General features: G+C 36.0%; 3 protein-coding genes across 7 annotated transcripts; 2 read left to right on the top strand and 1 right to left on the bottom strand.

Annotated features, from left to right (window-relative positions):
* The first annotated feature begins 222855 nt into the window (after positions 1-222855).
* 5-HT1A (5-hydroxytryptamine (serotonin) receptor 1A) lies at positions 222856-1113882 on the top strand. Of its 5 annotated transcripts, none has more exons than XM_073988641.1 (12): positions 222856-223167; positions 342034-342329; positions 446514-446572; positions 639034-640511; positions 659656-660183; positions 697081-697214; positions 705269-705378; positions 864236-864425; positions 867854-867991; positions 985484-985858; positions 1045779-1046802; positions 1113582-1113882. In XM_073988641.1, exons 4-11 carry the CDS (start codon positions 640487-640489, stop codon positions 1046763-1046765), a joined length of 2487 nt encoding a protein of 828 aa, XP_073844742.1. In that variant the 5' UTR covers positions 222856-223167; positions 342034-342329; positions 446514-446572; positions 639034-640486; the 3' UTR covers positions 1046766-1046802; positions 1113582-1113882. The 5 variants fall into 5 exon arrangements, with proteins under 5 accessions (XP_073844742.1, XP_073844741.1, XP_073844745.1 ...); XM_073988640.1 differs by having other exon boundaries at positions 222856-223385; XM_073988644.1 differs by lacking the exons at positions 222856-223167; positions 342034-342329; positions 446514-446572 and having other exon boundaries at positions 639236-639519.
* On the top strand, positions 551737-592461 carry LOC141386721 (lamin-C-like). Its single transcript, XM_073955642.1, has 2 exons — positions 551737-552705; positions 592369-592461. Exons 1-2 carry the CDS (start codon positions 551737-551739, stop codon positions 592459-592461), a joined length of 1062 nt encoding a protein of 353 aa, XP_073811743.1.
* On the bottom strand, positions 1061354-1065267 carry LOC141404614 (uncharacterized). Its single transcript, XM_073988082.1, has 3 exons — positions 1065067-1065267; positions 1064796-1065007; positions 1061354-1061467 (listed from the first exon to the last, which is right to left on the bottom strand). The coding sequence occupies exons 1-3, from the start codon at positions 1065105-1065107 to the stop codon at positions 1061400-1061402; spliced, it is 321 nt and encodes a 106-aa protein (XP_073844183.1). The 5' UTR covers positions 1065108-1065267; the 3' UTR covers positions 1061354-1061399.
* Positions 1113883-1153433: the final 39551 nt, after the last annotated feature.

Genomic DNA, 1153433 nt, shown 5'->3' with positions numbered 1-1153433 from the left:
ATATATAGGATCCGTTGGACAATTAATACGCTAGGACTCCACGTAATTTGCATGATAGAGGCAATTTGTAGAATGATAGGAAGATGTGGTTCTCTACACAACGCAGTAGGCCCGTTATTTAGCAGACACATTATTGCAATTTGCATCAGGGGAAAAGTCAGTAGTTCTTTTTCCATATATAGGCTTCTTTGTCGGTATATGCCCTCTAGGAATTAAAATATGGACCAAAACTTATTTTTTTATATTTTTCATACAAAGGTAATGGCCCATTTCTCCAGCTAAATAAAATTAGATTATCATCCAAAATTGAAGGCATGTTCTTCGACCTAAACGCTTACCTCGTGCAAAATTTCGTGACTACTGAGCTTTAATAGCGTGTTTATAATTACACTACAAACTCAATATATTAGGCTGTAACTCTGTTAACTGATCATGCACACCACCACAATTGGCATAAATAGAAAGGTCAAGAGTTCCTTACCTGGAATGTGTCCTCCAGGAATAAAGATATATGCTGTGTATTAAACATTTCCACAATTTTCACACAAAAGTTGTGGTCCATTTAACCCTCTAAATAATACCTGATCAATCGCTCTATCTCGTCGAGATATGAAGATTGGTGTACCACATTGGGAGTCTAGGACCAATATTTCGCGGTGTTACATGTTTTACCAAAACAAACTTATAATAACCTTTCCACATGGTGGTGTAGGGTATAAATACAAAATTACAATTTTTAACATTTCGACACGTCCAAATAATGGTATGCTAAGTCTTAAAAGTGAGTTTTTTTTTTAACTTCAGTACTATGCTAAGTCAATATTTGTTTATATCTTCTGTTCGGATTGACCGATCATTACCAAAATTAGACAGAATTTAAGTTAAAGGACGTTCGACACCTCCAAATATTAGTTTGCTAATTCTGAAAAGCGAGTTTTGCAGGACAAGCTCTAAAAGTTTGGAAATTTCTTTGAACTTCAGTATTATGCTAAGTAAATATTTGTTTATAACTTATGTTCGGATTGTCCGATCATTACCAAAATTTGACAGAATTTAAGTTAAAGGACGTTAAATATAAAAATGTAAAGAACTTGAAAACATGCTAAGTCGACTTAGCATACTATTGTTTGGAGGCGTCGATTTGTTCTGTTGTTTTATTTAGGAACTTATCTTAAACATCTTAAAAACTGGGTCATTTTCGATTTTGAAAATGGATAAGCAAAAAGTGTACCAGCCGGACAATAAACTAAATAAATTGATAATCAAATTACCACGGTTTGGGAATTATATGAATTTGCATCCGAGCCAAATAATCTACCAATTATTAAAGTGCGATTTTCTCAAGAAGATGATTATTTAAATACGAAAAAGTTGTTGAATTGAGATATGAAGCGGCTAAACCTATCGCGGGCTAAAAAAACGAAATTCAATTATACCCACTAATGTTGGTACAATAATTGCTAAACTATTTTCAAAATCGAAAGATTACGAAGTCTTTCAAACAAAAAAAAAAAAAAATAAGGAACAAAAGGAATCATTCGAATCCCACTACCAAATAGAACTAAACATTTTTGCAATTGATCGTAGTTTAATACAAAAAAAAAAATTAAGAGAACAGAAGAGTACAATCATTGATAAAAATTGATTTTAAATATTTAATAGCGGAAAATTCATCCAAGCCCACTCTGCAAAAATTTGTTTTCTACTTTTTATTAGATAGCTGATAAAACAACAAAAAATAGAAGAAAGATTTTTCGATTTGGACATATATTTAAGAAGTTATGAGTATTCCTTTACATATAGCTTTTACAGAATTCGATTTTTCAAGGCGCGTTAGTGAAAAAATCTGAAAGTATACTGAAATGTTTTGCTGATGAGCAGCATCACCACAGCAAAACATAAAGGAAATCAAAAACCTCATATTGAAAAATTGTCAGATTTCACTCAGAAATCCCCAATATGCTTTATAGGGTCTCCGATGAATATTTCGATTTGTTAGACACGGAATAATAAATTTAATTGTAACCTCCATATTATGGCGGAAGGTATAAAAAGTGGACCTATACTAAGATTTTATACCGGGTTTTACCCATTTCTGTAGGATAATATTGCTAAAACTTTGAAACTACCGAAAATAGGGAGGTACCATTCTATGGGGCTATATCAAAATGTGGAACTATACTGACAATTCTGTGCGAGAATGCTTTATATAGCCATTCTTGTAGAATATAGGGGCTAAAACCGGTACCGTTCAATGGGGGCTATATCAAAACGAGGTCCCTATACCGACAAATTTCTTGGAGAAAGTTTTGTAGCCTCAAAGAAGTGTAAATACCAAATTTCAGTCATTCTGTTGAGACAATGTGGAGGTATCGTTCTATGGGGGCTGTATCAACACGTTGAGATATACTGAAAATTTTCTGGAGGGAAGTTTTGTAGCCCCAAAGAAGACTACATACCAACTTTTAGCCATTTTGGTAAGATAATGTAACTAAGACCTTCAAAATTGTGAAAATCAAGAGGTATCGTTCTTGTGGGCTAAATCAACACGTGGACCTATACTGATTTGAGCTATTTTGTTATGGTAATGTGGTTAAAACCTTCTAAATACCGAGAGGTGGAAAGTTTAATACCCCCAACGAAAACTAAATACCAAATTTCAGCCACTTCGGTTGGATAGTGAGGCCAAAACATTCAAAAAAACGTGGACATCCTAGGAGTAATAGAAACCAAATTATAGTAATCTGTCTTAATTATTGCGGGTTGGATCTTGATTTCGACAGGCATCTTTATTTTAACTTAATATTTTATGCTGATCAAGAATATATTTTTTGTGTTTTAATTTTTGGGTTTTTGTATTCTTTATGATTGTGACGCCGGTGCGTATGATTGTTAGTATAATCTTTGTAATTAATAACAATTATACGCACTGTCTGAAGTGACCTAAAAGCCAAAGGTATTTTCGTCTTTCATTGTCTTCAACAAATCCAAATTGGTTCATCGGAACTCTTGTTTTTTATTCACGTTTCGTATCATGGTGTTAATTAATATATGTTTAAAGCTGCTTTTATGTGGCATGAAGCAGGCCGAACCTTAAACCGGCTCCGATCCAACAAATGGTATGCTATGTATTTTTTTTCAAAATCAAGTATTTTTCGCATATCTTGAAAAAACATTCGTATACCTACAAATGTTGATAAAAAATGCAATATTAATTTTTTTTTCAATAGGAAAACTATCAAATACAATTTAGAAATCGCATTTTGTTTGGAAACATTTTTTACTGCATCGACGAAAATTTGGTTTGGTATTATAAGAAAAATATTCTCCATAATGGTCCGAACTGGTATTTGGTTATAACCCTACTGTATATATGAACCTATTTTTATATTTATACTCTCAGCCTTTAGGCTAGAAAGGGTATATGGTAAATTTAAAATTTCTTTTGCAATTCCATTGGAAGAAATGTTAAAAAAAATCGAGCACATCCGCAATTTTTGGAACATAGATTAAGAAAAAAGTCGTGGTTTCAAATCTGTTCGCGTTCACAAAATTGGATGCTGCGCTCCAAAGGTTTGGGGGGTTTTATTCCCTTATAAAGAAAAAATATTTAAAAATTCCATTTTTGCTGTAATAAGAAAATGTATATATAAAGCGTTAACAGCATTTATAATATATCCGTAGATGCCTAAATATTTACTAAATGTATTTCTATTTTCACGGAAAATCAAGAAATACTGAAAAATTCTTGGAGTAAATCTAATTTATTCTAATTTAGAGTCCAAATAAAACTCGAAAAAATAAATTAAAAATACGTACAGATTCTAGACAACGCGTAGCAAAATATGAGACCAAAATTTTAAGGATAGGATTTATAACTGTCATATTACAGCAACAACAAAATACGAAAACTTATTGTTCAAATATTATTTCAAAAATATATTTCTTTGTTCAATACGAAAAATAGAAAAAACTTTTTTGGATGTTATTCTACTACTTCGCTAAATTTCGATGCAAGGACTGACTGACTTTGGTGAAACTTCTTCAGGGAAAATGCGATGACAAACCCGAAAGTGTATTTGCTTACTTTGATAAACAATAGGATCATGAAATAGAAAGTAATATTGAAATTACAACCAAAGAAAAAACATAAAAGTTAAAAAACGTATAATTCGCGAATTCGTTAAAATCAGTTAAGGCGCATGCGCTTTTCAGATACAGCGAGTGCATCGCTATCAATATGTAGCGATTTTTTCCACTTTTCATTCAGCGGCCGAAGTGTGCCGTCAGCTGCATCTTTCTGTTCAAAAAACCTTTATGTGCGTAAAAATTGCGCGATGTACATAAGATTATAAGGAGCATCCGATTTCAGTGACCGCCTTTAAAAAATACGTCATTATAACAAATTTTAAACAAATTCGTCAAGAACCGCGGATGTGCTACCAAATTCAATTTTATCTCGGAAGATCTCGGTAATTTATGCCACACGGTTTTGGAAAATAATATCACCGCCTATAAAGGATTCCATTTATGTAAAAATAACCAAAGAAAATCGCGGTTCAATGCGCGGAATCATCAAAATATATTTTTGCAGAATTTCCTACTTTCAACCGCCGTTTTAGTGGATGGATTTGAAAGCGGAAGGGTTCATTAGATCCGGCGCGTAAAAAAAATAAAATCACGCGGGGTTCAAGGGTACCTAAGTCACAGTTGTAAATTTGGAAGCCAAAAAATAGGTTTTTAAAGAAAATTAACACACCAAAATTTCGACTTTGGACTCCTAATACTAGGGAGCTGTATGAAGCACATTCATGAGATATACAACAAACGACGTGGAATCACGAGTTCTACAATCCAAAAAATAGTTTGGGTAATTATCTGGTTGCGCCCTCCATTATAAGAAAAATTCAAAAAACCCAGATTTCAAAACTTCAAAATGTCAGCATCGATTTTAGGAGGATGCAGTGTATATATCGAAAAGTCATACATTAGAACCATGTTGCCCAAGGGGTATTCTTCAAATCTTTCTTTGAGCTCAGGTCTAAATTTTCCGGGGTTTGACCAGAAATCAAGAAAGAACACAAAAAACTTGTAAACTTCAACACATTTTTACCCATTTTTTAATATTACCACCAACACAGCTTCCACATAAATTATTTGTTATGTTTCATTTTATGCGACCCCGGCTAAAACACTCCAATTAATATAAATATATTCATATTGTATAAAATATATTGACAGTTCGCGACTTATTAAATGGTGAAACTCAACTTCAACGATTGTAAAACATTTTTGAATATTACCATATACACTTTGATACAACCAAAAATGTGCCTCATCGAAATAACTGTTTTAGACCCCAAGTATGTTTGCACGAAATTCGTTTCAGACAATTTAGAGTCGATTTAGCCATGTCCGTCCGTCTGTCTGGCTGGTGCGAACGATAAATCTCGAGCGGTTCAACCGATTCGAACCAAATTTTGAGTATCATAATATGTTGTCCAAACTTAGTTTAAATTCGAAGATGGGCCATATCGGTTCACTCCTTCGGGTACCTCCCCCACAAAAGTTCAAAATATTTTGTAAAATGGTTTGGACGATAACTCTTGAAGGGAGCAATTGATTTGGTCCAGACTTTGCACATCGTATTATTCCTTCCAAATATATATCGGACTCAAATATCGACTATATCGGTCCACTCCTTCGGGCACCTCCCACACGAAGTTCGGAAAAGTGAAGTTTAAGAGCTTCCCTCGCATCGTTTTGATTCTTTTTTCAGTAGATTGTTATAGTGGTCTCATTAACAACGGTACACTTTTTTCCGGCGTAAGACAATACTTCCTGAGATAATGTCCACAAAGCTCCAAAATCCTGCCTGCACATAAAAATTGCTGTGCAAGAAAAATAAGAAAACTCTACAATTTTTTCAAAAATTTCTTCCAAACTTAGTTTAACGTAATTTAATATTTCTAGTCCTTTATGAAAAGTTTGGTTACCGTCGGCACAGCTGACTCATACTTTCTTACTTGTTTAAAAATCTCATTGATACATATTTATTATTTTCTATGTTTGTGAATGTCACATAGAGCGTGCGGTTAATGGTATTACATTATGAATATTTAATGTAGATGTTTATCAATCATCGTTTTTCACCAATGTTTGGCACAATATTGCTATTATTGAATACCACACAAACGCCAGGAAGTAATTTGATTTCACTAGGGAATTTTGTTGTAAATATAGCCAAAGTACTATTGGGAAATATATCAAACTCTTCTTCCTCATAAATTAGTTTCTTTCAATTGAAGTATAACAAAAAGGAACCCGTTCTGATTGTTAGCAATTTAAGGTGACATATCTTTCTACAGCTGCGGAAGTAGCAATTTTTTTGTCATCAATTCTTTGACATTCTCATACAAACATATGTTTCTGGAATTAAATTAGTAATTTGTTGTTTATGTTGAAAACTTTGTGAGAAACAGACGTAAGGCTTATTAACATAAAATCGTCTAGTCAATGATTACTCTATCGACCCGACGTACAGTGGTCGAAACCACTGTGCATCGGGTCGAAATTAATAACTTCCAAACGAATTGTAATTTTGTACTTAGGGTTCCTAGTGGCCACAAAATATTTCCACCAAAAATTGTGGACATAGGTGCACGTTTTGATATAGTCCCCATGTAACCGTACCTCCCTATTTAAGTTATTTGAATATCATGACCACATTTTGTAACGTGACAATACTATCACGTACATACATAGTACAACAACACAATACCGGCTACCATCCAATACACTGCAGACATACTGAACAGCCATTCCATAGGCAGCAGTCATTACATTTCATCCATTTACATGTTGTGTTTTAAGATGTAACCCAAAGGAGAATTCAATTCCAGTGTAGTTTCGCAGTTACAATTTTAACGCACACTGTGAATAATTCTCATTTACTCTGTACTCCAAGCCACTAAAGTATTTCAGGTTTACTTGAGAATGGCGAGCTTACTACTGCAGGGAGTTTGCTACACGGGCTGGAACAAAAGGTTGCTCTAAGTCCGCCAACTTAAGCCTCGGTGCCTAGTGTTGGGAATACTTTTTGAGAGCTACCCATTAAGTTGTGGTGGCTGATACATACACAGGGCCTTCGGGTCAGCTGTTCCACTGGGCCTTCGGGTCAGCAGTTCCACAGGGCCTTCGGGTCAGCAGTTCCACAGGACCTTCGGGTCAGCTGTTCCACTGGGCCTTCGGGTCAGCAGTTCCACAGGACCTACGGGTCAGCTGTTCCACTGGGCCTTCGGGTCAGCAGTTCCACAGGACCTTCGGGTCAGCTGTTCCACTGGGCCTTCGGGTCAGCAGTTCCACAGGGCCTTCGGGTCAGCTGTTCCACTGGGCCTTCGGGTCAGCAGTTCCACAGGGCCTTCGGGTCAGCTGTTCCACTGGGCCTTCGGGTCAGCAGTTCCACAGGGCCTTCGGGTCAGCTGTTCCACAGGGCATTCGTGCCAGCTGTTCCACAGGGCATTCGTGCCAGCTGTTCCACTGGACCTTCGGGTCAGCTGTTCCGTACTCAGTAGCGCATGGTAGATACTAGATCGTAGCCTAGACTAACTCCCGAACATCAACAGCCGAGCGCCGGAGCCGACATTCATCGTACTCCCGAACATCAACATCCGACTGCCGAGCCCATCGTGTTGCCGAACATCACCAACCGAACACCGAACCCGTTGAATTCCAGAACACCAGCAGCCGACTGCCGAACACACCGCTATCCCGAACATCCTCAGCCGAGCTCCGAAGCCGACAACCCATCGTTTTCCCGAACATCAACAGCCGAACACCGAATTCATCGTCTTCCCGATCATCTACAGCCGAACACCGAATACATCGTCATCCCGATCATCTGTAGCCGAACACCGAATTTATCGTCTTCCCGATCATCTACAGCCGAACACCGAATACATCGTCATCCCGATCATCTGTAGCCGAACACCGAATTTATCGTCTTCCCGATCATCTATAACCGAACACCGAATTCATCGTCTTCCCGATCATCTACAGCCGAACACCGAATACATCGTCATCCCGATCATCCGTAGCCGAACACCAAACACAAACAACACCGTTTCCCTAGTAGAAGAAGCCGATAACTCAACACGAGCTCCTCAGCTGCCAAATCCCAGCGTGTCTGCATAATCCAACGCCAAATATTAATCTAAATATATATACCATTGAACTCATTCTTATCGTATTTGAACACAAGTAGTTTGTAAATTAGTATTTATTCAATAAATCCCCGATTTAGCCCCCAGGAAAGGGAGAATACTAGTCTTCTCATTTCGTAAGGTTTAGTGGGTCCTTATGGAGACCCCGGACGCGACTGAGCTTACCCCAGCCGACGACAAAACCACGTTACAAATGGCGCCCGAGCAGGGACCCGATTCAAAATCGCATTGCGGAAAACCCGAAACCACCGCCAACGACGACGGATCGAGTCACAAATGCGGTAAGAAGTTAAAAGAAGAATCATTGGATTGGATTTATTTGCTGAGGAAGGAACAGCTCGTAGAGCAATGTCAGTTGGCAGCAATACCGACGGAAGGTTTAACAGTCGGGTACTTGAGGAAGCAATTGGCAGACCTCGTACTGAAGAAGCGGCAGGAGACCTGTAACAAAAATTTTCTTTGGGAGATAGAAAACGAATTGAGAGCCGAGGAGAGAACGGTGGTCACAAAGAAATGCTTGACCGTCCCAGAACCTGTTTCCCGACGAGAGACGAGCGATTCCGAGACCATAAATAGTGTGCAGCGCTGGAACCTTAAATACACAGGCGAAGGAAACTTGGTGGAGTTCCTAGAAAGGCTTGAGGAATTGGCCGAGTGTTATAGAGTACCCCACGACCGTTTGATTTCCACTCTACCCATCATCCTCGAGGGTAAGGCCTTGAAGTGGTACAGGGTGAAGAAAAACGATATCAAGTCTTGGAGCACTTTTCGGAGGGAAGTCGAGAAGTTCTTTTTATCGAAGCGACATCTAGCGCAATTAGAACATTCCTTCTACAACCGCCGGCAAGATAACCGAGAAAATGCGAAGGACTTTATCCTGCAGATATTGACCATGGCGAAACAACACCCCACCCTCCGAGAAATGGATCACCTCGACCGAATCTACGATGGTCTCCGCCCCGAATATCGCCACTATATCCGTCGATGTGATTTCCAGACCTTGGAGGAGCTAATGTCATTCACGGACGACTTCGAGCTCTTAAAAGGGGATGAAACTCGTGCCGAACGTCCACACACCTCACACATGCTTTTTCATCGAACCGAAAGTTATCAACGCTCAACCCATTGCTGGCGATGTAAGCAGAAAGGTCACACCCGTTTCCAATGCAATGCCAGGTGGAAAATCTTCTGTTCGTATTGTGGCAAGGAGGATGTAATGACAAGGCACTGTCAATGTCGAGAAGATACGAACGTCGAGTTCTCCAGGGATAGGGACTCGGTTCACTTCTTCTATAGCCCAACGAGCCAGCAGCATCACAACAAGTTCGGAGGACTGACCCCATTACGACTAAGCCTACAATCAACCTCTGCGTCGGAAAACCGAACGTCGACGAAGGCAATCCCCAACCAATCGACTCGCAAAGAATCTGCCACCAGCCGTCAATCCCCCAGCAGGTGTTCAACTGCCCGTCACATCACCGAAGCACCGACGTCATCCATCCAACGGTCACCTTTGATTGCTAACGAGGAACCTAAAACAGGAGGACCCCCTACCGTCTCGTTGAATGCAGACGAACATTCTTCTTTATCGCAGAGAACTGATTCACAACTTGTTAAAACTTTACCAACTAACGTAGACCCCGACCAGTGTAAGGGAAGATGCGAACCTGAGCAAAGCTGTACTAAAGAATCCCGGGAAGTAAAACCAAAACTGAAAAGGAAACAGAAACAAAGATCAAGATTTAGAAGGAAGAAATCCGAATTCTCTTGCTGATTTTAAGTTTTCCTTGGTATCCCCTTTGGTTTCCCTCTCCGAAGCGGGGGGGAGATGTAACGTGACAATACTATCACGTACATACATAGTACAACAACACAATACCGGCTACCATCCAATACACTGCAGACATACTGAACAGCCATTCCATAGGCAGCAGTCATTACATTTCATCCATTTACATGTTGTGTTTTAAGATGTAACCCAAAGGAGAATTCAATTCCAGTGTAGTTTCGCAGTTACAATTTTAACGCACACTGTGAATAATTCTCATTTACTCTGTACTCCAAGCCACTAAAGTATTTCAGGTTTACTTGAGAATGGCGAGCTTACTACTGCAGGGAGTTTGCTACACGGGCTGGAACAAAAGGTTGCTCTAAGTCCGCCAACTTAAGCCTCGGTGCCTAGTGTTGGGAATACTTTTTGAGAGCTACCCATTAAGTTGTGGTGGCTGATACATACACAGGGCCTTCGGGTCAGCTGTTCCACTGGGCCTTCGGGTCAGCAGTTCCACAGGGCCTTCGGGTCAGCAGTTCCACAGGACCTTCGGGTCAGCTGTTCCACTGGGCCTTCGGGTCAGCAGTTCCACAGGACCTACGGGTCAGCTGTTCCACTGGGCCTTCGGGTCAGCAGTTCCACAGGACCTTCGGGTCAGCTGTTCCACTGGGCCTTCGGGTCAGCAGTTCCACAGGGCCTTCGGGTCAGCTGTTCCACTGGGCCTTCGGGTCAGCAGTTCCACAGGGCCTTCGGGTCAGCTGTTCCACTGGGCCTTCGGGTCAGCAGTTCCACAGGGCCTTCGGGTCAGCTGTTCCACAGGGCATTCGTGCCAGCTGTTCCACAGGGCATTCGTGCCAGCTGTTCCACTGGACCTTCGGGTCAGCTGTTCCGTACTCAGTAGCGCATGGTAGATACTAGATCGTAGCCTAGACTAACTCCCGAACATCAACAGCCGAGCGCCGGAGCCGACATTCATCGTACTCCCGAACATCAACATCCGACTGCCGAGCCCATCGTGTTGCCGAACATCACCAACCGAACACCGAACCCGTTGAATTCCAGAACACCAGCAGCCGACTGCCGAACACACCGCTATCCCGAACATCCTCAGCCGAGCTCCGAAGCCGACAACCCATCGTATTCCCGAACATCAACAGCCGAACACCGAATTCATCGTCTTCCCGATCATCTACAGCCGAACACCGAATACATCGTCATCCCGATCATCTGTAGCCGAACACCGAATTTATCGTCTTCCCGATCATCTACAGCCGAACACCGAATACATCGTCATCCCGATCATCTGTAGCCGAACACCGAATTTATCGTCTTCCCGATCATCTATAACCGAACACCGAATTCATCGTCTTCCCGATCATCTACAGCCGAACACCGAATACATCGTCATCCCGATCATCCGTAGCCGAACACCAAACACAAACAACACCGTTTCCCTAGTAGAAGAAGCCGATAACTCAACACGAGCTCCTCAGCTGCCAAATCCCAGCGTGTCTGCATAATCCAACGCCAAATATTAATCTAAATATATATACCATTGAATTCATTCTTATCGTATTTGAACACAAGTAGTTTGTAAATTAGTATTTATTCAATAAATCCCCGATTTAGCCCCCAGGAAAGGGAGAATACTAGTCTTCTCATTTCGTAAGGTTTAGTGGGTCCTTATGGAGACCCCGGACGCGACTGAGCTTACCCCAGCCGACGACAAAACCACGTTACAATTTTTCAACTGACTTGACTGTAATTTTGCATTCCGTGTTCTCACTGCGTGTAAAATCTTTTTACAAAAATTCTTCAATACGGATCTATGGTTCAATGTAGCCCCATTTTATGGTACCCCCGATTCATTGAATTTTTACTTGTTATCCCATATTTATAATATGGTATTTAGTGTATCCTGGGGTCAGTCGTGTGCACGGCCATCCACTGATGGAAGCTGTAAAATACTCTTAATTTAATTAATTCTACAACTCTTGGGCGTTTAAGTAATGTTTGTAATTATTTTTTAATAATTCATTTGTAGCACGATTTCAGACAATATTAATGATTAAAAATGTTGAAACAACAAGAAAAATTAAATAATAATTCTCCCATAAATATCCTCTTTTCCTATTTTGCTCACCATTGCCTGGGGTAGAATTCCTTCTTGCAAAAATTTCTCAATATAGGTTTATATTTTGATATAGCTCCCATACAAATGCACAGCTAAATTTGTACTAATTTCAAGCAAAATCCCATATTTTAAAGGTGTCTGAAGATTTACAAATATTTGCAACTCTAATATGGTTATTCCGTGTGCAGAGAGTCCAATTTAATTTCCCAAAAAATAATTGAACCCAAGTTCGGCCAAGTTTACAAGATGCACTCTATGGAACAAGCGCGTACGACCCATAAAAACACTATAAAAACTGATTTTTTTTTAAAAAATTTATTGCTACATAACTATGCACCTCCAAATCCCAAACTATTTTTTATAATATAAGTAACGCCGTCCGCAATGAATTAAAAATAAATGTTGTTCACTTTTATTACGAATTTGTTTAACAGTTAAACAAATATGAAGTCAATTTTTTAGCAACAATTTTTTTATAATCTGATGCATCAAAATTTCTCAGTGAACATTTACAACAACAAAAATGGAAAAACAAAATTTTTGTCAGCAAAATATCTGTAATCGATACAATGGAAAATATTCCGCAATTTTATAGTTAATTTTTTTACTTTGGCGCCGCTAGATCAGTGGTTTCGACCAGTTCGCGATGGAGTGGAATCTCATCTATGTTTGGTAGAAATGTGACGATGCGCAAAGTATGGACCACCACCTCAGTTACTGCCGTCTAGAGTTACGGCACAATTTTAGCGACAATTTTTGAACTGTTGCGGGGGATGTACCTGGTCATGAACATGGACAACATATTATGAAGGCTAAATAGTGGACCAAATCGGCCAGTCAGTTCGAGAATTATCGTGGGCTCCGTCCACTATACATGGAGACACAGGGGTTTTTTACAACTTTCGGGCCATTTGTAAGGAAGTATGAACTTGCCCATTTTGGCCGTATGCAAGTGTATATACCCTCGTTAGCCTAAATACAGGAGGTATAATTAGTCCAAAGACTGAGTGTATAAAAATAACGGGAACACACATCACGTTTGCTTATGATTTCGATTATGACAATGAGCCAAAGCAGGGGTGAGATCATCATGCTATTTAACAGCATGCTATTTCCAAGTATGTCATTAATGACTCTTCTCTGCAGCATGGTGCTTATTCACCCACTGATGAATGGTCCCACACCGAAGTTATGTACAGATTTTCTTTCTCACGACTTCGTATAAGGCTGTGACTGTCGAAAGCCCTTGTGTTTTTGAGTTCTTCAACTTTTCTGAAATATGCGCGTCGATGAGTCTTTCGAGCGTTTTAATTAGAAATTATGATAGGTACATATATGTGGTTAGAGACAACCTTTACCTGTCTACTATAGATATACACTAGCCAGAATTAATTATACTATCCGCACTTGGCAGCATTTATGGTATAATACAATCTAGGCCCGGATTTTTTATGGAGAGAAGCTGTTCATAAATATCCCATTTTACTTTATTTATAGCGATATTTATTTGATCTTCGATTATTCTAGACGTGCAACTGATTTCAAGAGATTAGGCCTTGGTGCTGTTATATATTTTTATACAGGGGAATTTGATTACAATTTCATTCTTGACGCAGTGAATTCCGTTCTGCTACACTGGGGACATAAGAAAGTGTTCATGGTGTTTTTAACAATAAGACACTATTAAGGCCTTTTGACGTTTGTAGCTATTGGTTAGTATCTTATCTACCAAAAATCGTGGTCTATGTTTTGGAATAGCCTGATTGTGCAGCCCCATTTGAAGTATTTCTAAGTTTGTAATAACATTTTCCGACCGAATTTGCTGTAATTTTGCATTTGAGGTTCTTATAGTGGTTACCAAGCTTCTTCACTTACAATTTTGGACAAAGGTCTATGTTCTGGTATAGGTAACGGCACCCCCAGATTTCAGTTGTTGTGACATAGGTCCACGCTTTTGAATAGACCGTATAAAACGGTACCGCCCGATTTAAGATGTATTCAATATTTTAGCTAACCGAGTTAGATAGAATTAGGTATTTGGCCTGGACGAAATTAAAGCTTTTTTACTTGTTAATAATTAGATACAATCTAGGCTTACCATTATCCTTCATCATGTACATATATGGGTATGTAGTATTTGTTTTTCTGACCCTTCCCTTCTTTTTCATAAACGTAGCGTTCATGCATGATACCTATCCCTGTCCCGACCAGAAGGATCCGCAAGTTATGTGAAGCGACTCTAAAGTGCTTTAGATTGATCTGCACGACCTTAAGCATTATTGCTGTGGGGCGATGATATGGATGACCGTTCAATTCGCCGAAAGTTAATGCCCATAATTATTATACGGTATTTTCTTTCACAATTGATTAAATTGAGTCTTTAAAGGCGTATTAATGTCAAAATTTTACTAAGAAAAGTGGTTGTAGAAAATACTTGATTTTATTGGTTACTAGCAGACCTGACCCGTCGTAATGAGTTTTGATGACTAATTTTTATGGACTTTATGCTTGACAATTCAAAAATAGGTATTTTCTAACTCATTTCTTGGCTCCATTGTGAAACATAGGAGGATTTTAAATTTACCAACAGATTTTGTCTGTAATCTTTATTTTCTCTTACGGACTGTCGGATTTTTTGGCCCATTGATGCTGTTTAGAATTGATTATCGTCCATGTCCCCTGTCTTTATCGTAAAGCGATATAATTATAAAAGTTGAAAAAATGGTTAAGTCGAATTCTACCGCTTATTCAGGCTTATATGTTATAGTTTTTCATGGCTAGTGAACCGTTAAACCTCACCATTTAAAGAAGTTTATAAATATATCGTTTTTCTTGATCGGGGGCCCAACTACCGTTGTCTGGAAAAGCCGATGCACTCATATGTTTAGAAAATATAACGATTATAAAACAATAGGCTCCCGAAATTCGTCTACAAATATATAGCATTTTAGACCAAGCATGGTCACATTTGGCACGGCGGTGCCGATGATTTTCGGCAATTTACAAGGGATATTCCTGAACATTTTTTGAAAATTGCATGAAATTAGGTTCAGAAGTTTTGGAAAAATAATGTATTAAAAAGAGTGGTCGTGATCATCAGTTTTCAAGATATAACATATTTCAAAAAGCGGGCGTGGTCCGGTATTTTGGCTCCAAATATGTACCTAGGGTACACACAACCCCATCGCCTCCCAAAATATATGTGCTGAAACCGATATAATCATAAGTTTGGCTTATACATATAGCGTTTAAAAGAAAGGAGTGGGAAGGTACCCCACCTCCTACGAAATTCTTAAAACATACATAACATCGGAAAACATTGAGCTTTTGCAGCAAATTGATGGAAATCGGTTCAATAGTATTGGAGATATAACAATTAATCCGTAATTTTTTAAACCTATACATGCGTAATTTTTGCAAATATAGCGTTTTAAAAATATCACATAGGGGAGGTACCCGCACCCTCTGGAATTCAATAAAACGTGTGGCCTGTTTTTGGGGTCCATCCCTGTACATTCCCTGACATTTAGGAAAATAGGTTCAGTAGATTTTATAGAAAAACTTTAAATTTAACGTTAAAATTTAAATAAAAATTAAAAAAAAAATTATCGCGGTAAAATTTTCTTTCCATAAAAATCTAAGTTGGGTTATGACGGCATTTGATTTTTAGTCATAGTGAAATGGCGTTTTTTTAAATATGGCAAAAGGAAATACTACCCCCCCCCCCCCCCTCGAAATTCAAGAAAATATGCATCCTATTACCAGCGGAGGCCATCCTGGAACATTCCCTGAAAATTACCGGAAAATCGGTTCAATAGTTTTGTAGATGTAACCTATTTAGAAATCGGTGCAGCCGTTCTCGGCTGATGGCATTACCAACGAACGACATTTGATTATCATTTATATAGATATAGCATTTTTAAAGAAATAGGGTATAGGGGAAGTACCCCGCTCCTTCCGAAATGCAACAAAATATGCAGTCTATTTTCACCGGCACCCATCGCTGCACATTCCAGGGAAATCAGTTCAGTAGTTTTTGTAGAAAAGATTAAAATTGAAAATTGAAAAAGTGGGCGTTGTGATATCTTCTTTGCATAAAAACCTAAGTTGGGTTATGACGAACATTTCAAAAAAAAAAAGAGTTATCCAAATCGGTCCAGCCGTTCGCAACTGATGCCATTACCAACGAACGACATTTGATTTTTATACCCTCAGCCTTTAGGCTAAAGAGGGTATTTACACTTTGATACGACCAAAAATGTGCCTCATCGAAATAATGGTTTTAGACCCCAAGTATGTTTGTACGATATCCGTTTCAGACAATTTTGAGTAGATCTAGCAATGTCCGTCCGTCTGTCTGTCTGTCTGTCGGTTTATCTGGCTGGTGCGCACGATAACTCTCGAACGGATCAATCCATTCGGTTAAAATTTTGGGTATCGGAATATTTTGTCCAGATTCGATTTAAGTTCGAAGATGGGCCATATAGGTCCACTCCTTCAGGTACCTCCCCCACAAATGTTAAAAAATTGTCGCAAATCTTGTGAACACGGTAACTCTTGTAGGGAATAACCGATTTGGTCCATATTTTGCACATCGTGTAATTTCTACCAAACTTAGATGAGGTTCCAATATGGAGTCAATCGGTCCACTCCTTCGGGTACCTCCCACACAAAATTTCGGAAAAGTTCAGTTTAGGACCTGGGGTCGAATCGCTTTGATTTTTGTTTACGCAAGTTGTATTCGCTGTCCTCTAAACGACGCTGTAGGTTTCATTAAGGGCAAGTCCATACTTCCTGAGAAAATAGCCTGAAAGTTACAAAAAACGCTATGACACCGTGTGTAGTGGTTGGAGCGCAAGATAACTCTCGAACGGATATGCCGATTCGGTCCAAAATTTGGCTTTCCTAATATTTTGTCCAAACTTAGTTCAAGTTCAAAGATGATGGATTATATCGGTCCACTCCTTCCGGTACCTCCCCCACAAAAGTTCAAAAATGTTCGGAAAATTTGTGCGCACGATAACTCTTGTAGGGAATAACCGATTTGGTCCATACTTTTCACATCGTGTAATTTCTACCAAACTTAGATGAGGTTCCAATATGAACTCAATCGGTAAACTCCTTCGAGTACCTCCCACACAAAATTTCGGAAAAGTTCAGTTTAGGACCTGCTCTCGAATCGCCTTGGTTTTTGTTGTAACATCTTGTATTCACTGTCCCCTATACGAAGGTACAAGTTTCCTCAGGGGCAAGTCCATACTTCCTGAAAAATAGCCTGAAAGTTGAAAAACAAACCCTATGACACCATGTTTATGGTTGGAAGCGTAAGATAATTCTCGAACGGATATGCCGATTCCGGCCAAAATTTGGCCTTCGTAATATTGTTTCTAAACTTAGTTTAAGTTCGTAGATAAGCCATATCGGTCCACTCCTTCAGGTACCTACCCGACAAAAGTTCAAAAATATTCGGAAAAATTGTGCGCACGGTAACTCTTGATGGGAGTGACCGATTTGGTCCATACTTTACACATTCTCATAATATCTACCAGATATAGATCAGGTTCGAATATGGACTATATTTGTCCACTCCATCCATTTTTGTTGAAGCAACTTACATTCGCTGCCTCCATTACGATGGAAAAAAGTTGTTTCAGGGGCAAGTCCATACTTCTTGAGAAAACAGTCCGAAGTGTGTAAAAACCCCCTATGGCACCCCCATGGTCTATGTCGGCCCATTCCTTTAAGTACCTTTTCCGCAAAGTTTTTGAACTTTAATCCTAATCAACATTTTTGTCGGTTCATACGACCAAAATTTTGAAAACACCTAAATACATAAGTTTTGTATGAGAAAAGTGTTTCAATTCGCGCAGGCTGAGGGTATATCTCTGTCGGCAAAGCCGACTGATACTTTTTTACTTGTTATTTATATAGATTTCACTAATGTCTAGAAGCACATACTTCACTAGAGAATTTAATAACGTTTCATTGTTAAATATTGATGAATGTGTGGAACTACATTATTAATTATTTTTAATGACCATGGACAGTATTCTGCTGACAAAGCAAGATGAACCGAGCATAAAAAACAATTATTGAATAAATAAATATGCCATTATGTTAAAACACACATTAAATGTAAATAACCTCATTATAATTGCGATTGAGACACGGTGAGTGCAAAACACAACACCAGCTATTGCAGCCAATAAAGGAAGCCTTCACTGAAACTGGCCAACCATGGAAAAGAACAACTTGCAACTCAAAATTGAATTGACGCAAAAACTGTAATTAATAAATACCTTTCAGGTGAAACATAGCGTAAAGTTAATTAAGAAATTAAAACAGCAAACTTTGTCGGATAGAACGGAAAGCGGAAACTCACAGTCGTCACATCACTCAATGTGAGTCGCACGACGACAAGGAGACAGCTTATTTGTCGTATGCCAAGGCGAAGAGTAGTCATATATTGTGAGTTGTCAGGTTGTTTGTGGCAATTTCCTTTATAAAATATTTTATTTTATACAATGTTAGCAGGAACTTTGTACAAAGCAATTTTAACAGTCTCAATTTTTTTTTTGCTAAACGGTGACAGTGGGTGGACAATTTCGCAATAAATTGTTGCTCAAACTAAGATTCATCCAAATCAATAGGGGTTATATTTAAAGCCACCTAAATCCTAAACATATTAAACTTTCTAATTAAATTCTGTTCGCACAATATACATACTGTTTATATACCAAAGCATTGGAAACTCCACAACTATTTGCGCAACTAAGGTGTTGACATACGGAAGGATTCCTGTCGCTTCAGTCCAACATCGGAAACGTGAAAATTTTAGCAGGATAAAATAAAGTATAAATATTTCATATGTGCTAACAAAAGCTGCTATCGCTATGCTAATGAATATCTCGGTTTTCAGCATTCATATTTCCAAGAACAATCACTTGTTTCCTTAACACAACATCCCCACCAACATACACACATGGTGAGAATTTGTATCAAGCTCCGGCAGTCATCACAAATTTCCAAGGAGCCTATCATACATGAATACTGACTGAGTGGTGAGTGAGGCACCACCATTCTTCCTTGTTATGGTTGACAGTGACGATAATGCTGCTAACGAATCAAATCAATGCCACTCACTGAGCACGTACCACAGCAAGCGTCAGAGACGTGTAATTTCAATTTTGAAATTTAAGAAATTCAATTCTTTTCACCAGAATTAAATTTGAGTGTAAATTGAAGCATAAGCCACATTTTCGAAGCAATTTAAAGTAATTTCAAGCAATACATTATGATGGGAACGTGACTGACTTCGTGCGCTTCTGTGTCCACTTTTGTTGAATAAATTCGAAATTGTCTGACATACTTTTCGCGTGATGAAAAGAGAAATTGTTGAAAAGCCATTGCAACGAAAGGTGTACTGAATGCATAACTATGAAAATGTATCAATTATAGGTATCTGCGTGAGAATCATATGAAAATTTAAATCTTTTACTTTATGACAACGGAGACAATGCACATTGGTCCCACTTGTATAGGAAGGTGCGAACAATTATTTGTTATCGTTGGATTGATCTGATTTTTCCAGTAAATGCTTAAAATAAGCAAAAAATACTTTAGCCAAAAAATCATCAATATGGGTATAGCTTTTCCTATAGCCCCCATATAGCTGTACCGCCCGATTTCAGGTGTTTTGAAGCTTTTATCTAAATTTTCGCCTCGAATTGGCTGTAATTTGGTATTTGTGATTCCCATTAGTCAGAAACATTTTACACGAAAAATTGTGGACATAGGACATAGGTTTTTGTATAGACCCCATATAACGGTACCTCCCGATTTCAGGTATTTTGAAGTTTTTATCCACATTTTCGGCCCGAATTGGCTGTAATATAGTATTTTGAGTTCCTAGTAGTCAGAAACTTTATGCACGAAAAATTGTGGACATAGGTCCAGGTTTTGGTATAGCCCCTATATGTATAATGGTACCTCCAGATGTCAGGTATTTTGAAGTTCTTATCTACATTTTCGGCCCGAAATGGCTGCAATTTGGTGTTTGAAGTTCTTATTGACCAGGAAACTTTCCCACCAAAAAGTGTGAACATAGGTCCAGGTTTTGGTATAGCCACCATGTAACGGTAACGTAAGATTTCAAGTTCCTTGAAGTTTTTGTTTGCATTTTCAGGCTAAATTGGTTGAAATTTGATTATGGGGTTCTGAGTGGCCAGGAAACGTATCCGCCTGATATTTTTGAAATGCAAATATGTGCAGCTGGAACCACATTTTTTGTAAACTTGATACTATTTCGAACATTTTCCAAAAAATATTGAGAATGGCCTAGGATGGCATAGTTAGTAAAACTCAACTTCAATTTAAAGGACTTGGCATAAAATCCACAAAAAATTATTTAAAAAATGTAATTTCAAGCACATTTTATGCGAATAATTTGTACAATTTTTTTTTTTGTAAAAGTAATTAAATTACCTTTAGCTAAAACTTCTATTTCGAAAAAAATTGTATATTTTTAATTTTTAGTCATTTGTCTCATAGAAAATCACAACCTTACTGACGTTCTTAAAGTCTTTAAGGGATCATACGTAAATGTCAACTTCTTCTGTTTTGCTTTTTTAAATACATAGAGGAAGAAGGGCTCTCTAACATATGTTCCAAACATATTGTGCAGCAAACATACAACCAACCACTCCCAAACATAACATATGTTTGTGTCATGCAAATAAATATATGTTTGGGTGCAAACAAATTATACGTTTGGGTGCAAACAAATATTTGTTTGGGTGCAAACAAATATAAACCCAAAAGCCACAATAAAAAACGGTGTTTTTTTATTGAGAGGAATAGAGATACAAAACACAAAAGCAACAACAGACCGCAGATACATACATAAAATTCCACATCACACAAGAAATACATAACAGACTTTAATGAAAGAAAAACGGAAAAGAATAATTTATAAAACAAGTAAAGAAGTATCAGTCGGCTTTGCCGACAGAGATATACCCTCAAGCTGTGAGAATTGGAACTTTCATCTATTGACAATATCGAATCGAATACCGGCTACGCAACCAAAATCCTTTTCCGCGATAATTATGTATTAGGAGTTTTCAGTTTGTGTGGCCTTTTTGGAAGTATTTTGAACGAAAATATATTATCTCTGTAAAGAGGACCACATGGAGAAGCATCGGTATAAATTTCGAAAGGATCTTCGAACTGACTCTTAACAGAACTTAAAAAACATGGGTGTACCGTCTTCTTCTCATTAGACCGATATGGGCCATTTTCGAAGGTGAACTAAATTTGAAGATAATTTCAATTCAATTTTGTTAGACTTTTGAGGTGGAGGTCCGGAATGGGTGGACCGATATAGCCCGATATAGCCCGATATAGCCCTTAAACTAAATTGAACAAAATGTTACGGAGGCCAAATTTTGGATCGAATCAGCTGATTCGTCCGGAGTTATGGCCGGAGCAATGACACATGAAGCTCTACGGCTTTGGGAATTTTTCTCAGGAAATATGAACTTGCCCCTGAAAAACTTGTACCGTCGTAATGGGGGCAGCGAATACAATTTGATATAACAAAAATCAAAGCGATTCGAGAGAAGGTCTTCAACTGAACTTATCCGAAATTTTGTGTGGGAGGTATCCGAAGGAGTGGATCGATAGAGTCCATATTAAAACCTCATTTATGTCTGGCAGAAATTTCACGATGTGCAAAGTATGGACAAAATCGGTTACACTTTTCAAGAGCTATAGTGCGCACAATTTTTCCGAACATTTGTGAACTTTTGTGGGGGAGGTACCCGAGGGAGTGGACCGATATGGCTTAGCTTCAAACTTAAACTAAGTTTGAACAAACTATTACGTTTAATCCGTTCGAGAGTTATAGTGGGTTTTACATTGGGTTTTTTAAACCCTTTTGGGCTAATTTTTCAGGAAGTAGGGACTTGCCCCCTAAAAAAATTGTACTACCGTAATGGGAACAACGAGAGGAGGTCTTAAACTGAACTTATCCGAAATTTTGTGTGGGAGTGAACCGATAAAGTCCATACTGGAACCTCATCTATGTCTGGTAGAATGTCTCGTGGTCCCGAACATCTGCAGCCGAACTCCGAATACATCGTGGTCCCGAACATCGACAGCCGAACTCCGAACCAGGGCTTCGGAGTCGAGCCATTTTTGGTCAGACTCCGACTCCGACTCCAGTCCATTTTTTTCTCGACTCCGACTCCGAAAATAGATAAAATAGAATTCACAACTTAAATTACAGTCATCTCACTTTGAACTTTCAAGACACATTACATTGGGAGGATACCAATTTGTTCTCGTTGACAATAGGAATACAAAGTAACAAGCACTTCAGCATACTTCACACTTCAGAACATGTAGCAAAATCCTTCAATAGACCGACTATGTCGTTTAAAAAATAGCAGGAACATCGTCTTTAAGAAGATTCTAACTTTTCTCATACAAATTCAGCAAGAAGTCTAGTAGGTCTTTCGTATCATTTCCCTTAAAGTACTACAAGGGGTTTCATAGAAGTCCAACAGGTTCTTTCACAGCATACATAAATGACTTCTAATAAAAAACAGCAAGAGAAGACCAGTGAGTCTTCTATAAAATGGCCTGTAAATCTTCTAAAAGATCTTCCCTAAGTACATGTGGAACATGCAAACATTATTCCAATCAATTGACCCAAAAATGTTTCCGATATGCATTTTGTAGTCAAAATAGAGATTAAGAGTTTTTTTTTTTTTTAATTATGATCATCTAAATAATTTAAATTGATTTGACAAATTTTGATAAATCGACGCCTCCAAACAATAGTATGCTAAGTCGACTTAGCATGTTTTCAAGTTCTTTACATTTTTACATTTTACGTCCTTTAACTTAAATTCTGTCAAATTTTGGTAATGATCGGTCAATCCGAACAGAAGTTATAAACAAATGTTTACTCAGAATAGTAGTGAAGGTCAAAGAAAACTGTAAACTTTGAGAGCTTCTCCTGCAAAACTCACTTTTCAGACTTAGCATACTATTATTTGGAGGTGTCGAAATGTAGAACAGATTGTTGCCCGGAGTCGTAGTCGAGTATTTTTTTCACGACTCCGACTCCGACTCCGACTCAAGCAAAATTTGCAAGACTCCGACTCCAAACTCCGAATCCGAAGCCCTGCTCCGAACACCTCGTGGTCCCGAACATCGACAGCCGAACTTCGAATACCTCGTGGTCCCGAACATCTGCAGCCGAACTCCGAATGCATCGTGGTCCCGAACATCGACAGCCGAACTCCGAATACCTCGAGGTCCCGACCGTTCACGCCCGAGCGCATGCTCCCCGAACATCTACAAACTGCCATTTCGATTACCTACGAGCATTGTCAACTTACCTGATTCCCGATCATATACGAACCGCCAGCTTCCCGATTAACCACCGGTGAACCATAGCATATAGCAGAGGGCACGCCAACTCGCCACGAGGCCCCCAGCTGCCAACACTTCTGCAGTAACGCCGAAGCGGCCGCAATCAACTCCAACGATATCTAACCCATATGCGTTAAATATACTTATCGCATTTAATCACGAGAAGATTGTAAACTGGTCTTAATCAATAAAGATCTGATTTAAACATCCAGGAAAGGGAGAATACTAGTCTTCTCATTTCGTAAGGTTTAGGAGATCCTTATGGAGAACCTGAACGCGACTGAGCTTACCCCAGCCGACGACAAAACCTCGTTACAGTAATTGAGTGCCATGCTCTCTAAGCTCTTCCTTGTGATCGGAAGCAAAGAAGAGATCCTGACGAATATTGTCACCAATAACACGAAAGAATGAAACGAAAGAAATTTAATTCTCCCAGGAGGTCACAGGCATATGCCAAATCCTCCATGTCATAGGCCCCATATAACGGTACGGCCCTATTTGAAATATGTATGCAGTTCCAATGGACTTTCTCACTAATCGGAGGCCATATTGAATGTATAACTGAGTCAACAGTGGCTAGCAAAAAAAAAAAAAAACGAGATGTGGGCCGAAAAGTTTGAAAAACTTAATTTTTCTTATTTATACACCAATTGCTATTGCTAAGAACGAAAACGTTAATGAAAAATCTAGTGCTCAAGATAGGAAAAAATATTGATGTCCGGATTATCGAGGTAAGAAAAATATGTGATGTCCGGATTACCGAGTCTACAATGTAAAAAATTCTAGTGTCCGGATTACCGCGTTGTCCGGATTAACGATTGTCCGGATTATCGAGACTATACTGTATATCAAATATACCCAAAAATGTTATGTTCAATACATATTTTAAAAATTATGAGAAATTCAGTTAAAGTACAAATTAATTGTATGGGTATGAAGCAACCACTATAACATAGCCATTTGTTAACCGATTTAAAAGTAAAAGTTTTTTGAAACATACTATTCGCCCCTTTAAAAGGAAAAATATCAATAGAAATCCGTTGTGAAAAAAGAAGTTATGAAGTTAAACTTGAAAGTCTTAGAAACCCCATTTTTATACCCTCCACCATAGTATGGAGGGTATATTAAGTTTGTTTTTCCGTTTGTAACGCATTGAAATACTTATTTGCGATCCTATAAAGTATATATATTCTTGATCAGGGTAAAATTCTGAGTCGATCTGTGCATGTCCGTCCGTCCGTCTGTGGTAATCACTCTAGCAGCACCAAAAATGGAGATAGGACGCTGAAATTTTGGGAAAATGCGTCTTTTGTTTGCAGGCAGGTCAAGTTCGATGATGGGCTATATCGGTCCACGTTTTGGTATAGCCCCCATATAACGGTACCCCCGATTTACAGTATTTTGACCTTTTTAGCTACATTTTCAGACCGATGTAGCTATAATTTGACATTTAGGGTTCTTAAGTGTCAATAAACTTAAATAACAAAAGTTGTGGACATAGGTCCACGTTTTGGTATAGCCCCCATATAACGGTACCCCCAGATTTACGGTATTTTGACGTTTTTAGCTACATTTTCAGGCCGATTTAGCTATAATTTGACATTTAGGGTTCTTAAGTGCCAATAAACTTATATAACAAAAGTTGTGGACATATGTCCACGTTTTGGTATAGCCCCCATATAAAGGTACCCCCGATTTACGGTATTTTGACGTTTTTAGCTACATTTTCAGACCGATTTAGCTATAAATTGACATTTAGGGTTCTTAAGTGCCAATAAACTTATATAACAAAACTAGTTGACATATGTCCATGTTTTGGAATAGGCCCCATATAACGTTACCGCCCGATTTCAGGTATTTTGACGTTTTAAGTCTGAAATTTTGGGAAAATTCGTCTTTTGTTTGCAGGCAGGCCAAGTTCGATGATGGGCTATATCGGTCCACGTTTTGGTATAGCCTCCATATAACGGTACCCCCAGATTTACGGTATTTTGACATTTTTAGCTACATTTTCAGACCAATGACAATTTGACATTTAGGGTTCTTACCGATATCAGGTATTTTGACGTTTTAAGTCACATTTCTAGACCGAATTAGCTATAATTTAATATTTAGGGTTCCTAGTGACCAAACAACTTATATTCGAAAAAATTATGAACATAGGTACATGTTTTGGTATAGCCCCATATAACGGTACCTCCCGATATTCGGTATTTTGAGATTTTCACCTAAAAGTTTTAACCGAATTAGCTGTAATTTGAACAGTTGACATTTGAAGTTCTTAGTGGTCACCACACCTCTCCACCAAAAATTTTCATGAAAAGTCGATGTATTGATAAAGCCCCTATATAAAAGTACCTCCCGATTTTCAGTAATTTGATGATTTTAGCTACAATATTAAACCGAACTAGCAGTAATTTGACATTTGAAGGTTGTAGGGCTCACCACACATCTGCATCAACAATTTTCAACATAGCCCCAATATAACGATACTTCCCAATATAACGGTACTTTGAGGATTTTACTTAAAATGTTTAACCGAACGTAGGTCCATGTTTTGGTATAGCCCCAAAACAAACCTCCCGATTTTCCATACCTTAGATTTTTTTTTTGACGAACTTTCTGTATTTTGAAATTTAAGAGCCAACGAAAATTCTGCAACCTAAATTGTTCATTTAACTTCATATTTTCGTATAGCCCACATACCTCCGAACTACCTGTTAATGACATTTGAAGTTCCCACGTTATGTACCGATTTTCGGTATTTTGAGGATTCTAGCTACAATTTTTAACCGAATTAGGAGTTATTTGACATTAAAGGCTCCCATCAAACACTGTCAACATAGGTCCATGTTTTATTATAACCTCTATATAACGGTACCTCCCAATTTCTAGCCCACCAAAAATTGTCAACATACATAGTTAGACATATGCACCATGAAAAATGGCCTCCCGAATGAAGCATTTTATGTACATTATCTGACATTTTAACGTACCCACTTAAAGTTGGGGACAGGAATGAAAACTAATTATTCCATTTTAGTTCAGAATATTTTATGGTGGAGGGTATGAAAAGTTCGGCCCGGCCGAACTTAACGCTTTTTTACTTGTTATTATAGTTACAGTTATAAAAAAACGAAGTGACCCAAAGGAACCATCTTGTGGCATGTGAATACAATTTCAATAAAAATAAATAAATAAAATAAATATATTTTCGTTGTATATGAACCCCAACACGATAGTATTTTTGCATCAGAACGGTTGAATAGTTTTCTGGTCAACTTTTGTAGCACAGTGTCATTTATCGACATTTTTCGAAATATTAAACAGTCTCAAGGCCAAAACTGTCTAAAGGAGCGTTCCAATGATGTTTCGATGTCCTTGAGAGTTCTTAACTATCATCTTGGCTATAATTAATGTCTTAGTGTTGGATTGAAAAAAAAACGACGTGGGAAATATTGTGCAGATAACGAAAACGCGTTTCTAAGGTTGATTCGGTGAAAAAAGGCCTTCTGTAGTGGAATTCTGTAACTCAATTTTCGAGTTACCGACAAACATCGTTAAAATTAAAATGCTTATAATTTCGGGAATTAACGAAATTTGTCGGTATGTTAACAACCAAAATAAAGTCGTAGATAAGTCTTACCGATAGCAACAGTGCTGTCAACTTTTATTGATACTTTTCATTCATAATTTTGCGTTTTGATTTTACCGATTTTTGTCGGTAACTCAAAGAATTCCACTACTGATAATTTTTCCATTATAAAAAATTTGATTTTAAAATGTTAAAAAAATATTTACGTGTATGATTAAGGTTATGACGTTTTTACAACCTCGCATCTCTGTATCATATTTTGATGATATTTTACCTAAATATAGATAAAATATTAATTATAAGGTTTATCTAATCACCTTATAATTAAGCTCACGCATTCAAAAGTCATTTAAAAATTTTTATATTTGAGCTTTTTAGACAAAGCAGATGCATATATATATAACATATAACTGAAAACAAGCTTTAGAGCCACTTGACGTAACAAATATAACATAACCTTGACAGCTTTCCCACTAAAGCTGGGTACACATTGTCAGTTTTGAATGACGATTTTTTGCAGTTATCGATAACTGTCCCACCCTCCAGCAACCACAAAATATTTTGTGGTTGCATGATGAATGACAAATATGAACGGCCACACTAGCAAGCAACAACAAAGCTGTCATTCAAAACTGACAATGTGTACCCAGCTTAAAGTTACTATTTTATCATTGCATACATACCATTTTGTATCATATATAATTTTGTTTCATATATCATATATCGCCACCATAAATGCCCGAAGTCGTATATCCAAAAACGTCAAAATTAATTTTTTGATTGTATCTAATACATACGACTAAAATACATGCTCTTGCAAAATTTCAAGCTTCTACGTTAAAAAATAACGATCAAGAAAAGGCATTTCGGAAAATGTGATAGCATTGCAGATTTTTTTGCAATGACGGATCCCAAAACCAAGCGTTTCCGCGGTTTTGGTTTCATTACTTACTCCCATTCTTATATGATTGATAATATCCCATATTCTCGTCTTCATAAGATTTATGGTGACTATATATGTATGTATCATATTTACAAAAAATGCACAGTAGATGTAACCCTAATATTAATACTGTTTGAAAATAATTTTCAATAAATAACCCCCCATACCATTGCTATCGCAAACGATCCGTTTTCGAATGTTTTTCGATAGTTTTGCGGATATTTTGTTCGAAAACGACACTCGAGAACGAATTAAAAACGATCATTCGTCGCTCAGTTTGTGGCAGGAAAACCTTCGAATTCGAATGTCGTTAATAATATTATTAGCGAATGAAAGTTGATAGTTTTTACGATAGTGCCGAAAAAGCATTTTTGGCGGAGTTTCGATTTTATGACATGTTTAACTTTATTTGACGTCTCTTGATTTTTTTCTTCTTTGTAATGTTTGCGATTCAATGCGTGTAACAGTTTATAAACATTGTTGTCTTTTATTTGTAACCAAGCTATATGTTGTGTTTATTACCACTTCTTGTTAATATTATAAGTAGCATTTATATCGAAAATATTTGAAAAAAGCAAATGGGAATTTTTCACGAACTACATAAAATTAGTTTTTAAAACGTTAAAAAATTTCCGAAGTAAAAAATGTTTTTCGAAACCATTTTTCTTGTGAAGAAAAAACATTCGCAAAATGTTCGAAAATGATATCGTTTTTAAACTTTTGACGAACAAAAGAACAACCCCCATACCATTGCACTGTGGTCGAACGTGTATGGGAAGAGCGGCCAAAAATATTTCCTGAGCAGATATCAATACGAAAATTTCAGTAAAGGCTAGTTTAGCAACAAAAATAAAAATAAGCAAAAAAATTCAACATAGGTCCAACTTTAGATATAGCCCCCATAGAACGGTATCCCCCTGATTTCTGGCATTTTGGGGGTCTTGATCACATCTTTCAATGATCTACAATCTGGCTATCGGTATTCCCTAGTTGTTGTCTAGTTTTTAGTTGACCTTTGATCTTTAAATTTCTTCTTAAGTTTTTGTTTGGCTCTAGGTCATTTCAATAAAACAAATGGTGATTTTGTTTTATATCTTTATTAGTTTTCCGATATTTCGATCGTCTTCGACGATCATAATCAGGGATTTTTTGTCTTTAAGTAAAACAAAAACAAAACATTTTACATAAATATAAACAAAATTTACAATTTATAATTACTTTTAAAGTGGATTGCAACTTTATATTCTGTTCTTCATCACAGGTGATTTCCAACTAAATTTTCTTTTCTCTTTTGATGTTTTTGTATAACATTCCTGTAAATTTGCGCACAGTGTTCCGTGTCCGTTTTGAAATTCATCCTTTCTTCTGTAGGAACATTGATTATGTGCAGCATTTCGAGCATATACCGACGTTTGTAATTGTTTTCTTGGGCAAGAATTTTTACGTCTTTGAAGTTAGGAGTATGACCGGTTTGGGCACAGTGTGCGGCGAGAGCTGTTTTTTGTTCTATGGGTTTGTTTTTAGCTTTTTGGTCCGACTTGTGACCACTAAGCCTGGTTTTGAGCTTTGTTTTGGTAGTACCAACGTATACTTTTTTACATGAGTTTCATACACAACATTGGATTTGTCGTCATTTGCAAGTTTTGCCTTCGTTCGACTGAAAAACTTATTGTTGGTGTTATTGCTTTTAAATGCCAATTGGTATTGGTCATTATTATACAAATTGGATTTGTAAACTCTTTCTGAAAATCCTTGAATGTACGTAGATCTCTTATACGCTTTTGGTTCCCTATCTGTGTGGTTTGGTTTTGGTGCTTTTACTTGCTTTATTAATTCACAGATCGTTCTGTTCGGGAAGTCATTCATTCTTAAGATTTTTCGAATTTCCTTTTCATTTTTGGTGTGGAAGGTTTTATCGCTTATACTGAATACTCTTTGTAAGAAATTTCTTGCCGTGTTAATTTTCATTTGTCTCGGATGTTTGGAATAAAAATTAATGATTCTTCCCGAAGCAGTTGGCTTTTGGTACCAATCTAGCAATATTATGTTCCCTTTTCTGTGAATTATGCTGTCAAGATATGGTAGTGTTTTGTTAGATTCACACTCCATTCAATTTTAATTGTTTGTTAAATGAATTTAGTGCTGCCAGTGTGTTGTCTACTTCATTTTTCTTGACAATACAAAATATGTCATCCACATATTTTGTGAGTATTCTCGGCTTTATGTTTAGCTTTTCCATCGTATCGTCTAGACGTGCCCCACGGTTTTATATTAGTCTAGTCTATGCATATGTTTATAATTCCCACGACTGTATCTATTTTATTATTTTTTGGGTTTTATCTTAAACATTGCAATGTATGTTTAACATAAAACCGTTTAACTTAAAAAGTTTTTTTACCTATTTTTATTTTCTAGTTTTTAGTTTTTATTTCGCATTCTGTTTAATTCATTTAGTGCTTCATTATTGCAAGGTTTCTTGCCCGTTAGTTTATTGCAGTCCCACTCCTCCATACGTAGTCCCTGCAAAGATCTTACTCTACTAAGAGCCACGTAGGCTTGACCTTCTTCAAACAGTTTCGCACCTAAGTATACGACTGCGTGATCCACAGTGCTGCCCTGCATTTTATGTATTGTAGAAGCCCATGATAGTATTAAAGGCAATACACATCTGTGTGTATCGCTCCCGTTGTTTTGTTAACCTGGCTTCATATTCTTCAGGTGTTTCTGACGCTATCATCTGTGTGTATCGCTCACGTTGCTTTGTTAACCTGGCTTCATATTCTTCAGGCGTTTCTGACGCCGTCATTTGTGTATATCGCTGACGTTGCTTTTTTAACCTGGCCTCATATTGCTCAGGTGTTTTTGACGCTAATTGTTCCCGTCGTTTCTGTAATCGACTATTTCTATCACCTTCACTTTCTTTAGCTCGTTTTGCTTTATACTTTTCTTTCGCTTTTTGAAGCCTTCGTTTGCGTTGTGTTGCAGTTTCTGTTTTATTTGTGTTTGTATTTTTTATTTTTTTTACCATTTTGTTCCCACGAGTAATGGACATTTAAACGGTCGACCCCCCAGAGGTCCAATAAAGGGGCAAGGCTATGTACAACAAGATGCGCCTGAGTCTTGTTGGGAAAACGCTAACGACATATCATTTTTATCCACCCTAATGCCATACAGTTCTCGGCGCGTTTTAACCTTTCACCTTAACTTGGGTGGTGTACCTCTAACGACGTATCATTTTTTGCCACCCTAACGCCACACAGTCCTCAACATAAATAAAAAATCTTGACTTGGGTGGTGGATTCAGGCTGGATTAATCAGATACCTAAATTACAGATTCAATTTCTAAATTTAAATCTTAATTATACGCCATTTAGTGGCTGCGCCCATCTTAAATATTGAGGTTGTGTAGTGCACTGTATTCTTCTTGTCAAACCCTTTTATTGGATACCCATATTGGTGGGATTGATAAAAAATTGTTATCAGCCATTTGGTAGCGGCGGCCATCTTAGATTTCAATTTTGCATAGTAAATTGTATTCTACTTGTTGAGACCTTTCATTTGATACCCATGTTGATGGGATTAATAAAACCTAAGTTATCCGCCATTTTGTAGAGGTCGCCATCTTGGATATTAATTTTATATAGTACATTGTATTCTGCTTGTTGAGCCCTTTCATTTGATACCCATATTGATGGGATTGATAAAACCTACGTTATCCGCCATTATGTAGCGGCGGCCATCTTGAATTTATAATGATAATGAATAAACATAATTGTATTGTCACCAAAATCCAAAGTGTATACAAAATTTCAGATGAATCGGTTGACAGGAAGAGGGTCAAATTTGAATTACTAAATTTGACACAAGAATAAATAATAAAACAAACGGGGTGAGCTAAATAAAACCATTTAAAAATGTTTCTCGAAACAATTTTTCTTGTGAAGAAAAACATTTGCCAAATGTTCGAAAATGATATCGCTTTTAAACTTTTGACGAACAAAAGAACAACGTGCTTGTGTACACCCGAAAAACATTTGCCAATTCTTCGAATGTGATATCGTTTTCGAAAGTTGTGCCGAACATTCGAATAATATCCGCAATTGGTATGAGGGGACGTGCTTGTGAACACCCGAAAAACATTTGCCAATCCTTCGACAGTGATATCGTTTTCGAATGTTGTGCCGGACATTCGAATAATATCCGCACTTGGTATGGGGGGAAACTACACAAATGCCAATTTCCATTGACAGAAGTGGGATACACTCCGAAAAAATTGTAATCAGCAGGGAGATAGATTTGTCTTATTTTCTTATTATACCACGTTTGTAACCGTTCCGAGGTGGAAGTTGGTATGTAGGTATGTCTAATCGCTTGCTACCTACTAGTAGTTATTTTTAACGTTTACTGTCTGTTTTGATATTTGATCGTTAATACCATAAACTTGGTACAGAATCTTATACGAGGCACTATGAAAAACTGGTTTAATGGATTCAATCGAGGGCGACACTCGCTACCCTCACGACCAAAAACGGCCGTTGTGCTAGAAAAAAATTAAGCCTTGCGTGAACGAAAAATGCAAGATCGCCATCTTATACAACGTGAGATAGAGGCATTCTTGGGCATTAATTCCACCAACTAATATTTGATATAGCTTAAACACTTGGCGTCAAAAATGGGGGTTTTCTCGTTCCGCGTTGCCGGTGCAGAAAATTTCGAAAAAAATACGATCGCGGTGCTTCAAAAGGCATTTATAAGATGGAAACAAGTGAAGAATCAATGAACTATGCGTATGAGCTAGAGAAATAGCAGCAATCGCCAGAAGATGCTGTAAAGGCGTTCAAAAACCTTGTTTTGGAGGTGTCTCAATCAAGCCACCTTAAACAACACAACACATGATCGTATGTCCAACTGTCCTGAGTACGCTTAGCCTAAAAACTGTCAAACTTTCCTAGGCCTAGGCCATAAACTTTTTTAGTTCCCCTAGTAGTTCTAGTGAATTTGAAAGAACACAACTTGCTGCACAACTATTTCATGTCCTTCCTTTAAAAAATTAACCGGTTTTTTATAATACTAGTGATTGAAACTGAATGGTATGAAAAGAAGAAGATTATTTGGCTTTCCATGCAACGACTTTTGACCCCAAAAAAGAGGAGAAGAATGAAATGATTTTTTTTATAAATGATATTCCATAAGCATGAATTCAATGTCGAATGATTCTGCTTTTGATATTTGATTTGGAAACTTTGTGTATTTTTAATGACAAAAGCTGATTAAAAATTGAAGGATTCAATGAGATATCGACAAGACGAGAATACTGAACAGATACAACCAAACACACACCCAACCAAAGGTCACAACTACCAAATGTAATAAGGAAATCAACAAAACAAAAGTTGTGTCATTTTCTGTCATGAACATTCAATTTAAGGTTATTCAATTTAAAATGTACACACACTTCTTTCTGTTGGGAGCAATGTTGTTTTCTTTGAACCTAACTTGCAGCTCTATAATCCGGGCAGTCTCCCGCACGTGTCCACAGCAAGTGTCATAAAACTTTACATTTCTGCCCCAAAGTCAATTTGGCGGACAACAATGCTATCAACATCAACAAACGTACACACAAACATACATAGGTCATTGTTGTTCTCCATGTGATATATCATTGTTGTCGCCATGTCAGCTAAGTAGCAAAGTGAATTTTTGATGGCAGATGTTGTGAACTGACGACCAGATCTGGACAATGACCATAAGTGGTGGTTAGTTAAGTGGACATAAGGCGATTATACAAATTTTGGTGTTTTACTTCAAAATTTCCATTACGAGGAATAGCTTGAACAGCGTATATTTTGTTAAAAAAAATATGGAAATTATGTGGGTTAAAATCCAGACCAGCTTGCTTTTTTCGTAAAAAAATCCAAAGTAAACATGTAGGCATACATTAAAGATTTATTTACATACATAATATATTTTATTCCATCCGCTGCGAAATTTAAAATTTCAGACACTAAACGAAACTCAATTATCCATAAATCTCAAACTATAAAAAACAACGCATTGAATTGTTTTATTCATACGTGTGAGTGTGAATAAAAATGCAAAGGATTTTATGAAAGTACTGCAAAACTATATCGAAATAGTTTTGTAATTATCTTGGATAACAGTATATTGTCCAAACGAACATTTGTATCGTAATATTTTCTCATAACTAAGGTCAAGGTCAAGTTCGAGGATAGTTACTTATTATGTCTATAGATATTACATGTATCCTTACATCCTTAAAATATTTGAAGCTACCCAGCCAGCATTTTTTGAAATTGTTAATCAAATTCGAGTCTTTTTAGATCCGATTGCATAATTAAAAAGCTGCAATATTAGCTCATTTTATGATCATAAATGACTCCTTTGTCGCAAGGAAAACATAACCTCAGGCGACACTTGTAACAAATCACAAATGAGTCTTCCCTGCATTAATTTCGAGTCATTTTGCCCATTTTCTCTTTTTCAAGTCGTATTTTAATAATTTATTGGTGATTTGTTGATTAGTTTGGGACTCTTTTTCGGGTCATGTTTATTCATAATCGTTTATGAGCCTTTAAGGAGTTATTTATGAGTCTTTTTATTAGACGAAAAAATTAAAAGAATTTTTTTTATTCTTGTTTGTTTTTTTGTCAGTCAATCCATTGTCCTAATTTGAACTTATATATCTCAATAACGGTAAAAACTACGAAGATATCATAAAAGCCAATCTTGTAGAGAATTTTCATAGCTACAACATTTACTTTCGCCCAATTTCGATAGGACTTGCGGTTTCCAAAAATGTTCATAGCAATTTTTGCGTTTTAGTCACTTTCCACAAATTCGCACAAATGGCCACTAGTACCAAATCGAAACCTAGCTCCTGTAGATTTCAAAACTGAATAGACTTTTTGCGGAAATTTGCGGTTTTGGCAGTTATGGCCAAAAGTTTAACTCCCTTTTTAATTGCTGAATTCATACGTTTTGAATTTTTAAAATTCTTTTTATTATCCTTTATTATATTTATGATCAATATAATGTGTTTCTGCTATTAATGGTTTCTTTTAACATGGTAACGTGGAGCCGCTCTGAAAACTCGCTAATGAAAAATAAAAGGTTTTGGGGGTATACACTTTAATAAATATTTTTTCTTGTTTGGGACACCCTAATGTTGCAACACGTCAAAACGTGGAAATTTTCCCCGCACTGAGAACCAAAAATACGTTATTATAGGTAATTCTGCAGAAAAAAGGAGATTAAATCTTATAAAGCACTGAAAAATATATGGTATTCCTATGGAGGCTGTGGCCAAAAGTGGACCAATGTCACATTCATTTATGAAATGATGTTCTAAACTCTCACTTAACTATTAAAGCCTAATCCCTTTAGAATTTGTTAAATATCCGTAAAATACATACCATGTATGATTTCTATATACATGGGGGTATAGCAAATCATGGACCAATATTGACAGTTTCTCGCGCAGAGGTTTACTATGGAATAACAACGCTTAGCACCGGATTACAGCGAATTCGGTTAAACAATATGTTGGCAACAGTAAAATACTTCAATTCAGAATGACTCGCTTCATGGGAACCACGCGAAATTTTGGACCTAGGACTCCAATATTTTTGTTAGAGTGTTTTTAGCCCCCGAGGACCAATTGTTAAAAATTTCAGTTCGAGAAGTATTTTTGTCACACCTTCCCATGTAAGTGCCACCACTGTGCGAAGAGGAAAGGAAAAAAATTATATTAATTATCTTGTTGTTTTTTTTTTCAGTTTTCTAAATACAATCGTTGAGTAAAGAGGGTTAAAAATTTTATTTTTTGAAATTTTGCCTTTTTAGGGCGAAGATCATTTTTAATGATTTTTTATTAATTTTCTCGTTTAGAGTTAAGCTTGATGATCGGAAATTTTTTGCAAGTGAAAAAGGAAAGCCAAGGACTCGAACCCACATAGTCACCAAATTACGTTACCTAGTTTCACTGGCAAAAAAACATGCTATATATATCCAATTTCAATGCAATTTGGAATATGTGATGGATATTTGCATAGAATTTGGATATAGCTCCCATATATTTCCGGCCGCTTTCATGTGTTTGATGCACCAAACACGCTATATATGTCCGATTTCAATGAAATTTGGAATATGTGATCGATATTGGCCTAGAAAAAGATGTTCCAATTTACATCGAAATCAGTTCAGATTTGGATATAGCTCCCATACAGAAGTACTTATAGTCGAAAAGGATTTAGGAGAAGTGTCAACTCCTGCAAGATACAAAAATACATACACAGCACTGAACGCACTCATATATTTATGCATTAAAATATTTAAATAATGCTAAGAGGTAGTTTACACTATCTATCAATGTCATATGACACGAAATAAAAACATTCCATATCTACCCACGGAGGCAATGTGGATACGTAATTTTCTTATATATTTGTTGGGGTGGACGCACAGAATAAATGGCGTAAGGAAAATCTGCAATATTCCACATATTAATGAATATTTAACGATGGAAAATTGCATGTCATATGACATTTACATATAGTGTAAACTACCCCTAACCATTAAAGGTAATATAATTATAGTAATTCCTTTATATTTTATCTTAGTTGGGGTAGCGAAGCGCACCGGTTCAGGTACTTTATAATAAAAATAAATAATAATTAAGTGTCAAACTTCAATTTAAATATAAGAAAACAAACAAAATACTTTTAAAATAATAGGAACATAGGAACAAACAAATTCTTCTGTCAAATTTAAAATCATAAGTGGAAAATCGGTTTTTGGAATCAAATGTAATAAATTGGTAGATCATATTTTAAATATGTATATCAAATAGATTGATGTTATTACTATGTGATTGCTTCTTTGACCATTAAAAAATATTCACATTCTCTTTTTTTCGAAAAGTTTTGTCGGAGGAAATTCTCAAAAACTATTCGAGTTTGTACACAAATTCATTTAGAATTCCGAAAAAAATTCTGAGGAAATTCTAAGGGAAATTTTGATTTTCGTTATAATTTCGGATAAAACTATGAGAAAAACATACGAAAATAAGTTAAAAATAGAAATATTTTTGCAATTTTTTTCCGATTTTTGTCAGAATAATGTCGGAAACAATCGAGATGTTTGATCCGAAAATCGGAAACTATTCGGATGTTTGATCCGAAAATCGGATTTTTTTTTTAGTTGTTTGAGTCGATATTCAATATACTGATATTGAACTTATACCTGAACCCCTATTTCACAATAATTAAACAAGAATTTCTTTATTTAATACATTTGTTTACATTAGGTGTGTTCGTTTACTCAATAATTTGTACAAATTTGTACAAGTCCAGTAACTTCTTGTAAACGACTAAGGTCTTTTGCATTGTACTGTAGAGTAAACGAACAACATCCAGTAACAATTTGTAAAAATGTTGAGTAAACGAACACACATATTATTACCATGTGAATTTAATAGGTTATTTACAAAATTGTAAAACACAGCATTTCCTAATTAAGTTTCTGTATGTCATCACTCTGTTGGGTTTTTATTTTATTTATCTAAAATAGAATCAACTATATTTATTATTATGAACAACCCTTAAGAAATTGTGTGTGCAAACTTACTATTTCTGTTTGTTTAATTTTGATTACAAAACAACTTATTCCGCTAAGTCTTAGTCACTTAACACCTGCGAAATAACTAAAAACACGATACAGCGTGCAAACACCCTTACTTACTCCCAATCGTGTTCGGGAATTTTGTTCGCGAGAATAAAAACGAATACAATTTTCCCTTTAGAGTATGTTCAGATATTCGGAAGAAAATGTGCAGAGATTCGTATACGAATCTACGAATCTACAAATTTTCTAAATAAACGTCAGAAAAACACAGAAAAAATCTGAATCAGAGCACTCTGCAAAAGTTGCTAGCTAGGTATACATATTCAAGCATTTATCCGAGTAACAACCCAGCTAACATTTGTTTCCGATTATTTTCCGAATTCGGAACGAAACTCTGCACAAGTTTCCGGTACTGATGCCGAATTCGTTCGAAATCGGAACAAAATTGTGTGAAGGTGCCCACGAATTCGGAAAGTTTTGTCGGAAAAAATCGGAAGGAACATTCGAGTTTCTTTGCGAATTCTAAACGAAGTCGTTTAAAAATTCCAATGAAAAAATGGGAAATTTTGTGGGAATTTGCGATATTCTGCACAATTTCGGACAAAACTCCAAAGGAACATTCGAAAATGGGCAGAAAATCGGATGGATGATCCGAAATTCAGATAATAATCGGATGTTTTATCCGAAGTTCGGAACGTTATCGGATGTTTGATCGGATATTCGGAAAATTTCGGATGTTTGATCCGATATTTTCCAAAGTTTTATCCGAAAGTCGGAACAAATTCCGGTTATTTATACGATGTGCAATGTGCACTTTTTTATTCGTTATTTGAACAAATTTACAGGTTGGATTTAACAATATTTATTGCTGCTACCCGCTGATATTGTATTTTTACAAAATTACAAAACACAACTTTTCATATATCATCACGCTGTTGTTTTTTATATGGCGTATCTAAAATAGAATTAACAATATTAATTATTATAAATAACATTTACAAAATGTGTATGCAATCTACCCATTTTCATTTGTTTAAAAACATACAATAATTTGTTCCGCTACTTCGCTGCGAAATAACTAAAAAACAAGCTACAGCATGCAAACAAAAAAAAAGAAATTTCCCTTGCAGTTTGCGTCAGGGATGCCATGTTGGTGGTTTTCCCGCTAGTTGTGGTGTTTTTGACGTACAAAAACCACTTTTTAGGAGTTGTAGCGATTTTTTATTTTAAATCGCTACAGTAGTCATTTTGGCTGTTTAATGTAGCGATTGTAGCGATTTTTACGCAACATTGTTTCCTTTCATCACTTTTAAAGCAACGAAAAATAGTATATTGTGCAGCGAGTGCACAATACATTTAGAGGCCAGATAGTGTTAAAAAATACAGAAAATCATGCGGATTGAGATATTTTATTGAAGAAATGGATAAATTTCTCTCTTTCTGTGTAACAGTTGATAATTTCTACCATTTTTACACATTTTCGTAGTGCTTTTTGGTCTTAGTCAGTGCAGATTTGTGGTGGGTTTTAACACATCTTTTCTGTAGTGATTTTTGCCTAGGAACAGTTGGCATCCCTGGTTGGCCTTGACTGTATACCCAGCAAAATGTTCGATGCCAAAGATGCTATTCAATCATGGGTGCAAGTGATCTGGCATGTCATCTTTTTAGCATCTTCATCGATGAATTTTTGGATCCAAAGTATGACATTTACACCAATGCTTTGACATGTCATTTTCACCAATGCTTTGGCATGTCATTTTCACCAACCCTTTGCAATGGCATTATCATTACACACTACATTGGTTGTGATTTCGAGTCTCCGACAACATCAAGCCTATTATAAATAATTAATCTTATATATTTAGAAAAATGTGTGTTAATAAAAACACAAAATTCATCTCTATTGGATCGATTGAATGATTTCAAATGCTGATGAAAAGATCGGATCTTTCACAACATCCCTTGCATTGGTTCAAATGCTAATGAAAATATCGGATCTTTCACGACTTCGTTTGAACCAATGCAAAATATGCCATGAAATCACGTCATCGCATGGAACCCCTTCCTTCAAATTTTGCTGGGTACAATCAAGTCTCAACCGAAGTTATGGAATTTTGCTCGCGAGAAAAAGAAACTAATCAAAAATTCTTTTCAGATTATGTGCAAAGTACTCGGAAATTAATCGCAAAGATAACGAATCAAAATTTCCCTTCAGAGAATGTGCAGAGCACTCGGAAAATAATCGAGGAAACAACGTTAGGAAATCTCGGAAAAAATCGGATATTAGAGCAATCGGCAAAATTTGTTGGCTGGGAAGTAGATAAACAAACGAAACGCCACACCCATGCCTTCCCCATGCTTTGAAATAAACATAATAACGATAAACACATACACCTCACAAGAAAAACCACAGCACATTGTTTCCCTCCCTCGGTGCCGTAAAAAATATTTTCTCTTGCTCTTGAGAGCGAGAACATGTGACAAATGTTGAAAACCATTTTAACAACAAAAATTTATTAATAAAAATAAACAAATTTCAATAAGTTATTAGTTTGAAATCGTTTATCGATCGCTTTCTTGCCGCATTTTCATGTTTGATAAACATGTTCCCAATATGTTTGTAATATTTTATCGACATTCGAGGAACTTTGATTAAACCCTCCATCACTTTTAATCAAAGTTTTCGGGGTGGCTTTATATCTGTGTACCAAAAGGTGATAGCTTTGGTACAGGCACATCATCATGTAGAGACCAGCAAGATAATTTTGTAACAGATACAGATAGTGTCCTCGGGATATGGAAAGATCACTTTTACACATTGTTGGTATTCAATATTACCGAATATCCAATCCCAGTAGTGCGATTCTTTAACTTTTTTTAAGTTTAAGTTAAGTTTCAGTTATCCATCCTTTCTCGAATATAGACGTCGGGCGTCCAAAGACTTAAGCACTTTCGCTGCTATGTTTTCCTGCTTTAGATATGAAGACAACCATTACCTGCCTCTAACGCGTTGCTACGTAGTTAAGCGATAGGCATATCAAGTAGATGTACATTATCCAAGGATTTACTTTGCTCTCTTACATGATTTTTGGTATAATGCTATCCTGCCTCGGAGTTTTCTAGGGAAAGAAGCTATTAATAGCTTATGTGACTGTACTTGGGCATATTCGGGTATGTTCTGAGACACACTTCACCTCTCACTTCACGCCTCAAGCATTTTGTTTACCCCATTTTCGCTTATTTTTCGATTATTTTATGAACGGACTAGGGCGTACTATTCTTTTTAAATACCCTAATGAATCGTAGCCTAAATAAATTCGCAAAAAATTGTAGTAAATGCGTCGAGCAAAATGCTTGAGGCGCGAAGTGAGAGTTGAAGTGTGTCTCAGAACATACCCGATTATCTTGTTATTTTCATTTGTTTGAAAATGCTACTCTATTTAGTTTACCTCGCACCTACAAACTTCCAAAACGCTGATACACGTGTCTTCTATTTTTCCTTCATATTTTTATAATATATGAATTTTGTAGTGAAGCGTAATTTTAATTTTTTTTAAGACAAAAATATAATAATAATTTCTAATAACAATGCGTTCATACCATTTTCAATAGAAACGTACCTTTTCATTGCACGCTATTTCATTATAGCCAACACTACCTACTCCAACCCATAACAATAACTTATTGTGGCCACTCTCTGGTCGCAAAAATATGATACACAATGTCCTGCTCTCCCCACAATAAATCGAACAAAAAAAACAAAAACAAAAATACAAGAAAAGTGTTTCCTTTGATGCAAAATCGGTGTCAATACACATCTCGTATTGCATTGAAATCGCTTAGAAAAAATATCACTTTGCACCTGTAACGCAATAACATCCTTTTGCCATTTAAGTTGACAAAGACATTCCAAGGACAATGGTAGTTAAAGTTCTTTGTATCTGCTGCGTTGTATCTCTCTCGAAAAATCCGTATCCATTGCAAGGAATAATTTCTCAGCGTTACGTTGTTTTTGCATTATTAAACCACTTAAAATGAATGGTTTGTTTTACATCTTAGTCCTTGTCTGCAATTCATTTCTGTATCTCTTACCAACCAATCACTTTTTATGAGGTCGTATTGTTAGTTCTTGAATGTGATTTGTTTTATGACGGAAAAAAGAAAAGTTCTTTTCCTGTGCACGCAATCTTCTCGAATGCATTGATTTAAATGTCAAAAGAACTTTTCATTGAAATTATTTCCGATGAATATAATGCAGTCTTTAGTTTGAGTAATGAATGTGTCTGAAAAGTTTTAACGTTTCTCATTCATTTGGTTTGCATCTATGAGGATATGTGATTAAAAAAAAAAAACTTTTAGATAGTTCAAAAATTAAGAAAATGAAATGTGAGTGCACATACATATATGTATGTATGCCAGAGACGTTTATTTCAACTCTGCGAGGCAAAAAATACAATCAGGTAGAATTTTAATTTTTGACATCTGTTGTGTGGGGAATAATTGTTGACGGCGTTTTACTTTCCAAAAATTCAAAATGCGGAATAATAGCCGAATCGACTAAAAATTTGATTGTATTGTTTCTTGGAAACAGAGGTCATATTCCACAACTTCTGGTACCTCGCACAATTTCAATGTTTTTCACTCAAAAACAGTTTCAGACCAGGTGCTCGATTCTGTTTCTAAGAAAATGTGAAATTTTATAAAGGAAATAAATGTCAAATGAAAAAATGATAAAGAAAATATTTTTCATTTCAAATTTTCATAGAAGAAGAATCCAGCCCCAGCTTTCAAATCATTTTGAAATTGAAGATTATATGGGAATCTCCGAGTGAAATCTGACACATTTTCAAAATGAGGTTTTTAATTTCCTTTATTTTTGCTGTGGTGATGCTGCTTATCAGCAAAACATTTCAGTATAGTATCAGATTTTTTTAAAGAGAAAGCTTCATTCAGCTGGGATGACGGAGATATACCCTCAGCCTCTAACCAAAAAAAAAAAAGCACGCACAATGATTTTGTACCACGAGTTTATTTCAAAATATGCACGCAGAAAAATGTATGTTAGAAATATGTTTGGATCCAAACAAATATATGTTTGGGACCGGTTGCAAACAAATATATGTTTGGATCCAAACATAATATGTTTGGGTCCAAACAAATATATGTTTGCAACATTTTGTAACATATCTCAATTTGATATGTTTGTGTAAAACATATTTTTTATGTTAGACCATTTTTTTCATGGGCGGAGAGAGGATGTTTGTCAACGAGAGTAATAACAGTGCTCTCGTGGCTGTGGAATGCTGTTTTATAATAAAGAGTTGTGTGTATTGTATAATACAATGGATGCCAAATTGCGAGAGACTCATGTATTTTTTACACTTTTGTGTATGAGGCCGAGCATTTCTACCCAACAGTGGTATAATAGAAGACGTAGAAGCGAAGAAGGGGGCTTTGGTGGCATGTATGCGTCAAACTCGTGTGTTTCTTGTTTTGTTGTTGTTAACCAACTTAGCAGCAGACGAAGAAGAAAAGAGGAAATGATATGAATTATATTTTTTTCTTTCTTCAGTGTTTTAGTTGCCTTTGTAGAGTCAAGACGGTAAAGTGAGTTAATAAATCAGTGTTTTGTGTTTTCTTAAAGAAATTGTGCTTTATAGTAAATTTAATGCCCAATACATTTTATAATTGAATCGGAAAGTTGAATGGAATTATTTTATTGCACAAGGAAGAAATCGCATTTAATATTGGTAATTACATACATACTTATGTATATTTGAAATATGGCATATCCATATTTATTTATTACATTACATAATCATTTGATTCTAGATGCCGATTCCCCGCTGATGATTTTAACTATGAGGACAATTTGTTTTATTTTACAACTAAGGAGAAGCGTTCAACTACGTTTCTATATATTTTTGCTTTTTAAAAGTGTGACTATTTACAAATTATTTCAATCAGTTTTTCTTTTATTAAAGTGTGTTATGTATTTCTTTGGATTTTTTTTATGTACCTATGTGTTTGTTGTTCTTTTGCCTTTTAATAAAAAACCACATTTGTATGTATACTATAGAGATAGCCAGTGAGTTCTTACTGAGAGCAAGTGAGCACACATTTTAAAGTGTTTTACATTGAATTTTACGCTCCCTTGCTCTCAGTAAGCGCCCACTGGTGCATGTGTTTGTTTTTTTGTGCCTTTTGGGTTTGTATTTGTTTTCACCCAAACATAAAATTGTTTCCACCCAAACATATCTTTGTTTGCACCCAAACATATATATCTTTGCACCCAAACATAAATATCTTTGCACCCAAACATATATATGTTTCCACCCAAACATATACTTGTTTGCAGACCCAAACATATATTATGTTTGGGACTGTTGCAAACATATATATGTTTGCTGCAAAATATGTTTGGGACATATGTTAGAGAGGCCGTTTTTTTTGCGTGTGTGGAATCTGTAGATACCGGAATATTGGGATATACCAAATCATTGACATATGTACATATGCATAGTTCGAACATGTTTAATAAACAAACTTCTGATTTATAGAGAACTCGAAATGTTAAATTGCGTTAAAATAAATTTGGAAAACATTTTTGAAGAAGTTTAACAGCCTGTTCATGTATGTCGCACGAAAACTTGTACGAAAGGAAAGCAGTCACTCACTTCCGTCTAAAAAGGCGTTCATGTATTTCGCAAACTGTCGTGCGACTGCCGTTACGTATCCTATGCGAAATACTACTAATTTGAATGTTCATTTGTACAACTATGTTCCATAAATGAGAGCCAAATGCGAAATAAAAACAAAATCCACATATACATACATACATACATTGGAATATGCCCCAGCTAGCATTTGGAAGATTGTTTTTTCAAAAATCACATTGCGGAGTCTTTTTAGAGTCCTTTTGGTGATCAAAAACTGATTAAGTCGCTTGTATGCTCAGAAAGGGACTCGAAAGTGACTCCCTGTAATGATTAAAAAAGAGTTCAATTTAAAATACAACAACAAATGTGTGGCAATCATAAATAAATCATTGAGGCGTTTAAAATGTGACTATTTTTTCCTTATTTATTTGTCAGATTTTGATCATCGGAAGATGTTTAATCAAATCATATTTTGAACAGATAGGTGATTTAAAACTGCTTGTTTTGTTTTATTTGTCGAAGCATTATGGTTTGGTTGTAAATATTTCTCATATACACTTTTTCCAAAACATATAATATTAAAAGTACAGACAACATAACACATGTTCAGGTTTTGCCAAGGGAAATGAAGAATCAGTATACTAACCACAGAGCAACAAAAAGGATAATTAAAAGTCATAACAAAGCAGAAAGGACAACAAAACAATGGAAAGAAAGAAAAAACAAAGAAGAATAAAAAGAAAATTCTTTTAATTTTCGTCTAATAAAAATACTCATAAATAACTCTTTAAAGACTGATAAACGATTATAAACATGACTCAAAAAAGACTTGAAAAAGAGTCCTAAATTAATCAACAAATCGCCAGTAAATTATTAAAATACGACTCGAAAAAGACTTTATATACCATCAGAAAATGGGCAAAAATGACTCGAAACTAATGCAGAGGAAGACTCATTTGTGATTTGCTTAGAAGAGTCGCCTGAGGTTACGTTTTCCTCCCGACAAAGGAGTCATTTATGATCAGAAAATGAGCTCATACATATTCCAGCTTTTTAATCGTGCATTCGGATCAAAAAAGACTCGAATTTGATTAAAAATGTCAAAAATTGCTGGCTGGGTGTTTGTTTTTTTTTTTTTTTTTTTTGTTTGAGAAAATAAAATGTGTCGATATTTTGAATTATTTTATTTGATTGATTTCTTCAAAATAACAAATGAAACAGCCTTTAAAACGTGTCTATAAAATTTTTGTTTCAAGAATGTGTTGCATAAATTTGTTTCAAGATTTTCGGTGTTATTCGCGAGTTTACGTTCTACTCGACAGCTACAAAGCAAGTGAGTGATTTTGACATTCTCTTTCTACAAAAGACAGTCCTTTCGAAATACATAAACCCAAATTTAATGGAAAAGTGTACGTTTACGTGTTATTTCGTATGGCTTGTCGGTCGCATAGATTTTCGTTTCGAAGGCGTTTACATGAACAGAAAATGATTTTTTCCCCTTCCGAAGCGCAAAAAACCTTTCGGTCGACATACATGAACAGGCTGTAAGTCTTCTTCATACACGAAAGGTCACTAGTTATTCAATTTTACTTCAATACTACTCGTGGTGGAGGGTATAACAAGTTCGGCCCGGCCGTTCTTACTTACTAACGCCGTTCTTTCTTGTTTTAATATTATGAAAGTACTCACCATCAGCTTCCCGATTCATCATAATTTTGGTCTCGCTTCGCTTGAATTTAAATGCTTTTTATTATACTGCGAAAAAATTAAAGTTTTGAAACCTCCAGAAAATAGTTTTGGCCAAAAAATTTTCTGATTGAAACCATAGTGCAATGAGAAGAAGCGTTCATTAATTTTCCATGTTTTTTACAGTGTTTTATTTAACTTGCTTTGGTGTGTGTTTAGTTCAAATCTGGTAACTCGTTTTTAACACAGTTGCAGTTTACCAAGCGAACTAAAACTTTGCACACATTTCAGAATTGGATGACAATACATGAATATGAAATCAAAACCAATATTGGTCCAATCTTACAGTGTTTTTACGGTGTCTAACTTGACCCCCTTTTCAAATCTGGTATCTGATTTTTAACGCGGTTGCAGTTGACCAATCGAACTAAAACTTTGCACATTTTTCAGATTTAGATGACAATACATGGATATGAAACCAAAACCAATATGGGTCTATTTTTTCCTATAGGCCCCATATAACGGTACCACCCGACTTCTGGTATTTTGAGGATTTTGTCTTCATTTTTAGCCCGAATTTGCTGTAACTTGGCATTTGGATTTCTCAATGGTCCAGGAACTTCCCCACTAAAAATTGTGGAGGTAGGTCAAGGTTTAATATAGCCTCCATATAACGGTACCACCCAATTTCCAGCATTTTAATCTACATTTTCTCTTCAAATGGACTGTAATTTGGCATTTGGGGTTCTCAGTGGTCAAAAAATGTATTTACTTAAAAGTTAAAAATAAAAAATAATTTAAAAAAATTAAGTTTCAGTGTTTTATTTAGAAATGCACTTAAAACTAAAAAATAATTTGTCGCTTAGCCTCAATAAATATATTCTTCCTCATGATGTAATCTGTCAAATAAAACGCTTGCCATTTAATTTTGCCACCATTCATGATTTAAATGCAAGCGTTTTATTTGAGAGATTCCATCATGAGAAAGAATATATTTATTAAGGCTAAGCGACAAATTATTTTTTAGTTTTAAGTGCATTTCTAAATAAAACACTGAAACTTAATTTTTTTAAATTATTTTTTATTTTTAATTTCAAAATGACCTTCGAGTGACTCGTGAGTCTGCCATAGCATGAATAACAAAAATTCTTATTTATAATAATATCTGAAATGCATTGGCAACGTGAAAGTTATACTTCTGACATTTTATTCTAATCTTTTTAACGTAATACATATTAGAAACAGTAAAATTTTTATGTAGGAGTTTTGGCAGGTTGGGTATTTCTGATGTCATCTTACAAGTGAATAAAAGAATTATTTCAAAACGATATTTGATATTGAATACCTTATATTTTCATGGATAACATTAATATTCAAAATACAAAACTGACTTGAGTTAAAATCTGAAATTGAATAATATATTTAGTAGAATAAATGCTATTGTTAAGAACTTTGCATATGAATTACATTCAAGGAATGTTAACACTGACATTTTCTACATGAAATGGCATTTGACATGCACAACACATTTAATACATTCAATTATAAAAGAGAAAGAAAATCATGGTTGCACATGAATCCATTAAACTGACAGCCAGTCATGCGTTATATTATTTAAATTCACTTATACACGCAGAAAAATTTATGTTAGAAATATGTTTGGATCCAAACAAATATATGTTTGGGACCGGTTGCAAACAAATTAATGTTTGGATCCAAACATAATATGTTTGGGTCCAAACAAATATATGTTTGCAACATTTTGTAACATATCTCAATTTGATATGTTTGTGTACCAACATATTTTTTATGTTAGAACATTTTTTTCATGGGTGGAGAGAGGATGTTTATCAACGAGAGTAATAACAGTGCTCTCGCGGCTGTGGATTGCTGTTTTATAATGAAGAGTTGTGTGTATTGTATAATAGAAGACGTAGAAGCGAAGAAGGGGGCTTTGGTGGCGTGTATGCGACAAATCGTGTGTTTCTTGTTTTGTTGTTGTTAACCAACTTAGGAGGAGAAGAAGAAATGATATGAATTATATTTTATTTCTTTCTTCAGTGTTTTAGATGCCTTTGTAGAATCAAGACGGTAAAGTGAGTGAATAAATCAGTGTTTTGTGTTTTCTTAAAGAAATTGTGCTTTTTAGTAAATTAAATGCCCAATACATTTTATAATTGAATCGGAAAGTTGAATGGAATTATTTTATTGGACAAGGAAGAAATCGCATTTAATATTGGTAATTACATACATACTTATGTATATTTGAAATATGGCATATCCATATTTATTTATTACATTACATAATCATTTGATTCTAGATGCCGATTTCCCGCTGATGATTTCAACTATGAGGACAATTTGTTTTATTTCACAACAAAGGAGAAGCGTTCAACTACATTTCTATATATTTTTTCTTTTTAAAAGTGTGACTATTTACAAATTATTTCAATCAGTTTTTCTTTTATTGAAGTGTGTTATGTATTTCTTTGGAATTTTGTATGTACCTATGTGTTTGTTGTTCTTTTGCCTTCCAATAAACAACCTCAACATTTGTGTGTATACTATAGAGATAGCCAGCGAGTTCTTACTGAGAGCAAGTGAGCACACATTTTAAAGTGTTTTACATTGAATTTTACGCTCCCTTGCTCTTAGTAAGCGCTCACTGGTGCATGTGTTTGTTTTTTTTTTTCTGTGCCTTTTGGGTTTGTATTTTTTTGCACCCAAACATAAAATTGTTTCCACCCAAACATAAAATTGTTTGCACCCAAACATAAATATCTTTGCACCCAAACATATATATGTTTGCACCCAAACATATATTTGTTTGCAGACCCAAACATATATTATGTTTGGGACTGTTGCAAACATATATATGTTTGCTGCAAAATATGTTTGGGACATATGTTAGAGAGGCCGATTTTTTTTTGCGTGTACGCTTGCTTCAACCTACACTCGATTCCATAATTTGTGTTGAAGCTTGTTTATTGGTTTTTATAACAGCAGTTTTCTGATTCACATTTACTACTTCAAAACAAAAAAAAAAAATAAATAAATAAATAAAAAATAAGTAAGCTTTCTAAAATGAAGAAAAAAAAACAATAAAAATATATGGATTATGTAATTATTATACCCTGGAGGTTATATTAAGTTTGTCATTCCGTTTGTAACTCCTCGAAATAATCATTTTACACACCACATACTATTAACATTTTTAATTAGCGTGCAATTCTAGATCGATATAGCTATGTCCGTCCGTTTGTAAAAATCACAAATTGAAGTAGGTGGATAAAATGTTGGTAAAATCTATTGCAGGTTCGTAGAACTTTTGGTACTGAAATAGGGCTATGTATGGTATAGCCCCCATACAAAGCGACACGTCTGCGTTTTCAAGAGTTTTGAAGATATTTGTCCCATTTGACCATCGACTGAATTTTACAGATTCTTGGCGTTCATGTAAGATTTAGAGTTTTGATGTATTCTAGGAAAAAAAGTTTTTGAAAAAGGCCTCTTTAGTGACTCGCTTGGGAGTTAAATTTTTTGACAAAAAAATTCTTCGCATTGTTTGCAAAGACACTTTTGCCAAAGACGCTATATGTCTAAGTCGAATATTTCCAAAAATTAAAAAATAGGGGAAACTTCCCCTAAGCATTTGCGGTACCTCCCGACATAAACTTTCAAAACGCGACACACATGTCTTCTACTTTTCGGTGCGATTTTACCTGTAATTATTTTTTGTGTTATACAGTGTAATTTGTGCCTTGAATACATTCAAATTACCCCATTTCCGAAAATATTTTGAATGGATTTCCTTGGAAATCTCGGTGGTATATTTTTGGATGGTATATTTTTGGATTCGGGGGACGTAGGGGATGGATGATACCAAGCAACGGTCCTGACCGGTTTTAACATGGCAAAGCCCAGGATTTATCTTGGTCCCTCTTTCATCTCAAGTGGACACTGACCTCCCCGTGGTGTCACCTGGGGAACTGCCTTTAACACCCGTTAAAGGTAGTGAGCTAACATGTGCCGCGCGTTCTCCCATAAGAACGTTAAAAACTTGGGTTTGGGCGTCGGGCTAGTAACCCTCCCCTAGAAAAAACAGCATACTATGAAAAAACGAAAGAAAAGAAAAACAACCCCCTCTAAAATTGACGAACCCCGCAAACGTTTTAAGGACCATGATCTGCGAATCTGCACCTGGAATGTTCGCACTCTCTATAGAGAAGGTGCAGTCTTCGCATTGGCAGACGTACTTGAAAAGTACAAGGCCGATATTACTGCCATACAGGAAATACGATGGATTGGGAAAGGCGTCACAACAACACCTAAAGGTGACGCACTGTATTATAGCTGCCATGACGTAAAGCATAAGTTTGATTGCGGATTTGTAGTTAATCGGAGACTAAAACATCTGGTATCCAGCTCCACTCCAGTGAATGAAAGACTTGCTGCAATTCGAATAAAAGCTAAATTCTTCAACATCAGCTTTATTTGCGCTCATGCTCCCACTGAAGAAAAGGACGAACAGACCAAAGATATATTTTACGAGCGCTTAGAAGAAACATATGACCGTTGCCCTGCCCATGACATTAAAACCATTCTAGGCGATTTTAATGCCAAAATTGGAAAGGAGAATATCTTTGGCCCAACAGTCGGGAAATTCAGCCTCCACAGTGAAACATCTGACAATGGTATGAGGCTGATAGACTTTGCAGCTACAAAAAACATGGTAGTTAGCAGGACCAGATTTAATCATCTCGATATTCATAAGGGCACCTGGCTGTCCCCAGATCAGAAAACAAGAAACCAAATTGATCATGTTGTGATAGATGGAAGACATTCATCGAGCGTGTTGGATGTACGATCGTTCCGAGGCGCAAACATTGATTCGGACCACTACCTTGTTGCAGCAAAGGTACGCACCCGCTTAAACATAGCAAACAAAGTACGAACAGACACAACACGAAAGTTAGACATCGGTAAGCTGCAATCACAACAGATAGCCACAGCATATTCCACTCAACTAGCCCAATTGCTTAATCAAAGCACTCCTCATCCCGATAACATATCAGCGCAATGGCAAAGCATTGCCCACTCCATGCAAACAGCCGCAAAATCCATACTTGGATACCAGAGGCCTCCACCAAGGAATCCATGGTATGATCAGTAGTGTCGTGCTGCCACCGAAGAGAAAAATGCGGCATATAGGGCTACTTTACAATCCGTAACAACGCGTAGCGCACGAGAGAGATACAGGGAGAAAAGGAGAGAGGAGAAACGTCTTTTCCGCAGGAAAAAGAGAGAGATGGAAAAGCGGGAGTGTGAAAAACTCGAGATGTACAGGAGCCAGAATGAAGTCCGAAAATTCTACCAAAGAGTCAAGCATCAAACTGATGGCTTTGGTACAGGCACATCCTCCTGTAGAGACCAGCAAGGTAATTTGGTAACTGATACAGATAGTGTACTCAGGATATGGAAAGAACATTTTTCAAAACTGTTGGTATCCAATAACAGCGAACACGACGAAGATACCACAGTCCCAATCCCAGAAGATGGTATTGAATGTATACCGCCCAGCCAAGATGAGGTAAAGACAGCAATAAATCGGCTGAAGAATAATAAGGCAGCAGGAGCCGATGGCTTACCAGACGAGCTGTTCAAAACCGGAGGCGACACGCTGATAAGGTGTATTCATCAGCTAGTTAGCACCATCAGGCAGGAAGAACGAGTACCCGACGATTGGAACCTGAGTATCCTGTGCCCCGTCCACAAGAAGGGAGATAAGATTGTATGCTCTAACTATAGGGGCATAAGTCTACTCCCTATTGCCTACAAGATCGTATCAGGGATATTGTGCGAACGACTAAAGCCAATGGTCAACGAGATAATTGGACCATACCAATGCGGCTTTAGTCCTGGCAAGTCCACCATTGACCAGATATTTACCCTGCGGCAAATCCTGGAGAAGACCCAAGAGATGCAGATCGACACCTACCACCTTTTTGTCGATTATAAAGCAGCCTTCGACAGTCCGCTGCGCTCAAAGGTATTCCAAGCCATGTCTGAATTTGGTATCCCCGCAAAGCTCATCCGGCTTTGTAAAATGACTTTAACTGACACGAGATCCTCAGTTAAAATAGGAAAGAACCTCTCCGAAGAGTTTGGTACCAAAAGAGGTTTCAGACAAGGAGACAGCCTTTCGTGTGATCTCTTTAACATCCTGCTGGAAAAGGTTATACGAGATGTAAACGTCAAAAGTAAGTAGTATATTTTTGGATTATTTTTTTTTCAGTCATAGGTTAGGTGTATATTCCAGTAGGGAGAATTGATCGGTCTTACTAAATTTTTATTTATTATTTGGATGTCATTTCTTTTGCACACCAGTGTATTCACATGAATAAAAAATGTGAATTGTTATATTTAAATGTCGTTAAAAAATGTTTTTAACACCCTAAGTAGAAGCTGTCATTGTGGTCGGGTTAAGTTGAAAAAGGTGTGCATGTTTCATCTTTAAGCTTCTTATAACACATACATACATGCACACAGTACATAGCATTGAGTATAATAAAGAAACTTATCTACACAAATGTATGTAAGAGAACAACTGAAGCTGCTTACCAAAGAAGACAGAAATGACGTGAAAACATAATCGGGAATGTAACTCTATAATGACATTTTGACAGAAATTTTTATGTCGAGAATGTAAACTGTGTAAAATGTTTTATACAGTTTAAGAAAAAAATTCAAATTTCAATTCAGGAGTACACGCGCACAAACTTATCCCTAACAGACATTTATACGCTTGCTGTCATTTAGTAAAACGAAAGAACATTCTTGTATGAACATTAAGCGTATTTGCACACTTCAAAATGTTTACAAATATAACACTGATTTTCAAATTTTCACATGATTTTGTAGATATTTTTAATGTGTGTAGCCATCGCAGTAATACTCGTACATGTTGTATAAGCTAAGCTAATTTTATAACAAAATAAATCGGTTGAAGATAGGTTCTAAAACAACATGTCCTGCGTATCGTTTTCGAAATAATTTGAAATTTAGCTCTTACATTTCAAATATATAAGATTCCTTTATACATTACCTAATTGAATATGTCGTCCTCACCATTGTACTTCCATTTTCGGGATGCATTCCCCGTCCTGTCTACAAGGGTCATGGCGCATTACTCTCCTACACGTACTTAATACGAATTAAATTCAAACGCCATTAACTTTCCAACAAAGAAAACAAAATGACAAACAAATCTAATAAAAAGTGTCAACACTCAGGCAACGAACTCATGCAGCCCTGCAAAGCTACTTAATACACGTCACTTTGTTGCAAAACATACAAACAAGAATGGTTAACCCACAACAATTCGAGATACATACACTCATATTTGTTTGTATTGAAAAGTTAAGAAAAATATTACTCAGACGTGGTTATTTTTAATGACTTTAAAATGGTGTTTCTATCATAAAAATGTAAGTTGCTGTTTTGAACTTCTCAACATGTAGGTAGATTTTAATGCTCCCGATTAGTGAGATATTTCTAAAAACTTTTTATGTCTTCCACCATAGTATGGAGGGTATATTAAGTTCGTTTATCTGTTTGTAATGCATTGAAGAAATAATTTGCGACGATGCCATAGGCACGTCAAGTTCGAAAATTGGCTATATCGGTCAACGTTTTGGTATTGCCCCCATGGTACAAGCTGTAATTTGACAATAAAGGTTCTTAGGGGTCACAACAATACTCCATTAAAAACTGACAACATAAGTCCATGTGTAGGTATAGTCCCCATATAACGGTACCGTTTTTTTTTCGATTTTCGGTATTTTGATGTTCTTTGCAGTTACAAAACATTTCCACCAAAAATTGTCAAGATAGGTCCACACTATGATATAGACCCGTTATAAAGGTACCACCTGGTTAGAGTTGTTAGATCTTGTGAACTAGTTAAGTAACATCGTTTGTTTGCGTATTAGTTATTTCATAGATACAAAGAGATAATACTACTCACACCCAGTTCGTTCAAACGAACTAGATTTGAACAACTCTACTCCTGTAGTAGGATTCTTTAACTCGTTTTTTGGTTACCGGAAAAAATCGTTAAAATTAAAATGCTTAAAATTTAGGAAATTAACAAAATTTGTGCCTTTCGATAGCAATACATGGTGCTCTTGAACCAAATTTAAATGGAAGGTGCTTACACTTGGGAAGTTTTTGCGGATTCTGAAACTATAATGTAGAGGACAAAAATAAAAAAAAAAAATCACCGGAGCGCTTTTTAAATAAATCGCAATTCAAGTTGACATTTTTAAGGGTTTTTTAGGTTTTCACGATTTTGCTTGAAAACCACAAGTCCTATCGAAATGGGACTAACGAAAATGTTGTAGCTATGAAAATTCTCTCCAAGATTGATTTTTATGGTATCTTCCTAGTTTTTACCATTATTGAGATATATAAGTTCAAATTAGGACAATGGATTGACTGCATCGCCTCCTTATACATATTACAATGTTATGCACAGTGCACCTTAACTAACTTTAAATGAAAACCGCATAAACCAGGAAAGTTTTTGCGGATTCTGAAACAGCAATATTTATAGATGAGAAAAGTCCAAAAACAGGAAAAAATTGCTGTATGGATTTTCTAATAATTCGCGATCAAAATTCACGATTTTGCTTTGAAACAGCAAGTTCTATCTAAATGGGACTGAAGAAAATGTTGTAGCTGTGAAAATTCTGTTCAAGATTGTGTGATTGATACTTTCCTAAGTTTTACCATTTATCTGATATAGAGGTTTAGATCAAACTTTCTGATTTTTTTCTTTGGTCTTCCTGATTTAGGTCAAACTGCAAATCCTTTCGAAAAGGGACTAAAGAATATTTTGTAGCTGTAAAAATTCTCACAAGATTGGCTTTCGTAGTTTTTTCCTAGGTCGTACCATTTTTGAGATATATAAGTTTAAGTTGGGAAATTGCAGTCATGACATTGTTTTATAAGGAGGCGATACAGTCAATCCATTGTCCTAATTTAAACTTCTATATCTCAATAACGGTAAAAATTACAAAGATATCATACAAATAAATCCTGTAGAGAATTTTCGTAGCTCCAACATACTCTTTAGTACCACTTCGATAGGACTTGCAGTTTCCAAGCAAAATCGTGAAAACATAAAAACCCCTTAAAAATGACAATTTGAATCGAGATTTATTTAAAAAGCGTTCCGACGATTTTTTTTTTTTTTTTTTTTTTTTTTGATTTGTCTCATCTATAAACATTGTAGTGTCAGAATCCGCAAAAACTTCCCAGGTGTAAGCACCTTCCATTTAAATTTGGTTCAAAAGCACAGTGAATAGTGTTGTACATCTGTACTAGTATTGATACTCTTCATCCATAATTGGGCGTTTTAATTTTAACGATTTTTGTCGGCAACCAAAAATGAGTTACAGAATTCCACTACTGGTTGAACACATTTTTATACCCTCCACCATAGTATGGAAGGGTATAATTAAATTTGTCATTCCGTTTGTAACACATCGAAATATTCATCGGCGAAATGCTAAGTCGATATAACCATATCCGTCGCTCCTTCCGTCCGTCTGTTGAAATCAAGATACAGCTCGCAATTTTAAACGTAGAGCTTTGTAATTTGGTATAGAAGTTTATATTACTTCTAGAATGTTTGGTATTGCAAATGGGCTATATCGGTCCACGTTTTCATATAGCCCCCATAGAACGGTAACACCCGATTTTCGGTATTTTGAAGTTTTTCGTCTCATTATCACTTTCCACCTGATATTTGTCGGTATAGGTCCACGCCTTCAAACAGTCCCCATTGAATTATACCACCCGATTTTCGGTATTTTAAAGGTTTTAGCCTCATTATCACTCCGAAAAGGCCGAAAATTGCTAATTAGTCTTTGTTTCACCCAGAATTTTTTGGTATATGTCTACGCTTCAGTATAGTTCCCATAGAACGGTACCTCCCGATTTTCGAAATTTTGAAGATGGTGGCCACTATAATCGACCAAAATGGCTGAAATTTGGTATTTAGGCTTCACTTGGGGTATAAGTATAGGTTCACGCCTTCATATAGCCCCCATGGAGCGGTACCTCCCGATTTTCGATATTTTGAAGGTTGTGGTCTCAATGCCTCCGAAATGGCTGAAATTTGATATATAGTCTTCGGTGGTACAAAACATTCCACCTGAAATTTGTAGGTATAGGTCCACGCCTCCATATAGCCCCCATTGTACGGTACCTCCCGACTTGCGGTATCTGAAAATTGTGGCCGAAATAGGTATTTATTTAGGTATATAGCCTTCTTTGGGTCTAAACAAATTTTCCCCCGAAAGTTTATAAGTGTAGGTCAACGTTTTTATATAGTCCACATATATAAAACGGTGTCTCCCGATTTTCGGTATTCTGACTTTCGAAATGACTGAAATTTGCTATTTTGTCCCTTTAGGGGGAAAAACTTTTCACCAGAAATTTGTCTATTTAGGTCCACGTTTGATATAACCCCCACAGAACGGCAGCTCCCGTTGTTCGGTATTTTAAAGGTTTCAGTTGCATTATCCTACAGGAATATGTAAAATTCGATACATTTTCTTCTTTGGGGATATACAGCATTCCTGCAAAGAATTATGGGTAGAGGTCCACGTTTGATATAGTCCTTATAATAGGTACCTCACGATTTGCGGTATCTTCAAGGTTTAAGCCGCATTATGTCACAGAAATGGGTAAAATTCTGTATTTAGTTTAGTTTCTCTCAGGAATTGTCGGTTCAGGATTTTGTAGGTCTTAGCCACATTATCTAACCGAAATAGCTAATTTAATTGTTCCACAAACATCCCATACGAGACAAGGGTGACTTCTCTCATATCAATGAGTGCACCCCGAACGGCGCGTATCGAAATGGTTGAAATTTGGCATATAGAATTTAACGCCGTTCTTACTTGTTTAGACTAGATTAGATCATTTAGTGATCGAAAAAGTTTTGCATTTAAAATTGTGAACAGGACAGGAAATTAATTACTCTATTTTTGTTAAGAATATTGTGGTGTAGGGTATACACATTTTGGCTCGGCCGAACTTAACGTCTTTTTATACCCTCCACCATAGTATGGAGGGTATATTAAGTTTGTTTTTTCCGTTTGTAACGCATTGAAATACTCATTTGCGACCCTAAAAAGTATATATATTCTTGATCAGGGTAAAATTCTAAGTCGATCTGAGCACGTCCGTCCGTCCGTCCGTCTGTGGTAATCACTCTAGCATCCACAAAAATGGAGATAGGACGCTGAAATTTTGGGAAAATGCGTCTTTTGTTTGCAGGCAGGTCAAGTTCGATGACGGGCTATATCGGTCCACGTTTTGGTATAGCCCCCATATAACGGTACCCCCCGATTTACGGTATTTTGACGTTTTTAGCTACATTTTCAGACCGATTTGGCTATAATTTGACATTTAGGGTTCTTAAGTATCAATAAACATATATAACAAAACTTGTGGACTTAGGTCCACGTTTTGGTACAGCCCCCATATAACGGTACCCCCCGATTTGCGGTATGTTGAAGTTTTTAGCTACATTTTTAGACCGATTTAGCTATAATTTGAAATTTAGGGTTCTTAAGTATCAATAAACTTATATAACAAAAGTTGTGGACATAGGTCCACGTTTTGGTATAGCCCCCATATAACGGTACCCCCCGATTTGCGGTATTTTGACGTTTTTAGCTACATTTTCAGACCGATGTAGCTATAATTTGACATTTAGGGTTCTTGAATGTCAATTAACTTATATAACAAAAGTTGTGGACATAGGTCCACGTTTTGGTATAGCCCCCATATAACGGTACCCCCGATTTACGGCATTTTGACGTTTTCATCTACATTTTCAGACTTATTTAGCTATCAATTGACATTTAGGGTTCTTAAATATCAATAAACTTATATAACTAGTGGACATAGGTCCATGTTTTGGAATATCCCCCATATAACGTTACCGCCCGATTTCAGGTATTTTGAGAATTTTACCAACAAGTTTTAACCGAATTATCTGCAATTTGAACATTTGAAATTCTTAGTGGTCACCACACCTCTCCACCAAAAATTGTCAGAAAGCCCCATATAACGGTACCTCCCGATTTTCAGTAATTTGATGATATTAGCTACAATATTAAACCGAACTAGCAGTAATTTGATATTTGAAGTTCTTAGTGGTCACAACACCTCTCCATCAAAAATTGTCAACATAGGTCCATGTTCGGATATAGCTCCCATGTAACGGTACCTCCCAATTTTCAGTAATTTGGCAATTTTAGCTACAATTTTTAACAGAACTAACTGTAATTTGGCATTTGAAGGTTGTAGTGGTCACCACACATCTGCATCAACAATTTTCAACATAGCCCCAATATAACGATACTTCCCGATTTTCGGTACTTTGAGAATTTTACTTAAAATGTTCAACCGAACGTAGGTGCATGTTTTTGTATAGCCCCAAAACAAACATCCCGATTTTCTAAGGATTTTTTTGGACAAACTTTCTGTAATTTGAAATTTAAAAGTCAACAAAAATTCTGCAACAAAAATTGTTCGTTTAAGTTCATATTTTCGTATAGCCCAGATACTTTCGAACTAGCTGTTAATGAAATTTGAAGTTCCCACGTTATGTACCGATTTTCGATATTTTGAGGATTCTAGCTAAATTTTTTAACTGAATTAGGTGTTATTTGACATTAAAAGCTCCCATCAAAAACTGTCAACATAGGCCCATGTTTTATTATAACCCCTATATAACAGTACCTCCCAATTTCTAGCCCACCAAAAATTGTCAACAGTTAGATATAGGCACCATAAAAAAGGGCCTCCCGAATGAAGCATTTTATGTACATTATCTGACATTTTAACGTACTCACTTAAAGTTGGGGACAGGAATGAATATTTTATGGTGGAGGGTATGAAAAGTTCGGCCCGGCCGAACTTAATGCTTTTTTACTTGTTAATTGTTTAAAATACCCAATAATGGTCTATGGTACATGCACCTGACCCATAAATGTATTCGTTTAATAAATGAAGAAACGAATAAACAATATTTGTAAGCAACCTATATATGTACTTTAATTCCACTATGCAACACTGAAAATACAAACAACTTCTAGTATGCATTTTTTGAAAGTACATATTTAGACTACAAAATCCCTAGTAGGGGTTTTTCCTGTCAGATCCAGTTCGGATTTTATGGTCTCATCTAAACCGGGCTAAATCTACACTTTTTTGCATTTATCAGGCCTTTATCTCAGAAACTAATAGGAATTTGGCCTTGATGTCTTTAGCAATATTGTAGCCCTAAACTAGTAGAACTTATCTTTTGAAAAAACCACATAAGAAAAACTCCATCTTGGGCATCAAAATCTATAAAATATAGAAAATTTTACAAAATTGCTGAAATTCTGGTCAGTATCGGCTAAACTATTGGGAGTTGAACCAAGTAACCTTTTGCAAAAATCTTCCAAATAAAGTTCTTAACAATTCTTTAGAACATTCTAAAGCTCTAAAATGCTTACTTCATGTTGTTTCAGCGGTAGTTTTCATCATATCTTTTACAACACTTATTTTGAAACACAGTTCACACCAAGAGTTTATGCTCGCATTTCGGATTTCACTACATTATTGACACTTTTATTAAATCGTCATTGAAAAATGTACTGAAAACAACGGCATAGAGGCATTTTACAACAATGACATGTTCTGAAGAAAATATTCAGAAAAAAATAACGGTTTCGGAGATACGGTGCGAAATGTATGAAAATTGTGGAATTTTTGCATATATTTTGAAATGTGAGGCAATAAATGTCGTTTTTCGAGTTCATTATTTCTCCAAATATTTTATTCTAGTCCTTGTCTAAAAATTTGTTTCAGAGGTCAGAAGAAGATTCGCATTGGTTTCAGAGATATAGCCCCGACTTTCCTTAAAAACTCAATATTTAACCATGTTTAGATGGGGCCATAAAATCCGAGCTGGATCTGACACAACAAAACCCAACTAGGGTTTCTTGTCGTTTGGGTCTGTACTTTCAAAAAATCCTCAGTTCGAATTGTTTGCACAAGATCACCTTAAAAATGTTGTACAGTGTTCTTCAAGTCTCCATCATAATATGGAGGGTACTCGTATAATTAAATTTGTAATTCCGTTTGTAACACATCGAAATATTCATCAGGGACCCTATAAAGTATATATATTCTTAATCAGGGTAAAATTCTAAGTCGATATAAAAATGCCAGTCTGTAAGTCCGTCTCTCCATCCGTCCGTCTGTTGAAATTAAGATTTTGAAGGTAGAGGTTTGCTTCATTATCACACCGAAATGGCTGAAATTTGGTATTTAGTCCTCATTTGGGATATAAAACTTTCCATATGAAATTTGTCGGTATAGATCCACGCCTTCATATAGCCCTCATAGAACAATACTTCCCGATTCCTCCGAAATGGCTGAAATTTGGTACTTAGTCTTCGTTGGGGGTATAAAATTTCCCCCTCATTTTTTTCGGTATAGAACGTTACTCCCCGATGTTTGGTATTTTGAAGTTTGTGGCCACAATAATCCAACGAACTTGCTAAAATTTAGTATTTAGTCTTCATTCGGGGTATAAAACTTTCCATAGGAATTTTGTCGGTATAGGTCCACGCCATCATATAGCCCCCATTGAACGGTTTTTCCCGATTTTCGTTTTTTAGTTTGTGGCCACAATAATCCACCGAAATGGCTAAAGTTTGGTTTTTAGTCTTCGTTGGGGGGTATAAAACTTTCCATATAAAATTTTTTGGTATACATAGGTCCTCGCCTTCATATAGACCCATAGAACGGTACATTCCAATTTTCGATATTTGAAGGTTGTGGCCTCAATACTCTACCGAAACCACTGAAATTTGGTATTTAGTCTTCATTGGGGGTACACAACTTTCCACCTGAAATTTTTAGGTATAGGTCCACGCCTTTAATATTGCCTTATAGAACGGTGCATCCCGATTTTCGATATTTCGATGATTTCCCCGGAATACTTATACATTAAAATCACCCAATAAAATAAATAAATCCTCTGGTTTAGCTTTTTGCAGAACAGGGGGACGAAGGTGGAATATAAAAACATATTAAAACTTTTAAAATTATATTTAAGTTGAAGGGCATTAAACTCGATATTAAATATAGAATGAGTATCCAAGAAAACTGATAACATTTTTGAAATACAATTGTTTTTATTTAAATTTTTATAAAAACAACACAAGTGTACATGTAATTTCCATTTACCGACCTTTTCCATAAAAAAACAACATAAGTATAAATGTATACAAGTAATCTATATATATAAAAGAGCTTAGTGAGTGAGTGAGTGACTGACATATCATTTCCCAGACGAAACCTCTGAAGCTAGAAAGTTGAAATTTTGACTGTGGGTTGCTGTTGGTGTGTAGGGCTGAGATATGGCTTGGTTTTTGGAAATTCGTCCTAGAAGGGTACGAAAAGTACTAAAAGGTACTAAATATGGTACCCATTGTGTTAGGCAAACGGGAATAGCTAGAATTCTGAAATTTGGAACGAGGGTCACTTATTTAGAGTTCGAGAGATATACCACTTATAAGTGTATGAATCGTTACAATATTCATATTTGGTATTAGAATCAAGGTTGGGACGTGGTGCTGATATAAGGAAATGATTTTGGAAGTTCGTACTAATGTGTACAAGAAGTACTTAATGGTACTAAATTTGGTACAAATTGGATTTGGGTGAACGGCTAGAGCTGAGAACCTGAAATTTGGAATATAGATTACCGTTGAAGTGTACGATTGAGATATAGGGGTAGTTTTGGAAATTCATGCTTATGTGTACTAAAAGTACTATATGGTTCCAAATTTGGATTTGGTAGACATGGAAACCTGAATTTTGGAATTAAGATTACTGAGGGTGTGAAGGATTGAGGTAGTTTTGAAATTCTCACTTATGGGTACGAAAAGTAGTAAACGGTACTAAATTTGGTACAAATTGGATTTGGGTGAACGGATTGACTAAGTTTTGGAAATTTGTACTTATGGGTACGGAAAGAACTAAATGGTACTAAATTTGGTACAATTTATATTTGGGTGAACGAATAGAGCTGGAATCCTGAAATTTCGAATTAAGGTTACTGTTGGAGTGTAGGCTTAAGGAAGTTTTGGAAATTCGTACTTATGGGTGCAAAAAGTACTAAATTTGGTACAATTTGGATTTGGGGGAACGAATAGAGCTGGGATCCTGAAATTTGAAATTAAGATTACTGTTGGACTGTAGGATTGACTAGTCTTAGGCATGAACACGGAACAAAATTTTTATGCACATTCACGCACAAACACGGCGTTTTTCAAGAAGGCACGAACACGCACACTCACGTACGAAATTACAAAAAAAGAGATATTCATATAGTTGTACAATTATTTGTTCAAAAAAATATTCATATATGGGGGTTTCTGAGTGAAATCGGACACTTTTTCAAGATGAGGTTTTTGATTTCCTTCATTTTTTGCTGTGGTGAGGCTGCTCATTAGCAAAACATTTAAGTATATTTTGAGATTTTTTTATCTAACGGTTCCATGGAACCGATATCTCTGCAGAGATATCGCGCCTTGAAAAAGTCAAATTCTGTAAAAACTACATGCAAAGAAATACTCATAACTTCTTTAATATTGTTCCAATTTGAAAAATCTTTTTTGTATGTTTTGCTGTTTTATTAGCTATTTAATAAAAAATAGCAAAAAAATTTGCACAGTGGGCTTGGATGCTATTTTCGCGATTTAATATTTAAAATCAATTTTTAAAGATGTTCGACCCCTTCGATTTTCTTTAATTTTTTTTTTGTATTAAACTACGTTCAATTACAAAAATGTTAAGTCCTATGTGGTAATGGGATTCGGACGATTACTATTTTTCTGAATTTTTTTTAAGTTTTTCAATACAATTTTTCCTTTATATCCGAGTGAAACATTTGTTATTTTACCAAAACAATACGAAATAAAATTTTTTTACATTGGTTTTGTTGTATTATTTAGGAATTTATCTTAAACATCTTAAAAAGTGCGTAACTTTTCTATTTTGAAAATGTATTAGCAATAAGTGTACCAGCCGGACAATAAGCTAAATGAATTGATAATAAAATAACTACGGTTTGGGAATTACATGAATGGGCATCTGAGCCAAATAATCTATCAATTATTAAAGAGAGATTTTCTTAAGAAGATGATTATTTATATTCGAAAGAGGAGTTGAATTTGAGATATGAAGTGGCTAAACTTATCGCGGGCACAAAAAACGCCATTCAGTCATACAATAATTGTTAAACACAATAATTGCTAAACCATCTTCAAAATCGAAAAATGTCGCGGTTTTTAAGACTTTTAAGATAAATTCGTAAATAAAGCAACAAAACAAATATTAAACAAATTTAATTTTATATTTTTTGTTTAAAATAACAAATGTTTCACACTGGTATAAAGGAAAAATTGTATTGACAAATTTTAAAAAATTCAGAAAAAATAGTAATCGTCCGAATCCCATTACCACATAGGACATAAAAGTTTTGTAATTGAACGTAGTTTAATACAAAAAAATTTAAAGAAAATCTTTAAAAATTGATTTTAAATATTAAATCGCGAAAATAGCATCCAAGCCCACTGTGCAAATTTTTTTGCTACTTTTTATTAAATAGCTGATAAAACAACAAAGCATACAAAAAAAGATTTTTTCACATTGGACCAATATTAAAGAAGTTATGAGTATTTCTTTTCATGTAGTTTTTACAGAATTTGATTTTTCAAAGCGCGATATCTCTGGAACCGTTAGATAAAAAAAATTTGAAAATATACTTAAATGTTTTGCTAATGAGCAGCATCACCACAGTAAAAAATAAAGGAAATCAAAAACCTCATCTTGAAAAAGTGTCCGATTTCACTCAGAAACCCCCATATACTTCTAAAATATACATGTTGCAAAATTACTTATAAACTAATATTTACATATTCTTATTTAATAAAAAAAAATTAAGTTTCAGTATAAATAAAACACTGAAACTTAATTTTTTTTTTTGCACTTAAAACTAGAAAATAATTTGTCGCTTAGCCTCAATAAGTATATTCTTTCTCATGATGGAATCTCTCTAATAAAACGCTGGTATTGAAATTATAAATGGTGGCAAAATGGATTGATATATCTTCGAACTTAAACTAAGTTTGGACAAATTTTTAATTTTGGGCCAAATCGGTTCATCCGTTCGGAAGTTATCGTGCGCACCAGCCAGTCAGACAGACGGACGGACTTGGCTAAATCGACTCCAAATTGTCTGAAACACATTTCATCCAAACATGCTTGGGGTCTGAAACCATTATTAAGATGAAGCACATTTTAGTCCCGTTGCACGTAAAAAACCTCGTTAGATTCAACGTTTTTTTTTTGTACCCTCCACCATAGGATGTGGGTATATTAAGTTTGTCACTACGTTTGTAACTACTCGAAATAATCATTGTAGACTCCACAAAGTATATATATTCTTGATCAGCGTGCAATTCTACATCGATATGGTCATGTCCGTCCGTCTGTCCGTCTTTGGAAATCACTCTAGCGTAACATATTATATGTACGTAGGACTTTTGGTATTGAAAGCGGGCTATGTAGGTCCACGCTTTCGTATAGCCCCCATACAAAATGACGCGTGACGCGTCGTCGTTTTAAGGAATTTTTAAGATATTTGTCCCATTTTACGACCGAATTGGTTGTAATTTGGTACTTTGTGTCTCCAGAGGCCAAAAAACATTCCTACCAAAGTTGGGTTATATAGGTCCACGTTTTGGTATAGCCCCCATATAAGGCCCCATATAAAATACGCGTCATTTTATTAAATTTTGAAAGTATTAGACCCATTTGACCACAGAATTGGCTGTAATTTGGTATTTTGTGTCTCCAGAAGCCAAAAAACATTCCTACCAAAGTTGGGTTATATAGGTCCACGTTTTGGTATAGCCTCCATATAAGGCACCATATAAAGTACGCGTCATTTTAATATATTTTGAACGTAGTAGACACATTTGACCACGGAATTGGTTGTAATTTGGTAATTTGTGTCTTCAGAGGCCAGAAAACATTCCAACCAAAGTTGGGTTATATAGGTCCACGTTTTGGTATAGCCCTCACATAAGGCCCCTTATAATGTACGCGTCATTTTAATATATTTGAATTTATCAGACGCATTTGACCAAAGAATCGGTTGTAACTTTGTATTTGTGTTTTCAGAGGCTAAGAAACATTTCTACCATAAAATAATACGATATCTCCCGATTTTCGATATTTTGAAGGTTTTAGCCTCATTATCACACCGAGATGGCTGAAATTTGGTATTAAGTCTTCTTTAGGCTTATAAAACTTTCCCCCAGAAATTTGTAGATATGGGTCCACGCCATCATATAGCCCCCATAGAACGGTACCTTCCGAATTTCGGTTTTTTGAAGGTTGTGGTCACATTAATCCACCGAAATGGCTGAAATTTGTGGTGGAGGGTATAAAAAGTTCGGCCCGGCCGAACTTAACGCTTTTCTTACTTGTTCCTTTTTTTATTCATTTACGCGGTCATAACTTCCACGCAAATTAAATTATTTTCCCAAATTTTTGAGCTTTGTTCAAAAACACTTGAATTGATTTAGCCATGATCATAGTTACTGGTAAATTGCAATAGTTCGCGTATTATAATAGTGCAAACCTTGGCTTCATGGAAACTAAATTTTTTTGATATTCACTCATATACCCTCGTTAGCATAAATGCTGAGGGTATAAAAATGATCTTCGCCTAAAATGGTAAAATTTTCAAATAAATAAAATTGGCTGAGCCTGGCTGGGGTTTGAACCCACGTCCTTGAAAAGCACAAGGAAAAAAGAGTTGTAACGGCGTGTTAGTGTTCAGATCCAAACTCATAACTTTCAAAGACTACGCTAAGCGTTTGTCATGAAAGCCATACAATTACTGAACAAAACATTCAGAATTGTAAAAAACAAATTGCATTTGAAAGAGTAAAAGTTAGATGATAGCGATATATCCTCGAAAAGGTAAGTGTAACCAGCAAAGATTAACCCACTGGATCTATTAAACCCAGTGGGTTAACCGTCCCTAGTGTAACTGGGCTATTAGTTCCGTTCTCTCCGAGTTTACTCCAAGAACATTGTCATGGGTCTAGTCTGATAGATGTACTTTGCCCTATTTGCGAATTCAACATCCACTAGGATGGAGGAATGTTCTTTACTGCTGAGTGCGTTATGGATGGACCTCTTTATCGGGAAAGCCACCTCCAAACAACGGGGGAAGTGAACGCCTGATACGAGATCCAGAGTTAGTCCATGTACCGTCGCTCAGCTTACTACTATCTACGAAGTGAAGATCCTCACTTGTTATCTTGTAAAACCGTTAATACTAAGGCAGCTTTTTTCCACCTTTATTTACATTTGCCCTTCAGAAGATTTTGATCATCAATATTTGTCATCGGAATATTTGTCATCGGAATCTTTGGTGGCTTAGAACGCTAAGACAGCGGCAACCGTGTCACTTGGTTGTCAGGGTCCCAGGTTCGAATCCCAGCCTGTTATGACCTAAGAGGTACATTGACAAATTAGGGATTCAATGAATTTGTAATAAACCATTGAAAAATAGGGTTACCAGCCAAGTCGGACTACAGGGAAAGGTTTGGAATTAAATAATTAACATTAAAATAAATAAATAATTCGAATATACAATTTTCGAATGATTTGTGGTATAACTGCTAGTTCCCAAGCTTAGCCTTCGTCCACCCAATAAAATAACATTCTAATATGCCTGATGATTGGTCTAACCACCCGTGATACGTAGCATAATGGTTGAATGTGTGGGGCATCGGTGGATTCCTAATTTTTCATCACCCTTTGGTAATTTCTATGTGGGATTGGATAGTAATCATCAAAATATTGGAAGGTGTGACCATGGCGTGCTCCTAAACAGGGCATTTTTTCCCAATTTTGGAAAATAATAATAATATATATTTTTTGTATTTGTTTTATAGGTGTTTGGCCGTCTTTTATAGATTGGAACATATTAAAACTCAAAAACACTCATATTTTGATACAAAATATAAAAAAAACTCTAAATGTTAAATTCGACATTGAATTCTTCTGCAACTACTAGTCCGAATTTGACCGTTTTTGATGTATCGGATTTTGTTACCTGTCGAAAATTATGAACGAATCTTTATCTGTTCAAAAGTTACAGAGTTTTGAACAGGAAAAGAACAATTCTGAACAGCTGTGCGACGCATGTGTGGGACTTCACTACCCAGCAAACCAATCGTACCGACATCGTAACGAAATGGGAACAAAATTCGGACGCTACGTCCGATGTCGGATCCGAAATCATAACGATATCTTAACGAAAGTTGCATGAATTGCTTGACATAATTTCGGAACGAAATGTCGGAGCAAAATCGGATCGATTTCGGTCATAATTCGGAAGAAAATCTTTGGAAAATTAGAATTTTTTCTTCCGAATTTTCGTACAGATTTCTGAACGATTTCGGAATAATGTCGTATGAAAATAGGAGGTACCTTCCGAATCTTTGTAAAGATTTCTGAATGAATTTGGAATAATGTCGTGTGAATATCGAAGAAAAAAATTTACTCTGGCGCCCCTTTTTTAATTTTTATACCCTACACCACTATGTGGAAAGGGTATTATAAGTTTGTTTTGGGAAAAATTCATGTAACACCGCGAAATATTCGTCGCAGACCCCCAATGTGGTATACCAATCTTCATATCTCGGCGAGATAAAGTGATTTTGAGATGTGTGTCCGTCCGTCCGTCCGTCCGTCCGTGTGTCCGTCTGTCCATTATAAAATGTAATCAAACTCCAGGCCGCAATTATGGACCGATCGTCACGAAATTTGGTATGGAGGTCGGTTTCACATCAGAATAGATGGCTATTTTAATTGGTGATGATCGTGAAATATTTAGCGGGTGAAATGGACCAAAAACATAATTTTTATCCGATTTTGTAGCTGCTCTGTAGGTCGCAGTAATAGTCCGATCGCTTCGAAATTTTAAATAAAGTAAGAGTATATGACAAAGAAGAAGTTTGCAATATGAGATGGCGATCAGATAATATTTAGAGGGTTAAATGGACCACAACTTTTGTGTGAAAACTGTGAAAATAATAATTTAATAAACAGTCTATATCTTTGTTCCGGAAAGACACATTCCCCACTCGTGAGTTATATTTGGAAGACGATCTCTTGACCTTTCAATTGATGTCAATTATGTTGATGTACGTGATCAGATAACAAAGTTACAGCCTAATATATCCAGTTTTTTGTCTGTAGTGTAATCATAAACCCGCTGGAGGTCGCAATTATAGCTCAATAGTCACGAAATTTTGCACGAGGTAAGAGTTTAGGTTGAAGAAAATGCCTATAATTTTGCCTGATGATCTGATATTATTTAGCGGTTGACATACACCATTACTTTTGTATGAAAAATATACAAATTTTATTTTTGGTCCATATTTTCATTCCTGGAGGGCATATACCGGCAAAGTAGACTACATATGGAATAATAACTACCGACCTTTCCCCTGATGCAAATTGCAATAATGTGTCTGCTAGATAACGCACCTACTGCCTGATAAATAATGTGTTTTGTGTAGAGAACCACAATTTCCTCCCATGCTACAAATTGTCTCTATCATGACAGATAAATTTTCAGTTCAGTTGTCAAATTGGATTTTTATACAAATATTGCAACATGGGGTCGCGTCGCCACCTATTTTATACCTCAGGATTTAGGGTAAAGGTGAACAAAATACGACCAAAGATATGTCTCATCGAAATATTGGTTTTAGACCCCAAGTATATTTGGACGAAATTCTATTTAGCGCTGTTGTCCGTTCACCTGTCTCTCTTAATGTCTAACTGGCTGGTGCGCACGATAACTCTCGAACGGATCTACCAAATTTTATACAACGTAATATTTTGCCCAAACTTTGTTTAAGTTCGAATGTAGGCTATGTCGGTCCACACCTCCCCCAAAAAAGTTCAAAATTGTTTTCGAAAATATGTGTGAACGATAACTGGCGAAGTGAGAAATCTATTTGCTCCAAACTTTCCATATATTATTATTCCTTCCAGATATAGATCGGATAAGACTTTAAGAAATTTAAGAGTCCTCTCGAATCGTTTTGCATTTTTTTCAAATTGCATGGTATGTATATTTATTTATTTTAGGTGTATTCCAAAAAGGAACCTGATATATAATCAATGTGAATTTTTCCAATTTTCGAATATTGTTTAGAAATGTATAAATTATATATTTTTCCACAAACATCCCAGTAAAGACAAGAGAGGCTTCTCTTATATCAATGGATTCATATTATGTTATTGATATGTGACCTAGTTTTTATCGCCGAGTCCGAACGGCGTGTCCTAAGTTGACACTTGTAGAGACGTTATTCATGTCTGAAACACTCAGGAAATATCACCAACATTACTAAGGGGTATGTTGCCACCGTAGACAATTTAATGGGAATCGAACCCGGACATTCAGCGTGCAAGGCGGTTGTACATAGCTAATTCCTACAGGCTGTGGTGTAGGGTATCACATGGTCGGCCCCGTCCGACTATAGCCTTTGCTTACTTGTTTATTTTAAAGTTGTTTTTTATTGGAAGATTGTAATTTCCAACATTTCTTCTAATGATTTTCACTGTTGTATCACTTTGTAGTTATAGTAGAACAATGTGATCTTTGTATTCGAATATGTTGAGTCTATCAGCACTAGCTTGAATTACACTGTGCGCAGCGTGATAGAAGACGAAAAATAAGAAGACACGTGTCTCAGCGTTTTTCCCTGTTACTTCGAATTTCGCGGTTGTGGACCCCCAAAGACCTGAGGTCTTGATGTCAAAAAGGACCATTTTGTCAGGCTCATATCTTCTATACCGCTAAGAATTTTGGTTTACTCGTGGAGGCAAAGTTGTAGCTCTCATCTTAAAGAATAATAATTGTGAAGACATAAAATCCATTCAACCTTATCTTCAAGGTCAAAATCGTTAAAGCCAAGATTCCGTTATAATTTTTTATCAGATTAGCCTACAGATATCAAAATTGAATCAAACAACCAACTACAAAAATGTGCCTTAGATAAACAACTTTCTAGAACATACGAACCCTGAAGTAATGGTTCTTAAAGGTCAAAATAGCAAAACAAATGCAATTTTTATTTTCTTTTTTCGGTTTCTGCTCCATAGAAATTAAACCATTCAAAATTCAAGAAAACATTCAACCACAATATTATAGCGAATATATCAGTATACAACTTTGTGGAACATCAGAGCCCACTACGAACTGTTCTTAAAGGGCAAAATAGCAGAAAACTTTAGAAAATATTCGATTTTTATACTTTTTTCTCCGATTCTGGTCCATAGATACCGAACCGTTCAAAATTCAAGAATACAAGCAACTACAAAAATGTACCTAAGATCTCAGTTAACAACTTCCTAGAACATATGAACATTTTAGGAACGGTCCTTCATGTTCAAAATTCACTAACAATTATATTATGGTTAATGCTCAGGTCTGGAAATAACAAATGGTTCAACACACTAGAAAATTTGAAAGGTTGTTATTTACGGACCTGACCAGGAAAGAATGAGTAAAACTAATGGAATTTTGAGCTTAAAGGGCCGCTCCTAGAACATTCATTTGTTCTAGGAAGTTGTTAACTGAGATCTTAGGTACATTTTTGTAGTTGCTTGTATTCTTGAAATTAAAATTGTTTGTTTTGTTTTAGTTGAAGATTCAATTATATGATCGCTTATGTCTGGAGTATTCCCCCATTGGCTTACCTTCATCATAACCTTTGAGAGTAATGTTTACAAAACGCACTGACACACAGGTAACTGTGTGATGTTACTTCAACTCACAGAAATCGATGATTTCATAGTTGAATCGTGCTGTCAGCTTGCAAATATTTTGTTCTGGTGTTTTTTGGGAAAGCCGAAAAGTGAGTACCATTCTCATTAACATGAGAATACTCGATGCTTAAAGAGTTCAGGTTTTCACTAGAAAAATCATCATTTCAAAACCTGAGAAGCCAATTGATAATTCCCTTCGCCGGGATGAAATCATGATATTGGTAGCGATCAGTAAATTTTGCAAGCTGTCAGTGCGTTTTGTAAACATTTTTTTCTCTGCAAAGAGGAAAGTGATGAAGTTAAGCCAATGGGGGAATACTCCAGACTTAGACAATCATATGATTGAATCTTCAACTAAAACAGAACAAACAAAAAAATTAATGGCAAAATTTTGGTACAACATCTGGCAACTCTGACAGCTATGACATGGACCTTTTTAAAATTATATTAGTTTTTGTTTTATTCGAATGCGATCTTCTTAAAAATAGCTTCAAAAGTCGGAACATTTGATTAATATTTTTTGTTGTGAGTACAACCTATATTTTAAGTGCAAGTAAATACATATATTCAAAATATCGCGAAACTAATACGAATAGCAAAATATTATAGTGGATTTTGAAGGAGGATGTAATAGCATAATAAAAAAAGTGTTTTAACGTGCTGTGGAATTCCAGTTAGCTGCATATTTTCTTAGTGAATTTTGTAATGCCAATTCGATCATATATTTAAATTTTACCTAAGGTTTTAGTCATGATGCCCACCAGTGCCCACCTCGGGAATAATTTTTCAAAGTAGGTCATGGGTTTATGATTATTCAGTATTAAAATCAGCTGCCATCTAAGGCCAGACTATAAATGGTGGGTCACTGACTAAAGCTACCTTAGAATAGGGTTTCTATGAATATATTAGCGTATAACTCTGTTATCTGACAACGTACATTAACATATTTGGCATCAGTGGCAAGATGAAGAAATCTTCTTCCAAATTTGCCTTACGTTGGCGGTACGTGCCTTCCAGGAAGAACGCTATAAGATATATATAAAAAATTTTACAAATTTTCAGACAAAAATATTTCTTTTTTTAATCCTCTAAATTGGTTGGATTTTATGTTGTTTTGGAGATTGTTTAGTTTTCCCAAGCCTATTTTTGCATCATAAGATAATCGGGACCTTTGTTCATGTCATTTTGTATTAACAGCATAAAACAATTTTTACCGTATACCCCCTCCAGAGGGGAAAGGGGGAGAATGTTACGCTCGTGGGTTCTTAAAACACTCTTCGCAGCAGCACAGAGCTGTAACCGGCGCATTGGCTTGATTTTTACACTCTAAATATTTTTGGCCATTTTCTCCATACAAGTGGATCCACTGTGCATTGGTCAACTGCAACTGTGTCAAAATTGAGTTACCAGATTTGAATTGCAATTTAAATAAAACACCGTAAAAACGCTGTAAAATGGTAAAAATGGACCAATTTCATTTGCTATTTTACATTAGCTATTACGCCTTTTCTTTTTTTCTTCTAATATACATCATCTGCTTAAATTGTTGAAATAAGAAATGCTTCTGGTACAATGCGTTTTAATCTCATTCTGGACTTGGTACATGCTCTTAAGCATAATATATGTTGAATTCCATGATTGAACAGTCAATCATTTTTCCCAATTCGGGAAGAGGATGTTTTTCAACAACATCATCCATAACTTAGTTCAAATTATGGCAAGCGCAAGGTATACCCTTAAATCTTTTAAAATCCGAAACAACGTTGGAACCATTGTCGGTTACAAATACAGAATTTTCCAACTTGTCTTCAATATCAAATTTAGCAATTTAACAACTGATTTTCAAAGACAGTATATTGCGTTAACCCGCTGAGCTGCTTTTGTATTCTCTTCTCTCCCACGAACAAAACAAATGGCAAACAAACATCATCTGTTTGTTCTGGCCTCTCCATAACAAAACGGCAAAAAGTACCAGACTACAAAAACGTAGCAAATAATTTTAGGAAAACTGCAGTTGGTGAATTTTTTGGTCGGTTTTATTTTGTTGTTCGATTTTTGTGTTTAGTATGGACTCTTGCACGACTTCTAAAGGGAGCCCTAAAATTTAGCACGAACGTGGCACACAGTGCCAGTTTTGTAAATTCGTACTTATGTATACGTGAAATACTAAATCGTGGTTGGGATATAGTTTTGGATAAAAGGAAGTAACTTTTAAAACGTATAAGTACTGAATTAGGTACCAGTTTGATGTTGCATGAAGGGATATAGGAGGAATTTCGAATTGTTGTATGATGGATTGTGTTGGTGTTTGATACGGATTTTTTGAAATGCATACAATTCTAAAATTAGGCTGAGGGTTGGATGATTTATTGAGAAATACTAAATGTACTAAATGCTATTAAATTTGATTGGGTGTAGCAATACAAATGGAATTATATAATTAGTGTGTGAAAAGTACAAAATTGCAATAAATTTGGTATTGGGCTAAGGAATAGAAGTGAATTTCTGATATATTAGTTCATTGTTCATTGTTAGAGGTGGTCGTACAATAGGTGTACTAGAATTATTAAATAATACTAAATATTGAAGCAGTGGTATTGAGTGAATCGATAAGAATGTTTATTTAAATCCGCCTTTAAATGTATGAACGGTTTCTACATGTAATACCATTGGCATTGGTTGAACAAGTAGAGCTAAAAATGTAACATTTGAGCTAAGGTCCCGGATTTAAAAAAATTTACTGAATAATGTACTATTGATTCTATGTTAACACTAATTAAGTTTCTAAATAATGTACTGAAATCAAAAAGTCAAACGTACCTTTTCAACAAAATTGTTTTTATTGTTGTTGTCTATTCTGAACGTTATAGTAAGTTCATTTGCAAAAGGAAAATCTATGCGGCTAATATTTTGCAAGGAGGTTTTTACATCCTGACAATAAAAAGGCCTAAAATAAAATGTCTCAAAAATTAACTGTTATATAGGGTAACATCTTCTGAATAAAGGTTTTCTACATTTGGAAATCAGAAATTCCAAAATTCGGTTGGATAATGTGGATAAATTTTTCAAAATACCCATACCATTCTAATAAAACATAGACTGGAATTTAAAATGTAGGCCGCTGTTGAACTATAGAGTTTTTTTTTTTAATTCGAACAAAACGTGTACGAGTAGTACTTGAAAGAAATTAAATATCATTTCAAATAGGTATTAGTACATCAGCATTTTCAGTGTTCTCCATATTAAATATTGTTTATTTGTATATTATTCCTTTTCGCATACGAAGTAGCGGGTATTATGCCAGTAAAAAATAATAGAAAAGAAATTAAAAAAACATGTTATGTGTTTATGGGAAAACGCTACATAAGCCTTACTAAAGTAACTACTAAAATATTCCCATAAACGTCGTCCACCCGTTTATTGTAACGGCGGTGATATTTGGTGTGGCCGGCATAGCATATTTTGTTTTCTTTTTGACATTGAACTTCTTTTCGGTCGCGCCACACTATCTTTTGAACAACCACCGTAATAAGAAGTCAAGAAATATTATTGTAAAACAAAGCAAACTAAGACATACCAAAGTGAAGTTTTAGAAATTAATAGTATTATCAAAAAAACATACTTGTACTTTCGAAGAAAATTATATGAATTTGAAAATTTGCCAATAAAATTGCCCAAGAGAGCAAAAGAGAAAATCAATTTATATTGCCGTCATCTTACTCCTTCGGAAAGTGGGCATTGGGATCTGCAGCGATTTGTTGACTTTGGAAGCGCATACACCGGGGAACAGGTAACACACTACGGCTTAAAACTTGGCGAAGGTAGGCCCGCACGCAGTGACCACCAGACAATCTTCCCTCTGGGTCGCTGCCTTTGTTCAGCTTCAGTGTGTCGGCGAAACTGTTTGACCAGGGGAAATAACATCCGTTGTGGCCAAACGTGGAAAGGTTAAGCAATTGAAAACATATGGTCCTTCTTAACCCGACGAATTAAGGAAACTCAATTCAAGGAAAATTGAAACTACTGAGACAAACGTAAGTACCAATCGCATATAATATCTTGCTCATATTATAGTGGATTGGCTCGCCTGTTTCATATGTTTGTTTTTTGGAGGTTACCAATTGGGATTTTGTAACGCATTTTTAGTGTTGTTACATTCCAGCCTTTGGTGTGTTGAATCTCCTTGTTGGTGTTATTGTAGTGAACCGGTATATTCTGTTCGCCGTCACTCGTAGCCATTTCTTGGGACTTTCTGTGTGCTGAGGTAACACTGCTTTTGTATGTTGTATGATGTAAGGTAATTGCGTATGCGTCGACAGAGCTGCGTAAAAATTGTTGCACTGCCTCAGTGGCTGTATAGTGTTGCGCTGCTTCAGTTGCTGCCAACTATCTCCCCTACTGTCTCTCTATAAGTTTTCGTGTTATTTGAGCTCAGCCTTTGATGGGTTGGTGGACATTAAGGTGGTTTGTGGATATTTGTTTATAACAGAGGCAAATAAGGCTAGAGGAATAACAAATCAGAAGTTGATTATGTGCATGATTCGCTATTAAACGAGTAGAAGTTTTGCGCTTCGTAAACAAAAAGTATGGGTGCCACCGTGGTGCAATGGTATGCACGCCTGCCTTGCACGCAGAAGGTCGGGGGTTCGATTCTCCGGCCAGGCAACATCAAACATTTTTCAACGGTGGCAAAATACCCCTCAGTAATGTTGGCGACATTTCCTGAGTATTTCAGCCTTGAAAAACTTCTCCACAAGTGGTGTCTTAAGACACGCCGTTCGGACTCGGCGATAAATAGTAGGTCCCATATCATTGAGCTAAATATGAATCGGGGTGCACTCATTGATATGAGAGAAGTCTCCCTTGTCCCGTATGGGATGTTGTGGAACAATGTTTTTTTTTTTTTAACAAAAAGTATTTCAACAACATTGTCGATCAAACCATTTTGAGTTCTTGGCAATAGAACTTGTTCGTAAATAAGGACAGCGCTTGGCTGTGTTGGTATTTTAAGCAAAGTCTTCGAATGATATTATGATTTTGGTGTAAGAAGGATTTTCCTTTGATATTGTATGCGGAAAGGGAATCTATCTTCCTCGGACGAAGTTAATAATAATAAATAAATTAAAGTGGGCTTGATTGACATTTTCCAGTAGCAGCGAATAGTGAAGCAAGGAAAATGTTTCAACTGCATCGATTGCTAGCCGCACAGTGGTTCAAAGGTGTCCTTTTGAGTTGTTGTTGTTCCACAAACTTTTCTTCCTCGTTACTGTGGCTCTAGTATTCGTGGCTTTCTCGTGAAGGAATTTATACATTCTTACTCAGATTCTTAGAAGTTCCATCGTCGTTTTTCCGGTAGGCGTTTGAACATTTATAATTTGAAATACCATTTGGGGAAAATATGTCAAAAATGAAAGAGTTTTTACGTCAGTGTGACGAAATTGCGTCATTTGAGGAAAATCTTAAGGAGTCTGATGTTTCAGATTATAATGACCAAGCAATTGAGGCAGAAAAATCTGAGCTGGAAGGTTTATGGGCTGACTGGAAGGAGGCCTATAAAAAGTGTGCTACTGACCCCGAATGTGCCAAAAAAGATAAAGAGGTTCTCAAATCGAATAGAAAGCTTGCTCATCGGAGCTACATTAAATGTGTTAGCATCCTAGGGGATTGTAAAGAGAAGGTTAAAATTGCCCCAAGTTCCGGTAATCAGAAGTCGTCTTCTTCGGTTACGGTTCCCCCGTGTGATACGGAGATTTTTGAAGAGGACTTTGTATCATGGCCAAGTTTTCGTGATCTTTTCACGGCCATATACATTAATAACAAAAAGCTTAGCCCTGTAGAGAAGCTGTATCATCTTTTCCAAAGGACCGCCGGCGAGGCTAGGGAAATAAACCGACATATTTCCTTGACTGCCGAAGGGTTTACTATCGCTTAGGAGAATCTTAGAAATCATTATGAGAACAAAAGGATTCTGGTAAACACTCAATTGAAAAATTTATTCAATTTGGCGAGTTGTGGACAGGAATCGGCTAGTGGCTTGAAAAAATTGCAGCGAGAGATCACGAATTGCATTGCGGTTCTCGAATTGCAGAAAATTGACGTTAAGTCTTGGATCCAATCTTCGTGTATCAGTGCTCGACAAAGATGCCAAAACTTACATTGTCTCTCTGGGAGCAAAGTTTGGTTAGCAAGATGGAATTGCCTCGCTGGGAGGATCTGAACAAATTTCTCACTGAGAGATTTCAGTCATTGGAAAACGTTTCCGATTTATCTTGCTCGCATGGCAGTCAGTCAGCTCAAGGTTCTCGCCCTAAATTCAATCAGTTTGATAAGGCCAAGCAATTCAGAGTTCATCACACGAAAGTGAATAACAAGTGCAATTTATGCAAAGGGAATCATTCTTTGAAATCGTGTCCGAAATTTTTAAGTATGGGGTTTAAGAGGATATTAAATGTGGTAAAGAGGGAGAACAGGTGCCTGAATTGTTTGGCTCAGGGTCATATGGCAGCAGACTGTAGATCGGCAAATTGTTCAAAATGCAAGTCGAAGCAAAACAATCTTCTCCACAAGGAAAGATTGCCTCAAAATAGCGGGACTAATGTATACGAATCCCCGAATCTTACTCATACTGCGGCCTCAAATGCAAATGTGACGCACAATGGTTCGACATCATCCACAAATGCACGCAATTTTCATACCACTCTCTCAAGTAGGACCATGCTAGCGACAGCCTGGTTATATGTCTGGAGAGATGGCGTTTCATATGCTGTTAGAGCCTTAATTGATCCTTGCTCGGATGACTCTTTCATTTCCTCAAGAATTCAGATATCTCGGGTTTAGGAGCTGAGCATTTAACAAAGTGTTCTAAAATTGCATCCGTTAGAATTGGGCCGATAAAGAAAAGAACGTTCGCGTTGGATTTAGAGGCATACGTGGTTCCCGAAATAACAGGGGATATTCCTACGAAACTTGTGAGTGAAATTCGGGTTGAAGATTTGACAGATCTGGATCTGGCAGATCCAAAATTCTATGAGAGTGGCCCAGTTGACATATTGCTCGGTGGCAATGTGTACCCAATAATTCTACTCAGTGGAGTAAGAAAGAATATTTTTGGCTCTCTTCTGGCCCAAGATACTGTATTTGGATATATTTTGACGGGGCCAGCTACAAATTTAGTGCGCTCGCGACCTGTAAGTGTTGCTCATTGTACTAGAGTATCCGTACAAGATCAATTGGCTCGATTCTGGGAGGTTGAAGAAGTGCCAAAGCCTCCGAATGTATCGTTGGACGATCAGAAGTGCGAAGAGATTTTTCGATCCACTACACTGCGAGGTCCTGACGGCAGGTATGTAGTGGACTTGCCCTTTCGGGCGGAACTACCTTTCTCGTTGTCGTCAAAGTCTAGTAGATACGGCGCCCTTGCTCAGTTTTTGCGAAACGAGACGTCTCTCATGAGAAATCCAGTTCGCAAATCTGATTATGATGATGTCATTAAGGAATATTTGTCCCTAGGGCACATGGAGAGGGTTGACGGATACACGAATTATCAAGATTGTTATTATTTGCCTCATCATGGGGTATTTAAGCCGGAGAGTGCCACGACGAAATTGAGAGTCGTATTTAATGCCTCGTGTCCCTCGGCTGGTGGGAAGAGCTTAAATGACGCACTGTATGTTGGCCCGGCTTTACAAAAGGATATTGTCTCACTTGGTTTGAATTGGCGTATATACAGATATGTGTCCAATGCTGATATTTCAAAGATGTATCGTCAAATTTGGATAAATCCAAAACATGCGAAGTATCAGCGGGTATTGTTTAGAGCTTCCCCAGACGAAGAGGTGGCGGACTATCAATTGAAGACCGTCACTTTCGGTGTCAATGTGCTCCTTATTTGGCTCTAAGGACGCTTTTGAAGTTGGCCGAAGATGAAAAGGATAGCTTCCGCATTGGTTCTAAAATTTTGAGAAACAGCATGTATGTTGACGACGCTTTGGTCGGAGTACATGATATCTCAGATGGATTGAAAGCTCGTGGAGAGCTTGAAGGGATTTTAAAGTCAGCTGGGTTTGAGTTACGAAAATGGACTTCGAACTCTAGACATATTTTGAAGGGACTTCCCCGTGAGTATCTTTTGCACGAAGAGTTTCTAGAATTGGTTGATAAAAGTTCAGCGAAGACATTGGGTATTCGCTGGAATGCTGCTTCGGACAGCTTCTACTTCGCGGTGGAAAAAATAGAAGAAAAAGATTCTTACACGAAGAGGCAAGTTTTATCTATCATCGCGAGGCTTGCTCCAATCGTGGTGACGGCAAAGATCCTAACGCAACAGCTGTGGCTGGATGATGTCGGTTGGGATGATCCATTGAAGCCTCTGTCTTTGTTAAATTGAAAGTCGTTTGTCTCGAAGTCGAAGGATATTGATAATATTAGAATACCCCGTTGGGTTAATTACTCTCCAAATTATTTTGTGGAATTACATGGTTTTTCTGACTCATCAGAGTCTGCATATGCGGCGACATTGTACCTCAGGGTGTAGGTTGAGGGTTGCGTCTACTCAAATTTGATGGTTGCTAAATCAAAAGCAGCCCCTTTGAAGAATATGTCTTTGCCACGGTTAGAACTGTGTGGCGCCCTTCTTCTAGCGGAGCTGGTGGGGTCAATTCTTTCTCAGTTGGAGTTACCCAATGCCCCGTTGACCGCTTGGTCTGATTCGACTATCGTTCTGTCATGGCTCAAAAAGCCGTCTTATAACTGGACGACCTTTGTGGCGAACAGGGGGCCGCTATCCAAGAAAATTTTGGAAGTGTTTGGCGCCATGTACCGACGAGTGAAAGTCCGCCAGATCTGGGGGAGGACTCCTTTAGAATTAAAGGAATGTGAGTTGTGGCGATATGGACCAAAATGGCTGAAATTGAGTGAAAGGGAGTGGCTCTCAATTGAAGTTATGTCAGAGACCAGCTTAGAATCAAGGGTAGTGAAAACTCATCTTGCCCGATCTTCCGTGGACGAAGACATTCTACAAATATTTTCGCATCTCACTACTGCGGTCCATGCTGTCGCATATATATTTCGGTTTGTCCGCAGAACTCATCCAGCTAGTAGAAAGGAAGCCAAGTTCGAAAGCGTAACATCTCCTCCGAAGAAATGTGTTTCGCTCGTCATCGTCTGATGTCTCTGTCTCAAAGGGTTTACTTTGAGAGTATGATTGTCTTTTGAAGAAAAGACTGCTAGAATCTGGCAGCCCTCTTCTCTCCCTAAACCCCCTTTTGGACGAAAACCAGCTAATACGAGCTAACGGACGTCTAGATTCCACTCTTGCTCTGTCGTACGACGAAAGGTATCCGATCGTACTGGCGTATCGGAGTAGATTCGCAGAACTATACGTCGACCACGTTCACAGACTGACGAATCACGGAGGTATTCAACCTACCCTTGCCACAACCCGCCTCGAATGTTGGATTATAAGGGGGAGAAATCTGGTGAAAACGCTTTACCGAAAGTGTACCAAGTGCGTATTGGCTGATGGCTGCTCTTCTACCTGAGCGGACCACCTTTGGCAGACCATTTTCTACCTCTGGGGTTGACTTTGCTGGCCCCTTTGAAATCAAAACTTTTAACGGGCGAGGCTGCCGGATCTCAAAGGGATATATCTGCTTGTTCATCTGTTTCATCACGAAGGCCATTCATCTTGAACCCGTCAGCGACCTCTCCACTCCTGCTTTTCTCGCTGCTGTGTCGCCTGGCGTGGTTGCCCCCTCCATATTTACTCGGACAACGGCAAGAACTTCGTGGGTGCGGATCGCGAACTCATGATGGTTATCTCAGAAGCGAAGGATGACGCAATTGCTCGGTAGGGTTTCCAGAAACTAGAGTGGCATTTCATACCAGTCTCGGCACCTCATTTGGGGGGGCTCTGGGAGGCTGGGGTCAAAAGCTGCAAGAGCCATTTGAAGAAAATATCTGGACAGGTCAGGCATACATTCGAGGAGTTCTCGACAATTTTGGCCAATGTTGAAGCGTGTCTTAATTCGAGGCCCCTCACCCCCTATCCGATAGCATTGACGATCTTGGAGCCCTTACTCCTGCTCACTTCCTCATTGGAGGGTCACCGTTCGCTCCGGCGGATCCCGAGGAGGTCGAAAACAGCGCGTCTTTGCTCAATCGTTGTCGACGGTTGAAGCTAATTTCCCAGGAGTTTTGTAGGCGCTGGAAATCGGAATACCTCAAAGAACTTCACAAACGCCTTAAATGGAAGGAGCCCAGGGCTGATCTGCGTCTAAACGACCTGGTAGTAATTCATAGTGATGGCCTGGCTCCGAATGAATGGCGTTTGGGCCGAGTGGTGAAGCTATACCACGGTCAACATAACCTTGTCCGGGTCGTGGACTTAAAAACTCAAGGCGGAACGGTGTCGCGTCCTGCCCAAAAGCTTACCCTCCTTCCTCGTTCGGAATAAAGTGTGATGCGGGCCTGCCAAAGTTGCCCCATCTAGTCTTATACTAGAAACACTCCATCTCTAATTTTGTTTTTATCCCATTCCAGATGAGCTATAATGACGAGTTTAAATGTCCTATATGCCACACAAGGCACTCTTTGCGCCACTGCCGGACATTTTTGCAACTAGAACCCGAAGGGAAAAGGTTTTTCGTGCGCAGCTCCCGGTACTGCACCGAACTCATGATGGTATGGGTCACCGAACTGCCATATTTGTGGGCTGGCCCATCACACTTTGATGCACCCTTTGGACGACAGAGAAAAATATTGGGTGAAAATGACCGCGGAGGTTCTCCTCCACAGCCTTGGAAAAATCGAGCCCCCCGTGAAGGTGAGAGTGCTGCTTAACCCTCTAGCTGAAGACAGTTGCCTCTACCTCGGTCACCCTTTGCCTGCATATGGACCCCAGTTTGGTTCATGTCTCAAGGTGGTTTTGACATCAACCAACAATAACGTCCGCACTTACACAGCAGCGCTTCGAATATGCAAATCCGACCGTGTGATGGAGCCTTGGCACGCGCTGAACGCCCACCGCATACCCTTTGTTTACCCCAAGAAGGCTGTGGCGAATTCAGAGCTTCACCGGCCTGGCCCAATAAGCGTGATTCTGGGGAAAGATGCCATCGACGGGACTGCCCATCTTAGAACGCGACATGCCATACGCCCAAAACACGGTGTTTGGATGGACGTTTTTCGGGGAGATGCCAAAGAGGATGTGAACTCGTTACCTGACTCCAAGGCTTCTGGATGTCAACTAGGCAGATCTGGCTGAAACCTGTACCTTCTATTATATCTTATTAATGAACTCATGTTTAGTTAGTTTTTTCATATCATATTGAATATTGTTCCGTTTATTTGGGACAAAGTCCCAACCTGTGAGAGGATGTTTATGGGAAAACGCTACATAGGCCTTGCTGAAGTAACTACTAAAATATTCCCATAAACGTCGTCCACCCGTTTATTGTAACTGCGGTGATATTTGGTGTGGCCGGCATAGCATATTTTGTTTTCTTTTTGAAATTGAACTTCTTTTCGGTCGCGCCACACTATCTTTTGAACAACCACCGTAATAAGAAGTCAAGAAATATTATTGTAAAACAAAGCAAACTAAGACATACCAAAGTGAAGTTTTAGAAATTGAATAGTATTGTCAAAAAAACATACTTGTACTTTCGAAGAAAATTATATGAATTTGAAAATTTGCCAATAAAATTGCCCAAGTGGGCAAAAGAGAAAATCAATTTTTATTGCCGTCATCTCACTCCTTCGGAAAGTGGGCATTGGGATCTGCAGCGATTTGTTGACTTTGGAAGCGCAGACACCGGGGAACAGGTAACACATTACGGCTTAAAACTTGGCGAAGGTAGGCCCGCACGCAGTGACCACCAGACAATCTTCCCTCTGGGTCGCTGCCTTTGTTCAGCTTCAGTGTGTCGGCGAAACTGTTTGACCAGAGGAAATAACTTCCGTTGTGGCCAAAGGTGGAAAGGTTAAGGAATCGCCTTTACATTATCAGTGTGTTAGAAAAACCACAGCAAAATATCCAAAATATTACAAAAACAAGTAAGAAAAGTCTATAGTCGGACGAAGCCGACCATGGGATACCCTATACCACTATCCCTGGACAAACGCTCTCCACGGAACTTCTTTTCAATGATTGTGAAAATTTAATTATCAAATATCAGAGATGTAATGTATAATGCCTATGACCAAAACCAAAAAGTTATCTAGCAAGACAATGAAATTTTTGTAGCAGGAAAGGAAAATTTAGTTCACACAAACTAAAATGTAATGAAACCCACTTATGTAGTACTACTACTTCCGTTGTTTAACCGCTACGTTATTGAAATTTTTATCAATTTCACACAAAAGTTTCAGTCCATTAACCCGCTAAGTATTATCTGATCTTCACGTTGGTTTGTACGCCTCATATTCACCATAAACTCAAATTTTGTTTAAAATTTTGCGGGTTATTATTTTGACCTACAGAGCCGCTACAAAATTGGTTAAAATTTTGTTTTTGGTCCATTTCATCCCGTGCACATTTCACGATCATCACCAAAAACTAATCATTGCTATTCTGGCCCGAACCCAACCTCCTTAAAAAATTCGTTACAATCGGTCCATAATTGCGGCCTTAAAAGCTTGTTTACAATTTTTAATGGACGGACACACATCGCTAAATCGCTTTATCTCGTCGAGATATGAATTTTGGCATACCAAATAAGGCCGAATATTTCGTGGTGTTACATAAACTTTTGGAGAGACAATATGTAGCATGGTATAAAAATGTGGTTCTCTACACAGAACCCATTATATATTAGGCAGTAGGCCCGTTATCTAGCAAACACTTTATTGCAATTTACATCAGAGGAAAGGTCAGTAGTTTTTTTTCCATATGTAGGCTACTTTGCGAAATATGTATGTCCTCAAGGAATTAAAATATCGACCAAAAATAAAATTTTTATATTTTTCATACAAAAGTAATGGTCCATTTCACCCGCTAAAGAACATCAGATCATCATTCAAAATTGTAGGCATCTTTTTCGACCTATACTCTTACCCGGTACAAAATTTCGTGACTATTGATGTATAATTGCGACTTCTAGCGAGTTTATTATTACACTACAAACAAATAACGGGATATATTAGGCTGTAACTCTGTTATCTAATCATGCACACCAACATAATTGGCATCAATTGAAAGGTCAAGCGTTCCACTTTCAAGTATATCTCACTTTTCCGGAATGTCAATTCCAGGAATTAAGATATAAGCTGTATATTAAAAATTTTCACAATTTTCACACAAAAGTTTTGGTCCATTTAACCCTCTAAATATTATCCGATCGCCATCTCAAATTGCAAGCTTCTCCTTTGTGATATACTCTTACCTTATTTAAAATTACGCGTTGATCAGACTATTATTGAGACCTACAGAGCTGCTACAAAATTAGATAAATATTATGTTTTTGGTCCATTTCACCCGCTAAATATTTCACGATCATCACCAATAAGAATAGGGATCTATTCTGATCTGAACCCGACCTCCATACAAAATTTCGTGACGATCGGTCCATAATTGCGGCCTGGAGCGTGTTTACAATTTATAATGGACAGACGGACGGACGGACGGACACACATCTCAAAATCGCGTTATCTCGTCGAGATATGAAGAATGGTATACCACATTGGGGGTCTCCGACGAATATTTCGCGGTGTTACATGAATTTTTACCAAAACAAACTTATAATACCCTTTTCCACATTGTGGTATAGGGTATAAATATTGTTTTCGTTCTCCTGAAAATTTTGATTATTAGACCTATTTCGTTTTCTCTGAAAACCACACAATTTTCCTATAAAACAAGAGATGTACTCTCAGCCTGCGACATATTGAAAAGAAACAAACCCAGTATGGTGGTTTTTTACACGCTACTGCCGTAATGAGTAATGCGCGATATTTCGGATATAATGTTTAAGATTTATCAGCGAACAGAGTATTGCGCGATAAATCAGATATAATGTTTAAGATTTATCCGCGAACTAGGGATAGGTAATGGAAAGCAATAATCGATTTTTCGACTTTTCGATTTTGGTCTAAAAATAAAAATGCGATTTTTCGGTTTTGCGACTTCTTCAGTTGTCTTAAAACTCGACTTTCGACTTTTTCATAATCGCAGAAAATCGATTATAATCGACTATTCGTCGATTTTCGAGTTTTCTTTTGAAACTGTAAAACCGCCAAAAGTGTAAAACCGCCATGCCATAATCTATGGGCAAACTCGAAAATCGATCACAAGATAATCGATTATGCGATTTTCACTCCAGACAAAGGTCGACTACGATTTTTGGATTTTTTACTGCAAAAAGTCGATTAATCGATTAACCGAAAGTCGACTTACCTATCCCTACCGCGAACAGGTTTCAAACCGTTCCTACGCCTAAATATTTGCACTTTTCTTAGGGCGTCAATTTATTCCGCCTTAAATGCGCACGACAACTTACAAAGGAGTTCTAAAAAGGCATATTAAGGAATATATCTGTAGACCAAGAGCTCTACAAAATATGGTGGATGCCGGGAGAAGCATAATTTAGCAATTGTTATGATAATTGATATCTAAAATATTACTTTTACCATAATTTCAATTTGTTAATTCATTGGACAAAGAAGAAATCGCATTTAATATTGGTAATAAGATTAATATAATGTAAGCTGTGTTCCAGAACTAAAAAGTTTTTACAATTTTTACGACTTTTACACATTTTACTCGAAAAAGCGTTCCCTAACACAGAAAAGTTGTAAAATGTTCACTTCTCTTTAAACAAAAATGGCGCTGAATGCCGCTCTCTTTAAAAACTTCTTACTCGACAAATTTGAGCGTGTAAAAAATAGTAACATGGATGCCGGCGTCTGATTGGCTGGTATGCCGACTTTGACATTTGTTCCAGCTTTTTTGACGTTTTTTCCATTTTTGCGTTCCCGAACTTTTAGAAAAAACTTTTGTGTTACAACAATTTTTGCCTCTTTCTCTCTTTTATGAGTTTTACTATTAAAAAGTACGGGAACAAAGCTGTAATATACACAGAAAAAAGCCGCCCTGAAAATTTTGATTAAAAGCTTTATCACCATATTTTTGTCGAATGGCGATAAAATATTACGAATACATAGGGAAAATGTTTATCAAACATGAAAAAGTTACTAGAAAGCGATCGATAAACAATTTCAAACAAAAAATTTATTGAAATTTGTTTATGATTATTAATGAATTTCTGTTGTTAAAATGGGTTTCAACGTTTGTCGCATGTTCTCGCTCTCAAGAGCGAGAGAAAAAAACTTTTTACGGCAGAGAGAGAGAGAGAGCGCGCTACAACAATGTGCTGTGTTTTTTCATGAGATGTGAGTGTTGTTGCTAGTTTATGGGCATTTTTGCGGAATTGAGGAATGATGCGTTTGTTTGGCATTTGGTTTGTTTATCTACTTGTGCTCGGGTGAAGGCTTGTATCATACAAGTTGTATCTATACAATACCTTTCTTACTGTTTTTTATGAACCTAACACCGTGGTGCAATGGTATGCCACCGTGGTGCAATGGTATGCACGCCCGCCTTGCACGCAGAAGGTCGGGGGTTCGATTCCCCGACCAAGCAACATCAAACATTTTCCAACGGTGGCAAAATACCCCTCAGTAATAAGTCTGTCTGGTTACTTTCCCAGCAAAAATTTTCCAGCAAGAACTTTCTCAGAGAGTAAGGGGTTTTTGTTCTCTTTTGCTAGAAAATTGTAAAAAGTAAACAGACATCTTCCCAGCAAAAACCAGCAAGCAATCACCTGGCTTGCCAAAACAGACAATTTGTCCGCCAATAAAGGAAGCAAACACGTTGTATTTTATTAAAAATAAAAAAGAAAATGAAACAAAAAAGTATTTTTCCACTTTACAAATTTGTTTTCCATAAAACAATACAATTAGACTATGTTATTTCCACAATAAAATGGTTTTTAATTTTCACAAACATAAATCAACAACAAATTAAAAACAGATGATTGATTGCTTTCAGGAAGAAGAAGAGCTTGCAAGTGCTTGCTAGAAGAAATTTGTCCAGCAAGAATTTGCAAGCTCTCAGTGAAATAACTGTCAAAATGTCTCTCTCGAATCGCTCTCTTTTGCTGGGTTTTTGTGTTAACAGACGACTTCCAGCAACAATTGGTACAAATTGTTACAAATTTTAGGGTAACCAGACACAGCTAATGTTGGCGACATTTTCTGAGTATTTCAGACTTGAAAAACTTCTCCACAAGTGGTGTCTTAAGACACGCCGTTCGGACTCGGCGATAAACAGTAGGTCCCATATCATTGAGCTAATATGAATCGGGGTGCACTCATTGATATGAGAGAAGTCTCCCTTGTCCCGTATGGGATGTTGTGGAACAATGTTTATGTTAACAAACGAAGAGGGAAGGAAAAAATGGTACGTGTTCTCATGTTTTGTTCTGTTTGGTGGTTAAGTTAGGTAGATAATATTTTTTTACCGTAAGTTTGGTTAATTTTGGCAGTCTCTTTAAAGCAGTAGCTGTGTGTAGTGGTTCTGTGTTTTCTTAAAGTAAAGGCGTCTTTCAAGTAAATTAAATGCCCAATACATTTTTTAATTGAATTCACGTATCTGAAAAAGGAGAATAACATTATTTTATTGGACAAAGAAGCAACCGCATGTGATATTGGTAATAACGTCAATGCATTTTATATATTTCAAATATGTATGTAATATATTTGTAATTACAGATATCCATTTTTCCGCTGATGATTTTCAATGTGACAGAATAATGTGTTCTATTTCACAACTAACGAGAAGCGTTCAACGATGTTCCCTGTATTTTATATTTAAAAGTGATTTTTTTTTCTTTTATTAAAATTGAAGCACCAAATAATTATTTGCTTCTGTTATTTATTATTCAATTTCGTTTTTCATTCTTTCATCTGTTATTTCTTGTATGTATCTGTTATTTTTATGTACCTATGTGCGTGCTGTTGCTTTTTGTTTGACATTTTTATGCGTTTTAATTAAATAAATAAGCACCACCATTTATAAATGTGTGTATCTATCTTTTTGTGGCCTTTGGGTTTGTATTTAACAAAAACAAATAAATAATTGTAAATATGAACATTTTTATCGATTGAAAAAAATTTGTTCACGTTCGTGAAGCGCCGTTGATTTCGGATAAGCGGGCGGCGGAACCGATCTGGTAACCCTGTATCAAAGGATCAATTTCTTATATGGCAACACCTTATGAAGATGTCACTGGCCATATTTTTTGTTGTAATAAGATTTATACTTATAGTTGATTTTGTTATTTGAGCGCAAAGACGCGTTTTTGAAGAAAAATTAATTGTTGAATTTCGTTGTTCGAGCGCGTAGTTATATTTGTAACGTTGGATTAAATAATTTAATTAAAACTAGATAATTAAAATAATTTGAATTAGTTCGACAATTTTCGAAAATAATAAAAAGTGTTTTCATTTACACATAGTTCGGTGAAAACAAAAGTGTTTTTGGTTCTTTTTATTTTTTTACATATTGTTGTGCCTTTTTTCCTCTCTTCGTTGGCTCCAATTTTGCTCCCCAGCTGCCGCTTCATTTTGTTGTTGGGATTTTGCCCAAATAGTTTCGTGGAGAAACATCGTCCTTCGAGCCGGATACGGAGCAAGAGGAGTAAATTTGCCTTATTTTGGAGAAAAGGTATTTATTTGCATTAATTTTAATATAAATTTCATTTGATTTGTTGAAATTTTATTAAAATTTAATAAATTTGCAATAAAATTGCATTGTTGGCCGACCACCTAATACTTCTGATACGTGGTTGGCAACGCGGCACAACTGATCGTCGTTGTAATAGAAAAGCACTAACAACTATCACTATTGTGCTTCTTCTTCTCTATTCATTCTTTGTTTAGTTTTGTTTTGGTTTTTCATTCCATCGGGAATACAAGTGGCGAAGTAGAAACTATTTTAAATTAAATTAATAATTGAAAGAATTCAATAAGTGCAAAATTAATTTGTTTTTTTTTTAATAATAAATAATTTGTTGCCAGTGGAAATATTTGTGTTTTTAAAAATTATTCTACGACAATTTTTTTTGTTGTGTTCTTCTTCTTGCGGACGGACAATTTTATAATTTTATTGCAATTTCTTGTGGAGAAATACTTATTTATTGGATCATTGAAGTGGCAATAGTTCTAACTTAAATCCATTGTGTTTAATCATATTTATAAAAATATAATTATTTGATTAAAATATAAGAACTCTGTGTTTTTTGTATACTTATTTGCTGGAATATTTGCTCTTCACATTATTGACAAGTCACATAGGAGACTTGCAATAAGAAGGTCTGTCGTACTGTTTCTACTATTTGCAACATTGTGGAATTTTTATATTGCAATTTTCTCTTTTTATTTATTGGCGTGTCACAATTTTGGGTTTAAATCGTACATTGGTATTTACAGCGTTTGCGATTTATTTTTTGGTGAAATCGCGTTTGTATTTACCAATTATGTTTTTTCCTTTGATAGATAAACACCAACAACTAACAGTGGATTTCTCGTTGATCTCCTTTTTGTTAGTTGATTGTATGTTTTTGTGTTTTCATTTTCCTTCTTATTATTATTATTATTATTATTGCAAATTAGTTTTATTATTTTATTAAATTAAAATATTTTTAAAAAGTGAAGAAGCAAAATTGAAGGGAATTGCAAAATAAAAATACAAATAATTTTGTGGCAGTGGTCGCTAATATTGAAATAGCAAGTTTGTGTGTTTTTGATGCAAATTTTTCTGGACTGTCTATTGCGTCCATTCTTTATTGGTATTGACAAGTGCAGTCTAAGCCAGAAGGAGACTTGTAATCACAAGGTGAGTCGTCCTTAAATTTGCAATAACACATTATTGATTTCCTGGTGGTGGACTAAGCCTATTTTCTTGGTATTTTGTTGTTGTTTCTAAACACTTTTTGTGTTTCAAAGAAATATTTTACGACAAGTTACTTCACTATTGCACAAATTGTTGCGTTTTAATTTTTTCTCAAGTGGAATTTCTGTAATTTTCTATTCGAATATTGAAATTTCTAAGGTAAAATTGACAGAATCCAGGTTTTTGCTTAAATTTAGAGCATTGTCTGCATTATTACTCGATTTTCAGGCAGAATATAATGCCATGACTGATGTTACTATGTTTGATGTTGAGCCTCGCAAAGTTGAACTCGATAGACTTTGGGCTAGGATGAACACAGCGTATGAACATGTATGTGTTGAATGCAGTGTGGCTCAAGAAAAGAAAGAGGCATCGGGTCTTTATAGACAGTGCAGAGATGCATACATGAATTGCGCCGCGAAAATGAGTGAGGTTTCTCAATCCTTTGTGGATCGATCTGCTTTCTCAAGTGGAATTTCTTTAATTTTCTATTCGAATATTGACATTTCTAAGGTAAAAATGACAGAATCCAGGTTTTTGCTTAAATTTAGAGCATTGTCTGCATTATTACTCGATTTTCAGGCAGAATATAATGCCATGACTGATGTTACTATGTTTGATGTTGAGCCTCGCAAAGTTGAACTCAATAGACTTTGGGCTAGGATGAACACAGTGTATGAAGATGTATGTGTTGAATGCAGTGTGGCTCAAGAAAATAAAGAGGCATCGGGTCTTTATAGACAGTGCAGAGGTGCATACATGAATTGCGCCGCGAAAATGAGTGAGGTTTCTCAATCCTTTGTGGATCGATGTGCTTTGTCGTCCACAATGGCCAGTCCTAACCAAGGAACAAGATTGTCGGAAAGTAATGTTGGCGATCATCGTTTGCGTTTGCCCCCGTGTACTACAGAAATCTTTCATGGTGATTATCTGTCTTGGGCGTCTTTCAGGGACTTGTTTACCGCAGTGTATATCGACTGCAAGTCAATTACTCCAGTGGAGAAGTTGTTTTATTTGCGTCAAAGTACACAAGGGGAAGCTTTGGAAATAGTCAAAAAATCTCTTTTGACAAATAATGGTTTCGAAAATGCTTGGTCTAATCTCAAAGAAAGATATGAGAATAAGCGAATTTTGGTGAATAGCCAATTGAAGATTCTTTTCAATCTTGTTACTGTTAAGACTGAATCTGCCGGTGAAATCAAACGACTTCAAAGGGACGTCAATAATTGCATTACATCCCTAGAGTTGCACCAAATTGACGTCGATAGTTGGGACCCAATATTTGTGTTTTTGTGCTCCACCAAACTGCCTATAAATACTTTGTCGTTGTGGGAGCAAACAGTCAGAAATAAGACTGAGATTTCAAAATGGTCCGATTTGGATGATTTTTTGACTGCCAGATTTCAATCGTTGGAGACAGTTTTTGATTTAACAAATAACAGATCCACAGAAGTAGTTGACTCCGATGACATACTTTCTCCGAGTAAAAGAATAAAACATTATGGTTCAAAATTGGGCAAGAGGTCTTGTTTTGTTTGTTTTGAAGATCATATTTTGAAATATTGTCCAACTTTTTTGAAAATGAGCCAACATGAAAAGTTTCGGGCTGTTAAAAAGAATAATCTTTGCATAAGATGTTTTGGCAACAATCATTTGTTGAAAAATTGTTCAAGTACATCTTGTTGCTCCATATGTAGAGGCAAACACCATACTATGTTGCATAGGGAATTAGTCCAATCGAATTTGGATCCCAACGCTGAAGTGTATAATGGGCCTAGCACTAGTCAGCAGACTCAACATAATTCGAATAGCGAGGCTAGTATACAAAATTGTTTGGCCGACACTAGTAGTCAAATTTTATTGGGAACAGCAATTGTTGAAATAGATGTTAATGGAATTTGTTATACTGCCAGGGCTCTTATTGATTCAGGCTCTCAAGCTTCATTTATATCGGAGACATTGCAGCGACGTCTGAGTTTGGACGTCAATAATTGCATTACATTCCTAAAGTTGCACCAAATTGACATCGATAGTTGGGACCCAATATTTGTGTTTTTGTGCTCCACCAAACTGCCTATAAATACTTTGTCGTTGTGGGAGCAAACAGTCAGAAATAAGACTGAGATTTCAAAATGGTCCGATTTGGATGATTTTTTGACTGCCAGATTTCAATCGTTGGAGACAGTTTTTGATTTAACAAATAACAGATCCACAGAAGTAGTTGACTCCGATTACATACTTTCTCCGAGTAAAAGAATAAAACATTATGGTTCAAAATTGGGCAAGAGGTCTTGTTTTGTTTGTTTTGAAGATCATATTTTGAAATATTGTCCAACTTTTTTGAAAATGAGCCAACATGAAAAGTTTCGGGCTGTTAAAAAGAATAATCTTTGCATAAGATGTTTTGGCAACAATCATTTGTTGAAAAATTGTTCAAGTACATCTTGTTGCTCCATATGTAGAGGCAAACACCATACTATGTTGCATAGGGAATTAGTCCAATCGAATTTGGATCCCAACGCTGAAGTGTATAATGGGCCTAGCACTAGTCAGCAGACTCAACATAATTCGAATAGCGAGGCTAGTATACAAAATTGTTAGGCCGACACTAGTAGTCAAATTTTATTGGGAACAGCAATTGTTGAAATAGATGTTAATGGAATTTGTTATACTGCCAGGGCTCTTATTGATTCAGGCTCTCAAGCTTCATTTATATCGGAGACATTGCAGCGACGTCTGAGTTTGCCCGTTAAAACAGTTAATACGGGAGTTTCGGGACTAAAAAATGCAATTTAGTTTTAAAATCTCCGCATAATTTCGATTTTAAAGTGTGTGTATCCGCTTTTGATTAAGATTAACAGGAAATTCTGATTGGAGGAGATATTTATCCTCAGATTTTGTTGGATGGTGTAAGAAGAAATATTTTGGGCTCTCTTGTGGGCCAAGAAACTATTTTTGGTTGGGTCCTTACGGGACCGATTTCTGAGGCAAGTTCTCTGGTCTCATGTTGTACTTTGGTAGATAGTGAAATACCTCATGTTATGAAATACAGTCCACAAATTCGACGTCGGGAACAGGAAAACTTTATAGATGTACGATCAGTTGACATAATGCCGCCTTTAAAGGGAAAGGGACCTAGTTCGTCCGTATCCCAATCAATGAAAGGACCCAGTTCGTCCTATTGATCTAGCAGGCAAGGACCTCGTTCGTCCAAGGCCCTTAAAAATAGTGGACCTCGTTCGTCCAAAGCTAAGTCGAAAATTTTTTCTCAAAATGGACCTAGTTCGTCCAAGGATAAAAGCAAAAATGGACCACTGGTGTCGCAAATGTCAGTACGTTAGCCTTATACCGAAGGAAGACTTTTACGTATGAAGACAACCCGGAGTAAAAGATGCCAATCGATGGACCAAGTGGCAAAAAACAAATGGTTATCAGCGGACGTCGAATATTACATTAATGTCGATTATGGAATTCTGTCTTGACCTTGTTGCTTACTGGGAGTCTATATTGGTAATCGTGGCAAAGCCACGAGTCTTTTCAGAACTTGTGATTCCAAAAGACTGAATGGGGCCGGGATGTTCACGTTCGTGAAGCGTAACAAAGGATCAATTTCTTATATGGCAACACCTTATGAAGATGTCACTGGCCATATTTTTTGTTGTAATAAGATTTATACTTATAGTTGATTTTGTTATTTGAGCGCAAAGACGCGTTTTTGATGGAAAATTAATTGTTGAATTTCGTTGTTCGAGCGCGTAGTTATATTTGTTGCGTTGGATTAAATAATTTAATTAAAACTAGATAACTAAAATAATTTAAATTTGTTCGACAATTTTCGAAAATAATAAAAAGTATTTTCATTTACATCCGATATAGTTCGGTGAAGACAAAAGTGTTTTTGGTTCTTTTTATTTTTTTACATATTGTTGTGCCTTTTTTCATCTCTTCGTTGGCTCCAATTTTGCTCCCCAGCTGCCGCTTCATTTTGTTGTTGGGATTTTTCCCAAATAGTTTCGAGAAGAAACAAAATGCATTCAAAAATTTTTTTAATCAAGTAAATATTTTGTTTCTGTCAATCAAAATGTGTAATATTTTGATAAATATTTTTGTCAATATGTGAAATATTTAATCAGTTCAAGATAAAAAAAATCGATAAATTTTTTAGTCAATATTACAATTTTATTTTATCAAACTGTATTTTTACGTTGTGATCAAATAATTTTATCGAATTTTGTCAATATGACATTTTTTTTATTGCCGGAAAATCGATAAATTTTTGGTTGAATCTTTGAATTTCTTTATCAAATGGCTACAATTTTTTTCTGTGTACATGCATTTATTTGAAATATGGACGTACCTATTTATTACATTATATAATCATTTGCTTCCAGGTTACGATTTCATGTTTATGATTTCAATTTTGAGGAGAATGTGTTTAATTTCACAACTAACGAGAAGCGTTCAACGATGTTTCTATATTTTATAATTTATAGATTTTATTTTGTATAATTCGATAAAAAATAAAGGTTGAAAAAAGTTGGTAGAGGTGCTATTCAAGTGAGCGGTATGAGCTTGGATGAACGATAACGATGTGCAAAGATTGGACCAAATCGAGGACTCCCTTTCAGAGTCACCAAAAATATGGTGACCGAAACGTCTGAAGCTAGAAGCTTGAAAGTTTTAGTGTAGGTTGTTGTTGGTTTGTAGGGGTGAAATAAGGCCGGGTTTTTTGAAATTCGAACTATAGGAGTACGAAAAGTACTTAAATATATAAATATGGTACCATTTGTATTAGGGTACATATAAGGAGGTATTGTTTGAAGCTTATAATTACATATGTGTACGAAAAGTACCAAATTTATTACCATTTTCGTATAGCGTGTGGCAAGATCCTTGGATTATGCTACTTGTGTACTAAAAGATCTAAAGGGTAATAGACAATAAGTGTGCTAGAAGTACTAAATTATACTAAACATTGAAACACTGATATTGAAAAATTATTAAATTCAGCACGTTTAAATTTATTTTAAGGATCACTGTTGGGATTAGATCAGAATGGTTATGAAAATTCACACTTAAAATGTATTACATGTTTGTACATGTAATACCATAGGCATTAGTTGAACAAGTAGGGTAAAACTTTAAAATTTTAAATAAGGTCTTGGATTCGAAAAATTGTATTAAATATTGTACCATTTGTTTTTTTTTTTTTGTAAACGGGAAGGCGTTTTCTGATTACGATACTGAAATTAAGAATTCAAACCTAAAGAATCTTTTCAACAAAATAGTTCCTATCTTCTGAACGTTTTATTAAGATTATTTGGAAACATTGACATACATATCGGCCTTTTTGTAGAAAATTTACTTATGTTGAAACTGAGATATGGGGTATTGTAACTCGCGAATTGTTGTAATATACCATAACTTTTGAACGCATTTAGGTAAAATAAACTGTTTTAGCATGATTCAACGATGGATTTCTTAAAATTATAATTTGAGCGGAAGCTGTTGTCATATTAATGTAAAACAAGTAAGAACGGCGTTAAGTTCGGCCGGGCCGAACTTGTTATACCCTCCACCACAAGTTGTATTGAAGTAAAATGGAATAATTAGTTTCCTTTCGTGTATGAAGAAGGCTTAATACTAAATTTCAGCAATTTCGGTAAAACAATGTGAGGCACCATTCTATGGGGGCTATTTCAAAACGTCGATCTATACCGACAAATTCCTGACGACAAGTTTTTAGGCTCAAAGAAGACTAAATACCAAATTTCCTATATTTCGGTAAGAGAATGTGGCTAAAACTAAAAAAATACCGAAAATCAAAAAGTAAGCTTCTATGGGGATATAGGAAGACGTGTACCATTTTGGTGGAATATTGAAGGCACAACCTTCAAAATACGAAAAATCGGGAGGTACCTTTCCATGGGGGCTATATGAAGGCGTGGACCTATACCGACAAATTTAAAGGGGAAGTTTGAGTACCCCCATCGAAGTCTAAATACCAAATTTCAGCCATTTCGGTGGAATATTGAGGCCACAACGTTCAAAATACCGAAAATCGGAAGGTACCGTTCTATGGGGGCTATATGAAGGCATGGACCGATACCGACAAAGTTCTGGGGGAAAGTTTTATACCACCAACGTAGACTAAGTACCAAATTTCAGCCATTTCGGTGTGATTATAAAGCTAAAACCTTCAAAATACCGAAAATCGGGAGGTACCGTCCTATGGGGGCTATATGAAGGTGTGGACCGATACCGACAAAATTCTGGGGGAAAGTTTTATACCCCTAAAGAAGACTACGTACCAAATTTCAGCCATTTTGGTAGGATAATGAAGCTAAAACCTTCAAAATACCGAAAATCGGTAGGTACCGTTATATGGGGGCTATATGAAGGTGTGGACCGATACCGACAAAATTCTGGGAGAAAGTTTTGTACCCCTAAAGAAGACTACGTACCAAATTTCAGCCATTTTGGTAGAATAATGAAGCTAAAACCTTAAAAATACCGAAAATCGGGAGGTACCGTCCTATGGGGGCTATATGAAGGTGTGGACCGATACTGACAAAATTCTGGGGGAAAGTTTTGTGCCCCTAAAGAAGACTACGTACCAAATTTCAGCCATTTTGGTATAATAATGAAGCTAAAACCTTAAAAATACCGAAAATCGGGAGGTACCGTTCTATGGAGGCTATATCAAAACGTGGACCGATATATCCCATTTTCAATACCACACTTTAATAAAAGAAAAACTGATTGAAATAATTTGTAAATAGTCACACTTCTAAAAAGGAAAAATATATAGAAACGTAGTTGAACGCTTCTCCTTAGTTGTGAAATAAAACAAATTGTCCTCATAGTTGAAATCATCAGCGGGGAATCGGCATCTAAAATCAAATGATTATGTAATGTAATAAATAAATATGGATATGCCATATTTAAAATATACATAAGTATGTATGTAATTACCAATATTAAGTGCGATTTCTTCCTTGTCCAATAAAATAATTTCATTCAACTTTCCGATTCAATTATAAAATGTATTGGGCATTTAATTTACTAAAAAGCACAATTTCTTTAAGAAAACACAAAACACTGATTTATTCACTCACTTTACCGTGTTGACTCTACAAAGGCATCTAAAACACTGAAGAAAGAAAAAAATATAATTCATATCATTTCTTCTTTTCTTCTTCTCCTGCTAAGTTGGTTAACAACAACAAAACAAGAAACACACGAGTTTGACGCATACATGCCACCAAAGCCCCCTTCTTCGCTTCTACGTCTTCTATTATACAATACACACAACTCTTCATTATAAAACAGCATTCCACAGCCGTGGGAGCACTGTTATTACTCTCGTTGACAAACATCCTCTCTCCACCCATGAAAAAATGTTCTAACATAAAAAATATGTTTTACCCAAACATATCAAATTGAGATATGTTACAAAATGTTGCAAACATATATTTGTTTGGACCCAAACATATTATGTTTGGATCCAAACATATATTTGTTTGCAACCGGTCCCAAACATATATTTGTTTGGATCCAAACATATTTCTAACATAAATTTTTCTGCGTGTATAAAACCATAAAAAACAAGTAAGAGAGGGCTATAGTCGGACGGGCCGACCATGTGATACCCTACACGCTACATATATGTATTAACTCATCGCGTATTAAAATCGTTTCAAAATTTGATTTTGCCTGGCTGGGGATCGTTTTGAAAGAAGGTGGCAAAGCGAATCATGCTGCAATGTATGTAATATGCAACAATGCAACAACTGGGAATGGAAAAATGTGGTTCTCTACACAAAACCTATTATATATTAGGCAGTAGGCCCGTTATCTAGCAGACACATTATTGCAATTTGCATCAGGGGAAATATCAGTATTTATATTTCCATATGTAGTCTACTTTGCCGGTATATGCCCTCCAGGAAAAAAATAGACCAAAAATATTTTTTTGTATTTTTCATACAAATGCAATGGTCCATTTCACCCGCTAAATAATATCAGATCATCATCCAAAATTGTAGGCCTCTTCTTCGACCTAAACTCTCACCGACCTCTAGCGTGTTTATCATTACACTACAAACAAATAACAGGGTATATTAGGATGTAACTCTGTTATCTTATCATGTACGCCAACACAATTGACATCAATAGAAAGGTCAAGCGTTCCCCTTCCAAGTATAGATTACATGCCCGGAATGTCTCTTCCAGGAATAAAGATATAAGCTGTATACTAACATTTTTCACAATTTTCACACAAAAGTTTTGGTCCATTTAACCCTCTAAATTTTATCTGATCGCCATCTCAAATTGCAAGCTACTTCTTTGTCATATACTCTTAGCTTATTTAAAATTTCGAGGCGATCTGACTATTATTGCGACCTACAGAGCGTATACAACATCGGATAAAAATTATGTTTTTGGTCCATTTCACCCGCTAAATATTTCACGATCATCATCATCTATTCTGATGTGAAACCGACCTCCATACCAAATTTCGTGACGATTGGTCCAAAACTGCGTCCTGGAGTTTGATTACAATTTATAATGGACAGACGGACGGACACACATCTCAAAATCGCTTTATCTCGCCGAGATATGAAGATTGGTATTCCACATTGGGGGTCTCCGACGAATATTTCGGGGTGTTACATGAATTTTTACCAAAACAAACTTATAATACCCTTTCCACATAGTGGTGTAGGGTATAATAAAATTAGAATAACATGATTTTTATTTTTTCGACATATTTTCTTTGTATTTTTGCAAATAACATGAATACTATAGCACGACTTAGGTTTCATTTTATTCCTCACAATGTCTGGATGCTGCTATAATTTTTTTATATATTTTTTTGTAAGTATAAGTGCTATTGTTTCAAAAATATGTTTCTGAATACGTGAAATTATTTAACAAATTTAATTTTTCGCGAATCCATTGAAACTTCTCGAATTTTTTTTTTTTTGCATCATCGCAAAGCGTACGAATTCAGTTAACGATAATAGGATATAACAGCTTATTATATTAAGCCGCGATTTTTTTTTGAATTTTTTCTAATTAGCATAATTAAAACGGTCATACCTTTTGCGCGCAACGATTAAAGTTGGTAACGAAAACAGATTTGGAATGACGATTTTTTCTTAATCTATGTACCAAAAATCATAGATGTAGTATCAATTTTTTTTTGAAATGGGAAACACGATTTTAAAAATTTTTGCTGATATGTGAACATTTTTTATCTCTTAATTGAAATACCTTAAAAGTATTGGTCGCTGTTGATGTTTTCGGTTAAAATTCGTCCGAATTTTACTTAAATGAAATATCAATTAACAAAAATCTTCATACTTCCATATCAAATATTGTTCAGAACCGATTTCAATATAATTTGGCAAACTTTTTCTAGACCAAATTCCGTCACGCATTTCACATTTCATCGAAATCGTACGATGATTGTGGGCCAGATACTTTAAATCGGGCGACAAAATATATAGGAGCTAATCTGAATCGATTCTTACCAAAATAAATCGCGTTCGTCCTTTGACCAAAAACAAAAAATATCTTCCTCAATTTTTATTTAGTATTCCATGGTGGTATACAGTAACTCCCAGTTATTGGCATTTGAAGATTTTAGCCAATTTGGTTAAAAGTCGGAGGTATAGTATAAATCATTCCTACGTATGAATAGAATTTTTTGTTCAGCTCATTTTACTATAAATTATATATTGTCGTAGGTCTTTTTTAAATTCATTCTCAAATACGAATTGCTATTTCCATTATATTGAAAAGTTTCTCTTTTTTCATAAATGGGCAACATCATCAGAATCATCCGCATCATCATATAATAATTTATCATAAAAATGAAGACATGACCCGGCTTATCAGTTTTAATATAAACGTAACTTGTGATTTTTTCCATTAATTCTGTGTTTAAGAGCCGTCGTTTGTAATGCATTAAACCTATCTGTCTGTCTGCCCGTATATCTAGCTATCTATCTATGGGGACATATGCACAATTGTGAACGTGAATATTTGCACGCGCTGTAATCTACTTGTCTTAATCCCATCCATGGACAGGGAAATAATGTCAGCTAAAAGGAAATATGTTTGTAAAATACGAGGGAGAATTATAATTATGGTTGAATTTTGTAATAGCGCGAAAGGTAAATGAAGAAAACTATAGCACAAGAACATGTTAGAAGGGACAAAGGGAAGACTTTTCTCATATTTACTGAAGCTAGTGCCCTATACCTCTTTCAAATCCGAGTATTATTAGTATTTCTTTAATGAAAAGATTTTACATATTTGAAGTACGGTGCAAATGTAGCACAAACCAAAACCAAATTTATTATGCCAGCATCGTAAATGCACGCTAGATAAAAAATAAGTACTGCTGCTGCTGAGTTGTAAGCATTTAGGATTCATAAAAAAATCAAAACGATACATGGCAGTCAGTGGAGTAACGACGAGCGAAATAACATATAGAAGTAGTACCGACATCATCGAGAGCAACAATAGCTTCAAGTTTAACAGACTATCATTAATCATTGATATTGAAGGCATAAATCACAGTTGTACGCACAAATCCAATCACTCATCCACTACTCAGTTACTAGCGAAGCTATGGAGAGGGAATTATGTAAGTAGAATTTTCATATTGCCAAGTCATATGAGCGAAAGTTCTTTTTTTACTTCGCTTCCTGTTTTTTGTTTTTTTTTTTTTTTTGCCACCATGATTAAATGATAAGGATGACAGCATCAGCAAAAGCATATAATAATCATAATAAGAACAACTACAAAAAAAGGATCTATAAAAAATTAATACCTAAAAACACAATTACGAACATAAAGGTAGAAAATATTGTTATCTATATTATATTTTTAAGAGCTCTCGTCGCATCAATAATTAATCAAAAGATTTTAGAAGCAGTACCAATGTGTTTGTCATCTTTAATGTATATAATTGTTCCACAAACATTCTATTAGGGACATGGGAGACTTCTCTCATATCAATGAGTGCACCCCGATTCATATTAGCTCAATGATATGGGACCTACAGTTTATCGCCGAGTCCGAACGGCGTGTCTACATACCATTGCACCACGGTGGCACTACTTTAATATTGCTATGTCTAGTGCAAAATATTGTCCTAAAACCTTCAAAAGCTCAGCTTATCACTTTAAAATAAAACAAGGGAAACTATCGCTAGGTTCGGTCCTCCCCGTCGAACCTACACTCAAGACTCAAGATACATATCGACGCCTCCAAACAATAGTATGCTAAGTCGACTTAGCATGTTTTCAAGTTCTTTACATTTTTATATTTAAAGTCCTTTAACTTAAATTCTGTCAAATTTTGGTAATAATCGGACAATCCGAACAGAAGTTATAAACAAATATTTACTTAGCATAGTACTGAAGGTCAAAGAAATTTCCAAACTTTTAGAGCTTGTCCTGCAAAACTCACTGTTCAGAATTAGCAAACTATTATTTGGAGGTGTCAAACGTCCTTTAACTTAAATTCTGTCAAATTTTGGTAATGATCGGTCAATCCGAACAGAAGTTATAAACAAATATTGACTTAGCATAGTACTGAAGTTCAAAAAATGCCCACACTTTGAGAGCTTCTCCTGCAAAACACACTTTTTAGACTTAGCATACTATTATTTGGAGGTGTCGATATGTCAAAATTAATGTGGATTTATGTTCACAATTTTCTGCAAGGTGGTTTCCACCTAATGGGAAACCAATGTGTGAAATTAAAACCAATTGGCTATCAAAATTATGTACCAAATTTTAAAGATATATCTTATTTCCACTGACAGACGAAGTGGGACGGTGAATGATGGTAATAATTTAATGGTTTTTTGTTTTTCTTATCTCTTTTATAACTTTTAACTTCAGTGCATATATGTACAGTATGCAAAGTTCATATTCGTACACCCCTAAAAAATGAATAAAATCGTTATTAATTCCATATTTTATGTGCGAATATGAAATAATTGATAGGAATTACCATAACGAAGAAAGGTTTAATAATATCAAAACAAATTTTTAATTTATTCCGTCATTTAGGTATAGATGGCGCCTGTGTGGGTGGCAAAATTCGTATTCGTACACCTGTAATCACTATATATTTGGAGTTTTTAAGGATTTTCAAAGCAAAATACCGCAAATTTTTGTTTTAGTCTTCTTTTTGAATGCCTCTGCTACAGAAATACTTAAAAATAACGGTAATTTTATTAAAAATTTTGCATGAATAAAAAGTCGGAGGAATATTCATAATCCTTAAGAAAAATGTGGTAGATATGATTAGCTATTGCAATTTATTCCCGAAATTTTGACGAAAATAGCTAATAGCAGTCCTTCTGTAACAATATTTGAGGTCTAATATGAAAATAAATGTTGTCTGCGTTTGGAAATGCAAAGAAACGTAATCCGGGCTTAGGTAAAGTAAACACATTTTTGGTTTTTACTTGGTAAAAATCGGAAGTTTCGTTTTATATTTGACATAAAATGTATTGAAGTTTTAGAATACGGTTTCGAAAATCATATTATGCCGAAAACTGTGAGAAATTATGAAGAAAAATGAAACTGTACAAGTTTTCATACTGTCTGCGTACAACTGAAATTCTACCTTTACTATGAACGAGGTTTATGGCTGCCGAATTGCGAAAATAGTGGTTTTTACTTCTTGAGTATTATATTTCTTTTCCAAAGGATCCAAAATGAGTACAAAAATGTCAAAAGAATGAAGTAAATTGTCCAGGAAAGAACGCGGGGTAACCGTTTGATGAAATGCAATATTTCTGGGGAAATTTTCTTCCTTAAAATTTGTTTTATTCCTCGTAATTTCCGATATTTCTTGACATAAAATGATTTTCGAAACCGTATTCTAAAACTTCAATACATTTTATGTCAAATTTAAAACGAAACTTTCGATTTTTACCAAGTCAAAACCAAAACTGTGTTTATTTTACCTAGGCCCGGATTACGTTTCTTTGCATTTCCAAACGCTGACAACATTTATTTTCATATTAGACCTCGAATATTGTTACAGAAGGACTGCTATAAGCTATTTTCGTCAAAATTTGGGGAATAAATTGCAATAGCTAATCATATCTACCACATTTTTCTTAAGGATTTTAAATATTCCTCTGACTTTTTATCCATGCAAAATTTTTAATAAAATTACCGTTATTTTTAAATATTTCTATAGCAGAGGCATTCAAAAAGAAGACTAAAACAAAAATTTGCGGTATTTTGCTTTGAAAATCCTTAAAAACTCCAAATATATAGTGATTACAGGTGTACGAATACGAATTTAGCCACCCACACAGGCGCCATCTATACCAAAATGACGTAATAAATTAAAAATTTGTTTTGATATTCTTAAATCTTTCTTCGTTATGGTAATTCCTATCAATTATTTCATATTCGCACATAAAATATGGAATTAATAACGATTTTATTCATTTTTTAGGGGTGTACGAATATGAACTTTGCATACTGTATGTGCCAATTTATCTTTATACGACTAATATATACATTAAATTTGTTTGAAATTTTGAATTTTAAATTTGTTTGCTCTTGTTGTAAAGTCGTAGAAGACATGTTGGGTTTCATATTGATGATCAGTAGGATTTCTCATAGAAGACAAAAGGTATTACAAAGAAATGCAATGGGTCCTACATACAAAACAAGAATGACTTCTAATTAAAGACAATATGAGAAGACCAAATTATCTTTATACGACTAATATATACATTAAATTTGTTTGAAATTTTGAATTTTAAATTTGTTTGCTCTTGTTGTAAAGTCGTAGAAGACATGTTGGGTTTCATATTGATGATCAGTAGGATTTCTCATAGAAGACAAAAGGTATTACAAAGAAATGCAATGGGTCCTACATACAAAACAAGAATGACTTCTAATTAAAGACAATATGAGAAGACTAGTAAGAATATATGAGAAGAATATATGAGAATACCAGAAGACAAGTAAGTTAAGAATATGTGGGATTTAAAACTAATTCCTAATGGCTATATCACATGTATGTTGTCACTTTGGTTATACTAATATACAGACCAGCTGATGTCATACATGTGAAAAGGCATATGGTGTGATATAGCCATAAATGTTATAACGAGTAGTTTTGTCTAGGGCTGAGACAAGCTCAGTCGCAGCCAGGGTCGACTTAAGGACCCACAAACCTTAAGTAAAAACCAGGGTTTCGGAGTCGAGCCATTTTTAGTTCGACTCCGACTCTGTATTCGATTTTTTTCACGACTCCAGACTACGGAGTCGGCTGCGACTATAATTTTCAATACCACTCAAAATTAAAAATGTTTGTACAAGTTTCCAATTGTAACCTATATGTTGGCTTTTTCATAATATATTCCTTGAGAGAACATTCGTTCTAATATAATACTCAATTACCAAACTTGCATATAAACCCTGAACTTCTCCCATTGATATGAAAACTCAATAAAACCGAAGTCGACTGGCAACCTTCCCCGTGAGAAAATCTTTAAGCTTTGAACATTGTCAGCTTGAAGGGGCTATAAGAACATTGACCTACATATATAAGAAACAATTTATGAAAATAAACCAATTCGGCTTATTACGAATTCTGCGACGAATTTAACATATATGACTAAAAACTAAATTCAACAGACATACTGACATGGCAAAAAAGATATAGAAATTGATTATGTTGGAGCTCAAATGATAGTAAATATCCTCTGCCTCATCCTCTAACTGAGTATAATACAGATGTAGGTAACTACATGTTTTCATAGTTTTCTTATAACACTGTGCATCATTTTTAAGGTAATCTTGTGCAAACAATTTGAACTGAGAATTTTTTAAAGGTAAAGACCCAAACGACAAAAACCCTAGTTGGGTTTAGTTGTATCAGATCCAGCTTAGATTTTATGGTCCCATCTAAACATGGTTAAATATTGACTTTTTAAAGTAATTCGGGACTACGAGGGCAGTTCCGAAACTTCTTAGCCTAGCACAAAAAGCGCAGTATAAACAGAAAACAGTTAAGTGTTTTGAAAACTTCCATCTCTGTTATGAACACATGTTAAATTTTGTTTCGGTCTGGAAACTCCTTCATATAGAAACAGGTGTTCAAAAAAGACGCATCCGCAATTTTTTTACAATGAAAAAATTAGAAATGCGTGCTGTCATTAAATATTTACATAAAAAGGTTTATCGGGACAAGAAATTCATAATGATATGGTGAATGTATTAGGTGAAAGTGCTCCTTCATATGCAACAGTAAAAAATTGGGTTGCTGAATTTAAACGTGGTCGTACAAGCATTGAAGATGAACCACGTAGTGGACGTCCAAAAACAGCAACAACAACATAAATTGTAGCCAAAGTGCATGATATGGTATTAAATGATCGACGAATAAAAGTGCGTGAAATTGCTAATATCATGGGCATTTCATTTTGCATGAAGAACTACAAATGAAAAAGCTTTCTGCAAGATGGGTGCCGCATTTGTTAACAGTCGATCAAAAACGCATAAGAATAAACATTTCTCAAGCTTGTTTGGATCGTTTTAAGCGAAATAAAATGGATTTTAAGCGTCGTTTCATAATTCTTGATGAGACATTGATCCACCACTATACTCCAGAGACAAAAGAACAATCCAAACAATGGACTGAAGCTGGAGGAAGTGCCCCAAAGAAGGCAAAAACAATTCAATCGGCTGGTAAGGTTATGGCAACGGTTTTTTGGGACTTCAAAGGTATTTTATTGATTGACTATCTGCAAAAGGGTAAAACAATAAATTCAGAGTATTATTGCAACCTTTTGGATCAATTAAATGTACAAATTCTAGAAAAACGTCCTGGCTTACAACACAAAAAAATAATTTTTCATCAAGACAACGCACCAGTGCACAAGAGTGTTTTAGCAATGGCTAAAATCAACGAATTAACCCTCCATCATGCACATGTTCCGATAGTCACGTACGTTGCGCATGTATCTGGTCAGATACAGTATGTATTTTAGTACATTTATATGAAAAATATGCTATTTTAGTGATAATATTATATTGTTATATTGTTATCACGCCAGCCAGATATACATATATTTTCTCTTTTTTGTTCTTAGTACATGCTTAACCCGTGTAAAAGATAATTGCTTCGGGTTTCATTGCTTCCCCTTCACAATGTTTCGTAAAATGAACTGTCGAAAGTAGGTTCACACATTTATTTTTTTTTTTTGCAAATTGATACCAAATTTTCGTGGAATCCAAATAGCGATGACAAAACAGGACGAGAACGATCCTTTCTCATTTCGGTAGGAATACATATATCAATAAAGTACAGAACTCTTCATACAAACTGAGCGTGTATCTGGTCAGATACATGCGCTACGTATACGATGTATAGATGAAAAAATCTACATAAATTTTGTTTGTTGGTTTTTTTTTAATTTGTTTTTTCATAAAACGATACCTTACAATATTTGTAGAGGGTACCTGGAGACTCAAGCCCCTAGCTAAATTAAAAATATATTTAAATCACAGTTGAATTCGTAAAATATCTGGCCAGATACATGTGCATGACGGAGGGTTAAAGTACGAGTTGCTTGACCACCCACCTTATTCTCCTGATTTAGCCCCCAGTGATTTTTACTTGTTCCCAAATCTTAAAAAAAATCCTTGCTGGCAAGCGTTTTACCTCAAATGAAGATGCAATTACAGTTGTAAACCACTATTTTGAAGACCTTGAGAAAAACTACTTTAATCAAGGGATAGAATTGCTAGAAAAGTTTGAACTAAGTGTATTGAAGTTTCAGGAGATTATATTGAAAAATAAAAATATTTTTGAAAAATTAACTATTCTCTTTCATTGATAGGCTTAGAAGTTTCCGAACCGCCTCGTATATCTCTGAAAGCAATGCGAATCTTCTTCTGACCTCTGAAGGAAATTTGTAGATAAGGACAACAAAAACAAGTAAGAGAGGGCTATAGTCGGACGGGCCGACCATGTGATACCCTACACGCTACATATATGTATTAACTCATCGCGTATTAAAACCGTTTCAAAATTTGATTTTGCCTGGCTGGGGAATCGTTTTGAAAGAAGGTGGCAAAGCGAATCATTCTGCAATGTATGTATAAAAATCCAATTGGAAATAAAAACGTTAGGGCACCATGTAATATGCAACAATGCAACAACTGGGAATGGAAAAATGTGGTTCTCTACACAAAACCTATTAGGTCCGTTATCTAGCAGACACATTATTGCAATTTGCATCAGGGGAAATATCAGTATTTATTTTTCCATATGTCGTCTACTTTGCCGGTATATGCCCTCCAGGAAAAAATATAGACCAAAAATATTTTTTTTGTATTTTTCATACAAATGTAATGGTCCATTTCACCCGCTAAATAATATCAGATCATCATCCAAAATTGTAGGCCTCTTCTTCGACCTAAACGCTCACCTCATGCAAAATTTCGTCATTATTGAACTATAGTTGCGACCAGGGACGTACGCAGGGGGGTGGGGGGGGGGGGGGGGGGGGGCACGGGGGGCCCGGGCCCCCCCCGAAATGGTTTGGTCGAACAAAATTTTTTAAGCTACTGTAACTAGTTATTATATTTTTTCTCATAAAAATGTTTGTATATTTGAAGATTTCAAATTAAAACTTATATTTTCTTAAGTTTCTGAACAGAAAATGTACATCATTAACAAGTTTTGTAAGAAAATATTTTAAAAATTTTTGTTTGTAAGCTGTTTTTGAGAGAAACTTCCAATAAAATCTGAATTACTTCTTCATGTCAAAAGGTAATCACGGTGTGCCTTAACCAAATTTAAATTGGCCGGAGGGATGCAATGCTCATAGATGAGAAATATCAAGAAACAAAAAAAAATGGCCGGAGGGATTTTCAAAAAAATCGCGATTTAAGTTCTCATTTTTAGGAGTTCTTTAGGTTTTCACGATTTTGCTTGGAAAACGCGAGTCCAATGTAAGTGGGCCTTAAGAAAATGTTGTAGCTGTGGAAATTCTCCACAAGATTGACCTTTATGATATTTTCGTAGGTTTTACCGTTTTTGAGATATAGAAGTTCAAATTGAGACAATGCACTTACTGTATCGCTTCCTTATAAAACAATGTCATTACTGCAATTTTCCAAATAAAACTTATATATCTTGAAAACAGTACAACCTAGCAAAAATAAATCATCCAATCTTGTAGAGAATTTTCACAGATTTAACATTTTCTTTAGTCCCATTTTGATATGACTTGCGGTTTCCAAGCAAAATCTTGAAGACTTGAGATAAAAACCTAAAAATTTGAACTGAACCTCTATATCTCAAAAATGGTGAAACCTACGAAAAAACCTAAAGATCAGTCTTGTAGAGAATTTTCATTTCGATACGACTTGCGGTTTCCAAGCAAAATCGTGAAAACCAAAAAAAAAACTAAAATTGTGAATTTTGATTCCTCCCGCGATTTTTTCTGTTTTTTTTTTCATGTTCCTTATCTATGAACATTGCTGTTTCAGAATCCGCGAAATCTTCCCATGTGTAAGTGGTTTTCATCAAAAGTTAGTTAAGGCGCACTGAGCATTACATTGTTTTATAAGGAGGTGATACAGTAAGTGCATTGTCTCAATTTGAACTTCTATATCTCAAAAACGGTAAAACCTACGAAAATATCATAAAGGTCAATCTTGTGGAGAATTTCCACAGCTACAACATTTTTCTTAGGCCCATTTACATAGGACTCGCAGTTTCCAAATAAATCGTGAAAACCTAATGAACCCCTAAAAATGTGAACTTAAATCGCGATTTATTTGAAAATCCCTCCGGCGATTTTTTTGTTTTTTGATATTTCTCATCTATGAGCATTGTAGATTCACAATCTGCAAAAAATTTCCAGGTGAAAGCACCTTTTATTTAAATTAGTTAAGGCGCACCGTGTAATTCCTTAATGAATATACCCCATGTCTATTATTTATTCGAACTGTATAGAACTCTCGAGGCTTAAAACTCATCCGGTTATAACAAAAATAACGAGTTCAGTATTATGGGAATGGAAATATATAAAAAAATCTATTGAATAAAATGTATGAAGGGTCGGTCCTTCGTGGACTCTATATTGAAAGCCAATTAGAAATTTGTTTTACTGCCATCGCCAAAATTTTGATATTCTGTTTTATACAAATTTGCTGCTAAACAGTATGAGAAAATAATGAAGACAAATGAATTTTGGTGCGTCACTTGATTTTTACTTATCATTACCGAAGTATAATTGTAACCTCAGACTTTAGATTACGAGATTATATACACTAGGATTGTATAGATTTCATCAAAATAATGATTTAAGACTTCACATATGTTTGGACGATATTCGTTTCAGCCAAGATGGAAGTACTTACCACCATCCGTCCGTCTGTATCTCTGTTTGTCTGGCAGTTTGGAACTCACGATAACTCTCGGTCCAAGTTATGGATCTCGTAATGTTTTGTCCAAATTAAATTTAAGTCATATCGGTACCTCCGCCATAAAAGTTCAAAAATGTTCACTAAAATGGTCGAAGGGACTAACCGATTCGGTCTAAAATCGAACCTAATATGGTTCGCAAGATTACATCCAAAAGTACATCAAGGTCCCAGAGAATATGTTTGGACAACATCTTCAGCTCTCTTATACAAGTCTAACATAACTGCAGTTTAAAGACTGTTCGATGATTCTTTGGACATTTTGTAGTCTTGTTTACAGCGATATCCTACTTTTCGTGGACAAGTTTATGCTACAAATACTACGGTGGCCAACTATCGAGAGGAGTGTCTCTCAAATAATTATTAGTGAATAATTATGTGGGGTTCAATAAGGATCGATTGTTGTTTGTATATAGAACTAACCGTACAATTAAGAAAACAAATTATAACGCTTCTTTTGTAACATAATATTAAAAGTAAAAATAATCCTGGTATCAGAATCTATCTCTTTCGGTAAATAACACTGTGCAACATTTTTAAGGTAATCTTGTGCAAATAATTTGAAGCGAGGATTTTTTGAAAGTATTGACCCAAAGTACAAAAGCCCTAGTTCCGTTTTGTTGAGTCAGATACAGCTTGGATTTTATGGCCCCATCTAAACATTGTTAAATATCGAGTTTTTAAACAACTCGGGGCTATATCTCTGAAATCAAATCAAATCTTCTTCTGACCTTTGCAGCAAATTTGTAGATAAGGGCCAAAATAAAATATTTGGAGAAATGAAAAAAAATAAATTTTATAATATATCTAAAAATTCCATAATTTGTATACATTTCGCACCATATCTCCAAAACTGTTAAATTTTTCTTAATGTTTTCATTTGGAAACATATCAACGACAACGACAGCCGTCGCGTCGTTAGGCTAAGATCATCGAAATAGTGAAAATCTTGCTATAGCAAAGACAACGGCAATTCTTTGTTGTTGTAAAATTCTGCGATAAACCATAACGTGGACCTGTATTATTAAAAACTTCAATATACTTCAATAAATTTTAGATGGCGACATTACCGAACGTGGCCCGTTATTGTCTATTTTCAATTCTAAATATCCTACTCTGTAAATATTTAAAATTGTATCCTTAGTCCCAATTTACATTCAACGATTTTTCTTGCGGCAATTTTTCTCGTTCTCTTTTAAACTTGCCTCTTGCGTTTATACAGGCAATTCTGTTTCTGCAAGTTTTGTTTTCAAAACAAAGAAAATAATGTCAAAAACAAAAAATATAAAAGGAATTGCCTGAAAATTGCCGGTACGAGCAATTTTTTCCACTTCCATACCCCTTACGTGTCTCTCCTACAAACTAAGACTTGCCACAAGTAAACTCGCCTAATGTAAATTGGGACTAAATATTATGAATTCTTTCTATTGAATTTATATACTTTGTACCATTATTTCATATAAAATATAGAATAGAATATAGAATAGAATATGTGCCAAAATTTCCAGTCCATCGGACAAAAATTTACCGAGATATGAGGTTCCGAAGGGAAACATTTATTGTGTTTTGTATGTCGCATACAAACTAATAACGTCTTTTCCTCGAAGTGGCACTTTATATGTTTTTGTGGGACTATTGTACACATAAATCATGTGCTTAATCGAGAGAGTCTTAAAAAAACTGCTGACGGAGTCAGAAAAAATATCAATTTTGTACGGTGTTTTGTTTTTGTTAAAATCGAAATTATGATTTTAACTGTTAAAAATTTTTTTTTCAAACTACAGTGGGTACCGCAAACTGCTTTAGTAAAAACAGTGCTTTATAAGCGGGAATTTGAATGCAAGATTTTGAAAAAAAAAGAAGGTAACTTAAGGGTTATAGATTTTTTATAAAAAATGCATGGAAATGGCTTTTCTCATGCTTATAAGTGGCCATAACTCCTTAAAATAGCTTTACGTAACGCTACACAACATTTGAATTTTTCATGATTTTTGGTCAAGTTGTGCCCCCCCCGAAATGAAATCCTGCGTACATCCTGGTTGCGACCTCTAGCGTGTTTATCATTACACTACAAACAAATAACAGGGTATATTAGGCTGTAACTCTGTTATCTTATCATGTACGCCAGCACAATTGACATCAATAGAATGGTCAAGCGTCCCCCTTCCAAGTATAGCTTACATGCCCGGAATGTCTCTTCCAGGAATAAAGATATAAGCTGTATACTAACATTTTTCACAATTTTCACACAAAAGTTTTGGTCATTTAACCCTCTAAATATTATCTGATCGCCGTCTCAAATTGCAAGCTACTTCTTTGTCATATACTCTTACCTTATTTAAAATTTCGAGGCCATCTGCCTATTATTGCGACCTACAGAGCATATACAACATCGAATAAAAATTATGTTTTTGGTCCATTTCACCCGCTAAATATTTCACGATCATCACCAATTTAAATAGCGATCTAATCTGATGTGAAACCGACCTCCTTACCAAATTTCGTGACGATCGGTCCAAAATTGCGTTCTGGAGTTTGATTACAATTTATAATGGACAGACGGACACACGGACACACATCTCAAAATCGCTTTATCTCGCCGAGATATGAAGATTGGTATACCACATTGGGGGTCTCCGACGAATATTTCGCGGTGTTACATGAATTTTTACCAAAACAAACTTATAATACCCTTTCCACATAGCACAGTGGATCCACTTGTATGAAAAAGTGGCCAAAAATATTTAGAGTGTTAAAATCAAGCCCAATCGCCGGTTACAGCTTTGTGCTGCTGCGAAGAGTGTTTTAAGAAACCACGAGCGTAACATTCTCCCCCCTTTCCCCTCTGGAGGGGGTATACGGTAGGGATTGTTTTATGTTGTTAATACAAAATGACATGAACATGAACATGAACAAAAATAGGCTTGGGGAAACAAAACAATCCTCAAAACAACATAAAATCCAACCAATTTAGCGGATTAAAAAAAACCAAAATTTTTGTCTGAAAATTGGTAAAATTTTTAATATAGATCTTATAGCGTTTTCCCTCGAAGACACATACTGCCCACGTACGTCATATATGGAAGAAGAATTCTTGACCTTTCCATTGATACCAATTATGTTAATGTACGCGGTCAGATAACAGAGTTATACCATAATATATCCATAGAAACAATATTCTAGGGCAGTCTTATTCTGCGACCCACCATTTATAGTCTGGCACTAGATGGCAGCTGATTTTAATACTGAATAATCTTAAACCCATTACCTACTTTGGAAAATTATTCCCGAGGTGGGCACTGGTGGGCATCATGACTAAAACCTTAGGTCAAATTTAAGTGTATGATCGAATTAGCATAACAAAATATACTAAGAAAATATGCAGCTTACTAGAATTCCACAACACGCTAAAAACACTATTTTTTAATGAAAATTAAGCTATTACCTCCTCCTTCAAAATCCACTATAATATTTTGCTATACGTATTAGTTTCGCGATATTTTGCATATATTTACTTGCACTTAAAACATAGGTTGTACTCACAACAAAAAATATTAGTCAAATGTTCAGACTTTTGAAGCTTTTCTTAAGAAGATCAAGTTCGAATAAAACAAAAACTAATATATTTTTAAAAAGGCCCATGTCATAGCTGTCAGAGTTGCCAGATGTTGTACCAAAATTTTGACATTAATTTTTTTATTTTTGGCCAATGGGTGGATCCACTGTGCATAGTGGTGTAGGGTATAAATATTTGGAGAAATAATGAACTCGAAAAACTACATTTATAGCCTTAAATTTTAAAATATATCTAAATATTCAGTAATTTGTATACATTTTGTACCACATCTCCAAAACTGTTAAATTTGTCTTAATATTTTTGGGAAAATATTCGCTGGAATGTAATACACAACTCCTCAGAACATGTCATTGTTGTAAAAAGCCTCTATCACGTTGCCTTTAGTATATTTTTCAACGAAAATTTAATAAATATGTCAATAAAGTGGTGAAATCCCAAATGCGAGAATAAAATGTTTGTGTGAACAGTGTGTTGAAGCGAGTTCAACAAACTTCATATTGAATTAAATATTTGTTAATTGTTTTTATCCTGGTAGCCTTTTACACAAAGTGCATTCACTCTACTTATAAAAGGTTACCACGTCCATTTCATTCCTATGTAAAAACAAAGAAAAACTATGACTACAAATGTCTGCAACTAAGAGATTACACTTTACTTGTACCAAGACCGCCAACATATGTAACAAGAATAAATAAAACTCTGCCGCTACAACAACATCTTTACAAAGAGTCTTTTTATTTTAAACATTTCCGCCTAACATCTTTATAAAGCTGAGGAAGTTGCCACCGCTCAATTTGTAACCGCTACAGTCCACTCAGGCCAACTCCCCCAGATTTATACACAGTGTTTGAAATGCGTGTTGTAGAAAATATGATACAAAATACCACTGAAACAACATGATAATAAGCATTTTAAAGTTTCAGAATGTTCTGAGAACATTATTTGGAAGAATTTTGTAAAAGGTTACTTAGTTCAACTACCAATAGTTTAGCTGATACTGACCAGAATTTCAGCAATTATGTAAAATGTTTTATATTTTATCGATTTGTATGCCCTAGATGGACTTTTTCTTATGTGGTCTGTTCAACAGATAAGTTCTACTAGTTTAGGGCTGCAATATTGCTAAAGACAGCAAGGCCAAATTACTATTCGTTTCTGAGATAAAGGCCCGATAAATGCTCGGTTTAGATGAGGCCACAAAATCCGAACTGGATCTGACAGGGCAAATCCCAACTAGATTGTTGTAGTCTCAATATGTACTTTTAAAAATATGCATACTAGAAGTTGTTTGGATTTTCAGTGTTGCATATTATAATATGAATAAGCGGGCGAACAACATTTTTTGTTCGAATATTTTTCATATAAGAATAAAAAACCGTGTGTTATTAAATGTAGGACAAAATTTTGCCCGGAGTAGGATTCGAGTAATTTGTTTCGACTCAGATTCCGACTCCGACTCCAGCAAAATTGCTCGACTCCGACTCCTGGTAAAAACACGAATGTTTAAAATTTCAATATTTTTATAAAACTCTTGGTGTTGGATATACGAACAATATGTGTGAGGAATATGGATGAGATGTGTGTGTTGATAACCAGTGACAATCGGGTTACTGTAATCGGCTCGGTGGTGATCTGGTTTTAGATGTGGGTTCGATAGTAGTCGGGTTGTTTTTGTCGACTCGATGTATGTTTGGTCGGCTCTGATGTATTCAGATGCTGTCGGTTATTCGGGTGACTGTCAACTCAGCATTCGTCAGGTGTGTAGCTCGGCTCCGTGGTGTTCGGTTTGCTGTCGGCTCGTTGACAATCGTCGGGTATGTGGCTCGGCTTCGTGGTATTCGGGTTGCTGTCGGCAGTCGTCGGATGTATTACTGGGCTCTGTGGTATTCGGGTTGCTTTCAGCAGTCGTCGGGTGTGTGACTCGGCTTGGGTAGCTGTGGGGGAAGAGATCGGTTATTGGAAGCAGGCTAAGAGCATGAAGCTAGCTATGAGCTTGAGCTGACTAAGAGCTGGGAGCTTGCTAGGGCTGGGAGCGTGCTAATCGCTGAGAGCTTGCTTGTGATCGACGTCTTCGGTAGATGAAACCAGAATACATATTCGGGTAATTACACGAAGCGAACGAGAATTATAGATGAAGGGGATTGGCGTAGACTGCATTGAGTATGGGGTAAGTTTGTATATTTGATACTGACAGTATAATGGAAATATTAAGGTGGGATGGATATTATTGCGGGTTGAATGATTTTTTACAAAATCGGCGGATGAAGGACTAGATGTGGATGTCCTTGATAAGTCACAAACATATATGATAATAGGTTTATTAGTTTTCGAGCTAAGTTTGGCAACGCAAAACGCTTTAATAAAAATAAGGTTTCATATACGGCCATTTGTAACAAAACTTAGTAAAATTTTTCAACAAAAAAACTTGGAAAGCCTATTATGTTATGCTCTTCCAGATGCAGAAAAAATCTACCAACAAAGCTTCGTAGTTTTCTTCGAAAATTCATGAAAAATTATTTTTATTGGGCTTTTCAATTAGGAGTCAGCCCTTAAGGCTCTCGGAGCACTCTAACATGTTGGCTTACATCGAGTCATGAATGATCATGTCTTAAGACACCACTTGTAACCTATGGAAAAAGAGACTTGGGTAAAAAAATATACCGTTCTGGACTAATTTTTGTGGACGCTAGAATGATAACAACAGACGGCCGTACACATATCTGAATTTCACCTGAATTTCCAATTCTGACGATAACAATCCGTTATCATTACACAATAGCAAACACCATTCACAGTAACTGCTTGACTGACCACATATTGCAAAAAACTAACAGCCCGATTATGTCCGTTGCGAAGACAACAGATTGAACTTTGAAAATAGCCACAATAGGTTGGTACCTTTCTGTGGGCGCTATATCAAAACATATACCTGCACACACAGTGGTCTGCCGGAAAATTTTGTACTACAACGAAGACTTAATACCAAACTTCTGCTACTTCGGTTGGAAAATGTGATCAAAACATTCAAAATTAATAAAATCGGGAAGTATCGTTCTAAGACGGGCTATAAAACGTGGAACTATACCCACAATTGGAATATTGGATACACACCAATTCTTTGTACCCTGAAAATACCGAAAATCGGGAGGTACCGTTAAATGGGAGAATATCAAAACGTGGATCAGCGTGAATGTTTTATACCCAAACTAAGCACTTAGTACCAAATTTCAGTACTAAATGGATAATATGGCTAAAATCTTCAAAACTACCAAAAACGTGGAGACACTGTTATATGGGGACCTACATACACATTCCAAGAATTCTCTGCGGGAATAAAAACATTCCCAACATTTAACACATTTCCTTAGGATAATGTGGCTAAATCGGGAGGTACCGTTCTGTGAGGGCTACATCAAAACGCCAATTTTTAATTCCAAACATCCTAGGAGTAATAGAAAATTCTGTACCAAATTGCAAAGCTCTATCTTAAATATTGCGAGAGATAACTTCATTTCAACGAACATCTTTATAGACTAAGAATTTTATTCTTATAAAGAATATATGAACTTTATAGGGTATCCGACCAGGTTAACATTCCCTCCATCTTTTTTACGATTGAAAGCGACACCACTTTTCCTAATATGTGTTCGCGGTTGTACAAAAACTACAACTAAGTTATAACCCTAACGTACACTACTATATTTTGATATTGTATTAATTATGGGATTCAATTTTCTATAGTAGTGATAAACCCGATGTTACCCGCATTTATAATCACGAAGTGGTTCAAATTGTGGTGTATTCACAAATTGTGAATTTACCTTGATAGTCTGTCGAAAGCTGTGTATTTCGACAGACTATCAAGGTAAATTGAGCCAATCAATATTTACAATTCCTGTAAAGTATTAGTAATGCTTGGACAAAAGAGGAAAATATAGGACACACAAATATTTGATTGAATCAAATATTGCCATTACCTTGGTTTTTGAAGCCATGTTAGCATCTTTAAAAATTAACCTAAACATCCTGAATATTTTTGTCAACTGCATATTTATGTAATTTGCCATTCTCTCTAAAGTAAGAGATAATAGAAATAATAATACGAGCTATTGAGTAGCTGTGTTCGGAAGAATTAATCTAAAATCATAGAAATAGCCTTTGGATAATGCTACATTGTTTTCTGCAGTTGAAGGCTAAATAAATACACAAGTACATATACGAGGGCGGTTCGGAAACTTCTTAGCCTATCAATGAAAGAGAATAGTTAGTTTTTCAAAAATAATATTTTTATTTGATTGTTTTGTTTATTGTTGAAGATTCAATCTCATTTTCGATTGTTTCAGTGGAGTATTCCCCCATTGGCTCAACTTCATTTATTACCCTCTATTACAGAGGGTAATATTTTTCAAAACGAACTGACAGTGTTGCAAAATTGTACTGATCGCTACCAATATCATGATTGCATCCCGGCGAAGGGAATTATCAATTGGCTTCTCAGTTTTTGAAATGATGCCTTTTTAGTGAAAAACCGAACTCTTTAAGTGTCTAGTATTCCCAAATGAATGAGAATCACACTCACTTTTCGGCTTTTCCAAAGAAAAACCAAAGACAAAAACGTGCTGACATGTTGCAGAATATTTTGATTTTGGTGTTTCTTTGGAAAAGCCAATAAGTGAGTGTGATTCTCATTCATTTGGGAATACTAGACACTTAAAGAGTTCGGTTTTTCACTAAAAAGGCATCATTTCAAAAACTGAGAAGCCAATTGATAATTCCCTTCGCCGGGATGAAATCATGATATTGGTAGCGATCAGTACAATTTTGCAACACTGTCAGTTCGTTTTGAAAAATATTACTCTCTGTAATAGAGGGTAATAAATGAAGTTGAGCCAATGGGGGAATACTCCACTGAAACAATCGAAAAATATTTCTATTTTTCAATATCATCTCCTGAAATTTCAATACACTTAGTACAACGCTTTTCTAGCAATTCTCTCCCTTGATTAAAATAGTTTTTTTTTCCTCAAGGTCTTCAAAATATTGGTTTACAATTGTAATTGCATCTTCATTTGAGGTAAAACGCTTGCCAGCAAGGAACTTTTTTAGATTTGGGAACAAGTAAAACTCACTGGGAGCTAAATCAGGAGAATAATGTGGGTGGTCAAGCAACTCGTACTTTAATTCGTTTATCTTAGCCATTGTTAAAACACTCTTGTGCGCTGGTGCGTTGTCTTGCTGAAAAATTATTTTTTTGTGTTGTAAGCCAGGACGTTTTTCTCGAATTTGTTCATTTAATTGATCCAAAAGGTTGCAATAGTACTCTGAATTTATTGGTTTACCCTTTTGCAGATAGTCAATCAATAAAATACCTTTGAAGTCCCAAAAAACCGTTGCCATAACCTTACCAGCCGATTGAATTGTTTTTGCCTTCTTTGGGGCACTTCCTCCAGCTTCAGTCCATTGCACTATAGGTAATTTGCCCTGTTTTTGAGGCAAAAAGTCGATTTTGCAACTTTTAATAATAATAATTTTTTTGTTGGCATTGAAAAAAGAACATGTCAAAATTTATTAATATGAATGATATTTTTCAAAATAGCGTCATTATCGCGGTTTAAATTGCAGTCAAAGTGAGAATTTCGAAGAAGAACTAAAAAAATATATATTGTTAGGTATATTTCAATGTATTTAAAACCGCGGAAAAATAAACCAAATATAAATATATGTAAAATGGAATAGATTGGCAATTGCGAGAGGAATTTATTTAGTATATAATATAGCTTAAACATTTAGGATAGCGACCAAAAAACACAAAAAGTCAGAAATAAATATTTTATTTTTCTTAAACTCACTTCATATTGACTTATACTAAATTGGCCGTGTTTGGCCGTGATTTTGCCACCTAGAACGCATTTCTGAAAGACTTCTGCATTGGTATTACTAGGTTTCAAAACCCGATTTTGCCCGTTTTTTGATATTTATGAGATTATATTAGGCTACTTCTCAATAAAAAGTCTTAAAATTGAGGAAGTCTGGTTTGAGGAAATAAATAGTAAATGTAAAAAATATTGTTGTTTACAATTTCATTGCAAGTAAAATAAGTAATGGCGACAAATTGTTCGGTATATCCGTGGTTTCCTATAAACTGTGCGGCAGTAGTAAGCTTTATTTTATATATCTATTACATATTAATCATTGATACGGTTTAAAGGAGTACTAAACTCGTCTTTATTAACGTATATTCAAAAAATATATAAAACTGTAGTAACAATTCGTTGGAAAATCTACTCGCGGGGACAAAATTTGTGTTACTTACTACCGTGGTCGTTTTCGTCAGTTTGTTGTGTATAAGAAAACTAATGAAAATGGCATTGGAGAAAATAGCTTTGTTCGTTATATACGTAGTTGCTTATAACCGTTGTTCCTTATATCCGATTTTATCTGTAAAAATCTTTGTTTTATCTCACTTTTACACATAAATAATTTAAAAAGTTAAAAAATCCTTTAATTCTGCTGTTATTAATTTTTGTCTCAAAAACAGGGCAAATTACCTATAGTGCATTGTTTGGATTTTTCTTTTGTCTCTGAGAGTATGGTGGTGGATCCATGACTCATCAACAGTTATGAAACGACGCTTAAAATCCATTTTATTTCGCTTAAAACGATCCAAACATCTTCAATACTTGTACGACCACGTTTAAATTCAGCAACCCAATTTTTTACTGTTGCATACAGGGTTTCGGAGTCGGAGTCGAGCAATTTTGCTGGAGTCGGTGTCGGAGTCGAAAAAAAAATAACTCGACTCCCACTTCGGGCAAAATTTGTTTCACGTTATAGAAATATAACATTCAATTTGGAGCAAGAAAATTCTTTTAAAAATCATTATTTATTTTATATTTATTTTAAAAGAAATGTATAAGAAAACATACATATATACAAATGCTATATTATACTAAGTTTCTATTCATCCCTATTTTGTTGATAAAATTGATTCTTTACGTTTTTGCAAAGAAAAGTAAAGTTCTATGATAATAGTATTAAGATTGGACCTTTAACCTCTTTCTTCCTGGTCTTCTCACAAAGGTCTATTGGTATTGCCATCTTCTTTTTTTGAGGAGTCAGCCTTGTCTTCTATTAGAAACATGGTGGTCTCTATGGGAAATCTTACTGAATACCCTGTGATACATAACGAAAGTCAAGATCTGGGGCTGGAAAAATTCCTTTTCAGAATGAAAGCCCAATTGAGAACCCCAAAGGCTGCAATTTCTGAGTTATGACATAATGAATTTTTATTGACCCCCATCAATCATTGAGAAAATAGCTTTATATCTCTGTTTGGAGATATAGTTTCATCAATTTTAGATTACATGTTTTCAGTTAAATAGGATTAGGGACCTTTCTGTCGAATATGCTGCTCTTCTAGCACAGTTCCTTCCATGTCCTTTTTGTTCTTGAACTCAAAAAGTAAAACAAAATGAAATTTTCTACAAAAATGTTCCACCGAAAATTATATGTAGGTTTCCCATATCCAAGAAATCGAAACTGTCACGTTTTCATTGTCCTTTATCAGTTTTACCCGTTATTTTCTCAAAAAAAGACAGTATGTTTCTGTATTTCGGTAAATTTTGCACTCGGATACACATGAACTATATCTGTTCCTGGCGGACAGATCCGGTTATGTTAATGTCTACATCTGAATCCCTCATTGAGTATATAATGAATCCTTGAAGAAAGATTCGCCGTTTGTCAGACTTCTGAGTTATGGCGTTAAGAATTTGTCGTTGATCAACAACGAATTTATGATACCCTAATTCAGAAGCTTAACCATCCAAATTTCATATACAATTAATAGATTAACTATATAAAATTATCCACTACACACGAAAGTTCAAAATGTGGGCGCTGAATTTTAGTTTAAGGGGTAGAACATGTGGTCAAATTTTTAAGTCGATCGGAACAATATTGCCTTAGTATAAGCGTTGGATGGGAACAATTTATTTTATTTTGTATGCAGCAAATAAGCTGTGTTTTTCTCGAAATCGGCCACACAAATATATGACAATTGGTTTCTTAGTTTTCGAGCTAGAGTTATATAGGCCAATATATAGAAAAAATTTAAAAATTTGTGCACATTTTATTCATTTTTGTTGGTATAGGAATTTACTCTCGGAGTCGACCCGGAGTCGGAGTCGTGAAAAAAATCGTCTGGAGTCGGAGTCGAGCCAAAAATATCTCGACTCCGAAACCCTGGTTGCATATGGAGGAGCACTTTCACCTAACACATTCACCATATCATTATGAATTTCTTGTCCCGATAAACCTCTTTTATGTAAATATTTAATGACAGCAAGCATTTCTAATTTTTCCATTGTAAAAAAATTGTGAATGCCTCTTTTTTGAACACATGTTTCTATATGAAGGAGTTGCCAGATCGAAACATGTGTTCATAACAGAGATGGAAGTTTCCAAAACATTTAACTTTTTTCTGTATATACCGCGCTTTTTGTGCTAGGCTAAGAAGTTTCCGAACTGCCGTCGTACATATATTCTGACATTGAGTTTTTTGACATTTGACTTTTAAATACAACTGTCTGTTCAGTGGCCTGTGGCATTAACATATACATATGTACATACATAGTATATAAATACATCACATTTATGGAATTTTTAAAAACAATGGATAAAGCAGAACTTCTGAAAAGCAAAGCTGGTTGCTGCCGGAGCAACAGCAGATCTGAGGTTAGAGCCGTCAAACAAATGTCTCAGGGTCTAAAGCCACTTATCCGATGGAACGAGTTTATGGCTTTGGTATCAAACGGTACCTAATATACGAAGTTATGCGATGTGCGAAAAGCAATAAATAATGTCACAATCATATCATACTTCAAATCTTGGATAAAGTAACAGATACCGTTAAAAGTCTGGTATGTGGAAGTAGAAAACTGCAGTTTTGTTATTAGCATTACTTATTAAGAATACATAGATTAAATAAACAAAATCTGGGATTAAGTACCTTTATATTTAGTATATAAGGATGATGATTATGAAAATAGTCAGAAGTTTTACAGAACCTAAAACGGATTTGAGCTAGAAAAGGCAAGTGGCGTTTTAAAGCGCCGGCATCACCAAGTCAGGCAGGCCCTTTAAATTTTGCATACCCGTATTTACATGCCTTCCCAACAACACCAACATCAGGGTGATGGTTAACCCTACAACTTATGAAAGAAACAACATTAGTTTTGAAACAAGGAGATAAATATTATTGGCAAGCGGAAACACTAGACCAAATATGACATTTTGGAAGCAAAATATTCAAAAAGTGAATGAAAATTGTTAAATTCTGGGCCCGGCCCCCGTAAAAACAGCCTGGTAATATACACATAGCCCAGTAAGTCTGCGTTCACCTTGCTACTTTTCGAAAATGATTCTAAACATTACATAAATGGGTAAATGAGTACAGTTTTTCTTTCATAAATATTTTATTCACACTCTTTAGTACAAGAATAAAAGGAAAAATTTCAGAAAATACTTTAGTATTACAACGATAGCGGTATAAAAGTGTTCTTCTTCTTCTTTATTTGCGGATCCGTTATTCGGATATAAGCGATCATACAATATTATATGTATTACAAATTAATATATTTTAATGTTTTATGTTATGAAATTATTGACAGCTCTCGATTCTTAGCAGCATGTATTAGATTCGTTTCATCCCAGTATCCTGTCCATTCTTGGATGTTCCTTAACCAGTATGTCTCTCTTCTGCCTCTTGTTCTGTGTCCTTCTATATTACATTTAATAATGGCTTGTATAAATTTATATTTATGGTTTCTCATCAGGTGTCCAAGGTATGCGATTTTCCTTGATTTTGCGGTGCGTAAAGGTTATCTATCGAGGTTCATTCGTCTTAGAATGTCTTGGGGTCTCCTCTGTTTGCTAAGCCATAAAACAGCTGCGGTAACGTGCGGTCTTCGAAGAAATTCAATTTTTTTTTTAATCACTTCGGAAATTTCATTTATTTGCAGTTTTCAAAGTGGAAGGTGACTGTGTTTTGAAGAAATCGAGTCACTAATTCTAACAAATGATGATTTCTGTTAAATTAAGAATCCCCTCGCAATTTTTCATAGCTTTCACCTGTAAATGTTGGTGATTTACATACACTCCACGTCAGTAGAATAGAACACCTACATTTTTGTTAATGTTCGCTTAGTTATCCCAAAATGAATGAATCTACGTTTTTAATTTTGTGGGGATTTAAAGTCCACGATGATCCGTATCAAACACAGAAAAAATTATGTTTCTAGCTTTTCGCGAAATGATTTTCTGATCAATTTTCAGATAGTACTATGAAAAATAGACATTTATTTTTGGTCATCAGGATAGAACAGTCACTTTATTTTCGCGAATTTGTGAGATATTAACGCCGAAATTTCTTTCAGTCGATAAAACAAGGCTTTCTAATCATTTTCAGCCAAAGAAAACCTATAAATTATTCCGCGGACACCGAAATAACAGCGTTAAAGGGTTTAAATTTGCAGATATTTTAAACATATCGAAATATCAATAGGAGTCGCGCAGTTATGTCATATTTCTTCACAATAAGATAGAATATGAAACAGACAAGCTCAACGGATACAATCGAGTGCTTCGGATGCTGATAAGATGGAACATTTTCAAAATAATTATGAAAACGTCAAAATTTCTCATAAAAACCATGATGTTTTGATCAATAAAACGGTTTTTCCGCGAACAAGTCTGCCGTTTAAAGGTTTGGACATGTGCTCCACATTTAGAGGAAGATAATCTGATATGAAAACAACCGCTATTTTAATACACTGAGAGAAATTTTAGTACTTTTTAAAAGCAACTTACGCAACCTAAAACCTCAATTTCCATGACTGTAGGTGTTCTATTCTACTGACGTGGAGTGTATAGTGCAACATTTTTGGATGCTGTGGTTCAAGTACCAATATACGTTAAAAATTGGAATGCAGTTCCAACATGAACATGATCTGAGAGTCATTATTAATAAAATTAATGGTACAGACCTGCTAAATAGACCAATAAACATTATAGATACAAATGAAAACAAAAAATTATTGACATTTTACTCCTTAATGTGCAGGGTTGTGGGGCTTCACCCAGAAGTGGACCTACGTTAACAGATTTTATGTGGGGAGGATGTATCCGCTAATATCTTAAAATTTACATTTGCATCAAAATCTGTTGCAATTTGTGTCTTCAAAATTTAAAATACCTAACATGAGGCAACCCGTCATATGGGGGCTGTACCAAAACGCGTACCTACGATGTTAATATTTCGCACAGTGGTTTTCTATCTACGAAGAACATAAAATTCGAAAATACAAGCAAATACGTTGGAAAATGTGCCTGTAATATTTAAAATATGTCCCATCGACCGGTACCGTTCATATATCAAAACGCGAACTATTGAAAATATTTTGTACATAAGTTGTCTATCCGCTGAAAACTCAATATACCAATTTGCAGCAAAATCGATTGAAAGATGAATGTAAAACGTAAAAACGACAGCGGCCGTTACATGAAAGCTACGGGAAACCGCGGGCCTATGTGGCCCAATTTGAGCCCCACACTATACACTAATATAAGAAACATTTGTGCAAAATTTTAGGAATCTACACCTTTTCCTTTAAAAGTTATTAGTAAAGTTCCGCTAAAGTGCTCATATTTTGCACTGTGCGACGCTTAATTTCGTTTGATGTGTTCCATTGGTCGTTAATTAAAACGCAGAGGTATGTAAAAGATTTTAAGCGTTTGATGTTTTTGTTTTTGATATTTAGTGACGTTTCACAACTGACATATTTTCGACTTACAATCATATATTTTGTCTTCTTTATATTTATTTTGAGGCCATATGTTTCGCTTACGTACGCGAGTTTGTCTAGGAGTTGTTGCAGCCCAGATATACTGCTAGCAATAATTGTGGTATCGTCAGCATAGCGTATATTATTTATAAAAGTGTTACAACGACTAAATTAGAGCCCAAAAAAGTCAGCGTTCACTTTGTGTGTTGTAATAGGACCATTCAATTTTTTATTTTTTTTTGCAGTTTTCTCCCATTTTTAATATATATTGTCACAACTGATCATTCTGGAGCTCGTTTGTACACTTAACTGAAAACAGTAAATTATTTCAAAAATGCAAAACAAGGACAAAGAAATTAGCATTGATAAAAGGAAAATTCTAGGTAAATTATGGAAAAACCTATCGAAATATTGGTGAATCTGTAGATAGAACATAGTAGTCCATTTAGAGAGTGACAATTAACTATAAACAAACCGGAATTTATACGTCAAAGACCAGATCTGGACGGCCAAAAATATTATCAGAATGGGGGGAGCGTAACATAACACTGTGCAACAAAATGGAGCTCAAAGTCTGGGGGTGGAAAATTCCTATTGGAGATGAAAGCCCTTGGTGAGTGTATACAGAACCCCGAAGGACAGATTCGCCGTGAGTCGAACTTTCGCGATATGGCGTGATGAATATTTGGCTGGAGACCCTAAAAGCCATCTGGAATCAGCGTTATATCTTTGTTCGCTGTTGTTTAAACTTATATTTAAGATGACATGTCTTCAGTCAAATCAAATGAGGATTTTTTTCGTAGAACATTTCGACCTTCTAACATGCTTCCTTCAATGTCCTTTTCGTCCTTTTTTTCAAGAACCGCAATAAAAGTGGCACAAGATGACATTTTTCAGCTTCGGAATATTCTACAAAAATGTCGCTCGGAAGATTTTAGGTACGGTTCCCATAGACATAAAATCGATAAAATCATGTTTAAGCGGTCGTTTTTCACTTTTACCCGAATCTTGCTCAGACAGCCCTATATCTACTTATTTCAATACATTATTGTTACCTATTGATGATCTAGAATTCTCGGAGTCATTAAAACAGTTGTATCTTGTTTTGCTAAGCACGTTAATTTCATTATTTTTTGGAATAAAAATCCGGATATCCGAATTATGGAACCGGTTATTCTGATATTAAAACCGAATTTTTATCCGGTTTTTATGAACCGAATAACCGTATATGTATATCATTAGAAAGCTATTAAAATTGTCAAACAGATATGACTAATATGCATTAGACGTATTAAGCGGTTATGGTGCTGGAACAAAAAACCGTATTTTTGAACCGTTTCTTAACGTTTGTGAGGATACATTTCTGTGCGTGAAAAAAATATGATCATAACCTGGGGGGTGGGAAGTTCTTTTTGGAGGTGAAAGCCCTTGGTGTGGACATACAGAACCCTGAAGGGCAGATCCGCCGTGAGTCGAACCCTTGTGTTATGGCGGGTTGAATTCTGGGATGGTGACCCATTATTGCAAGCGTAAAAAGTTACGTAACTGAATTTCAAGTGGGTTTAGGGTGCTATTGGGACAGTATGTGCTAAGTCAAATCGTTTTAAGACGATTTCTGTAGAACATTTATTGTCTTACTCTTATCCTGCTCTTTTTGTTGAATAAGGTATAAAACAAGTAAAAAAAGTATCAGTCGGCTTTGCCGACAGAGATATACCCTCAGCCTGTGTATATTGAAACAATTTTTTCCCAAAATACGTATGTATTTAGTGGGTTTTAAAAGTTTTTGGGCGTTTGAACAGACAAAAATGTTGATTAGGATTAAAGATCAAAAGTTTTGCGGAGGAGATACTAAAAGGAATGTATCGACATTGACCATTATGGATGTGGATCTCCAGCCACAACATATGGTGCCATAGGGGGGTTTTACACTCATCGGGATGTTTGCTCAAGAAGTATGGACTTGCCCCTAAAAAACTTTTACCATCGTAAATGAGGCAGCGAATGCAAGTTGCTTCAAAAAAATTCAAAGTGATTCGATATCAGGTCTTAAAGTGAACTTATCCGAAAATTTTGTGTGGGAGGTACCGGATGGAGTGGACAAATATAGTCCATATTTGAACCTGATCTATATCTGGTAGATATATTAGGATGTGTAAAGTATAGACAAATTCGGCCGCTCCCTTCAAGAGTTACCGTACGAACAATTTTTCCGAACATTTTTGAACTTTTGTGGGGAAGGTACCTGAAGGAGTGGACCGATATGGCTTATCTTCAGACTTAAACTATGTTTGGACAAAATATTACTAGGGCCATATTTTGGACCGAATCGGCAGATTCGTTCGAGAGTTATCTTGCGCTCCAACCACCTCACACGGTGTCATAGGGTTTTTTTTGCAACTTTCATGCTATTTTCTCAGGAAGTATGGACTTGTACCGTCGTATGGAGGGCAGTGAATACAAGTTGCTAAAACAAAAATCAAAGCGATTCGAGAGATGGTCCTAAACTGAACTTTTCTCAAATTTTGTGTGGGAGGTACCCGAAGGAGTGGACCTATTAAGACCATATTGGAACCTCATATTACTCTGGTAGAAAGATTACGCTATGCAAAGTATGGACCAAATCGGTCACTCCCTTCAAGAGTTATCGTGCGCACAAACTTTCCGAACATTTTCGAACTTTTGTGGGGGAGGTATCGGAAGGAGTGGACCGATGTAGCTCATCTTCGAACTTAAACTAAGTTTGGGCAAAATATTATGAAAGCCAAAATTTGTACCCAATCGGTTTATCCGTTCGAGAGTTATCGTGCGCTCCAGCCAGCAGGACAGACAGACAGACGGACGGACGTCCAAACATACTTGGGGTCTAAATTATTATTTCGATGAGGCACATTTTCATCGTATCAAAGTGTATATACCCTCCTTAGCCTAAAGGCTGAGGGTATAAATATACTTTAAAGAAAAGGAAAGATACAATTTCAGGGTTAAAATATTAAAACAAAAAAATAATCAGCCGATTTGGCTAGGGCATATCACGAAAATAATCTTACGCCGACATAGCACATACTGTCCCATTAGCACCCTAAACCCACTTGAAATTCAGTTACGTAACTTTTTACGATTGCAATAATGGGTCACCATCCCAGAATTCAACCCGCCATAACACAAAGGTTCGACTCACGGCGGATCTGCCCTTCAGGGTTCTGTATGTCCACACCAAGGGCTTTCACCTCCAAAAAGAACTTCCCACCCCCCAGGTTATGATCATATTTTTTTCACGCACAGAAATGTATCCTCACAAACGTTAAGAAACGGTTCAAAAATACGGTTTTTTTGTTCCAGCACCATAACCGCTTAATACGTCTAATGCATATTAGTCATATCTGTTTGACAATTTTAATAGCTTTCTAATGATATACATATACGGTTATTCGGTTCATAAAAACCGGATAAAAATTCGGTTTTAATATCAGAATAACCGGTTCCATAATTCGGATATCCGGATTTTTATTCCAAAAAATAATGAAATTAACGTGCTTAGCAAAACAAGATACAACTGTTTTAATGACTCCGAGAATTCTAGATCATCAATAGGTAACAATAATGTATTGAAATAAGTAGATATAGGGCTGTCTGAGCAAGATTCGGGTAAAAGTGAAAAACGACCGCTTAAACATGATTTTATCGATTTTATGTCTATGGGAACCGTATCTAAAATCTTCCGAGCGACATTTTTGTGGAATATTCCGAAGCTGAAAAATGTCATCTTGTGCCACTTTTATTACGGTTCTTGAAATAAAGGACGAAAAGGACATTGAAGGGAGCGAGTTAGAAGGTCAAAATTTCTACGAAAACAATCCTCATTTGATTTGACTGAAGACATGTCATCTTAAATATAAGCTTAAACAACAGCGAACAAAGATATAACTCTGATTCCAGATGGATTTTAGGGTCTCCAGCAAAATATTCATCACGCCATATCGCGAAAGTTCGACTCACGGCGAATCTGTCTTTCGGGGTTCTGTATATACTCAACAAGGGCTTTCATCTCCAATAGGAATTTTCCACCCCCCAAAATTTCGGTTCACAGTGTAATTAATATAGTTAAAACCAGCCGCCCGATAACTACTTCGAAATTTGTTGAAAATGTGAAAGCGGCATCCAAAAAAATTATTTGTGCAGAAACCGCCAGAAAAGTACTGCATATGTATATATATAACGGTAGAGTCGGACGGTGAATTCCATACATATCACTAGTGGACAGGCAGAGGCGTATAAAGTTTGCTTAATGAATACATAGGGGTGCCACCGTGGTGCAATGGTATGCACACCCGCATTGCACGCTGAAGGTCGTGGGTTCGCTTCCCCGGCCAGTCAACATCAAACACTTTTCAACGGTGGCAAAATACCCCTCAGTAATGTTGGCGACATTTTCTGAGTATTTCAGCCTTGTACAACTTCTCTACAAGTGGTGTCTTAGGACACGCCGTTCGGATTCGGCGATAAAAAGTAGGTCCCATATCATTGAGTTAATATGAATCGGGGTGCACTCATTGATATGAGAGAAGTCTCCCCTGTCCCGCCTGGGATGTTTGTGGAACAATTATAATGAATACATAAGCAAGCCTCCATAATTCTAGAAACAAGTGATATTTTCAGACGAAAGAAAGTTCTGTATGTTTGGAATAATAGGACATCAAATAGTTTGGAGAAAAGCTTGAATAGCGCTTGAAATACAAAATCTAGTTTGGCGCGGTAAAACATGGTGGGTGCTGTTATGGATAAGATATTGATATAGCTCCCATATACATATATTTTTGGCCGACTTCCTTATTTTATGACCCAAACACGCTATTTATGTCCAATTTCAATAAAATTTGCAATGCACTTGGTCTAGAAATAAATGTGCCAAATTATATCGAAATCGTTACAGATTTGCATATAGCTCCCATATATATTTTAGGCCGATGTGCTGTATTTTGTCCACCAAACACGCTATGTACATATGTCCAGTTTCAATGAAATGAAATTTAAAATGTGTGACTGCATTTTTTCTAAACATAACTGTGCCAAATTATACCGAAATCGGTCACATTTGGATATTGCTCATATATATATATTTGCTCATATATATATATATATATATATATATATATATATATATATATAGCTCATAGTTAGAAAGAAATTGACCAAGGCTACAGCTATTAAATATCATACCTTTGAGAGACTTCTAAGAATTATGTTTTATTATGATATATCTGTATCATTATTTGAGTAAAAATTATCAATACAAGTGGGAATTATCCTAAGATTAATTTAAGATATCCCAATATGTTAATATGTATATGACCAAGAAAAAATAAGTCCCATGTATAAAATAAATTACACCCATCTTCATTTAATTCACTCCATATCCAATCTGTAGAAATAAAGAGAAATGAATAGAGTAAGCGTACATAACCTACGTAGGAATACTTACAGTCAACAAGGCGACATTTTCTAAATATTTCAGCCATTTACAACTTATCTACAAATGGTGTCTTAGGACACGCCGTTCGGACTCGGAGATAAGCTGTGGGTCCCATATCATTGAGCGAATATGAATCGGGGTACACTCACTCATTGGTATGAGAGAAGTCTCCCTTGTCCCTTACTGCTATTTCTTAAAATAAGTTTATTTGTTCCATGAAGAATTTTTGATTTGTGGAAATCTAATTCCCAGGGGTAGTGGTGTAGGGTATCACATGATCGGCCCGGTCCAACTATAGCCTTGGCTTACTGTTTTTTTTTTGTTTTTGTAAAATTGTTTTCTTCCAATAATTTATTTCTCAATGTGTGGCCTGTGAGAAGCCTATTTACTAATTTTATGTTTTCAGGAGAGAGTTTTGTTCCTTCGAACCGATGGTTTTTCGGAAGCTCAGTGAAGTGCAATGTACAAACGAGAAGCTAGGAGTTTCCTAACTAACTCTTTGTATGAGTAGTAGGGTAATTACTAATAAAATTGAAATTCTGAAGGACTGGGAGCCATGATATGCCAGCTTCAGCCGATTGGGGGCCTCGTGTCCCCTTGCAATCACACAAAACCTACTCTCTACATAAACAAAAAAATTTAAGACTCCCATTTATCTGTATCTATCAATTGACAAAAGAAAAATAAAAGAAGATGGATTGAATGTGCGTTAAGTACATAACAGTAAACCCCATGTAGAAGCAGCAGGGTAGTCTATCATATTCTTAACTGAAAACAATTTAGTTCCTGATGGTATGGAACATTTGCCTCATAACCCTACCCATCCTTGGTCTTATTGGCCTGATCATTTTAACTAAGACTCCTAACTCGGACAATACTTACTCTACTTACACATCACCGCCGAAAAAGTATCTCTATTTAAAGATGCATGGTTAAATTTAATTTAACAAGAATTTTATTTATTTAATGTTCAATAACAATTTTATCTCTAATTTTTTGTTTATTTTTTTTTTTTTAATTATATGTAATTTTTTGCTCATTACAAAGAATTGGTAAAAGTAAGTTCCTTTTGACCTTGATATGTCTTTATATGAATTTTCCAATTCTGTCCGTAGCTGTTGGTAGATGGTTGTGAGGGCCTCTTTTACCGCGAGTCGAGATGGTATTATACATCCAATATCCGCAGCAAATTTCGCATAGTAGTCAGCTTGTTCCTTGGCTGGCTGTGATGATGTCCAAATGAATGTGAGTGAGGTGATGGCAGAGTTGTTTATTTTGTAGACGATATTATTTGCAAGGAAATTGTGAGTTGTGTTATTCTTCAACAATAACAGTGCATTTTTGCTGTATGTTAAGATTACAGCATTTTCAATGCCGTCATCTATTATAAATAATATCAATGGGTTTGTGAATTGCATGGAGCTCAGATCCTTTCTTTATGTTGAATATATCCAAAAGAAACGATATTTTGCTTGAGGGTGGAACAACCTGATTAATTGTGACGTCATCAAAGATATTTTTAAATTTGGTGTATATTCTTCCTAGGCTGGTTTTTATAGAGGGTGCAGATGTAATTTTGTCCGTGAATTGAAATACATATAAGTTGCCACATCATTTTGATAGATGCAATTTTTCATAGTGGCCACACTATGTGTACAACATTCTCAGGTAGAAAATTTGACATCTCATACGACATTGGTGGATAGTGTAAACACCAATAAACACGATTTTATAAACATATTGTTCTAACAAAGACTGTATGAGGTTAGTTTTTGACGAAATCTACATCCTCAGATAGAAATATAGAAGAAAATCTTTCCATTTTCCTCAAAAATCACCTTCGAACAATTTTGAGTTTTTCTGTTTGAGTCGGTTCAGAGATCATAACATGAGTATATCTTTGCCTATACGATAATTTGTCTATGGTATTATGTGAACAGAAAACACTCATAATACCCTGTGCATACTTTACTTTCAACCCCATGCTAATGCGAACTACAGACGTCTTTGTGCGAAATTATAGGCAAATTGAAACAGAAAAATGATTAGGCTGTTTTATAATTTGTCCATCCACCTCTTTAATCGGGACTCATTACATTGCTTTGATAAACGACAAAAGTTTTTTAATGTAAGCAATTCAAGTGGTTGCTTCCGATATCACACCGAATAATTGCTTGAACAACTTTCATACTATTCTATAGATATTCCAATAGAAATTCTTAATTTTTAGAGGTACCTATATATCAAAGTGAAATTTCAAAAATTCTTAAGGGAAGTTTGTAATATACTCTGACAATTTTAGGAATATCTTTTTTTAACGGTGAAAGAGCAAAACACAACCCAACAATATATACACAGATATTTATATTAAAAAATATTATACCTATATTTTATATTTAACCGCATACAAAAATTATATTTAATTTTTTCGCGTGTTTTATTGTGTTTGTTCGATTTGCTTTTATGTCCATTCCGTGTCATTGCAATTATATTTTTGCTCCTTCAAAAAGTATAAGAAAAATGGAGAATATACATTAACCGCATGTTGAATTGACGCTACACAAATAGCTTTGATAATCTTCATCAGTATCAGCATCATCATCACCGTCATTCTTTGCCTTCACAATTGTCGTGAATACGGAGGATAATCCTAAATGACTTCATTATATAAAAATCATGTAAGGCAGGATTATGGAGCAGAATGTTTCAATGATTGTGAATACGCTTTATCTTTTCCATTTTCCTTTATGGTCCGTTTTGCGAGCTATTACTTGCATTTGTGTGCGAATATCTTATTTGGTAACCACAATGAACAGAAGAAAATGCGTGGAATTGAACATCAAAGTTGTCTATATTTGCATGAATATTATTCGTTTCTGTAATGGTTATGAACAATTTGTGAATGAAATCATTCAATAAAAGTATTGAAAATTGAGAAAATGGTCGGTGTGAAGAACATAATAACGGGGAAAATGTGCGACAAAAAACTTCTTTTACATAGTATCATTTTTTTATTTTAAGGAGTTTAGGTTAGGTCGAAATGGAGGAACATTTATTCGTGTAATGACCTACAGCTTACAATGAGGGTTTTAATGATTTTATTTTCGCGATTCTATTAGAACGACTGAAAATACGGGTGAATTTAATATGAAGGAAATATATAGACATATGCACATAAGGGATATAACCAAAAAAATACCACGCCAGTACCATATGCGGAATATTGTAATGATAACGAAAACGCGTGTTTTAGTTCTATTCGATGAAAAAAGTTTCCGCACCGACTGCGATTACTAAAGCCCTTTTGATTTTTTTTCTATGTATTAAAAATTGAATAAAAATGTATATAAAACAAATAATAGTCTCAAAGGCAAAGTCATTAAAAACAGTCTGTAACTTTCCGGAATTCGTTGCAAGTGACCACATATTCTCTTGGCCTATAGGTACAATAAATACAAACATAAAATTCGCGTGTTTATAAAGAAAAACAAAAAATTGCGATATTGTCAAACGTAACAAATTGGTCCAGAATGGTTTGATATTGATTTTAAATTAGATTAAAACTATAAATAAGTTATTACAAATATTATGACAAATAAAATTACATAATGCATTACTGAACATCAATGCATTTGGTGCGGAAACTTTTTTCGCGATAGAGAAAAAATAACACCGTATTTCATAGTAGTTTTTCATGCTCTACACGGCTATGCGGTGGTATTTTTGATATTTGCAAAAATTACAAAAAAAGTCATAACCCTAATGCACATATACAATGGCATTTATAAAGCATTCAAATTCAACCTTGATTTGGGATTGGTTAGAATGGTCAATTTCAAAGACTTCGATATTGTTCCCAATTCTTTAGTAAAAGACTACAACTTTGCCCAAAAGAAAATTAAACTTCTAAACATTTGCGAGATACGAGCTTGAACAAATGATTCCTTTTGTTCTTATCGAACCCAAGTGTCACAATAGGTCTATAATTGGGGTTTTCCCCCATTTAACGGTAACTCCTTACTTTCTGTAATTTGAGGATTTTAACTAATTTTTTGACAGTGGCCACAAAACTTCTCTACCAAAAATTTTCAATATTTTGGTTTAGCCCCCATATAATGGTACCTCCCGATTTTCGGTTATTTTTGGGATTTAACTAATTTACCATTGAGGTTCCCAGTGGTCAAAAACATTCTCCACCAAGAATTGTCAACAGATCTTCATACTTTAGTATATCCCCATATAACGGTACATCCTGACTTTCGGTATTTTAAGGATTTTGGCTACAGTTTTCCATGAAACTACCTGGAAACTGACACTTGAGGTTCCCAGTGGTCACAAAACTTCTCCATCAAAAATTGTCAACATAGGCGCATGTTTTAGTGTAACCCCTTATAACGATACCTCCCGACTTTCGGTATTTTGAGGATATTAGCTACAATTTTTAATTGATCTAACTGTAATTTGATACTTGAGGTTCCCAGTTGTCAAAAACTTCTCCACCAAAAATTGTGTTTTGGTTCCGCCCCCATAAAAGGGCATCTTCCGATTTTAGCTGTTTTGAGGAAATTTGACATATGAGGTTCCCATTGGTTGCAAAACTTCTACACAAAAAATTATCAACAAAGGCCATGTTTTGGTATAGACCCCATATAACGGTAATGAGTTTAGCGACATTTGTTGACCGAACTATCTGTAATTTAACATTTGGGGTTCCCAATCGTCTCAAAAATGTGGCTATGTGGCTATAACAACCAAAAACCTATTTTAAACAGGGAAGCCAACTGTTCCGAGGTAAAAATCGTCACAGAAAATATGTTTTAAAAACATTACGAAAATGCGTAAAACGGCAGAAATGATCTACTGTTACACAGAAAGAGAGAAATTTAAAAAATCGCACATACATGTTTTTATCAATTTCTTCAATAAAGTATAACAATTCCATTGCTTTTCTGTATTTTTTGAACACTGTCAGGCCTCTAAATGTATGAATATTTCACTCGCTGCACAATATACTATTTTTCGTTTGTGATTACAATAAACAATGTTGCGTAAAAGCCGCTACAATCGCTATCTTAAACAGAAAAAATCGCTACTGTAGCGATATAAAATATAAAAATCACCACAAGTAGCGGGAAAACCACCAACTTGGCATCCCTGATTTAAAACATTAGAGGAACCCGTGGTCTTTCATCTCCATTTCTCCATTTTAGTTGAGAATGTTTTTTGGTGGAGGTTATACAAAATGCGGACTGGTCTAATTTAACGATTTTTAATTTGTTTAGTCGCTCATCATGAGGGGTCAAAATGTGGTTAATAATACGCCGCACAGTGGTACCGCTTCAATACAAAAGTGGACAAAACTAGAAGAAGTTGACATAGGTTGATGAATTTTTGCAAAAGTATTTATGATGACATAGGAATGAAAAATTTCAACGTTGGTCCACATCCGTTCAGATTTTCCATGCGATGACGAGTATTCATGGCATCTTTTGCATTGGTCCATACGAAGCCGTGAAAGATGCGATCTTTTCATTAGCATTTGAACCAATGCAAAGGAAGTCGTGAAAGATTCGATCTTTTCATCAGCATTTGAACCCATGCAAAGAATGATGAATAAATTTTGTGTTTTTATTTATACACATTTTTATACCCTCCACCATATGGAGGGTATAATTAAATTTTAAATTAAAGTTTGTAACACATCGAAATATTCGTCGGAAACTCTATAAAGTATACAATATATTATTGATCAGCATAAAATTCTAAGTCGATTTAACCATGTCCGTCCGTCCGGCCATCCGTCTGTTGAAATCAAGATACAGCTCGCAATTTTAAAGATAGAGAGTCAATATTTGGTACAGAAGTTTTTATTACTTACAGGATTGCTGGTATTGAAAATGAAATATATAGGTCCACGTTTTGATATAGCCACCATAGAACGGTACCTCCCGATTTTCGGTATTTTTAAGATTTTAGCTTCATTATCCTACCTTAATGGATGAAATTTGGTATTTAGTTATCGTTGGGTGTATAGAACTTTCCACCTGAAATTTGTCGGTATAGGTCCACGCCTTCACATAGTCCCCATAGAACGGTATCTCCCGATTTTCGGCATTTTGAAGGATGTGACGTCAATATTCCCCCGAAATGACTGAAATCTGTTATTTAGTCTTCCATAGTGATATAAAATAGTCCAGAAAGGATTTATTAATATAGGTCCACGTCTTCCTATATCCCCCATAGAAGCATATCTCTTAATTGTTGGTATTTTTTAGGTTTTAGCCACATTATTTTACAAAAATATTGGTATTTGCCGTTTTCATAAACGAAAGGAAACGAATTGTTCCATTTTACTTCAATACAACTCGTGGTGGAGGGTATAACAAGTTCGGCCCGGCAGAAGTTAACGGCGTTCTTACTTGTTTTGTGTTTTGGATTTTAATCTAAAAATATGATTAAAAAACCGAGCTCGAGGTCTTAGTTTTTTTTTTTGTTTTTATTTACTTATTATTTTATCGATATTTCGTCGAAAGACATAATCAGGATATACTGAAAAAAAATATTTCTATTATTGCTGCATACATGATATTGTTTTTTGTTGTTAAACCTACAAATAATACTTAAATATATTACAACAATACAATAACTCCACCAAACGTAAACGTCGACCTTTTGTCGTTGTCATTGGGGTTATGAGCTTTTTTCAACCTCATATCCCTGTATTATAGCGTGATGAATTTATACATAAGATTACATCATGGCACAATCACACAGGTACCCGCTTCAGCACACTGATGTACTGCGAGCTGTCAAAGAATTTTTTGTATTTGAAAACACAAAAAACAAAAATTTAAACGAAAAATTGTGAATTTTTGGTAGATTTTTGTAATAATGCGTTTATTAATATCTGTCTAACAAAATTTTGTTGACAAAAATTGTGAATCGCTGGTTGATTTCTAACTATTTCATAGTCGTATTATTACATATATATCATTTTATATTACGTATAACATTATTTCATATATCATAAAAATTAAAAGTGGTTTGTGCGGGACCTTTTTCAATATTTATGTGAAATAAAAGTTATTTTAGTCGTTAATAGGCAAAATGTCATTCATTCGTGCAACTGGAAATAATTTTTTGAGAATTTTTTTTCAAAGTATTTAAAAAAAAATCAAAGTGGTTTGTGCGGAACCTTTTTTATAATAAAATGGAATGAATGTTATTTTAGATATTAGTAGACAAAAGTTCATTCATTCTCACTACAGGAGATCCAAGGTATGGAAGTTGGCCATTGTTTTCCGCTTCTATTGTAAATTTTATGCGATGATGGTAGCTATTGAATGTCGTCAGTAAATTTGGTTTTTTTGTTCAAGATTTAGATATTTTTGTTAGTGTATTTTTTCACACTTGTGTATTTATACCCTCCACCAGAATATGGAGGGTATAAATAAATTTGTCATTCCGTTTGTAACACATCGAAATATTCATCGGAGACCCTATAAAGTATATATATGTTCTTGATCAGGGTAAAATATAACTATAACGATATAACTATGTCCGTCTGTTAAAATTTAGTTACAGGTCGCAATATTTAAGATAGAGCTTTGCAATTTGGTATGCAAGTTTCTATTACTCCTAGGATGTTTATTATTGCAAATGGGCTATATCGGTCCACGTCCCAATTTTCGGTATTTTGATGATGATTTTTTGGATAAAATATTTTTTACTTATTTTAAGCATTTACTGAAAAAATCAGATCTATCTGACGATTATAAATATTTTTGTCGCACCTTCCCTTACAAGTGGGACCAATGTGCACTGTACACAAAATAGTTGACTTATTATTAGAAATAAAATACTGTAGTTTCGGATGAGTTCTCCTAGTTTTTTATACCCTATACCACAATGTGGAAAAGGGTATTATAAGTTTGTTTTGGTAAAAATTCATGTAACACCGCGAAATATTCGTCGGAGACCCCCAATGTGGTATACCAATCTTCATATCTCGACGAGATAAAGCGATTTTGAGATGTGTGTCTGTCCGTCCGTCCGTCTGTCCATTATAAATTGTAAATACGCTCCAGGCCGCAATTATGGACCGATCGTCACGAAATTTTGTATGAAGGTCGGGTTCAGATCAGAATAGATCCCTATTCTTATTGGTGATGATCGTAAAATATTTAGCGTGTGAAATGGACCAAAAACATATTATTTATCAAATTTTCTAGCTGCTCTGTAGGTCTCAATAATAGTCCGATCAACGCGTAATTTTAAATAAGGTAAGAGTATATCACAAAGGAGAAGCTTGCAATTTGAGATGGCGATCGGATAATATTTAGAGGGTTAAATGGACCAAAACTTTTGTGTGAAAATTGTGAAAATTTTCAATATACAGCTTATATATTAATTCCTGGAAGTGACATTCCGGACAAGTGAGATACACTTGAAAGTGGAACGCTTGACCTTTCAATTGATGCCAATACACACCAACATAGTGCATGATCAGATAACAGAGTTACAGCCTAATATATTCCGTTATTTGTTTGTAGTGTAATAATAAACTCGCTAGAAGTCGCAATTGTACATCAATAGTCACGAAATTTTGCACCGGGTAAGAGTATAGGTCGAAAAAGATGCCTGCAATTTTGAATGATGATCCGATATTCTTAAGCGGGTGAAATGGACCATTACTTTTGTATGAAAAATATAAAAATTTTATTTTTGGTCGACATTTTAATTGCTTGAGGACATATATACAGTATAGTCTCGATAATCCGGACACCACATGTACATTTTGGTTGTTGGGCAGTCGGAAATCGATAAAAATTTTCATTCGAAACTGGCTGACCGCTCAACGAGGACATTAGTAAAAAGTTAAGGGAGCTGGACTCATAATTGTTATACCCTCAGCCTTTAGGCTAAAGAGGGTATATGGGCAATATTATTGAAAATTTAACATCGTTGAAGCCAAGGTTTACCCCTTTATAACTCGCGAATAGTGGTTGTATATTGTACAATTTAAATGCTTTTGGATAAAACGAAATGTTTTCAGACTTCGAAAAAAATATTGGGCTTCAAAGTTGATTTGCGTGGAAGCTGTGGCTATATTTATGTTAAAAAATGGGTTGAAGCCAACGTGACTTTTTTTGTTTTCTCTCGATTTGTGATTAAACCACATTTTTCCCGATTTTCCAGTCAAAGTGAAAGTAGAAGCCAACTAAATAAGGATCATCCCACCAATGTATAACTTTACAAATTTGATCTGCGTCTACCATTAAATGTGCTGACATTTTGAAGCCAGATTTTAAGTGTTTTTTGAAATTTTCTTATAATTTCGTTCCGCAAACAGGTTTTTCAAAGAATCATATATAGGAATGAAGAACTCACAATTCTGATTTATTTGATATATGTGTCGTGAAGGTTGCCTACACATCTTCAGAGAAATCTGTATCCAAATACGAAAATTTTGTGCGAACAAATTTCTAAAAATCATATATTTCGGGTATAATTTGCACAATTGGCATTCCATTTACTCGTGCATGATTGCAAATTTTGGATTTCTACGTTGCGGATCTAATAAATCATTATTATAGGTTTTTAAATGCTAAGATGCAGCTGATGCTACATCTTAGCGTCCAAATTATATTTCGAAAAATATATACAAATTAAAAGATATGGTCTTGCTGTACATGAAAATCACATGCGGACAAAACGATTTTGATAATTACGCGATTTACACATATTTTAATAATGCATATAAATTAAAGCGGTTTATTTGAACTCTATTTCCGTTTAAGAAGTCTAATGATTTATTTCAACAACCCGATAACTTTCCTCAATGGGAAACCTTCTATGTGAATGTAGATAAAGCTAAATCCGCCGATTTTCTTGGGAGTTTCAAGAAAAATAAAAGAAGTACTCCTATAGAATTTTTCCAATATTTTCAGCTCTAGAATGCATGTGAAAACTATTATTCCAAACCAAAATTTGTTTTTTGTAACACAAATATGTGCTTATTCTGGCTATAATATCCTAACTACTATCCCGATGATTATAAGTTTAGTCTCATTTGATTCCCCGTGGAGTCTTTATTTAAAACTCTTATTTTTTTGTACTTTTTGACGGGTAAATGGACCTATATTTTCAAAAAATTCGGATTACATTTAAAATTTTGTCAATTTTTTGTAAATTCCGCGAATGCTGAGTAACATTTTACAAATATTATGCAATCGACTTAATGACGTCACTTCGTGATAACTTTTTAGTGACAATTGTGCTCAATAAAATAATTAGCGTTTTTATAATAATTTTTTCTTAAAAGCAGAAGTAAAACCACGATAACATTTGTCCGCAACAACCAAAAATTTTTTCTTAACCTACGTACCGAAAATCGTTAATGTAGCGTAGAAAAATTCAATTTTTTGGAAATGGAATATGAAATAATTGGCAACATTTTCCATATACACTTTGATACGATGAAAATGTGCCTCATCGAAATAATGGTTTTAGACCCCAAGTATGTTTGGACGAAATGTGTTTCAGACAATTTGGAGTCGATCTAGTCATGTCCGTCCGTCTGTCTGTCTGTCCTGCTGGCTGGAGCGCACGATAACTCGCGAACGGATGAACCGATTCGGTTCAAATTTTGACTTTCGTAATATTTTGACCAAACTTAGTTTAAGTTCGACCAAAATTTTGGAAGTTCATGTTAACGAAAATGTCTTATTTAACAATGGTGTAAACCTTGTTCAGACAGATAAAATAATTTCAATTGATATTTTTCATTAAAATGACGTAAAACTTCCTGACGGAGTTCCAATAGTTTTATGGGCACTTTGAACAATAAATCGGAGTTAATATATATTTGAGAACAATGTATCTATAAATAATTGCAAATATTTTTGGGTGTATCATTGATCAATTGAAGACCCTCGTCAGAATACTTCAGAAGTTAGCTATACCACACAACTAGAGTATATACATACGTATAATTCAATTCAGTGATTTCATTTCGGTAACTCCAACGTAGTTTAATATAAGACAATGGGAAACCCTTAGAAATATTTAAAAAATTTTTAAAAGTAATGGTTTTTCTTTACAAATATCTATTTCATCACAGAGAACATAACCAAAACACTTTGGATACTATAACTACACAGTTTCTTAGAAAATCCAAACTTCCCGAAATAATATCCTAAAACCCCCGGTCTAAATTGCACAAAATTTCAAAAATACGACTTCAAATTTCCGCCCTAATTTTATTGAGTAATTTATGGAAAGAAGATGGGATTAGTTGAGAATTGATCTATGCAGATGGAACGCTGGGACATCAGGGGCCCTCCTCTACTTGTATTTCGTTTTTTGTATTGACATGTAGAATTCAGGAGTTATAAACGTGATGACAAAAACGAGACTTCTGTCGCCTTTTTTGTCTTCTATCACGGTGCTGTATCAGAATGTGTTCAATTTTCCATGACCCAACAATTAACACTGTGTTATTATAGTTTCCACACGAGATCCTGTAAATAAAAAAATCTAGCGGCAAGACGTGGGTTTGTTAATAGACCCATTTTGGAGCCAACCGTGGGTATGTTAATGAGCAACTTTATAATAATATTCTGGCTTCTAAACTGTGTGTTTTAAATATTCTGGCAACCAAATATGAATACGTTTATAGAAAAATTGTTGCATCCAATCATGTTTTATTTAACAGACAAACTCTAGCGCCCAAACGCGTTATTTAAATAGGGAACAGTCATGGATATTTTCAACGACAAATATTGGTGATCCATGGTTGGATATTCATATTATTCTCATAAAGAAACCAATCGTAGTTATTTCCCTAAAGATATTGTGGTGCCCAATCCTTGATATTATCACAATGACATTTTGATAAAGAATTTCTGAAGGTCAATAGTGGCTTTGTTGATAGAGAACTAATGCTGAGCAATAGTATGTCAATCCTTCATGAAATTCTGGCACACATTCATGGGTTTGTTAATGACAAATTTTGTCGCCCAATCGTGCATCTGCAATAGACTTTGACGTTCTAGACAAACGAGGCCTTCTCTTGGAGAATTTCTGGTTTCCTATCGGGGATCTTCTCATAAATTGCAAAACTCTGACAACCAGACTTGAATTTTTTAAAATGAAATTCTGGCGCCCAATCCAAGGTCTATACATGTTTACAAAAACTCTTAATCCGTGTAATTCTTTTTCTTTAGCAAAACCCCATGAACACATTTTGATGCTCTCAGCCTTTAGGCTAATAAAGGTATTTACGTACTTTCATACGACCAAAATGTGTCTCCTTGTCCAAACTTAATATTTCAAAAATGTGCAAAAAGTTTTTTAGGGACAAGTTCATATTTACACAATGTGTAGTGGTTTGTGCGCACGACAACTTTGGAGCCGGATACTACGTTGGTACAATATCGTAGTATTTTTGTCTTAGATAAAGTTCGAAGATGTTGAAAAATTTCGCTAAAATGATTTGGACCAAACTTTGGATTAAGTAAAATTTTCGCCAAACTTAATTTAAGCTCCTTAGGGTACCCTCCTCACAAAAGGTCAACATTTTTGTTTATGTGCTGTTTGATGTCTGTTCAAGGATCCTTTGGAAATTTTTACCGAAGGTACTCCTTCTGGTCCTGTTTACATATCTCCTGACATTATGGTCCAAAAGCTCTAAATTATACGGTGACGAACTGAAATGACTGGTGGGCGCAATATCTATTGAAAGCAATAATTCCCAAAATAAGTTCAACTTCCGAAGTGGACAACGTCGATCCGGCCTATTTCTTCATGTAACTCCTTCGCAGCACCTGGGATCATTAATCCGTATTTTGTCGACAGGTTCATACGACCAAAAAGGGCCACATACTTCTGAAAATTCCCTAAATACATAATTTTTTGGAAAAAGGATTTTGGTTGTTTAGCTGCCACTCGATCTTTCAATAGACGCACGCTTTAATTCACCAAGGGTATATCTCTGTATATTCTTTTTACTTGTTCGTAAAGTCCTTTACCGAAGATGAAAAAGGAAAATTTCTAAATATATGCACCTATTAGAAGTACTTCTTCGTTCGATAGCGTCCTATTTTATCCAAAATGCAATTGCTGTGGGTTACAATGCGAGATGCAGTCGTTTTAATTCGTCTCTTCTGCTTTCGTTCAAAGAATAATCGGAAGAAACATTTTTTTGCCCAATAGATATTTTAGTAGAGATATTGCAGAATACGGCTTATTTTTTAAGACTATATCTCGGAAACTTATTCGAAGCAATGAGCATTTGTAGCAAAAGACCAGACATCACTGCGGCGGAACAGAAATTATGTAATTAAAAGTGTTTGAAATATTTTTTTTGTCAAATTTTAAACACAATAAAGAATTTGTAATTATCATATTCAAAATAGTTCATTACAAAAACATATTAGAAAAAATATACAAAAATTGAAAACCACAAAGTTTAAGGGGTGATGGCCACTTATTGAGCACGAAAAATTAAATTTTTCATGAATATTTTACAAGAAATCTACCAAATTTTTTTTTTAGAAGATTTTCATTTCATCTGATGGATCACACCTTGAGCTACTATCGGATTTTTTTTAAGAATATTGCACAGTTTTCTGACAAATATCCTCCTACGAAACACTGTTTTTACTAAAGCAGTTTGCGGTGCCCACTGTAGCTCGAAAACGAATAAACCGATCACCATATGTTTTTGTGGGATCATTAAGAACTTAATAATCTCGTACTTAAGCGAAATGGAATTAACAAATATACATTTTTAAAAAATTGTGGACTACCAAATTCAAAATATCGATTTTAACAGATGGACATTTTTTTTCGCCATAAATCTGTTCATTTTTTAAAGTCTCTCACTTAAGTACAAGCTTTTTATATGTATAATAACCTTACAAAAACATACGAAGATCGGATCATCAGTTTTTGAGCTACAGTGGGCGCCGCATTTAAAAATGCCATTTCGAGAAAACCGCGCTTTAAACTTCGATGTTACATACAAATCACAATGAATTTTCTCTTTCTAACGCTCAAATATCAGCTAATTTTTGTCCGATTGGCTCTATTCCACCTGTACTTTGAAATGAAGCAATACAAATTTTTCGTTTTTGTAAAATTTGTAAGTGGCCATAAACCCTTAGGCAACGATTTTGTCTTTTATTGCTGAATTACTCTTACCAAAATTTTCAAAGACAAAAAATAAAAAAAAAAATATTTTTCTAGATGTTATTTATAAGCCATAGTGTTGCACGGTATCTGCCAAAGACGTCAAATAAACATAAATAGACGTATTGCTTTGGTCAGAAACACTACTGTCTACTAAAATTACTATTATACCCTTGAAACCAAACTTAAGTTTGTTATAAACAATGGAAAAAATATTTAAAAAGTATAAATTGTTCATAGTTTTTATGTTTTCAAATATTTTGGACAATAAACAGATTAGGCCGGGGCGATTTAAAAACCTTAATGGGCCCTTCGCGTTTCTGATTCCTGGGATTGAACTCAGCAAAAAAGTCCACTGGACCATATATCTGCCGTGAAAATCGAGCCTCCCTATTTTGACTTTAAGTTTTTTATTGACGTTTTTTGGATATTTCGGCATATAACAGCCAAACCATTGAGATTTTCGATACAACACAAATTCAAAAATTGTAGCCAAGATAGTAATTAAGAACTCTCTAATACATCGCGAAAGCATTGGAACGCTCCTTCAGGCAGTTTTGGCCTTGAGAATGTGCAAACTTTTCGGAAAATGTCGATAAATGACTTTGTGCTACAAAATTTGAGCAGAAAATTATTCAAGCGTTCTGATGCAAAATTCTATCGTGTTGGGATCCATGGACGACGAAAATGCCTTTATTTGGATTGGGTAACTCCGTTTTATTTTTTTATAACGGTAAAAGTAGTCAAAATCTGGGTTTCTTACATTTTCAAATTTAAACGGACATATCTTCTTTTTTCACAACGGATTTCTAGTGATCCTTCTTCCCTTTAAAGGGGTGAATAATATCTTTAGAACAAGTTATTATTTGTTTAAATCGGTTAACAAATGGCTAAATTATAGTGGTTAAAGTCTGAAAACCCCCTCAAAAAACTATAACTGAATTTCTCATAATTTTCAAAAATTTACCGCCTGTTCATGTATGTCGCACGGAAACCTGTACGAAAGGAAAGCAGTCACTCGCTTCCGTCTAAAAATGCGTTCATGTATTTCGCAAACTATCGTGCGACTGCCGTTACGTATCCTATGCGAAATACTACTAATTTGAATGTACATTTGTACAACTATGTTCCATAAATGAGAGCCAAATGAGAAATGAAAACAAAATCCACATATACATACAAACATTGGAATATGTGTGATTTGTTTTGTTTGAAAAATAAAATGTGTCGGTATTTTGAATTATTTTATTGATTTTTTCAAAATAATGAATGAAAACTCCATTAAAACGTGTCTATAAAATTTTTATTTTGTTTCAAGATTGTGCTGCATAAATTTGTTTTAAGATGTTCGGTGTTATTCGCGAGTTTACGTTCTACGCGGCAGCTACAAAGCAAGTGAGTGATTTTGACATTCTCTTTCTATAAGAGACAGTCCTTTCGAAATACATTAACCCAAATTTAATGGAAAGGTGTACGTTTACGTGTTATTTCGTATGGCTTGTCGGTCGCATAGATTTTCGTTTCGAAGGCGTTTACATGAACAGAAAATGATTTTTTTCCACTTCTGATGCGCAAAAAGCCTTTCGGTCGACATACATGAACAGGCTGATAATGTTTTTTTTTTTGTTTTGTTCAATAATTATTTTCAAAATTATGAGAAATTCAGTTATAGTTTTTTTGAGGGGTTTTAAGACTTAAATCACTATAACTTAGCCATTTGTTAACCGATTTAAAAAAAATAATATTTCGTTTGAAAGATATTATTCGCCCATTTAAAGGGAAGAAGGATCACTAGAAATCCGTTGTGAAAAAAAGAAGATATGTCCGTTTAAATTTGAAAATGTAAGAAACCCAGATTTTCACTACTTTTACCGTTATAAAAAAATAAAACGGAGTTACACAATCGAAATAAAGGCACTTTCGTTGTCCATGGATCCCAACACGATAGAAATTTGGATCAGAACGCTTGAATAATTTTCTTGTCAAATTTTGTAGCACAAAGTCATTTATCGACATTTTCCGAAAAGTTTGCACATTCTTAAGGCCAAAACTGCCTGAAAGAGCGTTCCAATACTTTTGCGATGTATTAGAGAGTTTTCAATTACTGTCTTGGCTACAATTTTTGTCTTTGTGTTGGATCGAAGATCTCAATGGTTAAGCTGTTATATGCCAAAATATCCAAAAAACGTCAATAAAAAACTTAAAGTCAAAATCGGGAGGCTCAATTTTCGCGGTAGATATATGGTCCAGTGGACTTTTTTGCTCAGTTCAATCCCAGGAATCAGAAACGCGAAGGGCTCATTAAGGTTTTTTTCCTTCCACACAAATCGCCCCACCCTAATACAGATGCAGTTAAATTATATCCAATGAAATACTTTCTCCAATAATTTTGCATATTTCTTTACAAATTTAAAAAAAAAAAATAAAAATTTATTTAGAAATTAAAAAAATCTATAATAGGCTAATACCATATGAAAAACCAAATCATTTCGCGGGGGGCCCGGGGTGCCCTATCTACTTCGGTGACTCCTTCCGGTACCTTTGGCACCAAAGTTCGATAATATTAGCTAAAATAGTACACGCGATATTTGTCGGTTCATACGCTTAAAATTGTCAAAACCCCTTAAATATTTACGTGTTTGGAAAAAAAGTGTTTCAATTCACATAGGCTGAGGGTATATCTCTGTCGGCAAAGCCGACTGATCCTTTTTTACTTGTCTTACAAAAAATATATACAATTATGTAATATATTATCTAGAAAACTTTTCAAGGAAGATATCCATCCATTAACAAAACTAAACGAACATTTTCAGCTGATGTAATTTGAATATGGGACAAAAACTATGAAAGTGGACTTTTTTGCTCAGTTCAATCCCAGGAATCAGAAACGCGAAGGGCTCATTAAGGTTTTTTTCCTTCCACACAAATCGCCCCACCCTAATACAGATGCAGTTAAATTATATCCAATGAAATACTTTCTCCAATAATTTTGCATATTTCTTTACAAATTTAAAAAAAAAAAATAAAAATTTATTTAGAAATTAAAAAAATCTATAATAGGCTAATACCATATGAAAAACCAAATCATTTCGCGGGGGGCCCGGGGTGCCCTATCTACTTCGGTGACTCCTTCCGGTACCTTTGGCACCAAAGTTCGATAATATTAGCTAAAATAGTACACGCGATATTTGTCGGTTCATACGCTTAAAATTGTCAAAACCCCTTAAATATTTACGTGTTTGGAAAAAAAGTGTTTCAATTCACATAGGCTGAGGGTATATCTCTGTCGGCAAAGCCGACTGATCCTTTTTTACTTGTCTTACAAAAAATATATACAATTATGTAATATATTATCTAGAAAACTTTTCAAGGAAGATATCCATCCATTAACAAAACTAAACGAACATTTTCAGCTGATGTAATTTGAATATGGGACAAAAACTATGAAAAATACCTGTATTCCAGTCATGTGCCTCCATTAAAAAAGCTCATAAAATTGAGTTTTAAACATTGTTTTCTTTAAAGTCTTTCGTTATATTTCGGTTAAAATAAAGTTTTCGTGTCTTATTTCATGAAATTCTGGCTTACGTGAAATATCGTCATTCTGGACCATAAAATCGTCAAATCGTCATTTTTCAATTTTGGACCAAAAAATCGTCAAAATGACGATAAATCGTCAAATTCGGCAACACTGTCTGTAGGTCAAAATAATAACCCGCAAAATTTTAAACAAAGTTTGAGTGTATGATGAAGAAGAAGCGTACAAACCAACATGAAGATCAGATAATACTTAGCGGGTTAAATGGACTGAAACTTTTGTGTGAAATTGGTAAAAATTTCAATAACGTAGCGGTTAAACAACGGAAGTAGTAGTACTACATAAGTGGGTTTCATTACATTTTAGTTCGTGTGAACTAAATTTTCCTTTCCTGCTACAAAAATGTCTTTGTCATGCTAGATAACTTTTTGGTTTTGGTCATAAGTATTATACATTACATGTCTGATATTTGATAATTAAATTTTCATAATCATTGAAAAGAAGTTCCGTGGAAAACGATTGTCCAGGGATAGTGGTATAGGGTATCCCATGGTCGGCTCCGTCCGACTATAGACTTTTCTTACTTGTTTTTTGTTTGTATTGGAACACATAATAGGAACTCATTTAAATGTTCTACCAAAGGATCGAATGTGATTGGGGATAGCCCCATTCGCCCCACCACTACTACCCACTTATGTATGTCCACTCATTCATTATTTTCATAATCAGTTCACAAAAATGATCTAATTACGTTTATAATCACATGGCGAAAAAATGCCTCTGCTACATATTGGCGTTATTATGATGAGCTCATTTCGAACGCCAATCTTCTGCGTCGATAAATAATGACATACATATTTCTCCATCATTAAATGCCTGCCACACATTATCTGGCCAAATAATAATTGCGTGTCATTTAACAAAAATAATCTGTTGCGCTGCATTCAACTTAATTCCATCATAAATAATTCAAATTTCAAATCGTTTCAATAACGAAATGAGAAAATCTCTGCAAACCCAACGGGCACACATGTCCTCCGTTGATTGATGCTGCTGACCCAAACAGCCGTCAGAGAAAATTGTGTTAATTTCAAGAAATATACATTTTTGTATGATTCTGACAACCAGAAATCAACATTAATTATTTTGAAATGAGTTTGGAAGCAGACGATATACGAATGTACGTTTGTATTGGCAATACATTCGTTCATTTCATTACGATTTCATATCACATTCAAGCGGAGCCCAACGCTGTGGCCACGGTAAGGGCAATGAATACTTGTAGTTGTAGGAGAATTGCTACATGGAAAAAGTCAACTACAGTAAAATCTGTATAGACAACTGAAAATATGTGTTGTAAACTTACAGTTACAGATTTTAAGAATAAACGTTTGCATGTTTTTATAAATATGTATGCTTTCCTTAAATTGTTGTTCAGTATTAAACATATTAAACCTAGTTGGCGACCATTTCTAATAAAACATAATATGTGTTTATTACCATTATAATTTTCTGTGTAACAAATTAATTTTTTTCCTAAAATAAAGAAATGGCAAAGGAGTCAGTGTTTTCACATCTAATACTATAATAAACAAGTAAGAGATGGTTCTAGTCGGACAGGGCCGACCATGTGATACCCTACTCCACTACACCTGGACACTATTTTCCAAGGAATTTCTTTTATATGATTGCGACATATTTTAGCTGTCCGGTCATACACACATAAGTTGATATACGTGCTAACATATCGGAGATATAGAACATACATAAACGCCGTCAATACTGGAAACGTATGGTATTATTTTCCGTATTTTATAATGGGGGCATGTTCGGAGAGTGGAAGTTCGGAATGGGGTGGTTTGGAACAGGGTGGTTCGTAGCAGAATGGTTCGGATGATGGAAATTCGAAGCCGGGTGAATCAGAGGGTGGAAGTTCGGAGCAGAGTGGGTGGAAGTTCGGAGCGGGCTGGTTCGGAGGGTGGAAGTTCGGAAGAATTAATTCAATCGTTCGTATCAGTTTTACTAAAAGAGCGTTTTTAAAAAATCAGGAAAATCGGTTCAGTAGTTTTGGATATATAACATATTTAACAAGTAAAAAAGCATTAAGTTCGGCCGGGCCGAACTTTTCATACCCTCCACCATAAAATATTCTGAACTAAAATGGAATAATTACTTTTCATTGCTGTCCCCAACTTTAAGTGGGTACGTTAAAATGTCAGATAATGTTTATGTACATTTATGCTTCATTCGGGAGGCCCTTTTTTATGGTGCCTATATCTAACTATGTATGTTGACAATTTTTGGTGGGCTAGAAATTGGGAGGTACTGTTATATAGAAGTTATAATAAAACATGGACCTATGTTGACAGTTTTTGATGGGAGCCTTTAATGTCAAATAACTCCTAATTCGGTTAAAAAGTTTAGCTAGAATCTTCAAAATATCGAAAATCGGTACATAACGTGGGAACTTCAAATGTCATTAACAGCTAGTTCGGTGGTATCTGGGCTATACGAAAATATGAACTTAAATGAACCGTTATATGGGGGCTATACCAAAACGTGGACCTATGTCCACAAGTTTTGTCATATAAGTTTATTGACATTTAAGAACTTTAAATGTCAAATTATAGCTACATCGGTCTGAAAATGTAGCTACAAACGTCAAAACACCGCAAATCGGGGGTACCGTTATATGGGGACTATACCAAAACGTGGACCTATGTCCACAAGTTTGGTTATATAAGTTTATTGACACTTAAGAACCCTAAGTGTCAAAATATAGCTAAATCGGTCTGAAAATGTAGCTAAACTGTCAAAATACAGTAAATCGGGGGGTACCGTTATATGGGGCTATACCGAAACGTGGACCTATGTCCACAACTTTTGTTATATAAGTTTATTGACATTTAAGAACCCTAAATGTCAAATTATAGCTACATCGGTCTGAAAATGTAGCTAAAAACGTCAAAATACCGCAAATCGGAGGGTACCGTTATATGGGGGCTATACCAAAACGTGGACCTATGTCCACAACTTTTGTTATATAAGTTTATTGACACTTAAGAACCCTAAATGTCAAATTATAGCTATATCTGTCTGAAAATGTAGCTAAAAACATCAAAACACCGTAAATCGGGGGGCACCGTTATATGGGGGCTATACCAAAACGGGGACCTATGTCCACAACTTTTGTTATATAAGTTTATTGACACTTAAGAACTCTAAATGATAAATTATAGCTACATCGGTCTGAAAATGTAGCTAAAAAAGTCAAAATACCGTAAATTGGGGGGTACCGTTATATGGGGGCTATACCAAAACGTGGACCTATGTCCACTACTTTTGTTATATAAGTTTATTGATACTTAAGAACCCTAAATGTCAAGTTATAGCTAAATCGGGCTGAAAATGTAGCTAAAAACGTCAAAATACCGCAAATCGGGGGGTACCGTTATATGGGGGCTATACCAAAACGTGGACCTATGTCCACAAGTTTTGTTATATAAGTTTATTGATACTTAAGAACCCTAAATGTCAAATTATAGCCAAATCGGTCTGAAAATGTAGCTGAAAACGTCAAAATACCGTAAATCGGGGGGTACCGTTATATGGGGGCTATACCAAAACGTGGACCGATATATCCCATCATCGAACTTGATCTTCCGACGGCTAAAAAAATGGTATTCCCCAATTTTCAGCGAAATCGGTCAACAAATGCGACCTGTATGTTGCGAACGGACGGACGGACGGACATGCATAAATCGACTCAGAAAGTGATTCTATGTATATCCCTAGAACGAACTATGGGTCTATCTCGCTTCCTTTTGTATGTTACATACAAATGCACTAACACATAATACCCCTTACCACATAGTGGTGTAGGGTATAAAAAGTGGGCGTGCTAAAATATGGTTCTTAAAAAAGTAGGGCATGGGGAGGTACCCCGCCCCTTCCGAAATTTAAAAAAATTTATATAGTCTATTTTCATTACGGCTGTTCCCTGTACATTCCCTGAAATTTTCAAGAAAATAGGTTCAGCCGTTTTTGAGTCTATACGGAACATACAAACATACTAACACACACATTATCTTTTATATATAAGATGGTATATAATATCGGGGTCTACGACGAATATTTCCCGGTGTTACATGCATTTTTAGCAAAACAAACTTATAATAGATACCCTTTCCACATTGTGGAGTACGGTATAAAAATCAATTTATATGCATAATATTCTTTGGCAATTTATTTATAATATCACAGAATAGTCTGTGTGGTTTTCTAATACCCAAATCTTCCTAGATGTTGTTTTCGATGGAGTATTTCTAAATATTCGAATGACATATTCAACAGAGGATATGGGAATAAACCCTAGTTCCTAATATGTATACCCTCAGCATTTATGCTAACGAGGGTATATGGCGAAAACAAAAAATGTTTTACAATCGATGAATCCGAGTTTCACCCATTCAGAATTCGCGAACTGTTAACATATTCTATATAGTATGAATGAAATTCTTTAAAGTGAAGTGTTTTAGGAGTAATCCCATAAGGTCGACCATTAAAATTAATTTACGTGGAAGCTGTGTTGGCATCAATGTAGAAAAATACGAGGGTGGTTCGGAAACTTCTTAGCCTATCAATGAAAGAAAATAGTTAGTTTTTCAAAAATATTTTTATTTTTCAATATAATCTCCTGAAACTTCAATACACTTAGTCCAACGCTTTTCTAGCAATTCTATCCCTTGATTAAAATAGTTTTTTTCAAGGTCTTCAAAATAGTGGTTTACAACTGTAATTGCATCTTCATTTGAGGTAAAACGCTTGACAGCAAGGAATTTTTTTAGATTTGGGAACAAGTAAAAGTCACTTGGAGCTAAATCAGGAGAATAAGGTGGGTGGTCAAGCAACTCGTACTTTAATTCGTTGATTTTAGCCATTGTTAAAAAACTCTTGTGCGCTGGTGCGTTGTCTTCATGAAAAACTATTTTTTTGTGTTGTAAGCCAGGACGTTTATCTCGAATTTGTACATTTAATTGATCCAAAAAGTTGCAATAGTACTCTGAATTTATTGTTTTACCCTTTTGCAGATAGTCAATCAATAAAATACCTTTGAAGTCCCAAAAAACCGTTGCCATAACCTTACCAGCCGATTGAATTGTTTTTGCCTTCTTTGGGGCACTTCCTACAGCTTCAGTCCATTGTTTGGATTGTTCTTTTGTCTCTGGAGTATAGTGGTGGATCCATGTCTCATCAACAGTTATGAAACGACGCTTAAAATCCATTTTATTTCGCTTAAAACGATCCAAACAAGCTTGAGGAATGTTCATTTTTATGCGATTTGGATCGACTGTTAACAAATGCGGCACCCATCTTGCAGAAAGCTTTTTCATCTGTAGTTCTTCATGCAAAATGAAATGGACTCGATCATTTGAGATGCCCATGATATTAGCAATTTCACGCACTTTTATTCGTCGATCATTTAATACCATATCATGCACTTTGGCTACAATTTCTGTTGTTGTTGCTGATTTTGGACGTCCACTACGTGGTTCATCTTCAATGCTCGTACGACCACGTTTAAATTCAGCAACCCAATTTTTTACTGTTGCATATGAAGGAGCACTTTCACATAACACATTCACCATATCATTATGAATTTCTTGTCCCGATAAACCTTTTTTATGTGAATATTTAATGACAGAATGCATTTCTAATTTTTCCATTGTAAAAAAATTGCGCATGCTTCTTTTTTGGACACCTGTTTCTATATGAAGGAGTTGCCAGATCGAAACAAAATTTAACATGTGTTCATAACAGAGATGCAAGTATCCAAAAACACTTAACTTTTTTCTGTTTGTACCGCGCTTTTTGTGCTAGGCTAAGAAGTTTCCGAACTGCCCTCGTATGTAAAAATGGGTTGAAGCCAACATGTTTTTTTATGCTCCCTTCCGATTTCTGGCTTAGCCTTACATTTTATAGACATATGCTCAAAAAAAGACTCAAAGAATACTTCATGGGCAATATGATACTAATGCATCATTTTTCGATATATCCACTGCATCCAACTAAAATTGATGCTGACATTTTGAAGCCGGAATTTCGGGTTTTTTGAATCGTTTTAATAATTCGGACGCGCAACAAGATAATATTCAAAACTCATAATAGGATTATAAACTGATTTTACGTCGTTTAATGCATATCTCATGAGTGTGCTCCTTACAGCATCCTAGTAATTGGAGTCTAAAGGTCATTATTTGATGCGTGAATTTTTTTAAAATTACGTTTAAAATTTACAAGTGCGTTTAAAATTTACAAGTGCCATTCAATTTCCTTTGTACCCCGCGTGAATTTAGTTTTTTACGCGACGGATCAAATGAGCCCATCCATCTCATCAGTTCCCTTGTTTTTTGCTTGTGGATATTCTCCACCGAAGTTATTTTTCAATAACTTATTCGAAAAAACTTGTTATACCCAAACATCAATCAATCAATAATAAACTAGTTGTTTTAAAATATTAAAACAACAACAATGGGATTAAGCCAGACTATTTTGAAAAAACAAAATTGCAAACGCTATCCCACAAAAACGCCACAATGTTTTTAAATAATAATAAATTTAATAACTATTTAAACATCTACGAATAGATATGGAATGCTGTTAACGATTTATGCATACATTTTCTCATAACAACAAATAAGATATTTTTAAATATTTTTTCTTTATATGAGAATAAAAACCGCTATAACTTTTGCGCGCATCGTCTAATTTTGTAAACGCGAACAGATTTGAAACCAGCATTTTTTTCTTAACCTCTATGCCAAAAATTGTAGATGTGCTCGCAAATTTTTTTTTTTCAAATGGAATTGCAAAGAATTTTTATTTTTCGCCATAAACACTTTCATACGGGCAAAATGTGTCTCATCGAATTAAAGGTTTTAGACCCCAAGTACGTTTTGTCGAAATCCTTTTTTACGCGACGGATCAAATGAGCCCATCCGCGATCGAATCCATCCACTAAAACCGCGGATATAGATACCCTGAAAATAGGAAAATCAGCAAACATTTTATTTAACAAATCCGCGTACTAAACCGCGATTTTCTTAAAAAATTTTTACGTAAATGGAATCCTTTATACAATACTTGCGAAAACGCATGTCATAAATTACAGAGATTCGCGAGTAACATGGGTTTTTTACCAAAAATAGAATGTGGACGCATATCCGCGGTTCTTGAAGAATCTGTTTGAAATATGTGTAGACGTATTTTTGATGGGTGCTACTGAAACCGGATGCGCATCAAAGTCGTATGCAAATTCCGCGATTTTTACCCACTTTAAGGTTTTTTGCATTGTGTGATGCAACTGGCGGCACACTTTGACCGCTGAGTGAAACAGCGAAATATGCATAGATATTGAAAGAGATTGATTCGCTGTATCCAAAAACGGATGCGCATCAACTGATTTTAACTAATTCGCGAATAATAGGCTTTTTAATTTCCACATTTTTTGAATGTTTGTAATTTCAATATTACTCTTAATTTCCTATCCTTATAAGTTATCACAGTAAGCAAATAAGCTTTCACAATGGTAAACCATATTTTTTGATGAAGTTTTAGAAGTACACATTAATTATTGTATGGGATTTTAGCGAAATAGTTGGAGAACTCCCAAATATATTTTCTAATTTTTCGAATCAAACCAAAAAATATATTTGCAACAATATTTTCCAACAATAAGGTTTTCTCTTTTGTTGTTGCTATAATATGCAATTTATGTACCCAATCTCAATAAATTTGGTATCATATTTTTCTACGCATTGTCTAGATTCCGCATACATTTTTTAATTTATTTTTTGAGGGTTTGTACGGACTCTAGGACAGGATAATTTGGATTTTCTTCAATTTTTTTGTATTATTTGTTGATTTTCCGCGAAAATAACAATAAATGTTTTTTCAAAATAGTCTGGCTTAATGCCATTGTTGTTGTTTTAATATTTTAAAACACCTAGTTTATTAGTGGAAAAGATTTGGCATTGTTCGCCCAGGGGTAAGGCAGGGAATATAGTTTCGATTCTCGCCACAGAATCTCGAATTTTTTGTTTTGGATATTCTCCACCGAAGTTATTTTTCAATAACTTCTTCAACAAAAAACTTGTTATACCCAAACATCAATCGTCAGCTCGAACTATAAAGGTAAGCAAAGAAAAAAGTTCAATGAGAAGTTTTTCCTTGGCAACCTCACACAACTCCGACGAAAGTGTCTGCGAAAACAATTCAAACCTTTTCCACTAGTATGTGCCGTCGAATTTCGACGAATGCACACACCAAAATTTGGTTGGTCTGCATTACAGCTAAAACAACACACGTCGTGCCAGTGTCTTCAATTAGAAACATTGTGGCGTTTTTTTGGGATATCGTTTGCAATTTTGTTTTTTCAAAATAGTCTGGCATAATCCCATTGTTGTTGTTTTAATATTTTAAAACAACTAGTTTATTAGTGGAAAAGATTTGGCATTGTTCGCCAAGGGGTAAGGCAGGGAATACTATAGTTTCGATTCTCGCCACAGAATCTCATCAGTTCCCTTGTTTTTTGCTTGTGGATATTCTCCACCGAAGTTATTTTTCAATAACTTATTCGAAAAAACTTGTTATACCCAAACATCAATCAATCAATAATAAACTAGTTGTTTTAAAATATTAAAACAACAACAATGGGATTAAGCCAGACTATTTTGAAAAAACAAAATTGCAAACGCTATCCCACAAAAACGCCACAATGTTTTTAAATAATAATAAATTTAATAACTATTTAAACATCTACGAATAGATATGGAATGCTGTTAACGATTTATGCATACATTTTCTCATAACAACAAATAAGATATTTTTAAATATTTTTTCTTTATATGAGAATAAAAACCGCTATAACTTTTGCGCGCATCGTCTAATTTTGTAAACGCAAACAGATTTGAAACCAGCATTTTTTTCTTAACCTCTATGCCAAAAATTGTAGATGTGCTCGCAAAATTTTTTTTTCAAATGGAATTGCAAAGAATTTTTATTTTTCGCCATAAACACTTTCATACGGGCAAAATGTGTCTCATCGAATTAAAGGTTTTAGACCCCAAGTACGTTTTGTCGAAATCCTTTTCAGACAGCTTGTCCGATCAGCCGATTCGGTCCAAAATTTGGCCTTCGTAATATTTTGCCCAAACTATATTATACCAAGCTTAGCCTTCGTCCACCCACTAAAAAACACCATTCAATATGCCTGATGATCGGTCTAACCACCCGTGAAACGTAGCATAGTGGTTGAATGTGTGGGACTTCGGTGGATTCCTAATTTTTCAATGTACCTATTAGGTCTAAATAGCTCAACTCGAAAGAGAATTAATTCAAAGATCACTCTAAAAATGACCTTCGCCTTAATAAGGCAAAACAAAAAAAAAATGATTTCAGCATGAGCCAGGCTGGGATTCGAACCTGGGACCCCAACAACCAAGTGACACGGTTGCAGGCGTCTTAGCGTTCTAAGCGACCATCAACTTGTCAAAGATTCCGATGACAAATATTGATGATCAAAATCTTCTGATACAGAAGAACAAATAAAATAAAGGTGGAAAAAAGCTGCCTTAGTATTTGTAATAAAGCATTGAAAAATAGGGTTACCAGCCAAGTCGAACTATAGGAAAGGTTTGGAATTAAATGACTAACATTAAAATAAATAAATAATTCGAATATACAAATTTCGAATGATTTGTGATATAAATGCTAGTCTCCAAGCTTAGCCTTCGTCCACCCACTAAAAAACACCATTCAATATGCCTGATGATCGGTCTAACCACCCGTGAAACGTAGCATAGTGGTTGAATGTGTGGGACTTCGGTGGATTCCTAATTTTTCAATGTACCTATTAGGTCTAAATAGCTCAACTGGAAAGAGAATTAATTCAAATATTATACTAATCTTGTTGTAGATTTTTTTGATACATATGCATCAAATTCTTACAACGAATTTTGAGATACATTTTCCAATAAATTCTTATAACCTTCCAAAAATATCTATGAGTACGTTTTTTTGTTTTGATAAACAGATTGAATATATGTATTTTTAACGGAATTTTACAAAAAATCACAGAGGTTTCCAAACTGTAGCTAATCAACATATGATTTGTTGTAATGCCTGTTTGCCTACCAAATAAGCGTCACCTCTAGCAAATCATTTCCGCCACTACAACAAAAAATTCTTTCTTTCTTGATTAAACCTCGTGCCATCAAGTCCAAAAATCTGTGGAATACTCACAAAGATCCAAAAGGAATAATCGTTAAATTCCTTTATTCCAGTTAAACTAAATAATTACTTTAACTCCGAATATTTATTTTGAAAATAATTTAAACATTTTCTACTTCTTAATGTGGTTCAACAAAAATCCATTGAATATTTGTAAACGATACATTCTTTCTTGCCGGGAAGTTCCCGCGCGGAATCATCTTAAATAATAAATCCTTTGTGGAAATAAGGTTCTCCAGATCTGAACAGAGGGAATTGGTCAGAAATTTGGTTCTTGTCGCCAGAGTAAAGGCCCTTAATTTACCAAAATATATGCATGCTGTATTTACATACCTCTTGTTAACTCTGTCAATGTGAAGACCCCATCTCCTCTTTGCAACCAGGGATGCCAGATAAGTTTGGTCGAAAATCGGCACTTTTCGGGTGCCAAAATCGGCAAAATCGGCAAAAAAATTTACAAAATCGGCAAATTAAAAAACATTTATTTCAGTTCAAATTATCACTTTATTTAATAAGCATAAGTTTAAAAAATAACATTTTAAGTACAACAAAACAATTAACAATTCATAAACCAAGGAAATAATTCAAAATATGTATGAAAATAAATGGTTTTACCATATGCATATGTAGTATATATTTATAAGTACGTGTATACATGAGATCAATATATTTTCAATTCAGTCAAGCTAAACAAAACGTATACAAATATTGTCTTAAGAGAATAATTAATAAGGTGATTGTTTTTATACCTCAGCATTTACGCTAAACGGGCAAAATGTGCCTCATCGAAATAATGGTTTTAGACCCCAAGTATGTTGGACGAAATGTGTTTCAGACAATTTGGAGTCGCCCGTTTGTCTGTCTGGCTGATTGTGCGCACGATAACTCTCGAAAGGATGAGCCGGTTTTTTCCAAAGTTTGGCTTTCGTAATATTTTGTCCAAACTTAGTTTAAGTTCGAAGATGGGCATTATCGGTCAACTCCTTCAGGTACCTCTCCCACAAAAGTTCGAAAATGTTCGGAAAATTTGTGCGTACGATAGCCCTTGAAGGGAGTAACCTATTTGGTCCATACTTTGCACATCGTGAAATTTCTACCAGACTTAGATGAGGATCCAATACGCACTCAATCGGTTCACTCCTTCGGGAACCTTCCACACAAAATTTCGGATAAGTTCAGTTTAGGGCCTGCTCTCGAATCGCTTTGGTTTTTGTTGTAACAATTTGTATACGCTGCCTCCATTATGACGGTAATAGCTTTTTCAGGGGCATGTCCATACCTCATGAGAATATAGCCCGAGAGGTGTAAAAACCCCAATGGCACCAAATGTAGTGGCTGTAGAGCACGATAATTCTCGAACTGATCAACCGATTCCAAAAGTTATACGATGACCCGCTGAAATGACTAGTGGGCGCGATATCTATCGAAAAGATATAACTCTCATGTCGGTCCATTCCTTTAAGTACCAACTCCAACACACTTTTGAATTTAAAATTTAATCCACATTTTTCGGCAAGTTCAAATGTCTAAAAATGGCCACAAAATTCTGAAAATACCTTAAAAACATTCGATCTGTCCGAAGAAGAAAGTTTCAATTCACATAGGCTGATGGTATACCTCTGTCAGCAAAGCCGACTGACACTTTCTTACTAGTTGTATTGGAATTTTGGTTTACAATTAAATTCTATTTCTGTAAAAAATATTTTGTAATAAATATTTGTAACAAATCATTTTTAATGACAACATTATAAAATTTAGACTTATTTAATTATACCCTCAGCCTTTAGGCTATGAAGGGTATATGAGGAAAAGTCAAAATTTTTTAGTTTCCATGAAGCCAAGGTTTGCACTATTATAATACGCGAACTATTGTAGTTTAGCAGTAACTATGACTATTGCTGGATTATTTTAGATGTTTTTGTACAAAGCTCAAAAATTTAGCAAAAAAATTTAATTTACGTGGTAGTTACGACCGCGTAAAGGAAAAAACATAGGTAAAAACACGTTGAAGCTAAACAGGTTTTTTACATTGCTATTCCATTTCTGATTAAACCATTCAAATGACGGACATCTGTCCAACGTAAAAGTAGGAGAATACAAAATGAAGATTACACTTCTAATGTATCACTTTCCAAAATTTCCACTGCATCCACCTTTTATGGATGCTGACATTTTGAAGCCGGATTTCAGGTGTTTTTTGTATTTTTTATGTAACTGGGACGCGCATTCGGATATTTCGAAAAACCAACTATAGGATTAAAGAACTCGCGATTTCGCATAATCTGATATGTATATTGAGTATGTAGCCCACACAGCAGCAGAGTAATCTACTGCCAAAGGCCAAAATTTAGTGTGATATTTTTTCTAAAAAACCTATTTTTTGGGTACAGTATTTACAATATCGTTTTGAGTGTGCTGGTACCCCGGGATATTTTAGTTTTTCGACGATCCGGATCATATGAATCACAGATCATAAAAATCCATCTACTAGAACGGCGGAAATGGCTACTGCAAAAATTGAAAAATTTGCGAAAAATGTTTTTCAAAATATCGCTGACTAATTCGCGTTTTATGTGGATCGTTTCCATTTCAATGAAGAAAATGAATCATCACTCGCGTTTGTGCGAAAACAGCGGTTTGAAAAATTTAGTGGCGTGGGAGCTGTATCCGATTTATCCAGAAAATACTGTGTGATGCTACATCCACGGTTCTTGATGGATTTTATTGAAATATGTTTTGATCGATGTATTTTTTCACGCTTGATAATGAAATCGGATGCGCATAAAAAGTGTATGCACTTTGTGCAAAATATAAGCGTTATACAGTTTGTTGCACACTAAACTGCAGACGATGCTACATCTTAGCGGCCAAAGTAAATCCTGGCAAATGTGTACAAATTAAAAGAGAAGAATTCGCTGTATTGGTAAACCGCATGCGCATCAAGTGATTTTGAGGATTTCGCGATTTACACGCATTTCAAAATGAACATTACCCGATACAATTTTATTTCAAGATTATACCCCATTTAAAGGAACCCAACATTTATTTGAAAGATATCCATATCTTCTGCTAGATGTTAGCGCGTTTTCGAGAAGTGATTAGAATAAAAAATGTAATTTATTGCGTGAAATTTAACTTAAATAGAAGAAAAGCTCCGACCTATTTTTCTTACATTTTGTTCAACTAACTCACAAAATAAATTTTAATAAATATTTTCTCTTACAAAAATTTTATAAATTTCCTCAATATATTTTTTTGTTTTCGCTATAATATGAAAACCACTAAACGGATTTGTATAGTTTTGGTTTCATTTGAATCTTCGCGATGTATAGATTACGTACATATTTTTTATATATTTTTCAGAGGCATTGGCAGGTTGAATTTTATTAAAACAAGTTGCAAACTATCAATTGTTTGGAATTCTTTCCTAATTTCCGCGAAAATGCACAACTTTTTCACTAAAGTTATGGGACCTCAGTAAACATATAGTATGTAGGGAGCCCCTAATTAAAAAAGTTTCTCAATATAATGATTAGAGTCTTTTAAAGATTTTTTTCTTTTTATCAGAATTGAAACCGCCATAACTTTTGCGCGCAACAACCAAAATTAGTATCACGAACAGATTTAAGAATGGCATTTTTTTCCCAATCTATGTACCAAAAATCTTTCATGTAGCTTCAAAAAAAAATTTTAATTTTTTTTTTTATGGAAAACTAAAAAATTTTGTCTTTTCTTCATATACACTTTCATACGGGCAAAATGTGCCTCATCGAAATAATGGTTTTAGACCCCAAGTATGTTTGGACGAAATGTGTTTCAGACAATTTGGAGTCGATTGAGCAATGTCCGTCCGTCTGTCTGTCTGTCTGTCTGGCTGGCTGGAGCGCACGATAACTCTCGAAGGGATGAACCGATTCGGTTCAAATTTTGGCTTTCGTAATATTTTGTCCAAACTTAGTTTAAGTTCGAAGATGAGCTATATCGGTCCACTCCTTCCGGTACCTCCCCCACAAAAGTTCGAAAATGTTCGGAAAATTTGTACGCACGATAACTCTTGAAGGGTGTAACCGATTTTGTCCATTCTTTGCCCATCGTGGAGCGTGTACCAAACTTAGATCAGGTTTTAATATGGACTCAATCGGTCCACTCCGTCGGGTACCTCCCACACAAAATTTCGGAAAAGTTCAGTTTAGGAACATCTCTCGAATCGCTTTGATTTTTGCTTTAGCAACTTGTATTCACTGCCCTCCATACGACGGTATAAGTTTCATCAGGGGCAAGTCCATACTTCCTGAGAAAATAGCCTGAAAGTTGCAAAAAACCCCTATGACACCGTGTGAGGAGGTTGGAGGGCAAAATAACTCTCGAACAGGTCTGCCGATTCGGTCCAAAGTTTGGCCTTAGTAATATTTTGTCCAAACATACTTTAAGTTCGAAGATAAGCCATATCGGTCCACTCCTTCAGGTACGTCCCCCACAAAAGTTCAAAAATGTTCGGAAAAATTGTGCGTACGATAACTCTTGAAGAGAGTGGCCGAATTGGTCCATACTTTACACATCCTAATATAGCTACCAGATATAGATCAGATTCAAATATGGACTATATTTGTCCACTCCATCCGGTAGCTCCCACTCAAAATTTCGGATACATGTTCACTTTAAGACCTGCTTTCGAATCACTTTGATTTTTGTTGAAGCAACTTGCATTGCTGCCTCAATTGCGATGGTAAAAGTTGTTTCAGGGGCAAGTTCATACTTCTTGAGCAAACATCCCTGAAGTTCTAAAAAACCCCTATGGTACCATATGTAGTGGCTGGAGATCCATTCTTTTTAGTATCTCCTCCGCAAATCTTTTGATATTAAACCCTAATCAACATTTTCGTCACTTCAAACGCCCAAAATTTTTAAAACTCCCTGAATACATGCGTTTTTTGGAAAAAAAAATTGTTTCAATATACACAGGCTGAGGGTACATCTCTGTCGGCAAAGCCGACTGATACTTTTTTACTTGTTTTAAGTAGTCTTTAGTAAAGAGAATTCCTTCCATCGAATCCCTAACTAATCGATTTCGGCACTTGTTTTTATTTAAATTTACTAGGCTAGAAATTTTTTACACATTTGCTGAAGAATGTGGCAAGACTAAAATATGTTTAATAAATTTGACCAAAATAGGAAAAAATGGTTCAGAATTTGCACATATTAATTCATCTAAATTAAACCGCTTCAAAATCTGACAACAAAGTTCAATGTTAAAGTTTGTGCAGTTTGTAATTATTTCCACTAACCCACTTTTCTACAATTTCGTTTTTTGAACAATTTCCTTGGCGTATATACTTAAGTACACGTTTTGGTAACACTGTGACACAAAATGGAACTCAAAGTCTGGGGGGTGGAAAATTTCTTTTGGAGATGAAAGCCCTTGATGAGTATACTAAGAACCCAAAAGGAAATTTTCGCCATAGCACAGTGGGCAATTTTACAAAAAACCTGGCCAAAACTCTAAAAATGAATGGATTCAAGCCTAACCTTGGTTTCTTATGTTTTTCTACAAATTTGTTCGCCATCAAATTTTACTATAGGTCCCGGAATACACTAAAACTCTATATCTTACCTAAATTCCAGAAATATGCAAAATTGAAAAAAAATTAGGGTTAAGGTCGTACTTCTTGTGAATTTAGATAAAATTGTGATACAAAACATCATTTTGGAATAATGGCGTCAAAGACAATAATGTTCTTCGTTAAATTCCACTATATGTCACCAATGAATTACTTTTTGTGTAAGAAAAGACGTGCAAGTATGATATTGAAGTTTCAAATTTTATTCCATATTATTTTTGATCATTTAAAAAATTATAAGTTATTACAATAATTATAAATATGATGAAAACGGCCAAATAATAAATATATGTATATTATATAATTTCTGAAAATACACACAAAAAGTTATTACTATTCGCTGTCAGACTCGCACTCGTCTGATGATTCAGAATCTATATTGGGATTTATGGTTACTAGCTCAGCATTCCCAATGACGGTAGCAGATAGTAATTTAATAGCAGCTGAGGATAGATTATTGATTTTTTTGAACGGTCTGAACGTAGACTTGAAATGAGAGGATCCGAGGATACAAGTAACCAGTTCATTATATCCGTCATTGTGTTTATTCTAGATGATTTCCGAGAAAAGTTTTCTCGATATTTCTTAATATCTTTATTCCTGGACTCCTGAGCTTCTTCGGAAAGGTGACCGATGGGTAGTGGTGCCCACTCAACAATGAGAAAACCATGGATGAGTACTTCATGAATTGATGTGGGCATGTAATACCACGGATAATTTGTTATTAATAATTTTGCAGTATCCAAGCAGTATTGCTTAAAAAGATTAATATCTACTGCGAAACCACAAGATAAAACTTGCATTATAACGTGAGCCCGGTTAAGGCATTCGGCATCTAAACCTAAAATTTCGGCGTATTTCGTCGAATCGGTAAAAAACCTTCGCGCCGTGTTACCATCATTGCTGTTTCCGAAACCTCCAACTTTTGGCGCGTGAATTATAAGCCCCAATTGCTGCTTGAAACTCTTCTGTATTTCCCATTTTCTTTCTTCCAATCTACTTTTATCTTCTTTTGATCGCGCTTGCCACTTTTTGTTTTCTAATTTATATCCTACATGCAAGAAATATTCCATAAAGTGGATCCAGGCATGTAATGTCGCTAAACCATACCGCAAATTTGCTTCCTCAACTGGTAAAGCTAAAACTTCGTCTAAATTATTAAACTGCTTCGACGTAGCGTTACATAGATAGCAACGCATATTTGACTTTGTTAGGGTAACATTATTACGAATTTTGCCATCAATCATCGTAAAAAGTAATTTGTATACTATTATTATATCTTTTCCGTTTATGTGGGTAGAATATGGAACAAGAGCTTCTATTTGTTGATCAATATACTCTTGCTCCTGAATAATCGAATTTTGGTCTTCACGAACATATTCCACCTTTATTGGACTGCAAAATCGAGGAGACGATGGTTTTGGATTTTGCCAAATTATTGAATTTTGGTTATCATTTTTAGACAATCGCAAGGGCACAAGGGATGACAAAAGCATACTGGCATCCGAAGCATTTTCTTCTTCGAATTTTTGCTTGTATTGACTTTGGCCGGAAGAACCGTCAACGCCGTATTTGACAGTTAATAATAACTTATGCACTTTTCCATTTGAGAATGTATTAATAACATCATTTTGCACAATTAAAAGTCTACTTGAAATATGATTCAATAGAGACTGTAAAGGCACTTCTGCTTTGGTTTCACTTACTATGATTCCCGGTGGATAACAACGAGTTTCTGCTTCCAATACTTTTGGGTACGGCTGATAAACATGTGCCCTATTTTGCAATTCCCGTTTTCGTATAATACGATATGTATGTTTCGCCATTTTGCCTTGAATAATATCGGAAAGTGCAAGATCACCAGAAATTTCTGTTGGCTGCGGTAGAGATGCTGATTTGAAAGCAGATTGATATTTGGAAGCTCGATTAGGTGATGCATTAGTGATGTCCTTTAGAACATTTGCAGCTTTGGAGGCTCCAGTTGCGCGTAAGGTCATTTGCGTTGCAAACACTAGTTCAGATACACTATGTGATTCCGGTAAATCTTTTGTGTTTCTAAGTTTCGTTCTTTCACTCGCTTCTTCAAATTCTTTAGAAGGTCGACCCCTTTTTCGTGAAGATTCGGACACATCTTCTGGCTTTGAACTCATCATATCTAACTCAAACAGTGCCTGAACCTATAGTCGTTTTAATAAACACAGTCAAATGCTAAACACTTAAACGATTAGCTGAGGCATACCTGAAATGTTATTACTTTTTGCAACCATTTTTAAGAAAACGTTCAGTCGTTCGATGGCATTCATTCCATTTTTTTTCCTATGGTGTGCAGTAGGACTTTGATTTCAGTTTTTTGATCTGAATGTATTGTAACTGGTCGTTTTCCTTTGTTGGATAGGTGCTTTTCCAAAAGTCTGATTTTCTCATTTAGTGGTAAATGAAATTGCTGACACAATGCATTGAAAACTTCATGACGAGTGCACTCTATACTATTTTCTGCCATTTTGAATCACGAAAAGATGTATATAGTCAGTAATACTTGAAACACATCTGTTACTTTCGAGAAATATTTTCAAAACTAATTTATATATCTCAAAAATTGACATATTTAACAATGCTGACCATAGTATGCTCTGGTATTGCACTTTCTAGAATGTATACTTTGCAATACGTGTTATAATTAATAGTAATGCTATATAGGAATATCAAGAACTTTTGTCATATACTCCTGAACAGACTGATACATGTATATACCTCCAAGACAAAATGTGGCATAAAAACGAGAAGGGCAAATATGGGCAGGATGTTTCGATGTAATTTGGTAAAAAACTCTTCCCTTTTTATGAAATGATAAGTTACATAGCCCAACTCGATCTTACTCATAACTATTTTCATCGCTTTTTGTGAAAATTTATCTTAAAAAAAATGAACAAGTACAAATATCAATTATTGAAAACGCGCACTTCATTCGCGACACTCAACGTTTTGATTACGTTTCGCATACCTTTAATTACAATTACAAAAAAAAAAAAAATAAAACAAACCGCTGTTTATTTTGGATATTATAAGATTTTAATAAACAACTTAAATATTGAGAAAAATTTTTTTTTTCTAAATGGGGTCACTTTGGCCCCCTTTTATACTCAAGTTTCTGAGATATCGCGCGATGAAGTTTTTGATTTTTTCCCTATAATACTTGGGAAAATAGCTCCATATCTCTGTTTGGCGTAGTTGTAGCTTCGTTTTGAGGTGACATGTCTTCAAGCTAGAACAAAAATGTAAAATATCACTGGGTTGACGTGGTTCAAACTTCTGAGTTATGGGGAATTAATTCATTCTTGATGAACTTTAAGTGCATGATAAAAAACAACATAACACAAATTCATCTCACCATAACTCAGAAGTTTTACCTATGGCATAACTGTCTTAATCGACTTTCATCGCCGAAAAGAATTTTTGAAACCAGTGATATTTTACATCAAAATCGGTTTAAGAAAGCGGTTTTTTGTTCTAGCTTCGGAACCAACAAAGTTGTAATCAGCTACTTGCTGTCATTTGATTGACCATTTTATTAGCTTTCTAATGATATACATATACGGTTAATCGGTTACATAAAACCGGTTCCAAATTCGGTTTTGATATCAGAATAACCGGTTCGAAAATTAAGATAACCGGATCTAACCTTCAATAAAATTTGTTATTAACGTGTTCGTCACTACAAGAGCTATTTATGGTAACTATTTCAAAAGCACCGCATACCAATAACGAATATACATAAAAACAAAACATAGTTTTTTGAACAAAAACCGGGTAAATGTCAAAAAGGACCATGAAAACGGGGAAATATCGATTGGTCATCAATGAGAACCGTACCTGAAATCTTCTAAACAACATTTTTGTAGAATATTTGGATGCTGTAAAATCTCGTCTTCTGGTACTTTTACTACGGTTCAAAAAATAAAGGACGAAAAGGACATAAACGGAATAGAGTTAGAGGGATGAAATATTCTACAAAAAGATTCACCATTCGATTTGACTGAAGACATGTAGTATCAAAATGAAGCTACAATAACACTTTAGTGAGATATAAAGCTATTTTCTCACAAATTAAGGGGCCAAAATTAAACCATTAATCACGCAATATCTCGGAAACTTGATCTATGGTGAAAATTTCCTTTTGGGTTCTTAGTACACTCACCGAGGGCTTTCATCTTAAAAAGGGATTTTACACCCACTGAATTTGAGTCCCATTTTGTAGCACAGTGTCATTTATCGATATTTTCCGAAAAATGTGCACTTTCTCGAGGCCATAACTGCCTGAAGGAGCGTTCCAATGCTTTTGCGATGTACTAGAGAGTTCTTTATTATTGTCTTGGCTACAATTGTTGTCTTTGTGTTGGATAGAAAATCTCAGTGGTTTGGTTGATATATGTCAAAGTATCCAAAAATCCTTGAAAAAAACTTCAAGTCAAAATCCGGGGGCTCGATTTTTACCGTAGACATATGGTCTAGTTGACTCAGTACAATCCCAAGAATCAGAAACTGCAGGCGCCCGTGGTGGTGTTCAAATCGCCCCACTCTAATGGAGCTATTTTCCCAAGTATTATAGGGAAAAAATCAAAAACTTCATCGCGCGATATCTCAGAAACTTGATCTATGGCGAAAATTTCCTTTTGGGTTCTTAGTATATTCATCAAGGGCTTTCATCTCCAAATTAAATTTTCCACCCCTCAAAAATGCTGCTGCACAGTGTAATCAAGAAAATTCAAACTGTTTTTATAATATGTTAAAAAATTTTATTATTATTAATCAAACTACTCTTGACGATATAGTTGTCTTTGTTATTGTACCAAATTAGTTATAGTAACTACAATTTTCATACATAACGGAAATTTTATGTGAACAAGTTGCCTTAACTAAAAATCGGCATTTTAGGGGTAAAAATCGGCAAATCGGCATTTCTATTTTTTTGCACGTAAAATCGGCAAAATGCCGATAAAACGGCAAATCTGGCATCACTGTTTCCAACTACACACAGGAGTTCCACGTGAGGCATAATCTGCCTCAAAAAGGAATACAACAGATATGCGACACACAAACAGCTATATTGATCACTTCGTACAAAAACAACATTCAACGACAAAGCTTGATAGCCAGGTACCACAATTTTTTTCCTAAATCTGCAACTATTATTCGATTTTTATTATCATTCTTTTTTTCAGATCACTTAATCATTATATTTAAATTATTCCACGCAAATGTTTAAAATTGAAACACAATTTGTCACACATTTTAATCTAATCCAACACAAAATTATTAATCATTTTTTTTTTTAATTTTTCTTTCAACAGATCACTTATTATTGTTTTCTTCGTAATTTGCATTTCTCCTTAAATGCTATTGTTCCTATCTATACTAATTATCTCAGTTATCTGGAGAAGAAGAAGCATCAGATCACTTGGAAGAGAATTTGAAAATCAAAATAAACCTAATTAAAAACTAGATCATAACAAAACTAATAATTTGTTGACCTACTTTTGAGAAATGATATTGTTAAAGAAAACAAAAAAAACTCGCATGCGATAAATTTTGTAAGAAAATATCACAGAAAACATTTCTCTGCATATATGAATAAGTATCATATTACAATCACTGAATTTATATTGTAATTTAAGAATGTATTATTATTATTATTTCTAAATTTAAGTAGTTATCTATATATATAAAATTGAAATTTGTTTGTACGTTTGTTTGTTTGTTTGTTTGTGCCTTATAGACTCGAAAACCGCTGAACAGATCTTACTGAAATTTTTAGGGTACATTTCTACATGGCCTGGAATGAAAATAGGCTATATAATTTTTTGAAATTTCGCTTTGATCTGGAGATATAGCATCAAAACCGGAGGTACCTCCAAAAAATTTAGATTTTGTATGCAAATATCTTTAGAACTATTACAGATACAATCTCCAAATTATGTATGTGTGACGGAGTTTAATGTAGAAATAAATTTACTAAATTATATTTAAATCGGTTCAGATTTGGATATAACTCCCACATACATATATTTTCGGCCGATTTCCTTATTTTATGTACCAAACATGCTATTTATGACCAATTTCAATGAAATTTTTAATGTCTGACGGAATTTGTTCAAGAAATAAATGTGCTAAATTATGTCGAGATTGGTTCAGATTTGGATATAGCTCCCACATACATATATTTTCGGCCGATTTCCTTATTTTATGCACCAAACACTCTATATATGTCCAATTTCGCTGAAATTTAGAATGTGTGATGGATATTGGCGTAGAAATATATGTGCCGAATTATATCGAGATCGGTTCAGATTTGGATATAGCTACCATACACATATATTTTCGGCCGACTTCCTTATTTTATACACCAAACACGCTATATATTTCCAATATCGCTGAAATTTAGAATCTGTGATGGATATTGGCCTAGAAATATATGTGCCGAATTATATCGAGATCGGTTCAGATTTGGATATAGCTCCCACATACATATATTTTCGGATGATGGATATTGGCCTAGAAATATATGTGCCGAATTATATCGAGATCGGTTCAGATTTGGATATAGCTCCCACATACATATATTTTCGGCCGATTTCCTTTTTTTATGCACCAAACACGCTATATATATCCAATTTCGCTGAAATTTAAAACGTGTGATGGATATTGGCCTAGAAATAAATGTGCCAATTTATATCGAAATCGGTTCAGAGTTGGATATAGCTCCATATATACTTTCTGCCGATTTCATGTATTTGAGGCACCAAACACGCTATTTATATCCAATTTCAATAAAATTTTGAATGTGTGACTGAACTTGGCCTAGAAATACATGTGCCAAATTATATCGCAATCGGTTCAGATTTGGATGTAGCTCCCATATATATTTTCGGCCGATTTTCCGCATTTGATGCACCAAACACGCCATATATGTTCAAATTCACTGAAATTTGGAATGTGTTACAGAACTTGGTCTAGAAATAAATGTGCCAAATTATATCGAAATCGGTTCAGATTTGGATATAGCTCCCATATATATTTTCGGCCGATTTTCCGCATTTGATACACCAAACACGCTCTATATGTGCAATTTCGCTGAAATGTGGAATGTGTAACGGAATTTGGTCTAGACATAAATGTGCAAAATTATATCGAAATCGGTTATAATTTGGATATGGCTCCCTTATATATGTTCGGTCGAGTTGCTGTATTTTATGCACCAAACACGCTACTTATGTCCAATTTCAATGAAATTTGGAATGTGTGACGGAATTTGGTATAGAAATGAATGTGATAAATTATATCCAAAAGGGGTTCATATTTGGATATTGTCCCTATATATCTTTTCGGCCGATTTCCTGTATTTTATGCTCCGAGCACACTATGTATGTCCAATTTCGCCGAAAATTTGGAATGTCTAACGCAGTTTGGTCTAGAAATAAATGTGCCAAATTATATCGAAATCGGTTCAGATTTGGATATAGCTCCCATATATAATATGTTCGGCCGATTTCCTATTTATTTCAATGAAATTTGGTATGTGTGACGGAATTTGGTGCCAAATTATATCGAAATGGGTTCAGATTTGAATATAGCTCCCATATGTATTTTCGGACGATTTCCTGCATTTTGTGCACCAAACATGTTATGTATGTTCAATTTCATTGCAATTTGGAATGTGAGACGGGATTTGGTGTAAAAATAAATGTGCAAAATAATATCGAGATCTGTTCAGATCGGAATATAGCTCCCATATATATTTTCATGTTGTTTTACGTATGTCCAATTTCAATGAAATTTTGAAGATACTTAGAAGTCATCATTATATAGACAAGTACTTATAGTAGAGAAGGAATTGACCAAGGCTACAGCTTTAAATATTATATCTTTGAGAGACTTCTTAAGAATAATGTTTTAATATGATATAACTAAATCATTATTTGAGTAAAAAATATGAATACGTGTGGGAGTTGTCCTAAGAGTAATTTAAGATATCACAAAATGTTAATATGTATATGACCTGGAAATAGTAAGTCCCTATCCTCAAACCTAAGGTTCTTAAACCTGGTTCTATTCTTAATTTTATTCACTCCAAACCCAATCTGTACAAATAAAGAGAAATTAATACTGTAAGAGTATATATCTCCCGTAGGAATACTTAAAGTCGAAAAGGCTCCAAAACAGCCCTGAATGGGTAGAGGACACCTTCATATCTCCTATATTTATATGTTAAAATATTAAAAAAGCATTCCATTATATTTTATCTAAGTCGGGGTAGCAAAGCGCACCGGGTTCAGCTAGTATTATTATAATTATGAATTGCTAATTTAATTATTTATAGAGGAATATACATATATATGAATGATCTACATAAATGCCAAAGTAGTGAAAGTTTCTTTTAGAGGGGTAATACACTGGTAATACCCATGTAAGTATTTGGTATATGGAAATTGTTCAAAACAAAATGTAATTTGCTCTCTTAGAGAATTATATGGTGATTTAAAACGGCATGATGATTCTCGCTATGAAAGTTTTAGCCAAAGTTTAAAATTGTAAATATTGGTAAATGTTTGGGATAGAACAGCGAGCTCTTTTAAAGGAAATATCATCAGTTATGACATTATTCTGCTTTTGCAAGGAATAAGAGCAATAGTTTAGTACTTTCAACGAAAGGAAAATAATTGCTTCTATTCACTTCAATACAGTTCCTGGTGGGTGGAGGGTATAAAAAGTTCGGCCCGTCCAAACTTAACGTCTTTCTCACTTGTTTTGTATTAAAATCTTGAATTTTGCAGTTTGTTTAGAGACGCTTTACTACTTTCATTTTCGTACATAAAACTGTTTAATTTAATTAAACACCTTTAAAATAAATAAAAAAAAAAACAAAAGTTTCGACAATAATACATTCAGAGACTGCACACGTCTATCACAATTTTACAATTATAAAACATCATGCGGCACCTGCCTAGAGGTTTTAGTTTTGTTAGATTTTAAGATTCCCAAACTTTGAGCACAATCGGAATATGTTAACAAGTGCCATTGGGGCCTCAAAATTTCCATAATAATTTGTATGGGCCCAAAGGTGAATTTTCACGAAATTGCTCTAAAGGCCACATTTATTGCCAATTGAAGAGAACATTTACCAGTTCATTTCTGTGGCTAAACAAATAATCCTACAAAAATTTATGTAAATCGGGTAAGATTTTGATATTGCTCCAATGGTATATTTGGCCAATTGGTGGCATATAATATAGACTTATATTAAAATCCAGTAGTTAAAAAAGTACTTTGGGCAGAAACACACAAGAAATCCAGTAGAATTTCACAATTTGTTTTTAGGATTACATATTTAGCCACAGAAATGAACTAGTAAAATTTTCTCTTCGATTGGACAATAAATGTGGTTTTAGAGCAATTTCGTGAAAATTCAGTTTTCATAGTAATTTGGGAATTGTGAGTCCCCAGTGGCACGTTTTAACATATTCCGATTGTGCTCAAACTTGGGCAATCTTAAAATCGAATAAAATTAAACACTCTCTCAGGGAGTATTTGGATCCACAATAAAACATATGTATATAGCGGTTAATTTTTTACAATGATCCGACAACAACGCTTAAAATAAATTTGAGCGAAAATTTTTGAGCTTTTGTGGGTAGGTTCTTGGAGAAGGATCATAAAGAGGATTTTCGTTTAAACTTTCGAAACTGTAGAACAAATACAGCAGATGTAAGGAAGAAGAGGGAATCTCCTATGGAAATGAATAAATAATTAAAAATTTGGTACATTCGAATTTGAAATCGAAAACAGAAGACTTCGAATTCAAATAAGGCATTTCGAATTTCAAATAAGTGTAGTTCAAATTATGACTGCAATATAGCTAAAACAAAAAATTTTATTTAAAATGAAAAATCTCAAATATTAAGAGTAAATTTCGAATTTCATATAAAATACATAAACAAATTACAAATATCAATTCTTGTAATTACATATGAAAATAGAATTGGGTAGCAAATTCGGCCTGCGTTTTATGTCCTTCTTTATTATCGCATTATTATGCAATGTATATATGTATGTGTGCTCGTTTTCTCAATAAATTTTAAAATTCTTACTGCATGTTGTTCGTTTACTCTATAGAACAATGCAACAGAATTTATTAGTTACAATGAGTTACGGATTTGTACAAATTATTGAGTAAACGAACACACCTTATATGTGAAGAAATTATTATTGACAATCAAAGAATAAAATATTACTCACATCTTGTTCTTGGCCGAAAAATATCAATTTTCTTTTTGAAAAAATTTCAATTAATAAACAAATCTTCTGCTGCCCGTTTTAGATGGACGTGAACGATTTAATGTGGAATGTATTGAGTGTGGTAATGGTGTATTTATTACTCATAGGCTCTTGAATAACATATCAATTAAGTCATATATGTATATAGAAATGATTATACCCCCATTCTTTAGATTAACGCTTTCATACCGGCAAATGTGATCATCATCATTAGGACGAAATCCATGTCAGACAATTTGACAATGGTGTCTGTATGTCTGGTTGCCTGGAGCGCACGTTAACTCTCGAATGGATGAATCGATTTGGTCCAATATTTTGTCTAAATTTCGTAATATTTTGTCTAAGATGAGCCATATTCCGTCCACAACTTCCGGTATCTTCCCACAAAAGCGACTCTTTCAGGTACCTGCCCCACAAAAGTTCAAAACTGTTCGTAAAAATTGTGCACAATTTTTCTTGAAATTTCTACCAGACTCTATATATTGTGCACAATTTTTCTTGAAAATTCTACCAGACTCTATCGGTAACTCCTTAGGGTACCTCCCTCTCAACATTTCGGAACAATTCAGTTTAAAACCTATGGTTTTTGACGTAATGACTTGTATTCGCTGCCCCCATTACGACGGTACAAATTATTTCAAGTCCATATTTCCTGAGAAAATAGCCCGGAAGGTGTAAAAACCCCTATGGCGTGTAGTGACTGAAACGCACCATAACACTCGAACTAATCAAACGATTTGGTCCAAAGTTTGGCCTTCGTAATATTTTGTTCAAACTACGTTTAAGTTCGACGATGGCAATATCAGTCTACAAATTCCGGTACCTTCCCCAAAAGTTAAAAATACCACAAAAATGGTCTCTTGAACGGAGCAACCAACCAATTTGATCCAAACTTCAGATCTCCTAATATTTTGTCCAAAGTTAGTTTAACTTTTAACTCCTTGCGTGGGCAAGTCCTGACAAAATGGTCAAAACATATAAATTATACTGTGACCAACTGTAATGACTGGTGGGATTACTTTCTATCGAAAGTAATGACTCCCAAAATAAGTTCAACTTTCGATATAGACATTCCTTCAGGTATCACCTCTGCAACACTTTTTGCTTTAATTCAAATCATTTTTCTTGTCGGCAAGTTCATACGTCCAACAGGGCCACAAAATTCCGAAAATCGCCTGAATACTTACTTTTGGATATGTTGCGGTATTATGGTATTCGATCTGTCCGAGATGAAAGTTTCAATTCACATAGGTTGAGGGTATATCTCTGTCGGCAAAGCCGACTGATAATTTTTTACTTGTTTTTATACCGTCCACCATAATATGGAGAAAATCGAAATATTCGTCGGAGACCCTATAAAGTATATATGGTAATTTTCAAATTTCCTTTAAAATTCCATAGAAAAAAAATTAAATATTTTTTTGGCGAACACATCCGCCATTTTTGGTACATGGGTTACGAAAAAAATCGTGTTTTCAAATCTGTTCGCGTTCACAAAATTGGATGCTGCACTCAAAAGTTATGGAGGGTTTTAATTTCTTATAAAGAAAAAATATTTGAGAATTCCTATTGTGTTGTAATAAGAACATGTATATACGAATCGTTAACAGCATTTGATATCTATGCGTAGATGCTAAAATAGTTGCTAAATTTATTTTTATTTTCGCGGAAAATCAACAAATAATGAACAAATCATGGAGTAAATTTTATTTATTCTAACTCAGAGTCCATAAAAATCTCTAAACAAGTAATTTAAAAATATGTACATAAAATATGTACACAATAAAGATCGCGTTTATAACTTGCATATTACAGCAACAACAAAGAACGGAAACTTATTGTTGGAAATTATTTCAAAAATATATTTTTGGTTAAATACGAAAAATTTGAAAAATAAATTTTGGGAGTTATTCTATTATTTCGCTAAATTTCGATCCAAATCCTGAAGTATTTTGCTTAAACTTCTACGAGAAAAGTAATTAGTCATCATGAAAGTATATTTGCTTTCTGTGATAAGCAATAGAAATAAGAAGTAGAGAGTAATATTGAAATTACAATCAAAGAAAAAACATAGAAGTTAAAAACCGTATAATTCGCGAATTGGTTTAAATCGGTTGAGGTGCATGTGCTTTTCGGATACAGGGAGTCCGTGTCTATCAATATGCATGGATTTTCCCATGTTTCATTCAGCGGCCAAAGTGTGCCGTCAGTTGCATCTTACTATTCGAAAAACATTCAAGTGGGCAAAAAATACGCGATGTGCATATGATTATAAGGTGCATCCGATTTCAATGGCCGCCTATTAAAAATACGTCAATATAAATTATTTTAGACAGATTCGTCAAGAACTGCGGATGTGCCACCACATTCTATTTTGGGATAAATAGGGATATTACTCCCGAATCTTTGTAATTTGTGGCACATTTTTTTGGCAAATATTATAATCGCGTATAAAGGATTACATTTATGTAAAAATAATCAAAGAAAATCGCGGTTAAATTCGCGGAATTGTCAAAATATATTTAGGCAGATTTTCCTACTTTCAAGGTATCTATAACCGGCGTTATAGTGGATGGATTCAAACGAGGAAGGGCTTCTTAGATCCGGCACGTAAAAAAACTAAAATCACGCGGGGTTCAGGGGTACCTGTACGACAGTTGTAAATTTTAAAGCCAAAAAATAGGTTTTTTCAGAAAATTTACGCACCAAATTTTCGCCTTTGGACTCCTATTACTAGGAACCTGTATGGAGCACACTCATGAGATATACATCGAACGACGTGGAATCGCGAGTTCTACAATCCTATAAACTAGTTTCGATTATTATCTAGTTGCACCATCTAATTATAAGAAAAATTCGAAAAACACTGAAATCAAAACTTCAAAATGTCAGCATCGATTTTAGGGGGACGCAGTGTATATATCGAAAAGTCATACACTAGAACCACATTGCCTAAGGGGTATTCTTTAGTTCTTTCTTTGAGCACAGGTTTGAATTTTCCGTGGTTTGGCCAGAAATCAAGAAAGAACACAAAAAAACTTGTAAACTTCAACACATTTTTCCCATTTTGTTTATATTACCACCAGCGCAGCATCCACGAAAATTATTTGTTATGGTCCATATTATGAGATCGTAGCTAAAACACTTCAATATATATAAATGTATTCATATTTTATAAAATATATTAACAGTTCGCGACTTATTAAATGGTGAACCTCAACTTCAACGATTGTAAAACTTTTTTGAATATTACCATATATTCTCGATCAGCATAAAACTCTAAGTCGACAAAACCATGTCCGTTTGTTCGTCCGTCTGTTTGTTGGAATCAACATACAGCTCGCAATTAAGATAGGGCTTTGTAATTAGTAGACATCGGATTTTTTCATATTTTTGAAATTTCAACGACATCAGATTGAAAATAATCAATATTGTTTGAAAATAATCAATATTGCTTCTATTGTTTAACAAACGAATTATTTGCATTATAGTTGTCAAAAATATGCAAAAATCCGATTTCTAGTAATTCGATATAGAAGTTTCTATTACCCTTAGTATGTTTGGTATTGAAAATAAGCTCCACGTTTTTATATAGACCTCATAGAACGATACCTTCCAAATCGTGAAAACCTAACAAAAAAGCTAAAAATGTGACCTGAACATCTATATATCTCAATAATGGTAAGAGAAATTTCATAGCTACAACATTTTCGTTAGTCCCATTTTGATAGGACTTGCGGTTTCCAAGCAAAATCGTGAAAACCTAAAAAAAACCCGTAAAAATGTCAACTTGAATCGCGATTTATTTCAAAATCGCTCCGGCGAATTTTTTGTTTTTTGATTTTTCTCTCTATGAATATTGTAGTTTCAGAATCCACAAAAACTTCCCAGGTGTAAGCACTTTCCATTTAAAGTTGCTTCAAGAGCACCGTGCCCCATATATCGGTACCTCCAGATGTCTTGCATTGTTAAGGTTGTGGCCACAATATCCCACCGAAATGGATGAAATTTTCTGAATTTTTCTTGGTTGGGGGTATAAAACTTTTCTCCTGAAATTTGTTGGTTTAGGTCCACGCCTTTATATAGCCCCCATAGAACATTATCTCCCGATTTTCGGCATTTTTAAGGGTGTGGCCGCAATATCCCTCCGAAATTAATAAAATTTGGTATTTTGTCCTTGTTTGGGGTGTAAAACTTTCTACCTGGAATAGGTCGGTATAGGCCCATGTGTTCATATAGACCCCCATAGAACGGTCCCTCCCGATTTTAGGTATTTTGAAGGTTGAGACATTTAATGCAAACTGTCTTCGTTGTGGGTATAAAAATGTCCACATGAATTTTGTCGTTATAGCTCCACGCCTTCATATAGCTTCCATAGAACGGAACCTACCGTTTTTGGTATTTGTGGTTGTGCCAACAATATTCCACAGAAATGGCTAAAATTTGGTATTTGGATATTTGGTTGGTGTAGAAAACTGTCCAGCTGAAATTTTTAGGTATTTCTCTACGTGTTTATATAGCCCCCATAGAACGGTATTTTGAAGGTTGTATCCACAATATCTCATCGAAAGGGCTGAAATTTGGTATTCGTTAAGGGTATAGAACTTTCAACTGGAAATGTGTTGGTATAGGCCCACGTATTCAAATAGCCCCATGGGACGGTATCCCCGATTTTCGATATTTTGAAAGTTTTAGCCACATTATTTAACCGGAATAACTGAAATGTTGTATTTGATCTTCGCTAAAGGTAGAAAATATTTGCAAAATCAGACAGTAAGGTCTACGTTTTAGTATAGCCCCATTTTAGAGGGCCGCCATTTATATCAGGGTTTTAGTTTAGTTCTCATGAACAGGCTTTTTAATCTTTCTAGGGTTTTTTGTCAAATTTTTGAACCTAGATCGCAGAAATTCATTTCTATGTGTTGCCAGAGGATACAAAAGCTCCACCCGGAAAATTGTAAATATTGGTCCATGTTGTGGAAAGAACAACGATAACGCCCTTTATGAACACTTTTAAAGGGAATATTATCAGTTAAAATATTCTGTTCCTGCAAGGAATAAGTGGAAGAGCTTAGTACTTTCATAAGCGAAAGGATAGTAACTGTTCCTATTCACTTCAATACAGTTCGTGGTGTAGGGTATAAAAAGTTCGGCTCGGCCGAGATACAAAATATTTGCAAAATCAGACAGTAAGGTCTACGTTTTAGTATAGCCCCCATATAAGAGTGCCCCCATTTATATCAGGGTTTTAGTTTAGTTCTCATGAACAAGCTTTTTTATCTTTCTAGGGTTTTTTGTCAAATTTTCGAAACTAGATCGCAGAAATTCATTTCTATGTGTTACCAGAGGATACAAAAACTCCATCTGGAAAATTGTAAATATTGGTCCATGCTGTGGAAAGAACAACGATGACGCCCCATATGAACTCTTTTAAAGGAAATATTATCAGTTAAGATATTCTGCTTCTGCAAGGAATAAATGGAAGAGCTTAGTACTTTCATAACGAAAGGATACTAATTGTTCCTATTCTCTTCAATACAGTTCGTGGTGTATGGTATAAAAAGTTCGGAGCGGCCGAACTTACCGACTTCCTTACCTGTTTAACCGATATATTGTCTGTGGATTCTGCAACTCGATAGTGTTGTAAATATTACACTTGTAATTCGAATTATACTTTTTGTAATTCGAATTATTTTATTTGTAATTCGAATTGTTTTATTTGTAATTCGATTTATTCAATTTGTTGTTCGAATTATTCCATTTGTTATTGGAAAAACTAAATATAAAACCCAAAATGTTTTGTTTCATATTACAAATGGAATAATTCGAATTATTTCATTTGTAATAGCATAATTCTAATTTCAAATGTAATAATTCGAATTACAAATGGAATTCTCGACTAACAATTGAATTGTTTCGAATTACAAGTGGAACAAACGAATTACAAATTAAATGTTACGAATTACAACTAAAATGATTCGAATTACATCTGAAAAGGTGTAGCACTTCAGAGGTAATTCTTCCCGTTGTCCAACTCCTTCTCCCGTAGACGCATATTTCTGGCAATTCAGGAGTGACTACTCTTCCTTTGTGAACCGGACTAGTAACAAAATATAAGTTTTCAACTATGTGTAAGATAACATCTCTTTTAAAGAAGCGGTCCGGTGCTAAAAGCTACAAAAATTTAATTTGGTTCTAATTACACTGTGAACCGAAATTTTGAGGGGTGGAAAATTCCTTTTGGGGATGAAAGCCCTTGGTGAGTACATACGGAACCCCGAAGGACAGATCCGCCGTGAGTCGAACTTCTAAGTTATGGCGTGCCGACTATTTAGCTCGAGACCCTATGAGCCGTCAGGAACCAGCGTTTTATCTTTGTTCGCTGCTGTCTAAGCTTATTTTTAAGATGATATGTCTTCAGTCAAATCAAATGAGGTTTTTTTTTGGTAGATCATTTCGACCTTCTAACTCGCTTCCTTCAACGTCCTTTTTGGCCTTTATTTCAAAAACCGCAATAAAAGTACCACAAGATGAAATCTTACAGCTTAAATGTTCTGCAAAAACGTCGCTCGGAAAATCTTGTTTAAGCGGTCCTTTTCACCTTTACCAGAATATGGCTAAGACAAGCAAATCAAATGAGGTTTTTTTTGGTAGATCATTTCGACCTTCTAACTCGCTTCCTTCAACGTCCTTTTTGGCCTTTATTTCAAAAACCGCAATAAAAGCACCACAAGATGAAATCTTACAGCTTAAATGTTCTGCAAAAACGTCGCTCGGAAAATCTTGTTTAAGCGGTCCTTTTTCACTTTTACCAGAATCTGGCAAAGACAAGCAAGCTTTTTGTAGAAAATTAACTTATGTTGAAACTGAGGTATGGCTTATTGTAACTCGTGAACAGTTGTAATATACCATGACATTTGAACGCACTTAGGTAAACTGAAGTGTTTTAGCTCGATTCACCGATGGATTTTTAAAAATAACAATTTAAGCGGAAGCTATGGTCGTATTAATGTAAAAAAGTCGGAAAAAATCGTTGAAGGAAACGAGTTTTTTATGTTCATTTTTAATTGGTGGTTTTACAACACAATATAGAGCTTAGTGCTCAAAGGAGAATTTAAAAAATACTCTTTGGAGTTGAAGTTTCTAATGTATGATTTTATAATACATATATCCACTGTATCTACCTCAAACTGATGCTGACATTTCGAAGATTGAAAAATTGTTTTTTTTGAATTTTTGCTCTAATCGGGACGCGCAGCTGGATTTATGTAAAAGTATATTATTTGATTGTAGTCACAGTAATCTGCGCCCAAACCGGAAATTTTTGTGCGTAATTTTTTCTAAAAAAACTATTTTTTGGTTCAACATTTACAAACGTCATTCCATTTCCGTGGAAACCCGCGTAAATTTAGTTTTTTTACGTTCTGAATCTAATAAGCCACGGCGCGTCTTAATCCACTTCCCAATATCGGACTATAGCGAATCCGGATATACAATTGATTTTTTCTAAAAATTAAGTGCTATGCTACATCCACGGTTCTTGATGGATCGCAATGAAACGGTCATATCTTTAGCGCGCAACGGTCAAAGTTGGTAACGAAAACAGATTTGGAATGACGATTCTTTTCTTAATATATGTACCAAAAATCATTGATGTAGTATCAAAATCAAATGAGGATTTTTTCCTTTTGAGACTCAGAGATAATCTTGAGTATACATATTTAGAAACCCGAAGGACAGATCCGCTTTGAGTCGAACTTTTGAATTATGGCGGGGTGAAATTGAGTAAGATTTATAATTTTTTTACACCTACAATAAAGGGTCACAAACCCAGAATTTAACCCGCCATAATTCAAAAGATCGACTCACGGCGGATCTGTCCTACGTGATTCTAAATGTATTCAAGATTATCTCTGACTTTCAATAGGAAAAAATGCTCATTTGATTTGACTGAGGACATATCATCTTAAAAATAAGCTTAAATATTCGTCACGCCATAACTTAGAAGTTCGACCCACTGTCGTTCTGGGTTCTGTATGTACTCAACAAGGGGTTTCATCCCCAAAAGGAATTTTCCACACCCATACTTTGAGCTCCATTCTTTAAGAATTTAAATATGTGTATTCGGTTGAGAAATTATGAAAAACCAGTGTCATTTTTGTGAGATTACGAATGTTAATTCACTAAACAAAAAAAGGAAAACCAACTTCTCTTTTATGATAATTACAATTTTATTCATCTTCATAAAGCCCTAGACAAGGCCTTTGAGTCCATATGTGGGCACTCATATTCCAAAGAATTAAAATCCATTAATTATCCTTTCATTCATTGTAAGTTGTTACAAAGACTTTTTTCAAAAGGATAGCTACTGTTGTCTATTTTTTACTATATTACCCTTTTAAATTACTGTGTATTTATCTTTTCGGGCTATGCAGTATATGGCAACTTGTGGTTTGAAATGTTAATCGTACCAAAGGAGAGGACATTTAACTTGTTGCTGGTGTAATTGCACTGCATTATCTATACTCAGAAAAACTGTCATCAGCTACGTAGCCATGTGACATTTCGGTGGTAAATATTATTTACTTAAAAAAAACAAATAGTGAATGCTCGTTTTGGAAAAACTTGATGCTTCCTCGACCCCACCCTTATCTACTTCTTTGTCTGTGCAATCCCATGTCAGTATGAGTTTTTATAGCCTTATGCCTTTTTTGATGTTAAAAACTCGTGAATTTTATTACAGTAAAGTGCAGCAGCAATAGACAACTCATTTTTGTGGTAGTCGCCTGTCACATCCTTTTCTATGTTGTCCTGAGATTTTCTACGAATTTCGCTTCGTGCCAGAAAACATAATCTTTTATTGTGAATTTTATGACATTTTAATGTTTTATTTTTATCCCTTTTAAACCTACAATCGTCGTTACGACAAAGACGCCCTCAAGCACTTAGCTATGACCTGGAATGTTTAAGCTGTCTCAAATAAAAGATAAATTATGGTTAATTGTGGAATATTAAAAGCGCATTACAATGTTTCAAAACATTTGACTAATAATGTATTATTTGTGAAATATGTCGTTAAATTGTGAATTTACAAGAAGGATTCCGTAGTGCTAACGTGCATTGCTAAAGTATGAGTTCCAAAACGTATGAGTAACATCATAAAATATAACGTGTGATATTAAGTATACGCAGTTTGTTAATAGAAAAAATGTGCGCCATTGGAACTGCGTAGTGAACTAGATAGTTCCATATAGTTCCTTTGGCACAACTCTGCCAGATGGCATGCTTGTTTATAGTGTCAAATGCCCTCTCGAAATCCACAAAGAGTAGGAAAGTGGAGAATTGAACTAGGACGACTGTTCTATAATTATGCTTAAGGTGTTTATGTGGTCTATGCATGAACGGATGAATGGGTGGCTGGAGATATTCTCTCCAGTAAAACCAATGCGACCACTTTGTTTATGGCGATCCTCCGCCTTTCTTTGGTAGGGTTATTATAATTTCTTCTTTCCACTCAACTGGGAACCTGCATGAATTCCAACTATGAGGGATAGAATATGGTTGGCTATGGAAGGAATATTTTTAAAGATTTCGGGTGGTAGCATATATGATCCTGGTGCTTTACCATTTTTTAACTATGACATAGCATGTATTATTTCAGTGAGTGTAGGTGGTGACGTTCTAATATCCAGCCTAAAATTTCTTCTGGTTGGAATCTAAAGCGGACTAAAATCCACACTTGGCATCGAGGAAGAACTCTTTCCATCTTTCCAATTGTGCGTCGGTATATACATATCAGCGCCCCTTATTGTCTTTACGTCTAACAGGCACCCTAAACATTTTCTGCTAATCAATATGTGGTCTACTTGGTTTCTGTTTATACCGTCTTGTGATTCCCACGTGTGCTTATGGATGTCTCGATGAGAGAATCTCGTTCCACCGACTAAAAGTTGATTGCCCATGCATGTCTAGAAGTCATTACAAACATTACATAGGATTTTTTACCTTTCGGTAGGTTGTTTATTTCTGCATTGCGTTGCTCGTAAAAGGCGTTTTTGTCTTCGTTGTCCGCTACTTGTGTTGTTGTTTTATTATTTTGAAATAACTAATTTATTAGTGAAAAAACTAGTCTTCCCTGCCTTACCCCTTGGCGAACAATGCCAACCTTTTTTCACTAATAAATTAGTTGATTAAAAATAATAAAACAACAACAATGAGATTAAGCCAGACAGTTTTGAAAAATAAATAAATAAATAAAAAACGACGCCACCAATGTTCTATTTTATTTAAATTATTTATTTGAAAGACAAACGTCGTCGATGAAACAAAAGTCTAAAGGCGTGGGTACATAAGCAGACTTGCCTGATTGCCTTGCTTTCCTGCTTCATTTCTGACATAACAAAAAGATAAGAATAAAGAAGGCGGAGCAAATTTCGAACTGGGCTGCCCTTTTCTTTTTTATTCTTTTATCAGAAGCAAGCAAGGCAAGCAGGCGAGGCAGCTTATCTACCCAGGCCTGAAGGCTACATAGTTTCAATGAAAAATACAATTTTAAAATTTCAAAGTAAGTGTGGGAAAACCCCTACAGACTTATCAGGCCTGCAAGCAACCTCTGTTTACGCTGAAGGGATGCTTTGTTTTGCCCTTATTTGGCCGCACGATGCACGGCAGAACTGAGAAAACTGACGCTGAACCGAGAGCTGCTCTCTCACATGGGGTCCGCTGGGTCGTTACGCCCGTCATCCCTTTTTAAGGAATGCCCCTGCGGGCAATCGTATTAGATGAAGTCCTAAAGCTTACAAACGAGGAAGCATCATCAGGTATCCAATGGCATCTTGACCAAAGACTTGACGATTTGTAATACGCTGACGACATCTGGTTAATGTCACAGTAGGCCTACAGCGCAAACTGGACAGGTTGTATGAAAATGGCCGCAGAGTCGGTCTAAAAATAAATGTCCCAAAGAAAACGTCTATGCGAATCAGAACGACGAGCACATTTCCGTTAATCCTAAATGGGGCTGAAATTGTTGAAGTCAATACCTTGTGATCTGCTTACCAACAGTGATCTGCTTACGATAAATAACCAGAGGCCAATAGCACAAGAAATTCGACAGCGAAAGTGGTCATGGATCGGACACACTCTACGTAAAAGTGTCAATGACATCGCTTAAACCAGTCTGCAATGGAACCCTCAAGAAAAACGAAATGTTGGTGGACAAAAAAGAACTTGTCGCAGATCAGTGGAAGCTGAACACCGAAGCAGAGGGGTATCCTGGCCCCAAATACGGCACATGGCACAGGATAGAGTAATTGGAGATTTTTTGTAGATTCCTTATAACGAAGTATTAAAAAAATGTAATGTAAACTAAATTTATTGTGATATTTGTGTTTGCTAGAAGCTCCATCTCTGGAGTAGCACGATTGTAGTGCAACTAAATAAAAATAAGTAAGAAAAGCGTTAAGTTCGGTCGGGCCGAACTTTTTATACCCTCCACCACAAATGTCAGCCATTTCGGTGGCTTAATGTGGCCACAACCTTCAAAATACCGAAATTCGGAAGGTACCGTTCTACGGGGGCTATATCATGGCGTGGACCTATACCTAAAAATTTCTGGGGTGAAAGTTTTATACGCCTAAAGAAGACTACATAGCAAATTTCAGGCATCTCAGTGTGATAATGAGGCTAAAACGTTCAAAATATCGAAAATCGGGAGATATTGTGTTATGGGGGCTATATCAACACGTGGACCTATATAGCCCAACTTTGGTAGGAAAGTTTTCTGGCCTCAGACGACACAAAATACCAAATTACAACCAATTCTGTGGTCAAATGAGTCTAATACATTCAAAATATATTAAAACAAGTGAGCAAGGGCTATAGTCGGGACGGAGCCGACCATGTGATACCCTACACCACTACCCCTGTGCATAAGCTTTTCACTGGTAAACATTTCTTTTAGGGAATATAATCCGACTACCACCAAAAATAATATGCCTCTTTCTCTCTGGGACCCCCATAAGCAACCAAAATTACGTGACCATCCGATCAAAATTACGACCTGTAGAAATGGAAGAATTGGATGCATTACCGACTATTGTGGTATCTCCCTTGTTTGACCACCTTCGCCAACCTGCTTTACACAATGTAAAGGTAATATTTTCTTCTTCCATAGACAGGCTTTGCCGTTGGTATACCCCTACTAGAAGCCGATATATTCACAAAGAAAAAACTTTGAATTTGTCTCCAAATGAGTATTTCCCCATTCCGACCCCTAAATATTATCCGACTATCACCAAAATCAATAGGCTTCTTCCTCTGTGGGGCCCCCATCTACCCCCAAAAAATTTTGTCACTATCCGATCAAAATTCCAACTTGTAGCGTGATTACAAAAAATGGAAATACTGGGTATATTTCTGAATTTTGCAATATCTCGGTTTGCTCACCTACACCAACATACTTTGCATCAATATAAACGAGATCTTTTCTTCTGCCATTGAGGGGTATTCCTTTTGGAATACTCCAACCAGAAGCGGAGATATTCGCATAAAAAAACGTTGACATTTCTCCACATAAGCTTTTCGCTTATTCCGACTCTTGAATATTATCCGACCATCACCAAACTAAATAGGCTTCTTCCTCTGTGGGACCCGCATCAACTCCCAAAAAATTCGTGACGATCCGATGAAAATTGCGACCGTTAAAAAAAAACAGTGATTACAAAAAAATTGGAAAATAGGACGCATTATCGACTATTGCCATATCTCTGCTATTTGACCACCTACGACAACCTGCTTTACATCCTTGTAAAGGTGTTATTTTCTACTTTCCTTGCCAGGTTTTGCTTTAGATGTACCTCTTAAATAAACAGAGATATTGGCTTTGAAATAAAACGTTGACCTTTCTCCAAATAAGTGTTTGCCCATTCCGACCCCTGAATATTATCCGACCATCATCAAAATCAATAGGCTTCTTTCTCTTTGGGACCCCCATTAACCCCCAAAATTTCGTGACGATCCGATCAAAATTGCGACCTGTAGCGTGATTACAAGAAAATCGGAAAATGATATGCATTATCGACTATTGCCATATCTCTGCTATTTGACCACCTACGACAACCTATTTTACATCGTTGTAAAGGTGATATTTTCTACTTTCCTTGCCAGGTTTTGCTTTTGATATACCTCTTAAAGAAACAGAGATATTGGTTTTAAAAAAAATGTTGACTTTTCTCCAAATAAGTGTTTGCCCATTCCGACCCCTAATTATTATCCGACCAACACCAAAATCAATAGGCTTCTTCATCTGTAAGACCCCCATTAACCCTCAAGTTTTCGTGACGATCCGATTAAAATTGCGACCTGTAGCGTGATTTCCAAAAAAATAGAAAAAATGGGATGTATTACCGACTATTGCGATATCTCCGTTATTTGGTTACCTACGCCGACCTAGTTTGCATCATTGTAAAGACGGGATCTTCTACTTTCATAGTCAGACTTTGCTTTTGGAAAGTTTTCAACCAAAGCTGTGATATTCGTCAATATAGTTAAAATCGCAAAAATGAAAATTGGGGTTTTATTTGCTACTATTGTTATATCTTCGTTGTTTGATTACCTACGAGCACCTGCTTTACATCATTAGAAAGGTGATATTTTCTTCTTTCATTGTCAGGTTTTGCTTTTGGTATACCCCGTATAGAAGCTGAGATATTCGCTTTGGAAAAAAACGTTGTCATTTTATCCACCTAAGTTTTTTGCCCTTTCCGACCCCTAAATATTATCCGACCATCACCAAAATCAATAGGCTTCTTCCCCTCCGGGACCCCTATCAACATGCAAAATTTCGTGACGATCCGATCAAAATTGCGACCTGTAGCGTGATTACAAGGTTTAGATGGACAGACGGACAGACGGACGGACGGACGGACGGACGGACGGACACACATAGCCAGATCGACTCAGCTCGTCGAGACATTCATTTTGATATATATATGTATGGGTCTACGACCATTATTTCGATGCGTTACAAACTTTTTGGCCAAAACCAACTTATAATACCCTCCCCACATAGTGGTGTAGGGTATAATGACGCGCACTTTATATGGGGCCTTATATGGGGGCTATACCAAAACGTGGACCTATATAACCCAACTGTGGTAGGAATATTTTTTGGCCTCTGGAGACACAAAGTACCAAATTACAACCAATTCGGTGGTAAAATGGGCGAAATATCTTAAAAATTCCTTAAAACGACGACGCGCTACGCGTCATTTTGTATGGGGGCTATACGAAAGCGTGGACAGACGGACGGACATGGCTATATCGATGTAGAATTGCACGCTGATCAAGAATATATATACTTTGTGGGGTCTACAATGATTATTTCGAGTAGTTACAAACGTAATGACAAACTTAATATACCCCCATCCTATGGTGGAGGGTATAAAAATAAATAAATGTTCTTACCCTTTCCCCTTTCCAAAATGTCTTGAACATAAGTACCGATAATCTTATGATGCAAAAATAGGCATGGGGAAACAAAACAATCTCCAAAACATCATAAAAACCAATTTTGCGGGTAAAATTATTAATATAGATCTTATAGCGTTCTACCTGGAAGACACGTACCGCCCATGTAAGTTATATTTGGAAGAAGAATTCCTGACCTTTCCATTTATGTTAATGTATGTGGTCAGATAACAGTGTAATACCCTAATATATCCATAGAAACCATATTATTGGAATCTTTAGTCTGCGACTCAACATTTAAAGTCTGACACTAGATCGCATATTAATACTGGATAATCTTAAACCAATGACCTACATTGGAAAATTATTCCCGAGGTGGGCAATGCTGGGCATCATGACTACAACTTTAGGTCATGACTGGATTGGCATTACAAAATACGCTAAGATAACATACAACTAACTGGAATTCCGCAACACGTTAAAACACAATTTTTTTTATAAAAAATAAGCTATTACCTCCTCCCTCAAAATACATTTTAATATTTTGCAATACGTATAAGTTTAGTGATATTTTGAATATATTTACTTGCACATAAATTGTAAGCTGTATTATCTACAAAAAATATTATTCAAATGTTCTGAATATTAGAACGCGATTGAATGAAAGAAAAACTAATATTTAATTGAATTAATTGAGCTATCAGGACCTAAGGAGTTTGTATTGACTTCGTGTGGACTTCGCTAGATATCACTTTTTCAATACAAACTCCTTAGGTCATGATAGCTCAATTAATTCAATTAAATAAAACTCTCACATATAAATGACCTTCGTCCTAATAAGACAACAATTAAATAGAAAAACTAATATAAAGTTCCATATCATAGCTGTCAGAGTTGCCAGATATTGTACCACAAATTTAACATTCAGTTTTTTTTTTTTTGTGTTTGGCCAATGTCTCGAACCACTGTACGAAGTAAAGCTCTCCTTTAAATTCCTTAATGTAGGTCGTACTCTCACTGTTCATTGTGAACTTCGTTGTATTTCCAGCCCCATCCTAGAAGGTGTTGAGCAATTTCCAACTATAAGACTGTTATGCTTCCGCTGTAACCCTATCCTATCCTGCCGAAGACACCACTGCTATTTGCAAGCCACTCGAACAGCCCGAAATCACCGGATTTCCAGTTTTACCACGAAGCGGCCCAGTAATCACAACTGTTGGAGACTACCACCGTATCAGGACCCCGAAACGCTTCTCTCTTTGAGGATATTATCTCTCGAAAAACATGACGAATAGAATTTTTCAAACCTATCTCCAGAAATTTCGATTGGTTGACATCACCCGCGTTCCTCACAATAAACTTGGTGCAGTACCGCACTGCAATTTTGTTGTTGTTGTAGCAAGGCAAATGTGTTCGTTCGTATACTTTATTCAGTTATCTGGTTCTGTTTGCTCTGTATACAGATTCAAAAATTCTGCAACCAGGACTGGTTTCGTCCATAAAGAATCAGGAGAGAGGTGCGTGGGGTTAGCTGGATAGCTAAACAAATGCAGGTCGTCGTGTGGTCCCAATTCACATGTACGGCTTGTGTTGGGGTTTATGCCATCAATTCGTGCCCATATGATGAGGGCGGCAGCATCGACCGGAGCCTAACTGGGATAAAACCACTCATCTTTATCTTATCAGCTGGCGTTCTTCTGCTGCGATGGATAGAGGATGATGTCCGAATACAGCATTCACACTGTACCTTTGTAAGGCCTTCGCAACTGCGTTAGTATGAATGCACTTCAAGCCTACCTGATAGGCTCATCCATCTAGAGGTTCTCGTTTATACCTTTGGACCTCTCTCTACAGATAATAGGTCAACAAGGTTTCTTTGTCAGCACCACAAGTGCTGCCGGCCAGCGACTTGAGAACCTTGCTCCTACTTTTGATTTTGTCGCAAAGAGCTGTGGCTTGCGCGGATGACTTAAAAATGCTGTCGATCGTTACATCCAATATGTTGGGGCAGTTAGTGGCCGGAGCGAAGTTACCATTGACCAACATGTTCAGGGGGAGCCTTATTTCAGGCGTTATCGTCGATAGGACCCGACACCAAGATTAGAGAAAGGTAGAGGTTAACAGTTCCGGAGATATCACTATATCTAAGGGGAGCTCCATGTTTCACCCAACGGGTTTTCGGCTTCTTATTTCTGAATGCTACAAACGACTGACGTCCACATATAGATTATCTAAAGTTTCACACACCTGTGGAAGGAAGCTTGGAATTGTTGACGTTATAGAAAACTATCGATAGGTCTAGCGCCACCATAACTGTTCATTGACACAGCCTGCTCTGGTTCATTCCTCGACTAATATGTGCTGATGTGGCGTGTAACGCACCCTTGCTTGGTTTCAGTAGAGGGACCACCCCGCCAACTTTTCAATCTTCTGGTACAATATGCGTGGGTAACGGTAGGTTAAGGACACTTGTTAAATACTCAACCTCTGGTTCATCCCATTGGACTTTCATGGAGGCCCAACACTTTGGATGATTTCACCTTTCGGATAACGTCTGCAACATTGCCCATCGTAAATTGTGGCTGTACCACTTCGGCTGTTCTTATAGGGCGTAGCACATCCTTTTCGTCTTATCACTCGGTGTGCTCTATAAACTGCCTGTTGAAATAACACTTACATCTGTTCGGGTCAGTTACTGCCAAGAAGGCTCCATTCTGTTGCAGTCGGTACCATGCCTAAAATCCTAAAACACCGATGGGCATGTGGTCGCTTAACTCCCCGGTGTTAGGGGATCGCCAACTGATAGGGGATCGCTACCATAAATAGATTAAATGGAGTGCATTACTATTTATCTTTCACCTGATCAAATTGCGGTTGCCATTTCACGAAATCAAAAACCAAATAACAAATCTGCTTACTCACTCGCTGTGTAAGGCAATATGTAGATAGGTCTCGCTTGCATGCGTATACCGCTCATATGGACCAATAAATAGCGTTCTGTGTTAAATAAAATTCTTATGGCTATAATAATAAAATTCTATTCATAATATCAACAATTGGACTCATAAAATTTGAATTTCGCTGCCAGCACACTTCACGCACGAATACGTATGTATGTACGTTCCCACACACACACTCACTCCTATTCAACAATAATAACAAACCATTAAATTCGATATGAAAATAAACAGACATCGACGGCGTCGTATTTTCATTAATTAATATTTATTGATTTTTTTCACTTTCAATTTTTACGGTACAGGTTGTTGTTGCGTTTGGCAATAATCCATTGATGAGTCGCGTCTCCATATTTCATCACTTAAATCACTTGAATGTGGTGCAAAGTGTGCAAATAGTCATTTAGAAATGTGAAAATAAAAACAAAACGAAAGTGAGCACTCACTCACACTCAACGGCACACACACACATTGCAAATTATGAATACTTTTTTATTGGCACTTAATTTCAAATGATTTTAGTTTTGCGGAGAGTGAAATTTTACACACTGAATTGAATTCGCATCGTGTCGAATTAAAATGAATGATCTGATCTAAATTGATTTATTCGCAGAAATTTTGTTTATTTTCTGATACATGCGAACATTTTTTTGATGTTGCATCTCATCATTGTTGTTATTATAATTATTTGTTCATTTGAAATGATTGTGTCGTTGTTGTTGTTTTAGTTTGATTTTGATGGCAATGAATTTATATTGGCAACTAAATAGTCATTCTCATTACCATGATGATGATGCTAATGATGATAATGACGACCAGCATCTCCATTCCATTCATGCATGGCATAATCAATGCATTTTGGCTGTTGTGGCTTTGTGGCCACCATATGTTCATGTCGCTGCGCTTTACCTTTCCCCAATGTCTTTATATATAGAACACACTGGCCCTAATTAGAAAACATTTATGCATTATTTTGATAATAAATATCGCATCGCATTTGTTTGTGTATTTCCACAGCGTATTCTATTTATAATTTGAGTACGTTTCATTGCATTCTACATACCCACATGTGGAAATATAAAACCGAAATCGGCCATTGCGTGCGGAACAACATATGCTAATGTTTGACTAGTGGTCTGGCAAATTTGGTGCGTATTTTTATTCATAATATATCCACGAAATTCAACCAAATCCAATCAAAATATAGATGGCAAAAAAGTTTTGGTGGTCAATTATCCACAACTTTATATTTTAGGTGTTAAATTCAGCATCTGAAATGGTGGCATTTTTATACCCTATACCACAATGTGGAAAAGGGTATAATAAGTTTGTTTTCCCAAAAATTCATGTAACGCCGCGAAATATTCGTCGTAGACCCCTCATGTGGTATACCAAACTTCATATCTCGACGAGATAAAGCGATTTAGCGATGTGTGTCCGTCCGTCCGTCCGTCTGTCCGTCCATTAAAAATTGTAATCAAGCTAGAGGCCGCAATTATGGACCGATTGTCACGAAATTTAGTATGGAGGTCGGGTTTGGACCAGAATAGAACTGATTAGTTTTTGGCGATGATCGTGAAATGTTAAAGGGATGAAATGGACCAAAAACAAAATTTTTGCTCGATTTTGTAGCCGCTCTGTAGGTCGCAATAATAGTCCGATCGGCGCGAAATTTTAAACGTAGTTTTGGTTTGAGATGAAGAAGTAGCGTGCAAGTCAACGGTATGATCGAATAATATTTAGCGGGTTAAATTGATCAAAACTTTTGTGTGAAAATTGGTAAAATTTCTAATGCACATCTTATAACAGCTAGCCCGGAAAGCTAGTGCACAGGGATAGTGGTATAGGGTATCACATGGTCGGCCCCGTCCGACTATAGTCTGTTCTTACTTGTTTATTATAAAAATGTATTAATATATGGTTTTGCATATAAGTTTTTTTTAAACATAAACAAGTAAGAAGGTAAATAGATATGAATAACCACCACCTAACTGCACAAAATAAAAAAAAAAAAACAATTACAGGCGTGGTAACCCTAAATGTACTATGAACAAAACCCTAATTTTTAAAATAAATAACATTTTCGTATGTAACAAAAGAAGTTTTGTAACGGACTAGCAGAGATACTTCGGTACCAAATTATAAAGCTTAGAATATATAAACTTTATAGGGTTTTCGACAAATATTTCAATGTGTTACAGAGTGAATGGCAATGTCAATTGTGCGCTACATATTATGGTTGTCGTCATAATTACAATGAAACCAACTATAAACAGTCATACCAGATTCGAAAAGCAAAATTGTTTACCTTTTGCGGAAGAAGTTTCTTAAGGCATAGACCGTCATATTTCATCATGTAAGTGGTTCTAATTTTGGGAGACATTATTTTCAATAGTCATCGTGCCGAACAATCAATTTATTTAGTCATCGTAGGATTTTTACAGCATTTTGAAGACTTGCCAACGAAAAAAAATTATACAGTTGGAATCAGAATATAATAACAACATTCGATAAAAATTTCGAAACAATAATGGTACACTCCCTAAACTGGGACGAAGATGGAATAAGACAGAGCTGCTGTATACATCAGCTTAATACGAGGCGCTCGTATAAACTTAACGACAACTGCAGCGTATTTCGGGCAGTAGTCTTGCAGTGTTGAAAGCTTTTCAACTACTAGTGGGAATGACAGACTTTGCAGATAGAGTAGGGTAGTGGATAGATTGGTACTCTTACGACATTAGACTATTAAATCCAAAACTGTTCAAAATTTTAGGTCTATCTTAAAAACTTGTGTTGAGAAATGTAACCAAAAATAACTACTTACATGTATTGCTCCTTACTAAGTTATGAGTACGGTGGCACAGAGCGTGTGTGTCCGACTACAAATCCTAGGATTGTGTGTTCAACGCTCAGCTTCTTGTTAACAAAATAAATAGTGGTGCACATGGTAGCGTTTAAACAGTCTTTAATGTACGTAAGCGTGGCCGAGTAGGGTGTTGGACTACAAATCAGATGTTCGCATAATCAAATCCAGCAGACAGCGAAATAAAATAAAATCAATTAAAAATATGAAGTGTGTTGAAATCGAAAACAAATTTTGCCTCAACTGTTCTAAAAAATAGAAATTTGTTTAGCTTATTTTTCAACTTCTAGTGGCCACAGAATAACTGGTTATTATAGTGGTCATAGAATAACTAGTAATCCAGTGCGACATGCCCTTATTAAAATAATGGGTTAGTATGTAGTAACGACTACAAAAAAGCAGTATAAAAACTCATTTGTTAGTAAGGATTGTTTTTCGCTGGGATGGTCCTTTATGGAAATGAAACAGTATGTAGTCACGACTACAAAAAGCAGTATAAAAACTCATTTGTTAATAAGGTTGTTTTTCGCTGGGATGGTCCATTATGGAAATGAAACAGATGATGAACTGGTTCCCAGTCCTCGGACCCTCAGGATGACTGCGGCAACCCCCCCCCCCCCCCCCCATCACTTTTTTTTGATTCTTCCTCGACAAACGAAGTAACTAACAAAGACGAAGCTAAGCCTCCAAATTGTCCGCATTTATCATTCTTCCTCGACAAACGCAATAACTAACAAACTCTACGTAGAAAAACCATTAACGATCTCGACCGGACGGACCTGGATGCGAGGTATCGAAGAGATCAGAAGTGTAGGGGTAACTACCGACCATTGCATAGAGCTGGCAAACTATCGATAGTCTGACTATCGTTTTGATTGCTGTTTTAAAACAAAGAATACGTCGGCCACCAAAACATGTTGTTTGGGTAATTTGCACCGAATTATTTAAGAAATAATTGCATTAGAAACTGATATGAAGGAAGCTTTACGACAGCGATCAAAACGATAGTCAGACTATCGGTAGTTTGCCAGTCACTTAATGCTCCTGCAATACATTAAAAGAGAGAGAGGTGCAATCTCATGGACACCAAACAGACTGTGTCTTTTGATTGCTTGATAGTCTAGGACACCTATAGAGAAAGTTCTAGATTGCTTCATCTTCACATATTCTTGTTCATATTCACATAGCTTGCAGTACTCAATAATTTTATTGGATGTCATATATCTAATGCTGCAATTGTAGAAAATTATTTTGAAATGAATGAATTGGTTCATATTTTGCAAAAGAAAATATACATATATCCCATTTTTATGTTTCATTCAAAACAGAAATCAGTATTTCGTCTGCTCCGTCGGAAAAGGTCGTAAGTCCACTTTTTTTGGAAATCGCGTTTTTGTTACAGGATGATAGTACAAGTCAAAACACGTCGTATGATATAAAGAAAATGGTAGTATGTCGCGTTTTTCTATATGTTTTGCCCTTGTCGGAAAAGGTCGTAAGTCCACAAAACGTACAAATTTGAGTACGAAAAGGTCGTAAGTCCACAGGAAAATTTATACTTGAAAAGAATACTACAGCTAATGTAGTTCAGATATAATGTTTAACGTCATCCATGGTTGGGGAACAATGTAAAGAACTAGCCTACACCTTTGGAAGATAATCGGATGATATTTGGCGGAGCCTGTGGACCAAACTTTTGAACAAAAATGTGATAATTTCTATATTGCAACGATAATTTACATTTGAAATCTATTTTCCCCTATAAGCGTACTGATTATGAAAGATGGACTTCTGGCCTTTTCTTTGATACAAATTGGGATGCTGTATGTGTTTAAATACCTCATATATTGAAAAATTTGTTAAAAAAAAATCAAAATTTTTACTGTCGTATATTTTACTTAACTTTATCAACTGGTAATTTGTGGTTTCTCTAGGGACATTTATTCACATAACGAGATTAGTTTGTATTCTGAATTCAATAAAGTAATACCTTCTAACGGACGGGTAAGTGCCATGTTTATATTATTAAATGATTCTAAAATAATAATTGATTGAAATGATATTAAACTAAGAAGGCATCATGATTTTTGCTAACAAAGAGCAGTATAAATTTGGAATGGAATTAGACTATGGTGTCATGGGTCTAGTTCCCTATGGTTTTCACGGTGATTCTGAAAGCTCTGATGATAAACTTCCTAAACGCAGGAAGACGTTACATGCTGAAGATTCTACATGGTTTGCAGACAAAAACAAAAGATGCAGTGAGTTGGGGCAGAAATACTTGGGAAGTCAAAAAAGAAAATTTTGGAACTACAATGTAGCTAAAAAACCACGTACATTAACGGAATTAATCATGAAATTTAATTGAAGGAGAAGGTCGTAAGGCAAAAATACAAGGTCGTAAGTACAACGTGTCATGTTTTATATTAAATATTAGCCGAACCGGTCCACGTTGCTGGTCCTTGAAACAGTTTATTTTACCTTTTCTTATGTCAATTAAATTTTTTTGCATCGCAAATTAGTTGGGATATTCAAGTGAATATCAATAACAAGTAAGAACGTCGTTAAATTCGGCCAGGCCGAACTTGTTATACCCTCCTCCATGACTTGTATTGAATTTTACTTCAATTAGTTTCCTTTCGTTTATGAAGTAGACTAAATGCCAAATTTCAGCAATTTCGGTAAAACATGTGGCTAACCTTCAAAATACCGAAATTTGGGAGGCACCGTTCTATGGGGCTTTATGAAGGCGTGGACCTATATAGACAAATTTATGGAGAAAATTTTATACCCGAAACGAAGAATCAATACCAAATTTCAGCCATTTCGCAGGAATATTGAGGCCACACCTTCAAAACACCGGAAATAGGGAGGTACCGTTCTATGGGGGCTATATGAAGGCGTCAATACCAAACATCCTAGAAGTAATAGAAACTTCTATACCAAATCACGAATATCTATCTTAAAAATTGCGAGTTGTATCTTAATTTCAAAAGACGGACAGACGGTCATGGTTATACCGACTTAGAATATTACTCTGGTCGGGTCTTATTGCTAAAATATGTACCCAGGATTGGGGAAACGGAATCGTTGTAAGTTTTATATATATAGCGCATTTAAAAAATAGGGCACGGGTGTAAACCGCTCCTTCGAAATTCAACAAAATATATAGCCTACTTCCACCAAGGGACAATCTGAAAATTACATGGAATAAGTTCTTAGGGTCGGAGATTCAACAACCGTTGCCTCGCAAATTAATTTTCTGACCGATACTTCATAACTTTTGCAAAAAAGCGATTTTTAAAAAAAATAGGGCCTGACCCCGCCCCCTCCGAGCTTCAAGCCTATTTTCACCTCGGTTGTTCCTTGTATATTCTCTGAAATTTTCAAAAAAAATAGGTTCAGCCGTTTTTGAGTCTATGCGGAACATACACACATTGTCTTTTATATATAAGATTTCACACAAAAGTTTTGGTTCATTAAACCCGCTAATAATTATCTCATCACCATGTTAAATTGCAAGCTAATTATTTGTCTTAAACTCAAATCATTCTTAAAATTTCGCTCCGATCGAAATATTACTGCGATTTGTGGGTTTGGTCCATTTCACATCTTTCGATCATAACCAACATCTAATGGGGTCACTTCTTGTCGGAACCCGACCTCTCCACAAAATTTCGTGACGATCGGTCCAAAATTGAGGCCTGGAGTTTTATTACAATTGTTAATGGATTGCCGGACACACATAGCTAGATCGCTTTATCTCGTCAAGATATGAACAAATGGCAAGGGGAGGGGGTCTACGACGAATACTTCGCGATGTTACACGAATATTGGACAAAACAAACTTATAATACCCTTTCCACATTGTTTTGTAAAGTATAAATATTTTATTTTAAAAACGTCCGTAAATTGTAGGAAAAGGTCGTAAGTCCCAACAAAAATACAAAACTGTACAAGGAAAAGGTCGTAAGTCCAAAGACATCCAATTATCTCCCAAACGCGACGGAACTTTATCAAACAAAGTACAGGTATTGAAGCGGAATAAATAAACGAAGAATACTGCCTTTACCACCATAATAAAATCTTTAATACAGAAAGCGCTGGAATGTTTTTTCTTCCTCCTGAAAAATTTATTGAGAGGGACTTACGACCTTTTCCGACGGAGCAGACGATTTATTGCTTTATGAATTAGGTTCGTACAGTGTACATTGGAAACAATTTTTTTACACTATTCAAAAATTAAATGAATTTGTTTTTTCTGTGTATGTCGATAAAGGACTATCCTATAGCTCTATGAAATACTGGTTTAATGAATTTAATCGTGGCCAGCACTCGTCAAAAAACGAAGGTCGTGAGGGTCGCCCAAACTCGGTCGTTGTGCCAGAACAAAATAAAGCCGTGCGTGAACGGATAATGCAAGATCGCCATGTCCAACGAAAGTTGTTCATGTAAGAAGCACTTCTAAGCAAAAGGTCGTCTGTTTCTTCAGCAAAACTGACCATGTGGCTACTATACGGCTTGAGAATATATTCTGAGTGTACACTACAATATGTCTGCCTGAAGTCTTCTTAGAAATTCGAAAACGAACAAGAGACATCATGACAATGTGGGCTCACACAAATCGATTCAAACCAGCGCCAGTTTGACCGAACAAAACGTGGAATTGATGGGTCATCCGCCGTACAGCCCTGACTGGGGATCCAATGTATTCATTAGATTCCAGAACATCAAGAAAAAAAGGCGTGGTCAACGATTTCCGTCGCTAGAAGGTGCTGTAAAAGCGTTCATAAACCACGTTTTGGAAGTGTCTCAATCGGAGTGGAAAAAGTGATCCAACAATTGGTTTGAGGGCTTGAAAAAGTGTATAAATCAATGTTGGAGACTACTAAAGAAAACAATAAAACCGGTTTTGATGGTAAATATTCGCGTTTTTATTGTTAGGTCAGATAGTTATCGTTATCAGCCCTTGTACCAAAACATGGACATACATGGCCCGTTTTCAATACCAAAAGTCCTACGTACATAAAATAGTTTTTACCAAAATTTCGTCAACCTACTTCAATCCCTTCGGACTCTAGAGTGATTTTCACTGACGGACAGATTTCTGGACATGGCTATATAGCTTGATATACCCCCCATAGTATAAAAAGTATAATAATATAATTATAATATATAAAGCCACAGCAATGAACTGATAAAAATTTCTCATCGATTGGACAATAAATGTGGCCTTTAGAACAATTTCGGTAAAATTCACCTTGGCCCATACAAATTACTATGGAAATTTTGAAGCCCCAGTGCCACGTATTAACGTCTTCCAACTAAACATTTAATAAACTCTCTTTATTTTGATTACTGAGTACCATTACTAAAACGCATTAACTGAAACATGCGGGTTCTTTAAGTTACAAATCACTTTTCCTTACAGCGAATTTGTGAAGATGGTAAGTAAATTATTTATCCGAAACCGTTATAAATTTTGTTATATGTACTTCAATTGATTTGTGTAGCTAGAGCTTAGATTCAGTGTTAAACGTTTACGCCCCCATACAGCCTAGAAATGATTTACAAATTTGTCCTATATATGTACGAGTATGTATAAATGTTGTTTTACAAAATTTATTGAATATTATTTCTTAATTCCATATCGAATAATATTTATTAGGTTTCAATGCTAATATCTTAATACCCGAAATGAATTTCGTTTTCATTTAAAGCTAGACGTCCCTCGTAATTGATAAACTATTAAATATGATTTATTTTATTGATATTTACACATTACTACACTCGGAGTACAAGCAGAGTAGACATAATCGTGTGTAGAAATTTATTGAAATTATCCAACACTGTTTACACAATAAAATCATTTTAATAGCTTAGGGAGTTTCTTTTAGTCAGCCTCATTGTCCGCTATTGTATATTCTGTAGTCATGCCTGTGGTAATTGTAGTTGTAATTTGTGTGTTGTTTTCTTTTTTCGCTACTAATATTATTTCTATTATTTTGTATATATACATGTTTATACAACGATTATATTAGTTGAATGCCAATCAATATGGATTCAATCTGAACATAATTAGTTATTAGGGTATGTTGAACAATAAAATTATTTATATTTGATTTAGTTAATTTCAGTTTTATTCTTCTACGATAATGTGTTATAATTCCAAATTATTTTATACTCGTAGTATAAAGGATTTAGTAAATCCAGTGGATTTTTATTGTAAATTTTCTTCCATAATCGTCAAAAAATCCCCTTGGGTCTAATATAAACATGCTATCATTTTTTTAACTTAATTCAATAATTTAATTCAATAATTTAATGCCATAAAATGAAAAAACATTTAAATAAGTGTAAGTTTACGATACCCTTATTCAAAAAAATAGTTCGGAAGCTGAACTTCAACAGCCGTAACTTCGTCATGGTTCAATGTTTTGGTGTAGCCTTTAGATTCAAGTCGTGGAATTCTGTAATTCGTTATTCGAGTCACCGACAAAAATCGGAAAAAATAAAATGCTTAAAATCTCGGTAATTAATGATATTTCTCGATAAGATAGCAACTAAAATAAAATAGTCGTTAAGAGTGCTGTCAACCTCAGTCGTTAAGCGTGCTGTCAAATGTACCTAAATTCCTGACATTTTTTGGTGAAGAAATATTGTGACACTTTGAACGTCAACTAAGAGGTAGTTAGGTCAAAAAGTAGTATACCTAAAGTAGTATACCGTATACCTAAAATCGGGTGGTACCGTAATATGGGGCTATATCAAATCATGGATTGTTCTGTTAATTTTTAGTGGAGAAGTTTTGTTGCCACTGGGAACCTCAGATGTAAAATAACACGTAGTTCGGTGAAAAAATCTAACTGAAACCCTCAAAATACCGAAAATCGTGAAATACCGTTATATGGGGGATATACCAAAACATGAACCTATGTTGACAATTTTTGGTAGAGTAGTTTTGTGATAACAGGGAACCGCGAATTTTGAATTGCATGTAGTTCGGTCCATAATATAGCTGAAACCCTCAAAATACCGAAAATTGTGAAGTACCATTATATGGGGGATATAGCAAAACATGAACCTATGTTGACAATTTTTGGTAGAGTAGTTTAGTGAGAACTGGGAGCCTCAAACGTCAAATAGCAGACACTTCTGTTCAAAAAGGTAGCTAAAATCCCCAAAATACCGAAGATCTGGAGGTACCTCAATATTTTGGCAAATTTGTGGTAGAAAGGCTTTATGGCCTCTGGGAACCTTAAACGTCAAATTACAGGTAGTTCGGTCAAAAAAAATTGCTGAACCCTTCAAAATGCCGATAATCAGGAGGTACCGTTATATGCGGCTATACTTTTTTGGAAAAGTGTTTTTGTAGCTGTAGTTAAAATCCTCAAAGTATCGAAAATCGGGAGGTAGCGTTATATGAACTGTCTATGGAAATATGAAACTCGGGTGCAAATATATAGTATTCTAGCTCAACTATTTCGGACGCTAGAATGACAACAATAGACGGACAGACTCACATCGCTATATCGACCCAGAATTTTATCCTGATCAATAATGTGTATACTTTATAGGGTCGCAAATGATTATTTCAATGTTGTAACGCATTGAAAAAAACAAACTTAATATACCCTCCATACTATGGTGGAGGGTATAAAAATGAGTTACAGAATTCCACAATAAGTTTATGTTCATAGGATTTTTATGCTCTCCGCCATAATAAAAATTGTCATTCAGTTTGTAACACATCGTAATATTCGTCGAAGACACTATAGAATATGTATATTTTTGACCCCCCGAATTTTCGGTATTTTGATAGGTTTAGCGTCAATGTCCAACCGAAATGGCTGAAATTTTATACTTTATCTTCGCTTGGAGTATAAAGCTTTTCACCAGAAATTAGTCAGTATAAATATAACTCATAACTCCATACAAAACACAGTGGTGGCACTTAAATGGGAAGGTGTGACAAAAATTCTTGGAGATAATATATCGAACTGAACTTTTTATCAATGGGACCTAGTGGCCTAAAAGCACACTAACAAAAATATTCCTATGTCAAAATTTTCACGTAGTTCCCATGCAACGAATCATCCTGAATTGAAGTATTTTACAATTACCAACAATTTTTCAATCGAATTTGCTGTAAAGCGGTACCAGGAGTTCTTATTGCATATTGAACCTCCCCGCGAAAAATTTCCATCATTTCGATTTATTTTGGCATATGTAAACCAAATATTTAAACCCAATGGGTTTAAATAATCAACTCAGAAAACCACCTTTTAAAGAAATGTGATATAGGTCCACTTTTGACCATAGCACCACTGCGAATATGTAAAATATATATGGGAGCTTAATCCAAAACAGAACAGATTTCGATATAATTTTTCACAAAATTCCGTCACATACTCCAAATTTCATCAGAGTTGGGCATACATATTCAAATCGTACATAGTATATAGCGCGTTTCGTGCATCAAATACCTAAAATCGGCCGAGAATATATATGGGAGCTACATATATCCAAATTTGAATCGATTTCTATTCCTATTCTATTCGCACATTCCAAATTTAATTGAAATCGGACATATATAGCGTGTTTCGTGCACCAAATGCCTTAAATCAGGCGAAAATATATATGGGGGCTATATCCAAATCTGAACCGATTTTTATATAATTTGGCACATTTATTTCTAGACTAAATTTCGTGGCACATTCCAAATTTCATTGAAATCGGACATATATAGCGTTTTTCGTGCACCAAATGACTTAAATCGGCCGAGAATATATACGGGGACTATATCCAAATCTGAACCGATTTTACCAAAATAAATAGCGTTCGTCCTTTGGGTATAAAAACGAAGCTTAAACAGTCTACTACAACATTATACTTAAGTTAAGGCGTGAATAATAGTAGTTTGTTTCAAAAACTCGCTTTTAACACAACCATTTTGTCTCGTTTTTGAATACATATTTTTCTCCAAAATAAGTCAAGTTTGTAATGCTTTTTCTGCTTTAGAACCCGACAAATTAAAAAAATAAAGTTGAGTTTCATTAATTTTTCCGTTTAGAGTTATGCTTGATGATCGAAAATGTTTTGCAAGTTAAAAAAGAAAGCCAAGCACCCGAACCCACACAGTCACCAAATTACATGACCTGGTTTCGCTGTTAGTTGAGCATCTCTTCAGACGTATCGACTGTGGGATGGCTTCTCTGTCATAGAACTTTTGGTTTTTCAAATGCAAATGCGTTTTTATACATCCACGGATATTTGGCCGTTGAATTGTATTTTTTCATGACAAACGCTTTTTTGCGCTGCCTTTGAAATTATGAGTTGGCTTTGAACGCTAACACGCCGTGACAATTTTTTTTCATATGCTTTCAAGGACGCGGGTTCAAATCCTAGACGGGATCAGCCTGTTTTCTTAGTTTTTGAAATTTTGCCTGTTAAGGCGAAGATCATTTTTAATGCTTTTTATTAATTTTCTCGTCTAGAGCTAAGCTTGATGATCGAAAATTTTTGCAAGTGAAAAAGGAAAGCCAAGGACTCCAACCCACACAGTCATCCAATTTACTTGACCTGGTTTCGCTGTTAGTTGAGCAGCTCTTCAAACGTGTCGACTGTAGGATGGCTTCTCTGTCCTAGAACTTTTGGTTTTTCAAATGCAATTGTGTTTCGACAAATTTGGAATATTTAGAAGTGATTTACATTTTTAAAGATTTAAAATGAATACATGCATTTTTTGATTTTTGTCGTTGGGCGCATCCACTGTGCAACGGTCCCTCCCCATTTTCGGTGTATTGAAAGTTTCAGCATCATTATCAAACCTAAATGGATAAAATTTTACATTTAATGTTCGATGGCGGTATAAACCATTCCAGAAGAGAATTATCAGTGTAGTTTACCTTTTCATATAGCCCCATAGCACAGTGGATACACTTGTATGGAGAAAGTGACCAAAAATATTTCCCGTGTAAATATAAAGCTAATGTGCTGGGTACAGCTTTGTGCTGCTGCTAAGATTGTTACTGTATGGAACCATGAGCGAAGCATTCTCCCCTCATTCCCCACTGGAGGGGGTGGTGTATGGTACGAATTGTTTTATTAACAGCATATAATACAAAATGTCTTGATCAAAAGTACCGACCATCTTATGATGAAAAATAGGCATGGGGAAACAAAACAATATGCAAAAAAAACATAAAAACCAACCAATTTAGCAAGTTGAACATTTCTGTCTGAAAATTGGCAATACATTTAAAAAAATCTTATAGCGTTCATCCTGTAAGACGTACCACATACGTAAGTCGTATATAGAAGAATAATTCTAATATTTTAATGTACCTGGTCAGATATTAGAGTTATACCCTAATATATCCATAGAAACTATATTCTAGAAGCATCTTTATTCTGCGGCCCACCATTTAAAGCCTGGCACTAGATGGCACCTCTCGCACCTTAAACTCGCGACCTACATTGGAATATTAGTCACGATATGTGCACTGGTGGGCATCATTGCTAAAACTTTATGTCAAATTTAAGTATATGATCGAGTTGGCATTTATGTCAAATTTAAGTATATGATCGAGTTGGCATTACAAAGTACACTAAGAAAACATACAGCTAGCTGGAATTCCGCAACACATTAAAACACTATCTGTTAACAAAAACTAAGCTATTACCTTCTATTTCGAAATCCTTTATTATATTTTGCAATAAGTATTAGTTTCGCGATATTTTGAATATATTTACTTGCACGTAAATTGTAAGTTGTACTCACAACAAAAATATTAGTAAAATGTGCCGAATTGTGGAGCTATTTTGAAGACGTTGTACCAAAAATTGACATTCAGGATTTTATATTTGATTAATGGGTGGAACCACTGTGCATAGAAGGGTACTTCCCAATTTTCGGTATTTTCAAGGCTGTGGCCTCAATATTCCCCCGAAATTGCTGAAATGTTGTATTTTGTCTCCGTTGGGGGTATACACCTTTGCACCAGAAATTTGTCTTTATAGGTCCACGCTTTCATATAGGCCCCATAGAAGGGTACTTTCTGATGTTCGGTACTTTGAAGGTTGTGGCTATCCAACCTCAGTTGCTGAAATTTGGCACTTAGTTATCGTTGGGAATTTTAAAATTTCCACTTGAAGTTAGTCGGTATAGGTCTACGTATTCATAGAACGGTTTCTCCCCCTAGAAAGTTCCATCCCGATTTTCTATATTTCGAAAGTTTTAGCGACATTATAAAACTGAAATGGCTGAAATGTTGTACTTAGTCTTCGATTGGGGTATACAATATTTCAGAAGAGAATTTTTAGTATAGGTGTTCATATAGCCCCCACACTACGGTAACCCCGGTTTTCGGTATTTACAGTGTTTTATTTAACTTGCTTTGGGGCTGTATTCAAATCTGAACCATCTTCAAAACACTTTGGCCAACTTGTTTCTACACCGAATATCGCTGTACATTCCAAAATTCATTAATCTGGATAGAAAAAGTGTTTTCGGTGCATCGGTATAAGTCGACCAAAAATCTATATGGTAAGTACATCCAAATCTGAAACGATTTCAATAAAATTTGCTTAGCCTAGAAATACACCAAATTCCGTCAAATATTCTAAATTTCATCGAAATTGGACCGAAATAGCGTGCTTGGTGCTTCAATTACATCAACTGGGGCGAAACTAAATATGGGAGCTATTAAAGAATCTGAACTGATTCTCACCATAATTTTCGAAATTGTAAAGGAAATTTCAAAAGTATTTAATTACTTTAGGTCATGTATACAAATTTTCGTTTCAACCTATTGTTTGCTACAGTGTTAGGAATATTAAATCTTTTTCCAACATCAACGCAGACATATTGTTCAAATTAAGTAACATTTGCAGTATAATATCTATAAAATCCTTTTAGGACCTGATTTGAAATGCAAAACAAAAAGTGAATATTTTTCATAAAAACAAATAATATGCTACGAAATACATATGTCGAATTAATTTCAATTTTATATTACCGCTATAGTGGTGCTTGTTATGGCATTTCCGTTTGTTATATCATCGTACGTGACTATTGTCATTACATTGATAAATAAGCTCAATAGAGTACTTAACTAATAGAGTGAATAACATTTCAAATTTATAAGAGCAAAAATAATATAAATTTCGGAAATAACACATTCTTGCAGGTACTTGAAATTATTCAATAGATCTAATCTTTTCTGAAACAGACACTTTAAAAAAGGGAGTCACACTTATTCTTGCGTTAAGCAGAAGTTTGAAAAGGGGGTAGTAGTTGAGAATCATATTTTTATCCGATAATACACTATCACATAATGGCTTTATTCGTTTAATTAAAAATGTCTAGTTATTAAAAGTCCTACTTTTCCATTAAATGTTATTTTCTTATGCGATCTGAGTAGAGTTTGGGAATTCCCGACTTTTTTCATTACCGGGAAATCGGGAATAAACATTTCTCATTACCTGGAACCAAGGAATTCCCGGAACAATGAGAAATCGAGTTTGTGGGGCATAGACGTGACAGAAAGCAAACAAACAGGATAAACATAATCCTTATATTTATAGTTGTAGTCATTAGTTATCTCTTTGGAAGAATATTAAGGGTAAGAGAGCAATAGCAAACATGATAAACGATGATGCGCCAAAATTTTGAAAGCACCAATAAATCATATCGGGCAGCTGTTCAAGGATATAGAGGCGTACTTATGTGATACATACATACCATAGTGACATCCTACTTAATATACACGATTTGCCATTTACATATTATACAGTTTTTAATATTACATACATTAGTTTTGGAGAAAACAACGATTCGAATCGATCACAGAGTTTATATCTTAGCAAATTAATATCCTTTAAGAATGCCATTAAAAAGAATATAGACTGGAACAACAAGGAAATTATATGATGTTATACAGACTTCGAACTCCAGAAAAAACAATAACACTGTGCAACACTGGAAATGCAAACAACTTCTAATGGGCATTTTCTGAAAGTACATATTGAGACTACAAAAACCTTAATTGGGTTTTGTGTTCTTAGATCGGGTTTAGATTTTATGGCCTCATCTAAACCGACCTAAAATGAGCCTTTTTTCCAGTGATCGGACCTTTATCTCCGAAACTAATAAGAATTTTGCTTTGCAGTCTTCAGCAACATTGTAGCCCTAAAGTAGTAGAACATATTTGCCAAACAGATGAACTAGGAAAAGCTGCATCTAGCTCATCAAACTCGTTAAAATATAGAAAAGTTTACATAATTTCTGAAACTCTGGTCAGTAACAACTAAACTGTTGGAAGTTGAAACAAGTAACCATTCTAAAAATTTTCCAAATAATGTGACATCAATTCTTCAGAACATTCTGAAACTCTAAAATTGTTATTTCACATTGTTTAAGGGGTATTTCATAACATACCTTTTACGAAACTTATTTCAAACCATGTTCACACAGACTGTTTATTCTCATGTTGGGGATTTCTATGAATTATTGAAATATTTACCAAATTGTTTGCTATAAACAAGGCGATAGAGGCATTTTACAACAATACACTGTTCTGAAGAGTTGTGTATTACATTCCAGAGAATATTTTCCCAAAAGGTAACATTAAAAAAAATTTAACATTTTGGGAGATACGCTGCGAAATATACACAAAATTATATAATTTTTACATATATTATAAAATTTGCAGAATTTGCATGCAGTTTTTCAAGTTCATTATTCCTCCAAATATTTTCTTCTTGCTCTTATCTACAAGTTTGCTGCAGATGTCAAAACAAGATTCGTATTGGTTTCAGAGATACAGCCCAGATTTAATTTAAAATTTCGATCTTTATCCATGTTTAGATGAGGCCGAACCCGATCTGAGAAAACAAAACCCAAATATGGTTTTTGCCTATTGGTCCTCTACTTTCATAAAATTCTGGACAGAAGTTGTTTGCACGCGATTGGCTCAAAAATTTTGCACAGTGTAATCGAGAGGACCAAAATGTATGTCATTTATACGAATTATCGGAATTTTTACAATGGAAACTAATAAAATATCTACTTTACATTGATGCAAAGTTAGTTGGCGTAGGAGGACAAACACCGGAGATATCACAAAAATTGATATTGCATATTTCCAGGTCGCGCTTTAAGTCGGATTGTCACGAAATTTTGTTGGCTTATGGGGGACCCAGAGTGTAAGAAGCATATTGAGTTAGGTGATGGTCGGATAATATTCAGGGGTCGGAATGGACAAAAACTTATGTGGAGAAAAATTTAATTTTTTTATTCTTATGCGAATATCTCCGCTTCGAATATTCCAAAAGGAAAGTCCGTAAATGGAAGACGAATATTACCTTTATAATGATGCAAAATTGGTTGGCGTACATCCCAATTATCCATTTTTATTTGAATTGTATTGACGAATATCACAGCGTTTCAACAAAATTTACCTTTTTTAGTGAAGGCATTCTGAGCTTTAAATTGATCCCAATGGCGTTACCAATATTGGTCAAATACTAGCAATGTAGGTTCCTACGCTCAGATATCCCAATGAGTGGAATTTTATTTACATGACGGTGCTGTAATTTAATTCAAAATTTGGCACTGATGGTTATGTATCAGATTTATCTCAAAAGGCCCAAAACTATCCAAATGTTAATATTTTGAAGGTTTTATTTTAATTACTAATACCTCTGCCTCTATTAAAACATGCAAAATGTTTATCAAGAAGACCAAGACCAGTTGTGCGATTCTGTAACTCCTTAACGACAGAATTAACGACGAATGTCGGTAATTAACGATAATTTTCGGTAAGTGCAGTTCTGTATACAAATTTTAACAATTTTTGTCGGTAAATATTGTCGTTAACTAGCGAAAATTATTGTTAAGTTAACAACCAAAAAAAAGTAGTCGTTAAGTCTTAACGACAGTACATTATTGCAATATTTTGCTGATTTCTTTTGGCGATTTTATATGAACATATGTTACGATAATAAGGAGGGCACACAAGGTAAAGTCCGTCTTATTGAGAAAAATCTTCTTAAGGCATTTACATACATAGTTGTTAACTATGTAGGATAACATGGGGCAGCTTCGTCACTGTTATGCTTATGCCAGCGCCGATTTTATTGAACCTGCATAAAGATCACCAAAGAGAAATTTGTAGAACTTCGATTAACTCATAACTTTCCCTTGGATGATCTTTATGTAGCATCAATTAAATCGGCGGTTGCGAAAGCGCAACAGTGGCGATGATGCCTATGCTACCACACATATGAACGCTGCTCTATCCTTTCATTTAATTATTAAACAGAAAAACGCTAGTTAATGCTTCAAAAGAACTCACGTGTGGTACTGCTACGTAAGACCTATACCAATGTCATTAACACTATCTTTTTTTTGCTCAATGCCGTACTGGGGCGAAAACGTGTATAGTATTTCTATACCTGTATTGAACAGTCTGATTTAACATGGGGATTTCCCAATTTAACCGCTGTCTGAGAGGTAGGGGAAGTTCATATCTTAAACAAAATGATGTCTGGACTTCAGGGGGACTGGGAGTCTTGAGGAGCTAGCTTCAGTCAGTTGGGGGGTTCATGTCCCCTTGACGTCACAGCACCTACTCTCCACATAAACAAAAAGTTTTAATATAGACTCCCGTTTTGTCTTGACAAAAAAAAAAATTAAATACAAATCTGTTGAAACTTTACACAAAGAGCTGACTAATTGTTACCCCAACTGGTATGGATGAATTAAAAACTGCCTATCGTTATCCCCAGTCTTGAAATGGAAGCCGATTCCGGATGTTCTGGAATCGATAGCCTCGTAACCCAACCCATCCTTGGACTTAATGGCTTATGAATTATGAATAAGTCCCCAAACTCTGATAACTGTCGTCTACTCTCACATCCCTGCCGTAAAATCAAAGATACTTAAGCATTCATGGTAAATTGCAATTATTTATGGCAAAATATTCATTTATTCAGCAACATGCAAACAGGTTTCTAATAGTAAAATAGTGGGTTTGAATCGAACTCAGACATGTTTGAGAACTACAAAATGTATCTTAATACTTCAGTTAGATTCATAAGTGCAAATTGAATTGAAGATTAAATCATAAAAAGAATTTCTAACATAAGGGTACTCACTTAAATGTTGCGGTTGTCTAATATGAATTGAAACAAATGGTTTCGAAAATGATCGTAAATTAAAAAAATTTAAATAAGCACCATTAACTAACAATGATATATGAAAAAAATGATGGGAATATAATTGGTATGAATATCTAAGTTACCATAACAACGATTATTATCTATCCTTAAATTCTGTTTCGTTTTGCAAAGATCAATTCTAGTTTATCAACACAGGATTTAATTATTTTTTTTTTCTCTGTGAAACCTCGAATTTAAAATAGGTTTGTAATGATTTTAGTAATACCTATATGAATGATCTACTTAAATAGAGACATGGCATATAAACGCAAAATTTTAAAACAACAAGATTTATAATTCATATACGTTTTTCACTTACCACTTTCATCAGTCGATTTTAGATGTACGTCGAGGCCTCGATGAACTCGTTTCCGACGAATGTGGCTACAATAATTACTTGAAAAATTTTGCTGTATATATGCCAGGACAATATGGTTGTTTATACTTATTCTAATTCAACAAGTCTAAATTAATCCAAATTTGGGTTTCTTCAGGTATTTAATCCAGTATTATGATCCTGGTATCTTCCATGCACTGATAAGAATAAATTGTTACGGATTGGTGTTGGGCTTTATGATGCAATGCAATGATGCAATTAAAAGGTATATCCGCAACATTAAATATTAAGATTCTGGGGTTACTCTGCAATCTTAGATGGTTAAAATTGATTGCTGATGTTTAAGGCTTGGGATTGTAATCCCCGTTTTTGGTAATGATAATTGTATTTTAATTGCTCAGCCCTCTTCGTCGCGTGGTACCCCACTAGCCGTCGATGAGGCAAATACAAAAGTATACACAAGTAGGCTGTGGAATGGATTACACAATTGTATTAGATGAAATCTATAATTAAACTTTTGATGAAAAATTTACCTGAGCCTTTATAGGTTCGCTGGTTAAATATGGTTTCAAGTTGTTTTTATAGAATTAGCAAAATTAAGGTTATTTCAGGGATTCACGGTTCAGTTGCTTCTAAAGATATTAAAAGGCCACAACTTAGTTAATGTTTGGTTTTCTAAAAAAAATGTTCACTATTACCTCTGAATTTCAAGAATTTAGGAATAATCTCGTCTCTTCAATTAAACTGAATGTTACGAGGAGATTTAATTTATCGAATATGCTAATATACTTTGAAGAAATGCAACAAAATACACTTTCGATCTTGTACAGTTTCACTTTAAATTTCAATGCACTTGTGCTGTAAATTTCAATGTTGTGTGCTGTTTAACAATCACCAAGCAAAAGAACGATTGAATTTTGTTACTGAAACTTGGAGCTCTGCATACAAGTAGGGTAGGAACATGATAAAAGTCTCCACTGCTCTATCTGCTGAGAAACGGTCAGAATTGCAACGTTTACGGTTTTACCCTGGACTTTGATCTTTAACTCATTTCTTGACTACGGCACAATTAACCGAAAGTCGAAACAAAAGTGGCGAAAATATCATAAAAAAAAAACAGAAAAAAAAATATATATAAAAAAGACTTGAAATAAGTTTAGCCAGACTTGGGCTCGAACCCGGGACTACAGAATACGAAGCCGCAGTTCTACCCTCTGAGCCGTGTAAGTCTGTTTTACAAGGCAGAAATTTGTTGAGATAGATGCTGTGCTGTCGCTACGCACTAATACTAGTGCAAGGGGGAGTTGTAACGAATCGACCTGTTACAACGAACAACTAAATATAGAGTGTGGTAAAAGAGGGTAGAGCAAAACAATAATCGATAAAAATGAAAAATAAGACAGAACAAGAAAGAGGGAAGACTAAAGCGTAGGGCATAATTAGGTGAAGATATCAGTGGGCAGATTTTTACCTTACCCAGCAAACAATTTTGGTTCGGAAGTAGAAAATAATAAATGTTGAAGTTTCATGCGTATTGACATTCATTACATACCCTACTTTGTTCTGTGGTAATCTTATACATTTAAACTCAGCACAACTAGCATCCGAATGCTAAAAACGGCGTATAAGCTTTGATTTCCGAACTTTTCATAATCTCCGCTATTTAATGTGAACGTGAATTGAATATGTGAATATATAAACTCAAATAACGGTAAAGTGGATTCGCCAACATCCTAGCAGGGGCTTAAGTCATGTCAAAATTCAAATCTAAATAATCATATGGCGAAGATAACTATTTTTGCACTGCACTGAATATCCTTACAAAACCCCACAACGCAAAATACGACCACAACTTTTAATTAGAAAAATTTAAATGCCCTTTAAATAAAGGGTTTTGGGTTTTATCACTTTTTATTTTTAAATCACACACATACAATAAGCAGTGACCGTCATGGCATCGGTAGTCATGCTAAATTGACAGCATCCTAGCTGCACCACAACACCCTTGTATAATGACTTCTTTACGTAACAAGATGTAGGCTCGATTTCCTTGTACTCATTATATATACTTTTTTGCTGGCTATTTTGTTGCACATATATTCCTTGATGGCGAATGACATGTTTATTCATATCCTGAAATAAAACCACCAACATCTATGGCATGAATGTATTGGCCATTTAACTGCTAGAAATACATACATACACACTTGACACTTTAGAAATTCCTGGGTTACGCATGCTGGAATGCTTGAAGACACTTGGTTGCGCCACATTCCTTCAAATGGCAGATTTTTTGTACACCTTAAACGCTTTACGTTTTGTATTCGCGACGAAATAATGTTTTCAGTTTCAAAATATATTTTAACTAAAATTAAAATATAATAATTGACATTTTTCTTCACATCGATATTCGTCGGTATGAGTTAACGATTTCTACAATCGGTAACATAAAGTTACAGAATAACACAATCGTTAATTCAACCGAATATTTTCGTTAAATACCGATGTCGGTTCGTTATTTAAAAAAGTTACAGAATCGCACTACAGAGGCTGAAATGAAAAATATTTCCTTTATAATTTTTTCATTTGACAGTTTTTTCCTTTAATAAAGTTTTCATTTCACATTTTCATAGAAACAGAATTGAGCCCCAGCTTTCAATCAGAACCAAACAGATTATCGTTGGTAGTTAAAATAAAATTAATTATTAATTGTTTTGGTTCAGTAGTGCGATTCTGTAACTTTTTTTAATAACGAACCGACATCGGTAGTTAACGAAAATATTCGGTTGAGTTAACGAATGTGCTATTCTGTAACTTTATGTTAACGATTGTAGAAATCGTTAACTCATACCGACGAAAATCGATAGGAAGGAAATGTCAAATATTATATTTTAATATTAATTAAAATATATTTTGAAGCTGAAAACATTATTTCGTCGCGAGTACAAAACATAAAGCGTTTAAGAAGAAAACAATTAAGATTTTTGAAGGAATTTGGCTCAAATGTGTGTCTTTTGGATGAATACGGATGCCAGTAAAGAAGGATTTCTTAAGATGTTTTTATTGTGTGTGTGATTTAAAAGTAATAAAAGTGATAAAACCATCATTAATCTTTTTTAAACGCGCAGTTGTATTTTTTTAATTAAAAGTTGAGATCATATTTTGGGTTGTGGCGCTCTGTATGGAAATTCAGCTTTGATATTTGACATGACTTAAGCAGCTTCAGTGATCGTGGATCCACGTTACCGTCATTTGAGTTTATATATTCACATATTCACTTCACGCCCATATTAAATGAAATTTCTCATAGCGGAGAGTATGAAAAGTTCGAAAATTCAAGCTTATACGCCATTTTTAGCATTCTGATTGTTAGTGATGCTGAGTTAAAATCTATAAGATTATCACAGAACAAAGTAGGTTATAGTAATACTATTCACGTGTTGGCCTCAATGCTAAATTAAAGCCAACGAAAGCCTCCTAGAAAGATAGTGTTACGGACATTGGTATAGGTCTTACATAGCAGTACCACACTTGAGTTCTTTTGAAGCATTAGATAATGTTTTTCCTCTTTAGTAAGTAAAACAAAGGTTAGCGTAGTCTTCATATGTAGGGTAGCATGGGGCAGCTTCGCCACTGTTGCGCCTTGCCAGCGCCGATTTAATTGATGCTACATGAAGGTGGTCTAAAGGAAATTTATGAGTTAATCGAAGATCAAAGAGAACTTTGATGATCTTTATGCAGATTCAATAAAATCGGAACTGGCGAAAGCACAACAGTGGCGAAGCTTACCCATGTTATCATACATAGTTAACCCTTATGTAAACGCTTTAAGAAGATTTTTCTCAATAAGGCAGAATTTACCTTGTGTACACTCCTCATTAACATAACATATGCTCATATAACAAGTAAAAAAGTATCAGTCGGCTTTGCCGACAGAGATATACCCTCAGCATGTGTATATTGAAACTTTTTCCCAAAATACGTATTTATTTATGGGTTTTAAACATTTTGGGCGTTTGAACCGGCAAAAATGATGATTAGGATTAAAGATCAAAAGTTTTGCGGAAGAGATATTAAAAGGAATGGATCGACATTGACCGTTATGGAATTTGATCTCCAGCCACAACATATGGTGCCATAGGGGCGTTTTACACTCTTCGGACTCATCGTAATTGAGGCAGCGAATGCAAGTTGCTTCAACAAAAATCAAAGTGATTCGATAGCAGGTCTTAAAGTGAACTTATCCGAAATTTTGTGTGGGAGGTACCGGATGGAGTGGACTAATATAGTCCATATTTGAACCTGATCTATATCTAGTAGATATATTAGGATGTGTAAAGTATAGACCAATTCGGCCACTCCCTTCAAGAGTTACCGTACAAACAATTTTTCCGAACATTTTTGAACTTTTGTGGGGGAGGTACCTGAAGGAGTGGACCGATATGGCTAATCTTCAATCTCAAACTATGTTTGGACAAAATATTACTAAGGCCGAATTTTGGACCGAATCGGCAGATCCGTTCGAGAGTTATCTTGCGCTCCATCCACCTCACACGGTGTCATAGGAGTTTTTTGCAACATTCAGGCTATTATCTCAGGAAGTATGGACTTGCCCCTGATGAAACTTGTACCGTCGTATGGAGGGCAGTGAATACAAGTTGTTACAACAAAAATCAAAGCGATTCGAGAGCAGGTCCTAAACTGAGCTTTTTCCAAATTTTGTGTGAGAGATACCCGAAGGAGTGGACCTATTGAGACCATATTGAAACCTCATAGAACTCTGGTAGAAAGTTTACGTTATACAAAGTATGGACCAAATCGGTCACTCCCTTCAATAGTTATCGTGCGCACTAACTTTCCGAACATTTTCGAACTTTTGTGGGGGAGGTACCGGAAGGAGTGGACCGATGTAGCTCATCTTCGAACTTAAACTAAGTTTGGGCAAAATATTACGAAAGCCGAAATTTAACACGAATCGGTTCATCCGTTCGAGAGTTATCGTGCGCTCCAGCCAGCAGGACAGGCAGACAGACAGACAGACGGACGGACATGGCTAGATCGACTCCAAATTGTCTGAAACACATTTCGTCCAAACATACTTGGGGTCTAAAACCATTATTTCGATTAGGCACATTTTCATCGTATCAAAGTGTATATACCCTCCTTAGCCTAAAGGCTGAGGGTATAAGAACGCCGTTTTTAAAAGAAATCAACAAAATATTGCAATAATGTACTGTCGTTAAGACTTAACAACAACTTTTTTTTGGTTGTTAACTTAACAATAATTTTCGGTAATTAACGACAAAATTTACCGACAAAAATTGTTAAAATTGGTATACAGAATAGCACTTACCGAAAATTATCGTTAACTACCGGTATCACTAGGGTATCACATAGAATATAGTCTTTCCTCACTTGCTTTGAGTTGGGAGAAGTATGTTTTTCAACGAAAAAATGTTCAGCTACTGACGATTGCTAACCTACAAATTATTAATTATTTACTGTCAAGACGTTTTTTGGGCTGATCATCATCATATATTTGTCTACCAAAAAATCATTACCAAGTAACAACTTTATTCAGGAAATTGTTGGCAGAAATAACTACCAACAAAATTAATTGCGGATATCATATGAAAAAATTATATACATAAAGGCGTTCTTTATACCCTTAGCATTTATGCTAACAAGGGTATAGGAAAATTTGCATATTAATGACTAAAATAGCGTTTATTCTAGTTCTCAAAATAATATTTCCTGTTGCACGAATGAAAATATTCGGAAAAATTATGCGTACGATAACTCTTGAAGAAAATAATTACTTTGGTTCATACTTTGCACTTTCTACCATATATACATGGGGTTCCAATATGGACTCTATTTCGGGTACCTCACACACAAAATTTTGGAAAAGTTCAGTTTAAGACCTGCTATCGAATCGCTTGCATTCGCTGCCTCCATTAGGACCAGGGTTTCGGGGTCGAGGTAGTCTTGGCTTGACTCCGACTCCAGACGAGTTTTTATTACGACTCCCTGTCGACTCCCAGACTATGCACAAATTTTTAACTTTTTCCTATATTTTGCCTACATAGGCTAATGTAAGGAAAACCTACCTTACATATTCATTAGAAAGGGCATTCGTTCGAATACATTCGAACATATCACTATTGTTTATGCCGAATCTTACATTGAAAAATAGCAAAGTTAGAAAGTTTTGAGAAAATCTTTAGGCTTTCAAAATATATGAAAATGAAGGGACAATACAAATCATAACGCCTACATGCAATAAAAATTATAAGCAATTCATGACCAAGTTTCAAACTGGATGTAAGCCAACATTTTAGTGTGCTTAGCCTTAAAAGGAGACCCCAGTTGTAAATCTCAATAAAAGACATTTTTCATGATTGTTTTCCAAGAAAACTACTAAACTTTTTGGCGGATCTTTTCTTCATCTGAAAGAGAAAAACATTACGAAGTTTTGAGGCCGTCTACGAAACCCTGTTTTTATTAAAGCATTTTGCAGTGCCAGATCTAGCTGGAAAACTAATAAACCAATTGTGTTTTGTGGTTTTTTGTGGATTTCGAGAAAAACACAGTTTATATGCTGCATACAAAATACAATAAATTGTTACCATTCAACGCTCATACTAAGGCAATATTGTTCTGATCGACCTAAAAGTTTGACCATATATTCTATGCTATTTATACTTTCTACTTCTTTCTGCAAGTTATAGGTAGGGATCATCCCTTAAACTAAAATTCAGCGTTCACATTTTGAACTTTGTTGTGGAGTGGATAATTTTATTGAAATATTTGAGATATATTGTGTACAACACCCGGCAGGTAGGCAGGTGGATATTTTCTGGAACTGAAAAATTAGCACACGATGAGATTTCGTGCATGAAGATATTCTTCAAAAATGTTGCTAGGAAAATTTTATATATGGTCGGTCCACTAGGACAAGAAATGGATATTGTCATGCTTTCATTGTCCCTTATCACTTTTTCCCGATCCTTTCTCATGAAAACTCTATGATTATGTATTTAATTGAATTTCGTATATGCTATTGATTGTGTAGAAAACTCGGATAAACATGAACTATATCTGTTCCTGGTTATTTGAATGTCCACATCTAAAGCCTTCATTGAGTATATAATGAATTCCAGAAGAAAGATTCGCCGTTTGTCAGACTTCTGATTTATGGCGGGATGAATCTGTCGTTGACCAACAAAGACACATGGAGCTTGCCGCAGTTGCGGGAGGATTTGGCATATGCCTGTGATCTCCTGGGAGAATCAAAATTCTTTCGGTTCTTTCTTTCATGTTTTTTTTTGTGACAAAATTCGTCAGGATTTCTTCTTTGCTTGTGAGCACAAGGAAGAGCTTATAGAGCCTGCCTTTCAAATACGTGGGCGCCACCGTTTACCTATATGGGCTCATCCGCTGCCATTCCTACTGCCTTGTCCGCCATAACAACTGTTCCTTTACTTACCTGAGGTTACCATTTTTGCCATTTGTTACCAATTTTAACCTGCAAATCGTTCCTTAACCCCGTAAAGTGGCAAAACTGGAAGCAATTTTTAAGAGAGTAAGAGTGGAGAAAGACGAAAATGGCTTTCTCTTCTACCACAGGCTACCAGCAAAATTTCTGCAGGTAAAAAATGGCTGAACTGATTTTTCGACTTTTGTTTGACGAGTTTTTCACAATAAAAAAATGAACGAAAAACAGAAGAAAAAGTCGAACGCTGACAAAACTATATTAAAAACTGTGAAATAAAAGACGAAAATCGATTATTATGTTTCTTTTTGACATTGCTGCAAGATCTACAATTTTTCCGTTCTTTTACTTTTCTGGTAAAAATGTTCATGAGAGAGCAATTTTGAGCAATTTTGACACAACATAACAACAACATACAGATAACTGTAGACCCTATTCCCCAAGTAGTTTGAGTTGGTTCTTACAGATATTTTGGTATTGATGCAGGTATTTCTTCCGTGCAAGGGGTTAGGGTTATATCGCCCATGATCGGTCGCCAGAGCCTCGTTTGGGCAAACAGAGGACACCAAGTCGCCATTAGACAGTGGGTGAGGTTGACGTTTGAAGAGGATTGGCTGTGTGAACAAATATAATTATTCGTATTCGCATCACTCTTCCGCTTATCCTCCACAACGAATTTATGGTGCCCTAATTCAGAAGCGTAACCATTCTATTTTCATATATAGTTAATAGATTTTGCGAAATTTACCGAAATACATATACACACGGTTTTTTGAGAAAGTAACGAGTAAAACTGATAAAGGACAAGGAAAACGTGACAATATCGATTTCTTGGATATGGTAAACCTACATATAATTTTGGGTGGAACATTATTGTAGAAAATTTTATTTTGGTTTACTTTTTGATATAATAACATGGAAGAAACTGAGCTAGAAGGACAGCATATTCAACTGAAAGTTTCCTCATTTTATTTAACTGAAAACATGTAATCTAAAAATGATGAACCAATATCTTCAAACACAGATATACAGCTATTTTCTCAATGATTGATGGGGGCAATCAAAAAATCCATTATAACATAACTCAGAAATTTCAACTATGGGATCCTTTGGGTTTCTCAATTGAGGCTTTCATTCCGAAAAGGAATTTTCCACCCCCAGATGTTGCCTTCCATTTTGTGTCACAGGGTATTCAGTAAGATTTCCCATAGAGACCACAATATCTTTAATAGAAGACAAGACAAGATGACTTCTCATAAAAAAAAAAACAAGATAAGAATACCAATAGACCTTTGTGAGAAGACCAGTAAAACTTCTGACGGAAGAGGTTAAAGGTCCAATCTTAATTTGAATGTAAAGAATCAATTGGATCAACAAAATAGGTATTCATCGCTACACTACACTTCAGAAGATAGCAAATATCCTGTGAATTGCCCTTTAACTTAGTATAATATACCGTTTGCACATACGTTTTCTTATACCATTCTTTTAAAATAAATAATGATTGTTGGCTTTGTATTGTTGGACTGCAAATAGTTTCGGAAGCAGCCAAACTTCCTCATCAGTTCTCTTAACCGCTGACTCTGTGTCGATAAACAGGTCAATAAGAGAAGAGTGCGATGCAAAGACAGCATAAAAACAGTAGTGGGTATATGATTTTGATTATTTTGACTCAATTGTGCGGTCAACAGATTTAGGAGGATACAGAAAATTTCTCGTTCTGTTTAATTTTCTGGTCACTCTTATTGACCTGTTTATCGACACAGAGTCAGCGGTTAAGAGAACTGATGAGGAAGTTTGGCTGCTTCCGAAATCAATTAAATTACCCACTGTTAAACATTTTGTTTCTTCAAAATTTGAAGCAACAAAATATGGACTTTAGCTGAAATAAATACACAACAATAAATAATGATTTAAAAAAATTTCTTGTTCCAAATATAATATTTCTATAAATATAAAATTTGCCCAGAGTCGAATTATTTTTTTTTTCGACTCAGACTCCGACTCCGACTTCAGCAAAATTGCTCGACTCCGACTCGTAGACTCCATATTCGAAACCCTGATTAGGACGATATAAGTTTTTTCAAGTCCATAGATCCTGAGGAAATAGCCCGAAAGTTGTAAGAAATACCCATCAATGTAATGTTGGCTGCATTTCCTGAGCATTTGAGCCATGAAAAACTTGTCTACAAATGGCGTTGTAATACGCGCCGTTCAGATCGGCAATAGAAATTAGATCCCATATTATTGAGCCAATACAGGGGCACTACCAGGTCCTTTCTGGGATGTTTGAGGAACAATTATTATTATATCATGTTATTATGACAGCAATAATGTGTATGACGTATAATGGCAATGTGTATTGCCTGGTAAACTTTACCAGGTAAAGTGTAGAGTATTGTGTTTGCATTACTTAATAATGCAGGAGGTAATGATATCCATACGATATCCATCTAAAATATGATTCACTTTTGAAGTCAAATTTTCGATCGGTCAAAAATCATCCACATCCACAATTCTCTAGAGTAATGTTTTGAACCCCTATCTAAATCTAAACACCAAATTTCAGTCATGTGACTCAGACCGTCAAAATAACGAAAATCAGCGGTACCGTTCAATGGGGCTATATTAAATGGTGGAATTATACCAACAATTCTCTGCAAGAATATTTTGCACCCTTGGCGAAGACTAAATAAATGGCCATTGTGGGAAATATCCAAGTTTAGTTTTTAGTACAAATTTTAAATTCTGGAGCCATATTCTGAATAATTACGAACATGAAAAATTAAAACAAACTCTGGACCTCTCCTTTGATGCAAATTATATCAGTAATAAATGATGCAATTAGTTATATCAATAAGATAAATTCCGTGGAACATATTGCCAATAGCATGTCGTGTAGGGTATCAAATGGTCGGCCCCGTCCGACTATAGCCTTCTCTTACATGTTTTTATTTCGTTTAGGGTTTTTTTTAATTTCAACAACTTTTTTGGTTTTGCTTTCAGTGTTCTGGAGTAGTTAGTGAATGGAGTGCTACCTTCCATCCCGGTTGAGAGGTCTATTCACAGTTTAGTTTCTCCAATATTTGCAATTGCCTAACATACGAGTATGTATTTCTGTTGTCTTAATTTGAACTCTCAAAATAGTGTCTTATTATAAACCAAACAAACAAAAAAAATAAGAAAAAGAAAATTACGGAGTAGTCATCTGACTTTTCATAGTAGTTTTCCGCAATATTTCCCCCTCATTTTCCGTCCGGACTTGGGGCCAACAATTAAAAAATTCACTTTCAATTCAAATAAAACGGTCATTAAAAAATTCACCACATTTCACCATATAGAACAAGTAAAGAAAAAGTACATGTGTGTTTAGATAAATTATTATATCGAAAAAGTTATCTAAGCCAACAACAAAATACAACGAAATTTTGAGGGCAACAACAAGTGTGCCGGTTTGTAGAGATTTCCTAGAAAATAACAAAAATAAGCATTGAATTTTCTCTTTACCACGAATTAAAGAGAATTTTCACTTTCGTTAAGTTAAGAGAAAATGTTCGAAAAAAGACTGAAAGCTTTTTTTAGGGAAAAAGCTTGCAAGGTCTGTTGAAAGTTTTTCGTTTAACTAATGGGAATACACAACATTAACAAGCAAGCCACTCAATTCCCCAGAGAGTCAAAGAATTGTTTGCTATACAAGAAGGGAGATTTTCGTTTTCAGGAAGCTGGCAAGGCAATGATGACGTTGGAAACGATGGCCCTGTTGATGTTGTTGTCGTTGTTCATTTTCTACTCTCAGTGAAGTTTTTCGAAAATGTAAAACACAACACAACGAAGGGTTCAGATAAAAACACAGCTTGCAAAGCCCTCGTCCTGGCCACCACCTCCCAATTGCCGCAACACAACCTTTTGTCCCGTGAAAAACACGAATTGTAAAGCCAAAGCATACAGCGAAGGAACATGAACAACAAAAGGGAATACCAAGAATCACAGTCGATTGTTGTGTTGTGTGCGGCTATGTCAGGCAGTCGGTTCGCCAAAATGCCTGGCAAGGAGTTCAGTTATTTGTGATAAACATTTAGAGTTTATCATCAGTTTGCCGAATGGACTACGCGTATTTAGACGTGCGATTCTGAAATACTCCGGATTCATATTGGGAAACACATGCGATTTTGAGTGATGTGATAATGCCTAGCAAAACGTGTTGGATATGCAAATAAAATACGATTTTGAAAAAAATTAATTTTTTTAAAATAATTTTCGAAAGGAAAAAAATGTCGATGAAAATGTTCAAAGAAAAAAAATTAAAATTTTTTAATTGTTAAAATTTGTAATCTTGAAATATTAAATAATTTATAAATTGGGGAAAAGTCCTCAAATCTAAACAACATCAATAATAAAAAAGGTGAATTTTAAATTGTGATACAAATTAAATCAAAAAAAGAAAAATCTCAACTGAAATTTTCAAGTGTTGTTAGACATTCAATTGTTGCTCAGCACTCATTTCCTTTCGACGGCAGCATCGCTACTGTGTATTGTAAAAAAGTTTCCTGTGCTACTAACATCGATGCCTAGTGGCAAACATCCGTTTAACAGCCATTGTCAAGGGGCCATTGCCGGAAGGTATACTTGTTTAAAACGGAATTGTGTCTTACATTCTAACTTTGATTAAAATCTTCAAAGCATTTCATTGGTTTGTTAAAAAAAAAAATAAACAATGATTTTGAGTTTTCTTGTTTTTGTTTTGTTTCGCATGGTGTGAGCGTGTTATCCTGCGAATAGTTTTAAAGCTCATCATTAACGACCATGATGAGGTGTGTTTGTGTTTTTTTATTTGCTAAAGATGATGCGGATGTGCACAGATGTTGAAACCGCCATGAATATCTATGAATGTTGCTGCTGGTGCTACAACAACATGCAATACACGCAACTTAAACACAGACACATAGTACGCATTAAATTTCCACAATTTCCCTTTACTACTTGAGGGAATGAGTTCAGTTGGGGGAAAACTTTACCAAAGATAATCAATCAAACCCTACCGCAATGCTTTGCAAAACTTAACAAGAAACCAATGATAGTGGCAAAGGGGGTTTTGTTAGAGTACATCGATAGATTGGAAATGAATGATATGAGTAATTTATAAAATTAATTATTTAATGAAACGAAATATAGTACACATTGAGTATTGAGATTTTAAAGGAAAGGCATTTAATTTGTATTAGTGATATGATCCCAAAGGATCTATTACCCAAAATTACCCAAAAGAATCAAATTACTGAAAATGTTCGGAAAATCTCAAAGGGAGTAACCAAATTGGTCCATACTTTGCACATCGTGAAATTTCTACCAGACATAAATGAGGTTCCAATAAGAACTCAATCGGTCCACTTCTTCGGGTACCTCCCACACAAATTTTCCCATAAGTTCAGTTTAAGACCTGCTCTCGAATCGCTTTGATTTTTATTGCAGGCACTTGTATTCGATGCCCGCATTACGACGATACAAGATTTTTCAGGGGCAAATGCATACTTCCTGAGAAAATGCCCCACAAGTTGTAAACAATCCATAAGGTACCATGTGGATTGGCCGGAAGGCGTGATAACTACTGAACGGATCAGCATATTCGGTCCAAAATATGACCCTCGTTATAATTTTCCAAACTTAATTTGAATTCGAAGATGAGCCAAATCGGTCCATTTCTTCAGGTACCACCCCCCGAACGATACATTTTGAAGGGAATAACCGAATTGATGCATACTTTGAACATCGTAATATTTCTGCGAATTATAGATAAAGGTCGAATAGTCCATATTCGGTCCACTCTTTCGGGTACCTCCTACACGAAATTTCTGATAAGTTCAGTTTAAGAACTGCTCTTAAATAGTTTTGATTTTTAGTGCAGCCACTTGTATACACTTCCCCTCATTACGTCGATACAAGATTTTTCAGGGGCAAGTACATACTTACTGAAAAAATGGCCCGAAAATGTAAAAAACCCTAATGGCACCATATGTAGAGACTGGAGCCCACGATAACTCAAGAACGGATCTTCCGATTCGGTCCAAAATCTGTCCTGCGTAATATTTTGACCAAACTTAGTATAAGTTCGAAGATCAGCCACATCACTTCTTCGGGTACCTTCCTATAATTTTAATTTGATATAGCCCCATACGCGGTACCTTTCACCTGGCTGAACACATTTTTTAGATTAGATTATATAATTTAGGCATTTGGGGTATCCATGGTCAAAAAATGTTTCCACCTAGAATTGTGAAAGGAAACTAATTATTCCATTTTATTTAAGACTATTTTATGGTGGGGGGTATAAAAAATTCGGACCTGCCGAACTTAACGTTTTTTACTTGTTTAATTGTTCATATCACAGTTTCAAAGAAACCGAATTGAGCCTTTGATATTCTCCAATAATTTCTGCCAGTAGTCCGTAAAAATTACACCTGTCCTAGAATTAGGGTTCGTTTATATCGCTCATTTACTTAAAGAGTGGTATAACCCAAAATATGAATTTTTAAGGTTAAAGATTAGGGCGGGGCGATTTGAAAACCTTAATGGGCCCTTCGCGTTTCTGATTCCTGGGGTTGAACTGAGCAAAAAAGTCTACTGGACCATATGTCTACGATGAAAATCGTGCCTCCCGATTTTGACTTTAAGTTATTTATCTACGTTTTTTTGATATCTTGGCATATAACAGCCAAACCATTGAGATTTTCGAGCCAACACAAAGACAAAAATTGTAGCCAAGACAGCAGTTAAGACCTCTCTAATATGTCGCAAAAGCATTGGAACGCTTTTTCAGGCAGTTTTGGTCTTGAGAAGGTGCAAACTTTTCGGAAAATGTCGATAAATGACATTGTGCTACAAAATTTGACCCGAAAAATATTCAAGCGTTCTGATGCAAAATTATTTCGTGTTGGGATCCATGGACAACGACAATGCCTTTATTTCGTTTGGGTCACTTCGTTTTATTTTTTATTACGGTAAACGTAGTGAAAATCTGGGTTTCTTTTATTTTCAAATTTAAACGGGCATATCTTATTTTTCCACAACGGATTTCTTTTGATCCTTCTTCCTTTTAAAGGGGTGTCTTGTGAATAAGCTATTATTGTTTTAAATCGGTTAACAAATGGCTAAGTTATAGTGGTTTATCGTCGGTGTCATGCTTAAGTGTTCCATACGCCATTTGCCTGATTCGAGAAAAACTCAAGTTAATGTTTAAGGCCATACAGGATAAAAATGGTGCAATAATCCAACACTTTAAGAGCTCAGTTCTACTGAACTAAACTCATAGAATATATCAGTAGTTTATTTTAGTCAGATATCTGTGATAGTCTAAAAGTTATGGCAATTTTTTATAATTGCAAAAAGTTGCTGAATTGTTCCATGGAATCTTTTTTTCATGTTTTTGACAATTTGTATCACATGGAACACGTTTTGTCACATTTCAACCAAAACACTTTTTATCAATCGTGTTCCACCTCTCTTATATGAAGTGCTACTGTGGAGTTTAAAAAACAGGACTTTAAATGAAACATTTATTTTTCTCATATAAATACAATAAGGACCATTATTATAGGTTTCTTAAAACATTTATTTAAGGGATTTCCCCCACTTATCACAATTTTTTTGTGGTAAAAATTTCGATCGGACAAAACGGATTGATAGTTTGAATTTCTAAGGTAACATAAAACATTTAAACGCGATTTTCTTATAATACCATTTTTGTAGTTGGTTAGATTCAAGTCGAATGGACGTTTTTGCGTATATTTTTGTCGACTTACATCAAAATTTTGTCTTTAAACTATGGATTTTTTTGTTTAAACGATTGATAAATTCTTGTTTTCATATAACAATACAATATTCAAACATATTTGGATTTAGAAACTATTATTCTTCAGTTTTTAAACCAAGTCCTTTAAAACAATTTGTTCCATACGCCACACTTTTCCGTAACTTGGCAAAAATATGCAATTGTTTGTTCCAAACGCCGTCATTTTTGGTGCGGAACAATTCGTTTTTGTATTTTTTTGTTCCATACGCCAAACGACATGGATATGGAACTAATAAGTTCAAGGTTGTTTTGTTCCATACGCCAGGCTTTATGGATATGGAACAAAACCACAAGATTTTTTGGGTCACAAAGCGGATATGGAACATATTGCCATCTGAATATCTCAGAAACTATAAGAGATAGAGAAAAACCGACCAAAAAATCTGAAAGAGCATTGTTTAAAACCTTGTAAGGTACCTTTATCTCAAAATGTCAAAAATGGCGTATGGAACACTTAAGCATGACACCGACGTTATGTCTGAAAACCCCCACAAAAAACCTATAAAGGAATTTCTCATAATTTTCAAAATAAATATTGAACAAAACGAAAAAACATTATATTTTTGAAAATTATGAGAAATTCCTTTATAGTTTTTTTGTGGGGTTTTTCAGACATAAACCACTATAACTTAGCCATTTGTTAACCGATTTAAAACAATAATAGCTTATTCACAAGACACCCCTTTAAAAGGAAGAAGGATCAACAGAAATCCGTTGTGGAAAAAATAAGATAAGCCCGTTTAAATTTGAAAATTTAAGAAACCCAGATTTTCACTAATTTTACCGTTATAAAAAAATAAAACGAAGTGACCCAAACGAAATAAAGGCATTGTCGTTGTCCATGGATCCCAACACGATATAATTTTGCATCAGAACACTTGAATATTTTTCGGGTCAAATTTTGTAGCACAATGTCATTTATCGACATTTTCCGAAAAGTTTGCACATTCTTAAGGCCAAAACTGCCTGAAGGAGCGTTCTAATGCTTTTGCGATGTATTAGAGAGTTTTCAACTGCTGTCTTGGCTACAATGTTTGTCTTTGTGTTGGATTGAAAATCTCAATGGTTTGGCTGTTATATGCCAAAATATCCAAAAAACGTCAATAAAAAACTTAAAGTCAAAATCGGGAGGCTCGATTTTCACGGTAGATATATGGTCCAGTGGACTTTTTTGCTCAGTTCAATCCCAGGAATCAGAAACCCGAAGGGCTCATTAAGGTTTTTTTCCTTCCACACAAATCGCCCCACCCTATTAAAGATTTATTCGAAATTTAATTGTTTGTGAAATAACCATTTCATACCCTCAGCATTTAAGCTAACGAGGGTATATACACTTTCATACGGACAAAATGTGCCTCATCGAAATAATGGTTTTAGACCCCAAGTATGTTTGGACGAAATCCGTTTCAGACAATTTGGAGTCGATTTAGCACTGTCCGTCCGTCTGCCTAGCTGGAACGCACGATAACTCTCGAACGAATTAACCGATTTGGTCCAAAATTTGGCTTTCGTAATATTTTGCCTGAACTTAGTTTAAGTTCGAAGATGAGCCATATCGGTCCACTCCTTCCCGTATCTCTCCCACAAAAGTTCGAAAATGTTCGGAAAATTTGTGCGCACGATAACTCTTGAAGGGAGTAACCGAGTTGGTCCATACTTGGTAAATCGTGGAAAAGTTCGGGTTAGGACATGCTCTCGAATCGCTTTGATATTTGTTGTAGCAACTTGTATTCACGGCAACCTATACGACGGTACAAGTTTCATCTGGAGGAAGTCCTTACTTCCTGAGAAAATAGCCTGAAAGGTGCAAAAACATCCTATGACACCGTGTATTGTGGTTGGAGCGCAAGATAACTCAAGAACGGATGAACCGATTCGGTCCAAACTTTGGCCTTAGTAATATTTTGTCCATAGTTTAAATTTGATGATAAGCCATATCGGTCCACTCCTTCAGGTACCTCCCCCACAAAAGTTCAAAAATGTTCGGAAAATTTGTTCAGACGGTAACTCTTGAAGGAAGTGGCCGAATTGGTCCATACTTAAAACATCCTAATATATCTACCAGATATACATAGTTAAGGTTTGAATATGGGCTATATTTGTCCACTCCTTCGGGTACCTCCCACATAAAATTTCAGATAAGTTCACTTGAAGACCTGCTCTCGATTCACTTTGATTTATGTTGAAGCAACTTGCATTCGCTGGGTCAATTACGACTGTAAATTTTCTTTTCAGTCGCTGGAGAGCACGAAAACTCTCGAACTGATCTGCCGATTTGGTCCAAAATGTGGCCTTCGTCATATTTTGTCCAAACTTAGTTTCAGTTCGAAGATGGGCAACAAATTCAAGTACTTCCCCCCAATATTTAAACAATTTCACTAAAATGTTATCTCTTGAACGGGGTAACCAATTTGGTCCAAACTTTGGGTCTCCTAATATTTTGTCAAAATTTAGTTAATTTCTAAAATGGCCGATATTGATCTTCTCCTTAGGGCACCATCTCCCACAAAAGTTCAACATTTGTGGGTAAGTGCAGTTTAGGGTCTGTTCGAAGATCCTTTGGAAATGTATACCGATGATGTTCGTTCTGGTCCTGTTTACAGCCATGTTATGTTTTCCATGGACAAGTCCATGCTTCCTGGCATGAGTAGTGAGAGCCCAATATATATCAAAAAGATATGACTCTCAAAATAAGATCCACTTCCACAATGGACTATGTCGGCTCATTTATTTAAGTACCTCATCCGCAACACTTTTAAACTTTAATCCTAATCCACATTTTTGTCGGCAAGTTCAAATGTCCAAAAAGGTCCACAAAATTCTGAAAAGTGTTTTAATTCACATAGGCTGAGGGTATATATTGACAAATAAACTTATTGTAAGAAATAACTGTGGATTCTGGCACGATATCATACCAAGCTTAAATAATAATATAAGAATTGTTTCACAAATATCCCAGAAGGGACAATGGAGACTTCTCTCATATCAATGAGTGAACCGCGATTACCTAATGTTTATCGCCGAATACGAACGGCGTGTCCTAAGACACCACTTGTAGAGGCTGGGGGATCGTTTTGTAAAAAGGTGGCAAATCGACCCATGCTGCAATGTTTGCATACATACAAATCCAATTGGACAATTCATACGCTAGAGCACCATGTAATTTGCAATAATGCAAAAACTGGGAATGCGAAAATGTGGTTCTCTACACAAAACCCATTATACATATGTATATTAGGTCATTGGTATTTTTCCATATGTAGGCTACTTTGGTATATGCCTTTAAGGAAATAAAATATAGACCAAACATATTTTTTATTTTTCATACAAAAGTAATGATTTATTTCACCCGCTAAATAATATCAGATCATCATCCAAAATTGTAGGCACCTTCTTCTAGATCTTCTTGAATATTTTTTGGCTAAAGCATTTTTACTTATTTTAAGCATTTACTAAAAAAATCAGATCTAAATAAAAAATAGATCTAAATTAAATAATAAATAACATAAAATCTTTGGTACCGTTAAATGGGGCTTAGGGGGTCCCGGCGTCGCAGTTGGTCGCATATTTAGAAAACACGTTGTATGTTTGGCTCCGTCCCACATGGCTTTTCCTCATTTTTTTCATAATATTATTTATATGGGTAATTATTATTTTTCTACATTGTGCATTTGGTGCTAGTGTGCTACAATGGTAAACGCTAAATGTTTGGATATACGACATCAGCTGTTATCTGCGACGGCATAAAACGCCTATTCATATCAGCCGTGTATAACTTATCTTCAAGTGGTGTCTCTAGGCATGCTGTCCGGATTCGGTGATAAAGAGGATGGAACCTCCTTTGAAGTATATTTATACTCGGGTTACAATTCTTGATATGAGCGAAGTTTTCCCTTGGATGTTGGTGGGAAATAGTTTTTTATTCTACATTGAAAACAAAAAAGCAAATTGGTATGCTTTGTAGAATAACTTTATTATAATATCTTCTCTTAAAAATCCGCATACAACAGTTTTCCCTAAATTTAATGCTTAAATTTCATATGGGGAAAAAATTAAAATTATTTGTTTACAGTTTTTGTTTCTATAGTTCAGAGCACGTCTTTAGTTGATAGTTCAAAGCAAGTTGTGTCATCGTTTATTTATACCTTTCAAAAATTTCCAACTTTTATAGAACTTTTTGTGTTATTGAATAATAAATGATTGTTTACAGCAATAAAAGTTTGTTTAATGTTAGAGACATTTCAATTTTATGAACTTTCTAGCTAAAAAAAAAAACACTTTCTATTATTGCAAAAATAAGCCAAGTTTCTAAAAGTAAACCGAAATTCTCAGTTATGCCAGTTACCTGCCTGTAAAAGAACTGGAATAAATTTTTCTTCACTTCTTTATTATTTTTTGTTTTGTTTTTTTCAATAAATCATTCGACAACATTTATTTCATGAATTTAAGATGAAATGACCTTTACACATCATAAACGTTCATAAATGTTCGTAAATGTTTCTGCGTTTTTAGATTTACAATGCAAAAAAAGAAACAACAACAACAAAGGTATAAAATCTCAACAACTTGCAAAAGGGACAAACAAGTTGTTGTGTGTTAGTTGAGTATTTTTCAGTTAATGGTTGTGCCCTGGAAAAGTTACGCTACGTGCCGGAATCTATTATTTCATAAAAGGGACGACGGCAATCATCTTCGCATGGCATCCATCGTTCGTTTAGTGAATAAGTTTCTTTGAAACTCAACGGACGTGGGAAAAACAGACGAAGGTGGTATCATTAAAGCCACCTTCAATAAACTTGAATATTTATGTATATTCTGTGATTTTCATAAAGCATATACATCTACATTCTACGCTATCCGCCCAGCTAACCCACAAAAGAACATTCCAATAATGTGCGTTCTGCTTGTCGTTTATCTGCCGCAAGTTACGGTAGCTCAACCTACTTTTGTCTGTGACAAGGTAAATCTACGTCCTACAAATGTGTGTGTGTGCGTGCGGTGGAATTTATGCACTGCTGGCCAACTACTCAGTAGTATTTAATTTTGACATCTGAGGTTGGAGGCTTCTTGGTGGTGGCTTTAGCTTTGATGTTTTTCTTCTGCGATGTCATTTTTCGTTGTCATTCTAGTTGCCGGTGTTGTTTTTGCTTTTATTAAAGGTCCTTCTTCGTCTTATCTCGCAACCGTAAACAATTTTATGAGTTTATATTTCTATTATTCAAAGAGTCAGACATTTCCTTCAAAGCGTTGTTCCGTATTATTGCCATTGCTGTTACTGTCATTGCTACCACTATTGCGTTTGTTGTTGCCGTTATTATTCGCTTCATAAAAGAATCTAATAACATCTTTAATTTTGCTTATTGTTTTGCCCTAAAGATGAATGAATGCTGAGCACTTCGATTCCTTCTGGTAGTGGTGGGGATGGTGTCGCTATTTCTTCTGGGGGGTTTACACTGTTGATTTTCATGTCCTTTGGAATATTTATAGTTTGGTAATTTTACGCAAGCATTATGCCATTAATTTACATGAATCCTTTGTACGAAGATTCTCCCCACAGACAGCAACCACCGAATATGAATAAGTGTGTGAGGCTCGAATTTGAAAATCTGTGACCATTAAGGGGAATTATTTAGGAAACGGTATGTGGTTTTGTCATATTAACAACAAGCAATTTAAACATTCTTCTTTGTAACCCTTACAAATTCTTTGACAGATGATTTCCGTAAATCTTGAAGCACGTGGATAGACACCCAACATTCTTATACGAGTATATGAAGACTTTAGACACATGTACATATGTATATCTGTGTGTGAATGTAGATTTTAGCTTAAGGCTTCATGATAAGATTTCAAGGGGTTAAAATGTCAGTTTAAAGAAACTTTCAAACAAGAGTTTAATAAAGTTATCCTGGAATATTTGACTCTATAAATGGCACTCAATAAAATTTCTTTATAAAGGGTAAGAGTATTTTAAAATTTACTTTAAAACTTGTAAAATTTCATAAATTATTCGTGTTGTATTAAATACCAGTATTAACGACATCGAACTGTGGTGTATGATTATTTGTTTTTTAAAGTAGAAAAAGTGCTTAGGGAAATTAATAATTTCGGCAGTTAAACCACACCACAAACACCCACATAAACATTTTGAGTTTCAATTACACTTTCCCCTATAGAAAGTTTTTCGAACTATTTAAGATAATAGATGGCCCATGGTGTTATACAAAAAATCCAAATAAATGTATATAATCTGGGTGAATTAGATATAGGCCAACGCACAGTGGTGGCACTTACATGGGAAGGTGAGACAAAAATACTTCTATATAATATATCGAACTGAAATTTTTATCAATGGATCCTAGTGGCCTAAAAATAAACTATCAAAAATATTGTAGTCCTAGGTCCAACGCGTGGTTCCCATGTAACGAATCATCCTGAATTGAAGTATTTTACAATGATCAATGAAAATTTCAGTATTGGCCCATGATTTGATACTCCCATATAATTTATATCTCGAAGTATTTCGGCAGATGTTAAGCAAATATTCAAACCCAATGTGTTTTAATAATGAACTCAGAGTGAAAAAAACACCTTAAAAAAGAAATGTGATATCGGTCCACTTTTGACCACAGCCGCAATAGGGTACTTTATAAGATTTAATCACCTTTTTCTGCAGAATTACCTCTAATAACGTATGCCGGGAAAGTTTCTACGTTTTGGCGTGAAGCAAGTTGCAACATTAGGGTGTCCCAAAGAAGAAAAAATATTTATTGTTTATTTCATTTTTTTTCACGAGTTTTCACTGCGTTCCAGTCATGATAAAAGAAATCACTAATAGTAAAAAAACACATTATATTGAACATAAATGTCATAAAGGATAATCAAATTACTTAAAAATATTCAAAAAAAAAAAAAAATATAAATTCAACACCTAAAAAATAGTTTAATGTTTGGCCATAACTGCCAAAACCGCAAATGTCCGCAAAAAGTCTATACAGTTTTGAAATCTACAGACCCTTGGCTTTAATTTAGTACTAGTGGCGATTCTTGCATATGCTTGGAAAGTAACTAAAACTTTAAGGAAATCCTTACATCTATGTTAAATATTTTCATTTTGCGCAATAATATAACTAAAATATGTGGAGACCCTTGAAATTTAGAGGAATGGTTATAAGTAAAAAACGAAGCTTACACAATCTACTAAAATATTAAACTTAAGTTAGGGTGTGAAGAAACTCACGTTTAATATAACTATTTTTTCTCATTTTTTAATATGTACATATTTTTCTTCAAAATCATGTTTGTAAGGCTTTTTCTCCTTAAGAACCGCGAAAAATGGAAAAACAAAGTTTAGTTTCGGAAAACTTGGAATGTTTAGAAGGTATTTGCATCTTTAAACTCTTAACATGATGACATGGATTTTTAGATTTTTGTCGTTGGGCGCATTCAAATGCAGTAAGGAATACATATAACAAGGTGGATAGAGAATATATGGCCATCAAAATTGCAAACACTATATGAACATGTATACAATCTGAAGAGGTTATCCCCACATGTAACTTAAAAAAAATATAAGTAGCATTAGTAGTAGTCGATAGAAATTAAAAAAAAACTTTGTGTTTTTTTATGTTATATACATGGTAGAACAATATTAGATAACTGAAATACCCAGCTGACTGAACTGGGCTGTAATGTAAGTTTCAAATTCAGTACGACATTTTGAATATTTTTATTCTATTTTAGATACCATTCAGAAAAAATCGATGACATGTATCCTCCTCCAAGTCCGAACGACGTGCCGCAGTCTATAACACCGCATATAGAGGCGGTACAACAGTTGTTAATGTGTGTGGTATTTTGTTAAATTTGAAAAAAATAAAGCTCTATTAAACATATACTCTTTTGATTTCAAAACAAAAATATTGAAACAGCTTCTCCCTTTCCATTGAATTTTTAGCGACCCCGCACATTTTTGCAAGAATTCTACTTTCTGCAAGAAAGTATGCATTTAGTGGAATGATACGGAAACATTCAAATTGAAAATGTAACGAATTTTCATTCATGTTTTTCAAAATATTCAATCAATTATGAAAAATATTAGTTTTTTAAATTTCAATGGTTTATAGACATTTCCTTGTTTTGTTTACAAATACCGGTGACACTAACGTTACAAACAAAAACAAATTTCTATGTGGTTCTTGTTGAGTTGTATTTGTTGTAGTATTTCTTTTACCTTATTTGTTCTACCATGAAAATACAAATATGAGCTATGTTGCTAAGATTTATGTAGAGCCTCGTGTGAACGGGTTAATTCGTGTACGTGATTGTGTGAACGAACAACGTAATTCAGACTCTGGTATGAATATGGCATAATTAAAACAGGGTTTTGTAGATTGCCATTTGCCGCAAGACTACGTAATATTTAAAAGAAATATATTAAAATTTGCCCTTTCAGATAAAAAATTGCGGGTATAGATGCAAGATTTAACATAGCTTCATAAATGAGGTACACCCGATTTTAGCAATTTATTTGAGGATTTTAGGTTATTTTTCAAACAAAAATATCTGTAATTCTTTATTTAAGATTCGAAGGGATCAGGAAATTTCTTTACGAAAAATTAGAGCTTTATGTCCACATTTTGGTATTACCCCCATATCTCGGTTACACACGATTTTAGCTACTTAGAAAACTTTAGCTACATTTTCCTACCAAAATATGTCTTATTCGCAATTTAAGGTTTCTAATGGTTGTAAAGGTTATCAAAACAAGTAAGAAAGTATCAGTTGGCTTGGCCGACAGAGATATACCATCATCCTGTGTGAATTGGAAGTTTCATCTATTGACAATATCGAATCGAATACCGGCTACGCAACCAAAATCCTTTTCCCCAATAATTATGTATGTACTCGTATTAAGGGGTTTTCAGATTTGGTGGCCCTTTTTGAATGTATGAACACGCCGACAGAAATATATATTTGGATTAAAACTAAAAAGTATTGCGGAGTAGGTACTTGAAGGAATGGATAGACACAGTCCATTTTGCAAGTGGATCTTATTTTGGGAGTAATATCTTTTCGATAGATAGCGCGTCCTCCAGCCATTTCAGTTGGTCACCGTATAACTTAGTTTTTTTCACCGCTATGTCAGGAAGCACGGACATGTCCACGAAAAATATATTATCTCTGTAAACAGGACCACGTGGAGAAGCATCGCTATACATTTTCAAAGGATCTCTGAACAGACCCTAAACAGAACTTAAAAAATCGGAGAGCGATATGGGTCGTTTTCGAAGTTAAACTAAATTTGAAGATAATTTCAAGATAGTCCATTTTTGTGATTTTTTGGACTTTTGATGGAGGTACCGGAATGGGTAGACCGATATAGCCCTAAGTTTGGACAAAATGTTACGGAGGCAAAATTTTGGATCGAATCAGCTGATCCGTTCGATAGTTATCCTGCGCTGCGGCCACTATACATAATGCTATAGGGCTTTTTCAGCTTTCGGCCATTTTCCCAGAAACTTGACCCTGCAAAAACTTGTACAGTCGTAATGGGGGCAGCGAATACAAGTTGATATAATAAAAATCTGAAAAAACTGAACTTATCCGAAATTTTGTGTGGGAGTCCATATTAGAACCTCGATTATGTCTGGTGGAAATTTCACTATGTGCAAAGTATGGACCAAATCGGTTACTCTTTTCAAGAGTTATCGTGGGCACAATTTCTCCGAAAATTTTTGAACGTTTGTGGGGGAGGTAACTGAAGGAATGGACCGATATGGCTCATTTTCAAACCTAAATTATGTTTGACAAAATATTACAAAGGCTTTCTCAGAAAGTATGGACTTGCCCCTGAAAAAGGGGGACAACGAACACAAGTTATTACAACAAAAATCAAATCGATTCGTGTGCGGGTCTTCAACTGAACTTATACGAAATTTTGTGTAGGAGGTACCGGAAGGAGTGGATCGATGGAGTCCATATTGAAACCTCATCTATGTGTGGTAGATATTTCACGATGTGCAAAGTATGGACCAAATCGGCTTCTTCTTTCAAGGGTTATCGTGCGCACAATTTTTCCGAAAATTGTTGAACTTTTTTGGGGGAGGTAACCGAAGGGGTGGACCGATATGGCTCATCTTCGAACTTATACTAAGTTTGGACAAAATATTACGAAAGCCAAATTTTGGACCAAATCGGTTAATCCGTTCGAGAGTTATCGTGCGTTCCAGCTAGACAGACAGACGGACAGTGCTAAATCGACTCCAAATTGTCTGAAACGGATTTCGTCCAAACATACTTGGGGTCTAAAACCATTATTTCGATGAGACACATTTTGCTCGTATGAAAGTGTATATACCCTCGTTAGCATAAATGCTGAGGGTATCAAAGTGTAGACATATTTATATCCACATATAACGGTTCCTCCCGACCGATGTTGATGTAATTTCGTAGCTGTATTTCTCATATTTTTCTACTAAAGCGGCTGTAACTTCGTATTTCGGATTCTAACTGGGTAGAAAACCTCCACGCATCAGTATAGGTTAACATTTTGGTATATATCCCCAGATGTTACGTAACTGTTACATGGTATTTCGGATTTGGAATGGCTATGAATCGATGTTTCCCTTTATGTATGTATTTAATTTTTGGGAAATATGCCTTTAAACAATTAAAACTACTTTATGAGAGAATTACTTATATTGGAAAATAACATTTATGTGTCTACATTTGGAATGAAGAAATCCCAGATTAACTTTGTTTACAGGACATCCTCACTTGTTGGTTTCGCTTTATTGACATTATTTGTCTCAATTTCCCATTTCCCATTACATATGTACGTATATATTCACAAATTTGTGGATATATGTGCAGCTTTTAGCACATATGTATATATGTACGTATAAAAACTATATGAATTGGCCAACAAATATGGCTTTTCCCTTCGGAGACATAATGTTGTCATCTGCCGTTGTAAGTTTGTATTCACATATAAAGAGAAATGATTGATGTTTCGTAAATATTTAAATAATATTAACTGAAATTGTATTGAATAGACTTTTTCCTAAATGATTCAAAACCATGGCATATGTTAAAAGTAATTTTGGTTAATACCACAGAGAATAAAAACAAAAATATTTAACATGGAAAAGAATACAGATGTTCAAAGGAAAAGAGGACAAATCATGGGAATTGTGATATTTAAACAGACAAACTGTTATATGGTCGCTCTATTTTAAAGCAAAAAAATTATAGCAAGAACCAAACAAGAATGATCACATTTCTTAATTTAATATAACGATAATTTCTGACTTTAGAGATTATCGACCGCAAAAGTGGTACCAGTGCCTTGTTAAGTATGAGTTTTGCTGTGCGTTTCTTGTCCAATTTTTTCTAATTTCAAGGTCAATGTAACATGTTTTGCAATTTTAACTACCCAATTTCACCGACTATTTAATATCTTTCAAAACTGGCAGTTGTGTACAGTGTTTCACTTCAATCTGGTATGGATATTTCCAGCAGGCTGTTAAGGTAGTCTACCACAGACGTTATTTGTAATCTGAACACATTTGTTTTGACATAGATCCTATATAGGGGTCACAACACTTCTCCACCAAAAATTATCAGCATACATAGGTCCATAATGCTACTGCTTTTTACAGGTTTTAACTACACTTTTTGACTGAAATAGACATAACCTGATATTTTAGGTTTACTACAGCTACGAAAATTCTCCACCAAAAATGTTCACCGCAGGTCCATGTTTTAGTATAGGCCCCATACGACGGTACCACCCTATTTGCGGTATTCTGAGGGTTTAAGCTACAGTTTTTTAATAACGTGTCCGTAATTTGACGTTTGAGGTTCCTTGCACTAACGAAACTTATCCACTGAAAATTGTCAACATAGGTCCATGTTTGGTATAACCCCCATATAAAGGTGCTTCCCTATTATAGGTATTTAGAGGATTTTAGCTAAATTTTTTTTGACCCAACTACGTGGTATTTGCAATTTGGAGTTTCCGGTGGTCACAAAAATCAAAACCTGTCAACATAGTTTCATGATTCGGTACAGCCCCCATATAACGTCAACTGTTGATTTTCGGTCTTTTGAGAATTTTAGCAAATTTTTTGAAGAAAGCTTAGAAGTTACCCCAACTATCTTTCAATTCTCTGATGATGATTGGAGAGCCCAATCGAAATATTGGAAAATAAAGCTTCAACATTAGAAATTGTTGTCCGAAGATTTGCTTTGCCACCAATGAAACCAGGTAACGTAATTTGGTGACTATGTGGGTTCGAGTCCTTGGCTTTCCTTTTTCACTTGCAAATAATTTCCGATCATCAAGCTTAACTCTACACGAGAAAATTAATAAGAAATTGTTATTTTTTTATTTTTGAAAAGCCTACAGTCAAACAATTCTAAACACGAAAACATTTTTTACCAAAATAGTGGAAGTTTGGCATTTTTGGTTTCCAGTGGTCGCAACACTTCTACACAAAAAATTGTGAACATATGTCCATGTTTCGGTATAGCCCCATATAACGTTACCTCCCGATTTTCGGTATTTTTACAGTGTTTTATTCAACTTGCTTTTTAACACACTTTCAGTTGACCAATCGAACTGAAACTTTGCACACTTTTCAGATTTGGATGACAATACATGAATATAAAACCAAAACCAATATGGGTCCATTTTTTCCTATAGTCCCCACATAGCGGTACCACCCGATTTAGTTCAAATCTAGTAACTCATTTTTAACACATTTGTAGTTGACCAATCGAACTGAAACTTTGCACACTTTTCAGAATTGGATGACATTATTCCTAGAGCCCCCATAAAACTGTACCACCCAATTTCGGGTGTTTTGAGGATTTTGTCTTAATTTTTAGTCCGAATTGGCTGTAACTTGGCATCTGGAGTTCCCAATTGTACAGAAACTCACCCACCAATAAGTGTGGACATGGGTCAGATTTTTGTATCGCCCCCATATAACGGTACAACTCGATTTCATGCAATTTAAAGTTTTTATCTACATTTTCGGCCTAAACTGAAAAAAATGGTCAGTAATCAAAAAATAATGAAAATTTTTTTCTAGTTTTAAGTGCATTTATAAATAAAACACTGTAACTTAATTTTCTTAATTATTTTTAATAGGCCCTTACCCTGCGTTTACAAATGCCAGTATTGGCAAGAAAATGGTTTGTAACTTTGCTATTGTCTTGCCAATACTGTCTGTGTGTAAACGCCTAGTTAGTTATAATTTTGCATTAAACAATCCGTAATTTGACACCTTAGGTTCCCCGCCATCACGGAACTATTTCATCAAAAATTTTCAACATAGGTCCATGTTTTGGTATAGCCCCCATATAACGGTAGTGGTTACAAAAATTATACACGATGCGTTTTCAGCATAGGTCAATGTTTTCGTATAGTCCTCATATTACGATAGCTCCAGATTTTAGGACTTTTGTGCAATTTAGCTATATTTGTTGGCCAACTATCTGTTATTTGACAGTTTAGGTTCCCAGCGGTCAAAAAACTTCGCCTCTAAAAATTCTCAAAAAGGTCCACACTCCCCATTTAAAAGTACCGCCAGATTTAATACACATTTAGATACATTTTCTGACCTAATTTAGGCATTAGAGGCACCGTCGCCCGTGTGGTTGTACTTACATGAGAAGATGTGTCAAAAATACTTCTTGATAATATATCGAACAGAAATTTTTATCAATGGGTCCTAGTGACCCAAAAACACTCTAAGAAAAATATTCTAGTCGTAGGTCCAAGTTTTCGCGTGGCTCTCATGTAACGAATCATTCTGAATTGAAGTATTTTACTGTTACCAATAAACAATGTATTGGTAACAGTAAAATACTTCAATTCGAATTTGATGTAATCAGGTACCAGGAGTTGTTATTCTATAGTAAACCTCCCCGCGCAAAATTGTCAGTATTGGTCCATGATTTGGTACACTCTCATATGATTTATATCTCGATTTATTTCGGCAAATGTTAACCAAATATTCAAACCCAATGAGTTTTGATAATGAGAGAGAAATGTGATATTGAACCACCTTTGACCACAGCCTACATAAAATCACCCTTTTCTGCAGAATTAATTGAAATAACGTATTTTTGGTTCTCAGTGCGGGGAAATTTTCCACGTTTTGCCGTGTTGCAACTTTAAGCTGCCAAAACAAGAAAAATATTTATTAAAGTGTATACCCCCAAAACCTTTTATTTTTATACCCTCCACCATAATATGGAGGGAATATTAAGTTTGTCATTCCGTTTGTAACTCATCGAAATAATCATTTGCAACCCTATAAAGTATATATAGTCTTGATCAGCGTAAAGTTCTAAGTCGATTTAGCGGTGTCTGTCCGTCTGTCTGTTGTAATCACGCTATCTTCCGAACGAGTCGAGTTACAAAGCTGAAATTTTTTACACATGCGTTTTTTGTCCGAACTTAGATCAAGTTTGAAGATGAGCTATATCGGTCCACGTTTTGGTACCGCCCGATTTTAGATGTTATGATGTTTTTAGCCACATTTTCAGACCAAATTAGCTATAGTTTGAGGTTTAGGGTTCCCAGTGACCAAGAAACTTCTCCAGCAAAAATTATGGACATAGGTCCATGTTTTCTTATAGCCCTCATAGAACGGTACCGCCCGATTTCCAGTATTTTGACGTTTTTAGCTACATGTTCTGGCCGAATTTGGCATTTAGGGTTCTTAGTATTCCAGAAACTTCGGTTTGGTACAGCCCCCATATAGCGCTACCGCCCGATTTCAGCTATGTTGACGCTTTTAGCTAAATTTTCAGACCGAATTAGCTATAATTTGATATTAAGGGTTCCCAGTGACCAAGAAACTTCTCCACCAGAAATTATATATATAGATCCACCTTTTCTTATAGCCCCAAATATAACGACACCGCCCGATTTCATTTTTTTTTACGGTTTAACCTACATTTTCTTGCCGAATTAACTGTAATTTGGCATTTAGTGTTTCTAGTGGTCAAGTAACTACTCCTCCTAAAATTGTTGGCATAGGTACTTTTGCAACAGAAAGAAAACTAATAATTCCATATTAGCTCAGAGTATTTCATGGTGGAGGGTATAAAAAGTTCGGCCCGGTCGAATTAAGCGCTTTGTAAATTGTTATTTCACGAGTTTTCAGTGGGGCTTCAAGTTACCATGTTAAAAGAGATCACTAATGGCACATAAAACATTATATTGAACACAAATATAAGAAAGGATAATATAATTACTTAAAAATATTCCAAAAATATAAATTCAGCTCATAAAAACTTCGCTAAATTTTGGTCATAACTGCTAAAACCCCAAATATCCGCAGAAAGTCTAAAAAATTTTGAAATCTACAGACCTTTGGCTTTGTTTTGGTACTAGTGGCGATTTTTGCAGATACTTGGAGAGCAACTAAAACTTTAAGGAAATCCATAAATTCACATTAAATATTTTCATTTTGACCAATATTATAACTAAAATATATGGTAACCCTTCCCAATTAAAGGAATTGTTATAAGTAGGAGAATGAAGCTTAGGAGATTTACTAAATCATTCAACTTCAGTTAAGGCGTGAATAGTAGTCCTTTGTTTCAGAAATTCGTATTCGTATAATATATCAATTTTTTCTCATTTTAAATATTTTTTTCTTCAAAATTAGTCGTTAGGAACCACGAAAAATGGCAAAAAAGTTTAATTTCGAAATTTTTTAAAAGAAAAGGAGCGATCTGAATTTTTTAATTTTTAAAATTGTGACAAGAATTTTTTTTTTTTTTGTATTTGGGCGCATCCACTGTGCGTAGTCGAAAAACTTCTCCTAAGATTTTTAACAGGAAAGAAAACCAATTGTCTTATTTTAGTTCAGAATGTTTGATGGTGGAGGGTATAAAAAGTTCGCCCGGTCGAACATAACACCGTATTCACTTGTAATTCTTTATTTTTATTTTTTGTTGCCCAAATAAGAGAAAATTGTACCTGCAAATCATTAAGTATGTATTTCATTACCTATTAAAGCTATATTAAACATATTTACAAACACTACTGTGACCTTGACCACCCCTAGAGTTGCTAATCTTAACCTGACTCAATCTTTGGAAAACAAAACAATAATAAGGACAATATCAATTTCAGTAGAAACATAACTTCAATTTTTAATTGCCTTTAAAAGCTTTTGTGTAAGCAATGGCAGATCTTCTTTCCTGCTTTCATTTGAGGCTAACATTATTACACAACGTATTTTCTTTTGAAAATATTTATCTTCTGCTCAAAATTTAATAACATAAAATATTTTGGCACACAGCACAGACAACACAACAAAGCAACTAAATCGACCATCTAAGAGTTATTGGCCATTTTATGAATTATGGCCAATTTCATCAACTGCTGTTGTTGGTCGATGTGGTGGCGGTTTTCCATCCCGCCCTCCCATAATACAGTGTTGAGTTTGTGGTTGATTTACGTCCAAATGTAAAAATATTTTATTACTTTGTTTTCCCCGGAGCGTATCGATTTATTGGGCTTCTTCTGTGCGTTCATTAAAAGATGAGAAAGGAAACCGAACCAACAATAGCAACCAACGACCACAACATACATACCACCTATATACATATGTACATACATACACACAATTGTGTTACAAAAGACATCAAAATATCATCGCAGAAATAAATACGTTTGTATGTGTGTATGTGCTTTTATAAAGACCAGTCACTGCATAAAACATAAATGACCCTCATAATTCCGATTGTAATTTCATCATCGTTATCGTTGGCCAGTGAAATATGTTTTTGTGACATCCATAATAAATGTAATTAATTTTGATATCAGTTCAATAAATTTCGTATTAAATAAACATTAACTGAGATTGAAAATAAGTAAATATGAATATGATTTTTAGAAATCATGGAGAGCAGGGTTTGTATGAATACCCAGAGGACTACTTGGTGTCGTTATTTATTGAGGACTTTGTGATGATGTGGGCAGAATATTAATATATTATGCAATGTTGGTTTTATGGGTGTAAATGCATTTTTGAAGATTACTTTGTAATGCCAAGTAAAACACACACACCCATAAACATCGCTGAGTAAGGATGTATCATTTCTTCTAAACGCCAGGTAGTAGTAGAGCTGGCACAAAATCGATGGCACCATCAATTGTATCGATTATTTCAGTACCGATATATAGTTTTGCCTATTGATATTATCGGATTAAAAATCGTTAACCTAAAATCTGTTGAAATGAATAGAAACTACGCTGCTTTTCGGCTTTGTGGATGAAAGAAAATAAGTCCGTAGTCTCACGTACAATTTTTTCGGAAAAGTAAATTGTATTTTTGTGACTTTTTATTAAATAAAAGCAATTGTTTTTTCTACTTTATATTTCTGTAAAGTACTTGTGCAAAATAACAACAAAAGCATAGCATTTTTATTTCCAAATTAATGGTGACGACAGATTAACGACAATCGATTTTTTTAACAGAAATATCGAAAATATCTTATGTTGGGAATATCGATAGTTTGCCAGCTCTAAGTAATAGCTCTTGTAGGAGCGAGGTCTTCTTTTATTATTCGGTGAACTGTTATGTAATTTGAAGTTTTTCGTTCTCAAGCGATATTCCACAAAAAAGTGAACACTGTAGGTTAGGCCGGGGCGATTTGTATGGAAGGAAAAAAGTGTTATCGGGCGCCTGGAGATTCTGAATTTTGGGATTGTACTGAGCAAAAAAGTCAACTAGACCATATGTCTACGGTGAAAATCGAGCCCCCGGATTTTGACTTGAAGTTTTTTTTCAAGGATTTTTGGATATTTTGGCATATAACAACCAAACCACTGAGATTTTCGATCCAACACAAAGACAACAATTGTAGCCAAGACATTAATAAAGAACTCTCTAGTACATCGCAAAAGCATTAGAACGCTCCTTCAGGTAGTTATGGCCTCGAGAAGGTGCACATTTTTCGGAAAATATCGAAAAAAATGGAACTCACTACAAAATGGAACTCAAAGTCAGTGGGTGGAAAATTTCTTTTGGAGATGAAAGCCCTTGGTGAGTGTACTGAGAACCCAAGAGGACATTTTCACCATAGGTCAAGTTTCCGAGATATTGCGTGATTAATGGTTTAATTTTGGCCCCTTAATTTGTGATCAAATAGCTTTATATCTCTCTAAAGCGTTAATGTAGCTGCATTTTGACATTACATGTCTTCAGTCAAATTCCTTTCATGTCCTTTTCGTCCTTTATTTTTTGAACCGTAGTAAAAGTACCACAAGGCGAGATTTTACAGCATCCAAATATTCTACAAAAATGTTGTTCAGAAGATTTTAGGTACGGTTCTCATTGATGACTAATCGATATTTCCCCGTTTTCATGGTCCTTTTTGACATTTTACCGGTTTTCGTTCAGAAAACTATGTTTTGTTTTTATGTATATTCGTTATTGGTTATTGGTCACGTTAATAACAAATTTTATTACAACTTTGTTGGTTACGAAGCTTTTCAAAATAAATATTGAACAAAATAAAAAACATAGTTTTGGATAAAATGTAGGAAAAATAAGAAATAGAAAGTTTTATAATTTTGCGCTATGGAAAAATTAAAATGATAAGGACAGTTATTGACGTGGTTCAAACTTCTGAGTTATGGCGAAATTAATTCATTCTTGATGAACTTTAAGTGTATGATAAAAAAAACAACATAACACAAATTTTTCTCGCCATTACTCAGAAGTTTGACCTATGACATAACTGCCTTTCCAGATTTATAATATTATCTTAATCGACTTTCATCGCCAAAAAGAACCCAATGATATTTTACATCAAAAGAAGGCGTTTTTTTTTTATACCCTCCACCATATGGAGGGTATAATTAAATTTGTCATTCCGTTTGTAACACATCGAAATATTCGTCGGAGACCCTATAAAGTATATATATTATTGATCAGCATAAAATTCTATGTCGATTTGACCATGTCCGTCTGTCCGTCCGTCCGTCCGTCCGTCAGTCCGTCCGTCTGTCTGTTGAAATCAAGATACAGCTCGCAATTTTAAAGATAGAGAGTCAAAATTTGGTACAGAAGTTGCTCTTACTTGCAGGATGGTTGGTATTGAAAATGGGATATATCGGCCCACGTTTTGATATAGCCCCCATAGAACGGTACCTCCCGATTTTCGGTATTTTTAAGGTTTTAGCTTCATTATCACACCGAAATGGCTGAAATTTGATACGTAGTCTTCTTTAGGGGTACAAAACTTTCTCCCAGAATTTTGTCGGTGTCGGTCCATACCTTCATATAGCCCCCATAGAACGGTACCTCCCGTTTTTCGGTATTTTGAAGGTTTTCGCTTCATTATCACACCGAAATGGCTGAAATTTGGTACGTAGTCTTCTTTAGGGGTATAACACTTTCCCCTAGAATTTTGTCGGTATCGGTCCACACCTTCATATAGCCCCCATAGAACGGTGCCTCCCGATTTTCGGTATTTTGAAGGTTTTAGCTTCATTATCCTACCAAAATGGCTGAAATTTGGTACGTAGTCTTCTTTAGGGGTACAAAACTTTCTCCCAGAATTTGGTCGGTGTCGGTCCATACCTTCATATAGCCCCCATAGAACGGTACCTCCCGTTTTTCGGTATTTTGAAGGTTTTCGCTTCATTATCCTACCAAAATGGCTGAAATTTGGTACGTAGTCTTCTTTAGGGGTACAAAACTTTCTCCCAGAATTTGGTCGGTGTCGGTCCATACCTTCATATAGCCCCCATAGAACAGTACCTCCCGTTTTTCGGTATTTTGAAGGTTTTCGCTTCATTATCACACCGAAATGGCTGAAATTTGGTACGTAGTCTTCTTTAGGGGTATAAAACTTTCCCCTAGAATTTTGTTGGTATCGGTCCACACCTTCATATAGCCCCCATAGGACGGTACCTCCCGATTTTCGGTATTTTTAACGTTGTGGCCTCAATATTCCACCGAAATGGCTGAAGTTTGGTATTTAGACTTCGTTGGGGGTACTCAAACTTCCCCTTTAAATTTGTCGGTATAGGTTCACGACTTTATATAGCCCCCATGGAAAGGTACCTCCCGATTTTTCGTGTTTTGAAGGTTGGGTCTTCAATATCCCACCAAAATGGCTGAAATTTGGTATTTAGTCTTCAATGTGATATAAAACTGTTCGCCAGAAATATGTCTGTACAGGTCCACTCTTTCATATTGCCCCATTTCTGACTTAAAACTTCGTCGGTATAGGTCCACGTTTCGATATAGCCCCATAGAACGGTACCTCCCGATTTTCGTAATACTGAAGACTGCGACGTCAATATCCAACCGAAATGGCTGAAATTCGTTATTTCGTCTTCCAAGAGTAATAAAATATTCCAGAAGAGTATTATCAGTATAGGTCCACGTCTTCCTATATCCCCATAGAAGCGTACTTCTTGATTTTCGGTATTTTTTAAGTTTTAGCCACATTCTCTTACCGAAATATAGGAAATTTGGTATTTAGTCTTCTTTGAGCCTAAAAACTTTCCGTAAGAAATTTGTCGGTATACATCGACGTTTTGAAATAGCCCCCATAGAATGGTGCCTCACATTGTTTTACCGAAATTGCTGAAATTTAGTATTAAGTCTTCTTCATACACGAAAGGAAACAAATTATTCCATTTTACTTCAATACAACTTGTGGTGGAGGGTATAACAAGTTCGGCCCGGCCGAACTTAACGCCGTTCTTACTTGTTTTGTTCTAACTTCGTAGCCAACAAAGTTGTAATCAGCTACTTGCTGTCATTTGATTGACCATTTTATTAGCTTTCTAATGATATACATATACGGTTAATAGGTTACTTAAAACCGGTCCCAAAATCGGTATTAATATCAGAATATCCCGTTCAAAAATTTAGATAACTGGATCTTTCCTCCAATTCCTCCTCATTACAAGAGCTATTTATGATAAGTATTTCAGAAGCACCACAGACCAAAAACGAACATACATAAAAACAAAACATAGTTTTCTGAACAAAAACCGATAAAATGTCAAAAAGAACCATGAAAACGGTGTGGTGTTCCGGAACAAACTAGTTCCAAAGAACTATTCCGGACAAGGAACTATTGGAACTATATCCAGCTCTTGTGTTTATATAGTTCCTTTAGTTCATATAGCTCCATTCGTTCATCTCGTTCCTTTAATTTAACGCCTACGTCGGTCCTTCTTCGTCGCCGTTTATTCGCTGCAATTTATTTATTTTTATGTAAATTCATCCACCAAACCATGAAATGATTTCGGTCTCGGAAAGAAGGAAACAAAAATATCGATGAAAGAGAAAGATTCGTTTAACTATGTCTATCTCGAAACTATTTGGTACTATGGAACTATATTAAGGAACTAGTTCCTCTTGGGAAAAGGAACTAGAAATATAGATGCACACAGGGAACAAGATTGCTCAACTCTACTGGTATACCATTAGCTCTTGCTGCCTTATTATTTTACAGCCGGATTATTACTGTATTTACCTCATCTTGGCCGGGCGGTAAAAATTCCATACCATCTTCTTGGATTGGATCTGTGGTATCTTCGCCGCCTTTGGAAAAATGCTCTTTCCATATCCTGAGCACTCTATCTGTATCAGTTACCAAATTACCTTGCTGGTCTCTACAGGAGGATGCGCCTTTACCACTCGTTGGTAGAACTTTCGAACTTCATTCTGGCTCCTGCACATCTCGATGTTTTTCACACTCACGTATTTCAATTTCTCTCATTTTCCTGCGGAAAAGACGCTTATATTTTCTCCTTTTCTCCCAATTCCACTCTCGTGTGCTGCGCGATGATACTGACTGTAAAGTAGCCATAAAATACGGTATTTTTGTCTTCGGTAGCAGCACGATATTCCTGGTCATACCATGAGTGCCTTGGTGGAGGTCTCCGAATTCTTATGGATCATTGTGCTGATATGTTATCGGCCTGGCCGAACTTAACGCCATTTTTACTTGTTTCATAGTATGTTGGTTTTTGGAATGATGGTTTTTCCTATTTTTTTAATCTTCAACAAAATATTTCACTTATCCCCCAGAAAAAAACATTAAAATACACATTTCAAATATGAAAGGCGTCATAAACAAATGTACATAATTTTTATTGCCGTGAAATATTAAGAATCGCCTTCTCTCTACCCTTCTTCTCCACCATTGTCGTAGAATGTGGAAAATGTAAATAAGAAACAATCAAATGAATTGAGTTAAGGTCAGACCTCTTTGCAACCACCACCATCACTTTCTGTTCACTTAAGATTGTACGACCTACATTCATTTGACTTTAGGCTTGCTTGCAGGGAGATTTTGTGTCAAGTGACCATTTATCCCAAGTTATTGTTTCTACCTTTTTTAACCTACATATGTTAATAAATTATATTTTATGATAAATTTTGTTAATTCCGAAACAAATGCAAGAAAAAGGAACAAGAAGTGGTTAGAAATGTTAAAAGAAATGTAATGGAATATAAACAACAATGTATTTATACTAAAATAAATACCAAAGAAAAGGCATACAAAATTAAATTTATAAGTTTTTTTACGAAGCTTAGTCCCACACATCTTGGTCTATTTTATCTCAAAGTCATGAATAAGTATTATGCAAATATCTTTACAATAACTCTTTGATTTTACCTTATAATTAATACTCAACAATTCAAAAAATGTCGAGTATTTGAAAAAAACGCGTAAATTAAAATAACAATGCAATATAAATAATTAATTGATTTTAAGTTAAAGCATTTAAGGAAAAATGTATTTATAATCACGAATTAAGTTTAATTGTTATTGCTTTTGCTTGCCGAAAAAGTTCGATGCAATGAAACATTGAGTTTTTAAATACATACACCAAATTAATCACTTCTAGGAGATTAACACACAATTTCAGCAGAATTGATAGTTTTTATTTCCTCTGTAACTATGTGGGGTCTTCAAAAAATGGCTGCCATGCAAGCAAACTTCAGAAAAGCCCTTCGTTTAATACATGAGTGTAGCACCTACTATCATGCACACTCACGTACCGACACACTTAATGTATCCGGTCTACAAAAATGCATACAGCAACAATATGAACAGTATGCAGCAAAATACAATTCTCAAAGATTGTTGCCATTTGAAACTGCAATTTACTACCAAAGTATTAGGACCAAAATAAACTGTTCCGTCTATCTCTGTAATAAAGTTGTATATCAACGTAGGGGTATTCTTGTTGAAACGTGACGATATATGTAAGTAACTGAAAAATGAGTCCAAAAATCATATCAGGTGCCTACCTAGCAAAAAAGGAAAAAAGTATGAGTCGGCTTTGCCGACCGAGATAATTACACCCACAGCCTGTGTGAATTGAACCACTTTTTTTCTCAAAAAACGTATGTATTTCAATGTTTTCAGATTATGGATAAATATGTGAAAATACGCATTAGAATTAAAGATCAAAAGTTTTGCGGGGAGGTACCTAGAGGAAAAGACTGACCAGTCATGCCAATAATTTAGAGCTTTTGGACTCAGGAAACATGGACTTGGCCACGAAAAATATAATATAGCTGTAAATAGGGCCAATAGGTGTACCTTCCGAAAAAATCTCCAAAGGATCCTCGAACATACCCTTGACCGCACTTAAACAAAAATATTGTGGGTGGTACCCAAGGAGGGTCCACTTTTAAACATAAACTAACTTGGACAAAATATTCCGAGATCCAAATATTCGAAGAAATATTGCGATATGCAAAGTGGGGGCTAACGTATTCGGATTGAGATTTGTCGTGCGCACCAGCCACTAGAAATGTTGGTCGTAGGGGGTGTTTTTTACAGCTTTCGGGTCATTTTCTCAAGAGGTTTGGACTTGCCCCTGAAAAAGCTTGTATCGTCGTAATGGGAGCAGAGAATACAAGTTCTTACAATAAAAATCAATATGCTTCGCTACCCGAAAGAGTTGACATATATAGTCCATATTCTAAACTGATCAATATCTCGCAGAAATATTACGATGTGCAAATCGGTTACTGCCTTCGAGAGTAATCGTGCACACCATTTTAGCAAAAAGTTTTGAACATTTGTAGGAGAGGTACCCAAAGGTGACCAATCTTAGAACTTGATTTGAGATTGGGGAAAGTATTACGACTGCCAAATTTTGTCTCGAATCGGTTTATACGTTCGAGAGTTATCGTGCCCTCCGTCCACTTGAACATTTGTGGGGGATGTACCCGAGGGAGTGGACCGATATGGCCTATCTTCGAACTGAGACTAAGTTTTAACAATATATTACGAAAGTTCAATTTCGGACCAAATCGGTTAATCTGTTCGAGAGTTATACAGACGGACGGGCATTGCCAAAATTGTATGGCAGAAAACAGGAGAAGAGGGTGTTATTCCGCTCATTTTGTTTAAAGAGAAGTGCAAGTCTTGTTAGATTTCGGGAACGTATTTTTAGCACTAACCGGGAAAACTATTATTATTATGATGTCTTCATTAATTTTGTTGTTTGTTCGACCTTTTGATTTTGTGGTTTTTGTTGATATAATTAATGTCTCAACGATAAAATCATTTTTTATTTTTTTGTTAGTACTATACACAATTAATAGGATATGTAGATAATTTTACGATAATTTTCGAAATAAAGTTGTAAAGTTCTACATTGTCGTATATTTTTAATGACTAATTCAATTCAAATTCGGGTGCCACCGTGGTGCAATGGTATGCACACCCGCCTTGCACGCTGAACGTCGTGGGTTCGATTCCCCGGTCAGTCAACATCAAAATTTTCAACGGTGGCAAAATACCCCTCAGTAATGTTGGCAACATTTCCTGAGTATTTCAGCCATGTAAAACTTCTCTACAAAGTGGTGTCACGCCGTTCGGACTCGGCGATAAACAGTAGGTCCCATATCATTGAGCTAATATGAATCGGGGTGCACTCATTGATATGAGAGAAGTCTCCCTTGTCCCGTATAGGATGTTTGTGGAACAATTATTATTCATTCAATTTACAACAACTTGTTTTGAAAATTCATGTTCGATCAACCTTGATTATTCTGATATGTTTGAAATCAACAAAAAATAAGTGTAAACACCGAAGTGTATTTCTAGATTTCGTGAAATCCAGTGGATTTTGGAGCGCAAGTCTAAACTTGGTATTAGGGTCTAAAACCATTATTACGATGAGGCATATTTTGCCCGTATGAAAGTGTATATACCCACGTTAGTATAAATGCTGAAGGCATAAAAACATTAACAAATAACGAGTTGTATACTGGAAGAAACAGCTTCATTACATAAATGAAATCTTACGTTACATCAATGAAATTTGTCATTGATTTTGAACCAACGCACAGTGCGAAATATGGGATGTTAAGTAGAACTTTAAGAAATTTTGAAAGTACATAAACTTAATTAAATTTTTATTGAATTCGTTAGCTAAGTACTTCACTGCAAATGAACCATACTCAGTTTGCCGATTTACTCCGCGAAACGACTTAAAAAAAAAAAAACTTACAAAACAATTATGATATTTTACTCTTTAAAAAATGCAAAAAACTCTTATTGTCTTCGTGCAATTTTAATAGGACACAAGTGCTTTTTTGAAGTTTTCAAAATTGTTATTTTTTATTTTCCGTGGATATTTCAATAGTGAGTCCCGTACATTCCCGTGTTAAGATATGATCTGAAAGATTGGGGTCTCCTCTGTTCGCAAATCCATAAAACAGCTGCGGCAACGTGCGTTTTGAAGAAATGGACTCACTAATTCTAACAAATGATGATTTCTGTTAAATTAGAATCCTCTCGCAAATTTTCATAGTTTTGACCTGTAAATGTTGGTGATTTATATATAGTGCTCATTTTTGGTTGCGGTGGTGCAAATACCAATATACGTTAAAAATTGTAATGCACATCCAACCTCACTTTGATCTGCGAGACATTATTAATAAAATTAATGGTACAGACCTGCTAAATAGACCAATAAACATAATAGATACAAATGAAAACAAAAAATTATTGACATTTTACCCCTTAATGGATGTGTAGGGTTTGTGATGCTTCACCCAGAAGTGGACCTATGTTGACAGCTTTTATGTGAGGAGGATTTTATTCGCTAACATCTTAAAATTTACATTTGCATAAAAATTGCAATTTTTGTCTTCAACATTTAAAATACCTAATTTGAGGGAACTCGTAATATGGGGGCTATACCAAAAACGCGTGCCTACGATGCTAATATTTCACACAGAGGTTCTCTATCTACGAAGAACATAAAATGCTAAAATACAAACAAATACATTGGGAAATGTGTTTGTAACATTTAAAATATGTCCCATCGACCGGTACCGGCTAACTTAAACGCGAACCTATATTAAAAATATTTTGTACATATGTTTTCTATCCGCTGAAAACTGAATATACCAATTTGCAGCAAAATCGATTGAAAAATGAATGTAAAACGTAAAAACGGCAGCCGCCGTACATGAACGCTACAGGAAACCGCGGGCCTATGTGACACAATTTGAGCCCAACACTATTTATTCACTAATATAAAATTTTTTTTTGAAAAATTTTAAAAAGTTATTTAAAAGTTATTAGTTAAGTTCCGCTGAATTGCTCATATTTCGCACTGTGTAACGTAGAGCTTCATTGAATAAATGAAACAAGTTTCATTGGGTTTCATTAAAGTAAAATCAATACATTTATTCACTAATGCAATCAAACCTCTTCATTAACGCAATGCAACTTTTTCATTGATGCCATGAAACTTCTTCATTGATGCAATAAAGCTTTTTCATTAATGCAATGAAACTCCTTCTTTGAACAATGAAAGTTTTTCATTAATGCAATGCAATTTCTTAATTAATGTAATGAAAAATTCAAATTAAAAAATTAGATAATTATTAATTTAATCGCTAATTTCACGGTGGAAGGAATAAAGTGTTCGGCCCGGCACGAACTTAACTGTTTTCTCTTGTTATACCCTCACCCATAACATGAAGGGTATATTACAGTTGTCACTGAAGTTGTAACACATCGCATTGTAATTCATCGGAGACGCTACAAAGTAAGTATTCTTGATCACCATAAAATTCTCATTAGATATAACAATGTGGATGGACAAACCATCCGTCAGTCTTCTGATATCAAGACACAGTTCTCAATATTTAAGATATGGTTTTATAATTTGGTATAGAAGTTGCTATTAATTTCAAACGCTACATCGGTCCTCGTATTGACATAGCCCCCATAGTACGGTAGCTTCCGATTTTCGGTATTTTGAAAGTTGTGGCCTCAATAACCTACTGAAATGCCTGAAATTTGGTACTAAGTCTTCGTTGTTGCTATAAAACTTTCCACCAGAAATTTGTCGTTATATACCCATGTCTTTATATAGCCCCATAGAATGGTATCCCAGGTTTCGGTTTTCAGCTTTATTATAAAACCGAAATGGATGAAAAGTGGTATTTCGACTTCGTTGGGGATATAAAAAAGTAGGACAGGTACAAAACGTCCTGTAAAAAAATTAGACAATATTTGCCCCCGTTTTGGTACCAATACCATACCAATATCATAGAAGGGTACCACAATATTTAAACTTTTTTAAAAATTTTAAGCACAATTCTCGTCCGAATAAGTTTTTCATTGGAATGTTGTGTTCCCAGAAGATACATAGAAAACTAATTCTACTAAGACTATCCATACATAACCAGGTTTTAGTATAGTCCCCATGAACCGGTATCGCCCGGCGAGATTGCTGTAATTTGGTATTGCGTGTTGTAAGGGGATACATAAGCTCAATTTGGAAAATTGTAAATAATGGTCTAACTATTGGAAAGGTCAACAATGACGTCACATGTGAGGAGCTCTTTAAAAGTGTTTTGCCACATTTTCACGCTGAAGTGGATTTAACATGGTATTTTGGACTCTTATTGGGTATATGTTCAACTAATTCAAGAAATAAGACTTAACGTGTTTACTCTTGTTTACTGTTTTCCATTCTCACGACTGAAATGTTGCCTTTTAAACCACGTAGCAGTGTTTTGAATTGAATAAATATTGCAGTATTCGAAGATCGATTAGAGACTCAGCTAGGAATGTTGAAGATGTTTGACATATGTAAGGCTCAAAATGAATCTTGAGTTCGGACCGTGGTTATAATGACAAATTTCAGTTTGACCCATTGCCGGCTGAGGTCATTTTTATAAAAATGTTACTCAGATGAAATCAATTTTAAACGAATACCTGGCTTTAAATCTGTCCAAAGGTGAAAGACTTTAATACCTACCGAAGACCGGCTACTTACTTTCTGACGTACAATTGTCGTGACACGTCATGATCGACCAGACGTCTTACTTCTATTATTACTAGATATATGTGCTATTAAAGAGGCCTTCCCATCGACAATGGAGGCAATACACTGATTCTGAACGGCTGGACTGAAATACTCACAACATGTAGAAAAGATTACGCTGGGGGGTTAATCGCCTCTAAAATGATGCTGTCTTTTCTGAGTATGTCTTCATCTTACGTATGTAGCTGCTCCAGAGTATGCATTCGTCTTATAAGAAAGAACGTTTTTTTCTTGGCCACTTTTGGCCGTTAGAAAATGCTTAACACGGTAACGCTGTCGTTACATTCGCAATCATAAACTACTCAGAAGGAAAACTAACTCACGCACCTACACACCCACTTACACAAGGACCAAACGACAAAATATGAGTACACTGAGAGTGTAATAAAAACAAATGAGTGCCATTGTATATGAGTATGGGTGGATATAAGAGTCTCGTAAAAGCATTTATCATTGACAACAATAACAGACACATACAGTTACTGTTACACAGTGGCTGATGATAGTGGATGCCGGTGGGGCGACATCAGGTAGTGGGAGTAGATACATATGTGAAGAGGAAGTGGATATGCTATGCTTTTCGCTTTTCTATACACACACTTTTTATTTTATATTTATCTTTATACAAGTGTTTGGTTGTGTGTTGTGTGTATAGAGTGGAATATTGGCGTGACTGTATGCTCTCATAAGTGCAATTACATACGTTTCATATCATAAACATTTAACAGCACGCACATCTCTATACACACATCCGACACGCTAACGGTAACGCACACACAAGCGCACATTTATGTTTATAGTTTGGTTTAAAACTAATAGAGACATTTAAAACTTTATTTTCATTCTCATAAACGGAATATTTTAATTCATTTCATTCGTTTTTTTTTCATTCACACCTAGAACAACTGATGCATATTTTAAAAGTTGGCGCTTAAAAACATTAATTGTAAATGTATCATAAAATTGTTATAAAATAAATCATGTTTTTAACGCAACGCAGTTTAATCATAGCATAAAACACTTAAAAAGCAATTTGATAATAAAGACAAATCATGATTTTTATGACAATTTTACCGGTAAAAAATGCTGTTGTTGATAATGAATTATTAGCACAGTATTTTCCGGATATAAGCACTTTCAAAATATGCAAACTAAATCAGAGAAAACTTCCGTTGAAATTACGCACATACATACATATACAAATATTAATTTTTTGTTTAGGTTGGGGCTCTGGAATGAAGTTAAAATGGAGTAGGACCGCCATTGTTTGAGAATCCATTATCATATATGTATTTTCTTAGAATGTTTAGGTCCAAGAATGTTCAGATCGAATCACTTATGTGACCAAAGTAAGTGAGATATGTGTTTGTTTCTTATCGCCCAACTATTTTCTACGTAATTTTTTTCTATCCATGCTTCAGAATTTCTTTATTTCTAAGAAGAACCTATTTAAAAACTACAGAACTAGTTTAAAAACAAGTAAGCCAAAGCTATAGTCGGACGGGGCCGACCATGTAATACTCTACACCACTACCCCTGGAAATTAGCTTTCCACAAATCAAAATTTTTTATGGAACAAATAAACTTATTGTAAGAAATAACTTTGTGGATTCTGGCACCGTATCACACCAAACATCCCAGAAGGGACAAGAGAGACTTCTCTCATATCAATGAGTGAGTGTACCCTGATTCATATTCGCTCAATGATAACCTAACCTAACCTACATGGCTGAACTACTCAGAAAATGACGCCAACATTACTAAAGGGTATTTAGCCACCGTTGAAAATTTGAGGTCGCCTGGCTGGGAAACGTTTTGAAAAAAGGTGGCAAGCGACCCATGCTGCAATGTATGTATAAAAATCCAATTGGACAATTAATACGCTAGGGCATCATGTAATTTGCAATAATGCAAAAGCTGGGAATGGGAAAATGTGGTTCTCTACACAAAACCCATTATATGTTAGGCAGTAGGCCCGTTATCGAGCATACACGTTATTGCAATTTGCATCAGGGGAGAAAGGTCAGCAGTTATTTTTCCATAGGTAGGATTCTTTGTCGGTATAAGCCAGGAAATAAAGTATAGACCAAAAATCAAGCTTAACTCTAAACGAGAAAATTAATACAAAAATATTTTTTTATTTTTCTTACAAAAGTAATGCTCCATTTCACACGCTAAATAATATCAGATCATCATCCAAATTTGTAGGCATCTTTTTCTACTTAAACTCTTACCCCTTGCAAAATTTCTTGATTATTGAGCTATAATTGCGACCTCTAGCGTGTTTATGATTACACTACAAACAAATAACGGGGTATATTAGGTTGTAACTCTGTTATCTTATCATGTACACGAACACAATTGACATCAATAGAAAGGTCAAGCGTTCCTCTTCCAAGTATAGCTTATGTGCTAGGAATGTCCTTTCTAGGAATAAAGATATAAGCTGTATATTAAAAATGTTCACAATTTTCACTCAAAAGTTGTGGTCCCTCTAAATATTATCTGATCGCCATCTCAAATTTAAAACTTCTTCTTTGTCATACACTCTTACCTTATTTAAAATTTCGCGTTGATCGGACTATTATTGCGGTCTACAGAGCAGCTACAAAATTGGATAAATATTATGTTTTTGGTCTACTCTGGTCTGAACCCGACCTCCATACTATATTTCGTGACGATCGGTCCATAATTGCGGCCTGGACTTTGATTACAATTTATAATGGACAGACGGACGGACGGACACACATCTCAAAATCGCTTTATCTCGTCGAGATATGAAGATTGGTATACCACATTGGGGGTTTCCGACGAATATTTCGCGGTGTTACATGCATTTTTACTACATTTTATGTAAATGTTGGATTTTTTGTGGGTAAGTATTTTTTCATCTTCAAACTCGATCTAATCTTACATCGAAGTACTAAAAGTTCCCTTTACATATCGCCATCGAATCGTATTAGTTCTATAAAATCTTCGTTATCAATATTGCTGGCTGGTAAAAGTTTGCTATGTGCTGAAACGCTTCAAAATATTTTATGAGCGATGAGGAAGAGACGTATAAGGGTTGCTCGGAAAAATGTCTGGCCTAGTAATGAAAATGCGACTATTTACCACTAAAAATATTTTTATTGTTTTCACAAGTAGTCTCCAACTTACATGTACATATACTTATACACTGTTTCATGCGCTTAAACCAATTGTAGAAGCACTTTTTCCAGTTCGATTGAGTCCACGCCTTTTTTCTTGATGTGCGGAAATCAAATGAAGTCATTGGGTGCCAGCCCTGGCGTACGGCGGATGACCCATTAATTCCACGTTTTGCCCGTCCAAAATGCGATGGTTTGAATGGAAGTGTGAGAGCTAACATTGTCATGGTCCACAATGATTCATCTTCTCTTATTCGTTTTTCGAATTTCTCAGTAGACTTCAGGCAAACAAATTGTAGTGTAACACTCATATTTAACCGTCCTACGTTGCTCAAGCCGTATAGTCGCCACATGGTCAGTTTTGCCGAAGAAACAGGCGACCATTTGCTTCGAAGTGCTTCTACCATGAACAACTTTCGTTGGATTTGGTTCGCCTTCGAAGACCCACACGGTTGATTGCTGTTTTGTTTCGGGCCCATACGCATAGATCTAAGATTCGTCTGTGACAATGTTATAAATGTCGTTTGAAACACCGCGATCGTATTTTTTCACAATTTCTTTGCACCAATCGACAAGACCCTTTTTTCAGCGATTGTCATTTTGTGCTGGATCCAACGAGGACAAACCTTTTCACTGGCAGGTGTTAATGCGATATCAAATGCTAGTTGGCGAAAGAAATGCCCAAGGATGTCTCTATCTCACCGTATATAACATGGCGACCTTGCGACAAATATATAATTTGGTCGATGCACTCTTGCCGGGATTATCCACGTCGAAAATTGTTTAAAAATTATCAGGCGAAAATGTTCACAAGTAAATTCCATTTTGGTTTATTGTTACTTTTTTTGCAAAGTATTTTTTTCAAATCACTGTAAACAACACAACATATGGTCGTGTGTCAAACGGTTCTGAGTACGTTTAGGCTAAAAATTTTGAAACTTGCCTGGGCCTGGCTACACACAGTGTTGCCTAAGCCAGAAAGTTATCGACCAGCCCTCGTATATGTTTCTGTGCTTGTCCTTTTTACATCGTATGCTGTAGTAAATTATGAATTTTCCTTCTTATTCCAAAATGTGGGTCTAAGTCCATAATTTTTGATGTAGACAATTTTTGACCACTAGGAACACTAAATGCCAAATAAATTAAATTTAAATGCCAATAATTTAAATAATTCGGTCAGCAAATGTGGCTAAGAACTCCAAAATACATGAAATCGGGTAGTACGGCTTTATGGGGCCTATTACAAACTGTGGACCTACATACATATGTCCCCAATTCCTGAGTTTTTTCTTTACAACTTTGAATCCTAAATGGCAAATTAAATCAAATGTGGAAATGTCTGAAATGCGACGGACATGCATATATCAACTCAGAACTTAACCCCGTAATTTCGGTCTAAATTGGTTGCCATTTGGCAGTTAAAAATTTGGATATATCCATATAAAAATTATCCAAATATAACGGAACCGTCCAGTTTGACGTATTTTGAAGTCGGTTGATACTTTTTCTGACCTAATTAGCTATAATTTGGCATTTAGAGTTAGAAGTGTTGAAACAAATTCTGTACAAACAATTAAGAACGGCGTTAAGTTCGGCCGGGCCGAACTTGTTTTACCCTCCACCACGAGTTGTATTGAAGCAAAATTTAACAATTAGTTTCCTTTCGTTTATGAAGAAGACTAAATACCAAATTTCAGAAATTGCGGTAAACAATGTGACTAAACTTCAAAGTGCGGAAATTCGGGAGGTACCGTTCTATGACGGATATATAAAAATGTCTATTTACACCGACAAATTTCTGGCTGAAAGTTTTTCGATATTTCGATAAGATAGTGTGGCTAAAACCTTCAAAATACCGAAAACCAAGACGTACGCTTCTATGGGGGATATAGGAAAACGTGAACCTATACAGATAATTCTCTTCTGGAATATTTTATAACCCCATGGAAAACTAAATAACAAATTTCAGTCTTTCGGTGGGATATTGACGTCACAACCTTCAGAATTACGAAAATCGGGAGATACAGTTCTATAGGGGCTATATGAAAGTGTGGAATATTCCAACAATTTAAGGTGGGATGTTTTATACCTCCAACAAAGACTAAATACCAAATTTCAGCCACTACGATGGATTATTGTGGCCACAAGCTTCAAATACCGAAAATCGGGAGGTACAGTTCTATGGGGCTATATTAAGCCCCGTGGACCTATACCGACAAATTTTTGGGGAAAGGTTTATACCCGCAACGAACATTTAATATCAAATTTCAGCCACTTTGGAGGAATATTGAGGCCACAACCTTCAAAATATCGAAAATTGGAAGGTACCGATATGGGGGCTGTATGAAGGCGTGTCCATAGAATCGGGAGGTACCGTTGTATGGATGCTATATGAAGGCCCATACCGAAAAGAATTACGAAAAACGGGAGGTACAGTTCTATAGGGGCTATATCAAAACGTGGACCGATATAGCCCATTTGCAATACTAAACAACAACCTAGAAGTAAAAGAAACTTCTATACCAAATTACAAAGCACTATATTAAAAATTGCGAAGTGTATCTTGATTTCAACAGACGGACGGACGGACCACCCGATTTGTGGCAAATTGGATGTTATCTTCCATTTAGGATTCAAATCTGTCAAGAAACTTCTCTGCCGAACATTGTGGACATAGGTCCTCGTTTTATAATAGTCCCCATATAACGGTACTACCAGAATTTAGGTTGTTAGCTACATTTTCTTCATTTTGGGTTCCCAGTGCACTGTGGCCAATTTTACGATTAACCTGGCCAAAACACTAAGAATGAATGGATTTAGACCTAATCATAGGTTCTTACGTTTTTCGGGTCGTTGGTTTCATTTTTCAAATTGTTTAACCCTCAGACGGTCATTAAAGGGGACTTGTTGGTCCCTTCTCCTAAAAAAGTGCTCGTTTCCGTTCAAAATATTCTACAAATTTCTTCGCCATCAATTTGTACAATAGGTCCTAGAATACACCATAACTCTATATCTCACCTAAACATCAAAAAATATGCAAAATTAAACACACATTTTAGGGTTAAGGTCGTACTTCATGTGAGTTTTGACAAAATTGTCATACAAAACATTATTTTAGAAGAATGGCATCAAAGACAAATTGTTTTCCGCCAAATTTCACTATAAGTCACCAAAGAAATGGAATCTCTATTTGCAAATATACGAAAGAAATATCGGCATCAATTTTGAAAAAAAAAAAACAGGAAACTAAAATTTCTACCATTTCTACAGTTTTGAAAATATTTGAGTTAAGATTACTTGGAATCCTTGCACTTTATGTATATGGTGACTTTGGTAACTTTACTGATAAGAATGCGAGGAATATTTCTCGTAAAAAATTAACCCTCGTGCGAGTCACAAAAGTGGTCTTCTTGGTCCCTTTTTCCATCAATCTTTAAAACGTCCTATAAAATGTGATCGTATGAGATCAAAATATTCTAGAAATTTATTCGCCATAAAATTTTACCAGAATTCATCAAAACTCTAAATTATATCCATACGCCAGGATGTGACCCTATACTATATTCTACCATTCTGAGTCAAAGAAAATCTGTACATATCTGCAAGACAAAATATCACATAAAAATGAAAAGTGCAAACATGTGCAGGACGTTTCTCGATCTTACTCACAACTATTTTCATCATTTATTGTGAAAATTGACCTTGAAAAAATCAAAAAGTACGGATATCAATTATTAAAAAACGCGCACTTCATTGGCGGCACTGAACATTTTAAATTCGTTTCCCATATCTTTCACTACAATTACAAAAAAAATATATTTAAAACCCGTTGTTTATTTTGGACATTACAATATTTTAATAAACAATTTAAATATTGAGAAAAACAAAAAAAAAAAAAACAAATAGGATCACTTTTACATGCTTTTATACCCACTTACTAAACAAGAAATGTATGTATATATTTTTCATAACTACACCCAGTGCATAGTGGTGGCACTTATGTACATGGGAAGGTGTGACAAAAATACTTCTAGATAACATATCGAACTGAAATTTTTTATCAATGGGTTCTCGTGGCCGGAGAACACTCTAACAAAAATATTGCAGTCCTACGTACAAGATTTCGCGGGGTCCCCATGTAACGAATCATCTCGAATTTAAGTATTTTACTGTTACCAAGACATTGTTCAACCAAATTTGCTGTAATTCGGTACTAGGAGTTATTATTGCATAGTATGGATCCCCACGAAAAATTGTCAGTATTGGTCCATATGATTTATATATCGATTTATTTGGGCATATCTCAACCAAATATTCTAACCGAATAGGTTTTAATAATGAACTCAGAGTTCAGAACACCACCTTATAAAGAAATTTTATATCGGTCCACTTTTGACTACAGCCTCCATATAGGGTTACCATACTTGGTACTTTATAAGCTTTAATCTCCTTTTTCTGCAGAATTACTTGTAATAATGTATTTTTATTCCTCAGTGCACGGAAAATCTCCAGGTTTTGGCGTGGGCCAACATTAGGGTGTCCCAAAAAAGAAAAATTATTTGTTGAAGCGAACACGCCCAAAACTTTGTTTTTTTCTTTCTCGTGTTTTCAATGCGGCTCTAAGTTACCATGACAATAGAAATCTCTAATAGTGCAAAAACTTTATATTGAACATAATAAATATAAGAAAGGATTATAAAAATAATTTAAAAAATGCAAAAAATAATAAATTCAGCAACTAAAAAAGGGAGTTAAACTTTTGGTCATAACTACCAAAACCGCAAATTTCCGCAAAAAGAAATCTACTGGCGCTTGGCTATAATTTTGTACTAGTGGCCATTTGTGCGAATTTTTGGAAAGTAACTAAAACTTTAAGGAATTCCATACATTTATATCAAATATTTTAATTTTGACCAATATTATAACCAAAATATTTGGCAACCCTAGCCATTTAGAGGAATTTTCATAAGTAGAAAAATTAAGCTTAGACAATTTACTAAATGGTTCAACTTAAGTTAAGGCGTTAATAATAGTCCTTTGTTTCATAAATTCGCTTAGAATATAACTATTTTTTAAATCCATTTTTTCTTCAAAATTAGTCATGTTTGTGAAGCTTTTTCTCCTTAAGAATCACGAAAAATGGAAAAAATGAGTTGACTTTCGAAAAATTTGGAAAGTTTTGAAGCGATTTGCATCTTTAAATTTTTAAAACGATGACATGAATTTTTTGATTTTTGTCGTTGGGCGCATCTACTGTGCAGTGGTATCCTATAAACAATATTTGGCACTATTTAGTGTAAATTGATAAAATTATATTTTCGATTTTTGGCCAGGTTTTTCGTAAATTTCGCCACTGTGCAGTGCAGTGGTCATTTTAATTGAATAGTCTTAACATTTAATATGCGATATTTTCTTAGGCCGTTGTTCAGTTTAACCGATTTTGACAAAAATCGGTTCGGAGTTGCATATAGATCCCATATACATTTTCGCCCGATTTCAAGTATGTGATAAACTATACACGCAACGTACTTCAAATATTTATGAAATTAGGACAAATTAGCAGGATACATAGGGCTCAAACGATCGATTATATACATTATAAATTTAAATTAAATTTTTATTCAATTATATGATTAATATTTTATATCTGAATAATAATCGATTTATCCAAATCCCATTATCTTGCAAATACCACAAACAACAGTTTCCTATTGGTCATTGATACTTGGTTCTGAAAATTAATACTACATTTAGCAACATGGAGTATATACAAATTTCATTTCACTTTCAAAACTCGACAATTGTCTGCACATTTCAAGATTTCGAAACTTACGATTTTTTTCTTTTTCTGTATTCATGCATAACAGTATTTTATCTTCTTATCGTCTCCCCTAGAAGAATATATACAATGCAGCAAAATTTAGTTTGGCAGCATAAAAATCTGTCTGTTTACTTTAAAGATTACCATATCAAGATCTTTTGTATTTTGCAAATGGTGTATGTGATATGTGGGACGACGCACATATGTACATATGTATTTATGTTCTTTGGCTTGTGCTCTATTGAGTGAAAAGCAATGAAATGCAAAACAAAATATCAAGCATCTTAAGACGAGCTGAGCAACAATGATAGCTGAAAATTCAGTAGTTAGTTTCCACTTAATTGTTTTTCATGCCCAACTGACTGACAGTTTGACTACAAGTCGCATTACAAGGATTTTGTCCAAGTGAAATAGTCAATGGAAGGAGAAGAAGCACACAAAAAATTTGACACAAAGCTATATATAGCACACACATACATACATACATACAATGTTATACATATATGTAAGTTACAGGACAAACAGGCTTAGTAGCTCTTAACATGCAATAGCATATTTGTGTGGCTATGTCTACACGTGCCTCGGTGTGTGTGTGCGTATAAATTGTATTCCAATTTATCACTAAGTGGGGAAATATGTACACACATATGTTCCCATGTGTCCTAAGTGAATACTTAAGAATTTTCTTAAGAACTTGATGAGCTACAAGTTATAAGTCAATAGTCGTATGGAAACAATAAATTAATGTTACCGAAATTCGATTATTCGGATGATATTTGAAAAAGTTTGAGGGTTTCTAATAGCATGATTTAAAAACTTCAGAAAGTGCTCTCACAATAATTAGTCCTTTACAACGATTCGTGAGTTGTATTTCTTATTTTCTGGATTAACATAAATATGAAATTAAGGTGGCTGGACCATCCAAGACGTAGTTGAGCCAACACTACTCTGGTCAGTCGAAGCAGGTAAAGTTGTTCAACTGCCATTGATGGTGATTAAATCCGAGTACAGTATTCACAAGACAGTTGTTTATGGCACAAGCGGCTGCACTTATGTACGTGCATGCTAAAATTTCTTTCTTGTTACATTGGTTCTTCTCGCTGTCTATAAATGAAGGATGCACATCTTCAGTAATTGCTTGTTATTGTATTGCAATGAGAGTTGAATGCAATTTAAAATTAAATGAACATGAATGGTTTCAGTTCGCCGCTGATATCTGAGACATGCGCTGACGACTTAAAAATGCTATCGAATGTGTCCATTTGGATCAAACGTCAGTTGTTGGCCAAAATTGTTTGCAGTCAATTTATTCTTTCAGTGACATTTCAGCTTCGCATTCCAAAAGGTAAACAGTGTGGCTATAAATGTCCTGTTCGATGTCCTCAAAATGCTCAACCAGCTGTTTCATTATTACCACGGAGTCTCAGTCTGGCCCAACGCATATAGGGGCACTTTCAAATTTGGTTGCATGCCTTCTGGATCGCGGAACATAATTCGACTAACAATTAAATTCTGATCCATGATACGCTGTGTTGCATAAAAAGTTCAAAGAACAAAAAACTGAAAAGCAAACTTGGTAAACCCTTCATTAAATAGTGGAGGATGAAAAATGCTTGACTGTACATAAATCTCCACATATTGATAACCATCGCCACATATGTTTAGAAAAACAAATAACTAATTTTCCCTTAACAAACAAAGTTTCAATATTTCAACAAGTTCTTGTGGCACCCAAACTTGCAAATCTAAAAAACTGCTATAAATAAAACAAAGATTGTACCATAAAATAACTTTGTTTCTTTTTTATCCGACCCAATATCGGAGCTAAAAGTTCAAACACCATAACATGTACATATGTATATATTTGTTGGTTTACATCAAAGATATATTTTGAATTTTTAGTGAATATGTCAAAAAGGATGCCTCCATTCATGCATGCACAAACATACACCGCCCATATACGGCTTGATTGATTTTCAAGTTAACAGATATATTATTTATTTAATAAAAATGCAAATTCTGCTCCCTGTCATACATATGGATTGGATATGGATGTATGTACGGTACAAGCTTGTTTTGTTCCAGTCACAGCCACGTCTAGACACTGTAAACAGTGAAACGATAAGATGATTTGACAGGGTGAAGAAAGTAACTGATAAATAAATTCAAGTGAATAAAGCGATGTTCCAAATGAAGTATTCATTATTTGAAGGATTTGAGCCAATATTTAGTCCCTTTTGTAAATGATGCAGAACAAAAAAATAAAAGATGATAAATTATGCGAAAAATTTTGAGATTGAGTGAAGTCTACTTATAGTCTATTTTTCGTTAGTGTGTGAAGGGTTTATGTTGGTGAAAATTGCAAAACTCAACAGTCAATAGGTATTGATAAATATGTGGGAGTATTCATATACATTAGACTGGTTTTAACTCAAAGGGAAAAAATCGATGTCGGATTTTTTTATGCGGCACCCTCCTAAAATGGTTAGTTATGTTAAAAATTAAGATTGCCAAAGTTTGAGCTCAATCAGAATATATTAACACGTGCCACTGGGGCCTCAAATTTCCAGGGGCCCTTTATAGAGCCCAAATTAAAATCTGACCCGATTTTCAAAATTTTTTGTAGGATTACTTACTTAGCCACTACAAACCACTGGTAAACTGTTTGCATCGATTGGACAGTAAATGTGGTGTATAGAGCGATTTCTTTGAAACCCGCCAAAGGCGACATACAAATTTGTGTGGGACCAAAGAAAAATTTTCACAAAATCACTCTAGAGGCCACACTTATTGTCCAATCGATGCAAACACCAGTTCTTTGTAGGGGGTAAACAAGTAATCCTACAAAAAATTTTGAAAATCGGGTCAGATTTAATTTTGGCTATATAAAGGGCTCCTGGAAACTTTGAGGCCCCAGTGGCACGTGTTAACATATTCCGATTGAGCTCAAACTTTGACAATCTTAATTTTTAACATAACTAAACATTTTAGGAGGGTGCCGCATAAAAAATCCAACATCGATTTTTCAAAACCACTCTAATATACATCCTATTTGACACTTTTCGTTTGGGAGTTTTATCTTATAATAATTTTAAGAAATTATTAAGAAATAATAAGTTGATTGTGTAGAAGCCATGCCACGTTAAGGTAAAATATAAACGTAAAGAAGGACAAAACAACGAAATTAATTTAAATGATACTTGACTCTCCATTTAGCTATTATTTCCAGCAAAACATCTAGGTCCATCAACTTTGGCAAGCGTGGTAGTGATGTTAAGCCTTCAACTCTAGCTACAGAATGAGAGCGATTTTATTGAAATTTCGATTGACTTAAGTGCTTAGGATGAGACGCGAATAGTATTAGTTGTACAAAATGGTTTTAAGATCAAAGATGTAATTAATAGTACTATTTACAAAATATGTACATGGTCGCATTTTTAGCTGTTAAATTCAAATATTATATGTTTCGTTATATTAATTGAATTAGTGAAAACGTATACGTAAAGTAATAAAATAAAATATGTACATAAGATAAATTCTAATAATAAAAGTTGATCCGCTTCAAACGTCAATTTTTTGTTGCCGTGGTGAAAGATTCACATTTTGGCAGCAGTAACTACTTGTAGATCAGCAGGAGATGTCATATGGAGAAAGTTATTCCTTGTAACTAAATGAACTACATTCATAATTAACTTATAACAAGCAAAAGGCATTAAATTCGATCGGTCCGGATCTAACTTTTTTATACCATCCACCATCAAATCTGAAATGCCATTTAACATCCAATTTGAGCCGAAAATGTCGATAAAGATTTGAAAATATCAAAACATCGTGTTGTACCTGACATGGGGGCAAATAATTTGCAAGGATATACTGTGTTTTGCCATTTTTGTTAAAAATGATTAATACGATGAATACGCGAATACGTTTTCGTTGAACTGAAATCTAACAATGAGAAAATTTTGATTTGATTATTACTTTATCACCTTCAAGACGTTCTGGAGAATGTTAAATGGAATATAATAAAGGTATTGTAAATGGTGATTTTAACTGTAATATTCTTAATTACACTGTGATAAAAAAGTGGACAACATTTTTTTGCAGGGGTTCTGATGCATAAATTCGGTATTGTGGGAGTCCATGGAAGACGAAAATACCTTTGGTTTCTTCGGGTCACTTCGTTTTTTGATTTTATAACGGAAAATGTAGTGAAAAACGTGGTTTCTTGGATTTTCAACTTAAAACTGACACAACTTCTTTTTTCCACAACGGACATTAACAGCTTATTTTTTATTTAAAATGTGCAAATCATGTCTTTCGAACAAGCTATAATTTTAAAAAATCGGGTAACAAATGGTTAAGTTATAGTGATTGAAGTGTGACAAAAACGCATTAAAAACAGGAAAAGGCATTTCCTCGTGCTCTAGGCTGCGTAGAAGACACCAAACTGCGTAATTATTTACGTTTATAAAGGAAATTTAGTTAGCTTTACAAAATGGGCAAAACCAATAAAATCGATTGAAAAATGCGTGAGTTATAGGAGTTTTTGTGTTATAACTTTTTGGGGTTTCCTTTATAAAAGATTGGTACCTTGTGCGTAATTATTAAGTAGACAAATTCAAATTACAATCAAACGCACTAAGGTACCAACTCATGATACAATGATACAAGGTAACCTCACGCTCACAACTCACAGAGTTGTATTCGCTTAGCCGTCCCTTCATTGACAAAATGATTTTGACAAACTTTGTATGTATATGTTGAAACATATACATATGTGTCAGTTATATTTACATTTTGAAATTTAAATACAATTTTATTATTTCAAATTTATTAATTTAAATTTAAAATTTTAAAGGAATTTCGCAAATTCGTATCCTTACCCTTTGGACAGATGAACTTTAGTGGGAAGTTGTTAAATATGTAACATTATATTTTAGTTACTGTTTTAATATATTTGCAGTAGTAATGATGTGTTTGTCTCAAATGCAAATGACAACAGTTATGGTTTTAATATCTGGAAGTATGAATATTCAGAAAAAAACGGTTCTAATAGACACCACTGAAACTACATGCGACACAAATCTGAAAACAAGCACAAACCAGGCCTTACTCTATACCCAAATGAACTTATCCATGATATTGTTCAAAATTAAATTCGAGGATAGACCATATCGTCACAAAGTTGCAAAATGTTCCCAAAAATCATGCGCACGATAACTCTCGAACAAATAAACTGATTTAGTTCAAAAATTGTTCCTGTAATATTTCTTCCAGACAAAGTTTAAAGGCATCTCTCGGATAATTGTTAAATTGTTTGAAGCAGGTTGTCCTGGCGATCTTTAAACAACCCTGCCGGTACCAAATAAAATGACTGATGAGTACGACTTCGTACGAATTGAGTATCCGATTTGGCTGAAACTTCGTGTACATCAACGTACATCAAGTTCCAAGAACGTTATATCGGACAACACCTCCCGGTACCTCCCTCTCAAATGTTCAAAATGTTCGCGTATGTGTAGTTATAGGGCTTAGTAGTAACCCCTTATTTACAAGCGCAGTTCGCGTGAATTATGTGGCTACTTTTTGACCACTAGAATAAGTAGTTAAATAAGTAGACACTAAAAGTCGTAATAACTACTTATCGTTATATAACTACTTATCATATCCAGTTCTAAGATGGACTATGGCGTGTGGAAAATTTAACTGCGAATATTCATTGTAATCATGACTACAACAATATCTTGTTTTGTTAGGGGAGGTCAACACTTCTGGGTCCCAAGATGACACAATATTTAGATCATTGGATTTGTCAATGGAAAAAATAGAACCAATAAAATAAAATAATATTTATTTTCAAAATTGGGGATCTGTTCTTTAGGCCCACCATTCATTTTATTGTATTTTTGTACAGTCACAGGCTCTCCTACTTTTTTCGTTAAGATTTATTTGTATTTTTCAGCACACAATACGAAAACTCTGGAAGAAAGAATGAATGTTGCAAATGAATGAACAAAGTTGGCTATCACCTGAATCAAATGTACATTTCCAAGACCCTTGACGATACACTGGTATTTCAAAAGACAGTCAAAGCTTTAAAGAGAAGTCGGAGATGCTATTATTGTGTTTTGCATATCAAAACCATTGTAAATTTAATTTTGTATATTTATTACTTTTTCTTTCTGAACACATTCAAAATATATGTAAATTTAATCTACATTCTTGGGCAGCGGTGGCTTTATTCTTTCTATCTTCAAAGGTTTTCTGTAAAATTTTAGCGCGGTTGGCAGAAGCTTTGCTGGAAACATCAGCAAAGTGATTCTTTGCCAATTCAACGTTGTTTTTGGCCTTCGCGACAGCATTGGCAAATGGTACACTTATCAGCCGCGGTGCACCTGCGGAGCAGCATAAGGATTACAACTTGATGAAATGACGAACATTAGACAATAGGTTGAGATGACGGACACGACGTAAGACCTTCTTACATGGGTCACGAAGCTAAGTCGGTGTTGGTCTATCTTGGGTTGAGAAAGAGTTCGTTGAATGCAGACTACGTACAAATTACGAAACGACCAACATAACATGACCACCATAAGTCCATCTTGTCAACACTCATAGTTTCAATGTCGGGAAGTTAGTTCCGTTCCGCACTAAGAGTAGTTTGATGAAAGAAATGTCATCGAATTATGAGTTCATTGATACGATGAGTTGTTTTCGAGGGGGATGCAGCGACTATAGAGCATGGTACCAGCATGGAAGCGTTGGGAATTGTACACCTGCAAAAAGGTAAAGAATTGCCTAAGATTAGTGTGTTTTAATTTATTTGTACGCTCAATTTACTTACCACGTTAAAAGTTTTCAAAACTTTATAATGGAACGCAATATGTTACAGAGCGGTGAGTACCAGCACCACGGACACAAGGAATGCGATGACCTGTAAAAACTAACACACCTTCAGCATATAAATATCAACAAATTCATCTCCGTCGCTATTACTTGCTTGTTCGCTGACAGCATAAGGTTTTAGACGCATCAACAATAGGTGAATATCGTTGCGACGTGAATTGATGCGATCAACACTGCTGGCAAGCAAATTCTCTTTTCTTTGTCAGTGGTCTTGCGTTTGATGAATTCTACAATAACATATCCGATTAACAATACGAAAACATTAAAGTTAGAACTTTTTCACATTGAACCGAGAAACAGAAAAACCAAAATCTTTTGATGTGCTTTTACACAGTTATTTTACATTGGTCGCGATATCTCTTTCTTTTGTACACATCTCTAACCAATTTTCTTTTAAAATCGTGGACATTTTATTGTTGGAAGAACAAAAATATAGAACAAATAGAATGTAAACAAACAGTATGTTGTTTTTGTTGCCATTGACATGCAATAACAAAAACAACATTTATGTATACTGTTTCGATGCAGGGTTGTATTTGACAGCTCAAGGACGGTTTTTTCAAATGAGATTACCTTCTTATTCTGCCATGGTACCAACTATAAATTAGCCATTTGTTACCCGTTTTTTAAAAATTATGGCTTTTTCGAAAACCATGGTTTTCACCTCTTAAATAAAAAATAAACTTTAAATTTTCGTTGTGGAAAAAAGAATTTAAGTCCGTTTTAAGTTGAAAATTCAAGAAACCCCGTTTTTCACTACACTTACCGTTATAAAATCCAAAAACGAAGTGACCCAAGGAAACTAAAGGTATTTTCGTATTACATGGACTCCCACAATACCGAATTTATGCATCAGAACCCCTGCAAATTTTCACTGTAGCACTGTGTTATCCTTCTTTAACAACCCTTATGCCATCACGTGCTTTACATGCAACTAATACATCATGCCCCACGTACTTCTACTTGACCCATTTTTCGTCCATTACCCTTCTCAGGTCCATCTATACGATCAGTGTTCAATACCATGTTTTTCCAAGCATGGTAAGATTTTCCTTGCCTATGATTTTATTAAGAGGGAATCCATTCAAACTGGAGCTGGCAAACTATCGATAGTATGACTCTCATTTTGATTGCTGTCAAAATACAAAATTTACGCCGATACCCAAAACATAGTTTTTTTGAGTTATTAGTCGCAAATTATTTAAAAAATAATTGGTTTGGAACCCGATAAAGACAAAGCTTTATAATAGCGTATAGTGTGTCCAAAATGCATTGCTTGTGTCAAAATTCTATATATTTTCTAAACAGATGAAATAGAGCTATGAAATTTGGAGGAGATGTTTATCACATGGAGATCTTTTATTTTGCAGACATAGAACAAAATCGTATATTTATAAATTTATTACCTCAAAGCGGCGGTACCGTTATATAGGGGCTGTATCAAAACATGGACCTATATAGAACCTATTTTGCAGGGATGCTTCTTACTCACTAAGATCCCAAAATGTCAATTTTCAGCTAATTTGGTTCAAAAGCGTGGTCAGAAACCTTAATAATCTTTAAAACTGGAGGTATCGTTATATGGGGCCTATATCAAAACGTGGATCTACATACTCGTAGACAATTTTTGTTAAGGAGATATTTTACTCATAGAAAACGTTATATTTCAATTTTTAGCTAAATCGGTTCAGTATTGTATGTAAAATCCTGAAAATACATAACATCGGTTGGTACCGTTATTGGTTGGTCGGAATTAATCTATAAAGAAATTGATACTTCGAGAGCTTCTCTAAATGTGTGTACCATTAGAAGAGGAGAACCCCGTTGAACTTTTATTTTTATACCCTCCACCATAGTATGGAGGGTATATTAAGTTTGTTTTTCCGTTTGTAACGCATTGAAATACTCATTTGCGACCCTATAAAGTATATATATTCTTGATCAGGGTAAAATTCTAAGTCGATCTGAGCACGTCCGTCCGTCCGTCTGTGGTAATCACTCTAGCATCCACAAAAATGGAGATAGGACGCTGAAATTTTGGGAAAATGCGTCTTTTGTTTGCAGGCAGGTCAAGTTCGATGATGGGCTATATCGGTCCACGTTTTGGTATAGCCCCCATATAACGGTACCCCCCGATTTACGGTATTTTGACGTTTTTAGCTACATTTTCAGACCGATTTGGCTATAATTTGACATTTAGGGTTCTTAAGTGTCAATAAACATATACAACAAAACTTGTGGACATAGGTCCACGTTTTGGTATAGCCTCCATATAACGGTACCCCCCGATTTGCGGTATTTTGACGTTTTTAGTTACATTTTTAAACCGATTTAGCTATAATTTGACATTTAGGGTTCTTAAGTATCAATAAACATATATAACAAAAGTTGTGGACATAGGTCCACGTTTTGGTATAGTCCCCATATAACGGTACCCCCCGATATACGGTATATTGACGTTTTTAGCTACATTATCAGGCCGAGGTTGCTATAATTTGACATTTAGGGTTCTTAAGTGTTAATAAACTTATATATTAGAAGTTGTGGAGATAGGTCCACGTTTTGGTATAGCCCCCATATAACGGTACCCCCCGATTTGCGGTATTTTGACGGTTTTAGCTACATTTTCAGACCGATTTAGCTATAATTTTACATTTAGGGTTCTTAAGTATCAATAAACTTATATAACAAAAGTTGTGGACATAGGTCCACGTTTTGGTATAGCCCCCATATAACGGTACCCCCCGATTTACGGTATTTTGACGTTTTTAGCTACATTTTCAGATCGATGAAGCTATAATTTGACATTTGAAGTTCTTAAATGTCAATAATCTTATGTGACAAAACTTGTGGACATAGGTCCACGTTTTGGTGTAGCCCCCATATAACGGTAACACCCATTTTACGGTATTTTGACGTTTTTAGCTACATATAACGTTACCGCCCGATTTCAGGTATTTTGAGAATTTTACCAACAAGTTTTAACCGAATTATCTGTAATTTGAACATTTGAAATTCTTAGTGGTCACCACACCTCTCCACCAAAAATTGTCAAGAAAGCCCCCATATAACGGTACCTCCCGATTTTCAGTAATTTGATGATTTTAGCTACAATATTAAACCGAACTAGCAGTAATTTGACATTTGAAGTTCTTAGTGGTCACAACACCTCTCCATCAAAAATTTTCAACATAGGTCCATGTTCGGATATAGCTCCCATGTAACGGTACCTCCCAATTTTCAGTAATTTGGCAATTTTAGCTACAATTTTTAACAGAACTAACTGTAATTTGAGATTTGAAGGTTGTAGTGGTCACCACAGATCTGCATCAACAATTTTCAACATAGCCCCAATATAACGATACTTCCCGATTTTCGGTACTTTGAGGGTTTTACTTAAAATGTTTAACCGAACGTAGGTCCATGTTTTTGTATAGCCCCAAAACAAACCTCCCGATTTTCCGTACCTTAGCTTTATTTTTTGGACGAACTTTCTGTAATTTGAAATTTAAAAGTCAACAAAAATGCTGCAACAAAAATTGTTCATTTAAGTTCACATTTTTGGATAGCCCAGATACCTCCGAACTAGCTGTTAATGACATTTGAAGTTCCCACGTTATGTACCGATTTTCGATATTTTGAGGATTCTAGCTAAATTTTTTAACCGAATTAGGAGTTATTTGACATTAAAAGCTCCCATCAAAAACTGTCAACATAGGCCCATGTTTTATTATAACCCCTATATAACAGTACCTCCCAATTTCTAGCCCACCAAAAATTGTCAACAGTTAGATATAGGCACCATAAAAAAGGGCCTCCCGAATGAAGCATTTTATGTACATTTTCTGACATTTTAACGTACTCACTTAAAGTTGGGGACAGGAATGAATATTTTATGGTGGAGGGTATGAAAAGTTTGGCCTGGCCGAACTTAATGCTTTTTTAGTTGTTACATATTTATTTATTTATTTATTTATGTGATAGTGTCTGCACAACAAGACATATGTCTTATAAATGATAGTGCAGTTGCATACATATATTTACACATCCAACTTAAATTAATGAATGATTTAAACCAAATTATAACAAAAAGTTAAATAAATTTTGGCAAAGAGTAAAAAATTAAAATCATGATTTAAACAAATTTATGACAAAAAAATAAATTAATTTTGACGAAAGGAGTAAGAATTAAAATCATTGACATTTTTATATTATGGTATTTAAGTTAAAATTAAAATTTATGACATGGAAAAGAAAAATGAAAATAAGCAATTGTGGAAAATGCTATGACCACATGTAAACAAATTATGATTATATCACTTTAAATTATGAAAGAAAATTTTGAAGCATATTTTTGAATTTAATAGCGTTGCTGGTACTTTGTAGGTTATGCGGTATGGCATTCCATAGACGTATGGTTCTAACAAAAAACTGCCTTTCTGAAACCAGGCTTTTCCATCTTAGTTGTCTAATTTTCCTACCTCTGTTTGATCTTGCAAACTTTATTCTTCGAAAAAGATACTTTGGTGTTTGTTTATTAATTATTTTGTGCAAAAACTGCAAAGCTTTCATTTTCAGAAGAGAATCGAAGCTAAGATCATATAGTAATTTGGAAAATTGTGACATATGTTGAGATCTTCGTAGACCATAAACGTAACGTATTATATTGTTGTATGCTACGTTGAGTTTACGACGACATCCTGAATCACAATGTACAAAAAGCTCACATCCGTATAGTAGACCAGGAACTAGAAATGTTTTAGCGAGGAGACATCGTATTTGTAGTGGTGTATATGAGTGCGTTAACCATAGTACTCTTAGTTTCGCGAAAGTTTGTCCGACTATAAGGTTGACGTGGTTTGACCAACTAAGCGATTTGTTGAACATAACACCGAGATTTTTTGCGCTGGAAACTAAAGCTACTTTCTCATGGTTTACCATTATTTCAATATTTTGAGGAGTAAACTTTTTATTTTTGTGAATTACAAGACATTTCGATTTTAGTGGATTGAGACATAATCCGTTTGACCTGGCCCATTCACATACATTAAACAAATCTGCGTTAAGATTATGTATACACTGGTCTACATCATTCAGATGACTACTTAAATATATCTGAACGTCATCAGCATACATGTGCATCCGACTATATGTTAACTGAAGTGGTAGATCATTAGCATACATTGAGAATAATAATGGACCTAAAATTGAACCTTGTGGTACACCTTTATCAACGCGCAAAGATTTGGATTTTATGTTGCCTAGGTAGACAGATTGTGACCTATGTGTTAAATAGGACTTTATTAAGTTTGTCGACGTAATAGAGAAATTGAAGAATCGTCTCAGCTTAAAAGCCAAATTGCAGTGATCTACGGTGTCAAAGGCTTTAGAGTGGTCAAGTAAGACTAAAAAGCACACCTGGTTGTCATCAATGTCGGTCCTTATTGACTCAGTGACCTCAATTAGAGCCGATGTACAGCTATGACCAACTCTAAACCCAGACTGCATATCGCTTAACAATGATTCACGTAGTAGATACTCGGAAATTTGTTTGTGCATAATCTTTTCGAACACCTTAGAAAAGTAGCACAATATGGCTATGGGACGGAACTCAGAATTTGATTTTGGAACTGGTATAATTTTTGCATGTTTCCATTTATTTATCTCCTATTGAACAAGTAAAAAAGTATCAGTCGGCTTTGCCGACAGAGATATAACCTCAGCCTGTGTATATTGAAAAAAAAATTTCCCAAAATACGTATGTATTTAGGGGGTTTAAAAATTTTGGGCGTTTGAACCGACAAAAATGTTGATTAGGATTAAAGACCAAAAGTTTTGCAGAGGAGATACTAAAAGGAATGGATCGACATTGACCGTTATGGAAGTGGATCTCCAGCCACAACATATGGTGCCATAGGGGGTTTTTACACTCTTCGGGCTGTTTGCTCAAAAAGTATGGACTTGCCCCTAAAAAAAACTTTTGCCGTCGTAATTGAGGCAGCGAATGAAAGTTGCTTCAACAAGAATCAAAGTGATTCGATATCAGGTCTTAAAGTGAACTTATCCGAAATTGTGTGTGGGAGGTACCGGATGGAGTGGACAAATATAGTCCATATTTGAACCTGATCTATATCTGGTAGATATATAAGGATGTGTAAAGTATAGACCAATTCGGCCACTCCCTTCAAGAGTTACGGTACGAAAAATTTTTCCGAAAATTTTTGAACTTTTGTGGGGGAGGTACCAGAAGGAGTGGACCGATATGGCTTATCTTCAAACTTAAACTATGTTTGGACAAAATATTACTAAGGCCAAATTGTGGACCGAATCGGCAGATCCGTTCGAGAGTTATCTTGCACCCTACACATTACACACGCTGTCAAAGGGATTTTTTGCAACTTTCAGGTTATTTTCTCAGGAAGTATGGACTTGCCCCTGATGAAACTTGTACCGTCGTATAGGTGGCAGTGAATACAAGTTGCTACAACAAAAATCAAAGCGATTCGGAAGGAGTAGCTAAACTGAACTTATCCGAAATTTTGTGTGGGAGGTACCCGAAGGAGTGGAACGGTTGAGTCCATATTGGAACCTTATCTAAGTCTGGTAGACGTTTCACGATGTGCAAAGTATGGACCAAATCAGTTACTCCCTTCAAGAGTTATCTCACGCACAAAATTTCCGAACATTTTCGAACTTTTGTGGGGGAGGTACCGGAAGGAGTGGACCGATGTAGCTTATCTTCGAACTTAAACTAAGTTTGGGCAAAATATTACGAAAGCCAAAATTTGAACCGAATCGGTTCATCCGTTCGAGAGTTATTGTGCGCTCCAGCCAGCAGGACAGACAGACAGACAGACGGACGGACATGGCTAGATCGACTCCAAATTGTCTGAAACACATTTCGTCCAAACATACTTGGGGTCTAAAACCATTATTTCGATGAGGCACATTTTCATCGTATCAAAGTGTATATACCCTCCTTAGCCTAAAGGCTGAGGGTATAAAAAGGACTAATTAAAACAAGTAAGCCAAGGCTATAGACGGACAGGGCCGACCATTTGATAGCCTACACCACTACCACTAGGAATTAGCTTTTCACAAATTAAAATTTATTTATGGAAAAAATAAACTTATTGTAAGAAATAACCTTGTGGATTCTGGCACCGTATCACACCAAGCTTAGATAATAATATAATAATTGTTTCACAAACATCGCCGAAGGGACAAAGGAGACTTATCTCATATTAATGAGTGAGTGTACCCCGATTGATATTCGCTCAATGATATGGGACCCACAGCTTATCTCCGAGTTAACTTCGTTTAGAAAGTAATTAAATATTTGTAATTCCTTCAAAATGCAAAATGCAAAAAACCCATTATATATTAGGCAGTAGGTCCGTTATCTAGCAGGCACGTTATTGCATTTTGCATAAGGTGGAAATCAGTAGTTCTTTTCCATAGGTAGGCTTCTTTGCCGATATATGCCCTCCTGGAAATAAAATATAGACCAAAATTTTAGGCATCTTCTTCTACGTAAACTCTTATCGTCTGGGTACATAAGCTGCCTCGCCTGCTTGACCTGCTTTCCTGCTTCATTTCTGACATTATACAAAATAATAGAACAAAGAAGGCCGAGCCGATTTCGAACTAGATTGCCCTTTTCTTCTTTCTTCTTTTATTTTTATTATGTCAGAAATGAAGCAGACAAGCAAGGCAACCACGCGAGGCAGCTTACGTAGGCAGGCCTTTACCTCGTATAAAATTTCGTGATTATTGAGCTATAGTTGCGACCTCTAGCGTGTTTATGATTGCACTAAAGACAAATAACTGGTTGGTTTACGTGGTGGCTATAACCTTCTTAGCCTCAATTAGTATGTTAAATATACCGTTTTGAAAACCACACCACTCGGGTAGAGATTGTTATTATGGGTTTGAGGCCCCAGCGGCCGACATGTGTAGTATGCAACGGTAGCTTTATGAGCACGATGTTCCATGTTACGTTTCCATGACAGTTTTGAATCTATTTGGCGTAATCTGATAGGGGTATTTCTTGACCTCGTAGTCGTGGAAAATCGGTGATTGTATATTTGGTTTTTGTAGTAAATAGCACCATATCAGTTTTCCCTAGATTCACCCCCAGACCACTTCTTGTGGCCCAAGTATCCAGTGATTTCAGAGCTCCGTTCATGATGTCACTCAGCACGGACGGAAATAGACCAGAGACGAGCATTACAACATCGTCCGCATAAGCAACCACCTTAATCCCCATTTGGTCAAGTTTGCTTAGGATTTCATTAATAACAAGGAGCCAAAGCAGTGGTGAGATCACATGCATGCTATTTCCCAGTGTGGCATTAATGACTCTACTCTGCAGCATGGTGGTTATCCAACCACTGATGAATGGTTCCACGCCGAAGTTATATACAGCTTGTTCCATTGCTGAGGTGCTAACGTTGTTGAAAGCGCCTTCTATATCCGAAAAGGCGGCTAAGGTGTATTGTTTTTGCTCCAAGGACGTCTCAATAGTCCTAGCAACTTCATGTAGGGCTGTGTCTGTCGAGCGTCCTTTAAGGTAAGCGTGTTGACTTGAAGATATGTTATTTGAGTTCTCCATCTTTTCTCGAATATACACGTCGATGAGCCTTTCGAGTGTTTTAAGCAGAAATGATGACAGACTTATGGGTCTAAAGTCTTTAGCATTTTCGTAACTATGTTTTCCAGCTTTCGGTATGAAAACAACCTTTACCTGTCTCCAACTCGTTGCGACGTAGTTTAGGTATAGACATCTACTATAGATGTATACTAACCAAGGGTTAATTATGCTCTCCGCGCTTTTAAGCATTTTTGGTATAATACCCCCGGTCCCGGAGATTTGTAGGGAGAGAAGCTATTGATAGCCCATGTAACTTTATCGGACTTATTATCTTTCCGGTTTCAATGTTGTCTTTATTTATAACTGTATTGGTTGCTCTTCGATGGTTCTATCCGTGCAACCGGGGAAGTGCGTTGTAAGAAGGATTTCAAGAGATTCGGCCGAGTTTTCTGACCAGGTGCCGTTATTTCTCTTTATGTAGGTGGTATTTAAGTTACCCTTTGCCATAAATTTGCTTAGTCTGGCTGTATCTTTGGTGATATCTAGAGATCCACAGAATTCAATCCAGGATTGCTTCTCTAGAATCCATACAGCCTTTTCTATAACTGCTGTGGTTTCATCTGTATGTGGAATATTTGGAAGTTTGTCCTTCAGAACCTTTCGAACTTCTCCCAGTTCCTTCTTTTAGGATTGAGAAAACGTTTAGTAGGCGTTGCCTTTTCAGATATGTAGTATAGTATCCAATTGTGATCTGAGAAAGACGTCTTATCGGATACTGGGTATATTAGGCTCTAACTCTGTTATCTTATCATGTACACCAACACAATTGCCGTCAATAGAAAGGCCAAGCATTCCCCTTCCAAGTATAGCTTACTTGCCCGGGATGTTCTTCCAGGAATAAAGAAATAAGGTGTATATTAAAAAATGTCACAATTTTCACACAAAAGATTTAGTCCATTTACCCTCTAAACATTATCTGATCGCCATCTCAAATTTCAAGCTTCTTCTTTGCTATATATTCTTATTTTATTTAAAATTTCGCGTTGATCGGATTGTTATTGCGACCTACAGAACCGCTACAAAATTGGATAAATATTATGTTTTTGGTCCATTTCACCCGTTAAATATTTGACGACATCACCAATAAAGATAGGGATCTATTCTGGTCTGAACCCGACGTCAATACATAATTTCGTGACGATCGGTCCATAATTGTGGCCTGGAGTTTGATTACAATTTATAATGGACGGACGGACACACATCTCAAAATCGCTTTATATCGTCGAGATATGAAGATTGGTATACCACATTGGGGGTCTCCGATAAATATTTCGCGGAGTAACAGGAATTTTTACCAAAACCAACTTATAATACACTCTCTACATAGTAGTGTAGGGTATAAAAAATTACAACAGCGTACAGACTTCGTGAGAAATAAAATTCAAGTTGCTTGCAAAAATACGAAGTATATTTGTTGATAAAAATAAAAATTGCATTATTCTAATTTTGTTATTTGCTTATTTTCTTATGCTTATGTTTCGAGTTCTTTCGCTTTTTTGTCAATATTTTGTATTGTATTGTATGACATTCGGTTGCAACCAATAGTTTTTCCCATATAGTTTTCCTATTGGCGAATGTAATGTAATGAGTTCAATAAGTGATATTTCCTTCTAAAATTTTAAAGAAATATTCCCTTATTGTTAAGCCGACTGATAACACTATGCAAAACTGCAATGCAAACAACTTCTAGTATACATTTTTTTAAAGTACATACTGAGACTGCAAAAATCCTAGTACTGTTTTGTCCTGTCAGATCCAGTTCAGATTTTATGGTCTGATCTAAACGGAGCTAAAACTACAGATTTGGAAGTTTTGGTATTTGGCACTATTGTATCTCTAAACTAGTAGAACTAATCGTTTGAACAGACCACATAAGAAAAACTCCATCTAGGGCATTGTTAATGTGAAATTTTCCTGATCTGGTCACCCTAATTGCATACCCTAAGTTTCGAATACACCCACAAGCTTTGTTTGTGTGGGTGTTACTCTTTCACTCAACATGTCCGTTTGTGTCCTCTCTGTGGCTTTGCTTTTTTCCTTTAAATAAATGCAATTCACTTGTTACCAAACTATCAACCAATACTGTTGTTAAATTCGGTAAGCGCTGCTATTCAAATCTCCAAATTTGAATACAAAATAAAGAACCAATATTGTTCTTTTACGTAAACTGATACGCTCGTGTTTTATTTTTTTCTTTCTTCCACTCCTGCCAAAACTGCAAACGAGAGGAAAATATTTCGAACTCCAAGAAATATTTTGCTATCAAAACAGCAGTAAATCCAGCAATTCTTCCTCCACAGAAATACCCAATACCGGCATTTTCATTGGTCCTCATCGAACCGGATTTTATTGCTGTGCGATTTATTTCCTATTCATCCTCATAAATTTCATCCAGTTTTCATCCAAAAACAAGGTAAGTTTGTGCTTTTGTTCTCCAAATACAATAGTGCATTTCTATTTCAAAGTGTTAAAGTCAAAGTGCGTTTTGCCGTCGGCAAAGTGATTTTTTCCTTTTTTTCGTTCCTATAACGCACAGTGTTCTACATTTGCTTAATTAGTTTCACTTGCTCTTTGTGCTAATAAAAGTAAATTTATTTTCCGATATTTCCATACTCTAAAGTGAATAAGTTAATTAAAATAATTTAATTGATATTTTTCCTTTGATCCATTATTCCAAATATTTGCAATTTATTTTCCAATTTCATTAATTTGTTTGAAATTACAAAATTATTTTTATTTTCCCATTCGCGACAGTGTGATTCTCTTCATATCTCTATTATTTTCTTGCCGAGAAATTATTCCCATTTATTCCCATTGGTTTGTGTGTTTATTATTATTCCCCACCGCTTTATTCTCCAGTTATTGTTGTTGTTGCAGAAATCTCCACTGCTGAAAAATCTCTTCCACAACATAACTGCTGATCTACATATAAACACACATACATTTATTTCCCGTTGGTCGCTGTCGAGTTTTTTGTCCGCTCAGCCAACATAGTGTCTGTTGGTGGTTTCCACTCAACAGTGACTGATTTATCCGATTTATCCATTGTTGTTCTCTTCGTTGTGCTCTTTACTCAAAGTGTACCCTACAGCAAGCCCGTTTATAAGGTCGGTTTACAACGTGTATGTGACATATAAATATTTTTATATTTATTGCATATATAGAGGTGAGGTATCCAACTACTTCATTCCTGCCGACAAATAGTTCTCCATTTTGCCGCTAGAGGGCGCTGTAGATATACGAAAAGAGCAGAGATATTCTACTTTTTCTCCGATTTTCTCCAATTTTTTCCCGATTTTGGCCATTATCTTCCATCCGTTGGAGCTGTTGGCCAATTCCATCAACCGCCGTCACCAGTAGTGTCATTTTCAGCCACTAGGTGTCGCCCTACAAGGAATAAATTACATCAAAAACCGTATTTTTTCCCGATTTTTCTCATTTTTTCGGGGATTTTTCTAATTCTTTCAGAAGTTCTTCGCTCTTGGCGATTCAGTTGTTGTCTCGGATACATAGTGCTGCATTCCACCACTAGAGGTCGCTTTTAAATAAAGTAATTTTTACATATATTACGAATTTTGGCCTACTTTTCCGAAATTTTCCATCATTTTCGGAATACTTTTTCATAAGGGTGCTACTTTTGTGCTGTTTCGACGTGTAGTGCTACTGGTCGCCGTTAGAGGTCGCCTTTACTGTAAGGAAATATCCGCAAAAACTAAATTCTTCCGTACTAACTCAAAGTTTTTCAAATTCTTGCGGGGTTTTATCTGTCTCTGTTCGAGAATTTCCTGTTTCCAGCTAAAGACTTTTAATCTTTCGAGCAGACTTCTTTCGTAAAGTCGACTTTCCTGACTTCACTGAAAGTTCCTCAAATAAAAGTTCAGTTTCCTGTCGTTCTTTTTCAATTATTTTCAATCCAGAATGTCATTGGATTCATTCATCCGCAATGCTGACCAATTGGTTGCATTCAATGCTGGAGTAGCTGACGGCACTATTCCGTTAACCTCCGCCCAGCTGCTAAAAATTCATATTTCCGAATTTAAAGCCTTGTGGGAACGCGCAAAATCATCCTTTGAGCAATTCATGACCGAGCGAGCTAGTGAAGAGGGTGAAGAAGAGGATGGCGATGAAGAGGTAGCGTCCGAGAGGGACACGTTCCAGGCTAAGTACAATAGCACGTACGTGACTTATTGTACCTGTCTAGCTAAGTTGTCTGAACTTTTGGAAGGTTTTCAGCCACCTTCTGTTCCAAAAACTTCCGAATCCCCATCTTTACCCTCCAGTAGTCCCGTTCAAGATCATGGTCACTCCTTCCGCCTTCCTCCGTGCGACACTGAAGTCTTCAACGGAGATTATATGTCATGGCCTACATTCCGAGACATGTTCACGGCTGTGTACATTAAAAACTCCAGTCTCAGTCCAGTCGAGCGTTTATTCCACTTAACACAGAAGACAAGAGGTGAAGCTCGGGATATAGTCCAAAGATCGCCATTGACTAATCCAGGTTTCCAATTAGCCTGGCAGAACTTGTGCGCTAGATTCGAAAATAAAAGAATTCTTGTGAATGGTCAGCTCAAGGTTCTTTTCAATCTTCCTTTTATTAAAGCCGAATCAGCCTCTGCCTTAAAGTCAATGCAGCGAGATATCAACTCCTGTATAGCTGCGCTTTCCTTGTACGATATCGACGTTAAGAGTTGGGATCCGATATTCGTATTCCTGTGTTCCAATCGTCTTCCAGACTCAACTCTGACGTTGTGGGAGCAAGGTCTCACTGATAAAACAGCCCTTCCAAAGTGGGAAGATCTTGATTCCTTCCTGACAAACCGGTATCGTACTCTTGAGTCCGTTTCCGAGATGCGCAATAATTCAAAGTCGGAGGACAACAAAGGGAAACCCCATTCCAATTCCAAAACTTCCAAATTTAGTTCATTTCAGACTAAAGTTTCTGCTCCGAAATGTCCTCTTTGCGCAAATTCCTCACATATTCTCCGAAAATGTCCCAAATTTATTGCGATGGACATTAAACAACGTGTTTCCGAGGTGAAGAGACAAGGTCTCTGCCTGAATTGTTTTTCTAAGACGCATCATGTTCGTAATTGTTCCAGTAAGAACAACTGCTTCGAGTGTCAGAAGAGACACAACACTATGCTCCATGATAGTTCCGAGCATAGTCGTCCCTCCAATCTTTCTTCCAACCCCAATAATAACTCAGCTCTGAGTGCTAGCTCTGTTCCCTTCACTCCTAATTCCGTACAGTCCACTAATTCTGGGAACGGAGTGATCCAATCCTGTTTCACAACGAGCTCAAGAGGAGTTTTATTGGGGACTGCTCTGGTGAATGTTATTCACCTTGGTGTCTCGTACCAAGCACGAGTGCTTCTCGATTCTGGTTCACAGGGAACCTTTGTTTCCGAGAAGTTCTTCAACAAATTGAAGCTTCCATACCAGCGTACGAACGTGCAGATTTCCGGTCTCAACAATACCACTGCAGCTTCCGTTCGAAAACTTTGCTCCATTCTTCTATGTTCCAGATTTGAGAAAACCGTCCAGGTTTCAGTCCAGGCATTTGTTGTTCCACAATTGTCTGGAAATCTTCCTTCACAGACTCTGCCGACGTCTTTGTTCTCTAGTCTTCCTAACATCAAGCTAGCGGATCCGCATTTCCATAAAAGTTCTACTATTGATCTGCTAGTAGGTGGTGATTTTATTCCAGAAATCATGCGATCCGGGGTAATGCATAATTTGTGTGAATCCCTAATGGGACAAGAGACCATCTTCGGATGGGTTCTTACCGGTCCCATTCCCCTCTCTTCTCCATCGTCCACCGTAGTCTCCAACTTCTGCGAAATTTCCCTTGACAAGGAAATACGCCGTTTCTGGGAGGTGGAGAACGGTACAAGAAAGAAGTTCACTTCCAATTCCGACAAATCTTGCGAAGAACTGTTTGTCTCGACTACCACGAGAAACAAAGACGGCAGGTATGTCGTTCGCCTTCCCTTCAAGGAAGGTTTTCCAGATCAAATTTTCCTAGGACAATCCCGTCCAAGTGCGGTCTCTCAATTCCTCCGTAATGAGAGCCGTCTTCTCCGAAATCCGAATTTTAAATTAGAGTATGATCAGGTTCTGGATGAGTACATTCAGCTGAAGCATATGGTTCCAATTCAAACTCCGAGTTCCAATTCTAATCCAGGCCACTACTATATGCCGCATCATTCCGTTGTAAAGCCGGATAGAACCACCACAAAAGTTCGTGTGGTTTTCAACGCATCGGCTGCTTCATCCAATGGTCAAAGTCTCAATGATATTTTGCATACAGGTCCAGTGTTGCAGAATGACTTGACCACACTCATTCTCAAATGGCGATTATTCCGTTTCGTGTTCAATGCTGACATCCAAAAAATGTACCGCCAGATTCTTGTCCATTCTGATCATACTCCGTTCCAAAGAATTGTCTTCCGCAACCACCCAGGTGAAATCATCCAAGATTTCGAGCTACAAACTGTCACTTTCGGTGTCAATTGTGCTCCCTACTTAGCTATTCGCACCCTTTTGCAACTAGCTGATGATGTCCAAAGTAGCCATCCAAAGGCAAGTTCCATTATCCGCAATGATATGTACGTGGATGATGTACTCTCCGGTGCACATTCACTTTCCGAAGCTATCAATTCCAAAAATGAGCTTAAATCCGCTCTATCATCAGCTGGTTTCTCCCTTCGAAAATGGACAGCGAATTCAATGGATATTCTAGCGGATCTTCCTAATGATCGTTTGTTGTGTGAAGATTTCCTGAATTTCGATGACAGTAGCACAGCAAAAACGCTAGGAATTCGTTGGAACGCTCGTTCAGATTCATTTTTCTTCGTCACAACGCCTTTTCCAAATTCTTGCTCCTACACAAAGAGGGAAATTCTTTCCCAGATCTCCAAACTTTTTGATCCTGCAGGCTGGCTTTCGCCATGCATCGTTGTGGCAAAAATTATAATGCAGAAAGTATGGTCCGATGGAACAGGTTGGGACGAAGTTATAAGTCCAACCACACGGTATCGTACTCTTGAGTCCGTTTCCGAGATGCGCAATAATTCAAAGTCGGAGGACAACAAAGGGAAACCCCATTCCAATTCCAAAACTTCCAAATTTAGTTCATTTCAGACTAAAGTTTCTGCTCCGAAATGTCCTCTTTGCGCAAATTCCTCACATATTCTCCGAAAATGTCCCAAATTTATTGCGATGGACATTAAACAACGTGTTTCCGAGGTGAAGAGACAAGGTCTCTGCCTGAATTGTTTTTCTAAGACGCATCATGTTCGTAATTGTTCCAGTAAGAACAACTGCTTCGAGTGTCAGAAGAGACACAACACTATGCTCCATGATAGTTCCGAGCATAGTCGTCCCTCCAATCTTTCTTCCAACCCCAATAATAACTCAGCTCTGAGTGCTAGCTCTGTTCCCTTCACTCCTAATTCCGTACAGTCCACTAATTCTGGGAACGGAGTGATCCAATCCTGTTTCACAACGAGCTCAAGAGGAGTTTTATTGGGGACTGCTCTGGTGAATGTTATTCACCTTGGTGTCTCGTACCAAGCACGAGTGCTTCTCGATTCTGGTTCACAGGGAACCTTTGTTTCCGAGAAGTTCTTCAACAAATTGAAGCTTCCATACCAGCGTACGAACGTGCAGATTTCCGGTCTCAACAATACCACTGCAGCTTCCGTTCGAAAACTTTGCTCCATTCTTCTATGTTCCAGATTTGAGAAAACCGTCCAGGTTTCAGTCCAGGCATTTGTTGTTCCACAATTGTCTGGAAATCTTCCTTCACAGACTCTGCCGACGTCTTTGTTCTCTAGTCTTCCTAACATCAAGCTAGCGGATCCGCATTTCCATAAAAGTTCTACTATTGATCTGCTAGTAGGTGGTGATTTTATTCCAGAAATCATGCGATCCGGGGTAATGCATAATTTGTGTGAATCCCTAATGGGACAAGAGACCATCTTCGGATGGGTTCTTACCGGTCCCATTCCCCTCTCTTCTCCATCGCCCACCGTAGTCTCCAACTTCTGCGAAATTTCCCTTGACAAGGAAATACGCCGTTTCTGGGAGGTGGAGAACGGTACAAGAAAGAAGTTCACTTCCAATTCCGACAAATCTTGCGAAGAACTGTTTGTCTCGACTACCACGAGAAACAAAGACGGCAGGTATGTCGTTCGCCTTCCCTTCAAGGAAGGTTTTCCAGATCAAATTTTCCTAGGACAATCCCGTCCAAGTGCGGTCTCTCAATTCCTCCGTAATGAGAGCCGTCTTCTCCGAAATCCGAATTTTAAATTAGAGTATGATCAGGTTCTGGATGAGTACATTCAGCTGAAGCATATGGTTCCAATTCAAACTCCGAGTTCCAATTCTAATCCAGGCCACTACTATATGCCGCATCATTCCGTTGTAAAGCCGGATAGAACCACCACAAAAGTTCGTGTGGTTTTCAACGCATCGGCTGCTTCATCCAATGGTCAAAGTCTCAATGATATTTTGCATACAGGTCCAGTGTTGCAGAATGACTTGACCACACTCATTCTCAAATGGCGATTATTCCGTTTCGTGTTCAATGCTGACATCCAAAAAATGTACCGCCAGATTCTTGTCCATTCTGATCATACTCCGTTCCAAAGAATTGTCTTCCGCAACCACCCAGGTGAAATCATCCAAGATTTCGAGCTACAAACTGTCACTTTCGGTGTCAATTGTGCTCCCTACTTAGCTATTCGCACCCTTTTGCAACTAGCTGATGATGTCCAAAGTAGCCATCCAAAGGCAAGTTCCATTATCCGCAATGATATGTACGTGGATGATGTACTCTCCGGTGCACATTCACTTTCCGAAGCTATCAATTCCAAAAATGAGCTTAAATCCGCTCTATCATCAGCTGGTTTCTCCCTTCGAAAATGGACAGCGAATTCAATGGATATTCTAGCGGATCTTCCTAATGATCATTTGTTGTGTGAAGATTTCCTGAATTTCGATGACAGTAGCACAGCAAAAACGCTAGGAATTCGTTGGAACGCTCGTTCAGATTCATTTTTCTTCGTCACAACGCCTTTTCCAAATTCTTGCTCCTACACAAAGAGGGAAATTCTTTCCCAGATCTCCAAACTTTTTGATCCTGCAGGCTGGCTTTCGCCATGCATCGTTGTGGCAAAAATTATAATGCAGAAAGTATGGTCCGATGGAACAGGTTGGGACGAAGTTATAAGTCCAACCACACTGTCTCAGTGGAAGATTTTCCAATCCGACTATTCTAGTCTTGATCGAGTCAGTATTCCAAGATGGCTCCATTACATTCCTTCCGCTGATATTCAATTTCATGGTTTCTGCGATGCCTCTGAAAAGGCATACGCAGCCGCTTTATATGTGCGAATAGCTCGAGGTTCCTCCATATCCACTCACCTGGTGTATTCCAAAACAAGAGTTGCTCCAGTTAAGACATTGTCCATTCCACGTCTAGAACTATGTGGGGCTGTCCTATTAGCAGAAATGATCGATACGTTGCTTCCGACACTTGACATATCCAATTATTCCTTGTTCTGCTGGACAGACTCTACGATAGTTCTCTCCTGGCTTTCCAAACCGCCATGCCATTGGCTAACATTCGTTGCCAATCGGGTTTCCAATATAATTCAGGTGGTTCATCCTTCCAAATTCCACCATGTTCCTTCCGAATCCAACCCGGCAGACTTAGCGAGTCGTGGTCTCCTACCATCAGATATCGTCGATAATGATCTCTGGTGGTTTGGGCCGACCTGGCTTCGTGATTCCGTCGATCGATGGCCGGACAATGTTCCTATCCAAGACACAAGCGCGGAACGCAAGCCCCTTAAGGTCCACTTTTCCTATTTCGAGGATTCCGTTGATATTCTTGAAAATATTTCGTCGTATCCTCGGGCCCTCAGGGTGTTTGCTTACGTCCATCGGTTTTTCAGGCGGACACATCCACGATTCCGTTCCGATTTCCTTCATGAGTCGCACTTGGTTTCCAATTCTGAAATCCTTGCTGCGCGAAGTCTGCTGGTAAAATGGTACCAGAAGTTCCATTTTCCAAATGAATACAAGGCTTTATCCTGCAATCAGCCGATTTCCTCATCCAGTTCGATTCTAAGTCTAAATCCATTCTTAGATTCCGATGGCTTAATCCGGTCCTGTGGTCGTTTAGATTCCGCCCCCTGCATTTCCTATGATGAGAAGCGTCCTATTATCCTTCCGTACAACTGCCAATTTTCCCGGCTATATGTTGATTTTGTCCACAAAATTACTATCCATGGCGGCAATCAACTGGTTCTTCGAGTAATAAGATCCCAATACTGGATTCCTAAAGTCAAGAACCTGATTAAGACCACAATCAATAAATGTCGGCCTTGTATTCTGTACAAAAAGCGATGTCAAAAACAAATAATGGCTGCGCTCCCTCCTGAGCGTACCGAAATCTCTCGTCCTTTCTTCCGCACGGGCCTCGACTTCGCAGGTCCCTTTGACATCAAAGCTTATTCCGGTCGCACATGTCGTATCACAAAAGGATATGTGTGCGTTTTCATTTGTTTTTCGACCAAGGCAATTCATCTCGAGGCCACTTCCGATCTTTCCACATCCTCGTTCTTAGCAGCCTTCCACAGATTCGTCTCTCGGCGAGGATGCCCCGCACATTTGTACTCTGACAATGGTACGACATTTGTGGGTGCTTCCAAAGTTCTCGCGAGAGAGTTTCTCCAGGCATCTCGTGCTGCAGTGGTCGAATGTTTTTCCTTCCAAAATCTCAGTTGGCACTTTATTCCACCTGGGGCGCCTCATATGGGTGGCCTCTGGGAAGCCGGGGTTAAGAGTTTCAAAACCCATTTCCGAAAGTTCGCCGGCTCCCGCAAATTTACGTTCGAAGAGTTCTCGACACTTCTGTCCAGGATTGAAGCCTGTCTGAACTCTCGTCCTTTGTCTCCTATTTCCAGCGAGCCAACTGATTTCGCCGCTTTGACGCCAGGTCATTTCCTGATCGGGACTCCCATCTTAGCTCCTATCGATCCCAACGTTGATGAGAGTTCAGTCTCCATGCTCAATCGGTGGCAGCGTTTGAAGGCTATCCATCAGAGTTTCTGTGCTCGTTGGAAAACCGAATACCTCCGGGAGCTTCAAAAGCGTCATAAGTGGCAGACTCCAGAGAGAGATATTGAAGAGAACGCACTAGTCGCCATTTATGATGAAAATCTTCCGCCGAATTCCTGGCGCCTTGGTAGAGTCTCCAAAACTTACCTTGGTTCAGATCGGCATGTTCGAGTCGCTGATATTGTGACGCAGAAGGGCGTTGTTACGCGTCCGATCACAAAGCTAGTTGTCCTATCAGCTAATTAAGTTCATCATTTCTTCTTCTTCCTTTCTGTCCTGTGTTGTTTCGTCCATACCCTCCCTAGTACCGTCATGCCCAAACACTCATCCAACAACAACAAAGCCAATCGTTCCAAAGCAGCGTCGTACAAAAGGGGACAGTTCTTATGCCGCCTCTGCCAGCGTCCTCATGCACTGCGTCGATGCTACAAGTTCCTTCAAATGGACATGGCAAAGAGAATGAAGGTGGTCCGGGAACACAAATACTGTGTAAATTGTTTAGCCCTGGACCATTCTGAAGGTTCGTGTTTGAGTGACACCGGCTGTCGTCACTGCAACAAGTTTCACCACACTCTCCTTCACGTGGATCCCAAGTTGCGGGACCAAATCCTTCCGCCCTCTCCGAAATCGCGCTCGAAGTCTCCATCCAACTCACCACGGCCATCCACCTCCAAGGCAGCGCGACCCCAACCGAGACCGCAGGCATCCGCGCCAGTATCGCGCAGCACGAAAGGGTCTCTCACTTCCCTGATACGGCAAAACCGAACCATTCTGCTGCCTACGGTCCTCGTAAGGATTGATGCGAAGACTGTGGCTCGTTGTCTTTTGGACTCAGCATCGCCGGTCAGTCGGGTCTCAAGAGCGTTTGTGGAGAAGAGCCAGTTGAGTACGCTGACCTTAAGAGAGGAGACGGTATGCCAGCTGACGTTATTCTCTCGGCATGACTCGAAAGTGAAAATAGAGGGCACATTTCGAGTCGACAACCGGATTACGACGAAGACCCCTGCGGAGTCCTTGCCAGAGGAATTCAAAAGTAATTTCCCCCACCTCATCTTTGCCGACCCCAAATTTTACCAGTCTTCGGCTGTCGACATTGTGATTGGAGTGGATATGTACCCGAAGGTCGTCACGGAGGGGGTATACTCGAGAAGTGGCTTACCAACGGCTCAGAGCACCTTGTTTGGCTGGGTCGTTTATGGCGTATGTTCCTGATGGGTCCGTTCCCCAAAATTTGCATTTTTCTTTTACTATTCTACGTTACCATGAATTCTGAATAAACCTGAATTAGTCTGAATGCACTATTGTTTTTCTTTCCCTCCAAAGCACAAACTTTACCTTTTCAGATCTACCTCATGAAGTCCAAGATGCTAATACGGATTCCTGGCAGAGCTGATGTCATCCTCCTATTCATCACATCCATTCTTAGATTTAACATCTTGATCTAATTCAAATTCCTTCATTCAGTAACGTTCATGCCTGTTTGTAAACAGTCGGGACACACACGGAATTCTCCTTTCTTTCCATTGCAGTGGTACTGCAAGGGGCCCGGTGATGTTAATGTGAAATTTTCCTGATCTGGTCACCCTAATTGCATACCCTAAGTTTCGAATACACCCACAAGCTTTGTTTGTGTGGGTGTTACTCTTTCACTCAACATGTCCGTTTGTGTCCTCTCTGTGGCTTTGCTTTTTTCCTTTAAATAAATGCAATTCACTTGTTACCAAACTATCAACCAATACTGTTGTTAAATTCGGTAAGCGCTGCTATTCAAATCTCCAAATTTGAATACAAAATAAAGAACCAATATTGTTCTTTTCCGTAAACTGATACGCTCGTGTTTTATTTTTTTCTTTCTTCCACTCCTGCCAAAACTGCAAACGAGAGGAAAATATTTCGAACTCCAAGAAATATTTTGCTATCAAAACAGCAGTAAATCCAGCAATTCTTCCTCCACAGAAATACCCAATACCGGCATTTTCAGGCATCAAAATCATTTCCGTGGGTCATCGCATAACTTATGAACCAGTATGCCAGGAAGAATGGACTTGTCTACGGAAAACATAATACCGTTGTAAGCAGCACAAAAACGAACAGCATCGGCATACATTTACAAAGGATCTTCGAACAGACCTTAAACTGCACTTAGACAAAAATTTTGAACCCACTACAAACGGTGTCATAGGGGTTTTTTGAAACTTTCAGGCTATTTTCTCAGGAAGTATGGGCTTGCCCCTAATGAGACATGTTCAGTAGTAAGTGGGCAGTGAATACAAGTTGTTAAACAAAAATCAATGAGATTCGAGAACAGGTCCTAAACTGAACTTTTCCGAAAGTTTGTGTGGGAGGTACCCGAAGGAGTGGACCATATTGACACCTCATCTAAGTCTGGTAGAAATTTCACGATGTGCAAAGTATGGACTAAATCGGTTACTTCCTTCAAGAGTTATAGTGCGCACAAATTTTCTGAACATTTCCGAACTCTTGTGGGGGGAGGTACCGGATGGAATGATATAACCCAACTTCGAACTTAAACTAAGTTTGGATAAAATATTACGACATCCAAAATTTTGGACCAAATCGGTTCATCAGTTCGAGAGTTATCGTGCGCACCAGCCAGTCAGACAGACAGACAGACGAATCGACATTGCTAAATCGACTCTAAATTATCTGAAACACATTTCGTCCAAACATACTTGGGGTCTAAAACCATTATTTCGATGAGGCAAATTTTGCCCCTATGAAAGTGTGTGTACCCTCGTTAGCATAAATGCTGAGGGTATAACAAGGTGATAGATGCATTTTACAACAACATTTTAGTTTGCTTTCGCTTATGAAGGAGGCTAAATACCAAATGTCAGCAATTGCAAAATACCAAAATTCGCGATGTACCGTTTTATGGGGGCTATATCAAAACTTCGATCTTTACCGACAAATTTCTGGCGGAAAGTTTTTAGCCTCAAAGAAGATATTTACAACTTCCGATATTTCGGTAAGGTAATGTGGCTAAAACTTTCAAAATACCGAAAATCAATAGGTACACTTCTATGGGGGACATAGACAGACGGGGACCTTTACTGATAATCCTCTTCTGGAATATTCATTTCATTTCGGTGAGATATTGACGTCCCAAACCTCAGAATTACAAAATCGGTAGGTACCTTTCTATGGTGGACCTATACCGACACGTTTCAGTCGGAAAGGTTTTTACCCCCAACGTAGACTAAATATCAAATTTTAACCATTTCGGTCGTTTATTGTGGCCACAACCTTAAAAATACGGAAAATCGGGAGGTACCATTCTATGGGGGCTATATGAAGGCGTGGACCTACACCTACAAAATTCTGGGGGAAAGTTTTACGCCCCTAGCGAAAACCAAATACCAAATTTCAACAATTTCGGTGGAATATTGAGGCCACAAACTTCAAAATACTGTAAATCTGGATGTGCCGTTATATGGGGCAATATGAAGGCGTGGACCTATACCGACAACATTCTGGTGGAAAGTTTTATACCATCAACAAAGACTAAGTACCAAATTTCAGCCATTTCGGTGTGATAATGAAGCTAAAACCTTCAAAATACCGAAAATCGGATGGCAATGTTCAATAGGGGCTATATCAAAACGTGGACCAATATAACCCATTTGCAATACCAAACCTCCTGGGAGTAATAGAAACTTCTGTACCAAATTACAAAGCTCTGTCTTAAAAACTGCGAGCTGTATCTTGATTTCAACAGACGGACGGTCAGGCGGACAGACGGACATGGTTATATTGACTTAGAATTTTACCCTGATCAAGAATATACATAGTTTATAGGGTCTCCGAATATTTCGATGTGTTACAAACGGAATGACAAATTTAATTATACCCTCCATATTATGGTGAAGGGTGTAATAACGGTTTTGGAGATATGATGCGAATGGTATAAAATGATGGAAATGTTCGTTATTTTTTAAATTTTGAGGCAATAAATGCAGTTTTTCGAATTCATTATTTCTCCAAATAGTTTATTCTTGCCCTCATCTACAAATCTGCTTCAGAGGTCGGATGAAGATTCCCATCGGTTTCAGAGATATAGCCCAGAATTGTTTTAAAAGACATTATTTAACCATGTTTAGATGAGGCCATAAATTCCATGCTGGATCCGACACAACAAAACCCAACTGGGGTTTTTGTCGTTTATATCTGTACTTTAAAAAATCCTCAGATCAAATTGTTTGCACAAGATTACCTTAATAATGTTGCACAGTGTAATGTAAAAGGTAGCTCGTTGACACTACCTTGTTATATGTTCGGCTCAGGTGCATTCTGAGCGATGTTAGACATCTGTCTTTAATTGGTGTAGTGTTTGTCATTCATCCACCAGAATGAATTATAAGACTAGATATTGATATTGCAAGCAAATTTAGCGTTGTAACTTAATGCGCAACAATTTATATTATGCGTTTTAGAATAGTTTCTTTTAATTCTCTCCCACAAACTCACAACCGCTTAACGTGAAATTGCTAAATGCACAACATTCATCGTTTATTCCTTAGCAAGGTAATTTTTCCAAAAGGGGGTGTAGGTAAATGTAATTCACTCTCAATTAAGTGGATCATTTATAATACCAAATCCTTCTATAGTAGCATTTACTTTTTCTTAGCAACGGAGTGTGGAAAATTAAATTAAAAGCTTTTAAAATTGTACACAATGCCATCGTGATTGATGTGAATTAATTGATTTATAATCCTATTTCCATTGTATCTTTGTACATGGCTAATTGCAACTGTAATAAATGGCTTAAAGCCTTAACTCTGGAACCAGTTTAGAGATTCTACTCTATATGTACATATGTGTGTATGTATGTATGTCCTACTGTTACATTTTAAATAAAACGAAAATTTAGATCACGTATGGGTAATAGGGTTATGACTTTTTGACATTTTTCCTCAAAAATGATTTCCTGTAGCAGAGATGAATGAACTTTTGCCTATTAATCACTATGCTATCGTTTATTCCCTTGAAATATAAAAAAAGTTCACGCACAAATCGATTTAAAAAAAATAATTTTTTGAAAAAATATATGAAATGAAAAAAAATTTTTTTTTTCAAAAAATTATTTTTTTGCACGAATGAAGTAATATAAGCCTACTAATAACTATAATAACGTTTATTTCATTCAAATATTAAAAAAGTCGCGAAAAAGGTCACTTTGAAAAAATTTTAAATATTTTGTTTTTTGTTAAAAAATTATATTTTTGAATAAAAGCGTTTACGACATTTTTACGATTCTCAAAATTGAAGAAAAATAGTGAGAAATAAATTTTATGTCATTTTAATTATCTCATGTGGCTCTAAAGTTTATTTTCAATTATATATCTGTTTTCAGTGACTTCAAAAAATAGTCCAGAATTTTGATAACTTCAAATTTTAAAATCATTTTGTGCGTGAGGTTTTTTCACCGAATCACCTTATAATAAAAATTTTATGTAATCTTATGGCAAAACTCATCACGCTATGATACAGGGATATGAGGTTGTAAAAAAGTCATAACCTTAATGGGTAATGGTTTTATTTTTATATCAATCATACGTCACATGTCATACGCCACCATGTGGTATAAATCAAACAGCGTAATTTTGACAAAAATTGAAATTTAGAATGTTTTTTCTTTATACTAAACGTTTTTCCTTTGTTTAGTATAATAATAAGCAATAAGTGCACCCCCTGTCGACAAGCATTTTAAATTCTAAAAAAACACGAAATGTGATTCACATTCATGGAAACTGTCGAACAAAGAAGGTTTCGACAAAAGGCAAAATGTATAAAAAAGCTACAAGAATACATTAATAACAATTTCTCAAACAAAGTAATATAGCAATCAACTTCAATTGTGCCGCGCATACAAAAACAAAGTAACAAAAGGGGTAAATATACTTCAAATTATTTTCAAACTTATCAAAATGTTAATTTCCTTAAATGTTTTCGACTGATGGATATTACGTGCTTTCCTCCAAATTGAGTTTAAGCACGACTGAAGGTAAATGAAAAATTAAACTTTAGCCAAACATCTGCCAAAACGGTCATTAAACAATATTTGTTTTGACGTGTGCTATAATTTTATTATACAGACAAATGTGATTATGTGAAGCTAGACGAATACGGTTTCTCAGAAAAAAGTTTTTAGATTCAGATTATTTTGACTACTTTTTTCGCAGAAATTATGTGAAAATGTACTTGCAAGTCGATAACTAAAAAGTACTAAAAGTAAAACTTACTTTGACACTGTTGTTGAAATAGAAATTTGAATTTTCCTGTCAAAAGAATTTTTTCAATTCATGTCATATTCACAAGATTGAAAATAAGCACATAAAAGCATACAAAATTGAGTTGAAGGAACAGAAAACTGTTTTCGTGGACAAAATAATTTTCTCTTAGAAATTGGAAACTGTTACGATTCTAGGAAATAAGAAACTACAATTCTGGAAAGCAGAAAATTACAAATTTAGAAAAGTGCCATTAAATTCAATTATTTTTAAGAGATGTCTGCTGTATGTCACTAAACAACATCTTATTAAAAAGCACACGCGTGTGATCAGTTTGTTTTTGGAAAAACGTAAGTACAATGGTCTTAGAAGCTCTTGGAGAAATCAAATGTTTGTCTTTTGCCAGATACCTGTAATTTTATTTTTACATCCTCAGCCTTTAAGCTAACGGGGGTATGAGTCTCATCGAAATAATGTTTGGGCGAAATCCGTTTCAGACTATTTGGAGTCGATTTAGCAATGTCCGTCCCTCTGTCTGTCTGGCTAGAGCGCACGATAACTTTTAACCGATTCGGTTCAAAATTAAGTCTTCGTACTATATTGTTTAAACTTAATTTATGTTGGGGCAAAAGGCCACATCGGTACACTCTTTCTGGTACCTTCCCCCACAAATATATATATATATATATATATATATATATATATATATATATATATATATATATATATATATATATATATATACATTTCCACTAAAATGTTACGCACGATAACTACAAAATTTCGGAAGAGTGCAGTTTAAGCCCTGCTCTCGAATAGCTTTGATTTTTCTGTAACAATTTGTATTCGCTGATCCCCTACGACGGTAAGAGTTTGTACAGGAGCACGTCCACACTTCCTGAAAAATGGTCAGAAAACTGTACAAAAATAAAAGCCCTACGACCTCATGCGTAGTGGTTGGTGTGCACCAAAACTTTCGAACTGGATAATGCTTTGGTTCAAAAGTCCAATAATTTTCAGCACAATGTAATTAATGATTTTTAATACCCTCAGCCTTTGGGCTAACAAAGTTATTGATGATTTTTGACCCAAACACAATATGTAATTTGGCCTGTTTTTGGGGCAAAAATAATTTTTTTATATTTTTTTACATTTTTGATGCTTTATATGCAAAAGTAAGATAAAAGAAGAAAAAGTCGTTAAGTTATACCCTCCACCATAAAATAGTCTTTATGAAAATTGAATATTTAGTTTCCGTTCACAATTTTAGATGGAACAATTTTTCGACCATGGATAACCAAAATGCCCAAATTATCTGCTCTAATATAATCTAATAAATGAACACTGAAAATTCAAATGTCAAATGACCACAGATAACCTCAAATGTCAAATTACAGCTAGTTCGGTTAAAAATTGTAGATAAAAACCTCAAAATATCGAAAATCGGGGGTACCGTTATATGGGGGCTATATAGCCCATCATCGAATATGACCTGCCTGCAAACAAAAGACGCATCTTCCCAAAATTTCAGCGTCCTATCTTCATTTTTGTGGATACTAGAGTGATTACCACAGACGGACGGACATGCATAGATCGACTCAGAATTTTACCCTGATCAAGAATATATACTTTTTAGGGTTCAATGCGTTACAAACGGAAAAACAAACGTAATATACTCTCCATACTATGGTGGAGGGTATAAAAACGACAAACAGCCTATCTGGGTCATATAATGCGAAACAGCAAATATAAGCTACTCCAAAATATAATAAAGTATATAAATTGACGGAAGACCCACTAGGGGAAGAAAGGAAATGATATGGATTAAAAACATAAACTAGTGGACTAAACAACGATTTCTACAAAAAAAAATTTAAAATCGGATCGAATTTCGATGTACCTATATAGGGCCAAAATCGACCAAATATGCATATTGGAGCTCAGGGACGTAGCCAGGATTTCATTTCGGGGGGGGCCCACCTGACCAAAATTTTGAAAATTCATGTTAACGAAAATGTTTTATTTAGCAAAGATGTAAACCTTATTTTAGACCAATTCTACTGATGAAATAATTTTCATTACTATTTTTTAATTCAAATGGCGTAACACTTCTTAGCCAATTTTATCTTGTTTTTATAACTTTTTTGACAATATGTCATAGTTAATATATTGCCAAAACAATAAATATATTAATAAGCCCATATATTTTTGGGCGTATCATTTATCAAATAATTCACAACTACAGTGAATGTTATGAAATTCAGTGATATCACTTCGGTAAGACCAATGAAAGCGAATACAACGGAAAACCTTAGAAATATCATAACATTTAATTTTCAAATATCTTAACATTATAATTTTTAAAAATATGCAAAAATCCGATGTCTTCTTATCACAAAGAATTTCTGAAGGCAAAGATCTAATGCTGAGCAATAGTTAGTCTATCCATCAAGAAATTCTAGCACCCAATCGCGGTTATGTAAATGAAAAATTCTGTCGCCAAATCGTGCATCTGTCAATAGACTAATTATGGCGTACAATCGTCGGACTTCACTTATAGAAATTCTGGATCTTCTCATAAATTTATCAGAAACAAAGGAATCTCTGGAATCCAGTCTTATCTTCTTTTAAAATGAAATTATGTCGCCTAATCCAAGGTCTATACATGTATACATTCTTTTAGCAAAAATCCATAAACACAATTTTTGCCAATCTAAATTTTTTTATACTCTCAACCTTTAGCCCGAATGTGCCTTATCGAAATAATGACTTTAGGGCGAAAGTATGTTTGGAAGAAGTCTGTTTCTGAAAACTTGGAGTCGGCCTATCTATGTCCGTTCGTCTGTGTAGATGCCTGTAGAGCACGATAATTCTCAAACAGATCAACCGATTCGGTCCAAAATTTAGCCTTCGTGATATTTTGATCAACTTTGAAGATGGACCATATCGATCTACTCATTCGGCAAACTTCCGCAGAGTATTTCAAAAATTTTAAGCGAAGTGCAGTTTAAGACCTCTCTGGATAAGCTGTGTAAGCTTAAGACCTCAATGGTCATGGCTTCACTTCCTTTTTGCTAATAATTTAGTTATAAGTAAAAATATGAAATAAATAAATTAATAAATAAAAACTCTTTGGAAACGCTTTGCTTTTTTGCAACAAGTGTTCCCGGGGCTCCTATTACTACCGTACAAGTTTTTCAGAGGCAAGCCTATACTTCCAGAGAAAATGGCCCAAAAGCTGTAAAGAACACCTAAGGCAATCTTGTGTAGTTGCTAATGCGCACGACAACTTTGGAACCGGATACTGCGTTGGTCCAAACTTTGTTTATCGCAATATTTCAGCGAGCCTTATATACAAAATTCGAAGATGGTGCTTTTCGGTCTACTTCTTCCGGTATTTTCCCCCCAAATTTCAAGAATTTTAGCTAAAGTGGTTATCGCGAGTTTTCTTGAACGGAGCAACAGATTTGGTCCAAACTTTGGATTTAGTAATATTTTTTTCCAAACTTAGTTTTTGCTCGAAAATGGGCCATACTGGGGTACCTCCTTCACAAACCTTTAAAATAGTTGTTTAAGTGCAGTTTGATGTATATTTGAGGATCTTTAGAAATCTTTAGAAATATTTCCTGACATTAGAGTCAAAAGGTGAAAATTATACTGTGGCGAACTGAAATGATGGGTGGGCGCTATATCTTTTAAAAGGAATGACTCCCAAAATAAGATCTACTCCCAAAATGAACTATGTCGGTCCGGTCCACTCCTATACCTCCTCCGCAACACAATGATACAAATCCATATTTTGTTTGCAAGTTCATGCGTCCGAAAATGGCTAAACATTTCTGAAAATCTCCTAATGCATAGTTTTTGGGTTTAAGGATTTTGGCTGTGTAGCCGCTATTCGATCTGTCTATAGATGAAAGTTTCAGTTCGCACAGGCTCAGGGTATATTCCTGTCCGCAAAGTCGTGTGGTACTTGTTGAGATTTTGACGAAGAAGAAACTGTTTCCAATTGGAAATAATATGTAATACAGTGGTGGCCAATACATTTGCAACAAAATTGCACGCTTTAGGAAATTTTATTTAAAATGTTTTTTTTTTTTTAAATTAAAATTAAGTATTTATTTGCAATTATTTATAGTTTATTCATTTCGTTTTTCTGGAAGTGTCTATATACTCAATTTTGGTGTTTAGTTATCATTTAATGAGCTTTCTAAAACTTTTTAAGTTTATAGAATCCAAAATTTCCACTGATAACGCCTGTTATAACTTCAATACATCAGTATCCATCATTCTGATATGGACCAAATCCCTACGATCATATGTTTTTCAAGACCCAGACTTCTGGCTTTTGCAAATAAATGATGCAACTGCACTCTAAACTTTGAATTTTATTAAATTGACAACTGAAATGTGAAGAAATTTCCATTAGTTTTGAAAATGTTGACCCTTGAACCCATCCATATCCATGCTTCTCCCGTACGACCCGCCACTCCCTCGAAGAAGTATGTATGACTGATATCAGTTTCAAAATTTTATTCAATTTTATTTTCCCAAAACAAATACAAATTACTTGAATCAAACAAAAAAATATATTTTACAAAATATTGAAGATTTTTGCATCGGATTTGGTTCAGTTGCATATGTTTTGACCATTAAATTTTTAGGCGTGTTAGGTATTTTCATATTTTTTCAAATTATTTGTTGTATAACGTGTCAAAACTTTTTATATTTTTATATTTGAGACAATGAAGTATAAATAATTGCAAAAAAAATTTACATTCAAAAAAATATTTAAAATAAAATTTCCTAAAACTTGCAATTTTGTTGCAAATGTATAGGCCACCACTGTAAATCAATATATATAAAGTAGAAAAATGTTTGTACGTTTGTTTGTTTGAAGTTTATGGACTCAAAAACCGCTGAACTGACCTTCTGAAATTTTCAGAGTATATCACTACATGGCCTGCAGGTAACCTATGCTATAAAAATTTCTGAAATTTGTGATTGTTCTGAAATTTCATAATACTTCATTATAAAAACGTGTTAGAGAAAATATACAAACAATTAAAACTACAAAGATTAAGCAACGGTTTTACATCTTATTGTTGAATTGCTCTTATAAAAATTTTCAACAACAAAATATCGCAAAAAGATTTTTTGTGGATGTTCTTTATAAGCCAAAGTATTGGACGTAATATGTTAGAAACGTTCAATAGATATAAATAAAAGTATTGTTCTGACCCCAGTAACACTTACAGTCAGCCTAAAATTCCGATTAAACGCTTAAACAACACCTTAAAACTTAACAAGAACTATGCATAAAATTGCTCAAAAAGCCTAACTTGTTCATTATTTTTATATTTTCAAATATGTTGGACAATAAGTATACCAATGTAGTTAAATAATTCTCTGTAATGTTTTCAATTACTTTACATATTTCTTTAACAATTTAAAACAGTTTAAAATTTTACTCAAAAATTAAAAAATGTGTAACATAAGCTAATATCCTATGGGAATTAAATCATTTCGGGGGGGGCCCGGGCCCCCCGGGCCCCCCCCCTGGCTACGTCGGTGTTGGAGCTACATACATCAAAATCCGATCCGATTTTCAAAATTTTTTTAGAAATCGCTTTTAGGCACAATAATGAACTGGTAAAGTTTTTTCATCGATCGTACCATAATTGTCGCATTTAGAGATATTTTGACGTTTTTCATAAATTTGTTGCAAACGTTTCATCTTATCAGCATCCGAAACACTCGATTGTATCCGTCGAGGTTTTCTGTGTCATAATTAGAGAGCGGAATTTTTGCAAGCCCTATTTTTGGTCCGATTCATGTCACATTTTGGGACTGGGCATATTTTCGGCTTCAGATTAAATCGAAACATATGACATATGCAAAATTATTCAACAAATATTTCAATAATAGGTACAAAAAGATTTGTATGTACACTTTTTCTGTTTAAAATTCTTTTCAGACAAGTCAATAGAATAGAGAAATGTATAAACATTGCCCCAACCTTCAAAATACCGAAAATTGGGAGGTATCGTTCTATGGGGGCCATATGAAGGCTTAAACCTAAACCGACAAATTTTCGGTGGAAAGTTGTTTACCCCCATGGAAGACTTAATACCAAATTTCAGCCATTTTGGCAGGATATTGAGGCCACAACCTTCAAAATACCGGAAATCGGGAGGTACCGTACTATGGGGGCTATATGAAGACGTGGACCTATACCGATAAATTTCAGGTGGAAAGTTTTATACCTCCAGTGAAGACTTAATACCAAATTTCAGACATTTCGGGTGGATATTGAGGCCACAACCTTCAAAATACCAAAAATCTAGAGGTACCGTTCTATGGGGGCTATATGAAGACGTGGACCTATATCGAGAAATTTTAGGTGGAAAGTTTTATACCCCCAGGGAAGACTTAATACCAAATTTCAGCCATATCGGAGGGATATTGAGGCCACAACCTTCAAAATACCAAAATCGGGAGGCACCGTTCTATGGGGGCTATATGAAGACGTGAACCTATACCGAGAAATTTCAGGTGGAAAGTTTTATACGAAGACTAAATCCGGTGGGATATATAGGCTACAACTTTCAAAATATCGAAAATCGGGAGGTACCGTTCTATGGGGGCTATTATAAGACGTGGACCCATGCGGACAAATTTCAGGTGTGAAGTTTAATACCCCTAACGAAGACCTAATACCACATTTCAGCCATTTCGGTGGAATTTTTAGACCACAAATCCTTGTATATATTTTTGCATATGGTTTTGCATATGCTCATTTTATGCAAATATTTAAAAATATGCCAAAATATTCACGATATGCAAAATATGCAAAAATTTCTGGGCCTAATTCGTTTTATTTTTGCAATCAAACGAGTTTCTGTCTAATCAGAATTTTTCTACGACCATCCTAACCATATATGCATTTGCATAGGATTCCGGTGTCTAGTCATAATACATCTTATTATGAAGATATATGACATAACTGCGCGACTCCTATGGATATTCTGAAATGTTTCAATTATCTGTCAATTTAAGCCATTTTAACCTGTTATTTCGGTGTCCGTGGAATTCTTCATAGGGTTTCTTTGGTGAAAAAATATTAGAAATCCCCGCTTTCTCAATAATTCGCGAAAATAAAGTGACGGTTCTATTCTAATGACCAAAAATAAATGTCTATTTTTCATAGTACTTTCGGAAAAATGATCAGGAAACCATTTCGCGAAAAGCTAAAAACATATTTGTTCTGTGTTTGATGCGGAACATCATAGACTTTAAATCCCTACAAGATTAAAAACGAAGATTTATTCGTTTTGAGATAAATAAGCTAACATTAACAAAAATTTAGGTGTTCTATTCTACTGACGTGGAGTGTATATAATTTCATTGATCGCCAAAAATCGAAAAACGAACAGGCAAATCAAGAAAAAAGTACCTATACATTAGAACTGCAATATCAGTGTTTTATACTTGTATAATGTTATTTTTGTATTCCTTAGATTCATTAACGTGTTATTTCATTATGCCACAAAAGTGAAAACACTTTATTGTTATTATTTTTTCCTCAGCAAAATAAGTTATTGCAAAATATTTTTTATTTCATTATTTTTTCATTATTATTATTATAATAAGAACTTTTATTTAAGCACTTTTGATGTACAAAGTACTTAAGTTCAGTTCCCATACTTTTTTTCTTTATCAAATAAAATGTGAAATTTGTTTCTTTAATCCACTTATAGTTTTAAGATAATCTCTTACAATAAAAATGCCAAAATAAGATCTTGACCATTCATGCCATGGCAAAAAAATAATCTCTAAATAAGATGTCATCAACAACAACTACAACAATATATATATATATATTTAAGAAAATATATATTAAATATGCAATAGTACACAACATTGTTGTACCGAAAACCATGTAATTCATCATACCATTCTCACCAAACACTGTAAATATTCTCGTCCAACTTTAAACCATAGAAAGAACCTCATTTACCATAGTAACTACTTGCAACAATACAATAAAAAATTATTATTGTGTATCTTAAGAAAAAATAATGTTACCATAACACAAATTTGGGGTAAGGCAACAAATTAGTCGCTGTTTTTCGTGAACTTCTGAAAAGCGAGAAATGAATTGTACGCTTTCCTTCGGTTTCTTTTTTTCAAAATTAATCTTATTTAATCCAGCAGAACAACAAGCAAGAAAAAAAAAAACGAAAACATAATTACTTTTTATACTTTAAACTTCTGGGCATCAACTACATGGGCAATGCACAGTGCAAACATTAAACGCTATTTTTGAGACATTTATTAGACGTCTTTTTCCTGCTACTAAACATTTTGCATTTTAATTAGGCAAAAACGGAAAATTTGTTTATATAAACACAATCAAGACAGATTTTATTCTGATGATGAACCAAACATGAACCTTCTTTCTCACATTTTTATACCATCCACCATAGTATGGAGGGTATACTTGTTTTTCCGTTTGTAAAATTCTGAGTCGATCTATGAATATCTTTCCATTTATGGTAATCACTCTAACCTCCAGAAAAAAAATGAGATCGGACGCTTAAATTATGGAAAGATGCGTCTTTTGTTTGCAGGTAGGTCAAGTTTAAAGATAGGCTGTATCGGAAAACGTTTGGTATATAATTTGGGATTTAGTGTTCCTAGTGGTCAAAACACTTATCTACCATCAATTGTGGAGATTTCGGATATTTTTTTACGTTTTAAGCTACATTTTGCGACAGAATTTGCTACGAGGTGAACTAGAAACGTTTGCTAGACGCCATTTGACATTTTTTGTAAAGTTTGCCAGTTTTTAGCATAAACGTGCTCAGGAGAGTTTGACATACGATCATGTGTTTCGTTGTTTACGGTGACTTGTAAAAATCACTTTGCAAAACAAAAAATGGAATTTATATGTGAAAAATATTTGGCCGAAACTGTTCCAAATATTTTTCACAAATTACATCTTTGTATGTCGATAAAGGACCATCCTATAGGACTATGAAAAAGTGATTTAATGAATTCAATCGTGGCCGACACTCGCTAAAAAACGAAGGTAGTGAGGGTAGCCCAAAAACGGCCGTTGAGCTAGAAAAAATTAAGCTGTGCGTAAACCGATAGTGCTAGATCGCCATGTTATGTATGAACACCTGGCCAAAAATATGGGGGTTTCTCGTTAGATCCAGCACATTTTCAACATTTTTAAAAAAAGGCTCTTGTCGATTGTTGCAATGAAATCTATATAAATAAAAATCAAGTGTCGTTCGTTGGAAATAACATGAGTTGAGTACAGCTGTACAAATTTGAATCATTTTTTTTTTTAATTTTCGTCATAACCCACATTTAAGCACACTTTTTCAATTTTCAATTTTAATCTTTTCTACAAAAACTACCGAACTGATTTTCCTGAAATTTTCATGGAATGTACAGGGATGGCCCCCCGGTGAAAATGGGCTACAAATTTAGTATCGGAGGGGGCAGGGTACTTCTCCTATACCCTATTTTTTAAACACGATATATTTAAATTAATTTGCGACACAATTGTCTACTTTTTAGGACCTAGAGACTTGACCACGCCCATTTTCTTGAATTTCGAACGGGGCGGGGTACTTCCCTATGCCATATTTAAAAAAACGCCATATCTTTATGAATAAAAATTAAATGCCGTCATACCCCAACTTAGGTTTTTATGGAAAGATAATTTTACCGCGACCACTTTTTTCAGTTTTCATTTCAATTTAAATTTTTTCTGCAAAAACTACTGAACCGGTGTTCCTAAAATTGTCAGTAAGTGCAGGGATGGCCCCCGAAAACTGGTATATATTTTATTGAATTCCAGAGGGAGCGGGGTACCTCCCCTATGCTTTATTTTTAAACAACGCTATATTTGCAATTATTACGTATGTATCGGTTTAAAAATATACGGATTAGTCTACAATGTAGTACTTCATTGTGTGCTAAAACCTCGACCATGCCTGTTTTTTAAATGTTATATCTACTGAACAGAACATATTTCCATCAAATTTGCAGCAAAAAGTCAAAGCCGTTGTCATGTATACCCAGCAAAATGTTCGATGCCAAAGATGTCATTCAATCATGGGTGCATGTGAGCTGGCATGTCATCTTTCTAGCATCTTCATCGATGAATTTTATATGAGCGTGGACCCCAAAGATGCTATTCATTTTTGGATCCAAAGCATGTCATTTACACCAATGCTTTGACATGTCATTTTCACCAATGCTTTGGTATGTCATTTTCACCAATGCTTTGGCATGTCATTTTCACCAACCCTTTGCAATGACGTCATCATTGCGAAGAGAGTTTTATCAACGTTGGTAGTGATTTCGGGTCTCCGACAACATTAAGCCTATTGTAAATAATTAATCTTATATATTTAGAAAAATATGTATAAATAAAAACACAAAATTCATTTCTATTGGTTCGATGGAATGGGTTCAAATGGTGATGATAAGATTGGATCTTTCACGAGTTCCTTTGCATGGGTTCAAATGCTGATGAAAAGATCGGATCTTTCACGACTTCCTTTGCGTTGGTTTAAAGGCTAATGAAAAGATCTGATCTTTCACGACATCGTTTGAACCAATGCAAAAGATGCCATGAAATCACGTCATCGCATTGAACCCCTTCCTTCAAATTTTGCTGGGTATTTAATGAATTTCGGAGTAGGTGAGGTACCTTCCCCACGCCTTTCTTTTAAACGCTATATGTATAAGCCATATCGGTTTCAGCATAAATTTTGGGATGCAATGGGGTTGTGTGTAGCCTAGGTACATACATACTTCGAGCCAAAATAACGGGCCACGACCACTTTTTAAATTTGTTATATCTTGAAAATTGATGACAACGCCCACTCTTTTCAATACATTATTTTCCCAGAACTACTGGACCGGGAGAATCCGACTAAATCATTTTTTTAACTTTTATAATTAGATCGCTTTAGGATAAAGACAGGGGACATGGACGACAATAAGTCCTAAACAGCATAAATGGGCAAAAAATCCGACAGTCCGTAAGAGAAAAGAAATGCTATAGACAAAATCTGTTGGAAAATTTAAAATCCTCCTTTATTTGACAATGGACCGAAGAAGTGAGGTAGAAAATACCTATTTTTGAATTGTCAAGCATAAAGTCCTCGAAGGCGAGCCAAATTCAATGAAAATTTTTCATGGAAGAAGCACTTCGAAACAAATGGTCGCATGTTTCTTCATTTGTCGACTATACGGCTAAACTATAAACTATACGGCTAAACTAAACTGTATTTTTTTATTGCCTGAAGCATTCGGAGAAATTCGAAAAACGTACATGAGAAGACGAATCATTGTGCAACGAAAAAGCCACATATAATATCAATACAAAAATATAGATTGTATTTTTTTGTTTCGAATTACGAATAAAATGATGCGAATTACAAATGGAATAATTCGAATTTCAAATAAAAGCATTCTAATTATAAATGGAATAATTCGAATTACAAATAAAATAATTCGAATAACAAATGGAATATTGTTGTGTGATTTACAGTAACTTGGTTGAGACTCCTCTAAAACATGAGTTTTGAACATTTTAACAGCATCTTTTGGCGAAGAAAGTCGTTGACCACGCGTTTTTTTTAATGTTCAGGAATCAAATAAATTCATTGGGTGTCAAAGCAGAGCTATACGGCGGATGACCCATGTTTGAGAGCTCACATTGTCATGTTGCACAAATTATTCAATTATTCAATTTGTAATTCGAATTATTCCATTTGTAATTAGAATCATTCCATTTGTAATTCGAATTATTCCATTTGTAATTCGAATTATCTTATTTGAAATTTGAAAACCTAAAAATCCCTTATAAACGTCAACTTGAATCGCGATTTATTTAAAAAGCGCTCCGTGATTTTTTTGTTTTTTTATTTTTCTCATCTATGAAAATTGTAGTTTCAGAATCCGCAAAAATTTCCCAAATGTAAGACCCTTCCATTTAAAATTAGTTCAAGAGCACTGTTCTAATTAAAATTAACCAATTTTAGGTGCGTCAGACACACTAATATTCTGTAATATTTCTAATATTCACATAATCCAATGAAATTAATTCGTCAAAAATTCAGACTTATCGAAGCAAGGTATAGGAACCTGAGTGCTGCTAACTTTTCTGGAGGCGGTGTATTTCAATATCCACCCAGCTAAATATATTGCATGTGGTTTAATGTGATGCAATGATTTCACTATAAGGTTCCAGTTTATGATGTAGGTATTAGGGAGATGACTTTTTGACTTTTTTCTTAAAAATTATGTCCTTTCCATGAACGAATGTACTTTTGCCTATTACACTGTGAACCGAAATTTGGCGGGTTGAAAATTATATACACTGAACTCCGAAGGATCTGTCCTTCACCGTGAGTCGAACATTTGAGTCATGACTTGATGAATATTTTGCTGGAGACCCTTATTATTTCTGAGATGACACTTCTTCAGCCAATTCAAATGAGCAGTGTTTTTGTAGAACATTTCGACCTTCTAACTAGCTCCCTTCAATTCGAAGATGTAAAAATTTAATTTTGTGGTTATTTTCTTGCGGTTCTTGAAATAAAGGACACTGTAGGAAAATAATTAGAAGGTCGAAATGATCTACGAAAAAAATTGTTATTGGATTTGACTGAAAACATATTTTAATACAAACTCATCAAAATATGATATAGGGAAACGGTTGCAGAAAATTTATCATAACTAAGACTCTAGTGTAAGTTGAAAATAAAATTCGAATATATTTTCATTTTCATCAAAATACGAGGTTTTAATAAGAGCATCGCCCTCAGGTATTTGGCAATTTTTTCTGTTTTCCGATTACATGATTTCATAACAAATTATACTGTGCAACCTGTAAAACAATGAAAATTACACATTTCACAGATGAGTGTTTTCCCAAGGAATAACATTAAAGAAAACAAAAAGCAAAACCAACATTCAAAACATTGTAAGAAAAAACGTTTTAAGTAAATATTACTGCGTTTGTGTTATTGTTGTGAAACTTCTTTTGTTTTAATTTTTTCCTTTCTCCTTCATTTTTTTGTTTGGTAATTTTATTGTTTGCAAATTTGAAACAAGCTAGCTACTAAAGGTTGCATTGCAATAAACCCTTTGGAGCTTATGTCAACATTCATATTTGCCGCTTTAAATACCCTCAAATAAACTGTGAAAAATACGGTTGGGTAAATCGTGATTTTGCATAAATTAGTAATACGAATAATAACCGTTGACAATGCCAAAAAATGTTTTTCATAAACGCAAAAAAGGATTTTTAGCCATAGGAACAAAATAATAAAAGGACATGTCAGCTAATTGTCATATAAATATTCGCTCAGGTGTTTTAATTTACTTCCATTTTGTTTTACAATATATCAATTGGAGAGCTTCTCTCCACTCGATTCCTTACACCATTTCCCAGTGTATTCCTAACATTCCGATATCAAAATAATATCTACAAATTATTCTCGCTATAATGTTCAGAGCAAAAATGGAAGTTAATTACGCACACAATGGTCCCAAGGAAGGGGAAAAGAAAATACTTTTAAAGTTTTTTTTTTTTTTTTTGCTAGAGTGGAGAATTTTTCTTCAAGGTTTTGACATTAACATATCCCAAAAATCCAACAGACACTGTCTTTGACAGCAAAAGGAAACGATAGCAAACGTTTGGTCTGTTCCAGTACTGCAAGAATCTACTATTTTTTACTATTTTCTTCGATAACATAAAGGAAAAAATGTTATCGTAGTAAAAAGTAGTAGCTTCTTGCAGGTTCTGGAACAGAACAGTTGTTTTTTCTTTTCATATCTACATACACAGATGATGAGTTTTAGAAAACTTTTTGGTTGCTTAGTCGAAGGTCACACTAGAAAGTTTCAGTGAAACAATTTCATGAAAACAAGGGTTCCTAGGTCGAGTTTCACAGTAGAGTGATATCATAAAGTTGCTGTAGTGGGGAACTCGATCTATAAATACCTAAAAGTTTTAATGAAACCACTCTAGTGTGACCTTCGACTTATATTTGTTGATACCTACTAGTGCGGGTCATTTGTTTAAATATATTTTTGTATATACTGCTATTGCAATCAGGGTTGGTAGACATATGAATGTAGAAATTATAGAAATTAGAGTTGTACTTTTTAGCACTTTTGGGTGAACGGTCGTTTTAGTTCAGCTCTTTTAAGCAGTGTTCGAAAATAAACACTATGGAATCGTACCGTACCGTTCTGTACCGTACCAAGGTGGATAGGTACGCTACGATAATGTACCGTACCGGTACACAAACACTAAAAAATATTTTAGTGATACTGTACCGGAGCACAACGAAAATCTTACTGTACCGACTGCGGTACACAACGATTTTTAGTGTACCGACTGCGGTACGCTACGATTTTTTAGTGAACCGACTGCGGTACAGTACGATTATCGTAGTGTACCACTGGTCGGTTCACTAAAACATAACGTACCGGGAATGTACCGCACGTGTGTTTTTTGTAAATTGTGATGAAAAATTATATGTTTGATGTTTTTGAAAATAAGGGCAAGAATAGTAACTAAAATTCAAGATTATATAAATTAAATGCACGAATGTGGTAAATTCGGTCGGTATTCGAATTTTGAGAAAATTAGTGTAAAATATGAAATTAGCTAAAATTTCCAACCAATACATATTTTAATAAATTCTATAAGAAGTTTCAGTGAACCACCCTCTATTATAGTATTAGGTTTAAAACCCATATTATTAATGTATGTATTTCTATTTACTCGCTTTGAGAAAATTTTATTATGGGCTCATTAGGGTCCTTGTAGTCAATGTACATATTAAAACACTGCTTTTTAAATATTATTTGTTCCCTAGTTAAATAATTAGACAGTTTTTACAAGTAAAAAGGGGTGATAATGCATGTATCATAAAACCATTTCTATGAATGGAAAAGAATAACGTTAATATGTTGGTGTCATAAGGATGTTTATTTGCGGCAAAAGTCAATTCATAGAAAGGTTATTTTTGTTGTCCAATCCACATGAACAAACAAAACAGCCAGAGTCGGATCACTAAAGATTGAGTCTCCAGCTAATATATTTTAAAATTTTAATATGTTTATTCTGTTGAAGTTTTAATGTTGATATGTTTGAATTAATTAAAATAAAATTGCATAAAACATAAAATCCGTTTGTAATAGGTAACAAAAAAAATGGTAAGAATCATGACACAATTACACAGGTAGTGGCATCGGAAAAATTTGAATATGTTATGTCAAAACTTTCTTTATGTTGTTGGGGAAATTACAACAAAAATAATTTTTTTATAAAGTGATTTTACTTTTCATATTCGATCAGCTGGTGTGATACCACTACCTGGTAGTTCTGCCATGGTAAGAATATGAGAATAATGCCTCAAAAACTCAAACTTTCTGCTGGTAGAATACGTTTACGTTTGTCCATAATTTAGATAAGAACAGCTATAGATTGACAAGTGTACTTCATTTATTAATATATTTAGTAAATTTCTACTTTTACCCATATAACGGTACCTGCCGATTTTCGGTATTTTAAAGATTTCTACCACATTATCCCACCGAAATGGCTTAGATTTGGTATCTAGTGTCCGTTGGGGTTATACATGCATTCCTATAAGAATTTTCGGTACAGGTCCACATTTTTATATAGCCCCCATAGAACGGTTCCGCCGATATTGATTATTTTGAAGGTTGTAGCCACGTTATCCAACCGAATTAGTTGAAACTTGGCATTTAGTTTACGTTGGGAGTATAAAATATTCCGACGGAGAATTGTCTGCACAGGTTCATGTTTTGATATGACCCCCATAGAAATGTACCGCCCGAATTTTGCTAATTTTAGATAGAAAATAATAATAAAAACAATTATAAAATATTTTGTTGCACTTTGTTGCAGCGAAAACTTTACAAATTTGGTAAGAACTATATGTATTAAAAATAAAATAAGAAATGTGCGCGCCATCCCGCGACACTCCCTACTAAATAGCTTTAACAAAGTACAGAATTTGAAAGAAAAGCGGATGTCACGTGATTAACATATGTGTAAAATCCGAGTTACAATAAATAACATATTATATAAAATATTTTTTACTCACCTGTCTTCACGAAAAGCTTTAAAATTACTTTGTAGGAAGACTGCATACGACGATCGCAAATTTACTACTAAAATCTATATATATAAAAGAGTAGTGAGGTGAGTGACTGACTGACAGCCTGACTGACAGCCTGACTGACTGATTGACTGACTGATTCATCAGCGCCCAGACGAAACCGCTGAAGCTAGAAAGTTGAAATTTTGGGTGTAGGTTGCTGTTGGTGTGTAGGGGTGAGATAAGGCTGGGTTTTTGGAAATTCGACCTAGAAGTGTACGAAAAGTACTAAAAGGTACTAAATATGGTACCCTTTGCATTAGGCAAACGGTAAGAGCTAGAATTCTGAAATGTAGAATGAGGGTAACTGATGGAGAGCTAGAAAGATGTACCAACGGGTTTTTGGAAATTCGAACTACAAGGGTACGAAAAGTACTAAATGGTACTAAATTTAGTACAATTTGGATTTGTGTGAACGGATAGAGCTGGAATCCTGCAATTTGAAATTAGGGTAACTTGCGGAGAGTAACAAAGAAAGGTTTTTGGAAATTCGAACTATAAGTGCACGAATAGTACTAAATGGTACTAAATTTAGTACAACTTGGATTTGGGTGAACGGATAGAGCATGAATACAGGCATTTGGAATGGGGGTCACTGATGAAGAGTAATAATGAAAGGTTTTTGGAAATTCGAACTGTAAGGGTACGAAAAGTACTAAATGGTACTAAATTTAGTACAATTTTGATTTGGGTGAACGGATTGAGCTGGAATACAGACATTTGGAAAGAGGGTAACTGATGAAGAGTAACAATGAAAGGTTTTTGCAAATTCGAACTATAAGGGTACGAAAAGTACTAAATGGTACTAAATTTAGTACAATTTAGATTTGGGTGAACGGATGGAGCTAGAATCCTGAAATTTTAAATTAGGGTCACTGGTGGAGAGTAAGAAGAACTGTTTTTGGAAATTCGAATTATAAGTGCACGAAAAGTTCTAAATGATACTAAATTTAGTACAATTTGGATTTGGGTGAACGGATTGAGCTGGAATCCTGAAATTTGTAATGAGGGTCACTGATGGAGAGTAACAAAGAAAGGTTTTTAGAAATTAGAACTAAAAGTGCACGAAAAGTACTAAATGGTACTAAATATAGTACAATTTGGGTATGGGTTAACGAATAGGGCCGGAATCCTGAAATTTGGAATGGGGGCCACTGAAGAAGAGTAAGAAAGATGTACCAAAGGTCGAAAAGTCCTAAATGGTAGTGAGTTTAGTATGATTTGGATTTGAAGAGCTGGAATCCTAAAATTTGGAATTAAGATTACTGTTGGAATACAGAATTGATATATTGAGGTAGCTTTGGAAAATCTTACTAATGTGCACGAAGTAGTACTAAATGGTACGAAATTCGCTATAATTTGTATTTGCGTGAACAGATTAATTTGGAGTGTAGGATTGAGGTAGTTTTGGAAATTCGTACTTATGGAAAAGTGCTAAATGGAACTACATTGGCTATAATTTGGGTTTAGGTGAACGGATAGAGTTGAGATATGAAAGTACATTTTGGAAAATCGTGTACGAAAAGTGCTAAATGGTACAAAATTTGGTACCTTTTGGTATTTGCTATATGGTATAGAATTTTGTACAAGTTGTGATTTTGTAAAGGGTAGAACTGGAATTTTGAAATTTGGTATTAGATTAGCAATTGGTGTTTAGAAAAACTACTAAATAGTCCTCAAATGGGTTTCAGGGGAACTGGTAAAACTGGAAAACTGAATTGGGGTTAGGATATATGTTGAATATAAGGAAGTAATTTTTGAAACGTTTACCTATGTGTAGGAAAAGTTGGGTAACATGTTGATACCAAACCCATTTTAAATAGTTAAGGTACTAAATTTGTTGTTGGGTGTAGGAACAAAGCTGGGATTATATAATTTAAAAATACGCTATTTGAACAAAAAATACGAAATGGAAAAATATTTGTTATGAAGATCGCTCTAAAGTTTGAGACAACGTTCTGAGTTTGAAAAATTGTACTGAATATTGCCCCATTGATTTGATGTTAACGCCAAGGAGTTTCTAAATAATGTACTGAAATTAATTAGTCAAACGTGAAGAATCTTTTCAAAAAATGTTTTTTGTTCTGACCGCTTTGGTATGTAAATTTGAAAACGTGGTCCAATGCGACAATTTTGTTAACTAGAAGGTATTTACCCCTGATATTAAAAAATCCTAAATTGAAATGCCTTCAAAAAATTTTCCGTTATATACGGTTGGCATAACGGTGCACATTAAGTACAATTTTTTGTAAAGAAGTTTTCTAACCTTTCATGCCCAAATTCCGAATTTCGGTTGGAAAATGTGCAGAAGATCTTCAAAATATCTCTTCTAATAAAAGTGGATTGAAGTGGAGATTTTTTAAATTAAACTTCTGTATCCTCTGAGTATTCAAGGTCCAAATTTAAAGAAAATTGGACAATATACATTTGTTCTTCTTTAAAAATACACTAAGTCGGTACCGTTATATGGGGATATACGAAAACGTGGCCGAAAATTTAACGGACCTATTCGGGTTCTGGGCGAAACCGCTAAAGCTAGAACCTTGAATTGTGAATGTGCGTGATTGTTGTTGTGAAGGGGTGAGATAAAGTTTAGTGTTTGGAAATTCGTACTGGAAGAGAATGCTGTGTTAGTGAAGGGGTAAAACCAGGAGTCAAATCTGAAATTTGCAATATGATACGTAGTTTTGGAAATTCGAAATAAAAAATATGGTAGCTGTGTAGGGATGCGATACGGCATTTTTTTTTTTTTTGTTAATTCTGACTACAATCGAAAAAATATTGGTAATAAAAATAGGTCTTAGTACAACAGAATCTCCAGTATTCACCATTCCCGTATTAAATATTGTTTATATATATTTCGTTTCCTTTCCGCATACGAAGTAGCGGGCATTTGCTAGTATATTATAAAAACCAGTCCATAAATTGTGAACAAACAATTAAACGTTATTCCGCTTTGGCTGATGTAAAACAAATTATTTTAACTGTCGTTAGATTCTGTGGACACCTTAGATCAATACTGCACCAATAATTTTTACATAGGCGTATGTGATTTTTTTCAGTTTTGGCGCGCTATATCTGTATTTTTTCCACTGTTCGTTTGGCCCAAAAACATCAATGTGACACCAACACGTGCCTTATTACTTTATACAAATATTTTGGATATACATATGTATATAACACAATTATGGGGTCAATTTATATAGTCTTCCATAATAAAACAAAAAACCATTAAAAATTTTACATTTTCTCATCTATACTTATAAAAGAGTTCAGTAATGATGACTCACTGACTGACTGACTGATAATCAACGCCCAGACTAAACGGCTGGAGCTAGAATCTTCAAATTTTGGGTGAGGGTCACTCTTGGTCCGAAGGTGCCAGATAAGGCTGGATTTTTGGAAATTCGAACTAGAACGGTACGAAAAGTACTAAAAGGTACTAAATATGGTACCCTTAGTATTAGGCAAACGCGAAGAGCTAGAATTCTGAAATTTGGAATGAGGTTCACTGATGGAGAGTTAGAAACGTGTACCAAAGGGTTTTTGGAAATTCGAACTATAAGTGTACGAAAAGTACTAAAAGTTACTAAATTTGGTACTATTTGGTATTAGGTGAACGGATAGACCTAAAATCTTGAAACAATTCGGATTACGACGATCTGATGCAGCTGTAATTCTGAAATTTGGAATTAAGATTACTGTTGGCGTGTAGGATTGAGGTAGTTGATGATATTCGTACTCTTGGGTACAAATAGTACTAAATAGTACCAAATTTGGTACAATTTGGATTTGGGTGAAAGGATATAGCTGAAATTCCGAGATTTGGAATAAGGAGTACTATTGGAGTGTAGGATTGATAAAGTTTTGGAAATTTTTAGTTATTTGTAGGAAAAGTACTACATAGTAATAAATTTGGTACAATTTAGATTTCAATGATGGGATACATTTGGAATCGTGAAATTCGGAATTAAAATTGCTGTTGGAGTGTTGATAGGGGTAGGTTTGGAAATTCGTACTTTGGATACGAATAGTACTAAATGGTACCAAATTTGGATTTGAGTTATCGGATGTGTCTGGAATTCTGAAATTCGGAATAAAGCTTATTGTTTGAACATAGCACTGAGGTAGTTTTAAAAATTTGTGCTTATGTGTACGAAAAGTACTAAATAGTACAATTTGGATTTGGGTGAACGGATATAGCTGGAATCCCGAGATTCGGAATAAGGATTACTATTGGTAAATAGGATTGATGTAGTTTTTGAAATTTTTAGTTATGGGTACGATAAGTACTGAATGGTAACAAATTTTATTTTATGTGATCGGATACATTTGGAATCCTGAAATTCGGAATTACGATTACTGTTGGAGTGTTGAAAGAGGAAGGTCTGGAAATTCGTACTTTGGATACGAAAAGTATTAAATGGTATCAAAATTGGTACAATTTGGATTACAGTGATCGGATGCAGCTGTAATCCTGAAATTTGGAATTAAGATTACTGTTGGCGTGTAGGATTGAGGTAGTTGTAGAAATTCGTACTCATGGGTACGAAAGTACTAAATGGTACCAAATTTGGTACAGTTTGCATTTGGGTGAATGGATATAGTTGATGTTGGAGTATTGATAGAGGTAGGTTTAGAAATTCGTACTATGGATACGAATAGTACTAAATGGTACCAAATTTGGATTTGAGTTATCGGATATATCTGGAATCCTGAAATTCGGAATTAAGCTTATTGTTTGAACATAGCACTGAGGTAGTTTTGAAAATTTGTACTTATGGGTACGAAAAGTACTAAATGGTACTAAATTTGGTACAATTTGGATTTCGGTGATCTGATGTAGTTGCCATCCTCAAGTTTGGAATTAAAATTCCTGTTGAATTGTAGGATTGACAAAATTTTGGAAATTTATTACTTATGGGTAGGAAAAGTACTAAATAGTACTAAATTTGGTACAATTTGGATTTGAGCGAACGGATAGAGTTGCAATCAAGAAATATGGAATTAAGATTACTGTTGGAGTGTAGGATTGAGATATGGAAGTAGTTTTTGAAATTCGTACTTATGAGTACGAAAAGTACTAAATTTGGTACAGTTTGGATTTGAGCGAACGGTTAGAGCTGGAATCTTGAATTTTGGAGTTAATATTACTGTTGGGGTTAGTTTTGGAAATGCGTACTTATGCTTACAAAAAGTACTACATTTTGTACAATTAGGATTTGGGTGAAATTATAGCGCTCTAATCCTAAAATGTGGAATTGGGTACACTTAGGGGTACGAAATGGTTCCATGTATGGTACAATTTTGTATTGGATGAACGGATAGATCTGGATTCGTGAGATTTGGAATTAAGATTACTGTTATAATTTGCTTATAACGTCCGATTTAAGAAATATGTGCCATAAATATACGAAAAGTTGTAAATGGCACAGGATTTAATACAATTTGTTATTGTGTAAAGGGAATTTTGAAATAATAGGAGGAGGTTCGTATTTATGTATTTACATGTAAAGTACTAAATAGTTCTATAATAGGATTTGAGGGAACAGACAGAGCTGGAAATGAGGATGGCTGTTGTTGGATTAGGCCATATTTGCACTGAGAACCTCAATTAAAATATCTCAAAAAATGTGGATTGCTCTTGTGTAGGCGTGACAAAATGTTTCCATCATTCTATATTATATATTGTTTATTTGTTTTGTATTTTTGACGCATACGAAGTAGCGGGCACTTTGCTAGTAATTCATAAAAACACATGTATGTTACATTACAGATATGTATATTATTTTCATTGTTCCAACAATACGAACTACGAATTTTTACTGCTTCGTCCTTTTCAGTAGTACCACAAAGTAACAGGCAAAATTCTCGTTGATCGTCCTAATTAACTTGCTATGAATAGATTTTCTGTTATTGGTGCCGCCAATAATAATGATTTTGCACGAAGGGATTTTTAAACATCCTTATGACGTCAATTAGTAACCTCATACTGGTGTTATGATAAATACATTCCATATTGAAAAAATCATATTAAAACTTGTAATTTGGCTACAAATACTTTTAAATGTGTAAATAAACATAGCTTGGAAAAAAAACCTTAGTGATGAACAGTACTGTTCGCTACAAACAAAATAGATGGGTATTTTTTGTTGGTACTGGTAATATTAATGTGGATTGCATAGCAAATATTAAATTTTTCTTAATAATCTTTTTCCAAAAAATGCTAATGACATCAAAATAGTAAAATTATTCTTTACTCATTCATGTAAATGATTTTATAATTCACGATTTTTTTAAACAACATTATATTTTCTAGTAATTTTCTCAATATTTATAAACGATTAAAATGTAATTAATTTGTACAATATTGATTATTTATTATACTTGCCTTCTTTCCCAAGAAAGCATATAACAATTCATATTTCCTCATAATTAAAAAAAAACACATGTGTGGTACATTACCGGTACGTTATTTTTTTAGTGAACCGACCAGTGGTACACTACGATATTTTAGTGTACCGACTGCGGTTCACTACGATTTTCGTTGTGCTCCGGTACGGTACGCTAAAATATTTTTTAGTGGTTGCGTACCGGTACGGTACACTAAAATATTTTTTAGTGATACCGTACCTGGTTCGGTACGTTATTTTAGTGTACTGTTTCTTTTCGAACACTGCTTTTAAGTGAACTGGGTAAGTCTTTTAGTTCAGAAGTTAAATCGTTCCTCGATTCCTGCCGGTCAGCTACTTTTTTGCTCTTCGTTCACCGGTTTTGAATCGTTCTCGCAAACACATGTATATACACTCACGATCATCTGAATAGGTTTGAAATTTTTTCTTTTCATATGTTAAGGTATCTTCTGATGTATTCGTATTACAGATGCATACTTTTTTGTTTTTAAGAGTCCTATACTATGCCAACATTCACAAGAAAAAACTTAACGGTGTTGCCAAATTGTTCTGGAAGAATGTCTCTTCGACGACATGAACGTAGAAAGTTGTAATTAAAATTTAACACAAAGGTGTATGATATCGCCAACTTTTATGGTGCTGTAGTACCTATATTGTCAGGTCAAAAAGTTTTTTTCTGTTTACAAATCATAAAACAAAGACGAATAAGTATAAAATAATGGACTACTGAGGTTATACAGCAGTATAAAATTCGGGGATAACTTTCTATGTTAATGTCGTCGAAGAGACATTCTTTCAGAACAATTTTCGAACGTTTATGATACATGTGGTCAACTATGGTAGATTTGTGAGCATGATAGTACTTAAATTTGTACTGCAAGTATAGTTAACAAATGAAACTTGAGCTCAAATACCAACAATTTTCAATGACATTTCTAATTTATCGATCCTAATAATATGTCTAACACTTGGTATTTGCTTTCTGACAATTTTCGAAGCTCAGAAAAGATCTAACGAAATCAAAAAGTCATTTAAAGCAGGTTTATAAAACGTTTTTGTTGGAATATTTCTTGATTTTATCTGAAAGTTCTTGTTAACTTTTCCAGGTTGAGGATTGAACCCACGTTCCTAATAAAGCGGGTCAAATTTGTTGTAGGATTTATCAGAATGTTTCATTTTACTAAACTTCATTTTACATAAACTAAACCAAAAACTGCGCAATATTTGCATGGGTAGTACAATTTTTCAATTTCATTTGATTCAAACCTATTCTGTTGACCGCAAAAATTTGACACTTTTTTACATTTTTTATTATAATTGGGATATTTTCCAAAAATATGGCAACAACGTTAAGTTTTTTCTTGTGAATGTTGGCATAGTATAGGACTCTCAAAAACTAAATATTATGGATCTGTAATACGAACACATCAGAAGATACCTTAACATATAAGAAGAAAAAATTTCAAATTTATTCAGATGATAGCGAGTATATAAAAAAAGAAAACAGAAGAATATTTTGCGTGCGTGTAAACTGATAAGTCATCACATTTGCAAACGCATCAGTCAACGGATTATGCATTCGTGACGTGCTAAAATAGATTGAATCGTTCTTTCTTTAATCGTTGTTTTATCTTTCGGCTGGTGCTCAATTAACTATAATGAACTATATCGACTGATCTAGTTCATACGCTCTTTTCAATGAATCGTTCAATTGAACTAGTTCGTTCGTGAACTATACATTTCAAATACAAACAATACATTTTAATTATTAAAGGAATGGGTTCAATGGAAGTATGGTTCATGGGAAGAACACGGGGACTATATTTTGTACAAAAATCAAAAGCGGTAGGAAAAAGAGTATATTAAGAACTCAAAAATAGGTGTATACATCAGTTTGGTATTATTGTACCTAGGTTTTGAGATTACATGTCTGGATTGAAATAGCTATATCAAAATGTGGTTCTGCACCGACCATTGTAGTTATTTCGGTGGAAAAATGAGGCTAAAACCTTGAATACATCTTACTTTCCTGTACTGAATGACTGAATTAAACTAACTTTTCCGTTCGTAAATTATTGGTATAACCATTTAGACTAATTGAGATATAATGCTTGTGAAGGCGAGTTTTTTATTTGCAGGCCAGTTCAATGGTGGGTCAGATCGGCTCACGTTTTGGAATAGCCCCCACATAATGGTACCAACCTATCCCAGATATTTTGAAGTTTTAAGCTAAATTTGGCATTAACGGTTCCTAGTGATCAAAAGACTTATCCATCAAAAATAAAAGGGTTGGCGTTTTTTATTTGGGACTAGCAAAGTGCCCGCTACTTCGTATGCGGAAAGGATATAAAAAACAAATAAACAGTATAAAATATGAAAATGGCGAACACTGAAAATTTTATTGCACTAATACCAATTTTAATCAATATTTATTGTTATTTTAGTACTGTTCGAATCCTCTTTAGTTCGATTTGAAAAAGATCAGCAGTATCTCACCCTTACATATTAACAGCGATACCAACTTTGCACACCAATACTCACCCTAAATCCAAAGAATACAGATTTCAGCATTAAGTACTCTTCGTACCCATAAGTACGAATTTCCAAAACTACCTCAATCCTACTCTTCAACAATAATCTCAATTCCAAATTTCAGGATTCCAGATTCCAAATCCCAATTGTACGAAATGTAATACTTTTCGTTCTCATAAGTACGAATTTCCAAAACAACCACAATCCTACACTCCAACAAAAATCTCAATTCCACATTTCAGGATTCCAGTTTTATCCATTCACCCAAATCCCCATTGTACAAAATTTAGTACCATTTAGTACTTTTTGTACTCTAAGTACGAATTTCCAAAACTCCTTAGTTCTACACTGCAACAGTAATGTCAATTCCGAATTTGAGGATTCCAGCTCTATCCGTTCACCCAAATCCAATTTGTACTATATATAGTACCATTTAGCACTGTTCGTACACATAAGTAAAAATTTCCAATAGTACCTCAATTCTATACTTCAACAATAATCTCAATTACGAATTCAGGATTCGTTCACTCAAATCACCATCGAACCAAATTTTTTACCATTTAGTACTTTGGTCACTTCATCAGCGACACTCAGTCTAAATTTGAGGAATCAAGCTCTATCCGTTCACCCAAATACAAATTGTACTAAATTTACTACCACTTAGTACTGTTCGTACACATAAGTACGAATTTCCAAAACTTCCTCAATCCTACACTCCACCAGTAGTCTCAACTTCAAATTTCGAGATTCCAACTCTATCTGTTCACCCAAATCGTAATTGTACCAAATTTAGTACCACTTAGTACTTTTCGTACCCATAAGTACGAATTTTCAAAACTATTTCCATTCTATTCTCTAACATCAGCCTTAATTCAAATTTCAGGATTCCAGCTCTATCCGTTCGCCTAAATCGTAATTGTTCCAAATTTAGTATCATTTAGTACTTGTCGTACCCATAAGTACGAATATTCAAAACTACTTTCGTTCTATTCTCCAAGAATAGCCTTAGTTCAAAATTTCAGGATTCCAGCTCCATCCGTTCGCCCAAATTGTAATTGTACCAAACTTAGTATCATTTAGTACTTTTCGTACCCATAAATACGAATTTTCAAAACTACTTCCGTTCCACTCTCTAATAGCAGCCTTAATTCAAATTTCAGGATTCCAGCTCTATCCGTTCGCCTAAATCGTAATTGTTCCAAATTTAGTATCATTTAGTACTTTTCGTATCCATAAGTACGAATTTTCAAAACTACTTTCATGCTACTCTCCAACAGTAGCCTTATTTCAAAATTTTAGGATTCCAGCTCTATCTATTCGCCCAAATCGTAATTGTACCAAATGCAGTACCATATAGTAATTTTCGTACCCATAAGTACGAATTTTCAAAACTACTTTCGTTCTACTCTCCAACAGTAGCCTAGGTCAAAATTTCAGGATTCCAGCTCCATCCGTTCGCCCAAATCGTAATTGTACCAAATTTAGTACTTTTCGTACCCATAAGAACGAATTTTAAAAACTACTTCCATTCTACCCTCCAACTATATCTTTAATCCAAAATTTCAGGATTCCAGCACTATCCGTTCGCTTAAATCATAATTGTACTAAATTTAGTATCATTTAGTACATTGCGTACCCATAAGTACGAATTTTCAAAACTACTTCCATTCTACTCACCAACAGTAACCTTAGTTCAAAATTTCAGGATTCCAGCTCTATCCGTTCGCCCAAATCGTAATTGTACCAAATTTAGTACCATTTAGTACTTTTCATACCCATGAGTACGAATTTTCAAAACTACTTCAATTTAACCCTCCAACTGCAGCCTTAATTCAAAATTTCAGGATTCCAGCTCTATCCGCTCAGCCTAAATCCAAATTGTACAAAATTTAGTACCATTTAGTACTTGTCGTACACATAAGTACGAATTTTCAAAACTGCTTCCATTCTACTCTCTAACAGCAGCCTTAATTCAAATTCCAGGATTCCAACTATATCCGTTCAGCCTATATCCAAATTGTACCAAATTTTGTACCCTTTAGTACTTTTCGTACCCATATGTACGAATTTTCAAAACTACTTCCTTTCTACTCTCTAACATCAGGATTCCAACTCTATCCGTTCGCCTGAATCATAATTGCACCAATTTTAGTATCATTTATTACTTTTCGTACCCATAAGTACGAATTTTCAAAACTACTCCCATGCTACCCTCCAACTGTAGCTTTAATTCAAAAATTTTAGGATTCCAGCTGTATCCGTTCAACCTATATCCAAATTGTACCAAATTTAGTACCATTTAGTACTTTTTGTACCCATAAGTACGAATTTTCAAACTACTTCCATTTTACTCTCGAACAGTAGCCTTAGTTCAAAATTTCAGGATTCCAACTCTATCCGTTCGCCCAAATCATAAGTGTACCAAATTTAGTACCATTTAGTACTTTTCGTGCCCATATGTACGAATTTTCAAAACTACGTCCATTCTACCCTCTAACAGTAGCCTTAGTTCAAAATTTCAGGATTCCACCTCCATCCGTTCGCCCACGTCGTAATTGTACCAAATTTAGTACAATTTAGTACTTTTCGTACCCATAAGTACGAATTTTCAAAACTACTTCCATGCTACCCTCCAACTGTAGCCTTAATTCAAACATTTCAGGATTCCAGCTCTATCCGTTCAACCTACATATATCCAAATTGTACCAAATTTAGTACCCTTTAGTACTTTTCGTACCCATAAGTACGAATGTTCAAAACTACTTCCATTTTACTCTCCAACAGTAGTCTTAATTCAAAATTTCAGGATTCCAACTCTATCCGTTCGCCCAAATCATAAGATTACCAAATTTAGTACCATTTGGTACTTTTCGTACCCATAGGTACGAATTTTTAAAACTACTTCCATTCTGCCCTCCAACTGTAGCCTTCATACAAAATTTCAGGATTCCAGCTCTATCCGTTCAACCTAAATCCAAATTGTACCAAATTTAGTACCATTTAGTACTTTTCGTACCCATAAGTACGAATTTTAAAACTACATCAATTTTACTCTCCAACAGTAGCCTTAGTTCAAAATTTCAGGATTCCAGCTCTATCCGTTCGCACAAAACATAATTGTGCAAAATTTAGTACTATTTAGTACTTTTCGTACCCATAAGTACGAATTTTCAAAACTACGTCCATTCTACTCTCCAACAGTAGCCTTAATTCAAAATTTCAGGATTCCAGCTGTATCCGTTCGCCCAAATCATAATTGTACCAAATTTAGTACCATTTAGTACTTTTCGTACACATGTGTACACTTTTCTTAAACCACCTCCTTATGTCAACCATACCTTTAAACCTTGATTTTCACACCAAATTTCAACCTTTAACCTTTGTCCGTTCACAAAATACGAATTGGTATCAAATTTAGTACACTTTAGTACTTTTCGTACACTTATAGTTCGAATTTCCAAAAACATCTTCTTTGGCACATCTTTTCTACACTCCATCAGTGACCTTCATTCCTAATTTCAAAGTTCTAGCTCTACCAGTTCGCCAAATACAAACGGTACCATATTTAGTACCTTTTAGTACTTTTCGTACCCTTCCAGTTCGAATTTCCAAAAACCCAGCCTTATCTGACCCCTTCGGACCAAGAGTGATCCACACCCAAAATTTCAGGATTCTAGCTTCTGCCGTTTCGTCAGGGTGTTGATGAATCAATCAGTCAGTCAGTGAGTCAATCACTTTACTCTTTTATTAATATAGATGACGTTGTTAAATATTTTATTAGGTAAGTCTATAGTTTCGGCTATCGCCACAGATCCTCATCAGTTCCCTTGTTTCTTGTTTTTTAACAAGAAACTTTGTACGCCCAAGTGTCAATGGCTCGCTCAAATAGGTACGTGTCCAAAGAAACACTTGCAAACAAAACCAAATCTGTCCCACTGCTATGCGTTCGTTGGATCTAAATGAAAAACACATAAACAATTTGTTGGTATTGCTCATTACAGCATTAAAATACAATTTGATTTTGTTTGCAAGTAAAGTTGCTCGAGTTTAGGTAGTGCCACAGAAATTCTCGAACAGATTGTTTCTTTGGACACGTATTTATTTTTGGTAGGGATCCAAGAGAGGAAGAAGCCTATTAATTTCAGTGATGGATCAGTGACGGGATGTGCAAAAACTTATGTGGAGAAAAATACAATGCTTTATTATTACACCGTGCAACATTTTGATCTTGTGCAAACAATTCGAACTGAGGATTTTTTGAAAGTACAGATCCAAACGACAAGAAACCCTAGTTGGGTTTTGTTGTGTCAGATCCAGCTCGGATTATATGGCCCCATCTAAACATGGTTAAATATTGAGTTTGTAAAGAAATTCGGGGCTATATTTCTGAAACCAATGCGAATATTCTTCTGACCTCTGAAGCAAATTTGTAGATAGGGACAAGATTAAAGTACATATTTGGAAAAATATTGAACTCGAAAAACTACATTTATTGCCTCAAATCGCAAAATATATGCAAAAATTCCACAAATTTTATACATTTCGCACCGTATCTCCAAAACCGTTAATTTTTTCTGAATATTTTCTTTTGGAAAAATATTACACAACTCTTCAGAACATGTCATTGTTGTAAAATGCCTCTATGCTGTTGTTTTCAGTACATTTTTCAATAATGAAGCGAAATCCGAAATGCGAGAATGAACTGTTGGTGTGAACTGTGTTTGAAATACGTGTTGTAAAAGATATGATGAAAAATACCACTGAAGAGTTTCAGAGTCATGTTGTTGTTCTTTATTGTTGACCTGATGTAATTCTCTTTTATTTTGATTGTTGGTTCGGCTTTAGGTCATAGAAAATAAAAAGATGTTTGGTTTTGTTTTTTTATTATTCTTTTATTTCTCCAATATTTCGATTGTCATCGAAAATATTTCACAAATAATAAAACACATATTACAAATTGATAAACAACTAAATATAACACAAATTATTACATTTTCTTGCCGAAGATCACCTGTGCTGGTTTAAAGTCACCATCAAACTAAACTTTTTACGTCTATGTTTTTGTACTAAATTCCTATGCATATGTGCACAGTGGTCTGTATCAGTCTTAGAATTAATTCTTTTTTCATTAGGCACGTCTATTATATGAAGTCATCTAAAGAATTGTTGAGAACTTTTTTTGGAAGATTTTTGCAAAAGGTTACTTGGTTCAACTCCCAATAGTTTAGCCGATACTGACCAGAATTTCAGCAATTATGTAAAATTGTCTATATTTTATAGATTTTGATGCCCTAGATGGAGTTTTTCTTATGTGGTTTCTTCAAAAGATAAGTTCTACTAGTTTAGGGCTACAATATTGCTACAGACAGCCTGCGAAATTCCTATTCGTTTCTGAGATAAAGGCCTGATAAATGCAAAAACGTGTAGATTTAGCCCGGTTTAGATGAGGCCATAAAATCCGAACAGGATCTGACAGGACAAAACCCTACTAGGGTTTTTGTAGTCTAAATAAGTACTTTAAAAAAATGCATAATAGAAATTGTTTGCATTTTCTGTGTTGCATAGTGTTATGCTAATATCGCCGCTTCAAGTAGTGGTATTCCTGTCAAAGGGAAGAAGATAATATAATCTTTACAGCGATGCAAAGTAAGTTGGCGTAGGCGGTCAAACAACGGTGATATCGCAATAATCGGTAATACATCCCACTTTCCTATGTTTATTCAGCTTTGGTTGGGCGCATTTCAACAATATTTGAGAAGACATTCTAAGCTTTGAATTGATACCAATTGCATTAGCACAATTGGTAAAATACTAGATATGTATATCGAAAACACGCTCAGTATTCCAATTTCAAATTTGTGGAATTTATTTTCCATGGATATCTCCGATTTTGTTGGACATATTCTAAGATCCTGATGATGAAAGTAAAGCGTCTGAGCTGTAAATAAATGCCAAATGTGTTGGTGTTGATGATCGAATATCAGAGTTATTGCAAAAAAATCATTCGCCAATAAGCCCTAAGTCATCTTTTATAAAAGACTGTTTACCGTAAAAAGCTTATTTACATGGATAGTGGTGTAGGATATCAGATAGTCGTCCCGTCCGTCTGTTTGGGTGGCTAGAGAGCGCGATAACTCTCGAATGGATCAACCGATGTGGTTCAAATTTTGGATCTCTTAATATTTGGTCCAAATTAAGTTTAAGTTCGAAGATGGGCAATATTGGTTCAAACCTTTGGGCAACTCCCCCATAAAATGTCAACAATTTTTGCCAAAATGGTTCGCACGATTTGGCACTTCCTGGATCGTAATGCATTTTTTGCAGCAAGTTGGGCTAACAGCAAACTCGCAACATACCCTTTTTAGTTGCCTTAAATTGTATATTTTTTCAGTTCTTAAATGTGTATTAAAAACAAGGCTATTGGATTAATAAGTTTAACTTTCTGTCATTTGGTGTCACTTGTTTAGCCTTCCACTGTTTCTACTCCCAACACTCGCTCATAATACCCACAATCCCAATGCCAATTTAGACATCATTAAAAACTTTTCAATTTCTATTTGAGCGACAAAAGTTGCTCCTGCCACGTGACTTTTAATTTAAGATATCAAAGTCTCCCGATATTATTGTTGTTGTTTGTGTTTTTGTTATTCAGTTGTGTTTATTCGTTCAAAAGATTTGACAGTGTTTTCAATTTGGGCAAAAAAAACTTGTAAAATAAACGACAAACTCGGAATAAAAGCTGGGCCCTTTCAATGTAACAGCTTTCATTGAAAGAGTTAAAAATAGCCTTAAACAGGAGAATGCCTTCAAGTCAAGAAAACAAAAAGTGATAAAACCAAAAAAAAAACGACAAAAGAATTCCATTTCTAACCAATTCGCCATTTATCTTTCCCTTTTCACTTTCGTTTACTTTGGACTGTGTTTTTGTGTTCGTGTTTTATGTTTTTCTTCATTTGACAGTTGTTTCAATGAATGGATGGTAAACGTGCGGCTCTTTACAAGTCTTTTTTTCTAAGACAGCAACACGACAACGAATGACTGACTGTTGAATGTATTTTTTGTAAGGCAGACTTGTTCGGTTCAAATTCATTGGTCATTGCTGTAAAATTGGCAAAAGGACACATACACATGTATGTATGTATTTCTGTGTTGCAGGTAGTAACTTATACCAAAATATATTTTGTGGATGTGAAAAATGCATGAGTAAAGATTAGATTATTGTACAGTGATGCCAACAAGCACAAAAATAATCTAAAGCTGCAAATTGCATTATTCCAATATACTCGGCAAGTTACCGACCAAAATAATGAAGTCGCTAAGCTCAACCATTGCAACAGTAATGTCAAATTTTATTTAATTTATTTATTTATTTATATAATTTACCTTATATAAATATAAGATAAATTGGGAGAATAGCATTAGCAACTTAGGCCATCAAATTTTATTTAATGTTTTCAATAATTTTGCGTTTTAAATTTACCAATTTTTGAGTATGTACAATAGGGATATAACTTTTTGCACTTTTTTGCAAATATCAAAAATACCACCACATAGCCGTGTAGAGCATGAAAAACTATTATGAAAAAAGGTGTAATTTTTTCTCTATCGCGAAAAAAGTTTCCGCACCAAATGCATTGAAGTTCAGTAATGCATTTTTTAAATTTAGCTGTTATGACAACATATTTGCTTTTAATTAAATTTTTTATTTTTTTGTAATCTATTTTAAAATCATTATCAAAGCGGTCTGGACCAATTTGTTCTCAATTCGCGCCATTTCGGAGCATTTTAGGAATTTTTGACACTATTGCAATTTTTGTTTTTTCTTTATAAACTCGCGAATTTTATGTTTATATTTATTGTACCTATCGGACAAGAGAATATGGTGTCATTTGCAACAAATTCGCGAAAGTTACAGACAGTTTTTATGACTTTGCCTGTGAAAATTGTATTTTTTTCTATGAATATTTATTCAAACAAAGCAAATTTAAAATTATAATTAGAAAAAATATCAAAAGGGTTTTAGTATTTACAGTCGGCGCGGAAACTTTTTTCACCGAATCGATCATAGAAACGCGTTTTCATTATTAGGACAAAATTCCCCAAGTGGTACTGGTGTTGTATTTTTGTAAAAAACATATCCGATTCTCACAGGCAAAGTCAAGAAAAACAGCCTGTAACTTTCGCGACTTCGTTGCAAATGACCCCATATTCTTTTGTCCGGTATGTACAAAAAATATAAACATAAAATTCACGAGTTTATAAAGAAAAAGCAAAAATTGAAATAGTATCAAAAGTTCCTAATATGCTCCGAAATGGCGCGATTTGAGAACAAATTGGTCCAGAACGCTTTGATAATGATTTTAAATTAGATTACACAAAAATAAAAATTTTAGTTAAAAGCAAATATGTTGTCATAACAGCTAAAATTAAAAAATGCATTACTGAACTTCAATGCATTTGGTGCGGAAACTTTTTTCGCGATAGAGAAATTTGACGCAGTATTTCATAATAGTTTTCCATGCTCTACACGGCTATGTGGTGGTATTTTTTTGGTTATAGCCCTAATGTACAATATATGTACATGGGAGATATATGGTAAAAACCAAAAATGTTTTACAATCGATGAATCCGAGTTTTACCCATTCAGAATTCGCGAACTGTTAACATATTCTATATAGTATGACTAAAATTCTTTAAAATTAAGTGTATGAAGAAGACTTAATACCATATTTCAGCAATTTCGGTAAAACAATGTTAGGCACCAACAAATTTCTGACGAAAAGTTTTTAGGCTCAAAGAAGACTAAATACCAAATTTCCTATATTTCGGTAAGAGAATGTGGCTAAAACTAAAAAAATACCGAAAATCAAGAAGTAAGCTTCTATGGGGATATAGGAAGACGTGTACCTATACTGATAATACTCTTCTGGAATATTTTATATTTTATATTTTAAAGTTCACAATAAATTTATATTTTATATATACATATATCTTGTGTATATATGTTATATATACATTTCTATATGTTTTTACATATTTATTATATACATATATTTATCTTATTTATAAATATAAATTAGTCTTTTTTTTGTTATTAAATATGCTTCTAGCATTTTGAGATCTTGTAGGCTCATAAAAGTAGTTCTTATATAAATGTATAATATATACATCAGTTAACGAGTTTGCACTAATTTAATTAAAGCTTTTAAAATAATCTTCAGTCAGTTTATAGATATGGAATATTGCTTAATGCTATATAAAAGTATTTAATTCATATTTGGTATTTAAAATAATATATAATATATAATATATAATATTATATAATGGTCAACATTATAAGCATAAATTTGTTAATGTATGTAACTAGTTAGTTTATATTGTTACATATTAGTTGACTGATTTATAGTTATCGTGAACAAATAACTGTTTTCGAACCGTAGATGGGTTTAAACGAGATCGCTTTTCTGTGATGCAGGAACCAGCGTATGAAAATGCTATTTCGGAAGATGCAGATGTTGCCGGTATGCCAAAATAAATGTTTGCAAGTTCACCAACTCTAGGAAATAGCTGCATAGAGACATTAGTTTGGAAGGAAAAAGTCTACATAGGATAACCTACCTTTATATGCTCCTTCCACCAATCAAGACTTTCGGTAATCTCTACAGGGATTTCGAAATATTTTGTTATTTCATGGCTAACGTTATCATTGCTTAAGTAATTGGACGTTCTTTTGACAAAATCAATCATTTTTTGGCGATTGTTGGATATTTTCTGAGAAAAGATTAATATTGTTATAAATATGTGTACATATATGATTATATCAATGTAATGCTTTGTTTACATTTACGAAATCGAGTCGATTTCAACTGTCAACTCCTTAGTGTATACGTCGAATGAAAACTTATTTGAAATCCACTTGATTTCGTACACTTTGGAAGTGACAGATGAAATCGGCTCGATTTCGTGAATGTAAACAAAGCGTAAGTATTTATAAACAAAAAACAATCATTACATTCTTCGCATACCTCTCTTTTTCTTGGAGGCTCGTCTTCTTCTTCAGACGATGTTTTTGAAATGCCAAATTTTCTTATTTGGGAATATATTAGTTCCTCCTTCGACATATGTTCTTCGAAATCTTCGCCTAGAACATAGTTATCTTCTACAGAGGTTTTTGGAATTTTTTTAATATATTTTTCCAAAATATTCCAGTTCTTTTGGCAGGGATTCATAAGCGCTGCTACCACATGGACTTTGGTTATTTTAAACCTGGAGTAGAAATGTTCTTTCGCGAAACTATAAAGATTAATATTGATTTCGAAAGATGCCTCTATTTCGTACTCATTAAATTTTGATAGGATGGTTTCAAGGAAGTATATACAACTTGGAAAAGTAGCGTAATTTTGGCCTTGGAGATGTATAGTGGCTTCTTCAAAAATGGACAAAAATTTTTCGAATTCCAATAATAAAGATTTTTCCATTATAGGAATGACCATGGGGGTTTCTGTGCATACATTTAAGATCATTATATTAATCAAGTCAATATTTTGTGAGAAGCTTCTAATCATTCTCAGAAGCGAATTCCATCTTGTGGCCACTGAATTTTTTAGTCCCTGGAAAGTTTTGAGTTTAGTTGCTTCCTCAAGTTCTGCCTCGAGATCAGCAATATGGAAGTTTTCATCGGTTTCATTGGTATTGTCCACCTCGTAGATCTGGGTTATAAGGTCGCAAACATTTGCAATACCCTTAAGTTGTTGCAATTCTGATAGTTCTTCTCCTTTATAACGGAGTGTTTTAAAGATACACTTCAATTTTGTTATAACATTGTCTAGTATAGCGAACTCGGGATTTTTTAGAATGATTTGTGATTTGTGGAACTTTGGAGGCCCATATCTTGGGAAGTATACATTTCCGCAACAAAAGCATTACATGGTTGGAATCGGGATAAAAAGCACTATCTATGGTATTTTTTTATAATTCTCTGCGATGTTTTGCCAAAGTTATAGGTTAGGGCTTTTGTGGATCTTTGGAGGCCCATATCTCGGGAAGTATACATTTCCGCAACAAAAACAATACATAATTGAAATCGGGATAAAAAGCACTATATGTGGTATGTTTTTCATAAATTTCTGAGGTGGGTCGGTAAAGGAATGATAAGCTAAAAAAATTTTACCAGTGAAAAGCTTATGCAGAGGGGTAGTGGTGTAGGGTATCACTTGGTTGGCCCCATCCCGACTATAGCCTTTGCTCACTTGTTTTAAAAATAACATATGTACATATTTATATATACAATATATCATAATTGTACCATGTATGTGACTTACAATAGACTGGATTGACGACCAAGGGTACCTCAGCACTGATGTGTTTGTGTTGATGTATTTTTTCCAAGCGCTTCTTGTCTTTGATTTTCCGCCAAAAAGCGATCCTAGAAAAGAACAAGTAAGAAAAGCGTTAAGTTCGGTCGGGCCGAACTTTTTATACCCTCCACCACAAATTTCAGCCATTTCGGTGGATTAATGTGGCCACAACCTTCAAAATACCGAAATTCGGAAGGTACCGTTCTATGGGGGCTATATGATGGCGTGGACCTATACCTACAAATTTCAGGGGGAATGTTTTATACGCCTAAAGAAGACTAAATACCAAATTTCAGCCATATCGGTGTGATAATGAGGCTAAAACGTTCAAAATATCGAAAATCGGGAGATATTGTATTATGGGGGCTATATCAACACGTGGACCTATATAAACATTTTATGGTAGAAATGTTTCTTAGCCTCTGGAAACACAAAATACAAAGTTACAACCGATTCTTTGGTCAAATGGGTCTAATACATTCAAAATCTATTAAAATGACGCGTACTTTATAAGGGGTCTTATGTGGGGACTATACCAAAACGTGGACCTATATAACCCAACTTTGGTAGGAATGTTTTCTGGCCTCTGAAGACACAAAATACCAAATTACAACCAATTCTGTGGTCAAATGGGTCTAATACATTCAAAAAATATTAAAATGAAGCGTACTTTATATGGGGCCTTATATGGGGGCTATACCAAAACGTGGACCTATATAACCCAACTTTGGTAGGAATATTTTTTGGCCTCTGGAGACACAAAGTACCAAATTACAACCAATTCGGTGGTAAAATGGGCCAAATATCTTAAAAATTCCTTAAAACGACGACGCGTCACGCGTCATTTTGTATGGGGGCTATACGAAAGCGTGGACCTACATAGCTCGCTTTCAATACCAAAAGTCCTACGTAAATATAACATATTTTCCCAAAATTTCATCAACCTACGTCAATCCGTTCGGACGCTAGAGTGATTTCCACAGACGGACAGACAGACAGACGGACGGACATGGCTATATCGATGTAGAATTGCACGCTGATCAAGAATATATATACTTTGTGGGGTCTACAATGATTATTTCGAGTAGTTACAAACGTAGTGACAAACTTAATATACCCCCATCCTATGGTGGAGGGTATAAAAAGTGAAATTAGACTATCAATGATAATCTTCCTTGGCAAAAGTATGAAAACCAATTGTTCATTGGTGGCGTTACACACAAACTTCACAATAACGGAATTCAACCAAACGCTCCTTCTGTTGCCGGCATGAAAGTGAACTTTTTTACTTTTTTCGTATCTACCTAAACGCGTGGTCTGGCTTCAAAACGTTTCTGATTGGCTAAAAATCAGATTTTTTCGTAAACGTAAAATAACGGCACTTTTTATTCTGCAAACCGAGTACAGGTTTCGATTAAACCTGTACTCGGTACAAGTAAATCGATTAATTTTATCGGCGCGCGCGTTCTTCAGCCGATTTGACGGCGGCGATTTTTAGCCGATGCAATCGGCGGCGGCTAAACCCTTAAAAAAAGGGGAGCGGCGGCGCGCCGCCGATTTAAAATCGACTCGCTTCCACGTCTGGTAAATATTAGATTATTGTACAGTGATGCCAACAAGCACAAAAATAATCTAAAGCTGCAAATTGCATTATTCCAACAAACTCGGCAAGTTACCGACCAAAATAAAGAAGTCGCTAAGCTCAACCATTGCAACAGTAATGTCAAATTTTATTTAATGTTTTCAATAATTTTGCGTTTTAATTTTACCAATTTTTGAGTATGTAAAATATACATGGGAGATATATGGTAAAAACCAAAAATGTTTTACAATTTAGGAATTCTTGATGAAGTTTTAGCAGTATACATTAATTATTGTATGGGATTTTAGATAAATAGTTGGGGAACTCCCAAAAAATATATTTGGAATAATATTTTAACCATAAGTTTTTTCGCTTTTTTTGTTGCTATAATATGTAATTTATAAAGCCAATATTTATAATTTTGGTTTCATATTTTTCTACACGTTGTCTAGATCCTGTACGTATTTTTAATTTATTTTTTAGAGGTTTATACTGGCTCTGATGTAGTATTATTTATATAACAAAAATCATAGAAGTGCTCGCAAAAATTTGTTTTAAGTTTTTTCAAATGTAATTGTAAAGGAAAGTTGGTTTTTACCATATATAAATCTGAACTCAATTCGATATAATATGGTACGCTTATTACTGGACCAAATTTCGCCACACTTTCCAAATTCCATCAAACTTCCATGGAAAATTGGATATAGAGTGTTTGGTGTGAAATACGAAAGCTATATCGAAACATGAACTGATTTCGATATAATTTGGCACATTTATTTTTAGACCGAATTCAGTCACACATTCTAAATCTAATAGAAATCGGACATATATAGCGTGTTTGGTACAACAAATACGTGAAATCGTCCGAAATCGGGACCTATATCCAAATCTGAACCGATTTCAACAAAATTTGGCACATTTATTTCTAGGCCGAATTCAGAAATCGGACATAGAAATCGGACATATATAGCGTGTTTGGTGCTGAAAATACGTGAAATCATTTCGTACTTTGATCCATTTCTTCTCGGATATTTGTCGATTCCCTTACTGCGATTTTAATTGTTTGAAGTGTTGAAAAATGTAACGCCAGCTAATTGTTTTCATCACGCCTTTGAACGATTCTGAAAACAATTATCTTCATTCTCATTTTCCCAAGTCATAGAAGATATTGATGAATTAATTGCCATCGATGACAATATTTACACATCTGCCATGTATAATGACGACGACATAATTTTGTAAGTTTTAGATGGAGGCAATCCTAACGAAGAAATTGAGGATACTACAGAACCAGAATTTCAATTACGTCAGTGTCAGAGGCTTGTCTAAAAATTCTTTAAAAATTTATTTAGTCAGAAGGTGTTGCAAGCAAAGAATGTGTTTTGGAAACTCTTTCAAAACTTATGTTAGAATTCAAAAGCCCAAACTAAGACTATTTTTAATAGATACATATCCTAAATTGACGTAATATATCTGTTTTTTTATACATAATATAATTTCACATCTTTTGTTAATGTCGTTTATAACGACTATCGCTTATAGCGTCCGATTTTGGTCGGTCCCTTGACCGACGTTATAAGCGATTTCGACTGTAATTGCTTTCTGCGTAGAGTTTCTCTACCCATTGACAGTCCATGGATGAAAATCCACTTCAAAAGGAAAATGTAGTAAACCCCTTTAAACGAGTTCACATGGGGCGTCATCGTTGTTCATTCCAAAACATGGACCTATATCTGACAATATTCCGTACTGAGTTTTGTATCCTCTGGCAACATACAACACGAAATTACAGCAATCTTAGTTCGAAAATTTGACAAAAACCCTCAATATACATATATAAAAATAAGCAATACCGGTTCATGGGGGCTGGATATGGACATATAGATAGATCTATCTTCTGGAATTACACAATTCCAATTAACAACCAACACGGTAGAAATATGTCACTAAAATCTTTACAAAAATCCCTTATATGGGGGCTATACCAAAACCTGGACCTAACTGTCTGATTTTTTGCAAGGGATATTTTGCACTTTGTATAATGTTTTGTAATCCTAGCGAAGACTGAATCCCGAAATTCAGTAATTCCGGTTGAGTAATGTTGCTAAAATTTTTGCAACTCCAGCGGAAGTACCAAATTTCAGTCATTTTGATTGTATAATGTGTCTAAATTTTTCAAAATACCGAAAATAGGGATATTCTGTTCAATAGGGGCTATTTTAAGACGTGAATGTTTTATAACCCGAAAGAAGACTAAATACCAAATTCCAGCAATTTCGGCTGCTGAAACTTCACAATACCGACAATCGGGAGGTATATCTCTGTGAGGGCTATATGAATACGTGAACCTATACCGGCAAATTTAAGGATGAAAGTTTTATACCCCAACGAACAGTGGTCGAAATCACTGATCTAGCAGCCCGAAATTAATAACTTAGAAACGAATTAAGATATGTTTCTGAAATTTTGCACAAACTTAGTTTGTTTCTGTGGGTAATAATGCGGCGAATATGAAGAATATCGCCCAATGTTTTGGCATAGTCCCTTTATAACCGTGCCTTTAGATTTTGGATATCTTAAGGATTTAAGCCACACTTTCCAACCAAATGAGTTGTACTTAGGGCTCCTGGTGGTCACTTTTCCACCAAAATTGTGGACGTATGTTCACTTTTGGATATAGCCCCCATATAAACGTACCTCCAAATTTTTAGTATTTAAAGATTTTCATCCACATTTTCGGACAAAAAAAAAACTAGAATTTTGACATTGGAAGTTCGCGGTTGCCTTATATGTTTTCCACCAAATAAAGTGAACATATAAGGCGCGCCTTAAATAACTTTAAATGAAAGGTGCTTACACCTTTGAAGTTTTTGCGGATTCTGAAACTATAATATTCATACATAGATGAGAAAAATCAAAAAACAAAAATCGCCGGAGGGATTTTCAAATAAATCGCGGTCAAAGTTCACATTTTTACAAATTGGTACAATGCATTGACTGTATAGCCTCCTTATAGAACAATGCCAAGCACGGTGCGCCTTAACTAACTTTAAATGAAAACTGCTTACACCTGGGAAGTTTTTGCGGATTCTAAAATATAAATGAGAAAAATCTATAAACAATAAAAAATCGCCGGAGGGATTTTCAAACAAATCGCGGTCCATTTCATTCATAATGACGATGACAACTTAAAATACCGAACCGACCGTTCTATGGGGGCTATATGCAGACATTAGCCTATACCTACAAATTTATGTTGGAAAGTTTCCTAACCCCAACGAGGAACTTTCAACTTCAACTTTCAGCCATTTGATTGATTTCAACTGACAGGCAGACGGCTTTTGTTCATCGATATTTTATGCTGATAAAGAACTTAATCTTATATTTATAGGGTCTCTGACGAATATTTCGATGCGTTACAAACGGATTGACAAATTTAACTGCACCCTCTATATTTTGGTGGAGGTTACAAAAATATTTAATGTTAGTGACATGTTTGCGGTAACTCACAAGAAGAAAATTTCCTGATAGACTGCTGTTGGCGTCCATGTCAAAATCTGCACTGGTGATAGGAAGGAATAAAAACCCCTATAAATCAAGATCAATTCAAATTGGACTAAATGGAGAGCGGAGGAAGGAAATACAATTGTTGAAAGCCCTTTTATATGGCAGATCACTTGTATAACTGCGTCTTTGAGGGCAAACTTTTGCAGGACATCGTACCAACCATTTTAGGTGGTCACAGTTGAAATTTTAAAGTTTCGGCGTCGTTATGTCAGAAAGCGAGGACTTGCCCACAAAAAATATATCGTTTTAAACAGGACCCCAAGAAGTACATTTTTAAGCGATCCTCGTACAGCCCTTAAGCAGCACATTAGCGAAAAGTTTTATTTTTTATTTTTTTAATTTGGTTTTTTTTTTTTAAAATAGTCTGGCTTAATCCCACTGTTGTTGTTTTATTATTTTAAAACAACTAATTTGTTAGTGGAAAAAGTTTGACATTGTTTGCCAAGGGGTAAGGCAGGGATCACTAGTTTCGATCCACACCACTGGATCTCATCAGTTCCCTTGTTTCTTATTCGTGTATATTCTCCACCGAAGTTATTTTTCAATAACTTCTTCAACAGGAAACTTTTTATACCCAAACATCAATCGTCAGCTCGAAATATAAAGGTGAATAAAACAAAACTTCAATGAGAAGTTTTTCTTTGGCAACCTAACAAAATTCCGACGAAAGTCTTTGCGAAACAAACCAAACCTTTTTCCACTGCTATGCGTCGTTGAATTTCGACGAATGCACATAGCAAAATGTCGTTGGTAGCTTGTCGCAGGCAACCATACAAACGGTGCCAGTGTTTCCCAAATCGAACATTGGTGGCGTCGTTTTTTATTGGGATAGCTAATACATTTTTTTCAAAATAGTCTGGCTTAATCCCATTGTTGTTGTTTTATTATTTTCAAACAACTAATTTATTAGTGGAAAAAGTTTGGCATTGATCGCCAAGGGGTAAGGCAGGGAAGACTAGTTTCGATCCACGCCACTGGATCTCATCAATTAGTTGTTTTAAAATAATAAAACAACAACAATTGGTTTAAGCCAGACTATTTTGAAAAAAAAAAATATTAGCTATCCCAATAAAAAACGACGCAACCAATGTTCGATTTATTTCTTTTATTTATTGTTCTTTTAGACCCCCTTGGAACTTGATGTACATTTGGAAGAAATATTAAAATGTGCAGGGTTTCTGCCAACTCGAACACTCAATTCGTAATTTATTGGACTAAACACTATTTTACTTGGGATCAGCAGAATTTTTAGTGCCTTTTAGGCCATTATCTCAGGAAGTATGAATGCGTCTACGGAAAAGAACAACAACAAGAGGACAACCTGTTGCAATAAACTTCAAATCGATCCTGTCCTTAAACTACACTTCTGAGAAAAGAATTTAAATTTTAGAGTGTATGCCTGTTCAATGTTTGGAGCAAGTCCATTGAACCTTTCGTTAGTTGTCGTGCGCACCATATTGGCAAAAAATTTGGAATTTCTGTGATAAAGGTACATGAAGCAGTGGCCCGATATTGTCCATCTTCGGACTTGATATGTTTGGTTCAAATATTACGACGTTAAAAGTTAGAACCATATCAGTTGGTCCGTTCGAGTCTAAATCGACTACAAATTATCGGATTTCGAGTAGGCACATCGGCACTAATCAATATAATGAAAACCATTTCCAATTTTATAGCTTGAATTTTTGACTTTATTATCGGGATTTTACTCCATTTCAAATTGATTTATTTAAGAGACAATTTTCAAAAATTTAAGATTCTGTTGTGCTTTGTTGTTTTTTATGATCTGCCTTTGCTTTAATGTTAGCGTTTCGAAACATACCTATAAACATTGTCATTTTTTTGGGTGGAAGTAAAAGGATTGTTTGCTCAAAAGAAATTGCCGTAGTGTTGATGTCTATTCCGTATTGTTTTTCCCTCGCCTGTTGTTCTTTCTGTTTGTGTTGTAGTCAAGTGAGAACGTATGCTTGAATGAAAAACGACAGATTCCTATGAAAATTCATGAGGCTGACAATGACAGCCACCATAAAATAAAGTAACCGCAGAAATGTGTCCATCAAAATAGAAAAAGAAAAAAATATATAAAGACCAAGAAAAAAACACAACAAAAGGAAAAACAAAATCCCAAGAATAAAATAGATATTGAATGGATGCTTACCTTTACATTGTGCTGCTGCCATCACCACAATGGGGGCTTTAAGTTGGCTTTTTATTAAGATAGATGGTAATAAAAATTCTCACAAAAATGAAGAGCCCAAAATTTACGAACAGACTTTAAGTAGTTATTTTAATGAAAGGAATTTAGTGGATGCTTTTATGCAGAATGAATGTGAATAAATATAGCATAAAATGTTGGTATACTTAATGTTAAATTAAAGTGGTATTATTCTTCCACCTCATCTATATTTTAAGAATACTAGAGAGAATATTAGAAATACTCGTATCTCGATGCTGAATTTTGCAATAAATATTATTAGCAAAACATAATTAAATAATATCCATGAATAACTGTTATGAAGCCATAGGATATTGGTATTCCATTGCAAATTAGGGTTATGACTTTTTTACAACCTCATATCCCTGTATCATAGCGTGATGAGTTTTGCCATAAGATTACATAAAATCTTAATTATAAGGTGATTCGGTGAAAAAACCTCACGCACAAAATGATTTTAAAATTTGAATTTATCAAAATTATGGACAATTTTTTGAAGTCACTGAAAACAGATATATAACTGAAAATAAACTTTAGAGCCACATGAGATAATTAAAATGACATACAATTTATTTCTCACTATTTTTCTTCAATTCTGAGAATCGTAAAAATGTCGTAAACGCTTTTATTCAAAAATATAATTTTTTAACAAAAAACAAAAAATTTTAAATTTTTTCAAAGTGACTTTTTTCGCTACTTTTTTAATATTTGAATGAAATAAACGTTATTATAGTTATAAGTAGGTTTATAATTATTCATTCGTGTAACAAAAAATATTTTTTTGAAAAAACAATTTTCTTCATTCCATATATTTTTTCAAAAAATTATTTTTTTAAAATCGATTTGTGCGTGAACTTTTTTTATATTTCAATGGAATAAACGATAGCATAGTGATTAATAGGCAAAAGTTCATTCATCCCTGCTACAGGAAATCATTTTTGAGGAAAAATGTCAAAAAGTCATAACCTTATTGCAAATACTTTTCTTCCAATCTCATATTTTGTTAAATTTTTTATTTGTGTTGAAATTCAACACAACATTCTCGGAAAATTGCATTTATAACTGGCAATGTCAAGTTATAGCATTTTTAACTTTTTTTGTATAAAGCCATGCTCAACAATATTTTATTAGAAAATTCATTTAATTTTAGTTTTAATAATATGTGTGTGTGTTAGTTTGTAAACAAACAATGCTAATTGAAAGTGTGCATCTTTTTTCTTTTTTCAGTTTTATTTCCCACAAACAATGGATGACAGCAAAGTTAAACGTTTTCGTTTTTCTGCAATGACGAGCTCCTTTGAAACAACGTGGCAAACGATTATTAAAAACCTAAATGTGGAAAACAAAGGACTATGAATAAAGCAACAAAAATTAATGCAAAGTGAAAACTATTATGAAGTGCTCTCAAAAAGTTTCAGTTAAAATTAAACAGTTATTACTCGGTTTAATGCAAATAGAAACTGCAAATTGACTATTTAATCGATAGCTTTCATTGAAGAACTGTACAAACCAAGTGTTATAAGGTAAGTACCTGGTTAAACATTTTAGAAATATTTTTATACACATCATTTTTTGAAATGAAAAGATTTATTTGCTAAAAATGGAAGAAAGAAAAATAAGGCGAAATAATCATAACGTTAGATAAAATATATATAACATTAATTAATGAGCTAAAATAAACGAACATGATTTTTCATTACATAAGTCCAATTTACATATGCACATTAAATGATTTCGTTTTACGAAATCTTAGAAACAAATGAAGTGTATTTACATCCGTTTTTTTGCGTCATTTGCTTACGCACATAATCGCACATACACACGGATACAATAGCACATACACACGCACACTATAATTTTAGTTCACAAAAATAAGAATTTCACAACACAAATGTTTACCAATCAAGTTGACTTAATTCAATATTAAAAGAAAACATAATTTTTGCAAGATTTTAAACCATTTATTTTCACTTTTGTCATCGTTTGAGTATTTTTGTTTTTCTACAACACACACAAACAAACAAAGACATCATAAAAGAGTTGCATTTTCTGGTAGTTTATGACGAAAAAGCAGGGTTGCGTACGTTGTTTAGAATAAATGAAGCAGCTATCGTCATTTATTTTTGTATGGTAAATGACGCAAAATGCTACCTGTTTTAGCAAATAAATGACGAAACAGCCCTAAAACCTGTTTTTCATGCTAATGTAAAAAGCACATTAGACGAATGTAAATGAAGGAAAACAAAACCAAGCACAAAAGCGTTAAGTTCGGCCAGGTCGAACTTTTCGTACCCTTCTGAACATTCTGAACGTATTTGGAATGCTTAGTTGTCTTTCTGTTACAAAATTACCAATGTCCACATTTTTATACCCTTCACCGCAATGTTGAAAGGGTATTATAAGTTTGTTTTTCGAAAGTAAGTGTTCCATACGCCGTTAGATTCGAGAAAAACTTAAGTTAATATTTGTGTAAATACAGTCTAAAAGTGGTGGAAAAATTCAATACTTTAAGAACATATTTCTAATTAAGTTTATTCAATGAATATATTAGAAGTTGATTTTAGTCATATATCTGTTATAGTTCTATGTGACAGTTTGCTTCACATGGAACACGTTATGTCACATTTTACCAAGTCAACTTTTTGTCAATTATTTTCCACCTCCCTTACATGAAGTGCTACTGTGAACCGGAAATTCGGGTCGTTAAATAAAACAGTTGTATGAGAAAGAAACACATTAGATACCTTTTAAAATATTTCCTTGCCACTTTGAAGAATGGAGATTTTTTTGTTTAATTTATCTTATATGTTTTGTGTTAGAAGGAGGCGTTAAAATTAAGCAAAAATAAATCTAATTTCATATACTCGTAACAGTACAAAATCCAAAATAGTTAGATTTAAAAACTATTATTCTTCAGTTTTTAAAGCAAGTCCTTGAAAACAATTTATTCGAAACGCCATAATTTTTGGTGCAGAACAATTCGTTTTTGTATATTTTTGTTCCATACGCCAAACGACATTGATATGGAACTAAAGTTGGTTTGTTCCATAGGTCAGGCTTCATGGATAGGGAACAAAACAAAAAATGTTTCGGTGTCGCAAGGCGGATATAGAACATATTGGCATCTGATTATCTCAGAAACGATAAGAGATAGGGGAAAACCGACAAAAAAATCTGAAAGAGCATGGTTCAAAACCTTTTTAGGTAATTTTATCTCAAAATGTCAAAAATGGCGTATGGAACACTTAAGTATGACACCAACGAAATCTTTGTACGAGGAAATATTTTGGTCACGGATAGTGCCAATAATTATTGATAACTATCGGATAGTATTTAGCGTATAAAATTGACTATAACTTTTATGGGAAAAATATCCACATTTTAATTTTTAATCAGTAATTATAATTTTGGGGGCATATTCGGAAAACTTACGAAAACTAATCTTGAAAACCAACTCTTGACCTCTCAAATTATATCAATGCAGCAGTTAGGTAAAGGAACTACTAATTAACTTTAAGTGGAAGGTGCTTAGACCTGGAAAGTTTTTGCGGATACTGAAACTACAAAGTTCATAGATGAGGAAAATAAAAAAAATTGCCGGAGCGGGTAGGGTTTTTTAGTTTCATACGATTTTTCTAGGAAACCGCAAGTGCTATTGAAATTGGATTAGAGCAAATGCTGTAGCTGTGAAAATTCTCAACATGTTTGATCTTTATGATATTTTTGTAGCCTTTACCATTTTTGATATATAGAAGTTCAAATTGGAACAATGCATTGACTGTATCATCTCCCTATAAAACAATGTCATTTATGGTGCGCTCTAACTAAAAACCGCTTGCACCTCTGAAGTTTTTGCAGATTCTAAAACGGCAATAAATAAATAGATCTCGGTCAAAGTTCACATTTTAGGGGTTTTTATGGTTTTCAGTGTTTTCCATGGAAACCGCAAGCCCCATCGAAATAGGACTACAGAAAAAAATGTGGCTTTTGACCACGATTTATTTAAAAATACGTTCGTCGATTTTTTTTATTTTTCTTATCTATGAAAATTTTCGATTCAGAATCTGAAAGACTTCCAGGTGCAAGCACCTTCCATTTAAAGTTAATTAAAGCGCACCGTACATGACATTGTCTTGTAAGGAGGCGATACAGTCAGTTCATGGCGATTTCCAAGTAAAATCGTGAAAATCTAAAAACGTGAACTTTGATTAATTACAAAATCGCTCAGGTGATTTTTTTATTTTTCTCATCTACCTATGGTTTTATATTGCAGAAGAATACAAATATACAACACAAATTACAACAAATTTGAATACACGATCACAAATGTTTGAGCATTATTTTCGTTTACGATTGTTTTCAGCCAGAATATTGTTATTAATAGGTATATTACTACATTGCCTGAAAGTAACATAGACTATAAAAAGTTTTGAAATTCCGTTCTGATCCGGAGATATAGCATTAGAATCGGAGTTACCTCCAAAAACATTTGTATGCATATATCTATATAAGGGTTACAGATACAGTCTCTAAATTAGGAATGTGCCACGGAATTTGGCCTACAAACAAATGTGCCAAAATATATCGAAATCGGTTCGGATTTGGATATACATAGCTCCCATATATATATTTTTGTCGGATTTCAAGTATTTGATGTACCAAACACGCTATATATGTCCGATTGCAATGAAATTTGGCATGTGTGACGGAATTTGGCCTACAAGTAAATGTGCTGCGGGGTAGCGAAGCGCACCTGGCTCAGCTAGTGTTATATTTAGCAGATTTTAGCAATATTTCATTTCATGCATTGCCATTTGCACAATACTGAACTATTAATATTTTTGAATACAGCATGAGTGTAAGGCCTCGAGATCTCCTTATAGCTCAATTATGCTCCATTAGTATTTTATAGTGGAATTTAGATTTTACTAGAACGTCCCATTGTTCAAAAAAATCCGCACAAGTGGTATTCTTGTAATTTGATTTCAAAGACATTATTGAAAAACCTCGATGTCTCATTGGTATTAAACCTTGTTTAAAAGAAACCGATATTCTAGTTGGCACATTCCACATCTCCTAGGAATTAGACTTGATGGCGGAAGGTCTTACTATTGCCATTAACGAAAGGAAATTAATTGTTCCATTTTACTTCATACAACTCATTGTGGAGGGTATACAAAAGTACCGCATAAGTAGTATTCTGTGTCTATCAGTGGAATAATTAGGTCCACTCTTTATGACACCTACCCTAAAAACGCTTAAAAATATACGCCTGGTCAAAACATAGAGATCAATGGCGTAGCCAGGGGGGGCGCACATTTTTTTATGTTGCCTATAGTTTTTACATACAAAATTTTAAAACCTTTATTTAGGCACTTACCTAATGAAAAACAAGTAAAAACGTACACCATGAAATATTCTGAACTAATGTGGAATAATTAGTTTTCTTCCCGTTACGGAAGTAACAATACCCACAATTTTACGTTACATTTCTCGATCACTGCGTAAACCAATTACCTATCACCTAACTAAATCCGGTCAGCTAAAATGTTGTACAATTCTTGAAACTGGACGGTATCGTTGTTTAAGGGCTATATCAAAACGTGGACCGATGCTAACAACTATTGTCGGAGAAGTCTTTTCGTCACTACGAACCCGTAATGCTAAATTGAACCCAGTAAAAATGGATATTTTAAATAAAAAGTAAGAAAGTCATTCAGCTGTGCTGATGGATGGTATATCTCCTCCATACCTCTGAAAAAGAAGCAAAATCAATAATTATGCCATATACAAAATATATTGATCACGAGTTTGTTTCAAAATATGTGGAATCTGTACCGTTGAGCTATATTAATTCATTGACATATAGTCTAAAAATTTTTAGTAAGAAATGCTCTGACTCACAGAGAACTCTTAATATTAAATTAAGTATATTGAGAGTTATCTTGTATGCTACCAGGGTTTTTGGTGCTTTTGTGCCATTATCTCAAGAAGTATGGACTTAATCCGGAAAAAATTTACCATTGTAAAAGGGAAAGTGAAAACAACCTTCTGAAAAAATCAAATAGATCCCTGACGAAACCTCAAACTACACTTTTCCCAAATTTTGAATGCGAGGTACCCGACGGACGGGATTGATATTGTCCATTTTCTAACTTGATACATGACTGTATGAAATAATACAGCAAATTTCGGACCAAATATAAAATATATTCCGAAGCACATCCTCTTGTTGTTCGAGCATAGTAATTTCTTAACAGATCACGGTGCGCCTTAACTAACTTCAAATGAAAGGTGCTTACACCTGGGAAGTTTTTGCGGATTTTGAAACTACAATGTTCATAGATGAGAAAAATAAAAAACAAAAAAACGACAAAGGGTCAAAGTTCACAATTTTAGGTTTTCAAAATTTTCTTTAGAGCCATTTCGAAAGGTTTTGCTGCGTCCAATCAAAATCCTGAAAACTTATGATAAACCTAAAATTGTGAACTTTGACCGCGGTATTTTTAAAGCGATTTTTTCTTGTTTTTGGATTTTCTCATCTATGAATATTGCTGTTTTAGAATCCGCAAAAACTTCCCAGTTGTAAGCGGTTTTCATTTAAAGTTAGTTAAGGGGCACCGTACTTGACATTGTTTTATATGGAGGCGATACAATCAGTGCATTATCCAAATTTGAATTTCTATATCTCAAAAAAGGTAAAACCATTATGGTCACTGTTTGTAGAGAAATTTTACTGCTACAGCATTTTCATTATTCCGTTTACGATAGGACTTACGGTTTCCAAACATAATCGCGCAAACCTAAAAAACCGGATTTTGAAACTACAATGTTCATAGATGAGAAAAATAAAAAACAAAAAAACGACAAAGGGTCAAAGTTCACAATTTTAGGTTTTCAAAATTTTCTTTAGAGCCATTTCGAAAGGTTTTGCTGCGTCCAATCAAAATCCTGAAAACTTATGATAAACCTAAAATTGTGAACTTTGACCGCGGTATTTTTAAAGCGATTTTTTCTTGTTTTTGGATTTTCTCATCTATGAATATTGCTGTTTTAGAATCCGCAAAAACTTCCCAGTTGTAAGCGGTTTTCATTTAAAGTTAGTTAAGGGGCACCGTACTTGACATTGTTTTATATGGAGGCGATACAATCAGTGCATTATCCAAATTTGAATTTCTATATCTCAAAAAAGGTAAAACCATTATGGTCACTGTTGTAGAGAAATTTTACTGCTACAGCATTTTCATTAGTCCGTTTACGATAGGACTTACGGTTTCCAAACATAATCGCGCAAACCTAAAAAACCCCTAAAAAATCCCTCTGATTACTATTAAATCCCATATACAAATTAACAAACGGTGTCGACACAAAATTTGGGGTTTGTTCTGGAAAATAGATTCCTGAACCACCGTGCGCTGGAAGTTTCAAACAGTTCTTTTGTCATTTCTTTGTTCATAGTATATTTACGCCAGGCCTGCCCATACCAATACATCCATTTTTTCATTGTGTTTGTTTGGAAACACAAACATTTTGATAGTTTCCCACAGAGTTCGAAAATAAACAGTACACTAACATAGTGTACCGCTCCGAGAACAGTATCACTAAAATATTTTTAGCGTTAGTGTTCCGGAACACAAACACTAAAAAATATTTTAGTGATACTGTTCCGGAGCACAACGATAAACGTAGTGTACCACATTTTGGTACACTAAAAACGTTGGGTACCGCAGTCGGAACACTAAAAATCGTAGTGCTCCGCAGTCGGAGCACTAAAAATCGTAGTGCTCCGCAGTCGGAACACTAAAAATCGTAGTGCTCCGCAGTCGGAGCACTAAAAAATCGTTGTGTACCACATGTCGAAACAATAAAAAATAACGTAATGATAATGTACCACACACGAGTTTATTATGACTTGCGAGGAAAATTAAATATTTATAATTTTTGAGATAAGTACAAATTAAGACATAAAAACTCACATACACCTCTTAAATTCATGTTAAATCGTATGTATACATATTAATTAATACCGTTGGGAACTTAAGTAGAAAATATGAAAACATTGATTCGGTTGTTGTACAATGGCGCACTACAAATTGTAGTGTTCAGACTGTCGATACATGATTTGTGAGGAAAATTAAATATTTTATATTTTTTTTAATAAATACAAATCTATATATATATATATATATCTATATATATATAAAATTCTCCTGTCACGGTGTTCGGCTTTGAACTCCTCCGAAACGGCTGGACCGAATTTGATGAAATTTTGTATATGGAATTTGTAGGTCTGAGAATAGGTTTTTAACTACTTTTTATAGTGGTCAGTGGAGTGACCAGAGTACCTCCCACACAATTTTTTTTTAATAAAACGTGAAATCGAAGATATTTTTCAACCTATTGTTTAAAAATTGTTTGCAATGCTATGGTAATTATTGCCCTGACCCTGAATGGTCATCGCGGAAGTCAAATATCGCGGTCCACAATTTTTTTTTTCAAAAATGTATAATTGCAGATAATATCCTTAATGTTAGTACGCGTGTCTTTAAAAGCGCTATAAACACTGGCTTCAATAAGTTAGACATTGCGGTCAACTTCACAATTTTCACAGTAAAATTCCGATAATTTAAAATGGCACTTGACCAAAATTCCAAAACAATCGATTGGGAAATCAGCCAAAGTTCTTCAAAATATCGAAGTAACAGCTTTCAATGCAAATTCTTATAGTATAACGGGAAGAAGTGGTCTCGGGTGACCTCCCCCACAGCTGTTTTGACCATTGGTAAACATGACATTGGTATTGTGGTCTACATCATTAGTTGTTGTGTTGGTAGTAGAAATCCGTTGTAGACAAAAGTTGTAGTTGTAAATGTTTATACCGGGACCTCAAAAACGGGGCAGCAACGCGGACCGGGTCTGCTAGTTAAAAAATAAAATTTAATAGAACACGTGAAAAACGCCTGATTTGATTTTTGGACAATGGATCAATAAAAATCGTAGTGTTCCGCTGCGGAGCACTAAATCGTAGTGTTCCGACTGCCGGATCACTAAAAATCGTAGTGTTCCGACTGCCGGATCTCTAAAAATCGAAACAATGGAACAATAAAAATCGTAGTGTTTGGCTGCGGAGCACTAAAAATCGTAGTGTTCCGACTGCCGGATCACTAAAAATCGTAGTGTTCCGACTGCCGGATCACTAAAAATCGTAGTGTTCCAACTGCCGGATCTCTAAAAATCGAAACAATGGAACTATAAAAATCGTAGTGTTTGGCTGCGGAGCACTAAAAATCGTAGTGTTCCGACTGCCGGATCTCTAAAAATCGAAACAATGGAACAATAAAAATCGTAGTCCGACTGCCGGGTCACTACGATTTTTAGTGCTCCACAGTCGGAGCACTACGATTTTTAGTGCTCCATTGTCTAAAAATCAAATCAGATGTTTTATACATTTTCTTCTAATTTTTATTTATTAAATAATATTTAATAAATAATTTATTAAATAATAAATAAATACATATTTATTTATTCTAAAAACATATCTTCTTCTTCTTTATTTGCAAATCCGTATTCGGATATTAGCGATCATACAATGTTGATTATTACAGAGTTGTTTGATTGTATATGTATAATAAAATAAAAAAAATATTTCATTCAATTATAGCTAGATCTCTATTTCTGGCGGCGCTTAAAAGGCTTGTTTCATCTTGGTGTCCTGTCCATTCCTGAATGTTTTTGATCCATGTTATTTCTCGTCTCCCTCTCGGACGGCGTCCTTCTATTTTGGATCTTATGATAGCTTGGAGGAGATTATATTTTCTGTTTCTTATAAGATGTCCCAAATAAGCAGTTTTTCTCGTTTTTATCATTCTGATCATTTGACTTTCGGTATTCATTCGCCTCAGTACTTCATTATTTGAAATGTGATCTATCCAGGATATCTTTAAGATCCGTCGGTATATCCAAATCTCAAACGAGTGCAGTCTTCTCTCGTCTGCTGCTTTTAGTGTCCATGTTTCTGCCGAGTATAATAGTACTGACCATATGTAGCATTTAACAAATCGTTTTTTTGTTTCCAGGGTTATGTCATGGCTCGTTAATATTTTTCGATACTTAAAAAAAGAGTTTCTTGCCATTTCAATTCGACATTTTATTTCCATTGTGTTGTATAGTTGTTATGTCAGCGCGTACAGCTAGGCGTAATAATGCGTATGACTATTACGCATACTATTAGGCCTAGTGCTTAGAACCAGCACACATAACAAATATATGAATCTACCTGTTTTGACGTTCAAGCATATGCTGCACAAAAGTGCATCTCTGCAATCTGAATAAAGAATCATCACATTAATTGTGGTTAACCTAAAGATAGCAGACGTCTTTTAATTATTAACATTTAACATGGTGTCAGGAGTGATTTCTGATAATTAAATATCAGATAAAATAAAGAAAAATGTCTTTGGAAGAGAGAAGTGTTGAAGCCGGCTGTTCTAATGGTGGCAAATTGTTTGCGGCCACATTGGCACCAATAAACCTAAAAGCACCAAACTTGGCAAAAGAATGGAACACGTGGCACACTCAGTTTAAGATATTTTTGCGTGCCTCTGATTTGGAATCGCAGCCCAACGAGAGGAAGGTTGCACTATTATTGCATCATTTGGGCAGTAAGTCGTTGGACATTTTCAACTCATTTAATCTTGATGTCGATGTGGTGGAATATGATGATTTAGTCAGCAAAATGCAGTCATATTTTGTTCCACAGAGCAACATAGTGATGGAAAGGCATAAATTTTTCACTTACAAGCAACAAGAAGAGCAGACTTTGGATGAGTTTGTAACAGTATTGAAGAACCTTAGCCTGAATTGTGAGTTCAAGGAACTTAGAACGCAACTTGTTCGTGACATTTTTATTTGTGGCCTGAATTCAAAACATTCTTTTATAAGAGAAAGACTCTTAACGGAAGACGGCATCACTTTGGAGAAGGCTGTTATGTTGGCCAAAAACATGGAAACAGCAAGAATAAATTCATCATTGCTTCAAAATGACGACGGTGTTGATGGCTTGGTAAACATTATAAGAAAAGGTCCCAAAACTCAGCGCGAAAGCAGTACTAATAATTACAGTAGCCGATACGAAAATAACAACAACAATCATAACATGGAAAGCAAGAATTGTACGAAGTGCGGGTTGGTACATAAAATGAAATGCCCAGCAGAGGGAATTAAGTGTCATGCTTGCGGTAAAATGAACCATTTTGCAAGAATGTGTTTCAACAAAAAGAAATTTGTGAACCAAATGTTAGCTGATGAGGACACTGATGATGAGGATTTGTTTCTTGGAGCTGTAATTGAGGAGAGCAAAAAGGCTAAAGAATGGAATGTCGAGGTAATGATACAAAATCAAAATGTTATTTGTCAAATTGACACAGGAGCACAGGCTAATGTGATGTCTTTGGATGCAGCAAAAAATTTAAAAATTATTAATAATTTAAAGAAGTCTAAAGTTAGAATATGTACATTTAGTGGGGAAAAGATACCAGTGCTAGGTAAAATAGACATAGAGGTCACGTATAAAGGTCGGGTCTTTCTTACAACATTCTATATTGTTGATATACATTGCAAGAACATTATTGGAATTGAAACTGCTATAAATATGAATATAATTAAACAAATTAATAGCTTGTCAATAAATGAATTGATTGAAAAGTATTCGCATGTATTGAACGGTCTTGGTTGTTTGAAAAACAAATGTAATTTAATTGTGAGAGATGACGTGGTTCCGGTGGTAGAACCTCCTCGTCGGATCCCTTTTAAATTACATGACGGTTTAAAAAAAGAATTGGACAGAATGGTCCAGTTAAATGTTATTACTTCGGAAAATGAACCAACAGAGTGGGTGAATTCAGTGGTACTGGTTACAAAACCAAATGGTAGTTTGAGACTTTGCTTAGATCCAAGAAATTTGAATAAGGCAATTCTAAGGCCACATTACCCTTTCCCTAATATTGAGGAATGTAAGGCGAAATTGAACGGTTCGAAATATTTTTCATCTTTGGATGCTAACAGCGGATTCTGGATGATCCCATTGAGTGAAAAGTCATCTAAGCTTTGTACTTTCAATACACCATTTGGTCGCTTTCGATTTTTAAGATTACCTTTTGGCATTAATGCTGCCCCAGAGATTTTTCATGCTGAGATGATAAAACTTTTTGGTGACATACCCGGTGTTATAATATATATTGATGACTTTTTGATATATTCATCCAGCAAAGAAGAACATGCGAAGATCTTGGAAGCTGTTCTAAAAAGAGCTATGGAAGTTGGTTTAAAATTTAATAAGGCGAAATGTCATTTTTTCAAATCAGAGATAAAGTTTTTGGGACATATTTTTGACGAATCTGGTGTAAGAGCTGACAATGAGAAAATTCAGGCAATACTTCAAATGCCACGTCCAGAAAATGTGAAAGATGTACAAAGATTTCTCGGTATGGTGAATTATTTGGGAGCATTTATTGAAAATCTTTCCCTTAAAAATAAGAATTTAAGGGATCTTTTGAAAAACGAAACCCAATGGCATTGGACTACAGTCCATGATACAGAGTTTGATAATCTTAAAAAAGAAATTACATCGATACCAGTTTTAACATATTTTGATCCTAAAAAGGAAATAATTTTGTCAGTTGATGCCTCGAAGTATGCTCTGGGAGCTACAATTTTACATGATAAACATCCTATTGCGTATGCATCTGTCTCCTTAACGGAAACTCAAAAGAATTATGCACAAATAGAAAAGGAATTATTGGCCATTCTTTTTGGGTGCACACGATTTCACCAATATATTTACGGATTTAAGGTAGTCGTAGAGACGGATCATAAACCATTGATTAATCTTTTTAATAAGGCTCTTTATAAGATACCTCCCAGGCTACAGCGATTTATGCTGAGATTGCAATGTTATGACATTTCCGTTATCTACAAACCTGGTAAAAATTTGAAAATTGCAGACACTCTTTCGAGGGCACCCTTAAATAATACTGCTTTGTCTGAGGTAGATAAGGAAATATCATTACATTGCAACTTTATAGCTTCTCATATGGAGACACCGTTTGCCGATATGGACCTTATTAGAAAACATAGTTTAAATGATCAAACAATTTTGAAAGTATTTAATTATATTAAAAATGGTTGGCCTAAAAATCAAAAAGAAGTAGAAATAGATGCAAGGCCATATTTTCGAATTAAAGACGAACTGAGTATCTTAAATGACATTATTTTAAAAAATCACCAAATATTGATTCCAAAAACTCTTCGGAAGCATATTTTGGGAAGAATCCATGAAGGTCACATGGGGGTTGTAAGATGTCAAAATTTAGCTCGACAGTCGGTATACTGGCCCAATATTTATAACGATATTGAAAATGTTGTGTCAAATTGTGAAATTTGTGCCAAATACCAAAATTCTAATACAAAACCTGAATTAATGCCACACGATATAGTGCAAATACCTTGGTATAAAGTTGGTTGTGATCTATTTGATTATCAAGGTAAGACGTACCTCTTGGTTGTTGATTATTATTCCAAATATGTGGAAGTTGAATTACTCAGTAGTGGCTATAGCGCTACACAAGTTATAACAAGATTAAAGTCAATTTTTTCTCGTCATGGAATTCCATGCATTTTTGTTTCGGACAATGGTCCACCATATAATTCCAAGGAATTTGGGTTGTTCTGTCGAGATTGGGGAATAGATCACAAAACTTCTAGTCCATATTTGGCACGGTCCAATGGTTTAGCTGAGCGATCAATCCAGACGATTAAAAAACTGTTAACTAAGTCCCAAGAAAGTAACTCAGACCCCTACATAGCCTTGTTGCATTATAGGACAACGCCTAAAGGCAATTTGCCAAGTCCTTCGGAGTTATTGATGTCTCGTTCCTTGCGTACAAAAGTTCCATCAGTCTTAAATAATTTCGAACCAAAGTTGCCTGACAAAAAAGCTTATAATGAAAAAATAAAATCAAACTTGGAAAAATGCTCTCATTATTACAATAGAAAGGCACAGAATTATGGCACCTTACATGAGGGTGATCAAATAATGTTTAAGAAAACTCCCACAAGCTGTTGGTATTCTGGAGAAGTGGTTGAAATATGCAAAGAACCAAGATCGTTTGTAGTGTTGGATCGTAATGGATCTCGATTTAGAAGATCATTAGAACATATAAGGAAAACGCCTGAAAATAATATTGTTGAAAATGTTAATGAAATGGATAACAATGGTAAAAACAATAATACGACAGATACTAGAGATTGTATTGAGGTGGCAGATGAAGAATTTAATCCAAACATTGTAAATAGTGAAAATGTCAACCGATATATGACTAGGAGAGGTAGAATTGTAAAACAGCCAAAAAGGCTTAATTTGTAAATTGAATTTAACTTTGTATTATTTATATTTAATATTGAACATAAGAAACATGTAAAAAATTAAAATGTGAATTACATTACTTTGTAAAGGGAGATGTTGTATAGTTGTTATGTCAGCGCGTACAGCTAGGCGTAATAATGCGTATGACTATTACGCATACTATTAGGCCTAGTGCTTAGAACCAGCACACATAACAAATATATGAATCTACCTGTTTTGACGTTCAAGCATATGCTGCACAAAAGTGCATCTCTGCAATCTGAATAAAGAATCATCACATTAATTGTGGTTAACCTAAAGATAGCAGACGTCTTTTAATTATTAACATTTAACACATTGATGGATCCCAGTTTTCATTAATTTGAACTCCGAGATATTTGAATGTTGAGACTCTTTCTATTGGAGTACCATTGATGCTTAAAATAATGTTGGATTCGACGCCTCTTCTACTTATAATCATGAACTTTGTCTTTTTTATATTAATTTTTAAGGCATATGACGTACTTGCATGTTCAAGAGCATCTATTAGTTTTTGTAGTCCTGCGAGGCTGCTTGCAATTAGGGTGGTGTCGTCGGCATAACGAATATTGTTTATAATTGTGTTGTTTATTCTTATTCCGATATTTTTCCCACATATTGACTCCTCAAATATTTTTTGAGAGTACAGATTAAACAGAAGGGGCGATAGTATGCACCCCTGCCTTACACCTTTTGAAATTGGAACATTTCCAGTAATTTCACCATCTACTTGAATATTTGCGGTCTGTTGCCAGTATAGGTTTCTGATGCATTTTATGTCGCTATCCTCTAACCCAATTGAAATCAAAATTTCCATTAATTTGTGGTGGTTGACCGTGTCGAATGCCTTTTCGTAGTCGACAAAACATACGTAGACATCTTTTTGTACATCGCGGCAGTTTTGTATGAGTACATTCAAACTAAGTAGGGCCTCTCGAGTTCCCATGCCTTCCTTGAAACCAAATTGAGTTTTCCCCATAAAACATATAAAAAAATATTTAATAAACACATAATAAACAGACGATTATCTTAACATTATTACTAGCATTTTGGCTCGGAACACTACGGGTTTTAGTGCTCCGATAGTCGGAACACTACGATTTTTAGTGATCCGGCAGTAGGAACACTACGATTTATAGTGCTCCATTGTCCAAAAACCAAATCAGACGTTGTTCACATTTTCTTTTAATTTTTATTTATTAAAAAAATATATATAATATTTAATTTCCTCAGAAATCATAATAAATTCATGTATCGTTTATTACCTTATAGTTTCAAAACGTGGTACAAAACGATTTTTAGTGCTCAGCACGACGATCTTTGTGCTTCATTCCACAAAAAAACTAAATATTGTTTTTTTCATAATTTTGACCAAATTTCGCAATATGTTTAACTATTTTAAACATACATGGATGTAACAGTTTATCTTAATTTTTATTTGATCAAATTTAACCAAAAATTCAATTTTCCTAAGAACAACACGTGATGCACTATGATTTTTAGTTATCCGGCAGTCGGAACACTAAAATTTTTAGTGCTCCGCAGTCGGAACACTACGATTTTTAGTCCTCCGCAGTCGGAGCACTACGATTTTTAGTGCTCCGGCATGCGGTACACTACGATTATTGTTGTGTTCCGGTACAGTATCACTAAAATATTTTTTAGTGTTTGTGTTCCGGAGCGGTACACTATCGTAGTGTACCTATTCACCTTGGTACGGTACAGAACGGTACGGTACGATACCATAGTGTTTATTTTCGAAAACTGGTTTCCCATAAATTCAGAGTGAAATTTACAAAAATTTCCAAAAATATGTATAAACATATTCTACAATTACACGGCTAAGCTAATAATTAGTGTACACATTCTATATTTTCAAAAGAATCCCGGGGGTACCGTTCTATTTTGACTATATAAAGCGAGGACTCATATCTACAGATTTCATATGGAAAGTTTTATACCTTTAACGAAGACCAAATACCAGATTTCCGTCATTTCGGAGGAATATTGAGGCCACAACCTTCAAAATACCGAAAATCGGGAGGTACCATTCTATGGGGGCTACAGGAAGGCGTGGACCTATACCGATAAATTTCTGTGGGAAAGCTATATACCCCCAACGGAGACGAAGTACAAAATTTCGGTCATTATACATACATATATTCTTAAAAACAGGCTTATTTTCATTATTTAGACAATTACTTATTTCAAAATTTGTAAAAAACAATATTTCCAATTGAAATATTTGTTTCAAAGTTTACTTTGACTAATATATTACCTTGCCCATTTACCAAGTTCTTATAAAGCCACCATCCCCTTGATGGTAATAACATATTATATTAGAGCCCTCTTAAGTTATTGTTTCCGCCATTTCAAAAATCATTTATGAATTTTGGTGGCCTTTTCGTAACGACATTAAAAGCTCTTTTGTCATAAATTACATTTTCATTATTTATTATGAACCAAAGAAGCCATAAAAAGTGCCTTAAATCAAAACAGCAGAAAATTATTTTGTGGAAATAAAACAAAAACAAGAAAAAAAACGAACAAAGTACTGGGAAAACTTTTGCAACACTCTTCAACTTGTCAACATTTCCTCAATGGTCATGATTCATTGGCAACAAACTGTACGTGTTGTGTTTTTGGAAAACGTGCGTTTGACATTTTTGTCGTGGGTAACATATAGCAGTTGGCGTTGTTGTTGCTATTGATGTTTGTACGCCTTAAGAAGGATAATGTTTGGCATGGCAAAAAACTAATCACAAAACAGACTATCACACGCTTAAGTAATTAAAGGCTAAAACCAACCGCTGAAAGTTAACATCATTAGCGTTAAACATCACAGAAATGACAAGAACAACAACAAGTGTTGATAAATTTGAGGTCAGTAGAGACAACAATAATCACACCCAGTATCATCGTTTAGACAAATCTCTCAAAATATCACGCATAAAAATCACAATGGGCTAAAGTATGACCAAATGTTGCAACTCTTAAAATAAATAACAATAATTTCTGAAATTATTCATTTTTCAAAGTATAAATATAAAGCCAATTAAGAAATCGCCGTGGAACCACTGTGTCGTGTCTGTTTGTGCTCGAATGATGCGTAAATGCGATTGACATCCAGCCAGCAATGTTTGCTGTTGCTTCTGCAACTTCTGGTGTACATAATGACAACGACATTTCATCATCAACACCACAACAACTTATCGTGTCACTTTTATGGCAATGGCTTTAGCAATTTTTGTTCTTGCTGAAAGCATTGGGCGCCAATATCTCAGCGGGGTCTGGTGTTGTTGATGGAACTGAACGCATCTTTGCTTTCGAAACAGTTTTATTTTTGCCCACTTTTCTCTTCTGCTGGCGCCATCAATTTATTATAAACATCACACATTGGTGGCCGCGTACATACTTTTATAGGGGTGACAGTAATTTGCTTGCTCTTACCATTCCTCTGCCCTAAAACGCGCTTCCTGTGAACAAAAACTATTTAAATAGGGAAAACCAACATCATTTAGCACCCCATTCGAATGTGGCAACTAAAGTGACAGTTTTTTTTTTGGAAACTTTCAAGTTCGTTTCGTGTTTGTTTTTAATTTATTATATCTTTGAAGATTTCAAACAACATGCCATTATATGGACGCTCTAGATATTAATATTTTAAAATTATTTTGAAATTTTAATTTAGAATTATTACTGATAGCTTGTTAAACGTACATGCTCGCCATACGTCTGAGACCAAAAATAATGCCAAAGGTGATTAGGGTATGCCTGTTAGAATTTCGAAATATATTTATATATTTTTTCATCGATTGGACCGTAATTGCGGCCTTAAGATCGCCATAAAATTTATATGTATATAAAATGTTTGGATAAAATAAAAAAAAAATAAAAAAACAAATAAAGTATCAGTCAGCTGTGCTCACGGAGATATACCCTCAGCCTCTGACCAAAACAAGAAGCAAACATAATAATTATGCCATAACTTTGTATCACGAGAAGTTAATTAAACAAAAATGTTATTGTGTGGGCCGCGCTAGTGACCTTGTTTTCCCTGTGAAACTGACAAAACTTTGGGGTATTAGGTCGTTTTTAGCCACATTTTTATACCGAAATTGCTATAATTTGGCATTTAGGATTCCTAGAGGTCGCAAAACTGGACACGGGTCCATGTTTTGGTATAGCCTCCATATAACGGTGCCGCCTGATTTGAAGTATTTTAAAGTTTAAGCTTTATTTTCAGACCGAATTAGTTGCAATTTAGCATTTAAGGTGCCTAGTGGTTAAAAAAAATGTAAACATAGGTCCCTATTTTTGAATAGCTCTTATAAAACCAGCCGAGTTGAGGTATTTCGACTTAACGCTTATTTACTTTTGTTTTTTAATGTAGTGTGAAATTAGCTGGTGTTATAACGCTACATTGCACCGAGCTTCAGCCCCTAGGAATAATGTCCTTGAATGTTTGCTTTAAAAACTCTTAGAAATAGAACTTAGATCCCACATTGGAAGCGTTTATTATTTTTTTTTTTATTTCTTAACTCTATAGTCTATATTTCGTTAAATTTAACCTTAATTCGTAACTAGGTAATGTTCGTTGGCACCATCTACGACTTCTCAAACAAAAGTAGTAAAAATTATTTTTGAACAGATTCTAATAAATTTGAATGAGTGATATAGCTGGGATCCCATACTATAGATCCATACTCCAAGATGCTGCGTACAAAGAAATATACAATTGTTTACAAACGGACGGATCTGAAAATTCCTTACTCCAGCGTTTTATAAAACCATCATCGGAAATCAAGTCTGTGGTCCAAAAAGATTCCAAGATCATTCATGAAAATCACATATTCGATTAAACTGTCTTAAAGTCAACTTATTACTTTCTATTTTATTTTATTGACTCTGAAAAATTTCATATGATTGCATTTTTTAACATTAAGTTCATAGACCTGTCAAAATAGACATTGAAATAGCAAAAATTCCCACAAAGCTGTGTTTTGGTGGAGAGCTAGGGTTTGCCATTAGAAGCAACGTCCTAAAAGTCCCCATCGATCCCATATGTGCAAAAAAAAAAATTATTCGGGGTCAAAGGTCATAATTTAAGGGTTTTTAGGTTTTCGGATTTATTTTTTGAAAACGGTTGATCTAATCCAAAAGTGACTAAAGTAAATATTGTAGACAGAAAAATTATCTACAAGTTTGACCCTTATAATTTTTTTCTTAGAAGGAACCATTCTTGAGATATAGCTGTTCTAAAAAACACATGATTTTTATGTACTTATAAGGGAAATATGCACATATTCAGACGGACCGGCTAAAATAAGCGAAGTAATCGGGTCTGTCCCCCAAAAAAATATATATTTTCTTGAAGAGCGAAATTATAGCTATCTTCTTAAACAAATTCCAAAAAAATCGGAGTGTGTTTAGTAGAGTTATTCAATGTTATTCAATGTTACATTTATAATCGAAAGCCCAACGGGAACGACCCCAACGAAAACTCTCCGATTTTTTTCAAGTTTTGTCCGAAGGTAGGGTTTGTTGCGCTGATTACGGAAATGTATAATTTTCAACGGTTGCGGATCCGGTTCGCCGTTTATTAGACCCGAAAGGCCAAATTTAAAAACCGGGTTAGACCCGGTTCTACTGAACCGATTACTGCAAAGTGGATATCGTTTTAAAGCTTACGGTAGTATCTAACACATAGTGCCGTTACTTTAACCGGTTCTCATAATGTACTCACGCGGCTAATTTTTTATTTGACCTTTAGATCGAGATATCTCGAAAATGGTAAGTCTTTTTTAAGAATCATAAAGACCAATCTTGTAGACAATTATTGAATCTACAACTTTTACTTTAGCGGGCTTTTGCTTAGTATTACCGTTTTTGAGAAAAATTAAAAAAACTGAATAATACCTCCAAAAATGACCTTTGACCCCGAATAACTTGTTTTGCACACATGGGATCGATGGGGACTTTTAGGACGTTGCTTCTAATGACCAACTCTAGCTCTCCACCAAAATTCAGCTTTGTGGGAATTTTTGCTATTTCCCCCTTATACGCATGTCTATTTTGACCGGACTATCAAGTAGATTATCGTTACACCACTGATAAAAATTGTTAAGGTCGGACTGTAATAGCCGTTGATTCGATTCAACATTATATGAATAAAATATTTTTACATCATCCGCATACATAAGGACATTGAAATGATGTACTACATTGGGTAAATCATTTATGAATAACGTAAAAAGTACTGGTCCAAGATGACTACCTTGTGGAACCCCAGAGGTTACGTCGATCATTGTAGAGATTTCATTACCAAAGTACTGAAACAAGTGTTGTATAACTTTAGCAATAATAAAATAAATCTATATATATAAAAATGGTGTAAAAAATGTATAGTAATTCATAAAATGAGAACGGCTAGGCCGATTTCTGTAAAATTTTTTGTCAGTTATTCGCATTTTCGAGGAGAAGGTCTTTACGGAAGAAAATTTTGGAAAATCCCTCTGGAAAAGTCGGAAAATTGGAAAAATCGAAAATTGAGTTTTTGTATGAAATGTTATTCCTTAATAGCGAGACGAAGTTCGCCGGGTCCGCTAGTACAAAATAATTATGGTTCACCTTGTCGTATGCCTTACTGAAATCGGTGTAGACACAGTCAGTTTGATATTTTCTTCTAAATCCATCATTAACAACTGTAGTAAGCTCTAAAAGATTAGTAATTGTTGTTTGAGATTCCTATGTTATCATCAGCAACAACTTCTCCAAATTTTAATACTTTTGGACATCCATTATATCGACGCTTGTTGTTTATAAAACCGTAGAAGCATCTCGGATTTGTCAGCATTTTACGTTTCATTCTAGTTATGTAGTTGTTGTACTGTTGTTTATTCAAAATCATATATTTTGATCTACTAACGGAATAATTTTTAAAATCCAAATGTGAACCACTTTTCTTGAATTTTGTATAGAGTTTATTCTTTTTATTCTTTAGTTTTGATAGTATGGGAGTATTTCATGGTGGACCAACAGTTTTAAAATCTGCCGTTTTGGGACTGTTTTTGATATGAAAGATTTTAGAGTGCAATAAAACATTTCTAACATTTCATCTAAAGTATTTAGTGAGTAAGGAATAGTCCAGTCAGCTGAGTTTAAATCAGCATAGTTTGTTCTTAAAAACAATATATAGGTTTTGCGTGACAAGTTTTGTTGGTATATGAATATAGGATTGTTAATGGGATTTGAATATTAAAAAAAGGATTGCGATATTAGATCTTAGAATATCACGGTATATATATTCATGGATGATTGCATTTTTAGGCCAAAAAGATGGATTAAGAATTTCCTCAAATACATCTTCTGGAACAACTATTTTAAATGATGATTTACTACGCCTTTCTGTATATCTAAATTTAGAAACCCTAATATCAACATCATAATTCAACTTGCTCTTAATATTGCTGAAATTTTTTCTTCAGAAGTATTGGCGGCAGATCGAGCTGCGAAAATAGCGTCTAGACCGGTCTCTTTCAAAATCAAGAGAAATCATTGGATGTAGCAATTGAAGGATGTGATTTGACAATCTCATTGGCGTGTGGCGAATTGTAATGACGACACTAGTACTCTTCATTGCAGCCTTCAAGATAAATGACACCACAATAAACATTATCAGGACATTTCAATTCAAACACCAGCGTACACAACTACAGCTGACAATTGAAACCACCGTTAGTTTTGTGTTGTCAAACTGACAACAAAGGTCAATTGTGTGTTAATTGTTTTTAATTATTCCATGATTATTTTAGCGTTTGCCTAGAACATTAACACTGAGCGACGACGACTTTATTGCATTCACTTGAAGTTTATCACGACAGATACATGATACAGATGCTCTTGTAATAGTATTAGTGACACACTTTTGCAAAGTCTGTGTATGCGTGTGTGTCTGTGTCCTTAATGACAGAAATAATAAAAGTATATAATGACTGTAATAAATCATGAAATGTCATGTACTTTTTTTTAATAATGAAATAACACAGAGTAGAATGTTGTCATCCAGAAAGGGGTAAACATACTTAGATTTTATAATCACACGTATACAAGTAATTAAAATCATGTCCTGTGCAACAGAGTAACCAAAAAAACAAGTATGAAGTTAAGTTCGACCTGGCCGAATTTTTTATACCCTCCACCCCGAGTTGTATTGAAGTATAAAGGAAAGGACTATGCTTTTCGGTCATGCCAATTTTATTCCTAGGAGATGTAGATAATGCTACCTTAAGAATATCACTGTATTTTAAACAAGGATTAATTCGAATAAGACATCTATGTTGTCTACCCGATTAAAATCCTAAATACCATTTTACAGTCATTAACTTGAAACTTTGTACATAAGTTTGACTGATGTATTTACGTTAACTGATGTATTTACGTTAATATAGATGAATTTCTGTTAATTTAAGAATCTGAATTCTGACGCAATTTTTTATTCCACATTTAGTTTATTTTGATCAGTTTTGCAACAACAACTGTTCTGCAATTAGGAAATTATCGCTTAGTTTTAATTTACACTGTTTATTTAGCCATTGTTTTGGGCATTCAGTTGTAGTTTACATTTTGAGGTCATTATTTTTACCCCTTCTGCTTTTGCGTATTTATTACCTCTGCCCCATTAGTTACTAGCATTCATTCGTCTGGTAATATACGAATATGTGTGTATGTGCATCTTGGTCCCGTTTGAATATTGAAGATCCTTCTAGATGAAGGATGCTAGAGCATTCTACGCATCAGTGGGCGAGTATAAATGCGGGAGAGTAACTGCTGGGCGAGTGAGTTGTAATTCAGACCGCGGCTTAAAACGTCAGTGTGAACTTATTAAAGAGTAATCTGAATAGTTAAAGCTGTGTGCTTACTAGACATAAGATTTGTGCTTTGTAGAGAATTAAAGTTCTGCGTAGGTAACGCCAAAAACAAGCAAATAAAAAAGTAATTTCGGCCGAGCCGATTTTTTTATGCCCTCATCAATTGTCAAATTTCAGCTAATTCGGTCAGAAAATGTAGCTAAAAGCCTCAAAATACTTTAAATCGGGAAGTACCGTTATATGGGGGCTATACCAAAACGTGGACCTATATTGCAAATTTTTTGTAGGAAAGCTTGTTGTTCATTGGAAACCTCAAATGTCAAATTTCAGCTAATTCGGTAACAAGTGGAAGCCTCAAAAAAACTTACATCGGGAGGTACCGTTACATGGGACCTATACCACTCGTGGACCTATCTTCAACATTTTTGGTGGAGTAGTTTTCTGATCTCTTGAAACTCCAAGTGCCAAATTGGAGCCAATTTGGGGGAAAAATGTAGCTAAAAGCCTCAAAATACTTTAAATCGAAAAGTACCGTTATATGGGGGCTATACCAAAACGTGGACCTATCTTGACAATTTTTAGTGGAGAAGTTTCCAGTCCTTTAAGTACCTCAAATGTCAAATTTCAGCTAGTTTGATTAAAAAATGTAAATAAAATCCTCAAAATACCTTAAATCGGGTAGTACCGTTATATGGGGGCTATACCAAAACGTGGTATCATCTTTTTGACCTGCTTATGTATAAAAGACACTCGGGTGTAATTTTAGCGTTCTATCTCAATTATTGCGGACGCAAGGGTGATTACAACAGACGGACAGACGGATATGGTTGGATGGTCTTAGAATTTTATCCTGATCAAGAATATATATAGTTTAAATAGTCGCAAATGATTAGTTCCATGTGTTACAAACAGAAAAAACAAACTTAATATACCCTCCATACTATTGCGGAGGTATATAAAACATTGTACAATCGCAATCTAAAACGAGCCCTCCTTTTTTGATACAAATCGTATCGGGGATTAAACCAACGCCTACACGGAGCTATGTTAAACCTTAATTCCGTAACAATATGATATACCAATTTACAGGCAATTCAGTGGAATTATCCAGCTGAGAACCCACTGTACGAAATTACAGCAACATCGATCGGGGGAAAGCGTTATATGTGGACCTACGCATGCCTATAATTATTGTGGATACATATATCTTGAAGAAGGTGGCTAAAATCGGGTGTACGTACCTTTTATGTAGAGGCCATATTAAAACTTACATCTTTACCCACAATTGTCTGTGGGAATTTCGCATCCCCAATTCGGTTAGATAATGTGCCCAAGACTTTTAAAATATCGAAAATCAGAAAATGTAGCTAAAAACATCAAAATATCCGAAATATAGTGGCCACTCTTTGAGTAAATGTGCGATATATTGAGTGTCGTGCTGTCAATTCAGACCCAATACGTATTGAGGCGGCTGCATCGTTCGGATCTTAACTGGGCTAAAACCACTCTTGTTGGCCTCGACAGCTGGCGTTTTTCTGTTTTCTGTTGCGATGGATGGGGATAGTCTTCGAATACGACATTAGCAATATATCTCGGCTGCCTGTGCAACTACATCACTGTGAATGTTATACAAGCTTGTCCGATAGGCTCGTTTATCTAGAAGTTTTCGTTTGTACCTTAGAACTTCTCTCTTTGGATCATGAAGATCTCTCCTGATGCGTATGAGTGGCCGAAGCATGTCCAAAAGGGCTGGAATGCTCCCGGCGATAACATCGTAGCAAGTGCTGCTTCGACAACGTAGTGTTATCTACTCGTAATAAAGGTGGTACACAGTTATCGAGAGAGAGGGACATGTCAAAACAATGTTTGTGTATAGCGACTTTCAGTTATTTGTTTTTGATTTTTTACGCGATCTTGAACTAATTGGCAAGAACTGTGTGTGGAATTAAGAAGGAAACAAAAACTTATTCCTTCTAAAATGTTTAGTTCATTAATTTCAATTCATTTTTTCCTTTTTTCTAAAAAATTTTGAGTTTTCAACACATTTTTCAATTTTAAATTTACCCCCTGTTTTTGTAACTATTTTTTTGTTGGTTCGTCTACATTCGTAATAATTTGGGCATCCATATCTCAGCCCCTAAATTACATACAGATCGAATTGTTCGTAGACACGTTCTATATATAGTTATAAGAATTCCTCATTCAAAAATCAGCGTTCCACATTTCCGCTAAGACGAGTAAATCGATCTACAAAATTTGACAATTCGTGCGAGAACATAATTTTTTTTTACAAAAACCGGGGGTTAGACATGTCATAATTTTTTTTTTTGATAAATTCTCTCATTTGTTAGGAATGGGACATATTTATTCGTCGTTCAGAGAGTGCTTCTACTTGAATAACGTAGAAAAATCGTTTTTAGTTCATAGAATTTTGTATGGGGAAATAAGTAATTTATTCGTAGTTATGGGTCGAAAAACGAATAGAAAGCAAACGACGTACCGTGGAATCGGCACATTAAAGTTACTGTTGGAGTGTAGTATTGAGCAAGTTTCGGAAATTCGTACTTATGGGTACATAAAGTACTAAATGGTACTAAGTTTGATACAATTTGGTTTTGGGTGAACGGATAGAGCTGGAATCCTGAAATTTGGAATTAAGATTACTATCGAAGTGTAGGATTCAGGTAGTTTTGGAAATTCGTACTTATGGGTACGGAAAGTACTAAATGTGGTAAAATGCGGACTCAAGCGAACGGATAGCGCTGGAATCCTGAAATTTGAAATTTTGATTACTGTTTGCCTGTAGGATTGAGGTAGTTTTGGAGCTTCGTACTATTTAGTACATTTCACACCCATAAGTACAAATTTCCAAGACTACCTCAATCCTACAGGCAATGGTACTAAATTTGGTACAATTTGGATTTGGGTGAACGGATAGTCCTGGAATCCTGAAATTTGAAATTATGATTACTGTTGGCCTGAAGGACTGTGGTATTTTTGGAAATTCGTACTTATGGGTACGAAAAGTACTAAATGGAACTAAGTTTGGTACAATTTAGATTTGGGTGAACGACTAGCGCTTGAATCCTGAAATTTGGAAACAGGATTACTGTTGTAGTGTATGATTGAGGTAGTTTTGGAAATTCGTACTTCTGGGCACGAAAAGTACTAAATTTGGTACAATGTGGATTTGAGCGAACGGATAGCGGTGGAATCCTGAAATTTGAACTTATGATTACTGTTGGCCTGTAAGATTGAGGTAGTTTTGGAAATTCGTACTTATGGGTACGAAAAGTACTGAATGGCTCTAATTTAGATGAATCGATAGCGCAAGAATCCTGAAATTTGAAATTAACATTATTGTTTGAGTGTAGGATTGACGTGTTTTTGAAAATTCGTACTTATGAGTACCAGGGTTTCGGAGTCGAGCCATTTTTCCTTCGACTCCGACTCCAGGCCAGTTTTTTGTCACGACTCCGACTCCGGAGTCGACTCCGAGGGTAATTTCCTATACCACTAAAAATTAATAAAATTTGCTAAATTTTTCAACTTTTCCTATACTAGGACCCTATATGCTTATCTGTTCTTTTCTCTAAGACAATTTGTAATGCAATGCGATGTAAAATTGATGTTCCGTATTGAATTTGCTGTATCTTATATCAAAAAGAACAACAACAACAGAAGCAATTTAGAAAGTTTCAGTAGATTTTGCCGAAATATATGTACGAGTATACCCTCAGATTATCAATTTAAAACAAAAACAAGTAGAATAGACGAGTTTGATATTTTTTTTTTGTACGGACGCACAGAGGGTAAACATAGGCATAAAGTTGCTCAAAACTCAAAATATGAAAATCGTTTTTTTTATGAAATAATTTTGATAAACGGCAACCAGACTCTTTTCTACATTTGCTATAACCGATTGAACTCAGCCTTACTGAAAACAAAAAGTAAATTTTCGAAAACTAAGAAATTAGGTGAACATTAAAATGACATTATTTTCGCGAAAACTTATATTTTTCAAGATTTATTGTTTTTGTACAGTCTCCGAACAAGATTAGCATTTAAAATTTTCAGATTGATTTTACTCTTTCCTCTTTAATAATGGTAATACATATCCTCTTTATGAAAATTGTTTATGATCATTTTTAAGATTACTACAATTTCAATAGTGAAAAAGTCTATTTCCCCGTCGTTTCCCGACCATAGTTTCTTCTAATGTTTTATGCGATTGAGCCTCAAATATCAGATTCAATCATAAAAAATTGCGCATATTTGCGCCATACCGAAAAAATCTAATTTTTCTCAACTAAAATATGAAATATTTTTATATGGAATTGAAAGGTTTACTCACACTAAATTTTGCTCCGCGTTATAACCGGGGCTCTAATTTATCAGACTAAACCAACACCTATCAAATATGTTTGCATTATTCAGAAACATTCACGGCTTTTCGCATGTGAATTGAGAAAAATTTAATTTAAGTAAATTTCAAAAAATAAAATTTGGAATGAAATATATGTATATGGGACTATATATACATCTGTACTGATTTGTTTGAAAATTGGCTCAATGTTTTTCAAGGCTAGTTCAGGTTGCATGTGTCAAATTTCAGTGATTTTGGTGCATTTTTATCTCATATCAGATGCGAATATATATGGAAGCTGCATCTAAATCTGGACCGATTTTCATTATTTTCTATAGGATTAATCCTTGTGCAGAAGATATGCTTTGTGCAAAATATTATATCAATCGAAGTATAAATGAGCTTTCTAGGACTTTTGATCGACTTTTGATCAACTTTTAACACAAATTTCCCCTCTGTGGGACGGGTCACATATCTTTTCGTTTTATTTTGTCGAAATATGAAGATGGGTATGCCAACAGTAATTTGTTACTTACAGATTTTACGAAAGCGAAATTTTGACTTCTACAGTTCCTTTTATTTTAAATGCATATTTTTTAATTCGTTTCGCTTAAATACACGATTATTATGTTCTTAATGATCCCACAAGAACATATGCTGATCGGTTTATTCGTTTTCGAGCTTCAGTGGTCACCCCAAACTGCTTTAGTAAAACAGTGTTTCGTAGGTGACCATTTGTCAGAAAATTGCGCAATATTTTTCAACAAAAAAAAAAATCTGAAAGTAGCTCAAGGTATTATAAATCAGATGAAAACAATATCTTTTGGAAAAAATTGGTAGATTACTTGTACAAATTCATGAAAAATTTCATTTTTCGTGCACAATAAGTGACCATTAAGGTTATGACTTTTTTACAACCTCATATCCCTGTATCATAGCGTGATGAGTTTTGCCATAAGATTACATAAAATTTTTATTATAAGGTGATTCGGTGAAAAAACCTCACGCACAAAATGATTTTAAAATTTGAAGTTATCAAAATTCTGGACTATTTTTTGAAGTCACTGAAAACAGATATATAATTGAAAATAAACTTTAGAGCCACATGAGATAATTAAAATGACATAAAATTTATTTCTCACTATTTTTCTTCAATTTTGAGAATCGTAAAAATGTCGTAAACGCTTTTATTCAAAAATATAATTTTTTAACAAAAAACAAAATATTTAAAATTTTTTCAAAGTGACCTTTTTCGCGACTTTTTTAATATTTGAATGAAATAAACGTTATTATAGTTATTAGTAGGCTTATATTACTTCATTCGTGCAAAAAAATAATTTTTTGAAAAAAAAAATTTTTTTTCATTTCATATATTTTTTCAAAAAATTATTTTTTTTAAATCGATTTGTGCGTGAACTTTTTTTATATTTCAAGGGAATAAACGATAGCATAGTGATTAATAGGCAAAAGTTCATTCATCTCTGCTACAGGAAATCATTTTTGAGGAAAAATGTCAAAAAGTCATAACCCTAGTGACCATAACCCCTTAATTGTGGACAAAATAAACTTATAATACTTTTTTGTCATGGAACATTACTAAATATAATAAATCCTTTGCTTACAAGTTTACTCATAGATTTCCTATAAAATGAATAAACGATTTATCAAAATATTAATAAAGTTAATCTCTCTATCATAAAAAAATAAAAACTCTTTTGATAAATGTAGAAAAAAACATTTTGCCCGGAGTCGGAGTCGAGCTTTTCTTCACGACTCCAGACTCCGACTCCGACTCCAGCAAAATTTGCTAGACTCCGACTCCAGACTCCGAAGCCCTGATGAGTACTAAATGGTACTAAATTTGGTTAAATTTGGATTTGGGTTAACGGATAGCGCTTGAATCCTGAAATTTTGAATTAAGATTACTGTTGGAGTGTAGAATAGAGGAAGTTTCGGAAATTGGTGCTTATGGGTGCGAAAAGTAACATTTGGATTTGGGTGAACTAATAGAGCTGGAATCCTGACATTTAAAATTAAAATTGCTGTTGGACTGTAGGATTGAGGATGTTTTTAAATTCGTACTTATAGGTACTAAATGGTACAAAATTTGGTACAATTTCGATTTGCGTGAATGAATAGAGCTGGAATCCTGAAATTTGAAGTTAAGAATACTGTCGAAAAGTAGGATTCTGGTAGTTTTCGAAAAACGTACTTGTGGGTACCAAAAGTAGTAAATGGTACTAAATTTGGTACAATTTGGATTTGGGTGACGGATAGCGCTGGAATCCTGAAATTTGGAATTAAGATCACAGTTAAATTGAAGGATTGAGGTAGTTTTGGAAAATCGTACTTATTGGTACCAAGAGTACTAAATCGTACTAAGTTTGGTACAATTTGTTATTGGACGAACGGATACAGCTGGAATCCTGAGATTTGGAATTAAGATTACTGTTATTATTTTGTATTAATGCCAGTGTAGGGTTGAGATATGTCGTTGTCGAAATATGTAACATAAGTTTATGACACGGCTTTGGAAATGCATACTATGAAAAGTACTAAATGGTACAGAATTTAGTATAATTTGCTGTTGCTTAAAGGGGTTAGCAGGAATTTTTAAATTTTTAGGAGGAGTTTTCAGAAATTCGTACTTATGTATTTATATGTAGCTTATGTATTTATATGAGAATAACATGGTATATGGGTATATATGGCTGATATACCATATATACCAACCGTTATTCTCATCCAAAGCTCTATCAGTTCCCCCAATCCCAATTGTAGTACTTTATGTTATTGCCTGAACGATAATAAAAGGAGCTTATTTTGTTTTTGAAATGCGTAAGAATTCTGAAATTTTGTATGAGGGTCGCCGATGGCTGAAATGGTATTGAAAATACCTACTATAAAGATACGAAAAGTACTAAATGGTACAAAAATGGGTTTTGGGTTTGTTTTGTTACAAGAACGTTTTACCTTCTGAGGACAGAAACCCCTAAGATGTGTAAGTGATAGCCTGATTTTTTGGAAATCGAACTAAAGTGGTATGAAAAGTACTTAAATAAAAATAAATATTGATAAAAATGGTATTAGTACAAAAAAATGTTCAATGTTCACCAATTCCATATTTATTTGTTTTTTATATCCTTTCCGCATACGTAGTAGCGGGCACTGGTATATTTATAAAATAATTTTCAAAGTAAAAACTATGACCTAAGTTATAGATTTTGTATTTGAGATTTCTTACACAATTTAAGGGACAACATTTATTAAATGTTTATGGTAGTTGATAATCTTTACAAACACTAAACAGTATTTCTTTTTGTGATTATAAAAAATAATGTTGCCATCAACATCTCATCAAAAACAATGTCTATTTCTGTTTGTAATAATAGATAAACCCACAGAAAAAGTCAACATTAGTGTTTCTACTTAATATATTTCATATAAGCCAACAAGAGCAACAAACACCACAACAGCAATTCCGACAATTCTACCCACTGGATTTCATGTGGTGAAGAGACAGATTCACTTAAATGTTACTTTAAGGTTTATGATTTGACATTGCTTACCCGAAGTAGTTGTTGTCGGTTGTACCCCATGATTTCACATTAAACAGTATTACTGAAATCAATGTGAAAATTGAATTTACTCTGGCTCACAGTCACTTACATCTGTATACTTGAGTGAACAAAACAATGTGTATAAGGGATTCGTAGGGTATACATATATGTATGAGTGATTGCTGGTGAAGGACAAAGGGTGAAATGTTGATAAATTGTGGAAAGCAACTTTGATTTGAGAATTGTAAAACAAATGTGTAATTTTAAGAACATAAATTAGTTGCAATGAATTGACAATAATTGCGAGAAAATTTGGACTACATATATATCGAAATTTTTGATTGACGGAGATCAGTGGACCACTATCCATATTTTCGTTTGTTGACAATGACTATGCCATCAAACAAACGATTTAAACTGCGATAAGTAATCGACATCTAGCCAGGATCGTTTCGAACGGAGGTTAGGAAAGTTGTCATGTCACAAGCCATGTGTTTTCAGCAATAAATCGACCGCAAAGAACCAAGATAAACCCTTTATTAAAGTCGATCATGGCTTCACTTGATTTCTATCAACCACTACTAAACTTTTGGCCATAGACAAAAAACCATACGAAACGACCCATATATGTTAATACATGGAATTCCACTCAACTTGAAAATGCTTTCGTATTTTATTTAGCGTATTATCCTTGATGTCAATGATTACTTACGAACACTACTTTAAAGTGCACAATCCAACCCGTATATTCTTATATCCAAAGTGCATCGTGCTGCTGTTCGTTCCTCCCCACCACTACACACTTTTATATTCCAGCAAGTAGAACTTGAATGGGGACTTTTTACTCCCTTTTAGTAGTGTATTATTTGGTGTACCCCTTTTTGCTGGTGGCTCATTTTATTATCTCCGAGCTCTGTTATGAACACAATAAAGCGTATAAGCAAATAAAAAGGAGATCCTTGAATCGTATCCCTATGATTTGTGTTTTTATTTTTACCATAGAAAGCATACCCTTTCCCCTTATTTTCACTTTTTGTTCCCCAAAACGTAGAAAAAAAAACGTACGTAACGTATGTATGGATGTTGTCAACAGCATATGAGTAAGATAAAAAAGTTATATGCTTGTATGTGTAAATACATTTATGTGTATGTACTTTTGTATGTTGAACTCATAACGATAGCAATGATCCTGCTGGTAATGATGGGATATGGGTAGGAATATATAATAATAAAAACATTATATTGAAAGCGCAAGCTGGTGACGCGAACAAGCGAAAGCGGGAAATTAAATAAATAGAATGCAAATATATCACTCTATGTGTGTACATAAGCACAATACATACTAATGTATGTGTATTTAGATATTCCATGACATTTTAAACTATGTCATCTAAAACATTTTAAATGACATATTAATGTTGGTGTGACGAAATAAATTCCACGACGATTGAAAATCTCACTGAAAATTAAATGTGTCAAAATCTTTTCGGAAATATGGATAGAATTTAAAAGTACCAGCTAAGGGTAATGTAGAAATTATAAAATTATAAAAAAAGTGTTAAGTTCGGCAGGGTCTAAACTTGTAACTAAATGAGTAAGAAAGTCGTTGATTTCGTCTAGGCTGAACTTTTACGAATTGTATTCAAGTGCATAAGAACAATTAGTTTCGTTTTGTTTATGTAAGTACTAAGCTCTTCCTCTTATTGCAGTTGTAGTATATCCCAACTGATAATACTCCCTTCAAAAGAGCTCATCGTAGTTCATTCCAAAACATAAATCTTCTTTCTTCTTTATTGCTTATTCGATTTTCGAATTTTAGCGATCATATTACAATTGTCAAAAAAATTACATATTTATGTTTTTATAAATTATTAACAAAATAGGAAAATATATCTCTATTTCTCGCTATGCTTATTAAATTTTCGGCCTTCTGGAATTCAGTCCATTGTTGGATATTTTGAATCCATGACATCTCTTTTCTTGCTCTGGTACGTCTTCCTTCAATATAACAAGACTGGCCATATATACGCTTTTATTAAACGAGATTTTGTTGCAACATTTATATCATGGCTTATTAGAACTTTTTTATATTTATGAAATGCATCTCTTGCCATTTCTATGCGACATTTGATTTCTTTTGAGTAGCCCCATTGATCATTTAGCAAAACTCCCAGATATTTGAAACTTTGTACCCTCTCAATATGAAAATTTTGTATTTTTAAAATCAACTCGTTGTGAGCGTTGTTCTTACTTATTATCATAAATTTTGTTTTGAGGGTGTTTATTTTTAGCTCATACAACTCACTACTTGATGTTAGTCTATCAACAAGATTTTGTAGGCCTAATATGCTGTCGGATATTAATGTAGTATTATCAGCATATCTGATATTATTTATGTAATTGTTGTTTATCAATATACCTTCTTGGATGCCATCTACTGCTTCGTGAAAAATTTTTTGGGAGTAAATATTGAAGAGTAGTGGGGATAAAATGCATCCTTGTCGAACTCCTTTAGATATTGCTACATCTTCAGTTAAATCTCCATTTATGTTGACTTGGGCAGTCTGGTGCCAGTACAAGCTTTTAATACACCTTATCTCTTTCTCATCGATTCCAATGCTGTGAGAATTTCCATGAGCTTATCATGCTGCACAGTGTCGAATGCTTTTTGTAATCTATAAAGCATAAAAATACGTCTTTGTGGACATTTCTACATTTTTGAACGAGTATTTGTATGCAGAGTAAAGCCTCACGGGTTCCCTTTCCTTCCTTAAAACCAAATTGAGTTTCTCCCATTTCCTTTTCACATTTCTCATATATTCTCTTCTGGATAATTTTAAGAAAAATTTTAAGAGCGTGACTCATTAAACTAATGGGACTATAGTCATTGCATAGATCAGTATTTAAAGTTTTCCGAATTGAGCTTTTGAACTCCAGCAGCACACAATATTGAATTACAGCACCCTCGGTTCGAAAATTTGACAAAAAATCCCTCGAAATATGTACATAAAATTATGCAATACTGACTAGACTGAAACCTGGGTATATGCATATGGATAGTATATTTGCGAGTAAGTTTTCTATGTTTTGGGAACACAAAAATCCAATTAACGACAAATTCGGTAGAAAAACTAAAATCTCCAAAAAACCTTATGTGTTGGCTACGCTTTTATGGGGTCTATACCAAACGTGTACCTATACTATCTGATTTTTTGCAAGGGATGTTTTGTTCTTGTACCTTTAGCAAAGACTAAATACCAAATTTCAGTTAATCAATTTGAAAATAGGAGGGTGCCTGTTCGATTGAGATGGAAAAACTGTTCGTATCTCTCTCATCATCTTAAAAATTATGTCTTCCCAGTTGCTCAGCTATCGAGCGATAGTCGACACTGAGAGCGATAGTCGACACTGAGATTGAATTGCGTGGCAGACAGCAACCATTGTCGGTGTAGATTTTTCGTATCCTCCCGTTATTTCATGTATTATTGCACCATGTGTAGCCGTGTCCTTAGTCATAGCAGTGGTCATCAACGAGGGTGCTTTGTCTTACTTTTTGTAGTTGTTTGTGATTTTTATAATTTTTGTATTATCCATAGATAAATTGGTATATGGGGAAACTAAGGACGATCAAGACATAGTCATCCACTAAAATGATTATGATAGTCGGTACCCTGACTGCAAACCTGAAAATACAAATAGGCATCTGGCCTTCACTTCATTCCACAACTAGGTTGAATGAAAAGAATTGTGATCCCACGTAGCGCCATGGTTGTCATCTCTGGGGGTATAACTGAGGCGCTGACGGACGAACGGCGTTGAACGCCTCAATTATACCATACACCACACTGTTATAAATGGTATTATCTCTTTGTGTATTTGTATGTTAGATGAATAAGGTAAAGATATAGAACCATATTGCCCTTTAGTTCCTGATAGCTAGACAGCGGAATTTTATGCAACCCCTATTATTGTAACGTGGTTTTCTCGGCGGCTGGGGTAGCTCCAGTCACGTCCTTATGAATTAAAAAGACACGTGTTTTCCCTCTTGGGGCTAAATCAGTAGTTTATTGATTTAAAAGAAACTAGCAAGTTCTACTTCAATGAAATGCGATATTATTACTTTGGCCCTTCTTCGGAGGGGAGCTGATAGGACAGATGCTGACGATTTATAGGTGATCGGGAACATTATAAACTCTATGTGTTGGTGTTCGGCAACTCGGCAAAAGCTGTTCGGGGACGACGATGGTTGACGAAGCTCGGTGACGACGATTCGGTGATGTTCGGTAACTCGTCCGAAGCTGTTCGGGAACGGCGACGGGATACGACGCTCGGTGATGACGTTTCGGGGGTGTTCGGGAACGCCGATGGTTGGCGGGGATCGGTGATGACGATGCTGGCTGGTAACGATAGTTGTTGATGATAGTGATCGGGAACGTGTTGATTGATGTCTGGCGGGTTGACGACGATCTGCTGTTCTGTTCGGAACGACTACTACACAACACTAATTACAGCTACGAACTCATACAGACTACTGCGTATATCTAGGAACAAAGAACCGAAGTCTCCGTGTGGGACGGAAAACAGAAGCCTCCATGTGGTACAGAAAACCGAAGTCTCTGTGTGGAACAGGAAACCGAAGTCTCTGTGGGGGACAGTAAACAGAATTCACTGTGTACAATTTATTAATGGGACAGCCACAATGGGTAGTCCCTTCCAACATTTGCCAACGCAACAAACCACCCAGGAATGCCTTGGTGGATAGCAAGCCCCCAGCAGTAGCTGACTTTAACGCCGAAAACTGGAATACTATAGTATAAACTGGAATGAAGTGAATGCGAATTATTGTGTATTGAGTACAGCAAGCAAATGACTTCAATGCATGACTGGCGTAGATGGAGGTGCTGTTGAGTGCATATCGACTCATTCCTACTATGGTGGTAAGGGAAGACCGTAGGTGTTGTTGTATGTATGTGACACTTGTCACGTTACAATATGCAAAATTTATGAATTTTTCATATTTTCTTATGCAACAAATATTTCAATAAAAGGTACAAAAAAGGTTGTGTGTACAATTTTTCTGTTTAAAATTCTCTTCAGACAAGTCAATAAAATAGGGAAATGTATAACCGCAGCCACAACCTTCAAAATACCGAAAATCGGGAGGTATCGTCCTATGGGTGTTATATGAAGGGCTGAACCTAAACCGACAAATTTCAGTTGGAAAGTTTTTTGCCCTCAAGGAAGACTTAATACCAAATTTCAGCCATTTCGGATGGATATTGAGTCCACAACCTTCAAAATACCGGAAATCGGGAGGTGCCGTTCTAGACCGACAAATTTCAGATGGAAAGTTTTATACCACCAACGAAGACTATATACCAAATTTCAGCAATTTCGGAGGGATATTGGGGCTACAACCTTCAAAATACCGGAAATCGGGAGGTACCGTTCTATGGGGGCTATATGTGTCCTCAACATCACACTGAAATGGCTGCAATTTTGTATTAAGCCTTCGATGGGGGGTATTATACTAAATTATTATCCACCTGAAATCTGTCGGTATAGGTCCAAGTATACCGACAAATTTCAGGTGGAAAGTTTAATACCCCCAACGAAGGTTAATAAAAAGTTTCAGCCATTTCAGTGTGATGTTGAGGACACAACCTTCAAAATATCGGAATTCGGGAGGTACAGTTCTGTGGGGCCTATGTGATGACGTGGACCTATGCGGACATATTTCAGGTGTAAAGTTGCATACCCCCAATGAATTCCAAATTTTAGCCATTTCGGTGGGATACTCAGGCCTCAAATCCTTGCATATGGTTTTGCATATGCTCATATTATGCAAATATGTCAAAATATGCACGATATGCAAAATATGAACAAATTTCAGGGCCTAATTTGTTTTATTTTGTGATAAAACGAGTTTCTGTCTAATCAGATTTTCTCTACGACAATCCTATCCATATATGCATTTGCATAGGATTCCGCTGTCTACTAATAGCTTATGCATGTCCGTTCGTCTGTCAGTCTGTTCATGTAGATTTGTAATCAAAGTACTTACTTACTTACTTAGCTGGCCCATTACAGAACATTTGTTCTATAGGCCGAACTAAGAAGAGATCTCCATTCCTCTCTATTTGTTGCTTTGCTCTCTGGAATACCGCGCCTTTTCATCTCAACATCCACTTGTTTGCGCCATCTATTCCTTGGCCTGCCAATTCTGCGTGCACCGCCATGTGGCATGTATTCATACGCCTTTTTAGCGGGTTCATCATCGCTCATTCTTATGATATGGCCTAGCCAACGCAATCGCTGCATCTCGATACGTTTAACAATATTCATGTCGTTGTATAGCAGATACAGCTCGTGGTTCATGCGACGTCGATATTCACCGTCAACGCAGATTGGTCCGTAGATCTTTCGAAGAATTTTTCTCTCAAACACACCAAGCACTGCCATGTCTGCTTGCGCAAGTACCCAGGCTTCGGAGCCATACATCAGCACGGGTAGTATCAGTGTTTTGTAGAGCGTTATTTTTGTTTGACGAGATGTGGCTTTGTTTTTAAACTGCTTACTTAATCCAAAGTAGCATCTGTTGGCCAATACAATTCTTCTTTTTATTTCACAACTGATGTCGTTTGTTGTGTTGACGGAGGTGCCGAGGTAGACGAAGTCTTTTACTACCTCAATATTATAGGAACCAACTTCCACAGTCGGTCCGAGCTCAATGGACGCATTGCGCGTCGACACCATCAACTTGGTCTTCTCACCGTTTACCGCCAGACCCACTTTAGCAGATTCTCCTTCGACCTTTATAAAGGTATCAGTTACTTCTTTTACTGATCGACCCATGATGTCTATATCATCAGCATAAGCAAGTAACATGTGACTATTGGTGTAGATTGTGCCACTTCTTTTGACGTTTGCCTCTCGTATAACCTTTTCTAGCAGGATGTTGAAGAGGTCACACGAAAGGCTGTCTCCTTGTCTGAAACCTCTTTTGGTACCAAACTCTTCGGAGAGGTTCTTTCCTATTTTAACTGAGGACCTCGTGTCAGTTAAAGTCATTTTACAAAGCCGGATGAGCTTTGCGGGAATACCAAATTCAGACATGGCTTGGAATACCTTTGAGCGCAGCGGACTGTCGAAGGCTGCTTTATAATCGACAAAAAGGTGGTAGGTGTCGATCTGCATCTCTTGGGTCTTCTCCAGGATTTGCCGCAGGGTAAATATCTGGTCAATGGTGGACTTGCCAGGTCTAAAGCCGCATTGGTATGGTCCAATAATCTCGTTGACCATTGGCTTTAGTCGTTCGCACAATATCCCTGACACGATCTTGTAGGCAATAGGGAGTAGACTTATGCCCCTATAGTTAGAGCATACAGTCTTATCTCCCTTCTTGTGGACGGGGCACAGGATACTCAGGTTCCAATCGTCGGGTACTCGTTCTTCCTGCCAGATGGTGCTAACTAGCTGATGAATACACCTTATCAGCGTGTCGCCTCCGGTTTTGAACAGCTCGGCTGGTAAGCCATCGGCCCCTGCTGCCTTATTATTCTTCAGCCGATTTATTGCTGTCTTTACCTCATCTTGGCTGGGCAGTATACATTCAATACCATCTTCTGGGATTGGGACTGTGGTATCTTCGTCTTCTTCGCTGCTATTGGATACCAACAGATTTGAAAAATGTTCTTTCCATATCCTGAGTATACTATCTGTATCAGTTACCAAATTACCTTGCTGGTCTCTACAGGAGGATGTGCCTGTACCAAAGCCATCAGTTTGATGCTTGACTCTTTGGTAGAATTTTCGGACTTCATTCTGGCTCCTGTACATCTCGATTTTTTCACACTCCCGCTTTTCCATCTCTCTCTTTTTCCTGCGGAAAAGACGTTTCTCCTCTCTCCTTTTCTCCCTGTATCTCTCTCGTGCGCTACGCGTTGCTACGGATTGTAAAGTAGCCTTATATGCCGCATTTTTCTCTTCGGTGGCAGCACGACACTCCTCATCATACCATGGATTCCTTGGTGGAGGTCTCTGGTATCCAAGTATGGATTTTGCGGCTGTTTGCATGGAGTGGGCAATGCTTTGCCATTGCGCTGATATGTTATCGGGATGAGGAGGGCTTTGATTAAGCAATTGGGCTAGTTGAGTGGAATATGCTGTGGCTATCTGTTGTGATTGCAGCTTACCGATGTCTAACTTTCGTGTTGTGTCTGCTCGTACTTTGTTTGCTACGTTTAAGCGGGTGCGTACCTTTGCTGCAACAAGGTAGTGGTCCGAATCAATGTTTGCGCCTCGGAACGATCGTACATCCAACACGCTCGATGAATGTCTTCCATCTATCACAACATGATCAATTTGGTTTCTTGTTTTCTGATCTGGAGACAGCCAGGTGCCCTTATGAATATCGAGATGATTAAATCTGGTACTGCTAACTACCATGTTTTTTGCAGCTGCAAAGTCTATCAGTCTCATACCATTGTCAGATGTTTCACTGTGGAGACTGAATTTCCCGACTGTTGGGCCAAAGATATTCTCCTTTCCAATTTTGGCATTAAAATCGCCTAGAATGATTTTAATGTCATGGGCAGGGCAACGGTCATATGTTTCTTCTAAGCACTCGTAAAATATATCTTTGGTCTGTTCGTCCTTTTCTTCAGTGGGAGCATGAGCACAAATAAAGCTGATGTTGAAGAATTTAGCTTTTATTCGAATTGCAGCAAGTCTTTCATTCACTGGAGTGAAGCTGGATACAAGATGTTTTAGTCTCCGACTAACTACGAATCCACAACCAAACTCATGCTTTACGTCATGGCAGCTATAATACAGTGCGTCACCTTTAGGTGTTGTTGTGACGCCTTTCCCAATCCATCGTATTTCCTGTATGGCAGTAATATCGGTCTTGTACTTTTCAAGTACGTCTGCCAATGCGAAGACTGCACCTTCTCTATAAAGAGTGCGAACATTCCAGGTGCAGATTCGCAGATCATGGTCCTTAAAACGTTTGCGGGGTTCGTCAACTTTAGAGGGGTTTGTTTTTCTTTTCTTTCGTTTTTTCATAGTAGGCTGTTTTTTCTAGGGGAGGGTTACTAACCCGACGCCCAAACCCAAGTTTTTAACGTTCTTATGGGTGAACGCGCGGCACATGTTAGCTCACTACCTTTAACGGGTGTTAAAGGCAGTTCCCCAGGTGACACCACGGGGAGGTCAGTGTCCACTTGGGATGAAAGAGGGACCAAGATAAATCCTGGGCTTTGCCATGTTAAAACCGGTCAGGACCGTTCCTTGGTATCTTCCATCCCCTACGTCACCCAGTACAAAGTACAGCATTTCAATTTATTTCAAGAATTTGAGGCACCAAACACGCTATATCTGCAAAATTTTGATGTGATTTGGAAAATGTTACTGAATTTTGTCAAGAAAAAAATTGCCGAATTATATCGAAATTATATCTTTCCCATTATGATAAACGATAGTCTCTGTGTGGCCCATTAAATGGTCCACTCGTATGGCACTTTTTCACTTTTTTCACTAATTTAACCATAAATTCAGTGTGGATTTTCTTTTGCTATTTCAAAACAGGCATTTAGAAAAAAATGAAAACACAACCAGCAAGTCCGGAACACAGTTTGAAAATAGAAAATTGTTTTAGTATTAAAAACGGAAGCCATTATGCGGTTTTAATTAGTTTTTTTTTTTGCTATTTCTTTTCAAGCTATGAATTCATTTTGTGTGGTTTTCATTCCATCGTTTTATTTTTCGTATTTTTTATTTAAATGGTCAAGGACTGCTAACATAGTGTATTTTCACAATAGACAATAGACATCAGTTGAAAAGAATGGGAAGCAGAAGTAAATTAATGGTTTATTAAATTCTTTTTCAACTTTAATTTAGTTTCTGAAGTAATTAAGCTTTTGTATCCGTAGCAAAGTTGATAAGAGAGCAAATAGAGAGGCAGTCTTTAATACGTTTCCAAGTTGGTGTCATATAACCAAGTTTCATTTTGCTTCTTAACAAATATTTACCCTCTTAGTTTACACTCTTGAGACAGGGTGAGGGTGTGAAAGAACTAAAAAGTTGCGACCAAAAGGGTCACTAACATTTTGTTCTTTCCCCCGCCCACCTTTCGTCCTCCAACAGAAATCGTAATTACGAATTCACTACACGAAATATTTGTTTCTTTGGGTTTTGATTAAATATTAAGGGTGTACCTCTTTCGTTAACTGGTGCGTCACTCCACATCATGTACCACTTGGTGTTTTCTTTACAAAGTACAAAATAATGACATTTGCGATAACAAATAACTTTGCTCTTTTACAGACAGCCAGCCCAATCCTTTGTAAAAGTTAAACAAATTCAATTAGGAATTACATTTCAATTGAACATTCATGTCGTGATGCGACATTCATTACATTCCGATTTTTTTTAATGACTTCAAAGATGACACACTTACATATCACGCCTTTGGCTGTCTCGACATACATACAAATGAATATATTTGTATTTGTCTCATATCTGAAAATGGTTTGGTGTTACACATTTTCTTTAACACCCTGTATCCACGTACTTTACGCATTTACAGTGAATGACTTTAAGGCTTAACTTTTCTTCGTTTTTACTTTTGTTTTATGATTTTCTATTTTTTGTTTGCATCTCAAGAACATATAAAGTGCGTTCTTGTGTACATAGTATGGAAACTTATATAACATGCTTTTACATTCACATTAGAGTGAAACGAAGTTAATGAAAAAGTAATTAGAATGGGAAAATTTGTTTTAAATGAACAAGTCAAAATATAAATGGACCACAAGTGTTACTAATTCGGGAAAAGGAAAAGGGAGACTTCTATTATATTACTGTTAGTAATCCCATTGTATTTGTCGATCAATGAACAGGTAAAAAGCGTAATATTCGGCTGGGCCGCATTTTCATATCCTCCACCATGAAAGATTATGACCTAAAACAAATAAGAACTGCGTTAAGTTCGGCCAGTTCGAACTTGTTATACCGTCGACCACGAGTGGTACAATTAGTTTCCTTTCGTTTATGAAGAAGATTAAATACCAAATTTCAGCAAGCTCAGTAAAACAATGTGGCTAACCTTCAAAATACCGAAATTCGGGAGGAACAGTTCCATGCGGACTATATCGAAACCTCGATCTATACCTACAAATTTCTGGAGGAAAGTTTTTATACTCAAAGAAGACTAAAAACCAAGTTTCCGATATTTCGTTAAAACCATCAGAATACCGAAAACCAAGAGGTACGCCTCTATGGGGGATAAAGGAACCCTTGGACCTATACTGATAATTCTCTTCAGGAATATTTTATAACCCCATGGAAGTGTAAAAAACAAATTGCAGTTTTTATGGGGGCTATATCGAAACGTGTACCTATACCGACGAATTTCAGTCAGAAAGGCATATACCTACAACAAAGACTAAATACCAAATTTCAGCCAATTCGGTGGATTGCTGTTTCCACAACCTTCAAAATAACGAAATTCGGGAGAGTACCGTCCAACAAATTTCTGGAAGAAAGTTTTATACTCCCAACGAAGACTGAGTACCAAATTTCAGCCATTTCGGTGTAATAATGAGCTAAAAACTTCAAAATACCGAAAATCGGGTGGTACTGTTCTTTGGGGGCTATATGAAGGCGTGGACCTATACCGACATATTTCATATGAAACGTTTAATAAACCAAGTGAAGACTAAATACGAAATTTCAGCCATTTCGGTGGAATATTGAGGCCACAACCTTCAAAATAACGAAAATCGAAAGGTACGTTCTATAGGGACTATATGAGGACGTGGACCTATACCAAACATTTGATATAGAACGTTTAATACCCCAAACGACGACCAAATACCAAATTTCAGTCATTTTGGTAGATTATTGTAGCGGCAACCTTCAAAATACCGAAAATCGGGAGGCACCGTTTTATGGACCTATACCGAGAAATTTCTGGGGGAAAGTGTAATACCCACAACGAAGACTAAGTACCAAATTTCAGCCATTTCGGTGTGATAATGAGGCTAAAGCCTTCAAAATACCGAAAATCGGGTGGTACCTTTCTATGGGGCTATATCAAAACGTGGACCGATATAGCCCATTTGCAATATAAAACATCCTAGGAGTAATAGAAACTTCTATACCAAATTACAAAGCTCTATCTTGAAAATTGTAAGCTGCATCCTGATTTCAATAGACGGATATAGTTTTATCGACATAGAATTTTACCCTGATCAAGAATATATATACATTATAGGGTATCCGATGAATATTTCGGAATGACAAATTTAATTGTACTCTCCAGTTTTCTGACCGCTGGGAATCCTATATCAAAACAGGGACCTATATTGAATATTACAGGTAGTTGGGTCAAAAAATGTAGCAAAAATTCTCAAAATACCGAAAGTCGGGGCCCATGCCGCTACATGTGGTCTATGCCAAGAGTATATCGAAATTTTTTTAAGAAGTTTGGTGACCACTGGGAATCTCAGACATATACCAAATTACATATATGTAGTTCGGCCAAATGGACCCATGTTAATAAATTGTAGTGGAGAAGTTCTGTGTCCACTGGTTATTTCAAATGCCAAATTACAGTTAGTTCCGTACAAAAATACAGCTAAAATTGTCAAAATACAGAAAATCGGGAGGTAACTTTATGTGGACATAACCCATAACATGGACATACTTAACAAGTGAACAAAGGTTATAGTCGGGACGGCCACCAAACATAATATGCCTCTCTGGGACCGCCATAAGCAAACACAAAATCTGGAATCATCCGATCAAAATTACGACCTGTAGCGTGACTGGAAAATATGGAAAAATTGGATGCATTACCGACTATAGTGGTATCTCCCTTGTTTGATCAACTTCGCCAACCTACTTTTTCGAAAAAAATTGAAAAATTGGATGTAATACTAACTATTGCTATATCTCCGTTATTTGGGCACCTGCGCCAACCTACTTTGCATATTCTACCTTCATAGTCAAGGTTTGCTTTTAGAAGTTTCCCCTCCAAAGCTGTGATATTCGTCATTATAATTAAAATAGCAAAAAGTAAAATTGGAGTTGTATTAGCGACTATTACGATACCTTCTTTGTTTGACCACCTACAACCAACTATACATCGTTGTAAAGGTGATATTTTTTACTTTCATTAGCAGGTTTTGCTTCTGATATACCCCTTATAGATGCGGAGATATGCGCTTGGAAAAAAGTTGACTTTTCTCCAAATAAGTTGTTTGCCCATTCTGACCCCCGAATATTCTCCGACCATCACCAAAATCAATAGGTTTCTTCCTCTTCGGGGAAATTTGGTGACGATCCCACCAAAATTGCGACCTGTAGCGTGATTACAAGGTTTAGATGGACAGACGGACGTATACACATAGCCAGATCGACTCAGCTCGTCGAGACATTCATTTTGGTATATATAATAGGGTGGGGCGATTTGAACACCACCACGGGCGCCTGGATTTTCTGATTATTGGGATTGTACTGAGCAAAAAAGTCCACTAGACCATATGTCTACGGTGAAAATCGAGCCCCCGGATTTTGACTTGAAGTTTCTTTTCAAGGTTTTTTGGATATTTTGGCATGTATGTAACAGCCAAACCACTGAGATTTTCGATCCAACACAAAGACAAAAATTTTAGCCAAGACAATAATTAAAAACTCTCTAGTACATCGCAAAAGCATTGGAACGCTCCTTCAGGCAGTTATGGCCCCGAGAAAGTGCACATTTTTCGGAAAATATCGATAAATTACAGTGTGCTACAAAATTTGACTCAAAGTCTGTGGGTGGAAATTTCCTTTTGGAGATGAAAGCCCTTGATGAGTGTACTAAGAACGCAAAAGGAAATTTTCACGATAGGTCAAGTTTCTGAGATATGGTTTGGCCAAAATATCCTTGAAAATAATTTCAAGTCAAAATCCGGGGGCTCGATTTTCACCGTAGACATATGGTCTAGTGGACTTTTTTGCTCAGTACAATCCCAAGAATCAGAAACTCCAGGCGCCCACAATCACTTTTTTTCCTTCCATACAAATCGCCCCGGCCTAATATATAAGTATGGGTCTACGACCATTATTTCGATGCGTTACAAACTTTTTGGCCAAAACCAACTTATAATTCCCTCCACACATAGTGGTGTAGGTATAAACATTTTTTGGTGGAGAAGTGTTGTGTCCACTAAGAATTTCAAATGTCATGTTACAGCTTGTTCGGTTAGAAAATGAAGCGAAACTCCTCAAAATACTGAAAATCGGGAGGTAGCGTTATATGGGGGCAATACCAAACCATTTACCTATATAGAGAATTTATGGTGGAAAAATTTCATGACTATTAAATTATTAAACTTTTAAATAACGTGTAGTTCAGTTATAAAAAACCTCAAAATAGTGAAAATCGTCAGGTATCGTTATATGAGGACCTATATTTAGAATTTTTGGTGGAGAAGTGTTGTCATTACGTTACAATTGTAGCTCAAAATAGCGACAAATCGGGAGTTACATGGGGCTATACCCAAACGTGGGTAGCACTCGGGTGCTACTATTGTGCATTTCGTCATTTTCAGTGGCGTTTCAGATATCACCATTTTTTCGAAATATTCTCTCAATCTTTGGATTTGTTCAGCAATGTTGGTTATAAGCATTCCATTGGGATCTTTGATTTGTTTTTTCCAGATCTTCTAGGATTTTTCTTTTGCTCTTTCTTGCAGCTTTCTTCAATTGTTTTATTAGTTGTCGATACGGCCCTCTTTTGGTATTGTTGTTGTTGAGCTGCACTTTATGTTCATCTCTTTGAGAAATTAGGTTCGAAGTGTTGTTTCCAGTGTTTCTTCCGCAACTTGGTGATATGTGGTTATGATATCTTCCCATGTATGGTGTTGGTTTATTGGTAAATTTTTTGTTGCTGTTACTAGGATGTTTTTGGTCGAATTTTTTGGAGTTGTTGTAGGCGTAGTTGTTTTCTCCTTGTTTGTCTGGTGTTTCTGCTTGGGCATTTCAAGTTGATCGTGATGAGCTCGTGGTAACTGTCAATGTAAGTGCCTATTTTGTTTCGTTTTTCATCATATACTCAAACATATCTGATCTACTATGTTGTTGCGAGTGTTGCTGCTCGGGGATGTACATTTTTATTTAAGAATCTCATTGTGCGGAAAGTTGGAGCCTCTAATGATCAATTGGAATGTTTAACTCAGTTCTATGAGTCGCTTACCGTTAGTGTTTTTTATTCCACATTCATATTTCCCACTATTGAACGGGCGTTGGTGTGGTCGTTCCCTATTTTTGCGTTAAAGTCGCCAACGACAATTATAATGTCTCCTATCTGAATTTCTTTAAGCGTGGATGTTAACTGTGCGTAGAATTCATCTATCACAGTGTCTTCAGCATTTTCTATGGGCGCATAGTTTTACATTGCTCTTGAATAGAGCCATTATCACAGGGCCAGATATTGGTTTCCATATTCGAAAGGACCTCTTAACATTCTTCGATATCATTATCTCAATTTCGCTTTCTTCACCATTACCTTTTCCAAGGTATAGTATTCTGTGGGAAGTTTATTTGGTATTTTGACTTTATTTGGGGTACTAAACGTTCCATATGAAATTTGTCTGTATAGGTCCACGCTTCATATTTCCCCGTAGAATGGTTCAGCCCGATTTTCGGTATTTTGAAGGTTTTAGCCTCATTATGACACCGAAAAGGCCCACGCCTTCATATAGCTCCCATAGAACATTACTTCCCAATTTTCGGTATTTTGAAGGTTGTGGTCACAGCAACGCACTGAAATGGCTGAAATTTGGTATTTAGTTTTTGTTGGAGGTAAAAGCTTGTCTGACTGAAATTCGTCGGTATATGTCCACGTTTCGATATAGTCCCCATAGAACGGTACCTCCCGATTTTCGTAATTCTAAATGTTGTGACGTCAATATACCACCGAAAGACTGAAATTTGTTACTTAGTCTTCCATGGGGTTAACAAATATTAGAAAACAGAATTATCAGTATAGGTCCGCGGGTTTCTATATCCCCCATAGAAGTGTACCTCATGATTTTCGGCATTTAGTCTTCTTTGAGTCAATAAAATATTCGGCCAGAAATTTGTAGGTATAGATCGACCTTTTGATATAGCCCCCATGGAATGGTACCTCCGTATTTTGGTATTTTGAAAGTTAGCCACATTGTTTTACCGAGGGTATAAGAAGTTCGCCCTTTTTACTTGTTCTACTTCCAGTGGCTATAATATACCTAGTTATTCTAGTGGTCGTAGAATAACTAGGTATTCAGTGCGACATGCCCTTGTAAAAATAATGGGTTAGTAGGGGTTTTGTATGTAGTTTGTATGTAGGGAGTGTTCCAATATTTTGTTCCTGACAATTTGTTCGATGGCCTCCTGATGTGCTTTATCTGGACCGGATGTCGATCACCGCATAACACCGCTCGTCCCTGTAGTTCTTTCTTCGAGCAAGTTCTTTCTTCAATGTTTAGGTAGAGAAGATACAAAAATCAGCTGAAGAATAATAAGGAAGTAATTAGTAACGACATGCTGATAGGGAGTATTATTCAGACCCTCAGCCGAACCAATAGAATTCAGGATAGTGAACCTTAAATATACATATGTATATATATTTCCTTATTCTATTACATTTATGAAATATGTTGTTATTGTAAGTTAGTGATTAGCATTTTATATCAGCTGATAACATTTGAAGCTATACTGCAACTAACGCGCAATCGTCGGGTCTATGGTGTGTACCCCTATGTATTGGGGTTGCCCCCACCCACTCCGTCGGGTGCGAGAGGCGTGGGAACGGACGAAAAAGATTGACACACATGTACCTATAGAAACCTCTGTTTTCTACATCAGTAGCCAAGTTTCAACCTTAAAGGAATGACCGTCCATTGTATCGTCTGATAATAAACTAAATCCAATTCTCGCAGAAAACTTCTGGCCATTCTAATAATTCTTTAAAGGTGGCAAATCCGCTATAACCCAGATCTTAACTGTATGCCAAATCCTGAAGGAACTATTTAAAAGGAAATAATTAAAATACACACATTATAATGTAAATACAAATATATTTAAACTTTTGAGACTCACACATCCCCTATCGTCACACTCCAGTTTACTATTGAAACAGTATTTTACTGCGTACACATGTGGGTTTGCACAAATGTTAATGGTCTGAGTGTGTTTGTTCATGTATCACTTTTAATTCTATGTTTGTTTGTTTATTTATTTGTCTCTTTCTTTAATGGACATTTGTAAGGAGGTGAACTTTTTGTATGGGTCTGTTCGAGTTTGTACAGAAAACAATAAAAACAAAAAGTTATATCAGGCCCAAGAATGGGCCTTATGGATAACTTAAAGTAAATTCTCTGAAAGAGAGTTCCCTTTTTTAAAAATGCTCGCCTGATTTGAAATATTTGAAAGCTTTAGAGTTTTTACGATTTCCAATGAGAGAAAAATGCCAAGCACGTACATTCATTATATATATCTACTTAAAATTAACTTTGCCTTAAAAGCCTATACACATAAATATCGAGGCCTGTTGTTAGTGAGGCCTTCTGATTAATTTTATGTTTTCTTTTTTCACATCAACCTTACACACATCATTTATTCGAATTGTAAATAAATATAACCTACAGGTTCATTAAATATCTGTCTGTTGTGGGAGTTTTGACAAGATTACTTAGCTTTGGATAATAGCACACGGGCATATTTTCTAATTGGTCTAATTCCAAAAATAAATAATTAGCCGATGAGTCGAAAATAATTATGTTATGTCTGGGTTTAATACGCACAATATATCATCATTGTAGATATTAATGAAAAAATATTATTTGTATGTATAAGATACTGGCTTTTGCTTTAGGCGGTAATGGCGTAGTAAATAAAAGTTAAAATACTTTATAATAACATGACATGATGACCTTAGGTTATACAACAATATTGTTTGTTTAATTGGTTTACATAATGCTTAAATTTGAGTTAACACTGAACTCATACTTTACGGACCTTCTAAAAACTAGAAAGAAAGTGTAAACACTAAAATATAGAATGTTAATAAAATATCGAATCGAATATTTGCTGGGTATGTTTCCTGCAAAATTTGTTTGGGGCATACATATGTTAGAGAGAGCCTAGTTCTTTGGAGGAGAATAATATCTGCGTGGAGGTTTTCTTCCCATTGAGATTCCAAAATACTAAGATACATGCACTTCCGAAAGCGAATGTAGCACCACCGACGTTGCCGAGAGTTTTTGTTCGGAAATCAAAAGAATCGTCAATAATATTTGGAAAATCGTCAAAATTTGTCAATATAGTCCATAACTAGGTTGGGTTACCGCTTAATGTAATCTCACTTAAATACCGCCACGAAAAATCGTTCACCAGTTTGCAACAATGCAACAAGTTAAATACAATGTCAGTTTTGAATGACAGCTTTGCTTAAATATCGCCTGATTGGCTGTGTGAATTGACCTCTAAAAGGGTGCAGAAAGCTGGACTTAATTTTTCATAATGAGATAGACCATTTTTATTCATTACCAAGCCCAAACGAACATTTTCAACTGATATAATTCGAATGTGAGGCAAAAAAGCCCAAACCACCTGTATTCCAGATATGTACCTAAATATAACCAATCTAGGTGGCAGTTAGTTGCCAAGAACATTAAAAAAGCACATAAAATCTAGTTTTCAATATCTTTAAATTCTTCCGCTAAATCTTGGTTAAAATATAGTTATCTTGTTTTATTTCATGCAATTTTGGCTAACGTAAAAAATCGTAATTTCAGGACATAAAATCGTCAAATCGTAATTTTTCCAATTTTGTCTAAATGGCGATAAATTGTTAAATTCGGCAACACTGATCACCACTTATAAAAAGAACGCTCGTAGGGCGTCATCGTTGTCCTTTTTATCCTCTAACTACACACAACATTAAATTACAGCAATGTAGGATCGAAAATATGACAAAAAAAACGTCAAAAATATAAAATTGGGCAGTATCGGTTCATGGGGTTTAGACAAAAACATATATACATATATATGGACTTCTTCCGACATATTTCAGGTGGAAAGTTTCATACCCCCAACGAAGACTAAATACCAAATTTCAGCCATTCGGTGGGATATTTATGCCACAATCTTTAAAATTCCGATAATTGGGAGGTACCGTTCTATAAGGGCTATATGAGGTCGATGAACTATACCGACAAATTTCACGTGGACAGCTCTATATCCTCTACCTTGAAAATACCGAAAATCGGGAGGTACCATCCTATGGGAGCTATATGAAGACATGGACCTATACCAACAAATATCAGATGGAAAATTTAGCACCCCTAACGAAGTATAGTCTTCCAAATTTCAGCCAATTCAGTGGGGAATTGACGCCACAACAACCAAAAATCGGGGGTAGCGTTTTACGGGGGCTACATGAAAACGTAGACCTATATCGACAAAAACCAGGTTGAAAGTTTTATACCCGAACGAAGTTTTATACTGAATTATTACTGAATTTCTCAAAATACCCAAAATTGGACGGTATGGGGTCAAATGACCTCCATACTCTGGTGGAGGGTATAAAAATAAATTTATGAACTGGGATTCCACACACGTTTCTTTCTAATACAATTGAAATTGAAAAATTCGATTTAAATTAATGCATTTCCTCTTTTATTACAGGTAAGCGATACAAAGACTAAAATTAGTAAGTATATATATTTTTTGTCAACTTTCTACCAAAATGTTGTGCTGAACATTTCTTTTGGAGGTGAAAGCTCTTGGTAAGTATATTATGTACACCAAAGGATATGTATGTATGTAGGACGTGATGATTTTCTTGCTGGATACCCTAAAAGTTACCAGGAATAAGCGTTATATATTTGTTCGCTATTGTTTTAGCTAAAGTATGAGATGTGAGTTCTTGGTTAAATCAAATGAGATTTTTTTCGTAGAGCATATCGACCTTATGACTAGCTTCCTTTACAGTCCTTTTCGTCCTTTATTTCAAAATGTTGTATAAAAATTTCATACAGAAGATTTAAGGTACGGCTTTTAAAGGCATGAAATCAATATCATCTTGTAATAGTGGTACCGGTCCATGCTTTGGTATAGCCTCCATATGACGTTACCTCCAGTTTTTCGATATTAACTGTAATTTGACATTTAAAGTTCTTTCTGGCCACAAAACTTATTCACTAAAAATTGCTCACATAGGTCCATGTTTTGGTATAGCCCGCATATAAAGGTTGCTCTCTATTACCGGTATTTTGAGAATTTTAGTTGCATTTTTTACCGAACTACCTGATATTTAACATTTGAGATTCCCAGTGGTCACACAACTTTTCCTCAAAAAACTATCGTCATAGGTCCCCGATTTGGTATAGCCCCATATAAATGTACCGTTCGATTAAGGACATTTTAAGATATATTTTCTGACGTAAGTTAGACATTTAGGGTAGCCGTGCTCGAAAAGCGTCCCCACCTAAAGCTCCCAGATATTTTCGTAGTTATGTCCGTTGGGAGTTATATCACGGCACCGATTATAACATTTCCTGGGAATTTTAAAAATTTTAAAATTTCGAGAACATTTTTAAAAAATCACGATAAAAATGTATGTATGTATGTTTAATTAATTTCTCGTTAGAATCGAGCTTAATGACCGTTTATTTTTGCAAGTGCAAAAGGAAAGCCGAAGATTCGAACCCACACAACCACCACTATGTGACAAACATGTTTCAGCTTTGGTAGAGGCTCTTCACACATATCGGCTGTGGAGCGGCTTCTCTGTCATCGAACTTTTATTCTTTCTAATGCAATTTTTTACAACAACAATGGGTATTTACCTTTGAAAGTAATGAGTCTGCCTCTGAACGCTAACACGCCGTGACAACACTTTTTTCCTTTTGTTTTTCAAGGACGTGGGTTCAAACCCCAGCCTGGATCAGCTGATTTTATTTATTTAAAATGTTTTGCCATTTTAGTATTAACTTTTAATTAATTTCTCGTTGGAAATCGAGCTTTATGATCAATAATGCATCTGAAAAAGGAAAGCCGAAGACTCGAACCCACACACCCACCACTATGTGACATGACATGTTTCGCCTTTTGATCATAAAGCTCGATTTCCAGCGAGAAATAACTTAAAAACTAATGCTAAAAATGATCTTCGCCTAAAATGGCATAAATTTTTAAATAAATAAAATCAGCTGAGCCAGGCTGGGGTTTGAACCCACGTCCTTGAAAAACGCAAGGAGAAAAGTGTTCTCTCGGCGTTTTAGTGTTCAGAGCCAAGCTCATAACTTTCAAAGACTACGCTAAGCGTTTGTCAAGAAAGCCATACAATTATATAATTGCTCCACATGAGTCTGCCTCTGAACGCTAACACGCCGTGACAACACTTTTTTCCTTTTGTTTTTCAAGGACGTGGGTTCAAACCCCAGCCTGGATCAGCTGATTTTATTTATTTAAAATGTTTTGCCATTTTAGTATTAACTTTTAATTAATTTCTCGTTGGAAATCGAGCTTTATGATCAATAATGCATCTGAAAAAGGAAAGCCGATGACTCGAACCCACACACCCACCACTATGTGACATGACATGTTTCGCCTTTTGATCATAAAGCTCGATTTCCAGCGAGAAATAACTTAAAAACTAATGCTAAAAATGATCTTCGCCTAAAATGGCATAAATTTTTAAATAAATAAAATCAGCTGAGCCAGGCTGGGGTTTGAACCCACGTCCTTGAAAAACGCAAGGAGAAAAGTGTTCTCTCGGCGTTTTAGTGTTCAGAGCCAAGCTCATAACTTTCAAAGACTACGCTAAGCGTTTGTCAAGAAAGCCATACAATTATATAATTGCTCCACATCCCATAAGGGACAAGGGATACTTCTAGCGAAGCCGTCCCACATCCGATATGTCTAAGGAGCCTCCTTTATCAAATGGCGAAATATGTCATGTCACATAGTGGTGGGTATGTGGGTTCGAGTCGTCGGCTTTCCTTTTTCAGATGCATTATAGATCATAAAGCTCGATTTCCAACGAGAAATCAATTAAAAGTTAATACTATAAATGATTTTCGCCTAAAATGGCAAAAGTTTTCAAATTTTTTTTTATTTTTTTTTTTAAACGGAAAACTCAATTTTACTAATTTTTGACCATATACATATGGACATATGAATATATTTTATATATAATATGAATCATTGCTTATATAATAATTTTCCCCAATTAAAAGTGAATTATTTATATGTTTTGCAATTGTTTTTAAACTTTTCGAAAAACTACTCTAAATTTATACGAATTGAATTTTTAAAACTTTTGCATGTCTCTTCATTTATTTTCCAAATAACAAAAAGGTCTTCCTCTACCATATTTACATACTAAAGTTTATGTTCTATTCGTGTGCAACAGAAAAATCTGTCATAAAACTAAAGTTGTTTTTGCACACTTTATTTACTCGTCACAAACGTCAATAGAAGTTCATTAGTAATCAAAGCTGCATTTGATAATTAAACTCATGTTGTACACGACGATGATGATGACGACAACATGAACGATACCCTATTTATTATCCTTTTTTTAGAATTTCTGTTGAAAACAAACGACTTTGGTAAGTAAAATTTTTTTTACTTTTAACAAAGTGAAATATTTTACATTAGGGTAGAGATATTAAACATATGATTTAATATTCTAAATAGAGTAAATATCATTTTCTGATTAAGCAATTTCTAATTTTCAACTACGTCTACATTATCTTGTGTAAAATTTTCATGCTGTTATCTCAATAAGTCAACGAGTTACAACTGATTTACTACTATTTTGAGCACTCAACCACTTAAAATCTTTGCTTGATCTTGCACAGAAATATAGTTGGGATGTCACATTTCAATCGCCAACTTAAAACGCGTTGTTCTCGAAACTGGATTTTTTGAGATGTATCACTCTTTAAGTAAATGAGCGATATGTTTTTCTATGTATCTGTCTAAAGAAATTTTGAGAATATAAATCCTATGCCAAACTTTGCTGATGGAAATTATAGTAGTCTGCTGTTGCCGATAGAATTGACTGTAGCCGATGGTTAACGGTGGTCGCCCTTTAATGCACTTAAGTATAACAAATTAAGCTTTTGTGGACCATAAAGACTATCTAACCACGAAGTGCGTTTTAAGTTGGAACCGAATCTCATAGGGTATTCGGGAGTTATCGTGCGCGAAGTGTAAATTAATCTCTCAAACAAATAATACCGTTGAAATCACAATCATGTGTATAGAGTATTTTGTTCAAGATATAAAAGAACCCAGCGAACCTTTTTGAACCTTTTTGTGGAAGTTACAAGAAGGAATGGACGGTCACTGGTGAATTTTGTAGAAGGCTCTTTTCTGTGTAAATAGAGTCAGGTAGATTTCTTGTTAATGCATGTGATCTAAGAATCTATGTTTAAAAATAACCAACTGCCTGTCATAAATAATGGAACAAATGTCGTGCCCAAAATAGTAAAGATAAGAAAGGGTCTATAATAAAAGATGTATTTTCCATTATCAGCGCAACGTGTCTGTGCATGGTGTGCATGATGTATTTATAGACACAGCGTGCATTTCTAATGTGCGTGTAAACCAAATGTATGTGTATGTGTGTTATTATTAGATTTGTAAGATTTAGGTTTAAATATTTTGTAGGAAATAAAGAGTCTCTCTACAACCACGAGGCAAATAACATCTCGCGGCGGTTTCATTTTCTTTTTGTCCCGTTTTCTTGGGTGCACTTGTGATGAGATCGAGGAGTCGTCTCATCAGTCACTGATATGTAAAGTTTGGAAACCCCTCGTTCTCCAGTAGATACTTGTCGAGATCACTGCCCATTTTAGGGTATTTAGATATGACTTACGAGAAAAACTATAGAGAAAATTAAACGCATTTTTAAAAAGAAAATGAACATGGGAACAAGGCTCCTAAGGAGAGTTCCGAGTTTTACAAAGCCGACCAAAATTTGATTTGAAATCAGCTACGTGTTTCATATGCATATTTACATTTTTGCTTCCAAAAACTCGCCAGTTTTCTTTTTCATAAATACATACATTCGCCCTAATATTCATCGATTGCAGTTTCAAACACAAGTAGTTGCACGATTATTTCTAACTTTTGCATATTTGCTCAACTGATTTACTACTATGGTTTGAAAAGGCCTTTTTCTCCCTTTAAATTTGCAAAGGATATGTATGTAAGTGAATAACTTTTGACATTTCCAAAACTTTATCACTTGAAAAAAGTCTATTTAAAGGCAATGCATTGCTTTAATTTCTAAACCTCAAAAACAATTTCAACTATTGTTTGTGTTTGAATGAGTGTGTGATTTAGATATGAATGTAGGTAATCATTAGGAATATGTTGGAATTATGCACTTTAAATTGGTAAACTTTTTGAAGGACTAAATTGTTACATGTTCGTTTGTACGAGGGCAACGCCCAGTTTTTACGAATGTTTGACAGTTTTTAGACTAAACGTACTCAGGACAGTTTGACATACGATCATGTGTTGCGTTGTTTACAGTGGCTTGATTGAGACACGTCCAAAACATGGTTTTCAAACGCTTTTACAGCATCTTCTGGGGATTGCTGCTATTTTTCGGTCTCATACGCATATTTTCTTGATTTTTCACCTGGATGCATTTTATAAACGTCTTTTGAAGCACCTCGATCGTTTTTTTTTTTTTTTTTTTTTTGAAATTTCTTGCACCGATCGACACCGGATCCAATGAGAAAAATACCCAAGTATTCCCCTATCTCACGGTATATAACATGACGATCTTGCATTATCTGTTCGTGCACGGCTTAATTTTTTTTTTTTGCACAACGGCCGTTTTTTACGACTCTTACGATCTTCGAATTTTAGCGAGTGTCGGCCTCGATTGAATTCATTAAAACAGAACGGTTATGGTAATAAATTTCAAACTTTTCAATGGAAATGTAAAATGGCGTCTGGCAACTCTGCGTATTGCCTAAGCCAGAAACTTTGTTTAGTGTCCCTCGTAGTATGGAATTTCTAATTTTGATTAGTGTTCATTTAAAGAAACATCGCTTGAAATCATATTCCCTTAATTTCAAGTGACCTTTAAAACTGTCCAGTTGTCGTTTTCATTTTTTCAATTGAAGGGCTACATACACATCAAGGATATTAGTCTGTCATTTCAATTTCAAAGATTTTTGTATCAATATCCTCGTCGTTTTTATTACAGTGTTTTTTACAGTGTTTTATTTAACTTGCTTTGGTGTGTGTTTAGTTCAAATCTGGTAAAACGTTTTTAACACAGCTGCAGTTGACCAATCGAACTAAAACTTTGTACACTTTTCAGATTTGGATGACAACACACGAAATGAAATCAAAACCAATATTGGTCCATTTTTACGCTGTTTTACAGTGTTTTATCTAATTTGCTTTTCAAATCTGGTAACTAATTTTTCACACAGTTGCAGTTGACCAATCGAACTTAAAATTTGCACACATTTCAGATTTGGATGACAATACATGAATATGAAATCAAAACCAATATTGGTCCATTCTTATACCCCGTTTATATAACCGGATTTAACAAACCGACTGGGTTTTAAATGTCAATTGCATTGCTTATATTTCAAACAAATCCTCATAAAGAAGGTTAACCCTGCAAAAAGCTCTAATATAAACAGCATATTACAGTGTTTTTATGGTGTCTAACTTAACCCCCTTTTCAAATCTGGTAACTGATTTTTAAAACGGTTGCAGTTGACCAATCGAAGTAAAACTTTGCACACTTTTCAGATTTAGATGACAATACGTGAATATGAAGCCAAAATCAATATGGGTCCATTTTTCCTATAGCCCCCATATAACGGTACCACCCGATTTCCGGTATTTTGCTTTTCAAATCTGGTAACTCATTTTTTACACAGTTGCAGTTGACCAATCGAACTAAAACTTTGCAAACTTTTCAGATTTGGATGACAATACATGAATTTGAAATCAAAACCAATATTGGTCCATTTTTTCCTATAGCTCCCATCCAGCGGTACAAATAAAATTGAAAATCTTAAAAATGTATTTACAAAAAAAATAAAAATAATTTTAAAATTAATAAGTTTCAGTGTTCTATTTTTAAATGCACTAAAAACTAGAAAATAAGTATATAATTAAAAAAATTAAGTAACAGTGTTTTATTTATAAATGCACTTAAAAGTAGAAAATAATTCTTCATGATGGAATCTCTCAAATAAAACGCTTGCCGTTCAATATTGTCACAATTTTTAATTCAAATGCAAGCGTTTTATTTGAGAGATTCCATCATGAAAAATTATTTTCTACTTTTAAGTGCATTTATAAATAAAACACTGTTACTTAATTTTTTTAATTATATACTTATTTATATTTGTGAAATGAAAATGTGTGTAATTTACGGGAAAGTGAAATTGCTTTCTTATTTTGTAATTTTGTTGACATTAGTAAGGCTATTATTAAGTTTAAAGGAAATGTATAATAATCATCTGAGTATTTACATGTTAATTTAATGAGTTAACATTAGGTGTAAAGCCAAAAAAGGTTTTACGTGCATTTTTAGGTTAGTGATGACTCAAAAACGAGGAAAAAATTGTCGTAGACCCACCTTTTTATATACCAAAATTAATGGCTACGTTTGTTTATCTGAACGTTGTTATAACGCAACAGGTCGCGTTTTTGATCGGTTCGTCATGGAATTATTGGTGGGAATAGGTGTCTCAGAGATGAAGAAACCTACTTGGTGATGGTTGCATAATATTCATGCTAGATTTGAATTTCTTCCACGTTTAGACGTGAAGATATTTGCATAAGAACAAGAAGTTTACTATTTCCTCAAAGAAGTTTTTTGACCAATCTGTAGTGCGATTCTCTAACTAATTTTTTTTTTAATTAATTGTCGGTAAAATTAAAATGCTTATTTGAAAAGTTTGCCTTTTTAGGCGAAGATCATGTTTTTAGTATTAATTTTTTAATTTATTAATCGAGGTTTATGATCTATAATACACGTGAAAAGGAAAGCCGACGATTCGAACCCACACACCCACCACTATGTGACATGCATGTTTCGCCTTCGGTAAAGGCTCTTCAGACATATCGGATGTGGAGCGGCTTCGCTGTCCTCGAACATTTCTTCTTTCAAATGCATTTTTTTACAACATCAATGAGGATTTTCCCATTTTTCGTTGTGCTTTCACGACAAACGCTTAGCGCTGCCTTTGAAATATAGTGGTGGGTGTGTGGGTTCGAATCGTCGGCTTTCCTTTTTCACGTGTATTATAGATCATAAAGCTCGATTAATAAATTAAAAAATTAGTACTAAAATGCTTATAATTTTGGTTCATTGCACTGAATATGGTGAATATATGTTGTTCTCCGTTACAGCATATTGTCCTCCAAACGGTACCCCGTCAAAAGATATTTTGTGTATTTATTTTTAGGTTCTTTAGAATCGTCATGTCCTAACAGATTTTAGTTATTTTTTATTTTTCATATTTTACCAAATTGACTGTACTTTGGTATTTCCGGTTTTAAGCATACACAAAACCTCTGTACCAAAAATGTTCGACGTACATATATCAAGCTTTTTGTAGAAAATTAACTTATGTTGAAACTGAGGTATGGGGTATTGTAACTCGCGATCAGTTTTACTATACCATAACTTTTGACAGCATTTCGGTAAAATAAACTGTTTTAGCCCGATTCACCGAGGGGTTTCTTAAAATAATAATTTGAGCGAAAGCTGTGGTCGTACCAAGGTAAAAAAATCGGAAAAAATCGTTGAAATAAACGAGTTTCATTATGTTATTTTCCATTTAGTGGTTTTGCAACACAATGTAGAGCTTAATGCTCAAAGGAGAAGTTAAAGAGCACACTTCAGAGTTGAAGTTTCTAATGTACGATTTTTTAATATATCCACTGTATCTGCCTCAAAGGGATGCTGACATTTTGAAACCTGAAAAATGGGGTTTTTTGAATTTTTGCTTTAATCGGGACGCGCAGCTGGATTTCCTTAAAAGCTTATTATTTGATTGTAGTACTCGCGATTTCGCATTTTTTAATGTATAACATGAGGGTGTAGCCCTCACAGGATCACAGTAATCTGCACCCAAACACGAAATTTTTGTGCGTAAATTTTTCTCAAAAACCTATTTTTTTGGTTTAAAATTTACAAACGTCTTTCGATTTCCGTGGAAACCCGCGTAAATTTAGTTTTTTTACGTTCTGAATCTAACAAGCCACGACGCGTAAAAATCCACCCACTAGATCGGCGGATATGATACCCCTCAAATTTCGAAAATTTGCAAAAAATTATTTTGAAAATATCGCATATTAAAACGCGTTTTGGTTGTGTCAGTTCTACTTAAATAAATAGATCGATACGCGTGTTTAAACTGCGCGAAAACAGATATTTAAAAACTCTCGTAAATCCAGAGATATACTAGATTTTTTCTAAAAATTTAGTGCGATGCTACATCCACGGTTCTTGATGGATCGCATTGAAACGGCATAGAATGATGTATTTTTTAATGGTGATTATTGAAATCGGATGCGCATAAAATGAAAATGAACATCGCGGAAATTATGACCATTTTACTGTATTTTGCACCCTAATATGCAGCGGATGCTACATCGTGGCCGCCAAATAGAATTTGACAAACTGTACATCAAATAAAAGGGATTGATTCGCTGTGTTGGAAAATTGGATGCGCATCATGTCATTTTCGTAATTACGCGGTTTATATGCGTCTCAAATGTTGTAATATTCAATATAACATTATTTTAACGTTATGCCACAATTGAAATTCCTTGTGATTTAATATAAGGTTCTAATAATATTATCCAATAGGAAAACTATAAGCGAAACATTTGTTACAACGGAATATCATCATTATTGCGTGAAATTTTGACGAAAATGCCGAAGAACTCAAACATTTTTTCTCCAATTTTTCCTATAAAACCATAAAAAAATAAAATTAGAATAATATGATTTTAATTTTTTCGTAATATTTTCTTCGTGTTTTTGCAAATAACATGAATACTACAGCTCCAACCTTCACAACTTAGGTTTCATTTTATTCCTCAAAATGTCTGGATGCTGTTATATTTTTTTTATATATTTTTCGTAAGTATGAGCGCTATTGTTTCAAAAATATGTTTGTAAATACGTGAAATTATTTAACAAATTTGATTTTTCGCGAATCCATTGAGACTTTGCGATTATTTTTTGCATCATCGCAAAGGGTACGAATTCAGTTAACGATAATAGGATATAACAGCTAACTATTTTAAGCCGCGATTTTTTTTACAATTTTTTCTAATTATCATAATTAAAACGGGCATATCTTTTGCGCGCAACTATCAAAATTAGTAACGAAAACAGATTTGGAATGCTGATTTTTTTCTTAATCTATGTACCAAAAATCATTGATGTAGTATCAAAATTTTTTTTTTGATTTTTTTGAAATGGAAAAGACAATTTTAGACATTTTTCCTGATATCCCCGTTTCGGTATAGTGCATATATGGCAAAAACCAAAAATGTGGTACAATCGATGAATCCGAGTTTCAACCATTCAGAATTCGCGAACTGTTAACATATTTTATACAGTATGACTGAAATTCTTAAAAAAGAAGTGTTTTAGTGGGGTCCTTCCTAAATGTCGACCATTAAAATTAATTTATGTGGAAGCTGTGTTGCCATCAACGTAGAAAAATGGGTAAAAATGGGTTGAAGCCAACAATTTTTTTTATGTTCCCTTCCGATTTCTGGCTTAACCTTATATTTTATAGACCTAAGCCCAAAGAAAGAATCACAGAATACTCCATGGGCAACATGATACTAGTGTATGATTTTTCAATATATCCACAGCATCCACCTAAAATTGATGCTGATATTTTGTAGCCGGAATTTCGGGTTTTTTGAATTTTTTTTAATAATCCGGACGTGCAACAAGATAATATTCCAAACTCGCAATAGGATTATAGAACTCGTGATTTTACGTCGTTTAATCTATATCTCTGAGTATCCTAGTAATTTGAGTCCAAAGGCCAAAATTTCATGAGTGAATTTTTTTTAAAAACCCTATTTTTTGCGTGTAGATTTTACTACTGTCATTGAATGTCCTTTGAACCCCGCGTGAATTTAGTTTTTTTACGCGACGGATCTAACGTGCCCTTCCGCGATAGAATGCATCCACTAAAACCGCGGATAGAGATACCTTGGAAATAGGAAAATCAGCAAAAATATATTTTGACAAATTTGCATACTAAATCGCGATTTTCTTTAAAAAATTTTAAAAAATTTTAAATGGAATCCTTTTTACGCGATTATAATATTTGCGAAAACGCGTGTCATAAATTACAGAGATACGCGAGTAATATGGGTTTTTTTACTCAAAATAGAATGTGAAGGCACATCCTCGCTTCTTAAAGAAACTATTTGTAATAGGTGTATATTGACGTATATTTAATGGGCGCTAATGAAACCGGATACGCATCAAAATCGTATGCACATTGCGCGATTTTTCCCACTTTAAGGTTTTTTGCATTGTGTGATGCAACTGGCGGCACACTTTAACCGCTGAGTGAAACATCGAAATATGCATAAATATTGAAAGAGATTGATTCACTGTATCCAAAAACAGATGCGCATCAACCGACTTTAACTAATTCGCAAATAACAGGCATTTTAATTTTCATATTTTTTGAATGATTGTAATTTCAATATTACTAAATTAATTTCCTATCCTCATAAGTTATCACAGTTAGCAGTTATGCTCTCGCGATGGTAACCCTATTTCTTGATGAAGTTTTAGCAGTATACTTTAATTATTGTATGGGATTTTAGAGAAATAGTTGGAAAACACCCAAATATTTTGTTCTAATTTTTCTAATCAAACCATAAATATATTTGGAATAATATTTTAACAATAAGTTTTTTCTCTTTTGTTGTTGCTATAATATGCAATTTATGTATCCAATCCCTATAAATTTGGTTTCATATTTTTCCACGCATTGTCTGATTCTGCAGATATTTTTAATATATTTTTTAGAGGCACGTACATCGGCCAATTTCGTGAACGCGAGCAGATTTGAAAGCAGAATTTTTTCCTTAACCTCTATACCAAAAATCGTAGATGTGCTCGCAATTTTTTTTTTTCAAATGGAATTGCAAAGGCATTTTGGTTTTTCCATATAAAGAAACACTTTCCAACGAAACGGCTCACAGTGGTTCAGATTCGTTTTTTCCTGGTCAAAATTCTGTAACTATTGAACTGAAAGAGATATTTTCATAATTCTTTTTTTGTTAGACAGATAATACAATCAGCTTTCAGACGAATTACAAGCGGTCAAATTCGGTCTAATAGTTTCAGAGAAATTCAAGGTCAAAGTAAACTTTTGAGTTTTTTAACTATTTTTCATCAAAATATGAGAGTTGTTGTGGTTTTTATATCTCCCTATGTATTAAAGATGGTCAAACACCAACAAATAAACAATAAAATTACCAAAAAACTAAAAAAAATAAAAAAAATGTCGAAAAAAAACTTTTCAAAAATTGGGGGGTACCCCCGGATTTCTGGTATTTTGAAGGTTGTGGCCTAAATATCCCTCCGAAATGGATGAAATTTGATACTAAGTCTTCCTTGGGGGTAAACAAATTTCCACTTGAAATTTTTCGTATAGGTCAACGTCTTCGTATAGCCCCCATAGAACGGTATCTTCCGATTTTCGGTATTTTAATGGTTGTGGCTGTGTTATACATTTCTCTATTTTAAAGAGATTTTTAGACAGAAGAAATTTACACACAAACATTTTTGTACCTATTATTGAAATATTTGTTGCATAACAAAATATGTAAAAAGCATAAATTTTGCATATACACATATTACCGTTACATGGGGGCTATACCAAAACATGGACCTATATTGACAGTTTTTGGTTGATATGTTTTGTGACCACTGGGAATCTCAAACGTCAAAGTACAAGTAGTTCGGTCGCAAAATGTAGCTACAATCCTCAAAATAATGAAAACCGGGAGGTAACGTTATATGGGGGCTGTTCGAAAACGTGGACCCATGCTTACCGTTTTTGAAGGAGATATTTTGTGGTCACTAAGAACCTCAACTGCCAAATTACAGGTAGTTCGGTCAAAACTATATGCTAAAATCCTCAAAATACCAAAAATCGAGGGGTACCGTTATATGGGGGCTATACCAAAACATGGACCAATGTTGGCAGTTTTGGTGGAGTTGTTTTGTGATTGCTAGGAATCTCAACTGTCAAATTACAGGTAGTTTGGTCAAAAAGTTTAGCTAAAATCCTCAAAATATCGAAAATCTGTAGGTATTGTTATATGGGGGCTATACCAAAACATGGACCTATATTGACGGTTTTCAGTGGTGTGACCACTGGGAACCCCAAACGTGAAATTACAGGTAGTTCGGTCAAAAATGTAGCAAAAATCCCCAAAATACCGAAAATCGGGAGGTACCGTTATATGGGGGCTATACCAAAAAGTGGTCCGATAAAGCCCATCTTCGAACATGACCTGCCTATGGAATAAAGACACTGGGGTGCAAAAATATAGCGGTCTAGCTCAATTATTGCGAACGCTAGAGTGATTACAACAGACGGACATGGCTAGATCGTCTTAGAATTTTATACTGATCAAGAATATTTATACTTTATATGGTCGTAAATGATTAGTTCGATGTGTTACAAACAGAAGAAAAACATAATATACCCTCCATACTATGGTGGAGGGTATAAAAAGGCAAATAAAGGCAGACGAAATTTGTGGGAGTACTTACCTCAGATAACACTGTGCAACACTGAAAATGCAAACAACTTCTAATGGGCATTTTCTGAAAGACCATATTGAGCATTGCCTAACTGCCATTTGTCACTGGTTACGAAGTTTTTCGGCAATTCACACACACACGACCCGAACGCAAAGAAAGAGCGTTGAAGAGAGAGCAAATGCTTTGATTTTTTGTTTGTTTTGTAGCTTGCGTGCATACAAACTTACTAACGCACTGTCATAATATGCCAATGTTTTGAATACATTCACATTTTTGGCTGCCCTCTTCTTGTCGGCACTGATATTGAGACTACAAAAACCCTAGTTGGATTTCGTGTTGTTAGATCGGGTTTGGATTTTATAGCCTCATCTAAACCGTACTAAAACGACCCATTTTTCTACTGATCCGGGCTTTACCTCAGAAACTAATTACGTGTCAACCAGAAGAACTAGGAAAAACTGCATCTGGCGCATCAAAATCGATCAAATATATGAAAGTTGAAATCATTTCTGGAGTTATGGTCAGTAGCAGCTAAACTATTTTGAGTTGAATCAAATAGCCTTTTACAAAAATGTTCCAAACATATGCTCAGTAATTTTTGACATGTTGAAACTCTAAAATACTTATATCAACTTGTTTAGGCTGTATTTCATATCATACTTTGTAGAAAACATATTTCAAATAATGGTCACAATACTTGTTTATTTTCATATTTGTGATTTCAATGCATTGTTCATATATTTATCAAATTTCTTTTACAAAAGAGCTAGAAACAGCGTGATGGAGAAATTTTACAAGAATGAAATGTTCTGAAGAGTTGTGAATTACAATCCAGCGGAAATTTCTTCCAAAGAAAAGGCGAAGGGAATTATAAATTGGTTTTTCAACTTTTTGAAATTATGCATTTTTTCAAATAAATGAGAATCACACTTACTTTTCGGCTTGCCCAAAAAAAAACATCAGAACAAAAATATTTGCATACAACTATCAGCACATATCAACTAAGAACTCATCGAGTTCTGTAAATTGAAGATAACATCACCACAGTTGCCTGTGAGTGATTGTTGTTGGAATTTATTTCAAATTAACCTGCGCATGTCATCCGCTGTTTTTTGTTGGTTGGTTTTGTTTTGGTTGAAGTTTCAATCTCATTTGATTGTTTTTAAGTCTGGAGTATTACCCAATGGCTTGGTTTCAGAGATATTGCCTCGAGTTGCTCTAAAAATTCAATATTTAGCCATGTTTAAACCCGATCTAACAACACAAACCCCAAATAGGGTTATTGTCGAATGGGCCGGTCTTTTCACAAAATCCGCAGTAGAAGTTGTTTGCACAAAATTACCTTGAAAATGTTGCACAGTGTAATGTAATATAAGAATAAAAAATCCGATAGTGTTTGGGTGCGTATCCCCTTAGTTGCACTTTACTCTAAGTGATCGAAATAGAAAAAATCTCATATAAATGTTCGACGATTGTTTTCAGAAATTTATTTGATCCCAAAATAATTTTTTTAATCACTACTTTAAAAATGTCTGAAATAATTAAATATGGTAACCTTAAAGTCGATTTTATGACTTGCAAATATACTCCTGGTAAATGCACCGTTATAACGGCCAATAACCATTAAATGTAATACAGTCGAAATCGCTTTTAACGTCGTCGTTTATAACGTCATATCGCTTATAACGGCGAAATCCAAAAGTCCCGAATTTCCGCCCTTTATATTTCACTCAAATAAATATCGCTTATAACGTCATATCTGTTGTAACGTCGTAGTTTTTTTGTGAAATATTTGAACCCTGCTGATTTTCAGTATTTTAACGGTTTCAGAGGCATTACCAAACCGAAATGGATGAAATTTTGTATTTAGTCTTCGACGGGGATACAACATATTCCAGAAAAGAATTATCGATGTAGATCCGCATCTTCATGTATATTTTCGGTATTTTGAAAGTTTTAGCTACATTATTCAACAGAAACGACAGAAATTTGGTATTAAGTATTCGCCAGGGGTGGTACAAAACTTCCCTTAGAGTATAGGTCAATTTTATGGTTTAGGCCCCATCTGATTTTAAATTTTTTGGAGATGGTAGTCACATTTTTCTACGAAATTGGTTTTTAATCGGAATTTTGTGTTCCCAGAAGATAAAAAGCTTTCTCGCAAAAAACTATTCATATACGAGTATATCCTGGTTTTAAGTTTACGAAACTTGGTGTTTTGGAATCTCAATGGGTAGAAAACGTTCGCGCAGAAATTAACATCTTACCATCGGCTAAGATATTCTGCTCTTCCATGGAATAAGCCTTAAGATAGGGGAAAAGCTTAGTACTTCCATAGACGAAACTTAACTTAATGTTCTTCTTTTTTTAACACACTTTGTGGTGGAATGAATAACTTTAGTGAAAAAGTTGTAATTTTTCGCGGAAATGAGGAAAAAATTCAAAACAATTGGTAGTTTGCAGCTTGTTTTAATAAAATTCAAGCTGTTTGTGCATCTGAAAAATATATAAAAAATATGTACGTAATCTAAACATCGCGAAGATTCAAATTAAACCAAGACTATACAAATCGATTTAGTGGTTTGCATATTATAGCAAGAGAAAAAAATTATTTTGTGAGTTAGTTGAAGAAAATGTAGGAAACATTTTTTATTAATTTTCTCGTTTAGAGTTAAGCTTGATGATCGGAAATTATTTGCAAGTGAAATAGGAAAGCCAAGGACTCGCACCCACATAGTTACCAAATTACGTTACCTGGTTTCATTGGTGGTAAAGCAAATCTTCGGACGTATCGACTATGTAATGGCTTCTCTGTCCCAGAACTTATCGTTTTTCAAATGCAAATGTGTTTTATACATTTACGCGGATACTTGGCCACAGAAATGTATTTTCTTCACGACAAACGTTTTTTTGCGCTGCCTTTGAAGTTATGAGTTTTGGCTTTGAACGCTAACACGCCGTGACAACATTTTTTGATATGTTTTCAAGGACGTGGGTTCAAATCCCAGCCGGGCTCAGCCTGTTTTTTAATTTTGCCTGTCAGGGCGAAGATCATTTTTAATGATTTTTTTATTAATTTTCTCGTTTAGAGTTAAGCTTGATGATCGGAAATTATTCGCAAGTGAACAAGGAAAGCCAAGGACTCGAACCCACATAGTCACCAAATTACGTTACCTGGTTTAGGTAGGACAAATAGGTCGGAGTTATTCTTCTATTTTAGTTAAATTTCACGCAAAAAATCACATTTTTTATTCTAATCACTTCTCGAAGACACGCTAACATCTATCGGAAGATATGGGTATCGTTCAAATAAATTTGGGGTTCCTTTAAATGGGGTATAATCTTGTAATAAAACTGTATCGGGAAATGTTCATTTTGAAATGCGTGTAAATCGCGAAATCCTCAAAATAACTTGATGCGCATGCAGTTTACCAATACTGCGAATTCTTCTCTTTTAATTTGTACACATTTGCCAGGATTTACTTTGGCCGCTAAGATGTAGCATCGTCTGCAGTTTAGTGTGCAACAAACTGTATAACGCTTATGATTTGCACAAATTACATACACTTTTTATGCGCATCCGATTTCACTATCATCCATGAAGAAATACATCGATCTAAACTTATTTCAATAAAATCTATCAAGAACCATGGATGTAGCATCACACACTATTTTTGGGATAAATCCGATACAGCTCCCATCCCACTAAATTTTTTAAATCGCTGTTTTCGCAAAAACGCGAGTGATGTGTCAGTTTCTTTATTGAAAAAAGGAAACGATCCACAGAAAACATTTTCAAAAACATGTTTCGCATATTTTTCATTTTATATGATCCGGACCGTCAAAAAACTAAAATATCTTGAGGTCCCAGCACAATCTAAAGGATATTTTAAATACTGTGCCAAAAAAATGGGTTTTTCCAAAAAAATATCGCACTAAATATTGGCCTTTATCAGTGGATTACTGTGATGATGTATGTACTACATAGTCAATATACATATCAAATTATCCGTAATCGCGAGTAATTTGATACTATTTTTGGTTTTTTGAAATACCCGAATGCGCGTCGCAGTTAGATCAAAAATACAAAAACACCTAAAATCTGGCTTCAAAATGTCAGCATCCATAAAAGGTGTAATCTTCATTTTGTATTCTTCTAAGTTTACTTTTGGACAGATATCTGTAATTTTGAACGGTTTAACCGCCAATCGAATAGCAACGTAAAAAACGCGTTTGCTTCAACGTGTTTTTACCTATTTTTATTCATTTACGCGGTCATAGCTTCCGCGCAAATTATCTTTTATATCAACATTTTTGAGATTCGATCAAAAACACTTCGTTTGATCTAACTATGGTCATATTTCGTGGTACCATGCAATATTTCGCGAATTATAACAGTGCAACCTTTGGCTTCATTAATGTTAAATTTTTTTGGCTTTTCGCCATATATATCCAAAACGGTATATGTGTCCATTATACAATAAAGAAAATAACACCTAACGTTTCCAGTAATGACGGTGTATGTATGTATGACCGGGCGCAAAAATATGTCGCAATCATACAAAATGAATTCAGTTGAAAACTAGTGCCCAGCGGAAGTGGTGTAGGGTATCATATGGTCGGCCGCGTCCGACTATAGCTCTCTCTTACTTGTTATCTCTTAAATTAGGAATCCCATTTGTGATGTATATTAAGAAAATGAATTAACTGAAATATTCAAAAGCTAACTAAAAATCTTGTATTTCATGGTTTTAATTAAAATTTAAATTGTGCTGTATAAATGAACAACTTAATATCAAGAAGTATATTGTTTGAAACACTCTTTCCATGTAAGCTTTTAACCTATAGATTTTGTTATTATATTTTTCACACAATCCTTTCCTTTCATAAATATTCCTGTTTCCACAAAAAATATATTAACAATGACACAAATGATGCGTAGCCAAAAAAATAGAATATTTTTTTCAGAATTTAGAATGTGTGAATAGAGCTTGATTGCCATTATAAGCAACATGACACATGATGCCAGAGAAAAAGGAAATATGTATAAAAAAAAAACAACCCCGATTTAAAGTTTTCTATATGATGAACAACCATCCAAGCATTTATTCTCTCATATGCTGATGTTTGATGTACGAATTTGCTACGTTTGCTACGCGCTTCATATTCCCATACGTCAGTCATTCATTATATCAATGATTTTTGCAGGGCAAAATTTTCTTCATTTTCATCGTTACAAACAAGCTTTGGTGGTTGGTTTGTTGGTTGGTCTTCTGTCTCAAGCAGCAAAAACAATACCAAAATAATAATAATGACAATGTGGGGAGCTTCATTGCTTCATTCCAAAAATATACATACGCAAACATACATGTATGTACGTTGGTTCATCAGATGGGTTGTTCGTTATTTCTTGATCAATATTCTAACATACACTCGTTCATAAATGGTTTGAATCCGGAATCCTTTATATTTCGCCAACTCACGGAATATAGTCGATAGTCATTTTGCCAAACCACTGAATGCGAATTGCGGCAGGAAACAACTCAACGTTTTTGACGGCATGCTTACGTGATCAACTAAGGTTTGGCATACAGTTTCGGGGGTTTTTCTTTATAATTCGTAATCCAACCACGTACATATTTGTACAATAAAGATTTCCTCTAGTCACATGTTATAGTATTGGCATGTATTCGGGCGCTTTTTCGTTAGAACGCTGATGTGTGTAGTGGTGAGATGAAGTGCTATCACAATTAAAATTTAAAAAATGTGTATGAATTTTCGTTTGTTCTGAAGGTTTAACCTCAAATCATTTATCTTGGTCACATTCTATAATTATGATGTGTGGTGTAAGGAGGTATTCTTAAATAAAATTCCCGTAGATTTTAAAGGCCCTTTGCGAACAACAACGTGAAATCTTCGACGACAGTTTAATACAAATGTCTCAGTGTTGAGCGACATGGTCAGTGCTGAGCGACATGGTAAACGAGTCTGTCGTCAGGGACAACTTTGAAGACGTAAAGCCCAACTTGTCTTTGAAAACTTTTTTTGTTTAAATCTTAAAATCTTATTCATGTTGGTGGTGAAATCACAAAAAACAACAAATTTTAAAAGGGCAAATATTTTGATACGAACAAAAAATGTGACTAATCGAAATAATGGTTTTGGACCCCAATTAGCTTGGACTAAATCCGATTCAAAAAAAAATGGATTCGATTTAGCACAGTCCGGCCTGTCTGTATGTCTGACTGGCAGGTGCGCACGACAACTCTCGAAGGGATCAATAGATTTGGTTCAAGCTTTAAATCTCGAAATATTTTTTCCAAGCTTAGATGAAGTTCGAAGATGGTACCACTCCTTCCTCCATGAACGTTTAATATATTTGGCTAAAATTGTGAGAACGATAACTCTCGAAGGTTATAATCGATTTTCTTCAACACTTGCACATTGACATATTTCTTCGAGACAAATTGCAGGTTCGAATATGGACTATACCGGTCCACTTCTTCGGGTATCTCATTTTCAAAATCTTAAATAAATGATGCAAAAGTGCAGTTTAAGGCCCGTTCTTGGACATTTTTACAGCAGGGAGTCCTCACGACGTTACAACGGTATAAGACGGGGGGAAATCCTAAACTCTAAAAAACTTACACCCACCAACTAAAATGGCTAGTGTGCCAGATAAATCTCGAAGAGAGTACCCGATTTTTCCGAAACTTTGCAAATTCTTATAGCTCTTCTAAATGTACCTACTCGTACAATTCTAAGATTGAGTATATGGTTCACTTTTTCCTCTACCTCCTCCACTAAAATCCTATTGGCAAACATTTTTTTGCAATTTTTTCTTTGGGTTCTTACCAAAAATTATGATCGAGCACCTATTATGTCGTTGTCCTATGCTCCTTTCTAGAAGACAATGCACCATGGGTGTGCACACCATCCAATCTTTAACTGCATTTTGCCAAACAGAGCCGTCGGATCTACTACACATGGCCAAAGGCCTGAAATGGCTCCAACGTGCTGAGAACAGGAGAAGCACCATCTCTAAACAGTAGCATTGTCAACCACGTCCCAGCTACAACTAACCACAATCTTTACAACTACAATCTTCACTACATCTATATCTGTATAACTACCACATCTAAACTCTCATCTACAACCTCTTTTTACTCTTACAGTTGCATCGGAAAATTACATCCAATCTACAGACAGCACCTTTACATTATTACATCTCACCCGCCAACACCTCACACCCGCCATCACCTTCACATCACAACCACACCTGAGCCATTGGATTCTACGCATCTACAACCACATCACTCACAATCCACAACTACCATCACACATCAACATCTCCTTATATCATAACCACATCTATAATCCGTTTCAACATTCAGGATGATCACAATGGACCCCAAGGTCTCCGAGTGGAGTGGCTGCCATCACAGCAGCTACGCATCCTAAAACCTAACCTAATGTTATGGTACAGGGCATACTAGGTGTGGACAAAGTTTAAGCCACCTTTTCCAACCTATCACAATTAAAATTTAAAAAATGTGTATGAATTTTCGTTTGTTCTGAAGGTTTAACCTCAAATCATTTATCTTGGTCACATTCTATAATTATGATGTGTGGTGTAAGGAGGTATTCTTAAATAAAATTCCCGTAGATTTTAAAGGCCCTTTGCGAACAACAACGTGAAATCTTCGACGACAGTTTAATACAAATGTCTCAGTGTTGAGCGACATGGTCAGTGCTGAGCGACATGGTAAACGAGTCTGTCGTCAGGGACAACTTTGAAGACGTAAAGCCCAACTTGTCTTTGAAAACTTTTTTTGTTTAAATCTTAAAATCTTATTCATGTTGGTGGTGAAATCACAAAAAACAACAAATTTTAAAAGGGCAAATATTTTGATACGAACAAAAAATGTGACTAATCGAAATAATGGTTTTGGACCCCAATTAGCTTGGACTAAATCCGATTCAAAAAAAAATGGATTCGATTTAGCACAGTCCGGCCTGTCTGTATGTCTGACTGGCAGGTGCGCACGACAACTCTCGAAGGGATCAATAGATTTGGTTCAAGCTTTAAATCTCGAAATATTTTTTCCAAGCTTAGATGAAGTTCGAAGATGGTACCACTCCTTCCTCCATGAACGTTTAATATATTTGGCTAAAATTGTGAGAACGATAACTCTCGAAGGTTATAATCGATTTTCTTCAACACTTGCACATTGACATATTTCTTCGAGACAAATTGCAGGTTCGAATATGGACTATACCGGTCCACTTCTTCGGGTATCTCATTTTCAAAATCTTAAATAAATGATGCAAAAGTGCAGTTTAAGGCCCGTTCTTGGACATTTTTACAGCAGGGAGTCCTCACGACGTTACAACGGTATAAGACGGGGGGAAATCCTAAACTCTAAAAAACTTACACCCACCAACTAAAATGGCTAGTGTGCCAGATAAATCTCGAAGAGAGTACCCGATTTTTCCGAAACTTTGCAAATTCTTATAGCTCTTCTAAATGTACCTACTCGTACAATTCTAAGATTGAGTATATGGTTCACTTTTTCCTCTACCTCCTCCACTAAAATCCTATTGGCAAACATTTTTTTGCAATTTTTTCTTTGGGTTCTTACCAAAAATTATGATCGAGCACCTATTATGTCGTTGTCCTATGCTCCTTTCTAGAAGACAATGCACCATGGGTGTGCACACCATCCAATCTTTAACTGCATTTTGCCAAACAGAGCCGTCGGATCTACTACACATGGCCAAAGGCCTGAAATGGCTCCAACGTGCTGAGAACAGGAGAAGCACCATCTCTAAACAGTAGCATTGTCAACCACGTCCCAGCTACAACTAACCACAATCTTTACAACTACAATCTTCACTACATCTATATCTGTATAACTACCACATCTAAACTCTCATCTACAACCTCTTTTTACTCTTACAGTTGCATCGGAAAATTACATCCAATCTACAGACAGCACCTTTACATTATTACATCTCACCCGCCAACACCTCACACCCGCCATCACCTTCACATCACAACCACACCTGAGCCATTGGATTCTACGCATCTACAACCACATCACTCACAATCCACAACTACCATCACACATCTACATCTCCTTATATCATAACCACATCTATAATCCGTTTCAACATTCAGGATGATCACAATGGACCCCAAGGTCTCCGAGTGGAGTGGCTGCCATCACAGCAGCTACGCATCCTAAAACCTAACCTAATGTTATGGTACAGGGCATACTAGGTGTGGACAAAGTTTAAGCCACCTTTTCCAACCGATTTGGCGTTCTTCTGCTGAAATAGATTGCGGTGGTGGTCTTCGAATGCGGCATACATACTATCCCCCTGTTTTTGTAAAAAATTTTATTCTTCTCACACGAATTGTCAAATTTTGCAGACCGATTTACTCGCTTCAGCGCAAATGTGGAGCGCTGATTTTCATATGGGGAATTCTTAACAATATATGGAACTCATCTACGAAAAATTAAGTATGTATGTCATCCGTGGGCTGATATATGGATGCCTAAATTATTACGAATATAGACGAACGAACAAAAATAAGTTACAAAAACAGGGGGTAAATCTTTCAACTGTCTGTGCAACTGTATCAGTTTGAATTCTACAAATGTCTGTCTGATAGATTCGTTGTTCCTATTTGTACCTTTGGGCTGACTTTTCTCTCTACAATATAAAGATCTCTCCTGACGTGCCTGAAAAGGGGGGAGCCTATCCACCAGGGCAGGGATGCTCACGGTGCACAGTGGTTCAGAATCGTTTTTTCCTGGTCTAAATTCTGTAACGTTTGAACGGATAGAGATATTTTCATAATTCCTCAGTTTCAGTTTTCCGACATATTAAAATGCACCAAATTCCGTTGCCGAGGAATTCAAGGTCAAAATTAAAAATTTGAGTTTTTCATATTTTGAATCAAAATATGAGTGTTTTTGAGTTTTTCATATGTTCTAAACATTTTAAAAAGGCCAAACCCCAAATAAACAAACGATAAAATTATAATTTTTTTTCAAAAAAATTAGTTTTTTTCCAAAATTGAAAAATATACTCCTTTTGTCTTCATAATACTCTTAGAACTCTTATAAAAACTCATATATTAAAAAAATGCCCATTTGTGTGAATAAGCAATAATTTATATGGGAACGGGCGGAACGGGACGAGTAAAAAGTGTATATGGGCTGAAAGAGGGCACTCTCGAGCATCATTCTGTTAAAACGGAACTTTGCAAAAAATACGTATTTTCCAAAATTGGGAAACATTTTTCGTCTTTAGGAGCACGCTACGCCCACATCTTCCAATATTTGGATCTAATTTTTTGCTTTCCTTATTTCAATATATTCACTATCGAATCCCATACAGAAATTATCAATCGGTGACGACAAAAAATGGGGGTTTTGGCCATGAAAATCGATTTCTGAACCACTGTGTGGCGCACATTGGTTCAGAATCGTTTTTCCTGGTCAAAACTCAGTAACTTTTTAATGGATGGAGTGATATTTTCATATTTTTTTGTTCGACAAACAACACTTTCGTTTTGCCAATGCATTAAAACGACCAATTCGGTCTAGTATTTGCAGAGGAATTGAGGTTCAATGTTCAAATTTTGAGATTTTTTCATATTTTGCATCAAAATATGCTTCTTTTTAAGTTTTTCATATTTTTCAATCTATTAAAAAAGTTCAAACACCAATAAACAAACCAAAAAATTAAAAAAATAAATAATTGTTGTATTTATACCCTATACCACAATGTGGAAAAGGGTATAATAAGTTTGTTTTCCCAAAAATTCATGTAACGCCGCGAAATATTCGTCGTAGACCCCTCATGTGGTATACCAAACTTCATATCTCGACGAGATAAAGCGATTTAGCGATGTGTGTCCGTCCGTCCGTCCGTCTGTCCGTCCATTAAAAATTGTAATCAAGCTAGAGGCCGCAATTATGGACCGATTGTCACGAAATTTAGTATGGAGGTCGGGTTTGGACCAGAATAGAACTGATTAGTTTTTGGCGATGATCGTGAAATGTTAAAGGGATGAAATGGACCAAAAACAAAATTTTTGCTCGATTTTGTAGCCGCTCTGTAGGTCGCAATAATAGTCCGATCGGCGCGAAATTTTAAACGTAGTTTTGGTTTGAGATGAAGAAGTAGCGTGCAAGTCAACGGTATGATCGGATAATATTTAGCGGGTTAAATTGATCAAAACTTTTGTGTGAAAATTGGTAAAATTTCTAATGCACATCTTATAACTTTATCCCAAGAAGATGCGTTTAGTGGTATAGGGTATCACATGGTCGGCCCCGTCCGACTATAGTCTGTTCTTACTTGTTTTTTAATTAAATTTGTTCAAAAATTAAAAAAATATTCATTGGGTTTTAAAAAAAAAAAAAGAAAAACCATATAACTCGTATAGAAACTCATATATTTGAAAAAATTCCTATTTGAGTGAAAAACCATAATTAATATGGGAAACGGTGAGGAAAAACACACATTTTTACCCATGTAAATTCAATAAACTTAAAAAGTGTTAAAAGGCGGGAAAGGTACGGGTACTAAATTATATATGGGCTAGAAAGGACCCCCTCGGACATCATTCAGCGAAAACGACACATTGTTCCAAGCTATTCCCTAAAATTTATAGTCCACTAAATTTAGAATTTCATTAAAATTTAGTACGTGAGAAAAAATAAAATAGCTCACTTTGTGTAAACGCTACGGTAATTTATAGTTTCCGAGAAATAGCTATTTCCATTGTTATTATGTGTAGGCCCATCGCTTTGAATGATTTTGCTTTTCGGATGATATCTGCGCCATCGCTCATTGTGAATTGCGTTGGTACCTCCTCGGCTGGTGGTCAGAGGTTATGAAGTCGGGTGGTCGTTTAACGGAGACATCATTTATCAGGCAGGGAATCACAATGGTGATGTCTATCGAGCTGCGGCAGTCTCCCCATATCCCCTTTCGTTTACCATGGAGTTATCAATATGCTCGACCAGCAGTGTACCCCTATGGGCATTACTTAGGACGGAATGCCAAAGCTCATGATGAGAGTTGATATGCCCTAGCACTAGGCGGTTAATTTCATATATACATATGTATGTATGCTAGTCATGGGCTTAGGCGTGTGGTTAGCAACCCACCAAAGTTAAACACCACTACTATGACAAAAACAAGAAAAAAGCGCCAAATTTGGCCGGCCCGAACTTTTTATACCTCCACCACGAAAATTTTGTAATTTATTTGGAATAATTACTTTTCTTCCTGTTACGAAAGTATCAATGTGAACAATTTAGGTGGCGAAATTGTTTTTAGGCCATACCACAACATGGACCGGTGTCCATAATTTTTAGTACAGAAGTTTTGTAACCACTTTGAGGCCCAAATACCAAATGACATACAAATATCTTAAATTAAGTGGTACCGTTTTATGCAGATTATCCAAAACATGGAACCAGAGCTCCGATTCACTCGCGAGTGCAAATTTGGGGGGAGGTGGTAATTTTGTTTGGGTGCAATATTTTTGGTGGTTTTGGGGCAAATTTATTTTGGGGTGGGATAAGTTTTTGTTTGGTGTTGGGGAGGGGGCAAGTTTCTCCCCTCAACTTGCTCAAAGTCGAGAAGAGTTTCACTCGCGAGTGGAATTCGAGCGAATTCGAGCGAGTATTCGGAGCTCTGCATGGAACTATGTCCACAATTTTTGGAGACGTTTTTTGAGCACTGGGAACCCTATACGCAAATTACCTACCTGAAATCGGTTGGTACCGGTATATGTGAGTCATACCAAAATGTGGACCTATGCCCACAATTTTTGAGGGATAAGTTTGTTGACCAAGCCAAATTACATAAAATTTAAGCCCAAAATGTAGACAATAACTTTATAAAAATACCTTTAATTTGGCGCTACTATTATATGGGTGATATACCAAAGCTTAGGCAATATCTACCATTGTTGGTAGATCAATTTTTTTATAGCATTCACCATAGTATGGACGGTGTTTTAAGTTTGCTTTTCTAGCGTCTACAATAATTGAGCTATATTTATACATCCGATTGCCTTTTTTCCATGGGCACGTTTTGATATAGAGCCCATATAACGGTACCTCCCGATGTTTGGTATTTTGAGGGTTTAATGTACATGTTTTGACTGAACTACCCGTTATATGACTTTTCCATCAAAATTTGTGGACGCCCACAAGTCCACGTTAGGTATTTTGACGTTTTAGCTACATTTTCAGACCGAATTAAAAATAATTTAGCATTTAGGATCCCAGTGGTCAAAAAACTTATCTAAAAAATTGTGGATATATGTACATCCCCATTTTGGTTACTTAGAAGTTTTTAACTACTTTTTCCGACCGAATTAGCTGCAATTTTATGTTTGGGGTTCTTAGTGATCAGAAAACTCCTTCAATAATATTTTAAGGCGCATGCCCATTTTTTGGATAGCTATTCAATCATGGGTGCAAGTGATCTAGCATCTTCATCGATGCATTTTATATAAGCGTGGCCACCAAAATATGCTATTCATTTTTAGATCCAAAGCATGTCATATACGACGAGAGAGAGAAAAACACAAAATTAATCTATATTGAATCGATAGAATTGGTTTAAATTCTGATGAAAAGATCGGATCTTTCACGACATCCTTTGCATGGGTTCAAATACTATAAAAAAGATCGGATCCTTCACAGCTTAATTTGAACCAATGCAAAACATGCCATGAAATCAGGACATCACCTAGTTTCCCTTCCTTCAAGTTTTGCTGGCACGGTGCAAAACCGTTTTCAGTTATTTTGCAAGTTTTATCTATATTATATATTTGAATTTGCAATAATTTCCAATTAGTCAAACAAACTTTTGTCAAACGTTGTAAAAATGTTTAGCGGAGAAATTTTCTAACCACTAATAACCCCAAAAGCCAAATTACAGCTAATTCAATCTGAAAACGTCAAAATACCTGAAATATGGTTGTATCTTTATATGGGGGCTATACCAGAAAGGGGACCGACAAAGCCCATCATCGATGTTGACCTGCCTGCAGACAAAAGACGCACCATTCCAAAATATCAGCCTCTACAAATTTTCCGAATGTTAGAGCTATTACAACAGATGGACAAACATGGTTAAATCGACTCAAAATGTTATCCTGATCAAGAATAAATATACTTAATATGATTATTTCAATGCGTTACAAACGGAAAAGCAAACTTAATATACCCTACATCCTGTGGCGGAAGGTATAAAAAACTATTTATTACTCCTCACTTTAGGCACGAAAAATTTCTTCCTTGCATTGGAATTTTGTATTTTTATACCATAGTATGGAGGGTATATTAAGTTTGTTTTTCCGTTTGTAACGCATTGAAATACTCATTTGCGACCCTATAAAGTACTAGCTGACCCGGTCCGCGTTGCTGGCCCGTTGTTTGGGTTCTCCGTGTAAACTTTAGTTATTATCTTCTATCCATAATTAGGCATCCCTCTAGAAACTTCATAATATAAATCAATGTTTTGACATAAATTCCATATAATGGTATCCCCCAAATTTAAGATATAAAATCTCTTTTATTATACCCTTCACCATAAATCGACAGTTTAAAGCACTTTGTGACCCACATATAATGGTCGGTGCACGTCAATTGACATTGCTATATATTGGATTGTTGGTCTCGGTTGGGGTCGTAATTATTACTGCAAAGAATTGTTGGTATAGGTCCACGTTTTGATATAGCTCCCATAGAACGGTACCGGCTGATTTTCGCTATTTTTGAGGATTTAACATCATTATCACACCGAAATGGCTGAAATCTGGTTTTAATATATTTTAAAGAGGAGGGCATAAATATTCGTATCGACCGAAAGACACGCCTTTTTATTTGCGCTCGGTATGTAACAGTAATAGGTTCACGTTTTGATATAGCTCCCATAAAACAGTACCTCCCGATTTTCGATAGTTCAGAGATATAGCCACTGTTCAGTCTACGTCCTCGTTTTGATATAGCTCCCATAGAACGGTGGCGCCTGATTTTCGCTATTTTTGGTGGATTTAACCTCATTCAGGCCGATCGAACGTAACGCATTTTTTTCGCGCTCTATATGCAATATTGGTAAAATACCCCTCAGCGAAATGTATGTTCCTTCGGGATATGTATGGCAACATTTATATAATTCATAAAAAAATTACTTCTATAAATTGTAGTTGTTATTATCGAGATTTTGCTGTATTTAAAAAATGTATCTTTACCTAGCTATTCCAAGGACTGAAATCAATGCTCATGAAGTTTCACTTCCAACATTTTGAGATTTTATCCGTAATTATAATATTTTCAAAAATCGAACACGATCGCGGTATTCTATATCAATAACTTTGTCTGATTTCCAATGGATCTTTCTGGAATTTCGATCTTGTGACATCTCAAGTTATCCGGATTTTACTGTATTCCAAAATGTGGAGGTGATCGCGCTGTCCCACTTATTGTTTAGTGTTCAGCGTTTATAGCATTTTTTAGGCATGCTTACAAAATTATGTATATTATCTGAAATAATAAATGTTTGCAAATTTTTTGATGACCGCGATATTTCACTTTTCGCGATATTTCACTTCCGCGAAGACCATTCAGGGTCAAGACAGTAATTACAGTAGTATTGCAAACAATCTGTAAACAATACGTTCAAAAATATCATGGACTTCAGATTTAAAAAAAAAATTGGAGGAGAACTTCCGGTCACTACACTTAGCCGTATTAAAATAGCTCACGACCGTGCTATCCCACTTGTTCAAGCTAGTGTTTATATCATTTTTGTGTCACGCTTACTAAAATTATGTATATTAATTGAAATAATACACTTTTGAAAACTTTGTGATGACCGCGATCATTCAGAGAAAACAATCTGTAAACAATACGTTCAAAAATATCAAAGATTTCAGATTTTCTTAAAAACATTGTGGGGGAGGACCACCGGTCACTATAAAAACAGCTTACGACAGTTCTAATTAATTGAAATAATACATTTTTGAAAAATTTGGGATGACCGCGATTTTCACTTCCGCGACGACCATTCAGGGTCAAGACTGTAATTACCCTAGCATTGCAAACAATTTGTAAACAATATATTAAAACGTATCTTGAATTTCGCGGTTTTCTTAAAAAGATTGTGGGGAGGACCACCGGTCACTATACTTAGCGGGATAAAAAATAGATTACGACCTATTCTCAGACCTAAAAACTTCACATACAAAATTTCATAAGATTTCCCAATCGATTTTTCGGAATTTCTATATAGTGACATCTCAAGTCATCGGGATTTTACTGTATTCCAAAATATGGCGTTGACCGCGTTATCCCATATATTGAAGCCAGTGTTTTAGCGGTTTTGTAGTCACGCTTACTAAAATTAGGTATATTATCTGAAATAATACATTTTTGAATAATTTGGGATGACCGCGATATTTCACTTCCGCGGCGACCATTCAAAAAAATATAAAGCCTATTTTCACCACCGGTGTTCCCAGTACATTATCTGAAATTTTCAAGAAAATCTATTCAGCCGTTTTTGAGTCTATTCGGAACATACAAACATACAAACATACAAACAAACAAACATACTAACATACACACATTTCCTTTTATATATTAGATATATATTCTTGATCAGGGTAAAATTCTGAGTCGATCTGTGCAAGTCCGCAAAAATGGAGATAGAACGCAGAAATTTTGGGAAAATTCGTCTTTTGTTTGCAGGCAGGTCAAGTTCGATGATGGGCTATATCGGTCCATGTTTTGGTATAGCCCCCATATAACGGTACCCCCCGATTTACGGTATTTTGCCGTTTTTAGCTACATTTTCAGACCGATTTAGCTATAATTTGACATTTAGGGTTCTCAAGTGTCAATAAACTTATATAACAAAAGTTGTGGACATAGGTCCACGTTTTGGTATAGCCCCCATATAACGGTACCCCCCGATTTACGGTATTTTGACGTTTTTAGCTACATTTTCAGACCGATGTAGCTATAATTTAACATTTAGGGTTCTCAAGTGTCAATAAACTTATATAACAAAAGTTGTGGACATAGGTCCACGTTTTGGTATAGCCCCCATATAACGGTACCCCCCGATTTACGGTATTTTGACGTTTTTATCTACATTTTCAGACCGATTTAGCTATAATTTGACATTTAGGGTTCTTAAGTGTCAATAAACTTATATAACAAAACTAGTGGACGTAAATCAATGTTTTGGAATAGCCGATTTAAGCCGCATTTCTAGACCGAATTAGCTATAATTTGATATTTAGGGTTCTTAGTGACAAAAAACTTATATTCGAAAACATTATGAACATAGGTACATGTTTTGGTATAGCCCCATATAACGGTACCTCCTGATTTTCGGTATTTTGAGATTTTTACCTACAAGTTTTAACCGAATTAGCTGTAATTTGAACATTTGACATTTGAAGTTCTTAGTGGTCACCACATCTCTCCACCAAAATTGTCTGAAATTTTGGGAAAATGCGTCTTTTGTTTGTAGGCAGGTCATGTTCGATGGTGGGCAATAGCGGTCCACGTTTTGGTATAGCCCCCATAAAACGGTGCCCCCCAATTTACGGTATTTCGACGTTTTTAGCTACATTTTCAGGTCGATTAAGCTATAATTTGACATTTAGGGTTCTTAAGTGTAAATAAACGTATATAACAAAAGTTGTGGACATAGGTCCACGTTTTGGTATAGCCCCCATTTATGGCATTTTGACGTTTTTAGTTACATTTTCAGACCGATTTAGCTATAAATTGACATTTAGGGTTCTTAAATGTCAGTAAATTTATATAACTAGTGGACATATGTCCATATTTTGGAATAGCCCCCATATAACGTTACCGCCTGATTTCAGGTATTTTGACGTTTAAATTCACATTTCTAGACCGAATTAGCTATAATTTGATATTTAGGGTTCATAGTGACCAAAAAACTTACATTCGAAATAATTATGAACGTAGGTCCATATTTTGGTATAGCCCCATATAACGGTACCTCGGTATAAGGGATTTCGGTATCCCCATATAACGGATTTTCGGTATTTTGAGAATTCTACCTACAAGTTTTAACCGAATTATCTGTAATTTGAACATTTGACATTTGAAATTCTTAGTGGTCACCACACCTCTCCACCAAAAATTGTTAAGAAAGGTCGATGTATTGATAAAGCTCCCATATAAAATGACCTCCCGATTTTCAGTAATTTGATGATTTTAGCTACTATATTAAACCGAAATAGCAGTAATTTGACATTTGAAGTTCTTAGTGGTCACGCCTCTCCATAAAAAATTGTCAACATAGGTCCATGTTCGGATATAGCTCCCATTCAACGATATCTCCCAATTTTCCGTTATTGGCAATTTTAGCTACAATTTTTAACCGAACTATCTGCAATTTGACATTTGAAGGTTGTAGTGGTCACCACACATCTGCATCAACAATTTTCAACATAGCCCCAATATAACGATACTTCCCGATTTTCGGTACTTTGAGGATTTGACTTAAAATGTTTAACCACGTAGGTCCATGTTTTGGTATAGCCCCAAAACAAACCTCCCGATTTTCCGTACCTTAGTTTTATTTTTTGGACGAACTTTTTGTAATTTGAAATTTAAAAGCCAATAAAAATTCTCCAACAAAAATTGTTCATTTAAGTTCATATTTTCGTATAGCCCACATACCTCCGAACTAGCTGTTAATGTTATGTACCGATTTTCGGTATTTTGAGGATTCTAGCTAAAATTTTTAACCGAATTAGGAGTTATTTGACATTAAAGGCTGCCATCAAAATTTGTCAACATAGGTCCATGTTTTATTATAACCCCTATATAACAGTATCTCCCAATTTCTCGCCCACCAAAAATGTCAACATACATAGTTAGATATAGGCACCATAAAAAAGGGCCTCCCGAATGAAGCATTTTATGTACATTATCTGACAGTTTAACGTACCCATTTAAAGTTGGGAACAGGAATGAAAACTAATTATTCCATTTTAGTTCAGAATATTTTATGGTGAAGGGTATGAAAAGTTCGGCCCGGACGAACTTAACGCTTTTTTACTTATTAATACTTCAGTTCTTCTAATTGTATAATAAATGTAACTTCCAAAATAATTGTTCAATTTTTTTTCGCTTTCTTTGATTTCTAAAACCCAATAAAATATTGAAAACCGCCATCAAATGTCACATTGAACTTCTTTGACCTTTGTGTCTATTTTCGTCATCGAATCAACTTGAAGGAGAATCAATAACCAACCATCTTATGGTGGAGAGTATAAAAATGTAAAAAATTCAGTGTCCTTGCAAACGATGACAATGACATTTATAGAAAACAACAAAAATGTTCTATGACAACATTCGTTTCTCAGTGGCGCTTCTCAGTACCGACAATTTTCCAAGTCAATTTAAATATTCACAAAAGATTTTATGCAAATAAAATTTGAACAACAAACTTTCACTTAAATTCCTAAATAGAATTTATTTATTAAAACAAAGGAACCAACCGGGAAAAACAATAGGAAAAAACTAAATAAAACACCGAACAAAAAATACGGAAAACAAGTTTGTGACATTTTACAATGTAAAACGTCTGCAGCCGATGATAGTAAAATCCCAACAGAACACCAGCAGCAAGATTTCCATCGTTGTAACAAAGCTGCTGTTGATGTTGTTGACTGCGATGACAATGATGATGACGATGATGAAGCTTGATTAAAACTGAAATATACCCCCATGATATGTAATTCTAAATTCTCTTTGATGTCGAATGAAATTTCCATGAGCTTCCATTTTGTTGTTGTTTTGTTTTTGTTTTAATAAGTTGTCATCAACAAAATCAGTAGAAAACGCATTAAAACCCCAAATATCAAGTTTGGTACACTAAAAATAAAATGTTGTATACAAGGTGTTTAGTTTACATAGAGATCGAAAGTAGTCATGCAATGTGGAATTTGTCGAGGGAAATACATGATTCACATTAGTTATGAGTTATGAATACTTTTGTATTTAACCAAAGTTTCACCCTATTTGTGAAAACTGAAAAAGCTCCTTGGAGATATTGTTCCAATGAACCAAAAAGTTTTCCATATAAAATTCAACTACGTAGATATTTGTATATCTCTTTATATCTGATTGTCAAGATGATCTACTGGCAGCATTTTGGCCTAGAACACGGATAATTTGACACTTCAATCCCACGGCAATGGGTTCTCTCGCACAGGAATCACACAACATAAACGTTCCACCTCAATGTACAGGTGTTTGTATTTGTTTCGTTTTTCTGTGTTGGAATGCCTGCTTCGGATTCTTTTGGTCCGTGCCGAGACGGAAGAAAACTCAGCCCCGAGTGAGTTGTTGTCAGATTACGAAACTCCTTCGTTGTAAGATTACGAAAGTCCCTCGCAGTCCCCCCAACAGCAACCGCACGCGCAGCATTTAACACCAGCCGTTATTGTTCCAATCCCAGAAAATGCTTCCTTTTTGCAATTTTGTTTTGCATTGCATCTTACTCCGAGGTAAGATCGAAGAAATAGTGAAATTTATGAATACGAAGAAGATCAAGGTCGCGGTGGTGCAGGAAACCAAGCTCAACAACAACTGCAGCTTACAGCGTTGTGATGGTATAAGGGAAGGATCGCACCAGAAGTGGAGGTGGGGACTAGCTTTCCTTTTGCACCAGTCTGTTCAAGCCTAACATTAGCAAGATTTGGAAAGTCATAATCGTCTGGTCTTGGGTGACTTTAATGCGAATCATGAGATGTGGCATTCGGCCCTCGGAAACGACCAGAGGGGTACAGCGCTGGCTGAGCAGATTGATAACTCTACGTTTTGCTCGGTCAATGAGGACACCCCTAACAGAATTAGAGGTGAGTGTCACAGTTCGCCAGTCATAACCACCGGGTTTGAAAAATTACATTACCTGGCAGTCCGTCATTTCCCTTAGGTCAGACCGTCTTCCCACAATTGTCTCCATAAGCAGACCACCCGATTTCATCACCTCTGAACGCCGCACATTCGTCAATCATAAGAAAGGTGATTTGCCATGTTTCAGAGATTTCACCAATAACCGATTCAGAGAACTGCCCAGTCCTTCTGTTGTTCGGGTAGCGGAAAGGACGTTCCGAGACATCATCACCGCTGCAGCCGCTCGCCATATACCTGCTGCTCGAATACCCGAAGTAAGACCAAATTTTCCTGCAAAGGCGACCGTATTAGCAAATGAGCGTGATAAGCTTCGTCGAGCCAACCCCAGAGTCAGGGAGTTGACACTGGAAATTAACCGGCTGGTCGGCGAGCATAAGCGGAACAAGTGGTTAAATCGTCTGCAATATTGGTGCCGGTTTAAATGATTTGTGGGCAATGGTTAAGTATCTTTCGAACCCCGGAAGGATGGAAGATAGGACCTCAGTCACGTTTGGCGACGTTACGTTGACTGAACCGAAGAGGTGGGCAAGTTATTTCAATCGAAACCGGGAGTGACGGAGCAAAGAGAAGAGTACTACATCGCATCAGATTTCTTCCGGCCGAAGATGAACCACCACAGTTTATGGATGATGTTGCGATTGCCATCAGGAACGCTAAATCATCCAAAGCGTTGGGCCCTGATGGAATCTCCATGGTAATGCTGAAGCAGCTGGATGAGCCGGGAGTGGAGAATCTCACTAAAACTCTCAACCTGTCGGTACCCACCCTCATTGTTCCCGAAGTTTGGAAAATGGGCAGGTTGGTCCCGCTATTGAAGCCAAGCGAGGATGCCAGGAAAAGTGAATCGTACAGGACGATTTCGCTTTTGTCGCCTGTAGCAAAGACTTTTGAGGCCTTAGTCCTCCCCAGCATCTGAAATAGCTATCTACTTGCCGATCACCAGTATGGATTCCGTAAGCAGAACAGCACGAAAATAGCGCGGCACTCCATCTCCACATACATTTGTCGAGGACTCAACCAGGAAAGGCCGTGTGATAGAACGGTGATGGTGGCGCTTGACTTATCAAAAGCTTTTGATACACTCAGGTACTCCACGCTGTTTGAGGACATTCAGCAGACAACCTTCCGGCCAAGTCCGAAACGTTGGATAATCAATTATATGTGTGGACGCCAGTCGTTCGTGGAATTCAGGAACAAGAAGCCCAAACCCCGTGGAGGGAAATTGGGAGTTCCCCTAGGTGATATCTTCGGAACTGTTTATTCTTTACCTCTCCTGTAAAGGTAAAGACGGCAACTAGATCGTAAGGTATGCGAATGATTGCACGATTCTGGCGTCCAGTACCTTCCCTGATGACATCTGTGAGAGACTGAACTCCTATTTAACCGATCTTACCACCTTTTTCGACGCGAGGAATATGCATATATCCGCCACTCTGTTCGCCACATGGACGGCGCAGTATATAAGAGTGTTGAATGTCGTGGTCGATGGTAGCAGAATTCCTACCACAAACTGCCCCAAAATTCTAAGGGTCGTCCGCGCATGCCGCAGCTATCTGCGACAAACTAAAATGCAGAAACAAGGTCCTTAAGTCCCTAGCCGACAGCACTTGGGGTGCAGATAAGGAAACCTTGTTGACAACACATAATACGATAGGTCGGTCTGTGATAATCTATGTGGCGCCAGTTTGCTCCCCGAATTTAGTTGATACGCGTTGGAAAGAGATTCAAACTTGTCAGAATGCCGCCCTGAGAACAGCAACAGGTTGCCTCCTTAAGTTTTCAGTGGACACTCTACATGAGGAGGCAAAGATTCTTCCAGTACAGCAACACAATGAGATGCTTTCGTTGCAGTACTTGCTCGGATGTTACCGTGAGAGCCATCCCAATCAACATCTGCTGGCTAGGCCCGACAAACCCAGGCATATCAGGAAGGATATTCATGCTCTAGAGAGGGAGGTCCAACAATATAGCAGAGAACACCTAGATCAATAGGCATATCAAGTATGTTTAAATAGTATTCACACGGATGCAGTTGCTAAGGCCATAAGCAAATATCGTGTGAATAAAATCTTCGGAGTACATCCCCCATATATCGCAGCTGAGACGCGTCAGCTTCCACGATAAACCAGAGTAGTTTTCGCTCAACTACGCTCAGGATATTGCAGCCGCTTAAATTCCTATTAGGCAAGTATCGTGCAAAACATCTGCACAGTATGCGGCATGGGTCCGCACGACACACTGCACCTTTTCAACTGCCCTGCCAAACTTACTCATCTTACTCCAGTGGATCTGTGGTTACATCCCAACGAAGCAGCCACTTTCCTGGAACTTAAGATAGATCCAGAGCCAGATTGAGCAGAAGAACGAACACGCAAACACACAATAATAGACACTGTTACAACAACATAATTTGATACTCCCCCATGGTCAAAAAATAGCAAATGATTTCACTCTTTGGGTTTTGATGAATCGCGTATTTATTTATGTATCTTGCGAATTGTTGTGAATAAAATCACAGCTTCAACTAACGCCGTACCTTTTACCATCTATCTTGGCCTTCTTTCATTTCTTTGAGTGTAAATCCGTTTGCACAAAAATTGCAAAAAAAAAAAAACAAATGAATTCGTATTTGGTTTATTACAAATACGATAATATTCTTAAGGCAAACATAAATCTTATGAAGCGTACTGTTGCTGTTGTTATTGTCGTTGTTGCAACAATGTTTGTCTTATGACCTTTATCGTGTTTATGGCACTCTACAGGAGGAGGATGAACAACAGCAGCAGTAACAGCAAAACTCTGAGAGAACAACAACAAACATTGTCAAAAAGAAGCTGCGAAGAACAACCAAAAGAAAATTAATACGCGCGGCAATAAAAAGGAATCATGAAATTTGTCTCCTTGTTAGTTGTTGTGTTTTCTTCCCTCTTTTATGACCCCGAAAGCAATGCTGCAGAAAAGAAAATGCGTCTGGCAAACAGAAAGCCAAAGTCTGACATTTGCAGTTGTGCAAATGTTGGCGAATTTGTTTTATGATTGCAATAACCTCCCATATCTGATATCTTTTCGTTTTTTTGTTTGTATTGTTGCTGTAGCTATTTTTTGGCGTTATCTGAACAACGATTTATACGTGGAAATAAAACTTAACGAATGTAGATTATTCAGCGTTTGTTTTTGTAGATAACCTAAAATTTGTTGTTGGATATTAAAAATAAATTAAATTTACATAAATTGTTGAATGGAAACACGTAGATTTTTTGTTTTAAATGGAATTAGACAATTTATTTTGATGGGTTATATAGTAAATTTTAAAGCCCCCCGTGAGTGTATTTAATTTTATTATCCAAACAGGAAAATAACTCTTAAAATTAACATTATTTACATAAAAGACAATTTTTATTAATTGTTCTGTAATAATCTAGACGACAGTACATAAATCTAAATTGAATCTTAGTTAAATAGGGATATAGGATAATAGGAATAATGTAACGAAGTTCGTTAATTGTTAATATTGATCAGCAGAATTTTTCATATAATCTAAAAAAATTTTGGAAGAAAATTTTATTTCCATTGTTTTGGAAAACAATCTGTGGAGCCCTGCTTCAAGAAAATTGTGACGTAGGGGTTAAAAGATACAAAATCACGACGCCGACATTGTAAAATCCACGACTTTTCTTGGTTCCTCTTTCATCCCAAGTGGACACTAACCTTCCCGTGGTGTCACCTGGGTAGCTGCATTTAAAGGTAATGAGCTAAAAAACACAAAACAAATGTAAAAAAAAATATTTTTTTTATTTTTTTGGTAAAAAAAAATGTTTCACATAAACGGAATAAAGGTAAAATTGTATTGACAATTTTTAAAAAATTAAGAAAAAATAGCATTTATTTGAATTCCACTACTAAATAGGACTCAATATTTGTTTGGTACTGATTGCAAACAAATATATGTTTGGATCCAAACATAATTTGTTTGTGTTCAAACAAATATATGTTTGCAACATTTTGTAACATATCCAATTTTATTTGTTTAGGTACCAACATATTTTTTATGTTAGAACATATTTTTTATGGTTGGAGAGAGGTTTTTTGTCAAAGAGAGTAACAACAGGGCTCTCGCGACTGCGGAATGCTGTTTCATAATAAAGAGCTGTGTGTATGATGTAATAGGAGACGCAATAGCCAACGTAGCAAGCGAAGAGGAAAAGAAAAAAATTGTATTAATTATGGTGTTTTTTTTTCTTCAGTTCTCTAAATACAATCGTTGAGTAAAAACGGTAAATTGAGTGACTAAATCAGTGTTTTGTCTTTTCTTAAAGAAATTGTGATTTTTAGTAAATTAAATAGCCAGTACATTTAATAATTGAATTAAAAAGGTGAAGGTGGACAAGGAAGAACATTTAATATTGGTAATTATTTTCATATACATATCTATATATATAAATGAGCTTGGTGATAAGTGATTGACTGACTGACTGACTGACTGACTGACTGACTGACTCATCATCAACGCCCAGCCAAAACGGCTAAAGCTAGGAGCTTGAAATTTTACCAGTGGGTCACTGTTGATGCAAATGTGCGAGATAAGGCCGGGTTTTAGAAAATTCGTCCTGGAACCACAAAAAATAACAACAACAAAAATCCTTATTTTTCATTACTATTACGTACTTATTCTCTTAGTTGGCCCTCTGCAAGACATGTGTCAAATTAACAATGCTATAACTTCTTGATATCGTAAGAGATCAGACATAATTTCAAATTTTGTAGTTTACTTCTAGGCGCACTTATTTTATCGTAAACCACTAAATAATAGAAAGACAAGACATTTGTTATCTTCCATTGCAACAGATGTCGCAGTTGGTGACATCAATTACGCAAATGAACAAATGAGTTGCTGTTGAAGACAACTTTAGGGGAATAAATTCAGAAATCGGCCAGAAATAACAACAACTAAAAACTGTATGTACCTGACTTTTTGGTAATAACTAAATGTTTGCAAATCAATGAAAGTGCAATAGAATTGTGCATATTACCACGATTTATTTGCAATTAAGAATTTTATCGTATATGGAGATGTACAGTCATAACTATTCAATTTTCAATTTCAAAATCTGTAATTTGAAGAAATCGCTAAATAATTAATGAAATCAATAATAGGCCCCAGGAATATAGGAATTTGGTATGGAAATCAAGGTTGGGAAGTGGTGCTTCTAAAAGGAAATGGTTTGGAAAATTACCAATCATGTGTACGAAAAGTACTAAATGGTACTAAATTTAGTACAATTTAGATTTGGGTGAACGTAAAGAGCTGGAAACCTGAAATTTGGAATTAAGGTTACTGTTGTAGTGTAGGATTGAGATATGAGGGTAGTTTTGGAAATTCGTGCTTATGTGTACGAAAAGTACTAAATAGTACTAAATTTGGTACAATAGGGATTTGGGTGAACGGATAGAGCTAGAATCCTGATATTTGGGATTGAGATTACTGTTGGAGTGTAGGATTGAAGAACTTTTGGAAATTCGTACTTATGTGTATGAAAAGTACTAAATGGTACTAAATTTGATACAATGGGGATTTGGGTGAACGGATAATAGCTGGAATCTCGAAATTTGGAATTGAGATTACTGGTGGGGTGTTGGATTGAGGTAGTTTTGAAAATTAGTACTTATGGGTACGAAAAGTACTAAATGGTACTAAATTTAGTACAATTTGGATTTGAATGAACGGATAGAGCTGGAAACCTGAAATTTGGAATTAATATTACTGTTGAAGTGTAGGATTGAGATATGAGGATGGTTTTGAAATTAGTACTTATGTGTACGGAAAGTACTAAATGGAACTAAATTTTGTATAATGGGGATTTGGGTGAACGGATAGCGCTGGAATCTCTAAATTTGGAACTGAGATTACTGGTGGAGTTTAATATTGTGGAAGTTTTGGAAATTCGTACATAGGGTACGAAAAATACTAAATAGAACTAAATTTGGTACAGTTTCGATTTGGGTGAACGGATAGGGCTTGATTCCTCAAATTTGGACTGAGGATCACTGATGAAGAGTAAGAAAGATGCACCAAAGGGTTTTTGGAAACTTGAGTGTACGAAAAGTAATAATTGGTACTAAATTTAGTACAATTTGGATTTGAGTGAACGGATAGAGCTGGATTCCTGAAATTTGGAATTGATATTACTGTTGGAGTGTAGGACTGGGGAAGTTTTGGAAATTCTTACTTATGTGAATGAAAAGTACTAAATGGTACTAAATTTGGGACAATGGGGATTTGGGTGAACGGATATAGTTGGAATCTCGAAATTTGGAATTGAGATTACTGGTGGGGTGTAGAATTGAGGTAGTTTTGAAAATTCGTACTTATGGGTACGAAAAGTACTAAATGGTACTAAATTTAGTACAATTTTGATTTGGGTGAACGTATGTATGTAGCTGGAAACCTTAAATTTGGAATTAAGATTACTGTGAAGTGTAGGACTGAGATATGAGTGTGGTTTTGGAAATTCGTACTTATGTGTTCGAAAAGTACTAAATTTGGTACAATAGGGATTCGAGTGAACGGACAAAGCTGGAATCCTGAAATTTGAAATTGAGATTACTGTTGGATCATAGGATTGGGGAAATTTTGGAAATTCGTATTTATGTGTACGAAAAGTACTAAATGGTACTAAATTTATTACAATTTGGATTTAAGTGAACGGATAAAACTGGAATCCTGAATTTTAAGTATTTTAATTTTATTTATTTTAATTTAAAGTATGAATTTTTGTAAACGGAAAGAGTTAGAATTTGCAACCCGTTCGCGGTAGGCTATAGAGGTATAATTTGGATTTGGGTGACGGATAGTGTTTGAGTCCTGAAATTTGAAATTAGGATTACTATTGGAGTGTTGGACTGAGGTAGTAAGGGTACGAAAAGTACTAAGTGGTACTACCTGTGGTACAATTTGGATTTGGGGGAACGGATAGAGCTGGAATCCTGGAATTTGGTCAGACTGCTGTTGGAGTATAGGATTGAGATGGAAGTAGTTTTTGAAATTCGTACTTATGGGTACGAAATGTACCAAATGGTACAACTTGGATTTGAGTGCACGGATAGCGCTGGAATCCTGTTATTTGGAATTATGGTTACTGTTGAAGTGAAGGATTAAGGTTGTTTTGGAAAATCGAATTGTACAGAATTGGGTACAATTTGTTTTTGGTAAAGGGGTTTTTGGAAATTCGTCGTAGAAAGGTACGAAAAGTGCTAAAGTGTACTAAATATGGAATCCATTGTATTAGGCAAACGCGAAGAGCTAGAATTCTAAAATTTTGAACGAGTGGTCATTGATGGAGAGTTAGGAAGATGTACCAAAGGCTATTTAGAAACTCGACCTATAAGTGTACGAAAAGTACTAAAAGTTTCTAAATTTGGAGCCAATTGCATATTTTTAATGGATAAAGCTAGAATCTTCAAATTTGGTATGGGAATCAAGGTTGGGAAATGGCGTTGAAATAAGGAAATGGTTTTGGAAGTTCGTATTTATGATTACGAGCAGTAATAAATTTGGATTTGGGTGAACGGATAGAGCTGGAATCCTAAAGTTTTGAATTAAGATTACTGTAGGGGTGTAGGATTGAGATAGTTTTGGAAAATCGCACCTTTGGGTACGAAAAGTACTAAATGGTACTAAATTTGTTACAATTTGGATTTGGATGAACGGATGGAGCTGGAATTCTGAAATTTGGAAGTAAGATTACTGCCGGACAGTAGAATTGAGGTAGTTTTGGAAATTCGTACTTATGGGTACAGAAAGCACTAAATTTGGTACAATTTGAATTTTAGTAAACGGATAGTGTTGGAATTAGAAATTAAGATTACTGTAGGAGTGTAGTATTGAGGAAATTTTGAAAAGTCGTACGTATGGGTACGAGAAGTACTACATGGTACTAAATATGGTACAATATGGATTTGGGTGAACGGGTAGAGCTGGAATCCTGAAATTTTTGTTTGGGAAAGAAATGGTACTAAATTTGATACAATTTGGATTCGGGTGAATTAATAGAGCTGGAATCCTGAAATTTGGAATTACGATTACAGTCGAAGAGTAGGATTCAGATTGTTTTGAAAAAGCAAACTTATGGTTACGAAAAGCACTAAATGGTACTAAATTTAGTACAATTTGTATGTACAGTGGCGGCCAGCTAATTAGGGACAACTCAAAAAAATGTAATATTCAATATTGCAGCATTTGTTGTTATACTCTCCACGCACTTTTTTCCTCAACTATAAATTGTAACGGGACCTCCTAACTGTGCTCAACCATAATCTATAATTAGAAGTCACTCAAAGTTACTGTTTTCTTTCGCAAGAGGGTGATTGTCAAAACAGTCGAAAAATAGAGTTCTTAAGGCATGGTCACCTAATTAGGGACAGTAGCGAATTCTTTTGAATTTTAGCAGAAAAAAGTTAAATTAAAAAATGTGAGTATTACACATGATGAAAATAAAGTATAAGAGAATAAACAGCATCAATTTTTTATAGAAAAAAATGGGTCGGAATAAGAGCTGCACTCCAGAAATACGGAAAATTATAATTTGCAAACACGTGAAAGAAAACAAATCCATTCGACGCATTGCTGAAGAACTTTTATGTTCAAAAACTATGGTTCACAATGCTATTGAGCACTTTCGAAGTAACGGAACCGTTCAAAACGTAAAAAGGGCTATTCGGGCAAGAAAAACGACAGCAGCAGAAGACCGCAAAATTGTAAGAATAAGCAAGGCCAATCCATTTTTTACTTCAAAGCAAATTATGAGAGATATAATCCCCGAAATTGCTAATGAAATATCGGCTCGTACCATAAGACGTCGACTCCAAGAGTCAGGGCTTCGTGGGTGCATAGCGAGAAAAAAACCACATGTTTCTCAAAAAAATTTAAAATGTCGAATTGATTTTGCAAAGGAGCATTACGAAAAGCCAATAGAATTTTGGAAACAGGTCTTATGGAGTGATGAATCTAAGTTTAATTTGTTTGGATCGGATGGTAAGAGGTATGTGCGCCGACCTACAAACAAAGCACTTGATCCTCGGTATACCTTGAAGACCATTAAACACGGAGGTGGCAATATTATGGTTTGGGCTGCTTTTTCGTGGTATGGTGTGGGCCCGATCTGCAGAATCACTGGGAAAATGGACCAATATGTGTATAGGAATATCTTGGAGACTACAATGAAACCTTTTGCGTTGATTTCTTGCCATCTCCATTCATATTTATGCAGGATAACGACCCTAAACACACGTCTAGATTGGTGAGATCCTGGTTTTCGAGTGAAAATGTAAATGTTTTAACCTGGCCTGCCCAAAGTCCGGACTTAAACCCAATCGAAAACCTTTGGGCAGATGTAGAGAGAGCTCTAGAACAAAAAACAACCAAGAATGCAAATGAATTATTCCATACTGTGGAAAATATTTGGAAAAATATCCCAGTTGAAAGATGTCAACATCTTGTAGAGAGTCTCCCTCGCAGATGCATAGCTGTGCTTGAGGCCAAAGGTTATCCAACTAAATATTAGTCTAAAACCAATATACGAAAAGAATTACACGGTATCATCAAAATTTTTTAAGCTGTTCCTCAATTGTTTTACAAAAACGTGAAGTGTCCTTAATTAGCTGGCCAGGCAAAAATCGGCAAAATTTTGTATTTATTTTTTTTAAATAGGAATTGAAAGAATTTTATTTTTCTTTTTTGTCTTAATAAAAGTTTACATATGCCACAATGGTATAAAAATAAAAAAACAATGCATTTTTTATTACAAAGTACAAAAATCGAAGGATTGAAAAAAACAAAAGTGTGTCCCTAATTAGCTGGCCGCCACTGTAGGTGAACGGATAGCGGTGGAATCCTGCAATTTGAAAGTATGATTATTGTAGCCCTGTTGCGTTGAGGAAGTTTTGAAAATTGGTACGAAAATTCTAAATTGTTCTAAATTTAGTACAATTTTAATTTGATTTAACGGATAGAGTTTGAATCCTGAAATTTGGAAGTAAGATTACTACTAAAGTGAAGGATTGAGGTAGTTCTGGAAAATCTTACTTATGGGTACGAAGAGTTCGACTTGATACTAAGTTTGGTACAATTTGGAATTGGACGAACGGATACAGCTGGAATCTTGAGATTTGGAATTACTGTAATTATTATGGAATTTACTGTAATTATTTTGTATTAATGTCCGTGTATGGCTGAGATATGTAGTCGAAATATGTACCATAAGTATACGAAAATTACTTAATGGTACTCAATTTGTTTTTGGGTGTAAGGACAGAGCTGGAATTTTTATTTTTTGGAGTTAGGGTGTGTATTGGTGTGCAACGTTGATCTCGCTGTTAATGTGTAAGGGTGAGATACGGCTGATCTTTTTGAAAATCGAACTTAAGGGGTACGTACAGTACTAAGTGCGACCAAATTTTCAGTGTTTGTCATTTCCATATTATATATTGTTTATTTGTTTTTTTATATCCTTTCCGCATACGAAGTAGCGGGCATTTTGCTAGTATATGTATATTTGAAATATGAATGTACCTATTTATTACATTATGTAATCATTTGATTCCAGATGCCGATTCCCTGATGATTTCAACTTTTAGGAAGATGTGTTTTATTTCACTGCTAAGGAGAACCGTTCAACGATGTTTCTACATATTTTTTTCTTTTTAAAAGTGCGACTTTTTATAGATAATTTCATTCAGTTTTTCTTTTATTAAAGTCTGTTATGTATTTCTTTGGAATTTTTTATGTACCTATGTGTCTGTTGCTGCTTTTTTATGCCTTTCAATAAACCACAACAATTTATAAATATGTGTATATATTTGAAATAGCCAGTGAGCGCTTACTGAGAGCAAGTGAGCATACATTTCAATGTGATTCACATTGAAATTTACGCTCCCTTGCTCTCAGAACGAAACGAAGTACTTTCAGTAATATTCAGTAAAAGTATATCCCTCCTGATTAAGGATACACCCGTATATCATGCTTTGGCAAGGATTCTTTAAATCAATCAGGTATAATACCTAACAAAGCTTGCTTTTTCTTTCAAGAAGTTTATTTTTGGAAGCGTACTGTCTCCTTTAGTCGTATATTTTACGCATAAGTCTTTCCAATACATTTTAGAGAATATTAACCACTGTAGAATACGACGGCCCCTCCAGGATATCCGCATTTCTGTTTAAAAATTTAATTTTTGATGGCTCGAACTGTACAAAAGTTTATAAAATTGTGTTGAAAACAATTTTGCAGGGGGTTCTATTCAAGTCAGCGGCAGTGTATGTTTGGGACATATGTGAGAGAGGCGGTTTTTTCCTCCGTGTAAAAATTGATTTTTATTAATAAGCCGCAAAAGTTTCTCCCAAGCCCACTGTGCAAATTTTTTTCTATCTTTTATTAGAAAACTGATAAAAATAAAAAAGATTTCTCTCTAAATTCAAGGAAGAAAGATTTATAACCCGAACGAAGACCAAGTACCAAACTTCAGCCATTTCGGTGGAATATTGGAGCAAAACCTTTAAATACCGAAATTTGGAGGGTTCTATGGGAGCTATATGGAGACATTGAGCAATACCGACAAATTTCATATGGAACGTTTAATACCCCAAATGAAAGTTTGTGGAAAGTTTTATAACCCTAACGATGACTAAATACCAAATTTCAGTTATTTCGTAGGGATATTGAGGCCACAACCTCCAAAATACCGGAAATAGGCAGGTACCGTTCAATGGGGGCTATACTAAGGCGTGGACCTGTACAGGCATGGTTCTGGGGGAAAGATTTGTACACCCAAGGAAGACTAAATACAAAATTTCAGCCATTTCTGCGGAATATTGGGGCCACAACCTTCAAAATACCGAATATCGGGATGTACCGTTCTATGAAAATCGGGTGGTACTTTCTATGGGAGCTATGTGAAGGCGTGAACCTATACCGACAAATTTCATATGAAACGTTTAATACCCCAAATGAAGTCCAAGTACCAAATTTCAGCCATTTCAATGGATTATTGGGACACAACCTTCAAAATACCGAATATTGGGAGGTACCGTTCTATGGAGCTATATGAAGCGTGGACCTATACCGACAAATTTCTAGGGGAATGTTTTATACCCCCAACGAAGACTAAGTACCAAATTTCAGTCATTTCAGTGTGATAATGGGTCTTAAACCTTCAAAATGCGGAAATTTGGGTGGTACTGTTCCATGGGGGCTATATCAAAAAGTGGACCGATATAGCCCATTTGTAATACCAAACATCCTAAGAGTAATATTAACTTTTATACGTATCTGTATCTTGATTTCAACAGACGGACGGAGAGACGGAGATGGTTATATCGACTTAGAATTTCACCCTGATCAAGAATATATATACTTTTTAGGGTATCCGATGAATATTTCGATGTGTTACAAACGGAATGACAAAGTTAATTATACCCTCTATATTATAGTGGAGGGTATAAAAATAGGTTCATACATCTGTTTGGTATTATTGTATCTTCGTTTTGAGATAACATGCCTGGATTGAAATACCTATATCAAAATGCGGTTCTGCACCGACCATTGTAGTTGTTTCGGTGGGAAAATGACACTAAAATCTTCAATATATCTTACTTTCCTGTACTGAATGAGTAAATTAAACTACTTTTACCGTTTGTAAGTTATTGATATAAACATTTAGAATAATTGAGATAGGACGCTTGTGTAATTTATAAATTCCAAACGAGATGCATTTACAGGGATTGAAACATCTTCGACCGGTGTTAATTGATGTGTGTTCCGTTGTTATTTGGGTCCACGCACTGGAGGCTGTTTTCACACAGGTTAGTCCATGTTGTAGTCCCTCACATGGAGTCCAGAGAAACCCCTTTGGTGCACCCATTTCCGAAATCCATTGCATCTAACCGAACCTTCTCCATATTGGCCCTGGGGATCCCTCCGGCCTGGTAGAGACCAAACGAATCCGAATCAGGCATCCATGAAAAAGCTGCTCCCAACTCATTCCTTGACCAGGGGTTTTAACCGTTAACTTTTTGTAGGCGACGGGAGGGAAGTTATCCCGCTGTTGTTCGAATATACCGTATTGTCTCCTTTCGTTATGAATTTTTTTTTTCAAGCACATTTATGAGCATATCGTCACGGTCTTGAGCATTTCGGCTGGAAGTCAATCAGCTAATGTTGTCTTATTTTTCTTCAACCGATTGAATACAGTTCTGATATTACTTTGGTTAGATGGTAAACCTTCAATTCAGTCGTTTGGAGTTGTTTCATAGGTATCTTTATCGCAGCCAATATTTAATACCAAAAACTTGCTAAAAATCTCTATTGAGATAATAAACTGCCTTTATCAGTTACCAGATTCCCTTCATTTCCTCCGCTGGAGAATGTTCCTTTACCATTACCATCAGCTCGTGAGTAAAATTTTCGGGCTCCATTAAGGCTTCAGGAAGGCGGCCGAGTTTTATCGAGTCTTCGCTGAGCTTTTCGGAAGGGAGTACACACTGGAGTCAACCTGCCCAACATGACATATGTATATATCACAATTAACACGTATTGTTAATGGGTTATTAAGAAAGATAAATATTTATGCCTTTATTTGATAAAAGTAGTAAAAATGCATGGAAGTTTTAAAGCATTAATGTAAATAAAAACAAGTAAGAACGGCGTTATGTTCGGCCAGGACGAACTTGTTATACCCTTAACCACGAGTTGTATTGAAGTTAAATGGAACAATTATTTTGCTTTCGTTTATGAAGAAGACTAAATACCAAATTTGAGCAAGTTTGGTTAAACAATGTGGCTAGCCCTGAAAAAACCGAAACTCCGGAGGAACCGGCTATATCAAAACGTCGATCTATACCTAAAAATTTCTGGCCGAAAGGTTTTTAGACTCAAAGAAGACTAAATATCAAATTTCCGATATTTCGGTAATACCTTCAACACACCGAAAATCAAGAGGTACGCTTCAATGGGGGATATAGGAACCCTGATAATTCCCTTCTGGAATATTTCATAAACACATAGAAGACTAAATAAAAAATTGCAGTCTTTCGGTGGGATATTGACGTCACAATCTTCAGAATTACTAAAATCGGGAGGTACCGTTCTCTGGGGCTATATCGAAACGTGGACCTATACCGACGAATTTCAGTCAAAATGGCTTTTACTTCCAACAAAGACTTAATACCCGATTTCGGCCCTTTCGGTGAGTTGCTGTGACCACAAAATTAAAAATACCGAAAATCGGGAAGTACCGTACTATGGGGGCTAATGCCCCAAATGAAGACCAAATACCAAATTTCAGCCATTTCGGTGGAATATTGATGCAACCTTCAAAATACTGGAAATATGGAGCTACCGTTCTATGGGAGCGATACTAAGGCGTGGATCTTTACCGACAAATTTCATATGCAACTTTTAATACCCCAAATGAAGACCAAATACCAAATTTCATCCATTTCGCTGGAATTTTGAGGCCACAACCTTCAACCGGAAATAGGGAGGTACCAATCTCTATACTAAGGCGTGGACCTATACTGACTAAGTACCAAATTTCAGCTATGCCGAAAATCGGGTGGTACCGTTATATGGGGCTATATCAAAACGTGGACCGATATAGCCAATTTGTAATGCCAAACATCCTAGGAGTAATAGGAACTCCTATACCAAACTACAAAGCTCTATCTTAAAAATTGCGAGCTGTATCTTGATTTCAACAGACGGACGGACATGGTTATATCGACTTAAAATTTTAACCTGATAGGGTCTCCGATGAATATTTCGATGTGTTACAAACGGAATGAGAAATTTAATTATAGCCTCTTAGGTGGATGATATAACTATGTAAAAACATAATATCATTATTAAATTTAATATTTACATATGTGTATGACATAAATAACAAGTAACCTTAAAAATACTATAATTTTGCCGTACTTTATATTTATTAAAGTCAATAGTCATCTTTTCCTCATCAAAACAAAATCAACAAAATCCCATATTAAATATTTTTATTTTGTTCTACTCATTTTCTCAAAATTTCTAAAGTTTTTGCAATATATTTTGTTTTATACTACACACAGTAGTAAAATCTATTCTTTCATTTCCCCCATTTTCTAGGTTTCATATTAAGTAACAAAGAAGAAACTTTTTCTATGAAATTATTTGGAAAAAAATAACAACAATATATGAAAATTAAAAGGCATAAAGTGTACAACTTTTCGTTAGGGGATTTTCCTCCTGTGTTTTGTTACTGTCATGACCTTAGATATCTAATGACGTTTTGGCAAAGGCGGCAAGGAATATGTCGGTAATATAAATATGAAAAGACGGGAGTGTGAAAAAATTACGAAATTCTCAGAGTAGTATTTAAATTTACTTTGAAAAGTTGGAGGATTTTTCACAGAAATGAATTTACATGATATGTAATTACATACCACAATGAAATAGATCTTGGTACATACATACATATATATGTGTGTACTTCGGTTTTCTTTAAGTTTTAAACATTGTGATGCACACATAATTAACAGTCTCGCATAATTTACTCTTAAGTATCTGTCTTCTTGGAAGCCATACACACATACACAATTGCTTCTGTGTCAACTAGCAACAAGCAAAAAAAAACATCTCAAACCGCTTTAACTAATTACTCAAGTAATATTCCCATGCTTGTCATTAACCTTTCACTTTCACTCGAGTTTGTCATTAGCCTGTTTTCTCTTAGCCACAGCACTTTATGAGCTCAAGAGCTTACTGTAGTCGTAATTATCATCAATTCATATTCTAATGAGATCAGCCGCCATTTCAAACGTTATGAGGAGCTTAACACCCTTTATCCCCAATCATAAATTCAATTGAGAAAAAAATAATCGATTTTCTATCAAAAGCTTTGTCATCTGCAAGAATTTAGTCGAAGAAAAAATAGAATAGGTTGGTAAAGGTTGTTGACTGGCATACCATATCTACATACTTACATACATGTACATATAGGTATACTATAATATTTTCCGAAAGGCATAATGGGCAAAAAAACTTATTTGGAGAAAAAGTCAACATTTTATTTCAAAGCTAATATCTCAGCTTCTATATGGGGTATAAACAAAACCTGATAATGAAAGTAGAAAATATCACCTTAACAACGATGTAACGCAGGTTGTCGTAGATGGTCAAACAACGAAGATATCGCAATAGCCGCTAATAGAACCCAACTTTTCATTTTTGCGATTTTAATAATAATGACGAATATAAGAGCTTTGGTTGGGGACCTTCCAAAAACAAAGTCTAAGAAAGTAGAAAATCCCGTCTTTACAAGGATGCAAAGTAGGTTGGCGTAGGTGGCCAAATAACGGAGATATGACAATAGTCGGTAATGCATCCCATTTTTAATTTTTTTGTGGGATCACAGGTCGGAATTTTAATCGAATTCTCACGACATTTTGGGGTTGAAGGGGCCTCACAGAGAAAGAAGCCTTTCGATGGTTGGCGTATTTGATGTGTCTACGATAGATTTGAATAGTTACAATCATAATTTGTAGACATCGATTTTTGTATATATGTCGCGTGCTGGGACCACAGTGTACAGGTTGGAATTTTGATCGGATTCTCATGCAATTTTGGGAGTTGATGGAGGTCTCAGAGAGAAAGAAGCATACTGATAGGTGGCGTACATCCCATTTTTCCATTTTTTTATTTGAGTTGTACTGACGATGAACTTAAATGCGTTTCAAAAAAATTTACCTGTATTAATGAAGGCATTCAGAGCAAAGGCGCTAAGCTATCCCAATTTACCAGTCAAAAGCTTATGCACAGGGGTAGTGGTGTAGGGTATCACATCACTATAGCCTTGGCTCACTTGTTATAATTAGTTGATTTCAGCTCAAATATTTGAAGATGTTTAAACACTATCAAGCGCCGGAAATAAATCCCACTTTTCTTAAAATGGTCAATATAAACATGAACACCTAGTCAAGGCTGACTAATTGGTTTTGCTTATGTAGACATATGGGGTGCTTCTGAAATATTTACCACAAATAGCACACGCTAATAATATGTATTTTGCAGGATAGATCCGGTTATCTCAAATTTTGAAGATTAAAATAAATTTTTAAACCTGTTTTTAATAATCGATTAAGCTTATATCGCTCATATACTCAAAGAGTGACACAGCTCAAAAATCGACTTTCGAGAAAAACGCGTTTTAAGTTGGTGATTGAAATTTGACTTCCCAACTTAAAAAGGTTATTATACAAAAACTAAAATAACTACTTGGACCATATTTTGTAAAAAGCTAGCCAGATATCAGTGTTAAATTTCTGTGCAAGATCAAATATGATTTGAAGTGTTTAAGTGCTTCATAAATTCAAAAAACTTTTGTTTTGAATTATGCGAAAATCGTAGTAAAGGAGCTGTAACTCGTCGAGTTTTAGAGATATCAGCATGAAAACTTGACACAATATAAAGTAGAAGTCGTAGAAAAAATAGATATTGCTAACTTAGAAAACGCATTTTTTGAGTTATGTCACTCTTTGAGTAAATGAGCGATATGTATATGTATGCATATACTAGCAAAGGGCCAGCTACGGAAAGGATATAAAAAAACAAGCAAGAACAGCGTTAAGTTCGGCCAGGCCGACAATTTGATACCCTCCACCACGAGTTGTATTGAAGTAAAATAGAACAATTAGTTTCCTTTCGAAGACGACTAAATGCCAAATTTCAGCATCTTCGGTAAAACAATATGGCTAACCTTCAAAATACCGAAATTCGGGAAGTACCGTTCCATGGGGGCTATATCAAAACGTCGATCCATACCTACAAATTTCCTTCACCTTCAAATTATTGAAAATCAAGAGGTACGTTTCTATGGGTGATATAGGAACCCGCGGACCTATACTGATAACTCTCTTCTGGAATATTTCATAACCACATGGAAGACATAATAATAAATTTCAGTCTTTCGGTGGGATATTGACGTCACAACCTTCAGAATTACGAAAACCTCGAGGTGCCGTTCTATGGGGGCCACATCGAAACGTGGACCTATACCAACCAATTTCCGGGAAAAAGTTTTATACCCCCAACGAAGACCAAGTACCAAATTTCAGCCATTTCTGTGTGATAATGAAGCAAAAACCTTCAAAATACCGGGATGTACCGTTCTATGGGAGCTATAAAGGCGTGGACTTACACGGACAAATTGCATATTGAACGTTTAATACCCAACGTTTAATACTCAACAATTTCGCTGGAATATTGAGGCCACAAGCTACAAAATACCGGAAATAGGGAGGTACCGTTCTATGGGGGATATACTAAAGAGTGGACCTGTACCGACAAATTTCTGGGGGGGAAGAAGACTAAATACCAAATTTCATCCATTTCTGAGGATTTTTGAGGCCACAACCTTCATAACGAGACCTATTGGCGAGACCTATACCGATAAATTTCATATGAAACATTTAATACCACAAATGAAGACCAAATACCAAGTATCAGCCATTGAATTGGAATATTTAGGCCTCAACCTTCAAAATACCGGAAATAGGGAGGTACCGTTCTATGAGGGATATACTAAAGAGTGGACCTGTACCGACAAATTTCTGGGGGGAAGAAGACTAAATACCAAATTTCAGCCATTTCTGAGGAATATTGAGGCCACAACCTTCATAACACCGAAAATCGGGAGGTACGTTCTATGGGGCTATATGAAGACGTGGTCCTATACCGACAAATTCCATATGGAACGTTTAATACCACAAATGAAGACAAAATACCAAATTTAAGCCATTTTGGTGGATTATGTGGCCACAACTTTCAAAATACTGTAAATCGGGGGTACCGTTCTATTGGGGTTATACTTAGACGAGGACCTATACCGATAAATTGCATATGGAAGACCAAATACAAAATTTTAGTGGGTGGGTGGGTTGCTGTTGCTGACAAATTTCTGGGGGAAAGTTTTGTACCCCCAACTAAGACTAAGTACCAAATTTCAGCCACTACGGGTGGTACCGTTCTTTGGGGACTATATCAAAACGTGGACAGATATAGCCCATTGGCAATACCAAACATCTTAGGAGTAATAGAAACTTCTATACCAAATTACAAAGCTCTATCTTAAAAATTGCGAGCTGTATCTTGATTTCAACAGACGGACGGACGAATAGACGGACATGGTTATATTGACTTAAAATTGTAACATGATGAAGAATATATGTATATACCTTATATGGTCGCCGATGAATATTTCGATGTGTTACAAACGGATTTAATTATACGCTCCATATTATGGTGGAGGGTATAAAAATTTAAGTCCTCTTTGGTTGGGGGATTCGATTAAACACTAATTTTTTTAAAATTTAAATTTTTCAATTTTTTCTTTATACCAGCGTGAAATATTTGTTTTTTTTTTTTTGGCAAAAAAAAAATATTTTTTAACATTTTTGTTTTTTTTTCTGTTTAGGAATTTAAAATTGCTTAATTTTTCGATTTTAGCATAAAAATCCGTCTGATTTGTAAATTGACACCCAGTGTTCACAGTGGTCAAGCAATGTATCGACCAAAAATTGTGGACAAAGGTCAACGTTTAGGTATGGCCCCCATATTGATATTTAGTGTTCTCAGTGATTTCCACCAAATATTATGGACATACATCAGTCCACCATTTTGTATATCGCCATACAATGGTATCGCTTTATTTCAGATATTTTGTCTATATTTTCGGCCCACATTTACTGTAGTTATGGTGCTCTGTGGCCGGATAACTTCGCCACTATTAAATCTCAAAAAAAAAAAAAAAAAACAAATAAATATATTTGTCAATTTATTATACAATTTTAGAAAAGTTTGGTTACGGCTCATTTATCGAACGTTGACGTAATAATATGAACCTTTGAAGGAAATGTAAAAACCAAAAGGATCATAGACATTGTATTAAAAAACATTCCACAATTCATAAGGATTTGGTATGACAAGTAAAAAAGTATCTGTGGCATTGCCGACAGAGAGCGTGAGTGAATTGAAACTTTCTTCCATTGGCAGATCGAATTCTGGCCATACCACCAAGATCCTTTTTCCTAAGAACTATGTGTTTAGTGAGGCCCTTGAATGAATCACTATATCAGTTGAAACGGACTTGTTGTAAACAGAACCACAGGGAGTACCTTTAGAAAAAATTTCCAACGGATCCTCGTAGAGACATTAACCTCCACTTTAACAAAAATGTTGAACTTTTGTGAGGGAGTTACTGGAGGGAGCAACCGAACAGACGGACATGGTCTCGAAATTGTCTGAAACGCATTCCGTTCAAATGTATTTTGGATCTAAAACAATTATTTAGATGAATCAGACTTTGCCATGAACCTTGCAAAATATATTAAAGATCAATTGGATCATTTGATGTTTTTCCAACTTTTGGAGAAGTATACCGAATTGTAACATAAATTGAAAATAAGTGCTATTGCTATGTATACAAAGTGTGAAATTAGATATTTTGCATAATTTGTTTATTATTTATCCTATATACTGCTAAACCAATATCCTCCGCTTTATTAACTTTTAGTTTTGATCTGTCATTGCAGGTTCCATCTGCAAGAGTGCCACTAACGTCATTGTAAATAGGTAAGTACTGGTCTATCCTGTTCAGTTAATTAAACTTAAATTTTTATATATTGGTTTGCAAATAAAATCTTTGATTTTGAAAGACCCCCATTATATTATACAATAATATAAATTAATCACAGTTCCAGCAATGGACCAATAAACATGTCGAACATGGCCCCACACTTCGGAAAAGGATAACTAATTCAGCACATATTGCAAACATTACACAACACGCAGAATTTCTCTTATTGTAGTATTAATTACTCTAAAAACATCCCAGAAGCGACGAGGGAGAATTCTCTCATATCAATGAGTGCGTCTCGATTCCAATTAGGTCAATGATATGAAACTTACTGTTTATCTGCTAGTCCGAACGGCGTGTCTTAAGACACCACTTGTAGAGAAGTTTTACATGGCTGAAAAGTTTGGATATTTCGCCAACATTACACTAAGGGGTATTTCGCCACCGTTGAAAATTTGATGTTGCCTGGCCTGAAACTTACTGTTTATCGGCTAGTCCGAAAGGCGAGTCTTAAGACACCACTTGTAGAGAAGTTTTACATGGCTGAAAACTTGAGATATTTCGCCAACATTACATTGAGGGATATTTTGCCACCGTTGAAAATTTGATGTTGCCTGGCTTGGGAATCGAACCCGGGTATTCAGCATACAAGGCGGGTGTGCACACCATTTGTAACACGGTGGTACCCATTTCTCTTATTAATAAGTCAAATCTTTAGTGCGTGTTGGACAGCATTGCAGCTAATCCGAAGACAAATACTTTGGACACTAGAGCTGGCAAAAAATCGATGAAACTATCGATAGATCGATTATTTTATAAAAATGCAATATCGTAATTTTATTTCTGTGAATTAATTACTTGTGCAAAATGTTAACAAAAGTATAGACATTTCCGCCATTTTTTATTTCCAAATTATCGATTAAGACAAACTAACGATAGTATCGATAGCTATCGATTTTTATTCCCTCCACCATAGTATGTAGGGTATATTAAGTTGGTTTTTTCTGTTTGCAACACATCGAACTAATCATTTGCAACCCTATAAATTAAATATATTCTTGATCAGGATAAAATTATAAGACGATTTAGCCATGCCCGTCCATCTGACCGTCCATCTGACCGTCCATCTGACCGTCTGTCAGTCTGTTGTTATCACTCTAGCGTTTGCAATAATTGAGATAGAACGCTAAAATTTTGCACCCGAGTGTCTTTTTCCATAGGCAGGTCACGTTCGAAGATGGGCTATATAGGTTCACGTTTTGTTATAGCCCCCCATATAACGGTACCACCCGATTTAATGTATTTTGAGGATTTAATCTACATTTTCCTCCGAAATTGGCTTCAATTTCGCACTTGCAGTTTCAAGAGATCAAAAATGGTGAAGATAGGTTCACGATTTAGTATAAGTCCCGTATAACGGTACCTCCCGATTTAAGGTATTTTGAAGCTTTTATCTCCATTTTTGACCGAATTAGCTGAAATTTGACATTTGATATTCCCAATGACCAAAAAACTTGCCAATATAGGTCCACATTTTGGTATAGCCCACATAGAATATATTATGGTGAAGGGGATAAAAAGTTCGGCCCGGTCGAACTTAACACTTTTTTACTTATTTTTATTTGAAATATCGAAAATATCCAATGTTTTGGAATATCGATAGTTTGCCAGACAAAAACCTTAATGTGTTGGTCACGTTTCTGATTCCTAGGATTGTACTGAGTAAAAATGTCTACTAGAGAATATGTCTACGGTGAAAATCTAGCCCCCGGATTCTGACTTGAAGTTTTTTTATCCACGTTTTTTTGGATATTTTGGAAAAAAACAGGCAAACCATTGAGATTTTCGATCTAACACTAAAACAAAAACAATAATTGTAGCCCAGACAATAATAAAGAATTCTCTAGTACATCGCAAAAACATTGGAACGCTTCATCAGGTAGTTTTTGCCTTGAGACATTACATTTTTTCGGAATATATCGATAAATGAAACTGTGCTACAAAAGTTGACCAAGAGTTCCGTGGACAACGAAAATACTTTGGTTTGTTTTTCTGGCCAACCTTTCTAGCACAGTGTCATTTTAAGGCCAAAACTTCCTGAAGGAGCCTTGCAATGCTTTTGCGATGTACTAGAGAGTTCTTAAATATTGTGTTGGCTAAAATTTTTGTCTTAGAATTGGATTGAAAATCTCAATATTTTGCTGTTATATGCCACAATATCCAAAAAAAGTGGATAAAAAACTTCAATTCCAAACCGGGAGGCCCGATTTTAACAGTAGACATATGCTCTAGTAGACCTTATTTGCTCAGTACTATCCCAGGAATCAGAAACTTGACATCAGTTGAGAACGGCTGGACCGATTTGGAAAATTTTTTTTTTTTTGAAATGTTCACCATAACCCAACTTAGGTTTTATGCAAAGAATTTTTTCAATTTTCAATTTTAATCTTTTCAACAAAAACTACTGAACTGATTTTCCTGAATGTACAGGGATGGCCCCCGGTGAAAAATAGGCTACATATTTTGTTGAATTTCGGAAGGAGCGGAGCACTTCCCCTATACCCAACTTCTTTTAAAATGCTATATTTACAATAATTACGAATGTATCAGTTTGGAAATTAATTTGCGAGACAATTGTGGTTGTGTCTCCGACCTTACCTTCTTTTTTAGGACCCAAAGACCTGACCACGCATACTTTTTAAAATATTTTACATCTATAAAACTACTGAATCGATTTTCCTGAAATTTTCAGAGAATGTACAGAGATGAGCTCCGGTGAAAATAGGATGCACATTTTCTTGAATTTCGATGGGGGCGGGGTACCTCCCTTTTCCATATTAAAAAAACGCCATATCTTTATCAATAAAAATCAAATGCCGTCATAACCCAAGATTGTTTTTTAGGTTTTTTTTTCAAATTTTAATTTAAGTTTTTTCTGCAAAAACTACTGAACCGATTTTCCCTATTCCAGAGGGCGCTATATTTGCAAAAATTACGCATGTATCGATTTAAAAATTTACGGATTAATCTACAATCCAGGTACTTCTTTGAGGCCAAAAGACACGACCGCGCCTATTTTTTTAATATGTTAGATCTCCAATACTACTGAGCCGATTTCCTTCAAATTTGCAGCAAAAGCTCAATGTTTGCCGTTGTTATGTATATCTTATAAATTTTGGAGGAGGTGGGGTATCTTCCCCACGCATTTCTTTTAAACGCTATATGTATAAGCCAAACTTATGATTATATCAGTTTCAGCATAAATTTTGGGAGACAATGGGGTTGTGTGTACCCTAGGTATATATTTGGAGCCAAAATAGCCAAATTACCGGACCACGCTCACTTTTTTTAACCCACTCTTTTCAATATACATATTATTTTTCCAAAACTACTGAACCTAATTTCATGCTATTTTCACAAAATGTTGAGGAATGTCCGTGGTCCAAAATGCTATATATTTGTAGTTGAATTTCGGGGGCCTCTGGTTTTATAATCGCTATATTTGCTAAACTTATGAGTGCATCGCCTTGCAAGTTAATTTCCGAGACAACGGTGGTTGCGCCCCCGATCAAGAAAAACGATATACTTACAAATTTCCTTAAATGGTGAGGTTCAACGGTCCATCAGCCATGGAAATCTATAACATATACATAAGTCTCACTAAGCGGAAGAATTTGACTTAACCATCTTTTATACCCTCCACCACAGTATGGAGAGTATATTAAGTTTGTTTTTCCGTTTGTAACGCATTGAAATAATCATTTGCAACCCTATATATATTCTTGATCAGCGTAAAATTCTGAGTCGATCTATGCATGTCCGTCCGTCTGTGGTAATCACTCTAGTGTCCACAAAACTGGAGATAGGACGCTGAAATTTTGGGAAGATGCGTCTCTCGTTTGCAGGCAGGTCAAGTTAGATGGTGGGCTATATCGGTCCACGTTTTGGTGTAGCCCCCCTATAACGGTACCGCCCGATTTCAGGTATTTTGAAGTTTTTAGTCAGATTTTCAAGCCGAATTAGCTATAATTTCACATTTAGGGTTCCTAGTGATCAACAAACTTATATTCCAACGGATATGGGCATGTTTTGGTATTGTCCCCATATAACGGTACCTCCCGATTTTCGGTATTTTAAGAATCTTAGCTTAAATTTTTAACCGAACTAGCTATAATTTGACATTTGATCTTCTCAGTGATCATGAAGCTTCTCTACCAAACATCGTCAACATAGGTCCGATTTTCGGTATTTTGGGAATTGTAGCCACAATTTTTAACCGAACTAGCTGTAATTTAACATTTGAGGTTCTCAGTGGTCATGAAACTTCTCCACCAAACATCTTCAATAGCGCCCATATAACGGTACCTCCCGATTTCCGGAATTTGGGAATTTTCGGAACTAGCTGTAATTTGACATTAAAAGTTCTCAGTGGTCATGAAACTTCTACACCAAACATCATCAATATGGGTCCATGTTTTGGTATAGCCCCCATATAACAGTACCTCCCGATTTTCGGTATTTTGGGAATTTTAGCTACAATTTTTAACCGAACGAGCTGTAGTTTGACATTTGAGGTTCTCAGTGGTCATGAAACTTCTCCACCAAACATTTTCAACATAGGTCCATGTTTGGGTATAGCGCCCATCTAACGGTACCTCCCGATTTTCGGTATTTTGGGAATTTTAGCTACAATTTTTAACCGAACGAGCTGTAGTTTGACATTTGAGGTTCTCAGTGGTCATGAAACTTCTCCACCAAACATTTTCAACATAGGTCCATGTTTGGGTATAGCGCCCATGTAACGGTACCTCCTGATTTTCGGTATTTTGAGAATTTTAGCTACAATTTTTAACCGAACTAGCTGTAATTTGACATTTAAGGTTTTCAGTGGCCCCGAAACTTCTCCATCAAAAAATCGTCAATAAAGGTTCATGGTTTGGTATAGCCCCCAAATTACTGTACCTCCCGGTTTTCGTACTTCGGATTTTCGCTAAATTTTTTTAATCGAACTACCTAGCTGTAATTTGACATTTGAGGTTCTCAGTGGAAACGAAACTTCTCCACACCAACGGTGGCTCCCGATTTTGGGTATTTTGAGGGTTTTAGCTATCTGTAATTTGACATTTGAATTTTCAGTGGTCACAAAACTTCTTACCTAAAAATCATCAACATAGCTCCTATATAACTTTCGGTATTTTGAGGGTTTTAGCTACAATTTTTAACCGAACTAGCTTTAATTTGACATTTGAGGTTCTCTGTGGTCACGAAACTTTTTCACCAAAAAATCATCAACATAGCTCCATGTTTTGGCATAGCTCCTATATAACGGTACCTCGTGACTTTCGGTATTTTTAATCGAACTAGCTGTAATTTGACATTTGAATTTTCAGTGGTCACGTAACTTCTTCACTAAAATTCGTCAACATATGACCGTGTTTTCGTATAGCTCCTATATATAACGGTACCTCCCGATTTTCGGTATTTTGAGGGTCTTCATTGTTTGATGGAAGTACCCACAATTTGACTTTTGAGGTTCCCTGCAGTTATGAAACTTTTCCACCAAAAATTATAGAGATAGGTTGACTCTTTGATATAGCCCCGTAGGTAGTACCTTTCACCTAGTTGAACACTTTTTTTAGATTAGATTAGATAATTTAGGCAATTGGAGTATTTTTGAAAAAATTTTCCACCTAAAATTTTGAAAGGAAAATGATATAATTACATTTTAATTAAAACTATTTCATGGTGGAGGGTAGAAAAATTTCGGCCCGGCCTAACTTAAGGACTTTTTACTTGTTTTTTTTTTAACTTTTATAATTAGATCGCTTTAGGATAAAAACAGAGGACATGGACGACAATAAATCATAAGCAGTATCAATGGGCGAAAAAATCCCACAAAATCTGTAAGAGAAAAGAAGGGCTAAAGACGAAATCTGCTGATAAATTTAAAGTCCTCCTCGGCGTGACAATGGACCGCAGAAGTGAGGTAGAAAATACCTACTTTTGAATTGTCAAGCATAAAGGAAATAAAAAGTTGTCATTAAAACTTGTTACGACGGGCCAAAAACGCGAACCGGGGTCTGCGATTGAACATATATATATTTATTTTGTAGACCGTTTGCACTGGCGTACATATATATTCGTGTTGGTATATAGCGATTTGAATTTCTGGTATAATGCTAAGTGTACTTTTACGAAATCCACTCGATTTCAACTGTCAATTCCATAGCTCAAATGTCAAATGTTAGATGTCATTTGACGTTTGGTCAAATCCATTGGATTTCATTTGACGTTTAGCCTATGAATTTGACAGTTGAAATCGAGTGGATTTCGTAAATGTAAACCAAGCATAAGTCTCAAATATATTTCCTACAACTTTAAAATGTTTGTGTTCAGTCTACAACTAAATACATATATGCGTATGTACATATGTTTCTAACAACTTATTTGCGCTATGATGTATATTGGAAAATAGAACTTAAAAACCACAAACTGAAATATGCAAATTATGCAGATCCAAAATACTTTCACTTAGATATTGGCTTTACGATTTTCCTGAATTATGCCGCGACATAAAAATTTATGAGCCGTACTTTATAAGTGAAAAACAATCCATGGCTACATACTCTACACTTTCGATTCTCAGTACTCGTATATACTGAAGAGAACAAAAACCCAAGACACTTCTATTAACAACACACGTGCGAGTTTCATTGTTGGATAGAATTACTTTATGTGTGGCAGTAAAATGTCTGCAACTATGCGTGTGTGTTTTTTAAAAATATTTGTTTCTTTTTTATTATTGAAGGTTAGGGAGTTTGTACAATACACGACAGATGACAAATATTTTAAGCAGTGTGTGTTTTTTTTTTGTATAACTGCGACATGCGAGAATTTATATATTTTTGTTGCCTTGCCTCTCCTTGCTATACGACTTCTTGAAAGCCTTTCTGCCCTCGACATCTGGTCTGTAAGTTTTAAATTTATGCAATTTTTATTTAAGACACAATTTAATTTTTTCTGCTGTAAGCTTCTGTTCATGGGTCTGCTACGACGGAGACTGCTGTTGTCACTTTTTGCCTCAGACTGTTTTCTTTGTATTGGTGTCACTTTACATCATCGTCGTCATCATCATCATCATGGACGTTACCACAAAAAACAACACTAAACCATACGTTGCTCAGTTTACTTTGTGCTTGAAAATCTTCAGTCATTACCTATTTCTTGCTTCGTCTGCTGTCGACACCGGTGTTGTGTTGTTCTTAGTTTTGGGAGGATGTGGGTAACAATATTTATGTAGTCGGTGTTTTTTGTGTCAGTGTATTTTGGGGTTTGTGTGGTTGTGTACCAATGGAAATTGTAGTGTGACAACATTTTAAACATGACTCGTTTTGTTTTTTTCGTTTTGGTTTTTCTTTCGAAATCACCAGCACACGTTGCACCATAAACACCTGGTCAAAATTGTAAAGTATCGTTGTGTACTAGAAGGATGTTTGCTGAAAAGTTCTGCTTTAAAATATCCCTGGGTAAAATAAAAAGTTTTTGGTATGAATACTGGAACGATTCTTATGTGGATGTATAAAGATGGAACGTTTCTAGACTTAAATTGTTAACAAAGGTAAATTTAAGCAGTGGTTATATTAAAAGTATCTACAAAATTCAGTTAAACATATAATTTTGATTGTTAAGAAGTTTGTCAGGGATCCACTGGTTAGCGTGCCGGTTAGGAGATTTATCTTAAGTGGACACATGCCTCGTGTTGTCTTATATGTATCGAGATAACCTTCACTCATAATTACGGTATAAGCGTAAGTTTCTGGTTGTATACCAAAAGCGAAAGCAAATTTCCCAGCCCATTTGGTCTTACTAACAAGTGGGAGTGATTAGCTTCCCCAAACCAATTCTTTCCTGACTGCAACTGCCAGTTAGCAGGTTGGTCGGTGTTGCAAAATTGAAGTGGATGACTTAACCAGAACCAGTGCATGACTTAACGCACGGATATAAATGTAAGTGAGATCGTCAACCACAGCAAACTGCTTGAGGAAACCAAGCTCATTCTTATATTGGAGCCATACGCCTTGATATTACTTTCCTCTTTGGTAAGCTGCGTTTTGCGGTCCCCACTCTAGCTCGAAAACGGATTGATCCAATTATATACTCGTATCTTTGTGGGCTTGTTAAATAAGTAAAAATGCGTTAAGTTTGGCTGGGCCGAAATTTTATGCCCTCAACCATGAAATATTATGAATTACGATGGAATAATAATGTCTACAATTTGCGGTACGATATTTTTTTGACATTGGCAATCGGAAATACCAAATTATAAATTGATGGTGAAGAAGTTTTTTGACCACTGGGAAAATAAAATGTCAACTACACTCCTCATAGTAACTTAAATTCGATGTACCTCTATATGGAAGTTATACCATATTGAAGTAGCTCATATTCGACCTTGATCTGGCTATGATGCAAAAACATAGCGTTCTGTCTCAATTATTGTGAACGCTAAAGGGATTATAACAAACAGACATGACTATATCGACTTAGCATTTTACCCTGATCAAAAAAGTATATACATACTTTCAGGGACGTACGCAGGGGGGGGGGGGGGGCACTGGGGGCCCGGATCCCCCGAAATGTTTTGGTCGACTACAATTTTTTGAGCTACTTTAACAAATTATTAAATTTTTTTCTCAAAAATAATTTTTATTTTTGGAATTTTGAAAAGAAAATTTTGATTGTTCTGAAGGTTATGTACTAAAAATGTACTGTATGAACAAGTTGTCTAAGAAATATTTAAAATTTTTTGTTTGAATACTCTTTTTGAGAAAAACTTACAGTAAAATCTGAATTACTTCTTTATCTCATGTTATTTCATTATCAAATAATAAAGGGTCGAGGAATTCTGTAATGAATATAAAGGTCTTGAGGCTTTAAACTCATTGTGTATTCAAAAAATGACGACTTTAGTATTGTGCGGATTGGAAGTGCATGAAATGACATGTTTGTAAATGATAATATCTGATATTAGTAGCATACCTACCAGAATTTTGTTCCTATCATAAACAAAGTTGTAGCTGAAAACAACCGTAAACGAAATTAATGCTCAAACATTGGTTAAATGGTATTAAAATCTGCTGTGTAGGCTAACGATAAAAATGTACCTAATCGAAATAATGGCCTTTGATTTCTCATATGTTTCGACAAAAGCCGTTTCAAATAATTTGGCGTCGATTTAGCCCAGTTCGTTCGTCTCTCTTGCTCGAGCGCATGAGAACTCTCGAACGGATCAACCAAACTTTAAGTTATATCGGCCTATTCCTTTTTTCCTACAAGACTACAAAATATTTCGCACAGTACAAGACTACAAATTGGTACGCACAATAATTCTCGAAGGTCCAAATCGGTTTCTTCGAGACATAGATTAGGTTCGAATATGAATTATATCGGTTTACTCCTACAGGTACCTCCCACACAATATCCGATTTCACCGAACATTTGAACATCCTAAAATAACTTCCGGACGTACATATGTATGTATATCAAGTACCAAGAGGGTCTATATGCGACAACATCTTCGGATACCTCCCTCACAAAATCCATTGGACATTTTGACCAATGCTACTTCTTGAGGTCTTGGTTACAGCGATATTCTATTTTTGTGTAAACTGTAAGGAGATCGGACATCCTGCAAGTTTCCGAAAATGCCCCGCTTATATCAAGTATATGCAACTAAAAGAAAAAGTACAAAGTAGATTGCCTGAAAAATCATTTTGAACAAGTGTACAACGGCCCACCCCAAATAGGGATTTATCTTCTATTGAGAGTACGATTAATGATGTGTTAAGTCAAGTTCCCGATCATCTAATTAATTTTTCTGTAAATTCATCAGCACTTAATAGTAATTTAGACCCAAGGTTTACTACTATAGAGGAAGTGAGTTTGTCTATTTCTGGTTTGAATAATAAGAAATCTTATGGTCAAGACAATATTTCAAACTTTTTGATTCGCAAGTTCCCATTTAATGCTATAAAATATTTAGTTATAATATTTAACAACTGTATAAACAACTCTTATTTTCCTAAAAATTGGAAAATTGGAAAGATATTGCCTATTAAAAAGAATCCGAATTGTTGCGATATTAATAACTTGAGACCGATTTCCTTGTTATCTAATTTAGGAAAATTGTTGGAGAAAATACTTCGTAAAAAAATGGATTTAGAAATTTCTGTAGAGTATATTCCCCCTTTCCAATTTGGATTCAGAAAAGGTCATTCTACACTAGATGCTCTTTCAAAATTTCATAGCGATATTATTTCGCACTTACGTAAAAAATCTTGCACAGTTGCTGTTTCATTGGATGTTGAAAAAGCCTTTGATCGCACATATCATGATGGCATTATTTATAAAATGATTCAGTTAGGTTTTTCGGCTCACATTGTTAAAATATTAAAAAATTTCTTTTCGGATAGACAGTTTTATATCCAACTTGGAAATCTGAAGTCTGATTTGGGTACAATCTCTTGTGGAGTTCCGCAGGGTTCGATTTTGTCCCCCCTTTTATTCAGTATTTACATGTATGACTTTCCGCATCAGGTGAATAACTCTGTAGGTGCGTTGTATGCTGATGATTGTCTTTTATATGCTCACGCAGAGTCGCCGAAGGAAGCCCTGTCTTCAATCTCGCAACATTAAAACCATGTAGAGAAATTTTACACAGAGTGGGGAATAAAAATTAACTCGTCAAAGAGTGAAGCAATTTGTTTGAGAAACGCTTCTGGAAAATGTAAAAGGTGGGTCGTGCCCGAGAGTAAGTCTTTGAGACTGTTTCTAAATGGTACAGAAATACCTTTTAGAGATAGTCTCAAATACTTAGGGGTACGTTTCAATAAACTTATCAAGTTCAACGAGAATGCGAGAGGATTTATGGGAAAGGCAAATCGTATTAAGGCGTCACTTAACGTACTCTTTACTAGCAAAGCGTTGCCTGTAAGGACAAAATTATTATTGTATAAAACCTGCATTCGACCAGCCCTTTTGTATGCTTTCCCTATTTGGTTCTCTATCTCGCCAACTGTAATGAATGAAATGGAAGTGTTAGAGAGAAAGGTTCTTCGACTTTGCATCGGAAAACATTTTCAAAGTTTTAACAAGCGTTTTTCAAACAATTATGTTTACAATTCTGCCGGTATTAAGACCTTATCTGTGTACTCATTGCAGCTAGTAAAAAATTATACCAATAGGCTTCTTAGTCATTCTAACTCTTTAATCCAGAGTTCTATTAGAGACCAAGCTAATTTTAACTGGTCGAACACCAATTACATTTCCTCTTTCGGAATAGATTTAAGAATGGATTTGGCTTCAGTTCAGTGTCCAGACTTTTTTATTCGTGCATCACCTGGAATTCACAGGGATGAATTAGTCATGTACACCACCTCCCCGTCCAGAGTATTTATTTTTTTAAATATTCTGTCGGGAAGGTGGTATATTTGATTAGTTTTGGGGGGTTAAATAAATAATAAATTAAGTATAGGTTAGGTTTAGTATTAAGAGAAAATAAGATGAGACAAGCTCTCAAAATATGAAAGGGCCGGGAGCAAGCTCGATTTAAACATATTTACACATTTTATTATGTGCTACACAAATTATTATATAAGTCTGAAACTGATTATTTGCAACAAGTATTGTTATTAAATCAACACATAATAGGTTTAAGTTGTCTTTATACATTGTACTTATTCAAACTTCGTATGATTTTAAAATGAAGACTCAATAAATTTTGATTTGATTTGATTTCGTGGGTAAGTCCATGCTTCCTGACATTAGGTTCAAAAGCTCTAAATCTTACCATGACCAACTAAAATAACGGCTTGACACCATAACTATCGAAAGGAATGACTTCCAAAATTAGGTCTACTTCCAAAATGCACCATTCTTTCAGGTATCTTCTTCACAAATGGCAAAACGTTTGCGCTCTTATCAAAATCAAATTTATGAGCTCAACGTAAGCATTTATTCGCAACGCCCACAATCTTGAAGTTTTATACCCAAATGTTTCCATATTTTTGTCGGAAAGTTTATACGTCCAAAGAAGGCCACGAAATTCTGAAACTCCCTGACTACACAATTTTTAGCGCAAAGATTTTGGTTATGAAGCCCGTATTCGATCTGTCTATAGATAAAAGTCTCAACTCACACAGGCTGAGGGTATATCTATGTCAGCAACCCGACTGATACTTTTTTACATGTTTTCGAGAAAACAAAAGTTATGAATTTTCATAAGTTTGCCTCCGCTGTGCCGACAGAAGTCATAGTCCTTGGAAAGTTTTAAATGTCATCGAGTTCATAAACATCTAATCGTACAATTAAGATAGAAATATTGCGGAACAACAACCGTTGGGATATCAGTAGAGCGATTCTCTAACTCAATTTTTGAGTTACCGACAATTGTCTGTAAAATTAAAATGCTCATAATTTCGGTAATTACCGATTTTTTCGGTAAGTTAGCGACGAATAAAAAGCAGTCGTAAAGTTCTACCGATAGTTCGACTGTTGTCAACTTTTATTGAACTTTTCATTCATAATTTTGCGTTTAAATTTTACCGATTTTTTCGGTAACTCAAAAAATGTTTAGAGAATCGCACTACTGATGGAGTTTTTCGACTTAACCTATTTTGTCAGGACTTAGCTAAAATTTTGCCGAGACCGAATGTGGATTTCGTAGTCTCAAACAGTACTGCGAGTAGAATTCGGAGTCTATGAGTCGTAGTTGGTATCGCCCGACGCCCGATAAAATTGTTTTCTCTTTTTTTTAAATGCCCGTTCCAGAACCTGCAAGAATCTACACATTTTTACTACTAAAAATGAGTAGATTCTTGCAGTACTGGAACAGACCATAAATGTAATTTTCTGAATTTTTTAGTTGGCTTGCATGGACTCTATCACTTCTGGTAAAATAGTAAAGTTTTGGTGTTTTTATGACATAAAAGAATGTTATTTTCTTACAATAGTTCGGTACAAGTCCAATCTGCACTCGTGGATTCGAGTTACTCTTTTTGTGGAGTTATTTATTTCAATTAATTAATGGTATACAAATAACATTAATAGGTTTTAAGATAGATCTTCTTATCAGAATCAGTCCTCGTGGAAAAAAGTGTTCAATTGATAACTTAATAAGGCAAAAATAAGACAAAACTTTGTTGAAGTTAATGTGTGGTATATGGATATGTACTTTGAAGAAGAAGAAATACTGAAAATCTTTGAAATAGAATCGAAAATGCCAAATAAGAGCTACTGTGGTTTAAAATTCTGGGATACATTAAAACGTAAACCTACATGGGTAATATTAATTTGAAAGATTTTTTAGTTATTGCGTCAATTCTGTTGGAGAATTTGGTTAAAATCTTCAAAATACCAGCGGACTTTTTGTATGGGGACTATACTGAACGTGTTCTGATATGGGTCATGTCAATTTTAAACATCCAAAGACTAATTCCAAATTTCATAGTTATATCTAAAATATTGTAAACTCTCTATATTGAAATTATATGCTTTGTGTCAATATTTCATATAAAATCAACTAAAAACCATTTAAAATAGACTTATGTAACGCTACACAACATTTTTTAATTTCATAATTTTTGGTCAAGTTGGGCCCCCCCGAAATGAAATCCTGCGTACGTCCCTGCATACTTTATGGAGTCGCAAATGATTATTGCGATCAGTTACAAACAGAAAAACAAACGTCCGCTCGGACACAAAAGGTGAAAACCCCCCTTGTTTGGAATGAGGGTCACTGATGGAGAGTAAGATAGATGTACAAAAGGGTTTTTGGAAAATGGACCTATAAGTGTACTAAAAGTTACTAAATTTAGTACCAATTGTATATTTTCAACGGGTATAGCTAGAATCTTGGAATTTGGTATGGAAATTAAGTTTGGGAAGTGGTGTTTATAAAAGGAAATGGATTTGGATAGAGCTGGAAACCAGAAATTTGGAATTAAGATCATTGATGAAGTGTAAGACTGTGATATGGCGGTGGTTTGTAAGTTCGTACTTATGTCTCCGAAAAGTTGAAAATGGTACAAAATTTGGTACAATTTGGTGTTAGGTAAACGGATAGAGCTAAAAACTTAAAATTTGGAATTAGGATTAGTGGTGAAGTGTAGTATTTAGATATTGAGGTAGCTTTGGAAATTCGTACTTATGTGTACAAAAAGTACTACAGTGCACTAAATTTGGCACAAATTGGATTTGGAAAAATGGATAGAGGCGGAATCTTGACATTTGGAATAATGATTATTGTTGAAGTATAGGATTGAGGTTGTTTTGGAAATTCGTACTTTTGTGTACAAAACGTACTAAATGGTACTAAATTTAGTACAATTTGGATTTGGGTGAACGGATAGAGCTAGATACCTGAAGCTGGGAAGTAGGATTACTGTTGAAGTGTAGGATTGAGATATGTAGGTAGCTTTGGAAATTCGTACTTATGTGTACGAAAAATACAAAATTGTACGAAATTTGGTACAATTTGGTGTTGGGTAAACGGAGAGAGCTACAAACCTAAAATTTGGAATTAGGATTACTGGTGAAATGTAGGATTGAGATAATGAAGTAACTTTGGAAATTCGTACTTATGTGTACTAAAAGTAATACAGTGTACTAAATTTGGTACAATTTGGATTTGGATAAATGGTTAGAAGTGGAATTCTCAAATTTGAAATAATGATTACTGTTGGAGTGTAGGATAGAGGTAGTTTTGGAAATTCGTACTTATGTGTACGAAAAGTACTAAACGGTACTAAATTTGGTCCAATTTGGGTGAACGGATAGAGCTGCAAAGCTGAAATTTGGAGTTAAATGTAGGATAAAGGTATGGAGGTGGTTTGGGAACGAAAACTACTAAATGGTACTAAATTTGAATTTTGGTGAATTGCTGTAGCCTTAATCGTGAAATTTGGAGTTATGATTGAGACAGATTTCGGAAACACGTATTTATGTGTACAAAACGTACTAAATGGTACTAAATTTGGTACAATTTGGATATGGGTAAACGCATCGATCTAAAATACTAAAATATAGAATTAAGATTACTGTTGGAGTGGAAGAGTATTAAATGGTGCCAAATTTGCTATATGAATAAAGGTGGAATTCTGAAATTTGGTATTATAGTCGCTGTTGGTGTGTAGGGTTGAGATATGGATGTGGTTGTGGATATACATACCATAAGTGAACGAAAATTACTAAATGCCACAATATTTGGTGCAAATTGTTCAGATAAAGCTGGAAATGAGTATTGCGGTTGGGATATAGTTTTAGATATAGCGATGTAATTTTTGAAACTTATACCTATTATAAGTGCTAAATTTGGTACCATTTTGAAGTTGCTGAAATGGATATAGCTGGAATTCCAAATTTTTGTATTAGGGTCTATGTTGGTGTTCAGATAAGGAGTTTTTGAAGTGCATACAAATTCTGAAATTAGGTATGGAGGTCGCTAAGGACTGAATTATTGAGTTGGTATTGGAAATGCAAAAAGTACAAAATAGTACTAAACTTAGTGTTGGTGAAGCTGGATTTATATAATAAGTGTGCGAAAAGTACAATAAATTTGGTATTGGACTAATGGATAGAAGTGGAATTCTGATTTATTATTTATTTGTCAGGTTCATTGTTAGAGGTGGTAGTACAATAAGTGTACTAGAAGTATTAAATATTACAAAATATTGAAGTACTGGTATTCAGAATGTTTATGAAAATCCACCTTTAAAATGTATGGAATGTTTCTACCTATAATACCATGGATTTTTAAAATTGAACTGAATAGTGTAATATTGCTTTCATGTTAACGCGAAGGCGGTTTTAAATAATACACTGAAATCAAAAAGTTAAACGTATCTTTTGAACAAAATTGTTTTTTTTTTTATTTTGAACGTTTTAGAAAGTACATTTGAAAACGTAGATCTATGTGACTATTGGTTTACAAGTAGGTTTCTATCCCCTAAGAACAAAAAGGAGTAAATTAAAACGTGTAAAAGGTAACTGTTATATAGGGACCATGACAAAGCGTGCGCATTGAACAACTTTTTTGAATAAAAGTTTTCTACATTTTGATATCACAAATACCGCAATTACAGATACTTCGGTTGGAAATGTGGAAATGTGGACAAAATCATAAAAATACCCGTACTGTTCTAATAAAACGTGGACTGAAATTTAAAATGTGGGTCGCTGTTGACTTGTAGGGGTATGATAAGGTCTTTTTTGGAAATTCGAACTAAAGGTATACGAACATACTTACATGAAATCAAATATCAATTAAAATAGGTATTAGTACATCAAAATTTTCAACGTCCACCATTTTCATATTAAATATTGTTTATTTATTTTTGTTAAATTCATATATGATACAAAAGCCAAAAAGGCCAATTATATGTATGTATCTTAGTACAAAATAACCTGAGTTAAAGGCATAAAATAATAAAATCAATCAATTTATTTACAAAAGTTAAAGCTTAGAATCTGTGTTATGTGGGCTTCCTAGCCATAAACCAATATACATTTCATTAAACAACTACAAATGTACCCAGTAAGTGACAGAAAAGTTAATTAATCCTTCTACAGAAGTACACCGTTTATTCGATGGAATGTAGGAACTGACTCAAAAATTTTAAGCAAAATGCGTTATTTCTATGAGAGAAAATCCGTAGTTCAAGAGGCAGGGCATTTCAACCTCGCGCTACCCTGACCAAAAAGACCTGGCGTAACAATTTTTACATATTCTAGGAATAACAAGTGAGCAAAGGCTATAGTCGGGACGGGGCCGACCATGTGATACCCTACACCACTACCCCTGTGCATAAACTTTTCACTGGTAAACATTTCTTTTAGGGAATATAATTCGACTACCACCAAAAATAATATGCCTCTTTCTCTCTGGGACCCCCATAAGCAACCAAAATTTCGTGGCCATCCGATCAAAATTACGACCTGTAGCTTGATTGCAAAAAATGGAAGAATTGGATGCATTACCGACTATTGTGGTATCTCCCTTGTTTGACCACCTTCGCCAACCTGCTTTACACCAATGTAAAGGTAATATTTTCTTCTTCCATTGACAGGCTTTGCCGTTGGAATACCCCTACTAGAAGCCGATATATTCATAAAGAATAAAACTTTGAATTTGTCTCCAAATGAGTTTTTCCCCATTCCGACCCCTAAATATTATCCGACTATCACCAAAATCAATAGGCTTCTTCCTCTGTGGGGCTCCATCTACCCCCAAAAAATTTCGTCACTATCCGATCAAAATTCCAACTTGTAGCGTGATTACAAAAAATGGAAATATTGGGTATATTACTGAATTTTGCAATATCTCGGTTTGCTCTCTTACGCCAACATACTTTGCATTAATATAAACGAGTTCTTTTTCCATTGTCGGGTATTCCTTTTGGAAACTCCAACCAGAAGCGGAGATATTCGCTTAAAAAACGTTGACTTTTCTCCACATAAGCTTATCGCTTAGTCCGACTCCTGAATATTATCCGACCATCACCAAACTAAATAGGCTTCTTCCTCTGTGGGACCCGCATCAACTCCCAAAAAATTCGTGACGATCCAATCAAAATTGTGACCTGTAGCGTGATTACAAAAAAATCGGAAAATGGGATGCATTATCTACTATTGCGATACCTCTGTTGTTTGACCACCTACGACAACCTGCTTTACATCCTTGTAAAGGTGATATTTTCTACTTTCCTTGCCAGGTTTTGCTTTAGATATACCTCTTAAAGAAACAGAGATATTGCCTTTGAAATAAGACGTTGACCTTTCTCCAAATAAGTGTTTGCCCATTCCGACCACTGAATATTATCCGACCATCATCAAAATCAATAGGCTTCTTTCTCTTTGGGACCCCCATTAACCCCCAAAATTTCGTGACGATCCGATCAAAATTGCGACCTGTAGCGTGATTACAAAAAATCGGAAAATGGGATGCATTATCGACTATTGCCATATCTCTGCTATTTGACCACCTACGACAACCTACTTTACATCGTTATAAAGGTGATATGTTCTACTTTCCTTGCCATGTTTTGCTTTTGATATACCTCTTAAAGAAACAGAGATATTGGCTTTAAAATAAAATGTTGACTTTTCTCCAAATAAGTGTTTGCCCAGTCCGACCCTTAATTATTATCCGACCATCACCAAAATCAATAGCCTTCTTCATCTATGAGACCCCCATTAACCCTCAAATCTTCGTGACGATCCGATCAAAATTGCGACCTGTAGCGTGATTTCCAGAAAAATAGAAAAATGGGATGTATTACCGACTATTGCGATATCTCCGTTATTTGGTTACCAACGCCAACCTAGTTTGCATCATTGTAAAGAGGGGATCTTCTACTTTCAGAGTCAGACTTTGCTTTTGGAAAGTTTTCAACCAAAGCTGTGATATTCGTCAATATAATTAAAATCGCAAAAATGAAAGTTGGGGTTTTATTTGCTTCTGTTGTGATATCTTCGTTGTTTGATCACCTACGAGCACCTGCTTTACATCATTACAAAGGTGATATTTTCTACTTTCATTGTCAGGTTTTGCTTTTGGTATACCCCATATAGATGCTGAAATATTCATTTTGGAAAAAAACGTTGTCATTTTATCCACCTAAGTTTTTTGCCCTTTCCGACCCCTAAATATTATCCGACCATCACCAAAATCAATAGGCTTCTTCCCCTCCGGGACCCCTATCAACATGCAAAATTTCGTGACGATCCGATCAAAATTGCGAACTGTAGCTTGATTACAAGGTTTAGATGGACAGACGGACAGACGGACGGACGGACGGACTGACGGACGGACACACATAGCCAGATCGACTCAGCTCGTCGAGACATTCATTTTGGTATATATAAGTATGGGTCTGCGACCATTATTTCGATGCGTTACAAACTTTTTGGCCAAAACCAACTTATAATACCCTCCCCACATAGTGGTGTAGGGTATAAATATATTTTTTTATAAAGGGATTTGGCACTTCATATTCGAACAGCTGCACGATGGGGCCGATGATATGTTTTTGAGGCAAAAAATCACAGGGGCAAGCTAGACCTTCAAAATTTCGTGCAGATGTTTATAATCGGCCTAGAAGCTAATCTGCCAAATTTGGTTGATATCGGTTCATATATAGATATAGCTCTCATATATATGTTCGCCCGATTTCGAGTAATTGATGGACCAAACACGAAAATTCTGTCCAATTATGATGATATTTGGAATATGTGGCGAAATTCGGCCTGGAAATAAGTTTGCCAAGTTGTTTTGAAATCGGTTCAGATTTAGATATAGCTCCCATATATATTTTCGCCCGATTTGAGGTATTTGGTGCAACAAACACGCAAATTCGGTCCAATTTCGATGAAATTTAATATGTGTAACGGTCTGTGTAATTAGGTCTAGAAAAAAGTATACCAAATTATATCGAAATCGGTTCAGATTTAGATATAGCTCCCATATATATTTTCGCCCGATTTGAGGTATTTGGTGCAACAAACACGCAATTGATGTCCAATTTCGATGAAATTTGAAACGTGTGACAGGATTTGGTCTAGAAATATGTTTGCCAAATTATATTGAAATCGGTTCAGATTTGGATATAACTCCCATATATATTTTCGCCAATTTTAGGTATTTGGTGCAACAAACACGCTATATATGTCCAATTGTGATGAAATTTAAAGTGTGTGACGGAATTTGGTCTAGAAAACATTATTGAGACATCATATTGAAATCGGTTCAGATTTAGATATATCGTTCATAAATTTTCTCTGTCGAAGTTAATAGTTAATAATTTAGTTGGTTGATACTGAACTTCCTTGAGAACATAGTTTAAATATTTTTCTTTTGACAAATTGGCCGAAACAGAGGCGGCATGAATCAAGGCTTTGGTATTGTTGCCGTGTTCATAGCATACTTCCGAAGCAAGTTTTCTTCCTTCACTATAATCCACATTAGGGCGCCCTCTCTTCTTTTTATCATTACCTTGTTCTAGCGTAAATACTGTGTCGCTAGCTAACCATAAGCTTTCAAATTGTAATACACGACTGTTTTACCTCCAATTTTTTATCCATTTTGGTTAAGGCGTATACAAATATTATAAATTTGCTTTTTAACTTCCGTCATGAAGTTGTCTTTGACACCTCGATTAAATTTTGCAGAAATCCAATCTATAAGGTGTTTAGGATTTCGATGATTTTCCAACCAAAAATTAAAAATATCTGGAAGTTGATAATTTTTTTATTCGCAAGTATACGCAAAAATTCTTTTCAAAATCTGTTAGCCGACATTGTAACCTTTCACCAGATACATATTTTTACGAGAATGCACCCTGAAGCCGAAAGTTCTACTCCAAAGAACACATGGACGATACCACAGACTACATAAAAAACCATCACTTACTGACACAACAAATTATTGACCACATCTAGTATTACATTTACACTTTTAATAATAATCTTAATTTATATACCATTACCCGTATTTTCTATTTTTAAAAAATAGATAATATCAACAGATCAGGTTTTGGCGCCAAAATACTTAAATTGTTTAATTACGACTGAATGTCAGAAATAAACGGAATGATAATTATGACATATTTGACAGCTTGGCATATCGCCGTGGGTCGTTGCCAGATTGTAATTTTTTGGTTTTGGAGGTTTGAAAGTGTTAAGAATATAATTCCGTTATTATTTGATTTCAATCGCTGACTTGAAAAAATGACTTTTTGCCTCAAAAACCTGCCATTGGCCCCATCGTGAGCTGGTGTGATACCACTACCTTGGTAATTGTGCCATGATACCGACACATTTTATTTTCTCAAACAAAACAACCCTGCATTAAAAATAATATTTTTTCTATTTATTTTTATTTATTTTTTTATTTTTATTTATTTTTTTTTAATTTTTTATTTATTTATTTTTATTTTTCTTCTCTTTTAGAGAAATTATTCTTTGCAATTTCCGGCTACATTAATTTTGTCATTTTAAAAATGTGATGTTTTGTTGCCTGACTTGGGAAGCGAACCCGGACCTTCAGAGTGCAAAGCGAGTATGCTTACCACTGCACTATAGGTCAAACAACCCATTTTACTGGCCAACAGTCAGATTTCGCACTTTGTATTTTCACTTATTTTGTGTTACTTTCTTGTAAGAAACACTTTAAATATAATAAAAATAAATTTTGTTTTTGTATGAGAAATTATACCGTTACATGGCAGGCTGCCAAATATGTATTATCCAAATATCTTTAAAAACTTGTTAACGAAATATGTTTGCTTGTATACATTCAGGGTGAAACAAAAGCACAATATTAGCATAAGTAAAGATTTGATTAGAAAGTATTCGATATCTATTTATAAAAAATGCCCTCCTATCATCATTTATGTATATAAATAGTTATTAAATGGGTGTTAACTTTGCATTTTCGAAGAAAGTAGAACATTTTGAGGTTAAGGACGCTTTTAAAGTCTCGGCAACGTTCGGCAATTAAAGTGAAAATTGAATTTGGTTCATTAACTCGTACCGAATGCAGAAAATTTTATGTGATTTTGCGTAAATTTGCTCGACAAGAATTATACAACTTATTTTAGGTTACCATATTTTCCATAATATTAATTTTTTTGAAGTCAGGGTTAAACCTCTTACCAAATAATGTTAGCCAAATTGGAGTCTACATCATTCTGTTGTGTTCTAAAGTCAAATTATTTACAAATCTATATTAATAAAAGAGTAGAGTGACTGATTCACTGACTGACTGACTGACTGATTGACTGATTGATTCATCAACGCCCAGACGAAACGGCTGAAGCTAGAATCATGAAATTTTGGGTGAGGGTCACTCTTGGTCCGAAGGTGACAGATAAGGCTTGGTTTTTGGAAATTCGTACTAGAACGGTACGAAAAGTACCAAAAGGTACTAAATATGGTACCATTAGTATTAGCCAAACGCGAAGAGCTAGAATTCTGAAATTTGGAATGAGGGTCGCTGATGAAAAGATAGAAAGGTATACCAAAGGGTTTTTGGAAATTCGGACTATAAGTGTACGACAAGTACTAAAAGTTACCAAATTTAGTACCATTTGGTATTATGTGAACGGATAGAGCTATAATCTTGAAATTTGGAATAAAAATCAAGGTTTAGAAGATGTGTTGATACAAGGCGGTGGTTTTGGAAATGTGTACTCTTGTGTGCGAAAAGTACTAAATGGTACTAAATTTGGTACAATTTGCATTTGGGCGAACCGGTAGAGCTAGAACTCTGAAATTTGGAATGAGGGTCACTGATGGAAAGATAGAAAGGTATACCAAAGGGTTTTTGGAAATTCGGACTACAAGTCTACGAAAAGTACTAAAACGTACTAAATTTAGTACTATTTCGTATTATGGGAAAGAATAGAGGTAAAATCTTCAAATTTGGAATGTAAATCAAGGTCTGGAAGATGTGTTGATATATGGTTTTGGGAATGTGCATTCATGTGTACGAATAGTACTAAATGGTACTAAATTTGGTACACTTTGAATTTGGCGAACCGATACGGTTAGAATTCTGAAATTTGGAATTTCTATTACTGTTGGAGTGTAGGTGTGAGATATGGAAGTAGTTTTCGAAATTCGTACATATGAGTACGAAAAGTACTAAATAGTACCAACTAAGGTACATTTTGAACAGATGGAGCTGGAATCCTGCAATTTAGAATTAGGATTACTGTAGGAGTGTAGTATAAAGGTATTTTGGAACTTCGTACTTTTGGGTACGAAAAGTACTAAATGGTACCAAATTTGGTACAATTTGGAATAGAGTGATCGGATAAAGGTGGAATCTTGAGATTTGGAATTAAGATTACTATTGGAGTGAATGATTGAGGTAGTTTTGAAAATTTATGGTTATGGGTACGAAAAGTACTAAATGGTATCAAACCTGGTACAATTTGGATATGAGTGATCGGATAGAGTTGGAATAGTGAAATTTGGAACTAAGATTATTGTTGGACTGTAGCATTGTGAAAGTTTAAGAAATTCGTACTTTTGCGTACGAAAAGTACTAAATGGTACTAACCTTGGTACAACTTGGATTTGGCGTAACGGATACAGCTGGAATCCTAAGATTTGGAATTAAGAGTACTGTTGAGTTGTAGGATTGAGGTAGTTTTGAAAATTTTTGGTTATGGGTACGAAAAGTACTGGACGGTACTAAATCTGGTACAATTTGGACTTGGGTGAACAGATAAAGCAGGATATCTATATATATAAAAGAGCAGTGAGGTGAGGTATTCACTGACTGACTGACTGACTGACTGATTCATCAGCGCCCAGACGAAACCGCTGAAGCTAGAAAGTTGAAATTTTGGGTGTAGGTTGCTGTTGGTGTGTAGGGGTGAGATAAGGCTGGGTTTTTGGAAATTCGACCTAGAAGTGTACGAAAAGTACTAAAAGGTACTAAATATGGTACCCTTTGTATTAGGCAAACGGTAAGAGGTAGAATACTGAAATTTGGAATGAGGGTCACTGATGGAGAGTTAAAAAGATGTATCAAAGGGTTTTTGGAAATTCGAACTATAAGTGTACGAAAAAAACTAAAATTTACGAAATTTAGTACCAATTGTATATTTTGAACGGAATTGGAATTTGGTACGGAAATCAAGGTTGGGAAGTGGTGCTGATGTAATTAAATGGTTTTGGAAAATCGTACTAATGTGTACGAAAAGTACTAAATGGTACTAAATTAAGTACAGCTTGGATTTGGGTGAACGGATAGAGCTGGAATCCTGAAATTTGGAATGAGGGTCACTGATGAAGAGTAACAATGAAAGGTTTTCGGAAATTCGAACCATAAGGGTACGAAAAGTACTAAATGGTACTAAATTTAGTACAATTAGAATTTGGATGAACCGATTGAGTTGGAATCCAGAAATTTGGAATGAAGGTCACTAATGGAAAGTAACAAAGAAAAGTTTTTGGAAATTCGAACTATAAGTGCACGAAAACTAATACATGGTACTAAATTTAGTACAAATTGGATTTGGGTGAACAGATAGAGCTGGAATCCCGACATTTGGAATAAGGGTCACTAATGAAGAGTAAATATGAAAGGTTTTTGGAAATTCGAACTATAAGTGCACGAAAAGTACTAAATGGTACTAAATTTAGTACAATTTGGATTTGGGCGAACGGATAGAGCTGGAATCCTGAAATTTTGAATGAGGGCCACTGATGAAAAGTAACAATGAAAGGTTTTTGGAAATTCGAACTAAAAGGGTACGAAATGGTACTAAATTTAGTACAATTTGAAATTGGGTGAACGGATTGGGTTGGAATCCTGAAATTTGGAAAGAGGGTCACTAATGGAAAGTAACAAAGAAAAGTTTTTGGAAATTCGAACTATAAGTGCACGAAAACTAATACATGGTACTAAATTTAGTACAATTTGGATTTGGGTGAACAGATAGAGCTGGAATCCCGAAATTTGGAATGAGGGTTACTGATGAAAAGTAACAATGAAAGGATTCTGGAAATTCGAACTATAAGTGCACGAAAAGTACTAAATGGTGCTAAATTTAGTACAATTTGGATTTGGGTGAACGGATAGAGCTGGAATCCTGAAATTTTGAATGAGGGCCACTGATGAAGAGTAACAATGAACGGTTTTTGGAAATTTGAACTATAAGGGTACGAAATGGTACTAAATTTAGTACAATTTGAATTTGGGTGAACAGATAGAGCTGGAATCCCGAAATTTGAAATGAGGGTTGCTAATGAAAAGTAACAATGAAAGGTTTTTGGGAATTCGAACTATAAGGATACGAAAAGTACGAAATGGTACTAAATTTAGTACAATTTGAAATTGGGTGAACGGATTGAGTTGCAATCCTGAAATTTGGAATGAGGGTCACAAATGGAAAGTAACAAAGAAAAGTTTTTGGAAATTCTAACTATAAGCACACGAAACGTACTAAATTTAGTACACTTTGGATTTGGGTGAACGGATAGAGCTGGAATCCTGAAATTTAGAATTAAGATTACTGTTGGTATTTATGTTGAATATTAGGGAGTAATTTTTAAAACGTTTACCTACATATGTGTACCAAAAGTTTGGTAACATGTTGGTACCAAAACCATTTTGGTATTGTGTAAACGGTTAAAGTGAGAAATACAAACTGTAGGGGAACGAAAAGTAATAAATGGTACTAAATTTGGCGTTGGGATTATATAATTTTGACAAAAAACTACGAAATGGAAAAATATTTGCTAAGAAGATTATTGTGATATTTGAGATAACGTTCAGAGTTTGAAAAATTGAACTGAATATTGTTCTATTGATTTTATGTTAACGCGAAGGCGTTTCTAAATAATGTACTGGTATTATGCAGTCAAATGTGAAGTATATTTTCAAACATTTTTTTGTTTTTTTGAATGCCGAAAATTGGGTTCGTAGAATTTTCGGCATTCGTAGAATTTTCGGGTTCTTGGCGAAACCGCTGAAGCTAGAACTTTGAATTGTTGTGAAGGGGTGAGATAAAGTTTAGTGTTTGGAAATTCGTACTGGGAGGGAATGCTGTGTTAGTGAAGGGGTAAAACCAGAAGTCAAGTCTGAAATTAGCAATATGAGTCGCTGTTGTTGTATGTATGTGATATGAGGTCGTTGGTTTGGTAATTCGAAATAAAAAATATGGTAGGGGTGCGATACGGCAGATATTTTTTTTTTGGAAATTCTAACTACAGTGCACAGTATTAAAAGGAATTAAATCGATTAAATGTTGATATTTAAAATAGGTTTTAGTACAACAGAATCGGCAGTGTTCATCTCTTCCATATTAAATATTGTTCATATATTTTTTATTCCCTTTCCGCATACGAAGTAGCGGGCATTTGCTAGTCTTTTATAAATATATACAGTTATAGTCAAAATATGTCACATTATATTGTGGGATTTTCAAGGTAATAATTTTAAGGCATATTCACATTAAAACTAAAACGAAACACAACAAAAAAGCTTCTGAACTTATTGGACGTCGATGCCTTCAATTCTGTAGACAAATAACAGACCTTTCAGTTTTGTCCCCAAAGGGTTAAGGTACCAGTTGTGTATTTGGTCCATAAAGGGTTAATTTTTTGGCCCACGTTGTTCCGTTTTTCTCTCTGAATCTAAAGACGCTATATTAACTTAAACCAAATACTTGTTTTAACTTTAAGACTTTTGGCCAATAAAATGGGCCGTTTGACCTATAGTGCACTGCACCACCGCCTCATATAATCATCAGATAGAAAATGTCCTATATTTGTTCAAATGTGTTGAATCATTAAATAAATGTAAACAATCGCCTTGGAAGTCACTCAGAAGTCACTCCGAAGTGTCGGCATACGCGATAAAACGTAATCAAATAAGGCTATAGAAATTGTTTGTGTAATTCACCAACGATCTTCCTTGGCATGTCTCCAGAGTGACCTCTTAGGCGAGGGAGGGCGAAACTCATTTCCAATTGCTAGCAGGGAAATCACACATATTCTAATGTTTGTATGTATATGTGGATTTTGTTTTTATTTCTCATTTATGGAACATAGTTGTACAAATGTACATTCCAATTAGTGGTATTTCGCATAGGATACCTAACAGCAGTAGCACGACAGTTTGCGAAATACATAAACGCATTTTTAAACGGAAGTGAGTGACTGCATTCCTTTCCCACGGGTTTTCGTGCGACATACGTAAACTGGCGGAACTACAAAATTTGCTCCCAGATATTTGTCCGTACGTGTTTACTTTGTGATATAGCCCCTGTAGAACGGTACCGCCCGATTGGCTGAAATGTTGTATGTAGTCGTCTTTGGGGCTACAAAACTTTCCCCTAAAAATTTGTCATTACCGGTCGTTTTGATATAGCCCCCATAGATCGGTACTTCCTGATTTTCGACATTTTAAAGGTTTTAGCCTAATTATCACACCAAAATGGTTGACATTTAGTCAATTTTGGGGCTCCCCAGAATTCTACAAATCTACTTTCCAATATAGCCCCCATATAACAGTACTGCCTGATTTTCGGAATTTTTAAGGGTTAAGCCTCATTAAATGGCTGATAATTGGTATTTAGTCATCTTTTGGGCTTCAAAACTTGTCGCCAGAAAACTGTCAGTACAGATTTACGTTTTGATATTGCCCATAGAACGGCACATCCGATTTTCGGCAACTTTCTCACAGAGAACTGTTGGTATAAATGCAGGTTTTAATTTAGTCCCCATATAAAGGTACACCCGATTCTTAGAATTTGTTGACGATTTTACTATTTTGATTATTTTCATACAAAAATATCAGTAATCAGTAATTTACATTGAGGGTTCCAAAAGGGCCAGAAAAATTCTCTACGAAAAATTGGTTCCATATCACGGACTTTAGCAGCATTTCCGAACAAATTTTAAGTTAAACGTCATCTCCCGATGTGTAGTCATTTCAAGGATTTTTCTTCTAAAGTGACTTTAACTTAGTTTTTGCATTCTAAATGGGTAGAAAAACTCCACCTCCATCAACATAGGGTCATATTTTGGCATATTCCCCTTACATTCCAAATGAATGGACTGTAATATGGTATTTCGGGTTTTGAATTGGTAGAAAACATCGATGTCTCATTCTAATTATATCTTGTTTAAAAATTATATTGTTCAGTTTTCATAATCCACTTCTTCTAGGAATAAGCCTTGATCTAGAAGAAAACTTAGTACTTCAATACAACTCGTGTTGGAGGGTATACAAAGCCCGGCCTCGCCCATTTTTTTCCCCAGAAAATGACTCCAAAAATTATGAAATATTATTATTTATTTTCCTATTTGTTATCGGTTAATACAAAACTCAAATGGGCAAACTTGTCATGGTGGCGTATGAACATTTTAAACTGAGTAATAAAGGCCAAATATATTTTGTATACGACAGCGTGTCACCATTTTGAAGAAACTTCTGTGATGGTGTTATTGACGGATATGAATCCATTATATGTGTAATACACATATAATACACATTGTGTATGCACGTATTTATCTCATTGTGATTTACCGTACCAAAATGTTTTCTTTTACTGTTCTCAATATAAAAATCTTAAATATTAAAATAGAACCATAAAAACAAATGAAAATAGAAAAACATAACAAAAAACAAGCCATTTTGTTAAAACTTATATTTTTATATTAATAAACATCACGTCTGAAGGTGAGGTGCTGAGTGAACAGAGTAGTTGGTGACGTTAATGTCTACGTGGTTATGAATGTCATGCAGATGTTGTTGCTGCAGGCTGATTTTAAAGTGAAAGCACAGATGCTGATCTCAGCAAATTTTTTGTTAACTTTTCAAATTTGTTTACCTGTGTATGTTACGGACTGAGAATGTCTTGGATGAAAACAGCAACGAAAACAGCTTTCACGAAAACAAAAAAACATACTGCTATGGTGTTTTTTGTGGAAATGACTTTTAAAACTATACACTTAGATGAGAAAAGAAAATTTAATGTGAAAATATGGAAAAATGGAAGTGCTGTAGAACAGAAAACTTTCATTTCATTAAATTCAAACTTCAAAGTCCTATATGACATTTTGGAAATAAATATAAAAACTCCTAATAATGTTCCCAACTAAATGTTGAAAGACTGTATGCGAGCACCCCTCTAACCTGCATGACTTGATGTTGACACACATGTTTTCCGTGTTTTCACACACAATTTTCCATCCCGCCAAAAAAAAAAAACACTGAAAACGTGTGAATGCCCCCATGTTACCATGTAATTCGATGGATGTATGTTCATAGACGCGTGTGTGTGTTCTCTCCATGGGTATGCAAATGAGTAAAATGCTCGCTTATATGCATATTGTAAACACGTATGTACCACCAAATCCTCGCCACTACACTGGGGTGTTGGTGAATTTGTTCAGTTAATACTTCATATTTGGCAGTAGATATGTACGTAACGGCAGGTGTATGTTTACAACTGCATGTTTAGACGTGTCCTTTAAATAATCATGTGTGTAACATGACGTGTTTATTAAAAAAAAAACTTGATATTAAGTTCAAATGTGGCGTGGAAGGTAGCAAACAACAGCAGCAACGTGTGTGTAGATTTAGCATCGCGAACTTACATCATGATATTTAATGTAAACAAGAAGCATGAATCACAAGAAGCTACCATAAAATACCATTTAATACCCGTCTGTCGGATGGGTGGATGGGTAGACAACACTGTTAAGGCCCCTCAAAAATTAATACAAAACTTTTTATATGCTTTAATGCTGTAGATGGAAAGTAAAACTTTAAAAATATTTCAAAAATGATAAAGCTTCTTAAGTTAAAAAATTCGAATTGTATTTAAAAATTAATTTAGAAGTTCTTAGGTTTATTTCCATATATCACTTCTTCTTCGTAAGATATGTCATGGAGTAAAGTTATCACCACTGGCAAGCAAAGAAAACAGCTGTGGTTAGAGGATTTTTTTTTTATTTCTTTTACATTAATTTAGAGAGGTTTCCTCCACGCCGGTACGAAGCGTAAAATAAGTTTGTTTTCGGTTTTAATTCCAAGAAATCATATGTGACCCCATAATGTATGTACATTCTTCATCAGAACAAAATTCTGAGTTGATCTCTTGTAATAACTGTAGCATCCAAGCAAATTGAGAAAGGATCCTTTGCCAAGCCTAGGCAACATGTAGTATAGCCATGCGTCATTTGATTTTTCTTTTTTTCGTCACCTGGATCCATCTTATAAACGTTTTTGAAGCGCCGCGTTCGTATTTTTTCGAAATTTCATGCAATGATCGACAGGGGATCCGATGAGAAAACCCCCAGTTTTGCCGCCAAGTGTCAACATTTTAGTATCAAATTTTAGTTGGTGGAATAAATGCCCAAGGATGCCTCTATCTCTTGGTATATAGCACGGCGTTCATTATCCGTTCACACACGGTTAATTTTTTTCTGGCACAACAGTCGTTTTTGGACGACCATCACGAACTTCGTTTTTTTTTTGGTGAGTGTCGGCCACGATTGAATTCATTAAACCAGTTTTTCATAGAGTTATAGGATAGTCCTTTATCGACATACAAAGATTTAATTTGATCGATGCACTCTTGCCGTGATTATTCACGTCGGAAGTTGTGAAATATTATCGGACGAAAATGTTTAGAAGTAAATTTCATTTATTTATTTCAAATATTTATTATAATAAAAAATTACAATTAAATTATATAAAAAAATAGCGCTAGCATCTACGGCTGTCGACTAAAGTAAATTTATTTTTTTTTTTGCAAAGTGATTTTTTTCAATTCACTGTAAACAACTCAACACTTGGTCGTATGTGAAACTGTCCTGAGTATGCTTGTGCTAAAAACTGTCAACCTTTTCAAAAAATGTCAAATGACGCCTGCCGACACTGCGTGTTGCCTAGGCTAGAAGGTTTTTAGTGGCCCTCAGAGCTACGATTCGGTCGATTTTATTTGCGAATGAAAAATACTCAGAAATGGAAGTATTCGAAGAGAACGAGCCTGTGTTCCGATTTGTTGGATTTTACTCGCGAGTGAAAAATACCTGCGAGGGAGTACTCGAAAAGGGCTTTTAAAGAAGTTTACTCTCCACTCTTTTGTTTTATGTAGGAGCACTCGCTCGTTGTTTCACAATAAGAGTGGGAGTCGAACTGTTCGAAATAAAAAGGTAAATGTATATGTGTATGCAAATGTTGCCAATTCTTTCATACTCCATTTCCAAAAATTAATTTTTTCTTTCCGTGATACATCAACGGCTTTGAGTATATTTTTGGTTGTTGCGGACAAAATTTATCACCGTTTTACGCCTGCTTTTAGAAAAAAAAATATTATAAAAACGCTAATTATTTAAATGAGCACAATTGTCATTAAAAAATGATCACGAAGGGACGTCAGTGAGTAGATTGCAAAAATATTTGGAAAATGTTACTCAGTATTCGCGGTATTTATAAAAATTTTACAAAATTTTAAATGTATTCCGATTGTTTCCAAAATATAGGTCCACATACTCATCAAAAATTTCAAAAAAAAAAAATGCTTTAAATACAACTTCATGGGGAATAAAATGGGATCAAAATTATAATAGTTTGGATGCTACAGACGAAATAAGCACATATTTGGGTTAAAAATAATTTCTGGTTTGAAAAAACTAATTTCCACATGCATTCTAGAGTTGAAAGTATTGGAAAAAATCTATAGGAATACTTATTTTATTTTTCTTGAAATTCTTGAAAGGAATATAATCGGGATGTTGAGATAAACCATTAGGCTTCTTAAATGGAAATAGAATTCAAATAAACCGTTTTAATTTATATGCATTTTTAAAAAATGTATAAATCCCGTAATTATCAAAATCACTTTGTCCGCATGTGATTTTCATGTTCAATAAAACCATATCTTCAAATTTGTATACATTTTTATACCGTCCACCATAAGATGGGGGGTATATTAAGGCTGTCATTCCGTTTGTAACTACTCGAAATAATCATTGTAGACCCCACATACTATATATATTCTTGATCAGCGTGCAATTCTACATCGATATAGCCATGCCCGTCTGTGGAAATCACTCTAGCGTCCGAACGGATTGAAGTAGGTGGATGAAATTTTGGTAGAATCTACTATATGTAGATAGAATCTACTATATGTACGTAGGACTATTGGTATAGAGAGCGGGCTATGTAGGTCCACCTTTCCGTATGGCCCCATACAAAGCCGCGTCTTCGTTTAAAGGAATTTTTTAGATATTTGTCCGATTCTACCACCGAATTGGTTGTAATTTGGCTAAAAAACATTTCTACCAAAGTTTGTTTATATAGGTCCACGTTTTGATATACCCCCCATATAACGCCCCATATATAGTACGCGTCATTTTAACACATTTTGAATGTATTAGTCTCATTTGACCACAGAATGGGTTGTAACTTTGCATTTTGTGTTTCCAGAGGCTAAGAAACATTTCTACCATAAAATGGTTATACAGGTCCACGTTTCGATATAGCCCCCATAGGACTGTAATTCCCTATTTTCGGTATTTTGAAGGTTGTGGCCTCAATATTCCACCGAAATGGCTGAAATTTGTCGGTATAGGTCCACGAAATGGCTGAAATTTGATATTTCGTCAGCCTTTGGGATGTAAAACTTTCTCCCATAGATTTATCGGTTTCGGTCCGCGTTTTGATATACACCCATTGAAAGGTACATCAAGGGTTTAACCTCATTATAACACCGAAATGGCTAAATTTTGGTACATTGTCTTCGTTGATGGTATGAAACTTTCCACCTGAAATTGGTCGGTATAGGTCAACGTCTTCATATAGCTCCCGTAGAACGCTACCGCCGATTTTGGTTTTTAGTCTTTTTCTGGGCTACAAAAATTTCCCTCAGAAATTTGTCTAGAATGGTATATCCGAATTTTCGGTATACTAAAGGTTTTAGCCTCATTATAACACCGAAAAGGCTGCAAATTGGCACTTAGTCTACGTTGAGGGTATAAAACTTTCTACCTGAAATTTTTCGGTATAGGTCCATGTCTTCACATAGCCCCCATTGAACGGTACCTCCCGATTTTCGGTATTTTGAAGGTTGCTGTTCAATATCCGATCGAAATGACTGACATTTGTCTTCGTCTTCGTTCCCCACCGAAATAGCTGATATTTGGTATTAAGTTTTTGTTATGGGTATGAAACATCCCAGCTAACAATTTTTTCCGAGGGCTCTGATATCAGATTTTTTCTGAGATGTTCTGAATATTTTTTAGAATTGTGGCCGATTTCTCTAATATTTTCCTAGAAATTTGACCGATTTTCTATAAGTTTATTTTTAGAATCTCTGCACATTACGTAGCTATTTCTCGGAAACTATAACAGTTATTGCATTCATTGTTTTTTTGTAAGATAGGTAGGATTGTGGTCATTAGTTTTAGTTAATTACCGTAGCGTTTACACAACATGAGCTATTTTATTTTTCCTCTGGTACTAAATTTTATGAAATTCCAAATTTAGTGGACTAGAACTTTTGTGGAACAACATGGAACAAAGTTCTGTTTTCACAGAAAGATGCCCAAGAGTCTCCTCTTTCAGCACATATATACTTTTGTACCCGTCCCGTTCAGTCCGTTTAACACTTTTTTCAATTTATTGAAATTACATGGGTAAAAATGTGTGTTTTTCTATACTGTTTAAATATGAATTACAGTTTTTTGACACAAATTAACATTTTTTGAGTATATGAGTTTTTATACGAGTTATATAAGTTTTATGAAAACCCAAGGAATATTTATACCCTATACCACAATGTGGAAAAGGGTATTATAAGTTTGTTTTGGTAAAAATTCATGTAACACCGCGAAATATTCGTCGGAGACCCCCAATGTGGTATACCAATCTTCATATCTCGATGAGATAAAGCGATTTTGAGATGTGTGTCTGTCCGTCCGTCCGTCCGTCCGTCTGTCCATTATAAATTGTAAACACGCTCCAGGCCGCAATTATGGACCGATCGTCACGAAATTTTGTATGGAGGTCGGGTTCAGATCAGAATAGATCCCTATTCTTATTGGTGATGATCGAGAAAAATTAAGCGGGTGAAATGGACCAAAAACAAAATTTTTATCCGATTTTGTAGCGGCTCTGTATGTCGCAATTATAGTCCGATCGCCTCGAAATTTTAAATAATGTAAGATTATATGACAAAGAAGAAGCTTGCAATTTGAGATGGTGATCGGATGATGTTTAGAGGGTTAAATGGACCACAACTTTTGTGTGAAAATTTTGAAAATTTTGAATATACCGCTAATATCTTTATTCCTGGACCACACATTCCGCCCACATAAATAGTATTTGGAAGGACAACTCTTGCCCTTTCAATTAATGCCAATTATGTTGATTTATGTGGTCAGATAACAGAGTTACAGCCTTATATATCCAGTGTTTTGCTTGTAATGTAATCAAAAGCATACTAGAGGTCGCAATTATAGATCAATAGTTCCAAAATTTTGCACGAGGTAGGGGTTTAGGTCGAAGAAGATGCCTACAATTTTTGATGATGATCTGATATTATTTAGCGGGTGCAATGGACCATTACTTTTGTATGCTAAATAAAAACATTTTATTTTTGGTCCATATTTGAATCCCTGGAGGCCATATACCGGCAAAGTCGCATATGTATGAAAAATTAACTACCGATCTTTCCTCTGATGAAAATTGCAATAATATGTGTGCTTGGTAACGGACCTACTACCTAAGATATAATGAGTTCTGTGAAGAGAACCACATCTTCCTCCCATGCTACAAATTGTCTCTATCATGACAGACAAATTCCCAGTTCTTACAAATTGCGTGGAACCCTATCATATTACCTGTCCAATTGTCCAAAATTTAAAGATGTAGCAGAAATTGCTAAACAACGCCAATTTTCAAATATTTCTTAAAATGTACTGTATATAATTGTTCCACAAACATACCAGTAGGGACAATATCAGGTCAATAATATGTAGATAGCGGAATTTATGCAACACCTATTTTTGTAAAATTTGCATCTTTTTGGCTTCTATTTAAATTCCTTTCGAAATATATCACATATGCAAAAATATGCGAAATGTATAAATTATGCATATGCAAATATTATTTTTGCATATGGAAAATTTCTGTATTTCACATATTTTCGTATGCTACATATATTTCAATAATATCTTCTAAAATGTTTATGTGTACATTTTTCTGTTTAAAATTCACTTCAGACAAGTCAATAAAATAAAGAGATCTGTAACCAGAGCCACAATCTTCAAAAATTCGAAAATGGGGAGCTTTCGTTGTATGGGAGCTATATGAACGCCTAGACCTATACCGACAAATTTCAGATGGAAAGTTTAATACCCCCAATGAAGTCTTAATACCAAATTTTAGCCAATTAGGAGGGATATTGAGACCATAACCTTTAAAGTACAGAAAATCGGTAGGTTCTGGTTATGGGAGCTATATGAAGACGTGGGCATATAACGACAAATTTCAGGTGGAAAGTTTTTTTACTTCCAACGAAGACTGAATACAAAATGTCAGCCATTTCATTTTGATATTGAGGCCACAACCATCAAAATACCGGGTATCGGGAGGTACGGTTCTATGGGAGCTATATAAATACCTGGACCTATACCGAAAATTTTCAGGTCGAAAATTGTGATGAACGAATATTTAATACAAATTTCAGCCAATTCGATGGGATATTTAGGGCACAAAGTCTTGCACATGGTTTAGCAAATATGTTAAAATATGCAAAAAATTAGGTCCAGACTAAATGTCCGTTCTAAATTAACTTATTGGTGCCACCATGGTGCTATTTTTTGCACACCCGCCTTGCACGCTGAAGGTCGGGCGTTCGATTCCCGGCCAGCAAACATCAAATTTCCAACGATGGCAAAATACCCCTGAGTAAAGTTGGCGACATTTTCTGAGTATTTCAACCATGTACAACTTCTCTACAGGTGGTGTTTTAAGACATACCTTTCGGACTCGGCGATAAACAGTAGGCCCCATACTATTGCTGTAATATGAATCGTGGTGCACGCCCTGTCCCTTCTGTGATGTTTGTGGAACAATTATTATATTGTTATTTAAACTTAATGTGATAAGGTTGCAGACTTCAACAATTTATTTCTTACAATGAATTTATTTGTCCAAAAGAAACTTTGATTTGCTGAAAGCTAACTCGCAGGGTAGTGGTGTAGGGTATCGTATGGTCGGCCCTGTCCGACTATAGCCTTTGCTTACTTGTTTTTTTTAATTTTTGAAAAAAATTAAATTTTTTGTAAAAATATTTTCTACAAATTTTTGAAAAAAAAATTTTTTCAACATTTTTTTTAATTTTTGGTAATTTTGTTTATTTATTTTATTTGTTTATTTGTTGGTGTTTGACCATCTTTAATACATAGGAAGATATAACAACCACAAAAACACTCATATTTCGATGAAAAATGGTTGGAAAACTCAAAAGTTTAACTTTGACCTTGAATTTCTCTGCATCTACGAGACCGAATTTTACCGCTTATAATTCGTCTGATAGCTGATTGTGTTATCTATCTAACAAAAAAAAAACAAAAAAAAAAAGAATTATGAAAATATCTCTATCCGTTCAAAAGTTACAGAATTTTGAACAGGAAAAAACGATTCTGAACCACTGTGCGCCGTTCTTATTTGCTTGCCTTATAGTTATTTAATAAAAATATAATCGGACAGCACTCTTTGATATCAAGGAAGCTTTGCTAGGATGGTAGTGCGAAACATATATTTTATATAACCTCCGCAAATTAGTCAGGAATAATTGGATTTTGATCGCATACATATAGATATTCTTGAACAACCGCCATATATCGTATATGATTTGCTGGTTCTTTCAAGATTTTGGCGGAACGTCTTTTAATATGTTTGCTGTTGCTTTTTGACCCTTTCGTATATTACCCTTAATATTATTCCAAAGAGATAACCAACGACACAACTACAACAAAAGGGAGTAAGTACTTCATGTTTGCTTACTCTCTGTCACGTCTATGACCCACGGATTCGATTTCTCATAGTCCCGGGAATTCCCGGGTTCCCGGGAATGAGAAATTTTCATTCCCGATTTCCCGGGAATGAAAAAAAGTCGGGAATTCCCAAACTGTAACTGTTAATCATAAAATGATAACAACAGGCAAAATCATTAGAAAGTTTGAAATTAGAATCTTCCATAAATAGCACATTGAAAGAAAATTGTCTCTGAGTGGGGTTTGTTCTGTACAGTACGACACGTGGCGTCAGCATCAGAATTGTTTCCGATTTTTTCAGAAAATCTGAACTTTTCTCCGAATTTTTCCAGAATTTCTTTCCGAATTCGGACGGATTTTCTTAAGAAAATCTAAATTTTTCATCGAATTTTCCAGAATTTTCTTCCAAATTCGGACAGAATTCTGTCAGAAAATCTAAATTTTTCTCCGAATTTTCCAAGAATTTACTTCCGAATACGGACGGAATTCGTCGCGAAACTCTAATATTTTTTAAGATTTTCCTTAGAAAATTCTTTCCGAATTCGGTGACCACGTCCATACAACTTTCGTACCGAATTCGGTACGAATTCGGCATCAGAATCGGATATTTTTTCAGAAATTCTGTCCGAATTCGAAACGAATTTGGAAAAAAATGTTAGCTGGGATTCCACCCGAAATGTGCCGGTATAGGTCGACGTTCTCAAATAGCCCCCATAGGACCGTACCTTCCGATTTAAGGTATTTTGTGGCCTCAATATACCACAGATAGGACTGAAATTTAGTATTGAAACTGCCATGAGTTTATGAAATATTGCAGAAGAGAATTATCAGTATAATCCCTTTTCGTCAAATAACCCCCATAGAAGCGTACTTCTTGATTTTCGGTATTTTGAAGGTTGTGTCATCAATATCCCATCGAAACGGATAATATTTAATAGTCGGTTGGTGGTACAAAACTTTCCACCAGAAATTTTCCGGTATTGTTCCATGTTTTTATATAGCCCCCATAGAAAGGTCCCTTCCAATTTTCGCTATTTTGAAAGTTTTAGTCACATTATTCAACGGCAATAACTGAAATTTGGTATTTAGTTACGGAACTTTTCTCCAGAAATTTATCGGTACAGGTCAACGTTTTATACAGCCTCCATAGTACGGTGCTCCCGATGTTGTTAACTATCCAAATCCAGAAAATCCAGGTTTAGGTCTAGTCGGTATTGCCCAATTTTATGTATTTTGCTCTATTCGAAAAATTGTAAATATTGGTCCATGTTTGGAAAGAACAAAAATGTCGCCCCATATGAGCTGTTTTGAAGGGAGTATTATCAGTTGAGATATATGTATGTACTACTCCTGTAATAAAACGAAATTAAACTAATTGTTTCTATTCACGTCAATACAGTTCGTGGTGGAGGGTATAAAAAGTTCGGCCCGGCCGAACTTAACGTTTTTCTTACTTGTTTATTTTTAACTTTTTCGTAAATACAGTTCTTGACCCCTGAGAACCCCATAAGCAAATTACCAATTTAGGCCAAAAATGTAAATGTAGAAATGCTTTGAAATGCCTGAAATCGGGTGGTACCGCTATATGGGGGCTATATCAAAACCTGGACCCACCTCCACCATTTTTGGTGGGGAATATTCTACGAGCACTAGAATAACTAGTTATTTTTTGGCCACCAGAAGTTGAAAAATAAGCTAAAAACATATGTTCTATTTTTAAAATATGTGCGATGGAATTTGTTTTCAACACACTTCATATGTTTGTTATATTTTATTCCACTATCTGATGGAATTGATCTTGCGAACTTCTGATTTGTAGCCAAACCCACTACACACTAGGCCACGCATACGAACATTGCTGGTTGTTTAAATGCTTAGATGTGCTTGCATGTGCACCACTAACTTTTCTTTGTTTTGTTTAACAAAATGGGTACAATTCGATATATAGTCTTCGTTGGGGATATACAACATTCCTGCAAAGAAGTGTCGGTATAGGACCAAGTATCCATTTAGCTCCCATAGAACGGTACCTTCCGATTTTTAGTAGTTGTAAAGCCTTAACCGCATTATCCTACAGAAATTGGTAAAATTCGGAATATGGTCTTCGTTTGGGGATATACAACACTCCTGCAGAGAATTGTCGGTATAGGCCCACGTTTTGATATAGCCCCCATATAACGGTGCGGTAAGGTCTTAGCCGGTAAGATTTTGGTAAACCGGTAAAATACATAACTTAGATGGAAATCTGGACGATTGTTAATTTATTTATTTATTTATTTAAATAATTCAGTCTTTAGAACAAAAAATTTGCAAGTTCTAAATCCGCAACTTATTACTTCGACCACGTTTCTAATACCCAGAGATTCAATATATTCTGGGCGTCGGTTAAAACATATTTTAGAAACACGTTTCCCTCCCTCAAACATTATAGAATGTGAGCTACTACGTAAATATATACATTTTATAAACTGTGGAACTGTTTAGACAAAAGTACGTATGCCCAGAAATTCAATACACTCCCGTCGTCGGATAAAACACATTCTAGAAGTTCCTTTCATTTCCTTTAGAGTGTTGACTATTTCATGATTGTACGCTCAAACATTCTAGAACAGTGAACCACTTTGATCCATTTTTTAAATTCTGAGAGCTATTGTTTTGACGAAAGTACAAATACCCTGAGAGTCTAACAGACATTCTATAAGAACCTTTCAAGCAGTTTCTAGTGTTGCCTAGTTGTACCCTCAAACGTACTAGAGCAGCGAACCACTTTCTTAAATACATATTACAAGCTACGTTTTGTTTCAACATGGGCTAAATGATCACTATCGTTTCGTGATATGGTGATTTAACATCTTCATCATCTCTATTGCGCTAATATGTATTTCTTTTGTGATTATAGCTTTCTGTTGTCCAGATTTCGTATTGTAAGTTCGTACATTATTCGATACGTTCAACATTAGTGCCAACTTTTGCTGCAGTATGCTAGTGGTCCGACTCGGTGCTTGTTACTCATATCTATAGAACAACCAAAATACTATACGAGTTCCATGATCTGATGTCAGCTTCGTGGACTAATGTATATTGAACTTATATTCCTACTCCACAATATTATTTATTGTCAAATTTAACAGTTTAAATTTTCTTCAAATTCGCCAGATTTTGCATATCAAAATTTAGTATCTAGTTACCATTCTTCACTCAACATATATGATACATGCAAAATTAATTTTGAACAAAATCCCATTTAGCCATGCCATGCTCTTCATCTATGCCCATTTTTCGATGACAAAATTACATTCACAGTCTATAAATTTAGTTTGACACAAATTTACCTATCGAATGAATGAAAATGAATAGTTTACGTGAATTCAATAAGCCTTTTGGAAACGCACATACAACTGTCCACATATAGAAATTTCCATTCAATTGGATTTCATGTTATCCGTCAGCGAAAAATGTTATGTGAATGAAATGCGACTGAATAGTTTTGTCCATGTTACTATGCAGCAGGTATTACCTGGACAAATCTATGCATCAAAATAGGTATCACAGTTTTAATTTAAATTGGTTTACATGGCAATTCCATGGAAGATTTATTTAAAATTTGTTTTCATGTTTTATCCGTTTGTATATTTCTGTTTTCGCCATTGTTGGTATTGAACTATATAAATTCAGTTTTGTAGACATGTTTGCATAGTAGGAATATTGACATATTCCCATGGTCAATCTTTTTTGGTTATGACCTCAATAAAGCTAGTCATGTTTCAAATAGTTTCTATTTTTCATGGTCTGTCGAAAATAATGCGGTTAGAGAGCGGCAGAAGAGCCTTAGAAAAAAGGGAAAATCATATTAAATATTTCCTTTCACCATTGACACGTACGAGTTCGTTGGCGTAGCTAACACATACGCCTGGGGAGTCTGCCAACTAACGGGAGGGCAACGACGTCATTGTTTCCTTCATGAATAGTGTTTAGAAACAATTCAGTGAAATATTTGATATTCAAATATTTGTGTATTTGTGTGTTGTACACATACATATCTAAAATAAAAATTCTGTTAGTTCGGTGAACAATAAAAAGTGGTTTGTGTTATTTTGAGTGCTTGCCACGAAGTTGAGTTTTATTTTTTAATAATTTAATAGAATTTGTATAGCAAACAAAAATTAAAAAAAAAATATTTTGGTATGTAGAATTTGGATGTGGTTACATACAATTCACGTTGCACAGGGACAGTTATTGATGTAAAAGTATGGGTCCTTTGACTTCAAAATCGTTAAAAATAGACCAGTAGTGCGATTCTGTAACTAATGTACGACAGAATTACCGACAATTATACATAACTGGAAATATTTATTTGCTTATAATTTCGGTAATTAACGAAATTTGTCGGTAAGTTACCAACCAAAATAAAGTTGTCGCTAACCCCTACCGATATCGCAAGTGTTTTCAACTTTTGTTTCAACTTTTCATTCATAATTTTACCGATTTTTGTCGGTAGCGGCAAAAAGAGTTACAGAATCCCACTAGTTATGTTGTAACCCATCAAAAATACTCCTTACAAAACCCCACCCTAACCCATTATTTTAAGAAGGACCTGTCGCACTTATAAGTGGTTATTTTCCGGTCACTTAAATACATACCCAGCAAAATGTTTGCCTGCAAAGATGGAGTTAAATCATATGTACAAGTGATCTGGAAGTGCATCAAATTATGCATTTCACTCATTATTTTTAACAAGAGCGTGACTTCTGAAAGATGCACTCCATTAGCATTTTAATTAACCTTTTAGGGTAGAATAGGATGCAGTCCAATTTGCATCCAAAGCACGTGTTTTGATGCAGTGCTTTGGACTGAATTTAAGGGCACTCTTCTGAATGTGTTTTTAAGCAGTTCAAAGATGCAATAAAAACGCAAGCCTTTGCAAACTATCCCAAACCAAGTAAAAAGAATTTATTGTTTATATAAAACAAGAATAATAAGAACTTTATTACATTAACACAGATTATGAAATTTCTTCATAAAATTCAATCACAACTGAGTCTGTTTCGTCCGCTTCCCATTTAATCCAAGCTGAAATGTTTTTGCTTCATATGCTAAAGGGGTTCTTATATTGTCTTCCCATCACCAGTTGAGATTTCGACAAGTACTCCAACAGCACTTCATTAGGAAATTTTCTTCTCGTGAGTTACCGTAAAAATGTTCCCAACTTTTGGTTGTATTTTTATACCCTTGTTTTCCGTTTGTAACGCATTGAAATACTCAATAACGCATTGAAAAAATCAATAAAGTATATATATTCTTGATCAGGGTAAAATTCTGAGTCGATTTGTGCATGTCCGTCCGTCCGTCTGTGGTAATCACTCTAGCATCCACAAAAATAGAGATAGGACGCTGAAATTTTGGGAAAATGGGTCTTTTGTTTGCAGGCAGGTCAAGTTCGATGACGGGCTATATCGGTCCACGTTTTGGTATAGCCCCCATATAACGGTACCCCCCGATTTACGGTATTTTGACGTTTTTAGCCACATTTTCAGACCGATTTAGCTATAATTTGACATTTAGGGTTCTTAAGTGTCAATAAACTTATATAAAAAAACTTGTGGACGTTGGTCCACGTTTTGGTATAGCCCCCATATAACGGTACCCCGATTTACGTTATTTTGACGTTTTTAGCTACATTTTCAGACCGATTTAGCTATAATTTAACATTTCGGGTTCTTAAGTGTCAAAAAACTTATATAACAAAACTTGTGGACAAAGGTCCACGCTTTGGTTTAGCCCCCATATAACGGTACCCCCCGATTTACGATATTTTGACGTTTTTAGCTACATTTTCAGACCGATTAACCTATAATTTGACATTTAGGGTTTTTAAGTGTCAATAAACTTATATAACAAAACTTGTGGTCCACGTTTTGGTATAGCCCCTATATAACGTTACCGCCCGATTTTCGGTACACTGAAAGAAAAATGCTTCGTTGTATCAATGAACAGGTTTCATTGATTATTTTTCATTGATGCTATGAAATGTTACATTAATACAATGAAATGTTTAGTTAATGCTATGAAACCTTACGTTAAATAAAATTTAATGATTTTTGGTTTCACTGAATAAATGAAACGTATTTCATTGATGTAATAAAACCTTGTATTTCTTCAAATTTAAAAAATATATGAGTATTGAAACTATGCTAAATAGTATGTGCTTAAAAAATTAGTATTCAAACATCTTTTAAGAAAATGGTGGAAAATTGGATATACACTCCGGTTCATCTGAATAGAACCAACCAATATTTGTCTACAAATACCGTTATATCAGACGAAAGGAGAGGAATTGTAAATTATACTTTTGTGGACATGTAGAGTATATAGTAGCCGATATTTTCAATACCTAACATGTTTCACATATGCGTCATAACGGTACTTTTTAATCGCTTTTTTAAAAAAGTCAAAATATTAGCATGTTTTAATGGTTCACCAGGATAGAACCACCCTAAGAATTTACACAAATCCTTTGTTAGATGTGGTAAACTTTAACAAAAAACTATTTATAATTATAAATAAATGCCGTAAGTGTTAATTGCTATCAAATATTGTGCAAAAATTTGTATTAGGGTCTTGAAATTTGATGAAAATCGATGCTTAGAGCTCCAAAAAATATTTTTATGAAGAAATCAGTAGAAACAATTTATAAAGGTAAAATTTTATACTGAATTATGTTCAAAATTTTCTGTACTACAATAAAATTACAAAAAAGTCGCATTTTATAGGTTTATGAGTCCGAAACAGAGGAAATATGGTAAAGATAACTCAAATTTCTACCCTTCCAATCCAAAATTTGATATTTTATCTCAGGAAAGTGAATGCAAATCGATGGGTTCCACCCAGTTTCGTTGGCTGTGGACATCTACAGGTCCAAAAAATAAAGAAAATGCCACCGCCGAACGCTCCATGTCACCATCAAGGGCTTTGATTTAGAAGATATCGCATGACATGGAAAGCACAGAAACATAGGCGCTCTTTTTGTGTAATAACGGATCAGAAATATTTTTTCGGTACTTATACTATGATGAAAAGATGTGTGAACATCATAACCATCAAAATTAAACCCTTTCCTTACGAAAAAATTAACGTCTGCCTTCCCCTATCGCTCAGTTGTTTCTTCACATCAAATGTCTTAGAAACTTTTGAAATTCCAAGGACTTGATGGTGACATGGAGCGTTCGGCGGTGGAATTTTCTTTATTTTTTGGATCTGTAGATGTCCACAGCCAACGAAACTGGGTGGAACCCATCGATTTGCATTCACTTTCCTGAGATAAAATATTAAATTTTGGATTAGAAAGGTAGAAATTTGAGTTATCTTTACCATATTTCCTCTGTTTCGGACTCATAAACCTATCAAATGCGACTTTTTTGTAATTTTATTGTAGTACAGAAAATTTTGAACATAATTCAGTATAAAATTTTACCTTTATAAATTGTTTCTACTGATTTCTTCATAAAAATATTTTTTGGAGCTCTAAGCATCGATTTTCATCAAATTTCAAGACCCTAATACAAATTTTTGCACAATATTTGATAGCAATTAACACTCACGGCATTTATTTATAATTAGAAATAGTTTTTTGTTAAAGTTTACCACATCTAACAAAGGATTTGTGTAAATTCTTAGGGTGGTTCTATCCTGGTGAACCATTAAAAAATGCTAATATTTTGACATTTTTTCATAATGCGAGTAAAAAGTACCGTTATGACGCATATGTGAAACATGTTAGGTATTGAAAATATCGGCTACTATATACTCTACATGCCCACAAAATTATAATTTACAATTCCTTCCCTTTCGTCAGATATAACGGTATTTGTAGACAAATATTGGCTGGTTCTATTCAGATGAACCGGAGTGTATTTGATGTTTTTAGTTGGCTCCAAAAATTAATGATATAGTTTCATTAAATAAATGAAACAGTTTCATTGAATAAATGAAACATTTTCATTAAATAAATGCAAAAGTTTCATTAATTAAATGAAACATTTCTGAAGTCCCCAATACTATTTTGCGGAATGCAAAAAGGGTCTGAAATCTTATCTATATTATGACCCTTATATTATAATTTTTCTTCTAGTTATTTTTCTTTATTAAACAAATATTTTAAATTTTTCACAATCATAAACAGAACACATTTATAAATCTGCCACGTACGTACATATGTGTGTATAGAATCACATACATCAAACATACTTTTGTATGTACGAATATTAGCAGAAGCGTCACTAAAAGCGTAACTGTACAAAAATTCCTTACTTGCTTTACTAGCGATTGGCTTTGATATACACACATATTCATTCTCATTAAAATGTTTGTCTCATTATACCCTCAGCCTTTAGGCTAAAGAGGGTATTTACACTTTGATACGGCCAAAAATGTGCCTCATCGAAATAATGGTTTTAGACCCCAAGTATGTTTGTACGATATCCGTTTCAGACAATTTTGAGTTGATCTAGCAATGTCCGTCCGTCTGTCTGTCTGTCTGTCTGTCCGTCTGGCTGGCTGGTGCGCACGATAACTCTCGAACGGATCAATCGATTCGGTTCAAATTTTGGGTATCGAAATATTTTGTCCAGATTCGATTTAAGTTCGAAGATGGGCCATATAGGTCCACTCCTTCAGGTACCTCCCCCACAAACGTTCAAAAATTGTCGCAAAACTTGTGCCCACGATACCTCTTGTAGGGAATAATCGATTTGGTCCATACTTTGCACATCGTATAATTTCTTCTAAACTTAGATGAGGTTCCAATATGGACTCAATCGGTCCACTCCTTCGGGTACCTCCCACACAAAATTTCGGAAAAGTTCAGTTTAGGACCTGGTCTCGAATCGCTCTGATTTTTGTTTACACAAGTTGTATTCGCTGTCCTCTATACGACGCTGTAAGTTTCATTAGGGGCAAGTCCATACTTCCTGAGAAAATAGCCTGAAAGTTACAAAAAAAACCCTATGACACCGTGTGTAGAGGTTGGAGCGCAAGATAACTCTCGAACGGATCTGCCGATTCGGTCCAAAATTTGGCTTTCGTAATATTTTGTCCAAACTTAGTTCAAGTTCAAAGATGGATTATATCGGTCCACTCCTTCCGCTACCTCCCCCACAATAGTTCGAAAATGTTCGGAAAATTTGTCCGTACGATAACTCTTGAAGGGAGTAACCGATTAGGTCCATACTTTGCACATTATGAAATTTCTACCAGACTTAGATGAGGTTCCAATATGGACTCAATCGGTAAACTCCTTCGAGTACCTCCCACACAAAATTTCGGAAAAGTTAGGTTTAGGACCTGCTCTCGAATCGCCTTGGTTTTTGTTGTGACATCTTGTATTCACTGTCCCTATGCGAAGGTACAAATTTCCTCAGGGGCAAGTCCATACTTCCTGAAAAAATAGTCTGAAGGTTGAAAAACAAACCTTATGACACCATGTTTATGGGTGGAAGCGAAAGATAATTCTCGAAACTTAGTTTAAGTTCGTAGATAAGCCATATCGGTCCACTCCTTCAGGTACCTACCCCACAAATGTTCAAAAATATTCAGAAAAATTGTGCGCACGATAACTCTTGATGGGAGAGACCGATTTGGTACCTACTTTACACATTCTCATAATATCTACCAGATACAGATCAGGTTCGAATATTTGTCCACTCCATCCCGTACCTCCCACACAAAATTTTAGATAAGTTCACTTTAAGACCTGCTATTGAATTTTTGATTTTTGTTGAAGCAACTTACATTCGCTGCCTCAATTACGATGGTAAAAGTTGTTTCAGGGGCAAGTCCATACTTCTTGAGAAAACAGCCCGAAGGGTGTAAAAACCCCCTATGGCACCCCCATGGTCTATGTCGGCCCATTCCTTTAAGTACCTTTTCCGCAAAATGTTTGAACTTTAATCTTAATCAACATTTTTGTCGGTTCGTACGACTAAAATTTGAAAAATTTGAAACCCCCTAAATACATAATTTTTTTGTGAAAAAAGTGTTTCAATATGCACAGGCTGAGGGTATATCTCTGTCGGCAAAGCCGACTGATACTTTTTTACTTGTTATCTTTAAAATTCTAAACATTCTGTGGTATTAGGTATCTACAAATTGGCTTGCTTGCTTGTAGGGGTTACTAAGCAACTGCTTGTAAAATGAATCGTACGGAGTGCCTTTTTTACGACTCCCTTGAACTGCATCCGGATGGAATTTAAATGTGAGGAATGGATGTCAGTCTTTGGATCGCATCCAAATGCTGTTAAAATGTAAGGAATTGGAGTGACTTTTTCACTTCTCCGTTTGAACTGCATCAAAACATGCCGTGAAAGAACTAGTCTACATTGCACTACTTTCAATTTATTTTGCTGGGTAGATAACGAAAGTAGTGACGCCTATGGTGTATTCAATTACAACATTATAATTTTATACCCTTCACCACAGGATAGAGTAAAGTTTGTCATTACGTGTGTAACTCCTCGAAACAATCATATTAGATCCCTCAAAGTATATGTATTCTTGATCAGCGAGCAATTCTACATCGATATAGGCATATCTGTCATTCTGTGGAAAGGCTATTCGATAAAAATTTTACGAGTTGTAGCAAAATCGGGAAAGTATATATGGGGGCTATATCCAAATTTGAACCGATATGGACCAAAGTGGGTATTTTTCATTCCTGTGCCCTCATAAGTAATTGTGCAAAAGTTCATCAAACTAGGTCAACGCCTTCACACAACAGAGTTCGATATAAGAGGATGGTTCAGTCCCTATGCTCCACAGGGAGTGAAGGATAACAGAAGAATAGTGCATTAAAGTTTCTATTCGACATAACAAACTCTTACCCCAAATCATTTATGTACTCCTTATTTCTATAGGGCATTGAAAGTACGCAATATTTTAATCAAACCAAAATATATTGTTAGCGCTGTCATCGCTTCTGTGGTTTTGGGTTCTAACAATAAAGAAAAATATTTAAAAAATATTTTTATTTATTTATGGTTTTAGTGAATTTTTGTTATTTATTGGCAGAAAAAAAACCTGCAATAAATAATATATTAAAATTATTAAAATAACTGTGGTGTGAGCGCTATGCAAATAGTTTTCTTCCGCATCAATGGATATTTTACATGTGAGCTTTTGTGGTGAATAATATTCATAAATATTTTAATCAAATATATTTTATTCAAAGTCACATTATAATTTATTTATTTATTTTATTTTAATCTATCGAGTTTTAAAGGTTTAGTAATACACTAGCGGTCATCTGAATAGGTTTGATTTTTTTTCTTTTTATATGTTAAGGTATCTTCTGATGTGTTCGTATTGCAGATCCGTACTATTTACTTTTTGAGAGTCCTATACTATGCCAACATTCCCAAGAAAAAACTTGACGGTGTTGCCATATTTTCGGAAAATATCCCAATTATAATAAAAAATGTACAAAAAAGAAAAGATCTAACGAAATCAAAAAGTCATTTAAAGCAAGTTTATAAAACGTTTTTGTTTGAATATTTCTTGATTTTATCTGAATGTTCTTGGTAACTTTTCCATGTTGAGAATTGAACCCACGTTCCAAATAAAGCGGATCAAATTTGTTGTAGGATTTATCAGAATGTTCCATTTTACTAAACTAAACCAAAAAACTGCGCAATATTTGCATGGGTAGTACAATTTTTCAATTTTATTTGATTCAAACCTATTCTGATGATCGCAAAAATTGGACACTTTTTTGTACATTTTTTATTATAATTGAGATATTTTCCGAAAATATGGCAACACTGTCAAGTTTTTTCTTGGGAATGTTGGCATAGTATAGGACTCTCAAAAAGTAAATAGTATGGATCTGCAATACGAACACATCAGATGATACCTTAACATATAAAAAGAAAAAAATTCATACCTATTCAGATGACCGCTAGTGTATAAAGCATTTTTTGTTGCATTATGTTGAAATATGTATATGTATGTACGAACAGAAATATTACATCAATAACAAAATGTATGATGAAACTTTTGTTGACAAAACAATCTAAAAGATCAAAAGGTTTTGTCCTCAATAGACACACAATACATAGAAAAAAAATCATAGAATGTTACGAAAAAGGTTAGTATTGGCATATACATATGTATAATTATAACTACTAATATAAACTCTGTAGTTAAATGGGTAGTATATATGTAATCATACATGAAAGACTTGCTGAGATGAAAACAAATATGCCTCAGGAACAAAAGAGGTTCATGAACTTCAAAAAAACGGAATAAAAAATAATCATTTGCCGACCCTATAAAGTAAATATAGGTTACTATAGGTTATTTGGACAGGGTTTTAGGCAAAAGTTTTTGCACTTTCAATAACGCAAGTTTTCGAATTTGATTCGAAGAAAGAAAATGTCAAATAATATGGATGTGCAATTTGTTTTCAAAAATATTTAAATCTCGCGGTATAATTTGAAGTTAAAATCAAAATTTCGAAGACAAAATAAAAAATAAAAAATGATTAAAGCTCAGATCAGAATTTAAACACAATTTGTAAGAGTTTGGTAATAATAAAATACATAGATATAATATTGAGTGGAATGGTGGCGGTGTATAATTTCTAGTTTAAGAAATAATTTTCTTCACAATATTTGTTACAGCGGAAAAAATCGTCATATAGTATATAACCTAAGAATTTTTTTTACAAAATTATACAGTTTTACAGATTTTTACAAAATTTTCCAACTTTGTCTGAAATTCTGCCATCGGGAATATCTTCAGCAAAGGGTTCTGAATCAACTAGATAATATACCAAGTTGGAGCTGAATGAAGAAAATATTTCTATTTTTTGCAAGATTTATTAGTAATAGTATATACAACATCTTTGCCAAAATTTAGAGAAATATCTATTGGAATAAAATAGTTATAGAGAATTTTTTAAAAATAGAATTTTTGTTGAATTTTTTCATATCCACACTTATGACACAAATGCAAAATATTGTAAATCACATGGAACAAAGTAAAAAATGACCTTCGCCTTAATAAGGCAAAACAAAAAAAAAATAAATTTTCCTATGTTTGCCATAATAAATTCAAACCTTCTAAATCGAAAATTAAATTTCTAATTTTTGGAATTTATTTTTATATGCGTAAGTTATTAAAATATATCTCGGAAACTAGATCAGATAGGAAAAAGCCGACCAAACATTCAGAAAGAGCATGCGCGAAAACCCTGGGAACCACCTATATTTCAAAAAATCAAAAATTGCGTAACACTTAAGGAACACTATAGCATGACACCGACGATATATTAAACTATTTGAAACAGTGTATAAAATCGTGGGGGGACAATTTTTGTTCGTTATAATATTGATCGTTTTCAGAAGTTGAATGTGTGTACAAATATCAAGAAAATTTTTTTTGGGAACCCACAATTTTTGTATTCCTTTCGTTTGTTTATTTTTAATATTCTTAGCGAGGAAGTACGGTTGGTATTGATGCGTGGTTTGAACAAGTCTACTCCTCTCCATTTTTCATGGTTGTTAGTGAACTGTTAATGCCCACATAACGAACCTACGAGAGTGAACAATAAACATACTACGCACGTTTACATTATCTTTTAGACTAAGGTATGTTTACATTATTTTATCAAAATTAGTTGACCGAACTACCTGTTATTTGACACTTGAGGTTCCTATTGGTCACAACATTTCTCCACCAAAAATTTTCCATGTTTTGGTATAGCTCACATAAAACGGTACCTCCGAAATTTAGATATTTTTTTATGGTTACATTTGTGGATAGCTACATTTGTTATTCCCCAGTGGTCACAAAACTTCTCCATCAAAAAATGTGATCATAGGTCCATGTTTGGGGGCTATACCCTGCAGTCACCGTTATTTAGGTAGGTTTCCTGCAGTCATGAAACTTCTCCACTAAAAATTGTCAACAGGCGTCCATGTTTTGGTATAGCCCACATGTAAAGGTTCCTTCCTAAATTTGTTGACCGAACTACCAGTTATTTCACACTTGAGGTTCCTATTGACCCCAAAACTTCTACATCAAATATTTTTAACTGTAACGTGGTTTTCTCGTCGGCAGGGTTAACGTCACGTCCAGGGTCTCCATAAGGACCCACTAAACCTTACGAGACAAAAAAACTATTATTCTCCCTTTCCTGGGGGCTATATCGGGATTTATTTATTAAATACTAATTTACAATCGACTTGTGTTTTAATGCGATAAGAATGAAATCAACGGGTATATATTTGGATTAATAGTTGGCGTGAGGGTTATGCAGACTCGCTGAGGTTTGGCAGCTGAGGAGCTCGTGTTGAATTAGGGGGTTCTTCTTCGAGGGAAACGGTGTTGTCTGTGTTCGGGTGTGAATGATAGGGAGCACGATGTATTCGGTGTTCGGCTGCAGATGACCGTTTAGACGATGTATTCGGTGTTCAGCTGCAGATGATCGGTTAGACGATGTGTTCGGTGTTCGGCTGCAGATGATCGGGACGATGGAGGATACGGCGTTCGGGTGTTGATGCTCGGGTATCGGTGTTCGGGAACACGATGAGTACGGCGTTCGGTTGTTGATACGGTGGATTCGTAGCTCGGGTGTTAGCCTAGCGCTACGATCTAGTTCCTACAACGTACTACTATTACCCAAACACAGGTTCAATCGTCGGGTACGCATTCTTCCTGCTAGATGGTACCAACTAGCTGATGAGACTGATTGTAGTCTTCACCTCATCTTTTCCGGGGGGATACCCTTTTACGATGGTACATTTTTTCCGGGGACAAGTCCATACTTTTTGAAAAAAACTTAACGGAAACAACTAAAATGGCAAATCCGCAAGATAACTCTCGCAGGGAGTTTCTGAATCGTCTGATCTTTGCACATCGTATTAGGTTGGAATAGGGACTATATCGGTCTCGTCTTTCGGGTACCTCCCACACAAAATTTGGACAAATTGCAGTTTAACAGCTCATCTCGGATCGTTTTGATTTTTTTTTTTTTAAAGTTCTCCTTGTTACGACGGCGCATTTTTTCTGAGTCAAGTCCATACTTCCTAAGATAGTGGCCCGAAAGCTCAAAAAAAAAATCCTGCCGGCGCACGGTGGTCGAAACAACTGATCTAGCGGCGCGAAATTAATAACTTGAAAACGAATTGAGATATGTTACTGAAATTTTGCACAAACTTAGTATTTGGAGGATTTAAGTCATATTTTCGTTGCAAATTAGTTGTAATTTTGTACTTAGGGTTCCTAGTGATCTCAAAACATTTCCACCAAAAATTAATGACATCGGTGCACGTTTTGATATAGTCCCCATGTAACCAACCGTACCTCCCAATTTAATGTATTTTGAATATCATAACCACATTTTCCAACCGACTTGGCTGTTATTTTGCATTCCGTGTTCTCACTGAGTTTAAAATCTTCTTATAAAACATTTTCAATGTGGATTTATGTTTTGATGTAGCACTCTTTTATGGTACCCCGCGATTTACTGAATTTTTACTTGTTATCCCATATTTATTACAGGATTTAGCTATAATATGGTATTTTAGGGTCTCGGGGGGTAGAACTCCTCCGTGCAAACATTTCTCATGATAGGCCCATATTTTGATATAGCTCACATACAAATGCCCAGCTAAATTAGTATTAATTTCAAGCAAAATCCCATATTTTAAAAGTGCAGTTACAAGAAGATTTGCAAATATTTGCAGCCCTAATGTGGTTATTCCGTATCCAATGAGTCCAATTTAATTCCCCAAAAAATAATCGAACCCAAGTTCGGCCAAGTTTACAAGATGCACTCTATGGAAAAAGCGCGTACAACCAATAAAAACCCTATAAAAATTTAATTTTTTGACAATTTATTGCTATATAACTATATACCTCCCGACACAAAACTATTTTTTATAATTTAAGTCACACCCTCCGCTATCAATTAAAAATAAATGTTGTTCAGTTTTATTACGAATTCATTTAACATTTAAACAAATATGAAGCTAATTTTTAGCAACATTTTTTTTTTTAATCTGATGCAACCAAATTTCTTTTATTTGATAGTGAGTAACTGAGTGAATATTTACAACAACAAAAACGAAAAACAAAATTTTTGTCAGCAAAGTGTCTGTAATCAATACAATGGAAAATATTTCGCATTTTTATAGTTTGATTTTTGGACTTTCGCGCCGCTAGATCAGTGGTTATGGCCAGTGTGCGGCGCCAACAAAACTGGGTAGTACGTGAGATAGCATTCGAATGGAGAAACGGATTTGGTCCAAATGTTGTACATCGTCTTATTCCTTACACCCTCAAATTATGTCCGAATTTCGACTACATCGCACCACTATTTCGGGTACCTCCAACACAAAGTTTAGAAAGAGTGCGGTTTTAGGACTCGTCTGGGATTGTTTTTAAATTTTTGGCAACATGTTTTGTTAAAACGTCACAATTTTTGTCGGGGGGAACCGCACTTCCTGAGAAATTGTCCAATAACTCATAAAATCCCTATAGGGGATTTGCTTCATTTCTCTACTCTCGAGGCTGAGGGTACATCTCTGTCGGTACAGCTGACTGATACTTTCTTACTTGTTTTCAATATGTATTATTTAGAAGAACATATGGATATTGTTTAAATAAATAAATGTAAAACTATACCAATATTTCTTTTATTTTTTCATAAAAAAATTTTTCGTGCGTGAGTGTGCGTGTTCGTGCCTTCTCGAAAAACGCCGTGTTTTTGCGTGAAATTGCATAAAATTGTTGGTCCGTGTTTCTGCATATTTATGCCTAATTTTATAAGTACGCGCCTCTAGTTGGTACAAAAGTATATGAAGTCCATGATTACCTTAAAAATACATTTGCCAATTTCTACAGTTGATCCGAGTATGCTGTGTAGACGAAATCGCCTTGGCTATTTTTAAAAACGTGAAAGTAACAATTCCTTACGTTTATACCATTACACAGTGTGTCCAAAACTGTTTTTTTTTTGTGTCAAAAATCTATTTCTTCTAAACGGATGAAGATAGAGCTTTGATATTTGCATTAAAACTTTTTTGCAGGGATGTTAATTTTCAGTCAATTTGGTTCAAAAATGTGGCGTTAAGTTCGGTCGGGCCGAGCTTGTTATACCCTCCACCACGAGTTGTATTGAAGTAAAATGGAACAATTAGTTTCCTTTCGTTTATAAAGAAGACTGACTACCAAATTTCAGCAATTTCAAAATACTGAACTTTGGGAGATACCGTCCTATATCAAAACTTCAAACTATACCGACAAATTTCTGGCGGAAAGTTTTTAGACTCAAAGAAGACTAAATACCAAACTTCCGATATTTCGGTAAGATAATGTGGGTAAAACCTTCAAAATACCGAAAATCAAGAGGTACGCTTCTATGGGGCATATAAGTAGAAAGACGTGGATTTGGGTGGGATATTGACGTCACAACCCTCAGAATTACGAAAATCGGAAGGTATTGTACTATGGGAGCTATATCGAAACGTGGACCTATACCGACGTATTTCAGTTGGAAAGGTTTTTACCTCCAACGTAGACTAAAAACCAAATTTCAGCCATTTCGGTGGCGGATTTTCGGCATTTTGAAGGTTGTGGCTACAAACAAGGCGTGGACCTTTACCGACAATATTCTTGGCGGAAAGTTTTATACCCCCAACGAAGACTAAGTTCCAAATTTCAGTCATTTCGTTGTGATAATGAAGTTAAAACCTTCAAAATACCGAAAATCGGGTGGTACCGTTCTATGGGGGCTATATCAAAACGTGGACCGATATAGCTCATTTGCAATATCAAACATCCTAGGAGTAATTGAAACTTCTATACCAAATTACAAAGCTCTATCTTAAAAATTGCGAGCTTTATCTTGATTTCAACAGACGGACGCACGGACAGACGGACTTCGAATTTTACCCTGATCAAGAATATACATTCTATATAGGGCCTCCGATGAATATTTCGATATGTTACAAACGGAATGACAAATTTAATTTTTCCCTTCATACTATGTATGGTGGAGGGTATACAAAAATCCAATATTTCGTGATAATATGGTCCACACAAAATCGACGAATCCTTGTCGTTTTTGAGTATTTTTTAACGAAACAGGTAAAAGAGTGTCAGTCGGCTTTGCCGATAGATATATACCTTCAGCCAATGTGAAGTGAAACTTTCACCTACGGACAGATCGAATGTATTTAAGGTCTCTTCAGAATTTTGTGCCTTTGGACATTTGAACTTGCCGACAAAAATGTGGATTAGGAGTTAACGGCACTAAGACACAAATGTTGAACTTTTGTGGGGGAGGTACCCTTAGTGAGGACCGATATGGGCCATTTTAGAAGTTAAACTAAATTTTGACAAAATATTAGGAGTTCCAAAGTTTGGACCAAATTGGTTGCCCATTCAAGTGATAACGTCCTAGCATTTTAGAGAAATTTTTTAAATATTGGGGAGAAGTACCGGAAGTTGTGGACCGGTATTGCCCCATGAAACTAAGTTTGGATATAATATGACGAAGACCAAATGTTGGACCAAATCGATTGAACAGTTCGAGAGTTATCGTGCCCTTCGACCGCCACATATGGTGACATAGGGGTTTTTACACCTTTCGAGCTGTTTTCCCAAGAAATATGGACTTGCTCTGAAAAAAACTTTTACCGTCGTAATGAAGGTAGCGACTGCAAATCGCGTCAACAAAAATTAAAGTGATTCGAGAGCAGGTCTTAAAGTGAACTTATCCGAAATTTTGTGTGAGAGGTACCAGAAGGAGTAGACAAATACCCAGCAAAATGTTCGATGCCAATGATGCCATTCAATCATGGGTGCAAGTGAGCTGGCATGTCATATTTATCGATGAATTTTATATGAGCGTGGACCCCAAAAGATGCTATTAATTTTTGGATCCAAAGCATGTCATTTACACCAATGCTTTCGCAGGCCATTTTCACTAATGCTTTGGCATGTCATTTCCACCAATGCTTTGGCATGTCATTTTCTTTCACGACTCTGCTTGAACCAATGCACAAGATGCCATGAATTCACGTCATCGCATGGAACGCCTTCCTTCAAATTTTGCTGGGTATAGTCCATATTCGAACCTGGTAGATATAATAGAATGTGCAACGTATGGATTACATCGGTCACTCCCTTCAAGAGTTATCATGCGCACAATTTTTCCGAACATTTTTTAACTTTTGTGGGGAGGTACCTGAAGGAGTGGACCGATATGGCTTATCTTCGAATTTAAACTATGTTTGGACAAAATATTACGAAGGAAAAATTTTGAACCGAATCGGCAGATCCGTTCGAGAGTTAACTTGCGCTCCAACCACTACACACGGTGTCATAGGGGCTGTCTACACCTTTCAGGCTATTTTCTTACGAAGTATGGACTTGCCCCTGATGAAACTCGTCGTATGGGGGCCAGTGAATACAAGTTGCTACAAAAAAAATCAAAGCGATTCGAGAGCAGGCCCTAATCTGAACTTCTCCGAAATTTTGTGTGGGAGGTACCCGAAGGAGTGGACCGATTGAGTCCATATTGGAAATTCATCTAAGTCTGGTAGAAAGTTCACGATGTGCAAAGTATGGATCAAATTGGTTACTTCTTTCAAGAGTTGTCGTGCACACAAATTTTCCGAACATTTTCGAACTTTTGTGGGGGAGGTACCGGAAGGAGTGGAGTGGAGTGGATCTTCGAACTTAAACTAAGTTTGGGCAAAATATTACGAAAGCCATATTTTGGACCGAATAGTTTGAACCATTCGAGAGTTATCGTGCGCTCCAGCCAGCCAGACAGACAGACGGACGGACATTGCTAAATCAACTCCAAATTGTCTGAAACGAATTTCGTCCAAACATACTTGGGGTCTAAAACAATTATTTCGATGAGGCACATTTTGCCCGTATGAAAGTGTATATACCCTCGTTAGCGTAAATGCTGAGGGTATAAAAAGGTAATTTTGTAGATACCATAACTTCAAAGATAACGGCGCAATCAACGAAATTCTCATTTGTGTCTTTTAGCTAGCTTGTAATTTTTGAAAACAGAAAGTTTTAAGCATTTATGTCACAAAATATTGAATTTGGAAACACTGTGCAATGTTGTCCATGTCATCTGCGTAGGCAGGTCGTCGTCCTACATAAATTCCATCTAACACAAAACACAGACTGCCATACATAGCTTGGTAAAAATAAAGGTGGATCTACGATCATTATTTTAATATGTTACGAACTTTTGAGCCAAAACCAATTAATAATACGCTTCCTGCATAGATATGGTATTTCCTTAATAAAAACTTTATTATTTGTACGGTATAATGAGAAGATTTACGGCACAAATTCATTCCCAAAATGAAAGGTCATCCATCCTAATATTTTGTTGCAAAGTGTAATTACACATCTTTAGGTTTTAAAATTTAAACTTTTTATAGCATTTTCTGTAATTTTCTTGACCAACTAACTTTTACTTAGGTAGTGGTATACTTTTGGCCTGACCACATAAATTTATAAACATAGAATAGTGATAACAACAATAAAAATAACTTAGTTAGTTTTTTCTTATTCATACATACATACAAATGTATGTATATACGTTCTTATGTGGTTATAATTATATAAACTTTCATACAAAACTTAAGGCAATTTTCAACGTTTATGGGTCTATTCAAATTTATTATGATTATGCTTTCATTCACTATTGTTTTTGTTGTTGCTTCTCTTGTAATTGGAAGTATAAAATAAAAATTATGATACGCTCCAGTGGCCCAAATATTTAAATGTACAACGTGTAAATGCTAGATTGAAAAATACGGTATAAGAAGATATGAGTGCAATTCAGTACCGACCATAAATCTGCAAAGAATTAAAGACATACATTTGAATATGAATGTATATACATATGTATGTATATAGCCAAGTATATAGCTTAGAAGAACTTGAAATTTGTGTGCATTTGAATATTAAACAAAAGTTTTCATTTTCCTGCCTCCTACTACCATTCATGTGTACAGTGGATCATAAATATAGTGAAAAGAGTTTGTTCAGTGCTCGCTCAATTGTGCACATATGTATGTAGCCATGCGACAATAGCTTTTTATATATACCCAGCCACATATCTTCTTTAAGTTAAAATATGTGAACATTTCTTACAATTAACATTACATATCTACATACATACGTAAGTACATATGTGTACACTGTACATGTATTTGTTAACGGAAAAGAACATCATAATTTACATTTTAAGTTGTGCATTAAAATAATTTTCGCCTAGGGTACAAAAATAAAATTAGCATGCGTTGAAATGCTTAATTAAAATTGTACTAGGAAATCGATAATATATGTACATACGTATTTGATAATGTTGATATTAGGTGCAGAACATTTACCACATAAATATAGACATAAGGTGGTTCCAAAAAAGCAAATTTGTTTTTTATTGAAATGCATACCCTCCAAAATTGTTCCATTTCATCTAAAATTCTAAATACGATATGTCATATCGATCGGTTAGCGATGAAATATGCCACCAAAGCGACCATTTGCTTCGAAGGCCTTCTTCCGTGAACAACTTTCGTTGGATTTGGCTCGCTTTCGAAGAGCCAAAGGTGGATCCCTGCTTTGTTTCTGGCTCCTAAGCATAGATACAAGATTAGTCGTATGTGACGATCTAATAAATGTCGTTTGAAGCAACGTGATTGTTTTTAAAAATGAAAAATCTATTTTTGCGGCCGGGTGTTCATGCAGTGTCAAATGTTGATTGGTGGAAGAAATGCCAAGGGTGCCTATATCTCACGTTATATAACATAGCGATCTTGCATTATCCGTTCACGCACGGCTTTATTTTTTTCTGGCACCACGTACGATTTTGTGTGACCCTCACGACCTTCGTTTTTGGCGAGTATCAGAAAATTCCTTTTTTGCAAAGTGATTTTTTTCAAGGCACTGTAAACAACCCAAGACATAGTCGTATGTCAAACTGTCCTGAGTACGCTTAGGTTAAAAATTGTCAAACTTTATATGCTTTTTACATTACCGACTTGATGATACCCTACACCACTGCGAAAATGTAAAATAAATCTGAACCGATTTCGATATCATATGGCACAATTATTTCTAGAACAAGTTCCGTCACACATTCCAAAATTTAATCAAAATTGTACAGATATAACGAGTTTGGTGAATCAATAAACTTAAATTGCCCGAAAATATACATATGTATATGGGGGCTACATTCAAATCTGAACCTATTTCGATACAATTTTGAACATTTATTTCTAGACCGAATTCCAAATTGGTGTTTGGTGCAGAAAATAAGTGAAATCGGTCGAAAATACATATGGGAGCTATATCTAATTCTGAACCAATTTCGATATAATTTGGAAAAATCTTTTCTAGACCGAATTTAGTCAAACATTCCAAATCTCATCGTAATCGGACATATATAGCGTGTTATGTGCAGCAAATACGTGAAATCGGGCGAAAATGTGTATGGGTGTATAATTCCCATTCTGAACATATTTCGATACAATTTGGAACATTTATTTCTAGACCGAATTCAGTCACACGTTCCAAATTTCATCGAAATCGGACATATATTTATAGCGTTTTTGGTGCAAAAAATACGTCTAATCAGCTATATTTAAATCTGAATTAATGTCGATATAATTTGACACATATATTTCTTCACCGAATTCAGTAACACGTTTCAAATTTGATCGAAATTGAACATATATAGCGTGTTTAGTGCAGCAAATACGTGAAATAGGCCGAAAATATATATGAGAGCTATATCCAAATCTGAACCGATTTTCACCAAAAGCAATAGCATTCTTCCTATGGCTAAAAAATGATATTCCCCAATTTTCAGTTGAATCGGACGATAAATGCGACATGCACGTTGCGAACGGAGGGACGGACGGAAGGACATACATAAATCGAAACATACAAATGCACAAAGACATAATATCCCCTTCCAATGTGTGGTGTAGGGTATAATAAGCTTTGAAGGCACCCGACATAACCAAAATGGCATAACCGTTTACTTCTCACCAAATTTATGATTATATCATTACATATACATATATCATTATATCACATATAATTTGATGCTGCCCAGGACTTATTATCTTCTTTACAATAAAGCAATCGAATTATAAAAGTTAAAAAAAAATTAAGTCTAATTCTCCCGCATATTGAGACTTATATGTTTTAGTATTTCATGCCTGATGGACCGTTGAAACTCACCATTTAAGGAAATTTGTAAATATATCGTTATTCTTGATCGGGGCGCAACCATCGCAATTTGCAAGCCAATGAACTTATAAGTTTAGCAAATATAGCGATTAGAAAACAATAGGCCCCCGAAATTCGTCTACAAATATATAGTATTTTTAAAAATTTCATGAAATTAGCTTCAGTAGTTTTGGAAAAATATGTATTGAAAAGAGTGGGAATGGTAATCAGTTTTCTAGATAAAACATATTTATTTTGGCTCTAAATCATAAGTTTGGCTTATACATATAGCGTTTTAAAGAAAGGCGTAATTTTTGCAAATATGAAATTTTGAAAATGTCGTGATTTATATATATATATATATATATATATATATATATATATATATATAGGGTTATGGCGAGCATTTCACAGAAAGAATTATCCAAATCGGTCCAGCCGTTCTCAACTGATGCCGTTACCAACAAACGGCATTTAATGGTTCAGTAGTTTTCAGTAGTTTTTGTAAGAATGATAAAAATTTTAAATTAAAAAAAGTGGGCGTGGTCAAATTTGCATAAAAACCCAAGTCGGGTTATGGCGCATATTTTACAAATAATTATCGAAATCGGTCCAGCCGTTCTCAACTGATGCCATTACCTACGAACGACATTTGATTTTTATTTATATAGATATCATATCAAGTGATATGCGCGGGACCTTTTCCAATATTTAAAAATTATTATAGTCAATAATAGGCAAAAGATCATTCATTCGTGCAACAGGAAGTAATTAAAAAAATCATAGGTCCCGTTTTGGTATAGCCCGCATAAAAAGTGACGCGTCGAAGTTTGGAGGAATTTCTAAAATATTTGTCATATTTGGCCACCGAATTGGTTGTAATTTGGTATTTTGTGTTTCCAAAGGCTAAGAAACATTTGTCGGTATCGGTCCAAGTTTTGATGTACCCCCATAGAACGGGACATCCCGATTTTCGGTATTTCGAAGGTTTTAGCCTCCTCACACTGAAATGGCTGACATTTGTTACTTAGTCTTTTTTAGGGTGACGTAGGGGATGAATGATACCAAGCAACGGTCTTGACCGGCTTTAACATGGCAAAGCCCAGGATTTATCTTGGTTCCTCTTTCATCTCAAGTGGACACTGACCTCCCCGTGGTGTCACCTGGGGAACTGCCTTTAACACCCGTTAAAGGTAGTGAGCTAACATGTGCCGCGCGTTCACCCATAAGAACGTTAAAAACTTGGATTTGGGCGTCGGGTTAGTAACCCTCCCCTAGAAAAAAACATCCTACTATGAAAAAACGAAAGAAAAGAAAAACAAACCCCTCTAAAGCTGACGAACCCCGCAAACGTTTTAAGGACCATGATCTGCGAATCTGCACCTGGAATGTTCGCACTCTTTATAGAGAAGGTGCAGTCTTCGCATTGGCAGACGTACTTGAAAAGTACAAGGGCGATATTACTGCCATACAGGAAATACGATGGATTGGGAAAGGCGTCACAACAACACCTAAAGGTGACGCATTGTATTATAGCTGCCTTGACGTAAAGCATGAGTTTGGTTGCGGATTCGTAGTTAGTCGGAGACTAAAACATCTGGTATCCAGCTTCACCCCAGTGAATGAAAGACTTGCTGCAATTCGAATAAAAGCTAAATTCTTCAACATCAGCTTTATTTTTGCTCATGCTCCCACTGAAGAAAAGGACGAACAGACCAAAGATATATTTTACGAGCGCTTAGAAGAAGCATATGACCGTTGCCCTGCCCATGACATTAAAATCATTCTAGGCGATTTTAATGCCAAAATTGGAAAGGAGAATATCTTTGGCCCAACAGTCGGGAAATTCAGTCTCCACAGTGAAACATCTGACAATGGTATGAGGCTGATAGACTTTGCAGCTGCAAAAAACATGGTAGTTAGCAGTACCAGATTTAATCATCTCGATATTCATAAGGGCACCTGGCTGTCTCCAGATCAAAGAACAAGTAATCAAATTGATTATGTTGTAATAGATGGAAGACATTCATCCAGCGTGTTGGATGTACGATCGTTCCGAGGCGCAAACATTGATTCGGACCACTACCTTGTTGCAGCAAAGGTACGTATCCGTCTAATCGTTGCAAATAAAGCACGAACAGACTCAACGCGGAAGTTGGACATCGATAGGCTGCATACACAACAGATCATAGCATATTCCACTCAACTAGCCCAATTGCTTAATGAGAGCACTCCTTGTCCCGATAACATAACAACACAATGGCAACATATTGCCCACTCCATGCAAACAGCCGCAAAATCCATGCTTGGATTCCAGAGACCTCCACAAAGGAATTCATGGTATGACCAGGAGTGTCGTGCTGCTACCGAAGAGAAAAATGCGGCATATAGAGCTACTTTGCAATCAGTAGCAACGCGTAGCGCCCGAGAGAGATATCGGGAGAAAAGGAGAGAAGAGAAACGTCTTTTCCGCAAGAAAAAGAGAGAAATGGAAAAGCGGGAGTGTGAAAAAATCGAGATGTACAGGAGCCAGAATGAAGTCCGAAAATTCTACCAAAGAGTGAAACATCAAACAGATGGCTTTGGTACAGGCACATCCTCCTGTAGAGACCAGCAAGGTAATCTTGTAACAGATACAGATAGCGTGCTCAGGATATGGAAGGAACATGTCTCCAATCTGCTGGTATCCAATAGTAGCGAAGACGATGATACCACAGATCCAATCCCAGAAGATAGTATAGAATGTATACCGCACGGCCAAGATGAGGTAAAAACAGCAATCAACCGGCTGAAGAATAATAAAGCAGCAGGAGCCGATGGCTTACAAGCCGAGCTGTTCAAAACCGGAGGCGACGCGCTGATAAGGTGTATGCATCAGCTAGTTAGCACCATCTGGCAGGAAGAACGCGTACCCGACGATTGGAACCTGAGCATCCTATGTCCCGTCCACAAGAAAGGAGATAAGACTGTATGCTCAAACTATAGGGGCATAATTCTTCTCCCTATTGCCTATAATATAGTGTCACGGATATTGTGCGAACGACTAAAGCCAATGGTCAACGAAATAATTGGACCATACCAATGTGGCTTTTGACCTGGCAAGTCCACCATTGACCAGATATTTACCCTGCGGCAAATCCTAGAGAAGACCCAAGATATGCAGATCGACATATTTCACCTTTTTGTCGATTATAAAGCAGCATTCGACAGTCCCCTCCGATCGAAGGTATTCCACGCAATGTCTGAATTTGGTATCCCCGCAAAGCTCATCCGGCTTTGTAAGATGACTTTAACTGATACTAGGTCCTCAGTTAAAATTGGAAAGAACCTCTCCGAAGAATTTTGTACCAAAAGAGGTTTCAGACAAGGAGACAGCTTTTCGTGTGACCTATTCAACATTTTACTGGAAAAGGTAATACGAGATGCAAATGTCAAAAGAAATGGCACAATTTACACCAATAGCCACATGTTACTTGCCTATGCTGATGACATAGACATCATGGGACGATCAGTAAAGGAAGTAACTGATACCTTTAGGAAGGTCGAAGCAGAATCTGCGAAAGTGGGTCTGGCGGTAAACGGCGAAAAGACCAAATTGATGGTGTCGACGCGTAAAGCGTCCATAGAGCTCGGACCAACTGTGGAAGTTGGTACCTACAATTTTGAGGTAGTTAAAGACTTCGTCTACCTCGGCACTGCCATAAACACAACAAACAACATCAGTTGTGAAATAAGAAGAAGAATTGTATTGGCCAACAGATGCTACTATGGTCTAAGTAAGCAATTTAAAAACAAAGCCACATCTCGTCAAACAAAAATAACACTATACAAAACGCTGATACTGCCCGTGCTAATGTATGGCTCCGAAGCATGGGTACTTGCGCAAGCAGATAAGGCAGTGCTTGGTGTGTTTGAGAGGAAAATTCTTCGAAATATCTACGGGCCGATTTTGCGTTGACGGTGAATATCGACGTCGTATGAACCACGAGCTATATAAGCTATACAAAGACATGAATATAGTTAAACGTATCGAGATGCAACGATTGCGTTGGCCAGGCCATACCATGAGAATGAGCGATGATGAACCCGCTAAAAAGGCGTATGAATACATGCCACATGGCGGTGCACGCAGAATCGGCAGGCCTAAGCTTCGATGGAGCAAACAAGTGGATGAAGAAATGGAAAGGCGCGGTATTCCAAAAAGTCAAGCGAAAAACAGAGAGGAATGGAGATCTTTTCTTAGTTCGGTCTATGGAACAAATGTTCTGTAATGGGCCAACTAAGTAAGTAAGTAAGTCTTTTTTAGGACCACAAAATTTTCTCCCAGAAATTTTTCGGTATCGGTCCACGTTTTGATATACCTCCCACATCCCGTTTTTGGGTATTTTAAAGGTTTTAGCCACAGTATCCTTCCTAAATTACTGAAAATTTATATTTAGCATTCTATGTGGGTATAAAACATGCCATGGATTCGTTTTTAGCCACAACAATGAACTGTTAAAACTTTTCATAGATTGGACCGTAAATGCGGTAAATGGTTAACCTTAACCGATCGTCATAAAATTGAATATATAAGGGTTTTGGGTCAAATGGAAACAAAAAATTATAATAATAAATAAATAAATTGTTTTTGGGTCGGTCTATTGTACACGCATCGTCCAAATCGAATGACTGTAACATGATATTTCGGATTCTCTAATTCATTTTTTGAGTTACCGGAAAAAATCGATTAAATTAAAACTATTATAGTTTCGGTAATTAATGAAATTTGTCGGTACTTTAGCGACCAAAATAAAATTGTCTGTAAATCCTACCGATTGCAACAGTGTCGCCAATTTGTTTAGTACTTTTCCTTCATAAGTTTGCTTTTTAATTTTGTCGATTTTTGTAGGTAATCAAAAAATGAGTTACGGAAAATATTGATGTCTCATTGGTTTTTAACTTTGGTTAAAGAAAGTGATATTTCTCAGAAGAGCTTAGCACTTTCAAAATAATGTGTTCCATTTTACTTCAATACTCGTGGTGGAGGGTATAAAAAGTTCGGCCCTGCCGGACTTAACTCCTTTCTTACTTGTTAGAATAAACGTTATTTTAGTCATTAATAGGCAAATGTTCATTCATTTCCAATACAGAAAATGATTTTTGAGAAAAAATTTCAAAAGTATATATCTTCTTTTCGAAGGTTCTCTCTATGTGGTTTAATACCTAATTTAATGCTGCTTCCACTGATCTGCCGTTATCATATCGTTAGGAATGTCATTGTGTATTGGGCGGTAAGATTTTCGTATTGCGTAACTTATCTTGTTTTGGTTTGGAATAAAGGCTACCCTTGTCTCTTGCCAGGCTATGAGAGTATACACCAATTTCAAGCAATCTTTGAAATCTCCGACCACTATGGACGAAATACAGTACCGTTCCCTCTGAAGAAGGGCCGGAAAGATCTAGTCTGGTTTGTATGGTGTGAAAGTCATGATTGCTCTCGAATGACTTTTACACTTTTCTTACCGACCTTACACCATCATGTTTTAAATAAATGTAGGCGTTTAGATAGTTAGCAGCATTTTATTATACCATAATACATCTAGGTGCATATTATTATTCCCTATAGTCGTTAACCAGAGAATCTAATTTGGATTTTGGTTAAAGTGTCTGCTGTTGGTTGCAAATTTCATCTAATTTGATTTTGGTTAATTTATTCTATGAAGTTTGCAACCAACTATAGGCACCTTAACCAATATTCAAATGTATACGCAGGTATTTGAACAGTAATATATCACAAGGGTTGGTTACTCGATTTCGTCGTATTAAGGTCACTACCCACTCCGTAATATAATAAAACATTTTTAAGACCATTAAATCTTCCACAACTGCTCATACATATTACCACTTAACCATTGCTGCCGTTCACTGATTACTTCGTTTATAAAATATGCTTATAACCATAATTTATTCTTATCTCTTTCCAGGTAAGTGTGTGTGGGTACGTACGTACGCAGTCAATAGATGTTAATGTTTAAACATATCTTACATTCTGCAATGACTTTAATAGTATCAAAGCAAAGTTAAGGTATCCTCCATCCATCCATCCTAATAATTGTGTTTGTGAGTATGGTTTTAAACTTTTCCCAAGGTATAACCATTTTTATGGTTATTAATCATATAAGGCAAGACAAGGCATAACTGTATTCTCCCTCTAATAAATATCTAAGCAGATTGGTTTACCACAATGTGACTTTAATAGGCTTATGTCTTATATAAAGACTTTCAACATAATAATAAGTTAATTTTATTGAAATCTCTTAAATATATTAACGATAACAGAAGGTACAGCCATGGTGAGGAAGCAGAGGAAAAGAAGACGGCAGCACGAGAGATTTTAAAGTCATAAATCTTGCAAAAGTCCATGTGAAGTAAATTGTGAAATGGAATTACGGATAATTAAAAATGAATGTGCATTTGTACAGTGGAACTTTTGAAAATTCTTAAACTCGTGGAATTGTTGTCTTTCTTTTTATTGAAGTAACCATTCCAACCCATAACAATCTATTAAACTCAAAAACAAAATTTTTCGGGATTCAGAAATCATGATACATATATAGTATATGTCCAAGAATGTTTTTAACATTGCGATGTTCTAACTTATATATTTCGAATTTCCACAATTTCGAGCGTCTTGCACGTTGATACAATCACTTTGGTATTATCCCTAGACATCGGATTTTGCACATTTTAATTAATAAAGATACGAAAATTCTGATTGGACCAAAATTGGTTTCGAAGAAAACTGAATGCAATGACAGGCATATCTGCATATTTTTCATATGCACAAAATATGCAACACATTAAGACAAGGAAAATATAGAATTTTACATAAAATCTTACATATTTTATTAAATTTTTTATTTTTGCATAGTTTAATAATAAACAAATGGTATTACAATAAACATATAAATATATATTTTTATACCCCACACAACGCTATGATAAGGGGTATTATGTCTTAGTGAATTATTTTGCGACATACAAAAGGAAACGAAATGGACCATTAGTTAATTTCGGTGATCTGCATAGATTCACTTTCTGTGTCGATTTAGGCATGCCCGTCTCTCCATCCGTCTGGCCATGTATTTTTGTAAATTGGAAGATTGGAGAAGATCATATTTTGGCCTTATGGCGAACCCTATTTATTTTGGTAAGATTCGGTTCAGATTAGTATATAGCTATCATATATATTTTCTCCCGATTTTATGTATTTGGTGCACCAATATTGATGAATTTGGTCTAGATAAAAGTTTGCCAAATTATATTGAAATCTGTTCATTATACCCTCAGCATTTATGCTAACGAAATAACGGTTTTAGATCCCATGTATGTTTGGACGAAATGTGTTTCAGACAATTTGGAGTTGATTTAGACATGTCCGTCCGTCTATCTGGAGCGCACGATAACTCTCGAACTGATCACCCGATTCGGTACAAAATTTGGCTTTCGTAATATTTTGGTCTAACTTAGTTTAAGTTCGAAGATGGGTTATATCGGTCCACTCATTCCGGTATCTCCCCCACAAAAGTTCGGAAAATTTGTGCGGACGATAACTCTTGAAGAGAGTAACCGATTTGGTCCATACTTTGCATATCGTGAAATTTCTTACAGACTTCGATGAGGTCCCAATATGGACTCTATCGGTCCATTCCACCGGGTACCTCTCACACAAAATTTCGGAAAAGTTCAGTTTAGGACCAGCTCTAGAATCACTCTGATTTTTATTGTAGCAACTTGTATTCACTGCCTCCCATACGACGGTACAAGTTTCATCAGGGGAAAGTCCACTCTCGTATGGATCTGCCGATTCGGTCCAAAATGTGGCCTTCGTAATATTTTGTGCAAACTTAGCTTAAGATCGAAGAAAAGCCATATCGGTTCACTCCTTCAGATACCTCCGCCACAAAAGTTCACAAATCTTCGAAAAAAATTTGCGCACGATAACACTTGATGGGAGTGACCGATTTGGTCCATACTTTAAACATCCTAAGATATCTACCAGATATAGATCAGGTTCAAATATGGACTATATTTGTGCACTCCTTCGGGTATCTCTCACACAAAATTTTGGATAAATTCACCTTAAGACCTGCTCTCGAATCACTTTGGTTTTTGTTGAAGCAACTTGCATTCGCTGCCTCAATTACGATAGTAAAAGTTTTTTCAGGGGCAAGTCCATACTTCTTGAGAAAACAGCCCGAAAGTTGTAAAAAACCCCTATGGCGCCATATGTAGTGGCCGGAGAGCTCGAACCGAATACTGCGTTCGTCCACACTGTGGATATTGTAATATTTCTTCGAATATTACATGAAATTCGAAGGTGGTGCTTATAGATCCACTCCTTCTGGTACCTCCCCCACAAAAGTTCGCAAATATTCGCTAAAATGGTACGCGCGATATCTCATAGCCGTAGCAACCGATTTGGTCCAAACTTTTGATATCTAAATATTGTCGAAACTTGGTTTATGTTTAAAGGCAAAGCCGACTGATACTTTTTTACTTGTTTTTTGATATTGCTCCCATATATACAGTATAATCTCGATAATCCGAACAACACCTGTTTCAGTGGTGTCCAAATTACCGAATAGTAAAAATTTATTTTTTTCTCGGGTAGGCGTATAATACTTTTTAAATTGTAATTGCTAAAACCTAACACTTAAATGAAATATACTCGTAGAAGTAAAAAGTGCTCTACATGAAAAAATTGTGAGATTATTCTACTGATAATCAGGACATTTTTAATTTTCATCCGTATAGTCGACATTGCCCGTCTTTGGTCCTTTCCTTACTAGTTACCAATTTACTGTGCAGCAAAAATAAAATTTCCCCAAATTACGGAAAAAGCTCATTAGAATGTAAAAGTAGAGCTAGAAAAATGAAGTTTTAAAAATTTATAGCAGCATGTAAAAAAATAGGGGGCAAGTAAAAAATCCCATCTTTTTGGAAATTAGGATTACTTAAAATCTTCGCTTCGGTGTATACTCGTAGTACCTTTGGCCACTTTACTGACAAGATTGCGGCGAATATTTTTCTGAAAAAATAATATGTATTTATAACCTTAATACAAACCTAATGTGTCATAAATTAATTCATTTGTATACAATAGGGTGATGACTTTTCGACTGTTTTATTATACCCTCAGCATTTATGCTAACGAGGGTATATACCCCCCACAATAGATCGAAAATTGTCGGAAAAATTGGGCGAACGATAACTCTTAAAAGTGGTAACCTATTTGGTCCATACTTTACACATCGTGAAATTTCTACCAGACATAGATGGGATTCCAATATGAACTCTATCGGTCCACTTCTTCGGGTACCTCCCACACAAAATTTCGGAAAAGTTCCGTTTAGGACCTGCTCTCGAATCGCTTTGATTTTTGTTGTAACAACTTGTTTTTGCTGCCCCCATTACAGCAATACAAGTTTTATCAGTGGCAAGTTTATACTTCCTGAGAAAATAGCCCAGAGTTGTAAAAAAACCCCTATGGAACCAAGTGTAGTGGTTGGAGCGCACAATAACTCTCGAACGGATCAATCGATTTGATTCAAAATTTAGCTTTATTATTTCGTCCAACCTTAGTTTAAGTTCGAAGATGGTCCATATCGGCCCACTCACTCGGGTACCTCCCCCACAAAAGTTAAAAATTTCTGCAAAAAAAAAAAAAATATGCGCACTATAACTCTCGAAGGGACTAACCGATTTCGTCCATACTTTGGACCTCGTAATATTTCTACCAGACGTAGATCAAGTTCGAATATGAATTATATAGGTCCACTCCTTCGGGTACGTTCCACACAAAATTCGGAATAGTGCAGTTAAAGACCTCCTCTCGAATCGTTTTGATTTTTGTTGTAACATCTTGTATTCACAGCCCCCATTACCACGGTATACGTTTTTTCAGATTCAAGTCAATACTTCCTGAAAAAATGGCCCGAAAGCTCTAAAAATCCGCTATGGCACCATATGTAGTGGCTGAAGCGCACGATGACTCTCAAACGGATGAACCGATGCGGTCCAGAATTTGGCAGTTGTAATATTTTGTGCAAATTTAATTCAAGTTCTAAGAAGGGCCATATCGGTCCACTCCTTTAGGTACCTACCCCACAAAAGTTCAACACTTTTCACTAAAATGGTGTACACGATTACTCACGAAGGTAGTAACCGACTTGGTTCATACCTTGCACATCGTTATATTTCTACGAGACATAGATCAGGTTCGAAAATTGGCTATATATGTCAACTTCTTCGAGTACCTCTCACACAAAATTTCGTAAAAATCCAGTTTTAGGCTGCTATCGAATCGCTTTGATATTTTTTGTAACAACTTTTATTCGCTGCCATTACGACGGTTCAAATTTTCTAAGGGAAAAGTCCATACTTCCTGAGAAAATAGACCGAAAACTGTAAAAACGCTCGATATTATGTTTTTCGGGGGCAAGTCCATGCTTTTACACCAACTGAAATGACTGTGGGCACAATATCTATCAAAAACAAACGACTCCCAAAATAAGATCCACTTCCAAACTTGACTATGTCGATCCATTTCTTCAAGTACATCATCCGCAACACTTTGGAGCTTCAAATCAAATATATTTTTTGTTGACAATTTCCAAAAAGTGCCACAAAATCCGTAATCCGTAGATTCGATATTGCCAATAGATGATCGTTTCAATTCACACAGGCTGAGGGTGTATCTCTGTCGGTAAAGCCGGCTGATACTTTTTTACTTGTCAAACTAGTTTTCCTGTAGCAAGAATGAATGAACTTTTGCCTATCATTGATTAAAAAACGTTCATTATTTTTATACCCTCCACCATAGGATGGGGGTATATTAAGTTTGTCACTACGTTTGTAACTACTAGAAATAATAATTGTAGACCCCACAAACTATATATATTCTTGATCAGCGTGTAATTCTACATCGATATAGCCATGTCCGTCCGTCTGTCCGTCTGTCTGTCTGTCCGTCTGTCCGTCTGTGGAAATCACTCTAGCGTCCGAACGGATTGACGTAGGTGGATGAAATTTTGGGAAAATCTATTATTTGTACGTAGGACTTTTGGTATTGAAAGTGGGCTATGTAGGTCCACGCTTTCGTATATCCCCCATACAAAATGACGCGTGACGCGTCGTAGTTTTAAGGAATTTTTAAGATATTTGTCCCATTTTACCACCGAATTGGTTGTAATTTGGTATTTTGTGTCCCCAGAGGCCAAAAAACATTCCTACCAAAGTTGGTTTATATAGGTCCACGTTTTGGTATAGCCCCCATATAACGCCCCATATAAAGTACGCGTCATTTTAATATATTTTGAATGTATTAGTCCCATTTGACAACAGAATCGGTTGCAAGTTTGTATTTTGTGTTTCCAGAGGCTAAGAAACAATTCGACCATAAAATGTTTATATAGGTCCACGTTTTGATATAGCCCCCATTGAACCACATCTCCCGATTTTCGGTATTTTGAAGGTTTTGGTCTCATTATCACACCGAGATGGCTGAAATTTGGTATTCAGTCTTCGTTGGGGATATAAAACTTCCCCCGAGAAATTTGTAGGTATAGGTCCGCGCCATCATATAGTCCCCATAGAACGGTAACTTCCGATTTTCGGTATTTTGAAGGTTGTGGCCACATTAATCCACCGAAATGGCTGACATTTGTGGTGGAGGGTATAAAAAGTTCGGCCCGACCGAACTTAACGCTTTTCCCACTTGTTAAATGTTAAAAAGGTCACGCACAAACAAATTTGAAATTACATTTTTTGAGCATTCCAAATGCATTTCCAGCAGAAGACAATTAAAAGATTTTCAACTTCTTTTACCATTGTGTGGTTTTTCAAAGTGATGTCATATCGCACTAATCATTGCTTATTATTCGTCTTGTTTTGCCAATTTATGTCTGTATATAGTGAAAGAGGACTAAAAACTATAAAACATATTAAAATCTAATATGTGGATATACAAAACGTATACAGTTAAACTTCCCTATAACGAATTTCCCTACAACGATTTTTTCTCTATAACGAAGAAAATTTGAAAACACAGCTTTTTTCAGCCCATTTTCACATATTTTACCATCTCTATAAGTGTTTTTATTGCACAATTGAGAATTCTCACACAAAATAACCTCTCTAACGAATTTTTGTTAAACTTTTTCTCATCGATATTTACACAATAAAAGAGAAAGAAAACACATTCATAATGTTGTCTTTACTGAAGTGCTCAGCGCTTTTAGAATGAAATTTGCTCGGAAATTAGACATCTAAAGGGAAACCACCGACCATAACAAGGTTAGTTTTCTTAGTACAGCTATAGAAGCTGCTGATATTAAAGAAAATAATATTTCGATGACAAAAATAGGTTCTAAATATATACAGAAATAATTTTGAAGATGTTAATTGAAGACCATGTTAATAGGTCTGTACGATAATTTACTCAGCAAGTTCCCGCAACTTCTCTCAGTGAATTTTACTCTCTCAAGCAAGAAAAATTGCAGAAAGTTATCGAACAACACTTTGTAAGAACTTGCAAGAAAGTCAGCTGTTTCCGAAAAGGTATGAAAGTTGTTTTTGTTTCTTTTGATATTTTAGACCCAAATGAGACAAAAACATAAATTTTAAAATGGCATTTTACTTATTTAAAGCTTTAGAATCTAAAATAATTTGAGATTGTGAAATCTTCTTGGCTAAAAATGTTAACATTTCAAGTTGTTTACATTGAAGAGCTGATTAAAATCAGCTGGCCAAACTTACAAATTTTTACGGGACAAACTTCCCCAGCAAAAATTTGCAAGTTATCAGTCACAGAATTGTCAAAAAATCTCTCTCAACACGTTCTCTTTTGCTGGACAATTTTGTTATCGAACAGCATTCAGCAACAATTTGTACGAATTTGTACTAATTTTTGGGTTATCGTACATACCTAATGTCGATTGCGACACTTTAACTATAAATTATCCCTTTTTTGGAGTCTCAAAACAATGTTCCCTATCATATTTTTTCTTTCATTGCTCATTGTAAGACTTTCGTAAAGCAATGTGGCAAAGTCAAAAACAAATATATATATATCACTCCTAAATAAAAATTAAATTTGTTATTATTCATATACTCACGTTTGTTTCTTTATTACTCATGTCAAATATGATTGCATATTAAGCATAGTTTGCCCTTTTTTTGCATATTTTTGCATGTTTTTGATATGACCCCAAATATCGAAAAATTTACCCTCAAAACGTATAGATTCAAAGTTTGAGTCCAATCGGATAAGAAGTAAAAACATGCTAAAATCATCAGCTTATCTCTAAAGTGAAAAACTTCCGAAATTATATGATCATCAACTAAAAGGAAAAAATAATTTTCGCTGCGGGCTTGAATATAATTATCAGAATCTCAGAATATTACTAACTGGAATTTGCTTTCAGTTCCAGATTTGTTTCTTAAGTTGAAAAGATATATTCGGATTATGTTTTCTCCTAACATTTACAAAACTGTTTATCCTTTCATTATTCCCTTGAGTCCTCGTTATCATCAACCAAATGACCCATAAATGTGTAACTTAATTAAATTTCTTACGAATGCCTAGAGTAGAGAAAATGCACTTGCGCACTTATTACACATCTGCGGAATATCATTATAGCTCAGTTTATTTTCTTACATTAAAACAAATTACTCCTTTAACGGGACCTAATGAAGTTGTAACAAAAGTTGTTCGTTGTTCGCCCTGAAATAAACCATCTCTCTTCCTTTGAATGTAATAAATAATTACTTTGCGTTTATTATGATTCGCCAACGGCAAAAGAAAACCGTCATTCGTGAATGCAACGTGGTAGGCAGCAAGCCAAACGGGTAGGCATTCAGACAACCAGTCAACCAAGTCCAATAAAATGAAATATGGACAATTAATGTGTTAAGTGCTTCTTTAATTACACTTTCACCATTCACAACATGTATTCAATTATGGCGAACAAATAGTCCTTCCATTCATTATTCCATCGTTCATGTAAATTCAGTCTTTGAAATTGCACTTCCATACTCGAAACGCAGTACGAGAAAAAATAGTGATTGTGGTCGATATACCAAGAGTAATGAAAATGCACTTGCATTTCGTAAATTATAAAATATATAAAGTTTAAGGAAATTAATTTATGAAAGATTTTTGTAAGTTAATAAACATTATTGCATGGTACAACTTAATGAGTCCGCTAAGTTTTTAATCTAAGACATAATATGAATTTTTTGGGTTTAAGGCTCGTCAAATATAACTCTACTTCAGTCATTTATAGAGTGTTTGTAAATAATATTGTATCGTGATATTAAACGCTGTCTTTGCTGTGTAGCACTTTATTTTCCTAATAAAATAAATTATTACTTTTCATTAAAAAGTTTTTCGAAGTTTTAGTAGGATGATGTATTTTACTAGTTTATAATTAATTCCGAAAACATTATCTTAATAAAAATTGTCACGCGGATTTAAAACAACGCTTGAGGCATGTTATTATTAGAAATTCATATTCGCACCAAATGTGTGTTTGCTCTGCATTTTAGTTTCGACAATACAAGCATTATAAACTATAATTTTTGTTCGTAATCTTTTCATATTATTATCGCTAATTGCCTTAAGGCCAATAGCTATTAATGGATTTTAACACTTGTTTATATTTGTTGCTCACAACAGAGTAATTCGTATAAAAAATAACAATAAAACAAAGTTAAAGTTAATTTAGACTCATAAAAAAAACATACAATGCAACAAAAAATTTAAAACATTTACAAGTGAACTTTAAACTATAATGTATTATTATACCCTACACCACTATGTGGGGAGGGTATTATAAGTTGGTTTTTCCCAAAAAGTTTGTAACGCATCGAAATGGTCGTAGACCCATACTTATATATACCAAAATGAATGTCTCGACGAGCTGAGTCGATCTGGCTATGTGTGTCCGTCCGTCAGTCCGTCCGTCTGTCCATCTAAACCTTGTAATCACGCTACAGGTCGCAATTTTGATCGGATCGTCACGAAATTTTGGGTGTTGATGAGGGTCCCGGAGGGGAAGAAGCCTATTAATTTTGGTGATGGTCGGATAATATTCCGGGGTCGGAATGGGCAAAAAACTTATGAGGATAAAAATACAACGTTTTTTTCCAAAGCGAATATCTCAGCTTCTATATGGGGTATATCAAAATCAAGACCTGACAATAAAAGTAGAAAATATCACCTTTCCAACGATGTAAAGTAAGTTCTCGTAGGTGATCAAACAACGAAGATATTACAGTAGTCGCAAATAAAACCCAAATTTTAATTCTTGCTATTTTAATTATAATGACTAATATTACAGCTTTGGTTGAAGACTTTTCAAAAACTAAGCCTGACTATGAAAGTTGAAGTTTGCATCTTTATAATGATGCACACTAGGTCGGCGTGGTGACCAAATAACGGAGATATTGCAATAGTCGGTAATACATCCCATTTTTCCATTTTTTTGGAAATCACGCTACAGGTCGCAATTTTGATCGGATCGTCACGAAATTTTGGTGGTTATTGGGGGCCCGGAGGGGAAGAAGCCTATTGATGTTGGTGATGGTCGGATAATATTTAGGGGTCGGAATGAGCAAAAAAGTTATTTGGAGAAAAAGTCTACATTTTAATTCAAAGCATATATCTCAGCGTCTATAAGGGATATATAAAAAGCAAAACTTGGCAATGAAAGTAGAAAATATCACCTATGAAACGATGTAACGTAGGATGTCGTAGGTGGTCACACAACGAAGATATCGCAATAGTCGCTAATAGAACCCAACTTTTCATTTTTGCGATTTTAATAATAATGACGGATATCACACCTTTGGTTGGGGACCTTCTAAAAGCAAAGCCTGGCTATGAAAGTAGAAAATCCCATATTTACAATGATGCGCAGTAGGTTGGCGTTGGTGGCCAAATAACGGATATATCGCAATAGTCGTTAATACATCACATTTTCCATTTTTTTTGTAATCACGCTACAGGTCGCAATTTTGATCGGATCGTCACGAAATTTTGGTGGTTATTGGGGGTCCTACAGAGGAAGAAGTCTATTGATTTTGGTGATGGTCGGATAATAGTCAGGGGTCGGAATGGGCAAAAAAGTTATTTGGAGAAAAAGTCAACGTTTTATTTCAAAGCGAATATCTCCGCTTCTATAAGGGGTATATCAAAAACAAAACCTACTAACGAAAGTAGAAATATCACATTTGCAACGATGTAACGTATATTGTCGTAGGTGGTCAAATAACGAAGATATCGCAATAGCCGCTAATAGAACACAACTTTTCATTTTTGCGATTTTAATAATAATGACGAATATCACAGCTTTGGTTGAGGACCTTCCAAAAGCAAAGTCTGAATATGAAAGTAGAAAATCCCACCTTTATAAAGATGTAAAGCAGGTTGGTAATACATCCCATTTTTAATTGTTTTGTAATCAAGCTACACGTCGCAATTTTGATTGGATCGTCACGAAGTTTTGGGTGTTAATGGGGGTCCCACAGAGGAAAAAACCTATTGATTTTGGTAATGGTCACATATTATTCAGGTTTGGGAATTTGAAAAAAAAAACTTATTTGGAAAAAATGCCAACGTTTTATTTCAAAGCGAATATCTCTCTTCTGTAAGAGGTATATCAAAAGCAAAACCTGGCAAGAAAAGTAGAAAATATCACATTTACAACGATGTGAAGTAGGTTGTCATAGGTGGTCAAACAACAGAGATATCGCAATAGTCGGTAATGCATCCCTTTTTTCATTTTTTGTGCAATCACAATACAGGACGGAATTTTGATCGGATCCTCGAGAAATTTTTGGGGTTGATGGGGGTCTCCCACTTTTGCATTTTTTATTTAAGTTGTACTGACAATGTACTTAAATGCGTTTCAACAAAATTGACCTGTATTAATGAAGACATTCAGAGCAAAGGCACTAAGCTATCCCAATTTTAATATTTTGAATTTTACCAGTGAAAAGCTTATGCACGGGAGTAGTGGTGTAGGGTATCACATAGTCGGTCACGACCCGACTATAGCCTTGGTTCACTTGTTTTAATTTTGGTTTATTAAAAAATTGAAATTATGGTTAAAGTAATATTTTAATTATTAATTATCACAACAATTGCTAAATTATGCTTGCACCTGGCATCCACCATATTTTGTAGAGCTTTTGGTCTACAGATGTGTTCCTTAAATAACAATAAAACAAGTAAAAAATCGATGAGTTCTGCTAATTTAATTAAAAATTGTATTTAAAATATGTATATGGGACGTATAAGGCTGTGTTTTTTAAATTACATGAAAACCTGCACAGATTATAAAAGAGGACCGAAAAATAGAAGACACGTGTATCGGCGTTTTGAAACTTTTTGAAAGTTCCCTAAATGCGTGAGGAAAGTTCTCCCTATTTGTACATTTTTGGAAATATTCGAGTTGGGATTCCTTGGAATCCTTGCATTTTAGACCTAAAGTGTCTTTGGCAATATTACAGCCAATGATTCGAGGAATCTTTTAGTCAAAAAATTTAACCCACAACCGAGTCCTTAAAGTCCCCTTTAAAATGTGACCGAATCGGATGCGAATATGCTACAAAAATTTTCCCCATAAAATTTCACTATGGGCCCTAGAATAAATCAGAACTCTTGGACATTAGAAAAACGTTACTGATGCTTTCTCGTTATGAATTCGCTCCGAAAATGTTGTGCACTCGTTTTAAACAGTTTTTGCTTTTTGGTGAATATATATTTTTTTAAAATTTGAAAACAACAAATCTGTGATTAAGCTCGGCTTACTTTAAAAATAAAAAGTAAACACACATCACAACAAAACTGCCAAAGTGAATTTGAAGAATATTGAAAAATTGAATCGGACTTTGTAAAATTACGTATTTTTAGTTCTGTACACTAAAATTACTCCTCTGGTATAAGCCACGGGTTCTTGATTTTGTATGTTAAAATGCGGGGAGGTCTACGGTTATATATCATATACTGTTACGAATGCAATTGGTAGATTTAAGTAAATTTAGATGAATTTTTCTGTTAATTTATGAATTTGAATGGTAATGTAAATTTTTATTAAGCATTTAGTTTACTAGTATCAGTTTTGAAACAACAACTATTGTATGGAGTTTACTGTAATCATGAAATTATCGCTTAATCTTAATTAACACTATTTATTTAGCAAATTATTTTTGTACACTCTCCTCTCTGTCTCTCTCTCATTTTTTGACTATGATTTTGACTTCTATTGACATTCATTGTAACTCCTCCTACTCCCTCGTATTCATTACCTCTGCGCCATTGATGCGTTGTTTACATTCATTCGTCATTTTGTATGAGTATATGTATGTGCATCTGGATCTCGTTGGAACATTGGATAACCTCCCAGATGACGGATTCTGGAACAGTCTATGCATATGCAAGCGGATATAAATACGGGAGCGTTGCGAGTAGGCGGTTGAGTTGTATATTATACCGCGCAGTAAAATCGTCAGCAGTAAAGAAGTAAAGTGAAATCTAAGTTAACTGAATTCTTGTATGAATAACTGAAGTATTGACTTCACTTTGTAGAATCGTAATAGAAAACGAACCCTCGTGTATTTGGTACAAATCGTTTAGGGGAATAAAACAACGGGATTAAATTAAACCCCAATACCGTAACAATACTTTATGGGGTTGCAAAAAATTTTTCAATGCGTTACGAACGCAAAAACAAACTTCATATACCCTCCATACTATGGTGGATGGTATAAAAATGTGCTTACCCCAACCCCTTTTATACCCAGAAACATGAAGTTTTCTAAACTAAAACTGCAATCAGGCGGTACCGTTATATACGGGCTAAATCCTATGTCCACAGTTGCAGGTGGAGCGGTTTTTCTACCATTGGGAATACCACCTACCAAATTAATGGTAATTAGGTCACAATATGGTAATCGGTACGTCTGTGGTAATAACTCTTGCATCCTAATAATTGAGATAGGACACTGAAAGTTTGGAAAATGCGTTGTTTGTTCGCAGGTAGAACAATTTCGAAGATGGGCTATATCGGTCCACGTTTTGGTATAACCCCCATATAACAGTATCACCCGATTTCAGGTATGTTAACGTTTTATCTACATGTTCTGGCCGAATTAGCTATAACTTGGCATTTAAGGTTCCCAGCGACCAAAACGTTCTACACCAAAAATTATGGACATAGGTCCACATTTCGGAATAGCCCCCATATAACGATACCACCCTTTTTCAGGTGTTTTAGCAATTTTAGCTATATTTTTGGACCGAATTTGCAATAATTTTGCTTTAAGGGTACCCAGCAACACAGAAACTTCTCCACCAAAAATTGCGGACAAAAGACCGTCCACCTTTCGTTATAGTCCTTGTATAAAGGTACGTTTTCAGACCGAATTAGACACATTTTAGAATTTAAGATTCGAAGTGGCCAAAAAAGTTCTCCACCAAAAATTGTGAGCATATGTAAGTCCAAGGTTTGGAATAGCTTCCATATAACGGTTCCACCTGATTTTAGATATTTTGATATTATAGGTCCACGTTTTGTTATAACCGGTTAAACCGGATAAACCGGTTCCGCTCTATTACAACCATTTGTAAGTGTTATCTACTTTTCCGGTCTAAATAGGGTGAAATTAAGCATTTTGTGTTCATATTGATTCAAAAACGTCTACGCCAAAAATTGCCGACATAGGTTCAAGTTTTGATATGTCCCCATATAACGATAACAACGATTTTAAGTTTTTCTTCATTTCGAGCAAAATTAGGTCAAAAAACTTCTCCACATAAAATTGTGGATATATGGACTTCCGCAGTCATATTTCTTTAGAATGGCGGAGGGTATATGCAGTTCTTGAGGTGTCGATTATAAGGGAAATTCAAAAAAAAAAAAAAAATCCTTACCGCCACTAAAAAACACGCAGAGAAAAAATATATGTTGTGGGGCTAATGTTGTCTTTGGTCCCTTTAACAACAAATATGATCGGATGAACTAGTTTCATCATCCTCTACCTAATACCATCGCAGATTAATAATCTCACTTATATCATTACCTTCATCTTAATCTTTTCATTTTTATACCCTCCACCATAGTATGGAGGCTATATCAAGTTTGTTTTTTCTTTTGTAACGCATTGAAATAATAATTTGCTACCCTATAAAGTACATATCGAGCCCTTTCCGGCGAAAAAGATGTAAGCGACATTTTTTCGATTTTCGTTTTTTTACGCAGATCGACATAGAATATTCCAACATACCATCTACTTTTAGAACAATGCTATGTACCGTTACAAAATTAGAACAAAAACAATTTTGATGTAAGCGCCCTTATTTTTTCGCTCACATTTTTAGGTGACAGCGAATTGTCGCTTACATCAAAATTGCCCATTAACATACCATGTAGTTATTCGACTATATTGCAAGAAATTCGCTTTAATCTCATAATTGTTTGGAATAAACACTTGCTATAACAGTAAGTTAAGTAAACAAAATGAAATTGTATTTTCAGATCTGTGCCTTAAAAATTATTCTAACAAAATTACAATAAGAATATATAAATTTTAAAAGCAACAATGCCATATTTCATGAAGTACATAAAATATGTATTTTAATTTCATTTTTGCTTTTATTTTTTATAAATATTAAAAAAATAAAGCAAACCACTTGATTTACTCTAAATATGATTTGTTTTAAGTAAACATTTTTAATGTAACCGCCACTTGTTAATTTAACACTTGTGTGACAGCGAAATAGATGTAAGCGACACAAATTACTGTTATATTGAATATATTCCAGAAATTATTTTTTTTTAGTAAATAGGATTTAGTAATGGTGCTATGCCGAATTTTAATAAAAAATTTCTTTAGATCAAAAGTTATTCAATAAAAACCGTCTCCTGTAAAATTTACTTTTTGTCGCTTACATCTTTTTTGCGGAAAGTGCTCGATATATTCTCGATCAGGATAAAATTCTGAGTCGATCTACCCATATGCGTCTGTGGCAATCACTCTAACGTCCGCAAAAATTGACCTAGAGCGTTAGATTTTTGCAAACGAGTATCCTTTTTCCATAGGCAGCTAAAGTTCGAAGATGGGCTATATTGGTCCATGTTTTGCTAGAGCTACCATACAACGTTACATCCCGATTTTCGGTATTTTGAGGGTTTTAGTTACAATGTTTATGTCACAACACTACTCAACCAAAAACTGTCAACATAGGTCCATGTTGAAGTATAGCCCCCATATAACGGTACCTCCCGATTTTCGGTATTTTGAGGGTTTTAGCTACAATTTTTAGCCGAACTAGCTGAAATTTGACATTTGAGGTTCTCAGTGGTCACGAAAGTTCAACAACAAAAATAGTCAACATAGGACCATGTTTTGGTATGGCCCCCATAAAGAGATTCATCTCGATTTTGTGTATTTTGAGGATTTAAGCTACAATTTTTAACCCAACTAGCTGTAATTTGTTTACCAGTGGTCACGATACTTCTCTACCAAAAAACGTCAAAATAGGTCCATGTTTTGGTATAGTGCCTATATAAAAGTACCTCCAGATTTCCGGTATTTGGGGGATTTTAGCCACAATTTTTAACCGAACTAGCTGTAATTTGACATTTGAGGTTCCCAGTGGTCACTAAACTTCTATCAAGAATCGTCAAGATAGGTCCATGTTTCGGTATAGCCCCCATAACGATACCTCCTGATTTTCGGTATTTTGAGGGTTTTAGCTAAATTTTTTTGGCATTTGAGATTCACAGTAGTCACAAAACGTTCTCACCAAAAATGTTAAATTTTGGCATAGGTCCCATTTAAGCGTACGTCCCGCTATTAGGTATTTTGAGAATTTTAGCTTTTTTTCTTGACCGAACTTGCTGCCATTTGGCATAGCTTATATTGCGCACAACTCTTCTCCATCAAATGTTGTCAATATAGGCCCATGTTATTGTATAAGCCCTATATAGCGGTTCATCCGATTTTCGGTACTTTTAGGGTTTTTGGCAAAATTTTTTTACTGAACTACCCGTAATTTGATATTTGATGTTCCCTGCAGTCACAAAACTTCTCCACAGAAAATTGTCAACATAGGTCCACATTTTGATATAGCCCCCATATAAAGGTACCACGCGATTGAACACATTCTTATACCCTCCACCATAGTATGGAGGCTATAATTAAATTTGTCATTCCTTTTGTAACACATCCAAATATTCATCGGAGACTCTATGAAGTATATATATTCTTGATCAGGGTAAAATTCTAAGTCGATATAACCATGTCCGTACGTCTGTTGAAATCAGGATACAGCTCGCAATTTTTAAGATAAAGCTTTGTAATTTTGTATAAAAGTTGCTATTGCATATGGGCTATATCGGCCCACGTTTTTATATAGCCCCCATAGAACCATTAGATTTTTGGTATTTTGAAGGTTCTTCGTTGAAAGTATAAAACTCTTCCCCAAATTTTTGTTGGCATAGGCCCACGCCTTAATATAGCCCCCATAGAACGGTACCTCCTGATTTGCGGTATTTTGAAGGTTGTGGCCTCAATATTCCTCTGAAACGGCTGAAATTTGGTATTTAGTCTTCGTTTCCGGTATAAAACTTTCCATATGATATTTTTCGGTATAGGTCCACGCCTCAATATTTTCGTCCGTCCGTCTCTCGAAATCAAAATACATCTCGCAATTTTGAAGATAGAGCTTTGTAATTTGGTATAGAAATTTCTACTACTCCTAGGATGTTTGGTATTGCAAAGGGGGCTATATCGGTCTACGTTTTGATATAGCTCCCATAGAAGGGTACCATCCAATTTTCGGTATTTTGAAGGTTTTGGCCTAATTATCACACCGAAATGGCTGAAATTTGGTACTTCTTCGTTGGTGTACAAAACTTTCCCGCAGAAGTTTGTTGGTACTGGTCAACGCCTTAGTATAGTCCCAATAGAACGATACCTCCCGATTTTCGATATTTTGAAGGTTATATCCACAATAACCCATCGAAATGGCTGATATTTAGTGTTTGCATACAACTTTCCCCCAGAAATTTCTCGGTACAGGTTCACGCCTGAATATAGCCCCCATTGAACGGTACCTCCCGATTTTAGGTATTTTGAAGGCTTCGCCTGAATATTCTATCGAAATGGCTGAAATTTGGTATATAGTCTTCGTTGTGGTAGTCATCATTCCCTCCTTAATTTGTCGGTATAGGTCCACGCCTTCATATAGCCCCCATAGAACGGTCCCTCCCAATATTAGGTATTTTGAAGGTTATGGCCTCAATATTTTGTTTGTTGGGGGTATACAACTTTCCCCCAGAAATTTCTCGGTACAGGTCCACGCCTTAGTATTGCCCCAATAGGACGCACCGATTTTCGGTATTTTGAAGGTTGTGGCCACAATAACCCATAGAAATGGCTGAAATTTGGTATTTAGTCTTTGTTGGGGCTATTCAGCTTTTCCCTCCAAATTTGTTGGTATAGGTCCACGCCTTCATATATTTAGTCCCCATTGAGCGGTACCTCCCGATTTTCGGTATTTTGAAGGTTATGGCCACAATAACCCATCGAAATGGTTGAAATTTGGTATTTAGTCTACGTTGAAGGTAAAAACCTTTCCGATTGAAATTCGTCGGTATAGGTAATTCTGAAGGTTGTGACGTCAATATCCCACCGAAATGACTGAAGTTTTTTATTTATTCTTCCATGGGGTTATAAAATATTCCAGAAGAGAATAATCAGTATAGATCTACGCTTTTTTTTTTTTGAATGTTTTAAGTAAATTATCTTACCGAAATATCGGAAATTTGGTATTTAGTCTTCTTTCCGCCAGAAATTTGTCGGTATAGATCGACGTTGTGATATAGCCCCCATAGAACGGTACATCCCAAATTTCGGTATTTTGAAGGTTAGCCACATTGTTTTACCGAAATTCCTGAAATTTGCGATTTAGTCTTCATAATAAACGAAAAGAAACTAATTGTTCCATTTTATTGCAATACAACTCGTTGTGGAGTGTATAACAAGTTCGGCCCGGCCGTACTTAACGCCGTTATTACTTGTTTAGATTAGAAAATTAAGGCATCTGGTTTATCCGTGGTCGAAAATAGTATGCACCTTAAATTTTGGACAGGAAAGGAAACTTATTATTCCATTTTAGTTGAGAGTATTTTATGGTGGAGTATTTTATGGTTTATGGTGGTATAAAAAAAATCGGTCCGGCCGAATTAAACGACTTTTTACTTGTTTCTTTTAAGTCTTATATTTTGTTCAGTCTACAAAAATACATATACATATATTTCTTATTTCTTTTTCATTTGTATACATAATAATATATCTAGTTCAAAGTTATTATTATAAGATTGCATATAAGTATCCTAAAAACGCATCAAAATCACTTGAAATCGGTTTCATTACGGGACCGTTTTTAATGGAAACAAGAAAAAATATTTTTATTATAAAACAACATCCTCTTAAACGAAAATTTAATTAAATATTTTATTAAAAATAAAATACTGGCTTTTAAAAGTGTTGTATATTACTTGCTGCAGTTATTATTTTATTGTGCTTTAGTTATTTTTTTATATTCAATCCTATAAACCATAAAAACAAATAAGATGTAATATAAACAAAATCATATTATCATATTATATGTACATATATGCAATTTTCATTTTAGTTATGTCGTGAATAAAATAATTGGATGAACACGTTATAAAGAATCCGATGAACAATGTTGGTTTGATAGAAACCTCTCTATTGGTTCAAACAAATTTTGTTACATATTTGTCGATTGTGAACCACTAAGTTCACAGTATATTTTAAAAAATATGGGCGATAGCCATAGTGTCTAGTGGTTTTAGCTAAAATTTTAATTTTTAATTGTAATAAATATTTAAATAAATAAATAAATAATAAAAATATGGGCTTCTCCATATTGTATTCTATTGTCTACGGTTTTATGATTGAGCATTGTTTTCTACTACATTAGGCACTATTTGACCATGTGGACGTTGCCAAATTTCTTCTTTGTGATCGTAGTCATACATCCCTGTTTAAGAGCTCAGTATTTATGAGCTAATAAAATCACACCGATGACCTTAAAACTTTTGCAAAAAGTGAGGAAAACCTTCTATTGTAGATGGAATGAAATACGACAAACACCCACATTTAGGGCATAAAAATAGACAAATAAAATACAACACACATACACACACGTGTTTTTTGATGTATGTCGCAGTTCATAAAACTTAGAATCCTTGTTTAAGGGAACTAAAGAAATTTATTATTTCCACTAGACTGATTGGAAAATCACTTCCACATTTTCACACGCTCTCTTTATGGAACACCCACAAAAAATTCTGTTGTTCACCTGCATGTTTGAATTGTTCGTAATACAACAGACACACACATGTTCTTGCCTTTGCCTATATCCTTGTAGGGACTGAAAGTATTCAAAAAAGTATTCAGTATTGTCCATAGCTAGATGACTTTTCAACTGATTATAAACTAACTTTTTTTAGCCTATTTGTAGTCAGTTTATACGATAATGTAAAAAAACAATTTTTGTTTTTGTGTGTTTTTATGACTTTGACTTTTCATATTCTCACTTTTTCTCCCTCTCTGCTATGTTTTTCCTTCGTGTTCCCTTTTTACCAGAACAATATGAATAATATGTACGAATATGTACAGTCCATCAACACTTGCTTTTAATAATGGGTGCTGCATTTATATGAAAGGTATGAGGAAAATGCAAATATGAATTATTTAAACATTGTCCTCTTATATTTTCGGCATACTCAAATACTTTGTAGAAGGTACATGTTCATGTTTTCAAAGTGGTTGATCTCTAGATCGCTTTTCAACCAATTTAAAGTTAGTTGAAAAGTAGTGTAGAAATGGACAATTGATGAAATTTTGTTCTGTTCAAAGTTGTTGATCTCTAGATGACTTTTCAACCAGTTTATAGTCAGTTTACAAATAATCGGTTTATTATCAACCATTTTATCAACTGGTTGATAAAAGTCCGACAGGGATGTTTGTCATCCGTATATGTATGACTACAACATTATAAATATGTATGTACCACAATGTCAGTAAGTCAGTTTTGTGTTATACAGGTGACGTAAAGTCTTTTGTTTACTGAATTCCATGTAAGGGCCAAAGAATGCTGTGCCTGGTTGATTAGCTGTTGAGCTTCAATGACCATAACGGATGTGATTCGCTTTTAGGCGTTAATTGATTACTGGAACTAATTAATTAATTTCTTAAAATAATGTTTTATTTCTTTTTAAAGATTTTTTCTTTCGGAAGAGATAAAACAACACAACAATTAGGACGTTAAGTTCCGTCGGGCCGTAGAAAATATGAACAGTAAGTAACTATTAAGCTCTTCCTCTATGTTAAGTCTAATTCCTTGAAGAGGAATAATATCTTAACTGATGATTTTCTGTGGAGGTTTTCTACCTATTGAGATTCCAAAATACCAAAAGGCATCTACTTCCGGAAGATGTAGCAATAATCTTTAAAAGAGGTCACATGCGGCGTCATAGTATGTTCTTACTATCCTCTGACTACACACAATACCAAATTACAGCAATCTTGGTTCAATTTTTTTTTTACAAAAAAACCTCGACATTTGAGGTATTGGACAATATCGATTCATGGGATTTAGGCTAAAACCTACATATATGTATGTGGATAGTTTGTTGCGTGTAAATTTTTTATCTTCTTTTAAATCGGGTGGAACCCTTACATGGGGGCTATAGGAAAACGGAGAGTATACTGTCTGATTTTTTGTAAGGGATGTTTTGTATCTATTATAATGGGTACCACCGTGGTGCAATTTTATGTACAGCTGCCTTGAACGCTGAAGGTCGTGGGTTCGAACCAGTCAACATCAAATTTTTAACGGTGGCATAATACCCCTCAGTAATGTTGGCGTCATTTCCTGCGTATTTCCGCCATGTAAAACTTCTCTATAATTGGTGTCTTAAAACACGCCGTTCGGAATCGGCGATAAACAGTAGGTCCCATATCATTGCGCTAATATGAATCGGGGTGCACTCATTGATATGAGAGAAGTCTCCTTTGGGATGTTTGTGGAACAAAACTAAAACTTTCAAAATATCGCAAATAGTTGAGTGCCGTTCTATGGCGGCTATATGAAGAAATATACCGACAAACTTTCGGTGGAAGGTTGTATACACTAAAGACTAAATACAAAATTTCAGCCATTTCGGTGGGATATTGAGGCCACAATCCTAAAAATACAAACACAAATGGTGGCTATATGAGGATGTGGACCTATACTTGCAAATTTCAGGTGAAATGTTTTATACTCCCAACGAAGAACGAAAACTAAACACAAAATATCAGTCATTTCGGTGTGATAATGGGGCTAAAACCTTCAAAATACCGAATATCGGGAGGCACCGTTTTATGATGCTTTTATGAAGACGTGGACCTACACCGAGAAATTTCAGGTGGAAAATCTTATAAACCCAACGAAGACAAACCGGAAAGTTTTATACCCCAACGAAGATTAAATATCAAATTTCAGCCATTTTGGTGGGATATTGAGTCGACAACCTTCAAATACCGAAAATCGGGACATATCGTTCTATGGTGGCTATATGAAGACGTGGACCTATACCGACAAATTTCAGGTTGAAAGTCTTGTAACCCCAATGAAGACTAACAGCAAAGATAAAGACACTTTAGTTGGATATAGAGGCCAGAACCTTCGCCATACCGAAAATCGGGAGGTACCCGCCCATGGGCTATATGAAGACGTCAGTTTGAAAGTTTTATTCCGCCAATGAATAGTAAATACCAAATAGGATATTGAGGCTACAACTTTCAAAGTCCCAAAAATCGGGGGGATCCGTTCTATGGAGGCTATATGAAGGTGTAGACCTATACAGACAAATTTCAGGTGGCAAATTGTATAACCGCAACGATAACTAAATTCCAAATTTTAAATACTTCGGTTGGATATTGATACCACAACCTGCAAAATACTGAAAATCGGGAGATACCGGCTATGTTAAGACTTATACCGACAAATTTGAGATGGAAAGTTTCGTACCCCGTTTGTCCGTTTGTCTGTTGAAATCCGGATACAGCTCGCAATATTTAAAAAAGAGCTTTGCTGTAATCCCAAATGGCTGAAATTTGGCATTTAGATTTCTCTGTGGCTACAAAACTTTCCAGGTTAAACTTTTGGTATATTCCCAATATGAAGTTACACCAGATTTTACGCAGTTTGTAGGTTGTGCACGCATCGTCCAAATGAAATGACTTTAACATGGTATTTCGGATTCTGACTGTGTATAAAACATGTCTCGATGTCTCATTGGTATTATATCTTATTTAAAAGAAAGTGATATTTTTCAGTTAGCATATTCCTCATCTACTGGGAATAATCATTGACGTGGCAGCAGAGCTTAGTACTTCCATAAACAAAATGAAACTAATTGTTCTATTTTACTCTAATACAACTCGTGGTGACGTGTAAAAAAAGTTCGGCCCGACAGAATTTAACGCCGTTCTTATTTTTTATTACTGTGGAGTTTTGGAAGCTAATCTAAGTAGGCTACTGCTATTTATTGTATTTTCGAATTTCTGTCTTCATCAGTTTAAATATGAAATATTTTGGATATTTTCTCCACCGTAAGCAAGGACTACCCATCAGCTTTTGGTGCTAACCTAAGTGAGGTCATTAACCGTTTTACGAGATTTATACCCGAATATAGGAAAATTCGGGCTACCGAGGGACAGTCTCAGACCTCAATGGGGATGATCTTTGCAATGTGTAATGTTAACAATGATTAACAATCATATTCGTTAATATTAACTTTTGTATTTCAATGGCCAAGAGACATTACTTAAATAGTTTTATTTGTTCTAAGAAACCAGATGTACTTTTAATAGCAAAACATAAACTGACATCGCAACACAATTTATCAATACGTGGATACAAAGTTTTCCGTCAAAGCAGAGTGGGAGGCCGTGGAGGAGGAACTGCTGTTCTCATAAAAAATAGCCTTAGAAGTGAGAGAATCTATATTGATTGTGTTGGTATAGAAGTGTTAAAGGAGGATGATACATCCATCGCATTCATTTCCCTTTATCTTCGACCAGGTGATGACTTTCATATCAGCGATATGAATTCAACAGTTAACCATTACAATAATAATAACGATATTATTATAGGTGCAGATCTCAATGCCAAGCACCCTCTATGGGGTGACACTGAGACAAATGCAAGGGGTAGTATTTTAGAAAGCTTCTTAGCGGCATGTGCGAATTTAGCAGCATGCGCTTCGATAGGCCTACCAGACCCAATGGCTCGGGTGGGTTTTATATAGATCATTTTCTTCATAGACCAGGTATATCAATGGTAGGCGGAGGGAACAAAGTACCAACATTAGATTACGAATCTGATCATAGAGCAATTCGAATGGTAGTTGAGACAAGTAATGTACAGAGAGGAGAGGTGCAGACCTGGTTAAACAATGACAGAATGAATATTAACGTATGCAGGAGAAAATTGCAAGCAGGTCTTGCTAATAAAAGTTTACCAGTTAATAGAAATGTTGATATTGGCTACATCGATGAATGCATAGTTGAGCTAGAGTCTGCCTTCCATAGTGCTATACAGGAGTCCGTGCCAAAGGTATCAAACAAAAGTGGAACTCTTGGAGAATTACTTCCGCGTATCCAAAGATTCATTAAAGAACGAAAAAGAATCACCAGAATATTGCGTAGATCACATGATCCCGACAGAATGGCATTATTACGCAACCACCGTCGTGCAATGGTATGCACGCCCGCCTTGCACGCAGAAGGTCGTGGGTTCGATTCCCCGGCCAGGCAACATCAAAAATTTTCAACGGTGGCAAAATACCCCTCAGTAATTTTGGCGACATTTCCTTAGTATTTCAGGCTTGAAAAACTTCTCCTTAAGTGGTGTCTTAAGACACGCCATTCGGACTCGGCGATAAACAGTAGGTCCCATATCATTGAGCTTAATATGAATCGGGGTGCACTCATTGATATGAGAGAAGTCTCCCTTGTCCCGCATGGGATGTTGTGGAAAAATGTTTTTTTTTATATACGCAATTTTAGTCTTATTATTGAGGATGCGATATATCAATACGAAAATGATCGTAGACATACTTTCCTCCAGGGATTACAGTTAACAGTAATACCTACCGGAAGGTAAAGGCAGTTGTTGGTTTGGCTGGTAGATATCCTGTTAGTGACCTCCTCAATCCTAATGGTAATATTATCTGTGATGAAGTAGCTAAAGCTGAAATGCTAGCTGACCACATAGAAAACACGTGCCGAGTAGGGAAATTTCCAGAGACAATTCCTTTAGTGTTCTTATAAATGAGACCACTGGAGGGATCGGCACGGGGAATGCCTTGGTATTGTTTGGCAGTGATTGTCTTGCTAACGGTTCGGTTGTCACTGATAGATCACAATGGGAACTTGGTGGTTTTGTGAAACCAGCAGATGTTGAATGGACGATTTCTCGAAGGCCCACGAAAAAATCATGTGGTATATGCTGCATATCTGATATACCTGTGAAGCGAGCAGGTTGTATTATATTCGAATTTCTCGCGATCCTTTTGAGTCACTGCCTCAAGCTTTGTTATTTCACAAAAGCGAGTAAAATTGCTCTTATGGTTCCGAAACCAGGAGCGGATCATAAACAATGTAATAGCTACAGGCCTATTTTTCTGTTGTCACTTTTTGGCAAAATATTGGAAATATTTATACAAGAAGAATTAAGACGTGTCATAGAAGATTCTTAAGGACTGCAATTTGGTTTTACTCCAGGACTTTCTACAACCCATGCCCTTGCTTGCTTCACGGACTTTGTATCCGAGGGGATCAACAAAAGATATGGCACTCTAGCTGTAAGCTTAGATTTGATAGTGTCTGGTATCAAGGCATTTTGTACAAGCTCAAGTCATTTGGCTTCAGTAAGAATCTATGTAGCCTGGTGGCCAGCTTTCTTGAGGGGCGATACTTCGCAGATAAAGTTGGTGAATATAAGTCTAGTCGAAGACAAATATTAGCAGGTGTGCCTCAAGGTTTAATATTGGGGCCCCTGCTATATGATATTTATATTAGTGACATACTTGAATCCCGTCGAGATGGTTTGTAACTGGTATATGCGGACGATGTTCTGATAGCTAATAAGGGAGCACTGGCCGCAGCTCTAAGACGTAGGATAAACACTTACCTATAAGAGCTGCATATTTACTTTGACAAATGGAAACTACGACTTAACGTAGCAAAATGTCAGTCTTGTGTACAAGAACTTTCATTCCAAACCTTCATATTGGAGATAGCATAATACAGACTGTCGATAAAATGAAATATTTTGGTATTTTGTTCCATGACCGCTTTGATTTTTGTACTAGACAAAGCTAAGAAACTATATTTTTCATATTACAGAGTTTTAAATATGGCTCTCAGAAAGAGTTAGACTTCTGATATATAAACAAACTACCAGGCCTATTGTGACGTATGGCTTTCCATCATGGTTTGGTATATCGTCACACCAAATGGAAAGGATACGCATTTGGGAAAGGGGGGTCTTACGTGCGTGTTCGGGTATTCGCCCAATTCAAAGGTATGATGGTATATTTGTAATGCCATCATGTAAACTTATATATGAAAAATCTGGAATCTGCCGAATTGATAGGTATCTCATCAACTGTAGCTTGAAATTTGTTGAAAAGAGCCGGAACCTGCACAATCCGATGATACGCGAAGCATTAACCTGTAATAATACCCATCAGGTAATATTAACAAAAAGACACATCTCTCCTGCGGTCTTACCTAAGCTGAAGAGTGTGTGACGATATCCTTTTATTTTATCATAGAAGATATAAAACATTTGATTTATATTATACTGTATATATAACATCAAAGTTATGTATATTATTTGTATGTAGTTGTACATAGTCAGGATTAAGTTAGTTTTAAGTTAAGAATAAATTTCTAAAATATCTTAAGAGATTAGCATATTTTTAATAATTCTTTTTTTTTTGGGCGACAACAGATTTGAAATTCTTGCACAAACAACATTGTATGAATATGTGTATGTAGAATATGCTGCTACACCAAAATAATATTATTTAATCTGAAACCATATAAAAAGAAACTATAGACTAAAGAGATCAGTATGTATCCCAAGTATCATAAAAATGAATTTAAAAGTAAGCCAATACTTTAATTTTTGTAACGATTGAAATTTAAATAAATGAAAATTTTAAAGCTAAAAGTAAAGTAAGGTTCAAATGTTCCAGAATTTTGGGAAATAAACATTGTTTCCACTTTAATTATTTCTCATTTTACTACAAATGTCATCATTGAGCGAAGTCTGAATTATTTTACGAAAATTAATGCCACGTAAATTTTATTTAAGTGGTGTGCGACAATTCGTTCTCCATCTTCCAATTGGTCACCATTTCAACTTTATATAGACACACTTTCTCTTTTAGTGGTTTGATGTTTATGCTTTTGTTAATTGTCATTTTAATTTTATCATTCATTATTTCTATTAATTAATTATTTTACAAAAGAATTTTTCCAATTGTTGGAAAGCTACTAAGGCTTTTCATAGATGTTTTGTTGTTTATGGTCGTTCCTGTTGCCACATTTATAAACTAGCATCAAATTGTCGATATTGCTATGCTTTGTAATCGTTGTCCACTTTTATAGCCTCACGGACATTATCAATGATTTTCTATGGCATTACTATCTATTTTTGTTATTTATGGTGTGTTGATGGGTGAAAGTGTGAGTGTGAGTTTAGCGTGCTGTTTTTGTAGCTTGCTTGGCATTTCCATTTTTACTCAAGTTCGTTCGGGACGATGTTCAATGCCATTGAAGATACATAAATAACTATTCCGTAAAGTATAATGAAGCGCCTACACTTTGTTCTCTAACACTCACACACACACAAAAGCCTCATCAATATATTTACTCATTGTGTACGACTTTAGATCGGCAAATGGTAATAAACAACTTTGTCGACGTCATCAGCCAATAAGACACAAGCTATGTGCTACACCTTACCAGCGTCATTATTATCATCATCATCATCAGCTGCAGCAGTAGCAGCAACATCCTTAAAAACGGTAACATTATCACTGTTGCTGTCATCAATGCCTTACAAATGAAATGAAAGTCTCGTCCTGTTGTCTTCACTCTTTGTTGCCAATGGACTGACTGCTTAAGCACACATAACAACAAGGAGGTTCATCAGTACAAGGGGAAACGGAACCAATGCCATTGCTATTGATCGGCCTCAAACGCGGTAAAGAGTATTCCCCAACATCAATGTTTAATGTAGCAAACTCAAAGTCGCATATATCTCTTTATATTTGTTTGTATGCACATATATAATGAGTCCATTCATAGTATACAGCCGCTGTTGCTGCTACTGCTGCGTTGGTATCGTGGCCCATAATTATTCCACCCTCTTTTAGATGAGTTCAACTGAAAGCATCAATTTTATGCTTACGCTGTAAAAGCTACAAAAAGAGTTGCCACAGTATTCATATACGTTTTAACGTGTCTATACGTTGTTGGTGGAAAAATGTTGTAGTTGTTGCTGCTTCTACTGTCTATTTACATTAACTTTCAATATTATCACACCACTATCAATTGATAGCATTCTATAAGCAGCACTTGGCACCTTTCCTTTTTATCGTTTTTAGTATTGTTGGCTGCATGACTAGCTGGCTGACATGGTCGGCATGCAGGCAAAGAACTTGTTTGTCTGTTGTTCAACTTAAACTGTTGCCATGTCCTTAAGTCAACACAGGTACCACTTCGATAAGTGTGTGTGAATGCTGCTATCCCAGCAAACCATTTGTTGTGTAATTAAAGATATTATTAAGGGAGGTCTAATATTACGGGTTTCTTATAATATTTTGAGCTAATTTTTTGGTTTCCTTAGTTTAAATATGTTTAATAACAATAGTTTTCATTCCTGTCCACAAGTTTAAGTGGATACCTAAAAATGTCAGATAATGTAACCAAAATGTCTTCATTCGAACGACACTTTTATATGGTGCCTATTTTTGGAGGAGCCCATGGTGGAAGTTCTTTGTGACAACTGGGAATCACAAATGTCAAATAACTCCTAGTTCGGTTAAAAATTTCTATTGGATTGTGTATGGAAACTTCAAATGTCAAATAACAGCTAGTTCGGTTAAAAATTGTGGCTATCGAAACATGGACCTATTTTACGATGATAATTACGGGTAGTTCAGTTTAAAAATTGAACTATAACCATTAAATTACCGAAAATCGAACCTCAAATGTCTAATTACGGGTAGTTCAGTCAAAGAATGTAGCCAAAACCCTGAAAATACCAAATATCGGTAGGAACCGTTATAAGGGGGCTATATCAAAACATGGACCTTTGTTTATTATATTTTTATTGTATGTAAAATCCTCAAAACACCGAAAATCGGGAGGTATCGTTATATGGGGACTATACCAAAAAGTAGACCTATGTACATAATTTTTTGAATATAAGTTTTGTGGTCACTAGGAACCCTAAGTGTCAAATTGCAGCTAATTCGGTCTAAAAATGTGACTGAAAACGTCAAAATACCTGAAATCAGGCGGTACCGTTATATGGGGGCTATTCCAAAACATGGACCTATGTCCACAAGTATTGTTATATAGGTAAGTTTCATGACACTTAAGAACACTAAATGTCAAATTATAGCTAATTCGGTCTGAAAATGTAGAAAAAAGTCAATATACCAGAAATCGGGGTGCACCGTTATACGGGGGCTATACCAAAACGTGGACGGATATAGCTCCTCATCGAACTTGACCTGTCTGCGAACAAAGGACGCATTTTCCCACAATTTCAGCGTCCTATCTCCATTTTTGTGGATGCTAGAGTGATTACCACAGACGGACGGACCGACATGCACAGATCGACTCAGAATTTTACCCTGATCAAGACGGACAGGCGGACATGCACAGACCGACTCAGAATATTATCCTGATCAAGAATATTTCAATGCGTTACAAACGGTAAAACAAACTTAATATACCCTCCATACTATGGTGGAGGGTATAAAAACTCTTTAAATGAGCTCAGATGGGGCGTCATCATTGTTCTTTCGAAAACATGGACCAATATTTACAGTTTTCCGAATTCAGTTTTTGTATCCTCTCACATATTTTTGTGAAGGTCTACACTTCGTAATAGGTTCTATATACCGTACCGTAGGAGTTTTGCTATTTTTGATCGGCATTTTTGATCCAAGTTGGATATTATTTAGTATTTTAGGTTTGTGGTCAAATAACGGCTCCACCAAAAATTACGGACGTAGGTCTACGTTTTGGAATAGCCTCCATATCACGGAACCATCTGATTGGAGATATTTTGAAATCATTATCGATATTTTCCCCTCAAATGTAAATGTAATTTAACATGTAGGGTTCCCAGTGGTCAACAATTTTCTCCACCAAAAATAGTACCGATATAAAGGAAAACCCCCATTTGGGGCATTTTAAAGTTTTTATCCAAATTGTCGGCTCAAATTGAAAAAAAATATAGAAATCACACAGTGGCCTATTTTAGGAAAAACCTGTCCAAAACTCTAAAAATGAATGGATTTTGACCTAATCTTGGGTTTTTATTTTTTTCGGGCCGCTAGTTTAATTTTTCATATTACACTGTGCAACACTGGAAATGCAAACAACTTCTAATGGGCATTTTCTGAAAGTACATTTTGAGACTATAAAAACCTTAATTGGGTTTTGTGTTCTTAGATCGGGTTTAGATTTTATGGCCTCATCTAAACCGACCTAAAATGAGCCTTTTTTCCAGTGATCGGACCTTTATCTCCGAAACTAATAAGAATTTTGCTTTGCAGTCTTCAGCAATATTGTAGCCCTAAAGTAGTAGAACTTATGTGTCAACCAGATGAACTAGGAAAAGCTGCATCTAGCGCATCAAACTCGTTAACATATATAAAAGTTTACATAATTTCTGAAATTCTGGTCAGTAACAACTAAACTGTTGGGAGTTGAAACAAGTAACCATTCTAAAAATGTTCCAAATTATGTGACCATCAATTCTTCAGAACATTCTGAAACTCTAAAATGGTTTTTTTACGTTGTTTAAAGGGGTATTTCATAACATACCTTTTACAAAACTTATTTCAAACAATGTTCACACAGGCTGTTTATTCTCATGTTGGGGATTTCAATGAATTATTGAAATATTTACCAAATTGTTGTTGAAAAATTTGCTATAAACAAGGCGATAGAGGCATTTTACAACAATATAATGTTCTGAAGAGTTGTGTATTACATTCCAGAGAATATTTTCCCAAAAGGTAACATTAAGAAGAATTTAACATTTTGGGAGATACGCTGCGAAATATACACAAATTATAGAATTTTTAGATATATTATAAAATTTGAGGCAATAAATGCAATTTTTCGTGTTCACTATTCCTCCAAATATTTTCTTCTTGCTCTTATCTACAAGTTTGCTGCAGATGTCAAAACAAGATTCGTATTGGTTTCAGAGATACAGCCCTGATTTGTTCGATTTTTAACCATGTTTAGATGAGGCCATAAAAGCCGAACCCGATCTAAGAAAACAAAACCCAAATATGGTTTTTGCCTATTGGTCCTCTACTTTCATAAAATTCTGGACAGAAGTTGTTTGCACGCGATTGGCTAAAAAATGTTGCACAGTGTTATTTAACCCTTCTCCTATAAAATGTTTTCGTATCAGATCAAAATATTCTACAAATTTGTTAGCCATAAAATTCTATTACAGGTCTTAGAATACATTAACACTCTATATTAGTCTGGTTTTAACGCAAACGTTTATTTCGGTGGCTAAAAAAGTAATGCTACAAAAAATTGTGATAATCGGCAGGATATTAATATAAGCCTACATTATAGGTCCCAAACTGGCCAGATGTGCTATTGGAGATATATCAAAATCTACCCGATCATAAATCTTTGCGGGATTCGTTTCCTAGCCACTGCAATGAACTGATAAAAATTTCTCATCGATTGGACAATAAATATGGGCTTTAGAGCAATTTCGTAGAAATTCACATTTGGCTCCATACAAATCACTATAGAATCTTGGAAGCCGCAGTACACAGTGGTGCCACTTACATAGGACGGTGCACAGAGGGGAAATTTGTGTTAAAAGTTGATCAATAGCCCTAGAAAGCTCATTTATAGTCGGATTGATATAAAATTTTGCACAAAGCATATCTTCTGTACAAGGATTAATCCTATAGAAAATAATGAAAATCGGTCCAGATTTGGATGCAGCTTCCATATATATTCGCATCTGATATGAGATAAAAAATGCACCAAAATCACTGAAATTTGACACATGCAACCTGGACTAGCCTAAAAAGCATTGAGCCAATTTTCAAAAAAATCGGTACAGATTTTTTTTATTTTATTTTTTTGAAACTTACTTAAATTAAATTTTTGATAATTCATATGAGAAAAGCCGTGCATATTTCTGAATAATGCAAACATATTTGATAGGTGTTGGTTTAGTCTGATAAATAAGGGTCCCGGTTATAAGGCGGAACAAAATTTAGTGTGAGTAAACCTTGCAATTCCATATAAAAATATTTCATATGTCAGTTGAGAAAAATTTTATTTTTTCGGAATGGCGCAAATATGCGCAATTTTTTATGATTGAATCCGATATTTGAGACTAAAGCGCATAAAACATTAGAAGAAACTATGGTCGGGAAACGACGGAAAAATAGACTTTTGATAGACTAAATAGACTATTGAAATTGTAGTAATCTTAAAAATTATTATAAAAAAATTTCATAAAGAGGATATGTATCACCACTATTAAAGAGCAAAGATGTAAAATCAATCTGAAAATTTTAAATGCTAATCTTGTTCGGAGACTGTACAAAAACAATAAATCTTGAAAAATATAAATTTTCGCGAAAATAATGTCATTTTAATGTTCACCTAATTTCTTAGCTTCCGAAAATTTACTTTTTGTTTTCAGTATGGCTGAGTTTAATCGACTGCTGCATTGGATTGGTTAATCTTACAAAGTCGAGGATGGTTATAGCAGACGTAGAAAAGAGTCTGGTTGCCGTTTATCAATATTTTTTTCATAAAAAACTATTTTCATATTTTGAGTTTTGAGCAACTTTATGCCTATGTTTCCCCTCTGTGCGGTGTGACAAAACTACTTCTTAATAATATATCAAAGTGAAATTTTTATCAATGGGTCCTAGTGACTTAAAACACCCAAACAAAAATATTACAGTCCTAGGTCCAAGTTTTCTGGAGGTTCCCATTTAACGAATCATCATGAATTGACGTATTTTACTGTTGCCAACACATTGTTCATTAGTTCTTATTGCATACTAAAGCTCCCCGCGAAAAATTGTCAGTACTGGTCCATAATTTGGTATACTACCTATATGATATATATCTCGATTTATTTCGACAGTTGCTAACCAAATATTCAAACCGAATAGGTTTTAATAATGAACTCAGAGTTCAGAACACCACCTTATAAAGAAATGTGACTTTTGACCACAGTCTCCATATAGGGTTACCATCCATTTTTCGGCACTTTAAAAGATGTAATCAACTTTTTCTGCAGAGTTACATGTAATAATGTATTTTTAGGGTGCCACCGTGGTCCAATGTTATGCACACCCGCCTTGAATGCAGAAGGTCGTGGGTTCGATTCCACCTCAGTAATGTTGGCAGCCATGTAAATATTCTCTACAAGTGGCGTCTCGCCGTTCGGACATAAACTGTTTTTTTATTTCTCAGTGCGGGGAAAATCTCCAACATTAGGGTTTCCCAAAAAATTATTTAAATACCCCCAAAACTTACTCTGTTTCTGTCAAGTTTTCTGTGCGGCTCCAAGTCACCATGATAACACTGTGCGACACAAAAAAATTCACCTCATTCTGACACCGCAGCGTGATAGAATACGAAAAATAAGAAGACACATGTCTCGGCGTTTTTCCCTGTTACTTCGAATTTCGCGGTTATCGGCCCCCAAAGACCTGAGGCCGTGATGTCAAAAACGGACCATTTTGTCAGGCTCATATCTTCTAAACAGATAAGAATTTTGGTTTACTAGTGGAGGCAAAGTTGTAGCTCTCATCATAAAGAATAATAATTGTGAAGACATAAAATCCATTCAACCTTATCTTCAAGGTCAAAATCGTTATGGTCAAGTTTCCGTTATAATTTTTTCTCAGATTATGGCCTACAGATATCAAACCGATCAAAATTGAATCAAACAACCAACTACAAAAATGTACCTTAGATCTCAATAAACAACATACGAACCATGTAGAAATGATTCTTAAAGGTCAAAATAGCAAAACAAATGTAATTTTTATTTTAATTTTTCGGTTTCTGCTACATAGAAATTAAACCATTCAAAATTCAAGAAAACATTCAACCACAATAATGTAGCGAGTATATCAGTATACAACTTTGTGGAACAGCAGAGCCCACTACGAACTGTTCTTAAAAGTCAAAACAGCAAAAAAACTTTAGAAAATATTCGATTTTTATACTTTTTTCTCCGATTCTGGTCCATAGATACCGAACCGTTCAAAATTCAAGAATACAAGCAACTACCAAAATGTACCTAAGATCTCAGTTAACAACTTTCTAGAACATATGAACATTCTAGGAGCGGCGCTTTAATCTCAAAATTCCTTTAGTTTTACCCATTCTTTCCTGGTCAGGTCCGTAAATAACAAACCTTTCAAATTTTCTAGAGGTTGAACAGTTTCTTATTTCCAGACCTGGGCATTAACCATAATATAATTGTTAGTGAATTTTGAACATGAAGGACCGTTCCTAGAATGTTCATATGTTCTAGAAAGTTATTAACTGACATCTTAGGTAAATTTTTGTAGTTCTTTTTATTCTTGTATTTTGCACGGTTCGGTATCTATGGACCAGAATCGGAGAAAAAAGTATAAAAATCGAATATTTTCTATAGTTTTTTGCTATTTTGACCTTTAAGAACAGTCCGTAGTGGGCTCTGATGTTCCACAAAGTTGTATACTTATATATTCGCTACATTATTGTGGTTGAATGTTTTCTTGAATTTTGAATGGTTTCATTTCTATGTAGCAGAAACCGAAAAAAGAAAATAAACATTACATTTGTTTTGCTATTTTGACTTTTAAGAACCATTTCTACAGGGTTCGTATGTTCTAGAAAGTTGTTTACTGAGATCTAAGGTACATTTTTGTAGTTGATTGTTTGATTCAATTTTGATCGGTTTGATATCTGTAGGCCAAAATCTGAGAAAAAATTATAACGGAAACTTGACCATAACGATTTTGACTTTGAAGATAAGGTTGAATGGATTTTATGTCTTCACAATTATTATTCTTTATGATGAGAGCTACAACTTTGCCTCCATGAGTAAACCAAAATTCTTAGCGGTTTAGAAGATATGAGCCTGACAAAATGGTCCTTTTTGACATCAAGGCCTCTGGTTTTTGGGGGCCCATAACCGCGAAATTCGAAGTAACAGGGAAAAACGCCGAGACACGTGTCTTCTTATTTTCCGTCTTCCATTACGCTGCGGTGTCAGAATATGGTTAATTTTCCATGACACAAAAAATTACACACAGTGTAACAGAAATCGCTAATAACACAAAAAACATTATATTGAAGACATTATGTTGACAGGATAATAAATTTACTTATAAATATTCCAAAAAAATATGAATTCAGCACTTAAAAACCTACTTAAACTTTTGGCCATAACTGGCCAAATCGCGAATGTCCGCAAAAGTCTAAACAGGCTTTTTCTCGCTAAGAACCGCAAAAACTGGCAAAAGAAAGATGAGTTTCGAAAAATTTATAATGTTTAGAAGCGATTTGCATCTAAAAATTCTTAAAATTATGACAAGAATTTTTCGATTTTTGTCATTGGGCGCATCCACGGTGCAGTAGCATGTGTTAGCATACTCCAATTGTGGTCAAACTTTGGCTATATTAAAATCTAACAAAACTAAACATATTTCTGGAGCTTCGATAACATGTAGAGTAGGATGGTTTTGAAAAATCAACAACCCTATGATTTTTCAAAACCATCCTACTCTACATGTTATCGAAACTCCAGAAATATGCTAAAATTAAAAACAATTTTAGGGTTAAAGTCGTACCTCATCTGAGTTTATGCAAAATTGTCCTACAAATTGTCCAAAATTTTTTCCACTAAATTTCACTATAAGTCACCAAAGACATAAAATCTCTATTTACAATATATACCAAGTAAATATTGGTATCAATTTTGGAAAAGAAAAGAAACCAAAAAATTTAAATTGGGCAAAGTTTCCACCATTTCTTTTGAAAATAATTGTGTAAAGAATCCTTGGATCCTTGCACTTTAGGTATTTTTTGTGCAAAAATTAACCCTTGTCGGGTCACTAAAGGGGTCTTTAATGGGTTTTTAGGGTTAACTTGGTCTTTTTGTTTTCAAAAAATCGTTAAAAATCTCCTTTACAATGTGATTGTATCAGATCAAAATATACTAAGGAATTTTATTTTTTACCTTATTAAGGTGAAGGTCATTATACCCCCAGCATTTATGCTAAAGAGGGTATGTATATACACTTCATACGGGCAAAATGTGCCTCATCGAAATAATGATTATAGACCCCAAGTATGTTTAGAACAAATGTGTTTCAGACAATTTGGAGTCGATTGAGCAATGTCCGTCCGTCTGTCTGGCTGGCTGGAGTGCACGATAACTCTCGAACGGGTCAACCGATTCGATCCAAAATTTGGCTTTCGTAATAGCAACCGAGTTGATCCATACTTTGCACACCGTGAAATTTCTACTTAGATGAGGTTCCAAAATGGACTCAATCGGTCCAATCCTTCGGGTACCTCCCACACAAAATGTCGGATAAGTTTAGATTAGGACCTGCTCTCGAATCGCTTTGTTTTTTGTTTCAGCAAGTTGTATTCATTGCCCCCCATACGACGGTACAAGTTTTATCAATGGCAAGTCCATACTTCCTGAGAAAATAGCCTGGAAGATGCAAAAAGCCCCTATAACACCGTGTGTAGTGAATCGAGCGCAAGATAACTCTTGAACGGATCTGCCGATTCGGTCCAATATTTGGCCTTCCTAGTATTTTGTCCAAACATATTTTAAATTCGAAGATAAGCCATATCGGTCCACTCCTTCAGGTACCTCTCCCACAAAAGTTCAAAAATGTTCGGAAAAATTGTGCGCACGATAACTCTTGAAGGGAGTGACCGATGTAATCCATACTTTGCACATCCTAATATATCTACCAGATATAGATCAGGTTCGAATATTGACTATATTTGTCTACTCCTTCTGGTACCTCTCACACACAATTGTTTTTTCAGGAGCAAGTCCATATTTCTTAGGAAAACAGCCCGAAAGATGTAAAAAATCCCTATGTCACCATATGTGGCTGTCGGAGTGCACTATAACTCTCGAACTGTTCAACCGATTTGGTCCAACATTTAGTCTTCGTCATATTATATCCAATATTTAAAAAATGTCACTAAAATGCTAGGACGATATCACTTGAATGGGGCACCCAATTTGGGTAAGGGTACCTCCCCCACAAAGGTTCAACATTTGTGTCTTAGTGCAGTTAATGCCTAATCCACATTTTTGTCGGCAAGTTCAAATATCCAAAAAGGGCTACAAAATTCTAAAGAGACCTTAAATACATTCGATCTGTCCGTAGGTGAAAGTTTCACTTCGCTGAGGGTATATATCTGTCGGTAAAGCCGACTGACACTTTTTTACTTGTTTTATAGTGATATTTTAATTAATTCTCTTTCGAGTAGAGCTTTTAAGATCTAAGAAGTGCATTGAAAAATTAGGAGTTCACCGAAGTTCCACACATTCAACCATTATGCTACGTTTTAGGGGTGGTGAAATCCGATCATCAGGTATATTACAATGTTATTTTTAGTGGGTGAGCGAAGCCTAAGCTTGGAAACTTTGGCATAAGTTGGTAGTTTCTTGTCAGATTTATAAAGATTTAATGAAAAATGAATGATAGAAGACAAATGAAACTCGAAATTTCAGAGATTATTAGACGTATTGGTATACATAACATTGGTAATTGTGTGGTTGGTGTTTTGGTAGTAGAAATCCGCAATCGCGTCCGATTTTTTAAAACTTTATAATTTCGGAAAATATTCCTAATTTAGTACGTGGAACTAAAAAAGCCCGTGAACACTGACTTCAGTGCTTGGAATAACTCGATCAAGACCGCGTCTTTGGACAGAAAAGTCTTGATAATTCCAATTTGGATTTAAAGGTCATTTTTTATAAATTACTGAAGGTTTTATGTTTTGGAGAATAATATTAAAACGGGAGGTACTGTTCTACGGTAGCTATATAAGGACGTGGAACTAAACTAATAATTCTGTGTAGAAATATTTTATGCCTCCAAAGGAGATCTAATACCGAATTATAGCCATTTTGGGTTGATTGATGTAACCAAAACCCTTGAACCTGGTAGGTACCCTTCTGCTGAAAACCAGTACTTCCTGGGCCTGTACAGACCATTCTATGCGGACATATCCCAAACGAACGCTCACACTCACATACGAATTGTATAATTCGAATTACAAATAGAATAATTCGAATTACAAATGAATAATTTCGAATTACAGTGGACAATTTTATAGAATTGTTTTTAATGGTGTCAGGTAGATTTTAGTCAACGCACCAATGTGCTATCTTTACACATAACAGATGTCGGCCATAAATAGAAAGGGTCGGTAATAAAATAGTGTATGTTTCTTATCACCCGCAACGCAGTGTGTGCGTGGTGTGCATGATGTATTTATGTACACAGCGTACATTACTAAATGTATTGTCTGTGTGTGTTAGTTTTAAGAGTTGTAAATATTTTGTAGAATAGTAAATAAATTTTGAGTTTCTTTCGAACCATCGAAGAACACACATCACCCGCGTGTTTTCGTTCTTGGGTTTTTTCCTTAGGTTTTCTTGGGCTGCATTGTAGTGATGAGGCTAGGAGTCGCCTCATCATTTGGTGACCCCGACGTGATTGTTATATGTTTAGTAAAAACACGTAATAGATCCGCTATTTAAGTGACGTGGTAGGCTCGCAGTTCCAAAGGAGAACGTTGTGTAGTTTATACGTGTAGTGCAGTGCTGTAGAAAAAAGTGACTGTGTTAGGTTATTAAAAGACGCATACTCGAAGCAAAGAGTATGTTAGGTCAATTTTAATAACAAATAAAAAAAAAATAATAAAGTGACAAAAAATATAGCTCGCGAAAATGAATTTCGAAGAATTCATCCAACATCAAAGGATGTTGGGCGAGTATATAGTGTCCATTGATTTACAAATATACAAAATTGCTCAAACAAGTGTAGCCAAGGAAATTAGGGAAAAGTGTTCCAAAATAGTTAGTTCTTTCGCGGAAGCAAGAACGGACTTTTTAGGTAACGAAAGGGAGCTCCGACGTATGGAAAAAGTACCATACGATCATTGCATATTCGCTGTGGGAGTGCAATATGCCGTTAAAAGCATAGAGGAAAACATGGAAGCTATGGGTTTGTTTGTGCCTATAGAAGTGCCACGTTTACATAATGTAGATTTTATAGCTGAGGTGAACAGCTTAAGTTCATCGGAACAGTGTGGAAAGAAATCCGGACTGCTCCAAACAGGACCGCCAAATATTAGGGAAACAATTAATTTAGTAGATGCTTCTTTTGATTTTTGGGGGGAGATTAGAAAAGCTCTTTTCTCAAGAACAAAAGACTTCGAAAAGAGTTATCAGTCATTATTGTCACATTACGTGCGATATTTGGAGGTAGTAGGGATAGAGGGTGACTACACAAGTCATTACCATTATCTGCAAATTTGTTACCAAATAGTAAGAAGTGGGAACATTTCAAGAGTAGCACCAAAAAAGGTGAACATAAATTATGAGGCACTGTTCTCAGGTAGTTTAGGGCCTACACAGGAAGTTGTTAGGAGCTCGAAAACTGAGAATGAAAACGCGTGCGTGGATGTTTCGCGAAAATTAAAAAGTGAAACAAATCGATTACGTGAAGAAAATGAACAATTTAAGTCCAAATTGGATCAACAAATAAAGGACTGCCGACTTGCTGAAGAAAAGGCTCGCATGTATGAGTCACAGGTCACTGACGTTACCGTCAAATACAATGCTGCTTATGCTGAAAAGGAAAAGGCTGTGGAAAATCTTTGTGAAGTGCAGAAAGAATCGGAGTGTCTACGACAACAATTGGACGAAGCTCGTAAATATTTAAACGCTGAATCTATGATCCGTACGGACTTGCAAACCCGCATTCAGAGTCTACGCGAAGAACTCACGTTTAAGGAGCAAAGTCATTTGCGAGAAATTGATGAAATACATTCTCGCCACCAAGCTGAAATCAGTGCAGTGTTACAACAGTTGCGTGAACAACACGAAGAACAAATGCGCAAACTTGAAATGATGTACCAACAAGAGATTAATAGTCTTCAAGCAGAAGCCAATCATAGCTTGAATAGTCGCATTAATGAGTTGGAAGCTACAAATGCTGCATTGAATACCCGTAATCGTGATTTGGAGGAATTGATCCAACAGGAACGGACATGCCATGCTGCTGAGGTAGTAAATCTGGAAGATGAATTGCGACGTCTACGAAATGGAATGGCACAACAACAACTACAAGAAGAAAGTGCTATGTACGACAAATTACTGTGGAACGAAGAAGATATGAGCCAACCCAGCAGGGAGAAAGATCACATCGAAATTTCCCAAAGTGATCTTGAAGAAATGGTACTGAAGAAAGGTACTAAAGAAGTACATATCGGTGGTTTCCAATTTAAACCTAATGCCAATGACAAAGAGAATGACGTCAATTTCCATCGCTCAGGCACCATTGAGGGTGATATCAACAAATTGAGAGTTAGTGCAACATATGAACCTCCGATCCACATGGTTATGAAGTCACAAGAAATACAAGGTGGCGCTAGCAAAAAGGCATCGATGTTTAATGCCAATGAAGAAGTTACCGGTTATCGCACAACCAGAGCTGACGCTAGCAATGTTTCAGGTTATCCTCTACGAAGAAAATGGATTTACCACGTAATTAAGCAATGGAAAAGAAGTCCCCGTCCGAGCTGGTTGCTGAAGGTGTTGGGTGCCATCACCTAGAATTAAGTTATAATAATTGTTGCATTCATATAATTAGTTTTAGAATATAAGTAATGCCTTCAGCAGTTACAAAATTAAATGTAATTGCAATATTACTAAAAAATTTAGTTTGTAAAAGATAAGATACTAATACATACAATTGTTAAAAGATTAGGATCTTTTCACGGCGGGGAGTATGGACAATTTTATAGAATTGTTTTTAATGGTGTCAGGTAGATTTTAGTCAACGCACCAATGTGCTATCTTTACACATAACAGATGTCGGCCATAAATAGAAAGGGTCGGTAATAAAATAGTGTATGTTTCTTATCACCCGCAACGCAGTGTGTGCGTGGTGTGCATGATGTATTTATGTACACAGCGTACATTACTAAATGTATTGTCTGTGTGTGTTAGTTTTAAGAGTTGTAAATATTTTGTAGAATAGTAAATAAATTTTGAGTTTCTTTCGAACCATCGAAGAACACACATCACCCGCGTGTTTTCGTTCTTGGGTTTTTTCCTTAGGTTTTCTTGGGCTGCATTGTAGTGATGAGGCTAGGAGTCGCCTCATCAACAGTTTAAATGTTTCGAAGTACATCTGAAAAAAGTGTAGATAGATAAATATGTAGATACGTTATAAATGTTTGAACCGAAAACCCAAAAAACGGGCCAGCAACGCAGACCGTGTCAGCTAGTATTTTTATAAACAACTTAAATATTGAGACAAAATATCCAAATGGGGTTACTTTGACATGCTTTTATATCCACTTACTAAACAAGAAACGTATATATTTTGTTATAAATACACGCAGTGGGATCCTATAAACAATATTTTACACTATTTAGTGAAAATTGAAAAATTTTTTTTTTTTAATTTTTGGCCAAGTTTTTCGGGAAAATGGCCACTGTGCATCGGTACTTTTGTAAAATGAAGAACAGAATGTGTCAAAAGTTCGGCCGGTTGAATTTAACGTTTTTTTACACACTGAGTTCAATTATCCAAAAATACTTCACTTTTTGGTGATAGTGTCAAACGAAGAATTGTTCCAAATCAAATTTTATTATGAGTCTCTAAACAAGAGAAATGTGTAGTACAAATTTAACCACCCCGGCTGGTCTTAATTTTGATACATGTATTCCTTAGGGCCAAATTTACGATATTTATTCAGAAATTCGTTATCGTTTCGTTTTTGGTCCCACATTTTAATTACTAAAATTTACCAAGTATCCACGAATTTACATTGATTTTTTTCATTCTGACTTACGTACCGGAATTTCATAAAACCCAGTCTTATCTTGCACCATAGCAGCAACAGTAACCTACTGGTTAAATCAGCAATCCCACGGCAGCGGGTTCTTTCGTACCGGATTGACCCGGAACAACACAAAACCAATGTTCCGACCAGCGGCTGGGAGCAGCATATCCCGGAATGCCTGCTCCGAATTCTATTGGTCCGAGCCGGGACGGAGGAAAACCCAGGACCAATATATCTGTGCTCAGTTTGTCACATCCGCATCTTCACCCACATCCAACCTTCGGTGAGAGGCAATAGATGTCAGGAGTGGGTGCATCTAAGGGGTTGCTCTGGACTCGTCCACGTGCGTGAACACAGTCCCCAGTGAGTCGTCGTCGGATTACGAGACTACCTCGTCGTCTGATTACGAAACTCCCCCGCAGTCCCCTCGACGTCAACCGCACACGCAGCCTTTAACACCAGCCATTGTTGTCCCAATCCCCGAAAATGCAGCCTTTTTGCAATTGAATTGCAATGGACTCCGAGGTAAGATCGAGGAGATAGTAGATTTTATGAGGAAACCAAGCTGAACAACAACCACAGCTTAGAGGAAAGATCGCACCAGAAGTGGAGGTGGGGGATTGGCTTTCGTATTGCACCAGTCTGTCCAATACAGACCTATCTCGCTTGAGCCTGTCTCTAATGCCTGCCGAGATAGAGTTGCTGAATGTATACATCGCGCCGAGAAATAGCTGTATCCCTGATTATAGGCCTGACATTAGCCCGCTCTTGCAAGGTCATAATCGTCTGGTCCTGGGGGATTTTAAAACGCATCATGAGATGTGGCATTCGGCCCTCGGAAACGACCAGAGAGGTACAGCGCTGGCTGAGCAGATTGATAGCTCTACGTTTTGCACGGTCAATGAGGACGCCCCTACCAGAATTAGAGGAGAGTGTCACAGTTCGCCTGACATAACCATCGTGTCACCTGGTCTGACAAATGACGTTACCTGGCAACCCGTCATTTCCCTTGGATCAGACCATCTCCCCATAATTGTCTCTATTAGCAGACCACCCGACTTCATCACCTCTGAACGCCGCACGTTCGTCAATCATAAAAACGCTGATTGGCCGAGTTTCAGAGAGTTCACCAATCACCGCTTCAGAGAATTGCCCAATCCTTCTGATGTTCGAGTAGCGGAAAGGACGTTCCGGGACATCATCACAGCTGCAGCCGCTCGCCATATCCCTACTGGTCGAATACCCGAAGTAAGACCAAATTTCCCAGCAGAGGCGACGGGATTAGCAAAAAAGCGTGATGAGCTTCGTCGTATCAACCCCAATGTCCCCAGAGTCAGGGAGCTGACACTGGAAGTTAACAGGTTGGTCGGCGAGCATAAGCGGAACAAATGTTGCCGATCATCAGCATGGATTCCGTAAGCAGCACAGCACGACAACAGCGCTGCACGCCATTACCACATATATCTGTAAAGGACTCAACCAGAGACGGCCGTGCGATAGAACAGTGATGGTGGCGCTGGACTTATCAAAAGCCTTTGATACAGTCAGGCACTCCACGCTGTTTGAGGACATTGATCAGAGCATCAACTATATGTGTGGACGCCAGTCGTACGTGGAATTCAGGAATAAGAAATCCAAACCCCGTAGAGTGAAACAGGGAGTTCCCCAAGGTGGGGTGATATCTCCGGAACTGTTTAACCTCTACCTCTCCTGTATTCCACCCTCTCCAGACGGCATTGAGATCGTGACGTATGCGGATGATTGCACGATCCTGGCGTCGGGTACCTATCCTGATGACATCTGTGAGAGACTGAACAACTATTTAACCGATCTTACCACCTTTTTCTATTCGAGGAATATGCAGATATCCCCCAGAAAATCTACAGCCACTCTGTTCACCACATGGACAGCGCAGTTTGGACGTGAGTTGAATGTCGTGGTCGACGGTAGCAGAATTCCGACCACAAACTGCCCTAAAATTTTAGGGGTCACATTCGACACTACATTCACGTCGTGCGCACACGCCACAGATATCTGCGGCAAGTTGAAAAGTAGGAACAAGGTCCTCAAGTCCCTGGCCGACAGCACTTGTGGGGCAGATAAAGAAACCTTGTTGGCCACGTATAACGCGATAGGTCGGTCTGTGGTAAGCTATGCGGCTCCAGTCTGGTCCCCGAGTTTGTGTGATTCGAACTGGAAAAAGATTCAAACTTGCCAGAATGCCGCCCTGAGAACAGCGACAGGGTGCCTCCTCAAATATTCAGTGGACCATCTACATGAGGAGGCAAAAATTCTTCCTGTAAAGCAACACAATGAAATGCTTTCGTTGCAGTACCTGCTTGGATGTTATCGTGTGAGCCATCCCAATCACCATCTTGTGGGTAGGCCCGGCCAATTCAGGGAGATCAGGAAGGATATCCATGCTCTAGAGGGAGAGGTCCAACGATACAGGAGAGAACCCCTAGATCAACAAGCATATCAAGCAGGATTGAATAGCATTCACACGGACGCAGTTGCCAAGGCCTTAAGCAATTATAGTGTGAATAAAGTACTCGGAGTACATCCTCCATCTATCGCAGCTGATGAGCGTCAGCTGCCACGACAAACCAGAGTAGTTTTGGCTCAACTACGCTCGGGATATTGCAGTCGCCTAAATTCGTATTGGTCGGAAATCGATCGCGCCGTGCAAGACATATGCCCAGTATGCGGCATGGGCCCGCACGACACACAACACCTTTTTAACTGCCCCGCCAAACCTACCCATCTAACTCCAGTGGATCTGTGGCTACATCCCACCGAAGCAGCCACTTTTCTGGAACTACAGATAGACCCAGAGCCAGATTGAACAGAGGAACGAACATATAAACATAACAAAAACACTGTTACAACAACAAAAACAACTGGTTAAATTTCAAGCTCCCCAAGCGATTTGCTTGGGCATTGACGATGAGTCAATCATTCCCAACTCTTTTATATATAGATACATTTGTATTATGTTATTAATATATAATTATTATAATTTACCCAGTATATTTTTTCGCAAAGTTTTCGCTGGGTTGGCTTTCACGAATCTTTACCTTTAGGTATGGCCTTAAGTGGCGTCAGGTCTATTTGCAGAACATTTTCTACATTGCCTTGTTGTAGTTTTTTTAATACTGACTTACGTACCGGGATAGCCCCGGCGGCTATAAAATCTGACATCCTTTTAAGTTTTACAGAATCGCCACGGAATCGTAAAGTGTGTTGTTCATCGTTCGATTGTGTGTATTTGTCCATATAATCACACTTATTGTGATACAACCAGCCCAACCACATACACACAGCCAGACACAGGTACAGGTACACCAATACTAACATAAATCATTGAACAGCTTAAAAGAGAGACTCTTAAGAATTGCAATTTACGATAATGAACCATCATTTTGTTGTTGTTGGTGTCGCTACTAAAATATTTTGAGTTTACCTTTCAGTGGACCAAGCTTTCGTTTTATTTGGTCCTTCAATATATTACCCCAAGCCAGTAGTCTCTCGGTCGTCCATTATGCCAAGCCTTTATATATACCATACCCATAGTCTATGAAAATTGCTGAGATTTCCTTTGAGCGAATATTTTGTTTGTATGGCAGGTTGGTTGTATCGTGTGTTTCTGTTTTTGTTTATTCCCCTGTTTGCCGGTGTCCTGCCATTGAGTCAAGTGCTTTCAGGTTAACTCTGTGTTTAATTAAAACTAAAAGGGTAGCTGCCATAGAAATAGCTAACAAAAAATTGCATTACCGGAACGGGTTGGGATAAAACGACAACAGCACTTTATTATATTGATATGCCGAATGATGTAGGGATTGGAGAAAAAGAAAAAACGAGAGCTGTTATTTAGCAATTACTAGGGTCGACATGACCAGTACTGGTGTTGTGTTATGCGTTCATAATTTACATTGCGTTCTAATTAATAATTGTTTCATAGAGTGTAAAATTATGCCTTAATAGATCCAATTTGTGTATTTTTAGACACTTCAATATTCGCAAGAGCAAAACTGATTTACAGTTATGGCATTTCTGTGTTTTGAATACTCTGTGATGTGAAATTTAAATGTTTCTCGCAACTGAACTACACCATTTTCAACTGTAATTCAGAAAATAGCAGTTGTAATTCAGAAATTCCATTTGAAATTCAGATATTTTATTTGCAATTCAGAATTTCCATTTGAAATTCAGATATTTTATTTGTAATTCAGATATTCTATTTAAAGTTCAGATATTTTATTTGTGATTCAGCCCTCCTATTCAGTAACTTTTTAACAACTTTACTCATTGTTTATTTTACAACATTTTCATTTGTTTGTTTTGTAGTAGTTACAAAAAAAAAAAGAATTTTTAACAACCCAGCAAAATGTTCGATGCCAACGATGCCATTCAATCATGGGTGCAAGTGTTCTGGCGTGTCATCTTTTTAGCATCTTCATCGATGAATTTTATATGAGCGTGGACCCCAAAAGATACTATTCATTTTTGGATCCAAAGCATGTCATTTACACCAATGCTTTGACATATCATTTTCACCAATGCTTCGGAATTTCATTTCCACCAATGCTTTGATATGTAATTTTCACCAACCCTTTGCAATGACATTATCATTACGACGTGAGTTTTAACAACGTTGGTTGTGATTTCGAGTCTTCGACAGCATCAAGCCCATTGTAAATAATTAATCTTATATATTTAGAAAAATGTGTATAAATAAAAACAAAAAATTCATCTTTTTTGGATCGATGGAATGGGTTCAAATGTTGATGAAAAGATCGGATCTTTCACGATTTCCTTTGCATTTGTTCAAATGCTAATGAAAAGATCGGATCTGTCACGATTTCGTTTGAACCAATGCAAAAGATGTCATGAAATCACGTCATCGCATGGAACCCATTCCTTCAAATTTTGCTGGGAACTTCTCAATCGATAAAAGTTATAGAATAGGCATACAGATATTCCATTTGATATTCAGAAATTACATTTGATATTCAGAATATTTCATTTGAAATTCAGGACCCTTCAATTATTTTTTCAGAAAATAATAAATTTATGAAATATAATTTAAATATGATCTGGTTTATTTACATCAACAGAGAGACTTGTTAGCGTTATAAAGTAATTCTGACATGACATGTGACATGACATGTTTCGACATTGGTAAATTCTCCTCAGACATATCGGATGTGGAGCGGCTTCGATGTCCTCGAACTTTTCTTCTTTCAAATGCATTTTGTTTTGTTTTTTTACATTTTTACAACGACGACGATTCGAACCCACACACCCACCACTATGTGGCAGCGCTAAGCGTTTGTCATGAAAGCACAACTAAATGGGAAAATCCCCATTGTGGTTGTAAAAAACAAAACAAAATGCATTTGAAAGAAGAAACGTTCGAGGACATCGAAGCCGCTCCACATCCGATATGTCTGAGGAGAATTTACCAAAGTCAAAACATGTCATGTCACATACTGGTGGGTGTGTGGGTTCGAATCGTCGTCGGCTTTCCTTTTTCACTTGCATTATTCATTGATCATCAAGCTAGATTCCAACGAGAAATTAATTAAAAAAAATATCTGAAATTGAAATGGAATTTCTGAATTACAAAATTTGAAATGTATGACTGAATTCGGTCTTAAAATAAATGTGCCAAATTACATCGAAATCGGTTCAGATTTGGATATAGCTCCCATATATATTTTCGGCCGATTTGACGTATTTGCTGCACCAAAGACGCTATATACGTCAAATTTTGATGAAATTTGAAATGTATGACTAAATTCGGTCTAAAAATAAATGTGCCAAATGACATCGAAATCGGTTCAGATTTGGATATAGCTCCATATATATTTTCGGCCGATTTGACGTATTTACTGCACCAAACACGCTATATACGTCCGATTTTGTTGAAATTTGGTATGTGTTTGGACATAGCTCCCATATATATTTTCGGCCGATTTGACGTATTTTCTGCACCAAAGACGCTATATACGTCCGATTTTGTTGAAATTTGGTATGTGTTTGGACATAGCTCCCATATATATTTTCGGCCGATTTGACGTATTTTCTGCACCAAAGACGCTATATACGTCAAATTTTGATGAAATTTGAAATGTATGACTAAATTCGGTCTAAAAATAAATGTGCCAAATTACATCGAAATCGGTTCAAATTTGGATATAGCTCCATGTATATTTTCGACCGATTTGACGTATTTGCTGCACCAAATACGCTATACGTCGATTTTGATAAAATTTGAAATGTATGACTGAATTCGGTCGTAAAATAAATGTGCCAAATTACATCGAAATCAGTTCAGATTTGGATATAGCTCCCATATATATTTTTGGCCGATTTTATGTATTTGCTGCACCAAATACGCTATATACGTCCGATTTTGTTGAAATTTGGTATGTGTTGGCGTGATACCACTGACCGTCGATAGCTCAGGGATGAAAAGAGAAGAAATAAAAAGACAAACACGAGTGTATCAGTTTCAAATATTTTCAATGTTTATTGGTGGTATAGGGTTTCTGCGAACGAGAAACATTACCTTTTGTATGACTCGACAACGAAATGATTGCAATATGAGTGTGACTCCTTCGAAAGTTAAATAGCAAGTGTCGTTGCAGGTGGGCAGAATAACGTTCACAAGGCCGTGACATCAATTACGACCGCAGCATTGGAAAGCGCCCCTCTGCATCCGAACTAAGCGAATACGGCTTCCAGGAGAGTGAGTAGAAAAGAGCAAGCTCTCTTCTACAATCCCAACTAGGCGAATACGGCTCCAGGAAGAAGTGCAGAGAAGATATCCCCATAGGGCTCATAAGAGCGGCCAATTAGCGTGTGTAATGGGAATGCTCGGAAGGGGAAACAAAGTATCGAACATATACATTGGCGTCAGGGACGTACGCAGGATTTCATTTCGGGGGGGGCCCAACTTCACCAAAAATCATGAAAATTAAAAATGTTATGTATTGTTACGTAAAGCTATTTTAATGGGTTTTTATGATTTTATGTATGAGGGGCACTAAAAACCTTCTGGCCTAGGCAACACGCAGTGTCGCCACACGTCATTTGACATAAGCATACTCAGGACAGTTTGACATACGACCATGTGTTTTGTTGTTGAGGCTATTAGCGTAATTTTTAAAAATTTGGATTTTGGAAATCCTTTTGGTGGAAGAACTTCCATGCAAAAAGTGTGAATATGTGGAATATATATGGTAAATTTCAAATTTCCTTTACAATTCAATCGAAAAAAAATTAAATAATTTTTTTACAAGCACACTTACGATTTTTGGTATATGGGTTAAGAAAAAAATCGTGGTTTCAAATCTGTTCGCGTTCACAAAATTGGATGCTGCGCCCAAAAGTTATGGGGGGTTTTATTCCCTTATAAAGAAAAAATATTTAAAAATTCCCTTTGTGTTGTAATACCAAAATGTATATATAAATCGGTACCAACATTTAATATCTATCCGTAGAAGCCTAAATGTTTGCTAAATTTATTTTCATTTTCGCGGAAAATCAAAATATAATGAAGGAATCTTGGAGTAAATTTTATTTATTCTAACTCAGAGTCCATAAAAATCTCTAAAAAATAAATTAAAAATACGTACAGAATCTAGACAATGTCCAGAAAAATGTGAGACCAAAATTTTATAGATTAGGATCTTAAATTGCATATTGCAGCTACAACAAAAGACAAAAGTTTATTTATTTGAGCTCAGGTCCGAATTTTCCCTGGTTTGACCAGAAATCAAGAAAAAACACAAAAAAACTTGCTAACTTCAACACATTTATACCCATTTTTTTATATTACCACCAACACAGCTTCCACGTAATTTATTTATTATGGTCTATATTATGAGACCCCTGCTAAAACACTTCAATTAATATAAATATATTCATATTATATCAAATATATTGACACTTCGCGACTTATTAAATGGTGAACCTCAACTTCAACGATTGTAAAACATTTTTGAATATTACCATATACATATATACAGTGTTTGGAGGATATAAACAGTTCGACCCGAACATAACGCCGTTTATTCTTTAAAGTACATATGGTAAATTTCAAATTTCTTTTGCAATTCCATTGTAAAGAACAAATATTTAAAAATTCAATTTTTGCTGTAATAAGAAAATGTTTATATAAAGCGTTAACAGCATTTAATATCTATACGTTGATGCCTAAATATTTACTAAATTTATTTCTATTTTCGCGGAGAATCAAGAAATACTGAAAAAATCTTGGAGTAAATTTAATTTATTCTAATTTAGAGTCCAAATAAAACTCGAAAAAATAAATTAAAAATACGTACAGATTCTAGACAACGCGTAGAAAAATATGAGACCAAAATTTTAACGATAGGATTTATAACTGCCTATTACAGCAACAACAAAAGACGAAAACTTATTGTTGGAATATTATTTCAAAAATATTTTTTTTTGTTTAATACGAAAAATAGAAAAAACATTTTTGGGAGTTATTCTACTATTTCGCTATATTTCGATGCAAGGACTGACGGATTTCGCTGAAGCTTCTTCAGGGAAAATGCGATGACAAACCCGAAAGTGTATTTGCTTACTTTGATAAACAATAGGATAATGAAATAGAAAGTAATATGGAAATTACAACCAAAGAAAAAACATAAAAGTTAAAAAACGTATAATTCGCGAATTCGTTAAAATTAATTAAGGCGCATGCGCTTTTTAGATACCGCGAGTGTATCTCTATTGTTGCGATTTACCACTTTTCATTCAGCGGCAAAAGTGTGCCGTCAGCTGCATCTTACTGTTCAAAAAACCTTAATGTTGGTAAAAATTGCGCGATGTTTATAAGATTATAAGGCGCATCCGATTTCAGTGACCGCCTATAAAAAATGCGTCATTATAACAAATTTTAAACAAATTCGTCAAGAACCGCGGATGTGCTACCAAATTCTATTTTATACAAAATACGAATATTACTCCAGAATCTCGGTAATTTATGCCACACGGTTTTGGAAAATAATATAATCGCGTATAAAGGATTACATTTATGTAAAAATAACCAAAGAAAATCGAGGTTCAATGCGCGGAATCATCAAAATATAATTTTGCAGAATTTCCTACTTTCAAGGTATCTATAACCGCCGTTTCAGGGGATGGATCTGGCGCGTAAAAAAACTAAAATCACGCGGGGTTCAAGGGTACCTGTGTCATAGTTGTAAATTTTGTAGCCAAAAAATAGGTTTTTAAAGAAAATTTACGCACCAAAATTTCGACTTTGGGATCCTATTACTAGGGAACTGTATGAAGCATACTCATGAGATATACATCAAACGACGTGAAATCACGAGTTCTACAATCCAGTAAATAGTTTGGGTATTTATCTGGTTGCGCCCTCCAATTATAAGAAAAATTCAAAAAACCCATATTTCAAAACTTCAAAATGTCAGCATCGATTTTAGGGGGATGCAGTATATATATCGAAAAGTCATACATTAGAACCTTGTTGCACAAGGGGTATTCTTCAATTCTTTCTTTGATCTTAGGTCTGAATTTTCCGTGGTTTGACCAGAAATCAAGAAAGAACACAAAAAAATTGTAAACTTCAACACATTTTTACCCATTTTTTTACCACCAACACAGCTTCCACATAAATTATTTGTTATGGTTCATTTTATGCGACCCCAGCTAAAACTCTTCAATTAATATAAATATATTCATATTGTATAAAATATATTGACAGTTCGCGACTTATTAAATGGTGAACCTCAACTTCAACGATTGTACAACATTTTTGAATATTACCATATATAACACACTAATTTCAGTGCCATTAAAAACGTTTTGTATCATTGAAGGAAAATAACATTCTTTAAGTGCATAAAAACACCAAAGCTTTACTATTTTACCAGAAGTGATAGAGTCAATGAAATCCAACTAAACATTCAGAAAGTTACATTAAAAAAATTATCAGGAGCTGGGCGATGCAATCTACGACTCATTGACTCCGAACCCAACTCGTAGTACTGTTTGAAACTTTGCAAAAACATTTTAGCTAAATCCTGAAAAAATACGTTGAGTTGAGACTTTTACGAGTATATATAGGCAGATCGAATACGGGATACATAGCCAATTTTTGTTCTGTAAATTGTATACCCAGGAAGTTTCAGAATTTCGTCTCCTTTCTTGGACGTATAAACTTTCCGACAATAACTTCGAAATATTTGGGGTGTACAACTCGATTGTTGGCGTTCTGATCAAAAATGTGACTTCGATGAAAGCGCAAATGTTTTGAATTTTTGTACAGACGATACCTGAAAGAATCGACTGATATCGTCCATTTTGGAAGTGGGCATAATTTTAATTTGGTCGGCGTAAGATTTACAGCTTTTGGACCAATACTGATATAACCATTGACTCACCCACAAATAATACAATATCGCTGTAAACAAGCCCTCAAGTGAATCGATCCATATCCGAAAGTACTCTATGTCTCGAAAAAATCGAATTGGACTTTGCTCGCGATTTTAGGGAAATATTTTGAAGTCTGGCTGGGGAAGTGTCCAAAGGAAGTTTGAACAAAATATTGCGAGATCCAAATTTTGGACAAAATCTTTTGATCTGTTCGAGAGTTATAATGCGCTCGAGGCATACAGACTGACGGACGGACGGACGAACTGGGATAAATCGACTCCAAATTGTAACGCGGGTTACATTTTTATCATTAGCCTAACAGCTGAGGGTACAATATCAAGGTGCTCTTGAACCAACGTTAAACCGGGATGTTCTTGCGGATTCTGAAAAAGCAATATTCATAGAAGAGAAAAATCCAAAAAAAATCGCTGGAGGGATTTTTAAATAAATCGCGGTCAAAGTTCACATTTTTAGGTTTTCGCGACTTTGGTTGGAAACTGCAAGTCCTATCGAAATGGGGCTAAGGAAAGTGGTGTAGCTTTGAAAATTGGCTCCTCGGTTGTACCATTTTTAAGATATATAAGTTTAAGTTGGGAAATTGCTGTCATGACATTGTTTTATAAGGAGACGATACAGTCAGTGAATTGTCCCAACTTGAATTTCTATATCTCAAAAATAGTAAAACGTTGGAAAATATCATAAAAGAACAAGAATTTTCACTGCTACAACATTTTCTTTATTTCCATTTGGATAGGGCTTGTGGTTTTCCAGCAAAATTGTCAAAACCTGAAAACCCTAAAAATGTGTTTTTTTATTTTTTCATCTATAAACCCAGGTGTAAGCTTCATTCGTTTAAAGTTGATTCAAGAGCACCGTTATATACAATACAAATAACAGCAGATTTTAATACAATACAAAATAACCAAAGTTTGAGCATTAATTTCGTTTTTTGTTACTGATAGGAAAAAATTCAGATGGGCATGCTATTTATAGCAGATATCATCACTTTATGATGCACAACAATAAATTTTTCTCCATTATTTTCTCCCTCTATTTAGCAATAAGTTAATATAAAATAGGAATAAAAAATTTTGATACAGGTAGTATATCAATTTGCTAATTGGTTTTCGAGATATACTCCACGGAAACCCCTTGATATGTCGTACATATTGTCCAATAGGCACTTCATTTTATGTACTTAAAATCCGCACAATAATGAATTTGTAAACTTTTGAATACAAATTCCAAAACACAGGGAGAAATTCAGTTTTACTGGAAGTTTCTTTCAAAGAGCGTATTCAAACGAAAAAATTCAATATTTCTTCAGACAACTTGTTGATAAAGTAAATTTTCAGTACAGAACGTTCAGAACAATATCAGATTTCATTTGAAATTTCAAATACAAAAATTATTTTAGAGAAAAAAATCGTAATAATTTGTTAAAGTAGCTCAAAAAATTTTGTCGGACCAAACCATTTCGGGGGGGGCCCGGATTTATATATATCTGCCATAAATATTTTCCACATTTTTATATAGCCCCCATATAACAGTTCCCCTTTTTAAAGGTTTTCTAAAGTTTCTGGCCCATTTTAGAACCAAATTGGCTGAAAATTGACATTTTGGGATCTTAGTGAGTAAGGAGCATCCCTGCAAAAGTCTTAATGTAGGTCCACGTTTTGATATAGCCCCGATATAACACTACATTCGCTTTGAACACACTGTGCGATGTACAGCTACGTCAATGGTCACCCAACTTAGCCAAATCTCCTCTCGTCCTCTTTAAAAATATCAAAGCAATGACAAAGGACCACTCCATGGTCCTACAAGAACAAATTTTCAATTATAGACACATGAAATGCCAAAATAAATTAAAATACCCACCATTTGTACCACTGCATCCTTTTATTGAAACAGGATAAAACTTGATTTCACCATATTTCAGTTTCTTTTTAACTCAGTTGTGTTGTTGGCACTTTCAAACCTCCGTTAAAATTATTATGCCACAACATAATATTAACCCAAAAAAATGTTTACAAAAAATCCGTTTAACTTTTGCAAACCATTTCAATCAATTTAAAAAAGAAAACACAACAAAAATCATAATGTAAACACTTTTTAATGAACAGAAAACGGGAGTGAATAATTTCATATTTTTCTTCTCAAGAGTTTTGACACTTTTTTTGCCAAGTCCAATTAACGACAGGAAAACCAAAAAATATTTATAAACATTGCCAGAAAAGTGGTCATTATGCCCATTTGTTTATTTTCATAGGGCTAACACCTTGGCCCAAAACATTCACAAGTACCATCGACCATGAATGCCATAATTAAAACAACCACGTGCCTACTTGCCTGCCTGTTGAATTTTTGGCATCATTAAAGTTGCTTTGTAAGCAAACATTCCCAAGCCCTGCCTGCACATTCACATCAATAGCCAGCAAATGCTTGAGGGGGGGAATGTGAATGCGAATGTGAGACCGAACGAACGACCCACCGAGCGACTTATTTGTGAAAATGCGTAATGAGTTCACAATTGATTGACGCTAACATTATTAATACAAATTATACGATTTTAATCTGCAATAAGCCTAAACAATTTTCATTTCTTTTGAAATTAACATTTAATGGGATCAACGACGAGAATGGAATGCAAATTGGAAATGGCAAAAAGCAAAACATTTGCTGATTTTGCAAAAAAAAACATAAAGGGCAATGTGTCAACGTCAATTGCCATTCATGCCATCGACAAATGCTTACACAATTTAACAAGATTTTCCATTTGAACCTATGGAACCTAGTCAAATCGAGTGTAGAAGTCAGTCTAGGAACACATATACATAAATACGTCAATTTTCGCCGAACCGAACATCCAGTACTATGTGGCAAATGTAAAACTTAAAAATATAGCTTAAGACCTAGTAGTCAGAGCTTCCCCCGCCCATTATATTTGTAATTTATATATATTCTGTTCCAGAACCTGCAAGAAGCTACAATTTTTTAGTATTTTTTTCGATAACATAAAGGAAAAAATGTTATCGTAGTAAAAATAGTAGATTCTTGCAGGTTCTGGAACAGAGCAATAATTGTAAGTAAACAAGGTGCGCCTTAACTAATTTTAAATGGGAAGTTTTTGCAGATTCTAAAACTACAATGCTCATAGATGAGAAATATCAAGAAATAAAAAAATGGCCGGAGGGATTTTCAAATAAATCGCGATTTAATTTCACATTTTAGGGGTTCTCTAGGTTTTCACGATTTTGCTTGGAACCCGCGAGTCCTATGTAAATGGGCCTAAATAAAATGTTGTAGCTGTAAAAATTCTACACAAAATTGATCTTTATGATATTTTCGTAGGTTTTACCGTTTTTGAGATATAGAAGTTCAAATTGAGACAATGCACAGACTGTATCGCCTCCTTATAAAACAATGTCATTACTGCAATTTCCCAAATTAAACTTATATACCTTGAAAATGGTACAACCTAGGAAAAATAAATCACCCAATCTTGTAGAGAATTTTCACAGCTTCAACATTTTCTTTAGTCCAATTTTGATATGACTTGCCGTTTTTAAGGAAAATCTTGAAGACTTAAGATAAAAACCTAAAAATTTGAACTGAACCTCTATATCTCAAAAATCGTAAAACCTACGAAAAAACACAAAGGTCAGTCTTGTAGAGAATTTTCACAGCTACAACATTTTCTTTAGATTCATTTCGATACGACTTGCGGTTTCCAAGCAAAATCGTAAAAACCTAAAAAACCCTAAATTTGTGATTTTTGATGGCGATTTATTAAAAAATCCCTCCGGCGGTTTTTTTCTGTTTTTTTTATTTTTCTTATCTATGAACATTGCTGTTTCAGAATCCGCGAAATCTTCCCATGCGTAAGCGGTTTTTATCAAAAGTTAGTTAAGGCGCACTGAGCATGATATTGTTTTATAAGGAGGCGATACAGTCAGTGCATTTTCTCAATTTGAACTTCTATATCTCAAAAACGGTAAAATCTACGAAAATATCATAAAAGCCAATCTTGCGGAGAATTTTCACTGCTACAACATTTAGGCCCATTAGGCCCATTTACATAGGACTCGCGGTTTCCAAGCACAATCGTGAAAACCTAAAGAACCCCTAAAAATGTGAACTTAAATCGCGATTTATTTGAAAATCCCTCCGGCGATTTTTTTGTTTCTTCATATTTCTCATCTATGAGAATACAGCAGAAAATGGATCGTGCAATAAACAGAAAAGAAGATAAAGATAACACCAATGCAATTTATACATTAGCAATATTTTAGTCGTATTTAACCCTCTGTGATTACTAGAATTAAGGACCACTGTGATATTTTATTTTAATTTTTGATTATTTTTGCATTTATTTATATATTTAATTGTTTGTGTTGTTTTTACCTACAATTATTAATATTTAAATGTAGTAGTGACGAGAAATTACTTGTAAGTAACATATTTTCTTATTGCTAGTGAAACAGATAATGTAAAATGCGAATACTAATTATTGTATGTATGTATATATTCATGTCGTTGCCAGATAAATAAAAACTTATCCCTGAAGAAGTTGGAAAAATCCCAACGAAACGTCGGAAATAAAAATGAAATAAGTAATTTTTATTTATTTTTCATTGACAAAAAGGACCTTATAGCCCAATAAGACAGAAGTCTTAAAAACAATAAAAAAATATCCAAAGGTCGATAAAAACTATAGAAAATAAAGATATCATGTTCGAGGGTATACAAGTAAAATTTAATAAACAACAACAATGCTAGCAATTTTCTGGCGAAAAGACATTTTTAAGATAATAATTGGCAATGGTTACACTTCAGTTTTATAATATGATCCGATTCCATGTGTTTTTGCCTGGTATTTGTAAGGAACAAATATTACAAAGGAATTTACGGTACCACTCGATTTTTGGTATTTTGAGGATTTTATATTTATTCTTAGCCTGAATTAGCTGTAACTTGGCATTTGCAGTTCCCAATCCTGCAGACACTTCCCAAGGAAAAATTGTGGATATAGGTCCAGGTTTTGGTATAGCCCCCATATAACGGTACCACCCGATTTCAGGCATTTTAAAGTTTTTATCTATATTTTCGGCCAACATTGGCTATAATTTGGTTATGGGGTTCTGAACGGTCAAAACATTTGTATTTAATAAAAAGTTAAAAATAAAAAATAGTGAAAAATTACAGTACAGTGTTTTATTTATAAATTCCCTAAAAGAATGAAGAGGATATACTACCTGATGCTAGGCGAAAATAATTGTTTGTTTTTTTTAACTATCATTTTCGACCCTATAAAGTACATATATAATATATTCTTGATTAAGTTTAAATTCTGAGCCGATCTATGCATTTCCGTCCCTCCGCCCGTCTGTGGTAATCAATCTAGCACACAGGCAAAGCTAAATTTTGCATCTTGTGTTTGCTTTTGCGTCTTATGTGCGCAGATGGGCTATATACGTTTTGAAATAGTCCCCTCATAAAGGCACCGCCCAATTTCAAGTATTTTGATGTTTTTATCGACGTTTTCGGCCCAATTTGGATGTGGTTTGGCATCTGGAGTTCGAAGCGGTCAAGAAATTTCTCCACTAAAATTTTTTGACAAAAGTCCAGTGAGATTTCAGGTACTTTGAAGTTTTTATCGATGTCAAGAAACTTATCCACCATAAACGGTGGACTTTGATATCCACGTCTTGGAATAGCCCCATATATATTTTAAAGTTTTTATAAACCTTTTTTCCCCAGATTGCATGTAACTTGGTATTCAGTGTTCGAAGTCACCAAGAAATTTCTCTGCGAAAAATTTTTGTCATAAGTTCTCGTCTTGGAATAGCCTCACATATAAAGGTACCGCCCGATTTCAGGTACTTTTTATCGACGTTTTCGATCCATATTGGATTCGGTTTGACAATTATTGTTCCCTATGACCAGGAAACTTGTCCACAAAAAATTGTTGTCATAATTTCACGACTTGAAATAGCCTTCCATATAAAGTACCGCCCGAGATCAGGTATTTCGAAGTTTTTATCGACGTTTTCGGTCCATGATTTGAGGTTTTTGCTACATTTTCAGTCATAATTAGATATTAATCAGCACTTAGGGTTCGTAATGGTCAAAAAAATCTTTTCTACCAAAAATTGTGGACATAGGTACATGTTTTGGTATAGTTCCCACATAACGGTAATGTCCGGTTTGAGGTAGTTTGACGTTTTTCTACTTCGGCCTAAATTCACTGTTATTTGACATTAAACGTCCCCTGTAGTCAACTAACTGCTTCACCAAAAGTTGTACACATAGGACCACGTTGTAGTATAGTCCCCATGGTACCGCCCGATTTCAGCGGGTTTCAAATTTGCAGCTGCCCGAATTAGCTAAAATTAGGTAACTAGAGTTCCCAGTAGTCAAAAAAAATTTCTTCACCTAAATTTATGGGAATTTGTACTTTTGTTACAGAATAAAACCCACAGTTCCTTTTGGGGATATACATAGAATCACTTTCTGAGTAGATTTATGCATGTCCGTCCGTCTGTCCTTCTGTCCATGTATTTTTGTGATCAAAGTAAAGGTGGCATTTATTGTCCGATTCAGCTGAAAATTGGGGAAGATATTTTTTTTTTGCCATAGGAATAACGCAATTGCTTTTGGCGAAAATTTATTCAGATTTGAATTTAGCTCCCATATATATGTTCGCCCGATTTGAGGTATTTATTTGGTGCACCAAACACCCAAATTCTGTCCAATTTGGATTACATTTGTAAAATGTCGCCGAATTCAAACTAGAAACAAGTGTGTCAAACTATACTGAAATCGGTCCAGATTTGAATTTAGCTTCCATATATATGTTCGACCGATTTGAGGTATTTGACGCACCAAACACAAAATATACAGATATTTTGAAATTTGGAAAATATAACGTAATTTGGTCTAGAAAAAATTCTATTGAAATCGTATATATTTTTGTGGGCCTATTTAGGACATAATCAATTTAAAAAAAGGTTTTACAGTAATGGTTGGCAGGAAATTTCCGTTTTTGCAAGTGAGATCGACCTTAAGTTCGAACGGGCCGAACTTTTTATATCATCGACCACCAACTGTATCGAATAGTGTAGAAGCAATTAGTTTCCTATCGTTTTTGAAAGTAGTAAGCTCTTCCTCTTTTTCCTTGCAAAAGCAGAATATCATAACTGATGACATTTCCGGCAAAAGAGCTGACATGGGGCACCATAGTTCTTCTCTCCCAATCATGGATCAATGTTTACAATTTTAAACTTTGGCTAAAACAAAAATCCGGAGCATCGTTCTATGGGAGGCAAAATGAAGACGTAGACATATCTTATAATTGTCTTCTGGAATATTTCATACCCCAACTGAAAACTTAATATCAAATATCAGCCATTTCGGTGTAATATTGAGGCCACAACCTTTAAAGTACCGAAAATCGGGAGGTTCCGTTCTATGGCGGCTACATGAAGTAGTGGACCTAAAGTGACAAATTTTAGGTGTTAAGTTTTATACCACCAATGAAGACTAACTATAAAATTTCAGAAATTTCGGCGCTACATGAAGGCTTAGACCTATACCGACAAATTTCAGGTGTAAAGCTGTATACCTCCATACCCCCATCGACAACTTAATACTAAATTTCATCCATTTCAGTGAGATATTGAGGCCACAACCTCCCCGTTCTACGGGGCTATATAAAGACGTTGACCTATACTGACTAATCTATAGAAGAAAGTTTTATACCCTCAACGAACACTAAGTATTAAATGTACAACCTTCAAAATACCGAAAATCGGAGCTATGCTAAGACTTGGACCTATACCGGCAAATTACGCCCATAACGCAGACAAAAAACTAAATTTCAGCCATTTTGGTGTGATAGTGAGGCTAAAATCTTTAAAATACCGAAAATCGGGGGATACTTTTATATTAGGGTAATATCAAAACGTGGACCGATTTAGCCCATTTTCAATACCAACGGAGGAATGCAAACTTCTATACCGAATTACAAAGCTCTATTTAAAAAATTGCGAGCTGTATCTTGATTTCAACAGACAGACGGACATGGTTATATCGACTTAGAATTTCGTCTCCGACGAACGGAATGACAAACTTAATTATACCCTCCATATTATGGTGGAGGGTATAAAACGGTAAAAAAATAAAAAAAAAACGATCCATGAAAGATGTTGTTGGTAAGCCCACATAATTATATGACACTCGATTCATTAGTGTTCGAGTTACCGCTTTCAAAATATCATTTCGGGAAAACTCGTTTTTCTACACACAATACCTACAACATATGATCTATGTAGGCGCTGGTAGATTATATTCGTAGTTCTTTCATCTTTGTCTTCGGTCAATTCCTCGTATTAGTCTATGAAGTGGTTTGTACACATATGTAAATTTTACATGAAGAAAATTGTAAACTTGTGTTATTAATAGCATTAGTCAAGTGGACTGTTGAACTCAATTAAGAGTGAAATTGACTTTTGCACATTAACTCAAGTGTAAAATATCATAGGGACTCTTATAAAGCGTGAGCAAATAAATACTTCAGAAATGCATTTCTATAAATAATGTACACATAAGCAACATGGGCGTGTTTTTTGTTCTTCACAATAATTAACACAATCAATAAACTGAATTCAATTATAAATTCTAAAAAATAAAAAAATATTATATAACGGGCTGCATATAATTACATGCTAACGGACAACTTAACGGACAATCGCAATACATATTTCCCAAACACTCTAGCATCCAAACAAATTGAGACAGGACGCTAAAATTGTTTGTCATGTTCGAAGCTGGGCTATATCGAATTCAGAATTCAGTCCTAATGTAATATTACCACCCGATTAGAGGTATTTTGGATTTTTAGCTACTTTTTTGAACCAAATTAGATATAATTCGACATTTGGCGTAACTAGTGGTAAAAAGACTTCTCCACTAAAAAATTGTGGACTGTGTTGGAATAGCTCCATATTACGGTACCACCCGATTGATTCCTTGTCGACATTTTCGTTCCAAATTGGATGTAACTTGGCATTTAGCTCAACAAATTTCTCCACCAAAACTTGTGGACATAGGTTTAGGCTTTGCAATAGCCCCCATATAACGTTATCGTCTAATTGTGATATTTTGGAAATTTAAGCTACATTTTCTGCCCGAATTAACTATAATTTGATATTTTGGGTTTCCCAGTGGTCACAAAACTTCTCCAACAAAAAATTGTGGACTTAGACCTTCGTTTGGGAATAGACCCCATATAACGGTACCGCCCGATTGCAAGTGTTTTGAAGTTTTTATCGTCATTTTCGACCCAATCGGATACAATGCGGCAAATGGTCAAAACAATTGTGGCCATATTTTACGTTTTGTAAGAGCCCCAATATCACGGCACCGACTGATTTCAGGTGTTTAGAAATTTTGTCAATACTTTCGGTCTAAACTGGCTTTAATGTGGCACTTAAGTTTCACAGCGGTCAACAAACCTCTCCACCAAAAATTTTTGACATACGTCCGTCCAACTTCTGGTGTCTCCCAACCTGATTTGAGGCATTTTGAAGCTTTTATCTAAATTTGCGGCTTATATTGGCTGCAATTTGATGCAATTGGATGCAATTTGACTTCAGGGATTTTTAAAGTTTCTACATTTTCGGCCTGAATTTGCTGTAATTGGTTATTCGGATTTCCAGTGGTACAAAAACATTCCCCCATCACAAATTGTGGACATTGGTACTTTCGTAACAGAAAGAAAACTAAATATTTCAGTTCAGAATACTTCATGGTGGAGGGTTCGTCCCGGCAGAACTTAACGCTTTTTTAATTGTTTTTATACCCTCAGCCTCAGTTTGTATATACACCTTGCAGGGACGTAGCCAGGATTTCATTTCGGGGGGGGGGGGCACCTGACCAAAATTTTGAAAGTTCATGTTAGCGAAAATTTCTTAGTTAGCAATGATGTAAACCTTATTTTAGACTTATATTACTGATGAAACAATTTTCATTACTATATTTAATTAAAATGACGTAAGACTCCTTGGCCAATTTCCCCTTGTTTTCAGAACTTTTTGACAATATATCAGAGTTAATATATGTTCAAAACAATGTTTATATTAATAATCTCATATATTTTTGGGTGTATCATTTATCAAATAACTCACAACTACAGCGAATGTTATGTAATTCAGTAATATCACTTCGGTATGACCAAAAGAAAGAGAATACGAGTACAAACCTTAGAAATATCTTAACATTTAATTTTTTTGTTTACATGGAATGTTGAGGACCTTTCCTTTGTTTCCTACTTCACAAGGGTTCAAAATCACGGCTCCAATTTTCCACTCCCATTTTATTGAGAAATTTTTGGAAGGAAAATGGGATTAGTAGTTTGTTATCCACTAGTATTTCTTACATTTACAGTTAGAATTTAGGAGTTATATAAATAAAGGAAAAAAAACGTCGAGACGCTTGTCTTCTTTTTCGGTCTTTTATCACGCTGCGGTGTCAGAATGCGGTAATTTTTCAATTTCGGAAATTCAGGTGTTCAATGAACCCAATTGTAGTTATTTCCGTAAAGATATTTTGGTGTCCAATCATAGATCTTATCACAAAGAATTTCTGAAGGCCGATAGTGATTTTCTTGATAGAGAACTAATGCTGAGCAATAGTGAGGATGCCCATCATGAAATTCTAGCACCCAATAGCGGGTTTCTAAATGACTAATTCTGTCGCCCAATCGTGCATCTTGGTATAGACTTATTTTGGCGTCCAATCGTTTGACTTCTCTTGTAGAAATTCTGGTTTCCGATCGTGGTTCTTCTCATAAATGAATCAGGAACAAGGAAAACTCTAGTAACATGTCTTGAATTCTTTTAAAAGGAATTTCTGTCGTTCAATCCAAGGTCTGTACATGTATACATTCTTTTTTACTCTCAGCATTAGTCAAAATGTGCCTCATCGAAGTAATGATTTTAGAGTCAAAGTGTGTTTGGAAGTAATCTGTTTCAGAAAACTTGGAAACGACTTAGCTACGTTCGTCCGTCTGGGCGGCTGCCTGGAGAACACGATAGTTGGAACAGATCAACCGATTCGGTCTAAAATTTGGCCTTCGTGATATTTTGTCCAAATTTTGATCACTTTTGAAGAATGACCATATCGATCCACTCTTTCGGCAACCTTCCACAGAGTATTTCAAAAATTTTCAGAGAAGTGCAGTTTAAGACGTCTCTGGATAATTAGTAAATATACCTGGGTAAGCTTAAGACTAATATGCTAATAATTTAGTTATAAGTAAACGTATGAATTAAATAAATAAAAATACCTTTGTGGAAACGTTTTTCCTTTTTTTTGCAACAAGTGCTCTGGGAGCCATCATGTGTAGTGGATGGTGCGCACGACAACTTTCGAAACGGATACTGCGTTGGTCCAAACTTTGTTTGTGATTATCGGTTTGATCTTCTGGTATTTTTCCTCCAAATTTCAAAAATTTCAGCTAAAGTGGTATGTGCGATTTTTATTGGTCTAAACATTGGATTTAGTAATATTTTGCCCAAACTTAGTTTTAGCTCGAAAATAGACCATACTGGGAACATCCCTCACAAACCTTCGAACTGAAATGACTGGTGGACGCAATATCTTTTAAAAGGAATGACTCCCAAAATAAGATCTACTTCCAAAATTAACTATGTGGGTCCGGTCCATTTCTTCAGATACCTCCTCCGCAACACTTGTGATCAATGATAACATCCGTATTTTGTTGCCAAGTTCATACGTCCGAAAATGGCTACACAATTCTGAAAATCTCCTAATGCATAGCTTTGGGTTCTATCCATAGATGAAAGCTTCAGTTCACACAGGCTCAGGCTATATTCCTGTCCGCAAAGCCGACTGATACTTGTTGAGATTTTGACGAAGAAGAATCTGTTTCCGATCGGTTTTTTTATTTCGCTTGTCGTCACAAAGTCCTTTGCCGAAGAAGGAAAAAGGAACATTTCTAGTAATGTGCATCCATTGAAAGTACTTCCCAAAATACAATTTAAAGAGTAATCGACAGAAAAATCCTTTTTTGTACAATAGACATGTACTAATTTGTAGCAAGAGACCAGTTTCAAATAATCTCAACGGACGACACTGCGGTAGAAAAATGTTTGTACGTTTGTTTGTTTGTTTAAAGTTTATGCACTCAAAAACAGCTGATCCGATCATCCTGAAATTGTCAGAGTATATCACTACATGGTCTGATCCGTTGATCCGGAGATATAGCATCAAAATCGGAGGTACCTCCAAAAAATGTAGATTTTATATGCAAATATCTATAGAATGGTAACAGATAATGTCTCCAAATTTTGGATGTGTATACAAAATTTCAAAAACAAAACACGCAAGAATGGTTTTTGTTTATAAGCCAAAGTATTGGACGTAATATGCCACCAGTAACACTCACAGTCAGCCTAAAATTACGATTAAATGCTTAAACAACACCATAAAACTTAACAACAACTATGCAGAAAATTGCTCACAAAACCTAACTTGTTCATTATATTTATACTTTCAAATACGTTGGACAATAATACCAATGTATTTATATAGTTCTCTGTAATGCTTCTTGTAAATATTTTACATATTTCATGAAAAATTTAAAAGTTTAAAATTTTTAACCAAAAATTAAAAAAAAAATGTGTAACATAAGCTAATAGCCCATAGAAACGAAAATCATTTCATAAATATGTTTCAACGAAATCCGTTACAGAAAATTTTCGAGTCGGTTTAGCCATGTCCCCAAGTCTGGCTGGAGCGCACGATAACTCTAGAATGAATCCACCGATTCGGTCCAAAATTTATCCTTCGTAATATTTTGTCCAAACATAGCTTAAGATCGAAGATGGACCATATCGGACCCTCCTTCGGATGCCTCCCCCTCCAACAAAAGTTCAAAATGTTTCGCTAAATAGGTGCGCACTTAAACTCTGGAAGGTAGTAACCGAATGTGTCCAAACTTTGCACGTCGTAATGTTTCCTCCATACATAGATCAGATTAGAATATGAACTATATATCTATTATATAACTATATAATTTCTTGTATTTTAAAAATGCTTGAAACACGTTCAGTTTATGGACTTTGCGGCCCCTCTCACGACGGTACATTTTTTTTTTTTTGGGTAAGTCAATACCTCTTGATGTAATGTCCTAATAGCTCTAAAAGTCTGGACGACACCAAATAAAATAACTGGTGAGCACGAAAACTTGCGGATTTTTTATCCGATATGGCCAAAACTTTGCACATCGTAGAATTTCTTAAAAACGAGCATCAACTTTCACGAAAGTCTATATTGGAAAACGACTTCGAGTACCTCCATCACAAAATTTCAATACTTTTACATAAGTGAAGTTTTAGGTCTGCTCATGGATCGTTTACAAATGTTTAACGAAAGTACTTCTTGTGGTTCTGTTTACAGCGATGTAATGTTTTTCGTGGACAAGTGCATGCTTCCTGACAAAAGCTATAAAAGATGAACGGTGATCAACTAAAGTGCCAAATGGGCACCAAAAATATAGGAAGGAGTGACTGACGTTGGTCCCATCTTCGTTCATCTTTCTCTGACACTTAAATAAAGTAAGAATATGGATTATATAGGCTCTTCGGGTCGGGTACCTCCACCAAAGTTTCTAAATTGTCAAAACTGTGCAGTTTAGGGAAATGTCTAGTATCGTTTTGACATACATATGACAGTATAATTTGTATTGGGAAGGAGTAAAACCATACTGACTAAGATCTTAAAAGGATTCCGATTCGATTTAGTCATATCATTGCACATCATAACCAATCTTCCAAACTTTCTTAATATTCGAAGACAGACCATATTGGTCCGCTTCTTCCGGTACCTACCTCAAAAAAGTTTAAACATTTAGGTTTAGGTACAGGTTAAGCCCTGTTCTTGGATATATTTTTAACTTTATTTCGGATAGTTCTTACAGTACACATTGTAGCGCGAAGTAAGTGGTTATTTTTATACCCTACACCACTATGTGGAGAGGGTATTATAAGTTGGTTTTGGCCAAAAAGTTTGTAACGCATCAAAATAATGGTAGACCCATACATATTATACCAAAATGAATGTCTCGAGGAGCTGAGTCGATCTGGCTATGTGTGTCCGTCCGTCTGTCCATCTAAACATTGTAATCACGCTACAGGTCGCAATTTTAATCCGATCGTCAACAAATTTTGGGTGTTTATGAAGGTCCCGGAGGGGAAGAAGCCTATTGATTTTGGTAATGGTCGGTCGGTCAGGGATCGGAATGGGCAAAAAATTTATTTGGAGAAAAAGTAAACGTTTTATTTCAAAGCGAATATCTCCGCTTCTATATGGGATATATGAACGTAGAAAATATCACCTTTGCAACGATGTAACGTAGGTGGTCAAATAACGAAGATATCGCAATAGCCGCTAATAGAACCCAACTTTTCATTTTTGCGATTTTAATAATAATGACGAATATCACAGCTTTGGTTGGGGACCTTCCAAAAACAAAGTCTGACTATGAAAGTAGAAAATCCCATCTTTACAACGATGTAAAGCAGGTTAGCGTAGGTGGCCAAATAACGGAGACATCACATCCCATTTTTTCATTTTGGGGGTTAATGGGGGTCCTAAAGGGGAAGAAGCCTATTGATTTTGGTGATGGTCGGATAATATTTAGGGGTAGGAATGGGCAAAAAAATCAACGTTTTATTTCAAAGCGAATATCTCCGCTTCTTTAAGGGGTATATCAATAGCAAAATCTACTAATGAAAGTAGAAAATATCACAATTGCAACGATGTCAAGTAGGTTGTCATAGGTGGTCAAACAACGAAGATATCGCAATAGCCGCTAATAGAACCCAACTTTTCATTTTTGCGATTTTAATAATAATGACGAGTATCACAGCTTTTGGTTGGGGACCTTCTTTACAATGATGCAATGTAGGTTGTCATAGGTGGTCAAACAACAGAGATATCGCAACAGTCGGTAATGCATCCGTTTTTCCATTTTTTGTGCAATCACACTACAGATCGGAATTTTGATCGGATCCTCACGAAATTTGTGGGGTTGATGGGGTCTTGATGGTTGGTGTACATCTCACTTTTCCATTTTTTTATTTGATATGTACTAAAGATGCACTTAAATGCGTTTCAAGAAAATTTACCTGTATTAATGAAGACATTCAGAGCAAAGTCGCTAAGCTATCCCAATTTTAATATTTTGAATATCACCAGTTAAAGCTTATGCACAGGGGTAGTGGTGTAGGGTATCACATAGTCAGCCCCGACTCGACTATAGCCTTGGCTCACTTGTTTATCACTAAAATACGTAGCTAAGTAAGTAGTACCGACTTTTAGTAAATACTTATTTAACTACTTATTTTAATGATAAAAAAGTAGCAAACAAAAGTAGTAACAAATAAAAGTAGTCGTAAACATTATTTAAAATACGTACAAATATGTATTTTTCCTGGAATTTATCTCAGGATTGGTCCACTTTTTTCATAAACGGACTATTTCCAAAAAGTACTTTGCATCAATATCTCAAAATAATAAGTAGAGATATATAGTTCTATTCGAAAGCCGGAAACTATATTCTGAACATTGGTCGATTTTTATATTATCCTTTTCATACCCTCTACCATATGTTAAGTTTGTCAATCCGTTTGTAACTACACGAAATAGTAATTGTCGACCCCACAAACTATATATATTCTTGATCAGGGTTCAATTCTACATCGATATAGCCACGTCCGTCTGTGGAAATCACTCTAGCGTCAGAACGGATTGAAATAGGTGGATGAAATTTTGGTAAAATCTATTGTATGTACGTAGGACTTTTGACATTGCAAATGGGCTATGTAGTCTACGTTTTGGTATAGCCCCCATAAAAAGTGACGCGTGACGCATCGACTTTCTAAGGAATTTTAAGATATTTGTACAATTTGACCACCGAATTGGTTTTAATTTGGTATTTTGTGTCTCAAGAGGCCAAGAAACATTTCTACCAAACATTTTTTATATAGGTCCAAGTTTTGATATAGCCCCCATATAACGCCCCATATAAAATACGCGTCACTTTAAGATATTTTGAATATATTAGTCCAATTTGATCACCGAATTGGCTGTAATTTGGTATTTTGTGTTCCCAGAGGCTAAGAAACAAATCTACAAAAAAGTTTAGATAGCTACACGTGTTGATATAGCCCCCATAGGGGGGTATCTCATGATTTTCGGTATATTGAAAGTTTTAGCCATATTATCCTACCAAAATGGCTCAAATTTGGAATTTCATCCTTCTTTGGGCTACAAAACGTTCTTTTGAACGTATTAGCCTTATTATCTCACCGAAGTGGCTGAAATTTGGTATTTAGTATTTTGCCGGGCTACAAAACTTTTCCTTGAAAATTTTTCGGTATCCGTCCACGTTTTAATATATCCGCCATAGAACGGTACACCCCGATTTTCGGTACTTCGAAGGTTCTAGCCTCATTATCACACCAAAGTGGCTGGAATTTGGTATTTAGTCTTTTTCGGGGCTCCAAACTTTCCCCGAGATATTTGTTTGTATCGGTCCACCGAACGATAGAACGGTATATCTACATTTTCTGTATTTTGAAGGTTTTAGCTTAATTATACCACCGAAATGGCTGAAAATTGATATTAAATCTTTTATGGGACTTCAAAATGTTTCCCCCAGAAATTTATCAGTATATGTCCACGTTTTGATATCGCCCCATAGAAGGTTTTTGGAATTTTGAAGGTTTTAGCCTTATTATCACACCGGAATGACTGAAGTTTGGTATTTAGTCTTGTGTGGGACTACAAAACTTTCTCCCTAAAATTTTCCGGTATCGGTCCCCGTTTTGATTACCCCCCAGAAGAATGGAATAGAACAGTACGCATTTTGAAGGTTTTAGCCTCAATATAATTAGACCAATAAACGTGAATTTTTAAAGAATGCCTTTTCAATCAACATCAGACCAATAAAAGTGGATTTTTATACCCTCAGTAAATATCCACGTTTGTATATAGCCCCATAGAACGTACTATCCGGTTTTCGTTATTTTGATGTTTTTATCCCCATTATATTGGAAATTGTTGAAATTTGGCACATAGTATACGACATGGGTATAAAAACATGTCTAGAGAGAATTGTGGGTAAAGGGGCACGTTTTAGTTTAGCTGCCATTGAAGAGATATTGCGGGTTCGCATAAATGGGTAGAAAACGAAAGGAAACTACAGTCGAAATCGCTTATAACGTCGTCGTTTATAACGACGAAATCCTTAAGTCCCAAATTTCTGCGCTTTATATTTCACACAAATAAGTATCGCTTATAACGTCGTCGCTTATAACGTCATATCGGTTGTAACGTCGATTTTTTGTGATATATTTGAATATTGCTATCGGTTATAACGTCGAACCATAGGAAGAAGAAAATTTTCTCTCCGTATTTTGTTGTATGTATATTTTTTTAAACTCAAACAACTATAAAATATCACACATATGCACAACATGTTCAAAGACGGGGTTGAGCAGCTGAATTACGGCTCACATAAAGGCGGTCTCAAGTCAATTAAGCTAGAATTTTTGCCACCCAATGTCACATCTGTTTTACAACCCGTGGACCAAGGTGTAATTAAATCATTACCACCAGATTGCCGGATTTGGCAAATATCCACTATCCTGGCAAGAACAGAAAATGATCAAAGTACGAAATCAAATATGCTGGATGCTGTGTTATTGTTAGATGAAGTGTCAGAGGCGTCTCCAGCTGTAGAAACCTTCAAAAATTTATTAACTCAGAAGATGTTACAAGCCATGAATGTTTTTTGGAAATCCTTTTAAGCTCAGTTAAATTTAAACTTATGTTGAAATTCAAAAGCCCAAACTAAAATTACAGGCTATTTTAAATAGAACCATAACGTAATATATCTACTGAAGAATGAATTTAATATCGTTATTTTTTATTATTTTGCTTTTAAGTAATTTCTACGAATGTATATAGAATAAAAAAAGTAAAAAATTGAAATGATTTTATTTATTTACTTATAATTCACCTCTTTTATAAATATCGTTTATAACGACTATCGCTTATAGCGTCCGATTTTAGTCGGTCCCTTGACCGACGTTATAAGCGATTTCGACTGTAATTATTTTATTTTACTTCAATAGGTATTAAATGTTCGGCCCGACCGAACTTAATGCCCTTCTTATTTGTTCCTATTCTTGTGGATTTTTCGCTAACGGACGCTTGCTAGTAAAAATATATTTCAAGTTTGGCAGATTTCTGTAAAAAGTCATGAAAAATTCGTGCTGAGCATTTTGATTTCAGTATCTCAATATGCTCGGTTATCATAACCCCTGTTGCGGGAATCTACCCGAGCACCCAGTTTCACAAGATTGTAAACACCAAATACAAGATTTAGAAAATTCGATTTATTCAATTCAATGTATTTGTATGTTAAAATTCCTAATAGTGAAATAATTATGAATTATAATACATATAAATAAATTCACATTTTTTTGATGATTATAGTTACTTTTTAGTTTGAAACAAAGCGCGAAAATTTTTTATATTTTTACAAATTCGTTCCAAAGTTAAATTAATGTTGCATTCTAGACTTAGAATCACATTGATTTATAACCTTAAAATGAGTTTACTTTAGTTGCTGCAAATTGAGATTACAATAATTCGATAACTCTGATTGATTAGTTATAGTTCATCAATTGACCGACGGTGGCGCTAACACGTCTCCGTAGTGTAGTTAATAAGTTGGCCAACAGTGGCGCTAACAACCCCTTTGAGGGATTGTTGATCGATAATGATTCATTTTAAAATTCCATTATAAATTGTTCAAAAAGTTGCATTTCCAAAATTATTTAAGTTTAACGAATCTCTTCTCTTCACCGAAACGGAAATTCGTCTTTACCTTGGCCATCAGTATGTAAATCATCTCAACTCAATTCAAATTACACGCATACACCTTGTTCACTTTCAAAGAAACTTAATAGGAGAATTTACATTAATGCGTGCGTACATGTGTATGTATGAATGTGCGATATATAACAAGCGTGTATAGATACAGAAATGATGGATTCGCAGTGGATGGATGCATCATGGCATGCATTTAAAACGTAATTTGCAATTTCTCTTTTTTTTTTTTGTTACAATGACAAGACCAACCAGCAGACAGACATGAATGTGTTGGAGAGCCACACAGTCACTTTGCAACACGATATACCACCAACCACACACTACATGTGGTCGGTATGGGTGGGGTCTTTGTGCGATACGTTAAATGTGAAGAATATGTATTGTCATCTTTGTTAATATAATTTCACTAAACGAGCATTTTGTTCATCATCAACAGTTTTCACATCCATTTAGTTGTCCTTCTTCTTCGTCATTTTTGAACTACTAAAAATATGCTTTCATTTTTGTGGTTGCTGGGAATAATGTTACAATGCCAACGAAGACTAGTTCAGTAATTGAGGAAGACATTTCTTATTTAGATATTTGCAATGTGCATGAATTTGATGTTGTTATTTTTGCTGATAGCAATTCCGATATAGGCAAAATCGCTTACCACCCTATCTTTGTAGTTTAGTCATAAGTTTTTAATCGACTTTATTCAAGATTTACATTTTGTATAAACTTATCCTTGGGAAGGATCAATGATATAACGCCGCCTTAATAAAACTTAGCTTGGTACTATCGTTCGGAGGTTTTTCATTTTTTAGAATATCAAAGGGTAGAGAGCATACCAGACTTATATATGACTTGAAACACATTTGACCACTTAAGGTTGCCGAAAGCAGCTTTGTAGTGTACATGAAGGTTTAAAGTATAAATACACTTTTCTCGATACACTTTTCTGAAGTTGTAACTACTACCAACAGCTTACGAATTGCACTATCCACCTCTCCTTTTTCATGAAACATCCTCGTGTTCTTCGTACTCTACTGAATATACCATCTACCCAAAAATCATGGTGTAATTCATGATCAAATTTGGCATCAGGTTACTATTCTGCTTGTCTTGTCTAGGGAATAATGATAACAGTAAAATTTATATATTTTTAATTGTTTTATTATACTCTCCATCATAATATATGGGGCATAATTAAATTTGTTATTACATTTGTAACACATTTTAAAGATTTTCGGCCAATTGTAACACGGAAAATGGTTGCATATTGGTATTTAGTCTTCTTCAGGGCTACAAAACTTTTCCCTAGAAATTTGTCAGTACATATTCCGGATTGTCGGTATTTTAATAGTTTTAGCCTCACATCACATCGGAATGACTGAAAATTGGTATTTAGTCTTTTTCGGGGCTACACAATTTACACCAGAAATTTGTCAGTACGGGACCACGTTTTTACAAAGACCCCATAGAACGATACCTCCCGATTTTTGGTATTTTGAAGGCTGGGACTTCAATATCATACAGAAATGGCCGAAATTTGGTATTAAGTGTTCGTTGGAGGTATTAAACTTTCTACTTTCCACGTCTTATATAGCACCCATAGAACGCTACCTACCGATTTTCAGTATTTTGAACAAATTAGCGTCATTATCAAACCGAAAAAGATGAAAGTTGGTATTTCGTCTTCGACTGGAATATAAAACATTCCAGAAGAGAATTATCAGTAAAGGTCCACGTCTTCATATAGCCCTATTTAAGAGTACCTCCCGATGTTGGGTATATTGAAGGTTGTGATTCCAATTTTCCACCGAAATGCTTGAAATTTTGTGTTTAGTCTTCATTGGGGGTGTTAAACTTTTCACAAAGAATTTGCCGTTATAGGTCCACGTTTTCATATAGCCCCCATAGAGCGGAACCTCGGTTTTAGACTAGCCCCATGAACCGGTATTGGCCTCTTCACGTATTTCGAGGGTTTTTTTTTTGTTAACATTTCGAACCAAGATTGCTGTATTGGTATTGTGTGTTGACAGAGGATACAAAAGCTCAATTTGGAAATTTGAAAATAGTAATCCATGTTTTTGATAGAACAACGATGACACCCCTGTAAGCTCTATTAAATGGTATTGCTAAATTTTCCTTTTAAATTGAATTTAACTGGTACTTTGGACTCTCAATGGGTAGAAAACTTCCGCGAAGAAAATTATCAATATATAGTGAATATTATCCTTCGAGGAATAATCCTTAACGTAAAGGAAGAGCTTAGTACTCTCATAAACTAAAGGAAACTATTTTTTACTATGTATACACTCAGCCTTTACGCTACCGAGGGTATATGGTTTTTTTATAGGCAAAATAGACACAAAATTGGCCAATGTGCGCAAAAGTTATATCGGTTTTTATTCTCATATAAAGAAAATATATTTAAGAATGTCCTATTTGTTTTTATGAGAATATTTATGGATAAATCGTTAACAGCATTTCATATCTATTCGTAGACGTTTAAATATCTACTAAATTTATTTTTATTTTCGCGTAAAATTAAAAAATAATAAAAAAAAACCTTGAAGTACAAACCTAAAACAAATAAATTAAAAATATCTACTATGGTTTCAATCAGGAATTTTTCTGGCCAAAACTATTTTTTGAAGTTTAAAAATTTGAATTTATTTTTGCGCAGAATAAAAAAAACAAACATTTCAAACCAACCGAAAATAATTAGTTTTTGTAAATGCCGTTAGTTGCCGTAAGTTGGTGCAGTGCCAAAGTTGGCACTTTCATGTATAAAAATAAAACAGACTTTGTGCTGTAAAATATATATTTTTTGTTGAGTTGTGTCATTGCAAAAATATACAGAAATGAGACCAAAGTTATTATGAACCGGGAAATTGATAGTGAGTACTTTTGTGAGTACTTTTATAGTATAAAAAAAGAAGAAAGAAGAAATTTGGTATTTCGACCTGTTGGAAGGTATGAATCCATCGTACCAAAAATTATTAACATAGGTCAATGTTTTGGTTTAGACTCCATACAACGGGCCCACCCTGTTCAATGAATTTTGGCATTTTTTTGGTAATTTTGGTCGATAAAACGTAAGAATTGCCGTTTTTACACACTTATTATAAATAATAATCAATGTCAATACAAAATGGAGGTTGAAATAGTTTTGGCAAGAAAATTTGGATTTGAGACCATAGTGCAATGCCTAGAAATATATGAAACCAAATTTTTAGAGATTGAGTATATAAATTGCATATTAGAGCTACAACAAAAGAGAAAAACTTATTGTTAGAATATTGTTTCAAATATATTTTTTGGTTTGATTAGAAAAATTAGATCCGTGCGGAGTTGTTTTTCTTCACTTTTTTTTCTCCTATCGGACGCCTCCCCAGGTGGTGGATAGGGGAATGCTCGTCAGCGATTGCTCACTGAAGGGTACCGCAAAAATAAAATATGCGGGGCGAACCAAAAAAAAGGGGAAAAGGCAGTGTCTGTTCCCACATTGGGCGACTGCAAACAGCGTCTGTACTCCAGTGGAGCGGCTGAATACGGAGACGGTAAACTCCAAACCCTTTAGAAGGCAACGGGAAACCACTAAAGTAATATCCCATGAAAATCATACAATGAAAATGAAAACACAAAATAACAATCGGCCCTCAGTCTCCGGCCAAACGAGGGTGCTAAGAATCCCCGGAGGTAAAACAAAACTTAACATCGGAACATGGAATGTTCGAAGTCTTTATGAGCTTGGAAAATTGGATAACACCATAAGCGAGATGAAACGGCTGCAAATAGATATATTGGGTATAAGTGAGACATGGTGGACTGAAAGCTCAGAGTTCTTCTCTGAAAATACAAAGGTTTATCACTCAGGCAATGTTGACGGAATCCACAGAAAGGGCGTTGCTATCTTAGTTAAACGTAACATTGCACCCAGTGTGACAGGATACTTCCCGATTTCGGATAGGGTGATGATGATCAAAATAGCCGGAAAACCGGTTAACTTGAACGTAATACAAGTTTATGCACCCACATGTGATGGCGACAATGAGGAAGTAGAACAATTTTACAGTGATGTGGAAAAAGTATTGACAATGACAAAACCCCATGATATCACAATAATACAGGGGGATTTTAATGCGAAAGTTGGGAAGGAAGAAACAACTGATGTTACAGGTAAATTTGGATTAGGCCAACGTAACGAAAGAGGAGAAAGGCTAATCCAATTTTGCCAAGAACATAAGTTTAAAATTAGTAACACTATGTTTAGTCTCCATCCGAGACGATTATATACTTGGAAGTCGCCACAAGACAACAATAATAACATAGTCAGAAATCAAATTGACTACATATTAATAAATAAGCGATATTCCTCGTGTGTGAGTAGATGTTCCACATATCCCGGTGCTGACGTTCCCTCAGATCACATCCTTCTAATTTGTAAAATACGTTTAAAACTGGCGATAACACGCAAGAGAAATCCCCAGAAGAAAATCAATTTTGAAAGGCTTAGAGACCCTTCTACGTGGCAAACAATGAAAAATCAAATAAACGACAATCTAAACATCGTTGGAAATAACATTGAACAGCAATGGAACAGTTTAAAAGAATCCATCAACAACGTGTCAAAAGTTGTATTAGGTACAACAACAACTAGAAGTAAGAAGAACGACTGGATAACTGAAGAAATACGGGCACTTCGCGAAGAACGAAGCAAATATAAAAATATTAACTTTGAAAAATATTGGGAATTGAATCAAGAAATCAAAACCGCAACCCGTGCCGCAAAAAATGCACAAATAAACAAGGAATGCCAGGAAATTGAAAGATTACAACTACTTCACGACGATTTCAATCTCCACAAAAAAATGAGAGAGGCATCCGGTATTTACACAAAAAGAACGTCCACATTTATTTGCGATGATAATAACGTAGCCCACTACGAACGTCAGGATAAGAAAAAAGTATGGGAAATATATATCAGAACTTTATTCACAGACGAAAGTCGAACTCAGCTCCTAAACAATACTCACCAAATCGGCTTACCAGAAAGACTAATCAATGAGGAAGAATTAGAATCGATAATAAAATCTATGAAAGACAAAAAGGCACCGGGCCCTGATAATATACCTGTCGAAATACTCAAACTAATAGAAGGCAACAATAAACAACTGTTATTGAAGTTGTTTAACCAAATTTATGTTACAGGGAAATATCCGCAAAAAGGCTCCAATCAACGTTTATACCAATACCCAAGAAAAATAATGCGAAGGCGTGTGGTGACTTCAGATTAATTAGTTTAATGAGTCATGCCCTGAAAATATTTCTAAAAATAATACATAGACGAATATACCCAATATGTGAGGCACATATGGGCCAGACGCAATTTGGATTCAATGAAGGCATGGGAACTCGTGAAGCATTACTTGGACTGAACGTATTAATACAAAAATGTCGCGAAGTTCAAAAGGACGTATTTCTTTGCTTCGTGGATTATGAGAAGGCGTTTGATACGGTGAAGCATGACAAACTGATGAATATCTTGACTTCTATTGGGCTGGACGAATGGGATATAAGATGCATCAAAAATTTATATTGGAATCAGTTATCAAATATTAAAGTGGATGATGAGACAACTGACAATGTTCAAATTTCAAAGGGAGTAAGACAAGGATGCGTTCTGTCTCCACTTTTATTCAATATATATTCAGAACAAATATTTGCAGAATCCATAGCTAAAAATAACATAGGTATTGCTGTAAACAACACGCTTATTAATAACATTCGTTACGCCGACGATACAACATTATTAGCAAGTAGTTTTGCGGGGCTACAACGATTACTGGATGCACTCACGAAAACAAGTGAGGAATATGGACTACGTGTTAACATAAAAAAGACCAAATTTATGATTGTAAGCAGAAAGAATGTGGAAACAAATGCACCTATGTTAATAAATAATACGGAAATAGAAAGAGTAAAAACATTTAAATACCTTGGTGTCCAGATTAACGATGAGTGGGATATGTCAAAAGAAATAAAGTGCAGAATTGAAATGGCACGAAATTCATTTTTTAAATACAAAAAAACGCTTACCAGTCACGATATAAGCTTACCAACAAAAATGCGTTTTGTTAAATGTTACATATGGCCAGTACTACCATATTCAGCCGAAACCTGGACCATAAAGGCATCACATCAAAAAAGAATAAATTCGCTTGAAATGTGGATATATCGTCGCATTTTAAAAATTCGCTGGACAGATCGTGTCTCAAACGAGGAAGTGCTTAGACGCATGAATGTTGAACTCCAAGTTGCACGTACGATAAAGACCAGTGTTTATTTACAAACCTTTTTGCCTTTCTTATTTGTAAATAATAAGTAAGTATTTTATGTTTTCTAATTTCAAATGTTTGGTTTTATTTTGTGTTGTAATTCAATGGATGTTATGTGTGAGTGTGTATGTACTATGTGTGTTGATTTTAGCTAGGCTTTATAATGCAATTTAGGTTTTTAACTAGCACAATGTAAGGTAAGTTTAAATTCACAATTTTAAGGGTATTTTAAGTAGATGTAAGTTTTAGTTAATTTTAGGCAAATTTTACACAGTGCAATATTAGGTTTAAGAAGCAAAATTCTACTTATTTATTTAATTGTATTTATTGTTTTGTGTATATTTTAATTTCAATGTTTAACTTAGTGTTTGTTAATATAACAAAATGTAACTTGTTTGTATTTTTGTATGTAACTATTTATTCTTAGTTTTTAACAAAGTGTTTATGTTTCAACTTTTTAACTTGTAAGTATGTATGTAACTTGAGCGAGGAGATGCACGGTCGAACGCTTTAAAAGATCACTGACGGACTGGCTTATCGCTGCTCTTTGTACGGCTTTTAATGTTGACAAATTCCAGGATTCATTGGAAGGAGAGCAATACGTTGATAGTTAGCGGCCGCAGTTTGTTTGTATATGTGTATATATGTAAAAATGTACATAGTGCGGACCGCTAATCAATTTTGAAGAAAATAACTTTACAGTGCTGCTCATAAGTATGGTCAGAGACCATACATTCTCCGCCCCCAAGACTCAGTGCTTAAATCATCCTTCTAGTTGACTGGCAGGTTGCGTATTGGTATGCTGCAATCTGGAAAAAAACGAGAAGCAGTACAATGTTCTTTTTTTAAAAAAAGGGGTCCGACTAATTAGTCGGAAAATAGCTTGACCACCTTCGTTATGGGTCGGCTGATGTTACCACCAGCAGTCTTTATGTCTACCACTCTTACGTTTTGGTCGATTCCCTGGTGGGTCTTTATAATTCGTCCTAACTTCCAATCAGTTGGAGCTGAACGTTCATCCTTAAGTACAATTAAATCACCCTCCTTAAGATTGTCTTGTTGATACTTCCATTTAGTACGTCGATGGAGCTCATGCAGATATTCAGTTTTCCATCTATTACAAAAATATTGGGAGATAATTTTCAAACGCTTCCACCTATTGACAATGCTAACATCTTGGTCTGAAACATCGGGTTCGGGAGGGGCTAAAATTGGTGTACCGATTAAGAAGTGACCTGGGGTCAGAGGCGACAAATCGCTAGGATCCTCACTAGCTGGACTTAAGGGTCTTGAATTAAGACAAGCTTCGATTTTTGACAAAATTGTGGAAAATTCTTCGAAGGTAAAAGTCATTTTTGGTATGCATTTCTTCAAATGTGTCTTGAAAGACTTCACGCCGGCCTCCCACAAACCGCCCATGTGTGGAGCGCCGGGTGGAATAAACTTCCAATCGAGATTTTGATGGGAATTTTGTACAATCGCTCTATTTTGTAATTCTTTCATGAACAAGAGTCTGTCTTTCTTTAGGACATCGACTGCTCCAACAAAATTAGTTCCGTTGTCGGAGTATACACAAGATGGGCATCCACGCCTACTAATAAATCTGGAGAATGCCGCTAGAAATGACTGAGTCGAGAGGTCACTAGTTGGTTCGAGGTGTATGGCTTTCGTAGCAAAGCATACGAAAAGGCAGACATATCCCTTTGTAATAAGACATGCTCTTCCCGTAAAATTTCGTATGCTGAATGGTCCCGCAAAATCTACGCCAGTGTTAGTAAAGGGTCTAGATAGCAAAGTTCTTTCTGTTGGGAGTGAAGCCATAATTTGATTCTCTGTTCGTCGCTTATACAGAATGCAGACTCGGCAATTCCGAATAGTCCTTTTGATCAGTGATTTGAGTCTGGGTATGCAAAAACCGGATCTCAAAACTCTCAACATCAATTGGTTCCCACCGTGTAAAGTCACCTTGTGAGTGTGTTCGACTAGTAAAGTAGTAAATCTCGCATTGTGCGGAAGAATGATTGGGTGTCGTTCTTCGAAAGTGAGTGCTGGCGATTGAACCAGTCTACCATGAGCTCGCATAATACCCTTTGGATATAAGTATGGGTTAAAAGATAGCAAAGGACTCTTTGGAGGAATTCTGGATCTTTTCTCTAATGCTTGAAACTCTTCTGGGAAAAAGAACCGTTGGGTGCGAATTATACTGGCACGTTTGCCGGCCTGAATTTCATCAGCAGTAAGTTCAACTTCAGAAGTTAGAGGGTTTTGTCTACAAACAAGGGTGTTTTTCCAAAATCTGAGTGCTTGCGCATATGCTCTGTATACTCTTGTTAACGAAGATATGTTTCTCATGGGGTCTTTTTCCGTCATTTCTTCCATATTTAGCATCAGCACTTTCGATGTTTTTGCTTCCAGTGTAACTTCGCAAATTTCTTTCGATGGCCAACTATTTTTCGGTAATTTTAACCAATCTGGCCCAGTCCACCAGAGTTGGTAATTACTAAGCTCGTTGGGTGAGCACCCACGACTAGCAATGTCCGCTGGGTTATCCTTAGAATCAACGTGAGCCCAATTCTCTATTCCAACATTTTCTAAAATTTCAGATACACGGTTTCCCACAAACGTTGACCAGTGACATGGGGGTTTTCTCAGCCATGCAAGGACAATTGTTGAGTCTGTCCAAAAGTGAACGTTAAACTTTGAAATTTGGAGATTGCTTAATATTGTTGATGCCAATTTTGATAAAAGAACAGCTCCACAAAGTTCGAGTCTGGGAAGTGAAATTTTCTTAATTGGGGCAACTCGTGTCTTAGCAGTTAACAAAGATGTTTTTATTTCATTATTTGTGTCTCGGGTTCTGATGTATAAAGCTGCAGCATATGCGCTCTCAGACGCATCACAGAATCCGTGAATTTCCACGTCGTTGTCTGGAGAGTAATTTATCCACCGAGGAATCTTTAAGTGTTCAATGTCTCTACTATTCTTAACAAAGTTCTGCCAGTTCATCATAGTAATTGCTTTCAATATGTCATCCCAGTTAATCTTGTCCAACCAAATCTGCTGCATCACTAATTTGGCGACAACTACAATGGGAGCAAGCCACCCACAAGGGTCGAACAGTTTGGCAATTGTCGATAGGACTTCACTTTTTGTGTAAGATGTTTTAATCTCCATTGTGGGTTGTGTGAACGAGAAATAATCACCAGAAATATTCCATTTTATTCCAAGCGTCTTCGTGGAGGCATCATCGGAAATATCGAGTGAATTAACTGGATTTAGTTGTTCTTTGGCCAGATCCTTTATTATTTTTGGGTCGTTAGCTGTCCATTTCATCAGCTCAAAGCCAGCCGATTCCATAGCAGCCGTTAACTCTTTGCGAGATTTAATAGTATCTTCTATTGAATGACCTCCTGCTAGTACGTCGTCAACGTATAAATTTTCTAAAATAACTTTTGAGGCAATTGGGTATGTGTCTTTTGTATCTTCAGCTAATTGTATAAGTGTTCTAAGCGCCAAGAAGGGTGCGCAGTTTACGCCAAAGGTAACAGTTTGTAATTCGGAGATTTCCTGAATAATATTCTTTGAAATTTTGTTTGAGTAGGATCCAATAATATCTGCCTGTACATCTTGGTAACGTCGGCATTATAAACGTATCGGAAAAATCTCCACTTCAATACTTGCAACACGATGTCTTGCTGTAAAACTGGACCAGCATACAAGTTATCATTCAGACTTCTTTTATTTGAAGTGGGACATGATGCATTGAAAACTACACGCAATTTTGAAGTAATCTTTTCGGGTCTAATTACTGCATGGTGCGGTAGATAGTAATTTGTAGTCTTGGTGATATCACTTGGAGAAATTTTCCTCATGTGTCCCAGCTCAAGGTATTCAAGAATTGTACTATCATATAATTCCTTAATTTCTGGGGTCTTCATGAGCTTTCTTTCCATCCGATAAAATTGAGCTAGAGCAATATTTCTTGAGTCTCCAAGTTCTTCACATTTTTTAAAGGGGAGGGTCACTATGTATCGCCCTTCCGTGTTCCTTTTAGTAGTCTCCAAGTAGTTTTGCTCACAAAATGCATCTTCATCTGATCTCAAAACTTGTTTTGGGGTTTCCTCCACCTCCCAAAAACGTGTTAAAATTTTCTCAATTGATATGGTATTGCAAAGTGATATTTGTCTCTTCTTTTGAGATTCATCCTTCAAGGGTCCGCCAATTATCCATCCCTAAACTGTTTTTTGGGCCAAAAGAGATCCAATTGACTTCATAGGTGTTCCAATTGTAAATATAAGAGGTCCTATGTCCATCCCTATTAGGAGATCAACTGGTTGGCTGACGTAAAATTTCGGGTCTGCTAATTCCAAGTTCGTAGCATCGCGCATTTGTGTTTTTTCTAAAGTATATGGTGGTAAATTCGAAGGCAAAGATTTCAAAACAGGGGCCCAAACTTCCAGTTTAAAATTTGGGTCAAGCTTAGATCGTAGTTTAAAAACGCATGCTTTAGCAGAAGTTTCCGAAATGAGTTGGTTTATTCCAGTAACATGAACAAGATTTCGTTTTGTTGGCAAACTTAAACGATTTTTTAACTTCTCAGTAATGAACGTGGATTGTGATCCTGAGTCAATTATCGCACGAGCATCGTAATAATGACCATTAGCCTCAATTTGTACTATGGCTGTGAAAAGTAAAGTGTCTCCGGGATGTTGATCTCTATTTCCACCATCCTGGAGAGTCAAGGTTGTAATATTTTCTGGTTCTTGATTTGTTGTGGACTGTATAAGTGTAGTGAGAGCAGCAGCACTGGTACTAGGTCGTGCTTCCTCTTGAACTGTAGTTTGTATTGCAGATAGGGTCTCCTTTCCCTTGTGTAATAAAGTATGGTGTTTCAAATTACAAGTTCTGCATCCAAAGCGGCTTTTGCATTCTTTCACGCCGTGATTAGCAGATAAGCAATTATAGCAGAGATGTGAGATTTTCACCACATGAATCCGGTCATTCACGTTTTTAGCCAGAAACTGTGGGCAATCTCGTATAAAATGATTGGCTTTGCAAATTTGACACGAATTTTGATATTGTGTTTTGGCTTGCTGAGGGGCATTTGCATTTAATTTACCCGTTGAACTCTGAACCTTCTGATTTATATTAGTTTAAAGGCTGCTTGTGAACTTCAGTTTCTTCGAATTTTCTTGTCTGTATGGAGTTTGTTGATTTTGTTTCGAAAAACTTGGCCTTATGTTTCCGACCGATTCCAAAGTTTTGAATTTGTGCGTCAAAAAATTATTGAAACCGTTCCACGTTGGCAGTGTCTTACAATCTTCAAGAGTATTTTCGAATTCTTCTAAAAATGTTCTTGGAAGTTTGCTGGAACAAATATATGTTAATATAGGGTCCCATCCTGAAACTTCGACCTTTAGAGTTTCCAGAGTTTGAATGCAGCTATTCACCGTTCGCTGTAATTTTTGAATGCTGTGACTTGAGTCGGAAGTAACATTTGGTAAATTGAATAAAATTTTCAGTTGCTCGTTCACCTGCATCCTCTTATTTTCATATCTGTCGGTTAAAATCTTCCAAGCTAGCTCAAAACCATCATTTGTAAGAGGAACATGGCTTATTAATTCTCTTGCTTCGCCTGCAGTCTTCTGAGTCAAATGAAAATATTTCTCGACATTACTCAATTTGGAGCCTTTTATGTAGATTGCGGTAAATAAGTCACGGAAACTCGGCCAAGCATTATAGCCTCCCTTGAAAACGTCTGTGTCACATGCTGGTAATCTTGAAATTGGTGTTGAATCGATTTGCTTCTGTGCCAACAGGGTCTCTCGTTTTATTTTCTCCTCTGATTCCTTCTGCTTGAGCGTCTGAATTTGTCCATTTACAGCAGCAATCGCCTTTTTATAAATATCAATAGCCTCTAAGTAATGTTTCCTCAGCTGGTTTTTATCGATTGGTTTTCGTCCCTCTTCTGGCTCATAATCGCGGCATTCCACATAAGCTTTCTTTACTTGGTCGTAAAAAGAGTTAAGTTCCACTCATGATGCCTCCAGGGTATGTATGTCGTCATCATTAACGCAGTTTGCAAATTTTGTGCACTTTGCTTTATCCATCCTTATTGTAACGAGGGTCAGACTTTAGAACAAATTTTTGTTTTACAAAGGTTTGACAAAGTTGCCCTTTACGAGGACAAAGTATTATTTTTCTTGGGTGTTTAAAACAAATCAAGAATTTTGTCTTTGCAAAATTTTGTTGTTAGTTCCCAATTAAATTGACTTGACGACAAAAGGATATAATTTTGTGGAGAGCCGAGGAGTCGACAGCAAATTAAAGTATTTGATAACAAATATTTCCAAACGAAAAGCCAGGAAATGAGTCAAAAAGTTGGATAATAAAACCGCTGATAATTATTTAGTTGAGTAAGAAATCTTATAAAAATGCTTTTCCACAAAAGATATTATGCAAATTCAAGAAACGATGGCAAAAAGAAACATAAAAAGAGAAATTCCAATCCAAAAAATATTCGACTAGAAAAGGTGTGTTGGGTTGCACAGAAGAAATTCTAATTTTCAAACAGTCGTGTGCCAAAGTACAATAAAATCACTTAATTCCTTTGTTAGGAGGATTTTATTATATGTTGAAACTCTACAAACAGTATGATATAGTGTCGAAACCAAACAATAATCAAATCAGAAAATTTAAGAATCCCAGCAAACTGTTTCAATCTCGAACAAATATTTGGGTCAGCAGCAAAAATTCAGCAAAATATTTGAAAAACTCCAATTATATCCAACAAAGAATGATTTGGGTCAAATGTTTCAGCAAGGTATGAAATAAATTTTAGTTTTCAAAGAAAAATATTTTAGCAAAATGTTGTAAAAAATCACAGTAAAATGTTTCAGCAAAAGAATTCAAAAAAGATGAAAATATTTCGTATCAAGAACAAAAATTTCCATCAGCAAGAATTCAAAAAGTGTTCAAAAATTTTCAAAGATTTTGTATAAGTTCAGAAATTTTCATAAAGTTGTGTAAATTTGGGTTAAGTGTTTTCAAAGACATGTATAGAAAAATGTTTAAGTATATTTTTAAGGTTAGTTAACCTCAAAGTATTTCAGCGCTTGTCCACCAAACGCGTCTATTTCCTTGATTCGTGTTTTATTTGCGCAAAATTGTTCCAAAAATTTTCAAAAAAAACCGGGAAATTTTTCCAAATATTCCCAAAGTTGATGTATTGGGATGCTAATATGGCGATTATTTACCAATGTTTAACAATGTTCAAATGTGTATGTGTCTCTATGTAAAATATTTTTGTAAGGTTATGTATGTGTCTTTGATAAGCGGCGAGTTTTTTCCAAAAAATTCCCACAAAAATATATGTAAAAATTGCAAGGTTATGGTTGTTAAACTATGACGCCAAAAAGTTGCGCCAAAGTTTGCATATAAACGCTATGTATGTATGTATTGTAGTTGTTATGTAAAATATTCTCCAAAATGTCTGCTAAGTTCATGTAAATTGTTGTGTCACAATTATGACGCCACAAATATGCGCCAAAATTGCAAAAAAATAAACGCTTTTTTCGTATACGACGAGAATATTCCCAAAAAATGAGAGCAGGATTCCAAATAACAAGCAGCAATTTCCAAAAAAAATCAATAATTTCAAAGAGAATTGATTTATATCGTGTATATGAGAATATGTAAGTATTTTTTCTCAAAATGTTTTCAAAAATGTTTTATGTAAACAAAAATTTAAATTATGGGTCAATTTTACAAAGGTCCCACTGTAAACGGACAGACAAAGAGAATGACAAGAGAGTATATTTCTTTCCAAATGTTCCAATTTTTCCAGTAAAATTATGTCGCTTTAAAAACACACTAGTAATTTCCCAATTCTTGGAAGAAATTTCCAAATCTTCAAAATATTCAAGGAGAGAAATCGAGAGTCGTTTATGTATGTGTAAAAGTGTGGACGTATTTGTGTATTCCCACGAACAAAGAAAGGGTCAACATCAGTCCTTGGTTGCAAAATGTTGTTAAACTAGGGTCAAAGGGTGTCAAATTGTATGTTTTATAGCGTTTTAATCTTTAAGGTACAGTGTCGGTATCAAATTTCGCCGCACCATGTAGTCCTTTCCACGCTTTCAAAGCATAAAAAAACTCATTGGTACTCACTTTGACTCTCTGTGTATAGTTGGGAGTGTGTCTGTGTGTTTTTACCCTTGGTGTTGTGTCCAGTGCTTCTTCTTCCTCTCTGTTTTGGCGCCTTGTGTTGTTGCTGTTGGTTTGTAATTGTTATTTGCCCGAACCGACCGATAATTAATTGTTGAATTTTGTTGATTTGTTTTGTTGTAAAAATGTGCCAAAGTTCTGTTTTTCTTATTTATTTGTTGTTTTTCACAATGTTCCACTGTCCTGTTTCACTATTTGTTGTTGCTACGTTCCACTTTTTGATAATGTAATTGTATTTGTTCACCAAAATTATGTCGTTTTGTTATTTGGTTTCACTGTTTGTTTTATCTGTGGCCCACTGTAGATTTTGTAGATCTTGTATTTGTTGTTGTAATTCACAGTATGTTGTTGTATTTTTGTGTGTTTCAATATTTAATTAAATATTTAATTGATTTTAAATTTTTTGATAATAATCACTGGGACCACTGTATGTTGGGGTCTTTTTTTATTGTTTCTTTTCTCACTTCTCCCACAATATGTTTCTATGTTTGTTGTTGTTGTGCACTGGATGTTTCCAAAATATCACTTGTTCGTATTGTTGTTGTATTTAAATGTAATTTTACCGGCTTTTTCTCACTCTTATTGGAACACTTTTGTTTGACATTTTTCGTTTTTCACCTTTATCACTGTCACTATTTTTATTCCAAAATGTGTTTTTTGTTGTTTTTGTACTGTTGTAACACTGTTTGTATGTAATTTTGTTAATTTTTCCACTAAATTATTTATTAACTGTCACTCGTTTGCTAATTGGTATTGTTTGTTTTGATTATTTTCTTTTAGTTGTTCAATATGTAAGTGTTCACAGGAATGAACCAGGTGTTCAAGTTCACTTTTTAAATATGAAGAACTATTTATTTTATGATTGAAAATTATTATTTTTTTTTTAATTTTGTAGTTTTTTTGTCTCACAAATCACTTTTTGCACTTTTTAATTAATTTATAAAAACACTATCTGGCTCGCAATGGACCAAATGTTTATTTACAAACCTTTTTGCCTTTCTTATTTGTAAATAATAAGTAAGTATTTTATGTTTTCTAATTTCAAATGTTTGGTTTTATTTTGTGTTGTAATTCAATGGATGTTATGTGTGAGTGTGTATGTACAATGTGTGTTGATTTTAGCTAGGCTTTATAATGCAATTTAGGTTTTTAACTAGCACAATGTAAGGTAAGTTTAAATTCACAATTTTAAGGGTATTTTAAGTAGATGTAAGTTTTAGTTAATTTTAGGCAAATTTTACACAGTGCAATATTAGGTTTAAGAAGCAAAATTCTACTTATTTATTTAATTGTATTTATTGTTTTGTGTATATTTTAATTTCAATGTTTAACTTAGTGTTTGTTAATATAACAAAATGTAACTTGTTTGTATTTTTGTATGTAACTATTTATTCTTAGTTTTTAACAAAGTGTTTATGTTTCAACTTTTTAACTTGTAAGTATGTATGTAACTTGAGCGAGGAGATGCACGGTCGAACGCTTTAAAAGATCACTGACGGACTGGCTTATCGCTGCTCTTTGTACGGCTTTTAATGTTGACAAATTCCAGGATTCATTGGAAGGAGAGCAATACGTTGATAGTTAGCGGCCGCAGTTTGTTTGTATATGTGTATATATGTAAAAATGTACATAGTGCGGACCGCTAATCAATTTTGAAGAAAATAACTTTACAGTGCTGCTCATAAGTATGGTCAGAGACCATACAACCAGAAAAACATCCTATCTGGGTCATGTAATGAGAAATGAAAAATATAAGCTTCTCCAAACCATTATTCAATCTAATATCGAAGGAAAAAGACCCAGAGGAAGGAAAGAAACAACATGGATAAATAACATTAAAGAATGGACGGGTCTGCAAGAAGAACGAAGTCTTCTGAATGCCGCTAGAAACCGAAGCCTTTTGATAATTGAATAAAAAATGTCATTTAATTGTATAATAATATAAACAATTAGTTAAGTTAAATGTGGTAACACAAAATTGTAATTGTATGATCGCTAACGTCCGAATACGGATTGGCAAATAAAGAAGAAGAAGAAGAAAAATTAGAAAAAATATTTGGGAGTTCCACAACTATTTCTCTAAAATCACATATAATTATTAACGAATACTGCTAAAACTTCGTCAAGAAATATGGTTTACAATGATAAATTAGGAGTAATTTTGAAATTACAATTATTTGAAAAATATGAAAATTAAAAGCATCCGATTTTGGATACGGCGAATCAGCCTAATTCACTATCTATGCATATTTCGGTGTTTCACTCAGCGGACAAGGTTTGCCTTCAGTTGCGTCACACAAAAACTTTAACCCATTCCGTCCCCAGACAAATTTTTTATTTATTTATTTTTTTTTTTTTTTAAGAAAAAAAAAAATACTTGGTAGGGTAATTAGAACCCACTGATGTCAAAAATCGACTCAAAAAAAATTCGATTGTTTGTTTTCCCGGAAAATGGTGTTCGAAATTTCAAACACTGGCGATTATCCTATATGTAAAGTAGTAAAAAAATGGTATACGTTTTTGATTACTCTCCATAGAACGGTACCGCCTGATTTTCGAGTTTTTAAGGGATTTAGGTGCATTATCCTACAGAAGTGGTTGTAATTTACTACATATTTAGTCTTCTTTGGGGCTACTAAAATTGGTTAAAGTAGGTAAAAGTCGCAAAATATGCATACGATTTTGATGCGCATCCGATTTCAGTAGCACCCATCAAAATGCGTCAATATACACATATTTCAAATATATTATTAAAGATCCGCTAATGTGTCTCCACATTCTATTTTTGGTAAAAAGTCCGTAGTACTCGCGTATCTCTGTAATTTATGACATCCGTTTTCGCTTTATAATCGCGTATATAGTATTCCATTTATATAAAAAATTTTAGAGAAAATCGCGGTTTAGTATGCATATTTGTCACAATATCTTTTTGCGGATTTTTCTATTTTCAAGGTATCTATATCCACCGTTTTAGTGGATTGATTTGAACGCGGAAGGGCTCCTTTACACGCAAAAAATAGATTTTTTTATACTCTTTCGTGTACCTCCCACACAAAACGTTGAACAAAAAAACAAAATTTAACAGCTCGTCTCGGATCGTTTTGAAATTTTTGCAACAAGTTCTTCTTGTGGGTCCTGTTACGACAGGCGATATAATGGTACATAAGCTCCTAAAAGCCTGCCGGCACCAACTAAACTGGGTAGTACGTAAGATAACCTTCGAAGGGAAAAACGTTGTACATCGTATTATTTGTTACCGACTCGAATTATGTCTGAATATTGACTACATCGAGCCATTCTTTCGTGTACTTTCCATACAAAGTTTGGAAAGAGTGCGGTTTAAGGACTCACCTGGGATCGTTTTCAACTTTTAAAAACATGTTGTGTATGCGGCCTTAGTTACAACGGTAAAATTTTTTTCGGGGTACGTCCATATTTCCTGAGAAATTGGCCCAAAAAACCCCTAAAGTCGTCGTTGCTTATTTTCTTTATTTGTTGTTTTCTTATTTTTTACGCATGGGTAAACGATTAAACATCTAAACACATAGTCGCTGCCATATTACTGATTAATGATGAACTGTAGAATATATATTAACAAGTAAAAGTTAAAGTTTGCCGACAGAGATATACCCTCAGCCTATGTGAATTGAAACTTTCATCTACGGACATATCGAATGTATTTAAGGTCTTTTCAGAATTTTGTTGAACAATTTGAATTTGCCGACAAAAATGTGGATTATGACTTTAAGGAATGGACCAACATAGTCCATTATGGAAGTGGATCTTATCTTGGGATAGATATTGTGTCCACTAGTCATTTCAGTGGGTCATCGTATGCCAGGAAGCATGCATTTTCTACGGAAAACATAATATCGCAGTAAACAGGACCACAACGAAAAGCATCCATATACATTTCCAAAGGATCTTCGAAAAGACCCCAAACAGCACTTAGCTATCACAAGGAGACGACTGATACGGGCAATTTTAGAAGTTAAACTAAATTTTGACTAAATATTAGGAGATCCAAAGTTTGAACCAAATTTTTTGCCCCGTTCAAGAAATATCATGCGTACAATTTTAATGAAATTTTTAAATATTGGGGGAAAGTACTGGAAGTTGTGGACCGGTATTGCCCATCAACGAACTGAAGCTAAGTTTGGACAAAATATGATGAAGGCCAAATTTTGGACCGAATCGTGCTCTCCAGGCACTACATACATATATACAACTTTTACCATCGTAATGGCGCTGCCTCCATTACGCAAGTTGCTTCAACAATAATCAAAGTGCTTTGAAAGCCTTCGAGGAACGAAACCTTAAGAATTACTTGGAGAACTTAGATATAAGTTCTCTTGAAAATTGGCTGAAAAAATAGAGAATAGCGGTAAATGCTGCCAAATGTACACATACCACATTCATATTTAGAAGATATTCATGTCTCCCAATTAAAATCTTTAACGTGCAAGTACCACAAACAGAACATGTGAGATACCTTGGTATTCACTTAGATCGATTCGTAAATTAACACAAATCAAGTTAAAATGCCCCAAAATCCTGTGGCTTATTGGGCAACGATCTACCCTCGACTTTACATACAAAATACTTTTATATAAGACAACAATAAAACCAATTTGGTCGTACGGAATCCAACTCTGGGGGACAGCAAGTGCTTCAAATGTTAGTAAATTACAAAGAAGACAGTCGAATATTCTTCGTATGATTTCAGGTGCTCCATGGTACATAAGAAACTCAAATTTACATAAAGACTTCAACGTGGAAACAGTTTAAGAGGAGAAATCAAAAACTAAAGCCAAACTACGCACACACTCAAATAATCTGGCTCGCCAGCTATTATTATTCGAAGGATACAACCGTCTAAAACGGAGGGATACTCTCAGCATATGAGGAATAAAATAAATGAAACGTGCTTACAAAGTGCAGAAATGAACAGTGGCACATTTCTTCAATAAATATATTTAGTTTAAGATTTTAATACTTACTATTGTTATTTTCATACAATGAAAGATTCAATAATAAACATGTAGTTAAAAATAAAAACAAAGTCATTTGAGAGCAGGTTTTAAAGTGAACTTATCCGGAATTTTGTGTGGAAGGTACCAGAAGGAGTGCACAAATATAGTCCATATTCGAACCTGATCTATATCTAGTAGATATATTAGGATGTGTAAAGTATGGACCAAATCGGTAATTCGATTCAAGAGCTATCATGCCCACAATTTTTCCGAATATTTTCGAACTTTTGTAGAGGAGGCACCTGTAAAAGTGGACCGTTATGGCTTATCTTCAAGTTTAAAATAAGCTTGGACAAAATATTACGAAGGCCAAATTTTGGACCGAATCAGCAGATCCGTTTGAGAGTTTTCTTGCGCACCAACCACTACACACGATGTCATAGAGGGTTTTTTGCACCTCTAATGCTACTTTCTCGGGAAGTATGGACTTGTCCCAGATGAAACTTGTACCGTGATTCGAGAGCAGGTCCTCAAATGAACTTTTCCAAAATTTTGTATGAGAGGTACCGGAAAGAGTGGACCGATTGAGTCCATATTGGAACCTTATCTAAGTCTGGTAGAAATTTCAGGATGTCCAAAGCATGGATCGAATCGATTGCTCTCATCAAGAGTTATGGTGCACACAAACTTTCCGAACATTTTCGAACTTTTGCGGGGGAGGTACCGGAAGAAGTGGACCAACATAACCCATCTTCGAACTTAAACTAAGTTTGGACAAAATCTTACGAAAGCCAAATTTTGAACGAAATCGGTTAATCCGTTCGAGAGTTATCGTGCGCAACAAATTGAGTTCAAGCCAGACAGACAGGCGGGCGGACATTGCTAAATCGACTCCAAATTGCTTGAAACGAATATCGTCCAAACACACGTGGTGTCTGAAACTATTATTTCGACGAGGCACATTTTGTCTGTATGAAAGTGTATAAGCCCTCGTTAGCATAAATGCTGAGGGTATAAATATTTACATGGTCAAACTTAATACTTTTCTTATTTGTTTGTAAATTCTAGCTACAAAAACAATAATTAATTTTAAGATTTCCCTCGTTGTTGTTGAAAACTATACAATTGTGATACTCTACATCATAAGGTGACATGGTAAATTTTCTGCATCCACAAATACCGACTAAAATATCTGTCAATGATATTGCTTGCTTTGAAATCGTATACGATGTTGAAAAGCATTGACTTTGCTGCCACGAAAACTGTACAGATGTTAATGCTTTGCTTTTATGTCCGTTTCACTCAACGAATGTTGTGACATTAAATGCATAATGAATTTCATAAAATGAAAATGACAGATGAATAATAAAAATACCTAGAAGTGGTAATAGTAACTGCTGCTGTACCCAAAAACTTGTGCAGAACTAAATATAGTTTGTCACGGGAATGGAGAGGTCATTACTTATGTACGTTCACATAATATGTGTTTAATAGGAACATATATCAAAAATATCTTATTATTTGTAAAGTTAATCAGCATAATCATAGTTTTTCTTTTTTTTGAGTTTTAAAACACAATTTGTGGGTTGTAATTAGCTTTAAGGAAACATAGAGAGACTACTGTTTCGGATTTTGCCTCTAATCTTCATCAAATCTCGTAGTTTTTGTCATTAATATTGTTCATTAGTCTCTCTGAGAGAGAGTCTTTCCTTTGCAAAACCACGTTAGATGGTTTATAGCAGCAGCCGTGTTCAAAACGGTGTGATAGCACAGCCTCTTTCGATTTTTGTTTAATTGGAAGTAAGTGAATATTTTTTTACCCATTTTTGCAATTTATGTATTTATTTTAGAATTCAATTTAAACGACATTTAAATTAACAAATATTAAAACATAATCGAAATATCAGAAAAGTTGTTTTCCAGATTTCTCTAAAATAAGGTAATGTTTTCGTTGAGCAGAGCTGGTTTATAGTCACTGTAGAAGTTTCATAGTTGTAACTAAGCTTCCATATGGCTGGCTCATCTTCGAACTTAAACTAAGTTTAGATAAAATATTACAAAGGCCAAATTTAAGACACTTTCGGTTGATCTGTTCGAGAGTTATCATGCGATCCAGCCAGCCAGACGGACAAACAGGCTGACGGACGGATATGGCTAAATTGACAAAAACGGATTTCGTCCAAACATACATACTTAGGATCGACAACCCTTATTTCTAACATAACCTTTTTTACTTGTTTGTATAATAGAGTGACCAAAATTTGTCGGTTTAGGTCCACGCCTTTATATAGCCCCCATAGAACGGTACCTCCCGATTTTCGGTATTTTGAAGGTTGTGGCCTCAATATTTCAGCGAAATGGCTGAAATTTGATATTTAGTCTTCATTTGGGGTATACAATTTTCTATGTGAAATTAGTCGGTATAAGTGCACGTAATTATATAGCCCCTATAGAACGGTACCTCCCGATTTTCGGTATTTTGAAGGTTGTGGCCTCAATATTCCTCCGAAGTGACTGACTTAGTCTTCATTTTGGGTATAAAACTTTCCCCAGAAACTTGTCGGTACAGGTCCACGCCTTAGTATAGCCCCCATAGAATGGTATTTCCCTATTTACGGAATTTTTCAGATTGTGGCCTCAATATTCCACCGAATTGGCTGAAATTTTGTATTTGTCCTTCATTTGGGGTATTAAACGTTCCATATGACATTTGACGGTATAGGTCTACGGCTTAGTATAGCCCCAATAGAGCGGCACCTCCCTATTTTCGGTACTTTAAAGGTTGTGACCTTAAATTTCTCCGAAATGGCTGAACTGTGGTATTTGGTCTTCCCCCTAGATATCTGTCGGTATAGGCCCACACCATATATAGCCCCCATAGAACGGTACCATCCGATTTTCCGTACTTTGAAGGTTTTAGCCTCATTATCACAACGAAATGGCTAAAATATGGTACTTAGTCTTCGTTGGGGGTATAAAACTTTCTCCCAGAAATTTGACGGTATAGGGTTACGCCTTCATATAGTCCCCATAGAGCGGCACCTCCCTATTTTCAGTATTTTGAAGGTTGTGACCACAGCAACCCACCGAAATGGCTGAAATGTGGTATTTAGTCTTTCTAAGTGAAATTGGTCGTTTCGATATAGCCCCATAGAACGGTACCTCCCCATTTTCGTAATTCTGTAGGTTGTGACGTCAATATCTGAGAGCTGACACTTTTATTTAGTCATCCATGGGGCTATAAAATATTACAGAAGAGAATTATCAGTATAGGACGGGTTCCTATATCCCCAATAGAAGCGTACCTCTTGATTTTCGGTATTTTGAAGGTTTTACCGAAATATCAGAAATTTGGTATTTAGTCTTCTTTGAGTCTAAAAATTTCTGCAGAAATTTAAAAAGATCGACGTTTTGATATAGTCCCCCATGGAACGGTACCTCCCGAATTTCGGTATTTTGAAGGTTAGCCACATTGTTTTACCGAACTTGCTGAAATTTTTGTATTTAGTCTACTTTATAAACGAAAGGAAACTAGTTCTTCCATTTTACTTTAATACAACTCGAGGTGGAGGTTAAAAAAGTTCGGCCTGGCCGAACTTAACAAAGTTCTTACTTGTTAAAGATTTAATTTGCATAATGGTCCAGAATATAACCCGTTGGCGCCATGTTAACACTTTTTGACTCCAATAAACGCTAATAATAATCAAAAATGCTTTCAGCACTTTGATTTATTTCCTAACAACAAAGAACTCGAAAAACAGTCACTCCTCTAATATCTGGGGCCATTTCGGTGCAGTTGTTTATGTGTCCGCTTTAAGTTGTCATTTTCATACAATATATGTCAAATAATGCAATGGTATGCACACCCGCCTTGCACGCAGAAGGTCGGTGGTTCGATTCCCCGGCCAGGCAACACCAAACATTTTTTAACGGTGGCAAAATACCCCTCAGTAATGTTGGCGACATTTCCTGAGTATTTCAGCCTTGAAAAACTTCTCTACAAGTGGTGCCTTAGGACACGCCGTTCGGACTCGGCGATAAACAGTAGGTCCCATATCATTGAGCTAATATGAATCGGGGTGCACTCATTGATATGAGAGAAGTCTCCCTTGTCCCGTATGGGATGTTGTGGAACAATGTTTGTTGTGTTGCTTATGTCAAATAATATGGGTGCCACCGTGGTGCAATGGTATGCACACCCGCCTTGCACGCTGAAAGTCGTGGGTTCGATTCCCCGGACAGACAACACCAAACATTTTTCAACGGTGGCAAAATGCCCCTCAGTAATGTTGGCGACATTTCCTGAGTATTTCAGTCTTGTAAAACTTCTCTACAAGTGGTGTCTTAGACACGCCGTTCGGACTCGGCGATAAACAGTAGGTCCCATATCATTGAGCTAATATGAATCGGGGTGCACTCATTGATATGAGAGAAGTCTCCTTTGTCCCTCATGGGATGTTTGTGGAACAATTACTATATGTCAAATAAATCGAGATAATGAACTTAATCATCGTATAAGTCTAAACTTAACCCTTCTGCAAAATGTTAGCCACCATTATGTAATATAATGTAATATATTTCTATAAGTGGTGTCCTGTTATATTTGACACCCCTTTGGTACTTTGGTTAAAAAGATTTCAATCTCGATAGATGCTCGCCTCAGGATGAATGGACTAAATAAAGCTCGTCCAATTTCATATATTATATCCAAGCTTGATTTCAAATGTAAGTATCTTATTCAAATTGAGCGAATTAAGGTTTTAATTTGTAATATACGATGATCCTCTGTATCTGACTTTGGCTTTGTCAAAGGAACAAATGTTTACAACATTTTTCACGCATTCCGTAATATGCTCAATGACTGCGTATAAATGTATATAAAACATCATTTGCATATGTTTGTACAGGAATGTGGTGTGCGTCGGGGGTGTGTGTGTGTGAGTCGGATTATGGTATGTGGTTGACTCCTCCACACAAGCAAAAAGTTTATGTATTAAAGTTGTTGTTTTCTATTTTGTTTTTATGCCACAGGGTGTTTTATGTGTTTCCGCAGTTTTTATGCTCAGTAATGTTGCTACGCTGGAATAAATTTAAATTCTACGGAAATGAATGGCTATGAGTACCAAAAACGGAAATGTGAACAGGCATATTTATGAATACAAAGAAAATCACAATGTATTAAAAGTTTGCACTAAGTATTATAACCCTGGCACTGTCGTTACTCCCAAAAGTATCGTTGTGGATATATTGGATTTTTTTGTGAATTTCTTTATGGTGTCAATATCGTAAAGATGCACGGGGTTTCTCATAGGGTCAAAGGTCAAGGATATTTCCCATAACGGTTAGTGTCTTTATGTATGCAATGAGAAGTTGTGATGATTCAAAGCACGTGCACATACTTTCTGACCAAAATTCAATGCGGTACTTATACTTGTATATGAAGTGCTTCATGGAGGAAATGTTCGACCTTAAAGCGACATCTCTTGATATACATATATATACTTTTGCGAAAAGAACTGACGATCTAAACTAATTTTATTGTGTTCAAAAATTATTAAAAACAATTATATTTCCGTTTTATAGAATTAGGCAACTTTTAATGTTGTGAAAAGTAATAAGGGTAATCGAAAAGAAAGTGAGGGTAAGACAGTTTTTATCTCAGGAATCCAAAATTCTACAAATTTGTTGGAAACTGTTGGACATATCTTTAAAGCGTGACCCCTGTTGTATAGCCAAATTAAAGGTATTTTTCATGATTTTTTCCAAGAAAACTACGAAACTGTTTTTTTTTTCATCTGAATCTACATTCTTAATTTTATGCCCTCCGCCATAATATGGAGGGTATAATTAAATTTGCCATTTCGTTTGTAACACGTCGAAATAATCCACCGAAATGGCTGAATTTTGGTATTTGGTTTTGGTTTGGGGTATTAAATGTTCCATATGAATTTTGTCGGTATAGATTTACGCCCAGTTTTCCGTATTTTCAAGTTTGTGGCCTCAATATTACACTGAAATGCCTGAAATTTGGTATTTAGTCTTCGTTGGGGGTGCACCTGAAATTTGTAGGTATAGGTCCACGCCTTCATATTGCCCCCAAAGAAGTGTGCTCCCGATTTTTGGTATTTGGAAGGTTGTGGCTTCAATATTCCACCGAAATGGCTTAAATTTGGTATTTCGTCTTTGTTGGTAGTCTAAAACTTTCCCCCAGAAATTTGTCCGTTTAGGTCCACACCTTCATGTAGCGCCCATAGAACGGTAGCTCCTAAATGTCAGTATTTTGAAGGTTAGCTACATTGTTTTACCGAAATTGAAGGAATTTGGTATTTAGTCTTCTTCATAAACGAAAGGAAACTAATTGTTCAGTTTTACTTTAATGCAACTCGTGGTGGAGGGTACAACAAGTTCGGCCGGGCCGAAATTAACTCCGTTTTTACTTGTTTTTTTTTTTTTCAAAAATATTACGTAGCTAGAAAACTAATGAACCGATCGTTACATAGTTTTTTAGGCTTATTAAGAACATAAAGACCAAATCCTTCATCGATCGATTTTTAAAAATATTAGGTTTTACGGAAATGGTGACACAAAATTTCAATTTTTGGCTTAAGAAAACCGAGGTTTTTACGTCATAAACAGGGCAAAAAAATTAAAAACAACACCATCGATGAAGGACAAGTTTTTTAATGTCCTTGATAAGCCCACGGTTTATTGGTTTTCGAGCTATACGTTTTGAGTTTCTTTGTTACATACAAATCACAATGAATTTCATCCTTCCAACCCTAATATACCAGTGAATTTTGTTTCGATCGACTTAAAAATTTTACAACATATTCTATGCTACTTATACTTTGAAATAAGTCAATAATTTTTTCGATTTTCTGAAATTTACAGTCGCGGGTCACCCCTTAAAAAAGCTAAAACTTGGCGATTTATGGGAGATATACCAAATTCAACCCCCTTGGGACAGAAAATTAAAGTTTTAGAGCAAAGCCAACATCACTTAGAATTTGTCACCGCCACAAGTTCGATGAGAACTATACCAAATTATATACCTATGTTGCAAATTTTCTAAAAAATTCCAAATTTGTTGCCAAATCGATTAAACAATGTGGCTAATACCGTTGAAATAGCTTAAACCTTTTTTACATATATAGGCGCCGCAGCATACGTCATCCTATATTGATAATATTCGAAAGGTAGAAAGATATAAATCATCATGCCAATGATTGTAAAAGTAATCCAAACGTTTCTATCAAACCTTGCGAGATATATCGCAAAATATTCGAAACCTTTGTAGTCGTCTTTGGTTAAGTTTATACACATACACATATAAAGGACCCACAAAACTTTGGCCTGAAAAATCCCTTTTGGTTGTTTGCCCTTACTTAGGTGGCCCTAAATAGAACATTTGACCTATTGGCCGAACTAAGAAAAATGTCCGATTGTTGCTTTCTGTTTTCACTTAGAATATGCCGACACAGCTCGTGGTTCATACGGCGCACAGTGTTGCCGCTTCCATACAAAAGTGGACAAAAATAGAAGGAGTTGACCTAGGTTGATACATTTTTGCACAAGTACTTATAAGGGCATAGGAATGAACAATTTTAACTTTGGTCCATATCGGTTCAGATTTGGATATAGACCCCATATATATCATTCCCCGATTTTGCTATAACTCGGTGAATTTTGATCGAATAGCCTTCAAATTTAATATGTAATATTTTCTTGGGCCCATTAGTAGCTCTACCGAGTCTCACAAAAATCGCATCAGATTTGGATATAGTCCCCATATATATCTTTCCCCGATTTTGCTATAACTCGGTCAATTTTTATCGAATAGCCTTCAAATTTTATATGTGGTATTTTCTTATGCCCCCGAGTAGTTTCACCGATTTTCGTAAAAATCGATTCAGATTTGGATATAGCTCCCATATATATCTTTCCCCGATTTTTCTATAAATCCCTCGATTTTTGATGAATAGCCTTCAAATTTAACATGGTATGTTTCCTCAGGTCACTGTTCAGTTTTTCCGATTTTGATTTGATTTCGCAAAAATCGGTACAGATTAGGATATAGGCTCTATATATATCTTTTACCGATTTTGCTATAAATCGATCAATTTTTGAAACATAGCCTTCAAATTTAACATGGGATGTTTTCTTAAGGCCTTTTTCAGTTTCACCGATTTTGACAAAAATCGGTTTAGATTTGGATATGGCTCTCATATATATTTTCACTAAACACGCAATGTATGTGAGATATTGGTTAAATAAGAAAATATGACGTAATTATCCGTACTTGAGTGACATCGGGCGAAAATATATATCGAAGCCATGTTCAAACCTGAACCGATATGGACCACAGTTGATTTCTTTCAATCCTGTGCCCTCATAAGTACTTGTGCAAACATTCATCAACCTAGGTCAAAGGTAAAACTGAACAGGGGCCTGAGGAACATCCCATGTTAAATTTGAAGGCTATTCATCAACAATTGACCGAATTATAGCAAAATCGTGGGAAGATATATATATGGGGGTTATATCCAAATCCGAACCGATTTTTACGAAAATCGGTGAATATATTCGATTAAAATTGACCGAGTTATAGCAAAATCGGTGATTGATATATATATGGGGGCTATATCCAAATCTGAACCGATTTTTGTGAAAATCGGTGTAGCTATTCAGGGGCCTAAGAAAATAACACGTACTAAATTTGAAGGCTATCCGATCAAAATTGAACAAGTTGTGGCTAAATCGGGAAAAGATATATATGGGGGTTATATAAAATCTGAACCGATATATCTCAGAAGGTTGCAGGGATGGGCAGAAAGTTTTTGCACATGTTTATTTGGAAGAGATGTCCAATTAACGGAAACAAGCGCCGATGTGGCAATAGGTGGCAATCAAAAGATCTGCTCTACTAAATAATAAGAATTTGAATTTTTTTATCAAATTTAAATTTTGATTTCTTGATAACGGTACATTGCCCACGTCCAGTTGATGTCAACTTTTTGTACTAAAATTTTATATTTATAGCCCACCCATCAAATCCCCATCCAAAACTTTTAATTTTATCAGCAAACTTTTCAGAAAATGTTATTTTAAAATTGTCTAATTTTCATATGATTACCGCTTTAGATTACCTGGGAAATATTTTTCATATTTCAAGGGCTATAACTTCATTATGGATGCACATATCGACAAAATTCTTTCAGATTCCTTGTATTGGATGTGTTTACTGTAAGAAAAAGACATAAACATATGTAAAAGTTAACATCACATTTTTTGATTTTTGTCCACGCGGCAACACTGTGCGGCGTCGGTATTCACCGTCAACGCATATTGACCCCTAAATCTTTCGAAGAATTTTTCTCTCAAACACACCAAGCCAGCCTTATGCGCAAGTATCCAGACTTCAATCCGAACATAAGCACGGAAAGTATCAGTGTTTTGTAAAGTGTTATATTTGTTTAACGAGATGTGGCTTTGTTTTTAAACAGCTTACTTAAGCCAAAGTAGCATCTGTTGGCCAATACTATTCTTCTTTTTATTTCAGAACTGATGTCGTTCGTTGTGTTTATGGCGCTGTGAGGTCGACGATGTTTTCAGCTACCTCAAAATTATAGGAAACAACTTTCACAATGGGTCCGAGTCCTATGGACACTAGGGTTATAACCAAAAAAATACCACGCCAGTACCATGTGGGGAAAATTGTGCTGATAACGAAAACTCTTTTTTTAAGTCGCATCGGCAAAAAAGCTTTCCGCACCGACTGCTATTACTAAAGCCCTTTTTATATTTTTTGTACTTAAAATTTTAAATTTGCTTTGTTTGAATAAATATTTATAGAAAACAAATACGATTCTCACAGGCAAAGTCATTAAAAACAGTCTGTAATTTTCGCGAATGCGTTGCAAATGACCACATATTCTCTTGTCCGATAGATACAATAAATATAAACATAAAATTCGCGAGTTTATAAAGAAAAACAAAAAATTGCAATATTGTTAAAGATGCATTATATGCTCTGAAATGTCGCGATTTGATTACAAATTGGTCCAGAATGGTTTGATTTGATTTTAAATTATATTAAAACTAATAATTAGTTATTACGAAAAGCGTATATATCATTATAACAAATAAAATTAAATAACGCATTACTGAACTTCAATGCATTTGGTGCGGAAACTTTTTTCGCGATGGGGAAAAAATGACACCGTATTTCACAGTAGTTTTTCATGCTCTACACGGATATGCGGTGGTATTTTTGATATTTGCAAAAATTGCAAAAAAGTTATAACCCAAACGGACATATTGCGCGTCGGTAACATCAACTTGGCCTTGTTGCCGTTTACTGCCAGACCCAGTTTAGCAAATTCTCCTTAGACGTTCTTAAGGGTAACTGTTATGTCAATATCGTCGGCATAGCAAGTAACATGTGGTTATTGTATATTGTAGCATTTCTTTTAATATTTGAATCTCGTATAACCTTTTCGAGCAGAATGTTGAATGGGCCACGTGAAAGGCTTTCCCCGTGTCTGAAACCTCCTGTTCGGAGATATTTTCTTTTTTTTCAACTAACGACCAAATGCATGCCAAATTCGAGAATAACAAACAGATGGTAAGAATCGATCTGCATCTCTGCGGTCGTTTCCGGGATATGCCGCAAGGTAAATATCTGGTCAATGGTCGATTTTCCAGGTCTAAAGTCGCATTGGTATGGCCCAGTTATTTCGTTGACCATGTTGTTGTTGTAACAGTGTTTTGTTATGTTTATTTGTTCGTTCCTCTGTTCAATCTGGCTCTGGGTCTATCTCCAGTTCAAGAAAAGTGGCTGCTTCGATGGGATGTAGCCATAGATCCACTGGAGTTAGATGGGTAGGTTTGGCGGGGCAGTTGAAAAGGTGTTGTGTGTCGTGCGGGCCCATGCCGCATACTGGGCAGATGTCTTGCACGGCGCGATCGATTTCCGCCCAATAAGAATTTAGGCGACTGCAATATCCCGAGCGTAGTTGAGCCAAAACTACTCTAGTTTGTCGAGGCAGCTAACGCTCCTCAGCTGCGATAGATGGATGATGTACTCCGAGTACTTTATTCACACTATAATTGCGTAAGGCCTTGGCAACTGCGTCCGTGTGAATGCTATTCAATCCTGCTTGATATGCTTGTTGATCTAGGGGTTCTCTCCTGTATCGTTGGACCTCTCCCTCTAGAGCATGGATATCCTTCCTGATCTCCCTGAATGGGCCGGGCCTACCCACAAGATGGTGATTGGGATGGCTCACACGATAACATCCAAGCAGGTACTGCAACGAAAGCATCTCATTGTGTTGCTTTACAAGAAGAATTTTTGCCTCCTCATGTAGATGGTCCACTGAAGATTTGAGGAGGCACCCTATCGCTGTTCTCAGGGCTGCATTCTGGCAAGTTTGAATCTTTTTCCAGTTCGAATCACACAATCTCGGGGACCAGACTGGAGCCGCATAGCTTACCACAGACCGACCTATCGCGTTATATGTGGTCAACAAGGTTTCTTTATCTGCACCCCAAGTGCTGCCGGCCAGGGACTTGAGGACCTTGTTCCTACTTTTCAACTTGTCGCAGATAGCTGTGGCACGACGTGAATGTAGTGTCGAATTTGACCCCTAAAATTTTAGGTCAGTTTGTGGTCGGAATTCTGCTACCGTCGACCACGACATTCAACTCACGTCCAAACTGCGCTGTCCATGTGGTGAACAGAGTGGCTGTAGATTTTGTGGGGGAAATCTGCATATTCCTCGAATGGAAAAATGTGGTAAGATCAGTTAAATAGTTGTTCAGTCTCTCACAGATGTCATCAGGATAGGTACCCGACGCCAAGATCGTGCAATCATCCGCATACGTCACGATCTCAATGCCGTCTGGAGGGGGTGGAATACAGGAGAGGTAGAGGTTAAACAGTTCCGGAGATATCACCCCACCTTGGGGAACTCCCTGTTTCACTCTACGGGGTTTGGACTTCTTATTCCTGAATTCCACGTACGACTGGCGTCCACACATATAGTTGACTATCCAACGTTTCAAGCATGGCCGGAGGGTTGTCTGCTCAATGTCCTCAAACAGCGTGGAGTGCCTGACTGTATCAAAGGCTTTTGATAAGTCAAGAGCCACCATCACTGTTCTATCGCACGGCCGTCTCTGGTTGAGTCCTTTACAGATATATATGGTAATGGCGTGCAGCGCTGTTGTCGTGCTGAGCTGCTTACGGAATCCATGTTGATGATCGGCAACTTGATAGCTATTTCTGATACTAGGGAGGATCAAGGCCTCAAGTGTCTTTGCTACGGGCGACAAAAGCCAAATCGGTCTGTACGATTCACTTTTGCTGGCATCCTTGCCTGGCTTCCGTAGTGGGACCACCCTGCCCATTTTCCACACTTCGGGAACAACGAGGGTGGCTAGCGACAAGTTGAAGACTTTGGTGAGATACTCGACTCCCGGCTCATCCAGCTGCTTCAATATTACCATGGAGATTCCATCAGGGCCCAACGCTTTGGATGATTTAGCGTTCCTGATGGCATTGGCAACATCATCCATTGTAAATTGTGGTGGTTCATCCTCGGCAGGAAGAGATCTGATGCGACGTAATACTCTTCTCTTCGCCCTGTCACTCTCGGGATGCTCGACAAACTGTCGATTGAAATTACTTGCGCACCTCTTCGGGTCAGTCAACGTAACGTCGCCAAACGTGACTGAGGTCCTATCTTCCCTTCTTCCAGGGTTCGAGAGTGACTTAACCGTTGCCCACAATTCACCTATACCGGCTCCAATGTTGCAGCTCTTCAGATGATTTAACCATTTGTTCCGCTTATGCTCGCCGACCAGCCTGTTAACTTCCAGTGTCAGCTCCCTGACTCTGGGGTCATTGGGGTTGATACGACGAAGCTCATCACGCTCGTTTGCTAATCCCGTCGCCTCTGCTGGGAAATTTGGTCTTACTTCGGGTATTCGACCAGCAGGGATATGGCAAGCGGCTGCAGCAGTGATGTTGTCCCGGAACGTCCTTTCCGCTACCCGAACATCAGAAGGATTGGGCAATTCTCTGAAGCGGTGATTGGTGAACTCTCTGAAACTCGGCCAATCCGCTTTTTTATGATTGACGAACGTGCGGCGTTCAGAGGTGATGAAGTCGGGTGGTCTGCTAATGGAGACAATTATGGGGAGATGGTCTGATCCAAGGGAAATGACGGGTTGCCAGGTAACGTCATTTGTCAGACCAGGTGACACGATGGTTATGTCAGGCGAACTGTGACACTCTCCTCTAATTCTGGTAGGGGCGTCCTCATTGATCGTGCAAAACGTAGAGCTATCAATCTGCTCAGCCAGCGCTGTACCTCTCTGGTCGTTTCCGAGGGCCGAATGCCACATCTCATGATGCGCATTAAAATCCCCCAGGACCAGACGATTATGACCTTGCAAGAGCGGGATAATGTCAGGCCTATAATCAGGGATACAGCTATTTCTCGGCGGGATGTATACATTCAGCAACTCTATCTCGGCAGCTCCACACCTGACTGCTACCTCCATACATTCCATGTATGGGTCATTAGAGACAGGCTCAAGCGAGATAGGTCTGTATTGGACAGACTGGTGCAATAGGAAAGCCAATCCCCCACCTCCACTTCTGGTGCGATCTTTCCTCAGAACATTGTAACCATTACAATGCTCTAAGCTGTGGTTGTTGTTCAGCTTGGTTTCCTGCACCGCCGCGACCTTGATGTTCTTCCGACTCATAAAATCTACTATCTCCTCGATCTTACCTCGGAGTCCATTGCAATTCAATTGCAAAAAGGCTGCATTTTCGGGGATTGGGACAACAACGGCTGGTGTTAAAGGCTGCGTGTGCGGTTGTTGTCGAGGGGACTGCGGGGGAGTTTCGTAATCAGACGACGAGGGAGTCTTGGAATCCGACGACGACTCACTGGGAACTGTGTTCACACAGCATGCAGCAACATAGTCCCTGTCGTAGTCCCTCACGTGGACGAGTCCAGAGCAACCCCTTAGATGCACCCACTCCTGACATCTATTGCATCTCACCGAAGGTTGGATGTGGGTGAAGATGCGAATGTGACAAACTGAGCACAGATATATTGGTCCTGGGTTTTCCTCCGTCCCGGCTCGGACCAATAGAATTCGGAGCAGGCATTCCGTGATATGCTGCTCCCAACACAGAAAAACGAAACAAATACGAACATGTACACACTGAAGTGGCAGCCGCTGGCCGAAACATTGGTATTGTGTTGTTCCGGGTCAATCCGGTACGAAAGAACCCGCTGCCGTGGGATTGGTCGTTGACCATAGGCTCTGATCGTTCACATAATATCCATAACATAAACGTATAAGCAATAGAGAGCAGACTTACGCCCCTATAGTTAGAGCAGAGTTTTATCTACTTTCCTGTGGGCAGGGCACAGAATTCCCAGTTTCGAAACGTCGGGTACGCGTTCGTCCTGCCAGATGCTGACTAACTAGCTGATGCATGCATCTTATCAGCGTGTCACTTCCGGTTTTGAACACCTCGGCTGGTAAGCCATCATTTCCTGCTGTCTTATTATTTTTCAGACGGTTAATTGCTGTCTTCACCTCATTTCGGTAGGGCGGTATACACCCAACTTCGTTGCTATTATTGGACACCAGCATATGTTTTTTCTAAGCGCTCGTAAAATATTTATATCGTTGGACTGCTCGTCCTTGTCTTCAGTGAGAGAATGAGCACAAATAAAAGTGATGTTAACAATTTTTATCTGAATTGAAGCAAGTTTGTCATTCACCGACTAAATACAAATCCGCAACCAAACTGATATTTTCTGTGTTCTTGTGGCGCCTTTTGCATACTATGCGTGGTTTGTAAATACTTCTGCCAATACTTAAACTGCACCTTCTCTACGAGTACAAAGAACATGGTCCATAAAAAGTTTGCGGCGGTCAACTCTAGATGGGTTTGTTTTTTATACCCTACACCACTATGTGGGGAAGCAAAACCTGTTAATGAAAGTAGAAAATATCACCTTTACAACGATAGGTGGTCAAACAACGAAGATATCGCAATAGTCGCAAATACAGCCCAACTTTTCATTTTTGCGATTTTAATTATAATGACGAATATCACAGCTTTGGATGGGGAGCTTCCAAACGCAAAGCCTTACTATGAAAGTAGAATATCCCACCTTTACAATTATGCAAAGTAGGTTGGCATAGGTGGCCAAATAACGGAGATATAGCAATAGTCGGTAATACATTCAATTTTGATCGGATCGTCACGAAATTTTGGTGGTTAATTGGGATCCCACAGAGGAAGAAGCCTATTGATTTTGATGATGGTCGGATAATATTCAGGGGTCGGAATGGGCAAAAACTTATTTGGAGAAAAGGTCAACGTTTTATTTCAAAGCCAATATCACTGTTTCTTTAAGAGGTATTTAAAAGCAAAACCTGGCAAGGAAAGTAGAAAATATCACCTTTACAGCGATGTAAAGTAGGTTGTCGTATGTGGTCAAACAACATAGATATCGCAATAGTCGGCAATGCATCCGATTTTCCGATTTTTTTGTAATCACGCTACAGGTCGCAATTTTGATCGGATTGTCACGAATTTGTTGGGAGTTGATGCGGGTCCCTCAGAGGAAGAAGCCTATTAAGTTTGGTGATAGTCGGATAATATTCAGGAGTCGGAAGAAGCAAAAAGCTTATGTGGAGAAAAGTCAACGTTTTTTCTTATGCGAATATCTCCGAATATCTTCTGGTTGGAGTATTCCAAAAGGAATACCCGTCAATAGAAGAAGAAAAGATCTCGTTTATATTGATGCAAAGTATGTTGGTGTAAGTTGGCAAACAACTGAGATATCACAGATGTCAGTAATATACCCAATTTTTCCATTTTTTGTAATCACGCTACAAGTTGGAATTTTGACCGGATAGTGACAAAATTTTGGGGGTAGATGGGGGCCCCACAGAGGAAGAAGCCTATTGATTTTGGTGATAGTCGGATAATATTTAGGGGTCCGAATGGGGAAAAACTCATGTGGAGCAAAGCCTGTCAATGGAATAAGAAGATATTACCTTTACATTAGTGTAAAGTAGGTTGGCGAAGGTGGTCACACAAGAGAGATACCACAATAGTCGGTAATGCATCCAATTCTTCCATTTTTTGCAATCACGCTACAGGTCGCAATTTTGATCTGATGGTCACGAAACTTTGGTTGCTTAGAGAAAGAGGCATATTGTGTTTGGTGGTAGTCGGATTATATTCCCTAAAAGAAATGTTTACCAGTGAAAAGCCTTTGCACAGGGGTAATGGTGTACGGTATCACATGGTCGGCCCCGTCCCGACTATAGTATTTACTCACTTGTTTTACATATTACGATGTTTTTGGTAGAGTGGGTTACAAGCCCAAGTTTTATACCCTCCATCATAATATGGAGATCATAATTAAATTCGTCATTCCTTTTAAAGCACAATAAAATATTCGTCGGATACCCCATAACGTATACTTGTACATTCTTGATCAGCATAAAATTTTAAGCCGATATAACCATGTCCGTCTGTCCAACATTGATACAGCCCCAAATAGAAGGGTACTTTCCGATTTTCGGTTTTTTGAAGATTCAGCGTCATTATCAAACCGACATGGATGAAATTTTGTATTTAACTTTTGTTGGGGGTATACAACTTTCCACCAGAAATTTGTCCGTAAAGTTCCACGTTTACATATACCCCCATCGAAGGGTACTCTCGATTTTCGGTATTATGATTGTTGTGGCCTCAATATCTAACCGATATGCCTGAAATTTGACACTTAGTCTTCGTTGGGGGTAAAACTTTCGAAATGGATGAAATTTAGTATTCAATTTTTGTTTGGGGGTATACACCTTTCCACCAGAAATTTGTAGGTATAGGTCCACGTTTTGGTACAGCCCCATAGAACGGTACGCCCGATTTTCGGTATTTTGATAGTTTTAACCACATTATTCAACCGATATGATTGAAATTTGGTATTTTGCCTATGCTAGGGTTACAAAACACCATAACAGTTATAAAACTTCCCTTGCAAAAAACAGATAGTTTAGGTCACATTTTGGTATAGCACCCATATAGGGGTACCACCAGATGTTCCTTTTGAAGTAGGTTTAACTTGGAATTTTGAAATCTCAATGGCTAACAACGTCCATACTAACTATCTAACTATCAATATAAAGTGATTATCATCAGTTAATATATTTTGCTTCTCAAAGCAATAAGCCTTAACCTCAAGGAAGGGCTTAGTACTTTCATAAACGAAATGAAACTAATTGTTTTATTTACATCAATACAGTTCATGGTGTAGGGTATAAACGTTCGTTAATGCCTTTTTTTCAGTTTTTTCATTCCATATTAAATAATGACATGTGACCATCAATGTGTAGCAGGAATAATTATTATTTTTCATTTGAACTGAATTTATCTGTCCCCTCTTAATGACGGCAATAATCTATGTCAATTACATACCTTTTAATTATTTATTAAGAAATCAGATTTCCTGGCATAATAAAAATCACGAATTCGTCTTACCATTGTAGTTGTGATATACTCGTACATACTATATTGTTTTAACAAAGGGGTAAATAATAGATTCACGCTATTATTCAGTTCAAGGCTACTTAACCATAATAATAGTTTCGACATAGACATCATAGAAAGTGATTCATAATTTAAAAAGAAAAAAAGATAACTGAAATTACTCACTTCGAATACCCTGGCTACCCAAGCACACACACACACTACGAAAGAAAAGTTCAAGTTCATAGCCAATAACGTGTCTATGTCAAAAGAAAATTATGTCTGTCTCGTTGGCTACGTGAGTAACCCAGTTCAACAACGTAATATGGCCACGTTATGAGTCTATTACCACAAATTGACGAAGAGCTCATATCGTGGTTTCCGCAGTTTTTATTTGAATACCCATTGGCGGATTTTTTCCTTGTGTGTAGAAAATAGTTTTTATTCGTAAAAAAAACATTCGCTTTTTTAATATATGAATACAAATTACGACCACATCCTACATATTTATGCACCCACACTCATACATGCATACGTTGTTTGTCGATATTATAAACGTAATAACATACGCATATTTTTTAAATTGTGACATACTAGACTTTATTTTAATATGCCAATACCGGTCTACCTGCCTTACTCTAACCGTGTGGTGCTTTGTGGGAATTTGAGTTAAAACAGAGAATGCGATTGTTTGTAGAAGTTTTGAAGGACAAATGTTGTGGACTTTGTTATTATAACTTTCATAGGTAATGTGTTAACCGCCAAAGGCGGCAATTTTAAAGTTTAGAATTGTTTGACATTGAAAAACTATAAAAATAATTATACTAAATAATTTATAGAAACTGTTGTGAGTTTAGATGCAACCAAGGGTCAAGGATCCACAAACTTTAAGGAATGCCATCGGCAATTATGTTATCAATATTTACTATTGTCATATGATTCACTTTGGAAGTTTTGTTGAGATGTGTGTTTACATATTATTTTTAAAGTAAGCCAGCTTAATCTCGTATTTGTTGTTTTCAAATTATATATTTATATTGGTACCTCTTTCATCTTAAATGGACACTAACCTCCCGCATTAAAGTTTACTACCCCAGCAGACCAGCACCTGGAATGTTCGCACCCAGCACAGTGGTTATGTATTTCCCATACTTGGATACGAGAGAACTCCACCAAGGAACCCATGGTATGACCAGGACTGTCGTTCTGCTACCGAAGAGAAAAATGCGGCAGATATGGCTACTCTACAAACAGTAACAACGCGTAGCGCACGAGAGTGGTATCGGAAGAAAAGGAGATAGGAGAAACGTCTTTCCGCAGAAAAAAGAAATAGGAGCCAGAATGAAGCCCGAATATTTTAACAAGGAGTGAAACATCAAACTGGTGGCTTCTGCAAAGAGCAGCAAGGTAATTTGGTAACTGATACAGATAGTGTGCTCAGGATATGGAAAGAACATTTTCCAAACCGTTGGTATCCAATAATTGCGAAGACGACGAAGACACCACAGATCCAATTCCAGAAGATGGTATTGAATGTATACCGCTTGGACAAAATGAGGAAAAGATAGCAAACGACCGACGCATACCCAACGATTGGAACCTGAACATACTGAGTCCTGTCCACAAGAAAGAAGATACGACTGAGTGCTCTAACTACGGGGGCATAAGTCTTCTCCCTATTGCTTAGTGTCAGGGATATTGCGAGAACGCCTAAAGCCTATGAGCAACGAAATAATTGGGCCATACCAATGCTGTTTTAGACCTGGCAAAATCCAGCATTGACAAGGTATTTACCTTGCTGCAAATTCTGGAAAAGACCCAAGCGATGCAAATCGACACTTGTCATTTGTCGATTACACTACGCACACTCAAAATGCAAACAATTTCTAGTATGCATTTTTTGAAGGTACATATTGAGACTACGAAAACCCTGGTAGAGGTTTGTCCGGTCAGATCTAATTCGGATTCTATGGCCTCATCTAAATCGGTCTGAAACTGCAGTTTTTGCATTTATCGGGCCTTTGTCTCAGAAACGATTAGGAATTTGGCCTTGCTGTGTTGGCAATATTGTAACCTTAAACTAGTAGAACTAGGGCATCGAAATCGATAAAGTATGGAACATTTTACATATTTGCTGAAATTCTGGTCAGTATCATCTAAACTTTTGTGAGTTGAACCAAGAAAACTTTTGCAAAACTCTTCCAAATAAAGTTCTCAGCAATTCTTCAGAACAATCTGAAACTCTAAAATGATTACTTCATGTTGTTCCAGTGGTATTTTGCTTGTCTTTTAAAAAATGTATTTCAAACAAAGTTCACACCCACACACAGTGGTTCCGCCTGTGGACAAAAATCGAAAAAATCGTCAAAATTCCGAAAATCGGGAGGTACGTTTATATGGGAGCTATACCTAAACTTGGACCTATACTGAACATTTTTTGCAAGGAGGTATTTTGCTCACTCAGAACTCAACATGGAAAATTACAGCCAAATTGGTTGGAAAATATGGGTAAAATCGACAAAATTTCGAAAGTCGGGAGGTACGTTTATATGGGGGCTATATCTAAACGTAGACCGATATTAACCATTTTTTGCACGGAGGTATTTGGTACACTCAGAACTCAAAATGCCAAACTACAGCCAAATCAGTTGGAAAATTTCGCTAAAATTGTCAAAATACCGAAAATCTGAGGGTACATTTATATGGGGGCTATACCTGAACGTAGACCAATATTGAATATTTTTTGCAAGGAGGTAGTTTATTCACTCGGAACTCAAAATGCAAAATAAATTCCAAATCGGTTGGTAAATTTGGCCAAAATCGTCAAAATACCAAAAATCGGGCGGTACCTTTCTATGGGAGCTATACCCAAATATGGACCTACATCTACTTAAAATGGTTTTCTATCTTTTTGGCTTGTTATAAACCTACGTTTAAAATTTGGAGGCGGTAGGTCGATTAGAACTATTTTTGGCTCTTTTTTCCATACAAGTGGGACCACTGTGGCGCCACAGTTTATTTTCGCAGTTCGGATTTCACAACATTATTGACATATTTATTAAATGGTCGTTGAGAAATATACTGAAAACAACGTGATAGAGGCATTTTACAACAATGACATTTTCTGAAGAGTTGTGTATTACATTCCAGCGAATATTTTTCAAAAAGAAAACATAAAGAAAAAATTAACAGTATTGGAGATATGGTGCGAAATGTATACAAATTATGGACTTTTTCGATATTTTATATGGGGCAATAAATGTAGTTTTTCGAGTTCATTATTTTTCCAAATATTTTATTCATGCCCTTATCTACAAATTTGTTTCGAAGGTCAGATGAAAATTCACATAGGTTTCAGAGATATAGCCCAGAATTTCTGTAAAAAGTCAATGTTAAACCATGTTTAGATGGGGCCATAAAAACCAAGCTCTGGATCTGATACAACAAAACCCAACTAGAGTTCTTGTCGCTTGGGTCTGGACTTTCAAAAAATCCACAGCTCAAATTGCACAGTGTTATAGAACAGCCTTGGGTAGCGTGGATAGGGTATTCCAAACCATGTCTGAATTTGGTATCCCCGCAAAGCTCATTTGTGGAACTGATACCCGGACTTCAGATAAAATAGGAAATAACCTCTTCGAACAGTTCACTACGAAAAGAGGTTTCAGACAAGGAGACAGTCTTTCATGTGATCTCTTCAACATCCTGCTGGAAAAGGTTATACGAGATGCAAAGGTCAAAAGAAATGTCACAATATATACCGACAGCCACAAGTTACTTGGTTATGCTGACGATATAGACATCATGGGTCCATCTGTTAAGGAGAATCTGCTAACGTGGGTCTGGCAGTAAACGGCAACAAGATCAAGTTGATAGTGTCGACGTACAATGTGTCCATAGAACTAGGACCAACCGTGGAAGTTGGTTCCTATAATTTTGAGTTAGTTAAAGAATTCGTCAGCCTCAGCACCGTCATAAACAAACAGTAAATGGCATTAGTTATGAAATAAAATGACAAATAGTATTGGCCAATAGATGCTCTTTGGATTAGGTAAGCTGTTTTAAAACAAAGCCACATCTCGTCACAAAAGAGCCAAAGCCTGCGTACTTGCGCAAGCAGATAAGACAGTGATTAGTGTGTTCTTCGAAAGATATATGGGCAAATATGTGTTGACGGTGAATATCGACGTCGTATGAGCCACGAGCTATACCGGCTATACAACGATATCAGTATAGTTAAAGGTATCGAGATACAACGATTGCGCCATGTCAAAGGCATGAGCGATGATAACTCCCGCTAAAAAGGCGTATAAATATGGACCGTATGGCGATACAGGCATAACTGGGAAGTCAAAGCTTCGATGGAGGAAACAAGTGGAAGACGATATCGTAAAACACGGGACGAATATTTCAAATTGGAATGGCAAAGCAACAAATAGAGAGGAATGGAAATATATAATTAGTTCGATTTTGTTTTTCAAAATTGTCTGGCTTAATACCATTGTTGTTGTTTTAATATTTTAAAACAATTAATTTATTAGTGGAGAAAGTTTTGCATTGTTCGCCAAAGGGGTAAATCAGGGAAGACTAGTTTCGATACGCGCCACAGGATCTCATCAGTTCCCTTGTTTCTTGTTTGTGGATATTCTCCACCAATGTTATTTTTCACTAACTTCTTCAACAAACAATTTTTTTACCCAATCATCAATCGTCAGCTCGAAGTATAAGAGTGACGAAAGAAAAAACTCAATGCGAAGTTTTTTAGGCAGCCTCATATAAGCCCAACGAAGGTGTTTGCAAAACAAACCCTCTCCACTATTACACTGTTTGCCAAGAACTTAAGAAAATAGAAACAATTTGTTTCCTTTCGTTTATGATAGATGAAGAAAATCAGAAAACAAAAAACTGGACGGAGTGTTTTTTAAATAAATCGCGACTCAAGTCGACATTTTTAGGGTTTTTTTAGGTTTTCTCGAATTTGCTTGGAATCCGCAAGTCCTATCGAAGTGGTACTAAAGAAAATGTTGTAGCTATGATTGACCTTTGTGATATTATCGTCGGCTTCACCATTTTTGAGATATAGAAGTTAAAATTGGGAGAATGCACTGACTGTATCGCCTCCTTATAAAACAATGTCATGACTGTTATTTCCCAACTTAAACTTATACACTTCAAAAATGGTACAACTTGGAAAAATTACAAAAGCCAATCTTGTAGAGAATTATCAGAATTTTATTGTTTTCGGATTTTTCTCATCTATAAACATTGCTGTTTCAGAAACCGCAAAAAATTCCCAGGTGTAATCGGTTTTTATTTAAATTTAGTTAAGGCGCGCCGTACATGGCGTTGTTTTATAGGGAGGCGATACAGTCATAGCAATGTCCCAATTTCAACTTCTATATCTCCAAAATGGTAAAACCTACGAAAATACCATAAAGGTCATACTTGTAGAGAATTTTCACTGCTACAACATTTTTCTCTAATCCCATTTTGATAGTACTTGCCGTTTCCAAGCAAAACCGCGAAAACCTTAAAAAACCCTAAAAATGTGAACTTTGACCGCGATTTATTTAAAACTCGCTTCGGCGATATTTTTTGTTTTTTGATTTTTTCATCTATGAATATTGTAGTTTCTGAATCCGCAAAAACTTCCCAGGTGTAAGCACCTTCCATTTAAAATTGGTTCAAGAGCACCGTGTTGCTTCATGGCTTTTCTTTCCAAAAAATTAACGAATATTAAAAATTTTTCGAATGAAGCTTTTGGACCTATACCGACAAATTTCTGGTGCAATGTCGTATACCCCCAACGAAGACTTAATACCAAAAATTTCATCCCTTTCGGTTCGATATTAAGGCTACAACCTGCGAAATATCGAAAATTGGAAGAGTCCATTCTATGGGGCTGTATGAAAACATTGACCAATACCAACAATTCTCTTCTGAAATGTATTATTTTTATTATATTTTATCAAAGACCAAATACCAAATTTCATCCATTTCAGTTTGATAACGACACTGAAACCATCAAAATATTGAAAATCGGGATTTATTCTTCTATGGGTGTGTGGCCTATACGTGGACCTATACCGACTAATTTCTGGTGGAAAGTTCGGGAGGGTCCGTTTTATGGGGGCTATATGAAGACGTGGACCTATACCAAAAAATTTCTAGGGAAAAATTGTGTAATTTTAATTAACACCAAATTTTAGCCTTTTGGTATGATATTGAGGTCACAACTTTCAATATACCGAATATCGGAAGGTATCGTTCTGGGGGTGGTATTTTAAATCGTGGACCTATGTAGCCTGTTTTTAATATCAAAGATCCTATGCGTAATAGAAACTTCTATACCAAATTATAACGCTCTATCTTAAATATTGCGAGTTGTATCTCGATTTCTACAGACGGACATATCGCTCATTTAATCAAAGAGTGACATAACTAAAAAATGAGTTTTCTGAGTTAGCAATTTCTATTTTCTTACGACTACTATTGTATCTTGTGACAAATTTTCATGCTTATATCTCTAAAAGTCAACGAGTTACATCTCATTTACAACGAATTTGGCATAATTCAATATATTTTGCGTTTATGAAGCACAAAAACATTTCTAATCATGCTTGATCTTTTCAAGTTGAGAAATCAAATGTCAACCGCTAACTTAAAACGCGTTTTTCTATAAACTGGATATTTTGAGATGTGTCACTATTTGAGTAAATGAGCGATATAATATCGACTTAGATTTTTTTTAGCTGATCAATAGTATATAATTAAAAGGGTCTCCTTGGAATATTTCGAGATATTAAAAACGAAATGACAAATTTTATTATACCCTCCATATTATGGTGGAGGACAGAAAAGCAACTAGAGTGGGATGTTCCTCTAATGAACTCAAAATTAATGAACCCGAAGGCGTAAGTCACGACACCGATGGAATTAATTAAATGTTCAATTTTCATATTAAATCTTCAAGTCCAAGTTGTCGAGTAATTGTGTACGACCCCTCGCTGTCGGTAGCCAGTTTCCTTTGGCTTAAATGTACATAAATAATCTGTAATTGTGTCGTATTTAATTGGTGTCATTTTACATACAATTTTATTAATAAATACAAATGTACAAAATATCTACAATATTGAACATAAAAAGGACATAACACAAAAAATATAAACACTTGTTGTCAACAGGTGATAAGAGTTTTGGGAATATGATTAACTTAATGGCATCAATTACAGTTACAAATAACAATAAATACAGAAAAGAACTTACAAAAGTATATCTCCATTTTTGGATATTAGGGATAGGCATTTTGCAGGATTTAGATTTTCGAAATATTATCATGATTCCTTAGAACAAAAAGATAAAATTCCTACCACTAAAGATTTGAAAACATAAGATAACAAACCCTAATATACATACATACACTCACACATATGTATGAAAGTATAAATGTATACAAACAACATGTTTTGGATTTGTATTTTTTTCACAAGAAATATCTAAGAATTTTTATTACAATTGTAATAACAGCAGCACCAACAACAACAAGCTCACAAACTACAATGGCAATAAGCCCACACACACACAAAGTCACACAAGTACAATAATATTCTCTAGAGGATATTATGGCATCACATATGGCATATGCCACAGAAATCAAGTGGACTTTTTTCTGTTTAGGACAACATTTAATACTTCGTCAATCTTCGTTGGAATGAGATAAATAGGTTATGTGTGTTACAGTTACAGTAAATTGAATGACACTCAAATACCAATTCCCAGTGCACTTGACTAGGTGGGGGTTAACATGCCGTAGGCATGAATGTCATAAATACAAGTGGGATAAAATATGAATGCGGTTCCAACGGCATATATTTGTTATTGTGGTAAAATATTATATTAATAGACCTACTTTGGTGAATAACAACAATAACGTAAAACATATTTCATGTATATAAATTAATGTGATTTATTTTTTGAATTATGGACAACTTATATAATTAGGTTTTAGTAAGGCATAGTTTGTTGTAAGGCAACCATTGGTGGTACATAAATTAGCATTCCCACAATGTGTGATTTTGGGGATGGAGTAAGGTAACCAATACCAGTTACCCGCTAATATATATTATTTAACAATGTTAAGATGAGGTAAAGACAGCAATAAACCGGCTGAAGAATAACAAGGCAGCAGGAGCCGATGGCTTACCAGACGAGCTGTTCAAAACCGGAGGTGACACGCTGATAAGGTTTATTCATCAGCTAGTTAGCACCATCTGCTAGGAAGAACGAGTACCCGACGATTGGAACCTGAGCAACATGTGCCCTGTCCACAAGAAGGAGATAATACGGGCATATAGGGGCATAAGTCTCCTCCTTATTGCTTACAAGATAGTGTCAGGAATATTATGCGAACGACTAAAGCCTATGGTCAATAAAATAATTGGACCATACCAATGCGGCTTCAGACCTGGCAAACCCACCACTATTTACCCTGGGCAAATCCGTTAGAAGACCCATGCGATGCAGATCAACACCTAAAACCTTTTTGTCCATTATAAAACAGGCTTCGACAGCTCCCTACGTTCAAAGGTATTTCAAGTCTTGTCTGAAATTGGTATGCCTGCAAAGCTCATTCAGCTTTGTAAAATTACATTAACTGATACCCGGTCCTCAGTTAAAATAGGAAAGAACTTCTCCGAAGAGTTTAGTACCAAAAAAAGCTTCCGACAACGTGACCTCCTCTCGTGGCACTTACTCAACATTCGGCTGGAAAATGTTATACGAGATGCGAAGGTCAAAAGAAGTGACACCATATGTACAAACAGCCATATGTTACTTGCTTATGCCGATGACATTGACATCATCGGTCGATCGGTAAAGGAATTAACTGATACCTTTGCAAAAGTCGAAAGGGAATCTGCTAAAGTGGGTCTGGCGGTAAATGGCGACAAGACCGAGTTGATGGTATCAACGCGCAATGCGTCCATAGAGATCGGACCAACTGTTGACGTTGGTTCCTAAAATTTTGAGGTAGTAAAAGACTTCGTCTAACTCGGCACCGCCGTAAACACAACAAACAACATCAGTTGTGAAATAAAAAGAAGAATTATATTGGTACTTTGGTTAAAGTAAACAGTTTAAGAACAAAGCCATATCTCGTCAAACAAAAACAACGCTTTATAAAACACTGATACTACCCGTGCTGATGTATGGTTCCTAAGACTGGGTACTTGGGCAAGCAGAAAAGTCAGTGCTTGGTGTGTTTGAGAGAAAAAATTTTCGAAAGATCTATGGACCAATCTGCGTTGCCTGGGTACTTGTGCAAGCAGACAAGGCAGTGCTTGGTGTGTTTGAGAGAAGAATTTTTCGAAAGATCTATGGACCAATCTGCGTTGACGTTGTCTCATTCGAATTTAACCTTGATAAAAGGATGACCAAATAGGACTTAAAATTTTTGTAATTGATCGCAGTTTCTTCTTATTTATTTGCCAATTCGGTTTTCGAATTAGAGACGACCAAAACAATATTACAAAAATTAATTATATGCTTAAGATATTATAATTTCATATGTTTTTCAGGATCTCTGCAAAGGCATCTCTGTCTTTACCATCACTTAGAAGTCTTACAGAATCTCGAATTCTCGTCCATACTTAGTTATTGTCTAGCCATATTGTTTCTTTTCTTCCTCTTTCCGGTCTGCTAGCAATATTTGTCCGTCGTAATTGGGGTTTCTCATAATATATCCTAGGTATGCTGTCTTCCTTCTCTTTATCAAATCGATCAACTACCTCTCGCAGTGCAATTTTCTCAGGATTTCGGCATTTGGTATGAAATCAGTCCATGATATTTTCAGTACACGCCTATATATCCAGATTTCGAATGCTTCCAATCTTTTAATGTCTGCTGATTTTAAAGTCCATGTCTCAACGGCATATAACAAAACCGACCAAACATATGTTTTTATAAATCGTCGCTTTGTTGTGAGATTAATATCATGACTTGACAAAATTTTTTGTATTTATAAAAAGCGTCTCTTGCCATTTCTATGCGGCTTCTAGTTTCTCTTGAGCAATCCCATTTCTCGTTGATATTAAATTCAAGATATTTAAAGCTCTTTGCTCTTTCGATACAGGTGTCTTGTAATTGCAGCGTGATATAGTTGTAATTGCTGTTTTTGCTGATTATCATGTATTTAGTTTTTCCTATATTTATTTTTAGCCCGTAAGATTGGCTGTATGTGGATAGTTGATGCATTAGATATTTCAGTCCAAGCATCAGACAGGTATTGTTGTGTCATCCGCATATCATATATTATTAAGGAACATTCCGTTTAAATAGATACCTTTTTGAACGTTGCTAAAAGCCTCTTTTCAGAGTAGATGTTAAAGAGTAATGGGGAAAGAATACATCCTTGCCTGAATACATCCTTGCTTTCCGTCAGTTCTCCGCTAATTTCTGTTTGTGCTGATTGGCGCCAGTATAAGCTCTTTATACATTAGATCTCTTTTTGGTCAACATCAATGGATGCAAGAATTTCCATCAGTTTATCATGCTGTACTGTATCAAAGGCTTGCTCGTAATCAACAAAGCATAAGAAAACATCCTTTTTTGAGTTTCAGCATTTTTGAACCAGTGTCTGTACAGAGAAAGTGCTTCCCGTGTTCCCATGCATTGTTTGAAGCCAAATTGTGTTATGCCCATGACGCTTTTAAATTTCTTATAAATTCGGGAACGAATTATTCTGAGGAATATTTTTAACGCGTGACTCACTAGACTTGGTAGTCTGTAATCACTGCAATATTTTGGATAACTTTTCTTGGGGATAGTTATGAATGTTGATTTTAGCCAGTCTCGAGGATATTGGCCCGTATCGTAAATTCGGTTGAACAGTACTGTTAGAATGTCCATGTTGTCGTCTATCAACATCAGAATTTCCGAAGGAATTTCGCCTGTACCGCATGCTTTCCTATTTTTTAAAGGACGTTATTGCAGACTCTACCTCTTGCTTGGTAATTAAGGTTTGTGTGAGTGGTGGGGAAATGGATTCGTAAGTGGATCTGTTGTCATCTGTGAATAGCTGTTTTATATATTCAATCCATATTAGCTTCTTCTCTTCAGCTTCTTCACAACTTCAGTATTGCTGCTATATAAGATTTTTTAATTTGTTTTCCGGTATACTCCCGATGTTTATTTAAATTTTTATGGAGATTAAAGTCGTCATGCTGAATATTATCTATTTGATTTCTGACTATAACTTCATTCCCTATCTGTCCTGGGGGGATTTCCAGGTATAAAGTCTTCTTTTAGGTAGGCAAAACATCGTGTTTGTTATCAGCATGTTATATTCTTGGCAGAAATTACTTAGCCGGTCACCTCTATCGTTCCTTTCAACCAGTCCATATTGTCCAATAATACCATGTTATAAATCATTACCCACTTTGGCATTGAAATCGCCCTGTATTAACGTAAGTTCATGGTGTTTTGTCATTTTCATTAAGTCCTCAATTTCTGTATAGAAGGCTTCGATTACTTCATTATTGTTATCTGCTGTGGATGATATTGATATTTATTGGCTTGGCTTCTATTTTTAATAGCACTGTTCTGTCAGATTTCGGGACAAAACCACTTTAAAACGTCGTTATGCTATTTTTTAATATTAGACCTACCCCATTTCTATGATTCTTGTTGTTATTTCCGGAGTAAAATATTTTTGTCTGTTTGGGAGAAAAAATTCACCATTATTCACTAATCCCAAGAATGTCAATATTTAGTCTGTTCATTTCCGAAATTGCCCCCCATACCATTGCTATCGCAAACGATTCGTTTTCGAATGTTTTTCGATAGTTTTGCGGATATTTTGTTCGAAAACGACACACGAGAACGAATTGAAAAACGATTCATTCGTCGCTCAGTTTGTGGCAGGAAAACCTTCGAATTCGAATGTCGTTAATAATATTATTAGCGAATGAAAGATGATCGTTTTTACGATAGTACCGAAAAAGCATATTTGGCGGATTTTCGATTTTATGACATGTTTAACTTTATCTGACGTCTCTTAATTTTTCTGTTATGTACCTTTTCTTTTTTGTAATGTTTGCGATTCAATGCGTGTAACAGTTTATAAACATTGTTGTCTTGTATTTGTAACCAAGCTTTATGTTGTGTTTATCATCACTTCTTGTTAATATTATAAGTAGCATTTATATCGAAAATATTTGAAAAAAGCAAATGGGAATTTTTCACGAACTACATAAAATTATTTTTTAAAACGTAAAAAATTTCCAAAGTAAAAATGTTTCTCGAATTGTTGGTCAGACGCTGCCTTTTCTTTTTAGTTTAATACAAAAAAATCAAGAAAAACGAATAGTACAATAAAAAAATTGATTTTACATATTAAACCGCGAAAATTGCATCTAAGCACGCTGTGCATTTTCTTTTCTATTTTTATTAAATATCTGATAAAACAACAAAACATACAAAAAAAGATTTTTTCAAATGGGGCCAATATTAAAGAATGTTCGGATATAGCTCCCAAACATTTTCGGAGTTATGTCCGCAAACCAAGTCCGAAATCATTTTAGGTGTTATGTCCGTTAGGAGTTATACCACGGCACCGATTATAAGATTTCCCGGAAATTTTAAAATTTGGAGTTATTTTAAAAAAATCACAATAACAATTTATGTATGTTTTATAAAGTCTTCTTCGAGAGATTTGCTTCTCAGAACAAGGTTAATCATTTTATAACAAATCAGACGCACTTCAGATTTGAATTCAATTTTTCATCAGGTAATGAGGCTCTACTTATGAATATAGGCTTCATATTCTTGATTTGATTAATTACTAATTACTGGAATCAAAACTTTTGTTTCATAAATCGAATATAGAATACACTTTCATATGTGCCGATTGTTTTCAAGTTTCATTTTCTTCAAAACTGAAATAAACAGGGCAATCATAAATAAAAATTCCGTGAGGAATTTGTTCCCTTTCCCAAATTTTTTATTCCCGTTTTTACGTCCAAAAAGAAATATTTTCTTCGATTAGGCGAGAATATTCCATAATTAGGTTATTCTAGTAGGGGATGGAAGATACCAAGCAACGGTCCTGACCGGTTTTAACATGGCAAAGCCCAGGATTTATCTTGGTCCCACTTTCATCTCAAGTGGACACTGATCTCCCCGTGGTGTCACCTGGGAAACTGCCTTTAACATCCGTTAAAGGTAGTGAGCTAACATGTGCCGCGCGTTCTCTTATAAGAACGTTAAAAACTTGGGTTTGGGCGTCGGGTTAGTAACCCTCCCCTAGAAGAAACAGCATACTATGAAAAAACGAAAGAAAAGAAAAACAACCCCCTCTAAAGTTGACGAACCCCGCAAACGTTTTAAGGACCATGATCTGCGAATCTGCACCTGGAATGTTCGCACTCTTTATAGAGAAGGTGCAGTCTTCGCATTGGCAGACGTACTTGAAAAGTACAAGGCCGATATTACTGCCATACAGGAAATACGATGGATTGGAAAAGGCGTCACAACAACGCCTAAAGGTGACGCAATTTATTACAGCTGCCATGACGTAAAGCATGAGTTTGGTTGCGGATTCGTAGTTAGTCGGAGACTAAAACATCTGGTATCCAGCTTCACCCCAGTGAATGAAAGACTTGCTGCAATTCGAATAAAAGCTAAATTCTTCAACATCAGCTTTATTTGTGCTCATGCTCCCACTGAAGAAAAGGACGAACAGACCAAAGATATATTTTACGAGCGCTTAGAAGAAACATATGACCGTTGCCCTGCCCATCACATTAAAATCATTCTAGGCGATTTTAATGCCGAAATTGGAAAGGAGAATATCTTTGGCCCAACAGTCGGTAAATTCTGCCTCCACAGTGAAACATCTGACAATGGTATGAGGCTGATAGACTTTGCAGCTGCAAAAAACATGGTAGTTAGCAGAACCAGATTTAATCATCTCGATATTCATAAGGGCACCTGGCTGTCTCCAGATCAGAAAACAAGAAATCAAATCGATCATGTTTTGATAGATGCAAGACATTCATCGAGCGTGTTGGATGTACGATCGTTCCGAGGCGCAAACATTGATTCGGACCACTACCTTGTTGCAGCAAAGGTACGCACCCGCTTAAACGTAGCAAACAAAGTACGAACAGACACAACACGAAAGTTAGACATCGGTAAGCTGCAATCACAACAGATAGCCACAGCATATTCCACTCAACTAGCCCAATTGCTTAATCAAAGCACTCCTCATCCCGATAACATATCAGCGCAGTGGCAAAGCATTGCCCACTCCATGCAAACAGCCGCAAAATCCATACTTGCATACCAGAGGCCTCCACCAAGGAATCCATGGTATGATGAGGAGTGTCGTGCTGCCACCGAAGAGAAAAATGCGGCGTATAGGGCTACTTTACAATCCGTAGCAACGCGTAGCGCACGAGAGAGATACAGGGAGAAAAGGAGAGAGGAGAAACGTCTTTTCCGCAGGAAAAAGAGAGAGATAGAAAAGCGGGAGTGTGAAAATATCGAGATGTACAGGAGCCAGAATGAAGCCCGAAAATTCTACCAAAGAGTCAAGCATCAAACTGATGGCTTTGGTACAGGCACATCCTCCTGTAGAGACCAGCAAGGTAATTTGGTAACTGATACAGATAGTGTACTCAGGATATGGAAATAACATTTTTCAAAACTGTTGGTATCCAATAGCAGCGAAGACGACGAAGATACCACAGTCCCAATCCCAGAAGATGGTATTGAATGTATACCGCCCAGCCAAGATGAGGTAAGGACAGCAATAAATCGGCTGAAGAATAATAAGGCAGCAGGAGCCGATGGATTACCAGCCGAGCTGTTCAAAACCGGAGGCGACACGCTGATAAGGTGTATTCATCAGCTAGTTAGCACCATCTGGCAGGAAGAACGAGTACCCGACGATTGGAACCTGAGTATCCTGTGCCCCGGCCACAAGAAGGGAGATAAGACTGTATGCTCTAACTATAGGGGCATAAGTCTACTCCCTATTGCCTACAAGATCGTGTCAGGGATATTGTGCGAACGACTAAAGCCAATGGTCAACGAGATAATTGGACCATACCAATGCGGCTTTAGACCTGGCAAGTCCACCGTTGACCAGATATTTACCCTGCGGCAAATCCTGGAGAAGACCCAAGAGATGCAGATCGACACCTACCACCTTTTTGTCGATTATAAAGCAGCCTTCGACAGCCCGCTGCGTTCAAAGGTATTCCAAGCCATGTCTGAATTTGGTATCCCCGCAAAGCTCATCCGTCTTTGCAAAATCACTTTAACTGACACGAGCTCCTCAGTTAAAATAGGAAAGAACCTCTCCGAAGAGTTTGGTACCAAAAGAGGTTTCAGACAAGGAGATCTCTTTAACATCCTGCTGGAAAAGGTTATACGAGAGGCAAACGTCAAAAGAAGTGGCACAATCTACACCAATAGTCACATGTTACTTGCTTATGCTGATGATATAGACATCATAGGCCGATCAGTAAAAGAAGTAACTGATACCTTTATGAAGGTCGAAGGAGAATCTGCTAAAGTGGGTCTGGCGGTAAACGGTGAGAAGACCAAGTTGATGGTGTCGACACGCAATGCGTCCATTGAGCTCGGGCCGACTGTGGAAGTTGGTTCCTATAATATTGAGGTAGTAAAAGACTTCGTCTACGTCGGCACCTCCGTAAACACAACAAACGACATCAGTTGTGAAATAAAAAGAAGAATTGTATTGGCCAACAGATGCTACTTTGGTTTAAGTAAGCGGTTTAAAAACAAAGCCACATCTCGTCAAACAAAAATAACGCTCTACAAAACACTGATACTACCCGTGCTGATGTATGGCTCCGAAGCCTGGGTACTTGCGCAAGCAGACATGGTAGTGCTTGGTGTGTTTGAGAGAAAAATTCTTCGAAAGATCTACGGACCAATCTGCGTTGACGGTGAATATCGACGTCGCATGAACCACGAGCTGTATCTGCTGTACAACGACATCAATATTGTTAAACGTATCGAGATGCAGCGATTGCGTTGGCTAGGCCATATCATAAGAATGAGCGATGATGACCCCGCTAAAAAGGTGTATAAACACGGACCGCTTGGCGGTGCACGCAGAATTGGCAGGCCAAGGAATAGATGGCGCAAACAAGTGGATGATGAGATGAAAAGGCGCGGTATTCCAGAAAGCGAAGCAAAAAATAGAGAGAATTGGAGATCTTTTCTTAGTTCGGCCTATAGAACAAATGTTCTGTAATGGGCCAGCTAAGTAAGTAGTTTATCCACGTTTTAAAATCTCAATTTTTAAAAATTTCAGATTTTTAAATTATTTTCTGTGCGGAAAAATTCCAAGGGAAATATTCATGATTGCCCTGATCATGGAGGTATTATCATCGTACACGTTCGAGCTCGATACATTTATGTAACAAGTGAGCAAAGGCTATAGTCGGGACGCGGCCGACCATGTGATACCCTACACCACTACCCCTGTGCATAAGCTTTTCCCTGGTAAACATTTCTTTTAGGGAATATAAACCGACTACCACCAAAAATAATATGCCTCTTTGTCTCTGGTACCCCCATAAGCAACCAAAATTTCGTGACCATCCGATCAAAATTACGACCTGTAGCTTGATTGCAAAAAAATGGAAGAATTGGATGCATTACCGATTATTGTGGTATCTCCCTTGTTTGACCACCCTGCCAACCTGCTTTACATCAATGTAAACGTAATATTTTCTTCTTCCATTGACAGGCTTTGTCGTTGGAATACACCTACTAGAAGCCGATATATTCACAAAGAATAAAACTTTGAATTTGTCTCCAAATGAGTTTTTCCCCATTCCGACCCCTAAATATTATCCGGCTATCACCAAAATCAATAGACTTCTTCCTATGTGGGACCCGCATCAACTCCCAAAAAATTCGTGACGATCCGATTAAAATTGCGACCTGTAGCGTGATTACAAACAAATCGGAAAATGGGATGCATTACCGACTATTGTGATATCTCTGTTGTTTGAGCAGCTACGACAACCTACTTTACATCGTTGTAAAGGTGATATTTTCTACTTTCCTTGCCAGATTTTGCTTTTGATATATCTCTTAAAGAAACAGAGATATTGGCTTTGAAATAAAACGTTGACCTTTCTCCAAATAAGTGTTTGCCCATTCCGACCCCTGAATATTATCCGACCATCATCAAAATCAATAGGCTTCTTCATCTGTGAGACCCCCATTAACCCTGAAATTTTCGTGACGATCCGATCAATATTGCGACCTGTAGCGTGATTTCCAAAAAAATAGAAAAATTGGATGTATTACCGACTATTGCGATATATCCGTTATTTGGTTACCTACGCCGACCTAGTTTGCATCATTATGAAGAGGGGATCTTCTACTTTCATAGTCAGGCTTTGCTTTTGGAAAATTTTCAACTAAAGCTGTGATATTTGTAAATATAATTAAAATCGCAAAAATGAAAATTGGGGTTTTATTTGCTACTATTGCGATATCTTCGTTGTTTGATCACCTACGAGCACCTACTTTACATCATTAGAAAGGTGATAATTTCTGCTTTCATTGTCAGGTTTTGCTTTTGGTATACCCCATATAGAAGCTGAGATATTGGCTTTGGAAAAAAACGTTGTCTTTTTATCCACCTAAGTTTTTTGCCCTTTCCGACCCCTAAATATTATCCGACAATCACCAAAATCAATAGGCTTCTTCCCCTCCGGGACCCCCATCAACATCCAAAATTTAGTGACGATCCGATCAAAATTGCGGCCTGTAGAGTGATTACAAGGTTTAGATGGACAGACGGACAGACGGACGGACGGACGGACTGACGGACGGACACACATAGCCAGATCGACTCAGCTCGTCGAGACATTCAGTTTGATATATATAAGTATGGGTCTACGACCATTATTTCGATGCGTTACAAACTTTTTGGCCAAAACCAACTTATAATACCCTCCCCACATAGTGGTGTAGGGTATAATTATGTTGATGCCGGTGTATACTTGGCGTGGTATTTTTGACAAGCAATAGTCAAACATGCGGTGCCCACAAGAATATTTCTAAGTTGCAAAAATCTTTGGTTTAGGAAATATCTCTCATATGACTTACTTACACCCTTCAAATTACTTGTATTGATATATTTAGTTTAAACTGCTTCAATGATATTTTAAACTTGAACTAAATTCCTTAATAAGTTAAATTTAGGAGTATATATTAAACAAATACATTTTTGTGGCTGTACACCGTCTCATTACCGCCCTTGACAATTTTCTTTAAAAATAATTCCCACAAAAAATAAAGTAATATTAACTTCCTCAATGTTGTCTTTGTTTTTTTGTAATTCTTTTCGTAAAATTTCGATGAACATTTTATTCAATTAATTTCGACAAACATTGCCTTAAACTAATTTTATTTTTTTTTTGCTTCTTTATTTATTTCAGATATCCTGAGTCCACAAGCATGTGTTTGAAGGACATACACAATTCTGCGCGAAAAAGTCCTTCAATTTAAAAGACACGAAACAGCCATCCAACCAACCAACCAACCATTTATATCCTTATCCGCAACTGATACTGTATCACCGGCAGCAGTCAATAAATAAATCTAACGGTCGGTGGCTGGGGAGTACTTGAAGATGTTGGAAACCTAATGAAATTGAGATAAAATCAGAGAAAACAACCGCCAGCAAACGGAAAAGGAAAAAAGCAGTGGAGAACAAAAATACAAGACAAAAATAAACACTAATCGGAGACAGGAACAAAAAAAAAACAACAACAACAGTAGTAGTAGTAAGAAAAAGGAGGGAAGGAATATAATATCAATAAATGCTTTTGGCGAAGTTTAAGCATAGCACACACACAACTCGTAACAAAAGAATAGCAACAGCATTCACATCCACGCAACCCAGCAGCAGAAGCTCCAAAAAAGTATGTTCCTAATGAAACCAGCAAAATTAAGAACATTAGCGTCAGGAACAGTCACAACAGAAAACCGCCGTACTTTTGACTCAAACAAACTCAGAACCGATTGCACACTTTTGGCCCAGTAGCAGCAGTTAACAAGCGGCTACAACAGCCAAGGTAAAGGCAACACTTAAAAAGTCATTAGATTAACAATTGTTACCGTCACATATCCACATTCACATCCGTATCCTGTCTATCTTAAACACGGTGGCTGACTGGTTGGCTGGCAGACTGTCTGTTTGTTTGTGTTATGTTGCTTTCGTTTTCACACTGAGGACCATTACCACAATTATTCGTTTCTCTCTCTGCGTCTTGTATTCTCCGACCTGCTCTTTACAACAAAAGAAATTGCGCCGAAATTGTCGACATGTTATATCAAGCCATACGCCAAAAATATATCTAAACATCTTAGTCGTTGCGCGCCAACTCTCCCACAAAACCCCCCATCACCATCCTCGCAAAACCACACGCACACGGAGTATATACCAACCAGACTTTCTCTTCACTCCACCAAACTTCTCTCTGGGCATCCGTCTCTGTGAAGTGAAAGCATTCCAAATGTATCCACATCGTTACGTTTAATGTTTGGACTTTTGTGGCTGCCTCAGTACGCGTTTGACAACCGAGAAGAGTGCGCGACAAAGGACGAAACGCTAGCCAAAGCGTTGAGTAATTGTTTTGTCATGTGAATCGGATTTTCTTTGTGGCGACATCTACACCCAAATCAAAGCATTTTGGTAAATTTCCGGTTTCGTTGTTTAACCGCAAAACTTCGCGAGTACTTTCGTTTATCGTGGGTGGCATTTGCCACGTTGTTTGTTTGCCGTTCAAACAAACTGAGTATCGTGTTTTTACAAACAAAAGGAAATTGTTTTGAGTGTTCGCGCGTGTATGTGTGTGTGCATCCGTCGCCCTTTCCAAAATATTAAAAATGGCACGTAAAACTAAATTTGATGGTAAGTTATCACCCACTCAATCATATATTTTTCATTTATTGACGGCACGCTTTAATAAACATTAACACCAAATTGTTACAATCCGGACAAGAAATGACAACAATAACAAGAGCAACAACATCAACAAAGCGAATAAGGATTTTTCGTGAAGCACTTCCTAAATTATTATTGTGATTGAAAATTGACACGCGAGGAAATGTGATTTGTTGTAGAGCTTAAAATGATGTTTTGTTTAAATAGACCATATTTCAATTTGGATTATAACGGATACATCTATTTGGAGCTATTTAAAAGTTTTTTTGAAAAGGAATTAAAGTTCAAGTTAATTTTGGAAGTTTAAAGTGGACAAGAATAAGAAAATAAATGTGAAAAAAGTTAATGTTGGAAATTTAATGTGAACCGGAATAAGGAAATAAATGTGAAGAGAAATACCATGAAATACCTGAGAAATTATGTTATACTGTACTAACACTAGATGGAGTTACACCTGTAAAGAAAAGTTAGTTTGTCACATTAATTGGTGATAAAAACCAATAAACGGTGGTGCAATTTGTACATTCGTTAAATTAAATGTTTTGTGGAATTGTTCAAAATCTAATTTGGAAGATAACGCATAATTGTGAGTTCCAACAAGTGATGTGAATATTGTGAAAATAAATAAGAGAATATTTTTAAAATATTAAGAAAAACTACATCCACTTAAATAAGAATGGTACTCTTGTTGAGATGAACAGATGTGAAGAAAAAAATTCAAAACCGCCTTTATGCAAAAGTAATACTCGATATGAACTATGGGAAAGCAGACGTAGAGATCACATGTGAAACACGTAAAAATTTTTTGTTCAAGTGGATAGTTAATAATACAAAAAAAGATTATGGAATTTGTACAACGGAGCGAGAATATGATTCGTGGAATTTGATTCGAAATTTTAACGGATGGAGAAGTTTATTTAAAGTGATAGTACAATCAATGCGCATTTAAGAAATGATAATACGGTCATAGATTTAGTCAGAAATAAAACAAAGGTTAGATAGTATGAGCGAATCTTAAGCTTATAGTGAGACTGTGGAATCAAGACATAAGAAATCTGTGGTAGGTTTAGCTTTAAGGACACGTGATTCGAATTAATGCATCCGCTTTATTTGGAGACCAAATGTCCATCGTGATCATTCTGTAAGTAGAAAAATCAAGTAATAAGTAGAAAAGCGTTAAGTTCGTCAAGTTGTGTCGGGCCGAACTTTTTATACCCTCCATCATGAAATATTCCGCAACAACATATAATAATAAGTTTTCTTTCTATCTCGAAAGAACTTATGTTCGTAATTTGTGGTGGGGAAGTTTTCTTCCCACTGGGAACCCTTAATGGCAAACTACTTCCAATTATCGTTATATGAGGGCCATATCAAAATGTGGACCAATGTCCAGAACTTTTGGTGGAAAATTTATCTGACCACTGAGAACCCAATATGTCATTCATAACGCATCCAGTTTGAGCAGAAAGTGTTGATAAAAACTTCAAAGCCCAATATTGACCGGGAGCCATCCCTGTACAATGTGGCCTTTAGCAGGGTCATACGCAGGGGGGAGGGGCTGAATTTGGTCCGACAACATTTTTTGTGCTACTTTAATAATTTATTACGATTTTGTCCCTAAAATAATTTTTGTTTTTAAAATTTCAAATGAAAACTGATATTGTTCTGAAGGTTCTGTACTGAAAATGTACTTTATTAACAAGTTGTCTGAAGAAATATTTAAAAATTTTTTGTTTGAATACCCGTTTTGAGAGAAACTTCTAGTAAAACTGAATTCTTTCTTTATGCCATGCCAGTGTTTTGGAATTCTGTAATGAATATAAAGGTCTTGAGGCTTTAAACTCATTTTGTTTTCAAAACGATTACAAATTCAGTATTGTGCGGATTAGAAGTACATAAAATGAAGTGTCTATTGGACAATATGTACGACATATCAAGGGTTTTCCGTGGAGTATATCTCGAAAATCAATTAGAAAATTGATTTACTGCATTAATCAACATTTTGTATTCCTATTTTATATCAACATGTTGCTATATAATTGTTCCACAAACATCCCATAAGGGACAAGGGAGACTTCTCTCATATCAATGAGTGCACCCCGATTCATATTACCTCAATGATATGGGACCTACAGTTTATCGCCGAGTCCGAACGGCGTGTCTAAGACACCTCTAGAGAAGTTTTACATGGCTGAAATACTCAGGAAATGTCGCCAACATTACTGAGAGGTATTTTTCCACCGTTGAAAAGTGTATTGATGTTGCCTGGCCGGGGAATCGAACCCACGACCTTATGCGTGCAAGGCGGGTGTGCATACCATTGCATCACGGTGGCACCCGAAACCTGTTGCTATATAGTGGGAGAAAATAATGGGGAAAAATTTATTTTTGTCCATCATAAAGTGATAATATCTGCTATAAATAGCATGCCCATCTGAATTTTTTCTTATCAGTAACAAATATGTAGCTGAAAACAACCGTAAACGAAATTAATGCTCAAACTTTGGTTATTTGATATTGTATTAAAATCTGCTGTTATTTGTAAATGAAAAAAAAAATCGAATTTGTTGTAGCAGTGAAAATTGTTGTTCTCTTATGATATTTTCCTAGGTTAGGTTAGGTTAGGTTAAAGGACGCGCAGCTGTCGTGTTGGACAGCCACTCCACTCGGAGACCTTATGGTCCATTGTGTTCATCCTAAAGTAAGGGTAGGAGGAAAGAAAAGAAATAATAGCATATCGAGTTTAGAAATAGGAAAAAGGAATAATTAAGTAAGTTATAGGATAGTTGAGAATGATTAAGTAAGTGCTATGGATTGAAAGATTATTTGTAAGGAGAGAGAGAGAGAGAGCGAATAAGGAGGTTAGCAGTATTAAAAAGTTGTAAGTTGCTCGTGTTGAAGCCACTTCAGACCCTTGGCGAGAAGAAGCAGTGTTGTCGGCTCGGCTTGGCAGAGTGTTGTCAGAGATGATAGTGTGTGTTCACCCATTGTTTGAACTCTCCTGGTCCTGAGCATTGGACAACGGCATAATAAGTGCTCAATCGTCTCTGTTTCTTCTTCGTCTTCGCATAATCTGCAGTAGTCCGTGGGGTCATCTCTATCCCATTTGCAGGTCATTGATCTTATCCTGCAGTGTCCCGTGATAACTCCAATCATTAGTTTTAGATCGGGTTTTCTCATAGAGAGTAGGGAAGTGGTCTTCCTTTTAGAGAGGTTGGGCCAGATTGCCTTTGATACCTTGCAGCCAGGTTCGTTATTCCAGATCTGACCAGCCTTCTCCCTGTATGTTTGTTCTAGGAGCCGCATGAAGTGACACAGGGGTGGCCTGATTGAGTTATCGATTTCGATGTCGCTTGACTCAGATCCGCGACGTGCCAGTTCATCCGCCTTTTCATTTCCCTCGATGTCGCAATGCCCCGGGACCCAGCACAAGGTAACGATTGATCGTAGGGCCTCCAAAGCTTTCCTGCAGTGCAAGACAGCAGCAGATTTGATTGAATGGGATCTAAGTGATTTTAGGGCCGCTTGGCTATCCACATAGATAGTCACCGGTCCGGCTATATCCCCTTCCATGTTTTTAATCAATTCTGCTGCTTTCGTGACCGCAAAGATTTCGGCTTGGAAGACGCTACAATTTTCGCTTAGCTTGTACGAGATCCGTAAGTTGAGGGTATCGCTGTAGACGCCCGCTCCTGTTCCCTTTTCCATCTTGGATCCGTCGGTATAAATCTCTATACCGGGTAGAGGTAGGGATTTGTGGGTCCAGGCTTCTCTGTCAGGTATCCGAACTTCAATGTCGTCGAAGTGTAATTGTGGTGATATATAGTCACTGATTACCTCCAAACCCACCGATAGTCCAGATTGTCGTAAGATAGCAGCATGGCCGTAGTCGAAGTTACGCCATGAATTTAACTCCTTGAGTCGGAGAGCACTCTTTGCTGCCAACTCCTGTACTACGAGATTCATCGGATGAAGATCCAGTAATACATTGAGAGCAGCCTGTGGAGTGCTTTTCATGGCACCGGTAATTAGAAGAGATGCCGCTCTTTGAACGACATTAATCTTGCGGAGAAGGGATGTCTTATTCAAAGCATTCCACCATACCAATGAACCATAAGTTAGAATGGGGCGAACTATGGCCGTAAAAATCCAATGTATGACCTGTGGTTTCAAACCCCAACTCTTACCAATAGAGTTCTTGCAAGAATAAAGGGCTATAAGTCCTCTCTTGGCACGTTCCTCGACATTCCTTTTCCACGTTAGTTGGTGGTCCAGGATAATGCCAAGGTACTTGGCCTCTAGGGAGAGCTTTAGGGCCACTCCATCCAGCGTTGGTAGGGGGAATGGTTTGACTTTTCTCTTGTTCGTAAATAGAACCAGCTCTGTCTTAGATGGGTTCACCCCAAGTCCATTGTTGTGTGCCCATCTTGATAGTTTGTCCAGAGCTCCTTTCATGAGTTCCGATAGCGTTTGTGGGAACTTCCCGGTGATCATTATGACCACGTCATCAGCATAAGCTACAGTCTTTATACGTAGTTGGTCAAATTCCTTAAGTATTTCGTTAATCACCAGGAGCCACAGCAGTGGTGATAATACACCTCCTTGTGGTGTGCCCCTGGTGACAGACTTCCGAATGGAGGTCTCACCGATATTTGAATTGATTATCCTGCCGCTAAGCATTCCATCGATCCAATTGATCAGTGTAGTGGAAACACCTAAGTTCAAGAGTGAATTGTGGATGGATTCGAGTTTGACGTTATTAAAGGCGCCTTCTATATCTAGAAACGCTGCTAACGTATAGTTTGAGCCCATCATATTCCTCTCGATTAAACCAACGACTTCATTAAGTGCAGTCTCCACCGATCTGCCTTTGATGTAGGCGTGTTGGGCAGGACTAATAACACTGTTTCCAAGTTTGGACCTTATTCCTAGGTCAAGCAATCTTTCTAACGTTTTCAATAGAAAGGAAGATAGGCTGATTGGTCTGTAGTCTTTGGGAAGCGTGTGACTTGACTTCCCCGCTTTGGGGATGTATGTCACCGTGACCTCCCTCCACAGAACCGGTGTGAACGATAGACGTAGACAGGCCCTATAAATATGATCCAGGTGTGGTATCAACACCTCCAATGCATTTTGTAGCATAGCAGGGAAGATACTATCTGGACCAGGTGATTTAAAGGGCTTAAAAGTGTTTATCGCCCAAGCTATCTTTGTGTGACTTATGATCTCCTCGATGACACTCACTTCCCCTGTGGCTTGGTTACACATTGGTGGATCGGCTGAGCGATCTGGTGCATCCATGCAGTTGGGAAAGTGGGTTTTGGCCAGGAGATCCAGAGTTTCTAGACCGGAGTTAGTCCATGTGCCATCATCCCGCTTGATACTGCCGATGGATTTAGGGTCCTTCGACAGTACTCTACGAAACCTGGCTACATCCTTTACTCCCTCTATAGACTCGCTAAAGCAGACCCAAGATCTGCGTTTAGCCTTCTTTATTTCGCTGTTGTACTTATTGAAAGATACCTTGTAGTTCTCCCAATCTGTGGACAACTTCGTTTTGTTGGCTTTATTGTAGAGCCTTCTGCTAATCTTCCTGAGATTAGCCAGATCTTTCGACCACCAGACCGGTTGACATCTTCTGCCTGGGTAAGTGAGTGGGCAGGCGGTCTCATAGCTGTCCACCAAAACCTCTGTCACGTGATTCACTGCACTATTAACCTCTGTGGCTGTTTGGGGGTATCGTGACACTCCCAGCTTGGAGCTTACTAGTTCATTGAATTTGTTCCAGTCGGTTTTCCGTGGATTTCTAAATGGTGGCTGTCGAATGCCATTAACAGAGACTTGGAAGAATATCTTCCGATGATCCGAAAAGGAGCATTCTTCCGATACCCTCCAGTCACTGATAATAGATTCGTCTTTATTAGTGAGGGTTATGTCTATTACCTCCCCCCTGATTCTATTTTGAAAAGTGTATTCATTTCCCCTGTTGCATATTCTGAGATTATATTTTAAGATAAAATCGAATACGGACTCACCTCTGGCATTTGTGTCTCTGCTGCCCCAGTGGAAATGGTGAGCATTGGCATCACATCCTAGGATGATGAGGCAAGTGCTACCCATCTCTTTGACAAGCTTCTCCACGTCATTACCCGGTGGGTCAGGGCTCTCGAATGGCATGTAAATGGACGAGAATATGGTGGCTCCATGGGAGCTGCATTCCATCCTTACAGCCGTAATATCACCTCCGCTGAAATTAGAGAGGAATATTAGTTTAAGACTCTTTTTAGCAACTACACAGGTTCTAACCTTGTCCCCGTTGGATGTGGCGAAGGTGGTGTAGTTGCTATCGTTTAACCCAGCAACCTTATTCTTGTATAAGTAAGGCTCCTGGATTAAGACGATGTCAACTTCAGACTTCTTGAGGGCTAGAAGAAGTTCAGCAGCAGCCGCTTTGCAGTGATGCAGATTAATCTGCATTATGCGAAGCGGCTGCTGCCTCCGTTCCTCCACTACTTTCGTCCTAGTCGGAATCTGATCCATCCTAGACCAAAATGTAGTTTGCCCTCACGAGTCCTTAAGTATTCTTGCCCCTGAGTGTCTATTGACACCCTGATGGCAACACCTCCATTTTCCGGATTGTGGCTGACCAGATTCCATGTGCTGGTCCGGAGATTGGGGTTTTGTCTGCCGAGTATGGTCAGTATGCGCGCGGGATCCACAGGTGGAGGTGGCACCCAAGCTGACAACACTCTTCTGAAAGGGACCTCGTTGACCCCAACGACTGCCAATTGACATCCCTCCCAGAGTTCGCCAAGACCCTCTATCGTGGAAGTGAGGAAATCCAGAGATTCCCTATTTTCACAACAGATGACCCTAACGCCTCTGTATGGAGCGGCACTGCCAAATTGGGTGTGTTTAGGAGGTTCCCCTTCTCCTGCGAACACGATGTCACGCAGACGAGTTTCGATAAGTAGCCATCGATCCTCTCTGATTACCCAATCAGGGTCAGATTTATCGATGACCGCTGCTCGCAACTCATCCGGCACCATCGGTCTGCTTGTTCTTTTTCCCCTGCTGTTGGTCTTGAGATGGGAGCTGGAAGATTCCTTGTGGCCCAAGTTAGCTTGTGAGGCTGAACTGGCTGCGGCATCTTTCCTGCTCCCAGTCTTAGGGCAACCGGCTGGGGAGGTATGAATGATGGGTTGTTGACCTGAAGTGGGCCTCTTTGCACTGGGGAGTGGCTCCTCCATTGACCTGTCTCTCTTCACCGCGATTTTTGGTGGAGATGGATTGGGCTTGGTAGGTGCTCCCCCAGGTGCGGAGACCGGTGTTCGGTCGGACTTCCCAGATTTTGAACTCTTATGATGCGTCCCCTTCGGCTTGGCTGCCTTCTTCTTTGAGGTTTGCCCTGTCTGTGTGACGGGACATCCCTTTGAAGAGAGCTTTGAGGTCGAAGGAGGCGAATCATTTGATGGTTTACGGATCATGTCAACGTCGCTCCCAGTTTGGCCCTTGGGGGCTGTGGGAGTCGATGTAGGCATTGACCTAACCTCTTCGTTTGCCGTAATAAGAGAAAGCTTGCTGATATCAGGTTTTCCCTTGGGTAAGTGAGGGTGAGATCTTTCGATCTTTTTCACTACCTTGAGATTAATCCTGATCAGCTTGCATTCTCTCAGCGTTATAGATGAGGGTTCCCTGTCAATGAACTTCCTGAGGAAGTGCATTGCTCTGTGGTACGCCTTCCTCTTTTTGGCCCATTTACTAGCAGAGCTATCTGAGGTGGTGGGAGCTTTCCCGGCCGGTATTTTGGTCGGAGCTCCTTCCTCAACAGCAGCCAGTCCTTTTGAGCCAGCAATGATATATTTTCCTAGGTTTTTCCATTTTTGAGATATAGAAATTCAAATTGGGACAATTCACAGACTGTATCGCCTTCTTATAAAACGTTGTCATGACTGCAATTTCCCAACCTCAATTTATATATCTCAAAAATGGTACAACCGAGGAAAAAATTACGAATCCCAATCTTGTAGAGAATTTTCTGTAGTCCCATTTCGAAAAGACTTACTGTTTTGAAGCAAATCATGAAAACCTGAAAAAACCTAAAAATGTGACCTGAACTTCTATATCGCAAAAATGGTAAATCCTAGGAATACATTTTCAAAACTACAACATTTTGATAGGACTTGCGGTTTCCAAGCAAAATCGCAAAAACCTAAAAATGTGAACTTTGACCGCGATTTATTTAAAAATCCCTACAGCAATTTTTTCTTCTTTTTGGATTTTTCTCATCTATGAAGATTGCTGTTTCAGAATCCACAAGATCTACCCAGTTGTAAGCTCAGCCGTTCGGCTAATGATAAAACAATTTGGAGTCGATTTATCCGACTTGGTCCGTCCGTCTGTCCATTATAACTTTCGAACAGATCAACAGATTTTGTCCAATCAAATACCAAGAGGGTCTATTTGGGGCAACAACTTCGGATACATCCCTCACAAAAGTCCAATCTCAGTGTAGTAGTATAAGGTCTGTTCGAGGAGCCATTGCACATTTTGATCAATGTTACTTCTTGAGGTCACGTTTACAGCGATATTGTATTTTTCGTGGGTGAGCCCACGGTTTTGTCAAGATTGGTCCAAAAGCTCTAAATCTTGCGCCGACCAACTAAATTGACTTCCAAAATTAGGTCCACTTCCAAAATGGACTTTTTCAGTCGATCCTTTCAGATATAGTCTGTACAAAAGTGCAAAGCTTTTGCGCTTTCATCGAAGTCATATTTTTTAGCATAACGCCAACAATCGAGAAGTTGTACACCCCAAATTTGTCGAAATTATTGTCGGAAAGTTTATACGTCCAAAAAAATGAGACGAAATTCTGAAACTTCCTGGCTGCAATTTACAGAAAAAAATTGGCTATGAGCCCGTATTCGATCTGTCTATATATATAAGTCTTTACTAACAGAGGCTGAAGGTATATCTCTGTAGGCAAACACGACTGTTACTTTTTCTTGTTTTCCAGAAAACAAAAGTTATGAATTTTCATAAGTTTGCCACCGCTGTGCCGACAGAAGTAATTGGTCGTTGGAAACCATTGATGTATCAGATGGAGTTTTTCGACTTAACCTATTTTTTCAGGATTTAGCTAAAATGTTGCCGAGCTTGTTTTAGAGATATTTTTTCGATCATGTTTTTGCAAAGTCTCAAACAGTACTACGAGTAGGATTCGGAGTCTATGAGTAGTAGGTTGCATCGCCCGGCTCCTGAATTTTTTTCTGGTAAAATAGTAAAGTTTTGGTGTTTTTATGCACTTAAAGAATATTATTTTCTTACAATAATACAAAATTTTTATACCCTCAGCCTTTAGGCTAAAGAGGGTATTTACACTTTGATACGACCAAAAATGTGCCTCATCGAAATAATGGTTTTAGACCCCAAGTATGTTTGTACGATATCCGTTTCAGACAATTTTGAGTAGATCTAGCAATGTCCGTCCGTCCGTCTGTCTATCTGTCCGTCTGTCTGTCTGTCTGGCTGGTGCGCACGATAACTCTCGAACGGATCAATCGATTCGGTTCAAATTTTAGGTATCGAAATATTTTGTCCAGATTCGATTTAAGTTCGAAGATGGGTCATATAGGTCCACTCCTTCAGGTACCTCCCCCACAAATGTTCAAAAATTGTCGCAAAACTTGTGCGCACGATAAATCTTGTAGGGAATAACCGATTTGCTCCATACTTTGCACATCGTGTAATTTCTACCAAATTTAGATGAGGTTCCAATATGGACTCAATCGGTCCACTCCTTCGGGTACCTCCCACACAAAATTTCGGAAAAGTTCAGTTTAGGACCTGGTCTCGAATCGCTTTGATTTTTGTTTACGCAAGTTGTATTCGTTGTCCTCTATACGATGCTGTTAGTTTCATTAGGGGCAAGTCCATACTTCCTGAGAAAATAGCCTGAAAGTTACAAAAAACCCTATGACACCGTGTGTAGTGGTTGGAGCGCAAGATAACTCTCGAACGGATCTGCCGATTCGGTCCAAAATTTGGCTATCGTAATATTTTGTACAAGCTTACTTCAAGTTCAAAGATGGATTATATCGGTCCACTCCTTCCGGTACCTCCCTCACAAAAGTTCGAAAATGTTCGGAAAATTTGTGCGTACGATAACTCTTGAAGGAAGTAACCGATTTGGTCCATACTTTGCACATTGTGAAATTTCTACCAGACTTAGATGAGGTTCATATATGGACTCAATCGGTAAACTCCTTCGAGTACCTCCCACACAAAATTTCGGAAAAGTTCAGTTTAGGACCTGCTCTCGAATCGCCTTGGTTTTTGTTGTAACATCTTGTATTCACTGTCCCCTATACGAAGGTACAAGTTTCCTCAGGGGCAAGTCCATACTTCCTGAAAAAATAGCCTGAAAGTTGAAAAACAAACCCTATGACACCATGTTTATGGGTGGAAGCGCAAGATAATTCTCGAACGGAAATGCCGATTCCGGCCAAATTTTGGCCTTCGTAATATTGTTTCCAACCTTAGTTTAAGTTCGGCCACTCCTTCAGGTACCTACCCCACAAAAGTTCAAAAATATTCGGAAAAATTGTGCGCACGATAACTCTTGAAGGGCCGGAACGATATGATCCATTTTACGCATCCTAATATATCTACCCGATATAGATCGGGTTCGAATGTGGACTATATTTGCCCATTCCTTCGGGTACCTCCCACACACAATTTTGAATAAGTTCACTTTAAGACCTGCTATTGAATCACTTTGATTTTTGTTGAAGCAACTTACATTCGCTGCCTCAATTACGATGGTAAAAGTTGCTTTAGGGGCAAGTCCATACTTCTTGAGAAAACAGCCCGAAGGGGGTCTATGTCGGTCCATTCCTTTAAGTACCTTTTCCGCAAAATTTTTGAACTTTAATCCTAATCAACATTTTTGTCGGTTCATACGACCAACATTTTGAAACACCCTAAATACATAATTTTTTTGTGACAAACGTGTTTCAATTTGCACAGGCTGAGGGTATATCTCTGTCGGCAAAGCCGACTGATACTTTTTTTACTTGTTTAATAGCACTGAAGTTAGTGTGTAATATATGTACCTTAAGGAAGAAACGGCGTTATGTTCGAATCGAACTGTTTACATCCTCCAAACACTGTATATATCTATTCAACATATTCGCACTTTTTGCATGGAAGTTCTTTCACCAAAAGGATTTCCAAAATCCATATTACTGACGATATTTTTAAAAATTATGCTAATAGCCTCGAATTATAGAAAGTCTTTCGAAAGCTTTCGGTGTGATTTTTAGAACCCAAAATGCCAAATAAGAGCTAATGTGGTTGAATTCTGGGCAGTATGCATTTGAAATTCTCATTGGAGAAATTCGTTTCAGACAATTTGGAGTCGATTTAGCCATATCTTTCCTGTCTGTCTGGTTGGCTGAAAACTCTCGATCGGATCAACTGATTCGAACCAAATTTTGGGTATCGTAATATTTTGTCCAAACTAGTTTAATTTCGAAGATCCCCACAAAAGTTCTGTAAAATGGTGCGAACGATAACTCTCGAAGGGAGGAATCGATTTGGTCCAAACTTTGCACATCGTATTATTCCTTCTAGATATTGATCGGGTTCGAATATTGAGTATACTGGTCCACTCCTTCGGGTACCTCTCATACAAAATTCGGTTAAAGTGAAGTTTAGGAACTCATCTCGGATCGTTTTGAAATTTGTTTCAGTAAGTTGTCGTTGCGGCTCCCTTTACGGCGGTACAATTTTTTCTTGCAAGTCCTGAGATGTTGGCTTAAAAGTTCCAAGAAACCCTGACAGCACCAACCAAAATTCGCGCAGTGAGTTTCTGATTGGTGCAGGCTTTGCACATCATATTATTTCATCCAGTCATGTATCAGGTTGGAATATGGACTATATCGGTCCACTCCTTCGGATACCTCCCTAGGAAAAAGTGAAGTTTAAGATCTCCTCTCGCATCATTTTGATTCTTTTTTCAGTAGGTTGTTCTAGCGGTCTCATTTACAACGGTACAATTGTTTCTGGAGTAAGTCAAAACTTCCTGAGGTAATGGCCCAAAAGCTCAAAAGCCTTTATCTCCGTCAGCACAGTTGACTGATACTTTCTTACGTGTTGTGTGTGGATTTTCGTGGACGTATACCTGTGTGGTTCTTCTTGGAATGAAGGAAGGAATGATTCGACACTGTCCATTTTGAAAGTGTACCTTATTTTGGGAGTCATTCATTTCGATAGATATTGCGCCCACCAGTCATTTCAGTCGGTCGTCGTATAATATTGAGCTTTTGGACCATTATGTCTGGAAGCATGGGCTTGTCCACGAAAAATAATACCGCTGTAAACAGGATCACAAGGTGGAGCTTTCGCAAGAATTTATAAAGGATCCTCGAACAGACCCTATAACACACACAACGTAAAATGTTGAATTTTGGGTGGGAGGTAAGGACCAATCAGCACCGTCCTCCACTTCATCTAAGATTCTAAGAAATATTGGTATATGTAAATTTGGACCAAGCAGTATCCGTTTAGATAGTCGAGCGCACAGTTGCTAGTACGGTGCATTGTGGCCGAAGGGTGTTTTTACAGCTTTCTGGCCATTTTCTCAGGAACCATGGACTTGCCTCTAAATCAAAACGGTTCGAGAGCAGATCTTAAGCTGTTGTAATGGGTATAAAAATTACTAATTGGAGCAAGTTTGAACCGAAATGTAGGGGCTATAATCGGACCGTACCCTTATATAGGGGCTATAACCTATGTATATCCACAATTGGAAGGAGAAGGTTTTCAACCACTGGGAACCCAAAATACAGAATTATAGCTATTTCGTTCCTAAATGTGGACATATACTACCTTTGTTTGCAGATATGGGGTTTTCCCGGTCTTTTTTTTTGCCGGGAAATCGGGAAATATTTTTCAATCCCGGGAATTCCCGCTCTAATAAAGAATAATTGTAAATCGCAGTATAGCGAGGAGGAAACGGTGATATCGGAGGCGAATATGAACCTAAGTAAATTATAGCTCTTCAGTTAGCTCTCTGCTAATGTCTCATCTGGCTGAAAACAAATTTATCTTAACGATTTGAATATTAGCCTTACAAGTTTCTTCTAAGAATTTTATCTTTGACATGATGGGGACCGTAATCAAAAATTCAGTAATTATTTATAATATACCTGTTTGCGTATTCGATAATTTGTAATAATTATTACAAATGTTTCTAAAATTGACAGTTGTATAGAGAACAAGTGAGCAAAGGTTATAGTCGGGACGGGGCCGACCATGTGATACCCTACACCACTACCCCTGTGCATAAGCTTTTCAATGGTAAACTTTTCTTTTAGGGAATATAATCCGACTACCACCAAACATAATATGACTCTTTCTCTCTGGGACCCACATAAGCAACCAAAATTTCGTAGCCATCCGATTAAAATCACGACTTGTAGCGTGATTGCAAAAAATGGAAGAATTGGATGCATTACCGACTATTATGGTATCTCCCTTGTTTGACCACCTTCGCTAACCTACTTTACACCAATGTAAAGGTAATATGTTCTTCTTCCATTGATAGGCTTTGCCGTTGGAATACCCCTACTAGAAGCCGATATATTCACAAAGAATAAAACTTTGAGTTTTTCCACATTCCGACCCCTAAATATTATCCGACTATCACCAAAATCAATAGGCTTCTTCCTCTCTGGGGCCCCCAACTACCCCCAAAATTTCGTGATTACAAGAAAAAACTTTGACTTTCTTCCACATAAGCTTTTTGCTTCTTCCGACTCCTGAATATTAATAGGCTTCTTCCTCTGAGGGACCTGCATCAACTCCCAAAAAATTCGTGACGATCCGATCAAAATTGCGACCTGTACCATGACTACAAAGTTTAGATGGAAAGACGGACAGACAGACGGAAGGACGGACACACAAAGCCAGATCGACTCAGCTCGTCGAGACATTCATTTTGGTATATATATAAGTATGGGTCTACGACCATTATTTCGATGCGTTACAAACTTTTTGGCCAAAACCAACTTAATTGTAATTATTTGATAAAGTCAAATAATTATGCAGTTTCGTATTTTTTAAGCAGCCTAGAGCACGAGGAAAAGCATTTTCCTGTTTTTTAAAGCGTTTTTGTCACACTTAAATCACTATAACTTAATTATTTGTTACCCTATTTTTAAAAATTATGGCTTGTTCGAAAGACTTGATTTCCACCTTTCAAATAAAAATTAAACTGTAAAAGTGCATTGTGGAAAAAAGTAATGTCCGTTTTAAATTGAAAATCCAAGAAACACCGTTTTCTCTACATATACAGTTATAAAATCAATAAACGAAGTGACCCAAAGAAACCAAAGGTAATTTCGTCTTCGATGGACTCCCACGAAATAGAATATATGAATCAGAACCCCTGCAAAAAAATTTTGTCAACTTTTGTAGCACAGTGTTATTTTAATGAGCACAATTGTTACTAAAAAGTTATCTCTAAGTGATTTCAGCGAGTAGATTGCATAAACCTAGTAAAATGTTACTCAGAACTCGCGGAATGTACATAAAATTGATAAATTATTGAATATAAGTCAACATATTTCAAAATAAAGGTCCATTTTCCGGTCATAAGATTACATAAAAATTTGTTTTGGATCAAGACTTCACGGCGAATCAAATGAAACTAAAGTCATACAGTTTGGTATTTTATGTTTCGATGTTACAACCAAAATAAACACATATTTGGGTCAAAAAAAAAAAAAAAAAAAAATATTTTTTTGTTTGAAAAAATATTTTTTCACATGCATTAGTGATATTCATATTGCTTTATAGATATTCATATTAAAGCTCTCCCATTGAGGAAGATAATTGGGTTGCTGAGGATACATATGGAGGCTTCTGAAATGGAAATAGAGGTAAAATAACCCATTTCAATTTATATGTATTTTAAAATACGTATAAATCGCGTAACAATCAAGATCGTTTTGTCCGCATGTGATTTTCATGTACAGCAAGACCATATCTTTTAATTTGTTTATATTTTTCGAAATTTATTTTGGAGACTTAGATGTAGCATCGGCTGCATTTTAGTGTTTAAAAAGTTATAAAACATCGATAATTCGCGCAGAGTACATACGATTTTTGTCCGCATTCGATTTCAGTGTCCATGATGAAAATATACATCGATATCAAGGCGGTCAATCAAGAACCGTGGATGTTGCACACTATTTTTGGGATAAAATTAATATACAGTTAGACAACAAATGCATCAAAATTTAAAAACTCTTACTATTGGTCCTCCAAACAATATTCCGTCAAAATATACAAAATTTATTTGCAATTTATAACACATACGGACTGAAATAAGAATCACCTACTACTTTTAGGTGACAAGGTAAAAAACGCTTGACACCATATTAACAATGAACAATGATGAATTGGCCACATACAAGTATGCAATAAATGAATATTTGACTCAATATGTATTATCGGATAATGGACAATCTGATTTTGGCTTTGAATACATCAAAATACCTCTGGAAAGTATAGGTAAAACATAGACCCTCAGTGCATTATTTTAAAACGACCTACAACAGAGCTCTATTTCTTCTCTCAATAGTGTTGGAATGACTTCATTTTTACTAAATGGATAGATATTACCCTCAGCTATCATAATAAATCTCAAAAAGTGCGCCAAACATAATAATGATTGAAAAAACATCCCCACTGACATCAAGAGGAAATATTTAATAGTAATTATTCTGAAAGTCAGTAAAAGGGATCCAGAAAGCTTAAACAAGTTCATATTAATCTTATTTGTGTAAATTGCTGATGTAATATAACAACACTAAGTTAATAAATACTTCGGTCCAAAATCCTGATATCAACCCTTATAAAAAAAAACTCGAAAAAGATCCAGATCAAGATTTAATACAAATTGAGGATCCAGTACCTTTAGAGTGAAATATGCCGAGCCTTAATTTTGGGTTAACTAAGCTCATTAAAGCTCCAATTAATGTCCAACGTGGATAGACAACTCATTAAGGAACACAACTTTGGCAATTCTCCGTGAAACGAAAGATCTGGTAATTTTTGCAATACATTTGTTGTCACCCCCATATAGTAGGTGATTTATATTTTTGACCTATTTATTATAAATCGCAAATAATCTTTGTATATTTTGAAGGAATATTGTTTTGAGGACGAATAGCAAGAGATTTGCACAAAAAACCGCATAATTATACCCTACACCACTATGTGGGGAGGGTATTAGGGAAAACCAATGAAATCGGTTGAAAAATAGATAAGTTATGGCATTTTTTGCGTTTTAACTTTTTGGTTTCTCCTTTATAAAAGTTTGTACCTTAGTGCGTATGATTGTGATTTGAATTTGTCTACTTAATAATTACGCACAAGGTACTAATCTTTTATAAGGGAAAAACCAAAAAGCTAAAACACTGAAGATGGCATAACTCACGCATTTTTCAACCGATTTCATTGGTTTTTCCCATTTTATAAAGCTAACTAAATTTCCTTCTTAATAAAGGTAAATAATTATGCAGTTTGTCACACCTAAATAACTATAACTTAACTATTTGTTACCCGATTTTAAAAAATTATGGCTTGTTCGAAAGACATGATTTTCACCTTTCAAATAAAAAATAAGCAGTAAAAGTCCATTGTGAAAAAAAGAAGTTATGTCCGTTTTAAGTTGAAAATCTAAGAAACCCCGGTTTTCACTACATTTACCGTTATAAAATCAAAAAACGAAGTGACCCAAAGATACCAAAGGTATTTTCGTCTTCCATGCACTCCAACATTACCGAGTTTATGCATCAGAACCCCTGCAAATTTTCACTGTAGCACAGTGTAATTAATGTTTTTATAAAATTTTTTCCCTTAAAATCCTAAATAAAACCGCCATAACTTTTGTCCGCACCAACCAAAAATTGGTTCTCGACCAGATTCGTACTGGCGATTTTTTTGTTTTGAAATCTATATATATAAAAATGGTGTAAAAAATGTATAGTAATTCATAAAATGAGAACGGCTAGGCCGATTTCAGTAAAATTTTTTGTCAGTTATTCGTATAAGGTCTTTACGGAAGAAAATTTTGGAAAATCTCTCTGGAAAAGTCGGAAAATTGGAAAAATCGAAAATTGAGTTTTTGTATGAAATTTTATTCCTTAATAGCGAGACCAAGTTCGCCGGGTCCGCTAGTGGAATATAAAATAATTGACAATATTTGTGATAGATAGTTAGTCCGCAAATGATCAGTGAATCAAGTCAAACCAATATATTGAAATTATGTTTCTCCTTTCCTTCCATTTCTTCGCATTTTTCATCAGTATCAGCACGGCGCTATTGGTCATGGGTTCTTAAACAGATGCTTCTGGTACTCATATACGGATTTTGCGTATATGGCTTCGTGCACAACTCGTATAGAGAGGGGAAGATTTTTCAGTCTCTAGGATTTCTGGTCCTAAACGCCTTGTCTTTTTTCACTCTATCCTTTAAATGGTTGTATACGAAATGAAAAGGTTATAAAAGATTAAGAAGAATATTATAGAAGATACACACAATGGTTTCGGAATCGATTAGACTTTGCAACTGAACCAAATTTAAATGGAAGGTGGTTACACCTGGGAACTTATTAGGGATTCTGAAACAGCAATGTTCATAGATGAGAGAAATCGAAAACAAAAAGGGTTTATTTAGATTAGGGATACACAAAACAATATATGTGATTGTAGTGGTAAGAGTACCAAGTTTACTCTCCGATTGAGCACAAAATTTAAACATGTTATTTTTAATAGATTTTCTTTATTTGTTTGATATGGTCATATTAAAGAAGTCATTTTAAATAACAAACAATAAATTACAAGTGTTAATACTAATGTACAAACACTATTTAAGTAAAACATAAAGAAAACAGTTCGTACACCCGTGCTGGTGTGCTTTCGTTGGCGTCTCGCCAACGACTGAGCGCAAGAGAATAAAAAACAAATTTACGCTAGAGTACTGTTTTGTGCATCACTAATTTAGATTTTCACAGCTACAACATTTTTTGTAGCCTCATTTCGATAGGACTTGCGGTTTCCTAGCCAAATTGCGAAAACCTACAAAAAATAAAAAAAAAATTGAACTTTGACCACGATTTTATAAAAATCCCTCCAGCGATTTTTTGTATTTGGATTTTTTTGTTTCATCTATGAACATGTTTCAGAATCCGCAAAAACTTCCCTGGTGTAAGAGGTTTTCTTTTGAAGTTAGTTAAGGCGCACCGTACATGACATTGTTTTATAAGGAGGCGATACAATCAGTGCATTGTCCCAATATGAACTTCTATATCTCAAAAATGTTAAAACCTGCGAAAATATCATACATGTCAATCTGGTAGAGAATTTTAACAGCTATAGCATTTTCCCTTATCCCATTTCGATAGGACTTGCGGTTTCCTAGCAAAATCGTGAAAACTTAAAAAAAATATATAAAAATGTGAATTTATTATAATGTGGTTGTGTCTCAAAGAATCGGATTTTTTCTGATGTAATGTTTGAATAATTTTATTTGAAAGGAATGTCTGTTTCATGCACCAAATGACCGAAGCTGCAATTTGCTGCAATTTTTTGATACACTCCATGAAAGAAACAAAATTTATCAGTTTTGTGTAATATGTTATTGCTTCAATCAACATAATGGTACTTTATGTATAAAAATTTTATGTAAACTTTTGGCCTCTCTTTAATTCCCAATTCAAAAGTTGTTTAAATACAAGTCCATGAACATGTGGCCCTTTCTAATATAAGTTTCAACATAAGTTACCTACGATTTTTTTCAGGATTGTCAGGATTGGATTATTAATAAAATGAAACCATAAAATTATAAAAAGCGAATAACACATTTTTCGAATTTTGTCCATTGTGCACCGTGCTAATTAAAGAATACACGACATATGTACGTAATTTAAATGTTCAAATCATTTGCAATTTAAACATTTCCCCACTTTAAAACTAAATCATTTTATTAACCAATATTCCCCTTTTGGAAATCTAACTTTTTTATTTGTTTCCATTTGCAGATGCCCTCGATTACATATTCATCGCAAACGATAAAAACCCCAATACCTACGTTATATCACGACCACATCCAGCCGTCACAATAGCTTCCACAACTACCATGATAACGAGGACAATGCCCCCGATAACGTCCACCTATACAAATGGTGACGCCAATAATCGTCTGCTGGGGAATGCCCTAAGCGGCGTAGCCGCTTTAACTGCTGCCACTGTCACTGCCACATCCGCTATTAGTGGTAGCAGTAATAACAATAACTTACCTGCAACAAATACCTTCCTTTCGCCCGAATCACTCATATCCACCGACAACATGTACAACAGTGTAGCTGTCGATTTAGGGTCGCTGCTTATCAATGGTTCTTTGTTGAACGATACCAGTCTGCTGGCAGACATTTTGAATGGTAGCAGTGATGCTATGGGCGTTAATGCAACAGGTGGCAATATTACGGCCACTGAAGATGTTGGTGAACTGATACGAATGGCTGCCACTTCTGTTGTTCTAGGTCTTATGATCCTTATAACCATAATAGGTAAGTAACTGAAGCATATGTTTGTATTTATTGTATTATGAAAAAGAAAACTTTAGCAGAAGCAGGGTGATATGTACATATGGACAAACAAAAGGTGGGATAATGGCTGGTTTTCACGTGATTGAATGTCATAAAAATGAAAATCAATCAGACATGATATAGTCGATTAAATTTCCTTTATGTTTTGCCATAAAGGTGTTATTTTTTAAATACCGGATTTTATTTGAAACAGTTTTTATTGCCTTCAATTTTTATTAACTCCAATAAATTTTTTATCACTGTCAGTCTATCATAAAACTGAAATGGATAATTATTGGTTGTATTGGAAGAAGAAAACAACGCATAACTTCGCAATAAAACAACAATCCGTGAGGATATATTTAATCGTATCCACGTATAAAGACATTTAAATTTATTTTAATTCAATTTAAATTTTATTTCATTTACAAAAATTTTGCAGGCCTTTTTGAAATGCCGACATGCGTATCTATCTTTCGACAATATGCAATCTAACTTGCAACTTTGTTACTTACTATTGATTTTTTATCGAGGAAAACCACTTACGTATATTAGGGTTATGACTTTTTGACCTTTTTTCTCAAAAATGATTTCCTGTAGCAGGAATGAATGACATTTTGCCTATTAATGCCAATGGTAACGTTCATTCCATTGAATTGTTAAAAAAGGTCACGCACAAACCACTTTAAAATTATAATTTTGTGAAAAATTTTACATTTTTTTCTTTTTTTGTTAGTGTCTATAAACATTGATCATAAAAATCGATGAACATCTCACGTTTTTTATTTACAATTAAGTGAAGGTATAACATGTTGAATAGAATTTATCTCTCGGGAAAAACTTTGACGATTTTTTATGATTCTCACAATTTGCAAATTAGTGAAAAAAGGATAACTCATTTTAACGATTGCGCTAGGGAGCTACAAACTCTCATAAATTTGTGACTAATTGATCTACTGGTTCATTTATGGGATTTACTCCTTTACATTCAATGTATGAAGGAAAGGATTTGCATTTTTTATTATTGTGTGTTTTTCCGTTGACTGCAGAAAGCACATTTATTAGCCTTATTTTTTGGAAATTTTTTAAAATTTTACAACGCACACGTGCTGAATCAGGTATAGTGCCACCATAAATAAGCCCATTTATAAGTACCTGTCAGAAAAATATTAAAAAATTCTTGTATAAATAGGTGTACATTGATCATTCAACAAGTGTCGAAAAGCCCGAAAAGAACAAATATAAAAAGTGAATAGTGAAAGTGAAGTGAAAAGTGAATTATAAGAAGAGCGGAGAAGAACAAAGAACCTAGTCCAGTTAAAAGCGCCATTAAAAAGAGTCATAGTGGCAGTAGTGGAAACAGAACTGAGTGAACGGAGTCGCATGCCCCTGAAGATACACTTCATTGGTCGCATCAAATTTCTTCAGTCTACAGAAAAAGGGCGGATAGAGAGGATCGCTCTAATTGCTGTAGAGCTTTAGGTTCAATGGAGTAAAAAATTGAACTTCCCGCATATATCGGTGCTGGTGTCAATACCATTCACCCATCCAAGCGAAAGAAGACAATAGAAGCGAGTGCGCCCAATTTTACCAGTTCAGCGATACGCGACTGTTCCGAAAGTGGCTGGGATTTTTACGACAGTAGAACAGATAGTCAACGATCAAAAGGAAGCATAACCAAACAGGCATTGCAAGACGCCTTGTTACAAGTTCAAAGATTTCGTCCAGTAAAGCTGCTGCTGCTGGAAGCAGCTTTCCGCTGAAGGCATTGACATCCCAACCCCATGTCAGTCAGGAATCCACAGGGCTATCTACAAGGAAGCTGCTCGGTTGAAGAACCACTTGGTAAACACGCTTTATCTGGAGAAGTGGAGCATGCATTTTGACTCAAATTGAAAGTTGGGAAAGCTAAAACAATCGCAGAAGGTCTCCAGAATGTGTTAGAGGAGTTTAACCTCTAGGAATCAATTGTGATGATTGTTGCCGATATAACAAGCGTGAATACCGGCAAAAAACAGGCGTTGTAGTTCGATTGCAGCAAATGTTTGAAGCGAAAGGTTACACCACACCCAAGTTCATCAGTTGCCAGCACCATGTGCTGGATCGAGTTCTTCGGGTTGTCATGGACGATGAGCTCCATGCGCCTACAACATCACTAAACATCGAATACTTTTTTGTGAAGGATTTGATGAAAAACAATATAATAATAATAATAATAATAATTGTTCCACAAACATCCCATACGGGACAAGGCAGACTTCTCTCATATCAATGAGTGCACCCCGATTCATATTAGCTCAATGATAAGGGACCTACTGTTTTTTGCCGAGTTCGAACGGCGTGTGCTAAGACACCACTTGTAGAGAAGTTTTACATGGCTGAAATACTCAGGAAATGTCGCCAACATTACTGAGGGGTATTTTGCCACCGCTGAAATTTTTAATGTTGCCTGGCCGGGGAATCGAACCCACGACCTTTAGCGTGCAAGGCGGGTTTGCATACCATTGCACCACGGTGACACCCATTGCACCACGGTGGATGAAAAACAATGCTCAATTGAAAACAGCCTTCAGTAAAGGTAAAACTTTGATTAAGGAAACAAGTGGCTGGAAAGACGACATAAAGTTTCTCTTCCACCTTACTCGTGTTTTTCGCCATTTCACTGAGAAGAGTGAGATTCCTTTTGTAAATTTTAAGAATATCCCGAACATTTGCAATGCACGCTGGAACTCTCGCTTGCTTTTATACTGATGCCTGAAACCCGGAGCAGGTTGCGTAAAATCTGTTTATTCATTTCTTATTCATGGGCTGATCATTGGTTCAGTAGTCAATTCTTCCTCTCTGAAGATTTCGAAGAACTATCTGCAGCTCTGAATGACTGCCCAAAACCTCTCAAATGCTTGACTACTCATTAGAAAAAGATGAATCTCCAATCAACATTACCCGAAGCAACCAGTGTTGAGAGCGCACGATCAAAGATATGCAAGACTTATACAACTCCTGCCGTAACAAGGACAACCTCCCACTGAGATTCATCCTCTCCAATGACAATGTGAATATTTAACTTTCTTTAGTGTTTTATGATCCTTGTTATATTAGTATATTTATTTCAGTTATTTATTTTATTATTTATATATTTTTTAATATCTGTTTATAGTGACTCCAAAAAATGTCAAAAATGCATAAATACAATTTTTCAAATGATTTTGCGTGAGGCTTTTTTATCCAGTCACGTTAAAATTAAGATTTTATGTAATCTTATGTAAAAGTTCATCCCAATAGGGATATGAGTTTGTAAAAAAGTCATAACCCTAACGTACATACAAGTATTCATGGTTCAGCATGGTCTGTAGTGCGTATGACATATACTGAAACTAATTTCCTTGCTCATACGCCTAGGTAAACTGAAATTTGCCTCACTCAGTCACACAATAGAATTGTTAAATCTAGTGAACTAGTTCAGTACCATAGTTCGTTTGCGTATGATTTATTTAATGAAAACAAAGAGATAATGTAACTCATTCACAGTTCGTCCATACAAATGACCGGTGTCCACTGAACTATATAGCGAACTAGGTCGTTCAAACGAACTACGTTTTAACAACTCTATCACACAATTGACAATAACAGTGTGGGATATTCTGTAATTCGGAGTGGAGTCCTCTTTTGTCAGACTAGTCTTTAGTTGCAGATGACAATCGAAAGGTGTTGAATGTGCCACAAACACATAACCTCGATTTCGTTTGCAGATTAGATGCGGCTATTTGTTTGGTTAGGCAGAAAAGCAACAAGGTTACCAAAGTCGATATAGGAAGCAGATATTTAACTAGATTACGACACACCGCAAACTTATAACCATATTCTAGAATCTGCACCTGTAATGCCCGGAAACTATATGCATTGCATACTCTCTAAAGATGGTGGGATTGAAAGGAAAGGAAAAGACCAAAGATGAACATCGGAAAACTACTGATTACCACAACTGTATATTCTACACAATTTGTCAAATTCTTTGTTGAAAAGAATCGCCCGATGACATATCAGCACACCATTACACACAGCATACCAGTAGTGAATACAGAACGGTAGAAAGAGTGAAATCTGATGGTTTTTTGCATGTGCAATTTTCTGTAGACTGGACCAAGATAATTTGGTTTGAAATTTGAAGCCAAAATCCTCAAATTAGGAGGGTTGTCATTTTTGATGGAGGATGTGTGTGACCACTGGGAACCTCAAATGTCAAAAATTGGTTAACAAATGTAGCTAAAATCCTGAAAACACCGAAAATCGGGGGTACCAATATATTGGATCCATACCAAAATATGGCCCAATGTTGACAATGTTTGTGACCGCAGGGAACTTCAAGTGGCATGTTGCAGATATACGGTTAAAATTTTTAGCTAGAATCCTTCATGTTGACAATTTTTGTGACCACGGGGAACCTTAAATGTCAAATTACAGCTAGTTCGGTGAAAAGTTTTACCTAAAATTCTAAAATATATATAAAATATAATAACGGTAGGTACCGTTATATAGCGGCTATACCAAAACGTGAGCCGATATTGGCAAGAAGACACTATGACCCATCAAAAAATCATGCAGTTAGTCATTATGTAACGTAATACAGTGTTATGTAAATAAAAAAACTACTTATTTCACGCCTTACTAAGTAATGGGTACGTTGACACAGAGCGTGTGTGTTTTACTACAAATCAAAGGGTTGTGTGTTCAACGCTCACCGTCGGCACGCGAGTTTTTTGCTAGCACACGTAAGAGTTTAAAAATACCCTAATGTTCGTATGCGTGGCACAGTGTGTAATGTGTTTGGCTACAAATCAGAAGACCGCATGATCAAATCCACCAGAGAGCAAAACAAAATAAAATACAAATATGAAGTGTGTTGAACTTGAAAACAATTTCCACATCAACTATTCTAAAGGTAGAACATATGTTTATACCCTCAGCATTTATACTAACGAGGGTATATGGCGAAAAACAAAATTTTTTTACAATCGATGAATCCGAGTTTCACCCTTTCAGAATTCGCGAACTGTTAACATATTCTATATAGTATGATATACATTCTTTAAACTGAAGTGTTTTAGGAGGAATCCCATAAGGTCGACCATTAAAATTAATTTACGTGGAAGCTGTGTTGGCATCAATGTAGAAAAATAGGTAAAAATGGGTTGAAGCCAACAAGTTTTTTTATGCTCCCTTCCGATTTTAGGCTTAACCTTACATTTTATAGACATATGCCCAAAGAAAGACTCAAAGAATACTTCATGGGCAATATGATACTAGTGTATCATTTTTCGATATATCCACTGCATCCACCTAAAATTGATGCTGACATTTTGAAGCCGGAATTTCGGGGTTTTTTGAATTGTTTTAATAAATCGGACGCGCAACAAGATAGTATTCAAAACTCACATTAGGATTATAAAACTCGTGATTCTACGTCGTTTAATGCATATCTCATGAGTGTGCTCCTTACAGCATCCTAGTAATTGGAGTCTAAAGGCTAATATTTGATGTGTGATTTTTTTAAAAAAACTTATTTTTTGCGTTTAAAATTTACAAGTGCCATTTAATTTCCTTTGTACCCCGCGTGAATTTAGTTTTTTTACGCGACGGATCTAATGAGACCTTCCGCGATCGAATCCATTCACTAAAACCGCGGATATAGATACCCTGAAAATAGGAAAAGCAGCAAAAAATTATTTCGACAAATCCGCGTACTAAACCGCGATTTTCTTGAAATTTTTTACGTAAATGGAATCCTTTATACGCGATTATAATATTTGCGAAAACGCGTGTCATAAATTACAGAGATTCGCGTGTAATATGGGTTTTTCACCAAAAATAGAATGTGGAGGCACATCCGCGGTTCTTGAAGAATCTAATTAAAATTGGTATATTTGGACGTATTTTTGATAGGCGCTGACGAAACCGGATGCGCATCAAAATCGTATGCACATTGCGCGACTTTTACCAACTTTAAGGTTTTTTGCAGTGTATGATGCAACTGGTGGCACACAATGGCCCCTGAGTGAAACATCGAAATATGCATAAATTTTGACAGAGATTGATTCGCTGTATCCAAAAACGGATGCGCATCAACCGACTTTAACTAATTCGCGAATAACAGGCTTTTTAATTATAATATTAATTGAATGATTGTAATTTCAATATTACTCTTAATTTCCTACACATATAAGTTATCACAGTAATCAGTTAAACTCTCGCGATGGTAAACCATATGTTTTGATGAAGTTTTAACTGTATACATTCATTATTCTATGGGATTTTAGCAAAATAGTTGGAGAACTCCCAAATATTTTTTTCTAATTTTTAGAATCAAACCAAAAAAACATTTGCAACAATATTTTCCAACAATAAGTTTTTCTCTTTTGTTGTTGCTATAATATGCAATTTATGTACCCAATCTCTATAAATTTGGTATCATATTTTTCTACGCATTGTCTAGATTCCGCATATATTCTTTAATTTATTTTTTGAGGGTTTGTACGGATTCTGGGACAGGATAATTTGGATTTACTTCAAAATTTTTTTATTATATGTTGATTTTCCGCGAAAATAATAATAAATTTAATAACTATTTAAACACCTACGAATAGATATGGAATGCTGTTAACGATTTACGCATACATTTTCTCATAACAACAAAAAATATATTTTTAAATATTTTTTCTTTATATGAGAATAAAAACCGCTATAACTTTTGAGCGCATTGGCCAATTTCGTGAACGCGAGCAGATTTGAAACCGGATTTTTTTCCTTTACCTCTGTACCAAAAATCGTAGATGTGCCCGTAAAAAATTTTTTTAATTTTTTTCAAATGGAATTGTAAAGGAATTTTGTTATTCGCCATATACACTTTCATACGGGTAAAATGTGCCTCATCGAAATTATGGTTTTAGACCCCAAGTATGTTTGGACAATATCCGTTTCAGACAATTTGGAGTCGATTTAGTCATGTCCTTCCGTCTGTCCGGGTGGAGCGCACGATAACTCTCGAATGGATCTTCCGATTGGGTCCAAAATTTGGTCGTCGTAATATTTTGTCCAAACTTAGTTTAAGTTCGAAGATGGGTCATATGGGTACACTCCTTCGGGCACCTCCCTCACAAAAATTCAAAACTTTTCGCTAAAGTTGTGCGCACGATAACACGCGAAGGCAATAACCGAGTAAGTCCATACCTTGCATATCGTAAAATTTCTACAAGACATAGATGAGTCCATATTGGAATATGGACTCTATCGGTCCACTCCTTCGGGTACCTCCCACACAAAATTTGGGAAAAGTGCAGTTTAAGACATATTCTCGAATGGCTTACATTATTTTTGCAACAACTTCTACTCGATGTCCCATTAACAAAGGCTAATTTTTTTCAGGGGCAAGCCCATACTTCCCCGGAGAATGGGCCGAAAACTGGAAAAATCCGCACGATAACTCTCGAATGGATCAACCGATTCGGTCCAAAATTTGGCCTTCATAATATTTTCTCCAAGTTCGAAGATATCGGTCTACTCCTGCCATCTAGTGCCAGAATTTAAATTGTGGACCGCAGAATAAAACTGCATCAGAATGTGGTTTCAATGTATATACTAGGGTATAACTCTATTATCTGGCCACGTACATTAACACATTGTGCACCAATGAAGGCGGTACGTGTCTTACAGGATGAACGCTATAAGATCTTTATTAAAAATTTTACCAATCTTCAGACAAAAATGTTGACATATTCAACTTGCTAAATTGGTTGGTTTTATGTTGTTTTGCATATTCCCAGCAAAAATTTGGATCCGATAGTCATTACGTAACCCTTTACAAAGTAATGTAAACAAGCGCATTACAAGTAATCTGAAAAGTAATGGGTTACTTCTTAAAAAATATACAAGGTAAACCTACTTACTTTACTCCTCACTAAGTAATGAGGAAGGTGGCACAGTGTGTGTGTCCGACTATAAATCCTACGTTTGTGTGTTCAACGCTCACCGTCGGCACGCGAGTTTTTGACAAAAACAAAAACTTTTTGTTAATTAAAAAATAACAGTTCGTGGTGCACATGTGCACTCACATTTAAGTTGTTAAGCAACCCTTAATGTTCGTGTGCGTGGCACAGTGTGTAGTGTGTTTGGCTAGAAATCAGAGGGTTCGTGTGTTCAAGTCTGGCAGGGAGCGAAATAAAATAAAGTAAAATAAAAGTAAGAATTGTATTGAAATTAAAAACAAATTCTCCACATCAACTGTTCTAAAAATATAATTTTTATACCCTCCACCATAGGATGGGGGTATATTAAGTTTGTCACTACGTTTGTAACTACTCGAAATAATCATTGTAGACCCCACAAAGTATATATATTCTTGATCAGCGTGTAATTCTACATCGATATAGCCATGTCCGTCCGTCTGTCCGTCTCTGGAAATCACTCTAGCGTCCGAACGGATTGACGTAGGTTGATGAAATTTTGGGAAAATATGTTATATTTACGTAGGACTTTTGGTATTGAAAGCGGGCTATGTAGGTCCACGCTTTCGTATAGCCCCCATACAAAATGACGCGTGACGCGTCGTCGTTTTAAAGAATTTTTAAGATATTTGGCCCATTTTATCACCGAATTGGTTGTAATTTGGTACTTTGTGTCTCCAGAGGCCAAAAAATATTCCTACCAAAGTTGGGTTATATAGGTCCACGTTTTGGTATAGCCCCCATATAAGGCCCCATATAAAGTACGCGTCATTTTTATATATTTTGAATGTATTAGACCCATTTGACCACAGAATTGGTTGTAATTTGGAATTTTGTGTCTTCAGAGGCCAGAAAACATTCCTACCAAAGTTGGGTTATATAGATCCACGTTTTGGTATAGGCCCCACATAAGGTCCCTTATAAGGTACGCGTCATTTTAATATATTTTGAATGTATTAGACCCATTTGACCAAAGAATCGGTTGTAACTTTGTATTTTGTGTTTCCAGAGGCTAAGAAACATTTCTACCATAAAATGTTTATATAGGTCCACGTGTTGATATAGCCCCCATAATACAATATCTCCCGATTTTCGATATTTTGAACGTTTTAGCCTCATTATCACACCGATATGACTGAAATTTGGTATTTAGTCTTCTTTAGGCGTATAAAACTTTCCTCCAGAAATTTTTAGGTATAGGTCCTCGCCATCATATAGCCCCCATAGAACGGAACCTTCCGAATTTTGGTATTTTGAAGGTTGTGGCCACATTAATCCACCGAAATGGCTGAAATTTGTGGTGGAGGGTATAAAAAGTTCGGCCCGACCGAACTTAACGCTTTTCTTACTTGTTTCACCTTACTTTTCAACTTCTATTGGCCACAGAATAACTAGTTATTCTAGTAGTCGTAAAATAACTAGAAACTGAGTGCGACATGCCCTTGTAAAAATAATGGGGAAGAAAGGGGATTTGAGAGTAATTACGGCTGCCAAAAATCCCTTATGAGACCCATGATTTTGGGAGGACTTTTTGCTGGGTTGTTTTGTTTCCCCATGCCTATTTTTGCATCATAAGATAATCGGTACTGCTGTTCACCCACTTCTGTTCACCCACACCCCTTCCAGAGGGGAAAGAGGGAAGAATGCTACGCTCATGGCTCCGTATAACAATCTTAGCAGCAGCACAAAGCTGCTCCCATGATTTTGGGAGGACTTTTTCTGGGTTGTTTTGTTTCACCATGCCTATTTTTGCATCATAAGATAATCGGTACTGCTGTTCACCCACTTCTGTTCACCCACACCCCTTCCAGAGGGGAAAGAGGGAAGAATGCTACGCTCATGGCTCCGTATAACAATCTTAGCAGCAGCACAAAGCTGTACCCAGCACATTAGCTTATTATTTACACGGAAAATATTTTTGGCCACTTTCTCCATACAAATGGATCCACTGTGCAGTGGTTAGAAAACATCGGTGTCTTATGGGTATTACACTTTATTTAAAATAAATTGACATTCTTCAGTTAGCATATTCTTAAGAATAAACCTTGACATGGTCGAAGAGCTTAGAATTTAATAAACGATAGGAAACTAATTTTTCGATTTTACTTCAATACAGCTCGTGGTGCACTTAACGGCATTCTCACTTGTTTGCATATGGATATTAAAATTTATGAAAATAGTAAAAAACTGACGCACATATTTCAATTTGTGAGATTTAAGCTTTCTCATTATCCATAACAGTTTGAGTTTAATTTGCTTGTCTGCCTTTACACGTTCGTACACTGTACCGTAAGAAAATATCGATCCTATGATACGTCTGTATTGTACATATATATAAATTCAATTGTCCACGAATACCCGAGATGGGAATAAGGGGTTTTCATTCTATTCCATTTAATTTTTCGATGTTATGGGTTTTTCTTATCTTACCGTCCGAGCTACCTGTCGCATATAGTGTAACACTATTTTCAGAAAGACTCAACAAATAAGTGCAACAGGGGTCTTTGGAAGATATTGAGCTCCTTGCCGATATTGACGATTTTTGTGTGTATGGTGAGAATAATAAGCATTTTATTACGCTGCTACCTGTCTTTATATGAATCGTCACCATAAATGTCAAAAGTCGTAACTAACAAAATAATAATTTTACAGGAGGAGCAAAAAACGTTATAAAATGAAAAACTGTTTTATGTAATATTAATCTTATGTAGGCGAGTATATGGGATATTAACAATCATATGCGATTGGAAGTAAGTAATGAAACCAAAACCGCGGAAATGTTATCCCTTTTTCCGAAATGCCTTTTCTTGAAAAGGATCGTTATTTTTGAACGTAGACGCTTGAAATTTTGCAAGAGCATGTAATTTAGTCTTATGTATTAGATTCAATCAAAAAACTAAAAAACTTCGGGCACAAATAAATAAAAATCACAATATTACATAAAATTTCTTTAAAGTTTTCAAACATGTATGTGATGGAATGTGTAAGTGATATTTTTATGCAGTGTTTATTGAGCGTTATAAGAGATACCCATTATGCCACAAAATGAAATAAGTTTAATTATTAATTAGTTTCATCGCCTCCTTAACCCACACTAACTCACAGACATTCGTTTAAATTTTTTTCTTCAAAAAATCGCCACTTCACTTCGGGCTGTCACTTACAGCTTCATTTTGAAAGCAATATTAATAATTATGAATGGAAATACAAAAAACCTCGCGCCTAAATGCAAGGGCTTATACAAAGTGGATATATCGACAAACTGCTGATTGAACGCAATTCAAGAAAAAAAAAACACAGTACTCCAAAGTTAAGAGCCTCTGCTGCCAATCAGTTCAAGTTCATAAGGGAGACGCGATAATAGTATTAAGCTATTAATTTTTATGAATAACATTTAAATGAAGCCGTTTACAACAACAGCAGCAATACCGCCAACAGTAATAATTATTTTGTTTTTGCGAGGGGTGTCAGTCTGTCAGTGAGTCGGTGTGTCTGATATTAATTTACAAAACTTGATAGCATACCTTAATGGTGTGTGTGTGTGAATAATGCTTATAGACGAAACTGAATCTGAAATATATATTATGCTAATTACGAAAATTACTTTAGATGTTTATTTCTTCATTCGTTTTGATGATGAAATTCTATTATCGTGCTGTAATAGAATCAAATTATTTGATTCGCTAAATTAAGCACAACGTGATGTGAATTTAAATAAATTCATATGGAGTTATATTAAATGTACAGTTACAGTGGTGTAAATGTTTGTCAATGACATTTACTACAAATGTCATCAGCCCTTAGCCAGATTCAGTACAAATGGAATTAATGTGAAAAGTAATATATTATTGAGTAGTATAAATTGATTAAAAGTTCTCATAATGATAATCCTGTAGCATAAACGAAAGTTCGTATTCATATGTGTAGTAAATTGTCCTACCGGAAACCAAGGTACCGTTGTTGGGATTTTAGATGGACGAAGTTTGTTTTGCGGGTTCTTTTAGTTATAACTACCAAATAGTAGGGTAATATGCATCAAAAATAATCATCTGTCATGCTTTTTACACCCTCCACTCTATAGTGGAGGGTATATTAAGGTTGTCATTCCTTTTGTAACTCCTCGTCATAATCATTTTAGATCCCACAAAGTACATATATTCTTGCTCAGCATGCTATTCTACATCTATATAGCAATGTCCGTCAATCTGTGGAAATCACTCTAGCGTCCGAACGGATTGAAGGATTGAATTTTGGTCAAATGTGTTGTACGTACGTAGTACTTTTGGTATTGAAAATGGCTTATACAGGTATACCAAGTATTGGTATGGCCCACATATAACGCGACGCGTAACTTTATGGAATTTTGACCATTGAATTGGTCACGGTGCTCCTTAACTAAATTTAAATGAAAGTTGCTTACATCTGGGAAATTTTTGCGGAGTCTGAAACTACAAAGTTCAGAGATGAGAAAAATAAAAAAACAAAACAAAAATATTGTTACTTTTCTTTTTCGGCGGAGGGATTTTCAAATAAATCGCGGTAAAAGTTTACATTTTTAGGGTTGTTTAGGGATTGGAAGTAAAAATTCTCTACAACATTTTACTTTGTCCCATTTCGACAGGACTTGTCGTTTCCAAGTAAAATCCTGAAATCCTAAAATAAACCAAAAATAAAGAACTTTGACCGCAATTTTTTAAAAATTGTTTCAGCGATTTTTTCTTGTTTTTGGATTTTTCTCATCTATGAACATTGCTGTTTCAGAATCCACAAAAACATCCCAGTCGTAAGCGATTTTCGTTTAAAGTTAGTTAAGGCGCATCGTACATAATATTGATTTATAAGGAGGCGATGCAGTCTGTGCATTGTCCCAATTGAACTTCTATATCTCAAAAATGGTAAAATACCATTAAGGCCAATCTCGTAGAGAATTTTTACTGCTATAACATTTTCTTTAGTCCCAATACGATAGGACTTGCAGTTTCCAAGTAAAACCGTGAAAACATAAAAAAACCCTAAAAATGTGAACTTTGAGGCGATTTATTTGTCCCCTCCGGCCATTTTTTTTTTTTTTTGTTTTTTCTCATCTATGAACATTGCTGTTCCAAAATCCTCAAATTTTTTCCAGATGTAAACACCTTTCATTTAATATTAGTTAAGGCGCACCGTGTGGTAGTTATATTGTATATTTATACCCTACACCATAATATGGAAGGTATAATTAACTTTCTAATTCCGTGTGTAATACAACCAAATATTCGTCGGAAACCCTATAAAGTAAATCAGCATATAATTCAAAGTCGGTATTAACAATGCCCGTCTGTTGAAATCAAGAAACAGCTCGCAATATATAACATAGAACTTTATAATTTGGTACAGAAGTTCCCATTATCGATCCACATTTTAATATAGTCATACTTAAACGGTACCTCACGATTTTCGGCATTTTGAAGGTGTGGAAATATAAGCCATCCTTACACTGATGGGATTTGCAACCACCGAAAATATTGATGTTCAAGTCGAGTATTGGACCGCAAAGAATATTCTTCACAGGTCCGCGTTTTTATATACTCCCCATAGAATGGTACCTCCTGATTTTCGTTATTTAACTGAGATAGCCGGATCTATCCTCCAAGAAAATTTATTATTAACGTGTTCATCATTACAAGAGCTATTTGTGGTAAATATTTCAGAAGCACCCCAGATGTATACATAAGCAATAACCAATTTTAATGTCTACATACCTATACATAATCAATAACGAATATACAGAAAAACAAAAAATAGTTTAATTCTGAACCAAGTCCGAATAAATGTCAAAAATGACGATGAAAACGGGAAAAATCGATTAGTTGTTAAAGAGAACCGTACCTAAAATCTTCTGAGCAACATTTTTGTAGAATATTTGGATGCTAAAAAATCTCATCTTGTTGTACTTTCACTACGGTTCAAGAAATAAAGGACGAAAAGGACATGAAAGGCATTGAGTTAGAAGAATGAAATGTTCTACAAAAAGATTCGCCAATCGATTTGACTGCAGATATGTCACCTCAAACTGAAGCTACAACAACGCCAAACAGAGACATGGAGCTATTTGCCCAAGTATTATTGAGAAAAAATCAAAAACTTCATCGCGCGAAATCTCAGAAACTTGACCTATGGCGAAAATTTCCTTTTGGGTTCTTAGTATACTAATCAAGAGCTTTCATCTCCAAAAGAAATTTCCACCCCCCTGACTTTGAGTTCTATTTTGTGTCACAGTGTTATCTATCATATAACAGATATACCCGATTTGTTGGAATTCTTTTTATAGCCCCAGCGTTTATGCTAACGGGGGTACATACATTCTCATACGGATAAAATGTGCCTCATCGAAATAATGGTTTTAGACCCCAAGTATGTTTGGAGGAAATCCGTTTCAGACAATTTGGAGTCGATATAGCCCGTCCGTCTGTCTGGTTGGCTGGAGCGCACGGATTAAGCGATTTGGTGCAAAATTTGGCTTTCGTAATATATTGTCGAAAATTAGTTTAAGTTCGAAGATGGGCCATATCGTACCCCTAGGGTACCACCCCCACAAAATTTAAATTTTTTCGGAAAAATTATATCAGTCCACGCCCTCGGGTACCTCCCACAAAAAATTTGGGAAAAGCGCTGTTTACGACTTCCTCTAGAATCCTTTTGATTTTTGTTATAACAACTTTTATTCGAACTCGAGAAAACGGCGCGAAAACTGTAAAAACCCGCTAAGGCAGCATGTTTAGCGGATGGAGCGCACAATATCTCTCGAACAGATAAACTGATTCGGTCCAAAATTCTGCAGTCGTAATGTTTTGTGGAAACTTAAATCAAGTTGTAAGATCGGTTATATCGGTCCCCGCCTTTGGGTACCTCCTTCACATGTGTTCATAAGTTTTCTTTAAAATGGTGCGCACGATAACTCTCGAAGGCAGAAATTAGTCGATACTTAGCACATCGTGATGTTTCTACGAGACATAGATCAGGTTATAATATGGACTATATATGTCAACTCCTTCGGGTACCTCTCACACAAAATTTCGGAAAAGTGCGGTGTCCTAACTCTTGAATCATTTTGATTTTTCTCGCAACAGCTTGCACTCAAGGCCCCTATTACGATGGTACAAGTTTTTTTGAGTGGCAAGTCCATACTTCTTGAGAAAATTACCCGAATGCTTTAAAAACCCCTACCTTAAGCAAGAGTAGTGGCTGGTGCACACGACAACTCTCGAACTGAATACTGCGTTGGTCCACATGCAAAGTGTGTCGTAATATTTTTTCGAATATTAGATGCTTATAGGTCCACTTTTTCCGGTTCCTCCCCCACAAAAGTTCGAAAATATTCCCTAAAATGGTACGCAAGATATCATATAAACCAAGCAACTGATTTGGTCCAAACTTTCGATATCGAAATATTGGGTCGAAAGATAGTTTATGTTCTAAAGTGGGCACTATCGGTCCACTGTTTGGACCCATAGAAATGTTCAACATTTTTGTTTAAGTGTGGTTAAGAAGGGTCTGTTGGAGGATCCTTTGGAAATTTTTACCGAAGGTACTCCTAGTGGCCCATTTTACAGCGATAATATGTTTTTCGTAGACAAGTCCATGTTTTCTGTTATAAAGGTCCGAAGGTCTAAATTATATGGTGATCAACTGAAATGACTGGTGGGCGCGATATCAATATTTATACCCTCAGCATTTATGCTAACGCCTGTGTGCCTTATCGAAATAACGGTTTTAGACTCCAAGTATGTTTGGACTGTCTGTCTGTCTGGTTGGTGCGCACGATAACTCTCGAACGGATGAATAGATTTTATCCAAAATTTGGCTTTCGTAATTTTTTGTCCAAACTTAGTTCAAATTGAAGATTGGTTATAGGGGCAAGTCCGTACTTCTTGCGAAAATAGCCTGAAAGGTGCAAAAAAAAACTATGACATCGTGTGTAGTGGTTGGAGCCCAAGATAACTCTCGAACGGATCAACCGATTTGGTCCAAAATTTGGCCTTCGTACTATTTTTTCCAAACGTAGTTTAAGTTCGAGCATAAGCCATATCGATCTACTCCTTCAGGTACCTCCCCCACAAAAGTTCAAAAATGTGCGGAAAAAATTTTCGCACGATTTGGTTACTTTCCGATGTAAACTTTAAAAACGCCGATAAACGTGTCTCATATTTCTAGCTCTACTTTCATTATCTTCTCAGTTTTCCTTGTCATTTTGTTTTTTTTTTTTTTTTGTCGCACAGTGTTCTATACTATGCAAACTATACAAAGTGTTAAATTGACAGCAATCTATACCCATCATTAGCCCTTTCAATGGCAAAATAAATTAGTATCAATATTTGTATCAATATGTGTATCATTGTCTTTTTATTTTCATATTCACACAATTCTCCCCCAATTTCTGATGTAAAATAATGAACAAAAAACGCCATTGTTAACATCCACATAACCTGTTGCCGTAATTCAAAACCACTTGAATTGGAATTTCAAATTAAATTGGATATTCATTGAAGTCTTATGCCATAACGCATAAAACAGAACAAAAAACGAAACATAAGGGCTTGTGATAAAAATAGGGAGGTTAGTGATGGCTGTTGTTTTGTTCGCAGTTTGCACACATAACCCCAGCAATAACAATGAATAACGATAAATGATACCACTTCATTTATAAGCCTTTAGAAATCGGATGAAATGTGTAATTTCATTTGATACTCTCTAAAGATAAACCAATTGAACACTCGCAACACTTGAAAGGGCTTTAAACAATCATAATGTTGCAGTAATATGTTTTCAAACGCTTAATTGGTATTTTTCCCCGAAGGGGGAACAGTGAGAGATTCAAAAGCCGATTGGTAAATTGCAATAGATATTTTTTGTTTCCACCCCATTAATCCCTTTTATGCTATAAAATTTTTTAACATTTACCACTATCTCTTGTTTGAATCCTAAAATGTATAGAACCTTTAATGTTCTTGGCCTTGATTAATTTTAGCAATTGCAATTTCCTTAATTTTAAAATGGTGTTATTTTTTCCAATAGCATTTTCAATACAAATGCCAAATCGACCCATCTTACCACAATTTACCGTTGTTGTTGGGTTGTGGAAAAATATAAATTGATTTCATTAATTTAAGATACTCCAGGACAAGGGGTAAGTTTTGAAATCTACTGTTTCGGGTGTTGAGGAAATTGTTGTATCTAAAACAAAAGTAAAATGTTACAATTTAGTTAAAATGTGGGGGTAAATGAACATAAATTGAACTCTTAGGGTTCCACAATGATAACACTTTTTGGTCAAGAGGGGCGGGAGAATATATTTACGGAAAACAGTTACATTGCTAACTTAACGAGAGGTACACGACTAGTTTTGTATTAGGTTGCATATGAACGAACAATTATTAAATTCGTAATTTGGGATTATTCGTAGTAAGCTCTCGGTACCTTGACAAAATCGCGATATACAGCAAAAGTTTAAATTTTTCATCTCAAAAAAATTTCTAATTTGATAAAAAATTGTACAATTTTGTTGTCAACATCATTTTATTAAAAATTGTTAGACACCACAACCATAATACGAGTAATATAATATCCCAGAAGTCTCCCTTCTCTCATATTAATGAGTGCACCCCGATTCATATTAGCTCAATGATATGGGCCGTACTGTTTATCGTCGAGTCCGAACGGCGTGTCTTAAGACACCACCACTACATGGCTGAAATACTCAGGAAATGACGCCTCCATTACTGAGCGGTTTTTGAAACCGTTGAAAATTTGATGGAATCGAACCCACGAGCTTGCAAGGCGGGTGTGCATACCATTGCACCACGGTGGCACCCTAGCATAGCACATCCTAATTCTTGAGAAATTACACAATCACTAAGTGCTGTCGAAGGCTTTTACCGTTAGTTATAACCTTCACCATACTCTGGTAAAGGGTATTACGTCTTAGTGTATTAGCTTGTAACACACAAAAAGGAACGGGATAGACCCCTCCGTCTGTCGTCCATATATTTTTGTAACCGAAGGTCAGGTCGTATTTATTGTCCGATTCGCATGAAAACTGGGAATATCGTTTTTTATACCCTCTACCATAATATGTGGGGTATAATTAAATTTGTCATTCCGTTTGTAACACATCGAAATATTCATCGGAGACCCTATAAAGTATATATATTCTTGATCAGGGTAAAATTCTAAGTAAAATACTGTCCGTCCGACCGTCTGTTGAAATCAAGATACAGCTCGCATTTTTAAGATAGAGCTTTGTAATTTGGTATAGAAGATTCTATTACTCCTAGGATGTTTGGTATAGCAAATGGGCTATATCGGTCCACGTTTTGATATAGCCTCCATAGAATAGTACCGATTTTCGGTACTTTGAAGGTTTTGGCTTCAATATTCCTCCGAATATATAAAATATATTCGGGCCTTCATATATGTAGCTCCCATAGAACGATACCTCCCGATTTTAGGTATTTTGAATGTTGTGGCCTCAATATTCCTCCGAAATGGCTGAAATTTATTATTTAGTTTTCATTGGGGGTATTTAGCTTTCCCCTCTAAATATGTCGGTATAGGTCCACGCCTTCATATAGCCCCCATAGAACGGCCCATCCCAGTTTGGCCTCAATATTCCACCGAAATGGCTGAAATTCCACGCCTTCATGTTGCCTCATAGAAGTGTACCTCCCGATTTTCGGTATTTAGAAGTGTTTACGACGAGCGTACTACGGGTTTTAAATGGTTTTACGACTTAGCATAAAAATCTCCAAATACCGCTTTGTGTAAAAACGCAATGTATCGTATTAAAAGTAACCAAATACTTTTTGTACAATTCATTCTAGATACTAGCAATCTTGCAAATTGTATTTCCGTCAAACATAGTTTTTCTACTTCTTCTTGGATAAGATCTTGAAATCTATTGATGTATTTCATAGAGGTAACATTTGTTCCAATAAAACCAACGAATTCCAACGAGTCAAAACCCGTGTATTAATTCTTGCATTGTTACATGAGTTTAATTTTATTCATTGCTGTGAGCAAACAACTAAACAAAAAACCAATATTGGGTTTTTTTTGTATTGTCTTTGGCTCGAGAGAACTATCCACCCATTTCTCTATACTTGCTTTGATTGCTTGGCAAGCTGTTAGAAAGAAACAAGAAGGTTGTGGCTTCAATATTCTACCGAAATGGCTGAAATTTGGTATTTAGTCTCGTATAAAAATTTCCCCCCGAAATTTGTCCGCACGCCTTTATATAGCGCCCATCAGGAAAAACATAAATACATTTTGAAAATCTTCTAAAATATAACAAATTTGAATCAAAATGTAAATATAAAGCATTCAGAACTGTCGTAGGTCCTTTTTATTGCACGTTTAGGATGAAAATAAGTATTTTATGGTAGCAAATTTTGAAAACCACATTTACAAAAAAAGTAAAAATACAGGTGATTGTCACTTCTACCTTCTATAAATGTGCCTTGGGCAGTAGCAAATCTGCTCAGTGTAATGCTGGCTTCCATTTCCTGAAAATTTCTTCTTCTTCTTTATTTGCCAATCCGTATTCGGGTGTTACATTGTTAACAATTCAATATGCATATATATATGATTTATTATATTATAGAGAGGTTTCTATTCTTTGCGGCATTTAGGAGGCTTCTTTCGTCTTGTAGACCCGTCCATTCTTGGATGTTTCTTATCCACGATGTTTCTTTTCTGCCTCTCGGTCTTCTTCCCCCTATAGTTGTTTGGATAATGGCTTGTAGCAGCTTATATTTTTCATTACGCGTTACATGTCCTAAGTAGGATGTTTGTCGGCTGACTATTTCAGCCATAAATAAATCCTCTGCAAGTGGATTGGACCAATATGAATCAGCGTTCACTCATTGATATGAGAAAACTCTTCCTTGTACCTTTGGGAATGTTGTGCGAACATATGTATGTATTTATTGTGTACCAAGTCAGAAGAAATGTTCCAAGACAAGCGTTTGTGTGTGTGGGGGGCGTAGGTTATCAGAAAGAGTGACAAACTACAAACGCACAGTTTTTTACTTTCGCCCTCACATGAATTTGGGTGTTATTTCATTGATCTGAGCGTAATGACAGGTTGCCGACTTGATTCTAGTTCAAGCGACACATTTTTACTTGTGAATAGTTGCAATAAAATCTGAGCCAAACCTTTCAAAGTATATCTACAAAACACATTAAAACTACACTCCTTATTCTCTTGCCATTTAACTTTGAGAACTTGAAACTCACAACGGCATTATTTAATTGTCTTAAAACTGACCAAAATTCCAAAATATTCATATAATGGTATATATTAGGGTTATGACTTTTTGACATTTTTTCTCAAAAATTATTTCCTGTAGTGGGAATGAATGAACTTTTGCCTATTATTGCATAAAATAATATTCATTCCACTTTATTATAAGAAAACGTTCCGCACAGACAAACCACTTTGAAAAAAATTGAAAAATGCTATTAAATGAATTTTTTTTTCTCAAAAAATTATTTGCTGTTGAACGAATGGATTAAAGATAATGATGTTAAATCCTCAAAAATAGCGAAAATTAGCCGGTACCGTTCTATGGGAGCTATATCAAAACGTGGACCTATACTGACAATTCTCTGCAGTAATAATTACGACCCCAACCGAGACCAACAATCCAATATATAGCAATGTTAATTGACGTGCACCGATCATTATATGTGGGTCACAAAGTGCTTTAAACTGTCAATTTATGGTGAAGGGTATAATAAAAGAGATTTTATATCTTAAATTTGGGGGATACCATTACATGGAATTTATTTCAAAACATTGATTTATATTATGAAGTTTCTAGAGCGATGCCTAATTATGGCTGTATCAATGCTGGATAGATAACTAAAGTTTACACGGAGAACCCAAACAACGGGCCAGCAACGCGGACCGGGTCAGCTAGTATGGTATAATACGATGATAAAATTAGTGAGAAACAAACGGTTATGTCATTTTAGTTATGTTGTGTGCCCCTATACCTTGATTTCAGTTAAAAATCTGCCTACAGTGACTTCAAAAAATTTTCAAAAGATCTGAAAAATAAAAACTTTAAAAGCTTTTTATGCGAAAGCTTTTTTATCGAATCACTTTGTAATTAAGATTTTATGTAATCTTAGGTAAAAACTCATCAAAATATCATACATTGATATGAGGTTGTAAAAAAGTCATAACCCTAGTATACATACTTTAGCATAATGTGAAACTTTCCATTTACTGTGACCTCTAGAGTTGTATAATTCAGTGGTCCTTCCTACCTACATACATACATATGTATGAGTGGAGCACATTCTCCTGTATGTGAAATAAAACCAAGAATCCTATTTAACAAACATTTTATGTAGGATGACTTGAATGCATAAATCGTCTCACAAACACACACATCAAACAGAGAGTAAAAGGCCAGCCTATGGAGTGAGATACATACATACATACTACACACGACGCATGTATGCATGGGTATGTTAAAAATCATTGTAATAAAAGTACAACGCAAAATGGAATAATAAATAATTCAAGATGAAACAAAAACAAGAAACACATTCAATGTCAAAAGCAAAGTGATGGCCACTACAACAACAAAAGGGAGTATAAATAGGTTCATTATTCTTGGCCCAGAGCTAAAACGAGACGAAGTAGAATTTGGAGAAGTCAGAGACAAATAGCAACAAAACCAACAATATTGACAGCAGCAGCAATTCCTGCGAGTGTTGTTTTCCTCTAACATCCATACATATGTATGAATGTATGCTGTTTGTTTGTTGGTAGTTTTGTTGTTGCTTTCAATCCAAGTTCATTCATTTCATCTAAATGATGTTTCTTGTCTGCAACCGATTTGTGTGGCATTCGATATCAACACATCTTCAAATGCCAGCCTGCATCTTGTTTAGCTTAGCAGCCATCTTTCAATGGCGTTTTGGGTAATTCTTCTTGGTGCCCCCTCTTCTTGTTGGCTAAGTACATTTAGCCATTTTTCTTATTTGTTGCCATTATCAGGTCTCCCTTTTGTCGTTTTCACTTCACTCATTGTTGTTGCTGTTGTTGGTTGGTGCTAGAAATGGCCGAGAGACGTTTTTGGGCCTCCTTGTTTGAGTTGGTGATTAAAGCTGGATTACCTTCTACATGTTTACACAGTGTGCTCTTAGGCTGACTTTTGTTGCAGGATTACTTTTCATTAGGGATGTAAGGAAATGTATAGTCCTTATACGTGTACGCTTGTAAGTGTTGTCTATGGGCTAAAGTAAAACAAATTGCCGCACATTGTAAAGCATCTTTGAGAATAGAACCTCAAATTACACAGGCAACCCAAGTCCCAACATAAGCCCTGTAATCACATATATTAGTAAATTGCGTCTCAAAGAAATGGAATGACCTTTTTATACAATTTAAATGGAACTAGAATTAAAGAAGAGGTTAAAATTTTTGAAAAAAAAACCTTTTTTTGGTCTTACCAAATGTCCTTTGAACGTGTTGTTAAGAACACGTAAAACGTGAGAGTATTTTTAATTTGCTTCGACTAATTTCCCATCTAGTTATCTAGGACCGCAAACATGTTGCTTTACTGATACAGTATTTTTAACAAAGCCACTTAACATTGTTCATTAAATTGTAAGGTTCAATGTTGTTGCTTTCTTGATAAACATACTAATGGCCTTTCCAACTAGAGAAGTTGTGAGTAAAAATCCGTTTGTTTTCGTATCCCAAAATCGGGTTCGATTTTCCGGAGCTCAGAAATACATCTAAGCAAGATACTGAAAATTTTTTTGCTACGGGTCTCAATGGCTACAAAACTGGGAAACAAACCAATTTCAGGCGAAATTCAAGTGTCCAAGTTGAGGCTTGGGCCTTTTCAGTGCGTAAGCCCAACGAAAAGTATTAAAATTGAAATACTTTGAAATTCTGAAACATAACTAAACCGTTAAAGTACTATGCTTTTCAATCACTGGGCGTATTATTTCATCCCCAATATCTCAATTTCAGGTATGACTTTAGTCCTGTTGCCCACCCTTTCAATTTTTACCTTTGAGTTTTGTTGTTTTTGTTTATTGGTGATGAATTTAATGCTAATTTATATTAAAACAGCTAATAACTGTCTCACGTTGAATAATGCTAAAACATAACAAGTACAAAAGCGTTAAGTTCGGCCGGGTCGAACTTTTTATACCCCGCCCTGAAATATTCTGAACTGACATGGAATAGTTAGTTTTCTTTCTGTTACGAAAGTAGCCATACCCGCAATTTTAGTTGGAGAAGTTATTTGACCACTGAGAAATTCAAATACCTAATATTAGCTAGGAAGGAACGGTCCTGACCGGCTTTAACATGGCAAAGCCCAGGATTTATCTTGGTCCCTCTTTCATCTCAAGTGGACACTGACCTCCGCGTAGTGTCACCTGGGGAGCTAACTTTAACACCCATTAAAGGTAGTGAGTTAACATGTGCCGCGCGTACATCCATAAGAAGTTAAAAACATGGGTTTGGGCGTCGGGTTAGTAACCCTATTCCTGGAAAAAGCAGTCTTGTATGAAAAAACGAAAGAAAAGAAAAACAATCCCCTCAAAAGTTGACGACCCCCGCAAACGTTTTAAGGACAATGATCTGCACCTGGAATGTTCGCACCCTTTATAGAGAAGGTGCAGTTTACGCATTGGCAGATGTACTTGAAAAGTACAAGGCCGACAATACTGTCATACAGGAAATATGATGGACTGGGAAAAGCGTCACAACAGCACCTAAAGGGGTCCACTGTATTATAGCTGCAATGATACAAAGCATGAGTTTGGCTGCGAATTTGTAGTTAGTCCGAAGTTAAAACATCTGGTATCCAGCTTCACTCCAGTGAATAAAAGACTTGCTACAATTCGGATAAAAGCTACCCAGCAAAATGTTCGATGCCAAAGATGCTATTCAATCATGGGTGCAAGTGATCTGGCATGTCATCTTTTTAGCATCTTCATCGATGAATTTTATATGAGCGTGGACCGCAAAAGATGCTATTCATTTTTGGATCCAAAGCATGTCATTTACTTCGAGTCTCCGACAACATCAAGCCTATTGTAAATAATTAAACTTACATATTTAGAAAAATGTGTATAAATAAAAACACAAAATTCATCTCTATTAGATCGATGGAATGGTTTCAAATGCTGATGAAAAGATCAGATCTTTCACGACTTCCTTTGCATGGGTTCAAATGCTAGTGAAAAGATCGTATCTTTCACGACTTCGTTTGAACCAATGCAAAAGATGTCATGAAATCACGTCATCGCATGGAACCCCTTTCTTCAAATTTTGCTGTGTAGCAACGTATAGCGCACGAGAGAGGTATCGGGAGAAAAGGAGAGAGGAGGAACGTCTTCCCCCAAGAAAAAGAGAGAAAAAGAAAAGCGGCAGTGTGAAAAAAATCGAGCCAGAATGAAGTAAAAAAATTTTACCAAAGAGTGAAACATCAAACTGATGGCTTTGATACAGGCACATCCTCCTGTAGACACCAGCAAGGTAATTGATACATATGGTGTGCTAAGGATATGGAGAGAGCACTTTTCCAAACTGTTGGTATCCATAAACAGGCTGAAGAATAATAAGGCAGCGGGAGCCGATGGCCTACCAGCCGGGCTGTTCAAAGCCGGATGTGACACTCTGATAAGGTGTACTCATCAGCTAGTTAGCACCATCGACACCTACCAACTTTTTTCGATTATAAAGCAGCCTTCGAAAGCCCCCTACGTTTAAAGATTTTCCAAACACTGTCTGAATTTGGTATCTCCGCAAAGCTCATTCTTCTTTGTAAATTGACTTTAACTGACACTCGGTACTCAGTTAAAATAGGAAAGAACCTCTCCGAAGAGTTTAGTACCAAAAGAGGTTTCAGACAAGGAGACAGCCTTTCGTGTGACTTATTCAATATTCTGCTGGAAAATGTTATACGAGATGCAGATGTTAAAAGAAATGGCACAATTCACACCAATAGGGACAGAGAATCACAAAGAAAGACGGTGAATATCGACGTCGTATGAACCACGAGCTGTATCTGCTATATAACGACATCAGTATAGTTTAACGTATCGAAATACAACGACTGCGTTGGTTAGGTCATGCCAAAAAAGGCGTATAAATACATTCCATATGGCGGTATACGCAGCTGGCAAGCCTAGCTGTAACAAACAAGTGGAAGAAAATATGGAAAGACGCGGTATTCCGAAAAGCAAGGCAACAAACAGAGAGAAATGGAAATCTTTTCTTAGTTTGGCATATAGGACAAATGTTCTGTAATAGGTCATTAAAAAAAACAAAACAGAATCCCTAACGCAAAAATATGCAGAGTCCCTTCATCAAAAGATCTAGTCTAGAATGCACAGCTGGCATACTCTGGCTCCAACCTAACCTAACATATGTTCTTCTAGGAAGATCAGTCTAGAGCATATAACAGTCATGTAATATAGTATTTCTATTCACTCGACATTTGCCTCCGCATTGACTAAAAATTAAAAGTGAAAATCTCGAATTTGATTCCAAATATACCACCATCAACAGCTACGATAGGCTAAACCTATAATCTAAATTTAAATTGTAAACATTATTTTTGCGAATAATGTGTACTTGTTTTAAAACACACAAAATCATGTGTTTTTCTTACCTACTTACTCGGAAATCCAGACAATTCAATAATCCGGACACCGTCAAAATATGTGGTGTCCGGATTATCGAGATTATACTGTATATTGAATCACTTTCTGAGTCCATTTTCGTCCATGTCCGTCCGTCAGTTTCTGTCCATGTATTATTGTAAACAATTTACAGGTTGCACATATTGTCCGATTGGCATTCAAATTGGGGAATATCATTTCTTGAGCTAAGTAGTAATTTCAGGTACGCTACGCTACGTATGTCCAATTTTGATTAAATTTGAAACTTGTAACGGAATTGGGTCTAGAAAAAAGCTTACCAAATTAATTGAAATTGATTCAGATTTGGATACACCTTCGATTTTAGGTTCTTGGCGACCAATGTCACAGAAATGTCAAAGAATTTGTTCTAAAAATAAATTTTTAAATTATATTGAAATCGTTTAAAGTTTTGATATGGTTTCCCATATAATTTGGTGCGTTTACCAAACATAAAATTGGACAGATATTTCCATGAAATTTTAAAAATGTGAAGCAACATTTTCTCCAAATTATTTTGAAATCGTGGTGGTATTATATAGTTGGTCCATGCCGACTTTGATCCTTTGTTCACTGTATTGACAGCCAAAATGTGGTTTTTCAATATATAGAAACTCCAATTAACTTCACAAAAAAAACCAATAAAAATAATAACTAATAAATAACACTGTGCAACATTTTTAAGGTGATCTTGTGCAAACAATTCGAAGTGAGGATTTTTTGAAAGTACAGACCCAATCGACAAGAGACCCTAGTTGGGTTTTGTTGTGTCAGATCCAGCTCGGATTTTATGGCCCCATCTAAACATGGTTAAATATTGAGTTTTTAAAGAAATTCGGGGCTATATTTCTGAAACCAATGCGAATCTTCTTCTGACCTCTGAAGCAAATTTGTAGATAAGGGTAAGAATAAAATATTTGGATAAATAATGAACTCGAAAAACTAAATTTATTGCCTCAAATTTTTTAAAATATATGCAAAAATGCCACAATTTTTATACATTTCGCACCGTATCTTCAAAACCGTTAATTTTTTCTGAATATTTTCTTTTCGAAAAATATTCCCTGGAATAGTAATACACAACTCTTCAGAACATGTCATTGTTGTAAAATACCTCTATCCCGTCATTTTCAGTACATTTTCAACGACGATTTAATAAAAATGTCAATAATGTAGTGAAATCCGAAATGCGAGAGTAAACTGTTGGTGTGAACTGTGTTTGAAATACGTGTTGTAAAAGATATGATGCAAAATACCGCTGAAACAACATGAAGTAAGCATTTTAGAGTTTCAGAATGTTGTAAAGAATTGTTGAGAACTTTATTTGGACGATTTTTGCAAAAGGTTACTTGGTTCAACTCCTAACAGTTTAGTCGATACTGACCAGAATTTAAGCAATTATGTAAAAATTTCTATATTTTATAGATTTTGATGCCCAAGATGGAGTTTTTCTTATGTGGTTTTTTTTCAAAAGATAAGTTCTACTAGTTTAGGGCTACAATATTGCTAAAGACAGCAAGGCCAAATTCCTATTCGTTTCTGAGATAAAGGCCTGATAAATGCAAAAAAGTGTAGATTAAGCCCGGTTTAGATGAGGCCATAAAATCCGAACTGGATCTGACAGGACAAAACCCTACTAGGGTTTTTGTAGTCTAAATATGTACTTTAAAAAAATCCATACTAGAAGTTGTTTGCATTTTCAGTGTTGCATTGTGGAATAGAAAGATTGGTGCAGATTAAACTTACTTTACCGTTAGTAAAGTAAACATTTTCAGTAACATAGACATGAAATCATGTCCCCAATAAAAGTTTTCATAATCCTAATTTAAGAATCCGGCAAATAGATTTTTGGATTTATACTGTCAAATGTTTTCAAAAAAAAATAATTCTAAATGAACGCGAAGCAAATGAAAATCCGCAAAGATTATAATTAGATTTAAGATCATTTATCAAGGGACGCACACCAATTCCTATTTTCTCTATGATATGGGCCCTACTTTCATTGCCTAGTTCGAACGAGTCCGAACGGGGTGTCTTACGACACCTCTGGTAGCGAAGTTTATCATGGTCGAAATACTCAGCAAATGCAATGACCAGGGATTGAACCGCAGACCCAAGATTATCGTTTGCAAAATTTATTTTAACACAATTAATTCAGTGTTGTTCGCACTGTTATTTCTCTCGGTTTATTTTCCAGTACATATTTAAAGTGCAATTTAATTACATTATTTTTTTATAACCATTCATTTACATAATTATATAAAAATCAGTTATGTTTGTGTACACCATCTGCAATCCGCCATCAAAATGTTATCGTCTGAATGTTGTTAAAAAGTTTCGATTGATATGCTTTTGCTTTTGACAAAAACATACGGACTTTGTTTTCGAAAAGAAATAAACCATTTAATAACCAAATTTAATTTCGAAATTCTCTATCCCTTTTTTATTTTGAATCCATTCAACATTTTGCCGAAATGAAATGACGGCAACAGTTGCCTAGTGGTTGGTTTTGCTACCAACGTTGCCAAGCTTATCAAAGCCAGTTCAATCTTAATACTCTCATATCGGCGTCAATCAAAATTTATTTCATTTCAGATAAAGTTTCTTTTTTTTCACGTTGAGTTTATACATATTTCGTACGACTGTTGCTTGTTATTTGTTGCAGTGGCAAATTTGCCGCCCAACAACAGCACTATTCGAAATGCACAAGAAGTATGTAATGGCTCACCATGGGATGGAATGGCATTAAAGTTTAATATTCACTTTTTACTGTCGCTACCACCGTTACCACCATAACACCGCAACCCAGCTTCGCCCGCCAACCCAAGCCAAAGCCAATACGTAGAAAGAAGGCGCAACAAAGTTTTACAACTTAATTCCGTAAAGAGAGAGAGAACTTAAATGTTAATAGGACTCTGGCGTTTGAGTATGCCGGATGTCTTCCACCATTTCTTCTTAACACTCTGGCCGCGCTGACAAATTGAAAGTGACGATAGAATGGGGAATATGTCTGAATGCCGTTATTTGGACGTATATTTCTATTTATGTATGTATGTATTGCTTATATTTCTTATGAAATTTCCTGCGCTTGTTTTTAGTAATTGAAATAATGTTGTAACCAAGATTTCAGGGATGGACTAATTTTTACCATGGCAAAAGTAAATAATTTTGATTATACAGTGATTCAGGATTGATTAAGAAACATGCTGTTGGGGAAATCATTGTCTATCGGACAAAATTTACTTTGAACATTTTGTAGAAAAATCCTTCGGTCGGTATCATTTATCTTTCAATCTGAGAACCCGCTGTACGAAATTACAGCAACATCGGTCCGACCTACAAATTACAGTTTTTGCTACACAAAACTCCTTACGTCATGTTATTCATTAATTCAATTAATTGAAAGCGTTCATAAATTATGACTTTAGTCCTAATAAGATAGACAGAAGGCAGCGTTAATTTGCATTAAATGCCTTAATTCAAATTAATTCGTTCATTATCCACATTCTTAAAGCACAAAATCAAACTGAATTTAAAAGAGAGCCCATATTCATGTAAGAGAGAGAGAGAGCATATTCATGCTCTGAGACACTATTTGCATTGCAAACAACAACAAAACAGTTGTTGACCAGCAATCAGCTGTTTCGCAAATGCAGAAACTGTTGTCTGTCATGGTAAAATTAAATGCAGATCTTAATAGAAATTAACGCTGCCGTCTGTCTAGGATATAAGTCCTCAAAGTAGCTAAAATCGTGAGGTACTGCGATATTTTTCATAGAGAAATTTTCTGAACCCTTCGAACCTTAAGTGACGAATTACAGCGGTTTTTGTGCGAAAAATAAGCTAAAATCATCAAGACAGCAAAAAACCTCAATAAATGCCGGACATCGGATATACCTCTCATACGGGGGATATATTAAAACAGACATTCATGCTAGGGTTATGACTTTTTTACAACCTCGTATTCCTGTATGATATTTTGATAAGTTTTTACCTAAGATTGCATAAAATCTTAATTATGAAATGTTTTGATAAAAAAGATTCCGCACAAAAAGCTTTTGTATTTTTCAGAACTTTTGACAATATTTTGAAGTCATTATAAGCAGATATTTCACTGAAAACAAGGTTTGGGGGCACGCTAAATAACCAAAATATAACCCTAATTTAAACCTATTATTCTTTGTGCGAATGTTATATTATTCCCATATCGAAGACTAAATAGTAATTTTTAGCCATTTCGGTGGGATACCAAGTAAAAAGTGTCAGTCGGCGTACGAGGTCCATTTTGGATGTGGAAGCATGAACTTGCTCACGAAAAACAGAATTTCGCTGTAAACAGGACCACAAAAATAGCTTTCGTTTAAATTTCCAATGGATCTTAAACTGCATTTTATACTGCACCTGACAAAATTGTTAAACTTTTGACAGGGAGGTACCCTAATGAGAAGACCAATATGGATCATTTTCAAATTTAAAATTTGGACCAAATCGGTTGCTCCGTTCTTGCGTACCATTTTAGTGAAATTGTTTGCACTATTGAGGGGACCGATATAGATCTTCTATGAACTTAAAGTATGTTTGGAGAAAATATTACAAGGTCCAAATTTTGGACCGAATCGGCCGATCTGTTCGAGAGTTATTGTGCGCTCAAACCACTACACAGGATGCCACCGGTGTTTTGTATACCTTTGGACCATTTTCTCAGGAAACATGGGCTTGTCCCCAAAAAAACTTGTATCTTCGTTATTGGTGCAGCGACTAAAAATTGTTGTAAAAATAATAAAAGGGATTCGAAAGCAGGTCTTAAGCAACACTTTTCCGAAATTTTATGGGGGAGGAACACGAAGGAGTTGATTTGCCCCTGATAAAACTTGTACCGTCGTAACGGGGACAGAAAATTGAAGTTGATACAATAAATCAAAGCGATTCGAGAGCAGGTCGTAAACTAAACTTTTCCCAACTTTTATGTGGTAGGTGCTCGAAGGAGTGGACTTATATAGTCCATATTCGAAACTGGTCTATGCCCCGTAGAAAAATACGATATGAAAAGTACGGAGCAAATCGGTTATCGGAGAGTTATCGTGCGAACCATTTTAGAGAAAAGTTTTGATTTTTTGTTGGGGAGGAACCTGAAGGGGTGGACCGATATGGCCTATCTTCGAACTTAAACTTAGTTTGGACAAAATATTATGAACGCCAAATTTTGGACAGAATCGACTGAACCGTTCGAGAGTTGTCGTGCGCTCCAACCACTACACTTGGTGCCATAGGGGTTTTTAAACCTTCGTAATGGGGGCAGCGAATACAAGTTGTTACAACAAAAATCAAAGTGATTCGAGAGCAAGTCCTAAACTGAACTTTCCCGAATTTTTGTGTGGGAAGTACCCCAAGGAGTGGACCAAAAGAGTTCCTATAGGAATCTCATCTATCTCTGGTAGAAACTTCATGATGTGCAAAGTACGGATCAAATTGGTTACTCCCTTAGAGGCTATCGTGCGCACAAATTTTCCGAACATTTCGATCTTTTGTGGGAGAGGTAACAGAAGGAGTGGACCGATATGGCTCAACTTCGAATTTAGGCTAAGTTTGGACAAAATATTACGAAAACCAAATTTTGGACCAAAAAGGTTCATCCGTTCGCGAGTTATAGTTCGCTCCAACCAGACAGATGGACGGACATTACCAAATCGATTCCAAATTATCAGAAACGTATTTCGTTCAAACAGACTTATTTCGATGAGGCACATTTGGCCCATATGAAAGTGTATATACCCTCGTTAGCATAAATACTGAGGGTATAATGAGGGTAAAACCTTTCAAATACCCAAAATCGGAAGGAACCGTTCTATATGGGCTATATCAAAACTTTGACATGTACTGCCAAATTTCTGTGGGAAAGTTTTTTATCCCACAAGAAGTCCAAATTTTAGATATTTCGCTGTGACAATGAGGCTGAACCCCCGAAAATCGGGTGATACCGTTCTATTTGGTCTACATCAACACATGAACCTGTAATGACAAATTTTTTGGGGAAAATTTTTACGGTGTGACAATTAGGCTAAAACATTGAAAATACCGAAAATTGGCAGGTTCCGTTCTATAGGGGCTATATCAAAACGTGGACCGATATCACTCATTTTCATTTTAAATATAGCTAGGTGTCTCTTGATTTCAACAGACGGACGGACATGGCTACATCGATTTTTTTTATTTTATGCTGATCAAGAATGAAGTATAGTCTCCGACGAATATTTCGTTGTGTTACAAACGGAATGACAAAGTCAGTTACTACCTCCATATTATGGTGGAGGCTATAAAAATGTGTCTTACTCATAAAAGTTGAATGGCTTAATGGGGGGTATAGACATCGACTCCACAACCCTGATTATTTAAGATGTGAATATTGTTTTATTGTTTCAACCACGATGAATGAATTCCCTCCATCAATGTGATTTATAGATCCCTGTTATGACACTTGTCTAAACACTACATACGGTTTTCCATACATCTTGCTTTAGCATCATATTTAATTTCCAACAAACGTGCGCCCCTTGATGGACACTTCTGAAAACCATTCAATACCAAAGAATGTTTATCCAACTGCAATGGCAAAACTCAAAGACAGAAATAATTAACAATTTTTGTTGCAGCAATGCGTCAACGAATTATTTTTCTTTAACTTATTTGCTTTCATCATTGCCATCATTTGGCGCTTTTCCTCTTTCTCATCTTAGTTTTTCTTAACTACCAATGGTGGTGGCTTTGCAGCAGCGATGGCAATACATGGCAAGGCCAAATGTCTTTCTCCCCCGTGAATCGATTTAAATGAATTTCTCTAAGTTTGTGCCGAGTCAATTTGTGCAATTAAACATTGTAATGATTTGGAAAAGTTTAAACAATCGAGCTGGTGCTGATATTTCTGTTGCTGCTGTTTGCGTTCACATTCCTCTTTTACTGCCATTGATACTTTGGTAGGAAACTCAGCAACTATTAAGTTGCTCGGAATTGCAGCATTGCTCGCAACTTAAATGATAATGGGCATTGTGAAAATGAGCAAACTTTGTTCGACAGAAATGAAAGAAATACGAAATGAAATAAAAAATAAAATAATAAATGAAGTATCGAAATGGCACTAGCCAGCAAAGCAAATTAATTAAGACGTTTTGTTATTTTTGTTGTTGTTTTTTTTTTAATTTTTATTGCCGACAATTACTAAAGTCCTCATGGGAAATCGATTCAATTAATATTTGCAGAGCACTCTTAAGGTATGAATGTTATTTTAACACTTCAGTATTTAACAACTATTGGGTAAATGGTAAGCTATTTTGGCATGATGTTCACATCACTTTTAAATGGGTTAATACAATTAATCAGCCTAAATTTCGAAATGGGTAATGGATGGTGATATATTAAAGCTTTCGGTCGCATTTATTACCAATTCTTTACTTAAGGAACAATAAAAATAACAGATTTTTAGGGTCTTACAAATTATTCTACGACAAAGCCTGGAAGCCATGTCATGTCCAACATATAGGTGGCCTTCTTGTGGTGTTCCTATTCATAACTTTATACAAAACTAATACGGGCCATTATTATTATGGCCACCGAAGAGTGGATCTAATTTTGGAAGTCATTCATTTTGACATTTATCATGCCAACTATACATTTTAATTGGGCATCTAAAAATTCATTGTGCTAGTATGCATAGACTTGTCCGCCATATTCCTACCATATTCGAAATGTTAAATGTTTTTGAGATTGGTACCCAAAGGAATTGTAACAGTTCCGCTCAGTAATTAAAAAATGGAAAGGAACAGGAAAACATATATTAATTACTAGCAGACCCCGGTCTGCGTTGCTGGCCCATCGTAATGAGTTTTAATAACAACTTTTTATGCACTTTATGCTTGACAATCAAAAATTGGTATTTTCTACCTCACTTCTTCGGTTCATTGTCAAACCGAGGAGGATTTTAAATTTATCAATTGATTTTGTTTCTAACCTTTCTTTTCTCTTACGGAATTTGTCGATTTTTTTCGCCCATTGGTGCTGTTTAGGATTTATTACCGTCCATGTCCCCTGTCTTTTTACTAAATCGATCTAATTACACTGTGCAACAAAATGAGCTCAAAGTCTGGGGGGTGGAAAATTCCTTTTGGGGATCAAAGCTTTTGGTGAGTATATATAGAACCCAGAAGGACAGATCCGCCGTGAGTCGAACTTTTGAGATATGGCGTGATGAATATTTTGCTTGAGACCCTATAAGCCCTCAGATATTAGCGTTATATCTTTGTCCGCTGTTGTTTTAGCTTATATTTGAGATCACATTTCTTCAGCCAAATCAAATGAGGATTGTTTTCGTAGAGCATTTTGACCTTCTATCTCGCTCCCTTCAATGTCCTTTTCGTCCTTTATTTCAAGAGCCGCCATAAAAGTACCACAAGATGACGTTTTTCAGCTTCGAAATGTTCTGCAAAAATGTCGGCCAGAAAATTTTGGGTACGGCTCTCATTGACAACAAATCGATATTGTCGCGTTTTCGTGGTCGTTTTGTGCATTTACCCTGTTTTTGTTAAGAAAAAGACTATATTTTGTTTTTTGTATATTCGTTACAGAACATACAAAAACACAAAACACAGTTTTTTTCTGAGCAAACAGGGGTAAATGTAAAAAATGACTATGAAAACGCGACAAAATCGATTAGTTGTCAATGAGAGCCGTACCTAAAATTTTCTGAGCGACATTTTAGCAGAACATTTCGAAGCTGAAAAACGTCATCTTGTGATACTTTTATGGCGGCTCTTAAAATAAAGGACGAAAAGGACATTGAAGGGAGCGAGATATAAGGTCAAAATGCTCTACGAAAACAATCCTCATTTGATTTGGCTGAAGAAATGTGATCTCAAATATAAGCTAAAACAACAGCGGACAAAGATATAACGCTAATATCTGAGGGCTTATAGGGTCTCAAGCAAAATATTCATCACGCCATATCTCAAAAGTTCGACTCACGGCGGATCTGTCCTTCTGGGTTTTGTATATACTCACCAAGAGCTTTCATCCCCAAAAGGAATTTTCCACCCCCCAAAATTTCGGTTCACAGTGTTATAAAAATTAAAAAAAAATGGTTAAGACGAATTCTTCCGCTTATTGAAACTTTTATGTTTTAGTTTTTTATGGCTAATGGACCGTTGAACCTCACCATTTAAGGAAATTTATAAATATATGGGTTTTCTTGATGGGAGGCGCATCCAACATTGTCTCGAAAATTAATTTGCGAGCCGATGCACTCATAAGCTTAACAAATATATCGATTATAAAACAGTAAGCCCTCGAAATTCGTCTACAAATATAGAGCATTTTGAACCGCGGGAATTACCTGAACATTTTCTGAAAATGTCATGAAAATAAGTTCAGTAGTTTTGGAAAAATAATGTATTGAAAAGAGTGGACATAGTCATCAGTTTTCAGGATAAAACATATTTAAAAAAGTGGGCGTGGTCCGGTATTTTGGCTCCAAATATGTACCTATTGTCTCCCAAAATTTATGCTGAAATCGATATAATCATAAGTTTGGCTTATACATATAGCGTTTAAAAGAACGGCGTGGGGAACGTACCCCATCTCCTCCGAAATTCATAAAATATACATAACAACGGCAAACATTGAGCTTTTGCTGCAAATTTAATGGAAATCGGGTTTTGCAGAAAATAAATAAATTGAAATTTTAAAAAAGTAAAATTTTCTTTCCATAAAAACCTAAATTGGGTTATGACGGCATTTGATTTTTTATTCATAAAGATTTGGTGTTTTTTTAAATATGGCAAAGGGAAGTACCCCGCCCCTTCGAAATTCAAGAAAATATGCTATTTTCACAGGGGGCCATTCCTGTACCTTCCCTGATAATTTTTTGAAAATCGGTTCAGTAGTTTTGTAGATGTAACATATTTTAAAAAGTGGGCGTGGTCAAATCTCTGTGTCCTTAAAAAATAGGTAAGGTCAGAGACACAACCAAAATTGCCTCTTAAATTAATTTCCAAACCGATACATTCGAAATTATTGTAAATATAGCATTTTCATAGGGTATAGGGAAGGTATTCACCAAATTTGTAGCCTATTTTAGCCGGGGGCCACCCCGTACATTCCATGACAATTTCAGGAAAATCTGTTCAGTAGTTTTTGTAGAAAAGATTAAAATTGAAAATTGAAAAAAGTGGGCGTGTCAAATTTTCTTTGCATAGTTTATGTCTGAAAAAAATATGATTGCATATTTTGGATAAAATCGGTTACTCCAATCGTTATTCGGTTACTCCTTTGTGTCAACATAAATGAATAAAAATAAAAATAATGCCCTTTAATATATTTCTCATTATTCCCAACTATTGTTAAAGATTGTATTTATTCTCTTTTTTATAAATTAAAATTCATGCATTTGCTTTTCACTAACGTTTAATTTCTTCTTTTTTCATTTTCTCTTTTTACGGTCACTGACATTTTCAACATGCGAATGGATTTAATCTGTGTCTCTGTGTTACTTGTATCTGCTGTTCGTACAAAATAATGTGTACTATGGTGTTTTTGTTGTAATGTGACATCTGTTGATTCCATGACTACTATATTTGGAAAAAAATAACTTCAATTATCACCATTGGAAATATGTATGTGGCTGTGCGTCCCTGCTTGCCCTCTCGCATACCTTTATGAATGCAATACAAAACCTACAATAACAACAATCTACGAAATCGCAAAAATAAAACATACACACATTTTGGTATTAAATGGTAAACGGAACTAACATGGATGCTGGTTGTGGGTCTCTATGACATTGCTTGCTGGCTGGCTGATACTTTCACATATTGCCTTGCATGCACAAATATTATCTTTGGCCTCGTTCTTGTCCTTGCTGCTGTTACTGCTGTCGTCGTCATTGCCAATAACAACGCTACCTTCATCTTTGTCGTCGTCATCGTCATACTTTCCATCATCACCTACCCAACCAAACAATCATTAAAAACACTGAACACACTCGTAACACACACACTGACAAACCAACCTACATTTACCACATATTCCACCCGTGTTGAATACATAAATGAAAATCGCATTGCACTCTCACCATGTACCCTTTCATGTATTGCGGTTCCCTTTCTTTGTGCTTTTAAAGGCAATGTTTTTGTGATAGCCGCCATCATCCTGGAACGACATTTGCAGAATGTTGCTAATTACTTGGTAGCATCGCTGGCCGTTGCAGATTTGTTCGTAGCATGCCTTGTAATGCCGTTGGGTGCCGTTTATGAGGTAAGTATGTAGAAGAAGAGCATTGAAAATAAGTGTTATGAAGTAAAATATTTCAATTTAAGGCATTTGGTTGTACAGCATTTCATACCGTGTTATATCATTGGGTCCTGAACAGCTACATATGTACATCATTAAAAATCTAAAAATATTATCATCATCCATTTTACGTGAAACTTTGTCAAAAGTTAGTTTAAAAAGAGTCTAAAAAAATATTATTGATGATTCATTATGTTTCAAACGATATTTTAAAGCACATGTCCTAAGCATTGTTGCAATCACTCTAAAGCGGGGTACACACTATAAGTTTTGATTGTTGTGTGGTCGTTCAGCTCTGGTTCACATGATGCCTTTATTAACCACTAAAGCCGTTTGAAGCCTAGATAAAAACGCCAAGACTCGTTTCAGCAACAACAATTGTTTCAAGTACATTCATAAGTATGGGTAGTATCGGTTTTTACACAATTTTCACATGTAATTCGAATAATTTAAGTTGTAATTCGAAACATTTCACTTGTAATTTGAGAATTCCAATTTCGAAAATGGTTCATTGGCGAAAAATAAAAAAATTGATGTCAAAATTTTGTTACAACATCTGGCAACTCTGACAGCTATGACATGTACCTTTTTCAAAATATATTAATTTTTTTTTCATTCGAACGCGATCTTCTTAAGAATAGCTTCAAAATTCGGAACGTTGTTGTGAGTACAACCTATATTTTAAGTGCAAGTAAATATATTCAAAATATCGCGAAACTAATATAATATATATATATATATATATATATATATATATATATATATATATATATATATATAACTGTTCCACAAGCATCCCTTGGAGACAAGGGAGACTTCTCTCATGTCAATGAGTGCATCCCGATTCATATTAGCTCAATGATATGGGACCTCTACAGTACAGAGTCCGAACGGCGTGTCTAAGACACCACTTTTGTACAGAAGTTTTACATGGCTGAAATACTCAGGAAATGTCGCCAACATTACTGAGGGGTATTTTTCCACCGTTGAAAAGTGTTTTGATGTTGCCTGGCCGAGGAATCGAACCCACGACCTTATGTGTGCAAGAGGGGTGTGCATACCATTGCACCACGGTGGCACCCAACTAATACGTATAGCAAAATATTATAGTGGATTTTGAAGGAGGATGTAATAGCTTAATTTTCATTAAAACAAGTAAAAAAGTGTCAGTCGGCTTTGCCGACAGATATATACCCTCAGCCAATGTGAAGTGAAACTTTAACCTACGGACAGATCAAATGTATTTAAAACTCCGTACACACTACAGTTTTTGGCCGGGTTAACCTTCTTTATGAGGATTTGTTTGACATATAAGCAATGGAATTGACATTTAAAACCCAGTGGGTTTGTTAAATCCGGTTATATGTAAACGTACTATAAGGTCTCTTTAGAATTTTGTGGCCCTTTTTGGACATTTGAACTTACCGACAAAAATCTGAATCAGGAATGAACTGCACTAAGACACAAATGTTGAACTTTTGTGCGTGAGGTACCCTTAGGGAGGTCCGGTATGGTCCATTTTAGAAGTTAAACTAAATTTTGACAATATATAAGGAGATCCAAGGTTTGGAAAAAATTGGTTGCCCCATTCAAGTGATATCGTCATAACATTTTGGTCATAGCGCCATGAAACTGAGTTTGGATATAATATGACGAAGACCCAATGTTGGACCAAATCGGTAGAATAGCTCGTGTTATAGAATAGTTATCGTGCTCTCCGACCGCCACATATAGTGACATAGGGGTTTTTTACACCTTCGGGCTGTTTTCCCAAGAAATATGGACTTGCCGCTGGAAAACACTTTTACCGTCGTAATGGAGGTTGCGAATGCAAATCGCTTCAACAAAAATCAAAGTGATTCGAGAGCAGGTCTTAAAGTGAACTTACCCGAAATTTTGTATGAGAGGTACCAGAAGGAGTAGACGACTATAGTCCATATTCGAACCTGATCTATATCTGGTAGATATATTAGGATGTGCAAAGTATGGATTACATCGGTCACTCCCTTTAAGAGTTATCGTGCGCACACTTTTTCCGAACATTTTTGAACTTTTGTGGGGGCACTTAAACTAAGTTTGGGCAAAATATCACCAAAGCCAAGTTTTTGACCGAATTGGTTGATCCATTCGAGAGTTATCGTGCGCACCAGCCAGACAGACGGACAGACAGACAGACAGACGGACGGACATTGCTAAATCGACTCCAAATTGTCTGAAACACATTTCGACCAAACATACTTGGGGTCTAAAACCATTATTTCGATGAGGCACATTTTGCCCGTATGAAAGTGTATATACACTGTTGGGCAGAAATGCTCGGCCTCATACACAAAAGTGTAAAAAATACATGAGTCTCTCGCAATTTGCCCACCATTGGTATATACCCTTTCTAGCCTAAAGGCTGAGGGTATAAAATAGTGTTTTAGCGTGTTGTGGAATTCTAGTTAGCTGCATATTTTCTTAGTGTATTTTGTAATGCCAATTCGATCATATACATAAATTTGACCTAAGGTTTTAGTCATGATGCCCACCTCGGGAATAATTTTCCAAAGTAGTTTATGGGGTTAAGATTATTCAGTATTAAAATCAGCTGCCATCTAGTGCCAGACTATAAATGGTGGATCCAATTGTATGGAGAAAGTGGCCAAAAATATTTAGAGTGTAAAAATCAAGCCAGCTTTTTGCTGCTGCGAAGAGTGTTTTAAGAAACCACGAGCGTAACATTCTTCCCCCTTTTCCCTCTGAAGGGGGTATACGGTAAGAATTGTTTTATGCTGTTAATACAAAATGACATGAACAAAGGTCCCGATTATCTTATGATGCAAAAATAGGCTTGGGGGAACAAAACAATCTCGAAACAACAAAAAATCCAAAAAATGTAGAGGATTAAAAAATCAAAATTTTTGTCTGAAAATTGGTAAAATTTTTAATATTGATCTTATAGCGTTCTTTCTGGAAGGCACGTACCGCCAACGTCAGACAAATTTGGAAGAAGATTTCTTCATCTTACCACTGATGCCAATTATGTTAATGTACGTGGTCAGATAACCGAGTTATGCGCTAATATATCCATAGAAACCCTATTCTAAGACAGCTTTAGTCAGCGACCCACCATTTATAGTCTGGCACTAGATGGCAGCTGATTTTAATACTGAATAATCTTAAACCCATGACCTACTTTGGAAAATTATTCTCGAGGTGGGCAGTGCGGGCATCATGACTAAAACCTTAGGTCAAATTTAAGTATATGATCGAATTGGCATTACAAAATACACTAAGAAAATATGCAGCTAACTAGAATTCCACAACACGCTAAAAAACTATTTTTCAATGAAAATTAAGCTAATACCTTAGTTTCGCGATGTTTTGAATATATTTACTTGCACTTAAAATATAGGTTGTACTCACAACTAACAATTTTAGTCAAATGTTCCGGCTTTTGAAGCTATTCTTAAGAAGATCGCGTTCGAAAGAAACAAGAACTAATATATTTTTAAAAAAGGTCCATGTCATAGCTGTCAGAATTGCCAGATGTTGTACCAAAATTTTGGCATTCATTTTTTTATTTTTGGCCAATGGGTGGATCCACTGTGCGATGGGACAAAAATTAGCTGAGACATGAGCGTTAGAAAGAAAATATTCATTGTGATTTGTATGTTATATCGAAGTTTTAAACGCAGTTTTCTCGTCTGGTTGGATGGAGTGCACGTTAACTCTCGAACGGATTAACCGATTTGGTCCAACATTTGGGCTACGTAATATTTTGTTCAAACTTAGTCCAAATTTGACTTCCTTAATAATTTTTCCAGACTTAGGTTAAGTTCGAAGATGTGGCTTACATCGGCCCTCTCCTTCAGGTACCTCCCCCCAAAAGTTCAAAACTTTACGCACGATAACTATCGAAGGCAGTAACCGTGTTGGTCTACGAGATATAGATGGACAATATCAGTCCACAACTTCCGGTACCTCCTCCAAAAATTAAAAATGTCATTATATGCTGAAGGGAGCAACCGATTTGGTCCAAACGTTGGATCTACTAATATTTGTCCAAATTCGAAAATGGCCCATATCTGTCTCCTCCTTAGAGTACCTCCCCCACAAAAGTTCAACATTTTTCTTTAAGTACTCGAAGTGCTCGAAGATCCTTTGGAAATTTATACCGATGCTACTCGTTGTGGTCTTGTTTACAGCGATATTTTGTTTTTCGTGGGCAAGTCCATGCTTCCTGACATAGTGATTGGTGAGCGCGATATATATCGAAAAGAAATAATTCCCAAAATAAGATCAACTTCCAAAATCGACTATGTCGATCAATTCTTTCGTGTACCACCTTCGCAACACTTTTGAGATTAATCCTAATCCACATTTTAGCCGGCAGATCTAATGTCCAAAAAGATCAACAAAATTGTGAAACCCTCCTTAATACACACATTTTGTGGAAAATGGTTTTGGTTTTGTAGCCGATATTCGATCTGTCCGTAGTTTCAATTCACATAGTCTGAGGTTATATCTCTGTCGGCAAAGTCGACTGATACTTTTTTACTTGTTGAACATATAGAAAGTTCATCCCTAATTGGTAATTAGAATTCCCAGTGATCGGAAATTGTTGTAACAGAAAAAAACGAATTACTATATTTTAGTTCAGAATATATAATGGTGGAGGGTATAAAAATTTCTGCCCGGACGAAATCTTTCTTACCTGTTTCTACATAATTTCGTTTGAATTCCAAATCCTAAAATAAGTGGAATTATTTTTTAACAACGAACGCCAGATATTCGCGCCTACGTTGCACTTGCCAGATTTAAAACCGCATTTCTATGACCCAACAACCTTCAAACAACGTAAAATCTGGATATAACTTCATATTGGGAATATACCAAAAGATGAACCTATATTGATCATTTTCTGCGTGGAGGTTTTCTACCCATTGAGAATCCGAAATACCAAGTAACAGTCGCTACGGAGACATCGAACGGTATCATTGTAATTTCCAATTTGAAAACCCACAATACCACTTCCATGGTGGCTATATCACAACGTGGATATGTAGCGATCAATCTCTCCAAAAGAAGACTAAAAATCAAATTTTAGCCATCTTGGTTAAATACTAAAAATCGGGAGGTACCGTTCTGTGGGTACTTACTTACTTAGCTGGCCTTTTACAGAACATTTGTTCCATAAGCCGAACTAAGAAACGATCTCCATTCCTCTCTGTTTGTTGCTGTATTTTTCCAATCTGGAATATGGAGTTTTCTGATATCACGTTTCACTTGTTCGCTCTAACGAAGCCTTGGCCATCCAGTTCTGCGTGAGCCGCCATGCGCCTTTTTAGCGGATTTATCATCTCCCATTCTTATGAAATAGCCTAGCCAATGCATTCGTTGTATCTCGATTCGTTCAACTGTACTGATGTCGTTGTATAGTTGATACAGATCGTTGTTCATACGACGTCGATATTCACCGTCAAAGCAGATTGACCCGTAGATTTTTCGAAGAATTTTTCTCTCAATGTTAAAGTGTTACTTGTTAAAGTGTTACTTGTTTTTGACGAGATGTGGCTTTATTCTTAAACTGCTTACTAAGCCCAAGGTAGCATTTGTTGGCCAACACTATTCTTCTTATTTCATCACTGATGTTGTTTATTGTGCTTATGACGGCAGCGAGGTAGACGAAGTCTTGTACTACCTAAAAATTGTAGGTACCACCATTTACATTATCTGTGAGATTCGTGGACGCATCACCCGTCGATACCAACAACTTGGCTTTATCGTCGTTTACCAAGACTCACTTTTGACCTCCGCAAAAGGTATCAGTAACTTTCTATGTCTGTTAGTATATATATCCTTTTCCAACAGGATGTTGAACAGATCACACGACAGGCCGTCTCCTTGTCTGAAACCTATTTTAGTAATAAACTCTTCGGAGAGGTTCTTTCCTATTTTAACTTAGGACCGAGTATCAGTTAATTTCATCTAACAAAGCCGAATGAGCTTTGCGGTGATACCAAAATCAGACATGGCTTGGAATACCTTTGAACGTGTAGGGTTGTCGAAGAAAGACGGTAGGTGTCGAACTGCATTTCTTGGGTCTATTCCAGGATTTGTCTCAAGCTAATATATGTGGTCAATGGTGGATTTTCCCGGTCTAAAGCCGCACTGATAGGTTCCAATTATTTCGTTGACCATCGGCCTTAGTCGCTCAAACAATATGCAGATAGTATCTTATATGCAATAGGGAGCAGACTTATGTCCCTGTAATTGGAACACACCGTCTTATCTCCCTTCTTGTTGATTGGACATAGGATGGTAACGTTCAATCGTCGGGTACCAGTTCTTCCTGCCAGATGGTGCTAACTAGCTTATGCATACACCTTATCAGCGTGTCGCCTCCGGGTTTGAACAGCTCGGTTGGTATGCCATCGGCTCCTGCTGCCCTATTATTCTTCACCTTATTTATTTCTGTCTTCACTTCATTTTGGCCGGGCGGTATACATTCAATACCATCTTCTGTGATTGGATCTGTGGTACCTTCAACGTATTCGTAAGTATTGGATACTTGCTTGATGTTTCACTCATTGGTAGAATTTTCTGACTACTTTCTGGCTCCTGCCCAGCCAGATTATTTCACACTTCGGCTTTTCCATTTCTCTCTTTCTCTTGCGAAAATAAACGCATTTTTCTCTTCTTGGTGGAGGACGGGACGAGGAGTACTTTCATTAAGCTATTGGGATACTTTATTTGCTACGTTTAATTGGAAAGTTGTGTAGCCCCAAAAAAAGACAAAATGCCAATTTTCTGTCATTTCGAAATGAAAAATGGCTAAAACTTCAAAATACCGAAAATAGTTTTCACCGTTCTGTGGATGCTATATCAAAATGTTGACATGTACTGAAAAATGTTTGGGGGAAATTTTTGTAGCCCAGAAATACGGAAAATCGGGAGGAAGCGTTATAAGGGCGATATATCAAAACGTGAAACTATACTGACAAAATTCTGGGGAAAAGTTTGGAAGCCACCAATGAAAAAAATGCCACATTTCAACCACTTCTGTAAGATAATGTGGCTAAAACATTCAAAATACCGAAGGTACCGTTCTACGGGGACCACATCAAACCATGTCCCTATAAATACCAAATTTCAGCTATTTTGGTTGAATATTGCCGCCGCATTCTTCAAAATACCGAAAATCGCAAGGTACCCCTCAATAAGGGCTATATGAAAATGAGAAACTATACTGATAATTCCCTTCCCCCCAACGAAGACTAAATACCAAATTTCATCCATTTCGGTTTATAATGACGCTGAAGTATTCAAAATACCGAAAATCGGAAGGGACCATTTTATGGGGTTATTTTAAGACGTCACGGATATAGCACATTTTCAATACCAAATGTGCTAGTAGTAATATAAACTTCAGTACCAATTTATAGAGCTATATCTTAAATATGGCGAGCTGTATATTGATTTAAACAGACAGACGAAAATGGTTGCATCGACTTGGAATTTTATCCTGATCAAGAATATATATGCTTTATAGGATCTCCGACGAATATTTCAATGTATTCTAAACAGAATGACAAATATAATTATACCCTCCACACCGAGTAGATAGGTTGGCGGCCCGGCTTTGGCCTTTGATTGCAGTTCTCTGGATGATGATGTGCGGTGACCGTATTATTTCTTTTTCACATTTAAATTAAAACCCCGTTTACATTCTTTCCTGTATGACTTAAAACAGTTGAACTCAGCTGTAATTTCCTGCTGCATTAATTTTAATTTTGTTGAACCATTGTAATTGTTTTCCACTGCGATGCCGTTTAATTTAATTTATGCACACGAAAAGAGAATGCTGTACAACAAACGAAACTGCAACTTATATTTAAAAATGCCTCGTGGTTAATTAAATTTTTGTTTTCTTCTTTTCTCTCTTCTTTCCATATATCTTTTCCAATTCAAATTAACTTTTATGTACATCAAAAACAACAACACCAAAAACATAAAAATATGACAAACAACAGATAAGTCAAGGATGGATATTGGGACCGGAATTGTGTGACATTTGGACATCGATTGATGTATTATGTTGCACAGCATCGATATTGCATCTGGTGGCCATAGCTGTTGATCGGTAAGTTGAATACAAAACAAAAATGTTGAAGTTTTTCTTTCAGTTTGTGTTTGGTCTTGTGACCCTGTTGCGAAGTTGACATTTTTCTTTGTGACATCCTGCAAGAATATTTTTGTATTGTGTGTGTGTTGCAATGTGGTTGAGTCGATGAGCTATTATGCTGTTGATGTCACATTGCAATGTTGCAATTGTAAAACACATCGAGAAGAGTGCAAATATGTGTAGTTAAACTTTCATAAGTTCCATTTTGAAGGTGCATTTCTGCACATTTCCATCAATTTTGTTTTGAAGAAAGATTCGATTGTGGTTGACATATACCTAATTCAAAGAGAAATGGTTTGACTGCCATGTCTTATGGTGCGTATCGAAATATATTGACTGACGAATGATAAATGATTTTCAAATAGACTTGATTGATTTTGGTTGACTACAAAAACATTAAATACCATTAAGAGGAATTGGATTTTGATATGTTGGACACACAACAAATCTTCAAAAATCAACATTGTGTGTTTATATACATATTTGCAGGTTTAAGGGAGTAGAATACCTGTTTAAAAAAATTAATCATCACAAGTCCACATTTCGGTAGAGGTCTAAGTTGTTCATCTTTAGTTTGAGAATTTCCTAGATTGCGGAGATAATTTCCCTCCATTAAAGATTTGAATCTGAATTACAATTCCTAAATTCAACGATTCATTTGTCAAATAGAAAATGTCAAATAGTAACGATATCTCGTGCAAGTGTGTCAAGGACAAAATAAACAAATAAACAAAACAATGAAATCCATGCAATAACTGTATGGCACATAATCAATCCAATAGGTTTGGGACAAAGGTCAACATATAAATAGGTGAAAAAAAAATAAATGAAATGTCACATTTTCTCTGCTGATAACGAAAGAACATTGTTGAAACTAATGAACTTTACAACTTAAACACACAAAAGGTCTTCAATAATAAATCAAATGTGAAGTGTCAATGAATTTAGGCAAATATTTAGTAAAACAACAACAACAACATCAACAAGAATAACCTCAACAAAGTAAATACAAATAATAATAGATGGATGATTTGAAACTTATCACGTTGTATCTCAATGAGAAATTACATTTGGTTTCTGTGTTTTTCCACGAGTTGTCAATAAGTCATTTATTTTGATTTATTTATTTTTTGCATTTGTTTCTTTGCGGCCTTGTTTAAGTGTGATTAATAGAATGAGAAATAAAAAACAAGAAAAGAAAATAATAAATTATTTTAAACGACTTAAGAATTAATACAACCTTGAAGATATAGGCCATTGAAAATTTTACAAAGTGTTTGAATATAAAATTCATTAAAATTTGAAGAGTGTCATAATCAGATACATATCCAATATCGTGTCACACGTGATCACACACACTACATACAGTTTATATAGTTTTATAGGAGGCGAGCGCGAAACGAGCGTATTTGTATGACTATTGGGGTTTCGACAATCAAAAAGTGTAAATAAAGGATTTTCTATACAGGGCTTCGGAGTCGATCCATTTTTCCTTCGACTCCAGGCAAGTTTTTTCCACGACTCCGAGGGTAATTTCTTCTACCACTGAAAATGAATAAAACATGCACCATTTATAACCTTTTCTGATTGATTTCACAGACAGAGGGTACACGACATTGAAATTAATATATCATCCTTGTCCAGGTGGACGGCGAATTAAGGCAATGTCTATTATTTAACATGCAAGGAGAGATCACCATGATGTCCAAGCATTTCTCCGCATATTTCATCAAAATTTGAGAGGTTGTGGGATATGAAAACAAAATCTTCTTTGGATTGTTTAATGCAAATCACTAAACTTGTAAATTTATGTAAATGTAATCCGGATCATAAGTATTATATGGTCTTAAACTGGATCAAATCCAAAGGTTGTAGTACCTAACATAAGCCCAAATATTTAGAACGTTTGTGTAATCGCACCCGAAAGAGTGGAATGGAAAATTTTATCAAAATATTCCAGATTTATCGTGAAACCCAGCCAGCAAATAGGCAGACCAGTAGGTCTTCTCATAGAAATTGTTCTGATCTCTTCATTGAAGTCCAGTATGTTTCCTCATAGAATATCTTAGGACTCATGTAGAAAACATGGTGGTCTTTATGTTGATGATCAGTAAGATTTATCATAGAAGACCACAAGGTCGTTCATTGTAGTCCAATAGGCCCTCTCATAGAAGATAAGATGAAAATACCAGTAGAACTTCTAGCAGAAGACTTGTAAGACTTCTATAAAAAAAACAAGTAAGAAAAGCGTTAAGTTCGGTCGGGCCGAACTTTTTATACCCTCCACCACAAATTTCAGCCATTTCGGTGGATTAATGTGGCCACAACCTTCAAAATACCGAAATTCGGAAGGTACCGTTCTATGGGGGCTATATGATGGCGTGGACCTATACCTACAAATTTCTGGGGGACAGTTTTATACGCCTAAAGAAGACTAAATACCAAATTTCAGCCATCTCGGTGTGATAATGAGGCTAAAACGTTCAAAATATCGAAAATCGGGAGATATTGTATTATGGGGGCTATATCAACACGGGGACCTATATAAACATTTTATGGTCGATATGTTTCTTAGCCTCTGGAAACACAAAATACAAAGTTACAACCGATTCTTTGGTCAAATGGGTCTAATACATTCAAAATATATTAAAATGACGCGTACTTTATAAGGGGCCTTATGTGGGGGCTATACCAAAACGTGGACCTATATAACCCAACTTTGGTAGGAATGTTTTCTGGCCTCTGAAGACACAAAATACCAAATTACAACCAATTCTGTGGTCAAATGGGTCTAATACATTCAAAAAACGGACAGACGGACGGACATGGCTATATCGATGTAGAATTGCACGCTGATCAAGAATATATATACTTTACTACAATGATTATTTCGAGTAGTTACAAACGTAGTGACAAACTTAATATACCCCCATCCTATGGTGGAGGGTATAAAAACAAATAAGTTATGTGATATCCTACACCACTACTCCTGGACACTAGTTTTCCACGAACTGTTTGAATTTAATTTATATTAAGTATATTTTAAACGATTTCCAAAATTTATTAATGTTCATCTCTCTACCATATAAAAATAAAACAAAATTTCTTTGATAAAATTAGAAAAAAAAACAAGTGAAAAGTATCAGAGATTTACCCTCAGCCTATGTGACCTTTGAACGTGCCGACAAAAATATGGATTATGATTAGAGTTCAAAAGTGTTACGGAAGAGGTCCATTTATTATGTGGATTTTATTTTGTGAGTCATATCTTTTCGATATTTATCGCGCCCACTAGTTTGGATAAAATATGACGAAGGCCAAATTTTGGACCAAATCGGTTGATCCGTTCGAGAGTTATCGTGCTCTCAAGCCACTACATATAGTGCCATGGGGTTTTTACAACTTTCGGGCTGTTTTCTTAAGAAGTATAAACTCGCACCTGAAAAAAAAACTTTACCGTCGTAAATGAGGCAGCAAATGCAACTTGCTTCAACAAAAATTAAAGTGATTCGAGAGCAGGTCTTAAAGTGAACATATCGGAAATTTTGTGTAGTAGGTATCCGAAGGAGTGGACAAATATATTTCATATTCAAACCTGATCTATATGTGGTAGATATGTTAGGATGTGTAAAGTATGGACCAAATCGGTCACTCCCTTCAACAGTTGTCGTGCGCACAAATTTTCCGAACAATTTTGGACTTTTGTGGGGGAAGTACTTGAAGGAGTGGACCGATATGGCTTATCTTCGAAATTAAACTATATTTGGCAAAATATTACGAAGGTCAAATTTTGAACCGAATCGGCAGATCCATTCGAGAGTTATCTTGCGCTCCTTTTGCACTTTTCAGGCTATTTTCTCAGAAAGTATAGACTTGCCTCTCATGAAACTTATACCTTGTGTGGGGGGCAGCGAGTACAAATTATTTAAAAAAAATCAAAGCAATCAAAGTACGTCCTAAACTGAACTTTTCCGAAAATTTGTGTTTGAGGTACCCGGATGAGTGGACCGATTGAGTCCATACAGGAATCTCGTCTAAGTCTGGTAAAAATTTCACGATGTGCAAAATATGAACCAAATCGGATAGTCCCTTCAATGGCTATCGGGCGCACAAATGTTGCGAACATTTTCGAACATTTGTGGGGGAGGTACTGGAAGGAGTGAACCGATATAACCCATCTTCGAACTTAAACTAAGTTTGGCCAAAATATTACGAAAGCCAAATTTCCGAATCGTTTGATCCGTTTGAGAGTTATATTGCGCTCCAGTCAGACAGACGTACGGACATGGCTAACTCCAAATTGTCTGACTCCAAATTGTCTGAAAAGGATTTCGTCCAAACAAACTTGTGGTCTAAAACCATTATTTCGATGAGGCACATTTTGCCTGTATGAAAGTGGTTAGCATAAATGCTGAAGGTATAATAGTCAGAGTCGAGCTTATTCCACGACTCCGACTCCAGCAAAATTTGCAAGACTCCGACTCCGAAACCCTGGTTCTATATATGTAGAAGATCTTCTAAAATGACCTTCTGTTAGCAAAAGCCATCCTAGAAGATCTGATAAGGATAAGGTTTCTATAAGCAGAAAACCTTCTAAGGGGGTCATATAAGGAAAAATCCTTCTCTGAGTAGAAGGCATCTCGAAAAGGTCTTCTGAATGTAGAGGACCTCATCGGGACTTCAGGCCTCCCAAAGGGGCGTTTTAGTCTTTGAAGATTTGATAAGGATGTTTCTACGAGCAGAAAACATTCTAAGTGCAAGAACAAGACCTACTCCTGGGATCTTCTCTGCGTAGAAGACATCTTGATAAGGTCTGATAAAGTCTTCGGGCCCATTAAAAGGGGCATTATCTTCGTAGAAGACTTAACAAGGATGTTTCTATAAGCAGAAAATCCTCTTTGGGCGTCATCTATAAAGTTGCCTTCGTGACCTCTACTCTAACTATGAGACGTCAGGGTTTTTACAAGTATAAATAGAACACTTACATCTTCAAAGCAGGGAAACTTAGTCACTCTACAGCAAACGACTTCAGAACCATCAGCTTTTAATCCTTTCTCCTCTAGACACGCGAGAGACTGATCGACCAGGAGATTATGAGACATTCGACACCGCCTCTTAAAGCAACTCGCAACATATATACATTAAAGTCAGATCTGTAGAAACAGCTTTTCATGAGGCCGCAGTTCCAGATATAGAAGGAGCTTTCAAGAATTTAAAACTTCTCACTAGAAATGTCAATATAAAATAAAAATGCTAGAAAGAAGAATTATAAATTCAAGTATTCGGGAAAACGACCATTAGGAAAACACTAACTAGGGGTACTTCTCAGGATAGGGGTACTCTCTCCGTACTGTGGCTACTAATGATCAATAATAATATTCTGACTAAAACTATTGAAGTAGAATATTTAAATGAAGTGAGGACATTTAAGCCCTGTTGGAAAGGAAATTCTTTTTTAGTCTTATCCAAAAAAGTACCTCTAAAGGTCGTCTCTAAGTACGCGGATGTGGGTAAACTGATGGTTTGGATGATACCATAATCAAAACAGGCATATTTGAGTCCCAGACATACGGAAAAAAGAACAATTAAAAAGTCGTTAAGCTCGGTCGGGCCGAACTTTTTATTAGAGTTGGGTAATCTAGTTCCTAGTTCCTTCTACTAGTTCCAAAACGTATGAGTAACATCATGAAAAATAACCTGTGATATTAAGTATACGCAGTTTGTTCAAAGAAAATATGTGGGCCATTGGTACTGCGAAGTGAACTACATAGTTCCACATAGTTCCTTTGGCACAACTCTACTTTTTATACCCTCCACTATAAAAAAATTCTTAATAAAAATGGAATAATTAGTTTCCTTTCATAATTTAAGGTTGAAAATTTTTTCGACCACGGATACCCCAAATGCCCAAATTATCTAATCTGAAAATTGTGTTCAGCCAGATGAAAGGTACCACCTACGGGGCTATATCAAAGTGTGGACCTATCCTAACAATACCGAAAATCGAGAGGTTCCGTTATATAAGAGCTATTCCAAAAAAATGTATCTATGTTGACGATTTTAGTGAGGAAGTTTCGGCACCACAGAGAACCTCAAATGCAAATTACAGGTAGTTCGTTTAAAAATTTTAGCTAAAATCCTCAAAATACCGAAAATCGGGAGGTACCGTTATATGAGAGCTATACCAAAACATGGACCTATGTTGACGATTTTTAGTGAGTAAGTTTCGTAACCACTGAGAACCTCAAATGTCAAATTACAGCCCATCATTTTTGGAATGTAAGGATTTTTGGAATATAGGAACCCTAAATGTCAAATTATAGCTAATTCGGTTGAAAATGTGACTAAAAACGTCAAAATACCTGAAATCGGGTGGTACCATTATATGGGCCTATAACAAAACGTGGACAGATATAGCCCATCATCGAACTTAACCTGCCTGCAAACAAAAGAGGCATCTTCCCAAAATTTCAGAATCCTATCTCCATTTTTGTGTACCTATACCGACAAATTTCAGGTGTGGATGCTAGAGTGATTACCACGGACAGACGGACATGCATAGATCGACTCAGAATTTTACCCTGATCAAAAATATATTTACTTTATAGGGTCGCAAATGATTATTTCAATGCGGTACAAACGGAAAAATAAACTTAATATACCCTCCATACTATGGATGAGTGTAATAAATGTGTCATGTTAAGCAGTGATGATACCTCAGGTATAAAATATTGGGTGTTATAACATATTGCTAATGTAATCAAGAGAAAACTCGTATTCTACATTAATTGGTATTATTTTCTTTTTTACTTGTTAATAACAATTTCCATAACGTTGTCAAAAAAACACATTTCATAAAACTTTTAGTCCAAATTTACATTAGGCGAGTTTACTTGCGGCAATTGTCAGTTTGATGGAGAGAGAGGTGAGGCATATGGTAACCCTTTGCCTCTCAGCCCCCTCTCTCACCTACAAACTGACAATTGCCGCAAGTAAACTCGCCTAATGTAAATTGGGACTTACTAATCAAATTGTGGCATTCTAAATAGTTTTACACAGTTTGTATTTACATACACACATGTGTGTATGTACAAATCCGTTTTTTATATCCATAATTCTATTCTAATGGAAACCACAGACAAACACCTGACGACAATCGACAATAACATGGCGGAAATGTTGCGGTGACATGATGAATTATTAACGTTAAATGGCTTCACAAAAAAAACCAAAACCATAAATGTTTTCAATACTATCAGCACATGCCACAACGACATTTTGGCCAAAAATATGTTGAGAATTAAAATAGCAAAAAAACAAATGTTGTGGAATGATAATGACAGAAAATAAATAATGTCTATTATAAATGCAATAATAAACTGTTATTGTAGTGGAAACATTTTCACAAGCAATAAATGTTGATTATGCAAATGTTTTTAACTATGTTTTAGAAGTGTGGAAATGTGTCATTTGTACCGGAACATCCGTTCGCATAGCACCGGAGTACTAGTATAAATCATTGTGGAAACCTAATTATTATTAGAATAAACTATTAAATTTTAATGGTATTATAATGTTGGATTGAATTTTTGAAATAATTGCCAAAGTGCAACGAAATCTGTATGTATAGAGATGGACAGTGGGTAAATACCCAATTGGTAAATACCCGGTAAATAGGGTAAATTGGGTAAATACCGCGTAAGTACCCATTTGTGGGTATTTACTATATTGAATCGCCAATACAACATCTTACACCATATTTCTGGGTTTATGTTGTGAAATCGTTTCAAAATGGATAGTTTTACAATACTTTAAGCAAGTGGGTAAATACTTGGGTAAATACCCGGGTATTTACCCAAATGTTGGGTAAAAACTCTTTACCTGCCGAACCACTTGACGTAGTCTGACGAAATTTGGCTCAAATCTTACTTATATCAAGAGAACATCTGGTATTGAAAATGGTCTCTGGGTCCATGTTTTGATATAGCCCCCATAGCCACATTTTACAATCATATTGGCTCAAATTTGTAACAGTGAGTTCTCAATATGTAGAATATATCCTTGCAAAAATTTGTCAACATAGGTCCACGTTTTCAAATAGCCCCCAAATAAGAGCCAAATTTTGTTAGCCTACATCAAGTGGTTCGACAGTTAAAGAGTTTTTTCCAACTTTTGGGTAAATACTCGAAATCGGGGTTCTCTTATATGGGGGCTATTAGAACACGTTAATCTACGTTGACAAATTTTTGCAAGGATATATGTATTATACTCATTGAGAACTCACTATGCCAAATTTCAGCCAATATGATTGTACAATGATAATAGGTAAAAAATACCTTAAATCGGGAGGTACGGCTATATGGGGGCTACACCAAAACATTGACCTAGGGACTCTATTTTCAACACCTTTAATACTGTTGATATAAGAAAGTTTTGAACCAAATTTTGTCAGCCTACGTCAAGTGGTTCGGCAGATAAAGAGTTTTTACCCAATATTTGGGTAAATACTCGAAATCGGGGTACCCTTATATAGGGGCTATAAGAAAACGTGGACCTACGTTGACAAATTTTTGCAAGGATATATAATACTCATTGAGGAATCACTGTGCCAAATTACAACCAAATTGGTTGCAAAATGTGACTATTAGGTGAAAAATACCTTAACTCGTGAGGTACGGCTATATTGGGGCTATATCAAAACATGGACCCAGGGATTGCATTTTCAATACCTTTAATACTATTGATATAAGAAAGTTTTGAGCCAAATTTTGTCAGCCAACGTCAAGTGGTGGTTAAAGAGTTTTTACCCAACATTAGGGTAAATACTCGGGTATTTTTCCAAATATTTACCCACTTGTTCATAGTATTGTAAAACTGTCCATTTTGAAACGATTTCAACCTATACCCAAGAATTGGGTGTAAGATGTTTATTGGCGATTCAATATAGTAAATAGCCAAATAAATGCCCACAAATGGGTATTTACCAGGTATTTACCCACCATCTCTATGAATGTATAAGGACACGACAATTTAATTTATTATTCTTCCGCCGGAATTTTATATTTGATGAATATTAAATTTTTGCTATCAATGTACGCCCGCTGTTTAGCTTATGTTTTGTTGAGTGTTTATTGTTATAATCATTTGATGAAACATGTGTTACAAACAGTTTGTTGCTGGCGTAGTTGTTGTTATTCAAACAGGATACAAAATTGTATAAATGTACCCTGAAGAACAATTTCCGAATTATTCTGAAAAACTGGATATATTACAATTTAAAAGAAACACGCAAACAAATAGGGCGCATTTACATTAAACAGTTTAAATCACGTAATTTAAGTTGCTTATTCCATTGAATTACATAAATATATCAAATAATTAAAAAAAAAAAACAAGTAACAAGTAAAAAAGCATTAAGTTCGGCCGGGCCGAACTTTTCATACCCTCCACCATAAAATATTCATTCCTGTCCCCAACTTTAAGTGAGTACGTTAAAATGTCAGATAATGTACATAAAATGCTTCATTCGGGAGGCCCTTTTTTATGGTGCCTATATCTAACTGTTGACAATTTTTGGTGGGCTAGAAATTGGGAGGTACTGTTATATAGGGGTTATAATAAAACATGGGCCTATGTTGACAGTTTTTGATGGGAGCCTTTAATGTCAAATAACTCCTAATTCGGTTAAAAAATTTAGCTAGAATTCTCAAAATATCGAAAGTCGGTACATAACGTGGGAACTTCAAATGTCATTAACAGCTAGTTCGGAGGTATCTGGGCTATACGAAAATATGAACTTAAATGAACAATTTTTGTTGACTTTTAAATTTCAAATTACAGAAAGTTGGTCCAAAAAATAAAGCTAAGGTACGGAAAATCGGGAGGTTTGGTTTTGGGGCTATACAAAAATATGGACCTACGTTTGGTTAAACATTTTAAGTAAAATCCTCAAAGTACCGAAAATCGGGAAGTATCGTTATATTGGGGCTATGTTGAAAATTGTTGATGCAGATGTGTGGTGACCACTACAACCTTCAAATGTCAAATTACAGTTAGTTCTGTTAAAAATTGTAGCTAAAATTGCCAAATTACTGAAAATTGGGAGGTACCGTTACATGGGAGCTATATCCGAACATGGACCTATGTTGACAATTTTTGATGGAGAGGTGTTGTGACCACTAAGAACTTCAAATGTCAAATTACTGCTAGTTCGGTTTAATATTGTAGCTAAAATCATCAAATTACTGAAAATCGGGAGGTACCGTTATATGGGGGCTTTCTTGACAATTTTTGGTGGAGAGGTGTGGTGACCACTAAGAATTTCAATTTACAGATAATTCGATTAAAACTTGTTGGTAAAATTTTCAAAATACCTGAAATCGGGCGGTAACGTTATATGGGGGCTATTCCAAAACATGGACCTATGTCCACTAGTTATATAAGTTTATTGACATTTAAGAACCCTAAATGTCAATTGATACCTAAATCGGTCTGAAAATGTAGCTAAAAACGTCAAAATACCGTAAATCGGGGGTACCGTTATATGGGGGCTATACCAAAACGTGGACCTATGTCCACAAATTTTGTTATATAAGTTTATTGACACTTAGAACCCTAAATGTCAAATTAAAGCTAATTCGGTCTGAAAATGTAGCTACAAACGTCAAAATACCGCAAATCGGGGGGTACCGTTATATGGGGGCTATACCAAAACGTGGACCTATGTCCACGAGTTTTGTTAAATAAGTTTAATGACACTTAAGAACCCTAAATGCCAAAATATAGCTAAGTCGGTCTGAAAATGTGGCTAAAAACGTCAAAATACCGCAAATCGGGGGGTACCGTTATATGGGGGCTATACCAAAACGTGGAGCTATGTCCACAAGTTTTGTTATATATGTTTATTGACACTTAAGAACCCTAAATGTCAATTTATAGCCAAATCGGTCTGAAAATGTAGCTAAAACCGTCAAAATACCGTAAATCGGGGGTACCGTTATATGGGGGCTATACCAAAACGTGGACCTATGTCCACAACTTCTAAAATATAAGTTTATTAACACTTAAGAACCCTAAATGTCAAATTATAGCTACATCGGTCTGATAATGTAGCTAAAAACGTCAAAATACCGTATATCGGGGGGTACCGTTATATGGGGGCTATACCAAAACGTGGACCTATGTCCACAAGTTTTGTTGTATATGTTTATTGACACTTAAGAACCCTAAATGTCAAATTATAGGCAAATCGGTCTGAAAATGTAGCTAAAAACGTCAAAATACCGTAAATCGGGGGGTACCGTTATATGGGGGCTATACCAAAACGTGGACCGATATAGCCCATCATCGAACTTGACCTTCCTGCAAACAAAAGACGCATTTTCCCAAAATTTCAGCGTCCTATCTCCATTTTTGTGGATGCTAGAGTGATTACCACAGACGGACGGACGGACGGACGTGCTCAGATCGACTTAGAATTTTACCCTGATCAAGAATATATATACTTTATAGGGTCGCAAATGAGTATTTCAATGCGTTACAAACGGAAAAACAAACTTAATATACCCTCCATACTATGGTGGAGGGTATAAAAAAGTGTCAGTCGGCTTTGCCGACAGATATATACCCTCAGCCAATGTGAAGCGAAACTTTCACCTCCGGACAGATCGAATGTATTTAAGGTGTCTTCAGAACACCCTTTTTGGACATTTGAACTTGCCGACAAAAATGTGGAATAGGAATTAACTGCACTAAGACACAAATGTTGAACTTTTGTAGGGCAGGTACCTTTAAGGAGGACCGATATGGGCCATTTTAGAAGTTAAATTTTGATAAAATATTAGGAGATCCAAAGTTTGGATCAAATTGATTGTCCCATTAAAGTGATATCGTCCTAGCATTTTAGTGAAATTTTTTTTTAAATATTGGGGAGAAGTACCGGTAGTTGTGGGCCGGTATTGCCCCATGAAACAAAGTTTGGATATAATATGACGAAGACCAAATTCTGGACCAAATCGGTTGAACAGTTTGAGAGTTATCGTGCTCTCCGACCGCCACATATGGTGACATAGGGGTTTTTTACACATTTCGGGCTCTTTTTCGAAGAAATATGGACTTGCCCCTGAAAAAACTTTTACCGTCGTAATGGAGGTAGCGAATGCAAATCGCTTCAACACAAATCAAAGTGTTTCGAGAGAAGGTCTTAAAGTGAACTTATCCGAAATTTTGTTTAAGAGGTACCAGAAGGAGTAGAAAAATATAGTCCATATTCGAACCTGATCTACATATATCTGGTAGATATATTAGGATGTACAAAGTATAGATTACATCGACCACACCCTTCAAGAGTTATCGAGCGCAAAATTTTTCCTAACATTTTTGAAGTTTTGTGGGAGAGGTACCTGAAGGAGTGAACCGATATAGCCCATCTTCGAATTTACAGATCCGTTCGAGAGTTATCTTGCGCTCCAACCACTACACAAGGTGTCATAGGGGCTTTTTGCATTTCCGGCCATTTTCTCCGGAAGTATGGACTTGCCCCTGATGAAACTTGTACCGTCGTATGGGGGGCAGTGAATACAAGTTGTTGCAACAAAAATCAAAGCCATTCGAGAGCAGGTCCTAAACTGAACTTATTCGAAATTTTATGTGGGAGGTACCCGAAGGAGTGAACCGATTGAGTCCATATTAGAACCTCATCTAAGTCTGGTAGAAATTTCACTATGTGCAATGTATGGACCAAATCGGTTACTGCCTTCAAGAGTTATCATGCCCACAAATTTTCCGAACATTTTGGAACTTTTTTGGGGGACGTACCGGAAGGAGTAGACCGATATAGCTCATCTTCGAACCTAAACTAAGTTCGGACAAAATATTACGAAAGCCAAAATTCATCCGTTCGAGAGTTATCGTGCGCACCAGCCAGACAGACAGACGGACAGACAGACAGACGGACGGACATTGCTAAATCAACTCCAAATTGTCTGAAACACATTTCGTCCAAACATACTTGGGGTCTAAAACCATTATTTCGATGAGGCACATTTTGCCCGTATGAAAGTGTATATACTAGAGTGGGGCGATTTGAACACCATCACGGGCGCCTGGAGTTTCTGATTCTTGGGATTGTACTGAGCAAAAAAGTCAACTAGACCATATGTCTACGGTGAAAATCGAGCCCCCGGATTTTGACTTGATGTTTTTTTTTTCAAGGATTTTTGGATATTTTTGCATATAACAACCAAACCACTGAGATTTTCGATCCAACACAAAGAAAACGATTGTAGCCAAGACAATAATAAAGAACTCTCTAGTACATCGCAAAAGCATTGGAACGCTCCTTCAGGTAGTTATGGCCTCGAGAAGGTGCACATTTTTCGGAAAATATCGATAAATGACACTGTGCTACAAAATGGGACTCAAAGTCAGTGGGTGGAAAATTTCTTTTGGAGATGAAAGCCCTTGGTGAGTGTACTAAGAACCGAAAAAGGAAATTTTCGCCATAGGTCAAGTTTCCGAGATATTGCGTGATTAATGGTTTAATTTTGGCCCCTTAATTTGTGATACAATAGCTTTATATCTCTCTAAAACGTTATTGTAGCTTCATTTTGACATTACATGTCTTCAGTCAAATCGAATGGTGAATCTTTTTGTAGAATATTTCATCCCTCTAACTCAATTTCTTTCATGTCCTTTTCGTCATTAATTTTTTGAACCGTAGTAAAAGTACCACAAGACGAGATTTTACAGCATCCAAATATTCTACAAAAATGTTGTTCAGAAGATTTTAGGTACGGTTCTCATTGTTGACCAATCGATATTTCCCCGTTCTTATGGTCCTTTTTGACATTTACCCGGTTTTTGTTCAGAAAACTATGTTTTGTTTTTATGTATATTCGTTATTGGTCTGTGGTGCTTCTGAAATACTTACCATAAATAGCTCTTGTAATGACGAACACGTTAATAACAAATTTTATTGGAGGATAGATCCGGTTATCTAAATTTTTGATATTCTGATATTAAAACCTATTTTGGAACCGGTTTTAAGTAACCAATTAACCGTATATGTATATCATTAGAAAGCTAATAAAACGGTCAATCAAATGACAGCAATTAGCTAATTACAACTTTGTTGGTTCCGAAGCTAGAACAAAAAAAACAGATTTCTTTCAATGAATTTCTCATAATTTTCAAAATAAATATAGAACAAAACAAAAAACTTTATAGTTTTGGATAAAATGTAAGAAAATCGAGAAATAGAACATTTTTATAATTTTTCGCTATGGAAAAATGAAAATTGTAAGGACAGTTATTGACGTGATTCAAACTTCTGAGTTATGGCGAAATTAATTCATTCTTGATGAACTTTAAGTGCATGATAAAAAAACATAACACAAATCCATCTCGCCATAACTCAGAAGTTTGACCTATGGCATAACTGACTTTCCAGATTTATAATATTATCTTAATCGACTTTCATCGCCAAAAAGAACCCAGTAATATTTTACACCAAAATCGGTTTAAGAAAGCTCTTTTTGTTCTAGCTTCGAAACCAACAAAGTTGTAATTAGCTACTTGCTGTCAACAATGAGAACCGTACCTAAAATCTTCTGAACAACATTTATGTAGAATATTTGGATGCTGTAAAATCTCGTCTTGTGGTACTTTTACTACGGTTCAAAAAATTAATGACGAAAAGGACATGAAAGAAATTGAGTTAGAGGGATGAAATATTCTATTTTCCTTTTTCGGTTCTTAGTACACTCTCCAAGGGCTTTCATCTCCAAAAGAAATTTTCCACCCACTGACTTTGAGTCCCATTTTGTAGCACAGTGTCATTTATCGATATTTTCCGAAAAATGTGCACCTTCTCGAGGCCATAACTACCTGATGGAGCGTTCCAATGCTTTTGCGATGTACTAGAGAGTTCTTTATTATTGTCTTGGCTACAATTGTTTTCTTTGTGTTGGATCGCAAATCTCAGTGGTTTGCTTATTATATGCCAAAATATCCAAAAATCCTTAAAAAAACTTCAAGTCAAAATCCGGGGGCTCGATTTTCACCGTAGACATATGGTCTAGTTGACTTTTTTGCTCAGTACAATCCCAAAAATCAGAAACTCCAGGCGCCCGATAACACTTTTTTCCTTCCATACAAATCGCCCCGGCCTAGTATATACCCTTTCTAGCCTAAAGGCTGAGGGTATAACAAGGAAGAAAGTATCAGTCAGCTGTGCTGACGGAAATATACCCTCAGCCACTGAAAAAAACAACAACAAAACCAAACACAATATTTATGCCGTATATAAAATTTATTGATTTTGTGTCACGATTTTGCTTTAAAATATGTATGTGCCGTAATGTGGGGCTATACCAAATTATTGACATATACCAAACATTTTTAGTAACCCAACTTCTTCGTAAAGGAATCGAAATATTAAATTGCGTTAAACTAAGAATGGAAGAAATCTTTGAACAAGTTTTTGAGTTATCTTGCACGATATTTTTAATTTTAGTATGTGCCGGCGGGGTTTTGGATCTTTTGGCCCTTATCTTAGGAAGTATTGACTTACTGCGGAAAAAATATACCGTTGTAAATGAGGCCGCTCGAACAACCTACTGAAAAAAGTAACAAAATGATCCGAGAGGAGCTCTTCAACTTCACTTTATCCGCATTTTGTTTGGGAGGTACCCAAAGAGTGGACTGATACAATCCATATTCTAACCTGATTCATGACTGGATGAAATAATACGATGTGCAAAGCCTGGACCAATCAGGAACTCCCTTCGAGAATTATCTGGCGGATTTGCCATTTTGGTTGGTGCCGTAAGGGTTTCTTTGAGCTTTTAGGCCAATATCTCAGGAAGTATGGACTTACGCAAAAAAAAATTGCACCGTCGTAAAGGGAGCCGCAAACAACTTACTGAAAAAATTTCAAAAGGATCCGAGCGGAGCTCTTAAACTTCACTTTATCCGAATTTTGAGTGGGAGGTACCCGAAGGAGTCGACTTTGGAGTGCAATTTTCTATGCGGAGGATTTCTACCCATTGGGATTCCAAACTACCAAGTTACGTCCACTTCAGAAGGAAAGTGTAACAACACTCTTTAAAAGAGCCCATCGTTGTTCTCTCAATCCTCTGACTAAATACAATACCAAATTACAGCATTCTCAGTTCGAAAATTCGACAAAACCCCTCGAATCATACAATTGGGCAACACCGGTCCATGGGGTTAGACTAAAACCTACATACACAGTGCCCGAAATAAACATAGGTTCACATGTAAATTTCTAATTTTTTCCTAATTCAGATGAATTTTATAGGATTTTATAACACTGTGCAACATTTTTAAAGTGATCTTGTGCAAACAATTCGAACTGAGGATTTTTTGAAAGTACAGACACAAAGGACAAGAAACCCTAGTTGGGTTTTGTTGTGTCAGGTCCAGCTCGGATTTTATGGCCCCATCTAAACATGGTTAAATATTTAGTTTTTAAGGAAATTCGGGGCTATATCTCTGAAACTAATGCGAAACTTCTTCTGACCTCTGAAGCAAATTTTTAAATTAGGACAAGAATAAAATATTTGGAGAAATAGTGAACTCGAAAAACTACATTTATTGTCTCAAATTTCAAAATATATGCAAAAACTACACAATTTTTATACATTTCGCACAGTATCTCCAAAACCGTTAATTTTTTCTAAATATTTTCTTTCTGAAAAATATTCCCTGGAATGTAATACACAACTCTTCAGAACATGTCATTGTTGTAAAATGCCTGTATGCCGTTGGTTTCTGTACATTTTTCAAGGACGATTTAATAAAAATGCCAATAATGTAGTGAAATCCGAAATGCGAGAATAAACTGTTGGTGTGAACTGTGTTTGAAATACGTGTTGTAAAAGATATGATGCAAAATAGCGCTGAAACAACACGAAGTAAGCATTTTAGAGTTTCAGAATGTTCTAAAGAATTGTTGAGAACTTTATTTGGAAGATTTTTGCAAAAGGTTACTTAGTTCAACTCCCAATAGTTTAGCCGATACTGACCAGAATTTCAGCAATTATGTAAAATTTTCTATATTTTATAGATTTTGATGCCCTAGATGGAGTTTTTCTTATGTGATTTTTTTAAAAGATAAGTTCCACTAGTATAGGGCTACAATATTGCTAAAGACAGCAAGGCCAAATTCCTATTCGTTTCTGAGATAAACGCCTGATAAATGCAAAAAAGTGTAGATTTAGCCCGGTTTAGATGAGGCCATAAAATCCGAACTGGATCTGACAGGACATAACCCTACTAGGGTTTTGGTAGTCTAAATATGTACTTTCAAAAAATGCATACTAGAAGTTGTTTGCATTTTCAGTGTTGCATAGTGTAATTTTGTATTATGGAATTAGGCACTCCCTATGATATCAATATATCAATTATTTGATTTTGCGACAAAATAAAAATGTGTAAAATTTTAAATTTTTCCCCTTATTTTTGGTGCGAAATAATGATAGGTTCAGGGCAACTATTGGGGATTTACACGTATAAATTTGGGGAAAACTTTTTTACAAATCGTTGTTTTTTTAGATCGGCAATGTCCAACGAGTAATTTAGTTTAGAAGTTGTCCCCGAATTATTTTCAAAATGCAGATTTGTTCAACACTTTACAGCAATTTTCAAGAAATAAATTTTTAACGTGGGAGAGGAGGTGAATCTGTGGTTGTCAGAGGCAAGAATCATTTCAATTTACATGAAAAGAGTACCAATCAAAAAACTAAATCCAGTTTTTTAAAAAGTTTTATAAATTGGGCGCAAATTTGAACGTCAAAAAAGTCTGGAGGGTTCTCCAACACCACTTTGACGGCAAGAATCGCTTATTTTTTCCATTTATTGGAGTTTAAATAATTTTGCATCTCAAAACAACTGTCAACTTGATCTTCAGGTATCGAAATTGCGATGTAAACAAACGTTAGTAAGCTCGAATCGTCCTAGGAAGAATACAAAAATTGTCAAGTAAAACAGCAAAAATTTCAACCATTTCAGTGGGGTATTGAGGCCACAACTTTCAAAACAGCGAAAATTGGGAGATATCGTTCTATGGGGGCTATATGACGACATCGACCTATACAGACAATTTTTAGGTTTATACCCCCAACGAAGACTAAATACCAAATTTCAGCCGTTTCGGTGGGATATTGTATAATTTTAATTGAATTGCCCATCAATTGTTATTATAATTTATTATATTTTGAGTATTATTGACCTTTTGGCTCAATGAATAAAACACTACGGCATATTTGCCGGAATTACGTTAAAGAGCCAACCGCTCTGTTTATTGAGTTAAATGTACTTGAACTTAAAACTAAAACAAAACCATCACCAGACTTATGCTATGAAGACGTGGGCCGATATAGCCCATTTTCAATACCAAATTGCGAGATGTTTCTTGATTTCAACAGACGGACATGGCTATTTCGACTTAGAATTGTACCCTGATCAAGACTATTTTATATACTTTATAAGGCCTCCAATGAATATTTCTATGTGTTACAAACGGAATGACGAATTTAATTATACCCTTCATATTATGGTGAAGGGTATAAAAATATGGACATAGGTCTACGTTTTGAATTATCCCCCATATATAATTGTACCGACCAATTTGGGGGTAATTCTGCATTCAGGCTTCAAAGTGATCCAACAACTATTCCTTCAAATATTCTGAACTTAGGCCCACGTTTTTGAACAGCCATTACCGCCCGATTTGCGAAACTTTGATGTTTTTATCGACGTTTTCTTTCCAAATTAGCCCCCATATAACGGTACCGCCGAGTTCAGGTATTTTTTAAGCTTTATCGACGTTTGCGGTCCAATATAAAAGTAAAAATATAGGCATAGGTCCATGTTTTGGATTAGCCTCCATATAACTATACCGCCCAATTTCAGGTATTTGGATGCTCTGTTCGACATTTTCGGCCCAAATTGGGTGTAATTCCGCATTCAGGGTTCAAAATGGTCAAACAACTTATCCACCCAAAATTCTGGACTTAGACTCACGTTTTTCAACAGCCAGTACCGCCCGGTTTGTAAAACTTATGTAATGTTTTTTATCGACGTTTTCGTTCCAAATTGGATGTAATTTGTAACTTTGGTTTTCCAGAAGTCGGGAAATTTTCCACAACAAATAATATTGGTACCGAAAGAAGAATAACACCTTAAAAATTTAATTTGCTTTTAAAGTCTTTGCCAAAGTGTTTATTGGTCCGCTCATACTCGTATGTGTGTATCACATTATGTGAGTAGAAACACCAGCATGTGAATTCTGCACTCACATTGTTGACCTTTTAGCCATGCTCCACCAGTTCTCTCTCAACAACACCTTTCCATGTAAACTTTGTGGTTAGACAGGCGATAAAACAAACACTTCATAATTGCATCAAAACACCAAAAGTGACGATTTAAGAGTATTTTGCAGGTTGTTGCCATACATCCTTCCGTTGCAGCTGCTGCTACTGTCACACTATTAGATGACTGTTGTTGATTTTGTTTTCTAGCTGGGAAACTTCTACTGCTATAACAATGTCATGTTTCAATTTTTTTTTTAGGATAACATCGTGGAACCGTTACTGAATTTGTAATGTAAAACTTGACAAGTATGATGTCCATCCATACGTAGAGGGTATGAATGGATAGATGTCACGATTTTTTTCGATAATAATGATTGTTATTTTGCACAGTGGGATTTAATCGGTGACTAGAACACTTTTATCCACAACTATTTTAGAAATGAGAAGAGGAGAAATCTCTCATATATAAGATTTTAGACAGATAACATTTTTAGCACATTGATGTGGGACCTCCTTCTAATCGCCGAATCAAAGCGCCGTGTAGAACATAGTACCACAATACTTGTAGAGAAGTTCCACATGACTATTTCTCAGGAACTCCATGAAAATATCACTGAGGGCTTGAACCAAATATTGTTGATATTGCAAAGAGGCCAAATTTCCGAAAAAAAACTGGCCAAAAATTGAAAAATAAATTACATCAATTTACACTAAATAGTGTCAGATATTGTTTTTTTAGGATCCCACTGCATGTTATTGTAAAAAAACAGGTCAAAGTGACCCTATTTGGAAAAAAAAAAATTTTCTCATTAAAATGGCGCACTTCATTGGCGACACTGAACATTTTAAATTCGTTTCACATTCCTTTCATTACAATTACAAAAAATATTTAAACCTGTTGCTTATTTTGAATATTATAATATTAAAAAAACAACTTAAATATGTTTTTTTTTAATATTATAATATCCAAAATAAATAACGATTTTAATTGTTATACCCTACACCACACTGTGGTAAGGGGTATTATGTCTTTGTGCATTTGTATGTAACATACAAAAGGAAACGAAATAGACCCATAGTTCCTTTTGGCGATATACATATAATCTCTTTCTGAGACGATTTATGCAAGTCCTTCCGTCTGCCCATTTATTTATTCAGCTGATAATTCGTCAAGATCTTTGTGTACAAGTTGGGCAAGCTAGCTACTATACCAAGTTGGTACCCTATTGAAGTGATAAATTCGGACATTATATATTTCTGGAAATCCGTAAAAGTCCGAAAAAATTGGTTTTTTATGAAATAATACATTTTCGAATTTGTGAGCATATCCTACCACTGTTCCTTGCTATGGCTTCTTTTAATGGTTATACAACATTATTCTCATGTTCTTTGGTTCTTGCTCAGTGTCAGAGTGGATTTTCATGTTACATTTCAAGCCGCAAACAACAACAGAGATCCGAACATACAAAGCAACAGAACCGAAACGCCCAACAGCTATGATGGTGAACTCCACATAGGAAATAACAAAACAAAACGCATCAACACAAAGATCAGGATTAAAATCGCTGCTACACATACGACAGGTAGTGCCTTTTTTTGTTTACTCGTTTAATGCGTATGTGTGTCCTCATTCCTTTTGTCTTGTAAGCGCTTAAATGTAAAGCCGCCAACAAAACGTATTACTCATAGAATTTCATTCCAAGGTAACATTCCTAGCATAGCATTTCCGAGCAATGCCTGCAGCTCTATGCAATGAGCTTGTGATGTTCGTTCAACGAGTTATTCCTTTTTACTTATTTTTATTTTTATGCTGACCGCTGTAAAAAACATTATTGTAGTGGAAGAGGAAGACGAGAAAAAAATCATGAAGCTTAACAAATACAAAAACTCCTTAAAGCCATGGAAATGCTCTAGAATTAGATCCACCATTATGTTGTTTAATGTTGTTGTAGAAAATACTGGCGGATATTATGAAATATGCATATGATCACGATGTAATTAGCAATTATAATTCATCTGAATAAAGTCATTCAGTGGAGGGTAGATGAAGGTAGCACTATAGCAAATTTGTTGTAACAAAAATCTGCGTTGGAAATTTCATAAGTGAAAAACAAGCGTTAAGTTCAACAGTGCCGAAATTTTTATGACGAGGACAGACGGGTATTCTTTGCTGGGCTTAAGGGCACGGTGTATTTATTATAGCGTTTTAACAACGACCACAAAGACTACTAAAGACGTTTGTTCGAGAGGTGTATGAAGGAGTTAGAGATGGTAAAATTTCGATAGTCCGACTTCAAACCCACGGCGGCCGGTTCTATGCATCGGATTGACTCGGAGGGATCTTCGACCAGGGGCCGTCACCGTCAACGATTATGTGTTTGTGTTCGTGTATTTTTTCACCATGGGAGTGGCAATTTATCCCGGAGAGCCTGCTCCAAGCTCTTTTGGTCCGTGCCGGGATAGAAATGAATCCCGAGCCAGTATGGATCTGTTACGTTTGCCAGATCCGCATCCAACACATGTCAACAATGGTGAAATGTAACGGATATATGGATGGAATGGGTGCATTTTCGTGGGTGCTCTGGCCACGGGATTACAACGACTTCGTCGTCCGATTCTTCGTCGTCGTCGGAATACGAGGCGCCCCGCAGTCTCCCTAACATCAACAAACAAAGCACCTAACACCGCAAGTTGTTTTTCAATGGCCCGGAAATGCATCATTCCAGTCAGTGAAATTGTGGACTTTATGAGTCGGAAAAACATCATGGTCGCCGCGATCCAGGAAACAAAACTCACCGCCACCTGTAGCTTACGTTGTGATGGTTACAACGTTTTGTGGAGGGATCGCACAAGAAGCGGGGGAGGAGGATTTGCCTTCCTAATACACCAGTCTGTCCAGTACAGACCTATCTCGATTCAGCTCGTCTCTAGTGACATGTATGGGGGTAGCAGTGGAGTTTGGTACTGCCGAGGAAGATCTGCTTAATGTGTACATACCGCCGATGAATAGCTGTGCCCGGCGTTATATGCCCGATACTAGTTCGCTTTTAGAAGGCAATAACCGTCTGGCGCTATTGAACTTCAATGCTCATCACGAGCTTTGGCATTCCGTCATAGGTAATGAGCAGAGGGGTACAGCGCTGGCCGAACAAATTGATAGCTCCACGTTTTGCACGGCGAATGAAGACGCTCCTACGAAGATTAGAGGAGATTGCCACAACTCGCCAGATACCACCATTGTGGCAACAGATCTGATAAATGACGTATCTTGGCAATCCGTTATTTCCCTTGGCTCAGACCATCATCGTCTCTGTAAATAGACCACCCGATTTCATAATCTCTGAATTCCGTAATTTCCTGAACCATGGGAAAGCTGATTGGCAACGGTTCAGAGAATTAACCTATCACCGCTTCAGAGAATTGCGCACCAGCTCAGATCCTCGGGTAGCTGAGAGAATTTTCCGGGACATCATCACTGCAGCAGCCGCTCACTACATACCTGCTGGTCGAATACCCGAAATAAGACCCAATTTCCCAGCAGAGGCGACGGAACTAGCAAATGAGCGTGATGAGCTTCGTCTTACGAACCCTAAAGACGCAATAGTTAGGGAGCTTACTCACGAGGGCTAGACCCGTATATACAAATTTTGCTTTCTTTTTCTTTCTCTTTTTTGTATTTTCTTAAGTTTTCTATCATTTGGTATACCTACTATAAATTCGGTATAAAACGTGACTAAAATCGGTTGATACCCTTATATGGGGGCTACACCAAAACGTAGAACTATCCTGTCATATATTATAATATATTGCACATCCAGCAAAGGCTAATTACAAAATTTCAGCCATTTCATTGAGAAATTGAGACCACAACCTACAAAATACCGGAAATCGGGAGGTATCGTTCTGTGGGGGTTATATGAGGACTTTGACCCATACCGACAAATTTCAGGGGGGGAATGCTTTATACCACCAACGGAGACTAAATGCAAAATTTAAGCCATTTCTGTGGGATATTGGGATACCGAAAATCGGCAGGTACCGTCCTATGGGAGCTATTTGAAGACGTGGACCTATACGACCAAATTTAAGGCCAAGAGTTTTATACCACCAACTAAGAATAAGTACCAAAGTTAAATCTTTTCGGTGGAATATTGAGGCTACATCCTTCAAATACCGAAAATCGAGAGGTACCGTTTTATGGGGACTATATGAAGACGTGGACATATACCGACAAATTTCTGGCGAAAAGTTTTATACCCCCAACCAAGACTAAATACCAAATTGCATCCATTTCGGTTTTATAATTACGCTGAAACCTTCAAATATATACCTACATATTTAGAGGGGAAAGTAGAATGTCCCTAACGAAGACTAAATACTAGATGTCTGCCACTTCGATGGATTTTAGTGGCCATAACCTTGAAAATACCGAAAATCGGGAGGTACCGTTCTATGGGGGCTATATGAAGGCATTGGCATATACCGACAAAATTCACATGGAAAAACTTACACCCAAAATTAAGACTAAAAACCAAATTTCAGCAATTTCGGAGGAATATTGAGGCCAAAACCTTCAAAATACAGAAAGTCGGGAGTTACCGTTCCATGGGGGCTATATGAAGGCGTAGACCTATACCAACAAATTTCATATGGAAAATTGTATACCCCAAATGAAGACTAAGTAGCAAAATATTTTTTCAAGAAAATTTGTCCAAAGTGATTTGTGCGTGACTTTTTTTATACTTAAATAGAATAAACGTTACTTTAGTTATTAAGAAGCAAAAGTTCATTCATTCTTACTACAGGAAATTATTTTTGTGAAAAAAGTCAAAAAGTCATAACTCTACCCAACTAGGGTTGAAATAAAAGCCGAGGGCATAAAAACATTTTAAAATGTACCATCAACTTAATTATCGACTTTTGTGTGCGACATTGCACATTACATTAATGGATTAGAAGCTTGATTTTACTTGGCAATGGGTTTATTTGCTGGGAGCTAAAGTTTGTGATCACATTTTGTAAACTTGTCTAAATGAAAAATCCACTTAGCCATCAATGTTGGTTCAATATTAGTGGCCGAGGATGAATGGAAACACAATTATCACCACGCACAACCAATTCATTAACAGCAACACGGTTTAGGCTATTACAACCCAACATTCTATTGTACATACCCAGCAAACCAAATGTCGAATGTCCGACACATCTGAAAAATGTTGGAAGCAAAATCGTTCAGATTTCGTTCCGATTTCTATACGATTTTTCGTAGGGGAATTCGTTCAGATTTCGTACCGATTTCGGAGAGAACGTCGGAAGTTAATTTCCCTTCGAATATACCAATGTTTTTCTTCCGATTTCAGTACGAATTCGGATCGATATGTCGGAAACAAGTTTCACTTTGAACAGCAACCACATTTTGTATATATCTAACAACAAGGGGTTGGTTTCATTTAAGTTTGTTGTCGAAAACAATATGGTTGGTTATAAAATTCGCATATACAATTTGGTGGAGGGTATACCACCATAATATGGAGGGTATAATTAAATTTGTCATTCCGTTTGTACCACATCGAAATATTCATCGGAGACCATATAAAGTATATATAATCTTGATCAGGGTAAAAATCTAAGTCGATATAACCATGTACGTCTGTCCGTCCGTCTGTTGAAATCAAGATACAGCTCGCAATTTTTAAGATAGAGCTTTATAATTTGGTATGGAAGTTTCTATTGCTCCTAGGATGTTTGGTATTGCATATGGGCTATATCGGTCCACATTTTGATATAGCCCCCATAGAACGGTACCTCCGATTTTCGGTTTTCGAAGGTTGTGGCCACAATAGTCCCCCGAAATGGCTAAAATTTGGAAGTCAGTCTTCGCTGGGGATATAAAACTTCCCCTCAGAAACTTGTCGCCTTCACATAACCCCCATAGAACGGTACCTCCCGATTTTCGGTATTTCGAAGGTTGTGGCCTCAATATTCCAGCGATGTGGCTAAAATTTGGTATTTGGTTGGGGTATTAAACATTCAATATGAAATTTATCCGTATAGGTCCACGCCTTCATATAGCCCCCATAGAACTGTACCTCCAGATTTTCGGTAATTTGAAGGTTGTGGCCACAGCAACCCACCGAAATGGCTGAAACTTGGTATTTAGTCTTTGTTGGAGGTAAAAGCCTTTCGGAATAATATTTGTCGGTATAGGTCCACGTTCCGATATAGCCGCCACAGAACGGTACCTCCCGATTTTCGTAATTCTGAAGGTTGTGACGTCAATATCCCAATGAAATACTGAAATTTGTTATTTAGTCTTTCATGTGGTTATTAAATGTTCCAGAAAAGAATTAACAGTATAGTTCCACGGGTTTCTATATCCCCCATAGAAGCGTACCTCTTGATTTTCGTTATTTTGAAAGTTTTCCCGAAATATCGGAAATTCGGTATTTAGTCTTCTTCGAGTCTAAGATCTATGTGTCCATCAGAAATTTGTAGGTATAGATCGACGTTTTTATATAACCCCCATAGAACGGTACCTCCGGAATTTCGGTACTTTGAAGGTTAGCCACATTGTTTTAACGAACTTGCTGATATTTGGTATGTAGCCTTCTTCAAAAAAGAGCGGAAACTAATTGTTCCAGTTTACTTCAATACAACTCGTGGTGGAGGGTATAACAAGTTCGGCCTGACCGAACTTAACGCCGTTCTTACTTGTTAAATATTTTAAATATAAATGCAACATATTATAACACTGTGTGTAATTTTTGAGTCATGTTTTATTAACCATATTCTGACTCCACAGTGTGATAGAACACAAAAAACGAGAAGACACGTATCTCGCCGTTTTTTCGTATCTCATCAACTTTCGCGGTTATAGGCTTCCAAAGGTTTGAGGCTTTGATGTAAAAAGGGTCATTTAGTCAGGACTATATCTTCCAAACCGTTAGCAAATTTAAATTCATCTCAGAGGCAAAGTTGTAGCTCATGTCTTAGAGAACAAAAATTGTGAACACATATAATCCATCAAACTTCATCTGCAAGGTCAAAATCGCCATAGTAAATTTTTTTTTTTTAAATTTTTCTCAAGTTTTGTTATACAGCTATCAAACCGATCAAATTTGAAGCAAACAACCAACTACAAATATGTACCTGAGATCTCAATAAACATCTTTCTAGAATATACGAACTCTGTAGGAACGGATCTTAATGGTCAAAATAGCAAAACAATTTCGATTTTTATCCTCTTTTCTCGGCTTCTGCTCCATAGATATTAAGCCGTTCTAAATTGAGGAAAACAATCAACCACAATATTGTAGCAAAGACATCAATAAACAACTTCTGAAACATACGAAATGTCTAAGAACGGTTCTTAATGGTAAAATAGCAAAAATCTTTTCAAAATATCCAATTTTCATACTTTTTTCTCCGACTCTGGTCCAAAGATACGCAACCGGCCAAAAATTAAGGATACAATCAACTACAAAAATGTACATTAGATTTCAACAAACAAGTTTCTAGAACAAATGAAGATTCTAGGAACGATTCTTCAAGCTCAAAATTCGATTATTTTAGACCATTCTTTCCTGTTCAGGTCCGTAAATAACAAACATTTCAAATTTCCTTGAGTTTTTAACAGTTTATTATTTCCAAACCTGAGCAAGGGGAATGTTAAAAATAATTTAATTGTTCGGGAATTTCAGCCCTAAGAATCATTCCTAGAATCTTCATATGTTCTAAAAAGTGGTTTATTGAAATCTTAGGTACATTTTTGTGGTTGACTGTATCCTTAATCTTTGGACGGTTTGGTATCTATGGACCAGAATCGGAGAAAAAAGTACAAAATACGAATATTTTCAAAAGTTTTTCGATATTTTCACCATAAAGGAGCGTTCATAGATAGTTCGTTCTATGGAGCAGAAGCCGGGAAAAGAGGATAAAAATCGAAATTGTTTTGCTATTTTGACCATTAAGATCCGTTTCTACAGAGTTTGTATATTCTAGAAAGATGTTTATTGAGATCTGAGGTACATTTTTGTAGTTGGTTGTTTGCTTCAAATTTGATCGGTTTGATAGCTGTATAACAAAACTTGAGAAAATTTTTAAAAGAAATTTGACTATGGCGATTTTGACCTTGCAGATGAAGTTTGATGGATTATATGTGTTCACAGTTTTTGTTTTTTAAGACAAGAGCTACAACTTTGCCTTTGAGATGAATTCAAATTTCCTAACGGTTTGGAAGATATAGTCCTGACTAAATGACCCTTTTTACATCAAAAGCCTCAAACTTTTGGAGGCCAATAACCGCGAAAGTTGATGAGATACGAAAAAACTGCGAGACACGTGTCCTCTCTTTTTTGGTCTTCTATCACGCAGCGTTGTCAAAATATGGTTAATAATTTTCGTGTTGCACAGTGTAATTCAAGCTAGTGCTGATAGACTCAACATATTCGTACACAAAGTTTACATTGTTCTACTATAACTACAAAATGATAACAACAGTGAAATTAACAATTTGAAATTACAATCTTCCAATAAAAAACATAACAATAAAAAAATTGATCAATAAAAAAGAGGCATCAGAGAAAAAATTTTACCTTCGATATTCATACATTATTCCAAAATCGTTTAGAAATCTTTGCGAAGATTCGGAAGTTACCTCCGATTTTCATACGACATTATTTCGAAATCGTACAGAAATCTGTACGAAAATTCAGAGGAAAAAAATCGCCTTCCGAATTTCTCAAGGATATTCTTTCGATTTCGTTGCGAATTCTGCCCGAAATCGATCTGATTCCTGCTCGACATTTCGTTCCGAAATTGTGTCAACCACTTCAAACAACTTTCGTTAAGATATCGTTACGATTTCGCGTCCGACATCGGACGTAGCATCCGAATTTTGTTCCAATTTTGTTACGATGTCGGTACCATTGGTTTGCTGGGTACATACTCGTACATATATGTATTAGTGTGCGTGCTGGAAAGTTCCTTTATTTCTCGTTTTAAGCTTTTTCATTAACATCACTTTTTTTCTTTCGTTTCGTTTGTACTGATCTGTTTCTGTTGATGTTATAGATGACGATTTTCAATTCTGTCGATAATGAGGTGTTGCTACTCAAAGTACACACGCACACACCTATGTATGTACACAGATTGTGCATCGGGTAAAACGCATTAGAAAAATAGATTCTACTACCATCAGTTCTGTTTGTTGGTGGGTTTTCCTCTCCACCTTCATTTGTTTTGTGTAATTAGGAAAACAATGGAAAACTGGACTAAAAGGTATTTTCACATTTTAATTAATCGACTCATTTGTAGTGGTAGCATGGAAACAACAAGTTGAACTCCAAACCAGTGAAATGTAATGAACAAAACTTATTGCAAATGTTCGAAGCATTCTATTTTTTGCTAAACTTCCCATTTACAAAGTAATTTTGAAAACAACAGAATGTAATTTAAATGATAGCGAATTAGAGAACCAGTATTTGCAGAGAAAGGTTTGCCGCCCGTTACATTTTGTGGTCAGATAATGCAAAAACTGATATCAGTACAATAATGAGTACATGTAAGGGGAAAATGTTATTAGACATGTTTAAAATGTCTAGGAAGAGCTTTTTAGAACCTCAGAAATAAGAACGCTTTCAATTGCGACCTTTTACCACCAAAGACGATAAAAATACTAAAATAATTAAATTAGCAGGTTTCGTTACCAAGTCCTACGTATATCCCCTAATTATTTAATCTATACTTATAAAAGAGTTGAGTAATGATGACTCACTGACTGACTGACTGATTCATAATCAACGCCCAGGCTAAACGGCTGGAGCTAGAATCTTGAAATTTTGAGGGAGTGTCACTCTTGGTCCCAAAGTGTCAGATAAGGCTGGATTTTTGGAAAATTGAACTAGAACGGTACGAAAAGTACTAAAATGTACTAAATATGGTACCCTTAGTATTAGGCAAACGCGAAGAGCTAGAATTCTGAAATTTGGAATGAGGTTCACTGATGGAGAGTTAGAAAAGTGTACCAAAGGGTTTTTGGAAATTCGAACTATAAGTGTGCGAAAAGTACTAAAAGTTACTAAATTTAGTACGATTTGGTATTACGTGAACGGATAGAGCTAAAATCTTAAAATTCGGAATGAAAATCAAGGTTTAGAAGATGAATTGATATAAGGAGGTGGTTTTGAAAATGTGTACTCATGTGTACGAATAGTACTAAACGGTACTAAATTTGGTACAATTTGAATTTGGGCGAAACGATTCTGAAATTTGGAATTACTATTACTGTTGGAGTGTAGGTTTGAGATATGGAGGTAGTTTTCGAAATTCGTACATATGGGTACTAAACGTACTAAATAGTACCAAACAAGGTACAATTTGGATTTGGGGGAACGGATGGAGCTGAAATCCTGAAATTTAGAATTAGGATAACTGTCGGAGTGTAGGATAGAGGTATTTTGGAAATTCGTACTTTTGGGTACGAAAAGTACTAAATGGTACCAAATTTGGTACAATATGAATTTAAGTGATCGGATAGAGCTGGAATAGTGAAATTTGGAATTAAGATTACTATTGGAGTGTGGGATTGGGATACTTTTGAAAATTCGTACTTATGGCAACGAAAAGTACTAAATTCGTACTTGTGGGTACAAAAAGTACTGAGTGGTACTAAATTTTGTATAATTTGGATTTGGGTTTATATCCGTTCACCCAAATCCAAATTATACAAAATTTAGGAATTCTGAAATTTGGAATTAAGATTACTGTTGGAGTGTAGGATAGAGGTAGTTTTGGAAATTGTTGGTTATGGGTACGAAAAGTACTAAATGGTACCAAATCTTGTACAATTTGGATTTGAGTGATCGGAAAGAGCAGCAATATTGAAATTTGAAATTATGATTACTATTGGAGTGTGGGATTGGGATACTTTTGAAAATTCGTACTTATGGCTACGAAAAGTACTAAATGGTACCAAATTTGGTACAATTTGTATTTGGGCGATCGGATACATTTGGAATCCTGAAATTCGAAATTAAGATTACTGTTGGAGTGTTGGATAGATTTAGGTTTGGAAATTCGGACCTATGGGAACAAAAAGTACTAAATGGTACTAAATTTGGTACAATTTGGATTTGGGTGAACGGATATAGCAGGAATTCTGAAATTTGTTGGAGTGTTGGATAGAGGTAGGTTTTGAAATTCGTACTTTGGATACGAAAAGTACTAAATGGTACCAAATTTTGGTACAATTTGGATTACGGTGATCGGATGTAGCTGTAATACTGAAATTTGGAATTAAGATTACTGTTGGCGTGTAGGATTGAAGTAGTTGTGGAAGTTCGTAATCATGGGTACGAATAGTACTAAATTGTACCAAATTTGGTACAATTTGGATTGGGTGAACGGATACAGCTGAAATCCCGAGATTTGGAATAAGAAGTACTGTTGGAGCGCAGGGTTGATAAAGTTTTGGAAATTTTTAGTTATGGGTAGGAAAAGTACTAAATGGTACAAAATTTGGTACAATTTGGATTTCAGTGATAGGATACATTTTGAATCTTGAAATTCGAAATTAAAATTGATGTTGGAGTGCTGATAGAGGTAGGTTTAGAAATTCGTACTTTGGATACGAATAGTACTAAATGGTACCAAATTTGGATTTGAGTGATCGGATATATCTGGAATCCTGAAATTCTGAATTAAGCTTATTGTTTGAACTTAGCACTGAGGTAGTTTTGAAAATTTGTAATTATGGGTACGAAAAGTACTAAATTTGGTACAATTTGGATTTCGGTGATCTGATGCAGCTGCAATCCTCAAATTTGGAATTAAAATACCTTTGGAAGTGTAGGATTGAGGTAGTTTTGGAAATTTTGGTTATGGGTGCGAAAAGTACTAAATGGTTTGGTACAATTTGGATTTGAGCGAACGGCTAGAGCTGTAATCTTGAAATTTGGAATTGAGATTACTGTTGAAGTTTGTTTTGGAAATTCGTACTTATGTTTACAAAAAGTACTAAATTTGGTAAAATTAGGATTTGGTAGTCTTAGGGATGCGAAGATGGTTCAATGCATGGTACAATTTTGTATTGGACTAACGAATAGACCTGGATTCGTGAGATTTTGAATTAAGATTACTGTTGTTATTTGGTAATAACGTCAGATTTAGGAAATATGTACCATAAATATACGAATTGTACTATATGGTACAGGATTTGGTACAATTTGTTATTGTGTAGAGGGAATTTTGAAATAGTAGGAGGAGGTTCGAATTTATATGTAAAGTACTAAATAGTACTATAAATGGTTTTGGGGGAACATATAGAGCTGGAAATGAGGATCGCGGTTGGTGCGTTAGGCCGTCTTGGCGCTGAGCATCCCAATTAAAATATCTCAATAATTATGGCTGGCTCTTGATGTGTAGGCGTGAGGAAAATGGGACTTACGTACTTACATGAAAATAAATATCAATTAAAATAGGTATTAGTGACGTAGGGGATGGAAGATACCAACCAACGGTCCTGACCGGTTTTAACATGGCAAAGCCCAGGATTTATATTGGTCCCACTTTCATCTCAAGTGGACACTGACCTCCCCGTGGTGTCACCTGGGGAACTGCCTTTAACACCCGTTAAAGGTAGTGAGTTAACATGTGCCGCGCGTTCACCCATAACGTTAAAAACTTGGGTTTGGGCGTCGGGTTAGTAACCCTCCCCTAGAAAAACAGCCTACTATGAAAAAACGAAAGAAAAAAACAAACCCCTCTAAAGTTGACGAACCCCGCAAACGTTTTAAGGACCATGATCTGCGAATCTGCACCTGGAATGTTCGCACTCTTTATAGAGAAGGTGCAGTCTTCGCATTGGCAGACGTACTTGAAAAGTACAAGACCGATATTACTGCCATACAGGAAATACGATGGATTGGGAAAGGCGTCACAACAACACCCAAAGGGGACGCACTGTATTATAGCTGCCATGACGTAAAGCATGAGATTGGTTGTGGATTCGTAGTTAGTCGGAGACTAAAACATCTGGTAACCAGCTTCACCCCAGTGAATGAAAGACTTGCTGCAATTCGAATAAAAGCTAAATTCTTCAACATCAGCTTTATTTGCGCTCATGCTCCCACTGAAGAAAAGGACGAACAGACCAAAGATATATTTTACGAGCGCTTAGAAGAAACATATGACCTATGACATTAAAATCATTCCAGGCGATTTTAATGCCAAAATTGGAAAGGAGAATATCTTTGGCCCAACAGTCGGGAAATTCAGTCACCACAGTGAAACATCTGACAATGGTATGAGGCTGATAGACTTTGCAGCTGCAAAAAACATGGTAGTTAGCAGTACCAGATTTAATAATCTCGATATTCATAAGGGCACCTGGCTGTCTCCAGTAGCCCAATTGCTTAATGAAAGCACTCCTCATCCCGATAACATATCAGCGCAATGGCAAAGCATTGCCCACTCCATGCAAACAGCCGCAAAATCCATACTTGGATACCAGAGACCTCAACCAAGGAATCCATGGTATGATGAGGAGTGTCGTGCTGCCACCGAAGAGAAAAATGCGGCATATAAGGCTACTTTACAATCCGTAGCAACGCGTAGCGCACGAGAGAGATATAGGGAGAAAAGGAGAGAGGAGAAACGTCTTTTCCGCAGGAAAAAGAGAGAGATGGAAAAGCGGGAGTGTGAAAAAATCGAGATGTACAGGAGCCAGAATGAAGTCCGAAAATTCTACCAAAGAGTCAAGCATCAAACTGATGGCTTTGGTACAGGCACATCCTCCTGTAGAGACCAGCAAGGTAATTTGGTAACTGATACAGATAGTGTACTCGGGATATGAAAAGAACATTTTTCAAATCTGTTGGTATCCAATAGCAGCGAAGACGACGAAGATACCACAGTCCCAATCCCAGAAGATGGTATTGAATGTATACCGCCCAGCCAAGATGAGGTAAAGACAGCAATAAATCGGCTGAAGAATAATAAGGCAGCAGGGGCCGATGGCTTACCAGCCGAGCTGTTCAAAACCGGAGGCGACACGCTGATAAGGTGTATTCATCAGGTAGTTAGCACCATCTGGCAGGAAGAACGAGTACCCGACGATTGGAACCTGAGTATCCTGTGCCCCGTCCACAAGAAGGGAGATAAGACTGTATGCTCTAACTATAGGGGCATAAGTCTACTCCCTATTGCCTACAAGATCGTGTCAGCCTATGGTCAACGAGATAATTGGACCATACCAATGCGGCTTTAGACCTGGCAAGTCCACCATTGACCAGATATTTACCCTGCGGCAAATCCTGGAGAAGACCCAAGAGATGCAGATCGACACCTACCACCTTTTTGTTGATTATAAAGCAGCCTTCGACAGCCCGCTGCGTTCAACGGTATTCCAAGCCATGTCTGAATTTGGTATTCCCGCAAAGCTCATCCGGCTTTGTAAAATGACTTTAACTGACAGTTTGGTACCAAAATAGGTTTCAGACAAGGAGACAGCCTTTCGTGTGACCTCTTCAACATCCTGCTAGAAAAGGTTATACGAGAGGCAAACGTCAAAAGAAGTGGCACAATCTACACCAATAGTCAAATGTTACTTGCTTATGCTGATGATATAGACATCATGGGCCGATCAGTAAAAGAAGTAACTGATACCTTTATAAAGGTCGAAGGAGAATCTGCTAAAGTGGGTCTGGCGGTAAACGGTGAGAAGACCAAGTTGATGGTGTCGACGCGCAATGCGTCCATTGAGCTCGGACCGACTGTGGAAGTTGGTTCCTATAATTTTGAGGTAGTAAAAAAATTCGTCTACCTCGGCACCTCCGTAAACACAACAAACGACATCAGTTGTGAAATAAAAAGAAGAATTGTATTGGCCAACAGATGCTACTTTGGTTTAAGTAAGCAGTTTAAAAACAAAGCCACATCTCGCCAAACAAAAATAACGCTCTACAAAACACTGATACTACACGCGATGATGTATGGCTCCGAAGCCTGGGTACTTGCGCAAGCTGACATGGCAGTGCTTGGTGTGTTTGAGAGAAAAATTCTTCGAAAGATCTACGGACCAATCTGTGTTGACGGTGAATATCGACGTCGCATGAACCACGAGCTGTATCTGCTATACAACGACATCAATATAGTTAAACGTATCGAGATGCAGCGATTGCGTTGGCTAGGCCTTATCATTAGAATGAGCGATGATGAACCCGCTAAAAAGGCGTATGAATAAATGCCACATGGCGGTGCACGCAGAATTGGCAGGCCAAGGAATAGATGGCGCAAACAAGTGGATGATGAGATGAAAAGGCGCGGTATTCCAGAGTGCAAAGCAACAAATAGAGAGGAATGGGGATCTCTTCTTAGTTCGGCCTATAGAACAAATGTTCTGTAATGGACCAGCTAAGTAAGTAAGTATTAGTAAAAAAAAATTTCTATGTTCACCGTTCTATATTATATATTTTTTATTTGTTTTGTATATCCTTTCCGCATACGAAGTAGCGGGTACTTTGCTAGTAAATTTATATTTAGCAGCTGTTACCGATATTCGTCTAACTTTATGGCCAGGTCTATTAAATGGTTTTTATACTCTATCCCAATTAATATAATTTAATTATTTATTTTTATTATTTAAATGAATTACAATGCAAATGGGCTTTTAAAGGTAAAATTTTTTCAACTGTTGATTTTGTTAAAACGATGTCAATTGAGTTCCAGTTCCAGCTCAAAGTTAAAAGCATTGCAATCGACAATTACAAATATATATGTGTACACTAATACAAAAACTTTTAATATTTTATTACTAGCAAAGTAATTACTACTACATGCAATTTTTTTGATACACGCAAACAGTGTTATTTCCAAACAATAACATTAAGCCAAACCAATTATAAATATCTAAATTAAATATTTCTATTAAATCCAACTATTGCAATTAATGATATTGTTTTTTCTTCAGTCGGCTTAATACTAACATTTTAATTGTTACACTATCAGTTATTGAATGCAAATTTATATCCTGCAATTGTTGGACCACAAAAGAATAAATAATTAATCACATTTATTATGCTATTGTTTTGTGTAGTTTTTTTTTTTACTTTATAATGCATAAAAGAATTAAACACAAATAACAAATACAATCCTTATCAGAATTAACATATCCAAGTAACAAACGTTTTTTTTTTGGGAAAAGCTTTGTGATTCTAAGGAAGACTGTAAGATAATGCGGCTAAAATCCTGAAAATGCCGAAAAAACGGGTGGCACCGCTTAACGTGTGGATCAGTACTGACAAATTTCTGGGGGAAAGTTGTGTAGTCGTAAAGAACACCTAAAGAACCTGCACTTACGAATTTCTGGGAAAACGTTTTGAAGCCCCAACGAAGACTATGCACCAATTTTAAGCCATTTCAGTGTGATAATAAAGCTAAAACTTTGAAAATAACGAAAATCTGAAGGTACAGTTCTAGAGGGCTGTGGACCTATGTCCACAATTTTTGGTAGATCAATTTTTATCCACTGAGAACCATAAATGACAAATTTCCGTTAATTATAAAATAAATAGATAAAATAATAGATGAAACAAGTAAAAAAGTATCAGTCGGCTTGGCCTCAGACTCGGACCTAAAGAAAAGAAGTAACACACAATACTTCTGACGTCTATATAATACGAAATACAACGTTTGGACCAAATCGGTTTCTGCCATCGAGGGTTATCTTACGTACTACCCAGTTTAGTTGGTGCCGGTAGTTTTTGGGCCATTATCTTAAGAAGTAAGAACTTGCCCCTGAAAAAACATGTACCGTCGTAAAATGGCGAAAGCGCATACAAGTTTTTACAACAAAACCCAAAGGGATTCGAAGTCCAAATTTTGGACCGATTCGGCTGATCCATTCGAGAGTTTTCGTGCGCTCCAGCCAATTGGGTAATGCTTGTTTTTTCGTAATATTTATAATCATTATAGGGGGCACCGTGGTGCAATGGTTAGCACGTCCGCCTTGCACTCAGAAGGTCTGTGGTTCGAATCCCAGGCCAAGCAACATCAAATTTTCAACGGTGGCAAAATTCCCCCTCAGTAATGCTGGCGACATTTCCTGAGTATTTAAGCCTTGAAAAACTTCTCTACAAGTGGTGTCGTAAGACACGCCGTTCGGACTCGGCAATAAAAAGTAGGTCCCATATCATTGAGCCAATATGAATCGGCGTGCACTCATTGGTATGAGGGAAGTCTCCCTTGTCCCTTCGGGGATGTTATGGGAACATATGTATGTAATGGGGGCAGTTGACCCCCCCCCTAGCTATTCCTAGCTACGCCCATGGTCTATCTTGAAACTAAGTTTGGACAAAATATTGTGAACGCAAAATGTTAGACCGATTCGGCTAATCCGTTCGAGAGTTTTCGGGCTATTTTTTCAGGAAGTATGGACTTGTCCTTGGGGGAGGTACCTAAAGGAGTGGATATCGGCCATCTTCGAACTTAAACTAAGTTTGGAAAAAATATTACGAAGGCCAAATTTTGGACCAAATCGGTTCATCAGTACGAGAGGTATCGTGCGCACCAGCCAGAGAGACAGACAGACGGACGGACATTGCTAAATCGACTCCAAATTGTCTGAAACGGATTTCGTCCAAACATACTTGCGGTCAAAAACCATTATTTCGACGAGACACATTTTGCCCGCATGAAAGTATATATACATACCCTTGTTAGCATAAAAGGGTATAAACACGAAAATACCTGAAATCGGATGGTAAGTTGATATGGGGGCTATACCCAAACGTGGACCTATAAAGACAATTTTTTGTGAACATATTTTCTAACATCTGGAAACACAAAATAGCAAATTACAAACAATTCGATTGTCAAATGGGACTAATAAAATCTGTAAGGTGACGCTTCACGTTATATGGAGGCTATACGCAAACGCACTGTAGTTGTTTGGTTTGTCGGTTTGTCAGTTAACTAACAACAATTGTTGCGACAGCGGTAGTTGTTGTGTGTGTGTGGTCTGTTAATAAGGCATTCCGCAGCCGCGAGAGACCTGTTGTTACTCTCTTTGACTAAAATCCTCTCCACCCATAAAAAATATGTTCTAACAGAAAAAATATGTTGGTACCCAAACATATTAAATTGAGATATGTTACAAAATGTTGCAAACATATATTTGTTTGGACACAAACAAATTATGTTTGGATCCAAACAAGTATTTGTTTGGACCCAAACATATTTCTAACATATATTTTTCTGCGTGTGGAAACACATTTATAATAACAAAAGTTCTACGGACCTACAATATATTTCACAAAATTTTTATCCAACCCCTTCAATCTTTTGGGAGCTACCGTGGTGTAGTTGTAAGCACGTTTGTCTTGCACTCATAAGGTCTGCGGTTCAATAGCTGACCAGAACATCAAAATTTTCGGCGGTGGCAAATCCCCTCCGTTTAATGTAGTCGACCTTTCCTGAGCATTTCAGCCATGAACAACTTCTCTTCAAGTGGTGTAGTAAGACACGCCGCACAGGGGTTCAAGAATCGATTTTCGTGGCCATAGCTCTAATTTTTTGTCGTGACCGATTGTCAATTTCTATATGGGATTCGATAGTATACATATCTTTTATATGTTTGAGTTTGGTGATAAGTGACAGACTGACTGACTGACTCATCATCAACACCCAGCTAAAACGGCTAAAGCTAGGAGCTTGAAATTTTAACAGTAGGTCACTGTTGGTGCAATGTGCGAGATAAGGCCGGGTCTTGCAAAATTCGTCCTGGAACCACAAAAAATAACAATAACAAAAATCCCTATTATACACTGTTATTACTTACTTATGTACTTAGTTGGCAACACATTTGTCAAATTAAATGCTATAATTTCTTAATACCGTAAAATATCACAAACTATTTCAAATTTTGTAGTTTACTTCTAGGCGCATTTATTTTATCGTAAACCAATATATATTGGAAAGACAATGAAGGTTTTTATTTTCCATTGCAACAGATGTCGCAGTTGGTGATAATGGTATAAACTTCATTCTGATTTACGAATGGTTTACGTCTCTTTAATAATTTTGTTTTCATATAACAGGTGTCGCACAAAAGAGTTTCTTTCTTTAAAATCCAGTTAGACAAAAAATAATTACAAACGATGAATTTGTAAAAACTATGATTTTCAATTTCAAATTAAAACAAAAATTCTTTCAACAATGTTTGGTTTGTTGAACATATGAGATGCTGTTGAAGACAAAATTAGGGTATTAAATTCAGAAATCGGTCAGAAATAAAAAAAAAAATCTATTAAAAAAATAGTTTTAATGTTGAGATTTTCTTTATAATTGTGTCACTTCCGCTAACGAAGTAGCGGGCACATGCTAGTTGAAACTAAGGAAACCAAAAAATTAGGAAAAAATATTGGAAGGTGAGGGCGGGGCGTGCTCCTAAAGGCGACCATTTTTTCCTAATTTTGGAAAATACGTAATTTTTGTAAATTTCTGGAGAACGAAAAAGCTATTTCTCGGTAGGTAGGTTTGTTGTTTCAATAAATTACCGCAGCGTTTACACGAAGTGAGCTATTTTATTCTTCCTCAGGTACTAAATTTTAGTGAAATTCCAACTTAAGTGGACTAGAACTATTAGAGAACAGCTTGGAACAAAGAAAGATGCCCGAGAGTGTCCTCTTCCAGACCATATATGGGCAATATTATTGAAAATTTAACATCGTTGAAACCAAGGTTTACCCCTTTATAACTCGCGAATAGTGGTTGTATATTGTACAATTTAAATGCTTTTGGATAAAATGAAATGTTATTAGACTTGGCAAAAAATATTGGCCTTCAAAGTTGATTTGCGTGGAAGCTGTGGCTATATTTATGTTAAAAAATGGGTAAAAATGGGTTGAAGCCAACGTGACTTTTTTTGTTTTCTCTCGATTTGTGATTAAACCACATTTTTCCCGATTTTCCCGTCAAAGTGAAAGTAGAAGCCAACTAAATAAGGATCATCCCACCAATGTATAACTTTTCAAAATTTGATCTGCGTCTACCATTAAATGATGCTGACATTTTGAAGCCAGATTTTAAGTGTTTTTTGAAATTTTCTTATAATTTCGTTCCGCAAACAGGTTTTTCAAAAAATCATGTATAGGAATGAAGAACTTGCGACTCTGGTTTCTTTGATATATGTGTCGTGAATGTAGCCTACACAGCTTCAGAGAAATCTGTATCCAAATACGAAAATTTTGTGCGAACAAATTTCTAAAAATCATATATTTCGGGTCTAATTTGTACAATTGGCATTCGTTGTACTCGTGCATGGTTGCAAATTTTGGATTTTTACGTTGCGGATCTAATAAATCATTATTCGTTAAAATCCATCTACTAAAACGCGAGATAGGAGAAATTCCAAGTTAGGAAAATCAGCTAATATTGTTTTTGAAAATATCGCGCATTTTATCGCGTATTCTGTCGGCCGCTTGCACTACTATGAAAAAACTAGTGCAGCACCTTCCTTTTTGCGGAAACAGAGATTTAAAAGCTTCACTGATAAGGGAACTAGATTCATTTTATCCCAAAAATAGTGTGTGATGCTACATCCACGGTTCTTGACTCATTGCCTTGAAATAGGTATATATCGATGCAGATTTTCATGGTGACACTAAAATCGGATGCGGAACGAAATTGTATGAACTTTGCGCAAATTAGCGATGTTTTATAGGTTTTTGCTATGCTAAGATGCAGCCGATGCTACATCTTAGCGTCCAAATTATATATCGAAAAATATATACAAACTAGGGGACCCGGCGAACTTTGTCTCGCAGTCTGTTAGGTACTGAACTTTATGGCTTTAGTTCAAACCTGCATATATTACTGTTATTGCTATCACCTTGTAGCATTCGATTGCAAATATTTCTTTGTTTTGAACTGTTTAGAATAATCTTTGAAGCAGATACACATTAGACAATTGTACTTTCGTCAATTGTCCGTTTCGTCGAAGAAAGGGTGCTGAGAGGCAATGTGTTTCATTTTCCTCGAATCTCTCTCTGCTATACCCTGACAATTGCTGCTAGAATATTAGGTAATTGTTAATCGGGACTATGATATTTATTTATGAAAATAACATATTTTGCGATGTAAATAAAGATATTCGGTAAAATAGTTGAAGCAAAGTAATATAATAGGTGCATTATTATATTACTTTGCTTCGTTTCAAAATCGATGGTTTTCTGAAATCCTTATTTTCACCACTGAACGTGAGATTTCAATCAAGCAATTGAATTCGAAGGAAGATATAGATCGTAAGGATTTTAATTTAATGTCAAGTATTTGAATTTCAATGGCGAATGAGCGAACGGGTTGCATTGCAAAAATATGGTCTTATATTGAGCCATTTATGAATCAGAGATTTTCTATAATCGAAAGGCGATGCCGAACTAAATTGATGTTGTTTATGTTAAATTTCGGATTGAGTCAATGATAATTTGCAATACGTTCTCCAATTTAAGTCATTTGATGACTTCTTATTTTTTGATAATTTATTATTGCTTCATTACTAATGGCCTGATACAGAATATTTGTCTCATAATTCGACCAAAAAATCGTCAGTACCTCCGGTTTCTTGCTTTATTCTTTCCAATGTTTAATGTATTTGGCCATTTGTAGTTGCCTTACAGCTCTGCGGGACCTAAACTAATTTAGTATCATGGCAGGACCTAGACAGTAACAATATATCCGGTACTGCTCAAATTGTATACGATATAAATCGGAAGTTGATCTTTTGAAGATGTTTTTACTTACAGTTTAAAAATATACATACATATGTATATTGCGCAATCTCACTTCCAATGAATTTTCTTTCGAGCTCTTGATTTTTCAAAAAACCCACCAATTTTGTGGGTTATATACTATTTCCTCCAAACTGTGGAAACCACTTTCGGCATTATTATGATCATCTTTTCAATCAGAATGTCACCGAAACTTCTACTAATCATTCGGGCAAAAGTAGTCCGTAGTCTTCATTTGCTGTCAAAATTTTTTGCGCGAAATATCCCCAAATATAATTTTCGCCAAAAAACTATCCAAAAAGTGTCACGGTATACTCCAAACGCGAAGCTCGATAGAAATATGTGGAAAAATTGTCTTTCTTCAAAAAATATTTTTTGGAATTTTTTCGCAGCTTTGTAAAAGCTAACATTTTTAAAGGTATAGTTGAACCCCGTGTGTTTTGCTACACCACTTAAGATTTTTATTCATTTAATATTAATATTTTGTGGATTTTAAAATTTGGAAGTTTTGCATACACATATAATATCGCAAGTTTATTTTAATTCCATCACACATTCCAAATTCCATTAAAATTGGACATACATAGCGTTTTTGGTGCATCAAAATCTGCCAAAAATATATATGGGAGCTATATCTAGATCTGAACCGATTTATATATGTACATATAATCTCGTAAATTTATTTCTGGACCACATTCAGTCACGCATTCCAAATTTGATTGACATTGTGGATACATTGCGTATTTGGTAAAATGGGTAAAATCGGCCGAATATACATATATATGAGAGCTATATCCTAATTTCATGAAAATATGCCCAAAAAATATATTTGGAAGCTATATCCAGATGTGAACAGATTTCAATATAATTTCGCAAATTTATTTATGGACAAAATTCCGCCACATATTCCAAATTTAATTGAAATTGGGCATAAACAGTATATTTGGTGCATAAAATACATAAAATCGGCCATATGTATTCGGCCGATAGGAGTTATATCCAGATGAGAAGAGATTTCAATATAATTTCGCAAATAAATTTCTGGGTCAAATTGCAGCACAAATTCTAAATTTGGAGAATATATCTGTTACCATTCTAAAGATATTCACTGTTGTAATATATATGTATGCTGCATAAGGTACGAACTACTATACAAACATTTTTCTGCTTTATATAGTGGATTCTTGCAAGTTTTAAAACCGAACTAACGACGGCTTAAAAAAAAACAATGATATGCCTTATTATAACAACAGCAAATTAATACCTTAAATGTAGGGTTGAATCCGTTTTCTTCAATGATTTCGGCACCAAACGAAGTCATTTGGAAACATGCATTGTATTGCTACGTGTTGGAAAAAAAATGACGCGATTCCGGTGTTCCACCACGTAGCAAGTAATACAATGGCTCTGGGGGTATGGACAATTGTGGTAATTTTACCTTACCACCGAGGCAGCATAACCCATTTGTTTCTCCAGAGAACTTCAAAGCACACCAATGGATGTATTCAATATTCATCGGCCCAATTTGAATAGATGGATGTGAGCTGTAGTCTATGGAACAATCGTAATGAAACGCTACGCGATTCAAATCCGCACTAACAGCATTTCTTCTTGCGCGTTGATTAAAATTTTGGCATTGTTGTCTTGGTTGGTAAGCTCGACGATTTCTCATCGCAATGTTGGTAATTTCATTGTTTGCTTGTTTTTGGTCTTGGGTTTGGGATTCACGGAGCCTGGCCATACTTGCGCTGCGCTGTTCCCGTGCAGTTTCTTGATCAGCCCTATTTAATTCATATGCGATATTCCTAACTCGAGTTGCATTTCGAGTCCGACGTGAAACATTTGATCTTCTGGTTCGCGGCATTGTGATTAACACTGGTAAATGAACAAAAATATCCAGCAGCCTCACAATAAAACATATGTGTGGTTACTTACGATCAAAGATGGAATTCTAATTCAGCAAATTAAACAATCACAATAAAATGAACAGCAAATAAGTCGTTTTCGCGAATATGTAAGTTTTCCACAAAATGAATTATTCAAATTGAAACGAACCACAAAAAGGTCTTGACCAAACATACAAATCGCACTACAATAAAACACGAAGAAGCCTTGACCAAACTTATAAACCACACTGCAATGAACCGGGAATAAGACTTAAGTTTTCCACCAAATGAAACACTCAGAATGACAGGAAGCTCGGATAAATCTTGATTTTCCACCAAATTCATTAATAGCACTGAAATAAATAACGAATAATTTCTGATTTTTCTCCAAATCATAATCAAATAAACAACACATATACATACATACATATGTATGTATGCACGTCTTTATTCTGTATATTGCTATGCACAATTTTCGAATTAATTTTCAACGCGCTTTTAAGAATCGGGTTTCTCTTTTAAATTGGTTTTTGGTTGGTACAAACAATCAATTCAATATCGTTAGTCAAATTGGAAAAAATATTTTATATACAACGTTCAAAATTGACAAAAAAAAAGAAACACACAAACAAACAAAATTACAAAATATCTTCATGTTTTTTTCGCGTTTGTTTTTAATTTTTTTTAGGTTTTATCCTTTTCTGTCATGAGACGATTCCGAATTGGCGCAAATTGTCAAAATCTGTTCAGCCGTTCTTGAGTTATAAGCGTAGTAACTAACATCATCCTTTTTTATATATATAGATTAAAAGATATGGTCTTGCTGTACATGAAAATCACATGCGGACAAAACGATTTTGATAATTACGCGATTTACACATATTTTAATAATGCATATAAGTTAAAGCGGTTTATTTGAACTCTATTTCCGTTTAAGAAGTCTAATGATTTATTTCATCAACCCGATAACTTTCCTCAATGGGAAACCTTCTATGTGAATATAGATAAGGCAAAATCCGCCCATTTTCTTGGGAGTTTCAAGAAAAATAAAAGAAGTACTCCTATAGAATTATTTCCGATATTTTCAACTCTAGAATGCATGTGAAAACTATTATTCCAAACCAACATTTTTTTTGTAACACAAATATGTGCTTATTATGGCTATAATATTCTAACTACTATCCCGATGATTATAAGTTTGGTCTCATTTGATTCCCCGCGAAGTCTTTCTTTAAAACTGTTACTTTTTTGTAATTCTGACGGGTAAATGGACCTATATTTTCAAAAAATTCGGATTACATTTAAAATTTTGTCAATTTTTTGTAAATTCCGCGAATGTTGAGTAACATTTTACAAATATTATGCAATGTATTTAATGACGTCACTCCGTGAAAACCTTTTTAGTGACAATTGTGCTCAATAAAATAATTAGCGTTTTTATAATATTTTTTTCTTAAAAGCAGAAGTAAAACCGCGATAACATTTGTCCGCAACAACCAACAATTTGCTCGCGAGCGGATTTGTACTGGGGAATTTTTTCTTAACCTATGTACCAAAAATCGTTAATGTAGCGCGAAAAGAAAAAATTCAATTTTTTGGAAATGGAATATGAAATAATTGGCAACATTTCCCATATACTTTTTTGTTATACCCGTCCCGAAAATTTATATGGGTAAAAATGTGTGTTTTTTCCATATAAATTATAGGTTCAAAATGGGGAATAATCTTGAAATAAAACTGTATTGGATAATATAAATTTTGAGATGCGTGTAAATCGCGAAATCTTAAAAATCTCTTGATGCGCATGCGGTTTACCCATACAATGAATTATTTTCTTTTTATTTGTATACATTAAGCAAGATCAATAAACTTTGGCGGCTAAGATGTAGCATCTTCTGCAGTTTAGTGTTCAAAATATTTCACTATCAACTATGAAAAAACACCGATCCACACCTGTTTCAATATAATCCATTAAGAACCGTGGATGTACATACATTCGCATCCAATTTTGGGACAAATCGGATACAGATCGCATTTTTAAAAATTTTTAACTCTCTGCTTTCGCAAAATCGTCATGCTGTCCCTGCTACAAGTGTCAGATATTGTTATAGCCTACAATATACATAGGTTCCTTCCAATTTTTTTCTTTAAGATTCGCCAAAGCCGAAATTTATATGTGCCATAACTATGATACCATAATCATCAAATAAGTATTCAGATATGTATAGCCAGAACCACAACATACATACTTCGCAGCATCATAGCCGAAATATGCATCAGGATAACGATAATATTTGGTATAAAACATAATATGTAGTCAATCAGATATGCCTCTTTTTTCTATTTCTCATACGAGTAGACTCATGTACGTTTAATTCATCAACAAACTAAAAAAGGAAAACACAAACAAAAGTCCTTTCATTTGTTTTCTTTTTTCCCTAATGTATAAGTAACAATGACGATGATAATCTTATCATAATCATAAATCGGAAATCATACTTAAGTATATGGATGATATGTTTCCACAATGTCACGGAAAGAGAACCATTTATTATTCCACATTTTCTCACAAATCGTCGATAAACAACATTGCTGACAAAAGATAACAACTAGATTTATGCGTCAGAAAAAAAATGGCAACGGCAATGTCAAGTATAAAGCACCGTATTCCCACACATACATACGTACACATACATATATAGGGAGATGCAAATGCATTCTTCATTCGCTTATTGACAAGTATGTTCTCACTTATGTATGTATGTAGCCACCTACCTACAAACAACATTGCATAGCCCATATGTATATCATATCGATTTTAAGTAATCAATCAATATTGTTGTGCTTGGGGTTGTCAACCAGGACATGGGTTATGAGAACGAATATGGCTTTACAAATAACACAACATGATATCTTTATAAGGATTTTATACTACTGAGTTAATCGATTTAATTTACACTGTGGTATTTTAACATATAGGACAATGTTTAAATTGGTTTGTAGAAAAAGAGAGCTTTGAAAGGATAAACTAATTGCTTCGAAGAGAATTAGGTAAAAATCTGGTGAATATTTCCTCCCAGATCCTAAGTATGCTATTTGTATCAGTTACCATCATCTTTGCAGGAAAATGTGCCTGCATCATACCCTTCAGTCTGTTCCCTTTTCAGATGTAATTCGAAAAAATGCATTAGTAATTCGATTTATTTATTCAATTAGTGATTCGAATAATTCAGTTTGTTATTCGAATTATTCAATTAGTAATTCGAATTATTCCATTTGTTATTCGAATTATTCCATTTGAAATTCTATTGTAATTCGAATTATTTAATTTGTAATTCGAACCATTTCAATTGCAATTCGCATTATTCCATTTAAAATTCGTATTATTCCATTTGTAACTCGAACTATTCCATTGGAAATTCGAAACAAAAAAATAAAAAAATTGGCTTGCATTGGTTTTATATTTAGTTTTTCGAATTACAAATGGAATAATTCGAATTACAAATGGAATAATTCAAATTAAAAATAGAATAATTCGAATTACATATGAAATAATTCGAATTACAAATGGAATAATTCTAATTACAATTGGATAAATTCAAATTACAATTGGAATAATTCGAATTACAATTTAAACGTTTCGAATTACACATAGAATTCTCAAATTAAAATAAAATAATTCGAATTACATTTGAAAAAGGTGTAGTGTTTCACACTCTGGAAAAATGTTCGGACTTATTCTCACTTCTGAATATCTCGTGTATTTTCCGCTCTTTCTTCTGAAAATACACTTCTTCTATCTCCAAATCTCCTCAGTGTAATGTTGGCTTACATTTCCTAAGTATTTTAGCCATGGTGATGGTTTTGGTACCCAGGTATAGATTTTGCGGCAGTTTGAAAAGAGTGGTCTATTTATTGCCACTGCGTTTCGACATTGTCTGGACAAGGGGTGCCGTCTTCCAGCATGTGGGTAAGTTGAGCGGAGTAGGTCAGGGTTATCTGTTGTGTTTGAAGCTTCTCGGTATCCAGTTGGCGTCCTGTGTTAGATCACACTTTTGCCACAATAATAAGACGAATGAGTACCTTGGCTACTACAAGGAAGTGGTCCGAATGACGACACTGGAATAGTAACTTCCGCATATCACATCATGATCGATCAGGTTTTCCCGGGTTTTTGGTCGGGACATGGAAGCAGATGAGACTGATGCTAAACAACTTTGCTTTTATACGGATTGGGGAAATTCTCCCACCAACCGTAGGGAATCTGAATTTTAGCTTTCGATTTACCATAAATCCAACACCAAGCTCATGTTTCATTTCATGGCATAAATCCAACACCAAGCTCATGTTTCATTTCATGGCAGCTATAATACAATGCGTAATCGTTTGTGATCTTTACACCGCACTTCATATAAGGCTATAATATTAGTTATGACTTTACCAAGTACATATGTATGTATGTCAGTGCTCAAGCTGCACCTACTCTGCACAGAGTCCGGACATTTCACCTGTAGATTCGCAAATCATGGACCTTAAAAACTTAGCGAGTATTAAATTAAAATTAAAATTTTAAATTAGCTATCATATCCTTCTGTGGTCGTGGAGTATCACTGTAGGGCTTACACCAGAACTTGAGGTTCTCCTACTATTTATTTTTTGTGGGAATGTGAAAAGGGACATAATTTGTGAGAAAATTAACTGAAAAGGAAAGTCCTTATGTGTAAGGATTAAGGATTATTACATGTTCTGGCCTCAAAAGTATGGGTTTCCTTCAAGAAATTCCCTTTTTTTCAAACAGGACAAGTCGAAACTCGATCAAGATCACCCCATATTGAAACTTTAGAGCTTTTCTGAGCATTTCACGGCTTTAGAATTCATAAACAGGACATAACACTCGGAATTTTGTCGCTACAGTTGTTGTATTTGTAGATGACCAATTTTTGTGGATTTTACGATACAGTGTACGTTGGACTTGTCACTATAAGTACTATAACTGCCATTAAAACCAATTAATATACTCTTTATGATCTTAAGTATAGATTTAGTTTCATTTTGTTCAAAAATATCAAGAATTTTTTACACAGTTCTACGAGGATTCTCCGTTGTATACTAACTTTTGCGACATACATTTTGGTCTTTTTGGGATTTGAACCGTACATTTGCTAATGTATGCAAATATTGCGCACTTTTAATTGTTATTACGGAAGACAACCTTCTTGTCTATCAAACAAAACTAATTGTTTGTTGTTTTCAATAAGTTATAGTGATATTTATCCCTAATACATTTTGGTTTCAACGGTGTATACTAACTTTTGCGACAGACTGTATGTCAGTGCTCAAGCTGCACCTACTCTGCACAGAGTCCGGACATTTCACCTGTAGATTCGCAAATCATGGACCTTAAAAACTTAGCGAGGGTCGTAAACTTTAGAGGGGATTGTTCTTCTTTTTCTTCGTTTTCTTTTTATAATAGGTTGCTCTTTTGTGGGTGCCAACGTGGTGCAATGGTATGCAGGTCAGGCAACATCGAATTTCAATGGCGGAAAAATACCTCTCAGTAATACTGTCGACATTTTCTGAGTATTTCAGCCATGTAAAACTTCTCTAAAATTTGTGTCTTAGGACAAGCTGTTCGGACTTTGTGATAAACTGAACCGGGATGCACTCGTGGAATGTTTGTGGAACAATTACACTGGTCAACAGGACTTTTGTTTCAACCGAAGTTGCAGTTGTTTCTAGATGAAATCGGCGAGTTATTTTCAAATCCGGTCCCGGTTTTTCTCCATCAGCTCTTGTTTTTGAGATATAGCTCAAAATCGGTTTTTACGAGTTTAACCCAGACTTTCGTTATTTTCGGATACGAACAAATATTTTTTGTGGGTTTTTCGACATTAATATATTAAGGAGATGTTGTACGCTCGATACAAATCATTTTTGAAATAGTTATGGTGAGTATATATCAAAAAAATATAGAAAATATACGACGGACCTTGTAAAAATTGCTTATTTTGAGTACTTTAAGCTGTAATTACGTCATCGGGGGAAGTCATAGGATCTTCATATGGTACTCCGGATATGCTTAGGGTGTCTACTATATAATCCAGTATTCAAATGTATAACATAAAGTTCATAGCCATGAAGACTGCTAAAGGGAAATAATTTACCAGTGATATCATTACCACATAAGCCATTTACTTTTCAATGGCAGTCTTCATGCTGATTTTTAGGTGATGGCCGAACCATGGGCGCTATGAACTTTATATTATATATTTGAATACTGGACTATATAGTAGACACCCTAAGCATATCCGCATTGCCATATGAAGATCCTATGACTTCCCCCGATGACGTAATTACAGCTTAAATTACTCAAAATAAGCAATTTTTACAAGGTCCGTCGTATATTTTCTATATTTTTTGATATATACTCACCATAACTATTTCAAAAACGATTTTTATCGAGCGTACAACATCTCCTTAATATATTAATGTCGAAAAACCCACAAAAAAATATTTGTTTGTATCCGAAAATAACGAAAGTCTGGGTTAAACTCGTAAAAACCGATTTTGAGCTATATCTCAAAAACAAGAGCTGATGGAGAAAACCCGGGACCGGATTTGAAAATAACTCGCCGATTTCATCTAGAAACAACTGCAACTTCGTCTGAAACATTCAACTTTTTCAATTTTGTTGAGCAGTGTTATAGGATGCTTTTGAATAGGGGTGGGCTACTAGCCCGACGCCCAACCCAAGTTTTTTTGTTCTTATGGCCAATCATATGTTACAATAAATTAATCTTTTCATTTCCTGTTCGAGGGCAAGACCATAATTTCTCAGGTAATGGCTCGTTGAAAACCTCTAAAAAATCCAACGGTAACCAACTCAAATAGGTGATGGGCATCATAACCCTCGGAAGTAGTAACTCACATCGTAACGTGTCTATCAATCTTAAAAAGTTAAAAATTTTTCCGTACTTAAGGGGTTTTAGCGTTGTTTGAAGTCCTGTTTAGAACGATATAATGCTTTTAGTGGACAAGTACATACTTCCTAACATAAGGACCCGAAAATTATAAGAAATCCTAAAATGGTTGCTATGGACGGCAACTATCGAAAGAAGTGACTTCCAAACTAAGATTAACAAGATGGATTGTGTTGCCAATTTCTCCAAGTACGTCCTCCCTAAAAGTTCAACACTCGGTTCGGGCTGAAATTTTAATAGCGGTAAAGTAATTGGTTTTATTTTGAACACTATGTTTCCTACTATAGGGTATCATCGTGGTGCAATGGTAAGCACGTCCGCCTGGTATTTCAGCCATGAACAACTTCACTACAAGTGGTGTCGTAAGGCATGTTGTTCGCACTCGGTGATTAAAAGTAGGCCCACATCATTGAGCCAATATGAATCGGTGTGCACTCATTGATATGAGAGAAGTCTCCCTTGTCCCTTTGGGGATGTTGTGGAAACATATGTATGTATATAGGTTTCCTTCTATATTGGTTTTAGATACGTGTGTATCAATGATTAAATACACATGAAGCAAACAAAAAATCGACATTATATTTGTCATTTTCTGACGGCAGCAAATTTCGTTCGTTGCAATGTAAACGTGTTTGTACCCATACATACTCGTACACAAGTATGTATGTGTTAAAATGCACATGTGTATGATTGTTGACGTATATATGACTGAATTCTGAGAATAGAATTGGTATTTTGGGTGTGCTAGACAATCATGAAATCATCAAAATGTCACATTTTTTCGAATGATAAGTTCATTTCGATAGCAGAGGTTTTTTATGTGTTTGTAGTGATACGTGCGTATATATTGCATGGCAAATGACAATATTTGTTTAGCTCAGGATTTTCATTGCAACACAAAATTATATTTTGCTCACATAAAACCCATAAAAAATAATGTCGATTGTAGTTTGATGATTTTTTTGTTGCTTTAGCATTTGTGTTTGTGATATGTGTAGTTTCGGTAAGATAAGAAACCAAGGTATCCATTATATATGTGTACACATGTATAATCGAATGTGTGTACTTAACGATTTGTGAACTTTTTTGTTTTGGCGAAGAATAACAAACACATGTACATATGTATATTGTACTGTATAAATTCTTACGTATGAAAAAAATTGTCATTCGTTTATATCACAAAGATTTTTGTTTGAGCCGGAATTCAAAAGTAACCAAGATACCTCAGTATTGAATATAATGACATTGACCACTTAAAACGTAAACTAATGTTGATATCGTTGTTGTGTCACTATACATATTAATAGGGCGGCCCAAAAAAAGACAAAATTGTTTTTTTTGAAACGCCTACCCCTAAGTTTTTTCCATTTGATCCAAAAACCTTATATATGAAATTTAATGGCGATCGATTAACGTTAACCCGTGTCACCAGAGGGATCTTTGTTTCTATAGTAATTTGTATGGACCGAAGGTCATTTTTCACGAAAATGCTCTAAAGGCCGCATTTGTGATCCAAAAACATTACCAGTTCATTATTGTAGCTAAAAAACGATATATACAAAAATTTATGATGATCGGTTCCATAGTATTTTGTATATGGGTCAAAAAGGAATGTTCAGGAAATCGATGAAAAAACTGGTAAAATTCATTGTTGTGGCTAATAAACGAATCCTACAAAAATTTGTGAAAATCGGGCCAGACAAAACAATTTTGTCATTTTTTGGGCCGCCCTATTGTAGGTAGACGAAGTTGATTACTGCCACAATGTTATATTTTCCAACTTCAACATTCTGTTGGTTTGCAATGATACCAAACTCAGACATGGCTTTAACAACACTAAAAGCTATCAAAATTTACCTTCAACTAAACATAAATGTCTTCTCCCATAGCATTTATTGTTCATACAGCACTCTTGAAAGCAGGCTTATCCCTCTGATTTGTAACCTGCAGTCGAGTCTTCTCTCCCGTATTTGCATTTCTGTAGCCGTATGTTGCTAATCACTCACCATATCACAATGTCCCCGTCATTCTTAAATGGTTTTACCGAAGTTTTTACTGGCTAGGCGGTTAATTCTATCTTCTGTGAAATAAGGAACAAGTTTTCGCCAATTCGTCATTGCTCTGATAAGTTCTCAAGCAATTGGGTAAAGTGCACGTAACTGCCAAATATTCGGCACCTTCAAAATGGCATCTATAAGTAGGATTCTCCACCGTCCGTTGTGACCTTTTATGATACCCATAGTGATTTTTACCTCCAGCTTGCCGAGAGTGTGAGCTTAACGTTGTGATAACGCGATCCAGATCGCTTTGGATATTTTACATTCAGATTTTGGTTGCCATCCGCAGCCTCTCTTTCCAAAAAAAAATATCTTAATAAGTAGCATATCGGTATCATAACGAAATCATCGATTGGTAGATCGCCTGTGAGCCATTATGTTTCTTGAACTGTGACCTAAAGAAATTTAAAGAAATTATAGAGCTTGATTCGCTCTCGATTTTAATGTCCACGACATTAGAGCCTTGATGGCCGAATGCAATTTAGAATGTGTGTCTTTAGAATGTCTACCTCCTAGGAATCCTTGACCTTCGCATGTGTAATATGGGACTTGACAAGAAAAAAGTATCAGTCGACTTTGTCAACAGAGATATACCCACAGTGGTGACACTTGCATGGGAAGGTGTGACAAAAATACTTGTACATAGTATATCGAACTGAAATTTATATGAATGGGTTCTCGTGGCCTTAAAACACTCTAACAAAAATATTGCAGTCCTAGGTCCAAGTTTTCGCGTTGTTCCCACGAAACGAATCATCCTGAATCGAAGTATTTTGCTGTTACCAACACATTGTTCAACCGAATTTGCTGAAATCTGGTACCAGGAGTTCTTATGCATGGTATGGTGGTATGGTTTACTTCCTATAAGATTTTTATATCGATTTATTTCGGCAGATGTCAACCAAATATTCTAAGTGAATATGTTTTAATAATGAACTCAGAGTTCAGACCACCCTTTAAAGGAATGTCTTATTGGTCCACTTTTGACCATAGCCGCAATGTAGGGTTACCATCCTTTTTTCGGTACTTTATAATATTTCATTTATTTATTTCATTTATTTATTGATTTCAACAACGCAGCCCATACGGACCATATGTTGCAAGTATAATATTAACATAATGTATAACAAAATATCGGAATAAAAATTATAAAAAAAACATATATATATATATATATATATATATATATATATATATATATATATATATATATATTATAACAAAATATCGGAATATAAAATTATAAAAAAAAACATATATATATATATATATATATATATATATAAATTCAAGCCCTATCAACCCAATGCACATTTTTTTTGAATAATGATAAATATACAATTTAATGAAGAAAGTGAAAAGGTGAATATTGTCAGTGTCGATTATAAAAATTGGCAAGATAATATCGGCCACTGTTGAAGTAATTAATCAAATTGGTTTTAAACGTCTGTAGAGAGACAGAGAATGATTTGACACTCGAGGGTAAGGAGTTCCATTTAATCACCTTTTTCTGGAAAATTATATGTAATAATGTATTTTTGGTTCTCAGTGCGGGAAAAATATCCACGTTTTTGTTTGGTCCACCACTTTTGAGACGTATGAACTTGCCGACAAAGATATCGAAACATTTCCGAAATTTATCTCATCGATATGGCCTTTCCTTCGACTTCGATTAAAACGCAAAAGTGTTGTGGACGATGTAGCTTAAGGAATCGACAGACATAGTCTATTTTGAAAGTAATCTTTTTTGAGAATTCGCGCCCACCTGTCATTTCATTTTGACACCATAGGACTTAGAGCTTTAGGACCATTATTGTCAAGTAGCATGGACTTGCCTTGGACTTGATATCGCTTCTAAGAGAACCACAAGGAGTACCTCCGGTAAAAATGTCCAAAGTATCTTCGAACAGATTTCAAAATTGCACTTAAACGAGAATTTTTTTTACTTTATTTGTGGGGGAGGTACCCAAAAATGCTGTCCGATATAGAACCTCTTAGAACATGGATGAAATTTTACGATGCGCAAACTTTCGGACACATCGGATACACAATTTGTAAGTTGTCGTGTTCATCGATATACTACATATTCGAACCTATTCTATGGCAGGTAGAATTATTACGATGCACAAAGTATGCATCGTGGGCACCATCTCAGCGAAAAATGTTGGCCCATCTTCGAACATTGTCAAATTTTGGACTAAATATTACGAGGACTACATTTTGGACCAAATCGATTAATTCGTGCGCTCACGCCAGACGGATATAGTTAAGACGACTGCAAATGGTCCGAAACGGATTTTATCCAAACCTGCTTAGGGTCTAGAACCATTATTTTCATGAAGCCAAACCTATGTTGTGGTGTATCTCTTTGACGGATTACAACGGCGGATTTCATTCTTCCCGATCACTTGCATCATTTTACGTGGGTTCTTCCGCCGAGTCACATTTTATTTCTGGGAGAAGTGGAATATGCAAACTGAAGCATATTAAGTTCTTTTAAACAAAATTTAATACCAATAACACGGTGCGCCTGAACCAACTTTAAATGGAAGGTATCTTTGGGTTTCCACGATTTTGCCTGGAATCCGCAAGTCCTATCGAAACGGGACTAAAAAATATTGTAGAGAATATTCACTGCTACAACACTTTCTTTAATCCCATTTCAATAGGTCTTGCGGCTTCAAAGCAAAATCATGAAAACCTAAAAATGTTAACTTTGATCGCGATTTATTTAAAAATCCCTCCAGCGATTTTTCTTATTTTTGCATTTTTCCCATCTATGAACATTGCTGTTTCAGAATCCGCAAAAACTTCCCAGATGTAAGTGATTTTCATTTAAAGATAGTTAAGGCGCACCGTGCATGATATTGTTTTATAAGGAGGCGATACAGTCAGCGCATTGTCCCAATTTAAACTTCTATATCCAAAATATCATAGAGGTCATTGTTGTAGAGAATTTTCAAAGCTAAATTATTTTCTCTGAACCCATTTCGATAGAACATGCAGGTTCCAAGCCAAATCTTGAAAACCTAAAAACAATACTAAAAATGTTTTTTTTTTTATTTTTCTCGTCTATGAACATTGTACGAGTAGTTTCAGAATACGCAAAAACTTCACAGGTGTAAGCACCTTCCAATTAAAGTTGGTTCACAGACATCGTTATAAGACATCGATGTTTTTAACCCATTAATAATCCGAAATACCAACTTCTGTAGCAAAATCCTTTAAAAGGTTTCACGTCGGGCGGTATCGTTTACCTTCCAATCTGAGAACCCGCTATCTAAAACTTGACACTAAATTCAGTAATTTCAGTTGAATAATGTGCCTAAAACTATCAAGGCTACGTTCTGTTGGTGCTTTTTTCAAAATGTGGACCTGTACCGACCATTCTCTGCGACAGAATGTTTTGTAGCCCCAACGAAGACTAAATACCAAACTTCCCATTAGATAATGGGACTAAAGGCAGCGAAAAAGAGAATATCGGGAGGGAGGTTCAAATGAGGGCTATATCAAAACGTGCACCCATGCCAATAATTCTCTGCAGGAAAGTTGTATATTACTAAGGAAGACTATATACGGAATTTTCCCATTTCTGTGCGATAATGCGGCTAAAATCTTGACAAAACGTGTACCTTTACTCAATTTTTTTTTGGGAAATGTTTTGTAGCACCAAGGAAGACAAAATGTAAATTTTTAGTCATTTCGGTGTGATATTAAGGTTAAACCCTAGTAGCCCCAAAGAAGACTAAGTACCAATTGTCAGCAATTTCGGTATAATAATGAGGCTTAAACCTACAAAATACCAAAAATCGGGCTGTACCCTTGTATGGGGGCTATATCAAAACCTTGACCTGTCCTAACAAATTTATTGGGGAACGTTTTATAGCCTCAGGGAAGACAGAACACCAATTTTCGGCAATTTCGTTGTGGTAATGACGCTAAAGCCTTGAAAATACCGACATCGGGCGGTACCGTTCTATCGGGGCCATATTACTACGTGGTTCTTTTCTAGGGAAAAAGAAGACTAAGTACCATTTTCAGCAATTTCGGTGTGATAATGAGGCTAAAGCCTACAAAATGCCGAAAATCGGGAGGTACCGTTCCATTGAGTCTATAGGCAGACGTGGATTGAAATAGTCAATTTTCAATACATCCTAGGAGTAATAGAAACTTGTGTACCAAATTATAAAGCTCTTTTTTAAATATTGCGAGCTGGATCTTCATTTCAACAGACCGACAGACGAGCATTGATATTTCTACTAAAATATAACATAATATGGTGGAGGGTATAATTAAATTGTTTATTCTTCTTCTTTAAAATTGATAAGCATTCAAATCCTTATAATTTGAGCTGGTTGGCTATTTGTATTGAGATTTTTGCAACCGCGAGTTTACTGCGGCAATTTTTCTCGTTCCTTTTTAAACTTGCCTCTTGCGTTTATAAAAGGCAATTCTGTTCCGTCAAGTTTTATTTTCAAAACAATGAAAATACTGTCAAATACAAAAAATAAAAAAAGGAATTGCCTGAAAATTGCCGGTACGAGCAATTTTTTCCACTTCTATACCCCTTACGTGTCTCTACTACAAACTGAGACTTGCCGCAAGTAAACTCTCCTAATGTAAATTGGGACTTAGGAATCGATTCATAGGCCATCTTTCTTAAAATATATACAGTTTCCGTCCGCATCAAAGGATTTCGCATAGGAAAGATTTTACAAGGCTTTTCTACTAAATCGACACCTCATAGCAATCCATAATCGTTGTTACGAACAAACGTACTGTCGGTACATGTCAGCACACCAAATCAACGGATGTTTTCTGATGTTCCCCAGGTGACAGGTTGTCACATAGAAAACACTTCTACTCAATCTTAATTTCGTGTATTTGTTTCGGTATTCTTCATCATTTTACGCCAGTAGTAGCGTATATTGTCAACCGTGCTTTTGACAAGTAAAGCACATAATCCACTCTCATTACTCAGCAATCACAACGAAATAAACTCTGTTTACATTTTCAAATTCAAATCCCAATTTGCAATGCAATCAATTTAATACAAGCTGTTCAATTTATGCACAGTAGAACCGAAATGCATCGGGGATCTATCAGAGATTTACTTTTGAGTTTCCCTTTTCAAGTGAAAATTTCTAATATTTTAATGTGTGAATATTAAAATTGTTACATCATTCAGAGACAACTTTGGGGACAGTCAGCATTTCCCCAATGTTTGCGATGCTTTAACAGTCATTACTGTTTTGAAAAGTTAAGGTGCAGTGGAAAAGATTTTACTTTATTTAAAATTTTTTAAAATTTTAAAATGCAGGAATTGAAATTTGTTTCTTGGATTTTCTAATATTTTTAAAGTTCATTCGATATGTTTTGTGTTTTATTCCCTTCAGTGATTTTATTAGATTTAGCAATCTCTGTTTCTAAGAAATTTTTAACCATGTAAAAACAAGAACGAAAAAGTCATAATCGTTACAAAACTATGAACACATTTCCATGAATCCATAGCAATATGGAAAAGAAAGAAGGTTGAGTTGTTGTAAACAATTGTCGAAACCAGATTTTGTTTTTGTATTTGTTTCGATTTTTGTTTTTTTTCAGAAAACCAAACTGTATTGAAATTGGCAATAAGACGACATATGCATGAATTGTTCCACAACATATCCCAAGCTTTCAGTGGCAGCAACACCCACACTCATGTCATCACCAATATATGGACGGACGGACACATCAAAAACCCAGTTGTGTGTATCAACTGAAAATACAAACATATTCCATATTCCTGCTGTTGTACAAAATGAAATTGTAGCTTGAATTTCGGGTTTCAATTGCAGAAATAGTAAAATGCATATTCGCTTTACTTTTGGTTGCTTTGTTCCGCATGTATATCCGTTTCAGCTGTAAATTGTTCTACTTTTTGGTTCAGTTTTGATTTTTTGCGAGTGGAAGAGAGGTACTTGGTCAACAACTGTACCGAGTAGTGGTAAGGATATTTCGCTATTTTCTATAAATATGTTGGCGATTTTTATTTTATTGCTTCCACCATGGGCGGAATGTTGTATTGTCGAAAATGTAAATTCATACTGCAACTTGTGCGAAATACTGATATCCTTTAAGTATTGGTTTTAAATAACTTCACATTTGGATTTTTTGTTTTTGTTTTATAGAATTAAATAAACTCAAAGGCAGAGGGATAACTTCGAGCTCAGAGGTAGTGATTTATTTACGGAGACTTGAACTTCACACAGAAGAACAAGGCCGCTGACCAGGTTATACTTTATACCGCTACCACTGGACGCGTATTTTCATTTCAGTGTATATCCTTTGCTTAGATCAAACTCCCTTTCATTAAAACAAAAAAATTATTACTTTGGGGAAGTATATTGAAAAAACAACTAAGAACGGCGTTAATTTCGGTCAGGCTGAAATTGTTATACCCTCCACCACGAGTTGTATTGACTTAGAATTTAACAATTAGTTTCCTTTCGTTTATGAAGAAGACTAAATACCAAAATTCAGCAAGTACGGTAAAACAATGTGACTAACATTCAAAATACCGAAATTTGGGGGGTACCTTTCCATGGAGGCTATATCAAAACGTCGGTCTATACCTACAAATTTCTGGCGGAAAGTTTTTAGACTCAAACAAGACTAAATACAAAATTTCCTATATTTTGGAAAAACCTTCAAAACACCGAAAATCAAGAGGTACGCTTCTATGGGGGATACAGGAACCCACGTACCTATACTGATAATTCTCTTCTGGAATATTTTAAAACCCCATGAAAGACTAAATAAAATATTTCAGTCTTTCGGTAGGATATTGACGTCACAACCTACAGAATTAGGAAAATCGGGTGGTACCGTTCTATGGGGGCTATATCGAAACGTGTACCTACACCGACGAATTTCAATCGGAAGGGTTTTTACCTCCAACGTAGACTAAACACCAAATTTCAGCCATTTCGGTGGATTGTTGGGGCCATAAACTTCAAAATACCGAAAATCGTGAGGTACCGTTCTATGGGGGCTACATGAAGGCGAGGACCCGTACCGACAAATTTCTAGGGGAAAGTCTTATACCCCCAACGAAGATAAGTACCAAATATAAGCCATTTCGGTGTGATAATGGGGCTAAAACCTCCAAACTACCGAAAATCGCTTGGTACCTTTCTATGGCGGCTATATGAAGGCGTGGACCTGTACTGACAGGTTTCTGGGGGAAAGTTGTATACCCCGAACGAAGACTAAATACCAAATTTCAGCCATTTCTGAGAAATATTGAGGCCATAACCTTCAAAACACCAAAAATCGGGAAGTACGTTCTGTGGGGGGCTATATGAAGGCGTGGACCTATACTGACAAATTTCATATGCCTTCAAAATACCGAAACCCGGGAGGTACGTTTCTTTGGGGGCTATATGACAAATTTCAAATTTGTACCTATACCGAAAAATTTCTCTATACCCCTAACGAACACTAAGTAACAAATTTAAGCCTACAAAATTCCGAAAATCGGGTGGTACCGTTCTAAGGGGGCTTTTCAACCCGTGGACCGATATAGCCCATTTGCAATACCAAAGATCCTAGGAGTAGAGTTGGGTAATTGAACGACCTAGTTCACTGTCCTAGTTCAAAAACGTATGAGTAACATCATACAAACTAACGTGAGATATTAAGTATACGCATTCTGTTCATACAAACAACCGGTGTCTAATGAACTAGATGGTTTAAGGTTAGGTTAGGTTTAAGGATGCGCAGCCCTCTCTTAGGTGACTGCTTCACTCGAAGACCGTTAGTCCATTGTGTTCATCCTGTGTAGGCTATTTAAAGATAAAGACAGGAAGGTCAGAGTGTCTATCTCATATCTGCCTAGTGAACGGTATCTCCTTGTTTGCAACATGGGACACCTACAAAGCAGATGTTCGACAGTCTCTATCTCCTCCGCATCTTCACATAGTCTGCAGTAGTCAATGCCACTGTCGTCCCATTTTGAAGTTAGGGACCTCACTCTGCAGTGACCTGTTATAAGTCCCATCGCGATTTTCATCCCTAACTTATCAAGTGAGAGGAGGGAAGCCGTTCTTCGACGAGAAACTACAGGCCAGATTGCCTTGGATACCCTACAACCAGGTTCCAATAGTCATCTTTGATGTGTTTTCTCATTGAAGATATCCCGAAGTTTGCCGATGTAGTGGCACATCGGTGGTCGGACTCATAAGTCGATAGACCTAGAGCCACCTCGAGCCAGTTCATCTGCTACTTCGTTTCCCATGATGTTGCTGTGACCCGGAACCCAACATAGCTTTACGGTATCGTGTATATCCTGCAGAGCTCTCCTACAATCAAGAATAGCTCTTAAATTTATGGTCCGTGACTTGAGAGCCTTTACCAGTCCTGTAAAACTGCCTTCAAGCCCTTTCACCAATTCAGCTGCTTTCTTGATAGCAAGAATCTCCGCCTGAAAAACACTACAACACTATCGTAAAGCTTATATGGTGCAATGGTATGCACACCCACCTTGCACACTAAAGGTCGTGGGTTCGATTCCCCGGCCAGGCAACATCAAAAATTTCAACGGTGGCAAAATACCCCTCAGTAATGGCTGAGTATTTCAGCCATGTAAAACTTCTCTACAAGTAGTGTCTTTGGACACGCCGTTCGGACTCGGCAATAAACAGTAGGTCCCTTATCATTGAGCTAATATGAATCGGGGTGCACTCATTGGTATGAGAGAAGTCTCCCTTGTCCCGTATGGGATGTTTGTGGAACAATTAATTATATGAGTTTTTAATTAGTGGATTCTCGTAGTAGACGCCAGCGCCAGTACCTTCTTCCATCTTGGACCCGTCTGTGTAAATTGCCAGACCGTCCAGAGGAGATGTGCACTCAGCCCATGCGTCTCTGCTTGGGAAGATACTACATTGTGAACAAGGTCGTTCAATTGCCCATCTCTACCTAGGAGTAATAGAAACGTCTATATCAAATTACAAAGCTCAATCTTAAAACTTGCGAGCTGTATCTTGATTACAACAGACGGACGGACATGGTTATATCAACTTAGAATTTTACCCTGATCAAGAAAATATATACTTTATAGGGTCTCCGATGAATATTTCGATATCCCTCAGAATTTCTTCTACCAGCTTACATTCGATATTGAATGAAAACCTGGCCACAAAAAAGGTTTGTTTTTGTTGGTTCCCGTGTCGATCGGTGCATATGAGCCCGCAGGAGGCGTTTCAATGAGAGTGGAAAAAGTGCATCAAGAATTGGTTTGAGGTCACGCAAAAGTGCATAAATCATGCTGGAGAATACTTTAGACAACAGTAAAACAATTTTTGATGATATATGTACATTTTGCTGTGTAATTCTCAATATGGAACTAAATTCAAATATACTACCCATCTATTTTAAATGTTCTAATTGATTGAATTAATTGGATTTAATTAACGGATTGTTTGAATTAAAGGAGTTTGTATTGAAAAAGTGATATCTACCGAAGTTCCACACATCCAACAAATATGCTATGATCGTTTCGCTGGTGGTTATTCTGCATATCAGTCATAACAGATGTTATTGGCTAGACAAAGGCGGAGATTGACAACTTCTATGTATACGAAAATTAATGCACATTTGCAGATATGAAGTATTTTTTAACGCTAAGATGAAACTTTGTTTGCAATCAAGTATCTCGAAAAATAGCAAACGAATTCTGAAGTTTAATTATTTATTTCCTTTAAAAATCCTCACTTCTACCCCAAAAAATGTGCAGTCCATAAATTTGTTTGGGCACAGAGGGTGATGCCGATTATTTCCTCTTTGCCTAAACAATTTTTTTTTTTAATAACTTATTTTAGAAATCGCCCTTCCCAAACTATGGTACAATATTTTTTATGACATGGATGGCCAAAAGGAAAAAGTCGCAGATGAAAAAATGTGCAACTTTTTTTGTCGTGGTGGCCAACTGGCATGTCAGCAGGATGCTTTAAAACTGCCAATTGTTGTAAAGTGTTGCAACATTTAGCTAAACAAAATAGTCGTCCCCATGACAGTTTTTTAGTCCTTCTGTATAACATTTTTTTTAGAAGGGTTAACAACAATTCAAACCCACTCGTATACGTAACATGAATAAACATTTAACATTCGATGCATACCGAGTCCATGCAGACTATAGTCGTTTAAAATCTCAATGCTTTTTATCTAGCATAAAAACACTTACAATTCTTTATTAATTGTATATTCATTGGCAGAGGAGAACTTTAAAATAGGGGAACTACTCCCCTTTTAAATAATTTTTGTTAAGGCGTGTTTTCAACAAATACAAATAAGTGATAGGTATTAATCCAAAATTTGATATGAGTAATTAGGAAAAATCGTATAACAGATTAAAATCTTGAACCTACTCTATGATAATATTTACCTACGCCCATCTTGTCCGCCTCCTGAATAAACAATTTTGTATTTGAAAAAAGGGAAATGTAAATTGATATTGAATTGTAAATTGAAGTACATGAAGGGAATTTTCAGCAATAGTTTGTAATGGTACATCCGGAGTACGAGTACGAAAAAAAGTTTGGCAATTGAATTTAGGTGCATAAAAAAATGTTAAGGGTGACTTGAAAACCGGTAAAAAGTAAATGGCGCAGTTTCCATCATGAGAAAAAAGTGTATGTAAAATACGATGTTTATATTCCGGCAACAAATCGGCAGTCACAAAAGCCAATTCAAATTTGATTTTGGTGCAGATGTGTGTATGGACCTGCAACGTTTTAACTGCAACGTTTTAAGCTTTGATGTCACCACCGACATAGCTATGCTCATGCATCTGGAGATTAAACCTGATTTAACAGATACAAGTAAGAATGGCTTTAAGTTCGGCCTGGACGAACTTGCTGTTCCCACCACCACGAGTTGTATTGAAGTAAAATGGAACAATTGGTTTCATTTCGTTTATAAATATAAATACCAAATATCAGCAATTTTAGTCATTTCGATGTATTACTGTGGCCACAACCTTCAATGTACGGAAAACCGAAAAATACCGTTCTATGGGGGCTATATGAAGGCGTGGACCTATATCGACAAATTTCTAGGAGAAAGTTTTATATCCCCAACGAATACTAAGTACCAAATTTCAGCCATTTCAGTGTGATATGAGGCTAAAACTCTCAAAAACCGAAAAGCGCGTGGCACCGTTCTATGCAGGCTGTACGAAGGCTTGGACCTATACCGTCAAATTTTATGTGGAACGTTTAATATCCCAAATTAAGATTAAATACCACACTTCAGCCATTTCGGTGGAATATTGAGGCCACAATCTTCAAAATGTCGGAAATAGGGAGGTACCGTTGTATGGGCGCTGTACCGACAAGTTTCTGGGGAGAAGTTTTATACCCCCAAAGAAGAACAAATAGCAAATTTCAGCACTTTCTGAGGAATATTGGGTCCTCAACCTTCAAAATGCCGAACATCAAGAGCTTCTATGAGGGATATAGGAAGGCGTGGACCTATACTGAGAATTCTCTTCTTATGGACATCACAACCTTCAGAATAACGAAAATCGAGAAGTACTATTCTATGGAGGCTTTATCGAAACGTGGACCTATACGGACGAATTTCAGTCGGAAAGTTTTTCCCTTAACGTAGACTAAATATTAAATTTCAACCTTAAAAATACCGAAAATCGTGAGGTACCGTTCTATGGACGCTATATGAAGGCGTGGACCTGTATCGGAAAGGTTTTTACCTCCAACGTAGACTAAATACAAAATGTCTGCTATTTTGTTGGAATATTGAGGACTCAACCTTCAAAATACAGATATTTGGGAGGTACCGTTCTATTGGGGCTATCTGAGGATAGGTCGATATAGGTCGACAAATTTCAGGTGGAAAGTTATCAAAAATGTCAAAAATAGGGAGGTACCGTTCTACGGGGGCTATATGAAGGCGTGGACTTACATCGATAAGTTTAGGGGGGAAAGTTGAATACTCCCAACGAAGACTTAGTATAAAATTTCAGCCATTTCTGAAGAATATTTGCGCACATAACCTTCAAAATACCGAAAATCGGGAGGTACCCTTCTATTGGGACTATATTTTCATATAAGTAGGACTTTATAACAATGGGTGCAACAAAAGTGCAATTATTGTAACCTTGTATATAACAAGTAAAAAAGTATCAGTCGGCTTTGCCGACAGAGATATACCCTCAGCCTATGTGAATTGGAACTTTCATCTACGGACAGATCGAATATATTTAGGGTTTTTTTTACAATTTTGTGGCACTTTTTGGACATTTGAACTTGGCGACAAAAATGTGGATTAGGATTAAAGTTCAAAAGTTTTGCGGAGGAGGGAGTGGACCAACATAGTGCATTACGGAAGTGGATCTTATTTTGAGAGTCATATCTTTTCGATATATATCGCGCCCACTAGTAATTTCAGTGGGTTATCGTACACCTGTTGGACCGGTATGCCAGGAAGCATGGACTTGTCCACGAAAAACATATATGGCTGTAAACAGGACCACAAAAAACATCATCGGTATAAATTTGCAAAGGATCTCCGAACAGACCCTAAACTGCACTTTGACACAAATGTTGAACTTTTGTGGGGGAGGTATCCTAAGGAGAGGACCGATATGGGCCTTTTTAGAAGTTAAACCAAGTTTGGACAACAAAATATGACGAACGCCAAATTTTGAACCAAATCGGTTTATCAGTTCGAGAGTTATTGTGCTCTCCAGCTACTACATATGGTGCTATAGGGGTGTCTTACAACTTTCGGGCTGTTTTCCCAAGAAGTATGGACTTGCCACTGAGAAAACTTTTACCGTTGTAATTGAGACAGCGATTGCAAGTTGCTTCAACAGAAATCAAAGTTAGTCAAGAGCAGGTCTTAAAGTGAACTTATCCAAAATTTTGTGTTGGAGGTACCCGAAGGAATGGGCAAATATAGTTCATATTCAAACCTGATCTATATCTGGTAGATATATTAGGATGCGTAAAGTATCGACCAAATCGGTCCTTCCCTTCAAGAGTTATCGTGCGCACAATTTTTCCGAAATTTTTTGAACTTTTGTGGGGGAGGTGCCTGAAGGAGTGAACCGATATGGCTTATCTTCGTACTTAAACTAAGTTTGAGCAAAGTATTGTGAAGCTCAAATTTTGGATCGAACCGGCAGATCCGTTATCTTGCGCTACAACCACTACACAAAGTGTCATAGGGGTTTTTTGAACCTTTCAGGCTAAGGAAACTTGTACCGCCACATGGGGGTCGTGAATACAAGTTTTTACAACAAAAATTAAAACAAATCGAGAGCAGGTCCGAAACATTTCCGAAATTTTGTGTGGGAGATACCCGAAGGCGTGGACCGATTGAGTCCATATTGAAACCTCATCTAAGTTTGGTAGAAATTTCACAATGTGCAAAGTATGGACCAAATCGGTTACTCCCTTCAAGAGTTATCGTGCGCACAAATTTTCCGAACATTTTCGAACTTTTGTGGGGGGGGGGAAGGAGTGGACCGATATAACCCATCATCGAACTTAAACTAAGTTTGAACAAAAGCCAAATTTTGGACCAAATCGGTTCATCCGTTCGAGAGTTATCGTGCGCACCAGCCAGCCAGAAAGACAGACGGACGGACATTGCTAAATCGACTCCAAACACATTTCGTCCAAACATACTTGGGGTCTAAAACCATTATTTCGATGAGGCACATTTTGCCCGTATGAAAGTGTATATACCATCGTTAGCATCAATGCTGAGGGTATAAAAAATGTCAGGTATGTTAAACAGAAAGAGGAGCAGCACTCCTTAATATAGGGAAAGCTTCCTCTACGACAGTTGTGGGAAGAAGATATTTTATATCACCTCCTCATATTAGTCAGGAAGAAGTGAATTTGGCATATAGCGTCCCCAGTGGTCAGTAAATGTCAACGCCAAAGTTGTGGACGATACCATTTCAGGTATTTTCAAGTTTTTAGCTGCTCGAAAATAATGTAATTAAGGTTCCGGTGTTGAAAAACGTCTCCTCCTAATCGTTGGCATTGTTACCTTCGCTACAGAAAGAAAACAATTATTCCATATAAGTTAAGAATATTCTGTGGGGGAGGGTATAAAATGTTCGGCTCTGCCGAATTAAACGCTTTTTTGCTTGGTGATGATCTATTGGTATTTATCGACCACAATAGTTGATTGTTATTATTCACTGTCATTTATCATTATGTTTATCCCGCAAACTGTCTATGTAATTTAATTGTCAAATAGTTTTTAGCATACAATCTATGGCATAACCCTCATGATTTAAAACTTATTACCAGGAAAAACAAAAACACACACACATTCATAAATTATCCCATTTTTCCATAACAAATTACCGATAAATCATTAAAAATCCTCTTTGTGACAGTACAGAATAAAGGAACATATTTTCTGTTTTTTTTTTTTTTTTAATTTTCTCTCTCTCTATGTGTTTTTTCTTCGTTTATTTTTATTCGATGAATAATTTTAATTCAATTGGATTTTATGGATTTCCATTCAGCTTTAATCTTTTGTCGGGGCGATGTTCAGTGAAAAGAAAAAACCAACATTTTTATTCATTAAATTTGTGTGGTGGGACTGAATGAAATCGTTGTAGTCGTCGACTTCGTCCTTTTTGTGTGTTTGCACATGAATGGCCGAGAGAACAAACGAATAAATGAAGTTCAAAATAAAAATTACAAAAAAAAAATATTAAACATCATTATATGGGGATCTCACGCTCACAAGTTCAGTCGTAGTTGTGGCATTGAATAAAAATATAAAGTATGACAGTAGAATCCACAAACAGGAGCCGAGCAAAAAATTCAGAAAAAAACCTGTCCAAAACGACAAGTTTACAACAGCAACAAAAATAATGGGCAACATAATTTTTTGTTTCTGTTGTGCCTTTCTGGTGTTGGTCGGTGGCCCCAGTTGGCCAGTACCAATTGATATTAAAATTGCTTTTTGCCATGTTGTTGTGGTCAACAGCTGTGTGGCTGTGTTGCTTTCCGTCCCGACCACAAATTACAATAACAAATTTGTACAGCGAAATTGTTTTTCCATTACTTTGAATAACATTTTAACTCTTCTTCTGCTTCGTTCCACAACCTAACAACGAAACACAAACACACAGAATATTTTCAGTTCTCTCGGTTACCAAAAAAGAAAATGTTAAAGGAAAAAAAGTGAAAGTACGGCACCTGCAATTTTTATTGTTGAGTAGTACTTGAATAACTTCATCAACTTTCAAGTGGGCGGAAAAAAAGAAAAATTGAAAAACTAGTGCCACTATTGTGCGGTGATAGCATGAAAACTGTCAAGTCATGTGCAATGGACAACTATTTGGGGAATAATGTTTTTTCGGATAAACGTAAAAATATATTTTATAGCGTATTCCAGAAGGTGTAAGAGATTTGGAATCACGTCCGATTTTGATATAGTCATTGGGTGAGATGCCAATGTGTTTAAATTAAAAGTAAATCTTATGCTATCACGCTAGGATAAGTTGAAAAGAGAAATAAAAGAAATTTAGTACAGAACAGTTCAATCTGCATGGGAAATTTGTCATAGCATATCCACGTGCTGCAGATGACATTCCATGAACTAACATTAAAGAATGACAAACCATTGCCGCCTTATTACCTTAGTAATGATGTACATCACAGGCCAATTTGTTAGTATAGGCTGGCACAAGTTAAGAGATGCTGCACGAGATAACAACGCCTTTTTAAAAAAAAGAAGAAAGAGCAAATAAAAACAAGTTAAGTTAAGCCGAGCCGATCTTTTTATACCATCCACCACGAACTGTGTTTATGAAAGTACTAAGCTCTACCTCTTATTGCAGGAGAAATATATCCCAACTGATAATCGCAGTTCTCTCCAAAACATGGATCAATATTTACCATTTTTCGAATTGCGCTTTTGAAGTCCTGGCAACACACTATATTAACTTACAGCAATCTCTGTTCGAAAATTTGACAAAAAAACCCTCGAAATACATAAAATTGGGCAATACCGTCTAGACTATAAACTGGATATATATGTACATGGAAAGTTTGTTTGCGAGTGAGTTTTCTATCATCTGGGAACACAAAAATCCAACTAACGATCTGTATGTGACTAAAATCTTTAAAAACCCTTAAATGAAGGCTACGCTTATATGGGGACAATACCAAAGCCTATACTGTTTGATTTTTTGCAAAATTGTATACCCAAACGAAGACTAAATACCAAATTTCAGCCGTTTCAGTGGGATATTAAGGCCACAACCTTCAAAATACATTCCAAAAATTGGAAGATACCATTCTATGGAGGCTACGAGCCCTAACCACAATTAATTCGTACACAAAGCATATTTCAACAATGTGTTATTAAAGTTTATATATTAGGGCGGCCCAAAAAACAACTTTTATTTTATTTTGTAGCTCCCACCCTCTAAATTTGTTTCCATTTGATCAAAAACCTTATATATGATATTTTATTCGGATTTTTGCTAATATTCGGGCCTTTATCTAAGAAAATCTGCACTTTCCCGCCAAACTTGCCTTAAAAATATCCAGACGACTTGCCCAATACTTTCAAACTAAAATTAAAAGAAAGCATTTGAACCTTTGTGGACATGGTAGAACAAGAAATTAGGGATATATATTTTTTTAAGAATAAATTTATTCATCAGAAAAAAAAAACTATTTCCCATAAAGACTTCTTCATATCATTGAAATGTAACCTCCTCCGCACACTTAAAAAACCGCTTATAGAGGCGGTATAATATTTGTTAATATGCGTGGTATTTTGTTAAACTTGAAAAGAATGAAGCCCTAATAAACGTGTGCTATTTTGATTTCAAAAACAAAATATTGAAGCAGCTTCTCTTTTTTCGGTGAGTTACCAGCGACCCCAAACATTTTTGCCAGAATTCTACTTTCTGCGAGAAATTATGCATTTGGTGGAATGATATGGAAACATTCATATTGAAAATCTAACGAGTTTTCATTTACGTTTTCCAAAATATTCAATCAAATGTGGAAAAATATTAGTTTTTTTAAATTCCAATAATTTATAGATATTTCCTTATTTTGTTTACATTTATATTTGACACTAACGTTACAAACAAAAACAAATTCCTATGTGGTTGTTGTTGAGTTGTATTTGTTGTAGTACTTACTTTATCTGGTTTGTTCTACCATGCTTTGTGGGGGAGAAACCGAAAGGTTTTGACAGATAAGATAATTTTCGAAATTTATATAAGTTTGGACCACGTGGGATTTTACCTTTTGAGACGAAAGCAGTCTTATAGTAGGCAAAAAGTTGCTAAAGATTAATCAGGTTATTTGCAATGTTCTCTAGAATTTGCGGAAGACATATGGCTTAATTTTTAGTTATTCAGCCGCTGGATACGATTTCGGTTTTGATTTATGTCCTTGCTGGTCTTATCGTCTTTTTTGTGGACATGGCATAAAAACCAATCATATGACAGACATGACCATGCGTCTGCCAACGCACTTCTGCGATTACTTAGATGGCTCCTAGAGTCTGATTCCCTCCAAAGAGCTTCCAGTTGCCAATTCCAAGATCCACTGTATGCCCTTGACTTTCTTCTTGGTAAGGGGAATGAGGTCCATCTTTCACCGGAAAAATGTCTCCGGTCAGATTTCGTAGTCATCACTACTACCAGTTTTAGTTCTATACAAATCTGCACTGATCGTCCAGTGAGCGATATGTTAGGCACGATCAGGGTATAGGAAGAGTGTAAACAAGTGTTACAATGATGGAGCGGTCTAATCACCTGAATAATATGGACATATCTTTATCATTGCTGGAAGCGAGACCTATTTTATGTCCTTCACTCTGGAGCTGGCGAACACCAACATATTTATGTGTGAAAGTGTGGCCGAGAGACCTAAGATCTGTGCTGATGTGGAGAGTTGAGATTTCCCATTTCGCTACACAAGCTGCGGTACCAGAAAAGATATCTCTGGATGGATCTTGTAACAGAGTTACTTCTAGCTTTAATTTCATGTGACCGAACGACTGATCTGCGGGGTCGTTAAGATCGTTATTCTCGTTCAAAAATACCCTTGGATACTGAATGCTTAGGGAAAGGCTATTTCTAGAACAGGGAGAGCGCTACCAGTATCTATTGCTTATCGGTCCTCCCTACAGTTATATAATTAACTTTGTCATTCCGTTTCCTACACATCGATATCTTCGTCGGTGATAAAGTACAAATATTCCTGATCAGAATACAAGTCGATATAACGATTTTAATATAGCCCCCAAAGACTTGTACCTGCCTACATTCGGCATTTTAAAGCTTTTATCCACATCATTCAACCGAAATTAAAATTTGGTATTTAGTATCCCTTGGTGGTCTAAAACATTCCTGTTGAGAATTGACGGTAAATAACTGGGTAAATGTCCACGTTTGCATATAGCCTCCATAGAACGGCACCTCCAGCTTTTTGGTGTTTTGATCTGGTTTCAATGTAATTTATGGTGGAGTATAGATGTAGCTAGGTGGCAACCCAGTCCGGGCTCCCGAATCGGTAATTTTTATATATATTTTTTTGTTTATTGTACTCACAAAAGTTAAAATTAGGTCCCCTGGTAGTGGATTGAAGGATATACCATAGCGTGTAGACACATCCGGTAGTATTCAGCAGTGCTTTCCGTGAGGGTTTTCTTGATCTTTATACTGAGCACAAAAATTAACATTACAGCATTGTAAGACTTAAGACTTTGACAAGCGAGTGAATAGTCTCAATGTATATTTGATATCAATTATTCCGTGTTGAAGTTTAAGTACTTACTTATATAGTTCGTATGTATATTCCTGATACAGATCTCAGCCCTAATAATGTAGGGTACTTTATTTGTTATTAAACATTTTATCAGCAAGTCGTTCTACGTCAATTTTTTATGTGAGTGACAACAAATATGAAATACGTTTGTCACCTTGTTGTAAATACATGTTCTCTATGTGGTCGGTCATAAATATCCATAACTAGATGGGCGTAGGCGTTAAAATCACAATACAAAAGGCGTTACCGTTCAGTTGTTGGTTGTTCAAATTTCGTGTTGTCATGCGAATTGTTACACGCCACGGTCGTTGTAAAGTGTGAATTGTGGTAATTGAATTAAATTGGCTGTGGTTGTAACGGTGGTAACGACAATGGCTGTGGTAAAGCAACAATTTTGTTGTTTTTGTTGTTGTTGTTTTTAAATCGTTGGATATCAATAACAAATAAATCACGGTCAATGGCGGGAGTGATAAATTCATATTTTATTAAATGTATTTTAATATTTAAAATAATAGGAAGATGATTTAGTTTCAACAGGGTAAAACAAACACTACTTAGGGAAGGGAAATAAAATTCGTTGGATAAAAAAAAATTAAAATAGATTTCTAATGGCTTTTTCTCTAAGACGATTTGTAGACAATCTTTGTTTGATTGAAAATAATATCTGGGAGAAGACTTAACACACAAATTATATTCGGGGGCAAGTCCCTACCTTCTGAGATAATGGTCCAAAAGCTCTTAACACCCCTGTCTACTCCAATTGGATGTTTGAAGTTCCTCCCACCTAAAATGTCGCCAATGGGCAGTTTCAGGACATATATCTATTACGAGCATGTATTTTTTTTTTTTTTTTTTTTTTTGATAAATCCATACTTCCCTAAACCTGTAAAAACTTAGGGTCACAACTTAAAATAGATAGCCAGCGCAATTTGGTCCAAACTTTGCATATCATAATAGTCCTTCCACACATACATCAATATATAGTTAAAAATCTACATATTTTGTAGACGTCACAAGCAAAGTTCCGATTTGCTCGATCTTACTCGCGAGTGAAAAAAACTTGTGAGTGGAAATACTCAAAGTGTACGAGTTTACAAAAAGTTTACTCCACACTTTTTGGTTAATGAATTAGCTTTCTTGATAAAGATTTATAAAGATAAAGATTTGTTTTCGATTGATTTGCAGTTTCGGATTAAAAAATACTCACACTAACAAATAAAACAACGGTGTGACAAAAATATAAATAGCACTCGGTAAGAGTAAATGCTGCTCGATTTCGAGCGTATTTTACTCTCACTAGAAAACGAGCCAAGAACATGCGCTCTTATTCAAGCGACCTGAAAATACTCTTTTTTCTACTCGCAGGAGTAATTCCACTGGAATTCATGCAGGGAGTGAAACTTAATTTTCGGAGCTCTGGTCAGAAGTGAACGATTTGTGTGGGAAAATAGCCTACGTTAGGGGACGCCTTCGCCAGCACCGATTTTCTTGATAATTATAACATTTCTATCAAATATATAATTGCTGATGCACGCGGTTTCTTGTTTCTGGGGTATTGCGAAAAATATTCATGGTAGGTATATTTTGTGATATCTTAATTGTTTATTTTATAACTTAAATTGTTTATGCTATTGATATACCACGCTATAATGTGAAATTGAAATCAAATATTGTGCTTAACCTATCTAAATTGGCAAAAATTTCATTTTTGTGCCTAAATTCAAGGTACCTACCTCAATTAACGGCTAGAATATGTTTCTTTTTGTAAATTTTAGAATCATTTTTGATTATTAAATAGAAAACATGTTCCTTTTATACATAATGTTGATATTTGGGGAGGAAGTATGGTAAATGCCAGTTTTAGAGTCCGTTGATATATGTCCTATGTCGATGGCCACCATGGGTGGGGAGGCTTCGCCACTTTTTAGACATTTTGTAAATTCTCAAAAATAATATTTTAACAACAAAATTATAATCATTTATATATCAAAACTTATAGTCAAGACATGCTAATATCGTTACCAAAAATAATATTTGGAAAAACTTTAATTATGTAGATATGAGAACATTTTGAACAAAAACGTGGCGAAGGGGCCCCATGTTACCATTTATACCCTCAGCATACCCCTATCGCGGAAGCCAACTGATACTTTTTTATACCATCCACCATAGTATGGAAGGTATATTAAGTATCTCTTTCGTTTGTAACGCATTGAAATAATCATTTGGACCCAAAATTCTGAGTCGATCTATCCCTATCGATCCGTCTGTTGTAATAACTCACTCCAAAAAATTAGAGATAGTGCGAAATTTTGAAAAAGTGCGTCTTTTGTGTGCAGGCAAGTCAAGTTAGAAGATGGGTCAAATCGGTCCACGCTTTGGTATAGCCCCATATAATGGTATCGTCAGATTTCGGGTATTTTGACGTTTTCTGCAATATTTTTTGACCAAAATTGCTACAATTTTGCATTTAGGGTTCCTATTGGTTAAAAACCTGATCTACTATAAATTGTGGATTTAGTTCCACGTTTTGGTATATCCCCCATATAATGATACCGCCTGATTTCGTACACTTTGACATTTTCTGACCGAATTAGCTATAATTTGGCACTTAGTCTCGAAACAAATCTTCGAAAAGAATTCTATTTTCTGCAAGTTTTCACATATTTTTTCAGAGTGTTGCACGAAAATGTTGCGAAAATAATAATTTCCCTCAGAATTTTTCACAAAATTTTTTTCGAATTCTAAACGAATTCATGTGGAAACTTGAATGTTCTTTTCGAATTTCCCTCGACAAAACGTTCACACAAAAAAGTACAATTTTTTGCGTCCGAACACGGAAACAGAAATGGAAACTTGTGCAGAGATTTCGTCCGAATTCGGTACCATATCGGCAAAAGGTGTTTAGTGGGACCTTACATCATGGCTCACCAATCACTACAAATGCAACCGCTCTGTTTGTGTTGGTCGCACACAGGTCTGTCAGATATGGCGATTTCTCGCCAAGAGTGGCGATTTTTCAACATGTTTGGCGACTTAACTTTTGACTTGGCGAAACGGCGTTTTTTGGCGGATTAAGAATACCTGGCGATTTCGTTGGCTAATTTTAGGAAATGTTCTCTTTTTTATTAATTAAACAATTTCTGTATTTTTATGTTTTTTATGTAATGTTAAATACTTAATTCAATTTGTAATATATGCCCAAGACATTAATGTTCACTAATTTTAACGCGTTTTGTAAATAATTACACAACAATGATAGCACATTGCATTTTTGCCTTTGAGAGTAAATCAAAAATTCTTAGCAATTTGGAAGATATGAGCCTGACAAAATACAAATATTCTCTTTTTACTCTTTTTATCGCGATGCAGTGTCAGAATATGGTTAATTTGTTCGTGTTGCACAGTGTTATTATTTACAAAATACGTTTGGGCACACCACTGAATATTTTTGTTCCGGGTAAATTCTGAATCGACATAGGCATGTCCGTCCGTCTGTCTGTGGTAATCACTTCAGCTTCTAAACAAATTGGGATAATACGCCACAATCTTTTGTTTGCAGGCAGGAGAAATTCAAATATGGGCTATGAGCCCCATATACCTGTACCGCCCGATTTCAGTTTTTTGTAGTTCTAGATACGTTTTCTGACTGAATTAGTTCTAATTTGTCAATGTGGTCAAATCCCAAATTATTGCTAAATCGATCAGAAAATGTAGCTAAAACACTTCAAAATACCTGAAATCGGTGGGTTCCTTTATATGGCGGCTATTCCAAAATATAAACCTATGTCCATAATTTTTGATTGAGAAATTTCTTGATCACTTGGTTTATAAATGCCAACTTATAGCTAATTCGGTCACAAAATGTAGCAAAAAAACTTAAAAAACGGATTTGAGACCTTAGGGCCATTTGGAAAAAGTATTTAAAAGTGTTGTGGTAACTTGTAATTAATATTTATGGCCTCTTTCTCTAGTTTCGTTCAAATAACTACCTAACTCATGTTTTTGTAGAACATTTTTGTTTGAAAAAACAGTAGTTTGATAATAGTTCGATAGTCTTAATGAAATTGTAATATAATGAATATAAAACAATGGAATATCTCAAATAAATCATTTTAAAAAGCGACTGAGTGCAAATAAAAATCAAACAAAACCACAACTTTACAGGAGAAGCAAAAAATTTTATACAATTAAAAACTGTTTTATGGAACATTAATCTTATGAAGGCGAGTATATGGGATATTATCGATCATATACGAAGGGGAATTAGTAGTGAAACCAAAACCGCTGAAGTGCTTAGTTTTGAGAACCTCCATTACAACAAAATCTGCATTTTCCGAAATGTAATTTTTTGAATAGCATCATAGTTTTTGAACGTAAAAGCTTGAAATCTTGCCAGAGCATGTATTTTAGCTTTATGTATCAAATTACGTCAAAAAACGAATTTCGATTTTCATGTCGGTTACGTCTTCGGGCATTTATGGTGACGATATGCAGTCTGACATTTCTTGCACCTATGACTATCTTTGTGGATACAAACACATTGCTGAGTAATTAAAAAACCATAAAATAAATTGTTTCTTGTGTTCTTAAGAATTTTCTTTGCAAAAAGTTATTATAAATGTAAACATTGCAAAAATGTGAAAATTTTATGAAATGGATTCAAATCGGACATTGTCAAAATGTGCAGAACGGAATGCATTTTTCATGACTCTGCGTGGACTGCTTCTAAAAAAGCTATTCAATCACTACTTCACATAGAACAACTTCAAATAAATTTTGCTGGGGAGCTACGCCTTACATCTATTTATTGTAATTTTTTTTAGGGTTCCAACTTTTTGAACATTTCGAAAGAAATCTATTCCAGTGCTTATCTATAGTGTAAAAACTTCCGCACACGAAGCATATACACAAAAGGAGGAATTTTGCAGGACTTCGTTCTTTTAATGACTTCAACTCACAAAAGTTCAACAACTATCCTTTAATTATGTTTTTGTGCCCAGCAGAGGCTTAAAATCACATACCTAACTCTATATTTAGAATTATTTTACCTCATTTGGGAATACATAATTTAGAAATGAGCATTATAGTAATGGTGACACTTGTTACAAATAAAGAGGTTAACTTGACCACCCTCCACACATATGAATGAGTACTGTACGGACTTGCATAATGGCTACAATTCAAAGTTAACTCGTCTCATGACAATAAATGTCGCATCCATTAAAAATTTCCAACATTTACATTTGTACAATAATAAAGTTATAATTGTGGGACAGAGAAGTTTTTAAATTGTTTTGGACCTTCGACATTACAGCCAATAAACATTTCCCAATGGTGAATTTGAACTAACAAAAATAATTCACTTTTCACCAAATGTACATAACCGAAACTTTCCTATCACATATTTATACACCCATACGATGAAATAATAATTTTGCAACAAAAACTCACTTTCGTAATGATGTTTAGACAGACCTTACTTCGCTGCTTCACAAAATAACATGCATTATTTTGCGCACAGTTTAATCCGAGTTTTTGCAGAAACATTTAAAATTAAACATTTACACACACAATCGTTCACACACGTAATCGTTTTGAGTTGCGTTATGTTGTTACCACGAGTTGGCATTTTTTGGCCTTTCCAAATCAAAATTGGTCGGAAATTGTTAATCTTTACAAAATAGGATGTGCCCTCAATAAAAGCACTGTTTCAAGAAGTATAACGAAAGTCAAACGTAACCATTCAATAATCACTGATATGTACCCCCTGGCTATAAAAATATAAAATGACGGATCCTGTTAGGCTTAGTCCAAATTCTCTATCCATATCTGATGCGTTTCTGAAAGCCCAAATCACTGCAATTTTCGCTATTTAATATGAATTCCTGATGCGTGTATTTTCCCCAACTTTTGTCAATCGATTTCTTTCAGGAATAGAGCCACAGTACCTTGATGTCTTCCTAACGCTTCTCGCACTTACTTTTGATCAAGTGCGTATGTATCTTTGTTGCATTTGATATGTTATTCAATGAATCACAATCCATAGTGAGCTAAGGGTATATACATATTTTGCGACGTGTTCCAACGTAGTCCAACTGTATGTACAGACATTTTCAAGATTTTTTCTCAGTTTTTCTGTCATGAATAACTTCCCAGCAAAAATTCGAATCCGTTAGTCATTATGTAACCCATTACAAATTAATGTAAAAAATAGCTACGCGTGTGTGTCCGACTACAAGTCCTAGGGTTGTATGTTCAACGCTCACCGTCGGCATGCGAGTTTTTTTAACAACATAAAAAACAGATGTTGATGCACAAGTAAGCGTCCGTACGCGTGGCATAGTGAGTTCGCTTACAAATCAGAAGTTCCCATGATCAAATCCAGCAGAGAGCGAAATAAAATAAAAATATGAAGTGTGTTAAAATTGAAAACAAACTGTTCTAAAAATATATTTTTTAAGCTCAACTTGTAGTGGCCACAGAATTACTAGTTATTTAAGTGGTCATAGAAAAACTAGTAAATCAGTGCGACATGTCCTTGTTAAAATAAGGAGTTACTAGGGGGTTTTGTAAGTAGTTACGACTACCAAAAAGTACTATAAAAGCCCATTACTTAGTAAGGACTTTTTTGCTGGGTCACGACTCACTCATCGATGTGAAAGAAGTCTCCCTTGTGCTCGAATTGTTAATCTAATAAGAATTGACTTTTAAAAACTGAAATCAAACACGGCAACCCCGTTTGCAATAACGTCCACAAAGTAACTGGGGGAAATTGTGTGAAATAATTATAGAATCTGTGCAAAAAGTTTTGACATTTTGTGACAGAAGAGTCTAAGCGAAACTAATGGCAACAGAGCGGATGATGGCGAACTTCCAACCAGGCATCCAGCCAGTCAGCCAACGAAGCAGTCAGTCTCTCAGTCAGTGAGTTTACATGCTTGACAACAATACATGTGCTTTTTTTCTCATTTGATGTGCATACAATTTTATTGTTGTTGTTGCAGATTTTGTAAAAATTTGTTTTTTTTTATTTGAGAATGCCAACGCATTATAAACGTTAGCCACTTTTGCTGTTGTTTGGAGTCATTTAAAGTGTAGATGGGTTAACATGAAAACAACAGGAGAACAATATGCTCAAATAAGTAGAAAATGTCAGTTTAACACAATGTAAATTATAATTTGATAAACTAATTAAAATTAGGGGTTTTTCTAAATTTCAAACTCAATGAACAAAATTAGTAAATTAGTAAATGGAAAGGTCATACCCAAAGGTAGGATAGAGACGACATTGCCAGGTAAGCACTTGAGTGGAATCCGAAAGATAGCAGCAGAAGAGATAGACCGGCAAATACATTGAGAAGGTCTGTTGAGGCAGAAGCAGCGAGTGTGGGGCGATGTAGGAGTGAAATCAAATATTTTGCATTAAATAGACTAGAATCGAATAATTTTGTTGTGGTCCTATTGAACGTTGAAGTTCGTCGAAAACCGGCCGTTGTGCCAGAAAACATTGATGCAGTGCGTGAACTGATAATTCAAAATAGTCATTTGACATACCGTCAGATCGTCAGAGATAACAAATCATGGTCGCCTGTTTCTTCGGTATAACTGGTCATGTGGTGAATGGACGGTCAATTTTGAGAATTTGTGTGCATGAAGTCTTCGGAGGAATTCGAAAAACGAACAAGTAATAATGGCGCTATGTTCGACCAGGCCGCACCTGTTATACCCTCCACCACGAGTTGTATTGAAGTAAAATGGAACAACTAGTTTCTATTCGTTTATGAAGAAGACTAAATACCAATTTCCAGCAAGTTCGGTAAAACATTGTGACTAACCTTTAAAATATCGAAATTCGGGAGGTACTGTTCTATGGGGCTATATCAAAACGTCGACCTATACCTACAAATTTCTGGCGGAAAGTTTTTAAATACCAAATTTCCGACATTCCGGTAAAACCTTAAAAATACCGAATATCAAGAGATACGCTTCCAGGGGGGAATATAGGAACCCGCGGACCTATACTGATAATTTTCTTCTGGAATATTTGATAACCCCATGGAAGATATAGGTGGGATATTGACGTCACAACCGAAAATCGGGAGGTACCGTTCCATGGAGCTATATCGAAACGTGGATCTATACGTATTTCAGTCAGAAAGGCTTTTATCTCTAACAAAGACTAAATAATAAATTTCATCCACTTCCGTGGGTTGCTGTGCTGTGCAACCTTCAAAATACCGAAAATCATAGGTACCGTTCTTTGGGGGCTATATAAAGGCGTGAACCTATACCGACAAATTTCATATGGAACGTTTAATATCCCAAATAAAGACCAAATACCAAATTTCAGCAATTTTGGTGGAATATTGAGGCCACAACTTTAAAATTACGGAAAATAGGGAGGTACCGTTCTATGGGGGCTATATCAAAACGTCTACCGATTGAATCCATTTGCATCTTGATTTCAACAGACGGACGGAAATGGTTTTATCGACTTGGAATTTTACCCTGATCAAGAATGTATATACTTTATAGGGTCTCCGATGAATATTTCGATGTGTTACAAATGGTGGAGGGTATACAAATAGTAAAAAATTGAGGAGCACATCAAAATACGACAAACCTTTTTAGCTGTCAAAACAAACTGATCATCCAAAATATCTGATATTAGCATCATATCGACGCCTCCAAACAATAGTATGCTAAGTCGACTTAGCATGTTTTCAAGTTCTTTACATTTTTATATTTAACGTCCTTTAACTTAAATTCTGTAAAATTTTGGTAATAATCGGACAATACGAACAGAAGTTATAAACAAATATTTACTTAGCATAGTACTGAAGGTCAAAGAAATTTCCAAACTTTTAGAGCTTGTCCTGCAAAACTCACTGTTCAGAATTAGCAAACTTTTAATTGGAGGTGTCGAACGTCCTTTAACTTAAATTCTGTAAAATTTTGGTAATGATCGGTCAATCCGAACAGAAGTTATAAACAAATATTGACTTAGCATAGTACTGAAGTTCAAAAAAATGTCCACACTTTGAGAGCTTCTCCTACAAAACTCACTTTTTAGACTTAGCATACTATTATTTGGAGGTGTCGATATATAGCAATGATGTATCCACTCCTTAGGTACCTCACTAATGAAATTTAAGCAAGTCCATACTTACTCCGGCACCAACTAAAATAACTGAACGACACGTTAACTTTCTGATTGGGTATTTGATTTGGTCGAAATTTTACACATCGTCAACTCTCTTCAAGAGCACAACAACAATGAAGAATGTTTTGAAACTTTTACCGAAGACACTGCACGTGGTTCTGTTTCCAGCGATATAATATTTTCCGTTCGTAAGTTTATGCTTCCTGATATAATGAAAATATCTTACGGAGATCAACTCAAATGGCAGGTTGGCACAATAACTATTGACAGCTCCAGTCAGTCCATTTTTTCCCATTATATTACTATGTCCTGTAGTGCGATTATTTATCTCATTTTTTGTGTTACCGACAATTGTCGCTAATATTAAAATGCTTTTAATTTCGGTAATTACCGATGTTTTTCGGTAAGTTAGCGACGAATAAAAATCAGTCATAAAGTTCTACCGATAGCAAGAGTGTTGTTAACTTTTATTTGAAACTTTCTTTCATAATTTTGCGTTTTAATTTAGAGAATCGCTCTACTGGAACCCTGCAAAGTCTAACGATATTTCGAATTTCATACAGTGCCTTTCTGCAATCAAATATAGTTCGCGAGTTTATGGTCCATGACATGAGAGCCTTAAGGACTACCTGACCACCAAAGGTCCTGTGAGAAAGGTTTCAAACCTTCTAATCTGCAGCTTTCCAAATAGCTGGAATCGCTGCTTGAAAGACGCTACCGTTCAGTTTATATGAGTGTTTGATTAATGGATTTTCGCAATCGACACCGGCGCCAAAGACTTCCTGAAGGATCAAATGACCTTGCTTATAGTACTGAGGGTGACTATCAATTTAGCTCAAGACTTTCACATGTTCAAATAGTGAAACTAGATACATTCCTGACTCTCGGAGTCTTAAAAACATCCTCAAAGCTTGACGCAGGAACACGTCCAAAGCGGTAATCAGAATTGACACAGCACCCAACACCCAACATTATCAGTGTAAAATTCTTCAGTAAAGAATAAACTACTCCTAATATTTAATTACACTAAAATAACAACAGCTGTCACTGACAGCTCTTACAGTATAGTCGTATCCAATTTAGAAAAACTACATACCGACCTGCATCCAATAAACATCATTAGTTATTTTTAAAAAATAAACGGTTTTTCATTTGTTTGCTTTCATTTCTGTCTATCGATTTACCTAAACATTAATTTTCATGTGCTGTCATTTCAGTCACAATTAATTCTGTTAAGCATCCAGTAATTATTCCCGTGTCCTCCTACAGTCGTCAATTAAAAAATGTGAAAATACTTAAAAGCTTTAACCCCACCAACCAATGAACGTGTCTCCGTTCCGTTGTTATTAATGATTGGTGATGCATTAACTAAATCAAATTTGTTCGCAGAACTCAATATACAAGAGACAAGCACAGAAAAACTTTGCCCTGTATCCGCCACGTACTCCTAATTTAATCCATCAACCACCACCCTATATTTAATCCATGCGAATAACCAACCGAGCATCCATCCACTAGGCAACGTCCAAGATGATAAATAGTTCTAAACACTTTGGCTAATGGCTGAGAAAGAACAGCAACAGCAGCAGCAATGTCAGTGACTGCGTTCATGTCGTAACAAGTTAAGTTTTTAGAAGGGAACAAATTATATTGGAGCAGGATCTGAAAAAATAACTATCGTGTGAGAAAAAAATACTGAAAAACATCAGCATCAAAACGATAAAACAATACCGAGTCATTAGTTTGGCTCGTTGGATACATTGGAGTAAACGCGTCATGATTCATTGAGAGCACGGCCAATCCGTAGACTTGTCGTTTATTTTCTATGTCACTGAAGTGTTAAAACTCGTTGGCATTGCTTTCTGTGTCCTCCAGCAGCAGAGATGGGAAATCGAAATGTACCACTTTGCGGGAACTTTTTTTACAAAAGTGATACTGGGAGAATATTTCGTGCTTTCATTGCCATGAAACCAAACATGAGTTCGCCTGTAGATTATACGGAGGGTGAAACTTTTTTGTATGTACCCCGATGAGTGAATCTTAAATGAACTAAAAATCAACAAGGATTTCCTCGCCACATCATTATACTTGTTCTAAGCAATTTTAGTGACAAATTTGGAGAGGAGATATCAATAGATCACTTATCGGGAAAACTGAAACAGGATGATACTAATAAACATAATGGAAAGTATACATCGACTGTGTTTGACCTTAATCGATTTGAGAATCAAACATCTGTATGTTGAAAAAACAACGACCTGCCACAAACAGGTACGGCATATTCCGCTCAGCGTCCCCAATTACTTGATGAAAACATTATTTATTCCCAAAACATATCGGAACAGTTGCACTCTGTCCAAACCAAACGCACATTAAAGTCCAAGAAAGTCTATATGGAAAAATATCTTCGGTTACCTATCTCAACATTTTTGCCGAAAGTACTGGTCCGAACTTTGCGAACATAACATTCACACTTTAATCATGTTGGAATAAGGACTATGTCAGTCCACTAATTTAGGTACCTCCAACACAAAATGTCTGAATTTTTCTCAAATGTGCCGTTTAGGGACATGTCTAGGATCGTTTTTCCGATTTTTTACAGTAGCTAGTCTCCTGAGCTCCTGAGATGATAGATAGCTAGAATTTTTGCTTGGAAAACGGTCCAGATCTGATCGCCTGAAATATAGTTCCTCACAAAAATGTCTGGCCTCGGCGCCATCTTCCAAGCATTGTTGAAATGGTCTTCCATGGGTCCAGCTACGACCAGTTAAAATCAAGATCGTAACCCCGCTAAAGTTGAGTATTGGTGAGAGTATTGGTTAGATCTCAAACCCAAATACCTAACTTTTGCTAATTCTGTCAGCTAAAAACTTCGAAATACTTGAAATCGGACAGTACCGTTGTATGGGATCATACAAAACGTGGACCACTTTTGTTGGAGAAGTTTGGTGACAACTGGGAAACTCAAATATCAAATTGCAGGTAGTTCGCTAAAAAAATGTAACTGATATCTTCAAAATACCTAAAGCGGTAGGAACCGTTATATATGGGGTCAATTGCAAAACATGTTGACAATTTTTGTAGGAGAAGTTTCTTGACTGCAGGGAACCTACAGCGTATAGAATGACAGACCGAAAGACATGAATAGATCGACTCAGAAGTTCATCCTGATCAAGAATACATATAGTTTATGGGGTCGCAAATGATTACTTCTATGAGTTACAAACAGAAAAACAAGCTTTTCAAACTTTTGCCTTAAATATTTCATATTTGGTTAATGGCTGCGACCATATGTAGATCTGTAAAAAGATTAATAATTAGATTCCCGGTGTCTTCTATACATTTATGAATGGAAAAGTTTTTTCCATCCCTGGTCTATTACATTAAAGCGACGGAGTGGGAAAATAATGGCGAGTCAACAGCAACACAAACTTAAATTTTATTAAACACAACAGACAGCAAATCTGAACAAAGCGACAATTTTACAAATTTATTGCCATGTACGCAACTAATTTTCCGAGTAATAAGTGATTGCACTGAGCTTAAAACGTAACATTTTCAAAAGGACACAGTGGTTGTAACCTTTAATACGACAGCGAAATTAATATTACAATTTGGGTAAAAGTATACTCATAGTTCCTATTTAAAAAAAATGTTGTTGAGCATATGTTCAAGAATTATTGACTGTGAGGAAAGGAATATATCGTCTGCTCCGTCGGAAAAGGTCGTAAGTCCCTCTCAATAAATTTTTCAGGAGGAAGAAAAAACATTCCAGCGCTTTCTGTATTAAAGATTTTATTATGGTGGTAAAGGCAGAATTCTTCGTTTATTTATTCCGCTTCAATACCCGTAATTTGTTTGATAAAATTCCGTCGCGTTTGGGAGATAATTGGATGTCTTTGGACTTACGACCTTTTCCTTGTACAGTTTTGTATTTTTGTAGGGACTTACGACCTTTTCCTACAATTTACGGACGTTTTTAAAATAAAATATTTATACCTTACAAAACAATGTGGAAAGGGTATTATAAGTTTGTTTTGTTCAATATTCGTGTAACATCGCGAAGTATTCGTCGTTGACTCCCTCTCCTTGCCATTTTTTCATATCTTGACGAGATAAAGCGATCTAGCTATGTGCGTCCGTCCATCCATTAACAATTGTAATAAAACTCCAGGCCTCAATTTTGGACCGATCGTCACGAAATTTTGTGGTGAGATCGGGTTCCGACCAGAAGTGACCCCATTAGATGTTGGTTATGATCGAAAGGTGTGAAATGGACCAAATCCACATTTTTTCCCGACTTTGTAGCTGTCCTGTAGATCGCAGTAATATTCCGATCGGAGCGACATTTTAAGAATGATTTGAGTTTAAGACAAAGAATAAGCTTGCAAGTTAACATGGTGATGAGATAATTATTATTTGGGTGAAATCTTATATGTCAAAGACAATGTGTGTATGTTTGTATTTTCCGCATAAACTCAAAAACGGCTGAACCGATTTTTTTGAAAATTTCAGATAATGTACAGGGAACAACCAAGGTGAAAAAAGACTTTATATTTTTTGAATTTCGGAGGGGGCGGGGCAGGCCCTATTTTTTAAAAAACGCTTTTTGTAAAGGTTATGAAAGTATCGGTCAGAAAATAATTTGCGAGGCAACGGTTGTTGAATCTCCGACCCTAAGAACTTATTCCATGTAATTTTCAGATTATGCACAGGGATGTCCCTTGGTGGAAGAAGTCTATATGTTTTGATGAATTTCGGAGGAGCGGGTTGCACCTGTGCCATATTTTTTAAATGCGCTATATATATAAAACTTACGAACGATTCCGTTTCTCCAATCCTGGGTACATATTTTAGCAATAAATAAATTTCTCTTTCAGTTTGTAACATATCGATATATTCAGCGGAGACCCTATTTATTATTCTTGATCAGAGTAAAATTCTAAGTCGGTATAACCATGACCGTCTTTTGAAATTAAGATACAATTTTTAAGATAGATCTTCGTGATTTGGTATAGAAGTATCTATTACTCCTAGGATGTTTGGTATTGACGCCTTCATATAGCCCCCATAGAACGGTACCTCAGGATTTCCGGTATTCCTCCGAAATGGCTGAAATTTGGTATTTATTCTTCGTTTGGGGTAGAACGGTGCCTCCCGAATTTCGGTATTTTGAAGGTTAGCCACATTGTTTTACCGAAATTGCTGAAATTTGGTATTTAGTCTACTTCATAAACGAAAGGAAACTAAATAAACGAAAGGAAACTAATTGTAGTAAAATTTAATACAACTCATGGCGGAGGGTATAACAAGTTCGGCCTGGCCGAATTTAACGACGTTCTTGTTATTGATAGTCACTTGCATATCCCAACTAATTTGCGATGCAAAAAATATAATTGACATAAGAAAAGGTAACATTAACTGTTTCAAGGGCCAGCAACGTGGACCGGTTCGGCTGATATTTAATATAAAACATGACACGTTGTACCTACGACCTTGCATTTTTGCCTTACGACCTTTTCCTTCAATTAAATTTCATGATTAATTCCGTTAATGTACGTGGTTTCTTAGCTACATTATAATCCCATATAGTGTTCTTTTTTGTCTTCCCAAGTATTTCTGCCCTAACTCCCAGCATCTTTTGTTTTTGTCTGCAAACCATGTAGAATCTTCAGCATGTAATGTCTTCCTGCGTTTAGGAATTTTATCATCAGAGCTTTCAGAATCACCGTGAAAACCATAGGGAACTAGACCAATGAAAGCATCGTCTAATTCCATTCCAAATTCATACTGCTCTTTGTTAGCAAGAATCATGATGTCTTCTTAGTTTAATAACATTTCAATCAATTATTATTTTAGAATCATATTTGATTAAAAAACATTGCTCCGTTAGAAGGTATTACTTTATTGAATTCAGAATACAAACTAATCTTATGTGAATAAATGTCCCTAGAGAAACCACAAATTACCAGTTGATAAAGTTAAGTAAGATATACGACAGTAAAAACAGTAAAAATTTTGATTTTTTTAGAAATTTTTCAATATATGAGGTATTTGAACACATACAGCATCCCAATTTGTATCAATGAAAAGGCCAAGTCCAAGGAAAAGTCCATCTTCCATAATCAGTTCGCTTATAGAAGAAAATAGATTTCAAATGTAAATTTTCGTTGCAATATAGAATTTATCATATTTTTGTTCAAAAGTTTGGTCCGCAGGCTCCGCCAAATATCATCCGATTATCATCCAAAGGTGTAGGCTAGTTCTTTACATTGTACCCCAACCATGGATGACGTTGAACATTATATCTGAACTACATTAGCTGTAGTATTCTTTTAAAGTATAAATTTTCCTGTGGACTTACGACCTTTTCGTACTCAAATTTGTACGTTTTGTGGACTTACGACCTTTTCCGACAAGGGCAAAACACACAGAAAAACGCGACATACTATCATTTTCTTTGTATCATACGACGTGTTCTGACTTGTACTATCATCCTGTAACAAAAACGCGATTTCCAAAAAAAGTGGACTTACGACCTTTTCCGACGTAGCAGACGATATGTAGTTTCTTTTAACCATATTAAATTAGACAAACTGTCATTCGATCCTCACCAAGAAGACTTGAAGGACTTTTACAGTAGTTAGATAAAGGTCAGACATATAGTTTGAACTTTCAAAAAGACCGGCTCTATATCTTTGGCAAACATTAATAACTAACAAAATTACATATTGACATAATGTTAAATTTTCTCTATATGTACTAATTTTACCACCCCAAAAAACAAACCACTGTTTTCGTTCGTAATATAACTCATTGGCTCCGTTCAAGTGTATCCAAGTATGCGAATAACCCAACCAAGCAACAAACCAACAAGCAGCCAACATTAATCTTTATTTGGCTGTCAATGTGCTAAATGGACAATAATTTCATGTTGCCCGCCCGCGAACGCAGCCAGCATACAATGACATTGTAACAAGCGTGAATTACCCCGGACCAAACCAATCATCCAAACCAATCATCCAAACATTCATAAGATTGATGCATTAAATTTAAATCGATTTCAATACACATTATACGAGTATTGTAATAAGCATTTTATTGAGTCATCCAGCAACAGAGTGATGGTTAAATTTAAGGCTATAGCTTAATTACTGTTGGACTGGGTGCATATAAGTTTGGTGTGATTTTGCTTCAATTTACATAGCATAGGTTTGGCTTTCTGCCTTAAGAATCTCAAAATAGTTTTGTGGCTAGATACTGGGGCCTAATTTTCGCATCCGTTATCCAGTGAGTTTTTGTTCGAACCCAAATTACGAACGTTCGAAATTTTTGGATTACCTAATACGATCGTAACCCCATTAACACAGAAACAAATATTTCAAGAATTTTTACATATTTTCGTTCGTGATGTAGTTTTTTCATACTGTACAGGTACCTCACATAAGATACATGTGCAGTTTCTTATTTCCATCCGAAAGCCACTATTTTTTCAAAAATATGTAAGATTTTCATGAGATGCAAAATCACTTTCATATTTTTCCCTATATTTCACTATTTGCTCTTATATTTCCTCTTTTGTTTGGTAAATGCTCTCAACTTTGTTCTCGTTTTCTTTTGAATGGCCTCGTCTTCTCGCCATCGTATTGACAATGTATCAACAAACCACAACACAACCCCCAACATCATCTCACCATTTCATTGAGGCCATATCAAAAACAAACCACACCACACACATACACACCACAACAACATACCCAAACTACCACTGTAGGTCCCAACAATTTTGTTATTAGTTAACTGATAAACCAAACATCTACAGCGCGTTTGGTGTCGAAAAAACAAAGTGTTTGGCTGTATAGTTCGCAACTACAAATTTTTAATTTTAATTTTAACCACACTGATTACTACAATTATATTAAAATATATGTAGTGCATTATAAAACGCATAAATCTGATCAAAATATTTTGCATTCAACCTAATTCAAGATCATGGATAACAGGACATTTTAGTTTTTTCACAAATCAACAACTTTTTTCACTGGAATCCATTATTCTAGTTTACAATTATCGATGCATAATTTATTGTCTTATTCTTATTCGCTTTACAATGAACTACGACGCAACCGGAGGACTGGCTCAGCATTAGCATATTCATTACGTATTAAGTAACGATGTCTTAATCTCGGAACGAGTAAGAATAATAAAAACAACAGCAACAATATTAGTTATAATTATTTATCTTATGTCAGTAATTAATGTATATCCTGTTCTTGTAATTTTACCTCAACCTACGAACAGTGTAAATCACCACCATTCCTCCCATTCCAAATTTATCAACGTCAACAACATCATCATCTTCGTCATAAGGATCTTCCTATAGTCTTAGCAACGGTAAGAAGAATAAAAATCTACGAAACTGACACAAATCCGTTTCCGTTTAAGAACATCCGCTAGCGTACAAAACGCTTGCCAAGATGGCATGGCAAATGGCTAAAGTTCATGGCATGTTTACGGACTAGTACTGACTGGTATGGCTATAAATTTATTTGTAAACACTGTCTATGAGAGGTATATAATCGGAATAAAGGATGCTTTGCAACAACAATAATAACAACGATTTTGAAATGATTGTATTTCATTGTTGTTGTACATACAACAATGTTATTACAATATCTCTGCATACATTGTAACTCATTTAATGACCTCGATATTTAAATGACTTGGCCACATTTTACACAAATACAAATACAAATGAGTTACTTTAATATTTTAAGATAATATCCTTCAGTTACGTGCCGAGCCCTGGTTGTTTACGAGGTGGCTATAGACCATTGATGCTCAACACAAATACCATGAAATTTGCTATCGGTCAGCCAAATAATGCTTATGAATATGTTTCTGTTCGTTGATGTTCATCAGGGTCAGTGTGTATGTGAAACAACAACGCTTTCACATATACAATCAAGCTTTATATTTATTTCGTTGATGACAAGAAGCCAGAGGAATAGTGAATTTCCTGAACGGGTTTATGACATTTGCTAAGGTTTTGCTTTTCGCAAAAAAAAAACAATCGTTATAAGGACCATCTCTGATTATAACTGACCGCTAAATTTGTATTCGAAGGATGTTTAAACAACTCGACTCCAACGATAAATTAATTAAAATGTTTAAACACATTAAAGCTTCAGTAATGTCATTTTTTCATAAGTCTTCAAATTTTCGTAATAATAATTTAATGTATAAAATCTATCAGTACATTATCTCTGTCATTTATATGGAAATTATTTTGGTAATTATATCTGGTAATGTGTATGTAGTGTGTTTTGAGTTTTATTTAATAATACCTTAATATTCATACACATGGTCACATAAAGACACCAGTAGTGTATGCTAGTCACAAAATATCATTGGAAATATATATTTGCATATTCATGAGATTCATGATACCAATAATTATGTTGATATAAACACTAAAATTAAATTGACAATGACATTTGTAGTCACAAAGATAATGCCAAAAGCTTTTATCCAAAAACAAATATCTTTCATTTGTCCAATTACCATTTGGGCATTTTAAGCATAACAATAATCATTATTATTGTGTATAAATTAAGATCATTGATATGCACTTTTGATAGATGATAAATAAATTTTGATAAATTCAATTATATTTGACCAATACCAATACAATAACAGGGTTATATATCAATACAGTTGAGAACTTTTAAACGTACATATGTACTATGTACATATTTATTTAATTCATTTAAATTGTGTGAGACAGTGATATTTGGAATTTCAAAGAAATGTCATGCCAACACATGCAAAATTCCTTAATTGTCAGGATTATTTGTTTTGCGTGTCAAATAGTTGGTTATTCAATAAATAAAAATTCGATACGAACAGACATATAAGTAAGTAATGGATATCCAGCCTTGGGAACAGAAACATACTACAGCATGTTAGAAAGTATCAGTTGGGTTTGCCACAGATATACGACATGAACTCAGAGTCTATAACATTAAAAATAATATGTGGTATTGAATGTTTCATATGTTGATATTGAAAATCGATGAAAACCAATACACTGAGAGAAAAAGCTATGTAATATGATTGAAATCCTATGTTGTATCAATGAAATTGGTCATTGATCATTAAAATAAAATTAACGAATTTGTTCATTAATGCAATGAAACTTCTTCATTGATGAAATCAAACTTATTCATTAATGTGATAAACCTTTTATATTAATTCAATGAAACTTCTTCTTTAATGCAATAAAATACTGTCATGAATGTAATGAAACTTGTTCATTGATGTAATAAAACTTGTTCATTAATGTAATGTACTTTTCGCATTAATGCAATGAAACTTCTTCATTAATGCAATTATCCCCTACGTTGGTTCAAAATCAATGACACTAATCATTAGATTTTCTATTTGTTATCTCAATTAGATGAAAATTCACTTAAACAAGTAAAACGGTATCAGTCGGCTTTGCCGACAGAGATATACCCTCAGCCTGTGTATGTTGAAACAAATTTTCCAAAAAAACGTATGTATTTAGGGGTTTTTAAAAATTTTGGGCGTTTGAACCGACAAAAATGTTGATTAGGATTAAAGATCAAAAGTTTTGGGGAGGGGGTACTAAAAGGAATGGATCTACATTGACCATTATGGAAGTGGCTCTCCAGCCACTACATATGGTGCCATAGGGGTTTTCCACCCTTCGGGCTGTTTGCTCAAGAAGTATGGACATGCCCCTGAAAAAACTTTTACCATCGTAATTGAGGCAGCGATTGCAAGTTGCTTCAACAAAAATCAAAGTGATCCAATAGCAGGTCTTAAAAAGAACTTATCCGAAATTTTGTGTGGGATGTACCGGATGGAGTGGACAAATATAGACCATATTTGAACCTGATCTATTTCTAGTAAATATATTAGGATGTGTAAAGTATGGACCAATTCGGCCACTCCCTTCAAGAGTTACTGTACGAACAAATTTTCCGAACATTTGTGTGGGAGGTACCTGAAGGAGTGGACCGATATGGCTTATCTTCGAACTTAAACTATGTTTGGACAAAATATTACTAAGGCCAAATTTTGGACCGAATCGGCAGATCCGTTAGAGAGTTATCTTGCGCTCCAACCACTTCATACGGTGTCATAGGTTTTTTGTAACTTTCAGGCTATTTTCTCAGGAAGTATGGACTTGCCCCTAATGAAACTTACAGCGTCGTATAGAGGACAGCGAATACAACTTGCGTAAACAAAAATCAAAGCGATTCGTGACCAGGTCCTAAACTAAACTTTTCCGAAATTTTGTGTGGGAGGTACCCGAAGGAGTGGACCGATTGAGTCCATATTGGAACCTCATCTAAGTTTGGTAGAAATTACACGATCTGCAAAGTATGGACCAAATCGGTTATTCCCTACAAGAGTTGTCGTGCGCACAAATTTTGCGACAATTTTTGAACATTTGTGGGGGAGGTACCTGAAGGAGTGGACCTATATGGCCCATCTTCAAACTTAAATCGAATCTGGACAAAATATTTCGATACCCAATATTTGAACCGAATCGATTGATCTGTTCGAGAGTTATCGTGCGCACCAGCCAGCCAGACCGACAGACAGACAGACGGACGGACGGACGGACGGACGGACATTGCTAGATCTACTCAAAATTGTCTGAAACGGATATCGTACAAACATACTTGGGGTCTAAAACCATTATTTCGATGAGGCACATTTTTGGTCGTATCAAAGTGTAAATACCCTCTTTAGCCTAAAGGCTGAGGGTATAAAAATCTCTAATCTCTATTTTGACTACAAAATGCATATCGGAAGCATTTTTGGGTCAATTGATTGGAATAATGTTTGCATGCTCCAAATATACTTGGGTAAGATCTTTTAGAAGATTTACAGGTCAGGAAGACTCACTGGTCTTCTTTTGTTTTTTTTTTTTATTAGAAGTCATTTATGTCTGCTGTAAAAGAACCTGTTGGACTTCTATGAAATACCTTGTAGAACTTTAAGGGAAATCATACGAAAGACTTACCACGGTGCCCCTTAACCAAATTTAAATGGAAGGAGCTTACACCTGAAATGTTTTCGCGGATTCTGAAACTGCAATTTAAATAAATCGCGGTCAAACTTCACACTTATAGGGGTTTTTTAAATTTTCACGATTTTGCTTGAAAACCGCAAGTCCTATGGAGATGATGTAAAGAAAATGTTGTAGCAGTGAAAATTTTCTCTGCACTGACTGTATCGCCTCTTTATAAAACTATGTCATGACTACAATTTACCAACTTAAACTTATATATCTCAAAAATGGTAGAACCTAGGAAATTATTGCAAAAGTCAGTATTGTAGAGAATTTCCACAGCTATATGATTTTCTCCAGTCCCATTTCGATAAGACTTGCCGTTCCCAAGCAAAATGGTGAAAACCTAATAATAAAAACCTGAAAATGTGACCTAAACTTCTATATCTCAAAAATGGTAAAACCTACGAAATTGTAAAGGTCAATCCTCTAGTGAATTTTTGCAGAAACAATATTTTCTTTAGCCCTATTTCGATAGGACTTACCGTTTTCAAGCAAAATCGTGAAAACATAAAAACCCTAAAAGTGTGAACTTCAAGTAACCTTAACCACGAAAGTGTATGTTATTTTGGTTTTCTATCACGATGCGGTGTTAAAATATCGTTAATTTTCCATAACTCAAAAAATTACAGTGTTACCGGTCAGTAATTATGGTAATTTGATATTTCGAGTCTCATTGGGTACATACATGAGTCGAATTCGGAAAATTGTAAATATGGCGAATAACAAAATTCCTTTACAATTCCATTTGAAAAAAATTAAAAAATTTTTTGCGAGCACATCTACGATTTTTGGTATAGAGGTAAAGGAAAAAAATCCGGTTTCAAATTTGCTCGCGTTCACGAAATTGGCCAATGCGCGCAAAAGTTATAGCGGTTTTTATTCTAATATAAAGAAAAAATATTTAAAAATTAAAGAAGGACAAAACAACGAAATTAATTTAAGATGTTACTTGACTCTCCATTTAGCTATTATTTCCAGCAAAACATCTGAGTCCATCAACTTGGGCAAGCGTGGTATTGATGTTAAGCCTTCAACTCTAGCTACCGAATGAGAGCGATTTTATTGAAATTTCGATTTACTTAAGTGCTTAGGATGAGACGCGAATAGTATTAGTTGTACAAAATGGTATTAATATCAAAGATGTAATTAATTGTACTATTTACAAAATATGTACATGGTTGCATTTTTAGCTGTTAAATTCAAATATTTAAGCATATGTTTCGTAATATTCATTGAATTAGTGAAAACGTATACGTAAAGTATTAACATAAAATATGTACATAAGATAAATTATAATAATAAAAGTTGATCCGCTTCAGTCTCCCCCTTCTGATGCTCCAATCGTCCCGATTAAGCATCAGAAACAATGTTGAATCTGCTGCGGTAAACTGCATGATTTTTATGGGTTGTTGAATCGGGCATGTCCTCAATAGCACTGCAATAATGATGTGTAGAGGAAGTTGTTGTTGCATTTCCAAACTATGTAACGGACTGTCATCGAAATCTCCCCCTGGAGTAAAGCTGCGCAAGTCTTGTTGGTTCTCCAAACAAGCTGGTAAAACTCCTCATAATCTCCTTCTAGAGTTATTTTGCTCCACGAATTGTTGGTTCTCCAAACAACCTGGTAAAACTCGTTGGAAAAAGCTATGATATGTTAAGGTCATCGGTTGGCAGTCAACAGAATCTTGAATAACTGCGAATCTTCTGGCTGCTAAGGTTGTCCAAATACAGCGATAATCTCTTCAACAGTAAGTACACAGTTACAATTGTCACAAATTGCCTGGATAAACATCTTTCTGCTGGGATCTTCTAATATTCGCGTTATTGATGTTCTGCTTGTAAACACAATATGCACGACAAACACAGCAAGCGTTGATTTTCTCGGCTGAACGTTACGCACATTTTGAGCTGATGTGTGCAGACGTTGTTGTTCTTGCTTGATGTGCGTCGGTTCACCATTGTGCGTTTTCTTCTTGATGATTTGTGTGTGGTTGTTGTAGTACCTCATCACAATGTTGTTTTTCAACCCTAATTTCATACAGATGAATGTGCCTGCGTCGTCTTTGCTGCTTGCATTCATACTTGTACGTAGATGTGTTTTTGATCAATGCCTTTGCTTGATCGAAGGAGTTGACGTTCTTGTTTACGCCAATCCACAAATTTGCTGCGTAATCCGGATGATTGTCGATGGATGTTGTTCAAAACTGATACACAACAGAGACATCTCTATGTTTCTGGGATCGCCTAGTACAAAACGCATGGGATTGCCATCATAACGCATTGCCTGGATAAGTTTTGTAAACTGTGCCAACTGATCTTCACCAGATACGTACGCTTCGCATTCAATGTTGTTGTTGTCCTCGGCTGTTGATGATAGAGTGGTCGTGTTACATGGCCACGAGTTGGGCGTCAATAAAGAAGAACAAAACAATGAAGTTAATCTAAAATGATATTTGACTCTCCATTTAGCTATTATTTCCAGCAAAACATCTGAGTCCATCAACTTGGGCAAGCGTGGTATTGATGTTAAGCCTTCAACTCTAGCTACCGAATGAGAGCGATTTTATTGAAATTTCGATTTACTTAAGTGCTTAGGATGAGACGCGAATAGTATTAGTTGTACAAAATGGTATTAATATCAAAGATGTAATTAATTGTACTATTTACAAAATATGTACATGGTTGCATTTTTAGCTGTTAAATTCAAATATTTAAGCATATGTTTCGTAATATTCATTGAATTAGTGAAAACGTATACGTAAAGTATTAACATAAAATATGTACATAAGATAAATTATAATAATAAAAGTTGATCCGCTTCAAAATATATTTTTTGTTGTTATGAGAAAATGTATGCATAAACCGTTAACAGCATTCCATATCTATTCGTAGATGTTTAAATAGTTATTAAATTTATTATTATTTTCGCGGAAAATCAACAAATAATAAAAAAAATGTGAAGTACATCCAAATTATCCTGTCCCAGAATCCTTACAAACCTTCAAAAAATAAATTAAAGAATCTAGAATCTAGGAATCTAGACAATGCGTAGAAAAATATGATACCAAATTCATAGAGATTGGGTACATAAATTGCATATTATAGCAACAACAATAGAGAAAAACTTATTGTTGAAAAATATTGGTGCAAATATTTTTTTGGTTTGATTCTAAAAATTAGAAAAAAATATTTGTGAGTTCTCCAACTATTTTGCTAAATTCTAATAGAATAATGAATGTATACTCTTAAAACTTCATCAAAAAATATAGTTTACCATCGCGAGAGTTTAACTGATTACTGTGATAACTTATAAGAGTAGGAAATTAAGAGTAATATTGAAATTACAATCATTCAATTAATATTAAAAAGTCCGTTATTCGCGAATTAGTTAAAGTCGGTTGATGCGCATCCGTTTTTGGATACAGCGAATCAATCTCTGTCAAAATTTATGCATATTTCGATGTTTCACTCAGCGGCCATTGTGTGCCACCAGTTGCATCATACACTGCAAAAAACCTTAAAGTTGGTAAAAGTCGCGCAATGTGCATACGATTTTGATGCGCATCCGGTTTCATCAGCGCCCATCAAAAATACGTCAATATACACCAATTTTAATTAGATTCTTCAAGAACCGCGGATGTGCCTCCACATTCAATTTTTTTGTGAAAGACCCATATTACTCGCGTATCTCTTTTCTTTTATGACACGCGTTTTCGCAAATATTATAATCGCCAGTAAAGGATTCCATTTAAGTAAAAAAATTTTAAAGAAAATCGCGGTTTAGTACGCGGATTTGTCAAAAAATATTTTTGCTGATTTTCCGATTTTCAAGGTATCTATATCCGCGGTTTTAGTAGGTGGATTCGTTCGCGGAAGGCTTCATTAGAACCATCGCGTAAAAAAACTAAATTCACGCGGATTTCAAAGGAAATGGAATGACAGTTGTAAATTTTACACGCAAAACATAGGTTTTGTAAGAAAATTCACGCATCAAATTTTGGCCTTTCGACTCCAATTACTAGGATGCTGTAAGGAGCACACTCATGAGATATGCATCAAACGACGTAAAATCACGATTTCTATAATCGTGTTAAGAGTTTGGAATATTATCTTCTTGCGCGTCCGGATTATTAAAAAAATTCAAAAAACCCCGAAATTCCGGCTTCAAAATGCCAGCATCAATTTTAGGTCGATGCAGTGGATATATCGAAAAATCATACACTACAATCTTGTTGCCCATGGAGTATTCTGTGATTCTTTTCTTGGGGATAGGTCTATAAAATGTAAGGTTAAGCCAGAAATCGTATGGGAACATAAAAAAACTTGTTGGCTTCAACCCTTTTTTACTAATTTTTCTACATTGATGCCAACACAGCTTCCACGAAAATTAATTTTAATGGTCGACATTATGGGATCCCTCCTAAAACACTTCATTTTAAAGAATTGTAGTCATACTTTATAGAATATGTTAACAGTTCGCGAATTCTGATAGGGTGAAACTGGGATTCATCGATTGCAAAACAATTTTGTTATTTGCCATATACTCGTATGTTGGTGTTTAGGTAGAGAAACCTTGTAACGATACCGTCCGATTGCAGTTGCTTTGAAGGGGTTTGCTACATGTTCTGAAGTGTGAAGAATTCTGAAGTGCTTGTTACTTTGTATTCTGTATTGTCAACGAAAAAAAACGAACAACTATGTTTTGGTATCCTCCCAATGTAATGTATCTTCAAAGTTCAAACTGAAATGACTGTAATTTGTGAATTTTATTTTATCTATTTTCGGAGTCGACTCCGGAGTTGGAGTCGGAGTCGAGAAAAAAAATTGGACTGGAGTCGGAGTCTGCCCAAAAATGGCTCGACTCGGAAGCCTTGAATAAAAGTTGCTAAAACAAAAATCAAAGCGATTCGAGAGATGGTCCTAAACTGAACTTTTCCGAAATTGTGTGTGACAACTTTTTTGTGACACAACTTTTCTCTTTGTCAAACTAACCACTGCACAGTGGATCCACTCGTATGGAGAAAGTGACCAAAAAAATTTAGAGTGTAAAAATCAAGCCAATGCGCCGATTACAGCTTTGTGCTGCTGCGAAGAGTGTTTTAAGAAACCACTAGCGTAACATTCTCCCCCCTTTCCACTCTGGAGGGGGTATACGGTAAGAATTGTTTTATGCTGTTAATACAAAATGACATGAACAAAGGTCCCGATTATCTTATGATGCAAAAATAGGCTTGGGGAAACAAAACAATCTCCAAAACAACATAAAATCCAACCAATTTAGCGGATTAAAAAAATCAAAATTTTTGTCTGAAAATTGTTAAAAATTTTAATATAGATCTTAAAGCGTTCTTCCTGGAAGGCACGTACCGCCAACGTAAGACCAATTTGGAAGAAGATTCCTTCAACTTGCCACTGATGCCAATTATGTTAATGTATTTTTTAATGAAAATTAAGCTAATACCTCCATCTTCAAAATCCACTATAATATATTGCTATACGTGTTAGTTTCGCGATATTTTAAATATATTTACATGCACTTGAAATATATGTAGGTTGTACTCACAACAAAAAAATATTAGTCAAATGTTCCTAATTTTGAAGCTATTCTTAAGAAGACCGCGTTCGAATGAAACAAAAACTAATATATTTTTAAAAAGGTCCATGTCATAGCTATCAGAGTTGCCAGAAGTTGTACCAAAATGTTGACATTAATTTGTTTATTTTTGGCCAATGCACACAGGTTTCAATCAGGAACTTTTTGGCCAAAACCCTATTTTTGAAGTTTCGAAATTTTGATTTGTTTTTGCACAGAATAATAAAAAACACATCAAGTCATCCGAAAAAAAAATAGTTTTTGTAAATAACGTTAGTATTCGTTGATTGGCGCAGTACCAAAGTTGACACTTTTTTATGTAAAAATAAAACAGACTTTGTGCTGTAAAACGCTGTTGTATTGCGTCGCTGCATAAATATACAGAAGTGAGACCAAAGTTATTATGAATCGGGAAGCTGTTAATGAGTACTTTCATAATATTTACAAAAAGAACGATGAAATTTGTAAAATTAGCGTAATAAAATCAATATTTTTATATATATTGAAAATATTTTTTTACAAATATTTTTTAAATATATTTAAACTTTTAAAAAAATGTCCAAATTTGTCCACCTCCAAATCGAATTTGGAAGATAGCAGGGGGTCTGTACTAATAAATTCAGAAGTAAAATCGTGCTCAAATTTGTCACAGTTAAAATAAAGTGGATTTTTCTATTTTAAGATGGGAGAATTTTTTGTAAATACCTGTTGTGACTGTACGTAGTATCCAATTGAAATAGAACGGTAATACGCACATCTATCAACCGAGTTCGCTTAAAATTCATATTTAAGGGTTTCAGAGTGTAGAAAACAAGTATGTATAATTTTTTTGAAAATAGGTCAATTTTTTGTCGTAGCCCCCACATAAAATTACTGTCCGATTTTAGATATTTGTGGATTTTAGCGACACTTTATGACCGATTCGGCTGAAATTTGGTATTTTGACTTCTTGGAAGATATGAATCCTTCGTACCAAAAATTATTAACATAGGTCAATGTTTTGGTTTAGACCCCACACAACGGGACCACCCTGTTCAACAAATTTTGGCAGTTTTTGGTCATTTTGGTCGTTAAAACCTAAGAATTGCTGTTTGTGCACATTTATTATAAATAATAATTAATTTCAATACAAAATGGACGTTTAAATAGTTTTGGCCAGAAAATTTGGATTTGGGACCATTGTGCAATGGGTGGATCCACTGTGCAATGGCAGGTTTCTGAGGCGAAAGCCTATTTTTCAAGTCATATACTTGAATAAAGTAGTAACGTGATTAGATTCTTGACAACATTTCGTGATCACATACCGGACTGTCAAAGATATTACATCTAACATTGTAAAATTTTATAATATTCAATCAAAAGAAGAACAAAATTGTTTCGCTCGACAACTAAACACCGTTAACATAATTAACGCTTTTTTAAAATGGTAAATACGCGGAAAGGTATGCTAATTAAGCTTGTGATTAAGAATTAAAAAAGCTAGGACAGTGAAGCCACTACATAGTCGATACGTTCGAAGATCTGCTTTACCACCAGTGAAACCAGGTAACGTAATTTGGTGACTATGTGGGTTCGAGTCCTTGGCTTTTCTTTTTCACTTGCAAATAATTTCCGATCATCAGGCTTAACTCTAAACGAGAAAATTAATTAAAAAAGTTAGATTTGATAAAGAATTGTTGGTGTAGACATGTGAATAGTTTTTTGTGTAGTTTTTATTTTAGTTTATATGTTTTATGGAGTAGAACTCTCGGTATCGCGACATATCCGCGAAACTATATATATGTGGTAGAAGGTAGAAAAATGTATCCCCGGAAGGCCACGAAAACTTATAAAAACCTATTAATAGATGGCCACGGAAACTTACAGCCAGCATCGTCGTCGCGAGTGTACGCTTTTATTTAAGCTCCTACAAAACTCTTCATATTCGGTGTATTAAATCATCTAATTAATCAAATAACAGTCAAGTCAATATATTTAAACACCCTGTGTCGTACAATTCAGATTAAAGATTTGTGGCATATTTTGTTTCGATTTTATTTTGATTTGATTTGATTTATTTATTAGTACCCCACACAACAACACCGAAGTGTTATAATTGACAGTGTGGGTTAGTATTTTTATAAATGTATTACAAGCAGAATATTTCTTAAGATTATACTCTACAATATAAACTGTAAATGTAATAATAATTGGAACAAAAGTACATTGTTGAGATAACTGAAATAAATATTTGGAAATATTGCAATGAATAATTAAAGAAATCGTTCAGATAGATTAGGGTACGATAATTATTTGCAAAACAATATCCGTATAAAAAGCAATGAAGAAGCAATAAAATGAAAACATCATACAAACTATCGAATGTTCAGTAAACAAAACAAAAGAGAGTGAGAGTTAGAGAGAAAGAAAATAAACGTCAAGTTTCAAACGCTGTCCGTATTACATCTCGTAAAAGCTAAATTGGTAGAACTATAACTGTTAGCTAATAACAGAGACAGTAAATATTAAATTATTCTCTTGCGCCCAAAAGTGTGCAACAAATTTTGTATGAACAAAAAATATATCTCGCTGAATCACCCTGTGATCTCAATAAAGATAATTTCGTCTCAAAAAGTGCATTCCGTCAATTCAAAATGATTCAACAAATTGATGCTGATGTTACTCAATTTAATCACGATATCGTGCAAGAAGACGTAATTGGGGATTCGCGGGCTCTGAAAAGTTTTTGCTAATATTCACATATATATATATATGTGGTTCCTTATATACATTTGTATGTAGCCATTATTTAAAAGTGTTCTTTTTACGATTGTGAAAAATTTAAAACATTTGTTAATAAAGACCAAATAATTAGAAGACAAATGTTATAAATTAACAGCTTTACAAAGAATACTAAACGCAAAAAAGGTGATAATACACATAAGATGATATTAGATAAAATAATTAAACAGTTTCATCTATCCAATGAAACGCTTTCATTTATTTAATGAAGCTGTTTCATTTATTTAATGAAACGCTTTCATTTATTTAGTAACTCTGTTTAATAAATTTAATAAATCTGTTTCATTTATTTAATGAAACTGTTTCATTATTTTTTGGAGCAAACCAAAAACATCGAATATATCAAATTGTTTGCCATTTTTTAAAAAGTTGTCTGCGTACTAGTTTTTTTTAAGCACAAACTATTTAGTTTGATTTCAATACTTTTATATATTAGTTAAATTTATAGAAAAAATTTTAATTACATCAATGAAATTCGTTTCGTTTATACAATGAAACCAAAAATCATTAAATTTTAAATAACGTAAAACTTCATAGCATGAAAGAAACATTTCATTATATTAATGGAACCCGTTCATTGATACAACGAAGCAATTTTCTTTTAGTGTATTGTCTGTTACCAGGATGTGCGTACCACTTGTAAGTTAAGCAGATGCTATGAATTCACCCCATTTATATCCCCACCTCCCCTCCTAATATTCTAAACGCAGTGGTTATAGACCACATTATGCTCCTAAATTTGGTTAATAGTCATTCATGGTTTTGAGAAGAAATTGTTGCCATCTACAATAGACAAATGATGGCTGCATTGTGCTGAAAAATGTGACACATAACATTAAACTCTTTCCATTGTTTTGCATCAAATTGATCCCAGGTACCCACGTCACATCATTAACAACCCCACTGCGCCAATGTCCTTGATGTGAAAAATAATAAAAAGAAATTATCCAAAAAGCAAGGAAATTAAATATTTAATATAAATTCTGTCAAAGGACCAAAAAATTATGGTCGTCCAAATAAATCCACGCCATGGTTCATGAATAATGTTTTGCTGCATCATTTTTGACATTCCGGCATAAATTATAAACTTAAATCCGACAAAATCAAAGGCGTGCTACAACAACAACAGCAACACGACGACAAAAAATGAACTATAAAAATGTGATTTGAGATGCCTATTCATTGTTGAAAGAGAGGAAATATAAAAAAGTGTCATTTCCTTCTTACCATTGACGAAGTGTAATGGTAGTGGGCATCTTTTGCAGTTCCTCATCTTCTTCTACTTCTTCTTCACGGTACTGCTGCCATTGTTTCTATTTCGTGTTGAAGTTGGTGATTATGGTGATGGCGTCCTATTTCGTTGTTTTACTGCTTGCTTGTCTTTGCCATGTCATCGAGGTTATTGCTGCTGGTATTTGTGATGCTTCTGCTGTTGTTTTTGTTCCCAGCTGGTTGGATGGCTGGCTGGCACGTCTTTACAGTTCTCATCAGTTAATTATATTATGTTAATGTTGGCCTTTTTGGCATTTCATGGTGAATCAGTTCTTGTGTCTTGTGAAACCAAGCGAAATATTACAACGTCAGCCTGCCGGCCAGCCAGCGAGAACAACGGAACTGTACGAACAACTTGAAGTCCATAATACAAGCGAAATGTCCTTCTTGTGAATGGACAAGAGTACAAATAAAATAAAAACTCATTGCGTTGGTTTTTTATTGTCGGTGAAGACTTTGCTTCGTACATCCATCTCGACGTGTCACTATGTATATCATTAAAACAGGCTCTTGATACAATACTGAGAGTTGTTTGCCAACAAATGCAAGTTTGTGTTACTTAAACAGTTATTCAAAATTCAACAAGGCATGTTAAATCCTTTCCAAGGATGAAACATCTTAGAGAGGAAATTATCTAGAAATACTCGACTGAGCCTTTGAAGAAAGAATACTGCAAAGTTAAAATCCTGCAAATAAGCCAGGATAATTTCTCCTGCAAAACTACTTTGTGATAATTTAGTGATTAATTAAATGACTTTAAGAAGTTTTCTGTCACAATTGCTACTTTTTAGTAGCTTAAAGATGGACGAGTTTCTCATAAGAGCTGAAAAGGCTGTATCCGTTATCCGTATCCAAACAGTTGAGAGGTATGCATTAATCAACGAACAGGAGTATGTTAAGCAATTTTATCACTGTGATGCAATCTTTAGCGCGTCCGTACAGCATACTACAGTAGACAAAATTTGAAATTTTGCATGTAAAATGTCTAAAAAAATTACAATGCAAATTTGTTTAAACATTAAAAAATTATTTACTAAAAAATTAAGTTACAGCGTTTTATTTATAAAAATGCACTAAAAAACTAGAAAATAATTTTTCTTTTAGCCTCAATAAAAACACTCTTCTTCACAATGGGATTTCTCAAATAAAACGCTAGCATTTAAATTAAAAATGGCGAAACAATTAAATGGTAATAAACGGGAAGCGTTTTATTTGAGAGATCCCATCATGAAGGAGAATTTTCTTATTCAGGCGAAGAGAATTTTTCAAAAATATATGATAATAGTTAAAAATTTTGGTTATAGATGGCTAACCAATTTACTGGAAAGACAGCAGAATAGATAACAGCACTGTTGTAATAATGTTTTGTACCCCTAACGAAGACTAAATACGAAATTTCAGTCATTTCAGTTGAATAATGTGGTTAAACATTCAAAATGCCGTTCTATGTACCAGAAATTTTTGGAGGAATGATTTGAAACTCCAACGAAGACTAAATACCAAATTTCAATAATTTCAGTTGAATAGTGTGGCTAACATATTCAAAGTAACGAAAATGAAGACGTGGACATATACCGACAATGGTTCTGATGAAAATTCAGCCATTTTTGTTGGATATGAAGCCACAACCTTCAAAATACTGAACGTCGAGAGGTACTGCTGTATGGTGACTTATATAGAGACTTAAACCTATACCCAAAATTTTCTGGTCGGAAATTGTATAACCCCAACGAAGAAAACATGCCGAATTTTAGCCATTTTGATTGAATATTGGGTGGTTGCAATGGTATGCACACCCGCCTTTCACGCTGAAGTTTGTGGATTCGATTCAATTTCAATGGTGGCAAAACACCACTCAATAATGTTGGCGATATTTCCTGAGTATTTCAGCCATGTAAAACTTCTCTACAAGTGGTGTCTTAAGACACGCCGTTCGGACTCGGCGACAAACAGTAGAATCGGGGTGCACTCATTGATATTAAAGAAGTCTCCCTTGTCCCTTCTGGGATGTTTGGGGAACAATTACATTATATATTGAGACCACAACATTCATAACACCGAAAATCGGGGGGTTCCCTTATATGGTGGCTATATGACGTGGAGCTGTACCGAAATTGTTCAGGTGGAAAGTTTTATATATTCCCACAACTAAGACCAAATTTCAACAATTTCTGTTTGATATTTGGGCATAACTTTCAAAGTATCGAAAAATTGCAGGTGGATTTTTTTTACCACCAGCTAAGACTAATTGCCATATTTCAGCCATTTCGGTCGGATATTGAGGCCACAACCTTAAAAATGCCGAAATTCGGGAAGTACCGTGGGTGCTATATAATGATGGCCCCCATACCTAAAATGTTTGGGTGGAAATTGTAAGAATTTAGAATTTTATGCTGAATACTTTATGAAACATTTCTAATGCTTTTGTTTCGTATTTTCCATAGGAACAATACAAAACGAAACATAACCCACGGTGACCGAACTCGATGTTTTGTTTCGTTTTGTTTACATTCGTGAGGGCGAACAAAACGAACTGCGAAAAGTTCTCAATTCCACAACAACAGATAGAAAACAAAAAGTTCAAAACACATGAACGATTCAATGAATAATTCGTTTGGGGGTTGAAAACATCAACCGTAGTATGTTCCAAGTATGTTGATGTTAGCTGATAGGGTTGTTAAGCAATCAAATGTGTGTGTGTCTGATTATCTCGCACAGCAAATGTTTGCAAAAAATTCTTTTTGTTTCGGTGGTGAATAAAACAACTCGGCAAAGCATAGCCGAAGTACATTTCAGTAATTGTACGGTTTTCGTATTTTTGCAAAGTTGAAAAGTTTGTGGTTTTGTTTTGTTTTGAGAGCGAAACGATTCAGAGAAACTGAAAAGTTTGTGACTTTGTGTGATTGGTACGGGAATCGTTTTGTTTGTTTGCGTTCATTGCTGAATATATATACTTTTTAGGGTGAACGACGAATATTTCGATGTGTTACAAACAGAATGACAAATTTAATTATACCATCCATATTATGGAGGATTTCAACCCTCATATGGAAAAAACTACTTTACGTATCATCCCATAATTCAAATTTCTTCAATTAAAATGTTTTCTATCAATTCCGATCAATAAATTTGTATTCCCAAGAACTTGCATTTTGTACATTTTTGGCCTCGATAGTGACATTAGATCAGTCTTTTAGGGGACTTTTGGTTTAAAAAGTCTAAAAATCAAAGTCGATTTTGGTTATATAGAAGATCAAAAAGTCGACTTTTCATGGTAGACTTTCTATTTTCCTACCCATGATATTTCAGTTAAAGGTAAAAATCGGAAGTTCAAAAAGTCGACTTTTGTCTTTGATTATGCACCCCATGTTCGGAACAAATCGGTTGCTTGTAGAAAGTTATCGAGAAAACTTAACATTTTAAATGAAAATAATATTTTTGAGACTTTCTAAGCATTTTTTTATAAAACGTATAGTTTTTCCTCTGAAACGTATAGTAATGGCACAATCGGGCCTTCTTTTAAAAATTTCGAAATCTTTGAAGTCTAATAGCTGTATTCTTACATGCCAATCCCTTGGTTTTTGATTGAGAAAATACTCTAACTACATTCCTAAAAAATTCCTAAGTTTATATGAATACAACATTTATCAAAAATCAAAAATTGCAAAAAAAAGTCGATTTTTTGAATGCCTGCGTTTTAAGCCAAATGCGTGGAAATACATGGGCCAAATGCAGCTGTATAAGCGTAGAATGTTAGATAACAGACAATACTATAGCAAAATGCAAAAAAACACAATCCGAAAATTCCCGAGTTTAACGTCAATTTTTGCAACAATTTTTTGTGGAGTTTAAACAGCCAGTGGCTTTATGTTGGTTAATAATAATAATGTTCCACAAACATCCCATAAAGGACAAGGGAGACTTCTCTCATATCATTGAGTGCACCCGGATTCATATTAGCTCAGTGATATGGGACCTACTGTTTATACCGAGTACGAACGGGATGTCTTACGATACAACTTGTAGAGAAGTTTCTCAAGCTGAAATATTCAGGAAATTTCGTCATCGAAATTTTGCCATTGTTGAAAATTGGATGTTGCCTGGCCTAGGGATCGAACCGCAGACCTTCTGAGTGCAAGGCGGATGTGCATACCATTGCACCACGGTGGTACCCACTACCTTATGTAACGCCCAAAAGTCTCATAGTTCGTTTTTGGGGTTCATTGTTTAATCTTCATCATAATTGACACTATTCATCGTATTATCCATTGCATAAAATTATCATGAATCTTAAATTATCATGTTTTCGTATATGAATGATTTAATTGCATTCAAGTTTAACGGTCACAACAAAACTCCTAGTGGTAGAGTTATATATTAAATACGCATGTCAATTAAGCAGAGCCCCTAGCGGTACATAGTGGTACTGGAGTGATGTTTGCATGTTCCTGTCATGTGGTGACAGTTCAAGTGATCGTCGTCGATTGACAGTTGACCTGGCGAAATCGTTTAAAAGGCGGTGCCTTTCAGATACTCGGGGGCAGTCGTCTGTTGACGAATGTCGAGGTAAGGTGGTTGGTTAGAAGAAACGGCGCGCAACCTTGGTTGAATTGAGTCGAAGTATTCTAAACAATATTCCTTGGCTCATAGTGGGACTGAACCACGGCAACGGGTGGGTGTGTAGCAATACACGCTATTCTCTAGCTGTGCGACGCGACTGAACCACGGCGACGAGTGGATGTGTAGCAATACACAATATTCTCTAGCTGTGCTGACGCTACTGTACTACGGCGACGGGTGTGTGTGTAGCAATACACACTATTCTTTAGCTGTGCACCGCGACTGAACCACGGCGACGGGTGGGTGTATAGCGATATACACTATTCTCTAGCTGTGTTGACGCGACTGAATCACGGAGAGGGGTGGGTGTATAGCAATATACACTATTCTCTAGCTGTGCGGACGGAATACTAGACTGAAAGTGGATACTCATCGGGCCGCCGCATTGTCAAGACGCTGCTCAAAAATAAGTTGTTGTGACGACCCTGGCCCCCGCTGAACCTATCCCAGCTTCAAAGTGAAAACACGTCGTCACACTTACTACTACCGTATTTATGGCTATATTACACAATATGCTTTTTCACATGTATGTTGTCACTCTGGGTATACTAATATACCGACCAGCTGATGTCATACATGTGAAAAAGCATATGGTGTAATATAGCCATTAGTAATATCAGGTTTTTTATTTCACAATTCCTCGCTGTTCCAAAGGGATGTGTGAACTTTTCACACAGATTTTTAACTTTCAACGAACCGAATTTCGTAGCTTTGCGATTGATCATGTTTTGTTTTGGTCTGTACGGACCAGACACAGATAATCTGTAATTGTTTGTACTTCTCCTGGTAGGAGATTCAGATTCTTCACTTATAAGTCCTAGTCCCATCCTCTCCCTCTAGCATCGAGCCATCTGAGTAAAAACAATTTCCAGAAGTCATAAATCCACAAGTCTCTGTCTGGATTAAGTGTTTCACACACTGTAGCTATTGATTTCGGATCTGAATACATTGAATTGTTTCTAACGTCCGACTTTGTATAGTCATCATTGCTCTGCTGGTGCTCGAGTAACACACACGTTTGACAAAACGCAATATTCTAATATGATTAAATTGTTATCCATACCTGTCTCACAAAGTACAACGTTAGCCTCTGTTTCATCGACATCTTGAACAGTATATCTGCTCTTTTTGCTCTTTCTTTTATGTGGTCTCTACATGTAGATTGCCTACTTCCAGATAGTTAACCTAGATGAAAATATCGAGCAGAAACTCTCATTATCAAATAACAAGTAATTTTTCGTGTGTAAATACTTACAAATCAATCTACTAATCCATTATTTTAATAAGCGCATTTCTCCCGAAAGAAGAATGTAGTTATTATATGGCCACTATAAATTGACAAATTGATAAAAACAATTGTACTAAATTAACCTCGGTGCCACTCCCACGAACATTAGGGGTTATTCAAATGCCTGCACTGTACTTGGGGAGAGTACACGTTGATAACACAACTGAGTAATTTAGTAATGAGTAAAAAAAGCATTTGTTCGGCTTTTGATAATGCAGAATGTAGCTTGTTTACACTATTTTCTAATGGGTTATGTGTAATGTCTGGACTGTTCCAAATTTTTCCTTTAAACTAATTATTTTATTCAGGAAAGTGTCCCCGTTCAGAGGTCAAAGTTCATCAAAGTATCCCACTTTTGTTTTTCTAGTGAATAGAGACATTTCCATCATTTTATTTGTTCTAACGTCACACAATCAGTCTCTCTGAATAATTATAAAAAACCAAAAAAATCTTTCTTAAATACCCTTTGTCACTAAAATAAAACAAATTAATGAAAATAACAATCAAAAAATTATAAAAAGTCAACATAAAATAAAAACCCCTTGACATTTGAGTAAGTTGTTAAATCTCCTGTTCTGCTGGGTCGGTCACTGATATTTTATGAACTTACTCAACCATAACCTTCAGCCACTGTTTAGAATTTCCACTTGAATCTAAAATGGCATTAAAAATTTTAATGTCTCCGGTGTTTTGTGTTTATTTGCATTCTCTTTCATTTTTATGAAAATCGCATTTATTTTAAACATAATTCTGGTCTTATTTGTTGTTTGGCTGGCTGACTGACCACGTATTTGTGTAATAAATTTGTGGACACCATTAAAATTTGAGCCGAAAATTATTTTTGTATTTTATGGGGCAGGGTCAATTTTTTCGGCTGTTTCATATTGTGAGGCAAAAAACAAAAATGTAATGAATATGAAATTTAATATTCAATAAATTATCACTTCGTCACTTGTCTTAAATCACACACGGATAAACATCGCTTAATAAGTGCTCTATAAAAAAACATTCAAACTTACTATTTAACCGCGGTCTTCGCAACAAAAAACTTTAAAATCGGTACAATTTCGGTTCCGGGCATGGTGTCAGTAAATATTCCATGGTTCGAACTGTTATTTTCCGCACAAATTGAAATTTAATTTTACAAAATTCACTTTTGTTAAAATCACTCAAAAATACATGAAGTAAAAATTGCTTCTTAAATTACGATAAATAAACAAATACAGCTGATCTGCTCTCGCATAGTGTTATACTATTAGTGTTGCCAGATTGACAATAATTATTAAATTGTGGCTGTGTTCATTAACACTGTACACTGAAAAAAATTAACGAGTAGTAATCGAAAATGAGTTCGGGCAATCCGCCACCAGGTGGCGGCACACCTCTTAGAGGTAATAGAATTCAAATAATTCAAAACGAAAATATTAAACTTCAGCAACAAGTTGAAGAACTAAAACAAATTATTCAAACTATTCAATGTGAGTTATTTAATTTACAACAAGAAAATATTGAACTAAAAACGGCTCTAAATCAGTCAAATAACGCAGACTTAGAAGAATTTCCAGAGAGTCAATATATAACTGAAAGCTCTGAATCGCCTAAAGAAACTAACAAAAATGATGCCATTTTCGAAACTGATGAAGAAGAGCTTGAGCGCGAAACAAACTGGATACTTACGAAATCCAAAAATAAAAGAAATGCCAACAAAAAAGATAAATTATCAATTCACACTGTAAGTGAGAAACCAAACACACCCGATATTGGAAAACCATCTGAAATCAAACCCCAGAAACCACCACCAATAAATATTGTTGGCGTTACTACATATACAGAAATAAAAAATATATTAACAGCAGCTAAAATACAAGAATATACAATAAGGTTCCTAAATAACAATGTCTGGAAAATCAACACTACTGATTCAGACAACTATAGATCACTCTCCGCATACCTGAATGAAACAAAAACCGAATGGTACACCTATGAAAATAAAGTTAACAGGCCCCACAAAGTCATGATCCGGAGACTGCACCACACATGTCCGAGGGAAGATATTTTGGAAGACCTACAACGGCAAGGCTTCCACCCTCTAGACGTTACCAATATTATTAAAAAAGAGAAAATAAATGATGGTTATCGGTACAAAAAGCTCCCACTATTCAGGGTTACATTTGCCACTGAGGATGACATAAATAAAATAAACAAAATCGAATTTATAAATAAAATAAGTGTCTCAATCGAGCCACTAAAACGCACCACTAACCTTATACCTCAGTGTAAGAGATGTCAAGGTTATAATCATACTCAGCAATATTGCAAAAGAGAGCCAAGATGCGTAAAATGTGCAGGTAAACATCTTACTAGCGAATGTGAAAATAAAATTGTAGAACTACCGAAATGCGTAAACTGCCAAGGAAATCATCCTGCCAACTATAGAGGCTGTGAAGTAGCCAAAGAACTTCAAAAAATTCGTGAAAAATCCCGTTCAGCAAATAAAATAAGTAATGGGACACGTACTCCAATGCAACGTCTACCAACTCAAACCATTCCTAAGCCAACTATCGAAACATACAGCAAACCAAAGCCTATTACTACACATACTGAAACTTATGCCGAAATGGCTAGTACCCAACAACAAAATATTTTCTCAGAACTCTTAAAAAGTATGGAGAAAATCAATAAACGCCTTGATATGCAAAATGAGTTTAATATAAAACTTATCGATAAATTAAATAAATTATCTTAAACATGACATTTCTGCGTATTTCGACATGGAATTGTAATGGTCTGCTAAACCACATGAAGGAAGTTGAACTTTTCCTGCATTCAGAAAAAATAGATATTCTCTTAATATCAGAGAGTCACTTCACTAATTCTACGTTCGTCAATATAAGAGGTTATAAAATGTACAGTTCAATACATCCATCACTGAAAGCTCGGGGAGGAGCTACAGTTATTATAAAAGATACACTACAACACTATGAAGACGTCAAAGTAGAAACTGAAAAATTTCAAATAGCAACTGTTACAGTAAACTTTAAGAGCAACAACGTATTCAAAATTGCTGCTATATGGTAATATTCAAAAAAGTTTTTCAATCGTTGAAGTTGAGGTTCACCATTTAATAAGTCGCGAACTGTTAATATATTTTATAAAATATGGATATATTTATATTAATTGAAGTGTTTTAGCCACGATCTCATAATATGGACCATAACAAATAATTTTCGTGGAAGCTGCGTTGGTGGTAATATTAAAAAATGGGTAAAAATGTGTTGAAGTTTACAAGTTTTTTTGTGTTCTTTCTTGATTTCTGGTCAAACCACGGAAAATTCAGACATAAGCTCAAAGAAAGAATTGAAGAATACACCTTGGGCAACATGGTTCTAATGTACGACTTTTCGATATATACACTGCATCCCCCTAAAATCGATGCTGACATTTTGAAGTTTTGAAAACTGGGTTTTTCGAATTTTTCTTATAAATAGTGGGTGCAACTAGATAATAATCCAAACTAGTTTATAGGATTGTAGAACTCGCGATTCCACGTCGTTCGATGTATATCTCATGAGTGTGCTCCGTACAGCTTCCTAGTAATAGGAGTCCAAAGGCGAAAATTTGGTGCGTAATTTTTCTGAAAAAACCTATTTTTTGGCTTTAAAATTTACAACTGTCGTACAGGTACCCCTGAACCCCGCGTGATTTTAGTTTTTTTACGTGCCGGATCTAATGAGCTCTTCCGCGGTCGAATCCATCCACTAAAACGCCGGATATAGATACCTTGAAAGTAGGAAAATCTGCAAAAATATATTTTGACAATTCCGCGAATTGAACCGCGATTTTCTTTGATTATTTTTGCATCAATGTAATCCTTTATACGCGATTATAATATTTGCCAAAAAGGTTTGTCACAAATTACAAAGATTCAGGAGTAATATCCCTATTTATCCCAAAATAGAATGCGGTGGCACATCCGCAGTTCTTGACGAATCTATCTAAAATAATTTATATTGACGTATTTTTAATAGGGGGCCATTGAAATCGGATGCACCTTATCATCATATGCATATCGCGTAATTTTTGCCCACTTGAAGGTTTTTTGAATTGTAAGATGCAACTGATGGCACACTTTGGCCGCTGAATGAAACATGGGAAAATCCATGCATATTGATAGACATGGACTCCCTGTATCCGAAAAGCACATGCACCTCAACCGATTTAAACCAATTCGCGAATTATTCGGTTTTTAACTTCTATGTTTTTTCTTTGATTGTAATTTCAATATTACTCTCTACTTCTTATTTCTATTGCTTATCACAGAAAGCAAATATACTTTCACGATGGCTAATTACTTTTCTCGTAGAAGTTTAAGCAAAATACTTCAGGATTTGGATCGAAATTTAGCAAAATAATAGAATAACTCCCAACATTTATTTTTCAAATTTTTCGTATTTAACCCAAAATATATTTTTGAAATAATTTCCAATAATAAGTTTCCGTTCTTTGTTGTTGCTGTAATATGCAAGTTATAAACGCGATCTTTATAATTTTGGTCTCACATTTTTCTACGCGTTGTCTAGATTCTGTACATATTTTTAAATTATTTTTTTAGCGATTTTTTGGACTCTGATTTAAAATAAATAAAAGTTATTCCAAGATTTCTTCAATATTTTTTGATTTTCCGCGAAAATAAAAATAAATTTAGCAACTATTTTAGCATCTACGGATAGATATCAAATGCTGCTAACGATTCATATATACATGTTCATATTACAACACAATAGGAATTTTTAAATATTTTTTCTTTACAAGAGAGTAAAACCGCATATAACTTTTGAGTGCAGCATCCAATTTTGTGAACGCGAACAGATTTGAAACCACGATTTTTTTCGTAACCCAAGTACCAAAAATGGCGGACGTGCTCGCCAAAAAAGTTTTTAATTTTTTTTCTATGTAATTGCAAAGGAAATTTGAAAGTTACCATATACTCCCCGCCTAGGCATTCAATAAAAGAAACCGAATATTCAGAAATATTAAAAATCTTAGGAGACCACTTCATATTAGGAGGAGATTTTAATGCGAAGAATAAGCTATGGGGGTCCCGACTCACAAACCCAAAGGGTTTTGAACTTTACAAATCCACAAGAACGAATACTTGTCAAATTATCTCTGGTAATGAACCTACGTACTGGCCATCAAATCCAGCTTTGTTGCCAGATCTAATAGATTTCTTTATAGTAAAAAATATCCAGAAATCGCATATAAATATTGAAAATTACATTGGTCTATCATCCGACCATTCGCCTCTGATCATAACTGTGGGAGACAAAATTCAAGAAAAACCCATTCAACCAAGCTTGACATCGAGTACAACTAAGTGGAAACTATTTAGATATCTACTTGATCAAAAAATATCACTGAGTGCTTCACTTAAATCTAAGGATGAAATAGAACAGGAGGTGGAAAACTTTTGCCAAGCAATTCAAATGTCTTGCTGGGAAAGCACACCAAGTAATAAATGTCTTACAAACTATTCAAAAACCTACCCCAAAACTGTAAGGGACCTAATATCCACAAAACGCAAAGCCAGAAAAATATGGCAAAAGCATAGAACGCCCGAAAATAAGAGACGTCTAAACAGATTAACCACAGAATTAAAGAATCTAATGAAAGACGTGGATAACAAGAAAATGTCAAAATACCTTAGTAATTTATCTAACACTAAAGAAGGAAATTACAGCCTTTGGAAAGCTACAAAACACTTAAATCATGTAATGCCTAAAATCCCTCCTTTAAAAGGTGATCAGGGTACATGGATCAGAAGTGACCGCGAAAAAGCTGAGCTTTTTGCTTCACATTTTCAAAATATCTTCAGCCCTCCGGATAAGCAAACGGAAGATGAATTTGTAGAAATTATTCCCAAAATTGACAACGATGACTTAAAAACAGTTACATTCGGCGAACTAAAGAAATTGATAAATAGAGACTTATCAAATAAAAAATCCTCTGGTTATGATCTAATTACAAACAAAGTAATCAAGAAACTAACCGACAAAGCCATTAGAAAACTAATGTACATTATAAATGCATGCTTTAGATTAAAACATGTGCCACTAACATGGAAAGTTGCTGAAATCATTGTTGTGAATAAACCTGGCAAACCACCAAACGAGGTGAAATCTTACCGTCCGATCTCATTACTCCCAACACTATCAAAAATATTTGAGAAGCTTTTTGTTAAACGACTGAAAAATATTGCCGAAAGAAGGAACTTAATTCCAAAACATCAATTTGGATTTAGAGAAAAACATTCTACGATACAACAAGTCCATAGAATTGTTAACATGGCTGAAAAAGCAATCGATAGAAAGGAAGTTTGTTCAGCAGTCTTTCTAGACGTCGGCCAAGCCTTTGATAAAGTATGGCACGAAGGCCTCTTGTTTAAATTACACGAATATTTACCTATTCAATACTATGAAATATTGAAGTCTTATCTAGAAAATCGATATTTCCGAGTTAAACTTGATTCAGAATACTCTTCACTAAAGCCAATAAAAGCTGGTGTACCGCAAGGTAGTATACTTGGGCCACTTCTTTATCTTATTTATACAATGGATATGCCTCTAACACCACAATGTACTATAGCAACTTTTGCAGACGATACCGCATTATTAGCATCGGGAAAAAATGAAAAAATTGCATCAAATAAACTAAAAACAGCACTTTCCAACGTTGTTAGTTGGACAAAAAAATGGAGAATTATTTTAAATGAGAGCAAGTCAACTCACATGCTATTTACAAACAAAGCAAACATCACTCCAACACCATTGTACATAAACAGGATCCAAATCCCATTTACAAATTCAGCAAAGTATTTAGGCATGACTCTGGATACAAAAATAAGGTGGAAAGAGCATGTAAAGAAAAAAATTCAAGAAATTAAAATAAAAATGAATGAACTCAACTGGCTCTTCTCGGCTAAATCAAATATTTCTATAAATAATAAACTACTCGTTTATAACCAAATTATAAAACCCATATGGACATATGGGATCCAGCTTTGGGGTTGTGGAGACAAACAGGAAATACACAAACTCCATAAAATACAAAATAAAATACTACGATCTATTGTAAACGCGCCCTGGTATATACGAAATTCCGATCTGCGCAGAGATCTAAGCGTAAGATCAGTACCAGAGGAAATTAAACATCAAGCACTAACATATACTATAAAACTTCGTGATCATCAAAATCCATATATGAACAACATATACTACGAACATATGTACACAACTAGCAGAAGACTTAGAAGAACACTTCCCTTGGATTTGGTCGGATAAGCCTAAGAAGCGGAAACCTTTAGAGTGTAATTGATGAATTACTCACTCACCACATATGCAACCACTATATTTCATGATATAAATAAAACAATATTACTTGATAAGTTTGTAAACTTAGTTGTAATAAATGATTGAATAAAAAAAAAAAAAAAAAAAAAAAAAATAAATTATCACCGGCGAAGGCCATAAAATAATTGGAAATTCTGTGAAAGTTAAAATATCTAGGTTTTTTGTTTTTTGTTGTTGATTTATATTGAGATTGTCATCATACTTGTGGAAAAAAACTTGAGGACTGGACACATTTTTACGAAGACCATGTTTCGTTCTTAAAACAAAATGTGAAACTTATATCGGCCTATCACCAAAGCTTTTAAAAGTAGTTTAAGATTTTTTTTTCTAAAATTACAAAATTGATAATTTTAACCTTAGACAAAATCTTCCGGGAAAATTTTTTCCAGAACAATTGAATATCAACGAAACTCATTATGAAAGAGTTACTGATATGGTCCACATTCGAACTTAGACTAATTTTGGACAAAATATTACGAGATTCAAAGGTTGGACCAAATCGGTTGCTCGGTTTTTGAGATATCGCGTGTACCAGCGAATATTTATGAACTTTTGTGGGGAGGTACCGGAAGGAATGAACCGATAAGTACCAATACACTCCTTTTTAATATGACACCAGCATCGTGCGATGAGAATATTTTTTTTTTGTTTTTGAATAATATTGTCCTTTGAAAGGTCAAGTGTCAGTCGGGCTTTGCAGACAGGGATATACCCTCAGCCTATGTGAATTGAAACTTTAATCTACGGAAAGATCCAATACATTTAGGGTACATTCAGAAGTTTGTGGCCCTTTTTGAACGTTTGAACTTGCCAACACAAATATGGAGTAGGATTAAAGTTCAAAAGTGTTGTGAAGGAGGTACTTAAAGGAATGGACCGTCATAGTTCATTATGGAAGTGAATATTTTTTTGGGAGTCATATCTTCGTAATTTCAGCGGGTCATCGAAAAACTTTTGGACCAGTATGCCAGGAAGCATGGACTTGTCCACGAAAACACAACGAACAGCATTGATATACATTCCCAAAGGGTCGTTGAACAGACCGTAAACTGCACTTAAACACAAATGTAGGGGAGGTACCCTAAGGAGAGGACGATATGGGCCATTTTAAATGATAAACTAAATTAGGACAAAATATTAAGAGATCCAAAGTTTGGACCAAATTGGTTGCCCCGTTCAAGAGATATTGTACATAACATTTTAGTGACATTTTTAGAATGTTGAGGGGAAGTACCGGAAACTGTGGACCGGTATTGCAGATCTTCGAACTGAAACTACGTTTGGACAAAATATGACGAAGTCCAAATTTTTGACAAAATCTTCAGACACTACATATGGGGATTTTCATACCTTTCGGTTTCTTTTCTCAAGAAGTATGGACTTGCCCCTGAAAAAAAACTTTTACCGTCGTAATTGAGGCAGCGAATGCAAGTTGCTTCAACAAAAATCAAAGTGATTCGAGAGCAGGTCTTAAAGGGAACTTATCCGAAAATTTGTGTGGGAGATACCCGAAGGAGTGGACAAATATAGTCTATATTGGAAACTGATCTATATCTGGTAGATATATTAGGATGTGTAAAGTATGGGCCAAATCGGTTACTCCCATCAAGAGTTATCGTGCGCACAAGTTTTCCGAACATTTTTGGACTTTTGTGGGGGAGGTACCTGAAGGAGTGGACCGATGTGCTTCATCTTCGAACTTAAACTAAGTTAGCACAAAATATTTCGAAGGTCACATTTTGGACCGAATCGCAGATCCGTTCTAATACTACAGACGGTGTCATAGGGTTTTTTCACCTTTCAGACTATTTCCGCAGGAAGTATGGTCTGCCCCTGATGAAACGTGTACCGTCGTATGGGGGCAGTGAATACAAGTTGTTACAACAAAAATCAAAGCGATGCGAGAGCAGGTCCTAAACTGGACTTTTCCAATATTCGAAATTTTGTGTGGGAGGTACCCGAAATGGTGAACCGATTGAGTCTATAGTGGAACCTAATCTAAATCTGGTAGAAGTTTCACGATGTGCAAAGTATGGACCAAATCGGTTGCTCCCTTCAAGAGTTATCGTGCGCACAAATTTTCCGTACAATTTCGAACTTTTGTGGGGGAGGTACCGGAAGGAGTGGACCGATACAACCCATCTTCGAACATAAACTAAGTTTAGACAAAATATTATGAAAGCCACATTTTGGACTGAATCGGTTAATCCGTTCGAGAGTTATGGTGCGCTCCAGCCAGTCAGACGGACGGACATGGCTAAATCAACTCCAAATTGTCTGAAACGGATTTCGTCCAAACATACTTGGGATTAGACCCCATTAGTTTGATGAGACACACAGCATAAATGCTGAGGGTTTAAGAACTAGGGCTTTCATTCCCGAAAAAAATCTCACTCACCAAAATCTCGTTGCCCTGTGTAATCTGTGAAAGTTACCTTTTGTTTTGTTCCACGTATTTCAGTTTAATGTAATAACCCCTCCTTCCATTGTTATAAAAACTTCCTCAAACAAAATATTCTCTTCAAATTTATGATTACTCAAATGTTGAAGGCAACCAAATATATATAAATACTTTTTTGTAACAAAAAGGTATCGATTTTATTTATTGTCCTTGCCAGTGATGATGAAGAACAACATTGCCTTTCGTCAGAATCGAAAAACGATTGAAACTGATGAATAACTATAATAAATAATATGTAAACAATTTAAGGCCTTGTTTATATTATAGCCTTTTGCAGGGTTAACCTTCTTCATGAGGATTTGTTTGACGTATATGTAGGGGAATTGACATTTAAACCCCAGTGGGTTTGTTAAATCCGGTTATATATAAACGTACTATAAATCGGATTTCGATGAGGTCGTCTTGTGTTTTCTTTTCTCTCACTCTCTCGTATACATTTCCATTTTTACATCAAACTAGGTTTGCTGCTCTCTATTGTTATCACGAGCTTCTCGTTTATAAATTGTATTTTTTTTTTGTTTTTTGAAAAACAACCAAATACTGCTGATATATTGAAAATATTTTTTTCTCGATAAAAATCTTCTTTACAAAAGATGTGATATATATGAATTTGTTGTTAGCCAGGACAATATGATACATATCATTTATTATTATTTTTTACCATTATTGTTTTTTTTTTCTTCACAGACATTTCAAAACACAACATTGTATTACTACTGAAGAAATATGAACACAAACAAAGCAAAGAGAACAATGTTATTGATTTGTTGTGATGTTCTTCAAATTTCATGCAAATTTCTTTTTTTTTCATTTGTTTGACATATAAATTGATGTGGGTGCCTGTCTGGAACCAAAATTATAGAAATATATGTATGTATGTGTACATACATGTGTTTGTAAGTGTGGTAACATATCCATACAATATACACTGTATAAATAACCTATTTGTTATATTTTCTCGTTATGACCTTTTGTTCTGTATTGAGTTGTTGAGTATGATAAATTTATTATACTTTAAGTACATTTCATAAACAATATTTATGCAGACAACAAGGATGGCAAACCTTCTCCCACATAACTTCCCATAAAACAGATTGATCTAAAGTTTGTGGACTAAAAGGAAATGTATGTTAAATAACTGATAAGGAAAAAAAAACTTTACATATGTTAAATTCGAAAAATATATGATTAAAATAACACAGCTTTGCCGACGAAGGATGGGGGCAATATGTGAAACTGTTAAAAATTGATTTTATAGGTATTTAACAAATAAAAAAGTATCAATCGGCAATGCCGACAGAGATATATCCTGGATTGAAAATTTCGTCTACTGACAATATGGAATCGCATGCCAATAATTATGTATTAAGGGAAACTTTTATCTATGATTTCCAGAAATAGTACGATGTGCAAATTAAGGACCAACTTTTTAGTAAGCAAACTTCTGATTCATAGAGAACTTACGGTAAATTAAGTTTGGAAGATTTGTTTGAAAAGGTTTGAAAGTTATCCTACACACTAGCCATTTAAGTATGTGCCGGCAGGATTTTTAAAAGTTTTGGGCCATTATCACAGGTTGTATGGACTCACTCCGGAAAAATATGCCACAAGGACAACGTACTAAAAAATATTTCAAAGCGATCCGAGAGGAGCTCTTAAACTTAAATTTTCCAGAATTTTGTATGTGGGGTAGCCGAAGGAGTGGATGGAATAATATGACATGCAAAGTTTCTACCAAATCGATCCTTTAAGAGTTAGCGTTCACAATATTTTACAGAAAAATTTTGAACTTTTGTGGGGGAGGAACCCGAAGAAGGGGACTGATATGGCTCATCTTCGAAATTAAACTAAGCTTAGACAAAATATAACGAAGTGTAAAATTTGGTTAGAGTCGGTTGATCCGTTCGAGAGTTACCATGCGCACCAGCCATCCAGACAAACAGACCGACATGGCTAAATCGACTCCAAATTGACTAAAACTATATTTTCGATGAGGCACATATTTGGTCGTATCAAAATGCATATACCCTCTTTAGCCTAACGGCTGAGGATATAAAAAGCGTTAAGTTCGATCCGAAAATAATCATTGTTATTTATTTACTAGCAGACCCCGGTCCGCGTTGTTGGCCCGTCGTAATGAGTTTTAATGACAAATTTTTATCGACTTTATGCTTGACAATTCAAAACTAACTAACTGCTTCGGTCCATTGTCAAACCTAGGAGGATTTTAAATTTATCAACCGATTTGATCTGTAGCCTTTCTTTTCTCTTACGGTCTTTGTCGGATTTTTTCGCCAATTTATGCTATTTAGGATTTATTATCGCCCATGTCCCTGTCTTTATCCTAAAGCGATCTACTTATAATAATAATGGTTTTAGACCCCAAGTATATTTGAACGAAATCCGTTTCAGAAAATTTGGAATTAATTTAGCCATGTCCGTCTGGATGGCTGGAGCGCACGATAACTCTCGAACGGATCAACCGATTCGGTCCAAAATTTGGCTTTCGTAATATTTTGTCCAACCTAAGTTTAAGTTCGAAGATGGGTTATATCGGTCCACTCCTTCCAGTACCTCCCCCACAATAGTTCAAAAAGGTTCGGAAAATGTGCGCACGATAACTCTTGAATGGAGTAGCCGATTTGATACATACTTTGCACATAGTGATATTTCTACCAGATTTAGATGAGGTTTCAATATAGACTCAATCGGTCCACTCCATACAAAATTTCGGAAAAGTTCAGTTTAGGACCTGCTCTCGAATCGCTTTGATTTTTGTTGTAGCAACTTGTATTCAATGCCCCCTATACGACGGTGCAAGTTTTATTGGAGGCAAGTCCATACTTCCTGAGAAAATAGCCAGAAAGTTGCAAAAAACGCCTATGACACATTGTGTATTGGATGGATCTGGATCTGCCGATTCGGTCCAAAATTTGGCCTTTTTAATATTTTGTCCAAACTTTATTTAAGCTCGAAGATAAGCCATATCGGTCCACTCCTGCAAATACATCTCCCACAAAACTTTATACATGTTCTTGAAGGGAGTGACCGATTTGGTCCATACTTTACACATCCTAATATATCTACCAGATATAGATCAAGTTCGAATATGGATTATTTTTATCCACTCCTTCGGGTATCTCCCACACATAGTTTCAAATAAGTTAATTTTAGGGCCAGTAGTGGGATTCTCTAACTCATTTTTTGAGTTAACGACAAAAATCGATAAAATTAAAACCCAAAATTATGAATGAAAAATTCAATTTAAAGTTGACAACATTCTTGCTATCGGTAGAACTTTGCGACTACTATTTATTCGTCGCTAACTTACCGACAAACATCGTTAATTATCGAAGTTATAAGCATTTTAATTTTACCGACATTTGTCGGTAACTCAAAAAATGAGTTAGAGAATCCCACTACTGATCTCGAATCACTTTGATTTTTTTTTTTTTTTTTTTGAAGCACCTTGTGTTCGCTGACTCTTTTACGACGGTAAAATTTTTTTCAGGGGCCGATCAACCGGTTTGTTCCAAAATTTGGACTTCGTCATATTTTGTTCGTTAGTCCCAATTTACATTAGGCGAGTTTACTTGCGGCAATTGTCAGTTTGTAGGTGAGAGAGGGTGCTGAGAGGCAAAGGGTTACCATATGCCTCATCTCTCTCTCCTACAAAATGACAATTGCCGCAAGTAAACTCGCCCAATGTAAATTGGGACTTAGTTTCAATTCGAAGATGGCCATTAGTGGTAAACAACTTCCGATACTTTCCCCCAATATTTAAAAAGTGTGACTAAAATGGTGGTAACGGGGCAACCAATCTGGTTCAAATTTTGGATCTCCTAATCTTTTGTCCAAATTTAGTTTTTTCTTCTAAAATGGGTTATATATGGTCGATATATCGGTCCTCACCATAGGGTATCTCCCCCCACAATACTTAAACATTTGTGTCTAAGTGCAAGTTAGGGTCTGTTCGAAGATTCTTTGGAAATGTATATCGATGCTGTTTGTTGTGGTCCTGTTTACAGCGATGTTATGTTTTCCTTGGACAAGTTCATGCTTCCTATTGGTCCAAAGGTTATACGATGACCCACTGAAATGACTATGGGCCCGATCTCTATCGAAAAAATATGACTGCTAAAATAGCATCCACTTCCATAATGGACTATGTTGGTCCATTCCAAATTTAATCCTTATCCATATTTTTATCTGTAAGATCAATTGTCCAAAAAGGGCCACAAAATTCTGAAAATACCCTAAACACATTCGATCTGTTCCTAGATGACAGTTTCAATTCACATAGGCTCAGGGTATATCTCTGTCGGCAAAGCCAACATTTTTTTCTGTTACAAAAGCACATTTACTCAAAGTGTGACACATCTCAAAAATCAAGTTTCGAGAAAAACGTGTTTTTAGTTGGCGACTGAAATTTGACTTCCCAACATAAAAAAATTATTAAAAAAAAAATAAAATAACCACTTGGACCATATTTTGCAAACAGATAGCCAGATATCAGTGCTAAATTTCTGTGCAAGATGAAGCATTATTTGAAGTGCTTTAGTGCTTTACAAACCTAAACAACCATTTGTAGCTCGTTGCGTTTTAGAGATATGAGAATAAAAATTTGAGACAAGATAAAGTAGAAATCGTTGAAAAAATTGAAATTTGCTAACTCAGAAAACGCATTTTTGAGTTATGCCACTCTTTAAGTAAATGAGCGATAAGTCCACAATTTGTTGTGGAAATGCAAAATTACATCCAATATGGGCGGTACCGATATACGTGAGTCATTGTCCACAAATTTTGGTGGAGAATATTTTCAACCACTAGGAACCCTAAATGCCAAATTATTCGGTCGAAAAATGCAACTAAAAACTTCAAAATATCGGAACCGGTGGTACCGTTGTATTGGAGCTATTCCAAAACGTAGATCTATGTCCACAACTTTTGGTGGGGAAGTTTCATGACCACCTTTAAGCCTTAATGCCAACTTACATCCAATATGGGCCGAAAATGTCAATAAAAACTTCGAAATACAAAAAAAAGTCTGGCGGTGCCGTTATATGGGGGCTATTCCAAACGTGGGCTAAATTCACAAATATTGGTGAAAAAAATTTTTGAATGCTTGGAATCCTAATTCGGTCGACAAATGTATACAAAAACCATGGAATGTCAATAAAAACAGCCAATCTTGAATCAGGAGGCACCTTCATTTGTGGCCTATTCCAAAACGTGGATTTATGTCCACAACTTTTGGTGGAGAAGTTTCATGCCCCACTTGAACCCTTAGTGCCAACTTAATCTAATATGGACCGAAAATGTTGACAAAAACTTCCAAATACTTAATATCGGGTGGTACCGTTATATGTAAGCTATTTCATAACGTGAACTTTGTCCGAAATTTAGGCCAAAGTTGTCGATAAAAACTTCAAACTCCCTGAAATCTGGCGGCACAGTTGTATGCGGGTAAGTCTTCAAATTTGGTGGAGAAGACTTCTGACCAACCAAAATACCTGAAATCGTGCGAGACAGTTATATGGGAACTTTTCCAAAACGGGACCTATGTCCACAGTTTTTGGTGGAGACGTTTTTAGACAACTAGGAACCCTAAATGCCAATCTATAGCCAATTTAAAAATGTAGCTAAAAGCTCCAAAAGTGTACGAAAACACACCTACGAGGAAAACGAGGAGACTGTCACCGCTCAACATAAATGACTATTTTGTCTCCCAATCTGATTAATGAAGTATCGTGTCAACTAGTCATTTCGCATGCCACCTTTGTATCATCGTTTTCGTTAACAAACTACTTCATAACTCTCTGACGGCCATACTCTTCTGAACAATGAAAAAGATTATCGATAAGCGTTCAGAGAATTGACCAAACACTGCTATCCGTTCCCTCAGATTCAGCCAATCACAAAAAAACTAATGGTCGAAAACCCAAATTTAGACCAAATTTTACTGCAGTGGCGAAAGGACTAGCAAGAGAGTAATTTATTTTTATGCTAGTAAGCGATTATACGCTGAAAAAATTGTATGACGTTGGCACAGGATTTTGTAAAATTTGACCAACTCTTAAATCACTCTCGAATCCGGGAAAGAAGGATGATAGAACTGCTGAGTGGCTAGGCGAAGAGGAGTGCACTACGCCGTATAATGGCCCTCTCTGCCGAGGAGATATCACCTCAATTTACAATGAACGATGTTGCAGGTGTCATCAAAAGTACGAAATCATCTAAAGCCTAGGATCCACACGGAATCTCAATAGTAATGCTTAAGCAACTGCATAAGCTCGAAGGTGAGTATGTAAAACGATTTATCGTAAGTCACCCATATTGTACCAGAAGTCTGGAAAGTTGGAAGGATGGCCCCGCTTCTCAAACTAAATCAAGAATGCCAATGGAATCTCTGGAGTTGTCTCTCTAAAATAAATAAATAAAAAAAAAAAATTTTATGGAGTAGTCGGCATAATTTCCAAACAAAATACTGGAATGAAATAGGATCGAAATCGGCCCGATTTCGGAAAAAATCGTAAGAAAATTCCTGGAAAATTTAGCAGGGAAATTTATTTCCAACATTTCGCTCCGAATTCAAAACGAAATCTGAACGAAATGGTGGAAACATAATACACAAATGAATATTTGTGTAGTTACCACAACATTATCCTTGCAATAGAAACAAAGAAAATTACACCCACCAAAAATCAATAGTGCACTACAACTCAATACAATCATAAACCAAAACGAAGAATTTAATATTATTTCAATAAATAGCAGATTACACACAAAAAATTATTGGGGATGGATAATTCGTTTTTATTGCAAAATCAAAACAAGATGTTGTCACAATTCATCTGTCGAATTGCTGCGAACAACCACTCACATAATGTTGTTGTTGTTTTGTTATTTATTTACAAATTTAATACACAAATTTAATAATGACAAACTTTTCCAAAGACTGAAGCAATCATTCTTCGAAAAAAGAAAAAGAAGATAAAAACAAAAGCAAGTGAAGAAATGAAAATATTTTGTAAACAATGTGAAACGAGCCATAAAGTAAGTCCCGTTAGCAATGAATACTGAACACAAATTCTAATCAGAAATGTAAAAACTTTCTTCAAAGTTGAGCATTTGAAATGCAGCAATAATTTTGATGAGACTTGTCAGATGTCATGAAAAGAATAATCTTAATTTGGTTTAATTTAATTTTGTATTAAATGTCTTCTTTAAGACAAAAAACATGAAGATGGGAAAATATTGTGGTTTCAAATATGTCCAATGGACATTCATTGCAAATGAATGTAGTATACATTCATTTGCGGTGAACATACATACATATGTATGATTTTGTGAAAGACGTTTAGGCGTATAATTGATTTGGCTCTATGTTATGAACATGTATACGCACCACTAGACACCAAATGGTAAAATTTGTATTTTGTACTATCCATGAGTATTTTGCAACTTCAATTTGAGTTGTAATTAATCTGTTGCTAAAATGTTATCAGTCCAATTTTCACGAGTTTTTCTGTTGGGGGGAAAACAAGGTATATTACTTACATTGCCTATTAAAGAACATGTGTGCTATCTTCAGAACGTTGCCTGTCCAATTTTGAATAATAATAACCATTTTTTTCGCGCTACATCAACGATTTTTGATATGTAGGTTAAGAAAAAAATTTCCAGTACGAATCTGGTCGCGAGCCAATTTTTGGTTGTTGCGGACAAAAGTTATGGCGCTTTTATTTCGCTTTTTAAGAAAGAAAATATTATAAAAACGCTTATTATTTTAATGAGCACAATTGTTACAAAAAAGTTCTCTCGAAGTGACTTCAGCGAGTAGATTACATAATACCTGCAAAATGTTACACAGAATTCGCGGAATGTACATAAAATTGATAAATTATTGAATATAAGTCTACTTTTTTCAAAATTAAGGCCCATTTAGTGGTCATAAAATTACATAAAAATTTGTTGTGGATCTAAACTTCACGGCGAATCAAATGAGACTACAATCATTCAGATTGGTGTTATCGTTTGGACTTTGCAGCCAAAATAAGCACATATTTTGGTCAAAAAAATTATTTTTTGTTTGAAAAAATATTTTTTCACATGCATTATGTAGTGGTAAATATTTTAAACATTTATAGGAATACTTCCTTCATTCTGCTTAAATCTCCCAACAAAATAGACGGATTTTCCTTTATTGACATTCATATTAAAGCTTTCCCATTAGGGAAGCTAATTGGGTTGATGAGGATATATGTTAAAGCTTCTGAAATGGAAATAGAGGTCAAATAACCCATTTTTATTTGTATGCATTTTAAAATACGTGTAAATCGCATAATTATCAAAATCATTTTGTCCGCATGTGATTTTCATGTACAGCAAGACCATATCTGTTAATTTGTATATATTTTTCGAATTTTAATTTGGAGGATAAGATGTAGCATCAGCTGCATCTTAGCATTAAAATACCTATAAAATATCGCTAATTTGCGCAAAGTGCATACAATTTTTGTCCGCATCCGATTTCAATGTCCACCCTGAAAATCTACATCGATATATATCTATTTCAAGGCGATAAATTAAGAACCGTGGATGTAGCATCACACACTATTTTTTGGGATAAAATGAATATAGCTCCCTTATCAGTGAAGTTTTCAAATCTCTGTTTCCGCTAAAACGAAGATGCTGTATTAGTTGTTTCATTGCAGTGGAAACGAACCGCAGAAAACGCGATAAAATACGCGATATTTCCAAAAACAATTTTAGGTGATTTTTCCACTTTGGACTTTTTTGTAACTCGCGGTTTAGTAGATGGATTTTCACAGGGAATGATTTATTAGATCCGGAACGTAAAAAACTGAAATGTGCAATCAAGAACGAGGAAATCGAATGACAATTGTAAAAATTAGGTCCGAAAAATATGTTTTTTACAAAAATGTTCGCACAAAATTTCCGCATTTGGATGTAGATTACTATGAAGCTGTGCAGACTACATTCACATTAGTCGTATCAAATAACTCAGAATCGCAAGTACTACAATCCTATACATAATTTTTTGAAAAACCTGTTTGCGGAATCAAATTAGAAGAAACTTTCAAAAAACACTGTAAATCTGGCTGCAAAATGTCAGCATAATTTAATGGTAGAAGCAGTTCAAATTTTGAAATGTAATACATTAGTGAGATGAACCCTATTTAGTTTGCTCCTACTTTTGCTTTGACAGGAAAATCGAGGGAAGTGTGGTTTACTCAGAAATCGAGAGAAAACAAAAAAAGACATGGTGGCTTCAACCCATTTTTACTAATTTTTTAACATAAATATAGCCACAGCTTCCATGCAAATTATCTTTTAATGCCAATATTGTTTGCCATGTCCAAAAACATTTCATTTTATCCAAAAACATTTAATTTGTATAATATAGAACCACAAGTTGTTTATTCTAAAAGGGTAAACCTTGGCTTCAGCTATGTTAAATTTTCAAAAATATTGGTGATATATATTATTGATCAGCATAAAATTCTATGTCGATTTGACCACGTCCGTCTGTCCATCCGTCCGTCCGTCTATCTGTTGAAATCAATATACAGTTCGCAATTTTAAAGATAGAGAGTTAAAATTTGGTGCAGAAGTTTTTATTACTTGCAGGATGGTTGGTATTGAAAATAGGATATATCGGTCGGTCCGTCCATCTGTCTGTTCAAATCAAGATACAGTTCGCAATTTTAAAGATAGAGAGTTAAAATTTGGTGCAGAAGTTTTTAGTACTTGCAGGATGGTTGGTATTGAAAATGGGATATATCGGTCCACTTTTTGATATAGCCCCCATAGAACGGTACCTCCCGATTTTCGGTATTTTTAAGGTTTTAGCTTCATTATCCTACCAAAATGGCTCAAATTTGGTACGTAGTATTCTTTGAGGGTATAAAACTTTCCCCCAGAATTTTGTCGGTATCGGTCCACACCTTCATATAGCCCCCATAGAACGGTACCTCCCGATTTTCGGTATTTTTAAGGTTTTAGCTTCATTATCCTACCAAAATGGCTCAAATTTGGTACGTAGTCTTCTTTAGGGGTACAAAACTTTCCCCCAGAATTTTTTGGGTATCGGTCCACACCTTCATATAGCCCCCATAAAACGGTACCTCTCGATTTTCGGTATTTTGAAGGTTTTAGCTTCATTATCACACCGAAAAGGCTGAAATTTGGTACTTAGTCTACGTTGGTGGTATAAAACTTCCCCCCAGAACTCTGTCGGTATCGGTCCATGCCTACATATAGCCCCCATAGAACGGTTCCTCCCGATTTTCGGTATTTTGAACGTTGTAGCCTCAATATTCCACCGAAATGGCTGAAATTTGATATTTAGACTTCAATGTGATATAAAACTGTTCGCCAGAAATATGTCTGTACAGGTCCACGCTTTCATATTGTCCCATTTCTGACTAAAATTCGTCGGTATAGGTCCACGTTTCGATATAGCCCCCATAGAAAGGTACCTTCCGATTTTCGTAATACTGAAGATTGTGACGTCAATATCCAACCGAAATGGCTGAAATTCGTTACTTCGTCTTCCAAGAGTTATAAAATAATCCAGAAGAGTATTATCAGTACAGGTCCACGTCTTCCTATATCCCCATAGAAGCGTACTTCTTGATTTTCGGTATTTTTTAAGTTTTAACCACATTCCCTTACCGAAATATAAGAAATTTTGTATTTAGTCTTCTTTGAGCCTAAAAACTTTCCGTCAGAAATTTGTCGGTATAGATCTACGCTTTGAAATAGACTCCATAGAATGGTGCCTCACATTGTTTTACAGAAATGGCTGAAATTTACTATTAAGTCTTCTTCATACACGAAAGGAAACTATTTATTCCATTTTACTTCAATACAACTTGTTGTGGAGGGTGAAACATGTTCGGCCCGGCCGAACTTAACGACGTTCTTACTTGTTTTTGTTTGTTTTTTTTTTTTTTATATGAGGATGTAGATCCGGCCAAGATGTCTTTTACCATTATAAATATATAGTTATTGCCATTTTAAAAATTGAGTACCTCGTAAACTGGCTCAATTCTCATTGAGTGAGAGAATTTTACTGAGAGGATTTCTTGGTCTATACATTAATTAGTCAATGATAATAACGGCATTAAGTTTCACAAACTGTATTGAAGTAAAATGGAATAATTAGTTTCCTTTCTGTACTGAAAGTACTCAGCTTCTTCGCCAAGTCGATGCTTATTTGTAGGAGGAGTTCAATATGTTAACTCTTTTAAACAATATATAATATCAATGAGAAATCACCGTGCACTACCAAATGAGAATCGGAAATACGAAATTACAAACATTCGGATACTTTATATCAGGAGGATTCGTTATTATATCTATATATATAAATGAGCTTGGTGATAAGTGATTGACTGACTGACTGACTGACTGACTGACTGACTCATCATCAACGCCCAGCCAAAACGGCTAAAGCTAGGAACTTGAAATTTTACCAGTGGGTCACTGTTGATGCAAATGTGCGAGATAAGGCCGGGTTTTAGAAAATTCGTCCTGGAACCACAAAAAATAACAACAAAAATCCTTATTTTTCATTACTATTACGTACTTATTCACTTAGTTGGCCCTCTGCAAGACATGTGTCAAATTAACAATGCCATAACTTCTTGATATAGTAAGAGAACACACATAATTTCAAATTTTGTAGTTTACTTCTAGGCGCACTTATTTTATCGTAAACCACTAAATAATAGAAAGACAAGACATTTGTTATTTTCCATTGCAACAGATGTCGCAGTTGGTGATAATAGTGTATAAACATCAATTACGCACATGAACAAATGAGTTGCTGTTGAAGACAACATTAGGGGAATAAATTCAGAAATCGGTCAGAAATAACAACAATTAAAAACTGTATGGACCTGACTTTTTGGTAATAACTAAATGTTTGCAAATCAATGAAAGTGCAATAGAATTGTGCATATTACCACGATTTATTTGCAATTAAGAATTTTATCGTATATGGAGATGTACAGTCATAACTATTCAATTTTCAATTTCAAAATCTGTAATTTGAAGAAATCGCTAAATAATTAATGAAATCAATAATAGGCCCCAGGAATATAGGAATATAGGAATTTGGTATGGAAATCAAGGTTGGGAAGTGGTGCTTCTAAAAGGAAATGGTTTGGAAAGTTACCAATCATGTGTACGAAAAGTACTAAATGGTGCTAAATTTAGTACAATTTAGATTTGGGTGAACGTAAAGAGCTGGAAACCTGAAATTTGGAATTAAGGTTACAGTTGTAGTATAGGATTGAGATATGAGGGTAGTTTTGGAAATTCATGCTTATGTGTACGAAAAGTACTAAATAGTACTAAATTTGGTACAATAGGGATTTGGGTGAACGGATAGAGCTGGAATCCTGATATTTGGAATTGAGATTACTGTTGGAGTGTAGGATTGAAGAACTTTTGGAAATTCGTACTTATGTGTATGAAAAGTACTAAATGGTACTAAATTTGATACAATGGGGATTTGGGTGAACAGATAATAGCTGGAATCTCGAAATTTGGAATTGAGATTACTGGTGGGGTGTAGGATTGAGGTAGTTTTGAAAATTTGTACTTATGGGTACGAAAAGTACTAAATGGTACTAAATTTAGTACAATTTGGATTTGAATGAACGGATAGAGCTGGAAACCTGAAATTTGGAATTAATATTATTGTTGAAGTGTAGGATTGAGATATGAGGGTGGTTTTGGAAATTAGTACTTATGTGTACGGAAAGTACTAAATGGAACTAAATTTTGTATAATGGGGATTTGGGTGAACGGATAGCGCTGGAATCTCTAAATTTGGAACTGAGATTACTGGTGGAGTTTAATATTGTGAAAGTTTTGGAAATTCGTACATAGGGTACGAAAAATACTAAATAGCACTAAATTTGGTACAGTTTCGATTTGGGTGAACGGATAGGGCTTGATTCCTCAAATTTGGACTGAGGATCACTGATGAAGAGTAAGAAAGATGCACCAAAGGGTTTTTGGAAACTTGAGTGTACGAAAAGTAATAATTGGTACTAAATTTAGTACAATTTGGATTTGAGTGAACGGATAGTGCTGGATTCCTGAAATTTGGAATTGATATTACTGTTGGAGTGTAGGACTGGGGAAATTTTGGAAATTCTTACTTATGTGAATGAAAAGTACTAAATGGTACTAAATTTGGGACAATGGGGATTTGGGTGAACGGATATAGTTGGAATCTCGAAATTTGGAATTGAGATTACTGGTGGGGTGTAGAATTGAGGTAGTTTTGAAAATTCGTACTTTTGGGTACGAAAAGTACTAAATGGTACTAAATTTAGTACAATTTGGATTTGGGTGAACGTATGTATGTAGCTGGAAACCTGAAATTTGGAATTAAGATTACTGTGAAGTGTAGGACTGAGATATGAGGGTGGTTTTGGAAATTCGTACTTATGTGTTCGAAAAGTACTAAATTTGGTACAATAGGGATTCGAGTGAACGGACAGAGCTGGAATCCTGAAATTTGAAATTGAGATTACTGTTGGATCATAGGATTGGGGAAATTTTGAAATTCGTATTTATGTGTACGAAAAGTACTAAATGGTACTAAATTTATTACAATTTGGATTTGGGTGAACGGATAGAACTGGAATCCTGAATTTTAAGTATTTTAATTTTATTTATTTTAATTTAAAGTATGAATTTTTGTAAACGGAAAGAGTTAGAATTTGCAACACGTTCGCGGTAGGCTATAGAGGTAGAATTTGGATTTGGGTGACGGATTGTGTTTGAGTCCTGAAATTTGAAATTAGAATTGTGCATATTACCACGATTTATTTGCAATTAAGAATTTTATCGTATATGGAGATGTACAGTCATAACTATTCAATTTTCAATTTCAAAATCTGTAATTTGAAGAAATCGCTAAATAATTAATGAAATCAATAATAGGCCCCAGGAATATAGGAATATAGGAATTTGGAATGGAAATCAAGGTTGGGAAGTGGTGCTTCTAAAAGGAAATGGTTTGGAAAATTACCAATCATGTGTACGAAAAGTACTAAATGGTACTAAATTTAGTACAATTTAGATTTGGGTGAACGTAAAGAGCTGGAAACCTGAAATTTGGAATTAAGGTTACTGTTGTAGTATAGGATTGAGATATGAGGGTAGTTTTGGAAATTCGTGCTTATGTGTACGAAAAGTACTAAATAGTACTAAATTTGGTACAATAGGGATTTGGGTGAACGGATAGAGCTGGAATCCTGATATTTGGAATTAAGATTACTGTTGGAGTGTAGGATTGAAGAACTTTTGGAAATTCGTACTTATGTGTATGAAAAGTACTAAATGGTACTAAATTTGATACAATGGGGATTTGGGTGAACGGATAATAGCTGGAATCTCGAAATTTGGAATTGAGATTACTGGTGGGGTGTAGGATTGAGGTAGTTTTGAAAATTTGTACTTATGGGTACGAAAAGTACTAAATGGTACTAAATTTAGTACAATTTGGATTTGAATGAACGGATAGAGCTGGAAACCTGAAATTTGGAATTAATATTATTGTTGAAGTGTAGGATTGAGATATGAGGGTGGTTTTGGAAATTAGTACTTATGTGTACGGAAAGTACTAAATGGAACTAAATTTTGTATAATGGGGATTTGGGTGAACGGATAGCGCTGGAATCTCTAAATTTGGAACTGAGATTACTGGTGGAGTTTAATATTGTGAAAGTTTTGGAAATTCGTACATAGGGTACGAAAAATACTAAATAGCACTAAATTTGGTACAGTTTCGATTTGGGTGAACGGATAGGGCTTGATTCCTCAAATTTGGACTGAGGATCACTGATGAAGAGTAAGAAAGATGCACCAAAGGGTTTTTGGAAACTTGAGTGTACGAAAAGTAATAATTGGTACTAAATTTAGTACAATTTGGATTTGAGTGAACGGATAGTGCTGGATTCCTGAAATTTGGAATTGATATTACTGTTGGAGTGTAGGACTGGGGAAATTTTGGAAATTCTTACTTATGTGAATGAAAAGTACTAAATGGTACTAAATTTGGGACAATGGGGATTTGGGTGAACGGATATAGTTGGAATCTCGAAATTTGGAATTGAGATTACTGGTGGGGTGTAGAATTGAGGTAGTTTTGAAAATTCGTACTTTTGGGTACGAAAAGTACTAAATGGTACTAAATTTAGTACAATTTGGATTTGGGTGAACGTATGTATGTAGCTGGAAACCTGAAATTTGGAATTAAGATTACTGTGAAGTGTAGGACTGAGATATGAGGGTGGTTTTGGAAATTCGTACTTATGTGTTCGAAAAGTACTAAATTTGGTACAATAGGGATTCGAGTGAACGGACAGAGCTGGAATCCTGAAATTTGAAATTGAGATTACTGTTGGATCATAGGATTGGGGAAATTTTGAAATTCGTATTTATGTGTACGAAAAGTACTAAATGGTACTAAATTTATTACAATTTGGATTTGGGTGAACGGATAGAACTGGAATCCTGAATTTTAAGTATTTTAATTTTATTTATTTTAATTTAAAGTATGAATTTTTGTAAACGGAAAGAGTTAGAATTTGCAACACGTTCGCGGTAGGCTATAGAGGTAGAATTTGGATTTGGGTGACGGATTGTGTTTGAGTCCTGAAATTTGAAATTAGAATTGTGCATATTACCACGATTTATTTGCAATTAAGAATTTTATCGTATATGGAGATGTACAGTCATAACTATTCAATTTTCAATTTCAAAATCTGTAATTTGAAGAAATCGCTAAATAATTAATGAAATCAATAATAGGCCCCAGGAATATAGGAATATAGGAATTTGGAATGGAAATCAAGGTTGGGAAGTGGTGCTTCTAAAAGGAAATGGTTTGGAAAATTACCAATCATGTGTACGAAAAGTACTAAATGGTACTAAATTTAGTACAATTTAGATTTGGGTGAACGTAAAGAGCTGGAATCCTGAAATTTGGAATTAAGGTTACTGTTGTAGTATAGGATTGAGATATGAGGGTAGTTTTGGAAATTCGTGCTTATGTGTACGAAAAGTACTAAATAGTACTAAATTTGGTACAATAGGGATTTGGGTGAACGGATAGAGCTGGAATCCTGATATTTGGAATTAAGATTACTGTTGGAGTGTAGGATTGAAGAACTTTTGGAAATTCGTACTTATGTGTATGAAAAGTACTAAATGGTACTAAATTTGATACAATGGGGATTTGGGTGAACGGATAATAGCTGGAATCTCGAAATTTGGAATTGAGATTACTGGTGGGGTGTAGGATTGAGGTAGTTTTGAAAATTTGTACTTATGGGTACGAAAAGTACTAAATGGTACTAAATTTAGTACAATTTGGATTTGAATGAACGGATAGAGCTGGAAACCTGAAATTTGGAATTAATATTATTGTTGAAGTGTAGGATTGAGATATGAGGGTGGTTTTGGAAATTAGTACTTATGTGTACGGAAAGTACTAAATGGAACTAAATTTTGTATAATGGGGATTTGGGTGAACGGATAGCGCTGGAATCTCTAAATTTGGAACTGAGATTACTGGTGGAGTTTAATATTGTGAAAGTTTTGGAAATTCGTACATAGGGTACCAAAAATACTAAATAGCACCACTGATGAAGAGTAAGAAAGATGCACCAAAGGGTTTTTGGAAACTTGAGTGTACGAAAAGTAATAATTGGTACTAAATTTAGTACAATTTGGATTTGAGTGAACGGATAGTGCTGGGTTCCTGAAATTTGGAATTGATATTACTGTTGGAGTGTAGGACTGGGGAAGTTTTGGAAATTCTTACTTATGTGAATGAAAAGTACTAAATGGTACTAAATTTGGGACAATGGGGATTTGGGTGAACGGATATAGTTGGAATCTCGAAATTTGGAATTGAGATTACTGGTGGGGTGTAGAATTGAGGTAGTTTTGAAAATTCGTACTTATGGGTTCGAAAAGTACTAAATGGTACTAAATTTAGTACAATTTGGATTTGGGTGAACGTATGTATGTAGCTGGAAACCTGAAATTTGGAATTAAGATTACTGTGAAGTGTAGGACTGAGATATGAGGGTGGTTTTGGAAATTCGTACTTATGTGTTCGAAAAGTACTAAATTTGGTACAATAGGGATTCGAGTGTACGGACAGAGCTGGAATCCTGAAATTTGAAATTGAGATTACTGTTGGATCATAGGATTGGGGAAATTTTGGAAATTCGTATTTATGTGTACGAAAAGTACTAAATGGTACTAAATTTATTACAATTTGGATTTGGGTGAACGGATAGAACTGGAATCCTGAATTTTAAGTATCAAGGTTGGGAAATGGCGTTGAAATAAGGAAATGGTTTTGGAAGTTCGTATTTATGATTACGAGCAGTACTAAATTTGGATTTGGGTGAACGGATAGAGCTGGAATCCTAAAGTTTTGAATTAAGATTACTGTAGGGGTGTAGGATTGAGATAGTTTTAGAAATTCGTACCTTTGGGTACGAAAAGTACTAAATGGTACTAAATTTGGTACAATTTGGATTTGGATGAACGGATAAAGCTGGAATTCTGAAATTTGGAACTAAGATTACTGTCGGACAGTAGAATTGAGGTAGTTTTGGAAATTCGTACTTATGGGTACAGAAAGCACTAAATTCGGTACAATTTGAATTTTAGTAAACGGATAGTGTTGGAATTAGGAATTAAGATTACTGTAGGAGTGTAGTATTGAGGAAATTTTGAAAAGTCGTACGTGTGCGTACGAGAAGTACTAAATGGTACTAAATATGGTACAATGTGGATTTGGGTGAACGGGTAGAGCTGGAATCCTGAAATTTTTGTTTGGGAAAGAAATGGTACTAAATTTGATACAATTTGGATTCGGGTGAATTAATAGAGCTGGAATCCTGAAATTTGGAATTACGATTACAGTCGAAGAGTAGCATTCAGGTTGTTTTGAAAAAACAAACTTATGGTTACGAAAAGCACTAAATGGTACTAAATTTAGTACAATTTGTATGTAGGTGAACGGATAGCGGTGGAATCCTGCAATTTGAAAGTATGATTATTGTAGCCCTGTTGCGTTGAGGAAGTTTTGAAAATTGGTACGAAAATTCTAAATTGTTCTAAATTTAGTACAATTTTAATTTGGTTTAACGGATAGAGTTTGAATCCTGAAATTTGGAAGTAAGATTACTACTAAAGTGAAGGATTGAGGTAGTTTTGGAAAATCTTTCTTATGGGTACGAAGAGTTCCCACAATAATGTAGCCAATATATCAGTATACAACTTTGTGGAACATCAGAGCCCACTACGAACTGTTCTTAAAGGTCAAAATAGCAAAAAACTTTGGAAAAAATTCGATTTTTATACTTTTTTCTCCGATTCTTGTCCATAGATACCGAACCGTTCAAATTTCAAGAATACAGGCAACTACAAAAATGTACCTAAGATCTCAGTTAACAACTTCCTGAAACATATGAATATTCTAGGAGCGGCCCTTTAAGCTCAAAATTCCATTAGTTTTACTCATTCTTTCCTGGTCAGGTCCGTAAATAACAAACCTTTCAAATTTTCCAGAGTGTTGAACAGTTTGTTATTTCCAAACCTGAGAATTAACCATAATATAATTGTTAGTGAATTTTGAACACGAAGGACCGTTCCTAGAATGTTCCTATGTTCTAGGAAGTTGTTAACTGAGATCTTAGGTACATTTTTGTAGTTGCTTGTATTCTTGAATTTTGAACGGTTCGGTATCTATGGACCAGAATCGGAGAAAAAAGTATAAAAATCGAATATTTTCTAAAGTTTTTTGCTATTTTGACCTTTAAGAACAGTTCGTAGTGGGCTCTGATGTTCCACAAAGTTGTATATTGATATATTCGCTACATTATTGTGGTTGAATGTTTTCTTGAATTTTGAATAGTTTAATTTCTATGGACCAGTAACCGAAAAAAGAAAATAAAAATTGCATTTGTTTTTCTATTTTGACCTTTAAGAACCATTTCTACGGGGTTCGTATGTTCTAGAAAGTTGTTTATTGAGATCTAAGGTACATTTTTGTAGTTGGTTGTTTGATTCAATTTTGATCGGTTTGATATCTGTAGGCCAAAATCTGAGAAAAAATTATAACGGAAACTTGACCTTAACGATTTTGACCTTGAAGATAAGGTTGAATGGATTTTATGTTTTCACAATTATTATTCTTTAAGATGACAGCTACAACTTTGCCTCCACGAGTAAACCAAAATTCTTAGCGGTTTAGAAGATATGAGCCTGACAAAATGGTCCTTTTTGACATCAAGGCCTCAGGTCTTTAGGGGCCCATAACCGCGAAATTCGAAGTAACAGGGAAAAACGCCGAGACACGTGTCTTCTTATTTTTCGTCTTCTATCACGCAGCGGTGTCAGAATGTGGTTAATTTTTTTCGTGTCGCACAGTGTTATTAAACTACATATATAGATCTTTTTCTGAGTTGAGGTTCCCTTTGAGAATCCGAAATAACAAGCAACACCCACTTCAAAAGCAAAAACCTAAAAATGACACACATCGGACTGTCCTTAGCCAAGAACAAACCTGTATTTACAATTCGCCGAATTGAACATTTGTACCTGATGAGATCCACAATACTGCAATTTCGGTCCAAAAATGCGACAAAAAACCTACAAATATGTAAATTTGAACAATGAAGAATTTACGGAATATTTTCGTTTACGTGGAATAGCTGTTGCAATTTTCTTAAAAATAAAACTTTTAGAAAATCGGTACAATTTCTATGAAAGTATTAGAAAAATCAGCAAATTTGCAAAAAAAAATATTCAGAAAATTTCGGAAAAAATGGGAAATCGGAAAAATTGTTAGCTAAATCAAGAGTTAGAGAACTTAGTATTGACGATAACATGCTAGTAGGTGAACATAAGCAGAAAAGCAATGCAACATTGGTAAAGGATTCAGATAATTGCGGGCAACTGTTAAATCACTCTCGAATTCGCAAAAGAAGAATGATAGAACGGCTGTTACTTTCAACGACGTGACAGTAACCTACCCGAAGAGGCGCTCATGTTATCTTAACCGGCAGCTTAAGTTACGACGTTTTTTGCCAATTCACACACACAGGACCCGAACGCAAAGAAAGAGCGCACAAAAGAGAGCAAATGTTTTGATTTGTTTTTGTTGTGCAGCATGCGTGTATACAATCTTACTAACACACGTTTAAAAGTTGCCAATATTCAGAATTTTGTGTTTCCTCTACCTGATCGGCAGTGATATAGAGCACCCCGATAGTGTGCTACGCCGTATAAGAAGAGCTCTACTAGCCGAGGAGGTACGAACACAATTTACAAAGGGCGATGTTGAAGACGTCATACAAACCACGAAATCATCCAAAGCGTTCGGAATATCAATGATAATGCTTACGCAACTGGATGAACCCGGAGTTGAGTATTTAACAAGTGTCCTCATCTTATCGTTAGCCATCCACACGCCACATCCTGGCAAGATGCCAGCAGAGGTGAATCGTACCGGACGATTTCCCTACTGTCGTCAGTAGAAAAGATTCTAGTGGCACTGCTCCTCCCCACCATGAGAACATGTTTTCTAGTTGTCCAACATTAACATGGATTCCGGAAAATACCTAGTATACGACTGCTTTACTCGCCATATCCACACATATCAGTAGATAACTAAACCAGAACAAGCCGTAAGACCAAACATTCATGGTGGTTCATAACTTATGGAAGGTCAACCAAGCTGTTCAAGGATATAGAGAAAACTACCATCCAGCCGTGTTCGAAACGTTGGATAATTGTTGAATTCAGAAACAAGATGTCCAAAACTAGTATAGCGAAGCAGGGAGTTCACCAAGGCCAGGTAATATATCCGTCCTGCAGACGGCATAAAGATCGAAGTGTATGCGGATGATTGTACGATCTTCTGTCGTCAATGACATATGTGATAGGTGAAATGTCTACATAGTTGACCTAGTGCAGTTCTTCCATTTGAAGAAAATGAAAATATCCGCCGCTAAATCCACAGCTGAAATGAGTGTTCCACTGATAATATTGGTCCATGGTGTCCTGATTCTGACCACTAACTTTCCCAAAATTGTGTGTGTAATGTTTGATAACATGTTTATTTCCGATAAGATTAGAAGTAGGAACAAGGTCCTCAAGTCACTGACGGGCAGCACTTGGGGTGCTGTCAATGAAAACTTGCTGACCTACAACAGGGCAATAGGACGGTCTATGTTAAGCTAGCGGGGTATGCAAATGTTAGCGATATGCAATGAATGAATATTCAAGCCTGTCAGAATGCAGCCCTGAGGACTGCAACCGGGTGCTTCCTCATGACACCAGTGGACCCTCTTCATCTTGCCGGTGCATCAGCACAACAGGGTGTTGTCGATGCAGTATCGGCTTGAGTGTTATCGCATTGAGCATCCATGTCACAATTCAGTGGACGAGCATATCAGGCAGGCTTGGATAGCATTCACACTAATGTAGTAAGGAGATACAGTGTGAATTCCATGTGAATGCCGCAGCATTCCTAGATTTCAGGTATTTTCTCGTTTTACCCAACACCACACTGTGTTAAGGGATATTAAGTCCTTGTGCATATGTATGTAACATGCATAGGGAAACCAGATAGACACATAGTTCCTTCTAGGCATATACATAGTATCACTTTCTGAGTCGATGTATGTATGTTCGTCCGTCCTTTCGCAACGTACCGGTCGCATTTATTGTGCGATACAGCTGAAAACGGGGAATATCATTTTTTTAGCCATAGGTGAAAAATCGGCAAAAATCGGTTCAGATTTGGATATAGCTTCCATATATATTTTCGGCCGATTTCACGTATGTCACGCTGTATGAAATTTGAAACGTGTGACTGAATTCGGTTTAGAAATAAATGTGTTCCAAATATATTTTCGGCCGATTTTTTTCTAAATAAATGTTCCAAATTATATTGAAATAGGTTCAGATTTGGATATAGCTCCTATATATTTTTTCGCTTTGAACGTAATGAGTTTGGCTTTGAACGCTAATACCCCGTGACAACACTTTTTCCTGTGTTTTTGAGGACGTGGATTCAAACCCCAGCCTGGCTCAGCCGATTTTATTTATTTGAGAATTTTGCCTTTTTAGGCGAAGATCATTTTTAGTATTATTTTTATACCCTCAGCCTTTAGGCTAAAGAAAATACCCTCTTTAGCTTTGATACGACCAAAAATGTGCCTCATCGAAATAATGGTTTTAGACCCCAAGTATGTTTGTACGATATCCGTTTCAGACAATTTTGAGTAGATCTAGCAATGTCCGTCCGTCTGTCTGTCTGTCTGTCAGTCTGTCTGGCTGGCTGGTGCGCACGATAACTCTCGAACGGATCAATCGATTCGGTTCAAATTTTGTGTATCAAAATATTTTGTCCAGATTCGATTTAAGTTCGAAGATGGGTCATATAGGTCCACTCCTTCAGGTACCTCCCCCACAAATGTTCAAAAATTGTCGCAAAATTTGTGCGCACGATAACTCTTATAGGGAATAACCGATTTGGTCCATACTTTGCACATCGTGTAATTTCTACCAAACTTAGATGAGGTCCCATTATGGACTCAATCGGTCCACTCCTTCGGGTACCTCCCACACAAAATTTCGGAAAAGTTCAGTTTAGGACCTGCTCTCGAATCGCCTTGGTTTTTGTTGTAACATCTTGTATTCACTGTCCCCTATACGAAGGTACAAGTATCCTTAGGGGCCAGTCCATACTTCCTGAAAAAATAGCCTGAAAGTTGAAAAACAAACCCTATGACACCATGTTTATGGGTGGAAGCGCAAGATAATTCTCGAACGGGTATGCAGATTCCGGCCAAAATTTGGCCTTCGTAATATTGTTTCCAAACTTAGTTTAAGTTCGTAGATAAGCCATATCGGTCCACTCCTTCAGGTACCTACCCCACAAAAGTTCACAAATATTCGGAAAAATTGTGCGCACGATAACTCTTGATGGGAGTGACCGATTTGGTCCATACTTTACACATTCTCATAATATCTACCAGATATAGATCAGGTTCGAATATGGACTATATTTGTCCACTCCATCCCGTACCTCCCACACAAAATTTTGGATAAGTTCACTTTAAGACCTGCTATTGAATCATTTTGATTTTTGTTGAAGCAACTTACATTCGCTGCCTCAATTACGATGGTAAAATTTGTTTCAGGGGTAAGTCCATACTTCTTGAGTAAACAGCCCGAAGGGTGTAGAAATCCCCTATGGCACCCCCATGGTCTATGTCGGTCCACTCCTTTAAGTACCTTTTCCGCAAAATTTTTTAACTTTAATCCTAATCAACATTTTTGTCGGTTCATACGACCAAAATTTTGAAACCCCCTAAATACATAAGTTTTTTGTGAAAAAAGTGTATCAATTTGCACAGGCTGAGGGTATATCTCTGTCGGCAAAGCCGACTGATACTTTTTTACTTGTTTTAATTAATTTTTCGTTGGAATCGAGCTTAATGATCAATAATGCAAGTGAAAAAGAAAGCCGACGACTCGAACCCACACACCCACCACTATGTGACATGCATGTTTCGCCTTCCGTAAAGACTCTTCAGACACTTCGGATGTGGAGTGGCTTCTTCTTTAATATTGATTACTTTTATTGAAAGGCGCCCAGCTAAATTGGGATATTCGTAATATTATTAAAATTGGAAAAAGTTGACAAATGAGATAGATTTGTCTGATTTCGACGAACTTTCGAGCTTGTGACAGAATTCGGTGAAAAAATAAATGTGCCAAATTATATTGAAATCGGTTCTGATTTGGATAAAGCCTCCATATACATATATGAATGTATATTTTCGGCCAATTTGGGTTATTTGATGCACCAAACTCGTTATATTTGGCCAAATTTTATGAAATTTGGAATGTGTGACGGAATTTGGTCTAGAAATAAACGTGTCAAATTATATCGAAATCGGTTCAGATTTGGATATAGCTCCCATATATATTTTACATATTCACATTGGTGCAGGGTATCGTAAAGTCGGCCCGCCTGACTTTGATCCTTTCCGTGAAGTTTTTATTTATTTATTTCAAATATGTATCATAATAAAAAAAATACAATAAATTTAAGTTCAAAATAGCACTTGCATCTAAGGCTATCGGCTAATAAAGCTTTTTAATTGAGGTTAACAGTGGTCAAAAAATGGCTCTAATTATTGCATTTTATTTCCGAATATTTTATGGTGGAGAGTATAAAAATTTCGAACAGGCCGAACTTAATTAGTACTTGTTCCGTTTATATCATGGATTTGCCTTTCACATTTTTAATATCTTCTCTTTTACAGGCATTTTAATTCCTAAAAGGATCTGTCACAAAATCTTGCTTGGGATTTTTATGTCATGTGAGACACAAATACTTTCATCGAGTCCTCTGCTTTAATAGTTTTTTTTTTTTTTGTTATTTTTGCAGGGACATACAAAATTCTTAAAATAATAAGACTTTGCATATTCAAGTCATTGCCCATGGACATCCAAGCAACTCATGCATAAACCATTCCAAAACAAAGCACACGAAAATGAATATTTCTTAAAATGGCACACACATGCATACATATGTAGGGCGTTTTTAGGCTGTAAACCAGAACAAGCATTGGAATTATCGATTTTTAAATCTTAATTGCCATGCTATTGTTATAACATCGAATATATGTATGTTTATATTGCATATCTTTGTCTTAAGAGGAAATTTTCTTCTCACATTTCCCCAAAGAACCAATCAGGCAGGCATGGGAAGGTATTGTAATTGTTTATTGTTTGCTGGTATTTTTGCTAACAAATATTACTTGTGTTTGGTTTTGTTGAAATGCAAACAGAAAAGTGGAAATTCATTTAGAAAAAAATAAGGGAGGAAAAATGGAACAGCAACATCAACACTTTTAATGCCACTAAACACACACACACACACCGAACGCCCAACACAATACCAAATGGGCAACAGAATTTGTGCAAAATAATCATCAGACCACAACAAAATACAACTTTTTTGCAAATCTTGACTTTTTTCCAATTTGTGTACTCTGTGTTCAACAAAACGAAACAAAAGCCAGAACAACCAACAACACCCAAGAACAATCAAGCCAAAATATAAACATTGTGTTTTTGGTCCTGGTTAGAGCATTTCATTATGTAGCAGACTCATGCCATTTTTTATTTTGGCCACACAATGCATATCTCTCTGAGCAACATAACTGAAAATAAAAGAACAAATGAACAGACCGACCAACCAACCAACCAACCGCCCAATCAAGCCTACAATCCGATTTAATGAAGTTATTTGTATGGCAAGCCCAAGTTTATTGCTGAGGCTTATGTGGCTGGCTACACCATAAATGTTTAGATTTTTATTTCATATTTCGAATATTAAAATGGTACCGTTGCTACTGCTGTCGTTGTTGTTGTTTTTGTTGTTACTATTGTTATACGTCGTTGTTGTCATGGATTTGTTGAAATTCATATATAGAGCAACCATAGGTGGCAGACTAACTTGCACAGCATGTCCTTTATTAAGATTTGTATTCATAAACGCAGGAACACAGAAAATTTTCTTTTTGTATTCATAAATTGTTAACAAGAACAACAACAACAACTCCGATTTAGAGCAAATGTTTGTTTGACATATTTTCAAGTCGATATTAGTGAAGTATATGTATCTGCAAGGCACATTACTGATGCGTACGGAATAAAAGTTTTAACCTAAGATATTAAGATTGGTTTTTGGTTTTTTAAATATTTTTCACATGAATATTGGAAACGAAGTCAGTCGTAAACTCATATGAAAATATGAGAAAAAACAAGAAAGAACGTATCAGTCTGCTTTGCCGACTGAGATATACCCTGAGTCTCGCACCTATAAAAAAGAATCAAACACAATACTTCTGACATCTATAGTGGTTTTTTGAGTTTTTGAACCAATTTCTCGAGAAGTATGGGTTTGCTCCCGAAAAAATTGTACCATCTTAACTAGGGACGCATACAGAACATGTTACCAAAAATTTAAAAACGACCAGACAAGCTCTTAAACCGCACTCTATGTAGTCAATAGTGGGACATAATTCGAGGCTGAAGGAAATAGTACGATGTACAACGTTCAGACGATATCGGTTCATCCCTTCGAGGGTTATCTTACGTACTACCCAGTTTAGTTAGTGCCGGCACGCTTTTTTCGTAAAAACGTTTTGCAAAAAAAAGTAACCGAAGGACGAGACCAATATAGTCCATATTCCGACCTGATGAAATAATACGATGCGCAAAGTTTGGACCAATCAGAAACTCCCTGCGAGAGTAATTTTGCTGATTTGCTATTTTAATTGGTGTCGTCAAGGTTTCTTGGAGTTTTTAGCCTATTATCTCAGGAAACATGGAAAATTGTACCGTCGCACAATAGTTCAGAATCGTTTTTTCCTATTAAAAACTCTGTAACTTTTGAACGGATAGAGATATTTTCATAATTCTTTCACTTTCAGCTTTTCGACACAACAAATTCGGTTTAGAGGTTGCAGAGGAATTCAAGGTCAGAGTTAAAAAGTTGAGATTTTTCAAAATATGAGTGTTTTTGAGTGTTCAATATGTTCCAACTATTTAAAAAAGGTCAAACCCCAATTAACAAACCATAAAAATACCAAAAATTAAAATTAAGAATTAGCCACCAATCAAAAAAAAACAAAAAAGTGTTAAACGGACCGAAAGGGACGGGTACAAAAGTATATATGGGCTGAAAGGGGCACTCTCAGGTATCATTCCAAGCTGTACCCTGAAAGTTGTAGTCCGCTAAACTTGGAATTTCACTAAAATTTAGTACCTGAGGAAAAATAAAATAGCTCACTTCGTGTAAACGCTACTGTAATATATTAAAACAACTCTTAAAGGCAATAATCCTACCTACCTAACAAAAAAATAATGAACACAATATCTGTTATAGTTTCTGAAAAGTAGGTGTTTCTTTCTCCAGAAATTATCAAAAATTGCGTATTTTCCAAAATTGGGAAACATTTTTCGTTTTTAGGAACACGGCACGCCCACCCCTTCCAATATTTTGATCCAATTTTTTGCTTTCCTTAGTTTCAATATGTTTACTATCGAATCTCATATAGAAATTAACAATCAGTGATAACAAAAAATGGGAGTTTTGGCCAGGAAAATCGATTTCTGAACCACTGTGCGTCGTAAAGGGAGCCGCAAGGACAACCTGCTGATAAAAATTTCAAAACGATCCGAGAGGAACCCTTAAACTTCACTTTATGCGAATTTTGTGTGAGAGGTACCCGCAGGAGTGGACCGATATAGTCCATATTCAAACACGATATATATCTAGAAGGAATAATACGATGTGCAAAGTTTGGACCAAATCGATCACACAATTTTACAGAAAAATTTTGAACTTTTGTGTGGGAGGTACCCGAAGGTGTGGACGGATATGGTCCACCAACTAAGTTCAAGTTCTTAATCGATGCCTAAAATTTGGTTCAAATCGGTTGATCCATTCGAGAGTTATCGTGCGCACCAGACAGACAGACGGACGGGCATGGCTAAATCGACATTCTTGGGGTAAAATCCCGTTATTTCGATGAGGCACATTGTTGGTCGTGTCAATGATTATATACCATCGTTAGCCTAAAGGCTGAGGGTATAAGCAGTAAAGAAGAAGTGGACTAAGGTTGTTAAAGATACAAACAACGATTCCGACCGGCTTGATCCCAAGGCATATCTTAGTCCCTCTTTCATCTCAACTGGATACTGACTTAGTAGCGTCTCCTGGTGAACTGTCTTTAACATCCGTCAAAGGTAGTGTGACGCGCGTTCACCCATACGAACGTTAAACAAGCGAAAACGGCGCTAACTTTGGTCGGGCCGAACTTTGTATACCCTCTACCATAATTTTTATTGGAGCCAGATTACAGCAGGAGATCAGACAGTACCGTTCAAGAGGAACTTGGACCTATACCGACAATTCTGTGCAGAAATATGTTATGGGCCAACGAAGACTAAGTAATGTGTGAGATAATGATATGGCTAAAACTTTCAAATTCCAAAAATCGGGAGTTATTGTTCTATGGGCGTATATTAAAACATGGAGCCGTACCAACCATTCCTGCGAGAATGTTTTAATACACCAATGAAGGCTTTAGACCAAATTTACTTGAAATCGTGTGGTAACATTATATGGGTGCTATACCCAATCGTATACCTATACAGACAGTTTTCTTTTTTGAAAATGTTTTCTTACCTCTGGAATACAAAAAATCTCCAATTAGAACTAATTCGGTTGTAAAATGGAACCATAACCTTCAAAAGTCCTTTAAGTGAAATTTCCCGTTTTATATATGGGGCGTTACACGGGGGCTATACCAAAATGTGATATAAAATTCCAGAAAGGTCTAGGTTTGATTATAGTATAAGCAGCTGTCGTTGATTGTTGATAGCCACCTCACTCGGATACCAGCGGTCCATTGTGCTCACCCTGAAAAGAGATAACAAATATAGGAAGGGGAAAAGAAGGAAAACGGCCAGGAAAAAGGAAGAAGTAGGAAAGGGGGATTAATTGAACTTAAATTTTAACTTTCTGCCCCATTGTCAATTAACGCTCCTGTATTTAGGCTGCAGGGTCTATGGGGAAATAATAACATAGTGAAACCATCTCATGCGCACCAAACAGCCTCTGTCTTTTGAAGGCCAGTCTAGGACACCGGTAGGGAAGGTGCTCAATTGATTCAGTCTCTTCCACATTTTCACATAACATGCAATACTCAATATTGTTGTCCTCCCACTTATTTGCAATAGATCTTATACTGCCATTACCAGTAAACTGAACCCTACATACTGAATGATCCTTACGCCTTAAGAGCAGCCAGGCTATCCACTTATACCGTGACTATCCTATCTGCAAAGTGTTTCATTCTCACTAATATTTCTAGGCCTTCATTACTACGAAAACGTCTGCTTGAAAAACACTGCAGTTTTCGTTATGTTTGTACGAGCGCCTTCTGTACAATTCTTTACAATACACATCAGCTCCCTTGCCATCTTTCATCGTCGACCCATCAGTAACGATGGATAGGATATCAGGAGGTAGTCTGCCCTGCACCCACTCACTCCTAACATGGATTAATACCTCAGCCGCGTCAAAGCCAGCATTGGGGAAATGTACTCAGTTTCACCCCCTCTGTCACTTATGGGCGAATCGTGGGCGCTATGAACTTTATATTAAATATTTGAATACAGGACTATATAGCAGACACCCTGAGCATATCCGGAATGCCATATGAAGCTTCTATGACTTCCCCCGATGACGTAATTGCAGCTTAAAGTACTCAAAATATGCAATTTTTTCAAGATTCATCGTATGTTTTCTATATTTTTTGATAAATATTCGCAATAATTATTTCAAAAAACGTTTTGTATCGAGCGTACAACATCTTCTTAATATATTAGTGAGCTATACTAGTGAGCTATATCTATATCTCAAGAACAAGAGCTGATGGAGAAAAACCGTGACCAGATTTGAAAATAGCTCGCCGATTTCATTTAGAAACAACAACAACTTCGGTTGAAACAAAAGTCGTGTTGACCTGTGTTATTAATAAGTTCACCTCTCCGCTCGTCGTCGACAGTAAAGTCTCGACGGGAGACCGCAGTAGATTCTGGATATGGGCTGTCTGGGATACCTGGATAAGTTCTCCGTCTATACCGGCCTGTTGGGTGACCTGGATAAGTTCGCCCACCGTCCGGGTTCTCCTCCAGATAAGTTACGTGAAAAGGACGGCGAAATGGTAGACTTGAACAAGGTTCCCGTAGGCGTAGCGAGAGATCTGGATAAGTTCCCCGAACTGATTGGCTAACTGGACGAGTGTATGCGGAAGAGAGGACTCAGGAGTTGCAATGATACGCGAAGGGGTGTTCCAAGAGTTGCAAACACTTTAAGGCGTTTGGACAGGGATACGTGAACGATTGCCAAGAGCTACGAAGGAATTCAAGGAATGTGGGCAAGAGTACGCAAAGGAGTTCCAACACTTGCAAACACTTCATGGAATCTGGGCAAGAGTACGCGAAAGAGTTTCAAGAGTTGCGAACTCTTCAAGGAATCTGGGCAAGAGTACGCAAAGGAGTACCAAGTGTTGCGAACACTTCAAGGAATCTGGGCAAGAGTACGCGAAGGGGTTCCAAGAGTTGAGAACACTTCAAGGAATATGGGCAAGAGTACGCGAAGGAGTTCCAAGAGTTGCGAACACTTCATGGAATCGGGACGAGAAATTGAACATCACCACTCTGACTCACCTGGTTATCTGCGATTGTTTACTTCCACTCGATTAAATTCGCGCATTAGTTGACTTGACTTCCTTCGAACACTCAACCCCTTTCAATTTCCTCTGGTCCTTTTATAGGAAAACAGTCGGTACCTATTACCCATTAAACAAATATAATTCAGGCATTTTTTGCTAGGGGTAACCGGGATGATAGGTATCACCTATTACCAGACCGATCCTGGCCTTGAGTCGATCGGTCAGTGAACTTAACGCTTAACACTTGAACTACTTTAGTAAACAAATATGAGGGGTGGTTAAGTCAGTTTGGAAATACACATAACATAGACAAAGGGTATAGACGAAAACGAGCGTAGCTACTTTCGTCGTTACAAATCTCCCGTACTGAAAAGTTTTTCTACATTTGTTGACCCATTAATCTGTCATTTGACATTTCAATTTCGCTGTGGTCACAAAACTTCTCTACGAAGAATTATCAACATAGGTCCATAGGAGGGTATAAAAAGTTCGGCCCGGCACGGTCTCTTCGGAGTTATGGACTCACGTTCTTCTCACGCTTTATAGTATTTTTTTACTGCTTGGACGCTACAATACGGTCCCAAGAGATATGAACGTTGAAGTTCTTAGCTATTTTGAGCATTTTAATTTATATGAAAATAATCTTTGTAGTTAGATGAGATAAAAATATTTTTTTGTTTGCTATTAAAAAGCTTGTAGTCTTTATTTACATGGCATCCTAAAATGCCAATAAAGCTAAGTTGTGATAGTGTGGGATAATATCCCATTATCGAAATGTATACGATTTTCCATTTATTTATACTATTTGTTCAAACAGTTTTCGCATTTTGTTTTAACGAAAAAAAAATTTATAATAAACAAATTCTTCTTGGAATTCTATTTATTCATGAGAATTCTTCGTCAAACAAAATTTGCATTCAATACAAAAAAACAATTGTTTAATATCTTTGGGAAATATTTGCTTTCACAACCAGCGTACAAATTGCCTGAGGGCTCTCTTGTTTCTTCGATCTTTTCATTCATACATATCAGCCATAACTTTGTAAATATTGACCCTATTGCCTGCCGTATTCCAATAACAATAATGAACATAAATAACATCAAGTTTATTGGCAAAAGAATTTCAAAATTTTCATCATGAATTTTGTAGTTGTTGTCTTCCGTTTTTTTTTTCTTTTTTGGCGCTATTGTTTAAATCCAACACATCTTTTTTAAATTGCCATCATCATCATCACTGCGAAGGGTACAGCATTTCGTAAAAAAATTCTATTGCTGTTGAGTCTGTCTTTTTTCCCTCATTTCTTTTTTCATTTAATATGCATTATATTGTTTCAATTTTTCTCATTATTCATGATGATGTTGTTTTTTTGTTCGTTTGTCCATTGGTTGGTATTCCGAGTTCTGTTTTGTTCAGGCCCTTAGGACACTAAAGGCATTTTCATATTTTTCTATTTGCAACAATAATCCTCAAATATGCTGTCTCGACAAACAAGCGACCATTGCAAGAGAGGGAGTAGACCAGAAATTCATATAAAACAACAACAACAACAATAGGCACGGTAATAACAACTATTACTAGAAGCATAATAAATGTGCTTACTTTCGCCCCCGCTCTTTCAAAAAGCTCCTTAGACAGAGTAAAATCTTAGCAAAAATACACAAAGCGTACACATAGTAGTGTCTTTGTTAAGTTTAGTAAAATAGCAAATAAATAACAACAGCGAGATATAGTGTAGACCTTATAATGGCATAGTTGGTGAGCGACTGACTGTTGGCATTTAATTACATTTCTCAACATCACACACACATTCCCCAACCATACCACCGAAGCACTAACATCATTAATACTATCGAATACATTCTTATTACAAGAAAGATTTGTCAGATAATATTTATCATCAAAATTATAATATATAAGAAATGTGTATGAATGTAAAAACTCAATAATTCAAAATAGCCAAAGGCTTATTTAAACAAGTAAAACTGCTTAAAGTTCGGCCAGGCCGTTGTTATTACCTCCACCACGAGTTGTATTAAGGTAAAATGGAACAATTAGTTTCCTTTCGTTTATGAAGAAGACAAAATACCAAATTTCCGCAACTTCGGCAAAATAGTGTGGCTACCTTCAAAATACCGAAATTCGGGAGGTACTGTTCCGTGGGGGCTATATCAAAACGTCGAATACATCTATAAATTTCTGGCGGAATGTTTTTAGACTCAATGAAGAAATACTAAATAACAAATTTCCGATATTTCGCTAAAACCTTCAAAATAAGAAAATAAGAGGTACGCTTCCATGGGGGAACCCGTGGACCTATGCTGATTATTCTGGAACATTATTTAACTCTCATGGAAGACTAAGTAACAAATTTCAGTTTTTCGGTGGGATATTGACGTAAAAACCTTCAAAGTACGAAAATCGGGAGGTACCGTTCTATGGGGGCTATATTGAAACCTGGACCTATACCGACGAATTTCAGTCCAAAAAGCTTTTACCTCCAACAAAGACTAAGTACCAAATTTCAGGCATTTCGGTGGGTTGCTGTGGTCACAACCTTCAAAATATCGAAAATCGGGAGGTACAGTTCTATGGGGGCAATATGAAGGCGTGGACGTATACCGACAAATGGAGAATGTTTTATAACCTCAACGGGATAATGAGGGCAAAATCTTCAAAATACCGAAAATCGGGTGTTACCGTTCTATGGGGGCTATATCAAAACGTGGACCGATATAGCCCATTTGCAATACCAAACATCCTAGGAGTAATAGAAACTTCTATACCAAATTACAAAGCTCTCTCTTATAAATTCCGAGCTGTATCCTGATCTCAACAGACGGACATGGTTATATCGGCTTTTTTCCCTGATCAAGAATATATATACCTTAAAGGGTCTCCGATGAATATTTCGATGTGTTACAAACGAAATGACAAATTTAATTATACCCTTCACATTATGGTGGACGACGGTATATAAAAATGATCTCCACGCTAAATAGGCAAAATTTTCAAATAAAGAGAACAAATGTCTTCACTTGTTGTTGTTCCACTGCGTGTTTTACCTAATACATTTCTCTCTTGTAGCGTTGTGCCTCTTTTTCTAGATCATAAAGATTTCTCCTGACATACCTAAGTAGGGGAGTCCTGCAAACTATAGAGTGATTAGGATGGCTTTCATGCTAACATCCTAGTAAGTATTGCACCACAAGGATACCATTGTGTTGTTGTACTGGAAGAATCTTTGTCTCCTCATGTGGCTGGTCCACTGAAGACATTAGGAGGCAGCCAGTTGCAGTTCTAAGGGTGGCATTCTGACAGGTTTGAATATTTTTCCATCTCGTTGAACTTATATACGCGGGCATTACTGGCGCCGCATAGTTTACCACAATCAACAAAGTTTCTGTTTGCACCCTTGTTCTTACGTGAGGAGCTTGTTCCTACATCTCAGCTTGTCGCAGATACGAGCCTTGGCATACGCTGACGATCTGAACACGCTGTCGAATGTGACCCCTAGTGCTTGTTTGTGGTCGGAATTGTTTTACCATCGACCATGATATTCAACTTAGTTCTCACCTCTGACGTCAATGTAGTGAATAGAGTGGCCGTAGATTTAGTTGCGGATATTTTCATATTCCTCGCGTGCAAAAACGTTGTAAAATCGATGAAATACGAGTTCAGCCTTTCACAAATTACATCAGGAAAGTTACCTGACGCCAAGACCTTACAATCATCCGTCAGTTGGGGGCGGAATACAGAAAAAAGTAAATGTGAAACAGTTCCGTAGTTATCATCACGCTTTGGTAACTCCCTGTTTCTCTCTACGGGGCTTGGACTTCTTGTTCCTGAATGCCACGTACAACTGGCGTCCACACATATAATTGATTATCCAACGTATCAAACTTGCCGGAGAGTTGTCTGCTCGGTGTCCTCAAAAAGTATCAAAAGCTTTTGATAAGTCAAGCGCCGCCATCACTGTTCTAGCACACGGCTTTCTCTGGTTGAGTCTTCGACTAATATGTGTAGACATGTCGAGCAGCGCTGTTGTCTTGCTGTGCTGCTTACAGAACCCTTGCCGATGATAGGCAACGAATTGGTGGCTAGCCACTGGTTGAGAACTTTAGCGAGATACTCGACTCCCGGCACATCCAGCTATTTCCACATTCCCATGGAGATTTCATCAGGGCCAACGCTTTGGATGATTTATCATTTCATAACCTCATCCATTGATTTGAAACCAGAATTTTTTTCTTAACCTCTATGCCAAAAATTGTAGATGTGCTCGCAAAAAAATTTTTTAATTATTTTCAAATGGAATTGCAAAGGATTTTTGGTTTTCGCCATATATACTTTATACGGTCTCCGATGAATATTTCGATGTGTTACGAACGGAATAAAAAATTTAACTATACCCTCCATATTATGGTGGAGGGCATAAAAAGTGGGTATGCTAAAATAGCGTTTTATTAGTAAGATATACGACAAACAAGTAAAAAAGTATCAGTCGGCTTTGCCGACAGAGATATACCCTCAGCCTGTGTATATTGAAACAATTTTTTCCCAAAATACGTATGTATTTAGGTGGTTTTAAAACTTTCGTGCGTTTGAACCGACAAAAATGTTGATTAGGATTAAAGATCAAAAGTTTTGCGGAGGATATACTAAAAGGAATGGATCGACATTGACCGTTATGGAAGTGGATCTCCAGCCACAACATATGGTGCCATAGGGGTTTTTTACACTATTCGGGCTGTTTGCTCAAGAAGTATGGACTTGCCCCTAAAAAACTTTTATCATCGTAATTGAGGCAGCGAATGCAAGTTGCTTCAACAAAAATCAAAGTGATTCGAGAGCAGGTCTTAAAGTGAACTTATCCGAAATTTTGTGTGGGAGGTAACGGATGGAGTTGACAAATATAGTCCATATTTGAACCTGATCTATATCTGGTAGATATATTAGGATGTGTAAAGTGTAGACCAATTCGGCCACTCCCTTCAAGAGTTACCGTACGAACAATTTTTCCGAACATTTTTGAACTTTTGTGGGGGAGGTACCTGAAGGAGTGGACCGATATGGCTTATCTTCAAACTTAAACTACGTTTGGACAAAATATTACTAAGGCCATATTTTGGACCGAATCGGCAGATCCGTTCAAGAGTTATCTTGCGCTCCAACCACCTTACACGTTGGCATAGGGGTTTTTGCAACTTTCGTGCTATTTTCTCAGGAAGTGTGGACTTGCCCTTGAAGAAACTTGTACCGTTGTATAGAGGGCAGTGAATACAAGTTGTTAAAACAAAAATCAAAGCGATTCGAGAGATGGTCCTAAACTGAACTTCTCCGAAATTTTGTGTGACAGGTACCCGACGGAGTGGACCTATTGAGGCCATATTGGAACCTCATATTACTCTGGTAGAAAGTTTGCGCTATACAAAGTATGGACCAAATCGGTCACTCTCTTCGAGAGTAATCGTGCGCACAAACTTTCCGAACATTTTCGAACTTTTGTGGGGGAGGTACCGGAAGGAGTGGACCGATGTAGCTCATCTTCGAACTTAAACTAAGTTTGGGCAAAGTATTACGAAAGCCAAAATTTCAACCGAATCGGTTCATCCGTTCGAGAGTTATCGTGCGCTCCAGCCAGCAGGACAGACAGACAGACGGACGGACATGGCTAGATCGACTCCAAATTGTCTGAAACACATTTCGTCCAAACATACTTGGGGTCTAAAACCATTTTTTCGATGAGGCACATTTTCGTCGTATCAAAGTGTATATACCCTCCTTAGCCTAAAGGCTGAGGGTATAAAAATAACAAACAATTGGGATTTTTTACAAAGTTTAGGATATGCCTATTATTGGAACACATACTTCACCTTTCACACGTTTTAATATGGCGCTCATATGAAGGTTTCGATTTCAGCTAATTTGAAGTATATATATATGTATATATTTGTTTGAAATGGGCTGTCAGTTATGCGTTTACGGTTTCCATTGGTCAGACAATTTCCCTACCACAAATTATGGGCATAGGTAACAGAAATAAAAGTAATTATTATATTTTAGTTTATATGGTAAAAATCAAAAATGTTTTACAAAGAATCGAAGAATCCGATTTTCACCCATTCAGAATACGATAACCGTTAACATATTTCATAAAGTATGACTGAAATTCTTTAAAATGAAGTGTTTTAGAAGAGATCCCATAATGTCGACGGTTAAAATTAATTTTCGTGGAAGCTGTGTTGGCATCAATGTAGAAAAATGGGTTGCAGCCAACAAGGTTTTTATGTTCCCCACCGATTTCTGGCTAAACCTTACATTTTATAGACCTTTGCTTAAAGAAAGACTCAAAGAATACGCCATGGGCAACATGATACTAGTGTATGATGTATGTATCCACTCATCCACCTTAAAGTGATGCTGACATTTTGAAGCCGGAATTTCGGGGTTTTTTGAAGTTTTTAATAATCCGGACGCGTAACAAGATAATATTCAAAACTCATAATAGAGTTGTAGAACATGGGTGTGCTCCGTACAGCACCCTCGTAATTGGAGCCTAAAGGCTAAAATTTGATGCGTGCATTTAAAAAAAAAAAAAAACTATTTTTTGCCTGTAAAATTTACACGTGTCATTCAATTTCCTTTGAACACCGCGTGAATTTAGTTTTTTACGCGACGGATCTACTTAGCCCTTCCGCGATCGAATACATCCACTAAAACCGCGGTTATAGATACATTGGAAATAGTAAAATCAGCAAAAACATATTTTGACAAATCCGCGTACTAAACCGAGATTTTCTTAAAAATTTTTACAAAAATTGGAATCCTTTATACGCGAATAAATTATTTGCGAAAACGCGTGTCAAAGATTACAGAGATACGCAACTAATATAGGTTTTTCGCGCAATATAAAATGCGGATGCACATCCGCGGTTTTTGAAGAATCTATTTGAAATTGGTGTATATCGACTTATTTTTGATGGGCGCTAATGAAACCGGATGCACATCAAAATCGTCTACACATTGTGCGACTTTTACCCACACAATGAACGCAGAGTTAAACATCGAAATATGCATAGATATAGGCCAATTTTGTAAACGCGAACAGGTTTGAAACCAGATTTTTTTCCTTAACCTCTATACCAACAAGTAAAAAAGTATCAGTCGGTTTTGCCGACAGAGATATACCCTCAGCCTGTGTGAATTAAAATATTTTTTTCTCGAGAAAAACGTATGTATTTAGGGTGTTTCAAAATTTTGGGCGTACGAACTTCCCGACAAAAATATGGACTAGGATAAAACTCAAAGCTTCAAGAGTTGCCATGCGCTCCAGCCACCATATATGCTGCCATAGGGAATTTTTAAACTTTTCGGGCTGTTTTCTCAAGAAGTATGGACTTGCCCCTGATAAAGATTTTACTGCCGTAATGGAGACAGCGAATGCAAGTTGCTTCAACAAAAATCAAAGTGATCCGAAAGCTGGTCTTAAAGTGAATTTATACAAAAATGTGTGTGGGAGTTACCCGACGAAGTGTAAAAATATAGTCCATATTCGAACCTGACCTATACGTGGTAGATATATTAGGATGTGTAAAGTATGGACCAAATCTGTCACTCCCATCAAGAGTTATTGCACGCACAATTTTTCCGAACATTTTTTAACTTTTGTGGGGAAGGTACCTGAAGGAGTGGACCGATATGGATTATCTTCGAACTTAAACTAAGTTTGCACAAAATATTAAGAAGGCCACATTTTGGTCCGAAACGGCAGTATCATAGGTTTTTTTTGCACCTATCATGCTATTTTTTCAGGAAGTAGGGACTTGCCCCTGATGAAACTTGTACCGTTGTATGTGGGCAGTGAATATAAGTTGCTACAACAAAAATCAAAGCGATTCGAGAGCAGGCGCTAAACTGAACTTTCCGAAACTTTGTGTGGGAGGTACCCGAAGGAGTGGACCGATTTAGTCCATATTGAAACGTTATCTAAGTCTGGTACACATTTCACGATGTGCAAAGTACGGACCGACTCGGTTACACCCTTCAAGAGTTATTGTGCGCACAAATTTTCCGAACATTTTCGAACTTTTCTTCGAACTTAAACTAAGTTTGGACAAAATATTACGATAGCCAAATTTTGGAACAAATCGGCTCATCCGTTTGAGAGTTATCGTGCGCACCAGCTGGCCAGACAGACGGACGGACGGACATTGCTAAATCGACTCCAAATTGCCTGAAACACATTTCGTCCAAACATTCTTGGGGGTTAAAACCATAATTTCGATGAGACACATTTTGCCGTGTGAAAGTGTATATACCCTTTCTAGCCTAAAGGCTGAGGGTATAAAAAACGAAGACGTGCTTGCAAAAAAATTGAATTTTTTTCAAATGGAATTTTAAAGGAAATTTGGTTTTTACCATATATAGATAGATGTGACATACAAATGAGTATATCATTATTTAATTGAAACTGCAAAGTAATTTAATGTCTATCATAATTGTTTAACATATCATCCATTAATTTGAAACGTTCTATTTACTAATTAATTATGAAAGCTCAGAAATGTCCTTGTTATGACATTGAGATTATTCCAATAGCTCTTACAGTCAGTGCAACAACAAAACAGTACATACATATGTAAGTATGTATATATATATATATTGAGTTATGGACTTCATTGTGTCAATAGTCTCTGTCGTCACACACATTAAATCACAATACAAAGTGATATGTGATTTGTTTGTCAGTCAAGACAGTTTTAAGTGGATGCATGATGCTACATCTTGTTGTTATCTTTTATCAACAACATTTACAATAAAGCAGCACGTAATAATATTTATTGAAGTGTCACGTAGGTAACTATTTATTGCATCTTACATGAATTAATAGTCTTAGGTTAGCTAGGTTAAGTTAAAAATGGATTTACATAGGCGAGAACAAATGTTTAATTTAAGATTTAATTTAAGATTATTGCCTTCAATTAAAAAGGCAAACTTTTTGGTATACAAAAGTTCATACATTTCTTTACATCACTTTTCGATTTCGGCTTCGAAGTCATACATGATTTAACAGCTTTCCATAAACCCAACAGTCTTTTTTCCTACATAACTCCGCGTCCATTGAAGGTTGTATAAAACATTTACAGGAATTTTGACACATAATGTCCAGGAGCAAGAGGGCAACGTAACATATGGCTTACTCCATCTTTAATATAATCCTTTAGTAGCTATTGTGTTATGGTATAGCATGGAATCAAACCCATAATCAATAAAAATGCTATTATGTTTTTCACACATGTACCCAAATGTGTGCCAAAAGTTTTCAATTACACTGTGTGTAATTTTTTGTGTCATGGAAAATTAACCATATTCTGACACCGCAGCGTGATAGAAGACGAAAAATAAGAAGACACGTGTCTCGGCGTTTTTCCCTGTTACTTCGAATTTCGCGGTTATGGGCCCCCAAAGACCTGAGGCCTTGATGTCAAAAAGGACCATTTTGTCAGGCTCATATCTTCTAAACCGCTACGAATTTCGGTTTACTCGTGGAGGCAATGTTGTAGCTCTCATCTTAAAGGATAATAATTGGGAAGACATAAAATCCATTCAACCTTATCTTCAAGGTCAAAATCGTTAAGGTCAAGTTTCCGTTATAATTTTTTCTCAGATTTTGGCCTACAGATATCAAACCGATCAAAATTGAATCAAACAACCAACTACAAAAATGTACCTTAGATCTCAATAAACAACTTTCTAGAACATAGGAACCCTGTAGAAATGGTTCTTAAAGGTCAAAATAGCAAAACAAATGCAATTTTTATTTTCCTTTTTCGGTTTCTGCTCCATAGAAATTAAACCATTCAAAATTCAAGAAAACATTCAACCACAATAATGTAGCGAATATATCAGTATATAACTTTGTGGAACATCAGAGCCCACTACGAACTGTTCTTAAAGGTCAAAATAGCAAAAAACTTTAGAAAATATTCGATTTTTATACTTTTTTCTCCGATTCTGGTCCATAGATACCGAACCGTTCAAAATTCAAGAATACAAGCAACTACAAAAATGTACCTAAGATCTCAGTTAACAACTTCCTAGAACATATGAAAATTGTTTTGCTATTTTGACCTTTAAGAACCATTTCTACAGGGTTCCTATGTTCTAGAAAGTTGTTTATTGAGATCTAAGGTACATTTTTGTAGTAAACACTTATTTAGAGGATTTAACAGTTTTACGTTGTCTTCGCCTCTTTAAATCATAAGTGAACTTATTTTTTCGACTGACACACAAACATAAATAAATATATTTGTATTTTTTATGCATGCAAGGACACGTGTATATAATTGTCTTTGTAAAACAATAATCTTACGTCAAGCTGTTCTCAGTAATGCAGACTTATGAAGAAGAAGACAACGACGATGATGATAAATGTAATGTGTATAAAGAGAGATATGCGTGTCGATATGTTTCTGACATTAATGTTGTTAGACTATGCATGTCGTATATATATACATATGTGTATCGGCTTAGACAGCCATCATATATGTATGTATGTATGTTTACATAAGTAGTTTCAGATATGCGACATGCATATAAAATGAAATTATTTATGATGCTGATTTTTAATATGCAAAGACAGCCTTGAGTTGAATAAAAATAAACAAATACAAAAATATTTGGAAATTACATTTATTTATTGATCGAATTGACTTACACTGGAAGTCATGTAAAGAGTTTCACTTAGTTAAGTTAATATGACTTGATTTTATTTTTCATATTTATTTTTCATCACATCTCTTTGTATTTTTTTGTCTCTTTCAGATATTGGGCTGTCACAAATATTGACTACATGCATTCACGAACCAGCAAACGTGTCTTTCTTATGATATTTTTTGTTTGGACAGCAGCGGTGATAGTATCACTGGCACCACAATTCGGTTGGAAAGATCCCGACTATTTGCAACGTATTGAACAACAAAAATGCATGGTTTCACAAGATGTTTCATATCAGGTGAGCGCGAGTAGCAAAATAAAACTTTCTTTTTTAAATTGTTCGTCAGAGAATTTTTAATTAAATTGCATTTTGTATGTGGACAAGCGATGGCATCTTTGTGTTTGGTTTTGTGAAATGAATTTAAGATTAAAATTAAAACAAATAAAGGAGACTTTAAATAACCTTCGCCGTAAGGCAAATTTAAAGTTTATATTAGCTCAATGATGCCACCGTGGTGCAATGGTATGCACACCCGCTTTGCACGCAGAAGGTCGTGGGTTCGATTCCCCGCACAGGGAACATCAAAATTTTCAAAATACCCCTCAGTAATGTTGGCGACATTTCCTGAGTATTTGAGCCATGTAAAACTTCTCTATATAGTGGTGGCGTAAGACACGCCGTTCGGACTAGGCGATAAACAGTTGGTCCCATATTATTGAGCTAATATGAATCGGGGTGCACTCATTGATATGAGAGAAGTCTCCCCTGTCCCGTCTGGGATGTTTGTGGAACAATTGTATTATTAGCTCAATGATATGGAACCAACATTTTATCGCCGAGTCCGAAAGGTGTGACTTAAGATACAATTTCTAGAGCTGTTTTACTTGGCTGAAATGCTCAAAAAATGTCGACTTCATCAACGCTACGAGGAGTGTTATGCCACCTTTGAAAATGTAATTTGTCTGGCCTGGCATTAGGATTTTTAGGGCTTTCTTAACCTTTTGTTAGGAAGTATGGATTAGCCCACGAAAAACATTATATCGTTGTAGACAGGGCCACAATAACAAAATTCTGTAAGTATCCTGAGCAGCCCTTTAACTGCACTTAATAAAAAAATGTGATTTTTTGGAGAGGTTTCAAATGAATGGCCCGATATATTTCATCACTGAACTTAACTTATGTTTGACTGAAATATAACTATGTACAAAATTTGGACAATGTAAATAAATTACTCCCTTTGTAGGTATCGTGCCCTTCAGCTATCTTCGATACTCGAACAGCTCTTAAACTGTAAAGTTTTTAGACTCAAGGAAGACGATATACCTTCTATGAGGAACATAAGAACCCGCGGACCTATACTTATTATTCTCTTCTGGAATATTTTATAACCCCCATGGAAGACTAAATGACAAATTTTAGTCTTTCGGTGGGATTTTCACGTCAGAAACTTCAGAATTACGAAACTGGGGAGGTACCGTTCTATGGGGGCTATATCGAAACGTGGACCTATACCAGCGCCGACCATAGGAATACAAACAAAACGAATCTATGTGTGAATGAATGAGTGAAAAAGGCAACAACAAAATGATGTTTTTTGTTTGTTTTTCTTCACGCATGGTGTACGTGAGGGAATAAAGCAAATGCAAAGACAACTCAGTGGGATCGCTGAGTATACTGTCTTTGCAAAGAAGAGCAGCTCTGACCTATACCGACGGATTTCAGTTAGAAAGACTTTTACCTCCAGCAAAGACTAAATATCATTTCGGTGGGTTGCTGCAGCCACAACCTTCAAAATAACAAAAATCGGGTGGTACCGTTCTATAGGGGCTATGTGAAGGCGTGGACCTATACCGATAAATTTCGTATGAAATATTTAATACCCCCATTGAAGACCAAATTTCAGCCATTTTGGTGAAATATTGAGGCCACAACCTTCAAAATACCGGAAATAGGGAGGTTCCGTTCTATGGGGGCTATTCTAACGCGTGGACTTATACCGATAAAATTCGTATAGAATGTTTAATACCCCAAGTGAAGACCAAATATCAAAATTTAGCCATTTCGGTGGATTATTGTGGCCACAACCTCCAAAATACCGAAAATGGGGTGGTACTGTTCTATGGGGGCTCTATGAAGGCGTGGACGTATACCGATAAATTTCAAATGGAAAGTTTTATACCCCCATCGAAGACTAAATACCAAATTTCAGCCATTTTTGAGGAATATTTAGGCCACAACCTTCAAAATACCGAACATCGGGTGGTACCGTTCTAAGGGGGCTGGCTATACTAAGGCTTGAACCTGTACCGACAAGTTTCTGGGGGAACGTTTTATACCCCAAACGAAGACTAAGTACCAAATTTCAGCCATTTCGGTGAAATATTGAAGCCACAACCTTCAAAATACCGCAAATCCGGTGGTACCGTTCTATGGGGCTTTATGAAGGCGTTGTTAAATATTGAGACCACAACCTTCAAAATAGCTAAAATCGGGTGGTACCGTTCTATGGTGGCTATATCAAAAGGTGAACCGATATAGTCCATGTGGAATACCAAACCTGGTTTCGCTGTTATTTGAGCAGCTCTTCAGACGTATCGACTGTGGAACGGCTTCTCTGTCCTAGAACTTTTCGCTTTTCAAATGCAAATGTGTTTTTATACATTAACGGATATTTGGCCGTTGAAATGTATTTCTTCATGACAAACGCTATTTTGCGCTGCCTTTGAAGTTATGAGTTTTGGCTTTGAATATTTTTCGATTTTTTTTTTTGGTTATTTATTTCGACCTTTATTTTCTGCACCAGTAACCTCAATTCCAAACTTCAAAATGCCAGCTCTATCCGTTCACCCAAATCCAAATTGTACCAAATTGATTTAGTAATTTTCGTACCCATAGTAGGATTTTCCAAAACTACCTGAATCCTACACTTCGACGGTAATCTTAACTTCATACCTCAGGATTCCTGCTGTATCCGTTCACCCAAATCCAAGTTGTACAAAATTTAGTACCATTTAGTAATTTTCATACACATTAGTACTAATTTCTCAATCCAACACTCCAAAAGTAATCTTAATTCCAAATTTGAGGATTCCAGCGCTATCAGTTCACCCAAATTTAGTACAATTTAGTACCTTTCGTACACATAAGTACGAATTTTCAAAACTATCCCCAAATCTCAATCCTACACTCCATCAGTAATCCTAATACCAAAGTTCAGGTTTCTTACTCTATCCGTTCACCCAAATCCAAGTTGTACTTAATTTAGTACCATTTAGTACTTTTCAAACACATGAGTAGGAATTTCGTAAACCATTTTCTTATATCAACACTACTCCCCAACCTTGATTCCCATACCAAATTTCAGGATTCTAGCTATATCCGTTCAAAATATGCAATTGGTACCAAATTTAGTAACTTTTAGTACTTTTCGTACACGTATACGTCGAATTAGTACTTTTCGTACCCTTCTAGGACGAATTTCCAAAAAGCAGGCCTTATCTCACCCCTACTCACCAACAGCAAACCACAGTCAAAATTTCAACTTTCTAGCTCCAGCGGTTTCGTCACTCACTCACTTATCACCAATCTCTTTTGTATAAAAAGATAGATGTATGTACATTTTCCAATATTCATATAATTTTTTTCTCGTTTTTTTTTATGACTGAATACCTATCAATCTCACAACTAACCGTTGAATAACAAACATTTTTCTTTTATTCAAACAGGTATTCGCTACTTGTTGCACGTTTTATGTGCCACTGCTAGTAATTTTGGTGTTATATTGGAAAATCTATCAGACTGCACGAAAACGTATTCATCGACGTCGTCCAAGGCCCATCGATGTAACCGGCAACAATAACCAGGTATGTATGAATGTATTTATGTATGTATTGGCTATATAAAGGCCATTGTCGGAATAACCAAACGGCATTTTGTGTTATGCCAGACACGAGCTTTGTGTTCTTTTGCGTTGATTAAAACAAAGTTTGTTTGGTGGGGGACATAATATGTTTTCGACAGTGCTCCATTTACCAAAAAAAGCTTAAATTTATACCATGTTCATTTAAAATGAAAGGAAGTACAGTATATTGGGATCCATTTACTCAAGAAAAACTAAAATGTATACCATGTTCATTTAACTTGAAAGGACATACATATTAACATTTCTTATCTTCACCCAAAAAACATATTCTAAGCTCCACACAACCTCCTGGTTGAATATAGTTCAACTTCAAATATTGATCTCTATTAGCAACTGTTACTCAAGCGATGATGATGATGATTACGTTGACGACAATGATGATGACAAAGTTTTAATATTGATGAACAAATGAATGATAAATTACTTGAACGTTCGTTAGTTAAGTGTTTACATGATAAACAATCCTTTTTTATTCCTCTCTCCCTCGTACCCACACTCAAACATACACATGTGGATACATATTGAATACTTCGAGGACCATTTCTACCTGTAAGTCATTTATTATCAACTTTCCTGTAGGCAATGACTCCATCAGCCTACCCCAAAAAGGGCAATTCCCTTTTCATGCTTTCTTTTTTTACACTTTTAAATGCCAAACATCGTTAAATTGATGGATGAATGTGTTAACATGTTGGTAATTGAAAAAGGCAATATGGAGCAACAACCAACCTACCTATCTGATATTGTACGCCAGTAAAGTGTTATGCGTACATAAAGCAAAACAAGAAAGATAACTATACACAAAGTATAAAATACACACATTTGCAAAAACAAAGTAAAACCACCTGACCACAGCACCAATGGACCAATAGCGTTGCTGATAAACGTGGTTAGTTAGTCCATATGGCTGATCAGACAAATTGACGAGCAAGCTGGCAATAAATGGATGTTATGCCCGGCCAGTTTGTAATAGTGTGTGCTTGTGGTAAATGATTAAACAGTTTAGTCATCAACCGCATCAGTTTTGTAAAGATACTAAATGCAAGTTCCGATATATCTACATACAATTTTTAAATAAAACCGCGGTGAAATCATGAGACTTCAATTCAAGTAGAGAGCGTTTAGTTCGACCGGGCCGAACTTTTCGTACCCTTAACCATAAACTATGTATTTTACCTTATATGGAATATTCAGTTTTCTTTCTTTTACGAAAGAACAATGCCCACAACTTTAGGTGGAAGCGTTTTTTAACCACTCCTAAATTCCATACGAAATCCAAATATTTTAAATAGGGCGCCACCGTTTTATGGGGGCTATTCCAAAAAGTGGACCTACGTCCACAAATTTTGGCAAAGACGTTTTGGACAAGTTTTTTCACTAATCGAACCATAAATGCCATATTATAGCTTATTCTATCTGAAAATGAAGTTTCAGTTGGCTTTGTCGAGAGAGATATACCCTCAGTCTGTGTAAATTTAGAAATCTATAGACAGATCGAATACCCCAAGAATTATGTTTTTAATGGGGTTCTCTGAATATTGTAGCATTGTTTCGACGTATGAACATACCGATAAAATATCGATATTTTTAAGTATCTTAACGTTTGTGAACGTCCCGAGTAAAATACCTTTTGCTATTAAATTTGAATTGGATTAAAGCGCAAAAGTTTTTACATTTTGCGGAATAGATATCTGAAGGAATGTACCAACATAGTGGATTTTATTTGGGATTCATTGCCTTCTTTTTTCGCGCACACCAGCTATATTTATTGGTCACCGTAGGATTTAGAGCTATTGGGTTATTATGTCAGTCAGCAAAACATTATATAGCTGGAAGGAGGATCAGCAGGAGAGTACCTTGGGAAAAATTTCAAAACGATCTTTAGACAGCCCTTTAACTGTACTTAAGCGAAATATTACATGGATCTATATTGACGATTATTTTTGAATAGACAAAATTGTAGCTAAAATTCTCAAAATACCGATCATTACAGCTAGTTCGGTTAAAAATTGCAGCTAAAATTCTCAAAATACCGAACATCGGGAGATACCGTTATATGGTGGCTATACCAAAACATGGACCTGTGTGGGCGATGTTCTTTTTGAGATATTTTATGACCACTGAGAACTTCAAATGTCAAATTACAGCTAGTTCGGTTAAAAATTGCAGCTAAAATTCTCAAAATACCGAAATTCGAGAGGTACCGATATATGGGGGCTATACCAAAACATAGACCTATGTTGACGATGTTTGGTGGAGATGTTTCATGACCACTGAGAACCTCAAATGGCAAATTACAGCTAGTTCGGTTAAAAATTGTAGCTAAAATTCTCAAAATACCGAAAATCGGGAGGTACCGATATATGGGGGCTATACCAAAACATGGACCTATGTTGACGATATTTCGTGGAGATATTTCATGACCACTGAGAACCTCAAATGTCAAATTACAGCTAATTCGGTTAAAAATTTTAACTAAAATGCTCAAAATACCGAAAATCGGGAGGTACGGTTATAAGGGGGCCATACCAAAACATGGACCTATGTTGACGATGTTTGGTGGAGATGTTTCATGACCACTGAGAACCTCAAATGTCAAATTGCAGATAGTTCGGTCATAAATTTTGGCTAAAATTCTCAAAATACCGAAAATCGGGAGGTACCGTTATATGGGGGCTATACCAAAACATGGACCTATGTTGACGATGTTTCGTGGAGATATTATGCGACCACTGAGAACCTCAAATGGCAAATTACAGCTAGTTCGGTTAAAAATTGTAGCTAAAATTCTCAAAATACCGAAAATCGGGAGGTACCGATATATGGGGGCTATACCAAAACATGGGCCTATGCCCATATCCTTTGGGATATAAGTTTGTTGATCACTAAGAACCCTAAGTGCCAAATTATAGCTAATTCGGTCTGCAAATGTGGCGAAGAACGTCAAAATACCTCAAATCCGGAGGTACCGTTATATGGGGGCTATACCAAAGAGTGGACCGATATAGCCTATCTTCGAACTTGACCTGCCTATGGAAAAAAGACCCTCGGGTGCAAAATTTCAGCACTCTGTCTCAATTATTGCGGACGCTAGAGTGATTACAACAGACGGACAGACGGACAGACAGACGGACAGACGGACATGGCTAGATCGTCTTAGAATTTTATCCTGATCAAGAATATATATACTTTATAGGGTCGCAAATGATTAGTTCGATGTGTTACAAACGGAATGACAAACTTAATATACCCTCCATACTATGGTGGAGGGTATAAAAACACATTTTTAGAGGTGTTTTAGTTTTTTTATGTTTAGGTTTACCATTTTTGAGATATAGAAGTTCAAATTGGGACAATGCACTGACTTTATCCCCTCCTTATAAAACAATGTCATCCACGGTGCGCCTTAACTAACTTTAAAAAAACCGCTTACACTTGGAAAGTTTTTGCGGATTCTGAGTTTTGCACAAATCGGATACTCATTTCGTAAGTTATCGTGCTCATCACTAATTTTAATAGGTGCTGACCGGATTTTCTACAGCTTTTGGTTTTTTATCTCAAAAAACATGGACTTGCCGTCGGCGTAATAGGAAATTATCTGTTGGAGGTGTCTGAAGGAGTGAACCGATGTAGCCCATCTTTCATTCTGATCTATTTTAAGAAATAATGCGAACTGTTATGTTTGAACCAAATCCGTTAGTCCCTTCGAGAGTTATCGTGAGCAACATTTTAGCTAAATTTTTTTTGAAATTTTGTGTTGGGATGTACCCGAAGAAGTAGGCCGATATGGCCTATCCTCAAACTTAAAGCAAGTTTGGTGAAAATATAAAGATGTACAAAATTTGGAACCAATCGGTTAATCCGTTCGATTGTTATGGTGTGTACAAACCAGACAAACTGACGGATGAACAGGGCTAAATCGACTTCCAATTGGGTGGAAATAATTTCGTTCGAACATACATATATGGACTCTAAAACAGTTATTTCGTTGAGGTACATTTTAATCCTACTAAAGTGTATATGACCTCGTTAGACTAAAAGGTTATACCCTCATTAGGTGCATTGCGCAGTAATTTTTTTTTATCTCTAGAGGGAGCGGCACAAAAAGAAGTGCGCCGATGTCCATCTTTGGACGCTTTCTAAGATATGGAAAAAATATTACGATATGCAAAGTTTGGTCCAACGCAGTAGCCAGTTCGAAAACCATCGTGCGCACCAGCCACTAGCCAACACCACCAGATGGCTATTTTAAGCTATCGGGCCATTTTCACCGGAAGTATAGGCTTGCCCCTTAATGGGGTTAGCGTCGTAATGGGGATAGCGAATGCAAGTTGTTGCAAAAAAAATCAACGTGATTCGAGAGCAGGCCTTAAACTGCACTTTTCCCAAATTTTGTGTGGTAGGTACACGAAGTCCATATTCGAACCTGATCTATGTCTGGTAGAAAATTTACAATGTGTAAATTATGATCCAAATCGATTACTGCCTTAGAGAGCTATCGTTTGCACAATTTTAGAGAAAGGTATTGAGCTTTTGTGGGTGAAGTACCCGAAGGAGTGGAACGAACATAAACTAAGTTTGGACAAAATATTTAGAGAGCAACATTTTGTATCGAATCGGGTGATCCGTTCGGGAGTTAACGTACGCTTTAGCTAGACAGACGGATGGGCAGACATGGCTAAATCGACTCTAAATTGTCTGAAACGTCTTTCGTCCAAACAGATGTGGGTTCTAAAACCATTATTGCGATTAAGCACATTTTGGCGGTATGAAAGTGTATATATTCTTATAGCCCAAAGGCTGAGGGTATAAAATATATCTAAATATACCTTTCCTTAAAACGGGTGGTGACATTATATTGGAGTTATAACTGGACCTATGTCCACAATTTTTGGTTGAGATGTTTTTTGACAACTTCGAAGAACATCGATGACCACGCTTTTTTTCCTGATGTGCGGGGATAATAAGAAGTCATTGGATGCCAAGTGAGGGATGTACGGCGTATGACACATTAATTCCACATGTTGTGTGGTCAATATGGGGCTGCTCAAGCCGTATATTCGCCACATATTCAGTTTATTTCGGGCTCATACACATAGATCCATGATTCATCACCTGTGACGATCTTATGAATCTTTTGAAACACCGTGATTGTATTTTTCGAAATTTATTTGCACCAATCGGCAAGAGCCTTTCTTGAGCGATTGAAAATTTGTGATGGCTCCTACGGGAACAAACCTTTTTTACCAACAGTTGTTCATGCACTATCGGATGTATGCTTCTGGGAGAAATGTACAAGGATGCCTCCATCTCACGGTATGCCACATGATGATCTTGTATTATCAGTTCACGCAGGACATCAATGTTTTCTGGCACAACGGCCGTTTTTGGGCGACATGCACGACATTAATTTTCGAGCGAGCGTCGACCACGATTGAATTCATTAAACCAGTAGCCCAATTACGACATTCGATACGATCGAATATTTGCTAGTGAATGAATAACATTAAGAATGTAGATAGTAAAAATGTGTTTATTTTAAAACAAAAACAAAAAAAAAGTACTAAAATTAAATTAAAAAATTTAAATATTTTTTGAAATCGTTGAACAAAACTTTTGGTAATAATTTCGGAAAGAAGTTGTGCTAGAAAAATTTACGAAATGATTTATTTATGTAAAACTTTTTGACATTGTTGTAAGAAATTGCTAATGCATCTACCTTAGTAAATGTACGGTTGGTGGGGCGAATAGGTGTTCTATAATTATAATTGTTCCACAAACATCCCATAAGGGACAAGGGAGACTTCTCTCATATCAATGAGTGCACCCCGATTCATATTAGCTCAATGATATGGGACCTACAGTTTATTGCCGAGTCCGAACGGCGTGTCTAAGACACCACTTTTGTAGAGAAGTTTTACATGGCTGAAATACTCAGGAAATGTCGCCAACATTACTGAGTGGTATTTTGCCACCGTTGAAAAGTGGTACCATTGCACCACGTTGGCGAATAGGTGTTCATAGTTCGATTTTTTCATTCACGAGCAAATACTCGATCGAATGTAGTAGGCCCCAGTATTTTACAACACCAAAGGATGGTGCTTCGTCCCTATAAAAAGATTTTAGATCATAGATCCATTCTTGCCGGGATAATCCACGTTGAAAGTTGTGAAAGATTATCAGGCGAAAATGTTCACAAGTAAAATCCATTTTTTGGGAAAACTGTTCAAGTCACTGTAAACAACGCAACACATGGTTGTACGTCAAAGTGTACTGAATAAATTTTTGCTAAAAAGTGTCAAACTTTCCAATGGATATATGAAATAGCGCATGGCAACACGCCGTAATGCCTTGGGCAGAAACTTATCTATTTGCCTTCGTATTTCTGTCTGAAAAGGTAGGTAGGTATATCAAAGCTATTCCAAACCCCGAACGTATGTCCTCAGTTTTTTAGTAGATGAGTTTTCTGACAATTATAACAAATTCGGTCTGAAAATTTTGCTACAAACGTAAAAATACCCGAAATAGGATTTTACCGTGATATGGGGCAATTCCAAAACGTGGACCTATGTATGTTCACAAGTTTTGGGGGAGAACAGACCAAAATTAATATGCGAATAGCCTGTATACCATGGTGGAGGGGTTTAAAACCAATTACAGCAGAGCTGGACTTAAATATTCTGTGAACAGATATCTAATTTTAAGAAGTCATACAACTTTCCTAGTTTAAAAAATCATTGTCAAAACTATCTAAAATCGGTCCGCAACCTGTATTTAAGTGAAGATTTCAACACTCCCTTAAATATAGCCTATTATCTTGTAAATACGACAAATAATGATTACCCTAACTGTAATATTATCCCATTTTCGATCATTCGGTATAACCTACACCTGGTCTTTAACTTAACATACCCCTTCCGTTGTCCTTTAAATGGAAAATTCGTTCTATTTACTTAGATAATTTTAAATTTTCTTAAATTACAAAAAGAAAATATATTTGTGGTTGAAAGGATAAAATAAAAAGTAAGCAAATAGACAAATTCAAAATAAACATTCATTCATGTAAAGGAAGTGTATGTTTTGCAAATTGAAATTTACTCTTGAAATATAATCCAAAAACAGAAGAAGAAAGACACAAAATGTTCCTAACACAGATGCCTTTGAAAAGAAGTTTTGTGATATTCATGCTATTAACTTTTGAAATTTTACAAACTGCCTTTCAAATTTTGCCACAAGTGCACATATGCGGAATGCCATGTATGTATGTTCCATAAACGTACCTATCTATATACGTACATATGTAGATAAATGCAACAGAGTGAGTATCCACTCTTTAGCTGATTTTCCATCATTGAGAATTGCATTCATTCACATGAAGCGTTCTTATATATCCTAAATAAAGCTTATCTCTGTTTAAAGTATGGACAAAAAAAATGTGTTTGCGGTGTAAACCTGAATAACAGAAATCCGACAATCCCTACTTTTTCATGCTCTTGCACACAGCTACAAATATAAACTCCTTACTGTGCGGACGAAGCATTGATGCATCAAAGAGAATTCAAAATGAAAGACATCTAAAAAGCATACCACTCATGTTGACTCTGTAACGTTAACAACATCTGAAATAAAGGAGTTCTCCAGTTTCCTTTGGTATTTGTGATACCGACGAAAAAAAAACAAAACAACTTCACTTGAGAAAGGAAGTAAGGTTTCCTAAAGAAAGCCAGAAATACAAAGAAATTTGAGGAACAAAGTAACGAACCAACATAACACCGAATGTTGATATTCTTAATAACACTTTAAAACTGTAAAACTGTATGTATGTACATCGAAGAGCGAGCAGGTGGAGGGTAGATGCGTGTTTGACTGCATATATTAAATATTCATGCATTGCATCTGCGTGCAAAAAAGTTCAATTACTATTCCATTTTAAAGAAATTAACATAACGTTTAATTAAAAGCAGATTACATCAAAGCAAAATTGTATGCTAGGGGAGGGAAACAAAAGAGTTTGATGCTTTAATATATAAATTAATATGGGTTGCGGCTTAACTGTGAACCGTTTTCAGTGATATTACCGCTGTGTGGTAAAATTAAAATATTTCCAATATTTCTGCAACTTAATTTGTTTTATGCATATTCAGGAAATATGCCAGCCACTTTTGCACAGCGAGCTTCGTAAAATTTGCTTCAAATAAAACCTTGATTTTTGATTAATTCCGATGCTATCACTTGGTATTGGTTACATCAAAACAGTTATGAAAATTTGAACTTTAGGGATATGACTTTTTTTACAACCTCATATTCAAGTACCCCTTACCTTAAGGGGTTATGGCCACTTATTGAGCGCGAAAATGATTTTTTTTCATGAATTTTTTACAAGATATCTACCAATTCTTTTTTAAAGATTTTATTTTCATCTGATAGATCACAACTTGAGCTACTATTGGATTTTTTTTTTTTGAAAAATGTTGCGCAGTGTTCTGACAAATGGCCGCCTACGAAACACAGTTTTTTATAAAGCAGTTTGCGGTGCGATCAGTATATGCTTTTGTGGGACCATTAAGAACCTAATAATCTAGTACTTAAGCGAAGCGGAATTAAAAAATACCAATTTTCAAAAAAAGTTATGAACTGTCAAACTTAAAATTTCGATTTTAACTAAACAAGTAAAAAAGCATCAGTCGGCTTTGCCCTCAGCCTATGTGAATTGAGACTTTCATCTACGGACAAATCGAATGAATTTAGGGTTTTTGAGAATTTTGTGGACCTTTTTGGACATTTGACTTGCCGATGTGGATTAGGATTAAAGTTCAAAAGTGTTGCGGAAGAGCGAATGGGCCGACATAGTGCATAACGGAAGTGGATCTTATTTTGAGAGTCACATCTTTTCGATATATATAACTCACACTAGCCATTTCAGTGGGTTTTCGCACAACTGTTGGACTAGTATTCCAGAATGCATGGACATTTCCACGGAAAATATAATATGGCTGTAAACACAAAGAACATCATCGGTATAAATTTCCAAAGGATCTACGAACAGACCCTAAACTGCACTTGGGCACAAATGTTGAACTTTTGTGGGGGAGGTATCCTAATGAGAGGACCGATATGGGCCATTTTAGGAGTTAAACTAAGTGTGGACAAAATATGACGAAGGCCAAATTTGGGACCAAATATGGGAGAAACCCGAAGGAATGGACAAATATAGTCCATATTCGAACCTCTATCTATATCTGGTAGATATAGTAGGATGCGTAAAGTATGGACCAAATCGATCCCTCCCTTCAAGAGTTATCGTGCGCACAATTTTTGCGAACATCTTTGAACTTTTGTGGGGAAGGTACCTGAAGGAGTAAACCGATATGGTTTATCTTCGAACTTAAACTAAGTTTGGGCAAACTATTATGAAGGCCAAATTTTTAGATAGAATCGGCAGATCCGTTCGAAGGTTATCTTGCGCTGCAACCAATACACACGGTATCATAGGGGTTTTTTGAACCTTTCAGGCTATATTTTCAGGAAGTATAATTTTGCCCCTGACGAAACTTGTACAATCGTATGGGGGCAGTGAATACAAGTTGCCACAGCAAAAATCAAAGCGATTTGAGAGCAGGTCCTAAACGGCACTTTCCCAAAATTTTTGTGAGAGGTACCCGAAGGAGTTGACCGATTGAGTCCATATTGAAACCTCATCTAAGTCTGGTAGACATTTCAGGATGTGCAAAGTATGCCCCAAATTGGTTACTCCCTTCAAGTGTTATCATGCGCACAAATTTTCCGAACATTATCGAGCTTTTGTGGGGGAGGTACCGGAAGAAGTGGACCGATATAACCCATCTTCGAACATAAACAAAGTTTGGACACAATATTACGATAACCAAATGCTGGACATAATCGGTTGAACCGTTCAAGAGTTATCGTGCGCTCCAGCCAGGCAGACAGACAGACGGACGGATATTGCTAAATCAACTCCAAATTGTCTGAAACGGATTTCGTCTAAACATACTTGGGGTCTAATACCATTATTTCGATGAGGCAAATTTTTACCGTATGAAAGTGTATATACCCTCGTTAGCATAAATGCGGAGGGTATAAAAAGTAAATTATTCATTATAGATACACTGTGCAACACTGGAAATGCAAAAAACTTTTGCTTTGCAGTTTTCAGCAATAATGTAGCCCTAAAATAATAGAACTTATGTGTCAAACAGATGAACTAGGCAAAGCTGCATTTAGCGCATCAAAATCGTTAAAATATAGAAAAGTTTACATAATTTCTGGATTTCTGGTCAGTAACAACTAAACTGTTGGGAGTTGAAACAAGTAACCTTTCTAAAAAATGTCCAAATAATGTGACCATCAATTCTTCAGAACATTCTGAAACTCTAAAAATGTTATTTCACGTTGTTTAAGGGGTATTTCATAACACACATTTTACAAAACTTATTCCAAACAATGTTCACACAGGCTGTTTATTCTCATGTTGGGGATTTCAATGAATTATTGAAATATTTACCAAATTGTTGTTGGAAAATTGCTATAAACAAGGCGATAGAGGCATTTTACAACAATATAATGTTCTAAAGAGTTGTGTATTACATTCCAGAGAATATTTTCCCAAAAGGTAACATTAAGAAGAATTTAACATTTTGGGAGATACGCTGCGAAATACACACAAATTATAGAATTTTTAGATATATTATAAAATTTGAGGCAATAAATGCAGTTTTTCGAGTTCACTATTCCAGCAAATATTTTCTTCTTGCTCTTATCTACAAGTTTGCTGCAGATGTCAAAACAAGATTCGTATTGGTTTCAGAGATACAGCTCCCGATTTGTTTTAAAAATTCGATCTTTGACCATGTTTAGATGAGGCCATAAAAACCGAACCCGATCTAAGAAAACAAAACCCAAATATGGTTTTTACCTATTGGTCCTCTACTTTCATAAAATTCTGGACAGAAGTTGTTTGCACGCGATTGCCTCAAAAATGTTGCACAGTGATGTGTAAAATACTTTTAGAATTTGATGAATTTGTATTTATCCATTCATTTTGTGGTACTGCGATTACATCACAAGTGTGTACTTTAGTAGTTAAATGAATGATCAGCAGTTCTTGCTGTTTTTTTCAGCCATGGATATCTTTTTTTCATAAAAATTACGCAACGAGACTGGTGTTAGGGAGTAAACTACAGAAAAGTAATATAAAATAGCATGGCAAAGAGCACATTTAGTTTTCACTTCGTCGTTTTCACTTGAAAAAGAATCAATAAATATTTTATTTGTATTTTTAACCAAAATGACATAAGTCATCTTGTGTCTTTTTATGAAAATGTTTGGGATTTATTGCTGCTTATGCCCACATAATAAGTTTATTATGAAAATTATTTTGTAGAAGGGCCCACTTACGGAGTTTTGCCAAAAAAATATATCAGTAACGGAATTTTTTCAAAAACGGAAAAGTGATAGGGTAGTCTCTTAAAAAGTACAACTACGTGGCATTTATAACTCAAAATTTACATAAGTCGACTTATGTTGTTTTGTTTGAAAACTACAGAGTTATGAAAATGAGTACATTAGGGTTATGACATTATTTATAACCACATATTCAAGTACCGCTTATCTTAAACTGTAGCTAAGCATAACATGCTGAACGTTTTGTGGTGAAGTTATTACAAAGAGTGGGACACAAAATATTCTAAGGACAAATACAACACCGCCAGCTCAAAGAAATACTGCTACACTTAATTTATTACAATATAACATTTTTTAGGTTGGTAGTAATAGCGTGGTGCAATAATTGTAATACATGATTTTTACATTGAATAACTGGGTTCGAATTAAACGCAAGATATCATGTAGTTTTTAACGGTGGCTGGTGGCGGAATGATGACTACGTTATTTCCAGTCATCCACAACATCTGTACAAGTTGGAATTGTGCTGCACTCAATTACATACATATATAATAGAGGGCTCTCATTGCCCCTACCTGGGTCTTTGGGTATTTTGGAACTAATAGACAATACCCTCGGAAAGATGACAACATTCATACTTTGACAAATCGAATACTAACTTCTATTTTGCTGTGATACCAGTATCATAGGCAGATGGATGGTCATGGTTACCACGATTCCAATTTATTATACCCTCCATTATAATATGAAAGGCATAATTTGTCATTCTGTTTGCAACACTTCGAAATATTCGTCGAAATATATATTTTTGATCAGCATAAAATTGGTACAGAAGTTTATATTACTCATAGGATGTTTGGTATTGAAATGGGTTATATCGGTCCACGTTTTGATATAGCTGAAGTTTGTAGCCTCAATATCCCACCAAAATGCGTGAAATTTTGTATTTAGTTTTTTTTTCACCAGATTTTTTTCGATGCAGTTCCACGTCCCTCCCTATTATCGTTATTTTGAATGATTCAGCATCATTATTCTTAGATGTGGCATAAAATTTCCCAGAAGAGAATTATCAGCAAAGGTTCACGTTTTCATACAGCCCCCATAAAAGGGTACCTCCCGATTTCCGTTTTTTTTTTTTTTTTTTTTGTGAGCCCACTGAAATTGCTCACATTTGTGTTCACGGAAGGTATAATACTTTCCACCTAAAATTTGTCAGTATAGGTCCATGTCTTCATATAACCCCCATATAACTTGCCATAAGAAATATGTTGGTATAGGTCCACGTCTTCATATGACTCCCATAGATGGTCCCTCCAGATTTTCTTTATTTTGAATGTTTTAGTATCATAGGGAAACCGAAATCTATGAGATTTGGTATATGGATTTTGACGGAAGCATACAATATTCCAGAACAGAATTATCAGTATAGGTCGATTGCCCTAATAGGACGGTACCTCACGATTTTCGGTATTTTGAAGGTAGTAGCCTCAATATCGCATCGAAAAGGCTGAAATTTAGTATTTCGTCTTGGCTAAGGATTTTAAACTTTCCACCAGAAATTTGTGGGTATATGTCCATGTCTTCATATAGCACCCATACAACTTGCCAGAAGAAATTTTTTGGTATAGGTCCACGTCTTCGTATGACTCCCATAGAACGGTCCCTACCGATTTTCCTTATTTTGACGGTTTCAGCGTCCTTATAAAACCGAAATGGATGACATTCGGTATTTAATCTTCGACGGGAGCATAAAATATGTCAGTAGTGGAATTCTGTAACTGATTTTTTAACTTACCAACAAAAATCGGTAAAATCAAAATACTTATAATTTCGGTAATTAACTAAATTCTTTGGTAAGTTAACAACCAAAATAAAGCTGTCGCTAAGTCCTAGCAACAGCGTTGCGTTTTGCGTTTTATTTTTACCGACATGTGTCGGTAACTCAAAAAATTTGTTACAGAATTCCACTACAGAAAAGAATTATCAGGTAAGGCCCACGTTTTCATACAGCCTCCATAGAACCGTACTTCCCGATTTTCGGTATTTTGTCGTCAATGTGCCCTCAATATCGCACGAAAATTGCTAAAATTTGTTATTAAGTCTTAGCTGGGGGTTTTAAACTTTCCACCATAAATTTGTTGGTATAGGCCCACGTCTTCATATAGCACCATAGAACAGTGGCTCGTGAATTTCCTTGTTTTGAAAGTTTAAGCATAATTATCAAACCGAAATGGCTTAAATTTGGTATAGGTCCACGTCTTCATATATCCCCCATATAACGGTACTTCCCGATTTTCGTTATTTTGTAAGTTGTGGCATCAATATCCAACACAAAGTGGCTGAAATTTGGTATTTGGGTTCGCTAGGGGTACAAATCTTTCCACCTCAAATTTATCTATATAGATCCACGTCTTCGTATAGCGCCCATAGAACGCTACCTCCGGATTTTCGGAATTTTGATGGTTGTAGCCTCAATATCCTAGCGAAATGGCTGAATTTTGTTATTGAGTCTTAACTGGTGGTATAAAACTTTCAACCAGAAAATTGTCCGAAAAGTTTCACGTCTTGATACAGCCCCCATAGAACGGTGCCTCCTGATTTTCGGTATTTTGATGATTTTGGCCTCAATATCCCACCGAAATGGCTGAAATTTGGTATTTAAACTTCGCTGAAGTATACAACTTTCTAGAAGAAAATTGTTGGGATAGGTCCATGTGTTCATATCAGACATTATAGGTCCACGTTTTGGTATAGCCTACATGTAAGCGTATCGCCCGATTTAGGATTTTCGAAGATTTCAGACACATTTTCTACCGAATTGGTTGTTAATTGCAATTTTGTGTTCCCAGAAGATAGAAAACTTTTTCGAAAAGTCGGTCCATATATATCCAGATTTAGTTTAGTCCCCATGAGCCCAATTTTACGTATTTCGAGGGCTTTTGTCAAATTTTAGAAACGAGATAGCCTCAATTTGTTTTCACTTACGAATATCGTAAATATTGGTCCAGGTTTTAGTCTTGTCCCATTGAGCCGGTACTGCCCAATTTTACGTATTTCGAGAGCTTTTGTCAAATTTTCGTACCGAGATAGCTGTAATTTGGTATTGTATGTTTCAGAGGGTACAAAAGCTCACTTCGGAATATTGTAAATATTGGTCCATGTTTTGGAAAGTACAACAACGACACCCCATGTGAGCCCCTTTAAAGCATTTTAATGCATTTTCTTTCTGAAGGGGATGTAACTTCGTATTTTTAACTCTCATTGGGTTGAAAAAAATCACGCAGAACCTAGAGGAAGCTTAACGCCTTGTCCAAAATAGATTTGGACCAAACATATTTATGGTCCATAACCATTATAACGATTAGGCATTTTGTGGTCGTTTCAATTTGAAAACTACATTCCCAATGAGTTCAAAGTATAATGGGATTGTGTGACGTAGGGTACACAAATTGTAGGAAACACTCTTTCTTATCCCTTCGGGAAACCATAAGACAAAATACCATATTACCATACCATACCATATTTTAGACAACTGTATTTGAGTTAATGGTATAAACGAAACAAGTATCGATATAACCCATCCTCCACATCTAAACAATTCGTGTCCTTGAAAATTTAAAAATAATAAAGCAACATACTTTCAAAATTTCCGAGAATGTTGCCAATACATATTGTTAGCGAACACAAAACTTACACACATATGTATGTATGAATGTGTATTAAGGCGACCCAAAACAAAAAAAAAACTTTTTTTGGAACTCCTACCGCTAATTTTCCCCCATATGATCCAAGAACCTTATATATGAAATTTTATGGCCATCGGTTAACCTTATTTGTTTCCATGGTAATTTGTATGGGGCCAAAGGAACATTCTTACAAAAATTCTAAAAATGACGCAATTATGGTCCGTCCAATCGATGAAACAACTTTTGGGCTATATCGAAATCCGATCCGATTTTCTCAATTTTTTGCAGGTAAAATTAGTAAAGTTTTTTCATCGCTTGAACCATAATTGCGGCCTTTAGACATGTAAAAATTAGGGTGTAGGGGTTCCAAAACAATTTTGTATTTGAGCCACCCTAATATTATACGTCTATTAAATGTTCTTTATATTTTCTTCATAAAAAACGACAAAGCACAAAATTACATTTGTAACTGGTATTATTGTTTAAAAATACGGCACGGGAAATTAATATTTGTTTTCACATTTGTTCATTTGTAATTCATTAGGAAGTGAGTAAAACCAAATTTCACATGTTCTGTTCTACTCTGTACATTTACACATTTAACTACATACACACACAAAGTGAAGTGTGAGAAATACAAATACATACATATCTCACGCAAACAAACATTGTGGCATATGAAGCACTTAAATTTGTTTCATATAATGAAAGTAGAAAGCAAAAAAAGACAATTTAATATTCCACAGAATTGAATTGATGCCTAAGAGGAAATAAACATCGACAAAGAAATACAGGAGGAACACTAAAACACGAAGTTAATTGTACCACATCTTATTTCTTTTCTTTCTTCTTTATTGAGTAAATGTTTTCTTCCTTCCAATGGGTGAACATTTTTCAACAACTTCAGTCTAATTTAAGACACGTTTACGGCTGTTTGTAAATGTGACTTGGTTTGGAAATCCAACCCCATTGCGTTTGGTATTTGAATACCTCTTAAAGATGTCATGTTTTTGCCGTCTTACATAATAACTAGACAGCGGAATCCTATGCAAATTCATATATGGTTAGGATGGTCGTAGAGCAAATCTGATTAGACAGAAACTCGTTTTATCACAAAATAAAACGAATTAGGCCCAGAAATTTTTCATATGTTGCATATCGTGCATATTTTTACATATTTGTACATATTTGCATAAAATGAGCATATACAAAACCATATGCAAAAATATATACTAGGATTTGTGGTCTAAAAATCCCACCGAAATGGCTGAAATATGGTATTAAGTCTTCGTTAGGGGTATGAAACTTTACACCTGGGTCCGCATGGGTCCACGTCGTCATATAGCCCCCATAGAACGGTACCTCCCGATTTCCGATATTTTGAAGGTTGTGGCCTCAGCATCACACTTAAATGGCTGACATTTTGTATAAAGTCTTCGTCGGAAGTATAAAACTTTCCACCTGAAATTTGTCAGTATAGGTCCACATCTTAATATAGCCCCCATAGAACGGTACCTCCCGATTTTCGGTATTTTGAAAGTTGTAGCCTCAATTTCCCAACGAAATGATTAAAATTTAGTATTTAGTCTTCGTTGGGGTTAAAACAATTTCCACCTGATATAGCCCCCACGCCTTCATATAGCCCCCATAGAACGGCACCTCCTGATTTTCGGTATTTTGAAGTTTGTGGCCACAGTAATCCACCGAAATGGGTGAAATCTGGTATTTGGTCTACATTTGTGGTATAAAACTTCCATATGAAATTTGTCGGTACAGGTCTACGTCCTCATATAGCCCCAATAGAACGGTACCTCCCGATTTTCGGTATTTTGAAGGTTGTGGCCTCAAAATCCCTCCGAAATGGCTGAAATTTTGTATTAAGTCTTCCTTGGAGGTATAAAATTTTCCACCTGAAATTTATAGGTATAGGTCCACGTCTTCATATAGCCCCCATAGAACGGTACCTCCGGATTTCAGGTATTTAGAAGGTTGTGGCCTCAATATCCCTCCGAAATGGGTGAAATTGGGTATTAAGTCTTCCTTCTGGGTATAAAACTTTCCACCTGAAATTTGTCGGTATAGGTCCACGTCTTCATATAGCCCCCATAGTACGGTACCTCCCGATTTCCGGTATTTTGAAGTTTGTGGCCTAAATATCACGCCAAAATGGCTAAATTTGTCGGTTTAGGTTCAGGCCTTCATATAGCCCCCATAGAACGATACCTCCCGATTTTCGGTATTTTGAAGGTTGAGGCTGTGGTTATATATCTCTCTATTTTATTGTCTTGTCTGAAAAGAATTTTAAACAGAAAAATTGTAAATACAAGCATTTTTGTACCTATTATTGAAATATTTGTTGCATAAGAAAATATGTAAAATGCATAAATTTATGCATTTTGCATAATTTTGCATATGTCATATGTTTCGATTGCAATTTAATCAGAAGCCAAAAATATGCAAATATGCAAAAGTCCCAAAATTTGACATGAATTGGACCATAAATAGGGGTTGCATAAAATTCCGCTGTCTAATAATAACCCAGGATAAAAACATTATCGAATAATGGGTTAATATAGTATATTTGGGAAACATATGGTAAAAACCAAATTTCTTTCGCTATTCCAATTGAAAAAAACTAAAGAACTTTTTTGCGAGCATATCTACAATTTTTGGTATAGGTGTTAACTAAAAAGTTCTGGTTTTAAATCTGTTCGCGTTCACAAAATTGGCCGATGCGCGCAAAAGTTGTAGAGGTTTTTATTCACATATAAAGCAAGTAAAAAAGTATCAGTCGGCTTTGCCGATAGAGATATACCCTCAGCATATATGAATTGGAACTTTAATCTACGGACAGATCGAATGCATTTAGGGTCTTTTCAGAATGTTGTGGCACTTTTTGGACATTTGTACTTGCCAACAAAAATGTGGATTAGGATTAAAGTTCAAAAGTTTTGCGGAGGAGGGAATCGACCGACATAGTGCATTACAGAAGTGGATCTTATTTTGAGAGTCATATCTTTTCGATAGATATCGCGTCCACTAGTCGTTTCAGTGGGTTATCGTACACCTGTTGGATCAGTATGCCAGGAAGCATGGACTTGTCCACAGAAAACATATATGGCTGTAAACAGGACCACAAAAATCATCATCGGTATAAATTTGCAAGGGATCTCAGCACAGACCCTAAACTGTATTTGGACACAAATTTTGAACTTTTGTGGGGGAGGTATCCTAAGGAGAGGACCGATATGGGCCATTTTAGAAGTTAAACTAAGTTTGGACAAAATACGAATGCCAAATTTTGGACCAAATCGGTTTATTAGCTCCTACGAAGGCCAAATTTTGGACCAAATCGGTTTATCAGCTGGAGATTTATTGTGCACTCCAGCTACTACATATGGTGCCATAGGGGTTTTTTACAACTTTCGGGCTGTTTTCCCAAGAAGTATGGACTTGTCACTGACAAAATTTTTACCGTTGTAACTGAGACAGCGATTGCAAGTTGCTTCAACAGAAATCAAAGTTAGTCAAGAGCAGGTCTTAAGGCGAACTTATCCGAAATTTTGTGTGGGAGGTACCCGAAGAAATGGGCAAATATAGTTCATATTCAAACCTGATCTATACCTGGAAGATATATCAGCATACGTAAAGTATGGACAAAATCGGTCCTTCCCTTCAAGAGTTATCGTGCGCACAATTTTTCCGAATATTTTCTCCGTTCGAGAATTATCTTGCGCTCCAACCACTACACACGGTGTCAAAGGGGTTTTTGAACCTTTCAGGCTATTTTCTCAGGAAGTATGGTTTTGCCCTTGATGAAACTTGTACCTCCATATGGGGGGCCGTGAATATACGTTGTTATTACAAAAATCAAAACGATTCGAGAGCAGGTCCTAAACTGAACTTTTCCGAAATTTTGTGTGGGAGGTACCCGAAGGCGTGGACCGATTGAGTCCATATTGGAACCTCAACTAACTTTAAAAGAAATTTCACGATGTGCCAAGTATGGACCAAATCGGTTACTCCCTTTAAGATTTATCGTTCACACAAATTTTCCGAACATTTTTGAACTTTTATGGGGGAGGTACCAGAAGGAGTGGACCGATATAACCCATCTTTGAACTTAAACTGGTTCATCCGTGCGCACCAGCCAGACAGACAGATGGACGGACGGACATTGCTAAATCGACTCCAAATTGTCTGAAACACATTTCGTTAGCATAAATGCTGAGGGTATAAAAATATGTAAAAATGTCTTATTTGTAGTTATGCGAAAATGTATGCATAAATCGTTAACAGCGTTCCATATCTATTCTATCATCAAATAATAAAAAAATCTTGAAAAAACAAAAAATCCAAATTATACTGCCTCAGAGGCCTCACAAACCTCTAAAAAATTAAAAATAACTACAGAATCTAGACAATTCGTAGAAAAATATGAAACCAAATTTATACTGATTGGGTGCATAAAATGCATATTATTACAATAACAAAAGAGAAAAAACATATGTTTGAAATATTATTCCAAATATATTTTTTTGTTTTGATTAGTAAAAATTAAAAAAAAAATGGGAGTTATCCAAATATTTCGCTAAAATCCCACACAGTAATTAATGTATGCATACTGCTAAAACTTCATCAAGAAATGCTTACTGTGATCACTTGATCCGAATCAATCTCTTTCAATGTTTATGCATATTTCGATTTTTCACAGTTACATCACACAATGCAAAAAACCTAAAAGTGGGTAAAAGTCCCGCATTTCTGTAGATTTTTCATTCTATATTTGGTCAAAACCCCATATAATCGCGTATCTTTGTAATTTATGACATGATTTTTTGCAAATATTATAATCGCGCGTAAAGGATTCAATATATGTAAAAATTTTCAAAGAAAATTGGGGCTTACTCGCGGATTCGTCAAAACATATTTTTGCAGTTTTTCATATTTACAAGGTATCTGTAACCACCATCCAAAAAATAAGGTTTTTAAAAAAATCACGCATCCAATTTTGGCCTTTAGACTCCAATTACTAGGATACTGTACGGAGCACACTCGTGAGAAATACATTAAAAATCACACTTAAAATCACGAGTTCTGTAATCCTATTATGAGTTTTGAATAATATTTGTTGCGCGTCCGGATTATTAAAAATATTCAAAAAAACCCGAAATTCTGGCTCCAAAATGTCAGCATCAATTTTATGTGGAAAAATCATACACTGGTATCATGTTGTCCATGGAGTATTCTTTAAGTCTTTCTTAAGCCAGAAATCGGAAGGGAGCTTAAAAAAACTTGTTGGCTTCAACCCATTTTACCTATTTTTCTAAATTGATACCAGCACAGTTTTCATGTAAATTAATTTTAATGGTCGACATCATGGGATCTCTTCTAAAACACTTCATTTTAAAGAAATTCAGTCATACTATATAGAATATGTTAACAGTTCGTTTTGTAAAACAATTTTGGTTTTTACCATATCTTCTTAGCAAGCAACTATTATTTACACAAGGACATGTGACAAAAAGTTTGTAGTTCTGAAACGGCCACCAAAAGTAGATAAATATGTTGAAAAGGATATAAGTATGAATTTCTCCTAAACTTATGTTCAAAATTTCCCCACACAAATGTTCATCATATTGACTTGAATGCAGTAGAGATATGCAGCAGCAGAGATATGTGCTAGAAATTAGAGTTGGGCAATTGTACGGCCTAGTTCACAATCTAGTTCATTGGACACCGGTTGTTTGTATGAACAAAATGCGAATACTTAATATCTCTCGTTAGTTTGTATGATGTTACTCATACGTTTTTCAACTAGTTCGTTCAATTGCCCAACTCTAATAGAAATTGTCCCAATATTTAAGCCACTCCTTCATACACCCTCTCCAAATATTTTAGTTAACTCCAGGTTTTTACTGCAGATACTCATTGTGGTCTCTATTAGAAAGGTATAATTTCATTATGAATACATATATACCCCCGCCCTTGCCTGGATTAAACGGTGTTCCTCCAGCAAGTAATTGCTCGTATTTTGCAGCGACCAGTTAGCCCAGTCAAAATAGACATTGAAATAGCAAAAATTCCCACAAATCTGAATTTTGGTGGAGAGCTAGGGTTTGCCATTAGCAGAAACGTCCTAAAAGCCCCCATCAATCCCGTCTGTTCAAAAAAAGTTATTCGGACTCAAAGGTCACATTTTGGAGGTTTTTTAGGTTTTCGGATTTAATTTTTGAAAGCGGTTGAATATTAGCCACATGTTGTGGCTATTTTAACCGTTTCGCCTCATAACGTACTTACGCGGCTAATTTTAATTTTAACCTTGAGATCGCAATATCTCGTAAATAAAAAGTCTTTTTTAAAAATCATGAAGACCATTCTTGTTGGCAATTGTTAAATCTACAACTTTTACTTTAGCCGGTTTTTGCTAAGTAATGCCTGCAAAAATTACCTTTGACCCCAAATAACTTTTTTGCACACATGACATTGATGGGGAGTTTTAGGACATTGCTTCTAATGGTAAACCCTAGCTCTCCACCAAAATTCAGCTTTTGTTGGAATTTTTGCTACCTCCCCCTATTTTGACTGGGCTAAGTACTGACTTCTGCCTCATGTTCGTGTATAGTAGGAATTCTTTTCGTTTCGTTGATATAATTGGTCATATCATCTTTGATACGTTGCACTTTGTATCATTGTACCATTATTCATTGGGTCTTTCATCAAACAAAACGATTTAATCGCTCTAATATAATGCAGCTAGGGGACATGATAGAGTTGGAGATTTGTAAGCTTGTTGACTAAGAGTAGATAGTTTATCCGCCTTGTAGTTTCACTAGATGGCACAATGTACTGGTATCCAGCAGGGTCTGAAAAATGTTTGTAGCTTCCCAAAGGCCAATCTGCATTCCATGACAGCCTTAGATTAGATGTTGTAGTATTTCGCGACTTTAAGTGTTTTCAACATCCAAACTTTTTATCACATGTTCTACTTTCGGTATTGCAAAGATTTCTGCTTGGAAATCACAGCAGTCCAGGTTCAGCCTTTATGATTACTTAAAGCCCAGACCTGTGGCCTCATTTAGATACTAAGTCTTCGTTGGGGTATATAAGTTTCCAAATGAAATTTATCGGTATTGCTCCACGTCTTCATATAGCCCCCGCAGAACTGTCTCCCAAATGTTCGGTATTTTGAAGATATTGGATCTAATATCCTACTGAATTTTTAAATTTGGTAGTTAGTCTTCATCCCAAGTGGACACTGACCTCCCCGTGGTGTCACCTGGGGAACTGCCTTTAACACTCGTTAAAGGTAGTGAGCTAACATGTGCCGCGCGTTCACCCATAAGAACGTTAAAAACTTGGGTTTGGGCGTCGGGCTAGTAACCCCACTAGAAAAAAGCAGCCTACTATGAAAAAACGAAAGAAAAGAAAAACAAACCCCTCTAAAGTTGACGACCCCCGCAAACGTTCTAAGGACCATGATCTGCGAATCTGCACCTGGAATGTTCGCACTCTTTATAGAGAAGGTGCAGTTTACGCGCTGGCAGATGTACTTGAAAAGTACAAAGCCGACATTACTGCCATACAGGAAATACGATGGACTGGGAAAGATGTCACAACAACACCTAAAGGTGACGCACTGTATTATAGCTGCCATGACACAAAGCATGAGTTTGGTTGCGGTTTTGTAGTTCGTCAGAGGTTAAAACATCTGGTCTCCAGCTTCACCCCAGTGAATGAAAGACTTGCTACAATTCGATTAAAAGCAAAATTCTTCAACATCAGCTTTATCTGCGCTCATGCTCCAACCGAAGACAAGGACGAACAGACCAAAGATATATTCTACGAGCGCTTAGAAGAAACATATGACCGTTGTCCTGCCCATGACATTAAAATTGTTCTAGGCGATTTTAATGCCAAAATTGGAAAGGAGAATATCTTTGGACAAACAGTCGGGAAATTCAGTCTACATAGTGAAACATCAGACAATGGAATGAGGCTGATAGACTTCGCAGCGGCAATAAACATGGTAGTTAGCAGTACCAGATTTAAGCATCTCGATATTCATAAGGGCGCTTGGCTGTCTCCAGACCAAAGAACAATAAATCAAATTGATCACGTTGTGATAGATGGAAGACATTCATCCAGCGTGTTGGATGTACGATCGTTCCGAGGAGCAAACATAGATTCGGACCATTACCTCGTTGCAGCAAAGGTACGTACCCGTCTTAACGTTGCAAATAAAGCACGGACAAACACAACACGAAAGTTGGACATCGCTAAGCTGCAAACACAACAGATAGCCACAGCATATTCCACTCAGCTGACCCAATTGCTTAATAAAAGCGCTTCTCGTCCCGATAACGTATCAGCACAATGGCAAAATATTGCCCATTCCATGCAAACTGCCGCAAAATCAGTACTTGGATACCAGAGACCTCCACCAAAGAATCCATGGTATGACCAGGAGTGCCGTGCTGCTACCGAAGAAAGAAATGCGGCATATATGGCTACTTTACAATCAGTGGCAACGCGTAGCGCACGAGAGAGGTATCGGGAGAAAAGGAGAGAGGAGAAACGTCTTTTCCGCAGGAAAAAGAGAGAGATGGAAAAGAGGGAGTGTGAACAAATAGAGATGTACAGGAGACAGAACGAAGTCCGAAAATTCTACCAAAGAGTGAAGCATCAAACTGATGGCTTTGGTACAGGCATATCGTCCTGTAGAGACCAACAAGGTAATTTGGTAACTGATACAGATAGTGTGCTCAGGATATGGAAAGAACATTTTTCCAAACTGTTGGTATCCGATAGCAGTGAAGACGGCGAAGATACCACAGATCCAATCACAGAAGATGGTATTGTATGTATACCGCCCAGCCAAGATGAGGTAAGGACAGCAATAAACCGGCTAAAGAATAATAAGGCTGCAGGAGCAGATGGCCTACCAGCCGAGCTGTTCAAAACCGGAGGCGACACGCTGATAAAGTGTATGCATCAGCTAGTTAGCACCATCTGGCAGGAAGAACGCGTACCCGACGATTGGAACGTGAGCATCCTATGTCCAGTCCACAAGAAGGGTGATAAGACTGTGTGCTCCAATTACAGGGGCATAAGTCTGCTCCCTATTGCATATAAGATAGTATCTGGCATATTGTGTGAGAGACTAAAGCCTATGGTCAATGAAATTATTGGACCCTATCAGTGCGGCTTTAGACCTGGCAAATCCACCATTGACCAGATATATACCTTGAGACAAATCCTGGAAAAGACCCAAGAAATGCAGAACGACACCTTCCATCTTTTCGTCGATTATAAAGCAGCATTCGACAGCCCTATACGTTCAAAGGTGTTCCAAGCCATGTCTGATTTTGGTATTCCTGCAAAGCTCATTCGGCTTTGTAGAATGACATTAACTGAAACGAGATCCTCAGTTAAAATAGGAAAGAACCTCTCCGAAGAGTTTATTACCAAAAGAGGTTTCAGACAAGGAGACGGCCTGTCGTGTGATCTATTCAACATACTGCTGGAAAAGGTCATACGAGACGCGAAGGTCAAAAGAAATGGAACGATATACACGAACAGCCATATGTTACTGGCTTATGGCGTCGACATTGACATCATGGGTCGATCGGTAAAGGAAGTAACTGACACCGTTACAAAAGTCGAAAGAGAATCTCCTAAAGTTGGTCTGGCAGTAAACGGCGAAAAAACCAAGTTGATGGTATCGACGCGTAATATTACCACAAACCCCGCACCATTTGTGAATGTTGGTACCTACAATTTTGAGGTAGTAAAGGACTTCGTCTACCTCGGCACCGCCATAAACACAACAAATAACATCAGTTGTGAAATACGAAGAAGAATAGTGTTGGCTAACAGATGCTACTTTGGGCTGAGTAAGCAGTTTAGGAATAAAGCCACCTCTCGTCAAACAAAAGTAACACTTTACAAAACACTGATACTACCCGTGCTAATGTATGGATCCGAAGCATGGGTACTTGCTCAAGCAGATAAGGCAGTGCTTGGTGTGTTCGAGAGAAAAATTCTTCGAAAGATCTACGGGCCAATCTGTGTTGACGGCGAATATCGGCGTCGTATGAACAACGAGCTGTACCAACTATACAATGACATCAATGTAGTTGAACAAATCGAGATACAACGATTGCGATGGCTAGGCCATGTTATAAGAGTGATGATGAACCCGCTAAAAATGCGTATAAATACGGGCCGCATGGAGATTCTCGCAGATCTGGAAGGCCAAAGCTTCGTTGGAGCGAACAAGTGAAACGAGATATCAGTAAGCTACATATCCCAGATTGGGAAAATACAGCAGCAAACAGACTGGATTGGAGATTTTTTCTTAGTTCGGCTTATGGAACAAATGTTCTGTAAAAGGCCAGCTAAGTAAGTAAGTAAGTTAGTCTTCATTGGGGGCATAAAGCTTTACACCAGAAATTTGTCGGTATGGGCCCACGTCTTGCAAAAAATTCGGCAGCGTCCAATGGAACAAAAATTCGAGGAGCTCTCGAACTATTAATGTCTCAATATATTAAATGCAAACATTTGATACGCCGGGTTATGTACTTCGTATAAAGAACGCTATCTTCGATTTTATGTTTTTTTCTAGGAATGTGCATGCAATAATCAACCGATTTAGCAAAAAAATTATACATAAAGCTTTTTACGAGTAAATAAAAATACTTGACAATATAAGTATACTTTAGCCACCATATAACTACACCGCTCGCTTCATATATGGTTTCTTAATTTATATGGAAAATAAAATATTTCCATTTGATAAACATTTCCTCCTAATTTCATTACTCTACCTCCACCCATTTAGAAAATGTATAAATATAAACACTGAGATTACCTTATGTGCAAAATTCGGTCAAATGATAATGATTAAGCATTCCATTTTCCTGTTCCAAAACTACTTTTAATAATAATAACAAAAAAAACAGCTGTCTTCTATTATTGCATAGAAAACAACAACAATAATAATTATAATAACTACAAGAAAAACTCATCGAAATTAAAATAGAAGAGAGCGAAGAAGAAAAATGAACAATACATTAGTCTGCATTTACCGTTTCCCTAAAGTGAAGAAAGACCAAGACTCCTGGAAGAGATGAAGAGTCGACTAAGATTGCTAATAATGGCTGTGTAAAAAAGTATACAACACTCTTGAGACACACTTGCCTCACAAAAACATTAATTAATGTGAGTGTAATTGTTTTACCACTTTAGCGAATCCAGTAACAGAAAAATAAACACAAACATGCATGCGTATGTGTATGGATGTGTAAAACAGTGATGAATATACATACCAGTGTACCCTGTAAGCAAAAGCTATCGCGGAAGTGACTTAGGCGTGCCGCCAAAGGCGACGAAAACAGTCACAGCAATTGTCGCGGAAGTCACCCTGCAGTGACCTCCGTTGTGAAATAATGAGCCACGTCCGCGTGTCGTCTTGAAAGTCACTCCAGCGACACTTCTTGGAGATCATTTCCGCGATAGTTCTTGGAAAAAAAAAATCTTTTTTATTTTTTCTATATATTTTTTATTTGTATTAACTTTTTTTCAAAGTACGTTTTTAGAAAATTTATTATTAGGAATTTCCGCCTACTTTAATTTTGTCATTTTAAAAATATGATTATGTTTTGTTGCCTGACTTGGGAAGCGAACCCGGACCTTCAAAATGGAAAGCGAGTATGCTTACCACTGCACGACTGTGTCACATAATCATCAGATAGAAAAATGTTTCATATTTCTTTAATATGTTGAATTATTAACTTAAATAAATAATCGCCTTGGAAGTCACTTCGATAAAAGGTAATCGTAATAATGCTATAGAAATTGTTTGTGTAATGCTCTAACGATCTTCCTTGGCGTGTCCCCGTAGTGACGTCTTAGGCGAGGTAGTAAGACACTCACTTCCAAATGCTGACAGGGTATGCATGTGTAAGTGTATAATCGCTGTTGCTGTCTTTTATGAGTATAATGTACTAACATACATACACACATCTCATACATATCCTAGAGTGTGAACATTATATTGAAGAGCGTCATTGAAATAGTCAGGGTTAAAATTTGAAGGCTTTGTCTAGAGACCATTTCAACATTTAAACATTTCAACAAAAAAAATGGAAATAATTTTTGAATCCTTTCTCTCATATCTATTTTATCGCAACTTTACATATATGTATGGCCCACTTCATAACGCTTAACGAACAAAGTTCGACACCACTTCTCTTAGATGGCTGAAATACTCAATAATTGTTGCCTGCTTTACGCTGATGGATTTCACCATCACTTAAAAATATGATGTTGCCTTGGTGAAGTTTAAAAATCACGACTTTCTGTGCAGGGCATATTCACTAAAGTAACCCCCAAAAATCTTCTACGTGTGGGTTTCGCTGCATTGATACCCTTCTTGCATCTACCTCTCTGAGTAACATGTATCCCTTTACTCACACACACACATACGAATAGCAGTGTACATAAAAGTATGCTGTGTAAGCAATTAGTCTTGAAATGGACTCCATTTGGAAAGAAGTGGATGATGGCTTGCTTGAACATCCAATAATGGGGGAATTGTTAATGTTCAACTATCAATTTAAGTAGTGTCAGTAAAAATCTTTATACTGATGTGAACTACAAAAAAATCTGCTTGGAAATACTTATACGACATATGTATGTTTGTATATAGTAACCGATTGTTGTATTATGGTACGTTTCATGCTATTAAACCAAATCGGTTCAATTTATTATAAAACAAGTAAAAAAGTAAGTATCAGTCGGCTTTGCCGACAGAAATATACCCTCAGCTTGTGTGGAGTGAAACACTTTTGGGCGTATGAACCGACAAAAAATGGAGTGGATTAAAGATCAAAAATTTGCGGAAATATCGATAGATAATATCGCTGTAATCAGGGCCACTATTAAACCTTCGGTAAAAACGTCCACAGAATCCTCGAACAGACTCTTAACCCCTATCCGATCCTGCCCCTGAAAAAGCTTATACTATCGTTTTTGGGGCAGCGAATGCAAGGTGCTTCAACAAAAAACTAATTGATTCGGGAACAGGTCTCAAAAAGAATTTATCCGAAATGTTGTGTGGGAGTTGCCTGAAGAAGTGGACAAATATAGTCCATATTCGAACCTGATCTATATCTGGCAGATATATTATGATGTACAAAGTATGGACCAAATCGATCGCTCCCTTCAAGAGTTATCGTGCGCACAATTTTCCGAACATTTTTGAACTTTTGCGGGGGAGGTATCAGAAGCAGTGAACCGATATGAATTTTCTTCGAACTTAAACTAAATTTTGCAAGCTGTCAGTGCGTTTTGTAAACATTTTTCTCTGCAAAGAGAAAAGTGATGAAGTTAAGCCAATGGGGCAATACTCCAGACTTAGACAATCGAACTTAAACTAAGTTTAAAGAAAATATTACGAAGGCCAAATTTTGGACCGAATCGGTTAATCCGTTCGAGAGTTATCGTGCGCTCCAGCCAGCAGGATAGACAGACAGAAGGACGGACATGGCTGGATCGAAACACATTTCGTTCATACTTGGGGTATAAAACCATTATTTCGATGAGGCACATTTTCATCGTATCAAAGTGTATATCCCTCTTTAGTCTAAAGGCTGAAGGTATAATGACAGTGGTAACTACTGTGCATTTAAAGATGAAAGTAATGTGTATTGGGTACTGCCAGACCTTGCTGTATCCTATACCACTACATATCCCTGTTTTTTACATAATCAAAAGTACTATTAGGACGGAACTAATGTTATGCTGTTATAATTTTATGAAGTGTATTGAAAATATATTTTGTTTCAGCTTAAAATGTGGTTTTTAGGTATTATAGAAAATGGACGATGTAAAAACAAGTATAAAACCCCCGTGCAGTGATAAAAACATTTATTTCGATCCCCACCTTAGTTTTCTACGCCATCTGACTTAAGCCCACTAATTGAACAAAAAAATCGCACTTTTAAAATCGAAGCATATAAATCTATATCGACGGTTGTAAGATGGGAACTGAAATAGATATATGAGTCTAAAGCAACACTGTCATTCTCTCTTGTAAAAAATCTTTTCACTGGAAAAATGATACACATTAACAATTTTAATTTTTTTTTTAATTTTAATTTAAATGAAAAATAATAAATAAAAATGTTTCCTAGTTCGGTAAGCTAAAAAATTTAAAATAGCTAAAATTGGGCAATACCGTTAAATGGGGGCTATACCACAACGTGCGTTCAAGCATAAGTACGTTAAAAACTGGGGTTGGGCGTTAGGCTAGTATCCCATCCCACCAAAAAGCAACTATAAAAAACAAAGCAAACCCCTCTAAAGTTGACGACCCCCGCCAACGTCTTAAGGATCATGAGCTGCGAATCTGCACCTGAAATGTTCGCACTCTTTATAGAGAAGGTGCAGTTTAAGCATTGGCAGATGTACTTAAAAAGTACAAGGCCGGCATTACTGCCATACAGGAAATTCGACGGGTTGGGAAAAGCGTCACAGCGTACAATCAGTAGCAACGCACAGCGCACGAGAGAGGCATCAGGCGAAAAGGAGAGAAGAGAAACTTCTTTTCCGCAGGAAAAAGAAAGAATTGGAAAAGCGGGAGTGTGAAAAAATCGAGATGTAAAGGAGGCAGAATGAAGTCCAAAAGTTCTACCAAAGACTGAAAGGAACAAAGATGACGACGAAGATACCACAGATCCAATACCAGAAGATGGTATTGAAAGTATGTATACCGTCCGGGCAAGATGAGGTAAAGGCATCAGGAGCCGGTGGCTTACCAGCCGTGCTCTTCAAAACCAAAGGCGACACGCTGATAATGTGTATGCATCAAAGCCTATGTTAAACGAAATAATTGGGCCATAAAAATGTGGATTTAGACCTGCAAGTCCGCCATTGAGCAGATATTTACCCTGTGGCAAATCCTGGGAAAGACTTAAGGGATGCAGATCGACATCCACCATCTTTTTGTCGATTATAAAGCCGCCTTCGACAGCTCCCATGAATTTGATATCCCCGAAAGCTCATTCGGCTTTGACACCCGGTCCTCAGTTAAAATAGGAAAGAACCTCTCCGAAGAGTTTAGGACCAAATGAGGTTTCGGACAACGAGACAGCCTTCCGTGTGACTTAGTTAACATACTGCTTGAAAAAGTTATACGATACGGTGGAATGGGAATGGATTTAATTTTGGGAGTCATTCCGTTCGATAATTACACTGTGCCACAAATTGGAACTCAAGGTCTGTGCGGTGGAAAATTCCTTTTGGAGATGAAAGCCCTTGGTGAGTATATTAAGAACCCAAAAGGAAATTTTCCCCATAGGTCAAGTTTCTGAGATAACTCAGAAGTTTGACCTATGGCACAACTGTCCTTCCGGGTTCATAATATTAACTTCATCGACTTTCATCTGCAAAAAGAATATTTCACCCACCAAGCTTTTATCTCCATATTTACGCGCAGTGATATTTTTCCTTAAAAACGGTTCAAGAATACGGGTTTTTTGTTTTAGCACCGAACTCAGGTAAGATGCTGTCAAAAAATTTATTTTCCCTGATTGGCAATTTTATTAGCTTTCTAATGGTATACATATAAGCTTAATCGGTTACTTAAAATCGGTACAAAATCCGGGTTTTATATCGTTATATCCGGTTCAAAATATTAGATAACCGGATCTATTTTCCAAGAAAATTTGTCATTAACGTGTTCAGCATATCGGGAGCTATATATGGTAAATATTTCAGATACATCCCAGATGTCAATATAAGCGATAACCAATGGTTATGTCTACCTACCAATACATAACAAATAACGAATATACAGAAAACAAAACATAGGTTTTTTGTGAACAAAAACAGGGTAAATGTCAAAAAAGACAGTGAAAACGTGACAATATCGATTAGTTGCCAATGAGAACCGTACCTAAAATTCTCTGAGCAACATTTTTGTGGAATATTTGGATGCTGTAAAATCTCATCTTATGGTACTTTTACTACGGTTCAAGAAAGAAAGGACGAAAAGGACATGAAAGGAATTGAGTTAGAAGAATGAAATGTTCCACAAAAAGATTCGCCATTCGATTTGACTGAAGAAATGTAATCTCAAAACGAAGCTACAATAACGGCAAACAGAGATATAAAGCTATTTTCTCAAGCACAATAGGCGAAAATGCAAAAAATTCATCGCGCGATATCTCAGAAACTTGACCTATGGGGAAAATTTCCTTTTGGGGTCTTAATATACTCATCAAGGGCTTTCATCTCCAAAAGGAATTTTCCACCGCACAGAAACCTTGTTGCACAGTGTTATCGTGCTAAACAAACATTTTTGTTGGAAATGGTAGGGTCGTAGGATGTTTCGAGCACGAACAAATTATATCGTTGTAATCATAATAACGTGGGCTACCTTCGATGAAAATTTCAAAACAATTCTTGACCAGCTCTTAAACTACAATTTAAGCTAAGTTTTGAACTTTTGTGGCGGAGGTATTGTCCTTTAGACCTTCTTGGAACTTAATGTATGTTTGGGAGAAATTTTACGATGGGTAAAGCTTCAGGCAGGATGGATGCACATTTCATAAGTAATGTTGCTAATCAGTCAATTTTGTTGTTAGAGTTTTTGCGACATTATCTCAGGATGTATGGACTTAACGCCTGACTTGTTTTGTTGCAATAGGGGCTGCGAGGGCAACCTTTTAAACGCTCCGAGATATGTATGTTATTAAACTTAGGCATAAAAATTGTAAATTAGTGTGGGAAGAACCCGAAAAAGAGGACCGATATAGTCCATATTCTAGAAGAAATATTTCGAAAAACAAATTTTGGCCGAATTTAGCTAAACAATTTTTAACTTTTTTGGGGGAGTCACCGGAGCAGCGTTGCCGTTTTGGACCAAATTTGGTCGGAAAATACCAAATGGATCTTAAAATTTTTGTAATTGATCGTAGTTTAATACAAGAATATCAAAGAGTACAATCATTGATAACAACATTAGTTTTGGAAATATTATTTCCTTTGCTTTTGCTTCAAAACAAAAAACAAATTTGAAAAACACACTCAAAAAATTTGGTAGTTTTTCTTACGCATTCATTTTATTATCGACATACATAAACATGCCCTAAATCTCGAAAATTGGATCCGAAACCACTGTGCAATTTGTTTCTATTTTTGTTCACTGTCTGGTTTTCAGGTTTTCTATTTGGACCAATATTAAAGAAGTTATGAGCATTTCTTTACATATAGGCCGACTTTCGAAACGTCAGTTGCATTGTTGTCATGAAACAAATCTCATGAAAATAGCTGTTCTAAGATAGAGTTCCTCACTACTGCAATTTCATAAAATTACTCTAGTATAGAACTCGAGTTAAGTAACCCTAATTTGTTGCATGACAAGAAAGCAACTGACGTTTCGAAAATCAGCCATAGTTTTTATAGAATATGCGATACCTCCGCAACCGTCAGCCAAAACAATCTGAATGTGTGCTGAAATGTTTTGCTGAAGAGCAGCCACACAACCACATTTGTCCAAAGTTTTTAAATTTTGGGCCTTTTTTACGAAAATTTTGCTCCGAAAACTTTTTTCGAACGGCAACACTGTACCGAAAGGAGTGGACCAATATGTCCCATCTTCGAACTGTATCTAAGTTTGGACAAAATATTACGAGGACCAAATCGGTTGATCCGTTCGAGAGTTATCGTGTGGACCAGCCCGCCATATGGACAGGCAGATGCAAAGACCGTATCAAAGTGTATAAAAATACATAACTTAAAATAAGTTTTCTCAAACCTTGATATTTATTTATTGTTTTGTTGTACGTTTATTCCAGATGTAATTTCATTAAATTATAAATATAAATGTATACATTTAAGTATGCATTTATATGTTATGCTATGTATATTGTATAAATTTTTAAGCTAATAAATAAACACATTTTTGAGCGAAGCTGACTAAACTGTATATTTTTCCCATATTGGCATACAAATTCAATGAGTGCGTTTGTTTGTTTGTTTGTACGCGTGAGTGATGGAAAAATTATATGTTGCCATAAAACCAGCACTGCATTGTTTTCCAAATAAACGAGTAAAGAATAAAAACGGAGCACAAGTGCGAGTTCGTATTTTATAAGGCCACAATGCGTTGCGGTTGCAGCGGCTTGAAACAGCAATACAAACCACAGACATATTGTTCAGTGATACACATAGATATGTATGAACATTAGGGTGATAACTTTTATACAACATCATATCACTGTATCATATTCTTATGAATTTGTATTAAAGATTAGATAAAGATTAGACTTTCGAAGTCACTGTAAGCAGGTAAACATGTACATAATTGAACACTAGCCTAAACACACAAAGAAGTTAAATATTCACGTTTTCATTCTTGAAAGTCTTTGCTACGGGCGACAAAAGCGAAATCGGTCTGTTCTACTCCACTTTGCAGGCATCAGTAGCCGTACTATTCTGACCATTTTCCAGACTTCGAGAACCATATGGTTGGCTAGCGACACTTTGAAAACTTTGGTGAGATATCGGACTCCAGCTGTGTCAGCATTATCATGGAGATTCCATCAGGGCTCAACGCTTTGGATGATTTAGCGTTCCTGAGTACTATTCCGTAACTTTTTAACAACTTTACTCAATGTTAATTTTTGTTGGTGTTACAAAAACAAATTAATTTTTGAGAAATTTTCAATTGATACAAGTTACTTAATTCCTATACTGAAGGCATTTGCATTATCATTCTTTGTAAATTGTGGTGGTTCCCCCTCGGTAGGAAGAGATGTAATGCATCGTAGTGCTCTTATATCAACTTATTTTCAGGGTGACAAAGTGATTTAACCATTGTCCACACTTCACTTATTCCGGCTTCAATGTTGCAACTCTTCAAATTATTTAGCCACTTGTTTGGCTTATGTTCACCAACCAAGCTTTTAACTTCCAGTGTCAGCTTTCTGACTATGGGGAACGCCGGATTAGGGCTAGGGTTAGGCAGATCTCTAAAGCGGTGATTAGTAAACCCTATGATGACCTTCCCAAAGCGCACTACTGTTGGACTTTTAGCTTGGAGTACAGTTTTTCCAAATAGATAGATTCGATTCAAATAAAAAGCAAATTTCTTCATCAATTTCTATGAACTGTGTCTCACTTTGTTCGTGAAATTTATAAGACTTGACAATTTTTCCATTTTGGATTTATATGATTAAAAAAAGAAACAATTTACACTTTTGTCACAAAAATATAATTCCAAAGTGAAATAAATGGAATAAACATTATTTTAGTCATTAATGAACCAAAGTTCATTCATTCCTGCTAACAAAAGTCGAAAAGTCATCACCCTAATAGACATACATATTTCTAAACAACAACGACTAGGAGCTAAATTTCTATTTCACTTCCAAGTTCCGTGTTAATAAATGTGTTGGTACTCGTATATATAACGTTGTATTCACATGAAAATGTGGGTATTTAATTCAACATTAAATCATTACCCACTGCAATAATGTGTTACACATAAAATTATGAACCTGAAACCGTAAAGTGAATTTGTTACCCTTTGCATGTTAAAATCATAATAATAAATTCTGTAAAAATTACAAAAATTTTAGTTTTAAAATATATAACAAAAACTGGCGGGTTTAAAGTTGACAAGTACACATATGTTGACAAATAAAAGGTAAATTGGCCATTCATATTTTATATTAAAACAAAATGCATAAATGGCTTTTATATAATTTTATATACATATCTGTTGTCTGGCCTTTAATATTTTTTATCGAAAATGTATTTTTTATACACAAAAACAACATTCTCTGAAATATGTAAAACAAAGTAACTTATTTGAAAACGGAAAATAGCTTAAGGATACGCCTTGTGCATTTCACACTTTCGAATGCTTTTATCGAATCATCTTACATCAACACTCATTTCTCGCTTTGTGTAGTGTGGCCTCTTCGATTTCTTTTTTATTAAGGACTTGTGAAAATTGCACAATTTTCGCAAGCAGCTATTTGCTCAACATCATTTGGGCATTATAAATATTTATTATTTGGCTCAAAGAAACAGTTTGGTAAATGTTCAAAGTATGTTGAGGCAATAAAATAACTGATAGCACAGCTTAAAAGCACGAACTTCACTTTAATCAGTGAACCAGTTAAATTCCGATTGCATTGCCAACAACTTAAAAGGGGGTGGAAAAACAAAGAAAAGAAAAGCAAAAAAAACATAGCAAAAGAATACCAAAATGAGATCCGAATAAATTTAAATGAATCATGGAGAACTTTCCTTTGTTGCTATATCAACAAAATGCAACAGCTGTGGCAAGGAAAAAAATTTCAAAGAAGTACAAACTGATATATAAACAGAAAAATTTTATATTTACAAATATGTATGTTCTTTTGGTGGGATAATCAGTTTTGAGTTTTAAAGATTTTAAATTCAATTTGAAATATCCTTTTATATCCTATTCGGACACTCTGTAAAAGAAGAATTTGAAAATATCCTGCATTAGAATGCGCTTCGATGCGACATGTTCCCATGAAAAAAATTGAATCAAAATATTGGAAGGTGTGGGCGTGGCGTGGCCCTAAAGACGAAAAATGTTTCCCAATTTTGGAAAACACGTAATTTTTGCAAATTTTTGGAGAAAGAAACATATATTTCTCAGAAACTCTAACAGATATTGTATTCCTTGTTTTTCTTTGGTAGATAGGATTTTGCCTTTAATAAATTATAGTAGCGTTTACACGAAGTGAGCTATTTTATTTTTCATCGGATACTAATTTTAGTGAAATTCCAAGTTTAGTGAACTAGAACTATTAGGGAACAGCTTGGAACAGTGTTCCGTTTTCACAGAAAGATGCCCGATGATTTCCTCTATCAGTCCATATATACTTTTGTAACCGTTTCGTCCGTTTAACACGTTTTTTAAATTCATTGAAATTATATTCCAATATGAATTACAGCTTCTGTGAAAACCCAAGGAGTATTTTTTAATTTTTAAAAAAATTTAAATTTTTTTGCATTTTTTTTTTTAATTTATGATTTGTTTTCGTATGTTTAATATATAGAAAGATATAAAAAATAGTAAAAAAAACTCAAAAGTTTAACTTTGACCTTGAGTTTGTCAACAAGACCGCTTATAATTTATCTGAAAGCAGTAACTCAAAAGTTACTGAGTTTTGACCAGGAAAAACGATTCCGAATGTAATGTTAGGTAGGTAGGAACGTTGTCTTTAAGAACCGTTTCAACAAATTATGGTAGCGTTTACACAAAGTGAGCTATTTTATTTTTCCTCAGGTACTAAATTTAATTGAAATTCCAAATTTGGTGGACTAGAAATTTTAGGGAACAGCTTGGAACAATGTTCCGTTTTCACAGAATGATGGCCAAGAGTGTCCTCTTTCAGCCCATGTATACTTTTGCACCCGTACCGTCCGTTTAACACTTTTTTTTAATTTTTTGTGATCACACGGGTAAAAATATATTTGTTTTTTCTTTAAATATATTAGTTTTTATAAGAGTTATATAAAAAACCCAAAAAGCATTATTTAATTTTGAAAAAATTAAATTTTTGGAAAAAATTTAAAAAAAAAAAATTTGAAAAAATTTTTTTCCAAAATATTTCTGTGTTTTTATTGTTTTATTTATTGGTGTTTGACCTTGTTTAGTAAGAACATATGAAAAACTCAAAAACGATAATTTCTGATGCAAAATATGAAAAAACTCCAATTTTAAATATTGATCTTGAATCCCTCTGCAACTACTAACTGTCGAACAAAAAAAGACTTATGAAAATATCTCAATCCGTTCAAAAGTTACAGAGTTTTGACCAGGAAAAATCGAATCTGAACAACCGTGCGCCATATCATTAGAAGGGACTTCTTCTTGTCCTTGTCCCTCTCTAGAATGTTTGTGGAACAATTATATTATTATGATGTATGCAGCTATGTGTCGCTTATGAAGGAAGTCCAGAATAGAGCAGTCCCAGAACGTGCCAGGTAATATTTGAAGGCCCTTATTCTTGGCTTTCAATATCTGGTTCCGATTAGGTCAGTTTTAAGGATGCTCAGCCATTTAATAATATAGTGACTGCTTAACTCCAAGATCACTAGTCCATCGCGTTCATCCTGGATTGTTTGAAGATGATGATTGGAATATTCCATGGTTATTATTTGTTGAATTAAGCATGAAGAAGTTTCCGAGAAGTAGCGAGAAGAAAGTAGTCGTATCTACTTACTAAGAGTTCCGGCCACTGTCTTCTTTTGTGCAACAAGGGATAAGTAGATGTTCGACCGCTCCCATCTCTTCTATATCTTCACATAATCTACAGTAGACATACCGTCTTAACATTAGAAATCGAGTCCTACAGTGTCTCATCCCCAACTTATCGAGTGAGAGAAGTGAAGTCATTCCACGACGAGAGATCAATGGCCAGATTGACTTGGATGTCCTATATCCAGGTTCCATAATCCATATGCGGCGTGCCTTCTCAAAGTAGATCTCACGAAGTTTGTCGAGGTAGTGGCACATTGGCTGCCTAACACATATTCATCAATTGATTGGACATTCATGATCACGTTCAAGGAAGCTTGAGGTTTGATTTTTACTGCTGCGGTAATCAGAATTGCTATCAAGTGATTGCTATCAGACAATCCTACCATAGGATAAGATGGGCAGAAGCATGGTTACATACAGCTAGTGTTTGGGGACTCAAACATTTGCCAAAGGACTTATTGCAGCGGTGGAGTGCAACAAGATTTTTCTTCGTCCGCTCCTCGATCGAGTATCCAGGATTGTACCGAGGTGATGTAAATGCGTGTGTTGCTGAGAGTGTTATGGATGGAACCAAGATTTACATTATTGAAAGACCCCGCCCCCTTTTTTCTCGTGAAAGGCCACCAAGGTCAAGTTTGAATTCGGGTTCACATATATGGGGCGTATGATGGCAAGTGGAGAAGGTTGTCGAACACTACCTACCCCCAGTATTTGGAGATTATTTACTGTGTGTATACACATGCCTCCGATGTATATTTCAAGTTCTAGGATTACCCCTAGTCCCAAAAAGAGAAGAGTGAGACGTTTGACTTTGTAGGGGATAATGTAAAATTGCGCTTCCAGAAATTGTTGACGGTGACAAGGTAGTCGGAAACCTTTCCGAATTTTAGCGCATGATTAGCCATCGAGATATTGGTTGGTGGATTGGGCAGTTACGCAAGATAAAGGTTGAACAAAACGGGAGAACGCACTTCGACCTACAGTACACCCATATGATCTTTTAATATTATGGACCTTTGGCCTCATTCGGAAATGGCGAATTCATGATGTCGGAAATCAGCATTGAATCATCGACGCAGTTAAATGATTCGTTCTGGTGGCCCCCGCTTATTTAAACAATTCGCAATGTTAGTAGTTATCTCCAGCTTTCCAAGAAACCATATTAAAGTGCATAGCGGAAGTGCTCTACAAAAGCAGCAAAGATTTTAACATTTTCTACTGGTGACAGAAGAAAAATGTAGGAAGGATTCTTCCTTGATTTATTGCACCAAGTTTATTTGAGACATGCATTGAAGGGCTTTGGGTGGTTTGGATGTGGACTTAATTGTCTCCTTCTCACTGGATTTGAGGAGATAGGTTGTAGATATATGTTTATATTCGAACATCTTCGGGTAACTTCTCGTCCTGCTCTGCGTAGATGGATATTTAATAAATTTAAAGCAGAACGGTGTAGCTCATTTCGAAGCCTCAGAACACTGTACTCAAGAACACGCAGCTGGGATTTTGACATGAATAAAAACGTTCGTCTCATAAGATGAATTCTTCTATTTGGAATAAAACGTTTAGCCACTTTGAGAACTGTTTCCCTGAAGCCCGGATAGAAAACTTGGCGGATGTAACTGTAGAACTAAGAAAAGCTAAATAACTAGCTGGTATCAACTAGTTTTCAGTTTAGATATTTATCAGGACTACGACGGAATACTAGTTGTGGTACTGAATAAATGTCTGAACAGAAGACTATTCGATACTGCTAGGGTGTTAGCTCAGCAACACGTGCTACAAAGCCGGAAATCAAGTCCCTGTACGAACGCAAATTTTTACTTCTCTTCATATGGCACCACTTATTGCACTGACCGGATTTCAGTCCATCAAATAGAACATGGTTATTAGGTGACCTGTCACGGTATGTGGTGAGACCTGAGCACATCAGTTGTTTAAAACATTACAGCCAAAGGAGGTGGAATTCGCAGTGAACCTCAAAATATCGGGACGGGATTTTGGTTGACGACCGTTTATACCTTCAGTTGATACCGAGTTCGCTGAGTTGAAAATCCCTGGCGAAGTGGAGCATAAATCCGTTTGTGTTGGGAACTACCGAATGATGTAGTTTCTAATGGTTTGTGACAATATGTAATTTGTTGACATTTTACACATTTTAAATTCTAAGATGCCTTCACTGTAACATATTGGTTGCAAAATGAAACTTCTCCAAATGCTGTCAATTGAAAGAAATAATTCCTTATACTAAATCAAATCAGATGCTCATAAAGAGTCCAATTTTTTAAGTAACTGGTAGCAGATATTCTTTATATTCTATGGATAGACGTCACTGCTTCAAATAAAATTCTTCCCCATGTAGTGGTGTAGTAGAGATCTGTAACTCTCCTTGTTGCCTTATTTCCAATTATTTGAAAAAACATATTTGCAAAACAAAACCAATGTCTCTTTCATTTTTTTTTTCAAATATCTCTAAAAATACGATTTTTAAATAAAAACTAAAAGTACCTATAACAAAATTTGAAATGCAATAACACAAACAGTCATCAAAATTTCATGTAAATCTGTTAGGGCCACTTGTAAATTGCATTCCCAGTCAAGAGTCTGCTAAATTTGACTTAGTAGCTTGCAGTTTAGTTGAATGTATTTACATACAACTATTTCTTCATAGACGTCATAGCAATGGTGAACAACGAAAAGTGAAATGGAATACAAACATAAACATCGATGTAGAGTAAAAGCTAAAAAAATTCACTCAAAAAATCTCCAACTTTGTGGAATGGAAAGTTACACATCCAAATATATAAATTGATGTTTAAGCTGTTCATGAATATGCATGAAGCGAAGAGATTTGTGTATTTACATATGAGGAAAATGTTAAGTTATTATTTATTGAATCAATTTTACTAGAAGTTGAAACAAGTCAAAACGGTTTAATACATTGAGTGGTTGCGGGAAAATCAAACTATGTAGTTTGGGAAAATCTTAAAATTATTCAAAATTTTGCAAAATCTTTATATGGTGGCTATAACAAAATATGGAAAGGTACAGTCACGTTTGCCTTTTCCAGTTGCCAGAAAATTGTCGATCTAACCCATGGGTGATCAAGAAAAGAACAACACATATATAACTTTACACCCCGATCTTTAATAGTTAGAGAAACCAGAAATAATGAGGAAGCAAATAGAAGGACAAGTGTATCAGTTCAAACGAATGGAATTGGAATGTGACTCCTTCGACAGTATAACAACAGTATAATGCCATAAACGCGGTTTTACCGCTCAGACCCATTTTGGCAGAGTCTTTTTACATTTTTCCAAAGGTGACTGTTAGGGTTTGTTTTGATCGACCTATGATGTCGATGTCATCTTCGTGGATTGCTCAGCAGCAAGATAACACTATGCAACACTGAAAATGCAAACAACTTCTAGTATTTGATGAAAGTACATATTGAGACTACAAAAACCCTAGTAGGGTTTTGTTCTGTCAGATCCAGTTCGGATTTTATGCTCTCCTCTAAACCGGATTTTTAACAAATCACATAAGAAAAACCCCATATAGGGCATCAAAATCGAAAAATATAGACAATTTTACATAACTGCTGATCAGCAGTCAGCATCAGCTAAACTATTGGGAGTTGAACCAAATAACCCTTTGCAAAAATATTCCAAATAAAGTTCTCAGCAATTCTTCAGAATATTCTGAAAATCTAAAATGAGTACTTCATGTTGTTTCTGCGATGTTTTGCATCATATCTTTTACAACAAATATTTCAAACACAGTTCACACCAACAGTTTATTGTCGCATTTCGCATTTATTACATGGCCATTGAAAAATATGCCAAAACAACGTGACAGTTGCATTTTACAACAAACATTAAGAAAAAATTAACGATTTTGGAGATATGGTGCGAAATGTATACAAATTATGGAAACGTTCGATATTTTATAAAATTTGAGGCAATAAATCTAGTTTTTCGAATTCATTATTTCTCCAAATATTTTATTCTTGCCCTTATCTAAAAATTTGCTTCAGAGGTCAGATGAAGATTCACATAGGTTTCGGAGATATAGCCCAGAATTCCTTTAAAAAGTAAATATTTAACCATGCTAAGATGCGGCCATAAAAACCTAACTACGGTTTTTGTCGTTTGGGTCTGTATTTTCAAAAAATCCTCAGCCCCAATTGTTTGCACAAGATTACCTTAAAAATGTTGCACAGTATAATCAACTCAAATGTCGGTGAGAGTTCTATTTGGAAGTCTGTCACCAGGGGTACACCACAAGGTAACGACCTTGCGTTGGACCCCGGGTCATTGTAACATCGAAGGAAATAAAATAGTGGATGAACTGGCGCATTGCGGATCGGTGTCAACCGATATTGAAATCGACAACTCAATCAATCCATCGTTTTGCCATTTCATGCAGCACACATACGGAAAACATAGGCCAAAAGTTGCTCAAAACTAAACAAGTAAGAAAAGTCTATAGTCGGACGGAGCCGACCATGGGATACCCTATACCACTATCCCTGGACAATCGCTCTCCACGGAACTTCTTTTCAATGATTGTGAAAAGTTAACTCTCAAATATCAGAGATGTCATGTATAATACTTATGACCAAAACCAAAAAGTTATCTAGCATGACAAAGACATTTTTGTAGCAGGAAAGGAAAATTTAGTTCACACAAACTAAAATATAATGAAACCCACTTATGTAGTACTACTACATCCGTTGTTTAACAGCTACGCTACAAAAGTTTCACTCCATTTAACCCGCTAAGTATTATCTGATCTTCACGTTGGTTTGTACGCTTCTTCTTCATCATAAACTCAAACTTTGTTAACATTTTGCGGGTTATTATTTTGACCTACAGAGCCGCTACAAAATTGGTTAAAATTTTGTTTTTGGTCCACTTCATTCCCTGAACATTTCACGATCATCAGCAAAAACTAATCATTTCTATTATGGCCCGAACCCAACCTCCTTAAAAAATTCATTACAATCGGTCCATAATTGCGGCCTTAAGCTTGTTTACTATTTTTAATGGAATTTTGGCATACCAAATAAGGGGTCTAGGACGAATATTTCGCGGTGTTATATAAACTTTTGGAGAGACAATATGTAGCATGGGATAAAAATGTGGTTCTCTACACAGAACCCATTATATATTAGGCAGTAGACCCGTTATCTAGCAAACACTTTATTGCAATTTACATCTGAGGAAATGTACGAGGGCGGTTCGGAAACTTCTTAGCCTATCAATGAAAGAGAATAGAAAAATATTTTTATTTTTCAATATAATCTCCTGAAACTTCAATACACTTAGTCCAACGCTTTCCTACACGCAGAGAAAAAAATATGTTTGATCCAACAATATTCCAAGAGCAAAATATGTATTGTTAACATATTGTTGGATTCCTCATGTAGTATTGTAAATCCAAAAATAGTTTGTGTCAACTGAACAATATTTCTCTCTTTTCTTCGAAAATTTGTTTCTCTTCTCTCGCTATTCGATGCCGTGTTGAAAAAACAATTTTGGTGAGTTGTGGTGTGTTTGTATGACATGCTGCCTTTACCTTTGTTTTTGTGAGACTCTTGTTTTTATTTGTTTCTGTTTTGTTTCATTCTTCTTTCCTTTTCATGTTTGTTATGGTGTTTAATTATTCCTTATGTTGTGGTGGGTTCTTGTGGCTTTTTGTTTGTCTTTGTTGTCAGCCAATGCAGCAAACCATGTATTGTGTTCATCAATGATTGCAATATTATACGCGACATTTATATCCAAGTTATGCGAAAAGTGTATATGAGAAGTATATGCACTCAAATCAAAAATTTCTGGGCTGGTTTTCTGTATTGACAATACTTTTTGTAAACAAAATTAGATTATGATAGTTCCTACAATCGGTATTGTTAACGATTTTAACAATATTGCGGAAATTCGAAAGTTGTTTTTGTTTTCTATGTTTGGAACAAAAGATGGTATTTTTGGATTTGGATTGCAATGTTTGAACAAAGCAAATACATTTTTGGAACCAAAACATATATTTTTGTTCCAACAAAAGCGAAAAATATTTTTTCTCTGCGTGTAGCAATTCTATCCCTTGATTAAAATAGTTTTCCTCAAGGTCTTCAAAATAGTGGTTTACAACTGTAATTGCACCTTCAATTGAGGTAAAACGCTTGCCAGTAAGGAATTTTTTTAGATTTGGAACAAGTAAAAGTCAGGAGAATAAGGTGGGTGTTCAAGCAACTCGTACTTTAATTCGTTGATTTTAGCCATTGTTAAAACACTCTTGTGCGCTGGTGCGTCGTCTTGATGAAAAATTATTTTTTTGTGTTGTAAGCCAGGACGTTTTTCTCGAATTTGTACATTTAATTGATCCAGAAGGTTGCAATAGTACTCTGAATTTATTGTTTTACCCTTTTGCAGAGAGTCAATCAATAAAATACCTTTGAAGTCCCAAAAAACCGTTGCCATAACCTTACCAGCCGATTGAATTGTTTTTGCCTTCTTTGAGGCACTTCCTCCAGCTTCAGTCCATTGTTTGGATTATTCTTTTGTCTCTGGAGTATAGTGGTGGATCCATGTCTCATCAACAGTTATGAAACGACGCTTAAAATCCATTTTATTTCGCTTAAAACGATCCAAACAAACTTGAGAAATGTTCATTCTTATGCGTTTTTGATCGACTGTTAACAAATGCAGCACCCATCTTGCTGAAAGCTTTTTCATCTGTAGTTCTTCATGCAAAATTAAATGGACTCGATCATTTGAGATGACCATGATATTAGCAATTTCACGCACTTTTATTCGTCGATCATTTAATACCATATCATGAACTTTGGCTACAATTTCTGTTGTTGTTTCTGTTTCTGGACGTCCACTACGTGGTTCATCTTCAATGCTTGTACGACCACGTTTAAATTCAGCAACCCAATTTTTTACTGTTGCATATGAAGGAGCACTTTCACCTAACACATTCATGGTGAATTTCTTGTCCCGATAAACCTTTTTTATGTCAATATTTAATGACAGCACGCATTTCTAAAAATGCGGATGCGTCTTTTTTGAACACCTGTTTCTATATGAAGGAGTTGCCAGATCGAAACAAAATTTAACACGTGTTCATAACAGAGATGGAAGTTTCCAAAACACTTAACTTTTTTCTGTTTATACCGCGCTTTTTGTGCTAGGATAAGAAGTTTCCGAACTGCCCTCGTATATGTCCTCAAGGAATTAAAATATCGACCAAAAATAAAATTTTTATATTTTTCATACAAAAGTAATGGTCCATTTCACCCGTAAGTAATGGTCCATTTCATCATCATTCAAAATTGTAGGCATCTTTTTCGACCTATACTCTTACCCGGTGCAAAATTTCGTGACTATTGATGTATAATTGCGACTTCTAGCGAGTTTATTATTACACTACAAACAAATAACGGAATATATTAGGCTGTAACTCTGTTATCTGATCATGCACACCAACATAATTGACATCAATTGAAAGGTCAAGCGTTCCACTTTCAAGTATATCTCACTTGTCCGGAATGTCACTTCCAGGAATTAAGATATAAGCTGTATATTAAAACTTTTCACAATTTTCACACAAAAGTTATGGACCAAAACCCTCTGAATATTATCCGATCGCCATCTCAAATTGCAAGCTTCTCCTTTGTGATATAATCTTACCTTAATTAAAATTACGCGTTGATCGGACTAAGGATATAAAAATATAAAAATCGCGTTTTTTTAAACAAACTGTTGATAAACAATAACCTGACGCTTTTCCCAATCCGCAACTTTCTGCGGTTAAACAATCCAACGCAGCAGCCGATTGAACTCAGCCATAATGAAAGCAAAAAAGTACATGTTCGTATACTAAAAATTAGAATAAAATTAAAATAAAAATATTTTCGCAAAGATTTATATTTTTTTAAAGTTTTTATTTTGTATATTCTCGTCTTTGCATCTTCACTCTTTAATAGTGCTGGCACGTCTCTTCTTTCATGCATATTTTGTATCATAATTGTTATGATAACTCAAAATTTCAGTCCCCAATCATATTATTTTGGACATATTTGCGCCATTCCGACAAAATCTCTTTTTTATGAACTGAAACATTGAAATATTTAAATATGGAAGTATTTAAGAAAGACATTTACAAAATTGAAATATATTTTGGTTTCAGTGTTCGCCAAATCTAAATATTTTAATTGTACTCCTGTGTATTACAGCTCATAAAAATCGCCAAACATTTTTTGAGTTACCGACAAAAATCGATAACTTTAAAACTCAAAGTTATGATTGGAAAGTTCAAATAAAATTACCGAAATAATACGTATTTTAATTTTACCGATTTTTGTTGTTAGAGAATTGCACTACAGCTCATGTTTACGATATATAGCCCAGGACCCTATTCTACGATTTTACCCCGATTTTTCGTTACCCTTGGCCACCAACGATATATATTGGTGTTTTTTAAACATGAGGTTGTTAAGAAGATTTCGTGTTATCCATCTAAACAGGTTTTGCTGAATTAATCGTGAATATACGTGGGAAAATATAGAAGACCCATGTCGGACTTTGCAAAAATTACCTATTGTGAGTAATCTAGACCATAATTTGGGCATCAAGACATGCCTTGGGTATATCATATTGTATATCAAAATGCGTGGAACATCCACGGCTGTTTTCCAGTGACAATAAAGATGTCAAATGGGACGTAACATCTGAGATTTTGGCGAGGGTTTTGACCAATTTGGTCTCCAATTTCTCACATAGTGGTACAGGCTAATCTTAAAATATTCTTTCCCAATTTCCACCATTTAATAATTGATTTTTTTTCGTTGCTCGATACTTTTATTGCACATAACAAATCGCTTCAGTTACATACACAATCATACACTATCTATTTCTAAAATAAATAAAAAGAAATGGATATTTCCTTTTACCCTGTTACCCAACACACGGCTAACCATAATTCTTATTAGAACATCAATACGATGCTTTTCCATCTACTCGTATGTACAAGTGTCAGATAAGCTTTTTGGCTGTTGAATAATATATATTTTATTTGTCTAAGTTGCCAAATAAAATTTGAAGCTAAGTCAGCATTTGATCAACTACAAAAACATGTAAAAAGGACCAACATGGATTATGACATATTAAAAAACATAAAAACGCCCTGGTTATTCTTCTACGTTTTTATCTCAAATGACCACTTTGTCTTGAGAGATTTTAAAGAATTTCCAGTGTGATTCAAGACAAAAGCCTCAAGGATCCAACTGGTAACATTTGGGAAGATTTGTCATGAAAACAGTAACAAACATGTAAGACACTCTTAGTCTAGTCTTGTGGTTTATGCCATGTTTTAAATATTGCCTGAAACTATATACACATGTGTGTATAATAAATGGTGTGAAAAGGTCTAAAGTTTGGTATAACAGCATATTTTCAATTTTATTTCACATTTAGACATGCAACAAATTGTAAACAATATTATTTTCTTCTTTTTTCAGGTAATTTATTGCACAATTAAATAAATCGTAAGTATGAAGAACATTTTTTTTTTTAAATAAAAAATATATTTACTCGAAATTTGCAACCTATTTGCTTTGAGGAACTCCATAATTATTGCATAGTTGCATAAAGGCTGCCTCAGGATTTCTCATATAATTGAAAATTTAAATATTACAACCATACACAAATTATTAAAAAATTTCATCATTATTCCTTAAAACCAACTTTCTGAAACATTCCTTCCAACTTCCAAAGAGAAATGTTGCTTTTATATGGACACAATGACTTACATCTTTGTATTTGTTTACGTCCATTCATCTAAAAATAACTATAACGTTATCTGTCAAACATTGTCATGTTACGTAGTAAAAAAATGAGATCCCAATCCTAATCATAGCCATAACTGCGAAGGCTATTTTGGTCAAAAGTCAAACAGGGTATACAAAACATCCTGGATCCAACTATTTCAATATATTTCCGTAAGTCAAAGAAAGTCATAACATTTTATTCGTTCCTTCGTTCGTTAGCTCTTTATCCTGACGCCTTCTCTAAAGGACAACAATTCATCATCAAAAGCATTCCGTGTGACACCAAATGATTTCCCATGATATTCTTATGAACTTAACGACATTTGCCTCGTGCTCAAAGGTAAACACGCAAACACACACACCCTAACACAACCTTAAAACTACATAAAATCTTATTTATCCCATATATAATAAAAGTAAAAAATAACTGCACAAACATCTAAGGCGAGTTCTTATTGTATTTTCTTGCTACAAAACAAAAAAGTTTGTTTAGTATGAATTCTTGGAAAATAGCAAATATTACAAAGTAATCTATATCCTACCTTGGTTGCCTTATGACGAAGCACAGAATTGTTGTAAAATGGATTTGTGGGGATTTTCGAAAATCTTTTTCATCAGAAGAGAAAATCTTTGCTGAAATTTTATTTAGCGAATTTGAATATGAACTTTGAAAAAGGTGACATATATCACTGTGGATTATTACTGCAAACTGGCTTTGGAACACCTATGCGGTAAAATGTTTACTTCGAAAATGCCGCACAGCAGGTTTTATGGGGGCGCACTAAGATCCTATTTTAATTTTTTGTGAATGGCATAAAATCAATATTGAAATTTTGGAGAAATTGGGGGTAACACTGTAATTATGTAATTGTAATTATGTAGGTAAAGCTGTCATTTGATAAACCACGGAAGATGAAAAGTAATAAGAGAATAAGTGTGGTTTTGTTCATAATTTTTCGTTAGAGGGCATAGTGTGTCCAAATCCAATATTTTGTGCCAAAAATGTTAAAATATTTTTTTCTTCAAAAATTCCCAAAAAATATGCATGACGTGATAGAAAACAAGCCAGCTAAGGGAGAAAAATTAACAGCCTGTTCATGTATGTCGACCGAAAGGTTTCTTGCGCTTCGGAAGTCGAAAAAAATCATTTTCTGTTCATGTAAACACCTTCCAAAAGAAAATCTATGCGACCGACAAGCCATACGAAATAACACGTAAACGTACACTTTTCCTGTAAATTTGGGTTTATGTATTTCGAAAGGACTGTCTCTTGTAGAAAGAGAATGTCAAAATCACTCACTTGCTTTGTAGCTGTCGAGTAGAACGTAAACTCGCGAATAACACCGAAAATCTTGAAACAAATTTATGCAACACATTCTTGAAACAAAATAAAAATTTTATAGACACGTTTTAAAGGCTGTTTCATTCATTGTTTTGAAGAAATCAATCAAATAAAATAACACTGTGCAACATTTTTGAACCAATCGCGTGCAAACAACTTCTGTCCAGAATTTTATGAAAGTAGAGGACCAATAGGCAAAAACCATATTTGGGTTTTGTTTTCTTAGATCGGGTTCGGTTTTTATGGCCTCATCTAAAAATGGCTAAAGATCGAATTTTTAAAACAAATCGGGGCTGTATCTCTGAAACCAATACGAATCTTGTTTTGACATCTGCAGCAAACTTGTAGATAAGAGCAAGAAGAAAATATTTGGAGGAATAGTGAACTCGAAAAACTGCATTTACTGCCTCAAATTTTATAATACATCTAAAAATTCTATAATTTGTGTATATTTCGCAGCGTATCTCCCAACATGTTAAATTCTTCTTAATGTTACCTTTTGGGAAAATATTCTCTGGAATGTAATACAAAACTCTTCAGAACATTATGGTGTTGTTAAATGCCTCTATCGACTTGTTTATAGCAAATTTTTCAACAACAATTTGGTAAATATTTTAATAATTCATTGAAGTCCCCAACATGAGAATAAACAGCCTGTGTGAACATTGTTTGAAATAAGTTTTGTAAAAGGTATGTTATGAAATACCCGTTAAACAACGTGAAATAAAAATTTTAGAGGTTCAGAATGTTCTGAAGAATTGATGGTCACATTATTTGGAACATTTTCAGAATGGTTACTTGTTTCAACTTGCAACAGTTTAGTTGTTACTGACCAGAATTTCAGAAATTATGTAAACTTTTCTATATTTTAACGAGTTTGATGTGCTAGATGCAGCTTTTCCTAGTGCATCTGTTTGACACATAAGTTCTACTACTTAAGGGCTACAATATTGCTGAAGACTGCAAAGCAAAATTCTTATTAGTTTCGGAGATAAAGGTCCGATCACTGGAAAAAAGGCTCATTTTAGGTCGGTTTAGATGAGGCCATAAAATCTAAACCCGATCTAAGAACACAAAACCCAATTAAGGTTTTTGTAGCCTTAATATGTACTTTCAGAAAATGCCCATTAGAAGTTGTTTGCATTTCCAGTGTTGCACAGTGTAATTCAAAATACCAACACATTTTATTTTTCAAACAAAACAAATCACACATATTCCAATATTTGTATGTATATGTGGATTTTGCTTTCATTTCTCATTTGGCTCTCATTTATGGAACATAGTTGTACAAATGTACATTCAAATTAGTAGTATTTCGCATAGGATACGTAACGGCAGTCGCACGATAGTTTGCGAAATACATGAACGCATTTTAAGACGGAAGTGAGTTCCTGCTTTCCTTTCGTACAGGTTTCCGTGCGACATACATGAACAGGCGGTAAATTTTCGTTTGTTTTACCAGTACATTTGAAGTAACGATACTTAAAAAAATTACCTTTTTTCGTTAAAAAAATCAAAATCGCAAGGAAATTCCGCAGCCGCTCCACAGATGAGCCTCTATCAAAGGCGAGGTTCGAGTCCTCGGCTTTCCTTTTTCACTTGCAAAAATCATCGGTCATTAAGCTCGACTCCAACGAGAAATTAATTAAAATTAATATTAACAAGTAAGAACGGCGTTAAGTTCTGCAGGGCCAAACTTGATATACCCATCACCATGAGTTGTATTAACATAAAATGGAACAATTACTCGTAGCTTCCTTCCGTTTATGAAGAAGACTAAATACCAAATTTCAACAATTTCAGTAAACCAATGTGGCTAACCTTCAAACAATAAATTTGGGAGGTTCTATGAGGGCTATATCAAAACGTCGATCTAAACCGACAATTTTCTGGCGAAAAGTTTTTAGACTCAAAGAAGACTAAAAACCAAATTTCCGATTTTTATACCCTCCACCATAATATGGAGGGTATAATTAAATTTGTCATTCCGTTTGTAACACATCGATATAACCATGTCCGTCTGTCCGTCCGTTTGTTGAAGATACAGCTCGCAATTTTAAGATGGAGCTTAGTAATTTGCTATAGAAGTTTCTATTACTCCTAGGATGTTTTGGATTGCAAATGGGCTATATCGGTCCACGTTTCGATATAGCCGAAAGGGCTGAAATTTGGTGCTTAGTCTTTCTTGGGGTTAAAAAATTTTCTCCCAGAAATTTGCCTGTATAGGTCCACGCCTTAATGTAGCCCCACATAGAACGTACCTCGCTATTTTCGGTGTTTTCAAGGTTGTGGCCTCAATATTCCTCCCAAATGGCTGAAATTTGGTATTTAGCCTTCATAGCCATGTCCGTCCGTCTGTGGAAATCGCTCTAGCGTCCGAACGGCTTGACGTAGGTGGATGAAATTTTGGGAAAATCTATTATATGTATGTAGGACTTTTGGTATTGAAAGCGGGCTATGTAGGTCTCCGCTTTCGTATAGCCCCCATACAAAATGACGCGTGACGCGTCGTCGTTTTAATGAATTTTTAAGATATTTGTCCGATTTTATCACCGAATTGCTTGTAATTTGGAATTTTGTGTCTCTCGAGGGCAAAAAACATTCCTACCAAAGTTGGTTTATATAGGTCCACGTTTTGGTATAGCCCCCATATAACGCCCCAAATAAAGTATTAGTCCCATTTGACAACAGAATCGGTTGTTACTTTGTATTTTGTGTTTCCAGAGGGAAAGAAATATTTTTACCATAAAATGTTTATAAAGGTCTACGTTTTGATATAACCCCCTTGGGCCAATATCTCCCGATTTTCGGTATTTTGAAGGTTTTGGCCTCATTATCACACCGAGATGGCTGAAATTTCGTATTTAGTCTTCGTTGGGGATATAAAACTTTTCTCCAGAAATTTGTAGGTATAGGTCCACGCCATCATATAGCCCCCATAGAACGGTACCTTCCGATTTTCGGCATTTTGAATGTTGTGACCACATTAATCCACCGAAATGGCTGAAATTTGTGGTGGAGGGTATAGAAAGTTCGGTCCGACGGAACTTAAAGGTAAAGGTCCACGCTTTCATATAGATATAGGTATATAGAATAGTCTACGCCTTCATTTAGCCCCATTATCACAACGAAATGGCTAAAATTTGGTACTTAGTCTTAGTTAAGGGTATAAAACTTCCCCAGGAAATTTGTCGGTATAGATCCACGCCATCAAATAGCCCAATAGAACGGTACCTCCCGATTTCGGTATTTTCAAAGTTTTAACCTCATTATCACACCAAAATGGCTGAAATTGGGTACATAGTCTTTATTGGGGGTATAAACTTTCTCCCAGAAATTTGTCGGTATAAAACTTTAAAATACCGAAAATCGGTTGGTACCCTTCTTTGGGGCTATATTAAACCGTGAATTGATGTGGCCCATTTGCAGTACCAAACATCCTAGTAGTAATAGAAACTTCTGTACCAAATTACAAAGCTCTATCTTAAAAATGTGCGAGCTGCATATTGATTTCCACAGACGGACATGGTTAAATCGACTTAGAATTTTACCCTGATTAAGAATATATCTACTTTATAGGGTCACCGATCAATATTTCGATGTGTTACAAACGGAATGACAAATTTAATTATACCCTTCACATTATGGTGGACGACGGTATATAAAAATGATCTCCGCGCTAAATAGGCAAAATTTTCTAATAAAGAGAACAAATGTCTTCACTTTTTTTTTAATTTTTTAATCGAGCTTTATGATCTATTATGCAAGTGAAAAAGGAAAGCCGACGACTCGAACCCACACACCCACCACTATGTGACATGCATGTTTCGTCTTCGGTAAAGACTCTTCAGACATATCGGATGTGGAGCGGCTTCGATGTCCTCGAACTTTTCTTCTTTCAAATGCATTTTTGTTTTGTATTTTACAACAACAATGAGGATTTTCCCATTTAGTTGAGCTTTCATGACAAACGCTTAGCGCTGCCTTTGAAAGTTATGAGTTTGGCTCTGAACGCTAACACGCCGTGACAACACTTTTTTCCTGTGTTTTTCAAGGACGTGGGTTCAAACCCCAGCCTGGCTCACCTGATTTTATTTATTTGAAAATTTTTGCCTTTTTAGGCGAAGATCATTTTTTAAGATTAATTTTTTAATTTTTTAATCGAGCTTTATGATCTAATATGCAAGTGAAAAAGGAAAGCCGACGATTCGAACCCACACACCCACCACTATGTGACATGCATGTTTCGTCTTCGGTAAAGACTCTTCAGACATATCGGATGTGGAGCGGCTTCGATGTCCTCGAACTTTTCTTCTTTCAAATGCATTTTTGTTTTGTATTTTACAACAACAATGACTCACTTGTTGTTGTTCCACTGCGTGTTTGACCTACTACATTTCTCTTTTGTAGCGTTGTACCCCTCTTTCTAGATCATGAAAATTTCTCCTGACACCTAGGTGGGGGAGTCCTGTAAACTATAGAGTGATTAGAATGGCTTTCATGGTAACATCCTAGTAAATACTGCGACACAAGGATACCATTGTGTTGTTGTACTGGAAGAATCTTTGTCTCCTCATGTGGCTGGTCCACTGAAGACATTATAAGGCAGCCAGTTGCAGTTCTCAGGGTGGCATTCTGACAGGTTTGATTATTTTTCCATCTCGTTGAACCTATATTCGCGGACAATACTGGCGCCGCATAGTTTACCACATTCAACAAAGTTTCTATCTGCACCCTTGTTGAGGAGCTTGTTTCTACATCTCAGCTTGCCGCAGATAGCTTTGGCATACGCGGACGATCTGAACGTGCTGTCGAATGTGACCCCTAGAATTTTTTGGTTGTTTGTGGTCGGAATTGTTTTACCATCGACCATGATATTCAACTGAGTTCTCATCTCTGACGTCAATGTAGTGAATAGAGTAGGCGTAGATTTAGTTGCGGATATTTTCATATTCCTCGCGTGCAAAACGGTTGTAAAATCAATGAAATACGAGTGCAGCCTTTCACAAATTACATCAAATTACTTGACGCCAAGATCTTACAATCATCCGTCAGTTGAGGGCGGAATACAGAAAAAAGTAGAGGTGAAACAGTTCCGTAGTTATCATCCCGCTTTGGGAACTCCCTGTTCCTCTCTACGGGGCTTGGACGTCTTGTTCCTGAATGCCACGTACATCTGGCGTCCAACCATATAATTGATTATCCAACGTTTCAAACTTAGCCGGAGGGTTGTCTGCTCGGTGTCCTCAAAAAGAATGAAAAGCTTTTGATAAGTCAAGCGCCACCATAACTGTTCTATCACACGGCTTTCTCTGGTTGAGTCCTCGACTAATATGTGTAGACATGTCGAGCAGCGTTGTTCTCTTGCTGTGCTGCTTACAGAACCCTTGCTGATGATAGGCAACGAATAGTTGGCTAGCCACTGGTTGAGAACTTTAGCGAGATACTCGACTCCCGGCACATCCAGCTATTTCAACATTCCCATGGAGATTTCATCAGGGCCAACGCTTTGGATGATTTAGCATTCCTGCTGACATTCATAACCTCATCCATTGTAAGTTGTGGAAGTTCATCCTCGTAGTATTCTTCTCTTCGCCCTGTCAAGCACAGGTTGCTCAACAAACAGTCGATTGAAGTAACATACGCACCTCTTCGGATCAGTCAGCGTAACTTTGCCTTCTTTCCGGAATTCGAGAGTGACTTAAACGTTGCCCACAATTCTCTTATTCTGGTTACAATGGCGCAACTCTTCAGATGATTTGATCATTTGCTCATCTTATGGTCACAGAATAACCTGTTAACTTCCAGTGTCAGTTCCCTGGACCTGGGGTCACTAGAGTTCGAACGACGAAGCTTATCACGCTAATTTCTAATTTATCCGCCTCTGCTGGGAAGTTGGTCTCATTTTGGGTATTCATTTTGGCGATCGGCTGCAGTAGTGATGATGTCTCGGTACGTCCTTTCTGCTACCGGAACATCAAAAGGGTTGGACAGATCTCTGAAGCGGTGATTAATGAACTCTTTGAAATTCGATCATGAAATTGCAGCTTTCAGATGGAATGAAATCGGACGGTCTGCGGATATAGACAATTATGGGGAGGTGGTCTGACCCAAGAGAAACGACGTCATTTGTCGGACCAGGTGTCGCGATGGTTATATTTAGCGAACTGTCACACTTTCCGCTAATTCTGGCGAAATTTTCTGGCGAAAAGTTTTTAGACTCAAAGAAGACTAAAAACCAAATTTCCGATTTTTATACCCTCCACCATAATATGGAGGGTATAATTAAATTTGTCATTCCGTTTGTAACACATCGATATAACCATGTCCGTCTGTCCGTCCGTTTGTTGAAGATACAGCTCGCAATTTTAAGATGGAGCTTAGTAATTTGCTATAGAAGTTTCTATTACTCCTAGGATGTTTTGGATTGCAAATGGGCTATATCGGTCCACGTTTCGATATAGCCGAAAGGGCTGAAATTTGGTGCTTAGTCTTTCTTGGGGTTAAAAAATTTTCTCCCAGAAATTTGCCTGTATAGGTCCACGCCTTAATGTAGCCCCACATAGAACGTACCTCGCTATTTTCGGTGTTTTCAAGGTTGTGGCCTCAATATTCCTCCCAAATGGCTGAAATTTGGTATTTAGCCTTCATAGCCATGTCCGTCCGTCTGTGGAAATCGCTCTAGCGTCCGAACGGCTTGACGTAGGTGGATGAAATTTTGGGAAAATCTATTATATGTATGTAGGACTTTTGGTATTGAAAGCGGGCTATGTAGGTCTCCGCTTTCGTATAGCCCCCATACAAAATGACGCGTGACGCGTCGTCGTTTTAATGAATTTTTAAGATATTTGTCCGATTTTATCACCGAATTGCTTGTAATTTGGAATTTTGTGTCTCTCGAGGGCAAAAAACATTCCTACCAAAGTTGGTTTATATAGGTCCACGTTTTGGTATAGCCCCCATATAACGCCCCAAATAAAGTATTAGTCCCATTTGACAACAGAATCGGTTGTTACTTTGTATTTTGTGTTTCCAGAGGGAAAGAAATATTTTTACCATAAAATGTTTATAAAGGTCTACGTTTTGATATAACCCCCTTGGGCCAATATCTCCCGATTTTCGGTATTTTGAAGGTTTTGGCCTCATTATCACACCGAGATGGCTGAAATTTCGTATTTAGTCTTCGTTGGGGATATAAAACTTTTCTCCAGAAATTTGTAGGTATAGGTCCACGCCATCATATAGCCCCCATAGAACGGTACCTTCCGATTTTCGGCATTTTGAATGTTGTGACCACATTAATCCACCGAAATGGCTGAAATTTGTGGTGGAGGGTATAGAAAGTTCGGTCCGACGGAACTTAAAGGTAAAGGTCCACGCTTTCATATAGATATAGGTATATAGAATAGTCTACGCCTTCATTTAGCCCCATTATCACAACGAAATGGCTAAAATTTGGTACTTAGTCTTAGTTAAGGGTATAAAACTTCCCCAGGAAATTTGTCGGTATAGATCCACGCCATCAAATAGCCCAATAGAACGGTACCTCCCGATTTCGGTATTTTCAAAGTTTTAACCTCATTATCACACCAAAATGGCTGAAATTGGGTACATAGTCTTTATTGGGGGTATAAACTTTCTCCCAGAAATTTGTCGGTATAAAACTTTAAAATACCGAAAATCGGTTGGTACCCTTCTTTGGGGCTATATTAAACCGTGAATTGATGTGGCCCATTTGCAGTACCAAACATCCTAGTAGTAATAGAAACTTCTGTACCAAATTACAAAGCTCTATCTTAAAAATGTGCGAGCTGCATATTGATTTCCACAGACGGACATGGTTAAATCGACTTAGAATTTTACCCTGATTAAGAATATATCTACTTTATAGGGTCACCGATCAATATTTCGATGTGTTACAAACGGAATGACAAATTTAATTATACCCTTCACATTATGGTGGACGACGGTATATAAAAATGATCTCCGCGCTAAATAGGCAAAATTTTCTAATAAAGAGAACAAATGTCTTCACTTTTTTTTTAATTTTTTAATCGAGCTTTATGATCTATTATGCAAGTGAAAAAGGAAAGCCGACGACTCGAACCCACACACCCACCACTATGTGACATGCATGTTTCGTCTTCGGTAAAGACTCTTCAGACATATCGGATGTGGAGCGGCTTCGATGTCCTCGAACTTTTCTTCTTTCAAATGCATTTTTGTTTTGTATTTTACAACAACAATGAGGATTTTCCCATTTAGTTGAGCTTTCATGACAAACGCTTAGCGCTGCCTTTGAAAGTTATGAGTTTGGCTCTGAACGCTAACACGCCGTGACAACACTTTTTTCCTGTGTTTTTCAAGGACGTGGGTTCAAACCCCAGCCTGGCTCACCTGATTTTATTTATTTGAAAATTTTTGCCTTTTTAGGCGAAGATCATTTTTTAAGATTAATTTTTTAATTTTTTAATCGAGCTTTATGATCTAATATGCAAGTGAAAAAGGAAAGCCGACGATTCGAACCCACACACCCACCACTATGTGACATGCATGTTTCGTCTTCGGTAAAGACTCTTCAGACATATCGGATGTGGAGCGGCTTCGATGTCCTCGAACTTTTCTTCTTTCAAATGCATTTTTGTTTTGTATTTTACAACAACAATGACTCACTTGTTGTTGTTCCACTGCGTGTTTGACCTACTACATTTCTCTTTTGTAGCGTTGTACCCCTCTTTCTAGATCATGAAAATTTCTCCTGACACCTAGGTGGGGGAGTCCTGTAAACTATAGAGTGATTAGAATGGCTTTCATGGTAACATCCTAGTAAATACTGCGACACAAGGATACCATTGTGTTGTTGTACTGGAAGAATCTTTGTCTCCTCATGTGGCTGGTCCACTGAAGACATTATAAGGCAGCCAGTTGCAGTTCTCAGGGTGGCATTCTGACAGGTTTGATTATTTTTCCATCTCGTTGAACCTATATTCGCGGACAATACTGGCGCCGCATAGTTTACCACATTCAACAAAGTTTCTATCTGCACCCTTGTTGAGGAGCTTGTTTCTACATCTCAGCTTGCCGCAGATAGCTTTGGCATACGCGGACGATCTGAACGTGCTGTCGAATGTGACCCCTAGAATTTTTTGGTTGTTTGTGGTCGGAATTGTTTTACCATCGACCATGATATTCAACTGAGTTCTCATCTCTGACGTCAATGTAGTGAATAGAGTAGGCGTAGATTTAGTTGCGGATATTTTCATATTCCTCGCGTGCAAAACGGTTGTAAAATCAATGAAATACGAGTGCAGCCTTTCACAAATTACATCAAATTACTTGACGCCAAGATCTTACAATCATCCGTCAGTTGAGGGCGGAATACAGAAAAAAGTAGAGGTGAAACAGTTCCGTAGTTATCATCCCGCTTTGGGAACTCCCTGTTCCTCTCTACGGGGCTTGGACGTCTTGTTCCTGAATGCCACGTACATCTGGCGTCCAACCATATAATTGATTATCCAACGTTTCAAACTTAGCCGGAGGGTTGTCTGCTCGGTGTCCTCAAAAAGAATGAAAAGCTTTTGATAAGTCAAGCGCCACCATAACTGTTCTATCACACGGCTTTCTCTGGTTGAGTCCTCGACTAATATGTGTAGACATGTCGAGCAGCGTTGTTCTCTTGCTGTGCTGCTTACAGAACCCTTGCTGATGATAGGCAACGAATAGTTGGCTAGCCACTGGTTGAGAACTTTAGCGAGATACTCGACTCCCGGCACATCCAGCTATTTCAACATTCCCATGGAGATTTCATCAGGGCCAACGCTTTGGATGATTTAGCATTCCTGCTGACATTCATAACCTCATCCATTGTAAGTTGTGGAAGTTCATCCTCGTAGTATTCTTCTCTTCGCCCTGTCAAGCACAGGTTGCTCAACAAACAGTCGATTGAAGTAACATACGCACCTCTTCGGATCAGTCAGCGTAACTTTGCCTTCTTTCCGGAATTCGAGAGTGACTTAAACGTTGCCCACAATTCTCTTATTCTGGTTACAATGGCGCAACTCTTCAGATGATTTGATCATTTGCTCATCTTATGGTCACAGAATAACCTGTTAACTTCCAGTGTCAGTTCCCTGGACCTGGGGTCACTAGAGTTCGAACGACGAAGCTTATCACGCTAATTTCTAATTTATCCGCCTCTGCTGGGAAGTTGGTCTCATTTTGGGTATTCATTTTGGCGATCGGCTGCAGTAGTGATGATGTCTCGGTACGTCCTTTCTGCTACCGGAACATCAAAAGGGTTGGACAGATCTCTGAAGCGGTGATTAATGAACTCTTTGAAATTCGATCATGAAATTGCAGCTTTCAGATGGAATGAAATCGGACGGTCTGCGGATGGAGACAATTATGGGGAGGTGGTCTGACCCAAGAGAAACGACGTCATTTGTCGGACCAGGTGTCGCGATGGTTATATTTAGCGAACTGTCACACTTTCCGCTAATTCTGACCGTGCAAAAAGTAGAGCTATCAATCTGCTCAGCCATCACTATAACCCTCTGGTACTTCCGAAAACAGAATGCCACAACTCATAATGAACGTTTATGTCTCCCAAGACCAGATGGTTATGACCTTCCAAGAGCTGGGTAATGTTGGGCCTATAACCTGGAGTACAACTATTTATCGGTGGGATGTATACGTTTAGCAACGTTCGGCAGTTCCACACCTGACTGTTTGCTTCGCCCATACATCCCATGTATGGGTCATTAGAGTCAGATTCAAGCGAGATATGTCTGTATTAAACAGACGGGTGCCATAGGAAAGCTAATCCCCCACCTCCACTTCTAGGGCGATCCTTCCTCAGTACGTTGTAACCATCACAACTCTGTATGCTGAAGTTGTTTTAAGCATGGTTTCTTGCACCGCCGCGACCGTGATATTCATCAAAAGGATGAATTTTAAAGTATTGGAACTACAACGGCTGGTGTTAGGTGCTGAGTGTGCGGTTGCTGTTGGGGCGACTGCTGTTAAGTCGCATATGCTGATGACGACGACTCACTCGGAGCTGTATTCATTCTGCATGTCGTAGTCCCTCGCATGGACGAGTCCAGAAAAACCCTTAAGATGCACCCACTACCGCTATCTCCCTGAAACTGAGCACATCCAAATTGGTCCTGTCCTTATTCAAATTGGCCCGCCCTGGTACGGACGAAAATTATCCGGAGCAGACATCCTGGGACATGCTGCGCCCAACACAGGAAAACGATAAAAACACAAACAAGTGTACACTGAGGTGGCAGCCGGAATAGAATGGTTAATTTTACATTTGACCTACCGCTGTCTTGGGTTCATTTTGGCTAGGCGATATACATTGAATATTATTTCAATGAACTAACACAAATATTAGTTACTTCCGTTGCCAAGTAAACAAATATGTTGAACAACTACGTACATAATGTAATCATTAAGCCAATATTAGCCTATTTTATTTTAATCAAACCCAACACGTGTATCATTTAACAGCAAATTAGCCTCGCTTAACACATTTCCTTCGACGGTTTTAATTTGTGGCCATTATTAATGCAGGCTGTATACTACATTAATATTTAACCATTAGAAATGAAAACAAGAAAAGAAGTTGTCAAGCCATTACAACCATACATACATACATGCAGAACACATAATAAATGTAGCAGGGTTGCCGATAAACACACAATTTCGTAAAATAAATTCTTTATAGGTTTGGTTAGCTTGATGAAAATCTCCATGGTCGGTGTCGTGTATTCCAGAGTAGTATTGTTGTGCGCTCTGAACTATGGAGGAGATTACATAAAAATTTTATGATTGTAGAAATTCTGAGCCCTTGAAAAAGCCGTTAACTGTTTTAATTTGTTGGTCCTGATTTCTTTTAGTACATGTATGATCTTGTTTCCCAAGAGCTGGGATCTGAGATTTTCGAAAGTTAGGCAATGGCAGAGAAATTATTTCAACGTTTCCTCCAAATCTCTGCAGAGCCGTGTCGGCCTTTGGATTTTTCCCCTCAGAAGTATTATAACTTTATAACATAGCAGACTGATTCAAATCCCACAGTAGGTAGTAACCCATAGTGCAAGTGATGTTGTATATAACCTCATGAAGTACGGATTCCGCTGAGCTGCCTTTAACGTATAATGTTGTTTGTATTTAAGCTTATAGTTTGAGATCTTGCCCTTAAACTTGGTATGGACGTAACGTTTCATGATTTCAAGTAAGCAAGGTGTTAGGCTAATCAGTCGATAAGACTTAGAAATTGCGTTACTTGCTTTACTAGTTTTTGGGATATTTACAACCCTCGTCTCATCCCAGTCTTTAAAGGTATACGCTTATACGAAATGTGATCCAGCTCTTTCTGGAGTTAGGCAATAAATACCTAATCTGGTCCAACTTTTGTATCAATTTTTGTGCCGAAGTTGTCTTCGATTGTTTCCATCATATTTCCCAAGCCATCTTTTTAATTTTTTGTACATAATTTACGCTGTCTATCTATTCGTAAATTAGTTCTAGGTATTTTTATACCCTCAGCCTTTAGACTAAGGAGGGTATATACACTTTGATACGATGAAAATGTGCCTCATCGAAATAATGGTTTTAGACCCCAAGTATGTTTCGACGAAATGTGTTTCAGACAATTTGGAGTCGATTGAGCAATATCCGTCCGTCTGTCTGTCTGTCCTGCTGGCTGAAGCGCACGATAACTCTCGAACGGATGAATCGATTAGGTTCAAATTTTGGCTTTCGTAATATTTTGCCCAAACTTAGTTTAAGTTCGAAGATGAGCTACATCGGTCCAGTCCGGAAAGTTTGTGCGCACGATAACTCTTGAAGGTAGTTACCGATTTGGTCCATACTTTGTATAGCGTAAACTTTCTACCAGAGTAATATGAGGTTCCAATATGGTCTCAATAGGTCCACTCCTTCGGGTACCTCCCACACAAAATTTTGGAAATGTTCATTTTAGGGCCATCTCTCGAATCGCTTTGTATTCACTGCCCTCCATACGACGGTACAAGTTTCATCAGGGGCATGTCCATACTCCTGAGAAAATAGCATGAAAGATGCAAAACAACTTTTATGACACCGTGTGAGGTGGTTGGAGCGCAAGATAACTCTCGAACAGATCTGCATGAAAGATGCAAAACAACTTTTATGACACCGTGTGAGGTGGTTGGAGCGCAAGATAACTCTCGAACAGATCTGCTGATTCGGTCCAAAATATGGCCTTCGTAATATTTTGTCCAAACATAGTTTAAGTTTGAAGATAAGCCATATCGGTCTACTCCTTCAGGTACCTCCCCCACAAAAGGTCAAAAATGTTCGGAAAATTTGTTCGTACGGTAACTCTTGAAGGGAGTGACCGATGAAATCCATACTTTGCACATCCTAATATATCTACCAGATATAGATCGGATAAGTTCACTTTAAGACCTGCTCTCGAATCACTTTGATTTTTGTTGGAGCGATTTGCATTCGCTACCTTCATTACGACGGTAAAGGTTTTTTCAGGGGCAAGTCCTTATTTCTTGGGAAAACAGCCCGAAAGGTGTAAAAAAAACCCCCTGCCACCATATGTTGCGGTCGGAGAGCACGATAACTCTAGAGCTGTTCAACCGATTTGGTCCAACATATGGTCTTCGTCATATTATATCCAAACTTAGTTTCATGGGCCATACCGATCCACAACATTCGGTACTTCTCCACAATATTTAAAAAATGTCACTAAAATGCTATGACGATATCACTTGAATGGGGCAACCAATTTGGTCCAAACTTTGGATCTCCTAATATTTTAGTTTAACTTCTAAAATGGCACATATCGGTTCTCCCTAAAGGCACCTGCCCTACAAAAGTTCAACATTTGTGTCTTAGAGCAGTTAATTCCTAATACACATTTTTGTTGGCAAGTTCAAATGTCCGAAAAGGTATAAAGAGACCTTAAATATATTAGATCTGTCCGGAGGTGAAAGTTTCGCTTCACATTGGTTGAGGGTATCTATCTGTCGGCAAAGCCGACTGACACTTTTTTACTTGTTTTGTATTCTATAAGTTTCCTACGTTCTTTGTCGATCCCTGTTGCACAGTTTTTGGAACTCCTACCCTTTTTATGAATTTCTCCAGTAAATCAGCGTTTTTTTCGTAGGCATATTTCCTCTCTCGAAGGAGACAACTCTCTTCGAGCGACTATACTAAAACCTCCTTTCGATTGTTGTCATTTCTGTTTTATCAAATTCGTGCCCAAGCCTTTCTTTTATTTTCTTTCCAAACTTGGCCCAGTGGGGTTTGGGTTTGTTTGTTTCGGCGGTGTGAGAGACTACATCTCGTTTATAAGATCTTCTGAACATATACATACTTGTATATCCAATAAATTTTCATAATTTTTTAACAAATGTGATTTTATTATCTGTGCTGAGGGTTATTGGGCCTTTTTGTTAGTATTAGTAATTTTTGTTGCTTATCATATCAAAATGTTTCATTTTCTTGTTTTTGAAGCCATTAAGCATAACTAATTGCAAAATTGTTAGATGTAGCCCCTCTAAAACCGATTTGGGGTGTTTTAGGATTTAATTCCGATTGCCCTACAGAAATGGCAGCAATTTAATCTTCTTTGTGGTTACAAAACTTCCCCCCATTTGGGATTTTGAATGGACAGAAAACATCGACGCCTAATTCGTATTAAAACTTGTTTAAAAGAAAGTGAAATTCTTCGGGTAGCATATTCCACTTCTCCTAGGATAAAGGTTCGACGTGACGCAAGATCTTATTTTCTTTCTATTTCTAGATTTCAGTCGAGACCAAGCACTCACTCCCTTGCATGTCTATTATGTTAGTTATTATGTATTATGGTTTCAATGATATAAGTTGGCAACACTAACCCCCTATCCTTTTTAATGACACTATTAGCCACGTGTTGTATAATTAACGTTAATCATCAAATATCATCCAAACGCCCCAGTGATTAAAGTAGGTGAAATATGTACATACATATCAAATACATCCGTGCATATGTATGTATATTAGGGTTATGACTTTTCGACATTTCTTCTCAAAAATTGTTTCCTGTAGCACGGATGAATGAACTTTTACCTATTAATCACTTAAATAAAGTTAATCTCTAAAATAAAGTTTATTCCATTGAAATATGAAAAAAAGTCCACGAGCAAATCGATTTTAAAAAATACATTTTTTAAAAAATGTATGAAATGATAAAGAAAATTCTCATAAATGATTTCCTGTTGCACGAATGAATAAACTTAAGCCTACGAATAAATGAAATAACGTTTATTTTAAAAAAGGTTACGGACAAACCACTTAGGATAAATTTTGATATTATTTTATTTTTTATTTTATTAAAAAATTTTATCTTTGAAAAAGGATTTTACGAAATTTTTATGATTCTCAGAATTAAAGAAATTAGTGAAAAACAAATGTTATGTAATTTTGGTTATCTCATGTGGCTCTAAACTTTACTTTCAATTATATATCTGCTATATATGATTTTGATAAATTCAAATTTTTAAACAAATAAAACGCATCACGCTATGAACTTGGAATATGAGGTTGTAAAAAAGTCATAACTTTAATGTACATGTGGAAAAACACACATACGTACATTGGGGTTATGACTTTTTGAAATTTTTACTCAAAAATGATTTCCTGTCGCTGGAATGAATGAACTTTTGCCGATTAATGACTAAAATAACGTTTATTCTATCTACGTATTAAACAAGAACCTCCGTTGTCATATTACAGCTAGTTCGGTTAAAAATTATAGCTAAAATTCTCAAAATATCGAAACTCGGGTACCGTTATATGTGGGCTATACCAAAACGTGAACCTACGTTGACAATTTTTGGGGAAATTTGTCACAACTGGGAACTTCAACTGTCAAATTACAGGTAATTCGGTTAAAAATTGTAGCTAAAATCCCCAAAATACCGAAAATCGGAAGGTTCTGTGGCTATACCAAAACATGGACCTATGTTGACAGTTTTTGGTGGAGATTTTTTGTAACTTTAAATATTTAATTACAGGCAGTTTGGTCAAAAATGTAGCTAAAATACTCAAAATACCGAAAATCGGGAGGTACCGTTATATGAGGGTTATACCAAAACATGAACCTATATTGCCGATTTTTAGTGGAGAAGTTTCGTGACCACTGAGAACATCAATTGTCAAATTACAGCTAGTACGGTTAAAAATTGCAGCCAAAATCCTCAAAATACTGAAAATCGAGAGGTACCGATATACCAAAACATGGACCTATGTTGACGGTTTTTGGTGAAGATGTTTCTTGGTCACTGGGAACCCCAAACGTCAAATTACAGATAGAGAATGATAAATATGTAGTCTGAGATCCCAAAATACAGCATATACAAATTTTGCACAAAGGTATAAATGAAAAATTGTATTGACAAATTTCAAAAAATTAAGCAAAAATAGTAATCATTCGAATTCCACCACCAAATAGGACTTAAAGTTTTTGTAACTAATAATTGATAATAATTTAATACAAAACAATTAAAAAAGTATCAGTCAGATTTGCTGACAGAGATATACCCTCAGCCTGTGTACCTATATTGAAACAATTATTCCCAAAAAACGTATGTATTTAGGGGGTTTTAAAAATTTTGGATGTATAAACCGACAAAAATGTTGATTAGAATTACAAATCAATACTTTTGCGGAGGAGATACTTAAAGGAATGGATCGACATTGACCATTATGGAAGTGGATTTCCAGCCATTACAAATGGTGTCATAGGGGGTTTTTACACGCTTCGGGCTGTTTGCTCAAGAAGTATGGACTTAGATCAAAGTGATTCGATTGCAGGTCTTAAAGTGAACTTATCCGAATTTTGTGTGGGAGGTACCGGATGGTAATATTCAAAAATGTTTTACAATCGTTGAAGTTGAGGTTCACCATTTAATAACTCGCGAACTGTCTATATATTTTATATAATATGAATATATTTATTTTAACTGAAGTGTTTTAGCCGGAGTCTCATAATATAGACCATAATAAATAAATTACGTGAAAGCTGTGTTGGTAGTAATATAAAAAATGGGTAAACATGTGCTGAAGTTAGAAAGTATTGTTGTGTTTTTTCTTGATTTCTGGTCAAACCAGGGAAAATTCAGACCTGAGCTCAAAGAAAGAAATGAAGAATACCCCTTGGGCAACATGGTCCTAACGTATGACTTCTCGATATATACACTGCATCCCCCTTAAATCGATGCTGACATTTTGAAGTTTTGAAATCGGGGTTTTTTGAACTTTTCTTATATTGGGGGGCGCAAACAGATAATGACCTAAACTATTTTTTGGATTGTAGAACTCGTGATTCCACGTCGTTTGATTTAATGGGCCCTACCGTGTTCGAATCCATCCACTAAAACCGCTGATATAGATACCCTGAAAATAGGAAAATAAGAACAATTTTATTTTGACTAATCCGCATACTAAACCGCGATTTCCCTTATTTTTTTACATAAATGGAATCCTTTATACGCGATTATAATATTTGTCAAAAAGGTATGTCAAAAATTACAGAGATTCGGGAGTAGTATTCGTATTTAACCAAAAATAGAATCAGGTAGCACATCCGCGGTTCTTGACGAGCCTGTATAAAATTTGTCTTATTGACGTATTTTTAACAGGGGGTCACTGAAATCGGATGCGCCTTATAATCATATGAACATCGCGTTATTTTTACCCACATGAAGCATTTTGGTGTAGTAAGATGCAACTGATGGCACAGTTTGGTCGCTGAATGAAACATGGAAAAATGCAAACATATTGAACAAAAAAAACAAAAACCAAAAAAATATTGTTGAAATAATGTTCCAACAATAAACTTTTGTCTTTTGTTGTAGCTGCAATATCCAATTTAAAATCCTAATCTATAAAATTTTGGTCTCACATTTTTCTGGACATTGTATAGATTCTGTACGTATTTTTAATTTAGTTTTTAGAGATTTTTATGGACTCTGAGTTAGAATAAATAAAATTTACTACAAGATTCCTTCATTACTTTTTGATTATCCGCGAAAATGAAAATAAATTTAGCAAATATTTAGGCGTCTACGGATAGATATTAAATGTTGTTACCGATTTATATATACATTTTGGTATTACAACACAAAGGGAATTTTTAAATATTTTTTCTTTTTCTTTGTGAACGAGAACAGATTTGAAACCACGATTTTTTTCTTAACCCATGCACCAAAAATCGTGAATGTGCTTGTAAAAATTTTTTTAATTTTTTTTCGATGGAATTGTAAAGGAAATTTGAAATTTACCACATATAGACCATATTTGAACCTGATCTATATCTGGTAGATATATTAGGATGTGTAAAGTATGGACCAATTCGGCCACTCCTTCAAGAGTTACCGTACAAACAATTCTTCCGAACATTTTTGAACTTTTGTGGGGGAGGTACCTGAAGGAGTGGACCGATATGGCTTATCTTCGAACGTTTAAGTTCGATGTTTGGACAAAAAATACTAAGGCCAAATTCGGCAGATCCGTTCGAGAGTTATCTTGCGCTCCAACCACCTCACACGGTGTCATAGGGTGTTTTGCAACTTTCAGGCTATTTTCTCAGGAAGTGTGGACTTGCACCTGATGAAACGTGCTCCGTCGTATGAGGGCAGTGAATACAAGTTGCTACAACAAAAATCAAAGCGATTCGAGAGCAGGTCATAAACTGAACTTATCCCAAATTTTGTGTGGGAGGTACCCGAAGGAGTGGACCGATTAAGTCCATATTGAAAACTCATCTAAGTCTGGCAGACATTTCACGATTTCCAAAGTATGGACCAAATCGGTTACTCCCTTCATGAGTTATCGTACGTACAAATTTTCCGAACATTTTCGAACTTTTGTGGGGGAGGTACCGGAAGGAGTGGACCGATATAACCCAGTTTGGACAAAATATTGCGAAAGCCAAATTTTGGATCGAATCGATTGATCCGTTCGAGAGTTATCGTGCGCTCCAGCCAGCCATACAGACAGACAGAAGGACGGACATTGCTCAATCGACTCCAAATTGTCTGAAACACATTTCCCAAATTGTCTGAAACACATTTCGTCCAAACATACTTGGGGTCTAAAACCATTATTTCGATGAGGCACATTTTGCCAGTATGAAAGTGTATATACCCTCGTTAGCATAAATGCTGAGGGTATAAAAAATCAAGGAATCGAAATTGTTAAAAATTAATTTTAAATATTAAATCGAGAAAATTGCATCCAAGCCCACTGTGCATTTTTCTATTTTATTATTAAATAGCTGATAAAACAAAAAAAAAACTCAAAAAAATATTTTTTCACATTGGACTAATATTAAAGAAGTTATTAGTATTTCTTTGCATATAGTTTTTACAGAATTCGACTTCTTCAAGGCGCGATATCTCTGGAACCGTTAGTCAAAAAAAAATCTGAAAATATACTGAAATGTTTTTCTGATGAACAGCATCAATACAGCAGAAAATAAAGGAAATCAAAATCCTCATTTTGAAAAACTGTCCGATTTCACTCAGAAATCCCCATATATTGTATGGCTGACTTACATTGCAGAAATTATAACACTAATACACACTTTTATAGCATCGATATGTGTGTATGTTTGTTTTTCTCGGAATTCCCACAAATCATCAGACACAGTATTTGTTTTTCAACTATAATTTAAATGCCATAATAAATACATAGAAATGAGCAAAAATACCCCTTAATTTGGTCTACACGAAAGAAAGTTCAACAAACTGTCGTTATAAACCAATAAACAAACTAACAACAACATTAATAAATTATTAAGTAATTTGTAAAACTTGAATCGAATGATAAGCAAAGAGGAAGTATGCCAAACCAAGGATACGAGTAAGCAAAACGTCGAATCACAAATTAGTAAAAGCGGAGATAGGCAGATCAATGCCATCAATAGGATAACATACTGACCAACCCCAAACCCACAACCAACCATCCTCACAGATAAATGGATGGACAAACAGGATGTTAGATAAACAACATTAATATATACCACATAATGGCTTATCTTGATGGCCACTTTATGACCTTTTGGATTCACAAATGGCATTTCAGCATTTCTACAAATATTTGTTTGGCTATAATTCCAATGACAGTTTGATTAGAGACAAAATGCTATCACGGCTGCATGTTTACTCGCTGTGCTGTGTTGTTCGAAAAGTAAATGTAACTTAATGGTGTATGCTGCGTAGATGTATTCGAATGTCCAGAGAGCATTCTTCTTCTACTACTGTTATTATTACAAATTATCAGAGGTCATGTCCGTAAACAGCAACAATGACAATAAAAACCAAACAACAACAGTAACAAGGTCAACACGTCTCCCAAGAACATCTATTGCTAATTTCCATTTAATATTTATAAATGAATACAGACGTGTGTTGTTAAGGTCATGCGTGCCCGTTGCTCACCTCATGTCCATCCAATTTTAACCTGGTAGCCAAAACGACAAAACAAACGAGACACTCACGCACACACACACACAAACGCCCACATAACAAAAGTTTTCCAAACTACGCCCAAGACGAGACCAAACAATGCCAGGTATTCTATTATTGTGGTTACAGGTCAATTGATGCCATTGTTGAGGTAACCAGATGAGACCACAAGGAAACATTTCCCATTGCAGTAATTAAAGCATAATATTTGTTCAATAAGTACTTTGCCTTCTTTGTTGTCGGCCACATTAAGCCACAAAATGTGGTTTATTACTTGCATAGAGTATGGGGGCGGGGCCGATGGGAGGAGAAAGCGCCAAGCCTTATCTTGAGTTATTCATTTATCAAACAAAGTGGTGGACTACGGTATTTGCGTAGCTGCTTGACATGGCTGACAGGCTGGTTAATGCGGTCATGTCAAGAGACTTGGATGCCTGGGCTTTCGAATTATTTAACATTCTAAATGGCCTTTAAAAAAGACACTACAGCGGTTTAGCCTTCGCAACTTGAATTCATTCAAAAGTGCTTTGTGGTCAATAATTTTAAATACGGACGGATTACCCGGAATCCTGGCTATTGTCACTTTATTAGCAATTTGTAACTTCATTATTTAGAGAATAATCATCGTCATCATCTCAATTTAAATTGGAATCAATTTAATGTGATGTGTTCGGAAATTGAAGTACCATGGGAAATGATGTTTTTAGAGGTGTACACTAGTCGCTACCATTGGCTAATATAATAAAAAAAAATATCGGAACTTTACATTAGCAGGGGTAGTATCAGTTCCTTGTAAAGTGCGATGTTTGTTTGACGAGAATGTGACTTTGTTTAAGTAAGCAGTTGATTACTTAGTCAATAGTAGCATCTGTTGGCCAATAATATTCTTCTTATTTCACAACTAGTGTTGTTTGTTGTATTCATAGAGGTGTTAAGTAAACATCTGCACAAGCCAATTGTCTCTTCATGCAAGCATTGGAACAAAATGATAAGTCGCTCTATGTCAACGCTACAAACGAACAAAGTAAATCAATTCAACGAAATTTTCAAGACCAATCAAGCTATGCCTACCCAAAAAAAGTTTAGGTCAATCCAGCCACAACAAAATGTTCGAATCAATCAAGCCACACAACGAAATTTACAAGACCATCCAAGCTACACAACAAAATTTTCAAGACCAATCAAGCCAAACCAACCGCTCAATACAAGAGCTGAGTGGTGTGTCATAAAATATACTTAAACGGCGAATGTAGGAACAATTGTTGTTGTTGGAATGATGCAATAAATAAAAATAAAGAAAACCTTAATGAAATGTCCATATATTTTACGATTCGGATTTTTACTTTCAGGTGGCTAATTACTTTAGAAATACCCTCTCATTACATAAAAAAATCTCAATGATTTACAAAAAAAAAACTCGTTAATTCGAATAAACATTTAAACGCCATATACATATTTCGAAATTAAAAAAATATGGCGTTCGAAATAAAAATCGCCAACACTGCAATAAATGAAAAATTTTACCAATTTCCCATGTGTGATGTGATGTGTGGCTTACTGTATGTATCTCAACGTTTTTAGTAATTTTAAGTGTTCTTAACTGAAAGTTCATACACCTATTGACATCTTTATACAAAAGTCCGTAATTCGTTAATACAAATTTCTGGTTATACACAATATTTTATCATTATATAAATAAAACGCATTTTACACTTGAACATAAAACAGGTGTTTTTGGAATTTACGTTATTTATTTGACAGATATTCTATACAACTGACAACCTAAATGACACAAGCTTTACAAAACATATTAGGTGTAAATTGCGGTTAGGGTTTTTAATTATTTTGTCCACTCCTGCCGGAACCTCCCCCACAAAAGTTCGAAAATGTGCGCACGATAACTCTTGAAGAAAGTAACCGATTTGGTCCATACTTTGCACATGGAGAAACTTCTACCAGGTTTAGATGAGGTTTCAATATAGACTTAATCGGTCTGCTTTCTTCGGGTACCTCACACACAAATTTTCAGATAAGTTCAGTTTAGGACCTGCTCTCGAATCGCTTCGATATTTGCTTTAACAACTTGTATTCACTGCTCCCCATACAACGGTACAACTTTCATCAGGGGCAAGTACATACTTCTTGAGAAAATAGCCTGAAAGGTGCACAAAAACTCTATGACACCGTCTGTAATGGTTGAAGCGCAAGATAACTCCCGGACGGATCTGCCAATTCTCTCCAAATTTTGGCTTTCGCAATATTTTGTCCAAACTTAGTTTAAGTTCGAAGATAATCCATATCGGTCCACTCCTTTATGTACCTCCCCCACAAAAGTTCAAAAATGTTCGGAAAAATTGTGCGCACGATAACTCTTGAAGAGAGTGACCGATGTAATACATGCTTTGCACATCCTAATATATCTATGAGATATAGGTAAGGTTCGAATATGGACTATATTTATCCACTCCTTCGGATACCTCCCACACAAAATTTCATATAAGTTCACTTTAAGACCTGCTCTCGAATCACTTCGATTTTTGTTGAAGCGATTTGCATTCGCTACCTCCATTACGATGGTAAAAGTTTTTTCAGGGGCAAGTCCATATTTCTTGGGAAAACAGCCCTTTTTCTACGACTTCTAATTTATATTGTGTCAAAATTTTCATGCTGATATGACGTTTGGTTACTCGGCGATGTACCATGTCGTAGAAACGTACTGAGCTCGTAAATAATAATTGTCCGTTTTAAGAATTTCGTAGTAAATATACAAGGGCGGAGGAAAGAAGGAATAGGCCTGGACACTTGTGTTAATGCGTATTGCTAGTCTTTAACCCAAGTGTCCAGGCCTATTCTGCAACTTTCTGTCGATATTCGACGTGGACGTATATAAACAATCTTTGCCAGAAATGGTCTTTAGCCTCTGGAAGACACAAAATAACAAATAACAATTACTTGGAATGAAACAACGGTCACGAATTGGATTTTGGTAGAGTTGGGCAATCTAGTTCCCGGAGCGGATCGATCTTTCTTGTTCCTTTTCCCAAAAGGAACTAGTTCCTTAATATAGTTCGATAGTTCCTAATACAGGGACGTAGCCAGGATTTCATTTCGGGGGGGGGCCATCTGACCAAAATGTTGAAAGTTCATGTTAGCGAAAATTTCTTATTTAGCAATGATGTAAACCTTATTTTAGGCTTATATTATAGTCCGGTCAAAATAGACATGCGTATAAGGGGGAAATAGCAAAAATTCCCACAAAGCTGAATTTTGGTGGAGAGCTAGGGTTAGCCATTAGATGCAACGTCCTAAAAGTCCCCATCGATCCCATGTGTGCAAAACAAGTTATTCGGGGTCAAAGGTCATTTTTGGAGGCATTATTCAGTTTTTTTAATTTTTCTCAAAAACGGTAAGACTTAGCAAAAGCCGGCTAAAGTAAAAGTTGTAGATTCAATAATTGTCTACAAGAGTGGTCTTTATGATACTTAAAAAATACTTACCATTTTCGAGATATCGCGATCTAAAGGTCAAATAAAAAATTAACCGCGTAAGTACATTATGAGGCGAACCGGTTAAAGTAACGACACTATGTGGTAGATACTTCCGTAAGCTTTCAGACGATATCCACTTTGCAGGAATCGGATCAGTAGATCCGGGTCTAACCCGGTTTTTAAATTTGGCCTTTCGGGTCGAATAACCGGCGAACCGGATCCGCAACAGTTGAAAATTATACATTTCCGTAATCAGCGCAACAAACCTTACCTTCGGACAAAACTTGAAAAAAAATCGGAGAGTTTTCGTTGGGGTCGTTCCCTTTGGGCTTTCGATTACACACGTGGGTTAAATGGGCTATTTTTGCATAAAATGACTCTAACATTGAATAAATCTACTAAACAAGCTCCGATTTTGTTGGAATTTTTTTAGAAGTTAGCTATAATCTCGCTCTTCAAGAAAATATATATATTTTTGGGGGACAGACCCGATTACTTCGCTTATTTTAGCCGGTTCGTCTGAATATGTGCATATTTCCCTTATAAGTGCATAAAAATCATGTGTTTTTTAGAACAGCTATATCTCAAGAATGGTTCCTTGTAGGAAAAAAATTATAAAGGTCAAACTTGTAGATAATTTTTCTGTCTACAATATTTACTTTAATCACTTTTTGATTAGATCAACCGTTTTCAAAAAATAAATCCGAAAACCAAAAAACCCTTAAAATTTGACCTTTGACCCCGAATAATTTTTTTTTCACACATGGGATCGATGGGGACTTTTAGGACGTTGCTTCTAATGGCAAACTCTAGCTCTCCACCAAAATTCAGCTTTGTGGGAATTTTTGCTATTTCAATGTCTATTTTGACCGGACTATTACTGATGAAATAATTTTCATTACTATGTTTTAATAAAAATGAGGTAAGACTTCTTGCCCTATTTCCCCTTGTTTTCAGAACTTTTTTGACAATATATCGGAGTTAATATATGTTCAAAATAATGGATATATTAATAACACTATGCAACACTGAAAATGCAAACAACTTCTAGTATTCATTTTTTCGAAAGTACATATTTAGACTACAAAAACCCTAGTAGGGTTTTGTCCTGTCAGACCCTGTTCGGATTTTATTGCCTCATCTAAACCAGGCTAAATCTACACTTTTTTGCATTCATCAGGCCTTTATCTCAGAAATGAATAGGAATTTGGCATGCTGTCTTTAGCAATATTGTAGCCCTAAACTATGTAGTAAAACTTATCTTTTAAAAAAGCACATAAGAAAAACTCCATCTAGGGCATCAAAATCTATAAGACATAGAAAAGTTTACATAATTGCTGAAATTCTGGTCAGTATCGGCTAAACTGTTGGAAGTTGAACCAAGTAACCTTTTGCAAAAATCTTCCAAATAAAGTTCTCAACAATTCTTTAGAACATTCTGAAACTCTAAAATGCTTACTTCATGTTGTTTCAGCGGTATTTTGCGTCATATCTTTACGTATTTCAAACACAGTTCACACCAACAGTTTATTCTCGCATTTCGGATTTAACTACATTATTGACATTTTTCTTAAATCGTCGTTGAAAAATGTACTGAAAGTCCCGGGCCACACTACAGTAATTTCACTGAAATTTTGATATGAAATTATGCGTCTCTAGATCGACGTCCATAGTAGATTAAAATCATAAGATTGCTGTAGTGGGGAATTCGATTTAAGAACACCTAATTTCATGAAATTTTTTAATGAAATTCACGCTAGTGTGGACCGGGACAAAACAACGGGATAGAGACATTTTACAACAATGACATGTTCTGAAGAGTTATGTTTTACATTCCAAGGAATATTTTTCCAAAAGAAAATATTCAGAATAAAATAACCGTTTTGGAGATACGGTGCGAAATGTACAAAAATTGTGGAATTTTTGCATATATTTTGAAATTTGAGACAAAAAATTTAGTTTTTTGAGTTCATTATTTCTCCAAATATTTTATTCTTGTCCGTGTCTACAAATTTGTTTCAGAGGTCAGAAGAAGATTCGCATTGGTTTCAAAGATATAGCCCCGAATTTCTTTAAAAACTTAATATTTAACCATGTTTAGATGAGGCCATAAAATCCGAGCTGGATCTGACACAACAAAACCCAACTAGGGTTTCTTGTCGTTTCCAAAAAATCCTCAGTTCGAATTGTTTGCACAAGATCACCTTAAAAATGTTGCACAGTGTAATCACATATCTTTTTGGTTGTATCATTTATCAAATAACTCACAACTACAGTGAATGTTATATAATTCAGTGATGTGACTTCGGTAAGATCAAAAGAAAAATTATACAATAGGGAAAGCTTAGAAATATCTTAACATTTAATTTTTTGTTTACATTGATTTGAGTAATCTATGGAGGGAAAATGGGATTATTAGAGAATTGATTTAACCAGAGGGAACGTTTGGATATCATGGCGTTATCCACTTTTTTTATTTACAGGTAATAATTAGGAGTTATTTAAGTAAAGGAAAAAACGCTGAGACACGTGTCTTCTTTTTTGTCTTTTATCACGCTGCCGTGTCAGAATATGATCAATTTCGGAAATTCAATCGTTTTTATTGTCATAAAGAAACCAATTGTAGTTATTTCCCTAAATATATTGTGGTGTCCAATCGTAGATCTTATCACAAAGAATTTCTGATGGCTGATAGTGGTTTTTGATAGAGAACTAATAACTATGCATTTGTCAACAGACGTACAATCGTCGGACTTCTCTTATTGAAATTCTGGTTTCCTATCGTGGATCTTCTCATAAATTGATCAGAACTGGGAAAACTCTGGCAACCAATCTTGAATTCTTTTAAAATGAAATTCTGGCGCCCAATACTAGGTCTATACATCTATACATTTTTTACCAAAAATCCATAAACACAATTTGTCCCAATCTACATTTTTTATACTCTCAGCCTTTAGTCAGAATGTGCCTCATCGAAACTGGATACTGTGTTGGTCCAAACTTTGTTAATCGCAATATTTCTGCGAGCGTTATATAAGGTTCGAAGATGGTGATTTTCGGTCTACTCCTTCTGGTATTTTCCGCCCAAATTTCAAGAATTTTAGCTAAAGCGGTATGTGCGATTATTCTTGAAAAGTAATATTTTTTCCAAACTTAGTTTTAGCTCGAAAATGGACCACATTGGGTACATACCCCACAAATCTTCAAAATAGTTGTTTAAGGTCTGTTCGAGGAACCTTAGAAATTTTTACCAAAAGGTATTATGTTTTTCGTGGGCAAGTCCATATTTCCTGAAAAAAAGCTGAAAATAATACTGTGAAGAACTGAAATGACTGATAGGAGCATTATCTTTTAAGAGGAATGACTCCCAAAATAATATCTACTTCCAAAATAGCCGTTGTTCGATCTGTCCATAGATGAAAGTTTCAGTTCACACAGGCTCAGGGTATATTCCTGTCCCCAAAGCCGACTCATACTTGTTGAGATTTTGACGAAGAAGAATCTGTTTCCGACCAGTTTTTTTTATTTCATTTGTCGTCACAAAGTCCTTTCCCGAAGAAGAAAAAAAAGGAACATTTCTAGAAATGTGCAATCATTTAAAGTACTTCCCAAAATACAATTCAATGAGTAATATGCTGTTTATATTAGAGCTTTTTGCAGGGTTAACACCTTAACACCTTAAAACTTTACAGGTTAACACCTTAAAACTTAACAACAACTGTGCAGAAAATTCCTCAAAAAGCCTAAGGTGTTCATTATTTTTATACTTTCAAATATGTTCGACAATAAGTATACCAATGTAGTTAAATAATTCTCTGTAATACTTCCTTTAAATACTTTACATATTTCTTGAAAAATTTAAAACAGTTTAAAATGTTATTCAGAAATTTAAAAAATATGTAGCATAAGCTAATATCCTATGGGAACGAAAATCATTTCGGGGGGGCCCGGGCCCTACGGGCCCCCCCCTGGCTACGTCGGTGCCTAATAGTTCGGAGACCGATCTTTCTCTTTTATTGTTCCATTTGTTTGTAGTTCAACAAATCTGTCTCTTTCGTCGTTCTGTTTGTTTTGATCGTTCGGTGGATGATTTGACATAATAAGAAATCAATTTGCACCGATGTAAAAAGAATGTGATTTACCCTTATTTAACAGCATCTATCTTAATAATGAACAAAACGAACGAGAAAGGTCGAGGTGTATGCAAAATTAAAGGAAGAAGAATAAAAGGAACTATATGAACAGAAAAGCTGGATAGTTCCAATAGTTCCTTGTCCAGAATAGTTCCTCGGAGCTAGTTCGTTCCGGAACTACTCTACTCTAGATTTTGTAACGTCAAGACTTTTTCAAACTGGTAAGCTAGCCCAGCTAGAAAGAGAATTCGACTGTCTACATCTTACTATTCTGGCTGTATTTTCTAAGTTTATTGTGGCTATTTTCAATTCTATATTATTTCTATTTTATGGCAAATATCACGACTTTTGGAATAGAAACGCGATTGGTTACACATATACAATTCCCATAAGCAACAGTTACAATGTGTCACATATATAGTGAGTACAATAATAAAAAACGACTTTAATGTTGAAAAAAAATATAAATAAATCGAATTACAACGACCTTTGAATTCTTATATTCATTAACCACATACCTACCACACACACATCCCTTTCAATCCATCTGTTTTATTTCATCCTTTAATACTTCCAGATGTCCATATCTGGCAGCGATTAATTAATTAAATGGACGAAAGCTTAAGATTGATGTACCGATTCAAATTCAACACCACATCAACAAATAAATTAAATTACCACTCCCATATTGAGGATGGTGTGAACTAACCAAGAACAAACAAAAGCAACAACAAGAACAAGTGTTGGAGATTTCCGAGATCTACTCACTCACTTCCATTTCCGGAACATTGTGTGTATGTATGTACGTAGTAACATACATATGTATGTCCGTTAAAATTGGTGGCAATGATTTTCACTCACATCAATTTGCTTCATAATCTCATAATAAAAATGTGTTGGTCTTATGTTCGTTGGTTGCCAGAGCCCAGACACACATAAATACGTCCCCAGACATCAAGTACAAACAAACAAACTCGCCCATACAAACATACATATTTTTTAATTAAAAGTGCAATAAAAAATAATAACTTTGTTAATGTGTACAAAATAGCAGGGAATTATATGACGACTACCATGCATGGAGGACAGCCAGGATGCCCATATGTAAGCATCATGTTGCCCAATAAATCCGCATTAAAAGTTTTTTGTCCCTTAAATAAGGAAATTAATTGTGTTAAATGTACAAAAAAAAATAAAATAAACAACAACAGAAAAACAACTTTGAAACAAAAATACCAGAAAACACTAAAAATTACAAGCAACAGCCACCGCCAAACATTGGAAAATTTAAGCCAGAGTTGTATGTAAGTTTTATCCACAGAATAAAAATATTTTTTTACTCACAAATTATAAAGTCCATAAAATTCATTAAAATTTATTAACGCAAGTACTATGGACTTTTAAAAAGTTCCAAACTTTTTGGATGAATAGATGTGTGGCTGGTTGTGTGCTTGGTTGAACCGTTGTTTACTTCGTTTTCATTCAAGGTGCCGCTAGGCCATTGGAACATGTTGTAGAAATGTTGGTGATAATATTTTTAAAACAATAAACGTAGGACACGATAGAAAGAAGTACTACGCCACAACTTTTGGACAATACCATTCCGCTGATAAAAATTCGTTTTACAAAATTAAACGGTATGGAAAGGATACAAGTCCGGCGGGCCGACTACATGATACTCTACACCACCACGATTTCAATATAATTTGTGGAATTTTTTTAAGGCAAAATTCCGTTATATTTTCCAAATTACATAAAAATGTTTGTTTAATTTCGCTGTTGTTGTAGCAGCATGAAACCTACGTAGAAACATAGGTTTGATGCTAGGTTGTGAGCTATATCCAAATCTGAACCGATTCAATATAATTTGGCAAACCACTGCCTCAAATTGGAAGAAAATATATGTATATGAGAGCAATATTCAAATGTGAACTTATATCGTTCGTCCATTCAACAAAAAGACCATCTTCAATTTTCAATCGAATAGGACGGAAATGTGTAAATCGACTCAGAAAGTCATTCTATGCACACTTAGCCCAGAAAGTCTGCGTTTACCTTATTACTTTACAAATATGATGCAAAAACATTACATAAATGGGTAAATGAGAACAAATTTTCTTTCATAAATATTTTATTCGCACTCTTTAGTAGAAGAAGAAAACAAAAACCCCAATGTAAAACACCGGTGTAAAACTACAACTGATAAATTAGAGAATCAAAAAATCATGTAGTCCCCATAGAACAATACATCCCGATTTTCGGTATGTTGTAGGTTGTGGCCTCAATATTCCTCCGAAATGGCTAACATTTGGTATTTAGTCTTCGTTGTGGGTATAAAACGTTCTCCTAGAAATTGTTCGGCACCGGTTCACGCCTTAATATAGCCCCCATAGAACAATACCTCCCGATTTTCGATATTTTGAAGGTTGTGGCCTCAATATTCAACCGAAACGACTGAAATTTGGTATTTAGTCTACGTTGGGGGTACAAAACTTTCCACCTGAATTTTTAGGCCTTCATACTGCCCTTATAGAATATCAGCCACCGAAATGGAGGAAATTTGGTATTTATTTTACGTTGGAAGTAAAAACCTTTCCGACTGAAATTCGTCGGTATAGGTCCACGTTTCGATATAGCCCCCATAGAACGGCACCTTCCGATTCTCGTAATTCTGAGGGTTGTGAGGTTAGTTTTCCATGGGTTATAAAATATTCCAGAAGATAATTATCAGTATATACCCATATCCCCATAGAAACGTACCTCTTTTTTCTTTTTTGGTATTTTGAAGGTTTTAGCCACATTATCTTACCGAAATATCGGAAGTTTGGTATTTAGTCTTCTTTCAGTCTAAAAATTTTCCGGCAGAAATTTGTCGATATAGATCGAAGTTTTAATATAGCCCCCATAGAACTGTACCTCCCGAATTTCGGTATTTCGAAATTACTGAAATTTGGTATTTAGTCTTCTTCATATACGAAAGGAAACTAATTGTTCCATTTTACTTCAATACAACTTGTGGTGGAGGGTATAGCAAGTTCGGCCCGGCTGTGAGCTCTTTTGCAGATTTAACTTAAAGAGTGAATAGTTTCAACAATGGAAATCAAGGGTAAAGAAATTAACATGGATGAAAGGAAAATTATAGGTGAATTATGGCAAAAGCTATTGAAATATTGGAGAAATGTAGGTAGAGCATACATAGAGTGATAAATAACTATAAAGAAGCCGGATTTTTTACGTGAAAGCCCAGATCTGGACGTCCAAAAATATTATCAGAACGGGAGGAGCGTAACATGATTAATGAAGTTAAACCAAACCGTACGATAACTACTTCGAAAATGGTTGAAAATATGAATGTGGCATTCAAAAATGTATTTGGGAAGAAACCACCAGAAAAGTACTGCATAAACCTGAATACCTAAACAGCTTGAAACACAATTTGAACCAAAGTGAAGAACAAATTGGCTTAGCTACGACATTTTGGTTCCAACAAGATAACGTTTTAAAGCATACTGCTGAGATCCATTTTCCGGTAAAAGGAATTCTTGTGGAACGCTCATAGCTTCTCTTATCGTCGTTATTTGCAATAAGGACGAATATGTTCTACCTACAGTTTCATCAATATTTCGGTAGCTTTTTCCATAATTTACCTATAATTTTTCTTTCATCAATGCTAATTTCTTTGCCCTTGTTTTCCATTCTTGAAATTATTTACTTTTTAAGTAAAATGAGCAAACTCACAGAAGCTCCCAGAACGATTAGTTGTGACAATATTGATTAAAACATAGAAGAAAACTGCAAAAGATTCCAAAAAACTAACGGTACTATTACAACATACAAAGTAAACGCAGATTTTCTGGTTCTCTAATGTAGCAGTTGTACCACTTTTATATCGTTATCTTCGTAAGAGTAATGTATTTTCTGAAGTTTGTCTTTTTATTCTTTTTGCTAAAGAGTGCGAATAAAATATTTATGAAAGAAAAATTGTTCTCATTTACTCATTTATGTAATGTTTTAGTATCATTTTTGAAAAGTAATAAGGTGAACGTAGACTTTAATGGTTACCCTCCATACCAGTTGTTGATATTATTTGAATGTTCGGCACAACTTTCGAAAACTTTTCGTGTGTACACAAACACGTTGTTCTTTTGTTCGTCAAAACTTCGAAAACGATATCATTTTCGAACATTTCGTGAATGTTTTTTCTTCAAAAGAAAAATTGTTTCGAGAAACATTTTTTAACATTGATTTTTCTTTTTTTCAAAAATAATTTTCTGTATTTTGTGAAAAATTCCCATTTGCTTTTTTCAAATAATTTCGATATAAATGCTACGTATAATATAAACAATAAGTCTTGATAAACACAATACAAGACAGCAATGTTTATCAACAGTTACATATCGAATCGCAAGCACATAACAAAGAAATAAAGGCGAAAAAGGCATATAACAGAAACATCAAGAAACTCCACCGAAAATGTTTTTCGACATTATCGTAAAAACTATCGTTAATCATTCGCAAATAATATTATTAACGATATTCGAAATCGAAGGATTTCCTGCCACAAACTGAGCGACAAATGAATCGTTTTCAATTCATTCTCGTGTGTCATTCTCGAACAAAATATCCGCAAAATTATCGAGAAACATTCGAAAACGATATCGTTTTCGATAGCAATGGTATGGTGGGTATGTGTATATCCCTAAAAGGGACCATGCACAAAGACATAATAGATTTTACCATAGATTGGTGTGGGGTATAACAAACTGTGTTTAAAGGCGTGGAAGTTCCGTTTTCAGTCAGGCGGTCCTTTATGCAACATTTGTCCTATAAGTCAATCTAAGAATAGACTTCCACTTCTCTTTATTAGTTGTTTTTAGTTCCCAATTTTGATCCTTGGTCTCCCCGGTCCGTAGTTTTAGTGGGTTCACCATCGCTCATTCTCAATATTTTGTCCAAACTTAGTTTTAGTTGGAAGATAGTCCATATCGTTCCACTCCTTTCGCTGCTACACCGGTTCAAGTTTTTTAGGGACAAGTCCATATTTTCTAAGGAAATGTCCGGAAAGCCGTAAAAAGCCACATGGCACCTGTGTAGTGACAGGAGGAGCGCACGATAACTCTCGAACGAATCAGCCGATTTGGTCCACAAGTTTGCCTTCGTAATATTTTTCCAAACTTAGTTTAAGTTCGATGATGGGCAATATCGGTCCACACCTTCCGGTATCTCTTCCCAAAAATTCAAAACTTTTCGCTAAAATGCTACGCGTTATATCTCATAAACGTAATATTTTCTCCAAACTTAATTTACGTTTGAAAATGGTTCAAATCGGTCCACTCTTTAGGGCATTTCCATTAAACTTAAACTACCCTCTCCACATTGCGGTGTAGGGTATAAAAATTAACCATTTATATGTTGTATCTTTACAAATATAAACATAGGCTCCAATACAAATATGTATAATATGTACATATGTGTGTATGTGCATTTGATAACATATTTTGTGTGTTTGCTTGGGGTGATGGGTATCAGCTTTGTGTGCATGTTTAAGCCTAGTATGTGTATTTGTAGAGAGGCATATGCGTTGTGGGTCCATTGTTTTCGAAACAAATACAAATAAACCCAAAAAGCTTTATTTGTGTTTAAAGATTTATATATGCCAGAGTCGTATAAAATATGAACAAAACAAGGAAGTGATTTTGATATATCAGGAAAAATGTCTAAAATTGTCTTTTCCATTTCAAAAAAATCAAAAAAAAATTTTGATACTACATCAATGATTTTTGGTACATAGATTAAGAAAAAAATCTGCATTCCAAATCTGTTTTCGTTACTAACTTTGATCGTTGCGCGCAAAAGATATGACCGTTTTAATTATGATAATTAGAAAAAATTCTAAAAAAATCGCGGCTTAATATAGTTAGCTGTTATATCCTATTATCGTTAACTGAATTCGTAACCTTTGCGATGATGCAAAACATAATCGCAAAGTCTCAATGGATTCGCGAAAAATCAAATTTGTTAAATAATTGCACGTATTTACAAACATATTTTTGAAACAATAGCGCTCATACTTACGAAAAATATATAAAAAAATTATAACAGCATCCAGACATTTTGAGGAATAAAATTAAATCTAAGTTGTGAAGGTTGGAGCTATAGTATTCATGTTATTTGCAAAAATACGAAGAAAATATTAGGAAAAAATTAAAATCATATTATTCTAATTTTATTTGTTTATGGTTTTATAGAAAATGTTGGAGAAAAAATTTTTGAGTTCTTCGGCATTTTCGTGAAAATTTCACGCAATAATGATGATATTGCGTTGTAACAAATTTTTCGCTTATAGTTTTTCTATTGGATAATATTATTAGAACCTTATATTAAATCACAAGGAATTCCAATTGTGGCATAACGTTAAAATAATGTTATATTGAAAATTATAACATTTGAGACGCATATAAACCGCGTAATTATGAAAATGACATGATGCGCACCCGATTTTCCAACACAGCTAATCAATCCCTCTTATTTGATGTACAGTTTGTCAAATTCTATTTGGCGGCCACGATGTAGCATCTGCAGCATATTAGGGTGCAAAATACAGTAAAATGGTCATAATTTCCGCGAAGTTCATTTACATTTTATGCGCATCCGATTTCAATAATCACCATTAAAAAATACATCATTCTATGCCGTTTCAATGCGATCCATTAAGAACCGTGGATGTAGCGTCGCACTCAATTTTTAGAAAAAATATATTATATCTCTGGATTTACGAGAGTTTTTAAATATCTGTTTTCGCACAGTTTAAACACGCGTATCGATCTATTTATTAAGTAGAACTGACACATCCAAAACGCGTTTTAATATGCGATATTTTCAAAATAATTTTTTGCGATTTTTCGAAATTTGAGGGGTATCATATCCGCCGATCTAGTGGGTGGATTTTTACGCGTCGTGGCTTGTTAGATTCAGAACGTAAAAAAACTAAATTTACGCGGGTTTCCACGGAAATCGAATGACATTTGTAAATTTTAAACCAAAAAATAGGTTTTTAAGAAAAATTTACGCACAAAAATTTCGTGTTTGGGCGCAGGTTACTGTGATCCTGTGAGGGCTACACCCTCATGTTATACATTAAAAAATGCGAAATCGCGAGTACTACAATCAAATAATAAGCTTTTAGGGAAATCCAGCTGCGCGTCCCGATTAGAGCAAAAATTCAAAAAAAACCCATTTTTCAGGTTTCAAAATGTCAGCATCGGTTTGAGGTAGATACAGTGGATATATTAACAAATCATACATTAGAAACTTCAACTCTGAAGTGTACTCTTTAACTTCTCCTTTGAGCATTAAGCTCTACATTGTGTTGTAAAACCACTAATTGGAAAATAACATAATGAAACTCGTTTAATTCAACGATTTTTTCCGATTTTTTTACATTAGTACGACCACAGCTTCCGCTCAAATTATTATTTTAAAAAACCCCTCGGTGAATCGGGCTAAAACAGTTTATTTTACCGAAATGCGGTCAAAAGTTATGGTATAGTAAAACTGATCGCGAGTTACAATACCCCATACCTCAGTTTCAACATAAGTTAATTTTCTACAAAAAGCTTGATATGTATGTATGTACATATCTTTAGGAAAGAAGATTTTAGGACGGGGACTCCCAAATATGTAAGAAATTGCCTGGATTTGTTTATGTCCAACATATCATTCATAACTCCAATAACACTGTGCAACAAAATGGAGCTCAAAGTCTGGGGGGTGGAAAATTCCTATTGGAGATGAAAGCCCTTGGTGAGTATATACAGAACCCCTAAGGACAGATTCGCCGTGAGTCGAACTTTCACGATATGGCGTGATGAAGTTTTTGCTAGAGACCCTGTAAGCCATCAGGAATTAGGGTTATATCTTTGTTCACTGTTGCTTTAGCTTATTTTTGAGATGACATGTCTTCAGTTAAATCGAATGAGGATTTTTTTCGTAGAGCACTTCGACCTCCAAACTCGCTTCCTTCAATGTCCTTTTCGTCCTTTATTTTAAGAGCCGCTATAAAAGTACCACAAGATGACGTTTTTCAGCTTCGAAATGTTCTGCAAAAATGTCGGCCAGAAAATTTTAGGTACGGCTCTCATTGACAACAAATCGATTTTGTCGAGTTTTCGTGGTCGTTTTGTGCATTTACCCCTGTTTGCTCAGAAAAAAACTGTGTTTTGTGTTTTTGTATGTTCTGTAACGAATATACAAAAAACAAAATATATTCTTTTTCTGAACAAAAACAGGGTAAATGCACAAAACGACCACGAAAACTCTACAAAATCGATTTGTTGTCAATGGGAGCCGTACCTAAAATTTTCTGGCCGACATGTTTGCAGAACATTTCGAAGCTGAAAAACGTCATCTTGTGGTACTTTTATAGCGGCTCTTAAAATAAAGGACGAAAAGGGCATTGAAGGAAGCGAGTTAGAAGGTCGAAGTGTTCTACGAAAATAATCCTCATTCGATTTAACTGAAGACATGTCATCTCAAAAATAAGCTAAAGCAACAGTGAACAAAGATATAACCCTAATTCCTGATGGCTTACAGGGTCTCTAGCAAAAACTTCATCACGCCATATCGTGAAAGTTCGACTCACGGCGAATCTGTCCTTAGGGGTTCTGTATATACTCACCAAGGGCTTTCATCTCCAATAGGAATTTTCCACCCCCCAAAATTTCGGTTCACAGTGTAATTCTTTAATTGAAATTAAATATATTTCTGCCCAAAAGCTTGACTATCGACATATATAGTCAACGGTCCTGTAAGGTTGCTTTCACCAATACATAAGAAGCCTCGACGCCTGGCTTTCTTGTCTTACCTCTTTTCTGACATAAGAAAGCCAGACGACGAGGCTTCTTATGTACCGAGGACTTAAGGGCTGTCATTGATATTTTTCCGAGGTTACTCTTGGTGATCCTGTTTTCAGTCCAATTAGGCCAATAACTCTAAATATTACGGTGACCAACTAAAATGGTTGGTGGGTGCAATAAATAATATGTAATGTTTCCTTAAACAAGATCCACTTTCACAAAGGCTAAGGGTATATCACTGTTGGCAAAGCCGACGTCTGATACTTTTTTACATGTTTGATTTCACTTTTGTAATTATTGAAACTAACCTTGTAAACGTCCCAAATTCGTTCCGAGTTTCGTATTGCTGACTTTATTGTAGAAATTTCTAGCTGCTTTAAGAAGATTGGCAAACTGTTTATTCCACCAAACCAGTTGGGATTTCTTCGCAAGATAGGTGATTGGACAGAAGCCCTCATAAGTTACCCCGACCCGTTCTCATGGGATTTCTATATTTCGTTTCCTGTGTATTCACCTCGCACCCGAAAACGTAGAAATTGCCAATATTGGTGCACGTTTTCATGTAGCTGCCATATAATTATGGTACCGCCCGCTTTGAAGATATTAATTTATAACTAGACAGCGGAATCCAATGCAAATGCATATATGGTTAGGATGGTCGTAAAGAAAATCTGAATTATCACAAAATAAAACGAATTAGGCCCATTTTGCATATTTTGACATATTTTTACATGTTTGCATAAATGCAAAAACATATGCAAGGATTTGTGGCCTGAATATCCCACCCATATTTGAAATTTGTGGCCTCAACATCACACTGAAATGGCTGAAAATTGGTATTTAATCTTGGTTGGGGGCACAAAATTTTCCACCTGAAATTTGTCGGTATAAGTCAATTCTTCATATAGCCCCCATAGAACGGTACCTCCCGATTTTCGGTATTTTGAAGGTTGTGGCCTCAATATCCCACCGATATGACTGGAATTTGGTATTTTGTCTTCGTTGGGGGTATAAAACTTTCGACGTGAAATTGCCGCTATAACTCTACGTCTCATATAGCCCCCCATAGAACAGTACCTCCCGATTTCGGTACTTTAAAGGCTGTGGCGTCAATATACCACCGAAATTACTAAAATTTGGCATTTAGTCTTCGTTGGGGGTATTAAACTTTCCACCTGAAATTTCTCGGTATAGGTCCACGTCTTCATATAGGCCCCATAGAACGGTACCTTCGGATTCCTAGTATTTTGAAGGTTGTGGCCTCAATATCTCTCCGAAATGGCTGATATTTGTTATTAAGTCTTCCTTTGGGGTATAAAAATTTCCACCTGAAATTTGTCGGTATAAGTCCACGTCTCCATATAGCCCCCATAGAACGGTACCTCCCTATTTTCGGTATTTTGAAGGTTGTGGTCCTCCGAAATGCCTGCAATTTGGTACTAAGTCTTCCCTGGGAGTATAAAACTTTCCACTTGAAATATGTCGGTATAAGTCCACATCTTCATAAAGCCCCCATAGAACGGAATCTTCGGATTTCTGGTATTTTGAAGGTTGTGATCTCAATATCACTCCGAAATGGCTGAAATTTGGTATTATGTCTTCGTTGAGGGTATGACCCTCACCTTAAATTTTTCCGCTTAGTCTTCATATAGCCCCCATAGAACCGTACCTCCCGATTTTCGGTATTTTAAAGGCTGAAATTTGGCACTTAGTCTTCGTTGGGGGCACAAAACTTTCCACTTGAAATTTCTCGGTACAGGTCCACGACTTCATATAGCCCCCATAGAACGCTACCTCCCGATTTTCGGTATTTTGAAGGTTGTGGTCTCAATATCCCACCGATATGACAGAAATTTCGTATTTTGTGTTCGTTGGAGGTATAAAACTTTCCACCTGAAATTTGTAGGTATAACTCTTTGTCTTCATATAGCCAAAGGCTGAAATTTGACACTTAGTCGTCGTAGGGGGTACAAAACTTGCCACTTGAAATTTCTCGGTATAGGTCCACGACTTCATATAGGCCCCATAGAACGGTACCTCCTGATTTTCGGTATTTTGAAGGTGTGGCCTCAATATCCCTCCGAAATGGCTAAAATTTGGTATTAAGTCTTCCTTTCGGCATTTTGGAGGTTGTGGCTGTGGTTACACATTTCTCTATTTTATTGACTTGTCTGAAGAGAATTTTAAACAGAAAAGTTGTACACACAAAAATTGTTGTCATATGTTTCAATTGCAATTTAATCAGAAGCCAAAAATATGCCCAGTCCCAAAATTTGACATGAATCGAACCAAAAATAGGGGTTGCATAAAATTCCGCTGTCTATTTATAACATCCATAACTCGACCTTCGCCCATTTGGAAAATATAAATGTTTGTCAACAAAAACTATTCTAGCCACACTGTGCATGGGAGTGAGCTGCTCGATTCTTTGTTGACCACTACAAACCACCATATTTTTACCAGTCGTAGTTCGGATCGCTAAACTTTCATCCAACAGATTTAATCTAGAGACAAAATATTTTAGACATTCGAATAAAACAAGCCACAACCAAGATAATATATAGTTTTATGGCGGCTAAACAATACATCTTTGACTGTTGGCAAGAGAAAGCAAGAAAAAATCGTATTTCAACTGTCATAAACATGTATGCATGCCTTTTCGTGTGAATAGAATTTGTCGTAATAACGATTTAGGCAAGGGTTAGTTAAATTGTATGTATGGAGATCTTTTGCTTGATGCTGGTGTTAAACTTGTAGATACGATTATGTCATGTGTGTATTCCATACATGCCATATGTCATATACGCTATGATATGTGACTAATTGCAATTTACATCTTTTAAACCCCGAAATTATTGAATTGGTCTGGCGGTATTTATTTTTTGCCCTATAAAACAGCAACTAAAGTAAATTAATCAGTCTCTGTGACATAACTGTCAAAGAATACACAACTATGTTGTGCATGGGAGTCTAAATTCAGACTGTCCCCACAGACGGACTGTGACCACAGTAAACATCAATTATTTTGTGCACCCCATATGAATTGATAGCATCAATAATTTTTCTGTGTCCTTGTTAATGCTTTATTGTCTTTATTGTTGTTGACACTGACCATGTTTTGTTGTTTATGGCAGAAAAACTTGTTGTGTGCGTGATTAACAGAACAACAGAAGAGAAATTTTGGTATGTTGATTATTTTTTTTTTTCTGTACATACGAGTATACAAAAATATTCCCCTGCTGTTGATATTGCAGCAACTTTTGTTGCTGTTATTATGACTAAAGTTGTGGATGTTGCTGTCAACGACATTGCCTATTATTGTAGAAATATTTATGTGCAAGAATGTGTATGTTTATAACTGTGTGTGTGTACTGATAATTTAATTAGCATCGCACATACACTCAGCCTCCACAAAACTGAAAAACAATCAAATGTTACAAATAAACACACAACCATACACAAATGGCAACAAAAACATTCATTGACAAATAAGAATGTGAGACTAACAAAATGTCAACACAAATGCCAGAATATCATGACATCAACGCTTTCAAAAACAGGCCAAATAAATGAGAAATGTTATTGAGTTTACACTACACATGCATATAGTGCTGAGATGTTAATTAGAATTTTCAAATTGTACTAAATAAACATCTTTTAGGTCGCACTATTAAATGAAAACAAGTAAGAGAGGCGTTAAGTCGGGCCGGGCCAAACTTTTTATACCCTCTAACACGAACTTTATTGAAGTGAATAGGAACAATTAATTATAAAAGTACTAAGCTCTTCCTTTTATTCCTTGCAGGAGCATAATATCTTAACTGATAATAGCTGTGTTCCTTTACTTACCTGAGGTTACCATTTGTTACCATTTTTAACCTGCAAAGCGTTCCTTAACCCCGAAAAGTGGCAAAACTGGAAGCAATTTTTAAGAGAGTGAGAGGGGAGAGAGAGCGACTTTTGTTTGACGATTATTTCACAAAATGGACGAAAAACCGAAGAAAAAGTCGAACACTGACAACGCTAAATTAAAAACTGTGAAATAAAAGACGAAAATAGATTTTTTATTTTTTTTCTGACATTGCTGCCAGACCTACCATTCTTCCGTTCCTTTACTTTTCTGGTAAAAATGTTCATGAGAGAGCAATTTTGAACAATTTTGACACTTTTCTCTTTTACCACTCTTACCATTAAAAAAGTAAAGGAACAAAACTAATATTCCATTTAAAAGAGCTTATATGGGGCGCCATCCAAATTTCAGTTCTTCCCATTGAATAATGTGGGTAACACTTTTAAAATACAGAAAATCGGGGGGTGCACTTCTACGGGAGCTATAAGAGGACGTGGACCTATACGTATAATTCAAAAATTTTATACCACCATTACCTTTATATACCGAAAATCGGGAGGTACCGTTCTATGGAGGCTATATAAAGACGTGGACCTATACCGAAAAATTTCTGGCAGAAAGTTTTATATCCCAAACGAAGACCAAATACAAAATTTCAGCCATTTAGGTGAAGTATAGAGACCTCAACCTCCACAATACCGAAACCTCCTCAACGAAGACCAAATACCAAATTTCAGTCATTTCGTTGGGAGAATGAGGCCACAACCTTCAAAATACCAAAAATCGGGAGGTACCGAAAATCGGGAGGCCATACGAAGGCGTGGACCTATACCGACAAATTTCAGGTGGAAATTTTATACCACCATCGATAACGAAATACCTAATATCAGCCATTTCGGTAGGATATTGAGGCTACAAATCTTCAAAATACCGAAAATCGAGAGGTACCGTTCTACGGGGGCTATATAAATGCGTAGCCCTATACCGTCAAATTTCAGGTGGAAAATTTTATATCCCAAACGAAGACCAAATAGCAAATTTCAGTCATTTCGGTGTGATAGTGAGGCTCAAACCTTCAAAATACCGAAAATCGGGAGGTACCGTTCTACGGGGGCTATATACAGGCGTAGACCTATACCGTCAAATTTCAGGTGGAAAATTTAATATCCCAAACGAAGACTTAATGCCAAATTGCAGCCATTTTGCTGTGATAATGAGGCTAAAACCTTAAAAATACAGAAAATTGGGAGGTACCGTTATATGGGGGCCATATCAAAACGTATACCGATTTATCCCATTTTCAATACCAAATATCCTAGGAGGAATGGAAACTTCTGTATTAAATTACAAAACTCTAACTTAAAAATTGCGAACTGTATATTTATTTCAACAGACGGACGGACAGACGGACATGGTTATATCGACTTAGAATTTCATGACCTTCTTAAGGCCAGTCAGAGGTAGTAAGAATTTGTCACCTGTTACGACTAAAAAATCATTAGCCATCACCTTAGTTTTCTGCTGGTTAACACTGACAGCAATAGCATTTTCCACCAGTTTCCACATTGACCTCCCCTTCATCCTTCATCTTCCTAAGAAATTAGAAATGACAGGACTGAGGCTATGATTTAGTGACTTTTTATAGAACCTCATATCCCTGTATCATATTTTGATGGGGTTTTAAGATTAGATAAAATCGTACATATATCCCTGTATCATATTTTGATGGGTTTTTAAGATTAGATAAAATCTAACATATAAGGTGATTTGATAAAAAAAAACAAGTCAAAAAGTATCAGTCAGCTTTGCCGACAGAGATATACCCTCAGCCTATGTGAATTGAAACTTTCATCTACGGAAAGATCGAATATATTTAGGGTCTTTTTGGACATTTGAACTTGCCGAGAAAAATGGGGATCAGGGTTAAGGTTCAAAAGTGTTGCGGAGAAGGTGCTTATAGGCATGGACCGACATAGTCCATTATGGAAGTGGATCTTATTTTAGAGTTAAATCTTTTTGATAGATATCGCGTCCACTAGTCATTTCAGTAGGTCATCGTATAACTTTTGGACCGGTAAGACAGGAAGCATGGACTTGTCCACGGAAAACATAATATGCCTGTAAACAGGACAACAACGAAGAGCATCGGTATACATTTCCAAAGGAACTTCGAACAGACCCTAAACTGCACTTAGACCTTCTCCATTGAGAGAAGGTCGATATCGCCCATTTTAGAAGTTAAACTAAATATGGACAAAATATTATCAGATCCAAAGTTTGGACCAAATTGGTTGCCCCGTTCAAGATATATCGTGCATATCATTTTAGTGACATTTATAAAATATTGGGGGGAAGTATCGGAAGTTGCTGCTCATCTTCGAACTGAAACTAAGTTTGGACAAAATATGACGAAGGCCAAATTTTGGACAAAATCGGTTAATCAGTTTGAGAGTTATAGTGCACTCCAGAGACTACATATGGTGCCGTAGTGGTTATTACTCCTTTCGGGCTGTTTTCTCAAGAAGTATGGACCTGCCCCTGAAAAAAACGTTTACCGTCCTAATTGAGGCAGCGAATGCAAGTGGCTTGAACAAAAATCAAAGTGATTCGAGAGCAGGTCTTAAAGTGAAGTTATCCGAAATTTTGTGTGGCATTTTGACCGACATAACCCATCTTCGAACTTAAACTAAGTTTCGGCCAAATATTACGAAAGACAAATTTTGGACGGAATCGGTTGATCCGTTCAACAGTTATCGTGCGCACCAGCCAGGCAGACAGTCGGACATTGCTAAATCAACTCCAAATTGTCTGAAACACATTTCGTCCAAACATACTTGGGATCTAAAACCATTATTTCGATGAGGCACATTTTGACAGTATGAAAGTGTATATATACCCTCGTTAGCATAAATGCTGAGGGAATAACTATCGTGTGAATGCGTTCCTCGGAGAACTGCCAATCAACTATCGCAGTTGAATAGCGTCAGCGGCCACGACAAACCAGAGTTGTTTTGGCTTAACTATGCTCGGAATGGTGCAGCCGTCTAAATTGGACAAGGATAGATGACACCGTGCAAAGCATCTGCGCAGCATGCGGCACAAGCCAGTACGACACAATGCACCCTTTCAACAGCCCAGCCAAATCCACTCAACTAACTCCAGTAAATCTGTGTTTACATCCCATCGAAGCAGCCACATTCCTACAACTGGAGATATTCCCAGAACCACATTAAGCAGAAAAATGAACTTAAAATAAAACATAACAACGGCGTTATGTTCGGCCTGGCCGAACTTGTTATATCCTCAACCACGAGTTGTATTGAAGTAAAATGGAACAATTAGTTTCCTTTCGTTTATGAAGAAGACCAAATACCACATTTCAGCAAGTTCAGTAAAACAATGTGGTTAACCATAAAAATACCGAAATTCGGGAAGTACCATTCCATGGGGGCTATGTCAAAACGTCGATCTATACCTACAAATTTGTGGTGGAAAGTTTTTAGACTCAAAGAAGACTAAATTCCAAATTTCCGATATTTCGGGAAACCCTTCAAAATACCGAAAATCAAGAGGTACGCTTCTATGGGGGGATATAGGAAACCGCGGACCTATACTGATAATTCTCTGGTGGAATATTTTATAACCCCATGGAAGACTAAATAACAAATTTCAGTCTTTCGGTGGGATGTTGATGTCACAACCTTCAGAATTAAGAAAATCGGGAGGTACCGTTCTTTGGGGCTATATCGAAACGTGGACCTACACCGACGAATTTCCGTTAGAAAGGCTTTTACCTCCAACAAAGACTAAATACCAAATTTCAGCCATTTCGGTGGGTTGCTGTGGCCACAACCTTCAAAATACCGGAAATAGGGAGGTACCGTTCTATGGGGGTTATACTAAGGCGTGGACCTGTACCGACACATTTCTGGGTGAAAATTTTATACTTCCCACGAAGACCAAATATTAAATTCAGTTTAATAGATCACTCGATTTCATTTAAAAATGTTTAGATTTTGATGAAATGAATTTTGCATAAAATGTATTGGTATAAGCACTATCGAGTAATGTCAAAACGTTCCGAGATTCCACATATGTGGGGGAAGTACAACCCACTTTTCTAAAAAGGGTCCATAATGGTCCATAAATTTTGCTCATTTTTAAAGATTAGCGGCAAAATATTTTTTTTACATTATGTCAGCATGCTGATGACAAGATTACCACATTTTGTTGATTAAAAAATGCCTCATAACTAATCTTACAAATAGGATTTTCACCTTAATGACTCAACCAAATTGGTTAATAAGTAATTTAAGGATAAATGTACACCCAGTATGGAGCGGTACTTGTAGTGTATGGTTCGGAATGATGTCTGGGGTTACTAAAAATATAGTTTTTGTTATAAAGTGCCAAAAATATCCATATTTTTGGTGCATTAACAACGGAAAATAAGGCCTAAAGCACCTTATTAGGGATTATAGTAATACTTCGGTCCCTTAAAGGACTTTCGGCGGCGGTAAAGCATGAAATCAGTTGAATACACTATGAACTAACTAATACGAGCAATTATTGTATAAGAATATGCATCAATTAACCTTAAAGTTAATTTTACTACTAGTGTCCCTAATTAGCTGGCCAGGATAATAGGGACCATTTTTAGAAAAGAGGATTGTACTTCTCCCACATATGTGGAATCTCGGAACGTTTTGACATTTCTCGATAGTGCTTATACCAATATATTTTATGCAACATTTTTTCATCAAAATCTAAACATTTTTAAATGAAATCGAGTAATCTATTAAATTGAGTTTATTGTCTCTAATTAGCTGTCCGCCACTGTATATACTTTATAGGGTCTCCGAATATTTCGATGTATTACAAACGGAATGACAAATTTAATTATACCCTCCATATTATGGTGGAGGGTATAAAAATAAAAACACTGTTATAACAACAACAAAGATGTTCATCAATTTGTTCATAGGTGATATGAAATTTATACAACTTCGTATTTTTCCCGTTTTGGATTTATTTATATGACTAAGCATATGCAGGACATACAGAGAAAACGATAAAACGTTGGAACAATTTCTCTAACAATGACCAGCTTTCGCAAATATCAGAACCCTGGTTTTTGCTAGAAGCTTGGATTTTCTAAAATAAAAACTATACAGAGTCCTTTTTTTCAAAAAAGAAGCCAACTATGGCTTAAGTGTATATCCACTAGGACATGTGGCGATTTTCGGCCCTCCTTTTCAACCTATCCTAAATAATGGAACATCCACACAAATGCAATTTCATATTTCTCTTACCACTGCTTACGAACAATTTGCAACACAAATTTAACTTATTGCTCAATATTGCTAACTTCGTGCACAATGACTTTCATAACTGCACCTTATTGTTGAGCAAGCAATTGAATTACATCCAGACGAAAGACGACTGGACGATTATGATAAATTTTCCCACTTGGAATGATTTGCAACGGCTAATAAAAAAAAAGTTTGGCAACAATGTTAAAGCCACCAGCTCTCCAACAAACATTGAAACAATAAGACGTCACATTATTTCCAAGAAGAAGAAGAAAAACCAAACTAACAAAATAAAAAACAACTCTAATAAAACTTACTATTAAACCACATAGAAACAAATGAATGTCTGTAACATAAAGCGCCGTTCATCTTAACTTTATTGGCAAACTGGCCTGAACTAATGCAATCTCTTGCGCGCACCGCCCAATCTTCAAAGAAACTTGATTATGTTGGTTTGGTGGTGGTAAGTGGTGGGTGGTAGTTGTTCTTTGGCAAACTAAAACCATAATACGAACAACATATTTCTTGGAATTATCGCCTATATTAACAGACTCACACACACCAACATAACAATCACACGAACAATTGAACAAATTTTGTGTTGTAACTGCAGGTGGTCATCTGTTCAATTACTTCGTCTATACGAATGATTTGCATTCACTTTGCCAAAGTATTTAACAATATTAGTTTTCGCAAGAAAACGAATTAAAAGTATCCAAGAGAAATTACTGAGGCTAATAAGTTGATTTTATTCTTCGAAGAAAGCCCAATATACAAATTGGATAAATTATACGTTTGAATACAAATGGGATAAATGTGTTGTGTGTATAGCCCATGTGGATTAACAGTTAAATAAGAACAAACAAGTAAAAATAATCAGACGGATTTACGGACAGCAATATATGTACATGCATAACCATGTGTGGAAAAAAAAACATGTAAAAAAGTATTAAGTTCGGCCGGGAGATTTATTAACACTGGTAACGCCAATGGCTAATTTTAGCTTATTAGGAAAGTAAAATCGGGCGGTACCGTTATATGGGGGCCCTACCACACACAACGTTGGACAATGTTCCAATTTGTGATGGAGAAGTTTTTAACTACTGGGAACCATATATGCCAAAGGACAAATTATTTGCAAAATGTTGTCAACTTTTTGGGATAGGGTGGATATTCGAACGCATTACTTAGTACTTACTTAGTTAGCCCACCAGAGGACATTTGTCCTATAAGCCGAACTAAGAAAAGATCTTCATTCCTCTCTATTAGTAGCTTTTCTTTTCCAATCGAGAATACGGTGTTTTCGATCTCGTCTTTCCCTTGTTTCTTCAATCGAAGCCATGGCCTTGCAGCTCTGCATGTACCGCCATATAGCCCCGTATTTATATGCCTTTTTAGCGGGTTAATCATCGTTCATTCTCATGACATGGCTTAGCCACAGCATTCGTTGTATCTCGATAAGTTTAACTATACCGATGTCGTTTTATAGCCGATAAAACTCGTAGTTCATACGACGCACAGTGGTTCAGAATCGTTTTTTCCCAGTCAAAACTCTGTAACTTTTTCTTATTCGAAAGATAACACTTTTATCTTTCAAAAGCGATGAAATTCAGTACAGTCTATTGTGAGGAATTCAAGGTCAAAGTAAAACATTTAACTATTAATTTTTAATTAATTTATCGTTGAAATCGAGCTTGATGATCAATAATGCAAGTGAAAAAGGAAAGCCGACGATTCGAACCCACACACCCACCTTTGTTAAAGGCTCCTCAGGCATATCGGATGTGGAGCGGCTTCGCTGTCCTCGAACTTTTCTTCTTTCAAATGCATTTTGTTTTGTGTTTTTTACAACAACAGTGGGGATTTTCCCATTTAGTTGTGCATTCATGACAGCGCTTAGCGTTGCTGGCTTTTCATATTTCGCATCAAAATATAAGTGTTTTTGAATTTTTCATATGTTCCAATCTATTAAACAAGGTCGAACACAAGGAAAAATACAAAAAATTTAAAAAAAAAATAAAAAAAAATTAAATTAAAAAAATAAAAATTTTAAATTTGTTCAAAAATTATTAAAAATTGTCCATTTGGATGAGAACGCTATAATTAAAAAGGGAAATGGTATGGAAAAGCACACAAGAGTTGTGGTGCGCACAAATTTTCCGAACATTTTCGAACTTTTGTGGGGGAGGTACCGGAAGGAGTAGACCGATATAGTCCATCTTCGAACTTAAAATAAGTTTGGAAAAAAATTATACGAAAGCCAAATTTTGTACCGAATCGAAACGGATTAACCGATTCGGTCAAAAATTTGGCCGTTGTAACATTTTGTCTAAACTTAGTTTAAGTTCGAAAATGGACTATATCGGTCCACTGCTTCAGGTACCTCCCAAACAAAAGTTCATAACTCTCGAAGGACTCAATCGATTTGTTCCATATTTGGCACATCGTGATATTTCTACCAGGCATAGATCAGGTTCGAATGTGGACTATGTCAGTTCACTCCTTCGGGTAACTCCCATACAAAATTTCGGAAAAGGGCCGTTTATGGCGAATCGTTTAGATTTTTTTTTTTGAAACAACTTGTATTCGCTTCGTCCATTATGATGGTACACGTTTTTTCAGGGGTAAGACCATACTTCCTGAGAAAATGGTCCGAAAGCCGTAAAAACCCCCTATGGCACCATGTGTAGTGGCTAGAGCGTACGATAATCCTCGTACGGATCAGCACCTTCGGTCTTACGTTTGGCTTTCGTGATATGTTGTCCAAATTTAGTTTAATTTCGTAGATGGGCCATATCGGTCCAAACCCTCAGGTACATCCCCCACAAAAGTTCAATATTTTTCTTTAAAATGGTGCACACGATAACTCTCGAAGGCAACAATCGATTTGGTCCATATTCTCCACATCGTAATATTTCTACCAGACATAGATTAGGTTCGAATATAGACTATATTGGTCCACTCCTTCGGTTAGCTCCCAGACAAAAGTTCGGCAGCATATGACCTTCCTGCGAATCTTTTGATTTTTTTGCATCAACTTGTATTCGCTGCCTCCATTACGATAGTACAAGTTTCAGGGGCATTCTTACTGAGAAAATGGCCCGAAAGCTGTAAAAAACCCCGATGGCACCATGTGTAGTGGCTAGAGAGCACGATAACTCTCGAACGGATCACCCGATTTGGTCCAAAACTAGGCCTTTTTAGTATTTTGTCCAAACTTAATTTATGTTTAGTCCACTCCTTCCGGTACCTCGCCCAACAAATTTCACTAAAATGGTACGCGGTATATCTCTTGAACGGACAAGCGGATTTAGTCCAAGCTTTGGATCCCTTAATATTTTGTTCAATTGTATGATTCTGAGTATAGGTGTCATCGAAACTCTCATAGAACCTGTTTGTTTGATTCACAACCACCCAATTCATCTGCCAAGCATTTCATTAACCCAAAGGATGAACTCAGTTGACTAGAGGCTCAGTTTCTAGATTTGATGTCATTGTACCATTTCATTATTTGGAACCTTTTCAGAAACACACAAAAATATGGTATGAGACTTATGGTTCCTATCAAAACAATATTTATATGTACACATGGCAAGAAGATTACTTAAAATTCCAAAATAAGCACTCATGCATAAACAACATGTCCAATTCTTTTGTTATTGTCATATTCCTAAGTCAAAACAATAACATTTCATCTAACTTTTATCCTTTTCGAAATTTAATCTCTTCCGATGTTGACAAAAAGAATTTGAAATGGCTTTAACAAAAAATAAATCTCAACATACACAAAGTGGACATAAAGGAGAACTCTGTGATTAGGCAATGCCAATAATAACCCATTCAATATTGTAGACACAAGTGGATATGGCTTCTCACATATTGCTTCATAAATTTCATATGTCGGCAATTGATTCATAATTTCTACGTTTGTTTGTTAACCGAACGAACAGATTTTGCACAAAACAAGAAATAAACCATAAATACTTCATTCATTCATAAAAAGGGAGATTAGAAGTGGTTAAAATCAAGAAATTCAAATCGACATGGGGACATGTATGAATGGGAGCTATAAAGTCCAATTACATCAATGGCCAGGACAATTTAGCATCTTGATAATAAAACAGCCCAGCAGATGTTTATTGGCCACTGCTGTGTTCGTTTTGTTGTTCTAGTTTATTAGGAAGGGTTGGAAGATTTGCTTCAAATGAAGGGTTCTGGTTTTTTTATTCCATAAAAAATCCATAAATTGTATTTTCAATTTTAGAATCCTATTGCCAGTAAGGTGGGTAGAGAAAAATGGCATCGCACAGTGATTTAGAACCATTTTATTGAGCAAATATTATGTAATTTTTGAATGGACAGATTTATTTGAAAATTTGCAAATGTTCGAAATAGTTTTGAAAATTCGTATTCTAATAGCACATCGAAAAGTTACTTAAGAAGACGGAGCATGTTTCGTCAATTTCTGCTTGGTTTACGTGGTGGCTATGATCATCATAGCCCTTTCTACTTTTTAAGGTTTTGTGTCATATGATCCAGGTCCTCGGTCGAGTTTAGTACATAATTAAATAATAATTAAATTAATAATTTATATTTATTAATAATTAATATGGTTGAGTTCGGAGACCTTGTTCTTTACTCTCCAAGTTTCTGGATTAAACCAATACGAATATTACCTTTATTTATTTTCTCCATCAGTGCTTGAGTTGTCCTTTGACTCCGATGGAGGTTTATGTGGATGGCCTCAATCATATATCCTTCAGTAAGCGGGCTTCTTGGGAGTCGCTAATGGTTTCGGCTCCCTCTCAACTATTATGCGGTTTTCAACATTCTGGCTCTTTTCTCCGATCCTTGCCCTTCCAAATTTTAATAGTCCATTCCCACCACAAGGAGAGTGTCTTCATCTTTCTCCTCCCTGTGAAAGACTTCCCACTTTTTCACTTCCAAAGTCTTGTTATACCCTCGGCATTTATGCTAACGAGGGTATATACACTTTCATACGCGTAAAATGTGCCTCATCGAAATAATGGTTTGTAACCCCAAGTATGTTTGGACGACATACGTTTCAGACAATTTGGATTTGATTTAGCCATGTCCGTCCGTCTGTCTGGCTGGCTGGAGCGCACGATAACTCTCGAATGGATCAACCGATTCCGTCCGATTCGTAATATTTTGTCCAAACTTAGTTTAAGTTCGAAGATGGTCCACTCCTTCCTGTACCTCCCCCGCAAAAGTTCGAAAAGGTTCGGAAAATTTGTGCGCACGATAACTCTTGAAGCAAGTAACCGATTTGGTCCATGCTTTGCACATCGTGAAATTTCTACCAGACTTAGATGAGGTTTCAATATGGACTCAATCAGTCCACCCCTTTACCTTCCACACAAATTTTCGGAAAAGTTCAGTTTATGACCTGCTCTCGAATCGCTTTGATTTTTTCAGTAACAACTTGTATTCACTGTCCCCTATACGACGGTATAGTTTCATCAGGAGCAAGTCCATACTTCCTTAGAAAATAGCATGAAAGTTGCAAAAAACCCCTATGACACCGTGCGTTGTGGTTGGAGCGCAAGATAACTCTAGAACGGATCTGCCGATTCGGTCCAAAATTTGTCCATGCCATATCGGTCCACTCCTTTCGGTACTACCCCCACAAAAGTTCGCAAATGTTCGGAAAATTTGTGCGCACGATAACACTTGAAATGAATGACCGATTTGGTCCATATTTTACACATCCTAATGTATCTATATTTAATAGTCTCAATAAAAACAAAATAAAATTAAATTGCCAGGTATATATCATTTTCGAATATGGACTATACTTGTCCACTCTTCGGGTAAGTGCATACTTCTTGAGAAAACAGCGCCAAAGTTGGAAAAAAAAACCCCTATGGCACCATATGTAGTGACTGGAGAGCACGATAATTCTCGAACTGATCAACCGATTTGGTCCAAAATTTGGCCTTCGTCATATTTTATCCAAATTAGGCTTCAGTTCCAAGATGGACAATCCTTTGGAAATGTATACCGATGCTGTACGTAGTGGTTCAGTTTACAGCGATATTATGTTTTCCGTGGACAAGTCCATGCTTCCTGGCATATTGGTCCAAAATTTATACGATGACCCACCGAAATGACTAATGGGCGCAATATCTATCGACTCTGAAAATAAGATTCACTTCCATAATGGACTATGTCGGCCCATACCTTTAAGTAACTCCTCCGCAACACTTGTGAACTTTAATCCTTCTCCACATATTTGTCGGCAAATGTCCAAAAAGGGCCACAAAATTCTGAAAAGACCCTAAGATGAAAGTGTCAATTCACTAGCCTGAGGGTATATCTCTGTCGGCAATGCCAACTGATACTTTTTTACTTGTTGTTTTTTTTTTTTAATAAAGACCTCGAGCATAAACACTGTCCCGTGCTGCCTCGAACACCCGTTAAAGGTAGTGAGCTGACATAGTAACCCATCCATCCAAAAAAACATACTATGAAAACACAGAGGAAAGAAAAACAAGTAAAAAGGGAGATAAGTTCGGTCAGCCCTCCACCACGTTGTTCTTTCCACGTTGTTCTTTCCTAAACATATTTACAATTAAGTGAAATACATAAATTTGGCCAATACCGGCTATACCAAAACCTGCATATTCTTGATTTGGATAGTTAACGGACATGGGGAATACCGTTCTATGGAGGCTGTTAACACGTTGACATGTACCGATAAATTTGTGGAGGAAAGTTTTGTAACTCCAGCGAAGACTTAATACCAAATTTCAGTTATTCCGGTTGAATAATGTGGCTAAAACTTTCAAAATACCGAAAATTGGGAGGGACAATACCGGAAATTTTCATTATGAAATTTCAGCCGTTTCTATGGGATATTGATGGCACAACCTTAAAATATCGAATATCGGGAAGTAAGCTTCTATGGGGGCTATTTGAAGAATGGACTTATACTGATAATTCTCTTCTGCAATATTTTGTACCCCCATGACAGTCTAAATAACAAATTTCAGTCATATCGGTGGTATATTGAGGTCACAACTTTCAAAATACCGAAAATCGGGAGGTATCGTTCTATTTAAAGTGGAAAGTTTTATAACCGCAACGAAGACTTACTACCAAAATGTCAGTCATTTCGGTGGGATATTGAGGAAACAACCTTCAACATATTGAAAATCGAGAGGTACCGTTCTATACGGACTATATGAAGATGTGGACCTATCCCGACAAATTTCAGATGGAAAGTTTTATACTGCAATCTAAGACTAAATGCCAAATTACTGTCATTTCGGTGGGATATTGAGGCCACAACCTTCAAAATACAGAAAATCGGGAGATACTATTCTATGGGGGCTATATGAAGACGTGGACCTATACCGACAAATTTCAGATTGAAAGTTTTGCACCCCGGCTAACACTAAATAACAAATCTCAGCCATTTCGGTGGGATATTGAGGACACGACCTTCAAAATATCGAAAATCGGGAGGTATCGTTCTATGGGGCTTTATCCAAACGTGGACCGATACCGATAAATTTCTGTGTGAAAATTTTGCAACCCCGAAAAAGACTTAATACCAAATTTCAGCCTCTTCGGTGTGATAATAAGGCTAAAACCTTCGAAATACCGAAAATTGGGAGGTATCGTCCTATGGGGGGTTTATCAAAACGTAGACCGATACCAATAAATTTTTGGGAGAATGTTTTGTAGCCGAAAGGAGGACTAAATACCAAATTTCAGCCATTTTGCTAGGATAAAACTTCAAAATACCGAAAATCGGGAGATATCGTCCTATAGTAGCTATATTAACACGTAGACCTATATAAAAATTTTTTGGTAAAAATATTTGTTAGCCTCAGGAGACACAAAATACAAAATTACCACCGATTCTGTGGTCAAATGGGACTAATATATGCAAAATATCTTGAAATCACGCATACAACATAGATTGGGCGCCATATATTGGGGCTGTACCAAATATAGGACCTACATATATATACCATTTTTGGTAGAAATGTTTTTAAGCCTCTGGATACACAAAATATCAAATTTCAACCAATTCGGTGGTCAAATGGGACAAATATTTTCAAAATTCCTTAAAATGACGACGTGTTCAGCGTCGCTTTGTATGGGGGCTACACTAAAACGTGGACCTACATAGCCCGTTTTCAATACCAAAAGTCCTACATACATACAATAGATTTTACCAAACTTTCATCCACCTACTTCAATCCGTTCGGATGCCAGAGAGATTTCCACAGACGGATGCACGCTGATCAAAAATATATATAGTTTGTAGGGTCTAAAATTATTATTTCGGGTAGTTGCAAACGGAATGGCGGATGGTATAACAAAACCCTCTAGAGTTGACGACCCCCGCAAACGTTCTTAGGATCATGATCTGCGAATCTGCACCTGCAACTGGCCCAATTGCTTAATCAAAGCACATCTCGTCCCGATAACTTTTCAGCACTGTGGTAAAATATTGGCAATAAATTAACATTTTAAGATCCCCCCTTAACATATTTTAAGATGTTTTTATTATTGTGTTTTAAATAAAAAAACGGTCTCTTATTTATTTGTCAAAATGTTAAAGAATCACCAAGTAAACCTTTGTTTGACAAACATTTTTTTCCTGAGAACAATTAAAATTTCTCTACCGTATCTTATAAAACCAACTTCCTTAATTTTCGTATCAAACAACACAAACACACACACACCCACTTTTATACTTGGAAAATGTACCCTTCATAAAAAAGTGACACATTTGTGTCGTAAAATTTGTTTGGCATTGATGGCAATAATTTTTTTCCGGAATGGAAATTGTGCAAGGTAGAAAAAAAGGCCAAAACCATCACCAAAGACAATGAAACTTCAAATACCAAAAACATTGGGGGTGCTTAAGGCAATGCAGCAGCAGAAGCAGCAGCTAGCAAGCTCAAGATAAATTCGTATTTTCACAGAAGGAAATAAACCAATATTCAATCGTTAAAATAGGACAAAACCTAACCCTAGGCACAGGGAAATTTCTTCTACTTTTTTTCGTCGTCGTCTTCTTCTAGTATTTATTCCAATTATTTGTTACACCCTGCTTTCATGTTGCTTGTCACAAGAGTTAAATCAATTCCCACCCACTCTCCCTCTCCCTCCCTTTCCACACATCTACCACATTTCGGACCAAGTGGATGGCCAACAAAAATGGTTTTATTTGTGACCATGATTATTATAGCAAGGAAAAGAAAATTGCCAAGTGCTTGAGGATGATATAAAGTAAATCCAAGAAAAGCTTATAAAAACGACCACAAATTTATAAGGAAACCCCCTCGCTACGAATCTACAATAACAACAGCAACAACAATGAAAAAGACTACCATTTCTACTATGGGCATCAGCACAATTCTAGAGGCCAGCAAAAATCTATCGATACATATCGGTAGTGGGTCGTTGTCGTTTGTTAGAAAAATCCTAGGAAAAAAAGAAAGTTTCATAAAATTTTATTTGCGTGCAAATTGAGGATTATTTCTAAATATGTTTTTTTTTTTTTTGTTTTTTTTTCTCTTATTAAAATCGCTTATTGTTTTTGCCGCTTTTTTGTGTCATTTCATTTTTTCTTTCTTATTTTTTATTGAATTTATATCATAAAATATGTTGTTGGTGCTTTGGATTTAGTTCTTCTTTTCTCGTAACAAACTTCTGTGAAGAAACTTTTGAGGCCATACTAGGTTTGTCCATTTCTTAAAGTTGTTGTAAACTTGAATCCAATGATTCGCAAATGTAATAATTGTGTCATCAATGAAATAAAATTACTCAATTGTTGTTATTGTTGTTGCTGTCATTGTGTACTTAACGTCTGAAGCGTTACGCGCGTGCATTGGGAATAATTGGGGCTATAAGTAAATTTATAAATAATGAAGTTCAAATTACATTGACAAATTTCCGGGTAGCTTATGTTACAAGATGTGGCGGACGTTAGTACTTTCGTGGCATTTTTGAGTAGGTCATACGATAGACGTTCAGAGTGTTGAAAATTCTCGTTTCATGTTGAGTATCTGGGAGATTTTTTGTTTTCTTAATTATTAAGTGAGTAAAGTTTAATGTACTCCTTCTTACTGATAATAATTTCGCCAGGATGTCATCTTTGAACAGTTTTAATTAGTATGGAATGGCTGTGTTGCAACATTGTTTTAGAAGTCTCTTGAAACCAGAAGAATAAGTAGCATTAGTCCACTATGTATCTATGTTTCATTTACCTCATAAACAACATAAACAAATAAGGAAAGCATCAAAGTCGGATTGGGCCGACTATATAATATCCCATGTATATGTACAAAAAATTAACAATTACTTACTTACTTAGCTGGCCCATTACAGAACATTTGTTCCATAGACCGAACTAAGAAAAGATCTCCAATACTCTCTGTTTCGTGCTTCGCTTTTTGGAATACCGCGCCTTGTCATCTCTTCATCCACTTGTTTGCGCCATCTATTCTTTGGCCTGCCAATTCTGCGTGCATTGCCATGTGGCTCGAATTTATACGCCTTTTTAGCGGGTTCATCATCGCTCATTCAGTAGTATCAGTGTTTTGTAAAGCGTTATTTTTGTTTGACGAGTTGTGGCTTTGTTTTTGAAGTGCTTACTTAAGCCAAAGTAGCATCTGTTGGCCAATACAATTCTTCTTTTTATTACACAACTGATGTCCTTTGTTGTGTTTACGACGGTGCCGTGGTATACGAAGTCTTTTACTACCTCAAAATTATACGACCTAACTTCAACGGTTGATCCGATCTCAATGGACGCATTGCGCGTCGACACCATCAACTTGGTCTTCGTGCCGTTTACCGCCAGACCCACTTCAGCAGATTCTCCTTCGACCTTCATAAATGTATCGGTTACTTCTTTTACTGATCGTCCCATGATGTCTATATCAGCATAAGCAATGTGGCTATTGGTGTAGATTGTGCCACTTCTTTTGACGTTTGCATCTCGTATAACCTTTTCTAGCAGGATGTTAAGAAGATCACACGAAAGGCTGTTTCTGTCTGAAACCTCTTTTGGTACAAAACTCTTCGGAGAAGTTCTTTCCTATTTTAACTGAAGATCTTGTGTCAGTTAGAGTCATCTTACAAAGCCGAATGAGCTTTGCGGTGATAACAAATTCAGACATGGGTTGGAATATCTTTGAACGTTGTGGGCTGTCGAAGGCTGCTTTATAATCGACAAAAAGGTGGTAGGTGTCGATCTGCATCTCTTGGGTCTTCTCCAGGATTTTCCTTAAATAATAAAATTACTTAACTCCGAAGCCAGGTAAGGCTTATTTCTCACCTCGAAGGAGTAGAAGAGTGGAAGGGTACAATAAATAAATAAAATTGAATATTTTCGCCATTTCAAAAATTTTCTGCGGGCCTAAACATACTTATAAGTATCGTTGGAAAAGGCGTAGAAGAAAAATTCAAATGTTGACTAGAACTAAATTTCTGGGAGATGTATCTGCATTCAAGCCGATTCAAACAAATAAGGAAAGCGGGATAATGGCGACATTTCCTCAGTATTCCAACCATGTAAAACTTCCCTACAAGTGGTGTCGTAAGACACGACGTTCGGACTCGGATATGAACAGTAGATCTAATAGCATTGCGCTAATATGAATCGGGGTGCACTCATTGATATGAGAGAAGTCTCCCTTGTCCCTTCTGGCATTATTATTATATTTCCAATATATTTTATATAAAGTGGATAATATTCCCAATATATTTTTGGATACGTGGTTAATATTTCCAATATATTTTTGGACAAGTTTAATAATATATTTTGACACTATTAGAAACAAGTAAGAACAGACTATAGTCGGACGGGGCCGACCATGTGATACCCTATACCACTATCCCTGTGCACTAGCTTTCCGGGCTAGCTGTTATAAGATGTGCATTAGAAATTTTACCAATTTTCACACAAAAGTTTTGATCAATTTAACCCGCTAAATATTATCCGATCATACCGTTGACTTGCACGCTACTTCTTCATCTCAAACCAAAACTACGTTTAAAATTTCGCGCCGATCGGACTATTATTGCGACCTACAGAGCGGCTACAAAATCGAGCAAAAATTTTGTTTTTGGTCCATTTCATCCCTTTAACATTTCACGATCATCGCCAAAAACTAATCAGTTCTATTCTGGTCCAAACCCGACCTCCATACTAAATTTCGTGACAATCGGTCCATAATTGCGGCCTCTAGCTTGATTACAATTTTTAATGGACGGACAGACGGACGGACGGACGGACGGACACACATCGCTAAATCGCTTTATCTCGTCGAGATATGAAGTTTGGTATACCACATGAGGGGTCTACGACGAATATTTCGCGGCGTTACATGAATTTTTGGGAAAACAAACTTATTATACCCTTTTCCACATTGTGGTATAGGGTATAAAAATGGATAATATTTTAAATATATTTGGATAACGTGGATAATATTTCCAATATATTTTTGGATGCGTGGATAATGTTTTTAATTTATTTGTATAAGTAAGGTAATATTACTAATTTATTTGGATAACGTAGATAATATCGCTCGTTTACTCAAAGAGTGACATAACTCAAAAAATGCGTTTTCTGTGTTAACAATTTCTATTTTTCTACGACTTCTACTTTATCTTGTGACAAATTTTCATGTTGATATCTCTAAAACTCGACGATATACAGCGCAATTACTACGAGTTTTCGCATAATATTTTCAATATATTTGGATAATGTGGATAATATATTAGAATAACGTGAATATTGTTTCCAATATATTTAGATAATATTTCCCATATATTTAAAACTGTATATTTATTTTTATTTCGGGGTTATTTGGATTACGTGAATAATGTTTCAATTATGTTTGGATAACGTGGATAATAATATTCCCAAAATGTTTTCGGATAACGTGAAGCCGGATGCTGGAGCCAAAGAGAGGATGAAATAAGCTAAATTTTTCGAGCAATTATGTGGGAGAAAAACAAATATTGTCAATATTTTCCTAACCTCAATATACAATGGATGGGAAACTAAATACAACTAAAACATCTGATAAGTCCAGTCTATGAACTCCCCTTCGAAGTAATGAGAAAGCGGTTCCAGAGTGGTTGTTACCGTGTATGGCCTATTGCGGGCACCTATTAAAAGAAACAAGTAAGAAAAGCGTTAAGTTCGGTCGGGCCGAACTTTTTATACCCTCCACCACAAATTTCAGCCATTTCGGTGGATTAATGTGGCCACAACCTTCAAAATACCGAAATTCGGAAGGTACCGTTCTATGGGGGCTATATGATGGCGTGGACCTATACCTACAAATTTCTGGGGGAAGAAGAAGACTAAATACCAAATTTCAGCCATATCGGTGTGATAATGTGGCTAAAACGTTCAAAATATCGAAAATCGGGAGATATTGTATTATGGGGGCATATCAACACGTGGACCTATATAAACATTTTATGGTAGAAATGTTTCTTAGCCTCTAGAAACACAAAATACAAAGTTTCAACCGATTCTTTGGTCAAATGGGTCTAATACATTCAAAATATATTAAAATGACGCGTACTTTATAAGGGGTCTTATGTGGGGACTATACCAAAACGTGGACCTATATAACCCAACTTTGGTAGGAATATTTTTTGGCCTTGAAGACACAAAATACTAAATTACAACCAATTCTGTGGTCAAATGGGTCTAATACATTCAAAATATATTAAAATGACGCGTACTTTATTTGGGGCCTTATATGGGGGCTATACCAAAACGTGGACCTATATAGCCCAACTTTGGTAGGAATATTTTTTGGCCTCTGGAGACACAAAGTACCAAATTACAACTAATTCGGTGGTAAAATGGGCCAAATATCTTAAAAATTCCTTAAAACGACGACGCGTCACGCGTCATTTTGTATGGGGGCTATACGAAAGCGTGGACCTACATAGCCCGCTTTCAATACCAAAAGTCCTACGTACATATAATATAGTTTCCCAAAATTTCATCAACCTACGTCAATCCGTTCGGACGCTAGAGTGATTTCCACAGACGGACAGACGGAAGGACATGGCTATATCGATGTAGAATTGCACGCTGATCAAGAATATATATACTTTGTGGGGTCTACAATGATTATTTCGAGTAGTTACAAACGTAGTGACAAACTTAATATACCCCCATCCTGTGGTGGAGGGTATAAAAAGATATATAGATAGACATGCAGATAGATAACTAGATATATTACTAAGATTTACACGGAGAACCCAAACAACGCATTCTGTGTTGTGGGAGTCCATGCAAGACGAAAATACCTTTGGTTGTTTGGGTCACTTTGTCTTTAGGTAAATGTAGTGAAACACGGGGTTTCACTACAGATTTCTATAATTTTTCTTTCTTTAAAAGGAGAGAATAATGTCTTTCGAAAAAGCCATAATTGTTTAAAATCGGTTAAAAAATCGCTGTTATAGTGGTTTAAGTGTGACAAAAAAGCAGGAAAATGCTTTTCTGCTGCGCACATTGGTTCAGAATCGTTTTTTCCTGGTAAACATTCTGTAACTTTTGAACGGATAGAGATATGTTCATAATTCTTTTTTATACCCTCAGCCTTTAGGCTAGAAAGGGTATATACACTTTCATACGGACAAAATGTGCCTCATCGAAATAGTGGTTTTAGACCCCAAGTATGTTTGGACGAAATGTGTTTCAGACAATTTGGAGTTGATTTAGCAATGTCCGCCCGTCTGTCTGGCTGGCTGGTGCGCACGATAACTCTCGAACGGATGAACCGATTAGTTTCAAATTTTGGCTTTCGTAATATTTTGTCCAAACTTAGTTTAAGTTCGAAGATGAGCTATATCGGTCCACTCCTTCCGGTACCTCCCCCACAAAACTTCCAAAATATCCGGAAAATTTGTGGACATGATAACTTTTGAAGTCAGTAACCGATTTGGTCCATACTTTGCACATCGTGAAATTTCTACCAGACTTAAATGAGGTTCCAATATGGACTCAATCGGTTCACTCCTTAGGGTACCTCCCACACACAATTTCGGATAAGTTCAGTTTAGGACCTGCTATCGAATCGCTTTGATTTTTGTTGCAACAACTTGTATTCACTTCCCCCCATACGACGGTACAAGTTTCATCAGGGGCAAGTCCATGTAGTGGTTGGAGCGCACGATAACTCTCGAACGGATCTGCCGATTCGGTCAAAAATTTAGCCTTCGTAATATTTTATTAAAACATAGTTTAAATTCGAAGATGGGCTATATCGGTCCACTCCTTTAGGTACCTCCCCCACAAAACTTCAAAAATGTTCGGAAAAATTTTGCGCACGATAACTCTTGAAGGGAGTGACCGATGTAATCTATACTTTGCACATCCTAATATATCTACCAGATATAGATCAGGTTCGAATATGGACTATATTTGTCTACTCCTTCTGGTACCTCTCACACAAAATTTCGGATAAGTTCACTTTAAGACCTGCTCTCGAATCACTTTGAGTTTTGTTGAAGCGATTTGCATTCGCTAGCTCCATTACGACGGTAAAAGTTTTTTCAGGGGCAAGTCCATATTTCTTGGGAAAACACTCCGAAAGGTGTAAAAAACCCCTATGTCACCATATGTGGCGGTCGGAGAGCACGATAACTATCAAACTGTTCAACCGATTTGGTCCAGAATTTGGTCTTCGTCATATTATATCCAAACTTAGTTTCATGGGCAATACCGGTCCACAACTTTAGGTACTTCTCCTCAATATGTAAAAAATTTCACTAAAATCCTAAGACGATATCACTTGAATGGGGCAACCAATTTGGTCCAAACTTTGGATCTCCTAATATGTTATCAAAATTTAGTTTAACTTCTAAAATGGCCCATCGGTCCTCCCTAAGGGTACCTGCCCTACAAAAGTTCAACATTTGTGTCTTATTGCAGTTAATTACTAATCCACATTTTTGTAGGCAAGTTCAAATGTCCAAAAAGGGCCACAAAATTCTGAAGACACCTTAAATACATTCGATCTGTCCGGAGGTGAAAGTTTCGCTTCACATTGGCTGAGGGTATATATCTGTCGGCAAAGCCGACTGACACTTTTTTACTTGTTTATTAGACAGATAACACAATCAGCTTTCAGACGAACTATAAGCGGTCAAGTTCGGTCTGGTAGTTGCAGAGAAATTCAAGGTCAAAGTTAAGCTTTTGAGTTTTTTAACTATTTTTCATCAAAATATGAGTGTTTTTGTGGTTTTTATATCTTACTATGTATTAAAGATGGTCAAACACCAATAAATAAACAAAATAAATAATTACCAAAAAAACTAAAAAAAATCGAAAAATGTCGAAAAAAAAATTTACCAAAAAATTTAAATTTTTTCAAAAATTAAAAAAATTCTCCTTGGGTTTTAATAAAACTTATATAACTCGTATAAAAACTCATATACTCAAAAAAGTTGTAATTTGTGTCAAAAACCTGTAATTCATAAGGAAACAGTATAGAAAACACACATTTTTACCCATGTAATTTCAATAAATTGAAAAAAGTGTTAAACGGACGGAACGGTGTTGTTCCACAAAAGTTCTAGTCCACTAAATTTGGAATTTCATAAAATTTAGTACCCGAGGAAAAACAAAATAGATCATGTTGTGTAAACGCTACGGTAATCTACTAAAACGATCCACGAACCACAATCCTACCTACCTTATAAAAAACAATGAACACAATAACTGTTATAGTTTACGAGAAATAGCTTCGTCTTTCTCCAGAAATTTGCAAAAATTACGTATTTCCCAAAAATGGGGAAAATGCTCGTCTTTAGGGGCACGCCACGTCCACACCTTCCAATATTTGGGCCTAATTTTTTGGTTTCCTTAGTTTCAATATGTTTACTATCGAATCCCATATAGAAATTAAATATCTTTGACAAAACAAAATTTTGATTTTTGGCCAGGAAAATCGATTCTTGAACCATTGTGCTGCGTAGGAAATTTAGTTAGCTTTCCAAAATGGGAAAAACTAATGAAATCGGTTAAAAAGTAGATGAGTTATGCAATTTTTTGTGTTAAACTTTTTGGTTTTTTAAGCAAGTCCGACCCGCCGTCCGTCTGTCGAAATCCGTTGAAAAAAAAACAAGCTATGCCCGTTTAAAGTTGAAAATCCAAGAACCCTCGTTTTCATTATATTTACCGTTATAAAATCAAAAATGGAGTTGTCCAAAGAAACCAAAGCTCGTTTTCGTCTTCCATGGTCTCCCACAAAATCAAATTTATGCATCAGAACCCTGCAAATTGTCACTGTAGCACAGTGTATTATTGTGACATTGTTTGGATAACGTGTAAAACATTTCCAATATATTTGGATAACGTAGATAATTATCCAAGGTTATTGAGGATAATATGGAGGGTATAATTAACCTTGTCATTCCATTTGTACAGAAGTTTATATTACTCACAGGATGTTTGGAAAATGGGCTGTATTTTCTCATCAAAATTTGGCGTTTCATCTTCTTTAGGGCTACAAAAGTTTCCCTCAGAAATTCTTACTTGTTTTTCATTCGCCGCGGTCGAATAAGCAGACAGAAGTACCACTTGCTCGGGACTTTGTACCTTTCATGCCGTTATCGTTGGAAGTAGGCAGAATAAAATTGAGAACGTTAAAATTGCCTGCTTAAAAAGCTTAACTGCGCCTTTGTGCAGAAAGTATATGATGGACATTTCGGGGTGCTAACATCGGGAAGTATTTCCTTTCTCTAAAAAAATATTGTTTATTTTGCCATGATTCGAAAAGTGGCCTTAAACTAAATTTAAACTTAAAAATGTTTATCTTTATTGGAAGAGGTACAAAAAGAAAGGGCCGACATATTCCATCTAGGTTTGGGGCTCACTCCAGCTATTTTAGTTCATCTCCACATGTTTTCGACCATTAATATGTGGATTTGCCATCGAAAACCCGTTACCTTAGGTAAAAATTTCAAAACAATTCCCCAATAATCCTTGAACTACTAATTTCTATCTTCGAACTTGATTTATGCAACAGAGATATATTACGGTGTACAAGTTTGGACCTATGTCAGGGACTCCTTTCGATTGTTATTGTGCCCAACAGACATTTAGTTAATCTCCGTACGGATTATGTTGCCAGGAAACATGGACCTGCTCATGAAAAAAGTATTATTTCATTGTAACCAGAATCACATAGACTATTATAAATTTTAAAACTGTCTTCGAACATCCTTTAAACTGTTCTTAAACAAAATTTTTGAAAATCAATAAGACAAATATCCGATTGAGATGTCCTATGTAGACAAGTTTGTCACTCGGATACGTGAGTAGTCATGCTCCTCAGTCAATTTAGTTGGTGTGTCCACAGGATTTTTAGAGCTGTTAAGCCATAATACCAGGAAGCATGGGCATGTCAATAAAAAAAATCCAAAATCACTTATGTTGTAACAAAACTGAATAAAGAAATACGGCACAAATTTAACTTTTTCGATTTTTATATATGTATGTATATGTTAATATGTCATAAAGTTGTAAGCGTATCATATCACTTCTACCTTTGTTCGTGTTCTTTAAAGCTATACTATGAAAATTATCTTCAAGTTGTCTGCAATTAAATGTTCATTTAACTATGAAAAAATCGATATTGAATAACAATCATAAATCACAAAAAATTAATTAAGTTATGGTATATTGACTTTGTATGCATTAAAAATTAATATAAAATACTCACAGCATTCCTGTGAACAAATTGATTGTCACCAATATTTCATTTTGATTAAACAGACAACAACAAAAATTCGACCTGAAACGCAATAAATAGCTTCCGGCTCCAGCGTAAAATGCAAATGAAGCTACACAAAAGTTATTACATCTGGAAATGATATTTTGTTTAAGTGTGTGTGTGCGTTTTCTTGTTACTTTTTTGGATACTTGGCATAATTTGTGCAGGAATTGTCTTCAGCAATTCTTGCTAAACGAATTGCAAACAGTTGCTGTCTTCACAATTGTTTCCCACAATTTAAGGCAAATTTATGCATTTCACTCGTCGACTCGGACGGACAAATGAGTCAGTCAGTCAGTCAGTCGACTATTGGATGAAAGTTTTGCCATTTATTGTTCTTTGCTTATAATTTTTCTTTACTTTAGCTTTGATTGTTTGTAAAGGCAGCCGAGAAAAAAGAGATATGGAGAATGGGGAAAAATTATGAAACTGTAAATCGTAGAAGAAGAACTTCAAACAATGTTGCGTCTTTCTTATCAATTGTTTGGCAAAGGAAACCACCAATTGTTGGTAGAATTTTTGTTGTTGTTTTCCCTTTTCGGGATATAAGGACATGGAAAAAAAGAAGCAACAAAATCCTTTAGAAAATGCTAACTCTTCCAAATGTATACACAAAAAGGGTTATGATAAGAGGTTTAGGTATTCAACAAATGTACATTAGGGCTATTACCAATACCACTACATATTACTTACTTACTTACTTATGGAGGGTTGTCTGCTCGGTATCCTCAAACAATGTGGAGTGCTTGATAGTATCAAAGGCTTTTTAGTCAAGAGCCACCATGACTGTTCTATAACATGGCTTGCCCTGGTTGAGCCCTCGACTAATATGTGTGCAGATGGCGTGCAGCACTGTTGTCGTGCAGTGCTGCTTGCGGAACCCACACTGATTATCGCATTTCTGACAATGAGGAGGATTAAAGCCTCAAGGGTCTTTGCTACGGGCGATAGCGGGACCACTCTGCCCATTTTCCAGACTTCGGGAACGATGCGGGTGGCTAGCACCCGGTTTAGAGCTTTAATGTGATACTCGACTCCCGGCACATCCAGCTGTTTCAGCATTATCATGAAGATTCCATCAGGGCCCAACGTTTTGAATGAACTAGCGTTCCTGTCACTCCCGGGGTGCTCGACAAACTGTCGATTGAAATAACTTGCGCACCTCATCGGATCATTCAGCGTAACTTCGCCAAATGTTACTGAGGTCCTATCCTCCCTCTTTCCCTAGTTAGTGGGGACTTAACCTCGTTGACCATGCAAAACACAGATCTATCAATCTGCTAAGCCAGCACTATACCCCTCTTGTCGTTTCCGAGGACCCAATGCCATAATTCATGATGAGCATTGAAGTCCCCAAGACTAGAGGATTCTTCAAAACGCTAACGTTGGGCCTATAACCTGGAGTACAACTATTTATAGGCGGGATGTATACGTTCAGCAACTCTACCTCGGCAGTTCCACACCTGACTGCTACCCCCATAATTTCCATGTAGGGTCATTAGAGCCAGGCTCAAGTGAGATAGGTTTGTATTGAACAGACTGGTGCAATAGGAAAGTTAATCCCTTAGCTCCACTTCTGGAGCGATCAGTACATTGTAACCATCACAATGCTGTAAACTGCGGTTGTTGTTGAGCTTGGCCTCCTGCACCAGCGCGACCGTAATAATCTTCTGACTCATGGAATCCACTATTTCCTCGATCTTACCTCGGTGTCCATTGCAATTAAATTACAAAAAGGATGCATTTTTAGGGACTAGAATGCAGCAACATAGTACCTGTCGTAGTCCCTCGCATAAACGAGTTCAGAACAACACCTAAGATGCACCCACTCCCGACATCTATTACATCTCACTGAAGTTTAAGTGTGTTGTATGCGGATGTGCCAAACTGCACACAGAGAAGATATATTGTAGGAGCAATCATATTCTGAGAAAAAAATAGTGTATTTTAAAAATCTGAAAATATATATTGTTGGTCCAACAATATATTTTGTGTCGTTATGATTCCTGACACAAAATATATGGTTGAAACAACAATATATATTTTAAGATTTTTAAAATACACCATTTTGTTCTTCGAATATGATTGCTCCTACAATAGCTCTTCTCTGCGTGTGAGCACAAGTAAATTGATCCTGGGTTTTCCTCTGTACCGGCGCGGACCAAACGAATCCGCGGCAGGCATTCCGGGTATGATGCTCCCAACAAAGAAAATATATACAGACATGTGTACACTGAGGTGCTAGTGGGGCTATGCCATGACCGTTTTCAGTTTTCCCACTTACAAATTATTCTATGGATAACCCAAACCCACAAAACGACCCCAAAACAAAACAAAGCACACTCCATGAAGACCACTGCTATAACCACGCCACGTTGCACCTGGTGCAAAAGACGCAAATTCTGGCGGAGAAGACAAATCTACATCTACAATAAACGCTGTTAAACACGCTATACATGCAAGATCTCCGGAGGGAGAGCGAAGCTCTTAGACTGAGTCAAGAAAGAGGAGACAGATGAGGAGATAATTATCCAATTCCAGTCCAGAGAGCTGGCTTTCTCAGCTGTCAATTTGAGTACCAATATAGCCCCCCATTCCAGGCAGAACGGATGGATGAGGCTGTGGAGCAGAATATGGTCCACATCCCCAACCACTAAGAGCAGTAAGGCTAGGGAGAGGATTGATAGGCACCTCTACAAAAGGGCAGTGCAATACAAAGTTTATTCGAAGGAACCCGAGTAATATCACCCAGACGGAAATCTCTCTAAATCGATTCGAATATTAGATTTGTTAGGCGTTTCGAGGGGAAATATTCTCACGTTGAGAAGCGTTTCCTCCCGATCAGATTCCGACCCCTATTACTTTGGTAAACTCCAGCCCAAAACTTGTGATTACTGTGCCGGTTCCATGCAATTTTACATGAAATTCGATGGTTTCAGGCTGCTCGAGTTCCTTGCGAACAGGGGTGCCTGTGAGCAACCATGCGTCCGGCAACCTAACTCCATTACCCCCATCCTCCGGTAGTGTCATGCACAGTTGAACCAGCCACACAAAGTCTCAACCAGTGATATTGATTACTCTGCAACTTCCCTTAGGTCCATAGGGGGAAAGAAGTCCGAGAAATGTTCCAAAGCCTCGAACGTGCAGAGGGCTGGCTCACATGCCGCAGCAAGTTCACCAGCTCCTAACGAATCTAGCCCTTCTGGGAAAGTTAGAACTGAAAGGAGGAGAGGGATTGGGGAGGCGAAGAAGTCAAGTGACTGAAGCGACTGACAGTCTGTCAATTTCATGGCGACCTAGTGGAAAATCAAAGACCTCTTCGCAGCAGGCGGGCTTTAAGAGCGTACGATTTTCTTAATGTTCTTTCTAAGCTACATTTTCAACACTTTTTTCAGTTCTTAAGATATAAAAACATTCGTTTATTTAACGACAATTCTTTTTTCTATCCCTAAAATAAAATGGAAAAAAAAACACTTCTCATTTGCATTGCAAATTGTTACATATTCAATAACCCATTTTAGCAGATTCAATTCAAACCCCACTATCCTACTAACCTATTGTATTTGTTTGGCATTTTGTCACTCAGTTGGTAGGTCGATCCGTCTGTCGTTCTTTTGTTTGGTGGTCATCTATGGCCTTCAATTTGTGGTTTCTGCAATGGAAACCCGATTGTCATGATTTTTTCTCTGGCTTTCGGTTATTTGATTCTTGACTTTTTTCCTTATCCTGGCCCTATTCAAACAAAGCCAACGTACCAATATTTGCTATTTGTTTGTTATTTATGTCCTTACTTATAGGTATAAGTGTGTCTGTGTGTATCTGTGTGTCATTCATTGCCATTGTAAGTTAATCGCCTTTTATTTCTCAACATTTCTCTTTCTAGCCCGATTTGATGGCACAGAAGAAACGAAAACGTCTCAGGTTACGTTTTGGCAAATTTACAAATGTTAAAACCAACATGGCCGTGGGTCGGGGCACAACACTGGGTTTGGTCGAAGGCAACTCAACAAATACTGTCAACACGGTCGAAGTGGAAGACACCGAGTTCAGCAGCAGTAATGTGGATAGCAAAAGTCGTGCTGGCATTGAGGTGACCAATGCTACTGGCAGCCACGCAGCAGCCACATCCACCCACAGTCATAGTCTTGCTGCTGTAGCTGCGACGACGACAACAGCAGCAGGAACAACAACGACGGCATCATCAGCGCCAACAGCAGCTACTGCCAACACCATTACCAATTTAAATAATACCGAAGAGGTAAAGTATCCAATTACCATATAAGATGGACGGACTGATCATACGACCATTCAATGGAAATTTAACAGAATCTGGGGGGTATGTGTGTACGTGTGAAAGTATTTATGGCCATCTTTAGAATCTCACACTTCCACACATACATACCAAACATTAACGAAATACCATTAAATCCTATAAATATTGAATTCATTGAAATCCCCATAGCCGAGCCGATTATTTGCTTTCAATTCTCTGTCTTTGTGTTGTATCTTCCTTCATATACCTGGTTCAAGTACAATAGCAACACCATGATTCAATTTGGCCATTTTTTTTTTCTTTGTTCATCCTAATTGGCATAATGAGGGTTGTATTTATGCGTCTTAAACATGTCATGTTCCTAATAGAATTCAATATGAGCTGGGAGATATCAATGGAATTTACTACCGAAAAGATGGAATTTGGGTTACTTTACGAAGAAGATCAAGTTGTAATTTTTGTAATGTTAAAAAGGTAAATCGTTTTGAGAAATATTAAATTACATACACACACCACGGTGCTCTTGAAACTATTTTAAATGGAAGGTGCTTACACCTTGGAAGTTTTTGCGGATTCTGAAACTACAATGTTCATAGATGAGAACAATCAAAAAACAAAAAAAATCGCCGGAGCGCTTTTTAAATAAATCGCGATTTAAGTTGACATTTTTAGGGGTTGTTTAGGTTTTCGCGATTTTGCTTAGAAACCGCATTTCCTATCAAAATGGTACTAAAACAAATATTGTAGCTATGAAAATTCTCTACAAGATCGACCTTTATGGTATTTTCGTAGTTTTTACCATTTTTGAGATATAGAAGTTCAACTTGGGACAATGCACTGACTGTATCGCCGAAAGGTCGAAGGAGAATCTGCTAAAGTGGGTCTGGCGGTAAACGGTGAGAAGACCAAGTTGATGGTGTCGACGCGCAATGCGTCCATTGAGCTCGGACCGACTGTGGAAGTTGGTTCCTATAATATTGAGGTAGTAAAAGACTTCGTCTACCTCGGCACCTCCGTCAACACAACAAACGACATCAGTTGTGAAATAAAAAGAAGAATTGTATTGGCCAACAGATGCTACTTTGGATTAAGTAAGCAGTTTAAAAACAAAGCCACATCTCGTCAAACAAAAATAACGCTCTACAAAACACTGATACTACCCGTGCTGATGTATGGCTCCGAAGCCTGGGTACTTGCGCAAGCAGACATGGCAGTGCTTGGTGTGTTTGAGAGAAAAATTCTTCGAAAGATCTATGGACCAATCTGCGTTGACGGTGAATATCGACGTCGCATGAACCACGAGCTGTATCTGCTATACAACGACATGAATATTGTTAAACGTATCGAGATGCAGCGATTGCGTTGGCTAGGCCATATCATAAGAATGAGCGATGATGAACCCGCTAAAAAGGCGTATGAATACATGCCACATGGCGGTGCACGCAGAATTGGCAGGCCAAGGAATAGATGGCGCAAACAAGTGGATGATGAGATGACAAGGCGCGGTATTCCAGTGTGCAAAGCAACAAATAGAGAGGAATGGAGATCTCTTCTTAGTTCGGCCTATAGAACAAATGTTCTGTAATGGGCCAGCTAAGTAAGTAAGTAAGTAAGTATCGCCCCCTTATAAAACAATGTCATGTAGGGTGCGCCTTAACTAACTTTTGATGAAAACCGCTTACACAGGGAAAGTTTTTGTGAATTCTGAATCAGCAGTGTTCATAGATGAGAAAAATCCAAAAACAAGAAAAAATCGCTGTAGGGATTTTTAAATAAATCGCGGTCAAAATTCACATTTTTAGGTGTTGTTTAGGTTTTTACGATTTTGCTTGAAAACCGCAAGTCCAATCGAAATGGAGCTAAAGAAAATGTTGTAGCTGTCAAAATTCTCTAGAGGATTGACTTTATCATTTGTTCCCAGCTTGTACCATTTTTGAGATAAGGAAGCTCAGTTTACATTTGTAGTCTTTTTTTTGTTAGGGTTTCGCGAATTTGCTTGAATACGGTAAGTCGTATCGACATGTGACCTGAGAAAATCTTAAAGCTGTGAAAATTCCCTACAAGACTGGCTTAAGTAACTTATCCTTAGTTGTAACATTTTTTAGATATATAAGTTGAAGTTGGGAATTTGCAGTCATGACATTGTTTTATTAGGGGGCGATACAGAATTGAATTGAATTTGAATTGTCCCAATTTGAACTTCTATATCTCAAAATCGGTAAAACCGACTAGAATATCATAAAGGTTAATCTTGTAGAGAATTTTCATATCTACAACATTTGTTTTAGTCCCATTTTGATACGAAATGTGGTTTCTAAGCAAAATCGCGAAAACCTAAACAACCCCTAAAAATGTCAACTTAAATCGCGATTTATTTAAAAAGCGCTCCGGCGATTTTTTTTTTGTTTTTTGATTGTTCTCATCTATGAACATTGTAGTTTCAGAATCCGCAAAAATTTCCGAGGTGTAAGCACCTTCCATTTAAAATTGTTTCAAGAGCACCGTGACACACGTATAAACTAATTGAATGGAAAGATTAAAGTATTTTGGTTAGCGAGGCTTGGGAAGAAAGGGGAAGGTATGCTTATCAATAAAAGGTATGAAAAAAGGGGGAATGCAATGCATATTCTTATGCCGAAAAAAACGCGACACGCGGATATACCAGTGCGCGCAATAACATATTGTTACAGAATTAGGTTTAACTTAACTCCGTGTAGACGTTGATTTATTCCTAATATGATTTGTACCGGATAAAACGAGGATTCTTTTAGATTACGCTTCTACAATGCTTTATTAATGTTATTCACTTATTCAAACAAGACTTTATAAAGCACGCAGCTTAACACTACTTAGGTTACTCTTTACTTACCTGACGGTATAATTTCGCGGTCTAAATCACAACTCACTAGCTCACCTGCTACTCTCTCGTACTTATACTCGCTCGCTGATGCATAGGCTGTTCTAACACCCTCAATCTAGGGTATTCTATAATGTGTTATCGAAATGTTAGCCAATTCGCAAAAACACATACAAACAGACGTATGAATGTAAACAACAAATGTGACAGAGGAAATAAATACGAACGAGTAGAAGGAGTAATAATGAATGACGTCACAACGTAAGCTACAACTAAATGATCAAAGCAAATATAAAACGATAGTGAGTGAAATTCTATACTATACTAGCTGATCCGGTCCGCGTTGTTGGCCCCTTTGTTTGGGTTCTCCGTGTAAACATTAACCTTATTAACCCATCGAAATGGCTGAAATCTGGCTTTAATATAATTTAAAGCGGAGAGTATAAATTTTCGGCCCGATTGAACGTAACCCCGTTTTTACGTTGGCAAAATACCGCTCAGCGTAATGTAGGAGACATTTGATGAATTTCCGTGCACTCATTATACTCTACACCACTATGTGGGGAGGGTATTATAATTTGGTTTTGCCCAAAAAGTTTTTAACGCATCGAAATAATGGTCGTAGACCCATACTTGTATATACCAAAATGAATATCTCAGCCCCTATAAGGGGCATACCAAAAGCAAAACCTGGAAGTAGAAAGTATCACTTTTCTAATGAAGTAATGAAGTCGTAAGTGGTCAAACAACGAATATATCGCAATAGTCCCTAATTAAATCCAACTTTTGCGATTTTAATTATAATGACAAATATCACAGCTTTGGTTGGGAACCTTCCAAAAGAAAAGCCTGGCTATGAAAGTAGAAAATCCCATCTTTGCAATAATGCAAAGTAGGTTGGCGTAGGTGGTCAAATAACGGAGATATCGCCATAGTCGGTAATACATCCCATTTTCCATTTTATTCTAAATCACGTTACAGTTCTGATTTTTTTTGGGTTGATGGGGGTCTCACATAGAAAGAGCCTATTGATGTTGGTGATGGTCGGATAATATTCAGGGGTCGGAATAGGCAAAAAACTTATGTGGAGAGCATTCAATGTTTTATTCATATGCGAATATCTCAGATTCTATTAGGCGTATTCCAAAAGGAAAGTCCGTCGATGAAAGAAGATAAGATTTCCTTTACATTGTTGCAAAATAGATTGGCGTATGTGGTCAAAAATGGAGATATCGCAAAAATCAGTAATGCATCCCATTTTTCCGACTCTCAATTTTAATCGTCACGATTTTTTTTTGGTTTTTAGGGCTCCCAGAAAATGAGCATATTGAGTTTGGTGATGGCCGGATAATGAAACTGAACAATCTGAGCTTTAAATTAATAGAAAATGTGGCATTTACGGCAAAATATTATAATATTTTGAAGATTTTACTTTAATGACAAATATTTCTGCTTTTATTTGGGGTATTAAAGATTAATCAAGAAGACCAGCAAAGCTTTCAATCAGTACCAACTAGATGTCATATATAGTCAACTATAAAATTAAATATTAATTATTTTGGTTCAGTCCGCCTTCAGTTCGTCATTTGGTATAAAAGCCAGATAGGCGAAAATTTAGTATGTCCCTACAATTTTTTTTCGAGTGAAAAGCTTATGCACAGTGTTATGGGTGTAGGGTATCACATAGTTGGTCCCGTCCCGACTATAGCCTTTTCTCACTTGTTGGTATGAAAGAAGTATCTTGTGTCTCATCGGGGATATGTATGGGAATATATATGGTAATATTCAAAAATGTTTTACAATCGTTGAAGTTGAGGTTCAGCATTTAATAAGTCGCGAACTGTCAATATATTTTATATAATATGAATATATTTATATTAATTGAAGTGTTTTAGCCGGGGTCTTATAATATAGACCATAATAAATAAATTACGTGGCAGCTGTGTTGGTGGTAATATAAAAAATGGGTAAAAATGTGTTGAAGTTAGCAAGTTTTTTTGTGTTTTTTATTGATTTCTGGTCAAACCAGGGAAAATTCAGACCTGAGCCCAAAGAAAGAATTGAAGAATACCCCTTGGGCAACATGGTCCTAATGTATGACTTCTCGATATATACAGTGCATCCCCCATAAATCGATGCTGACATTTTGAAGTTTTGAAATTGGGGTTTTTTGAATTTTTCTTATAATTGGAGGGCGCAACCAGATAATGAGCAAAACTGTATATTGGATTGTAGAACTCGTGATTCCACGTCGTTTAATGTATATCTCATGAGTGTGAACCGTACAGCTCCCTAGTACTAGGAGTCCAAAGTCGAATTTTTGGTGCGTAAATTTTCTTTAAAAACCTATTATTTGGCTTCAAAATTTACAACTGTGACTCAGGTACCCTTGAACCCCGCGTGATTTTAGTTTTTTTTTTCGCGCCGGATTTAATGAGCCCTACCGCGATCGAATTCATCCACTAAAACCGCTGATATAGATACCCTGAAAATAGGAAAATAAGCAAAATTTTATTTTGACTAAGGACAAACGCAACCTTCAATACCCCGTAAAAGATGAGGCAGGAAATCTTTTCAACACCGACCATCGGCAACTTCCTCGCTGGACACGGTGCGCTGAACCAACTTTAAAGGGAAGGTGCTTACACCTTGGAAGTTTTTGCGGATTCTGAAATAGCAATGTTCATAGATGAGAAAAATAAAAAAAAAACAAAAAATCGCAGGAGCGCTTTATATATAAATCGCTATCAAAGTCACATTTTTAGAGTTTTTTTAGGTTTTAACGATTTTGCTGGGAAACAGCAAGTCCTAAAGCAAGGACTAAAGAAAATATTGTAGCGAATTTGCACTGCTACAACATTTTCTTTAGCCCCATTTCGATTGGACTTGCTTTGAAAACCTAAAAACCCCAAAAAATGTGAAGTTTGACCGCGATTTATTTAAAAAGCGCTCCGGAGATTTGTTCTTGTTTTTTGATATTTCTAATCTATGAATATTGCTGTTTCAGAATCCGCAAAAACATAAACAAAACAACTTTCTTAAAAAACCCTATTTCTTGCGTGTAAAATCCATCCAAAATGGGAAAAATTGCAAAAATATATTTTGACAAATCAGCATACTAAACCGCGATTTTCTTTGAGAAATTTTGCATAATTGGAATCCTTTATACACGATTATAATATTTGCGAAAGGTGTATCATATATTACAAAGATACGCGAGTAATATGCGTCTTTTACCAAAAATAGAATGTGGAGGCACATCCGCGGTTCTTGAAGAATCTATTTTAAATAGGTGTATATTGCGTATTTTTGATGGGCGCGCATTAAAATTGTATGCATATTGTGCGACTTTTACCCACCTTAAGGTTTTTTGCGTTGTGTTATGCAACTGGCGGCACACTTTGGCCGCTGAGTGAAACATCGCAACATGGATAGATATTGAAAAAGATTGATTTGCTGTATCCAATATCGGATGCGCACCAACTAATTTTAACTAATTAGCGAATGACAAGCTTTTTAATTGTCATATTTTTTGAATGATTGTAATTTCAACATTACTCTTAATTAGGGTTTTGGGTAGAGAAATCCCGCACCGGAAATTCCCGGGAATTCTCGGTTTTTTGGTTACGGGATTTTCCCGGGAAACAAAATCATATTTCCCGGGAAATCGGGAAATATCTTTTTACATTTATCACAATATTGAGTGAATGAATAAACTATGCCCCTCACTTTTATACCATAGAATCAGAATATGATTAGATTTTACTGAATCAATAAATTACAAAAGATTTGGAAATATCTTTAATCTGCAAAAGTGTTTACAAGGAAAAAGTTATAAGAGCAGCACCAAAAACATGGACTATAACGATGAATTTTTATACTGTTCCATTTAAGTGCGAAAGAATATTTTCTATTTTAAAGTCTATTTTTTATACCCTCAGTCATTGTGCTAAAGAGGGTCCGGCTGGCTGGCTGGTGCGCACGATAACTCTCGAACCAAGATACCGATCAGGTCAAAAATTTGAGATTTTTTTCAAACATAGTTTAAGTTCGAAGATGGACCATATTGGTGGTCCACTACTTCCGGTACCTTCCCCACAAAAGTTCAACAATTATCACAAAAATGGTGCGCACGACAACTCTCGAAGCGAATAACCGAATCGGTCATATTTTTGCATATGCTAATATTAGTTCCAGGCATAGAACGAGCTCCACACAAAATTCGGAAAAAAGTGAAGTTTGAGAGCTCCTCTCGGATAGATTTGAATTTTTTTCAGCAGTTTATCTTTACGGCCCCCTTAACGACGGTACACATTTTGCCGCGGGCAAGTCCATACTTCCTGAAATATGTCTTAAAAGCTCCAAGAAACCTTGACGGCAACAACTAAAATGGAAAATTGGCAAGCTAACTCCCGCGGGAAGTTTCTGATTGGTCCAAACTTTGCATCGTATTATTTCATCTAGTCATGTATCAGGTTGGATATGGACTATATCGGTCCAGCCATACGGGTACCTCCAACACAATTTTAGGAAAAGTGCTGTTTTACAGCTCATCTCGAATCGTTTTGAAATTCTTGCCAAAAAGTTCTACTTGAAGGCCCTGTTACGACGGCGCAACTTTTTTTGGGAGCTCAAGTCCACTCTTCCCGAGGTAAAGGTAGTACGTAAGATAACCGTCGAAGGGGGAAATCTCTCACACTCTCTCTTTTAAATGTTTGGCAACATGTTTTGTGTGCGACCCTAGTTAAAACCGTACAATTTTTACGGGGCAAATCCATACTTCCTAAGAAATTGGTTCAAAAACTCAAGCAGCCCCTAGAAACGTCAGAAGTGTTGTGTTTACTTCTTTTCTGTAGGTCCGTGGCTGAGGGTATATCTATGTCGGCACAGCAGACTGATACTTTCTTAATTGTTTCAAGCAATATTAAGCATAAGAATAAAACATACGATTTTCGAGGTCCATAAAATTGGAATTTCTGATCAATAACTTGATTGTTTGAACCAATTCACTTTCCATCGAGCAATTTCCTTAGCTTTGAATAACGGAAATGGTCAGTGTGGGCAAAATCCGGACACCATGATGTCCCATGTTTCATTTTCCACATGTTTTCGTTTTTAATCGATAGAGCGAAAACGTGTTAACCATTTTTGAGCCCGCAACTCTCTGAAGATATTGTATTTCATATAATTTACTGTGGGAAGATAAAAAAAATCACGGAAATATTGATCCACTCTTGTATTTTGAAATTTCCCGGAAAATCCGGGATTCCCGGGAATGGCGATTTTATTATTCTCGTTTCCCGGGAATGATAAAAACCGGGAAAACAAAACCCTACTCTTAATTTCCTATGCTTATAAAGCAACAAAGCCTTCGTGATTTTAAACCATATTTCTTAAATTCATTCTCGTATGGGATTTTAGCAAAATGGAGCACTCTCAAATATTTTTTTTCTAATTTTTCTAATCAAACCAAAAAAATATATTTGGAATAATATTCCAACAATAAGTTTTTCGTTATTTTTGTCTTTTCGAAACGATAACTATTTTGATAGTTGTCGACAAATAACAACAAAACTGCCAAAGTGAATCTAAAAACAGAAAAACAAAGCACCGTGGACTATTGTTTGTTGTTATTTTTCGGCAACTATCCAAATATGTAGTTATGTACATTCTCTGCAATGTGGAGACACATGACAGTGGGACAGGTGTTTCGGTTGAATTCGCATTTAAACGAATTCATCAGTCACACTTATTCTTGACCTCGAGTCGTCATAAAATTGGGGAAGGGTTCATTGTTTTAATACAAAGAACTAAGAGAACTGATGAGTCCAAGTGGCGTTGGACGAAACTAGTCTTCTCTGCCATCCCCTAAAGTAACCAATTTTAACTACATCCCACTTTAAACTTGTTGTTTTTACAATTTAAAAACAACAAATATTAAATTAAGACTGACTTACCTACAAATTGCAAAATAAATGTTGCAGTTTTGTCGTTTCAGCAGTGCTACTAGCTCTCTAGGCCTGGAACACTATTTATACAAAATTAAACGTCTTTGCGATTTCAGCCTGGATACAAGACTAGGAAAAACTAGGGATAGGTAGTGGAAAGCAATAATCGATTTTTCGACTTTTCGATTTTGGTCTAAAACTAAAAATGCGATTTTTCGGTCTTGCGATTCTTTCAATTGTCTTAGAACACGACTATCGACTTTTTCATAACCGCAGAAAATCGATTAAAATCGACTATTCGTCGATTTTCGAGTTTCCTTTTGAAACTGTAAAACCGCCAAAAGTGTAAAACCGCCAAGTCAAAAATCGATGGACAAACTCGAAAATCGACAAGAAGATAATCGATTATGCGATTTTCCTTCCAGACAAAAGTCGACTACGATTTTTAGATGTTTGACTGCAAAAAGTCGATTAATCGATTAACCGAAAGTCGACTTACCTATCCCTAGGAAAAAACATGTATAGTTGCCATAGATACCATGAAAATGATTTTGGTAATTAAATGTGTTTGCATGTGTTGTCAAATATACGCATACATACATATTTCTAGTAGGATGTCATTTATTCAACCGATACGATTTAGTTGAATATTGAGATTAAGCAAAAAGGTGTTATATTTCTTTAAGACGTATTTTTAGGAATCCCTTGCAATTTTCCACGTTTCCATTTCCTAATGGCTGGCATTTTTCGTGCTCCCATCCCCCACTCTTTGTAGATTAGCTTAACTAACGACAATTCAACGAACAAACGTTTATTTTATGCCTAAATAATTCCATTGAACATTGAACTGGATTCAATTGATGTTCATAATCGTAAAAAACAAACGAAAAATGTAATGTAGTGTAACGCTGAGCAGGAAACGGCAACTATGTTTGGGTACAATTTCTGTGCTAATGCTGTCATAAAAAATATGTTACAAATTTATGACGGTATTGAAATACATAGGATCTCAATCAAAAATAGTATCTCAAATTACAAATAGCGGAAAATCGACTAAATCGATGAACCAACAAAAAGAAAAAATGAGGCAGATTTATTGGTGGTCGGAGATGGAGCGTAAACATTACCAAACCAAGAAGGTACTTCATGCAATTATTATGAATAGATCAAGTTAGGGTCTGGATTTAACATTTTGCGGCTGAATAAGTTTAACGTTATTTTACGACCCAATATGGATACATGTTTTTTTTTCTGGAATATTATTTCCATAACATTTTCGTTATGGTTTTTGTTATTTAACTATGCAGAGGGAATAAACTTGAGTTACCTGTTCACAAATTACCACCTCAAAATACGATGTCATAAAATATGGAGGGCTTTGATCTTTTGTAGACTGAACAATGATACTTTATTTAATGTAACTGCGGAGAAGAAGAAGAAGCAGCAGAAGCAATGAATAACACATAAATTAACCATAAATTTCAAATGAATTTTTATACTCAATTTCACCTTTTGTTATCGACAGTCATTGTCAGGCATTGTGTCTCGTTGAGACTAGACAAAAAATGTTTTCGCATTTAATTTACTGGTTGAAGTGTTTGGCCAAAATTTATTTGAAGTCAAAAGAAAAGGTTATGCCTGAGACAATTGTGATATCGAAATTATTATACCATAAATACTTTTGTGTGGATGATTCCACCAAAGCATAACATTAAAGATTTGTTGAAAGTGTGTTTTCTTGGAATTCATTAGTTAATAATATCCTCGGAGAAGGGTATCCCATGTATTAACTTTGAGAAAGAATGAACAAAAAATGGTAGTTTTTCCACAGGGAGGAAAAGTTGATGGGACTCTCCTCGTGATATAAAAAACAGGACAACTTTTATATGGTAAATTTGGTAAATCCTAAAGGTAAGGATTGATATTAAAAAGGGTCAATAAGTACGTGTGTACATACGGGTTTAACCAGATCCTTAACGGCGAGCCTACCGGTTGTTTATATGGTAAAAACCAAATTTCTTTTGTGCTGTGGGGAGGTTTGCAAACATATTCTGCCAAACCCAACATTGAGCAATCCTATTACGACTTCCTCCTGTATATATCTTTGAGCTTGTCTCAAAAAAATGTGGCAAGAGATATACATTTATGAAGGCTGTCGACTTCGATACATAATTGTGTTTGTTAAAATTTGATTGCGGCCACATTAGTATGGGCCAATTACTCCATTGACCATAAGGTTTAGTCGTTCAAGGGGCAACGTATGGTATGCGTTTTTCCTTAATATCATCTTCTGGAATTGTTTTTGTAGCTGATTTATTGTTAACACTACCAGACTCCGACCGTTCAAAAACCTTTTTTGCTTCATTCCCCATTCCAGAACGCTAAAGTTCCCGAAAGTTGTGTCGCAGATATCCTACTTTCCAATTTTGGCATTCTAATTGACAGATGGTTTTTATACCCTCCACCATAATATGGAATGTATAATTAAATTTGTCATTCCGTTTGTAACACATCCAAACATTAATCGGAGACCCTATAAATTATATATATTTTCTTGATCAGGGCAAAATTCTAAGTCGATATAACCATGTCCGTCTGTTGAAGTCAAGATAGAGTGCGCAATTTTTAAGATAGAGCTTTGTAATTTGGTATAGAAGTTTCTATTACTACTAGGATGTTTGGTATTGCAAATGGGCTATATCGGTCCACGTTTTGGTATAGCCCCCATAAAACGGTACCACCCGATTTTCGGTATTTTACAACGAAATGGCTGAAAATTGGTACATAGTCTTCGTTGGGGGTATAAAACGCCTTCATAAAGCCTCCATAGAACGGTACCTCCCGATTAGCGTATTTTGAAGGTTTTGGCCTCAATATTCCTCCGGAATGGCTGAAATTTGGTACTTAGTCTTCATTTTGGCTATAAAACTTTCCATATGAAATTTGTCGGTATATGTCCACGCCTTCACATAGCCCCCAAAGAACGGTACCTCCCGATTTTCGGTATTTTGAATGTTGTGGACTCAATAATCCTCTGGAATGGCTGAAATTTGGCATTTAGTCTTCATTGGGGGTATAAAATCTTCAATATGAAATTTGTCGGTATAGATCCACGCCTTCATACAGCCCCCATAGAAGGGTACGTCCCGGTTTTCGGTATTTTGAAGATTATGGCCTCAATATTCCTTCGAAATGGCTGATATTTATACCCTCAGCCTTTAGGCTAAGGAGGGTATATACACTTTGATACGATGAAAATGTGCCTCATCGAAATAATGGTTTTAGACCCCAAGTATGTTTGGACGAAATGTGTTTCAGACAATTTGGAGTCGATCTAGCCATGTCCGTCCGTCTGTCTGTCTGTCCTGCTGGCTGGAGCGCACGATAACTCTCGAACGGACGAACCGATTCGGTTCAAATTTTGGCTTTCGTAATATTTTGCCCAAACTTAGTTTAAGTTCGAAGATGAGCTACATCGGTCCACTTCTTCCGGTACCTCCCCCACAAAAGTTCGAAAATGTTCGGAAAGTTTGTGCTCACGATAACTCTTGAAGGGAATGACCGATTTGGTCCATACTTTGTATAGTGTAAACTTTCTACCAGAGTAATATGAGGTTCCAATATGGTCTCAATAGGTCCACTCTTGGTAATATTTTGTCCAAACATAGTTTAAGTTTGTAAATAAGCCATATCGGTCCACTCCTTAAGGTACCTCCCCCACAAAAGTTCAAAAATGTTCGGAAAAATTGTTCGTACGGTAACTCTTGAAGGGAGTGGCCGAATTGGTCTATACTTTACACATCCTAATATATCTACCAGATATAGATCAGGTTCATATATGGACTATATTTGTCCACTCCATACGTTACTTCCCACACAAAATTTCGGATAAGTTCACTTTAAGACCTGATATCGAATCACTTTGATTTTTGTTGAAGCAACTTGTATTCGCTGCCTCATTTACGATGGTAAAATTTTTTTAGGGCAAGTCCATACTTCTTGAGCAAACTGACCGAAGAGTGAAAAAACCCCCTATGGCACCATATGTTGCGGCTGGAGATCCACTTTCGTAACGGTCAATGTCGATCCATTCCTTTTAGTATCTCCTCCGCAAAACTTTTGATCTTTAATCCTAATCAACATTTTTGTCTGTTCAAACGCCCTGAATTTTTAAAACCCGTATTTTGGGAAAAATTGTTTCAATATACACAGGCTGAGGGTATATCTCTGTCGGCAAAGCCGACTGATACTTTTTTACTTGTTTTATTTAGTCTTCGTTGGTGATGGTGGGAAAGTTTTCCCCAGAAATGTGTCGGTACAGGTCCACGCCTTAATATAGGCCCCATAGAACGGTACCTTCCGATTTTCGATATTTTCAAGATTATGGCCACAATAATCCATCGAAATGGCTGAAATTTGGTATTTAGTCTTCGTTGGGTGTATTTAACTTTCCCCTCTAAATATCTCATATTGCACCCATAGAAGTCTACCTCCTGATTTTCGGTATTTTGAAGGTTGTGGGTTCAATGTTCCACCGAAATGGTTGAAATTTGGTATTTAGTCTTCATTGGGGGTATTCAACTTTCCCCTCTAAATTTGTCGGTATAGTCTATGCCTTCATATAGCCCCTATAGAACGGTACCTCCAATTTTCGTTATTTTGAAGGTTGTGGCCTTAATATTCCACCGAAATAGCTGAAATTTGTTATTAAGTCTTTGTTGGGGTTGCCCCATAGAACTGTATCTACCGATTTTCGGTATTTTAAAGCTTGTGGCTTCAATATTTCACCGAAATGGATGGTATTTATTCTTCGTTGGTAGCAGGGTTTCGGAGTCGGAGTCGAGCAATTTTGCTGGAGTCGGAGTCTGAGTCGAAAAAATTACTCGACTCCGACTCCGGGCAAATTTTTTTTCCACGATATAGAAATATAACATTAAATTTGTAACAATAACATTTTTTAAAAATCATTATTTATTTTAAAAGGGATAAGAAAACTTATATATATATATAAATGGTATGTTATACTAAGTTAAAGGCCAATTCACAGGATATTTACTCTGAAGTGTAGTCTATTCATCCCTATTTTGTTGATCCAATTGATTTTTTACATTTTTGCAAACAAAAGTAAATTTCTATGGCAATCGAATTACGATTGGACCTTTAACCTTTTTCGTCAGAAGTCTTACTGATCTTCTCTCGAAGGTCTATTGGTACTCTCATCTTGTTTTTTATGAGAAGTCATCCTTGTATTCTATTAAAGACATTGTGGTCTCTATGGGAAATCTTACTGAATACCCTGTGACACAAACTGGAAGTCAAGATCTGGGCGTGGAAAAATTACTTTTCGGAATGAAAGACCCCAATTGAGAACCCCAAAGGATCCCATAGCTGAAATTTCTGAGTTATACATCTTTGTGTTTATTTCAGCTTGAGTCCATATTTTGTTGTAATTCAATTGTTTGAATAACAACAAAATATTTTAAAGTGGATATGAAATTGATTAGTTGCGGGCGAAGGGTAGGAAATACTATAGTTTCAGTTGTCACCAAACAACTTCATCAGTTCCCTTTTTCGCCGAATCTGTATCGATAAACAGGTCAATAAAGCCATCTAGCAAATTAAATAAAATGAGAAATTTTCTGTATGGCCCTAAAGCTGTTTACCCTACAATTTGAGTCGAACTAAAGAATTTCATATCCACCACTGTTTTTTATGTCGTCTTTGCTTCGCAAAGAATACGAACATAGGAATGTTGCTTCAATAAGCGGGGGTAAAACAACAAGAAAGTTGTTTTTGCATTACGCATTGGTCAACAAGGCCGTGCTGATGCCTATTATTGTGAGTTATGACATAATGAATTTTTTGATTGAGAAAATAGCTTTATATCTCTGTTTGGAAATATTGTTTCATCACTTTTAGATGACATGTTTTCTGTTAAATAGAATGAGGAACCATTCTGTCGAATATGCTGTCCTCCTAGCTCAGTTCCTTCCATGTCCTTTTTGTTCTGGAACTTAAAAGTAAAACAAAATGAAATTTTCTACAAAAAGTTCCAGCGAAAATTATATGTACATTTCCTATATCCAAGAAATCGATATTGTCACGTTTTCATTGTTCTTTATCAGTTATACCCGTTACTTTCTCAAAAAACCGTATGTTTATGTATTTCGGTAAATTTCGCATAATCTATTAACTATATATGAAACTCGGATGGTTACGCTTCTGAATTAGGGCATCATAAATTCGTTGTTGGTCAACGACAGATTCATCCCGCCATAACTCAGAAGTCTGACAAACGGCGAACCTTTTTCCAGAATTCATTAAATACTCAATGAGGGCTTTAGATGTAGATCAGATATGTAGAACAGATATAGTTCATGTGTATCCTAGTTTTCTATACAATCAATAGCATATACGAAATTCAATGAAATACATAATTTTCGTGAGAAAGTGATAAAGGGCAATGAAAACATGACAATATCGAATAACATTTTTGTAGAATATTTTCATGCAAGAAATCTCATCGTGTGCTAATTTTTCAGTTCCAGAAAACATCCATCTGCCTACGTGCTGGGTGGTGTATACAGTATATCTCAAATATTTCAATGAAATTATCCACTCCACTCCAAAGGTCAAAATGTGAGCGCTGAATTTTAGTTTAAGGGATGATCCCTACTTACTAATTTTTAGTCGATAGGAACAATTTATTTTATTTTTTATTTAGCATATAAACTATGTTTTTCTCGAAATCGGCCAGAAAAATATATGACAATAGGTTTATTAGTTTTCGAGCTAGAGTTGGCACCGCAAAATGCTTAATTAAAAACAAGGTTTCGTAGACGGCCTCAAAACTTCGTATTGCCCCTTCATTTTTACATATTTTGAAGGCTTAAAGATTTTCTCACACGGAAGAATTCCGTCCAGAATATACTCGTGCAAAAAAGGAAAACCGACAAAACTTTTTAACTTTGCTATTTTTCAATGTAAGATTCCGCAGAAACAATGTTGATATGTTAGAATGTATTCGAACGAAAGCCCTTTCTAATTAATATGTAAGGAAAAACTAACACATGAGCTTGTATAAGCCAAAATATAGGAAAAAGTTAAAAATTTGTGCAAATTTTATTCTTTATTAGTGGTATAGGAATTCACTCTCGGAGTCGACCCGGAGTCGGAGCCGGAGTCGTGAAAATAAACTCGTCTGGAGTCGGAGTCGAGCCAAAAATACCTCGACTCCGAATCCCTGGTTGGTAGTATAAAACTTCCCCCCGAAATTTGTCCGTGCAGGCCACGCCATCATATAGCGCCCACAGACCGGTAACCCCGAATTTCGGTATTTTAAAGTTAGCCACATTGTTTTACCGAAATTACTGGAATTTGGTATTTAATCTTCTTCAGGAACGAAAGGAAACTAATTCTTTAGTTTTACTTCAATACAGTATAACAAGTTCGGCCTGGCTGAATTTAACGCCGTTCTTACTTCTTCATTCTTACTTGTACATTATTGTCTTCGGTTGGGCTTGGACTGATATGAAACTGAAATTGAAGAATTTAGAGTTTATAAAGTAATAGTCTTTCGTCCACTAGGCGGAATCTGGTGAGGAGATGTTTAAGCTGCGTTCAATATAAACCCACAGCTAAAAAATCAAGTCTAGTTTCGTGGTAGTTGTATGTATAGCTGCCACGTAAGTCTGTAATGTCGGCTTTGTTCTTCCCAGGAACTTCAGCCAGTGTACGAACTGCAGCTTTTCTCTGTGGGACGGTCCTTAAAACTTGTTCGAAGCTCGTAAAAATTAGCAAGATGTATTCCTCTCTTAATGCCCTCAGCCTATTGATCTCTTAATACCCTCACGAAAAAAAACATAATATTGTTGTAAACAGGCCCACAAGAAGTACCTTCTTTAAAACCGTCCTTCAACTGCGCTTAAAAATTTTGAACCGTTGTGAAAGGGGTACCCGAAAGTGTTGTGCGATATAGACTCTCATGGAGTATAGTATATACTTGTCACCGAAATAATAAAGGGCGCAGGACAACCTGTTGCGTAAACGGCCCGAGACACGACTTTAAACAGCACTTTTACAAAATAATTTGAAAGTTTGTGTGGGAGTATAGAGTTCATATATTTGGAAGAAAAATGTGGACCAAACCGGCTTCTCCCTTCCTTCGAGAATTATCGTGCGCAGCAATTCACAGAATGTGGTCCGTTTTGAAATTTGATCTAATTTTGGGAAATCTTTAAAAACCCTGGTTGGTGTACTAGATAACGAACGGATCTACCAATCCGAACTTTGCACCTCGTAATGTTTCGTAAGGGATAACATTTATTTTAGGTTTTCGCGATTTTGCTTGGAAACCGCAAGTTCCATCGAAATGGGGCTAAAAAAAATTGTTGTAGCTTTGAAAATTGTTAAAATATAGAAGTTCAGGTCACTTTTTTGGGTTTTTTGTGAGGGTTTCACGATTTTGCCTGAAAACGGAAAGTCTTATCGAAATCGGACTAGAGAAAATCTTATAGCTGAGAACATTCTCTGCAAGATTCGTATTTTTTTTCTAGGTTGTACCATTTTTGAGATATATAAGTTTAAGTTTGGAAATTGCAGTCATGACAATGTTTTTTAAGGAGACGATACAGTCAGTGAATTGTCCCAATTTGAACATCAATATCTCTAAAATGGTAAAACCTACGAAAAAATCATAAGGAACAATCTTGTAGAGAATTTTCACTGCTACAAAATTGTTTTTTTTTTTTAATTTCATTTCGATAAAACTTACAGTTTTCAAGCAAAATCGTGAAAACCTAAAAAATCCATAAAAATATGAACATTGAGCCAATGGGGGAATTCTCCACTCAAGCAATCGAAAACTGACCGGGATTTATTTAAAAAGTGCTCCGGCGTTTTTTGTTTTTTGGGTTTTCTTATCTATGAACATTGTAGTTTCAAAATCTGCAAAAATTTCCTAGGTGTAAGCTCCTTTCATTTAAAGTTGGTTCAAGAGCACCGTAAGTATTGTTCAAATTTCAAGTTTTTATAGGACCATTGCACAATTACCAAGGTAGTGGTGTCATAAAATTTGGAATATGTTATTCCAAAATTTTCTTTATTTTGTTGGGAAAATTACAACAAAAATTTTTTATAAAGGGATTTGACTTTTCATATTCGAACAGATGCAGCTGTGGTTCCACCCGTGAACAAAAATCGAAAAATGTATGTCGATAAATTTGATTGCGATTAAAATAAACATTCTCTAAGCACATTAAATTTTTATTATCCAGTATTATTTTTGCCAATTTACAGCGGTAATATGCCAAGTTAAATCGAAGAAGTTGAGATTTGTATGTGGTACCTTAAAAACGAATAAAAGATCCGCAAAGCAATTGTAGCATATGAGTGAAATTATACAAAAATTAAGAGGTAAATGTGCAATTTCCAAAATGAAATTTATAGCTGATAGTATTGACAATATTCTTACGAAAAAACAAATTCAAAATTCGTTTTCTAAGTTCCTTAAAAATAAATTCTTTCTAAATGACTTTTTGTGCTATTTTTAATATCATTGCTATAAATTTATGTTGAGTTTTACTAATGTTGGCCCCGTAAGGGCAAGCCAATATTTTTTTTTAAAATACAGGGGAAAGTCTCTAGTTTACGATAAAAAGAAATCCAGCTGCCACCATCTGCCAACCTGTAGGTTATTCCCCTTATGCAACGACTCTAAAATCGCCAAAATTCCGAAAATCGGGAGGTACATTTATATGGGAGCTATACCGAAACGTGGACCTATATTGACAATTATTTGAAAGGAGGTATGGTGTTCCCTCAAAACTTAAAATGCAAAAATACAGCCAAATCGGTTGGAAAATTTGGCTAAAAACGTCAAAATACCGAATATCGGGAGGTATGTTTATATGGGAGCTATACCTAAACGTGGACCTATATTGAACATTTCTTGCAAGGTGGTATGTTGTTCCCTCAGAACACAAAATGCAAAATTACAGCCAAATCGACTGGAAAATTTGGCTAAAATTGTCAAAATATAAAAAACCGGGGGGTACCTTTATATGGGGGCTACACCCAAATGTGGAATTACATCCATTGAATTTGTTTTTCTCCCTTTTGGGCTTGTTATAAAACTATGTTAAAAATTTCGAGGCGTTAACTCGATTAGAACTATTTTTGGCACTCCTTTCCATACAAGTGGGACCACTGTGAGCTGGTGTGATACCACTACCTGAGTAATTGTGCCATGTATAGAACAAATTTTCATTCTAAAACTTTACACCACTCTATTCTACATAGATCAAAGATTTCTTTACATAACACAACGATTAATATCCGCGAAGATGCTTTCCATTGTTTTTCTTTTCCCTTTGCTCATTAGAAACATAAATAAAAAATATTTTTTACAAAAGCACAGAAACACATTTTTGAATTCTTATGTTGATATCAACCGCTATAGAATTATGAAATTAATTTCAGTATATTATTCAAGCCTTTGGTCGAATTATATGCACTTCCTTGAAAAACAAACTTGAATAAATTTAAATTTTTGTTTTGAACATTAATGCATCAATAACATTAATTTTCAGTCATGGCAATAGAATTACATTTTGGAAATGAATTTCATTAAGAATTAAAATAACACACTTTTGCCGAGAGCCTAACATTTACATATCATGACATTTTGCATTTCAAATCTGCAACGATAAAAAATTTTCAAATCTTTCACCTTGATTGGGCCACCGTGATTACAGGCAATTACTTTGCATGTACCGACAATGTTATCCCAAGTGTAATATGGATAAAATTTAACCCTTTTATGGTGAAACGGTAAAACAAATGGTGATAGAAAGGTTTTAATGTGTCTTCAACACACACACAACAAAAACAAAAACAACAACAGAAACAAACCCATTTCCTATCTTCCCAACATTTTATTAAATTCATTGCAATCCAGGAAATCCAAAGGCCTAACAAAATGCTTTTCTCCTTTTCAATCTCTTATCAAGTGGTGGTATTATCAGAGGTTTCGATTGTTAGGAAAGTCACAGCCGGTGCGACTTGACTTGACGTATCAAAAGATTGACCAACAAACATTCAAATGAATAAATGAACTTTAATGTAAACGAGCAGAGGATCAAGAAAAGATAAAAATAAATTAATTCTTCAGGTCAAAGGACAAATAAATGTTACCTTTTGGATAGGACAAGCGGTCGGATGGAGAATGGGAATTGCCAACAACACTGTGACCAAACATGCTCTATCTCAACAAATATCCCTTTACCCACTGCCAAGATAATGGCATATTAAAAAGAAACGAGCAGGATGGAAGGAAGGAAGAAGGAAGCTAAAATAGAATAGAAGGGTGTTGAGCAAGGAAAAAAACCTGCCAAGCACATAAGTGAGCATAAGAATGACTTGGCACACCAAACCATTACCGAAAAGCATCCCCGTTTAGCATTAAATTAACTTAATGTCCACGTTTATGTTAATTCAAACGTTTTAGTTGTTCTTTTTCTCTCTGTTCATCACTTTCACGTATCTTTTGTGCAGCTCTATCCTTAATATTATTTTATTGTTATCCTTGATTTTTGATTTCATGCCTTTTGCTCGCGACAATCCAGATGGGCAAAATGAATTAAGCAGCAACAGTTTAGCATTTTTTCGGAGGAGGTACTTGATGAAATGGACTAACCTAGCCCAGCTTGAAAGTGGATCTTGTGTTGGTTGTCATTCCATTTGATAGTTATCGCGCCAATCAGCCATTTTAGTTTGGCCGCAGTAGGATTTAAGAGCATTGCGTCATGGACTCGTCCAGGAAAAAATATCAAAAGAACTACCTACATTCAATGAAAATTTCAAAACAATCCTCGAGCAAGCCTTAAACAGCACATAGCAAGCAAAAATGTTGAACTTTTGTGAGGGAGGAATTTGATGCACGTTTAAAAGAAACTTTACAATGTGCGGAGTTTCGGCCTATATGGTAGCGACAAGGTTTTTCAGAGCTTTTGGGCCATTATCAATTTTACCATTGCAATAGGGCCCGAGAGAACAACCTACTGCTAAAAAAATTCAAAACGATCCGAGACATGTCCTAAAACTGTACATGTTTGAAATATTTTGAAATTTTGTGCTGGAAGAAGCCGCAGGATTGGACCCGTATAAATCAAATTTATATCTGGCCCAAATCCAATCTAGAGCCATCTTGCACACAATTACCAGAAGGAGTGGGTCGATAACGAGCTGCAAAGCTTGGACAAAACGGGTTGATTCGTTCTAGTGTTATCGTGAGCTCCGCCCAGGCAGAAACGAATTTCATATAAACATACTTAGCGTCGAAAACCATTACTTTGATGAGACACATTTTTGATTGTGTCAAATCCACAATCCTACGGCGGTTCCAACGGATAGACTCGGAGATATATTCGACCAGGGAATGTCACCACAACAATTATGTGTTTGTGTTCATGTGTTTTTCATCATAGGAGCGGCAATGGTCCGTGTCGGAATAGGAAAGAACCCCGGGTCACGGATATTTTACATAGACTCGGAGAAATATTTTACCTAGCAATTATGTGTTTGTGTTCAAGGATTTTTCATCATAGGAGCGGCAATATATCTCGTAATGCCTGCTGCGAGCTCTTTTGGTCCGTGTCGGAATAGAGAAGAAGCCAGATCCGGGTACAATTCGGAGACTGCTTTGGTCTTAGCGGCCTCCTGAACTACGGCGATATTTCCCAGCGTGTCTCCAACTTCGTAGCAACACGAGACACCCCGAATTCTAGCCAACGCAAACAAACGCAGCATCTTATACCTCATGTTTTTTGTTAGGCGTCCGGTAATACATCATTCCTGCAGTTCAATTCCAACGACCTCCGTAATAATGTCAGCGACATTGTAGATATTACAAGTCGGAAAAACGTAATGTTCGCCGCACACCGTCACCTGTAGCTTGCAATGCTGTGATTATTACGACGTTTTGCCGAAGGATCGTACAAGAAGCGAAAGTGGAGGAAGACTTGCCTTCCTTATACACCGGTCTGTCCAGTACAGACCTATCCTGCTTGAGCTTGGCTCTAGTGACCCATACATGAAATGTAGCAATAAAATGTGCGACTGCCAAGGTGGAGTTGCAAAATATGTACATTAGGGTTATGACATTTTTACAACTTCGTATCCCTGTATCATATTTTGATGAGCTTTTACCTTAGATTAGATAAAAACTTAATTATAAGGCGATTCGATAAAAAGCTCAGGCACAAAAAGCTTTAAAAGTTTTTATATGTGAGCTTTTTTGAAATTTGTTTTAGAGTCACTTTAAGCAAATATGTAACTCAAAACAAGCTTTAAAGCCACACGACATAACCCAAATGACATAAGCTTTTGTTTCTCAACAATTTTATCCCCATATCATTACATATACATACATATATCATTTTATAGCATATATAACTCTATTCCATATATCATATCAATTCAAAGTGGTTTGTGCGGGACTTTTTTCAATATTTAAATGGAATAAAAGTAATTTTAGTTATTAATAGGCAAAAGGTTATTGATTCGTGCAACAGGAAATAATTTTTTGAGAAAACAATTTTTTTTATTTCATTTTATTTTTTCAAAAAAAAAATTCAAAGTGGTTTGTGCGTGACCTTTTTTATAATTAAACGGAATGAACGTTATTTTTGGCATTAATAGTCAAAAGTTCATTCATTCTCGCTACAGGTAATCATTTTAGAGAAAAAACGTCAAAAAGTCATAACCATAATGTACAGTTGTGCCCTGCATTATATGCCTGATATTAGTTCGCTTTTGCGTAGGAATAACCGTCTGTTGACAGGAGACTTCAATGTTCATTATGAGTTTTGGCATTCCGTCCTGGCCAATGACCAAAGAGGTACAGCACTGGCCAAGCAAATTGATAGCTCCACATTTTGCACGCTCCTACGAGGATAAGAGGAGACTGCCACAGCTCGCCAGACATAACTACTGTGGCACACGATCTGATAAATGACGTATACTGGCAACCCGTCATTTCACTTCATTAACTCTGACCGCCGTAATAGTCTGAACCACGGAAAAACTGATTGGTAAGAGTTTAGTGAATTTACCAATCACCGCTTCTGAGAGCTGTAATTTCATCATATCATCAGGTAGATGAGAGGATATTTCGGAACAGCTGCAGCCATTTGCAAAATACCTGCTTCTCGAATACCTGAAATTAGACAAAATTTCACTGAAGGGGGGACGGAGATAGCAAATGAGCGTGATCAGCTTCGTTAGGGAACTTACTCTTGAATTCAACTGTAGCAATGTCACATTGGTAAAGGAGTAAGTAAATTGTGGCAGCGGTTAAAGAGCTCTCGAATACGAAAAAATGATAGAACGGCCCGAAAGTGAAAAGGGGGGAAAAAGAGTGTGTGTGTGCTCTCAGGAGCTACCACTACAATTTACGATGAACGATGTTTCAGACGTAATAAAAAACGCGAAATTATCTCCACATGGAATCTCAATTGTAATGCTTAAGGACCTGGATGAAACCGTATTTGACTATTTCACAAGTGTCCTCAATTTGAACGAGATTAACACAATCTAGGAAATACATATCAGTCGAGGATTGAACCAGATCAGGCCATGCAACCGAACAGTCATGGTGGATATTGATCGTTAACCATGCCAAGCTGTTCGAGGACTTCCCTCCAGCCGTGTTTGAAACATTGGATAATCAACTTTATGTGTCTACATAGCTGACTTAGTGCAATTCTTCCATCTGAGGAATATGAAAATATCCACCACTAAATCTACTGTCACACTGTTCAACAACTGGACGGCTGAAATGAGGCCTCTACAGAATATTTTGGTCGATGTTGTCATGATTCCGACAACTAACTAGCCTATGATATTGGGCATAACATTCGATATCATGTTTAAGTCGTTCGGGCAAGACACAGCTATTTGCGATAAGATCAGAAGTAGGAACAAGGTCATCAAATGGCCAGCAGCACTTGGGTGCTGACTATATCGGCATACGTTTTGTTATAAGCTACAGTTTTTAACCGAACTAGTTGTAATTTGCCATTTGAAGTTCCATGCGTTCACAACACTTCTCCACCAAAAAATTTTCAACATAGGTCTACGTTTTGGTGTAGGACCCATATGTATAACAGTACCTCCAGATTTTAGGTCTTTTGAGGAGCTTAGCTACATTTGTTGACCGAACAATCTATAATTTGATTACTAATAATAATAATAATAATTTTGCCACCGTTGAAAATTTGATGTTGCCTGGCCGAGGTATCGAACCCACGACCTTCAGCGTGCATGTGGGGTGTGCATACCATTGCACCACTGTAGCGCCCAAAGACATTTTTGGATGAATTTTCTGACATAATTTATACATTTGAGGTATTCGTGGTCACAAAATATTTTCACCTAAAATTGTGGACAGGAAAGAAAACTAATTATTCCATTTAAATTAGAATATTTTATGATGGGTATAAAAAGTTAGGCCCAGCCAAACTTAACGATTTCCTAATAGTTTTTTATTCTTTTGTTCTTTTTTGAATTTTTTTATCAAAATCCTTTGGAATTTCATGCACAGATGCCAAAAACTTCTATACTTTCCTCAAATAAATACTCCACACTTACGTAACATATTTTTGGTCTTTACCTTCCAAACTATACGCACAAATTTCCCACCAACGCACCTACCCCATTTCATTCCCACTTCTTAACCAAAGTCATTTCAATTTCCTTGTCGATATGAAGGAAGTCTGCCAAAGAAGTGCGTGGCAGTAACTTAAGATGTGGATATGTGAGCTTACACCATCTTCTGGTTTCATCTTAAGATTCGACTGAATCGCATTAAAATGCAACAGCCGAAAAAGGACATCAAGGAAGAAGAAAAAACACATTTTGGGAGTGAAAATTAAAGGATATAATATTGAATAAAATATTTGATAAGGATAGTGAGATGAATCTCAATGGAATGATGGAAATGCTGAAGAAATATATTCAGCAAACACACACATCTTTAATACAAAAAATGGCAACCAACCCATGGGTATAAATACATTTTAGCCTCTCAAACCTGTCAATGTCTTTGCCACATATGGCCACAGTGGATCTTTGTGGGTTTTCCTCTATTGGGATGAATGTATTTCATTCTTGCGCTCCGTAAATCAGCCTACACATCAGCATCATTCCACTGTTCTCTTGCCAAGTACATACGAAATTAAATATTTATTTAATAGTTAGGCTTCAAACATGGTCTCTAATGGCTTTGATGTCCTACAAACAAGGACAAACAATTTTAAATTTTGTAAACATTTATGCTCACAACTTCCAATGGATGAATGTGCGTGAAGATAAATGTGTGTACACTAGGGTTATAAATTTTTTACCACCTCTTTTCCCTGTATCATATTTTGATGAGATTTTACCTAAGATTTGATAAAATCTTAATTTAAAGGTGACTCGATAAAAAAAGCTTGCGCACGAAGAGCTTTTTAAGTCATTATATCTGTTTTGGAACATTTTGGAGTCACTTTAAACACATATATAATTCAAAACAAGCTTTAAAACCACACGACATAAACAAAATGATATACGTTTTTATTTCTCACAAATTATATCGCCTTATTATTACATATATAATTTTATAATATATATCATATAAATTGAAAATGCTTTGTGCGTGACCTTTTTCAATATTTAAACGGAATAAAAGTTATTTCAGTTATAAATAGGCAAAAGATAATTCTTTCATGCAACAGGAAATAGTTTTTTGAGAAACAATTTTTTATTTTTCTAATAAAAGCGATTGAATGTTATTTTAGGCATTAATTGGCAAAAGTTCATTCATTCTCACTTCTAAATCGTATTGAGAAAAAATGCCAAAAAGTCATAACCCTAGTGTACACATGTTTGTTTGTATGCGGAAACTGGCTTTTACGTCGGTAATCTGTTGATTTATATTAAATTTAGGAATTATACATTAAATTTGTATCGAAGCTTTAAATGATAGAAACTTTAAAACTTTTCCGAATATATGCGAACCATTTTCAATAAATTTGATATGGATATTTCCTGGCAACAACAGAAATAATACCAGTTCATAAAAATTTCGAATATAATCACGCTGCGCCTTAACCAATTTTAAATGGAAAGTGCTTACATCTGGGAAGTTTTTGCAGATTCTGAAACTACAATGTTCATAGATGAGAAAAATCAAAAAACAAAAAAATCGCCGGAGCACTTTTTAAATAAATCGCGATCAAAATTCACATTTTTAGGGTTTTTAGGTTTTTACGATTTTGCTTGGAAAGCGCAAGTCTTATCCAAATGGCATTAGAGAAATTATTGTAGCCAAGGGCGTAGCCAGGATCAAAATTTATTTTTATTTATTTATTTTTTTGGTGATTAGTATAGTTTTTACATACAACATTTTAAAACCTTTATTTAGGTAATGAAAAAGAAGTAAACACGTACACCATGAAATATTCTGTACTAATATGGCATATGTATGTATATTTTATAGGGATGCAAATAAGGATTTCAAGGCGTTACAAACGGAAAAACAAACTTAATATACCCTCCATACTATGGTGGCGGGTATAAAAATTGCATATCTCATCTATTTTTCAACCGAATTCATTGGTTTTTCCAATTTTCGAAAGCTTACTTACAAATAGTAAATTAAATATTATAAAAGAAGAAATAAAATATACTGTTTGGTATCTTCTAAGCAGCCTTGAGCACGAGGAATAGCATTTTCATGTTTTTAATGCGTTTTTACACTTCAACCACTATAACCTATCTATTTGTTAACCGCTTTGAAAAATATAGCTTATTCGAAAGATATTAGTAGTCCATTTGCCGTTATAAAATAAAAAATAGTACATCTGCACACCTGCAACATTTTTTTCAACTTTTGTATCACATTATAATTTTCCAAAACTTTTTTGAAGGCTCTTGGGGTGCGGGGCAGCTTCCCCCCCCCCCCCCCCTGCCCATAGCTGGCTACGCCCATGATCTGTGAAAATTCTCTACCAGATCGACCTTTATGATATTTTTTGTAGATTTTACCATTTTTTATACCCTCAGCATTTATACTAACAAAGGTATACACACTTTCATAGGGCAAAATGTGTCTCATCTCACCAACATCTACAAATGCAACCGCTCCGTTTGTGTTGGGCACATCTTGAAAGAGAATCTTATTTTGTGAGTCATTCCTTTCGATAGGTATCGCGCCAGTCATTTCAGTTGGTCACCGTATAACTTAGGGGTTTTGGATCACTATGTCAGAAAGTATGGACTTGCCACAAAAAACATAATAAACATGACCACAAGGAGTAGCATCGGTATAATTATCCAAAGAATCTTCGAACAGATCCTAAACTGCACTTAAACCAAAAAGTTTAACTTTTGTGCTAGAGGTATCCTAAGGAGAAGACCGATATGTACCATTTTTATACCCTCCGCATTTATGCTAACGAGGGTATATACACTTAAATACAGGTAAAAGATGCATCATCGAAATGATGGTTTTATACCCCAAGTATGTTCGGACTATTTGGAATCGATTTAACAATGTCCGCCCGTCTGTTTGGTTGGTGCGCACGATAACTCTCGAAAGGATGAACCGATTTGGTCCAAACTTAGTTTAATTTTGAAGATGAGCCATATCGGTCTACTCCTTCAGGTACCTCCCCCACAAAAGTTCGGAAAAATTATGCGCACGATAACTCTAAAAGGGAGTAACCAATTTGGTCCGTACTTTGCACATCGTGAAGCTTCTACCAGACATAGCTGAAATTCCCATAGGGACTTTATCGGTCTACCCCTTCGGGTATTTCCCACAAAAAATTTCGGGAAAGTTCAGTTTAGAGCCTTCTCTCGAATCGCTTCGAATTTTGTTGTAATAACTGATATTCGCTGCCCCCATTACGACGGTACAAGTTTTACTATCTGAGAAAATAGTCCGAAAGGTTTAAAAATCCCTATGGCATCATGTGTAGTGGGTGGAGCGTACGATAACTCTAGAGCGGATCAACTGTCCAAAATTTGGCGTTCATAATATTTTGGCCAAACTTAGTTTACGTTCGAAGATAGGCCATATCGGTCCACTCCTTCAAGTACCTCCCCCACAAAAGATCAAAACTTTTGGCTAAAATGGCGCATTTGGCGAATAACCGATTTGATCCATACTTTTCATACCGTAATATTTCTACGGGACATAGATCAGGTTCGAATATGGATTTTATAAGTCCACCCTTCGAGTACCTACCATACAAAATTTGGGAAAAGTGCAGTTTAAGGCCTGCTCTCGAATCGTTTTGCTTCTTTTTGTAACAACTTGTATTCGCTGCCCCCATTACGACAGTACACGTTTTTTAGGGGCAAGGACTTACTTATAATGGCCCAAAAGCTCCAAAAAGCCTGCCGGCACCAACTACACTGGGTAGTGCGTAAGATAACCCTCGGAGGGAGAAACCGATTTGGTCCAAACGTTGAACATCGTATTATATAGACGTAAGAAGTTTTGTGTGCTACTCATTTTCTTTAGGTCCGAGGCTGATGTTATATCTCTGTTGGCCAAACCGACTGATACTGTTTTACTTGTTGAGGTATAGAAGTTCAAATTGGGACAATGCACAGTCTTATAAAACAATAAAAACACCTAAACCTGGGAAGTTTTTGCGGATTCTGAAACAGCAATGTTCATAGATGAGAAAAATCCAAAACAATCGCGGTCAAAGTTCACATTTGTAGGGTTATTTTAGGTTTTCGCGATTTGCTTCGAATCCGCAAGCCCTACCGAAATGGGGCTAAAGAAAATGCTGTAGCTGTGAAAATTCTCTCTTTGTTCCTAAGTTTTACCCTTTTTTTTGAGATATAAAAGTTCAGGTCACATTTTTAGGTTTTTTGTTAGGTCTTCGCTACCTTGCTTGAAACCGGCAAGTCTTGTCGAAATGGGACTAGAGAAAATCTTATAGCTGTGACAATTTTCTTCAAGATTGGCTTTTGTACGTTGTACCATTTTTGAAATATATAAGTTTAAGTTGGGAAAATGCAGTCAAGGCATTGTTCTATATCTCAAAGATGTTGAAACCTACGAAAATATCATAAATAATATCGACAGACAGACACTTGGTGGCGGTATCGCCATATACGTGCGGAAGAATATACAATGCAAAATTGTGTGCAAGTCATTGCCTAATGATACTGTGGAGTATATTCTCATGGAGGCATACATAAATTCGGAAAAAATACTTATCGGCTGTGTCTACAGACCCAACAGATATATTCAATATGATAAGTTCATAGAATTTATCGAAGCAATGGCTGTTGAATATGTAGATGTTGTATTAACGGGTGATCTCAACTCGAACATACTTAAAGAGAATAACCTGTTAGATGCTTTTTCCTCGATTGGATTGTTTAATGTAAATTCTGTCACACCTACACATTACACAACATCCACGAATACACTTTTGGATCTATTTCTCGTTGATGACATATCTAAAGTCTTGTTGTACGATCAGTTATGTGCCCCCTGCTTCTCTAAAAACGACATGATTTTCCTATCCTATGATGTCAAGTGTAACGAGTACGGTCTTCCCCAAACTTTTTATGACTTTCGACAAATTGATCACAATTTCTTAGAATCGGAATTTCAACAAATAAATTGGAATGCCGTCTATACTATGACGGATGCGAACGATCAGTTGCTTCTTTTCAACGAAAACGTAGTGAACATATTTCATTCATCTGTCCCACTGCGAACAGTTAGAACACCCCAGAGTACTAAGGCATGGTTCAACGCCCACCTGAGAGGTTTGATTGAAATGCGAGACATCTCTTACAGAAGATGGAAAAGATTCAAAACGGATGCTCTACATGAAGAATTCCGAAGGAAGCGCAGAGAGGCAAATAAAGCTATACGAGTAGCCAAGGCCCGACATTTTGAGCATAATTTCGGATCCGCAATAAGCTCAAAAAGAAAGTGGAATATCATCAAAGAAATTGGTATTGGCAAAAAAACTGATACAGCCGTTATGGAAAACCTGGATGAGATAAATGAAAATTTTTTGAAATTACCAACCAATGACTCGTCGTTGCCGCCGATTTTAGCACCTGCAACAGTACCCATGTTACCAACAAATAACTGCTTTGAATTCAGATGTGTCTCCTTAGCCGAAGTATCAGATAACTGTTTTGCGATCAAATCGACTGCCATGGGTCTTGACTATGTGCATCCCAAATTTATAAAGATCCTACTACCAAAGTTACTATATCACATCACACACATTTTTAACACAATTTTTACAACGAGCCTATATCCAAGTGTCTGGAAATATGCAAAAATAATACCCGCACCTAAAGGCAAATCAACAGGCTGTTACCGACCTATTGCGATATTACCCTACCTTTCGAAGGTCTTCGAAAAGCTTATACATACGCAAATCAGCGAATTTCTTCACCATAATAAACTTCTCACTGATAAACAGTCAGGCATCAGACCAAAACATAGTTGTGTCACAGCACTGTTAGACGTTGCAGAGAATATAAGATGTGACATAGACAGTAACCAAATAGCATTCCTCGTGTTACTAGATCACTCAAAGGCATTCGATTGTGTAGATCATGGTATTTTGTGCCTAAAACTACGAGAACAATTTAAGTTCTCTACCACTGCTGTCAAACTGATTCATACATATCTTTCTCAGCGAATACAATCAGTTGTAGTCAACGATACTGCCTCGTTGCCATTGTCAGTTCATCGTGGTGTCCCCCAAGGATCAGTTCTTGGTCCTCTTATATTCTCGTTATATATAAATGACCTCCCACTGCAACTTCAGTATTCGCGCATTCATATGTATGCTGACGATGTGCAGATTTACAACACCTGTACTGCTCAGTTATTATCTGATGGAATACTGAAACTTAACTGTGATTTAGAGAATATATATAGCTGGGCATTAACAAATAAATTACACTTGAACCCCGATAAGTCAAAATGCATTATCATAGCAAGGAAACCAATAAACCTCCAAACTAATCAACATATTCTGATTGGAAGCCAAAGTATTGAAATAGTTGACAGAGCAAAAAAACTGGGAATAACATTCAACAATCGCCTTTCTTGGAATGATCACATTACCAACACAAGCGGAAAAGTTTATGGCATGCTACGCAATCTTTACAAAACACAATACTTTACACCGGTGCATATTAGAATTCTCTTAGCAAAGACTTATTTGATGCCTACACTAATTTATGGGTGTGAGTTATTTTCCAGTTGTGATTGCAGAAGCCAAACCAAATTACAAGTTGTGTATAATGCTGTGGTCAGATATGTCTACGGACTCAAGAGGTCACAAAGCTGTTCAGCATACTCGCCAACATTATATGGTGTAACTTTTCCTAACTTGCTGAAAATAAGGACATTAATTTTTCTGCACCGTATTATCTATACAAAGGAACCAAGATACCTGTATGACAAATTAAAGTTTGGAAGATCAAATCGAGGACTCCTACTTACGCCCATCCGACATAAATACTTATTCTCGGAATGGCATTTCATTATAAATTCTGTCCGACTTTGGAACTCGCTACCAAATACAACTCAAACCATAGGCAACGCAATAGCATTCAAACACTCTCTTTTCAATTACTTTAACCATGCATAAATCTTTGTTTGTATATCATGTTAATTCATTGTATATCATAAACCAATGTGGAAATATTAATATTCATCTTCTAACGTATTTAGATTTATAGTTTTATATTTTTGTGTATACCATAAACCATATTGTCAATACAACGACACACACCTAACTTAAGATTTTTACATCTTGTGGTGTGTGAAAGCAATTCCAATAAATAAATAAATAAAAATAAATAAATAAATATCATATGTTTTGTGATTTTTCGCAGCTATCAACATTGTGGTTTCAGAGTCCGCAAAAACTTCCCAAGTGTATGCACCTTCCATTTAAAGTTGATTCATGCGCACCGTGTAATTTGACCATAACTTCATAGTTTAATGTAAGAAACCTACAACTACATCATAAACTTATAATAATTAAACTTTCTTCATGACAATAATTAAAAAATCTTAGAAAATATTCACAAATATTAAACATTTTTCTTATCATCTGTTCCTAATCAATCGACACGTGTTTTTCTTGAAAGCATTTAATATTCATTTAATAGTTAAGCAAATTGTAAACTAAATTATTATTATAACTTACAATGTCGTACATTTTACATTCAGCACTATTCCTAGAATTGTTATTGAAATTATCACATTTCTAAGAATTACCCCAAGAGAATATCATCATAAAAGCATTTGTGAAAACACACAGATGGAATGTAAGCAACGTTATCTGTTTGTCATTGCGAATTAAGTGTTTTTCCAATGAAGAACAATAAACATTAAGAAGTAGAAGAACTTATCTTTTCTATCCAAATGATGACGATGAACACTATTCCCCAGAACAATAATAGTTTAGTTTTAATTAATAAATTAATTAAAGTTTAAAATGTCAGAAATTATTGTTACAAATAGATAAATTCAAGTTTGTAACAACAGGTGATGGTGACTGCAAGTGGGAGGTGTTTTACTTTTAAATGGCATGGATAACACTGTGCAGCAGCATTTTTGGGGGGTGGAAAATTTCTTTTGAATATGAAAGCACTTGATGAGTATACTAAGAACCCAAAAGGAAATTTTCGCCATAGGTCAAGTTTCTGAGATATCGCGCGATGAAGTTTTTGATTTTTTCCCTATAATACTTGGTAAAATAGCTCCATATCTCTATTTGGCGTTGTTGTAGCTTCATTTTGAGGTGACATGTCTTCAGTCAAATTGATTGGCGAATCTTTTTGTAGAACATTTCATTCTTCTAACTCAATGCCTTTCATGTCCTTTTCGTCCTTTATTTCTTGAACCGTAGTGAAAGTACCACAAGATGAGATTTTTCAGCATCCAAATATTCTACAAAAATGTTGCTCAGAAGATTTTAGCTACGGTTCTCTTTGACAGCTAATCGATTTTGTCACATTTTCATTGTCCTTTTTGACATTTAATCGGTTTGGGTTCAGAAATAAACTATGTTTTAATGTCGTTTTAATGTCGGAATATCCGGATCAAAAATTGAGATAACCGGATCTATCCTCCAAGAAAATTTGTTATTAACGTGTTCACCATTACAAGAGCTATTCGTGGTAAATATTTCAGAAGCACCCTAGATGTCTACGTAAGCAATAACCAATTGTTATGTCAACATACCAAAAAATAACCAATGCCGAATATACAGAAAAACAAAACATAGTTTATTTCTGAACCCAAACCGATTAAATGTCAAAAAGGACAATGAAAATGTGACAAAATCGATTAGCTGTCAAAGAGCAACATTTTTGTAGAATATTTGGATGCTGAAAAATCTCATCTTGTGGTACTTTCACTACGGTTCAAGAAATAAAGGACGAAAAGGACATGAAAGGCATTGAGTTAGAAGAATGAAATGTTCTACAAAAAGATTCGCCAATCAATTTGACTGAAGACATGTCACCTCAAAATGAAGCTACAACAACGCCAAATAGAGATATGGAGCTATTTTACCAAGTATTATAGGGAAAAAATCAAAAACTTCATCGCGCGATATCTCAGAAACTTGACCTATGGCGAAAATTTCCTTTTGGGTTCTTAGTATACTCATCAAGTGCTTTCATATTCAAAAGAAATTTTCCACCCCCCAGACTTTGAGTTCCATTTTGTGTCACAGTGTAATTGAATAAGACTAGAGGTTAAGGATGATCAAGCGCCAAGGTTATGTAAGGTTAGGTTTTCAGATGGGCAGCCTCCATAAGTTGTAGACACGTACTTCACTCGAAGCCCTATGGTCCAATGTTTTCATCCTGAAAAAAATATTAGAAGAAAATGGAAGGGGAAAAAGTGAGGGGAAAAATTATGGTGAGGAGTGGAAAAGAACAAAAGTTAAACAAATACGGTGAATTTCACGAAATTTCCGTAATTATTGTCCAATCGTTGAGAAAAGTTTTCCAGTTCATTTCTGTGGCTTAAACTTTGAAGCCCCAGTGGCACGTGTCAACATCTTCTAAATGTGCTCAAAAAAATTCCGACATCGATTTTTTAAAATCCCCTGGTGTACAATAGGGCGACCTAAAAAATGTTTTTTTCCTTTTTCTTTTCTAAAAGGGTCCGAATATTTCTTTTATAGAAGCGTTTTTCCGACGTTTGATTACAAACACGACGTCCTAACCAGAAACTTTTATCATTTTCATGAGATATTTTGTTCATGTTAAATTTTAAGGAAGGCTAAAGAATCCCCTGCTCGATCAAGGTATCAAGATAGAAAGTCAATGGTACCATCGATATCCGCATTTTGATGACTCGAAGTGCATAAAAGTTTATAAAATCATGATGAAAATTCCACTCCGGACATCCGAAATGGAAATGTCTGTTTCAGAACTACTTTATAAGTTGTCGTGCGCAATTAACGTGAAGTAAAGGTACGTTGCCGAATCAGTGTTTGCTCCTCGGAACGATTGTATATCCAACACACTCGATGAATGTCTTCCATCTATCACAGCGGGATCAATTTGATTTCTTTTTTTTATTAATTTTCTTGTTTAGAGTTAAGCTTGATGATCGGATATTATTTGCAAGTGAAAAAGAAAAGCCAAGGACTCGAACCCACATAGTCACCAAATTACATTACCTGGTTTCATTGGTGGTAAAGCAAATCTTCGGACGTATCGACTATGTAATGGCTTCTCTGTCCTAGAACTTATCGTTTTTCAAATGCAAAAGTGTTTTGTACATTTACGCGGATACTTGGCCATTTCTTATTCTTTGATCTGGAGACAGGCAGGTCCCCTTATGATTGTAGAGAAGCTTAAATCTGGTACTGCCAACTACCATGTTTTTTGCCGCTGCGAAGTCTATCAACCTCAATCCATTGTCATTGTTTCACTGTGGAGACTAAATTCCCCGACTGTTGGGCCAAAGATATTCCCTTTCCAATTTTGGCATTAAAATCATGGGCATGAGCGCAGATAAAGCAAATGTTGAAAAATTTTGCTTTTATCCGTACTGTAGCAAGTTTTTCATTCACTGGAGTGAAGCTGGAGACCAGATGTTTTAACTTCCGACATACTACAAATCTGCCACAAAACTCATGATTTGTGTCATGGCAGCTATAATACAGTGCGTGACCTTTAAGTGTTGTTGTGACGCCTTTCCCAATCCATCGTATTTCCTGTATGGCAGAAAAGTCGGCCTTGTACTTTTCAAGTACATCTGCCAATGCATAAACTGCACCTTCTCTATAAAGAGTGCGAACATTCCAGGTGCAGATTCGCAGATTATTGTCCTTACAACGTTAGCGGAGGTCGTCATCTTTAGATGGGGTTGTTTTTCTTTTCTAACGTTATCTATCTTCTATACTTTTAAAAGAGTTTAGTAATGATGACTGACTGCCTCACAGACTGACTGACCTATAATCAACGCCCAGGCTAAACGGGTGAAGCTAGAATCTTGAAATTTTGGTGTAGTTTTAGAAATTCGTATCTATGTGTACGAAAAGTACAAAATGGTACTAAAGTTGGTACAATTACGATTTGAGCGAACGGATGGAGCTGGAATCCTTACATTTGGAAATAAGATTGCTGTTGGAGTATAGGATTAAGGTAGTTTGGAAATTCGTATATATGGGTACGTAAAGTACCAAGTTTGAGGAATTTTTTGAAATATGAACTTATGGGTACGAAAAGTACTTAATGATACTAAATTTGGTAGAATTAGAATTTGGGTGGACGGATATAGAAAGAATCCTGAAATCCTGAATTGAAATTGGGGTGTAGGGTAGGGTAGAGATATGGAGGGAATTTTGAAAATTCGTTCTTAGGTATTCGAGAAGTATTAAGTGAAACTAAATTTTGAACCGTTTGGTATTTGCTAACATATAGAATCAAAATTCTGAATTTTAGTATTAGGACGGACCACTCTTGGTGTGTAGAAGGGATATAAGAAAGAAATCTCTGAAATTAATACTAGTATTGTAATAAATTTGATATTGGGTGTAGAAATAGAGGGGGAGTGTGTAGCATTGGTATATGAAGCTTGTTTAAGAAGTACATCCCATAAATATACCAAAAGAACTAAAACATTCTAAGTTTGGTACTTGGTGTAGGGGAAGAGCTCCAATTCTAAAATTAGAGTCACTGTTGGCAATAAGAAACACATAAGACATAATGAGACATTTTTTAAGTTTATACCCAGGTGTGCGAAATAATAACTTTGGTAACATTTTAAATGCGTACAAATTCTGAAGTTTGATATGAAGGTCGCTGTGGACTTATCTATGGAGTTAGTATTGGAAATACCTCCAATAAGATACTAAATTTGGTCTTAGGTATAGGAATAACACTATTAGTGTACTCAAAGTTCTAAAGGGTGATATACAATAAGAGTTTTACATGTACTAAATTGTACTACACATTGAAACGCTGATATGAATTAACTGGTAAATCCAGAGCTATAAAATTTTTTGTGAGAGTCACTGTTATGATTAGATCGCAATGATTATGAAAATTCACACTATAAATGTATGTAATGTTTTTACATGTTACGCGAAATCCGTTATTTTTCAACATAATTGTGTTTTTATTCTGAACGCTTTAGTATGTCCATTTCGAAGACCTATGCGACAATCAATTTTGTTTGCAACAACGTTATTACATCATGAGGACAAAAAGCCATAAATTTAAATACTTCGCTGTTGATTTGTAGGGGTGAGATACGGCCGATTTATTGAAAATCTAACTAAAGTGCTGCGAATAGTACTTAAATGAAATTACGTATCAATTAAAACAGGTAGTAGTACAACATTTTCATTGTTCACCATTTCTGTATTAAATACTTTTTGTTGTTGTTTTTTATTTCCTTTTCGCGTACGAAGTGGCGGGCACTTTGCTAATTTTGTTCATAGACGGCTGCTGGGTTACTGACACGACGCCCAAACCCAAGTTTTTTAGGTTGTTATGGGTGAACGCGCGGCACATGTTGGCTCACTACCGTTAATGGGTGTTAAAGGCAGCTCACCAGGTGACAACACGGGGAGGTCAGTGTCCACTTGAGATGAAAGAGGGACCAAGATAAATCCTGGGCTTTGCCATGTTAAAGCCGGTCAGGACCGTTACTTTGGATCTTTCATCCCCTATGTTCATCCCCTCATTCGCATAGATTAACATAACCAGACTTTCACTATTAACTTTTCCTACATGGCAATGGATTACGGTAACAACTTTACATATAACAAACGTACATAAGTTAAGTTGATTTCACTGCCAATTAAAATATATGGCCGTCAGCTAGAAACAACATCACATTTTCAAGTGGAGTTTAGATTAGGCAGGGGTCCCATTTTAGTAACTTAACACACGCTGTGCCGCCATGCGTCATTTGACATTTTTTTTTTTTGGAAAGTTTGAAAGTTTTTAGCCTGAGCGTACTCAGAACAGTTTCACATACGACCATGTGTTGGGTTGTTTACAGTGACATAAAAAAATCACTTTTCAATAAATATTGAATTTACTTGTGAACATTTTCGTCCTATAATTTTTCATAACATTCGACGAAGATAATCACGGCAAGAATGTATCGATCAAATTAAATGCTTGTATGTCGATAAAGGGCCATCCTATAGCACTATGAAAAACTGGTTTAATGAATTCAATCGTGCCTGAAACTCGACGAAAAACGAAGGTCTTGGAGATCGCACTAAATCGGACATTGTGCCAGAAAAAAATAAAGCCGTGCTTGAACGGTTAATGCAAGACCGCCGTGTTGTATACTGTGAGATAGAGGCCCCCTTGGGCATTTCTTCAACCAACAAACATTTGATATTGCATGAACATCTGGCCGCAAAAATGGGTTTTTCTAGCTACATCCAACATCGATTCAAACCAGCGCTTGTTTGACCGGACAAAACGGGGAATTGATAGTCTGCGCCGTACCAGACCAGACTGGGAATCCTATGACTTCATTTCATTCCAGCACATCAAGAAAAAAGACGTGATCAACAATTTTCGTCGCCAGAAGTTGCTGTAAAAGCGTTCAAAAACGATTTTTTGAAGGTGTCTCAAACAAGCCACTGTAAACAACCCAACACATGAGTACGCTTAGGATAAAAACTGTCTAATTTCCAAAAAATGGCAAATGACGCATGGCGACACTGCGTGTTACATAGGCCAGAAAGTTTTCTAGTACCCCTGAAAGAGTTTTATTCTACATTCGATGGGTTACTGTGCAAAAAAACGCTCCATTAGATAACACGAGTTAATGCTTATAGCTCTACAGTGGCTGTGCTAATATCTATGATTTATCTATCCTTAGTTCCTTATGAACCATGTCCATATTTATGCGTTTTGTGCCCTCAAAGTGTCTTCCCATTGAAAATGAAGTTTATACATCAACATCTTCCTAACCTCACATCAACATTATTGAAATATGAAAATGTTATTATGATGAGCAGCAAACAAGCAACCGACCGTTTAACCCATACCTATTTCTAACTGTACCATCCGCATCTACGACACGTAGCATACAAACACAACAAATGATATAAATTATAAATGTAATGAATAACATCGTTTATATTCTTCTGACCATGGCCTAATGGTTTATAATAACAGACCGTTAAAATAACGAAATGTTTATCAATTGAAGAGAGGGTAGAGAAGCAGAAGCTGCAGCAGCATAAGTATTGTATTAACATAAATTTATACGCACTCAGGTAAATAATAAATGAACATAAAATTTATTACATCTTCAATATAACCAGAGCTAGCAGTGTTTGCTCCTGGCCTTAGCCACATTAATATTGTTTTTTGCCAAGTAATTTGACCATGTTTATTTATTTCTTTTTGGCTGAGATAAAATGGAAAAGGAAAAATGGTGCGCACATTATTCTTTTTTTTTGGTCCTTTGAAAAGTATAAAATTTATGTAAGCTTTTCATAGCTAGTATAAAATCTTCTCCCGCATATGACAGTCGCAGAAGCTACGCTTATGATCTATCATACTTTCCTGATATGCACAAGAGAAAATGTTACATATTCTAAGATTCTAGTCTTATATATTTAGCCCATCATTTAATTTTTCTACCCACCACCATAATACATCGTAATATTCATCGGAGACGCTATATAACAATGTTCGTCTGTCCGTACAGCTCGCAATTTTTAAGATAGAGCTTTGTAATTTGTTATAAAAGTTTCTATTACTCCTAGAATGTTTGGTATTGCAAATGGGCTATATCGGTCCACGTTTTGATATAGCCCCCTTAGAACGGTACCAGCCGATTATCGTTATTTTGAAATTTTAGACTCATTATCACATTGAAATGGCTAACATTTGGTACTTAGTCTTCTTTGGGAGTACAAAACTTTCCCCCAGAAATTTTTCGGTAAAGGTCCAAGCCTTCATGTAGCCCCCATAGAACGCTACCTCCCGATTTTCGGTATTTTGAAGGTTGTGACCACAATATTCCTCAGAAATGGCTGAAATTTGGTACTTAGTCTTCATTTGGGGTATTAAACGTTCCATATGAAATTCGTTGGTATAGGTCCACGCCTAAATATACCACCCATAGAACGTACCTCCCGATTTTCGTTGTTTTCAAGGTTGTGGCCTCAATATTCCGCAGAAATGGCTGATATTTGGTATTTGGTCTTCTTTGGGGGTATAAAATCTCCGCCCAGAAAGTTGTAGGTACAGGTCCACGCCTTCATATAGCCCCCAAAGAACGATACCTCCCAAATTTCGGTTGTGGCCACACCAACCCACCGAAATGGCTAAAATTTAGTAGTTAGTCTTTGTTGGAGGTAAAAGCCTTTCTGACTGAAATTCGTCGGAATAGGTCCACGTTTCGATATAGCCCCCATAGAACGGTATCTTCCGATTTTCGTAATTCTGAAGGTTGTGACGTCAATATCCCATCGAAAGACTGAAATTTGTTATTTAGTCTTCCATGGGGTTATAAAATATTTCAGAAGAGAATTATCAGTATAGATCCGCGGGTTCCTATATCCCCCATAGAAGCGTGCCTCTTGATCTCCGGTATTTTACCGAAAAATCGGAAATTTGGTATTTAGTCTTCTTTGATTCTAAAAACTTTCCGCCAGAAATTTGTAGGTATAGATCGACATTTTGATATAACTCCCGTGGAACGGTACCTCCCTAATTTCGGTATTTTGAAGGTTAGCCACATTGTTTTACCGAACATGCTGAATTTTGATTTTTAATCTTCTTCATAAACGGAAGGAAACTCATTGTTTCATTTTACGTCAATACAGCTCGAGGTGGAGGGTATAACAAGTTCGGCTTGGCCGAACTTAAAACCGTGCTTACTTATTTGTGACTAAGATATGTGTATTTTATCCTTTATATAAGGACTACAAACATACATTTGGGATGATAGATATGGTTTTTACCGGTTTAAACGGTTATCCTCAGTTGTAGAGTCTAATAAATATTTTACACCAATCTTCACTGAATGGAAATGGAGGCTGCAGCACCAAAACTAATTTGATTGTCGAGGCAGCTCAAGTGCGATTCTCTAAAACATTTTTTGAGTTACCGACAAAAATCGATAACATTAAAACGCAAAATTATGAGTGAAAAGTTCAAATAAAAGTGGACAACACAATTGCTATCGGTAGAACTTTACGATTACTTTATATTGGTCGCTAGCATACCGAAAAATATCATTAATTACCGAAATTATAAGCATTTTAATTTTACGGATTTTTGTCGGTAAATCAAAAAATGAGTTAGATAATCGCACTACTGATGTTCATCCCGAGGACGGCATTCATATGATTCGCTCTTATAGCCTCCGCGACTCTATAAAACCTTCTTAATATGCCTGCTGGCTTTCTCATATAAGTGGACTGCCGAAGACATGAGGAGGAACTCTGTTTTCAGGGCTACATTCGCCACACTCAAGGTTCGGTGAGTTACAATAGATGTAGGGAGTGAGTGCATCTCAGGGTTTTTCCAGGACTCGTTCGTACGAGGTACTACGACAGGGACTATGTTGCTGCATACTGCGTTAACACGGCCCCACTCGAGTCGTCGTGATCTGATCTCGTGACTCCCTTGCAGTCCCCCCAAACCGCAGCACTTAACACCAGCTGTTGTTTTTCCAATCCCTGAAAATGATTCCCTTTTGCAATTTAATTGCAATGGACTCCGAGGTAAGATCCGAGGAAGTAGTGGATTTCATTAGTCGGAAGAATATCATGGTCACGGCGGGGCAGCAAATCAAACTCAACAACAACTGCAGCTTATAGCGTTGAGATGGTTGAGAAACTGTCTAGGTAGAGTTGCTGAACGTATACATCCCGTCGATAAATAGCTGTACTCCAGATTATAGGCCCAACATTAGCCCGTCTGGACTTGGAGGACTTTAATGCTCATAATGAGTTGGGCATTCGGTGCTCGGAAACGACCAGAGGGGTATAGTGCTGGCTGAGCAGATTGATAGCTCTACGTTTTACACGGTCAATGAGGACACCCCTTCCAGAATTAGCGGAGAGTGGCTCATTTAGCCCGAAATAACCATCGTGTCACGTGGTCTGACAAAGACGTCACCTTGGTTCTCACCATCTCCCCATGATTGTCCTTATCAGCAGACCACCCACCCGATCATGAGAAAGCTAATTGGCCGAGTTTCAGAGAGTTCGCTAATCACCGCTTCAGAGATCTGTCCAACCCTTCTGAAGTTCGGGTAGCCGAAAAGACGTTCCGAGACATCATCACTGCTGCAGCCACTCGCCATATACCTGCTGGTCGAATACTAGAAGTGAGACTAAACTTCCCAGCAGAGGCAACGGGATTAGCAATTGAGCGTGCTGGGCTTCGTCGAGCCAGCCCATGTGATCGAATAGCAGAAAGGAAGTTCGAGAAATCATCTCGGTTGCAGCCACTTTCCATATACCTCCTGGTCGAATACCCGCATGAGAAAAAACTTCCCAGCAGAGGCGACGGGATTAGCAAATGAACGTGATGAGCTTCGTCGTCTATGTCAATGAGCTGACATTGGAAGTTAAACGGTTGGTCGGTGAGCATAAAGAACAATGTCAATGAACTGACACTGGAAGTTAAGAGGTTGGTTAGTGACCATAAACGAAACATGTAGTTAAATCACCTGAAGAGTTGCAACATTGAAGCCGAAAAAAGTGGGCAACGTTTAAGTCACCCTCGAACCCTGGATAGAGGGAAGATAGGAGCTCAGTCACGTTAGGCAACGTTATGCTGCGTAAGTTATTTCAATCAACTGTTTGTCGAGTGTCGCCCTGGGAGTGAAAGGGCGAAGAGAAGAGTACTACGTCGCATTAGATTCCTTCTTGTCTCGGATGAACCACCACATTTTACAATGGATGATGTTGGAAATGTTGCGAAGAACGCTAAATCATCCAAAGCGTTAGACTCTTATTGGAATCTCCATGGTAATGCTGAAACAGCTGGATGTTCCGGGAGTCGAGTATCTCACTAAAGTTCTCAACCTGTACCTAGCCACCCACGTCGTTCCCGAAGTCTGGAATATGGGCGGAGTGTTCCCGCTACTGAAGCTAGGTAAGGATGGAATCATATATGCCGATTTCGCTTTTGTCGTCCGTAGCAAAGACCCTTGAGGCTTTAGTCCTCCACAGAACCAGAAACAGCTATCCAAATGCCGATCTTCAGCATCGATACTGAAAGGAAATGGTGCGACAACAGCGCTGCACGCCATCTCCCCACATATTAGTCGAGCACTAACCAGAGCAAGCCTTGTGACCTACCAAATGCCTTTGATACTGTCAAGCACTCCACGCTGTTTGAGGACATTGAGCAGACAACCCACCGGCCAAGTTTGAAACGTTGGATAATAATCCGCCCCAGACTGCATTGAGATCGTAACGTATGCGGATGATTGAACGATCTTGGCGTCAATTACCTTCCCTGATGTCATTAGACTGGCCTTACCGACTTTTTCCACGCGAGAAATATGCAAATATCTCCCACTGAATCTACGGCCACTCTGTAAACCTACTCAATTAACCCCATTTGATCTGTGGTTACATCCCACCGAAACAGCCACATTCCTAGAACTGGAAATAGTCCCAAAGCCAGATTAAGCAGAAAACGAACTTACAAACATATAATAAAACAAGTAAGCAAAGGCTATAGTCGGACGGAGCCGACTATGTGATACCCTACACCACAACCTGTAGGAATTAGCTATGTGCAACCGCATTGCACGCTGAATGTCCGGGTATGATTCCCAGGCCTGGCCACATCAAATTTTCAACGATGGCATAATATCCCTTTGTAATGCTGCCGATATTTCCTGATTATTTCAGCCATGAAAAACTTCTCTAAAAGTGGCAACTTGTACACGCCTTTCGGATTCGACGATAAAAATACGTCACATATCAATGACATAACATGAATTCATTGGTATACGATAAGCCTCCCTTGTCCCTACTGGGATTTTGTGGAACAATTTTTTAAATTATACATTTCTAAACAATATGCCAAAATTGGAAAATTCACATTGATTGTGGGTTTATTGAAGATCTATCGTCCTCACATATACTTGGTAGTGCACGCAGTTTTGTAATTTTCAGGGCATTTCGAAAATAGTTCATTGTGGTTATATACATATTTTATACCGATAGAAATAACTAATAATAATGAATAGAAATTCAAATAATTTGAATGCAAACAAATTTATAAATCCCAAAATTATTCATATTCAATTACACACTAAGTAAGATAGTACTTATAAGTCAGCTAACGGTGATATACCCTCAGCATCTGACCAAAAAAGAAACAAACACAATAATTATGTCGTATAAAAAATATATATTTTGTAGGTATCGTAATGTAAGGCTTTACCAAATCTAACTTCTAATTTTTGAAAAAATTTGAGAATTATTTTTTTTGGAAATTTTGGACCATTGTCTCAGGAAGTATGGACTTACTCCGGAAAAATTGTACCGCTGCAATAGAACCTTCTTCAAAAAATTCAAATAGATCCGAAACTGGTCCTTAAAGTGCACTTTCCCCAAATTTTGTGTAGGAGGTACTCGAAGAACGGGACCTATATAGTCCATATTCCAATCTGATACATGACTGGATGAAATAGTAGGATGTGCAAAGTTTGGACCAATCAGAAAATCCCCTTGAGAGTTATCTTGCGGATTTGCCATTTTAGTTAGGTTTCTTGCTTGTTTTTCAGGGTTTCTTGGACCTTTTCGGCCATAATCTCTGGAGGTATGGACTTGCTACTGCAATTGTACTATCGCAAAGGGGACCGCAAGGACAATCTGCTGAAGAAAATCAAAACGATTCGATAGGACTCTTAAATTTCACCTTTCCAAATTTTGTGTGGGAGATACTTGAAGTTGTAGAATGATATAGTCTTACCCGATCTATATCTGGAAGGAATATTAATATATGGAAAGTTTGGACCAAATCGATTTCGCACTTCGACAATTATCGTTCACACAATTTTTCAGACAAATTTTGAACTTTTGTGGGGGAGGTGCCCGAAGGAGTGAACCGATGTGGCCCATATTCGAAATTAAACTAAGTTTGGGCAAAAGTTACGAAGTGCAAAATTTGGTTCCAATCGGTAGATCTGTTCGGGAGTTATCGTGCGCACCAGTCAGCTAGACAGTAAGAGAAACAGATGAACGGAACTGAAAATTTCTCTGTCATGATATAAGACAATTGGTAGCATGGGAGGAAATTATGGTTCTCTACAGAAACCCCATTACATATTAGGCAGTAGGCCCGTTATCTGGCAGACACGTTATTGCAATTTGCATCAGGGGAAAGGTCAGTAGTTATTATTCCATATGTAGGCTACTTTGCCGGTATATGCCCTCCAGAAATTAAAACATGGACCCAAAATAAAATTTGAATATTTTTCATACAAAATTAATGATCAATGTCACCCGCTAAATAATATCAGATCATCATTCAAAATTATAGGCATTTTCTTCTACCTAAACTCTTACCACGTGCAAAATTTCGTGACTATTGTACTATAATTGCGACCTCTAGTGGGTTTATAATTACACTACAAACAAAAAACTGGATATATTAGGCTGTAACTCTGTTATCTGATTGCGTACATCAACATAATTGACATCAATTGAAAGGTCAAGAGATCGTCTTCCAAATGTAACTCACGAGTGGGGAATGTGTCTTTTAGGAATAAAGATATAAGCTGTTTATAAAAAAATTTCACAATTTTCACACAAAAGTTGTGGTCCATTTAACCCTCTAAATATCATCTGATCGCCATCTCAAATCGCAAGCTTCTTCTTTGTCATATACTCTTATCTTATTTAAAATTTCGAGGCTATCGGACTATTATTGCGACCTACAGAGCAACTACAAAATCGGATAAAAATTATGTTTTTGGTCCATTTCACCCGCTAAATATTTCACGATCATCACCAATTAAAATAGCGATCTATTCTGATGTGAAACCGACCTCCATACCAAATTTCGTGACGATCGGTCCATAATTGCGGCGTGGAGTTTGATTACAATTTATAATGGACAGACGGACACACGGACGGGCGGACGGACGGACGGACACACATCTCAAAATCGCTTTATCTCGCCGAGATATGAAGATTGGTATACCACATTGGGGGTCTCCGACGAATATTTCGCGGTGTTACATGAATTTTTACCAAAACAAACTTATAATACCCTTTCCACATAGTGGTGTAGGGTATAAACACTGTTACAACAACAACACCCCAACCCCATATCAGTGGGGAATCCACAAGGATGTCTACAAGAAAGCTGCTCGGGTGAAGGAGTAATTGTTAAACACGGCTTATATTGAGAAGTGACGATATGATGGAAGTTTACCTCATCAAAACAATGGTATTAGACCCCACATATGTCTGGACGAAATCAATTTCAGAAAATTTGGAATCAATTTAGATCCATCCGTCTGTTTGTCTTGGTGACTGGATCGCACTATAACTCTAGAAGGGATCAACAAATTTGGTCCTCGTAATATTTTGTCCTAATTTAAATGAAGTTCGAATATGGACTATATACATTTTGTCAAAATTTTTCGCTCTAGTACAATTCGATTTGGTTGAAACTTTACACATCGTAAATTTCTTCGAAATGTTCATCAAATTCTAAGAGGGTCACTCTCCCTCACAAAAGTTCAACATTTCCACTTAAGTGCAAATTTTGTTTATTAGAACTCCATGTGAGCGATACCTTATTAAATATTTGTCACTTATTTTTAACGATTTCAAGATGAAATGTGTACACATTTACTTTATGGTAGTAGAGGGTGATTCGACATTACGATGCGTACCTTTTTCTCTTACCCATTTTTTATTCTTCATGAAGTGTGTATCTTTATTTTTTAGATATCCCTTGACTGAATAAGTCACCGCCACTCATACCATTCGTCCGTTCACTCTTTGTTATTATCTTCGGTGTGTTTTTTTATCACGTAAACAAGGAAAATGGCAAATAATGAAATTGTTAATGTTCCAGTCAGTAGCAGCATTGCGAATAAAACGAAAAAACGGCAATATAAATAAATAAAATGAATATCCAATAAAACAAAGAAGGAACATGTTTAACCACAACCACAAAATGATTTAAGAAAGTACAAATGTGTGTATGTGAATGTTGTTCTACACTAAGGATTTACTGAATGCCAAGAATTTATGAGGAACATGGGAATGATGCAAGTCACAAATCATCGGAATTGCTAATCATGAAATTTTCGCTTTCCCTGATTTAAGGTGTAACTACCTGATGTTATTTTCAAATAATTCCCGTTGTAATCTAAGACTTGTGTCGAGAATTTGTCTTTTACAAATGGCAAAAATACGTGATGCATTCATTCATTACACGCGTGTGTAATCTTCGAATGGGGTTGGGGGTCGGCGAGAAGTATTGTGATGGCGTAAAAATTATATTTAACTCAAATGTAATACATAAATAATTTACCACTTCTTCTTGTCGGTTAACTTTGTGAGTTAAGTGTAGAAGAATGTTGAAAAAAAAACTTGATTTAAATTGGAAATGTAAGAAAGAAACAAAGAATGTTATTTTCTTAATTCGCTGATGTTTTATTTACGAAAGGAAATGTATGTTGGTTGTATGGTGAATGTTTTCCACAAGGAGCGACCACAGACACCGCCGTTTTTGCTTTAGGCTAATTGACACACGATTTTCCGAAAAATCCTTTTAGCGAAAGAAAATAAGTGGCAGTATTGAAAATTTACATTAAAGTCAACCGGTTTAAGCTGGGAATATATTTAAATGTTTTCCGTCTTCTGCTTGTTTACTCCATCGAAGCCTTGGACTTCCAGTTTTGCGTGTACCATCATGCCTTGACTAGGCCATGTCAGCACTATCGTTGTATCTCGAAATATCTAGTTAACCATATTGATGTAGTTGTATAGCCGACATAGCTCGTGGTTCATACGACGTCGATATTCACTGTCAACATAGATTGGCCCATAGATACTTCGAAGAGTTTATCTCTCAAAAACTATCTTATCTACAAGGACTGTCCCCAGGTTTAAAAGCAATACATTAGCACTTAGCCACTAATGTATCGTCGGTATAAGCACGTAATATTTATTTTAATGTTCGCATTGCGTATAACATTGTCCTTGTCTGAAATCCCTTTTGGAACTAAACTATTCGGCGAGGTTCTTCCCAATTTTAACTGAGGACCGGGTACCTGTTAGTGTCATTTTACTAAGCCGAGTTAGACATGGCTTGAAAGGCTGTCGAAGGCTGCTTTATAATCGGCAAAAAGAGGATATGACAGGTCTAAAGTCGCATCATTTAATTGACCATAGTCTTTAGTCGTTCACATAATATCTTTTCAGACAAAAGGAAGCAGACATATGTCCCTATAATATGAGCACACAGTATTATCGCCTACCTGTGGACGAGACAAAGCTAAACAGCTGATACATACACCTTATCAGCGTGTCGCGTCAAGTCTTGAACAGATCGGTTGGAAAGCCATCGGGTCCTGTGGACTTATTATTCTTAAACCGGTACATCAGTCTTTAAAAGTAGTGTCCTAAAAGAGACCATCGATCCCATGTATGCAAAAAAAAATATTCGGGGTGAAATATAATTTATGTTTTTTTTAGCCTAGTAGGAGGTATTCTCATCCCCACATCCCACGTAGTAAACCATGTGAACACAAATTTTGCGGGAGATATTTTCATTTGTATTCTGTGGAAGAAGGGGTTAATAGAGAAGTTTAACTTTTCACTGTCCACATCAACGAAGAAACGCGACACATGATCATGGAAACATCCGTATACGATCTAAAAGGGGTTGAATATAAGAACAGTAGTGCCTAATGATTTCGCAAGATATCGCCTTTACTCGGGGAACTCCTTGTTTCAGACTACTCAGCTACGCCTTTATGTTCCTGACTTCCACGTACGACTGGCATTCACGCAAACAATTGACTAAAACCAACACATGCAAATACGTCCGATGTCCTCAAACAGTGTGGCGAAATACGCCCAGTCATTACGGGTGTATTGACAAGCTGTCGGTTAAAATTAATTGCCTCTACTAGAACTTTCTGCTACCGGCACATCTCTAAAGCGGTAATTGGTTAACGCACTGATTGGGCCTGATTGTTTTCTCATGATTGATAAACATGGGTCGTTGGAGGTGATGAAGTCGGAAAGTCCATATGCAATCAATCTAATCTCTCAGCGCTATTTCCCTCTGGTTATTAGCTAGTCCGGCACATGAGCAAGACCATAGCAACCTGAGTGGGGTGAATGTGAATTATAATAATTTTTCCACAAGCATCCCGGAAGGGACGACGGAGACTTCTATCATATCAATGAGTGCATCCCGATTCATATTAACTCAATGATATGGGACCTACTTTTTATTGCCGAGTCCGAACGGCGTGTCTAAAAACACCACTTGTGGAGAAATTTTACATGCCTGAAATACTCAGGAAATGTCGCCAAAATTGGTGAGTGATATTTTACTATCGTCGAAAATGGGATGTTGTCTGACCTGGGAATAGAACCCCGGAACGTTAGTGTGCAAGGCGGGTGTGAAATAGAGTTATGACTTTTTCGTTTTAAGTTCCTACATAAGATGACATAAAATCTGAACTATAAGGTAATTCGGTGAAAAAACTTCACGCACAAAATGATTTTAAAATTTGAATTTATCTGAATTACACTGTGTTGCCGAATTTGACGATTTATCGTCATTTTGAAGATTTTTTGACCCAAAATTGGAAAATGACGATTTGAGGATTTTATGTCCTGAAATGACGATTTTTCACATTAGCCAACATTGCATGAAATAAAACAGGATAACTATATTTTAAAAATATTTATCGAATGAATTTAAAGAAAACAGTGTTGCACACTCGATTTTATGAGATTTTTTTAAAAGTTCTTAGTAATTTCCAGTCAGTAACTTTTTTTGCCGTTACCGACAAAAATCGGTAAAAATAAAACGCAAACTTTTGAATGAAAAGTTCAAATTAAAGTTGACAACATTCGAGGTATCGGTAGGCATTAGCGACTACTTTATTTTGGTCGGTATCTTACAAAAAATCTTCGTTAATTATTTAAAAATTGCTGTTATCGATAATTGTCGGTAAATCTGTCGTTAACTAGTTATGGCTATATTTAGGTACATATCATGAATACAGGTAGTTTCAGCTTTTCTGTCTCATATTCGAATTATATCAGTTGAAAATTTTCGTTTAGAATTGTTAATGTATCGTCTATCTCGTTGTGAAAAATGTAGGAGTCCATCTTTCTGCGCTCTTTAAGAGGTCAGTTAGTCAGTCATGACCGAAAGACATGGACGGTTATACAGTCAATCAGGCGACATTTGAGTAAAGTTGTCATTCAAAACTAGCAGTGCATTTACCTGCTGCATTGTTCCAAACTTGATAGCCATAGGAGAAACTCTCATCTGGTGAAAGCTTTTTATGGCGGTATTTAAGTGAGATGAAGTTAGCTTTACTGTTGTGGGGTGTATATCTTATGTAGACACTCTTATTGTCATAACTATATGTGACAAATTCACATAAAGTGGTAACCAAACCTAGTTTTGGACTATGTTGGCGATTTTTGACGATTTTCCAAATTTTATTGACGATTTGAGGATTTCCGATTAAAAACTGTCGGCAACGCTGGTTCTGATGCACAAATTCGGTTTTGTGGGAAGACGAAATAACTTTGGTTTCTTTGGGTCACTTCGTTGTTTGAATTCTAGGATTTTCAACATTAAACGGCGTTATCTTATTTTTTCCACAACTGATTTCTACAGCCTATGTTTTCTTTGAGAGGGGAGAATAATGTCCTTCGAACAAGCCATAGATTTTTAAAATCGGTTAACAAATGGCTAAGTAGTAGTGGTTAGAGTGTGACAAAAACGCATCGTGCTCTAGGCTGCATAGAAGACACTAAACAATGTAATTGTTTAATTAGCTTTCCAACTTGCGTTAAACAAATGAAATCGGTTAAAAAATAGATGAGTTATGTAATTTTTTGTGTTTTAACTTTTTGTATACTTTCCTTTTAAAAAGATTGGTACCGTAGTGCGTATAATTGTTACTTGCATTTTTCTACTTAACTATCATACGTACTAGGGTACCAATCTTTTACAAAGGAAAATATACAAAAAAAACCAAAAAGTTAAAACATTTTTCAAACAATTTCATTGGGGTTTTCCCATTTTGGAAAGCTAACTAAATTTGCTTCTTGCTAAAAGTAAATAATTACACTGTTTGCTATCTTCTACGCAGCCTAGAGCACGAGGAAAAGTATTTTCCTGTTTCTAATTGTTTCGTTTCGTTTTTGTCACACTTAAACCACTATAACTTTTCCATTTGTTAACCGATTGCTTGTTCGAAAGAAAACAAAAAACACAGTTTTTCACTACATTTCCCGTTATAAAATCAAAAAACCAAGTGAATCGAAGTGAACCAAATTTATGCATCAGAACCCCTGCAAACATTTTTTGTCAACTTTTGTATCACAGTGTTATGGGCAATTTTTTGAAGTCACTGTAGGCAGATATATAAAAGAGAATAAACTTTAGAACCGCATGAGATAACCAAACTGGCATAACATTTGTTTCTCACTAATTTTCTATAATTCTGAGGATCATAAAATTCTGAGTTAATTCTGAGAATCATAATTTTTTCAAAGATATTATTTAAAAAAATTAAATTTTTTTCAAAGCGGTTTGCGCACGACCTCTTTAAAGTTCAAAAGTTCATTCATCCGCGCTACAGGAATTCATTCTTAAAAAAATGTCTAAAAGTCATAACCCTAATTTGCATACCATTGCACCACGGTGATACTGTGAACTTTAACAACTAAAAAAGCGTTCGGCCGGGGCGAACTTTTCATGCCCCTCACCATGAATTATTTTCAACATATAGGGAATAAATATTTTTTGAAGTTTTATCTCTGCAATATTACATGAAATCGGGAGGTACCGTTACATAACTAGGACCTATGTCCACAATTGTTGATGGAGAAGTTTTTAACCACTTTGAACCATAAATGCCAAAACTAAAACAAGTAAAAAAGTATCTGTCAGCTTTGCCGACAAAGATATACCCTCAGCCTATGTGAATTGAAGCTTTTATCTACGGACAGATCGAATGTATTTAGTTTATTTTCAGGATTTTGTGGCCCTTTGTCGACATTTGAACTTGCCAACAAAAATGTGGATTAGGATTAAAGTTTAAAAGTGTTACGGAGCCGATACTTGAAGGAATAGTCCGACATAGTCAATTATAGAAGTGGATCTTATTTTTGGAGTCATATCTTTTCGATAGATATCGCGCCAACCTGTCATTTCGGTGGGTCATCGTATAACTTTTGGACCAGTAAGGCAGGAAGCATGGACGCGTCCACGGAAAACATAATATCTCTGCAACAGGACCACAACGAACAGCATCGGTATACATTTCCAAAGGATCTTCGAACAGACCCTAAACTGCACTTAGACACAAATCTTGAATTTTTGTGGGGGAGGTACTCTAAGGAGAGGACCGATATGGGCCATTTTAGAAGTTAAACTAAATTTGGACCAAATTGGTTGCCCCATTCAAGAGATATCGTACATACCATTTTAGTAATATTTTTTAAATATTGGAGGGAGGTACCGGAATTTGTGGACCGGTATTGCCATCTTCGAACTGAAACTAAGTTTGGACAAAATATTACGAAGGTCAAATATGGGACCGAATCGGCAGATCCGTTCGAGAGTTATCTTGCGCTCCAACCACTACATAGTGTGTCATAGGAGTTTTTTGCAACTTTCAGGCTATTTTCTCAGGAAGTATGGACTTGCCCCTGATGAAACTTGTACCGTCGTATGGGTGCAGTGAATACAAGGTCTTGCAACCAAAATCAAAGCGATTTGAGAACAGGTCCCATACTGAACTTTTCCGAAATGTTGTGTGGGAGGTACCCAAAGGAGTGGACCAATTGATAAAAATGTGACCTGAACTTTTATATCTCAAAAATGGTACCATAACCATAAAGTTCAGATAATTTTCACACGTATAACATTCTCTTTAGCCCCATTTCGATAGGACTTGCGGTATCCGAGCAAAATAGCGAAAACCTAAAATGAACCTTAAATTGAGAACTTTGACCGCGATTTATTTAAAAATCACTTCAGCGATTTTATCTTCTTTTTGGATTTATCTCATCTATAAACATTGCTGTTTCAGAATCCACAAAAACTTCCCAGGTGTAAGCGGTTTTCATTTAAAGTTAGTTAAGGCGCATCGTACATGACATTGTTTTATAAGGTGCAGTGCATTGTCCAAATTTGAACTTATTTATTTCAAAAACTGTAAAACCTAAGAAACAAGCACAAAGGTCAATTTTGTAGAGAATTTTCACTGCTACAACATTTTCTATTTTGATAGGGCTTGCGGTTTCCCAGCAAAATCGTGAAAACCTAAAAAACCGCTAAAAATATCAACTTGAATCCCGATTTATTTTAAAAGCGCACCGGCGATTTTTTGTGTTTTTTAATTTTCTCATCTTTGAACATTATAGTTTCAGAATACGCAAAAACTTCCCAAGTGTAAGCACCTTCCATTTAAAGTTGATTCAAGAGCACCGTGCTCATGTAATGGTATTGCCCTATTTAAGATTTTAGTCAAATTTTCTACTGAGTTGATTGTTAATTGGAATTTTGTGTTCCCGGAAGATAGAAGAAAACTTACTCGCAAATTTTATGTATTTCGAGGAGTTTTTGTCAAATTTTCAAACCGAGATTGCTGTTATTTGGTGTTGTGTTTATTCAGAGGATACAACGATGAGGTTTTTTAAAGTGTTGTTACATTTGAGTTTTCCTTCTGAAGTGGATGTAACTTGGAATTTTGGAATCTCAATGGGTGCAAAACCTCCAGACAGAAAACTATCAGTATAAAGTGATTATAGTTAACGTAGAGAAAGAGCTTTGTATTTACTAATTATTCATACTTACTTCAAACAACGTTTGTGGAGGGTATAAAAAGTTCGGCCCGCCTAAACTTAACGCCGTTCTAACTTGTTTTTTGCTAGGTTTACGACGTTTCTGACATATGTAATATACGTCTAAAATGTATGCCATACCAATTTATTTAACATACAACAACTTGCGACTTTGGCGTTAAGATCGATCTGCTCGTCTTCCGCAATTCAATAAAAGCTAAAAACGTCATTCTCGTTTCTTTGAACAATTAACAATTTAGCTTTTATTGGTTAATGGATAACCTTTAATACACAGAGGTGAAACAGACCTTTTCAGCACGACGCCACATTCCCAACTGCAAATATTTTAAGTTATTTTCTTGGTTATATTACTTTAAATTTGTTTTATATTGAACATTATTAAAATGAAATTCTGAACATGTTCATTGTAACCAATAACTAAGGTTGCGTATACGCACTCACTCCCTCCTTCCTCATAGTAATAATAAACATACATACGTTTGGATATCTGTTCTACAAATTCTCCCTACTGTACCAAGAAGCAGCTTTCCAAATTAAAGAGAATGCCTAAACATAACAATCTAAATGAATATTTGCCTAACCAACAATCACATTATGAATTATTTAAACTATAAAACGTAGACATGAACGCCTGGATGGATGGCTGGCTGGCTGGTTGACTGAATGACTGTCGGCCAGAATGTGAATGCCATGGCCAATGGCAATGTCAACACACCACCAATCTTAGAAATTTAGTGTGGGGAGTTGATGTGACGAGGAATTTATTCTGTAAAATTTATGATTGCAATTTGGATGATTTGTGCGTCTGACAGTGATTTAAAATGCTAATTTGTGGTGGGCAATGCAAAAGGATCTGGAATTTCTCCGAGAATTATTTGCATGCATGATTCCATTTTCATATAGAAATCTGTTATATTGTTGAGCTACATACAATATATACAATTAGGACACAATACAACCAACAACAACAAGAGCAGAAGTAAAATAAACAAACAAAAACATAATGAAAATAAGTGGCTTTAAGTGTGTGGATGGATGAATGGATAGATGGCTGTGAGTATGTGTGTCAAATATGTATAATTCACAGTAAGTGAATGAATGGCATTGAGTGAACGAATGAATAAATGAATAAAGTGAGTGAGTGGATGAACGAGCATACGAACAAGTGATTGTCTAAATGAAGCTTACAAAGTTGAGCATCAACGGCAACAACAACCACCATTACTTACCATCATCATCAACAACAACAACAACTTGTCCATTTTGCAATTACCCTGACCAGGCGAATGAATGAGTGAAGTTAAGTGCCACCAAGAGAGATCTTGGAAGGGTATGAATGTTCAGTGAAGTGGGCAAGCTGCTTGCCTGCCACGTTGCTAGCATGAACCTGCCTTTATGTGTCTGTATGTATGTTTTAACATGGCTATAAATTCAAGTAAATGGTGCCACAAATGAATCCCTGTTTTATGTTTCGTTGGTTTTATAAATGCCATTACTAAGGCTTGAGATTCAAAATCATCCAAAGGCATTACAACAAAATAATTTTTACAATAGACCAGTAAATTTTATGTTATGACTGGTCCGGTCGAATCATTAATACACTCCACATTGGCGAGCAAACTCCTGACCTGGGATTTATTTTATAAGCTATGATATCTACATACTCGTATGTATGTAGTATGTTAAAACATATGTATATATATTCTGTGAATGTAGATCCTACAACCTGTTGTGTTGTAAACACACAACATTCACCTTTTTTTCATAAAAGATCATAAAATGTTTATAATACCATTGGGGACACGCTAAAGAAGACACTATATTTGACACTTTATCGATTTAGTCTACGAGAAGAAATTGAAAGAAAATCAGCTGGATTAGACTTGACGAAAAGTAGTTCGCCGACAGTTTTACCCTGCGATGGCTCGATGAACGTTGATGGCAAGTAGTTTGGTGGCGGCTTGTGACAGTTGCAATCCGGTAAGGGGTTTGACTAAGGAATTTTCCAACAACTGGTAGAACAATGGTGACGATGTTTTAAATATAAAATGGCGCCTGGCAAACCCGTAGAGTTCCTTAGCCGTGAAATTCTCCTCGTAATTGACCAGATCCGGCTGAAAATCAGGCTCTTGATTTTTCTGCTTCGGCATACGGGTGCGTTCACAGATGCCGTGGCATATTCAGGTTCTGGTACGATAAGCCGTAGGTTAGCTGGCTACGTGAGAGCAGTTGAATATTGGCGTTAAGCGGTCACAAGCTGCGTGGCTACGAGCGAGCGGTGGACTGGTTTCGGAATGCTTGGATATAAGCGTTAAGCGGCTGCGAACGGAGTTCTTGTAATGAACGTATAGCTAGATACGAGCAGATAGATGACCGCGAGCGAGTTGCTGGATCGAGTAAATGGATACAGGCAGTAAGCTGTCACGAAAGGGTTGGCTACAAGACTGAGCTGAATACAGGAGTTAAGCTGTCATAGGGCTGGCTACGAGCGGTGAGCTGAATACAGGCGTCAAGATGTCACCGGGCTGGCTACGAGCGCTTACCTGTTTGCGAGGAGGCTAGATACGGGCAATAAGCTGTCACGAGCAGGCTGGCTACGCACGCTGAGTTGGCAGTGAGCGGACTGGATGCGAGCAAGGAGCTGTCGCTGAACGGATAGCAAATACCTGACTGTGGTGGACTGATCAGGAGTTGGCTAGCTACGAGAATTGAATGGGCTGGATAGGAGCTGGCGCTGAGAGTGTAGCTGACTGCTATCGGTGGGCTTGCCAGGAGTTTGCTGGCTACGAGCCTTGAGCGGTGCTGAGCGGTGGGCTGACTGCATAAGAGAAGCATAGAGGCGTGTACAGCGCTGCACGCCATCTCCACACAAATTATTTGAGGACTCACCAAAGCAAGCCGTGTGATAGAACAGTGATGATGGCGCTTGACTTATCAAAAACCTTGGATACTGTCAGTCAATCCACCCTATTGGGGGCATTGGATAATCAATTATACATATGTGTGTGGACGGCAGTCGTATGTGGAATTCCTACTTACTTACTTAGCTGGCCTTTTACAGAACATTTGTTCCATAAGCCGAGCTAAGAAAAAATCTCCAATCCTCTCTGTTTGCTGCTGTATTTTCCCAATCTGGGATATGTAGCTTACTGATATCTCGTTTCACTTGTTCGCTCCAACGAAGCTTTGGCCTTCCAGATCTGCGAGAACCTCCATGCGACCCGTATTTATACGCCTTTTTAGCGGGTTCATCATCACTCATTCTTATAACATGGCCTAGCCATCGCAATCGTTGTATCTCGATTTGTTCAACTACATTGATGTCATTGTATCGTATGTAGAATTCAGTAACAAGAAATTCAAGCACCGTATAATGTGTTCCCTAAGTTGGGGTGCTATCTCTCGAACTGTTTAACTTCAAGCTCTCTTGTATTCCGCCCCCTCTAGACAGCATAGAGATCGTAACGTATGCGGATGATTGTACTATCTTGGCGTCAGATACCTTCCCTGATGATGGGAGCTGGTAAAAAGCGGATGAGCATTCAAAGTGCAAGCGAGATGGTAAATAGCGGGCAGCTGGTAACGAGCAAGGAACTGTTTGCAAAAATGCTCTTTTTCATAACCTGAGCACGCTATCGGTATCTGTGATATCAGATATTTTTGAATGATTTCCAGAAGTTACAAACCAAGTAACAAACTAAGTATTCCTATTCAGCCCACAATGGACGTTCGAACCACTACATCCACGACAATACATCATGGGTTTACATAGACTCCCATGTTTAACTCAACAACAAAAGCTTTGAAAATGTGTAGGTGTTTTTTGTGGCGTGTGTCTATGTATTTACCCTTATTAACCGAATACAACAATGCACTTCACTAATGAAGAGAAAACAGAGATGACCTATGAAACAGCTTCGCTGTGGCGACAGCGTTTGTTAAATGTCATCATGTAATAAAAATATACACAATAGAATAAATTAAATTTTCACAAAAATATCTATGGGCATTTTAACCAAAGTCAACAATAACAACCAAGAACTGCAGGAAACTTTTTAATAACATTTTAAATTCGAGCAGAAGATGGCAGCTTTCTTTAATTTAATATAAAAAGATTAAATTAAAATGGTTAAAAGAGTAAATGTAAATTAAAGAACTCAATTTTAAAGAAGTGCGCAAACGTAATATCTATGGGCTGGTTCAACACCTTTGTGTAATGCTGGATACATTACCTATGGATTTTACCCAAAATAACCTTATCTATTGATGGCATTGTACTTTCTTGGTTTTTGAATCGGCCCGCAACCTTTTATGACACGAGTATTAGCTATTTATAACATAGCACAAATTAAAAAAATAAGAACGGCGTTAAGTTCGGCCGCGCGGGTCTTGTTATACCCTCCACCACGCGTTTTATTGAAGAAGACTTTTGTTTATGAAGAAGACTAAATTCCAAACTTCAGCACTTTCACTTCAGCACTTTCGGTAAAACAATGTGGCTAACCTTTGGGGGCTATATCAAAGCGTCGATCTATACCGACAAATTTCTGACGGAAAGTTTGTAGACTCAAAGAAGACTAAATACCAAATTTCCGACAATTCGGTAAGAAAATGTGGCTAAAACTTCAAAATATCGAAAATCACGAGACACGCCTCCATGGCGGATATAGGAAGACGTAGACTTATACTGACAATTCACTTCTGGCATATTTTATAACCCCATGGAAGACTATTTCGGTGGAATATTGACGTAACAAACTTCAAAATTACGAAAATCGTGAGGTACCGTGAAGGCGTGGTTCTGTGCCGACAAATTTCTGGGGGAAAGTTTTATACCACCGTTTTATGGGGTCTATATGAAGGAGTGGACCTTTACCGAAAAATTTAGAGGGGAAAGTTGAATATCCCCAACGAAGACTAATTACCAAATTTCATCCATTTCGGTGGGTTATTATGGCCACAACCCTCAAAATACCGAAAATCGGGAGGTACCGTTCTATGGAGGCTATATGAAGGCGTGGACCTATACCGACAAATTTAGAGGGGAAAGTTGAATACCCCAGCGAAGACTAAATACCAAATTTCATCCATTTCGGAGGAATATTGAGGCCAAAACCTTCAATCGGGGGGGTACCGTTCTATGGGGTCTATATGACCTGTACCGAAAAATTTCTGGAGGAAAGTTTTATATCACAAAGGAAGACAAAATACCAAATTTCAGTCATTTCGGTGGATCGGGAGGTACCGTTCTATGGAGGCTATATGAAGGCGTGGACCTATACCGACAAATTTAGAGGGGAAAGTTGAATACCCCAGCGAAGACTAAATACCAAATTTCATCCATTTCGGAGGAATATTGAGGCCACAACCTTCAATCGGGGGGTACCGTTCTATGGGGTCTATATGACCTGTACCGACAAATTTCTGGAGGAAAGTTTTATATCACAAAGGAAGACAAAATACCAAATTTCAGTCATTTCGGTGGATCTTTGTGGCCACAACATTCAAAATAAGCCGTAGACCTGTACCGATAAATTTCTGGAGGAAAGTTTTATACCCCCAACAAAGCCTAAATACCAAATTTCAGCCATTTCGGAGGAATATTGAGGCCACAACCATAAACATGCCGAAAATAGGGAGGTACCGTTCTATGGGGGCTATATGAAGGCTTGAACCTATATCGACAGATTCCATATGGAAAGTTTTATACCCCAAATGAAGACTAGAAACCAACTTTCAGCCATTTCGGTGAATTATTGTGGCCACAACCTATCGAAAATCGGGAGGTACCTTTCTATGGGGGATATATGAAGGCGTGGACCTATACGGATATATTTCATATGAAAAGTTTTGTAGCCCAAACGAAGACTAGATACCAAATGTCTGTCATTTGGGTGCATTATTATGGCCACAACCTTCAAAATACCGAAAATCGGGAGGTACAGTTCTATGGGGGCTACATGAAGACGTGGACCTATACCGACAAATTTCCGGGGGAAAGTTTTATACACCCAGCGCAGACTAAGTACCAAATAGCATCCATTTCGGTGTGGTAATGAGGTCAAAAAATTCCAAATACCGAAAATCGGGCGGTACCGTTATATGGGGACTATATCAAAACGTGGACCGATATAGCCCAATCAAACATCCTAGGAGTAATAGAAACTTCTATACCAAATTACAAAGCTCTGTCTTAAAAATTGCGAGCTGCAGCTTGATTTCAACAGACGGACGGACGGACGACTTAGAATTTTACCCTGATCAAGAATCTCTATACTTTATAGTGCCACCGATGAATATATCGATGTGTTACAAACGGAATGACAAATTTAATTATACCCTCCATATTATGGTAGAGGGTATAAAAAGGATTAATTGTGACATTTTCATATTTTATTGATTATCGTCCCAAACAAAACATCCATCTAATAAAATCATCATCATTAATTTCATTCCTTTCTTTGCAGATTGCCTCAACATCATCAACACAACAAATTTCCACTGTATCCCACCTGGTAGCTTTAGCTAATCAACAACGCAATGCCTCAACAAAAACCCAACAACAATTATCAACGTCATCATCCAAATGTCTGACACAACCGGTGACAGTGGTGGAAAATCCGCTAGAACCACTTAAGACTACACTTTCATCTCCTACAGCAACGGTAGGTGGTACAGCGACAGTTGCGGCCAATGGCATGTCCTCAAATGTGGCGGCTCATAACAATAGCCATCATAACAACAGCCAGGTTCATGCCACCGAAGTGCTGGCAGATCCACAATTGCAGCAACAATTGGAACAAGTGCAACAACAAACACAAAGCGACATTCCAGCTTCAAGTCAAACAATAGTTGATGCTGCCATCCAATCAACAGGGACAGCGACAGCCACAACAGTCCGAGAGCCCAACAAAACGATGGTGGGTGGTGGAGGTGGTGCCGGCACCAGTACCTCCAATGCCACAACCATCACCTCCATATCAGCCTTATCACCGCAAACACCAAACGCAGCCACACCATCGGCGCCCGTGGCTCATACCTCGCACACAACACCGGCTTCCGTCTCAGCTTCCAGTCAACAGGTAACACCGATACCACGACCCAAAAACCCCCAGCAATTGTCCAGTATAGCAAATCCCATGCATAAGGTCACCAAACGGAAAGAAACTCTTGAAGCGAAACGTGAACGTAAAGCAGCAAAGACGCTTGCCATCATAACGGGAGCTTTTGTCGTCTGTTGGCTGCCATTCTTTGTGATGGCTCTGCTGCTGCCGCTGTGTGAAGCCTGTGAAATTAACGATGGCATAGCTTCATTATTCCTTTGGCTGGGTTATTTCAATTCAACACTGAATCCCGTCATCTATACAATATTTAGTCCGGAATTTCGACAGGCCTTTAAGCGAATCCTGTTCGGTGGTCATAGACCAGTGCATTATCGTAGCGGTAAATTATAAGGATAGTTGATGCGGTAATCAGTCAGATAATGTTATGGTAAGTGTACCAAGAATGTGTATTTGATTAGGTTGATTTGTTGCAAGGTTGTGTGATCAAAGGTTGTACATTAGTGTTATGACTTTTTGACCTTTTTTCTCAAAAGCGATTTCCTGTAGCGGAAATGAATGAAATGTTGCCTATTAATCACTAAAATAACGTCCATTATATTTTGGTATTAAACAAGTCAAAAACATTAACTTTGACCTGGCCGAATTGTTTATACCCTCCACCATAAATATTCTGAACTAAACAGATACCCCAAATGCCTAAATGAGGTCAAAAAATGTATCAAAAAGTTTCTTCAATCTGTTGGTAGGTACCTTTTTAGGGGGGGGTAAGATTTTTGGTGAATGAAGTTTGGGACCATGAAATCCTCAAATGTCAAATTTTTGGTCACAATTTTTAGGTAAAATACTAAAAATACCGCAGGGTACCGTTATATGGGGGCTATACCAAAACATGGATCTAAGTTAACGATGTTTGGTGGTAAAGTTTCGCGACCGCTGAAAACCTCATGTATCAAATTACAGCTAGTCCGGTTGAAAGTTGTAGAAAAAATCCTCAAAATACCGAAAATCGGGGGTACCGTTATATGGGAGCTTTACCAAAACATGGACCTATCTTAACGATATTCGGTGGTGAAGTTTCAGAACCACTGAGAACCCCAAATGTCAAATTACAGCTAGTTCGGTAAAAAATTTAGCTAAAATCCCCCAAAATACCGAAAATCGGGGGGTACGGTTATATGGGAGCTATACCAAAAAATGGACCTATCTTAACGATTTTTGGTGGTGAAGTTTCAGAACCACTGAGAACTTCAAATGTCAAATTACAGCTAGTTCGGTAAAAAAAGTTAAGCTAAAATCCCCAAAATACCCTTAATCGGGAGGTATCGTTATATGGGGGCTATACCAAGACGTGGACCTATCTTGGCAATATTTAGTGGAGAAGTAATATGGAGCCTATACCAAAACGTGGACATATCTCCACCATTTTTACTGCAGGAGCCAATTTGGGCGGGAAATGTAGCTAAAGTCCTCAAAATACCTTAAATCGGGAGATACCTTTATATGGGGGCTATCCCAAAACGTGGAACTATCGTGACAATTTTTAGTTGAGAAAATTCTTGGTCAAAAAAAAAAAACAAGTAAAAAAGTATCAGTCGACTTTGCAGACAGAGGTACTCGTATACCCTCAGCCTATGTGAGTTGAAACTTTCATATACGGACAGATCAAATACAGGCTAAAACTCAAAATCCTTTTCCCCTAAAATTATGTATTTTCAGAATTTTGTTGCCCTTTTTGGACATTTGAACTTGCCGACAAAAATGCGGATTAGGATTGAAGCTCGCGCCCACTAGTCGTTTCAGTTGGTTACCGTATAACTAAGAACTTTTGTACCACTATGTCAGAACTTGCCCACTGAAAATATAATATCGCTGTAAACAGGACCACAATGAGTAGCATCGGTTTAAATTTCCAAAAGATCTTGGAACAGACATTATACTGCACTTAAACAAAAATGCTGAACTTATTGGGGGAGGTACCCTAAGGATAAGATCGATATGGACCATTTTTGAAGTTAAAATACATTTGGACAAAATATTAGAAGATGCAAAGTTTGGACCATGGACCAAATCCGTTACTCAATTATTATCGTGTGCATTATTATTCCGAAATTTTTTGAACTTATGTGGAAGAGGTACCTGATGGAGTGAACAGATATGCCTCATCTTCGAACATAAACTAAGCTTGAGAGTTACCGTGAGCTCCAGCCACATAGGGTTTTTTTACAACTTTCGGCCATTTTCTCAGGAAGTATGGACTAGCCCCTGAAACAACTGGTATCGTCGTAATGGCGGTAGCTAGTATAAGTTGTTACAACAAAAATCAAAGCTATTCGACAGCAGGTCTTGAACTAAACTTATCCGAAATTTTGTGTGGGAGGTACCCGAAGGAGTGGACCGATAGACAGCTCATCTCTCTCTGGTAGAAAACGATCGTGTCCATATTAAAACCTCATCTAAGTCTGGTAGAAATTTTACGATGTGAAAAGTATGGACCAAACCGGTTACTCCCTTGATGAGTTATCGTGCGCACAATTTTTCCGAACATTTTTGAACTTTTGTGGGGGAGGTACCTGAAGGAGTGGACATATATAGCTCATTTACAAACTTAAACTAATTTTGGACAAAATATTACGAACGCCAAACTTCGGACTGAATCGACTAACCCTTTTGAGAGTGATCGTGCGCTCCAGATCCTACACATGGCACCCTAGGGATTGTTTACAGCTTTCTGGCTATTTTCTCACGAAGTATATACTTGCCCCTTAAAAAACTGGTATCGTCGTAATGGGGGCAGCGAATACAAGTGGCTGCGACAAAAATCAAAGGGATTCGAGAGCAAGTCTTAAACTGAATTTATCCGAAATTTTGTGTGGGAGGTACTCGAAGGAGTAGACCGATAGAGTTCATATTGGAAGCTTATCTATGTCTGGTAGAAATTTCACGATGTTCAAAGTATGGACCAATTCGGTTACTCCGAACATTTTCGAACTTTTGTGGGGGAGGTACTACCGGAAGGAGTGGGCCGATATAACCCATCTTCGAACTTGAACTAAGTTTGGACAAAATATTACGAAAGCCAAATTTTAGACGGAATCGGTTAATCCATCCGAGAGTTATCATGCGCACCAGCCAGCCAGACAGACGGATGGACGGAACCATTATTTCGAAGAGGCACATTTCGCCGTATGAAAGTGTATATGTATATACACTCGTTAGAATAAATGCTGAGGGTGTAAAGACAATTGGATTCAAAATTTTAGGGGACGCTAGAGTGATTTCAACAAACGGAAGGACAGACAGACATGGCTAGATCGTCTTAGGGTTTTAGCCTGATCAAGAATATATATACTTTATATGGTCGCAAATAATTAGTTCGATGTGTTACAAACAGAAAAACAAGCTTAATATACCCTCTATACTATGGTGGAGGGTATAAATAAGCTCACGCACAAACCACTTTGAAAATAGTTTTTTATACTCTCCACCATAGTATGGAGGGTCCACGTTTTGGTATAGCCCCCATATAACGGTACCCCCCCGATTTACGGTATTTTGACGTTTTTTGCTACATTTTCAGACCGATTTAGCTATAATTTGACATTTAGGGTTCTTAAGTGTCAATGAACTTATATAACAAAAGTTGTGGACATAGGTCCACGTTTTGGTATAGCCCCCATATAACGATACCCCCGATTTACGGTATTTTGCCGTTTTTAGCTACATTTTCAGACCGATTTAGCTATAATTTGACATTTAGGGTTCTTAAGTGTCAATAAACTTATATAAAAAGATGTTGTGGACATAGGTCCACGTTTTGGTATAGCCCCCATATAACGGTACCCCCCGATTTACGGTATTTTGACGTTTTTAGCTACATTTTCAGACCGATTTAGCTCTAATTTGACATTTAGGGCTCTTAAGCGGCACTAAACTTATATAACAAAAGTTGTGGACATAGGTCCACGTTTTGGTATAGCCCCCATATAACGGTACCCCCCGATGTACGGTATTTTGACGTTTTTAGCTTCATTTTCAGCCCGATTTATCTATAATGTGACATTTAGGGTTACTAAGTTCAGTAAACTTATATAACAAAAGTTGTGGACATAGGTCCACGTTTCGGTATAGCCCCCATAAAACGGTACCCGCGATTTACGGTATTTTGACGTTTTTAGCTAAATTTTCAGACCGATTTAGCTATAAATTGACATTTAGGGTTCTTAAGTGTCAATAAACTTATATAACAAAACTAGTGGACATAGATCAATGTTTTGGAATAGCCCCCATATAATGTTACCGCCAGATTTCAGGTATTTTGACGATTTAAGTCGCATTTCTAGACTGAATTAGCTATAATTTGATATTTAGGGTTCTTAGTGACCAAAAAACTTATATTCGAAAAAATTATGAACATAGGTACATGTTTTGGTATAGCCCCATATAACGGTACCTCGGTATAACGGATTTCGATATCCCCATATAACGGATTTTCGGTATTTTGAGAATTTTACCTACAAGTTTTAACCGAATTATCTGTAATTTGAACATTTGACAGTTGAAATTCTTAGTGGTCACCACAACTCTCCACCAAAAATTGTCAAGAAAGGTCGATGTATTGATAAAGCTCCCATATAAAAGTACCTCCCGATTTTCAGTAATTTGATGATTTTAACTACAATATTAAACCGAACTAGCAGTAATTTGACATTTGAAGTTCTTAGTGGTCACAACACCTCTCCATACAAAATTGTCAACATAGGTCCATGTTCGGATATAGCTCCCATATAACGGTACCTCCCAATTTTCAGTAATTGGCAATTTTAGCTAATATTTTTAACCGAACTAACTGTAATTTGACATTTGATGGTTGTAGTGGTCACCACACATCTGCATCACCAATTTTCAACATAGCCCCAATATAACGATACTTCCCGATTTTCGGTATTATCAGGATTTTACTTAAAATGTTTAACCGAACATAGGTCCATGTTTTGGTATAGCCCCAAAACAAACCTCCCGATTTTCCGTACCTTCGCTTTATTTTTTGGATGAACTTTCTGTAATTTGAAATTTAAAAGCCAACAAAAATTGTTCATTTTTTAATTAATTTTTCGTTAGAAACGAGCTTAATGACCTAATGATGCGAGAGAAAAAGGGAAGCCGACGATACGAACCCACACAACCACCAGTATGTGACATGCATGTTTCGCCTTCGGTAAAGGCTCCTCAGACATATCGGCTGTGGGGCGGCTTCGATATCATCCAACTTTTTCTCTTTCAAACGCAATTTGTTTTTTACAACGCTGAATATTTGTTCAATCATTGTATGGCTTTCATGTTCATTTAAGTTCATATTTTCGTATATCCCACATACCTCCGAACTAGCTGTTAATGACATTTGAAGTTCCCACGTTATGTACCGATTTTCGGTATTTTGAGGATTCTAGCTACAATTTTTAACCAAATTAGGAGTTATTTAACATTAAAGGATCCCATCAAAAACTGTCAACATAGGTCCATGTTTTATTATAACCCCTATATAACGGTACCTCCCAATTTCTAGCCCACCAAAAATTGTCAACATACATAGTTAGATATAGGCACCATAAAAAAGGGCCTACCGAATGAAACATTTTATGTACATTATCTGACATTTTAACGTACCCACTTAAAGTTGGGGACAGGAATGAAAACTAATTATTCCATTTTAGTTCAGAATATTTTATGGTGGAGGGTATGAAAAGTTCGGCCCTACCGAACTTAACGCTTTTTTACTTGTTTAATAATGAATATTTTTCGCATACCTTGAAAAAGCAATACCGCTTACATCCGCAATAGTGTCTATGACACAGCTGCCAACTTTTGGGAGATGATAGATCTTTGTTAAACTCACAATTTTTCCTTTAAGGGATTCTAGCACTTGCAGTTTTCGGGAAAATCGGTGCTGGCCTAGGCGCCCAGTGGCGAAGCCGCCCCGTGTTACCATACAACTTATCAACCAAATATTTTGTCAAAAATGCACCGACCAATTAGATACTTTATCGATCTTAGCACATAGCCGCATAATCTTCAGAAGTCAATACGCCTCTGCTATCCGCTCTTGCAGTGACCTCTAATGATACCCTCTAACTTCACGATGACAGTAGAAGCGTTGCTTTATTAATATTTTTTCTTCAACACAGCTCCATCTAGTATGGGAAGCGGAGAATTCTGTAGGTCTTTCGATGAAAATTTTATAATTCAACCTACAAGAATAATTTAAAGGTTCTTATTTTACCATTTCGCTAAACAGAATTGTACAATATTTAGTACCTGTTGGTACTTTTAATACCCTCTTCGCACGAAATTCCTAAAAACGGTTCTTCCTTCAGCGATTGCATCTGGGCGTTAATCTATCTGTCAGTTACACACTTCTAACGCAGCTCTTTTATATGTATAAATTACCAGGTGCACGAAGACTTTTGTGAAACACTGTTAGCATAAATGTATGTTTGTATGAACGCCCAACAATTGTCAACTTTGTAACGCCATTGTACAGTTATTTCAACCAACCAACCAACCAAATCACAAAAGTGTCCGTTGTAATTAACTTCCTGCCACAAACGAATTCCAATTCTTGGAAATTTTCCAAAAAAACAAATTTACCGAAATGTTTTATAGGTTTCAACGTAATTAAAAAGTTCTCCATAAACTCGAAATATAGTTTTGACAATTCAATTTAACTAAATTTAAACGAACTAATCGTTTTGTACAAATCAGCTTTTGTTATAAAACTACAAATAAAGTTCTAATTGATTTGGATATAAATACAAAAATTTCCAAATTAAATTATTATTTAAATTAATTTGTTTAGTAAAAGTTTAGTCACAATGAACTATGAAAATATTCAAATTAGTTTTGCCACCACACCCTCAACTTTGTGGTATTCAAAATTTCAAAGTGTTTTCTTCTTAAAGGAGTAAATAATGTTGTGACACTATTGGTATTTTCCATAGATCCCATATCAGGAATATATTAAAATACTATTAAATACGTATGCATGCGGGTAAATTCGATTGTGTCTGTGTATTGTGTGTCTAAACAGCTTGTCAATATTTTGACATGTACAATATTGTAAGCACAATGTTATCGCCATTTATTTCGGGAAGGGGTGGAATAAAGATAACCTATTTCAAAAATATAAAAGTAATAAATTGACATCAAATAAGTGGACCTCGCTTATCATCCATGCAGCATCAGCTCGGAAACCGCCCATTCAAAAAATAAATTTATATTCAAGACTATGCAAATGATAATATTGTACGAAAATTTGTTGGCCATGTTCGAAATGTGTCATTTAAAAGGGGGTCATTGACAGCCAAAACGATAACGGTAGTATATGTGAAATATAGGGTGTACCAAAATACATGAAAACGAAAGATATTCATGAAGAAAATAGCATGTCAAAAAGAAAGTCATATTTCTTATCCTGAGCTCCCGTAATAAATTAATGAGCACAGTACTAACAGTATAGCGATATCGTGTTCAGTTTTTCAAAATATCTGTTTTCAGGATGTTTGTATCCAGAAAAAGATGTTCAATATTTACCTCCTGTAACGTGGTTTTCTCGTCGGCTGGGGTAAGTTCATTCGCGTCCAGGGTCTCCATAAGGGCCCACTTAACATTACGAAATGAACAGACTAGTATTCTCCTGGGGCTAAATCGGGGCTTTATTGATTAAGTACTAATTTACAATCTACTTGCGTTTAGATGCGATAAGAATGAATTCAATGAATTCAATGTTCAGCTGCAGATGATCGGGAAGACGATGGATTTGGCGTTCGGCTGTTGATGTTGTAACACGATGGGTTCGGCGTTCGGCTGTTGATGCTCGGAAACACGACGGGTTCGGGTATTAGTCTATGATGCGCTAATGGTTTCCAACTACGGAACAGCTGACCCGAAGGCCCTGTGGAACTGTAAGCATAAATATATGTTTGTATGAACGCCCAACAATTGTCAACTTTGTAATGTTATTGTACAGTTATTTCAACCAACCAACCAAATCACAAAAGTGTCCGTTGTAATTAACTTTCTGCCACAAACTAATTTCAATTCTTGGAATTTTTCCAAAAAAAAAAAAACAAATTTACCGAAATGTTTTGTAGGTTTCAACGTAATTGAAAAGTTCTCCATAAACTCGAAATATAGTTTTGACAATTCAATTTAACTAAATTTAAACGAACTAATCGTAATAAAACTACAAATAAAGTTCTAATTGATTTGGATATAAATAAAAATTTCCCAAATTAAATTATTACACTGTGCAACAAAATGGAGTTCAAAGTCTGGGGGGTGGAAAATTCCTTTTGGGGATGAAAGCTCTTGGTGAGTATATACAGAACCCAGAAGGACAGATCCGCCGTGAGTCGAACTTTTGAGATATGGCGTGATGAATATTTTGCTGGAGACCCTATAAGCCCTCAGATATTAGCGTTATATCTTTGTCCGCTGTTGTTTTAGCTTATTTTTGAGATCACATTTCTTCAGCCAAATCAAATGAGGATTATTTTCGTAGAGCATTTTGACCTTCTATCTCGCATCCTTCAATGTCGTTTTCGTCCTTTATTATAAAAGCCGCTATAAAAGTACCACAAGATGACGATTTTCAGCTTCGAAATGTTCTGCAAAAATGTCGGCCAGAAAATTTTAGGTACGGCTCTCATTGACCACAAATCGATTTTGTCGCGTTTTCGTGGTCATTTTGTGCATTTACCCTGTTTTTGTTCAGAAAAAGACTACATTTTGTTTTTTGTATATTCGTTACAGAACATACAAAAACACAAAACACAGTTTTTTCTGAGCAAACAGGGGTTAATGTAAAAAATTACTATGAAAACGCGACAAAATCGATTAGTTGTCAATGAGAGCCGCACCTAAAATTTTCTGAGCGACATTTTTGCAGAACATTTCGAAGCTGAAAAACGTCATCTTGTGGTACTTTTATAGCGGCTCTTAAAATAAAGGACGAAAAGGACATTGAAGGAAGCGAGATAGAAGGTCAAAATGCTCTACGAAAATAATCCTCATTTGATTTGGCTGAAGAAGTGTGATCTCAAAAATAAGCTAAAACAACAGCGGACAAAGATATAACGCTAATATATGAGGTCTTATAGGGTCTCCAGCTAAATATTCATCACGCCATATCTCAAATGTTCGACTCACGGCGGATCTGTCCTTCTGGGTTCTGTATATACTCACCAAGAGCTTTCATCCCCAAAAGGAATTTTCCACCCCCCAATATTTCGGTTCACAGTGTTATTTAAATTAATATGTTTAGAAAAAGTTTAGTCAGAATGAACTATGATGCTCGGAAACACGACGGGTTCGGGTATTAGTCTAGTGTTATGGTCTAAGGCCCAGTGGAACAGCTGACCCGAAGGCCCTGTCGAACTGCTGAGCCGAAGGCCCAGTGGAACTGCTGACCCGATTACCCAGTGGAACAACTGACCCGAATGCCCAGTGGAACAGCTGACCCGAAGGCCCTGTGGAACAGCTGACCCGAAGGCCCAGTGGAACAGCTGACCCGAAGACCCTGTGGGACTGCTGACCCGAAAGCCCAGTGGAACAGCTGACCCGACGTCCCTATGGAACAGCTGCCCAAAGTGGAAGTTGGCGGATTTAGAACAGTCTTTTGTTCCAACCCGTGTAGCTAACCCCCTGCAGTAGCAAGCTCGCCATTTTACACCATTTCTGAAATACTTCAGTGGTAAATGAGAATTACCCAGCAAAATTTGACGGAAGGAGTTCCGTGTGATGACGTGATTTGGTTCAAACGAAGTCGTGAAAGAGCCGATCTTTTCATTAGCATTTGAACCAATGCAGAGGAAGTCGTGAAAGATCCGATCTTTTCATCAGCATTTGAACCCATGCGAAGAAAGTCGTGAAAGGTCCGATCTTTTCATAAGCATTTGAACCCATTCCATCGATCCAATAGAGATGAATTTTGTGTTTTTATTTATACAGATTTTTCTAAATATATAAGATTAATTATTTACAATATGATTGATGTTGTCGGAGAGTCGAAATCACAACCAACGTTGTTAAAAGTCTCGTCGTAATGATAATGTCATAGATAAGGGTTGGTGAAAATGAGATGCCAAAACAGTGGTGGAAATTAGATGCCAAAGCATTGGTGAAAATGATATGTCAAAGCATTGGTGTAAATGACATGCTTTGAATCCAAAAATGAATAGCATCTTTTGGGGTCCACGCTCATATAAAATTCATCGATGAAGATGATAAAAAGATGACATGCCAGATCACTTGCACCCATGATTGACTGGCATCTTTGGCATCGAACATTTTGCAGGGTATTAGTCGTAAACACTGACGGCGATCGTTGTAAAGTTACACCGGAATGCACTTATCCTTTGCATCTCCGAATCAGATGGGTAGTAATGATGCAGTGTATGTTGCATATTGGATGGCTGGTCCCGTAAGGTAAGGGTAGTTGTTGTTGTATTATGTACGTGAACATTTCGTCACGTTACACTCCATTTTAGAATAACATCTAGGCAGCAATAAGCTAGAAGGATAATAAAACAGATAAAGCTGAATGTTTTACCAGTCGTTCTATTCAATACTGTGGGCGACGCTGTGATAAGCCAGCTATCACCATCTAGCTGGAAATATGCATACCCGAGTGATTACATTTTGAAATTATAGGAGAATAATTATCCTTTCGACCTGAAAATTCTATTATATATCAATCGGTGGACATTTTGCTGTTATTTCAAACGAGATGACTCACCACGCAGCAATTCGTTATTAATCTGGAAAGATAATACTTACTTGAGTGACACATGCAGAGAATTTGTCCCATAATCTGAACTATAAATAACTAGATTTTCACCGCCTACATATCTCTAACCCCCCGTTTACACATGCAAAAAATTTTAGTATAAAATATGGACTCGAGCTGAATAAACACAAAGAAAAATTTTGCAGTCCACCAATGAAAACGCAACAACAATAATAGGCATCAGAATGGCCTTGTTGATCAATGCGTAAAGCAAAAACAACAACATTCTCATTGTTTACCCTCGCTTATTGAAACATCATTCTTATGTTTGCATTATTTACAAAGCAAAGACGACACAAAAACAGTGGTGGATATGAATTTCTTTAGTTCGACTCAATTTGTAGGGTAATAAGCTTTGGGGCCATACAGCAAATTTCTAATTATGTTTACTTTGCTGGATGGGATTATTGAAATGTTTATCGATGCAGAGTCGGCGGCAAAATAAACTGATGAAGTTGTTTAGTGACAACTGAAACTATAGTCTTCCCTACCTCCACCCGCAATTAACCAATTTCATATCCACATTAAAACATTTTGTTTTTATTCAAATGTTTGAATACAAAAAAATATGAAATCGAGCTGATACAAACACAAAGATTTTTAATATCCAGTATTATTTTTGTCATTTTACAGCGGTAATGTGCCAAGTTATGTCGAAGAAGTTGTGATTTGTTGGTGGTGCCTTAAAAACGAAAACCACATCCGCAAAGGATTCGTAGTTTATGAGTTAAATTATAAAAAAACTGTACTGGTAACTGTACAATTTCTAAAGTAAAAATGATTGTTGATGGTATTGACAATGTTTTTAGGAAACAAGTGAAAAAGTATCCGACCCTCAGCCTGTGCGAGTTCAGACCTTCATCAACCAAATCTTCTTTTAAATTTTGGTGAGTTATCGAGAGTTCTCGTGCTCTCCAGATACTACATATGGTGCTATAGGGGTTTTACGCCTTTCGGGCTGTTTTCTCAAGAAGAATAGTCTTGCTCCCGACACAACTCTTACCGTCGTAATTGAGGCAGCGAATGCAAGCTGCTTCAACAAAGTGATTCGAGAGCAGGTCTTAAAGTGATCTTATCCGAAATTGTGTGTGGGAGGTGCCAGAAGAAGTGAACAAATATATTCCATATTCGATCTTGATCTATATCTGGTAGATCAAGATCGATCAAGAGTTATCGTGAGCACAATCCGAATATTTTCGAACCTTTGTGGGGGAGGTACCTGGAGGAGTGGACCAATTAGGCTTATCTTCGAACTTAAACTAAGTTTGGACAAAATATTACCAAGGCCAAATTTTTGACTGAATCGGCAGATCCGTTCGAGAGTTATCTTGCGCTCCAACCACTACACACGGTGTCATAGGGTTTTTTTTTTGCAATTTTATGGCTATTTTCTCAGGAGGTAGGGACTTGCCCCTGATAAAACTTGTACCATCGTATAGGGGGCAGTGAATACAATTTGGTACAACAAAAATTAAAGCGAATCGGGAGGTGGTCCTAAACCGAACGAAATTTAGTGTGGAACCTCATTTTAGTCTGGTAGAAATTTAACGATGTGCAAAGTATGGACCAAATCTGTTACTCCCTTCAAGAGTTATCGTGCGCACAAATGTTCCGAATTTATCGAACTTTTGTGGGGGAGGTACCGGAAGGAGGGGAGCGATACAACCCAAACTAAAACTAAGTTTTGACAAAATATGGACAAAAATGCCAAACTTTGGAATCGGTTGATCCGTTCGAGAGTTATCGTGCGCTCCAGCCAGACAGACAGCAGACGGACGGGCATTGCTAAATCAGCTCCAAATTGTCTGAAACGGATTTCGTTCAAACATTCTTGGGGTCTAAAACCTTTATTTCGAAGAGGCACATTTTGCCCATATGAAAGTATATACATATACCCTCGTTAGCATAAATGCTGAGGGTATAAAAAAAGTGTTCTTATTTGTTTTCTGACTTCCCTACAAATATAGTCTTTGAAAATGACTTTTTCTGGTATTTTGCATATCATTACTATTATATCATGTTGAGTTTTACTAATGTGAGTCTTGATCTGTTTCTAAATGCAGGGGAAAGTCTCTAGTTTACGACTGAAAAAATTCCAGTTTGTTCACTCACAACTCGAAATGCAAAATTACAGCCAAATCGGATGAAAAATTTTGCAAATATAGATCCAAATATCGAAAATCGAACGGTACCTTTATATGGGGGCTATATCTAAACGTAGACCTATGTTGAACAATTTTTGCAAGGAGATGATTTGTTCACTCAGAATTCAAAATACATAAATACAACCAAATTGGTTGGATAATACCGAAAATCGGGCGGTACCTACATATGGGGGCCAACCTAAACGTGATTCTATACTGAACGTTTTTTGCAGGGAGGTATTTTATTCTCTCAGACCTAAAATCCAAAATATCAGTCAAATCGGTTGGAAAATTTAGCTGAATTCGTCAAAATACCGAAAATCGGGTGGAACTTTTATATGGGGGCTATACCCAAATGTCGACCAACATCCACTGAATTTTTTTCTATCTTCTTGCTTTGTTATAAAAATCTGTTTGAAATTTCGAAGCGGTAGTTCGATTATAACTATTTTTGGCAGTCCTTTCCATACAAGTGGAACCACTGTGCACAGCCGAGAAAATTTCCTTGGCAGTAATCTTCTTATAAAAGACACAGTAGATCCTACCACGCGTTTTTATAGAAGTCTGCGAAGTCCTCGTATAAGGACAAAGAATACTTTTATAATACACTCCAAGGACTTATTATAGAATATCCCAAGAACTTCTTAAAAGTCAACAGGATCATCTTATAGAAAACACAAAATTGTCCTATAGAAACCTCCACGTTTTTCTCTTGAGGAGATTATATAAAGCATCTTGTCGTAGTCAAAAACGGGGTCTACTTATAGATAGCAAAACTCAAAAACTTCTTATGAAAGATCAACAGGATCTAATAAAAAACCTCACGGAAAATCCACAGATAACTCATATAGAAAGTACATGGTTTCTTTTTTAAGTTCACAAGATCTGCTGTGGAAGCTGGTACTTCAAAAACCTTCAAATTAGTCACAATTCAACTGATTCAATAGCCACTTTCTCTAACGGATTTTAAGTTATTGACCTGTCTGTGAGATTTCCTAGCAAACATATATGGTAAGCAATTTAATCTTAATCATCTTATGAATGGTAAACTTTTTTTTTGCCACTATATAAAACCTCTGCCGAGCTAACGTTGTTTGTACACATAAATACTCGTATATTATCCATAAATATTTTTTGGAACACCCTTTATAGCATGCATAATACTATTAAAAGTATTGAGATTCCTTTTTCGTTTTTTAAACATTCTATTGACAGTGTTATCTGTTTCCTGTTTTGATGTTTGGCAAGGCTGGAATAAACTTTTGTATTCTTACGTTTCCTTCGGATGGATGGTATGAGGTTGAGGTTTTGCAAATCTCTAAAATATAGATACGCTATTATATGCTGTCACTGTGCTACAACAATAGCAGCCATGACAACAGCGGCAACAACAACAAAAATAATTGTAATAATGCCAGTTGAAGAAATATTCTGCAATCCGCATTTCTTTTCTCGAGCTATGAATTTTTTCTATTCGCAATACAATGTCAGTTTTTAACATGCTTTTCATTTGGCACAGGACAGACACACACAAACACTCTCTCGCAATGACAATAGATGTATTTCAATTTGTTGTTGTTGCTGTTTTCTTTTTTATTTTATACATCTCTTCTGTTCAGTTTTGTAGTTATATTTTTTTCTATAAAAAATAGAATAGAAATGCAGGGAAGTTCCATTTCGAACAATAAGAATTGTTGACAACGGATATTCCCATTGAACGAGATGCTCAGTCAGCCAGGGAGAATGATTGTAAATACGTTTACAACGAATCATACGATTCATAATCATCTTTGACCAACTTTTCTTCATACATCACTCTAATGGATAACCTAAAAGTGCGTGAATAAAGAAAAATAATTCTTTTCTCGCTCAACTTTGCTTAGAACTTTTGAGAAAAGAAAATAAAACTTGGATTTTTAATGATGATTTGGTTTGAAAGAGGAAATAAAACTGCATACGATATCCTTTATAAACTGAAAGTGTAGGTTAGGGTTAGGTTAGGTTTGGGGATGTGTAGTCAATATATATGTATATTGACTACGCCACTCGGAGACCTTTCGGTCCATTGTGATCATCCATAAAGAAAAAAGGAGGTTCAGAATTACCTGAAAAGAGAAGAGAAAAGAGAGAAGAATAAAGAAAAAAAGGGGGGTGTGGTTTGGAGAATAATAATAAAAGAATTAATTATAAGAAATAATGAAGATGTAATAAAGACAGAGAGGGTGGTTTTTGGCGATGGTGGAAAAAACTGTCAGAGAAGTAGTTACGCTTATGGGTCGCGCCGTCCCAGCCACATCAGATTTTTAATGATGTTGTTTATGATTGTTGGTTCCATGTTTGAGTAGAAGGTTAAGCTTGGAGGAAAGCGTACTCCTGTTAGTCTATACCGCTTTTGAGTTAACATCGGGCAACGACATAGAATATGCTCGATCGTCTCCGTTTCCTCCTCATCTTCACAGAGCCTGCAATAGTCCACTCCATCATCCTGCCATTTGCCGATAAAAGCTCGGATGTAGCAATGGCCGGTAATGACTCCCGTCAATACCCTGATTTCTGATTTACTCAGACTTAAAAGCGAAGTTGTTCTCTTTGTTGAAAGATTCGGCCAAATGGCCCTTGACACGTTGCACCTTGGTTCATTATGCCATAGTTCCTTGGCCTGTTCTTCAAAGAACGTCTCCACCTTCCGAAAAACGTGACATATGGGTGGTTTAATAGAAACAGTGATAGCTTGACTTGTTGATTGAGATCCGTGTCTTGCCAATTCATCTGCCTTCTCGTTTCCCACAATGTCACAGTGACCCGGTACCCAGCAGAGTCGGACAGCGTTAGTTAGGTTCGCCAAAGCAGTTCTACACTCAAGAACGGCCTCAGACTTGATATTGGGGGATTTGATGGCTTTAAGAGCCGGCTGACTATCAACGAAGATAGTCACCGGTTCAAAGATTTCAGCATCCAGACTTTTTATCAACTCTGCGGCCATTTTGATCGCAAAGATTTCTGCTTGGAAAACGCTACAGTCGCTGTTCAACCTATAGGAGTACTCGAGGCAAAGCTTTTCGCAGTAGACGCCAGCTCCGGTACCTTCTTCCATCTTGGAACCGTCTGTATAGAAAGCCAGACCGTCCAGAGGAGGGTTACCACGGGTCCAGTCATCTCTACTAGGGATAACGACCTCAAAATCATCAAATCTATGGATTGGTGATAAGTAGTCGCTGAATTTCCCCTGCTGATTTAAGCCAAGGTTTGGCCCTAGCTCTCGAAGAATGCATGCATGACCATAGGTGCTGTCACGCCAACGATTCAATTCATGTAGCCTTAAAGCACTACGTGCTGCTTGACCCTTGATGCTAATTCTCGTGGGCAAGAGGTTTAGCATCGCGTTCAGAGCTGCTTGTGGTGTACTTCTAAAAGCTCCAGTTATCAGGATCGAGGCTGCCCTTTGCACCTTGTCTATGCTGCCCGAGTTCGACTTGTGTCGAAGCGCATGCCACCAGACAAGACATCCGTAGGATAGGATGGGTCTCACCACAGTATTATACAACCAGTGTATAATAGCTGGATTTAGACCCCAACTTTTCCCAATCGAATTCTTACATGAATAGAGTGCGATCATACCTCTCTTCGTCCGTTCCTCGACGTTCCTTTTCCATCTCAGTTGAGAATCCAGGATTGTACCTAGGTATTTGGCCTCAGGAGATAGATGCAACTGCACTCCATCCAATGTTGGTGGTATGAAGTCGCCAAGCTTACGCTTTCTGGTGAACAATACCAGTTCTGTTTTCGTTGGATTTACACCAAGGCCATTTGTGGTGGCCCAACGAGACAGCTTTGATAAGGCTCCTTGCATAAGCTCCGAAATAGTGGACAAGAATTTGCCAGTTATTAGTAAAACTACATCATCCGCGTATGCGACAACCTTGATGCCCTGATTGTCGAATTCCGCCAAAATATTGTTTATCACAAGTAGCCACAGCAGCGGTGAGAGTACACCTCCCTGGGGAGTACCTCGTGTTACTGTCTTCCTTGTTGTCAACTCCCCGATACTGGAATTTATGATCCTGCTCTCCAGCATTCTCTTTATCCAGCAGATCAGGGTTTCCGGGGTGTTGACCGATCTAAGCGAGAGATGAATGGGTTCAAGTTTTACGTTGTTAAAGGCTCCTTCTATATCCAGGAAAGCCGCCAAGGTAAAGTTTGAGTTCTCCATATTTCTCTCAATGAAACCCACGACCTCATGAAGAGCAGTTTCGACAGATTTACCTTTCATGTAGGCATGCTGCGAGTCGCTCAGCGAGGCAGTGTCTACAAAGCTCCTAATCTCCAGATCGATCAGTCGTTCGAGTGTCTTGAGGAGAAAGGAGGATAGACTAATAGGTCTGTAGTCTTTCGGTGCAGAGTGACTGACTTTCCCCGCTTTGGGGATGTAAGTTACCTTTACCTCTTTCCACAGATCTGGTACGCAGGAAAGAAACAAACAGGCCCTAAAGATCTCCTCCAGAATTTGGTATATCTGCGGTGCAGCAAATTGAAGCATCGCAGGAATTACCCCATCTGGACCAGGTGACTTATAGGGTTTGAATGTACTTACTGCCCACTTTATTTTGTTTCTGCTTACAACCTTATCGATGAGGCTCTCGTCCACTGACTCTTGGACTTGGAAGTTGTCACATTCAATGTGAAGGTTACTGGCATCCGTGCAGTCAGGGAAGTGGGTCTCAGCTAGAAGGTTTAGAGTCTCAAGACCTGAGTCTGTCCACGTGCCGTCCGGTTTTTTGACACTACCGATGGATTTGGGGTCCTTCGAGAGTATCTTACGGAATCTGGCAGCGTCGTTTACCCCTTCTACAGACTCACAGAAACAAACCCATGACTTCTTTTTGGCGCGCTTGATTTCACTCTTGTATTTGGTGAAACTCGCTTTATACGATTCCCAGTCACTGTCAAGTTTCGTCGAGTGCGCCTTGTTGTACAACTTTTTGGTGTTTTTCCGTAGTTCGCCAAGATCCTTGTTCCACCACACCGGTTGGGATTTCTTCCCAGGATAAGTTAATGGACAGGCATCCTTATGGCAGCGAAGAAGGATTTCTGTTAGGTTGGACACCTTACTGTTAAGCTCAGCAACTGTTTCTATCCTTCCGGGAAGTGTCAGTTGATGGTTCGTCAGATCAGTGAACCTTCCCCAGTCCGTCCTTCTCGGGTTCCTATAAGGATTTTGGCGGACTCCGTCGAAAGAGATTTCAAAGTATATCCTCATATGATCCGAAAAGGAGCATTTGTTGGATACCCTCCAGTTCCTGACGACAGAATCATCTAAATTAGACAGGGTTAGATCAATGACCTCCTCCCTGCCTCTAATTTTAAAGGTGGGATCGTTTCCTATATTACATATTCTTAGATTGTAAGATAATATAAAATTGAAAATCGACTCACCTCTAGTGTTTGTGTCTTTGCTGCCCCAGTGAAAATGGTGGGCGTTGGCGTCACATCCAAGGATAACGTTACAAACGCCCAGGTTCTCCTTCAGCAGCCTGTGTACCCCCTGATTTGGTGGATCAGGGTCCTCATACGGCATGTAGATTGAGGACAGGAGAGTGGCCTTCTCCCTGCCGTTCTCCAGTCGCACCGTGCACATGTCTCCATTACTGTAATTAGATAGAAAGATTAGATTGAGGTTCTTCCTACCTACCACACAGGTCCTCACCTTGTCCCCTTCGGACGATGCAAAGACCTCGAAGTTGGCATTGTTCAGTCCAGAGACCTTATTTTTATATATATAAGGTTCCTGGACTAGAACAATGTCTACCTCTGAGTTCGTGAGGGACAGGAGTAGTTCGGCGGCAGCTGCTTTACAATGATGCAGATTAATCTGCAAAATGCGTAGCACCTGCCGCCTGCCTACTCCTACTGACTTCCGCGAGGTGGACTCAGTCGGAACCGAACCCATCCTGAACCGAAGTTCAGTTTTCCCTCACGAATCTTAAGGTACTCCTCTCCTGAGGAGTCTACCGCCATCTTAATGTCCATCCCTCCATTCTCCTTACAAGGGGTGAGACTCATTACAGTCCAGTCCTTAGTAAGGAGACCGGGGTTCTGGAGCTCCAGCATCCTCAGCAGAAGTTCCTTATCCACGGTAGGTGGGGGAACCCATGCTGGGAATACCTTCCTGGACGGAATCTCCGTTATAGACACCGCAGCAATTTTTGCCCCTTCCCAAAGTTCATCAAAGCCATTAACTGTCTTCTTAAGGTACTCTTGCGAGCTCCTGTTGAGACATTTAATGACTTTAACTCCCTTGTGAAGGAAGGCGCCACCAAACTGACGGTCACCCTGGTTCGCCTCAGTGGACACAATGGCTAAACGAAGCCGAGTCTCGAAGAGCAACCAGTGACTTTCGCTGATTTTCCCGAAGGGGTCAGCTCGGTCGATGATTGCTACTAGGAGCTCGTCATCGTTTGCCACCGTGGCCGTTTTGGCGTAGGGTTTCCTACGTCCTCGCTCACGTGCCTTGGTAACAGCTTTTCCTGAGGAGGTGGACGCCTTCTCAGTACTGGTGCTGCTTCCCTTGGCTTTGTGAGCAAGGACACCAGCGTAGGAGTTCGCCGTGTTGACCGTCTGAGAGATCATCGTCTTCTTTGGCGAAGGCTGAGGGCCTTCTGAAGAGCGAACTCGCTTCACAGTCTTTGACTGCGAGGACTTGTTCGTCTTCTCCGAAGTCGATGGTGTCCCAGTCGATCCACCCGTCGTTACTCCCGAGTGGCTTGCGCAGGTCTTCTGTTCGTCCGCTTTACCCTCATTAGTTGGGGTAGGAGCCGGATTCGGGACAGTCACCTTCTCCAGTTGACTACTCTTACGAGAATCATTTGGAGTCGGATTATGCCCCTTATCCTTTTCCAGTCCCTTCTGGCTCGGGTTCGGCTTCGGAGCAGCTTTAGGTTCCACCTTGCTGTCAGAAGCAGCAGGCTTCACCTCCACCTTTTTGCTTGTCGCCGCAGTCTCTACTGAGTCTTTGGCTGAAGCTGAAGCAGGGTTCGGGAGAAAGATTTTGTCCACCAGGAGCTCGCATCTGGGTGCATTTGGATAAATTCTTTCGAATTTCCGCATGTACTTCAGCTTGCTCTTGATGAACATGATCTCTCTCCTAGTATGCGAGCTCGCGTCCCTTCCCACGAACTTGCGCAGATACGAAGCTGCACGCTTGTAGTGCCTCGTATCTGAAGCCTCTTTGGCGGAAATTGCGTCTGCGTCGGTGTCCGTCGATGAGGTTTCCTTGGATTCCCCAACGCAGGCCGGAGACTCAGAGTCAGTGGCAATTGTTGGAGCTTCCGTTGATTCCCCCTCGATGGTCATCGACTTAGAGTCAGTGGCTGCTGATGGATCATCTCTAGGTTCTCCATCAACATCCATTGACTCCGTGGCAATCTGCCTTCGAAGCTTAGTATCGGCTGGTGCCGATACAGGACCAGACTGGTTGCGACTAGTCTGTGGTTGCGAACCAAGGTTCACAACCTCTTCGACCACATCACCGTCAGTGGACATGTCGTCATCAGACCTTCTTGTTGACTCAGCTGGGATCACCGTAATGTCCAGTTCGTCATCAGTGAGGGTGAGATTGTTGAGCATGTCCTCTGGTGGTACGGTCGGAACAAGTCTCTCCAGTTGGTCGAGGAGTTCCCTACTCTGTCTCTCCAGACTGTCCCCAATCACTTTGAGATGTAGGTCGTCCCCGCCCAAAACTTCGGTCCTGTCAGCCGTGGACTGATTAACACCAGTTTTGGCTAAAGCATTATCCTTTTGAAAAACCGGTCCGTCAACAATAATTCGGGTTGTATATACTGCACTTGTAGCAGTCACGGCTGTAGGTGCCAAGGCATCCACACCTGAGACAGCCGGATCACAATCGCTTGATCTCGACGGTACGTGGCTTGTGATCTCACCAACGCTTACCGCCGGTACTGGGTTATTAACTCCCTGCACCGTAACTTTACTCCTTTTACGTCTTTTACCCATCTTAGTTGAACTGAAAGTGTAAGACCAACATTTTTAAGGGATCTACAGAAACGGATATGTTTTCCCTTTGAAAGAAGGACCTTTACCTTTGATAAGGCAACTAAAAGTATCTGCTAAAGTGATCTGGCAGTGAACAGACTAAGTTGAGGGTATTAACGAGCGATATGTCCAGCGGACTTGGGCAGACAATATAAGATGTAGACTACAGCTATGAGAAGTGAACAATTTTTTCTAACTTGAAACTGCCAACAAAAACAAACATCATCAATTCAAAACAAAAAAAAGAACAAACAACATCAGTTTCGAAGTAGAAAAGAAGCCAATAATACTGGCAAGCCGATGGGCAACTCCATATAAGAAGCAAATTATTTTTGGTGGCTCCGAAGCATGGGTACTTGGAAATTAAACGATATTCCTTAAAAACTCCAGGTTTATGGACTGAGAGTCCTTAAAAAATTCTTAAAAATCTCTACGTTTAGTGGCATGACGGTAATTAAAAATATTCTTTAAAAATGCCACGTTTTGTGGCCTAAGAGTCCTTCAAAAAATATTCTTTAAAAACTCCACGTTTTGTGGCCTGAGAGTCTTTTAAAATATTCTTTGAAAATTCCACATTATGTGGCCTAAAAGTCCTTCAAAAATATTCTTTAAAAACTACACGATTTGTGGCCTAAGAGTCCTTCAAAAAAATATTTTTGAGACCTAATGTTCGTTAAAACTACTCTTTAAATACTCCGCGTTTTCTGACCAGAGACTTCTTAAAAAACTCTACGTTTTGTGTCCTCGTGTTCCATCGTAAAATATTATTCTACATCTCCACGTTTTGTGTCCTCAGGTTCCTTCGTAAAATATTATTCTACATCTCCATGCTTGTGGCTTGAGGAACCTTTAAAAAATAATCTTTAAAAATTCCATATTTTAAGGCCTGAGTATCCTTTAAAATTTCCACGTTTGTGGCCTGAAAGACCTTTAAAAAATATTCTTTAAAAATTCAACGTTGGCCTGAATAAAATATTCTTCAAAAATTTGTCTTCAAAAATTCAGCGTTTTGTGGCCCGAGAGACCATTAAAAATACTCTTTAAAAATTCCAGGTTTTGTGGCCTGAGGGACCTTTTAAAAATGTTCACTAAAAATTCAACGTTTTGTAGCCTGAGGGACCTTTAAAAAATATTCTTTAAGATTCCACGCTTTGTGGCTTGAGGACCTGAAAAAAATATTCTTTACAAATTCCACGCTTTGTCGCTTGAGGGACCTTTCAAAACTATTCTTTAAAAAGTTCCACGTTTTGTGACCTTAAAAATGTTATTTAAAAACTCCAAGGAACTTCTCAAAATATTCTTTAAAAACTTCACCAATTGTGGCCTCAGAGCCCTTAAAATATGCCTAAAAAATATTCGTTTTCTTGCCGAAGGATCTTTCAAAAATATTGTTTTAAAACTAAAAGTTTTTGTGGCCTAAGGACCCTTCACAAATATTGTTTAAAAACTAAAGGTTTTGTGGCCTGAGGATCCTCCAAAAATATTGTTTAAAAACTATAGGTTTTGTGGCCTGAGGATAAAAATGCAAAGTTTTGTAACCTCAGGACCCTTAAAAATATTGTTAGAAAACTCCACGTTTTGTGTCCTCAGCGCCCCTTAAAAACTTTTTTTAAAAACTTAACGTTTTTGGACTGAGGGTCCTATAAAAAAACACCATTTAAAAACTCCGCGTTTTGTGGCCTGAGGATCCTTCCAAAATGTTCTTTAAAAACCTCAAGTTTTGTGGTCTCAGAGCCCTTAAAGTCATTTTTTTTAAAAACTCAAAGTTTTTTGGGCTTAGGATCCTTAAAAAATACATCCTTTAAACACTCCACGTTTATTGACCTCAGAGCGCCTAAAAAATTTTTTTGAGAACTCAAAGTTTATTCGGCTGAAATTCCTTCAAAAAACATCCTTTAAAAATCCACGTTATTTGGCCTCAGAGCACTTAAAACATTTTTTAAAAACTCAACGTTTTCTGGCTTGAAGATCCTTAAAAACATCCTTAAAAAATCCACGTTTTTTTGGCCTCAGAGCCCTTAAAAATATTTTTTTAAAAACTAAAAGTTTTCTGGCTTGAAGGTCCTTAAAAAAACATCCTTAGAAAATCCAACTTTTTGGCCTCAGAGCCATTAAAACATTTTTTTTAACTCAAAGATTTCTGGCCAGAGGGTCCTTAAAACGCCACGTTTTCTGGCAGGAGTATCCTTAAAAAACAACTTTTAAAAATTCCACGTTTAGTGGCCAGAGGATCCTTTAAAAACTTCACGTTTTGTGGTCTGATGATCCTTCAAAAAACATCCTTTATTAACTCCTCGTTTTGTGGCCTGAGGATCCATCCAAAAATATTTTTTAGAAACCCCACGTTTTGTAGCGTGAGGATCCTTCCCAAAATATTATTTAAATACTCCACGTTTTGTGGCCTGAAGATCCTTCCCTACATAATCTTTAAAAGTTTCACGTGTTGTGTCCTGAGGATCCTTCCCAAAATAATCTTTAAAAACTCCAAACAATTCATCTTTAAACACTCTACTTTTTGTGACCTGAGGTATTTAAAAATTATTCTTAAAAAATCTTCATTTTGTAGCCCCAGGTTCTTCAAAGAAAACCTTCTTACAAAACTCCAGCTTTTGTGGCCTTTCAAATGCCTAGTTTCGTAACCGGAGATGCACCTTAAAATATTCTATATACGGTTTAGATGACTAGGATAGGGATGGGGGAATATTTTTAAGTAAAATAGGTGTTGTACATTTCAGGAGGAAGGGCGGAAATTTGATAGAAAGTGCATTTGGAGCATGGTGAAAAACCAAGATCCTTTGAAGTCCATGTTGCCACCTTACTTAGATAGAAATATCTTGTTTAACTAGAACAATAATTTACAAACATCCCTAATTGGTTCTCAGTTCCCGAAATACGATTATTTCCCAATACATGTGAATAAATTTTGTTCTATGTTCTCACTTTACCTTCGTAGTCCCACATGCACGTCATGTTGGTGTAACAACATTTTGTCTCCACAAAGAATTTCATCATTCCTCAAAATCACACAAGTGTTACAAAGGCCTAATTGAATTATCTACGAAATAAGTTTCAAGTCCATTTAGCAATCTCCATAGAATACCCAGACAATGGTTGACAATGTCAAATTGTCAACTGGCATTTCAGGCAATTCTGCAATTTAACAAAAGCCTCTTGCCGAGAAATTTGCTTTTGGTACTTCTAAATTCGAACACCATCAATTCGAGTAAGATTTTCACTTACTCTGATGTACGAATGGGTGTTGCAGTGTAGCAGAACTGGTTGCAATACTTATATGTACCCCTTTACCAGTTGTCTACCCAGCAAAATGTTTGATACCAGTAGTTGAATTTTACTGATTTGTATCGTATGTTGATAAAAATGGAGAAATAAATACCTCTATTTCGAATCCATTCACTTTACTTTATTTTGAATCAGTTCAAAATTTATTTCGCTGGGTAGTCAGTCATCCATGCTATATAGTTTGTGGTCACACACCAACAGAGACGTTTGGCTTAGATACGAGTACACAAGATACCAAAACTGTGATACGATACAATTGCCTGCCTTCTTGCCTATCCATCCATCACTGAATCCACTTTACTGCTGTTTAAATCTATTTGTAAAATGAAGCTGTGAAGTGATGACTCCCCACTTGGTGAAAAATTAATAATGCCGTTAGAAAGCTATTCAAGTGAGTGTGAGGTGTATGGATATGGGAGTGAGTGTGTGTGAATTTTAGATGCAATGGTGTGACATGGCCCATCACACTCAAGTCGGTGCAACTGTAGCTGTAGCAAGGCATGTGTCAATGTTAATAATTGAAATCCAACAACACTTAGAAGCGTTTCATCGACTCACTTTATAGACTTATTGCAGCCATTCGGTGACATCGAGAATTTTGATCAATGATATGGCGAACACAAATGTTAACAAAGTCATTCAAAGGTGTGTTGATATGAACCATTTCATGTTTTTCGGGTAAATAAGCATTGCAGGGAAGAAAGAAGAGCATTTCATAATTTAAAAATAATTTCATTTTTTATCAGAAAATGAGAAGAGCGTTGGATAATGATACATTTTTATATCATTATCATTAGATTACTTGTAACACTTGCGAAATTTGTTGGAATTTTCAAATTCTTTGTGCAGACAAAATGTAACGCTTCATGGTATGGATTTTGCGGATATATGCAATAATTTGCCACTGTGTTGATGAAGAAGTACTTTATTTAAGTACTTGGGTTGGTGTGGCTATCTGTAGTGATGGCACAATTTCGATGTCCAACTTCCTTCCCAGTTGTGTCTGTTGGTACTTTATTTGCAAAGTTTTACCGGATACGTACTTCTACTGCAACAAGTGATCCGAACGCCCCGCCAATATCTTCTATGAATAACAACGAGATCAATTTGGGTTCATGTTAAAAGGGCGCCTTATGAATATCGAGATGTTTATATCTGTGCTGCGATGTTTTTTTTTTGTCACTGCGAAGTCTATCAACGTCATTCCCACGTCAGGTTTTTCATTTTGGAAACTGAATTTTCCGACTGTTCGACCAAAACTTATTATCATTTTCAATTTTAACAAAAAATTGCCTGGAATTATTGTAATGTCTCCTCGTCCTTGCCTTATAAAGTCTTTCATTAACCGCCGACTAACAACAAATCCGCAACCATGGCGGCTACAATACAGTGTGTCACCTTTATTTTCTCAACCCATCGTATTTCCGGTACGGCAGTAATATCGACCTTGTGTAAATTTCACCTCCGTAACAAAGAGACCTAACATTTCAGTTACATATACGCAGTTCATGGTCTTTAAAATATTTGCGGGGGGGTCGTCATCTCTAGATGGTATTAAAGACAGTTACCCAGGGGAAACTACTGGGAGGTCTGTTGTTATTGCAACACAAATATATTCGTTTGTGTATTATTTCAGTTATCTGGTTCTGGTTCATCTGTATTAAGACTCCAAAATTCTACAACCTGGACTGGCTGCTTCCATAAAGAATCAGGAGACATCTGAGTGGGGTTAACTGGTGGTGGCATAAATTCGGTCCCATTTTGAATTGAGGCGGCTGCATCGTACGGATCTTAACTAGACCGGGTCTTAACTGGACTGGACTTAACTGCGGTGGCTTGAGGGTGGTCTCCAAGTACGGCATTCACACTGTATCTCTGTAGTACCTGCCCTACTGCATCAGTGTGAATGCTATCCAAGCCTGTCTGATAGGTCCAGTTGGTCCAGAGGTTCTCGTTTGTATCTTTGGACTTCTCTCTCCCTCTCTCTAGATCATGAAGATCTCTCCTGTAGTGGAATTCTGTAACTCATTTATAATTTCGGCAATTAACGAAACTTTTCGGTGAATTAAAAACAAGTTAAAGTTGTCGCTAATTCCTACCGATAGCAAAAGTGTTGTCAACTTTTTGTGGTACTTTTTATTAATAATTTTGCGTTTTAATTTTACCGACTTTTGTCAGTAACTCAAAAAATTAGTTACGGAATTCTACTACTGATGTGCCTGGGTGGGGGAAGCCTGTTCACTAAATCGTGACAGGGATGCACACTGCTATAATACCCAAGCAGTTACTGCTACAACAACATCCTACTGTGCTGATGCACTGGTAAATCCTTCTTAACCTCATGAAGATGGTGAGGAAGCACCCAGTTGCATTCCTTAGGGCACCATTCAGGCAGAAATCAATATTCTTCCACTGCATAGCCCTAACATTTGCATACCACACTAGCGCCGCGTTGCTTACCACAGGCCGGCCTATTGCTATGTAAGAGGTCAACAAGGTTTCTTTGCCCCCAAGTGCTGCAGCCCAGCGACTTGACGACCTTGTTTCTACTTCTTTGCTATGCTATCGAACGTTACATCCAATATTTGTCGAACGATATGTTCAGCGGGAGCCCCATTTTAGCCGTCCTCTGTTAACCACTTAGTGGCAGTGGATTTAGCGGCGGATATATATGTGAGAAAGAGAAATCAAGTTAAGTCCTGGGTTTTGCTCAATATAGCCCGCCAAAGCCGTTCCTTGGCATCATTCATCACCATGTAGGGAATGGTGGCACTGAGGCTATTCTGGCCTTAGCCTCCTACAGGACTACAAATTACCAGATCCGCATCCACCACATGTCAACATCGGAGAGATTCAATGGATGTAGAGGATGGGAGGTACTTCCGAGGCTATTCTGGCCTTAGCCGCCTACAGGACTACTGCGATAGGAGTTACGTTGCTGATTGCTACGCCAAATCATTGCTCTTTGTGCCTCCAATTTCGTCGTCAGAATACGAGACACCCCAGCAGTCTCCCCAACAACAACAAACGCAGCATCTAACACCACATGTTGTTGTTAAGAGTCCCGAAAATGTACCATTCTTGCAATTCAATTGCAAGTGTCTCCGTAACACAAATCAGCGGAATTGTAGACTTTACGCGTCGAAAGAATGTCATGGTTGCCGCAATATATGGAATTCTACTACTGATGTGCCTGGGTGGGGGAAGCCTGTTCACTAAATCGTGACAGGGATGCACACTGCTATAATACCCAAGCAGTTACTGCTACAACAACATCCTACTGTGCTGATGCACTGGTAAATCCTTCTTAACCTCATGAAGATGGTGAGGAAGCACCCAGTTGCATTCCTTAGGGCACCATTCAGGCAGAAATCAATATTCTTCCACTGCATAGCCCTAACATTTGCATACCACACTAGCGCCGCGTTGCTTACCACAGGCCGGCCTATTGCTATGTAAGAGGTCAACAAGGTTTCTTTGCCCCCAAGTGCTGCAGCCCAGCGACTTGACGACCTTGTTTCTACTTCTTTGCTATGCTATCGAACGTTACACCCAATATTTGTCGAACGATATGTTCAGCGGGAGCCCCATTTTAGCCGTCCTCTGTTAACCACTTAGTGGTAGTGGATTTAGCGGCGGATATATATGTGAGAAAGAGAAATCAAGTTAAGTCCTGGGTTTTGCTCAATATAGCCGGCCAAAGCCGTTCCTTGGCATCTATTATCACCATGTAGGGAATAGTGGCACTGAGGCTATTCTGGCCTTAGCCTCCGACAGGACTACTGCGATAGGAGTTAGAAGAACCCAACGTCCTGGATTTATCAAATTGCCAGATCCGCATCCACCACATTTCAACATCGGAGAGATTCAATGGATGTAGAGGATGGGAGGTACTTCCGAGACTATTCTGGCCTTAGCCGACTCCAGGACTACTGCGATAGGAGTTACGTTGCTGATTGCTACGCCAAATCATTGCTCTTTGTGCCTCCAATTTTGTCGTCAGAATAGGAGACACCCCAGCAGTCTCCCCAACAACAACAAATGTAGCATCTAACACCACATGTTGTTGTTAAGAGCCCCGAAAATGTACCATTCTTGCTATACTGGACAGATTTGTGTATATTGAAGGCAAGTCCTGCAGCCTCCCGTTACATATATTGCGGCAACCATGACATTCTTTCGACGCATAAAGTCTACAATTCCCCTGATTTGCGTTACGGAGACACTTGCACCGTAACGCAAATCAGGGGAATTGTAGACTTTATGCGTCGAAAGAATGTCATGGTTGCCGCAATATATGTAACGGGAGGCTGCAGGACTTGCCTTCATTATACACAAATCTGTCCAGTACTGGCCTATGTCGCTGAGCTTGACTGTCGTGAGCCATCTATGGAATGTATGGAGATAGCACTAAAATGTGGGACTGCCGATTTAGACTCCATTCGCTCAGATAGCTGAGAGAACTTTCCGGAACGTCATCGCAGCTGCAGACGCTCGCCACATATCTGCTGGTCGAATACCCGAAATCAGACCAAATTTCCCAGCAGAGGCGATGGGACTACCAAATGAGCGCGAGGAGCTTCGTCTTACGTAGCCTGAGGACCCAATAGTTGGGGAACTTACTATTGAAGTCAATAGACTAGTAGGAGCGCATAAGCGGAAAAAGTGGCAAGACCACCTGAAGCAATGCAACATTGGTACAGGATAAAGTAAATTGTGGTCAACGGTTAAATTACTCTCTAATCCGAGAAAGAAAGGTGATAAAACGGCTGTTATTTTCAACGGCGCACGATGGTTCAGAAATGGATTTTCGTGGGCAAAAATCAAAATTTTGTTTTGTAAAAGATATTTAATTTCTATATGGGATTCGATAGTAAACATATTGAAACTAAGGAAACCAAAAAATGAAGTCAAAGTATAGGAAGATGTGGGCGTGGGGTGCCCCTAAAGACGAACATTTTCCCCATTTTTTGGGAAATACGTAATTTTTGCAAATAACTAGAGAAAGAAGTAGCTATTTCTCGGAAACTATAACAGATATTGTGTTCATTGCTTTTTTGTAAGGTAGATAGGATTGTGGCCTTTAAAAATCGTTTTAACAAATTACCGTAGCGTTTACACAACATCAGCTATTTTACTTTTCGTCATGTACTAAATTTTATGAAATTCAATATTTAGTGGACTAGAACTTTTGTGGAACAACATGGAACGATGTTCTGTTTTCACAGAAAAATACCGGAGAGTCTCCTCTCCATATATACTTTTGTACTCGTCCCGGTCCGTCCGTTTAACACTTTTTTAATTTATTGAAATTACGTGGGTAAAAATGTGTGTTTTTCCATACCGTTTTACATAGGAATTACAGCTTCTTTTACACAAATGGACATTTTTTGAGTATATGGGTTTCTATACGAGTTAAATAAGTTTTATGAAACCCCAAGGAGTATTTTTTTTAATTTTTGCCAAAACTTAAATTTTTTGGATTTTTTTTTTAATGTTGAAAAAAATTTTGAATTTTTTTTCGATTTTTTTAGTTTTTTGGTATTTTTATAGTTTATTTACAAGACCGAATTTGACCGGTTATAATTCACCTGAAAGCTGATTATGTTATCTGTCTAACAAAAAAAAATTTGAAAATATCCGTTCAAAAGTTACAGAATTTTGACCAGGAAACAAAGATTCTAAACCACTGTGTGGCGTTACAGTGACAGATCCAAACACCGCGACACTGACATCCGGAGAGTGATGGGGCGAAGAGGCGTGTGCTACGCCGAAGAGGTACCACCATCATTTACAATGTTGCAGACTCATCCGAAATGCGAAATGATACAAAGAGTTGGGCGCACACCCGATGGACCCAGGGTTGAGTATTTAACAAGTGCCCTAAATCTATCGTTAGCCACCCATATTTTACCAGGAAGCTTGGAAAGTTGGCAGGGTGGTCCCGCTACTGAAACCAAGGGTGCCAGCAGAGGCGAACCGCACAGTACGATCTCCCTTTTGATGAACCCGGGTTATGGTATTTAACAAATGTCCTCAATCTATCGTTAGCAACCCATATTTGTAGCAGAAGCTTCGAAAGTTGGCAAGATGTTCCCGCTATTAAAGCTAGGCAGGAATACAAGCAGAGGAGAACCGTACAGGCCGTACTCCCTCATGTCGCTAGCAGCAAAGATTCTCCTCAGCACCTTTCCATGATGTGTAGCAGTTTCCCAGTTGCCAAAATCCACAGCACCACAACAGCATTAGACGCCATATCCACACACATCAGTCGAAGACGGAAACAGAACAGGCCGTACAAACCAACAGTTATGCCTTCAATACTACCAACCATGGCAAGCTGTTCGAAGATATAGAGAAGACTTTCCCCAGCCATATTTGAAACGTTAGATAATCAAATGTATATTTGGACTCGGAAATAAAAATTCGAAGACACGTACAGTGAAACCAGGAATTCCCCAAGGCGGGGTTATATTTCCGAAATGTTTATCCTCTACCTTTCTAAAATTCCACACTCTCCAGACGGCATGGGGATCGTAAAGTATGTGGATGATCTTGGTATCGGATCGGAACCTCTATGATATATGGGATAGATTAAATATCCACGTATCTGACTTATTGTAGTTCTTCTATCTGAGGAATATGAAAATATCAGCCGCTAAATCCACTACCACACTGTTCACAACCTGGGCGATTGAAATGAGGCTTTCCTACATGCAAATGTTAGCGCTACACAATGGAAGAATAATCAAACCTGCCGAAAATACCTCTTGAGGGCGGCAACAGCGTGGCTCCTCATGACACCAGGGAACCACCTACATGAAGAGACGATGATTTTACCGGTACATCAGTACAAGAAGATGTTGTCGATGAAGTACCTGATTGGGTGTTACCGCCCTGAGCATCCCTGCCACGATAATGTGGACAGGCCTCTCCGACCAGGAAAGTTCTTTATGATCTGGTGAGAGAAAGGTATAAGGGAGAACCTCTGCCTATCAGGCAGGCTTGAACAGCATTCACACTGATGCAATTACGCAGGGATAACAGTGGTACAGTGCGAATGCCTTACTTGGGGTGGCTCCATCCGTCGAAGTAGCAGAACGCCAGCTGCCAAGGCAAACACAAGTGTTTTAAGCCCCATTAAGATCGGTACGAAGTAGCCGCCTCAATTCGTATTGGGATGGAATTGATGACACTATACCCAACAAATGCACTGCATGTGGATTGGGAGCACACGACACTCTGTATTTGTTTAATTGCCCAGCTGAGCCCAATCACTTGTTTTCTGTCCTGGATGCAGAACTCTTGAATCTGGACACAGAGGAACCATATCAAGATAACTGAAAGATACGCGACGAACATCAGCACTTCCAATAAACATCTAGTATAGCTATAAAAACTTAGAGTTTAATTCCATTTGATCTGGATGCTTTCTAATTTCCACGTCCAATATTTACCGAATGTCGCATATAATATGTATTATATGTACGAACTTTTAATTGTCTGTTCGTATCGCTGACATCTGACGGTAAAATGGAGCCAGTGATTGGAACACACTGTGGTGTGGTATCTACATAAAGTGATAGGTGAGAAAGATGTCATTTCTCTTTTAATATGTCAATTTTACACATACAAACGACAAGGCTCACATAACACTAACGCACCGAATGATACACTGTATCACATGGCATAGATTATTATGAAGCGACAGTCGAACTCACATGTGTGCACATAACAATTTAACAAGGTGAAAGTCTTGGACATGCATTCACCAGATGACAGGATGTTATCGCGAGAAAATCCAATTATGCAAGTATACGGCAATTTCAACACATACACATTTCGAATCCTTTAGCATATTAGCATGTGTATATGGTTTAGAAGAGGTGTGTGTGTGTGCAAACTGCATCATCACAACAACACTTATTTAATATTTTGTCTATTTCAAGTGTGTTGCTTTCAACTCACTTGCATTTTGTCACACCATGTGTGTATGTGTTTGTGTCAGAATTTATAAATGGATGGATGCTCGAAACAGCCTGTTAGCGCGTACAGATGTTAGCTTAAATACCTTGTCAATCAAGTGCACTTGACACAATGATATTTTGTTATTGGTATTTTGCGACAGCTTGTTTTATTTTGTAACGCTCTGTAAGCACACAATATTGTTATTTTGTCAAAACAAAGAAGAATGCTTGCTTGCAATGAGAGGCAAAACGAAAAGAGTGGAGAAACGGAAAGACAAATATTCAGAAATAAGAAAACAAATAGCACTTTCATGCTGCACGAGAAGTCAAAACAAACACAGACACACACAGGCATATGTATATACAAATCTTGGCATGCAGTTCGTTTCCAACAAATTGGAGCTGTACCTGCTGTACCCTTTAAGCTGTGAGGAGCTATAACTTTGACAGGTAAACTGTATACTTACGTATGTGAGCATATCTGTGTGTCTGCATACAAGTTTATACTTCACCTGAAGATTTTCTTCTCTTGAATTTTTTATATTCAAAATAGGGTTAAGTGTATAACAGCATCGATTTATATTTTTTTATTTTGTTATATCAGCTGTGAAGACTGCTTACAGATACATACATACATACACATACATAGTAATAGCTATAAAAATATAAATAATATTCCGTCAGTTTAAAGCTCAATGTCTATGGTAGGTATTTGTTTTGAATAACTGCATTTTGCTTATATCAGATAAACCTAATGTATATGTGTTGGCATTTCTAATTGAGCGCTATTTCTTTGTTGGCAACGGTTGTTAGAAGCTTTGAAATTCTGGGAATCAGGCGATATCATTACTGTGGGTTACCACCATTAACAGCCCATTAAGGACCTTGACCTATGATGTATTTGAAACAGTCTGATATGTAGACGACGTTATAATACTTCTTAGGCAAAAGAATCCAAATTTACTTTGTAAAAGGACCGCAACGGCAGTTAAAATAGCTTCCACCTGGGCCAGACTGCGAGGTCTAAATGTTAACCCGGGAAAAACGGAATTATGTCTATTCACTAGGAAAACGAAACTGGGAGCTTTCGAGGAACCAGTTCACCCGAATAAGACTATAAACATTGCTCGAACAGTTAAATACATATTTGAGAATAATTGAAAGACCAGGGCTAATAAAGCCTAAAGATGTTGGTCAACTTGCAGAATCACTATGGGTTCAAAATGCGGCTTTAATTCTAGAATAATACGCTGGTTATACAGAGGAGTAATTAGACCGATTCTAACGTAACAAGCTGTGGTATTGTAAGCAGCTATGGACAAAAAATACTTACTTAGATGGCTTATATACTTAGCAGAACGTCTTGTTCCATAAGCCGAACTAAGAATAGATTTATAAACGCATCGATCTGCTACCTTACTTCTCCAATCTTGGATGCCATTTTTTGTGATATCATCTTTAACTTGGTCTTTCCATCGGAGTTTGGGCCTTCCCTTGGGGCGCACACCATCGAGAGGCTCGTATTCATATACATTTCTGGCGGTGGCATTTTTATCCATCCTGCTGACATGACCCAGCCAACGCAGTCGTTGTAGCTTAATACGTTTTACTGTAAGCAGCTATGGACAAAAAATGCAATGTGAAAATATTTCAAAAAGTCCAAAGAATCTGTTGTTTAAGCATTAGCGGGCAATGAGGACTACCCCAACTAGGGCTTTAGAGACAATATTGTTTGTCCACCCCACAGCAATTCATGTAAGATATGAAGCAGTCATCGCATCTATAAGACTTAAGTCTTTGAGCGAATGGATCGAAAGAGACCACCAAACATACCACCAAAACATATTACGAGTCATAACGGGGGAGTCAATAGATCATATTGTATCAGACCGCGTAGTTCTGTATGATAACCCAAAAATGTGTATAAATTCGTACAAATGTTTACTGAATGTTGTTCGATAACAACATTGTTAAGTAAAAGAGAGCGTGTTGAGAGAGATTTTGTGGCAGAGAACTTACAAATATTTGCTGGAAAAATTGTACCGTAAAAATGTGCATGAGCGGCCAGCTGACTTTTAATCAGCTGTTCGATGTAAACAAATGAAAAGGTTTACGTTTTTACCAAGAAAATTTCACAATATAAAATGTTTTAGAATAATAACTAAAATGCAATTTAAAAAAATTAATGGTTTTGTTCCATTTGATTGAAAATATCAAAAGCAACAATTAAATTATTCGTACATTTTTTGAAAAAAAGAGTTGACTTTGTTGCAAATCTTTGCAACATGTTGTTTGATAACTTTCTGCAATATTTCCGATTAAATTTGCTGGAAGTTACTGAGTAATTATTACTGGGAAAGTTATCGTACAGACATAATATCGGATAGATATATGTGGTTCGATGAAACCCTAGTACAGATGTCTGGAGCGGAAATTTTACGGATGGGGCTAAGTAAGGGGAGGGGACGAGACTGGGTCTCTATATCAAAAACCCGAAATCAAGAATCTCCCTTCAACTGCTGAATCATAACACAATCCTTCGGGAAAAAGGTATGGCAAAGAATGGTCACAGTTAATGAGTAAATGTGACATTAGTAGACTGACATTAGTATATGACAACTAGGGCTACAAGAGCAATTGAAAAAATAAGTTGTACAGAGAATAGTGAATGCAGAGCATGCGGAGAGGACGACAAAACGTTGGAACAATTGAGAACTGAGACCTGAGAACTCAACTCCTGGAAAACGAAACAATACTAGAACTCAAACGAATTGGGGAAAACGAGGGCACAGAATTTCTAATATAATAATAATTGTTGCACAAACATCGCAGAATTCGAGTTGCTCTCAATCATATCAGCTCAATGATATGGGACCTACTGTTTATTGTTATGTCCGAACGGCGCACAGTGGTTCAGAATCGTTTTTTCCTTGTCAAAACTCTGTATCCTTTTAACGGATAGAGATATTTTCATAATTTTTTTTGTTCGACAGACAACATTATCAGCTTTCCGATGCATTCGGTAGTTGCAAGGGAATTCAAGCTCAATGTTTAAGATTTGAGTTTTTTCATATTTTGTATCAAAATATGAGTGTTTTTCATATGTTCTAACTATTTAAAAAAGGTCAAGCACCAATAAACAAACAAGCAAAATACAAAAATTAAAAATAAAAAATGGAAAATTTTGTTTTAAAATTTTTTCAAACTTTTTTTTTTTAAAATAATTTTTTTTCCAAAATTAAACTCATATAACCTTTATAAAAACTCATATCTTAAAAAAGTTCAATTTGTGTAAAAAAGCTGTAATTTATATGGGAAACGGTACGGAAAAAACACAAGTTTTTACCCATGTAATTTCAAAAAATTTAAAACAGTGTTAAACGGACGGAAAGGGTCGGGTACAAAAATATATATGGGACATCATTCTGTGAAAACTGAACTATGTTCCAACCTGTTCCTTAAAAGTTCTAGTCCACTAAATTTGGAATTTCACGAAAATTTAGTATCTGAGGAAATATTACTTGTGCCAGACTATGAAAATGTTCATGAAAATTTTCTGAATTTATAGGTAAGAAGGGAGAAAGGGAGCGCCTCCGCTCTCTCCAAAAAGTTAAACTAATTTCATGTGTTATTTTCAATTTCTGACACAAGAGTATAATATTTTGACCTAATTTTTTGGTTTCCTTAGTTTCAATAGGTTTACTATAGAATCCCATATAGAAATTACCAATCGGTGGCGATAAAAAATTGGGGTTTTGGCCAGCAAAATCGATTCCCGAATCACTGTGCGGCGTGTCTTAAGCGCACAACAGGCCTACTCTGGCTTAAGTTTATGTATCGATTTTGCATTGCCTCTCTTCTCAATCGATTTTAACCTAAATCCCAACATAATTTTTAGTCTTGTTGGGTCTTATGTTTCACATTAGCATTGTTCACACAGAAAAAAATTGCACCTCTAACATATGTGCCAAACATATTTTTCAGAAAACATGGTTTTTGAACGCTTATACAGCAACTTCTGGCGACGAAAATCGTTGATCACGTATTTTTTTCTTCATGTGGTCGTAAAAAACCCCCTACTATCCCATTATTTTAACAAGGGCATGTCGCTTTGAATAACTAGTTATTCTATGATCAATATAACCACTAGAATAACTAGTTATTTCATGGCCACTGGAAGTAGAAAAATAAGCTATTAGATAAACAAATTATATTTTATATTTTTAGAACAGTTAAGGTCGAATTTTTTTTCAATTTAAACACACTTCATATTTTTTATTTTATTTTTTTTATTTCGCCCTCTCCCCGATTTGAACACACTAACTTCTGCTTTGTGGCCTAACACACTACCCAGCAAACACAACGTCGGACGTACGACGCGTCTGCTCAAAGTCGGAAATTTTTTTCGACGCGTCTGACCGACTTCGGCCCGAGCTCTGTCCGGTTAGTCTGACTAACTTTTTCCCTCTCTCTCTCTCTGAAGGGATTTTTTCTATTTTTTCTTGTGCTGCTTTGGCAAAAATAAGATCATTCATAGTGAACCGTTGTATACATACATATTTGTTTACTTTTATGAAGTTAATGAAAGTACATAAAGATTATCTTCGTCAAACTTCAACACTTCCGTGGAAAGTCAAATGTTTTATATATATTGCCAAAGTTAAGATTCTTAATACTTTTATATATTAACTAGCGGACCCGGCGAACTTCGTCTCGCTATTAAGGAATACAATTTCATACAAAAACTCAATTTTCGATTTTCAATTTTCCGACTTTTCCAGAGGGATTTTTCAATATTTTTCGCAAGGACCTTCTCCTCGAAAATGCGAATAACTGACAAAAAATTTTACAGAAATCGGCCTAGCCGTTCTCATTTTATGAATTACTATACATTTTTTACACCATTTTTATATATATAGATAGATAACAATTGTTTTACATATTTCACAGATCCTGTTGATGAATTTGTTGTTCTCCACTGTTGGTTTTTTCTACGAAGTGGCACAGGAACATTTAACAGCCTAAGATCATATTAAAACCTTTAATATGTTTATAGTAGATGAACAAACATTTAAATGCAATGATTTTAATTTTTCATGATTTAACTGTGTGTTTTAGCATTTTTAAATAATAAAACCAATTCTGTTCGAATGCTGGTAAATAAATCAGAAATTCATACGATAGTTTATCAGAATTCGGACAGAATTCAGTGCGAAAGTCGTTCAAAACTTCCGAATTTCATACGATTTTACTTCCGAATTCGGACCGATATCTGTCAAAAACCGATATAAATCAGAAATTCATACGATAGTTCATCAGAATTCGGACAGAATTCAGTGCGAAAGTCTGCGAAAAATTCAGATTTTCATCCGGATTTCGGTCACCACGCTATATGACTTTCGGCCAGAGTTCGCACCGAACTCGCATCCGAACTCGGATGTTTCTTCCGACTTTCGGACTGAATTCGGTCTTCCGGTTTTGGTTTGCTGGGTACACACTCGGCCACGCGTACGAACATTAAGGGTTGTTTAAGCGAGTACATGTGCACCAGCCACTGTTCTTTGTTTAAAAAAAGTACCCGGCCGGCGGTGAGTGTTGAACACACAACAATCGGATTTGTAGTCGGACACACAAGCTCTGTGCCACCGTACTCATTACTTAGTAATGAGTAATATAAGTAGTTATTATACCCTATACCACAATGTGGAAAAGGGTATTATAAGTTTGTTTTGGTAAAAATTCATGTAACACCGCGAAATATTCGTCGGAGACCCCCAATGTGGTATACCAATCTTCATATCTCGACGAGATAAAGCGATTTTGAGATGTGTGTCTGTCCGTCCGTCCGTCTGTCCATTATAAATTGTAAACACGCTCCAGGCCGCAATTATGGACCGATCGTCACGAAATTTTGTAATGGAGGTCGGGTTCAGATCAGAATAGATCCCTATTCTTATTGGTGATGATCGAGAAATATTAAGGGGGTGAAATGGACCAAAAACTAAATTTTTATCCGATTTTGTAGCGGCTCTGTATGTCGCAATTATAGTCCGATCGCCTCGAAATTTTAAATAATTTAAGATTATATTACAAAGAAGAAGCTTGCAATTTGAGATGGTGATCGGATGATGTTTAGAGGGTTAAATGGACCACAACTTTTGTGTGAAAATTGTGAAAATTTTTAATATACCGGTAATATCTTTATTCCTGGACCACACATTCCGCCCACATAAATAATATTTGGAAGGACAACTCTTGCCCTTTCAATTAATGCCAATTATGTCGATTTATGTGGTCAGATAACAGAGTTACGGCCTAATACATCGAATGTTTTGCTTCTAATGTAATCAAAAGCATACTAGAGATCGCAATTATAGATCAATAGTCACGAAATTTTGCACGAGGTAGGGGTTTAGGTCGAAGAAGATGCCTACAATTTTTGTTGATGATCTGATATTATTTAGCGGGTGCAATGGACCATTACTTTTGTATGCTAAATAAAAACATTTTATTTTTGGCCATATTTGAATCCCTGGAGGTCATATACCGGCAAAGTCGCCTATATATGAAAAATTAACTACCGATCTTTCCTCTGATGAAAATTGCAATAATATGTGTGCTTGGTAACGGACCTACTACCTAAGATATAATGAGTTTTGTGAAGAGAATCACATCTTCCTCCCATGCTACACATTTTCTCTATCATGACAGACAAATTCCCAGTTCTTACAAATTGCGTGGAACCCTATCATATTACCTGTCCAATTGTTCAAAATTTAAAGATGTAGCAGAAATTGCTAAACAACGGCAATTTTCAAATTTAAGAATATTTCTTAAAATGTACTGTAGCCTTCTCTCATATCAATGAGAGCACCCCGATTAATATCAGCTCAATGATATGTGGACAGCGGAATTTTATGCAACACCTATTTTTGTAAAATTTGCATATTTTTGGCTTCTAATTAAATTCCAATCGAAATATATCACATATGCAAAAATATGCGAATTGTATAAATTATGCATATGCAAATATTATTTTTGCATATGGAAAATTTCTGTATTTCACATATTTTCGTATGCTACATATATTTCAAAAATATCTTCTAAAATGTTTATATGTGCATTTTTCTGTTTGAAATTCATTTCAGACAAGTCAATAAAATAGAGAAATCTGTAACCAGAGCCACAATCTTCAAAATGTCGAAAATGGGGAGCTTTCGTTGTATGGGAGCTATATGAACGCCTAGACCCATACCGACAAATTTCAGATGGAAAGTTTAATACCCCAAATGAAGACTTAATACCAAATTTTAGCCAATTCGGAGGGATATTGAGACCATAACCTTCAAAGTACAGAAAATCGGTAGGTTCTGGTTATGGGAGCTATATGAAGACGTGGACATATAACGACAGATTTCAGGTGGAAAGTTTTTTTACCTCCAACGAAGACTGAATACAAAATGTCAGCCACTTCAGTTTGATATTGAGGTCACAACCTTCAAAATACCGGATATCGGGAGGTACGGCTCTATGGGAGCTATATGAAGACCTGGACCTATACCGATAAATTTCAGGTCGAAAATTGTGATGAACGAATACTTAATACAAACTTTCAGCCAATTCGATGGGATATTTAGGGCATAAAGTCTTGCATATGGTTTAGAAAATATGTCAAAATATGCAAAAAATTAGATCCAGACTAAATGTCCCTTCTAAAATTACTTATTGGTACCACCATAGTACAATTGTTTGCACACCCGCCTTGCACGCTGAAGGTCGGGCGTTCGATTCCCGGCCAGCAAACATCAAATTTCCAACGATGGCAAAATACCCCTCAGTAAAGTTGGCGACATTTTCTGAGTGTTTCAACCATGTACTCAACTACAGGAGGTGTTTTAAGACATGCCTTTCGGACTCGGCGATAAACAGTAGGCCCCACACTATTGCTGTAATATGAATCGTGGTACACGATCTGTCCCTTCTGTGATGTTTGTGGAATAATTATTATATTGTTATTTAAACTTAATGTGATAAGGTTGCAGACTCCAAAAATTTATTTCTTACAATGAGCTTATTTGTCCAAAAGAAACTTTGATTTGCTGAAAGCTAACTCGCAGGGTAGTGGTGTAGGGTATCGTATGGTCGGCCCTGTCCGACTATAGCCTTTGCTTACTTGTTTTTGTATACATTACTTTGTAAAGGGTTACATAATGACTAACGGATCCAAATTTTTGATGGGGTAACACTCAGAATTAACCGTCCTACATTTCTCAAGCCGTATAGTCGCCACACGATCGAAGTGTTTCTTCCATGAACAACTTTCGTTGGATTTGGCTCGCTTTCGAAGACCCAAACGGTCGATTCCTATTTTGTTTCGGGCTCCTACGCATAGATCCAAGATTCATCGTCTGTGGCGAGCTTATAAATGTCGTTTGAAGCACCGCGATTGTTTCCATTTACAATTTCTTTGTAAAAATCCACAAGCGTTTTTTTTTTTTTTTTTTTTGAGTGATTGACCAATTTTCCTGCATCTAGTGAGACAAATCTATTTTGCTGCCAGGTGTTCATGCAATATCAAATGTTAGTTGGTGGAAGATTATTATCCACGTCGAATGTTACGAAAAATTATCGGACGAAAATTTTCGCAAGTAAATTACATTTATTTTTTCAAAGTGATTTTTTCAAGTCGCTGTAAACAACCCAACACATGGTCGTATGTCAAACTCTCCTGAGTACACTCAGGCTAAAAACTGTTAAATTTTCCAAAAAAAATCTCAAATGACGCCCGATAATTTTCTAGTGGCCGTCGTATACTGTCTGATGTGGATGCACCTTTGGTGTTGTGTCAGTTTGTAGTTTATTCCCCTGTATGATACTTGTGGAATCATAATAAGTGTTTGATTTTCCCACGTTAATGTCGATCAGAAACGTTACCTCGTGTCTTCTACCACCTACGTGATACAGTTCTATTTTTATTCAAACATATCTTCATATCTACAAGATTTAATTCTAATATCCCATAAATTTCCCATGCTGTATCTAACTCTTCAACATAAATACAACTTTTATAATCTGCATACATAAAATAATCCTTTCTCCCCATTTCCGCCCCCTAGAACACTTTAACATAACATTATCATTGCCCCCAAAATATGAAAATGTTTTAAGTGATTATTATGCCGAACTTATATATGCATGGAAAAACCAAAAAAAAATCACTTTAGATTGCAAATTATGGCTTTCGATTCGGGCTTTAGTTTTGAATAAATAAACACTTATCGTTTTCAATGGATCGGCACACAAACGATTGGACATGGGCATAATTTTTTCATAAATCTATTCGACACGTACACAACACTAGCTCGCTCTCATATGCTAATGAAGACCAAATAAGCTGCGTTGGTGGTGGTGTTCTTTCACCCGCTCTGGGTGATAAAAATGAAATATTTTTTTGTGCAAATCGTATCTCCGACTGGACGATTAAGGATAAACTGTTTTATCTATGGCCACAAAGGCAAATGTAAAAAGCCCTCATTATCCTTCATTATGATAAACACAATCAACCATACATACAGGCAGACACACAAACAGACCGACTTGACGAGCGACAACAACCACTAGAAACTGAAATTCAAATGAGGCGCATAACTTGGTGTTTAGCTCACTTCTTAACTGTGTCTGTCAGCCGTGAATAAGTTTGGAGCACCACTACTTCCGTAACTACTTGTTTTATACTTATTCTTCTTTTTCTGTAGTGTTGTCATAATTTTTATGCCCAAACAGTTGTAGAACAGGCAGAAATATTGTCCTCCGTCTGACTTTGTGTTGGAACTGCGGCCGATGGCAAGCAAACAAGCCAGCCAACTAGTCAGCCAGCCAACCGAGTAAAAGGAAGCGAATTCTGTCTACTTATGGTGACAAAATAGAACAAAGTAGAAAAATTATTAAAATATCCCATGAAGCAACAACTTGAGAGCACACTTAGCAGGATGTGTTATTGTGGCAGTGTAATAATTTCGCTGAAATTATAATCTCATTTGAGTAAAACGTAGCGGGCTTATTCTATTTCGAAATAATATGAATAAACATAAGTTAAATTTGAGGTTGTTTACTATTTTCCTTGATTGATGTTGCAGAACATTGGTTCCAGTTGCCGAATGCCCACTTCTTTTGTGTGTTCTAGCTTCTAATAAATATGACAAATGATGAATCTTGGCAACGGCTCATTTTGCTTTGGCTCAGACCATCTTCCTATTAGCGCCTTTGTTAACATGGATTCGGAGAATTTACCACTTCAGAAAGCTGCCGATTCCTTAGATCCTCGGATAGTTGAGAGAATTCTCCACATACCTTCTGGTCGAATACCAGAAATTAAAACAAATTTCCGAGCAGATGCGACGGGATTAGGAAAAGAGCTAGGGAATTTACTCTTGAAGTCAACAGGCATGTAGGCTAGCATAAGCGGAAAAAGTGGCTAGACCGCCTAAAGCATTGCTACATTCCCCGCAAAATGTTCGATGCCAAAGATGCCATTCAATCATGGGTGCAAAATGCTATTCATTTTTGGATCCAAAGCATGCCATTTACACCAATGCTTTGACATGTAATTTTCACCAATGCTTTGGCATGTCATTTTCACCAACCCTTTGCAATGACATTAACATTGCGACGAGAGTTTTCACAACGTTGGTTGTGATTACGAGTTTCCGACAACATCAAGCCTATTGTCAATAACAACACAAAATTCATCTCTATTAGATCGATGGAATGGGTGCAAATGCTGATGAAAAGATCGGATCTTTCACGACTTCCTTTGCATGGGTTCAAATGCTGATGAAAATATCGGATCTTTCACGATTTCCTTTCCATTGGTTCAAATGCTAATGAAAAGATCGGATCTTTCACGACTTCGTTTGAACTAATGCAAAAGATGCCATGAAATCACGCCATCGCATGGAACCCCTTCCTTCAAATTTTTCTGGGTTGGAACAGGTTTAAGTAAATTATGGGCAATGGTTAAGGCACTTTCGTATTCGCAAAAGAAGGATGATAGAACGGCTGTTACTTTCAACGGCGTGACAGAACCGAAGAGATGCCCGTGTTATTTTAACCGGTAATTCATTTAGCACCCCGATGGGATGCACCCGGAGTTGAGTGTTGGACAAATGTCCTCAATTTGTCGTTAGCTATCTATATTGTACCAGAATCCTGGAAAGTTCTCATTGTGGTCCCGCTACTGAAGCCCGGCAAGGATGCCAGCAGAGGTAAATCGTGCAGACCGATTTCGCTCCTGTTGCCAGTAACGAAGATCATAGAGACACTGTTCCTTCTCATGATGAGAAACAGTTTCTTAGTTGCCCAACATCAGTATGGATTCAGGAAATTAACCGTACCACGACAGCATTACACACAATATCCACATATATCAGTCGAAGACTGATCAATAAGAGAGGTGCGACGGAATAGTCATGTTGGTTCTTGCCATATCGAAGGCCTTCGATACCGTCAACCATGCCAAATTGTTCGATGATATAGAGAAGACCGAACTAGAACAGGCCAAGCCATTCAAAACGTTGGATAATGAACTATATTGTGGAATTCAGAAAAAGAAGTTCAAGGCCCGTAGAGTGAAACAGGGAGTTACCCAAGGCGGGATGACTTCTCTGGAACTGTTTAACCTCTACCTTTCTGAAATTCCTCACCCACCAGACGTCATAGAAAAAGTAATGTATGCGGATGATTGTGCGATCTTGGAGTCAGGTCCGAAAGAGTTGGGTAATCTAGTTCCTTGTACTAGTTCCAAAACGTATGAGTAACATCATAAAATGTAACGTGTAATATTAAGTATACGCAGTTTTTAAAAGAAAAAATGTGTGCCATTGGAACTGCGAAGTGATTCAGATAGTTCAACATAGTTCTTTTGGCATAACTCTAATGTCCACCCGTAGATGACATAAGTGATACGTTAAACATCTACATAGCTGTCTTAATGTAGTTCTTCCATCTGAGGAATATGAAAACATCCGCCCCAAAAGATATTGCCTCTCTGTTGCCATATGAACGGCCGAAATGAGGCCCCCAACATTGGTCGATGGAGTCCTGATTCCGATCACTAACTACTTTTGATAGCATGTTTAACTCATTAGCGCAAGCCACAGTTATTTGTGACAACATCAAAGGTAGGCACAAGGTCTTCAAGTCGCAGGCCCTCAGCAGCACTTGCGGTGCTGACAAAAAAACCTTGTTGATCTCCTACAAAGCAATAGGCCGGTTTGTGGTAAGCTATGCGGCGCCAGCATGGTATGAAAATGTTAGTGGACCAGTGGACCAACTTCATGAGGAGCCGAAGAATTTACTGGTGCATTCGCACAACAGAATGTTGTCGATGCAGTACCTGCTTGACGTTATCGCCGAGAGTATTCCTACCACAATTTAGTGGACAGGCTTTAGAGAGGTCTAAAGTTACAAATGAGGACCTCTAGATCAACGAGGTTATCAGTTAGGCTTGACTAGCATTCACACAGATGCATTTGCGTAGGCAGTTCAAAGATGCAACGTGAAAGTCGTACTCGGAGACCACCCGCTATCCATCGCACCAGAAGAACGACTGCTGCCAAGGTAAACTCGATGCAGCCACCTCAATTCGTATTAAGCCCGATTAATGGCATGTCCATGTGGATTTGGTACCGGATTACACTCTGTACTTGTTTAATTGCCCAGCTTACCTCACTCATCACATGTCTCACCTGTCACCTGATTCTTTATGGACGCACACAGTTCAGTAATTTGTAGAGTACCCGAGAGTTATATAGCGAAGAGGAATGTGCTACGCCGCATTAGAACTCTCTCAGCCGAGGAGGTCTCATTCGAAGCGCAACATCATCCAAACTGTTGTGGACACACGAAATCTAGATGATAATGCTTAGGTGACGTCGAATCGTACAGGACGATTTCCGTATTATCGCCAATTCTAGAGGCACTACTCACGATTTAGTAGCTGTCTTGTAGCAGTACACGCCATATCCACGCATATCAGTCCAGGGATGAACCAGAACAGGCCGTGCGATCAGACAGTCATGATGGCTTCAGATCCTCAATCATGTCAAGCTATTCGTGGAAATAAACTTCTCTTAAGCCTTGTTTGAAACTTTGAATAATATCTGTGGTCGTTTGTTCTCCCCTAAACGGGGTGATGAGGAGAAGAAGATTTTTCCTATGCACTAACACAACAAGTAGAAGCATCCCTATTACAAATCCGGTGGCCGTTTGTTTTCACCTTAGCGGGGTCAAACCTCTGGAATTGTTTAACCTCTACCTTTCTAACCTATTTAGGACTGCTATAGGGTGGTTGCTGTAGTTCAGTAAACCATATTCCTTGGGAGACGAGGTTTTTACCAGTGCTACAAAACAACAAGATAATTGTCGATGCAGTACCTGCTTGAGTATTACCGCCGTGAGCATACCCGCCACAATCTTGTGGACAGACTTAACCCACCCAGACATATCAAGGGATATCTTCATGATATAGACAGAGAGGTACAAAGCGAAAATCTCTATATCAAAGAGCCTATCATGAAGGCTTTGATAGCATTCACTCTAATGCAGTTGTGCAGACAGACCACCAGGGGTCTTAGAAAGTGGTAGCTCTCGGCAGAGCCTTCAAGTGTGTTCCGCAGTTACCAATGCGAAGATTCACTATATGGGCTTCATTCCCCCTTGGTAGGGGGTTGAGGACAATCTTATCTTACACCTCAGCTGCTCTATGGGTCATAGAATGCGGTTTAGAATCCAACTCCCCACAGAACCGCTGGTTGTAACGTGACCGTTTCATATACTCCTACATTCATTTCCATCAACTACAACTGCACAGTTGGCATAGTGGACAGATTTAACTTCGGTGTAATTAACTACAATCACTGCTGCACAATAATTCTCATTCTCTCCGTATAAATACCCGAATATGTATTCTGGTTTTATTTACCGAAGTTGACGATCACCAGCCGAACAAAATACGAATAGACGTGTGGCTTGTCCGCAGTCTACCATACTAGTCAGCCACGATTCGATCCAGCTCATAGCAAGCTCTCAGTCAGCTCAAGCTCATAGCTAGCTCCATACTCATAGTCAGGTCCATGATCTTAGCCAGCTCCCATTAACCGATGTTTTCCACCACAGCTACCCAAGCCGAGTCACATACCCAACGACTGCCGACAGCAACCCGAATACCACAGAGCCGAGTCACACACCCGACGACTGCCGACAGAAACCCGAATACTACTGAGCCACATACCCGAAGATTGCCAACGAGCCGACAGCAACCCGAATACTACAGAGCCGAGTCACAAACCCGACGGCGGCCGACAGCAACCCAACAGCGATCCACATACCCGATGATTGTCAACAAGCCTACAGCAACCCGAACACCACAGAGCCGAGCCACACACCCGACGACATCCGAGTTGATAGTCACCCGAATAGCCGACAGCATCTGAATACATCAGAGCCGACGCAAACATTTACGATTACCATCGAGTAGACAACAACAACAACCCGACTACCATCGAACCCACATCTAAAACCCGATCACCATCGAGCCGATTACAACAACCCGATTGCCACTGGTTATCAAAACACACATCTCATCCATATTCCTCACACATATTGTTCGTATATCCAACACCAAAAGTTTTATAATAAATATTGAAATTGTAAACACTCGTGTTTTTGTACTTAAGGTTTGTGGGTCCTTAGGTCGACCCTGGCAGCTACTGAGCTTATCACAGCCCTAGACAAAACCACTTGTTATAAGGTGTACCCACGATTTGGGTCCACCATTCTCCAATCATATCTCGAGTTTATGCTTTAGTTGGTCAAGTTCCCTACCCAGCTGCAATATAGATCACCTTTATTTGTTTCCATAGACTAGGTAGGTGCTACAACAACGTATGTAACATACCTGTTGTTATTACATGCGGCAAGTCTGAAATAAGTAATCCAATATTCCGCGCCCACTCTCGGGACTTCATAGGTTTACTTCTCCTGTTTCATTCTAATCACTTTGCCTCATGTGACATTCCTTCGAAATAGCCCCGCAGTTAAGAAAGTGTCTGGTAGAAAACTGACAACTCCCCAAAGCGTCTTTCTGGTTTTTAGTTTCTGGTTTTTAGGGAAAATTTATTTTTTCTCCCCTATCTCCCATTTCTTCCTTACCACCCGTAGCCTAATTTTAAATATTCAACATCTATAGATTATTCCATGACTTATTCTTCCACTCTCCTATAACGCCTTGCCTACTCCACTGTACACACCACAAATGTAAACCTTGATAAATTTCTCTGCCAAAACCACCGTAATAACCACTTGAAATACCTTATTCAAATTACTTGCAGAACTAGGAAACAGACAGACACAACACACAGACAGAGTCACAAGGAAATCACAGATTTGCATTCTTACAAACGTTGGTTTCGGGTTTCGGTATTTCATGGCAATGAAAAAGTTCACAATGGCGACATTGGTGGAATTTATTGTGGTTATGTGGACCTAAATACCTGGCAATGACATAGTTATGGTTGCCATTGTCACACTTAATGAAATAACTGCAAAAACCTACCACTTGAAGTCGCCTTTTAGATTTAATACGCTCGCTCACGCCATTATTCATTTCAAGTTTCACACCATTTCAAATTGTCTGTCTGCTTTTCTTTAGGCATTTCACAATGAAAGGAAAAAGAAAAAGATAAGGGAATAGCTGCACACCGTAATAATAGTTGGCATACCTTTAATAACTTGTATGGCTTGCAAAGATTTTCCAAAGTATTCACAGACGCACAACGAACCAACAACGACATTTCCACATTCAGCATTTCCCTTGGTTTTTTTCTTCGCACAAAAACTAACCTTCCCCCTCGGTCGATGCTATAGCATCGTTTACAATTGCGGTATACTCGTATTGTGAGCGTTGTTGGTCTCGCAGGTTGTATTAAAACCAAATCTCATCTCATGAAACCATTAACGGTATTTGAATTTATAATGAGCTCTCCTAACGCCATTCGTTCATTCATTCATCGAAGAATCCAAACGAATGTTTTTTTTTTGTGGAAAATAGTGAAGACATGCAAATGTGAAACGCTTCATAATTCTATGCTACTTTCCGACGATAATCATTAGCAGCCAATCGAATTCAATTCATTTCCATTGAATGATTCAATGTTGCAGAACATAGATGTGGTGATAGCGGCAAATGCTTGCAGTTATTCAACACGAATTGGCAAATGTTTTTTTCTAACCACGGCGATTGCGATTAGCCATGGGCGTTTTTACGGAAAGTTGGGAGATAAAAGTGTAGCTCGTCATTATTTGACAATAGAACATAGATTAAACATACAAACACAGGACTCGCCACGTTTTACTATACTCCACGGTGCACGGTGCACGGTGCTCTTGAACCAACTTTAAATGAAAGGAGGTTACACCTGGGAAGTTTTTGCGGATTCTGAAACTACAATGTTCGAGCGCTTTAGATTTTCACGATTTTGATGGGAAAGCGCAAGTCCTATCGAAATGGAATCAAGGAAAACGTTTTAGCAGTGAAAATTCTCTACAATATTGATCTTTATGATATTATCGTCGGTTATTTGATGTTATATATTGTTACGGAATTAGATTTAACTAATCTCCGTGTAGACGTTGTTTTATTCCCCGATACGATTATTACCAAATAAAACAGGGTTCGTTTTAGATTACGTTTCTACAATGCTTTATTTACTTTATTACACTTATTCAGAACCGACTTTAATTACAAAGCACACAGCAAGTCTCTAGTTAGCACGCAGCTCTTATTTAACCGATCTGTTCAGTTCAACGCTTAAAACACAACTACTCATGTTGCCGTTCCTACCGCTATTTATATCCAAAATCTCCTTGGTCTAGAATTATCCAGTAATCTGGCAACTTCTCGAATCTGTGCAGCGAACACACAGACGCACATTCGCACTAAGCGAACAACCATACTCACATACATACAAGTAGACCAGCACAGTAATGACGTAATTACAACAACAACATACAAATACACGAAATACAAGAAGTAGAGACTAAACGATAATTACATGATTATGGCAAGACAAATAAAAGCACTTTAATAAAAGGTAAAGTCACATCTAGAATAATGAAGAGAGTTCTACATGGTAGTTGTTGTTGCTTAAATAAAGTAACTGCGTAATTAAGACTTTACGTTACAATTCAAAATTTTAAATTAACGGAAATTAAACTAAACTAACTTAAACCTATCAGTTACATTCGTAACAATATGTATGGTAATATTCAAAAATGTTTTACAATCGTTGAAGTTGAGGTTCACCATTGAATAAGTCGCGAACTGTCAATATATTTTATACAATATGAACACTCCAGACTTAAAAACAATCAATATGAATATATTTATATTAACTGAAGTGTTTTAGCCGGGGTCGCATAAAATTAAACATAACAAATAATTTATGTGGAAGCTGTGTTGGTGGTAATATTAAAAAATGGGTAAAAATGAGTTGAAGTCTACAAGTTTTTTTTGTGTTCTTTCTTGATTTCTGGTCAAACCACGGAAAATTTAGACCTGAGCTCAAAGAAAGAATTGAAGAATACCCCTTTAGGCATGTCACCAAACCTTTGGCATGAATTTTTCACGTCTTGTTCGGAAAATGCTGTATTGAAATATGATTTTCATGGCTTTTTTATTTATTCAAAGCAATTTATGAAAAAACTATAATTTTATTATAATTGCAGTAGTTTATATGTTCATTTTTCTGCTTAATGAATATGGCTACATATTGAAGTTTGTTAGTAGATTTGATGCTGAGCAGATCTTTTGTGTCATGAAACCTTGCCCTATAGAAATTTAGACGGCAGCACCATCCCGAGCGTATTGAGCCAAAAATACTCGGCATTGTCCTGACAGCGGACGCTCCTCAGCTGAGATTCTCCGAGGACCGCATGCAGACGATAGATAGTTGTTTATTGATTCTGCGACTGCATTCATGTGAATACTTCTTAAACCTGCTTGATAGGCTTGTTGATCCTGGTTCTGCTCTCATCGACCATGACAACTCAACTCTCTTCTCTGCCGCCTAGGCTGATAATTGTATATTCCTCGCGTGGAAAAGGGTGGTAAGATCAGACAAAAACAAGTAGAAATGTATCAGTCGGCTTTGCCGACAGAGATATACCCTCAGCCTGTGTATATTGAAACAATTTTTTCTCAAAATACGTATGTATTTAGGGGGTTTTAAAATTTTTGTGGGTTTGAACCGACAAAAATGTTAATTAGAATTATATATATCAAAAGTTTTGCGGAGGGGATACTAAAAGGAATGGATCGACATTGACCGTTATGGAAGTGGATCTACAGCCATAACATATGGTGCCATAGGGGGTTTTTACACTCTTTGGGCTGTTTGCTCAAGCAGTATGGACCAGCCCCTAAAAAACTTTTACCTTCGTAATTAAGGCAGCGAATGCAAGTTGCTTCAACAAAAAATCAAAGTGATTCGATATTAGGTCTTAAAGTGAACTTATCCGAAAGTTTGTGTGGGAGGTACCGGATGGAGTGGACAAATATAGTCCATATTTGAACCTGATCGTACGAACAATTTTTCCGAGCATTTTTGATCTTTTGTCGGGGAGGTACCTGAAGGAGTGGACCGATATGGCTTATCTTCAAACTTAAACTTTGTTTGGACAAAATATTACTAAGGCCATGTTTTGGACCGAATCGGCAGATCCGATCGAGAGTTATCTTGCGCTCCAACCAACTCACACGGTGTCAGATGGGTTTTTTGCAACTTTCATGCTATTTTCTAAGGAAGTATGGACTTGCCCCTAATGAAACTTGTACCGTCGTATGGAGGACAGTGAATACCAGTTGCTAAAACAAAAATCAAAGCGATTCGAGAGATGGCCCTTAACTGAACTTTTCTGAAATTTTGTGTGGGAAGTACCCGAAGGAGTGGACCTATTGAGACCATATTGGAACCTCATATTACTCTGGTAAAAAGTTTACGCTATACAAAGTATGGACCAAATCGGTCTCTCCCTTCAAGAGTTATCGTGCGCACAAACTTTCCGAACATTTTCGAACTTTTGTGGGGGAGATACCGGAAGGAGTGGACCGATGTAGCTCATCTTCGAACTTAAACGAAGTTTGGGAACGGAAGCCAAAATTTGAACCGAATCGGTTCATCCGTTCAAGAGTTATCGTGCGCTCCAGCCAGCAGGACAGACAGACAGACGGACGGACATGGCTAGATCGACTCCAAATTGTCTGAAACACATTTCGTCCAAACATACTTGGGGTCTAAAACCATTATTTCGATGAGGCACATTTTCATCGTATCAAAGAGTATATACTAGTGTTGGGCAATCTCGTTCATTAAGCGGATCGATCTTTTTCATTCCGTTCACCAAAAAGATCCGGGTCGTTTAGTTCGTTCGTTGGCTCTTTTTCGTTCAACAATACATTTGACTGTGTTATTTTCTTTTGAAGTCGTTCGTTCTCTGCTGCATATGACTCCGTCGTTTATTTCACCGAATCGTTCTTTTGAAAATGTTCGTTCACGAATGACACATTGTGTGCTAATGGGGGTGGTTTTGTTTCTGAACGTAGTGGTGGTGGTTTTGATATGAAGAACCAGATGAACGAATGATGCAAAAGAAAGATATGACCGAGATGTGCTGTTACTGAGCGAGAGTAGCTACCTGAATCATTGTTTGTTTTGTGTGGAAATTTGTGCTGCTTGCGCTAACGCAGCGTTTGTTTAGAGATTGACTGCAAAAACAATGCATTTGTTTTTTTTTTTTGCTTGCTTGTGTGTATGCTAATGGTGGTGGTTTTGCTTTGTAAGCCGCAATGACTCGTCCATCGGGGATCTAAATGAACGATATAAAAGAATGAGCTGGATACGGATCCGTTCGTTCTTTTCACGGAATCGTTCCTTTGAACCGGTTCGTTCATGAACGACACAACTCTAGTATATACCCTCCTTAGCCTAAAGGCTGAGGGTATAATGAGTTCAGCCATTCACAAATTTTATGAGGGAAGGCACCTGACACCAAGATCGTACAATCATCCGAATACGTTATAGGTTAGACAGTTCCTGCAATATCTCTTCGGACATCTTGATCCTAAATTCTACGCACGACAGGCGTCCAAACATATAATTTAATATCCAACGTTTCAAACTTGGTCGGAGCGTAGTCTGCTCGATGAACTCAAACAGCGTGGAGTGCTTGACATTCTCAAAGGGTTACTATCACTATTATCATTCTTCTATTGCACGGCTTACTTTGATTGAGTCTTCGACTAATATGTGTAGAGTGGCGTGTAGCGCCGTTGTTGTGCTGCTTGCGAATCTCATGTTATTGATCGGCAACTAGACAGTTATTTTTGATGCTGGGGTCTTTGTTACGGGCGACTGAAGCGAAATTGGTCTGCACGATTCACCTTTGCTGGCATCCTTGCGAGGCTTCAGTAGCTGGTATATTTTCCAGACTTCGGGAACGATGTGTTTGGCTAGCGACATGTTGAGAACTTTATTGAGATACTTGACATTCGGCCGTCCAGCTGTTGCAACTGATTGATTGATTCATCTTACAAAAGGTTTTTCAGTTCCCATCACCAGTACAGATTTCGACATGGACTCTAACTGCAAATTACTATTTCATGAATTTTATTTTACGAACATTTTGGAAATGTAGGGATCTACAAATCGACTTGTAGAGCAGGGCTCTCTAGAGCAGACAATGAAACTTTTATAATACCAAAGATTGCAGTCCGACTCTATTTTTTGCTCAATGATTGGAACTTTGAGACTTCCTAGCGTAATAAATCTTACATAGCTTTAATAAATCTTAGATAAGTAAAAGAAAAAATATATACATGTGTATAACTAAAAATACAAAAATGAAAAATTCCAAAAACAAAGTTGACATTTTTAGGTTTTCACGATTTTGCTTGGAAACCGCAAATCCTATCGAGATTAAAGAAAAAATTGTAGCTATGAAAATTCTCTACAAGATTGAACCATATGATATTTTCACAGGTTTAACCATTTTTGAGATATAGAAGTTCAGGTCACATTTTTATATTTTTTGTTAGGTTTTCACGATTTTGCTTGAAAACAGCAAGTCTTATCGAAATGGGGCTAGAGAAATGGGGATTTGAAAATTCTCTACAAGATTGGCTTTTGTAATTTTTTTCTAGGTTGTACCATTTTTGAGATATATAAGTTTAAGTTGGAAAATTGTATAAGGAGACGATACAGTCAGCGCACTATCCCAATTTGAACTTCTATATCTTAAAAACGGTAAAACCTACGAAAATAGCATAGAGGTCAATCTTGTAGAGAATTTTCACTGATACAACATTTTCTTTAGTTCCATTTTGATAGGGCTTGCGGTTTCCCAGCAAAATCGTGAAAACCTAAAAAAGCCTAAAAATGTGTACGTTGACCGCGACTTATTTAAAAAAGCGCTCCGGCGATTCTTTTTTTTTTGGTTTTTTTTTGATTTTTCTCAGCTATGAACATTGTAGTTTTAGAATCCGCAAAAATTTCCCAGGTGTAAGCTCCTTTCATTTAATGTTGGTTCAAGAGCACCGTGCTTATTGTAGCAAGGATCTGCTTTCTCTGTGTCCAGATTCGAAAATTATTCAAGCTGAACTGGGTGCGTCCGTAAAGAGTAAGGAGACAGGTGAGTGAGGTAAGCTGGGCAAATAAACAAGTACAGAGTGTAATCCGGTCCCATATCCACATGGGCATGCCATTAATTCGGGCTTAATACGAATTGAGGCGGCTGCATCGTGTTTACCTTGGCAGCTGTCGTTCTTCTGCTGCGATGGATAGCCTACGCAAATGCATCTGTGTGAATGCTACACTTTTTCAGATGTAATTCGAAACATTCCAGTTGTAATTTGTAACATTTTAATTGTAATTCGATTATTCTATTTGTAATTCGAAACAATTTTATTGGTATTCGATAATTCCATTTGTAATTCGAATTATTATATTTGCAATTCGAATTATTCTCTTTGTAATTCGAATTATTTCATTTGCAATTCAAATTATTCCATTTGTAATTCGAATTATTCCATTTGAAATTCGTATTATTCTATTTGTAATTCGAATTATTCCATTTGAAATTTGAAACAAAAAATTTCGAATTACAAATGAAATGGAATAATTCGAATTACCAATAAAATAATTACAAAAAGAATAATTCGAATTACAAATGAAATTATTCGAATTACAAATGGAATAATTCGAATTACAAATGGATAAATTCGATTACAAATGGAATAATTCGAATTGCAATTGAAATGTTTCGAATTACAAATGGAATTATCGAATTACAAATAAAATATTACGAATTACATATGGAATTTTCGAATTAAAACTAAAATGATTCGAATTACTCTGAAAAAGGTGCAGTCAAGCATGACTGATAGCCTCGTTGATCTAGGTCTCATTTGTACCTTTAGACCAGAGGTGTAGTCTGAAAAAGGTGTAGTCGAGCCTGACTGATAGCCTGATAGCCTCTCTGTTCTAAGGAAAGCATTCTGGCATGGTTTGAATATTTTTCCACTGCGTAGCACTAACATTTACATATCATGCTGACGCAGCATAGCTTACCACATACCGGCCTATTGCTTTGTAAGATGTCAACAAGTTTTCTTTATCAGCACCACAAGTGCTGCTGCGGGCCAGCGACTTGAAGACCTTGGGCCTACTTCTGATTTTGTCGCAAATAACCGTGGCTTGCCGGACGAGTTAAATATACTATCAAAAGTAACATCCAATTCCTTGGTGTAGTTAGTGGTCGGAATCAGGAAACCATCGACCAATCATATTCCTCAGATGGAAGAATTGCACTAAGACAGCTATGTAGATGTTTATCCTATCACTTATGTCATCTACGGCTGGACCTGACTCCTAGATCGTACAATCATCCGCATACATTACTTTTTCTATGATGTCTGGTGGGTGTAGAATTTCAGAAATGTAGAGTTTAAATAGTTCCGGAGATGTCATCCCGCCTTGGGGAACTCCCTGTTTCACACTACGGGCCTTGACTTTCTTTTTCTGAATTCCACAATATAGTTGATTATCCAACGTTTTGTACAGATTGGCCTGTTCTAGTTCAGTCTTCTTTATATCCTCGAACAGTTTGGCATGGTTGACGGTACCGAAGGCCTTCGATATGTCAAGAACCAATATGGCTATTCCGTCACACGGCTCTTATGGTTCAGTCTTCGACTGATATATGTTGATATTCCGTGTAATGCTGTCGTGGTACGGTTTATTTCCTGAATCCATACTGATGTTGGGCAAGTGGAAAACTGCTTCTCATCATGGGAAGGAGCAGTGCCTCTATGATCTTCGTTACTGCCAAGCGGAGAGAAATCGGCCTGCACGATTTACGTCTGATGGCATCCTTACCGGTATATAGTAGCGGGACCAACCTGAGAAATTTCCAGGATTCTGCTACAATATAAATAGCTAACGAGAAAATAAGGACATTTTTCCCACACTCAACTCCGGGTTCATTGAGATTTCTTGCGCGCCAACACTCATCGTAAATTGTGGTACCTACCAGGCTGAGAGAGCTCTTATACGGCATATCACAATCCTCTTCGCTCTATCACTGTCGGTGTGCTCCATAAATAATAATAATTGTTCCACAAACATCCCAAAAAGAACAAGGGAGACTTCTCTCATATCAATGAGTTCACCCCGATTCATATTAGCACAATGAGAGATGATTTGGCGTAGCAATCAGCAACGTATCTCTTATCGCAGTAGTTCTGGAGGCGCTTAAGGGCAGAATAGCCTCAGAAGTGCCCCCGTTTCCTACATCCATTGAATACTCCAATGTTGGCATGTGATGGATGTGAATATGGATACCGAACAGATCCATGGTTCGGGGCTCTTCTATTATGCTCTTTATGGAGCAAAAGAGTTCAGAGCAGAAATTCCAGGATATACTGCCGCTACCATGGTTACGAATACAAAACATAAGCAGCCAGTCTAGGTTGTAGAATTTTTGAGTCTGGATACAGAGGAACCAGAACCTAATAACTAAAATCATAGAGGAACGAACATGTTTGCGTTGCTAACTGTCTTTAACACCATCTGGAGATGACGACCCCGCCCAAATTTTGTAAAGACCATGAACTGCGTATCTGCAACTGGAGTGTTAGGACTCTTTGTAACGGAGGTGAAATTTACAAAATCGATATTACTGCCGCACAGGAAATGTATTGAGAAACAACAACTAAAGGTGAGCACTGTATTACAGCCGCTACATACATATGTATGTATGTTTATGTATGCCGAAAATGTAGATAAAAACTTCAAACTTCCAGAAATTGGGTGGTACCGCTATATGAGAAGTTCTCATTGAGAACCCTAAGTGTCAGCGATTTTAGGCTGAAAATGAAGATACAAATATATAAATACAAAATTACCGAGTTCATTTTAATTTTCAAGTTAATTTTTTATAACACTGTGTGTAATTTTTTGAGTCATGATTTATTAACCATATTCTGATTTTTTCTCTGATTTTGGTCTACAGATATCAAACCGGTCAAGCATGTTCATGTGTTCTAGAAAGTTGCTTATTAAAATCTTAGGTACATTTTTGTAGTTGACTGTATCCTTAATTTTTGGGCGGTTCGGTATCTGTGGACCAGAATCGGACTGTTTTGCTATTTTGGCCTTTAAGAACTATTCATAGACAGTTCGTATGTCCCAAAAGGGGCTTTGCTGATGTCTTTGCTATATTATTGCGGTTGATTGTTTTTTTTTTTGTTTTTTTTTTTTTTTTTTTTTTTTTTTTGAATTTTGAACGGTTTAGTGTCTATGGAGCGGAAGCCGAGAAAAGAGGAGTTGTTTTGCTTGTTGAGCCTGACGATTTTCACCTTGAAGATGAGGTTGTATAGATTTTATGTGTTCGCAATTATTATTCTTTAAGATGAGGGCTACAACTTTGCTTCAACGAGTGAATCCAAATTCATAGCGGTTTAGCTTAGTATTCATACGGCAGAGCTTAGTATCTGATTTGCATTTCTACATCTTTGCGATACGTCTTTGGAATACTCTTCCATACGACATTCAAAACATCAGCAACGCTTTCCTCTTTAAAAAACGCATTTTCAGTCTTTTATCATGATTAAATATTTCTAAAATGTTTTATTTTTTTTTAATCTTTTATTTCTCTAAATTTGAAATAATCTTTCATATTTATATTTGTAATTACATTTTTTATAATTTTTGTACGCCTAAATTTGGATACTGTAAGTTTGGATATTGTATTCCTTAAATAATCCTGCACTGTAATTATAGGATTTTTATGTCTTGTTGCGTAGGTATTCAACAATAAATAAATAAAAGCCTGACAATATTATCCCTTTGGACATCAAGGTCTTTGGGGGCCCATAACCGCGAAAGTTGAAGTGATAGGGAAAAATGCCGGGACAGGTGTCTTCTTATTTTTGGTCTTCTATCACGTTGCGGTGTCAGAATATAGTTAATAATTTTCGTGTCGCATAGTGTAATTTTTCGTGAACCATATATCATATCAGTAACAACTTTAAATAACAAATTCACTGTCCTCCCTCCATTCAACACTTTTTCCATAAAAACCCATTTAGCGATAAAAATAAAATTAAATAGCGGGACGGCGATAATGGCACAGAAAATATTGTTATGCAAAATGTGGCTACTATAAATGTAGCTGTTTAAAAGCAAATGACGCAAGAAAGTGACAATCTAGAATCCACAATACATTCCCTTCTGTGAACCACGAATGATGATTGTCGAACGCTGATGAATAAATGGATGATGACGATGATAATGAATGCATTAAATATCCTAATGGTTGAAATTGTCATTTATATCCACTACGTCACACCATCGATGCAGATTTGTATGTGTGTATTTCCATAAAATTCTGTCGGATATTTGCCAAGAATATGCTTATGGAAAAAGTTTCTTCTACCGAATTCAATAATTCCGTTATTAATGTGAGATTTATAGAACAATTTGTAATTTAACAAGTAAAAAAGAATCAGTCGGTTTTGCCGACAGAGATATGTATGTATACAAGGGCTATGACTTTTTTACAACCACGTATCCCTTTATGATATTTTGATGAGTTTTTACCTAAGATTGCATAAAATCTTAGTTATAAGTGATTCGATAAAAAAAGCTTCCGCACAAAAAGCTTTTAAAGTTTTTATTTTTCAGAACGTTTGATAATTTTTTGAAGTCACTGTAAGCAGATATTTAACTGAAAGCAAGGTATACGGGCACACGGCATAACCAAAATGACATAACCGTTTGTTTCTCACTAATTTTATCATCTTAATATAACATATATATCATTTTATATTCAATATAACTTTATTTCATATATCATAAAAATTAAAAGTGGTTTGTGCCGGACCTTTTTAACATTTAAATGGAATAAACGTTATTTTAGTAATTAATAGACAAAGACCATTCATTGGTGCAACAGGAAATATTTTTTGAGCAACATTTTTTCTTCATTTCATAGAATTTTTTGAAACAAAATTTTAAATTGTTTGTGCGGAACGTTTTTTATAATAAAATGGCATGAATGTTATTTTAGGCATTAATAGGCAAAAGTTCATTTATTCTCACTACAGGAAATCATTTTTGAGAAAAAATGTCGATAAGACATAAACCTAATGTATACACAACCAAAATCTGTTTCCCCAAAAATATGTATTTGGGCGAGTTTTCATAATTTTGTGGCCCTTCTATGGATTTGAATTAAAGCTTAATAGTGTTGCAGAGAAGGTATCGGAATGAATTGCCCGACATAGTCCATTTTGGAAGTGGGTCTTATTTTGGGAGTCCTTCCTCTCTATAGATATCGCGCCTATCAGTCATTTCAATTGGTCACCGTATAAGTTAGAGCTTTGGGACCATTATGTCAGGAAGCATGGTACCAAGCTAAATAGTGGACCGAAATTTAACTAAATTTGGACAAAATAGTACGAGATCTAAAGTTTGGGCCAACGCGGTTGCTTCGTTTGTGAGTATTGCGCGTACCATGTTAGAAAATATTTTTGAACTTTTGTGGAGAAGGTACCGAAAAGAGTGAAATTAAGGCGAAAGTTGCACCAGCCACACATGGTGACCGTAGGTTCTGTTACATATTTCGGGCCATTTTCTAGGGAAGTATGAACTTGCCCCTGAAAAACGATTCGAGAGGAGGCCTTATAGAGCACATTTTCAAAATATTGTGCGGGAGGTACGCGAAGAGGTGGCCCGATATAAGACAAAATATTACGAAGGTCACCTTTTGGACCGTATCGCTTGATCCATTCGGGAGTTATCGTTTCAACCAGACAGACAGACGGCATGACATGGCTAAATCGATTCCAAATGGTCTGAAACGGATTTCGTCCAAACATACTTGGGGTCTAAAATCATTATTTCGATGAGGCACATTTTTCTCGTATGAAAGTGTATATCCTAGGGTATAAAACATTGTATGGCGATCAGTTAAGGTTAACCCGTGCTACCTGAGCGATCTTTGTTTCCATATTCATTTGTATGAGACCAAAAGTGAATTTTCACGAAAATTCTCTTAAGGCTGCACTTAAGGTCCAATCGATGAATAAATTTTACCAGTTCGTTGTTGTGGCTAAAAAATGAATCTTACAAAAATTTATAAAAATCGGGTCTGATTTTAATATATTCCAATATGCATATTTGGCTAATTATAGGTAATTTGGCCATATAATATATCTAATATTAAGTTAAGTTCGGCCAGGCCGAACTTGTTATACCCTCCACCACTAGTTGTATTGAAGTAAAATGGAACAGTTAGTTTCTTTTCGTTTATGAAGAAGACTAAACACCAAAATTCAGCAAGTTCGGTAAAATAATGTGGCTAACCTTTAAAGTACCGAAATTCGGGAGGTACCGTTCCGTGGGGACTATACCAAAACGTCGATCTATACCTACAAATTTCTTGCGAAATGTTTTTAGACTCAAAGAAGACTAAATACCAAATTTCCGATATTTCGGTAAAACCGAAAATCAAAAGATACGCTTCTATGGGGGATATAGGAACCCGCGGACCTATACTGACAATTCTCTTCTGGAATATTTTATAATCGCATGGAAGTCTAAATAACACACTTTCACACAACCTTCAGAATTGCGAAAATCGGGAGGTACCTATACTAAGGCGTGAACCTGTACCGACAAGTTTCTGGTGGATTGTTTTATACCCCCAACGAAGACCAAATACCAAATTTCAGCAATTTCTGAGGAATATTGAGGCCACAACCTTCAAAACACCGAAAATCGGGAGGTACGTTCTATGGGGGCTATATGAAGGTGTGGACCTATACCGACAAATTTCATATGAAAAGTTTTATACCCCAAATGAAGACTAAATACCAAAATTCAGCCGTTTCAGTATTATATTGAGGCCACAACCTTCGAAATACCGTAAATTGGGAGGTAGCGTTTTATGGGGGCTATATGAGCGTGAGCCTATACCGACAAAATTCATATGGAAAGTTTTATACCCCGAATGAAGACTTAATACCAAATTTCAACCATTTCGGAGGAATATTGAGGCAAAAACCTTCAAAATACCGAAAATCGAGAGGTGCCGTTCTATGGGTGCTATATGAAGGCGTGGACCTAGACCGACAAACTTCTATACCAAATTACAAAGCTCTATCTTCAACAGACGACGGACGGACGACTTAGAATTTTACCCTGATCAAGAATATCTATACTTTATAGGGTCTCCGATGAATATTTCGATCTGTTAAAAACGGAATTACAAATTTAATTATACCCTCCCTATTATGGAGGAAGATATAACAAGTAAAAAGTCGTTAAGTTCGGCCGGGCCGAACTTTTTATACCCTCCACCATCAAATTGTCTTAATTAAAATGGAATAATTAGGGTCCTTTCAAAATGTTAGGTGGAACAACTTTTCGACAATGGATAGACTCCTACTGCCTCCCACTATTGCTTAAATTACACTGTGAACACAAATGTTGGGGCAGAGATAATTCCTTTTGGAGATGAAAGCCCTTGGTGTGTGTATATTAAAAACCCCGAAGGACAGATGCGCCGTGAGTCGAACTTCCGCGTTATGGCGTGATGAAGTCTTTGCAAGAGACCCTGTAATCCATCATGAATTAGCATTATATCTTTGTTTGTTGTTTTTGTAGAGCACTTAAGCAACAGTGAACAAAGATATAACGCTAATTCCTGATGGCCCACAGGGTCTCTAACAAAAATTTCATCACGCCATAACGCGGAAGTTCGACTCACGGCGGATCTGTCCTTCGGGGTTCATAATATACTCACCAAGGCCTTTCTTCCCCAAGAGGAATTTTCCGTGCCCCAGACTTTCAGCCCCATTTTGTTGCACAGTGTTATCTAATCGAATCTACAAAAAATGTGTTCAGCTAGGTGAAAGGTACCACCTACGGGGCTATATCAAAGAGTCAACCTTTCTTTAATTTTTTTTGGTGGAAAAGTTTTATAGCTGCAGGGAACTTCAAGAGTCAAATTGAGGATAGTTTCATCAAAACAATGTAGACCCTCAAAAATGGACCCATGTTGACGAATTTTAGTGAAGAAATTTCGTGACCACTGAAAATTCCCGAAAATCGTTGGAGATGTTTTATGACCACTGAGAACTTCAGATGTCAAATTACAGCTATTTCGGTTAAAAACTGTAGCTAAAATTATCAAAATACCGAAAATCGGGAGGTACCGTTATATGGGGGCTATACCAAAACATGGACCTATGTTGACGATGTTTGGTGGAGATGTTTCATGACCACTGAGAACCTGAAATAGCAAATTACAGCTAGTTTGGTTAAAAATTGTAGCTATAATTCTCAAAATACCGAAAATCGGGAGGTACCGTTATATGGGGGCTATACCAAAACATGGACTTATGTTGACGATGTTTGGTGGAGATATTTCATTACCACTGAGAACCTCAAATGTCAAATTGCTGATAGTTCGGTTACAAATTGTGGCTAAAATTCTCAAAATACCGAAAATCGGAAGGTACCGTTATATGGGGGCTATACCAAAACATGGACCTATGTTGACGATGTTTGGTGGAGATATTTCATGACCACTGGGAACCTCAAATGGCAAATTACAGCTAGTTCGGTTAAAAATTGTAGCTAAAATTCTCAAAATACCGAAAATCGGGAGGTACCGATATATGGGGGCTGGCTATACCAAAACATGGACCTATGTTGACGATGTTGTATGGAGATGTTTCATGATCACTGAGAACCTCAAATGTCAAATGGCAGATAGTTCGGTTAAAAATTGTGGTTAAAATTTTCAAAATACCGAAAATCGGGAGGTACCATTATATGGGGACTATACCAAAACATGGACCTATGCCCATATCCTCTGGGATATAAGTTTGATGATCACTAGGAACCCTAAGTGCTAAATTATAGTCTACAAATGTGGCGAAGAACGTCAAAATACCTCAAATCCGGAGGTGCCGTTATATGGGGGCTATACCAAAGAGTGGACCGATATAGCCCATCTTCGAACTTGACCTGCCTATGGAAAAAAGACCCTCGGGTGCATTTCAGCACTCTATCTCAATTATTGCGGACGCTAGAGTGATTACAACAGACGGACAGACGGACAGACGGACATGGCTAGATCGTCTTAGAATTTTATCCTGATCAAGAATATATATACTTTATAGGGTCCCAAATGATTAGTTCGATGTGTTACAAACGGAATGACAAACTTAATATACCCTCCATACTATGGTGGAGGGTATAAAAATTATAAAATTATGCATGCGAACTATATCGTACAACCACGCTGTTTTGTAGACAACAAACGTGATGTACGTATTTGGTTTGTTAGTTGCTGTGACAGTGGTAGTTTAGCGTAAAGACTATTTTGAAAAACAAAAAAAAAAAAAAACAAAGTAAAGCGAGATGTATTTCAGTCAGGTTGTTGTTTTGTGATTTGTTGATACAGTGCAATGTGATGTTAAAACGATGAGACCATTCCAAAGAAAAAGAGAACAAAGTTGAGAGAATTTGCCAAACAAGAGAGGAAATATGAGAGCAAATAATGGGAATGTAGGAAAAAATAGGAAAGTGATTTTGCATCTCATGAAAATCATACATATTTTTGAAAAAAATATTGGCTTTCGGATGGATATAAGAAACTGCACATTCTGTGTACATGGTCAATTTTTGATACAGAACGCTAACTTCCAATTTTCGATATTTTCATGGTTTTAGCTGCCTTGTTCTACAGAAATGACTGCAATTTAGTATTTAAACTACTTTTGGGCTACAGAAATTTGTCAGTATTTGTCAGAGAGCAAATAATGGGGGAAGTAGGGGAAACTAGAAAATTTAATTTTGTATTTTAGAAAATCGTTCATACTTGTGAAAAAAAATAGAAGTTTGTACAAGGTGTCCATTCACTTTAAAAGAGGCGCGTTTATTTATTATTGAAAAAAAAAATGATGAACAGAATTAGTAAAAAATCATAATTTTGTTTTTTTCTGTGTATTTTTTATACAATAATAATAGTGATTCTTCATTTAAGGCTCCTAGCGGTTAGGAAATGTCTCTACTAAAAGTTGGCGTCATATGTCCACATTTTGGTGTTACCTCACCTACCTTTATCTACTCATAAGATTTTAGCTACATTTTCGACCAAAATAAGTCTAATTTGCAATTTAAATACATTACCGACGGAGAAGAAATAATACACACAAATGAAGATAGAGAAAAACAAGAAGACGCGAGAACCATCTTTACAACAATGGTCGAAAATCACATCAACAAATTAAAGAAGACTAGCAAAGATGCATTTATAATACGCACAGTGGCGCAAACGAAAACATTGATGAAATCGAATAAAGACATAATAATTTTGAATTCCGACAAAGGAAATGTAACGGTAGCGATGGACAATAATGAATATAAGGAGAGAATGATGAACTTGGTCGGCGACATTATGACATACCAGAGGATGAACAAGGATCCCACTACCACGTTACAAAAGAAAAACAATGAATTAGTCGAGGAACTATTTAAAAATGGTTATATCACAGCAATTGAGAGGAAAAGCTTAAAAACTGACGTTGCAAATGCTCCTAGAATCTACGGTCTACCAAAAATTCATAAAGAAGGGTACCCATTAAGGCCAATATGCTCCTCCATTGACTCACCATCCAGGGAAATGTGCAAATACATAGTCAACATATTGAAAAACTTAACGGAAAATTCGAAATATAACATTAAGGACTCTGTGCAATTTAGGAATAAACTGAAAAACTTGACAATTAAACATGACAAAAAACTAGTATCTTTTGACGTTGTATCGCTTTTTCCTAGCATTCCAGTAGACCTTGCAATTGATATAATTGAAAGCCGGTGGGAAGAACTGAAAGAATGCACAAATATACATAAGAACTTATTTGTACGTATTCTAAGTTTCTGCATTAAAGAGAATCGCTATTTTAAGTATGAGAACAAAATCTACAAACAAAAACGTGGCCTACCAATGGGATCTCCAGCTTCTCCAGTTATAGCTGACATCGTTATGGAGAAGCTACTGGATACCTGTATTAACAAATTGACAACCAAACCGGTTTTTTATCCAAATATGTAGACGATCTATTTGTAGTTATAAAGGAAAGTGCAATTGAAGAAACACTGCAATCTTTTAACAGTTATCATAAGAACATTAAATTTACTATCGAAATGGAAAACGACAACAGACTTCCTTATATGGATACAATGGTTATAAGGATCAACAAAGAACTTAAAATGAATTGGTACATGAAACCTACAGTGTCTGGCAGGATCATTAATTTCTTATCGAAACATCCGAAAAGAATAATTATAAACACTGCCAAAAATCTTATATATAGAGTACTCACAATAAGCGATGAGGAATTCCACCAAGAAAACATACTCAAAATCAAGAATATTCTACATAAAAATAGTTTCCCAGGAAATTTAATAAACAATCTTATAAAAGAATATACACAAAGAACACCAAATGAACCAAATATAGAGGAAAAAACCAAAAAAATATACAAATCCATTGTATATTTACCAAACATATCTGAAAGAGTTGCCAATTCTAATATTTATGACAATAACAAGTATACTATAGCACACAAATATTACAATACACTGAGCAATCTATTCACAAAAACCAAAAAAAGAATAGACAACATGGAAAAATCTAATGTTGTATACCAAATACCATGTGGAGGTAATGACAAAGAAACATGTCAACAACAATACATTGGTACAACAAAAAATAAACTAAAAACGAGAATCTCAGCACACAAGTCAGATCTAAAATTACGACATCATCACGAAAAACCCAAAACCGCACTAGTGACCCACTGTGCACAACATAACCACCAACCCAATTTTGAGAGAGCGACAGTAGTAGGAAACGAATCTCACTACCAAAAACGATACACGATGGATATGTTACATATTCTCAATGTACTAACAACAAGGCGTATGAACTTCAAAAGCGACGTCGACAACAGTGCTCTTTGTTACAGAGGTTTAATTAGCAAAGCTAAGAACATAAGGAGATCGCAATATTCAAATAAATAGTCAGTGCAATATTTACATTAGAAGACGATGGTAGTGATGCTACCCTAGCTTTAAGTAAATGCTTGTGTTTTTTTTATTTTTACGTGATTATTGCGAACTGTTAGTATGTTTTTTCTTGTTATAGCTTATTAAACTACTGTGATATTCATGTTTTTTTATATATTTTTTTATATTTGTTACCTTTGTTGTAGATCATAATTCCTGAAGATGCAATTCAAGAAATTGCGAAATATCGAAAATAAATAAAAATTATTAATAACAAATGACCTCGAGCTTGATTTAATGAAAACAACATCGTTAACAAACGTATCCACATAAATTGTAAGCATACGTACATAGGTCCACATATAATCGTTATTTCCCACCGATGTCGCTCCAATATAGTACAGCGGATTCTCAGATGTGAAGTCTTTTAAAGGATTTTTCTAATTATAGCCACTTTGTTATATAGCCACTTGATAACTTGATGTTTCGGATTCTAAATGAGTAGAAAACCTCCACGCATCAATAAAGGTTCAGATTTTGGTATTACCCAATATGAAGTTACCTCCAGATTTTACGTAACATGATTTTGAATGGGTAGAAAATATCGACGATGTCTAATTCGAATTAAATCTTGTAGTAGCAACTGATATGCTGCACTTAGTATATTCCACTTCTCCTAGAAATAAGCCTTAAGCCAAGAGCTTAGTACTTTTCATATCACTTAAATACAACTCAAGGTGGAGAGTGTGCAAAGATGCACAAGTTGCAAATCTACTGTACTATTATAACAATACAATAGTTGTTATACAACCCGATGTATTTTAGGCTTAAGAGATTTTTCTATAATCCCAACCATTATATTTATTGATTTAAAAATAAGCCAATATTATTCTTTGTAAGAATGAAATGGATTTAATAAATGACACAATAAAAATCAAATCAAAATCAAATCGACTCAGTCAAACTTAATAGTACGTTTATATATAACCGGATATAACAAACCCACTGGGTTTCAAATGTCAATTCCATTGCTTATATTTCAAACAAATCCTCATTAAGAAGGTTAACCCTGCAAAAATCTATAATATAAACGGACTATAACGCCCTTCTTAATTGTTTATTATTTTTTGGGTATATTAATGTCTATTTATATTAATTAAAAACAAATCTATTTATATATATTTTTATTTACATGTTTATTGTAGATACCTCCAAAGGACCACAACTGAAAAGGACTTTTTCTTCCCCCCCTCCCCCTGCCCAATAACTGCAACAAAATACAAATTCCCTCTTTCGTTGTCAAAGACGAAAACTAATCCAACTACAAATAAAACAGCAACAACAACAACTACCAAATCAAAATGTTTAAAACATAAGGAAATACAACAAAACTACAAAACTGTATGTATGTACAAAACGGAATTTAAGCACACTAATTTAAATAAATATTAATAAAATAAGAATAACAATGAAACTATAGCGCTGTAAATATTTATAAATAACAAAGGATACAAAAATTCATATTAATTGTTTTGAAAATCAAATAAATTAAAATAAATACCAACAACAAATGCTACAAAACTATTATACCATATTGGAAATGTGTTAATGCTCATGTTAATAATAGCAATAAGAACCTACATACATACATACCTACATGCATAAGTACATAAGCATATACAAAATACAAACATACAGACATACGATTAATCAAAACAAAATGTTAACGAAACTGTTCATATTTATTGTTAAATTGTGAAATATGACTAAAAGAAAAACAAAGGAAAATTAACTTAAATGATAAATTGAATAATGGTTAAATTAGGATAGACCAAATAATTAGGTAAATAAATACATTTTTTTCTAGATTGAAAGAGCATATCTTTTCTTATTATTGTTGAGATAATCAAAATCATGCGTTTCAAGAGAAAGGAAACTTAATGTTTTTATTAATTTATTTTTACCGTTTGTTATTTTTCTTATTTTTATTTTATTCTTTTTAAAACTTTTTATGCGACAAACTTGGACGAATAGAATTTTAGCATAATTATTGCTGGCTTCTAATTAGCTAATACAATGGTTTTGATATTTCATACAGTTGTTTTGACATTTCTGCCATTTTTCAAAAATCGGAAAACTCAAATAATTTTAATTTCAGTATTTAACAAAATTGTTTTCGGGTGCCACAGTTATTCAATCCCAGACCAGAACATCAACATTTTCGGCAGTGGCAAATCCCCTCAGTTTAACGTTGGCGTATAAGTTCAATACGAAATAATAATCTTTAAAAACAAAGAGGAGTTTGGTCGGTTTCTATCGCCTTCGTTTTTGAATCGACATACAGACACAGGGGAATAACCTTACATATGATCTCTTCCAGAACCTGCAAGAGTCTACTATTTTTGAAATTTTTTATTGGGTAGCAGGGTATAGTAGTTCGGTTTTTACGCTTGCAACGCATTGAAATAATCACTAGCGACCCTATAAAGTATATATACATACACTGCCGCTCACTTTAATGAAACCCCGACAAATTTTTTTCCAACCTCCATTTTTTTCCGATTTATACAAGATATGAAGTGTTGAAGTTTTTCTAAATTTTTTTGATGTGTTTGGAGTTAACCTAGTCATTCACAAATCCGATTTGTATAAGAATTATACAACGAAAGCAAAATAAAGTCAGAAATTCAAGTAAACCCCCTTTTGAACTTCGGTATATAGAGAGATTGCATTAGAATATCGATGCATATTCACTCTATATTGAAAACGAAGTACTTTCAGTATTATAAGTATATCCCTCCTGATTAAGAATACACACATATATCCTGCTTTGGCAAGGATTATTTTTATAATCAAGTGTAATGCCTGACAAGGCTTGCTCTTATTCCTTCAAGAAGTTAATTTTTGGAAGCGTACTGTCTAATAGAGTCGTAAATTTTACGCATAAGCCAATTCCATACATTTTTGAGAATATTTACCACTCTAGAATATGGCGGCCCCTTCAGGATATCCGCATTTCTTCTCTTTTCATGATTCGAAGTGTACAAAAGTTTATAAAATCGTGATGAAATTACCACTCCGGATATCCGAAAATGCTTTTCACTACTGGAAATGCCTGATTTAGAACTCCTTTGTAATTTGTCGTGCACATTTTGTGTAAAAGACATTGACGCCCAATAAATTATTGAAAGTACATAGTTTTGAATATAGAGTGAATATGCATCGATATTCTAATAAAATCTTTCTGTATACCGAAGTTTAAAAGGGGGTTCTATTCAAATGGTCCAATTTTTTACTTGAATTTTCGACTTTTTTTGCTTTCGTTGTGTAATTCTTATATAAATCGGATTTGAATACAAAATACTTCAACACTTCATATCTTGAATAAATAGGAAAAAATAGAGGTTGAAAAAATTTTGGTAGGGGGTTCTATTCAAGTGATCGGCACTGTGTATCCGGATAAAATTCCAAGTGGATATAGCCGTGTGGGTCCGTCTATCTATTGTAAACTCTCTAGCGTCGACACTAATTAAGCTAGAACACTATATTTTTGGACCCGAGTGTCTTTTGCCATGGGCAAGCCAAGTTTGACCTCTCGATATTCGGTATTTTGAGGGTTTTAGCTACAATTCATAGCCGAACTAGCTGTAATTTGTCATTTGAAGTTCCCAGTGGTCACAAAACTTCTACACCAAAAACTATCAATACGAGGACTGCTTGATAACTTTTTGACCTAACATTGAAAACGCAAATATTTTGTTTAAGAATTTTCTTCTACTCCGATTGAGACACCTCCAAAACATGGGTTTTAAACGTATCTTCTGGCTACTAAAATCGTAGACCACGTCTTTGTCTCTTAAGGTGCGGGATTCAGGGTTGTACGGCCGATTTTGTCCGCTCAAAAAGGCTCTGGTTTGAATCGATTTGTGAGAGCTCGCATTGTCATGATGCACCAGTTTTTCGAATTTCTCAGGAGACTTCATGCAAATAAATTGTAGTGTACCACTCAGCAGAAACATGAGGCCATTTGCTTCGAAGTGCTTCTTCCGTGACCAACTCCCACGGTCGATTGCTGTTTTGTTTCGCGCTAATACACATACATATATCCAAGATTCGTCGTCTGTGACGATCTTACAAACGTCATTTTAAACACCGCGATCGTATTTATTTACAATTTCTTTTACACAATCCACAAGAGCCTTTTTTGAACGATTGACCTATTTTGCTGGATCTAACGAGAAAACACAATTTTTGCGGATAGGTATTCATCCAATATCAGATCTTAGTTGGTGGAAGAAATGCCCAAAGATGCCTCTATTTCGCGGTATATAACATGGCGATCTTGCATTATCCATTCACGCTCGACTTAATTTTTTCTGACACATCGGCCGACCTTCACGACCTTCGTGTTTAGCGAGTGTCGATCACGATTGAATGCATTAAACCAGTTTCTCATAATTTAATCGATGCACCCTTTCTGTGATTATCCACGTCGAAAATTGTGAAAAATTATCGAAAATTGTGAAATATTCTCAAGTTACTTTAACCAATGCAACACATTATCGTATGTCAAACTGCCCTGAGTACGTTTAGGTTAAAAACAGTCAACACTTTCCAAAAAAATCGAATGCCGCCTGGCAACACGCAGTGTTTCCAAGGTCAAAAAGTTATCGAGTCGCCCTCGTATATCCATGTTTTCCCATATAACGGTACCTCCCGATTTTCGATATTTTGAAGATTTCAGCTATATTTGTTGACCGAACTATGTGACATTTGGGGGTTACCTGGGGTCACAAAACTTCTCCCTCAAAAAACTTCTAATGGGCATTTCCTGAATGTACATATTGAGACTACAATAACCTTAATTGGGTTTTGTGTTCTTAGATCGGGTTTAGATTTTATGGCCTCATCTACCTAAAATGAGCCTTATTTCTAGTGATCAGACCTTTATCTCCGAAACTAATAAGAATTTTGCAGTCATCAGCAATATTGTAGCCCTAAAGTAGTAGAACTTACATATGTGTCAAACAGATGAACTAGGAAAACCTGCATTTAGCGCATCAAACTCGTTAAAATATAGAAAAATTTACATAATTTATGAAACTCTAGTCAGAAACAACTAAACTGGTGGAAGTTGAAACAAGTAACCATTCTAAAAATATTCCAAATAATGTGACCATCAATTCTTCAGAACATTGAAAATTGTTATTTCACGTTGTTTAAGGGGTATTTCATAACATACCTTTTACAGAACGTATTTCAAACAATGTTCACACAAGCTGTTTATTCTCATGTTGGGGATTTCAATGAATTATTGAAATATTTGCCAAATTGTTGGCGATAGAGGCATTTTACAACAATATAATGTTCTGAAGAGTTGTGTATTACATTCCAGAGAATATTTTCCCAAAAGGTAATATTAAGAAGAATTTAACATTATTATAAAATTTGAGACAATAAAATTCCTCCAAATATTTTTTTCTTGCTCTTATCTTCAAGTTTGCTGCAGATGTCAAAACAAGATTCGTATTGGTTTCAGAGATACAGCCCCGATTTGTTTTAAAAATTCGATATTTAACCATGTTTAGATGAGGCCATAAAAACCGAACCCGATCTAAGAAAACAAAACCCAAATATGGTTTTTGCCTATTGGTCCTCTACTTTCATAAAATTCTGGACAGAAGTTGTTTGCTCGCGATTGGCTCAAAAATGTTGCACAGTGTTATTCTACGCAGTTATAAAGCCAAAACTGGAAAGGAGAATATTTTTGGTTCTGCAGTCGGGAAATTCAGTCTCCACAATGAAACATCGGACAACGGAATGATGTTGATAAAATTCGCGGCAGCAAGGAGCATGACAGATGTAAGCATCTCGAAATTCATAAGAGCACCTTACTGTCTCCAGACCAAAAAATGAAGTTGATCACGTTGTGACATATGGAAGAGATTCATCGAACGTGTTGGATGTACGATCGTTTCGAAGAGCATCGTAGTCGACATTTGTCTGGAGAAAAAAATCGCATAATCGATTACCATGAGATCGATTTTCGAGTTTGCCCATGGATTGTGGACTTGGCGGCTTTTAAGTTTCAAAAGAAAATTCTAATATCGATCGCTGCGGTTATGAAAAAGTCGAGCTTTAGGACAACTGAAATAATCGTCAGGTCGAAAAATCGCAGTTTTAGTTTTAGAACAAAATCGAAAAGTCGAAAAATCGATTATTGGGGACAGGTAATGGTCCCTATTAAAAATAATGAAGCCTGAAAATTCTACCAACTGTTAAAAAAATGCTCTTCCCACATCCAGAGCGCACTATGTCTATCTTTTACCAAATTATCTTGTTCGTCCCTACAGGAGGATGTACCTGTACCAAAGCCCTCACTTTGATGTTTTACACATAAAACTGAGGGTTTGGTACAGGTACATCCTCCTGTAGAGACGAACAATGTAATTTGGTAAAATATTGAGATAGTGCGCTCTGATGATGTTGATAAAATTCGCGGCAGCAAGGAGCATGACAGATGTAAGCATCTCGAAATTCATAAGAGCACCTTACTGTCTCCAGACCAAAAAATGAAGTTGATCACGTTGTGACATATGGAAGAGATTCATCGAACGTGTTGGATGTACGATCGTTTCGAAGAGCATCGTAGTCGACATTTGTCTGGAGAAAAAAATCGCATAATCGATTACCATGAGATCGATTTTCGAGTTTGCCCATGGATTGTGGACTTGGCGGCTTTTAAGTTTCAAAAGAAAATTCTAATATCGATCGCTGCGGTTATGAAAAAGTCGAGCTTTAGGACAACTGAAATAATCGTCAGGTCGAAAAATCGCAGTTTTAGTTTTAGAACAAAATCGAAAAGTCGAAAAATCGATTATTGGGGACAGGTAATGGTCCCTATTAAAAATAATGAAGCCTGAAAATTCTACCAACTGTTAAAAAAATGCTCTTCCCACATCCAGAGCGCACTATGTCTATCTTTTACCAAATTATCTTGTTCGTCCCTACAGGAGGATGTACCTGTACCAAAGCCCTCACTTTGATGTTTTACACATAAAACTGAGGGTTTGGTACAGGTACATCCTCCTGTAGAGACGAACAATGTAATTTGGTAAAATATTGAGATAGTGCGCTCTGGATATGGGAAGAGGATTTTTTCAAACAGTTGTATACAATACTATCGAATGTATTCCGCCAGGCCAAGATTGCGTAAAGACAGAAATAAACCGGCTTAAGAATATTAAAGCAGTAGGAGCCGATGGCTTACCAGTCGAGTTGTTACAAACCGGAGGCGACCAAAGAGTGGAAAATCAAACTGTTGGTTTTGGTACAGGCACATCCTTCCTTCTGTAGAGACGAGCAAGGTAATTCGGTAGGAAAATATGAAAGAAACTCTCCGCAGAGTTTAGTACCAAAAGCAGCTTCACACAAGGAGACAGCCTTTCGTGTGACCGCTTCAACATCCTGCTGGAAAAAGTTATACGAGATGTAAAATTCAAAATAAATGGCAAAATGAAGGAGATTCTGCTAAAGTGGGTCTGACAGTAAACGGCGACAAGACACAGTTGATGGTATCGACGCGAAATGCGTCCACAGTACTTGGACCAAGTGTGGAATTGATTCATATAATTTTTAGGTAGTTAAAGATTTCGTCTACCTCGGCACCGCCCTAAACACGACAAACAACATCAGTTATGAAATATAAAGAAGAATAGTATTCGCCAACAGATGCTTATTGTAAGTAAGAAAATTAAAAACAAAGCCACATCTCGTCAAACAAAAAAACACAAATGTATGGTTCCGAAGCATGGGTATTTGCGCAAGCTGCTAAGGTAGTGCTTGGTGCGTTTGATAGAAAAATTCTTTCAAAGATCTGCTGAGAAATATGTGTTGACGGTAAATAGCCATGTCATAAGAAAGAGCGCTGATGAACCCGCTAAAAAGGCGTATAAACTCCAAGGCTTCGACGAAGTAAACAAGTAGGAGACTTGTTTGAATCGATATTTCAAATTGAAAAAGTATACGAGGGCTGCAAGAAAACTACCTAGCCTAGGCAACACCGCGTATTGCCAGGCGCCATTTGAAAATTGTTTTGCATAGTTTGACAGTTTTTAACCTAGACTTACTCAGGACAGTTTGTCGTACGACCATGTTATGTGTTGTTTACAGTGACTTGAAAAAACCACTTTGCAAAAAAATGGATTTTACTTGCGAACATTTTCGTCTAAGAATTTTTCAAAATTGTTGACGTAGATAATCACCGCAGGAGTGTATCGATTACATTAAATCTTTGTATGTCGATAAAGGAATATTCTAAAGGACTATGACAAACTGGTTTAATGGTTTAGTCTTGCCCCAATAATGTCCACGAGGCGCTGGGGCATTAATATATACGAGTATATATGAAATTTTATACTTTTGAAATAAATAATAAAAATAAAAAATTCAACCGTGGTCGGCACTCGCCAAAAAACGAAGTTCATGAGGGTCGCCCAAAATCGGTCATTGTGCCAGAAAAAAATATGCCGCGCATGAACGGATAATGCGAGATCGCCATGTTAAATACCGTGAGTTAAAGGCATCCTTGGGCATTTCTTCCACCAACTAACATTTGATATTGCATAAACGCCGCAAAAATGGGATTTTTCTCGTTAAATCAAGCAAAATTGGACAATCGCTCCAAAAAAGGCTCTTGTGGATTGGTTCAAAGAAATTGAGCATAAAATCGACCGCGGTGCTTTAAACGACGTTTATAAGATCGTCTTAGACGAATCTAAGATCTATGCTTAGGTACCCGAAAAAAACAGGAATCGGCCGTTTGGGTCTTCGAAAGCGAGCCATATCAAACAAAAGTTGTTCATGTAAGAATCGCTTCGAAGGAAAATGTTGCCCGTTTCTTCAGAAAAACTGACCGTGTGGTGACTATACGGCTTGAGAAATATAGGACGGTTAATGCTGAGTGGTGCACTATAATATGTTTGCCTGAAGTCTCCTGAGAAGTTCGAAAAACGAACAAGAGAAGACAAATCATTCTGCATCACGACAATGTGGTCTGTCACACATAGATTCAAACCAGCGCCTGTTTGATCAGACAAAACGTGGAATTGATGGGTCATCCGTCGTACAGCCCTGTCTGGGGATCCAATGACTTTATTTGATTCCAGCACATCAAGAAAAAAGGCGTGGTCAACGATTTTTGTTGCCTGAAGATGCTGTAAAAAGCGCTCAAAAACCATGTTTTGCAGGTGTCTCAATCGGAGTGGAAAAAGTGCTTCGACAATAGGTTTGAGCGCACGAAAAAGTGTATAAATCATGCTGGAGACTGCTTAAGAAAACAATAAAATCGTTTTTGATGGTAAATAGTCGCGTTTTCACTGTTAGGCCAGATAGTTATCGTTCAGCCCTCGTAGCAACAAATAGAGAGGAATGGAAATCTTTTCTTAGTTCGACTTAAAGGACAAATGTTCTGTTAAGGGCCAACTAAGCATTAATTTGCAATGATATAAAATCTGGGCACGCAGAAGGTCGTGAGTTCGATTCCCCGGCTAGGTAACATAAAATATTCAACGGTGGCAAAGTACCCCTCAGTAATGTTTGCGACATTTCCTGTGTATTTCAGCCATGTAAAACTCTACAAGTGGTGTCGTAGGACACCGTTCGGACTCGTCGATAAACTGTAGGTCCCAAATTATTGAGCTAATATGAATCGGGGTGCACTCATTGATATAAGAGAAGTCCCCTTGTCCCGCCTGAATGTTTGTGGAACAATTACACAATTATAAAATCTGTGGTCAATTTGCATTGTTATTTTCGCACAAAATATTGCATGACATATTGCAAAAAAAATTGAAAGTCCTATTAATTTGTATTTATAATACTTAATCGTAATACCCCTAAATCGTAATTGATCGATCGATCATTTATAAAATTTGCTTGGTTTGCCGATTAAATCACAATAGCAAGGAAATTGATTGGGTGAAATTAGCTTGCCTTATTGCATCACCTTATAATTGCACTACGGCCTAATAACAAATTTGACAACTGAACAAATTTCAATCAAAATTGTCATCTTGTTGTAGTTCTTACTCGATCCATCCCGCCATTACTTGATCTTAATATTTATCAAGGTCTATTAGATAGGTCACGTAAAGAGTACAACAAAACCTCTATTTTGGTGGAAAATCCTTTAAGCTGTCAAAATGTTTTGTTTATGTCTACATACAATAAATTCACAATAACTACGACAGAGTAAGGCAATGGTTCTCCCGTAAGAGTAAATTTACTCACGCTCACAACTTTTGTGAATAAATTTACGCTCTTGGGAAACCCATTGCCTTACATTGAATTGAACTACGAATTTGACAAATTTGGGTGAAATAAGCTGGCCCCTTTTAGGCCAATTGATTATTTCGTCATGTTTTTTTTATCAAGGCCATAATGCCCCAGCGAAAAGTTTGCCTCCAAAGAGGCAGTTAAATGATATGTACAAGTGATTTGGAAGTGCATCAAATTATGCATTTTCACTCATGATTTTTACAAGGGAGTGACCCCGGAAAGAGGCACTCCATTGCACCGCATTTTAACTGACCCTTTGGCATTGCATTTTAACTGAACCTTTGGCACCGCATTTTAACTGAACCTTTGGCACCGCATTTTAACTGACCCTTTGGCATTGCATTTTAACTGACCCTTTGGAGTAGAATAGGAGGCAGTCCAGAGCACGTGTTTTGAATAACAAAATAAAATGCATTTATTATTTGTGTAAAACAAAAATATTAATAACTTTATTAAATTAACACAAATTATGAAAATTCTCTATCGAATTCAATCGCAAACATGTGTGTTTCCTCCGCTTTTCATTTAATCCAAACTTAAGTGCTTTTGCTTCATCTGCTAAATGGATTTGATATTGTCTTCCCATCACCAGTTAAGATTTCGATATGTACTCCAACAGCACTCCATTGGGAAATTTTCTTCTCGTGAGATACCGGAAAAATGTTCACAAATTAAATATTATTTAGTTTGTATTAACAACTGTTTGGAAATGTTAACACGATTATCTCTTTTTGGAAATGTAATCCGCTGCCTGTAGAGATGTACAAACTGATTTATGTACATGTAGGGATCGCTAACAACTGCTAATAAATGGTCTGTTCCTTTACTTTTGAAAGTGGTAAAACCGGCAAAAGTAGCAAAAGTTGTAAACTGCTCCCATATGAATTGTAAGGTGTCTGAAGTAAAGGAACGCTTTTCGAGTAAAAAGTCGTAAAACTTGAAGATTCTTGCACGTAAAGGAACAGAGCTAAAATGTAGTGAACGGAGTGCCTTTTTCACGACTCCGTTTGAACTGCATAAAAACATGCCGTGAAAGAACTAGTCTACATTGCACTACTTCCAATTTATTTTCCTGGGGCAATACACAAGGTAGAACAATATGGCCTCCTACATGATATAAACTACAACAACAAGACTATTTTGATACAAACCTTGCAGAATTTTCGATCAAAACAGAGTTGTTGTTGTGCTCTTAACGTGACCTGGTAAATAGATCTTGAGCTGGCCTTATCGCTCCACCTTATATATTGCACCATGATGAAGACAGTAAAGCCAGGAACATAGCACAATAAAAAGGTATCACATTATCATACTAACATTCAAAATGCAATGGTGTGAATGATATCACATAAAAAAGGTAAGTAATAGTAAAATTTTCAGCAACTCCTGTAACACCGTCTTACTGCGCCATGGCCAGAAAGAAAATGCGCTCTTGTAGTATTTGTTGTGTAAATACTAGGATATTTGATCTAGGGACGTCTCTAATCATGATAATAGAAGCTAGCGTAAATGCCATTTTATTGTACTTTTAGATTTACGAAATCCACATCATTTCAAATGTCAATTCCATAGCGTATACGTTAAATAAAATCGATTGGATTTATGGAGAGGATTCGTATACGCAATGGAATTGGCATTTGAAATCCAGCGTATTTCATAAATCTAAACGTAATATAAGAGTTTCATCACATGATATAACCTATGATACGTATTCCTTAATTACTTTTGTATTTTTTTTTTTCAAATTTATCCTTAACGTTTCCTATCAAAAAAAAACTCTTATTATAATGTATAGATAAATACTAAATTGCTACTCTATTGTAAAAAACTCGAAGCAAAATTTATTCTTCTTCAACTCTGGAATCACTGTAACTGAAAATCAAATGATCTATCTTTGTATCTAACTACAAAATTAAATTAATTAAATATAAATAATATTAAAATAAAATAAAGGAGAAATATTGTTTTGATAAATCACATTTTCGGATAAAACATAATAGAAATAAATATTATAATAATATCAAACAACATTCCCAAGAGAATTTTTTATTATTATTGTAATGTAAAGTATTTAAACAGTAATATATTTTTTATTTGTCTACATAAATATTTAATTTGTAAATATAATTTAACAATTTCAAATTCCAAAAGGAAAACTGTTTTTTATTGAAATAAAAAAACTGAATATTATTATAGAAAATTGTTAAAAACAAAGTTTAATAATATGTTGTTAACATACATAAATAATTTAACAAAGCATTTAGTTTAGATTTACAAAAAAAAGTAATAAAATGTATTAATAATAATAGTTATTAGCAAAGAAAAACAATAAGTGTGTATTTACTAATATCAAAACGTATTGATAATAATTATTATTAAATTTGTCAGTAAGAGAGGAAACAAAAACTAAATAAGAAAGTAAATAAACAAATAACAAATTAGCCAAATAAATATTCAATGTTTTTGGTTTTGTTTCATACCACCACCAAAAACTATTCGGGAAAAATGGGTAAACAAAATTTAATATAAAAAATTACAACAAAACAGTAACATGTCAAAAAAATGTAAATTTATTATCAGTGTAAGCCTAACATCATCACACATAACTCTCATACAAACATACATACATTTACACATTCACAATCCTTTTTGGCCTACAACCATGGCCCAATAATAAGGCGTTACGTCAAAAACGACTGATCATCATTCTACATAGTTGTCAAAATGCATTATTGTGAATAAAATCACATACAAACGATAAACAAACAGATCACCTTTATACATTATTGTGAACAAATTTTGATGTTTGATATGGTTCATGATGCGATTATAATATGGTGGCGTAAAGCGGCCAGTGATGGAATTCTGTAAATCATTTTTCGAGTTACCGACAATAATTGGTAAAATTAAAATGCTTATAATCTCGGTAATTAACGAAATGTGTCGGTAAGTTATGGGTATTCCACACGATATGTTTTTTACATATGGGTTGTCACTTCTTATATACAAAATGTATATCCAAAGTGACAATCCATATGTAAAAAACATATCGTGTAGAATACCCATTAGCAACCAAAATAAATTTGTCGTAAGACAACTTTTAGTGTTGTCAACTTTTATTAATAATTTTCATTCAAAATTTGGCGTTTTAGTTTTACCGATCGGTAACTCGCAAAATGAGTTACAGAATTCCACTACAAGTGGTTGGCTTCATTCTGTCATTTTTAATACCCTGTGATCCTGCAGTTTCCATTCGAGGCCTTGTCTGGCCTCATAATATGGCCAATCCATTGTCATTTTCTCCTACAGATCTCATTTCCGACGTTCTTCCAGTTTCACCACAGTGGTAAGTCCGTCCGTCCGTCCGACAAATCCCCTCAGCGTAATGCTGGCATTTTCTGAGTATTTCAGGCGTGAACAACTTTTCTATAAGTGGTATGGTAAGACACGCCGTTCAGACTCGGCGATAAAAAGTAGGTTCCATATCATTGATATGAGAGAAGTCTCCATTATCTCTTCGGGGGATGTTGTGGTTTGCTTGCCTATTTGGCCAGCATATGCTCAGGATTTGCTTTAAGCATTCATAGTGGAATGTTTGATGCCTCTTTCTGGAAATTTAAGCAGAGCTCCAGGTGGTGCAGTCATAAAAGAACAGAGCAGACCTTACACTATTGTCAAAGATGTTGAGTTCCGTACTAGTTGAGATGTTGTTTGAACGTCAAATTCTGCAAATAAACCTTTTTCAGATGTAATTCGAAACATTTTAGTTGTAATTCGAGAATTCCATTTGTAATTCGAATTATTCTATTTGTAATTCGAATTTGTCCATTTGTAATTCGAATTATTCTATTCAAAGTTTAACGGTATCTCCGACTCAAACTCGATAGAAATGAAATAACCGCTTGTGCGATTAATACCGCTCGTTTTAAGCTGACTATCAATTATGTTTTAGACCTTTGAATGTTCAAAATGTGAAACTCGCCACAGCCTCAAGCCTGTGGTAATCTATGCGGCGTTAGTTTAGTTCGCGAATATAAGTGCAAAGCGATGAAAAAATATTCAAAACTGTCAGAACGCCGCAAAGTGGCTCAGAATCGTTTTTTTTTCCTAGTTAAAAATCTGTAACTTTTGAATGGATAAAGATATTTTAATTTTTTTGTTTGACAGGTAACACAATAACCTTTCCGATGAATCCTGAACGATGAAATTCTATTCAGTAGTTGGAGATAAATTCAATGTTAAAGTTCAAAATTTGAGTTTTTTCATATTTTGCATCAAAATATGAGAGTTTTTGAGTTTTTCATATCTTCTAACTATTTAAAAAGGTCAAACACCAATAGACAAACCATATATGGTAACATGGGGCGGCTTCGCCACTGGGGCGCCTTCGCCAGCGCCGATTTTCTTGATAACTATAACTGCTAGAGAAATGCCGTTAAAGGGAAAATTGTGTGTTTAAGGAAGATCTTTCATCTCCCAATAATTGGCAATTCTATCAAATATATGATTGTTGATGCACGCGGTTTCATGTTTTTGGGGTATTGCGAAAAATATTCATGGTAGGTATATTTTGTGATATCTTGTATACCTTTTGTGATATCAAAATTATATTTTATACCGTTAATAGACAACTACTGAAGAATATAAATCCAAATAATTTGCATGATAAAAGTAATTACAAATGTCAATATATTCATATTATGAACTATGTAGGGGATGGGGCGGCTACGCCATGATAGGGGTGTTGTGGGTTAATGTGAGAAATATGTCAGGTTTAACTTAAATTGTTTATGCTATTGATATACCACGCTATAATGTGAAGTTAAAATCAAATATTGTGCTAAACCTATCTAATTTGGCAAAATTTTCATTTTTATGCCTTAATTCAAGGTACCTACTTCAATTAACGGCTAAAATATGTTTCTTTTTGTAAATTTTAGAATAATTTTTGATTATTAAATAGAAAACATGTTCCTTTTATGTATTATGTTGATATTTGAGGAGGAAGTATGGTAAATTCCAGTTTTAGAGTCCGTTGATATATGTCCTATGTCGATGGCGAAGCTACCCCATGGGTGGGGAGGCTTCGCCACCTTTTAGACATTTTGTAAATTCTCAAAAATAATATTTTAAAAGCAAAATTATAATAATTTATATATCAAAACTTATAGTCAAGATATGCTAATATTCTTACCAAAAATAATATTTGGAAAAACTTTAATGATGTCGATATGAGAACATTTTGAAAAAAACGTGGCGAAGGCGCCCCATGTTACCATATATACCAAAAAAAAATATTTTTCCAAAATTAAAAAAATTCTCCTTTGGGTTTCATAAAACTCATATAACTCTTATAAAAACTCATATATTAAAGAAAAATGTCCATTTGTGTAAAAAGGCTATAATTTATATGGGAAACGGTATGAAAACACACAAATTTTTACCCGTGTAATTTCAAAAAAATTAAAAAAGTGTTAAACGAACGGAACGGCTACACAACTATATCATTGTGTGACTAGGATATCCAGGGGATGGAGATACAGGAGCCTCAGGGTTGCTTTTGATTGCTTCTGTGATCTTAATTAACGCAGCTTGTCACCAGGCAATTCCACTATCGGTTAAGATGGGCAGAACAACGGTTACATACAACCAGTGGTCTGAGTCTCCCCAACCTTAGGCAGTGGAGTTCTTGCAGAAGTAGAGTGCAATAAGATCCGTATTTTCCCATCCCCCATATTCCTATTCCATGTCAAGCAGTGGTCCATGATTGTACCTGTAGTGGGAATCTCTAACGCATTTTTTGGTTATCGACAAAAATCGTTAAATTAACGATTAAATGATTCGGTAAGTTAGCGACCAATAAAAAGTAGTCACAAAGTTCTACCGATAGCAACAGTGATGTCAACTTTTATTGAACTTTCCATTCATAATATTGCGTTTTAATTTGACCGATTTGTGTCGGTAACCTACAAATGCCCTAAAGAATCCAACTACTGTTTGCTGGAAATCGGGAAGTTTGCTCTTCCTGGTGTATACTACCGGTTCCATTTATTCCTGAAGGTTTGCAATCAATGTTCACTTTCAAGACCATTGTCATCAGTCAGCTGTGCCGACAGAGATATACCATCAACCACGAAACTAAAGAAATGAAGCAAACACAAATTTCTAAGGAAGTATGTACCATTTTAACTAAGGCGCATACAAAACATGTTGCCAAAGTTTTAAAAACAATCCCAGACAAGTCATTAAATTGTACTCTTTCTGAACTTTGTATGGGAGGTATCCGAAAGAGTGGTTCGATGTAGTCAATATTGGCTTCAATTGCAAATTAGTGAAATAAATAAATAAATAAATAAGTAAATAAATAAATAAATAAGTAAATAAATAATTAATTAATTACATAAATAAATAAATAAATAAATAAATAAATAAATAAATAAATAAATAAATAAATAAATAAATAAATAAATAAATAAATAAATAAATAAATAAATAAATAAATAAATAAATAAATAAATAAATAAATAAATAAATAAATAAATAAATAAATAAATAAATAAATAAATAAATAAATAAATAAATAAATAAATAAATAAATAAATAAATAAATAAATAAATAAATAAATAAATAAATAAATAAATAAATAAATAAATAAATAAATAAATAAATAAATAAATAAATAAATAAATAAATAAATAAATAAATAAATAAATAAATAAATAAATAAATAAATAAATAAATAAATAAATAAATAAATAAATAAATAAATAAATAAATAAATAAATAAATTAATAAATAAATAAATAAATAAATAAAACCATGAACAACGTTTAGACCAAATCAGTTTCTCCTTTCGAGGGTTACCAGGTTTTTTTGGGAATTTTGGTCCATTATCTCAGAATGTAAGGACTTACCTCCGAAAAAATGTCCCGTCGTAACAGGGCCGACAAGAATAACTTTTTAAAAAATATTCAAAACGATTCAAACTGCACTTTACCCAAATTTTGTGCGGGAGGTTCCCCTAGGACCGCACCGATATAGTTCATATTCCAACACAATACATGACTAGATGAAATAACACGATGTGCAAAGTTTGGACCAATCAGAAACTCCCTGCGAGAGTGCTTGGAGCTTTCAAGCCATTTTCTCAGAAAGTGTGGACTCCCCCGGAAAGAATTTTACCATCGTAAAGGGTGCCGCAAGAACAATATGCTGGAAAAATATTTCAAAACGATCCGAGAGGGGATCTTAAACTTCACTTATTCCGAATTTTGTGTCGGAGGTAATCGAAGGAGTGGATCGATATAGTCCATATTCGAACCCAATGTATGCCTGGGTGTAATATTACCATATGCAAAATTATGACCAATGCGATTACTCCCTTCGAGAATTATCGTGTGTTAATTGGAATTTTGCGTTCCCATAATTCATATCCATATATGTATATCTACGTTTTAGTCTAGCCCCCGAACCGATATTGTCCAATTTTATATATATTGAGGCTTTTTTGTTAAAATTTTAAACGAAGATGCCTGTAAGTTGGTATTGTGTGTTGTCAGAGAAAATAAAAGTTCAATTTGGAAAACTGTTATTATTGGTCAATGTTTTGGAAAGAGCAACGATAACGCCCCAAGTGGGCCATTTTAAGGGTTTTGCTACATTTTCCGTCTGATGTGGATGTAACTTCGTATATTGGAATCTCAATGGGTAAACCCCCACGCAAAAAATTATCAATATAATGTGATTTTTCTCAGTTAAGATATTCTGTTTTTTCCAAAGAATAGACGTAGAGGAAGAGGTTAGTACTTTCATAAAGGGAATGAAACTATTTGTAAAGGGGTGGGTACATAAGCTGCCTCGCCTGCTTGCCTTGCTTGCTTCAGATAAAAGAATAAAAAAGAAAAGGGCGCAGGCCTTAAGACCTGGGTACATAAGCAGTCTCGCCTGCTTGCCTTGCTTTCCTGCTTCATTTCTGACATAACAAAAATAAAAGAATAAAGAAGGGCGAGCAAATTTCGAACTGGGTTGCTCTTTTCATTTTTATTCTTTTATCAGAAGTAAGCAAGGTAAGCAGGCAAGTCAGCTTATGTACTCAGCCCTTTACGGCTTCCCGCTTTGGAGAGTCTCTTTCCATAGACCAGATATGCACGAGAAACACATTTTCCCGTAGGGATTGTTAACACAGACTTCACTACAATTTGAAGCATAGATAGAGTTATACCGTTTTGTCCCGGCGATGTAGAGGATTAAAAGCTGTTAATCTCACATTGAAATTTTGGGAGGCTTGTAATTCTATCTATCAGCTGTTCGTCCTCTTCAGTCCTCTTCAGTTCCGGATTGATTATGGGTTGCTGTATGCAAAGCGCCATTACCATCCGTGTAATCGGTGAAATAAACCCCTGATAGTTAGTCAAGAGTTAGTCCACGTACAATTGCTCCACATAATACTACCCAAGGCTGAATGGCCGACCTTCTGTAGGCCTTGGTTTGCTTGTTTATCCAAAATTTGTTTTGTACAAATTGTTACAGAATGTTATCTGTTACCATGATTTTTTTGACAGTTCTTTCCTGAGAACTTACAAGTTTTTACAGGAGAAATTTCTTCTTGCAAAATCTCGTGTGTCTGTTTAACACATACTAGCACAGTCTATACAGTCGGACACTCAGCCCAAACTAGTTAGCCCTGACTATTTAGTTTGCCGTCAAATACATTATTGTGACATAAAATATAAAGGAAATCAAATCACAATAATGAACAATCTATTATGTTTGTTGTCAAAAGTTGTTAACAGAACTCTGAATGGCCGACCTTCTGTAGGCCTTGCATACTAGTATAAAGAAACTCTAATCACAATAATCAGTAACCAGACAAACTTAATGTAAATTCTGTTATGTTTATTTTCAAAAGTAGACTATGTGTATAGGCCTAAATACAACCCATGGCGGAATAAGGTGTTCCATCAGTTACTTGAATTCAAACCAACAGTCAAAATTGTTTACATTTCGTTTGATATTTCATATTTGATTTCATTCACAATAATGCATTTTGACAACTAGTATGATGATAAGCCAATCTTTTACGTAACACCTTCTCATAGCGCCGTGATACTAACTTTTGATTTGGAAAATTCAGAGCTTATCGACAAGTTGTCTATATAAGCTTTCTATTTTTAACAGCCTGCTTCACTATGTCGAACGAAAATGAAAACGAAAGAAAAACAACTAAACTCGTGTATGAATTTTAAACATAACATAAACATGGCAATTTTGAATTTGTGTTTGCTTTAGTTTAGTTGTTTTTCTTTCGTTTTCATTTTTGTTCGACATAGTGAAACAGGCTATAAATATAAACACAAAGGGCCTTTTTCACTATGCTGAAAGAAAATGATTGCGAACTAAAAACCCCTAAACTTTGGTTTTCATGACAATATTGACTTTGTGTTTGCTTTAAAACAACTACAAAATTTAAAAATTATACACGAGTTTAGTTGTTTTTCTTTTCTTTTATTTTCATTTTCGTTCGACATAGTAAAACAGGCTAAAAATGTTGAATCTTGAATCAAATCCAATATTAAATATTTTTGTCGATAAATTAACGACGACAATTTTTTATAACGATGTTTTAAAAATAGCTTTTAAAAGCTGTTACAGAACAACAAGATTGTTAATTCGATTTTCCAAAAAATGCCAATTAATCTGTTCTTTAGCAACTTATTAATGCGCCATGGTTGTGCACTTTGATTCTGGTGATTCTCGTCGTCCGATATAAGGTCGTCTTCAATGCCCAACCGATTCAAATCAAATCAACCGATTCGTAATCAAATCAAAATAATGTACTTCGACAATTAAATTGACTCTTCTGTGTTACCTGTAGTGCTGTTCTCTAGGTAATTTTTTGAGTTACCGATAAAAATCAACAAAAAACATTGTTCCACAACATCCCATACGGGACAAGGGAGACTTCTCTCATATCAATGAGTGCACCCCGATTCATATTTAGCTCAATGATATGGGACCTACTGTTTATCGCCGAGTCCGAACGGCGTGTCTTAAGACACCACTTATGGAGAAGTTTTTCAAGGCTGAAATACTCAGGAAATGTCGCCAACATTACTGAGGGGTATTTTGCCACCGTTGAAAAATGTTCGATGTTGCCTGGCCGGGGAATCGAACCCCCGACCTTCTGCGTGCAAGGCGGGCGTGCATACCATTGCACCACGGTGGCACCCGATAAAAATCGGTAAAATTAAAATTCTTATAATTTCGATAATTAACGATATTTTGTCGGTAAGTTAGCGATCAAAAACTTAGTCGTAAACTTAGTTCTACCAATTCAAAATTTTGCGTTTTAATTTTAACTATTTCTGTCGGTAACTCAAAAAATTAGTTAGAAATTCGCACTACTGTATTGGGTAATGATAACATTGCATAATTAATAACATAAAACTTATTAAAAATAATTTCACATAAAAAATTCTTCTGCCGTTTATAAGAATAAACTCAACCCTATCAAAAAGAAACTTTGTTCAATATCGATTTTTATAAACATTTAAGCATTTGCATGATGTTTTCATAATAGGATTTGAAATCAAACGAATTTGCAATATCAAAGAAATTCCACAACACATACATACATATAATAGCTCATTCATAATGATTACACCAACAAAGTAACACTCGTCAAACATATTTAATATACATATAGTAAAATAACTATAAACTGATATATACATATAATAGTTATCGAAATCTATGAAATTTCTCGACAAAAAACTACGTTACATTAATATTTGCTTTATTATTTAATTTGTTTTGTAAATTCACAATCTCTAGAGCCCCGAGATTGTTGAATTTTATAAAATTTCAAATTAGTTTCTTCAAAATACCATAATAAGTGATTTATTAAATAGTACGTAAATAACATTTCTTTGTTTTGTATACTTATGTAAGATCACGTTTTTGGTAATCTATAAATTTGTACTTATTATTTGTCGATTTATATATAAATTAAATATTCTAAAGAAAAGAAATAAAAAAAACAAATATTGAATAAACCAAAAATAATGAAGTTTTCTTTGGAAAAGGGAATAAGTGTGTAGATGGATACTGTCAATAACATGTGAATGATGATTACCTTATCCTGCTTTACATGACATACATAAATACATACATACATACATACCACCACTTAAGTGTAGACAATGGGGCGTATACTTTTCTTTTCTCAGTTGTATCAAGTTATTAATACGCCACACACAAAACTAATGTACTTTGTACAATGCAAGGTCTATACAAGGTCGGCTAGTTAGACGACTTTTGAAAACAAACATACATATGTATCAGATTGTACAATGTACATTACTGTGAGTTGAGTTTCTTTGTATTTTAAATCACAAACATATTTTTGATAGCAAAGTTAAAATGATTAGAGATTATTAAGAGCAGTACACATTGTCAGTTTGGAATGTCGATATTTCGCAGTTATCGATAACTGTCCACCCGTCCAGCAACCACAAAACATTTTGTGGTTGCATGATGAATGACAAAAATGAACGGCCATACTAGCAAGCACCAACAAAGCTGTCATTCAAAACTGACAATGTGTACCCAGCTTTAGTCTGTTCCAGTACTGCAAGAATCTACTAACTTTTACTATTTTTTTTTTTCGATAACATAAAGGAAAAGATGTTATCGTAGTAAAATATAGTAGCTTCTTGCAGGTTCTGGAACAGAGCATATATTTATTCATTTTTGGATAAGTATTTATTTTAGTACTTTCTAAATTCAATGACAAATACAGCATCTAGAGACATGTTCTTAGGTTTAGGCAGTAAAATCGTATCAAAATCGGCAATATTAGAACCAGATTTGTAATATTATCTCAAGTAATTTTATGCTCTGCTCCAGAACCTGCAAGAAGCTACTACTTTTTACTGCGATAACACTTTTTCCTTTATGTTATCGGAAAAAATAGTAAAAATTAGTAGAATAAGTGTGTAGATGGATACTGTCAATAACATGTGAATGATGATTACCTTATCCTGCTTTACATGACATACATAAATACATACATACATACATACCACCACTTAAGTGTAGACAATGGGGCGTATACTTTTCTTTTCTCAGTTGTATCAAGTTATTAATACGGCACACACAAAACTAATGTACTTTGTACAATGCAAGGTCTATACAAGGTCGGCTAGTTAGACGACTTTTGAAAAAAACATGCATATGTATCAGATTGTACAATGTACATTACTGTGAGTTGAGTTTCTTTGCATTTTAAATCACAAACATATTTTCGATAGCAAAGTTAAAATGATTAGAGATTATTAAGAGCAGTACACATTGTCAGTTTGGAATGTCGATATTTCGCAGTTATCGATAACTGTCCAACCGTCCAGCAACCACAAAACATTTTGTGGTTGCATGATGAATGACAAAAATGAACGGCCACATAAATATATGCTCTGTTCCAGAACCTGCAAGAATCTACTAACTTTTACTATTTTTTTTTTCGATAACATAAAGGAAAAGATGTTATCGTAGTAAAATATAGTAGCTTCTTGCAGGTTCTGGAACAGAGCATATATTTATTCATTTTTGGATAAGTATTTATTTTAGTACTTTCTAAATTCAATGACAAATACAGCATCTAGAGACATGTTCTTAGGTTTAGGCAGTAAAATCGTATCAAAATCGGCAATATTAGAACCAGATTTGTAATATTATCTCAAGTAATTTTATGCTCTGCTCCAGAACCTGCAAGAAGCTACTACTTTTTACTGCGATAACACTTTTTCCTTTATGTTATCGGAAAAAATAGTAAAAATTAGTAGATTCTTGCAGTTCTGGAACAGACCATTAGTCTGTTGAGAGAATTTGTGTTTGGACATTTTCAAAACAACAAGTAAAAATTATCAGTCGGCTTTGCCGACAGAAAAATACCCTCAGCCTTTGACCCTTTTTGGACATTTGAATAGCCGACAAAAATGTGGATTAGGATTAAAGTGCAAAAGTATTGCGGAGGAGGTACTTAAATTAGTGGACCGACATAGTCCATTATGGAAGTGGATATTATTTTGAGAGTCTACCTTTTCGATAGAAATCTCGCCCTCTAGTCATTTCAGTGGGTCATTGTTTAACTTTTTGACCAGTGAAATGGACTTGTCACGGAAAACATAATATCGCTGTAAACAGGACCACAATGAACAGCATCGGTATACATTTCCAAAGGATCATCGTACAGATCCTAAACTGAATTTAGACAACTTTTGTGGGTAAGGTACCCTAAGGAGAGGACCGATATGGGCAATTTTAGAAGTTAAACTAAATTTGGACAACATTTTATTAGATCCAAAGTTTGGAACAAATTGGTTGCCACGTCAAGATATATCGTACATACCATTTTAGTGACATTTTTAAATATTGGGTGAGGTACCAGACGTTGTGGACCGGTATTGCCCATATTCGAATTGAAACTAAGTTTGGACAAAATATGACGAAAGCCAAATTTTGTACCAAATCGGTTGATCAGTTCGAGAGTTATCGTGCTCTCCAGCCACTACATATGGTGCCATAGGGTTTTTTACACTTTCCGGGCTGTTTTCGCAAGACTTATGGACTTGCTCCTGAAAAATCGTTTACCGTCGTAATTGAGGCAGCGAATGCAAGTTATTTATCCGAAATTTTATGTGGCAGGTACGCGAAGTATTGGCCAAATATAGTCCATATTTGAACCTGATCTATATCTGGTAGATATATAGGGATGTGTAAAATCCCATCAAGAATTACCGTGCGCATAATTTTTCCGAACATTTTTTAACTTTTTTGGGGGAGGTACATGAAGCAGTGGACCGATGTGGCTTATCTTCGAAGTTAAACTAAGTTTGAACAAAATATTGCGAAGGCCAAAATTTGGACCGAATCGGCAAATCCGTTCGAGAGTTAACTTGCGCTCTAACCATTACACACGCTGTCATAGGTTTTTTTTGCACCTTTCAGGCTATTTTCTCAGAAAGTCTGAACTTGCCCCTGATGAAACGTGTATCATCGTATGGGGGCAGTGAATACAAGTGGTTAAAATAAAAACCAACGCGATTCGAGAGCAGGTCCTAAACTGAACTTTTCCGAAATTTTGCGTGGGAGGTGCCCGAAGGATTGAACCGATTGAGTCCTTATTGGAACCTCATCTAAATCTGGAAAAAATGTCACGATGTACAAAGTATGGTCCAAATCGGTTATATATTTGTTCCACAAACATTAAATACGGGACAAGGGATACTTCTCTCTATCAATGAGTGCACCCCGATTCATATTAGCTCAATGATATGGGACTACTGTTTATTGCCGAGTCCGAACGGCGTGTCTTAAGACACCACTTGAAGAGAAGTTTTACATGGCTGAAATACTCAGGAAATGTCGCCAACATTACTGACCAAATCGGTTGCTTCCTCAAAAAGTTATCGTGCGCACAAATTTTCCGAACATTTTCGAACTTTTGTGGGGGAGGTACCGGAAGAGGTGGACCGATATAACCCATCTTCGAACTTAAAATAAGTTAGGACACAATAGTATGAAAGCCAAATTTCGGACCGAATCGGTAGATCCGTTCGATAGTTATCGTGCGCTCCAGCCAGACAGACAGACGGACGGACATGGCTAAATCAACTTCAAATTGTCTGAAACAGATTTTGTCCAAACATACTTGGGGTCTAAAACCATTATTTCGATGAGGTACATTTTGCCCGTACGAAGGTGTACGTTAGCATAAATGCTGAGGGTATAAAAACAAATGTTCTCTGCTTTAATTGTGCGCGCATGGCAGAACTACGAGGTAGTGGTATCACACCAGCTGATTAAATATGAAATGTCAAATCCCTTTATAAAAAAATTATTTTTGTTGTAATTTCCCCAACAACATAAAGAAAGTTTTGACATAACATATTCAAAATTTTACGATGCCACTACCTGTGTAATTGTGCCATGTGTGCGCGTAAGCAAATTCACACACATCGTCGGCAGGAGGGGGTTCCCTTGAACCCCCTTGCACACGAAAACAAACATTTTAGCAAACACTGCTGTCATTGTGTGAGCGCATGGTTTTTTAGTGAGTTAAATTGTGTGTGCGGAGAGGGAAGCTCTCTTTGCTTGCTCGCGAGTACGGTATGCGGTTTGCTTACACTTAAAAATGTGCCGCATATGAACTTGGAGTCGATTTAGCCCTGTCCAACCGTCTGACTTGCTGGAGCGCATTATAACTCTCAATTCGGTCCTCCTTTGTCACCTCCGAGAATTATATTCATTAAAACTAGGAATCTGTTCATAGTCCATTTATGTCCATCTGTTGCTGTGTCTTCTAAAGCCATCAGTTAGTAAAGCCGACTGATTTCTTATACCCTCAGCATTTATGCTAACGGGCAAAATGTGCCTCATCGAAATAATGGTTTTAGACCCCAAGTACGTTTGGACAAAATCCTTTTCAGACAATTTGGAGTCGATTTAACCATGTCCGTCTGTCTATCTGTCTGGCTGGTTGGCTGGTGCGCACGATAGCTCTCGAACGTATTAACAGAATATGTCCAAAATTTAGCTTTCGTAATATTTTGTCCAAACTTAGTTTAAGTTCGAAGATGGGCCATATCGGTCCACTGCCTCGGGTGCCTGCCCCACAAAAGTTCAAATAATTTGGAAACAATTTTGCGCATGATAACTCTCGCAGGGACTTACCAATTTGATCCATACCTTGCACATCGTTATATTTCTACCAGACATAAATCAAGTTCGATTGTAGACTATATCGGTCCACTCCTTCGGGTACCCCCACACAAAATTTCGGAAAAGTGCAGTTTAAGACTTCCTCTCGAATCGTTTTGAGTTTTTACAAATACAAGTTTTTACAAGTACAATACAAGTTTTTTTAGGGGCAAGTCCATACTTTTGCGAATATGTCCCGAAAGCTGTAAAACACTCATACGGCCAGCATGTGTAGTGATGGTACAAAGTTTTTCAGCGGCAAATCCATACTTCCTGAGAAAAAGGCCCGAACGCACGATAACTCTTGAACGGATAAAACGATTTGGTCCAAAATTTGGCAGTCGTAATATTTTACTCAAAATTAAAACCAGTTCTAAGATGGGCCATTGCGCTCAAAGCCCCTATTACGATAGTGCAAGTTTTTTGAGTGGCAAATCCATGCTTTTGAGAATATGACCCGAAAGCTGTAAAAAACCCTATGGCCAGCACGTGTAGTGACTAGTGCGCACGAAAACTCTGGAACCGAATACTGGAACCACACTTTGCATATCCTAATATTTCTGCGTATATTAGATGAAATTCGAAGGTGGTGCTTATAGGTCCACTCTTTCCGGCCATTTTTTTTTTTGCCGATTGGATACTATCACTATATTTGGACACGTTGATTTTGATATTTCTGATTGAGTTTTTGAAATTTGTCCATTACCTACATTTGTATAGGAAAGTAACTCATGATGTAATAGGAATGCTCACCTTGTGAAAAATGATTTAAGTCTTATTAGTCCAGATTTATTGCTGTGGCGTAATATCTGAAGAGTCTCAATAATATAATAATCTGCAAAAAACGACGTTGAACGACCAAAAACTTAATTTAGAACGCATTTTGTTGATTTTCCAAATTTTCGTGAAAAACATTTACATATTTTTTGAATATTTTTAACTTTTTTGGCATATATTTTGCATATTTTTGCATGTTATTTATATGACACCAAATATCGGAAAATTGACCCTTAAAACGCCTAGATCCAAAATTTTAGTCCAATCGTATAAGAAATAAAAGCATGCTAAAATCCGATGTCTACTAATAAGACTATGTGAAATAAATTACGTAAACTCAAAAACATCTGTTTTAAGTGCAAGTGTAAAGTGCGTTTTAATCTATGAAAGTAATTTGCTGATAATTTATTCATTTCTTCTTTTATAATAGGCATTTTTAAGTCTCGATGAATGTTATTGTTCGTCATGTACCAGGGAGCATTAGCAGTCATACGAAGTGTCTTGGATTGAAATCTTTGAAGAATTTCTAGATTAGAGTTACTGGCTGTGCCCCATAATTGTATTCCATATGTCCATATGGGTTTAATTATGGTTTTATATAAAAGAAGTTTGTTTTCCAAGATTTATTCTGATTTATGACCAAGAAGCCAGTACATTTTCCTTGTTTTAAGCTTTAGTTGTGCAATTTTCAATTATATGTGATTCTTCCAGGTCAGGCGCTTATCAATGTGTATTCCTGAGTATTTCACACTATTTTGTTTTGCGATAGCTTTGTTATACAAGAAAACTAGGGGACAATCCGATCTTTTCAATGTAAACGTAACGTTAAAATTTTTTTCATGATTTATTTTAATGTTCCATTTATTTAAATGTCATTGATGGATTGTTGTAACAATTCAGCTGTTATTTGCACACAGAAAAAAGGCCTCTCTAACATATCGTCTTTGTCATGCTTAAGTGTTCCATACGCCATTTGCCTGTTTCGAGATAATCGCATTTTAATGTTTTGCGTCACAACTGTGTGGGGCTGGCTAAAGCAAATATTTATATTTTTGTCTTGAAATATTAATAACAGTATATAGAACATATTTGCAAAAATTTAGAGGAATATGTATTGGAATGTAAAAGTTATAGAGATTTTTTTAAAAAAAGAATTTTTGTCGATTTGTTCCATATCCGCACTTATGACACAAATGTGAAATATTGTAAATCACATGGAACAAAGTGAGAAAAAAAAATTTCCATCTTTGCCTCAATAAATTAAATACTTCTAAATCGAAAATTAAAATTCTGATTTTTAAAATGTGTTTTACAACTTGTAAGTTTTTAAAATATTAATTTCATAACTGAAAAAAGTTGATGCTTTCCCGTCGAGGCGTGGATTTCTCGGAAACTAGAGCAGATAGGAGAAAGCCGACTAGAAATTCAGAAAGAGCGTACCGGAAAACCCTAGAAACCACCTGTATCTCAAAAAGTCAAAAATGGCGTATGGAACACTTAAGCATGACACCGACGATATGTCATAAACATATTTTGCAGCAAACAAATATTTGTTTGCAAGCTGTCCCAAACATAACATATGTTTGAGTCCTGCAAACAAATATATGTTTGGGTACAAACAAATTATATGTTTGGGTGCAAATAAATTATTTGTTTGGGTGCAAACAAATTATATGTTTGGGTGCAAACAAATACAAACCCAAAAGCCACAAAAAAGCACATGCACCAGCGGGCGCTTACTGAGAGCAAGGGAGCGTACATTTCAATGTAAAACACATTGAAATGTATGCTCAGTTGCTCTCAATAAGCGCTCACTGGATATCTGTAACATATACACACATTTATAAATAATGGTGGTCGTTTATTGAAACGCATGGAAATAAACAACAACAGACACATAGGTACATAAAAATTCCAAAAAAATACATAACAGATTTTTATAAAAGAAAAACGGAATGAAATAATTTTTAACAACTTAGAAAAGGCTATAGTCGGCACGGGGTCGACTATGTGATACCCTACACCACTACCTCTGTGCATAATCTTTTCACTCGAAAACATTTTTGTTAGGGAGATACGAAAGTTTTTGCCTATCTGGCTTTTATACCAAATGACTTAAGGCGAAGTGAACCAAAATAATTAATATTTAATTTTATATTTGACTACTATCGACATCACCAACATCAATACGCTTCTATCTCTGTGAGAAAATTTCGTGATGATCCGATAAAAATTCCGACCTGTAGTGTGATTGCAGAAAAAGTGGAAAATGAAATGTATTACCGACTATTGCGATATCTCTATTATTTGACCATCTACGCCAACCTACTTAAAGATGGGATTTTCTACTTTTTTGGTCAGGCTTTGCTTTCAGATGGTCCCCAACCAAAGCTGTGATATTCGTCATTATTATTAAAATCGCAAAAATGAACAGTTGGGTTCTATTAGAGACTATTGCGATATCTTCGTTGTTTGACCACCTTCCACAACGTACGTTACATTGTTGTAAAGGTGATATTTTCTACTTTCCTTGCCAGGTTTTGCTTTTTATATACCCCTTATAGACGCTGAGATATTTGCTTTGGAAAAAAACGTTGTCATTTTATATAAATAAGTTTTTTTGCCCATTACGATCCCTAAATATTATCCGACCATCACTAAAATCAATAGGCTTCTTCATCTGTGAGACCCCCATTAACCCTCAAAATTTCGTGACGATCCGATCAAAATTGCGACCTGTAGTGTGATTTCCAAAAAAAATTTCAAAATGGGATGTATTACCGACTATTGAGATATCTCCGTTATTTGGGCAACTACGGCGACCAAGTTTGCATCATTGTAAAGATGAAAGCTTCTAAATAGGTACATTCATATTTCAACCAAAGCTGTGATATTCGTCATTATAATTAAAATCGCAAAAATGAAAATTTTGGTTTTATCTGCGACTATTGTGATATCTTCGTTGTTTGATCACCTACGAGAACGTCATTAGAAAGGGGATATTTTCTACTTTCATTGTCAGGTTTTACTTTTGGTATACCCCATACAGAAGCTGAGATATTCGCTTTGGAAAAAACGTTGTCTTTTTATCCACATACGTTTTTTGCCCATTCCGATACCTAAATATTATCCGACCATCACCAAAATCTATAGGCTTCTTCCTCTCCGGGACCCCCATCAACGTCCAAAATTTCGTGACGATCCGATCAAAATTGCGACCTGTAGCGTATGGGTATAAGTATGGGTCTACGACCATTATTTCGATGCGTTACAAACTTTTTGGCCAAAACCAACTTATAATACCCTCCCAAATAGTGGTGTAGGGTATAAAAAGTCGCACTCAAGGCCTATAGAAGGTCGGCCATTCAGAGTTCTGTTAAAAACTTTTGACAACAAACATAATAGATTTTTTATTATTGTGATTTGAGTTTCTTTGTATTTTAAATCACAATAATGTTTTTGACAACAAACATAACAATCAAGTGGGCTTAGTGTCCAACTGTATAAACTGTGGTCGCACTTTAAATATATAGAAACATCGATGAACGCTTCTCCTTAGTTGTGAAATAAAACACATTTTCATCAAAGTTGAAATCATTAGTGGGAAATCGGCATATGGAATTACACTTCCGTTACACATGCCAGTAAATTGGTGCCAATTGAGTACATGTATTATACTCGAAAATGCCGAAAAAGTGTTCGACTGGCATGCAGTTTTCTTGTGTGTTTACACATGCCAGTGCAAGTTCAATTCCAAAATTATTTTAAGCCGCATTTAACACACAAAATCGCATTATATTATATATCAGATTTAAAACACAATTCACAACATATTTTACTATTTTTATTTTATTTCGTTTTAAAAAGATTGTTTTCAGTCATAAACATAATGAATCTGGTATTGCCGCCTTTTCAATATTGTATAATCCCAGAGGGGAAATTATTATCAACCTATATTTGCATGAAAAACATCAAAATGATGTCTTTACTAACCACTAATATATTGCAGCTGCCAAGACGTATTATTTGCGTTTCCTAATCTTTTTGAAAATATGCATTAAATCTTTGCATTCTTAAAAGAAACAAAAATGTACATGGATTAAAAAATAGTCTCGGCAACTCTTTTTTCATTTTCGACATATCATTGGCAGCCAGTGGAGTCGACAATTCAAAAAATGTAATTGTGGTAGTAAAATATTGTGTATGTATTGAATTTTTCGAACTGTCACTGGCATGTGTAAAGGTTGGGTTAAATGATTATAAATGTAATAAATAGGTACATTCATATTTCAAACATATGCTCTGTTCCAGAACCTGCAAGAATCTACTAATTTTTACTACGATAACAATTTTTCCTTTATGTTATTGGAAAAATAGTAAAAATTAGTAGATTCTTGCAGTCCTGGAACAAGCCAACACATATATCACAAATGTTGCCAAATATTTCATATTCCATTTAAAAAAAATGTTAAATTCTTTTTCGCGCTGCATCAAAGATTTTTGGTATATAGGTTAAGAAACAAATTCCCAGTACGAATTCGCTCGCGAGCCAGTTTTTTGTTGATGCGGACAAAAGTTATGGCGGTTTTATTTTCGTTTTAAAGAAAAAATTATTATAAAAACGCTAATTATTTTACCGCGAGCAAATGCTACTAAAAAGTTATCTGGAAGTGGCTTGAGTTAGTAGATTGCATAATATTTGTTAAATGTTACTCAGTACTCGCGAAATGTATAATTAATTGATAAATTATTGAATGTAAGTCAACTTTTTTTCAAAATAAAGGTCCATTTACCCGCTATAAAATTACGAAAACAATTCGTATGGAAGCAAAACTTCACGGCGAATCAAATGAGACTAAAATCATACGGATTGGTATTATAGTTTCGATGTCACAGCCAAAATAAACACATATTTTCATGGTATAAGTAAAGAGGTAGATTTAAATGAAAAAATCTATAGAACCCTTGTTTTTCTTGAATTCCTAAAACTTCAAAATAAAAGCAACAATTGGGTTTGTTTACAATGCATTTTTTGAGCATTTTATAAAAAACGCGAAAAATGAATGAAGAGTTAAGTTTTCTACACATAATCGAGTTGTGAATATGATAAACTGATTGTTTCAAAGCAAATCTCACCAATTTCTTCCACACAAATGGTCTAAAAACAATTTTAAAAATCATTGAATTCGATTGTTTTTAAAATTGTTTGGCATATTATTCAAACACCACACACATACACAGTTTGTTTATATTGTTTTGAAGTTTTAGGCATACTCGAATGAAAAAAAATTTAAATTGACATAAAGCTTTGGCTAATAGTACGTTTATATATAACAGGATTTAACAAACCCACTAGGTTTCAAATGTCAATTCCATTGCTAATATTTCAAATAAATCCTCATAAAGAAGGTTAACCCTGTAAAAGGCTATAATAAAAACATGGCCTTACCTTTCTTATTAAACCATGCATATTTTGGTTAAAAAAATAATTTTTTGTTTGAAAAAATATTTTTTCACATTCATTATGTAGTGTAAAATTTTGGAAAAATCTATAGGAATACTTCCTTCATTTTGCTTGAATCTCCCATTAAAATATACGGATTTTGCTTTATATACATTCATATAAAAGCTTTCCTATTGAGGAAGATAATTGGGTTGCTGAGGATATATCTCAAGGCTTCTGAAATGGAAATAGAGGTCACATAACCCATTTTAATTTATATGCATTCTAAAATACGTGTAAATCGCGTAATTATCAAAATCATTTTGTCCGCATGTGATTTTCATGTACAGCAAGACCATATCTTTTAATTTGTATACATTTTTCGAAATTTAATTTGTAGGCTAAGATGTAGCATCGGCTGCATCTTAGCACTAAAAAACCTACAAAATATCGCTAATTTGCGCAAAGTGAATACAATTTTTGTCCGCATCCGATTTCAATGTCCACCATGAAAATCTACATCGATATATATCTATTTCAAGGCGATCAATCAAGAACCATGGATGTAGCATCCCACACTATTTTTTGGGATAAAATGAATGTAGCTCCCTTATCATTGAAGTTTTCAAATCTCTGTTTCCGCTAAAACGAAGATGCTGTACTAGTTGTTTCATTGCAGTGGAAACGAACCGCAGAAAACGCGATAAAATACGCGATATTTTCAAAAACATTTTTATGTGATTTTTTACTTTGGAATTTCTCGTAACTCGCGTTTTAGTAGATGGATTTTCACGGGGAATGGTTTATTGGATCCGGAACGTAAAAAACTAAAATGTGCAATCAAGTACGAAGAATTCGAATGACAATTGTAAAAATTAGGTCCGAAAAATATGATTTTTAGAAAAATGTTCGCACAAAATTTCCGTATTTGGATGCAGATTTCTATGAAGTTGTGCAGACTACATTCACAATATACGTATCAAATAACTCAGAATCGCGAGTTCTACAATCATATATACGATTTTTTGAAAAACCTGTTTGCGGAATGAAATTGGAAGAACATTTCAAAAAACACTGTAAATCTGGCTTCAAAATGTCAGCATCATTTAATGGTAGAAGCAGATCAAATTTTGAAAAGAAATACATTAGTGAGATTATCCTTATTTAGTTTGCATCTACTTTTACTTTGACAGGAAAATCGTGAAAAGTTTGGTTTATTCACAAATCAAGAGAAAACAAAAAAAGACGCGTTGGCTTCAACCCATTTTTACCTATTTTTTAAACATAAATATAGCCACAGCTTCCACGCAAATTAACTTTTGATGTCAATTTCTTTTGCCACGTCCAAAAACATCTCATTTTAGCCAAAAAACATTTAATTTGTATAATATACAATCACAAGTCGCGTGTTCTAAAAGAGTAAACCTTGGCTTCAACTATGTTAAATTTTCAAAAATATTGGTGATATATGTATGTATGTAAGTATGTATGTATGTATATGTATAAAAAATGTATTGATGTAATTACCAATATAAATGCGATTTATTCCTTGTCCAATAAAATATTTCCATTCACCTTTTTGATTCAATTATAAAATGTATTAGGCATTTAATTTACTAAAAAGCACAATTTCATTAAGAAAACACAAAACACTGATTTATTCACTCACATTACCGTTTTTTACTCAACGACTATTTTAGACAACTGAAAAAAGAACAACGTAATTAATTTCTTTTCCTCTTCGCTTGCTACGTTGGTTAACAAAAACAAAGTACGAAACACACGTGTTTGGCCAAAGCTTCTGCGTCTCTATTACACCATACACACAACTCTTTGTTATAAAACAGCATTCCGCATCCGCGAGAGCCCTGTTGTTACTCCCTTTGACTCTCCACCCATAAAAAATATGTTATAACATAAAAAATATGTTGGCACCCAAACAAATAAAATTGAGATATGTTACAAAATGTTACAAACAAATTATTTTTGGATCCAAACATATATTTGTTTGCAACCAGTCCCAAACAAATATTTGTTTGGACCCAAACATATTTCTAACATATATTTTTCTGCGTGTGGGCACATTCATTAGTGACTAGTAGGGATATGTCATCAGCATATGTAGCGACTGTAACATTATTGCTTATAGGCATATATGATGTATAAATGGTATATAGTACTGGTATTCTGGGATTATATCATGGTGCAAGAAAGAATTTGATACAATAATACCAACTGATGTCTTCATTTGCTGTCAAAACATATTTTTAATCAAAAATAAATAACAAATATTTCTCTTCTATAAAGAATATCTGTGTACAACATACTTATTTAAGCTTCGCGAAGAATATTTTACCGATTTCTTTTTCGAAATACCGATTTTTGTGGATATTTCGCGCAAAAATATTTTGACAGCAAATGAAGACTACGGCCTGAATTCGCCTTTTGGATCACCTTCTTAAATTCGCCTTGGATTATATGGTTTTGTTCCAAAATGGGTAAAGGCCTCTGCACATACAACGCGTTGAGCGTCGCGTTATAACAACCAATGAAAACTTCAAGAACAAACTTGGCATCACTTACACATTTTGCATGTGGTTGTTGTTTTCAACGCGCAACGCGTCACAGAACTGACCGTATGTATTTGGCCCTTAAAAGTTTGCGTAATAGCAATTTATCAAAACAAAAAAATTAAGAACTCTGGTTGGTTTGTTTGGTTAAGTAACATAATGCTCTTGGTACATTTCCATTGAGTTGGAAAATGCTGAATTCTTAAAACAGAGTTATAAATTTTGGTCAAATAGATGATTCCTTTTTCTGGTAAATATTTTGCTGCAATGGAACCAATTTTTTTGTAGCCAGGCGATTTTTTGTTTTTATACCCTACACCACTATGTGGGGAGGGTATTATAAGTTGGTTTTGGCCAAAAAGTTTGTAACGCATCGAAATAATGGTCGTAGACCCATACTTATATATACCAAAATGAATGTCTCGACGAGCTGAGTCGATCTGGCTATGTGTGTCCGTCCGTCAGTCCGTCCGTCCGTCCGTCTGTCCATCTAAACCTTGTAATCACGCTACAGGTCGCAATTTTGATCGGATCGTCATTGGATGTTGATAGGGGTCCCGGAGGGGAAGAAGCCTATTGATTTTGGTGATGGTCGGATAATATTTAGGGGTCGGAATGGGCAAAAAACTTATGTGGATAAAAAGACAACGTTTTTTTCCAAAGCGAATATCTCAGCTTCTATACTGGGTATACCAAAAGCAAAACCTGACACTAAAAGTAGAAAATATCACCTTTCTAATGATGTAAAGTAGGTTCTCGTAGGTGATCGAACAACGAAGATATCACAATAGTCGCAAATAAAACCCAACTTTTCATTTTTGCGATTTTAATTATAATGACGAATATCACAGCTTTGGTTGGGGACTTTCCAAAAGCAAAGCCTGGCTATGAAAGTAGAAGATCCCATCTTTACAATGATGTAAACTAAGTCGGCGTAGGAGACCAAATAACGGAAATATCGCAATAGTCGGTAACACATCGCATTTTTCCACTTTTTTGGAAATCACGCTACAGGTCGCAATTTTGATCGGATCGTCACGAAATTTTGAGGGTTAATGGGGGTCACACAGATGAAGAAGCCTATTGATTTTGGTGATGGTCGGATAATATTTAGGGGTCGTAATGGGCAAAAAACTTATTTGGAGAAAAAGTCAACGTTTTATTTCAAAGCGAATATCTCCGCTTCTAAAAGGGGTATATCAAAAGCAAAACCTGCTAATGAAAGTAGAAAATATCACCTTTGCAACGATGTTACGTAGGTTGTCGTGGGTGGTCAAACACCGAAGATATCGCAATAGCCGCTAATAGAACACAACTTTTCATTTTTGCGATTTTAATAATAATGACGAATATCACAGCTTTGGTTCGGGACCTTCCAAAAGAAAAGTCTGACAATGAAAGTAAAAAATCCCATCATTACGATGATGTAAAGCAGGTTGGCGTAGGTATGTAAATAACGGAGATATCGCAATAGTCGGTAATACATCCCATTTTTCCACTTCTTTGGAAATCACGGTACAGGTCGCAATTTTAATTGGATCGTCACGAAATTTTGGGTGTTATTGGGGGTCCCACAGAGGAGAAAACTTTTGATTTTTGATAATGGTCGGATATTATTCAGGGGTCGGAATGTGAAAAAAAATTTGGAAAAAAGATCATCGTTTTATTTCAAAGTTAATATCTCTCTTCTGTAGGAGGTATATCAAAAGCAAAACCTGACAAGGAAAGTAGAAAATATCACCTTTACAACGATGTGAAGTATGTTGTCATAGGTGGTCAAACAACAGAGATATCGCAATAGTCGGTAATGCATCCTTTTTTCCATTTTTGTGTAATCACACTACGAAATTTTGATCGGATCCTCACGAAATTTTGGGGGTTGATGGGGGTCTAACGGAGAAAGAAGCCTATTGATGGTTGGCATACATCCCACTTTTCCATTTTTTATTTGGGTTGTACTGTCGATACACTTAAATGCGTTTCAAAAAAATTGACCTGTGTTAATAAAGACATTCAGAGCAAAGGCGCTAAGCCATCTCAATTTTAATATTTTGAATTTTATTAGTCAAAAGCTTTGTGCTAGTGGTGTAGGGTATCACATAGTCGGCCCCGACCCGACTATAGCCTTGGCTCACTTGTTAAGTTTACGTATTTCCTCTTTAATGTCACTTGATGAAATATATGAGATTTGTAAATCCATTTGTAAAAGAGTTTCAAGAAACTTTTCAACTTCTTCCACGTCTTCGTTGGAATGTGTATTCAAGTTAATTTGAATACATCATTCCTGCACCAATGCCCATTATTATCCTTTAAAGGTGCGTTTTTGTGATTGGTGTTTTCTTTAAATATTTAGTAGCTCGCCATAAACTGTAATCACTATTTGTAGAAACTCTGAAATTAAGATTTTTCAAATAATCCCCCACTTCGTTGTTTTTCAATTCCTTTAGAAGGATTGAAAGATGTTTTGAAGCATGATTTAAATTTCTTTTGTCCATTGGATGTCTGATTCGATTCCATATTTGCCGTAAACTTTTTTATTTTTAATAATGTTTGGTTTACATTCGGCGTCGTTTCGGGATTTCGAAGGCGTTTCGTGATTTCGAGCGGAATCAAGCAAAATTTATCAAGATTTCGCATACAAAAATGAAATCATCTCATTTCGTGATTTCAGCGAAATCAACATCGAAATCACAGTACACATTATATAGAACCCTGTTTTTGCCTAAAAAAGTACCAAAAGTTGCAACCATGGTATAAGTAAAGAGGTAGATCTAGATGAAACCAAATTATAGAACCCTGTTTTTTCCTGAATTCTTAAAACGTCAAAATTACTAAACACAAAAGCAACAAGTGGGTTTGTTTACAATACATTTTTTGAGCATTTTATAAAAAACGCGAAAAATGAGTGAAGTGTCAAAGTTTCTCCACATAATCGAATTGTGGAAAAGATGAAATGATTGTTTCAATGCCAAGCTGAAGAATTTCTTCAATGCAAATGTTCTAAAAACAATTTTAAAAATCATTGAATTCGATTGCTTTTAAAATTGTTTGACATATTTTTCAAACAGCACACACACATACACATTTTGTGTATATGTATAATTTTGAAGTTTTAGGAACACTCGAAAGAAAAAATTAAACTGACTGATAGCTTTAGCTAATCTTTTTAATTAAACAATGGTTGCAACACTTTTCACGTATCACAATAAGCAAGGTAGATGGTCAATTGCTGCAACAAACTATTTTAAAGCCTTTTTATACTAGCACATTATATGATTTCGTTTTACGAAATCCTAGAAAAAATGACGTCATTTGTTTACACATACACATGCACGCAATAACACAGACACACGTACACGATAATTTTTATTCGGAAAAATATATGTAAATGTCACAACACAAATGATTATCAACTAATTTGAATTAATTCAAAAACAAAAAACATAATTTTTGCAAGTTTTTTTAATAGTATGGTGTTTTCGTGCGTTGCTTAGAATAAATGACGTAGCTATCGTCATTTATTTTTCTATGGTAAATGACGAAAAATGTTGCCTGTTTTAGCAAATTAATGACGCAACAGCTCTAAAACTGCATTTTTGTGCTAATATAAAAACCCTATTAGTATCAAAATTTTTAAGCAATGTGAAAAATTTTAAATTAGCCTATGTTTACATTTACGAAATCCACTCGATTTTAACTGTCAATTCCATTGCGCAAACGTCAAATGAAATCCAATCGATTTCAGATGAGTTTTCATTTGACGTTATTGCCTGAAAAAGTACCAAAAGTTGCAACACTTTTCACGTATCACAATAAACAAGGTAGATGGTCAATTGAAGAAGCAAAAAATTTTATGCCAAGTTTACACTTGAGCTCCAAAATCCACTGTATTTCACGAAATCCTGAAATACACCCCGGAGTTTACACTTATTTTTTGTTGATTTCAAACCATGGCACAATTTCCCAGGTAGTGGCATCGTAAAATTTTGAATATGTTATGTCAAAACTTTCTTTATGTTGTTGGGGAAATTACAACAAAAATAATTTTTTTATAAAGGGATTTGACTTTTCATGTTCGATCAGCTGGTGCGATACCACTACCTGGTAGTTCTGCCATGTTTCAAACATATCACAATGATCAAGGTAGATGCATATGCGAAGCTGATCGAACATGGATTTTCAAAACAAGTTGTTGTACATTGAATTAATCATCAAAAATATACGACAATATAGAACTTTACAACTTTATTTGGAAAATGATCGTAAAATTATCTATATATAGTATTAATTGTGTATAGTACTAACAAAGGAAAAAATAAAAAAAAAATGATTTTATCGTTAGGATATCATAATAATAAATTATGATAGATAAAAGTTGTGCACAAAAACTGCACAATATTAGTACCTGCAGTATTTTTCCCGTTTAGTGCTAAAAATGCGTTCCCGTACTTCGAAATCTAGCAAGGCTTGCACTTCTCTTTAAACAAAAATAGCGCCGAATAACACCTTCTTCTCCTGTTTTCTGCCGTACAATTTTGGCCTAGTAGAAACTAGCAGCAAGCATGTTCATTGGCATCTAATCTGATACGTTGATTTTGACATTTATGCTGGAGTTTTTGCAATTTCCGACATTTTTCCCTTCCCGTATTTTTTAAGAAATTTGTATGGGGAAGCAATTTTTGACAATTTGCTCTTTTTTCTAACATTACCATTAAAAAAGTACGGGAACACAATGACAAATAGCATTATAACAAAATAATTTAATATTTTTTCACATAGTTTACAAATTTTGATACTAAAATTTTTTGTGGCAGCAATTGACCATCTACCTTGTTTATTGTGATACGTGAAAATTGTTGCAACTTTTGGTACTTTTTTAGGCAAAAACAGGGTTGTATATCATGTGTACTGTGATTTCGATGTTGATTTCGCTGAAATCACGAAATGAGATGATTTCATTTTTGTATGCGAAATCATGATAAATTTTGCTTGATTCCGCGCGAAATTACGAAACGCCTTCGAAATCACGAAACGACGCCGAATGTAAACCAAACATTAGTATCAAAATTTGTAAACAATGTGAAAAAAATATTAAATTACTTTGTCACAATGCTATTTTTCAGTGTGTTATTGTACGTTTTTTAATGGTAATGTTAGAAAAAAGAGCAAATTGTCAAAAATTGATTCCCCATACAAATTTCTTAACAAATAATGGAACGAAAAAATTACGGAAATTGCAAAAACTGCAGCAAATCAACGTATCAGCTATCGTATTTAGATGATAATGAACATGTTGCTAGTTTCTACTATGCCAAAATTGTACGGCAAAAACAGGAGAATAGGGTGTTATTCGGCGCTGTTTTTGTTTAAAGAGAAGTGCAAGTCTTGCTAAACTTCGGAGTACGGGAACGCATTTTTAGCACTAAACGGGAAAACTGCTGCAAGTTCTGAACACAACTTTTATCTATCAAAATTTATTATTATGATGTCTCAACGATAAAATAATTTTTTATTATTTCATTTGTTATTACTATACACAATTAATACGATATATAGATAATTTTACGATAATTTTCGAAATAAAGTTGTAAAGTTATATATTGTAGTATATATTTTTGATGACTAATTCAATTTACAACAACTTGTTTTGAAAATTCATGTTCGATCAGCTGCGCATATGCATCTACCTTGATCATTGTGATATGTTTGAAATCAACAAAAAAAATAAGTGTAAACACCGGGATGTATTTCAGGATTTCGTGAAATCCAGTGGATTTTAGAGCGCAAGTGTAAACTTGGCATTACAATGCTATTTTTCATTGTGTTCCCGTACTTTTTAATGGTAATGTTGCAAAACAGAGTGAATTGTCAAAAATTGTTCCTCATACAAATTTCTTAAAAAATACGGGAACGGAAAAATTACAGAAATTGCAAAAACTCCAGCAGAAATGTCAAAATTAACGTATCAGCTATAGTATTTAGATGCCAATGAACATACTGCAATGCTAAGTTTACATTTACGATATCCACTCGATTTCATCTGTCAATTCCATAGCTCAAACATCAAATGAAATCTCATCTGAAATCCATTGGATTTCATTTGACGTTTAACCTATGGATTTGACAGATGAAATTGAGTGGATTTCGTAAATGTAAACATAGCACAAGT

Source organism: Musca autumnalis, unplaced genomic scaffold, assembly GCF_047663935.1.
Source record: "Musca autumnalis isolate F117 unplaced genomic scaffold, ASM4766393v1 scaffold_5, whole genome shotgun sequence".
In the NCBI taxonomy this organism is placed as follows: Eukaryota; Metazoa; Arthropoda; class Insecta; order Diptera; family Muscidae; genus Musca; species Musca autumnalis.
Note: the sequence above shows the minus strand (reverse complement) of the source record. Positions and strands in the feature narration are given on the sequence as shown.

Coding starts and splice junctions, on each gene's coding strand:
- LOC141404614 (XM_073988082.1), bottom strand. CDS start 1,065,107: ATGCCAACTTCGAGGTCTTTGCATCGTCCGAAGGGGACAAG. Junction 1,065,008..1,065,066: donor CATCGTCCGAAGGGGACAAG/GTGAGGACCTGT, acceptor ATCTAATTACAG/TAATGGAGACATGTGCACGG. Junction 1,061,468..1,064,795: donor CAAAGACACAAACACTAGAG/GTGAGTCGATTT, acceptor TTCTCTTTTCAG/GTAATTCTGAACCTCCTTTT.
- 5-HT1A (XM_073988641.1), top strand. CDS start 640,487: ATGGCACGTAAAACTAAATTTGATG. Junction 660,184..697,080: donor GATCCTTATAACCATAATAG/GTAAGTAACTGA, acceptor GTGCTTTTAAAG/GCAATGTTTTTGTGATAGCC. Junction 697,215..705,268: donor CGTTGGGTGCCGTTTATGAG/GTAAGTATGTAG, acceptor GACAAACAACAG/ATAAGTCAAGGATGGATATT.
- LOC141386721 (XM_073955642.1), top strand. CDS start 551,737: ATGTATGAGTCACAGGTCACTGACGTTACCGTCAAATACAATGCTGCT. Junction 552,706..592,368: donor GAAGAAAATGGATTTACCAC/GTAATTAAGCAA, acceptor CTAAAATTTCAG/ATACACGGTTTCCCACAAAC.